We start from the raw sequence: 1139921 nt of genomic DNA on the forward strand, positions 1-1139921 counted from the left end.
TGGGCCATTTCTTCTAACCTCTCCTTAAACAGAAGGAAAGCTTTGCTGTGTCCTAGGAGGTAGCCCATTCCACCGAGGGAAGACGAGGAACCCCGCCCAGCCAGCTGGACCAGCCAAATTCAGGCTGGCCATCAGCTCTGTGACAGATGTCCCTGCCAGCTTGCCTGCACATCCAAATCATTCATTCAAATGTTTCTTGAGTAAGTGCCAACCACATGGAAGGCACTTCGTTTGGGCTTAGAAAAGAAAAGGGAAACTCTGCTGTCCATTTTTGGTTTTACTACAGATCAGAAGACTTTTTAAGGCAAGAAAAAAGTCTCCAGCTGGAAGGGTTGCCATTTATTCTGAGGCTTCTGGGTCCAGAGGTCAGATAACGTAGATGGATGCACCCTTGCCCAGTGAGATTTTTGGATTTTCATGGCAACTTGGATTTTCTCGCTTGAAGATACGTGTTTACCATCTGCCTGTTCAGCGGTGCACACAGCCTGTGGTACTTTTGGCTTTGCTCCTGGCCTCTGAGGTAGAGGGCCTCCCAGAGTCCTCTCTGCCATCTGTAATTAGCATGAGATTTTAAACCTTGTCATAGGCTAATACTGAACCGTGTCTGTTTATTCAACAAGCCTTGCCAAGGACCCACTGTAGGTGATATGTTGTGCAGGCTAAGACGAATAAGTCACAATTCCTGTTTTTAAGGCTCTCCAATCTAGTGAGAAATCTTCTACTTTGGATGTCCCTGGATTGGGGAGACTGATTTATCACTCACAGATGGTGGAACACAAGTTTGTCAGGGGCGCAGCATCCCTACCAGCCCTCGACCGACACTCTCAGCATGTGTAGCCTGTGGCTGTCTGTAAGCCAAGCATCAGTCACATGCAAATACATTTGCGGCCTGCTCTATTACAACAATTCACAATGCCACCCTTAGAAAACCTCTAGAAGAAGGGAAAAAAGGAAGGAGAGTAAAGATAAGAGCGAGAAGGAGGGAGGAAAGGAAGGAGGACATGAAGGTTGCTGAGCTCAAAGGTGCCTCAGTCTTACAACCTGGTGGATTATCTGGAGAGTTAAAAAAAAGAAAACGAAAAAGAAAAATATTAATATTAATGTCTCCCAGCGTGCTCCTCAAAACCAGTTTCAGGAGATGCTGTCTGTGGGAATCACAGAACATACGTTGGTGTAGATACAGTATGGCTTTTGCCTCTTCCACATTCCTTAGCCAAGTGAATGGTCCCCGGTGATAGGGTGCATAATAGTAAGATCTCATCCATGGCACCATCCCTGCATTTCTGCAGGAAGCAGGAGGTGGGGCTCTTCCCAAGGATGTTCTAATTCCCATCTTGTGCTGTCCATTCTCTTCTTGACTTTCAAGATCCCCTTGGAGGACCCATTCCTCACCACCTGGAAGAACATTCCCTGAACCTCTATTGCTAACAGAAATTTCAGCCTAAGAGATCCCCCTCCCCCATCTGCCTTCCAGGGCAGGTCATCTCCCATCATTAGCAAATGCCTATCAGGTGCCAAGCCCTCTGCTGGATCTTAAGTCACAAGGTAAAACACATAACTACTGTTTCTGCCGTGCTTGAGGTCCTGTGTATGAAACAAGTAAATAGAGAGGTATCATCCAGAACGATCAGGGCTGTGACAGAGAAAAGCATGGGACGCTTTGGGAGCACTCTGCAGTTCATCTGTGATGGGGAGGATTCAGAGGAGGATTCCTGGAGAAGACACCCCAGAGCGAGGGCCTGAAGCATAAGTAGGAGTCAGCCAAGAGAAGGAGGAAGACACTCCAAGCCATGAGAACATACATAGAGAACATGGAGAAGCTCAGAATTGGTGAGACAGAGGCCTAGAGTCTGCCCAGTGAGGCCAGGGGACAGCTCAGGGATCTGGGTCTCACAGGACCATCAGCTGTCATGCCAGAGACAGGGCAGGGACTGGCACATATCCTCATTGTGTGTGGTAAGTAAACTTAAAAATGAGACAGTTCCAGATACAGATCCCCAGGACTTGGCTAAGGAGGAAGTAAGGCAGGGCAGATGGCTCTCTAGGGGATGTTAAAGACACTTTCATAGCTAATATGGATCCTAATTACCCCCTCACAGCAATAGCAGAGGGCAACCTCCCTTTGCCAACAGAAGAGCTGGTCCCACATTAATCCTTTCCTATAAGGAATAGAATCTCCACCTCACAAAGCTTATCAGTTCACTGCTCACAGGGAAAAATCATTTTTCTCTCCTATGTTGCTCACTTCTGAAAAAAAAAAAAAAAGAAGGAAAGAAAGAAAAGAGAAATTCACTGACCCTGAAAATAGCACTCTCTCTCCTTCTTCCTGGACAAATCCACATTGTCACCTCTCCCTACAGCAGGGTGATAATTAATGTTCCACCCAAGAGAGGTTTTGTTATTCCACCAGAATTACCTATTAATTTGCTGGATCCTTCTGATTAAGTAGTGAACTTGTCATTGCTGGCAGGTTATTCAGAATGTGAAATACCCTTTCACTTTCAACAGGTAAATCAAGGCCCCAAACAACGCACACATTTTCAATTTCCTCTCTCATCATGGTGCCCATTGTTCTCACCATCGTGGATGTCCCGTTTTTTAATAACATTTTCCAAATCCTGCTCTCCTGCCGAGTAAACCATTTTTGCTTCATCAATAGCTTCTATTGTTTCTACTTTCCTTGTTGTGGAGGTTTAACAGGTCACGGTGGTTTCTTAAATTGGAAAACTGAAAATTTCCTGCTCGAGGCTGGGAGGGAAGCCTCATTTACACACTTGTATCCTCTGATTTGCTCAAGGTACTTCTCCTTCCTCACGGTTTTGTGGGTTCTCCTCATTTGCCCATACCTGACTGTGCTTTTCTGCAAAAGTGCTAACAGATTATGCCTGTCTTAGTATTGCTGCTTCTCACAACAGACCCTCTCTCAACACCCTTGCACTGGAATATCTGATGAAAATACACCAAGGGAGAGAAAAGGAAGGAGGCAGAAATCAGCCAGGCAGCCCGAGTCTCTAGAATGCCCAGAGTTGCATTCATAAAAGTGGGGAAAACAAAGATCCACAGCCTGGCTGACCCAACTGCCAGAGGGTATTTACAGATGAACCTTGGATCTCTTCAGTATCAGCTGAGCAGAGCCCCTGGGACTTGCTCTCAACCAGATCCCAGTGGGCAGCAATGGTGCTTACAGGAGCAGAGGATGCCCTTGGGCCTAAGGGGACACTCCTGTTAGTCACTCTCGGGATCATCCTGCTCAGCTCTAGCCCCAACCTGTCAGCGGTGCTTGCTCTCAAGTATGAGAGGAAGGCCAGGTTTCGTGGCCAAATCAGGCCTCCCATCACAGGCTCCTGGCCCCTCCCGGTCCCCAGCTCCCCCCGTTAGGGTTTTAGCAAAAACAGCCCTGATATGACATGGCTTGTACCTGCTCAGTCCCAGGCTCCAACCTGCTCTCCTCCCCAGGGGCCCATCTACCACTGAAACCCATGTGGCTTCCCCACCATAAATGCACACGGTTTCACTTCTCCTTAATGTGGTCCTAAATCCAGACTGGCCTCTGGGCAACTCTGGCCTTGGCCTCCATGCCTCTTCCAGTCTGGAGACTTAGGAATCATTTCCAAGAAGGTTAGCTTTCACGAGAGAGGCTGTGTGCCCCCATTAGAGAAACAGATAGCATTGCGAGGTATTCAAAAGCACAGTTGGTGGGAAGGCTGTTTGCCGTTTCCTGGGCTGCGGGGCACGAATATGTCCTGAGAAATGTCCCAACTGCAGCACCTCATCAGGAATCCCATGTGAGCCACAGAGCCTGCGACGTAGAGGTGGAGCTTTTCCGTTCTAACTTCTATCACATCAGTATTTAGCTTCAGAGCGCAGACCTGCGCCACGCTGCTTCCGGGCTGCGAGGCAGCAAGCTCCTTTGCCAGCTCCTTTGCCGACCCCACGGCCTCAGGGGCACGAGTGCCATTACCAGAGTTCCCAGCGGTGTTATTAACTAGTTACCCTCAAAGAATGTGGATGCGGGCGGCGGCACGGAGAGGGAGAGTGTATGGGGTGTGTGTGTGCAGTGTGTGTATACATGTGTGTGTATGTGGCATATGTGTGTATGGGGTGTGTGTGCTTACGTGTGTGTGTGTGGCATCTTTGTAGGCCCTTACGGATGCATGTGTGTATGTGTGTGGTGTATATGATGTATATATATATGTATGTATATGTATAGGCGTATATGTATGTGGTAAATATGTATGTATGTGTGCATGTGTATGTGGTATGTGTATATATATGTGGTATGTGGGGTGTATATATGTGCGTACATGTGTATGTGGTATGTAGATGTGTATATGTGTGGTGTCTGTGGCATATATATATGTATATGGTTGCATATGTGTGGCACATATACATATATGTGTGCGTGTGTGTATCTGTGTGTGGTGTACATATGCACGTGTGTATAATGTGTATGTTTCTACGTGTGCATGTGTGTTTGTATCTATGTGTGCATATGTGTGGTATATACATGTGCACACATGCACATGGTTTCTGTGTGCATGCAAAGGGGAATGGTAATTAAAAAACGTGAGTCCGCATCACGCAGTGCAGCAAGCTTCCTGCTGGAGACAGCTTAATGATCTAAATGTTCGCCACCTTATTGCCCTCCACAAAGACGATCCTTGCTCTCCCACCGCGTCAGTCTTGGTACCTTCTGTAACACGGGACCTAGTTCCTGGCCGGACCTGGCCCCCAGAGCTCGCTTTACTCTCCTACACTGTCTTCCACGTCATCGTCCGCCACAAGCACGGGAGGCAGCTGCAGTAACTTTAGATTTGAGTAGTCAGCCTCAAAAGTCCTGCCGTAAATCAGGAAGGCACAATCTGGCACTTGGAAATGAGTCGCTCCTCTCTTTAATACAAGTTACTATATTTCAGTCCAGGGTGAGAGTTTCCTGCCTCCTGGCCTTCCCCTGGAGCTGATGCTCTTCACAGATATCCGATGTGAAAGGCTGCCTGCTGGCTATTGGCATCTTAAAAATGTTTACATGTGAAATCACCAGACCATTATCTTTCCTCCACGCGAGGCCCAGCTTTAACAATCTGCCAGTTGCCCTTGCTATTGACTTTCTTTCTTCCTGTTGGTTTGGCTGACACTAGTGTGCCTGCTGGGAATGCTCCCGGGTCCCTGGAGAGCAGAGGGAGCCTGCCATGCCCCTTGCCTGCTGCTGGGGTCGCGGGAGGGAACGGACCACATTTGTAAGTATAAGCAGGGACTCATTCTGTGCAGCAGATGAAAACTGAGGGAAGGAATTTGAAATTCCCCTTCTTCTGAGAAAACCCGCATTCCTCCATTTGAGTTCAGCCACACCTGAGAAGCTGTGCCTGACAAGGAAGTGCAGTTTCCAAAGAGCAATGCACCCTAAAAGCCAGATTGCAGAGGGAGTGGGGAGTGAGGAGCAGGGCAGCCACCCTTGGACTGCTCAAGACAGCACCAATCTCATTGGATTCTGGAGCCATGCACATGGTGACCTGCGGAGGGATGAGTATAGGATAAGGACATAGAGCCAGGCAGTTATAGCTAACTCTTTAGAGAGCTGCAGCTGAGAATTGAAAGCCAGAAATAAAAATGTGGCTAAAAGGGAATGAGTTAATGGTGTTCTCTTTTTTTTTTAAATCCAGAGAAACACTTATGTATTAAAAAGCAGAGCAGGCAGGTACATTGAGAGAAAGGAATGACTGTAAAAGGAGTGGAGGCAGCTGGGTGGCTCAGCAGTTGAGCGTCTGCCTTTAGCTCAGGGCATGATCCTGGGCCCCTGGGATCGAGTCCCACATCAGGCTCCAGTGAGGGAGCCTGCTTCTCCCTCTGCCTGTGTCTCTGCCTGTCTCTCATGAATAAGTAAATAAAATCTTTTTTTCAAAAGAAAAAGCCCAGGAAGCTTCAACGTCATTCCTCATTAGGACAATGCAAACTCAAATATCCATGAGATGCCGCTTCACACTCAGTGGGATGACTAAATAAAAAAGGCAGACACCAACAAGTGTTGGAGGGCATCTGAAGAAGTTAAAACCCTCACACATTGCTTGTGGGATTTGAAAATGGGGCATCCACTTTGAAAAGTAGTGTGGCAGTTCTTTAGACTGTGATAGAGCTACCATATAACCCAGCAATTCTACTCCTACGTATATATGCCCAAGAGAATTGAAAACATACGCTCACACAAAAACCTGTATGCAAACGTTCACAGCAGAATTATCCATCATTGCCAAAAAGTGGAATAATTCAAATGTGAGTAACTGACGAATGTATAAACAAAATACGGTACGTCCATACCATCAGTAGCATTCTGCTGTCATAGGAGATGAAGCACTGATTTGCACTACAACACAGATGAGCCTTGAAAATGTTACATTAAGAGAAAGAAGCTACTTACAAAAGGCCCCATAATGTATGAGTCCATTTATATGAAATAACCAGAATAGGCAAATCCAAGGATTAGGGGGAGCTGGTAGCCGGGAGTGACTGCTAGAAGGTATGAGGTTTCTTTTGGAAACGATGAATGTGTTCTAAAATGATACAGTGGTAAAAGTCACACAACTCTGAAGATACTAGAAACTCCTGAATTGCACACTTTAGGAGGGTGCCTTCTATGAGATGCAAAGTGAGACAGAGCAGCTACTGATTTGAGTGAGGGAACTTGTGCACAGCTGATGACTGTTGCTCCAGCTCGGCGACACTGTTCAGCCCCGGAGGGGCAGGGGACAACCAGCATGGAAATGCCACTACACTCAGCGAAAGCCATGATAGTCTAGAAAAGTGGTTATTTTTCAAAACTAAGACTTTTTTAAAGATTTTATTTATTTATTCATGAGAGACACACAGAGGGAGGCAGAGACACAGGCAGAGGGAGAAGCAGGCTCCCTGCAAGGAGCCCGATGTGAGACTCGATCCCAGGACCCCAGGATCACAACCTGAGCCAAAGGCAGATGCTCAACTGAGGAGCCACCCAGGTACCCCTCAAAATTAAGACTTCTATGTCCCTGTTTTCTCTCTCCTTCTTCATCTCCTGCCGCCTGTGCCCCTCCATTCCCCCAACACCCCCTCCTCCACCCAGTCAAGTTCTAATCATCCTGCAAGACCCACCAGTGCATCTCCATTTGGTGAACTCTTTGCCAACCACTCCCACCCTCACCCCCCAGTAATTAAACTGGGGCATTTGTGCTTTCTGCACCACTGTACTATTTCATACTATTTACTGTTTAAAACTCACTCTGCTATAGGGCAAATATGTTTTTGCATGCCTGTCTCTCCTTTTTGAAAGGCCAGTTCTCTCACTTCCTCTCATCTACATTTTTCTCTGTAGCATTTAGCACTGCACCTAAAAAGAAGAGGTGCTTAACAAATGTTTGGGGACAAAAGGATGGAGGGATGGAAGCAAGAAGAATGCCTTAAGAAGCAACTGGACTGGGAGCACAGTGGTTGAGTGTCCAATCACTGTGCTGTACACTTGAAATGAATGTAACATTGTGTGTCAACTATATTTCAATTTAAAAAAAAGTACTCTAGCTTTTACATTAAATTACATAAAGAAATTATAATTATTGTGCCTATATACTGACTAAAGTCCACCAATGATGAACATTCATCAACAGTGAACAAATAGATTGTGGGGGTGTCAGCCCTACCACCCTCTTCCACCTAAGGGTTGTTTACCTTGTTAGTCTAAACCTGGCTTTTATTAGTTATGTAGAAGGGATGTTCAAGAAATACATACTAACCCTGAGTATAAAATAAATAAATAAATAAATATTATTTATTATTATGATAATCATATATGATATGATTATGATGATATGAGATGATAGATAGATAGATAGATAGATAGATAGATAGATAGATAGATAGATACAGGCAGGATTTTGATTCTCCAACCAACAGGCACCATTTCGATGTGCTAATAGCTGCAAGTAACTGGAGTGACCAGTTAGCACTAAAGAGAGGTATTAACTAAATTTCAGCATATGTGGAACTGAAAAAGCAGATCAGGAAAAGTTTTGGGGTAACAATAATTTCTATAGACCCATGCCCTAAAGTGGGAAGTTGTTCAGAGTTGATATTTTTCCCATGGCAGTGAAAATGCTTGTATCATTAACCTTAGAACTTCCAGATGCCATAAAAATAAAAATACTTAAGCCCACAATGTGGCAGTGAGGAGGTATATCTCCCTAAGGGTAGTGGCTAGATGAGTTACAGTTTTATTGTTGCAAGGTGTAAGTACAACCCAAATGATTTTTTGACTAAAGAAATGCATGTTCATTGTTGAAAATTGTACATTATGTGTAAACAAAAAGGGGAAAATCATCTGTAATTCTACCACCGGGAGATAAGTACTATGAGGATGTCAGCAATTATGCTTCTGATCTTTAAAAAAATAGAATTATCCCATATTTACATACATTCAAGACATTTAACTAATATTTATTGAGGCTTCTAAGTGGAAGAGATGCATATATCAGTAAAACAAGAGACAAACATCCCTCCCTCTTGAAGCTTATATTTTACTTGGAGGGAAATACACTATCAACATAATAAGAAAATTATTCTGTATTTCGTTGAATTTCAGGCACCATTGGTATCAGTTATTATTGCCTAATAAAAGACATCAAAGCAAAAGACATTATTTAAGTCACTAGTCTGTGGGTCACTTGTTTGGGCTCAGCTGGGTGGTTCTTATGACCTCTTCTGAGATTACTCCTCTAATTCACAATTAGCTCCCTAGGAGCTGGCCAGCTCTGCTTTCAGCATTTTCTGTCTGTCAGTTGGGACAGTAGAGGCAACTGGGCCATTTGTCTGTCATCCATCAGACTAGCTTGGGGTTGTTCATATGACAGAAGCAGAATTCCAGGGCTTCTTAAGAACCAGGCTCAGAACTGGCCCCTCCTGCCACAGTATATATCTATCAAAGCCAGCTAGCATAGCAGGCAAGTAGGGAAATTGAGGGACTACAAAATAAAAGAGGGGAGGGGATAAAAAGAAGGGAATAATCACAAAAGTTTCTGCAAACAATCCATCATACATCAACTGTAACATGCACCATCATCCTATACACTACTCTAAAAGAGAAAAGTGGGGCACCTGATTGGCTCAGTCAGTGGATCATGTGACTCTTGATCTCAGGATCATGAGTTCAAGCCCCACGTTGGGTGTAGTTTACTTAGGAAAATTAAAAAATAAAAGAGAAAAGCTGCCCATAAGTTGGAAGACATAGTGATTGTCAGTTGTATCTCAGTATCAGCAATGTTAACTATAGAAATCATAACACCTCATAAGTCAATGAAAAACGGCAATTAGAAAGTCATAAGTCTATGGGAAAAATAGAGAACCATGAAAGGTGATTGGGAGGGATATAACAAAAAAAAAAAAAATGGGGAGGCAAGGTGCAGTTTTGAGTAAGGCAGTCAAGGTGACCCAGAAGGTCTGAGCAAAGACTGGAAGCAGCTGAGGGAGGAGTTACGAAGGTATCTGTGAACAGCCAGTAGATAAGGCCTGAAGCAAGAGTTTGCCTGGTGTGTTGGAGAAATGAGAAGTGTGTTGTGGTGGAGGTAATGAGGGAAGAGTGAGGTGTGGAGGACTTTGTAGGATACTTTATGTGTTGGACTCCTAGTGAGCTGGGAAGCTATGAGCCTAGCTCTAATGCCTTACAAGGGTCACTGTGCCTCTGTGTTGAGAGCTTGTGAGGTATAACAGCAAGAAGACCAGAGGAAAGACTGTTGTACCCAACCAGCTGAGAGATGATGGTGGCTTGCACTAGAACAATAGCAGTGATTCTGGTGAGGCTCAGATTCTAGGTACACTTTGAAGGTAGGGGTCAAAAAATTTCCTGAGAGATTGGATGCAGGCTGTGACAATCAAGGATGATTCCAAAGTTTTGTTCCAAGCAAATGGAGGGAGTTGCCATTTGCCATGGTAGTGGTTATAGGTAAAGCCTATTGGGCAAATGGGTGGACATCAGGACCTCATATTTTTTAAATAATCAAGATTAATTTTTGTCTATTAAATATCCAAGTATATTTTAACCTTTTCTCAATTAAAAAGCCATGTATATCGTGCCTGTCATCCGGTATTCTTTTACATCTTTTTAAATAATTGCACTATTCCTTTCATGGGTATATCGTGATCTTTTTCATTATCCCTTACTGATAAACAATTAGGCATTTCCAATATTTTATGACCACAAACAAGACTTCAGTGAATATCCTCAGAGTAAAATCTTTGTGCAGATCAATCATTTTCTTAGTTTAAATTTCTCAAACTGGAATTGCTGGTATGGAGCATTTACATATGTTTAATATGTTTGATATATGTGGTAAAATTTCTCTCCAGAAAAGTACCAACTTATCTTCCCACCACCACAATGAGTGACTGTTTTCTTGCATTCAGGTGCATTTTTAAATTCAGAGATTCGGATCAGAGAAAATATTTCATGAGATCAAAATAATTTTACTCTAAATCCAACAAACATTTATGGAACACCTACTATCTTCCAGATGTATTTTCTATACCTCCCCAGTCACAGCCTCACTGAATGCTCACAAATGTGGTAAATAGCTATTATAAAAAAATCAGAAAAAAAAAAAATCAGCCCAGAGATGCCTGGGTGGTTCAGTAGTTGAGCGTCTGCCTTTGGCTCAGGAAGGCCAGTGCGTAAAAACATCAGGATATGAATCACAGATCCAATAGCTTGTGTACGCACGCTGATGGGCAGCCACAAACCTAAATGTACTTGTATCTACTGAGAGTCATAGAACACCCTTGTGGGGGTAGGTTGAGGACACACCATCACACAAAACGTCAGAGTGCGAATAATAAGGAGAATATCAAGGCAGGAGAAAAGGATCATTTTGGGCGCATGGACAAGTAAGTGTTGTTGAACCAGAAAGAAAAGAGCAGTTCAGGGAGCTAAGAAGAAAGCCTAAATACTCCCTCAAAGAAAAGAAACAAGAGCTTAGAGGCATGTTGATTGCATTGTCTTCCCATAATTGTATAGAAGAGAAGAAACAGAACAGTTGGCCAGAAAATATACATTATGCCGTGAAAGGATACGATGATGTTACTCAGGCCATAGACACTGGGTCAATGAGGCGAGGTGATTAAATTGCCAAGGCCTAATCCCCCAGCTGGGAGGAATCCAAGAGGAAGAAGGAGGTGGGTCTGGAGGCATGAAAATAAAGCGTTACCCTTATAGTAAAGGCATTTTCAGAAGGCCTTCCAAGGGCAAATGGTAACAACGAGATGATAAGAGCAATATTGCATTGCACACTGCCAAGCATTTCACACCTAGAAAAATGTTACAGACTGGGCCAGAGGAGGATGAGAGGAGAGAGAGGAGGATGAGACGAGCTATCGTGTGGTAAAGGTGAAGGAAAGAGTAACCTGAGGGAGGCAGGTCGAGATAATAAAATCCACTCTGCCCCATCAGATGCCTGGTAAGTTGCAGGTGCAGGCCAGGCTGGCTAAGAACAGGCTCTGCCCGACAGTCCTCTCCTACCGGAGTCTCACCTCTCCCCTGCGCGTCCTCAGCATTTCCAGAGAAGTGTGGATGTAAGTTCCTCCTGCCTCCCCCTTCTCACTGGACACGAGGTCCTCCTGTGTGGATATACGGATGCCTTTGGGCCTTGACCTTGTGAGTTCCTTCATCCTTTCTGGTGGTAACGCTCAGCCTTGAATCTCAGGTATTTAAGTCGCCGTAGCCCAGCAGAAGGCCCATGTGGCAACAGCTATTGATGTTGTTTTGTTTTTTTTTTTTAATTGAAGTGACATTCACATAGCATAAAATGAACCCCCTTAAAGTGTACAATTCGGTGGCATTGAGTACATTCATAATGTTGTGCAACCACCTCCCTCCTCTAATTGTAGAACGGCAGCGAGCTTTTGCTGGGCTTAGTCACTGCTGTCTTGAGGCCTCACTATGTGCTTTAGATAGGTTCGTGTACTAATGGGTGATAACTTAATGCAGGGGTACAATGCCTGCACTTAGAGCGTGAGCTGGACACTGTTCTCAGCTCTGTTGAAACACACTTGGCATTTGTTCATGTTTTGCTAATATTTTCCAGAGGCTTAACATTGAGGCATGCCTTATAAGTGAGGGAGCGAAAGGTAGAACAGGGGCGCCTGGATGGCTCAGTCAGTTAAGCGTCTGCCGTCGGCTCAGATGATGATCCTGGAGTCCCAGGATGGAGTCCCATATCTGGCTCCCTGCTCCAGGGGTGTCTCCCTCTGCCCCTCCCCGAATCATGCTTTTAGCTCTCTCAAATAAACAAATAAAATCTTTTTTTTAAAAAAAGGTAGAACAAAACATCACTATAGTTCATTCTTTTTTTTTTTAAAGCTTAAAACAAAAAGGAAGACCAATTATTTGAATGCTTTCTAGTGTATTCTAAACCCCTGAAAGTAGGGACTGTCTTATTTGTCTTTATATTCCTAATACCCAGTACAGCAGTGTTCATGCTATTGGGTCGGTTCATATCCACATACCTGTGTATACTGTACTTCCTCAACATTTCAGGAAAACTCTACTCTCATGTGGTTGGTTTCATCTTTTGGTTTGGAGATTTTTTTTCCCCTTAAAAAATGATCTCTCTTAAAAGAGGAGTAAGAAGAAATACTACCAGGGAAAAAAATGGTTTAGATTTTTCTCTTAGAGGACCCAAGAGAAAATTTAATGTCCCTAATTTACATGTGAGTCTAGAGAGAAATAAAGTCTGGTGACCTGGAGAACATACTCCATCTGCCCATATGAAGCAGAACTCCCTGGAAAATAAAAGCCTATGTCTCCCTTCCCACTGAGTGGAGAGGAAGAGGAAGAGGAATTCAGGTTGCTGAGTGCAACCCCTGAGAGAGAAAGCCTCTTCCAATACATTCCCACCTGCAAGCATCTCACTTGGTTGGGGGGCTTATAATCAGCAGCCCTGTCAATGTTATGCCACACACGACAAAACCGAGGCCAAGTCAGGTCAAGGACTCAGGACTAAGAAGAGTCTAAGAGTGCTTTGTACCCAGCCCTCCTGCCTGTCCACATTTCTCCAAGTACGTTCGTTCATCTGTTCAGCCTGCTAAGGCAACACCGCGGACTGGGTTGCTGAAAACAGAAATTTATTTTCTCAGAGTAAAAATAAATAAGTTTATTTTTCAGAAAATGTCATTTTTGGACTTCCTGGAAAATCCAAAATCAAGTTGCTAGCAGGTTGATTTGTGGTGAGAGCTCTCCTCTTGAGTGGCAGATGTGTGCTAACAGGGCCTTTCCTCTGGGCATGCTCCCAGAGCAGGGTAGAGTAAGAGCAGGGGGAAGGAAAATGCCAGCTGCCTGTGTCTCTACCACAACTACACTAATCCTATGTGATCAGGGCCCCACTCTGTGACCTTATGTCACCTAATTACTTCCTTAGAGGCCATCTCCAAAGGCAGCCATACTGAGGGTTAAAGTTCCAACAGGAATTTGGAGGGGAGGCCACAAATGTTCATTCAGTCCATGACACAGAGCATGCAGCTTATCAGAATAGTTACTCTTTTAAAAAGCAAACAAGAATCCACATTTTAGACCACAGAATGAATATTTTCCAGTGTAGCACAGTCATGTAGTTTCAGTTTTCCCCCAGGGGAGTAGCTCAACACAATGGGCTTTGTTTGCACTTGGGTTTTAGTTTGGTTTTCTTTGCTTTTGCTTTAGTTGTGTTTTGTTTTGTTTTAAACCACAGCACACATGTATTAGATGGGTCCTGTGGCCTTTTGTCCTGATAAGGCAGAGGCACAGAATCAATATCCTCTCAAGGCCCCTTCCACCAAATTTGAAGCCAAATGCCAAAGTGCAGACACCAATCCCAAGCTTGCAATTGTCAGAGTGAGATCTGTCGAGTGTGGCTGCTGCTATGAGTGAGGGGACTTCCACTCATCAGCTCCAGAGTGAGGGACAGGGAAAGGGGACACTGGAATACCAATGCACAAGGCCAGTAGGCTGAGAGCTGACAGCAGGCTTCCAGCTCACCAAAAGATAATCCTGATCTGACCATGGCCCTGCCCATTTAACCTTCCTCATTGTGGTCATTGTGCAAAGCTGGTGTGGTTCTTATTTTGGCAAATAAAAATCTGGTAATAAATAACGGGATGATGAAGAGAAGAGCTGCGTTTATGCTCACATGTATGTGAAAAAGGAAACAGAGTAACCCCATCTCCCAGCTGAATGCTTTTTGCCAGGTCACCCTCCCACACTAGAACTATCTGGAATCGCCCTTCCTAGTTGTTCTATGAGTCTCTGTCTCTTAAATACTAAGCACACATTTGGAAGGAAGGATCAACAAGTGCTCCCTTCGGTGGAGTAATCCTGTGCAACTTCCTCAGAATACTGGATCCGTGTCACAAACATTTCCACACACCCCTGTCCCAGGAGCTGTTTCTACCTCTGGACACAAACTCAGAATGTTACTCCCAGATCTGAGGATGATTTTCAAACAGTGGAATGCCAAATGCATGACTGAATTCAGTCTCCCTTTTCCCCATGGTCTCCTCAACCTTAGAAAGAAAAGTCTTTTTCTTAGCCCTTTGCAACAATGGTAACATCTTTACACCAAGGTAAATGCTTCTTATACAGAGTAAATCATTCTGACCCAACATGAAAAGTGCACAATGATGTAAAGCCACTGACTTGAAGACTAGAAATTGAGGAGACATTTTTACAAAGGACTTTTAAGCAGGGCAGTTAATAAGAAACTGTAAACCTGGAAGGTATGAGATAGAGTTGAATACAAGTCATAAGAATATGTACTCTATAGTCACATAGACCTGAGTTCAAGGCCAAACTCCGCGACTTACCAGCTACAAGAACTTGGGCAAATTATTTAAATTCCCAACTTCAGATTCCTCTTTGGTAAAAGCGACATAATAATCCCCCTTTGCAAGGCTGCTGAGGATTCAGTAAAGTCATGTGATGGTTTCCTTAGCCCACCCTGCATAGAGCTGTCAGAAATATAAGTGCCTAGGTTCCTAAAGTGAATGAGTTGAAAAATTCACTCTCCCCAGCCCCAGAATTTATGTCCACGTGAAAACTCAGAATGTGACTCTATTTAGAAAAAGGATCTTTGCAGATATAATTAAGGCAACGATCAAGATGAGATCATCCCAAATTAGAGTAGACCCCAAATCTAATGAAAGTTCCTTATAAGAGACTGAGAAGACATAGAGAAACATAGGAAATAAGTGAAGATGAAGGGAGAAATTGGAGTGACATGTCTACAAGCCAAGATATGTCCAGAATTACCACCAGAAGCTGGGATACCTAGGATCAGCATAGAAGGGATTATTCCTGGGGTATCTGAGTGGCTCAGTTGGTTGGGCATCTGCCTTCAGTTCGAGTCATGATCCCAACGTCTGGGATTGGCCCTGTGTTGAGTTCCCTAATCAGTCAGGAATCTGCTTCTACTTCTCCCCTTGTCCGTCCCCTCTGCTTGTGTTCTCTCACTCTCGCTCTCTCAAAATAAATAAATAAAAATATTTAAAAAGAAGAAGAAAAAGGAGAAGAAGAAGAAAGAAGAAGAAAAGAAGAAGAAGAAGAAGAAGAAGAAGAAGAAGAAGAAGAAGAAGAAGAAGAAGAAGAAGAAGAAGAAGAAGAAGAAGAGAGGATTATTCTTGTGAGCCTCTAAAAGGAACCAACCCTGCTGATGCCTTGATCTTGGACTTCCAGCCTCTGGAAAAATACATCTCCATTGTTTTAAGTCTCCATGTTCCTGGAAATTTGTTACAGCAGCCCTAGGAAACCCAGAGACCCTGATTTAATTATAGTTTTTAAATATGTACAAGGTACTTGCCGTGTGCCAACAATAGGTTCTAGCTCTGCGATGGCAACAATACAGTAGCCACTAGCCACGTGTGACTATTGAGCACTTCAAATATGGCCAGTGTGGATTGAGATATGCTCTAAGTGTAAAATGCACATTGGATTTAAAAGCTCTGGTACAAAAAAAAAAAAAAAAGTAAAATGTCTCATTAACAACTTTATATTGACTACATGTTGAAATAATATTTTAAATATATTTAAATGATAATAGTTTGGATATATACATTAAAATGAATTTCACTTGTTTCCTCTCATTTTTGAAATGTAGCTACTAAGAACATATTTTAAATTATATGTGTGACCAAAATTATATTTCTCTTCAACAGTGCCATTCTAGGCTTTGGGAATACACTGATGAGCAAAATCCCTGCACTCAGGGGCCTCACGTTCTCGCACTTTCCCCTGGGTCAGGACAGTGGAGGGTGGTCAAGGAAGACTTCCCTACAGGATATATGCTGCACCTGACAGGGCCTATGGGACATTTTCTGAGCACCTGCTGCCTTGAGTTCCCAAACCCTCTGGGTGACACCCTTTAGTAGGGACATTCACCTCATTACAGGAACCATTCTCCCTTAACAGCCCTAGGATCAGACCCAAACAAGACATCAGTCACTAATTCTGATTTCCTTTCTGTTTCCTGCTGGTGGGATGGGTGCCTGGGAACAGAGTAGGTGCATGTGGCATCACTTGTAAACTGCACGGCCTGCTTCGATCTCAAACAGAAAAAAATTGAGGACAGAGTGATTTGCCCACTTGATTTGCTTACTAGTTGCATGAAAATCTTAAGAAAAGAAAGAAAACAGGTAGTTTTTATGTTTTAGCATTGTTTCGTCAATTGCACTCTCGGATGTATCCAAAAGAAGTATTACTTCAAATGTGAGGTTAACCAGGATAAATCATGGGAATATTGTAAGGCAAGTCTATCATCTGCAAGGATAGATCATTTTACTTCTTCCTTTCCGTTCTGGTACTTTTGATTACCCTTTCTTGACTAGTATCCCTGGCTAGAACCTCCAGTACTTGCTGGATACATATTTAGACCAGGTGCTGTGTGGTGTTCTATGCACTTCATTTCATTTCATTAAATTCTCCAAAACAGGGATCCCTGGGTGGCGCAGTGGTTTAGCGCCTGCCTTTGGCCCAGGGCTCGATCCTGGAGACCCGGGATCGAATCCCACGTCAGGCTCCCGGTGCATGGAGCCTGCTTCTCCCTCTGCCTGTGTCTCTGCCTCTCTCTCTCTCTCTCTGTGACTATCATAAATAAATAAAAAATTTAAAAAAAAATTAAAAAAAAAAAATTCTCCAAAACAATCCTATGAAGTAAGTGGCACTATCAACCATGCTTTATGGACCAGCTAACTTGGCCTTTGAAGGGCTAAACGACCTACTGAGGTTACCAACCAAATCAGGTTTCCTACTCGGGTTACCTAGTCAGCAACTCAACCTGGGATTTGAACCTGCATCTGTTGGATTCCACAGCCCAGGGTCTTAAATTACACTTGCCAGATTGCCAAACCGAAGCTTACTCTCAGTTAGGAAGGGACCCTTCTGACCCTTCCAGTGGAGACAGGGCAGGAGGGCCCCAAATGCCTTTCAAGATGAACCACAGGCCCAGACTGTTGGGTTGCCAAGACAGTACTTCAAGATTGACCATTCCAGGTCTCAATAATCATGACATGCTCCACCCTCTGCATGCCATGAGTATCGAGGAGTAGTAGTATTCCTAAGAACAAAGGAGGAAATGGGAGGAGAAGAAGGAAAACTCCACAGAGAGGAGGAGCTGAGGACAGGGCTGGTTCCCTAAAGATGTCTGATGCAGTAAGACAAAGGGGTGTAGACACATAGAGTGACTACTTTCTTTTCGCATCATCCTGACTGAGTCCTAATAGCAGAGGACTGTTGTGAGGGGCTTTGTCCCTAAGAGTTATAAGAAGATCATAAATGCCCCATGTAGCTAAATCCCAGTAATCAATACTTCTATGGTAGGAAAGGTAACACATATGCACCGAGCGTCTACTCTTACACACGAGTCACTCAATCCTTTCAGTAGCCCTAGGAGGGAAGCAGCTTTAGCAAAGCACTTTAAAGAAGGAGCAGCTAAGGGTCAGAGACCTAAGTCTATTTTCTGCCCAAGTCACATAGTTAGCAAGTGGTAAAGCGAGCTTGGCTGACGTCCCCACTCTTACCCTGAGCTTTAAGATTGGGGCCTCCAACTCCCCAGAGAAAGAGGAAATGTCAGTCCTCACAGTACGATGCAGGACAGTTGTCTTCAAACTGAAGAACACATATCCCCTGGACCCTTGCAACCAAGTCTTTCCATCTGATACCTGCATGTGGATAATTTCAAGGAACTCTCTGACTCCTCCAGTTCCATGAATTCTCGCTGTTAAAAATTAATTGAGAACGAGCCTATGTATTTTCCCTTTGCTATTTCATCTGCCACAATATTCCTTCTTCTATTTTTATAAGAAACTCAAAGGGGGATCCCTGGGTGGCTCAACGGTTTGGCCCCTGCCTTCCGCCGCCCAGGGTGTGATCCTGGAGTCCCGGGATCGAGTCCCACGTCGGGCTCCCTGCATGGAGCCTGCTTCTCCCTCTGCCTGTATGCCTCTATGTCTCTCATGAATAAATAAATAAAATCTTTAAAAAAGAAAAGAAAAGAAAAGGAAACGCAAAGCCAAAAAGACACAACCACAACAAAATCGTCCTCTGCTGTATTGTTCCAGGTTTAAAAATCTCCGGGGCACCAAACAATGGAACAAGTCAAAAGGCTATAAATGTCCCCATCACCATCTCATTAAGACATATGTCCAGTAAAAATGTTTACTTGTATGTTTATTCTTATTTTTATTTATTTTTATTTTTTTAAAGAATTTTATTTATTTATTTTTTAAAAGAAGATTTATTTATTTATTCATGAAAGATACAGAGAGACACAGAGAGAGGCAGAGACACAGGCAGAGGGAGAAGCAGACTCCATGTAGGGAGCCCGACATGGGACTCAATCCAGGGTCTCCAGGATCATGCCCTGGGCCCAAGACAGACGCCAAACCGCTGAGCCACCCAGGGATTCCCTATTCTTATTTTTAAAAATTTGTGAAATCTTTATTTGGTTATGATCAATTGTTTATTAAGAATTATAATAATACCTCTATCTAGAATAAAAAAATTAAGCCTATAAACTTAAAAATAAACAGATACACACACATCTGTATCTATCACAGAAACATGAGAAAGAGTATTCCTAAAAGACAAGCACACAGAGGCACCTGGGTGGCTCAGTGGTTGAGTATCTGCCTTTGACTCAGGTCATGATCCCAGAGTCCTGGGATGGAGTCCCACGTTGGGCTCCCTGAGGGGAGCCTGCTTCTCCCTCTGCCTGTGTCCTCTGCCTCTCTTTCTGTGTCTCTCATGAATAAGTAAATAAAATCTTTAAAAAAAAAGGACAAGCACACAAATTTAATGCCATCTGATGGTTCTTAAAGGAAGCTAGAAGGGAAATACGAGGAAAGAGAAGTGTTTGCAGTTCTGTTTAAAATGGATATTGGAGGCTATTAAATTATCTAATTGGACAGATTTTCAAGAGTTCATTACAATTAAATCTTGAATTGTCAAATTTTACAATATGCCAGAAGTTACATTCTTGGCTGTTACATAAGTTTACGATCAAGAAGTCTAGAGATCATTGCTTTAGCATATTCTTATTCTCGGAAAACTGGTCATCTATGAAAAATATCTGATTGCCTGTTAACCATACACACCCTTCCCTTCGGTGTTCTGCAAAGAGTGTGGAGAGAGAAGGGGGCAAGTGACCTCATCTTTCCCGAGACCACACTGGAAGTACCCCACCCACTGGCAAAAAGAGCACCCGGGCTGGGCTGTGGGGCCCCAGCCACGGCTGCGTTGTGCTCTTCCCAGGTGGCTTTGGAGCCTAATCCCTTTAAGGCTGGGGATGCAGTCATTGTGTCCTTGCTTTTTTTTTTTTTTTTTTTTTTTTTCTAACCATTGTTGGTGACCAGGTTCACTACAGAGCACCTTGCAAATAATAATGCCGCACAGGTGTATGGCAATGGATTCCCCTCTGACTATTTGCAAAGATCTTTGAAGGACCCAATACTCCTTGAATGCGGAGCCTTCTCTTTATTATTCTACTCCATTAGGCGTGTTTTCTTTTGTTCTCTACAAGCACTGAGCTTTAACTTCTGGAATATTGAATTTCATTTGCTTCTCTCCTTCCCAAGGCTACTGAAATTGCTTGCTATCTCAACTGTTTACCCCCCCCCCCCTGTTCTTCTGGTCATGGTGAATTTGGATCTGTAAAAGCCTTGTATCGGCGTCAATTATTTTTTTTTAATAAAAGATAATATTGGTCTTGGCACCAGGGCTTGTCAGAAATGCTCCCTTTTGCTTTCCCTGAATGAACGACTTGCTCCTAATTATAGAGCTCTTTTCTGTTGCTTTCTCAGGCTGAGTTCAGTCTGGTGTGAACATCTTTTCCTTGGCCTTTCTGGTTCATGCTCTGGGCGTTATGTGGAATGATCACATGCCTTGTCACTTCTTCTTGTCCAATTCTGAGGACATGCTAGAAATACTTGTTTTGATAAATCTACTGAGCCCGGCTCTTCATTAGTCTACTGTTAGCATGGGGCTCCCAGGTGGCTGGTCAGCTTGGATTTTGGCAGAGGACCCAGGATTTCCCCTGGGACCACGTTAGGCACCTGTTAGAATCAGCCTCTTGTTTGGGTGGGGGACACGGGCATTCTAGGAGGCAGGGCAGCACACTGACAGCACCAGAGGCCTGGCCTGGGACCCTGCTGGCTGCTCCACATGCCAACCGCACGATCTCAGGGCCAGACCTCCCTGAACCTCAACATCCCCATTTGGAAAACGGGAAGCATAACTCCTACCTCATGAGACTTAATCAAGACAATGCTTGTAAAATACCCGATTTAGTGTCTGATACCTAGTAAGTGCCCAACACTTGGCAGCTCGCATTCTGAGAGTGCATCCAGCAGAAGAGTCATGACTTAAAAGGGTTCCCATTCCATTTAGTGAAAACTATTAATGTAACTCTTTCCTCAACCAGATGCCATGACCTCATATTTCACTAATGTCACTTTTTGTTATATTTAAAATTCTCAACTGGAGGCTTTTATATCCTCCTTTTCTCTAACTTGCATAATGAGTTTCTGTGGAACTCAAAAATTAAAGTAGCATTTGCTTTCTTTTAACTGCTCTAAGCAAAATCATTTGTTTCATTTCTGCAATTTGAGTCTCCCTTTCAAAGGCTCGATTTTGCCGATTCCCCCTGGGGTTTCCTTTCATCAGCGCGTTCCCAGAGTCCCCCTGCCTTTTAGAAATCACAGGATGCACTGGTCATCGTGCGCATATTCAATTTTCCAAGAGGCGGCTGAGCTTTCTCAGCCTCTGAGATTGGCTCTTCTCAGCTTTCAGCTTTAGTTTCTCTCAGCCTGAGGACCCTTTGGATTCAGGCCTAAGAACATAGTCACACAATGTCAGAGTATTAGCATTAAGTGGGCGATGTCCCTCTTCCTGCCTCTCGGCCTCATTTAGAAAAACACGAGAAAATAAATCTAATCCCTCACGGTTCCCTTGCACAGCACCACAGCCGGAATGTTATATGATTTCAAATTACTTATTAGAAATATTCCTATGGGTATCATGTTGAGGATTACTTTTCCAAGGTTATTATAGTGCCTGTATCGTTAGGAAAATGAGGTGTAATTCTACCTGCTATCTCATTCCAAAGGCTTCCTCTACCTTTGGACAAAAACCAACTTCCAAGTCAGGGAGTGGGACATTTATCTTCTGTTTCACCCTCGCTTCCCGTCACATTTTGGATGACAAGCTGAGGGTGGGAAAAAAGGGCTTTCTCAAACCATTTGCTTCTAATAATAGAGTGCAGGCTTATCTCTTCTTTCAAAAGAGCTGATGTGACACCCAGAGGGAGCTTAGTGATAGAAAAGGCCAGCGCTGAGAGTGGAATTGTTCAAAGTTGTGCACTTGTGCTCATTTGTGAGCGGAAAACAAGGCAAATGCTTGTGGAACTAATTCGAGGCAAGGCAATGCAACTGCTGGTGCCAGGGGGCTGCAGTCACAGAGACTTGATGGCAAGGGACCTAGCGAATCCCTGGGTGACCTTGAGCAAGTCACTTCACTTCCCAGAGTCAGAATAGCCTTCCTCCCATCTGTGGTTTGTGGGACTGCCGCACGTGTATGTGTATCAATTATCTGCATTTGAGTTTACCTGAGGCAAATCTTTCAAGTTCATTGACAGCCCTCACCATTTAATTATTTTCCAAGTTGACAGCTCCCTCGTTCTGCAAGAAACACTAACATGTTAATTCCTTACTTTCCTGACATGTAGGCCTCTTTAGTTCTCGCTTGCTCTACCTCATCGCTGCTGGGAAGCCCCTTGCAACATAAATTACACTCCCATTCTTGCTCCAGGGACATTTGAAAGGGCAGTACAGCTTTGCCTAAAACCTTTCAGAGCCTAAGAGACAGCCCAGTTTTCCACCCTGGTTTTATTGAGGTATAAACAAGAGAGGAGATGGGCAAGGATATCTCTCTCTAGCACCTTCTGAGTCAGTCTTCAAAGCAAGATTCCTTGCTTTGCTGGAAGGGAATGTTCACAGAATTTTAAAGCTCTGCTTTTGAAGAGAAACACAAACCCATTTCCAAACCAAATACCAATGAGTTTTGAATAGCCTTCTCTTCTCCTGGTGCAGAAAACTGACTGCATTGCATTGACTTCATTTGCATTCACACATTTTTGTCCTTTGAATTTGAAAGATGTAATTGTTCTCTGGCTCTGCAAACAGGCTGATTTTGACCTGTCCAAAACTAATAAATCATCCTTGAAAAGCTTTTGGAGAACCTGAAGAGATCAACCACATTTGTTTTACTCTCATGACTAAGTCTCCTCAGCTAAAACAAAGTAAGGACATTATGCAATTATTTAGAAGAAATTTTGGGACCTTTGGGACAGTCAATCATATAATTCAGGCAAAAGTGGATTTGGGGCCTTGACATTTGCAGATAATTGTGCAACCCTCAGCTGTGTGAGCTGGTCCTGGGAGAGCTCACACCTTCGATTTGCCCCTTTTTTCCCATTCTGCTTCACTTTGTGCCTCTTGATTAGCAATAAAATGAATAAATCACACAGAGCCTGTCTGGCTTTTATGAAATACGCTAAGAGAAATGAATACAAAAACTGTAAAATACCAAACCAAAGGTGTCCTCCCCAACCTTATTTCTCATTTAAAAAAAAAAGAGAGAGAGAGAGAGAGAGAGGGAGAAAGACTCGTTCAGCAAACATGAGCTTCGAAACTAAGGCACAGCCCAGATGTTATTAAGTATAAATATTTATAAGACCCATAAAGATCCTGGCTAAGCTCAATTTTGCCTTAATGTGGCAAATGTTTCAAATTCGGCTCCTTCGCTGTTTGAAGCCTTTAGAAGGCAGGATACAGTAGAAAACGCATTACTGCTGGGGAGAGCCAGGGAGTTTCTCTTTTATGTTTTATGACCAGTTTTTCATTGAGGGGTATTGCTTTTCTCAGGAATCACTTCTCAAAGTCTGTCTTTTCCAAGAAGACGAAAGAGGTATGTTTGCTGTGGCCACGAATTCAAGGGCACTGAGTGAGGCCCCCACATGGTGAATCGTGCATCTTCCATGTGAACGGGTGGAGGAAAGCCAGGTTCTTTGTTTGCTCCCCATTTCGGTTATCATGAAACATAACAGCAAGATCCTAAAAGCCTCAGTGTAGTCACCCGTTCAGTGGGTATGATAGGCATAGAGGCTATGATTCTGTGACGAAACAGTTTAACAGTTTGAACTTCATGATGGTTGCGGCTCCAGATTCTTGAACAGGGCTTGGTGTACAAAATCATTATGATTTTTAATCTATTTGTTTTATGGTCAGAAAAATCATCCGCCCTCATGTCTTGTCCATCTATGAAGCACGCAGTGCCTTGCTCTCTAAAATCCTTTTGGTTAAACACGTGATGTCAAGATAACACAACCACCTGCTGCAAAAAGATTTATTACTTAATAGGATGATTCATCTGTGTATGGGGGTGAAAAGAACCCCTTAGAGTAAGCCCTAATCTGTGAAGTAATTCCTACTTCATTGAGAAAGTCCTGATGCTCTTTCAGCCAACCACCAGCAGCGGGGGTCAGGACCCCATCTCCCCACTCTTATGATAGGAGGCTTTCCTGTTTCTGGGAGCTCAGGAAGGGAGGCCCAAGGCCCTTCCCCAGCACCTGGCCTCCGCAGTTTCTCGACAAGTTCTCCAGGCATGTCCACACCAGCTCCACCCAGTTCCCTACCTCCATTCTCAATGTTCAGCTCTTTCTGGCTCTTGAACTTGGCAATTAATGTTGACCCTGGGTGCACTAATCTCCCCTGTGGAAGCCTTCATCTGCTGGACATATCTGGCAAATGCTCCGTGGTGCTTACCTGGATTCCTGATTAATGTAGATGTAAAGATTTTATCAAGGCTCCTGGCGGCTGGACTTCAAGATGTAATCACAAAATCAATCCACATAGACTAACTGGGCATAGACTCACTAAGAAGACATCCCACAATGTCAGGCACTTAATTAAGGCACTCTGGCTCCCCTGCCCCACATTGATTCTTTTCTTTGCCTAACAGGTGATGCTGCTCCTCTTAGGTGGACATGCCCCTCTCTGCTAGAGACCACCCTGCTTTCGGAGCCTTGCAGTTTATAGGAAGACCACCAGGGGGCAGCTGTGCATCATCCCCCACTCCCCAGGGAATGGACCAGCAAGGACCCACAAGATCCCTCTTGCAGTGGCAACCCCCCCCCCCCCCAATCAAACTTCAAGAGGCAGCTCACAGGGCTTGTAACATCTGCTCCGCCGCATTTTGTTTGCTGAGCCCCATGATTCTTCTCTTAGCTTCGGGCATCTACTGAAGATATACAGAGACTCCTCTCTAACCCTCTCTGGGCACTTGAGTGGACAGTAGAGCAGAGGGATTGCCTGACCCCTGGGCTTTCAGCCTCCTGTTCTGGCCTTAGCATCTGGGAACACGGGCCAGGTTGGCTTGCTGGATATCGACGTTTCCTACTGGAAATTTGAAGACTTCAGAAATCGAGGTTATTAACAACGTAAGCACCTTGTGAAAAGTAGTGCAGATCCGAGATTATCAATTTACTGCCACTAGACGATCTAGAGCTGAGTCTGTCAAGCCATTGCCTGGCTTTGATTTGTCAGGCTCATCTGGTGTGATTTTAGCACATTATCATTTAATTCTGCAAATATTTGCCAGGCATTGTGCTGGGGATATATTCGTCATGCTCCAGTAATTTACAGACTAGTGAGGGAAGAAAGTCAAGTCAACAGGCCATTATGAAACAGGGCGTTTTGGCAAGAGCTTAGGGTCAAGAGCTTCCAAAATCAGGCACTCTCCAACTTAGTCCTGGAGGATGAGTCACCTAGCCAGTCCTTTGTGGCATCTGAGTAGCCCTGGGCCAGAACCAGGATCTGGCTATAGAGGAGCAATTCTCGTCCCCTGTAGCAACAAGGGACAGTCAGGTTCTGGAGAAGCTCAGACTTTCATTTATTCATTCGGCATTTCCTAGAGTACCTACTACATGCCAGGCAGCAAAACAAGTCTAAAATAAGCCAGGCTGGGCAGCATTCTCATCACATAGGGAGCCTACTCACCCAGTGGTGCCCACATTAGACACCAAAATCCTGAGTCCCAGTAGTCAAGTAGAAGCCACCCAGTCCTGGCCTAAGAGACAAAGCATCCCTCTTCCTCTGGGTCCAGGCCATTGGCTATCCTGGAGTTTTGTCTCTACTGGGGCTGGCATCTTTGACATGGCTCCCCGCTACTGTAGCTAGAGTGAGTCTCATCCACAAAGTCAGTGATCTACAAAATACAAATTTTTAAATTTTTTCATGACTTTATTTCTATTTCGAGTTCCTGTTCCACCTGATGGTCAGAATCAGGTTTTACGTTTGTTCTGGATTTCCTTTCTCCACTTTTCCTGGAGTAGTGCTGAAGTTCCATGAACTTGGTTACATTGAGGCAGGAGGGTTTGGGGGTAGGGGTAGGGAATTTAGTCCTTGAGTCATCTGTCTGGTCTGAGGTGTCAGCTGAGCCTGTCCACACAGCCTCTCAGGTCGAGGCTATTTTCACTGATGAGAGACATAGAAATAAGCTCTTTCTGCTGCTCCCATGGGGTCCAGGCACACCTGAAAGCTCTCTTTGGGGTCTTGACTTTTAAGACTGTCCAGGAAAACTATCAGGGCCTCCTCTGAGGTGGGCATCCTCTGAGGCAGCCACCCTGGGACTCCATTCCTATTCCTTGGGAGCATTGTTTTAAGAAGCTAGAAGGGGAAATCCTTTATCATTCTTGAGGTTTTTCTCTCAGAGAAATTTCCTGTACCTTTAGGTCTGCTTTGGAAGCACGAAACAATACTCTATGGGTTTAGGCTTCAGAAAACCAAGGTAGGAGGCAGTTATTCCTTCTACCTTCTACTTTTTTTTTTTTTTCTTAAAGAAAGTGCTTATTTTCCTTCAACTTTATTTCCATTTTCTGTTTAAGAGTCTGTGAAAGAACAGACTCTGAACAGTTCATACCCTTCCAGTGGCCTGAGCAGTGGAGGCTGCAGACCAGCCTTCAGTGGTAGGCTGAACACTTCGGGCTGCAGTAGGGAACTACTAGACAGGCACAAGAGGGCACTTGTGCCATCGGACTAGCCTGTGACCTTGGGTTCAGTAGCAGTAAACCCAGGATCTGGAACAGTCCATTTGCCCTGAAATTCCTCCTTGGTCCCTGGCCTTCTCAGCAGCAGCCTGCCCTTCCTTAATCTTTTCAGGATCCCTGTAGAAATAGACATCAGGCCATGACCACTCATGGGTGTTCAAAAAAGACAGTGCCATGCACACATTAAACTTCTCCAGCCAGCACCCAGCACATCAGACCCACTGAGTGAACTCCCTTGATGTTGCATGGATGGCAATGTCTGCAGAGCACCAAGAAGAGTCCGCATCATACAGAGCAATGGGAGGCAGGTTAACCTAAGGAGCCTGTATTGAGAGGCTAAGGAAGGCTGGACCTAGTCGGTGAGGGTTCCAGGAGTGAAGCGGCCAGAAGTAGGAGCAGATCCCACAGCAGCAGCAAAGCTCAGCACAGCCTGCTGGCCAGTAGTCCTGGAGGATGTGACAACTGACATCAGCTGGGTTTTCAATGGCAACAGAGGCTCAAGCTGGGAGCAGAAACTTCTATTTATGACATACATGCCATCTCTCTTCTTTTTGTAGACATATTCATCTATTTGGAGGTCAAAGTTGGTGCCATCTAGGTGGACATCCTCCCTCTTTCGGTTGTAAGACATAAAGGGCTCCAGACATTGTGAAAGATTCCCTTTATGTTATCAGGGGCACCCAGAGCAACACTATATGGACCCCTCTCTGGGTACTGCAAAAAGGTATCTTCTACACCTTGTGGCTGTGTGGTCTACCTGGCCCCAGGAGATGCAGAATGAGGGGAGATAAGGGAAGAAGGAGGATTACCAGGAGAGAGATTTTAAAAAACAGGTAATATGTCCACTAAAATATCAAAGATGTTATTGTACCACATCAAGGCATTTTTAATCCCTGCATAGACAAAGTTCCAAGTTCATTTTAAGAACAGTGTTTCATCTATTGGCTCTGTGTGGCTCCAATGTGCTCTGCAAAAAGGTTGCTTCCAGATTTATTTCTGCTCCCCCAAACCTATGCCTGTCTCTCTGATGGTAAGTCTCCCAGCACCAAGGCAACAGAGGGTTAGATATAATATAGCCTGTTGGAAAGGCCTCAATGCCAGAGAAATTTGGGCTAACCAGATCCCTACAACCCTCATCTCCCCCAACACTTCTCTGGGTAAATCAATCACCACACATTTGTAGGCTACAGTTATTTGGGAATGTCACTATGCAGCTATCTCACCACGCAGCCCTCCATCCCCACAATAAAGAGAATTGACTAGTAGCAAACAGTAGAGACTCTTAAGGATAGAGAACACACTAGGGGTTGATGGAGGGAGTTGGGTGAGGGATGGGCTAGATGGGGAATGGGCATTAAAGAGGGCACTTGTTGGGGATTCCGGGTGGCTCAGCTGTTTGGCACCTGCCTTTGTCCCAGGGCATGATCCTGGAGTCCCGGGATCAAGTTCCGCATCGGGCTCCCTACATGGAGCCTGCTTCTCCTTTGTCTGTGTCTCTGCCTCTCTCTCTATCTGTGTCTCTCATGAATAAATAAATAAAATCTTTAAAAAAAAAAAAAAAGAGGGCACTTGTGATGAGTACTGGATGTTATTTTATTTATTTTTTATAAACATTTTATTTATTTATTCATGAGAAACACAGAGATAGGGTGGCAGAGACACAGGCAGAGGAAGAAGCAGGCTCCATGCAGGGACTCCCATGCGGGACTCGATCCCAGGACTCGAGGATCACGCCCCGAGCCAAAGGCAGGCGCTAAACCGCCCAGGGATCCCATCGCTAGATGTTATATGTAAGTGATGAATCACTGAATTCTACTTCTGAAACCGATATTGCACTGTATGTTAACTAACTAGAATCTAAATACAAAGTTGAGGGCAGCCCCGGTGGTCCAGCGGTTTAGCGCCGCCTTCGGCCCAGGGCGAGATCCTGGAGACCTGGAATCGAGTCCCACATCGGGCTCCCTGCATGAGCCTGCTTCTCTCTGTCTCTGCCTCTCTCTCTCTCTCTCTGTGGGTCTCTCATGAATAAATAAATAAAAACTGTTTAAAAAATTAAATACAAAGTTGAAAAGCACAAAAACAGAACAAAAGAGAATTGACTATGCTTGGGGCACCTGGGTAGCTCAGTAGTTGAGCATCTGCCTTTGGTTCAGATAGTGATCCCGGGGTCCTGGGGCCGAGTCTCACATCCAGCTCCCCACAGGGAGTCTGTTTCTCCCTCTGCCTATGTCTCTGCCTCTCTCCGTGTGTCTCTCATGAATAAATAAATAAAATCTTAAAAAAAAAAAAAAAAGAATTGACTAGGCTCTGAGGAAAACAAGGATCAAAGTCACAGATAGGCCTGCCCTCAAAGAGCTTACAGTGCAGGAGAAAAGGACACATAACATGTGTTCTGATGTAAAAAAAAGAAGTTCAGTTTTGAACTTGATCGGCAGAAATTTCTGGAGCTAAAGATGGAACCCGTAAGATATAGATAATAACTCGACATTGATAGGGGACAAGATCATTTCTACCAAGAAGAGTTACTATAATGAGCACTCCATGTCCCAGGCCATGTGATATCCTATGTTTTCATATACATTATCTCTTTTAATGAGGTGGTTGTTGTTATTATTATTATCCCATATCAAAAGTAAGAAAACTTTACAAAAATTAAAGAACTTGCCCAAGGCCTTGGAGCTTAAGTGGGGATGATGAGGGTCAAGGTCAAACTGAAGGACTCAGAATCCATGCTCCTAACCAGGGTGCCGCACGTCTTGACCAGACAACAGTTTTCCTTCTGTGTCTCCACCGTTCATTCTGCTGTGAACAACTGAGAGAAGCAGCGCCAGCAACATCATTTGTGGCTCAAGATCTCTCCATAGCACCACGCACACCTGGCCTGCAGTTAGCGTCATTGACTGCCTGACTTTTTAAATCTCCACAATTGTGGTGTGGCTGTGAAATGTTACCTGAGACATGAACTTAATTCCACAAATTTGCATTGAATATCTAAAGCAGGCAGGTGTGAGGGTGGGATTCAAAGATAAGTAAGACATGATCTCTAGCCTGAGGAAATTTCTGACATGTGTGGGAGGAAGTGGGAGAGCAAGGAATAGAAAAACAACTCAAACCAGCTCTGTGCCATAGTGCAGGCACTGGGAATCTTCTGGGCCCCCAGCCAGGTCACAAAGACACGACCACCCGTGAGCAGCCTTGGGCAGCCTCGATCCAGGACTGACTTCTCCATCAGGCACAGCAAGAAGAGTGCCTGGGACCCGTAATATTATAAGGGGTCCTGAAAATGTCTTTATTTTTCTTTTAAATCAGAAAAACAATACATTTGATAATAGAAATGACCTCAGCCTGGATTATATACTTGTCTTATGCCAACACAGACATTTAAAATTTTTTATTTATCTATCTAATTATTTATTTCGTTTTTTTTTTTTAATTTTATTTATTTATTTGAGGGGGAGAGCAGAAAGCACAAGCAGGAAGTAGGAGGAGAGAGGAGCAGAGGACTCCCACTGAGTAGGGAGCCCAACGTGGGCCTCCATCCCAGGACTCTGGGGATCATGACCTTACCCAAAGGCAGATGCTTAAGCTTAACCAGACTGAGCCCCCCACCCCCCGTGCCCCTAATTATTTATTTATTTATTTAACTATTTACTTGTTTATTTGCTTACTTACTTATATGGAGGTAGGAGCTCATGAAAGCAAAAGTGCCCACAGCCCATGAAAGTCACGGCTCTGCTGTGGTGGCCAAATTAGATGTTCAATGCATACTGGATTTTATAAGGTACCAAGAACTGTACTTGGCTCTGAAACTTGGGGTAAAGTTTTATCAATGATCATACCATCTCAAGGTCCAACACTGAGAAGAAAACAAAGTTGGAACCATGAAATTTTGTCCTTATAAGACCGATGAAAGAAAGAAAGATCTAAACACCAGCATCCGGGGGATCCCTGGGTGGCTCAGCAGTTTGGCGCCTGCCTTTGGCCCAGGGAGCAATCCTGGAGTCCCGGGATCGAGTCCCACGTCGGGTTTCCGGCATGGAGCCTGCTTCTCCCTCCTCCTGTATCTCTGCGCCTCTCTCTCTCTCTCTCTCTCTATGTCTATCATAAATAAATAAGTAAATCTTTTTAAAAGAATAAATAAACACCAGCATCCCCTTCTTGGATCCCAAATAGCATCACTTTGTGTCCCAAATCCTAGAATTATTTGGAATCAGTTGCTAAGAATGGGGCCCCATCTCTCTCCCTGCCCTAAGGGAGGATGCAAAGTGCCAAGAGCAAAAGCCACATCTGGAAACTCGTACATTTGATCCACACTGGTGGCTGAGAAAGGGAAGCTACCCCATCCCACCTGCTCCAATTCTGCTGCTTGTCAGTGGGCACAGGAGGCCTTGCTGGCTTCTGACTGGGGAGTCAGACTCAGAGGAGGCACCAAAGCTGGAGTCCAGAGCACTGGGTGGTCTGAGGAGGAGGTGACCATGGAGAGGGGGATGCACTCTCTGCCAGGCCACTGGTACCAGAGGTGCTGGAAAGGTAGGGCAGTCAGTGGAACCCAGAGAGCACGGGCTGCCCCAGAGGGGTCCTGATCCCCAAGCTCCTTGGAGGATGGCCCTGGGTGTTAAGCTTCTTTCAAAGCACCACCAGTACTTGATGGAATCCGGGTGAGGGCAGTTAGACGACATCTGTGAAGGGTAAGATGAGACAGTGACTCATGCTTGCAAATACTGACTGATTCCACCTCATACCTGAAGCACAAAGTGACATTTCTCACCCTTTCCCCAAATAAATCTTTCCTGCACTGCATTCTCGGTGGACCTCAAGGCCTGTCAAGGACTTGGCCCTGAGCTCATTGTAACCACAGTAGATTGCCAAGTTTTGCAGATGTTTGCACTGACTGCTTTATGTTTTGCAATATTCTAGAGCTGTTCCCAAGTGACGTTTATCCATTCACCAAGTTAATGCTTAATAAGAATGATCTACAAAAGTTGACAGCTCCAAGAGATGAGGAGGAGAACCACCTCCAAGGAGAGGGGATTAGCTGAATGAATGAATGAATGAATGATTGAATGAATGCAGTGCTGTTACCTATACCTTGAGGTGCAGAAAAGCAGCAGTTCCTAGGGAAAAAAGAGGACAAGTGTTTATTTATGGACACACGGGGCATGTTTCTTTTTTTTCAGAAGTGCTATGAGACCCCAACTGGGCTGGGAATGCTCCTGCTGAACCAAAGCAGCAGAGTGGAGATGAATGTGAAGATGAGCTGTGTGTGAACTCTACAAGGTGGGCTTTTCTGGAAACATGTATCAGTTCCATAGCCAAAGAGGGGTTAGTTCTCAGGGCAAGAAAAATTGGATTCACTTTGAAGGAAGCAGAATCATCCCCAGCTCCAAGACTTGAAACACAACCTGTTTGACTCTATAGCATCTCATTGAAAGTTTGAAAAATCCTGCGGGTGTCCATATCAATATCTCCACAGAAAGGTAGAGTGTTAAAGGGTTTCCTAAAGGTCAACCAACAATTTAGTGGCTGATCTGGGATTAAAGGACTGGTCTCTGTTCCTTCCCAGCATTTGAGTGATGTATAAAATGTTAACTGTGCTTTATTGCTGTGATGCGCTGCATGTTTCACATGTGTCTCTAAACCTCGCCTTGATGCTATAGGAGTGGTATTATTTTTTTTAAATATTTTATTTATTTATTCATGAGAGAGAAAGAGAGGGAGAGAGAAGTAAGCTCCACGCAGGGAGCCCGATGTGAGATCCGATCCCGGGACCCAGGATCACGCCCTGGGCCAAAGGCAGGTGCCAAACCGCTGAGCCACTCAGGGATCCCCTAGGAGTGGTATTATTATCTTCTTTGCATGATGGCAAAATTCACGCTCTGGAAGAGATTTTGCACCAGACCTGGGGTCACAACCTGTTCAACAAAAATATGAGGGCTCCGTTTTGTGCTAAGCCTGGGGCTTCTCAGATACAAAGCAAAGCAAGTATAATCAAGAAGAAGAAATTACTGAAAGGCCTCAGTCAAAGTAAATTGTATTTTAAAGAATTTTTTTTTTAAGGCAAAATAATCATTTGGTGCACTGTGGGTTTTTTGTGCTAACAGGCTGAATTCCATGTAGAAATGGGAGAAGAGCCGTAATTGCTTGGAAGGATTGCAGATGTACCCAGACTCATTTTATTAATTAAGCAGGCCTGGATGCTAATTCAGTTGCTATGCACCAGAGCTCCCGGGAAATGCATGCAGAGGCAGAACCTTGAAGGAGATTTATATATAATGCAGGTGGGAATTTTAGAAGAGGAGAGGAGGAATGTGGTTGCACAACCATGTTATACAGCACAGAATCAAGTTTCTTAATAGTGTCCATGGACTGTGCTAACCCCGGCTCCACGCCAGCTGGATGGAGGACATGTAGAGGGATGTGGACAATTATAATAGTAAATATAATAGTAAGAAACTATGTTATTTTTTTAAGATTTTATTTATTTACTCACGAGAGACACAGAGAGAGACAGAGACACAGGCAGAGGGAGAAGCAGGCTCCCTGCAGGGGGCCTGATGTGGGACTTGATCCCAGGACCCTGAGATTACGCCCTGAGCCAAAGGCAGATGCTTAACCACTGAGACACCCAGGTGCCGCTAAGAAACTGTTTTTTAAAAACCACAATTCCGGACCTACCCTCTGTGTAGGAAGCCCAGCCTGCCTCAGTTTCCCTCCCCCAGTAATGACTGGGCCGGGGCCTCCCGCAGGCTTGCTGTCTGGCGGTGGCACCAGCTCCCCGCTGCCCCAGTTCTCCCGGAGCCGCCGCGCTGCTGCTGCAGAGGCCTGCCCGGGCCTGCGGCTGGAGGCCGCCCCGGCTGCCCGCCCCCTTGCCCCGGCTGCCCCCCCGCTGCCCCCGGCTGCTCCCCGCTGCCCATCCCGGCCGCTCCGGAGACTGGCCTCAGGGGCAAACTCGGCTTCGCGTGGCCTCCTCTGGTCCAGAGGTCACAGAAGCTCCACGCGGCTTCGGCTTGGGAGATTTTAATGCAACAGCCCTTCTAGTTATTTGCATTGCTGCCTGCGTCGCCCCGGGCCAGGCCCCAGTGCGCAGCGCGGGCTGCGGCTCCGCGGGGACAGCCTCCCTGCCGCCCGCAGCAATTCCTGACCCTCCCCTCCGGTTTTCTCCGGCACCTCTGAATCCCGGTGAATGTGGTTCAGCTTCTACCCTGTGATACTCACTAAAACTAAACACCCCCCCCCCCCACGTGGGAGATTCCACCAGAAGGAGAACAAAGGTCAGTGTGGTCATGTGGAATCTGATTAGCACAAAGCTGCAGAAACGCTCGGGGTGGATTAAATGGTTCCCAAGTCACCCGGCCCCTTGGGCGGCGGGAACTGTTCCTGCCTGGTGGAATATGGGTCACTTCACTTTGCTTGCCCAGAGGGATGGGTTTAGCACCCACATTTCAAGTTGGGTTCTCCTATTGTTATTTAAAAATTATGTATATTTAAGAATGCCACTATTGCTTGAATTTAAAAGGAGAAAGGTTTTTTTTTTTTTTTTAAGTTCATTACATTGGGATAGAGAAGAAAATGATGCTTTTCAAAAAACCAGGATTACTAAGGTATAATGAACATACGTCCTCTTCACTGTACACTCGGGTGACAAATACACACAGTTGGGTATTAGCCACAATCAAGGTTCCAGTCCTTTCCCCCCAGAAGTTCCCGGTGTCCCCTGACACACCCACAACCTATACCCCAGCCCTGCACAACCATCGGTCTGTTTTCTGTCCTCGCAGTTTTACCTTTTCTAGAATGTCATTTAAATGGAGTCATACACGGTATGTAGTGCTTGGCGTCTGGTTTATTTCAGCCAGCACAATGCCTTTGTGATTCATCCACATTGCTCTGTGTACCAGCGCTTCATTCCTTTTCACTGCTGAGCAGCCTCCCTTACGTGGACGCTCTGCAGTTAGTATGTACATTCACCAGTAGATGAATATTTAGGTTGTTTCCAGTTTTTAGCTGCAATGAACATTTGTTTACAAGTCTTGGTGAAAACATATGTTTTCACTTATCTGGAGTAAATACCTACGAGTGGGACTGCTGGGCCATTTGGCAAGTATATGCAGAAGATTTTTTGAAGATGAGGGGAGTCTGAGAATGTTGCTGCCCCAGTTCTTATACAGGGAGCAACATAACAAGGCGAGGGATTTTAAGAAGCATTAGCTCAGCCCTGGGCTCTGTCCTGCCTTCCAAGGCCTGAGGTTAGTAAATTACTGCTTTGTTGGTCTGGACAATACGGATGGGGCGGGTGTCTTTAGGGGGCTCCACCACTTATCTATGGCGTGACCTTGGGCAAGTACTTAAGCTCTCTATGCTTTTTTTTCTTCCACTTTAAAATGAGCATAGCACCTACTTTGCAGAGATGGTGTGAGGATTTTCTAAACTATGCCCAGTAAAGAGCATCACACAATGCCTGCCACATAGCGGGTACTCAATAAACACCACCAATTTAAAGCCTAGGGGGAAATCAGAGCTAGAATTTAAACTGAAAGAGATCATAGTGGAGATCATTTGTCTTTCTCAATGGTTCTGGTATTTTGAATCCAATATGCTCACCAGATGCCATGAAGAATACACTTATTCATTCAACACATATTGAGTGCCTGTTGAGTACCACGTGAGGAAAACAGGCCCATTCCCGTCATTCTTATGGAGCTCACCGTCTAGTAGGAGAGTACAGGCAGTGTGTGTAATTACAAACTTTAATGAGTGCCACCAAAGAAAAGAGGCCAGGGGAGAGTGTACCACAGTGCGGGCACTGCCAGCCTCACAGTGCACTGGAATACCTCTTTAGTATTTCTTTCTTCCCTTTTTTTTTTTTTTTTTAAGATTTTATTTATTTACTCATGAGAGACAGAGAGAGAGAGAGAGAGAGAGAGGCAGAAACATAGGCAGAGGGAGAAGCAGGCTGCCTGCGGGGAGCCTGATGTGGGACTGGATCCCAGGACCCCGGGATCACGCCCTGAGCCAAAGGCAGATGCTCAACCACTGAGCCACCCAGGTGCCCCCCCACCCCATAACACTTTAGCATTTCTAACTCAGCTCCATTATTGCCTATGCTTAAGAGGAAGGGAATAGCAGTCCCTGATGTCTTTCATTCATTTCCCCTTTATTCATTATTCATTAGCAAACGTTTGCCTGATGCCCTTTAGGATTAGGCTGCTGTCCTGGGCTCCAAGGACTCACACACACAAGAGTAAGACATGCTTCTCCTGCTGGAGGGTTTACGACAACGTAGAGGATGAGACCAGGATGCATGCACAGTGATAGCACCTCTTCCTGCTGGGACTGCTCCATGAAAAGGATCATGAAACTTTGATGAGTCCATGTGAGAGGCAGCTAATCACTATTTCCGCTGACCCAGATTTAGCAACAGGATGATGCCGCAGGGACTGAAGGTACAAACCTGCTGCTTTGTTTGAAAGGGACCAACAGACGTGGTGGGGGGCCCTTCTCCTCAGGGCCCAAGGGAGAAGTTAAAGCCCCCTGAGGAGGAGGTGGTGGAGCAATGCAAGACCCACCATCAGTCCCCTCTCTGAAGCCAGATGGTGCTCGCCAGAGACTTCCAGAGGAAACTGAGTGTGAACAAGCAGCAGTGCTGCTGTGGAGATATGTAACATGTCTTGGAAAATAACAACTGTTTCAGAAAATTGGAAAGGCATTAACATGCTGAGAAGCCAATCCTGATGCAGGAACCAGGACCTTGCTTGGCAGTCACAGGGACTAACAGATTTGCCCTTCTCTTGGGTCTCAGCCCAGCCCAGGCAAAGGCATCGACTGGCCAAGCTATAGAGTTAATGCCACCTATATGTTCCATTTTCGTCCTTACTGAGGTTTTCAGTTGCACCTACTGAGTGCATCTGAGTGCTAGGCACAACGATCAGCCCTATGGGTAGATATGGGTTACATTGGTTTTTCAATGCCCTCAATTCCTTTGGATACCTCTTCCTCACCACTGCCCTCCCCCCCCCAATCATGTGATGCCATGGAGCTATCCATCACAGGTTCATACCTTCCTAGTTGGGACATGGCCAGGACATTCAGGATCCATCATTCTATTCCTTTCTCTGGTGGCCAAGATTGGTCTTGGAGTGGTCATGTAACCCAATCTGGACTGGTTGCAGACTTTTTCTGCAGATGTGATAGCGTTGTGGTGAACTACTATACTGAACCACGTATCCTAAAATTTCCTTTCCAGTATGTTTTCAGACAGGTCAGGCTATAAGAGACATTCTTTTGAGAGATGTGAAGGACAGAAGGGAAGCAGTAGCCATTTTGTAGCATATACATGCCTTCTCCCTGTTATTCACTCAAACACTAATTTGGGTGCTGCTATAAAGGGATTTTGCAGATGTAATTAAAGCCCCTGATCTGTTGACTTTAGGTTGAGGACACTATCCTGAGTTGGCCTAATTTAATCAGTTGGGAGTCCTTAAAAAAAGGTTTAGGCCTTCCCTGGACAATGGCTTGTACTCATGCCTGTTGCATCCAGCCCGCTTCTGAATTTCCACTCTAAGGGTCTGCTCTCTGGATTTCTTATGTGCTTAGCCAGCCAATTCCTCATGATAAATCTCAAGGGGTGTGTGTGTGTGTGTGTGTGTGTCTGTGTGTGTGTGTGTACTAATGATTCTGCTCCCCTGGTTGAACTCTGACCAGTACAACAAAAGACAGGGTTTTATGTTTGGATTATTATTGTGCTCTGCTAGTTGTTCCAAGCATCTATTTCCTTCTCCTGTTATACTAGGACTTGTGATTTTTTAGCTAGGCTCACTGCCACCCTGAGTTTCAAAAGTCAAAAGGTAGATATTGATGCAAGAAAAGTAAGACAAATAGCCACAGAAACATTTGTACACTGATATTTATAGCAGTTTTTTTTAAATATGGCTAAGAACTAGAAAAAACAAAATTGTGCATCAAGTTGTAAATGAATAAATGGATCATGTACATCCATATAATGGGATATTACCCAGTAATAAAAAGGAAAAATAACCATTCCACAAAGCAACATGGATGAATCTCAAAAGCATTCGAAAGCTAAGTGAAAGAAACCAGTCACAAAGGCCACATATTTGCAAATCATATATCTGATAAGAAAACTTGCAAATCATATATCTGATAAGAAAACTGCATCCAGAATATCTACATAACTCTTACTATGCAAAAATAAAGACATGTAACCTAATGGAAAAGTAGGTCCAATAAAATCTGAAGATGATCAACAGCAATAGTCATTAGAAAATGCAACTTAAAGCCACAATGAGATATTATTTGTAGCCCCACTAGGATGGCTAAAATTAACAACAACAACAACAACAACAAAAAGACAGACAATAACAGGTGTTGGCAAGGATGCTGAGATCCTGAGAATGGAACTTCTGGGAGATGAATACCTTTATGAGATCTTTTATACTTCAGAAGAGGAGCCACTCTGGAGAAGTCCACAGGCAGCTGCTTTAGGTGCTGCTAAGTGGTAAAGGAGGATGAACTGACCAGGTCGTCAATGCCCCCATAATAGCCCCACTGGCTGCACCACACCACCGTGACTTGCAGGCTTGGGTAGAGAGGTAGGGAGAAGAGCTTGAAGGAGTCATAGGAGTGAGGCAGGCTCTTTAGGAAGACCTGGATGTATTTCTGGGTACAAAAGACTTCCCCAGGGAGTGCAGTGCAGTGGGAAGAGGCCAAGAGCCCAGGAGGATGGGGTGGGCGATGAGGATGAGGGCCTATGGTCCTTTCCCTGAGCTACAACCCTTTCTCCTCTTTCTCCAGTTAAAATGAATAACAGGCATCTTTGCTCAGGATATTAGAAAACTTAGTTTCTCAGGCTAAGAGCCCTTTGGGATGATAGTAATAATTGTAACTGGTTTATTGGGGGTATAACTCATTGGATGGAAGCATGAAATAGTTTTATTCTTTCCAATAACTGGTCCTTGATAAAGTCCGTGTTGAACTCTCCTTTCTAACTAAAGATAAGGTGCCCTCATCACACCAATCTGACCACATCCCATTAGTTTCCATCACTTTTGGCTACTAAAACAGTTCCATATTGGCATTTAAAGCTTAGTTTTTATGATTAAAATGTCCTCTTTCTTGAACTAGGGCTATCACTGCTTTGAGAGGAGGAGGCAGTGTGATCTGGCTCTGAGACTCCTTCCAGTAAGAGCTGGCTTCCAGACTGTTGTGCAGGAAGGAGGTAGAGTCTCCCTAGGTGACTGTCATGGTGGCATGTGCCCCTGGCCTTGCATGGCTCAGTCTGGTTCCATCTGCTCTGCAGGCAGCCTCATCTGAGGTGGTTACCTCCACATAGGCAGTGTGGGGGTTCTTGGAGAAATATTCAGAAAATCTCCATCCCTGAAAATAGTTCAGCTCCACCAGCAATGCCTATCTCCAGCGCCCCCCCTCCAGATGTGGTGATTCGTTGTCCTTGAAATGTCCCTGGTTCTCAAGCCTTTAATAAACATTGTGCTCCTTCCTGGCCATAGAAACCACTGGGCTCCTCTTCCATAACCTACAACAGCCATGAATGTTCACTTCATAGCCCAGGTTGGGATTCCTAAGGAGCAGTGGTGTCAGATAAAATATGCCCAATATATTAGAAAATTATTCATCGTTCTTCTGAAATTCAAATTTACCTGGGCATCCCCGTAGCTTTATTTGCTAAATCTGGCAACTGCAATAGAAGCAAACTCTGAGGTGGAGATTTGCATGCAGAAAGTTCATGGGGGAGTGCTCTGGGGATTGATGCCTGTGGGGGAGCAAAGCCAGCAGAAGTGGGCAGAGAAAAAGTTGAACTGAGATGCAGTCACAACAAAGACCTCAACCCACCCTCCAGGGAGCTCTGGAGCTGGGTAGATCCTTCAAAATTGCCGCACATTGAGGGAAGGGTGGCTGGGGCTTTACACCCCCCAAATGAGCCATCACTGGATGTGGGCCGAGCCTGGAAGGTGTCACCTTGGGCAGGGCAGTGCTCTTCAGCAAGGTCAAATGTGGCATGAGAGGTTCAGCCGAGAGCTGTAAGCCCCCAGCCAGTCCAGCACGTAGAAGCCACCCCTGCTGTCAGGAGGAAACCAGGCGCCGTAGCAACTCACTGCACAGAGGTTTCAGCTCCCTCAAAGGGCACCTACACCTCGCGGCAGAAGAATTCGGGTTCTCACGGGGGCAAAGGGCAAGAAGCCGCAGGAAGAAAAACCGCGCTGCGCGGACGGGCTAGTCTGTGAGGCGGCCCAGGCCCTTCCCAGGCGCACCAGGGATGTAGACGCGCACAACTGGGTTTAAGCGCGTAACGTGTCTGCACAGTTTGACGACCTCTGCAGATTTCCCGGGGGGCTCCGTCAGACTCCTTTGCCGTTAACGGGGGTGCGCCGGGGCTCGGGAGCTGGAAGCGGGGCGCTGACCCCCGACGCCCGGGCGCCCCCGCCGGCTTCAGCTACGGTCTCCCAGGCCCCCCCTCCCCCTCGCTCCTGGGATGCCCCGCTCCGCTGCCTGCACCCTGCGGCCTCGGCAGCCCCAGCCTGGCCGCACCCGGCCTCGTCATCACCCCACGGCCCTCGCAGGCGGCCGCGCCTCAGCCTTTCGGACCCCTTTACCTGGGACCCACGCACCCACCTAGGGCGTCGCACTGGGGGGCTGCTGGGGCAACGCCCGCAAGACTGCGGTGCAGAGTCAGAGAGGACCCCCGCCCCCCCCGGGGTTGGCTGTCCTTCCAAAGCCACCCGGTGGCCCTGGTCTCCGGACAGCTCCCCCTCACTCCTCCAAGTTCCAGTTCCTCCTGCCAGCCCCTCCTCCTCCTCCCGGCAGGTGAGCCCCCAGCTCACGCACACTCTGCGTTCTCGCCTGTCCCCCCTGGCCTCAGATGAGGATGCGGCCCTCCCGGTCGGAGAGTCCTCCTTCCATCTGGACTCGCAGTCCTCCCTCTTCCCATATCTTCAGTCTCCTGCTACAGTGGTTTCCTCTCTTACCAAATCACTTCCTTTCTGCTGGCTCTGTCTAGTCTCATGTATAAACGTACTTAAGATCCTACACGACTTTAAAAGAAATTACCCACTGCCCCTAAACCTCCAAGAAGTATCACCAGGTCCTTGTCCTGTTGGCACTCAAATTACCGTAGAATAAGCTATGGGTAAACTTCCACTGCCACATGCTCCACTTACAATTCAAGCCTCAGAAACATGCCACCTGGGCAGCCCCGGTGGCTCAGCAGTTTAGCGCTGCCTTCAGCCCAGGGTGTGATCCTGGAGAGCCGGGATCAAGTCCCATGTCAGATTCCCTGCATGGAACCTGCTTCTGTCTGTCTCTCTGCCTCTCTCTCTATGTGTCTTTCATGAATAAATAAAATCTTAAAAACAAAACAAAACAAAACAAAAAGAATGTGAAGTATTAAAAAAAAAAAAGAAGAAGAAAAGAAAAGAAACATGCCACCTGCTCCAACCCCTTCCCTGCAATGCCTACCTACATTGTGACCCATTTCAATCTTACTAGACCTCACTCCAGTTCTTGGTTCTGTTGACGGTTTTCTCCTTGAAACTCTTCTCAGGCTGCTCTTCCTCAGCTTCCCGTGGGCGTCTGATACCTTGGTGTTGTAAGGGTTCTCTTCTCGATCGTTCTCTTCTCTCTCGTCCTCGTTGCTTCTCTCTCTGGTCATGCTCAAGTGGTTTAATCCCTTCTGAGCAGGCCCATGACTCCCAAAGCATTATCTTCCCCAGCCAGCCATCTCCTGGGGGCTCCAACCAGATCTGAAGCTGCCTCCTAGGCTCTTCCCTGAATTTCCTGGGTGGAAAGAGGGAATCCTCAACCCTTCACAGCTAAACCCACAGAGTTTCTCTAGACAGGTCTGCATGCTAAGTGCACGTACCTCTTTCTACCAATAGGTTTATAACCAGAAACCTAAGAAATATATTTGATTCTTCCTTCTTTCTCCTTCTGTATCCAGTCTGGAAAGAAAATGAGTATACAAGACACTTGGCAACCACCTCTGAGGGCAAACAAGATTAAACTTTGAGTTTCTTAGGCAGTATTCTTATGAGTTTGCATCTGAGCACTCATTAGCAAGATTTGTTCATTCCTTTATTCTTTCCCTCACCTGTTTATTCAGCCACAAACCAGAGCTGAGTGTCTTCCAGGGCCAGTACTGTGCTCGGCATGGTCCAGAGTGGGGGATGAGAAGTGACTGCTAATGGGTACATGGTTTCTTTTCAGAGTAATGAAAAAAAATTACTTTTTTTAATTTTTAAAAAATTTAATGAGAGACACAGAGAGGCAGAGACATAGACAGAGAAAGAAGCAGGCTCCCCAAGAGGAGCCTGATGTGGAACTCGATCTCAGGACTCCAGGATCACACCCTGAGCCGGAGCAGATGCTCAACCACTGAGCAACCCAGGCATCCCATGAAAAATATTTTAAAATTAGATTGTAATGATGCTTGCACAAACCTGTGCATTTCATAGAAAACATTGAGTTGTATATGTGTGGATCATACCTCAATTTTTAAATTAGCTTCTTGTCTTCTAATGTTTGAGTTGTAAGAGTTACTTGTATATTCTGAATGTAAGTTCCTTATCAGATATGTGATTTGATGATACCTTCTCTCATTCTATAGGCTGTCTTTTTACTTTCTTGATGATATCATTTGCAGCTCCAAATGTTTCTTTGATGTAGTTTTAAGTTATCCATCTATCTGTTTGTTTATTTATTTATTGTCACTTATGCTTGTGATGCCATGTCTAGAAAACTATTACCTAATCCAGGGTCATGAAGACTTACTCCTAAGTTTTCTTTTAAGTGTTCTATAGTTGTAGCTGCTTTTCCACTGAGGTCTGTGATTTCATTTATTATGTGAGGTAGGGATCCGATTTTATTCTTTTCCTCATTGAATTGTCTTGGCATCCTTGCTGAAAATTGATTTACTGTAAATGTATTAATTTATTTCTGGACTATCAATTATATTCCATTATTCTCTATATCTATCCTTATGCTAGTACCACATAGTCTTGATTACTCTTTGTTACGAGTCTTAAAGTAGGGAAGCATGAGTCTCACAAGTTCTTTCTTATTTTTCAAGGTCATTTTGACTATTCTGGGTAGCTTGAACTTTCATATAAATTTTAGGATCAGCTTGTCACTTTCTGTAAAGAAGCCAACAGCTCCTAGAAGATAACAGTAGAAAACCTACATGACCTTGGGTATGGTAATAACTTTCTAGATACAACACCAAAGGCATGAAGTATATAATTGGTAAACTGAACTTCATTAAAACTAAACACTTCTGGGTAGCCTGGGGGGGGGGGGGGTTCAGCAGTTTAGCACCGCTTTCAGCCCAGGGTGTGATCCTGGAGAGCTGGGATAGAGTTCCACTTTGGGCTCCCTGCATGGAGCCTGCTTCTCCCTCTGCCTGTGTCTCTGCCTCTCTCTCTCTCTCTCTTTCTCTGTCTCTCATTAATAAATAAATGAAAAATCTTAAAAAAAAACCAACTAAACACTTCTGCTTTGTGAAAGACAGTGTTAAGAGAATGAGAAGACGAGCACAAACTGGGAGAAAATATTTGCAAAGAACACATCTGATAAAGGACTGTCACCCAAAATACACAAAGAACTCCTAAAACTCAACAATAAACAAAAATAACTCAATTAAAAAATGAGTCACAAACCTTAAGAGATGCCTTACCAAAGTAGATACACAGATGGCAAATAAACGTAGGAAAGGATGTTCCACTTCCTTTCAATGTCCTCAGGGAAATACAAATTAAAACAATAGTGAAATATCACTATACATCTATTAGAGTGGTCATAATATGGAACGCTGACAACACCAAATGCTGGCAAATATGTGAAGCAACAGGAACTCTAAATTGTCGCTGGTGTGAATGCAAAATGGTACAGAAATTTGGAAGACAGTTTGGCAATTTCTTACAACTAAACATACTCCTGTCGTACAATCCAGCAATTGCACTCTCGGTATGTACCCAAAGGAGTTGAAAATTTACATCTATACAAAAATGTGCAGAAGGATGTTTATAGCAGCTTTCTAATAATTGCCAAAACGTGGAAGCAACCAAAAAATATCCTTCAGTAGATGAACAGATAAATAAAATGTGGTACATTTAGACAGTGCAGTATTATTCAGTGCTAAAAAGAAATGAGCTGTCAAGCCATGAAGACTTGGAGGAACTTCAAATACATATCACTAAGTGAAAGTAGCCAATCTGAAAAGGTTACATACTATATGATTCCATCTATATGAAATTCTGAAAAAGGCAAAGCATGGAGACAGTAAAAAGCTCAGTGGTAGGGAGTAGAGGTGGGAAGTCATGAATAGGTAGAGTACAGGATTTTTAGGGCAGAGGAAACATTCTCTATGATAGTATAATAGTACATACATATTATTATACATCTGTCCAAACCATAGGATGTATAATGCCAAGACTGCACTATAGTGTAAACTATGGATTTTGAGTGATTATGATGTGTCATTGTAGGTTTGTCAGTTGTAGCAAATGTACCACTCTGGTGAGAGATGTTGACAATGGGGGAGGCTATGTGCATGCAGGGCAGGGAATGTATGGAAAATCTATGTACCTTCCCTTCAATTTTGCTGTGTACCCAAAACTGCTCTAATTTTTTTTTTTTTTTTTTTGTAAAAAGAAAAAAAAAAAGAAGAAGAAGAAGGAAAAGAAGCCATGAGGAATTTGGTAGGTATTGTATTACAGCTGTAAATAAATTTTGGGAGTACTATTGTCGTAATAATATCAAACCTTATAATTCACGAATGTCTTTCCATTTATTTAGATCTTTAATTCCTTTCAACAATGTTTTGCAGTTTTCAGTATACATGTGTTGTATTATTTTGCTAAATTTATACTTAAGTATTGTTAAACTTATATTTAAGTATGCTATTTTTTTTAAGATTTTATTTATTTATTCATGAGAGAGACACACAGAGAGAGAGGCAGAGACACAGGCAGAGGGAGAAGCAGGCTCCACACAGAGAGCCTGATGTGGGACTCGATCCAGGGTCTCCAGGATCATGCCCTGGGCTGCAGGCGGCGCTAAACCGCTGTGCCACCGGGGCTGCCCAAGTATGCTATTATTGTAAATGAAGTTGCTGTCTTAACTTTATTTTCAAATTGTTCATTACTGGTGTATAGGAATGCAACTGATTTTTGTACATTGAGTATTTTTAAAAGATTTTATTTATTTGCTTGGCAGAGAGAGAGGGACTGAGAAAGAGGGCACAAGCAGGGGGAGTGGCAGGCAGAAGGAGAGGGAGAAGCAGGTTCCCTGCTGAGCAGAGAGCCTGACTTGGGGCTTGATCCCAGGACCCTGGGATCATGACCCAAACCAAAGGCAGATGCTCAACCAACTGAGCCACCCAGGTGCCCCACACTGAGTGTTTTTATAATGAAGGAGTGTTGGATTTTGTCAAATGTTTTGTCTGTCTATCGAAATGATCATGTGTTTTCTGTTCTTTATTCTATTAATATGATTTACTACATAGATTTTTTTTTTATATGCTGAGCCAACTTTCCATTGCCAGAATAAATTCCACTTGGTCATGGTATATAATCCTGTATACATGTTGCTGGATTTAGTTTACTAGTACTTTGTTAGGGTTTTTGCATCTGTATGGAAAAGGGATATTGGTCTGAGTTGGTTTTCTTTTTGACTTATGATGTCTTTGGCTAGATGTGGTATCAGGGTAATTCTGTGACATTCTTGCCAAAAATGCATAACTGGAACTCAATATGAGCATATCAGACATACCTAAATTAAGAATGACTCTGCAAATCAACTGGCTAGCACTCTTCAAAAGTCTGAAGGCCGTGAAAGAAAAGGGAAGCCAGAAAAAAATGGGCTATACTAAAGGCAACTAAGTAGACATGACAAGTAAATGTAAGATGTACTACTAGATGAGAGACTGGAACACACAAATGACATCAGTGGGACAATTATTGAAACTTGATGTAGGCATGTAGATTAGATAATAACATTGGATCAATGTTATTTTCCTGACTTTGGTAACTGTACTATTTCCTGTAAAATGTTAACATTTGGGGAATTCTTTTATTAGTTTCCCAACTTTCTTATGTCTGAAATTATTACAAAATGAGGAGTTAAAGATTACCCCCCAAATTTGTAAGTGTATGTGTATGAGATGCCATTGGTTCAATGAGGTGGAGAATGTTTGAGAGCCAGGGAAGCATGAACACCAAGGCTTGGTGTCTAGTATTTCCGCACCTGTAAGTGGCTGAGTGTTTCTGGAACCCAGAGTGTGAGAAAGGGGATGGGACCAGTGGCAGAGAGGATATCCTGAAGGCTAAGGGAAGTCATGAGTCTCTGGACAGAGATGCAATCAGATGAGCTTTTTGACAGATGATTTGACCAGCAGGGATGGATAGGTAATAATGTAGGAGACAAGGGGGAAGCAAAAGCGAGGAAGCGATAGAAATGGAAAAAAATACAAAGATTCTTTGTGAACTTGCCCAATGGCATTATAGTCTCCATGGTTTTATTGTAGATTTTTTTTAAAAAGATCTAATATTGGAAGGGCACCTGGTTGGCTCAGTCGGTTAAGCATCTGATTCTTGATTTAAGCTCAGGTCATGATCTTAGGATCTTGATCTTAAGATTGAGCCCCAAATTGAGCTCCACACTTAGCATGGAATCTGCTTGTCCTTCTCCCTCCTCCTGCTTGCATGCTCACTTTCTCTCTGTTTCAAATAAATTAAATCTTTTCAAAAATTTAAAACAAAAAAATTTTTATTAAAAAAATCTAATATTGGAAAGAAAGAAAAGCTAGAATGATGTCTGTATCTACAACAATAACAGTCTTCAACCCCCAATTTGATCTCAGAGAACCGAGGAATGTGCTTAGGTGGGAATTAAAATGAAATGTGGACCTTAAATGAAGGGAGGGCAAAGAGGAGTTTCTTCATCATGCTAAAGAGACCTGGCTAAAGGGTCTGGAGATCCAATCTTTAAGAGGTATAGTTTCTTTCTTTGGGGTTGGAGGATTCCCACACTGGCCTCCAGGAGAGACGAGAAAATTTCTGTCAATGGAAAGTTGAAGCAAACTGCATGATGACTTTGAGGAAAACAATTTTGACCAGAGAGCTAAGAAGCTAAAAGGGAATGACAATCTGTAATGGGAAGTGGGGACAGGGAGGAAGAGAAGAAGCGGGGTGGCTGTCACCTTTCCAGCCAGTTCCTTAGAGTTGTAGGGACACCAGCCACTTTATCGGGGTCTCTGGTATACTTGCAAAAAGGGAGGGGAAGGTTGAAATAAGCTCACATACATTCTGCCATATTAGAAATGTTTACATCCGAGAATTATTTTTTTCACCAGCGTTATTCCAAGGTTGTATTAGATGACATTGACAAGTTGGCAGCAGTGAGTTGTGGGGTAAACTGGATGCTAATATGGGACCTTTTTTTTTTTTTTTTCCCTCTGGGGGGAAAATAAAAGAACTGGCAAAAGGAAGGCAGTTCTAAAAAGAGGATTTCCACAGGTTGGCAGTTACGGATTCTAGCCCCTGGCCAGGGGAGGTGGGGAGGCGGGGGCCAGTGTGACCCTGAGGCCAATCAATCCACTTGGGTCATAAGGAATTGGTAGCTGGCAGCCCAGTGATCACACCTTGACTCTATTGAATCCTTTTTGGTACAGAATGTTCTAGGAAACCCTGCAGTCAAGTACTGAGTGATGAGGACATGATCCAGGTGCAGGGCACAGGCAGGAGGCAGTGAGAGCCTACACGGCTTGGTGGGTGGAGCCCCTGCACCTGACTTTTGATTGAGTGGTGGGTAAGTGAGACTCAAAGGGCATGATCAGTGGTACCAAATCCTTCTGCCAGGAGACATGGAGACTAAAAGATATCCAACAGATGTCTTACTGAGCAGTGCTTGAAGACTGTATAGGGTTCCTGTGGCTGCTATAACAAACTGCCACAAACTTGGTGCCTTAAAACAACACACATTGATTTTCTTATAGTTCTGGAGGTCAGAGGTCCAAAATCAGTCTCTTTGCAGTAGAGGCAAAGTGTCAGCAGGGCTGGGTCCTCTGGAGGCACTAGCAGGGAAATCTCTCGCTTGCCTCTTGCAGTTTCTAGAGGCTGCTCATGTTACATGGCTAGTGATGAAATTGGCCACTCTGGTGTTGGCTTCCACTATCACAGTGCCTTTTCCTCTTCTGTGTCAAATTTCTTTCTGTCCAGCTTTTATAAAGATACTGGTGCTTTTAGGGTCCATCCAGATAATCCAGAATAACCTAACCTCCCAATCCCAAGATCTTTAACTGAATCACGTCTTCAAAGTCCCCTTTGCCATGTGAGGTCACATCCACCAATTCCAGGGATTAGGATGTGAATGTCTTTGGGGGCCATTACTCAGCTTCCCACAAAGATCTTGGTGAGAACAGTTTCCTCACAGCAGAGGAAACAGGGGTGTAGCAGCAGAATGTAGAGGGCCGATATTGCCTGGGACCCTGGCTGGATGACTCATTTGAGACTGTGTGGGAGATATAGAGGTGGGAAAAGCCAACACCTGGGAATGGACTAAAGAATAGGAGTCTGCAGGGGAGAGGAGAAATTAGAAGTCACAAAAGATGACTCTTGATTTTTGGTTCAGGTTATGATCTCAGGGTCCTGGGATTGAGCCCTGCATGGAGCCCTACTCCCATGTCCAGCCCCACCTCAGGCTCCGCACTAGGTGGGGAGTCTGAGGATTGTCTTTCTTCTTCTCCCTCGGCTCCTCCCCTTCCTTATGAGTGCGCTCTCTCTCTCTCAAATAAATAAATAAATCTTAAAAAAAAAACAAAAAACAAAACAGAGGAGTCACAAAAGGCAGAGGAGAATAGGAGAGAATACGTTGGGAAGTTTGGTGAGGAGAGAGATTCTAGAAAGGAGAGGTCAACATCAGCAAGCACCACGGAGAGGACAAGAGATGGATGGTAAAGTCTCCTCTACCTTGGCAATCAGAGGTTATCGTTGCCGGGGCAGGGGCAGTTGCAGGGTCTGGTATAGGAGCTGAAGATGTGAAGACAGGGACATCGATTATTTTTGAAGAGCTTGATTAACATGAAAATAGGAGCAGGGGATCCCTGGATGGCTCAGTGGTTCAGCGCCTGCCTTTGGCCCAGGGCGTGATCCTGGAGCCCCGGGATTGAGTCCTGCATCAGGCTCCCTGCATGGAGCCTGCTTCCCCCTCTGCCTGTGTCTCTGCCTCTCTCTCTCTGTGTCTCTCATGAATGAATGAATGAAATCTTTTAAAAAAAAGACAAAATAAAATGGGAGCAAAAACCACAGTCTGGGGATAAGGATGAAGACCTCCAGACTGTTGGGAATGTAGGCAACACCAAAGCATGTGAGAACACTGCCCACCCTCTCCAGCCTTCTGAGCTAACAAAGACATTGATGGATAAGTTATGGTTCTGAATGACTCTACCCTAACCGTGAAGATACTCACTTGAGGATTGGGTGTAAGTCAGAATGAAGGAACGAATGGCATTAAGAGGAAGGAATGACATGAGGAACGAAGGAAGGAAGGACGGAAGGAAGTGAATGAAGGAAGGAAGGAGGCGGTGAGGGAGGGAGGGAGGGAGGAGAGGGAGAGTGAGGGAGGGAGGGAGGGATGCAGGCAGGAAGGAAGGAAGGAAAGGATATGAAGGAGGAGGAGGGAGGGAGGGGCTTTCTTCGTTCTTTTTTTCTTGGCGGATTTTTTTTCTTTTTATACGTTCCCTTTCCTTTCCTTCCTTCCTTCCTTCCTTCCTTCCTTCCTTCCTTCCTTCCTTCCTTCCTTCTTTCCTTCCTGAGATATTAGGAAACAGCACGTGTGCAAGCCTGACCCTCCAGAGACAGGATGAGATGATACTCTTTTCTCTGGGGAAAGAAGCTGTTAAGTCAGGAAAGAGCTATTTTGAGACTAAAAACTCATAGCCATGCCACTACATGGGCAAAACACCTTTCTTTCTCCTTCTGAACTACCTTTTCTTTTAATTGGCAAGGTCGTAGCAGATGTTTGAAATGCAACTTCACTCATTCATCTGGAGGAATCACAATAATTTGATGTTGCTGTCCTGGGTTCAGCTTTCAGTGTGCCTTTTAAAAACTAAAACAACTCTCATTTTTGTTTGTTTGTTTGTTTGTTTTTGTTTTTTAGTTTTAGTTTTACAGTCCTTTCTCTTTTTCCCCAAGGCTCATCTCTCTGGTTCTTGGAAAGGTCTTCCATGGGTTATGGTGGTTTGTATTGTACCTTTCTCCTGCTTCTTTGCTCTCTACTCCTTTCACCTCAGCCCCTCCCACCCACACTCCTGCCACCTTGCTGCCTTCTATTGTCTCCCATTTGGATAGAGAGAAGCTGCTCCCTGGTATCTGAAACAGTCTTCTGAGCCAAAGCTCAAAACACCCCAGGAGGGCTCTAGAGTCCCTGCCTGCACTGCACAGGGGTAGGGAAGCCCTAGGCCAGCCAGGGCTCATACCCAACACAGACAAGGTGACAATCCTCAACTGCCCAGAGGCTGCAGAATCCCAGAAACACATTTGGGTCTGTCTTGGTGAAAGAAAATGATACTCCTGCGGCAGGTGGTACTGTTTTGGGGAACGTTTTAATGTGCAATTTAGAGTGCACATTTTACACACAGCTCAGACAGAAATAATCAGGTTAATGTGTGTCTGCACTGTCATGTGGTCAGGCTGTAGGTGAGAGCAGATTTACACAGTGAAATCAAAAGGAAATAGCAGGAGCCGTCTTCTGCTACATTCCATGTCAATAAATGGTCACGCGATGGAGGGCTCCCAACATGACTCTCTGCTCCCTTTTATTCCTTCCCAGAAAGTTCTTGAGTTTGAAAGAAAATTAGTTTCCAAGGTGCTTGAGTGCATTTGATAAATACGGATTTTTATTAACATGTAAACAAAAGCTACATAAACAGACGCCTGACAGCAAGGGAGACATAAGCTCAGTGTCGGGGAGACTTTCTTAAAATGAAGTGTAAGGAAATGTATAGGAATTCCTGAGCAGATGTTTTGATTCAAGAAGACATCCTGCTTCTCTGATGTCTGCTACAGAAGATGGTCAAACCGAAGAGCTTAATTTCTGTGGCGTTGGGCACTGGTCATTGTGTGTTTTGTTCAGGGCAAAGGGGGTTGTTTTCTGGGGGGCTAAGATGTTAGGGGAACAACAGGCTAGACTGTCAGCACGTTTGTCAGAAAGTTCAACCTTCAAATGGAAGAATTGCATCGAGGGCTATTTTTTAAGCAAAAACTCCATTGGAAGTATCTGCCTGCAAACACATCAAGAAGTAGAAGTTCTCTCAGTCAAGCCATGATGCAGATCTGCCCACAGGGTAATATTCAAAATATGTGTGTGTCACTCTTTGGCTCCCTAAGGAAATGAATCAGTGCAGACTTTGCAAAAGCAGCTGTATTGAGGCTGCAAGTCACCTCGGCCACAGCCTTCAGAGTTGGAGAAAAGAACTTTCGAGATTAAAGGGTAGCATTTTCCCTCTGAAATGGAATAATTGTGATGTGGGATTTGCTCCCCCCCCCCCCAAGTTTTGAAGAAAAACAATGTTCTTCCTGCTGTGATGAATTTATTCGGGAGGTTTGAAAGCAAAGCTGAGTCCCGAGAGGAGGAGGACCCTGAGTCAAGAGGGTGAAGGCCAGGTTTTCAGCACATGTGTTCTCATTTATCAAGGGGCGGCGCTCGGTGTGAAGGGGGAAAATACCCAGGGTGAAAAGATTCAAGGGGATCAAATTATTTTTCCATTTGTCTCAGAAGGAAGGGAAGAGAGGGAATAAAAGAGGGAAGGAAAATCATTTCATTATGTGGTAATCAAATGCAATGTGGGCTGGTCAGCGAGTGGCGACTTTATTTTTCAGAGAAGCTCACTCTGGGGTGTCCCGAGCCTCCCATGGTGAGGCTGTGTCTGTGGAATTTGAAAACAGGAGGAGACAAGAACAGAAGTTGCAGGGATGTCTACACTTGTCATGTCTCACATGACCTGGTGGCTACAGTCCCTTCCTCGCCCCACCTGGATGAATCGGCTGGAGGCAGAAGAGGGAGAGGAAAGCGGCCAAGTTGCACACGGGCTGCAAGCGAGGCATTTCACATGCATTCTGTGCCCCCACTAAGCCTGCAGCGTGGATACTATTGGCCCTCGGGTCGAGCGGAGCGAACAGTTTCCGCAGCCTGTGGGCCCTGCTCCGAGTGCCACCGGAGGAAGGAGGGGACCGGCCGCTGTCCGAGTGGAGGTCTTTGCAGCGGCCCCACACGGTCATGTGAGCTGCAGGTTTGGAGGTCCGTTTGGCACCGCAAGACAAGGGCCCCACCAATCTGCCTCCACCTCTTAAGCCCTTTTAAGCAGGGAAATCAAAGGGTAAGTGAGTGCACTCACGGGGGAGTGAAGACGCGCACCGCAGGACTTGCAGGACTTAGCCCGAAGCTGTGCCTCCAGGACCTGTGGCGGGGGCAGAGTGGCGCCAGGGTCGGGCTCTCTAACTCACCTCGGTTACACGGGTAGGGAGGGCCGGGGTTCAGCACCCACGGGGGATGGGCCCGGGGTCCTGCCCGCCAGCTGGTCGGTTGCTTCGCCTGCTGAAGGACGCAGCTGTGGTGGGAAAAGCCTGGGTCCTGAAGCTATTCAACCCTCCTGTTCCCACACCCTTATCACCCCAACATAGAGAAGGCCACCCCGCACCTCCCAAAGGCCTTTGTCTCAAGTCCTCCCACAGAGCGAGGGCCGCTCGTGAGATTCCTGATGGTGCATGACGTTCTGGATTGAGCTTCACCTTGCCCTGGCACGTGGGCCGGCGGCCTGTGCTCTGGACTCAGGCTCCCCAGGCTATGAGGAGGGAGGGATAGAGCCCCAAGCTGAGGCTGCTGCACAGTTTTGAAATGCAGGTCTCCCACTTTTCTTTTATGTTTAAATGTGGGCCTATTGTTTTCTTCAGATAATAATAAATAGAGTTAGGAATGAGGAAGACACATAGGGAAAGAGGAAGGAAGGGCAGGTGGCAGTCATGTCAAGTAAAATTCTCCAAACTCAGTTCCACGGGGGCATAGACACGGTTCTGTGGCAGTTGTATTTTTCTCTGTGAGAGTGAGAAGAGCAGATCAGACACCAGGAGGCCTCATGGTGGGGAGCAAGCACGGCCCCGCAGGCCAGTTCCAGCCTCTGCCAAGGGGCCAGCTCCGGTGATATGAGGAGTGGATGGGGCAGATTTTGAAAAGAAATCAAGAGCATCCTGAAATGCAATCTCCAAGGGACTGGGGAGATGAGATCCTTGGTGTGAAGGCTCAGGGCCTGTGGTCCTTCCTGATGTGTGGGAGCCCAGGCTCAGGACTCTGGTCACAAATGTAATTGCCCTGTCCCTTCTACCCAGCCAGTGCAGAGGAAGGTGACTTCTGTTCACAGGCCCACAATAGTCAGGAGGTGTCCCTGACCTGCAGCAAATGGCTCCAAACCACAGGTTTGTTTTGTCTAGAACTTTCTCCTTGAAGTAGCAGAAAGAAATGTTTGGAAAGAAGAGGCAATGAGAGTAACAGCTTGTGACCAAACTTAGGCACATGTCACAGCCAGTTAGACAAAGGGCACCTGGAAACCATGCAGTCAGGTTAGGGGTGATCCCTGCAGTCCTACTCACAGACAAAACAGCCCACCCCTGTTCAAAGACAGACTCTCTCCCAAGGACGACAGTGTGTGAACTGCCTAAGAATACAATGGGTCTCAGAAGAGTTAAGGTGCTCCAGGCCACAGGAAGATCAGGGTGCAGTAGAACATGTGCACCCCAGCATCAGGATGATGGAGCCCCACAATTCAGTTCCGTATGTGAAAAACATGGTAGATCGAAAAAGAGACAGGCCTGAGTACAAATCTATAGCCTCTGTCACCTTACTGGTTAGGTGACCTCCAGAATTTTAGCCAGTGGTTCCCCATCTATGAAGATAGAAATAGTAACCCCTGCCTCTGGGATTGATGTATGGATTAAATGAGACAGCATATACAATTACTTAAATAGTCATCACCTTGCAATTATTAATATCATTATGCAGATGGGAGTCAACTAAGGAAGATTCATAAAGGCAGCAGCCTTGCTCAGAGTCCGTCAGAGGAAGGTCTAGGATTTGAGCTCTAGGTCTACTGTGGTAGCAGCTTCCAAGATGGCGCCAATGATTCCTACCTCCCTGAGGTCACATCTTGCGTATTCTCCTCACGTGTTGTATCCCTAGGTACTGCAGAAGTTACAGTATGTCATAGGATTAGGTTGTAAGAGTTTGTGGCTCAGACTCAGTGGAATGTGGTGCCAGGAGAGGGTGGAGGAAACTGGGAGGTTCCTCAAAGGTGCAAAGTTTCAGTTATACAAGGTGAATAAATTCTGGAGATCTAACAAACAAGATGGTGATGATGGTTAACAGTATTACATTGTATGTTTGAAATTTGCTAAGAGAGTAGATCTTAGGTGTTCTCACCACACATATACATACAAGGTAACGATGTTGGATATTGTTATTCATTGTGGTGATTATTTTATAATATATCAGCATATCAATTTGCACACCTTAAATACGTACAGTTTTAATTTGTCAATCATCGTTTAATAAAGCTGGAAAAAAGAGTCTGTGGCTTCCATCTTGGCTCTGTCTTGGTCACTCGCTCTGGGGAGAAGCCAGTCCCCATGTCCTGAGGATGCTCAGGTGGCCCACAGAGGCCCACACGGTAGTGAGATGTTCATGTCCAGCAAGGAACTGAAGCCTGCCAGCAGGCATTTAGATAATTTTCATATTTTATTTTAGGCAGCCTCAGCCAATGTCTTGCCCAAAACCCAGCAGAGCTGCTCCTAATTTCTATCCTATAGAAACTGTGAGAGAATAAACTATAAAGTTTGGGGTAGTTCATAATATAGAAATAGATTAATACATCTGTCTTTACATTACATCATTCAATATTATTTTTCATTTATTATTTTTTTCATTGAACATTAAATGAGTACCTGATACATGCCAGGGTTTGAGCTAGGGGATCCAAAAAAGACAGAATCCCTAGAGGGCTTGCAGGCAGCATGAGTGGGAGTGAGAAAGGACAAAGGAAGACTTATTTATTTATTTATTTATTTATTTATTTATTTATTTATTTTTTATGATAATCACACAGAGAGGAGAGGCAGAGACATAGGCGGAGGGAGAAGCAGGCTCCATGCACCAGGAGCCCGACGTGGGATTCGATCCCGGGTCCCCAGGATCGTGCCCTGGGCCAAAGGCAGGCGCCAAGCTGCTGCGCCACCCAGGGATCCCAGGAAGACTTTTTTTAAAAAAAAAATCTTACTTATTTATTTGTGAGAGAGAAAGAAAAAACAGGAGCAGGGAAGAAGGGGCAGAGAGAGGAGCAGATTCCTCGCTAAGCAGGGAGGTCCATGTGGGGCTCTGTCCCAGGACACTGAGATCACGACCTGAGTCGAAGGCAGACGCTGAACCAACTGAACCACATAGATGCCCCAAAGGAAGACTTAAAAAGGCAACTGAAAGAAAGCCTAAAATGAGGAGTGGGTAATAGGTGTAGGGATGAAGGGCACTTCTGGAGAGAGGAAGCCAACTAAGGGGGTCGGGGGCAGAGTGACTCAGAGCCATTAGGTGTGAGTGTGAAGGTGAGGGAGGGGGAGAGAGGAGTCTGAAGAGATCTACTCTTGCACACCAAATATGTCAAATTACCAAGCCCCAGAGCTGCCTGGAACAACAGAAGCCAGCTGGAACCACAAGATGGTAATTCTCATCACATTTCTAAGAGATGAGCCGAGAACCACCGCACATAAAGGCTGTAATAGTGTCCTGGGGCAGCAGTAATAAAGTACCACAGACTTGGGGGGCTTTGCCATCTCGCAGTCTGGAAGCCACAAGTCTGAGATCAAGGCATCAGCAGGTTTCGTTGCTTCTGAGCGCCACGAGGGAGAATCTATTCCACGCCTCTTGCCAACTTCTGGTGGTTTGCTGGTGATCTTTGGTGTTCCTTGACTTGTAGAAACATCACTCTGATCTCTGCTTCCATCTTCACATTGTATTCTACCTGTATTTGTGGCCAAATTTCCTCTTTTTATGAGAACACCAGTGATACTGGATTAGGACCCATGTTAATGACCTCATCTTAACTGGATTACCTCTGTAAAGACTATTTCTTAAATAAGGTCACTAGGTTAGGACTTCAACATATCCTTTTTTGGGAATGGGGGAACACACAATTCAACCCATAACAGGGACACTGCAGAGTATAAGGATGAGTAGATGGAAGTCTTTTAGAATGACCCAGAAGTCCATGGATAATTACACAGTTCCCAGATGGCCTTTACAACTCACCCTGGGCGGTTAAGGAATCAGGAACTAAGCAATTGCACTGGTAGTAGGTTAAGAAGCCAACCTATTCTTTTCATGTTGGGGCAGGCAAGAAAACCACCCACCCTCAGCGCCATGGGTGTAGTGTTCTTCAGTAAGCAGGGAACTTAGTTTAGTAAAACTAGTTTGCTAAAGGAGATGTAACAAAATGCCAACAAAAGACTGTGTGACTTAAACGACAGAAATCTCTCTTCTCACAGTTCTAGAGGCTGGAAGTCCAAGATCAAGGTGTCGGCAGGGCTGGTTTCTCCTGGGGTCTCTCTCCTTGGCTTGCAAAAATCTCCCTTCTTACTGTGTCCTCACATAGCCTTTCTTTGGCAGAAACATACAACTAGTTCTACTCTTCTTGTAAGGACCAGTCCTGTTGGATTAAGGCTCACTAACAGCCTCATTTTAATTCAGTTATCTCTTTAAAGACCTTATCTCCAAATATGGATACATTCTCAGATGCTGGGGGTCAAGACTTGAGCCAATGAATTTTGGGCAGACACCATTCACACTATGATGAGCAGCTCTAGAGGAAGTCACTGTTCTGACATAGAGGAACAAGCCCTGTAGTTTTAAGTTTGGTCTTTAAGATGAGCAGATGAATAGCTTTCCCCTGAGGAGCTATAGAGCATCTCCCAGAGGGACCTGTCTTAATCCAGTCCATCCTCAAATATCTCCTCACCTTTTAAAGTCCTATCCCACCCAGGCCCCTCACCTTTTGGTGTGTGGATCCCGTCTCTTCTCTAAGGTTCTGCTTCAGGTCTGTGGGGATGGCTCTCAGAAGGCTGTTCTCCCCTCACCCCTCAGGGTGGAGTGGCTGCCGTTCCCCTAGGGCCAAGCAAAGAGAACTTCTGTTTTGACTCTTCATTTTCTCACATTTTCCCTTTAAGCATAGTCTGTCTTATATCTCTTTCTTATTTTTGTTTCTAACCCCCTCTGTTCCTCTTCAATGTAATTTTAAAGTGAAAACACATGGCCTCAAAACCAGGTCTCTCCATTTACTCAGCTGCACCTACTTATTCAATTTAAACTGGAAGGCTAGTTTACAAACTTTCAAAAATAAGTCTTGGGCCAGTGTGGAGAACTGTATAAACACAGGTCTAATTTCATTTCTACTTGTTTCGTGTTTTTTTTTTTTCCCCTCTCTCTCTTGCAAATGACCTTCCTAGTATAAAAGCCAGAACATATGCATGCACGCACACATACACACTTTTTCTTTCTGGAAGTTCCTCCTTGATTTCTAATTCTGTAACAAAATAAACAGGTCTTGAGCAGAAAAAGAGAGTTTTACAGAGATGATTTCCAGCAAACTGTCAATTAACATTAGTGACATCATTCAACACAATATCAGTTTAAAGGGTTTCAGGATAGAGTGTTTGTTAGAAAAATGACGGAGTAAGTGAATTCTGCTTTCTTTCCATGAAAGACACACATGCACTAGTTTGTCTAACTGCTAATCCTAATCCCTTTTCACTTTTGGAAGGAAAAGGAAGGCAGTTTTGGATAATAGGGCAAAGGATAGCATTTCTGGTAGTCCAGCTATTCAGATTTTGGTATAAGGGAACCACGATGAGAAAATTAACTAAACTTGAAATACTCTGGAAATAGATTCATGTTGTTTTATCCCAAAATGATCGATATTATAGCCATGTAAGTTCCCTGTTTGACCCTACCCAACCATACCATTTTGATTATACCCTTCTGAAACACATAGAATGATCAAAAAGAGTCATAGTGAAGTAGAGTGTATTATTTATCTCCCATTTGTGCAGCTCAGGATCACACATTTTTACATAATGTCTTAAGTGACCCTCACAAAGACCCTGTGAAAGAACTTTCTCCCAAGACTGCTTTAGCAGATAAGTGGTAGAAGATTCAAAACCCTATCCTGTAAAGGTAAAGGCAAAGTGTCTCAGGTGGGGGGTTATACAAGTCTGAGGTATTTTGTCATATTCTCCAGTGTCACAAATGACTCTCCGTAAAGCAATATTTTTATTATAGAATGAATAATGTCCTCCCAAAATTCAGATGTTACAGCCCTAACTCCCAGCACCTCAGAACTTTATTTGGGGATAGAATCTGTAAGTAGATAATGAAGTTAATGAGGTCATAAGAGTGCAGCCCTGATCCAATAGGACTGGTGTCCTTATAGGAATGGGAAGAGACAACAGAGATCTCCCCACCCCCACCCCACCTCTGAGTACAAAGAAAGGAAAGTCATGTGAAGACACAGCAAGAATGTAGCCATCTACAAGCTGGGAAGAGAGGCCTCACCAGAACGGATCCCCAAGGCTCCGTGATATTCCTTGATATTAGACTTCTAGGTTCCAGAACTTAAAAAAAAAAAAAAATTAATTTCTGTTGTTTAAACCACTTAATCTGTGGTATTTTGTTCTGGCAGCCTGAACAGCCTAACATGGTTTCATTCATGAATCTTGGTTGGAGGCTGCTTCCCTAGTTTTATCCCATTTAGAGAACCAAACTCTAGTCCTTAATAGTGCTATGAATTTCTCTCTAGGCAGGGGCACCTGGGTGGCTCAGTAGCTGAGCATCTACCTTCAGCCCAGGGGGTGATCCCGGGTCCTGGGATTGAGTCCCACATCCAGCTCCCCATGGAGAGCCTGCTTCTCCCTCTGCCTATGTCTCTGCCCCACCCCCTCTCTCTTTTTGTCTCATGAATAAATAAATAAAATCTTAAAAAAAAATTCTCTCTGGGCAGAGGCCCCTATGATAAAACCTGGAGAATTTCTTGAATTTAGGACTTCATGGAAGAAATCAATGATAGAGACCCATGCTTGGAAATGAGAGCCATGATCACACAATGTGAAAAGTACTATACAACAAACATAAAAAGTCATAAAATTAACTTCTATTTCTTGCCTGATTGAAAAACCAGTGAAACTCTTGGCACGTACGACTTAGGGAGTTACTCTGATGAGACTCAAGTGCAACTTCTCTTCACTCTCTATGAGGGTCCCCCACTCTTGTCCTGGTCCAGCCCATATCAGAATGGCTCACTTATATATCGGATGTTCTTTCCTTGCAGAAAAATTTGATTCATAGATGTGTTATTATTAGGGTTCTTTTTCAGGATATCATCTTACCAACAATATTTCTAAGGAAATTTCCACCTTACTATATTTTCTGCTAAATGCTTGAAACTGAGCATCCACTATTTCCTTCTCAGTCAGCCTGGCAATTCCTGTTCTTGCCATCTGATATCCTGCTTTACTTCATTGGGTCTTCAGCCCAAAAGCAACTCCTGATGGGAGTCTCTGAAAGCAGAACTCCTATCTGAGCCAAAGCCCTCCCTGTGTGATATAACTGCACATCCCTTCAGCTGCAGGCATTCTGAGATGTTTTTAAAAGCCATTGTGTGCCCGTTTGCTATAAGCCACCCCCTGATGAAGTCCAGAAAGATAGGTCTTCATTATTAATCCTGAATGCTTTCCAAACAGCTGCGGAAAATGTAAGCCAAGCCTACTGATGCTGAGTCATTGAGTGCTTTCCTTTCCCTAGTCCTGTAAGGACCTTCTCTTTGTGTACATGGTCTCAGTCTCTGGGTTTGGTAACAATCAGAAATAAAAACAAGCATGAGACGGTCATAGATAATACAATGGCAAGTACAACACTCAAGAAGCCTCTTGTGAGTTCGTTACATTTTTTTTTTTTTTTTTTTGCCTAAGTCAAACTTTCAATGTACAATAGATGGCAAGTGGAAGCCCAAACTTTGCCTTTTTTCAACTATCAGAGTGGAATTGGGGATATGGTGGAGTGTGATATAGTTTCAGTAACAGAGGTTGTGGAAAGAGAGATGATGCCCCCTGACAATTCTGAAGGCTCACTGATCCTGAGACAACTGTCCATCTGGGACCCATCACCTTTCCTCATTTGATCAGTCACAAAGTCCCAAGGATATAAATTTTGTATTTAAGCTATTTATTGGCTCACTTTCTTTTTATTTATTTATTATTTTTTTTTAAAAGAGGAAAACAAGAGCAAGCTTTAATGCTATTCCTGTTGTTGCTCTATGCACCCGCGAAGAGGAGGGCAGCTCTGTAGCCCAAGGTAAGGGATTAGGGATCTTCATACCTCCAGGCAGGAAATGGCCTCCGCAGATGAAGATTCAGATGAAGTGCCTGGTCTGGCCAGTGAAAGGAACTGAGTGGCCCTGAACAGCCTCTCAGAGGACAATACAAGGAGCCTAGATTGCTTTATTACTGTTATAGATTGACTTGTGCATACCCCACCTCCGGCCCTCCAATACAGTCATATTCCTACGTTGAAGTCCTAACCCGCCCAGTACTCAGAATGTGACTGTATTTGGAATTAGGGCCTTTAAAGAGATAATTAGGGTTAAGTGAGGCCATGAGGGTGGGTCCTAATCCAATGACTAGTGTCCTGATAAGAAAAGGAGATTAGGACACAGACTTGCACAAAAGGAAGACAACCATCTGTAAGAGGACTCAGAGGAAACCAACCCTACAGACACCTTGACCTCAGACTCCTAGCCTCCAGAACTGTGAGAAAATAAATTTCTGTTGTTTAAATCCCCTGGTGTGTGGTGCTTTAGCATGGCAGCCCTAGCAAATCAATACAACCACCAATCATTGCCCTATCCACTTAACAGGATACCTCATCCAGGACTTGATTTCTACCTTTATGTTAACCCCACATATTAGATATTACTATTGTTGTTGTTGTTTTATTCAATCAATGCCTGTTCACATTTACGCGTGTTTACTGTGTTCTGGCACAGGATTCTTTCTTGCATCTCATACTTTTCTCTCTGTGATTCTTTTTGTTCTGCTTGAAGAATTAAATTCCCTTATGAAAGTCTGTTATAATTATGTATTTGCTTATCTGAAAATGTCTTTATTTCATTCTCGAATGAGTTGTGCCTTGCACATATATTTCATTAGTTGTTTTCCTCCTAGTACTTAGAAAATGTTGTTCCATTGCTTTTCTTGTTGAGACGTCTACTTCCTGTCTGATTTTTATTGTCATGAAGGATGATATATCTTTTCTCTCTTGAGATCTTTTGTTTATGGCAATTCATTCCAGTTCCTCCTTTGGCAGATTCGCGTTTTTCATCAATTTTGAAAAATTCTCAATAGCTATCTCTTAGAAAATATTGTTTTCCTCTCATTCTTTGGAACTTCAACTGGCCATGTAGAACTTCTAATTCTACCTTACATCTTTCTATCTTGCATCATCCTAGTAGATTTCCTCAGATCTAAATTTCAGTTCATTAATTCTTTCTTCAGCTAAGTTGAATCTGCTGTATATACCCTATCCATTAAGCTTCCTATTTTACTAATTGCATTTTTTCTTTCCTTGAAGTTTGATTTTTTTTTTTTTTGAAACCAGTTTGGTCTTTTGGATAGCACATTTTTATGTTCATTCTCCTTTCCCCTTTTAGTGTTAAAAAAAATAACCATGAGCATTTCGGGATATAAAAATACATATTAAAAGATGTAGAACATATTAAACTATTTCAACCATTTTGATTTTGACAATTCAAATATCTGTAATATTTAGGAGTCTAATTCTACTGGTGATTGGTCCTTGTTTCTGGTGGGCATGTTCCCTTTGTGTGTGTGTGTGTGTGTGTGTGTGTGCTTAAATTCCATGCAAATTTAACCATAAGAAATTGCTTCAGATTGAGAGTCCATTTGTCCATTTCTCCAGGGGCAATTTGGTTTTATATTTTTGGTGTGCAGGGAAATACCAAACAAGGACCTCTTTGTATGTGTTTTTTTTTTTTTTTTTTTTTTAAGATTGATTATTTGTTTGAAAGGGGTAAGAGGAAAGGGAGAGGAAGAGAATCTCAGGCAGACTCCACACTGAGTGTAGAGCCCAACACAGGGCTCAATCTCACCACCTTGAGATCATAACCTGAGCTGAAGCCAAGAGTTAGATGCTCAACCAACTATGACACCCAGGTACCCCTAGAACCTCTTTGAATGGAAGCATCAGCTTGGGGCTTTCAGCATCACACAGGTAATGAGCTGGACTGTGATTATAAATTGCTCATGGAGACTTTTTTCCCTCTCTACACAGAGCCAAAGCAAGACAGAAAAGTTTCTTGGCTTTGTTTGTTTGTTTGTTTCCTGGTCATTTTAAGAATAGCCTTTCACTTAAAGAATAGAAATTCTGGGTTTATAGGGGTGAGTGCAGCTCTGTTCATGCTCTTTGCTTTGATTCATCCAAGCCTTAACCTTTTGTTCCCTATAGGCCCTTAAAAACTGGGGATTTGCAAATGACCTTTAGGTCATTTGAAGAATTTATGTTTCTGGATTCATGACTCAGCTTTGCTTTTGGCCTCTGGTGACCTCCCTTAGGTTTTTGTCAACTCCAATATTTTTAGATGTTTTGTAGTAGAATGGTTTTTAAATAGCTAAACCTCCATATTTCCAAAATAGAGTCTAAATGATTTGCTCTGATTTTTGCCAAAACTTTTACTTCTATTTGCTCTTTTGATTACGTACCTTTCTTTATAAAATAAAAGTATAATTTACCCAATTTTCCTAAAGGGTTACCCCAATATTCCTGTGCCAATAGTTCACATGCCTTTTCGTTTACTTACATACTTTTCTTCTCTAAACTTGTGCCAGTTTTCTCCTTAGAACTTTAGGTCTGGATTTCTCATTATACTATATGAGGAACAACTGGATCTCATTTCCAAACATTGGCCACTTCCTTACTTCCTTTTACATTATGAAGAAATCTGGCAAGGATAACGCAGCAACTATTTGCATTTTTCTTTGGCCTATCTATGGACCAAACATCAGTGCCATTATAAAATCTGGATTCTGGGATCCCTGGGTGGCGCAGCGGTTTGGCGCCTGCCTTTGGCCCAGGGCGTGATCCTGGAGACCCCGGATCGAATCCCACATCAGGCTCCCGGTGCATGGAGCCTGCTTCTCCCTCTGCCTGTGTCTCTGCCTCTCTCCCTCTGTGTGTCTACCATAAATGAATAAATAAAATCTTTAAAAAAAAAAAAAAAAAAAAAAAAAAAAAAAATAAAATCTGGATTCTACTTCCAAAAATCAATATAGATACTCATGATCTCTTGACTTTGTAGACAGTTGTTTGAAGTTTTCTGAAACAGGGATTTGGGGGCTTGTTTTTACCTCCCTCATTTTCAATTTATAAATAAGCGGTCTGGACTCACTTTTAGATGAACTGATTGTAGGCTCCCTTGTCAGATTAAGTGGGAATGTGGTATTCTATTAATTAATGGTAAGGTTTTTGTTGTTGAGGCCCATTTTATAAGCAATAGATGCTGTCCAAGGAAAACTGAGACTCCTGGTATAGAGGAACCGTTTATTTTTTCCAACACTAATTTGTTCTGCTTTAAGGGGCAGAGCTAGGCGTATGGTTAGATGTTTCAATGAGGTAGATTTTTTTTTTTTTTTTTTAATGATGAGAAGAGTAAGACAGCCTGATCTGTCCAGCCAAAGAGCCAGAGCTCTGTCTTCCCCATCCCTTTCAGGACCAGTTAGGAGGTTCCTATTGGGAAGCCCAGAGTCCAGGCTAGTGACAAGGATGGAAACAGACTTTTATAATCGGAAACACAGAGCTTGTTTCCATCTGTATTATAACATATTAGTGAAATTTAAGCATTAGGAAACAACTTCCCACCCCAACACAGGCAACCAGGTCTGTGACATTCATTTCAGAGTCCCTAGAGTAAAGCCACACATTCAGAGTTGGGGGACATGGCGGAGACTCTGCTGCCTGAATCCAAAGCATCATGGAATACTTCTGAAGTTCTGAGGGACTGAGGTAAGCACTATACAATATTTGCTTTCAAAATCATCCAGATTGGAATCGCCTCTTCTAAGCTGTGTGTGTAGCAGGTCCAGCTCCTGAGGAACACCTCAGCTTTGCCTGTGGTATACCCCATGTGACACCATGACACTGAACGAGTAGCACTTCCCCAAGCATGGGAATCATCTACTCTCCTCCGTTATATTTTGTCAGCTAAAATCCCTACTGTCAGGCCTCAGCTTCCTGCCAGGTCTTCCAGGAAGGCTGCCCCAGCCCCAGCCCTGGCAGGGATCCCCGCTCTGTGCTCCCTGCCCTCTTCCTTCAGCTATCCTGAGGTAGTGATCACAAAGTCTACTGGTTTCCAGCATTCTAGCTTATGTGATATTTAAGGACAGGGTTATGGAACTTTTGTTGGTATAATACCAACTTTCCAGAATTTTATTCTGAAGTCATATTCATTTATACCTTGATATGCAGTGGTGTAAAATAAAGACATGACATGTCAAGTTCAACAGAGGTTCAAGTGTGGAGAAAATGCTCTAATCACATCCCTCCTTGGTATCAAACCCTTTCCAAAAGATCTCTCTTTAATTCCCATCTTTTCTAATGATTATGAGTTTGTTCATCTCCTCAAGGCAGTTTTGGATTCCAATTTATTTCACTAGACTGGAGAATCACTTAGAATGAGGGCGGGGTGAAAAGTCAATGAAGCAAACAAGTGAGGGAGGCAGGGAAGGGATTAAGAGAGGGAGGGGAGGGGAAGGAGTTAGGGAAGGACAGGAGAGGGAGGAGTTTCTAAGTCTTCACCTGGAGCCACACTCTATCAAGCCCTCTTCCAGAGGTGGGTTCCTTCCTTTCCCTGCCTCTCATCCCCACCCCTCTCAGTTTTCCTTCTCAGCCAAAGCCAGTCCCCTAGGGCTCTATGTCTCCTGCCTAGGGACATTTATTTTAACCTGGAACTTCTTCCCTGATGATTCTACATGAAGAAAGCAGTGGGGAAGAACTTTAGGCCTGGGCCCTAGGCCTCTCTTGGCAAAAGTAGAGACTAAGGACCAATTTGGAATATGGTTATTTAGCTACAGGTGCAATAGTTTGGATATAACTTACTTAAAAATAAAATAGCACTGCCATAGCTCCTTGGAGACTCCATGATATAACACCCTGGAATAAGAGCTGTATTGTCATTTTGCCCCTTTTACCATTACTAGTCCAGTTACACTTGTTATTGAAACGATAAGTGGCTCCTCCATCTCCCCACTGAACTGTCGCACCCTGACCTGAGGGTTTTGCTTATGCTCCGAACCCTTGGACCTCACACAAAACTAGTAGAGGCTTGAAACTATTTGTTACATGAATGAATAAGCTAACGAAAGGGCGGCCTTCACTCCCAGCAAAAATCCTGGGCAAGCTTCTAGACCTTCATTGGAGATCATGGTCCCCATTTCTTCTATTCATGATTTTCAAAAACGTCCAGATCTGCCCTCACCACCAAGTTGGGGGAGCACTGCCTCAGGCTCTGCTCTGGGAGGTCCTCTGCGGGGCAGGACTGTGTTTGCAGTGTGCCAGTGGAGATGAGATTTCCAGGAGGCCTCAAACCTTAGTCCTGCTAGTTGAGTGCTTCTGAGGTTTACCCTTACTGAGCTGCTTTTACATTAAATCCTTGGATTTTACCCAGTACCATTATAGAAAAAGTCAAATAAGAACCACATTTGCCTGTGCTACTGTAAAAGCAGTGCTCATTTGATTTCTCAGTGTCTCACATTCAAAGATGAATTAATTTCAGATTTTATGGTGAGGAATCCTCTATGTGTATACCTATCTCTCTGAGCCTTGGGTCTACTACGTGAAAATACAAATGATAACATCTCCTTACGTGGCCGTTGTTGGGAGGGTGAGAAATAATGCATTGAGGTCACAGCGGTGCAGGGCACCCGGTGGGCACTCGGTAGGGCTGTTAATAATGACTCAGTGCATTGCTGCTGCTGCTTCTCCCCTTCTGTTTTCGGCTGGCCCTGCCAGAAAGCTCACAAGGAATCTGATGTTCAGTCACAGCAGCGGCAGCCCTCCTGGTTAGCAAAGCTGCTTCTCTTCCAGGTTCTTATTGTTCTCTGTTTGTAAATCCCTGTGGTGTGGGCATGTGCTTTGTGCCTGTTATCATTCTCCCTCTTAGGCTTCTTTTAACCACTCCAGCTCTCTGAAGAAGCTACTGGTCTCCCGCTTCCTCCACAGAACAAGACAAAACACAGCAAAAGCAAGAAACCAGCACGCATGCAAAACCTCACCACAACCAGGTCCTCAGTGAGAACAAACACTGGGGCCCGTGCCAAGCTGGGCCACCCACTGGGCTGAGGACACTGCCTCACAACCTCCTGTCCTCCCCCACAATCCGTACATTGCAGATGACCTGTCTTCCTGCTTTCACTTTGGGCTTAGCCTCTGGGGAATCTTCCTTTTGTGCCAGCTTGGCACCTGCATTTGAACTGGAGCTTTTGTATTTGACCCAACTTTCTAGTTGTTCCACTTGGGAAGGGTGTTCAGGGAGGCTGGCTCGCTGCACAGCTTGAGACAGAGGAGGCTTTCCAATACTCCTATAAATCACTTTTCTTTCTTTCCGGATTTTATTTATTTATTTATTTATTTATTTATTTATTTATTTGAGAGAGAGACAGAGTTAGCAGAGTGAGCATCAGCTGTGGGGGAGGGGCAGAGGGAGAGGGAGAAGCAGGCTCCCCACTGAGCAGGGAGCCCAACGGCGGGGCTCAATCCCAGGACTTCTGGATCACGACTTGAGGCAGTTGCTTAACTGACTGAGCCATGCAGGTGCCCTTCTCTTTCTGCTTTAATTAACCAGAGCTGGGTTTTCGCTTGCAAGAAGCCTGGCTGATGGAGAGGAGACTCCTTCTCCAAGGCTTTTGGGGGCTCCCTCTCCTGTGGGTGACCCTGGGGGAGAAGTGAGGGCAGAATTTGCACATGGAGCCAGGATTGGGAGTGCTCATGCCCCTTCCCCTGGCTCTGCATCACTCAGGATGGGATTGGGGGGCAGTGCAGGCAGGGGAGTACTCACCGGAGCTGCAGGGGATTTTTGATGAAACATATGTTCTCTGGGGGCAAGGTTGAGCAGCGGCTCTCTGCTATCCCCTATAGATGTACATTTGGATCTAAGTGCCATTTAACCAGCTAGCTGGGGAGAAAGCGTTAGTTTGGTTCAGTTTACTTGAGCATGGTTTGCTTTGGTTTCATCCTGGGCGAGCATGGCACCCTTGCCCACGGCACCTTCAGCCTCTGGGCCTTGACACTGCTTCTTCCTGGATTTCCCTGTCTGCTCTGCATCTGAGGGCAAATGCCAGCTCTGAATCGGGTATTTTGGGATGTCAGGAAATGGCATTTCAAAGACATTTTGGACACCGACTTTGTTTGATCAAGAAAGACATGAAAAATGGTTGTTTACTGTTTCCTTAATTTCATTCCAAAGGAAGTGTTCAGCACACATGAAGGCAGAGTCTCAGAATCAGAATGCTTACGTGACTTCAGCTTTAGGACAAGCCTCCTCATTAGGTTTTATTTGTCTGATTTCACTTTAGACTAATGGTATCTTTGTCCTGGGCCTTTGAGTCATGCTTGGGGGAGTGTTGGTTTTATTTCAGGGGGTGATTCGAGGCCTACCCTCTCTTGTGCCCTCTGGGAGGTACTGACCAGTGTTGCCTGCAGCAGTGACAGGGGCAGTACCCACCCAGGGCCTCCCTCACCCCCCTCTTCATTTCCCTGCCCCCATGGAAGATGCCATCCAGCTTGCCCCATCTCTGGCTATATTGGGTTTTGGATGGAGAGTACGGGACCAGGGTGGGAACCCTGTCACTTTTACTGCAGGTGTGAATGACTGAGGCAGGGGTTGTGACCTCTCTGGCCATCAGCTTCCTTTTAAGGCAAAGAGGAAGGGCTGGAGGGGATCTTTTGGGGCCCCAGCCTTCCCCAGGCCTGGAGAACTTGAGGCTACTCTCTGCCTCAGACCTGTCTAACCCAGGGCCTTCTGGCCTGCAGCAGCCAAAGCCCCTCTGCAGTTCCCAGGGGAATCTTGCTGCCAGAGGAGAGGAAAGTCTGTGCAGAGGTGTCCAAGCTTCTAACCGCAGCTTTCTTTACTAGGGTTTTGGCTCTAGAGGCAAAGAGGGAAAATATATCATTATCCAGGAGAATCATTGCTCAGAGAAGGCCCTGCTAAGAAGCCGGATCTCCCAGTGTGTTGAGTGGCTTCTTGTTTTTGTTTCTGTAACTGACTGTGAAGGGGCATTATAAAAACAAACAAACAAATCAGACCTAAACCAAACAAAATCTTTCTTTCTTACTAGGTGCTAAACAGAGCCGAAATCCAAATTTATGTCTGCACGTGGTGGTGGGAAGCTGCCAGCCTCAACCTCTTCCATGGAGGGTTCAGATTCCATCAACAAAGTTCTGACATCCACATGCAGAAGAATGAAACTAGACCACTCTCTTTCACCATACACAAAGATAAACTCAAAATGGATGAAAGATCTAAATGTGAGACAAGATTCCATCAAAATCCTAGAGAAGAACACAGGCAACACCCTTTTTGAACTCGGCCATAGTAACTTCTTGCAAGATACATCCACGAAGGCAAAAGAAACAAAAGCAAAAATGAACTATTGGGACTTCATCAAGATAAGAAGCTTTTGCACAGCAAAGGATACAGTCAACAAAACTCAAAGACAACCTACAGAACCTACAACAACCTACAGACAACCTACAGAATGGGAGAATATATTTGCAAATGACATATCAGATAAAGGGCTAGTTTCCAAGATCTATAAAGAACTTATTAAACTCAACACCAAAGAAACAAACAATCCAATCATGAAATGGGCAAAGGACATGAACAGAAATCTCACAGAGGAAGACATAGACATGGCCAACACGCACATGAGAAAATGCTCTGCATCACTTGCCATCAGGGAAATACAAATCAAAACCACAAGGAGATACCACCTCACACCAGTGAGAATGGGGAAAATTAACAAGGCAGGAAACAACAAATGTTGGAGAGGATGCGGAGAAAAGGGAACCCTCTTACACTGTTGGTGGGAATGTGAACTGGTGCAGCCACTCTGGAAAACTGTGTGGAGGTTCCTCAAACAGTTAAAAATATACCTGCCCTACGACCCAGCAATTGCACTGCTGGGGATTTACCCCAAAGATACAAATGCAATGAAACGCCGGGACACCTGCACCCCGATGTTTCTAGCAGCAATGGCCACGATAGCCAAACTGTGGAAGGAGCCTCGGTGTCCATCGAAAGATGAATGGATAAAGAAGATGTGGTTTATGTATACAATGGAATATTACTCAGCTATTAGAAATGACAAATACCCACCATTTGCTTCAACGTGGATGGAACTGGAGGGTATTATGCTGAGTGAAGTAAGTCAGTCAGGAGAAGGACAAACATTATATGTTCTCATTCATTTGGGGAATATAAATAATAGTGAAAGGGAAAATAAGGGAAGGGAGAAGAAATGTGTGGGAAATATCAGAAAGGGAGACAGAACATAAAGACTGCTAACTCTGGGAAACGAACTAGGGGTGGTAGAAGGGGAGGAGGGCGGGGGGTGGGAGTGAATGGGTGACGGGCACTGGGTGTTATTCTGTATGTTAGTAAATTGAACACCAATAAAAAAATAAATTAAAAAAAATAATAATAATAAAAAAAATAAAAGTCAGAAATGTCAGGGGTATAAAAAAAAAAACAAAAACAAAACAAAGTTCTACCCCCCACCCCCACCCCATGAGTCTTGCCCCAGGTCATAAGAGCACTTGACTTGGTGCCTGCAGGCTTCCTCGGTCAGCAGTGATGCCGCACAGTTCTGTGGCGATTCATGATCTGCAAAGCATACATCCTCCGCAAGGGCTCTATCTCTCGTACCCCTGAAACGCCTGGCCTCAGAAACATTTGGTCACCTGCCCCAGATCACAGAGCTGGTAAGCAGCAGAACTGGGTCTCAGACCCAAGTCTCCAAATCCCAAGTTTATTATTATTTTTCCCTGCATGACTCATGCAGTTACTTATTCCTTGGTTTATTCATTCATTCTCTCAACATTTTCAAGGGCATAGCATGTAGGTTCACAATCCAGGGGGAAAGACAGACACATAAATGACAGTGGCAAAACAGTTTCGTGCTAAATGTCCTGGACAGCAAAAGGAAAAATCCAACAGTTGAGCTGTCTTGCAGTGAGGGGAGATATGTGTCAGTGAGCAGTGAGAGGACAGGAGATGGGGCCAGATGGAGAGGGGTGTGGAAGCAATCCTGCGCACAGAGATGGGCACCAGCTGTGAGGGGAAGGGAGCTTTCTGGAGGAGATGGCACTGGAACCATGGCCGTCATTAGCAGAAAAAAGTGTTCATCAAGACAGGGCAGCCAAGATGGCAGACCTACAGACCTCTGGAGAAAGCTGCTGCTGCTGGTCACTGCTCTGGCTTTGGGACAAGCTTAGGCCTGACAAATTCAGAGTGGTCACAAGAGTCAGTGTGTTTAGATTTTTAAAGTATTCTCTCTACTCAAGTGTAACATACAGGCAGAAAAGTACACAAGTAATGACTGAACATACAGCTCAATGAATATTTACAAAGTGAAGGCCCCTGGGTAGCACATCCCACTCATGAGAGAGGACCCAGAGCCCCGAGATAGAATGCCCACCCCCCAGATTCCCTCTCCATGGCCCTTACCAGTTACGGTCTCTGGTTGAAAGTAGCCACTGTTCTGATTTATAGCGGCATGGGGCAGTTTCACAAGGTGTAGTCTACTTTAGGCAGACTGCAGCATGTACTCTTTTGTGGATGGATTTTTCTAGTCATCATCCATGTTTGGTTATTAGGAACAAAGTTACTAAGGGCACTTTTCCCCCAGATCCTCTTGATGGAAAAATGAAGGCCTGTCATTTGGATTTTTACCTAAACGTGGGATTGCCGGATCCTACTATAGGCTGGGAGTATGCTTAGTTTTACTACTAAATGTGTTCTGTGTCACATTTTTTTTTTTCAGCAGAGATAGGGAGCTGGGGGGCAGGGAAATGTGTTAGTCAAGACTGCTTTTATTTGATCTCAAGCACCAAAAATACAGCTTTGATCAATTAAGGTGGGGAGGGGTAGATGTTTCTTGGTTATTGAGTAAAGCAGGGTCCAGAATTGGGCCACCTGTAAGAATGAGGGCAATATAGGTCCTCATGGGCTTGTGGCTGGCAGACGAGTGCACATGATCTTTCATTTCTCATGGCTTTCTCTATGTAACAGAGAGCGTGGTTGCTAGCAATCACTGGTTTCTTTGTGACAGATAAGTGACACCAAAGGAGAAGACTTCTCTCCTTCACTTCAGAATATACACATTTCAAAGAAGGCTCTGGGAGGCCATCGCTGGCCCAATCATTGGAGTCACCAGAATAGGGGAGATATGGTTGCACAGACCTGAGTCCAGGAGGTCCCAAGGATGGGGTTCCAGTAAATCACATTACAGGAAGAGGAGGAGAAGTACCTCCTCCCCTCCAATGCACACAAGACAAAGGGAAAGGCTGCCAAACAGATGAAATGAAACATGTTCCCTAGACTGTGGAAGGCGATGACCATCTGAAGTCTACTGAGGGCCAGGTGCTCGACTAGGTGTTTGACATATGTTATGAAATTTGATCGTCAGAAACAACATGTAATTTAGATGTGATTATGCCCATTTTAACTGATGAGGGAACTCATGGTTTACTTCCAGAGTGAGGAGCCAGTCAGTGCTTGAATTGACCAGAATACCAGGAAAAGTGCTTACCCCAAATCGTCTGTCAACCTTCCCTTTTTTCCAACTGGATGAATATAGGTAAAATGCAGGAATCTAAAATGTATTCCTTCTTTTATAGCTACGGAAATTGCTATTATCAGTGATTCCTTGAGCCCTGATGGAAAAAGCCCATGACAATGGTGGTGACTGGAGCATGATACTCTCTGGAAAGCCCACAGAGCAGTGCAGGGAAAGGTAGGCCAAGCAGTGGGGAGAGGTAGGCTGGCAGGCTTTTGAGCATCCTAGCCAACTTTGTCACTTTACCCAGGGTTCTGGTATTTATCGGTTATCCATATATTCAGCAAGTCTATGTTTATTGACGGTCTATATAAATCCATCACTGTCCTAAAGAAACAAGATAAAAGAGTGCCATTGCCCAAGAAGCTCACAGCCACTAGGGAGGAGAGTCAAGTGACCCATCACAATATACCACTCAGTGCTGTGAGAGGGACATATCAGGTATGAGAAAGTTAACTCAGCAGGTAGGGAAGGCCTCACAGAGGAGGAAGCACCTGAGCTCAATCCATAAGAAAAAGAAAAAGTGGTATGATGTTGTCATTTACTTGAAAATATCCACTATAAACATTGTGCTAGTATCTGCTAATTTATACTGCATTCTAAGGGGTGGTCAGTTGCTCTGATCAGAAATCTCTACTCCGGGTCATTTAATCAGAAAGGTCTCAATATAAGTCAGGGCCCAGAACTCCAGCTTCCTTATTCCAAAAGAAACCAGAAGCTTTTATTATGTCAAAATAGTGAATGCTAAAATGGCTTTTCAGTGGGGGAAATTATTGCTTTCTTAATTAGCATAAGGGATGCTATAAATGATCTCTCATTGATGAAATTTGTGGTATTTAGTATATATGAATTCAATATGCACTGGCTGCAGTATTTTATTTTATTTTATTTTTAAATTTCTTTATTTATTCATGAGAGACAGAGAGAGGCAGAGACACAGGCAGAGGGAGAAGCAGGCTCCATGCAGGGAACCTGATGTGGGACTCGATCCCTGGTCTCCGGGATCACGCCCTGAGTCGAAGGCAGATGCTCAACCACTGAGCTACCCAGGCATCCCTGGATGCAGTATTTTAGAGACCTTTCCTACCTCTCCACCACCAGGTGTAAGAGTCCACTGAGGCCATTAGTCTATACCCTTAGTTTGGGTGCCCAAGGCTGAGACCTAAATGTTTGGATTGGAAGATTCTGATGGCATCACAAGGCAGAGGGGATGCTACTTCTAGAATGTTGCTACTTCTAGATGCTACTTCTAGTGTCTGAAAGCAGACACTAATGGTTGTCAGATCATCTAAAAAGGCACTGGAATTCACCAAGCTCCCAGGGTTCTGACTTGGTCTTGTACTTGCCTGCTAAATTATGTTTGGTGAAAGGGTCGTCTGGGAGGCTCAGCCAGTTGAGCATGTGACTCTTGATCTCAGCTCAGGTCTTGATCTCAGGGTCATGAGTTCCAGCCCCACACGGGGCTCCATGTTGGTGAAAAGGTATCACAACATGTGGCAGCAATTGGTCCTAGGAATCTTTTGCATCATAATATAGTAAGCGTGTGGAGTCTGGGTACCACCTGCACCTGCCAAAAGACTGTACGCTACCAAACTGGTTTAGGTCAATTTGCAACAAGTTTGACCAGATAGTGCTGGCAAAGAGGCCCTCTCGGGTGGAAAAACACTAGGGCCATAGCACAGAGAATTTTCAGGGACTTGTAAATAGGTGGATTCCCCTGAGGTACGGGGTGCCGGGGGAAGGAGAATGAGAATGTTTCCCTCCTGAAGGATTTCTGTGCTCAGTTCCTGAGTGAGGCTTTCATCCCTCACATTAGTGTTGTTGAAAATGGGCCCAAGGATGATCTGCATGGAATCACCTGGGAGGGATGGGGCCTAGATTCTACTCTGTAGCCACGTCTTCCCCCACCAGAGTTTAAGAACATGGAAAGCCACTGTAGGCTGCTCAGCAGTGGGATGACTGGGTGGATGATTGGGGTGGTGGTGAACCAGAGCTTCTGGCAGCAGAGTGAGGTGTGTTGGGAAGGTCTGAATGGTCAGGTTTTAGTGACAGTTCGGAAGATGGTTCTAGAAGCGGGGAGTTGTTTTAAAGAGCTGCTGGTAGCCAGCCTGAGTGACTGATGGGCTGCCAGAAGGCTGGTTTGAGGGAGGCAGCTGGACTTATGACCGACATGACTGGCTTGGGGACCAGGTGAAAAGTGATAGGAGCAAGGCTTTCTCAGGCTGCTGTTGGTTGTCCTTTTGGTCTCCATTATGCAGATGGAAGCTTGCTTGTGGTCCAGTCACTCCTTGGGCCTGTTGGGCTGCTACCCGACTGCCTCTGCTAACCCAGGGTGACTGAGCCCTCTTAGCACTGCCCCGGCCTGCTGGCAGCTGCTCTGCTCGTGCCGGTCACTCTGTTCCCTGCCTGCGTCATGCCTGGCCCATGATAAATTCTAGAAAGCATGATTCAAATGAGAACAGCATTATTTGGTAACATTCATGTAAAGAGCAATTATATTCTTCGCCATCACATGCATTTAGTTCCCTTCAAATAAAAGAAAAATAACCCAAAAAAGTGGATTATGTAGAAGAAATGACAGGGCTGTTTCCCTCTGGTCACTGTTGCCCCCAAATCCCTGCCAGATGGTCAAGCAGAGCAGCTCATGTTTCAGCAAATTACGGAACCTCATTAGGACTCTATTTCATGTTTTTAGATGCCGTAGGCCTTTATATGAGGTGATGCTGATTCCTTAAACTTGTATGACAACATAATGAATGCATGTTAGTGAAGTGTCCAATGAAATGTGAAACAATCAGTGAATTCTTTGCATATTTTATTTTTCTTTTTTTGATTTCCAACTCACACACATCTGGCATATTTTACATCTTTGCAATAAAACATGGTTACAATAGCTTAAGGAATTTATATATCCAAAATATTTCACCATGATCTCAAGATGAAATGAACTTGTCTTCCAGATGTTCGGTATCCTCCCAATTCTAAGCTACAAACTCAAGATATTGCTTACAGCCTGGTGATGAATAACTTAATCATTACGCTGATCCCCCAGAATTTCAGAATATCATAAATACAAACAACAATGAAGAAGGAATTCAGTGCTAAAACTTACTAATACAAGGTGGATGACAAAGAAGTAATCACGTCAATAAATAATGATATGTTTCTGGTGCAAAGTGCCAATACAAAGAACCCATTATCTTGTTGTATCTTTTTAAATAAATGACTGCAAGTGAGTATAAATTCTGAGAAAATTACATTCCTGGAACATGCCTCATAGCCCTACCGACACAATATGTACATCTATGACGATACAGCCACCAAATATACAAAGAAGAAACATGAATAAGTGTATATACCCCTGGGTGTGTAACTTGATCAGTACAAGGTATGGAAAATCATTTGATACCCATCAGTTTATATCATAAAAAGATGAAGTGCCTTAGGCTAAGAGTGTGGCTTTAGGTGAGAATTGCACAAGAACCTAAAGGAATAACCTCAGTTATTGTTAGAATAAAGTCTGACCCGTTATTAAAGAAACTAAGCTATTCGAGAACCGAAGAGAAAAAACCAAAACAAAATCAAACCAAACTAAAAATAGTTAGCATCAGATTCTCTTCCCCTAATGTACACACACTAAGCCAGCAGGATGACTCTGGAAGAGATGTCCAGGAGTTGGGAAGTCATTACTATGGAACTAATGATCATGACTCCTATTTATACAATAAAAACCAAGACCTCATCCCTAAGCCCCCTTTCTGCTGTGTCTTCAAATTATGAAGGGTAGGGCTGAATTTTCTTTGTATAAAGTAGCAAAAATGGCAAATAATGGCTTAGTATCCAAATGCTTTATGAGCAAATTTCACTTAGAAGGGATGAATGTAGATTAAAAAGTGCAAACCATATTTTGGTGAATATGTCCAAAATTACTGAGCCCAAATTCAACCCTTTCATACGAGCTGTGTCCTTGGACATATCTTTCTGTTTCATAGTGTGAATGCACCTGTTCCATCAAGACATCAGGATTAAAGAACATGCAAGTTGTAACTCCACAATAAAATTAAGAAACGTTTTGTTCTTTATACAAGGTTTTACTTTTACAAAAGTATCCCTTTAAATAAGATGCATCTGATGTACAAAGTATCAAACGTGTTTTTTTTTTTTTTTTTCTCAGCTTGAAAAGAGGCTGGAAATGGGATGCAGGTTAGGTTCAAAGCTTAAACTTTGTAACAACTGGACACAAGGTTCCTCAGAATTGTCAAAAGTCTCTTGTGACGCGTCCTATTACCTTTTCTCAATAAACAACAATATATGAAATAATTACCAAAACATCTCCTAATTCATATAATTTACATGATATAAGCTTGCTTGGTAGCAGCTGGTGTTCAGTCGTGAAAAAACACACAAAGTAAAGTGGCTGCTGACTACAATGTACAGCTATTGCTGGGTGTGATGGAATGTACAAACGGAGGTCGATGTAGACGAGTTTTTTCCACCAGAGATATTGCCTTTCCATGCAGCACTTGTGCTCTCAGCTTTAACTTGGCTTTTGGGTCTTCGTTTTTCTTCAGTATCTGTTCTGATGCTCATAATGCCACCGATTAAAATCTATATTAAACGCTACGATGCTACCAGAAGCCATACCAGTGATCAGAGTCCTGGAAAAGCAGAGACAGTGGTTAAGAGTGATGTAAAATCACTGATGCATTTGCTACTTTTCTACTAGACAGTATCATGCGTTCTGAGTTCCCCAAGTGTTAGTTTTGTGTTCACTGACACAGGATTGTAACCTGTTCTTGGTTCTCCTGGGAGAACTTGAACCAATCCTGCTCAGATCCGGACTGCCAGACCGAGTGTTGTGTAGCTTTTGATCAGATAGTTCCTCAGATAGACACTTTATGGGTAAGCATCCTCAATACGTGCATGTAACTTATGTGCGTGTGCTACTGCTCTAACATATCAGGGACATTATAAAACACAAAAATAATGGAAATGAGGGATGAGATTGAGCTAGAAATAGGAACTTCATCAGTTTCTTTCTTCCTCCTCTTTGGAGACCCCTGACATTAATGTGACTCTGCAGATGCTCCCCGTCTACCCTCTCTTCTGATGCCTAGTGAATTAAGCTTCTCTTGCCCTCCTCACTCTTCAAGAAAAGTCAATCACTTCCTTCTCCTGACATGCCATCCCTACTTCCCTCCCATACAATGATGATTATTATTTGGGCACTGAGGAGTCACTAATCTTAGTACTTGGTGGTGCGTCATCTATGATGGTGGTAGGTAGCGAATGTTTGCAACATGAATGAGTAAGAATGTCAGGGAGAATGTTTCAACTTGATTTCACTACTTGGTATCAAATACTTTAGTAATGCTCATGTATCTATACGTAATTACATAATAAAGCATTCCCATTTATTCATGAATACTGACTACAGCATTCTGGAATACTCTTAAAATCACCTGCTTACATTTTCTTTAAAAACAGGCTGGGCAGCAGATCAAAAAATATCCCTTTCTCAAGCTCTTAATCATGTTACTTCTCTTGATGACTTCAGTACCATTTTACTAGATTGTGCAGATGCTTTGTTAAATTTGTGATATAAGCCTTAGTATTGATAATATTTTGAAACCCATACTTTAATAAAGAATATACATGTAGATGAAAAAAGTTGGTTAATACACTTTTCTTATTTCTGTTAAATATACAGCAAAAAAGGAGAAATTATATACCACATTAAGATTACAGAGTTTAAGATTTTTTTGAATCTAGAAATTTTAGACTTTATATTCCAAGTATCCTTTTCATTTTACAATAAACACCTTGTCCTGTTGCCAACTGAGGCACAAGGGAAAATTATTAATTAATTCTCATATCAGTTCTTTAAAAAAAGATTATAAAGTTTTAGGGGAATATATAAAATATAAAAAAATAACACAAATGAGAAATGTGTGAATAAGAAAGTGGGAGGGAGGGATTGTCTCAGTAACAGGTGAGTGTTTTATATCTTTTAAAACAGAGGCCAGCTCTGCTGAGAGTTGCTGGCTACAAGGATGCCTCAAGCTGAAACACACCTGTGCTGAGAAACATGTGTCTTCTTCCCAGAATGGAAGCCAGGGGGGCTCTGTCTGAGGCTAGGTGAGGCCCTTGGAACAGAGACGTTGGTGGGAATAATTCTGTTTGGAGCAGTGTCTGGATGTGCCTATTCTTCAAAAGACCCATTTCTTCCTTTATGCAACCCTGTTCTCCCCGCCGATTATTCTCTTTCTGTTTTCTTCCTACCAGAATCCTTTCTTATAGCACTTACTCCCCTTCTCAACTTATCCTTTTCTGTGCTAGTCTTTCTTCCATCTGGATGCTGGAATCTTATTCACAGCACATTTCACCCTTGGTAGAATGTAAAGAAGTTTCAGTGACAGTTCTCAAGTGATTACGTTTCCCCTTGGCGTGGCTCACCTCTGGTCATGGGATAAGTCCATTGCTCTAATGCCAGCATCACATCCAGGGTAAATGTATAGCTGCTTGAAGTCACAGGCCTGCCAGACCTCCACCACACCATTGTCCCCTCCGGTCACCAGGTTCTGGCCATCACTACTCAGGAGAATGGCCTTCAGAAAAGGCAGAAAAACAACAATTTCTCTGTTTTTCCCAGATGGTCAATGGTCATTACCCAAAAGCACTCAACACAGTTCCCTCATAATTATTATCTGCTTTTAGCCATTTGTCCAAGTTGCCTAAAGTCCACTCCACAGAATTTCCAATGTGGAATTCATCAGAGTTCTTACATAAACAAAGGATCTTATTAAAACCAATTAAGGTTACAAAATAACAGAAGTCCCAAAGAGAATATTATCAATCTAATCCAGGAAGAATTTGAGAATTAAGTAACATGATGTTTTGTTAAGTCCTGAATAGTAACAATGTCAAGATTTTCAGAACAAATGGCAGAAGCATATTTCAAAAACGGTTTTTAATAATGATAAACCAACAATCAAAATTCATTTATGAGTGAAGGGCAGTCTGGTACATGTAATTTTGGTCTAGGATTCTAACAGTAACATTCTTTGACAAGAAACTCACTTTTAATGTCAGATGATGCAGAACTGTTTATAAAGGAGCTGAAGAAAGACCTCCTTAGGGGTCTGACTTCTAATCAAACAAAAGCTATCATCTCTAAATCCACTGAGTTAACTACTTGGGATTAAATGAACTTTGGGTTTGTTCAAAGCATCAGTCTACATGAAGTTACATGCTTTTAAAACCAGCACACATTTGGAGCACCTGGGTGGCTCAGTTGGTTAAGCTTCTGCCTTTGGCTCAGGTCAGGATCTCAGGGTCCCACCCACCCCCTCCCTCCCCTAGTTGAGCCCCCCCCTTGAGACTCCCCCTCCACTGCTCAGTGAGGAGTCTGCTTCTCCCTCTCCTTCTGCCCCCCCACCATACTCTCTCTCTCAAATAAATAGAATCTAAAACAAACAAAACACAGCACACATTTATCTGGATACCAGGGAAATTCTATTACGAATCCTTTAATGTAAGGTAGCCGATCGGTCTCGTGGCTTCAGTCCCTGTTAAGCACTGAACATGCAGATTTACCCTGGTTGAATCATTGATCTCCATTTGAGCCAAAAGTTTCCCGTTAATGCTGAAATTGCTGAATCGCCCTCGTTCATAGTATATGATACAGTGGCCTTCACTAGAGACGGAAATCAAGCGGGGGAACAAGCAGTTTTCTGGTCCTTCTAGGGCTCGCAGCAAATCTCCAGTGATGGTGTGGACAAGGCAAGGGCCCTCTGCAGAAGGAGGACAGCCAGGGCTGGAGTCATTCATGATGACAAGTCACATATGAGCTCTCACAAACCCACAAACCCTACCTCGGTACGTACACTCAGATTTGTTCAAAGAAGGCAGAGAAGAAAAGAGGTACGCTAGCAGGAGCCAAGAACTGGTGTTTTATTTAAACAAATCAAATACAGGAAGCTGTTACCACATACAGATCTCCCCAACTTTTTATCTAGGGAAATATCTGGTCTTTTCCTTCATGAGATAATATTCTCATGAGATAATACACAAACACTTTTTGTCTGTCAACATGATCAGTGAGGCAAGAGTGCAAAACTAGTATGGGGAGTAGTGACTTATTTTGCTCTGATTTTTCTCCCCTGGCAGAAATCTTGTTGATAAGATAAAAGTTTCACTAGCCAAGTTGATAGAAAAAATAACTTGGTTAATATAGTTTGATATTACTTGCCCCTCAACAAAACAACCTCATGAAAACAATGAATTACATTTTTATTTTCCAGTTGACTCCAGTAGATACATATTTTACAAAACACTTAGCATTATAAGGCTAGACCTAATTTTTTTTCCTGATTTCTAAAATGATAGAGAATACAGAAAATCAGGGAGAAAAATAACATAGCAATCACAATATCACCCATCATCTCTAGAAAGTGTTGTTTTTTTCCCCCATACCTGTCTTTTTTTTTTTCCTTTTCACTTTACAAGATAGGATATTACACAAATTGCTACTTTAAAAAATATTTAGAAAAGGATATTTATTGAAAATATTCTATGTGTTCATAGGGTTATTTACTCTTAGACACAAAAGTGAAAAAAACACAGTCCCTAACCTTCAGATATTATATCCATTCTTCATAAAGCAGCCAGGACAAGCTCCTGAAAACCAAATCTGATCATCGCATCACTTTGCTTAAAAAACCTTCAGTGGCTTTCCAGTACGCTTGAAATAAAATACACATGGCAATCAATCCCTGTGCCACGGGCCCTCCCTCCTGTCAACTTTCTCTCTCCCTAACTCCACCGCGACAGCATCCCCTCAGCCCCTCTGCTTTTCTTGCAGTTTCTCCCAAGTATGAGGCTCCTTCCTGCCCCAGACCCTCCCATGGAGAATTGGGTGTCTGATCCGGAAGTAGAATCCAAGTTTCCTGATTTTTCCTGAAACAATTCCACAAAAAGCAAAACCTCCAGGTACTCATGTGTCCTTTCCCACCAACCTCTACAAGCCTAGGGCCTTATAAAGGAAGGGGCTTCTTGAGGGAGGTGGGTCCAAGGCTATGACTGAGAAGCAACCTGACTGCCCCCACCCCCAGATTCCCTACTACCTCACAGATACCTCCCCCCATCTTTTATGTGTTATTTTTAATAGTTGCATCGCAGGGACATGCTATAGTTTAATTTACCAGTGTCCTGGCTAGAATGCTGGTGGCCACAAAATACTACATAACATTTTACATATATTTTATATTAATACTAGTGAATATTACTAATAAAATGAAACAGTTGCAAGGAACTCAGAGGATTACATTGTCTATAGAGAGCCTGCTAAAGGAAAGACATCATAAATCATGGTTCACTTGAGAAAATAGTACAGTTTTTAAAGACCTAAAATGAAAGAAATGCCTTCTGACCTTTAGCACCACTGATAACAAGTCCAAGTTCTGCACAGACGGAAACACAGACAACTTCATGGTCATGGCCTGTGAGGACAGCTCTGGGTGCAGGATAGTCACCTGCAAGGAAACCGGAGCAGTGAGTTAGCACAGACCAATGCTAGAAATGAAGAGCTACACCATTAACTCAGACATTTAAAATAATAATCGTTAATATTTATTGAGTGCACTTACTAGATGTGTGACCATGAGCCAGTGCCTTAACCTGTTTCCTCACCTTTAAACTACTACTACTGTAAACCCACTCTGTGGGTCGTTTAGATGACTGAGTACCTTAACAGATGTGACGTGCCTACAACATCATGACAGTGTGATAGCTATTCTTTTCCTGACCATTGTTATGAAACTGACACCAAGCCTGCCAAGGTATTTATATGTATTATCTCATTTAATTATGGCAATATTCCTATGAGGCAGGTACTGTTGTTATCCCTATTTTATAGCCAAGAAACCCAAGGCTTTGCAAGGTTATTCAACTTGTACAATTTCATACAGCTAGCAAACACTGGACTGAGCCCAGAGCCATCTAATTTTGAAAACCATGCTCTTACCCATTTAAAAACATTCCTTAAAATCTCCAACAAAACAGGCTGAGGTGCTTTGATTTTGAGTGAGAGGAAGGTAGGGAAGGAAAGAGATGACCATCTTAAATTTCCACTTGACTTAATGTTAAATCGAACCTAGCTAAAAAGTCCAGCTGTGTTACAGGACACAAACATTTTCACTGCTAAGTGCTTTCCCAATCATTAAGTGAATGATTGGCATTCTTCTAGGCAGGCTAGGAGCTGGGACCGTAAAGAGGTGTAAGGCATAACCTGGAACTCTTGAGAACTCATCAAACAACTTCGGCCTTCCCCAGGCTTGCCATTGGACACACTCCACTATACCAAGTGTGAGGAAGAACAGATTATATGCAGAGTATATGCAGTAGGGATCAAAAGACCTCCATACGAAGAGAACATCAGAATATTAGGTGAGTAACCTGCACAAAGACAGCGTGGGAAGGATCAGCAAAGTTAAGAGGGCATCATGCTGAAGCTTGCCTTATTGCGGCAAACTGTTTGGAAAAGCCAGTCTGGGACAGAAATGAGGGGTCTCTACAGGCTTCGGTGCAGATCGTAAAAGAAAAGGAAACAATAGCAAGTCACAGAGGCACTGCAGAAGGTGAATGGGCTATGGTGCCAACCTGGGCAGGGTTCTCACAGGTTCCTTTGGTGGATAGGAAAAGCCAGTATTGGCCATCCTGGGCATATGTGAGGACCTCTAAGAGACTCATTGAGGTGAAATGCTATTGAAGGTTGAAGGTTGTGATCAGAAAGGAGGATGTGAAACACTTAGTAACAATACAGTTTGGACCTGAATCAGCCCATCAGATTCAACAAATATTTTATCAATGCCTTGTAACACCCCACTATTTCTATTTCTCATTAATATCACACTAATTAATGTCTTATGTTGCCTATTTCCTTCTGTTTTTATTTTTAAACAGTTCTAGCTGACTCCTAGTGTATGACAGTTTTATCTGGATGTCTGGTTTAGCTGACTCTACAGTACTATCTTAGCAAACCGTCAGTAGGATACATAAATATGCCTCTGTGCATATAGTACGAATGTATTATTTCATCTTAAGTTATCAGGATTATTGGCCATTACTTTTTCTCCTTGAAAAGTCATGTAGGAACTTGGTGTTTATTTGAGATTTTATTTGAGATTTCATTTGAGATTTTATTTATTTGAGATTTTATTTGAGATTTATTTATTTTGAGATTTTATTTGAGAGAGACAGACAGAGATTGAGAGCAAGCACAAGCAAGGGGAGTAGGAGGCTGAGGAAGAGGGAGAAGCAGGAGGGAGCTCAAAGTGGGGCCCAATCCCCAGATCCTTGGGATCAAGACCTGAGCCGAAGGCAGATGCTTAACTGAGTCACCCAGGCTCCCTCTGTAGATGTTTTCTTGGGAGTGAAAAGTTCTATGAAAATTTTAAATTTCAGATTTATACTTTGAGGATACTCTAAACATATTTGTTAACCAGTTATAAAGACGAGCTCTCTCTTTGCTGTCAAAAATTTATGCTGCGGCAATTTAAAATTGACTTATGCTTTAACAATTAAGATGAACTAATTAATTCAGTGTTTCTCAAACTTGTTCATGGGGTCCGAGAACACATTCCTCAGAGTCAGGGTTTTTTTTTTGGGGGGGGGGGCAAGTTAATTATAATTTTGTTCTATTTCGTATTTTGTATTTACATTCAATTTGCCATCAAGTGCCCTCCTTAATTTTGTTCTCTTTAAAAGGGATCAGTGTAATAGTTAAGTTTGAGGAACACTGTAGATTAATTTTTTTCCTCCAAGGTCACTGATTCTTTTCATGTTGGTAGCTTCTACAAAGCTATCTGATCTTCTTTTGCTTTTAGACATAATTAAAAATTAGTTACATATTAAATATTTATAACATATGTATAAAATTAAGAGAATAAAATAAATTCACTTGTACTCATTTCCTAGCTTAAGAAATATAAAACAGTACTCAGTAACTTTGGTTCTCCTTTTCTTATACCTTAGACTTATGCTTTTTTATTTATCTATAAATTTTTTTTGAGAGACAGAGAGAGTGTGTGTACACGCATGTGAGCGGGGACCTGGGGGGGTGCAGAGGGAGAGTGAATTTCATCAGGCTCCACGCTCACTGTGGATCCCGACTGGAGCTCAATCCTATGATCATGGCCTGAGCTGAAACCAAGAGTCAGAGGCTTAACTGACTGAGTTACCCAAGCATCCCAAACAAATGCCTTTTTAAGAAAAAGTTCTGTATTTTTCTTTTATTCATTCTGCTTCACCTGGTTGTTGAGCTTGTGATCTTTTCTCACATTGCTTGAGTTCCTTGCATGCTGGCCTGTTTTTTTCTGTCAATCCTACTCTGGGTAGGGTGCCCCCAGCCCCAATTCTTTTCTCCCAGAGAACCACCCTGTGCTTTGGGGTGGACACTGCTCTGATGGCTCCCACCTGGCTGCGATGCCTGGTCTTCACTGTGGAGGGGGCAGGGTGGGGGCAGCGAATGTTCACCGGCTGGCAATTGTGCCTGCCTCCCTGGATCACCCCTCCCTTGGCACCAGCAGCATGAGAAGCTGCACTGGTGCTTTGATTCTATGCCCCACAGAGGCTGGAGGGAAGGCAACAATAGGCCTGGGAAAATGGGAGGGAAGAGCATAACTAAGATGCCTATACTGCGAGACGCACAATGTGCTTCCTCTGGTTTGCCAACACCTCCTCCTTTAGACCCAATCATCCTCTTATCTCTCCAGGAATTGCTCAGTTTCCTGTGACCTTCCCCAGATCCATCAGTTTCCATTTTGCTTTTGGGGCCTCTCTTTGCTGGAATATGGGAGAAGCAGGGCGGCAGCCCGTGTGTCATCTTCTAAGTTTTTGTATACCACTATGATGGTTTTGAATATTGACAAAGTATCCATTTATATTTGTCGGCAATCCTGGATTTGTCTGAAATATATTTATAAAATAATGCTCTAAAGATGCCTTGAGTTCCCTGGTAAAATGAAAATGAAGATTTTCTGTGTAATGTGATCCTTAATTTTCCTAATTATTTTATGTCAGAGAGACTGGTGAATTAAAAAAAATTATGAAATTATATGCTTAATAAAATTTACATTAAGTAAAGAGTTTTCTAAACTTTTTCCCTTATATGCTACAGAAAAAAAGTAAAAAGCTATCTAGTCCTCTTGCAGGGAATTGAAAAACATGTATAAAACTACTCCTTATGTATGTAATCTATTTTCTATTAGGAAATAAGCCTTTCCAAGGCTTGCATTTGATTTAGAAAGTCAAAAAAATTTTTTTCATTACCATCTCCCCAGATCATTTGAATAAACCATGGAGACTGTTAAGGGGATATTGTTCAGGGCCCCTGAAAGCACTGTTTTCCTCTTTAAACTAGAGAAAAGTAAATAAAATGTTATTCAGGGGTTTTTGAGTTGGGAAACCAGCAGCAAGAGGAAGCATATTTCCCTGCCAGGGACATTTCATTGCCAGGGACAGATGTCACACACCCCAACAATCATTCAAAATCTTGGGACTATCCTGTCACTGTCACATCACAACTGATGGATGTGGCTGGGGGTTAAAGGGCCTGTGCACAGGGAGGTGGAGGTGAACGCTCCCCACCCTGTGTCCCCCCCTTCAACACAGCGCCATCGCCCTCATCTCCTCAACAGAGGAGCTCTCCATGTGATGGAATTACCATGGACGATAAAGAGCAAACATGCCCTATTTTGAGATTGCTTATAGGCAAGCCATTTGGAAACTCCAAATATAAAAGGCTTATTATAAACAGATTCCATCTCATTTTTAAGCAAAAGTCATTTCAATATTTTAAAAATGGATGACAAAAACAGTACAAAGATATTAGATGCTGTTACTCACATGGAAGAGAACTTTTTCAGTGAAATGGTCTCTGGCCTTAGAGAAATGATCAAAGTAAGGATATTCATGGTTCTTATGATTTTAAACCTTATTCTACTTAGTACCTTATTCTACTTAGTAGTCCTTATTCTATTAGGACTACTAATATGCAGTGGGAAGCTTTGGTTCCTCTGCATGAAGATCTAAATAAAAACAGCAGAGTTTGTACAATCTATGACCCTCAATGCAGTTCTGCTGGAATCAGAAGATGAACGTCTTGATGATATATGATGTTCAGACTTTATCTACACCCTTTGTTAGCTCCCTGCAGAATCCCCGTGGAAAGGATTTTCATTCATGTTTATACCTACATAAAAATAGGATGGCTTGAAATCCTAGAATATGTATTTTAATCACTACTGCGATTTCAAGATTTATGTTAAAAAACTGTCAGACAATTGTTAAGATTAGCTCAGAAGACCTGCGTCCAAGAGGAGTCCCTTATTGAGACTCTGCATCCTCAGCCACTTGCAGGTCTGGCCCAAGTATCAAGAATGCCTGGGCCCGCATTTTCCACAGGCCACAGGTGACCCATATAAAAATATCCCCAGGGCTGGAAAATGACCCATGATGTGGTTTCGTTTTATTATATTAATCTATTACTCACAGAATACTCACTGAAAAATAGAAGATAGCTATTCATTCACTCTATGTTCTTTCTCTCTTGCAGAGAGGACACAAACAACCTCTGAGCACTGCTGTGGCAGGATGAATCTCCTCCCTTAAAGTCCTGAACCTGGATCTAGGTCAGGGTACATTACTGTCCTGCCATTACCTTCCCCAAACAGTCAACAGTATAATCCAAGGAAGTAGAGTTTTGCATAAATGCCCAGAGACACCCCTAACCCTCCTGGTATGGATCTGAAGCTCTCTGATCACAAGAACCTATTAGTCAACTCTTGTGGTTTTTTTTTTTTTTTTTTTTTAATAAATATTTCTTTTGACTCAAGCCAAAGAACCCTGCAGCCTTAGTTCCATAAAGGGACAGGAAGAGCACTGACCAAGTGGCATTCAGCCCCTTTCTTAGTCATGGACCCTACAAAGTCTCCTAATATTAGGCTGAGGGGATGGGAGGCTGAGAAGAGAATGTTACATTACGGACATCACTTTTGAAAGTCCTAGGAGTTAGGAATTGTTCACATATAACTATGCTTCCTCTGATACATTTAATAAGCCCTAGCTAAGATCCCTAGTTCTGAGAAGTGAGGCAAGCATATGTATAAGTTAAAAATATCTCTGGGCTGTTTGTCCAGGCTTCTTTCATCCAGTACAATACACTGGTTAGTGGTGGTCATGGAGCTGGGCACCAGGACACCCAAAGTAGGAGAAGGCTGGATGCAAACAAAGAGAGGGATATGATTTGGCAGATGTTTAATGACAGGTCGTAGCTGGCAGGAGGGTCAGTGTCCAGAGCTGAAGCTCACACAATGGGAGCCCAAGGAAGGGATGTGTGCACAGCTAGAGCCTCCTTTTCAATGGGCTTCTTGTTTCATAGTTTGCATAATGCTTATACAACATCAGTTAAAAGACTTATTTTTAAAAAAGTGAAATTGGAATGGCATAATAATGTCTTCTGCATTTTACTCGAATATCTGTAGATTTGATCTGAAAAGATGAACAGTAAATTCTCTTCCAAAGTTTCCTATTGCTATGATTTTAAAAACGTCATATGTATGTATCAACAAACCTTTCTACAAAGCACCTTATATCTGGCAGAAACAAAAACCACACACTTTAAAAGCAAATTGGATTTTGAGCTGGGGTCCCAGTGTATTTTAGGTGTCTGTTGAAGAGACAACAATGTTGACTTGCTCCTCTTGTGACTATCTTTTTGGAAGCTACAGCACGTAATGAGAAATGTCAAGTCCCAAGATCAATGAAATTTTGGGCTCCAGGGATTCAACAGGAATAGCATTGATCCTTTTAAAGAACACCAGTCAGAGATGGGTTGTAATATATTGCAAAGAGGGGCTCAGGAGGATAAGCGGCCAAGTCCAAGATACCTACCTGACAAAAATTCAATCAGCTTTTAGCACAAATTGCCTGCTCTGCTCTCCTTTTTTTCATGCAGTAGGCTGCTTCCAATTAAAGTGCGCAAATTAATTTTTATCACTTCCAAATTAGTTTCAGAATTTGTGCAAAAGAGTGTTTCAGATGAAAGCATCTGTCCCTCACATCTCTGCAATTCTGTTATCTAGTCAGGGACCTATTTAAATCTCCAAGAAAATTTTCTATATTCAAAGTCCTGAGTTTGAAAGAGTAACACTGGATATTGGTATATAAAATATATGAATAAAACAGCTGTAATCCAACTGTAACCTATAGTAGGTAGCACCTGCTTATTTCTTTTATGGTCTGAAACTCTTTGTAATAATCTGCTTGTAAATGTTCATTGTCTTTGTGCCAAATTCATTAAAACTATAAAAATAATTAGGAAAAGACTATTTCTGAGATATCTGAATTAGTCACAGTAATATATTTGATTCAATGAAACCATAAACTCTTTCTGCACCTACCTAAAAAAATCCACAAACATTAGTTATATTTTCTCTGTGGTACCAAGAGAGCTATCCATTAAAAAAGAATAATGACAATGCAAAAGAGACATAAATATATTAGAGAGCCACTTGAATTAATGTTGAGAAAGTGAATAAATGAATCCTATCATTATATGTACTGAATAAATATGAGTCAGCCTCTGACATACAAAGCAATTCAATGTCCACACCAAGACCAATTCTAATAGCTACTGGCATATTATATTTCACACTAGGACTTCCCCCCTTCAAGTCTAGGTTAATATATACAACTCCTAAAAACATAAGGGCATTGTGTTACACACTTTAAAATGAATTTACACATAACCAGCTTTTTGGTCTTGAGTAGCAATGCATTATAAGATAGAAAACACATATAGCCTGATTCTCTGACCTGTGAATTGGTAGCTAGAATAGATTAAACTGGGACAGGAAAAAAAAATCTTTTTCTTTCAGGTTGTGAGTTTTCTGATGGCAAGGACTATTCTGTGTCAACACCCATGGCTGATCCCTGATGTGACAGTCAATTCAGGGTGTGCTGTGACTGCCTTTACAAAAAGAGTGAATTGACCAATATATATGTGGTCCAGGTTGGCTATTTCAACAGATTAAGTAAGTCATAAATCAGTCAAGTCTAACGAATACTATATATGACTAATTATTAATTTTTTACCATTATAATCATCCATATGGTAAAAAGCTGACACCAGTTTTTTTTTTTTTTTAAGATTTTATTTATTTATTCCTAAGAGACACAGAGAGAAGTGGAGACATAGGCAGAGGGAGAAGCAGGCTCCTCACACAGAGCCCAATGTGGGACTCGATCCCCGGACCAGGATTACACCCTGAGCCAAAGGCAGATGCTCAACACTGAGCCAGCCAGGCATCCCATGACACCATTTTTTTCTCCCCATGACACCAGTTTTTAACATAATTTTTATTTTGTACCCAAGATGTAAGACTGAACATTTTGTAGTATGGTACCAAACATTATCTGAAAGCAATTTGTGATTCATGTAATAAATACTCAATGTGTTCAGTACAGTCAGGTGGAAAAAGCAGTTTGGTGATTAGTATAATATATGTTTTTGTAAACTCCAGAAGGCCAGAGACTTCAACTATCCAGCATTTTCAGCTACTAAGATGGGACCAGCACCTAGTAGGCATTCAATACATGCTTACTGCTTGCCTAATACTTTAGTGATCATTTTTTTCCCCTTAAGGATAATGAATGAAATAAAGCCATATGACATATGTTAATAATAAATGTCTAAGAAAGTCTTAATGGGGTTTTGTTAAATCGGTTAGGGTCAGAATGATGACAACAGTTCTGACCAAAAATAAATTCTTATAAATGGAGGCAGTAATAAAAAATATGTATTGATAATGTTCTTAATTTCTCAAGAATAATCTTGTCTTTACTGAAAGCTTAAATAAAATGCTGCATTTTAACAAATACAATAGCCACAATTTTATTCTTAAGGGTTAATATAAACATTTTTATTTATATAGCTCCTATTGTATGGAACTTTAAACACTCTAAATATTACTACATTTAATTTTTCTTGAAAAATCAGTGGACTAAACTGTTAACCATCTTTTTATTTAAAAGATTATTAGAGGGATCCCTGGGTGCAGCGGTTTGGCGCCTGCCTTTGGCCCAGGGCGCGATCCTGGAGACCCAGAATCGAGTCCCACATCGGGCTCCTGGTGCATGGAGCCTGCTTCTCCCTCTGCCTGTGTCTCTGCCTCTCTCTCTCTCTCTCTCTCTGTGACTATCATAAATAAATAAAATAAAATAAAATAAAATAAAATAAAATAAAATAAAATAAAAAGATTATTAGAAAATCACATAAATTAAGTACCTAACAGACAATTACTATAACTTAACATGAAAAATTCTTTACCTCATAGCGGTACGATTGCTTTTAAGAAATGAATCCTCTTTTTGGAAATACCATTTTCATCATTTTTAAGCTCCAGTTTGAAGATGTTAGTTAATGAGATTAAAAGCACTACTCTTTTTCTTAAAAAAAAAATTTTCATTATCTAAAAACTTCTAATTTTCATCAATTTAGATGGAAGACACTACACAGACCTGCTGCTTAATTAAACTTCTCTAATGATTACTACACTACTGTGAAAATGAAGATTTTTAAATATGCAAAAATAAATTTAGATCAAATATATGTAATAATGTAACATGCTTGAGAATAAGAAAGCCACCAATGGTAGATCAAGTGTCTTATACACATGTACATTCAAACACACATACACTAGAATTCTGCTAAAAATGAAGTTTGTTTTTTTAAGGATAGGATTTTAGAAAAGAGTAAAACAAGGGGGTTAACTTTTCAGTATTTAGAGTATGATATTTGTTATAATGTCGAATTGGTAGCTAATTATTTGAGCTGCCTGGAAATCAAGCAACACTGAATATTTTTTCCCCAAAACCAGCATCATATCTTAGTTCACAATTTAGAGCAGAGGCTGATATGCATCATGCACATACTTTCTCTTAGTATCTACGCTAAGAGAGAGTTACTCCACAATACACTTCAAGTTTCTACATCACTGTTCTTCAGTTCCAGCTATGGGCAGCAAGAACGAAAGATGACAATGTAATTTGGTCACCTAGTAATTTGGTCACCTAGTTCATTTCCCACTACCTTCATTCATATAAATATATATGAATCTGCATATATTTCATATTTCATTTTCTTCTCCACTATGATAGGGCCTTTGCTCCTATCAATCAAAAGTCTTTCCTCTTTTTGCAATATTCCTGTCAAAACGTGTAAGAGGTGGGAGTGGATGAGACTTGAAGGGTAGACAGATATACAACTGGGCTTCCATCCTCAGCTTTCTCACAGGCTGGAGTGAACAGACCAGGGGTGGCAATTTCCAGCCACGCAGTAACGTGGCATCTCGTCCACTTGTCATCTACTCTTAAAATATTTCAGTGGCAGATACACAGCATTCCTGGAAAATTCTTATCTCTGTCTTGTCATAAATATGACCCAAACTCATGTTTCACTTTGTTTCAGAGTACCGTGTATGCTGTGACCAATATATGAATTATAATCAGAATCACCCTGGTTTTAGTACTTGCCATCATCAACAATTTACAGACAGCATACCCTATTTTAAGGAAATATTTGCATTGAAACTATTGAAAGCTTGGTAATTAAAAATAGTGATTATTACTAGGCAATCTCTTATCTAGTTCTTCATTTAACAATATTTATTAAAAATCCTATTTGCTGTGTCACTAGGCCAGGAACTGGAAACTTAAAATGGAAAGGGAGAAATTCATGATCCATTTTAGTGTTTCCTCAGAACAGCATTTCCAAAGAATAATAGCTGTTCTGCTGTGAGCAAAAGATTGAATGGAAAAACATGTCTGAGAAGTTCTGGGTTAAATAAATTTCAACAGATTTATTTGTGCAAGTAAGACTTTGAGAACTTACCTAGAGAGTAGGAGTAAATGCAGTGTTTTCTAAAATTATTTTACTCTGCAGCCCCCATCCCCCATTTTTTTCCTACAGGGCATCTTAGGGAGCACTGTTGAAGAAAAATTACTTAGGAATCATCACAAGCAAAGAAATGGTCATATTGTTTTTGCTGTCCCAATGCTTAGTCTGAAGGGAGTACTCAATCATTGTTAAATGAATAAATGGAGATATTTACTAGACTGTATGGTAGAAAGTACTAAGTGTCCTCACCGAGGCACAAATCAAACCTTATGGAAATTCAGAGGAGGGAGAGAATATATTCAGTTGAGAGAAATTACACAAAGTTTAATGGACCAGGTGATACTGGAGGACATTTCTGAAGGATAGAGACATTTGGAGATATTCAGGGAGGATAGCCAACTACAAGGTCAAAGAGAGGGGACCTGGGACTTTCCCTCGTTGAAGATTAGAGTGGTTGCTCTTTTTTTTTTTTTTTTTCAACTTTGAACATAGTGACATTCTAGCAAAGAATTTTTTTCCACTGAAAGCTTTCATATTTTAAAATCCTTACAACCCACATCAACAAGAGAAAAAACAAGAACCATATGATCCTCTCAATAGATGCAGAGAAAGCATGTGACAAAATACAGCATCCATTCCTGATCAAAACTCTTCAGAGTGTAGGGATAGAGGAAACTTTCCTCACCATCTTAATGCCATCTACAAAAAGCCCACAGCAAATATCATTCTCAATGGGGAAGCACTGGGAGTCTTTCCCCTAAGATCAGGAACACGACAGGGATGTCCACTCTCACCACTCCTATTCGACATAGTACTAGAAGTCCTAGCCTCAGCAATCAGACAACAAAAGGAAATAAAAGGCATTCAAATTGGCAAAGAAGAAGCCAAACTCTCCCTCTTTGCAGATGACATGATACTGTAAATAGAAAACCCAAAGACTCCACCCCAAGGTTGCTAGAACTCATACAATTCGGCAGTGTGGCAGGATACAAAATCAATGCCCAGAAATCAGTGGCATTTCTCTACTCTGACAATGCGACTGAAGAAAGAGAAATTAAGGAGTCAATCCCATTTACAATTGCACCCAAAAGCGTAAGATACCTAGGAATAAACCTAACCAAAGAGGTAAAGGATCTATACCCTAAAAACTACAGAACACTTCTGAAAGAAACTGAGGAAGACACAAAGAGATGGAAAACTATTCCATGCTCATGGATTGGCAGAATTAATATTGTGAAAATGTCAATGCTACCCAGGGCAATTTACACATTCAATGTAATCCCTATCAGAATACCATAGACTTTCTTCAGAGAGTTGGAAAAAATAATCTTAAGTTTTGTGTGGAATCAGAAAAGACCCCTGGTAGCCAAGGGAATACTGAAAAAGAAAACCAGAGCCCGGGGCATCACAATGCCGGATTTCAAGTTGTACTACAAAGCTGTGATCATCAAGACAGTGTGGTACTGGCACAAAAACAGACACATAGATCAACGGAACAAAAGAGAGAACCCAGAAATGGGCCCTCAACTCCATGGTCAACTAATATTTGACAAAGCAGGAAAGACTATCCACTAGAAAAAGGACAATCTCTTCAATAAATGGTGCTGGGAAAATTGGACAGCCACATGCAGAAGAATGAAACTAGACCATTCTATTACACCAGACACAAAGATAAACTCAAAATGGCGGAAAGATCTAAATGTGAGACAAGATTCCATCAAAATCCTAGAGAACACAGGCAACACCCTTTTTGAACTTGGCCACAGCAACTTCTTGCAAGATACATACATGAAGGCAAGAGAAACAAAAGCAAAAATGAATTATTGGGACTTAATCAACATAAAAATCTTGTGCACAGCAAAAGAAACAGTCAACAAAACTAAAAGACAACCTACAAAATGAGAGAAGATATTTGCAAATGACATATCAGATAAAGAGCTAGTATCCAAGATCTACAAAGAACTTATTAAACTCAACACCCAAGAAACAAACAATCCAATCACAAAATGGGCAAAAGACATGAACAGAAACTTCACCAAAGGAGACATAGACATGGCCAACAAACACATGAGAAAATGCTCCGCATCACTTGCCATCAGGAAAATACAAATCAAAACCACAATGAGATCCTACCTCACACCAGTGAGAATGGTGAAAATTAACAAGACAGGAAACCACAAATGTTGGAGAGGATGTGGAGAAAGGGGAACCCTCCTGCACTGTTGGTGGGAATGTGAACTGGTGCAGCCACTCTGGAAAACTGTGTGGAGGTTCCTCAAAGAATTAAAAATAGAACTACCCTACGACCCAGCAATTGCACTGTTGGGGATTTACCCCAAAGATACAGACGCAGTGAAAAAACAAGACACCTGCACCCCAATGTTTATAGCAGCAATGTCCACGATAGCCACACTGAGGAAGGAGCCTTGGTGTCCATCGATAGATGAATGGATAAAGAGAATGAGATTTTGTGGTCTATGTATACAATGGGATATTACCCAGCCATCAGAAAGTATGAATACCTGCCATTTGCTTCAACGTGGATGGATCTGGAGGGTGTTATCCTGAGTGAAGTAAGTCAATCAGAGAAGGACAAACATTATATGGTTTCACTCATACGGAGAATATAAAAAACAGTGAAAGGGATTATAGGGGAATGCAGAGAAAATGAGTGGGAAAAATCGGAGAGAGTGACAAAACATGAGAGACTCCTAACTCTGGGAAATAAACAAGGGGTAGTTGAAGGGGAGGTGGGTAGGGGATGGGGTGACTGGGGATGGGCACTGAGGGGGCCCTTGACGAGATGAGCACTGGGTGTTATACTATATGTTGGCAAATCGAACTCCAATAAAAAAATATACAAATAAAATAAAATAAAATTCCTTACAACCCTAGGAAAAGTTGCTAGGAAACTATGAAAGACAAAATATATTTACATAAACTTGTAGTCTGATGGGACACTTTGAGACAAATACTCACTGCTGTTAGGGTTGTCTCCTATGATATGGTGTCGCCCACTCCAGTACCAGAGAAGCAGAGTGGCATCTCGAGACCCAGACACAATGTAGCAATCCCCACCTATGTAGGACTCAGACCTGGCCAAGCACGTGACCACATCCCAGTGGCCGAATACAATCTGAGTTAGTTTCCCTGAAACACAGAAATGGGAGGTTTAATTCATTTGCTATTGTTCTTTAAATGGCAATAAGCTTAACTTTATTTTACCAGATTTGTGAAAAGTGTATCTGTTAAACGTGGAAGCTTATAAGCTAATTCAAATTGAGCTACAGATGCTTTCTTGAGTTTCTTCTGAAAAATGATACAAGAATGTTACTTGGGATTTTCAAGGAAAATGACTTACAAACACCACAATCATGATTTTTATTCTTCAGGATTGGGGTCAGGCTAAGGGATGGTTTTAGTCTTTTACCAGACTTGATTTGGGGCAGAGACAGGACAATAGTCCCATTTGTCCTGTGAAATCAGGACTCATGCTAAGGTTTGGAACGAACAGAATTATAATGAGTTACTTACAATGTGAATATTTAATTTGAATCTTGGCACTCACGATGAAAATGCCTACGTTATTAAGTATGATTTTATTTTAAGGTCTGGGTGTAACAACAGGCATTTTGGAGAGATTAAGGTATCTCATAGTTAGGCTTACCTGTTTCTGTAGAGTAAACTCTGAAGCTCTTATCCCAGAACCCACAGATAAGAATATAGCGATTATCTGCTGTGACCACAAAACAATGCGCATTGATTTGTATACTCTGGTCAACAAGGTCCGTGATTTGCCGTTTGTTCACACCAGAGTTATTGGCTAAACATACACAGAAAAAAAGAGTTTAAAGAAGGATTCCACAAGAGTTTCTTTCTTTTTTTTTTTTTTAGATCTTATTTATTTATTCATGAGAGACACAGAGAGAGAGAGGCAGAGACACAGGCAGAGGGAGAAGCAGGCTCCATGCAGGGCGCCTGATGTGGGATTCGATCCTGGGACTCCAGGATCATGCCCTGGGCCAAAGGCAGACACTCAACCTTTGAGCCACCCAGGCATCCCTCCACAAGAGTTTCATCAAGCACTAATGGAAGGAATATTTTTATGCTTCATTTATCTAGAAATGAGTTTTTAAGGCTCTCAGATTATTAACATTCTAACACATCCCCATGAGGAGTATCAGCTTAATTTTTAGTAGCAGTGGCTAGTTATGAACTACATTAGGTATCTAAAGGTTGTCAGAGATTTCAATTCCTTCTCCTCCAAAAATATGAAGAATTCAAATACTGAATTTAAAATAAAAATATTTAAATGGATTTAAATCTACCTAGGTTCACTATACACAGGTTCATTAATGTCCTACAAGTTCTATAATAAGGAGGAACAAATATTGTGTGAGGTATGGTATGTAAAAGAAAAAAAATCTTAATATTCGCCCCAATCTGTCATTTTCTGATGGCATTTACAATTCATGTGGAAAAAACAGGAGAGAGGTTTGAGCAAGGGATGTTGTTATGTGGGCAGCCCCACAGGGAGCTTTAGGTCAGCAGCTTTAAAGACCTGGATTGTCAACAAACAGAAGGCCTTTCCAGAATGGGCTGGCAGGGGAGGAGAGGAATAAAAAAGATGGGAGAGGGATTGGGGAGGAATGAGACAGGCAGAGAATCAATGGATAGCACTGGGATTGAATCTGAAAAAAGTGAGGAACTCGGAGACACCGTCTGATTTCCCTAGTGTCTGTCTGCATGCCAGCCTGTCCCGTACTCTGTGCTGTCCTTTCAGGCTAAATCCCTGGGCTGAATTCTTAAACAGGAGATGCACACATCACTCGCACTCCCTAACGCCAATTAGACTGAAGTGCAACTATTTGTGGATTCCCACTAATGCTATCATAATAATGGCTAGGGTGGTAAGCCAAAAATTATACAGAAAAAGGTAGCAAAAGAAAAGACAAAGGTTCTGAGTCACTTGAAAACTACATAACTGATCCTTCATTAATAAGAATAGAGCTAATTTTTCCATAGTTACATTCCAGCTGTATGTGACATTGTCGATGTCTCTTGGGTGAAGGAATAGCTGGACTAGACAATATTCCCAGTCCTACACCTTAGCTGTTCTCAAAGACATGTAACTGCTATTTTGTGTAGGGGTGTAAGTAACTAACTTGAATGACTGCCTTTTAACTTATTTCTGGGTTCAAAGATGAAGGGTGAATTAAGAAACATAAGAAAAGATATACCGTAACTTGTGTATGGCTTTATTTTTCATGCCATTTTCAAATTTTTTTTTTTTTTCCTAATTTAGTTCTCTACATGATCCCACAAAAAAGGCAGGACAAATATCCTGATCAACCATCTTGCAGCTAGGAAATTGAGGCCTAGAAACAGGAAGGGACTTGTTCTGGATCATATACTAATAAATGTGCATGTGATTAAAAGTATTTCCATCCTCTGTTGCAAAGAGTTACAGCTCATAAGTTTGCAATTCATATGAAATCCTTAATTTAAAAAAATCGGTCCTATTGGAAGGAGATTTCTAGAAAAGATGTCCTCTGTGTTAGTTTTCTTTCATGATTTTTTTGAGTCCTTATGTATTTCAAATATTTTAAATAATATACAGTTGTTAAAGAATAGTTTAGGCTGAAAAAAAGGACAGTTTGGAATGATTTGCCTTGTTTAGAACCAACTTAAATTATCCAACTTAAAATATCAAGAAAATGCCACAAATAATCACTTTAATACCAAAAAATTTTTGAGATGGCATATTATGATATATATAGCTCTTTGGTGGTAATTTGATGTTATCTGCACATTAATTTTATGGCAGAAAAATGATCATTTGGATACCTTTTGTAATAAATAACTACATAGGAATCTGGACAGTCAGCATTCATGAAAATGTATTTCTTGTTGTTACCGTACCAATTAAGGGGTCCATTTCAATGGGAAGATGATGAGCTTGATCCAAGGAGTATCCTGGCGCTCCTCTGAGGCCTAAAGGTTAAACAGAAGGAGAAAACTACTGTAATATTCTCAGAAGGAAGGAATTTCCTAATAAGCAGTGTTTTATGATGATTGTATAAAAGGTATACTGCTTAAAAATTATTTGGCAAGTTGTTATAAGAATGATTGTCATTTACACATTTTTGTGGATACTCTCAATGAAATCATCACAATAGGGACTGCTGGTTTCCATGGAAGATGTACAAAGCTGGAAAGAGTGTTGTTTTCATCCTAACAAGAAAAGCCTGCATAAAATAGAAGATCATAACATTTCTTGAACCCCTCCAAGAGCTAAGATTTCTGGGCAACCAGTGAGCTTGAAATCTAAGAAAGGTTGTGTGCCTGCAAGCAAGGGTGGGTGTGAACGTGGCAGGGCTCACCTGGGCTGGGGCAGAGGGGATGATGGGGCTTCCGTCTTCATTCAATACATGGCAAATCATTTGAAGGTAAAAAATTGAGCCACACCAAAGATCTTAAGCTCAGGAAAAGCTACTATCAGAGGATTAATATTTAGGGCTTGATTGAGTTCATTAGTCATAATTTTTTACATGTGATTATATAACATATATAATACTTATGAATAATGCTAAATAAAAAATGAATATAGTTTTTTCTCAACACAAAGTATTTCTAGAGACTCAGACTTCTGTGAATAATAAAGTTGTATTTTTTTCTTAAGATGTTTGTTGCATGTTTCTGATCAAATGGAATTCCCTCAAGGTAATAGAATTATCTCAGTTGATAGTATCACCAATAAACATAGTGTATTTAGAAACTCTTACAAGATGAAGCTATGATATAAATGAGACTGTTTTTCAGAGCAGCACAGAAGTTGGTAGAATAGAAAAATTCAGGTGAATTTACCATGGCTTATCCATCTAGTCCTGGAGATAGTGAGGATCCTGGGGTTTCCAAGGATACTGAAAGGGGTGAATTTGGCCAACTAAATCATTTGGTCATATCCACTTCTGTAGATGTATCAATGTCTGATTTTTATAACAGAATTCTATCACTTCAAGATGTACTAGCTGGAACTTTTGGAAATGAGTTTAAAGAAAACACATATAAAATCACTGAACAATTTAGATTTTGTCTTTTCTCAAAGACTCTCAGCTCCACAAGGAGGGAGATGGTGCCTGTCTTGTTCACTGCTGTGCTCCCACTTGACACATAGTGGCCATTTAAATATTTGCTGAAGAAGTAAGTAAAGTGGAAGAAAGAGGATTTGTAACCACCCTCTAAGAAATCCAGATTCAAACTCACTTTTTTTTTTTAAGATTTTATTTATTTATTCATGAGAGACACAGAAAGGGAGGCAGGTAAAGGGAGAAGCAGGCTCCCTGTGGGGAGCCTGATGTGGGACTAGATCCCAGGACCCTGGGATCAGGACCTGAACCGAAGGCAGACGCTCAACCGCTGAGCCACCCAGGTACCCCTCACTTTTGTTTAATATGGGCTAAAAGTGTTGTTGTTGTTTTTTTTCCTTGTGGGGCAGGCAGTAGTAGGGTGGGAGGACCTGAATTATTTGTAGACCTGCTTCAATTTATCAAATATTTATTGAATCCTTAACCATCAGCCAAGCATTCTGTGAGGCCCTCACGCAGAGCAGAGTGAACAAGAGACAAGACACATCTAGTTAGGTCTGGCAATTACTTGCTCTGTTGCTTCCTGCCAATAATTTGGAATACTAGCTAGCCCCCAGCACACTTACCTTAACTTCACTGCAGTTTTTAAGACCCCTTTGCTAAGCACCGTGCTTAGACACACATACCTACTGTATTGTGCCACCGATTCACTGCGAACAGTCGGCTGCAGGTCACGGTCACCACTGCGGGGATGGTCAGGTGGGGCAGGGTGTTGGCTGCCACGTGGGTCACTGGAGAATTTGAGGGAAACTTCAGGACCATGATCACATCCTGTTGCATCTGATCTTTAAACATGAGTGGACTCTGTGGAAGGAAACACTGTTGAATAGAAAGAGAAGAGAGCAGAAGAAAACAGAAGGGATAACACAGTTAGTGAAAGCTCTGGGGAGACAGACAGAGGTCAACACAGATGAGGCGAGCACGAGCAGAGAGCAAAGCAACCTGAACTTCCAACCCATGATGAGGATGGCACAGGGGAAAGGGCAAGGCCTCTGTGCAGTGGCTGGCAGGTGACACGAGATCACTGATGAGTGGCCTCAGTGTAAGCCTTGCCAGACTGGTGTGAGGAGTGAGCTCACAGATCTGTCTCAGGATGTAGTGTCATTATTCAGTGTGGTGAAAGCATCAGTTTTGTGGAAGAATGAGGTCAAGTCAGTCACGGAAACTGTTTACATGAACTAATTGATACTTCCATTTGTTAGCTGGTTCATCTGGGGTCATGGCTTCAATGTAAATAATAATAAAATATAATAAATATAATATAATAGCCTTCCCTGTCAGACCTCTGCACGCATCTTTGCTGTGGCACCACTGACTGGTTAAGGTTGAGGTCTTCTTCCTAGACTGTGCGCTTACCGAGGGCTAACCCTTTTCCTTCCTTTAATCTCTGTTTCAAAAGTCTAGCATGTGATCTGATAGAAAGCGACACTGTAAACGCTACTGTTCCAACACCATAAATAATACTGCATCGAAAACACAAAATGGGGGGATTCTGGAAATAACCACTATGTAGAGTTTGTGAATATTTTCAATTGTTTTCTATACATATGAATTGTCTACTCCATGCACTTAGAAGGCTGAGCTTTCCATTATGAGCATCTCCATGCCAATTTAGTCTCTAACAATTTTCCCCAGGAAAGCAATGAATCCTGACTGGGCATTTCTCCAGGATAATAATAATAATAATAATAATTATTATTATTATTATTATTAAACAGAGACAACTAACACGGGAATAAAACTCTTCTGCCAAAGCATTTCATAAAATAAAGTGTTAGAAATATTCTCTTAGACAGTTTATCAAAAATACTTCATCTCAAGGCTTGAGGTTCCAAGGCCACGTCCCCACGTCTACACCATGACTGCGTGTTCATGAGGAACTGTGTGCTTGGTGTCAACCTTTCTGCTTTGTCACATACAGAGACCCATTTCAATCAGAAGAGTTCATTAGAACTCTCTTGAGCCATTGTGGAGAGAAGAAACATATTTTCAAACAAACACATTTATTTATGTGTTTCACTAGCAGTTTGATTATTGATTTGTTGAAGGTCTAGAGAATGCAGATCCTCTGTGTTACAGTGCTTAGCATCATATCTGATGCATAGAAGGGAACTTGATATGAATTTGTTAAGTAACTGAAAAAAACACATGAAAGGTCTGAACAGTGCTTCCACCACAATATAACAGCTTATAAGTTGTTCGCACATATATTAAGGACCATATTTCACAGCTCTTTACTCCAAACTTAAAGAGTTCTTGCTACCTTGATAACCGCCTAGAGAAATGGATGCATTTTAATTCCTTTTGTAGACACCTTTTTTACCTTTAAGCATTTTTCACTTCAGTAAAAAAATAATCAGTGAAAAACCACAGTTTAAAAATCAGTTTAAACCAGTTTTAAATTCCCACTAAAGAAGTTTCTCAGAAAAGTTACCTTCTTCAAATTGAAGAGAGAGGTGTTATATAATTTGCTAATAAACTGCAAAAAAGGGACTGCTTTGTTATGAAAAGGAGCTTTTAAAATTCAGATTAAAATGAAAAGAATTTTACCTTTTCCCTGGCAAAACTAGAATAAAAGTTTTAATATGAGGAGCTAGTGGAGCTGATGTCACCGGCTAACATTTCTTGAGAATGTATTGTGCACCAGGTGCTGGTCTGAGTGCTCTACAGTATTAAGTCATGAAATTCTCAGGGCAGGTGGTATTTTTGCCTTCGTGTAACAGATGCTGTAACATAGCAGACAGGTTAAATCCCTTGCCCAAGTCATTTGCTAGTGAGAGGCCAAGCTGATGCTTGACCCGACTGGCTCTGGAGCCCTTGTTCCTAACCCTCGGCCTCTCTGCAGTGCCTACAGAGTACCTGTATATTTCTGTCCTCTCCTTAAAACGAGCTACTCCCTCTGTTCCACCTTGCCCCAGAAGATTACATCGGGCAATATCATATTGTGTTGAGAGTATATTTTCATCCTACTTTAATCTAATTTTGGTGCCTACATGTGTATGGGTGAGTTTATGCAGAGGCCTACAGAGTCAGGGAAGATGGGCCCTTGTCGTGGATCCCAAATCAGGCTGGCGTAGCAGCACTCAGGGGTAAGAGCTGCTCTCCCCTCTCCTCTCCTCTGTATTTCAGCATATACTTACCCTGAAGAGCTACCCAATAAATCGAGAAGCCTTTAAAACTGCTGCTGAAACCACAATTTTATTTGACGTGCATCCAGGTACAAAGAAAGCAAAAACCTTTCCTTTGAGGCTGCTATGTCTTACCAGGTGCATGGCAGAGCTCCGAGGCGGATGTGGCTCGATAAGCAACTGAGACGGCGTCTGTCCAAAGTTCTGTATCTGTGCCTCCATGGCCTGCAGGGGAAGGAGAGGGACTGTCATAATCAATATGCATCAACGAGAGAGGTCAACACACTCCCCGACAATGCAAGTGTATCCCAAGTCAGCCATGAAAGAAGTCCAGAAAATTCAGTGGGTGTTCTCTCAGGGTGCAGAATCATCCAACTGTTAGTATTTTGCAGACAGGTTTTGCTTCTCTTTCTAAACGTGCTTCTGTTAACCAAGTCACTGTTCTTATTTAGAAGCTGCGGTTAAATGTGGAAATGTTAAACCTGTGAGTGCATGCATGCAGCTAAGGTCAAAGAACACTTCTAACACTAAATACAACATGTATACCTTGATAAAGTCCTGTGTAAGAAGAAACGTATGGGGATCTCTAATGAAATAAGCTTCTGGGATCTTAGGGGAGAAAGAATGATACATAAAGTCCGACAATGATATGAAATAAAATTCAGAAAATCATACAATCCAGTCAATACAGAGGGTAATCACAAGATTTCTGTTATGATTAACCACGGGCAAATTTTTGCTACAAAAATATATTTTAGCATGCCATGCTGTTTTAAGACGAATGTCGAGATATTATGTAATGTCTATAATGTATGAATTCATTTCTCTCAATTTTTTTTTGAAATTTTAGACATAACTAACCCAGGGAGGAAACAATTCTTTGGGCATCTTGAGCTATGCAATATTTTATTAAAGCCTGTGCAGACAGAAATATTAATGAGACTGTATGGCTTCCAATGAATAAAAATAATTTTGGATCTCAAACTGTCTGGACTGTATAATATGCCTTTTTCTGTGTGTACGTCAAAGACATAATCTTACAGGAGATTTATGTATTTCTTCTCTATATAAGTACCACAGGCAAAAAGATTTCAATATATTAAACTAGACTAACAGAAATATTTTTCCAAAATACTGTTAGCATGTAATTTAAGTCAACAAGGGGAAGCACAATATTTACAATGGTCATTACTCTGTTACCATGCTAATTTTTCCCCTAAAATTGTGTGCAATTTGGTTGCACATAAAGATGAAATACGAAACTCATTGCTGAGTGCTTAGGAGTGCAGGTAAGGTGGTAGATGGCTCTCGACGCTGCGCTGCCACTAATCGCATCACTATCTACAAATCTCATTTATAAAGTACTTAAATTTAACAATCTGTCCGCCTAGACTGCATTTCAAGAAAATGCTTATCAATAAAAATGTGGATTTTCAAATTTATTAGCAATATTAAACATGAATGCATCATTACCTGCCATATTTTAGCAATTGCATAAATGGGGCTTTGGTTCTTTTATTTGCAGAGGCAATAGGATGAATTATTAAATCTCTTTAAGAGCTGTCCAATTTTTATGTATCCATTTATTTGCATGGTGTCCACCCATACATGAAGTGTGACTGTTTAGGTAAATCGCACTCACATAGATACCATCATACTTTATCTCCCTGGTGCAAGATTTAGGATTATAAAAGAGGTATGAGACCATTTCTGGTTAGGTTCACATCATGAACAATAAACTCTTAAGAGTAACTTGAAAGAAGAAAAAAAAACCCCAGTGATTTCATTGTTAAAACTGCCCTGGCTTGAAAATGTCTGGTACCTCGCTTACTGTATCAGAACAGCTAAAGTTGCTCAAACAATAGGTACCTGGGCTTGTGCTCTGACTCCTCCAGAAAGGGGCTGGGCTGGCATAGGGAGACAGAGGTAAAATTAAATATAATTTAGCCTCTCTTGGTCAGTGTACCTCTACTTAGCAGGCAGCCTTTAAATGGCCACAGAAGGACCAAGTCCACAAACATGCTCTGCTTGACTTTAGTTTTGTTCTGAAAGGGCAGTATTAGAACTATACTAGAAAATCTCAGGATACCCACTTACTTTCCAGAAATCTACACAGTTCTCTTCAGGGGGACCACCTCTGATTCTTTTTGGACTGAGGCAGAGTACACACACGTATTTATTTTAAACGACTCTCAAGTGGCATCAAGATATACAGGAAGCTATGATCAAGTTAATATTGTGGTCTCATCCTCTCATTAAGACAGTACATTCCCTACATTTAACATTTATTTATTTGTTTTTAATAATTTAAGCTGAATCCATCTTCTTTGGGATCCACATCACATGCCTTCATGTTCTTATTCCAATATTTACCTTTTGGCTATCTTGTAATCCTGTCTAGCGGCAGTTCCTTAACCCTTGATTTAAAAATAAAAATATACAGGTCGGGATGCCTGGGTAGCTCAGTGGTTGAGCGTCTGCCTTTGGCTCAGGTGGTGATCCTGGGGTCCTAGGATCGAGCCCCGTGTCGTGCTCCCCAGAGGGAGCCTGCTTCTTTCTCTGCCTGTATCTCTGCCTCTCTATGTCTCTCATGAATAAATAAATTAAAAAAAAATATATACAGGTCTTTCTGTTCTTGAAAAAGCATGCTGCCTCCTCTAAGTTCTATTGCTCGTCATAACCAACATGTTTGGATAGGGAGTGAGCACCTACATATTTTCTTCACCTCTCCCCCATCCTGTTTTCTGTCCTCCCCCACTTTTAGAGAGTCATCAGTGTCTTCTGTCAAGAGGAAGGTACTTTGCATGGGAGGGTGCCCAGGGATATACACAACCCATTCTGGAATCTATGAAGCATAGCAGCTGAATGGTTGTTCCTCATTCTGAGAACTACTCCCTGACGTAGGAGAAAATGCATCCCCTTAATGTGAACCTTGGGCAGGGTTCTAAATCCTTCCCAGGGCCCTAAATAATAATCAATGTCCTCCATATTCTCATAGCACTTTTTCCCCCTTTATCATGACATTCAACGCATAGTTCTTTACATAGGTCTGTTTGCTCAAACTGTTCATCATCTGCAGGTCAAGGCTGTGACTTAGTCTTAAGAGAGTCCAAAAACATTCGCTGACTATAGAAGTGGGGCAGTGGTGGGGCCTTTGTACAAAACTGAAAGGTAGCCCAGAAAAGGAAAATCAATAGTAAAGAACACATCAGAGTGCTTTACCTTTACAGTTCAATACTGCAAAAACAATCAGGTTAACAAACATTAAATGCCTAGTCTATGTCAAGGGATAAAGTATCAGATACCAGTCTGAGTCTGCCCTCAAGAAGTTTCAGCTCATGAGGACATAAGATGAGTGGCAATCAGGGCACACAGTAGGTCAAGAACCACGGCGGAGGCCAGCCTCAAGTGCAAGGGGGCCCAGGAGTGATGTCTACATCAGACACAGAGTGGAGCAGGGTACACACAGAGGACGTCTGCTAGGAAAGGGGCTTTGAGAAAAGGGACATGAGCTGAGGTCTGAATGTCACATAGGAATAGGCCAGTCAACAGCAAAAAAAGATAACCAGAAATGGCATTTAAAAAAATTCAACGTATTTCTCTTTTTCCATACATTGTTCTGCCTGGGTTGAAGAGACTTAATGCTAGCTTTATTTATTCGGAAAACATTATACTTATTGAGCACCTACTATGTACTGGGTACCATTTCAGATATTTGCGATACTCATCAAACAAAACAGAGATTTGGGCTCTTGTAGAAGTTGTATTCTAGCCAGGATGGCATAGGAGCTTATTATTTCGGCCAGATAGCACATGCCAGCATCCTTTGGGCTAGAATCCGCTCATAGGCATGGTTTCTATTTGAGCCAACATTTATAGGTCAGAAAATTTCATACAATAAATTGGATTTTTTGGCTTCTCTCAACAAAACAAAACAAAACAAAAAAACAGAAGAGGTGGTTCATCAGCATTTCTGCACAGCAACACTTGTCTGGTGCCAAGGCACAGGGGCTCTTTTGTAATGCCCATCACTCACAGGACCCAGGCATGCACTGCCTCTGGCCTGCTTCACAAGTTTCTTCCCTGTCCAACTCCTAAAGACTTCTCGGAATTTGTTACTCCTTTTAAAATCTACTACCAAAACGTTAATTTGTATTACAAAAAAGCTATCGCTTTATATATCTACAGTAGTCCTGCCCTCATCCTTGGGGTATATGGTCCAAGATGCCAAAGAATGCCTGATACTGGATAGTACTGAACCCTATGTATGCTGTTTTTTCTTATACATATTTATGATAACGTTTAATTAATAAATTATGCATAGAGATTAACAGCAATAATTACTGATAAACTGGAACAATGATAATATACTACAATAAAAGTGATGTGAACGTGGTCTCTCTCAAAATACCTTATGGTACTGGACTCACCTTTCTCCTTATGATGACGGTGTAGATGGTAAAATGCCTCTGATGAGGGGCACCTGAGTGGCTCAGACAATGAAGCATCTGGCTTGGGCTAAGATCATGATCCCCGGGTCCTGGGATTGAGCCCCACATCGGGCTCCCTGCTCAGCAGGGAGCCTAGTTCTCTCTCTCCCTCTGCCCCATGCCCCCAATCATGTTCACTCTCTCAAATAAATAAGATCTTAAAAAAAAATGCCTAACTGATGAGATGAAGTGAACCAGTGAGGTAGGCACTGTGACCTAACATTAAGCTACTGCAGACCTTCTGACACTAGGTCAGCATCACTGCTTCCATACCATCTTGACTGCGGGTAACTGAAACCGTAGAAAGCCAAAACAGTGGATATGGGGTGACTACTGCATTGCACTTTCCATGGAAGCAAGAATGAACTGATATTGTATGTGTGAACTCATGATTTTTATAATGTGTATAGCAAAAGAGTACAACTTGGGAAATAAATCTGTCAATCTAACTTCATCGAATTTTAAAATGTTATCCATTGTGAGAAGCGTCATTAATTTCTATACTATTAAGAAGTAAAAATGTTACTAATTAAACTATGATTCACTACTGATTATAAGACACACTGTAATTCGGAGTGCTGAGACAGAACCATGATAAGCATCTCAGAATCAGTTCATTATTGTAAATATTTTATGTTATTATAAATATACTTTTACATATAATAAGCAGTGATATAGAGTTTTAGATATTTCATATAAATCTAGCATACAGGGATCCCTGGGTGGCGCAGCGGTTTGGCGCCTGCCTTTGGCCCAGGGCGCGATCCTGGAGACCCGGGATCGAATCCCACGTCGGGCTCCCGGTGCATGGAGCCTGCTTCTCCCTCTGCCTGTGTCTCTGCCTCTCTCTCTCTCTCTCTCTGTGTGACTATCATAAATAAATAAATATAAAAATTAAAAAAAAAAGAGTATACTATCTTTGAGGGTACTTTTATGATGAAACTCTTACATATCAAACTCAACTTTATCTCAAAAAATAATCATGTAAGGGATGCCACTTTATTTCATCAGGAATTGTTCAGATAGCAAAGATAAGTAAGTTAGTTTCTTAAGAGTTTTACATTTTAATTCTTATGTGGATGCTTACTTCTTCTTCTAAAAATCATTTGGTTGAATATTGAGCAGTTCCCATGTACTTAGCATTTGCTCTCCCCAGCTAAGACCATCAAGAAATAGGCAGGTCATAAAATAAGAAAAAAAAGTATTTTTTTTTTTTAAACTTTGGAGGGAGTTGTAAAATATGGACGTTTTCGGGGTAAGTAGAGAAGTAAAGAAAAATGTGATCTAAGTTACGATTAGTAGGACAAAATAAGTAAACCTGAACAGTGACTTTCAGATTTCATACACACATAGGACACATAACTCAGTTTTATCTGCTTCTATGGACCATAAAGCTCCCCTTAGGGAAAGTTCCTGTTAGGGACAGTTTCCTGGTTTTTTTCCCCTCCCCATTCTCTTGATAGGCTCGTTTTGTAAAATCCTCCAGGTCCCACCTACTGAGTTATGAAATTACCCACATCTTCATTGAGCTCTCCTTTTTTCCTCACTTATTTTCAACAAGCTCTCTCTAGTCTTATGTTACTCAAAGGTCAGGGCTAGGTGTACGGCTGCATCATCTAGGCCCTGCCCCAAGGTGCCCAGTCGAGGGGCAAATGAGGGACAGCATCTACCTCAAATGCCAAAGGAAGGAGCACCTTTTATTATTCATCCTTTTAATGAGGGCATCTTTTTAAATTTGCACAAAGGGGCCATATGCATTAGCCATGGCTGTGACATGTACCTTATTCCTTTGACCTGTTGTACCTCTTCTTAGTTGCTTTTATCTGTCCCCCACGATATCCTACCTCCTTTATGAACACAGATATATTGCTGGGATGAAATCCTCAGAAGAGGAAGTAAATATGCTGTGGTTTATGTGCATTATGCTTATGCCTGTTAATATGAAAGATTTCATAGCTGAGGTAAAACTACATATGGCGACGGATAAGTGATAGTTCAGAATGATGTTCAAATCACCAATAAATTCAAAATACTCTAAAAGAAAGAAATTACTATTTAGATGAATAAGCATGCTTTCTCCCTCCACTTGTATTTACTATTTGGATAACTAGTGTATGCTAGATAGCACACACCTCCTCTGGTACCCAGGAGATAAAAAATTCTGGTTAATCTTGTCTTTTCCACAATATAGGTAAATGTAACCCACATACATTTCTCTCCTTTGGAATCTTTACAACTTCTAGTCTTTTTTGTAAATGTAATTTAGCATTGTCTTTCTGATGAAATGTCATAAGGTCTAAGTGCCACGAGAAAGACTGTGAGAAAGCACATACGGGAAGCTGTCAAATGACCGATTTCATCCATTTTGCTTGGTCTGTGCTATCTTTTAAAGTTGTTTTCCAGAAGAGTCAGCATTTTATAAAATATGATAGCTTGTGCTATCCACAATGCAATTATCAGATTATGTTGAAATTACTAGTCAATTATTGATCATTTTCAGAAAATTCAAGACAAAAATAGCAAAAGTGATTCCTTGGGAACACAGAAAAGGATTTCCTCAAAATTTCCTTAGGATCATATTATCTTATTTTATAGCTCATTAGAGTAAGATTTTATTTTAATGCTTGAAAGTGGATATTCTTTTTTTACCAGAAAATACAACTTCAACAATTAAAAATATGCATGTGATTTATATTATCTTTCTGTTCTACCTCCAATTCTACCAATTCTATACCAAATAGGAAAAAAAAATTGGAATTTTGAGAAGTCTGAAATGATAAAAGAAAAGATTACTTAATAGCAGACTGTATTTTAACTGATATGCTTTTGCTTTTGGTTTATTGTTACAATAAAACAAGATCATATAAAGCATTACTTTTTAATGCTAGAAAAACAGGAGCAAAATAAATCAAGAAAATAATATCTCCACTTTATTTCTTGCTTTACAAACATTAAACTATATAAAAAATTAAAATGCTATTTTATATTCAACTGCTTCTAGTTTTTCATAGAAACTACACAATAGAAGAACAAACATGTTTCCTCTTAACAGTCAGCTGCATTAAGGCTAAGTCTATATGAGCAGAATTATTAGAATATTCAAGCAAATACTTAATAACTCAAGTAAAAAAGAACCACATTGGTTGTAACTATCAGACTATGTTAGACCATATTGAGGGAGAGGATTTTGATTTATTCATTTGCCTGCCTCAGTGCTTGGTTTTATTCTTTTAGTATAAAGCTAAAAAAAAAATAAAAATAAAAAGGAGAATTATCCTCTTGCTGACTCTGATTTCCTCCTCAGACTGATGAGTTATAATGATGACATTCCATATCTGACTTAACAAATAAATGCGAACAGTTAATGTGAAAAGCAAGCACCGTGTCCTTTGGAGAAAAACTGCTTTGCCCAGAACAGTTTTTCTTCACATTAGGTCAGGGCCACTGGTGGCAGGCTCACTTAATTTTTATATTTAAAAATAAATATAAGTCAACCCAGGTGGGAAAAGTACATGCATTTTAATGTGGCAGGTAGTGGCTGTTCTACCCTGGATGTCTTCAATAAATTTGCCTAAAGTCGTGACTAACTCAGGGGGAATACAGAGTGAGCTGGATCATCTTCCAGAGACTGCCATCACTGGTACTCTCTTGTTCCCTACCTTCCCACTCTTTTCGGCCAATGAGAGCTCAGAACAGGAGATGGGAAAGGGAGATAAAACTTATTGTATGATCCTTCCCTGCCAGGTCCCAGGTCAGCAGTGGCTGTGCTGCAGTCTTCTATCTAAGGCCACAGCTCCTGTTGGGTGACTGCTTTCCCAGGGTTACTTATCCTGGCAGTTTCCAGTAATGGCCCCTTCTCTGTGTAGGCCTTGGGGTGGTACCTAGATCTTAATCTGCAGATGCTTCACTTTCCCTTGTTCATCCACTTTATCCTGCCCATATCTTTGTAAAGAGGATCATTATTAAACGTCCTATTACCAATCACATTGTTAAAAAATTATGGTAAAAATACACAGAACATAAATTTACCACCTTAACAATTTTCCAAGTGTACAGTTCAGGAGTGTTATGTACATTCATAATGTTCTACGACCAGTCTCTACAACTCTTTTTAATCTTGCAAAACTGTTACCCATTAACAGCTCCCCATTTACTTATTCTCCCCATCCTCTGGAAATCAACCTTCTACTTTCTGTCCCTATGATTTTGACTATTCCAGGTACCTCATATAAGTGGAATCATATAGTATTTGTTTTCTGACTGGCTTATTTCACTTAGCATAAGGTCGTCAAGGTTCATTTTTGTTGTAGCAAATGCCAGAAGTTCCTTCCTTCTTAATGCTGCATAACATTCTATGGCATGTACATGTGCATGTACCACATTTTATGGATCCATTAATCTGCTGATGGACACGGGTTGCTTCTACCCTTTGCGTATTGTGAATAATGCTGCTATGAGCATGGGTGCACAAATATTTCTTCAAAATCTTGCCTTTAGTTCTTTTGAAATCTACCAAAGTAGAACTGCTAGATCATATGGCAGCCTTATTTTTAATTTTTCAAGGACCTCCATCCGGTCTTCCAGAGAAGACACTTTGCATTCCCACCACAGCACATAAGGCTTCTAATTTCTCCACATCCTCATCAACACTTGCTATTTTCTGTTTGTTGGATTGATAGTAGGTAACCTAACAGGTGTGAGGTGGTATACAATTGTGTTTTTGATTTGCATTTCCTTAACAACTATGATGTTAAGAATCTTTCCATGTGCTTGTCGGCCATTTGTATATCTTTTCTGGAGCCTTCATTATTCCTTTGAGAGGGTAATGTGCTGTGACAGATACAAACAGAATTGATATTCAGGTATATAAGAGAAATGATGGTTAATTTTTGCTTCATTCTCAAGTAAGACTGACCAAAATATGATTATATACAAGTAAGAGACATTTTTATTGAAGATTTAAAATATTTTGGGGATAAATATTATCATAAGCCTTTTGAGGGGGAGGCCACAGAGTCTCTTTGCAATCTATGCTCATCAATCCTTAAGAAGAGAACCAAAACACTATTTTCTGGATTAACTACCTGGAAGCAAGAGTTTTAGCAGATAATCTCTTAAAAAATATACATTTATTTATTTTTAGAGAGAGAGTGAGTGAGCACAAGCAGGGGGAGAGGGAGAGGATTTCAAGCAGACTCCATGAGCCTGAGGTGGGGCTCAGTCTCAGGATCCTAAGATCATGACCTGTGCCAAAACCAAGAGTCAGTCACTTAACCAATTGAGCCACCTAGGCGCCCTAGCAGATGATGTCTTAAGAACTCTTCAGGTTTTTTGTTCTTTGCTCACTTTGGGTTGATCATTACATAGCGTGTAGGTAAAGGAGTCAACCCAGAAATGCTTAATGAAATGTGAGAAGAATCAGTACAATGTCCCTGCCAAATTCTTCCTGGTTGAATAAATTTATATAAAACAAACTCTATGCTCATTGATTCAGGCCATGAAGTTGGGGGAAGGTGGTGGTGGAGGAGGAATGAGAGACAAGTAGTAGTATTGGTGATGACCTTTTATCACCATACAAAATAAGTTCACTTGGAGTGTCTGATCTTGGAAAGAAAATAATGAAAATAACAAAAGCTGAAAAGATTTGCTTGGAAATGGAATGACATCAAGACAAAGGTTTATCAGGTGGTGGTATAAACATTACAAAAAAGAAATCATACACTTTTATTAGGCTAAATTCAAATTAAAAATAGTATTGCATGTATTTGGCAGAACAAAGTGATCTTCTTTGATTTTGACATAAATGGGAAACAGTAATCTATATATACTATATTGAGATTTCAAATGGCTTTAAATAGGTTCATTATCAATATGTCTAAAACCTTTAAAAATGAGCTCTTCACATCTAACTGAAATGCTTAGGTATTTAGATTGAGTAATATCTACTTCAACAAATTGAAGCATGCAATATGTTTTGAATAATTGTTAATTTATGCTAAGGTAACAACTGTGTAATATAACTGAAATCTATGTTAACAGAAGATAAGGAAATCCCTTCTAGCTATTTCTACTACAAACAGCAGGCTGCAATTTTCACCCTTCTTCCTTGTGTAAAATATGACTTTGGAGGCTTGTGAAAGCATGTGCTGTTAATTTCTGAAAATCAATAATTAGCACTTCTCAACAGTATGCAATAAAAATAACACAAAGACGAGAAAAAACACATCTCACATAAATGACACACATTCCACTTTGACTAGCTGCATTATTTATGCTTTTCTAGTGGACGATTGATGACCATGGACCAGCTAAGGACTGCAGTAATTATAGGGAGAAAAGATAAACCTAAATTAAAGATTTATTCACTAATCAAAATTAAATGTGTGTCATTAATTTTCTTGATACTAATTTCTATATAGAAACTTCATTCACTGATTCTTTGCAATGCAAGCCTTATCGCTGGAGATGAGGAACACATCACAGACACAGCTTAATCTATACTCTTGTTAGTTTTAGGGATCATAATATTCTTCTTGCTCCCCAAATGATTCTTTAAGCTTAAAAGAAAACCTAATGTGTGTTTCCACTCCCATAATTTCAAATGTAGGGGTTTTCTTTCTCTTTTATTATTTTCCTTTCAATTTTAATTCAGCTTTTGAATTTGCTAACATTTTAAACGTTAAAATGGTTTTAAGAAATCTTTATCAGCCATTTTGTTGATCATTTGTTGCAATTCATGTCTCAGAATAAATGCCCAGGAGAAAAACCCTGAACATTTCCCATATGAAGACAATTAGGCATCATGGCCCTTGTAAATGGACAACAGTGTGCTACAACCTACTCAAGCAATCCACAAGTGGGGCGTTGGTATGTCTTGTCAGATAGAAGAAATGAGTCAGAAATGGGGGAAGGAAAAGACATGGGATAATAAACTCACAGAAAGAATAAGCAATGACCAAAGGCCATCATTGCTGTCACTACAAACACCTTCATTTACACCATCAGGAGGAAAAGTGGGTTAATTTTTTCCTTATAAATTTTATGAGTTCATCTTTTAGGAAAGCCAGCATTGCAGCTGTTTTGGATAAAGACACATCTGTCTTGTTGGCTCTTGACAGCCTTATCATGTCAGGTTTCTGTAGTAGCAGGAATGGTTCAGCAAAAAAAAAAAAAATAATAAATAAATAAAGTGAAAACTGAAGGAATTTATTCTACTTCTTTTGGGCATATTCTCACTATAGCAGATCCAAAGAAATGTTTTGGTATCCCTGTCATATCAAAGAAAGAGATAAGTGAAGAAAATACAATCTAAGAATACCAAGAAATATTAGTAAAAAAAATCAGACTATAAATACCACACTTTTGGGGATACCTGGGTGGCTCAGTAGTTGAGCGGCTGCCTTCAGCTCAGGGTGAGATGCTGGGGTCCTGGGCTCCCCATGGGGAGCATGCTTCTCTCTCTGTCTATGTCTCTGCCTCTCTCTGTGTCTCTCATGGATAAATAAAATGTTTTTAAAAAAATACTACACTTTTGCAGTATTATAATTTAGTATTTACTGTTTTAGTATTTCCAGCATAGATGAATGTGTATATATGCACAAATAAATAAATATTGCATGGCCCAAATGTTCTTTTTTAAAAAAAATTATTTATTTATTTATTCATAGACACACAGAGAGAGAGGGGCAGAGACACAGACAGAGGGAGAAGCAGGCTCCACGCAGGGAGCCCGATGTGGGACTCGATCCTGGGTCTCCAGGATCACACCCCAGGCTGCAGGCGGCACCAAACTGCTGCGCCACCAGGGCTGCCCTGCATGGCCCAAATGTTCTAATAGTTTGCACAGAAAAACAGCCTTTTATGTTAGGCTTGTGTTGATACCTCTCACTGTGGAAGAGAAATCGTTTAAGTCCTTTTTCAGTTTGTCAGTGTTGACTGTACATATGATGTATATATGGTATGTGTATACATCATATGTACATGTGATGTAGAGAAATGAATTATTAAAACAAAAGTTCTTCCAAGATACTTCATTTAATTATGCTCTTCGATAATAATAACCAATGTCTGTGTAGTGCTTTATGGTTTACAAAGTACCTTCCCATCTTTTATCACATGTTTCTCAAATCAGATCTATGAGTTAGGTATCAATTCTGTTATCATTTTATGTACCAGGGTATATAAAAGTTAAGTGACTCACTTAATATTACTCAAATTGTAATGACCGGCTATGATAAAACCTATTATCTGGTTCCCAACTTTCTATCATCTTTTATTGCCTACTGCATGCCATATAATCATACTTTAAGGCAGATAGGTTTGAGTAATTATATCCATGATTCTAAGAGTGATCAATTTTAGAACAGTTTTAGAATGAAATGTTTTTCACTCATTATAAGAGTATAGTAAAGAAAAAAAATCTGTGACATTTAATTTGTAATCTCTACTAACCAACTAACTAACCAAGTGAGTGGAGGGTCAGAAAGAGAGAGAGAATCTTAACCAGACTCCACAACCAGCGCTGAGCCTGACACGTGCCTGGATCATACAACCCTGTGATCATGACCTGAGCTGAAATCAAGAGTCAGATGCTTAATCAACTGAGCCACCCAGGCACAGTACTGAGAAAGATTTCTCAGAGCCATCTTAAAATTTCCTGTATAATTCCTGGAAGTTTTACAGAGTCAAGAGTTTTAAGAAATTCAAAAGTACAAACAAAATAGAAAAACCTTACAAGTTAAATTAGTAAAATGGGAATACACATCAGGTGTCCCTCATTTTTAAGAATCATTTTGAAAGTAAGAAGAATGTCATCCCTAAAACTAGTAAGTATTAGTAAATACTGTTCTTTATAAATTCCTAGAATGTAATGGGACTAAAGTAACCCTGACTTGAGAACCAGAAGACCTCACCTAAATCTGACTTGGATGCTACATAGATTGTGTCTTTGGAAAAATCATTTAATAAGAGCCTAGATTAATGGTTTTTAACCATTAATGTATGGATAATGTATGGGGATGTATGTGAAATGCCTGGAAAGGTTTTCGTTTTTGTTTTTCTTTTTTTTTTTTTCCGTTTTTGTTTTTCAAAATAAACCTGCCTTGAACTCTAATGCCTGGATGTCCTGAGATGCCCATGGGATGGGAAATGGGACAGTGGATAGGGAGTTAGACAGGGTTAGATGAATAGGGTAGGTGTGTTTGAGAATAGTTGAGGGGTTGGGGATATAGTAGAAATTAGAGTTAAAAATCTGAAACTAGGTGAGAGGTACATGGCAGTTCATCACACAATTCTCTCTACCTTTACAGGAACTGGAGAAAAGCTTTCCAGATCTTTTATATGCCTTTAGTAGACAGTGCTTCTTAAACTTCAATGGCTCAGACAAGTCACTGGGAATCTCCTTAAGTGCATGTTCTGATTTAGTAAGTTGGGAAGGCCTGAGAATCTGAAGTTCTCACAAGTTCCCAGGTGATGGGGATACTGTTGGATTATGGACTACACTTGAGTGGACAGGAGTTAGAATACCATGGGACCAGATAATTACCAACTAGAATATTCTATTTCCTCAGCAGGTCAGAGGATGGAGTTTCTCAGCCATCATTTGGTAAGTAAAAAAACAAAGCAAATCACATCATTTTTATTAATATGTAAAAATGGTAAGAAAGAATATTCATTACTAGGCTTAAAATTACTGTTCAAATAGTCAGTTGAGCTCATCTATGAAATAATGTGTCTAGAAGATTATGATATAAGCCAAGACTTAAGACAACTTAAATAATATCTAATATCCAACAGATCTAGTGTTTACATATTAAGAAGAGCTTTGTACCAGAACTGTTCTGTCATGTTTCTGCCCAGAGGCTGTCATGATAAAGTTTATTATCAGTTACTGCTTTACAAGTATAAAATAAGTTAAGCTGTCATATTTTTCTCAGGCAAAGATCCTAAGCTGTCAAAGAATGTCAATTTTAAATCTGACATAGAGAAGAAAATTATCTGTTATTCTGACCTCTAATTTCTTGACATTTTAATGCCATAATTGCTGTGGTTAGTGCTGCTTCATGATTTCACCTGTCAAGGAAGAATGAATCAATAACCTTAAGCCATTTCTCAAATTTTAGCACTAACTTTCAAAATTCAAAGTTATAGGCAGATTGTGGGATATGTGTTGTGTTTATATATATAGATAGATAGACAGATTTTACAAAAGGGATATATATCAATATTCATATATTAAATATTTATTGTTTAAATCAGTGTTTATTTTTAAAAAATTTTTAAAAAAAAGATTTTATTTATTTATTCATGAGAGACAGAGAGAGAGAGAGGCAGAGACACAGGCAGAGGGAGAAGCAGGTTCCCTGCAGGGAGTCCGATATGGGACTCGATCCCAGGTCTCCAGGATTATGCCCTGGGCAGAAAGCAGGCGCTAAACCGTGGAGCCACCCAGGCATCCCCTAAATCCATGTTTAATTTAAGCATCAAAAAAATTATCTCCCTTAGGCCAGTTGGACTTTAGTATAAGATAACCACAGCCTTCCTTTGGTTTTATTTATGTGAAATGTAATGTAGTATTTAAAAAATACAAAGACAAACGTTATTGAATAAAAGAAATGCACCAAACTGGTAAGAGGGTTAATGTTTTGAACACTGCCTTTCCCAAGAGTTTATGTCCAACCATTTAGGTAGGTATTAACTTTCTCAAGGCATGGTATCATGGTGCAGACTGCTGGTATCTCAACATTGATGTTTTCATAAAAGATGTGGTGCCTCCCAGAGGGCCCTCCTCACAAGGGAAATGTATATGTAAGGGGATATAAATGGCTACCAAATAACGAATATACTGCACTTCATTCCCCTTAGCTACAGAGTTCTTTGGGTGACCATAGATGCTAAGCACTTTTCAGGTTGGCAAACATTGTCATGTATTATTCCTCCTTTGTGAAGACAGCAATTGAAGAGGGAGATCAAGTCTTGGCCAGCATTAGACAGTTCACGAAGACCTCACAGATTTTAGGGGGGTTCTCATCTGTTGCAGGTTCTTAAACGATACTGTAGTACATTTTTGGGATTATATTAGGTTTTGTGGAATAGAGGAGATAGGGGTGGGGAGTGAGGAGAACAGCTAACTCATAGCCCTTGATATCCATTAATCTGCTATGGCTACGACATAATAAGCAGTTCCCTTAGTGGTCTTAAGGAGATAAAGTATCTTCCTGAGCAGTCTTGAGTGGATGCAAGTCCACAGGGTCAGAGCAAATTTCTCTCTCTCTGCTGGTGTATGGTTGGGCCTCTGCTGGCTGGGGGAAGGAAGGTAACAGTGTTCTAGGTATGTGCTCCCTTAGCAAGTATTCTTGAGAACTGATGTCAGAGTTTTTGGGTCAGGAAAGTCCTATAATTTGATGATTAAGGCCCATACATAGTCCCTCCACACACATACTGTCCAAAGCAACAGTGTGATTTTTTAATAGAAGCTGGTATTTTTATAGAATTCAAATAATAAATACTATATCCACATAAAGAAAGTTACAATTCTAATTCCATTTTTTATTCCCACTTATCATTTTACTTACTCTCTCTTTTTTTTACTCTCATTTAAATATGAAAAATCTGCTATTTTTCTGTCAATTTTAATGCTGTCATGCACTTTTCTTACATTCAATATGCTTAAAATAGTTTATTTTGCCCGACAGGATTAACTTGGACAGATCTCTATAATGGATAAAATGTATGATAAGATAATTCAGGAGGAAAAAGGTTTATGGCATTTAAAAATAAAAAATCAACTTGGAGATGGTCTTGGAATAAAAGGATACACTACTCCAATTATATTTTTCTGATTCTACAGGTATTGGTTCTAAAAGAAGAATATAATTTTTAAGGTGTTTACAGAACTGGGCAAAGATGTAATGTGAAAAAATAAGTAAGCTCAGAATTACCTCCTATAAAATAATTTGATTACAGGGAGTAAGAAATCAGGGGAGTATAATGGTTTGCAGAGAAAATCCCCTTCTTTCACCACAGAATTTCCTAATATCTGGCTTCTCTCACTCATTCATTCTCTGTCTTTATTCCCTTCTCCCACCTTCAAGCACTAATTCATTTCTTCCCACATACAACGTGATATAACCCTTTACCTAATAACATTTTTACAATGTGTTCTCTGAATATTTAGCCCTAAGGGTCCAAGAGCACCAATCACGAGCCTCTTCCCTCTCCTCTTCTCTGCTTGAAGCCATACAAATGGAGCCAGTTTTGGTAGAGGTATGTAAGAAATAACTTTATGGAAGCAAATTTTTCTTAGAGAGCTCTATTTCCCAAATCTACAAGTTTTCCACCTCTAAAATTAAAAGTAAAAAAAATAAAACAAGCATTCCACTGATGGGAAATGTAGCCATGATTGCTTGTTTTGCACACAGCAGATGGCCACTATTGGGCGGAATGGAGGCTGGGATGTGGCTTCCTGGCAGCAACGCTCACCCAGCAGCTGTTGCTCCTTTACTCTTTCACCTATCTGAAGTCATTTTGTGCAGTGTGGAGGTGATTTAAATAATATTTTATATGAATACTTTCACTAAAAATACTTATGCACATACTAGAGCACCTAATTCCCAACTGTTAGCTATAAACTTTCAGGATAAGAATGTACAGGAATAAAAATACTCTACACTCATCTATTTCATTGATGTGTTTTGGAGAACATTCTGGAATAAAATACTATATGCTCAACTATTTTATCAATGCTTTTTTTTGAGCATTCTGTCTAGAAGTCTGTAATTTTGCATTTATTAAGAAAATACATACTGGCAGCTTATTTTAATGTGAATGATTCTTATTCAAATATTCAACTAGGTTTTCATTAATAACACACACAGGGCATTAAGCATTTTAATGAAGATGCTGAAATAAAACAAGTAAATGAAGGATACTGAAGTGCATTATCTGTGTCTACAATTCAAAAAAGAACACAGTGGTCTCATTACTTGGTTTTGAGATACAACATTCATTTTCCAACATTTGTTAAAAACCTGAGATTCATGTTTTATAAAAATTTATGCTGAAAAGAAATTTATACAGAAAGAGATGGAAAGCCAAATTTGTGTCTCAGAGATGACAGAAATTTTTGGAATAATATGGGACTTAACACCTACCTCCCTGAGCACAGGATCAGTGATACTATCCAGGTTGACAGAGCCCTCATAGGTTAAGTAATGAAAAACATTCAGAGCACGGACTGCTTCTGGTCCTCGCTGTTTGTAGCCAAATATAAGGTCAATCCACTGATGCAGTTGGCAAGAAACAAATTCACTTTCCAGGGCCTGCAAGGAGTTAAAAAAGAAATAAGAGACCATACAAACTTAGCAAATCTCTCTTTTTCTTACTTTGAAATATTCTATACAAAGAAGTACAAATACTATGCTCTTTGCATTACTATATTTTTAATCTATGTATTAGATATCTTGTTCCTAGAAATGGCAAAATAATAAAACAATTAGACTATTAAAAACACAGGCCTGAATGAAAATTTACTTGCTCTAAAATGCTTAGCTTTCTTGTGGCTCCATTATGTATGGCATATGTTTTTAAAAATTAAATAGATTTCTTAAAAAAAAAAACACGTTTAAAAGAAAAATAATTTGAAGTACCTGTCTTAATTTTACAAAAATTTCATTTTTCTATTCCTTATAAAAGATTTTATCTGTTTCTTTTTTTTTTATTTTTTTTTTATGATAGTCACAGAGAGAGAGAGAGAGGCAGAGACATAGGCAGAGGGAGAAGCAGGCTCCACGCACCGGGAGCCCGACGTGGGATTCGATCCTGGGTCTCCAGGATCGCGCCCTGGGCCAAAGGCAGGCGCCAAACCACTGCACCACCCAGGGATCCCAGATTTTATCTGTTTCTTTGAGAGAGAGAGAGAGAGAGAGAGAGAGAGCAAGCATGAGCGGGAGAAGGCACAGAGGAAGAGGGAGAAGCAGACTCCCTGCTGAGCAGGGAGCCCCATGCAGGGCTGGATCCCAGAACCCTGAGATCATGACCCGAGCCCAAGCAGATGCTTAAGAGCCCCATGCAGGGCTGGATCCCAGAACCCTGAGATCATGACCCGAGCCCAAGCAGATGCTTAACTGACTGAGCCACCCAGGTGCCCCTTCATTTCTCATTTTTAAACATTAGTTTAAAATGAAACCATTTCATTAGAAACTTTGATATATGCTTATTTTCCTGCCTCACATCTTCAAATTTGCTTCTAACACTACTAAAATGGGATGCCTTCCTTTGGCTACAAATGAATTCTTGCTTTTATATAGTCTAGGAATCACTGGGCAATTTTAGATGTTTGCTAGCTAGTAGGAAATGAATGCAAATTAGTAATAGTCAATGAGCTTACTAAGCTTTCATAAAGAGAAAAAAAAAAAAAAAAAAAAGAAGGCCTTTTCATTTCCTAAGAAGCCATCATAAGCTTCCTGGAGGTATCCTGACTTGTAGGCACAGGGTTCTGTTCATACCTGACATGAGCAGTGCCAATCACTGTGTGGTTCTCTATGCCTCTCACTTACCATATCCACTTGTCATCAATTTCTTATTGATTTTAAGAGCACACTGATTTCAGCAACATGAACAAAAACTGTAGACCTAGCTTCTTAAATTTCAACTAAGTGTAGCCATATTAAACAATTTTCTAAATTACAGCTGTAACTAGATATGTGAATGAAGTCATTCTCTGACTTCATGACCCTGATTTCTAAGGTGTTGACACCAATTTGGAATTCACTTAATTAATAAATAATTCTAAAATTAGCTCTCTGAGAATTCCATTTAATTTTTTTAATCTATAAAATATCTGAATACTTTTTAACTTTTCCTGTGATCACATTTTACTAGTTACTTTATTCCCCTCAACCTCTTCTTAATTTCTTTCTTTCAAAAGTTTTGGTATTTTACTTATACCAATTATTGTGACTGTTTCTCATTCAGAAATATAAACAATTAGACTTTATTAAAGGATAGTTTCTGTACCAAAACGAAAAAGAATTTATATATTCTGTATCTTAGTGGTATTGACATAATAGTTCAGATCAGAATACAGGGAAGGAGATTAAAAATTCTGTATTGGTTATGTCAATAATGTTGGTTTGGTCGATGTGTATAAATGATTCTGTAAGTGCAGTGTAACTAGTTAATAAAGAAAAAAGTCAGTCTAGTTATTTTTCAGTGCCTTGTACAATAAGGGATAAAAACCAAAAGGGATCCCTGGGTGGCACAGCGGTTTGGCGCCTGCCTTTGGCCCAGGGCGCGATCCTGGAGACCCGGGATCGAATCCCACGTCGGGCTCCCGGTGCATGGAGCCTGCTTCTCCCTCTGCCTGTGTCTCTGCCTCTCTCTCTCTCTCTCTGTGTGTGACTATCATAAATAAATAAAAAATTAAAAAAAAAACAAAAACAAAAGATTGGGGGGAGGGGCAAGATGGCAGAAGAGCAGGGTCTCCAAATCACCTATCCCCACCAAATTACCTAGAAAATCTTCAAATTTTCCTGAAAATCTATGAATTCGGCCTGAGAATTAAAGAGAGAACACCTGGAATGCTACAGTGAGAAGAGTTCGCGCTTCTCTCAAGGTAGGAAGACGGGGAAAAAGAAATAAAGACACAAAAGGCCTCCAAGGGGGAGGGGCCCCGCGAGGAGCCGGGCTGAGGCCGGGGCGAGTGTCCCCAGGACAGGAGAGCCCCGTCCCGGAGGACGCAGGAGCTGCACCGACCTTCCCGGGCGGAAAGGGGCTTGCGGGGAGGTGGAGCAGGACCCAGGAGGGCGGGGATGCCCTCGGGTTCCCTGGGATAGTAACAGAGCAACTGCGCGCCCAGGAGAGTGCGCCGAGCTCCCTAAGGGCTGCAGCGCGCACGGCGGGACCCGGAGCAGCTCGGGGGGCTCGGGGGCGGCTCCGCGAAGGGGGCTGCGGGGCGGGAGCAGCTCGGGGGGCTCGGGGGCGGCTCTGCAGAGGGGGCTGCGGGGCCGGAGCACGAATCCACCAGCGCAGGCCTCGGAGCACAGGGCGCCGGGACACAGCCCAGGATCCGGCCTCCCCCCGGGACAGGAAGAGGCCGGGAGGGCCCAGGACAGCGAGGACGCTCCTCCCGGATCTGAGCAGATCAGCGGCCCCGCCCCGGAGCCTCCAGGCCCTGCAGACCGAGAGCTCTGGAGCTACTGCGGGGGCTGACTCCAGGGCTGCAGAGCTGGCCCCGCCACTGGGGCTGTTGCTCCTGGGGCCTCACGGGGTAAACAACCCCCACTGAGCCCTGCACCAGGCAGGGGCACAGCAGCTCCCCCAAGTGCTCACACCTGAGAATCAGCACAGCAGGCCCCTCCCCCAGAAGACCAGCTAGACGGACAAGTTCCAGGGGAAGTCAAGGGACTTATAGTCCTTGTATAGTCCTTATACAAAATCAGAAGATACTCCCCCGTGTTTTTTTTTTTGTTTGTTTGTTTCGTTTTGTTTTGCTTTTTGATTTGTTTCCTTCCCCCACCTTTTTTTCCTTTCTTTTTCTTTCTCTTTTTCTCCTTTTTCTTTTTTTCTTCCTTTTTTCTTTTTCTCTTTTCTTTCCTTCTTTCTCTCCTCTCTTTTTCTCCTTTTCCCAATACAACTTGTTTTTGGCCACTCTGCACTTAGCAAAATGACTAGAAGGAAAACCTCACCTCAAAAGAAAGAATCAGAAACAGTCCTCTCTCCCACAGAGTTACAAAATCTGGATTACAATTCAATGTCAGAAAGCCAATTCAGAAGCACTATTATACAGCTACTGGTGGCTCTAGAAAAAAGCATAAAGGACTCAAGAGACTTCATGACTGCAGAATTTAGAGCTAATCAGGCAGAAATTAAAAATCAATTGAATGAGATGCAATCCAAACTAGAAGTCCTAACGACGAGGGTTAACGAGGTGGAAGAACGAATGAGTGACATAGAAGACAAGTTGATAGCAAAGAGGGAAACTGAGGAAAAAAGAGACAGACAATTAAAAGACCATGAAGACAGATTAAGGGAAATAAACGACGGCCTGAGGAAGAAAAACCTACATTTAATTGGTGTTCCCAAGGGCGCCAAAAGGGCCAGAGGGCCAGAATATGTATTTGAACAAATCCTAGCTGAAAACTTTCCTAATCTGGGAAGGGAAACAGGCATTCAGATCCAGGAAATAGAGAGATCCCCCCCTAAAATCAATAAAAACCGTTCAACACCTCGACATTTAATAGTGAAGCTTGCAAATTCCAAAGATAAAGAGAAGATCCTTAAAGCAGCAAGAAACAAGAAATCCCTGACTTTTATGGGGAGGAGTATTAGGATAACAGCAGACCTCTCCACTGAGACATGGCAGGCCAGAAAGGGCTGGCAGGATATATTCAGGGTCCTAAATGAGAAGAACATGCAACCAAGAATCCTTTATCCAGCAAGGCTCTCATTCAAAATGGAAGGAGAGATAAAGAGCTTCCAAGACAGGCAGGAACTGAAAGAATATGTGACCTCCAAACCAGCTCTGCAAGAAATTTTAAGGGGGACTCTTACAATTCCCCTTTAAGAAGAAGTTCAGTGGAACAATCCACAAAAACAAGGACTGAATAGATATCATGATGACACTAAACTCATATCTCTCAGTAGTTACTCTGAACGTGAACGGGCTTAATGACCCCATCAAAAGGCGCAGGGTTTCAGACTGGATAAAAAAGCAGGACCCATCTATTTGCTGTCTACAAGAGACTCATTTTAGACAGAAGGACACCTACAGCCTGAAAATAAAAGGTTGGAGAACCATTCACCATTCAAATGGTCCTCAAAAGAAAGCAGGGGTAGCCATCCTTATATCAGATAAACTAAAATTTACCCCGAAGATTGTAGTGAGAGATGAAGAGGGACACTATATCATACTTAAAGGATCTATCCAACAAGAGGACTTAACAATCCTCAATACATATGCCCCGAATGTGGGAGCTGCCAAATATATAAATCAATTAATAACCAAAGTGAAGAAATACTTAGATAATAATACACTTATACTTGGTGACTTCAATCTAGCTCTTTCTATACTCGATAGGTCTTCTAAGCACAACATCTCCAAAGAAACAGGAGCTTTAAATGATACACTGGACCAGATGGATTTCACAGATATCTACAGAACTTTACATCCAAACTCAACTGAATACACATTCTTCTCAAGTGCACATGGAACTTTCTCCAGAATAGACCACAACTGGGTCACAAATCGGGTCTGAACCGATACCAAAAGATTGGGATCGTCCCCTGCATATTCTCAGACCATAATGCCTTGAAATTAGAACTAAATCACAACAAGAAGTTTGGAAGGACCTCAAACACATGGAGGTTAAGGACCATCCTGCTAAAAGATGAAAGGGTCAACCAGGAAATTAAGGAAGAATTAAAAAGATTCATGGAAACTAATGAGAATGAAGATACAACCATTCAAAATCTTTGGGATGCAGCAAAAGCAGTCCTAAGGGGGAAATACATCACAATAAAATGCATCCATTCAAAAACTGGAAAGAACTCAAATACAAAAGCTAACCTTACACATAAAGGAGCTAGAGAAAAAACAGCAAATAGATCCTACACCCAGCAGAAGAAGAGAGTTAATAAAGATTCGAGCAGAACTCAATGAAATCGAGACCAGAAGAACTGTGGAACAGATCAACAGAACCAGGAGTTGGTTCTTTGAAAGAATTAATAAGATAGATAAACCATTAGCCAGCCTTATTAAAAAGAAGAGAGAGAAGACTCAAATTAATAAAATCATGAATGAGAAAGGAGAGATCACTACCAACACCAAGGAAATACAAACGATTTTAAAAACATATTATGAACAGCTATACGCCAATAAATTAGGCAATCTAGGAGAAATGGACGCATTCCTGGAAAGCCACAAACTACCAAAACTGGAACAGGAAGAAAGAGAAAACCTGAACAGGCCAATAACCAGGGAGGAAATTGAAGCAGTCATCAAAAACCTCCCAAGACACAGGAGTCCAGGGCCAGATGGCTTTCCAGGGGAATTCTAGCAAACGTTTAAAGAAGAAACCATACCTATTCTCCTAAAGCTGTTTTGAAAGATAGAAAGAGATGGAGTACTTCCAAATTCGTTCTATGAGGCCAGCATCACCTTAATTCCAAAACCAAAGACCCCACCAAAAAGGAGAATTACAGACCAATATCCCTGATGAACATGGATGCAAAAATTCTCAACAAGATACTGGCCAATAGGATCCAACAGTACATTAAGAAAATTATTCACCATGACCAAGTAGGATTTATCCCTGGGACCCAAGGCTGGTTCAACACCCGTAAAACAATCAATGTGATTCATCATATCAGCAAGAGAAAAACCAAGAACCATATGATCCTCTCATTAGATGCAGAGAAAGCATTTGACAAAATACAGCATCCATTTCTGATCAAAACTCTTCAGAGTGTAGGGTTAGAGGGAAGATTCCTCAACATCTTAAAAGCCATCTACGAAAAGCCCACAGCAAATATCATTCTCAATGGGGAAGCACTGGGAGCCTTTCCCCTAAGATCAGGAACAAGACAGGGATGTCCACTCTCACCAATGCTATTCAACATAGTACTGGAAGTCCTAGCCTCAGCTATCAGACAACAAAAAGACATTAAAGGCATTCAAATTGGCAAAGAAGAAGTCAAACTCTCCCTCTTCGCCGATGACATGATACTCTACATAGAAAACCCAAGAGCCTCCACCCCAAGATTGCTAGAACTCATACAGCAATTCGGTAGCGTGGCAGGATACAAAATCAATGCCCAGAAATCAGTGGCATTTCTATACACTAACAATGAGACTTAAAAAAGAGAAATTAAGGAGTCAATCCCATTTACAATTGCACCCAAAAGCATAAGATACCTAGGAATAAACCTCACCAAAGAGGTAAAGGATCTATACCCTAAAAACTATAGAACTCTTCTGAAAGAAATTGAGAAAGACACAAAGAGATTGAAAACTATTCCATGCTCATGGATTGGCAGAATTAATATTGTGAAAATGTCAGTGTTACCCAGGGCAATATACACATTTAATGCAATCCCTATCAAAATACCATGGACTTTCTTCAGAGAGTTAGAACAAATTATTTTAAGATTTGTGTGGAATCAGAAAAGACCCCGAATAGCCAGGGGAATTTTAAAAAAGAAAACCATATCTGGGGGCATCACAATGCCAGATTTCAGGTTGTACTACAAAGCTGTGGTCATCAAGACAGTGTGGTACTGGCACAAAAACAGACACATAGATCAGTGGAACAGAATAGAGAACCCAGAAGTGGACCCTGAACTTTATGGTCAACTAATATTCGATAAAGGAGGAAAGACTATCCATTGGAAGAAAGACAGTCTCTTCAATAAATGGTGCTGGGAAAATTGCACATCCACATGCAGAAGAATGAAACTAGACACTCTCTTTCACCAGACACAAAGATAAACTCAAATGGATGAAAGATCTAAATGTGAGACAAGATTCCATCAAACTCCTACAGGAGAACACAGGCAACACCCTTTTTGAACTCAGCCACAGTAACTTCTTGCAAGATACATCCATGAAGGCAAAAGAAACAAAAGCAAAAATGAACTATTGGGACTTCATCAAGATAAGAAGCTTTTGCACAGCAAAGGATACAGTCAACAAAACTAAAAGACAACCTACAGAATGGGAGAAGATATTTGCAAATGACGTATCAGATAAAGGGCTAGTTTCCAAGATCTATAAAGAACTTATTAAACTCAACACCAAAGAAACAAACAATCCAATCATGAAATGGGCAAAAGACATGAACAGAAATCTCACAGAGGAAGACATAGACATGGCCAACATGCACATGAGAAAATGCTCTGCATCACTTGCCATCAGGGAAATACAAATCAAAACCACAATGAGATCCCACCTCACACCAGTGAGAATGGGGCAAATTAACAAGGCAGGAAACAACAAATGTTGGAGAGGATGTGGAGAAAAGGGAACCCTCTTCCACTGTTGGTGGGAATGTGAACTGGTGCAGCCACTCTGGAAAACTGTGTGGAGGTTCCTCAAAGAGTTAAAAATAGACCTGCCCTATGACCCAGCAATTGCACTGTTGGGGATTTACCCCAAAGATACAGATGCAATGAAACGCTGGGACACCTGCACCCCGATGTTTATAGCAGCAATGGCCACAATAGCCAAACTGTGGAAGGAGCCTCTGTGTCCATTGAAAGATGAATGGATAAAGAAGATGTGGTTTATGTATACAATGGAATATTACTCAGCAATGAGAAATGACAAATACCCACCATTTGCTTCAACGTGGATGGAACTGGAGGGTATTATGCTGAATGAAGTAAGTCAGTCGGAGAAGGACAAACATTATATGTTCTCATTCATTTGGGGAATATAAATAATAGTGGAAGGGAATCTAAGGGAAGGGGGAAGAATTGTGTGGGAAATATCAGAAAGGGAGACAGAACGTAAAGACTCCTAACTCTGGGAAACGAACTAGGGGTGGTAGAAGGGGAGGAGGGCGGGGGGTGGGAGTGAATGGGTGACGGGCACTGGGGGTTATTCTGTATGTTGGTAAATTGAACACCAATAAAAAATAAATAAAAAAAAAAGAATTAAAAAAAAAAAAGAAAAAAAACCCAAAAGATTATGGAGTACCTAATGTCCAAATGTATTCGTGGGAATTCAAAATAGTAGTGAAATCAGATATATTACATAAAGATTTTTAGGGGTGCCTGGTGGCTCAGTAAGTGGGGCTCAGTAAGTTTGGTTTTAGTTCAGGGCATGATCTCATGGGTCCTGGGTTCCAGCCCTGGGAGATGCTCCCTGCTGAAGCGGAGTCCGCTTGAAGATTCTATTCCTTTGCCCCTCCCCCTATTTGTGCAAGAATGCTTTTGCTCCCTCTCTCCCTTTTCTAAAATAAATAAATAAATCTTTAAAAAAATAAAGGAGGATTTTACCAACATCATCACATAATCAGTTTGCAGCAATCATTTCAAATAAATCTTATTGATATTACTACACATATTTGGAAAGGATTGATGAAATTTACTATTACTCTGTTAGAGTGAAATGATTATTGAATAAAATGCCTAATGCAGGTGTGAGAGGTGGAGGGAATCATGATTTTTGACTAATTTGAATTTAAAAATGGATTTGTTATCTTTATCTCCATCCTCTACTTTCATTTCTCTCCCCTACCAGAGGCAACATCTGTAACGTGGTTGATATTTCTCCTTTTGTTTGCATCTGTTTTTATAAAACATCACTCATTATTTGTGTATGTATTTTTTTTTAATTTTTATTTATTTATGATAGTCACAGAGAGAGAAAGAGAGAGAGGCAGAGACACAGGCAGAGGGAGAAGCAGGCTCCATGCACCGGAAGCCCGATGTGGGATTCGATCCCGGGTCTCCAGGATCGTGCCCTGGGCCAAAGGCAGGCGCTAAACCGCTGCACCACCCAGGGATCCCTGTATGTATTTTTGATTCATAAAAATGGTATCGTTATAGATTTCATTTAGTTTCTTACTTTTTCCACCTAGCATTGCTTTTGAAGATCAGCCTACGTCGCTGTGTGTATAGGAAGTCCATTGCTTCTACTAACCACACAGAACTGCCCCCAGCAGTGAGCTCTAGACTGCCTCTAACTCCCTATGACAGAATGCTGTGATAAGTGTCTTCTCTTGAATCTCTTTTTGGATCTTTGTGAGAATTTGTTTGGGACTTATAATCTGGAGTAGGACTGCTGTGTCACTGTAGTGGATGTGTACAATGACTCAGCAGTAATTAGTGCCCAGATGCTCTTTAGGATGGCTGCCCCTGTCTCCACTCCCTCCAGCAGTGCATAGGGTTCTATGTGTTCACATCCTCATCAACTCTTAGTATTATCCAGGTTTCTAATTTAGCCAGTGTAATAGGTATGAAACAATACCTCATTGTTTTAATTTGTCTTCCTCTGATTAATAAGGAATTTGACATCTTTTAAAATACGGCCTTTTGGGTTTCCTCCTCTGTAAATTTCTTGTTTACATCCTGTCTTTATGCTGTTACTTTGCAAAAGTTCTTTGTATGTTTTAGGTAATAGTTCCTTGTTGGTTTTAAACATTGCAAATGTATTCTTCCAAATGTCATGTGTCTATGAACTTTTTATCCATGTTGTTCTTTGTTGACCAGAAATTCCTAATTTTGAGCGAATCAGATATTTTTTTCTCTTTATTTTTTATACTCTCGGGATTTTGTTTTGAAATTACAAAGATGACTTTCTATAATTTTGATGTATTTACTTTTCATATATTGATCTTTAATCCATCTAGAGTCTACTTTTACTTGTGTAAGTGGTATTAAATAGGGATTTAGTATTGTTTTTGTTTATATAGTCGATTTTTCCAATACCATCTATTAAACAAATACAACGTTCCTTAGTGGTATATGATGCCACCTTTAGTGTGTGTATTTCTGAAACAAAGATATGAAATTGCTAGTGTTTACAGATATGATAATCTACCTAGAAAAAACAATACAATCAGCAACCAACATATTAGAACTAATAAAAGGGTTGCAAGGTCCCTCTTTCTTTTTGTCTTTATTCCCTCCCTGTTTCCTCCTTTCCTTTCCCTTTTCTCTATCTATCTATCTATCTATCTATCTATCTATCTATCTATTCATAGTCCATCCATCTATCCATCCATTCATCCATCTGGATATGTGTGAGTCTCCAGGTGTTTCCACTCTTTTTATTTCATTTGTTACCCTAATTTACCCTAATTATCTTTATTTCTCATATATCTTTATATATGGTGGATGTATTCTTCTTTTTCAGTCACTGCAGCTATTTCTGATCCTTATTCTTCCCTATAACTTTTACAATAAATGCACATAGATACATCAAAATAATTGTGATTGGGATTCAATAAATTTTTGGATTTATTTGGGAAAATTGATATTAAGTTTTCCCATCCAGAGTCCCAGAATATCTCTTTACTTATATTGATTTTCTGTATGTATTTTATTAGAGTTAAAAATTAATATTTTCTCCATAAAGGATGTGAGAATTCTTGGTTAATACCCTGACTGTCTGTAAGTTTTGTTGCAATTATAACATTTCCAAAATTATGTTTCATATATGGTTACTGATGATGTAAAAAAAAAAAAAAACACACTGATTTCTTCAAGCTGATTTTGTTTCTGGCAAGACTTATTAGCTATAACTGTAACTTCTTTATTTTTTCTTTATAGAATTGTTCTCAACTTTGATGAAGACATTAAACAATAGTGTTATGATATGAAGCATCTGTCTTTTTTCTAATCTTAAATGATTATGAGTGTGTATATGTGTGCTACATCAATATTTTTTTATCAATATTAATCAATATTAATTTACATATATAATTATATGGGTTGTTAAATATTTTACTTAGAATTTTTGTATTTATACCTATACATGTAATGGCCCTATTTCTTTATCCTTTTTTCTCCCTTTAACAACTTTTGGAATCAAGATCACATTAGCCTCATGGATGGCTTGCCATGTTTTCTCCCACTACTTCCTGATAAATGACTTTATTATCTCTTGAAAATTTGAGAATATGGCCTTAGATAACTTGGAGATGGAAGATTTTACACCATTTAAATTTCTTTAAGGCTTTTAAGTCTCTATTTCTTTTGTCTCAATTTCAACATTTTATATATTTTCTCAGTATTTATTTCATTTCAGTTTAAAAAATTAGTTGTTTATAACATACTTTAATTCAATTGAAAAAATCTCTAAGTCAATAGTTATTTATTCTATCCTATTCTGTATGAGAGACAGTAGAGTGAATCAATTAATAATTAATTGTTTAAATAATTTTGCCTCAGGATTTTTGGGGAGGGGTCATAAAATTAAATGACAAAGAAACAGTAAGGGAGCAGATTCAACAGATAATGAATGTCTCATGGATTGTCTGTCTTGCTAGTCACTGTGCAGAGAGAAAAGAAAATCCACTTAGAACATATAAAAGCCAGTCCTGGTTTTGAATCAAATGTATACCTGATAATCGAATTTTAGATATCCCATCATGGAAGCATAAAGACCTATGTAAAGCTAAAGCCTGACACTGAGACTGAACTGTACTCTAAATAGTATCAATCTGTTACTAAATACATGTTACCTGCTTATTTGTTCTTTACAGAACTATGTTTTCTTATGCAATCCCATTTTGGACTCTGAAACAAGATTTTTTTTTTTTGAAACAAGATTTTATTGCAAATACTTACAATGGAAAAATATCAGGAAATACTTGATTCCTAAGCTATTAGGGTTATAATGGTCTTAATAGCTCTCTTTACCCTCTACTTCCATATCTAAAAGTAGAAGCAATTGCATTAAGCCTAGGTAAACCAATTCCCAATCCATAATTCTACCCTGGGGATCTGGGAGGAAGGAAATAAAGAGTGAGATTTAAACCAGAGAGGATATCTCTTAGATGGATAATAGTTACCTAATTCTAATTTCCATATTGTCCCATGGGTATTAGATGCTAGAGAATTCTTTCTCCAGCAGGTTTAGGATAAAGCATCGCTGAACTTATGAAAAAGGAAACCAGGCTAGTGGAATTAACTCTGAGGATAAAATATTTATTTCTCCTGAAATCTTTTTATTTAAGAATACTGAATTTCCATCTCCTCTTCTTGACTAGAGAAAGAATATTTCCAAGCTTTTTCTCCTATTGCCTCAAAAATCTGCTTCTGATATTGAAAAAATTCTCTGAAGAGAGTTGCATACAGTCAAGTAGACCATCAGAAATCATAGTGTTCCTTCTTCTGTAGGGGGCTTAAATTATTCTATTCCTTGATTGCTTACTGGATGTATAATAAAGGAATATAACTCCATTCCCACTGGCCTCACTCTGGTCTTAGCTCTTATTGCTTTCCACATGGACAACTGCAATAGACCTCAACCTCTTTCTCTAATCCAACCCGTCTTGCATGCATCCTGCTCGGGGGGACAGACTTCTGAAACCATCATGCTCCTATTGTCATCATCTAGTTCACATCTTTGAAGGTTCCTCTCAGCAAAACACATGAGGGTAAACTTTACCTGACTCCTAAGGCCTTTTACAAACCTTGACCCCACCCTACCCCACCAGTTCCTCGGACTTCAGGATATACATCCTTGGCTCCAAGTAGCACAGACAATTCACAGCCCAGACACAGAGCAGCCAGTACAACATTTGAGCCTCTGTTGCTCCTTTCTCCTTATTTGAAAGTATTTCATCCTCCTGCTTCTTTTTCAGGTCTTAGCCATCCTTCTTACTCAAGTTCAATGTTTGCTTCCTGAGTTCTCCGGGTCACACTCTATGAATTCTTCTATGAATTTCTATGGCACTTGAAATCAGTACCCTCCTGTTTAATGGAGCAAGATAATGTATACACATTTACTTGTGAAATTCGATTTGTATATAAACTGGGAAGTGCTATACAAACAAATGGGGTTATTACCAATTAGCACTTGTTTCAAACCTGCAATACTGTATCCTCAATTAGAATGTAAGCGTTTCTAAGATAGGGAACATATCTAGTGCTTCTCTTCCATTTTTCTTTTTTTTTAAGATTTTATTTATTTATTTATTCATGAGAGACAGAGAGAGAGAGAGAGAGAGAGAGAGAGAGAGAGACAGGCAGAGGGAGAAGCAGGCTCCATGCAGGGAGCCTGATGTGGGACTAGACCCTGGGTCTCCAGGATCACACCCTGAGCTGAAGGTGGTGCTAAACCGCTGAGCCACGCGGGCTGCCCTCTTCCATTTTTCATAGCTCCTAACCTAGTATTAGATACTAAATATTTAATAAATATTATTGGTTAATTAATTAAGCAATGGAAAAGATGTGTTGGTAACAAGAAATGTCAGGAATGGGAAAGAAGCTCATGTACTCAGTCAGTGAATATTGACGGACCATCTGCTATGCACTGACACTATTCTAGATTTTAGGATTAGAGCAGTAAATAAAAGAAACCAAAATCCCTGCTTTTCAGCATTGTAGTGGGGGGAGATCGATACAGCCCCAGATAGTAAGATACAGAAGGTGGTAAGTGCTAAAGAAAAGAGAAAGGTAGAAAAGAAAGTTAAGGAGTATGGATGGATGGCAAGTGGACTGCCATTTTGGAGTAGGTGGTCAGAGAAGGCTTCTTTGAGTTTGTGACAATTAAGGACCACAATAAGGAAGTGAAATATAAACACATCTAGGAGAAGAGGATTTCAAACAGCCTCATTCACTCATTCATTTATCCCTCATTCATTCAATACAGAACATCTGTTATGTGCCAGAGAGTTACTCTAGGCCCCAGAGATAATATGACAAACAAGACAAAAGCTCTCATCTCCAGGAGTATGTCCCCTTGGTTTTTAGTTTTTTTTAGTATGTCCCCTTGAAATGCAAATAAACAATGTGAAAATACTCTCATCTCTCTCAAGCTCCAAAGTACTGACCATCCACCCTATGCTAGAAACTAGCCTTGGAGGATATTCAGATGAATAAGGATTCCATGTCCTCACAAAGATCACAGTCCAGTAGAAGAGAAACATGTCAACTTGGGCTTTTCCTCCTCCAACTCTAAGCTGACCATAGGCACTAAAGGTCCTTATTACATTTCTAGCAGAAGTTACTAAATATAATGATGCATCTCTGCTGCTCTTTCCATCACCACTCTACAAATGCTTCCCCTACCATTTACTTGCCTCTATAAGACAGAGAAATCAGAGGGAAAATGATCACAGCTAGGAAGCAGCAGAGAAAGACTGTTTATTGGTTGGAACTTTATTATTTTTTCTCTCTCTTTAAAAAAAACATTACTTAAGTTCAACTTTGTTAACATAATAATGTATTATTAGTTTCAGGGGTAGAATTTAGTGATTCATCAATTGCATATAACATCCAGTGCTCATCACATCAGGTGCCCTCCTTCATGCCCATCAGCCAGTTACCTCATTCCCCCTCCCACCTCCCTTCCAGCAACCTCCAGTGTGTTCCCTAGAGTTAAGAATCTCTTACGTATTGCCTCTCTGTTTTTATCTTCTTTTGTTTTTCCTCCCCTTCTTAAATTCCACGTGAGTGAAATAATTATTTGTCTTTCTGTCTTATTGTGCTTAGCATGATACCCTCTAGTTCCATCCACATCCTTGTAAATGGCAGAATATCATTCTTTTTGATGGATGAGTATTATTCATTGATTAGCTTCTTACTACCTTCACTGCTACCACCCTGGTCCAAGCCCCCGTCACCTCTCACAAAACCTGCTAACAGATTCATGCCTGACTACACTGTGCCTCAACAGTTCATTTCCAACACTGCAGCCAGAATGATCTCTTCAAAATGGAAGATCATGGCTTGCTTCTGCTCAAAGCACTGTGACAACTCTCTATTTCACTCAGAGCAAAGATGCAAAGTGTTTACCATGGCCTTTCAGGCCATATGTGACCTGGCCTCATTGCTGCTCAGTCTTCTACTAGGCGCCCCCAACGCTCTCTGCCCTAGCTCCATGGCTTCCTTGGGAAGCAGATCCCTGCCATGGGGCATTTGCTCCAGATGGTCCTTCTGCTGCAGAAAGTCTTTCCACAAGACAGCCACTTGGTTCACTCTCTCATCTCCTTCCAGTCTAAAGCAAATATTACTTTCACAATGAGGGGATCCTGACTTTCTACCCTGTATTCCTGATCCCCTTATCTTTCACTACTTTATTCCGTAGTATTGATTATTTTATAACATGTTACATATTTTACTTATTTATTTTCTATTTTACGGTCTGTTTCCCTTTGATCAAAAGTAAGCTGTATGAGGGCAGGGATCTTTGTCTGTTTCACTCCAAACAGATAAAACAGCACCCAGAACATTCAGTAACTACCTGTTGAACGCATGGATCAGAGCATCTATCGGCATTTGCTGTGACTGATGTTTACTTGTCAATGTTCCTAACTGGAGTGTGACCTCCTGAGGGCCATTCACTGTGGTGCTCATGCTTGTGTTTTCAGAGCCCAGAGCAGTCGGAACTTTGTAACAGGCCCTCAATGAATAGGAGGAAAGAAGGAATTTCTTTACATTAGCTTTCTTCTGAGTGGGATCCATATCTAATTCTTCGTGTTTTCCATAATGCTTTACTCAGAGCTGGCTCAAAGATTTATGGAATAAACAAACCCCCAGTTTCAGAGATAAGGAGGACCTTGAAACTCTATGAGATTGGTTGTCCAAGTGTCACAGCTAACAGGTGGCAGAACAGGCAGTTAAACACAAAATACTTGAGTCTGCTATAAATTACTTCCACGAGTCTCATCTCCTGAAACTTCTTTTTAGAGCAGGGTGCTTTGTAGTATAAAAGCATACCTCAAATGCAAATTGTTATCTATCAGAAAGAGCCTTTTTCTTTCAAATATGAAAATCTTGCAAAGGATGTAATGCAGTAAAAGCAAACCACAATCAGTTCTGCTTTCTCTGCCTCGGGCACTGCGCTCTGCTCCACAGACGGAGAATGTTCTACATTTGGTCCAGGAGCACCTATGCTGGGCTGAGTGCCGGATGAGATTATCAGTGCACATCCGTGAAAGGCCTTTTTCTAAAACAAAGTTTAAAAAAGGGCAGATTATGATTGATGAACCCAGCATTAGGGTAATGTTATCAGAGATACTTTCTATTTCTGTCCTTTGTGGAGAGGTCAGATTCTAATCATGTTAGAAGTGAACACAGTGCTTTATTAATGTTTCATGAGTGAGTCGGTTATAATCAGCCTAGCTGGGTGTGGGTAAATTAAACCAATTTTTGATGTATGAACTCAATGCACTTAAAATTTATTTAAATGTCTATCCAACGTGTCCATATCGCTTTTCCAGGTTTTCTAATGAGACCAAATTTTGAGTTTCACAGTTCTTCAGTAAAACACAATCCTTGTCACTGTATTTACAAAGTATAAACAATGGTACTTAATTATATATATTATTTCCAACAACTAGAAAACCAATTAACTAAAAAAATTCATCTTTAAAAATCAAAGGACTCTCATTTTTTAAAAATCAGAGAAGGAAATTAGGTTGTAGACATACACAAGTTCCTACAAATCTATCAAAATACCTTTTCAGTTGCTGCCATGGGATAATAAAACTGATTTATAACCAATGGTATCATCCCTTTTTGTAAATTACTTTTGTCTTCTTTGCCTTGAATTTCTTAATGACAGCTTGAAAGAAGGAAGGAATGCTCAAGGATACAGAATACTAATCCATACAAAGAGATGAACATTTTTGACCACTGTGAATGTTATTTCTTTGAGACATATGATATTTTCATTTTATACTTTAGGCTCATTACAAAGAACCCCTTCAAATAACGGAAGATAATCCCAGCACAAATTATAAATATTCTAGAGCACATTTTCTCTAAACCTATTTCCTAAGAACTAAATCCTGTGTGAGCTACTCAGCTGGTACAAAGTTAGAAACTTTTAACGTTACGAAACAATATAAAAGAATGAAGGCTGTACTCATGAAATTTGTGGAAAATTTAAACCTTTCTATATTTTCTGTTACTACTCAGGCTTTGTGTATTAGAGGCACATTCATTAAATAACTATTCTTTCAGTAGAAAAAAAAAGGGAAAGAGAGATGTACATGATTGATTACATTTCCTAGTGTTAACACAGATGCCTGACATTATTTCTGCATGACATCAGGGTGATCCTTTCCCATCAGGATGACGGGAAAACTGACCAGAAGTTGAGGCAAAGGAAAGTATGATCAGGGTACTGAGAAGGACCACTGTGAGCTAAGAAAAGCAGTACAGGAGACACACAGCTACTTTTCATAAGATGTCCTTTGAGTGCTCTGCTGCCTAGCACTGTTCTCAGTGGCAGCACTCACCCACTGCCCCATTAGCTCTAATGCTCATGCAGCCTAGAATTGTGGCTCCAGATGCAGAACCTTGTTGATACCATGACAACTTTCCCTTCCTGTTCTGTAGGGTTCCTTCAAGGAAAAGACAGAGAAAGAAGACAGGAAGAATAAACACTTTGCAAGCCATCTATTCTGGGCCAGCAGGCACTTCCTACATATGGCTGATTTCACCTGGCATTGCATCCTGGTGCTGCAGAGAACCAAGACTGGGGCAGTTGGATTCTACCCAAATATACAGATTTTTGTGTAGAGCCTCTCACTCCGTGGAGCAGGGTTTTGTTAAAGTCCTACCTGACTCTTTAATGCCTAGAAGACAAGAGTGCCTTGCTTCTTTCATTTCTTCACAAAAACAAGTTGGAACTTGTTATTATAATAAAATGAAATATATAATATATAAAAACAATGTTATATGCCAATTACACCTCAATTAAAAAAAGAGCTACAAATAAGTACTATGCATTTCTGAAAATGTTTTATGATATCTTCAGAAATGCACACATATTTATTCCTTATGTTTCTGTCAGTTATAAAACTTAATTCTTTTGAATATGTGAGAGCATATTTGAGGGACAGTTAATTTAACATATTATATGCGATCTTTATGGTTCTTAGTACGCTATAGGTACTTGGCTTAATGACACACTTGACTCGATAAAAATGTATTTACATTGATAGTAAACAGTGAGATTTACTTTATTTTTTTATTTTTTATTTTTTTAGTTATTTATGATAGTCACAGAGAGAGAGAGAGAGAGGGAGGCAGAGACACAGGCAGAGGGAGAAGCAGGCTCCATGCACCGGAGCCCAACGTGGGATTCGATCCCGGGTCTCCAGGATCACGCCCTGGGCCAAAGGCAGGCGCCAAACCGCTGCGCTACCCAGGGATCCCGAGATTTACTTTAAAGAAGAACTGCATTTTGTCTTAAAGTTTGTTCAGCAGCACTTAAGCTGACAGAAAGACAAGATATAAGAGGTATGTAAACAGAAGTCAGGTAATTAATTATGTTATCTGATAGTAAATGATTTCTTGTATTTTATTTATATGCAATAGAAGTACTCTGAATAATTATAAAGTAATTTCCCACTGAAAATTTGTATTTATGAATTTTATTTCTTTCTTAAAGTAACAGGGAAAATCTATTTTAGAGTTTAACTTGTCTTTAGAGTGTCAGAATCATTTCTCAGGCTGTATCGTTCAATGAACAGTCTGCTAAATTCTCTTAAGATCTAAATGATATGAAACCATTTGGTGAGAATCAAGTATTTCTAAGGAAAAGAGATTTTTAAAAATCTTATGTGGTGATCATATGAACAACTCAGATAACTTAAAACTCAATTATAAGTCTCAGTCAAAATTAGGTGTTTGGGGGTCATTCACGAATAGATATTAATAGTTTACAGATAACTATTCCTAAGTTCATTGTGGTATTTTGAAAACAGCATTAGTCTAATTGGCTTTGGTTCTCAAGTCGATCTATAAAGCCACATTAATTTAATTTTATTTTTTAAAAGATTTTATTGATTTATTTATTCATGAGAGACACACAGAGAGAAGCAGAGACATAGGCTGAGGGAGAAGCAGGCTCCCTGAGGGGAGCCTGATGCAGCACTTGATCCCAGGACCCCGGGATTACGACCTGAGCCAAAGGTAGACATTCAACCACTGAGCCATTCAGGTGTCCCTATAAAGCCACCTTTAATTCAAATTGCAGGTAAAGTTTTAGAGACTATCAATGTGTCTAGGGGATATTACATTGAGTCCAATTTGCAATGCCAGGCATGGCATTAGAAAAAGCACTGGGTTAAGACCTTGGGTGAGCCACTTGGATTTTTGGGCTTCAGTCTCCTTACTCAAATAAAGGTCTGTCCTAGCTCTAAAATCCTGTGTGCAACTCTGAAGTGTACCTTTCCACCATCTGCAGAGTTAAAGGATAGCCTTCTTCTCACAACTGCTATGCAGTGGGACCTAGGACTTCTTACTTCTATGCAGAGGTCTTACCAGCTTGGAAGAGAGTCTTTAGGGTAAGGGCTGGGGGAGAAAGAGGTAGAAATGGGATCCCAGAAAGTCAGGTCTGCATGGCCTTTGGGGTTGGAACATTCTTCTGAGTCAATTCCCACTTGTTCCTTTCTTTTCCTCCACTGACTGCAAGGTACTGGCTTTCTGTTAGAAGACATGATTCCCTTCCCTCTCCTCTCCCTTCTCCACATTCCTTAAATCAGTATTATATCCTGGACATTGGATAAAAACACTGCCACTTTGGTAAGTAGGTGATATCTGGGAAGGTGATTTACCTCCCTGGGTTTCAGGATAATTCCTAAAAGACTTTTGAGGATTCAAAGAATACTGTGCCTAAAGCTCTAGCATAGTAACTGACAAAGAATAAACACTCAAAAATGCCATAGGTTATATGGACTATCACTGACATTATTGTATCTTGGTTGACCCTCATATTGGGATGCCTGAGGACCATGATTGGGGTGTGGGGTGAGTTGACCAACATTAGGGTATATATATCCTGATCTGTAGCAGATGCAAACAGTAAGTCTTGGAATGAGGACAGTAGAGAAAAAAAATGTAAGCAGCTACCTCAGAGAACTAAGGAGCCATATAGAAAGCCATATAGCTGTAAGGACGGTTAGGTATAAACTGGCTATGGTCTATAGTAACATTCCACTTACTAAAGGTAGAATTTTGTCACTTCATGTTTCAGTATTTCACTGCTAAACTGGAAGGTATCAGACAGTGACCAATGAGACCTGAAGCAGAAGATACAGTCACTCTAGCAAAGGTACAGAGTTTACATTTTCCTCAGGACCCCAATTAGCACTTGACTGACTCATATTTATCATTTGATACATTTGGTTCACTGGTTTTGTAGACTAGAGGGGATTTTAAGCAACAAATTCTAATTACTATGGCTATAAAAGGAAGTGTGCTGATGGTGGACAATTTCAAGAAGGAAACAGAAAAAGAATAGATATAGAATTGTATCCTTCATAGAATAATAATGGATACCCATGATAATAAAGAGACGCTTCCTCTTTTGTATAAGAGGATAGGGAACCAAGTAGTGATAAAGTTTAGAAAAATAATAAATCTCCAAAAAAGTTTTCATTTAGATAAAAATCTAGAAACTTCCTTTATCTGGAATGTTTATTTAGTTGTATTATATTACTATCCATCCTATTAGATGAATGAAGCCTTGTGATTTTTCTGCAAATTTAGTCAAGTGTGTATGATCTTGGTTATTCAGCTTATATAATACTAATTATCTGATGGTTTCTTAACCATAATAATTATCTTTTCTTATATTCAAGAAATTCTGTGTATGATGCTATCTTGGGGATTTGCTTTTAGGAGCACAACTGCCTTTTCTTTTTATTGAAAAAGGCATATCATTAATGAAATTACTAATTCTAGGGGCACATGAACTTCTTTCACTAATGAGGAACACAAAGGTTGTATCTATAACAAATCACTACTTAATGTTTTATTAAGATATATGTAAAAATGTTCTAGCATAAAAAGCATATGAAGAGACACTCAACATCATTAGTCACTAGAAAAATGGAAACTAAACTATAATGAGATTTTAGTTCATATCCACCAGAATGGTTATAATAAAAAAACAACAACCAGGCAATGACAAGTGTTGGTGAAAATATAGAGGAACTGAAAGAGTCATCCTTAGTAGGAATATAAGAAGGTATAATCAACTTTGCAAAATAGGTAGTTTCTTAAAAAGTTAAACATAAATTTACCATTACTCAACAATTGTACTGTAGGTATATGCCCCAAAGCAATGAAAACATATGTCCACATAGAGACTTGTATGTGAGTATTCGTAGCAGCATTATTTATAAGCCAAGGAGTGGAAACCCAACTGATAAATGGATCAGAAAAACATGGCATATCCATACATGGAATAGTATTAGGAAGAAGAGCAGAGTGCTAATACATGCTACAACAAGGATTAATCCCCAAAACTATGCTAAGTGAAAGAATACACATACTAAAGAACACATATCATTCAGTTCTATTTATATAAAACGTCCAGAAAAGGAAAACCTGTGGAGATAGAAAGTAGATTAGTGGTTGCCTGAGGATGGAGGTGGGCGTAGGGACTGAGGTAGGTGTAGGTTGCCTGAGGATGCAAATGGTCATGTGATCTTTCTGGGATGATGGAAATTTTGGAAAATTAGATTGTGATGGCTGTCACACAACTCTATAAATTTACTAAAAATCATTAAGTTGTACACTGAAAGCAAATGAATTTTATGATAATGATTTAAAAGATGAGAAATGTGAGGACCAGAGATGCTCCACAATTTACCCAGGGCAATGAAGCTAGTAAATGGCAGAACCCAGGTTCAAGAGCAGGAAATTACTAAACTCTAAGTCATACTCTTTCCAATATAGTATTTATTATTAGCACCCACATGAAAACTTCTGTTTAATCAGTTGGGTACAATAGCATGAATAAGAGAAAAATCTAGTCCAACAATTTTGGTTCCTTTTTTTGCCTGAGTGTAGGATTCATTCATTTTATTTATTTATTTTTAATTAGTTTCAGAGGTAGAATTCAGTTTAACTAGTTTGGACATAACTAGACAACATGTTAAAATCATTGCGATTATTATCCCTCTGTGATTCATTCATTCACTCAGCAGATATTTACTGACCAATCACTTTGTCAGGCACAGTTCTGGGCTCTACGAACGTACAGCGTAATGATGTGACTGAGAGCTACTGATATGTGGCAGGTTTCTAGGGTTGAATTTGTAGATTTGGTATCCTTACATTGATAGTATAGCCAGCACTCAAATATGTAAGGGTCGTATGGAAATGGATGACCAAATCTAAAAATAAGTAGAGATTTTAGAAGTGTAATTGCATTACTTAAGTATAAACCCTTCACATTAAAAAATATAAATTGAAGAAATCTGTTATTCAAGAAGATAGTATGATAAAACTCCACTTATTTGGAAGCACCAATTTATAGATTAAAAGGTGACAGAAATAATACCTACAAGTCATGCAATATATGACACTCCTTCAAAAGGGGGAGACCAGTTTGCAGATTACATATACAGTTCTTTTAAGCACAGGCCGACCACATCAGCAACAGCTTTAAAATAAAATATATTAAAAGTAAAGTATTTCTGAGAGACAGAAAATATAGTTCCAAAATTGAAGGGAACATGAGACTGACAGTGAAATTCAAACACACACACACACACACACACACACACACAAAATCAGGGAGTAGAGGGAGCAACCATATATTATATGATCCTGTTTATGTGAAATGTCCAGAATCAATATATAGAGACACAAAAGGTTAGTTGCCTAGGGCTGGCTAGGGAAAATTGTGGAAGATGCTGAAGGTACTGGGTTTCTTTATGGGGTGATAAAAATATTCATAATTGATTGTGGTAATGGTTGTACAACTCTGTGGATAAATTAAAATCCATTTTTTTTTTTTTACTTTACATGAGTGAACTGTATGGTATGTAAAATCTATCTATGTGACATATGTCAATTATGTAAGTCTTACCAAAAAAATGGACTAAGGAGAGCTCCATTGCAAATGTGGACTTTGGATTCTGATTCAAATACATACAGTGTAAAAACAAAATAAAATACATTTATAAGACAGCTGGAAAAAATTGGGAGTTAGTGAAACAGAGCACATAAGTGGGGATGGTGAAGGGTAGGGGAGAGGGAGAGAGAGAACCTTAAGCAGGCTCCATGTTCAGCACAGAAGCCCAACAAGGGACTCAATCTCAGAACCCTGAGATCATGACCTGAGCCAAAATCAAGAGTCAGCTCCTAAACTGACTGAGCCACCCAGGTCCCCACAAGTATATTTTAAGGTATGTCTCATGGCTTATGAGTTCCTGCATGCAAATATGTTCTAAATATAAATTATTTTGTTTTGAATATTTTATGAGTGAAAAAAGAGTAGAGATTTAGCCAGTAGACAAAAATAAGAAATGGACATTTATTTCAAGCATTTTAGAATATCTCAACAGATGCTCATCTGATTGTCTTCTCCTAAGGGAGCAAATATAACTGAATTACCATTCCTTTATTAGTCTTCATGAAAGAAAAATCCACTTCACAATAAAGAAAGATGTCAAAAGACAATAGTAAAATGCTTGCCTTGTTTTTTCTTAAATTTTTAACTTGTATTTATGGATGTTAAATGGCAATTTGTTAATAGTTGGAAACAAAAGAAAACAACAGAATATTTTTACTTCCTGAAGACTACTCAAGCAAAAACAGAATCTCTTACCATCCTGTTGATCCGTACAAAGTCTTCAGGTTTTTTTGCCCAAGGGGGAAGACCAACATCATTTACTACAACTTCATCTTCTCTGACTCCGAGATTGTATCCATTACTATTGACAAACATCTCTGGTAGGTAATAGAACTCTGGAATTAGTTCCTGTCAGGAATAAAAACATGGTGTATTAAACCACTTTAAAAATGGGCTGAATAAAACTACTTGTAACTTGTTAACTATAAACTGAATTAAACAATTTCTTTACTTAAATTCTTTATTATCTAATTCTATTCTCCAATTTATTTTCTTTACATAAGAGAAAGAAAAAGAGAGAAGGAAAGAGAAGACAAATACTTTTCTTGAACATTTTATTTGATAATTTATAAGACTTTCAATCTTATATTGCCATAATTGGTTTAGAGAAATGGGTTATAGGATCAACAGTAGTTCACAACATCATTATTAAACAAGTATGTAAAGCTGTATCTACAAGTCTATTGTGCTCAACAACCTTTTCTGAATATTAAGGAACTATCCAACTTAAAAAAAAAGTTGTTGCCAGTAGTGGTTAAAAATCATGTAATATCTTCTACTCTTCCTTTTGATCACATTGGCAATTATGCTACATGATTTTTATAAAAGATTAATAGTTTTATTTAATAATTTGGCAAAATTAATTACTTCTGTACTATCACTAAGCACGATGAAAAGATTATATAAAACGTGACAGTAAGTTTTAAATAGGTAACACATGGTACCTGAATGGAATGGTTCTTAATAAATTGGATGCAAAGACAACCTGTGTTACATGTATATAAAGATGGCATAAACAACTTGATTCAAGGCAAACTTGTGTTTGATGCACAATGTCTAACATGGGGCTTATGCTTCTTTAGAATAAATCTGATATACAAATGAACTGCTTTTATGATCCTTTTTTTATGCAAGGGAGAAAATGAAAACAAAAACCATTATAGTTTTTATGTATACCATCTATACAATGATTTAAAAAATTATCTTTTCAAATATCAAGATGAGGGTTAAATTAACTTTGTATTGTGAAAAGTGAAAGGACATTTATTTGTGTAACATGATCAACACTGATAATGTAGTGCCTGAAATTCAACTCCTGCTGTGGTCTTCTCTAGGGATCCACAGAAAAATTAAAAAACAAAGCGAAACAAAAAACACCAAACACTAATGCCTTCAAATAAATCAAATTACTAACTTTCAAAGAAAAGCATACACAAAACCTGGGTTCTCCTGCTAAAACCAACATTTGTCTGTTATAGCATAAGTGGGTGTTTATCTTAGTAATGCTCTGTGAGAATTTGATTATTATCCATTCTGATGATGATAAATGTGAACCATAAGAAAAATAAAACATAATAAAATTTGAGTATGGGGCACTGCGACAGGTACAAAGAAAGAAAAAAATGAACAGGACATGGTTTTATTTCAAGTAATTTATAATCTTGTCTACAGGGTAAATGCACAAACAGATGGTTATAATACACAATAATAATAGCTTGAAGGAAGTATAAACCAAGGATGATGGAGCACAGGGGAGAAGGCAGAGAACTCAAGGCAAGTGTGGAAAGAGTTCACTGGACACCAGACATTTGAATTCACTACAGCTAAGATAAAGGCAGGGGGAAGCGGCAGGAGGATCATCAGAAAGTATTATCAAGAAGTGATAAGGACGAACAGTGGAGTATAGATATACTGGAGGATACAGGTCAGGATGAGGGAGATGGGAAGTGGGCTGCTGAGAGTTATATGGAGCCTGGTGATGAAGGAAGCTTTACGCCAAGCTAAGCTATTTGGATTTTGTATTATTGGGCATACTTGTTTTACAACAAGAAATGAGGTGTTAAAATAAAGGATGGACTGGAGAGAAGAGAGACGGGGTGTCTATGTATATGCAGCGAGAAGGGGAAGTGGAAGCAGCAAGGGGAACAGGAGGGAAGGGAGGAAGGGCAGGTGTGAGCTGTGGTAAGGGGACATGTTGTGGGACTTTAGCAGGGAGGGTAGCCTGTGACAGAGGAGAGGATGGGTGTGCAAAGAAGAGAGGGAATTAAGTGGCTCACACTGTGTGATATGCATCCACTAACAACAAAATATGTACAAGGCATCGAGGCCACAAGAGATGGTAGGAAAGGAAAATTATGGTGAGATTAATAGAAACTTGTGTAAATTTTCAGTGACCTGTATGCAAAAGGGAAAATTCAGAAGGGGCTGAAATAAAAACCAGTAGATAAACAAACATCCTTATTTGCAAATCGTGATACAGTTTAGTTGATGGGCAAGACAGGAGCTAAAGACTGCTTCAGAAGTATTCTATCAGCAGTAACCATAATGAGCTGATTTCTGGACTGAATGAGCACGGTGGTGTATATTATATTGCTTTGAAGGAGCAATTTGGTAAAGGTGTATGATCACTGATCAGAAGGTAGAAGTGAAGCATCATTGCTATTCTCATTGATTTGTACACATCAGAAGTCCATAATTGTTATGATCTGACGTTTCTGTTCCTCAAAAATTCAAATGTTGAAACTCTATCCTCTGTGATGGTATTAGGAGGAGGAGTCTCTGGAAGGTAATTAGAATTAGATTAGGTCAAGAGGGTGGAGCCATCACGAGTGGGATTAGTGTCCTTATAGGAGCCCTGAGGAGCCATGTGAGACTCAGCAAGACAATGGCCCCCTGTGCCAGGACCTGGACACTCACCAGACACTGAACCTGACTATTGTGGCACCTCAGTTTTGGATCTCCAGCCTCTACAACTGTGGGAAATAAATTTCTGTTGTTTATAAGTTCCCTAATTTATGGTAAAATACAGCTGCCTAAGCTGACCGAGACAATAATTATTAACTTATTATTTCAATGCATTAAGATAAAACTTATAATAGTTTTCTTTTGATATTACTGTGCAGTTTGGGAACATACAAGACAATTAGTAAAAGGTGTAGAGAAAGGTAAAGAATATGGTTATTTGCACATTACCCATCCTTTATGTGGCAGAGCACAACAACAGCACTGCAAATGGTCCAGAAGCGGGGGGAAAGAATGTAAGCTCATGCAGTCGCTCCTTGTGGACGGTGATTTATATGTCATAGACTCACATAAGTCAGGGATTTCCCTTACTGCCTTTCAAAGGTTATTTGTGTTCATGTCTCATCTCTAGAACTGGACTATCTAAGCTTCCTGGAGGACAGATATATCCACATGGATACAGCAACAAAGATTTATTTTTTGTTTAAACAGCTCAGAGTCTTAATTTATCTTCAACTGCTTTGGTGCTCTATAATGTTTTCAATATATAAAAATATATTATTTTCCATTCTTTCCTGTGGTATAGGGGCACATAAACTATGTGGTTATTATTAACCTACTTACCACTATAATACTATTTTTCTGAATGTCATTAAATTAGATTCACAAAGACAACAAAGCCCTAGGGTTTTGTATTAATAACGTTTTGGACAAAGGCAGATTTTCAAGCCTTACTTTGTGAGGTTCATCTTATTTTGTTGAATCCCTCATAGCTCTTGGTGTTATACTTTGTATGCAGCAGGCACTCATTAAATACTAAGCTACTGAAGATACTAGGCAAAGTTATTTTAATATCACTAGAAATGTTCTGGGGCAATAAGCAGATGGTTGGAAGAATGCCTCAAGACTGGATAGAGCCAATGAAGAGAGTTTCATCTCTGAGATTCAACTGTGACGTCCAAGAAGATGACAATAACTGTATCTGTGTCAGCTGAAATGTTATTTCTGCTCGTTCAATCTTACAACAGAAGGTAGAATTTACTTGTATCTTGTACTATGTGTTAGCACTGTCCTAAGTGCTTTATATCTTTTTTTTTTTTTTTTTTTATGATAGTCACACAGAGAGAGAGAGAGAGGCAGAGACACAGGCAGAGGGAGAAGCAGGCTCCATGCACCGGGAGCCCGACATGGGATTCAATCCCGGGTCTCCAGGATTGCGCCCTGGGCCAAAGGCAGGCGCCAAACCGCTGCGCCACCCAGGGATCCCTATATCTTTTTTTCTTAATCTTCACAAAAATTTCATGAGGAGGGTATTCTCATTCTATGCACTTTCTAGACATGAATACTGAGCCAAAGAGAAGGTAAGTAATTTGTTAATGACTATGCTAGAAATAGGTGGTAAAGCCCTAAATCAAAATCAGTCACTTTAAATCCAAGGTCTCTACTGTTATATATTCTCTATTTTGCCTTCTGAAGTAGCAACCCAGTCATTCTATATGATTTTATCCTATTTTGATTTTCTGCATAGCAATTATAATTTTCTTCTTTTATATATTAGGCTCCTGTGTCCTACTACACTGGAAATCTCATGACCGTAGGAGTCATTGTCTATTTTGCTCACTGGTTCACACCACTCACTTGCTAGGAACGGTGCCTAGTACATAAAAGATGCTCAATGCAAACGTGTGAGATACAAAAAAATCAATTATTGCTGTGTGTTTACCATCTCCTGAATTTCAGGCATGAAACAGTGATAAAAACAATATTGCAGGCCATCATTTTCAAGTTGTGTTAGTTTAAGCAGAGGTCTTTAGGGCAAGCAGTGAGTTGAAGGTAAGAGGGAGACAGAGCAGGTAGGCAGTTTGGAGATTATCCCTTCTACCAGGAAGTGCTACTTTATGTGCATCAGAATCACAGATCCTAGTTTAAATCTGGACATCTTGCCAGCTTGGGCAAGTTTCTTAACCTTTTGAAAAAAAATCAATTTCTTCATATGCAAAATTGTGATGATGATAGCAATGAACTCACTGGGTAGATGTGAGGATTAAATGGTGATAATGTGTAAAACAATGCATTTAGCAGCTGTCTGCAAAATACCTTTTAGAAGCTATTCATTCTATCGACTTTTTTTGATGCAGATCAAAAATATTGCTGCTGAGTTACCCACTACCGAAGCATACCCTGTAAACCAGTAACAAAACTGTCACTTCGGATGTTTCTGTTTGAAGGAATACCTGTGTAGACAGTTCAGATGATTAAATGCTTTTTTTTTTTAATTTGATTTTTCTTTCTGCTATCTTGGCTGACTTTTTTTTTTAAGATTTTATTTATTTATTCATGAGAGACAGAGAGAGAGAGAGGAAGGCAGACACAGGCAGAGGGAGAGAGAGAGAGAGAGAGAGAGAGAGAAAGGCAGACACAGGCAGAGGGAGAAGCAGGCTCCATGCAGGGAGCCCGACGTGGGACTCAATCCTGGGTCTCCACAGGATCATGCCCTGGCTGAAGGAGGCTTTAAACCACTGAGCCACCTGGGTTGCCCATGCTGGGATGATCGGGGAAAGAGACAGACATGTCTGGACAGTCCCTAGCTATCCTGACTAGCTCCGAGGCTACACAAAACACCTGAGTAAAGAAAACCAAGCTGGGTTCTCTCGCTCAGCCACACCCCTCCAGCTGTCACCAGGCAGCTCAGCCTTGAGTGGTCTTTGCTGGCTTTAACTCCAAGTGTGTAACTGTCAACAAATAAATAGTTGCTGTGTGTGTGTGTGTGTGTGTGTGTGTGTGTGTGTGTTTGGAGTGGGCAGGGGGAGAGGTGAGGTGAGGGAGATAGAGAATCTTTTATTTTTTTAAGAGAGGGAGAGATTCCAAGGTGGTACAAATCAAATGTGGCCAGAGGGTAAAGGGCATGACTATAAGCCCCTTTATAAGTGCTCAGAAACATTTAAGGTTTGTAGACTCATTCAGCTACACAAAGGGATTTTAAGAAACTTAAGGGCATTATAAACAGCATCTTAACTCACAGCCATGAGGATCCTATCTCAAAAGAATTTTTGGGTGCAAGTTTTTTCTCATAATGAACTACAATCTGATACATAGAAAGCCCACAGAATTTTAAAGCAGTTAAAAGATGCCTCGGCCCCAACTTTCTACGATCAGGAAGCATTTAGAGAAAATCACCCAAGTGCAAACGGGTGATTTCTTATGGAAAAGAAAGCTGATTCAGAGAACAAAGTCAAGGTCCCAGAGGACCTGTACCCAGAGTCCAGGAAACTGGCAACATGTGCCTGGCTGCAATTGCCATGAACTAGCCACTGCTCTGTATGTTCCACATCCCCTCCTTTGGAATAGAATCCGTTGAGGTTTACCTGTTTCTGGCTTACCACCATATGGTGAGTGTACATGGGACAGATAACTTGTCTCTCTAGTTTCCAGATATTCAAATTAGAAATTTCTGCATTGTTTCTGTATCTGGACCTGATACAGACCATGAGATACTAGATTCTGATCCTGATGCTATAACGTGGCTAGCAAGTTGAGTATATTTTGCATCTAGGAGGAATGTGAACTGTGATCAGAGAGAGGACTTTAGCAGACTATTTCCAAAGAGCACCATAAAAAATCCCTCTAACCTCCATGTCCTTTTGCAATGTGACTTTGCTGTTCATCTCAACAGGAAGTAGAGTTCATTTCTCCCCTTCCTTAATTTGGGCTAGCCCCGTGACTTGTTTTGACCAACAGAATGCTGTGTAGGTAACACTACGTGAATTTCAAGCCTAGGCATTAAGCAGCCTTGCAGGTCCCCCCTCTTTTTTTATCCTCTTGATAGCAAGCCACCATGAAAAAAGGTGTGATTTTCTTAGAAAGACTATATAGAGAAAGAGAGGACCAGCCAGGCCCCAGAAGTTCCAGCCATCCTTGTTAGGGCAACAGATAAGTGAGTAAGTAAGTGATTACTTGAATCTTCCAGATCCAGACAGGCCACCTCAGTTGACCCCAGATGGATTAGAGACGCTGTACCTGATGAACCCTAGTCTGATTGCAGAAATCTAGGGATATAAGTGGCTATTTTTTTTTAAGCCACAAGGTTTGCGGTGGTTTGTTACACAGCAATAAATGACTAAAGTAAAACTTGATTGATCAATTATTTCAAACTAGTCAAAGTGGCTGGATATGATTAAACGATCATGCAGAAGAATTAAAGCAGCATGCTGCCAATGAATAAGCACTACACATAACTTAATAGACCTTGGTGCTAATAGACCTTGGCTTCCTCCTTACCTACTATGTGAACTCAGGCAGGCCATTTAATATCTGGGAATCTTCTTTACAAAAACAAGAATAATGATAGCTATCTCACAAGGCTGTTCTAAAGACTATCAAGTAAATGACAGGAAAAAAAAAAAGCACGTCTGAAAACTTGAGAACCACTCAGAAAGCATGAACTCTTCCAAGTGTGCTCCTTCAGAGGTATTTAGGCACCAACTTGCCTACTTTGGATAAGAGCTCTCCTGCTTACTCTCTTCCCTTTGATAGATCTCTGTTAATCACTCTCTTTAAGGAAAGAGTCCAAGTAGTTTAGGGTTTCCTAAATGAAAAACAGTGCAGAAAGACATCAAATACTATCAAAGAAATGGCAAGATGAATATTATAACAGGCATTTTGTGTCTGTAAATGTGATTTCTGGTTTATTTTAACAGCTCTACTGAAACCCCATGGTACAGTTAATAGTGTTATATGCATTCTGTCAATAATAAGAAAATATCCTCAAACACAATTTCTAATTTACAAGCTTCTGACAAGTTCAAGCTGCTGAGAAATTGGACTTGAAAATATGTCTTAGAGTGATAGAAGACCACTATTAACACTATGATAATTGTATACCTATTGCATCAAATCTGACATTTCGGTTTAATATATTTTCCTGAGAAAGCGCACCATTTTATGGCTTCCTAGTGAAATCAAATCCAACACAGACGTTTTCACTTTTCTAATATAATTCACTGAAAGGTTTTAAAGCTGCCATTTCTTTTCTTCCTTTTTTTTCAAAAGATTGATGCCCTGGCATTCGTTAATTCCACAAGAGCTCATAATGGGTCAATGAGTCAGTGGTGAGCACCTCCATTAACTGTATTAATTTACACTATGTCACCTTAATGACATTTTGTCACAGCTACCTTCTCTGACATCTCCATAGCTATTCAAAAGTCATATAACAACTTTTGAAGGCATTAAGGAATCTTAGTGTAAGAACTTCAGTAAGTTGAATGTCACTGTTACCAAGACTATGCTAGGGAAGAAAAATACAAAAAAATAAAAATAAAGTAAAAACTAACTAGTCTGACTTAACAGAGGGGACCTGGCTCCTGAAAGGTCACTTCACCAACACTCCATCTCTGCCCAGCTTGTATGCATTACTGTAAGAAGAGACTGATGTTAGTAGAGACAGAATGAAACCTTCTACTCTATTCTAGTTCTTTTTTAGATGAATATCTAGGTTACTAGATATTGCAGACAAACTTTTCTTCACAAATGGAAATGCATTTCCTTAAAATTATATCCAGTGCTTTATTCAACAGCTTAGGGATAAGAAATCAAAAGCTTAGGTTTTAACACCCAGTTAGCAAAACTATTATTACTCTTGGTAACATATTCTTCCCTGTTAAATCAAGTATTATTTTAGCGGAAAAAAATACCATGTGTTTTAATCAATATATTTAAACATGAATACATGAATTTAGAAAATTTCAAGTTACTACCAGTATTACCAAAAAATCTCTCTAACACTTCTTCAGTGAGAATCCTCAAATTCTGAAAGATAATACATTTGGTCACAGAGACATACAGACACATACACAAACATATTTGAAAAAGAGCAAAGCAGAAAGACTGAGAAGCTATACTTGTAATGCAACTTGATGCAATTTCAAAGATCTTTTTCATATCAATAAGAAAAAGATATTTGACCCAACTTAAAAAAAAAAGGGAAAAGATATGAGTAGGTTTACAGGTCAATCAATATATAAAAAATGCTCAATTTCACTCACAATTAATGACATGCAAGCCCAAACAAAGATAACTCCATTTTTACTCACCAGATTAGCAAAAATTATACTGTTTATTATGATAGTGATGAGGGGGGCGTAGGGAAGGAGGCATCCTCACATACTGCTCTAGGGAGTGAATTATCATCTTTGAGAATAATGACTTGGCAATATTTTTCAAAATTAAAAATGTATATAGCCATTTAGCTATTAACAGAAATTATCCTTTACACATATACACAAAGTTCATCAAGATCACTGTGCAAGGGTGTTTACTGCAGCCCTGTGTTTAATAGTAACAGACAGAAAGACAAACTATCCATAAATAGGAGATTGTTTACATAAATTATTATGTATGTGTGCAGCCTTGAAAAAGCAAGGGTCTACGTGGAAAGATATTCAAGATAGATTATCATAAAATATGAAAGAGAACTGAAAATGGGAAAAATCCGTGCAATGTCAAGCTAGGGAAATGAGCTTCTTATGAACTAATTAAGTCCGGGGGTGGGGGAATAGGTCCTGTTTATACTCAGCACAGCCGCTTGAGGATAAAAAATAAAAACCACCCCAGTTAGTGACAGCCACATTGGTATTTGTCCTTGATGATGTGACCCCCAGGAACCAAAGGAACACAATTGGTAACAAAACGTAAGTGTTTTTTGAAAGTTCCAGAACAGGAAAACTCCAGGAGAAATCCTAGCAGTTTTATTTTATTTTTTTAATAATAAATTTATTTTTTATTGTTCAATTTGCCAACATACAGAATAACACCCAGTGCTCATCCCGTCAAGTGTCCCCCTCAGTGCCCGTCACCCATTCACCCCCACCCCCTGCCCTCCTCCCCTTCCACCACCCCTAGTTCATTTCCCAGAGTTAGGAGTCTTCATGTTCTGTCTCTCTTTCTGGGTAGGAAATATCCTAGCAGTTTTAGAAGGAAAAGCCTGGTATGAACACTGGTCATCAGAGACTGACCTGTAACTTGGTGAGATATTTTTGGTGATGGGAAGCATCAATAAAGTTCTCAGGATAGAAAGTAAAGTCCAAATCTGTATCTACTTATGTAAATTAGAATGATTAACTCTGATCTGTGTGTGGGTTTGTGAGGGTAGATCTTTGAATTAAGCTGAAAAGCCAATTTTCTTTTTTGTGATGATGTCTAATAAGGGTGAGCAGGCATCTCACTTGAAATAACTTGATACAGTGTGTATACCTCTCTGAATTAAGATATGTATAACCTTATATATGACAGAAAGCCTTAAAATATAGACAACAATGTTTAATTCAAACAAACACAAAATATTTATTGAGTGCTTTTTGTGAATATTAGGCAAGTTCTAGAAGCTGCTGGACTCCTCACTTTCTGTGTAAATTTTCGAAGTGTTATGAAATAAGAAATGGATTCTCTTATTGTTTTCATTGGAAGGAAGTCAGTTTAAATGGTGGCTCATGGGTATGTTAGAGTTTAATTCCTCAGTGAAATAAGGCTGATAGGAGAAAACTGTATGCCTTATGAGTCTGGTATAGTAAGAATGTATGTCAAATTATCTAACTTCCAAATATGACTATGTCATATGTACAAATTAATATTCATTCATGCAAACTTTGATAGTAACAAACGAAATAGAGAAGCTACAAACTACTTGGATCCATTTGGTTTGTTTCCTGCTTTCAAAAAGAACAGAACAAAGTTGTATTCATCTAGTTTTCTTACAATTCAGTAACATTGTAATTGCCTTTAAAAATATTTGCGATAAGCATAAATATGAAAATGATAATTTTGACTTTAATTCACAGCCTTTTGTTGGATTAAGACCATAAATGGAATAATACCATAATATTTTTACATTTAACAATATGAGTGACAGTGATAGGGAAAAAATTGCCTTGAAGAAAGAAGCCTTAGAAAGTAACATGTATACCCATGCAATAACCTGATCATATCTCACTATCAGAGAAAAGAATGAGAAAAATGAGAGAACAAATGTATATTATTTTAAATATAACCTTTTCTTAAAAAACAAAAGCCCATATAAATGAATAACAGATCTTTGTATTTAACAATAGTTAAGTAGTACCAACATTACTCTGCTCTCTGGCTGTTCCTGGGTATTGTGTATGTGTTGGTTTAATCTAATGTGTATTGTTGCATAGTATCCTCAGGCACAGTCAAGTAAAAGCTAGGGCTGTACAGAAAAGCCTACATTTTAAATGGGTCTTGTCATTAATGCTTTATTAATTGCCCCAGGCTACGTAAACCCAGAGCTGCGCAAGCTATAACAATATGACACATTAAGGTCAAATCCAATTCCTGCTGTGTTTCATGGAATGGGCCAAATATTGAGTTAACAGCAGGAAAGGCAATTTATGGCCTTTTCTTTCCATCTCCAGATTATTCAATCTAAATTAGATAGAATTTTTTGAAATTACGAGAACACCTTAACTGAATAAATGATTTTTGAATCATTTTCTGTGATGCTCAAAATTATTTCCTCTAGCTTCTTTTAGGTTGGTTGTACTGCATGATTTTAAAATATGATGGAACAAAACCGCAGCATAAAATGTCTTACACACCCAATTAAATTAAAAAAATCAAGATGTCAGCATATTTTGAAGTTAAATTATCATCAACAAATAAAAGGAACCTACCTTTACATCAGAAGTATCTCTCTGACTAGTTCTCCAAGACCTTGCAACCGATGAGAAGGTTCGATCTGGATGGTCAAACTTTCCATCATTTGCATTGAGGAAGAAGGTTGTGAAAGGTTCCTAAGCGAGAAGAAGAAGAAGAATCAGGAATCTGACCCGCCTGAACACAGCTGCCTTGTTCCATTGTAAAATATGACTGTCTTTGAACCCCTTGTGAGGTAGAAACAGTGCAAGGTCCCGGAAAGATGCTTATGCTGAGGAATCAGGACACGCGTGAAGGGCCGCTCAGGCACTGCCGCTCCGCAACCTTGGCAGAGGCCATTTTGCTTCTTGGGCTCCAACTCCTGATCCGTAAGACGATGGAGCTCTAGTGCTCTGTGATTTGACGATGAATGCTTCTGCATTATTATCAGTTTATAACTCAGATGTTCTTTCTGATAACTAAGGCCATATATAATAACACTGCACTACGAAAATCACTCCGGCACTGTTCACTGCACTGTGGAATTAAGTAGGGAATGGCCATCTGAGATTACGTATCAAAGTCTATTAAAGTACTTGTACCACACCACGGTCTGATGATCTTTTTAAAATGCAGAGTTCTGCTTAAAATCTCTCAGTAGCTCTTCAGAGCTCTTAGGAGAGACTCTAAACTACTCATTTTTTTTTTTTTTTTTTTGGTCTTAAAAGATCTCGAATGATCTGGAAATTTATCTCTCACCTTCCCTTCTTCACATTTTAAAGTCGTGCCACACTGCTCTCACTTCCTGTCCTTTGTAGGTGATGTTCCCTCTGCCTGGTACCAATTTATCCTTTTCCCTCACCAACCTTACTTTGCTAAGTTCTTTCTATCCTTTATGCCTCAGCCAAGGTGTAATTTTTCTCCTGAAATATCTTCCTTGATTTGCCAAGCTCTCCAGTATACTCAAATACAACCTATACTTTCTAAATACATCACTGAAACACTTGTCACGCTGTTTTATAAGTGATTTGTAACTTGTCTATCTTCCCCCCACCATATAAACAGATTCCATCATCTATCATGTTCACTGTCTTATCTCCGACACTGAGAATAATGCCTCGTACACAGAAGTTGCTCAATGTATAATTTGGCAAAGAAATGAATGAAATAAAATCAAGTGCAAATAAGACTAGATAAACTCTAGTCCTTTCTGTCACTGTCACCTCACAGAAACACACTATCTGCCACCCAGTACATGTTCCCGTAGCAGGAAACCTTAGAATAACTATTACACGATCCTAATGCATTGAATTTTAATGCTTTTTGTGTATTTTTTATGTTGGGAGAGAGGCATTATTTCTGATATCATTAAATTTACTTCTGAGTAACATTCATTCTCATCAAGGATTTCTTACTTAACCACAAGTCTAACACAGACAAATATATATTTCCTTTTCCATGGTTTAATTCTCTCATTGGTCTAGAATGAATGACATGTCACCCCTAGGTTCAATAATGCTAAGAAATCTACAGGACATTTTTCTGAAAAGCTAGTTTTCTTTAATATATATAATCCCTATTAATTCTTTTATATCTATGAAACATGACTTCGTCCCTTTGAACTTTTTTGTTGTCATGAGCCATAGGGGCCAGCTGTTGGGCAACAGCTACAACCATTCATCTTCCTCAGTCTCTTTCTGAAATTTAGTGTGGCTGGATGTCATCAATGTTATAAGTTTGTAACAGATCACCAATTTTTCATGTTCAGTATCAGACAACAGGAAACCATGATTAAAGAGATAGGATGAAGAATGATAAAACAATATTTAGAGAAGGGCTGTATTATGGATTCACCTGAAAATCAGAGATGCATCCACGAAGTCCCATATTGCTGTTCTAAGATTTTAGGTGGTATGAAAGACAAATAGACGTCACTGAGATTAAGTTAGGAAGAAAATTTTTTTGAGATGTCCTTCTCTAATTAATCTGCTTTGCACAGTTTTAGCTTACTATTAAACATTAGGTAATTAATGTGGTATTTATCACTCAGTTAAAGTGGGGATAAAAAATTCTAGAAGTAGCAATGGCAAACTGAATGAAATATAACAGATATAAGTTCGAATCTTGATGGGACAAACCATTAACTTCTTTCAGACAAGTTATTTAACCTTACCTATGTAGCTATGTTAAGTCCCTGCTTCCAGGTCCTTCATCTATGTTAAATGGGAAGGACACCATCTTGGGGATGATTATGGGAATTAAATACAATTAAATAATATGGAAAAGCTTGAAGTGTCTCACCTGACACAGTTATAAAAATGACTACAGTTTTATGCACTTTATAGTTTTATGCACTTCACAGTTTTATGCACTGTGTAAATTATTGACTGCTGGGTTTCACACTAGACTGCAGTCTACCAGACAACCCGACCAGACCCCTAGTGCCTTAGGTCTCATCCATCTCTGTATCCGTAGCACCAAGTACCCATGCTTGGTTCATAGTTAGTGTTTATTCTCATTTTTTATTTTTTAAAGACTTCATTTATTTATTCACGACACACACACACACACACACACACACACACACACACACACACACAGAGGAAGAGACAGGTAGAGGGAGAAGCAGGCTCCCTGTGAGGAGCCTGATGCAGAACTTGATCCCAGGACCCCTGGATCCAACCTGAGCCAAAGGTAGACACTCAACCAAAGAGCCACCCAGGTGCCCCCATAGTTAGTGTTTAATAAATGTTTCTTGAATGCACCTAAACATACAAGTACTGTTGGGAGATTAAGTATAGCTGGGTAAGAGTAAAATAGCTTTTGTCAGTTCTTAACTACTCATTTGACCAAAAAGTTGTAACTGCAGAATCTGCTTCTTCATTATTCTCAGATACCGATGTCCCGTGTTTTCTTTTGCACTCTCTCTCTCTTGCTCTCTCTCTCTCTCTGCAGGTCATAGGCAGAGATTAATTTAGAAAGATTGCACTTGTCTCTATGATTTTTTAATCTATTACACAGATGTGAGTGAAGACCCATTTATACATGCAAAGCCTTACTTTTTATCATCAGCCACTAAAAGCTGGTTTATCTCTATCTCGACCTAAATTATAAAATCCTTCCTGGTCTTCAAACCTTAACAAAGGTATGCCCAAAATAGCAGAGATCGGCATAGTAAAAAGAAATCCGAAATTAAAGAATTACTTTTATTTCTGGTCATGAAATTTATGAAACTGGTGGCAACCAACAGCAGAGAATACTGAAGAATTCCACACTTTGCAGTTTTAAGTAGCTTTTAAAAAGATCTGATTAACAACTGTTTTCGGGTCACATACTACAATTACTGACATATATTCTCATTATTCCTGAAGGCCTCCAGCTGTGATGGAGGTAGAGTACGAACAGAAATTGATAACCTATTTGTTTCTAAGTGAGTATTGATCTTTCAAGCTCTGATTACCGTGGAGATTACCTTTTTTCTAGGTGTTTCCTTATCACCTTCAAGGCACAGTGGAAGGCTTTTTCTTTTTTTCATCTCAGGCCCAACTAACGTAGAGGATTAAGTACTATATTAATAAGTCTAAGGAACTTTCCTATTTTTTTACTTAGCATATGCTGATTGAACCATTTTCAATGTGTACATTGCCATATTAGACAATTTATCATTATACTAGAAAAGCTTTCAGTTTGGACGATGCACAAATGAAAAAATATGAAGCAGAGATTTCAGAAATTCAAATGCTGGCATTTGTCGGGCTTTACAAGCTTCCTGATAGGTCCTGCAATATGAACAGCTGATGGCAGACCTCCTTCTCCTAATTACATCTGCCCTAAGGTCACTTCATATCTTCCAACCTTGTCTTAGTACAAGAAACCCAAGCTAGCCAGGCCTGCATGGGACAATCGTACACTGAATTCCACCATAGCCTTTATTCCCTTGCAAGGACACCAACAACCTTTCCTGCCTCCCGATGATTACAGCCCAATGAACTCTATCCTGGGCAATCCTAACCCCATTCCCCTGCCCCTCTTCTTCTATCTTCTCTGGTATTTGCTCAGTAATCTCATAAAAATCTTTTCTTAAGTCCCTCTCTGCTGTACTTTTTATCTTTGCCTTCCTTTCAATTCATTTGAAACAAACTCTACTCATGGGTAACAGGTGGTGCTTGGAGCACTATTTTACTTTACCAAAGTAAAGGGGTATATCTTGGACTGATAACAAAACATAATAAAGATGAAAGGGCAGGGAACTAAGGCTGCCGGGCACCTGTTTCTGTGCTCAACACTGTATTATTTCACTTAACTCAGTCCTCGTGATTATCCTTCAGAATAGGTGTAACTATTCTTATTTCACATCTGAGAAAATCAGGGTTACATTCTAGGAAATGGAGAAACCATGATTTGTATTGTGAATTGTCTAACCCTAGAAGCTTATTTTCTCCCATTCCTTTTTTTAAAAAAAAATAAATTTATTTTTTATTGGTGTTCAATTTACCAACATACAGAATAACACCCAGTGCTCATCCCGTCAAGTGCCCCCCTCAGTGCCCGTCACCCATTCACCCCCACCCCCCGCCCTCCTCCCCTTCCACCACCCCTAGTTCGTTTTGAAGGAACCCACAACTACCTTTCAGAATCATCAAAAAGTCTCTGTTAATTAACCCATATACCTATTATAAAACAGGTTTTTGATCAAAAACTCATCTGTATGGAGATTCCTCAAAAAATTAGGAACAGAATCCCCATATAACCCAGCTCTTCCATTTCTGGGTACGTATTCAAAGAACAAAGAAAGACTAGTTTGAAAAAGATAAATGTACCCATCTGTTCATTATAGCATTATTTACAATAACCAAGATATGGAAACAACTTAAGTATCCAGTGATAGATGAATGGATACAGAAGTTGTGGTGTATTTATACAGTGGATTACCACTTGGCTATAAAAAAGAATGAAATATTGCCATTTGTGATACTTTGGATGGACTTTGAGTGGATTATATACAAAGCAAAATAAATCACATGGAGAAAGACAAATATTGCATGATTTCACTCATATGGAATATAAAACAAAAACAAAAACAAATGAACAAACAAAATAAAACAAAAACAAATTGTAGATACAAAGAACAAACTAGCAGCTACCAGAGGAGAAGGGGTTTGGGCAGTGGGTGAGGTGAATGAAGAGGTCATCTGTATGGTGATGAATGGTAACTGGACCTGGAGTGGTAATCACTTTGTAGTGAATACATATGTCATATTATAAAGCTGTATACCTGAAACTTACATAACAATAAAAAAAAATAAAAAACAGAATGCTTCATCTTCCTCTAAGTCTGCACTGTCATTAAGCATCAGTACTTGAGGTAAATATAACAACACTATTTTATTCAGTAGCATTATCTTTTGCTTTAATTACAATGCCTGCAAAAGTGTTTTTACTATTTTTTTCACTACAAATACACACTTTTAAAGACATAGGCTCTTGGGGAGGCTTTCCAAGATATCCGTAATATGCTTTTACAAGTCTCAAATTCCAAACAACTGATTTATAAATGAACTTTTGTTATACAACCTATTTAACTTCCTTAAAGATTATGATTAAATGTTTGACAAATGAGTTTTGAAGAGGTAGGTGGAATACAGGTGAATAGGTTGCTGAGGGATGTAAAGGTTAGAAAGTAAGATTTAATTACTTCTGTGTGTATGTTATATGCTATATGTTCAGGGTAAGATTTAAAGTAAAAACATTCCAAGTAAAATGTGTCTTTTATACTAGTCAATATCTGAAGAAACTTCAAACTCCACTATAATAGTTCATTCATCATTTGTTCAATGGCAGCTATCAAGGAACCAGTCTTTTCAGAGTCTTGTAACTCAGACAAGTGATTTCACTGGTAGTTTGTCTAAAATAATATTTTTAATTAAAAAAATGAAGTATGTAGCTGATTAGCATTTTAAAGTAGTTGTTATCATTGTTGTACTACATATAATGATTGAAACTAATAATGAGTTTAATGACTTCAGGTCAAATGACTTGAAAGGTAAAGAGCAAATAATTACTTACTCTGTATTTTGTTTTTATGGATAAATTCTTGGTGACATGAATTTTAATGCATTTTCTACTTCATAAACTTCATGGGATGGGAGTGAGAAAATCACAATTCCCTGGACCATTAGGTTAAACATTTAGTAAGCTATTAGACTGGGATACTTCTATTTGTAACAGCACAACATAAGATGTGTTGGCTAAATGAGTCCCTATAAAAGCATAAAAGCAATCCTATATATCTGTTCTGTCCAGTACAGTAGCCACTTGCCACATGTGACTATTAAGTACCTGAAGTATGGCTCCTTCACACTGAATGTGCTATAAATATAAAAACACATTCTGGATTTCAAAGACTTAGAACCAGAAAAGAGTGATATATACCATTGGAAGTTTTTATGTTTGTTACATGTTGAGATTATAACATTTTGAATATAGTGGGTTAACAAATACGTTTATTAAAATTAATTTCACCTATTTCTTTTTATTCTTGAATGTGGCTACTACAGATTTTAAATTATATAAGTGGCTTGCATTATATTTCTGTTGTGCAGCCCTGTGACAGATAATACTGAAAGGGGATTTATAGAATAAACATGTATATAATTTCTGCCATACTCTTGTGCAGATTCAAATGTGCGCTCCATTTCACTGGAATAGTAAATCAACTAAATATGAATTATGATTTGAGAAAGTATTTAGCTTTATCAAGGATATAAGATTGTTAAGTTAGGGGACGCCTGGGTGGCTCAGTAGTTAAGCATCTGCCTTTGGCTCAGGGCATGATCCTGGAGACCCGGGATAGAGTCCCACATTGGGCTTCCTGTGATGAGCCTGCTTTTCCCTCTGCATGTGTCTCTTCCTCTCTCTTCATGCCTCTCATGAATAAATAAAATCTTTTTTAAAAACTACAAGATTTTTAAGTTAAATCAAGCTGTTGATAGCAAGTATTTTTTTTACATATTTAATTTTTTAAAAAAATTTTTATTTAAGAGAGATGAGAGAGAGAGACAGAAATTGGAAGAGACAGAGAGAGAGAGAGGGAGCATGAATAGGGGGAGCAGCAGAGGGAGAGGGAGAAACAGGCTCCCCGTCAAGTAGGGAACCCAACATGGGGCTGGATCCCAGGACCCTGGGATCATGACCAGAGCCAAAGGCAGAGGCTTAACTAACTGAGCCAGTCAGGTACCCCAATTTATTTCTATTTATTGATTATATATATAATATCTATCTATCTATCTATCTATCTATCTATCTATCTATCTACCTACCTATCATCTATCTATCATTCTCAAGCAGATTCCCTGCTGAGTGTGGAGCCTGAAGGCTCAATTCCAGGACCCTGAGATAATGACCCAAACCAAAACCAAGAGTCAGATGCTTAACCAAATAAGCCGCCCAGGTGCCCCAATAGCAAGTATTTTTATGGACTCACATAAACAAGTCATAAATCTGACTTCAGACTAATCTGATTACACATAAACTACTGAATACCAATATATTGGTATATATATATTATGCCAATTGGTATATATATATTATATAATTTAGAATACTATTTCCTAGATACTCTCAACTCTCAAACCAGTTTTATGATAATGTTCTTTCTAAAATGATTTCTGACCTTTAAACATTTTTTTAATCCCCAAAATACCCAAGAGAGTGCTTTACCCTCCCCATGGCAGTGGCTTACTACAGCAATGATTGTCCTTGATGGAACCCAAGGTGATGTGAAAAGGCCTCCCGGGATGAATATCTCTGGCTTCAATGCTTTCTAAAAACTTCCTTCCCTAACAGTTTTGGAAGTCCCTTTGAGAGTGATCTGTATGAAGCCAAATAGACCGTGCTGCTTAGGAAGTATATCTCATGGGCTGCTTAAGCCTGGGTATGTCTTTTGTTGTCCTGTAGAGTGGATTCTGAGCAGCAAACATAACTTGAACTTTACTAATGCATTTATTTCTGTATTTATTTTTAACTCTCTTTGCTGATTTTTTTTGTTATAACATTTATAACATGCACTGCTCATCAGTCATTTCCCATTGGTGGTGGTAATGACTGAGAACTTGGTTTTATGGTCTCACCATTTGGTGATCAGAGAATTTCTTAGTCTTTTTGTTTTTTAGTCTGCCTATTTGTGAGCTCAAATCAAATATGAACATCTTTTGTGTCTATTGTAAAGGACACCAGCTTCTTGAGATCTTAACTGGTAATTTTTTGTGTTTCTGTGTTTTGTTTTGACCTATGGCTGAAATTACAGGATAGAAGCTATAAGTCTCAACATATCTGTGTGTCTGTAATTTAGAAAAACCCTTAACTCTTGCATGAGTGTGAAGTATTTTCCTATATCTGGAGAGTATTAAAAAATTATTACTACCCATAAACTAAAGTGCTCTGTTCTGATTGGTTTATAGGGGTAACGGGGCACCTATTTAAATCATATTCTTCAAAAATGAACAGAAAATAGATAGAAATTATTCTTTAAAAGTGCTAGAGTTCAAAAAATATTTCTTAAGAAACTATTAGCTCAGGAACAAATTTATTATTTATTTATTTATTTATTTATTTATTTATTTATTTCAGGAACAATTTTAAAAAAGAATTCAAGTTCATGAAATTAAGGTGAATCTTTGGACAAATTAGACTAATAACTTTGGTCTAAAAGAGAAAGTTTTATGTATTTTTCTTTAGTTTATAATTCCAGAGTTTATTTTTAAAATAAGATTTGGGTTTATTTTCTCATAGGCTAGTTAGATCTAAACTTTTTAGAATTACTTAAACTCCTTTAAGATTATAAAAATATAAAATTTGTTTGGTTAAACTGAATCCTAATTTTGACAAATCTTTTTTGTAATAAGAGCAATTGTAGCATATTACCTATGTGATTTACAAGTTACTTAAAATATACTCACTGTATTTCTGGTAAGTTCAATTTTTCTCTTCTCATCATAACAGAATATTTGAGAAAGACTTCTAAACTAAAGCAGAGGGAAAAATATCTGAAAATATAAGATGAGGTCCCATGTACACATATTTATTTATTTATTTATTTATTTATTTATTTATTTATTTATTTATTTATTTATGATAGTCACAGAGAGAGAGAGAGAGAGAGAGAGAGAGAGAGAGAGGCAGAGACACAGGCAGAGGGAGAAGCAGGCTCCATGCACCGGGAGCCCGACGTGGGATTCGATCCCGGGTCTCCAGGATCGCGCCCTGGGCCAAAGGCAGGCGCTAAACCGCTGCGCCACCCAGGGATCCCAATGTACACACATTTTTATGAACTCTCTACCAATGTGTTTCTGAGGCAAATCAGCCTCATGAAAACAGAGTGGCCTGAGGTAGATTTTGGTAAGGGGAGAAGACACTGTTGATTATATTGATTTACAGATTCGGTTTAGAATTTTATAATCCTCCTCAGTTGCTTATAGTAAAAAAAAAAAAAAAAAAAAAAAAAGAGAGACCATCTGAGTCCAGTACCTGCTCTTGACTAGACTCAATTGAAGAAGGCAGGACTAAAGGCAAGATGATTTGTCAAAGGCTTCTGCAATAATCTAGAAGAGAAATAATGGAAACCTAAACTAAGGAAATGCCAGAGTTAATAGAGCAAGGAGACAGATTGCAGAGATACTCAGTTGGTAGAACCCAGGTGATGTGAAGTCTGATTGGATGTAACGGGCTAGGAAAATAGAGAAAATATCTCTATCAGGTAACTGGGTGAGTGATCATACCATTTACTTAGATAGGAAACACAGGAAGAACCACAATAGGCTTGTAAGGGAGATGAGGAATTAATTTTTGGAAATGGTGTACGTGATATTATGAGCTGTTCAAGTAGAAATATCCAGTAGGCACTCAGAGATAAAGGTTGGGAGACCAAGAAAAATGAAGACAGAAGCTGGAAGTCATTAGCTTATAATTGAATGGCAGTGCTCAGATAAAGTATACAGAAAAACCTGGGGAACACAAACATTGAGAAAAAAAAAAATCTGAGCATGAAACCGGCCAGGGCAATTAGGATGATAGAGGTAAGCCAAGGGAGGATATTGTCTGAGGAGCTATGGGAAGGGAGCATTTCAAGAAGGAGAAAGTGAGCAATGGTACCAAGTGCTTCAGATACATCATGGTAAGAAATGGGAAATTTGTGACTCTGAAAAAAAAATTCAATATTAAAAAAAAAATTCAATAAAGGGATGGGTATGGAACCTAAATCAGCCAGGCTAAAGATCGAATGGGAGGTGAGATAGCAGAGACTAGCACAGCACAGTGCAGTTTCATGGAGGCTGTGCTTACATGTGACTATGAAGGGAGAAAACTGGGAAGTAACTGCAGGGCTGGTCGGGGCGGCAAGGAATGTGTGTGTGTGTGTTTGTGTGTGCAAGCATGTTTGTGTGTATATGTGTGCATGCATGTTTGTGTGTGTGCGCACGTGCATGCACACATGTGCATGCATGCATATGTGTGCATATGTGTGTGTGTACACGTATGGATGGATAGATGTATCTGAAAGATCAGAGAGACTTGAATATGTTAGGAGAGAGAGAGAGAGTAACAGAAAGAAGTCTTCAAAATGTTTAGAAACTGTTCTTAGAGTATATTGCCCAAGATGCAAGCTTGAGAGGGCCAGGGGAGAGTGCCAGCTTGTGGCCATCCGTGAACAAAAGAAACAGTGTACTTTAAGAATGCACTCCAGGAGTCTGGTTCCTTTTATAACTGGTTTAGGTTTAAGAAGCTCATAATAATCTATCTTCCCAATGCAATTTCGTAAATGAGAAAAATCATTAAAAAAAAAAGTTCAGGTTTTTGCTAGTTTGTAATCTCTTGTTTATACTTCACTGGCCTCTAATCTATGTTGAAAACAAATAACAAGTATAGTAATGTAATGAAGATACTTACAATTCGAACAAGCCAGGATAAGGTAGATGTTGCTGTTGAGTAATGCGTGTTATAATGGTAGGGGGGGCTTTGATCATCTTCCCATGTCTCATAACGCTCTGCGTAAAACACAGCTCTCTTTGGGTTCAAAGCGCCTATTGGCTATAAAAACAGAAAAGAAGCTTTTCACTTAATACAGTTATACTAAACATTCTATATTATAATTCTTTATCCTGGAAGTATTTACCATTAATGCATTTTAACCATAGAACATAAATTATTTTGTATTATATTGTATCAAATTTGATTTTAATATTAATTACAGATCATTTACACCTGCTAAAAATCTCTCAGGAAGATGATTTATATATGTGAAGTTTCTGGATTTTACTAAAAGTTTCAGTAAACTGGATTACTAGGAATGATCCAGTTTAAACTGTCAAGGCAAAACCAAGACTTTTAATGTCGTTTTCCTGCCTACTTAAGTATAGCTATAATGAACGTTTGGCTTGATCACAGGAAATTCAATGAGAAAGTGAAGCAGTTGACCATGTGACGGCCATATTAGAAAAAACCTTTTACTAGAGGGTCACCCCCTGTGTGAAAGATAAGAATCACCCGTATGGAAATATGGAAACCTTGTTGGAATGTTGGTTCCATTCTGTTATTATACAAACAGAGCATACAGCTTTTTTATTAAGTGAAACTTCAAACCTAAGGCTGGTGAAAATAATCCAGACAATTCAGATTCCCTAGAAAGCATTTTGTAAGGCCACTAAGACCTTTCCTATCGGTACCACCACACTCCCAATGATGATGTTAATCCCTATGGTGGAGCACACATACGTGGTGTATATATGTATGTATACAATATATACATATTTCTTTTTCAACAAAGCATGTATTAATTGGATCATTGCCTCAAACTTCTTAGCACACCTAATCATTATTTTTTTAGCACACCTAATCATTAAGAAATTCTAGCATATAGACCTCATGATTTCAAATAACAAACTCTTTTCAGCTTCAGTTTCTGTCTGATTTTGATTTATAGGACATGGAGTCCATTTTCAAGATACCCAATAGCTACATTATTTTGTTTTAGAATGCATACTATATATACAAATATTTATAGAGAAAACAAAAGATGAATACTAAGTATAATACAGAACTCCTTTATACAAAATTTAATATTAACTAGTTAACTATGAAGTTCCCCCCAGGGCTTAATTTTAACAAGAGAAGTAGTAGAAAATCAGTGTTTCAAGTGGACAAATAATGTTACACAAGAGGGAAAGATTCATTTATAAATTGCTTGTAAGCTTTTTTCTTTTGGCCCCATGGGACTAATTCAAAGAACACAATGATGTCAGCAGTTAGAATTAGAATTTCCATAATAAACTCTTATTTGCAAAGGCTCTTATCCTTAATATTGAAATTGTTTGTAAGGATTTTTCATTTCATTATTCTTTAACTTAATTATGACTTAACAAAGACTAAACAATTTAATTATTTTTTAAAACTTAAAAAAATTAGTTTAATTTAAAAAAAATTTTAAGAACTTTGGTTTAAATATATTTTTTAAATGTTCTAAGGCTTACATTTTATTCTGTTAAGTTTCACTGTTCACCTTTCAATCTTTTTTACATAGATATAAAAAGGCAATGTAATTTCATTAGATGTCACATAAAACATTAATAATATTAAAAATAAATATACAATTAATTTTTTGGTAAAAGGATACTTACTATAGTGGAATGAATGTGAACTGTTACTTGAACTATTTTTTCATTTAAAATGGCCAACATAAAAAAAAAAAGATGGACAACACATTCTATACTTTTCTATATGTACAGACATCTATCTGTTTTTCTACGTCAATATTAAAAGACTATTTTTTGAAAGCATTTAAAATGCTTAATACTTTGTTCTCTCTTGAATATGCTAATGCTCTTTCACATGCATAAAGTGTCTGCACAATCTGTAAGGATTTTTTTTAATTTATTTATATTTTTTTTATTTATGATAGTCACACACAGAGAGAGAGAGAGGCAGAGACACAGGCAGAGGGAGAAGCAGGCTCCATGCTCCGGGAGCCCGACGTGGGATTCAATCCAGGGTCTCCAGGATGGCGCCCTGGGCCAAAGACAGGCGCTAAACCGCTGCGCCACCCAGGGATCCCACAATCTGTAAGGATTGACCTTATCTGAGATTTTGTTTGTTCTACAAGACCTCACAAAACATTCTTGAGAAAGGAATAAGGCCCTTCCTCTAATCTTTTCCAGCCTTCTCCCCAACTACTGGAAAAGGGATAAAATAAATATCTACCATTTAATTTTAATCATGTTTCATCAAAGTCATTTTATTGGAATGTTTGATAGAATAATACTTTGTAGGAAACAGTTGCACAGTATTAAAGTGTGTATATGTTTTCATTAGTAACTTCTTAAAATGCATTTCCAATTTTGAATTTTTATCTCATGAATTTAGAAATGAATTTTTTAAATAAAATGTATATGATCTAGTTTGTACTACTTATTTTTCTTTTATTTTGCTCTAGTAATCAAGAAGCAGTAAGTCATCTGAAGAAAAAATGCTTGAAAATGTCTTGAAAACAAAAATTTCATTACAGATGACGTATTTTCTTAGGGATCTAAACATATATTATCTATCTACTTGTCCATCTATCATCTACCTGCCTATAACGATCTACTTACCTCATGTATTAACTGATATGGCTATATTTGTTATCCTTTTAAATTTTGAGCAAATAATGCAATGTCAAAGCCATTTAGATTTAGCAAACAAATATGGTAGGAATTCTGGTGAAAAAGTAAAACTCCACTTAATGAAATGTGTAAGTTTATTTTGTAATCTTTTTTAATATTTACCATAATTATGATAATAATTATTACCAGCTTCCTTTTCTCTCAAACAGTAGTAGGCTTTTAGGAACATCCATTTCTATGCTTTTAAGGGTTTCCATATGAAACAATTTATTTTTATTTTTTAATTATTTTAAAGATTTTATTTATCTACTTATTCATGAGAGACACACAGAGAGAGGCAGAGACGTAGGCAGAGGGAGAAGGAGGCTTCCTGCAAGGAGCCTGATGCAGGACTTGATCCCAGGACCCCAGAATCATGATCTAAGCCAAAGACAGATGCTCAACCACTGAGCCACCCTGGTGCCCTCCCACATGAAAAAGCTTAACTGAAGTTTAGAACTTGCTATTAGACGTATTATGATTTTGTTCTTGTCTGTTTGCATGCCACAACTTGACACTAACAGGCAAGTGGAAATGATGCAGATAACAATGCAAAAATTAAAAACTTCACTTTGCTAGCACTTTATTATTATAATTTAGTCTCTAAAACTTCTATAAAGCTTACATAGCTTGCAAAAAAGAACTATTTTCAATTTAAATTGGTGGAAAATCATACATGTAACATTATTACATCTACATAAAATCACTGAATTTATTGAAGAAACGGTGTTGAGGATTTTCTCTATCACTCAATTTCCCCTGTTTGAATATTAGAGAGGGAAATTTGTCTCCATCTTAAATACCACAAAAAGCTTTGTTTTCCTTAAAACACACACACACACAAACACACACACACAAACCACCTGTGACTTTATTATATGGAGTATCCTGACAGATACTCATGGAAATTTACATCATTTAAGGCTCTCAGAAATATTATTATAAATAGAATTGGTTAATCTTGTTCACTCCAATGTTTACCTTTTATTTATTTATTTTTTACTAGAACTTCATCCTTCTTTTTGTTTTCATAACTATTAATAGGCAATAGAACGAGTACTTCTTCAAAAGTTCTGGTTAGAATCCATATGGTATGTATTTCTGAGTGTGAGCTTTTTCTTTGGTTACATTTTCCTATTTTCTTTCCTTTCCTATTCTCTCAGCCTTGATCTATGATCTACTAATACCTTTCTGTTGTATGAAACCCTACAAATTTTATCAAGAGCATTTTATGGAATAGGTGTATAAATTAAATAAAAGAGGTGAAAATGAAGAACAAAGATAATTTAAATAAAAAAATACTAATTGGGTAAATGGTCCCTTATGAGGCATTAGAAAAACTTTAGAGAATGTGAAAGTCTGGGCATATATATGGATTAGTTTGAATAAATAAATAAAAAATAAATGTGGATTGACTTGAGGCAGTTAATGTCATTAAAACAGATTAACATTTTTAAGAATAAAAAAGGTTTTCAAGAGGCATCAAGAGGTCCAATGAAAGTAATAATGATACTGAATTCTGGTATTTCAAAAAATTTGAAAATGCTCATTATTTTCATGGCTTTAGGATTCTATTTGTGTATGTAAAATGTTTGTGAGCTCACTATTGCTAGTGTTCTCTTCTGCAAATGCTAATGGTGCTATATATTTATATAAGACATTGTTTTCACATCCATTTTCTAGATTGATTTTCATAAGTCTCTGAGGTGGGCAAGGCATTCATCCTGAATTTCATGATGAGGAAAGAGGTTGGGTCTCTACTCTTTCCACAGCATTGTGTTACCACTTCACGGCTAAATGTGAAATTCTGATCTTGTCATCACGTTTTTCTTCTATAACTGCCTACTTAATTCCTAAACCATCATAGATCTTCAAAATGGAATGCTCCCTACAGGCCTACAAGTCTAACTCCCTCACTTTTTCTTCATAATGAAGAAAAGTCCAATCAAGATTCTATTGCTAGTTGAACACTATACATTTTACAGAACCAGCTAAAGCTCTGTGGTAGACTGAGATGGATGCGGGATACAGTTAATCTATTTGGCTTGCTTTCGTTATCTCAATGCTCTCAACACATATGAGCTTCTAATATATTGAAGTTATCTTGTTATTTTTCATTATAATAACCAAGGGCTTGGGAATCCTGAGAAGAGCCTTCAAGAATTCTTGTCTTTTAATTTTTTTTCAGTTATGAGCTACATATCATCATCCTCAAAATTCTCGGTGATGACAATATAGAAATCATACGTACAAGTGCTTCTGTGCTCAAGGCAATTCCCTGCCTCTCTTCTTATCTGGCCAGGGAATTTCAATGCATTCTTCCAGAAGTAGCTTAAATTTCATCTATGAAGGCGTACATGACACTCTCTGGTAATCGGCAAATACTGTAACTCTTTTTACCAAATAGGCTAGTCCTTTAAGGAAATGGCTTTTACTCACTTCTGTGTTCACAGCTCTTGATACACTACTTGGCTCTTTGTAGGTACATAATAAATGTGAATGAATGAAGGCTGACATATAACATTCATTCATTAAAAGATTTTAATTAATTAATTAATTAATTAATTAATGAGAGACAGAGGCAGACATAGGCTGAGGGAGAAACAGGCTCCCTGCGGGGAGCCTGATGTGGGACTCGATCCCAGGACCCCAGGATCACAACCTGAGCCAAAGGCAGACGCTCAGCCACTGAGCCACCCAGGTGCCCCTATTCATTCATTTATTTATTTATTTATTTATTTATTTATTTATTTATTTATTTACTTAGTGGGTAGAAGGAAGAGAGAGAGACTCTCAAGCAGGCACCCCATTGAGTGCTGACCCTGCCATGGGGCTTGATCTCACAAGCCTGAGATCATGATCTGAGCGAAAATCAAGAGCTGGACACTTAACCGACTGAGCCACCCAGGTGTCACTGATCATATAACATTCAAATTTCTGTATGGAAACTTAAACACAAAAATTTCAGGCAAAATCAAAAGACAAATAAAGTGAGAAATATTTATAGCACATATGATTTTTTCCTTAAAAAGTGAGCTTTTCAGGTCATTAAGAAACTAATGAATAATCTAGTTGAATAAGTGACCAAATGAGATGAACAGGCGATTTACAGATGCAAATTTCCAGTACATGTAGGAAAAACAGCACCAGTTCATACAATATAATGGATATCTATTCTTTTTCTGCTCAGCATACATTACTCCTTTTCTTTTATAAACCACTCCTTCCCTACTTTTGGTATACCTGGTTCAGGCAGGCTGACTCCATTACTTGATCCCCTGGGTGGGCATGTGATCCACACCTGGCAATCGTCATATTCTATCCATATGAGTACTAAGATTGGTACAAAAATGGGCAGATGATTTAAGTTATTCCAATGAACCTCCCCTAAAACCTTGAAAGAAGGTTTGTCTTCTTCTAGTGGGGTTATTACAAAGACATCAATGCTATAACATAGGGAAGAAGCCTGAAAATGAAACCATGAGGAAAAATACCAGAGATCTAGTATCCTATGACACTGGTGAGCCCTCAAATCCAGTTTTCCTAAAATCAATCCCTGATTCCTTAGTTATATGGGTCAATAAAAATTTTATATTTTAAATTATAGCCAGTTTAAGTTGATTTTCTGTTCCTTATAGTCAAAAGTCAGAAGTACAGTGGCAGTTTTAAAATGTCAAATAAAAAATATTTTTATTCATTAGATTGTAAAAAATTAAGTTTCACAATATTCAGTGTTGGCCAGGGTATAGCAAAACATGATATGTCATAATACTGTTGGTAGGAATATAAATTGGTATAAATTTCTCATGGGGCAAACTGGCAATATTTTTTAAAATATGCACTTCCTTTTGATCCAATCATTCCACTTTGAGGAATTTATAATATGGAAAGAATCAGATATAAGGATATTTGTATTTCTCTGAAGATTATGTGAGGTGGCAACACAAAACAAAATAACCCCCCCAAACTAGAAGTAGTCTAAATATCCAATAAGGTACTAGTCAAATAAATGATGATATACCCACACTGCTGCATAATATCCATCTAATCCAAAAGGATGATTTGAAAAAAATTCCGAGGTAAATTCAGTCAGTTATTAAGTGCCTACTATGTGTCAGAAATTATTCTAGACTCTACCATAAAATAAATGAGGTTGCTGTTCTCATGATGCTTGCATTTGTGTGTGTGTGTGTGTGTACGTGTGTGTGTCTTTAGAGGCAGAGACAGATGGAATCTAAATAAACAATTAGGTAAATGATAAAATACCAAAGATAAGTGCTCTACTGACAATTAGAATAACAGGATAGTAGCATCTGGGTGATAGGGGAGGCATCTCTCAAGAAGAATCTCTAAGCAGAGATGTGAATGACCAGAGGAGTCAATCACATGCAATTTAGAAATGAGAGAATTCAAGACAGAGTAAGAATTAGTACAAACACTCTAAGGAGGTCTGACTGACATGCTCAAAGAACAGAAAGAGAGTGTGACTGAAGCATAGTAGGTGAGAAGAAGAGATAACATGACAAAATAGGTAGAGGCGTATCATATGACTTTGCAGATCAGGAAAATGAAACATATTTTGTGGTAAGGGAAGAGGAGAGTAACTGAATGCTTTTGAGCAAGAGATAAACAATATCTGAGTTAGGCTTTAAGACGGTGATTCCAATAGTTTTGTGGAAAATGGATTACAGGTAATATTAAATTATTATTCTGAGTACTAGGGTTGAAAAAAAGCCATTTGCATCATAGGATTATCAGCATCATAGCATTATCAATGTCTTTCTAAAAGTCCTATAGTACATAGTAATATACTTTTGTTAAATACTCAGAGAAAAAATTTTGCGGAAGATACATAACACTACAATGATAGTTGCCTCTAGGGAGTGAGAATAATGGAGATTTTTAGTCTTCCCTAACAACTTTTTACTATTTGGTTAAGAATTTGATTTATCCTGTATATAGAATGTTAGAGGTTTTTTCAATTATATGACCCAGAAAAATCTTTCAAATATGAACATTTAAACTTTTATAAATTTAATTTTTTTTTTTTTTTTTTTTTTTTTTTTAGAGTAAAAGAGTATGTGTGAGTGGCGAGGGGCAGAGGGAAAGGGGGAGAATCTCAGTTGGTATCCGCACTCAGTGGGGTTTGATCTCAAGGCCCTGAGATCATGACCTGAGGGGGAATCAAGAGTCCAACCCTTAACCAAATGAGCCAACCAAGTGCCCCTAAATTAGTATGAATTTTAATCAAATTATGGTAACTTTATATTTTAGTTAGCAAACGATATAGACCATATATCTCCAAATACAAATTCCTGTTATTAACTGTCACTGATATTTGAATCACCATGTACCAAAACTTCACTAGTTAAAACAAGTTAATGACAACATGAGGAAAACAAGATGAATCCCGAAGGTAAGATATCTATAGGGTAACTGGAACATCTCTTCAGTGAGACAATATTATGAAAAAAATTGTGTGGGGGGGTTGCTGATTGGAAGCCATTCTAGCCTAAAAGACACTAAAGAGGCATAAAAATCAAGTGCAATGTAAGGTCCTTAACTGAATCCTGGCTAATCAAACCAAATTTTAAAGACATATGGGACATGACTGGGAAAATTTGATTATAAGTACAATGTTAGATAATATTAAGAGTTAACTGTAAGTCTTGTTAGGTGTGATGATGGTGTTCTGGTTATTTAGGAAAATGCCTTTTCATACTAAAGTATTTATGGCTAAAGTATGATATATCTTTAATTTACCTTAAAATACCTCAACAAAACAATACAAGCTAAAATATTAATAATTGTAACATCTAAGTACTAGGTATATGGGTATTTGTTATTATTGGTATTTCTATTTATGTTTGAAAATTTTTAATCAAAAAGTCAAAATAAAAGTAGGGTGTAAAAATGAAGCAAAATCTTTCAAATTCATTGTAAGTCCTTTCTCTTGTGCCTATGCTCTGGGTTGTTCTTGTAGGTAAGAATGTTTTTAATATGAAAATTTGTGCTTTTAACATGTGTGAAAATGGTGTTCTCTTAAACAGATGAAGCCTCCCCTCTGCAATTTTATGCACTATATGGCATCATCAGGTGAACTTGCTATCACCATAAAATTCCCACGTACATGCCTAAAAAATGGAACCCAAAGTAATGAAGCATTAATAAAGGTAAATGTTAAGATTTATATTTTGCTGGCTATCCTTTAGTGTAGTTCTTTTTTATATTTTCGTAGGGTGAATAAACATGATTAGTTCTTATGAGGAAAGAAACTAAAGTTGAGCCACTCTTGAATTTTGATTAGCAAAATTTATTAGCATATTTATAGGTATGTCAGTTTCACATAGGACTGAAGTCTTTGAAGGTACAGAATGGCTTACTCAATACGTTTCTTTGCCTCCTCTGTCCCTATCACATGCCTGTCCACAAGGCAGGGCATTTAGGACAGGTGGAGGGCACTTAGAAGATTAATTAATCACTATGGTTTGTTGGGTCTTTTTTTAAAGTATATCCTACTTACTTATTAGAGAGAAATAATAGGTAACAAATGAAAGGATATGCAACCTATAAAATCAGTGCAATTCATCATAAAGTTGTGAGGATAAAATGAAAAAAATCTATGGAAGATGCTTATTAGCACAATGCATAACTATATAGTAAGTGCATGTCAACTGTTGGCTGTGGTGTTATCACTATCCCAAGATAATTCCTAAGAAAATCAGTCTTAAATATTTTAGTGAAGAGTAACCAATGTTGACATAAAGACAATGGAGGTAAAATTAAATGCTTTAAGTCTTCATGTGTCAGTTCTAAAAGCTTTCTAAGTATTAAGTAGCAGAAGAATGACAACCTTATAAATTAGTTTCAAGATCACTTCTATTGGATCTTGTTTTGCATGGAAAGGTTAAAGGAGACTGACTCTGGCCTAGGTGTGCCTTGATAATGCTGTGCTTCAGATGTGACACAGAAGTGCATATGCACGCTCTCCTTCCTTGTCTATAGGTAGGATTCTAAAAGCATATATTACAGAAGTGCTCTGATTGTTCCCAGTTCCTTCTCTAACAACTTAAAGTTTTCTTTTCTTTTTAAAATTATTTCTTTCTTATCTTTACACCCAAAATGGGTCTCAAACTCATAACCCTAAGATCAAGAGTTGCATGCTGTACCAATGGAGCCAGCCAGGCACCCCTGACAGCTTGAAGTTTACAAAGCAAGACAGCCTCTAGTATTTTCTTTCTTTCCCTCTCTCTCTCTCTCTCTGAAAGGGCAGAACAACTGGCTAAATGGGAAGGAACTAGGAAAGAGACTAAGGATACATTTAGCAAAAGTAGGTGTAGTATGGGGTCGGTATGGATATTTTGAGTAAATCCTCAAAGCTCCCTGTCACCCTATTATGTATCTCCAACAAACAGCAGAGATAAAACAAAACAAAACAAAACAAAACAAAACAAAACAACACCACCTGACTATTTCTGGTTACCAAAGTGCCTTCGAATCAACTCTTCGTCTACACTTCGTTGGTTCTTCCTTTTAATTAGAAGGAAAAGAACATAATATACCACTGAGTAAAATAAGAGTATGGACCAGTTGTTATTGTCTTTTTATCTCCTGTACCTGGCACAGCATAGGTGAGGGATAAAAGTTTTTGTAAGGAAAGAACAAGTAAGTGAATATCAACTTAAATATCAAAACCCAATTCTGAACTTGGTACCTTTTTTTGCATTTTCCCCCTTGCAAGTTGTACCCTCAGCTTGGATTCTTCCATGAATTTAAGACAGTATCCAAGTATTGCCAATCAATACTCTGTCTTAAAATAGTACCTTTCCTTCAACAATGCAATATAAGCAAGGCTAAAAGAAAGAGTTTTCAAGTTGGGTTCTGTGTTAAGGTGACTTTCAACATACATTTAGAATATTTCAAATTTGGCAGTAGGTATTTTGGCAGATGATATAGAATAAATGCACAGATTCCCATTTTTATCTTCTACCAAGTTTTATATCATCATAGCTACTAATACACTTAAGAGTTTTGCCCATTCATGTTTTGTTGTTAAAACCTAAGCACTAGGGAGATTATATATTAACGTAAATAGGATTAATTTCATTTTAGATATTGTTAACATAAGATGAAAAAGGAAGGCAAAATACAAACTTGCACCACATTGCCAAACTGAGCATTCCCCACCTTAACAACATAAAGGCTTTTCTATGTGGTATATAGACATTTTGCAGTAGTATCAAGGGTGGATGGCTGAAGAGTATTCACACTTCAGTGCATCCATTTGCATTATCACATTTCAAAGCCTCCAGGCATTATCACTTCCTTTTTTAAGTGGCATAATAATTTGGGAAAATGGTTCTGCTTATCATCATCTGTCAGTCAAACAACTCCTGTGTTAACACAATATATTTTTTCCACTCAGTGAATGGGTGTGTGTGTGTGTGATGTCTTAGGCTCATGTCAATATTAGCAGGACTTGGTTTTGTGATGAAACTATTTCATTTATCAGAGGGCATGACTGAGAAATAGGAAAATTTCATTTACACTTTAATGAGCAGAGGCTGTGCTTCACGTCAAAGTCATGTAACCACTGTAATTTAAGAGCAAAGTTCATATGAATAGTATATGTAAATAACTAGAGCACTGGTGTATATCATGTGTTAAGATATATTTCACCACGAGGTCACATCTCCATAAGGAAAATCTTGATACATGGAGGGGAAAATTGTCTACAGTCACCATTGGTTGGGTATTGAAAAGATAAGTCAATGATAGACTGTTTCATTTGCTGTCCATCATGCCAAACAACAAACATAACCTCTAACCTGTACACGTAATAAGTAAAACTTGAAACTATGAGGTCTAATCAAATGAGGGGCCTGATTAATTTTACTGATAAAGAACTTTTCATTGTTCCTGTGCTCTTCTGTTCAATTAACTGGGTTAAGGAAAGAATATGAGTATTATAAATATAGTAAAATATTTCAGTCTAAATAAATGTGCACCTCAAGTTTCAATAAGTATTTAACTTCAGTATCTTGATGTTTATGATTCTGATAATTTGACAAGTTAAAGAGATGAAAAAGCAACTGCTTATTGCATGAAAATGTGACTTTATATTTTACAAAAGGGTATTGCTTTTTATTTTATTAGAACAAAATTAAATCAAGCAATCTATCTCTATATATTTTTTCAATCATACCAAAGACAGTGAACCCTCAGCTGAAAGTTATAGAAATCTGCTTTGTAGCTACCAGCCACTGAATGCCACTAGTGTGTCAGACATTATGCTACATGCTTTTCCCACATTAGTGCATTTGATTCTTTCAGCAACCCTATTATGTAAATACTACCATGTTCATTTTAAAGAAGAGGCAAGAGAAGTTCAGAGAGCTTAGGAATTTGTTGGAGAGGGGTTAAGAAAATAAACCTGGGACTATGAACATCAAATGAGGGGCAAGGTATAAGAAGCCCCTCAAACCTGAGAGGCTTTGAACTTTAGGTTTCATTAGTTTTATGGCAAATCTATCTCTGATTCCACCTAATGTTCATACATTAAAAAATGTATATATGTAATAAAAAGCTACCGGCTATTGGCTTTCCCCCCTCATAACCAGTAACTATTCCTTGAGGGTCAGGACTATATTTTAAAGTCTAAGGACTATATTTTAAAGTCTAAGAGCACCTTGCAAAGCTCCTTTTATGTAGTAGTTATGTGCCTACAGACCTGTAGTTTATTTGCTATTCTTTAGGTTGTTAGAAATCAAAAAGAAGAAACTCTCAAATACACTGTATTTTTCACTTTAAAACAGAGAGCTGTTTGCTGACCACAACTAAGTCCCCTTTCTTTAGTGACCAGAAATCCAAATTTTCTTTGGTCAACTTTCACCCCATCATTCCTTGACAGGTGTCTTGTGTGATTCTGACTACCTTTGGCTCCAACCAGGGGAAATGACTGGCTTATCGCATTTCCAGTGAACATATTCTGCCCCTGTGAAGCAGTACTAATGATGCATAAGGAGACATTTTCTGGGATTGCTAGGAAAGAAGTCTCTCCTGTCTTCCATGAGCACGACTTTTGTAATATGTTCTTTCTTCCTTTGGGCTGTATGATGTGAGGTCCGGAACTGATGCACCCCTTTTACTACTATACTGTGCAAAAGCTTTAACTGACAATGTAGAATTTCATGAAGCCAGTGTAATGTGGAGGTAGAAAGAAGAAAATTTTTTGATTTTTTTTTTTTAGGATTGTATATTTCACAGCTTCTTAATTTGTTTTTTTTTTTTTTTTTGCAGCAAAGAACATAAAAATTATTTGGGGCTTCAAATGTTTACTGAAACAAATTCTAGAATCATTCACTACTAGAAATAATTTCATGGGTCCAATCTTTGGGAACAACTTTTGCTGTTAAGGGGCTTTTGGATGGCTCCTGGTTAATAATATCATTCAGGAATTCTAATTCTTCCTTGAGCTCTTCAAAATTAACAAACTCTCTAATTAAAAATTTCATTTGTAGTATTGATTATACCTACAAGAATTTCATGTGCTTCTCAGCAGTCATTTCATTACAATAATATTTCATTATTAGTAGTTTGTCCTTCCAATTATATTATTATACTGCAAATGTCATTTTCCCATTAAGTGTATAATACGATATATTTTCATACATTAAAATCTTGTTTATTAATGATTTTTAAACAGGATAGTTTTGGGTTTCTAGCCCATTTGTAAGAAGTTCCTATTAAGAAATTCAATGAAGCATGGGAACAATGCAAGAGTAATTTATTAACACATCAGGAGGCTTTAATTTGCTAACATTTTCCTATCATGTTAGTCTGACAGAATATAAAGAACAAATTACTAAACCATGGAACATAGCAGAACTGAAGGAAAAAAAAAAAGCTATCTATCTTTTAAGAATGGATGCGTTCAATTGTTCACAACATGAAGGACTCCATGCTTGCAAAAGTGGAGTTAGTATTCACTGTTGCCTTGTCTGTTTACCTCTTCCACTTATTTAACATTTTATAAAATTCAGAGAGCACATGTGAGTTATAAAGGGAAACACAGATCACATGGACCAGCATTAAAAATCCTAAAGAATGTTTACATATTCTGATTACTTTAGAAACAGTGATTACCTCAGTTAATTTATGTCATCTTTTCTGTATGGATAAACTAAAAATCTACAATTACTAGCAAATATTTTATCATATGTCTTCTCTAATCCATATTAATCATAATGAAGGCTATATTTTCTTTGCTTGGGAAAGTGTTTCAAGAACATTTCAGTCTAATGCCTTCTCATAGTTAAGCATGAACTCTCCAATTTTATATAGTGCCCACTGTACCAACTGTCTGAAATACTGGTTTCAGACTTCTGGTAACTACCTGAGTCTTTTTTTTTTTAAGTTTTTAAAAATTTATTCATGAAAGACACACACACACACAGACAGAGGGAGAAGCAGGCTCCCTGCGGGGATCCCGATGCAGGACTCGATTGAAGGACCCCGGGATCACAACCTGAGCCAAGCGTAGACGCTCAACCACTGAGCCACCCAGACGTCCCAACTACCTAAGTCTTCATCTCAGCTCTGGACTGGACTTTTTCCAAGAAGGGCTATGACTAAATTTATTTTATTAACTCCTGTACACCCTTTCATCTAGTAAGGTGCTTGACATATAGGAAGTGTGTGATAAACATCTGTTGACTGAAAAAATGAATAAGTAAATGGAGGAAGTAAAGGAATCTTAAGTGAGAATCTTCTTATAACCACAAGATTCCAGTTGATTTCAAAGAAAAAGGCCTTCCTTCCCTGTTCTTAAAATAATCTAAAAAAAAAAAAAAATCTAAAATGGCCATAGTTGCAGTCAGCTTTTGAAGTTTTAATACTGTGCATCACGCTACTTGAGAATCTACTATAAATTGTATCATATATGTATAGTGACCAGTACATAACAGTCAATTTGAATAATGCTAAATAAAACATATGCAGACAAGACTATGTTAAAGAACTAGTTTGACAGTTTTTATCCTCACACTGATGAGTTAGTTTGGTTTTGTTTTTACATTCAAAGATTACACTGCAACCTTGGCAAGTCATGCCAAAATGCATACCTTCAAACCTTAAAATTCTAATATGAATGTTAACAGCATGTATTTGTCATCAATATTTGAAAGACCTCTATCAATAATTTACTACATCATCTTTACACATACAGTATTAGCTAATATTGATATGCTAAGTACTATCCTAAGTTCTCCCCCCCACTTTCAATTTTTTTATACTTATTAACTCAATCAAATCCTCACAATAAACCTTTTACTATTGTTCCTATGTCACAGGTAAAGAAACTGAGGCAAGGAGAAAGTTGCTTATCTAAGACCCTGAAACCAGTAAGTGGCACAATTAGGGTTTGAACCCGGGCCATCTAGCTTTGGAGTGTTCGTTCCTAACCACTACTTACGGCCTCTCATGTAGTTCTCTCTATATAATATTGTACCTTATTATTTAATTTTGCAGAGATTGGTTTTATGATTCAGATACTTTATAACTAGATTTGCTCCCAGAGGGCAGGCTCCATAAATTACAATGCTTCCATCTACCTGGGTCTGAATGATTACTTGCCCATGGTAAATGATGCAGGATTTTTGTTCAGTTCATTTGAACTGGAAAAATTACCATATTTCAAACCATACTGGAATTCAGTTGCTAGCTTTTTGTTTTCTCCCAGATGTAAGACTCTCAGTGAGGCGTCAGCTAACTGACCTCTTACGTCTCTTTCATACCTATAATATCATAACAAAAATTAGCAATGAGCTAGCAATGGAAATTTGATAAGGAAGTCACATAAAATAACAGACTAGAGAGTGAATGACAGATAAGACTATGCAAATAGTGGTACGCAGGCTTCAGAAACAGGCTAAGAAATATTCCATGTGGATTGTAATAGCTAATATTCATGAAGTGCCTCCATGTGCCAAGTACCAACCATGTCACATTCTTTAAATGCATATGTCTTTCGATCTTTGCAACTATGTGGCTTAAGACAGTAGTGCTGTTCTCATATTACAAATGTGGAAACCCAGGTAAAGGGAAAGTGATTTCAGGTCACACAGCTAGTAAGCAGTGGAATACAAAACTTCAACTTAGGTAGGTCTAGTTTTCAAAAGTAAGAAAGGAGGCAAGAGAAGGTGTGCTGAGTTAAAAACCATCTGTGAGGTCACCTTTAGATCAGCTGCAATGCATATTTCCCTGACCCACAGAGCTTATGTTACTTTGGTTCACGAGGCCCTCAGCCCCCCACCGCACCCAAACCAGACATACACACATACGCCACATAGCCTGCTGTGGAATGCTAAAGCAAGCAATTAAGTATGATAGAAAAGAGAATGAAATTCAGAGTGAATGAGGTGAGGCTTAAAACAGCTGAAGTATATATATAAAACTTTACGGTCTGGCCCTGACATCAGCCTAGGCTATAGAGAAGCTTTTGGGGGGCTTTGTTCCTAGTCCTTCATTGTGCTTCCAATAATTTAGTATTCTACTTCAGTTTCCTCTGGACAAATGAGATAAGCTAACCCCCAAATTGCTTTTTTATTCTTTCCACCATTATGTATTTTTTCTTGCCATTTTTTGGGGGCCAAAACTTCTCTCTTGTATCTTAAGAGATTCTTGATAAATAATTGTCCCCTACTTTCTTTTCACTAGTATGTTTCCTTACACAATGTGTGTGTGTGTGTGTGTGTTGTGTGTGCATGCGTATGTGCATTATGGTCAAGATTACATTTCCTATCACCTTAGAAATATATCACAGAAATAATTTGCAACCGTATGTTGTTCTCATTGCAAGTTTTTTTTTTTTATCTTGACCTTTAAAACCAAGGATATCTCAGCAACCTCCCCTTACACCTGCTCTTTCTCAAATATGTATTTCATCTTGTCTACGCTAGTACTAATTTATCTTCTGGTAGCTTAATACCTATGCTAACAATTCAGAATTAAATGTTGACTACAAAAGAAGACCCAGGTTTACTTTCTTACAAACATTATTTGGATATATATATACACACACATATATGTAGTAGAAATGCTTTTAGAATAAAGTTTTATGAAGAAAATTGACTTCTATAGACTTGAAAATTACCTTTGATAGATCCCTAAAGTTTCCTGGAAGAGTCAAGTCCAATTCTTCTGATTCATAGTTTGTTAATACCCATGGAAACACGGGATATTGGTTCAGGTCATTATATGTCCGTCCTAGTAAAGAAAAAGAGAAATGAAAATCTGTATGGCCTAATTGTTTATGAAATTATTCTTGTTCTTTTACAAGAAAACTATTGGATTTCACAAAAGAGTAACACGTTTATTGAACTATGTCTTTTTAATCAAAAGTACCCTAATAAAATGTATTTCAAGTAGATTCACTCAATAATAATTAAGAAATGAATAGCTAAAATTACTTTCTATAATATAGGCTTGTGGTAGAGACTGTGTGCCATTTATCATAATTCATTTCTCTTCTTGGGCTAGACCACATTTCTCAGCTTCCACAAGCAGCCATGGGCATGGTACTCAGTTCAAATCTACAGAACCTGAGCGGAAGTGATATGTCACACTTTCAATCTTGACCTACTGCAATCTCCATGGCTATGATGAAGATATTACTGGCATCTGAAAAGCAGAGCTTTGTGGGTGAATATCCCTGAAAGGGATCATGGATGAGGGATCCTGATGACCTTTACTTGCTGGTTATGTGATGGTATTCTACTACAGTTATTATGTATCCAGAAATATATTCCCAATGTACAGACGACTATATCGAACTTATATCAAGAGTTATGAATGCATAAGTTAACAGAAGTACTCTGAAGCCAGTATGGGAAATTTCAGAGGCAGATGTCTCATGTGTTTTCTTTCACTCCTTTAGGTCCATGCATATTCTTTTGTATAATGTTGGAGAGCTGCTGGACCTTACGTTGGGTTTGCTGTTTATTTTTTGATAGAATAACTTAAGAGGTTCAGGTAGGCTATCCAAGCATAGTGGGAAGGTAAAAAGTTTAAGGAATGCACAGCGCTGGCTCACCCTCATAAACTGGTCCTGAAATAACACAGGAGCAGATGAAATTAAGAGAATCACTATTAAAGAAACAGCATCCAAAGAAAACTTCTGTTGGACAAGATTTTTGTTTTGTAAAATTATGTTATACTCTGATCATAGGTAACTTCTTGAATTTCCATTTGAATTCATATCAAAGAACAATTTCACCATATTCAGTGATACAGATTTCATCCAGAATGCTTTAGAGCACGCATCACATATAGCATAGCAGTAAGGTAGATATGCATATGTTATCTTGTTTGGCATTAAGAATTGTCATTAAATGATACCTACTTTTTGTAGCGATTGGTAAATGTGGTTGTGAAATAGAAAAAAAAAAAACAACAACCATAATCCAAGGGAGAGCTAAACCTGCTATTATAAGCACCAAATCACATTAATACATCTATTTCATAAATATTTTACTGGGTAACTATTTTATCTGTTAATTATACAAATCTGCATTTTACAACAAAATGACCTATTGTTTTAAATGTGTAAATTGATGTAGGAATATGCTATAGATGTAGGTAGCTGCTAGAAAGCAGAATGTTACTTCCTGGAATGAGGTGAGAGGAAGGTTAGGGTCCCTCTTTGTTCTCCCAGCACAGCACTCATGCAGATGTATGTTGCTACTAATACACATCGCTGTTTGTTTGTCTGCTTCTCCATTACTCTGTAAACACATGACTTTAGAGTCTAGGGTTTTGTTTCATTTTTAATTTCAAACATGATCTGCCAATAAATGTTTGTTGAAGGAATGAATACATAGGTGATAAAAATGGGATAAGATCAATCACATTTTAAAAGATGAATCAACAGCCAAGTGAAAAAGGAAAATTGCAGGACAGTTTCTTTGGCAGATAAAGACTATGTAAAAGCATAGCAGTATATATATAAGAGAGAATGACACTGTGAACATGCCTGTTAAGCTAGAGGGAAATGTCTGCAACTAGACAGCTCAGCCAATGAATGCCCCTGTTTTATGCTCATAAGTGAAGAGTAACACTGATAAGAAGAAACAAAAATTCGGAAACTTTATTAAAGTCTTGTGCATGAGAATGTTCTGCTAAAGCAATATCACTGTAAAGAACAAAATGTAAAATTCTAAAATTTAAAATGCATTACTGATAGCTCATGTATATGTTAACCTAGGACACTTGATGACTATCAGTATTTTTTCTATATATGTATAGATACAGAGACTCCAGATTGGCTGGCGGAGCTATTTCTGGGATTCTAAGTGGGCCCATGGCATATTAGGGCCTGTCATTTTTCTAGGTTACCATTCTACTTAAAAATCTGTAGATTTAATAGAAAAATAGGTCTTCCAGTAAGTAAGTATATTTTTATAGACTAATGTTGCTGTTATTATATAACATATTTATATTATTTGTATAAATAAAATAGCTAAAAATTAGATATCATAATTGTTTTAAAATCTTCTGGTGAAATTTTATCCCAGATATACTAAGGGAAAAAAACTGTTAAAATAAAAATTTAAAAAGCCAATTTCTATTGATTCAGTCCTTAAATGTATCATGTAAATACAAACAGCATAAAAACAGAGACCATATTTGTAGGCACCAGATTTTTAATAGAAATGACTTTCTACTATCTATGTAATACATAGATAGAATGGTATTTCTGGAAAAATACAAAGAAAGTAACCATCATCTTTAAAACACACACAAAATTGATAGATACCAACAGTCACAGCTTATGGCAATTGCTCTGTCCAACATTTTTCGTAATTCACTTTCAATAATATTTGGAATATTCTTTCAAAATAAATTCAAAGGAAAATTTGACAATTTTAAAATTACTCATAAGCTGATAGCACCACTTAAGTTCTAATAAATATTACAGATAAATGTACTTACAAATAAATGTACTTACAAATACAAATAAATATAAGTACAAATAGATGTACTTACACAGTTAAAATCAAACCTCTCTCAATAGAGATTTTCACAGAAAAGCATTACAATATGGCAGGTCAATATATATTTTTTATTTAAATTAAAAATGCACAATGTATTTAAAAATCACATGGAGGAAAAAGAACAGTTAAATGGTACTTTGGGATTTTTCATTCATAAATTAGCATTGTTACTTAATTATTTTACTGAACATCTTTGTGAAACAAATGACTGTTTACTAAATTAGCAAAAAAAAAAAAAAAAAAAAAGTGAAGTATTTCCAAAGTAATACCTGTTACTTGAAGATACCTATTTATCAAGTATTCTGTTCTCTTTTTTGTTTTTTATGTTTTGTGTTTTTTTTAGAATAACTGAAGTTTAGCAAATAACCTTGTGTTGTAATTGGTAGGGTTCTTTCTTTTTCCAGCAGTGGTAAGTGATGATATATATATATATATATATATATATATATATATATATATATATATATATATATATATATCATATAGCATCATATATATATATCATATAGCATCATTGATTTTATATATATATATAAAATATAAAAATATATATATATTTTACTAACTATGCTTATAAGGTTTTATCTTAGAAGATGAATATTAAATATTGTAAGCCTATGACACTAATCTACTCAAATAATAAAAGTGAAGAGCAGTAAATGAGATCTCAGAAACACTGGATATATTTCTTCATTTAAAAAAAACTTTTTAATTAAACCATCCAATTTAATGTTTTTATATGGCACTTTAGTTTTGAAGGTAAAGTGATCTAGAGACAGCTGACAAAGAAATTATAACTGCAATTCCTTGGTGAAAATGTTAATGACAGCAAAATATTGTTTAATTAGATGATTGCAGCATCTGGATTAACACTCTTTAAGAGCGATGTTCCTGTGCTTGTCTGCTTCTTCACACTTTACAGACATTTTGTCATCTCTAGGTCATTAGGAAAGAATTTTTAATGATTTTTCTAGAAGCAAGCAGTTCAAGTTACATCTAATTAGATGACAATAATAAGCCCAACACATGCAGTAGCTAAATATATACATAATTAACCAGGGAGGGCTTGTACATCACAGAGTAAAAAAGTGGAAAATGCTAAACAGGAGAAAAAGGTTGGGGTTGGGGAAGTTGTGCTGAATTCATTAGCTGATCATATGAAACACAACTTGAAAACCTTTAAAAAAAATTCTCAGACCTAACGGAATCATTTACAGAAAGCTATGTTAGCAATCACTCTGCTATTTTCTTAAATGCATGAATGCCAAGTTTTAACGTCTTGTTCATTGTAGTATCTAATAAGGTATAAAATTAGGCATAGGTTGTATCTTTCAGAACACAATGAACAGAAATTGGGTCAAAGCCAGGAATTAGAGGTTGAAACCACATTTTTAGTTGAACTCTAAGCATCATCAAAATTTTTCTACAAGTTAAAAAAAAAAAAAAAAAACTTCTACATAAATCTTCCAAAACTTGATGTTCTTTGAAAGCAATAAAAAAGTTTCAAAAAGTTACATAAATTATAGCAGAGTCCTGAGCTAGACTTTCATGTAGTTTTTAAAATCATGTCTTCCAAGAATATTTAATGAAATAAAGTAGAATCTGAACTTGTATGTGTAGCAGGTTCCCAATGAGATAGCACACATGGAAAAAGAAAAAAGAGAAAAAACACCAAAATTGTTAGCTGGGATGTATTCACTGCTAGGCTTAAGAGTGAGTTAATTTTTAAATTACTCTTTCCCATATTTCCAACTTTCTATAACGAGTATTTATTAAATTTATAAGTAGAACAAACCAAAGGCCATGAAGACATGTGTGGGCTTTTAGGTGTCTTTTAAAAACAGTATGTTTTCTGAATTTTCGGTAACTTCTTTTACTATGTATTTTTACAAAACTCATCTATATACAATAAAATGTGTTGATTTATATGCAATCATATATATATATATATATATACACACACACACATATATCACATGAGGTTCTAAAAAAATCTAATAATGTACTAATACTAAGACACTGCTGCTATATGCTTTATACAGAACCTCATTTTTAAAAGGATCTAGGAAGGAGGAAAGTAAAATTGGCCAAGTAAGAAAGACCTCAAAAAAATGGTGAACAAGAAATGGGGCATAAATATACTTTGAATCCATGTTAAAATAATATTTTAGAGAAAAAAGGTAAGTCTAAGAGTTTAAGTCAGTAACCAAAATGGTTTTTTTACAGAAAATGTAGATTTACTAAGTCACATTAGTCTGTGTTTTTAAAAATGTGAAGCCAAGAAAGACTGTTTCACCTTCCAGATTCCCACTTTGCAACCCTTCTCTTTAATCCAGGATATTTAAAGAATCTCTCAAACAGCAATTCTAGTAAAATCACATAATAGATCACACAATCAAGCAAAACACTTGCAAAGCCAAAGTATTAAATCAGTTCAATCTGATGGCCATTTACTTGGCAAAACTTTTTTTTTTTTTCTGTAGTGATCTCATAATCTTATTAGAAAGATGAAATATAGACATAAAATGCTAAGGACACACACTACCATACATGCCAAAATGTGTGACACAGTGCTATAGAAGATGTGAATGTTCAGAAGGTTAATACAATTAATTCCCCTTAGGTATGTCTTTTGTTTTATTTTTTTAAAAGATTTTATTTATTTCCCTGACAGAGAGCTAGCACAAGCAGGAGTGTCAGGCAGAGGGAGAGGGAGAAGGGGGCTCCCCACAGAGCAGAGCTTGATCCCAGGACTCTGGCATCATGACCCGAGCTGAAGGCAGATGCTTAATGGACTGAGCCACCCAGGTACCCCTTTAGGTATGTCCTTTAAGGAATATAGATGTAATGCAGTGGTTCTCAAAGTGAACCCTAGACCAGTGGCATCAGAATCATCTGGAGATTTGTTAGAAGTGCAAATTCTTGAGTCCCACCTTCAACCTACTGAGTCAGAACCTGTGGGGATGAGGCCCAATGATCTGTGTTGGAGCAAGCCCTCCAGGTGATTCTGAGAACGACGAGTATCCTAAATGCTGGGTTACTGACTATGTTGTTGGTGTTGTGATCTGTGGTACTAAGTTCCTCCCCAGGAACTACCACAACAGAAGAAAGCCCTCTCACCCAAAGTCTCATCTGTTTCTCAGGAGTCTGAATCCAGTGACAGCAGTGTGGAGGAGGTAATGAAGGCCTGGGCCACTTGGCTCAGGCAAGACCACTGTGAAGGGTTATTAGCTCCTGGCTCCCTGTAGGACCTGCTGAAGCTTTTGCTACACCACCTTGGGGTTCAATTTCTCTTTCTGTACAGTTCTGTTTTCCTCACTCCCCCACAGATGTGTTCCCAAAGATACTTTCTAATAAACTTCCTGCAAGCAAATCTCTGTCTCAGAAATGGTTTCTCTGGATCTGAGACCTAGCTGAAAATAGTACCAGGTTCTACATTAAAGGTGATAAATTCCAGGCCCAGTTCCAGTGCTAGAATATCACCAGCTACAAAAGTCACGAAAGCAAATAAGCTTCAACAAGGTTCTTTTGATGAAATATAAAAGTAAATAATAAAATTATTTAAAATCTTTAACTGTTTAGGTTTTTAAGCAGTCAGTAGAATAAAGATGATGAGAGAAAAACACTGTATGGTGCCATGATTATCCCGAAGCAGTCACTGAGGAAGGCTCTAGAGCCAAACTACTTGCATTTGAATCCTGACTTTGTCACTTATTAGCTCTGTGACTGAGGTAAGTTATCTAACTTCCTTGTACCTTTATTTTCTCATTTGTGAACAGGGATAAGAGCAAGAACATAACTCTAGGGGCTATTATTGGGATTAAATGAGTAAATACTCATAAAACACTTATAACAATGTTTGGAATATTGTAAATTGCTCAATAATGTTAACTATTATTTACTTTTTTTTCCTGAAAGTTATTGTTAATATTAAAGAAATGTCTCAAAAAGACATAACAGTGAACAAAGAAATAATAAAAATAATACTTATTTTTTCTGACTCCTGATATTAAGAATATTAAAAGAAATGTTTCAGAAAGACTATAATACTATAAGCCAACCATGTATTGGCTTTGGTTTACCCAGGAAATGAAATACAGTTTGTCACTAAGAACACTAGCATTATCAGTAATGATAAATCTTAAGTTTCAATCAATTACCTAAAATTAGTATTTATTGGGCAACAGCTGTATCCCTAAAACCTTGCTATGTAACAATATGACTATTTAGTGGAACCCATGTTAGTAAAAGTGATACTGGTTCAACATAAGGTCTTTGCCAATGTCCTTTATTTTAGGATCCTTAGAGAACTCTGAAAAGTGTTCCAATAAGAAGAAATGAATAAATACATTTTTTCTCCACAAATCAGGAAAATTGGCAATTCTAATTACTTCCCTAACATGTATTCAATTTGGCTTTAGTGAAGCTTCTCTAAAAAACCATCATCTAAATCTTCAATACTGGTGTTCAATACAAGATGGCACACCTACTTAAAACTTCAGGATAATGGCCAGGGAAGAATTAGCAGGAATATATCCAGGGAGAGAATCTCAGGATATTTACATTCATAACTATTTCCAACTGTCATTCTACTTCTCTATAAGAGTTCATGTTGCCTGGATCGTCATTAATGTAGACAAAATCCTTGAAGAGCTAATTCAAAGCCCCACTTTTTCTATGAGGCTTCCCTTGAGTAGACTGGCTCATCCTCATCTCCCACTTCTGTAAACTTGAATGACTGTTAACGGCATGTAACTGCATGCCATTTGTATGTTTTAAATGTTTTTAGATGCATTGTTCTGATAATTAGGTCTTAAGTGGCTAAAGCAATGGTGCTCAAACTGCAAATGCATCAAAACCACCTAGAAGGCTTGATGAAACGCAGATTGCTGGACCCCACTCCCAGGGTTTCTGATTCAGGAGTTCTGAGGAGGAGTCTGAGGAGGGGAGTCTAATGAGTCCCCAGGTGACATTGACACTGCCTGTCTGGGGGCCACACTTGTCAACCACTGAACTAGAGCACATCACAGTGATTTCTACTTTTTGTAAAATGGCACTATATATGGAGTCACGCACTTTTCTGTCTCTCATTCTCTTTGTGCCATACCTGCTGCCACTACTCTAATCCAGCTCTTCACCCCACATCTTTTTTCTTTTTTTTTTTTTTAAAGATTTTATTTATTTATTCACGAGAGACACAGAGAGAGAGAGAGGCGGAGACACAGGCAGAGGGAGAAGCAGGCTCCATGCAGGGAGCCCGACATGGGACTCGATCCTGGGTCTCCAGGATCACACCCGGGGCTAAACCGCTGAGCCACCAAGGCTGCCCCACATCTTCTTTTCTCTTGGAATGCTGTTTACTTTCTAGTAAATTCTTTCTCACATTACAATTTCCAAGTTAGTGTTACCTATGAGAAGCTTTTCCCGATCTTTTAAAGTAATGCCTTCTAGATCTGTAACTCCAAGTGGCTTTGTATATTCTCCCATTTTAATAATTATCACTTTTTCCTGGAATTGCTGGTGCCCCTGTGTGTTTTGCTGACTACATTATGATCTCTTCAAAGGCAGAAACCATACTTTAGTTTTCTCTGTAGTGTCAGCACCAGAACGTGTGTTCAGTAACTATTTACTAAAAAATTGAACAAATTGACTTCATATCTGGAGACCTGTAATATTCTTCTATCAACAGCTCTCCCTAACTTTAGGCTATCTTATTTCTGATTCAGGCCACACATAGTCACCTAAATTTTCCTAAAATTCCATGGTGTCTCTCCTTCCACTCCAAAATCATACTGACTCTTAAGAGTCTAAGATCAGGCTCTTTACAATCTGGCTCTTACTGATAGCTCCAGTATTATCTTCTATTATTCTCTGTTCCAGCCAAGATACAGTATTCATGTCCACTGAACACATCACATATCTGACTGGCAGAAATTTGTTAAGCTCCACTCTTTTCTTCCTCCCTAGACAAACACATATTTAAATTTCCTCCACTTTGCTTAGCTAGCACAGCATTCATTATTTACAGCTCTTACTCAGCACTTATATCAGCTGTCTTAAAATGTATATTTTTGTATATTTAATGTCTTATTTATGTATATTTCATTTACTCATCCAGTTGTAAGTGCTTAGAGTTTCTAGTCCTAATTTTATACTTCTTTTTATCCCACTGTCTCCAACAGACAGGCTTTAAAGTTTAGTTACAATCACTATAAAGGAAAAGTCTACTAAATTCTTTTTTTAAAAAGCCTGTGGCCTCTACATTCTTTATGTCATTAAATAAAATAGACCCCAATGATTCAAAAGAGAACAGGATGGCACTTAAATATCCCTTATGACCTGCATGCTCTGGCTCAGAAACTGTCCCAACTAGAAAAAACAAACAAACAAACAAACAAACAAACAAACAAACAAAAAACAACAACCAGTGTCCATATTGCTCAGATGTGATGTGTGAAACAAAGGCAGAAGAAAATATACTAAATTTCCATACTACTTAGAGTCCATTGACAGGTCCTTGAAGCAAGCAGAGTGATCTTCCTCTAGAGACTCAACTGCCTCGATGTTACTACTTTGCTAAGGGCAAAAGGCAATCTTAGCCCGGTCCCAAGATCCTGTAAGTTTACTTTAACATATAAAAATTCCTTTGGAAACTTCCTTTATCTTTAACCCCCAAGATACAAATTGGCAATCATCCCCCAAACATATGGCCCACCGATACACATCTGAAGGATCTCATGACTAAGGTTTTATTAGACAGTAATATAAATGACCTTTTCCCAACAATAGCTAGCCAGCCCCTCAAGGTCCTGTCTTGCTTCTGAAATTCCTTAGAGACTTATGGCTCTCCCTAACCCCCTCCCAACTTGAAAGTATATAATGGGTCACTCCTCATGACCTCTGTGCAGCTCTTTCTGCCCACAGGTCCTGTCCCCATGCTTTAATAAAACCTTTTTGCACCTAAGATGTTTCAAGAATTCTTTCTTGGACATCAGCTTTGAACCCTAACGTCTTTTCCTACATCAAGGTGTAGCTTTCAGAAGGGATCACAATGTTATCTCTATCCAGACTGTGATCTATCTGAGTTTGACAGAGAAAATCCCAAAAAGCAACAGGCATGAAGTAGGCAGTGGTTATAAGTGATACTGCACCACACTGTGGAAGTGTATCTGACTTCAGTAAAATGTAGTGGGAAAGGATGGAGACTTGAAGAGTCCTTTGAAACAATTAACTAGACCACATTCCATCCAGAAAGACAGATAGAATCCCATCTTAGAATAGCAGAACAGTTGAATATTAATGCCAGCTCAACTGGAAACTGAGTTGTGAGAGTGAGGTATAGCACCTCCTCTTCCAGTTTTACATACACAGCTCCAAATAGCTAGCACAGCCAAGGGAAAAAATCATACACTCATCTATGACATATGGTAGACAATGAGTACTGCTAGATTTCTCAAGGATAACACAAAAGCCTAACACAGTGAAATGGAAAAATATTGCAGAAGAATGTAAAGAGAACAAATGTTATTCTAAAAATCAGGTAAAGATCAATGTGGCTGAAAGTAAGGTAATGCAGTACATTACATTAACAGGAAAAAAATCTTAATAGAGTTTGAAATCCTTCATAACGTGTAAAATAGATGGACTCCAAAAAATGAGAGTTCAATAAGAATATGGATTCTGGGTAGTAAATCATATTGACAAAGATAGGCAATGAATGAGGAGTAAGTTGAATTAAAGTTGAGTTAACCGTTCATTCATTTCTGAGTTCAAAAATAAGAGAGATATATTTCAGAAGGTCTTAAAAAATTTATACATATCTCCAGGAGAATTAATAACAAGATGCCTACATTCTAAATCACTAACAAAGTGGGCAAAAATGTGTAAGGCTAAGAAAAAACAAAAAAAAATACAAAAAATAGTATTTTTAAAACAACAGTATAAAATGAGATGATGTAAGACCAAATGTATCACTTATTACAACAAATGTGAACATATTAAATCTGGTTACTGAAAGATTAAAGTCCAAGATAGGGTTAAAACTGGAAATTCCACCTATGCTCTAGGACAAAGCAGGCACATCTGAGATTCTTTCTTCTCTTAGGCATTGAAGCTGCTTTCTGCTACATCATGCTGTTATTTTTTCCTTAGATTTTATTTATTTATTCATGAAAGACAGAGAGAGAGAGAGAGAGAAATAGAGAGAGAGGAGCAGAGACGTAGGCAGGGAGAGAAGCAGACTCCGTGCAGGGAGCCCGATGTGGGACTCGATCCCAGGACTCCAGGATCGTGCTCTGAACTGATGGCAGATGCTCAACCGCTGAGCCATCCAGGCGCCCCTACATCATGCTGTTAGTTGAAAGTGCTAATGGAGTTTTTTACATTTCAGATATTTAAGTCACCCCATCTACACAGGTAAGTAATATGTGCTAATTAAACAGTATAATCCATTTCCTGTGTCTTTGAGGGAGTAAATAAGTTTCATGACACAAACATCATGTATACGGATATATATATGTACAATATATGTCATAAATGTGTCATGAAGATATACATATATCTTATATATATATCATATATACATATATCTTATATATATCATATATATCTTATATATATATATAATGGAGGCATGTGTATAAAGATATAATGAAATTTAATTTATGAAATAATCCTATAGTTATACCTCTAGTATCCTATTAGCAAAGGCATTAACATTACAATATTTATTAAATGATTAGAGTGCAAAACCATTTCCAACAACTTTTTTATCCCTTTTTGTTCACAAATTGCATTCTCTTGCCTAATACATATCTGTATCATCCATATTTAATATGTATATCTCTATAGCATCTGCATTCACACATACATGATCAATTTCAAGAGTAATATTAAGCAGTTATCCTTTTAAGCAATGATTCAGAGAACATGGCTCTAAATTAGTGGTTCTGAGCCTTTCTTCATAATAGAACAATAAACCAAAGGGAAGCATGTGTATTTCTGTAGTTATTTCAGTTAATCTGATTCCAAAAAAGTTTTTGTAGAGCCTGATTTATAGAAGTAAACTTTTGTAATTCAACGTGAAAAAGGGCTTTTGGAGCTTAATTTAGGAAAAAAGAGAGAAACTTAAATCTCATAAACATGTTTAACCACTGACAGCCCCTGATTTGACAGAAAAACAAAGCCATTGCCTTCTTCTAATTTACAAGCATGGTACTGCTGAGGTGGATGGCAGTTACTCATCATTTAGAAATCCAATCGGATTTTGTATTTTTATTTGAAGATTTTAAGAAAAAAAGATCCTGTAACCCAATCATGCCATAATCCAGGTGACATCTGTACTAGACACAATCCTGTTGTTATTCTCCTGTCTAGCTGCTATTGCTGAGAATGACAAAGTAGGGAAATTACATTTTCCCATTATTATTTCCAGACACTTTCTGGCAATGGTTTGTTGACTCTAATAAACCTTCAGACAAAGCTGTCAGCGAAGGAAATGGCAAAAGGAGAGCAAGGAAAAGCCTCTTCAACAACAAATGCATCTAAAACCTCAGTATCGGCTTGTATAGTTTCTGACAACACTTAATATGAGTGCTTCAATATTTATTCTAATGCTGTATTTGAATTTCAGGAAAAAATGTATTCTATCAAGTCATATTACCAATGATTTGGATCAACACAAACATATTATGAGATTAAAGAATGGGATGCCTTACCTGCTATAGTGTTAAGGAACATCAAATATTCAAAGTTTGAAATTTCCCTTCTTTGCCAACGCTGAGTCATGTTGGAAGATTTATAAAGCTGTCGAGGAGTGGCCAGGGATATCCTCCTAGCAATTAAGCAAACCATAACAAACATAGTCTCTTTTAACTCATGACTTTTAAAAATCAATATTAATGAATACATTGGTTTAATAACAATCCACTTAAAATAATTTATGGCTTATCCTTAGCCTAATTTAAAATACATTTTAATTACAGATATTAGCAATCTTTGAAAATTCTACCATAGAAATGATACATTTAGTTACTCAGAATAAACCATTATGAAAACACCTATTTGTATAATATGGCTACAAATGGGTATTTTACAAGTCAACAAGAACAAAAAAGGTAAAACTCTACTCAAGATAAGTAAAGTAGCTTTTAAATAATACAGCAAATCTTTTCCATGCTAATAAGTTAAGTAGATATAGGTAGTCAGGTACTAGCTTACAAGCATTTGACTTAAACTTCATATAGTAATGGCTGCCACTGCTCAGTTTGGGACCCGTAGGCTTAAGGCTACATGAAATAGATTTCATGTATTATCATCAAATTTTTCTATTCACATGGAATCTTATTAGGTACTGTCTTGTGCACAGTAGGAGCTAAAATACACGTTAGTTGAGGAAAAGGAGAGAGGGAGGAAGGATGGAAATGAACCTGTTATCTCCAATTAAAATCTGAATTAAGAGTTTCAAGAATAATTGGGTGTAACTCAATGTTTAAAGTATTAACATTTTTGAAGAACTTTCCTAGTAACATATATTTGACTTGTACTAACTCCAAAGGAACCATGAGCCTAATGATTCACTTAATTGTAATGGTAAATGGTATACGTATTTCATACTTCAATTCTAAAATTCAGTACACTTCTCAATTAATTTGTAATATGATTTTTACAGTGCTTCCAGTTTTTGATCATACTGGTACCAATATTCAAAATTTTCCCAGCTATACTTCCACTCACACAACTATTTTGTTATAAGCTTTAGCCATGATTCTGATGTTGTCATGGCAACATGCTAAAATAGTCTCTGAATTATCAAGGAATTAACAAACTATGCTTAGTCCAATTTTCATTGTGCTACTATTATAATCATATGCTGGTCTAATTTGCATGGTATTACTATTATAATCATTTTTTGGTTATTCTGACCAAAAATTTTAACTGTGGCATGCTCAGGTAAGTCTGCTAAAAGCAATGTATATAATAAAGTTCTGAATTCCTTTGTTGACATTTTGAACCCAAGCAATTTAAGAAGAAAATTGCTAATCTGGAAATAATTCTGACCATCAAAAATACCCCCAAACACAAAATCAAACAAATCTTACTAAGTATAAATAATGGGAATCATGGGAGGAAGTCTGCACTCTTAGAAAGTCACTCTTAGAGTATATGACAGTGAGAAAAATGTGGCTATGGGAAATGAATTGAGAAAAGCTGATTATAAGCAGGTCCAGGGAAAGAATCAGTTTTTCCTATTTACTGCTCCATCTTTCCCACTATAAACTCACTGAGAGCAGGAATCCTGTTTTATTTACTGTTATACACTTAGCATTTAGCAATGCTTAGTATATAGTGGGGTTCTCAGTAAGTACGTACTACATGACCTGACTTATTGCTCACCCTCAAAGAAAAAATGGCTGAAGCTGAGATGTGATGATAAAAAATTAAATAATTCAATCACATGAAGAAGCAAAATGGGAAACAGTAAATTATAGGGCTTTCCAAAATAACCCATAACAACTTTAGATGTTAGAATGAGGATGGGTGGTATGTATTTGAGCTATAGTAGGATGCATTTAGAAGTGGGGGATAAGGTGAAGACAAAATTGCCCTCTGAGATAAAAACTATTAAGTATCATAATGAAACATGACCATTTAATATCACCGACCCTATGGCTACAACCACATATATCTTTAGTAACTGAAGCATCTGATTAAATCCAAAGTTAATAATTGCACTATTTGAATAGAAAAATACATTAACCGAATACTGATAATCAGCATGGAATCCAGAATATGTGCAGATTTTTGCCAGTATTTTTCCATCATTATGCAGAGTTGAAGGTGGTGTTCTTACGACCAAAGTGGGAAACCATGACAAATGACACAAGATAGAAACTGAGAGTGAGCTATGATCTTGGGCAGGATAAGTAACATATCTAACTCAAAAATTTCTTCTCTGTAAAATGGGATAATAATCACATTGTTTTAGGATTGTAGTTGTTTTAAGAATAAAGGGCAGAGAGCTCCTTTTTGCCAGATGAGGACACAGTGAGAAGATGGCCATCTGTGAATCAGGAAGAGCTTCATTCTGTTTTCTTGACACTGGGTTTTAATGTTTAAGCAGTTTATCAAACACTAGGGAACTTACTCTAAGCTAAATCCATAAGATTTATAAACAAAAAAAATTTACCAAATTCAAAGGTGGACATATTGCTAGAATAATTGACTTCGCATATCATTTAAGCAATTTCTTGGGCAAGCGCACCAAAGAGATCACATTACAAATCAGATTGTTGCTTTGTCCTTTTAGAAGGAAAAGAATATATCCATTAAGTTAGCATAGCCTAATGAATGCCTCTTTAATTAATTAATATCCATAGCTATCATTTACTGAGAACATCCCCTATGCCAGCGACTATACTTTTAGTTTATAAAGCATTATTTCCCTTATTTCATCCCTCCGTCTGTATATGTTGCATATATTTGTATAGTGTGTATGTTTATAGTTTACAAAGTCTTCAGTTTACAATCTCAAGACATTCATAAAGCATCTCTTTTAAAAGATACTGTCTCCATTTTACAGATGAAAGCGTCATTCCTCTGGCCTAGTGCTATTGTTCTTCATTCTTTCCACTAATATGTATTGAGCTCCTTCTAAGTACCAGGTTCTGTTCCTGTTACCCAGCCAGTAAGTGGCAGGCCTAAGTCTAGATTCAACATTTCTCCTACCCTCATCCTATATATAACAGGAAATATGTAAAACTGGACTTTTGAGAATATTAGGAAATTAAGAACAAGTTGAACCTTTTTTTTGGGGGGGGGGAAGGTGCGAAACAAAGAACCGGATGGTTTTTAACATAGAATGGTTGTTTGAAACAACAGCAAACCCAAAACTATTAAACATCTATTTTGTTTACAGTTTTTCCATCAAGAAGGATAATCTTCCAAAAGCCAAAGGAGACCAAATGTGGTAAAAGGGAAACAATAGAGAGTAAGAGAGCTTCTGGTTGTTTTAAATGCATCCAGGTCCAGACCAGTCCAAGAGTCCTGAAGGAACTTATACATGTCACTGAGAAACCCCTATTGGTAACCTCTGAAGAATCATGATCATTGAGAAAGATGTCAGGAGGCAGAAGATCATTTTTTTTAAAAAGGAAAAAGTGAGACTTATTTGTCAGTTCTTAATGTCAATTCCTGGAAAAATTCTTGAATTGATGATTAAACAAACAGTCTGTAAGTACCTGGGAAAGGAAGTAGTGATTGCATGAGTCAACTTCAATTCAGTAAGAACAAGTCTTGCAAAACTAACCTCATTATCCTTTTTGGATAGATTAAATGCATCTTTCCTTTGACCTGTATTCTACATAAGTCCTTCTTCATTATCCACTAATGTTTTCATTCTGTCTTGTCCTTCTACTAGTAAATAGCCTGAGCATGTACATACATGTCAGTGGATTGGTCTTACACTGTAAGCTTAGTAATACGAGAGCTGATGCACCGCAATGCAAGGTAACTCCAGTGGCAAAGCACCTACAAAGCACCCTGGCAATTAGGCACTGTGCTGGGTGCTGTAGATGAAAAGATAAGTAAGACACGGCCCTTGTCCTTCAAATGACTGTAGCCTATTGAGGGAAGACAAAGATTAGTTTTTCTTTCCCTCCGTGCAGGGCTCTGCAATAATTCCCATGGACACAAAAAACTATGCACTGTTGTTTGTTTATTCAACACTGGTATCTTCCTTTCTTGCCAAGAGGAAACCTATTTTGTTGAAGTACGAGGTGGCCTGGAGTTCAGAGGTACAGTTTACCTTGAATTTTACTTGGAGGATGATTGGCCTAAACTCATCCCACTTTGGCAGTAATTGTTTTAAGGACAGGAAGGTGACCCCACTCAGGCCAAAGGGACCTGAGATAAAGATTGTGGAGGTGTCTGACAAATGTATTCTTTCCTAAAACATAGAAGCTCGAGGAACAATCCTTCATGTCTCCTCCCCACCTTCATGCGGTTGGTGAAACTGTGGTGTCTGGAGCACTAGTGGTTATTTTATGAACATGAGGTCAACTGAAGGTCCTGACATCATTGAACCTGAGCCAGTACTGGCAACTCCTTAACTCCAGACCTTTTAGAAAATAAGACTCAAACAGCAAAACACCCCTTTAAGTCACTCTGAGACAGATGTTCAGTTACTTGGAGCTAAAAACTGACTAAATGAATTTAGTGATACACATAATTACTGACTGTGTTATCTATTAGATCAGTATCTTTCAATAAGATTTCAAAATGATATTTTAAAATAACAGGATGAAAGATTTAGGAAATGGCTAAAACCACATTGTCATTCAAGACTGTTAATCTCAACAATTTCTAAGAGTTTTACTAATTTCATGAAGAAGCATCTATACACAGCATTTGCAAAAACAATTTATATGTGATTATAGAAAAATTAATCGCAAATATCATGAGGCTTTTGGCAAGTTTTTTTGTAATATCTTAAGCAAAAATGTCTTAGTTATATGCTAGCCATAATATGCAATCAACTTTTTTACTTCCTCATTTATATATGTGTTAAATAAAACTATACATGAACTATTCTGTCATTCTTAAAATAGCGGTTTTCATAACCTCTTTCCCTACAAATGGCTTGCAGAGAAAGAAAATTCCTTGGTTCTTAAAATAATTATTGCATAACCTTATTTACATTTCTGTCATATTGAGATTAAAATATGTTAATGAACTATAGATAATGTGTAATACGATATAATTACCTGGCTTGTGGCAAACCATAGCTGGTCCCTACTCCAACCCGAGGCAAGCTATAGACAACTTTTTTTACTGTTGCTTGATCAGGGAAATTAAACATAACCGAGGCTGTGGTAAGAAGAAAAAACATGATTTAGAAAACCACAGGAGAGCCAACCACCAATTTTAGGAATAATTTTCAAGTGCCTATCATGATTTATTTGTAGAAGTAATGAATCTTCATGGAAAATCAGCTTTCTGTATAACTTTATCCATAAGAAATTAGGATTAACATTTTCAAACTAATTTTAGTTTTAATTTTTGTTTTAGTGAGGGCATATCAAAGAGAGAAATACAGCAGGGAAAAATGAAGACTGTATCACACCTTGTAAATAAACAATATCCAAATAGAACACATTTCCTTTCAAAATATTTAAGAGGTCTTACTTCGGTTTGCCATAAATACTTCCAAAGCAGTGTTTTGTAGAAGATAACGTCTTGAAAATACAGCTCGTATCTCGCTGAACATCCATTTTCCGTGAAGTCCTTCAGTGTATGCAAGAACCTAAAATAATGAGTTTAAAGGGAAGTATCAATCAGTACAATGTGTGTCTAAGATTTAGTCTGACAATATCTTAGTGCTATATGAAAGTAAATTAAGGATTAGTTTCCTGAATTCATGATATATCACAACACTGTCATCATTTGATTCCATATCCAGTATTTGCAAAATTTCTACCTTTCTAAACTTTCTTAGTTGGCTCATGAAGAAATGAAGGAGCAGGAAAATTATACGTCTCAAGTGATCTTGTGACTTAAAACAGAAAATATATTATAGTTTTTTGGTTTTATATATAATTAGTTGGATAAGGTAACCTGACATATGTCATTGGTTCTCTTCTAATATTCCTTTTCTTCTTTCTTCCTTCTTAACAAGAAGCTCAGTTAGTACCAGTGTCCATGTGGTCAACACCAGGCAATGGATCATGATTAGTCTAAGGCAGGGATAGTAAATATTTGTGGTAAAAGGACAAAAGGCAAATATTTTTAGACTTTAAAGGCCATATGGTCTCTATCACAACTACTCAACTATGCCATTATAGAGTGAAAGCAGTCAGAGACAATGCATATAAATGAATGGGTGTGGCTGTGTTCCAATAAAACTTTATTTATAACAACAGGGGTGGACTGAATTTGGTCCTGGGGCCAATATGGCCTATCCCCAGCCTAAGCCAATCATAGCAAAGTTATTCCTTGCTTTCTCAAATTCCCTTGAACCTGGTGATAAGGACACTTGACCCAGAGCTAATGAGAACAAAAGCAAAGTCAGATGGGGATGTATCAGCTGACAAAATGAGTTTTATGTAATTGGCACACTCCTTTTTCCTTCTTTCTTGAGTGGAGATGTAATGACAGAAACTGTAGCAGCAATTGTATAACCATGAGAGGAAGGCCACAGGGAATTGCAGCAAAGTTGGCAACCACCACATCTGCACTTCTTGTTACATGATACACATAAGTCCATATTTGATAAAGGCACTGCAGTCAAATCTACAACAAACACATTCTCTCCTGGTACACCAATGTATATTAATGATACAAAACACATTTCTACCTGTATTAGTATACTCTGTATAGTCTACTCCATGTATATTTGTTTTGGTGAAATGAAAACTAGTTGAATTCTACAGGCATGATATTCCTTTAGCTTTGCAAACAAGTTATGAATTTTTTTTACATTTCTTTTCTCTAGAAAAAAATGATCCATTAGTCTTGCATTTTTTTGAAAATTCCATTTTCTAACTCCTTAATTCAGTTTTTGTCTTTCCCTAGATGCTAAAATGTTTTTGGAGGCAGTCAGACATCTGTTTAAATCCTGAAACATTTTGGAGCCAATCAGACTCCTATTCAAATCTTGGCTCTGCTATGTAGCAGTTATAGGACCTTGGAAAAATTATTTAACTCCATCTGATTTTCATCATCTGAAAGAGTGATAATAATACTATGGCTAGTTAGTCTAAGTAGAGACAGTGAACCTTAAGTGCCTGGCCTTAGTTATTATTTAAGTCCTGTTTATAAGTTTACATGTTTTTATTGCTGAGCAAAAAGCGACAACTATCGTTTTGACTTCTAAATGTAAAACTAAATGTAAATCTATACTTTCATAAAAGGGTTATAGAGACTCACCACAGTTTATATTAATAAATATTTAGTTGGGTGCCATGTTCTCCAGACTTGAATTTCACTGATCAGTATAATTTTTTTTTTAATGGAAAGAGTACTGATACAAGATTGATACCTTTTTTGTCAAGTAGGGGAAATTTTAAGACAAAACAGCCAAAACAAGAAAAACAATCTTCCGCACCATTATTTCACTAAAAAATAAAACTAGTAAGGTCATTTGAAAGCCCACACAGTACTATAAGTATAAACTCAGAAAAAAAAAAAAAAAGAAAATCTTTTCATGAAAGCTGTACTGGCACCCATATAGGAAAATCGTTGTGCCAGGAGACAGAGACACACATATGTACACACACACACACATTCACTTACATGTTTACTTATTTTTTTTTTCTCTTTTTCTTATTTTTCTCTTTGGGAATTATGTAGTGAATATTTGGCCAGGTGTTCCTTTCCATTATTTTACTTATAGCAGGCAGGTAGTTCACAAACACACAGGAGTTAGTCTGACTTCTTAAGCACTCCCTGTAAGACTGTCTCACCAACTTTGCCCCAAATTCACCCTTAATTGCTTGCTTGTTCTGTGAAATGAATCTGTACCCTTTATTTGTAATTCACTAACTGCATGATGTTAAACTTTGTCTGGAAAGGACACGGAAGAAATACAGCATGCGGGAGGAAGGGGGTTTCACTCAGCATGTGGGAGGAAGGTATAGGTATGGCTGTAGCTCACTGTAGGGTGAAGTCACTCTGGTGCTCTGCCAGGGGTACTTGCCAGAGCTCTATCCTCTAGGACTTTCCAGAAATACACCGTCTAGGGAGTTGGTAAAACTGTTCATGGGAGGACTTCTTATGAGAGGCACTCTGCTAAAAAACTGCCTAAGGCAGGGAAAAGTACTAGAAAAAACTCCGAGTCACTAGGTGTTGTTAGACATCACACACTGCAGGACTAGGCCCTGGTTTCCTTCCTGGTGCTGCTGTGCTAACTCAGCAGGCAGGGCGGGACAGACCAGATGATATAGGAAGATTGACATTGCCTGCTTCTCCAAATTATTTAATATATTGAATATATTTCAATTAGATTTCAATCTAATATAGTTCAATATATTGAAATCTAATCAACAGTTGCTAAATATCCCAATTCAGTTTTGTTTTCTGAAAATTGAATAAATCTAATTTTTATGACATCACATAGGTCATAAACAAGAATATTAAAGCATCTTGATCCCAAAGCTTATGGAACTTTGTGATTTTCTTAAGTGACCACTGAACTATTTTGAGCCAACTGCTTACCATCCAGAAGAAGTGAAGGGAGGAAGAAAGAGTTCATGCTGGCCTCCTATGCTGAGGTCTGCTGCCCCTCTCACTTATGAACTGAAGCATTCAGGAAGCAATATAAAACAAATGTCATAGAGACCCTTGTAAACCATCTCACCCAAATGTGTGCTTAACACAGATTATTTGATGATTCTGTTGAAGAAAAATCGGGTTGCTGTGCACTCATGTGTATCAGACATGTATATATTGTCAGAAACATGTATAGGGCTGTCAAATCAGTTTTATCTTTCTTTCCCCCTTTTTAAGGCAGCGAATATTGTATCACCTAAAAAATACTTGTTTAGTGCTTCTTTGCTGATCTGAAATCATTGAACACGTATGTTAGAACAAGTATTACAAATACTTTTTTTTTTGAATATGGAAGATCTGAATTGTGCCGCAGGTTATATTTTCTGTTAAGAATTGATGAAAACGTTGCAGAAGGCTGAACAGACATGCCCTTTCTAGCGTTCAGGAGGCCGTCATATCTAACCAACTGGCCCTTCCAGCTTAATTAAAGAGGTTGAGTACTAGGTACAATTACAAGTCCCCATGACTTTAATAATTCCGTATAAACATTCAAGGATTTGGGAGATAACAAATATATTCAAGATGGAATAATTCAAAAGTAATATCATGTTTACATTCAGATGTGACGATGCGTGTTCTTTTCTCATCTGCCAGATAAATGGAGAGAATTCTAAGGCCAGGAAGGAAAGCCCAACCATAAGATAGAAGCAGCTTTGTTTCTACAAGGCCTGCATGCAAGATGGACCATCAGACTGATAATTGCTGTGGTGGCACATAGGGTGAGGATGTAGGGAGCCGCAGAGACAGCCACGCATCTGACATTCTCTCCCCACTGTTCCTGCCACAATGTCTTGGTGATGTTATTTCCTCACTCAAGGCATGGAGAAGTGGAAGATGCAAGAAATAATTAGATGTGCATGGAAGGACTGACATAGAAATGCAACGGAACAGCCTCTTCTAAGTGAGCAACGCAGTAACTTTCCAAGAAATAAGTTAGGTACATGTAATTTATTTATTTATTAAAAAACAATTTTTAAAAGAGATTTTATTTATTTATTCATGAGAGAGACACACACAGAAAGAGAGAGAGAGGCAGAGACACAGGCAAAGAGAGAAGCAGGCTCCATGCAGGGAGCCCGATGTGGGACTTGATCCCAGGTCTCCAGGATGACATCCTGACCTGAAGGCAGATGCTCAACCACTGAGCCACCCAGCATCCTTGGGTACACGTAATTTAACAGAATAAATGTCTAGATTCTCAACTTCTTAAAATCTATCTGGCTAAGACTGAACCGGGAAGTACAGGTTCTCTTTCTTGTAACTTTTTTCCATTGCCCTGTTCCCATTAAAAAAAAAAAAAAAAAAAAAAAAAAATATATATATATATATATATATATATATATATTCTCTAGGGTGTATTGCCTGGGGTATAACATCTGCTGAGGGGGTAGGAGCCTCGAATAAGGGAGAAGTCAAAATACTGATGGAGATGTTGAAAAGCCGATGTTCTCAATAACTAGATTTTAAAAAATCCTTTTGTAAGTCAGATGGTTTCTCAATCCACTTTCAGACTGATGTTGGATCTAATTGAGCTGACAATGGAGAGATAATTAAAAATAATTTTTGATTATAGATGACTGATTTTTAGCATAAAACAGAAGTGGTACAAAAAACTATAACTACTAATATAAAACTTCAATATCCTTGACTTATGTGAACAAGGTTTTTCAACAGATCTACATAAAGAAAGCTAGGAGCAGCTGTAATATTGATCCTGTATTGTCCAAGCGATATTCATATGTGGAAATATTAACCATTCATCTCATTAAGAGATGCATTTCCAATAGCATTTCATTTTTGTGTTTAATAATTATTTTTCCACGTCCACAATATATTTTTGTTTCTGTATGATTGATAAGCTGATGTTATTTATAATAACAATTTGTTCCAGAATAAAAATATTAAATACTTGAAATTCTATGGTCCTAGGAATTAAAAAAAAAAACTTTAAAAACTTTAATTCATAAGTGGATATATACATTTTGCAGATTAGTATAATATAGTAAGCAATAAAATACCTTCAGGAATAAGATATCTGAGATAAATTTTGGGGAGGGAATCAAATGGAAATAGGAGTTCAAAGAGAAAGATACATAAAATGTCCATTTGAAAAAATATTATTCATGTATTTTAGATTTTATTTATTTATTCATGATAGACATAGAGAAAGAGAGAGAGAGGCAGAGACACAGGCAGAGGGAGAAGCAGGCTCCATGGAGGGAGCCTGACGCGGGACTTGATCCTAGGACCCCAGGATCACGCCCTGGGCCAAAGGCAGGAGCTGAACCACTGAACCACCCAGGGATCTCTATTCATGTATTTTAAAATGGGTGATGACAGAAATCAAATCACTATTCTGTTGGATATATTTGATTCTACTGAATACATCTGGAAAGTGATTGTGTGAACCAGGCTAATCATCTGGGAGAAATCCTCCAGGATGACCATTCTGTGACCTTAAAACTTCTTGAGCACAGCACTCCCCGCCCCCCCCCCCCCCCCACACACACACATTCTTTCCTTTTGTTTAACCACACCTTTAAGTACACTCTCTGGGGCATAAGACTCTTGATCTGCCCTGGAGATAGGACTGTGACATGTACACCTATTCTTAAACTTTCTCCTCCTGGGCGGTCCCTCACTGTGTACTCCCAGCCTCTAGGGCTATAAAAACAGGTCTTAAAGGGATGTGGGGTTGCAGGAGATTTACTCCTCTTGCAGCTGCCCAAGACCCTCTCCATGATTTTACTTAATAAACCATTTCTCATCAAGCTGGACTTGTTGGCCTTTCTCTTCAGTCTTAGGGTTGGTTCTTGGGCCTTTGGAAGTCATTTAGCATACATCTCCCTTTCATGCAACAGTGATGCAACAATTTTACCTTAAAATATCAGTATTTAGAACATATTGGATATTATATCTTTTAAAAATGTATGAGCTTGAAAAATTTTAGATGTAATTTAGAAATTTTAGATGTAAACTTAAATATGTGCAAGGAGGTTTTTTTATATTGAAGTATAGTTGATATACAATATTAAGTGGTATATAGTTTTATGATTTTTTTTTTTTTTTTTTAACAGAATAGGTTAAAAAAAGTTAGGGACAATTGCGATAGACCAGCCTCACACAATAAAGAAATCCTCAAATAGCTGATGGAAGAGTCTCACTTTAGCCTCTTGTCCAATTAATAACGAATAAAATCATCAAAATAAAACTGTCAAGGGCAGGCACCATAATCAGTAAAACCTAATATAGACTGCAACACTGCTCATGAAATCAAATCTTTTATTTTTTTTTGTAAATCTTTTCTTGATAAAAATAAATAATTTGGTAATATAAGACTGAAAATGGGGCTTAACTGCAAAGTAAACAAAAATGCTGAAGAAATTAAGCTGGCAAAATGAGCGTTTACAGAAAGTACATTCTCAGTGAAAATGAAACAACAGATTATTATCACTGCTAAAGTTCTCAGGTTAAATATTCATAAACACAGCCATTATCAGTAAATGGATTAATACTGCAGGACTGCAACATCCTCCAATTGGGGGAAATTTAGGTAGCTCATCCATAGAGAACTTTTTATTTAATAACCTTGCTTTTTGCTGTAATTCATCAATTCATGTATCCGCCTATCCTAGATTTAAAGTCACCATGGGGTCTGACTTTCTTACTCACTAGCGGTGAGACCTCAGGTAAGTTAGTTACTTTTCATTTCTTTAGTTTACTTACCTTAAGATTTGTAGAGGGTGATCATGAGGACTGAATGGAATAACTTCTTTAAAATGCCTGGCACACAGGAAGTGCTAAACAAATGTTACCTTATAACTATAACTATTGCCCATCAGACAAACACAGAACATTTTCAGCATGGGAGAAGAAAAGCTGGACCACAGTGAACCAATACTAAGCTAACAGTCACGGCTATCATTTCCTTAGTAGCAGTTTGTATTCTAGAAACGACCCAAAATCACACTAAGCTCCAAGAAGAAAGCCCAACTGTTTGGGACATGAAGCTACCATTCTCATCAGCAATAGTGACAATTCTGAGAAGGCCTCTTCCTATCCTCTCTTCCTGTCTATCTGTAAATAGGCCAGCTCTTTTCTTCCAGGCCTATCCTCATGACGTATCAATCTTATTTACTTGCAGGGACTCTCAGTTATTAAATATTTATCGGTTGACCTTCATGATGGTGAACAAGAGAGGCAGAATCCTTCACCAGAAGGAGTTTGAGGTCTGCTGGAGAATCACAAACAGTGGGGAAAGGGAAAAGGCAGAGGGTCTCAAGCTGAACAAGGATTTAAATATGGTGCCTTGGGGAATGGGTCCAGGCCATCCAGAACATACATTATAGAGAGGAGAGAGGTGGAAGATACAATTAGAATAATGAATGGTGGGTAGCAAACCAGGATATGAGGAAATACGTAATTCATGCTAGAGTCTGAACTTGCAGTCTGAGAGGAACAGGGCCCTTATACTAAACAAGGAGGTGAGATGATTGAGAGGATTAAATTTGCACTTGAAATTGCTGTGGTGGCTACAGGGTAGACGGCGTCCCGATAATCTGTGTGAATGCCATCTTATAGTCATTAGTAGAAAACATGAACTCTTTCAAAAAGAGTATTGTCTGTACTTCCCCAATGGTATCTCACACCATGGCAGATACTTCTAAATTCACTTATTTTATTACATACATCCCATAAACAGTTGGAGACTTCTTGAGGGTAGAGGCTAAGGCTGTTTTCTATTTTGTATTCCTTACAGAACGTGCACATGAAAAGAACTCAATCAACTTTTGTTAAGAAAACACTGAAAATTTAACTTACAAACTTTGAGTTGCAGCTGGAGTCCTCTGTGCCTACTTCATCTTCAAATACACACTCTCAAAATTACAGTAAAATTCTCAAAATTAAAAAATGATATTGGCAAGGTTGCTTCATTTTTGTCCTACTTATGGATGTCCCCACGCGTAACTATTATAGATTTGGCTGTGTTTGCTCATTTTCGCAAATTTGGCAAACTCTAAAATCTTGTATTTGTCCCTCTGCTGTTATTTAACAAAGGGGAGGAATTGAGTAGGGGGAGGGAGAACTCAACACTCTTGGAAAGAAGCTTACTTCTGAATTCCAGAATTTACTTTCATTTACATACTGAGTATGTTAACTTCTGTATTATTCTTCATGGTGGTGAGCTTTAAACAAGTTATATATATGTATTTCTCGTTTTTATTTTTATATATTTATTTATTTTTTAAAAGATTTTATTTATTTATTCCTGAGACATACACACACACACACACACAGAGAGAGAGAGAGAGAGAGAGAGAGGCAGAGACACAGGTAGAGGGAGAAGCAGTTTCCATGCAGGGAGCCCGACATGGGACTCGATCCCAAGACTCCAGGATCACACTCTGGGCAGAAGGCGGACGCCAAACCGCTGAGCCACCCAGGGATCCCCACTTCTCCAGTTTTTAGTTTTATTTTCTTCTATATGAGATCATTTGGGTTTCTGGGTTACAGGTTTTTCTTTGAACCTTTTTGTAATAGGGTCTGATTTGTGGATGCTATTAATTGGAGCACAAATATTTTCCCTGTTTGCAGATATTTTATATTCAAGTTCTAGATGTAGTCAGAAATGATACAAGATTAGATGGGGCATTTGCAGTAATTGTTGCAACAATGGCATCATTCTTCATCATTCTAACTTGCAGAGTGGACACAGAGGAGAACTGCTTTTGACTGAAAATCTAATTATGCTATGAGAGAAATCGTTTCACAAATTAAAAGATTTTTATTTAAATTTTTATCATAATGCTATATATATATATATATATATATATATATATACCCACACATACAAATCATATATACTAATGGTACACAGTAGGTATTTAATAAGTATTGACTACTATTATTAATAGTAGTAAAAAATTCCTATATTTAGCCATAATGCATTATGCCTAGTTCTTCAATCCTACCCATACCGAACACTTTTCAACTCCCCAATGCACCATGTTCTGTCATGTTTCTGTGTCCTTGTACATGCTGTTTCTTCTGTCTCATAGATGTCTCCCTATTTTGTTCTCCTGGTTAATTCCTATTAATGACTGAGCTAGAAGAGCCTGCTGCTCCCTCTGAGAACCCTGTATCTACCTATGACACTTACCAGACCATTACTGCAGTTGTTGGTTTACTTGTTGGTGTCTCTTGTTACCTGTGAGCTCACTAAGGGCAAAAGTTCTCAGTGCATCTCTGCATTTTTCATACTTAGCACAGAGCCCAGCATATAGCAGTAATTTAACAGTAGTAATTAATTATAAATGCCTTTGTTGATCAATAGTAATACACACATATAGAAAAGTTATCATTTACATGGTCTGTATTAATTAAAAAGCAGTTATGTGAAGACAGTCCAGAGTTGATTCCCAGTTCATTGTGTATTGGACAGGACATGGTAAGGGTCCTCTCTTGTAAAGCTCCTTTTCACCAGGTTAATTACCTATGGCCCCACAACTCTGGCCATTAGATTGAACTAGGATGGACATGTAATATAAAAGTAGTTATCTAAGTAGGATAGCCACAACTGGTGGCTGTGAGAAATCTGTCTGTCCATTGGAACCATGTTATCATGAATGTTGACTGGCTGACACCATTAGATAATCTCTCTTAAAGATCTGAATGTGAGATATCCAGAAACACCTCTAACAGGAAGGTGGGAAGAAGCTAGAAGATAGAGAAGGCAGTCACCAGAAATCATAAGCAGCAGGAATTCTAAGAAAGCAGAAGCCAAAACCAAAAGAGATAAAGTCTAATGGTAGATCTAACTATCTCCTGTACCAGACACATCTGGTACCACTTTGCTCTCCTGGATCCAGCTCCACTGGTCTTTCAATCTCTTATCCAAACCATGTTGTTTTCTGTCACAGAGTCAATGCACATATTCTTCCTTCTCTGGAAATAGTTTCCCTCCCCTATTTGTCTACTTCATTTCTACTCATCCTTGAGCTTTCTATATGTTCTGTTTTCTCAACTGACCTCTCTTGCTAGGTGAATCTCTCCACCACCTCACCCCCCCCATCACATACTCTCATAGCATCTAATATGAGAAAAGTTCTCTTTACAGCACTTACTACAAATTTTGCAAATTTATTACATATTTTATTCATGTAATCTACTCTTTGGCCATTTGTTTCTGCTCTCTACTGCTTGGCACAGTGCCTGTTGCATTGTAGAAACTCAATAAATAACCTGTTGGATGATTAGATTAAAGGTCTATTTAGAGTCAGTTAGTCTTTAGGAGCAAAAAATATAAATAAAGATGGAGAGTAATTGACCCTGTAATGTTATTGGATGTCTATGGTTGAAGGGACATTAAAAAATTGGGTCATGGAACTTGGATGAAATTCTAGTTTCTCAGAGGCCTGATGAAAATTTCCCATTTGAATGTTACCGTGCTTTCGACAATAAACTCATTAGTAGACACTATTGCTTCCACACTCAGAATCTACTCATGCTTCCCCAATTTTCCACTTTCCTAATTAACAGAACCCTGATTGTGTTCATTTATTGACTCCCCTCCCATGTACTTCTGAGTCGGGACACACTGACCCCAGACCCAGTCCCAGGGGTAGATCAGGTTTATAAAAGTGTCTCCATACTGTAGAGGAAACCAATGGAAGACATTCTCTTCCTCCTGTGAACATTGCTGGGCTTACACTGACTTGGGGAAATGTTAAAGCCACACACTGCTATCAGTGTGAGAATGAGGACAAACCATTGATGTCGGAATGGAGATGGGGAATGAGCCTCCTTTCTTGTGTTTTATTTGAAGAAGGAAAAAAACTGACTGATACCACACACACACACACACACACACACACACACTACTGTACCATTTGCTCAAGTGTCTGTAAAGCCAAATAGTTTCAAAAAATATATTAAAAGTTTTTAAAATGTGCAAACATTAAATATTTCCAAACTTTGTATATGTTCTAGAATAGCTTTCCTTCCTTGTCTGCCTGATAAAGTCTTATTCTGTATTAAAAGCTTACTGCTCAAAAGAGCATTTCCTCAAAAGATATTTAACTTTTATCACATACCTGTCAGATTGGTACCAGACTCATGAGGGACAGGAAAGACAATATGAATGTAATTAGCAGCTGAAAGCCATTTTCATAAAATACAAGTACAGTTTATAAGTATAAGGTTTTCCCTTGAAAACTCTTGGGCACTCACAGGTACAACCTTGCGGTTTATGAAAATTTGTTTTTCTTTTTCAAAGCTGGAGAATCATGATCTCAAAGAGCAGCTATAGAATGAAGCCCAATCTTTACATAGGGAATTTGTGTTCAGGAAGTTCTTTAGATTGAGGGTTATTTTCATATGTATCTGCCCACCGCAGTATTAGTGTTACCCTTGACACATTTCCTCACACTACCAGTACCATACCAAAAAGTATGTAGTTTATTAGCACTTAGTCTGGTAGACTGTGATAATTTTTTTAAATAAATCTGTATGCCAGACCGGAGTAGAAAGAACTTGGATTTTAGAGGATGACAGAAAGAAAGACTTGAAGTCTGATGCAACCACTTCAGAGCTGTGTAACTTGAGAACGTTCCTCAATGTCTGAGAGAAAGTTTCCATTCACATAAAATAGGAAAGATCATATCCCCGTACTGGGCTGTTGTATTAAGTGAAATAACATATAAAGTGTCTAGTGGAGAGGTTGGTACAAAGGCAGTGCTATGTAAATGTGCTGAACAAACTCCCAATCCTTCCCCACAAGGATCTTTGTGAAAGTCTCAGGAGTGAGGAGAGCCAGTCCCCGCTGTGGCCTGGGCCCTTCTCTAGTGTCCATTATTCTCTGATCCAAACTCTTCTTACTGCTTCAGTTAGAGACATTAAGCAACTGAATTTCCTGTGGTATTTTTACTCCTACGCTCAGATATCTATATTACAGGATAATTAACAGCTCTTCAAGAAATGCAACTCAATTTAAATGTAAACAGCTCAGTAAATACCCCTTATTTACACAGGAATGTCTTTCATACAAGTATTTGTAATGGGGGTGGTGGTGGTGTAAAAGAGGTTTTAGAGACCTCTCAGCTTTTATAGGCAATGAAAATGGTACTTCTAGGGTTGGGTATCCCTCCTCCAAAGTTGCTTCTTCATTACCATAATGCTCCAAGACTATATTTGTTTCTTCTGTTTACTTTATATTCCTTGATTGTAAAGCTATTTGCAGCAACATGCTCTTTTGCCAAGAATTTGCCATTTATGTGTTTCATTTGAACATCATGAGCAAGTACTCCGTCCCAGGCAAGGCTGTTAGCATTTGTTTATCAAAGAACAATGCAGTCAGGATCTACTAGGTTCCTAATGTTGTGCTAGGTGATGGAAATACACTAGTGAACAAGAGAAAGATGGACCTTCCTTTTACACAGCTCCTACTTTCTATTTCTAGAAAGCCTTGATAATAGATTGATATAATAATTCGATTTTACTGGGTTGCTAAAAAAAAACAAAAACAAAAACAAAAACAAAAAACAAAAAACAAAACATTAGATAGGTTACTGTATTTAACAGGTGTCTCCAGTATAAGTACCAGAGGTCACCCGGCTATAGGCAAGAGGCCGTCCAGAGCATTTACTGCAGAAAAGATCAGCAGATACATTGATTTTAAACTTAGCTCTCATTAAACAGTAGCTTTAACGATGGACTTTGATGCCACTAAGACCAGTGAAAGGAGCACAGTTATAGCATTAAATCTGCATTTTAGAAAGACTTCTATAAGTGGTGAGAAGGATTTGGAAGGATGCTAAACTGGAAACATGAACTATGCCACTCGGAAGTAAAGGAAGTCTAATCTAAGGCAGTTGCCGAAGACAGGAAGAGGAAGGGGAAAATAGTAAACATATTTATGAGGCAGAATTAATAAGACCTGTGTTTTTTGTTTCATTTTACTGACATAAAGGAATGAAAGGAATTAAACATTTGCAAGAGTTTCTGCCTCCAGCGACTTGGAGAATAGTGCTCTCTACCATATTCTAGGTTTAGGGTTACTGGTGGATGATGAGTATTGAGAAAAAGATAAGAGGTTCAGTCCAGATTCTAGATAATGCAATCACTATGTTCATCATCACTCATATCAACATAACCTGTACAAATACAATGTGTTAACAAAAGCAACCTATCTATACTTGGCTACTTTAAAGAACTGATAGCCAATGAATACCATACAAATTAAAATACGTAATTTTTATTCAAGTTTTGCTCTCCACTAATAGTGTAAGTAAACCTAATAATATTATTTTCCCCAGATATAGAGGTTATTTGTAAGTCTCAGTCTTAACCCCATAACAACACAGAATGTTTTCTCTGGCACTTAGCATTGTGTGTGGCACACAGTAAGTGCATGTGGCTCCCGTGGAACTCCACTGTATGTTTCTCCAATATTCATGTCTTAGTAAATAAATAAAACTGTAAACCAGAGACATCCACACAGCAAACTAATTTACAAAGAAGGTGGCCCCCCTGGTGATTCAGAATTCTATACTGTAAATATACCATGATGTATTAATATATTTAGCTAATTATATTATAATATTGCTTTTTTCAGCAACACTGTTTATTACACCAATGACAAAGTACAAGAGATACAAACACTATTACTGTGTGTATTTTGCCTGTGAATGGAAAGATAGTTAACGACAGTATCACTAAGATTACATCAACATATATTTCAAATGTTTTCCATTTGGGCATGTTCTGCTTTCTAAAAATTAAAGATCAAATGTTTCTCCCAACAGATGGCAGCTATCAGAAACTAGGACAGTAAAGAGACCATGGCTAGCAAGTTTATAAAGATGTCAATATTTACTTTTTAATTGTAGGTACAACCCATATTTTAAATAATGTCAGGCAGTTAACAATTTTTGTTTTTATGCCACAGCAGAAAAATTCTTATTGGGAGCTGGGCAAATTTAAAAGATTCTTATTCTTTTCTTTTTCTTTTTTTTTAATTTTATTTATTTAGTCATGAGAGGCACAGAGAAGGAGGGAGAGACATAGGCAGAGGGAGAAGGATGCTCCCTGAGGGGAGCCCAATGCGGGACTTGATCCCAGGACCCCAGTATCATGACCTGAGTCGAAGGCAGATGCTCAACATTGAGCCACATGCAGGTGTTCTCATTCTTGTCGTTATAACTAATGCCACTAAAATTTGAGTGGGCATTCCATAGTAGAATAACAAATTAATTTAGATGGGAAGTAGGGAAAAAAGGAGATTACATATATATGCATATAATTTTCATAATATATATTAGAGGTCCATATGTTTAATATACAAAAATACATGAGACAAACTGTACTATATTTATCAATAATTGCTTCCTCTAGACATTGTGATACAGCAAAATTTGCTTAAAAAAAGTTAAAAAGGTAAAGCCCAGAAAACAGTACAAATAGCTATTTGTCAGCTGAAAACATGATTAACTTTATCTATAGAAGATTTAAAATTCTATGGAGATATAGAAATACTATTTTTATCTATGAGATTGACAAAAATCTAAAAGTTTAATAATACTGAGCTTGCTGTGGAGAAAACACTCACTATATTGTGGGTGGGAGTGTAAATTAGTATAACTTATATTGAGAAAATTTTGGCATTATCTATCAAAATTTCAAATACATACACCCTTGACCCAGTAATTTGGTTGCTAGGAATTCATCCTGTGCAAGATGAAGCAAGACAAAGTATGTACTAGATTCTTTATTGGTTGGTTATAATACTAAAAAATGGAAGGAAATGCCCACCAGTGAGGGAGGCAGTTAATTCAGTAAAGTAATAAAAAAAAAATATGGAATGAGCTTATATTATGTAGGATGCCTTTACAAAGAAAAAGAACACAAAATTACAAATAAAAAATTAGGTACATTATGTAAGTGAATACTTATTTAGAATGAGAAAAAAATCACAACAAATACTAGAACCTTAGACATTAACGTTGTTTTCTTTTGAGGTCTCTTAAAATAGTTGAGTAAACAGTCCACTACACAATTCCCAGAAACTTCTATCTTTCACAAGCTTTATGGACTAAGGGACCCTGGTGCCCACGCTTCATTAGCTTTACAGTAAATCTACAAGAAAATCTAGAAGTATCTATGATGATGCATATACTAAGCTAATTTCTAATTACTGTTGTAATTTTACTTAATTTCTCAACGTACATTTTAATTTATTTTTTAAATGTGCCAATATATATAGATTAGAAATCTCAGATCTGTCATAAACAGGTAATGACTTCCTTAAGTTTACCATATCTGTAACAAAGCTTTTTGGCATCACAAACATTATAGTTAGTGTTTGTTCAATTATTTTAATTTACATTGTGGTTTTATGTAATTTTAATTATAAATAAAATACTTAATGTATATTTAACATTACATTTCAAAGTACTTAAAAGATCTTTGAATATACATGGGAAAAATATCCATTTTTCTCCTCATTAAAAAAAAAAAAAAAAGATTCACGCTTTCTTTATGAAGGTTTGATGTGCCTGCGTTCAGCTGCTTTAAACTAGCTTTGCCTGAAAGGTATTTTTCATGTGATGAGGAAAAGATATTTTAATGCATTTTGAAATAAAAATCCAAGCCTTGAATAAATGCCTAAGCATCTAAGCATCAAAATGAAATTCAATGGTAAATCAAAGCTAAATAAAAATTACACTACCTTCAACTTTTAGCTCCAAGATAGGGTTTTACACAGTAATATTAAAAAGAAAGTTTAATATATGTGATAGCTGACAATTTCAAACTAATCCCTACTCTACCTTCTTTTTCTTTTATGAACCACTGAAGCAAAGTCCAAAAGACAGCGTAGGATGAATCTCAGGTCCACCAGTACAAGCTTTTCAAGCCTAATCAAATGGGTGTAAAAACATATATAAAAAAGATGAAAGTGCTTTGCTTTTACATATGGCAAAATAAATCGGTGAAAAGCTGAAGAAAGGAGTGAGATGTTCCATAGGGGCAGGTTAAGTCTGATGCTAATGCTTACTTAAAATGGTGACAGTCTGGAGTAGTGAAGCCTTGCTGGGCTGCTTTAATTTCTCCCTGGAATAGCTCCCTCCCAACCTTCTGCAGCACATCAAAGTCTCTGGAGCTCAATTAAAATTGGATTATATTGAAATGCTCTATCTATGGGAACTGTGTGCTCACTAACACTTTTCTCTCAGTAATACTCCAGATGACAGTTGCCCATCCCAATTTAAACAGTTGTCATAGAGACGGGGAACTAAAGCAGCAGAAACTAACAATACAAAGGAAAGGTAAGGGCTAAGATTTCTGTGAATGAGAAGCTTGCTTTTTTCAGCAACACTGTTTATTACACCAATGACAAAGTACAAGAGATACAAACACTATTACAGTGTGTATTTTGCCTGTGAATGGAAAGATAGTTAACGACAGTATCACTAAGATTACATCAATATATATGTCAAATGTTTTCCATTTGGGCATGTTCTGCTTTCTAAAAATTAAAGATCAAATGTTTCTCCCAACAGATAGCAGCTATCAGAAACTAGGACAGTAAAGAGACCATGGCTAGCAAGTTTATAAAGATGTCGATATTTACTTTTTAATTGCAGGTACAACCCAGAATGAATAATTTCTTGGCCAAAGATATTTTTTCCCTTTCCAACACTACAGTTGTAAAAGTTTAAATTGATAAATTGAAAATGATAAATCATGACTCTTTATGCATGTACACTTCAAATGTGCACCAATTTTTGGTAAATCCACTTCACCTTAAAATTGTCCCTATCATTGACAAAGAAACGCATTTCTAAATCTGATTTTGGAATTTATTTCTGGTTTTAATTAGCAGGTACTCCATAATCTTCTATAATTTCTCTTCCTGACATCAAAGCCTATCAGCACAGGCGGAAAACTCTGTCAGCTTCCTAAAAGCCTAAGAAGGAAGATTGTTTAAATTTCTGGCAGTTCTAAAGAGCAATGTATTTGAGAGTGTAGACTGCTAGTGATGATACTATGTTCTCACGTAGATGGCATGTTTCTGGCACTAGAAAAACTCTTAACCTTTTCTGTAATTGGCTTATCCCAAGTCCTGAGATTGTTTGTCCTATCATTGTGCAGATCACTATGGCAATAAATTAACTATTGCTATTTTATAGAGCATTGCACTGTTTTTCCTTTTAAGATCTCAATACCTGAGGTTTCTTTTCTCTTGGGAAGACTATGTTAGGATTTCGAAGCAGCAACAAGGCAGAGTGCACAAAGTGCAGGCCAAAGGGGAAGGAAACAAAAATGTGTCAGAAAATCTAAAAACGGCACAGATCAAAATTTGTCAAAACAAGGCCCTGGTTTAAACCAACAAGAAGGGCCCCTACAGCTTGGGCCTTGACAAAGCACAGACTTTTTATTTATTTATTTATTTTTAGCCCAGCTGTAGAAAACACCATCTAATGAACCTGTCTGGGGCGGCTGTCCCCATCCTGTCAGGCATGTCAGGAAATGACAAGCACTGGGGACAGGCCGCCGCCAGTCATAGACAGGCCTGCCAGCTGGAGAGTCCAGCCCCAATCTAATCACACCACCAGAAAATAACTTTCATGCTTTCAGCTTGACAGGATGGACTTGAGGAAAAAAAAAAAAAAAAGGACTGGAAACAATGCTTTTTGTTTCAATTACATATCATTTTTACACAGCAATTAAAAGTAATCTACTAACACATGCAATCCATGTTACTTCATATTGATGCAACAAAGTGTAAATGTCACCGTTAGAGAGAAACACACACATAAAGGTTATCTTGATAATATAGGCACAGAAAAAAGGAACATAAGATCACTGCTGTCTCTGTCCATGGAGAAGCTATATCGTATCAGAAGTTTCATACTTTTCAATTCAGTTTATTGATATTGTAATCCTTTATGTTCAAAGAATTTTCTTGTAAAGATCACCAGCTAGCAGTAGTGCTGATTTTATTTCTTGTGTTCTGAGAACCAATATGCATGAAGAGAGTAATAGGATAAAACTAGTATTTTCAGATCGTTATAACACATTTTTGCCTTTTGTGATGTTGGAAAAAAAGAGCCACTGAGAACACTGCAACTGGGATTGTGTTTATATTATATAATTTGACAAAAAGAACTAAAGAATGAAGACTTGTAACAAAAATGATTAAATGATTAAATGATTAAATAATTTCCATGAATCAGATGGTTGTTTCAGCATCAGGTAGCTCACCATACAAATATGTTTACTTTACATATAAGTATTCAAAGTAAAGTTACATGTAACATGTATAGGTTAACACTTCATTCAGTATATGCCCACATGTAGATAAATGATTATATAGTAAAGTATACCTTAAATTCATTAGTGTTTTTCACTCACATTTTCCTAGCATTAACACTGAAACCAAAAAGAGCCAAAAACAGTGCTCTGTGTGTGTTTCAGTCTACATACATGCATTAGAACAGGCTTAAAGTGCTACTCATTCTGTTAACTAAAAGTAGACTCCCACTCATTTTTAAAATCATGAATCATAAGATTCAATATGAATGGGAGCAATATCACATCAAATATTAATATATTTGATGTGATATTTGAAATGTGCTACTGAAAACGTCACTACTGAAAATATGTAGCTGGCATATAATAACTGCCACTTATTGGCCTGGCCAATTCAGTCAACTTCTATAACCATTCTGAGCCTGTTTCCTCATCTATAAAATAGTGAAAGCAATGTGTGCCTCAAAAGGGTTGTTGTGGATTAAATAGTGGATACAGGGCATCTGTCACTGTCTAAAATGCAGTACACAATGAACAAAGTTAACTACCATTATTTCACTTAAGAGAATGAAGAGGAGAGTAAATAATTCATAATTAGGTTTACATTCTACAAAATAATACTCCCTCTGGAGAGTATATGGGGCTGGATATTGCTTCTATGGTATGAAGATCAAGTCTTTCATAATAACCCAATCACACTGAAATCACAATAAATGTATAGAACGCAGCAACCAAAACTGGAATATGTCCAAATGATGGTTATGACCCTTGCCCCCCAGAAAAGGTCATGACATCCTTCATGAACACAAGAGAACAGGACTTAGTTTTTCTATCCTAAGACAATCAAGGTGAAGTGGATGTGCATTTAAAATTTCATATTTTCAAAAAAAAAATAAAATTTCACATTTTCTTACACAAAATACATGTTTCTAACATATGATTTTACTCAAGCTTTCAGTATAATTTTGTCATTAGTTTGCTCAGTGCTGCTTTATTGCTGCATTATTTAATTCATTTCAGTCATGTAGGAGCAAGGAGAGCTATGGCCTACTGACCTCAATTTTCACTTAAAGAAACAAATTTCCTTTTTGCAAACTAAGACAATTTTTCTCCTGTCAACCTTGTTTTAAAATATTAACCTTATTCCCATTACAGTAAATATTCATATTTGTCATCCAGATTTGCTTATGATTGCAGCCTTAATTAAGTTATGAAATTGCTTCTGTTCTTAGTTTATCTATTCCCTAAAGCAGATGAAAAATAAGTACTTTCAATGAACTATCTTTTTTATTGTATAAATGCACTTAAAATAATGTCTTCTTTGTTTTTGCTTGGCATCAACTAACATCAAGAAAGGGAACAAAACAAGAAGAACAGAGTCTGAGTATAGGTTTTCTTGATGGTGACTAGAGTGTTTCTGGAAATCTATGTAATTGGCTTGCCCTCCTGTTAAAAGCCATCATAATGGATATATTCATTCTTGGAGTAAAATTGTTGGATGTATGAAAAACTGCAAAAATTGAGTGGAAAGTCTAAATCAAACAGGATCAGATTCCTATAATGCATCTATAAAACAATGTTGAATTCCCAGGAAAGAGGAAAGAAAATGAAACCACAAGAGTACAATGTGTATCTGTAATGCTTTATTTCATAAAAATGATCAGAAGCAAATATGGCATAATATTATGATATGTTGGGTGTTGGGTACATGGCATTGGTTATACTACTCCTTGATTTTTTTCTGCTTATTTGACTATTTCATAATAATATAATGTAAAATATTAATAAAACAAAATTAAAAGTACTGAATATGTGCTTTTATAACTATATCTACATTTACCAAATATTTTCAAATACTCAACTTTATTTCATCATCACAAAATCTCCGTGTAATGGGTAGGGGTGGGGTTTTTATTCCCATTTTACTAGTGAGGAAGAAAAGAGTGATGCTGACTGACTTCCATCAAGGTCACAAGAAATCTGAACACTGGCAGAGCTGAGACTAGAACCCAAGTACCCTGCCTCAGAGTTCTGATATAGAGTAACACTTCCACATAAATATGAGCAGGCTTCTTGCATTTATTTCATTAACACAGTAATATTTACCAACAATCTCTCTAATCATTTCATGCATGTCTTGGTAAACATTTGATGACTTAATATACAAGGCAGTAGGGCAAAGAGACTAAATGTTTTAAGCAGTAATATTTAATAGACTTTGATAATAACTCATTTCTGATAAGCATCAATTTTATTTTCTGAAATATGGTAGGACCTTCAAAAAATAATGATTACCAAATTTTGTGACTTGGCATAATTCTAAATAAATGACATCGATTTTAGTTCTCTTTGTAAAAAAAGGGGGGGGGGGATCCACATCAATGATCAGAATATATTGTGCCCTACCTATATAATGCTGTCTAGGTAAAAGCCTCCTACTCATTCGTACAGGTAGTCTTTCTCAAAATACCTTGCATGCTGATGAGGAACTTCCAGATAAGTGCCTGCAGTTCTGCTTACCAACATGTAAAGAAAACTTTATTTGGAAAAGAGGTGTTTTATACTTTTCTATGATATACAAATCAGCAAATTTAGTTGTATAATTTACATTTACTAATGTTATTTTTAATAATATAAAATAATATAAAATAAAATCTAGGTGATTTATTACGCCATTTGTGTTATCCTTCGAAAATATTTAGCTTTATCTGGTTTGCTGGTTAAGTATGACAAACTCAATGTAATATACCATATTGAAATAAAGGGAGTTAAAAATGGTAATACTGTTCAATGACACAGAACTTGATACAGAACCTTCTCTAACAGAATAAAGAAGCTATGGAGTTTCTATGTTGAGGACAGTCCAACTAAAAGGAGTTTACAGGAAACATTAGTAGACACTTGGGGGAGGAGGTGCAGCAGGCAGTAAGAGGAAGTGGGGGAGGGGAGGGGAGGGACTTCTGGGGCACTCCCTGGACTCCTTTCCTCACTCAGAGTACACTGTTCATTGCCGACTAGTGGAATGTGTCCAAAAGACCTGATTTGTTCCTTGGGAACATATTCTTTTTTTTTTTTTTTTTAAGCATCTACCTAGAAAGGATTTTATTTTTTTTAAAGATTTTATTTATTTATTCATGAAACACACAGAGAGAGAGGCAGAGACACAGGCAGAGGGAGAAGCAGGCTCCATGCAGGGAGCCCGATGTGGGACTCGATCCCAGGACCCCTGGATCACCCCTGAGCCAAAGGCAGACGCTCAACCACTGAGCCATTTGGGCATCCTGGAACATATTCTTAAAGAGAGGAATCCTTCTCTTCTTTTTTAACCTATGGCCCAGATCCTCCTCATGGATTCTGAGTTGGCCGGACAATGTGCAGTGTACCTACTGGAAACGAGTGAAACTCTGAAGCCTCCTCTGTCCAGGCTTCAGCAGAACTTATTACTAAAGACATCCCACCAAGGTTCATTTGGATTATTTTCACTGTTAGGAATGAATACAGCAAGAGAGTATTTAAGAAACAATAAACATTAAAACATTATCATGGAATATGATGAATATGATGAAAACATCAACATGAATTCTCAGTTTTAAATGTTTCAATCGTCAAAAAAGAAAAGGAAGATATCTGAATTTAGCATTCAACTTATATCTTTAAAAAAGGACAGAAAAACATACCAAAGGAAAAAAGTATAAGGGAAATAGTTAACATAAAAATAAAATCATTAGAAAATTAGAAAGGGAAAATTTTATAGGTCTAAAAATGGATTCTTTGAAAAGACAAGTTAAAAAAAAACCAAATCCTTGGTAAATATCTTTTAAAAAAGAGAAAAAACCCATAAAAAAGTAGGGCTGCAACAACTAATATAGAAAGATGCTTAAAATTAAAAATGAATACTCTGAAGACTTGTATGTATTTAAAAATAATTTCTCTTTTACACTGTCAAGCAGCTCCCAGGAGAGGCAAGCATCTGCTTTACCTAGGAACTAAGTGGCTATCCTCTCCCAGAGCGAGAGCCTTCCTTCAAGAGCTCCCATTTTAAGCTGCGGACTCGAATCTGAGCATCCAGCCCAGATTGCTTTTAAGTTGCAATCCCATAGTCCAATGTCCACCGGACCTTCAGTGCTTGATCATTCCAAAGTCAGACAGAAATGGGTGTGAAAATTCACTTTGCACCTTATGAGTTATGTGAGTACCGGCAAAGTACCTAAATTCTCAGAAGTTTGTATTTCTTATCTCTAAACTAGTGAAAATACCATAAACTTCACAGAGACATTATGATGATTAAGTACTCAGCAGAAGTACTCAGCACAAGGGGTAGCTGTCACCGCTGTAAGCTCCTATTGCTATCTCAGTGAACAGCACTACTGTTCATGGAGGCATCAAAGCTAAAATTTGGGACTTAATCTGTAAACACTCCTGTTACTTCACCTCCGATATGCAGCAGGTGGCTAAATCTTGTTGATTCTAGCTCCAAAGTATTTCTCAACTCTGCCTTTTGCTCTCCTTTTCCACTGCTAGAGCCCTCACCTGGATCTCCAATCTTGCCTCCAGAGTGCCTGGGGGTCTAATGGCTACACTGACCCCCAGCCCTGGCATCTGCTGGCTACACTGCCTGTCAGCTCCCGCCTCCAGGTTCTCCTCGTGCCCCACACTCCACTGAAGCTCAGCTCTCCTCAGAACCTGTGTGCCTCACTTCTCCCTGCTTTCGCAGCCTAGCTCCTTCTATCTGTTTGGAAGGTCCTGCTTCCCTGTCTGACTTCCTGACCTACTGTGGAAAGTTTCATATTTGAAACTCCTGTCATCCCCCAAACTGGGTTACTTGTTCCCTCCTTTCTTCTTCTGGGATAGTACATTGAGGGAAGGAAGCACCAAAATAGTTGGAGAGAGGGTCTTTTCGGAGCGTGTGTCCCTACCATCCCCCTTTTCTCTGAGAAGTTCTCCCACACTGCCAGGGATATAGTCTGCATGTTACACTGAGGTGTGCCCCTGCTTCTCCTTCCTTAACTACAGCTGATTTAGACTGGGGTGAACACCGGCTGCGATGCTGGCCAATGAAATTTCCTCTCGTTGGCAAGTGAAATTGGAATCTTAGTTGGTACTGGAGCGGCAGTGAGTTGCAGAAAGCTGTAGTGGCTACTTTTGGGTTTTACACAGGGAGATCCAAGGACACTGGGTGTGTGGAGATAAATGACAAATAAGCAGAAGCAGAGACAAGAGACCATCTGGTCAAGAAAGAGATAAATCTAGATCTTCCAATTCTTTGGTAATTTGGGTTTTCCAATTTTCAGTTCCAGGCTCTCAGCAAGCTCAGCTGTACTTGTCACTGAACAACTCTTAATTGCTGAAAATAAACGATCTTTTAGATTAAGCTGCTTTGAGTTCTATTTCTTGCAACCAAATGCTCCCTGAAAGTTTGTACTTATGGTAATAATGGAATTAGGATTAGAACTAGTGGGTAGCATTTTGCTGCTTAAATCCTATCATACCCTGCTTTCTCTGGTAGGGTTCTTGACTGAGAAAATATACAAGAAGGAATAATGACCAGATGCAAAACTAAGAATTTTTTTAAAAAAATTAATAGCTGATATCATCCACTCTTATTGCAAGGTTATTCTGGGAAGAGTTAGATTAAAGAACTTGGTGTGGAGTTGATGCCAAGGCAAGGCCCCCACTGCCCAGCATGAAAAGAGATCTTGGGGTATAGGTACCTGAATATCCCTGTGGGGAAATATTAGACTAGACTTCAAGAGGAACCTATTCAACTTAATGACTCTATGGAATAAAATGGAAGAAAACAGGCTGGCTAGCCTACCTTGAGGGATCAGTTCTGTCCAGATGTGTTTACCTTATGGGAGCATTGACTATTTAACATTATACTGACCCTACCAGTAGTGAATTTTTATGGCCCAGTGAATACTCTGGCTCTGGAAAATCAGAGTAGAAATTCCTTTCCCATGGGAAGAGCAACAAAAGCTTGTGCAGAAGTTTCTTCTCTGTGGACAAAGCAGAGATGTGAGGAAATAAAAGGATCGCTCCTTAACAGAAGTCTCCTAGTCTCCTCATCAGTAAAAAATTGTCCAAAAAAAAAAAAAAAAAAAAGCTGGGTTTATGGAATCTCATACATAAACCATGAGTTTCAAGGGCACCCTCTCAAATTGAAATGAAAAAGACACTTAGAACTTCCAGAGAATTTTGCTCTGGTTTAAGGAAAAGAGTGAGAATCAAGAAGACTGTGTCATTTTCCCCTGTGGGGTTAAGAAGGAAAGAAAATCAGACTGAAAGTAATGTTTAATGCTCTAGGGAAAGGGAGAGGAGGAACCACTTCCTGGAGCTGTCAGGGAAAAAAAAAAAGGCAACTGGTCGTTTGGTTGGTGTCCCTGAGAGCCTTGCTGACAAGATGTCCTAGATTTATCGGCACTGTGCTCTTCTAACCCTGGATACTCTTACCTGCTCCCTACTAGTGACACCACTGGCACTTCTTCCCTGACTACCTGTTTCCAGGCCCTATTTCTATAGGAATCTCCTCTCTTCAGTGCCACTGGAGCTAAGGGGAAGAAATATTCTAATCGTGGCAGGACAGGGAGAGATGTGGTTGCCCGATGCCTTTTATCACTGAAGCACTGTTCTACATGGCAACTGTATCAGTATAGGCATTTTAGGCTTGATTTCTATCTAACCAAATCATCAGATTAAATTATGCTCTATATGTCCTCAGTAAAGCTTACTGACTCATGTGTACATTATTGTGAATGCTACTTAAAAGTCTAATATTATTTTTAAAAACAAATGAAACTAATACTTCACTCACAGATGCTTATGAAACCTGAATATTAAAGGAAATGATATTATTATCAAGAGCATTTCTATGTAAATATTTGGGAATGTCATGTGATGGGCACTATATAACATCCATTAGAGAGAACATGAATGACCTCGCCTTTAAGCTTATAAGTTGAAATATAAAATTAGAATATAAAATTAAATAAAACGAAAATCCTAACTTACCTGATACTAAGGAGTGTCATTTTGGGTGCTGGTAAGTACACTAGAATTTTGAAATTTGGATGTGAGTCCATGAGAAAATTTCTACATTTCTTTATTTTTAAGAACATTTTTAAAAAGATTTTATTTATTTTGAGAGAGAGAGAGTGAGTGTACATGTGCGCATGAGCACAAGAGAAGGGAGGGGGCAGAGGGAGAGAGACAATCTCTGGCAGACTCCCCGCTGAGTGTGTGGCTCTAGGTGGGGCTCCATCTCACAACCCTGAGATCAGGACCTGAGCTGAAACCAAGAGTCGGTTGCTTAACTGACTGAGCCCATCCAGGTGCCCCTTTATATTTCCTCCCAAAAAAGGCTGGATTCACAAAACAGCTTTTAAGTCCAAAAGACAAAAGAAGGCTTGATACTTAAGGGAAGTCTGAATTTGAAGAAAGGAGATCTAGGCATAACAATCTAACAAGCAGTTTGAAAGGTTGTTTAAAGGGCTAAGTAGAATCGGTCAATCCACTGACGTTTATTTCTCATCTTCTCAGTTAAGTTCAAAATTTGCTAAATGCAGAGGTGAGGAAGAAGTGAATTCTGTTCCGTCTGTCAACTTCCGCACTTGATTTTGGGCTTATGGTCACTTAACCACCCTCCTATAGTCATTGGAGCGGCAGCAAGTGTGGTAGAAAGTGTGAACCTCTATGAGATTCCCACAACATGACTCCCCCAAATGCCTGGTAGGATGCAGAGTACATTCTCCCTGACTCACATTCTACCAGTAATTAGAATCATATGACTAGTGCTAGCGAACAGGGCAACTACGTGTCCTCGCCCTGAGTGGGCATTTGTGCATAAACGCAGTAAGTGGTTTTAGTTCCACTCATAAAACTGCAGGGGTGTGTTTTCTGTAAGTGCAGTAATACCATTCTACCCATTATGTGGCATAATTATGACTAACGCTTCCTGCCTTCTCTAAAAGTTAGGGCAACTGGATAAACTCATGAGTCAGAGTTAAGGACAGTCATATAACATCACTTTTGCTTGGACAGAGACATGTAGAGTCGTGTGCCATGGTAGAAAAGCATGGACTCTGGCATTAAACAAACTTCGGTTCCACTTCTGGCCCTGCTGCTTTACTGCTTTTGTGCTTTGAAGCAAATGATTTGGACTCTCAGAGTCTGTTTCCTCATTTGTGAAATGCGGATAAATAATACCTACATTTTAGGGCTATAATAAGGAATAAAGACTTAGATATTTCTAAGTATAACATAATAAGGTGCTCTATATATGTATCTTGTCTCCATATCACAAATGTACCTGTAAGAGAATGTTCATTTGATTCAAATGTCATATGAAAAGAGCACTATTTTCCCAACTAAGCAGGAAACTTCACAAATGCAGGGACTGGTTCACTTCTGTGTACCCAGAACTGAACAATGTGCCTAGTCCCTGTAAGGCACACAGTAAGTGCATGTCAACAAATGGTAACTATTTAATAATAAATCAGGATGTACAGATGGAAACAAAACAGGAAAAAAAAAACACCTTCAAAATGTAAAATAAAAAACCAAAAGTTTCATATTAAATTTTGACATGGGAAAGTCAAGTATAAGGTAAAATGATATAAATTAAAAATACTTGATTGAGATTGTTAGAGAACTTGATCTAATTCCATTCAACAAATATTACTGGATTTCTTGTTAGGTTTCATGAACTTTGGAGCCAGGAAAACGTGGGTATAAAGTACGTGTTTGGAGAGTTAAAAGGACAGAGAAATATACACTTCTCATGGGTTTGGGGAAAACTTTTCTTAAAAAAGATTTTATTTATTTTATTCATGAGAGACACTGAGAGAGAGGCAGAGACACAGGCAGAGAGAGAGGCAGGCTCCCTGGGGGGAGCTGGATGTAGGACTCGATCCCAGGACTCTGCGATCATCACCTGAGCCAAAGGCAGATGCTCAACCACTGAGCCACCCAGGTGCCCCTTGAGGAAAATTTCCTATTGAAAATAATAGTTGATAAGGGCCTTTAAGGATGGCTGGTTTGTAAAGGATGGAGAAGGGATGCAGGGCCTTTTTAATAGCCTAAAAAGGAAGGAGAGGTTTTAATGTGAGACTAAAAAAACTTCTAGGGGTGCCTGGGTGGCTCAGTCCATTGAGCATCTGACTCTTGGTTTCAGCTTCAGTCTTACAGTCCTGAGATTGTGCCCCACATCAGGCTCTGTGCTCAGCATGGTCTGCTTGAGATTCTCTCTCCCTCTTCCCTGCTCCCCCCCCTCCTCATATGTGTACCCTCTCTCCCTTTCTCTAAAATAAATGAATATACATCTTTAAAGAAAACAAAAAAGGGGCACCTGGGTGGCCCTATCAGTTAAGCATCTGCCTTCAGCTCCGGTCACGATCCCAGGGTCCTGGGATCCAGTCCTGTGTCGGGCTCCCTGCTCAGCGGGGGAACCTGCTTCTCTCTCTCTCTCTGCCCCTCCTCATGCTCATTCTCTCTCATAAATGAATTTTTAAAAATATTAAAAACAACAACTTCTAAGTAATTCAAATTGGCAAGAAGGACTGGGTGATTAGAGGAAAATGGTATCTTTCAAAATCAGAAAGAGGAAATTTGGGAAGAAAAGGAAAATGATGAGTTTGGTTTGGGGCATTCAAAGCATTCTGAGAGGGCAGAACAGGTAGCTAAGAAAATGGAGCTACAAAGACTTCTCATGACTACAAGGAAGCATTTGGCATCATCTGTACAGAGAGATAGTTTAAGGCATGGAGAGAGATTCAATCTCCATGGCAGAGAATTCAGGAGGTGGAAAAAGCACACCTTTGAGAATGGGAGAATCTATATGGAGGGCACAGCAGAAAGAAGAGCAGCCGGTGAGAAAGACTTCAGAGGGCAGTGAATTAGTGGAGTAGTGCTACTAAGGATTTTGGAAACTCCATGTCAAATTTTATGCAGAAATCAAGGAACGCTAGAACAGAAAAAAGCCACTGAATTTAGACATTCAGAGATCTGAAATATGGTATTGATGCAAAAAGACAGTATGATTTTTGGCTGCACAGTATAGAGAGGAGTAAAGGGCCATACGGTGTTTAGACTATGAGCTTTGGAGCCAGGAAAGGTGGGTATGAAACCCTGACACTTCCTGGTTGTGAGCGTGGATAAATGACTTGACATGTTCGAATTTTAGTTTACTCTTTGGTTAAGTGGTGATCATACCTAATTCCCTCAGCTGTTTGGGAATATTAGGTTAGATAACGTATGGTGTATAAGTGTCTAATGCAGTGCCTGGTACATATTACGAACATGACAAATGTTAGTTTCTTTTTGTCGCTCTATGGAAAACACAAGGCAGAGGATGCTCCCCTAGTGAAGAAAAATATCAAAGATCAGAGTGTGGCATTAATGACGAATTTAAAAATCAAATAGTAAAAAAAAAAAAAAAAAAAAAAAAAAAAAAAAAGAAAAAAAAAAACAAAAACAAAAAAAAAAATAAAAATCAAATAGTAACTGGGAAGAACACTGGATCAGGTGTCTGAAGATGCTGGTTTGATTCCTAGCAGCACCATTTACCACAGAATTACTTGGATAAACTAATTTAATTTTCTGCTCCTTGCTTCTCCCATTTAAAGAGCGGAAATAGGAATTTTGGTTCTGCTTATAAAAAACGACTATTTCAAAGGACCAAATGTGAAAAGAAAGGCACAGAGGAAGGCAGTCTGAAAATTATCATACAATAAAAATATAGTATCACCGGATAACATACACACGTAGCATCTGATAACCTTACTGCTCTGCATGTGCGTATATATACGGACATATTAAACGGTTGGGTTGGCTCCTAGCTGCATATTAACGCCGAATAATTCTCAATTCTCACTGACACCTGAATCGTGACCCTTTGTTACCTTTCCTGAATATATGAGCACATTATGTAGACAAGGATGAAATTTAGGCTTCTTATACTCAAATTAGACTTAGACTCTGAGCACCTCCACTGGGTGGATATTTAAGCATGTAATTTGATCATCTGACTCTTCTATAGGCTCATTACACATGAAAAAATATTTTTAAAGTTTCTGCAACATTTAAGGTTAACTCAGTATGAGGTGTAAATTGCAATCAGAAGGGAATGAATTGGGATCCCTGGGTGGCGCAGCGATTTAGCGCCTGCCTTTGGCCCGGGGCGCGATCCTGGAGACCCGGGATCGAGTCCCACATCGGGCTCCCGGTGCATGGAGCCTGCTTCTCCCTCTGCCTGTGTATCTGCCTCTCTCTCTCTCTGACTATCATAAATAATAAAAAAAAAAAAAAAAAAAAGAAGGGAATGAATTCACGTCTATCACACTGAGTGTGATAGAACACATAGCCTTGGAATAATTGGCCAAATGAGAAGTTCTAAGAGACAGGTAACAGAGGAAAATATAAATGAAGATGTTAGGATTTTAAATTTTTAGTTACACCTTCATTTAATGAAAAGTAAACATATTTACTATTATCTAAGAAAAACAAAGCTTACACGAAAGGGAAATGTGCTGAGAATATGAAAGCAACAAAGTTAATTATAAAATGCATTGTTTCCTTAACCTAATGGTTTTAGGATGATCAAATAACAATCTCATGGATTATGAAATGTTTCATCACCGAATGTGAATCTCTAAACTTAATTTGGAGCAATTTAGGAGGCAATACAGGGAAAAATGCATTTTTAAATTTTATAATTTTTCTTTTTCAAGGTAGAGCTAATAATGAAAACCGCAGCCAAAAGAAGAATAAATTTTCTGCTGGATTTTTGTTGTGGCTTCAGAACATTCAAAAGGTGATGGTAATAATGTGTTTTTTGATAAGAAGGGAGGGGACTAAAAAGTGCCTTGTCAGTTTTCTCCTCCTTGCCAGCTGCATTAAAATGCAGCTCTGAGCACCTTCTCCCCCCCCCCCCCCCCCCCCCCCACCGCAGTCTGGAATTTCAGGAGCAAAGAGTACAAAAGAGCTGATGAGCAATGAATGCTTCACCCTTCCTCAATTAATCTTGTCTCTCTACCTTTGCTTTTGCTTTCCCTCTACATGAAGGTAATAATGACACCCTCATCCATTATCCTTTTATCCCTGTTATTCTCGTGAAATTGCTTAATAATATGTTACAGATTCGTCTTCACTCACATAATTCTTCCTGTCATTTGCAGTATATCATCCTACAAACATACAGCCCACTTTCACTGGCCGTTCTTTGAAGATTATTGTCAGTGACATCTTTAGGATGCGTTTAGAATCTGGAGCATCATTTCTGTTGCAATGGGGAATTACACTGACTTATCTGTCATTGCCAAAAGCACAACAAGCAATTCAGTGTTAATGCAAAGGTAACACAGGTTTTTATCCTGCTGCCAGAACAAGAGCTCTTGTAAATTTATGCTAATATAGCCCTTTTGGAGTTTAATAACCTCTTACCCTACTGGAAAAATACCCCCCCCCCCCTCCACACACACACACAAACACATATGAACTCACACTCCCATATACTGCAACTACAGCTGACCAACTGGTAATTACTCATTTTCAATCTTTTTTTTCCACACTAATGTTAATTTCCTTTGCGTATTACGTAGATATGCTACAGAAAATATGAGAAATGAAAAGATGCCATTTCAATCACCAAAACACTAAATTATTTTTGATGAGAAAATATTTTCACCCAAAGAATTAATAAAAGTTCCTCCATTACTGCTGTTTTAGTTAGCTTTTCTATCAAGAGTTCAAGACCACTACAAATGAGCAGTTTTCCCTGATTGAGGGTGGCATTCCAGAGGGACCCAGGCAATCCAGCGTGCATGCCAAGTCTGACAACACATGACAAGCTGGTCGGCGTGCAGTAATTTGACTAATTATACTGGATTAGAGCATATTAATGCAAGCTGTTTTCTCCAGAGTTAATGACCTGCTGACTGGGTTCTGTTAGGCCCCACTAGGTCTACAGGCAGCTAAAAAACAAAACCCTGTTTTGTAAGCCCTCGTCATTTCGCATCAGCAAATGAGTATATCAAACTACTGAATGGCAAAATGTAAGCGACATTTTGTCTGCTATAAACTCATACAGCCTTCCCTCACTTCCACCTCAAGGGCTTCTTTTATATAAAATTGATGTCAGTTTCTTTTTTTTTTAAAAGGAGTAGCTGAGAAGTCAAGTCTGGGAGAAAAAGGAAACAATTTTAGGTGTATGTTACTGTTGGAGGGGTAGAGGCTGCTGTTTTGAAACAGGGTTCATGTGAAAACAATTTTAAATGTATACTAATTTTATTACGCATCTACCTTCTCAATAACAACGTTACAAATAGTTAACAAGTGCCAAAAGCAGATTAATGAGTAATAAGATCTTTTCCATCTGAAACTTTGTTTGAAAGATATTTCTAAGCCCACAGGGATTTTTATATTTTAGAAAAGCATCTGGATGATTTTAAAATTACGTCAATATAGAAAAATGTGATATATTAATATTTTCAAATGATTTGTTCCTTTCTTTAAAATCAGGTCACATTTAACTAAAAACTAGCTAGGAACTTTTACATGTCCCTAAGTGTGTGAAAGTTGATATATATATATATCTTGCTTCTGAAAAGATGTAAAGTGACTTGCTGAGGTATATAAAATGTGATTTGAATTAGAAATACATGAATAAACAATGTCAAAAAGAGAAAATTAACTTCGATTTAAGATAGATAATAATAAAAATATACCATAGAGTCATTTAAACTTCTTTTGTTTGGGCTGCAGATTTGTGAAATCCCAACAGCCAATCTGGAAAAAGAAGTAATAAATTCACTACAAAGTTAATAAGATAAAAATGGACCGGTTCAGGAATAACTGCACAATGATTTCTAATACTAAAGATAGAAATGAATTGATGCCAAGGGTTTTCACAAAAAGGGCACTGTATTGTGCAATAAATAATGTCTTAACAATATCCTTACACTAGATTTCAAGCTATACAGTATTTCCCAAAGTTAAAAGAAAATGAATCCTATTGAGAGGTAGTAAGAGAGACCCCACACTTGCTTTCTAAAAGCAGTGGGCTCATCCACAGTTTCTGTACAAGGGGCCTACCTCTGAGGACCATGAGGTACCTCTCCTAGGCAGAATCAATGACAGGCAATCTTTAGGGTTGCCAATACTCTATGGTTTGGCCTGGCTTAAGAATTTGAGCTCAGTGAATCAGATTCCCGTAAAGTACGGAAATAAAAACGCAGAAATAACTGTGTACCTGGCAGTTAGGAACTGATGCAGTCAGAAGCCAGGGGACCCAAAGTGGGATCCGGGCAAAGCTGAAAATTCAAGTGAACCAAAGCTATGAGTAAGCATAAAGAGGCTTATCTGTTTATGGAGAAGAAACGAATGCTCGTTGATTAGCAGACCAACTGGTGTATGAAAGATGGATAGAGAGAACAGTCCCTAGAGCTTAGTTTTTTAGTTTTACAACTCTAGACCATATATCCTTACAATAAAGTTCCTATTTCTTGAGGTAATTTGAATGAAGTATATTCCATGCAACCAAGGAATTTAACCGGAAAATAGGCCAACATGGTGATCCAGTTTTCTACTTTCTGCTAATCAGGTGTAATCCAGGACCATGGAATATTTTGGAATGAACAAACTCCTATGCATTTAGGCAATCCTCTATAACTAATGTTTCATGCACCCCAAACTGGAACTGATGTCAGGAGGTGGGTGAAGATTTTGCTTCCTGGCATGTACCTATAGTGCAACTACTGTGTATCAGAAATTAAAACAAAACCACATGCTTTCACTGATGGTTCAAGACAGGGGTGAGTTTTGCAAGCTCTTTTGGAAACACCAGGTTTTTTTGTTTTGTTTTGTTAACACCTACCTAAACAGAAGACTACACTCCATTTCTACTCTGGGTAACCAGGGTCAGGGGTAAGATTCATTTGGAAAGATCCATCTGAATTCCCTATAATGCACAGACTGATAGAAAAATTTCATCTTTAGATTTTCACTTCAAAGCTAATAATCATAAAACTCTTTGTTTAAAATAAACAACAAACTAGAAGAAGAGAAAAATATCAAAAAGTCTACATTGGACTTAAAATAACTTTCAGTAATGGTATCCACACATGGTCCAATTTCGAACAATGTTGCTTTTTAGTCATCCTCCTAGAGTAACTATTTGCAAACCCTACCCCTAAGATGACTCCTTCTCACTGCCACTACCCTAGGTTAGACCATCAAAAACTCCTTCAGTATTACTGTCTTCCAATTCTTCCTTCATGCTAAAGTCAGAGTGATTATTATTTGGAAAAGTAAATATGGTTAAAATACTTTAACAGCTTTTCCTTCTTAATGCCTGATAGGAAAATGTAAACTCCTCGATATGCTTATAATCTCCCTTATAGTTTGGCACTACCTTCTCTAGTCTAATTCTTGCCGGCATCCTACCCCTTCCACCCTCCTAATATATAGAACCTTTCAAACTCTTGAACGTACCATTTTCTCTCTCATCCCTAGGCCTCCATATCTGGTCACCCAAGAATAGGCAGTGAAACTGGACAGATCTGAATTCTACTGCTCAATTCTATTAATTTTTGGCTCTGTGATATTGAGCAAATTACTTCATGTTGCTAAGCCTCTATTTCTTCATCTACCAATTGGGATAATCCTATTTAAGGGGTTGTGGTGATAAAGTTGTGCATGCAGATGCTCAGCAAATGATAGGTACCTAAAATTACTTCAGATGGGGACACCAATCTACCAACAATTAATATTAAAAAAAAAAAAACAAAAAAACAGCAGCCCTGGGTGCCTGGGTGGCACAGTCTGTTGAGTGGCTGGCTCTCGGTTTCAGCTCAGGTCATGATCTCAGGGTCCTGGGATCAAGCCTTGCATCAGGCTCCAGACTCAGTGGAGAGGCTGCTTCAGGATTCTTTCTCTTTCTCTCTGCTCCTCCCCTTACTTGCTTGCTCTCTTTCTAAAATAAATAAATAAATCTTTAAGATGATAGATAGATAGATAGATAGATAGATAGATAGATAGATAGATAGATGATAGATAGATCAGACAGTTTTGGTTGACTATTTGTACAATTTTGGTTGCCTACACTGTAACATAACTCAAATGGTCCTTGTATTCCTAGGATAAATTATTATTTTTTTTAAAGATTTATTTATTTATTTTAGAGAGACAGCAAGTGAGAATGAGTGCAGGGAGGGGTCAAGGGAGAGGAGAGAGAGAATCTCAAGCAGACTCCCAGCTGAGCACAGAGCCCCACTTGGTGCTCAATCTCATGACCCTGAGGTCATGATCTGATCTGAGCCAAAATCAAGAGTTGGATGCTTACCAACTGAGCCACCTAAGAACCTCCAGCACAAACTATTATGATAAAAAGGATATAATTAACATGTTAATCAGGCTATTTCTGTGCATTATACAGTAAGAGGTGCATTTAAAATTAAAGAATGCTCAGAAGTGGCTGGCCATGTGGTAGCCGTGGAAGTGGTGAGAAGTGGTAAAATATTGCAATGTATTTTGAGGTAGAGACAACTTGATTTGCTAAGAGACTATATATATGAGGTAGGAGGGAGAGAGAGAGAGAAGTCAAGGATAACTGCAAGGTTTGGCTTGAACAACTGGATTGATGGAGTTCTAAGACCTTTGATATGAAAGGTAGGTGGGTAGAAGAGTGTTTCTGGATTGGGGCAGGAGGAAAGGAAAATAGGAGTTTATCACTGGACAAGGTAAGTTTGATTTATCTATTAGACACCCACATAAAAAAGACAAGTAGGCAGCTGAATATAAATGTTCAACACAGAGATTCAGGCTAGAAATATACACTGTGGAATTTCAGGATATAGAAGATGTTTAAAGCCATATGACTGAGTGAGATTACCAAGGGAGTAACTGTGAAGAGGTTCAAGAACTAAGCCTTGAGGTACTCCAGTCTTGCGTGGTTGAGGGGAAAGGAGGATTTGGCAAAGAGGACTGAAAAGGAAAACTGAAGGAGTAAAGTGTATTGTAGCTATAAGGGAAAACATTAACAGGAGATCCTTGTTTACACATCCAAAAATGGCTCGGTGGATATTAAAAAGAAGTCGTGCAATGTGAAATTAGATGACTTACAGAGTTCCTTATAATCCTATGGCAAAAGGTTTTAGAATTTGAAAAATGATGTGGCATTAAGAACACTGAGCTGGGAATGAAGAATGGTCTGTGCTAGTTCTAACTAACTGTATGATCTGTGACAATTTGGGGGCCTTATTCGTACTAAAAATTGGAATGAAATATTTTATTGTAAATGCTAACTCTAAATATTTAGGGGTAATTTACTCAGGATTTACCTTCTGACTATGTTGCAGGGAATGAATGAGGAAATAACAGAATGCTAATGCTCTTTTGGGTGCTAGGCATTTGCTAGTCCTTAGTACTACTTAAATCTTCCAAAGATCCTATGAAGTAGGTCTTAATGGTCCCAATTTTTGGAAGAGGAAACTTGAGATCTGAAAATTTTAGTGCCTTTATATCCAAGCTTGTCTAAATGTGCAGTCTGGTCTATTTTAACTTTGACATCTTTATGCCACAGTTCTGTGTAATAATTTCAAATTACTATTGCTAAATATATATATATATATATATATATACACACACACATATAATATATGTAAATATTTTATCAAACACCAAAAAAAATCCAATAAGTACATTTATAAATCTAATAAGTCTTTCTAATAACTGTCATAAATAATAATAAATCAGACATAAGTTTGATAAAATTGGAAATATTTAAAAGAATCAGATGAATTAATATGGATCTGATGTTAAATGATTACAGGAATTTGATTTCTCAACTTATTGGTTATTTAAAATGAATTAAAGATCAACTGAAAGTAAACATTATTTTTATATGCAAATTAAAACACATGCAAACAAAATAAAGTCTGTAAGGTGAACTTAAAGACTAAAGTAGGAAGTTTTCGACCTTTAAAACTAATTAATTTAAAATGAATGAATTCATTCAATATTGATTACAACACAATTTTTAGTCTTCCCGTGCACAAAAGATTTCCCAGATACTAAAATTACTATACTCCTGAGATTATTTATTTTATTACATGAACCTTTTTTTTGTGCTGCTGTTAGCAGAATTTATTTCTTTATAATTAATTTTTTAAATTTAAATTCAATTTGCCAACATATAGTGTAACACCCAGTGTTCATCCCATCAAGTGCCCTCCTTTGTGCCCGTCGCCACTCACCTCCCCTTCCGCAACCCTTTGTTTCCCAGAGTTAGGAGTCTTTCATGGTTTGTCTCCCTCTCTAATTTTTCCCACTCAGTTCTCCTCCTTTCCTTTATAATCCCTTTCACTATTTCTTATATTCCATGTATTAGTGAAATCATACGAACCTTTTTGATGAGGAAATCATAGTTGCCAAGGGAATTTTTCCAAGAGACAAGGGAAACTGGCGGCCATGAGTTTTTAACCCATTTTTTTTCAAGATTGTACCCCGGCTATCTCTTGTAAAATGTGATCACACATTCAAAATATAGCTTTAACCCCATGTTAGGCCCAGAAGTATTCTTGATACTAGAAAACAACTGAGAAAAGTTTTAAAATGCACATTACATGGAAAAATAAGCTGAGAGAGTATTGAGTAAAAAATGAAGTATTTAAACAATGAAAACCAAGTGGTTGTACTTCCAGTTCAAAGTTTTCTGTTTTTTTTACTTCTAATTCTCAAACTCCAGAACACATTGTTTTGGTGTCACTAACATTTTAGATTAACCACAGGGCCGTAGTGAGTTGGTCTTAAAGCAACAAAGATTAAAGGCCCAATATCTATCACTGCAATAATAGTGATTTCTAAGTCTAAATTTGCACTTATATATTATAAACTAAATTTCAAAAACCCAGTTTTCAGCTAAATGTCTAGATTTACATGGACACAGAAGAGTTCCAAATAATATATATATTTTATTTAGCTCAGTATGAATGGTAATGCTGTTTAGTCTCATTATGAAAGTAACTCTAAGAGAAATGTTATTTTGAATGCTATTGAATGCTATTCAAATAACATTTGAATGTTATTTTTGCCCATTTGCTTTCTTAACAGTAATGTTTTTATTGCAATAATATCTATTTTTATATATTTACTGTTAAAAGTCAATTAATACAAGCCCCAATTTACTGAGATAAATGATGTTCTGAATAGTAATATTTTATTCATTACTGAAAAATTAGCAACATTCCGTTTAAAAATGAAAAATGTACATCAATAAAAGGATTCTTTTTTTCAGAGACAGCGCACATGTGAGGGCAGAGGGGCAGAGGGAGAAGGAGAGAATCTGAAGCAGGTTCCAATCCTGGCACGCACAGGCCGAAGCAAGGCTGGATCTCACAACCCTGAGATCATGACCTGACCCGAAGCCAAGAGTCAGACGCTTAACCGACTGGGCCACCCAGGTGCCTCTCAATAAAAGGATTTTTATGTTTTATTTTTAGATACTCAAAAAACAGAAGTTGCAAGTAAAGCCAACAAGTGAGATGGGACAGGTGTGAGCCAGGAGGAGGGGTCTGAGCTGTGGCATCCTCCAAGCTGAGCATACTCAGTCTACAGGCAGTAGGTGAGATTCAGTTCCATCATCATTAGAGAAATTTTTTATATAGTATTTACACTTAGGGGAAAAAATCTCGCATGTGTATATCTGAAGCATTATAAAGTTTCAGGTAAAGGAATGGAAAAACAGTTTTAGTTAAGAATCTATTTTGCATAGGAAGAAAGCCACGAAACCTTTGGCAGAGTTTGTAAACTGGCAGCCTTTAGGCCAAAGTTTGCTATAGATCTGTTTTTCACTTGGCTTGTGCTGTGCTTTTGGTTGTTTTGTTGTTTTTAACTCCACTTAACTGGCAACATTCTATAGTTCAAATGTTCCACATTCTTATTTTGTAATCCAAAATATTTCCTTTAAGATGAATATTCATTCAGGATTATATATAAAGAACGTGAAATGTCCCAACAATTCAGTTATACATGAATATTCATATTTGTTGCCTTCATCCTAGATAACATAATTAAAATATACATCCTTCCAACTCTTTCACCTAAAACTGTAGTCCTGTTACTTTACTTAAGACTTGCACATTTTGAATTGGTTTTTGTTTCCTTCTCTGAAAGAGTAATTGTAATTGGATAATGCATTATAGCTTTACTGGACAAATTAAAGCTCGCAATCTACTGATGAAGAAGAAATAAAGATTTTTAAGTATATTCAAACCCTTTTGATAACCAGGTTATCAAAAATTAATAGCAATGATAATTATCCCTGTGTCGATAAGGGAGTAATAACATGTATGGATGTATGTACTACTTTGTATATTGGTATAAACTTCCTGGAGCACAGTTTTATTTTATTTTAAGATTTTATTTATTTATTCATGAGAGACAGAGAGAGAAAGAGAGAGAGAGAGAGAGAGAGAGAGAGAGGCAGAGACACAGGCAGAGGGAGAAGCAGGCTCCATGCAGGAAGCCCGATGTGGGACTCGATCCTGGGTCTCCAGGATCAGGCCCTGGGCTGAAGGCAGCGCTAAACTGCTGAGCCACCTGGGTTGCCCTGGAGCACAGTTTTAAAAGCAATACATTCAAAAGCCTTTTACAAAACAAAACAAAACAAAACAGGAATTCTCCCTTCCAGCAACTGTACATCTAGGAAATTGTCCTGAGAAATAAGTGAACAGAGTATAAAAGGTTATTTACAAAATTATTCATTGTTTAAAATAGAGACAAATTCAAACGTTCACCCAGAGGTGACTGGTTACTGTATTGTATTTACACAATGAAATGTTATATGGCTGCCAAAAAGAATGATGTAGATAAATACCAATACAGAAATGTAGCTTTGTGTGTGTATATGTATGTGTGTATATATATATGTCTACATATATATTATACTGCTGTGTGAAAAAAATAAGTTACGAAATAATCTGTATACTATCATCTATAAATATACATCTACCTATATGTGGTTACACACATTTAAAAGGTATGGTATTATAAATGTCAACAATTTTTATCTCTGGGCTGTTGGATAAGGAATGTTTTAGTTTTATTTTTTAAATGGGCTTCATGCCCAGTGCAGAGCCTAATGTGATGCTTGAACTCACGACCCCAAGTCAAGAACTGAGCTGAGATCATGAGTCAGACACTTAACTGACTGAGCCACCCAGGTGCCCCAAATTTTTAGAATCTATCTTAAATTGCCTACATTTTAACATTTAGCAAGTATGACATGTATATGCAGTAAAAACAATAAATATATTACTTTTGAAAGCAAAACAAACTTTTGATTTGTTATAGGGAAAAAATCAACAGTGTTAATTAAATGTTGTTAGTCTGTGGGCTCACAATATACCCTTAAATTTATACTGTCTTTGATCACACTGGAAAACAGTAAACATTTATATGCAAAAGACAATATTTTTAAAAGGGAATCATCATTTCATCCGTGGTGAAGAGGTGTCATTAACTGTTAACCTGAAAAGGTAAATAATATCAGCAAAATTTTTATATAGTGAGAAACTGAATTTTTTAAACTAAGTTTTTGCATGTTCATAAAACTTCAAATAATTAAAAAAAAAACCAAACTTGATTTGATGTCTTCTAATTTCCATTCCCAGCTCCTATAAAGGAATGATGGGAAGCTGCGAGAATTCATGGACTCCCTTCCCAAATCTATCTTATAGGTCCGGATGCTAAGTACTACAGTAGATATAACTACGTGCTGAGAAACCAGCTGGGTTGGTGAGGCTCATCTATAGGGTCTGCCAATGCTTGTTGTATAAATACTCACACCATGGGAGATTTCAGGCTGCCAAGGTGAGGTCACTGAATGTAGAGCTGGGAATAATGAGCACATGTGGCTCCTACAGGCCAGAGGAGTGGCTGCAGGGCACCACTACTTCCACACTGAAGGATTCCAATCTGTTGCCACATGGTAAGCAGATAAATCATGTAATAAGCCTTGTAGAGTGAATTAAAAAGAAAGAAAGAAAGAAAGAAAGAAAACACCAGAGAAAAATGTAACCAAGAATGAAACCTTGTGAGAGAAGTCACTTCTTTCCTGCCCATGAACACAGTCTGAAAGGGTAGCCTAAAACTTTTCTCTGAAATTATAATCACTTGTATCTCTTCAGATGCCTTCTTCTGCATGTTCACTTAATAGATTTTCAGTACAAAGATTCACTATGTTTGTAAATGTTGAGTCACAAGGGTACATGCAAGTGTTCTCGGTTCTTCGGAATGAAAATAAATAAATACAAATACGATTATGGTAAGGTGTCTTCAGCAGGTCACCTCAAAGTCACTTGATTGGGAAAATCTTCCCCAAACTTGCTGATTACATTCTCCAACAAGAGTATATTCATGATTGTTTACATTTACATTTATTTGTGTGCGTATTTGATTTCTTGTCTCCCCATTACACTAAGTCTCCAAAGGGCAGGGTGGTATTCTTTTCGCTCTCTCTGCTGCTTCACCAGAAAGAGTACTCTCCACACTAGTAAGTAATTCAAATATATTTTTAAAAATAAATGAATAACTTGTTTGCTGCAGAAAGATGTTTACTTGCATATACTCATCTGTATGAGCGCATACGCACACAACCCTTTGGAAAATGTGAACATTAAAATTCAGTGAAGGAATTTGGAATTTAAAAGAATTAACAGTCCCCCCCGCCCCACATACTGGCAGCTTCTCAGATGTACGAGAAGTTGAGGAACTGGAACTTGGCATGGAATGCATGGGTCCACTATGAGATTATGGACTGCAAGAATTACATTTACCATATCCACCTTTTTTTTTTTTTTTTTTTTTAGAAAGACCCATGTGTGTTCAAAAGCAACTACACACACAAAAAGGGTGGAGTGGTTATTAGCACTAGAAGCTCTTGTGTTTGAGGCCACTGTGGTCCAAACATAAACAAAGATGTAACTGACTACATATAATCTAGCCTGATTGCTATTTACCAGGCTGACTTTATTACTGGCTCCTAATTCTTAGCAACTCAGGGACTAAAAATATAGCTTTGAAAAATGCCAACATTAAGACGGCATTTACAATTAAAAAATCAAAGGAAAACTCAAAATAATATTTTTAAGGATTAAGAATTACATCATCATGATAGTTTTTTAAATCGGGAAAGTATATTATTAGAAAGTAACAAAAATGATTCACATTAGATACTCCACTAAACATTTAGCTGGTGTTTTCCACGCACTGCTCCAATGAAAAAGGGTGAGCGGTAAAAATGTGCTTCTGAGAGTTTTAAACCATATTGTACAGAAGTCACATCAAATTAATACTGAGGACCATTTAGAGCTTTTATTCTGAAAAGCTTTTGAAAGGGGATTAAACTATGAAAACTCTCATGATACTAAAGTACCTATTAATGGGTTGAGAAGGTAAGAAAGGAACAATGAAAGTGTTATTTTTAGATAAATCTTTACTTTGTGTGGAGCAGCACAAAGCTCTGCTGAAGGGCACAGCAACAGTTCTGTAGCAATAGCCCATGCGTGGAAGCGCTGATTAGGGGAATTTTGTTGTCTTTTCTTCACAGCGACATCACATATAGTTAGAGGACATTAGCAAACATAACTACAGCTCGATGACATCAGACCAACTAAACCGAAAGTTTTCCTGAGTACTGCAGTTCTGAAGGGACTATCACGAGGTCCTTGTTTTCTTGAGTAGCAAAAAACGCATTTTTGCGGGTCTCTAACAAACTACTCTCTGAAAAAATGAGTTTCCACTCCCTCTGATAATATCTTACAGAATGAACAATTATGTTTTCAAAAAAAAAAAAAAGCAGCAGCAGCAGCAGCAGGAAACAGCACGAGGAGTGAGAACACGAACCTAGATAGTTGTCATCTTATCAAAAATAATGAATGCTCAAGAGGGTTCAACCTCATGTCTTCCCAGTCATTGGTCCAATCACAATAAGGCTGCCCGAACAGAAAAGAGTAGGCAAAAAACACTTCTTCATCAGCCCCAGCCAGCACCCGTAACCTCCAAACAACTATATACCAGCTGATTTGACAAGGCAACAACCCCAAAGACAACTGGAAATGTTGTTGCTAGCCTGCTGAGCCTCCATCAGCGAAGGGGCACACCACATGGTGGATGACAGCTTTGTGTCTGTCCCATCTCTGCAGCCTTTCCCCCTCTTCCCTGACACACAGTCATGCACTCCCGTAACAGTCTTATGGCTAATGATGCAAACATGAAGTATAAAGTCTCCTTAATTTGACCCTTGTTAAACTCCTAATTGGATTGAAGCAGGCTCTGAGTGGAAAGCAACCCTGGATTATTCAGGAGAGCCCTTACAAAACGAAGCCCAAATTACAAAAGGCTGCTCTGGCTGCAGGACATCACAAAGAATAGGCAATGAATTGCAGCTGTCACTTAAGTTAAAAATCTAATCAATTGCCTTTTTTAAACAGGTAACTTTTAGAACAGTTTCTTCATTGTGATACTCTTCAGAGTACGCTTGACCCAAATTTAATAAGCTGCTATTAAAGCAGAAGAGCAGCTGTAGAGCAAACACTGTAGAATGATACTGTGCATTCAGAGTCTTAATGATTTTAAAATGACTACAACCATTGCTTCATTCACGAGGAACAAAGCTCAGGCTCTCTGCTCAACAATGTCTTAACACAAACTGTCTGAGCAGACAGCGTTCATTTGTCCTTCATGAACTCCAGAGGTCAGCCGCATTCTGAGGATATCTCAACAGTTTAATTGTGTTTTTTCGGTAGGAAGTCTGAGGAGAGAAACTTAGGGTTCCTTGTATATGAGAACTAGCTTTTCTGCAAGGAAATATATACAGCTTAAGTACAGAGATGGGAGGGTGCAGGATATGCAGACAGGTGTAAAACATGAAGTAATTATAGAAGCTCAAATTAGTTCTTAGGCCCGAGGCAAAAAAGAGAACAGTGCTTTGACAAAAGGGAATAGCAAATAAGGGGAGCAAACAAAAAATGGCTTGAATGTGTAAATTAGCAAGAAAAATGAGACAGAAAAGCAGCTTTACTCTACTATTATTCCCCACATGAGAACAGAGCAGCTGAACATGATCAAGAGAGCTTGGGAGAAGAGAGGCAGGCATCAACAGGGACTCGAAGCCAAAGAGTGGCAGCTCCGCACTTTCTAGGCAGTCACTTATTATGTGCTGAAGTGCTCTTGAGAAGTGCCTCTTATACTTGACCTATCATATTACTTCTTCTGTAAACACATAATCCCTGCTTGTTAGGTGGTGTCAACACTAGCATTCATTCACTATGGTAGCCTTTTTGTGAAGAGACACTTTAGAAGTGCTGCCAAAGCCAAAGAATTGACACCATAATAAAACAATTTGAATTTCAACCAGGTAAACAGATCTTATGCTCTTCTGGAAAAAGCAATGGTAAAGAGCATTACATCCATTTTCTCTCATTTGGAGGGGGAAAAAAAAAAGCAAAACAAAACAAAACAGCTTTGCTTATGGCAGGACTATTTTTTTTCCCCCAAAAGTGACTCTGATTAACTTATGTTACAGATCCAAGCCAGGAATAATACCTACTTTTAAACTGCCCGGTGTGATCACATACATTCCACCAAGTATGCTTTCTTTAAATACCGAAACAACATGCAAATCTCAACCACAAGGTCAGGAACCACTCATTAATGATATGAGGAAAGAATATGTCTATTTGTCTCTCGTATTAGGCATGGCTGACCGCAAGGTATCAGGGAAAAAAAAAGAAATTAATGGAGCATTTGGCACGCTACATTTCCATTAGTAAAGACAGACAGCATTTAATTAAACTGTAACAGGAACTAACATTGTATGTAGCCGACAAATATATTTTTAGTATTTGTAAATACAAGGTTTCTTATGAAGATGCAGATTTGAGGCAAAAATATTTTTCAGGTGTACTTGAGTAAGTTAAATAATCAAGGAGAAAGTACAATTTATTAAAGAGACTGGAGGTTTTTTCTTTTTTCTTTTTAACTTCTTCTCTTCTAATTATCCTGACGCTTTTCAAAAAATACTAAGTGTAATCCCTGGGCTCCTAGTGTCTTAGAAGAGTGTTTCACTATCTGATATTGCTACAACCACCTCTAAGATAAATAAATCGTGATGTCTTCATGTGGTACAGTAGTGACGTGTCAGGGTACCTTATTCCACCAGGCATCGACCCCAGTGGACCCTTGCTTTGGCCCCCTTACTTTGGGAACTAGATAGGAACCGACTTGCCTAGGGGATGAGGAGACTGAATAGTAATTAGCACTTATTTGCTATTATTTGCTGCACCTCATGGAATAGATTTTGGTAATTCTTATTGGACACACAAAAGACAAGATGAGCAATGAAAAGTTTTCAACCCAGGGAGGATTGGGTGTTACAAGTGAAATATCTATCTCCCACATTAACAAATAATTCTTAACGTTCAGGAAAATGTCTACTAAGCATCCCAATGCATTTCCTTCATGAAATCTAATTTACGTGACCCTTAAAAAAATAGAGTCTTTGAACAAATAAGAATATGCCAAGATCCACAGCTTTATAAATCTACCACTAAATAATTTTGCTTCTAAAATAACAATCATATTCAGGAGAAAGAGTACAAATAAATAAAACAATATATTCAAGGTAAAAAAATAAGAGCCAATATTACAAAGGGAAGCTTAGTAAGTCATTTCAAGCGGATTTTAAACAGACTTCTCTAAACATCTCAGAGAAAATTAATGGAAAAGCATAAATATGTTAGTTACATAATATATAAAACTATAAATAAATAATCTAAAGTCTCCTCGATACACTGAAGACTTCAGATTTCTCTAAGGTGAAATCTCATTGCCCAACATGAACCAGAGATAATGAACCAACATATCTTTCATTTCTAAGGTTCTGGGTCTATCTAAAATGACTGGCCGATATTTTGGAAACAGACGAATGGCTGAAAGACATTGTGCCCAGATTTATACAGACCTTCCTGGTATGTAAATTAGCATCTTACAGGTACATGAGACAATTTGGGTGTTAGCTTTCTCAGCACTCTAAGGGCATCAATTAGTTCACTGGAAGAATAATATGCTAAAGGAACCCTAGGGTATAAAAGAATTTGCCTAGCTTACTCTACCAGTGTAATTTATTTTCTGGGAGAATATGATTAATGAAACACTTTTTCTTATTAAAATCTTTTTGAAAATTCTGCTCTTAGACAAAAACACTGAATGAAAAGAAATATAAAAGTTAAGAATGTCTGACGAAATAGGTTTATACTTTTCAATCCTTTTGTGTGCGTGTGCACAAAATCATGCATAGGTACCTTCTCAGTTTCCCCACAGAAGGTTCTTCAGCATTCTGACTGAGTTCTTTGAGTGACAATGTTCTCTACTTATAAGATAATGTACTGGAGGTGATCTTGATCTTTCATATCATTAATTTTGGTACAAATCTGCATTTTTGAAAATTCTGTATTAACACAATTAGACTCTGAATTGCTGTTTAAATAATTCACAATTTGTATGACTGGAACATAGATTAAGGAGAGAGAGTTGCTCATATGGTTTGGTTTCCTAGAAATTCAGACAATGAAGAACTGGCTTGATAAAATTAAGAAGTTCTAAAGCATAAGGAAATTACACAGGAATTTATTAGGAATTGGTTAAATTTGGTGTGGTGTATGTGGTCTTTCTCTATTTTGAGAAAGAGGTGAAATGGGCTGACTCAGGTTTTAGGCTCTTAGATCCAACCCTGGGCGGGGTGGAAACTACCTGCCTAACAAGCTACTGTTGCTACTAGGCTTTTCTTGGACTTTTTAAGAAAAGTTTTTTTTTTTTTTTTTTAGGAATCATATGCATAATTCTTTAAACTTTCTGGGAATGGAATCCTTTTTAAAACATTGTTTTAAGTTATTTGCTTCACTTTCCAATGTAGGATTTTTAAGACATTTTAAGGGACACGATGTACGAAAAGTACAAGACTGCCTAGATCTCATTGGAAAGTACTATTAGAATATTCTTTATTTTGTGCAATGACTTCCATTCATTGGTCTTACTTGTGTCTTTTGGAGGACCACATTAAATATACTCCTTATTATAGATGACAGGCTTTTTAGAGGAAACTATTATGTGCTACCCCATTCCTATCTTTAGAATCCAAATTAATCTCTTCAGTGGGCCAACCCAGCCTTAATTCCTTCAAGTAACATGACGTGGTTTCCATATCATTGATATATCTTGGTGTCAAAGTATTCACTAACTTAGTTTTGTGCCATCTGTAAATTGATTTTTAATTTAATTTCATTGGGTCAGAGAAAATTCTGCGTATTATTTAAATGCTTTTAAACTTACGGAGGTTTTTTTTTTTTTTTTTTTTTTTAATGACCTAACATAGGGGTTTAGCCTAGACAATGTTGTAAGTGCACTAGAGAAAAAATTCTGTTGTTGGGTGGAGTGTTCTATAGATGTCCACTGGTTAGTTTATAGTGTTGTTCCAGTCTTCCATGTACTTATTAATCTACTGTCTGCTTAGTTTGTTGAACATTGAAAGAGTATGGAAGTTGCCAACTATTACTGAATAGCTATTTCTCCCTTCATTTCAGTCAATTCTTATTTTATGTATTTTGGGTTTTGTGTTGGGTATATACACATTTATAATTGTTTTATCTTCCCAAAGCATTAATCATTCCCAATGAATCATTCCCAATGAATCAGTCCCAATTAACCCTTTGACCTACGATTGTTTTTTTAGGTCAAAAGCCTGTATTTTTTCTGATATTAGTACACTATGGCACTTTCATGATTGCTGTTTGCATAGTATATCTTTTTCTTCATCTTTTATTTTCAACCAATCTGTATCTTAAATCTAGATTGAATCAATGGGCAGCCCTGGTGGCTCAGCAGTTTAGCGCTGCCTTCAGCCCAGGGCCTGATCCTGGAGACCTGGGTTCCACGTCAGATTCCCTGCATGGAGCCTGCTTCTCCCTCTGCCTGTGTCTCTGCCTCTCTCTGTGTCTCTCATGAATAAATAAATAAAATCGTTAAAAAAAAAATACTGAATCAAAGTGTAATTGATAGCATGTAGTTGCAGGTAGAGAGAACATAGTTAGATTTTGTTGCTTTTTTAATAATTAAAAAAAAATTTTTTTAAGAAAAGCAACCTGACAGTCTTCTTTCTGATTGGCTATCTAATCCATTCACATTTGTTGTTATTATTAGTGTGGTTGGATTTATGTCTGCCATTTTGGTTTTTGTTTTCTGTATGTCTAATTTTAAAAATTTTTTATTTTTTAATAAAAATAAGGGAGAAGCAGACTCCATGGAGGGAGCCCGATGTGGGACTCAATCTTGGGACTTCAGGATCCCACCCAGAGTGGAAGGCAGACACTCAACTGCTTAGCCACCCAGGCGTCCCTGTCTCACGTCTTTTCCTTCATCTGTTTCTTTGCCTTCTTTTGCATTAAATAGTATTTTCTAGTCCAACACTGTAATTTCTTTAATTTTTTAAACTGTATATATTTAGGTTATTTTCTTAGAGGTCACTCTAGGGTTTACAATATCTATCTCATCAGATTACAAATTTATTTAAAAAAATAGATCTTATTTGCTTATCAAAAGGATTTGAGGCAATCTTGAATTTTGCCCCTAAGTCTTTATCTTAAACTTAACAATGTTAAGAAACGTGTCAAGTACAAAATTTCCTAGTATTTTGCCTGTAATCTGGTCTTTTGACACATTTCATTCTCTGTAATTCCTCAATGATGATTGGTTCTTCATTCATGCCTACAAATTCTTTTAGTGCCCTGAAATAATGAATTCATTTAAAGTGATTACTTACTTTCTTACTATTTTTTAACTTTCATTATTTCTTGTTCTTAATCATATTCATTATATCCTCCCCAAATCTATGTAAAAACAAATCTGTAGAAGTTGTCTTTTCATTTAATTTTATTTTTTTAAAGATTTAAAAAAATTATTCATTTGAGAGAGAAAGAGCACGAGAAATCACAAGCTGGGGGAGGATTAGAGGGAGAAGGGGAAGCAGACTCCCTGCTGAGCAAGGAGCCTTTCAAGGGGCTGGATCTCAGGACTCCAGGATCATGACCTGAGCTGAAGATAGACACTTAACCCACTGAGCCACCCAGGCATTACTAGACTTGCCTTTTAAAAAATATTTAATAAATAGGGGTGCCTGGGTAGCTCAGTGGGTTAAGTGTCTGACTTTTAGTTTCAGTTCAGGTCATAATCTCAGGGTCCTGAGACCAAGTCCTGCTTCAGGTCCTCGCTTGGTGCAGAGTCTGCGTGTCCTTCTCGCATTTTGCTCCTCCTCCTGCTCTCTCTCATAAATAAAGATAAATTTAAAAAAATTCTAGTAACTAAAGGTTTAATTAAAAAATGATACATTATGGGACACCTGGGTAGCTCAGTGGTTAAGCGTCTGCCTTCGGCTCAGGGCATGATCCTGGAGTTCCAAGATCAAGTCCCACATCAGGCTCCCTACATGAAGCCTGCTTCCCTCTCTGCCTGTGTCTCTGCCTCTCTCTCTCTCTCTCTCTCTCTCTCTGTGTGTGTCTCTCATGAATAAATAAAATCTTTTTAAAAAGTTACATTATGAAGACATCATTAAAAGTATAAAACAACAATTTGCTTATAAGAGATTCATTATAAGTGTCCTTGGAGAACAAACTCAAATATATTTAAATATAACTCAAATAATAAAAATATGATTTACAGCTAACTTTCCAGCGATATATATGCTGCATATAATGAAGTATATTTTCAAAAGTAAAACTGCTGACATTTTGTGCTGACCTCTAAGTTAAATAAAATACTGAGAGCTGAATGACTTAGAAGTGGATGTGTAGAACAGGCTTTGAGAGATCATGTATCCCAAGGCTCTCATCATATACTGCAAGAAACTGGACAGAGATTACCTGGACCCCTTAATAAAGGTCATACAGTTTGTTTGAAAAAGAGCAAGTACTAGAACCCAAGTGTTCTGATTTCGAGTCAAGGGCTATTCTCACTCTACGTCAAAATCAAAGGAAGTTAGTTGATAACCAAAGACAGATAATGCTTGACTCCTATCAAATCCTGAGACTCCAGAAGTACTGCAAACAGATATGCCAAGTTTATTAAGACTTGGGTTGATTCCTGGGGCACCTGAGTAGCTCAGTAGGTTGAGCATTCGACTCTTAACTTTGACTGAGGTCATGATCTCTGGGTCATGGGATCAAGCCCTGTGGTGGGCTCTGTGCTCAGTGAGGAGTCAGCTTAAATTTCTCTCTCTCCCTCTTCCTCTGTTTCTCCCCCTGCTCATGTGTGCTCACACACACACACTCTCTCTCTGTCTCTAGAATAAATAAATAAATCTTAAAAAAAAAAAAAAAAGACTTGAGTTGACCCCTAAAAAGAGTTTCATATAGAGTTTCAGGGTCTTTTAAAGGAGTCTATGGTTGTCCTGGCTACAATAAATAAAGTAAATAAAAACTCATCAGCTGTTGATGAAAATAATGTTTTATTAAACATCTCAAAAAGTACTACTCAAAGCATTAAATCAGAAGTGATTTTATGAAGTAGTTTTTTGGCTCCCAATATTCTAGCAACCCCTTTTAGGCTCATCTGTTTCCTTCTGTGCAGGTTCTGGTGACTCAGCCTGTTTTCTTCTCTATTTACTCATTCTATTCTTTGTGGTTTTTTTCTTTTCCTAAGTTTCTCTGTGCCCCCCCCCCACCCAAATCTTATCATCACTGTTAGAGAATTCAATATTCATATATTCAGTAATCTACTCCAGTTTAATCTTAAAGTTCATTGACTTCTTTGAAGTCCAACAACCTATGTCTATGCATGGTCACATTCTGCCTTATGATCTACTTGGCTTCCTACTTCTAACTGGTCTCACTAACTCATCCACTTAGGCTCTTCCTTGATCTACAACTACAGTATGTTTGTTCAGGCAAACAATGAAAAGCTTATCTGAGGGGCACCTGGGTGGCTCAGTGGTTGAGCATCTGCCTTTGGCTCAGGTCGGACCCTGGGGTCCTGGGATGAGTCCAGCATTGGGGTCCCCATGGGGAGCCTGCTTCTTCCTTTGCCTATGTCTCTGACCCATGAATAAATAAATCATATCCTAAAAAAATAAAATAAAAAAAAAAAAGCTTACCTGAAAATCAAATCTAATTTTGAGATGCTAAGATTTTAGGTGGAGATGGAGAGAAGAACCTTTTTGTATGCTAACGAGAAGTCCTGTATTGCCATATGCTACTGCCAACAAGACTTCTAGTTTCCTCAACATTCCTTTCCTTTTTTTTTTTTTTTTTTTGGCCAGTTTATCAACCTGACTACATTTTCTTCCCTCCAATTTAGAACCAGTAGTCTGTCAGTCTAACCATGTAAGTACTTCACTTTTTTGCATCCATATCCTTCAGCCATAAATCCTCATTCTGCAATTTAGTCTCTCCCCTCTTCTGCCTTTGGATGACTAAGTGATATGGATAATTTTGACTTTATCTAAACTGACACCACTGCAAATTCATGGTTCCCCTCATGGCGGGTCTTTGCTATTCCTCCTCAATCTTTTACTTGTTTTTGATCAGTGTTTTACCTCCTATACATACTTTTAGTGATGATTTAAACATCCAAGTCCCTCAATCCTTACTGACATCCCAGTGCCAAGAGAAAACTGTATACTCCACCAACCATTTAAACAACCATCTTTCAAATTCTTTCTATCCACAATTACCTTGCACCATGTAACTGCTTCTTCCTGGTATATTTCTAGACCTTCCCCTTCCTGGTATATTTCTAGACCTTCCCCAATCTCAAACCAACACCTTCACCCCCCATTGTTTTTTATTACATATGGAATACAGTAAATAAAATGTAATGCTAGTAACTGTGCAGAGGCTACCTTCAAGGAAAACCGAGCAATCTCTCAATTGCAGCCTCAAGAAAATGATACCAATTCTTTCTGTTGGTCCCGGAGATAGGCCTCCATTAATTAGCTCTCTCTTTTCCGACTTTAACCTTGCTTCTATTGTTCCTTTCTGCCCTAAAGAGGTGAAGATCTCTCTTAAAATTTATCCTGCCTTGTTCCATAATTGACACAATATCTCTTACATTTCCTTTGTATCTCGTTTTCTTGAAAGTGTATTTTACACTTCACTTACTCCCATTTACTCTTCCACCCCACTGGAATCTGCATTCTGTCTCTCAGTTCAGCAAAAACTGATGTGGAGTGACAAGGAATTTCTCATCTGATAAAACTGTGTGATAGCTGAACAGCTATCCACTACCTTTTTTTAAATTAAAACTCTCTTGTTTTTTGGCTTTTGGGAGACTCCTGTCTCTTGGTTTTCCTCTTTACTTTTCTGACCATCATTCCTCAATCATCTGTCCTGGATCATCTTTCTCTGTTGGTGTTCCTTGGGATAATGTCCTTGAATCCTTTTCCATTCTACATTGTCTCCTGGTGTCTTTCAAGCACTCTCATGCTTCTAACTACACAAAATATTATGATGAGAAACTAGAACTTTCTCCTAAGCTTTAGAGTCATACATTTAGCTGCCTTCTTAACCTTTCCACCTGGATAACCTACAGGTTCAATGGTTAAAAGTGAATTCTTCATCTTCCCAGAAAACATGTCTTTGCTCCAATATTTCTATATCTCAATTGGTGGAGCTTCTGTATCTGTCACTCAAGGCAGAAACCTGAGAATCAGCTTAAATGTTCCCAAATACTCTTTTATGATTTCTCTATATTTTCCATGCAATTGCCGTTCACAGTGGAGGTTAGGAGCTACATATCCACTGATTTAGTTAGCATAATACCTGAGAACAAAAGGACAGAAAGAGAAAAAAAAAATATGCTTGATAGATGGTCTGCCGATAGGACCAATCTATTCATCCTTCAGGTTTTTCATTCAGAAAGCCTTCCTGGATTGTGTTTACATACCCTTCCCTTACAATCCCTAGAAATTTCTTCTTTCCTAATCACTTAGAACTTGGTTCCCTGAATTCTAGTTGTGGGCTCAGCTGTTTTTTAAATCTCCTACTCGCCTAAAAACTCCGTGAAGGCAGTGATGGCACCATCAGGATGTAGTGAAGAGCATACTCAATGAGTATCTGATAACTAAATGACTTAAACAATTCTGTATCTGTGTCCCCTGCAAGGAATTATAAAGGAATGTTTTTGCATATTCTTGAGCTAACATTTAGATAGCGTTACAGCTATGTTTTTTTCATTGCACTCTCTACAGACACAAATAAAAACAGGGCAAGCCTGTGCAGTTGTTGCTCATGCCAAGGTAAGATATCCATTTGCCCTGAGCGGCCAGATGGTAATTTTATAATTTTCAAATACTGCTTATATACATATTTAATACTGGAGGCTTCATAACTCATGTATACTAGAGTGCTAAAAATATTTATTTAAAATCTCTCTAAATTCTCCTGAATGAAGACACTTATTTTAAGTGTGTTGAGCAATAAGTGTCCTTAGGGAAGAATATCTATCAATAAAAGAAGGTTTGGGACTGCTATGAGTGGCAATATAAGGCAAGAAAGAGCCCCAGGAACTGCTCCCTTATATAGTCTTTTTTCTTTTTTTTAAAGATTTTATTTATTTTTTCATGAGAGACACAGGCAGAGGAAGAAGCAGGTTCCATGCAGGGAGCCCGACGTGGGACTCGACCCCAGTTCTCCAGGATCACATCCTGGGGTGAAGGCGGCACTAAACTGCTGAGCTCCTGGGGCTGCCCTCCCTTATATAGTCTTATAGCACCAGGAGAACAGTGGCATTTTGAGATGATTGTGTGGAATTTCAACCTACTTATCAAATTTGGTTTTCAATAATTATCAGGAAAGCAGACAGAAGCCAGCCAGCTTGTCCAATGGACTCAATACGTTATGCTATATTACCACAGTAATCTTGGATGAAATATAATGTATGAAAATTAGTTTGTCCATTTTACATGTGATTGATCTACAGATGCAATGGGTACTATGCTCACTGTCATCAGTTTTTCTTATAATCACCAAACCTGTCCTAATCTTCCTTCTATATTTTTTGACACTTTAAGATTCTTTTGTACTCCTTTTAAAAGATTTTATTTATTTATTCATGAGAGACACAGAGAGAGAAAGAGAGGCAGAGACACAGGCAGAGGGAGAAGCAGGCTCCATGCAGGGAGCCTGACATGGGACTCGATCCCAGGTCTCCAGGATCACACCCTGGGGTGAAGGCAGGCACTAAACCGCTGAGCCACCCAGGGTGCCTGATACCTTAAGATTAAGGTAAGTTTTATCCATTCACCATTTATGTGTGGACCATCTATTATGCATGCCCTCCTATGCTGGACATTTTGGGGCAAGAATACAAAAGGTAAATTTTTGCATATCATCCAGAAATTTTAAATCCATTTTGGAGACAAAAGGCATTTACAAATTTATATATTTTTTATTTCTTTTATTTATTTATTTATTTATTTATTTATTTATTTATTTATTTATTTATTTATTTATAAGATTCTTTTTAAGATTATTTATTTATTTATTCATGAGAGACAAAGGGAGAGAGAGAGGCAGAGACACAGGCAGAGGGAGAAGCTGGCTCCATTCAGGGAGCCCGATATGGGACTCGATCCTGGGACTCCAGGATCAAGCCCAGGGCCAAAGGCAGGCGCTAAACCACTGAGTCCCCCAGGGATCCCCTTTAAATAATTTTTTAATAGCACTCATCTACACTTTACCAATAGTAGAAAAGTCAAGTGATATAAGATTACTGAGAAGGAAAGATCATTTTTATTTGGGAAAACCATAGAAAGGATACATTTGCTCTTAAAGGAAGGAGTGCAATTCTGATAGCTGAAGAGTGAGAGGTAAAAAGGTAGAGAAAGAAATATAAGAATTATGTTTGGAAAATAATCAATCTGTAACAGAGAATTCAAGAACGGGTATCAAGAAGTTAATATTGCGATACTGCTGTGGCCAGGTAGTGAAGTGCTTTGAATACCAGAGGAGGCTTTTCTCCCTCCCTTCTTCACTTCCTTCCTCCCTTCCTCCTATGAGATTTGGGAGTCAAACTAAGGTTTTTAACAGGGGAGTAGCATGATAGAAGTGTCTGAGAAAGTCAGTCCAGCATCATTCTTTATGACGGGTTAGAGAAGGGAAAGACAGCACAGGGAGCTACAATCCAGTAACAAAGTGATAAAGACCGGAACTAGGGTGATGGTGGTGGGCATGACAGCAATAGATGTGCAAGATACTAGGAAAGAATGAGAATCTACAAGACTTGCTGATGAACAGAGCACAGGGGTAGTAGAGAAGGAACAAAGGGCGAGAAAGGAGTCAATGATGGTTAGGATGTCAAGGCTTTGCAATTACAACAATGACTCAAGTCAATGACAGAAAGTGAGAAACGAGAGATAGCCCTTCTCAAGAAAAGCTTTTGACTTCTACTTGAGAAGGAGATATAACAACATGGGGAGAACGGAGGCATCAATCTGGAAAGTTTCCACCAAGAAGGAGAAAATGATGATGAAGGGTGAACAGAGGTCAGGACTGGAAGCATAGATTTGTGACACATCTATACAGAGATGATCATTCAAGTTATATAACATAAGACAAGAAGAAGCTAAACAGTACACCCATATTTAAGGGGTTAGAGAAGAAAGAGAAAGCAGAGTCAAAAGTTAATGGTGAGAACTCAGTGAGGAAAGAGGCAAAACAGGGTAATGAAAGGACGTAGTGAGTAGAGCACAATACTTAAGTGCATGGGTGCCGAAATCACAAAGAATGGTTTCAGGTCCCAGCTCCAACCAGAGGGCCTTAATTAACTTTTTTAAGCTTCACTTTTCTTATCTCCAAAAAGGGGATCATAATACCTATCTCTGAGAGCATTTATCACCAACTGCCATGTTACATAGTTGTGTACTTGCTTATATATTTATTTGCTAACTTAACGTCTCCCCACTGGAATGTATGCTCATTGTCCAGCCTCAAATGTTTTGGGCTCTTTAAAAAATGAGATCTTAGGGGATCCCTGGGTGGCGCAGCGGTTTGGGGCCTGCCTTTGGCTCAGGGCGCGATCCTGGAGACCCGGGATTGAATCCCACGTCGGGCTCCCGGTGCATGGAGCCTGCTTCTCCCTCTGCCTGTGTCTCTGCCTCTCTCTCTCTCTCTCTCTGTGTGACTATCATAAATAAATAATAATAAAAAAAATGATATCTTAGATGCGTCCTTGCTATCAGCTCTGGACTCCAGCTATCAATTCTGGGACCACAGAAAAAAAATCCCGCTCAACTTCTTGCTGCATACATAAAATTTTTTAGCATAGGGCCTTCCACAGAATAGGTAATATTTGTTCAATAACTAATATTCCTTTTATGAAGAGAATACAATTTCAAAAGAGGAAGAGGTCAATTGATGTCAAGACATCATTGGGATTTGTGAATTAGGTTACAACTTTTCAGTAGTTTCCATAGCTTTATGACAAACACAATATGCAGCAGAATTAACTGGTGATCTCCTTTCATTCCTTCTTTCTTTCCTGTTTTTTCCCCTTTTCTACCCATTTCTCTCTCTCCCTTCCCTCCCCACCAACAAATACTTATAGAGCACTCATTATAAGCTAGGCACTGTTAGAGATTCTAGGTATGCAGCAATGAAGAGACAAAAATCCTTGCCCACATTAAGAGCTTAGAGTTAAATCAGGGAAGAAAGACATTAATCATGATAAATAAGTAAAAACGTACGTTAGATACGATAAGTGGTAGGGGAAGAAGGCAGCAGAGGGGGGACAGAGAGAGTCTGTGTGGGGATGTATTACATTTTTAGCTAGGGTAAACACCTGAAGGGCATAAGGGAAAATGTCATGCAGATACTGGAAGCAGAGAGAACTCCATTATTAAGGAACCAGTAAATGCACAGGTCCTGATGCGAGTGGGGGCCAGGGTGCTTGGTGAAGACAGAGTAATGGCAATGGTCTTAGGCAATGATGTAAGATGGTTAAGGGTGGTGGTGGTGGGGGCGGAGAAACAGAATGGCAAGGTGCTGGTTGTAGAGCGAATAAGAATCTAGATTTTTTTACTCTGAGATGGGAAGCCATCAGGGAATTCTAAAAAAGTTGGCATGATCTGACCTTCATTTTTAACAGATCTCTCTGGCTGCTATGTCAAGAAAAGAGTAAAAAGGATGTAGCAAGAATGGAGTAAGGAAGGAAACCAAGACACCTCTTGCATAACTAATAGCACACATAAGAGATAATGGTGACTTGGCCAGGACTGAAACTATAAAGTTGGTGAGAGGCAATCAGATTCTGGAGGATTTGCTGATGCACTGGATGTGCAGGTATGAAAGCAAGAGGGGAGTTAAGAATGGCAGCCAGCCTGTTGGCCCAACAACTGGAGAAAAGGATTGTCCTTTACTGAGGCGAAGACTGCAGGAGAAGCAGGCTGGGGTTGCAGAGCAGGCGCTAGGTTTGGATAGGTTATGTCTGATACACACCTTCCATGTGTGAAAAGACATCGGGGAGACAGCTGAGAGGAGAGGTCTTGGCTGAAGCTACAAATTTGAGAATCATCGATATATTTATTTTATTAGGGGGTACAGGATAATCATTCACTCATTCAGCCACCATTGAGTATCTGCTGTATGCTATCAAAACAACCAGTAGAATTAAATTTTTTCACTGGGAATTATAGGACAGATGATACTCATTTCATTATTCATCAATAAACACTCACGATGCTAGGTAAGCTCAGGGGTCTAGGGACAGAAAAAGCTGGATTAGAATCCTAGTTCTGCAGTTCTGTATAGACGTGGGTAATACAAGTTAAGAAAACATTCTAAGCTTTTTTATATGTATTAATTTAATATGTGCAACAATGATGTAGATATTATTACTCCTACATTACAGAAGAGAAAACGAACTTAGGATAAGCTTAGTGTGATGACCAAAAAAGTGAGCCCTAGAGCCTGGATTCATTGGGGCTGGCTGGACAGTTTCGATTCTGCAAGTTCCTAAATCTGCAAACTTGGAGGAGTTACTTGACGTCCCTGTGCTCAGGTTCTCAACAATGAAATGATGGCACCAGGATCTACTGCAGATGCTGCTCAGAAGATGAAGGCACAGTCACGCACAGTTCAAGGATCAAGCACAGTACCTAGCATATCATAAGAACTCACTATTAGCTAATTATATCAAGCCCATTTGTCTCTCAGAGATGTAAGAATTAGGAAAAAAAAAATTATTGCCTTCGAGCCCAGGCAATGATCATCACCTGCAACTTTTTCCTTCAACGTTCTAAGACATGTTATTTGAGTGTTTAGGTGACTTTCAGGCAGAGGGTTAAAGATGAGGAAGATGAGGAACTATATGCTCATCTTGAGGCATATAGTTAAGCCTAGGATTTACCAGAGGCAGCATTAAATGTCTTGTAATGAAGATCAGGGAACCTCTAACCGGTTCCTAAGTCATTACTTAGGCAGTGGAGCTGGTGATCTAACTCTTTTAGGTATTTCAGTGCCTCTGATGAAGTGGTACTTGCCCTCAAAGTATTTATTATCTGGGCTCTAGCGGAGGGTGAATTTTAAATACTGGGATCACGAGGTAACAGTAAGAACTCAACAAGGAATTATGCTAGAGTTTCTAGACCACAGGGGAGCGAGTATGGCACAGGCTACAAAAGCCTACCTACCTACCTGAAGGACTTCAGGATCTTATTTACTGAGCACAAGGCTTTAATTAAGTTATAGCCTTCGTGCGTTGGCAATCGTGTCTGTCCTCATTCTACTACGCCCTCAGTAAGCTACCAGATCTTAACCTGCACAACAGAAATGCCACTCATTGAAACAGTTATAACAGGAGAGGAAAGCAAGTTGATGGGATTTAAAGTGTTACAGGCCACTGAATCACTGACTACTTGGTGAGGGCATGTAGAGAAATGTCATTCTCAACACGGCTAGCACCGCGTAGCCACAGCAATGAAACAGTCTGGAAACATGAAGGCTGTTCATAAGGATTTTTAAAAACATCTTTGGATTTCCTTTGGAAACCTAATTCAGGAATAGGAATCTTCCATTAGTGATTTTCAGTTATATTTTTCTTACAGGTTTATTTCCCAGGGATACATATATACATATATATTTTTTAAGAGGCTCTTATCACTTGATACCATCTATCCCCTTATCTATTCACAGGTGCCATTAACTTTTTGAGATACACACAAAAACAAAAGATAGTGAAGAACTGGCATTCCCCTCAACTCTGGGGACTAACAAACACTACAAACTTTTACTTTGAAATATTTTTCTCAGCATTTCAAATACCCAAGTTGTGTTGAATGCCCATCAAACAAACATAAAAATAGGGTGGCGGTATCAACACAGTGCCAGCAAAAAAAAATTGGTGTATATTATGATTTGGATAATTCTCAGGACTCAGACAAGAGCATACGAATAAATCATTTAGAGAATTAGCTATGTTCCAGGCTTCATTAGTTCTAATTATCCCCCAAATATGCTCAGCAGAATGCACTTGGGTCAGCTGGGACTGACACACAATAGGGTAGGCAACTTATAAACTCCTCAAAGCACAGAAAGAGTTCATAAAACAACCGCTTGTGCATTTAGATTCATGTGATAACACCTCTTATTGCATAAGCCACCAGATGAAACAGATGGGGCCGCTCTACACTTTAGAATGTTTCTTTTGTAAAAATACTGGACTTCTTATTCTCCCTTCGAGACACAAACTGCAAGAAAGCCAAATCTGAGGCCAGCTCTCTGTGTTTGATTGCCTAGATGTCACAGCAATAGTAAATAATGTATTAATAAAATATCCTCATTTAGAGAAAAAAAAACTTGGCAAATAAAAATGTGAGCTCACACTCAGAGAAATTGAAGGCTTTAAAATAAATAACACATCACATAAAAAGGTGTGGTTTTTTTTAATGACTCTGCGCATTTTATCAAAATACTTAATATTGGTTACCTTTTCCTATTTCATCTTCTGGTTATGGTTTTCCAGCAATGTGTTCATTACTTAGAGAAAGCTTATTTATTCTACATTCAGCAATTCACTCTGGGTTATTATATATTCTAATTTAGGCATTGCTTTTGAAGAAAATACTAGAGTAGAACAGGTCCTGATTGGTGGAACTACTTTAGCTTAATAAATATTTTTTCTCATTGACTCTATTTTATTAAATATATCACTCTAAAAAAGCATTTGCCCCTGTTCATATCGAGTTATTTAGAAACTATTGTTATCAAAAATTATCACTGGGATCAATATGAAATTAGTGGATCAATATGAAAATTATTCCAATAACATTATAAGACTCTATGAACATGTTTATTTATATTAAATATATATCAGTTTTTCTGTGCATTGTTCAAACATATAGGAAACTTGTAGATTCCATCTGTAGACAAAAAAATGGTTGATAAAGCAAAACGATAAATACGCCAAAATATATAAAGCACACTGTATACCAAGTGGGGATTATTAGTTACGTATTTTGATAATGCTGTAAGAAACTTAAAGGATTTCAAGTGTTTGACAAAAAACTACATAAAAGCTGTGGAATACTTAGTGAACTTAATCTATCCACATATCTTAAGTGGATTAGCCTCTTTATATACCTAGCTGAGCAAAAATAGTAGATTCATTATAGTTAAATTCCATTTTGTTATGAATGTTCTGTGTACAGCCCATAACAACTTTTAGGAGAGAACTATTTATGCCTGTTAATTCTTACTCAAAACAATAACATAACTTATTATTGTAAGTCAAACCACGGAAAAAACAGCTAAAACTGGTAAGATACAATGAATTGGAAACACGTACTTAGGATTCCATAACATATGTTTAAACAAATATGATATTTGTTGGCATATAGCTCAGCAATTACCAACAGGGTTATGGAGGTGCCCCTCAAAAATGAGTATGACAAAGGCCTCTCCACTCTATATTCACCAATCTACTCTGGGAGTAATGATTTTAGGCAACACACTTGAAAAAAAATGATGTATGAGAATGGATCTTGAGTGGTGAGGTGACTTAAAATATGCTGTTGATGTAATGGCTGAAAGTCAGAGCATACTCAATTTGGTATCTTAGATACCGAATTTTAAAAAAGAACTTATTTCTGTTAAAGGAATAAGGCTATACAGAAGATACTAAAAGGTTAAAGTTTAATATTAATATTGGCTCAATATTAAGAAACGCTTTCTGGAGTGCCTGGCTGGCACAGTTTGCAAGAGCATGTGACTCCTGATCTCGGGGTCGTGAGTTCGGGCCCCACATTGGGTGTAGAGATTACTTAAATAAATAAAACTTTAAAAAAAAGAGAAGAGCTTTCTAACCATCAGAACTGTGTATAAGTGCGAGTAGCTCTCTGAGTAGATAATGAATTTCTCATCAGTAGATGTAAAAGTAGAGGCTGGATGACCATCCCTTTAGTAGTGTTCTAGGGAAGGTTCGGGCAATTAACGAAGAGGGCTGCATTATGTTCTCTTCTAAAGTTTTCTTCTTGCCCTGATAGAAAATATCGACTCATGGAGTAGAATTAGGTTCTTCCTCCCAGTTCTGATTGCATGATATATTTTAATAAAATGGTCATTGTAAATTCTAGTAAAATACAACTTAACAATAAGCATTAGTACTGATTAGTAATTGTACGTAGCGTTCTATAAATTAAAACATATAAAGATGGAGCATTCACAACATGAACAGAAATATCATTGATAAAAATTCTTAAATTGTGTTATCTATACTGAATAAAAAAAAGCACCTGGCATAAAAATAGCTTCTTGGAAACAACTGTATTTTAATTCATGATAACGGAGTTTTTAACGTGTCTTAAACTGAAAGACATACAATGCTGTGGCTTCTATAACCCACTGATGTCACAGAGAAAATCATATGTATAAGAATATATGGATATTTTATTCAAGTAATTTCTGAACTGTTTCTCTTCATCATTTTTATGAAGGTATATCCCATTAATCTTAGGTTTTATCAAGAAAGGTTTCTTTGGGTGAATTTTTCCAATTTGATGTTCATTAAACAGTACCTATGTTTTCTAAATAGTTTCTCCCTATGTGATAAATCAATACGTTATTACCATAAGATGAAAATTTGTAATATAAAAACTGCCTCACTATTTACTGAATTAAAAGCCTCCTAACAAAGTGCTTAATCTTTAAAACTCACCAAACAATCATATTCTTAATGTAAATGTAAGCCTGTAGTTTCTTTTCAGAATAGCACTTACTTATACCCCATCAGTAATTGCTAAAAATTACCTCCAGGTACCGACAGCACAGACATGCATACATGCCTTCGCACACACATGTGTACATCTACACGTCTGCAATATACAGTCTAGATGCTGCAGTGCTGAAAGCAGCTGCAGACAAACCTAGTTCTGCAATTACTTTTGTGACCCCTACTAACACACTTAACCTTTCTAAATCTCAGTCTCTATTTGCAAGTGGGAACTAATATTTGTTGTGAAGATTAAATGTGATCAAATACTCATTAAGTTTTGGTCCTCATTCCTTACCACCTGCGAGGTCTCAACTCACTGAAATATTTTAAGTATCAAGTGAAATAACACATATAAAAGTCTTTTGTAAACCTAAAAGAATGTTGCAATTGTATCATCTCATTTAATAGACAATTTATCCTCTGGATTACATAATGGTTAATAGTGATCATTATTATTATTTTTTTTTTTTGGGCGGGGGGGGGGAGTGGCAGAAGAAGCCAGAGAGAGAGAATCTGAAGCAGGCTCCATGCTCAGTGACAAATCCAAGGCGGAGCTCAATCTCAGGATCCTGAGATAATGACCTGACCTGAAATCAAGAGTCAAGAGTCAGATGCTTACCACTTAACTGAGTAAGCCACCCAGGTACCATTATTGTTTTGAATAATCCATGTAGGTGCATGTATCATAATATAATGACAAATTTCTATAGAACAAATGAGCAACTTGAAACAAAAGCTCAAGTTGGAAAATAGGGAAAACAATCATTAGCAATGATGATTCCCTAAATCGTTTTGGAATAATCCACAGATTTTTTTTTTTTTTTAAACCATTTATCTAGAACAGGCTGGGCCTATACACCCAGTGGGAGAACAGAGGCTTTACCACTCTTCACTCAGGTGAAGAGAAAGAAAGAATACATTTTTCCCTCAAAATTACACCAGCCTATTTTCTAGCCTAAGTAATTTGGATAATTCTCTCAATAATTCACACTACCTGAGTAATATGCAGAGTTTAAATACACATTCTGGTGCAGCTGTTAAGTATATTTTCCCTAGCGTTTCTCATTTAAGAATATTACAGCCTTCAAGGATAAAACAATGTCAATGATACCAAAATTGGAAAAAAATTTAAAAAGTGAGTCTGTTATTTGATATTGTTCTGATTTTTGTTTTTAAAGATACAGATATTGAAACTATCATAGCTGATAATTTCATTCTGACATGAGTTTAAAAGGTTAAGTTACTATCTGAAGAAAGGTAATCTGGTTGCCTTTCACGGCAGCCTGCAAGCTCTGCAATCTGCATAGAGAGGGGCATTTGTCATCATTAGCTGAGCTGTGACAGCTGGCACCCAGGGTGTCCCAGAATCAAGAAGTGGCAGAGAGACTCTCAGTTTAGGTTGCCATTAAGTGTAGTAGGTTTCTGGAGGATCAAGTATATTTTATGAAAAGCTTTGTGATGTAACTAACAGCAGTGAACATATTTGAATTTTTCTTAACATGGATAATACAATGATAGCACATAATTAGCAGGTTGCCTCTAGACAACAAGATGCCAGATTACAGTATGAATAAACATCTACTGCCTGCCACTTACAGAGGGAGAATCGTTTGCAGCACCCAAAGAGCTCCAGCACACCGGGTTTTTTTCAAGGTTGGATCAGGGTGATCAATGATTGAGTATACTCAAAGAAACAAACTGAAGATGGAGAGAATAGTTTTCAGTTGTATTTTAAATTTAGCTGTAAACAATGCACAATTTCTTAGGAATGAGCTCCACCGCACACACCCATTATAGTACCCATCCTTTTGATAACAACGAACATGAAAATTAAAATCATTCATCCAGATGCAATCCTCCAACTGTCTGAGGTGATTTAATTGGTTCTAAGTATTTAAAAATAATCCTCAGCCAAAGTTTAAATCAGAATCATTTGGGGGTTTTGACTACAAGTCTGAAACAGTTGTGATGAACACATCCGGAAAAGAATTTTTAAGGACTTTACAATTTTATACATGTTTATCTTGTTAGTGCAAAACCATATAGAGCAAAGGAAAGTTTAAGTTAAAAAAACAGGTTGATCGGATCTTTGGAAAAATAAGAATGCTACAACCCCTTTAAAAATCATCAATGTTTGCAAACATAATCAATAACACTAGGTTTTATATTATTATGTAAACTAGTTTTCCACAAATAAAACTAATTTTTGTGTTAATGTAAAATCTATGCAAATACATGCAGTCATTTATCAGGAAAGCTGACAAGCATTCCATATTGGAGGGGGAAATGGAACTGCCTCAAGAATAGAGGCAATTAATTATTTCTGTATTTTTTCTTCTTCTGTCTTGAGGCACAAAAGTTATCCATCCAGTTAAAACAGCAAATGAAATAAAGAGATTTTTTTTTTTTATTTAAACACATATGGCTTTTGCCTGCAATACTGATCACCACAAGGTCTACAGATGCCCGTGGCTAAATTGTACACTGGCAGATGTACACAGGGGAAAACTGTGCTAATGCAGCGTGGAGAGCAAAACAAATGAAGAACTGAATTTGCTAGTAAAAGAAAAAAAAAAAAAAAAGCAAAAACCCCCAAACCAAAAAAAAGAACCCCTAAAATTCTCCTCCAACCCCCAGTATATTTTGCAATTTGGTTACCAAACACAGGTTGGGATCACAAAAAATTTGACCATTGTCTGTTGCAGGAAAGTGGAAAGCAATTTTAAATACATGAAAGTGTTTTTATGTATACACATGCATATGTGTATATGCATATCCAATCTTGAACATGGGATATTACAACCTGGTGGCTCCAAGAATCCTATATTTAGTAGCCGTTTCCCTTTAACAGGTAAAATAAATGTATAGAGGCCAATTTGGTCTTTCATTTTTTGAAATACTGGTGTGTGTGTGTGTGTGTGTGTGTGTACAAGCACAGCTATTTTGCAAACCATAAAAAGAATATACTTTATAAAAATGGTTTAAGATTATTAAGAAAGCAATAACTTCTTTCTTAATAGGCCTGTAAGCATGCATAACATTAACATTTCTATTGTAATTGCCAAATAAAAATATAAAATAGAAAGCATTTAAATAATTTTATATTTTGAGGAAAGAAAAACAAGACTAGTTGTATTATTCCAAGTTGTAAAAAGGCAAAATACTTGAAAGAGCACCATGGTCAATGAATATGTCTGCTCTCCTACAATTGAAGCACTCTTTGTTTGGAGTATTTATAATCATCTAAATTTAAATGACAATGTATATTTATATAAAATTAGGATTAGAAGCATATGCTCCAAGAACGTGTATATGTTAATTAATATTAGCTCTAATAAACTCCTTGGCCTTGTCCCCCACCACTCAAAGGGAGGATTAATTTACTGAACACGTAAAGTACAATGTAATTTAAATACTGAAAGGAGATTCATTTCTCCAGTGACATAAAACTAGTAACATAATCAATATACCTCAAATGTTGCTAATTTCTATGAGGAATCCCAGTTCCTTAATATGTATTTTGATGTGCAAATATAAACTGTATTCGTAAGTCTAATACACACATTCATGCTAGTGTAATAAACATTAGTGGTTCCTTTGAAAAATTAATCTTTTACCAAGCATTAAGGTGACATATATTACATTTAAACAACTTTTATGTAAAACAAAAATTGTGAACCTATTGCTTGTCTATCTGAAATATCATTTCATACTCTGCCTTTATATCAGTGCTATTGGATTAAAACTAGTCTTAAATTAGAAGCAAGATGAAATAATAAATTCTAGAGGAATAAATAAAGATTTACCATCTAAAGATTTTTTTGACATAAAACATCCAAATGCTTATAAATGAATCTTAAAATTTATGGATTAAAAAGTAAAACCGGGGCAAGGGGAAACTTTTCTGGCAATGGAAATGTTCTATGTCTGTGCCAGACGCTATATGACTGTATATATATATTTGTTAAAATTCAGAGAATGGCACATTCATTTGGGGAAAAAAACATAGAACAGATAGTACTGTACACAAAATACATATCAATAAACCTGACTTAAATAATAAAAACATAGATTTCACATAAAGATAAAATAAAGCTATACTTTCTATTTCATTGGCTTCACAATTATTATTAGAAAGAGTTCTGTCTTGCAAACTCTTGATGCTCTTCATGCTTTTGATCTAGATGTGTAGATAGACTGAAAAAACACATAGATGAAAAAGTATTAACTACTCATTAGTACTTTGACTTGATATTTTTGACAAATCATGGAAAATCAGGCTTTTTAGAAATAATATGCATTTGTATACTAAAATGTATATGATTAGAATAGTGGAAATAATCCTACATAAGTGGAAATGAAATCATTATTTAGATGGTGTATTCTCAGATGTTTATAATCTCTATATCTATATGTAAAACTATAAAGGAAATTCCTATTCATAAACCAATTACCTTCTTTTTCTATAAAGCATTTATTTTGTTACATAAAATATATATGATAAGAAGTAATAGCTTTTCATTTAATGTAATTATTCTCTTAAATTATTACTCCAGTTGCCGATCATTAAAAAAAAAAAAAAAACTTCGTTTAGAGGAATTGCTTTGTTCATTAAAAAGTAAGCTTCCGAACTGTAAATTAGACATAGAAAAGATTAGACATGCAATCGCTGAATGTTGATTATCTACATACCATACTCTAGTCTCAAGGTCATGTTGAATATTTTCAGTGGCTTAATCACATACAGTATGGAACAGTAATGAGAACTGTGCAGTCCTGGATGACCCACTACAGATGTACAGATTAAGACACTAATTGCATCTGAGTCCATTGTTTTCTTTAAGTGCAATAAAACTGTAATGTGCCAATAGTACTAAGGCCGTGGTCACATACACAAATGTCTGTGAATCCGCGTGATTTAGGGGTTAAGGAATACCTGGTTTTCATATATTCATTAAGAAAAGAATCGCGTGAGCCCATTTATCTTGTCAAAAAATTTCTATAATATCCAAATGAAAAAGAGAGGCTGAAATCTAACAAAATGAATCTGAATTTTCTACATCATAAAGATGACAGTGACTTTCTGACAGGTCCGTGAGGAACTGGAATATTGGAATCAATACTTTCTCCCTAACACTCGGTAAAAAAATGACCCTAAAATCCTTAAATTTCTGTAAAGAGTTAGAGATCACAGTCTATTTTGAATAAGAAAATTTTTTGGTTGATAGCCTTCCCCTCAAATTCTTAAGTTTACAGATGCAACATTTAAAACATCTTACACCTCCATGTACACATTCAAATGAAGTGGGGAAATGGAGACGATTATGTAAATAACCCAGGCTTTCGATTTCTTTTTCTCCCCAAAGCAACGCTTTGGCCTGAATTACCCAGAATCACTACAGATCTGCAAATCCGGCAGTGGTCACAATTCTTTTAAAGTACTCTTCGAACTTCCATCTTTAATCTCAAAGTTACTTTCTTTCCAACAATAACAAATTTACTGTGGTGGTGGTGGGGGAAGTAGTCCCCACAACAAATGTTGACTAGAGGACCTATATGGGGGGGGGGGGGGGGGGTGGGGGGGGGGGGGGGGTGGGGTGTTGAGCAAAACTGAGGCTGCAGCCCTGATCATTCAGGTGAAGAATTAAGGAAATAATGTTTTGAAGAACTTCAATTATCAGGGTGCTCCAGCTGAAACAGCAAAACAAGGCCTAAACTGTGTCAACAGTGACCTCAATTCTCTGCTTTTTTTTGTCAAAAACCTGATATTAAAATATAAAATAATTGTTTTTAAGAAATCACTGAAACTTTTGAAGCTCTCAAGCTATTTTGTTTCAAGTATTCTTATACAAGGAGTTACAACTGGAAGAAAGGTAGAGATGCCATCAAATTAGATTACCAGAAAAACTCCCTCTATTTCACTTTATTTAATGTGACACATAAAGAAAACCCTGCACAAATATCTGTCTTTAATTTCTCTAGTGTAAAAAAAGAAATATATTGTGTCTGGCAGAATGAAGCAGATGAAATAGCCTGGGTGCATTTACAAAACGAAGTGGGGGAGGCAGAAATCAGATGCGCACAATGAGCCTTCAAAGCCACTCCAGCAGTAGGGATAAATAATTTAATAAACTCAACTTCATATTCTTTTTATCTCCCCAGTGTAATAAGCACATATTAAAAAAATAAAACTTTAAGTTCATGAATACTTGTGAATAGAAGAGCAGCCAGCAAATATGAAAAAACACAAAACAATATCTATGTGAGCATTTAACATGTATATGCATATTCCCTAACAGATACATTTTTCCAGAGGAAATGGCTTAAATTTATGAACATGTAATTCAAATTTAAACTAGTTTTTTTAAAAAAAACACAGAAACCTTGCATTGCTACACTTCTCAACATAATAGTTTTTCTTTAAACCTAATAAGGTGACTATTTATGCATTACATTGTGTATCCCATGTAAATTAAGTAGGTTTACAGAAGAGGGGGAATAAGTTACTTGGGCAACAGTACTTGAGGAAAAAATTATTTTGCCATTATTATTTTGAATGTTTTGAAATGTTAAGGATCACAACATTTAATAGTATTATATTCATTAATGCTACTACATTTATGATAATGGTGTGTTTGTGACTTTTTGGGATTCTTTTCCTAAATGGTGCATTTTTAAATCAACGTTGCCTAGTAACCTAAGTAAATGAAATGAAAAAGTCAAGTTAGTTGGACCTTAAAATCTCAAATATCATTCAAATGTAAGCAGCTCAAACTATCATTAAATCATGAGATTCTTGGCTTTTTTCTTCGATTAGGTCAGTTTTCTTCAATTATCATTCTATTATTAGCTCATGTCAAAGATGCCTGCACAGCATACCACTGAAAACAATTAAGCATTTATATCCTAAAGCATGGGACACACACAAGCTTTTATCCAAGTACCAAGATGATATTTATAGTAAGAAAATAATATAAGTAAGACTGGAATCATTGGAGTTGTTTTATAACTTCCCAATTAAGTAAATAAATTGATGTTAAGCTATCTCCAGGTAGTACATCATCCTGTGAAATAACCAGTTCAATAGGTCAAATGATGTTTCAAAGGAAATTTGAAACTATCACAAAACTATCTCCGGAGCCCAGATGAAAAACGGCCGAATTACATAAAAATACACTATATATATTAAATTCCTCTCCATAGGTCATTTCAATTAAAAAAAAAAATTAAGGGACGGAAAAACACCGTCCTCCAATAGTTTAACCTTCCCTTCCACAATGAGAGGTGTCCAAGATCACCGAAAGGATTCGGCTACAGAAGGCAATTCATTTCACGTGTTCAGTGTAATAGAAAATCACTGTGTTGCAGCACCAAGGAGCACTTGCACTCGGGTAGTATTCCGGGGCGCCGGGTCACCTCGTGGTCCAGCGGGCGGGGAATCCTGTGTTATGTAAATCACTGTCAGCTCCCAGCGCCGAGGGCGCCGGCGGAGGCGGCCGCAGAGCGCGGGGCCGGTGTCCCTGAAACAGAAGGACTTCACTTCCCTGGAACGTTCTAGGACTCACGAGTTTCTTGGCCCTTTTCTCACCATCCATTTTTCTTCTTCAAAGTGCAAATCGTCAGTGAAAAGGCCCTGGTTACACCAATTAGCTTGCACAGAGTGCTCCGGTGTTTAGCTTCGCCTTAACCCAATTAAGCCGCACAGCGAGCCCCGACGACGCGCCACCTGCGCGCAGCCCCGGCGAGGCCCGCCCGCGCCCCTCGCGCCCGTCCCGGCCTCCGCGCCCCGGGCTTCCCGCAGGGGCCCCAGCGGCCGAGGGCCGAGGGCCGAGGGCCGAGGGCCTGGCGGAGCCTCTCTGCTCCGACGCCGAGGGAGGGCGCGCCGGGCGCAGGGCGGGCGGCCGCGGAGCGGGAAGCCGGCGGGCGGGGGCCGGGGCCTGCAGCACAGGGGGGACCCTGAGGACCCCGAGGACCCCGAGGACGGTAGGGAGTAACGCGCACACAACGGGGGGGAAAACCAGCCAACCACCAGCACCTCCCCCCCCCCCCCCCCCGGGGCCGGAGAGGGGTAAGAAGCTGGCCCGGGAGCGCGCAGCGGCGGCGCGAGGGAGAGCGGGCGGGCGCCGGGTGCGGGCCGGAGAGGGCTTTTTCCCCAGGGGCCCGCACGTCTTCGCCTTCTGGGCCGCGCGGGCTCTCCGCCTCGGATTTGCCTCTTCTTCCTCTTCCAGCTGCCAAAAGGTAGCAGTGCGTTCACCCGCAAAGCCTGCAAAACGGGGAGGGGTTTGTTCGGGTGTTCCCAGTCCCTGCTCCTAGGGGAATGGAAGGCTCCTGGGGAATAGAGGAGATGATGCCCTGAGCCCCAAATCTAATGTACTATTTTAAGCTAAATCAGAATCCATCACTCTTGGATAAGGAGAAAGTAAATAATATGTGGCTCTGGGATGCTCGTACCTGTGCAAAATTAATTAATTAATTAATCGAAAGCTGGAGAAAAAAATGTGGGAGCCCTGAACAAGATCTTGTTGAAAGTGGCTCCGAAAGAAAATGCCTACAGACCCTGTTAGTAGGAGTTACAAAATTTTGCTGGAAATACTCTTAATTTTAAAGACATGGCATCTAAATTTAAGGTAGGCAAGAAAAATCTGCCTAGGTTTTAAAACCACTACGTAATCCCTAAATGGTATTTATTTCCTTTCCTGTGCATTAAGGACACAATTGGTATCACGGGGGGGGGGGGGGGGGGGGCGGGAAACCCAAACCAAAAACATGTTCTATGGAAATCCATTTCCCCCTCCCGTTTCAAGGTTCCAAAATGTAGAAATGTTGATTTCTTTCAAAGTCTTCCAAAATGATACTTAAATTTAAAAAGCCTGGATGACTGCAAATTAGTTTTCTTTCAAAATCTTACCTGATTTTTCCCTCAACCAAATCACATGAAATCATATACGATTGAAAGTCTACTGTCAGGTCACCACTAAGGATACTTGAGAAAGAGGTATATCCTTAATCATACATCAATAAGCAAGCCAGAAACCCTAAACCTGAACATTTTCAGAACAGTTATCTGCCAGTAGGTCTCATCTCTAGGATCTTGCCTTGATTTCACATATGAAAATACAGCTCACTATGAACTCATATTGTAATCATCTCTCCATCACAAAGATAAGTTATTTTTAAAATATTTCTACAATGGGTACAAAACTTACTGTCCTGATTATGTTGGGCAAAACTATCAAAGTACAAAGAGGGCTGCAGTTGGGGAGAGGGGGGAGTAACACTAAACATTTTTTAAACATCCTAACTTAAACTGGAGTAGACAACATCTAACAAAGCAATAATTTCCAGATTCCTTTCAACAACTGCAAATGAGGGGGAGGAAAAAGAGATAAAACACGGCGTAATGTAAAAAAGAAAAAAAAATCCAAACCCATGCTAACATATACAAACATCCCCCAAATTACACAGGCACCGGTCCACCTAAAGCCAACTTGCAGATACATGAAAGAGCAAACTTTCAACCTGCGTTTAAAAAGACCTCAAGGATTAACAGACATTAATTATCTTCCTCTAAACGCAAGTTACTGCCTTTTGTCTTAGAAGACCCCATCTAGTTCACTAATTGATGGATGACCATTAATACACCTGTATTTGCATTTCCGCGGTCAAAAGACAAGCAGGGTTTTCAACACAGAAGAGAACCGCTTTGCCAAGTCTTTTCAAAACGTCAATATGCTTCAATTAATACCAAAGCTGAGAGATTCCTCTTGATTTCCAAAACTGTCTAGGTGGCCTGGGTGGTTTTCTGCCGGCAGCAGCCTCCTACCTTTAGTTTGTGTGCCTACATCCACGAGGGGGGATTAATTAGCCGGGCTGGAGCTGAAGGAGGCTGTCGTGACGAGCCCAGTGGCGATTGGCCGCCAGCCTGCCTGGCCCTGCCTTTATAATTTCCACACGAGTGCATCTGGGCTCTTAGACAAACCAACAGCAGCAGCTTCTGACATATACACACGCACACTCACCCCCGACACACTCAGCACACTTTTCCTCCATCTGATTAACAGTCCAGCATACACAATGATTACGGGAAAGCGTAAATAAATACGGAAAGGGTTGATTATTTTGACTACTGGAAGAGCTTTGCTGGGTCTCAGCGCAACTTTTGTTTTCATTACTGAGAAGGTGATCTCTCCCAGCGTTTCTCTCACACAAGGATTCTTTAAAAGAGGAAGAAAGAGCGAGAGAGGGGGGAGGACGATCTTTCACTTTAAGACCGTCTGGGCTCAAAGATACAAGGAAGGGGAGCGCGGCGGCTGGGAGCCCAGCGCTGCCACACGTCGGAGAGCCTTTCCCTACATCTCTGAGCGCGGCGGCCCGTTTCTCCACCGAAGTTGGCTCCAGCTCTAGCAGCCGCATTGGATCCCACAGCTTACTGCGAGACTCCGGTGTACAATCCGGATCTCTGCCCCAACATGATCGCGGCCCAGGCCAAGCTGGTGTACCATCTGAATAAATACTACAATGAAAAATGCCAAGCCAGGAAAGCTGCCATTGCGAAAACTATCCGGGAAGTCTGCAAAGTAGTTTCCGACGTGCTTAAAGAAGTGGAAGTGCAGGAGCCCCGGTTCATCAGCTCCCTCAACGAGATGGACAATCGCTACGAGGGCCTCGAGGTCATCTCCCCCACCGAATTTGAGGTGGTGCTTTACCTGAACCAAATGGGGGTGTTCAACTTTGTGGACGACGGCTCGCTGCCCGGCTGTGCCGTGCTGAAGCTGAGCGACGGGCGCAAGAGGAGCATGTCCCTCTGGGTGGAATTCATTACCGCCTCCGGCTACCTCTCGGCGCGCAAAATCCGGTCCAGGTTTCAGACGCTGGTGGCTCAAGCCGTAGACAAATGTAGCTACAGGGATGTGGTAAAGATGGTGGCGGACACCAGCGAAGTGAAACTGCGAATCCGAGATAGGTACGTGGTGCAGATCACCCCGGCTTTTAAATGTACGGGGATCTGGCCGAGGAGTGCTGCCCACTGGCCTCTCCCCCACATCCCCTGGCCGGGACCCAACCGGGTGGCAGAGGTCAAGGCAGAAGGGTTCAATCTCTTGTCCAAGGAGTGCCACTCCCTGGCCGGCAAACAGAGCTCGGCCGAGAGCGACGCCTGGGTGCTGCAGTTCGCCGAAGCAGAGAACAGACTGCAGATGGGGGGCTGCCGGAAGAAATGCCTCTCCATCCTCAAAACCTTAAGGGATCGCCACCTTGAACTGCCAGGCCAGCCCCTGAACAATTACCACATGAAGACTCTGGTTTCCTACGAGTGTGAAAAGCACCCCCGGGAGTCGGACTGGGACGAGTCTTGCCTGGGTGATCGGCTTAACGGGATTTTGCTGCAACTTATCTCCTGCCTGCAGTGCCGGCGGTGTCCTCACTACTTCCTACCGAACCTAGATCTGTTTCAAGGCAAACCTCATTCGGCTCTGGAGAATGCTGCCAAACAAACGTGGCGACTGGCAAGAGAGATCCTGACCAACCCGAAAAGTTTGGAAAAACTTTAGAGGATGATTTAATCAAAAGCCGAAATGTGATCACTCCTCTCAAAGACCTAATTCAGTGTACACTTCCTGTTGGATTCCTATCTACTATTCCACTTGTCAGTGCAAACAACGTCTTCCTTAAAAAGGAGTAACAGTACAATGTTTAGGCATCATCTCACCCACCCCTCCAAGGGGAGAGAGAAAGAAGTAGGGAAAGAGGATGGAGAGAAAAAAAAAAAAAACAAACAAAAAACCACCCCAAACCCACAAGTATTACAAGACTTCTTTGCGACGGATTTCACATCTCCCTTGAAAAGTACACCGTAATATCCGGAAAACAACCCGGCTGTAATGCAAGACCACAGCGAACACTCTGCCTGAGTATCAATGGATTATAGCAATCCTGGTGATTTAGGTGCATCTGTCTGTGAGTAAACACGATTTGGATATACCATCTGAAGGAATGTGTAATGTATATTTTGATCTGTAACAAATATTGTGATCTCACATTGTCTTTGAAAGTGTGGATGTTGGTGTTTTGTGATTTGGTGAACAGAAGTTAAATTGCCGTTTTTTGGATACTTCCAGACGTTTTCCACTAACAAAGATATACCATTTAAAGGTAGCTTTCCTCCTGGTACTTTTACCTGTCTTTGAAAGTGTCTGAACTTTAAAAAGTTTACATTTTGTTTCGAATATAATGCTTGTTCTATTTCTAACATTCCATAAATATACTTGAAATGTTATTTAAATATATTCAAAGAAATCTGAATTCAGCTTATATAATAACGCTTGAATACCTGAATTATATATTTGAAAAATGCACTTGAAATACACTGGATAACTACTTTTGTGATTTAGATTTTAATTTCTGTTGCTGGTTTTTATTTAATTAGAAGCTAATAAATGAAGTAAAATATAAGTTGTCGTGTCTCACTTTAAATTGTTTTCCTATCAAAAGATGGAATGCTCCGAACCCACTTGAGTATTTTAAACATTTTGAGGAGTGTGCTAATGAAATTATTAAAAACAAAACCCCACCATACTGCAGAAAACTCTTTGTACAGCTACAGAAGATAATGGTCTACTTATGAGACTCTTTCTTTTGACAACAGACACATTGAAATCTACCCTTGAAAGCTTACTCTGCTGGATTAGTAGTTCTGTAGCATTTCTGATAACATAAGGCAAAAATATGTCATGAAGGTAAAGACTGAGAGAAAGTGAACTTACAGTCATAGTGGAAGTTTCAAAGTTTGTGTAACTATGCTGATCAAATAAAGATTATTTCTGACCATTCTATGTCAAATCTTATTTAATGCAGTAAGTGTTCCCTCAGCTGAGTAAGTTCATCAGAAATCCGAAATTTCTTTTTACTTCACAGGGCAAGCTAATGATAAAAGCATCAAGACAAACTTTCAATTATTTAAAAAGCAAATACACTACATTCAGATTCATTTTAAACACTGCATCCTTTGGGAGCAAGAAGTGCAAGAAGTCCTATGACTGTCCTTCCAAGCATTTTAATAGTCAACAAGTGCTGAAAGTGCTAATCACCTATAGGCCTTAAGGTAGATAGTTAATTCAGGCGGGGATAGATTTTAGAATTTCAGTTCTTCTTCTACAAATAGTGTTTTATAATACTTTATATAAAAATTACACCTAAATAATAAAGTTCTGGATCTGTGGGCGCATTTGTCTTTGACTGTTTTCGAATAATTGCTTCTGAGCAATACTGCAAAGAAAGATCTTTGTAAACTGATGCTTGAACGTCTAGCATGGCACTGGATTCTTAACCTCAGGAAAAAAGTTTACAAACTGCACAGTGACATAAAAGTTAAAACAACAACCAGACCGATTTTGAAAGAAAGTGCAGAGGTGGTGTTGCGCTGTCCTAATACCAGATCTTAAGAATCTACACAGTAAGATATCATAAACAAATAAATATTTGTGTATTTCGAATTGTCCAAATTTGTATTTTTCTGGCATTATACCCACAGAAGAACACAAAACATCTGATTGCTAGTATATACTACCTATATACATTTTAAATCAATGCTTCTCAGAGGATCAGTTTCTCTTACTCTTGAATGCACATGTAAAACTCATTCTTACTTCAGGAGATGAGAAAACGCATGTCATAACAGAGACGAATTTATATTTAAAATGCCCCCACCCCAGTTTCCTTACAACTTTTCAATGAATGGTAATTCACATTGCAATGTACACTTTTGGAAACTGAAAGTCATCTTAAGATATTTCAGAAGACCCCTCCCAGTCTTCCCAGGGAGCCTGGGATGCTGCACTCCAGAGACTTTGGAACAATTGGCTTACCTACCAAATCTACTCAAGTGCACACAGAGGCACTCAGGGAGAGACTGTTAAAATGTGCACGCTCTGGTAACACAGGACTTAGAATCATTAATATATTTCCTCGGCCCCGCAAGGTAGGGCATGTGTCATTTCATTCATTTCATTTCCTATGACAAAAATGGAAATGTGCTCCCCTCCCCCGCTGTCATTTAAAACCAGGCAAAATTGAAAACCACTTCCTGCCACAAAAGCCACTAGTACTGTATATGAATTACTCTAACTCACTTTCGTGTCGATCTTCTTGAAGGCAGGATCATCCTCATCTACCTCGAAGTAGATTTCTGTCGTGGTGATGGAGAGAGTCCCCTTGGCCACCACCACAGGAGCGATGAGCTGGGCTGGGGTACTGAGAACCACTGGGCCTGGAAGGCAAGGGCACCGGAGTCAGGCTCAGTCCCTGTGGCCCTCTCCCGCTCCCTCCCCAAAGGTGCCGCAGGTCTTTATTTTTACAGACGCGCTACGAAGTGGAGCCCGTGGACTGCGGCCGGCTTCCTTCGCGGGAGGGAGGGTCGGCTGAGCTCCGGCACCTTGTCTTGTAGCGACAGTAGAGGCCCCGAGAGGTCAGAATACCCGATGAGTGACCCTCAGCGAGGCGGTCTGTAACCCCCGCCTACAAATCCTGCAAATGCCCCGATTCTCCCTTGGAGCAGCACCGGCTTCCGGGAGAGCCTACTGCCCCCGAGACCGGCTCCCGGGGAGGGCCGAGCGCCTCGGCAGCGGCGGACCCACGGGCGGGCGGGCGGCGGGCGGCGGGCGGCGGGCGCGGGCGGCGGGCGGCGGGCGCGACCCGACGCGTGGGGGTCCGAACCCGTGAATTGCGCGGTGCTAACGGGTCTGCGCTTTGCGTCAGGCCGATACACGCCGCAGCCACGCACACGAGGATATTAAAGACGTGTCTTAGGTAGAAAAGAACAGAAATCGTAGCAGTGATTGTTTTCACCGCGAATCCGTCAAACGTGACGAAATTGTTAGACGCTTGAACAAGACGGCTCTCAGGAAAGCGTCCGAAAAGTACCATCTCTCAACTTTTGAAACTAGAGAGACTAATCTTCGGTAAAAGATCTTTAGAAAGTGTGCGTCCTGAGGTGCTTACTTCGGATTCCCTCGATTTGAGCTAATGTCGAAAATCCCGCATTAAAATCACATCAGCTCAAAGGGGATCGCTTAACTGGCCCTTTTAGGGTCCCCGACGCGGGGGCGTTCTTTGCTATTCTGTACAGTACAGACAGGGAAATCAGGAATTTATTCCTTTTCTTTCTCAGTTTTCTTTCCTTCTCTGTGCGGTAGCGGGGCGCACCGAGCTCCCCTCCGACTCCGCCCCGCCCAGAGGTCAGGGAGTCCCCGGAGTCCCAGCAGCCGCAGCATAAAGGGCGATTAAAAGGCGGGTCCGTCGCGGCCGCTCGGGCTCAGGCCCCTGGCGCGGCTCCGGGCGGCGACACCGGCTCGCACCGGCTCGCACCGCCACCGCCACCGCCGCCGCCACCGCCACGGCCGCCGCCAGCAGGCCGGGCCCGGCCGGGCGCGCGGGGGCTGCGGAGCCGCTCAGGTTTCGGGGGAGCAGCCGCCGCCCCCGCCCCCGCCCCCGCCCCCGCCGCCGCCGCCGCCGCCGCCGCCGCGGTCCTGCGCCAGGCACCAGGCCCGGCCTTGCCGCCGCGGGAGGCACGCGCAGCCACGGCCGCTCCTGTCGCGCCTCACGGGGCGGGCGGGGAGCAAACGGCGTCGGCGTCGGCGTCGGCCTTCCCCGCGCCGCTGACCGCCGGGTCGGGCCGCGCCGAGCCCGTTCTCTTACAGGGGTCCCCGCTCCGCGCCCCCGGGGCCCGCGCCGGCCGGTGGGGGGGCGGGGGGCGGGGCGCGGACTCGGGCCCGGGGTCTCCGCGGCGGCACCGGGCGCGTCTCGCCCGCACGAGGGTTTTCTTTCCAAAGGGCGAGGCGGTCGATCTGAAGCGCCACTTTAAGGGCTCATCAATCTTAATCTAGGTCGCTCAAGTAATTATGCCCGAATCTCTTGTACGATTACAAGTGGATTTGGGTTTCTATTCCCCAGGCCCTCCTTTGTGTTTATTGGAGGGTCTGTGCGCGCCGCGCGGCGCCTCCCTCCCGCCCCCCGCCCGCCCCCCGCCCGCCTCCGGCCGCGGCCTGGGCCTGCGCCTGGGCCTCCGCGCCCTCCTCCGAGGCCCCCGGCGCTCGGCCGGTTCGAGCCGCTCCCTTAACCCTTCCGCCGCCGGGACGCTCCCCCGGACGCCGCTTCTGTTTCCCTCCTGGAGACCTCGGGGTTTGCTCTCGGCCGGGGCAAGGGAGGAGGAAGGCGCCGGGTCCGACCCCGAGAACGGCGTCGTCGGGCCTCGCTGAAGCCTCAGAGGGCGTCGTTCCGCCCACGGGCGGCCGCTGGTTTCTGGTCTAGTAGAAGCTTCTGGCATCGGGAGACGAAGAATGGTCAAGAACACTGAAGATGGCGAACTACTCCTCTCTCTTCAAGAGTGATTCAACACATCCAATTAAATTGGGGGCGAAATGGGCAAAAAACCCCACGAAACACATGACCGAAACCATACACACTGCTTTACTGAAATGCACGAACGCATTAAGTGCACACGCATCGCCTCCACCTAATTCTCTGCGTTTTGAAAGGAGGCTGCGCTTCCCTCTGCGTGTACTCCCACCTTACTCTACTGAACTGAGATTTCCTGGGGGTTTTAAGAGGGCTTCGAACTGGTCCTCCTTTAAGAAAGTCGGGCCATGCAATGTTCAGCCTTCATCGTGAGTCATTTTTACCCCTGTCCTTTGGAAATCTCCAATTACAACTTCCAATTCCATAGCATGTTTAAGGAGCACCGAGTCTTTTTGTTGTGGCCTTCAGGGAGGAAACCAGCCGCAGAGAGAAGACGGAGTTAATCCACTACAGCAATAGAGAGAGGGGATTATGTTTTAATCCCCTTTGGGGGAGCCTCTGGATTTTAGGGATCTAATATTAAAATGTTTACATAAGGCACCGTCACAAACCAGCAGATCTCCCATGGAAGGTCTTGTTAATTGAAAGCCTGGGATCCCTTTCCCAATAAAAATAGCTGAAAAAGGGCAGAGTCATCTCTGAGGCTTGAGAGACAGCGATCTAGCAGATTCGCTTCTAGAAGATAACTGGGTACAAATTTAACCTCCCAATTCTGCTTGATGTAGTGAGTTCCCGACTGAACGTAGGTATATCTATTTCAACCACTACCCGAGCAAGGTAGTGAATAAAAGGATACATTATAATAATGTTCTCAGCACAGACTGAAGTAAAGTGATGGCTACTGAAGGCCACTTAAATAAATGGATGGGACAAAACCTCCTTCCCTGTGTTGATGCAGACAATAGTCTTTAACATTCCACGGTGCAAAGTGGTAATTAAAGGAACAATAAGCTTTATTTACTCCTAGAATTGGCAACATAATGTTTCAGAAATATTGATCCCTTACTATTTTTGAAAGGACAGGGATATTACTTGACATTAATTTAAATGCTAATTTAAAATCTGAACTAGAACAAAGATCACCCAAGCATAAGGGAAAGAATCTTCAAGTGAATGAACTCTTTAGGGTACCAGCATCTTTAATCAGTTGAGATGGTAAACCTAGAGTCGAAAACACATATGTTATATATTTGAAAAAGGGAACTATTCATCAGATATATTTTAAAAGTAGAATGTTAAAAAATACTTGTGGGTTTGGATGATTCTACTGAAAACAAAATTCCAAGTCTGGAAGTCTTACTAATATATCAACTTTTTAATAGAGCTTTACAGTTTACAAGGTTCTTTAACAACATTTTTACCTAACTACTAGTTCAATATTCACAGTTTTGGGGGGTAAGGATACTCTCCTGTCAAAGACCACCAGAAACACATCTGTAGCTGAAGAAGCTGGGTTTACTGCTCATTGCAATGACAGAGACACCGGCAACCTAGTAAGAGTGTCAAGAAGGACTTCTGTAGGATCTGGGCTTTGGCTAAGTGATTCTGGGAAGGGTTCAAGGCATACGACTTTGCTCTGGATTGGGCTCTGTCAGGAAGCAGGGATAATTCTGTGATTATGGGTCTTAATAAATCTTATTTAGAGGGAAGGAGGACCAGATCTAGGCTAAAGCTGTAATTAGCATAGAAGCAGTAGTCCCTCATGGGGGGAAAGAGGGGATGTTTGGTATTTAGGTGGTATGCAGGACGACCTTGCTTTTGTTTATGCTTCCACTAAATTATGAAGCTGTTTTTTTGCCTCACATCATCCTGAGACCCTGCTTGATTCTGGTATTCTGTGAGGTTCTTTATGACCAAGGGAACACCAGGGCCTAGCTGTGAACTTCAGGCTAGCTCCTGACAATACAGAGCTTCCTTTTAAGGGTCAGGCAAGTTTCCAGAGGTCAAGGACTGCTTTTCTTTTTCTCACATACAGAAATTAGTCATTTTTGGGGGGGTGTCAATAGATTCTAGGTATTAACAGGAGATTATAGCAATTAAATTTTCAAATAAGGCTAAGATTCTGAGTTTCAATATAAAGTTCAACAAAGAAAATACATGGAGAAAGAGTTGAAGTTTAATTAAAATTGGCATTATATAATTATTTGATGAATTTCAGTTGGCCAAACTTGTATGTGGTGTACATGTACAATGTATTATAGAATTACTTAAATGCTTTCTAAGCTTAGTTTAGTAGGAATAAGAGTTTTATTAACTATACAGATTTTCTTCAACCTCAATTACTTTGAAACCACATGTTCAATTTGCTTTAGGAACACTTTAATGTGATAAAAGACAATTATTTGGGGATAAGAAACACTGATTACTTTTTATAAAATTATTCAACTTAAAATCCTGACATTGTTTCAAAGAAATAGAACTAATCTGAAATTCTTTGTATTTAGTCCAAAAGGATATCATTCCAAAAAAATTTTTAAACAAAAACATAAAAAAGAAATCATTCTTAAAATTATTTCTATACTCTGATACAATTTGTAGGAAAATGACTCATAGCACGAGTGACTGAACATATGTAAAATATTTGCCTGCATTGGATGGATGTCTATTATTTTTAAGTATGGCAATATCAATTTAAAGAAAACATTTTGGGGGGCCTGGGTGGCTCAGTCCACTAAGCATCTGTCTTTGGCTCAGGTCATGATCCCAGGGTCCTGGGATGGAGCCCCACTGAGCAGGGAACATGCTTCTCCCTCTCCCTCTGATCCTTCCCTTGCCTGTGCTCTTGCTCTTGCTCCTGCTCTCTCGCAAATAAATAAATAAATAAATAAATAAATAAATAAATAAATAAATAAATAAATAGTTAAAAAATAAACATTTGTCCCATAGAATTAAAAGAATAACATGCTTTAATTTCAAAACAACTTAAACTAATGAAGAATATAAGAAAGTTGAAACCTGTTTTGAAATCTTAGGGAAACTTTTGGCATGAAAAAAATGGAGGTGTTTGTGTGTTTGCCTGGGGGAGAGGGAATTGGTGGAAATGCTGCAGAAGATCTGAGATTTCTATTATCCAGAATAGTTCCCTGGGTTTCAGGCATTTGAAATGCCCCAAGAAAAAAGAAAGTATAGTAACAAAATCTCTAGACAATGACTCTTTCATGTACAGAAAATATTGATAGTGGTCCAAATATACCACCAAAATAATAATCCTTTGAAGTTTTCAAAAACTTGAATGAAAGTAGTTTATGCTTGAGTTTATGCTGTTTATGCTTGAGTCAAAAAATACAACATGAACCACTAACAGAATACGTATCTCAAGAATTATGAATTTAACTTCCAGCATTATTCCCTCACTCCCTAACACACAATCTGTTACAAACCCAAATTTTATACAAAGCTCATGATCTATCTTTAGACTGAGATGGACAATAACCACTCATCCCCATAGTGCACTGATTTCCTTAGATTATTACTGTACAAAATGAGACATATGTTTAAGAACCACATCAGTGTTTTCAGAGCTGAGTAAATCTACTTCTGGTAAAACTCAACAGAGTCTGAAACAGAAACAGAAGGAATAGAGCCTTCTCTACACAAGCACAAATGAAGACTGAATTTTAACAAAATATTTGTTCATCATGGCAGAACACTTATTTTTGCACTACTATTATCTAACATCTCATCTTATTTAATGTGTTTATAATAAATAAGTTTTAAAAGTACAAGAGATAATCTGATAGGCTCTAGTTTTAACCTGCCACTTGAGTTTTCCAATTTACTGTAGAGCAGATAATCCTATGTTAAAAATAAATCAACAAAAACTAGTGTATTTTCCACGAAGACAATGATTTCACAGGAAAAAAAGCATATACAGCATATATGGTCTAAGTAAAATAAAACAGGTTTTTTAGCACAAAAATATACTTAAAAAGTGATAGTTTTAATGTCCATTATGATAATTTGTTCTGCCTTTTGATTCAATAGGTGATCCAGATGAGATTTGTGTTTCTACTTATATCACATTTAGTTCAACATATGGAATACATTTTTCACTTTCTGGAAGGGTAGTGACTCTTTTATGGCACTAGGATATCATTTAATGATTGAGAAGAGTAAATTCCTGCTAGACTAGATGAGTGAATAAATCAGAGGAGATGATTTAAATCTATGGGACTAGGAGAACCAAGTCTTTGTATCCCTTGGCTGGAGTAAATGCTTTGTCTTTCTTATTCCTATAGTTTCCTGGGTGCATCTTTACTGTAGCCTTATAATTTATTAAATATATGTGTATAGAAGTCTGTTTCTACCATTTGGCATAGCTACTTACAGAAAAGGGCATTATCTTCTTATCTAACACAGTATCTGTCACATACTATGCAATCTGTCTTTTCTTTTTTTTTTTTTTAAGATTTTATTTATTTATTCATGAGACACAGGCAGAGGGAGAAGCAGGCTCCATGCAGGGAGCCTGATGTGGGATTCGATCCCGGGACTCCAGGATCACACCATGGGCCAAAGGCAGGCGCCAAACCACTGAGCCACACAGGAAGCCCCTGCAATCTGTCTTTATGGGATTGCATAGAGAAAAAGATATACACCATTGTCCCATTTGCATGTCATAGTATAAAGGCCACTTACATGAAGAGATCACACCCTTTACATTTTTCTGGAATTGATTTCAAATTGTTCTTTAAAAACATGAAAGACAGTGCATTTTGGAGAAAATATAAATAAAAATGCTGAAAACCAACACGAGTTATAATGTAATTGGTCATTCTAGCTAGGTCACATGCATACTATTATTTTTTAAATGGCATAATTTTATAACTGCCATATTTTTCCTACCAATTTGTTCCCTCTTTGTAAATTAAATGCTTAGAGCACTATATTTAACTCAGGATTCATTCATTCATTCATTCATTCATTCATGTAGTCAACAAAAAATATTCACTGTTTTTGGTTTGGTACTAAGAGCATATAGTAAAGTATGAGACATGAATTTTACTCAAGAGCTTATAGGACATAGTAAAGATAAGAAACATATAGGAATGGAGAGGACATAAGGGAGGAAAGGTAGCTAAGGATTATTAAAGCACTTTATATGAATTGATCTCATTTATTCCTCATAACAACAAACCTACGAGAGAGATACTGCTATTTGGGTCCATTTTACAGATGGGAAATGCGACTAAGTGCTGAAGTAATTTAGGGAAGGTCATACAACTAGTAAACGGTAGAGACAAGATTCAGATGTGATTATCTGACTTCAAAGTCAGGGCATTTAACTTATGTACACTGCCTCCCAACAAGAGAGGGGCAGAAAAATATTCATCGACATTCACTGAACTGTGATGATTCCCATCCAGTCTTTCTTGGGAGTAGGTGTAGTTGGGACAGGATGACAGCAGCAACATTTGAAGTGAGCCATAGTGGATGGGTAGTATGTGTACAGGTGGATATGCAAGGGAAGAGCACTGTGAGCAGGGCAGTTGAGTCTGCACAAACACACAGATGCAGCACGTGAACAGGAGTAAGTAGGACCGGCCAGTGATTAAGATGTGTAAAGCAGGGGCCTGTGTGAGATGAACTGAAAACACCCAGCTGCCAATGTGAGCTGTTTCAGGAATGTTTAAGGAATCAAATATTAAAGCTCAGTTATTACAGTGTGTGGGGCAGCGGTGTTTATCCCTTCTGGTGGTCACACATCTTGCTGAGAAGACAGTTAAATATATAGCTCCTTCCTAGAAAATTCACATATCAACATCTGTGCATCTGGACTGTATAATAAATGAAGGATTCGTATTTTGGAGAAAAATGAAAATTTGTCATTTATCTTGATGCTCTCCTCTATCTAAAGACCTTTCCTTTTTTTTTTTTTTTTAATTTATTTATTCAGAGAGAGAGAGAGACTGAGAGGCAGAGACTCAGGCAGAGGGAGAAGCGGGCTCCATGCAGGGAGCCTGACGCGGGATTCGATCCTGGGTCTTCAGGATCAGATCCCGGGCTGCAGGCGGCGCTAAACTGCTGCACCACCGGGGGTGCCCTAAAGACCTTTCCATCTCTGCACTAGTCACTACCTCTTTTTCTCCAATTTCAGAAAATCCATCTTTCATTCTGTTCAAACCAGTTAATCACTCTACCTGGGATTTGGTCCTACCCATCTTGCTGCCTCCTTTAGCTACTGTCTTCTCTTTGTCCTTTTCCTTCCTTCGTTGAGCTTCTAGGTATCAGTTTCTACCTCTTCCTCACTCCTATTCACTCCTTTTGGCCTCAGTCTCATCCTCTACTTAGGCCAAAGTGGTAGGGGAATATATATGAATTAATATGTTAAAAGCTTGGAAAACTCTATCCATCAATTAAAAAAAAAAACAAACCTGTGTAACATTTATATTTAAACCCAAAATTTTCCAAACACACTTAGTTATACTTTTTCTCCTTTGTTAACATATTTCAAAACACCTGTGTTCCTAGAAATATCACTTTGAAAAATGTTGAACGAGTGTTCCTTGACTTCTAGAGCACACTACTCTCTATTGTTCTCTTCCTGCTTGACTTCCTTCTTGGTATCCCTGATGGGCTCTGACTTTGGACTGTTGTTCTTCTTAGATAGTCTCACTTTTTCTTGGGTGATTTCAGTGTTTCTTTTTTTTTTTTTTTAAAGATTTTATTTATTTATTCATGAGAGACACAGAGATAGAGAGAGAGAGAGAGAGAGGGAGAAAGAGAGGCAGAGACAAAGGCAGAGGGAGAAGCAGGCTCCATGCAGGGAGCCTGACATGGGACTCGATCCCGGGTCTCCAGGATCAGGCCCTGGGCTGAAGGCGGCACTAAACCGCTGAGCCACCCCAGCTGCCTGATTTCAGTGGTTTTAATTGTAAACTCCATGTCCCACTTGGCTCTCAAATTCCAAACCTTTATATATTTGACCAAGCTGAACCAATCATCTCCTCTCCCCTGAAACCCAGTGGTCTTCACATTCTTGATCAAACACATTTGATAGTTCCTATATCATTCCTACTCCCAAGACAGGTTTCCCTTATTCTTACTCCTCACAACCAGTCCATTATCACAGTCCCTGACATATTAGTGTTTTTGGTTTGTTTGCTTTTGTTTTTTTTTTTTTTTTTGAAGCTGTCCCCTTTGCTTTGTTGCCACCACCAATTTAAATTTAGTTCAGTCTCTCATCACCTCTAGTTCAGACAACAACCTTTTACCTCACGTTTGGGCATCCTAAAACATTGAGCTACACAGTCGTCTGAGTGATTTTTGAAAAAATATATAAATTGGATTTTATCATTGCCATGCTTAAAGTCCTTCATTGCCTCATTATAGCCTTTAGGATAAAAATCCAGGTTTCTTATGGCAAATAAAGCTCCCCCAGCAAGCTTGTTAGTCTCAACTTCAGAGACTCCTTGCCTCATACTTTTACCTAAATAACTTAGAACTACTGTTTCACAGGGAAGGTGATATTTTGGCATATGATGTTTTCCATAGTCAGCAACAACTCTTTATATTTCCTAAATCCTTTACTTATGTTTCTGGACTCAAGATAGGAAACACCTATCCTAGGAAGGCTTTCCAGAATAAACATGGTGGTCAAGGGTCCTGTTTTGTGTTATTGTGGTTTCCTTTGTATATCTAGGTTGCTGTTGTTTTTCATTGCCTGTTTTTCCTCTAGACTATAACCTCCTTGGAAGCAGAAACTTTAATCATATGTGTTTTTTTACTCCAAGCACCACCATAATGTCATGCATATAGTAAATATTCAATATCTACACTTGTTTTGCTTGGATAACCACATCCAACCTCCACCAAGTAGGAATCTGGCATCGGAAAATAAGGACCTGGCAGGTCCTTCCAGCTCTTAATTTTTACTGTGTGCAATGAATTTTGACATTTTGTATTTGAACTTATTTTTTTTTATTTAACTTAACAAAAATATGCTGGTAATGATACACATAGCTGATTTGCTTACCCACCAATGGGTTGCAACTTGGAATTAAAAACCAAGCAAACAAACAAAATAAAAATAAAAAAAAAAAAAAAACAACAAGCAAACACTGATATGGTAGAATGAACAAGGGCTTTAACAGAATCAGAAAAGTGGTTGCTTGTGATGTGATCATTAGTAAATACCATAATGTCTAAACTCTAATCTCCATACCTTAAAATGAACTACAATATCTAATTCAGTTTTAAAATTATCACCTGTAGTATTGTTTTCTTTCGACAAATGTAAATTATGTCTCTCTGCTTCATTTGCCCAACCACACCTACCTCTTTACTACCTATCAAACTCATTTTGCTCTCCCCCTGAAAACTGGTTGGTACATTGAGATTCCTCTTCCTAGATTAATCCTAGATGGAAGATTTTTTTCTGTGATATCTGGTTCTTAACTTTCCTATTTTATATACAAATTGAAGGAATAATACTACAACTATATTTAGCATTAATAACATAAAATGAAAAAAAATCCAACAGAATTTTGGATTAAAAAAGCATGAAAAACTGCAATCAGTCATCATCCCCCCCCCCCGCCTTTTTTTAAGGATTTTATTTTTAAGTAATCTCTACGCCCAATGTGGGGCTCAAACTCACAGCCCGGAGATCAAGAGTCCCATGCTCTACTGACTGCACTAGCCAGGTGTCCTGTAATTGGTCATATTCTGATCAACTAAACTGCCTACACATTCTATCTGGAAAAGGACACTTAACAATATTTAGATGAGCAACTCAGTCTACTTTCCCTTCTTTTTTGCTGATTAAAAAGTTCTTATATTTATTGGGCTGATGATTTGAACTGATGAAGTAGATTCTACTGTGATAACCACTTATAGGTTGATGGCCATGTAAATGCATGTTCTTAGTGCTGACTGCTTAAGGACCTGTAGGCTATCACTCTGACTCTGTAGCACCAAGCTACAGAAATAAAATAATCAAATAAATAAAATATTTGCACTATGAGAAGATTTGTCCTTTTGTATAGTATGTCTCTAAATGTAGTGATAAAATCAGTTTATGTATAATGTTTGAATTAGTTCCAAAGTCTTCTAGAGAGAGTATCAGAGGTCTCACAGGTATGGCAGTGTGAGATGATGAATACTCAACTCTTCCTCTTCTCTAAGTTGCCAACATCCACAGTTTGACGATAAGAAAAGTTTTGTTATCATCCATTTCTTTGCCTTCAAGTGTGACAAACAAGATGACCCATATATTTCCAGTAGATGATTAATATGCTCATTCACATACTTTTTTATAAAAGCATAGGAAAGTTTAGTCCTGCATATAGGAGAGATCTGGTGTACTGATAAGTTAGCTCTGTTCTTGATCTCTCCTGCTTTTCAGGTTGGAAATAAGTATAACTATAAGTCTTAGAGGAATTACTTTATGGGAAATCCTCTGTACAGAGAAACAAGTAAAAAATAAAAATTAGTCTCGACTAGAACACTGTATTAGGAAGAATAGACATTGTTGTGGTTCATGAAACACTTGCAGCATAACAAAGGATGGCTTCTTAAGGAAAGATGTAAGAATGTTATATATGATCTGAAGCATGGCTGATGGTCTACTAAATAATAGTTGCATTTGTCTTTTTATTATATTTTAAATTTACATAGTTTGGTTAGCAGGAATGTGTTATGATTAAGAGTACCTTAAAAGTGTTCCTATAGACTACAGGGTTGAAAGAAACATACATTTTTGGAACTGATGAAATAATGGATTATAGCAAAATGTTATAGGCTCTAAAATGGTCTTGTGCACATTGTAAAAATAATGAGGACAGAGTAAAAAGGCTAGTGAAGGTAAAGCTTTTATTTTTATAGCTCTTTAACTGAATCAAAAAATTAAGTCAGAAATTTAAATATTTTAGCTTTTGTAGGCAATGAGCATGTTGTTAATGTTGTCTTCAAGAGCTCTGTGAATTCTCTGTTTGAAGCTGAATGTGAACCCTTTGGGTATACTATTTATGACTGGCAAAGCAACTTCCTAATTCAAAGAGAGAGAAAAAAGACTTATAAAGACTCATAAGGCTTTTTCAACATCAAATAGCTTTTACTAAACAATATTTTGATGAGTTAAGTGTGAGTGAGTCAGGGACATATGGATTAAATTTCCCTTGAAATACACATGGGCTTAAAAATTAAGGGGAAAATACTGAGCAAAATGTATTTTAGAGAATCCAGAATGTTTAAAAGACATTTTCCCCCTAAATACAAATGTCAGATTGATTCAATTCCTAGTTACATTCTGTAACTAAAACTACATAAAATAAATATGGAGAAATCTTGTAAAAACTACTAGTTTTATTAGGGAAAGACTGTTCATTAACCATATGCAAACTGTATTGCACAGAGTAGTTAGGCTTCTGCAGATATGATCTGAGTATGAGTTTATCTGTATCTATATAACATTGAACTTGTTCCTTCTACAGCACTTGTTCTCTTATTCCATTGAACAATTATAATAAAATTTTTCTGTTTAGTTTAGAATTTTTTTAAATAATATTTTTCTCTGAAAAACTTTCAGCTTTTAGAATTTTGTTTCTGTATTTTTATTAGAATTTTCTAGAATCTTGAGTTCTTCCTTCTTAAATGCTATATATTTTGTTTTATCCTCAATTTTTAGGTAACATTCAACTTATATATAAACAACTTTGCCTCTGTTACCTGGACATTCCAAGTTAGAATATCTGAAGGCCTACAGTATCTATCTGATGATCTTAATTGTCAACTTTCATTTATTAAGCTAGACCTATTTTAGGTTGTAACTTCCTGGTTACCAAAGTTACTGAGAGATAGTGGTGGCAGGGCTAATTATCCTGATGATTTTTTTTTTCTGTCAGTTTCTGAGTCCCAGGGTTCTGCATCCTAAGAGATGTTAGTGAGTAAGCAAATCAGCGTGTGAATGCAGTAAAACAGAGACTTAGGGAGGTAGGAATGGTTAACCTTAAAACAAATGCTAAGCAAGTTTCCAGTCCCCAATTATTTGATACTATTTTTACTTTGAATCAGTAGAATAAAGATAACACAAAACAGACAAAAAATTTGACTAGTGAACAACATGAAAAGCAGTCTGAAAAGATATAGCCCTCTTACATCAGTGAGAGTATACCTGAGAACTCCTTAGGGCATTAAAGGTGTGCCCTGCAGGGAACCTGTCACACAGGAGAATTTCCTTCTGATTACATCCTGTTTCTCTTAGATGTCCTCCTTATTTCTATATTTTTTCATTCTTAAATTCACATAATGCATTTTTTCTGAGTTGCAGATTTTTGATTTTGTGGGTGGTATAGTGTGTGTGTGTAAAGGATTACAAATCTAGCACTTTGAAAAAGCCACATAAAAATATCCAACTCATATTCCAACACTTTTTTCCCATGTCGCTAGTTTTCTATACTAGTTACTCTTTTTAAATATGCAAAATAATATTATGATCCATTGGTTATACAGTATCTCCTTCATGTGATAGAGAAAACATTTTTTGTTTAAGAGTCACGGTGGTATCTTGACTTTAAACATGGGAACCTTAGGAGATATTTAGTTAAAATGATACAATTAGCAGCAGCTGGGGTAGAAGTAAGATTAGTTCTTACCTTGAAAAGTCAAGTGACGAGTTGAGTAATTTGAATAATTCAACTGGTATGAGCATATGATTTAATAATTCAAGCACCCACATACTTAATTTTAATAGCTTAAAATTTTTTGCTTCTTGGTTTTGTATAAAGGAACTAGATAATAATCTCAGCTTTCTAGCTTATTTCATCCTACACTAACTCTTTCAATGGGAACCTTTTAAGGACAGGTAATTGTATTAGAAGATTTCTTCATGGTTCAAAGGTACATGGGATATGGTCACTATACTTAAGGAGTTTAGAGTCTAAGAGGAAGGAGAAAACATACAGAAAGGCATCTTATATAAGCGTCTTAAGAATGATATAATCAAAATTTTAGTGTGGCTATAATAAAAAAGACAGATAATAACCAGCATTAAGGATGTGGAGAAGTCTGATTCTTGCACACTGCTGATGGGAATGTAAAATGATACAATCACTTTGGAAAACAGTCTAAGGAAGCCCAGGTGGCTCAGCAGTTTAGCTCTGTCTCCAGCCCAGGGCGTGATCCTGGAGACCTGGGATCGAGTCCCACATCGGGCTCCCTGCATGGAGCCTGTTTCTCCCTCTGCCTGTGTCTCTGCCTCTCTCTTTCTTTCTCTATCTCTGTGTCTCTCATGAGTAAATTAATAAAATCTTAAAAAAACAAACAAACAGGGGGGATCCCTGGGTGGCACAGCGGTTTAGCGCCTGCCTTTGGCCCCCAGGGCACGATCCTGGAGTCCCGGGATCGAGTCCCACGTCGGGCTCCCGGCATGGAGCCTTTTTCTCCCTCCTCCTGTGTCTCTGCCTCTCTCTCTCTCTCTCTCTCTCTCTCTCTGATAAATAAATAAATAAATCTTAAAAAAAAAAGTCTAGCAGCTCCTCAAAAAGCAAAAAATAGTTATTTGACCCAGCAATTTCATGCCTAGGTTTCTCAAGAGAAACGAAAACACAAATGTTGACATAAAATGTTGTACATGGCTGTTCATAGCAGCATTAAGCACAGCAGCCGGTGATCCCTGGGTGGCTCAGTGGTTTGGCACCTGCCTTTGGCTCAGGGCGTGATCCTGGAGTCTCAGGATCAGGTCCCGCATGGGGCTCCCTGCATGGAGCCTGCTTCTCCCTCTGCCTGTGTCTCTGCCTCTGTCTCTCTCTCTCTCTGTGTCTCATGAATAAATAAAAATCTTAAAAAAAAAAAAGATTACAGCAGCCAAAGGTATAAACATGCCAAATGTCCATCGATTAATGGATAAACAAAATATGATATATCTATATAATGGAATATTATTCACAATAAAAAGGACATGCATGCTAGAACATGGATGAGACTTGAAAACATTATGTGAAGTAAAAGAAGCTAGTCACAAAAGACCACATATTATACAATTATATTTATATGAAATGTCCCAAAGAGTCAAATCTCCAGAGGCAGAAAGGAGATTTGTGGCCCACCAGGGCTGTGGAGTGGCCATGGGAGAATTCGGTGGAATAGCCAAAGAATATGGAGGTTTCTTTTTTGGTGTGATGAAATGTTCTAAGATTGTGATGATGGTTGCATAACTGTGAATATACTAAGAAACATTAAATTGTGCCCTTTAAATGGGTCTGGTGTATGGTATATGAATTATGTCTCAATAAAATTATTACCACAAAAAAGTTATGGGGTGACAAAAGTGGCTAGTGAATACTTCATAAAGTGTTTAATATAGTTATAAAAAATGGGTAGAGATTTTGACAGGTGATAAGGGAAGATGCAGAATAGAGATGTGCGAAGGATATTTCAGGCAAAGAAAGAAGTTTGGATATTGGTGTAGGCCTGTGGAAAATCTTACAAAGTGGATGGATGGATTACTGGTAATAACAGTTTACATATATAAACAAAAAAATTTGTCTTTAATAATTTTCAGAATTGGTAAGCCATAAAGGACCCATAAGTATGATGATGAATTCAGAATTCCCTAAGTTGACAAAATTTGTAATATTTGGAAATAGCAATATAGAAGTCTGTACAATTCTATACCTACTACAGAAAATATTTCTACTGTCACTTGGTGTATGTGACAGAACTATCACTCTAAAAAAAATGAGGTGCATTTTATCAGTGGGACACAATTCTATCAGTTGAATTAAATCATTCACTTGTCAATTCATATAAATTTGAGTTAATCTTAAATTTTAGTTAATGATTATTTCATGAAATAATCTGCCAAGCTGAGTTTCAAATTAAAATATATACTGGGATTTTAGATTAAAATCAGTTGAATTATACTAATTAATTTCAATGCTTCAAGTAACAACATAATTAGTAAATTGAAATTTTTTAGTTATGTATGGGATCTTAGGTGCTAATTCACTTTGGTGAATCACTACAAACTAAAAAAGCAATTAAAATAAATTAAGTTAGGTGGTATTAATATAATAACTAATTCATTCACATTCTTCTATATTATATTAGCCATTTGCTACAATGCATAATAAATAGAGTAATTAATAATCACATACATTTAACTTGCCTTTTGAGATGAACAGCTTGGGAAGAAAAAGAACTAAAAGTGAAACAGAAAATTGTATGACATTTAAAGCTGTAGAACTTTGTGGACCATTTTCTCTTTATTAAAACTAAAAAACTCAAAGACAGACAATGGGAAAAAACACAAGAGTCAATATTTAAATAAAGTGGTGCTAAAAACCCCCCTCTATCAGATTTTTTTTAACTTACCAGAATGACTTCAGAGAACAGATTTATAAAACTGAAATTAATTATTGTGCATATTCACAGACTTCTAGATATAGTATAATGGAACCAGTGTAAAAATTGACGTATAAGGTCTTGTTTTTACATTATTGTAGAAGAGTCTTTAAGTATATACACATGCATTTTTATTTTTTATTATTTTTATATTTATTTATATTTATGTATTTATTTATTTATTTATTTATTCATTAAAAAAAATTATTCATGAGAGACACAGACACACAGAGAGGCAGAGACACAGGCAGAGGGAGAAGCAGGCTCCATTCAGGGAACCCAGCGTGGGACTCGATCCTGGGTCTCCAGGATTACACCCTGGGCTGAAGGTGGCGCTAAACCACTGAGCCACCGGGGCTGCCCTATACACATGCATTTTTAAATATACTATTTGTACATTTTAATTCAAACCATAAACTATGTATTTTAAAGGAAATACATTATTTTATTTACTTCTTAACCTTACACAAGCTACTTAATCTCTCTTGGTCTCTGTAGCCTCATTTGTAGAATTAGGGTAATAATGGTATCTAGTTTATAGAGTTACTGTGAATATTAAATAGGTTACTGCATATAAAGCTCTTTGAACACTTCCTGGTTCTTAGTAAGACATGCTAGTTATAGTTACTCTTCTGACTCTTTTTTTGTTTTTATAAACAGAAATTGATCCTAGCTTTTAAATCTCCAAATATCTTAACTAAATTAATAGTTCCCTTAGTTTTCTATTCTTATTAGCATCTTTTTTTTCCCCTGGTATTTAACTTGACTATTAAGAAATATTGCATAATGACAAATTACAATGCATGGTCTCCTCATCTGTGTGTCAGCAAAACAGAGCTTTGTAAGAAGAGGAAAATGAATTATGCTAATCAGCAGATTTAGGTTTACCATTATTATTACAAAAATAGTGTCCTCATTCCCAGAATATCTAAAATCTACGAATTCTAATTATTTTTATATTTTTGAAGGTATATTTCTTACACTACTAATATGTAAGCTATATCACTAAGTCATGAAAAGATAAACCTGTAATTTTCATCTCAGAGGTAGAAAGTGGGCATTTGTTATTTTACATAATATTTCCAGACACCAAGTATTAGATTATATTCATTTTGTGCACAGATTTTAGGATCTCCTGGATTTTATTTTATTTTTTTCTCCTGGATTTTAATGTGGACTTAGCTCTCCTATGATAATAGTGAGGTGTTCCTTAGGATAGTACTATTTGGTTATTTAGAACAATAAATTACATATAAGAAAGTCATTATCATTTAACAAATTTTAATTTCTGAGACAAAGACAATGAAAACAGTTACATATTTTCGTAGTCAGAAATTTCATTAACAGCTGATTTTTAAAAAATCTAAGAATACTTGTTTATAATTAACTTCTAAAAATGATTTTTATGTGACATTGTCACTGTCACACCAGTCTAGTTAATAGGCCTCAGCATTTACAAAATAAATATATATCTATATATCATATATATCATGCAGACTATTTGTTACCCTTACTTCTCCTTTCACAAAACATCCATCCTTTCCTTCTTTTCTACCGAATTCAAAGCTCAGAGTCACATTTGTGGACTGCTGTTTTAAAGAGGAACATTATAGACTAGATAGGGGATCAATATTTTAGGACAGTTTGTAAGATTTATCAGACACAAGGATAATGCAAAAAGAGTATTCATTAAAACCAGGTGGAAATGGATAGTAGTGAATCTGCTCAAAGAAAAATCTGTTTAAAAGACAAGTTAGGGGGCACCTGGGTGGTTCGGTAGTAGGTTGAGTGCCTTCAGCTCAAGTCATGATCCCAGAGTCCTGGGATTGAGCTCTATGTCAGGCTCCTTGCTCAGTGAGGAGCCTGATTTTCCCTCTCCTTTTCCTTGTTCTTGCTCTTGCTCACTCCCTCTCTCAAATAAATAAATAAAAATTTTAAAAATTCTTTTAAAAAAGAGAAATTAGAGAAGTCTTGACAGAATGAATTGGTCAAGAGCCACACAATTAAATTTTTAAACAATTTATTGCAAACATACTTTCATTGTTCTTTAGATATTTTAACTTAATGTTATTTTGGGAATTTTCCTTATAAGTATAAATAATATTAATAATTACTCTAGCTACCATTAAAAGAAAGAAACATAAAGAAGTTATGAGTCTTTACTGGATTTTGCCTCTGATAGTATGGGGCAGATCTTATTATAATAAACTTTATGGTACCAGCCAAATTTGTATCAACTAATTAATTACCTTTATAACAGGAACTAAGGACCAGAGTCTAAACTAAATTGTATAATTACTGAGCATATTTACTAGCACATTATTTATGTGGATGGGGAAAGACAATGTATTATCTGAAAAGGTCATGAGTCATGTTTATAAATTTTCTTTAGTTCTTTAAAATCAAGAATAAAACTAAGAAAAGAGAAAACAAATCTGTGGGCAAAATGAAACCACAGACTTCATTTGCTTAAATTTCCAAATGGCCTCAGAGAAAATCTCAGAACTTTTAAAACAAAGCACAAAAACAAGAAACCAAAACTTCAACATTTGCTTAGGAATTCAAGGCAAACATTTGTTCATAGACTTAGGATTAGTTTTAAACAGGACAAATAATTTTCATGATACAGAAATGTTAGTGACATAGTTATATCCAGGAACTGGCATTAGAGTGACCTTATTAAACATTTTCTAGATGAGAGAGAATAAGGTGCTATCTCTAGTTTACAATTAATAAGAACATCTCTTCGATAAAATAGAGAATCTCTAACTGGCAGAAACATCGTTGGAGGTTTTCACAAAGCATGCCAGATAATTTTGAGCACATTTCTGGAAACAAGAGTGCTATTTTGTAAACCGAATGATGAGTATAATTCCACTTTTCTATTGCCATCTGCCACCCGAACACTGTACGGGCTGAAAATACATAATTGAGGTAAAACCCAGCCACTTTTCGAGATCTGAAGCAGGAGTTTTTAACTTGAGATCTAGTATATGATTCTATGGACTGTTTCCAGGGGTCAGGGAACGCTCTGAAGTTGTGTACAAAATTATATGTACACCTTCATGAAGCAATCGGTTTTCATCAGGTTCTCAAGGATGGTTTAAAACCCAAACAAGGTTATGGCCAACACATATATCCATATTCACATATCCCACATGGTTGTTGCAGATTCTGCTCTCAATTGACCTTAGACCAGCACCAGGACAAGGTGAAAACAAGAATGTCTGCTAATGGTGGAGACCAGCAGTGTGGGTATACAGAAAAGCACCAGGGACATTCTGAAGAGTGGCAGTAGCAGGGAAGACGTGGCAATTCGAGTGTCAGCTGACTGACGTGGCCATTCTTCATAGTTGTTAGCAGGCTAGAGTCACAGGTAAGTCATTAAATCTATCATTCTGTCTCCCCTTCCAATTATTTAGGCAGTTAGATGGGACAACTTATGCTATGTACTATTTCTCCTGTATGAAAAAGTTGCTCCTCATTACAAAGAAAGTAGATGCAGCGATTCATTTATTATTAGTAAAACACACATTTGTTTGGTAGGTACTTTCCTCTCTCTAATGCTAGAAGTGAGATGAAGTAAATTATTAATGTTCACATGATTCAGCATCGTTCCAACCACTGGCACCAACTCATTTGCCAAGAGATCGATCTTAAATTGGGGAACTTTGTGTGTAATTATTACTTACAACAAACAGAAGAAAGATACTTAAACATTTACCTGCAAGATTGTCGATTTCTTTCTCCTGCAGGAGACTTACTGCATCATCATCTCCTTCCAGCATAAGTTCTGTCTCTGCATTTTGATTCACTATTGCTTGACTTCTGAAGGTTTTCTTGGACTTTACCACATCTTCTTCAGTGCCTAATCACATTGGAAATATAAGAATTTAGGTTATTATGATTGTTTGGCTTTCAGTATTAAAAATAACCTATTACTTTCTGATAATTACATAACGCATTTACATAGGACTTTACAATTACCTTCTTTTACCTTCTTTATCTTGTTCAGTGTTTAAAATAACTGAGAAAGGCGCGGTGGTGGTGGTAATCAATAACTGACCCTTATTTACAGAGGAGGAAACAGGCTGAGAAAGCTCATTCCACACTGAGTGACCAAGAGTTGGCTGATGATTGAGAAAATCTTGATTCTATAAATCCATGTCTGGGGGCTCTAAGATGACCACTTTTCTATAAAAAATCTGCATCTCATCACAAACTTGGTTTTCTGATACATAAAAGCACACAATTTTGCTCAACTATACTTTTGTGTGAATTAGATAATCAATTAGTCAGATCATTTTTGAAGATAGGTTAAGTATGAAGAAAACAAGAACATGCCCATATCTGAAAAGTGAAGTGGTTGTCACTGGGAGGCTACAACTGGGTGGAGTTAGGCATGATGCAGACCTAAAATGTGCTGGACAAGAGCTAATTCCTTAACAGTCAGTGAAATCAATAATGTTTTTCTAAACTGATAGCCTTATTTTGTTATATAAAATAGCAGAGAGGGATCCCTGGGTGGCTCAGCGGTTTAGTGCCTGCCTTTGGCCCAGGGCATGATCCTGGAGACCCAGATCAAGTCCCACGTCAGGCTCCCTACATGGAGCCTGCTTCTCCCTCTGCCTGTGTCTCTGCCTCTCTCTCTCTGTGTCTCTCATGAATAAATAAATAAAATCTAAAAAAAAAAATAAAATAGCAGAGAAGGCCAAAAGTACAAAAAACAAAGTCAGTCAGAAAAATTAAAATATAGCCAAGGCTGACCTAGCATTAACATGTCAATCGAGTAAAGGTTAGAAATTAAAATGCATTTGAATCCCTCATGCATTTGACTCAACAGATATAATTAATATTTATATTTCAATATTATATTTCAGTATTTTAATAATAGCCACTTTAGCCACTTGTTTTGGCAGGTGATGATGTCTCTAAAATTATCTGAAGAGTAAGTAAACTTATGTATATATAAGTTATATATATATAATTATAAATATTATATAAATTATATGTATAAATATGATATATATAAATTATATATAGAAATATATATGGCTTAAAAATATCCTTATTTCCTATCACTTGAAGTTGGAATTCAAACTGGAAGAAAATGTAATTTACTGTGTTTTAGCTGTACTGGTAGTATATAGGTTTCAAGGAAGCACATTTCCTGGGAAAATGCCTACACATTTCATTAGGTGTGGTGGATATATTCCTGAAAATGGGAGCCTAATAAATCACTTCTGGACGGTGGTGTTGTATCATAGATCTAGGGACTGTTAAGGTGTTTGTGTACATATGCAATCACTCTCCAAATCTTGTCATGCCTTTTGCCAAAATTCCCTCCAGTTAACAATTAACAATACTTTTGGTGCATTCTCTCGGGCTCAGTGTAGGACTTCTGACAGTCCATTATTGTCTGTGATATCTACCCAACCATTTTCTTGGAAGTACATCTAGCTGCCCTAAAGCTTACATTATAAAACTATTAGCCTCTTTCATTGCAACTTGCACACTTCTTTTGTCAGGATTTCAGAGCCAATTCTGTTTGCTAGAACATTAATAAGTTGGCTCATAAGTAGCACATACATGAGTAAAACACATGTGAGGAACACCATCATGTCACAAAAGCCCTATAGAACGATACTGTCAGTGAGGTATAGTCTATCAACCTAACTCTTACTGGATAATAGCATTTGGAAAGCATGGTCAAAATATAGCTTAACAACATAAAGTAATAATTGTTAAATATATATTTTGATAAATACTACAGAAACAAACAGTATTATTACAATTCAATGCTACATGGGATGTCAGGGGCATTAAATGGCTTATGTATATTTTTCTTTCACTGGCCCACAGATGATTCTTTCTTCTGGAATAAAAGATTGAGGACTCATTACTGAATGCTCCAGAACTTCATTTTAATTTTATTTGGTTTCTTGATGATACAAAGCCAGGAAAACAGAACTCTTCTAGGGGTAGCTATCTTTGTAATTTGTTTGCCTCTTGGGTAGTAACTTAATTTGAGACACTCAGAGCTTACATTATCTGAGAACAAAAAAGGCAAGTCCAATCATTAATAGCTGAGAAGCCTCTCTTGAGGTCTTTATAGCCATATTTCTATTAGACATATGCAGCTTGGTATTCCTAATTACACTTCCCTTACTGAATGAATCATCTACTGCTTCTCCACCTCCCCCAATTTTGATGAACCCACTTATCTAAGCTACAAACCTAGGGGTCATCCCGGAAGGTGACCACCATGGCCCTGGCTCAGGCCACTACTCTTTTGGTCTAGAGGTTTTCAGGAGCTCCATTATTCAGAGAATCCCCCATATTTTTGTCAGAGTGATTATTACAAAGCAAAAATAAGTGGAAGATATTTTCCTCCTGTATAATATTTCCTCCCAATCAAGAACACTTAGTGCAAGGCTTATATGATGGGAGTCCAATCTAAATTCCTTAGCGTGGCTGGTCAAGACCTTTTATCCTCTCATGATCAGTTTTGTGTCTTTTCTTGCTCCCCTGTTAGCAATGCTACACTATTTATAGCTTCCAAAATATGTCCTTAGACCTTTTTACCTGGACTAATAGTATTTCTTCTGTATGGTATGTTCCTTCCTTCCTCCTTTTTGGGGCTTGTCCTATCTGATCTTTAGGTGCCTTTCCAAGCCAACTGCTCTGCACTTTCACAGTTTACACAGAACTCTACCCTGCTGTACAGGTGTCATCTGTTATGTGTTTGTCTTCTCCACTGGGCTACAGCTTCATTTCTGCAGCCTCAGTGTGGGGCACTCAGGGGATGAGTAACAAAGATTTGCTGAATGGAGTTCAAGTCTACCCACCCTGTGTTCTCTGATTTCTTAGGGTAAGTTTGTGTGCTCCTTCCCTGGTTCTTGCACCACACCTTATAAATCCTATTACTGGAGCTATAGGTATTGTAACTGGTTGTTTGCTTGTTGTCTCCACACAGCCTGAAAGCTCCCTGATTATTGCCAGCCTAGCCTGCTTCTGTCTTCGTATTCTCAGTTCTTAGCACATTGCCTGTCACAGAGCAAGCCCTCACATATGCTGAATAAATGAATAAACTGAGACAAGAAAGTTACCTCTGGGTATTTCTTAATCTGAAGAGGCTAAGCTTTCTCAGAGTCTTGGTGATTTGCCTCCAGTGTGGGGACAAACTAGAGAATTTATGTATTTACACGAAAGGGAGCTTGGTTCTTTATAGGAAATAATCAATAAAACTCTTTAAGTAGAGTCAGCCTGATAAAACAAATTTTTCCTTGTGCACAACCATCCCTGTTTAATCTGCTTTGTCATTATGAAAAAAGCTTTACATTAGTCTTACATTGTTAAAATTGAAATCTACAAATAAACGTAGTCAAAGGAAGGTGAGCTCTGAAATGTATATTAAGCTTTCAGTTTCATTCTCTCTAGTTTTAAAACAATAAAACAATTATGTCTTTAAAAGGCATATGGTAAACTGATCCATACCAACATACTGAACTTACCATCCCTGTTGTAGTGTTATAATTGGAGCTCAGTAAAATTCCTGATTTTATGGAACTGCATGAAACATTTATCTAAATTAAAGTGTACAAGATCCAAAGGTGCTTTTCAATTGCAATATCTTTTATGAATTAGAGTTTCATTCATCAAAATTACAAGCAAAAAGAGGTAAGGTCTCAAAGGGCTGTCTCATTACAAGGCTTATAAACACTGTCCTTAGAAAGAATTGGTTTAACACCCAACAAATCAAAATCTGATTGGGAAGAGAATTTATTTGAGATCATCTATCTTCAGAAGACATGTTGGACTGAGTGCACTTCTTGGCCTCTTTAGCCATTCATCAAGAAATTAACAAGCGAATACTACAAACCACCAGAACTCTCTAAATTTGAGAATATGAATTATGTGTAAAATTGGATAGGCATATATAGGTATATATACTTATTTTCTCAGAAAACATCAAAATGCCATAAATTGGAAAGGTTCAGGAGTAATAAAATGCCACCAAGTTATAGATTAATCCAAATCCAAAATTATTTTTATGTTATTTTCCACATCATGTCACAAATAACAACTACAAGCATTCTATACCCATTAGATTTCTTAGTAAATATATATGCTTATAGCTCTGTATATGAAAATGTTTTATCTAATACAAAATAATGTTACACAAACCTAAATAAAGTTCTTCTTTCATTAAATTTATCTTAATAAACAGGAACCATGTAAAACAAAGTATATTTTAAAACTGCAGTAACAAGAGAATTAAAACGTATTATCTTTTAAATAAGTCAAAATATAGAAATGACAAATTGGAGACATTAAGTTATCTTTTTTTAGACATTAATTTATCTTAATAATATTCAAATAATGTATGTCTATCTGGAAAGTTGGGACCATCAAGGCAAAGAAATTATTTTATGTGTCCTTTTTTTTTTAAACTGATAATTATAAACAGTTAATATAAAGAAAAAGACTACATAGTAGTTTGAGGAATTATTCTATACATACTCTTTATAGCTCTACAACATTTATACCAATAAAGATAAAATGTAGTTTACAGCAATAGGGAAGCTGTAGATTATATGTGTGGCTAATGTACACAGAGAAAAGATATAAATCTGTAACAAGCCAATTTTAGCAGAGAATCATCTTCATTTGCTTCAATGTGGATGGAACTGGAGGGTATTATGTTGAGTGAAGTAAGTCAATCGGAGAAGGACAAACATTATATGGTCTCATTCATTTGGGGAATATAAAAAATAGTGAAAGGGAATAAAGGGGAAAGGAGAGAAAATGAGTGGGAAATATTAGTAAGGGTGACAGAACTTGAGACACTCCTAACTCTGGGAGACAAACAAGGGGTAGTGGAAGGGGAGGTGGGCGGGGAGTGGGGGTGATTGGGTGACGGGCACTGAGGGGGGCGGGCACTTGACAGGATGAGCACTGGGTGATATGCTATATGTTGGCAAATCGGACTCCAATAAAAACTCATACCAAAAAAAATCATCTTCTTACCAGTTTTATACTATTGCTATTTATTTTGCACTAAGTATGGAAATATGGATTTAATTTATTAAAAATTATATGTGTATGGGGACAACTGGGTGGCTTAGTGGATGAGTGTCTGTCTTTGGCTCAAGGTCTGATCCTAGGATCTGGGATCGAGTTCCGCATTGGGCTCCCTGCGAGGAGCCTGCTTCTCCCTCTGCCTGTGTCTCTGCCTCTCTCTCTCTCTCTCTCTCTCCCTGTGTCTCTCATGAATAAATAAATCTTTAAAAAAAATGATATATGTGTGTATGTGTCTATCTATCTAATCCGAACCTATTATGTAAGAATACATTTTCAACATTATTTGATCTGTACAACTAAATACATGGTCTATGATTCATGATTTGGCCGCTACTTCTTTAACCTCACTATTTTACCAACTTGGTATCTTCATATCTTATATTCCCCAAGAGCTGGATGCTTCTGTTCCCAAACAAGCAAAACTTTTTCAAGCTTTGAAATCTGACATATGTAATTTCTTTTACCTGGAATTCTTTTACTTGCCTTGTTCTTCAAGGCTCAGTGTAGTTGATCATTCCCTATTCTGTATAAACTCTTTACCTTACAAATAAATCACAATTTATTATCCTGATTTTTTGATATTTTTTCTGGAGTCTTTTATTTAGGTATTATCTTATCAGATACGTGTCAGATATCAAACAGAGTGGCAATCCATACATGTTGAAGCAGACTCTCCTGCTTCTCTCCTTCTGAGCAGAGAATGAGGGGCTCAATCCCAGGACCCTGAGATCATGACCTGAGCTGAAGGCAGAAGCTTATTAACCAACTGAGACACCCAGTGCCCCAAGATTTGCAATTCTAACTTCATTTTTCCCTCAAATATTTATTAAGAACATATATATTTTAAAGATTTTATTTATTTATTCATGAGAGATACACAGAGAGAGAGAGAGGCAGAGACACAGGCAGAGGGAGAAGCAGGCTTTATGCAGGGAGCCTGACATGGGACTCGATCCTGGGTCTCCAGGATCAGGCTTTGGGCTGAAGGCGGCGCTAAACCTCTGAGCCACCCAGGCTGCCCAAGAACATATTTTAAAAAGATATTTAGACCAATCTCTTGACTTCAGTTACTCCATCCGCGAAAGAGGAATAAGTATTTATCAACCACACTCCCCTAGGGTTACTGCAATGGTAAAATGAGACACTGGATATTAAAATACTTTGAAATGTGTGAAGCTTATTTACATAATAAGCTTTCAAAAGTGCTTATTAAAATTTTGGTAAAATACATAAATTAGAAGAGATGTTAGAAAAGTTTACTAAGTATAACTTAAAATTGAACAAGAATACAGCCAGTGCTTTATTGTTTATAATGATTCTTCTAAAATTTATATAAAGGAGGAAGAAGGCAGGCTGATGTGAGAATTAAAATACTCAAGATAATTCATGCATGTAAGGTCTCAATACAATGCTTAACCAACAACAGGTATTCAACAAATAACGGTTTGCTTTCCTTCAGTTAGGATTAATCTTTTTCCCTCTGCCATGCTGTCATTACTCTGTTTATATTCACTACAATGAAATATGAGCCTTCAGCTCCTCCATTGATTGTATACTCGCTGAAGACAGGAAGGTTAGCTTGTAGGCAGGTGCCATGAAGTGCCTGTGAAATTGAATGGAGTGTAAACAGCTTATATTAAATATTATTTCCTTCCAATAACCATAATATTCATCTAAAGATATTATTACATAAAACTACACAAGCATCTATGTATTTGACATGTGTTTTTGATTTTGTATACCAGTATGTTAAAAATATAAAAATTGTTACTGTCTTAGAAATCTGAAGGGGAAGAACAGCTTTCTCAGCAAAGGTGATACCAAAATTTGCTTTAGAGAATTATATATAGAAAATGCATTTAATATATACTTGTCTTCCATCATTGGAAGAGAATAGGAAAAATGGAAATTTAGTCTCATTTCAATTTCATCTAAATGTAACATTAGGAAAAATTCTAATGTTTCTAAACATCTGGAAGTCAGTTTCACAAAATGACATACTTTTGTGAAAGAGAAATTCTTTTCAATATTCACCACTTCATGATAGACTGTAAAATGTGTTTTGACAAAATCTACCCCTATGTAAATAAGATAAAATGCTGCAATTCAATGTCAGTTATACTTCAACAATGAAAAAATGCTGCAATTCTTTTTCAAAACTAAATGCTTTCCTTTAGAAGTATTAATGATGTATGAATTCCTTGGGATATTTTAAAATAAATAAAATTTCCTCATTAAAGCTGAAATCTGAGCAACGAATACTTTTACAGAATAGTGGTTTTAGTGCCTCTAAGTGATATTATTTAATTTTCACTGGAAGGAAAAGATTTTAAGATAAATATACCTCTCAACTAATTACATTAGATATGGTGACATGTTACCATGCAATAATACGTACAAATCTATTACTGAAGACTTTAGAATTTTGAACATTTCAAATAAGATAAAAGAATGTTTTTTACTATATTGGGAAACCTATGACTCAAAAATATTTTATATTGACCTTAACATGATATGAAAGCAGTAGATACATATATATACACAATACTCATTATTAGTTTACTAAAAAGTAAATATTTTTCTTTGTAAATAATTAAATTCAAAATTAAATTTTGTTTTTGACTTGATAGCACATAGTATTTCTTTCCTTAAGAAACATAAATAATGCTGACATAAAAGGAAAGACTTTCCAGAGATTAAGGACTAAAAGAATCATGGTTTATATAGTACAGGATTTAAAAAAAATCCAGACATTCCAGTAGAAACATCCTCACAATAAAAATTGCTAGTGATACTGAATGAAAACACTACTACAAATTTCAAGTATCTTTTTTCTCTTTTATACCTGATGCTGAGTCAGGAGACTCACTTCATCAACACAAAATCATTTTATGAAAGCAAGTGTTTTCACAAATGAAATGGATGGTTTCTATTTGCAGTTTCAAATACACTTTAAGTAAAAATCTGAATGGTTATTGGCCAGATTTCATAAACACAGATAAGAAATCTGGACAGTTCAGACATCAAATTCCTCCTTTCTTAGTTGGGTATTTTAGTCTGAATGCATTAAATTTAACCATGGTTCTCACTTCATTTTTGTTGATTGAGAGAATATATTGAACAATCCAAAATAGATTTTATTTTATTTTATTTTATTTTATTTTATTTTATTTTATTTTATTTTATTTTATTTTATTTTCAAAATAGATATTATTTTAAACTACCAAAAAACTAAAAACCCAAGATACCAGATTCAAATTTATAATAAACTTTATTCAGAAATCAAAATCCTTGCCTGAATCAATAATTGATGTTACTTATGGTCCATATTAGCACATCCTTACATCACATAAAATTAGAGTGCAGCATCCTCTGTGTTTTAACCGGTGAAGAAGTTGCACAGACTTCTGTTTGCTTTAAACTAGACAAACGTTGTATCTGCAGGTAAGCTGTCCTCTGAAAAGCTCGAGGAGAATGTTCAGTGATATAGCAAAATGTAGAATTAGCAGTATAGGCGTTAATTAAGATACAGTGTTTGTAGAAATTATTCTAAGTGGTAAATTCTTATTCAGATTAGTTATGCTTGTAAACAATTTACTGGACTATAAGAAATAAAATAAGAAAATGGCCACCTAACATCAACAGTTATTGCTCAGTGGAAAAGGACAGCAAGGACACTTGCAAGTAAAAGAATTGGATCAATATTAACGTGATTTTCATTTCATGCTTCCCCAACTCCAGTAAGCTGACAATATACCCTGATTATGTGAACTGCCTCAGAGTAACAGAGAAAAGGTTATTAGAGCAAGAGGTGGAAATGGAATGCACTTTTTATATTGACAGGCCTGCTAATAGAGTATACTGATTTTCCAAGACATGCAATGCATTTTTACAATTTAGTTCTGACAGCAAAACTGGAATTTCATTTATTCCTAATTCAAAATATTCATATGTAAGCAATATTTCTTAGGGAGGACCAACAAAGGGGATATTCTCAAACAGCATTTTTAGACTGAAAAAAATGCAATTAAAAAGGTGCAAGAAAATATTATTGAATTTAAGTGCAGCACTATGTAAGTATAAGAGGCTAACTTAATAAGCTGCCTAATGGACTGAATGTAGAAAACTGCATTCTGTGCTCTTTAAAGGAAATTTGATAAACCACATTTTAAGAATATACATGATGATAAATGTAGAATCCCTGTGCATTTTTAGACTGGATATTACTTGGTAGGGTTTTGATTAGTCATGAAGTTAGGGTAATTTTTAAATATTTGAACTAGGATTTTATTATATTAAAAATCACATGGCACACTTTACTTGTGGAAGAAAATGCTAAAAGCTTGAGGGGAATATAGAAAACTTGGGGCAGTTTGGAATCCTTTAAATAACATACAGAGAAGAGATGATGCATTATTCATCTTTGTGATTATTTGAGTACACAGCATAGTGTTTGGCTCCTGTGTTAAAGTGCACTTAGAAGAAGACTAGCATGAAATAAGTCCATCAAAAACAGCAAAGGCAGCTACTTTACATGGCTGTAAGTGACTTTCATCCCCACTCTGTACTTTTCTGGCACTTTCTAGATTTTCTACAACAAGCATGTTTCTCGGAAGGAAGGAAGGAAGGAAGGAAGGAAGGAAGGAAGGAAGGAAGGAAAGAAGGAAGGAAGGAAGGAAGGAAAGGGAAAAGAACTAAAGAAAACTTGTGTCATGACTCAAGAGGAGTAGAGGGCAGATAAGTAGCAGAATGGCAGGAAGAAAGTTTTGGCAATCCTGGGAATGAAAGTAAAGATGACTCAAACAACTTAAAGGAGGGCTGAGAGGGTGGGCACGCTTCCCCTTGCAGTGGGTGGCATCAACCTGGGGGAATGATGAACCTCCTAGGGGAGGTTTTTCTTTGAAAAGCCTGTCACACAATTCAGTGTGGAAAGTTTACTTTAATACCCCCAGAAATGGGAGTAGGAGATATTTTGGCTAGATAAGCAACTGGCTCAGAGACTGAAAGAAAAAAATTAACAAAAATTTCTCTTTAATTATTAAAAGAATGTAATAGCTATGAGATGGTCCTGATATAGGTTATTTAGAGCATTTTTAAAAACACACAGAGCATTTTAAAATACATTTTTTAAATGACACAGGAAATGTATGCTGTAAATGACACGAAATTCATCTGTACTGGTATGTCTTTATGGATTATATAACTTCATAGGCTACAAGAATAAGCCAAAATTTAACAGGTAAGTTTGAAAGTGGGGACATTTTCAATAATGCTCTTGCTTTTAAGAGTCTGAGTCTCCTTCTGACTGCTCCCTCCTGCTCATGTTTTCACCTGCTCTCTCTCTGTATTAAATGAATAAAAAAAATTAAATCTTAAAAAAAAAAAAGAACCAAAGGGTTAGACAATCATATGATATTAAAATAAGAAGCTGGCACCAAAAAGAGCTAAAAGATGGCCCCCTGCATTTCTTTTTCTCCCTCTCTTTTAGAAGAGTTTATATCATTAACTTTTCAGTGGATTATTTTACACATAATCAGATCACCTAGTTCATTCCAGACATGGAGCATCAATTAATAATATGCCAGTTAAAATGGAGTTATTGATGAACAGTAAGAAGATGTTTACTAGTGTTTTTACATAAGGCAAACAGGCTATTAAGTAAAAAAAAATTAAATCATATTTCTCAAATATGTAAACTCTTAAAAGAGAAGTCAGATAATTAGCTTCTTAACAATTTTTATAGATGCATTAGTACTTTTATTCTCAGCAGTGTCCTTATTTCTGCAAGTATCATGTTACAGTAGCCATGCATATGCCATCAAAACTAATTTAATTCCAGATTCATTACAGAGCTGCTTTTTATTCATCAAGGTCATATCTTGATGGCTTCACAAGCTTAGATAAATCAGGTGTTAAGCAGACACATCTCTGAGGAACCTAAGGATATTCTCATTTGCAGTTCTCAGCATATCTTATTATTTATTGCCAAAGAAATGACTGATTAACTTTGTCATCTTTGCTCCATGTTTTTTTTTCCTTCCAGCTGAAGCATCCTGCCCTCTTCTGTGATGCCTGATCAGACCTATTTAAGATGATGTCTTTGATCACAAACATGAGGGAACTTGCAGTCTTAGGCTTTGATGAAACATTGTTCCACTATAATTTTATGGAAGGGAAACAGAGTCCTAAATGATAATTGACAGTCAACAAAAACAACCAAACTTATTAAGATTTTGCACTATTTTTTGACAGCATAATCTTTAAGCACCAGAAATGCACCAGAAGTTAACTAGTCTAGCTTTTATTTAAACATATAAACTATATACAAACCCTCCCTCTTCAATCATTTCCTCATTAACTAATTTGCCCTGAAGAACACCCTGCAGGTCAGAAGATGAATTTATGAGTTTTAAAATATTTTCCTTATATTCTCCCTTATGATCTATAAAGTTCCTAGTGATTGGTTAAATTTGCACTTACATGAAATTTTACAATTAGAAAACACCTACATAACATACTTAATACATACAAAATTAGAACATTAAACATCAGGAAAATCACATGCCTCTAGGTTTTTATTAATCATATTCCAACACCAAGGCTGAAAGTACATCAAATCACACCAAATCTTTTGCACATGACAACCTCATAAATTATTCAACTCATTAGTATTACTAAGAAGCATGAAAAACTCCATCAGTATTAAGGATGTTTTCCAACAGAAAAAGGTCAACCAAAAGTTTTAATAATGAAATTGAAGGGAAAGCTTTTCAAAGTCAGTATGAAACAAAATTATTATCCTTTGTGTCTTTTTGAAAATATATTTAATTCTGATTATTTGCTCATATAAAAGAAAGCACTGTCAATATATCTGCCTTGTGGCTTCACATAAATTGTCTGAAAAGAATGTCCAAATTATGGATAAGTGTCCCTGCCCATCACGTGAGAGTTTAACTATAATTTAATCTAAATGTTTGAATTTAGGGAAAAATCAAGTGATATAAATATTTTAAATAAAATACCATGTCTGCTAATTCAGTTTCAGTTCTATTACATGAATATAGGCTCACAATCTTGAAACTTAGTATACCATAGGAACAACCTGACCAGTGTTCAAATCCCAGGGACTGATTTGATGGCCATGTAAATATTCCCTGTTTAAGTAATTTAAAGTTATTTCTTCAGTGTGTACAACTTGTTTAAAATTCTGAAAACTTTGATCACTGACTCAAACACTTCTAGCCATATCAAAAGTTCCATTTATTAAATATCCTTCTGTCCCTAAAAGAATTTTGTTGCCACAATGTAGATGAATACAAAATTATTCTTCAGTAAAGATTATAGCAGAGTTCCTGCACATTAAATGCCTAACTTTCAAGGTAGAATGTATAGGGAGATTGAAATAGTATGATTATTTAACAGAGGAAGGAACACAATGAATTTCAATTAGTCCTAGGAGCCCTCTCAAAATGTGAAGATTTGTACAATAAATATACCTTGTCTATATCTACACAAACGAAAGAGTTCAATCATTTGGATGTTAGTCTACACACTGCTAGACTTTATGACACTTAAACACATTTAAATGTTTAAAAATGGCAGGCACAGTGGCTAGATGATGGGCTGAATTTCTGACTTTTATATGGATGTTCTAGCAATATGTGATACAAAAGCTTTATTTAAAACACACAAATATTTTTTCAATTAAGGTTTTTAACATTTATTTTATTGGATGACGGGCTTTGTAATAATTACTGATATTTACATCCTATTTCTTCTGAAGAAATTAATTTATATATAGGTTAGGAGGCAAATTATAAGTTTGGAGGATGATTCAATACTACATTTTTCTCTTGGCAGTTTGTAATTCCTCCTTCTATTTCTTTTTTCTTTTTTTAAAGATTTATTTATTTGAGCAGAGGGAGAAAGATGGAGGGAGGGACAGAGGCAGAAGGAGAGAGAATCTCAAGCGGACTCCCTGCTGAGTGCAGAGCCCCATGTGGGGCTCGATCCCACAACTCTGAGATCATGACCTGAGCCAAAATCAAAAGTTGGACCCTTAACCAACTGAGCCACCCCAGCGCCCTGCCTCCTATTTCTATAAAAAGATCACACCAGGGAGTACTTTCCCACTCATTCTTCACAATCATCCATGTTTTATTCCCTACTCTCTACATGGTTCCAAAAATCCACTGATGTGAACTGTGATAAAGATTAAAGGGGTATGCTCTTGAGGCACAATCGTTTTGTTCTCCTTTGTCTTCCATTACATGACCTTAACCCTGAGAATGACCTGACAATAACTCTTGTATAGGTACCATATAGCTTTCCTGAATATTTTATGGCATACATACGGTCTTTGTTCTAAATATGAATAAAATAACAACATACCTTTCTTTCCTTGTATAAAAGAACCCAACTCAAGAGAGATAGTAAGTTCTGAATATTGATGATGGTGATCCAGTATTTAAAATTTATAAACTGCTACATATTTTAAATATTCTATCAGATGTCTTAAAAGATTTTAAGGTAAAAGATTTTAAAATTTGTTTCTGACACATTTTAACAATGGTTTAATAAAAGAGATATTTTATAAATTAAACAAAGTATTCACTTTTACAGAGAACCAAAATATTTTTTTCTAAGAGACTCTTTAAAAGCAACCTATAGAATGCTGAATGCAGTATAATGTAGATCCTATATAATTAATCCATTGACAATTCAGTATCACTAATTATGTCAATTTAGTCTAAGTCTGTTACAAATTGTCTTAGATATTTCTATTTTCAAATGGCATGCATTGGAATAAGTTGGTTAAAAGTCTAAATTACTGGGTATATGAAATGAAATTTTAATAATTTTAAGGTCATGTTATAAAGTATGGCACTTTAAGTAGATTTTAAGTAAAATCTCTTCTACAGAGCATAAAGATAACACCTCATTTTAAGCATAAAAATAATACTTCAACTCAAGTTTAAATCCTTAGTTGCCCAAATCCCATAGGTGGATTCTCTTGTTGATTAAAGAAATCCCCTATAGTACTGGTCAACTCTAAGGTTTTTTTCTAGCATGTTCTTTCTTTCAGTTAATTTTTTTCTATGTAAATTTATGTTGTAACTTTTATCTTAGGAGTAATAGCTTCATATGAAATCCTTATGTCTTTAATTATGTTTGAGTCTTAGTTATATCAATTCAGTCTATTTGCACAACAAATTTTAAAAGCTTTGCACATTTTATCAGGATTAAGTATTTTCTGTTTAATCCATCAAGAACATGAATACTTATGAATATTATAAACTATGGTAAATTTTAAAACATATGGCTGACTTATCATACTCAAGTAAATGAAAATTAACATGAGAATATAACACAAGTATTATAAGAATAAAAGTGGTTAATAACAAAAACGTATAAATAGTGTTCACTAATGGTATTTTCTGAGTGTACAGAGTTTATAAAATTTTGAGATGATAAATCACACTTAAACTTGTTAGAGCACTTAAAAAGGGATAAAACAGTCCTATTATACTTATTGGCAGACAGTAATTTAATATAGTAGTATTTTCATTAAATCACAAAAAATTTTGTTATTTTCTATTTATTATACATTTCTTTAAGGACAAATTAGGGTATACTTCTACTGTAGTATGATAGTTGATAATATCTTTAATGTGAGATGGTCTTTTTTAAACTTTATTTGCAACCCAATGGAGGACTGGGAACTTAAGACATATTATAGCAGGATTTATGATTATTATTATTTTTTTAGATTGAAAGGAATAGTATAGTAGTAAAATAGAGAATGTCATGTAATTAGATTATTAATAAGACATTTGTTTTAGTTAAATACACAAACATGTGTATGTATATATACAAGTAGAAATGCTAAACATACGTGCATATATTTCACGTATATATGTAATATTCACATAGTATGCATGAGTGTGTGTGTACACATATACAAATTATACAGGAAAATATTTAAGTCTGAGTATTCAGTTACAGTTGTATATATTTTTTATACCTTGCATCTTGGTCACCAAAGCTTGAAAGACACTGGAAAAGAAACTGACTTTACTCTTGTTTTAGGCTGTATGAGACGGATGTGGGTAATAACTAGTTATATAGACACTGTACTCTATTAAGAAGTTGAAAGGTCTAAAATATATCATGGGTGAAATACTGGGTTGATTAAGTGTCACCTATATGATGCTGAAGGATAAAGCAGTACATGGTATTTTTGATTTATGACGTAGACAATTTTAAACGCTAGTAAAAAAATCAATTATCAACCATAAAGAGTTGTCATACCCAGAGTATTTTTGTGTAAGAGGCATTGGTACTGACCATACTCTACTGCCGCTTTGAGCAGTGCTTCAGCATGAGTGGAGCCAAATGCATTACGAACAAACCGTCTCCTTCGACGAAGATCATCCTCCCAGTAATCCAAGCGCCAGAAATCATGCAGTTGACTAGGAATGAGTAAATAAACAGTAGTCACTATTAATAACAATGTAAAATGGGAAATACATTTTTTACATAACATTAAAGTTTTATTTTCTTGATCTCAATGGAAAACCAAGATGATTTTTGAGATATATATTTTTTACAATTGTGTCTACATACATATGTTTCCTGTACAAATGACCAAAACTTAAAATAGTAACATTCTCATATTTTAAGCATTGTAATACCCAATTCCGCTTTCTTACAATGTTCTTCCTTCTACTAAAAACATTAATAATGGGGAGTTTAGTAACAAATGTAGCATCAAATTACAAGTATTAATGGCACAGTTTTCATTCTTTTACACTGTTTTTAATAAGGCTTGTAAATCACAGGATAGACCTCACTACAAATAGTTTGCAATTTAATGACCATGGTTTCTTAGTAGACTGAATTAAGAACCATAAAATATTGCCCAGTTGGATTTGGTGGAACAATGATTAAAATAATGTGCTGAAATATTCATTGAAATAATTCCCTGCTGCCCACAGCAACCTGAGAAAAGTGCAATTTTATCCATTATTAATAATACTGAATTACAGCTGCAAAAAATTCCACTATGTGGTAATTGTCTTGGTAAATTATTATTCTAACACTAACAGAGTCCTTGGATGATTTTACCACTTTCAGCTAATATAAACTATTAACAATCACACCCTTCATTGGGTAATATTGCCTACACCATGTTATGCTCTAAACCAGTATTAAAAATCCACAAGATATTTCAAGAAACTATTGAAATTTGTTCATCATATATCAGCGGAATGTTTCATGATATATTTTTTGTTTTCAATTTAATTTCAATAAACACTGGTGATAAATGCTACTGTTTGAGAAGTCTGTTTTTCTCTATCTACAGTATTTGGAGTAATATACTTAAGAGATAATATTCTAATTTTTCTGAGCAGCACTATTCATAAAAACATATAAAATGCTTTCATAGAAGATTTGATTTCACTTTTATTTTGCTATTTGATTGTAAAAAGATACTTTGTTTGATTAAAGCAGGAACTGTGTGTGTTTTGCTCATCATTATATCTCTAGTGCAATGCCAGAACATACCATTTTCTATACACTGTTTTAAATATATATTCAATTAATTAATTATACAAATTGGTACTTTAGAGATATATAGACATGAATAGTCACTGAGAACAATAATTTATTTTTGAAAAACATTTTGGATTTTGTAACTATATGATTTTGTTTCCCACCACTTAATTGTAAAAGAATATACAAGGTAAGGGATATATAAAAAGGACATTAAAATTACAAGCATTTGGAGTATATTTGAACATACTTGTTTTTCTATATATAATAATTATTATAACTTTATTTTTTTTGTCATAATAAGATTACCTAAGAATAATTGTTATTAGTGCTTCTGTTACTAATTTAAAATAGGAAAAAACATAGGACAATTTCCGGGGTGCCTGAGTGGCTCAGTTGGTTAAGTGTTCAACTCTTGATTTCAGCTCAGGACATGCTGTCAGCATTGTAAGATTGAGGCCTGTGTTGGACTTCATGCTCAGCATGAAGCCTGCTTGAGAGTCTCTCTCTCTTTCCCTTTGCCTCTCCCCATTGCCTCCATTCTTGTTCTGTCTCTCTCTCTCTCTAAAAATCAATCAATCAATCAATCAATCAATCAATCAATTCTTAAGTTAAAATAAAATAAAATGAAATAAAATAGGGCAATTTCTATCCTTAGAAATATAAACTAATCCTAGTGGTTTATGAAAGACCCTGCTAAAATCTTGCTATAAAGATTTTCCTTAAGCGTAAGATAAAATCAAGTTCTGAATTCATTAGGACAGATCTAATTTTATCTCAAATTTCTTACCATTTGCATACTTTTCTATATTCCTCCTGTTGAGTACTGTTGAAAAAATCTGGACACTATATATAAGACAAATATAACAAGACTCTTAAAGGTCGAAAGTAGGGGATCCCTGGGTGGCTCAGCGGTTTAGCGCTTGCCTTTGGCCCAGGGCGCGATCCTGGAGTCCAGGGATTGAGTCCCGCGTCGGGCTCCTGGATGGAGCCTGCTTCTCCCTCCTCCTGTGTCTCTGTCTCTGTCTCTCTCTCTCTCTGTATGTCTACCATGAATAAATAAATAAATCTTAAAAAAAAAAAAAGGTGGAAAGTAGAAGGCAGACTGGCAAGAGACTCCAGAGCCTAAGAAACAACATAGTATTCTCAGGATTATCTTTTTGCCTCATGCATCCTAGACTTTGAAGCAAAGAGGTTAGCAATCCAGAGAGACTAGAAAAAAAGCCCCCAACAAAAGCCCAGTTTCTTTAGACAAAGAACCAGGAAAGATGCAGCTCAACAAGACAAAAAACTTTTAGACAACTATTTTATTTTAATTTTTTAAAAGATTTTATTTATTTATTCATGAAAGACACACAGAGAGAGGCAGAGGGAGAAGCAGGCTCCCTGTGGGAAGCCTGATGCGGGACTCCATCCTGGCACCCCAGGATCATACCCTGAGCCAAAGGCAGACAGACACCCAACCACTGAGCCACCCAGGTGTCCCTAGACAACTATTTTAGACACAGAGAAACCGTGGCCCTACTTACTCACACCAGAAAGTTTAAGTGAGAAGCCAACATCTGAACTCTAATCAAGGTATAATGTGGTACCCTAACATCCTTACTGGGATGGTATCAGAGAGGGTCAAATAGAGAACCAGCACTTTCATCTCTGTTGACTGGTAACAGGTATCCTACCCTCACTAAGTCAGTGGAGACCATGTGGAGAGCCTGGAATCCATCTCTCCCCCTTCCCCCCTGCCCAGTTAGACAGTAATGAGGTATCTTTCTCCCTCTCCACTGTGGTGGTATCCGGGGAGGCCTAGTAAAGAATTAAGACTGTCACCATTGATCCATACCAGTTAAGTTAGCCCCCACTAGTGGACACCACACAAGAACTGGAACTCCCACCCCTGCCAAGCAGTAATGACAAGCTGTTAACTCTTTGAATATCAGCACAGTCCAAGTGGAGAATCTAGATTTATACCTCCACCTGGCAGTAAAAATGCAACACTTCCCAATTTCTTCTAATGGATGAATTTCAGAGAAGTCAACTAAAACAGGTTTAAATAAGATACAGAATATCTCAGAGAAGAATAAGAAAATATCCTGCTTCAATCTAAAGTTATTTATTATAGCAAGAACCTGGATCTCAAACAGAATGTCATTCATAGATGTTAATGCTGAGGTGATGGATGTTAGAATTTTCTGGAAAGGATTCCTTTTTTTTTTTTTTTTTTTAAGATTTTATTTATTTATTCATGAGAGACACGGAGAGAGAAAGGCAGAGGGAGAAACAGGCTCCATGCAGGGAGCCTGATGAGGGACTTGATCCCAGGACTCCAGAATCACGCCCTGAGCTGAAGGCAGATGCTTAACCACTGAGCCACCCAGGCATCCCTCTAGAAAGGATTCTAAACCATGTATGATTTTAAAAATGCTTTACTGGGCAATTATGAACAAATCTAGAGCAAAAATTAGAAGATGTAAAAAAGTATCAAGTAGGTATTTTAGAACTGACAAAGATAACAACCAAAATAAAAAGCTCAGTGGATGAGCTCCACAGCAGAATGGAAGGGATAGAAGGAAAAATTAGTTATATGGCAGATAGAACAATAGATATTGCTCAATCTGAATAACAGAGAAAATGGACTGAAAAAAATGAACAAAGCTGCGGGAATCTATAGATTATAGCATCTAACGCATTTGGTCATTGGAGTTCTGGAAGGAAAGAGAGCAGGTCTGAAATAGTTCCTAAATAATAATGGCTGAATACTTTACAAATCTGGCCAAAAAGTATAATGTACAGATTTAAAGAAGCTGACTAAACTCCATACATAACAAACCCGAAGAAATTTATGCCAAGACACATCATGATTAAACATCTGAAAACAAAGGACAAAGAAAAAAATCTACAAAGTAGCCAGAGAAAAATGACATCTCACCTACAGATATAAACAATTAGAATGACAGCATATTTTACATCAAAAGCTGTGGTGGCCAGAAGAAATGGCCAAGTATTTTATGTGCTGAAAAAAAGAACTGTCAACTCAGTCTCCTACAACCTGTGAAAATATCCTTCAGGAATAAAAAATAAAGATTTTTCAGATGAAGGAAAATGAAGTATTTGTTGCCATTGGAGCTAGTCTAAAAATGGCTAACGGCAGTCTTATAAACACAAAGGAAGTCTAAAAAATGGCTACAGGCAGTCTTATAAACACAAAGCAAGCAATAAAAGAAACACTGGAACACTAGGAAGGAAGAAAGAACACGATAAGCAAAATATGAGGAAATATTCCTTTTCCTCATGAGTGTCCTAAATTATGCTTTACCATTGAAGCAAAAATTATAACACTTCTGTAGTTCTAAGTGTGTGTAGAGGTAATATTTAAGACAGATACACTATAAATGAGGGAGAGTAAAGGAATGTAAAGAAGTAAAGATTCTATACTTCATTTGGACTGGTAAAATGATACCACCAGTAGACTGTGATAAAACACATATACAATCACTAAGAAAGCTATATAAAGAGATATACTAAAAAACACTATGGATAAATCAAAATGGAATTCCAAACAATGTTCAAATATCCCACAGGAAGACAGAAAAAACAGAGCAATAAAAAACAAGGAGAACAAACAAAAATTAAGTAAAAATGTTTTAAAAAGAATTCTATTTATAAGAAACCAACTTCAAATATAAATAATACAGCCAGGTGGAAAGTAAAAGAATAAAAAAGACCTATCATTCAATCATTAATTAAAGGAAAAGCAGGAATGGTTATATTAATATCAGATAAATACATACTACAGAGAAAATAAAATTACTAGAGACAAAGAAGGACCTTATGTAAAGAGAGAAGGGCCAAACTACCAATTAGACACCAATCCCAAATGTGTATGTGCTAAACAACAGAGCTGCAAAACAAGTCAAGCAAAAACTGGTAAACTGAAAGAGACAGACAAACACATAGCTATGGCGTGAAGTATATACTGATAGACCTTCTTTTAGCAACTGATAGACCACTTAGTCAGAAGATCAGCACAGATACAGAAGAACACAATACCACCACCAACCAACATTTTTAGAACTCTCCAACTAACAGCAGAATACACATTGTTTTCAAGTGTCTATGGAATTTCTATTACCTACATTACCTAGATAGACAATATCTTGGGCCACAACACACATCTAACAAATTCAGAAGAACTGAAATGATACAATGTACTCTCTACAAAAATGGAATAAAGATAGACATCAATAACAGAAAGACAATAGAAAAAATTCTCTAAACACTTGGAAGCTAAAGCAACACACTACTAAATAACCCATGAGTCAAAAAGAATTCTCAAGGGAAAACAAAAAAATAAATGAGTTGAATAAAAACTTCAATAAATATATCAAAGTTTGTGGGACATGGCTAAAATAGTAACAATAGGAAAATTTAAAGTACAAATACATATATTAGAAAAAATGAAAAATCTTAATTCAATACTCTAAACTCCCAATTTGAGAACATAGAAAAATAATAGCAAAGCAAGCAGAGGGAGGAAATAATAAAGATAAAAGTAGGAATCAATGAAATTTGAAACATAAAAACAATAGAGAAAAATCAATGCAACAAAGAGCTGATTTTTAAAAAATACCAACAAAACTGACAAAGGAAAAAGAAAGACAGATTACCGATACCCACAATGAAACAGCATATATCATAGACTGAAGACATCAAAAGTATACGTAAATACTATGAAATTCTCTACACACATAAGTTTGACAGCTTAGACAAAATACACCAATTCTCAAACAGTACAAACTACCACAACTCATTCAATATGAGTAGATAAATGGATAGATCAGTAACTATTAAGAAAGTTTAATACATTAAAACTCCCCAAAAGAATCTCCAGGTCCATGTGGAATTACTGGAAAATTCTGACAAACATTTAAAGAAAATTGACCCCAATTATATATGATTTCACCTAGAAAATAGAGAAAGAAACATTCCTCAATTAATTTTATAGCCAATGTTAACACCAAAATAAAAGCCAAAGACAGTACAAACGAAGAAAACTACAGACTAACATCCCTATGAATACAGGCACACAAATGCTTAATAAAATATTAGCAAACAGAATTAAGCAATATATAATAAAAATTTTACAGGAGGTCAAATGAAGTTTATTCCAGGAAAGCAAGTTTCGTTCAGTATTTGAAAATTATTTAATATAATCCACAACATTAATGGCTAAAGAAGAAAAATCATGGGACCATATAAGTCAATATAGAAAAGAATTTGACACAATTTAACATCCATCCACGATTAAAGAATTTTTTAGAGAAACAAGAATAAAGGACAATTTCCTCAACTCAATAAAAGCATCTACAAAACACTATAGCTAAATTATACTTAAAGGTGAGGGACTGAATGATTTTTCTCTTAAAACTGGGAAAAACACAAAATATTTGTTCTTACCTCTCTTATTCAACACAGTACAGAAATTTCTAGCCAATGAAATAAGGCAAAAAAGAAGAAAAGGAATACAGAATAGGAAAGGGAGAAATAAAACTATCCCTATTTGCAGAGGACCTTAATGTCTATGTAGAAAATCACACAAACTCTATCAAAAACTCCTGAAAACTAATGACTGAGTTTAACAGGGTCATACACACAAACATCAACTGTGTTTCTATGTGCTAGCAATGAACACATGAACAGTGAAATAAAACCCCAATTTAAAATAAAAAAAGGAGAGAAATACTTAGTTATAAATTAAAAAACAAACATGTACAGGACTTGTGCGATGAAAACTACATAATAGGGATGAAAAACACAGAACAATATCTAAAAAAAAAAAAAAAAATGGAAAGCCATGCCACATTCATGGATTGGGAAACTCAACATAAAAAAGATTATCAATTCTCCTCAAATTGATATACAGGTTTAATAGAATATCTATCAAAATTCAAGGAAGGGTTTCAATATATATGAACAAAATTATTCTAAAATTTTATAATAGAATGTTAAAGTGGGAGGAACCAGTTTACTTGATTTCAAGACATTAAATAGTTGAAGACTGTGTGATACTGGCCAAGGAACAGACATATAGATTAATGAAATAGAGAACCAAGAAATAAACCCACACAAATATGACAAACTGATTTGGACAAAGATGGAAAACCAATTCAATGGAGGAAAGATATCTTTTTAATGAACTGCACTGGAGCAATCAAACATCCATAGGCAAAAAGAAAAAAGATACCCCTCTCTCAAAAAAATTCAAAACAAGAGACAAAAAACCCTGACCTAAATCTCATCGTGTAAAAAAATTAACTCAAGATGGCTCAGAAACACAAATAATTTTAAAACTACAAAAATTTGGGGGGAAAAGGAAAAAAATCTTTGGTATAAGGGTATAGCGTTTGTAGACTGGACACCAAAAGCTTAAGCCTGGGAAGGAAAAATTGATAAAGCAGACTAAATAGAAATTAAAAACAATTGCTCTCCAAAAGAACATATTAAGAAGATGAAAAGAGTAGGTCAAAGTATCTGCGAACCACATATCTGACAAAGAACTAAAATCTAGAATATATGAAAAATCCTCAAAACCCAACAGCAAAAAAAAAAAAAGCAAACTATACAAGTAGGACATATGCAAAAGATATGAAGAGACATTTCACTGAAGAAGATATACAGATGGCAAATATACACATGAAAAGGTGTTCAATATCATCATCCATTAAGGATAGGCAAATTAAAACCACATGAAATATTACTATACACCTATCAGAATTGCTAAAATAAAACCAAGTGACAACAGAAAATGCTGGTAAAAATACAGAGAAGCTGGATCACTCATTTATTTGCTGGCAAGAATGTAAAATAGAATAGTTACTATGGAAAACAGTAATCTTAAAAGACTAAACATGCAATTATCATTTGACCCAGTAATTGTACTGATGGGACATTTATCCTAGCAAAATGAAAGCTTATGTTCACAGAAAAACATGTATGTCAATGTTTATAGCAGCTTTGTTTGTAATACCCTCAAAATGGAAACAACCCAATATCCTTCAACAGGTAAATGGTTAAACAAATGTGGTACATCCATACTATGGAATACTATTCAGCAGGAAAGTAAGACAAACTATTGATAACTAGAACTGATGAAATAACAGTAGGTATTGGAAGTTGTGCTTTCTTTGGATCATCTAAAATTAGTTCTTGACAACAGGCCAATCCCATGGGTAACCCTACCTAGACTGTGATGGGAATGGTACCTCTGAACTCGCGATATGTTCCAGCAACACCTTCCTTGTCCTCGTTGTGAATCTACGATAGTGTGGCACGAAGTAGCTTTCTAGTTTCTCCACCACTCTGGGAGTGGTGGAGAAACTTCTTTCCCTCCCCTGTCCAACCTTCGCAGAAAAGAGGACTTTTCCCCTCACTTTCTTTTCTTAAAATGTAATCACTTACTGAGAGATAGTCAACATTAGCAAAAAATACACTGGTTTCTTTTATAGATGTTCCCTTCTGATGAGTCTGAAAATCCTAACACAAACGAGGTCCCTAAAAATGTGCAAGTTACACTGATCCAAGAAAACTCAACAAGAGACCAGAATAAGCACCTCTATGGCTTTGGCCTCATATAATCTGGAAAAAGCCATGTTCCTGGAGGGTGCAGGAGAACGCAGATGGTATAAAAGAGGATGAAGAACCAGGAACAGTGGAACCAGAAGCAGGTTGATTATACAGACAAGCTGCATACTCTGTAGGAAAGGTATAGCAGTGTTTTGCACCTTCAGTGGACTCCTAGGTCAATGCAGAGGAAGAAAGTCTTTTTCCTGCCACTAGGAAACCCGATGGAGGACTTATGATTAGTTTTGTAGACTACACCTCTACCTATTCTGGGTTTTAGTCTTTCTGACTTTTATCTCATAGTTTTGTGTTTGTTCCTTTGGACCTAGGTTCCTCTTCACTGGTTTTTTTCCTTGTACGTGTTTTTCACTCATGATGGTTTCTTTTTTGTGGGCATTTCTCTATTGTATTTTCACAATTATAGTTTTAAAATCTCTTATAAATACTGGAAGTTTTTTCTTTGTTGAATTTCTGGTCATGAGACTTGTACCTAATTTCTTGAAGTTTCTGAAATCTGCTCTCTTATATTACTTAACATCTAGTGTTCCCATTATTAGAAAGAAATATGTAGTGATTTACTCATCACTAATCCATGCAGGGTTTCTAGGTGTCCACAAAACTCCTGAAATGGCAAGCAAATTTTTTTTGGGATACGTACATATGTATTTTGGGAAAAGAGGTCCATGGTTTCAAATTTTTCTCAAAACAGTTTCTGATCCAAAATTGTTTAGAAATCTTGTGAAGAGTATAGAGTATATAAATCATTCTCTCCTTGTGTGTCCATTTTTTTTTTCTGATGGATAATACTGTTTACCAGCAAGTGAAGAGTTGGTAGAGGTGCTTCCATTGGTAGAATGATATGCTTACAAAAGGCTTATATTCTAAAACCATTATATCTGTGGCAGGTTACCAATTTAGGAGATCATCGCTCTGTTTTCTTTACAAATTCCTATTCACTTCTTCCCTTCTTCAATGTTTTCATTCATTTATCCATGTTAGGCAATGTTCATGGTGCTGAAGATATATTCTAGTAGCAAAACCTACATAATATATGTATAGTCCTTTCCTTTTATTCTCATTTACATGTTCTTCACTGTTTTCCCACTGAAATTCATCAATGCACAATTATGTAGACTCCTTAACTAAATTGTTCCTCTATCACTCCTTCCATTAAAAATCTCAGTGTAATGAAAGTAGACTACTTTCTTATGGTATACACAAAAATAAACTCAAAGTGATTTAAAGACCTAAAAGCGAGATCTGAAATCCTAAAAAAAAAAAAAATCCTAAAAGAAAACATAGGCAGTAAACTCTTGACATTGGTCTAGCAACATTTTTTAAAAGATACCTGCCCTCTGGCAAGGGAAACAAAAGCAAAAATTAACTCTTGAGATTACACCAAAATAAAAAGCTTTTGCACAGCAAAGGAAACCATCAACAAAATGAAAAGTCAACCTACTAAATGGAAAAAGATATTTGCAAATGATATATCCAATAAGGGGTGTACTGACCAAAATATATAAAGAACTTGGACAACTCAACACCAAAACCCATCAATAACCCAATTAGAAAATGGGCAGAAGAACCGAATAGACATTTTTCCAAAGAAGACATTCAGATGGCCAACACACAAGTAAAGATGTTTAACACTACTAATCATCAGGGAAAATGCAAATCAAAATTACAATGAGATATCACATCTGTTAGAACGGTTAGCATCAAAAGACAAGAAATAACAAATGTTGGTGAGAACATGGAGAAAAAGGAACCCTCAGGCACTATTGGTGGGAATGCAAACTGGTGCAGTCACTGTGAAAAAGAGTATGGAGGGTCCTCAAAAATTAAAAATAGAACTACCATATGATCCAGTAATTCCACTGCTGGGTATCTGCCAAAAGGAAATGAAAACAGTAATTCAAAAAGACATATGCATCCCTACGTTTACTGCAGCATTACTTACATTGGCCAAGATAAGGAAGTAATCCATGTCCATTGATGGATGAATGGATAAAGAAGATATAGCGTGTGCATGCCAGAATATTACTCAGTCATAAAAAAAATGAGATTTTGCCATGTGTGATAACATGGATGGACCCAAAGGGTATTACGTTAAGTGAAATAAATCAAACAGAGAAAGACAAATGCCATATGATTTTTACTTTATGTGGAATCTAAAAAACAAATGAATAAGCAAGAAAACAAAATGCAAAAATAGACCCATAAATACAGAGAATAAACTGATGGTTGCCAGAGGGGAGAAGGTATTGGGGGCAAAATGGGTGAAGGGGACTAGGGGATACAGGCTTCCAGTTATGCAATGAATAAGTTACAGGGTTAAAAGGTACAGCCTAGGGAATACAGTCAATGGTACTGTAGTAGTGTTTATGGTGACAGATGGTAGCTACATTTGTGGTGAGTACAGCATAACATACAGACTTTTTGAATCTCTGTGTCATATAACCAAAACTAACGTAACATGTGTATCAACTACACTTCAATAAAAATAAAAAATAAAATTTCAGTGTAAGTACATATTCCTTGCCATATTATTCTGTAACCTGAGCCACTCCAGAAAACAAAACAAAACAAAAACTGCTCCAATAAGTTTTTCAGAATAACTCCAGAAATGACTATCAGTAATAACTTGTAAGTATGATAAAAAATTGTACTCCGGGATACACCTCTTTAGGTCAGTATATTTTGCATGCTCTGAGTTTTATTTAATACCCTAATGAGGTGTACAAACGCTTCTTTCCATGAAGGAGGGCTAACTTAGATTTGCTGCACTTGGTGAGCCGCCAGGTGAACACATACAGGGGATACTGTGCTAGCATCAACAAAGCTGTATAGGTAGTCACACTGCACTGAAGTTCGCTTGGACTTGCTAGTTTATAGCAGTTAAAATGTCATGCCTGATCCCTCTAATTTGTCAACTTGGAGGGTGAATATGATATCGTATGTTTTTATTTATTTATGTATGTATGTATGTATGTATGTATGTATGTATGTATGTCTTTGTAACTTTGTTTTTACCTTTCAAGACTGAATTATAGAAATATGGAGTATTACATGTATGTTTTGTTCATGACTGTGGTTTTACAAGGACAGTGCATAATTGCTAAAAAAGAGTAGGTAAACAGCCAGTAATTAATGAAGAGAAAATCACCACTTACATTGTATTATGATAATTGATGTTACTATGAATGTAATGGTATTCATTAAATTAAATTTTGATGTTATATTAGCATAAATAGAGTTTAGGAAATCATAATTTTTCTCCACAAAATTTTTGATAATTACATTTTAGACTCATGAGAATGCCCTACATTTCCTTAAAAGGGATTCCTCCTGCCCTCCCAGGCATGGATACCTTCATAAGCTAGGGAGAAAACTGAATTTACCTGGTAAACCATGACTGTTTTGTTCATTGGTCACTTGTTATTTGATAACAAAAATTATCCCATGAAACTGAGAAAACAGTAAAAGGAAAAAAGGAGTATTTTGCTAAATATACACACAAAATATAATGAGAACCTGAATTTCTACTTGGCTAAAGAATTTGTGGTAATCACTGAGGTCAGGACTTCTGTGCATGATTTTTAACCCTATCAAGATCGAAGAAAAATGCTAACACTACCTGGCAGACTAATAATTAAAAATTGTTATCTTCTTTTCCGCTGGACACACTGGAGACTGTACTTCTCCATTCATTCTGAAATAAACCATGTCTATGTTATTTTTCTCAGTCAATAAAATGAGAGAAGTGAGTCACTTCCAGACAAAAGTTTAAGAGCCAATGAACAAACTGCCATGTTCCCTTACCTGTATTGCAGTAATCAGGGAAATATGCACTGATAGGGAATTTCCATAATTTTGCACCCTGAGTGACTTCAACGACAAAACTTGCCTGCAGACCATGTTGGGTATGTAGCATAAGTGATAAATGAACTTTTCTTGTGATGAACTGAAGGTCATATGTATGTGACTGTAGTATAATCTAACCCAACTGAGTAAATTCCTAGAATAACAATACTTGTTCAAGGTCTCATATTTCCTGAGAGCTTACTATGTTCCAGATACTCTTCTAAGCACTGTACATGTACAGATCTTCACTCTTGATATCTTTGCTTTGAAATGAGTACTATTATTAACCCATCTTACAAATGAAGTGCAGGCACAGAGGTTAAAAATGTGCCCGCTATTATGCAACCAGTAGATGGCAGAGTAAGTACTTGTCCCAGGATGGCTGACTTCCTAACTCCTGCTACTCTGCCTCAAACTGTAAAGAAAGCAATGAGGAAATGGACAGTCTTGAGGATATTACATGGAAGGCACCAGCACAGATGTTTCCTGCTTCTTTATAAGCAGAACTAATTGTTGTGAATGAAAAATAATAACCATAAAATAACACAGAATGCTGTGTGCTTATTGTGCAAGCTTATCATACAGTCAGCAAATATTTATTGGACACCTATAGAAGCCTGGCCATAGGCTAAGTACTAGGTGTGCAGACATGATTAAACTAACAGGATTCCTGCCTTTGTGCAGTTTTCAGTCTGTTTCATAGTGTAAATAAGGAAATAAATCTATAGTTAATTTTTTTAAGTGTTAAGAAGAAAGAGATGAGGTGTCATAATAAAAGCAGGGCAACCAACTGGTTGCCTAAGTGAATGCATGTATATACCTAGGTGTGAGTATGCTAATGAAGCACAATTACAAAATATGTTGGCCAAAAGAAGTCTGTATTCACTGGTACCCTTAGTTCTCCTCCATAAGAAAAATCATGTCTTTTATTGTATGTTTAGTCAATTCCTAGTGATACATATTGTCTTCATGCTATAAGTGCATGCGTATATGTGTGCACATACTCTTACCCAAATTCTGTATCTGCACATATATCTTAAGCCATTTTTACTGTTCTCTCTTTTCCTATGTATTACTGAGCAATTCTTCCAAAGTCTTCTTTCTCTGACATGTTTCCATCTACTCTAACCTGAGGTTGTATATTCTATCTGGTCATTTAAATTACAAATTAATTGGTGACACTCCTGAAAAAGGTATCCTTGTCTTTGAAAAGTCCATTCACATTCTCGTCTTATAAAGCTAAAGTTCAGAAAGCCAAATCCTAGTCTTCAGCCCACTCTTTTTCAGCCTGACTAGTCCACTCCCCCTCCACGTGATTACTGAACCTGAAAAGAAAGAAGATTCCATAACAAGAATGCCAAATACACCACTGGGGATGCATTCCAACCTTTTGGCTATATCATTTGGTCCCATGAATATCAGTGGGAGTAGTTACTATGAATGATGAGTCTTGAGAAACTCTGAAACATTTTGGATTCACAAAGGAGGGAGGCAGTGATTAATGAATATACGTGAATGAAGTAAGATTCCCAATTAACTATGATGAAACTTCAGATGAAAAAATAACGACTATTACTAAAGTGTGTGTTGGATTGCATACGCTATACTTAACAATTAGAATATTTTTGTCAGCAGTCAAATCAAACAGCCAAGACATGAAAAAGAAAGTGGGTAGTAAAGAAAACTTTTTGCTTACAATTTGCTTCTAGTTATGGGTTTCTTATTTTTACCTGAGTTACTTTTTGCTTCTTATTTTTACCTGAGTTACTTTTTGCTTCTGTTGCTCCTTTCTCCAGGTGACCTTGTTTATAACTTTTGCTACCTTCTGCCTTCCTTTCCCCTGGTATTGTTTACTGAAGTGACAACCCACTGCACTTCTCATTACTTTTGGTCCTAATTTACTTTTTTAATGGGAAGAAAAAAAAGTATCATTTGGTTAACATATGATAATATCATCTTAGTCACTTAGCATGAAAAGTAAAGCTTCTCTCTCTCTCTCTCTCTCTGTGTGTGACTATCATAAATAAAAAAAAAAAAAAAAAAAAAAAAAGGGATCCCTGGGTGGCGCAGCGGTTTGGCGCCTGCCTTTGGCCTAGGGCGTGATCCTGGAGACCCAGGATCGAGTCCCACGTCGGGCTCCCGGTGCATGGAGCCTGCTTCTCCCTCTGCCTGTGTCTCTGCCTCTCTCTCTCTCTCTCTCTCTCTCTGTGTGACTATCATAAATAAATAAAAAATTAAAAAAAAAAAGAAATGTAAAGCTTTTTGGTATAAGCAACACTATACAAAAAAACATTTAATTTACTCACAGTAAGCTTTAAAAAGCCATGTTAATGTTACCTGGTAATTTTAAAAGAGCGTTATGTTACACTGCAAGCTTGAAGGTAGAATGCAGGCCAGGCTGATAAAAAAGGGCTGAGCAAATCATTTAAGAAAAAAATCTTCATTCTGTCCTCAAAATAATTAATCATATCAAAGAGCATATACTACTTTTTTTTTAATGTTGCAGAAAAAAAAATGTCTCCTGATAGAGTACTGGATGTTTTATTTGGTTTTAAATTTTTTTTCCTTTTCTTTTCTTCAGGGAAAGCAATTTTCTGAAGACAAAAAAAAAATTGAGATGATTACTTTGCCTTGTGGGCGAACCATTACTCCCTGTGAACCTCATTTTCTGTTAACATAAGGCATAAAGTGGTTTTATAGACTTTAAGGGATAATTTTCAGTGTGAAAATGATAGATGAGGAGAACAAGCCCGTAAGCATCTGATCAGGTCCTGTATGTTATCATAAGACCAAAGAGCAGCTATTTTAAGTATGTTGTCCAGGAAATTGGCTCAAGTCTCACAAAATATTTATTTACAAAGCTTTTAAACTGTGAGTCTCAACCAAATGAAGGGAAACAAAATTAGGAGTTGAGTAATCACACAGAGCAGTAGAGTTGGTTTGTGAGTTTCCCTTAATCTGTAGCTAAGGAGGAAGAACCACCCCACTAGGGCACCGTTGCCTCAATTCCCGTAAATGTGTTTGGTTGGAGTGAATGGAAAGGTTTTAATGGTGAAACAGTTTAAGGGACAATTTGATATACTTTTTACTTTATTAATGCTCGTGGAGGGAAAAAAAAAGTTGCTCCAATATTAGGAACAATTAAACAAGGAGGCAAGGCTGAAGAGTAGAGAAATCACCTCCAAAAAAAAAAAAAAAAAAAAAAAAAAAAGGAAGAAAACAAGAACTTCATTCAGTGAGCTCTCTATTACCCACATGATTATCAAATATTTAATTGCATTTTCATCCTTTGTTTCTGCATCTTGAACGAACTATTCTTCTGACTCATCCTTTTTTTGGGGGGGGGGGGAAGGGAAACAATTATATTCCAAGCTTTTTGAGCTTATTAACACTCCTTTTCTTTCTTCTAGTAGAGCTAGACTCTCAATTTAAAGCAATCTTAGGGCAGAAATAGTTATCTTAATCTTAATTGAGAAAATTGTAAAATTACTTGTGAAACATCTAATTCTGAACAGCAATTATCACACTTGAAGAAAGGAGATATTCTACGATCCTAATAATTACTGATATGGTGAATAAGCTTAAGTGTTTCTAGAAATTATAATTAAAAATTTCTTCCCTATAAGACTTCAGAAATTTATCACTACAAGAAATCACACAGAAAAGGATTTACTTAACTTTGAGGGACATCCTCATACTAAATTGTATAATTTTCAATTATCTTTAAAATTGTATCTATTACTGCTAAATTATCTTTAAAATTGTATCTATTACTGCTAAATAAATGTTTTCTAAATCCTAGAAAATATTTTATATAAAAGGGGTTCCATTTGTTATATAACAATTATAAGTCTGGTATTACATAAAATTATTCAAGTTTATGGTTTTCACTATTGCATTCTCTAAACCTCAGTTCCTCCATTTACAAAACGGGGATAAATAAAACTTACTTCATATAATTGTCATAAGGAATGCATGTGAAGCATTCAACTCAGTGCATGGTACATACAAGTAAGAGGCAGCAATCGAAGGAAGAATAGTTAGGAAACCAATCGTTTCAAATCCCAGCCCTGTCACTTGTTAGGTGAATGACAACTTGTCTGAGTACTAGTTTTCTTACGTATATGAGAGTAATAGTTGTTAATGTTTTTACCTTTTGTTTGCTAAAAGTTTACCAATAAATAGTAATTATAGCACTTGGTATATAAACTAAGGGCATTTTGTCTTGCATTTCTATTAAACTAAAACAATAAATTAAAAAAAATTCAGATGCGTTTTTTAAAGTCTAGCTTTTTTTAATGCAACATTTAATCGAGGTGATAGACATACAGAAGTAAATTATTTTATCCTGCTTTGTAGGGTCACTGAGTGACCCTTTTTGCAATTTCATCACCCCATCACATTATTTAGAATCTCTCCAGACTTTCCTCCAAATTTCTGCTCTTCCTCTCATCAAAATCTTCATGCCTATCCAACTAGCAATTAATTGTGCATTATTCTTTGCTATGTTTCTATGTTTATTTTATATCACATGCCATTCTTAAAATATCCTTGCTTGTAAATTTGTCAACTAAACATTCTATTGTACTTTGGTGAATCTCAACTTTTCATTTAATATCTTATGCACTTATACCTTGACTCTCTTAGTAGACTATAAACAAGAGATCAAGATATTTGTTTGATGCAACTTTGTAACCCTGCAGTACTTTTGAACAGTGTTTACAAATAACAGGTATGCAACAGTATTTGTTAATCTGATTGTTCTTTCATTGTGTTTTCTTGTGACAAAATATTAGATTTAACTTTTTAAATTCTTAAACCAAATTTTAACAGAGACAAGTCTTAAAGGGCAGAGCAAAGCTACTAATTATTAAACATGTTTAAGAATTTTAACAAAGCCGTATATGGCCTATTTGGCTTTTCCATCAATACACATTAAGTGTAAAGGGAGCAGTTATTAAACTACTAATAATGGCACTAAAAATATCACTTTCTTAGTAGCTTACCATCACTTTGTAGGAGGGAATGATTTGCCAGTAACATATTTAACCCAAATAGGAAAACATAACATAGTAAATTAAGAACATGGTGACAATTTAGTCTGCCTCTGTGAAGTCTGCTTTAGGCTATACAATTATTTCAGTGATCAAATGCAAGCTACTGCATTTATATTTGATTCTTTCTGGTATTTATGAGGCCCACCAAAGAAAAATGTTAACATCCAAAAAAAGTTATCTAACACATTTACTTTAAAACTAATTGAGAAAGTATGTTTATTAATAATTAACTTTCTATTTACAAAAGCTCTCAACTTTTTTGATACTTTTAATTTTGTCCATTCAGAAAGCAACCAAATCCAATACTCTTTCCCTTTGATTTTTTCCTATATTGATCCTTAAAAATATTTTAAAAAGTAACTTTAACTCCCTGATTTTTTGTCACACTCATAGTCTTTTAGTGACAGACAATAAAGAAAAACAGCCCACTAGTTGAGTAGAGGAATAATTTTTAAAATTATTTTAAACTAGTATTTAAATATAACATTTAGTTTTGAATTCATTTTTTGTGTTCAGGTATAAAACATTTTTCTTTTTTTTTTTTTTTTTTTTTAAATTTTTATTTATTTATGATAGTCACACAGAGAGAGAGAGAGAGAGGCAGAGACACAGGCAGAGGGAGAAGCAGGCTCCATGCACTGGGAGCCTGACGTGGGATTCGATCCCGGGTCTCCAGGATCACGCCCTGGGCCAAAGGCAGGCGCTAAACCGCTGCACCACCCAGGGATCCCTCTTTTTTTTTTTAATACAATGTTTTTCTTTTTTTCTTTTTTAAAAAAAAATTTTTTTTTTAAATATTTATTTATGATAGTCACAGAGAAAGAAAGAGAGAGAGGCAGAGACACAGGCAGAGGGAGAAGCAGGCTCCATGCACCGGGAGCCCGACGTGGGATTCGATCCCCGGTCTCCAGGATCGCGCCCTGGGCCAAAGGCAGGCGCCAAACCCCTGCGCCACCCAGGGATCCCAATACAATGTTTTTCTAAAGGGTAGCATAACCCATGCACTTACATAACTTAACTGTGCTTAAATATTCACCCCAATATTCATGCCTCAGTTATTACAATTACATTCAAATTTAATTTTTAATTAAAATGGAATAACTGAAATTTTTTCTTACTCATTTTTGGAATGGTTTTAAACTATTTTCCTAATTTAGATAAGTTTCTTTTTTTAAAAAATATTTTATTCATTTATTCATGAGAGACACACAGAGAGAGAGGCGGAGACATAGACACAGGCAGAGGGAGAAGCAGGCTTCATGCAGGAAGCCCAATGTGGGACTCGATCCCGGGTCTCCAGGATCATGCCCTGGGCTGAAGGCGGCACTAAACTGCTGAGCCACCTGGGCTGCCCTCTAAAGTTAGTTTAGGTTAACTTTCTTGCATGACATTTTACTTTTATTTTGACTCAATTTTCAAAATTAAATAGTTCATGTAAATTTAATAATTTGGACATATTAAAAAATAATATTTGCTATATACATATCCACATCCTATAATTACAGATGGACAGTTGCTATTAAGTATTACTCAATTTTAAATTGCTTCATTTACATAACAGCAGCTTATATGCTGAAATCATGACATAAACATATGGCTAGAAAACTCAGCACACAGTTCATAACTCACCAATCCATATCAATTGACTTGATCTTCAACAGAAGTATTTTTGAATATAAAAACAACTAATGAGGATAAAATGTGCAATTTCTGTGATAATAAAAGGCCTCTACCTTCTCTAAAAGCTTATCCTTTCTAAAGTAATTATTTAAAGATGGCAATAACTCTTTGCAAAATACCAAGAAACTTTTCTCTTATGGCTGTCTCAAGATAGAGATAGAGGCCATAAAACATTTGTTAATGTTTAACAATACTGTCTATGAAACAGGTATTAACCTCAAATTTTATAGATGGAAAACGAGGCTCAGAAAGTCATACCAGGTTGAACTGATAAATGTAAATAAAATAAATAAAATAAAATACTCAATGCCTCTTCTAAAGTAAGCACTATTTCTAGGAACTAGGGATTCAACAATGACCAAGAATAAAAAGGTCTCTGCCTTCATGGAGTTTACAGCCTCATGTGGTAAAATAGACAATAAGTGTGTAAATAAAGTAACAAAAATTTCACTTTGGATGATGATAAGAGTATGAAGAAAATATAGCCTGGTATATTATATTTACAATGGTTAAGGAAAGCCTCTGTGAGAAGGTAACATATGAGAAGGATCCAGCAGCCAGCCAATGATAAAAGGTTCTAGACAATAGAGTTTTTGCAGAGAAGGTATTGGGTTGGAAATGAGCTTGGTATGTCTAAGTAACAAAATGAACACTAGTGAGATTTAAGCTTAGAAAATAAGATAAAAAGTGTTCCAAAGCTGGGCAGGGACAGGATCATTTGGGGTCTTGAAGGCATTTACAGAAGGAATAGTAATAGGATCTGATTTATACTTCATCTCACACTCTGGCTGCTCTGTGAGGAAAAAATGGTTTAAGGTTAAGTGGAAGAAAAGTAGGTGAGAAGGATGTTGGAGAAGCCAGGATGGAGACAACTGTGGAAGACAGCAGGGGAACTGGAGAGAGGTCAGAGTTTGGATATATTTTATAGATACAGTCAAAATATGAGCTGATATAATGCAGAGGCAGAAACAGAAGCACTGGAGGAATGGTGAGAAAAAGAAGCAAATGAAAAATCTTTTTTTAAAAACTGATTTTATTTACTTATTTGAGAGAGAGAGAGAGAGAGAGAGAGAGAGCATGAGCTGGGGTAGGGGCAGAGGGAGAGGGAGGAGACTCTCTGATGAGCAGGGAGCCTGATGCAGGGTTCGATCCCAGGACCCTGGGACCATGACCTGGGCCAAAGTCAGCTTAACCAACTGAGCCACTCAGGTGCCTGAAAAATCACTCTTTTTTTTTTTTTTTTTTTTTAAAGATTTATTTATTCATTCATTCAGAGAGAGTGAAGAGAGAGGCAGAGACACAGGCAGAGGGAGAAGCAGGCTCCATGCAGGAAGCCCGATGTGGGTCTCGATCCCGGGTCTCCAGGATCACACCCCAAGCTGCAGGCGGCGCTAAACCACTGCGCCACGGGGGCTGCCCTGAAAAATCACTCTTAACTGGAGTTCTGCCTCTAATTTGGAGGAGTCAGCTTCTAACAAATTGAGTATTTCACAGATAACAACTATAAAATCTGACAAAGCAGAAATAACAATGATCTGAGGTTAAACAAAAGCAGTACAGCTTTTGGAGGGGAGTTAAAACTTGGGGTGTATTCAACATAGGGAGAATTCTTCATTTTTGAAGGTTTGTCTTGAGGAGAGATACAGTCAGGAAAATGGTGCAAGGTGACTAAAACTCTGATAGAAAGTCTGCTTCTGGACATGAGAACAAGGGGAAGGAGCTTGAGGTACACAGGGATGCTGAAGAGTGAGGTGGGAACCATGGAAAAGAGAGTGCCTGTGAAGGGGGATGCCAAATTTTATGTTTAAAAACTATTCAAGGGGATCCCTGGGTGGCTTAGTGGTTTAGCATCTGCCTTTGGCCTGGTGCGTGATCCTGGAGTCCCAGGATCAAGTCCCACATCGGGCTCCCTGCGTGTGGCCTGCTTCTCCCTCTGCCTGTGTCTCTGCCTCTCTCTCTCTGTATCTCTCATGAATAAATAAATAAAATCTTAAAAAAAAAAACAAAAATAAAAGTATTCAAGTCTCTTGCTGGCTCTTGAACTGCATGAGTAGGACAAACAAAAACAATCTGAACTAAGTAAGATCTGAGCCACAACCCACTGGATATGTGACAGAATTTATAATTTGGGTCTAATCTAGTTAACTGCCTGCTAAAACAATAATCTCAACATTCCTTAGAGGAATGTATCAGAACCCAGAGTTTCCATCACATACACTTGCAATTTCTGGGATACAGTAAAAGTTATGGAGTCAGAAAAACATGATCTGGGGATCCCTGCCCTGGGTGGCTCAGTGGTTTAGAGCCTGCCTTTGGCCCAGGGCATGATCCTGGAGACCTGGGATCAAGTCCCACATCGGGATCCCTGTGTGGAGCCTGCTTCTCCCTCTGCCTGTGTCTCTGCCTCTCTCTCTCTATCTATCATGAATAAATAAATAAATATTTAAAAAAATTCACATTAAAAAAAAAAAAAGAAAAACATGATCCATTCTCAAGAAAAAGGGTAATCAATGGATATCAACCACAAGATAATTCAGGTGTGGGAATTATTAGACGAGGGCTTTAAAACAGTATAATAAAGTAAAGGAAAATACATAATTAATGGAAGATAGGAAATCTCAATAATAGAAATGTAAGAATCAAACAGAAACTTCAGATTGCAAAAGTAAAAATAATAATTCACTGGATAGGTTTAATAGCTGAATGGAAATACAGAGAAACTCAATGAACATGAGATCAGATCAACAGAAATTATCCAACCTGAAGAAGAAAGAAAAAAAATTGAAAAAAATTAACAGAGCCTTAGGTCCCTGTAGCACAATATCAGAAGGCCTATATCATACAATGCGATTGGTAGTCCCCCAAATATAAGTATATTTGAGGAAAGAATGGCCTAAAACTTCCCACACATAGAATGATATAAATTCACAGTTTTAAGAAGTTCAGTGATCTCCCAGAGGATAAAGAAAACCACACCTACGTACATCTTAGTCAAATTGCTGAAAATTTAAGATAAAGATAACACTGTGAAAGTGACTGGAGAGAAGGAATGAATTACATGTGAGGTTAAATACAGAAGGCGGAAAACAGTAAGAAGACATTTTTAAGATACTAAAAGAAAAGTAATATACTATCAACCAGAATTCTAGCAAAAATATCCTCCAAGAATAAAGATAAAATAATCGCCTTTTCAGCAAAAAGAAAAGTACAAGAGTTCACTGACAAGATATGTGCACTATTAGTCAGGATAAGGAAAATTCTTCAGTGTGAAGGAAAATGCCAGATGGAAACTCGAATCTTCTGAAATGACTGAAGAGTGTTAGAAATAGTAAATGTCTGGATAATATAAAGAACTTTTTTTTCCCTTAATTTTTCTAACATGTAATTGATATCAAAACAAACATTATCATATGCTTTTGTGGGATTCCTAATGTATGTACGTGTCATAATACATATAGAGCACAAAGTATTTTGGATGAAGAATGGAGAAGGTAAATGGATATATATGGCTGCAAACTTTTTATATTTTGCAAAAAGTGGTAGACAATCAAATCTATGTAGACTGAAAAATAAGATGAGTAAAATAATCCCCAGATGAACCACTAAAAAAGAAATAATGCAAAGAGGTATGGCTAAAAAGCTGATATGTAAATTAAAGTGAAATCACATAAAAATTCAAATAATCCAAAAGAAGACAGAAAGGGAAAACAAAACAGAAGACACATGAAAAACAAACATTAAAATTGTAAAGCTAAACCCAACCATATTAACAATTACATTAAATTGTTTTTAATTTTTTATTAAAACAGATTATTCCAACTGGAAAGTAGAGATTAAAATGGATTAAAAAGCAATATGCAACTATATGTTATGTACAAAGCATTCATAAAAAATACAAAGACACAGCTGGGTTGAAAGCAAATGAATAGGAAAGAAGATATATAAACTATAAGCATAAGCAGCTAGAGTAGCTAAATTATTACCAGGCAGAGTATACTTTAAAACAAGAAATATTACTTGCTATAAAGATAGGGACTTTCTTGGTAAAGGGATCAATTCTTCAGGAATACAAAACATTCATGTGAAGTTAGCTAATATCAGGACCTCAAAATACAGTCATACTTTGGAAGTATTGTGGATTTAGTTCCATACCACTTTAACAAAATAGAGTATTACAAGAAAGTGAATCAAGTGATTTTTTTGGTTTTCGGTGCATGTAAGTTATGTTTACACTATACTGTAGTTTATTTAGTGTGCAATGGCATTATGTCTAAAAGAAGTACATGCCTTAATTAAAAGATATCTTATTGCTAAATAATGCTAACCATTATCTGACCTTTGAGCGAGTCATAACCACTGATCAGAGACCACCATAACAAAAATAATAATAATGAAAAAATTGGAAATATTGTGAGAATTACCAAAATGTTACACTAAGTGAGTAAATGTTGGAAAAATGGTGCAAATGGACATGCCCAATGAATACAAACCTACAATTTGTATTAAAAAAAAAAAAAGCAGTAGCTGTGAAACATAATAAAGCAAAGCACAATAAAATGAGGTATGCCTGCATCCAAAGCAAAATTGACAGTTAATTCTGAGAAATAGGTAATCCCATAATAATGTCAGGAGATTTTAATATCTCTCTTTCAGCAGGCAGAGAGTAGACAAAAAAATCAGTAAAGGCACAGACCAACTCAACCATATTATCAACCACTTTGGCCTAGTTTAAATTTATAGAACACTGTGCTCAATGACTAAAGAATGTACATCATTTACAAGTGCATATGGTATGTCTACAAAAATACACCATGTTTATGGAATCATAACATAATCTTTAAATTTAGAATAACTGAAATTATATAGAGTATGTTCTTTGGCTATAATGGAATAAATAATAGTAGGATCTATGAACACCCCCAAATACTTGTATATTAAACAACACATGTATTCCTGTTACTAAAGAAATAAAAGAGATTTTTAAACTTGATGATGATGAATGTACAACGTATGTGAGATGAAGCTAATACAATAATAGAAAGAGATTTACAGCTTTAAATACATGCGAAAAAAAAGAAAAGATACATTAGAAAACCAATAACCTAAGCTTGCATCTCAAAGAAAAAAACTAGAAAAATAAGAGCAAAGTAAACCTAATATAAGTAGAAAAAAGAAAATAATAAACGTAAGAGCAGAAGTCACAAATTATTATCTGGCAGAGAATTTGTTAATCTAGCCAGACCCAAGTCTAGCATTGATTTGGATTTAGCAAGAACTGAGTTTATGTTCTGTGTTTATGTGTATACATATGTCATGCGGAGGAGGTATCAGGATCTAGAACCATTAGCACAAAGAAAATGCCCAATTTTATAATGAGTTTTGGTAATTGGAGCTTTCTTGCTTTTATAAAATCAATTTATGTTAATTCTTTGAGTTTCTTGGTAAATTGGTATTGAACCCTTTTTCATTTGATTTGGAAAATCTTTAAAACAACTAAAGAAAATCTGCAAGTTTTATAATATTACAGCTTTACTGTGACATAAATTTTCATCAATGATCATGTATATACTTTAAGCTCTACTCTAAGATTATAAAAAAAAAAAAGGAAAGCAAAGAGAGTAGAGGAAAAGAAGGAATTATGTTCCCTTTGTATCTTGAGGAGGCAGTCATTTTCTTCAAAGATAAACACATAAGTTTTTGTTCCTAGAAGCAGTGCTTTCAGATCTGTATAGTGTTCCACTGAAATATTTCTTACTATGGTGGAGACAGACCAATCTTTCAGTGATAGGGAGCAAGAAAAAAAAACCCATCTAAATGGAAGGGAGGCAGAATATAAGGATAGACAAGGGTTTTACATTGCTGTTTCCTTTAATTTGAAAAAGGGAAATTAAAGTTGTATTTCTTTTGTTTTTTTTAAGATTTTATTTATTTATTCAGAGAGAGAGAGAGAGGCAGAGACACAGGCAGAGGGAGAAGCAGGCACCATACAGAGAGCCTGACGTGGGACTCGATCCAGGGTCTCAGGCCCTGGGCTGCAGGTGGCGCTCAATCGCTGCGCCACCGGGGCTGCCCTAACGTTGTATTTCTAATTATCTCAGTATTTTAGGAATTTCTTAGCTGCAAATCAGGATATCAATAGTAGTATTTATACATTAAAATTTTAAATAAGAAAGAGGACATTTTAGAGGTAGCTTAATTTTCCACAAATGCTTAAAACTAACTAAATAAAAAGGGCCTCTAAATTTAAATTATCTAAATAATCTTATTATCTGATAATCAGATAATATCTAAATTATCTGATAATCAGAAAACTTTTTAAAACAATGAGTATTTCAATGATGCGTTGAATTCCAACATACCAAGCTTCCAAGAAAAAAGCATACAAAAGGATTTTAATTAAAAGTTTGATCTTAAAACCTGTTATCATTTATTACTTATTCTACGACATATAATTACTAATTTTGGAGTTTTGCTTCCAAATGAATTAAATAATTCATTTCATATAGTATAAAAGTAAAATCTAGTGGGAACTTTACAATTTTAAGTTTAGGAGGCTATCGGAATTTTCAAAATCTATTTTTTTTATATGCTAAGAATGTGTGTTGTGAGGAAGCTTCTACTACTGCTTCAGGTTAACTCTCTAAGGTACTGTACCTGGCTTTTATATATTTCACTTGCTGTCTTTCAACTTTAGGATAACTGGGCAACCTATATTAAGTAGAATCTGAAGCCAGTCGTAGTGGTAGGGATTGTTTAGAGGGGCTGTAAAGAAACAACTTCTCAGAAAGAATATGGATTGTTACTGAATTTAGACTCAGCTAGCTAGAATTGCTAGCTCTGAGAGTCAACCAATACAACTGCAACAGGAAATAAGCAATGGAATGTTCAGCTGTGACCTAGAAGGTCATTAATAATCACAATGTACCCTATTTGGACTTCTCTTTTGAACATTGCTGACTCTATTGAGTCTTTAATTGTGTGCTGGGTAAGATTACCCTTCTTAATATGAAATTATGCAGGGTAAAGAAAATCCCATGTATCTAAATACTGGACTTTCTTACTTACCTTCAGATCTCTCTAGGTCTCATGACAACTTTGATCTCCTATTTCTATGGTTACTATGGCTTTTATCCAAAACCTTTGAGAAATAGTATGGTGCAGCTCTTTGTTTTATGGATCACTCCCGGTAGTGTTTCATTTGAGTTAGTACTCTATAATCAAATAAGTTAATATTTCTACAAAGACATGTACAAATATTTATACTAAATGGGATAAAGACAACAAATAGTCACATACTGGTTTGTTTTATCACCCAATATGTTTTCCATAAACATATAAAAAATTCATGGTTTTCAGAGTTTTAAAATGATTAGATCTATAACAAATCCTAGAAGTGAAACTTTTATTCTCATTTGGTCCAAATGTTAAGTGGATGTAGTTTATTTTATTTTCCAATAAATAACTGAGTTGCCATATTGGAGTCCTAGCAAGTAAACTTAAACTTTTTTTTTTTGCTTTTATTTTCATAAATGATGAAATCATAATCTTATTAGCCTCCTTGGCTTCCTCTAAACAAAATTAATAAAACATATTGCATATGAAGTATGAATAATGGCATTTGTGGAAAAGTTTATTTACATTGATTTGTCATATAACATCTCAGAGAAACAGTGCCTGTGATACCTCCCACTTGCTATTGTTATTTCTCTCTTACACAGATTCTAGTACCAACAATGGCTACAGTCATATTTATGAAAGTGGCATTATATATGATATGCATATGCCTGAGATCTAAGGAATAACTAAATTCAGTCACATATAAAAATTATGAAACTAATATATATATATAAGAATATTTAAAGATTTAGTAACAATTAAGAAATAATTTCCTGGTGACCTAGTCTGACAGCCATGACAGAGGTAGTCTTTAACTCATACGTGCAAATTTCTTCATTTCACTTTTTCGAATATTTTAGGTGTAGTTCTTACAAGAATTATGAGAACACAAATTTCCCTTTTGAAATCCCTTCATGTTCCACATTTCCACAATTCTTATTTATCTACATACATCTATGTACCTATAATTCTTATTTATCAATATACATCTATGAAAACTATTGGCATATATATAAGCATATAAATACATATTATATTCTTTTAGGCAAAGTTTAGTATTAATGTGGAATTAAATAACAAAGCAGGGTAAATCTATATAATGTATAATGATTTTGAACATTTTTTCAAGGGGGGCGTGGCTCAATCTCACAACCCCGAGAACATGACCTGAGTTGTAATCAAGAGTTGGGTACTTAACCAACTGAGCCATCCAGGTGCCCCTCATTTTGTACATTCTTAATTATCCTCATTATTCACCAAGTCCTTCTAGATTATGTTTTTTCAATTTTATTTCACCCTATATCTATGTTAGCTGGCATATAACTGGAATTGCAAGTTCTCCAGTATGTACAATGTACATGAAACTCATTAATTAAGACAAGAAGGCTAGGCACATCCTCACACTGAGCTATTATCTCTGGAAACGTTTAAATTAAATTAAAGCTTTCTATGGTATATAAAAAGTGATTTAAGACTTTCACAGGTAACTTACCTGTGGAATCAAACCACTGCTCCTATTGTATATCAACAATATCAGCAAAATAACAATACAGACACTGATAACATGGGATATGTAGAAGTAGAAATAATACAATTCAACACTCTTCAAATATATACAGAATCCATTATTTATTTATTTCCCTTACTTTTAAAATTTAAATTCAGTTAGTTAACATATAGTGTATTATTAGTTTCATAATTTAGTGATTCATCAGTTGTATATGACACCCAGTGTTCATTATACCACATGCCCTCCTTAATGCCCATCACCCAGTTACCATACCCCCCACTCAGCTCCCCTTCAGCAACCCTCAGTTTGTTCCCTATAGTTAAGAGTCTCTTATTATTTGCCTTTTTTTTTTTTAAGGATTTTATTTATTTATTCATGACAGACATGGAGAAAGAGGCAGAGACATAGGCAGAAGGAGAGAAGCAGGCTCCATGCGGGAAGCCCGATGTGGGACTCCATTTTGGGACTGCGGGATCATGCCCTCAGCCAAAGGCTTAACCATCGAGCCACCCAAGCATCCCTGCCTTTCTGTTTTCATCTTATTTTATTTTTCCTTCTCTTCCACTATCTTCATCTGTTTTGTTTGGAACTGAGGATTAAATATGATCAATGGATTTTATTTTTTTTCTTAAATTGCATTCATAAAAAAAATCTATTATTTAAAAAGTGTTGCTTTTTAAAGTAGCAAAGGAAGCACCATTTTTTAAATCATATTTTTCTTTTCTTAAATTATACTCATAAAAAATAAAATCTGGGATCCCTGGGTGGCGCAGCGGTTTGGCGCCTGCCTTTGGCCCAGGGCGCGATCCTGGAGACCCGGGATCGAATCCCACGTCGGGCTCCCGGTGCATGGAGCCCGCTTCTCCCTCTGCCTGTGTCTCTGCCTCTCTCTCTCTCTCTCTCTGTGACTATCATGAATAAATAAATAAAATCTTTAAAAAAAAATAAAATCTGTGATTTAAAAAGTGGTGCGTCCTTTACTACTTTGATTAAAAAAAAAAGAACCCACAATTTTCTAAAAGATATTCTTGAAGACCGATTATGCTCAAGATATCTATCAGCACAAGGTATTTAACCAGGCGATCTTTGTTTCAGGAAGTTTATAGTCTCTAAAATAGCATTATCATGCCCCACCCCAGTGACCTCCTTCACAAGAACCATTTTTCCTGAATGTCAGCCTGCTATCTACCCTGGCACCACTGGCAGAGCAGATCATATTTACAGCCTTAGTTCCTTTTCTCTGTAGGCATGGATTCCCTAATTGCTGGCTTACTCCAGTAGTTTAACAAACACTGCAAATTCACTAGTTGCTAGTCTGGGAAAAAAAAGAAAATCTACTTCACTGAATTTAGTATTTTTCAAAATACTGTATCTTGAATTTTCTTGTGTCTGGCTCCAAACAGATAAAGTCTCAAAGGCAAGAGGGCTGTTTAAGGTCCAAATCTTTGTTTTTGAGGAATTCAGAAAGTTTCAATATGCATTTAACCTAAGTGCCAAATGTAAAGATTTTGATAGAAAAGATGTTAGCACTGAATAGGTCTGAAGTCTGCCAACTTCCTGGATATTTATTCATTGGGCCCATTTTACTTGAGCTGGAAGAGTAAGAGTTAGAAGTGAATGAATGGACTCACCCTATACACCAATAAATTTTAAACATAAAAATATAAATTAATTTAAAAAGCCATCTTAGGAAGGATAATTGTACAAATGTAAATTTTAAAACAAATTATTAGAAATTATTGAGTGCTACTTGTTTGTGGACCTTTGTCCTTCTTCCAGAAAATACACACACAAATATATACAGAAGCCCTACAGAAGAAATAAACCATAGAAGAGATTAAAGGACAGGTTTTTATTAGAAAAAATTGTGCCCTTAGTCACATAAACTACTGAAGCAAATGAATTAAGACAGAATAACCAAATTAGTATACTTAGCTAACAGTTGAACTATTTACAAAAAAGGACCACTTTATCTGTGCTCTTTTCTTTGGCAGAATCCAATAAACTGCCATTATATTCTTCCTAAATGGTTCCATTACAAGGATTCTATAACAACAGCCTAATCTCTTGATAATTATAATAAATGCTTGTAATCAAAGTAGGAACCATTTAAAATAGGAAGGAGAAAGGCTGTTTTCCATCAAATTCATTGTAGTTCTGTGATCTTTGAAGCATTCAGCTACAATACAGCTTTCCACCCAATCTTGTTCAAATAAATATGCAAGAAAATACTAGATCAATGATAGCTGGGATTAGGTATTTTAGTCTTTTTTGTTTCAGAATTTTAAATTGCATCAACATTAAGAATAAAGAGACATCTTTGCTCAGAGTTTAAATGTCCAGAATCAGAATCCAAATGATAAATGATTTGATTAGATTTGTAATGTTTCCTTCAGGGGAACAGAAGTAATAGTTATTTTAGGAAACTGTAATGATGAGCTATTCTCATAGTGCTTTTGGCTTTTAGGAAGTATTATTTTCCTGGAAGACAGCACATCTCAACACAGAAGTTGGGACTGTATTTACATGAACAAACAAACAATGATTTCCAGAGATCACATAAGTAACTGAGGGCTGATAAAGTTACGGGAAATGACTATATATGACTAGAATGGCTTTCATCTGCATTTTGTTAGACCAAGCATTGATTTCACTTTTCAGCTGTGAACAGCAAGAGGCCAGCTGTGGCCAGAGTGGGAGCAAACTGTGAACCAGGGTTACATTAGAGGGGAACTGTTTAAAAAAAAAAAAAAAAGATAATGCTTTTTAGTAAGTCTTACTAAAAAACTACTCTTTGTAAATGTTTGGAGAAATACATATAAGGGTTTCCACAAACTGTCAGAAGTGGTGAATCTAATTTAGGACAAAATGAAACCTTTGTGCTCAGTTGTGGGAATAAACAGAATTATGGGGAGAAAATAAACAAAGAGAAGGAAAATATAAAATATACTGCCTTCAAGGCAGAAACAACTACATTTTACTTGGTATTCCCAGATGTGCTAAGAGGAAATTTATGACAGCACACTGAAAAGCAAGATTCCCTTTGTGAAACCTTTCACATTTATTTAACTAAGCACAATCATTGAAAATGACCTTTATCCAAACCCTTCACAGCAGTCTTAAAATGATCTAAAATGACTGCCAGATATTCTTTAAATAACATTATTTAACTAAAAGTCATTACCCAGGGGCAATATTAAAGTACTGGCAAGTATTTACAGATCTATTTTCAGCAAAATATAACATAGGCATAATGAAAAATTGATAACACATTAAATATCTTTGTCAAAAGCTAACAAATAATACAAATTATCTTAGTTTTCTAGAATTGGTAGGAAATGTATAGTGATTTTCACATTCACAGCATCTTATGCTTTTTAATGGAGATAAGCATCATAGGAAAAAAATTTAAAAATAGAGATGTTTAATACATAAAATTCTAAAAAAAAAAAAAAAAAAGGTATTGTATCCAGAGAAAGGCTTTCCAAAACATGTTTTAACTAAATAAACTAAATTTTTAATATTTGCCAAATATAGTAAATTTGAGAAAACTGGACTTAATTTATTGAGTCTTTCTATTGTCAAGATAAGCGTATAAAATTTGACTATTTCTATGTTTTCTTTTTTAATTTACATTCAGTGGAAGATGAAAGGCTACGTACCAGGTTGGGAATAAAGAAAGCGGCAAAATTGCAGGTCAGGAATAATTGATAGTTGATTAAAAAGATATATACTTGTGGAATCTAAATTAAAAAAATTCTGTTGTTTCATAATGCATTTGTTTCAGCTAGCAAAACTGGACAGACTCTGGGGGGAAGATTTTCCTCTATTAAGGGGATGATTAGTTCAGTAAATCATGGCTTTGAGATAAAGATGATTACTATATCTCCTTGATGGGAAAAGGAGAAGGGTATAGGAGGTTCATTTCACCACAAAGCAATTATACTGAGCCAGAACGTTACAATTTATCATGGCTGAAAGATGACACTCACTGTTAGCCAAGGGAAACTGCTACTCAAATACTCCCATCTAGATCAATATACCATGGGTATTTTTTTTCCCCTTAGCAAAAAGTAATTATACAACAGAAACTTCACAATCAATACCTTCCTAGGCTAACTTAAAGTCAGCTATATAAGCATGAAGGTATGGTACTGTCAGCTGTCACTGAAGTCTACCCCATTAAATCCAAATTAAGCCTGTTCTTCTGTGCTGTTAATCAAATCTTTCCCAGTGTTATTTTAAGTCCTCAATACCAGTTCCTTAGAAATAAAGTGTTGTCAGGTTTTGTGTTTGTTTTTTGTCACTAAGACCATACCAAGTTACTATTGACCATATAACATAGGAGAATGGCTTTTATTTAACCCATTAGTATTTTTGAAGGAAATAAAAAGAAAAAAAGAAAAGAAAAAATCATTTTATAAGGTAAAAACAATCAATATCCCTATTCAGTGAAGAGTAAAGTACTTCTGGAAGCATGCTTCCTATCTTCCAGTTGAGGCTCTGACCTTTGAACTTCTAAGATCCATTAACAGAGCAGTCCACAGTTTTATAATGTGCAATTGAAGTTTTCTCAAGATAAACAATACTTGCAGTTAAGGAAGTGGATCATAGATAGTTGTACATATGCTTATTTTATAAACATGGATAAAAATAGTTACAATCATTTGAAAATCTATCCAAGTGTCAACTTGACAACTGCTTTTTGTGAGATACAGCTTAGTCTTATAAACCAATCTAATATATCAGAAAAGGTTAAAGGGCATGGAAAAATCACTCCTTCAGTGAAAAAAATTTTGACATCCAATTTTCAAGCTGATTTATCAGTAGAAAGCTAAAATTGATAGGTTGCCATTACTGGGGAGTAGCCTGTCTAAGAAAGCCGTTACAAAACCTCTCATTTTGATTTAGCCACATTAATCAATACAAACCTATACTGTTTCAATTTTTAAAACATTGATCTTCTGCTATAAGCTTAGTACAGTCACATTTATCAACAATCATAAAAAAAGCTCAATCCATTTTTAAATAAAGGTTCAGAAAATAAAATGATCGAATGAAATTCAGGTTTACTTGCCTTATTGGTTATTCATTGTTACCAAGCATAGTTTAATCTAGTTAATCAAGAAATTGAGTTAAACTTTTTTTATATTTTAAGAAATAGCTGTTACTTTTCACTTTGTTCTCAATTTTAACGAGTCCAGCATTATCTCCTGGGTTTCCTACTTTCAGATTATCCTAAAGTTATTCTATTCTAAGTTACTCTAAATATTTACACTTAAGTGGAGATAAAAATTATATAGTGAATTACTACTTAGTATACAAAATGATTTTATTTTCTAATCAATAGCTAAAAGTGACAGCAGAGAATGACAAAAGACATTGCGAAAGAATTTCAGACTGTGCAGTAGAAATACTTTTGCAGCACAGAGGACTTAAATATTTCTGAATTTATAACTAGAGAGATGAAAATCCTGCTAATTAAAAAAATAAGAACTTTGTTCAAAGTCATCCATCATGTTCTGGAAGATTCAAAGTAGAAAAAAGTAAAAAGCAATATGCTTTGCAAACAAAGTGTAAGTATTTGCTGTCACATTATTAGTGTTTTATTTTAAGTGCTTTAAGAATCTAGAAGAAATGAGCAGAAGGAAATACTATCATGGAATAGCCCTGCCTTTAAGAAACTTTCCAAAATGAAAGCATGCAAATTATATCATATATTTTAAATTAGTATATTTATGTTTTACCTTTAGAAACATTATATATTTTCTATTACATATTTATCAAATATATATTTATGTTAAAAACCTGCCACATTAAAATAATTATTTTATACATGGAATACTATCTCATTTACTGTGGATCTCTAAAGATAATTATATAAAAGATTATGAGAAATGGAAAGGATGGGGAAATGAAGTAAATCACACATGTTAAGCATTATTTATTAAGATTCCCTTTCCAAATGTGCATGGCATTATGGTTAAGTTATATATACAAAGTCAGATAAACGGATTCAGCCCCTGCCCATTCTGTATAAAACAGATAACATCAAAAGAGATTTTATCGTACAGGCATATATCACAGATAAAACATTCCCAACTAACATTTACAACTTTCATTTTTTAAAGTTGTAAACCCAGAAACATATAATTTGTATTCTTTAACTAGGAAGAAGTAAAATGGTTAAAATAAAAGCAAAAAAAAAAAAATCAACTACTATGAAAAACTGTAAAGTTAAAACAAAAAACATTTAAAATTTACATTGTAAAAAAATAAAAAAAAGTACTCTGTAGAAAATACATGTATACACTCATGTCAGCTTAATTTACCAAAGCGTAAATTAATAAAGCTGAGCTACCGTAGAACTTACTAAAAAGACTCAAAAAGGTTTACTCGAGGAACAAAGATAATGCTAGAAGAAGAAAATGTATACCATCAATGTAGAGTTTCAAACATAAGATATCTGAGCCAAAAGTGACAGAAGTGTATTTTCGAAAGAGAAAGGTACATGAAAAAGTAGATAAAATCTTCAAACTCAATTGTTTGGTGATCCTCAAGTGAGCCCATAATTAACTTTGGATTGGCACAATATTATAGTCTTATCTCTCTAAAAAAGGTAGCCATTTGCATAATTGGCCTGATTCAAAGTAAATAAGTAATTTCTTAAAACATTTTACAATTCTAGATTGTAGGTACTAACATACTCCAAATTATAAAGAAGCATAAATAAGAGAGCCTTGACTCTTAAGAATAGGTTATAACCTATTGTGTGATAAGATCATTTGTCTTTTGATTATGTATCAGGCACTTTGGGAGATGTATTACTTTTACATATATCAAGGGTTCTACTTAATGCCCAAGAGTTGTAATTTGCTGTTTAGTAAATTTTACTAAAGGTAGAAATAATCCATTTAGTTATAAAAGTTAAGGATAAGTAAATACTCTCTAGAACATGACAAATGATTCATTAACAAGGTACTAACATTAACATTTAGAATTGATACTCATAATGTTCATAGCTTTTCTTTTATTTGCTGACCTTATCTTCAATGTCTTGGTCAGTTAGGTCACGGCATGCAGTCCCAATCCGTGTATCTGTGGGGCCTGGATATTAGAATCTCTTTTCTTTTCAATCTTTATCTTAGTTACTTCTAAAAAACACCTGGGCGTCATGTTAGATTTATCTTTCCAGATGGGACTCTCATAGGGCCAGCCCATCACATCACAGCCCAATACTTATCTGCCTGGCTGCTTTATCACCATCCCAACCATAGAAGAACATATGCATTTACCACCAACATATAAAAATATGTTCGAACATATACACACACCAATTTGAGTCTTTTCCTGAAATTCTTTTCCCCTTTCTTTTTAAATACTGATAGACATTTCATTAACATTATTCTTGTCATCAAGGTCAATTCTTATGAATAATTTTATTTTCCACTTTCTTAACTTTTTTTAAGTAGGTGCCATGCCTAGCGTGCAGCTCAACATGAGGCTTGAACTGATGACTCTGAGATCAAGACATAAGCTGAGATCAAGGTGGGATGCTTTAACAAATGAGCCACCCAAGCGCCCCTGCTTTCTCAACTTTTATATTTTTCCTATCCCTTTCCATGTCTTTTTGAACAAAAGAGCTATTCAAAATATATCTTGTGTACTGACTGTGGTCTCTGAGCCAGGAGAATGCCCACACTAGACTAGTCTCATCTCCTGGTCACAGCCTGACCTAGCCCGTGGCAGTCTCTCCGTGCTCTCTGTGCTCTTCTTGTTCTTCTATTCAGTTTACAAATTCACTTAAAGGCACTCTCTCCAACCACACATTCTGACAATTCCCCCAGCCATGTGGAAAGTTGTAATTTTCTGAAGACTCATTGTTTTTACTCAAGCTTTAAAAAGGACTTTTATTCTATTTTTTGCATTCCCCCTAATTAATGTTATTTATAGTTTATACAATGATTAGGCATAACTTACTCCTGACACAATTTTAATTTCTGACTTTAAACAATACACACACACACACACACACACACACATATGTTTTTTTTTTCTCTTCTCAACAGTGATTGCTCTTAAACATTCTATCAGCCATCTAACTACCCTCACTGTAAGGCCACCTGATTCAGGGAGCCTTCCAGGTGGACAATTCTGATGAATGCTTTACTTATCTCTTCTAAAGGCTATGTTAACATTTGTCTTCCATTGAATTCTCCTAGAATTCAAACTACTCCAAAGCGGTAAGGTACTGGTGTTGGTATGTATGATTACTACACAATGATATATGTCTATATATCCTGCCAGTATGAATGCTGTTAAGGACAGAGGGAAAGGTAACTCTACTATTAATCTGTACCTACTGGTCCACAGATTATATAAAGGCAGATGGCATGAGGGAATCATGTGCCAAGATGGCACTATTAACACCAGACTGATCAGTCATTTGTTTGTTTGTTTGTTTGTTTTTTTTTGATCAGTCATTTGTTTCTAGTAAAAGTTCAAATTCGAAATATAGCCCATAAAAGTTAAACCAGGGGCTAAACCTAACAGAGGTTTCCTTTGTTGCTAAAGTCCAGCATTTTCATTTTCAGTTCAACATAGCTTATGAATTTTTAGTTGGTGTTACAAAATTTAGATATTTTTGTTAGTATTAATGTGGATTGCCAAGACTTTTTGGAAATGCAAACCCACTGCAAAGTTAAAAAAAAAGAGAGTGAATAAGAAAGGAATCATGCCTTCCTTTCTCCCAGGCTTGTACAGGAATGCTAGTAACAATTCAGTTATTTTCTTTGTACATTCATTCATTTTACAATTATCTATTGACCATTTTCATGTGCATTAATGTTTTCTGAAACATAAGTTATGTAATGCATTGCATTACATTACATAAAAATAACAACAAATTATTAACTTGAAATCCATTTAGTATTTGTTTCTCCTTTTATGTTTGCTGTACTTTTGACTATAAAGTAAAGGCTAACCTTGTGGCACTTAATAATATGCTAAGTAGAAGAGAATTACATGATCTGTTCTGAATATTAAGAGAACACGGACAGTACCAAAAACGTAATAGGTAATGACATTTTTGCCATTCCCAATGAATGCTGTGTCCATTTGCTTCTTGTTTAAGAAAGTGCTGAGCTAATGGGATAAAGAAGCCATCATGAAGAGATTCTATGGGGTTCTGGTATCATGACTATTATAGAAAAACCTTGTTATCATGTCATCAGTGTTTCAGCACTAAATGATAAATATCCTGGCTAGTACCCTATATAAGATGTTTCCCCTCACATTCATCACCCTGAGGTACTATATTGCTTGTTTCCTTTTCTTTAGTGCCCTGTGACCTCATTTTAACATTCAGTATCATATGACATGAATGCCTATTATATCTGTCATGGCTAAAGAATAATTGTTTCTTTTTTCCCTGCTCCTCATCCATTTATTTTTATAACGGAGTATTAAATGTAATTAGACATTGAAGAATATAAAAAAGAATTTTAAAAAGATAAGAAACAAACTGTTTATGAATATAAAGTAATACCATTGTAATAACTAGTCAAATAAACTTGTTTGGAAAGGGTGGAAAATTTCATCAGGAATCAAGAAGGCTGTGTTCTTTTTCTTATATGCAGTTCCAGTTCTGATTTAGTATCATTGAAGGCAGGTCATGACCTCTCAAGACATATTTCCTTATCTGTAAAATTGAGTTGCCTACATAACCAGGTTTAATCTTTAACTGGGCATTCAAGATCTTCCTTGATTGAATTTGAACTCTATTTTGCAGTCTTATCTTTAACTACTTCCATTCTCATACTTTATTCTGGATAATTTAATGTAATGAGACAAGCTGGGCTGTTTCAACCCTGTGCTATTTGTTGGGACTGAAAAATCTGAATATTCATTTATGTCTTTATAAATCATACAGTCTAGTTAATGCTTCACTTAAACATAACTAAATATTGCTTTATATGACTATTATAATTACCTAAGTCTTGGTATGATCTCACAAACTAAACTATAGCTACTTGAGGCTGAGACTAATTTTTACATATCTTTATATTCTACATAACGTATAGGACAATGGCCTGCTGTGTGCTGTATCACAGAATGGTTGTTTAATATGTATTAATTGGATGGAAGAAGGCATATTCCCCAAAATGACATATTAATTGAATTACCAAGTAGCTAACAAACACAGCAATCTATCTGCCAAACACACTGCTAGAGGTTGGCACTTGAACTTTTAAGCTTTCAGTCTAAAAAGTTGTTTTCTATTTTAATAATCACCCTTTGATAGCTTAATATTTTGACACCAATCAACTAAATCACTATTTCAGTAGAAAAGGAGAAAAATCACTGTGATGAAAAAATCACTGGGAGAAAATTTCAGTACTGTGATAAAAAACATATGACAAAATTACAAATTTATTTATGCTAAAGACTTTTAATAAACCAAAATGGAAAGGGAAGGGAAGTGGCTTTCTCTTACCTGATAAAGAATATCTACGAAGCAACAAACAAACAATCCTCTGGCAAATATCATAATCATGGCAAAATATCTAAAACCTTCCTCTTGCCATTAGGAACAAGGTAAGTACTATCATACTTCAATTCAACATTATAGTGAGGATCCTAGTCATTAGAGTAAAGTAAGAAAAACAACCAAAAAACAAACCAACGAACCAGGTATGCAGAATAAAAAGAGTTAAAACTGTCATTATTTGCAGATGATACGAGGTGTTCACAAGTCTAATAAATATACAAACTATTATAATTAATAAGTGAATTTGGCAAAGTTACTGGGTAAAAGTCTATGCAGAGAAACAACTGCATTTTATTTATCAGTTTCAAGGTCACAGTTAAATTTTTAAAATATCTGCAGCAGTTTCACAAAAACATCAAATACCTAAGAATAAATCCTATGAAAGATTTACAACACCTCCACACTATATCTACAAATTACTACTGAGAGAATTAAAGAAGACCTTTATAAATAGAGTTGTAGGTCATATAAATGATATGCATATTTCAGTTTTATAAAGATGTCGATTCTCTCCACCTTGTTCTATAGATTCAACTCAATTCTAATCAAAATTCCAAAACATTTTTTTTTCTTCCAGAAATTGGTAAAGCTGATTCCAAAAAATTACAATGGAAATGCAAAGGCCAAGAATGGTCAAGTGAACCTTGTGGGTCCTGTGAGAACCACAAAGCTGAAAGACTTGTACTCCCAGGTGTCAAGATCTATTTATAGAGTAACAGTAATTAAGGCAGTGTGGGCCTGGTGCAAGAAGAGAAAAAGTGATCAAAAGTATTGAAAAGAAAGTCCAGAGACAGACCCTGAGATAGACATCTTAGTACAGTGGGGGAAAAGAATGGTTTTTTCAATAAATTGTGCTGTGTCAAATGAATATCCATATGGTAAAACATTAATCTTGACTTCTGCCACTTGCCATACACAATTCCAGAAGGGTTTCAAATCTGATTGTGAGAGACAAAGCAATAAAGCTTTTAGAAGAAAAATAAAGCTTTTAGACCTAGGAGAGAATCTCTGTGATATCAGGTAGGCAAAGATATCTTAAACAAGAAGCAGAAATCACTAACCATAAAAGAAAAAATGGATAATCTGGACAAGATATAGGAAAGCAAATGGCAACCCACAGAATGGGAGATTTCTGCAATACATATATCCAACAAAAAAGCCTCAGGTCCAGAATATTTAATGAAGTCTTACAAATCAGTAAGAATAAAAATATATCCAGTAGAATAACAGACAACAGACTTAACCAGACATCTGACAAAAGTGGATGCGCAGACCTTTAGTGGTCATTATGAAAGGTACTCAACTTTATTAGGCATCAGGCAAATGCAGATGAAGACTATCATGTGATATGTTGAACTCTGACCTGAACGGCTAAAATGAAAAAGACCAAAAATGCCAAGTGTTAGAGAGAATGCAGAATGGCTAAGAAAATGCTCTGGAAAACCGTTAATGCTGTAAAGCTAAACACATATCTTAACAAATATGTATTTAATTTTCCATCAAAAAATAATAAACACACACACATACTAAACTGTTCACAGCAATATGGCTCATAGTAGTCAAAATCTGTATAATAGGTAAATAAGTTCAAGTATATTCACAAAACGAACTACTATATAGCAATGAGAATAAACAATCTAAAACTATATGAAACAATAGGCACGAATCTCACAAATGTTATACTGAGTAAAAAGGTACCAGACATACTACGTGATTCATTTATATAAATATAGAAGTAGGCAGAGGAAATATATGGTCTTAGAATTTAGGGTACTGGTCATTGATAGGTGAGTGGGAGGTACAAGTGGGGCTTCTCAGGTTGGGTAATGCTCTGTTTCTTTACTAAGATAACTGCATAGATGTTTTCAGTTTTTGAAAATTCATTGATCTGTTTCATTATGATATATGCACTTTTCTGTATGTGTCACACTTTAAAGTAAAAAAAATTACTGTCTCCATTTGCCTTCTTCTTTCACTCTGTGATAATCTACGGTCTATTTCACTGCTTATTTGAAATCCAAATATATCATTTTGATTTACTTATAAAATAAAATCTACCCAAGATCCCCCAAATTCCGACTTTACTTTCTTTACCAACACATGAAGGAAAATTATAAGGCTAACTTAATAAAGCAATGGCCAGCCAATGTCATGATATAATTTAAATATACCAGGGAACCTCCAAAAGATGTTTATATAACTGGCTGTATTTTTCTAGTTTGACCACAGACATTCACTCCTGTGAGTTAGGAAGCTTTCTCTATCTTTTAGTTTCCACTAGCAAAATAGGGTTTTTTTTTTTTTTTTCCAGAGGCCATGCCAAGCCAACTGGGCCAGAGAAATCTCTGGAAAGAGAGACTGTGAAATACAAGACAGAATGAAAGAAAAATAGATTTGACTTCATTTGTGTAGACCTACTTCTAGATTCATATGTACATACATACAAACACAGGCACATTCATCATTTTGTAGATTTCTTTTTTCCCCAAGGGAGTGAGATTCAATGATAATTCAATTTTGATACAACATTATCAGAATTATTATTTTGTTATTCCAATTTTGTTCTAAGCTGAAAGCTACACTGAAATCAGAATAACTATGATGGTTTCTGGAAAGATACTATGATAGAATGATATTCTCTCCTCTAAGTTGTTCTCTTAGAGTGATTAATAAATAATTTGTAAAGACTAGAATAAGAATAAGGAATTTCAATGAAAAGACCCAAATCAGTGTTCTTGTTTTTGGCAGGGAGTGAGTTTGTGTACTGTATGTATATGTTTGTGGTTATTTATTTGTTTTGATATCATAAATGAAAGACAGGTATGACAGAAGTCAGAAAGATAAGTCTGTACTGGTGGATGTATCAGAATTTACTATGAAATTACTGTAAAGGCAGGAGTCAGATGGCTTCCAAGACAATATGATATGGTAAAGCACTGGGCTGAGAAAATAATTTAAAATCAGTTATGGACAGATGGAAGCCTAAATATTTGGAATGGATAGGTAAAGACAACTGGGATCTGAGCAAGAGGCTTACTCATGAAAAGAGGTAAATTTTAACACGGTTATGGAATGAGAGGCAGCACCTTGTTCTTTCATGATGGTTATGTGTTTCAGAGGTAAAAGTTTGGAAACATTTGCATTTTGGGGGAAATTAACCATTAGAACTATAGAGAATAGACATTATTGCTATATAGGAAGGGAATATCATATCAAACCCTAATCTCCAAAGTATAGTTCCTTTTCACTGCCAGACTCAAAACTTTTTAGTCCTTCACTGGCAGGGGAATGGCTTCTGCTGTGTGTCTCCCTCCACAATCACTGGTCAGTGTTTAAATCACCTTTTTTCTCTACTTAGTGTTTCACCAGCTCTGCAGCTGGTCCTTGCTGCTCATTAGCCTGATACTGATTTTGATCAACATCATTAAGCCTGCTCCCACAAATGGTAGGGATTTCTGACTGCCTGTCTCTTCTTTTAATCTGTTTGGTAAAAATATAAAAATAAATAAAACAAGGTAAAAAAAGATGAAATAAAGTAAAATCCCAAAACACAAAACCAACCTGTCAACATACAAAATTCCTTAAAACATAAACTTGGTTTTAACCAGCATTGCCCCTATCTCTTAGCTCTTTAAACATGAAAACACAGGATACCTGATTGCCACAGCCTTCTTATCTTAGAATTTATCCTCTTACCAAAATTAATGAGGCCCAAAAATTTGCTAGGAAGAAATGCTGGACATACTATTCTGTATATGAGCACCCCAACCTTCTTAGTGGGGTACCACCTGTCCATCCTGAGCAGGATTGTAACAACTCTTCTACAGCCTCCCTTTATTAGAGCACATGCCCACAACATTGTAACCCCTTTTCCTAAGTACTCTGCAACTCTAAATCCCTCTCTGCTTCAACAGCCTAACCACTCACTGGGAGGACATCCTATTTCTTCCATCCTCAGTGTCACCTAAAGACTCCAGCCTCCTGGAGACTATTCCTTAGGTCTTGCACAATTCTAGAGAACTGGGATAATTTCTGGAATGAATGAAATGGAGGAAAAGGAGAAAAATGAACCACATTTAGGCCATATGTGACACCAAAGTATTTGCCTTTTTCCTCAAGTAGGATTTGTCACATGCAAATCCAGGGTTTGTGACTAATAGTAACATCAAAATTATGTTGTAGTTTATGTGACAGCAATCTATATTTTTTTTTATGTGACAGCAATTCTAAATGAGGAAAAAAAATTTAGGCTTATAAAAATATTTATAGACATTTAATCCACAGCAGTGAAATTAAGTTTAACCAAATTCAAGATGAAAGAAAAACCATTCTTAAAAAGTAATGACGACATTCACTCTGGAATGATTCCAACATTCAAATGTAGCAGCCATATCAATGAACGAATACCAGACAGCAACTTCATAATGCTTAAGGGCTCTGTATTTTACAACAGGGCCCTTAATGGAAAAGTTAATGTAGCATTGAATAAAAGTGAGCTGCTCAGCTGTCGCAGTAAAACCTTTAGATCATGGAAATAATGAGTCATTTTTCTTTCCCTATTCTTGACCAAAAACAAAAGTAAAAAAAAAAAAAGGAATAAAACAACAACAACAAAAGGTTTATGGTTATGCTACCCAATTAGTTCCTGACAAATGGCATTCTAGTCAGACATTTTCCCTTATAAATACTTCTAAGGCAAAAAAACAAAAAAACAAAAAACAAAATGAAACAAAAACAAACAAGCAAACACAGAAGCATTACCTTTCAACTGGTCAAGATACAGCAATTTATCCACTAAGTAACTGGAAATAACAGCCATAGTAATTCAGTTAACTATGAATGAAAAAAGTAATTTAGGAGACATGCCTAATGTTTTCCCTAAGTTCCTTAATTTTTCTGACAACATATTAACAACAAGATAACTTGTTTTACAAAGCCAAAGTTTTATCATGTATTACAAATTTCGACCTTCCATATATAGTTTCCATATATAGTTTCTAGGATTCATATATTTTCTTGGTACATAAGTTAACTTCCCACCTTTCTAGATATTTGCAAAATGACATAAGGAGTATCCCTTGTCTGTATTATATAAAACCACTGTTGCACATATCTTTTATGTAGTGGAAGTAAAGAATGAAACATGTAAATGTGTCATGTCAAGAGGATGAAGGTTGGATATAATCTTATTCTTTGAATAAATAGGAGAGGATTTTCTAAGATTTTCTTTTTTTAAACCACTCCACTAAAAAACAGTACAACTATCTTGAATTTCACTTGGCAGATTTAACAAGAGCCTGCTGATCAAGTAAAAGAGCACATGAATATGGGGTATGAGATGGCCTGGAGTTGAGATGGCATGACTAAAAACTCTAGAATCAAAATAGATGTTTTAGGTGCCAATCAAAAATTAAAAGAAATTGGTGCACCTGGGTAACTTAGCTGGTTAGGTGTCTGACTCTTGATTTTGGCTCAGGTCATGATCTCAGGGTCGTGTCATCAAGCCCTGTGTTGGGCTCCATGCTGGGTGTGGAGCCTGCTTAAGATTCTCTTTCCACCCTCTCCCTCTGTCTCTCCCCCCAACCCTCATCTAATGAAAAAAAAAAAAAAAACCAAAAGAAATTAATATATACCATGAGTTTCAAATCATATTTTAACTATGTAAACAAACATATAATCCAGGAGAAGTCGCCAAAAGTTGTGTGTGTACTTTTTTGAAAGGCTAGGGAAGTAATACCAAGGTGATTAATAATAGTTAACCACTGAGAAATAGAAAAAAAGAAAAAGAAATCTATACACATTCTAACTTCAATAATTTTTTAAAAGCTTCCAGGAAGTTTTAAAATCAAAGGCAGAATTTTTGACTTCACAGCATTATAGGCGATATTCTTTCTCTTAGAAAAACAGTATTTGGGATCCCTGGGTGGCGCAGCGGTTTGGCGCCTGCCTTTGGCCCAGGGCGTGATCCTGGAGACCCGGGATCGAATCCCACATCGGGCTCCCGGTGCATGGAGCCTGCTTCTCCCTCTGCCTGTGTCTCTGCCTCTCTCTCTTTCTCTCTGTGTGACTATCATAAATAAATAAAAATTAAAAAAAAATTTAAAAAAAAAAAAAAAAAAGAAAAACAGTATTTATGAAGAATCCTATCATAGTTTTATTCAGGAAAGTTATTTCTACTAAATACGCTAGCCATATATTTCTGTGTTTTTGTAAATGTACAATGCCAATGAGTTAATATTTTCACTTAGGCAACAGTGAGAAGTATAAATGAAAACTATAAGATAAATTATCAGAAATCAGAACAAGAAAGGTATCCTTTAAGCCCTCTGTAATTGTTTTGGGCCTAAAACAGGTTAAATGATTAAATATAATAATAATAACTAACATCTGTACTTACGATATTTTTAATCTTCACAACCTACTTAAGAAGCTGTAATACTATGTATTAATAATAATGTGAATCTTCAATGTTCAAAATAGATCAAAGAGCTACTTTAAAATATCTGGACTTCAGATTGTTTTCAAAATATGAGCAAACAATACTAGTGTTAATGATGGTGAAGGGATTTATAATATCCAGAATAAAAACCAGCAATTTTGTGTGGTGGAAGGAAGATGGATGAGAGTGCAATTTCAAAATGAAAAGCATTTTAATGGCTGGGTTTCAAGTGGGACAGAATAGAGATAGATACTGAAGAAATTCAAGGTATATGAAGAAACAAATGCAAGATATTTTATTTGCGTAGGTCCTGAATTATAAATTCAGAAGAGCAGAGAGCAGTCACAAAGTCTGACTTAGGAGCATACGTAAAGTTGTGAAGTGACTGTCATTTTATAAATCACAAGAGTTGAAGTTTAATGTAAGATAATCTGGGAGATGATAAATAAAAGGTAGTTGGGATTAACCAGAGAAGAAAGCCTTGATTTTATTTTAAACTAAGTATCACATACATGCTCCTCCTCAGGGGAATAATTACAAGGTCATCATCACTTAAGTTCCTTTGAACTGTTAATATTTGAAATCAATACTCACCTAACTTTGATTATGGCACCATCATATTTATAGTAAGGTGAAACTTTAATTATCTACTTAATTATCATATACCTAATAAATGCTCTTAAAAAAGTGAACTAGGTATTTTGATAGCTATTGCATATGTTAATTTACTACTTAAAAATGTACCTTAATGTGTTCTTAAAAAACCATTCAGTTTACTCAGTTGGATAAATCTAGTGTATTCACTTTAAAAATGCATAAATAATAGTTTATATTTGCTATATTTTATTGCCTAGCTAGCCAAACTTAATTTTTAAGTTTTATGTTAAGTTTGAAAATGCATAAAAATCCTTTCATGTAATACCTCATTCCCTAGCTCTGAAGAGTATGTCCATCTATAGAGTGCTTCACTGCAATTTGGTAGCTATTTACTGAATATTAATAGCTAACAGAAAAGAATCCTACTTAAAAGTTTCTGTCTTAACACTGTCCACAATCAAATTTTTAGGGCTCATATCACTTTGAAAAGTTGTTAAAATAAAAGAAAGTATTTCTAGGACTTAGTTGCCAAAACTGTAAGTAAAGTAGCTGATCATGTATGTAGTAATACACATCATCCTTCTCTTTATGGAAGATTATTTTTCAACTTGATGCTAATGGTCAAAGATTTAAGTAGTAAAGATATCTCATTCACCTTATTTCCTGGGGTCTTATATTATATTAGTAATTGGCCTTTTTTTTCTGACAGGCTTCAGAATTTTTCATTTTTCTTAGTTCTCTGCCTGGATTGGTACTGAAAATGCTTAGGAGAGTTGTTTTTTTAAGAGATCTTCTGTGATATATATTTTTATAATAACCTGCATAAAAATACAAATGCTATGCTTTCCCCCCACAGATTTGACATTATACAGCACACTTCTGGTGTTTAGAATTTATCATTATCATGCAAATTGGATTAATAGTAGCCAAAGTACAAAATCCTCTTGGAAAGAAGGATTAGAGGTTTCATCACACCAAACTAAACTGAGAAAAAGTTTTTCACATATGGAAATTGGGAGACAAACGTAACCTGCTTTAAGATCATTTCATACTATAGTTCTATTATCTAAGCAATGAGAGTATTAACAGCATTCCAGTGTTCAAAGGATGGTGAAACAAAGTTGGGATTTTCTTCCACTGTGGACATGGTCTCTGGAAATGCAATATAGTGAGAAATGGGTGTTAAGCTCTTTTAGTTTCTTCCATTAATTTATCTTAGTGATATGTGTGTGTGTGTGTGTGTGTGTGTCTATGTGTATATATATATATATATATATCTATACACATATATATATATGTATGTTTTTTTTTGAAAGCCTCAATGTCCTCAATTTTCTTCCCTGAAGGCCTCAATAGTTGCTTACAAAATGGGCAGGGTCAAAAAACCACTTAAGGGACGCCTGGGCGGCTCAGAGGTTGAGTGTCTGCCTTTGGCTCAGGGAGTTATCCTGGAGTCCCAGGATGGAGTCCCACATCGGGCTCCCTGCATGGGTGCCTGCTTCTCCCTCTGCCTGTGTCTCTGCCTCTCTCTCTGTGTCTCTCATTAATAAATAAATAAAATCTTAAAAAAATACTGAAGTAAAATACTTATATTTGAGAAATTATATAATTGCAAGTATTTTTAAAAAAGTGAATATAGAAAAAATAATGATGTAATATAATGAAAACACAATATAAAATTACATTAAAATCTTTGCAGAAAACAATTTTATTATTTTTACAGTTTTCAAGATACCAACAAATTTAAACTGCTTTAAAAATATCATAATATACATATTATTTTTATCCATTTTCTGTTTCTTTTAATGATATGACTACTAGATATTGCAAATATTATCTTAAAATAGAATACAAACTATCATCTATAATTATTTTCCAGTATTGTTTATTAGAAAAAGGGAGTGGTAACACGCTTCTGTAACTGTACTATCCAGGCCGTATTTATTCCATCACATACCTAATTCCTAAAGCTGAAACAATCATTACATTTTGATGTTCATCTGTTTTATTGAACTACCCACAGGGAGATTTATGGGAATGCTATCATGACAGGGTCACAAGATTAAGTGTACAGTGATGACAGTAAACAAGCCATTTCTCTATATTCCAAAGGGTTTAACTTAGTTATTTAAAATGCCATAAACATAAATAGTCTTCTCTCTACAATGTATCCATGACAGATGACTTCAAATACAGCACTCTAGGGCAATGGCACTTTCCAACTAAACAGGCAGCCCTTATTACTGACAAAAGACAGTAAACTACTTGTGAACACAAACAGCAAAAAACACCTCAAAATCTAATGCATAAGACTTTAGTGTGCATATAATATAGAGCAATGTCACTGTAAACTAATATACTGATTCCATTTAGAAAAACAAAAATATATATTATATGTAGTTATAAAAAAAGGATCTTTATGGAGAAAAATATTGTTTGAAATCAAATTATGAAATATTTTTATATGTTTGTGATTTTCAAAAAGTTGGACTGAACATATTATTTTAGGGAATACAGTGATATTTAATGAAAAATGTTTAATCTAAAATACAAGATTATAAAAACAGTAACATTAAAGAAGTCCAGAGATTTTTCTTGACAGCCTAGTATGGTAGCATCTTCAGTGATTCCAGCAAAAATGTGATCTGCCAAGACAGCAGACGTTACGGCTTGAGAAATATTTCCTACAGTTTCACAAATGCATATTTTAATTAGCAGCCCAATGAATGGCAGAGGGATTGTGATCATCACCCTTTCACTCCAGGCACTTGTTGCAAATTGTCAAAAATTTTAAACTTTATGCCATTTGTAAATCAAATAGAAGTTTCATTTATGTGAAGATCCAAAACTTTATTTTGTTTTAAGCCTAACTTAAAACTTCCATGCTAAGAAAGTAGCCTAATATTTGTGAGATTTTTAATTTTATGATCTACTTACTGATTTTCTTCATTTTGATATTTTATATAACTCTATGTATTAAGCATTTTATAAACTGTCTTGTTTCTGAGACTTATTAAAATAATCATTCTTTTTTTTACAAGTCTATATATTTTAGGAAAAAAAGCATCAGAAATAATTGCCCAGCAATCAATTGGGTTATAAAGGTTACAGTGTGATCATCTTCATAGCCAAATTACAGACATTTTTAGTCTTGACCTATACAACTACTACTGATTTATATTACCTCATCCTTTCAAATCATTGTTCTTCCCTATGTGATCTGCATTAGACTTCTATCCTGGAAAATGATCTAATAGGCTTTTCAGAGTTCTGCCACCCTGTAGCATATTTTCTACTCCTTTCATTTGGACCTGCTTTTTAAACACACACACACACACACACACACACACACACTTAGGGAAGATGAACTTTGAGACTCCTTTAAGCTCTTGTTGAATCTGGCAATACCACCTATTCCTCGCCCAACCTGGAATACCAGTATCCCAGGCCATTCCTTTTATTTACTGAAGGTTTAAAAGATGCTGACCATATTCATTTCCATCGCAAATACTGAAATTATCTTGGGTAATTCACCATACGTGCTACATGCAAGATTCTTTTTGTTTCTTGACCTCCTCATTACCATGATCTTCTACTGGACCCCACTTAACCACTTTCAGGACCACATTGTCAACCTTGTACTGCTTTTGTTCTAAAATCCTAAATTGAAACATTCCTGAACTTCCCATTCTTTCAGCTTACCAACTCTTGTTTTCTTGACTCCATTATTACCTGCCTATCAATCCCTTTCTTTCTTTACTTTCCTTCCTAAACTACCTTAGACTAAGTACACAATCTATCACTTCAACCATTTTCTTACATCTTAATATTTTGCTCCTTTCCCTTAATGAACATATCCAACAAAACACAACCCTAGAAAAATCTACTATTTTCAGTACTTGGAAGAAGAAAGCATATATCCCAAATTCGTTGCAAACAGCACCTGTTGATGGACAATCTGTGTATGTGTGCTGTATGGGGAAAGGGAGGATTAAAACAAGTAAATCAAGGATGTCTCCTAGATGCCCTTTACTGGGTGGAGAGATGAAATTTGTACTGGAAAATATGTTTTGTCCATGTCTGAGAAAGTTATTATAAATATAACTAGTGACCTAGTATAATTTGGAGCTCTATTTTCCAACTCTGTGGTGGACATTTACACTAGAATATGCCACATTCAAGTCTCTTAGATTTATGTTTTCTATTAAAGGAGTTAGAATTAGTAACAACAATTAGAACACAGTGAGTCCAATGTCAAAGGTTCAAATTCTCAATGAAAAACAAAATATATTTCATGATTACAGACACTTTGCATCAAACAGATGTCCCAGGACAGTTGCAGAAAAGTTTGGGCCAGGGAATCTAAATGGATGAAAAAAATAAGCAAAATCCCCACTTCACTCTATGCCAATCCCTCCAAAACAAAGCAGTATTTCGAATCTAGGAGACTTGAGGCTACTCTTATCTTCTCAGGTGGCATAAGAGATACTCTTTTTAAAAAAGTAGCACAACTATCCTTAAAGAGATAATGGACCATAGAGGCTTGAGGGGTGAAGAGACTGAAGTATCCAGGGTCTGACTTTATTCCAAGACTAAGAAGATGGTGTATGAAGAGGGTCCTGAAAGGGGGGTGGGGGACATGTACTCCCAATGAAACAGCAGGAATATACATGGCTGTATCCTTGGTGCCACAGCTCCATGAATTAATGTCTCATTTTGTCCAGAAACAGACCCCCCTCCAAGCATAAATTAAGCATATCTGTAGAGCCCAAGTAAAATGAGGATCCCAGGGCTTTATAAGATTACTAGAATCTTTGCATAATCCAGGAGTATATATGTAGGGTCCTATTAATAACTGAGATTGAATTTTCCAATAGCACCATGGTGGGGACTCAGAACAAATTAGTTTGAAATTAAATAAATACCTGAGTGTAGTGGTTGTAGTTCATATCCATTATAAATAGCAATAGTGAATGTTTAAAGATAAGGGAAACAGAAGTGAAGCCACGAAGTGACAGTTAATGTGATTGTTTCAGAATATTCCAAAAACAGAATTTCCAATTTTCACTCCACAGCACTACCAGCTTATTCTTTATGTTATCTTAGGGTGAGTATTTTGACTTTAAATTTATGATACCATGAGTATGAGAACTCTTGTTTTGAAGGTGTAGAATATCAGGTTGAAACCCAGTAAGTATGTCATTTTCCCATTTGAATCTGTTCTGTTCATTTACATAGCTCTTAGGAAGGAACCTATGGGATAAGCATTCTATGAAACTTCACAGCCATTAAACCAATGCAGGCTATGGTATGAAGATATGTGATTTCTACACAGGTTTTTCTTCCATTTTGTATCTCACATGGTTATAGAGATCACAATTAATAGATTATTTAGTCTAACCCTGTAACGCTCCACGCATCTGGCAGATCAGCTTATAACAACTGTATGCACCGAGAGCAGAGCACAATTCCTGGTTTATTTATCTATTTTCAAAAATTTTATTTATTTATTTCAGACAGGCAGAGAGTGAGAGAGAGAGAGAGAATGAGCAGGGTGGGGAGGGGCAGAGGGAGAAGCAGATTCCCTGCTGAGCAGGGAGCCTGATGTGGGGCTGGATCCCAAGACCCTGGGATCATGATCTGAGCCAGAGGCTGGCACTTAATTGACTGAGCTACCCAGGCGCCCCCACAATTCCTGATTTGAATCTTGACACTTTAAACTACCTAAAAATTGTTGGAAAAAAGTTCTTTTTTCCCCTCCCTCTGAATATTTCATAATTTTTATTAGGGAATAGCACATTTACTACATTTATTTTAGGGTTTTAAAAGCTATATAATTAAAAACTACATACAGTGAAAATTCATTTACAACAGGTATTAGTTATAGAAAAAACCTAACTTCTGTTCTTTTTTTATTTTTTATTATTTTTTAAAGATTTTATTTATTTATTCATGATAGTCAGAGAGAGAGAGAGAGAGAGAGAGAGAGAGGCAGACACAGGCAGAGGGAGAGAAGCAGGCTCCATGCTGGGAGCCCGCCGCAGGACTCGATCCCAGGACTCCAGGATCATGCCCCGGGTCAAAGGCAGACGCTGAACCGCTGAGCCACTCATGGATCCCCTAACTTCTGTTCTTTAGATTATATGACCAATATACCTGTGTTGGCATGAAAATAATTGAAATAATCCGAGTTGTAATTAATTTAACTTTAAAACAGTAAATTAATATTCAAGTGTAATTCTCGATATCGAAAATGTAATACAGTTTGATAAATATAAAGACTTCTCTGGCCTTTGATTTTTTAAGTTTCTGAAGATTTATTAATTTACATGAAGAAAAATTCACTCTTTTTTGGTGTACATTTCTATAAATTTTGACAAAAACAGAGCCATGAAACAATCAAGATACAGAACAGTTCAATCTTCCCAAAATGCTTCCTCACATTGTCCCTTTCTACCCAAACTCTCTTTCTACTCTTAAATCCTAAAAACCACCAATATGTTTTACTTGCCTAAGGTTTGTTTTTTTCCAAACGTCACATAAATGGAATTATACAATTTGCATTCTTTTGAGTCTGGCTTCTTTCATTTTGCAGAATACACCTGAGATTCATTCAGGTTGTCACATGTATCAAGTCTATTCCTTTATATTGCTGAGTAGTATTCCATTATATGGATGCACTGTATATCCATTCACCAATTGAAGAACATTTGGGCTATTTTCAATTTGGGGACAGTTATTAATAGAGCTATGAGCATTCATGTACAAGTTTTCTGCATGAATGTAAGTTTTCCTTTCTCTTGGTGTAAATACCTAGGAATAGGATTGCTGCATCAAATGGTAAGCGGATGTTTGATTGTGTAAGAAAACCGCCAAACAGCTTTCCAAAGAGGATGCATCATTTTGTACTTCCACCAGCAATGTATGCGAGTTCCAGCTACTTCACCTCTTTGCCAGCCCTTGCATTGTAAGGTTTTTGTTTTAATTTTAGTCATTGTAGTAGAGAAATATTAGCATTTGATTGTTTTTTTAATTTGAACTTCCTTAATAGCTAAGGATAGTGAGTATCTTTTTATGTAGGTATTTGCCATCTATATATCGTCTATGTTGAAGTGCTTCCTTGCTTTTTAATTGTATGTTTTTTTTCTTAATGTTAAGTTTGGAAAGTTCCTTATACATATATACTACATATATACAATATACATATGCATGTACACACATATGTGTACTTATAAGTGCCTTGTATAGTATTACACTTAGATAAATATATATACTTACACTTCTAAACATTTATATTTGTAAGACCTTTGTAAGATTATATGATTTGCAAATACTTTTTCCCAGTCTGAGAGAATGTGGCATTCTCAACAGTCTCTTTCACACACAAAAAGGTTTTTAATTTGGTAAAGCCTGCCATGGATTGAATGCCTCCCCTAACCAAATTTTATGTTGAAATCAAATCTAATGTGGTAGTATCCAGAGGTGAGGTCTTTGGAAAGTGATTAGGTAATGAGGGTGTAGCCTTCATGAATGAGATTAGTGCCCTTATAAAAGAGGCCCTAAAAAAAATAAAAAATAAAAAGGGCCCTAAGAAGATTCCTCAACTCTTTCATCTTGCGAGGACATAGCATGAAGACTGCCATCTATGTGGACTAGTATGTGGACTTACCTGATGTTGAATCTGCCAGTGCTTTTATCTTGGCCTTCTCAGCCTCCAGAATTGTTAGATACAAATTTCTGTTGCTTATAAGCCACCATATGATGTTTTTGTTATAGTTGCCCAAGCAGACTAAGAGAAAGTCCACTGTAGGATTGTTTATTTATTCATCAGGCTTTTAGTGCTGTATCTAATAACTTTGCCCAACACAAACAGGAATGCAAAGATTTCCTCCTATGTTTTCTTCCAGAAATTTTATAATTTACATATAGGTCTATCATTCATTTTAAGTTAAGTTTTACATAAGAATGTGAGTCATCGTTCAGGGGTCCAAACTTAGCAGATGAATATTCAATTGCTCCAGTATTATTTGTCGAAAAGACCATCATTTCTCCACTAAATTGCCTTTAAATCTTTGTGGGAAAAAAAAATAACAAAACAATTCTTTCTTTATTCTCAATTCCCAAGGTCCCCCCTTTTGTTTTTCCTTCTTTTGCCTGAAGGACATCTTTCTGCATTTCTTTGAGAACATGCCTGGTAGAGAGAAATTCTCTTAGCTTTCTATCATTTGACAATGTTTTTATTTGGCTTGCATTTCTGGAGGGTATTTTTATTGAATATAGAATTTTGGTTTGGCAACTAGTGGGCCCCACAATTTCTGATGAAAATGCTGTAATTATTTGAATTGTTTTTCCTATATATATAATGTATTGTTTTTTCCTCTGGATTATGCTAAAATTTTTTTTTATCTTTGGTTTTTAGGAGATTGATTATGATATGTCTAGGGATATTTTTTATTGAGCTTATCCTGAGCTTCTTGGATCTCTAACTTGACATCTTTCACCAAATTTGTTTTCAGCCATTTTTACTTTAAATAATTGTTCTGTATGAATCTTTCTCCTAACTTTCTGTAGGACTTCAATGATATGAATTTTAGGCCTTTTGATATTGTCCCACAGGAGCCTGGAGCACTTCCCATTTTTTCCCCAGTGTTTCTGTTTGTCTTTCACTTGTATAATTTTAGTGATCTATCTTCAAGTTCATGCACTCTCTTCTCTGTCATCTTTATTCTACTATTAAGCTCATTAAATGATTATTTTTTATTTCAGATATTACATTTTTCTTTTTCATTTGGTTCTTTCATATACATTTTCTTTCTTTTCTGAGATCCTCTATCATTCCATTCATTTAAAAAGTGTTTACCTTGACTTCATGGAGGTGTTTGTAACAGTTGCTTTAAAATATTTGTATCAAAGTTTTCATATCTGGGTTATCTTGGGATTGTATTCATTAATTGTCTTTCCTTGAGAAATGGTTAAGATCTCCCAGGTCCTTTGTATATTAGGTAATTTTGGATTATATCCTGGATATCTTAAATATTATGTTGTAGGACACTGGATCCTGTTAACATCCTACCAAAAATGTGTGTTTATTTATTTTTCTTTTAGCAGTCTATCTACCCTGTTAGGTTCAGACTGCAAGTTCTATCTTGCCTCTGTAGGCAGTAGTTCTCTTGTCTATTTAGACCATATCTTGATGTTGTAAAGCTTTAAAAAATACCTTCTAAAGCCCCAGACTTTTGAGTCTTATTTATGTTTAATGAGTGATTTTAATTTCATTATTCCAATCAACAATTTTTTATAGTAAATACAGTAATTAATTTTGTCACTGGGATGACCACGGGCTTTAGGGTTAGTTACATAGATCTAGATACAAATCCTGTCCCTATTATTTAGTTATATAACACTGGGCCAGCTATTCAACTTCTCTGAGACTCACATTTATTATGTGTGAAATGGAAAAAATAATACCTACCTTAAAAAGTTATTAGAATGAAAATAAGATATTAGGTGTAAAGTATCAATGGAGATGCTGCCAATACAAACCTGCTCTATCAATAAATATAGCTTATACCATACAAAATACCATATACAATATTGTATGGTACAATACCATACAATATACCATACAAAATCTCAATAATAATGCTTGTATGAAAAGTAGTTTTTTTCCCCCAGTTTTACTGAGATATAATCACTATAGATCATTATATAAATTTAAGGCATATAGCATAATAATTTGACTTCCATATGTTGTAAAATGATTACCATAGAAAAGTAAGTTTAGTCAACATCTATCATCTCATAGAGATACAGAAAAAGAGAAAAAAAAGGTGTTTTCCTTGTGATAAGAACTCTAAGGATCTAGTATCTTAATTTTCATATATACTATATAGCAGTGTAAGCTACAGTCATTGTGCTGTACATTATATCTCCAGTAGTTATATATTTTATAACTATATAATGTTTGTACATTTTGATCACCTTCCTCCAATTCTCCCTCTACCAACCCCTACATCTACGTCTGGTAACCGTTAGTCTTATCTCTTTTTTATGACTTTTTTTTTCTTTCTTTTTGGTTCCACATGTAAGTGAGATCATACAATATTTGTCTTTCTCTGTCTGACTTATTTCACTTAGCATCATGGGAGTTCCATCCATCATGTTGTTGCAAATGACAGGATCTCCTTGTTTTTTTATGGCTGAATAACATTCCATCATATATATATATATATGATGGAATGTTATATATATATATAATATATATATTATATATATATATATATGACTCACAACTTTATCCATTCAGGAATTGATCGACACTTAAGTTGTTTCCATGTCTCAGCTGTTGTAAATAATGCTGCTATGATCACGGAGCTGCAGATATGTCTTCAATATAGTGTTTTTGTTTCCTTCAAATATATCCCAGAATAGCAATGGTGAATGATATGGTAGTTCTATTTGTAATTTTTTGAGGGACCGCCATACTATTTTCCATAGTGGCTGTACCGATTTACGGTCTTACCAAGAGTGCTCAAGGGTTCTCTTTTCTCCACATGGTTCTCTCTTTTTGATAACAGCCATTCTAACAGGTGTAAGGTGATATGTCATTGTGGTTTTGATTTGCATTTCCCCAATGACTGATAATGTTGAGCATCTCTTCATGTGCCTGTTAGCCATTCCCCCATATTTTCTTTGGAAAAATGTCAGTCGAGTCCTTTGCCCAGCTTTTAATTTAGCTATGTAGTTTAAGAAATTGAAAATATGACCCAAAAATATAAAATAAAGAAAAACTGTTTGTACATATGAAGTATTATTTTAAAATGTTAATTCTTGAATATGCATTTTTAAAGAGTTGTCAGATTCTAGTTCCTCCTCAGGACAAAATAAAGAGCAGTAATATTAATTCAAAAGCTAAAATAATTACAGTCAGTATGACCATTGAGTCAAAAGATAAAAGTAAAAGGAATTTTGGGGAACTTCAGTGGCTCAGTTGGTTAAGCATCTGCCTTCAAGGGATCCCTGGGTGGCACAGCGGTTTAGCGCCTGCCTTTGGCCCAGGGCGCGATCCTGGAGACCCGGGATCGAATCCCAAGTCGGGCTCCCGGTGCATGGAGCCTGCTTCTCCCTCTGCCTATGTCTCTGTCTCTCTCTCTCTCTCTGTGTGACTATCATAAATAAATAAAAATTAAAAAGAAAAAAAGCATCTACCTTCAGCTCAGGTTACGATCCCAGGGTTCTGGGATCAAGGCCCGCATTGGGCTCCCTGCTCAGTGGGGAGCCTGCTTCTCCCTCTCCTCCTTGCTCGAGTTCTTTCTCACTATCTCTGTTGCTATCTCTCAAATAAAGAAATAAAATCTTAAAAAAAAGAATAAAAGTAAATTTACATTAAAATTCAATATTTGCTTGGGTAAAACAGCAAGTATAACATTATAGGAATCAAATTCCTTCAGATTTAACATATATTTGATAACAGAGATGCAACTGTAAGTACCATTTAATTCCTCCACTTAGGAAGTTACAAGTCTACTGGAAGAGACACGTACATCCAAACAGCTATAAAACATTAGGTGGTGTATCATAGATAATTGCAATATAGACACCAACAAAATAGGAGGAGGTTGGGTTAAGAAAATAGGGGAAGCCAGGGAATGCAATAGAAAGGGTGACATTTGAACTACAAATAGAGTGACCACACTTCCCTATTACTCCCAGTAATAAAGCAGCCAGACTGATCTTTTAAAACATAAATCAGATCATGTTACTCTTCTATTCAAAATCTTTCACTGATTTTTATGCCACTTAGGATAAAGTCACAAATCCTTAATATGATCTATAAGACTTTAAATCATCAGGCTCATATGTTACTCTCCAGCCTTATCTCAAGCCAATATCTCCATTGCTCACTAAGCTCTAGACATACTAGCTTCATTTCCATTCATTTTATTATTTATAAGCTCTGAGTCTTTGTAATATTTCTCTCCTGAATGTTCTACACTCCACCTGTTACGATGATTCCCTGCTCATTTCTTAGCTTAAACAGAACTCCCTAATCTAACATGAAGATTCTCTGTTATACCCTTCCCTTCAGAGTACTCTGTAATTTTTTTCCTAGTAATTATCAAAATTTGTATTCACATCTTTTATTTCTATAATCATTTGTTTTGTTTAATATCAGTCTCTTCTATTTGACTACTAGGAACTATGTGAGGGCAGAGAGTAAGTCTACTTTACCACTATGCTAACAAGAGTTATCTGTTCATTAAAGGAATAAAATCAATAGATTGTAGCTATCTATATATCGCGTTAGAGGGTGATTAAGTGGCAAGGGAAATTATTTTAAAAAGGCTCTTTGGAAGGAGAATAAAGTGGAAGGGCTGATGCCACTTGACTTAAAACTCCTGTGAAGCCACATTAACCAAGAAAATATGGTATTGGTGAAAGAATAAATAGGTCAATAGAACAGATAGCCCAGAAATAGACTATAGACTTTACATTTTTAAAAAAAATTAGGTAAAAATGGATCACAGACCTAAATGTAAAATGGAAGAGCATAAAACTCCTAGAAGCTGACATAAGAGAAAACCTAGATGACTTTGAGTATGGTGGTGCCTTTTTAGATACAACACCAAAGATATTATTCATGAAAGAAACAACATAAGCTGGACTTCATTAAAAATAATAACTTCTGGGCAGCCTGGGTGGCTCAGCAGTTTAGCATCATCTTCAGCCCAGGGCATGATCCTGGAGACCCGGAATCGAATCCCACATCAGGCTCCCTGCGTGGGCCCTGCTTCTCCCTCAGCCTGTGTCTCTGCCTCTCTCTCTCTCTCTGTGTCTCTCATGAATAAATAAATAAAATCTTTAAAAAAATAATAACTTCTGCACTACAAAAGACACTATCAAGCGAATGAAAAGACAAACCCGAACTGGGAGAAAATACTTACAAAAGACACATCTGTTAAAGAACAGTTATGCCAAATATACAAAGAACTCTTAAACTCAATAATAAGAAAGCAAATAGTTTGGTTTAAAAAAATAGGCCAAAGTCCTTAACAGGCACCTCACCAAAGAAGATGCGCATACAGAAAATAAGCACATGAAATGATGTTCCACATCACATGTCATCAGGAATATGCAAATCAAAACAATGAGGTACCACTATATACCTATCAGAATGGCCAAAATCTGGAACACTGACAATACCTAATGCTGCTGAGGAGGTGGACTAACACCAGTTTTCATATATTGATAGTGAGAATGCAAAATGTCACAGCCACTTTGAAGACACTCTGGTGGTTTCTTACAGAACTAAAGACACTCTTATCATACCATTCAGCAATCATGCTTTTTAGCATTTACTCAAAGGAGTTGAAAACCAGTTTTCACACAAAAACCTGCCCATGGATGTTTATAGCAGCTTTATTCATAACTGCCCAAACTTGGAAGCAACAAGGATGCTCTTCAGTAGGTAAGTGGAAAAACTATGGTCCAACCAGACAATGGCATATTATTCAGTGCTTAGAGAAAATCAGCCATCAAGGCCATCAAGGCATGAAAAAATATGGAAAAGCCTTTCTTGCATATCACTAAGTAAAAGGTTACATATTGTATGATTTCATCTATATGACATTTTGGAAAAGGCAAAACTATAGATAAACAAAACAAAACAAGACAGTGGTTGCCAGGGGTAGGGGAAGACAGGGATGGATAGGCACAACACAGAATTTTAGAGCAGTTAAAATATTCCGCATGATATTATAATGATGATACATGTTACCATATATTTGTCCCGACCCATAGAAGACACACCACCAAGAGTGAGCCCTCTATGGACTCTGCCCTTGGGTGACTATGCCGTATCAATGTAGGTTCAGTCTTGGTAAAAAAAATAAAAAAAATAAAAAAAAATAAAAAAAAAAAAGAGGCACTAACTATTTGGGTGAATGATTATGGGAGAAGGTATATATGTGTGTTAGGAGAGGATATAAGGGAAATTTCTATTGTAAGCCTAAAACTCCTCTAAAAAATAAGTTATTTTTTAAAAGGCTCTTCTCAAAGAGCTAACAAAAAAGAAAAGAGACTAACAAATACAAGAAGTCTACTTTGTGACAGACACGGTGTCAAGCATTTTCATATAATAATTCATTTTACCATTTAACCCAGTGAATAAGGAATTGTTCATCTCACTTTCCAGATGAACCTGAGCTTTGGTTTTATGCAAGGATAAGTACTTTTTGTCATTTAATAAAATAATTTCATTTGAAACATAAAACTGTCCCCGACAATAGGCTAATTTATTTTTCCATTCCATCACCGGTATCACTGTAAAAAAAAAAGGGTATACATCAAGTATTCATTTACTAATTTATTCAGTGGATATTTATTTAGCACCAGCTCTGTATCAGGGATTATTCTAAGTGTGAGGTAATACTACTGTGGACAAAAGGGAGGAAAAATCCCTTCCACTATGGAGCTTCCATTCTGGTGGGAGACAAAACAATAAAACAATACAACTGATAAATAAGTATATAATATGTAAGATATATAATATATATAATTATAATATAAAATAATTGGGGGTAAGAAGTGGCTATAGATGGCTTTTTTGAGAAAGTACCATTTGAATTAAAAACAGAAGATGGGAGAGCTAGCTGCACAGACTATCTGAGAGAAGGCATTCCAAGTCGAGTAAACATGTCCTAAAAGCCTGAAAAGCAGCAAAAAGCCCCAGTGATGGGAATAAAATGAGCCAGGGGAAAGGAGCGGGAGAGGAGCAGGAGAGGAGTTATCGAAGTTATCGAAGAGTTATCAAAGATAATAACCTTCTCATCCCATCCACTGCAGCCATACTGGTCTCTGCCTGTTCTTGGACAGGCCCAGCCCCCTTCTTCTTTTGCATGCTGTTCCCTCGGCTTGAAATGCTCAGACAGTTCTCTGCCCAAGTGGTCCTTTATCAGAATGAACTTCCTTGACCATTCTATCAAAAACAGCACACTCTTTCCTTGTAGGTAACTGTAAGGTTTTTAACTTTCAGTGACAAAGGAAACTTCTGAAGCAACACTGACCAATGGAACTTTGTGCAATAACGGAAATGTTCTGTGCTGTTGAACGTGCTAGCCACTGCCCATATGTGGCTACTGAGGACCTGAAAGGTGGTACATTAAATTAAATTTTTATTACATTTCAAGAGCACACATGACTAGTGGTTACCATCTTGCACAGCACGGTTCTGGGGGGTTCTGAGCAGAGGAGGAAAAGGATACATATTTTAATAAAAGTTGCCCAGGCTGTTGTGTTGAGAATGGCCTTTAGAAGTATCAAGGAAGAAGCAGGAAGACTAGGGAAAACGCTGCTGGGACAAGTGAGAAATGCTGGGCATCATTTTAGATCCTTTAGGATAGCAAAGGTAGCATTCTAGACATATTTTGTGGCAGAGTCAGTTAAGATGTGCTGCACGGCTCAGTGTGTAACGTGTTAGGTGCAATTAGGATAAAAGCACCATTTATGGCCTGGGCAACTCTAAGAATAGGGTTGCCCTTGGCTGAGAGAGATGGTTTGGGACAAAGTCTTAGGAAGTGTTTTGTCATCTGAAATACTATATCTAAGTAGAAGACACCAAGTAGGTAGGTGGATGATATACAGGTCTGGAGGTGAGTGAAAGATCTAGACTAGGGATTATAAATTGGCAAGTTATCAACATAAGGGTTGTAGTTTTTAGCCATAAGATTAATAAAAATTACCCAGAGAGTGAATGAGAAAAAAAAAAAGAAGCAATCTAATGACTGAGCTTTATTAATTACTCAAATACTAAGGAAGATTATGGGGAAGAAAACCCATCCTTAAAGATTTAAGAGTTCAGTGACCTATTTGGTAAAGGATGGTAACAGGAAAATCATGTGTTTTTAGTTAGCACTGGGAACTAATATGCAGGAAAGAAGAGAAGCTACCTTTATATCTGAGGGGTCCTGCTGCCAGTCTTTCTGTCAATCCAATGAAACACAGTAAAGGATCAACTAAGCAGAGGATGCATTTGACACATTACCACATGACTGCTGCTATGGAGGTGACTGGTAGCTGTATTTTAATTACATGATGAAATAATTAAAACTCCAAACTCACGTACATCTTTATACATTGAAGATAAAATGTGTGTGGGCCTCATCTAATTAGTTGAAAGCCTTAAAAATAAACCAATTGAAAAAAAAAAAAAACCCAAAACATCAAAAAAACCCCCTTGAGGTTAACTGGAAAAGACAGCATCCCATGTTAGGACTATAGCAAAAATTGTGCCTTAGTTTCCAGCCTCACTGCCTATCCTACAGATTTCAGACTTACCAGCTCCCATAATCACGCGAGCCAATTCTTTAAAATAAATCTGTCTATATATATATAAATATGGTATATTTATACTTCTATACCTCTATCTCTATCTATGTCTCACATATATCCCATTGGTTCTGTTTTTGTGTTTTTCTGGAGAACCATGAGTGAAACATTGTCTCTCCCTGTACAAGTTGTTTGATACTATGTAAGTTTTAATTTAAGCTCTGAAAGCTCCAGTTTCAATGTAATACGGAAGATGTTTGAATAATGTTCTGAAGGTTAAATGAAATAATTCATGTAAAGTTCTTAGTACGATGCCTGGCACACAATAAATATTCAATAAAAGCTGGATGTCACAGTATTACTATTATTATTATTATTATTTTAAATATTTATTTATTTATTTATTCATGTGACAGGCCAAGGGAGAAGCAGGCTCCACGCAAGGAGCCCAATGCAGGACTCGATCCTGGGACCCCAGGACCATACCCTGAGTTGAAGGCAGATGCTCAACCGCTGAGCCACCCAGGCGCCCCCACAGTATTAATATTATTATAAGAATATATATTGAGTCTTGATTACTTTTAAAGTCATGAAGTTATAATTTTACTTTAAATACAAAAATTATAAAGTTTTATTAAGTCTATCTCACACCGGAAATACCAGGACAGATGGTCAAACACTATCATGGCCATATTCTAGATGCTCTTCCCTAACTAACCAAATCACTTCTATCAGAATTCTTCTCACTAGTCTGTCCACAATTAACCAACTCCTAAACTGTGCCAGAGACTTAAAATCATTTAATGGGATCAAGTAAAATGAAAATATAAAAATGAAGAACATTTGCAATAGAAATATAGTGATCTGACTCACTATTATTTTTCTAGAAAAAATGTTTCCTCATGTTACAGAGGAAAAAACAAACAATTTTATGCCCACAAAACTTTAGCAAGGAGAACATTTGTAATTCATAAGCAACCAATTTTGGTTTTACTTGTATTATATCATAGATGCTCTAATCGGCAATGAAAACTTTTCCTAAGAAAGAGTGAATAGAAAAATATGGAAGAAGATTTTTAAGAAGAACGTATTACTTCTCAATAGTAAATGCTTGTATTATTACCTATTTATAAGAAAAAATAAGAATGCTATAAATTTAATAAGTAGGTAGAGCTGACTCTTGAAAGATGAAAAAAAAGAGCCACTTACAATTAACATACATTACATGAGATGACAGTCTAAAATTTTTTTGTATTACATATTACTATTAAATTAGAAATGACTTCTGGAGCTTAAAAGTTTAGATTTTAAGATTTTCTTCTAAAGGATTCTAAAGTGGAATTACTAAAGATATCAGGGAAAATTCAAATAACTTTTATGCTTTAAATCATATTTTCTAAATTATTTTAAAGTTTATCATCTTTAACAGCTAACTATCATAAATAACCTTTGGGTTACTATTTACTTGTAAATTTGTGATAACTCACCTATGAGAAACTGCTCCCCAAGCACCATGCTTATTTGTGAGAATATTAAGGATCTTCTGTTTCAGTTGGTTTGCTGTAACGTGATCTCGATGCTTAGCAGCACTTATAAGATGATCACACATCTTTTCTTCCTCTCTTCTATCAGCAGCATACTGGGCACACTGTGACTACAAAAAAAAATACAAACAATGCATAATGTTGAACAACATACAACTTCTGCTCTAAGTAAGGAACACTAACTGACCTTAAAGGGTAATGAAAATTCAATTTTAAAAACTTAGCTAATACCATCTTGTGAAATTTTTCTTTTTTTTTTTTTTTTTTTTAAGATTTTACTTATTTATTTATGAGAATATACAGAGAGGAGAGAGAGGCAGAGACACAGGCAGAGGGAGAAGCAGGCTTCATGCAGGGAGCCTGTGGGACTCAATCCAGGGTCTCCAGGATCACACCCTGGGCTGCAGGCGGTGCTAAACCGCTGAGCCACTGGGGCTGCCCTGAAATTTTTTTCTAAAGAGTATAGTCACTACAATCACTTTTCAAACTTGTAGAAATATGTTTTATGTGCTTATATATAAAGTATTTGGAAAATAATTCAGATGATATTACATAAAGTAATTGATGATGTTTAAGGCTCTTAAAATTCTGAGTCTGATTTTAATATATTCCCAAAGTAATCATTTTAGAATAATGGTTTATTAAAAATGTAAACCTAATTATTATTTTAACCAATATGGTATATATCACACTTAAAATGAGAATTACATTCTTGATAATTATATAGAGATCCAAAGCTTGCTATTTAATTTATAGTTTTCCATTTCATGAATGGCAATATGGTTTACAAGGAAAAGCAATGATTTAGGGATTTAGACTTGGATTTTATTCCATGTTTTATGAAAATTCTTTTATTTCCCTATCATACTCAGTTTCATATTTGTTAAATGAGAAAGTTTTCTCTATAACCTTTCCCAACTCTAGAATTTAATGTGTTGAAAGGTTCTCATGATAACAACTATCTTATTCTCATCTTTCCTAAAGATCAGCTATTTTGTCAGCTATCTGTATTCGTGTTCACCGGTATTAGCAATATAGCTTATCAGTCTCACTGTGTATCAAAAAGGTTCAATATAAACACGAGGATGAACATCTCTTTAACTGTAAGTTTGATTTTTTTTGTAGAGTAATTTTTATATGGGGTGGACTGACCATATATTCTAACACTACCAAGTATGTAATACAAATCCTATAACTAGAAGAAAAAAAGTCTCACATCTAAAAATACATATAATTGGTTCACATTCATCTCCACTATGTAAAAATTTGTTTCATGGAAGGTATTTCAACATATCCCTTCAGTCTATCTATTGATATAGACTACTACCACAAGTCATCTCTTTCAGAGAAATAACCCTTAAAGTAGTCTAAGAAGGATTAATTCATTTTCCAATTTATCTTTTTGTACAGGGAATCACCAATTAGTACAATGATCTGCCTCCATAATGAGGTTAATATTTCATTAGCTCATCGGAGAGCAAAATTAAATTTTCATTTTTCTTCCTTAACAATTACAATGGTTAACAAAAAAAAAAAAAAAAAAAAAAACCTGAACTGTGAAGTACCCATCTCAAATTAAATATACTTTATCTCTTAATTATAGGCCTATATGAGAGACAGAGAAATTCCCCCCAAAAGTCCTAGTAAAATGTCATAGCTTTTATAAAATCTTTTATAATTTAAAAGTGGTAGGTATTTGGTAAACCACAAGCACACACACGTACATCAATGCATTTACCAACACAGCTCTAACCTAAAAAGAACAAATTTAAACATTTTAGTGAAAAAAAAACCACAATGTACAGTCATTAAATAACAATGACAATACTCAAAATTTGATTTATGTTAGTATTTTATTTTATATTTATATAATCTAAAAAGCACTGAATTTTCATGTCCACTTCATAGCCTTTTATCACTTTTAGCCATGCATCCTCAATAGGATTGACCTCATTTACCCAGGGTTCAAAAAAGTGGTGTTGGGAGTGTGAAAAAAAAAATCACATTCCTTTTATGTAGAAAGCACAGAAGCATATGTACTACACAGTTATACAGCATATTGTAGAAATAAAATTTTACTGGGAGAGGGTGATTCAATTTTCTTGAATGAAAATGGTCTAAAAAAGATTCCTTACGGGGGGACAATAATGAAAAACAGGCTGAGAAACACTGCCATGAGCTTAATTTTATCTTGGCTAAATATGTGTTAAAACTTGTAACTAATATCTAGCTGCTTGAAAATCTATTTTAAATATTTTCACATACAAATACTGATTTTCTTATATCCCCACAAAATATCTTGATTTTCTTAGTAGAAATATGAACGACTCAAAACTCATCCTGCAGGGAATTCAACTAATATTCTAAATCTTATTTACTAACAGAAGTCAAGAGTTAACTGAATATTCTTATTTTGTTTAGACTCCTGACATATCTCATATCAAAACATATTCTTCAAAGAACAGATAACTCAAAATTTTCTTGACATCCAGATTATAGCGGGATACCTTGATAAATATCCAATAGTATTTACTGTTGAAGGGATATGAAGCTTCACTTTGATAAACACTCAATTATCAATGTATTTTTATCAAAGTTTAAAATATTTGGTATTTTTTCAAGATGAGTTTGTTGCAATCTCTCATGCCAAGTATGTGCTGTCTCATCTGACAAATGAAGCAGGTTAAGAGTATGAGAGAGACAACAGTTATTTCTCTGTCTCATGCTTTTCAGCTAGCTAGGTCAGAGATTACAAGACCTAGGGCATCAACTTGTACAACTGAGAGAGCTGGCTTACTGAGATAAAAACCCCATAAAAACTGAAATCTTAGGCTCTGATTTCCAGCCATACCACATATGTTCACATGTTGCATCAGGAAAATAAATGGATGGTTATTTATTATTTTTAAGGCCACTGACAGTTCAACCTAAGCCAAATACCAGGTCACCTGAATATTTCTGAAACCATGTTTTTTTTTTTGCAAACTGAATGAACTGAAGTAATCACTGTTATTTAAAACACTGAAATCAAAATATTGAGTTGAGGCAATTCAAATAATGGCAAATAATTATTGACATGCGGAAATATAAAAGTAACACATTTTTATAAAACCTATTAGCATAGAATTTAGAATATACAATATTTCAATATACTTTAGTTTTTGCACATAAAATAGAAATGATACTTAATTTTTTCTTTAGTTAGGTACTTATAAGGATTTTAAAATTATTATATTCCCAATATATGTACAGATATGCATGCATATCCTATAAAAGCAATGCTTCATTGTCAAATATCAATTATAACAATAAAACATGAAGTGATCTTTGGTCACTCTAAAGATGGATACATTGATAAATGATAAATTACTGAATATTTAGTAAAACTGAGTTTTTTCATATAACTACTTGCTATACCCATCTTTAATGGTACATAAACTAGTTTAAAAATTACTAAAGTAATTGCATCATAAAATGTTATTTGCTTTTAAGAGTACATGAGAACAACTTCAGCTGACCAAAGGGTTAGGCACAGGGTAAGAAGAATCTCTGCATGCTGTGAGGTAAAAATTAGAGCTCTGAGTTTGGCATTTACTAAAGCTTAAAAATAAAAAAGGAACTAAGTGACTTGAATGAAATTTTCCTCTTAAAAAAAAACCTCTTATGTAAGGTTACTATCAGTGACAGCTGACTTATAATGGAGAAGCAGATTTTAATCTGCCATCAAAATCTTACCTCAAACTCTGCATGTTTATGTACATCCTCAGCTCTCTGCCTGTTCAAAATAAACTCAGCTTCATTTGCAACACGAACTATATGGTCCTTCATAGCATGGCACAGTAATCTAAAAAGGAAAATACCTTTAGAATTATTATTCTTATTAGCTTCAGTCAATCCAACTTTTTTCAGTAATCACATTTTAGTATTTGAAATATTAATTATGCCTAAAATTTAAAGTTACATTATGAAATTAACATAGTTGAAATTGAATTCAATGACATTTGAAACATAGAAATATACCATAAAATTGTTACAATAATGCCTCTGTTAAGTACTGTGTGTCTTGTGAATGAATGATTCAGTTAATTAAAGTAAGTTAATGCAAACAAACAAACAAACAAACAAACAAGGCTTTTTGACAGTATCTTAAATGGTTAATACAACAGAATTCACCATCTTTGAAGTAAATGGTTAAAACAACAGAATTCACTACCTTGGAAGTAAATTTTCACACAAACACTAGATGACCATATATTAGGATATCTATAAACTGAATTTTTAAACAACAGAAGTTATTTGAATATTCAAATTGTTGTTAAAAGGTACAATAAGACACATAGTGAAAAGCCTCACTATATCACCTAGCCACCTGATTTCCAACCTCATCAGGCACCTGCTTTTAGTTCATTGCATGTTTTCAGAGACTTTTTAAAAAAATATAAAAAAACACAAATACATTTTTATCCCCCACATCCTTACATTATGATTTGTATATTCTAAGTCTTTTCTGTACTTAGCTTTTCTCACTTAGCAATACATCTTGAAGATCTCTCTTTCCTTATCTTTTCTCATGTACACACAGGGAGCTGCTTCATACTTCTTTATAGCATTGAGACAGAGGTTATTTCCAAACATGGCTGCCACATGCTCCTTTGCAGTGTGATATTGCTACTGCTCCATCAAAAAGAGGGGTTGTTTTCTGCTCTGCTTAGATCTGCCTAGTGACTTCCTGTGACCAACAGAATATAGCAGAAGTGATCCTTTGTGAATTCTGAGGCGAGAGCGTATCTTGCACCTTTTGCCTTTCTCTCTTCGAACTCTGTCTTCTAGAATCTGCTGCAATGCTGAGAGAAGCTCACATTATGTGGACAGCCTCAAGGAGAACACAGGACCTCAGGATCTCAGGCCTAGATAAGCTCCCAGCCCAGAGCCAGATTCCCAGGTGACTTAAGTGCCAAACAACTTCACAGGGAGCAAAGGAACTGCCTAGCTGAGCCCAGTCAATGAGAATAATGAGAGATTAAAAATGGTTGTTTAAGCCACATGATGGTGGTGGTGATTGATGATGGAGGGGGAGAGGAAGAGCGAGAAGAAAGAGAAAAAATTGATCAGAACAACTGTCACCAAACCACTTATTGAAAGGTAGGTAATAAAATAGTTTACACATAATACTTAATTTTTACAAGAATCCTCAGAGATATGTATTATTTTCATTTTTAAACATAAACTAAGGCTCAGAAAAATTAAGTTCTTTGCCTCAGATCGCCATTTAAAAAATACTCATAATTTTACATTTTGCGCTGAATCTTCATCATCCAATAATATTTTTTGAAGTAAAACCTTTTGTGTTTAATACTGCCCTTCTCTACTGTGGACATTCTCTTTTTTAAATTTTTTAAAGATTTTATTTATTTATTCATGAGAGACAGAGAGAGAGAGACAGAGGCATAGGCAGAGGGAGAAACAGGCTCCCTGCGGGATCCCAATGTGGGATTGGATCCCAGGACCCCGGGATCATGCCCGGAGTCAAAGGCAGATGCTCAAGTACTGAGCCACCCTGGTGCCCCACTGTGGGCATTCTAATATTAATTCTTGTCATTTTGTTAGTTATAAACAGTGAGTGGGCTCTTTTGCATCTTTTAAAATGTTTTCTTTTGCAATAAGCAACTACTGTGTTAAAAATAGCCAAAGGACATTTGAAGTTAACTTTAAGTCTTTCTGGGTTTTTCTTAAAGGACAAACTTACAAAATAATGTCTGTTCTTTTATCTGCATCCTTTTAAGATTCAGTTCTAACACTCACCTTCATTCATGGTCCAGTTTTTCTCTATGTAGATTTTTAACAAGAGTGCTATTTTCAAGTGCCATTCTTTATTCTCACTGCTCATTAACAAAATGAATTATTTCTTCTCTCACTCAAGTTCTCATAAATTTTAATCAGAATGGGAAAGACTGAACCTCATTTTAACTTTTGTATATACTAAATAGCAACTCATTGTAATTCTTCTTATATTAGTAGTTCACTACATTCTGTCTACCCATAGCAAATTCATCTTCTTCACTGATAAACATATATAAGCAAACAAAAGGATATTATCGCGTATCCTGATATTTCTAAATTATTTGCTTAAATATAATTTGTAAAAGCTATTCAAGAGGTCTTTGAAATGAGTCTGCCTCTATCGAATTTATTTCTTCATTGTAATGTATTAGGATGGAATTACATAGCACTAAGTTTTACTATCTTTTCACCAAATCATGTGTAATATCTGTGCGGAATCTTCTACAAAAATTGGCAGGTGAATGATCTTTTTATTTCTAGGCAGTAATGTAGATACTGAATTCAAGATAGTTCTCAGTAGAAACCTTTTCATCCAAAGTCCATGTGTTGTCTGACTCATTACCCCACGATGAGATTTAAGTTAAAAAATGACTATTATTCTCAGAGGAGCTGGGACTTCCTGGCAATATGACTTAGACACAGTTAAAATCTTGCATAACAGCAGGGTAAGTGGAAATATCACCTGGAAACATGCAGCACTAATCTCTCCAATTACATAAGGGCAATACAGGCACATTCTAAGGGGAATGTTGTCTGTTTTTTAGCACAAAAGTTAATGATAATACAAATTATTCAAAGAATGAAAAGGTTAGAGCAAACCTGTTTGAAACCATCATACTTGGGAAAAAAGGCTCAGACCTCTCTATAATGTGAGAGGGCAAAAAATCATACAGATAATCTTTAATTCACTAAGGGAGCTAGAAAAATAAAAGAAGTTAAAGACTATAACAAACTCTAAATATTCAGTTTTGATGAAATCATTGGTCTATATTTGCTAGATTGGCTTCAAAAGAGAAAAGAGATGTGAAATATTGGAATATTCTCTTCAATGGCTTTGTCTAGTGTATGAAAGCTGCAGAAAGCCAGGAGGAAATCTAATATGTGCAAATTAGTGTGGATTATAAAATTTAAATAGATTAACAGAAGACAGCAGGAAGGGAGAGGCTCTGGGTCTGGCTGGCTATTAGGAATGACTCCCAGAAGCAAAACAGAGGATTGGCAAAGTAAAGAGGTAGGGTGGCAGAGAAGGGGAGAGGGTACGGAACACTTGCCTCAGGAACACCAGAGAAATTGTATCAGTATTTCTGAAAGTCTGTCCTCCTATCTCAGATACTTATGAGTTATACATCAACAAACGAACAGTTGTTTTACTTCCACAGAGAGAAGGAAACTTATCTGACCCTTAGTATCATTCTGGGTGACTTCATCATTCATGTGAAAAACCATTCCCCAGAGAAGCTCACAATTCCATCCCTTTTTTAGGGGATCTAAAAATACCTAAATCTATCTATGATTCCTTTAGAAACTTCAACTCTACCTTCTTTCAGGAAATCACTCTACTGGCCCTAATTGGTTTCATTTCCTAAGTCTTTAGCCCCCAGCAATCTACTCTCTGGTTGCAACCTCCCAACCCTTAATGTTCTCTCTTGCCTTCACTTGTCCCTCCCCTGGACCCAGGCAAAAACAAGTTCTTGATTCTTCTAATTTCCACTTGTTTAATCCCTCTATTTTCTCTTAATGCTTCATCCACTGCTCAGATTCACTTCCTTTCCCATCAAACTTGCCATCACATAGTTCCATGTTTTTACTCTCTTGGCCAGCAACTTCACTTAATTCCTATCTATCTGCTGTAATTGCTCAGGAAATAAGTAACCCTAGATTAAGACACTCTCTCCTCAGTCTCTCTCCTCAGTCCTACATCTGGACTGCTGAGGAAACTCACAAAACTAAATTTCATTGAAGATGAAGTCTCTCTCTCTTTTTCACAGTTTATTTCTTGTACTTGTGTTTTGAGAGTCTACATAAATGTCTTCAGTGTCCTAACTTCATTAACTGAAAATTTTTCCTTATTTAAAAAATACTATATTTATTTGAAAGTATGTTTATATTGACATGTATTTATCCAACATATAAACATACACACATATATATTAACCAGACACTCTGCAGCACTTTGTGTTTATCATTCTCTTGACTCTTCATTGTTTTATCTAATATATGTATATGCCACAATATGTTGTCCAGATTAACTTGTTTATAAGTTTTAGAAATAAAGTGGCAGGTTTTCTGCATTCTTTTCAGATTAAGAAAACCCTTTTCTATTTCTAATTTGCTAAGAATACTTTTTAAAAATCATAAATGTTGAATTTTATTTGATGTGTCTGTACCTACTGAGATGATAATAAGGATTTTTAATTTTAATATGGCAAGTGAAAGACATTTTTGGGCATTTTAAAATGATGAACATCTTTTGCATTTCTGGGTTAACTTCCCATCAGCTTCCTCCCGCATACATAGTATATCTATATACATGGCTGGACTGGGTTCTGTCAGTATTTTAATTAGGATTCATGCATCTACATTTCTAATGGAGACTGGCTTGTGATTTTCCTTTTTCCCACACATCTTGTTGGTTTTTGTAGCCACAATTAAACTGGCCTCAAAGAATGAGTTAAGAGCAATCCTTTTGTTTGTGTTCTCTAATAGTTGGTATATGGTTGGAATTATGTTTTATTTGAACATTTGGTAGAATATATCTGTAAGCTATTACTGTAAGAAGAATTTTCACTGATTAAATTTCCTTCTTAGAGCTTTAGGGTTTTGTTACTTATTATTCAGGCTGTGGAACTTCTATATTTTCTAGGAATTTTCCCATTTTATTAAAATTTTTTATTTTAATGTAAAACATTTTGTAGCACTCTCATTATCTTTTCTAAGCTTTTTAAACCTATGATTAGATTTCCTTTTTATTTCTGATGTTTATTTTTCTATTTTGTTCTTCATCAGTCTTGGGATAGTTTACCTGTATTATTAGAGAAAAAAACCTTTGTATTTGTCCATCCTTTCTGTTATATCTTACTTTTCTGTTTCAATGATTTCTGTTCTGGTCTTTATTATCAACTTCCTTCTACTTTGTGAAGCTTATTTTGTTCTTTTTCTAACTTGGACATTCTCCTTCTATCTGGTAATTTCAGCTCCTTAGTTTTAGGCTTATTTTCTAATATAAAATTTTTTTTTCTTTTTTTCTTTTTTTTATGATTTTATTTATTTATTCATGAGAGACAGAGAGAGAGAGAGGCAGAGACATAGGCAGAGGGAGAAGCAGGCTCCATGCAGGAAGCCTGATGTGGGACCTGATCTTGGGTCTCCAGGATCATGCCCTGCGTGGAAGGCAGGCACTAAACCGCTGAACCACCCAGGGATTCCCTAATATAAACTTTTAAAGCTATAAATTTATCTTCATGTTCCATTTTCCTTGCATTACATACGTTTTAGCATGTAGCATATCCATTACTGTCCAATTCCAAATACTCTTCTGTTGACTTTTCTTTAAAATAGAAGTTACTTGGATATTTAAAATTCTTCCATAATTATGAGGCTCTTTCAATTTTTTTGACCTTAAATATAAATGTACTGTGAGATATCATGGTAACACTCTTAAAATTTGATGAGACTTGTGTTATGACTGGCTGTATCATCAGATTCCATTAATGTGACTGTTTTTTAAAAAGATTTTATTTATTTTATTCATGAGAGGTGGGGGGCGCAGAGGGAGAAGCAGGCTCCATGCAGGGAGCCCGATATGAGACTCGATCCCAGGACTCCAGGATCATGCCCTGGACCGAAGGCAGGTGCTAAACCGCTGAGCCACCTGGGAATCCCCCATTAATGTGACTTATTTACTTGAGCATATGTATTCTTTGTGGTGGGGGGCAAAGTTCTATATATGCAGATAATGTTAGGTAGAAGCTAGATATGAGCAGTGGAAGGAATGCCTCAAGGCAGTGTCTTAAGCCCTTGAGAGGGAATGATAGAAACATGGGCTGGAGGCAAGGAGGGTGATAAATAGATTTCACATTAGAACACCATAGGCACAACATCTTGACTTCAAGGCTTCCAAGACCTTGGGGCTAAGAGATCAAGAGCCACAGGTGCAAAGCACACACTCTCCTCTTCCATCTCTGCCCCAGGGTAACCCCTAGACTCATTATAATGCACTCGTATTGCAGTTATAGGACAGCCCTCCAAGGAGAAAAGCTGCCATGATGATTCCAGTACAAACCTTGTCAGGTCAAAAACTACCCGCTCCCAACCTGTGGGAAGAGTCTCCCAAATGACTGGAAGCAGCCTCCATTAGAGACCACCCTATTCTACACACAGCTCCTCCCAGCCCAGAAACACCCAACAAATATCCAATCCCCAAACTGCTTTATGCCTGCTTTCCTTCTGGCTGTCTTTACAGGAGCACTGATTGTCACATAAATCTTTTTGTAGGAAATCTAAGAACGGAGACCTTCATTCAAACAATGCAGACTTTCCCACCAGTAACAATAATGTCAAACCTGCTAGCTTATGTTACTCAAATCTTATATATTCACTTTTTAAAATTATTTTTTAGAGGGAAGGGAGAGAGAGAGAGAGAATCTTAAGCAGAGTCCATGACCAGCATGGAGCCTGATGCAGGGCTTTATCTCACAACCCTGAAATAATGACCAAAGCCAAAATCAAGAGTTGGATGCCTAACTGAACGAGCATCCCACCCAGGTGCCCTAAATCTTGTGTATTTTGATTAATTTTTTTTGTGCTTGATATTTTGATGATTGATATAGGAGTATTAAAATCATAAAGACAGAAGATTTGTCATTTTCTCCCTGATTTTCCATCAATTTTTACATTGCATACTTTGATGACATTTTATTTTTATTTTAAACATACAAGTGTAGGCTGATAGTACCTTACTGGTAAATTCGACCTTTTTTAAACTAGATGAACTGGTTCATTAATAATAATGAATTTTGTCTTAAAATCTTTTTTTTTAAATATTAGCATAGCTACGTAGCTTTTGGTTACTGTCCAGTATATATCTTTCTTTTTGCTTTCAACATTCCTTAGGTTTTAGGAATGCCTTTAGTAAATAGAACATAAAAATTTTTAGATTCAATATCAGAAATTCTGTTAATGGAAATTGTTGTCCATTTGCATTTATCATTTATCATGCACATTGTTATGCAATGTACTTATTTCTAACACAAACTTTATTTTTATTAGTCTCAGTTTTTTCATGTTTTGTTTTGTTTTATTCTTTTTACTTTCCATTAATTGGAAATGTATTCATGCAATTCTTTTCACTGCCTTCTTGGAATTTTATCAGGTACAGTTAACAATGAATAAAGTTAATATCATAGTCCTCTTCCACAATAATATGGCTTAATGATCCCTTTTTGACTTACACACTATTGCCCACTATTGTCCAGTTAAAACTCACACATTATATGTCATTATCACTTTAAAAAGACAATTTCTATTTAGATGTATATGCATGCTTATTACATAAATGCAATTTATTTGGACATTTTTTGTCTCTTTCTGTCTTCCTGGGATTATTTCTTTGATTTTGATATGCACACATTACAAATTTAGTAGCTGCCATTCTCTGTGGTAAACTTTATATGATTTTGATTATCACAAAATTTTATTTTAGCTTAAATTTTACAGCATTTTATAAATTCAGATGTATTTCACATAATACCATTTAAAATGTATACTTTAGTGTTTTTTAGTATATTCATTATATGGTGCAACCATTAACACTATCTAATTCTAGAACATTTCCATCATTCTTCAAAAATCCCCATATCAGATTTTTTTTTCAAAGAAGATACCCAAATAGCTAACAGGTACATGAAAAGATCCTCAACATCGCTAATAATTAGGGAAATTAAAGTCAAAATCACAATGAAATATGAGATAAGTGTTGGCAAGGATGTGGAGAAAAGGGAACACTTGTACACAGTTGGTGGAAACATATAGTAATTCAAACACTATGGAACCAATATGAAGGTTCCTCAAAAAACTAAAAAATCTACACCAATATGATATAGCAATTTCACTTTTGGGAATATACTCAAGAAAATGAAATCAGTATTTGAAAGAGATAAGTGCACTCCCATATTTACTGCATCATTATTCATAACAGCCAAGAAATGAAACAATTTGAGTGTCTATCAATGAATGAATGGATAAATAAGATGTAATATATATATATTCATATATATTCATATATAATGGAATATTATTCAGCCACAAGAAAGAAGGATATCCTGCCATTTGGAACAACATGGTTGGACCCTGAACATTTTTTTTTCTAAGATTTCATTTATCCATTCATGAGTGACAAAGAGAGGCAGAGACATAGGCAGAGGGAGAAGCAGGCTCCATGCAGGAAGCCCGATGTGGGACTCAATCCTGGGACTCTGGGATCACGCCCTGAGCCAAAGGCAGACGCTCAACCACTGAGCCACCCAGGCGTCCCTGGACCTTGAGCATTTTATATTAAGTGAGATAAACCAGACAAAGAAAGACAAGTACTGTATAATATAACTTACATGTGGAATCTAAAAAAAAAAAAAAAACTAAACTAAACTCATGAAAATAAAGAGTAAGATGGCGGTTACCAGGGGATGGGGGATGGAGGTATAGGACAGATACTGTTTAAGGCTATAGACTTGCAATGCATAAGCCCTAGAGATCTAAAAAATCACATTATAAAAAAAATAATAAAAAAACAAAAAAAAATCACATTATAGTGACTATACAACAATATTGTTTTATAATCACCAAATGTGCTAAGAGACTAGAACTTAATGATTGCAACCACTAAAAGGATAATTATAATAAAATGTGATAGTGGTGCTAATTATTACTATGGTAGAAATCATACTACAGTATATAAATGTATTAACATGTTGTACACCTTAAATTTACATAGTGTTATATTGCAATAAAAATAAAACAAAAGGGGATCCCTGGGTGGCTCAGTGGTTTGGCACCTGCCTTTGGCCCAGGGCGTGATCCTGGAGTCCCATGATCGAGTCCCACGTCGGGCTCCTGGCATGGAGCCTGCTTCTCCTTCCTCCTGTGTCTGCCTCTCTCTCTCTCTCTTTCTATGTCTATCATAAATAAATAAATAAATAAATAAATAAATAAATAAATAAATAAATCTTTAAAAAAAATAAAACAAAAACAAAAAAAATCCCCTTACCTATTAGCAGTTCCAATATTTTCATTCTTACTCCTTCCATCCCCGGGAAAATAATCTCCTTTATGTGTCTATGGATTTATCTATTCTGGACATTTCGTATAAATGGAATCATACAGTATATGGCCTTTCATGTCTGGATCCTTTAATTATCATAATGTTTTTCAGGTTTATCCATGTTGTTGTATGTGTAAGTACTTTGTTCCTTCTGATGGCTAAATAATATTCCATTATATGTTTATACCATATTTTGTTTATTCATCCTAATATCTATGGTTAGATATTGTTCTCATATGTTTCTTTATTTCTTTAAATATACTTCCTTTAACCCATGGAATACGTCTTCAAGAGTCAATGTCTGTGTCTATAGAGTCCAATATCTATGCTCCCTCAAGTACAGTTTGTTGATTTGTTTTTCTGTGTATGGGTCATATTTTCCTGTTTCTTTGCATGATTTGTAACTTTTTGTGGGAAATTTGATATTTTTAATATTGTAATGTGGCAACTCTTGAAATCCCATTCTTTTCTCTTTCCAGGACGTGTTTTTGTTGTTTGTTGTCTGCTTATTTGTTGAGTGTCTTTTCTAATTTTGTTAATTATGTTATTCTTTGTCATGTGTAGACACTGAAGTCCTGTTTCATTAACTTAGTAATAGCTAATGATCAGATAGATATTTCTTTAAATGCCTACATCCAAAAATATCTCCCAGGTTTCCCCAAGATGCTATATGTGTTTGAGTAAAGCTCAGCCAGGCATATTTCAACTCTATCTTGCATCTACTTCTTGCTTTCATAGAGCATCATTGTCAGCAAGAGGTGAGAGTGTAGAACCTTCTTGAGTCTTCCCAGAGCATACAAAAACCTTAAGCATATGCACAGCCTTTTAGATTTTTTTTTTTTTTAGCCTTTTAGATTTTGAGGAATATGTCAAAACTGTTCAAAGCCCTTGTGTACATGTCGTTACTCAACTAATCCTGCCAAGGATTTTTGGTGAGCCTATTATTTGCCCCAACTGTTCTCTATCACCTCAGGCAGCAGCAACCTATGGTATTAACCCATAAATGTTTTCAATAAATATCCCCAGGAAAGCAGCTTTTGTTCCACTCTAGGCCAGTTCCACATTAGGCCAAAATAAGACAAGATTTTTTAAGCTGGTCTTTTAGGGAGCCACCAGACATATCAAAATAAGTTAGTCATTAAAAATATTTGCTAATGTGCAGGGATCCCTGGGTGGCTCAGCGGTTTCGCACCTGCTTTTGGCCCAGGGCGCGATCCTGGAGTCCTGGGATCAAGTCCCGCGTCAGGCTCCCGGCATGGAGCCTGCTTCTCCCTCTGCCTGTGTCTCTGCCTCTCTCTCTCTATGTCTATCATAAAAAAATAAAAATAAATCTTAAAAAAAATATTTGCTAATGTGGTCTATTTTGCTCCCTCTGGTATAGTACTTCTAGTGTGTGTTTGTGTTTTATGGCTTCCTCTGAATTGGGCAGCAAAGAGTGGGACTAGGATAAATTAAAATTTCACAAAGTTACTCTACCATCACTACCCATTATTTCTGAAAATATTTTTTTGCTTATATACAGTTATTGAGAATTATTTTTTCTCAACACTTTGAATGTATGATGTCACTTTCTTCTAGCCTTCTTTGTTGTGGTTATTCTAATACTTCTCTTTTTGTAGATAATCTGTTCTTTCTTTCTGGGTGCTTTTATCTCTTTATTTTTGGTGTTTTCCAGTTTTAGTAACATGTATCCTGCATGGGTCCCTTTTAATGTATTCTACTTGAGGTACATTATGATTCCTATATTTTTATTTTTAAAGATTTTATTTATTTGAGAGAGAGAGAGAGAGAGAGAGTGCGCATGAGCAGGGGTGAGGAGGTGGATGGAAAGGGAGATGCAGACTTCCCTTTGAGCAGGGAGCCTGATATGGGGCTTGATCCCAGGACCCTGAGATCACAGCCTGAGCTGAAGATGGACGCTTAACCAACTGAGCCACCCTGGTACCCCAACTCCTGTAGTTTTACATTCATGTTTTTAATCATTTCTTAAAAATTCACAATCATCATATTTTAAAATACTTCATCTTACAAACTCTGAATTCTTCACTTTTCTAATTCCGATGACTTATAAATTAAACATTCTCATTCCACCTCCATATCTCTTAGCACTGCTTTCATTTTTCATTTCTTTTTCTCTCTGCATTGTGGGTAAACATCTTAATCATTAATTTCTTCTTTCTCTGTCTAATCTGATGAATCTATAGATTTTTTTTCCAAAATGTATTTTTAAATCTATAAGTTTCAATTTTTTCAAATCTTCCTGTTCATTTTGATAATCTTTTTATTCATTCAACTTTGCGCTACTTTATTTCCTACTTATTAGTCCTTAGAGATCCGATTTTGTTGTTGTTGTTTCTTCCTTGTTAATTTTCACACATAGAATCTTTCATGCTCATGCACTTAGTGATCTTTGACTGTTACCTCACTTCTAACCTTAATGAGTGAAGAGTTCAACGGATAACTTGGGTAAGTGGTTTGCTTTCATTTCTGCTGATATCAAAGAGAACCCCCTAGAGCCATATCAACCTCTTTTAAGGATCTTGGGTTATCCTAAAAGTTCTAGGCTAGATTCTCTACTTAATTTCTTGCCATAGGCTTAAAATATCAATAGCATTGCTGCTTTAGGTGTGTGCTCCTGGAACATTCCTATTCCTTGAGGCACCAAATTACAGGGGCAAGGAAAGTGTGTAGAGAACTCCTAAACCACTTATAAGACTTGTGTTGCTCCAAAGAGTGCTCTCATGTAGGATGTAAATATTCTGCTGCAGAAGATAACTTCAGACCACTGAGTAACCCATACAGGTTTAACAGAAGTCCCTATTCACTTCCCAATCCATTGAAATGTGACTTTAAGAGCATCCTATACCAAATTAGTCATCAAGTCTTGTCAAATTTACCTCAATATATTTGAATTCATTTCATTTGTTACACCAATATCGCTTTCATTTAAGCCATTAATTAAATTAAGCAATTGCTTTAACTTAATAATCTGGATTATAAAAGCTCCCTAATTTTTCTGCCCCTGCCCCATCTTCCATCTTTTCAATATATTTTTCACTCTGCCATTAGTATTATCTACACTCAAATTTCTTCAATATATACTAACGGAAGAGATAATACTCAAACTTATTATATACAGATACCTACTTTTTTAATCTTATCAACCACCTCTTTAACATACTTATTCCATGTTCTAGAAAAAAATCTTTGTGATTCTTTAATGACTCATGCTCTCTAGGAACTTTAAAAGTGCCATTACTTCCTGTAAACCCTACTACCCCTTCCTCTCAATAAAGCTAAAAGACCTCCCAATTTCTCGAATGTGCTGGCATTATAACATCTATCACATTGTTTTATGTTTTTTTTTCCTTTTTAATAAGTCTCTAAGACTGTGAAGTTCGTAAAATTAAGTATAGTGCCTATTTATCAATATAGCCAACATGATGTATTTGCAAGGTATCTGATATGAAATATGGACTCACCAATAACATATGGCTAAATGGATGAAAGGCTGAGTGAATACATGAACATGTTATGTGAGAAGGAGAGGCAAAGAAGAAATAGAATTTTAATTTTAAGGTAGTTTCTTAACACCATGAAATTCTATGGTATGCAGAAAATGAGGTAAATAAAAAAATATTGGATAACTCAGGAATATCTATTACAGAATATTTTCTTCCTCATAGTATCTATATAATATAGGACATGAATGAAGTGGTCTTAATCTTCTTCTTCTTCTTCTTCTATTTTTTTTTTTTTTGAAAAAGAAAGGTGTGGGGGAGAGGCAAAAGGAGAGGGAGAGAGAGAATCTTAAGCAGGCTCCATGCCCAACATGGAGCCCAAAACAGGGCTTCATCTCACAACTTTGAGATCATGACCTGAGACAAAATCAAGAATCAGATGCTTAATTGACTAAGCCACCCAGGTGCTCCAAGTACTCTTCATCTTTTAATGTGCCTATTTTCCAAAAATATAGGGAAAAAATCCCAATTTGTTCAATCCTATTTATTCCTATACTAAAACAGATAGGAATATAGGAAAGAAGTCAGAAGACAAAAGTATTCTATTCCAATGGAATAGATATCAGTAGGCCAAGTTCTGATATTCTAGGAAGAATCCAATTTTATGCATTATCCTATAATTTGTTTGTCTTTGATTTAGGATTAACAGATCCAGAATTTTAATCTCTATAATTTGATGAAAGAATAAAAATCAATAAAAAAGGCAATATGAGAGGTCAGAAAAATTAGTCTTCCATCACCTATGATGAATGAGGGAACAAAAGCAAATCTAGTTTATATTTAGGTTCTGCCTTTTATCAGTGTTATGAATTGGGCAAACAATTTTCCTTGTGTCTGAGTTTCACTTTCTTCATTACAAAATGCGGGTGTACTGTTTCAGATATTTTATAAAATGGGAGAAAGAAGGTATCCCCAAACTCTAAGAATAGATTTTTAGATTCTGATTTATTTAGCCAACAAGACAGACTCTGACTGGAAGTTAAGTGGCCACACAGCATTGGAGCAGAATTCCCTTTGGCCCCAAAATCTGAAAAGAAAGGTATAGTGATTCTGGTGACACTGCAAGGTGGAGTCTGATTGGGTCAGAGAAGCTCAATTGTCTTCTGTGCTACAGTCCTTTAATAGACTATTTAAAAATTTGGAAAAACTTACAATTTAATTTTTAATTTAAAATTTTTAAAAACTTTATTTTAGAAAATGTTTACAAGCTTTGGGTTCTACTGGTTCTTGAAACATTTTAATCCCAACAAGTCTTCACCTGATGAAAAGAATAGAATAAATACCATGATGTTCCTGAGAAGTGTATCTCTGACTCTAACTTTCCTACATTGCCCAAAAGTACATTTCCTTTAAAGAGGGAAAAGACCTCATAGGGTTGTTATGAGCACAAGTGAGAATATTTGTAAAATGTTTGACAGGTACTAGTTGCCCCCTCTCCTCACCAAAGAGTAGTTGACTTTTCTGAAAGGTATACATTGATACATTGGTTCTTTTACATTCATTAGAAGGAAAAACAGTGGCAGATCTTAACATTTGTCTATGGACCCTCACATCAGGCTGTGGTGAGACTTTCAAAGTGATTCTGCATATTCAAACCTAGATTTGTAATTCAGCATATTAGTTATGAACTGTATTATTAATCAAACTTTACTTATTTATTTTTTTAGGCAAGACCCAATTTACTCAATTAATATGACTGGTAAAATACAAAGATTAGAAAACTGGGGAATAGTAGTTCTCTGTAGTGGGCTATCCTGAGGCTGTCTGTTGGTGCAAAGGAAGGAAAAGTGGAAAAACGGACACTAGAGACTTGAAAATCTCTCTATACATATCGCTGTTAGGAAAAAAAATATATATGGTATCATGTTATTCTCTTAAAACACTAAATCTTTCTCAGAGAATAAAATCTACAAATTATTCATGCTTTCGGATGAACTTGTTATAGGAAAGCCTATTAAATAAAAATATAATCTGACCTATTCTTGTCTCAGATTCACTGGAGGACTGGAGTTTTGATTGGGGCAAGTAGAGAGGAAGATAAAACCTAAAGGATAATTCTGGAGCTCGAGATTGGTATCTAAGGACTTGATATGGAAGGGAGGAGGCATCAAAGAGAGAAAGAGTGAGGAAATTAGCATTGGTTGAAAACCTACCCCCACCTCACCCCCATCTAATTAACTGTTATGAAAAAGCTCTGGGAACAAAGTAAATATGTTGGATGAAAAAAAGGATCCACAGATATGCATTTCATTTTCTTATCACCTATTTAGGGCTTCAAAGAGGTTTATCACTTCAAACACATAAAAGTAGAAATTTATATGATAACCTACCATGAACCTAAACAGTTATTATACTTCTGAGTGTAGCACAGAAAAAAATACTCAGCTTATGATCATATTTATGTTTCCAGTTATAGGTAAAGATGGTGATAATTTGACACAGCTCCTAAAATGAATGAATGAAGTGTAATAATTTTTTAGTTCTCAAATTTTGGTGTAAAGATCCTTATCCTGTGCAGAACATATTAAAAATGGTGATATAACTCCCATCCAGAGATTCTGACTGCACCGGTCTGAGGTGAGACGTGGGCATCTACATGTTTAATAAACATCCCTGTGATACTAATGCACATTGACACTTGAGGACCACTGACTTCATCTAGTGTGAATGATGGTAAAGTCTCAATTTGATTTCTTAGCCAAGCTTAATTTCTATTTATGTGGGGAGCATGGCACTGCTTAGTTAACTTCATTTAGTTACATAGTCCCAAAATCGATTCCTAAGTTAACTAGCTCAGAGAGAACATTATTAGAAGGATTACAAAGAGCATACACAGAATTCAACATTGTACATTAGGGTCATTTTTAAAGACGAATCCCCAAGTATTCTAATATGGGTTTGGTTGCTAGATTAAATAAGTCAATTTTTATGGTACATATACAAAGTTAATTTTAATTTGTTCACAGGCAAGAAAGGTCAATTTATATCAAATCTCCTACTTTTCTCCTTTCCAATCTCTTCAGTATTGAGTAGCTTAGTTATTTATTCTTCTATGTAGAACCAGTCTCAACAATCTAATACCATTATGGAGGATTTGTATAACTTACTCATCTTATAGTTTAATATGGATTTAGAAAACAGATATCAGAATAGGATATGTTAAGGTTGTTTTAAGACACAAACTGAGAAATTAGCATAGAAGAGTGGCTTTTAAACTACGTATCACAGTAAAATATGAGAAATACACTTCATATCATAATCCTATACCCACACAACAAACACTTCAGCAAACAATATTTACCTGAACAGATATATCCAAATTATTTTTTCTATTATTTACTATTACCCATTTTTTCCTATTTCCTATTTTTTGAAAATGCTAATGGCAACCCATTAAACTGATTTCACATGCTACTAATGATAAAATAGTTTCAAAAATACTATTCTGAAGACTCTCTCCTATTAGTGTTAATCCTGGGCCAAGCAATCAAGCTCCTAGCTTAAATTTTGGGATTCCAAGTAAACAGCTTAAAGTTGTCCAGGAGAAGGACAGTCAATGCTAACAGGAACACAAATCTGAAAAAGTAATAGAATAGGACTTGGTGAATTGAGAAATATTAGCTCAAGGTCAGAGATGTGGCAGTAAGTAAGGAAAGAAGCCTTGCTTCAAGTCATTTTAATCTATTTAACTTCTGATAACAGGAGTAGATAAACATGGATTGATGGCGTACGAAGAAAATTTGGGGGAAAATTTTGGAAGCAAATGAAGCATATGGCACCATTAGCCACAATATAATACAATGTTGCCAGGAAGAACTGTGTACTTGAGGAGAGTCTCTTTGATTAATTTTCTCAAGTTCTGTGCCCTCTCAATGGCATGGTTCCTTTTCCAAAAGAAAAAGGTTGCAAAGGTATTGCAAATATTATGACTACAAGTCCCAGTAAGAGCTTTCCTGTGGTTAAAAATACAATTTCTTATTGCTGAATCTACCAGTAAGAATTCTAGGAGCTAGAGAATAATGCAATCTAAAATACATTTCTTTTGGAAAAGAAGTAACATAGGACTTTTATTTACTGCTTTGACTGGTAAGTAACGCAATACACTAGAAAGCCTCTAAATAGGTCAACTATTACCACCCTATCCTACCACTTGTGTGTGTAATAGTGTTCTGTATAAAATGTGATTGAGCCAGTGAGGGAGTAGTGATACTATCATACTGAGCACACACAAAAACCTATTAGTGCTTCTTATGGGATGTGTAAGGTACTCTAGTGTCCTCAACTTCTCTGTCCATAGTCTTCAAAATCCAGCTCAAATGCCACTTAAATAAATAATAATAAAAATAAATGATAATTTCTTGAGTGCCTATTATGTATCAAGAACACTGAGAATTGATTACTTACCAGGCTAGGTACATAATAGGTATCGTTTCATTTGATTCTTACCTCATTTAATATCTTATTAGGTAAGCATAATTAGTTCATTACACTGATGAAGAAACTAAGGCTTAGAGAGATTAAGTAACTTGCCCAAAGTCACACAAACAAGCAATTGACCTGTTTGACTTGTTTAGGAAACAATCAATTTGGTGTGGCTTCTGACAGGGTATTCCAGAGATTGAGATACAGAGTAAAGCATTCATTCATTCAATTTACTGAGGGCCTTCTTTGTGGTAAAGGACAATGAAATATGAAGGTGACATAAGGGTGCTTTAGGAGTGAATGGAGGGAGCCTGGATCAGTGTGGGGAGGTAAGAGAGGCCAGATAAGCAAAGGTCTTGCAGGTCATGTTACAGAACTTTGCAAGCAAGGAAGCGCTACTTTGGTTCTTTTTTAAATCAGGTTTATTGAGATATAATTTACATATAATAAAATTAACTTTTTAATTGCACATTTTCATGAGTTTTGACAAATGCATATTTTAGGTAGGTACTGCTGCAACCAAGAACATTTCCATCACCCAAATATGTTCCTTTGTGCTCTTCTCCTGCCATCCACAGCAAGTACTGAAATGTTTTCTGTCCCTCTAATTTTGTCTTTTCCATAATATCATGTTAATGGAATCACATAGCATATATTTTTAAAAGATTTTATTTATTCATGAGAGACACACAGAGAGAGGCAGAGACACAGGCAGAGGAAGAAGCAGGTTCCCCGCAAGGAGCGCGATGTGGGACTCAATCCCAGGACCAGAATCATGCCCTGAGCCAAAGGCAGACTCTCAACCACTTGGGCCACTCAGGCATCCCTCACAGAGCATATTTTTGCTGTTTGGCTTTTTTAGCTTCACAAAATACTTTTAAGTTCCATATATATTGTGCATATTGGTAGCTCGTAACTTTTTGCTGAGTATTATTCAATATAATGCTATATCATAGTTTATCCATTTACTTATGGATATTGGTTTTTTTTACTAATGTTTGGCTATTATAAATAAAGCTGCTATGAACATTCACATACTGGTCTTAGTGTGGACTAATATTTTCATTTTTCTTGGGAAATTATGTAAGCTTAGAATTACTGGGTCAAATGATTAAGTGTAGGTTAACCTTGTAAGATACTAATAAATTTTCCTTTTTTTTTTTTTTTTTTTAAAGATTTTATTTATTTATTCATGATAGTCACAGAGAGAGAGAGAGAGAGAGGCAGAGACACAGGCAGAGGGAGAAGCAGGCTCCATGCACCGGGAGCCCGACGTGGGATTCGATCCCGGGTCTCCAGGATCGCGCCCTGGGCCAAAGGCAGGCGCCAAACCGCTGCGCCACCCAGGGATCCCTAAATTTTCCAAGTGGATGTACAATTTTGCATTCCTACCAGTAAGCTACAATCAATGCCTCCACATTCTCCTCAATGCTTAGTATTGCCAATCTACTGAATTATATCAATTACAGAATTGTAATGTGCATAATGCTTTCTCACTGGGTTTAAAATGAAATTTCTCAAATGAATAATGATGTGGAGCATAGTTTTATATGCTGATTGGCCATCTATGTATCTTCTTTGTTATTGTGTTGTTCAAAACATTTGCCCGATTTATACTGGCAAGTTTGTTGTTTTGTAATTGAGTTTTAAGATCATCTTTCTTCCCTTCCATTGATATATCTTTACCCCAATCCTCCAACTCTGTTCATTTTTTATTTGCTTTGGCTATCATAGATCCTTTGTATTTTCACAGAAATTTAAAAAATCAGCTTGCTAATTTCTACCAACCCCCCCCCCCCCCCCCAAATTGCCTGCTGGAATTTTGATTGATTAGTCAGGGGAAAACTAACATCTTAATCATGTTAGGTCTTCTGATCCATGAATATGGATTTCTGCATTTCTTTATTGTTAATTTTTACAGACATATTTTGTAGTGTTTTTTTTTGTTGTTGTTTTTATCACACAGATCTTTCATAAATTTTATTAAGTAAAACCCTAAGTAGCTCTTGTTTTTGATACTATTGTAATGGTTTTGCTTTATTTAAGCTTCCAATATTTTACATATATTATAAATATGTTATTATAATTGATTTTCAAATGCTGACCACGTATCATGTAACTTTGCTAAATTCATTTATTATAGTACCTTTTCTCAGCCATCTTAGAATTTTATACTGGCCTTATTGAACTGGCTATGACCTCCAGCCCAATACTGAACAAAAATGGTGAGAACATCCTTGCCTTGCTTTTGATCTAGTGGGAAAGCATTTAGTCTTTCAAAATTAAGTAGGATGTTAGTTGTATGCTTTTTGTAGATAGCATTCATTACATTGAGGGAGTTTAATTTCTAGTTTACTGAGAGTTTTGTTATGAATATATGTTGAATTTTTTAAATGTTTCCTTTATGTCTATTAAAATACCCATACATATTTTTTTCTTTTTTAATCTGTTGATACTGTGTATTACACTGATAGATATTTTTTAATATTAAACCAACTCTGCACTGTTGGGATAAACATTTCTTACTTATGGTGTAATCCTTTTCATATATTTCTAGATTTGATTTGTCAACTTTTACAAAGGTAATATTAATATTGCGCCTATGCTTATGATGGATACTGATCTGTAATTTTATTTCTTGTAATTGTTATTGTTATCAGGGTGATGAAATCCCTTGTAATATATTGCCTGCTCTTCCTTTTCTATTTTTGGGAGACTGAATATAATTGGTATTAGTTTTTCCTTAAATATTTGCTAGAAATATTAAATCATTTTTTAGTATCAATCTATTTTAAGTAAGTTAAGTCTATTGTTTTCCTTTGTGCTAAGAATGAAAAAAATCTAGACTTTGAATAATGGAATGTTTTGAAGTCTGATTCGTAAGTAGGAGTAGTGGTTTTTTAAAAAATATGTGAACATTTAATATATGCAAACATAAACAATGAACTTTTCCTTATTCCTCTTCCAGCTTGGGCTATGACTCTTTATGACAACATATCATAAAATAAGTATTCTGGTTTTTTAAATACAGACAAATTGTTGTCTATACAACAATAGCTAAAGAATATAGTTTATGTGCTCTCACTTTACCAACATGAAAAATAATGAGCCTATACTCAACTCTTCAATTCCCTTGGCACCTTAGGAAGAGCTTCTAGACTAAAATCTATAGCCCGGCCCATGGCTATCCTCTTGTCTTATCTCCCTTGCTCATTCTATTCCTTCATCTTACCTTTAACCTTTAGTGTATCCTTAGACTGGACATAGAGATTGTATCTTCATGTTAGTTTAGGCCCACTGGCAACCTGTTACTCTACGCGTCTTGCTGTTATTTAAATAACATAGGAGCCACAAATGCCAATTCTAGGCATGTCAGAATAGTATAGAAACTGAATCAAAGTTTCTTTCCTATAAAGATATGGATCATTTGAATTTTGACTGGCATTTGCTTGCAATAAGTAAGCTAAAGAAAAGCAACAAAAATTAATGTCTTTAAAAAATAAGAAAGCAGGAAATAAGGCATATAAATGAATATACTAAAAATTGAGGACTCTTGTGCCTTTCTTTGGTCTTTTAATAAAAAGAACTGTGTTTAAAAAAAAAAAAAAAGAACTGTGTTTTATGAATTATTACTTAACTTTTACCAAAATTAAAATAATACTGCCTAGGAGGAAAATACATTTAAAGTTGTCCTCAAAAGACAAAAAGAATCTCAGTATATATTTATATATGCAGACATATTTTAAACATGGTTAAAATTCAATTCAAATAAAATTTATGATCATTAAATTCTAAATTTATTTTCCTATTCCTTGAAATCTAACCATTATTAGATAGGTTGCTTATCTTAGTTTTGGGTAAACAACGTTTTATTTATAATCAACATCTAATGTGAAGTCTATAAATTAGCAATACGCTTAAGATCTATACAATTGATTTCGTTAAAGTACAAAAATTTTCCCCCTCATTCATTAACAAAACTCACAATAATTTAAAAATTTATTACGTGAGTAAAATGAATAACAGGGTAGAAAGGAAAAGGTATAGATTAGATTGGGAACTTCTGTTTTCCAGAAGTTTTCAGGGATTCTTGGTTCAAAATTAAACCAGAGTCTCAACTCTATGAAAAAAAGCTTATCTTACAGTTTTAGAAGTTACTGTTTTTTTTTAATACAGTTTTTGCCAAATCAAAGACACAAAACAAATAGATAAACTCAAAGTTTTTGCTTTAATTGTTAAATAAGTCAAACTAAAGCTTAATGGTTTAATTTATAAATAGCATTTGTTAAATTAAACAAGATATTAAAGTTAGGGCCATATAATCACTAAAGAATTAGGCTTAGATGCAATATCCTTTTCCTTTTCAAAACAATAGAAATGCAAGCTATATATTTTTCACTATTTTAAAGAACAAAATGAAAATTGGAATCTTAGGAATCTTAAGTTAAATTCAGTACTAAAAACAAATACACACTGGCTTTTTATGTATATTCATTAATATTATATCCTATATGCTTTCAAAAGAGGAATAAAGATTTATTTTAGGCAAATGATTAATTTATTTCAAAGGATCACTCAAATTCCATAATTTAAAAAAGTCTTTCCTATTTGCTTTATAGTTCAATTCATATTTTAATAATTTAAAATCCAATTATTATTGCCAAGATATTATAGGCAATTTTACATCCCATTAACCTTGCTTTGTTTTAATTATAAAGATCCTTTGTTAGATTCATTTAAATGATCCAGCTTATAATTTCAGCCTGTCCTAGGGAGTACTTTAGTTCAGCTGCACATTTATCAACTGTTTTTGTCCTGTTAATTGTAGACAACTGCACAATTGCTTTCTCTACCTATGATTGATGAATTATATTCATGAGTATAGCTGTTAAGGATAAACATTTATAACAATTTCCACTTAAAGATTTTTAACTTTGGTCCCACAAGGACAAATTAAAGACTGATATTCTAATGACAAAGAAAAAGTGTTTTTTATATGCTTCATTTTAAATTATTAGAAAAAATTAGGGAGAAGGCTGCATGTCCATGCAAATGAGATAAGAGTGTAATTAAAGACTCTAAAACGAATCTAATTTGTCATTAGCACATAGTAGGCCTCAACAAATAGAAGCCAGATAAATGGGAGTAATGTGCCTTTACTGTAACTACATCCCAACTACCTCTATATGATCCTTTTGTGATCTGAAACTCCCAAGTTCAAATTTATGAAAGACTAAGGTCTAAACTGAAAGGAAATGAAGCAATCTAAAGGTGAGAGTCAGCAAAATTCTGAATATACATTATAAGTAATGACAACAACAAAGCTTCCATTTTTAAAAGTCTATATTGGGCAGGGGGGGAGGAGCAAGATGGCGGAAGAGTAGGGTCCCCAAATCACCTGTCTCCACCAAACTACCTAGAAAACCTTCAAATTATCCTGAAAATCTATGAATTCGGCCTGAGATTTAAAGAGAGACCAGCTGGAATGCTACAGTGAGAAGAGTTCGCGCTTCTATCAAGGTAGGAAGACGGGGAAAAAGAAGTAAAGAAACAAAGGCCTCCAAGGGGGAGGGGCCCCGCGAGGAGCCGGGCTGAGGCCGGGGCGAGCGTCCCCAGGACAGGAGAGCCCCGTCCCGGAGGAGCAGGAGCTGCACCGACCTTCCCGGGGGAAAGGGGCTCGCAGGGAGTTGGAGCAGGACCCAGGAGGGCGGGGAGGCCCGAGGGCTCCCGGGGACAGTAACAGCAACTGCGCGCCCAGGAGAGTGCGCCGAGCTCCCTAAGGGCTGCAGCGCGCACGGCGGACCCGGCGGGACCAGGAGCAGCTGAAGGGGCTCGGGCGGCGGCTCCGCGGAGGGGGCTGCGCGGCCCCGGGAGCAGCTCGGAGGGGCTCGGGCAGAGGAGGAGGCTCCGTGCGGAGGGGGCTGCGCGGTTCCAGGAGCAGCTCGGAGGGGCTCGGGCGGCGGCTCCGCGGAGGGGGCTGCGGGCCGGGAGCGCGAATCCACCAGCGCAGGCCCCGGAGCACAGGGCGCCGGGACACAGCCCAGGATCCCGCCTCCCCCGGGACAGGCAGAGGCCGGGAGGGCCCAGGACAGCGAGGACGCTCCTGCCCCAGCTGAGCAGATCAGCGGCCCCGCCCCGGAGCCTCCAGGCCCTGCAGACGGAGTTCCTGCCGGAGCTGAATCCAGGTTTCCAGAGCTGCCCCGCCACTGGGGCTGTTCCTCCTGCGGCCTCACGGGGTAAACAACCCCCATTGAGCCCTGCACCAGGCAGGGGCACAGCAGCTCCCCCAACTGCTAACACCTGAAAATCAGCACAACAGGCCCCTCCCCCAGAACACCAGCTAGACGGACAACTTCCAGGAGAAGCCAAGGGACTTAAAGAACACAGAATCAGAAGATACTCCCCGGTGGTTCTTTTTTTGTTTGTTAGTTTTTGTTTTTGTTTTTGTTTTTGTTTTGTTTTGCTTTTTGATTTGTTTCCTTCCCCCATCCCCTTTTTTTTCTCCTTTCTTTTTCTTTCTCTTTTTCTTCTTTTTTTTTTTTTTTCGTTTTTGTTTTTTTCTTTTTCTTCCCTTTTTTTTTCTCTTTCTCTTTTCTTTCCTTCTTTCTCTCCTCTCTTTTTCTCTTTTTCCCAATACAACTTGCTTTTGGCCACTCTGCACTGAGCAAAATGACTAGAAGGAAAACCTCACCTCAAAAGAAAGAATCAGAAACAGTCCTCTCTCCCACAGAGTTACAAAATCTGGATTACAATTCAATGTCAGAAAGCCAATTCAGAAGCACTATTATACAGCTACTGGTGGCTCTAGAAAAAAGTATAAAGGACTCAAGAGACTTCATGACTGCAGAATTTAGAGCTAATCAGGCAGAAATTAAAAATCAATTGAATGAGATGCAATCCAAACTAGAAGTCCTAACGACGAGGGTTAACGAGGTGGAAGAACGCGTGAGTGACCTAGAAGACAAGTTGATAGCAAAGAGGGAAACTGAGGAAAAAAGAGACAAACAATTAAAAGACCATGAAGATAGATTAAGGGAAATAAACGACAGCCTGAGGAAGAAAAACCTACGTTTAATTGGGGTTCCCGAGGGCGCCGAAAGGGACAGAGGGCCAGAATATGTATTTGAACAAATTCTAGCTGAAAACTTTCCTAATCTGGGAAGGGAAACAGGCATTCAGATCCAGGAAATAGAGAGATCCCCCCCTAAAATCAATAAAAACCGTTCAACACCTCGACATTTAATTGTGAAGCTTGCAAATTCCAAAGATAAGGAGAAGATCCTTAAAGCAGCAAGAGACAAGAAATCCCTGACTTTTATGGGGAGGAGCATTAGGGTAACAGCAGACCTCTCCACAGAGACCTGGCAGGCCAGAAAGGGCTGGCAGGATATATTCAGGGTCCTAAAGGAGAAGAACATGCAACCAAGAATACTTTATCCAGCAAGGCTCTCATTCAAAATGGAAGGAGAGATAAAGAGCTTCCAAGACAGGCAGCAACTAAAAGAATATGTGACCTCCAAACCAGCTCTGCAAGAAATTTTAAGGGGGACTCTTAAAATTCCCCTTTAAGAAGAAGTTCAGTGGAACAGTCCACAAAAACAAAGACTGAATAGATATCATGATGACACTAAACTCATATCTCTCAATAGTAACTCTGAATGTGAACGGGCTTAATGACCCCATCAAAAGGCGCAGGGTTTCAGACTGGATAAAAAAGCAGGACCCATCTATTTGCTGTCTACAAGAGACTCATTTTAGACAGAAGGACACCTACAGCCTGAAAATAAAAGGTTGGAGAACCATTTACCATTCGAATGGTCCTCAAAAGAAAGCAGGGGTAGCCATCCTTATATCAGATAAACTAAAATTTACCCCAAAGACTGTAGTGAGAGATGAAGAGGGACACTATATCATACTTAAAGGATCTATTCAACAAGAGGACTTAACAATCCTCAATATATATGCTCCGAATGTGGGAGCTGCCAAATATATAAATCAATTATTAACCAAAGTGAAGAAATACTTAGATAATAATACACTTATACTTGGTGACTTCAATTTAGCTCTTTCTATACTCGATAGGTCTTCTAAGCACAACATCTCCAAAGAAACGAGAGCTTTAAATGATACACTGGACCAGATGGATTTCACAGATATCTACAGAACTTTACATCCAAACTCAACTGAATACACATTCTTCTCAAGCGCACATGGAACTTTCTCCAGAATAGACCACATATTGGGTCACAAATCGGGTCTGAACCGATACCAAAAGATTGGGATTGTCCCCTGCATATTCTCGGACCATAATGCCTTGAAATTAGAACTAAATCACAACAAGAAGTTTGGAAGGACCTCAAACACATGGAGGTTAAGGACCATCCTGCTAAAAGATAAAAGGGTCAACCAGGAAATTAAGGAAGAATTAAAAAGATTCATGGAAACTAATGAGAATGAAGATACAACCGTTCAAAATCTTTGGGATGCAGCAAAAGCAGTCCTAAGGGGGAAATACATCGCAATACAAGCATCCATTCAAAAACTGGAAAGAACTCAAATACAAAAGCTAACCTTACACATAAAGGAGCTAGAGAAAAAACAGCAAATAGATCCTACACCCAAGAGAAGAAGGGAGTTAATAAAGATTCGAGCAGAACTCAACGAAATCGAGACCAGAAGAACTGTGGAACAGATCAACAGAACCAGGAGTTGGTTCTTTGAAAGAATTAATAAGATAGATAAACCATTAGCCAGCCTTATTAAAAAGAAGAGAGAGAAGACTCAAATTAATAAAATCATGAATGAGAAAGGAGAGATCACTACCAACACCAAGGAAATACAAACGATTTTAAAAACATATTATGAACAGCTATACGCCAATAAATTAGGCAATCTAGAAGAAATGGACGCATTCCTGGAAAGCCACAAACTACCAAAACTGGAACAGGAAGAAATAGAAAACCTGAACAGGCCAATAACCAGGGAGGAAATTGAAGCAGTCATCAAAAACCTCCCAAGACACAAGAGTCCAGGGCCAGATGGCTTCCCAGGAGAATTTTATCAAACGTTTAAAGAAGAAATCATACCTATTCTCCTAAAGCTGTTCAGAAAGATAGAAAGAGATGGAGTACTTCCAAATTCGTTCTATGAAGCCAGCATCACCTTAATTCCAAAGCCAGACAAAGACCCCGCCAAAAAGGAGAATTACAGACCAATATCCCTGATGAACATGGATGCAAAAATTCTCAACAAGATACTGGCCAATAGGATCCAACAGTACATTAAGAAAATTATTCACCATGACCAAGTAGGATTTATCCCTGGGACACAAGGCTGGTTCAACACCCGTAAAACAATCAATGTGATTCATCATATCAGCAAGAGAAAAACCAAGAACCATATGATCCTCTCATTGGATGCAGAGAAAGCATTTGACAAAATACAGCATCCATTCCTGATTAAAACTCTTCAGAGTGTAGGGATAGAGGGAACATTCCTCGACATCTTAAAAGCCATCTATGAAAAGCCCACAGCAAATATCATTCTCAATGGGGAAGCACTGGGAGCCTTTCCCCTAAGATCAGGAACAAGACAGGGATGTCCACTCTCACCACTGCTATTCAACATAGTACTGGAAGTCCTAGCCTCAGCAATCAGACAACAAAAAGACATTAAAGGCATTCAAATTGGCAAAGAAGAAGTCAAACTCTCTCTCTTCGCCGATGACATGATACTCTACATAGAAAACCCAAAAGTCTCCACCCCAAGATTGCTAGAACTCATACAGCAATTCGGTAGCGTGGCAGGATACAAAATCAATGCCCAGAAGTCAGTGGCATTTCTATACACTAACAATGAGACTGAAGAAAGAGAAATTAAGGAGTCAATCCCATTTACAATTGCACCCAAAAGCATAAGATACCTAGGAATAAACCTCACCAAAGATGTAAAGGATCTATACCCTCAAAACTATAGAACACTTCTGAAAGAAATTGAGGAAGACACAAAGAGATGGAAAAATATTCCATGCTCATGGATTGGCAGAATTAATATTGTGAAAATGTCAATGTTACCCAGGGCAATATACACGTTTAATGCAATCCCTATCAAAATACCATGGACTTTCTTCAGAGAGTTAGAACAAATTATTTTAAGATTTGTGTGGAATCAGAAAAGACCCCGAATAGCCAGGGGAATTTTAAAAAAGAAAACCATATCTGGGGGCATCACAATGCCAGATTTCAGGTTGTACTACAAAGCTGTGGTCATCAAGACAGTGTGGTACTGGCACAAAAACAGACACATAGATCAGTGGAACAGAATAGAGAATCCAGAAGTGGACCCTGAACTTTATGGGCAACTAATATTCGATAAAGGAGGAAAGACTATCCATTGGAAGAAAGACAGTCTCTTCAATAAATGGTGCTGGGAAAATTGGACATCCACATGCAGAAGAATGAAACTAGACCACTCTCTTTCACCATACACAAAGATAAACTCAAAATGGATGAAAGATCTAAATGTGAGACAAGATTCCATCAAAATCCTAGAGAAGAACACAGGCAACACCCTTTTTGAACTCGGCCATAGTAACTTCTTGCAAGATACATCCACAAAGGCAAAAGAAACAAAAGCAAAAATGAACTATTGGGACTTCATCAAGATAAGAAGCTTTTGCACAGCAAAGGATACAGTCAACAAAACTCAAAGACAACCTACAGAATGGGAGAAGATATTTGCAAATGACATATCAGATAAAGGGCTAGTTTCCAAGATCTATAAAGAACTTATTAAACTCAACACCAAAGAAACAAACAATCCAATCATGAAATGGGCAAAAGACATGAACAGAAATCTCACAGAGGAAGACATAGACATGGCCAACATGCATATGAGAAAATGCTCTGCATCACTTGCCATCAGGGAAATACAAATCAAAACTACAATGAGATACCACCTCACACCAGTGAGAATGGGGAAAATTAACAAGGCAGGAAACAACCAATGTTGGAGAGGATGCGGAGAAAAGGGAACCCTCTTACACTGTTGGTGGGAATGTGAACTGGTGCAGCCACTCTGGAAAACTGTGTGGAGGTTCCTCAAACAGTTAAAAATATACCTGCCCTACGACCCAGCAATTGCACTGTTGGGGATTTACCCCAAAGATACAAATGCAGTGAAACGCCGGGACACCTGCACCCCGATGTTTCTAGCAGCAATGGCCACTATAGCCAAACTGTGGAAGGAGCCTCGGTGTCCAACGAAAGATGAATGGATAAAGAAGATGTGGTTTATGTATACAATGGAATATTACTCAGCTATTAGAAATGACAAATACCCACCATTTGCTTCAACGTGGATGGAACTGGAGGGTATTATGCTGAGTGAAGTAAGTCAGTCGGAGAAGGACAAACATTATATGTTCTCATTCATTTGGGGAATATAAATAATAGTGAAAGGGAATATAAGGGAAGGGAGAAGAAATGTGTGGGAAATATCAGAAAGGGAGACAGAACGTAAAGACTGCTAACTCTGGGAAACGAACTAGGGGTGGTAGAAGGGGAGGAGGGCGGGGGGTGGGAGTGAATGGGTGACGGGCACTGGGTGTTATTCTGTATGTTAGTAAATTGAACACCAATAAAAAAAAAAAATAAAAAAAAAATAAAAGTCTATATTGCAGCAGTTATAATAAATATGTTACTTCCAACCTTCAGAGTAAATGCACAAGAAAGGTGTTACACTCTTCCACAGATGTGAAACTATGTCAGAAGGAGATTATGTTACATGATTAGAGTCTGACGGTTTATCAATACAAGAACTGGTATTTGAACTCTGCACAAATGATATACATATATGTAATGTGCTATAATAGGCACTGTAGAAAGAGCCCCAAGAAGCACATGATGAATAAACAGGCCATGCACTAACTGGAAGGTGCTATGAGAACACGGGAAGGCACCTAATCTGGACTAGGGATGGGACAGGGTTTTGGTGCTCAGTGAAGAGGTTATTTTCTCTGAAGTATGAGAGGTAAATGTCTGAAAACAAATGTCCATTTTCTTTGTACTGTGGACTGCTGGGAAAAACATTCCAGTATCAAGGATGGCAATTCCATCTGGTTCCCCAACATTCTGGCTGGAGACCTAGTTTTTCTGCCTGTTTTCTCCCCTGTTCTTCTACAGTGGCTAATTTCAAACCTCTCTTCTCTTCTCAAATAGGACACCCACCTCTTCAAATTTCCTTTATTCTCAGTCAATGGTCCTTCCTGTCACTTTATAGAGAAAATAGAAGGTATCATAAAAAACAAAAACAAAAACAAAAAAAACCCCTCTGAGTCCTGCTGCCAATTTAACTGTCCGCCTCCTTTCTCGGTGCTCTTCCACAAGAGGCCAATCCCGGCAACTCTGTCTCACCTCTCTCAGAGTATTCAGTGAGCATTTAAAAATACTCAGGTCTGGGACGCCTGAGTGGCTCAGTGGTTGAGCATCTGCCTCATCTCAGGGCATGATCCCGGGGTTCTGGGATGGGTCTCACATCAGGCTCCTTGCAGGGAGCCTGCTTCTCTCTCTGCCTATGTGTCTGCCTCTCTCTCTCTCTCTCTGTGTGTCTCTCATGAATAAATAAAATCTTTAAAAAAAGTTTTTTTAAATAAAAATACTCAAGTCCTTCCTTCCAAAAAATAACGCCCCCCCCCCCCCCCAACTGTGCCAAAAATCCATCTCTAGCAACCATCCCATCTTTTCCATTCTCGGCCAAACTCCTTAGAACTGGTGTACTTGCTGGCTATACTCATCTCCTTAGCTCATTCCTCAGCTCAGAACAGCCCTAGCTCCTGCCCCCAGTTCTCTCATTAAACCACTGCTTTCTCAGAAGTCATTCCATAAATTATCTGCTCCTGTAGTACCCTCAACTTTGGCACATTTATCAGTAATTGTAAGACTGTTGTCCCCATGAGACTGTAAACTCTCTTACAGAAGGGCCCAGGTCTACACCCAGCATCTTTAGCACACAGGTACATGTGAATAAAATCAACACTAACATTCTGGTCATTGAATCCAGTGGTCCTTTTCTTTTGTTACCTGTTCCTTCTTTCTCAAACATTCTAGTCACCATTCTTTTCTTTAATCCCTCAACAAATATTTATGATTGTCAATTACTTGTTGGGTATTATTCCAGAAACCAGGAATGTATCAGTAAAGAGGACACAAGTTCTAAAAGAAAGTACATTTTGGTGGGGAAGGTCGATATAAGCAATGAAAATAATTTAAGATGATGTTATTAAATGTGAAAACAGAATCATGTGATGGAAGTGTGGTAACTCTGTAAGAAGGTAAACGGAGCCTCTCTGAGAGGGTGGCATTTAAGCTGATTTCTAATGACAGAAAACAGACAATGACGTACGGCTGTGGGAAAGAGGACTTCCCAGCAGAAACAACAGTAAAGTGGCCTCAGGTTCTCTGCTCCCTCTACACAGGCTCCCGGAGAATCATATCTTCATTCTTATCTACCATTTACCACATACAAGCTAAGAACTGCTAAATCCAAATCCCCACTCTACTTGTCTCTTTGGAGAGGTAGAGATCCAAATTCAAGATGTCTATTTAACATTTCCACTCAGAGATTTCACAGGTGCTACAAAATCAGTGTGGCCAAAGGTAAAACCATCTCACATCCAGCCCATGTTCTTCCTTATGTAACGCTCTAAGTAAATTATACTTAGAGTTAATAAACCATCTAGCTTTATTTTTTTTAAAGATTATATTTATTTATTCATGAGACACACACACACACACACACACACACACACACACACACAGAGGCAGAGACACAGGCAGAGGGCAAAGCGAGCTCCATGCAGGGAGCCCGACGTGGGATCCGATCCTGGGTCTCCAGGATAAGGCCCTGGGTTGAAGGCAGCGCTAAACCGCTGAGCCACCTGGGCTGCCCACCATCTGGCTTTAAAGCCAGAGATCAGGTTATCTTTAATCTATTCTTTTCCCTCTTATAAGTCAATCTATCAGCAATTCTCTAGACTTAATTTCCAAAGGACACTTTAAATCTGTCCACTTCTTCCTTCCTCATAGCCACTATTTGTCTATGACACCATCATCTTCAGTGAGATCACTGAACTTCAGATTAGATTCAGACTAGAGCCCCTGAAGTCCATTTGTCACACAAATCACACAGCAGATTATGCCTAACTGTCTTCAATTATATCACAGCACCCTTAGCATAGTTTACAAACCCCTTCATGGCATGACTTCTGCCCGTGATCCTTGCCAGGAAGGGATGACTTTGCCTCTAAGTGGCTGGTATACAACAGGCACTTAAATAGCTCTTGACTGACTAACAAGAGCTCTCCAGCAACATGTTTTGCTACCTCTTGCTTCTAGGCTTTGATATCACACTATTCCCTTGGCCCAGAATTTTATTCCTCTATTTTTTCTCTTTTACCTAGCTATCTCTAACCATCTCTCAGTTTTCAATTAAGATGGCATTCTATTTGGATATACTTTACTTTTGAACCTCCTGCGTTTTTAGTTTTTATTTTTTTTAAATTTTATTGACTATTTTTAGAGCAATTTTAGGTTCACAGCAACTCTGAGTAGAAGATACAGACTTCCCAGGTATCCCTTCCTCACACACAGGCTCTCCTTCATTATCACCATCCCCCACCAGAGTGGTACATTTATTTCAAATGATGAATCTACCTAAACATAGTATAATTACCTAAGGTCCATTGGTTTACATTAGGGCCCACTCTTGGTATTGTACATCCTATGGGTTTTGAGAAATATATAATGACGTGTATCCACTATTAGATTCACTGGCCTAAAAAGCCTCTGTGCTCTGCCTATTTATGCCTTCCTCCTCCCTAACCACTGGCAACTACTAATCTTTTTACTGCCTCCATAGTCTTTTGCCTTTTCAAGAATGTCATATAGTTGGAATCCTATAGTATGTAGCCTTTTTAGATTGGTTTCTTCTGCTTAGTAATATGCAATTAAGGTTTCTCTAGGTCTTTTCATGGCTTGACTGCATATTTATTTTTTAAAAGATTTAATTATTTGACATAGAGAGCGAGAGAGCACAAGCAGGGGGTGTGGCAGAGGGAGAGGGAGAAGTAGGGAGGGAGTCCCATGTGGGGCTCGATATCAGGACTTTGAGATCATGACCAGAGCTGAAGGCAGATGCTTAACTGACTGAACCATCCAGGCATCCAGACAGCTCCTTTCTTATTATCAATAATAATAAAGATTCCATTGGCTGTAGCACATCAATACTGGGTATCTCACTCATCATCCACTGAAGGATATCTTGGTTGCTTCCAAGTTTTGGTTAGGAATAAGGTGGCTATCAACATCTGTGTGCAGGTTTTTAAATGAACATAAGTTTTCAACTCTTTTGAGTAGATACAGGGAGAATGATTGCTAGATCTGCAGTAAGAATATGTTTAGTTTTATAAAACACTCCACAACCTATTTTTTTTTTAAAGGGACCACTGTTGACCTTTAATGAAGCAATTAATGGTTTCACGGCATAAAACAAGCTTAATTTATTTCAACCACAGATTCCACAACCTATTTTGCAAAGTGGCTGTACCATTCTGTATCCTGACCATCAATGAATGGTTCCTGTTGTTCTATATCCTTGTCAGCACTTGGGGTTGTCAGTGTTCCAGATTTTGGCCATTCTAGTAAGTGTGTAGTAGTATCTCCTTGTTGGTTTGATTTGCATTTCCCTGAAGACCTATAATGACAGACTCTTTCCTAAGCTTAATCACCATATGCAGATCATCTTTGCTGAGGTGTCTGTTAAGGACTTTGCCTCATTTTTTTAAACCAGGTTGTTTATTTTCTCATTTTTGAATTTTAAGAGTTCTTCATATATTTTAGGGAATAGTCCTTTATCAGAAGTGTCTTTTGCAAACATTTTCTCCCAGTCTGTGGCTTGTCTTTTCATTCTTTTGACCCAACTTTTATAGAATAGAAGTCCTTAATTTTAATTTAGTCCAGATTACCAACTCTTTCTTTCATGAATCATGTCTTTGTTATTTTATTTAAAAAGTCATCACCAAACCCAAGGTCATCTAGATTTTTCTCCTATCTTACCTTCTATGTGTTCTATAGTTTTGCATTTTACATTCAGATCTCTGATCCATTTTGAGTTAAGTTTTTGTGAAGAGTATAAAGTCTGTGTCTAATTTTTTTTTTGCACGTGGATGTCCAGCACCATTCATTGAAAAGGGTATTTTGATTCTATTGTATTGGCTTTTCATGGACACATTTTTTGAAAACCCTGAGAGTCCTACCACCTGGAGAATATGCTCAGTCTAGATTAAATGTCCTGTCTTACACTTGTACTAATAATACCTATACCATCTCTATCACAGCATCCTTAAAATATTGTATGTGTTATTCGAATATTTGTCTATCTCCAAAAATTCAGAGCAATTTTTGTCTCATTCATTTCTCTATTCTCATCTCCTATATTCATATTTGGTACAGGGTAAGCAATGAATAGACATTTGCTGTACTAATGTACACATGATCTGTTCTTTCATATTTATAGCTAGTTATGTTTCCATTTTTGTTCCAAAATCATCTTTACCGGAGGAAAAACTGGTATGAAAAATAAAAAAAATCTAGAATGGCACAAAGAACATTATGGTGAGCATTTTGAAGATTTTTATGGACTAAAATTCTAAAAAAAAATTATAACTATTTTCTATGATTCCAACTCTTTTCCTAAAATAAAACAAAATGAACTCCAAACTCTACCATTGAACAATAAAAATAATAACAGAAGATAAAACTTCTGGTATTAACAAATTCTCCCCCTTTCCTTTTCTAAGACCATAGCTATAATCTTATAGCTGAAGATTTAGAGTTATTGATATTATTGAGTTATTGATGACAAGATAACTTTTGTTTTTATCCTTTACAGTTGAAAGGAATTGATAAAATTAGCAAGTATGTGAATTGAGAAATTTCTATAACTGATATGAAAATGAACAGTCCGGGCAAATTTTTTTTTTTTGTTTGTTTCTCATCGCCTTAAAATGGATAATTAAAAAAAATGGATAATAAGTATTATCAATTCTTATCACAAAAAAGTTTTATAAAAAGTATAGTATGTTATTATTATTAAAGTCAGTATTTCTGTTACAAAAGAAAACTGATATTCTGCATCTTTTGCTTTGCAGTGAATGTAAATTTATTTAGACTTTTAGAGTTGTATTATGATTAACAATAATTCAGTCATAGAATATGTAAATGAAAAATATACAATAAAATGAATTATTATACAGATGTTATGTTGCTGAATTATTATAATAAACTGATGGAAAAAACTAATACTAAAAAGGAATACTAAACTGCATTTAAGTTAATTTTTTAAAAATATGTTTCTATACCACATATAAATTAATTTTCAAGGAATATCCTATAAAATATTTTTTCATGACACCTCCCTTAATAGAGGTTTTATATACAGTAAGTATTTTCCCCTTATTACCAATTTAATTATAGTTTCAAGTAAGAAATAAATGAATTATACCAAGTATTCAGTTATTATTTTCCAAAGAATACACTAAATCATAGAAAAGATATTGTAAAGGATGGAGGTTGTTGGCTAACTGAAGCTATACATCTCAAAATGGTGACAGTTAACATCTGTCTCAATGTATCCACTGCCAATAATGTATTGGAAAAATCACAGTGAACCACCTTTTATCATAAAGTGATAAATACAATAATGTGCTCAAACATAAGTTTACTTACAGCATTATTTTAACAATGGGATATATAAATTCCTAACCTGACTGTTCCACTTCCCATATTTAACATTCTTCACATTTTCAGTTGGACATCAGAGAGCACGATGTTCAGATAAAACTACTTCACATGAACTGAGATGGGCTGAGGGAGTAAACACTGAGTACGACTCTAAAAACAGATGGAGCGGCAGATGGGCCTGCAGACTGGGTTCGCTTGATCTGTGTTAAACAACTTTACTACCCAGGATGATGTGGCTCAAATCTCACAAAATCCTTATAAAGTTTGTTCCTTTATTTCATATATGCTTTCCCCCGCCTTAAAATAAGTATGATTAATATCTTAAACTTTGTTCCTTTTAAGTTTAATGACCTGTGTGATAAATTATTTAACTCAAATATATTTTCTTACCCATTTTTGGAACAGATGGTAGGAGAACAGTTGCCTAGTAGAATAAAATGTACACTAATTGTCTAAGAATTGTAAAATTAATTACCTTCCTTCATTGATGAGTTCAATAAATGCAAGTCCTGCATTCTTCTGAATAGAATTTTGCCATTCCTAAAAGAAGAAACCAAATCAAGTATAAGAAAAAATAAGCATGTAAACAAAACTAACATCTGGTTTAAGGATCATGTCAATGTTGTTAACAAGTCACACATGGTATGATTTCCAAGTCTTTGAAAAATATTTTTAAGAACTCTTATTTTGTATGAGATCAAATTTTTAAAAGTAGCTTTGGATTACTTAGTTTAGAAGGTGCTTTTGAATTCCCAGGTAAATTTCAGGCTTGATGCAGACTGAGAAAGAAAGTGAGACACAGGTATAGAAGGCTCTCAGGGCAAAGCCACCTTCTCAAAGATAACAAATAACTAGTAATGCAAATACACAAGGACTAAAAATATCTGGGATAGAAAACATAAGCCCTGAATATAGGGGTTTTTCACTGAGATCGTAAAATGAAAATCAGAAATATATACAACATATTTAAATTGATTTGGATCTTAAATGTTCTAGTTACATGTGCATTCCAAGTGACTGAAAAATAGGTACAAAAACATTACAAATAAATTCTTTTGAATTTGTAAAAAAAAAAGGGGGGGGAGAAAACAATATTAAAACTATGTCCAAATGTAATCTCCCTTTGCTAATCCACAGTGTCATCACTATAAATTTGTGATTGTTAAACAGTGTTTCGGATTAGGGAAGTATATTGCCTACTTTATGCCCTTTCTATGGCATATTTAAAACATGCCTTAACCAATTTTTTTGAAGGGATATTTGTTTATTCTAGTAATTTCAATTTTTTGCTTTTTCATGATAAATTGTATTTTTTTGGATTAAAAATCATACCCCTTTCAATAGTACTAAAAACAAATGCTTCTTTAATACGTTTTATAAAAAATCCTTATTGATCACTCACATCACTCATCTATAGTTTTTTTTTCCCCTGTGATTTTCCTACCAATAAATTGCTACACACCAAGGTAGTCAGCTGTCTTACCACAAATTCAGCTTCACAAAAAACAGTCTCCAGGTCAACCCTTCCCTCAATTCTTGATCATATTGCCTTTCTAAAGCTTTGCATACATGCTGGGAATAAATGTGGTCCCCAAAAGTAGGTACTTGGTGTGTAAATATTTTCTGCTGTAAGTAAATCTGTGAAGGATTATAGAAGAACACATCATGAATCTACATTTCCCCAGGAGAGACAATCAACAACTTGGGAAAAAAGATGTGGAAGCCTGGGGGCAGTAATGATCTTATAAAAGCCTAAATGGAAGACTATTCATTGGAAGAAAGTCTCTTCAATAAATGGTGCTGGGAAAATTGGACATCCACATGCAGAAGAATGAAACTAGACCACTCTCTTTCACCATACACAAAGATGAACTCAAAATGGATGAAAGATCTAAATGTGAGACAAGATTCCATCAAAATCCTAGAGGAGAACACAGGCAACACCCTTTTTGAACTCAGCCACAGTAACTTCTTGCAAGATACATCCACGAAGGCAAAAGAAACAAAAGCAAAAATGAACTATTGGGACTTCATCAAGATAAGAAGCTTTTGCACAGCAAAGGATACAGTCAACAAAACTGCAAGACAACCTACAGAATGGGAGAAGATAATTGCAAATGAGGTATCAGATAAAGGGCTAGTTTCCAAAATCTATTAAGAACTTACTAAACTCAACACCAAAGAAACAAACAATCCAATCATGAAATGGGCAAAAGACATGAAGAGAAATCTCACAGAGGAAGACATAGACATGGCCAACATGCACATGAGAAAATGCTCCGCATCACTTGCCATCAGGGAAATACAAATCAAAACCACAATGAGATACCACCTCACACCAGTGAGAATGGGGAACATTAACAAGGCAGGAAACCACAAATGTTGGAGAGGATGCGGAGAAAAGGGAACCCTCTTCCACTGTTGGTGGGAATGTGAACTGGTGCAGCCACTCTGGAAAACTGCGTGGAGGTTCCTCAGAGAGTTAAAAATAGACCTGCCCTACGACCCAGCAATTGCACTGTTGGGGATTTACCCCAAAGATTCAGATGCAATGAAATGCCGGGACACCTGCACCCCGATGTTTCTAGCAGCAATGTCCACAATAGCCAAACTGTGGAAGGAGCCTCTGTGTCCATCGAAAGGAATGGATAAAGAAGATGTGGTCTATGTATACAATGGAATATTACCCATTAGAAACGACAAATACCCACCATTTGCTTCAACGTGGATGGAACTGGAGGGTATTATGCTGAGTGAAGTAAGTCAATCGGAGAAGGACAAACATTATATGTTCTCATTCATTTGGGGAATATAAATAATAGTGAAAGGGAATAGAAGGGAAGGGAGAAGAAATGTGTGGGAAATATCAGAAAGGGAGACAGAACATAAAGACTCCTAACTCTGGTAAACGAACTCAGGGTGGTGGAAGGGGAGGAGGGCGGGGGGTGGGGGTGAATGGGTGACGGGCAGTGAGGGGGGCACTTGACTGGATGAGCACTGGGTGTTATTCTGTATGTTGGTAAATTGAACACCAATAAAAATAAATTTATTATAAAAAATAAAAGCCTAAATGGTTCTATGGTTTGCTAAACGGTTTTAGCAAAGCCACTGTATTTTAGCTATCATACATAGCTTTTAACAAAACTTCATCAAAATGACAAGGTCACTATTGCATTTTATAGTGCTTATTAAAACTTTAAAATCATTTCTTTTGAAAACAATTACAGGGAACTCTTTTTCCTATATTTTAATAAAATGGTTTATATTACCATCCTTTTATAAATTTTGTACATTCTCATTATATATCCTATATTTATTGCAAACCAATATCTCACAAAATGTGCAAATTTCTCAGGAATACCTGACATTTATTGTGATATTAGCTTAAACAGAAAACTGATTCTTATATAACAAGAACCATGACACTCCGAAGAATAAATTCTTACAGACAACTTCTTAAACATGATTTTCTTTATGATACTGTTTGTACACCAAGGCTCTTTTATCAGCTGAAACTTTAATATGCAAAGGATTTTTCAAGAAGATATTTCAAAGTACATATGCATCCCAAATTATACTGTGTCTAAAAGATCATAGAGTAAAATGTTTTAAAAACTCTGTTCAGATCAAAGATCAAACAAAAAATATCTGTGAGGTGCCTCAGCCCATGAGACAGTAATTTGCAATCTTTGATAGAGGAACAGCAGAAATAAGTCTGAGCCAAGTCAAGGACATTAGAGTTTAAAGGATGGGAAAACCAATGAAAGTATATGACTGCAAGACGTCACTCAAGAAATATGTTTTAGGAGAGTAATTTTTCAGTTTTGAGCAAGAGGAAATAGAAGATTGTTTTATATGCCTTTCTATGAGAAATGATAGAGGCCTACATTGCACTGGTATTTTGAACAGGAAAATGGAAATTGAGATGATACAAACAAGAGATGTCAGGACTGGATAAGAAACTGGATTTGAGGGCTAAAGTAAAAAATGTGGAACAATATAAGGTTTAAAAGTTTAGCATGAATGACGACAGGAAGAATGGTAATATTATTATTAAAATAAGAAAGATACACATTTGAGGAAGATCATAGGGTTATCATAATTTCATATTTGCTGGATTTAGAGTGATGATGCTATATCAAAATAGAATGTGAAATTTGGAATTATTTGCGTAAAATATTGATTATGGCTAACTATCAGGCAAAAGTCTCTAAAGATGGAATGCAACTGATCAATGTCTAAATTCTACCTCTGAAATTAATAATACACTGGATGTTAATTAAATTGAATTTAAATAAAAATTTAAAAAGAAGAAGAAACAGAAAGAGGATCTAAAGACCTCGGCTGAATTTTGGGCATCATTTACATTTTCAAGATTAGAAAAAGAAGCAGTTAACAGAGATAGGAAAATAACAAAATTTAAGAATAGTAGCAAAATGTTATGGCACCTTTTAAAAGAAAATAACTTACTCATTACGCTGGCTCGAAAAAACAAAAACATACATATAAGACCCTTTAATCACTAACATTCTCTTTTCTAGTGATTAAGAATTTAATTTTTATTGTATATGAATTATAAGACATAAAATATGGTAAATCACAAATTGTATGAAACATAAATTAAAAAATACAAAAGAAAAGGACAAAATAAAAAAGATGCCATTCCAAACAGGGAATGAAAGCTAGAACTGGCACTGGCTATATAGCTCAGAACTGGCACAGGAGCTGATGCCTGAGGTGGCTGTAGCTCTGGAGGAGACTATCTCTGATGCTGGTGGTAGATATGGTAATGGAGCTGGCACTAGATGGGTAGCTAAATCTAGCTCTAGAGCTGATGCCAACGCTGGCTATATCTCAGACTTGTGCTAGAGCTTGTTGTTGAACCGACTAGTTCTGAGCTGACTTTAAGTCTGGCACTGTTGTGAGAACTGGTAGGAAAACTGGTGATTGAGATGACTCTGGATCTGAAGCTGACAGTGGCTCTAAAGCTAGAGCTGGAGCTGGCAATAAGTTTGGAGTTGGTACAAGAGCTCATGCTGGAGTAGGCTGTAGCTTTGCAGTTGGCCCTGGCAGTATTTCTGGAGCTAATGCAGAAGGTGGCTCTAGCTCCAGAGTTGCTGCTAAATCTAGTTCTGGAATTGGCCTGAACTCTGTAGTTGCTGCAGGAACCAGTGCTACAATTACTGACAGAACTATCTCTCCCCCCGAGCTGGTTCTAGCTCTGCAGCTGGTCTGGAGCTGATTCTAGCCTGCCTTCAGCACTGGAAATGGAGGATGTCCCAAAGTTGTGTGAAGCACTAGAGCTTGTTCAAGAGCTGGCCCAAACTCTACAGGTCCTGGAGCTGGTGCCTAAGCTATTAATATCACTTTTGAAGTCATTACTTAGAGTTTGCAACCTGCCATGAAAACCACAGACCAAGACAAGAATACAAAAGAGAAACCAGGAACCATAACAACATAGCAAAAAAGGAAACTTGGAAAGTGAGAGACAGTGAAACAACAGAAAAAAAAAATAACTGTAATTACACAGTTGAAATATGTGAAGATACTGCAAACATCAAAAAAAGAAGCTTCAAAAACAAAGTTGCAAACATCTTCCCAAAATACAGAAAAAAAGATAAGGTGACAACAAGAAGATAAAGGGATCCAACAAAAGTAACAACAACAAAAATGGAAATAAGGAAATTGGGGGATCTCCAATCAAAAGATCATATCCATTGAGTAGAAACTATAGAAAGACTGAATGGGGAAGAGTGAATGGGGAACATGGAAGAGAAAAAAATTATCAAATAAATTTAAAACTGTTCCCAGAAATTAGATATCTGACATAAAACCCCTACCAAAGCACATCATCATAAAATTTTCCTTAACATGAGGGTTAAGGAAAAGGCTAACAGGAAAAAAAAAGTTTGTACTAAGAATGAAGAATAAGAATGAAACGAAATTTCTCAACAGCAAAGCTAGAAAAGAGAAGAAAAGGAAACACTGCTTGCACAGTTATGGAGAACATAGCACTAGGAACACAGTATCTACCCAAACTATCAATACCATCTGAGGATAGACTAGTTACATTTTCAGACATGCATAAACATTTGTTTTTCATCCACTCTCTTTCAAAAACCTAATGTTGGTGTACTCTGCCAAAACGAGGCTGTCTCTCCTGTGGGAGACAAGATTATGTTGTGACAACTACTGAACCTTAGGGGCTTAAAAAACAAAGTTCCATGTCCATTGCAGGTGTTCCCCTCTACATTACCATCAGCCTCAGCCAATTGTTTGGAACAGTGTCAGCAACCAAAGTGGAAATAGTTAATTTTATCAGATTACAGAGAGTAAAAAGTATTGAATAAAAATTTATCACTGCCATGTATATATTTTTGACTTCAGAGTTGTTTTTGTAAATAAGTAGGCAATAATTTCTGAGTTTGTCTAATGACAATGTAATACTATGGTAGGCTTTGTTACTGGAGTACAACTCATTCCTCAGAAAGGCTGAAGTGAGTTGCTCTTTTCTCAAAATTCTTACCTGCATCGGAGCTCACATAAGAGCCTCTCTTTGCTCTTCTGTCACTCCTAACTAACTTGCTTTTCTTTCCTCAGACATAAGTAGACATCAAATAGATTCTGACACAGAATCTTAAAACAACATTAACTGAAATACCAATTTTCCAAAATGGAGTTCAACACTAGCCAGCTTAAAGGTATTTTTCTGTAAGTCTCTAAACCTCAATTAGGCTTTACATGTTTTATGTGCCCATTATATGATTAGATCTCAGGTACTGCATCTTTGAAGGAGAAGCCACATTTTATCCATCTATAGTAACTAAAGACCAGAAGAAACCAATGGTCTAATTTCTACAATGACTACACTACAGCATTAAGGCAATAAGAGGTCAATTCTAGAAGTTCTGTGACATTGTATGAAAAACAAAGAAAAAATCCTATGAATAAATTTAAGAAATATTATATTTCCTAGTATATTTTTTCTAGTGTCTCTTGGTTATTTGCTAGCCCAATTTGGGTATTCTCTATCATAGAAGCTTATTGGGTTATACATTAAAATGTTATGAATGGGAATAAAAAGTAATTTTGTAGGCCTTGACCTGAGTAAGGGCCAAAGTGGATTCCACCTAATGTTAAAAGAGTATAATTCAAATTCTGAAGGTTTTCAAAGTTCCTCAACAACTATAATAAACAATTTGCATAATTGTAATTTATCAAGTCAATTTCTGCTATTCTGTTAACCATATTAACTAATATTAAGAATATATGAGGTCACAAATTTGTTACCAATTGTCTTTCTTTAAGAAAGAGGGCTTAAGGTTTTCAATTTTCAAATTGTGGTATGAGATATAAAAGTCCCAGGCAGAAGATAAACTAAGTCCCAGGGATATATACACAGAATCCCTCTGGTATCTTGAGAAAAAAAAGTCAAATAATTTAATTCAAAATTATGAGTAATGCAAGAATATTATAGTAAAATATGAATTTTAAAACAGAAGAACACAGAATGTTTGTGCTAACAACAGGTTGCATAGGGGTACAGTTATGTCACTCTTTCCACTCCTCCCAAGAGGCTGCTTCAATAGAAGAGTTGGAGAAGTAATGACCTAAGCCATACAAATAGCACTAAAACTAGAAATTTTAAACCTGTTTTCATCAGCTGTTGTGTGGGATTTAGCATGAGACTTCAGTCTCTCCTGGTTTGGGTGAATTTTAATCAGATCTCATAAGGCAATGAGGACAATACAATTTTTCTTTCAACTACTAAAAAAAAGAACACTAAGAAAGAGAGAAAAAGGAATAATAAATATTCCTCACAAGATAAAGTATATTTTCCCTCTCAGAAAATGTCAGGATTCAATGTGCTTTTAAAACTTATTTAATAATTTCTGAGTGATAGTTGTAAAAGTAGCACAAATAATTATTTGAGCATCTTTATTTGAAAATTTCATACTTTGTATTCTCAGTAAAATATGGTATCCAGTACTAAATATAAACAAAAATGTGAAGTGCAAAGAAAAAAACTAGAATGTGAAGGAAAAAGTATCCTATAGGAAAAGTATAACTTGTAACAACAGTTTATGTTGGCAAAGCAATAACTCTTAAAGTCTGTAAAAAGAAATGATTATTTGAAAATTTTGGAAATGGGATCAATCCTAGATCATTATTTTCTCAATGCCTAATAATTTAATCAGAAAATATTCCATCTGAAATGTAATTATATTTTGTAGTGACTGACTCACACATATCTCCCCAGTGGATCATAAATGTGTTGATCAAAGGAAGGATCTTGTTTTAACTATGCATACCTACTAAATAGCAAGTGTCTGGATACTGTACAGACTCCATGTACTTTTGTTGTTGAACAGAATTTAATCTTCCTAAGTATCATTAAATCTAAGGTTCTCAATCTGGCTGAACAAAAGAATCAACAGAGGAGTTGTTAAAAAGTACCAATCATAACAGAATAATCTCTAATGATAGGACCCAGGCAATTTCTGGTATTACTTTAAAGGTTCCCAAATTATTTTGATGTAAAGTCAGACAACCACTGACTTAAGGTCATCTCTCTCTCCCAACAAGACTGAACACATACAAACCTCAAAATAGTTAACTTGCCAGCACAGAGTAACTTAGTTATGAAGTGATGTATATATTTTCCTTCGAATGATTCAATTACTTAAATTTCCTTCGACTCATCCATAAAAGAGTATATTATTGCATCATAATTACATCATAATTTAGACCATAATCATTGAAGGACCCATATCTCTAAAATAACACCATTACTAAGGTCTTTTTCAGCTCTGATATGGCATTTCATTCCCATAAATGGTATTTTTGTAAGACTGAAAGTGTTAACTTATAGTGACTGTGTAAAAAAAAATGTAAAAAACGAGGCTAAACGATGATCATATTTTTTTACGTTGATGCACATTTGATTTTGCATTTGAAAAAGTGGGTTTTTTTAAAAAAACGATTTATTTTGAGAGAGAGCGAGTGAGTGAGCACACAAGTGGAAGAGGCAGAGGGAGAGGGAGAATTCCAAGGAGACTCCATGCTAAGCACAGAGCCAATGCCTGATCAATCTCATGCCCCTGAGGTCACGACCTGAGCTGAAACCAAGAGTGAGATACTTACCTGACTGAGCCACCCAGATGCTCCAACAAGTGTTTAACTCTATATTACTATGTAACTGATTCTAGGAGTTTCAAGAGAATAATTCGATAAAATATTGAAAGGATGATAAGAAAAGTACTTAGCATAGAGAGGAACTAAGTGTTTGCTGTGGCTGCTGACGATTAAATTACATTCAGAGTTGATAAATGGGATATAGTTGGGGCAGGAAAGACACTTTAATCACTGCCCCAGCTTTCTAACCATTCTCTCTGACATGTAGACTTAGAGAAATTACTTAAAACAAGGGAAATGGATACATAAGAATGTATACAAAAGGATAATAATTTGTCATTTCAACAAAGACAATCTTTCGGCAATGACAAGAAAAAATGTGTAGTTTAAAATGTGTCTACAAGTCATTCCAGAAAGTCTTTTGCCATTTGAGAAAATAAACACACATGCACACTCACGCACACACACACTCACTCAACTACTGAATAAAAGTGAACATCTATAAGAAAAGGTGTAAATTAAACATAGGTATCAAGTTTTTGTCTTCATGGGAAACATACTAAACTGGGTTTGAATGCCTGCAGAGAGCTGCCAAGTCTTTAGACAGTTTTGTCATAATTTTTTAACTCTTCTATAGGGATGCATAAAATTTCCTCAAGATGAAGGATTTTTTCAGAGAACTGGATATCAAGTTAAGGATCCTTTGAAACTAAACACTTTGAAGACAAATAGGTTCCAGAAGGATGACAATGAAATCCCTATGTTCTCTTCAAAAAATCACTTCATGGTAGTTAGATGACCTAGTAGAAATCTCAGACACAGGACATAATTTTTTTTTCCCACCATTTTTTCCTCTTTTATATCAACTCAATGCATATTTCTCATTCCCTTTTGCTTTGTATACAATTAGGTAAACCAACTTAATGTCCTTAGGAGACTCAATCCATCTCAAAATCTTTGAAAATACAGAAAATATTTCAAGGTAAAAAGGGAAAATATTTCAAGGTAAAAAATATTTCTGAGATTTTGTCTTCAGAAATACCAGAACTGAGTTTTTACTTTACTTTCTATATCTGTACTGTCTACTTATCATTAACAGCCACTAAAAGAAGTTGGCATATGCCTCAAAATTTTTCATAGTGAATGTTCATTATAAGTGGCATGCTTATTAATTCTCTGCAATAAGTTAGAGAAATTAACAAGTATAAGGACTGAAGTAAAAATATGCTATATATAGAGAAAACCACATATGTCATGTTTTCAAGGTATACAAAAATAAACTAATGAAAATAAAATATGCAAGTATTCAATGTATCATTTGCTTTCATTTTCATTGCTTATTTTTGTGAATATTTACCAAAAGCATCATAGGAAAAATTGATATGAGAAAAGAATAATCTCAAAGAGACTATCGACATAAAAGTCAATCACAGAAAAACCATTAGGTAATATGAAATATATCTAGTTGGTTACTAACAGTTGGTTTATCATATAAACATAAAGAAGTTTTCCTGGATCATAATAGATCACTGTATTATGTACATAAAATTAGCACAACTTTCTATTACAACTATTTGTGTGTGCGCATATATACATACACACATAAGCATACACTTGTGTTTGTATTTCTAATGAAAAATAATCTAGGTTGTTTTACAGGATATTTTTAAGTAGTATTATCTGTGACTGTTAATATATAATATAAACAAGCATATTTATAAGCTATGTTAAGTTGTTGAGGATACTTCTTCCTTGGTGAGAAAACATGTGCTACTAGAAATGATCAGAAACACATCAAGAAATAATAACTTTATCAAATACAAACATATAGGAAATAGTTCACATTTTCTATTTAGGTAGGAAAACAGTAAAGACTAGAATAGGATATTTTTTAAAATTAACTTTCAGATTTGTGCCTTTTTAATTAAAAAATAAGCATTCAAATTAAAAACTAAAACCAAATATGTAACATTTAAATATTAGAGTTTATCACATTCAGATAGGCAGTTTAAGATTTAATATTAATGTCGTTTTGAAGAACTTTTTGATAGAATAATAACTTTTAAAAATTGGCAATAAAACAAAATTCTGTACTGGTCTGTAAAATGAAAGAACAATGACTATCCTTCTCTAATTTTCCAAGATTTATCCTGAGAAAGATATTTACTTTTGTTCAACAAAATTCATTTCTTGAAAGCTTACCACATGTTTGAGTCATAACTGATGTACTATTATTTTATCTTAAGTTACACTATACTGTTAATATCAGTATCACTCTTTTAATAATTTTTCTAGAGCTAAGAATTAGCATATCAGTAGATTGATTCTCCAACTATAGCTTATGAAAAATATATGGTAAAATATAAATATAAAGGAAATTACACCATTAGCATAAGAGCTCTAGATTGTATTCACCTATGGCATAAAAGTGCTGGGTATTATTAAGCTACTCTGCAAATTTAGTTTCTCAAAAAATGTTCGAATATAGCCTAATGATACAACAGACATTTGATATTTCTCAAGATGTACATTATAAGACCTTTGTCTTTGTCATTATAAGACCTAGTCATGTTTGAGAACCACTCAGGCTTATACTATATCCTGTATAGTTTATACAGCAACAAAAGATTATTATAAAAGATTATTTAAAAAACTGCCTTATTTTCAAGAATAAACAGAAAACAACCATGCTGCTTTGAGCTGCTGATGCTTTGCTGCTGCTTGGCTAATTCATTTCTACATACTGAATTTATAGCATGCATGGTATCAGTTCATGCCATGGAAAATAATAAATTACACTCTTCCAGTTATCTATGTTATCACTTATGAACAGAAGGAACTTTCATTGTTAAATACTGAATGCTAAGACCTTGGTGTACTTCATTGGCATTATGTATGGTTATATTAAATATTTTATATTTATTCATGAATAATCATGTAGCAATAGGTATATAAGCCAGTATAAGAATGTTAGTGTCACAGAAACTTGGATATCATTTTTAGCCCACTGCAAGAATCTTTGACACACACAATTAGCTGATTTTTGCTTGAAGTTCTGCAATATTCTGGGATTCTGGAAAAGCTATTCTACTTTTGGACTACATTAACATTAAAAAAGAAAAGCACAGGTATTCATATACTGAAGGAGAAGGTGTGGTGACCAATATAGCATCTATTACTCATATGTGGCTATTATAATTACTTGAAATGCAGCTAGTATTGAACTGATATAGATTCTAACTATAAAGTATATACCTGATTAATTTTAAATAATTGATAAACTTCTGTGATGTTTAGACTTCTGAACAATGACTTGTCCCTCAAGTAAGTGTTACTTCTGAGTAAAATTTACTTGTCATTAAAATTGACACAGGCTAGTAACAAGGTCATGAAACTAATTTAAAAACAAAAAAAGAAAAAAAAAACAAAAAAAAAACAAAAAACAAAAAAAGAGTCCATGTATGTGTGTGTATCTATCTGATTTGAAAGACTTAGTATAAAAAACAGGAATATAAAATCACATTTTTATTTTGATCACGTGCTGAAATGATATCTAGGTTAAATAAAATGTATTATTAAAATTAATCACCCTGGTTTTTTTTTTTTACCTTTTTAAATGTGGTAATTAGAAAATTCTCAATTGTACAGGACTCACATTTCATTTTTTCATCAATGCTGCTCTAGAGTACCAATTGGGAAAGCAATTTGTAAACACTGCTATTATAAGAGCAAATTCTGCTATACTAATAACAACAGAAATAACTTTGCATTTATGTGTAGAAATGTAGTTTGAAAGACTATTCATTCCATGATTAATTGTTATCACTTCTGGGTAGTGAAAATATGAGATAAGGGCAAACTTTATTTAACCTTCTAATAGTCTAAAACTTTCTTTTAATGTACAGGAACTACTCTTGAATTAGATACCATCTTGGGGATATATGCTTAAATGATTTTCAACAAGGGTACCAAGACCAGTCAAGGGAAAGAGAATGGTCTCTTCAACAAATGGTGCTGGGAAAACTGGATATCCACAACCAAAAGAATGAATTTATATCCCTCCTCAGACTGTATATAAGAAGTAACTCAAAATGGATCAAAAACTTAAATTTAGGAAATACAACTATTAGAAGAAAATATAGGGGCAAAATCTGTATAACCTTGGATTTGGCCATGGGTTCAAAAAATATACCAAAATTATAAGCAACAACAACAAAAATAATCAAATTGGAAGGTACTGAAATAAAAATTTTGTGTGCCAAAAATTACTATCAAGAGAATGAAAATAATCCACAGTATAGGGAGAAAACAGTTACAAATTATATACTTGATAAGTGTGTATACACACACACACACACACACTCACACACACATATATGCCTGATTTTATATCCAGAATAAAAAACACCTAAAGCTCAACAACAAAAAACTCAATTAGAAAACGAAAAAGGATGTGAATAGATGTTTCTCCAAAGGGGATATATGATTTGCCAATAGATGTATGCAAAGACACTAAACATCATTAGTCATTAGTCATTAGGGAAATGACTTCACATTAAAATCACAATGAAATATCACTTCTCTTTCACTTAGGATGACCACAATAAAACAACGTATTAAAACACATTTTATGTATATATGTTTCACCACAATAAAAATATGTATATCAAATCATCCTGGGAACTGTTTTCTCTTTAGTTATGCATTAGCTTAATAAGTAATAATAAAGATATATACTATGTGTTGGACAGTTTGCTAGGTGTGGATAACATAATAGTGAACAGAAAAATAAAATGAACTTTACTAAGGTGTAAATTTGTAGTGTAACTGAAATGGATGACATCCATAAAGTAATGTTTGAAGACTTTCAGGCTTTGTATCATCCTTAACAAGTCTTTCCTTTTGTAAAGTTTGAAACAGATATTCCATAATTTAAAATACTCTCCATAAACAACAAATAAATATACCAATGACACTACACATAACTATCTCCACTGGCTGAATGGAATGCTTCAAAAAGAGAGGAAATACTGGACATGATGCTTATCCTAAAGGGAATTCCAACGAAATGGATAAAGACAATCATGCCTGTATCACATGTAAGAGCATCCAATTAAAACATGTAAACAAGTACCTATATTTACTATTTAAATATATGTACTTGCAAATGCTAAGGGGAATGATGGAGTGATTGGAACCATATAATCATAAATGAAAAAAAGCTACATGAAAGAGAAGAGTTGGGAAACAATTGGGACAATATGAGGTAATAATAATAATTCTGTATGTTGACAATGGTGGTGGTTACATCAATATAAGGAATGGAATCGCTTTGATATATATAAACACAAATGAATGCATGTAATAGTGAAATAATGAAAGCTGAATAATGCTATGGGAAAGGCACATGGAACTCTATATACTATTTTTGCAACTTATTGGGAGTCTAATTATTTAAACAATAAAAGAAAAAGAGGACACCAAAAATTACTTGTCATAGTCTTTAAAAGTATGTTTAAATATACATAAGACAAAAGTAAAAAAAAAAAAAACAGAACAACACAAAAAAGCAAGAGAATGCATAATAGTGGTAGGGCTGTGAAATGCATACACATTGTTTTCATTATATTTCAAAGTTGTGGTAATATGCCTGAAGAATTTATATAATGTAAACATAAAAAAATAGACATGGGGGGAAAACAAATACACCAGAAAAACAAACATGCTAAAATAAGGAAATGGGTGGATATTGTGGCAAAGTATGAGAAAGAGTTTTGGGTTAGGGAGGGTGGATAGGGAGGGTTTTGGGTTAGTGACCCAGGGAAATTGTTTTACCTCAGAATATGCTACATTCTCTCTCCTCTCCTACAGAAATTATAGCTCTTAAGGATTATTCTACAGGTGGCCAAGGCTAACTGATTTCTTTGTGTCCTGATTATAGTAAAATTATAAGAATTCACACATGGGAAAAGGACTATTGTTTCTCTTATATTTTACCATTTACATACAGATGACCTCAGAATTTCTGTTCATTATTTTTCTTCTGTTTACAATTTGGGTTGGATATGAATTAATATACAAGGATGAAACTGTTAGATCATGTATAAGTATCACATATAAGTAGCTTAGAAAATATTTTATAACAAAAAAGTGATTGACTCAAAATTTATTATACCTCTTAACTCCTCTAGGAGTTAAAATAAAAGAAATCAATAATGAAAGACCACATGGAAATAATCAAAAGTAATTTGAATTGTATGTTCTCTGATTAAATTTTCATTGAGGGATGCCATAGTTGGGTAAATAACAGATAGTTGAGTCTTCCCTCCTGTTGCAATTATGCAGTAGATAATACATATAATACAAGATACATATAATGGAAATTTTTTGATTATTTCATACTTATGTGGTCTTTTTCCTTCAAAATGTCTATGTTTTTACTGTATAGGCTTCTCCATACTCTAATAATTTTAATTCTCTAATAATTTTATTATAACCTAAGCTGACAGTAATCTTTATGCGTAACTATATTTTCAATTTCCTACTAAACTTTTATTTATGTTTTAGACATATTACAAACTTTATGGCATGAAAGATGACATACTCATGACAATTCTAAAAACTTTAAATGCCTAATTTTTCCCCTTTAACTTTGAGATGATGGTATACCACAGATAAAAGTTGGGATCAGGTATTGTCCAGAGGACATGGCAGGGATTTATTAGATATTCAGGAGTGAAACATGGCTTTCTTCCTTCTATAGAGGTAGAACAAACAAGAGGTAGAAAGCAAACAGCAGGAACTATCCAGTACTAATTACAAGTTAGAAATTTATTATCAACCTCTATTCTATGCTAGTAACATACTATAATATTTTATATTAGAAAAGACCCTTGAGGAAATATTGTTTCATATACTGCCTGGAAATGAATTAACTTCCCACAACAGAAATTAAACCCCGATAAACACATGGTTACTTAATTTCTGATGTGCCTGAAATGAGTCTGGACAACTGTTCTAAGCATGTCACAGGTCTCTCTGTGGACCTTTGTCTCTCTCTGGACAACTGTTCTAAGCAGGTCACAGGTTTCTCTCTGGACCTTTGTCTCTCTCTGGACCTGAATCTCCTGCCTTGCTTATGCTGTGTAGAAAGTCCATTAGCTGCAGTGGGTCGATCTTTAGTCATCTCAATAAAGCTACCCACAAAAGTCTTATTGTCAGTTCATAGGACTAATTTTTTGAACCATATGTAGTATTTGATTATATTCAACTTATAAAATATCATGTCACAATTTTTTATTTGTGATTGATTTCAAATTCAGCTATATAGCAGGAAAGTTTCACAGGTAATACCAGACTCCTTTTAGAAATGGAAGAATATTATCAATAAATCTTAAGTAACCATTACAACACTAACATAAAAGAGCAGTCATTATATAAATGTGAAATAATTTCATCAGAGAACTGGATTTCATATTTCCCATGATGCTTTTATAAAATCTAGTTCATCCCTAATTTTCTTACATTTATAATCTTATTATACACATCCAAAATTTTTTCAGCACTGGGTACTCATTAGCGAATATGCTAGGTCTCCATATTTATCTCATCTAGGTTTTCTTAACTTCCCTCTTCAGTTTATTGTAGTTAGAAGAAAAGTATGCCTTTTACTTTGTACCATCTGAATAAACTGTATCAAATTGGGAGAAAAAAATGAAAAATTCAGAGTTCAAAGGCCAAATCACTTGAAAAAGGAAGACTATTCTTCAGTTGTGGTTCTTTTGTGAGTGCTATGTTTAGAAATCCTGGGTCAGAGCCTTGATCACATCAGTGAAGTCAGCAAAGTCCTTTTTATTTAAGTATTTGAAGTATTTAGAAAAAAATAAAGGCAAACAAACCACAAATTAATTCATATTAGTTACTTCATACACAAATCCTAAAGACACTTTCAAGACTGACTTCAATTTTATGTTACTTATACATTTTAAGGTTTCTAATGAGAATAAAAGTGATTTATTTGCTTAATCAGTAGTTCAAGTCAGAAAATACTTGAATATTGAGAGGCATTATTTTTTACATAAAAGTTTCTCAATTTAAAAAACATTTTCTATTGACAGATAAGAGACAGAAAAATCCAAGTGACATCTGCTAAGCTTTACTTAGGAAAACTTAAAGAAATCCTACGGGATAACATCACTCAATTTTTCCTGGAGTACCTCCGATGGAGATTTCCTAAAAAAAAAAAAAAAAAAAATCTGGAAATAATTAGAAACTATTATAGTACCTAAAAAAGTTTACTTGGAAACTAAATCTGCTATTCATCAAAGAACATAATACACTCAGAATAATGATGGAAAAATAAGGTACACATATAGAATAACATAAAGTACCTCAACCAAATCTGATGTAAAACATAAAAAAAAAGGTTGACAGAAGACAGTATTAGACCTGTGAAACTACTGAAAAACTCTGTAGGAAACACTGCACTTAACTGAATAAGCAATGATTTTGTTAAAATAATATATATTATTTTACTTATTTTATTTCAGTTCATTTTACTTCCAAATGACAAGAAACCATTATTTTAAAAAGATACTACTAAGTGCAACTTTAATACAAATTGAAAGGGAAGAAGAATTAATAGTTAATTCTTAAAACTTACTCCTATGTCATAACATCCGCATGGAAAAGAAAAGTATCCAAAATACAGTAAAAAATATTTTGGGTATTTCTGGAGCAATAAATGCTATATAATGATAATGCTAATAGCTTCTTAAAACTTAAAATATGTTCTCTACAGAGACCTAAAATTCCACTGGGGGGTAGACTGGATGGCATATCCCTTGGAGTTTAAAAGGCTGTCCATATGAACTGAATTATCCTTGACAAGTACCTTCAGACACTTGTAATATGATCTCTCATGTAAATTTAGACCATATTTTGCACACAAACCAGTGGCAATACTAAGTTTATTCAGGAGCTCAATAAGAAGGGAAGAAGAAACTAATATCCTTAATAATAGTTGTTAACATGATATTTCCGAAATGAAAAGCATAAAAATAAAAGCATCTAATGTTTTGTAGCAAATGAAAGAAAAACAAATACTGAGAGAAATGTTGCATTTTTTCTTTTTTCAACCCTTTGCTACCTACTCTCTCCAAACAAAGTTTTATCCTTCAATAGTTTATCTAAATTTGGAAAAAGAAAACAACCCTTTTTAAGCAAATAAATAAACTGGAAAATTCCATTTGCTTTGGAATTTTAATAAGATAATATAGTCAAAATGCTATAATAAATCATAACAGCATAGAGCTATAAATATTTACAAAAAGCTGACTATAAAATAAAACAAAAGGACATATCAGAAGTCTGTAGCTTTAACGACTCCTCAGGTTTGCCTTCCACCTTGGCACAGACAGCCCTACAAACTTTGCCAATTCAACAGGGATCAGCTCCATTGTCCAAGAGATGCATTAAGGCCTGTAGAAGAGAACCCAACTTTGGAGAGTGCTAGCTAGGCCAAGCAAAACTCCATAGCATCATTAACTATATTTTTCTTTATCAGAAGTCAGCTACTGCTACAGTTGTCCGCTAATGGATGAAAATAGGATATAGAGTATCTTTGATTTGAGCAGTAGAGAAAATGATAGATTATTTTAAGAAATTTTAAATGCATGTGTAGTTTTTGTGGGTCTTAAAACCAAGATTTTATACATCTGTGGAATAAATAATGATCATCAAAGATGGCTTTATAAGCTAATTTCACAGCAGAATAATAAACTCCTCTCACCTGAATTGTATTAAAGGAAGATTATTGCTCCTTTGTTTCTTTAAAAGTATTTTGTGGAAAGCAACACTTCCGTTTACAAAATAGCAAAACAACTGTAACTATTTTTTACAGACATACATTTTGCAGCCACTTAAATGAGGTATATTTAATCAATTAACCACTTGAAATATTTAAATACACTCTAAATTATTTAAGAAATTCAACTTAAAAATCAAACTGAGAGACATGTTTATAATATTGCTTTGCTGAAACACTGAAAGAAAGTGCACTGCACAGAGTGCTTAAATTTCTCACTCTTCCTTTCAATCAATATCTGAGGCAAAGTTTCATCTCTAGGGCCCTTAATGGCAGGAATTCCTGGAGCCAGCAAATGAGTAATGTTAAACCTATGATTAGATGATGAGGCCATCAAAGACACTAGACCCTAATGCTACATTCTTCTTTATATCTCTGAACTGCAGTAAAACCCTGAGCTAAAGAAGAAGGAATTTTAAGCTACGTTTTTTTTCCACAAAAGCATTTTTTTTTTTAAATTAATGTGCGTTATCAAGAACTTAAAAGGTCCGAACAGCTCCCTCAGAATGTCTCTTGAACTCAGGACTCTGGCATTAGGTAACAATTTTCAAATGCTCTGCAGATGAACCCCTGCTAGAAATGCTGTTTTCTTTAACTTCTTCTTTATTACTGGCTGAAAAAGAAGGAAATGGGCCTAATGGATTCCCTATGAATATATTCTTGAAGAAAGTAAACCTGAAGACTGGAACTCAATAGGTAAGTTTTGGTTGTTTTATGTTTGCTAATCTATTGAAGAATCACTTGAAGCAATATTGTTGTTTATTTGTAAGTTAGCTGTGGCTTTGGGCAGACCTCAAGGTCAGTAACTAGGAACAGTTTACATGTATTTTTATTTCTATTGAGGAAACTAGGGATAAAAGTAACAGCTACCTATTACAAACATACATAACCTGTTTTTCTTGTTCTCACATTACAAAATATTTAATACTTATATGAAAATCAGGATCACTAGGGTTTCTTGACAGAGCTGGTAAGAAGAAGGATCACTGGATCCCTAATTTTAGTTATAAGAAAAGTGTATTAAATGTATTTTTAGTTTACTGTAACTGCTAAAAAGAACACCCAACAAATACAAATTCTATTTTTAAATCTGATTATTAAATAGCATAAGTAGATTTTTAGAATTTACACTGAAATATATGAATTACATAAAAAAAGAAAGCAACAAGGTATTATATCAAAGATCACACTCACTAATGAGCTATATTTTAGACTCAGGCTATTGAATAAAAAAAAGACTTTGTTTTCATTATCTCTAATAGAAGAAAACATGTAACAATAAATGTCAAAATTATAAATTCCACTGTACCATTTTTAAAAGGTGGAATGTAAAGAAGAGTATCAAAATATCTATAACAGATTATATATATGTGTGTGTGTGTGTATATATATATATATATATATGCAGATAGAGGACAACAGAAGGATAGGAAGGTGGGCAAGAATAAGATAGCTAAAGAGAGCAGAAGAAGGGAGAGGGAGATTGAATCAATATTTACATGTTATGATCATCTACATAAAAATACATTTTAATATAGGTTATTTTTTCATCTATGCAGTAAGAAATGGGAAGTTTTAAAAAAATATAAACATATACATTTATATGCACATATGCATTCTACTGCTAATGAAATTTAAAAAACCTCATGGATTTTAACGTAATCTAGTGAAAGAGATTTCCTACCTGAGAACAAAGCAGCATAACAAGCTCAACCACAGATGTGCTGGATTTCATACAAACAAGGCCTGCAACAAAGAAAGGTTGAACAAAATGAAATTACAATGGTAGAAATCATCATTCCAAGTTAATTTCTTAAGTAATTTTAACTTGCAAAAACTTTCTTTAAAACAGAACTAAAGTAAAACAAATGGCAATATTCACTAAAATATTCTTAGGGCATTAATTTTAAAATATTCAGATATTCAAGAAGATGTAAAACATACTAAAAATTGACTTCATGTTTGGATTATTTATTTGGTCAAGGCATTTCTTATATTTATACAAGGTGGTTAAGGGTAGTTATCAAAATTGGTGAGCTTGTTAGAGCTACTTTTATTCCAATGACATTTGCTGTGTGATTGTCTCCTGGAGCAAAGTACAATAATCAGTGAAGATCCACCTAAACTTTCTTCTAAAAGATAAAATTAAAATAATTTACAAATAGATAACTCCCCATAGACTGTCAGTTGTTAAATGTTTTTAAAATATTAAAAAATGAATTTCACAAACAAAATATTAAATGATGTTTATAAAATCTTCTACGGTTCTGTTTCCAATGTCTCTGAACAGATATCAGAAGGGTAAAGAATGAACTGTTATAATTTGTACATAATAATGGCTACTACTCATTGATCACTTACTGTGTGCTAGGCACTGTGCTGATTGCTTTATATTCATAGTTTCATTTAATTCTTATTTCTATTCTGTTACATACTATTATTATATCCATACTAAAGTTAAGAAAATATTCTTCCCATAAACAGTTTAAACATTAATTATTCATCAAGACTTTTCCCAATTGAAAGGATGGCTCCTGAATAACATATAATAAGAAAGCAGATCATGATTGGTGTTTTGGGTTTTTTTTTAAGTGCCAACAATGGAGGAAGATGTAACTAAGGATTAGGAGCAATCCTGGGTTCAAAGTATGTAATCATAACAGTTACTAAATGTAAAAAAAAAGTTTTAATTTTTTTTCACTTTAAAAAAATAATGTTTGCTTTTTCTTTTTAATGAGGATAAAAGTAATCAGTAAAAGCACTGGAAAGCAAGAAATGCCATGGTCTTACATTAGTTGTTGCTAAATGGAACGTTGAAGTGAAACCAGTTTTTTCTTCTTAAAGTGATTTCAATAAATAGTCTCAAATGCCTTCCAGGCTCTAGCATGTATATTTATTGTAGGTAGTGAATAAATAGCCTTTTGTGCCTACTCTGCTAACAGCCCTATCCTTATTGTACACATGACAGAAAAAGCTGTAAAAAGGCACTAGCATTCCATCCTATCAGATCTTTGGGGAGACAGTTAGCTAATGAAATAAGAGGCAGATGTGAAAAGCTCATTTAAGAGACAATTGCTGTAATTGATCAGCAATTCTCATGCTCAGGAGCTAGAGAGTCAAAAAGATTAATGGGACATTTATCACCTGTTGGCTACTCAACTATTTCAAATTCTGAAAAACTAAGTAAAAGGCCAAAGGACTATGCATAGCAAAAGAATCATAATTATGATATGTACTCCATATCAATTTACATTTGACTGTAGGCTATATAAAGAATAATTATTTAAAGAATTATTCATGTATTTATTTTGTGTATAGAATTTTTTAATACAGGGATCCCTGGGTGGCGCAGCAGTTTGGGGCCTGCCTTTGGCCCAGGGCGCGATCCTGGAGACCCAGGATCGAATCCCACGTCGGGCTCCCGGTACATGGAGCCCGCTTCTCCCTCTGCCTGTCTCTGCCTCTCTCTCTCTCTCTCTGTGTGACTATCATAAATAAATTTTAAAAAAAAATTTTAAAAAATAATTTTTTAATACATAAAACTTGAAGTAAAAATTAGGAAAAGCATGCATTTGTATTAATTTCTCACAGACTGATTTTTTAAATGAACTTCTAAAAATTCCTATGTAACAAGAATGTTTATCCTTTTTCACAAATTCTATCATAAGGGAAATACAAACAAATGTTCCCTCAATGCTTTGTTCAAAGGACATGACAACAAATTGACAGCATAGCAAAACTGCCATTTGCAAGCAATATGGCCATTGTGATTTCAACTCCATAGATCCACACCCCTTTACTACTGCGTCTTTTCTAGTTAGTTTTGAACAGAATGAACTAATGGATTCCCCTTAAAAGGATAAAAAAATCTAACCTTGACAATGAGAACACAAGCAGAGGCAATTCTGTAAGACTTATCAACCTTCAAATATTACACAATCACTTTGGTTGGAAGTACTCCTAGGTGTCAACATAAGTATTACTAAAACAAATAGGCAAATTCCAATGTTTTTTAATTAGAGATACTAAAAATAAAGCAATGTCTAATGATACTATCCTTGCACACTTTCTAAATAAAGAAGTACCCATATCTGAAAGTTTAAGATGTAAGAATAAACATTCTGTATTAACTTTAATCATAAGTTCAAGAAAGCCGCATTTATCTAGTAATGCTATAAATAATGCAGGCTGTATAAGCATAAGACAAATATTCTATAAGTGTGTATTTCAAATACATTGATTTTATGCTTTTTGTATATGGCAAGAAATTCATAATCAAACCAACTCATTTGGTATCTACTCATATGAACAAAGTATTGTGTTAGTACTGAGGAGTTTATAGTAATGCATAAGACATTATCTACACTTTCCCATGTACTCAATGTTTTAATTTAAATTTAAGGTTAGCTAACATTTACCTGGAGCTTTATCATTTACAGATCATTTTTATAGATGCCCTCTCATTTGATTCTCTTTTAACTCTTTATTATTGCCTCATATGATAGATAAAACATGAAGATTCAATGACTATTATCATTGGTAGAACTGGAACCCGAATTCAAGTCACTTAATTTGAAAATCCATTTGATGTTTGCTGCAGAGCTATTTAAATAATTAAACATGAATAGGACAGCAATACATCACTGTGAGAAAGGTCATAATAGTTAAGTCCAAGTGGGGTGATTTTGACAGTTTTCTTGGAAGAAGGCAGCATGTGTTGGTCAGACATGGGGAAAAAAGCACTATCTTTAGCAAAGCAGAGGAAGAAGGGAACAAAAAAATCTGGTAAATCCCCCTTTATTGTTTGGGGGATGATGAGTAGAGTATAGGAGGTGTCAGAACGTAAGGCTTAGGACTACAGTAAAATTCAAAGATAAAGATAGAAAGCAGTAAAATTATACATGTTTTTAAAAAAGGAAGAATTCAGTGCAAGTTATAAAATGGAGGAAATGACACTAAAACTAAGTTACCAGTATAAAATCAACTTCTGGAGTGAATACAATAAATACATGAGCAAAGGAGGCTTGTATGTAAAGGAGGTATTCGACAGTGAAGAAAGCTATCTAGTAAGAGCTTTTGAATATATTGTGAACTACACTGTTGAAAGATAAGGTCAGCTTACTGAGTGGCTAACATACAAGCACTTGAGATGATTAATTAGATGGACAAATTTGAGGTGGTCCAGATGCAGGAAGCAAAGGATGAACAGAACTCAGTAAACCATCATCCAAAACACTGGCAGTTCTTTTGGGTTCCCCGCTCCTAGGTGTAAGAAGTCAGTTTTATTTTCAGAACTACGCTTCCTCACCATAAACAACAAAACAGAACACCACCAAACCCCACTAAAATATAAGATGAAAGTGAAGTTAGAAGTTTGACCTTTGGGACAAAGCTTCTTTCTTTAACACAAGGAATACTGCAAGCAAGGTACAGTGATGCTGTTTTACTACAGAGCTGTTAGACTCTTCTGAGTCAATCTGAGAGTCTGACTTTATGTATCTGTTGAATTAATTAAAGTTGAAAGAGCCCTTAAGCTTTAAAATAATGTACAGCAATTCCATCTTTAGCAGGATGTTTGTCACAGTAAGAGGAAAAGGGTATGAAGCCTTACAGAAAGGGCAAGAAATCACATGCATTAAGGGCAGCTGAGTGGCTCAGCTGGTTAAGTGGCCGCCTTTTGGTTTTGGCTCTGGTCATGATCTGTGTCCTTGGATTAAGTCCCTCTTTGGGCTCCATGCTCAGCAGTGAGTCTGCTTGAAGATTCTTTCCCTTTGCCTTACTCCCTGCTCATGTACTCTCTCTCCAATCAATCAATCTTAAAAAAAAAAAAAAAAAAAGAATAGAAATCACAGCCATAGGTGGGGTTCATCTTTTAAGCAGTGTCAGAGTTTTCTTTCAGCAAGGTTTCTCTTCTAAAAGAGGAGATATATAGACATCTATGACGAGGGCAGGGCTCTGAGTATATACTCAATAGATTCCAACTAAATGAATAAATCTAGAGAACACCATTCACTGGGTAACTGCTACATTTGATGGAAAAAAATAAGATTTTGAGAAAAAAGTATTTTTGCGGAACAAGAGCCCAATTCATTAAAAAAACATTTATTGAGTGTAATATCTAATGTGCTAAATATCATTTCAGGTACTAAGCATAAAAAGGGGAAAGTGGCACAGATTTTGTAAACAAACAATCATGACATAGAATCCTAGGAGATACAAGGAGAGTATCAAGTGTTAGAAGTGCAGCTAGGTAGTGAGAAACTCTGCTAAGAATTCTTAGAGTATGTGATACCTGAGTTGGATGATGTTGAACTTCTCTGGGCAAAAAGAAAGAAGGGAAGGTCATCTGAGGCTACAGGAATATCAGAGGTATAAAGAAACATGAAATAGCTAGTAAAACAGAGTTGGACAATTATGTAGGGTTGTGCAGAGGACAAAATGCAATGAGTGCAAATGAAAACAGAGAGGGAGACAGGAAGCAGTGCCATATATGGTGTGGACTCCTTGTGGCAACAAGCGACAGACAGAATCCCATCAATTTTGGAAAGATCCTTTTTCTGACAGTGCATAGGAAGAAATCCGGAACTGCAGGGTCTAGTCAAGATAATGAAAGCCTGAGCTGAAGGCAGTGGCAATGCAAAGGCAGATTTGAAAAACATTTTGGAATGAGACAATACAGTATTTAGACGATGGAATATCAGGTTAAAGGGTAGGGTGAAGGAGCAATGGAAGTGTCCATGATGATACCTTTACCAGAGCTAGAGAAAATAAACGATGATGTAGGTATGTGGAGAGAAAGTGCTTTCATTCTGGACAAAATTAGGAATATAGACAAAAAAAAATAATGTTGAGCTTTAGGAGTGTTTGTTTTTGAGGAGTGTTTGTTTTTTAAGGTATATATGCTGTAACTCTGACAAACTGGATATAAATAAGTCTGGCAAATAGTACGGTGCTAAAGAAAATATAATTGTGTAGTTTTTATAACAGTCCCATTAGTAGACTACCAGTATTGACCCTACAAGTACTTTTAAGAGCTAGTTTTTCTGGGCAGCCCTGGTGGCGCAGTGGTTTAGCACCGCCTGCAGCCCAGGGCGTGATCCTAGAGACCTGAGATGGAGTCCCACGTCAGGCTCTCTGTATGGTGCCTGCTTCTCCCTCTGCCTGTGTCTCTGCCTCTCTCTCTCTCTGTCTCTATGAATAAATAAGTAAAATATTTAATAAAAAAAGATCTAGTTTTTCTATTTCTCCTCACAATAAAATATACAAGTTAGTTTTCCATCAAATACACAGGACTATTCTGGTAATTTGAATTTTAAAAATCAAGTCAGTCTTCCCAGGACTGACTTTTTAAATAACTTTCTAATGATTTTAACTTTCTTAAATTCCAAAATTAGTAGAGATTGAGTGGCAATGAAATAGCTTCATCTCAGTAATAAATGTTAGAACTATAGACTTTGAAAGGAATTGTACAAGCTCACTATGCTTCTTCACTTGCTTTAATGTCAGTGGTGTACAGTTGGTAATTTCTTCAAAACTCTCTGTTCTATGTAGTTTTTGCATTGTGTTATAAAGCATTCTAAAATACAGTGTATAACCATAAAGTGTCTTCTATGACCTCTGCAGTACTTACACATCTCTATCAGCATAATAGCAATTTCCTTTGTTTTACATCAGCCTTTTACTTTTTTATCTGCAATATACAATTTATTTCCCTATGTCATCACTGTGTATGGTCCAGTAAGTAAAAGACCACTTTCAGTTTTACCATTTAAGTCATCTTAACTTAGGTCAAAACTTAAGAATTAGTAAACCAAGTAATTTGTGTGGCTTTCTAAATTAAAACCAAAAAACCAAAACCAAACAAAAAAATCACTATTAAATATCCTTTGAAACAGCAATAATGGATTGATATTAATTACTATTGCTATAACTAATATTAATATGTGCACAGGTAATACTACTGTCACATTTCAAGATTTGCCTACATGTTCATTCAAAGATTTTAATTTAAAACTGCATTACAATGTAAACAATTATAGTATTACCTTATAGAAACTAAAATAACATTAAGCTAATTTTCTAAGAAGAAGCCTTTTTAGGTATTATTAAACCACTACAGTTTATTTTTATATTTAGATTATAAATTTTAAGTGAAAAAAAAAACCCTCAAAATAGTCTAAAGAAAGAATTCATTCATTCACTGACTTATTTTAGTTCATTAAAAACTAGGTGATCACCAACTTACGGCATTCTTAATGTCTTTATAATTAAGGAACAAAACTGAAGTCTCTGGGTATAGCACATATATGTATATTGAAGGGGTAAGAAAACTTTTGTAAAAGGCACAGACAGTATTTTAGGCTTTGATGGCACCATAAGTTTCTGCCACAACTACTCAACTCTGTCACTGTAGTGCAAAAGCAGCCACACAACACATAAAATAAATGAACCTGGCTGTCTTCCAAAAAAAACCCTATTCTTTGCAAGGTATGTGGGGTACATGTGCATGTGTGTATGCCTGGGTATAAGAAAAAGAGAGAACATGTATATATATGCACATATACTCACATACGCATCTACAGATTTTTAAAACTGCAGAGGAAATTATTTCTAAAATATACCTATGATGCTTTATAATTTCAAATCCAAAGAGTTCTGAATAAAAGCTTTCTTGTAAGATTGTCACAAATTCAATTATCAGCAATATTTCACCTACATAATATGATGTTCTTTTAAATCTTTATGCCACTTAGTGTAAATAGCCCTATGTATTACTACAGACATGTTAAATGTGTCTGATTAACAAACACCCCATATTCCTCCAAAGATATTATGAAATAACATATAGGTACCTATTATCTTTCTTAAATCCCAAAGTATCTACATCTAGCTCTAAGGTTTTGAATAAGGCATTTTAGGCATTTCTTAAAAATTTAAAAATGTGACAGCTTTATAAAAGTGAGAAATCAGTGGTACTCTCACACAAAATATTTTGAAAGATTCATAAATAAATTAATATTAATAATAATTTAAAAGCAATTTGATATTGGATCTTTCCCAATGGAAATTCCATATTTTCAGAAGAACAAAAAATCTATTTCCATATGGGAATGGTTGGCTAAGGGCTTTTAAACAGGAAATCTAGAATATGTAGATAGATCACTCAGCAATAAAATTAATTGTAATCATAGTTACACAATACCTAAATAATCATTTTGACTGATTTATTTTTTAAAAAAGCTCTACTTTTTGTTGTTAGTGTGTTGATGTAGCCTAGGAGTCTTATAGACTGTGGATATTTCTTTTTTTATAGTTTTGTTTCTGCTTAGAATATTTGCATAACGATAGGGCTGAAGTTTCTAAAACTCATAGATAATTCTTTCACATGATAGATTATAATAAAAAAAGAATCTATAGTGATGTTTAATACAGTGATATTTACTAGTGACCTGATTATAATATGAGCCAAACTGAAGAGAATATTCTAATGGTACCAATAACACCTATTAAATATAAAACACTGCCACAAATTTACTCTTTTGTTACTTATGCTTAGAAACTGTCATTTTGTGCTAGCCCATCAAAAACATCATATCAGGGGAAATATCCTGGCAAATTCCTAATGTCCAATGTCATTCTTTTCTTGTCCATGAGACTTTAAACCTTTGTTTGCATGTTCCATTTAAGTATCATTTTTTATTTACACATACTAAAAAAGATTACAACTTCCAAATCATTTGGGATTAATTAAGTTTTGAGTTGGCTCTCTCTTGAGACATTTTCATTTAAATAATTTACTTATGGAACTATAAGTAAGCCACTGCTGCATGCACAGAGATGATACAATCTTTGACCACAAGGAGCTAACTGCCCTGTTACAAAGATATTTATGAAGGATTCTAGAGAGCATTATACTGAAAAAAATTATAATAAAGGACTATGCCTCAAAATAACTTAAAATAATTTTTTTTGAAGTTTTCATTAAATATTTTGATTCATTGTATCAGACTTGTTTCTACTACAGGAAAGATTGACCTGAGTGTCTTGCCCTTTTCTTGACTTCTTGATTTAATCACAACAGCAATGAAAAAGGATGAAATAAGGGAAATAAGAGACATTTTCAGTACCATAAATCATTTGAATCCCTCAATTCTCTTTGGGCTAAATTTAATTATAGAACCAATTGTTATTCCTATCCCACTTCCCTACACCATTTTTTTTCTCCTTTCCCCATGCTCCTTCAAATTCCAAAAAACCTCAATTAAATTCTAAAACTACTAAAGTATGTCATGTCCAGATTTTGACATTGCCCAAGAAAAGACTCTCTCGTCCCAAATAATCATGAAGAATGATACTTGTTTTAACTCTGTATTTCATTTCAAGAAATGAAAGAACAGAAAATATTCCAAGTTAGTCATATAATTAAACCACATGGTTAGTCAAATAAAAATGGCTATACTAATGCCTTCATATTAAAAATAAAAAACTGATATTCCAAAATATGAGTTTCTCCTTTTTTAAACAGTGTATATAAATATATAGTTATAGTTCTAAACTACCCAAATTTTGACTTTCATTGATTTAGATTCTCAAATAAGTACATTCAATAATTTTAGGTTCGTAAATTTCAATAAATTTAAATTTAAAGTTGTTTTTGTGGTAACATACACCTTTAAGTCCTTTATTCTTGGGTTCAGATAAACACTGGCTCTTTTTCTTTCAAATACTTAAATGCAATGCAAAACAAATGTTATGCATTTCTTAATAATGCATTTATGAATCTAAAATTTAAAAAAAACAAAGAAATAATTAGTAAAAGGAAATCATTTAACAATTATTGTGATTATGGCATATGGCAGAAAAAAAGTTAAAGTAGGCTCAGTTAGAGATTAGATGAACCTCCTTTATTTTCAAAAGTGCATAAACTTTATCCAGTAATTATAGGCTTAGATTATTGAAGTATTCTGAGAAAACAAACTAGACCTTAACAAAGTTATTTATCTGTGCTCAAAGAAATAAATTCTCCAATATGACCAAAGTTGATTTTTACTAAATTCTGCATTTAGGGCAAAATACTAAACAGGCATGTAATCAATTCAGTTTTATTCATTCTTAGTAAAAAGAAAAATAGGAAGTTCTTGAAAACTTGGAAGAACTTGAAAGTTCTTTAAATGTTACAATATTGAAGATAGTCTCAAAAGTTACAGAAATTATTTGTAAGCATATGATCCCATCCAAGCAACAATGTATTGGGAATATATGTCATGGATTATACCAAAAACAAAACAAAACAAAACAAAACAAAACAAATCACTGAATTAACAAGAGTATTTTGTTTATATCAGAAAATCCTACATCAAACTCACACCAATCTAAAATTCAGAACAATAATTGGGAGTCAAATTATAGAACAGTCAAATAACAATGCAGTAAAGAAATCAGCATGTGCATTACGCTGCAATTAAAAAAAACATTTTAAGTATAATGTATTAAACCTACTTATAAACTAAAAGCAAGCTGTGCTTCTTCTTCTAAACCTTTCTGCAATAATAGATCTATTATAAATAACAATTATGTTTTGAAACAGTATAAATGGGGAAATCTACAAAGTGGTATCAAGTAAATAACCACAAAAAGAGTCTGTCAAAAAGTAGAGTTAGTAATTTCCAAGAATTAACGACATTCAATGTCATTAAAGTAATTCCTATTGTAATTACAAAAAAATATTGGAATTGAGAAATAACAACAGGAAATATCTAACTTGAAGTAATGTAGATACTAATCTTAGAAAAATGACTTAGAGGGCAGCTCCACTGGCGCAGCGGTTTAGCGCCGCCTGCAGCCCAGGGTGTGATCCTGGAGACCCAGATCGAGTCCCACATCGGGCTCCCTGCATGGAGCCTGCTTCTCCCTCTGCCTGTGTCTCTGCCTCTCTCTCTAGCTGTGTCTCTATGAATAAATAAAATCTTAAAAAAAAAAAAAAAAAAGAAAAAGGACTTAGAGATCACTCCAAGATCAGCAATCACAAATAGTATTATTAAATTTGTAAAACAGAATGTTTGATATGAACAACTCTACTCTTGTCAGTGTATCTAGCCTCACGATGTCTTTCTATATCAAAACAAATATGTAAATAGAAAACATGTTAATGTAAGAATATTTTCTAGTTTAAACATTGCAAAGTAAAGCTGTTGAAATTACCTGTATAGACTTTTCAAGTAATTAGCTTCAAAGTTAAAATAATATCCATACAGAAAACTATCTTTGTTTGGATTTAGTGTAATTAGAATAACCCTATTGAGTATGAAGAGGACAATATTTTAGGCATGGATAACAGCATGTACATTATGCATCACAGGCAATATTTCCAAATGAAGGAGAAAAGGAGAAAATCAACTTCTAGCAGTTAAAACTGGTCACAAGCCTAAATTATAGCTTTCATGGATTCTATTACACATATTAGATTTTATTTTATATACAATCTAGTAAGTTCTGTTAGCTAGATACCAGGCAAAAATAGATTAAAAGCATTGATATTACATGGACAGGAGGTGTACACACAAAGAAAGCAGTGAAAACAAAAAGCTACACAGGAAAATAACTTTGAAAGAGACACAAGGAGAAAATCTTAATCTTCTAGGAAATATCCACAGAGGCAACAGCTCTACACACTTATTGGCTTAAAAATAATTGAAACAAAAAAAATCAAATTGATGGAAATCCAGCCATATGGCAAAACTTACAATCTTGGTTTGCATTTCTGTACTCTAGAAACATTAATGATGAAATAATTATCTTCCTGTCCTTTGCAATAATGGGACTAAAAACTAGATTTATGAAGCACTACAATTTCTGGGGAACATAACGAAATGGAGTCCATTTAGGTAGAAGAATACTAGAATGATATGAGGTAAGGTCTAGGAAGTAGTTACAGGAAACCAAAGATGCTCACTGGTAAATGAGGAGGTTCCTGGGGAAAGAGTAGAAAAGCTTATTTTTCTTGTGATACAGAGTCCACCTGAATTGCAGCAACTCCAGCTAATTACGGGGCATCTGTAATGTGGAAAACTGTGTTCTGAAACCTGAGGAGGACAGACTGGAGGCTGATGGTCAAGGGTGACATGCCCTGTGCCTGACCTCGCTATCAGAAACTAGAGACAAGGAACAACAGATCTGGACAGCAGGGATCAAGGGCCAGGAAAAAGTGTGCATGTATGTATTCTCTTTGATTGTACACTGGTGTTTCAAACACAATGTAGGTGGACACTATTAATTATCTGAATGTTAGTAACAAACATTTTTTACGCTTCTTTCTAAATATTTTAACATTGAGGTTTACCCAATTTTATTAGCATTACAGAATCCTTTAATCTGAATTCAGCTTTTAAATAAGTCAAAGAAGCTCTGGACTAAAACTCTGAAGATCTGGTTTTAGTGGACAATCTAAATAGCTACATAAACTTCAGCTAAGACACTTACCTTCCTTGGCCCTAAAACTCTTTGCTGGTAACAGTAGATTAATTATTTTAAAACTTTAAAAAAGTACAACCTAAGGCAATACATTTTACTTCATGATTCAGTATATATAATCGAAAGAAATGTTTGACAAAATAACACTTGCTCTTGCTGTGTGCTATACTCTGATCTATGTTATGCTATGTCATGATATGCCATTAATAAACACTACCAGGGTGTCCTTTACTGATTATACCATACCACTAATGGATCACAATCTGCAGTCTGAATGTCACTAGAGTTGAACTGCCTCATGTTTTTATATGGCCCACAAGCTAAAAGTGGTTTCTTACATTTTGAAATAGTTGGGGAAAAAAAGAGGAATAAAAAAATATTTCATGGCACTTAAATTTATTTAATATTCACATTTTACTGTTCATAAATAAAGCTTTATTGGAACATAGCCAAGTTCATTCCTTTATATATTATGTGTGGCAACTTGCTCATGACAATGGCAAAATTGAGAACTTATGACAGAGGCTGTATGGCCACAAATCCTAAAGTATTTATGTTTGGCCTCTTATTGAAAAAAGTTGCTGATTCCTGTGATAAAGGAACACTAATAGTTCTTTCTAGCTTGGCTATAGATGGTTCTAAGTGCTTCATGTCTTACTGGGTTAACATGGAAACAGAGTGGGAAGTAGATGCATGATAGTACAAAGGAAATGATGTAGAAAAGTGTGGGTTCTTGGTCATTTAAGCATTAGATTTCTCTTTCATTCCATATTTGGAAACAAGCATGAAAAGTGGGAAAATTGACAGGCAGTATTTAGTAATAGTATAAAGAGAAAAATCATTTACAGAATCTCTTCCTGTGAGTCCATAGGGCTTTAACTTGTAGCTCTTAAGTGTTTCATCTGAAACACTGAAGCTCTTAAGCCATCAGTTTTATGATGGGCCCAGTAAAGGCTGGTAATTGTTTTAGCAAGGATTAGTTTTGGACCTAAAGTTGCCAGTTATGTTGCACTGTATTCATAAGCATATGTCAAATTCACAATGATTAAATAGGTATTGGGTAGAGGAAGTGAAGCCAGTGGCTTCTCTTCACTTTAATATTCTTTACCTGAGTTGAAACTTTCAACTGTGCTTTTTAAATATTTCCTTGTTCACATTAAACCTTTATTTAAGCACTAGATCTCTTTCAGTAAAATCTTTTTGTTCTTTTAGCCTTTAGAAGTTTGCTAGATATTTCTTAGTCACATTTGATTTTGTCCCTCCCTGTTCAAAATTCTTCCAAGGATGACTAGGAGCTAGCTGTTTGTTTCTGCAGAATAGATGTATTTGGCAGTAAATATCCCTGCCTTTCCGTAATTTTCAAAAGTAGTCATGAACAAATACGTACTTTTCTGTCCCTGGTTCTCCATCAGGTTTAAACCTGACCAACATGTCATCCACAATGTATTTTTGTGCATGTCGTACCATTATTTTACTTTTGTTTCAGGAATACAGTTGGGAACAAAGCAATGTCAAGGTAAGTATCAGTTTTTTAGAATACAAATAAAACTTCAAGCATTATACTGAAATATATTACTTCATGTGTAATATTAAAAATTGGTCATGTCATCACTCATAAAATCCTTAATATTGTAATATGGTAATCTAGGAATTTTTGCTTGTTTAATGTTAAATTATACCCTTGTCTCTAACTATTAAGACCAAATACTGAAATCTTCTTGACTATAGAAAACAATATCACTTGTTCTAGCATACACTTATCCATCCACAAGTGTTTTTGGGAGTACTCTGGTAGGTCCCAGAGACCTTGTGGAGTCTGATCCGGTAGGTGACAGAGACATTACCAAGTAATTAAACACATATAGGTGACTTTCTATAATTTTAATACATGCTTTAGAGAAAAAGCACACTGTGCTATGAAAGGTTATAACAAGGGAAACTAACTTAGTTCAGAGTATCAGGTAGTCTTCTTAGAGCAAGTCTATGATACAGGATCTAAAGGATCATCCAGGCAAATCCAGGTAAATGGAAAGCATTTTATGGCCATTAAAAAAGCATTCAATCACGGAAAGACTTTTCTGAATCTCTCCTATTCTTCCATGACTAGAAAGAAACACGATTTCATTTGCTGATTCTATAATCTGAAATTACAGGATTTCATAAATAATCCATAAATTGGTGTCTATTTCAATCAATCACCCTACCAACTGGCACACAAGGATATTTATATGTGGCAAATACATTGTCCCTGCCATTCTACCACCATTTCCAGATGCTGCTAAGCCATTATTTAAAATAATAGTCAATTTTTCTTATGTAGGAATCTACTGGAGTTTTACATCCCTGTCATATAGGGCCATAGGTGCTGTGGTTCTACTTTGCTGAGTGCATGCTTTGCATGAATCTATTAAAATAGAAGGTAAAACTATATAATATTCTCAAAAGTTGTTTAAAATATGTACCTTAATATTATAAAATTAAAGTGTATAACTTTTTTGCTCTAACATAATCAGAATTCAATAAAAATGTGGATTTTTCTTACAGTAATGTAAAGGGCACAGATAGCCTAAAGAAACTCAGGATTAACACTGTAAAATGCTCATATTTTAGAACTATAATGTCCAAAATAAAAATATAAAAATATGTTTGAAATACTGGAAAATATAACCACTATAACATGATACAACTGCTCAGTGATATATTTCCCCATTTAAATTTTCCAATTTAGTTTTTCTTTCTCAATTATTTACATATTTATGCATAAATATTTCAGAAGGTAAAAAATAAAAGCCTATACTGATTTCAAGCTTAGTTTCTGGAGGATCCCACATAGTTTATTATACAGGTAAACGTTACATCTAAATCATATGAAGGCAATTTTTTCACAATATAAAAATGCTTCTCTGCCTCAATATATAAGTACACGTGTACCTTCCAAAAATGGACTTGTTATGAAATGTCATATGTTCCATGGAGTATATGGACCCTGTCTTCATATTATTAGCTGTATATCAAGCATCCATACATCCTTATTTTCCAAGCTCATACCAATTGTGTGGGTGTAACTCTAAATACGGGCCCTTCTCAATTGAAATTGTCCTATTTGCATGAAAAATTATATGAATACCTTAACTTTTTTAGAACTAAAGAGAAACTCCCTTTCTAAAGTTATCATGTAATGTATGATACAGGTACTACACTTTATTATTTTATGAAATAAAAATATTTTTCAATCACCATATCAAAGTAGATATCCATTTCTTAGTAAGGGATAAACTTGTCTGCCACCGATGGCAAATTCTTTGTATTCAGTTATTCCTTTAACAGTTCAGCTCTGCCATCTGTGACTTTTAGATTACTACTCATGGCTCTCCATTTGTATGTTGCTATACATGTATCCTGTCTCTGTGAAGAAGATGCATTTCTGTATCCTCCTAATTTCTCTCCTGGGACACTAGAAGATGATGTGTTACCTTTGAGTATATCTCTTAAGTAAACTCTTTAGTAAACACAGTTTCTCTGACATCTTATCAATGTGACATTGAGATGTTTTATTTAAGATTAGAAGCTATCTATGATGAAAAAAATCTTTGTTACCATCTACATTTAGTAAACATTAGTGTTATTTTTTTGGACAATTTAATTTCTTCCTATTTGTAAGGAAAAAAGTAACTGGAACAAGATGCTCAGAACATTAGATCCAATTTGAAAAGAGCTATGCCTTCCAACACAGAATCCACTAAAACTAAATTAGAACATCTTTAAAAGGTAAATTGAGTAAACAAGGGATGCAGAAAAGTTAAATTCCATTTACATTTCCCTCAACCCATGTCTATTTCTATCCTATAAATTATCCTTTAAGTTTAGAAGTGTCCCTGGCTCCCTCCCAAAACACCCTTTTCTATTTGGTCTGACCTCTTCTTGATGTCCTTTCTGCATTAATTTCCCTATTCCTATCAAGCATCTTCATTTTTACATCTCCAGAAGGATTTTTTTCCCTTCTATCTCCTAACATAGATTTCCAAACCAAGAATAAAATCCCTCATAGTCACATGAAACTCTATCAATTTTTCCTTTCATATCATCATTAATTTTTTACAATGGCTGGTCTATATTGAACAGACTATCCAAATACTTTCACATTCTATAATGCTGTATATGTTCCTGGAACTCTTCTTAATTATCTTCAAGGTAACCAAAAGTGACTTATGGAATCAAGGAGTCTATTTTTAGACTTTCTCTTAACTTCTATAGAATACCTACTATTTCCATGTATAAATAAATATGCATCCTCCATATTCAGTGACTATGTTATTTTTCTATTTTGATTCAGCTTTCTGGTTTACACAGAATACAATGTGACCATTCTGAATGTACACTTCTTTGAGTCAGGATAAATTTATGTGTCCACGTGGTCACCAGTACAATGTGCCTGCTCCCCATTCCCACAAATTTCCTTGTGCCTATTATCAAACCTCTATACATCCCTAACCCCAGGCAACCATTTTCCTGCATTCTACACAATAAAAAAGATGTGTTCTTTTCCAGTATTTCATAAAAATAAGATCACACAGTATGAACTTTGAGCCAGGTTGTTCTTGCACAGTATTTCTGAAATTCATGGATTTTTCTATGAGTATCAGGTTTTTTTTATTCTTGAGTAGTAATCTGTATCATATAGACACACAAGCATTTGTTTATTACTTTTTGAGAATAGAGTAGTTGTTTCAGTTTGTGGTTGCTATGCATGTTGCTATGAAACTTTATAAGTATGTGGACATATGTTTGCATCTCTCTTGAATAATTATTGTAGAATTTCTGGATCAAATTTCAATTGAATATTTAACTATAAAGTACTACTAGGGATACATGGGTGGCTAGGTTGGCTAAGTATCTGCCTTCAGCTTAGGTCAAGATCTTGCGGTCCTGGGATAAGCCTAGCATTGGGTTCCCTGCTCAGCGTAGAGTCTGCTTCTGCTTCTTCCTTTCCTCTCTCTCTCCCTCTCCCCATGCTTATGCTCACACTTGTGTTCTCTCTCTCAAATACAAAAAATCTTAAAAATAAACAAAAACAAAACCAAACTGTTTTTCAAACCTGTACCATGTTACATTGTCAACCAGCAATGTATGCTATACTTAGGATTTTCTATATACTTGGTAATTTCACTTGCATTTAAAAATAGTTTTAGGGATCCCTGGGTGGCGCAGCGGTTTGGCGCCTGCCTTTGGCCCAGGGCGCGATCCTGGAGACCCGGGATCGAATCCCACGTCGGGCTCCCGGTGCATGGAGCCTGCTTCTCCCTCTGCCTGTGTCTCTGCCTCTCTCTCTCTCTCTCTGTGACTATCATAAATAAATAAAAATAAAAAAAATAGTTTTACTTCCTCCAATCTGTATGTCTTGTATTCTTACTTTTTGCCTTACTGAAGTATTTCGATGCTTCAGTAAAAGACAAATTAAAGGGTATAAATAGAGTTACAAAGGCAAAATCTTTCCCTTCTCAATCTCATTGGTTTTTCACTATTACTTATAACTCCAATCATCAGTTGTTTTTTAGTAGATACCAATTTTAGGTTGTTTGTTGTTCTCTTTGGGACCTGTTTTTCTCAGAGATCTTATTATGAATAGGTGTTGAATTTTAACAAATGCTTTTTCCATACCAATTAAAAATGAAATTTTTTTAAATCTATCTACATATTTTTGTATTCTCCTTTGTGTGTGTCTAAGTTTCCAACTGGTATCCTTAACTCTCCTTGAAAAATTTCTTTTGACAATTCTTATAGCACTGATGTGCTGGCAATAAATTTTATCTTTTGTTATCTGAAAAAAAACTTTTCTTTCTCCCTCATTTTTGAAGATTATTTTCATTAGATAAAATAATTCCAAGTTGTAAGTCTTTCTATTAGCACTGTAATGATGTTCCATTTGTATTATTTGTATAACTTCTGACTAAATGTTGGTAATAATTTTTATTTTTGTAAGTAATGTGTTTTTCCTTTGACAGCTCTTTAAAATTTTAATTTAAAATTTAAATTATCATATATTAAAATTGACTTTTTTCCACCTTGCATAGAAACTTCCATGGGATTTTACACATATATTAATTCATGTATGGTTACCACCATCAGCACACAGAATAGTTCTATCATCTCAAGAAATCCCTTGTACTATGCCTTTGTAGTGACAATCTCTCCCCATCCATAACACCTGGCCACTGTTTATCTGTTTTCAATCACTACAGTTTTGTCTTTTTGAGAATGTCCAAAAAACAACCCCTTGAGACAAGCTTTTCTTATTTTTTAGGATTTATCCAAGTAGAGCAGCCCGGGGTGGCTCAGCAGTTTGGCGCCGCCTTCAGCCCAGGGTGTGATCCTGGAGACCGGGGATCTAGTCCCACATCAGGCTCCCTGCATAGAGTCTGCTTCTCTCTCTGCCTGTGTCTCTATCTCTCTCTCTGTGTTTCTCATGAATAAATAAAATCTTAAAAAAAAAAAAAAAAGGACTTATCCAAGTAGAAAGATTTACTGATACTTTGTTCCTTTTTTCTGCGGAGTTGTATTCCATTGTTTGTATGCACCATAGTTTGTTCTTTTAGTCAATGAAGGACATTTGAGTTTTCCAGCTTTTGGCTAAATAAAGCTGCTAAGAACATTTGTATACAGGTTCTCATGTGAAAATAAGTTTTCACTTATCTAGGGGATAATATCAAGAAATGGGATTACCGGGTAATTGAACAATAAGCACCTTCCAAACTATTTTCCTCAGTGGCCATCACTTTATATTCTCAAAGCCAAAAATGAGTGACAGTTGCTCCAAATTCTCCTCCATGCTTGGTATTACCATTACTTTTCATTTTAACTCCTATCCATATGTATGTAGTGCTGCATCATTGTGGTGTTAATTTGCATTTACCTACTAAGGATATTGACCATCTTTTTACGTGCTTATTTGACATCCTAATATTGTTATTGGTGATGTTAATCTATTCAAAGGACTTTAAATAAGTTGTTGGTTTGTTTAATATTGATGATTGTTCTTTGAAATTTTCTCCTGAGCGCTAGTTTTGAATACCTTAATTTTGATGATGCATATTTGTGTTGATTTTGCTTGCAGTTAGCTAAATTCCTTGGATATTAGGAGTTATAGTTTTAGAATCATTTGGCAATTACTATATATATATGTATATAGTAATATATGAGTATGTATATAGTGTATATATATGCACATGTATATAGTATATATGTATGTATATGTGTACGTACACACATATATAGAGAGAGAGTCTTAACTTCTTTCTTCTTGGACTCCAATTCCAAATATATTTAACTGCTTGATTTATACATGGGCTCTTGTGGATCTGTTCTCCTTTTATTTATTCTTTTTTTTTTTTTTTCAGCTTCAGTTTGGAAAGATACAATTCTATATCTTGTAAAGTTCATGATTACTGTCTTAGTCAATGTATAATAAACTATTAATTCCATTAAATGGATTTTCTTTTTTATACTGTCCACTTCTCTATACTTTGGGTTCTTGTTTTCCTTTTACTTAATCATCAGAGCAGCTGGGTGGCTCAGTCGTTGAGCGTCTGCCTTTGGCTCAGGTCGTGATCCCAGGTCCTGGGATCAAGTCCCACATCAGGCTTCCTGCAAGAAGCGTGCTTCTCCCTCTGCCTGTGTCTCTGCCTCTCTCTCTGTGTCTCTCATGAATAAATGAAATCTTAAAAAAAAATACCTAATCACCTTTATGACAGCTGATAGTGCTTGTCTTCTAAACTCATCACCATCTCTGTCATTTTTATCAACTGATTTTCCTTCTGGCTTTGTGCTACACTGCTTTACCCTATGTCTAGTAATTTTATTTGGATACTGGTAATTGTGATTATTGCATCGTTAAGGGTGTGCATTTTGCTCTGCTCCTTTAAAGTGTGTTAGGCTTTGCTCTGACAGTTAAATTATTGGTGGGTCAAGATGATTATTTTGAGAGGCTTATTTTTAAATTTTTTTTTTGTTTTAAGGGTGGATCTACACTAGAATTAAAAATTATTAAAAAATTATTAAAAATAATTCAACTCTACTACTAATGTGTTACCTTTCTGAGCTCTCTACTAACTGCCTCCAGTAATGTGAGGACTCCCCACTCTGGCTGGCAGAGCTAAAACAATGCTCTCTCTTCTGTGAACTAAAAAAAATATTCACTTCAAAGCCCCTTAATCATATTTTGTCAGTCTCATGGAATTTCTTCCTATATACATTTAATATTCAGCAAAGGTTCAAGAGGCCCATTCACAGGTTTCTATTTTACTATGCAGCTACCTCCTCCATGGAACTGTGCTCTACAACTTCCTGACCTCTGGTCACTGTCTCCCCAGTTCACCAAGATTGCTGTGTTTTACTTCAGATTCCCCTTCTATACAATATTCCAGAATATCGTCCAGGCAAAATATTAATGGAAATCACTGATCCCAACTCAAATTATTTCCATTTTTTCAGGGATTATAATTCACATTGGCCTACTGTCCAAGATCTAAAAACTGTTGATTTCTATACTTTGTTCAGTTTTCTAGTGGTTACATTTGGAGGGCAAGTCCACTCACTGTCATTCTATCATGACAAAGAAAAAAAAAAAAGAAAAAAGAAAAAAGGAAATCATGCTAAATATTTTAGAATTTTCTTTCAAAACATCATGTCACTTCCCCTTTCTTTCTATTCCTCATCAACATCGTATGAAGGACTAACAATACTAGAAAAGTTTTAATCCTGATTAAAGACACCTTGTTATTTCATAGGTTTTAATATGATCTCCCCTTTTTTGAAAGCACAGAGAAGGCAAAGACAGGACCTTATGCATTTAACGTAAAATCCTTAAACCATATACTTTAGTATAACCATAGTATACCATATACTATGGAACAGATACTAAAAGATATGCTGATCTTCACAATAGATTATAATTTTTATGCAAAGGCCATCGGCTGTCACCATTGTTAAAGCATCGATTATCGATGCTGACTCAAGTGATACACCTGATCAATCATGCACATCCCTTTTCCATCTTGTGGATTCATACAAAAACCTTTCTGAAGATGTTGTTTCTGAAGGATCAATTCTTTAAAGTTCCATTATACTATGATCTCTTGGCATCCTGACAGCTCAAATTACTCAGGTATCTAAAAATCTTCAGTAGCCACTTGAAAATTGTAGTAAGATCCCTTGATAAAATGCTACTGAATTATCACATTTGTAAAAATTCAAGTGATCATCTACCCATATACCAACAAACACCTCCAAAGAATAATTTAGAAAGATAAACATTTCTAAATTCACATAAAATACCTTGCTTAAAGTGGTTGGTTATAAATTCCTATTTTTTAAATATTTAGCACAATATGTGAAGTACTTTTCCTCTAATATAAAAGTGGGTCATTTGCAAAACATGGGATGTTATAGAAAACATTACTGGTGTATATTTGTGAAATTTTCCTAAAAATGCTAGTGACCATTAAAATAACATCAATAACAAATCTGGGAACTAAATGATACACACTGCTGCTTAAATAGAATTATGCACAGAATGGACAATGATATCTAAGTGTCAGTACACCAAATTTATCAAAATTCATAATCAAAAATAGGAAGAGAAATGCATTCTGCAGTCAATCTTTGTTAAGTAATATTTTTTTAAGAAAGAGACACAGAGTATGCATGCAGAGGGAGAAGGAGTGGAGGGAGAGACGAGATTCTTAAACAGGCTCCATGCCCAGTGAAGAGCCCCAAATAGGGTTTGATCTCACAACCGAGATCATGGACCTGTGCTGAAATCAAGAGTGGGATGCTTAATCAACTGTACCACCTTGCTGCACAACACAGAACTGAGTTGTGGTTGGCTCAAACATTATACCAGTTGATATTGGTTTTCAGCTAAAAAAAAAACTTAACTTTTTAAACAAAGTTCACAAAAAAGAACTGGTATTCAGGTCACCAAGTAATTAAAATGGAGAAAAATAATTTCCTATAACCATTTATTAAGGAAAACCTGTGAGTGCTTAGTACTGAAAGGAACCTATGATACTATATGAGACTTTCAAGCTACACCATCATACAGTATAATAATCACAGCCAATTAAATGAAAATAAAAACTATTGTTATTGCCTAAATTAAATTTTTCTTTTGTTGATGCCATTATCTCTTACTCTAATCTGGGGTTGGCAAATATCAGGTAAATCCAGCCTGCAGATTGTTTCGTATTAGCCAGTAAGGTAAGAAGAGAATTTATACCATTAAAGGTTTGTGAAACAAACAACACAGAAACACAAAGAATATATGAGAGAGACTGCTGGTTTACAATCTAGACCTTAAAGAAAAAGTCTGCAAACTCTTGTTCTAGAGTACTGCTGGACTTAAGATATATCCTGAAAACAAAAGGAAACGCTGAATTCTTTTAATTGAAAATTTGCATCATATGCAAAATTCATTAGAAATAAATATTAGGAATGAAAATCTATAAAAGGTGTTTATAATCCCATTTTCTAAGAGATGAAATGTGAATTCTGAGCTAATGGATAAGGTTAACTTCCTGCATAAGATAACTGGTATTAGGTTGTTATTTCACAGTCTGATGTTGGAAAATTATAATTATTCATTCAAATAGAAAAAAAAATTTGTAGATTTTTCCTTTTACATGATAGACTTTATTAAACGTCTTTATTAATCCAGATCTCTGAAACAAAAAAAAATTATCCATCTTACCATTCACAAGGTCAATGCTACATTTTTTTATTCTTTTTTTTTTTTAAGATTTTATTTATTTATTAGAGAGAGAGAGAGGCAGAGACACAGGCAGAGGGAGAAGCAAGCTCCATACAGAGGGTCCAACGTGGGACTCCATCCCAGGTCTCCAGGATCAGGCCCTGGGCTGAAGGCAGCGCTAAACCACTGAGCCACCGGGGCTGCCCCCATTTTTTTTATTCCTAAAGAATTAACTGCAAATAAAGTTAAACCTTTACATATAACTTCTCCCAAAGTGTTTTTGTTGTTATTGTTAGATCCATCTATGTCTAGAGTAGGACTTACCTAAGTTTGCTTTCCATTTCCTTCAGACTACACCATTTTCCTTGGGCTTTAAAAAATCAGTCATATTTGTGCAAAAATTCAAACTAACCACATGTTCTTAAAATATTTCAATTAGTCACTAGACATAACCAAAGTTGTCACGTCCATTGCTATTTTTAAAATGTTAATTTTAATAGATCTTGTGAGAAAAATTAGAAGACTACTGCACCATGTCACCTCCCTGAAACAGCACAGAAATTACTGATATATACAGTATTTTAAATGGGTTACAAGGTATTGGCAAGAATCACCAACATTAAAACTGGAAATTCAGGACTGTTAGCATCAAAAATATATTAACATCCACAATCTTTAATAAACATTTGACTTAAAGAATCCAGTTTATTGATTTATCTATTTTAACTTTTATATATAACACTGCAACAGCACCTTTTTTTATCCCCAGGGATGAAATATATTTGCTGCATCAACTCTGAATATTTTTAAATTTAAATAAGAGAATTTGAACTAAAAGTAGTATTTCAACAATTATAAGCAAAGGACATAATATTAAGAAAGCTAAACTATTATATTTTTAACTTAGAAAAAAATTGTCAGCTGATTTCAAGAATACAAAAACTCCCATGAATTATTTATATTGATACTGCTATCAAAAGGAATAACAACTATAGAAACTTATGTTTTTTAAGACTTGACAATATAATTGTTTAAGAGTTAAGAGTTTTGTAATAAAAATATTACTCCTGAAGATTCTAGTTAGAATAAACAACAATACATATTTTTATCTAAGAATAAAGTTCTTACATGTGTAATTGTTATCATTTACTCAAAAAGATGGGAGAAATATGGTCATGTTTAATTTGTTATTTTTAGCTAACTAAAAACTTAGAGAAGGAGTTGGTTATAGAAGAGACATAAATTATAGGGCATAATTGATAATATTATGGTTTGAATCTTGAGAAAGAAAATAATGTATGTAACCTGATAAATTTTCATGTCTAAAACAAATAACTGGGGATCAATCAACTTTATTCACTACTTTTTGCTCATGCTGGACCACAAACAGCCTTTATAATATCATCAAAAGTACACAAATCAACAAACAATCATAATGCATTATTTCTTTATTCTGTTTGTTATTGCTGACAGGAATACTGAAAAGTATTTTGGTATAGATCAAGGGTAAGCAACTTTTTTCTACAAGAGTGAGACAGAAAATACTTTAGGCTTTGTGTACTGTTAGTCTCTGAATAAACTGACTTTGCTACTACAACACAAAAGCAATTTAGATATGCATAAAAGGGCATATTTGGGTTCTAATAAGACTTTATTTTCAAATAACAGATGGCTGGTATATTTGGGCGTCAAGCCATAATGTGTTGACCCCTGCTAATGTAATGATAACATCCAGTTTACGAAATAAAATTTATAGACTTGAGTCACTTCTGTAACCCTCCCTGATCCCATTTCTCTAGTATAAACAGCTGCTATAAATTAACCAACTTGAGTCACATTTAAAAAATTTTACCATATACTAATTAATTTCTAAGTAAGATATAGTACTATCTTTATCCATGTGTTAAGCTCTTTTGGTCAATATTATTTTTATAAAATAGCATTTCACTATTGCATAGTACTGCTTGTTAACACCATTCATTTATCTACTCTTTTGTTAGTTTGCACCCAGTTTGTCCTTGGCAAAAACACTATTGCTATAAACATTTATACCTACATCTGCTTGTGTAACAATGCAAAAATTACTTTTTAGGATACATACATACATACGAAATTGTTGAGTCAATCAATGTAACTTACAAATTCAAATTTATAAGATAGTGTGCAATTATATTACAAAGTATTTGCATTAATTTATACACCCGGTAGAAGACTCTACAACCTTAATACATGGATTCTAATAATACATTTTGTATCAATGGGATAGGTTTTAAATATATTTTTAACCAATTGAATAGAAATACACATTTTGTACCATTTACCTGATTAAAAATGAGGTTAAACTTTTATTTTTTTTACAATGTTTATTGGCCATCTGCATTTTCCTCATCTGCAAGTTATCCACTGTTCTATGGAATTATGACTTTCTTACTGATTTGTAGTTTTTTGTGTAAACTTGTAACAACCTTTCAATTATTGGTGTTAGAAGTACATCTTCCCTCAGTCTGTGGGTAAAGTTTTAACTTTTCTTAAAATTCTGGCAAAATACATACAACATAAAAATTTCCACCTGAACCATTTTTTAAGTGCTAGGTATATTCATAATGTTGTGTGAACAACCTCCAGAACTTTTTCATCTTCCAAAACTGAAACCAGTACCATTAAACAATTCCCTGTTTCTCTCATCCCTGGCCACTACCATTCTACTTTCTGTTTATATAAATTTGACTATTCTAGATATTTCCTAAAAAGGGAGTTATACATTTTTATGAATTGTTTGTTTCACCTAGCATAATGTCGAGGGTATATACATACTGTAGCAAGTCAGAATTTTCTTCCTTTTTAAGACTGAATAATATTCCATTGTATATGTATATACCACATATTGTTTATTCATTTATCTGTATGTGGTCACTTGGGGTGCTTCTACCCTTTGGATATTTTGAACAATGCCACCATGAACATGAGTCGATAAATATACCTTTGAGATTTACTTTCACTTCTTTTAGATATATACCCAGAAGCAGAATTGCTGATTCATTTGATAATTCTATTTCCAATTTTTTGAGGGATCACCACACTGTTTCCATACTGGCTATACAATTTTACATTCTCACCAAGACTGTGCAAGATTTCCAATTTTTCCACATTCTTGCCAACGTGTTATTTTCTGGGTTTTTGATAGTAGCTATCTTAAGGGGTGTGAAGTGATTGATACCTTGTGGCTTTAAAATGCCCATTTTAAAATTATTTTTTTTGGTCGAAATGTACAAGTTCTTGATATATTCTTGCTAGGAACCCTTCAATTGATATGGTTTGCAAATATTTTCTCCGAATTGGTTAGCTGCCTTTTTACACTGTTGACTGTGCCTTTTGATGTACAGATTTTAATTTTGATGAAGTCCAATTTATCTATTTTTACTTTTGTTCCCTGTGCTTGTGGTATCATATCCAAGAAACCATCGCCAAATCCAATGATACGGAGTTTTACCTCTATGTTTGCTTCTAAAAATTTGATAGTTTTAGGACTTACATGTAGGTCTTTGATCTATTTTGAGTTAATTTTGCACAAGGTGTAAGGCTAAGGGCTTACATTCACATACGGACATCAAGTTTTCACAACATAATTTCTTGACAATATTGTACTTTTCCCCCATTGAAAGGTCCTGGAATCCACGTTGAAAATTATTTTATCATGTATGTAAGGTTCATTTCTGGGCCAGAGATTCTGTCCCATTGGTCTTTATGTCTATGTTTATGCCAGTACCATACCATTTGTTTACTGTAGGTTTGTAGTAAGTTTTGAAATCAGGAAGTAGGAGATGTGGGCTGTCTAATTATTTGTTTCTTCTCTCACCAGTGTTTTGTAGTTTACAGTGTACAAGTCTTTTTTAGGTCCTTGGCTAAGTGCAACTGATTTTGGAGTGTTGATTTTCTATCCTCAACCACTGATGAATTCATTAACAGGTATTTTGTAGAATGCTGAGGGTTTTCTACTGATAAGATTATGTCACATACAAAGACAATTTCGCTTTTTCCTTTCCAATTTTGATGTCTTTTATCTTTTTTTAAAACTTAATTACTCTCACTAGGACTTCCAGTGTTATATTGAATAGAAGTAGTAAAGTGGGCATCCTTATTTCATTCCTACTAATCTTAAAGTAAAAGCTTTTAATTTTTTGCCATTAAACAGGTTAGCTGCGAGTTGTTCATATATGGTCTTTATTATGTTGAGTTAGTGTCCTTCTGTTCCCAGTTTGTTTTTATCATGAAAGTGTGCTGAATTTGTTCAGTGCTTTTTCTGCATCAATTTAAATGATACTAAGTTTTTTCCCCTTCATTCTGTTAGTGTGGTGTCTTACATTTATCAATTTTCCTAGGTGAATAATTCTTGAATTCTAGGAATAGACCCCTCTTGGTCATATGTATAATCCTTTTTAATATACTGCAGGCCTCATAAGAAGTCTGAATGTATTCACATCAACTTTTTAGAAAACTTTGAGAACTGGTTGTATTTTTAAACATCTGGAATCATGTACCAGTGAAGCCATCTGGTTCTAGGCTTTTCTTTGTTGGGAGACTTTTGATTACTGATTTAATCTTACTCATATTCGGACTGTTCTGATTTTCTATTTCCTTGTGATTCAGTATGTGTAAACTGTGTGTTTCTAACAACTTATCCACTTCATCTAGGTTATCAAATTTGTTGACATACAATTGTTCATAGTATTCTCTTATCCTTAAGTTAGTAACACAGAATGTTCTTTTTCAACTCATTTTAGTTAAACCTTCTTTTGATCTTGGTTAATCTAACTAAAGGTCTGTCAATTTTGTTGATCTTTATGAGGAATTAACTCTTAGTTTTGTCAATTTTCTCTATTATTTTTCCATTTTCTATTTTGTCTCTGCTCTAATCTTTATTATTTCCTTTCTTTCTGTCAGCTTGTGGTTTAGTTTGCTCTTCTTTTAACTAGTTTTTTAAGGTGAAAAGTTAGGTCATTGATTTGAGATCTCTTTTAAATGTAAACTTTTTAACTACAGATTTCCTTATGAGCTCTGCTTTTGGACATATCATGCTTTTGGTATGTCATGTTGCACTCTTCATTTGTCTCAAGAGCTTTTCTAATTTCTTCTTTGCCATCATGGTTATATAGGGTGTGTTGTTCAATTTCCAACAAGTTTGTGGATTTGCCAATTTTCTTTCTGTTACTGATTTCTAGTTTTATTTCACTGTGATCAGAAATGATACTTTCTATGACTTCAGTCATTTTAAATATATCAATACTTGTTTTTTGGTTTAATCTACAGTCTATCCTAGAAAATGTGTCATGCGTACTTGAGAAAAATATTCTATTGCTGTGGGTAGCATTCTGTACATGTTTGTTAGGTCTAATTGCTCTGTAAGTATTGTTCAAGTCATCTGTTTCCTTACTGACTTTCTGTCTGGCTCTTCTACCCATAACTGAAAGTAAGGTACTAAAATATCCTACTAATATTGTAGACCCAGGCAGCCCAGGTGGCTCAGTGGTTTAATGCTACCTTCAGCCCAGGGTGTGATCCTGGAGTCCCGGAATCGAGTAGAGTGTCGGGCTCCCTGTATGGAGCCTGCTTCTCCCTCTGCTTATGTCTCTGCCTCTGTGCGTCTATCATGAATAAATAAAAAAAATCTTAAAAAAATATATTGTAGACCCTCCTTACTTCTTGATTCAACTGTCAATTTCCAAATGATAAGTTCAGAAACTCTGATGTCTGTCACATTAAAAACTTATAATTGTTTCATGTTTTTAGTAAATTGACCCTTTTATCCTTACGTATTATCCGTCTTTGTCTCGTATAACAGTTTTTCAGTTAAAAGTCTAGTTTGTCTTATACGTGTATTCATTTCTGCTCTGTTTTGGTTATTATTTGCATGGAATATCTTTCTTCTAAACTTTCTTTTTTTTGTTGTTTTTTTAAGATTTTATTTATTTATTTATTCATGAGAGAGAGAGAGAGGGAGAGAGAGAAAGAGAGAGGCAGAGACACAGGCAGAGGGAGAAGCAGGCTCCATGCAGGGAGCCCAATGTGGGACTCAATCCCAGGACTCCAGGATCAAGCCCTGGGTCGAGGGAAGGTGCTAAACCACTGAGCCACCCAGGGATCCCCTATCCTTTTGTTTTCTATCTACATGTGTGTTTAGATTTAAAGTGGATCTCTTATAGACAGAACTTAATTGAATTCCATTTTCCTTTGTAATTCATTCAGCCAATTTACATCTAAGGACCTAAGGATTGGAGCATTTAATACACGTAATGTTTTAAGTGATTACTAATAGGGAAGAACTTACCATAGCCATTTTGTGAACTGTGCTTCGTTTTTTTTTTTTTTTAAACATTTTGTTCCCTTATTTGCTCCCTTACTGCCTTTCTTTGCATTTAATTTTTTAAATGATGTGCTTTGATTCCCTTTTAATTTCTTCTGCATAAGTTCTATAGATATTTTCTTTGTAGTTATAGGGATTACATAAAACATCTTAAAGTTATAACTATCTGGTTTATTTTTTTATTTTTTATTTTTTAAAATAGTTCTTTAAAGATTTTATTTATTTATTCATAGACACACACACACAGAGAGAGAGAGAGAGAGAGAAGCAGAGACACAGGCAGAGGGAGAAGCAGGCATCATACAGAGAGCCTGACATGGGACTTGATCCAGGGTCCCCAGGATCACACCCTGGGCTGCAGGTGGTGCGAAACCGCTGCACCACCGGGGCTGCCCAACTATCTGTTTTAAATGGAATAACTTTAATCGCATACAAAAACTCCACTCCTTTACATCACTGCCACTCTCCCCCATGATTTGTTGTCACAAATTATATCTTTATATTCTTGTGTACCCATTAGCAAGGATTTATATTTGTATGATTTTGTCTTTCAAATTCTACAAAAGAGTTGAAAGTGGAGTTATGAACCAAAATTATAACAAGTTTTTCTATTTGTCCATATATTTACCTTTATTGCAAAACTTTACATTTTCTTGAGTCTTCAAGTTATTGTCTAGCATCCTTTTGTTTTAAGTGGAAGGGCTGTCTTTACCATTTCTTCTCGATTAGGTTTAGTGATAATGAACTCTGTTTTTATTTGGAAATTCTTTCTCCTCCAGTTTTGAAGACATTTGTGCTACATACAGCATTCTTGATTAATGATATCTTAAAATATATATATAGTACCCTACTGTTTTCTAGTGTAGAAGGTTATTGCTGAAAAATTTGCCAACAATCTTAGAGAAGCTTCCCTGTATGTGACAAGTGACTTTTCTCTCATTGCTTTCAAGATTTTCTCTTTGTCTTTCCTTGGTTGGATTATAATGTATCTTGGGGGGTGTGTGTGTGTGTATTCATGAAATTGTATTTTCAGTCATTATTTCCTCAAATACATTCTTTGCTCCTTTCTGTCCTCTCCTTCTGGGACTGCCATAATGCCTATATTGGTCTGTCTATTGATGTACCAGAAGTACCTTAGGTTCTGGTCATTTGTCTCATTCTTTTCTATTTTTGCTTAATTTCAAATGACCTGTCTTCAAGTTCACTGACTCTTTCACTTGTCTCATCAGGTCTGTTCTTGAACCCCTGCAGTGAATTTTTCAATTGAGATATTGCATAGAGCCCCCAAATTTGTTTGATTCTTTTAAAATATCTCTTTGCTGATATTCTCCTTTTGTTAACAAAATATTTTCATGATTTTGTTGTCAGTCTGTGTTTTCTTTTAGTTCATTAAACATATTTGAGTAAACTAAAAAAAAATCCTTTACATATAAATCAGAGAACTGCATTTCTTAGGGATCAGTTTTTGGAAACTTATTTCTTCATTTGAAAGGGCCATGTTTCACTGTTCTTTGCAAAACTTGTGAACTTTTGTTGAAATCTGGCCATTTGATAAAAATCACTTCCTCCAATCTTTATGAACTGCCTTTGTTAAGGGAAGATCTCCACTAACCAGCTGGCTTAAAGTCTCAAAGGTTCCTCTCAAAACTTTACCCATAATCTCATGCACCATACACAATTGCATACCTCCTGCACCAATAACATGCCACACTGCCTACCTACCACTGCTTTTAGTAGCCTTTAAACTATTATTGAAATCATGCGACCAATTTCCACCAGTGCTTTGAGACAGGCAAGACAGAAATCAGTTTTTTTGTGCAACCACTAGATAATCTAGAATGCTGTTTTCTAGTCATTCCAAGGGAAGAAATGGGAATTCAGTGATGTCCTCCTGGGAAGGAGCTGGCACAAAGACAAGCAAAATTCCATGGGATTTCTAACTTTTGGAGTATTTACTTGGTAGCTGCAGCTTCTTGCCAGGTTCCTGCAGTTTTAATCAAGCTCTTTTAGTCTGTATATTGTTGTTTATTCAGTGTTTCTATAGGGAAGTGAGGGTCGGAAGCTTTCGGGTTCATCATCTTGCTGATGTCACTCTCCATCTTTTCACATTTTTATGGTATCTTTTGATAAATCAAAGTAATTTTCAGATGGTCAAATTTATCAACCTCTAAATTTTATAGGCTTTTTTGGGGGGTCTAGTTAAAGAAAAATTTAGACTGTTGCAATACAGATATTGTCCTGTATTTTCCTCTATAGGATTTGAAGTTTTGCTTTTTCAACCATCTTAGTATGATTTTTTGTGTATTTAGTGAGGAAGGGATTCAATTATTTTAATTAACAAAAAGGTTTCCAATTGGTCTAGCTGCATTTATTGCATTTATTCATCTCTTTTTGCAATGACAGCTCTGTCACAACCCTGTCCCTCTGAGTTAGGATCTGGTTTTGGATATTTATTCTGATACAGATAAAGTTTGCTCATCTTCAAAATTATCTTGGTTATTTTCAACCCTTCATTCAACTATAGAAATTTAAGAGGAAAAAACTCATCAAATTCCATGAAAATAATTTGAGATTTTTTGAAAACGAGTTTTTATTGAAAGTCATGGATTATCATGGACAGAAATTACTTCTTTTTGATATAATCTTCCTACCATGAACATGATATAGTTCATCATTACTTGTATCTTTAACGTCATTAGAAGTTTCTATAACTTTCTTCTTAGAGAACATTAAAATACTTCTATAAAATATAACACAGATAAATAAAAAAGCATAAAACAGGTTAACGAGTTATTTTAAAATTAATACTCTTAAAACCTCTATATAGCTGAAGAAACAGACTTTTGCCAAATATTCTAGAAGCTCTCCTTGTGTCTTGTGGTATTCTCTGTACTTTTAACAAACCATTATCTAATTTTTATGATAATCCCTTTGTTTTTTTTTAAGTTTGTCACCCAATGATAGAGTTCTATCTATAAACTTCTCAATTTTACTTATTTTTTAAGACATCGTTTAATGCTCTTTTGAGCTACAGTCCTCCCATCTCTTCTTTTCCTCTATAAATTATTTTTAAAAAACCAAGACATTTGTACTGCAGAATTTCCACCAGTGTTAATTTTGATTACAGAATTCTTATGGCACAGATTAACATGTAGGATATATAGATTCATTAAGAGTCAGCTTTAACAATTAATTAATTAGTTAGTTTGACAATTAGTCTTGATGTATGATAGTGTTTTCTCCATCTGGTTGTCTGTCTCTCCCTTTGTTATGTTAGCAACAACTGATGTTATGATCTATTAATTCTTGATGCTAAATGTTAATGATCTAACCGAAATATCATCACTTATCAGATACATTTATATTTCAATAAAAAGAAGACTTCCTTCATTAATGATTTGATAACATAAGTGATATAACTTACAAAGGAATAACAGGACATATTTTTCCCTTTATTGATCAGTTTTCAAAATAATGAGTTGATTATCTTCTAAAGTCAACCAAGTCATTTTAAAAATCATTCTTATTACTTACAGATTTAAACGCATCCATGCATTTTGATGTCTTGCAGCAATTATACTTACTGATACTCAAAATATCCTATCTTTGGTCAATAAGAGTGTCTTCAAGTTAGATCCTGAGTCTTTCTAACAGTGTTTGTTTGGTATCTTCCTTAGTTTTGTATCACCAAATGTTGCAGGCAATCATGAACATTTACTGGTCTAGCCTTGACATCACACATTTCTCCAAGAAACTGGTTTCTTTGAGTGGCAAATGATATTTCAAGACTACAACTTGGACTCCAGATAAACACGCTGCTACTAAATTGGTCAATGTTCCTAGGCAAAACAGTACACAGGACTAGAGTACATATGTGAGTATGAGTGTGTGTGTATGCACACATAATCAACTTTTATAATGTCCTATTCAAATTCAAAACTAAAGGCTTTTGCTTAAGCTGTATTTTTATCTGAAGTTCCTTTAATAAGAATCCTGATTCTCAAGATAAAATAATTAGAATATCAATAATTACTAACTGCTTTATATGACCTTATGCAAGTTTTATAAAAATATCAATAATGCCACTACCTATATAAGTATTGTCCTCCTACTTTTTTCAGTTTCCAGAGCACACAGACATTATATATTATATTCTTTCCCATATAACTAAATGGTTAATTCTCCATAATACGTGTATATTTGATGTTTATCATTGAGTCCTTATGTTTACACTCTGCAGTCACTTTGGTTGCTTATACTACAGTAGATTCCTCAGTAGAGTTTCAAAGAAATAATATTCTCTGAATTCTTGCAATTTAACAGTTTATTGGCAATCTCTATACATGAAACTCGGTTTGGCTGTCATTTTCATTCCTTGAATATCTTAAATATCCTACTCTATTTTCTTCTGGTAGAAAATATGTCTTTCAAGAAAGTATGATGACAATTTGATTTTCTTTCCCTTGTAAGTTAGTTTGCATTTTTATCTAGATGCCGTAAATGGTTTCTCTTTTCCTTTAAAGTTCATTAATTTTATTAGACTATGTCTCAGTGTTGGTTGCCTGAGTAATTTTCTCAGATATTCAGTGTGTTTTTAAATATATGTTTTAATAATCTCTCTCTCTCTCTCTTTTTTTTTTTTTTTCCAAATTCCAGAGTTTCCTGGATCCCATTATTTTGGAGTTCTTTTCTTTGGTTTTGCTCTTGGGAAACTTACATATATGTTTAATACTCTAAATTCTTCATTTTACACTCATCTTTTCTAGTCTCTTTATTCATTTCTTTAAGTTTATAATTTCTTTTTTATCTTATATTTCTCCTACAATTTTATCTGCTGAGTATATATGAGTTGAGTATATATGCCTCTTTATTTCTTCTAATTTAGTTTTTTTTTTAAGATTTTATTTATTTATTCATGAGAGACACAGAGAGAAAGGCAGAGACATAGGCAGAGGGAGAAGCAAGTTTCATGCAGAAAGCCCGATGCAGGACTCGATTCTGGGACTCCAGGATCATGCCCTGAGCCAAAGGCAGGCACTGAGCCACCCAGGCATCTCTTAGTTTTCATTTCTAAAATTATTTTTCTCATTATTTACTTTTTTAAGTTTCATCACCGCATTTGTGAGATTCTCTAAATTCTGATATAAATTTTTCTTTCATATCCTGTTATCTTTTCTAATGTATTTTAGCTCATTTAAATACTTTTCATCCCTTTTCTGGCCTGCATTTCTGGTCTGAAAGAGTATATTCTATTTATTCTCATTTTTCTTTCTGTAATATGTGGGGTTATGTCCTTTTTGTTACTATTTTATGTGAAATGAACTTACTCATACATTTAGGACAACTCTTTTCCCTCTTTTGTTTGTTTTCATGTAATGTCCAAAAATATGGCAGCCTACTTTCTGAGAACTATCAGCTCTGATTGTCCTCAACCCAGTTTTATGTGAACTTTCCCTCTGTGTCTCTTGCCCCTCTATTGCTTATTTTGGATTCTATTCATAGTAGTTTCTTCTCAATGTGGGGCTTCGTCTTGGGAGAACACTAGTTGGTTAATCACTCATGGGGCCTACATGGCTCAGAAACTTTCAGCCTTAAAATGGAACCCTTGGATTTATCTATTATAGTATATAAAAGCCCTCTCTTCTCTAGCTGAGCTGCTGTTCTCAAATTGGCCCTCTGGGTTTTCCAATGAGTATTTGTAGACCAGTTTCTTCAGAGGCCATCTTGTTTCCCCAACACTTTCCCCCTTTCCTCTGCTGATCCATATGTTATCTTGCAACTGCTGCATCTCAACCCAGTCATATTTTGGAGTATCAATGGGATACCTTATCACCTAGTTTTGCTGTAACTGTTCATTCATTGTTGCTATAGTTATTGTTTCAACATCTATTGTTCTGTTTTTCAAGGAGGAATTCAAGGTTACTTAAAAAGTATGCCCCTCATTACCATCTCTACTCAATCTGTCATATCCTTCTTTTTGTATTATTGCCATTTAAAAATAACTTCTGAAAATATATTTCAATCTATAACTTTTGAGTTAAAATAAATATTTGCAAGCTTTTCTAATTATGTGGCCATATTGTTACCATGAGTGATCCAAGGATGAACTGAGCTTCTTGCTTAGGGTCTTTCTATTTATAATAACATTTCAATGATGTTTTCTTTTGGTTGAGTGGAAATTCCATGCTATTAAAAAAATGCTAGTCTTGGAAACTTAAATATTCTTCAGTAGTATATGACTTTAATAAAACATTTATTAATGTCACCAAAAGTATAACAGACACTTTAGTATAACAGTTCTTGCACTGCTGTTATACTAAACATCTGTTTCTAAGATGTTTCTAAGATGTTTCAACTTATATACACAGCTTCCAAAAGAGGCGGCCTATATATTACATCCAGTTTCACCCTTCCCACCCACCCCAATCTTGGCTGATTGTAACAGACATAGACACCAAATCCAAGGCTGAGCCACTGAGATCCTCCCTTGATATATAATAGTGGCTATAGGTAAACTGATGACAAATATTTACATTAAAAGAACACTTGGAGTCAGGGTTGTATACTATACTTGGCTATGCTCCAATGATTAAGAAAGTGAAGTTAGGGAAAGAAGTGAAGAAACTGAGTTGATACACAGAAAGAGGCAAAGGTCTAGCTTTGCTGTAATGTTGCCTTGAGAGTCAAGGGAGTAGCCTTGATACAGTCTCTCTTCTCCCGTTTCAAGGTTGCCTGACTTCTACCTGCTTTTCATTTCCTCTCTTTGGATACTATAAGACTTTCTGCTGTATCCTCATCGTAATTGTTGCCTTTAATACTCTTGTGAGTTCTCCTCTCAATCAAATATAAATAATGCTCACAGAATACAAACAGTGATTTCTCAGGGCCACTCTGCTATGGTGGAATAAGACAGAGTACAGAACATTTGGCAAACACACACACAAACACACACACACACACACACACACACACATAACATTAGGCTAACACATACACACACTCTCACACCTCTAAACATTTTCTCTTCTAATTAACTTAGGTGACTACTCCTTCTTTGTTACTAATGATAACTCTAGGCTCTTAGGACTCTTGAATAAAAATTAGCTAGATCTAATCTGCTTCCTGACAGCCTCTAATTGACGTTATGCTACTTCTTTAAATCTGAACTCTAAAAGAAGCCCTACAATTCCTCTGAAGTACATCTTCCATTGCTGCAGCAAAACAAATTAATATAACCACTGGACCAAAGGTTGTTTTGCCATCCTGGGCTGGTGGACTTTGATACTTGCATATATATCTAATCTAATTTTTATCCATTAGTTTGCAAATTTAAAAGCTAGAATTTTCTCTGAGAAAGTTCACTAAGCTCCAAATAACTACGGTCTCCAAAAATTCTTAATTATTGCCAAGAGAAACATGGCAATGGTTTTATACACTAAAAGGTATATAACAATAGCTACCATCAATGAGTTACCTTAAAAGGTATAACTATATTGAGTATCCTATATTGAATGCAATAATAATTTAACAAAGACTAATAAAAAGTAATGAACAAATTAAGAAAATGAAATACTATTTTAGCTTGTATTTTAAAGGATATAGACTTTACAAAGTATCAATGATTATTTTATAAAAAACTACATGAATACAAGTGTAAATTAAAAACAAATGAATGTAAAACAACAAAAAAGATGCAATTCAAATACATTTTATGATTATTTGAAATTAAGAATAATTGCCTTCACTTTTCATAGGACATTAAAATATATTCAGTTATCTAAATCCAGCTTTGTTCTTACCACTTAGATATACATAATAAAGTCAAAAGTAAAAAAAAAAACAAAAAAAAAAAATAAAGTCAAAAGTAATGGGATTTATTCATCATAAATACTATATTTAAGTATTCAATGGCTAGCATAAAGTTATTTTTATCATGTAAATCTGAGTCCTTTGTAATAGTTTGACAGTTTTTCTTCTCAGGGTAGAGGAACAGTGTTTCAAATGAGAGAAAGGAGGGAAATGGAGAAGAGAGAAAAAGAATGATCAAGAGTACACATTCAAGAATAAGAATATGAAGGACATGTATTTCCAGAGGCTGGGGGGCAGAAAGCAAGAAGAGAACGTGGATGACTGATCGATACTGGGAATTCTTAACCACAGAACACATTTTACATGTCTTACCATCTTATTTTCAAAACTTACCTTTACCAAAAATATTAGTAACAAAAATATTATTCTAGACAAGTATAAGGAAAAAATAACTGAATATTACATACCAAATTAAGCTAGGCAATATAATATAAACAATAGGATACTTCCTATTTATAAGTAAATAATTTTGTTAAAATTGTATAAATAAAATGGCACAGGAAGACAGCGGGGAAGATATTAATTAGACTTAAGAAATCTGAAGAGGAATTACAAGGATGAGAATAATTTGGGGGAGGGAAAAAGGAAAAAGATCTAATGTAGAAGAGTTGTGCAAAAACAAGGAAATGTGATAATGTGTAACTTGTTTCCATGTTTAATTAATGTCTTCTATATAAAAGGATGGAGACCAGTTGAGTGTGAAAAGTTATAACTAAATTCTGAGGGATACAGAATGTTGTTCTGTTATACAGCAGATGTTTCTAGATTTTTGGATTGTATTGATTAGCAGATATTTGAAGGATATATCATAAGTGTGTTAACTATTTAAAAAATATAACTCAAAATCTAAAATTCTATAATTTGCTATCATCATTTTATTAAGGACAATACTTTTAACACAAAAAAGGATATGAACATTACACCCACATAGTTGTAAAAATGGAATACATTAAACTCTTTGGAAGCAGAAAAGTGAACTTTCAATATATAACTTGTTCGAGTGTTTCATCTTCTGCATGGTCACTTTTTAAAAAAATCTAAGAGGTGTGTTCTTAATACTCTTTCAATTCAATTCTGAATATATAAGGTCAACTTAGGGAAGCCCAAGAAAAACCGCTCTCAATTACCTATGCAGCCTTTTCTCTTACCTTCTCTCTGCAGTGCTGGGAAGGCATAAGAAAGGGGCCAGATTCTAATCATGAAAAATTCTGGAAAGGGGCTAGCTACTATGTGGGGTCTTGCCTGATTAATACAGGGCAGTTACAAATTATCTGACAGTAATGCCTTAGAGCTTAAAATTGTCACAAACCATCACTGAGGAACCAGGAATGTAAGTCTTATAACTTAAAATAATTCCTCCTTTGCTTTGGCTGCTGGAAAACTTAGTGCTGATTTGTGTCCCAGTTTTAATAACACTACAAGGATCCATTACCAACATTTATAAATTTATTCTGTTTATTTTAGCATGTCTTGAACCACTATTTATATATTTCTTGTATAAATTTGTCAAATCATTTAAGGAAAAATATATATAAATACATAAAAAAGACTTCAGTGAATGAGGAAACATTTAAGATTTGTTTTTTCAATAAATTTTATTAATTTTTTTCTTATTGTTAAGTCACACATGGGGTCATCACACTAAATATTCTTGTAGTCTAGAGTACTTTCCTAGTACGTGGTATGACTCACCTGTAAGTCTTTGCTCAAATGTAATTTTTAGCGTTGGTCTCTTTAAAAGTCTATAGTGTGTTAGAAGATGATAAATGCTGTTAAAGGATAAATCCAACACAGGGGTTTGGGATAATAAAAATGGCAGGCTACACTTTTAAAGACGGTGACTTTCTAAATAAACTGCAACCTGATCCTGCCATTTTGTTATATTTATTATTAAGCTCTACAAATCAGGGATTTTTTTTAAAATTAAGGTTTTGTTTTGTTTCGTTTGAACTAAGTTGACACAAGTGTCACATTAGTTTCAGGTGTACAGCATAGTGATTGGACCACTTTATACGTTATGCTAAGCTCATCACAAATGTAGCTTCCATCTGTCACTGTACAATACTATTATTATATTCACTATATTCCCTATGCTGTAACCTTTCATCCCCATGACTTATTCATTCCATAATTAGAAGCCTGTGTCTGCCACTCCCCTTTGCCCATTTTGCCCTTCCCCCATTCCTGTCTCCTCTAGCCACCACCAGTTTATTCTCTGCATTTATGGGTCTATTTCTGCTTTCGTTTTTTCATTTATTTTCTTTTTTAGATTCCACGTTTTTGTCTATTATATAATAATATATTCCAAGTACTTTAAAAAAATGCTTGGCCTAGAACAAGAACTCAGTGGGGTTTCTTTGTTTTGTTTTTTAATGAATAGCTCACCTGTGTGTCACTGTTCTAAGAGCTTTGTATACATTATGTAATTTAATCCTCATAAGAACTCTGGGAGGGAGGTGCTATCACTGACTTTATTTTATAGAAAGAACATAAGTTACAAAATCGCTAAGTAATTCACAAAGGTCATAGAGCTAAGAAAGTAGTAGAACAAGGATTTAAACCCAGTCAGGTCAGTAACTATTACTCATTCCTAACAAATTGTGCAAAAGCACTTGAGACAAAGAACAGTCATAGGCAAACGACAATAAATAGAAAGTGAAAAGCAAAAATATATATGTAAAGCTGCTAAATCCAAGGAATAGTATTTAAAGCCATTATTTACTCACAGGATCTACTAGATACTGATTACCCCTTTATGAAGCTTTTGAATATTTATAAAATAAACTTTTTAAAGAAATAAAGCTTCAGACAACCATTTGTTAAAAGCTGCTCTCTTAATACTGGTGCATTAATTAACTCTTCACAATAATTAATCTGCTTTTCCACCTCACTCCATTTAAGCTGCTGTTGAGTAAAAGACAATAGCTTCATCAATTCCAAGTTAAGTATGTCTTCACATTTTCTCAGTTAAGAATTCTCCTATTACAAATGTTATATGAATAAGAAGTCATTTACAGAAGCATGGCTCTTAGAGTTAGAAGGAAATTTTAGAGGGTATTGCTTAGTAAACACACCATCCTGGTGAAGGATGTACCACGGCCCTCTAAGACTAGGATTATAAGAGCCATAGTCTCCCAGTCCAACACTTTTTCAAAGGTCTCCACTCTGTTATTAGCACTGACTGTGAAAACATGATATTTTTAAAAATGAGTACGAAGAAAGCATGTATGAATATCTTAACAGAATTTGTGGAAGCAAGATCTTTATATTCTTTTGGTAATAAATATTCCTCCAGAAGTACAAATTATCATGAGTAATAGATACATTATAGGAAACTAAAATAATTAGAATATAGAGAGAAATCATACCTTCTATCAATAGCTCTTGTCCATGACTGCCAAGAAGTGTACGAGATAGGAATGGGGCAAAGTCTACAAAAATTTCACGAAGTAGAGGAGCAACTTTTTCTAAAGCTCTTTCAAGTTTTGCAGTGATGCTGTTGAAATTAAGACATAAAGACTAGTAAATATAATTCAATATAAAACGTCAAATTATTACTTCTAAATTAAAATCTTGAAAGAATCATAGAAGTATGTATCTAACACATGGAATAGTAACTGCTTCAGTAGAAGGGACACACTGTACAGTTTCACATCACTCATAAGGCTGCTCTAAAGACTGTAGCTAACATAGAATGACCAGGGATGCCTGAGTGGCTCAGTTGATTAAGCCTTGTACTCAAGGTTTAGGCTCAGGTCATGACCTCAGGGTTGTGAGATCCAGCCCCAGGCAGGCTCTACACTCAGCAGGGAGTCTGCTTGAGATTCCTTATCTCCTTCTTCCTCTGCCCCTCCTCATCATGCTCTCTCGTTGGTTCTCTTTCTCTCTCAAATAAATAAATAAATAAATCCTCTGAAAAAGGTAGAATGACTGTTCTGTGAAATGAAATTGGGATTCCATGAACTGCAAGGGACACAAACTCTGCTCCTAGCTCTATGTCTTCCGTGACTATCCTATCCATCAAAGAAAACTATTTTAAACACTTACTACATAGATCACTGTGTCAGTTACAAAGAATTAACCTTTGTTCTCTAGGGTTGCCTAAAAATTCCATGAAAAGCTGGACAAATAAGGGAATAACTAGAATTCACTGTAATACAATGAAATTGCTCTGCTCAAGGAGGTATCTTCATTTCAAAAGCCCATTTACAATTATTTACCGATTCTTGCATTATTATTTGTATTACTTCACTGTTAAATTTTAAGTTATATGGCCTCAAGGAAGCACTATTTGACATTCTTGAAAATATTTCAAGTAGTATACATAAACAGGGGTAAAGAAAAAAATTCTTCTCAAGCAAATAAATGATCTGGTAATATCTATCTCTTAGAAATAAGTGCTTTGAAGTAAGACTGCTTTGACTGGAATGCTGGTTCTCTCTTATGCTACCTAGGTGAGCTGGGGCATTAGGCTTCCTTTGCATACAAGATGAAAATGACCATAGTACCTGCTGGTGAGGATTAAATGAGCTAAGGCATATAAAGTTGCATAGAAAAGTAACTGGCACACAGTGAGAGATCAATAATGGTAGCTCTTATAATAGCTTTTTTGAATAAAACTAAATTTACTCTTACAGAATGTGGCTCTGATAAAAAAAGGAATACAATAATTTGTTAGAGGAACACACATTGTTCTACATGGAAGATATGTAAAGTAAAAATTCAACAATGCTTCAAAATAATAAAAGTTCTGCCACAAAGCTAAGTAACATTTTGCTATATGTGAGGAGAACATAAGTGACAAAAAGGTTATTAATTATAGAAATAATGTTCAACTTATTGCTAACATTTAAAACTAAAGTATTGCATTGTTAAGTGACTAAACAGGGATAAGGGAATAATCTAGGATACATTCTTTCATAACTTGGAAATAGTGTAATCTGAATCATGTGTATACTGAAAGCCTCACCACTAGCACTTCTATCTGACTTTGTCTCCTCTTATCTAGGTCAACAGCTTCAAAGCAAGAACCCAGAGAGGAAACTGGTATGAGTGCTTCCAGGAATATTAAAGAGAATATTCTGGAGGAATAACTTTAGGCAAAAAAAAGGGACCTGGGTGGGGCTTTGAGGACTTGCTAAAGATAAACAGAACTCTCAATATTCTCCCTTACTCTTGTTGTTCCTGAACAAACACCTTCGTTAACCAATGGTTCTCAAATTTTAGTGTAGATCAGAATCACCTGTGATGCTGTTTAATCAGAGATTCCTAGAATTTCATCCCCATAACTTCTGATTCAGCAGGTCTGGATGTACTGAGAGAATTCACACTTCTAACAAAGTCTCAGGTGGTTTGCTACAGCTGATCCAAGAAACACTGTTTTAAGGAGAGGATTTACTACTAGTAAATTGTAAAACAGCAAGGTGAATGCTACCTGAAGTCATAAAATAATCGTAAGTTATCTCTGACTTTTAGTGTATAGAGATAGAATTCCTTTTTTATATCTATTAATTATTTAATTCATTCTAATTTCCAGGATCATGTCCCATAACTTCCCAGCTAAAGTAATCCCCTCCTCTGAGGAAAGAGGAGTAAGAATGTTAAGAGCAAATCTATGAAGAAGAGAAAAGTCTGGATGTTATTGTTTTGTTTCTGTACTTGAATTCTGAGTGAAGCATGAATATTTTATTTAAGATTAATCAATGAAAGTGAAATTATTTTAGAAAAATTTTAGATGTATAAAGGTTCACATCACAGTTATGCTACTGTAATATACTATTACCTAATTAAACTTAGGTATATTTTCCCCTAGTTTATGACTTTTTCCCATAATTTATGGGTTTCCGTATGATTTAGAAGCTTCAGAATTGCAAAAATACTATTCCCGTTAACTTACATATCAAACAGAAACTTTACTTAATTTAAGCAACCAATTACATAACTGTGGTATATATGTATTAATTACCTTGACTTGAACTAAGGGATAAAAACAGATATTTCTCAATGAGTGACTCTCTAAAGTAGTATTTTAATAAGCAACTATTTTCTTATAAAACAACAGAATATTAAATAATGCTCTTACATATCATTCTATAACCATAATTTTAATTTTCTAATGGGGAACAATGTAACTTTTTGCCCAGCAAGAGATCAAAGGTTTTAAGTACAGAAAAATCATCATTGAATAATACTGCCAGATTTCTTTATCAAACAATAGCCTATTCTAAGTGGAAGAGTTTCATTATCACTTTACAGTGAAGAAAATGGACAGGTTTTGTTGTTGTCGTTGGTATTTATAGATTCCTCACAATGTATTTTAAAGGATAAAGTATGTGATCTTCATCTTTACACAATTTAAATTCTCAAAGAACATGATACAAACATAGATCTCAGCTTTATACCCTCCCCTATCACCAATTAAAAACAAACAAACAAACAAACAAAAAATCCTGCCTATATTCTTTCAATTCTCATCTGAGAGAAGTACAAAATGTAAAACTTTTCCCAAAGCATATATGAAAAATTTATCTGACAAGATGTAAAAAAATAAAACATTTTAACACAAGAGAACTCCTTGGTCTTATTTCCTATAAAAATAAAAGAATTATCCTCTTCATTTTGAATCTAATTTTTTTTAATAGCACATGTAAAAATGACCAGAAAACACTTTTTTTGGCAAATTATTTTGCAAGAAAATTAGCATATTCTACTTGATTAGGAAAAATATTAAGTAATAATTTTTCAGTTTTATTTGAAAACTTATTTTCATTTACTCAAAAAACATTCATTCAGTTTAAGACATTTTATACACAGAAATAATATGAAGGTGCACTAGATGGGGAATTTACCCTACATAGTCTTAAGTGAGATTAAAACAGTCTAGCAACTTCTTAGTATTTAGTATTGGGCCTGAAATTTGCCAACTCCAGGATGAAATGCATTCTCTCAAGCTTCTCATCCCTCTCTCCCTACTCAATTCTTTTTCATTCCTTTCAGTCACATTAATGATGCTTATGATGTTATTTTGACATTGGTTATTTTTCTTTACAGTTAAGTGTAAATTCTTTTAACAAACAGAATTCCTAATTTCCAAAAAGAACACTACTATTGCTAGTTGAGTAAATTCTCAACCACTCTCACAAATTTTCTAACTATAAAAACAAAATGTTCAAAGAAAATAATAATGCCTTAGATGAAATTTTAAAGTGTCAATGCCTGGATTAAAACAACATGATTTAAAACACAAGAGTTTTATTATTATGGTTTTAAAAAGCACAATTATATATTGGCTTTTGCTTATATTAAGAAAATCTTAATTTATGACCATAAATTGTAAAGGTAAATTCTTAATTGGTTATATACTATGACTGGGAAATGACAAACATTGACTTAAAATTATTTTGTTTAGTTTTCACTAAGCTGCTAATGTGAAATGTATATATATGTATTTTAAGGGAGAGTGAGCATGAGCAGGAGGAGAGGGAGAGGGAAAGAGACAATCTTAAGCAGACTCCTCCTAAGCATGGAGCCGGACCTGGGGCTTGATCTCACCACCCTGAGATCATGACCTGGGCTGAAATCAAGAATTAGATGCTCAACCAATTGAGCCACCAAGGTATTCCTGAAATATAATTTCACAGACTAGATAGTTGATGAGTAAATGCATCATGAATCTCAGATTCTGTGACCCTGTGACCTACTGCACTGCTAAATGGTTTTTCTTAACTGTAACTTTTTAGGGTTACACTAATCAAAACATGAAGCTGAAAAAATTCTTGCTTATTTCCTCATTTTCTTTTAAATTAAAAAAAAACCCTGACATTTTCTCTTTATTCTTTTTAAAAAGAATCACAAGAAGGCGGCGCTAAACTGAGCCACCTGGGCTGCCCGATAAAAACTATTTTAATATGGTAGGTATGGCAGTAGTAATAAGATCCCCCTTGTAGTATAGAGATGTTTGTTCTCAAGAGATCTTAGGAGGACTGCTGGGTGGTGGCTCACAGATGAATCCTTCCCCAAGAAGTGGCCTGTTTTGCCCAATATTAAGTCACCTTATCAGGAGTACTCTGTATTCAAACCCCAGTCAAGGAGGAGACAGAAAGGCCCAGCTCCCTTGATTCAATTGAGGATACCTTTCAGGGACTTTCCAGTTTAGAGCTTTCCCCAGAATGGCCTAGCACTTCCATCACAATTGTTATCACTTTTCCTTGGACCAATCTTTCCCTCCCATTTCCTTAACGGTGACATGATTGAGAACATTCCCCAAAAACCTGCCTGTATAAAGTGTTCTGAGAATATATGTCCTGGGGTGGTAGTCTACTGATAAGTGCTTTTAGTATAATACTTGGTTCATATAATATTTTTTGAAAATCCAAACTGAAAAATCATGAGTTAGGAATTTGAATTTTAAAAAAGAATTGAGAACTTCCATTTAAGATGCAGAAAGCTGGAAATGGTCACTCCTACACTAGTCACAAGAAGAAGCCAGATAATCTATGTACACTGCTAGAACCCATCAGAGAGCTGAGGTTGCAGGGTAACCAACTAGCCTTGAAATCTGAAGGAAGAACAGACCTTTAAGGAGAGAAGACAGAGATGAAGAACGTGCTTCACTGGGGCAGGACCCAGGAAGAAGAAACTCTGTGTATCACCTAAATTGGTAAGGAGAAATCAGCTAACAACTTTTAATAAATTGTTCAAGTCCAAGAGTGAGCTAATGTGAAAGAATAAAATCCTCAGAGCTGCAAGAACAAGGGGAGTTTGCAGTAATTTGCAGGATTTTCTCCACACACCTCACCATTACTCATGAGAGAGACTGGGGGCAACATGGGGAGCTGAGAAGCTGTTGCAGGCGAAGGGCGAGGAGCAGTGACTCTTGCAGAAAAGACACAATGCTCTCTGCCTGGGCTTTCTACCTGTAATCCTTATGGAACAAAGGCCTTACATATTTTGGAAAAGGACAGCAAACCCTGTCACTTCCAGGCTACCAGAGCCTTTTGCAGAAATAACTCTGTTCTGAAGGAGGGCAAGAAAACATTTTGAGTCCTGATAATTAGAGATTCTCCAACCACTTGGAAATGGCCAAGATCGGTGGAAAATCCTACTTCCAAGACCCAGGGTAGTACCTGCCTAAAACCAATTCTGAATGAGAACAACAGAAAACAACTCCATGTCCACGGTACACTAGGCCCGCAAGTACTCAATAACAAGTAACAGTAGACTACTATCGTAGTAGGGGCCACAGTGTAGAGAACCTCTTGAACACGCAGCATTAATGGAAAGCCTAAAAATAAGGGTAGAATGGGAACACTGAGTAAAACATTCTGACAAACCAGCCTCTAGATAAAGACAAGGTACAAGTAGAAAAATTTAAGGCATGTGGTGCATTGAGAGTAACTAAAACAAGAAAACAAACCTAGCTCAACTCCTTGGTAGAATAACTTAACCTACAGTAAAGGCCTAGCATAGAGGCAAGCCCATTTCCAGAATAAATATTATGAATGTCACTTATTACCATCCTCTATATAATGTCCAGCTTTCAAACAAAAAGTGTAAGACATCCAAAAAAGAAAAACTGACAAAGTCAGAATCACAAACTGACAAAATCGGAATCACAAATAAACCGTTAGAACTATCAAAGAATTTTTAAAAACTATGTTTACCATATTAAGAGTTAATTAATACTTGAAAAGATAAGTCCACACATAAACAGAGTGGAATTTTAGCACAGAGTAAGAAACTGTAAAAAAGAAACAATGATAGAAATATATATAGTAAAAGAGATAACAATACCTTCAACAGGGTTATCAATAGACTCAATAAAGTTAACAAAGAACCAATGAATTTAAAGATAGGCCAATAAAAAAAGGCATGCTGAAACAACAACAACAAAAGAATTATGTTTATAATGACAGAGGAAGAGAGAGAAGAGTGTGTTTGCAAGTGCATTTAAGAACTATGAAAGAGAAGGGGGCAGGGTGAGATGACAGAAGAGTAGGGTCCCTAAGTCACCCGGCCCCACCAATTTGCCTAGGTAACTTTCAAACCATCCTGAAAACCTATGAATTCGACCTGAGATTTAAAGAGAGAACCACTGGAACGCTACAGACAGAAGGGTTTTCTCTTCTAACAAGGTAGGAAGGCAGAAAAAATTTAAAAAGAATCCAGTGGGGGAGCACCCCCGCGAGGAACCGGGCTAAGGTGGAGGTGAAAGCCCCTGGGACAGGAGAGCCCAGCCCCGGAGAAGCAGGAGCTTTAAAAATCTGCACCAGATTCTTCACGGAGGAAAGGCGCTCAGCAGTGAACTCGGGCATAGCCACAGGAGGGACAGTGGGGCCCCCAGGTTCTGGGGGCACTAACGAGGAAGCGCACCCCGGGGGGGAGCACACGCACACCGCAGGCTGATCTCAGGAAAGGGCTGGAGCGCGGCCTGGCGGGGCCTCGGGAGCAGCTCAGGAGGTGGCTCCGCGTGGAGGGGGCTGTGTGGCCCAAGACCGCGATTCCAGCGGCGCAGGCCCCAGAGCCCAGGGCGCCAGGGGTCACAGCCCACGTTCCTACGCTCCTCCGGGACAGTGGAGGCAAGAGAGGCCCAGGACAATGAGGTCTCTCCTGCCTCCTAGTGCCCCCAAGCTGTGCAGATCAGTGCTCCCTCACCCCGGGGAGCATCCAGGCCAGTGCGGACTGGGAGCTGCGGGAGCTGACTCCAGGGCTGGAGAGCTAGCCGCCACCAGTGGTGGTGTTCCTCCTCGTGTCACCTGTGCCTGGGAGAGGCGGGGCTGCCAGGGAGCAGGGGCCTCACAGGATAAACAGCTCCCACTGAGCCCAGCACATAGTGGGGAGCAGGGCAGCTCCTCCAGGTGCACACATCTGAGACTCAGCACAGCAGGCCCCTCCTCTAGAAGACCAGCTGGAAGGACAGGGGAAGAGCAAGTTCTTGACCAAGCAGGGCTGTTAGGCTCCAGGGGAAGTCGAGGGATTTACAGTATACAGAACCAGAGGATACCACACCTTTATTTTTTTTTCCTTTTTCCAGTACAACTCATTTTTATATCAGACTGTAAATTTCCAATTTTTTTCTCTTTTCCCACCTTAACTACAATATTTTGCCACCTCTTTTTCTCTCTTTCCCTTTCTTCTTTTAAGATTCTTCCTTTTGACTTTCATATTTCTCCTAGATATATTCTCCTAGATATATTTCATATATCTAGGACCTATAATTATGGGTCCTAGATATATCTTCCACTTCTAGATTCCCTTCAACATACTCAAGTTAATTTTCGGAGATATACAAGATATGTTTGTGTGTGTGTGTTTTGTTTTCTCTGCCTCATTTTGTTCTACAATGGCAGAAGTTAATACCTTCTAAAACATGACCAGTATGTACCCAGAACCAAGTGGTATACCGTGCTGGTTCATTTCGTGAGATTCCTCATTCCCATTCTGCCACCCTCTTTTATCTCATTTATGTTTTGGTGGTCAATGTTGGGGCCTTCTACAAGTACTTCTGGTTTATATGAATTTGGGACTAAGCATCTTCTAATATACAGAACTTAAATATACTGAGAAACAAGAGGATCTCAGCCTCCAAAACCCCTCAAATAGACTACATTCTCCCTCTACTACAACTTTACCACCACCATCTCCCAGTTCTCCCCCCTTTTTTTTCTTCTTTTTTTTCTTTTTCTTTTCTTTCTTTTTTCTCTCTTCTTTAGGATTCCTGGACTTTTATTTTTTACTACTTTGTTTTAAAATTTGTTTTTCACTTTAGTGGTACTTTTTGTTTTATTTCGTTCTTTTTTTCAATTTCTGGTCTCTGACCATGGCAGAATCATCTAAGGTGAAATTTACTTAGGTCGTGGTTGATATTCTTGATGCAGCCTGCTCATACAGCCACTCTGTACTAACCAAAATGACTAGAAAGAAGAACTCACCACAAAAGAAAGAATCAGAAACAGTAGTCTCTGCCACAGAGTTAAAGAATTTGGATTGCAATTCGATTTCAGAAAGCCAATTCAGAAGCTTTCTGAATTGGCTTCTGGAATTTTCCAGAGCTACTGGTGGCTCTGGAAAAAAAGCATAAAGGAATCAAGAGACTTCATGACTCCAGAATTTAGATCTAATCAGGCTGAAATTAAAAATCAATTAAATGAGATGCAATCTAGACTGGAGGTCCAAATGACAAGGGTTAATGAGGTAGAAGAAAGAGTGAGTGACATAGAAGACAAGTTTATGGCAAGGAAGGAAGCTGAAGAAAAAAGAGAAAAACAATTAAAAAACCATGAGGAAAGGTTAAGGGAAATAAATGACAGCCTCAGAAGGAAAAATCTGCATATAATTGGGGTTCCAGAGGGCGCTGAGAGGGCCAGAGGGCCAGAAAGCATATTTGAACAAATCATAGCTGAGAACTTCCCTATTTGGGGAGGGAAACCGGCATTCAGATCCAGGAGATAGAGAGGTATCTTTAGGTCCCCCCTAAAATAAATAAAAACCATTCAACATCTTGACATTTAATAGTGAAACTTGCAAATTCCAAAGATAAAAGAGAATCCTTAAAGCAGCAAGAGACAAGAGATCCCGAACTTACATAGGGAGAAATATTAAATTAACAGCAGACCTCTCCACAGAGACCTGGCAGGCCAGAAAGGGCTGGCAGGATATATTCAGGGTCCTAAATGAGAAGAACATGCAGCCAATAATATTTTATCCAGCAAGGCTCTCATTCAGGATAGAAGGAGAGATAAAGAGCTTCCAAGATAGGCAGAAACTGAAAGAATATGTGACCACCAAACCAGCTCTGCAAGAGATAGTAAGGGGGACTCTGTAAAAGAAAGAGGACACCCAAAGAAATAATCTACAAAAGCAGGGACTGAAGAGGTATTATGATGACACTAAATTCATATCTTTCAATAGGAACTCTGAACCTTAATGGGCTTAATGATCCCATCAAAAGACGCAGGGTTTCAGATTGGATAAAAAAGTAAGACCCAGCTATTTGCTGTCTCCAAGAGACTCATTTTAGACCTTAGGACACCTACAGCCTGAAAATGAAAGGTTGGAGAGCCATTTACGATTCAAATGGTCCTCAAAAGAAAGAAGGGGTAGCAATCTTCATATCAGATAAATTAAAGTTTATCCCAAAGACTGTAGTAAGAGATGAAGAGGGACACTACATCATACTTAAAGGATCTATCCAACAGGAGGACCTAACAATCATGAATATTTATGCCTCTAATGTGGGAGCTACCAAGTATATCAATCAATTAATAACCAAAGTAAAGACATGCTTATAATAATACACTAATACTGGGAGACTTCAACACAACACTTTCTGCAAATGACAGATTTTCTAAGCACAACATCTCCAGATAAACAAGAGCTTTAAATGATACACTGGACCAGATGGATTTCACAGATATTTACAAAACTTTACATCCAAACGCAACTGAATACACATTCTTCTCAAGTGCACTTGGAACTTTCTCCAAAATAGGCCACATACTGGGTCACAAATCAGGTCTTAACCGATACCAAAAGATCAGGATTGTCCCCTGCATATTTTCAGACCATAATGCTTTAAACTTGAACTCGATCACAAGAAGAAATTTGGAAGAAACTCAAACACGTGGAGGTTAAAGAGCATCCTGTTAAAAGATGAAAGAGTCAACCAGGAAATTAGAGAAGAATTAAAAAGATTCATGGAAACTGATGAGAATGAAGACAACAACCGTTCAAAATCTTTGGGATACAGCAAAAGCAATCCTGAGAGGGAAATGAATTGCAATACAAGCATCCCTCAAAAAATTGAAAAAAAAAAAATCAACTCTAATACACAACTAACCTTGCACCTAAAGGAACTGGAGAAAGAACAGCAAATAAAACCTAAACCAAGCAGAAGAGAGTTGTTAAAGATTCTAGCAGAACTCAATGAAATAGAGACCAGAAGAATTGTAGAACAGATTAACAAAACCAGGAGTTGGTTCTTTGAAAGAATTAATAAGATAGATAAACCATTAGCCAGCCTTATTAAGAACTATGAAAGAGTATCAAAAAATCTTATATAAAAGTCATTAAAATCACTGAAGTAGAAACGTCATATGCCAAATAATGGCTGCTCAAATGTGCCTAAACCACAATCCCTGGAATTTGTGAGTAGGTTATATTATATGGCAAAAGGGACTCTAAAAATGAAATTCACATTTTGAACACTAACATAGGAAGATTATACTGGATTATGTAGGTGGGTTCAGTATAATATAAAAAGCAGAAAATTCTCTCAATGGAGTCAGAGAGGTGTAGCAAACAGAAAGGCATAAAAGATATGTCAGAAGTGGAAGCCAGAGAAGTCCCAAGTGTGAAGAGAATGTGATACATTGTCACTGGTTCTGAATGTAGGGGCCACATGCAAGGACTAAAAAAAAGGACTCTAGAAGCTAAGGGCAGTCCCAGAATGACAACCAGCAAATAAATGGAACCATCATTCTATAGTTGCCTGGCATTGAATCCTGCCAACAATCTGAGAGAATCGTATTTCCTTACAAAATTTCCAATAAGAAATGTAGCCCTGCAAACACTGGGCTGCTCAGTGTGACCTGTGTTGGACTTTTAGTCTATAGAACCATGACATAATAAATTAGTATTGTTTTAAGCTGCTAAAAGTGTGGCAATTTATCATGCTAGCAATAAAAAACTAATACAAGGAGAGAGAGAAAATAGGGCGGACGAAGTACGTTAAGAGATAATGAGTAAGAATTCTCCCGAAATGATTAAAGTTTCAAGCCAAGGATGTAAGAAGACCAGAAAATAAGTATTAATTCATAACCCATATGTGACATAATGAAACACATATTTGAAACACAAATATAAAGAGAAAATTTGAAGAAGGCTATCAGAGCATAAAGATTCATTATGCAAAGAATGACATTCTCACTAGAAAGTAGGTAGGGCAGAAGACAGTGGCTACTTTAATCGTTTCAAAAAATATTAGCCCACAATTTATACGTAGCCAAAAAAAAAAAACAAAAAACAAAATGTAAAATCTTTCAAGGTAAATAACTCTTCCAAAGAAAGAAAAACTAAGAGAATTCATGTATTTGACTTGCACTACAAGAGCTTTTTTTTTTTTTTTTAAGATTTTATTTATTCATGAGAAATACAGAGAGAGAGAGGCAGAGACACAGGCAAAGGGAGAAGCAGTTTCCCTGCAGGGAGCCTGATGCAGGATGCAATCCCCAAACTTTGGGATCACACCCTGAGCTGAAGGCAGATGCTCAAACACTGAGCCACCCAGGCATCCCTAACAAGAACTTTCAAAAGATGTTCTTCAAGTATAAGGAATGTAATATCTGACATAAACTTTTGTTTCTACAATTAAGAGTGCTAGAAATAATAATTGAGAGTAAATATAAAATTCATTTATTTTTAATTGCTTTACAGATAATGAACTATACAGAGCAAAAAATAATAGCTATGTGCTGTTTCTTAAAAAGATATATGAAAGTGAAACATGACAGCGTTAACACAAAGGATGAGAAAGAGTAATTAGGGGTAAATCATAAGAATCTTATACTAACATGAAACAATATAATACTATCAAAGACTATAATAATTTAAAGATTTATATTGTAAACTCTAGGGCAACTCTGAAAATGTTTTAAAGATAAGTAAATAAGCCAATATTGAAGAGAAAATGAAATGATACAAAATACTCTATCAATCCAACATAAGGTATAGAAAGAAGAAAAAAAGTAAAAAACAGATGGAAAATAATAGTTTTTAGAAAACAATGGGCAAGCTGATAGATATTAACACAACCATATCAGTAGTCACATTAAATGTAAATTACATAGAAACATCAATTATAGTTTGTCAAACTGATAAAAAAAAAAAAAGCTGTGTCCACTGATACACTAAGAAAATCTTCCTTTAAAAATAAAAACATAGATAAGCTTAAGGAAAATACAGGAAAGAGAATTGCCACTAAAACTCTAATGTGAAGAGAGCCAGAAAGAAGGAGCTGAAGAGGTTTGTTTGTATTTATTTATTTAACATTTTTTTAAAGATTTTATTTATTTATTCATGATAGACATAGAGAGAGAGAAAGAGGCAGAGACACAGGCAGAGGGAGAAGCAGGCTCTGTGTAGGGAGCCTGACACGGGCCACGATTGCGTCTCCAGGATCACTCCCTGGGCTGAAGGTGGCGCTAAACCGCTGAGCCACCTGGGCTGCCCTGAAGAGGTTTTTATTTGATGCGATATTAGAATTTACATTATACTCAACTAATTTTTTTTATAATTTGAAGATTACAACATAATCAAATTTGTCCATGATGTAATTAAGGGCCAGAATGGATATGACATAATCTAGTTGAAAGCAGTGGTTACAAAGAAAAATAAACTAAGCCATTTTAAGGTTTATACTCAATTTAATAAAGGAGAATAAACAAACTATCTATGCCAACATAATCTGGATTTCTACTGTTAGTAATCAACTGATCATCCTGTTGAGAACAAAACTAGATAAAAACCAAACCAAAAGAAAAATACTTCTTTAAGGATAATAGAACATTAAGACAGGGACCAATTATTTGATCATGATCTCTAAAAGGAAGAAATCCTAAAAGAGGTGATTTTGGCATTTGCGCCATTTTTCTCATATAAGCATGGTTTAGAAGAAGCAGTCAATGAGCCAGCGGTTGAACAAAATTTTTAACAAACCAATGGGTAAAAACTGATGTTCAGGACCCATCAAAGGCAAGGAGAGCTAAGAAAAACTCATATAATTCAAGTTAGGATGCTGTAGACCTACACCTTAGAATGCTGGTAAACTAGAAAAAGAATAGCACTACAATCTTGACTACATTATGTCATGTAGAATTAATAGTGCCTACCAGAGGCAAACGTAATTTCTTTCTGGAAAAATCCACCGTTTTGTACATTTATATTCTTTAATGTACTAGATTCTTCAAACTAGAATAAAAATAAAGGACATTAAAGTAGAGAAAAATAATATTATCAAATACCAAGAGAAACACTAAATCACCCAGATAGTCCAGAAGCCAAATAGTGAAACAAAAACTTTAAATACTTATATTTCATATACTTATGAAAATTATAGACAGGATTGACCATTAGAAGAGAAAAACTATTAAAAAATGGAAATTCCAGTACTTAACCAAAAAATTTATATTAACAATACAGAAGATTAGAAACAACTAAAGAAAGAATTAGTAAAGTGGACTAAGGTTAAAAAAATACTCAGAGTTAGAGACAGAGAGAGATAGACACAAAAAGAGAATATATATAAAGAGATAATAAGAATTATATAAGATATATGATTTCTTCTAGGAACTCAAAATTTGCGTAGCCTTTAAAAATATATCAAAGTAATAGACCACATTTAGCAGAAAAAGGAGTACACAAAAAATTAGATAAAAAATACAGTAGAATTCAATAAACCTAATCATAGCAACTCTTGGTTAATTATAAACACAAGAGATGTCTTATATTTGATAAAAGTATCTATAGTAAATAGATAGGAAACATCATAATTAATGATGTTCAAAGCTTTCCATCTGAAATGAAGAAAAGAATGTTTTTTTTTATATAGAATTTTTTATAGAAAATTGCATTTGAGGTACTACGTGGTAATATAATACAAGAAAAACAAATAAAGGGTAAGGATTATAATAGAGGATAAAACTGCCAATATTCTCAGATGAAATGACTGTGTACATACATTTACTTAGAAAGAGTTATAGATAAATAATTAGGAATAAGTAGTTAAAAGTTTTAGGATATTAGTTCAATATACCAAAATGGACTGTATATGACAGCAATACAATTAAAAACTGAAATTTACGAAAGAAATAACTTATAACATAAAAATATCAAATTCCATTTTTCACTTTCAAGGAATAAGATGATTTAGAATTACCTCCCATGTTAACTAGAAAAGTGTACAAAATAGGGAGAGCAAATATTTTCAGACAACACAGATAGCACAAGACCCTAAAACCCAAGGGAAGAAAAAAAATGAAACGATTTTCACCATTATTTACGTTTCTTGCATGGAGGTATTTCCCCTTTTAAGGCAAATACAGAATCCAGCAACCATTTTGGGTTGACAAGAGTAAAACCATAGTTCAGGCAGGTCAAGGTGAACAGAATTGGAAGGATAGAATACCCAAGAGGAAAGAGTTATAAAGAGAAACGATTCCAATAATCAGAGACTTTCACTGAATAACAATCTATGTATGTGACACCTGAAAGCTTTCAAGGTTAAAATAGAACAAATTCTGATGAAAGAACAATTATGAAGAAGCTATAGCATAAACGTTTCCTATCTCTCACACAGGTCTGAGAAGTGTCTATTCTTTCCAGCCAGGATGTAAAGACCTCATTAAATACACTGAGCATTCAGGAGATATCCCAGCTCATTTTCTTAGTGTGACAAAATTAGCCCAGGGATAAAAACAACTCTAGACTTGCCTTTAAATACCTTAAAAGCATGCCTTAGGAGGAAGAACACCCTTTTGAATAAATAGTGCTAGAGCAACTGAATAATTGCAGACAAACCTCAATATAAATCTCATACCTTACACAAAAATTAGCTCAAGATGGGACACAGACTTAAAAGTGAAACTGCTTATGAAGCCATAGAACTTAATGGAAAACATATGAGAGAATCTTTAGGACTCAGAGGGGGGAAGAATTCTTAGACATGACAACATGGTAAGTTAGACTACAACAAAAATGCAGTTTTCCTCTGCCAAAGAACCTATTAAAAGGATGAAACAAGAGTCCACAGTCTAGAAGAAAACAACTGCAAAGCACACTTCTGAAAAAGGACTGGTATTTAGAAAATATAATGAACTCTCAAGGCTTAAAATTAAGAAAGCGATCCAAGTATGAAATGGGCAAAAAACATGAACAGCTATTTCAATGAAGAGGTATTTTAATACTGATGACAAAAACATACAAAAAGATGTTCAGAATCATCCATTAGGAATATGACAAGACAAATTAGGACCACAAGGAGATATCAGTGCCTTGTACTGATACCTATCAGAATGACTTAAAAAAGACAACACCAAAAGTGGGTAAAAATCGAGAGAAACTGGACTATGTATACATTGTTGGTAGAAGTTTGTTTTTTTTTTTAATAAAACAAGTCAGGTACTTACCATACAGCTCAGGAATCTCACTCTTGAACATATTCCAGAGAAATGAAAAGTTATGTTTACAAAAAACAAATGTTCATTGCAGCTTTTCTCATGAAAGCCAAAAACTGGAAAAAACCTAAATGGCCTACAATGGGTGAATGGTTAAATGAACTGTCATATATCCATACCATGGAATACTACTAAGAAATACAAATGGAAGAACCTACTGAACAAGCTGGATGAATCTTACAGCATTATGTTAAAATGAGAAAAGGTCAATTTCAAAATGCACCTCTGAAACACCTATGAATCAAAGAAGAAAATGTAGGGAAATGTTGAAAAAATACTGAATGAAAGTTAAAACATCATAATGAAATTTGTGAAATACAGATAAAACAATCCTTTAGGGAAAGTTGTGGCTTTAAAAGCTTTTATTAGAAAAGAAGAAAAACCAAAAATCAATGATTTAAAGCAAAGGGTCAGGAAATGTTTTCTCTAAAGGTAAGTACCTTTCTCTAGGTACTAAATATTTTAAGCAATACTATACAGAAGTTGCAACAACTTAATTCTGCCATTGTAATGTGAAAGCAAGCACAAGCAATCTGTAAACAAATGATATGACTATATACCAATACAAGTTTATTTTTATTTATTTATTTTTTTTTTACAAGTTTATTTTTAATATAAACTGGTGACAGGCAGATTTAGTTCATGGGTCATAGTTTAAGTGGAAACTTAGATTAGGAATCTAGAAAGAGAAAAAAACTAGAAAGAAAAAAGCAAGTAAGTCTTGAATAATGAAAAGGAATTAATAAGAGCAAAATTTAGTGTAATAGAAAACAAAAAATAAATAAAAGAAGCTAATAGCTGATTTCTGGAAAAAATCTAATATTGAAAAATCAGAACTTATTAAACTCAACAGCAAAGAAACAAACAATCCAATCATGAAATGGGCAAAAGACATGAAGAGAAATCTCACAGAGGAAGACATAGACATGGCCAACATGCACATGAGAAAATGCTCTGCATCACTTGCCATCAGGGAAATACAAATCAAAACCACAATGAGATACCACCTCACACCAGTGAGAATGGGGAAAATTAACAAGGCAGGAAACAACAAATGTTGGAGAGGATGCGGAGAAAAGGGAACCCTCTTACACTGTTGGTGGGAATGTGAACTGGTGCAGCCACTCTGGAAAACTGTGTGGAGGTTCCTCAAAGAGTTAAAAATAGACCTGCCCTACGACCCAGCAATTGCACTGTTGGGGATTTACCCCAAAGATACAGATGCAATGAAACACAGGGACACCTGCACCCCGATGTTTATAGCAGCAATGGCCACTATAGCCAAGCTGTGGAAGGAGCCTCGGTGTCCATCGAACGATGAGTGGATAAAAAAGATGTGGTTTATGTATACAATGGAATATTACTCAGCCATTAGAAATGACAAATACCCACCATTTGCTTCAATGTGGATGGAACTGGAGGGTATTATGCTGAGTGAAGTAAGTCAATCGGAGAAGGACAAACATTATATGTTCTCATTCATTTGGGGAATATAAATAATAGTGAAAGGGAATATAAGGGAAGGGAGAAGAAATGTGTGGGAAATATCAGAAAGGGAGACAGAACGTAAAGACTGCTAACTCTGGGAAACGAACTAGCGGTGGTAGAAGGGGAGGAGGGCGGGGGGTGGGAGTGAATGGGTGACGGGCACTGGGGGTTATTCTGTATGTTGGTAAATTGAACACCAATAAAAAATAAATTAAAAAAAAAGGAAAAGAAAAATCAATAGCTATTCTAATAATAATAAAATGAGAAAAGACAAATTAACAAAATCTGAGATGAAAGAGAGAACATCATTAGCAATCCTACAAATATTTTATTTTTAAAAATTTTATTTATTTGAGAGAGAGTGAGGAAGAGAGAGAGAATGCATGAGCTGAGGGGGGGACAGAGAGAAAGGGAAAAGCAGACTCCCCACTGAGTAGGGAGCTTGATGTGGGGCTTGATCCCAGACTCCGGGATCATGACCTGAGCCGAAGGCAAATGCTTAACAGACTAAGCCATTCAGGTGCCCTGAGATCCTACAAATATTTTATTTTATTATTTTATTTTTTAAATGTTTTTTCCTAGTATTCTTTTTTTTAAAGATTTTTAATTTTTTCCTGAGAGACACAGAGAGAGGGAAGCAGAGACATAGGAATAAGAAGAGGGAGAACCAGGCTCCCTTAGAGGAGCCCAATGCAGTACTCAATCCCAGGACCCTGGGATCACTCCCTGGCCTGAAAGCAGATGCTCAACCACTGAGCCACCCAGGCACACCTCCTACAAATATTTTAATATAATGAAAAAAAAATAAAAACTTTATGGCAATTAATCCAACAATTTAGATAAGATGGCTAAATTCCTAGAAGTCACAAATGACCAAAACTGATGGAGAAAAGCCAAAAAAAAAAAAAAAAAAACCTCCCCAAAGAACAAAAATCTGAATAGTTACTTATCCGTTAAAGAAACTTAATTTGTAATTTAAAACTCTCCCATAAAGAAAATTCCATTTATATTTGGCTTCATTGGTGAATTCTCAAACGTTCAAGGATAAATGAAACTAAAACTACAAATGACTCTTACACATAGAAAATAATAAAGAGGGGATCCCCTGGGTGGCGCAGCGGTTTGGTGCCTGCCTTTGACCCAGGGCATGATCCTGGAGACCTGGGATCGAATCTCACGTCGGGCTTCCGGTGCATGGAGCCTGCTTCTCCCTCTGCCTGTGTCTCTGCCTCTCTCTCTCTCTCTCTGTGACTATCATAAATAAATAAAAGAAATTGAAATATTAAAAAAAATAATAAAGAAACTATAGACAGTATTATAATGATTGAGTTATGTATTTAAAAAACCTTCTCATCATTAATCATTAGGAAAATAAAAAATAAAACCAAATAAGATGCTTACCCAGTGACTACAGAGTCTTAAATTAAAAAGATTAACAATACCAGGGTTGACAAGAATGGAGAACAGAGTAGTACTTTTACGTACTGTTGACAGGAATATAATATGATACAACCACTTTACAAAATAGCAGTTTCTTATATGGATAAGTGTATACTTACTATACAACCAGCAATTTTACTCTAAGTTATTTATCCAAGAATGTATGTCCAAGACAAGATGTATTCAAATGTCCACAGAAGTAAACAAAAAGACATGGATGAATCTCAGAAACTTAAAAGCTGGGAGTAAAAGAAGATAGACACAAAAAAGTATATTCTATATGATTCCATCTATATGAAGCCCTAGAAGAGTCAAATTTAAGTTATAATATTAAAAAGTACATAAGTGTTTGCCTGAGGCAAAGATGGATTAATTACATATGGAGGAAAAGGAAACTTTCTAGGGTGATAGGTGGTTATAGAGGAAAAGGAAACTTTCTAGGGTGATAGGTGGTTATATAGGTATGTAAACTGATCAAAACTCATTAAAATGTACAATCAGGGCAGCCTGGGTGGTTCAGTGGCTCAGTGCCGCCTTCGGCCCAGGTTGTGGTCCTGGAGACCCAGGATTGAGTCCCACATCAGGCTTCCTGCATGGTGTCTGCTTCTCCTTCTGCCTGTGTCTCTGCCTCTCTCTCTCTTTCTCTCTCTCTCTTTCATGAATAAATAAATAAAATCTTAAAAAAATATAAAATCAAAATGAATATTTTTATTGAGTTGAAACAATAATAAACAAATGGCCTCAATATTGATTTGAAAACTAGAGGAATAAGATACAAATACAAACTATTAAAATCCTAAGAATAAATGAAATAGGAACATGTAAGCTTTCTAACTAGAAAACTAAATATTGTTACTAGGAAAATTATTTTAAAAAACAAAGAAATGAAAGGAATATATGATGCTTATAGTTTGAAAATTTCAATATTGAATATCTATAGTCGCAGCAGATCTATGAATTCCATTCCTAACCAAAACTCCATCAAGATTTTTTTTAAGATGGATAACTGACAAACTGATTCTGAAATTTAAATAGAATGCTAAGTATCAAGAATACCTCAGACTTACTTGAAAAAGAAAAGGACAAGGTGGAAAGATCTTAATCAACCAGATCCAGATCTTTATTAAACTTACAACTAATTATGACAGTATGCCACAAGGATACACATACAGGCAGGGAAATGGGGCAGAACAGACTGGCAAACCAGAATCCAGCAGTTAGGGGCACTTGATTTGTGACGAAGTGGCAGAGCATGGGAGAAAGTAAGAGTTTTTCAAATAAACAATGCTGAGTCATCCTGACACCCACATTACTCCTACTTCATTAAATTCACAAAACTCAATTCTGGATGGACTACACATATAAATATAAAAGATAATAAAGCAGCCAGAACATAAGGCAGGGAAAATTAGGCATAGATTTCATCTACCACAGAGAAAGCACTAACACAGACAACAAACTGAGTTTAAGTGGACCAAAACAACTTCTATGGACCAAAACAGATAACATAAATGAATCGAAAAGTCACAGAATTAAAGATATAGATATAGATATATCAATATAGATATAACATATAATCTTCAAAGGGATCATTTTCAAATGCATAAAGAACCTTACAAATGAATAAGAAAAACAATTCAATTTTTAAAAATGGGCAAGAGATTTCAACAGGCAAATCACAAAAGAATGAAATGAAAAGACCTATAAATATGTAAGAAGTTACTCAATGCCATTAATCACAAGGAAAATGCAAACTATAAATATAATAAAATACTTCCACCAAAATGGCTAAAATATAAGAGTGACATTATTAAGCACTAATATTAAAGATATGAAGAAACAGGAACTTTCATATGCTGCTGGTAAGTTAGTAAACTTTCATGACCACTTTGGAAAACTATTTGGCATTATCTAATAAAATTGAACATGCACAATCAAATCAATCAGCAGATATGAGTGCAAATATATGTGTGGTACACCCAAGAGTAATGTACAAGCAGCATCACTATATAAAAAGCAACATGTGTAACAGTCTAAATCTAGAAAATTCCAAATGTCCATCATCAGTAAAATAGAGTAATAAATTATAGTATCCACCCACAAAGGAATAAAAATGGAATAAAAATAAGTAAACTATTACTACATACTATATGGATGTTTTTCATAAACAAGGTGAACAAAAGACCCTACAGACAAAAGAACACATACTATGCAATTCCATTTACATAAAATTCAAAAAAGACAAAGCTAACCTCATTAAAAGTCAAGTTTATGAATCTGAAGAGGAGCAAGGTTACTGACAGGAAAAGGAACACAAGCTGGGGGCTTCTGGGGTACTTGGGATATTCTATTTTTTGACTTGGGTGATGGTATCATGTCTTCACTGTTTCACTGAGCTTTTAAACTGTATTTGTGTAATTCTTGAATTTAAAATGTGAACACACACACCCACACCTGCATGTGTACAATTTAACTCTAAGAGTGTGTGGACTAGTCTCTTCTAGGAATGCTTTGTAATGTGCTACTATAAATTTTTATCCATTAAGCACGATAAAAAAGATGTTTGTTTACTCAAGTTTCAATTACATATGTATTACATATAACTTTGCAGATTGTCTATATTATAAATTTTTCATCTCCACCGCAAAGATGCACAATGTTTTCATGTTACCATTTGTGCACATTTTTACTTTATTGGAAATAGTAATATGCCATATGACAATTGATTACAAATTCACCAGAGTCAATGTCTGAAAACCACTCACCATCTCTGTTTAGGCTCTGAAATAAAGCAGGTGGTTTTTAAGAATATCAGGACAATACAATTATGAAATGTCATCACAAAATTCATAATTAACCATTCTCAATAATTCTTAACTATACTTTTGTATTTACTGTATTTTAATGCTTGAGGGTAGAGTTGTATAATGAGTATAAACCAATAGTTATGTATACCTCATGTTTTCAGCCGAGTCTTCTGGCATTGGAGCAACAGTTTGTACAGCTGGAAGGTTTTTGCTGGTAGCACCATTCACAAAACTAGAAGAGGAGGAAGAGGAGGAGGACCCTGAATCCACGGCACCTGTTCCCAAAATAATAATTTTTAGCCTTAAACATAAACTTACTTAAAATAATTTTTATTATATTACTAACTGATTTGAAGATTTACTCATATGAATTCCAAACAGAATTCAACAATTAAAAAAATCATTTGGCCATTAGTACACTAATAACTCTTTATAATTATAAATAATAGTTGTTGCATTAAAATCTAGTTGACTTACTTATATTAATCTAACAACTACATAACACAAATGGGGTATAAATAAAAGATATCAAGAAATGAAAATAATTTTAGCTAAAATGAGGCTGATAAGACAATTCAAATTTAGATGTGAAAAATTTATGTTTTTATTGCTGTATTGTAGTATTTTTAGTTTTTACTACTTAAGATACAATTCACAATAAATTGAGCATAAATTTGTGGCACTGGAGCATCATGTTTATTTTGATAAAATGATTGTTTTAAGGAGGGCTATAATGAATATAATTGTACCTGATTTTAAAATAATGAGTTCTCCTCAACGATATGAAGATGCCACTTTGGAACAGACTTTTGTAGAATACACCATGTAAGTATATTAAAGAGCTGTGGAGTTGAGGGACATCTAGTGTTCCTGAATATTATCTTATCTCACACTACATCCCATAAAACTGAATTGCTTACTGGGATTTCTGCCGCAACACTTACATAGCATCTACTTGCCAAAATCTAAACTGGACAATAGGCCCAGTTTAGGTGTTGGCATACAAAATGTGTGTTGTGTGTGTGTGTGTGTGTTTGTATATATTTCTGAGGAGGATGTTTAATTACATTTTATTTTCCACTGTAAAATTATATAATTTATACTATCTCTAGGCTCCTTACTATGATCACTTCCTATATCTATTCATAAAATAGAAATTATAAGAAAATGTTATCTTGTTTCATATAAAGATAAAAAAGAGGTAATGAGGTAATTTTATTTTCCTTTAACCTATCTTTTAAAAATAAGGAATTATTCAATAGACACTAAATGTAAATATCTTTTATTACACTGACATATTTGAAAAATCTTAACATATATATATTTTGGTAAAAGAAAAGTATTTTTCTTCCTATTTCTATAAAACAGAATGAATATAAAAAATAAGATTATAAACTGTATAGAAAAACTTTAAAATCTTCAGACAAGTTGGATATATTTATTTATAATATAGATAAACCAAAGATGTTATGTTCTTTAACACAATGCCATTGATAATGTTTATTTGCTAATATAAATATGCTTGATAGAGTATATTCTACTTACTACAACCCCATAAATGTGTTGTTCATGGTATGTCAGACTCAGGTGGTATGATAAACAAGATAGATACAGAAAGCACATAGAAGAGCTATGAAATTAATAAAAATGGGAAGATTCTAAGTAATGATAATAGATGGTAAAGTTCAAGGCTATACAGTTTGGAGAAGAGAAGGCTACTATAGTCAGGGAAGAAAAGTCAGGGATCATCTTGCGTTGTATAAATACCTAAAATGGAATCACAAAGATTTGGGTAAGGATTTATTTAGCTAATAATCAACAGGAACATTTCTGGAAATTTACAAAAATAAAGGTTATTTTAGGCAGGCTTTAAAAATTTGTAGTGATTTGGAATTTTTTGTTCCTAGAATCATTAGGAAAATGTTGGACAATGAACTGGATATGGATACCACTGCAATCTACGTACATAAAGCAATTCAATGTCAAATAATGTTTCTTATTCACATGCATTTTTTCCCCGTTGAGGCTCTTGTATATGTCAAGGTTCTTAAGGGAGCTCTGTTTTTCCTTAGAGGATTTCATAAAAAGATATATTAGGATTCAGCCAGTAAACATCACTAAATCTATTTACACTCACTAACATATTTAATGATATTCTTGATACAATTTATTGATTTTTATATATCAAACTGCAGTGTTTAAATTATCTTTTGGTTTTGCTCCCCAAATACCTTTCAGCAATTTTATTTAACTCTGAAAGTAAATAGCACTGTTTTGAGAAGACTCAAAACAAAAACCAATAGTGTCCTCTAAAATGACCACTAAAAAAATATGTCTTAGAAGTACAGACAAATTCTGAAAGGTAGTAACATAAAATAGAACCTTCTTAAAGGTTATGATAATCTTAAATGATCAGGGCATTTTATTTTTTTAAGATCAAATAAGCAGAAAAATGGAGATATAGAAAACAGAAAGAAAAAGATGAGGTATCACAAAAATATATAAGGACAATACCTGTTGTATTTATCATACTTTTTGGTGTAGCTCCAGTAGCAGCAAATATATTAGAGGTACTGCCTGTTGCCAGCCCACTTCCAGCAGCAGTGGCTCCCACGGTGGTTACAGCCAAACTACCTGGAGGTGGCTTCTTAACAGGTACCACGACACTCCTGAAGAGTAAGAAATGAGGAAAAGTGACAAACACAAGGTTTAAGATGAAATCCAACTCTGCTGTGACATATACAGTCAACATTCAATTATCTTTTTTCCTTTTTTTTTTTTTAACTCTGAGCCCAATTTCATTGGTAAAAAGGATATGGACATTAGGATATATTGTGAAGTGTGCTGACTTTAATTCACTTAGCAAAGGTTTATGTAGGATCTGGAGTATACAGAACTTTCTTAAGATGGCTTGTGGCCTATATGAATCTGGAAAAACTGGGAAAATGTATGCTCAAGTTAGAATATTTTGCATCTGCATAGTTTTTGCAAAATATGCATAAAATGTCCTTATCCATATTATATTCTCCATGTGTAAAACTGTCATAAAAACCATTCCAAAAGTCAGATTCTGAAGCTTCTTCATAGTAAAGCTAAAAATTAATCAGGGAATACTGAGCAACATCTAATGGCATAAGTAAGTTTATACTTTATTTTTCTGAGAATAATTTAGTTGTTTGATACACTAGATATTCAGTTAAAGATTATTTAGCTTTCAAGCCCTGACATTTTTTATCCCTTTTTTTTTTTGCTGAATCTTTAATTTTATTTGTAGTATTTCTTTGATATCAAGGAAACTGATAATCAAGTCACATACATAGTAGCTGTTACATGAGTATCATTTACCTGTAAATACATGAACATATACACATTGACATTTTGAACACAGGGATTTCCTAAGTTACTTTAATATATTTAGATAAATTTCACAAAAAATTTTTCTGAATTTGGCATTGTGTTAACCTTAAATAATAAATATGATTTTAAGAGATAAACTATTCATCTAGAATAATAAATATCTTCATTTCCAAGTAGTGAAGCTTCATTCTTAAAGTTTACACACTGCAACTTCATAGAAAAAATATTAATGTTAATGATTATCACCACTGTGTAAAATGAAATCATTCTCTGCCTACATTATATAAGTTATCTGGTTATACTGATCTATCAATTGAAAACAAAAATGAACTAGTATTTTGGGTTTATCATCAAAACTTTCTCTAAACTTCTAAACTAACCTTAGATATACTATTTCACTGGCTATCCAGAAAGAAAATAATTATTAACTCTCAATTTGAAAAAAAATCATTAGTAAATGAATGATAATACTTTTTTCCTACAGCTCATTAAAATCCCTGTGGATAAAATAAGAAACAGAGACTGGTTTATAGTGCTGTGAGACAGATTTGTAGATTGCAGGAAAACTATCACCAAAAATTCCTGATTAATAGGTCCTTACTAACTTTGGGCAAAAACTCTGTTAATAGACTACTATAGGCATCTTGTCAAGTGCTGAAATTGTGCAGCATATGTTATGAAAAATTAGTTATATGAATGAGTGAAAAAATTAATCTCAACAACCTCTAATGACAGCTTGTAAATAAAGACAAACAACATTAAATACCAATCTACTAAAGAACTGAAAATATTCTGGTTCAATAGCAATTAATGTGAAAGCCTCCAGACATTTCACTGACAGCAGACTCAATCAACAGAATCTGGTAGTGCAACATGGCATTTAAATATAGTAGCACAGTGGCTAAAAATCCAGTTTACAATGACAGATCTGAGAATTCTACCTCCCACAATTACTGGCTGGGTGGTATTAGGCAAGTAAACCTCTCTAAGCTCCATTTTCCTCTTAAAATGAGACTCGTAATAGTTTGCAACTTGTAAGACTGTCAAAAAGATAAAAGGATATAATGCATATAAAACGTTTAGCACTTTGCCTGGAATATCATAAATGATCAATACCTTTTATCAATTGTTAGGATTGCTATGGCTCCCCAAAGTGCTGATGCAATCTGGGTCTACATCAACAACAGTATGCAGTTTGAGGGAGCAACGGTTCTCATACTCTTTGTGATTGTCAGACCTCATTAACAAAATCTTGTGTGCTGTTCTAGGCATCATATTTCAAGAATAATGACAAACAGCATCATGTCCATGAAAGAAGAGTTAGGATGACAGTAGATCTGGAGAACAAGTCATGTGAGAGAAGGCTGAGAGACTAGAAAATTAAAATGAAAAGTGTAAAAAAAATTAATAAATTTTTAAAAATCTGAAGGTATAGGAAAAGGAAAGAAGATTGAAACTCTGATAAATCTATCAAATTAAAACCAACAGGAGGGAAAAAAAACCAACAGGAGGAAGAATCTAGTAACTTATGAGTTCCAGTTTCCAACTACTGATGTGTTCAAATGACTGGGAGGGTCACATCATCAGGGTTGTGTTCAGAGAGGTAGGAAGCTGGATTTGACTGATTTCTCAGATTCTTTCTAGCCTGTAACTTTATGCAGCCTACTATTTCTCCTTTGATTATAATGGTCAGATAGTTTGCTAAAATCAGAGTACTGTACATTCTTGTCCTTAATATCATTTCTTCAACACTGCCGATTCCCTAACATAACACATCAAACCACTCTGTCCAAACAATTTACCTTACAGATAATCTGCAAGTTTACATTTATCAATATGTGTTGATAACATATTTGTTATCTTTTAGAACGTTATTATATATTTACAATTACTTACACATGAAAATTGAAATTTTCAACTCTTACAAAATCTTCTATCAGACTGTTACTCAGGATGTTCTACTTGGTAGACTATTCCATCTGTACCAAAAGGCTTACCTAGTAGTCTACATAACTACTGTGGGTACCTATTTCAAGTCCATAAATCCCCTTAAGTATACATAAAATTTTGACACATATACTTTTTTTAGGGTGAGCAAATAATTATCTGGATTTCAAAAACACAGCCAACAAAAAAGTTAAGAGCTACCATCTAAACTACTAAGATATTCCACTCTCCTTCCAAACCTGCTATTCATACAGATGCATACATAGAATCCTCTATACTACACACACTTCAGCAATTGCATTTTTCCATCTCAAGAATATTCTTTCCACGTTATCGCACACAATTTCAAAATTCTGTGGGAATTTTGTTCCATACCTTAAGACTACAAACTATAAAGAAGTAGATGATTCCTCTATACTACATAAAACTCACACATACTCTAAGGTTGTAAAAGCTATCAATAAAACAGCACAAGCCAAGAAATTATTCAGTATAACTCACTACAACAAAATGTTCCATTGAGTGTTGTTTTATAATACATTGAGTGATATATATGTATAAAGGTAAATTTTTCCATCATTGAATTTATCCTATCTCAAAACCAGATATTTAGGGTGTAATCTATGATTCATTCATTCACATATTCAACAAATATTTATTGAGCACTATGATATGCAAGAGGTGGTTCTAAATTCTGACATATACATAGAAAAGACAAAATCCCTGCCTTCATGGAACTTACATTCCAATATGGATAGACAGAAGAAGATACAATAACATGAGTGAGTAAAAATAGTATATGAGATGGAAAGTGCCATGAGAAAAATAAAATACAGATAGGAATAATGACAGTAGCTAAAGAGAAGACTCGCTTAAAAAAAGTAGTATTTGAGGAAACACTGGAAGGTGAAAGAGCAAACTATAAAGATATCCAGGGAAGAGTATAAGAGCGTCACAGGCAGTGGGACCTGGAAGAAGGCTAGCGTGAGTCTAGAGACTTATGAGAAGAGAGATCAGAGGAGTAAAAGGGGTCCAGATTGTAAGTCCTTAGAGTCCATTGTAAAGACATTGGCTTTTCCTTATAGTGGGATCAAAAGCAATTAAAAGCTTAAGAAGAAGGGAAAAATATGATCTTAAGGTAAGTAGGACCATTCTGGCTGTTGTATTAAGTTTCTTAAAGGGAAAGTAGGGAAAGACTAGTTAGGAGTTACTGTAATAAGCCAAGCAAGATATGTCGTTTGGAGAATGGCAAAATGAAAGTGGTGAAAAGTAGGTCAAATTTTGACTATATTAAGAAGGCACAAGACAGGATTTGCAGATTTTATGTGGGTGTGAGAGAAAAGTCAATGATGATGTAAAGATTTTTGCCTTAAGCAACATGAAGAGCAGACAAATATGGCTGGAGCAGTTGTTAATCATTCAAACAGTGATGCTGAATAAGCGATTGGATAGATAAGTCTCTAGTTGAGAAGAGAGGACTAGGACTAGGGACATAAATTTAGGAATCATCAGCATATATGCTATTTAATTTCAGGAAAGTTGATGAAATCACCAAAGAAGTGAGTGCAAATGGATAGAAGAAGTGGTTCAAGTACAGAGTCTTGGGGTGTCCATTAGTTAGTTCTGTGAATTTTATAAATAGGTTCCTACTTTATCTGTATACCTCAAGATTTGGCCTATATCTAAAGTAAGATAGTGAAGATAAGGGTTTTTCAATAGTGACTCATCAGGCAAGTTTCATAATCATTTGTGGTACCCAGAAAGAGTCCCTTCTTTCTGCTCCATCTTTTCTGTAACACTTATTGAGCACTGACAGTTTAAAAGAATACAACTTCACTGACAAGTTTGAGGAATAAAAAGAAGGTAAGATATAATCCATTGTCTTAGAGATACTTGAAGGAAATACAAGAAACCAAGAAATCAACTGTACAATATATTTTAATACTTGCTCTGATCAGAATTATGCACAGGATGTGCATTATCTGAGAACAGTGAGCTGAATCTAAAAGTAGCACAAAGAGGATTGGCCAAGAGGAGAAAAGTTCAATAGTAAAACCTTAGTGAGGCAAAGAGAGGAAAAAAACAGTAGACTAAAGGAACTGCAAATACATCCTTATGACTGGTAAAAAGTGAGGACATTCCAAACTAAGAAATTCATCTTTTATTTTATAATCAAAAATCATTTCAGAATTTTTTCAGTTTTGCATTTAAGAAAAATTACTTTGGCATAAATGCAGAAGATACACTTGTGTCAGTGGGAGGGACCTGGAAATAGGAGGCCAGTTAGGGGATAGGAGAAGGAATCCACTTGAAAGATACTGAAGGCCTAAAGTGAGGTGATAGCTTTGGGAATAGACATGTCCTATCTTTCCTGGGATTCAGGTCTTTTAACCAACTTCAAGAATAGCTACCTGCTACTTTTTTGAGACTAATTACAAGACCATTTCATTTTTGATAGTATTTTTATAGGACCTTTAAGAAATAATGCATTGTTATATGCTGAGAAACTGAGTCCCAGAGAGCCAAAGAGAATAAAAGTTACATCACACAACTAATTACAAAGAGATCCATTATTAATATCCAGTTCTTCTAATTTCCAGATTAACATTTTTCCCTAACAAGGCTTATATAAATGCTAAACATTCATCTTGAAAGAAAAAAAATCGAAGCTTAGGAAAAAAAAATTTGTTACTGATTTTAGGGTGATATTACAATTTATTGCAGCTCATCAAAAAACACAAGGTTACTACTGACATTTTCATGTTCTGTATGTCTCTACATAAAATATTTAGAATACTAAAGAAAAAATATATGTAAGAAATAATTATTTCATTAATCCATTTTTTAAGAGAGATACTTTTTTCAGCTCACTGAATTGTCTGTGTAAATGCCAGGAGAGACAAAGGGAACATTGGGGACATTAGGATACCACCATGCTCAGTCAAAACTGAGTCTTCTGGCAACTGGCCTTAAACTAGTACACCCAGGACCACTGGAGCATAATAAAAGCTGGAATTTCAATGGCTATACATCACAGAAGCTTTGAAATGTAAAGGTTGGCAGACTTTAAATCAATCTGGTTTACAATTACTTGTTCATCCTTTAAGTGATACAAGTAGAACACTTCACAAAAATTAGAAAACGAAAGGAAAAGAGATTAAGTCCTCAGCAGTAATTATACTTTTTTATACTCTTAAATCAGTGTAGGAAGATCCCATAATCTCTATCAAACATTTATTATTTTCCCTAAATTGTCATCTTTACTACTAATGTTAAAAGTGTTAATATTAAAAAGCTAGAGAGAAAATAGATAGTCTCATCCTAGACTTTAATAATATGAAGGCTATCTATTATTGCTTTTTTAGCTATGATACTTAAAATTTCTATTTTAGAGATTTTCTTACTTAGAGAATAAAACACTTGAAAGCACAGAAATTAAAAGTTTGAGGGGGAAAATATACAGACTAGTCTGCCTGAACTTATTAAACCAGTAGTTTAAACATAAGTGGGATTGTAAAAACCAAAAGGGATGAAATATAAATTATGCAAGATCAATATCTGTTAGCCAGAGAACAACACAATTGTGAACTTTGTGATATCTCAGACATAAAAGAATTTTCTAAAATATAGTAAATATTAAAATGTACGAGGAAACATACTGTCCCCCGTTTTTTTTTCTTTTGTCCAAACTAAGGTGTGGGGGGGGCAGATATCTTAGAAATCCCTGGGGAATTAAAACTGACATAAATCACAAATATGTATCAAATTCTCCAAAGATTAAAATCATGTGGATATACAAGACTACAATCTTAACATGAAATATAGGATAAAACTTAATTGGTGATGTTAGAGAAAAGTACTACCCTGACCTAAAAGCTATACAGATACTAATGTATATAAAAAATACAGCTTGGCTAGAATATTTTATAAACTACAGATCTATATTTAAATCTATCAAAAGAGACTGCATTGTTGGGGAACCTTGCAACTTGGTTTATGTGTTCTATGATGAGATTATTAAATGCTTCTGTTAGAAATAAAACCATGATAAAATTATCATTTCATAACCGTATTTCCTCTATATACATAGTGCTTTCTCACTATAGACCAGTATTAGAAAATCTCTAGCATTTTCAGTGCTTTACAATTCATAAACATACATTTGTTAGAGCCACTCAATGTAATTAGACATATACGTAAATCTGCACAGATGATGACTGGAAGAAATGAAAGAAAAAGAATCCGCACTTTCCAGACATGTGAATAAGAATATTTATATTTAATATTACAACATGATAAAACAATACTGAAAAAAAAGTTTTATTTTAGGTTAAGTCTAAATGTTTCTAAAATTTGATGTTGTAATCTACCTAAAGAAGATAATATTATAAATTTCACAACTGAAATTCATAAATGCTCCATCCCATGTAGGGAAAAACATCCTATGTGGAACATAAGTTAGCATCAAATTACATCAGTTGTTTTAGGAAGCTATTTTCAAATTTACAGTATGAAATGAGTATAATGAATACATGGTTAGCATGTCTGCAATAAAATCAACAAACTGGTGGCTAACAAAAGTAAAATCCCAGGTGATCTCCATTGGGATTGCACAATATTATTAGGAAGTATGATTTAGTTACAAAGAAATGAGCAACTGAGTCGATAGCTATTTTTCAACTAGAGATAAAAATGAAAAATACATTATTGGAAGAGTAAGACCCGTGATAATTCGGTGTTTGAAACTGTGGTATTCAGGACTTTGCTTCTAAAGCCTGTCATCTTGGATCCTATTTTCAAGGAATTCAATCTGATGTTAAAAGATATGTCATAACTTGGATTTCAGACTTTACTGTTTCAGAAATATGTTTATATACTTCATAATGTAATTATAGCTACCTTAAGACAGATGAGGCAAATGGTAGCAATATATTGGAAATATAATTGAAAAATGCAGTTGTCCAGAAGCACTTTGGGGATGATGTCTCTGAAAAGCTGCTCAAAGCTCTAGAGTTTGAAGTTAAATTTTTGATGTTGTCACTCTCAATCTATTGAATGGCTGACAGACAATCAAACCCGTCTGGCTGGCTGGCAGCTCATTTTGCTGGCAGGTGGCAAACAATTAGACACACCAATTTGTGCCTCCTGATGACATTAAAGCATGAAACTAAGTTGTATGCAGGGCCTAGTGATTTGTGTGAAAGCATTTCAAAAATAATACTCTTTGCCGTGGCAACTCATTTCAGACTGCCACCTCCCATTATGGCTTTGAGCAGTGAAGACGACAGACTTGAGTTACGTGCCGTGCAAGGCCGCTTCTGTTCCATCCGTCATCAGCGCCCCCTGAGACCTCAATCCCCTCCTTTCATCACTATCACCTCATCATTTACATTTGATAGTACTTGAGCTACTGCATATATTAACTGCACTGGAGACCCTTTTCCTAAAAAGAACTGAAATATGCTTTGTGTGCCTCAATTTCATTTCTACTTATGCAATTTAGAATAATGGCTCCACTTCTATTGCATTTTGCACAAATGCTACTGGAAACAAATGGAAAGTTCTGTTTTTTTGAAAGTTCTATTTTTTAAAGCAATATTCACAAAGTGTAATAAATTCTGAGTAGCTGAGGATATTGGCACTCAAGTGATAGCTCTCTTAAGTTTTAATGAAAAAATTTTTCTAACAATAATCCAAACTAAAATAAAAATATTTAACTTAATTTTTATTTTATTGGATTCTCTTATGCAAATCACAATAATCCTCGGTAGTTACTGTTTATGTTAACAAAATTTAAATATATAATTTAAAAGTGGAACACAAAAATTTTATGAACCTAAACTGAATTATTGTAACATTTTTGTAGATTTATACAATTATAGATACTTACATACATATGTTTACATACATCCGGGGAACATAAATCAAAGAGATGAAGGAGAGGACATCAATCTGAGACGGTATAAGAAACGTCCAATAAACTATATGAACATAATGTTAGCACAAACCATTGAAAAAAGGAAATATTTTCCTACATTTTATAGCCCCTCCATTTTTTTTAGTATTTTTAAATCTTGATACTTAACACATTTTATCTTGTATGACATTTTTTTGCAAACATTTCAACTCCATTTACTACCCTGTAAGTTCAGTGTAGACAACACTGTTTGTATCTGTCTTTGCATCTGATATGATGATGAATGTTACTTATGTTTTCCCAATAAATTTTCAAGAAATATCTGGACAGTAGTTAAAATATTTAAAGGTAAAGTTTAATTTATATATAAAAAAGATAACCTGTCTTAACTGAAAATGCCTTTACTGTCATACCTCTAGCCCTAAACACTAAAAAATGACTGTCTCTAATTTGCACAAAGCAGTATAGCTATTTTGGAAAAGTAATACAGAATTGGTATTACATTTTGACTATATGTTGATTTTTGACATTCTGGCTTAAGAAACATTTGAATTCCTAGCTTGATTTTTTTTAAAACAAAAAACAATTGTTTACCAATCATCTCACACACACACAATATAAATTTTGGATGGGAGGAAGTGTTTTCAACATCATAATAGTTTAATTCAGATGGTAAACATATTATTTTATATGCTAATATGAAAATAGAAGTCCCAATATCAACATTAAGTACTATTTTTAGTAATTATGACTATCCTACAATATTTTTCTAATGCTGCGTAAGTTTTTAAATAGGACAAATTACATGAGCAAATTCTTGGGTTCTATAATGTTTTATCCTGCTTCTGTAAACTATCATTTTTATGGTATATAGTGGGACAGAAAAAAAATTAGTTGTTCTTAACTAAAACCCTTTGTAAGATTTAACATTTGAATGCAGATATATGGTCCATGTTATAAAAAGTTTAGAAATCTAAAATGCCTTTCAACAATACTTTCAAATACATGCCTCAAAATATGGCCTTTACATTGATTCTGAAAATTCCAGGCATATTTTCAGATGATAATGTATATGTTAAAATTTTTTTCCATACTTGCACTTAACACTTGAATTTGAACACTTGAATTTATTACTTAAAGCAAGCTATTTAATCTCTGGCAATTTTTATAGTTTTCAGTATTATGACATAGGAATTTCAGAATAGACTAGACCTTGAAGAGATCTGGACTATTCCCTCCCCAATTTTATCCATGAAACAACTGATTCCCAAAGATAAAATCACTTCCTCAATGTAGTCACTGATGATGAATTACAATCAGAATCTGGCTTTCCCTTTTCTAATTTAATGTGCTGTTCTGCATCTCCTATTGAAACTCCTTTTTTGAGATGTATTTTTTAAGTGTCCTACTATGAGATCAACCTGGTTGACCTATCACTTTGATATTCTTTGTAGTAAGAATTTATATTACTAAATATAAGGTTTTTGAGACCCTTTTAATATTTTTAAAATAAACTCGGATTTTCCTTCTGTGTTTAGAGCACTATGAATGATAAGTTCAGTACCTACCTGTCAAAGGAATGAAACTGCATAGGAAGAATAGCTTGCGCTTCTCTCTTCAATGCTGGATCTGGGTATGGGATAGGTTCAGGGCCACATTCTGCAATTTCAACTGGTGCAGCCACAAGACTTTTCAATATTTCCTTGACATTGATGCCTTTGGTTTGACTAATACTAGATATGGATGGTGCTGGTTTCAACAGTTCACTGGGGTTCTCAGTTAAGCTTTCCTGTGATTTTTTCACTTCAGATGACAAAGTGGATAACAGTTCACTCATGGCGTCAGGGCCTGTGCCCGTCTCTAATTCTGCCCCATTCAGGATGCTAGCCACTTGCTCCTCTCCAATTCCTGAATCTGTATGTGGAATGGAACTTTCTAGCTGAATATCTTCACCAGGGGTGGGTGTTTCTTTTTCCTTTATAGTGTCTGGAAATGTAGCAGGTGTTTCTGTAATAAAAGAAACTGGTTTAAACAAAAAGCTTCTCAAGTGAAAATCTAGTATTTATAAATAAAATATTCTCACATATTAGAATAAAGAAAATAAGACCTGTGAGAAACAAAAAAAAATTTGCTAAATGGATGTGCATAACAACAAAACTGAATTACAAAATACTATCCATGTACACTTGTCATTTTGTTCAGAGAGCATCAGCAGAAGCCTGTTTCTTTTAAAAGCCATCTGGCATTTCAAAACTGATGTCTTTAAAAATGTGGAGAAACTGTACCCACAACAATTTCTTTCAGCAGCTTATAAAAATTATTATGTGAAGTTCCCCTTTATTCTTTCATTGTTAGCTACCAATCATACAAGAGAAATGGTTATACTTCTCTCATGTTACCTTAACAATATGAAGTCATTTTATACTTTTGGTACTTCAATAATCAATAAATAATATCTAATTAAAATATTTAAACTAGCAAAAGATGTTACTTTAAAATCACATACATATCATACCTAAAATTTTGAAGTTAATAGCAAAAAACATGCAAAATGATTATTTTAAAGAGATAAATACTTTAATAAAAAATAATGTCCTAGAAAATTTGGCCTATATGTGCCTTTAAGAATAATTATTTTGGAGTATTTATTCTTTGTGAATAAATATAAATTTCAATTTGTGAAAACTGAAGCAGATAAAATATATATAGATATAAAATATACATACAATATTACCAACTAAATTTTAAAAAATTCAAATGCTAAATGCCTATCAAATTTCATTATGCAAATATTAACATGATGAAGTTCCCTATATAATAAAATATTAACAAATTCTAAATGATAACCTTAGAAAATTTATGTAATCTAGGTATACTAGGGATAATAGCTCTTAATAAAGTCATATTGAAGAAAAAAATTAGATATTATAGGGAAATTACTTTCAGGTCTTATATAAGGTAGATACTTAGTTAATGTTAGCTACTTCTATTACTCTGACTTATATTTAAATTTATCCTTTGTAAAACAAGAAGGGCACACTAACTTATTTTTAAGTTTTCTTTAAAAATGAACATCTGTAAGTTCTATAAAACCGCCCTTAGATTTTTGTTATTTTGGTTGTTTCTTTGTTTTGAAATACTATTAGGACAGGAAATCAGGTGACTGCCCAACAGGGAATAGACTATTTTGATTTCAGCAAGACATCTCACAAAACCTTTGTTGAACTCTCTAGTAAAACACAGAGAAATATTATTTTGGTGACAGTATTTTTGGGGTAGGATAATAATTTGTTCAAAGATTTATACACACATACTAAAGGATTAATCATAATGCAAAGGGATTTCTTAAGCAACAGTGCTTAATTCATAGACTCTACTAGACAGTTTTGCTAGTTTCTTAACTATAGATTAATGTCATGACATCCAAATTTACTGAGCATGTGAATTTATTTTTTCTAAATTTCAGAATAATTTTACCAAGATTCAGAAAAAGAAGATACCTTTTATTTCTTTTGATTCTCCTTTTCTTTTGATTCAAACTGTATTAGATACATACACTACTTTAAAAATATAACATCTTCATATTATTCGACCTAATATACAACTTAAATTAGCTAAAAATGTACATCTCTCAGACTTGAGTGTTTTCCACATATTTATTACATAGGTTTATTTGTTTTCTCAAGGATGTCAGAATTGAAAGAAAAGATTAATCAGTAGAACATGACAATAATATTCAAACACTGGATGACCAACATGAAAAACATGAAAAACAAGGTACACCTATTCTTTGTTGTTCCAAGACTAAAAATTAAGGTAACTGCATGAAAGTTTTGAGAAGACGGATAATTTTAATAATACTCCTGGAAAATCACTGGAGAAGGAAAAAAATAAGAGGTAAGGTAACAGTTTCACATTTTTAATAAAACCTTGTGACAGAAAATTAAGATTTAGAATAATAGCATTTGGAATAAGCAGGAAGGAAAAGAATGAAGCTGAGAAGCATTCTGGAATATCTTATCTTAAGAAAAAGAATAGAGACATGCCACTAACTGAGGAGGAAAGCAAAAGATTAACAAGTTTATTCAGAAATATTTTTTTTGCGGCGTGAGGAGAGTGCCTGGGTGGCTAAGTAAGTTGAACGTCAAACTCTTGATCTTGGCTTGGATCTTGATCTTGGCTTGGATCTTGATTTCAGGGTTGTGAGACAGAGCTCCCCATAGGGCTTCACACTCAGCGGGGAGGAGTCTGCTGGAGATTCTCCCTTTCTCCCTCCCTCTCTCCCTCTGTCCCCCATCTCATTCACACTCTCTAAAGTAAATCTTTTTTTTTTTTAAAAAGATATATTTTTAAAAGATTTATTCATATATTCGAGGGACAGCATACATATGTGCGAGGGGGGGAGGGGTAGAGGGAGAGACAATCAAGCAGACTCCCTGCTGAGCAAGGAGCTCTACTTGGTGCTCTATCTCACAACTCTGAGATCATGACCTGAGCTGAAACCATGAGGTGGACACTCAACCAAATGAGCCACTCCAGCAGCCCTGCTCAGAAATGTAATGAATTTTGAAATCAATTGAGTGTAGAATCTCTGAAAGATTTATAGCTGTTGAGTAAAAAGAAATATAGTCATGTATTTTGAGATTATTCAAACTGAGATGATAATTGATACTTCAAAAGTTGATGCAATAAGCTAGGAATAAAGAATGAGAATACAACTATTAGGCACTTATTGCTATTATTAGAGGTAATTATTGAATTTATTCAACACATATTTGCACCTATATATTATATATTTGGGGAGCAAAAACAATTGTGGCAAAAAATCAGTAGAAAATTAAACAGCAGTAGTAAAGTCTCTATGACAATAGGACAGAGAATGTAAATGCAGAAACAAAATAAGGACTCTAACATTGACAACAAATCAGTGACATGGTTACCAGCATAAGCTAAAATTTCTTCCAGAATTTAATTCTAAAAAGGCATATAGTCACGTCTAGCACTTAGTCTGAATTTGGCTGATCTACAGACTTGGCCTAGTTTGGCTTTATCCTAATGTGATGTTTCAATATCTTTATTTATGGCATGTTTTAAATTAAGAGCTACATAAAGATGGAAACTTTTCAAGTAATCTGACCTGAAATATAAGTATTTTGCTACAAATAGAATATATAAGAAGTTAATATCTTTGATTTAGTGTCCACAAGGTACCATATAAAAAGATTTTTCCACCAACTATGTAATTTTTTGTTTTTCTGTTCAATTGACTCTCAAAGAACAATAAAAATCTATAACTCACTAATCAGATACTTTAACCTCAAATAAATGTTGACCTGTCTAAAATTCAATTAAGGTATTAAAATTGAATATTGGAATACTTTCTAATGACTCATCAAAATATTTACACAGTAATATAATTTTAACATTATTTTTACTGTGACTGATAAGCCAACAATTTCAAAATGAAGCAGTAATTTTGATATTTCAGTAAGTATGCTATTCACATAAATAAGCATTATAAAGCATACTTTGTGATATTATGTAGAAATAAAAATAAACACCAATGGAAAATTTTATAATAGCACTCGCAAGTAAAAAACAGATTAGTTCAAAGGCCTACCTTAATTTCCCATTATGCATTAACATTTTTTACATAACATACTCAGTTGATAGCATCAATTTCAGTTTGGATAACATATATTTCCAGACTGCTTCTCTAGAACACTAAAGTACTTTGAGGATTTAACCCAAGGGACTTCAACAGGATGTTAAGCATGAACAAGAGAAAAAGTACAACTGATCGCAGCTGCATCAGTTGTATCAGTGACAACAGAATTATAATTTTTCAATTGTTCTTCCTCGATCGGTGTCTGCACCAAAAGGCCAGATTAATACACAAAGCAGAAACATGACTGGCCTGAGTGATCTTAACCTTATGAAATTAGGCAGCTGCATGCCAGATGCCTCGTTTTCTTACTGATTTTCATTGAACCTAATGAGTTCACCTAATAAATACTTTTTAGGAAAAATGTGGGGTTAACTTCAACAAATAACATGATTTCTATATGGGAACCTCATTTATCACAAACTTTTCTCCAAATATCTTGTATTACAGTGATGTGTAAAATGTTTCAATGTCTTACTTACTAAATTATTCAAATTGCTATTTTCCAAACTATTTAAATAAGAAATGACATAAAAGGAACATATAGCCTCTTCTTAGTATAGCACTAAAATTACATTAGTTATTTGTTCAAGTAGTAATACTAAGCAAACTAAATCACATTAGAGTAATTTAAAATATAAAAACCGATATATAACTAACTTGTATGTTTGGTTTATGTTAAATCCCAAAATGCCAAGTTACACAAAAATTGACCTGAATTCCAATAAAGAAAAAAGCTGCCATATATAAAAAGATTTGAAATCATTATTATTCTTTTTACACAACAAACACTGCACTGAGTAATTTTTTTGCAATTTATTTATGTATGATTTATTTTTTGTTACATTAAATGTATAAGAATACAACTTCAGGAATTTAATATTACCAGTGAATATGCTCATAAGAGACAAAATTATAATTCAGAATAAACAACTAAGATCCAGAAAGGTACTTCTAATTGATTGTGATATATCGATCTGTTTATCTTACTTGGAGTAGATTAGCTTTTGGGATGTGAATACTAATGATTTTCATTAAATTTGGAAAGTTTTCAGGCCAGTTTCCTTTTATTTTATTTACTCATGAGAGAGAGAGAGAGAGAGAGAGAGAGGCAGAGACATAGGCAGAGGGAGAAGCAGGCTCTATGCCGGGAGCCTGACTGGGGACTGGATCCCAGGACTCCAGGATCACGCCCTGAGCCAAAGGCAGATGCACTTAACCACCGAGGCACCTAGGCGTCCCACAGGCCACTATTTAAAAATTCTTTCTTCCCAAGTCTGTCTCCTCTCTTCTCTTAGGCTCCCATTATTTGTATGTTGGTTCACTTGATGGTGTCTCACAGGTCTTTGTGGCTCTTCGCTTTTCTTCCTTCTTCTTCTCATTCTGTTCCTCAGAACAATATTCCTAAGATAACAGCAATTGACCTGCCTTCAAGTATGATGAATCTTTTTTCTGCCAACTCAAATATTCTGTTGAACCCCTCTAATGAATTATTTTAGTTATTATGATTTTCAACTTCATATCTCTTTTTAAATTCTTTTCTATAATTTTTTTTTACTGATAATCTCTCTGGTGAGATAGCACCCTCATATTTTCTTTAGAAAAATGTTCCTTAAAAAAAAAAAAAAAAGTGTTCTTTTAGTTATTTGAGCATTTGTACAATAACTGGTTTAAAAAGATTTTTCTAGTCAGTCCAATAATAGGGCTTTCTCAGGGGCAGTTTCAATGGACTGTTTTTTTCCCCTTTATCTTGGCTATACTTTCCTGTTTCTTTAGAAGTGTCAAAAAATTTTTGTTGAAAACTGAAACATTTTCAGATAATGTATGACTTTTAGAAATCAGATTCTTCCTATAGGGCTCATTGTTACTCTGTTTATTGACTTTCTTAAAAAAATTCTATACAATTCTACTATAAAATTTTATAGAATTGTGTTGGATATTTGATATTTTTTGATATCCCCATAACACCTGCAGTCGTTGAAGTGTCTGTTCAGTTAGCTCAATGATCAGCTAATGATTAGACAGAGACTGCCTTAATTATCTTGTACCAGTACACCTTCCACTCTTTGCCAGAGGCTCTGGGTGTGTGGTAGGGCATGCTTTTGACAATCTGCCTTAGCCTTCATTTTTTGCTTGCACAGAGCCTTCAAGGTTACCCAGAAGTAAATGATTGGGGCCTTCCCAGGCCCCTCCTGGAAGGTCTTCCTTTTAAGCTTTTGATAAGGTTCTTATTTGCCTCAACTGGTACTGCTACCTCGGGGAGCTGCAATATTAAAAAATCAATTGCTGCAAAAAAAAAAAAAATCAATTGCTGCTAACTATTTCAAAAAACATCTAGGGCTTTTCTCATCAAGTTAAGTTCTGATCAGGTTAAATAATGACAAGCTCTGTGAACAAAGCTTTCCCAGGGAGCTTCCAGACAGGACAGATAGTGACAGTGCTCAGTGGACTTTCTGAAATTTCCAAACCTAACTGGCTTCCTTCCAGTGCTTTGCTAGGCTGCTGGTTTTCACAGCTACCACAGTTGTCTGCATGCAGACATTCAAGGATACCACAGAACTGAGGAGAACTGGATACAAATAGTGCAAGTTAAATCACCGAACAGCCTGATATTCTTAAAAAGATTCTGCAGTTTCTCTTGAATTAGCACTCTCTGGATTGTTGCAAGCCTTTGACAACTGTCCAGATGTGAGCAAAAGATGATTTTGACAATTTTTGCTAGCATTCTTATTGCTTTTTGGAGGAGCAGTTCTTTGGAGGTCCTTACTCTACTCTTTCAGAATTCCTATCTTTGAGTGATGTTTACAATGCCAATTTGTATATTTTGAGTAAAGTATCAATTATCAATTATAAGATATTCATATATACATATTTTGCTCTTCATTAGCCCTATCTTGTTGTAGTACTCTTTAGTTCTTTTCTTCTCAAAGAAAAAACACTTTCCCATTGAAATACATCAAGCACTTCCATAGTGTTATAGGGACAACCATTAGCACTAATAACAAAATGCCAACATATAAGCCTAAAACTTGTCTTCAGTTGCAGGAAAATAGAAACAGCCAAGTAACAGTATAATTCTATTACCATCTATCAGATAGGCCACAATTTGCATGTTACATACAAGGTTAAGAGTTCAGGCTTTGAAATGAAGACTCTTTGACTTTCAGTGTAGACTTGTTTACCTCTTATTAGCTTTGGGATATCAAATGAACCATTTAAGCGTTCTCAGTTTCAATCTTTTACCTGTAAAACTGGCATAGTAACAGAACATACATCAAGTGCACATTATACATAACAGTTGTGATGATTAAAGAACATAATTTATAAATAGTGCCTGGCATCAAGTAACCTAAGTTTTTGTACCTACTGCTGCCATTATTGATTTTACTGTTATCATCATCACAGTCACCATATCCTGTAAGAAAATATAGAGCCAAACCATCTATCAGTTATTCTCTCTACTCATCAACTCCTGTCTTTCTTAGCTCTGGCCCCTCTATCTGCAGACCAGTATCTCCTATCCTAAGAGAACAACTTCTCAGCCCCACAGCCCCTTATATTTCTAGCCCTGAAGCTGCTTTGGTTACTTCTCCTTTTTTGAAGGGATATGTCATGACTGAAAGATGATAGTGATGCAATCAAATTGATCAAAGTACCAATTCTGGCTTCATAACTTGCTAGTTTTCCATGTGATCTTGGAAAAATTAGTTAGCTTTCAGAATTGCAGGGATTGTGCTTGAAAAATGTATATCTTAAGTAGGCTGTAAGGATTAAGACACTTGTTAGTCTATCACCACTACTCTCCTTTCTTTGATTAAGCTTTTCAAAGACTTAGAAGACTTCCACAGACATCTCAAAATTAATACATCTAGATACACTTCCTTCCCCAGGCTAGGGAATTTTTCAGCCATTCCTTCTTCATGTAAAATTCCTTTCTCTCTTCTCCTTCTGAAAATCCTATAATGCAAATGTTAGTATGTTTTGATGTTGTCCCATAAGAACATCAAATTATCTTCACTCTTTCTTATATTTGCAGCTTGGGTTATAGGAGTTCTATTATTTTGTCTCTGAGTTAACTAATCCTTTCTTCTGCTTCATCTAGTCTGTTCTGGAACCACCCTAATTTTTAAGTTTTTTTTTTTTTTTCAGCTCTGTATCTTCTAACTAGTATCTTTCTTATTTTCCCCATCTCTTTGTTTAAGTTCTCACTATGCTCACACATTCTTTTTCCCAGTTCAATTAGTATCTCAATGACCATTTAACTTTTTATCAGGTAAACTACTTAACTATATTTCATTAATGTTATTTCTGAGGTTTTTTTTTTCTTTCATTTGGAACATATTCCTCTGTTTCTTCATTTTGCTTGCCTCTATGTCTTGGTTTCTAATGCACTGTATGAAATAACCACCTCTCCCAGGCTCAAAGGAGCAAACTCCTATAGGAGATGAATCTTGCATTCAACCCAAATGCTGTTGTCTCTCAAACCTTTGCACTTATCCAAGCAGCCTGCTATGTTTTGGTAGCTCCCAGTAACTGATGATGTGCTAAGACCTGCCAGTATCCCTAAAGGAAGAATCCTGATTCAGATTAATTAGATGACAGACCCTGAGGCAGCAGCACCTTAAATTATGAAAATATATATGGTTCTATGGAACCAACAATGTAAATCCCACTGGCCACAAAAGCCAGATGGTATGGCAGTGTCCCCTGAGTGGCAGATGCAAAAAAAAAGGGGTTCTGGGAGGAGTGCACATGCTCTTTATTGGGAGGTACCAAAAACCTGAAGCAAGGAAAAGAAAAGCACCAAGGTGGCATCCACAGGCTATATGCCTTGGGATCAACTCCACAGGCCATAAGATATGTGCCAAAGGCCAAGTTTCAGGACGAGCAGAGAGACCACTTTCACAAAAAAGACTAGAGGGTGTGTCCCAGTCTGCTGTCTTGGGTAGTACCCTGGTCGTGGCAGCCTGCCAAGAACTGTCACTCAGCTTGGCAAAGTCCTATAGGATCCAGGAATAAAAGCTCCCATACCCAGAAGAGCCAGGTGATCAAGGGGCACTCCCTGGGTGGCAGCTGCAGAAAACAGAGCACAGAAAAACCAGGGCACCAGAGACATGTAAAGCTCCCCTCCGGGAGACACTGGAATTCTAGAGTGTAGCAGAGGGAGTGTCCAAATACGGTGCCTGTCTTTGAAGGTCACTGGAAATGATTAAAGTCAGCATTTATTTTTTTTAATAAATTTATTTTTTATTGGTGTTCAATTTGTCAATATACAGAATAACACCCAGTGCTCATCCCGTCAAGTGCCCACCTCAGTGCCCGCCACCCAGTAACCCCCACCCCCGCCCACCTCCCCTTCCACCACCCCTAGTTCATTTTCCAGAGTTAGGAGTCTTTCATGTTCTGTCTCCCTTTCTGATATTTCCCACTCATTTTTTCTCCTTTCCCCTTTATTCCCTTTCACTATTTTTTATATTCCCCAAATGAATGAGACCATATAATGTTTGTCCTTCTCCAATTGATAAAGTCAGCCTTTAGATTCATGTTTAATTAGAAGTCTGCCCCTCAGGGTGTAGCCGTGATGATTAGCTAATAAGCCTTCTTCCCAGAAAGACAGATTTCCTGGGTCTATTGCCTCTAGCTGTGCCCTGTGGGTGGGAAATGTTTCAGAACTCTTTCTCCATTGGTTACAGCCCTGTTAGATTCATAAGCATAAATTGCCAGAGTCAGGTGATATATAGTTGTCCCCTGGTAGCAGTTGCAAAAATGGGACATCGGACTGGAACACTCCTTTCTGGGTGACACAGATTATTACAATCCTGTAACACCACAAATACAAGCTCCTCTGGCCTTCAGAGCCAGGTGGTCAAGAGGTTTGCCCTGGGTAGTAGCCATAAAAATCAGGATAACATACATGTATAAACTAAATTCTCCAATAAAAAGATATAGAATGGCTTAATAGATTGAAAAAATAAAAACAAAAAAAAGGACCAATCTATAAGCTGCCTACAAGTGACTAACTTCATATGTAAGGACATGCAGAGAATAAAAGTGACAGGATGGAAAGATATTCCATACGAAAAGAAAGCTGAAGTAGCTATACTTATATCGGAAAAAACACTTTATAACAAAGACTGCAATAAGAAACAAAGATGGTAGTTACATGTTGATAAAGGGGTCAATTCAACAAGAGGATAAAATATTTGTAAATATTTATTTATCCATCACAGTAACACCTAAATTTATAAAGTAAATATTGACAGACCTATTGGAGAAACAGAGAATAAAGAAACATCAGGCTTAAACACTACATTAGACCAGTTGGATGTAACAGATAACATATAGAACACTTCATCCAAAAGCAGATGAAAACAGAATACACAGTCTTCCCAAGTGCACACAGAACACTCTCCAGATTACATTATGCCACAAAACAAGTCTTAATAAATTTTAGAAAACTGAAATTGTATCAAGCATCTTTTCTGACCACAATGTTATGAAACTAAAAATCAGCTACACAACGAAAACTAGAAAATTCACAAATACATGGAGTTAACATATTACTAAACCATCAACTTGTCAAAGATATCAAAAAAGAAAAAAAAATACCTTGAGACAAAAGAAAATGGAAATGTAACATACCAAAAAATTTTTTTAAATAAAAAAGTTTTTAAAAAAGAAATATAACATACCAAAATTTGTGGGATGCAGCCAAAGCAGATCTAAGTGGGAGGATCATAACAAGAAATGTTTACCTCAAGAAAGAAGAAAATTCTCAAATAGTCTAACTTTATATCTCAAGGTGTAAAAAAAAGCTGTAGAAAAAGAAGAATAAATGAAGCCCAAAGTCAGCAGAAAAAAAAAAGGAAATAATGATGATTAGAGTAGAAATAAATAAACAGAGACTAAAAAGATCAAAGAGAAGAAATGGAACTGAAAGCTGAAAAAAAAAACTGGTTCTTTGAAAAGATAAAGAAAATTGACAAACCTTTAGCTAGACTCATCAAGGGAAAAAGAGTACTCAAAATCACAAATGAAAGAAGGGCTCTTACAACTGATATCAAAGAAATACAAAGGATCATAGACTACTACAAATAATACTATGCCAATGAATTAGACAATCTGGAAAAAATGAGAAAAATTCCTCGAACATACAATCTAACAAGCCTGAATCCTACAGAAACAGAAAACCTGAATAGACTAATTACTAGTAAGAGACTGAATCAGTAATCAAAATCTACCAACAAACAAAAGTCTAGGACCAGATGGCTTCACTAAACATTAAAGAATTAGTACCTTTTCAAACTCTTCCAAAAATCAAAGAAGAGGGAGCTCTTCCAAACTCATTTTACTGAGGCCAGCATTTACGCTGATATTAAAACCAGACAAGAAGGCCACAAGAGAAGAAAATTATAGGCCAATATCCCTAATAAACATAGATGGAAGAATCCTCAACAAAATATTAGCAAACCAAATTCAACACATTAAAAGGATCATATACCATGATCAAGTGGGATTTATTCCAGGGATACAAGGATAGTTCCACATCTGCAAATCAGTTGATGTGATAAACCACGTTCACAAAAAGAAGTATAAAAATCATATGATCACCTCAATAGATGCAAAGAAAGCATTTGACAAAATTTAACATCAGATTTTTAAGATAGATTTTATTGCTTTTATTTGAGAGAGAGAGAGAGCGCAAGCAAACAGGAGCTGGGGTAGAGGGGGTAAGGGCAGAGGGAGAGGTAGACACTGGGATCATGACCTGAGCCCAAAGCAGACGCTTAACCAAAGGAGCCATCCAGGCACCACTTAACACCAATTTACTATAAAAACTCTCAACATAATGGGTACAGAGACCTCAACATAATAAAGGCCATATATGACAATCCATAGCTAACATTATCAGTAGCAATAAGCTGAAAGCTTTTCCTCTAAGATCACAAACGCGACAAGGATACCTACTCTAGCTACTTTTATTCATCACAGTATTAAAAGTCCTAGCGAGAATAAATATGCAAGAAAAAGAAATAAAAGGTATGTAAATTGTAAAGGAAGAAGAAAAACTGTCACTATCCTCAGATGACATATTATATATATTAAACCTTAAAGACTCCAACAAAAACCTGTTAGGATAAAGAAATTCAGTTAGCTGTGGTACAAAATCAGTATCTAGAAATCTGTTGCATTCCTATACACTAATCATACACAATCAGAAAGAGAATTTAAGAAAACAATCCCATTTACAATTGCATCAAAAAGAATAAAATACTTAAGAATTAATTTAACCAAGACCATAAAGAACTGTATATTGAGAGCAAAACATTAATGTAAAATAATGAAGAAACAAATAAATGGAAGATACTCCATGCTAAAAAATTAGAAGAATCAGTCAAAATGCCCACCCTACCCAAAGTAATCTACAGATTCAATGCAATCCTTATGAAAATTCCAATGGCACTTTTCACAGAAGTAAATAAATAATCCTAACATTTGTAGAGAACCACAAAGACCTCAAAGAACTACAGCAATGTTGAGAAAGAATGAAAAAGCTGGAGGCTCCATGCTCCCTGATTTCAAACTATATTACAAAGCTACAGTAATCCAAGAGTATGGAATTGGCATGAAAACAAACATACTGATCAATGGAACAGAATATAGAGCCCAAAATAAACGTATGCTTATATGGTTAATTTACAACAAAGGACTAAAAAATACACAAGGGAGATAGGATAGTCCCTTTAACAAATGATGTTGGGAAAACTGGACAGCCACATCCAAAAGAGTGACACTTGACCACTATGTTACAACATACACAAACATTAACTCAAAATAGATTAAAGACTTGAATGTAAGATCTGAAACTATAAAACTCCTAGAAGAAAACATACGTGGTAAACTCCCTGACATAGGTATCGGCAATGTTTTTTTTTTTTTTTTTAATCTGATACCAAAAGCAAAAGCAACAAAGCAGGACAAAATAAGACACTATCAAACTAAATCATTTCTACATAGCAAGGAAATCATCAACAAAATGAAAAGATAGCCTATTAAATGAGAGACAGTATTTGCAAATTATATATCCAATAAGGGACTAATATAAAAATACATATAAGGTACTCAATATAACTCAAAAGCAAAGGAAAATCCATTTTTTAAAAAGGCAGGTGATCTGAATAGACATTTTTCTGAAGAAGACATAAAGATGGCCACCAAATATGTAAGAAAATGCTCAACATCATTAATCATCAGGAAAAGGAAAATCAAAACCACAATGAGATATCACTTCATACCAGTCAGAACGGCTACTATCAAAAAGACAAGAAATAACATCTTGGTAAGGATGTGAGGGAAAAGAGCCGTTTGTACATTGTTGGTGTGAATATAAAGTGGTACAGCCAATATGGAAAACAGTACAGAAATCCCTCAAAAAATTAAAAATAGAACCACCATATGATCTAGCAATTCCATTTCTGAGAATTTATCCGAAAAAAACAAAAACACTAACTGGAAAAGATGAATGCATTCTCATGTTCATTGCAATATTATTTACAACCAGCAAGATATGGAAACAACCTAAGTGTCCATCAATGGATGAATGGTTAAAGAAACTGTGGTGTACAAACAAAATGGAATATTATTCAGCCATTAAAAAGAATGAAATCCTGTCATTTGTGACACTATAGATGGACCTCAAGGGCATTATGGTAAGTGAAGTAACTCAGAAAAAGATAAATATCATATGATCTCAAGATAGATATCATATGTGGAATCTTAAAAGAATCAAGCTCATAGATACAAAGAAGGAATAGGTTCTGGTTGCTGGGGCAGCAAGGGAGACATGGGTAAAGGGAGTCATATAGTAAAAAGAAAAGAAAAAAATTAACATACTGAAAATGGAAGTCTTGGTCATTCTCTTTAACCTGACTTACCAGTACTGTTTGCTTTGATAAATGGCCATTCTATCTCAGAACTTCAGACAGATAGCCAGGCATTATCTTTGGAAACCTGGCATACCATATGCCCCACATCCAATCTGTTACCATATACTTTCACTTTTACCTCCATACTATGTCTAAGTTCTCTTTCTCTTCAATCTCCACTGCCACCACACCTTCGTGCTATGCAATAGCATCACTTACCTAGAGAGCAATAGCCTCCAACTGGTTTATCCAGGTTTCCTTAATGCCCCCTTTACTCTATTCCCTCATTATACCCAAAATACTCTTGTAAAATTGTAAGCCAGATTATGATACTTATAGCAGATCAAATTATGAACACTTTCTTTAAAAATATCCATGTCCTAACTCTCATAACATATGCCTGTTACCTTACTTTAGCAAGAAGGACATCAAGTGGGAGGGTTTTGCCGAACGAAGACTATTCCTGGATTATCCAGGTGGGCTCAATCTAAGAAGTCCTTAGAGTAAAGAAACCTTTCCTAGCTGTGCTCAGAGGAGAATGTAAATACAGAATAACAGTCTGAAAGATGCATTGTTCCAGGTTATAAAGATGCAGGAAAGAGGAAGAATGCCATAAGCCAAGGGATATGGTGGTCTCTAGAAGCTGAAAGGCAAGGAAAATGGATTTTCCTCAAGAGTTTCCAGAAACCCACACAGTGTTGTTAAAGCCTTGATTTTAGCCTGGCCAAATCCATATTACACTTGTAATTAAAACTGTAAGATAATACATTTGTGTTGTTTTAGGCCAGTAAGTCTGTGGTATTTTGTAATCGCAGCCATAGAGCATTAATACAAGATTCCTCTATTTATTTTAAAAACCCAATCCTTAGTTTTCAAGCCCTACATAAACCCACTGAATTCATCTTTTTGTTCCCCGTTTAAATGTCTCTTCTATGAAAAGTCATTCCTAACACCAAATTAAGTCTCTTCTTCTGTAGTTTCTCATAATAGTTTAATTTTATTCTCAGAATGCAGTATAACTTGCAATTATATGTTTATGTGTGTGGTTTAAATGTATCTACCTTGCTAGAGTGTTATTTCATAAGGACAGAGACTTTTCATTCACTATTGCATATTCCCAGCACTTAGGATGTAACAGGAAACCATTCATTTAATTCAACAAATATATAATGTAAGAATCATAAAGTAAATTTAACAAAAGGTTAAACTGCAGGATGGAAGAAAAAGAAAGAGGAGAGGAAGCTTTTGTTAGTACCTTTACTAATACTGAAAACAGACATTTATTTAAAAAAATTGACATTTTTAAGAAATATTTGCTAGGAATACTCAGGCATGATTATTATCTGTAAATTAATGAAATCTATATTATGCAACATCGGTCTCAAATAATAATTATATAAATATTATAATGACAGTGTTTTAGAGTACTTATAAATTATAATGCATCCACATAATGGATTACAAAGGATACATTAAAAATGATCTCAACAGTGAGGGAAAATAACAGATTTATAATATTGAAAATCTTTGATATGAATGTAACAATTTACTTAATAAATATTAACTTTATTTCTAAACATACATTAAATAAAAACTGAGTAGTAAAAATATTTCCATATAAATTATTGGCATAACTTTAATTTTTTCCTTAGGATACAATTCTAAAAGTAAAATTATTAGCTTAAGAGTTAAATATTTTACACTATATAAATATCATAGCTTATAATTATATGTGTACTTTAGTACATATTTTTGCATTCTAACCCTTCAGAATTTTATCCAATTTGCAAATCATGGTACATATATATATATATATATATATATTTAAAAAGGGTTAAGACTCTATGAAAACTGAGGTGTACACTTGTTTATCATCTTTTATCAGAGATTAAAAAAAGAGAGAGAGGCTAGAGAGCTAGTTCAGAATTTTTACAAGGCTCAATAATGAGCTGAAAGAAAAAAGTGAAGTGTGAAGATGAAGAGTAGTCCAAATCAGCGCTTTTCAAATTAATTGTGAAAATTTACCTTTTTTTCAATCTGTCACTGACTGACATTCTGAAAATGAATTAAAATAATTTTGAAAATTAAGTACACAAAATAAAAGCAGAGCTGTTTTTATTATTTGACTCCATAAACAAAAAATAAAATTCAATTTAACCAGAATAAAGATAACAATGGGAAAAAGAAAATAATTATAAAACTGTTCATGTTGTTCACTGAAAGTGTGTGTACAGGTGACCAATATATACAAATGTTGTTATTATGTGACTTTTTCCCATTACATGTCACAAACAAACAAAAAGTTTAAGCAAAAGAGTGATTCTCCAAATGAGATGCGTATATAAATGTTTTATATCAACACTGGTAATATAAATATTTAAAGTTGATAATATGACAGTGGCAGCTTTTTGCTTATTAACTTATCTAATCCAAGTTGAACTGCCAATAATGTCACTCATGGGAATAACATAAAGTTAACCTACTTTTGTTTTATTTTAATATCATGCGGAGTAGAGAAAGCAGTGTCGGGACGCCTGGGTGGCTCAGTGGTTAAACATCTGCCTTCAGCTCAGGGCATGATCCTCAAGTGCCGGGATTGAGTCCCACATCTGGCTCCCTGCTTGGAGCCTGCTTCTCCCTCTCCCTATGTCTCTGACACACTCTCTCTCTCTCTCTCATGAATAAATAAATAAAAATCTTTAACTAAAAAAAAGAAAAAGAAAGCAGTATCACAGGAGTATGTTAATAGAATGAAAATCAGAGAGCTCAGAATATTCATTGTAAAGCTTTAACCAAAATGAAACTAGAAATGCTTTATCTTCAAAATGTACTCTCAATGCTCATCAACGCCCAGCTCCAGGAACTTATCTTATATTGTTATAATCAAATATAAATTATATTTCAATGAAAGCAATGGATTCCAGTTCCATGAATCTTTTATGTATGAATCTTCTTTTGGTAGAAAATTAAACACAAAACATTCTATCAAATACATAAAATATCAGGAGATAAATTTTCAACAGTAAGCAAAATCAATCATCCTTAAAAATCCAGATACTCTCTTGATAATATTAAATAATAATTAAGGAACAAAAAATGTCATAGATACCATAAACTTCCAAGATTCTTTTTGTCCTTTGATCGCTTCTGCTAACTCAAAAAAAAAACATGTTGCAATCATTCCCCATTTTTAAGTACTTAATTCATTAAAGATATTTTACATGTCTGACAAAGAAGCCAGTTCTACTAGTCTTTAAAGAGTGGAATCAAATTGGTTTCTTATCCTGTAAAAACACCAAGAATTGACTTTCTAGTTTCAACATCATCAACAGGACTTTTCTTTGCAATGTACCATAGCATACAGTAACAAGGACTTATGATCAGCTTACATATTATCACATAGTAAAGAAAATAGCAAATTCACCACATCAGTCTTAAAGTAATTCAAAACTTTATTAGCCACTAAGAACACTGTACAGTTCAGCTAATATTGTTTTCACAAGAAAATATCCTTGATAAAGAAAGCAGTGCATTGATAGTCTGACATAGGCTCCTTGATCTGGGTAACTATTCTACAATATTCTCCTGCCACGACGGCTAAACCTTTGGAACATCTTTTAAACAAAACGAACTCCAGACTTTTAATCTAACTTCTTAGTTCACAGCTGGATGTTAGTAAGCAATAAAGCTGAAAAGAAAGGATTTTTCCTTTATTTCATCATGATGTTCAAAGGTTGCACATTTGTTTTTTAAAAAAAGTCTGTGCATTCATCAAGTCGCAAAAAAAAAAAGGATTTCACTGCTTTATTTGTTCTATAAGTTAGTCTTCCATATCATTAGCCAATATATGGAAAACACTGAACTATGGTATCATCTGGAGCTCAGGGTTCTCTTTAAACTCACTCAAGTTATTGGCAGAATTAAGTTGTTTGTTGTTGCAGGCTAATGCCCCCCACTTGCTTGTTGACTGTCAGCCAGGTAGTGATCTCAAGTTCCTACAAGTTGATCTCAGATCTTTGAACTCCTGTCACCTTCATCTCAGCAATAAAGGACTTTCTTCTAGTCAAGTCACTTTTACACTCTCAGTCTCTCTGGCTTCCTTTTCTGTAATCAAGCCAGAGAAAACTTCTCTGCCTTTATCAGGCTTATGTAATTGGGTCCGGACTATATGGATCATCACTTTCTCTTAAAAGCAATTGTGCTATGAAATACAACACAGTCACTGGATCAAAATCTATGCTATTCATTGTCCCAGGACTCATCCAGGGTATATACCCAGGAAAATCTGGGGTGGGGCAGGCAAGGGGGAAGTACAGAATTCGGCCCACTATAATCCTGTTCTGCAGAGAGCAATCCCATGTTACCTTTATCCAGAGACATCATATCAGTTATTTTATTTTTTCTGGCTCCTTTAAAAAAATCTTCCATTTTTTTCCCTCATTACATTCACTATTTCTTTTAGATTGAAAAATACCTTCAAGGTACTTACAAAAGCCATTTAAATGTTCTTATCTGCTGATACTGCTATTGGAGTCTGTTTCTACTGAATGATTTTCCCCCTTGCTTATATATTTCATTTTCCTGCTTCTTTACATGTTTAATAATTTTTATTGAATGCATAACACGGAATTTTATGTTGTTTGGTGAAGAATTTTTTTGTATTCCTTTAAAAAGAGGTAGAACTTTGCTCTGACAGTAAATTAAGTGATCTACAGATCAATTTGATGTTTTCAAGACTTGTTTTTAAGCTTTTTTTTCTTGTGAGTCTAGAGTAGCTTTTACTCTAGGGCTGATTTAGTTCTGCTACTAAGGTGTGACTCTTCTGCAATCTCTAGCGAATGCTATCACTGAATATTCTTATATATAATTAAATATTCTTAAATTTGCAAATGATACTTAAAGAAATGTAATTAAATATAAATATAAAAACTATATTTTGCTCTGAACAGCCAAATATAAAAACAACGTATCTCCATGAAACCTGAGGTATATACTTGTTTATAAACAATTACATTATGGATATTTATTGTATAACAATTAATGAAATACAAATGCCCAAACAGGTCAGGAGATGAGGTCAATATTACCTTTGTAAAATGAGTGGGCAAAGCTCTGCTCAGGAATTAACTTGGCAAGGAATCCATGGTTCAAACTTGGATGAGGGATAGATGGTATGACCACAACTGTAGAGAAAATCATGGAATCAAATTTGAGCCAGCATGTAACAACCTGCAACATGGTCCACTGGAGATCCATGACAACTCTATATTACTGCAACATGCAAACAGTACTAGCAATAAAGACTCATCTCTGGAGGAAGGAAAGAGGTTATGTATTAAGAGAAAGGAAAAATCATACACCTGTTAAATAGAGTAATTTTAGCAACATACAGAAAGACACACACACACACACAAAATCAGAACTGGAAGGCTGACTAAAATATTACTTGTTTTATACATCTAAAGCTGACATGAATGCATTTAAAATGAAGAAAGAGTTAATTAACATAATAGAGTCTTAGTGTTTTAAATGGTCAAAAGACATAAACTGGAATGGTAGGATAATGTTTAGTTTGAAGAATAAAGTTAAAAGTATACTACAAAGAAATAATATCATGTTTATGTGTTCATGCAACAATAAAGTATTATATCTAAAACATAATTCACATTTCCACAACAGCAAGGTAAAGGAGATATGATATGCTCAGGGAAAACAAGATACAGAGATTTGACCACTAATTTCTACTCACTTTTTTAAATGTCCATTTTATTTATATATCATATGCATTTATTTAGGTAAGACAATTTCAACTACAGATTAATCCATTGGTACATGAAATAACCACTAGGTTACCAAGGATACATTGCAAACAACCAAGAAATAACCTTGATATAAACACATGGCAGGAAATGCAACTGACAGAAAGCATCCCAAGATGTTAAAATATTAGTTGCCAGAAAATGTGTTTATCATTTTCAAGCGAAGTAGGCAAAGCTGATGATGCAAGAACTCCCACAACATGAGCTTCTTCTCTAAATAAGATAAAAAAATATGATCCAAGATGGTTCATTGTTGTCTGTACGTCTCTGAGTTTAGTTGAAGCAACTTTAGTATAAAGTTTAGAATGTATGTTTGTTTATTTGAATCTCTGACAGAATATTTAGATATTTAAATAATTATACACAGCAAGGAGAAAGAGAATAAGCCAGCAAGAAAGAAGCTATCTTTGAACTTGGCTATAAAGATTTATATTTAGGCTTATTCTTGGTTTTGAACTACTCTCTAAGAATCTTCTACTTTCATGTTCATAAAATTTAAAAAATAATACATTTAAAACACAAGTTATTTGCATATTAAATAGTAAATGATTTGCATTAACAGATGGAACATTAAAACTAAAACTGCACTGATAAAAAGAGAATATAGCAAATATCATAGAAATTAACACATTTTTGTGGAATTGAGGAATATTAAATTGGTATTTATATACCACCTACTTATAAATATGTGAGGTGATTATGAGTAGGATTAGTTTAAAACTGGATGTAAAAATGAAATAAAGAGGAGATAAATGATAAGAATTCAAATAATTAAAAAAAAATAGTACCTGTACTTGTTGGTGAATTTATTTCTTGTCTGATGTTTCTACCTGGTTGGCTTCCAGTTCTTGCTGTCTCTCGCTGGGGTTCTAATATGTCACGATACTTGGAAACCATCAGAACCGAAATGAAGTAAACAACAGCTAGAGCTAAGAACTGTGCCTGCTTGCTATCATCCTGCATAAAATGAAAAGGAGGTTCTGACATTCAAATTTTTAAAGTTATCGGGGTACAAGAAACTATTTTATTTTTTTATGGAGGCAAAATATGGCATTTAACTTTAATTAAAACTTCTCAGTATACATGTTATTTAATTAGAATCATTTAAGTATAAATACAAAGCTCTAAGAATATATCACCTAAGTTATAGGTTGAAATTTAATTTAAAAAATGAGAATGTTAAAATTTTGCTGAATATGCCACAAAATTTTATTCTTTGTCTTTTTCACCATTACTGTTCATTTCTTCCATAACAACAGAGTATGTATATTATAAAATATACAGACAGCAAAAGGCTGAAAGAATAATATCTGCATAAAAATCAATAGTTCCAAATGTTATAACCAAAAAATTAATAGAATAAAACTATAATTGAGCTACATTACAATTCTAACATATTACTAACTCAGGAGACTATATGAGTACAAATAGGGGAAACATAAACAATGAGGGAACAGAAAATGTGAACTTTATATTAGCTCAGTATGAGCTAGAAGTGTGATATTGCAGCTTAAGAAAAACTAATGCAATCTGTGACTACATAAATAGTTAAAAATGAGTAGCAGTCCCACTATTCTACACTCGAAAAATGACCTCTAAAATACTGCCAATATTGAGGCTCTGAATTTCAAAAGCTCAAGGACAATATGGGAGCTTTTCCAGTGCAACAAATTGGTAAAAAGTATGAAAACAACTGGTGAAGTTAGGATATAGAGAGAATAGTTTTCAAAAAGCATACTGCAAGGGTGCCTTGGTGGCTCAGCTGGTTGACCATCTGACTCTGAATTTTGATTCTTAATTTTGGCTCAGGTCATAGAGCCCCACATCAGGCTCTGCCCTCATAGGGAAGATGGTTTTAGATTCTCTCTCTCTCCCTTTGCCCTTCCCCCCATGCCTCCCTTCTCTAAAAAGTAAATTTTTTAAAAAAGCAGACTGTAGTAGAAAAGACAACTCTGTAATTATGTTTTGTAAAATATAAAGAGCTGCATGTAACCTTGAAAGCCTAAATAACTATATTATAGGGAAAAAACTGATAAGGAAGCAAATTTATAACCTCCAATACCACTTTCACATTAGACCATACTTGAAGGAATTAAATGTAAATGGTTTATAAAGCCCTTTTTCTAAGCTAGGTAAAAGTAACACTTCATAGGAAACTGCAAGTAATTATTGTGGCCCACAAATAACAGATAAAAAATACTATGATATGAATAAGGAAAGCAAACATGAATCAAAGTCTAGCAACTCCATTAAAGGCACCTATTTTTTACTTCATTTAAGCACAATGTAAACAAGATTTAGTATTTATATGCATTTGTCAGAAAAGAGAGCAAACGAGATATTTACTAATAATTTAATACTACCAAATGGAATTAGTACAGCTAATACAGAAAAATACTGAAATAGACCAAATCTATTCTGAAATATCATAAATTTAGTATGTCATACTCTGAGGGTGATAGCTTTTCTAGAAATATAGTTTCTTATAAAGTGTTTGTAATGCATACTCTGAATTATAATGCTGATGGAATAAATATATGGAGAAGGAAAAAATCAAATAAAGTTATTATAAAGGAAAATGAAGTGCAATCATATCAACAAAGATATTGACCAGGAATGAATTCAGACACAGCTCAAGCTGTAATATTCTGTAACACTTATATTTCCACCACTGGAAACTCAGTGCCAGGCAATTAAAAAGCATGTGTGGAATGAACCTATGTCAACTACAAAGTTGCAGAGTTGCAAACAACAGATACTGTGAAGTGTTGTTCTAGCCAGCTAAAATCTCTCGAAAGTATGGCATGAAAACAGTTGCCTTTTCTTTTCAAATCCAGATCAGCAAACCAATTGTGCTGCTTATTCCTAGTTCTGTCTTTAAAAATGAAGCACAACATACATAGAGGCTAAACAGCTGGAGAACTAAATTTGTATACAAATTAATTTGTCTTGCCTACATATTTTATTATTATGAAGACAAACTCTTATGTTTCCCCCATCTACTTAAGATATGAGTTCCTCCACTATTCAATTTTGAATCGATAATAATATAATTAATTCTGAAATCCTTTAAAAACTTTAATGCTTCAACCAGGATGTTAAAAAAACTTTTAAATTCAACTTTCAAGGATTAAAATTACTTCAGTTTATATTATTTCATATAGAAGGAACCTAATATAGAAGCATAATGAATCTGCTTTCACATTTTGGTTTACTGGGGAACACTGAAAACAATGTTCATTTTTAAAGTTTAATTTTTTTAATTTTTTAAGATTTTATTTATTTATTCATGAGAGACAGAGAGAGAGGCAGAGACATAGGCAGAAGGAGAAGCAGACTCCCCACAGGAAGCCTGATGTGGGACTCAATCCAGGGACCCTAGGATCACACCCTGAACTGAAGGCAGATGCTCAACCACTGAGCCACCCAGGCACCCTTCAATTTTTTTTATTCTTACCACATAGCAAATTTTGTCACACAATGCTTTACAGAGATTTAAACAGTTCATGTGAATTTAAATCAGCAATGTCTTCATAATAGAAAATAAACAAGATATGTATATATATTACATATTATATGCATATATGTATAATGTACATATACTTTTCCTTAAAAACTTAATTTTTTGTTTCATTTATTTGTGAAATTAAGGCAACTAAAAATAATTACTGATTCACAAAAATTTCAAAAGTCAAGTAAAATTCTTGGCATGATATCTACAATTGACTTTAAAATATATCAACTGTCAAATACTTCCAAGAGGAGTGCACCTTTTGTGATGAGCACCAGCTGATGTATGGAAGTGATGAATCACTATACTGTACACCTAAAACTAATGTTACACTGTATACAAACTGAAATTTAAATAAAAACTTAAAAAAAAACAAATAAAAGTGAAAAAAAAAAGTGTGCCTTACAATCTATGAAATATGATGATGAAAGAGAATGCGGGCAGCGGGTGACTCAGCGGTTTAGCGCGACCTTCAGCCCAGGGCATGATCCTGGAGACCCTGGATTGAGCCCCGCGTTGGGCTCTCTGCATGGAGCCTGCTTCTCCCTCTGCCTGTGTCTCTGCCTCTCTCTCTCTCTCTCTCTCTCTGCCTCTCATGGATAAACAAAACAAAAAAAAGAAAAAAAGAAAAAAGAAAAAGAGAATGCTTTGGGGAGCTCTTTAGGGTTCTGACCAATTCGTGCTACCTGGATAATCTTAATGTTTCTGAATCTCAAATTTCTCTTACCCTAAAATGGAAGTTTATGATAATATACATTAAGTGTCTGAAACCCATTATAAACTCAACAAACACAAGTTTTATTACTTTAATGATGTTTGGAAGGTACATCTGGGAACACTAAATTCCCATCCTTCAGGAACAAAGCTAGGCACCACCATTGTTGGGTTATCCAACATATTTAACGTCTAGGAGTCTTAGAAAAAATTATCCTAATCTACCATAAAAACCTAATGCAGAATTTCCTAACAATTTAAATACAATGTTACACTTAATTAACATAAACCCATTCTATCTTAAGTCTGTCTGTGCTTCTTGGAGATGAGGTATGCTCTGTGTTTTAATCATTCTTCATTTAAAAAACATTCTTTCCATACCACATTTTTTCAGGATGAATTTCAAGTCTCATTTTTAAATGATTAATCTGTTAGTAATTTTTTTTCTTCAAGTCTGGATTAGAGTCCAGATTATTATAAGACTGTTAAATCATGGTTTTTATAGTATAGTACATTTTATCTCCATATTAAAAATTATTTTATTATTTATTAATTGCAAAGAAAAATGGTTTTTTTACAGAACATCTGAAAACATAAAAAAGTATAAAAGACTGTTTACCTAGAGATAATCATTAGTAACACTTAGTATGTTTTTTGATTTTTTTGAAGGTGCACATGTACATGTGCATACACTCACATAAAAATGCAGTACTTATGTAATATAAATACTCTGTGTACTGTTGCTTTACCTTAAAATATATCATGATCACTTTTCTATGTCACTAAATTTCCCTCAAAAATATGACTTTATATGGCTGCACACTATCCCACTGAATGAATATACTGTGGTCCATTAAGCTGAAACTGTTAGATATTTGTAATGTTGCCCATTTTCTTGTAGGCATCTTTGATGAGTACATGAAGTCACATAACTTCTAGGTAAAACCACCGGGTCACAGGGCATCAATATTTGTAAGAGTTTTGACACATTATGAAAAAGAACTATCAGAAAGTTTATCCAATTTAAATGTCTACCGGTGATATATGACAGAGCATGTTTCAATACACCCTTGCAATGTTAGGGACTATTATTTAAAATTTTTTATTTATCTAATAATAAATATATCTCACCATTATTTTTCTACATTCCTTGACTACTGGTGATACTGACTTCATCATATATTTGTTACCTTATCTTTTATATTTTCTGTCCACTGTCTACTTTTTGTTTGTATGTTTATAATTTTTCTAATAATTTGTAAGAACTGATACATATTAAAGAGAGTGACAATTTTTCTGTCACATATTCTTACCATGCTTTATTATGCTGTGTCACTCAAGTATGTTTTAACCACTTTCTAAAGTACAAAGTACTTAGCCAACTAATTGTTAAATATAAATTTAAAATATAGACTTTCTTACTCTTGATCTCAGAGTTAAAGAGTTCAAGCCCCACACTGGGTGTGGAGCCTATTTAAAACAAATAAATACTTAAATTTTCTTTTGTGTTTCTTAAATCATCAATTAAAATAAGACAAACAGAATCCAAAGTGGCCGGAAAATAATAACTATGTTAAAGAGTACTGTCATTATTGGATCTGCTGTGAAACACAGATGTTTCTATGTGATTTGTGAAAAGGCTGACCTTATCTTTACTCAACTTCAGTAAGTAATCATATAACTGGGGTATTTCAAGAAACCATCTCCACAAGCTATTTTTTCCTTAAGCTTTACAATGCTACTTTTGTAACTCAAATTCTCATAAATACCTATTACTTTAAAAATGTAGATTTTCTTTCAAAAGTAATTGCTGCCCCTCAAAAAAGTAATTGCCAGTAACTCCTTACTGAATTAATTTCTTTTATTCATAGTACAAGGAACATTGATAATAAAATAGTAAATACCTAGGGATGAAGTAAGGAATACAAAAGAGAAAAGCAGGTGATTCAACACAAAGTGAATCATAATTTTTCAAGGTTATCCCTAGTCTTAGTATATACACAAACTAAATTAAAATTTCGCATCATCTAAAAAAATGATGTATCAATAAGCTTTCAAAAAAAGCAAAGGCTCAATCATTTTACAATCAGAAGTATGCTCTAACCTAAATTCCTGACATTAGGACATTTAGTTGTAATAGCAGCTTTCTTGTAACATTTAAAGTATTTTACACAAATGACAATGGAAGATTTTTTTTTTCCTGGGAAATCAAGCAGGTATAACTTACCACATCACGAAAGACGACGGCACGAAGGCGATTAATATCAACATCCTGAAGAAGTCTATCAGGATCTTTAATAGGAGAAAGGTTACCTGGAACACTTTCTAATGGAGTCTTAAAAAAGAAAGAGAATTGTTAAAAAGAAAATAGCATAATACAGAAACATATATAGAAGTATAACTTCTAGTATCTTTAGGCGTTACATAAGCCATGGTCTTTACCTCCCTATCACTGAGTAACATTTATTGACAATAGTACTCTATTATAAGACACCGCTTCTGTTCTCCTCTCTGCTCGTCACAGTGTCACTTACTTAATAAAGCTCTTGCTCTTCATCACCACAGCTACCACAAGAGACTTAGAAAAGTAGTAAGACTGAAAAGATACTTATCTTGGACTTCAGAATGTTTGAGCTCAAACTCTGCTGTGTGGGCTTTTTACTAATACTTTTACTAATACTAACATTCTCTGAGCCTCGTTTTCCCAATCTCTACTTATATCTCTTTGAGTCACTGGGCTCATTTATTATCCATCATGCTTTTATAACATATGAGATTACTATACGACATTGTATGAGATTTTATATGTATAAGTATGTTTCATGATCTACAAAAAGCTAAAACTGTAAACAAAAAAATTAGTCATAGCCTTAATATTAAAGCTGAAAGACATTAAAGATCACAACCACTGGGCAGCCCGGGTGGCTCAGCGGTTTAGCGCCGCCTTCAGCCCAGGGCCTGATCCTAGAGACCTGGGATCAAATCCCACATCAGGCTTCCTGCATGGAGCCTGCTTCTCCTTCTACCTGTGTCTCTGCCTCTCTCTCTCTTCTCTCTCATAAATAAATAAATAATAAATAAATAAATAAATAAATAAATAAATAAATTCTTTAAAAAAGATCACAACCACCAAAAGTCCTTTTAATAGCTGAAGATATAAAAACTGACAAATTTTAAGTAATGTATGACATAGCAAATTAGTGAGAGCCAAGTTTCCTGAAATTCAGTCCAGTACTTTATCACTCATACAATACGTTAAGAATTGTGTGGATTAAATCAGATCATATACATAGAGTACCAAATACAATTCCTGCAAATAGAATAATTTGTTGTTATCCAACTAATTAAAAATAAATAGACTTCCTTCTAAATCCTCTATATATTTCAATTATGACTTTTCACTTCTAAATTAAGATGTCTGATTCCTTTGCAGCACAGAATAGGGAAAGGACATACTTAGTATTTGTTTTCCATTATAATTCCACAACTTACCAGCTATATGACCTTAGGTGAGATACTTAACTTCTCTGGACCTCTGCTATATAATCTAAATAATAAGCTGATACTACTTATCACAGGATGCTTAAAGAAAATAACACATTGTTTACAGCTGAAATGAAAAGCATATAGATGAAGAAATTTATATTTTTTCTTATATATATAATTTTATATTTTATAAAGTATTTATAAATCCATAATCGAATTTGATCCTTATAAAGACCTTTTTTAATGAGTAAAGCTTATATTATTGTTTCTTTTTACAAAGTACAGAAAGTGAGGCCCAGTGAAGATGTATTACCCAGGCAAGTCTACAGAAATTAATATTATATCAAAATTATCTATGGTTTACTTACTAAAGTCACATAAAAAATTCATAAACACATGGAAAAAAACAAAGACCCTCACTAACCAGGTCCACTGATTATCTTCCTTGATATGTGTTTTCTTATCACTTTTTCCCTAATATTTCTATATCCATTGCTTATTAACCATTTTTCATTGCCAAGATTCTTGCTAGAGAGATAGTGACTAGCTCAATTAAATTACTACAAAACTCCTTCCCATTGGACTTTTCATTCTATGTTCTACAATCAGAGTAATATTTGGCTTGACAGTCTTGAGAAGCTTCCTATTTTCTAGTGAATTAAGTACAGACACCTTTAAGATCAAATTTCTCAAGAACACTTATTTATTCATTTTATGAGTGTATAATCTGAGTGGCTACCTGTTAAAGGAAGGGAATTAGTATAAATTGAAAGTTCACTGTGTCAGAAACTAAAAACTTTAATACGTTACTGCTTGTCATTTAGTTTATATAAACACCTTGTAAATTAAGATTTGTATTCATTTTAAAAGACTGGAAAACTGAGGCACAGGAGACTAAGGAGTTTGTCTTGGATTACAAAACTAGTTACGGGGTAGAGCCAGAATACAAACGCTGACCTGTTTGAATCTAAAGTTAGTGCTCTTTTGACAAAGTACTGCCAGTGTTAAATATTCATGCTCTGCAATTGCAAAGATGTACAAGATATGGACATGTCCTCAAGTATACGGTCTACTATGCTTACACAAATAACATGAGGCATTCTTTTTTTTTAATTTTTATTTATTTATGATAGTCACACAGAGAGAGAGAGAGAGAGGCAGAGACACAGGCAGAGGGAGAAGCAGGCTCCACATGTCCACCGGGAGCCCGACATGGGATTCGATCCCGGGTCTCCAGGATCGCGCCCTGGGCCAAAGGCAGGCGCCAAACCGCTGCGCCACCCAGGGATCCCAACATGAGGCATTCTTGTCGTTGTGTTCATAATTAATTTTCTAAGCAATGGAGAACACTTTGAAGACTTGTTAGCAATAAAATATGATCTAATGATTTTAGAAATATTTTCTACACAAGTTAAAAAGAGGCTGCAATACAGATATATTAAATATGTGGCTGTTCTGCTTAAAAGTTGCAGAAGTTTGAAGCCATAGAACTATTAAAATGAATTAAACTTCTATTTCATGTCTTCGCTTATTGAGCAGAAAAAAAGTTTGTCAATAGCAAATATCTGCCTTCAAGTGTGGTGGGTGATAAGAGACATAACAGGGTTTTATGAAAATATAAAATAGAGGAAACTACCCTAGACTGGGATGGCAGTTCGGGTATCTGAAAATATTTTTCCCAAAGAGGAGCACTTAAGCTAAAGCCAAGAGTTGAATGGATTTTAAGTGGATGAAAAGTAAGGATGGATGCTTCATGTAAAGGAAACCTATGATAAAGTCTGAAGGCAGGAAAAGAAAAAAAAGATTTTCTGATGAACAAAATAAAGTCTATCATGTGACTAAAAAGGCAAAAGCAAGAGGATAAGGGGATGCAAGCTGCAGCTGAAGAAGCAAGGGTTAGTCATGTAGGATCTTAGAGGTCATGTTAATAAAAGTTTGGAGGTGATGCATAGGGCAGTTAAACATATGAAAAAGAGCTAATTTAGAATGAGAATTATTGGTATATTCCCATAATACACTATTCATTCATTTCCTGGGTAATCAATATATATATATATTTCATATTATGTTGATACCTGTCATCAAAAACAACCATTTAAAAAGGGCATTATTCATATATTGAGCTCCGTGAAAATATGTTAACTAGGAAAAAATAGCAATAACAAAGAACTTAAAGGAGCTATGTGTACTGATATCCTTATAAAAATTCTATGAAGTAGATATTAGAATCTTCGCTTAATAGCAAGTCTCAGAGAAGTTAAATAATCTTAGTAACACAATAATGCAGAAGAAAAGCCAGCATCAAAGACTACAGCTGTATGATTTCCAGATCTTGGCTCTTTCATTACGCAATACCATGTCACTTTTTTCCCATACTCAAAACCAAAAATTTAAGGTACATTATATTTAACACAGAAAATGTTTAATTACCTTTGAAGCTGCTGTGGCGGTCACACTTTGGGGAGCTTCCTGAGGTTTACTGCTGCCATGGGAAGATTTGCTCCCCCTGTCTCTCTGCCTCTGCCGACATTCTAAACAGTTTCTCACAGCAACACAACAAACTATTTAAAAAACAAAAGCAAAAAATAAATAAATAAATAAATAAATAAATAAATAAATAAATAAACAAACAAGTAAATAAATAAATAAAAATTAAAATTAAAAAATAAAAAATAAAAACCAAAAGCAGATTATTAATATAAATTCTTGATTGACATGTTGAAAAAGTGGTTTTTTCTTTCTTTCCCCTTTCTCCATTCATTATTCCTAAAATCAAATATTTTTAAATATTATGAAATACAGTAATGAAAAGTACATATAAAATATATGCATAGTTAAAAAATAAAAACAACATACCCATATACCACCAACCTACTGCAGGAAGAGAATTATTACTGAAATTCCCAATATATCCCTTCCTTATTCTATCCCCCTCCATTGTTTAAAATTCTGAATTTCACAGATCAATAAAATTTTTTTGAACTTAATATTCATATTTGATAAAGTTTTTTATTGACAAGACTTCTTCAGTAATAGGACTACCTGGTGACTATACTGAGCATAGCTCCCCATTTCAGGAAGTAACAGAGCACCTCAATGCAGGGAGTCTCACAACCCAATATCCACCTTTCTGTGTGGTGGGAAAGTCTACAGCCTTGTCAATAAGCATTTAATATGCACAAGCTTTTCACTTATTATTTTAAGAAGTCATGCAGTAATAAACAGTACAGGTTCTAGAATCTGATCGCCTGAATTTTACTGGCTGTGTGATCTTGGGCCAGCTGCTTAAACTATGTGTGCCTCAGCTTCCCCATAAGTAAAATGAATATAAACATAGTTTAACTCCCTTCGAGGACTGCTCTAAGGATTAATTAATACATTTATAAAGTGCTTAGAACAGTAGACAACACATATTGATACATAAATTGTTTGCTTCATTATTATTCACTCCTAAAACTTCTGGAGATGACAAAAAAACAAATCGGCTAGGAAATACTAGGATAAAAATGAAATTAACAGTACAGCTTTGAAATATATTCAGAAATAAAAGCTCAGAATAACCAAATAAATGCTGGTTTGGTTTTGTTTTAAAGATTTTATTTATGGGACGCCTCAGTGGCTCAGTGGTTGACTGTCGGCTCAGGGCATGATCCCGGAGTTCTGGGATCTTTAAGATTTTATTTATTCATAAGAGACACAGAGAGAGAGAGAGAGAGAGAGAGAGAGAGAGAGAGTGTCAGAGACATAGGCAGAGGGAGAAGCAGGCTCCCTGCAGGGAGCCCGACAAGAAACTCAATCCCAGGACCCAGGATCACGATCTGAGCCGATGCTCAACCACTGAGCCACTCAGGAGTCCAATAAATGCTGGTTTTAAGATACTGAGGTATTTAAAAAATTTCTCTGTCTCACAAAGTTCACTCTGTCAGCTATTGTTAAATGTCACTGGATATGTCCATAGTGCCCACAGTAAATTATACTACACCTATCAGTAGTCAGAAACAGCTCAGTGTGGTCAATCTTTACATTAGAATGATGATGGAATGATTCCACCTAACTTGCCCATCTTTAAAAAATACAAAGAAAAAAAGTAGGTTTCATTCCATCATTCTTAAACCAAGCTATTATTCCTACCTTGGATCAAAACAATTTATCCCCTGAAACTATACACCTGTAGATTTTTATATAATTTTTAAAATTATGGTTAAAAAGAGTACACATCAGGAACTTCCTTCCTATTTGTAATGCCTTACTTTCCTGTGTCCTACTCATACTCAGGCAAGTATAAAAACAATTGTTTTCTGGGCCCTTATAAAGTCTAAGCAGTATAAGTAAATTTCCCCTTTAAAAAAGTTAAGATGTGTAAGGATAGATGTAAAGAGATGGACTAAATTGACCAAAGCGTTTTTAGTGCTAACTTTTCTTTGCCACACTGAAGAGTAAATAAACATATAGGTATGTTTATTAGTGTTAACTGCTTACTCTGAGAAATAGTGACATTGGAATAGTCAGTTTTATCCTTTGGCATTCTGTGCATAAAAATTATGTAACTGGCCTTCCGACATATTTGTGAGTCAGGACAACTATATTCTATATTAGTTTACCAAAAAAGGAATCCTAAATAGATTGACATTAAGATCATGTCAATGAAAAATGTTATAGCGCTATTGATTTTAAAACAATTCAAAACATATTTTACTTCATTTCAAATTTATAACCCATTAAAGATGATCAACTTCTTGAAATCTCTAAAGTGAAGATACCATAATTTTTTAATTTAGTAGTTCTCAAGAATTACAAGGTTATCTCTATACAACATAATTATTAACTTGTATCATCAATACATACTACAGAGCATCAAAAGACTGATCTGTAGGTTATTATTTAACATGTACCATTATTCTTAACAGACTTACCTAGCCTTAGGCACTGTCTCATTAAACCTCCAGAAGACATGTTTTTTTCAGCTTCAATCTCACTAAAATTTAGAGAGCTGGCAAATACAAGTACATCAACCATAGCCATCAATCGGCTGAGGAAAGTTACTGCTGTCTCAGCTGACATGCCTTGTGTCACTTCAATATTTTCCAATTCCGTCTTTAAGAAAATAGAAGAGTTAAGCCTTGTTTAAAATGTGGAAATATAATACATATACATACATACTACAGGTAAATAGTAGTTCAGCATACTTAGTATATTTTCTAAACAAAATAAATCATAAATTAGAAACTAACTCTACATATCAAAGAGCTGGTTGTCAAATTTAATTAGTTTACCTATGAATTATCCTTGAAAAAAGAAAAAATCCATTTTAAAATGAAGGTTAAAAATAAATGTCATCACTTGTAAAAACATATTTCGAACTTAAGATCATATCACAAAGATACTTAGGAATAATTACACATCTATATTATGCTACTTTTGTCTTATTTTATTAACAAAGATATAAAATTGTTACTTTCCTAAAATCTTCACTCTTCTTTACTAAGAGAGATGCTTTACTTTTTCTTTAGTATAAATGCATGACGAGTAATAGTAAAGATACATGGCACTTCCAATTGGCATCAAAATGAGATGACTATCAGATGAGAACACACGATAATTTCTTACCCATTTCAGAATAAACTAAGCTACTAGGAATCTCATATATAAAATAAAAATCTAGGGTAAAAATAATCAAGAAGACCATTAATTCCTCTGCAGACATTAACTTGTGATCTATAAGACACTAGCAATGAGAAGTGTGATCCTGGAGACCCAGGATCGAGTCCCACGTCGGGCTCCTGCATGGACCCTGCTTCTCCCTCTGCCTATGTCTCCGCTCTCTGTCTCTCTCTCTCTCTCTGTCTCTCGCTCTCTCTGTCTATAATGAGTAAAAAAAATACTACTGCTTACATTTTCTGAAAATGGGCACACTAGCCATATTGATTAACCTTACTTCTTCACCAAATGATAAATTCAACTACAAGGTAAGCATATATTACAGGTATCTACTCCTAATTAGTGTTCCATTTTGATATTGTTGATGTACATCATTTAACCTAAATATATTCCTACTCACATTAAAATGGAAATGTCAGCAGGAAGCACTAATTGAAGAAAAAAAACCCCACCTTTTAAACACTTTTTGAGCACAAGATGGGTAATAAAAATGATAGGTGACTACTGCAAGCACCATATAACTAAACTCGATTCTAAATGGAGTATAAAATGTAACAACTTTTCTTCCTTCCATTTAACAGCAAAATTGTGTTAAAACCATTCTCTCTAAAATGAGCTTGAAAACAGAACTTTGTTTTCGATTGTTGATTTACATTATGCCAACTTAGTCTGTGGCCTAAAGAAATAATTAATTCATCTCTTGGATTTCTTAAATGCAAGTTCCTAGCACTTTACTGATATATAACATTACTTCATAGCATGAATTAAAAATGTGATCACAGCACAATAGTATATTAAAAAGAAAAAATTTTTACAGAAGACCTCTTTTAAATCTCAGTGTAAGCATCTCATAATGGAATGGAAAATCTGGCCATTGTTTAGATCTATCAAATATTCTAAATTAATTTTCAAAAATATTAGAATTTTAAAATATCTATAGATACATTCTCAAAGAAATTCACCATTATGAATTATTCAAATTATAAGATGTATTTATTACTAGTCATTTTATTAGTTAATGGTCTTATTTTCATGCCTTTTATGGTCTACCAGGCCTAACCTCCAAAATATGCTTTCATTTTTAAATGGCTAAATTACATACAGAAATTATAAACAGATTATTAATCATCCATGTAACTTGCCAAACTGTTATTTTTGACTAAACAAAATAAAACTTTGAAATAATAAAGCATTCTTAACACAAAGAACCAAAAAGGGAGCTCTTAATTAATTCCATATAAAAGTAATTTATAATTTTGATGAAATGTTATATAAACATTGTAACATAAGTTTAACAATAAAGATCACTCACATATGATTATTATTAAATCTTAAAATAACATATATCCCATCCAATTTCCTTTCATTAGAACCAATTAACATTTGATTGAACATATGACTGAAATATGTTTTCATTTTATAATAGTTTAGCCTAAAGGTTATTGTGAATAATATGATTTCATCAATGCATTGAGAAAAAAATCCTTTTAATGAGTATTTTAAATATACCAAAGATATGTGTAACGTTAAAGATGGTATGGGAACTCAAAACATAACCAAGTCAAAAATTTCATAAAAAGTAAAAATAAAGCTTAAAACTGAAGACCTGAAAATTACTGAGGTAATACTAACCTTAGAACCCTGGACATGCATTAGACAAAACAGACAACAGATCAAAAAGTACAAGAAAAGGAAATTATTAAAATTAAATGAAAATACAATGTAAAATTGAAAGATAAAATAATATATTTTAAAATTATATTTTATTGTTTTATTAAAGTTCTTAGAAAAAATATTCCTTTTATAAATTACATATGATTAACATTAAATATTTAAACTAATGTTTATTTTTTTCATTAGAGTAACTCTGCCAATAATATATATTATACAAAGTTCATATACTAGAAATTATGCATATTCTATTTTATAAAATAAATATATTTTCCTGGCAGATGCCTAAGGAAGCATTTTAATAAATAAGCTAATATGATGTCTCTGTAAAAGTCTTAACTCAGTATTGGTTTAGGCAGAGATGACTTAAGGAAATACACTATTTATACCAACCTTCTAGAATTTTTATTAAGGAATGTTATAACTTGTTTTCTAAAACACATGGAGCCCTTCCTATAGATCAATATCCCCAGGTGTCAAAGAATGAAATTCTGTAGTGATTATAACTTAAGAATCACTTTCCCTTTTGCTAGAAAAAAACTTATTGATACACTAATGAGGCCTGCATGTCAACTAAGTTAATTACATAGATAAATTACATAGATATTACACTAAATTTCAGAGTCTTAACTAAGAATTATATTCAATATATTCAAAATTTTGGCTAGAACTAAGTATCACAATAAAAGTCATCAACTGTTCCTATTCTCTGATTTTTTACCACAAATACATGTGAGCATAAATTTCAAAAAAACACCATTTTCATGGTACACTGTATAGGAAAACACATAAAAGACTGCTGAGAATACTAGATATTGATCAGTATTATGAGATAAACAAAAGAAAAATTAGTAATTTTTCCAAATCTATTAGCTAAACATTCTGATAATGGCAAGGAAATATAAACTAAATTTAAGGCCTTATCATTTTTTGACAGATAATATTTGCTCTCCTTTCATGACTATGAAACTATGAGGAAAGCCAGAAATATTAGTCACTATAATTTTCCTTGACAGAGAAAATGAAACTATACATGACACAGAATTAAATTCTAAACATTCAGTGTTCTGGATGGTTGACCAAAATGATCAACTTAAAATCACAAAGTGATTATGCAACTTGTAGTTGATCTATGTTCTTTGCTTCTCTTCATTTTTTCTACAACTTCTTTTCATTCATGACCAACTTGTACAATGTATAGAGAATGAAAGAGAAGGTTCAACTGACTAGTCACAGAAACACTAACTCTAAAAATCCAACATCAACAATAAAAGTAATGCCTCTTTCCCAAAACAAAGACTGGTCAAACTATGTACTAAGAAGTTTAAAATTTTCCCTGGGCCCTGAAGTTAAAACTGCTGGTCTAATTTATAGACTTGAAACTATCTTTATAATTTATATTCTATGCTCATAGGACTTTATAAATAATCAGGGCAAAACTAAAATCCCCCAAAGTCCTGCTTCTTTAATTAAGTTCAAGGTGTTTACTAATATTGTATACGTATACTTCTTTTTCCTTAAAGTTTCCACTGAACTATCACTTACAAGATTAATCTAAACGTTCAACTTTTCATATTTAGTGGGAATTAGTACATTCATGTAAGATCCCAAGGCAGAAAATAGACCACCAATCCCAAAGCGATAGCAGACAAAAAGAGTTTTAAGTCTTTTGCCACCAAAAAATCTCCCATTATAAATAAATTTGTCTCAAATACCTTATTTTAGAATTCTGAATATGACAGGATTATTTTATAAATAAGGAAAATTACCCTATCATAATACAGTTCTGAAAAAAAAAACTGTTTCAAAAGGAACTAAATGAAGGAAACATTAAGAGCCTTTTCCATCTAATGAACTTTTACAGACATTATTTATCCTAATTTTCAGAAACTCCTTGTTAGATTAGCATAATTAACACCTTTTCATAAATGAAGAAAATGAGGGTAATATCCTAACAAGTAAGTGATAGAACCCAGATTAAAACACAGATTTATCTTAAGCCAAAATCCATATACTTTATATTGAATCTTAATTTCAAAAAGATTGTGTCTGAATCTCACTGACGGTGGGAAACAAGTTTGTTTTTAATGAAAAGGAGTAAGTTTCCATACTTACTTATCTGAAATTCACATTTAAACTGACAAATAGGAAAGACATATTCCTGAGTTGAACCTATTGTCATGATATTTTTCAATGGAGAACTACAAAGAAAACCAAGCATTACCCTGGTCTTTGGAAAGGATACCTTTCCTCAAACGAACTGTTTTAGCCTATGTGGGAAAAAATGTGTGCATTTAACTGGGGGTCCATTTCTGTGTTTTCATTGTTGTTCCATTGAACTATGTCTCTCTAAGATACAAAACAGTCTTGATTACTGTGCTTAATATATAACGATTCTTTCGAAATTGTTTTAACTATTCCATGTGAATTTAAAAAAAATAGTGTTTATAACTACAAAAAAGTTTTGATGGGATTTTATGAGGAACTGTGATACATCTAAATATCAATTTGGGGACAAGTGTTACCTTTACTACGTTGAGACTCCAACCCATAAACATGGTACAGTCTCCATTTATTTAGACCATCTTTGATTGCTTCTACCAGTCTTTTGTAGTTTTCAGAATAAAAACATCATATACTTATTGTTATATTTACAACTAAGTATTTCAAATCAAGTGATTACATATGGCATTGTATTTTTAATTTCTGTGTCCACAGGTTCATTGCTAGTAAAAATAAACATTCTTAATGTCGTTTTTCACCTTGGTAAAATTAAAAAAAAAAAACAAAAACTTAGCATTCTACTTACCCTCTCAAAATTAAATACAATTTCAACATTAGACATGTCAAATGTTGAAAAAAAATTAGTATGGCTGAATATGAAAAGTTATATATCTTCTAAGAGAACATAATAACCACAAAGTTCAATGAAATTGTTCTAAAAATTAAACTCTAATCAATATTCAGTAAGTCAATTCAAGTTCTCTAATAGGAAATAATGAGTTTATCTTTAGCTCTAATCACTGAATTTTCAATGGTCAGTAATAAATAATAGTTTTCACATTAAAACATTATACTCTGACATTTGTATTCTTTGTGAGGATTATGCTCTTAATCAGTGGTCAGTAAACCATGACCCACAAGTCAATCTGCCCCACTGCCTATTTTTATAAATAAACTTTTATTGAGTCAAACCCACACATTTCTTTATGTAACTGTCTATGGCTGCTTTTGCACAATAAGAGCAGAGTTGAGTAGTTGAGACAGATACCATATAACCCAAAAAACTGAAAATATTCATCATCTGACCCATACAGAAAAAGTTTGCCAGTCACAGCCATTCATCATTATTCACATGTATTGGTTAAATGCACTTATGCATCTAATGAATAAATATTTTTAAAACTACACAAACCTAAACAAAATCATGAGGTCTCTCAAATATCAGTATCAAATGTTTCTTTCTTCATGAATCTAAGATTGAAATTATAATGGCATCTACATAACAATGTTTCTTTTTGTTAATCTGTATACTGTCAATGTTTGCTATTTCACTTTTGGATTTTTACATGTTATATGTAAGCCATAAAAGCTCTACATATATTTAGTTATAATTTTCTTCTTTATTCAATCTCCTCTTTCCCAACATTCTCCCTTTACTGTGCTACAATTTTTAGCAGGAATATTACATAATCAAGTAAGAGAAAACAATACTCAGTCAGAACCAATGAGTGGGACAAAAGGTTCTGGATGTTTCTTTTAAGGAAGCATTTGTTCAAAGAACACAAAATCAGTTACGTTGTAGAACCAGGCATAGGTACAATCAGTTAATGAACCAAAATGACAGAAATATAGAAAAATAGATAATGAAGAAAAATTTCTACAACTGAATGAATCCCCTAGTCTGTTAAAGAATATTCTAGGCAATCCTGCAAAATATAGTGGTTCAAACTGCAAAGGTAATAATTTTGGAAGTCAAACTTCAAAATGTATCTTTATTACATATTCATTATAAAATACAAAATAAACAAATTTGGGCAGTGAAACAGTATATGAATCATAAAATTTAATGACAATTTATTTCACTAATTTCCTATTTTCTCTATCTTGATGGAGATGTTTTTGGCTTTAAAATTTGGAAAACTATTTAGTAATATGAATATTTCAAGCCTATAGAAATTTCAATACCTACTTCTAATTTTATATAGAGATCATTTCCAGTGCACAAAATTTTAAAACAATACTATAAAATGAATTTCAATATAATCCTTTAAAATTTCTTGATGATAAATGGTTATTTAGAAAACATTAAAATATTTATATAATGAAGAAAAAGTCAGAAGAAAATATTAATTTATTCAGTTTTTAATGAAGGGGGAAAATCCCTCCCTGTTTCAATATCAGAATGAATTTTGAAAATCATAACAAACTTTTGATTCATCTAAATTTGGTGTAAATCACCAGGAAAAATCAGAGATTAAAGAAAAGGGATAGGATTAATCTCACAGGATATCTACATTCCTCACATGGCGTCAACTATGTTTCTTCCTGTTTCCATTTCCTTGCTTAGCTGCTCATTTTGTTAAGGCCCTAATAATGATAACCTGTTTGCTTCTCTCCCTCTTGAACTAGCCTGCTTGCCTTTGCCAATTTCTTGAATAAATTCATGCATGAAATCAGATATATATGCCTGTGAGGGGGGAGAGATGTCAGGCATACAATCTTTTGCTGACAATATTTAAGTTTCAATGCTGCTTTGGGGGTGATGGCATTGACAAAACTATAGTGAGAAAAGGAATCATGTAAGAAAACCTAATTAATAGTGCACTAAAACCAGGGACTAATTTGGAAACACTGTTGCACCAAGTGAAAGTCACCTTAACAAAAAAGCCAATTGCTCTGTGAAGAGAATATATTTTTTGGGTTCATGAGTTAGTTTCCAATATGGTAGCAGGAACACAGACAATATGCAAAGCAGAGTTCTACATTCTGTCCTATCCGAGTAAGCAGCTATGAAGTCTTTGTTTTTTTTCATACAGAAGTCAGAGATTTTTAAATATTACAACCAAAAAAGAAAGTTAATATTGACCTATTACATTTTAAACATTTAATTAACATTAAATTCCTCTTAAACTTATTAATATATTTCAATGTTTTATCTAGAAAAATAGCTGTATTTTTTAAATGTTTACCTAGTAAAAGTCAGATGCAAATGCAATTACAGTCCATATGTCTATAAAAAGGTTTTTGATGTTTTTAAGGATTATGAAATTTTTTAGATATCATAAAAATGGTATTTTATATTTTTTTCTAACTGAGGTACCTAAGTTTTAATAAAGAATTCATTAATTTGGAACCCTTTTGGAAGCAAAATGTTGGTTTCAAGATTAAATCTCAGAGAACAGGAATGTAAAACTCCCATACATAGTTTATAATAGTATTAAGTTTAGAATATTTCAAGCAATTCACATGAGGTTTGGCATCTCTATTTTTTTCTAAATTTAGATGTAAAACTTTACTTACACAATAACCATGCACTTGAATTTAGAATTTCAAGGGTTACAGAATAAAAACTTTACTATATATTTGAGGAAATAGACAATATATAGAGAATAAAGTTAAGTTACTTAAAGCTTTGGCTATCCTTCAACAGTATTCATCAAAATCACCAGAGAAATATTTTCATAAACACACATAGTTGAAATCCAACACTGACAAAAAGAAAAGGGGAAAAGTGGCCTAAGGTGAACATGTCTGGTTAAAATCTGTCTACAGCAGAGAACACTGCTGACACGCTCTAGTCAGGTAATTATAAAATACACCACTAGATGGAAGCAAAGTACTTACAGTTGGTGATGTAGCAGCAGAGAGCAATGGTAAAATTCCTCCACAAGCAATAATGATGTTGTCTACCATTTGGGAAATGAGGTGAATTGTGTTATGTACAAAAATAATATTTTCATTGCTATTGACAAAATCCATTACAGACTTTGTGGAGTGGCTAAAACAGAAAAACAAAACACGAACATTTTCTTAGCTCAAATAGTTAACTTTTTAATGTTTATAAAGTAAAAAATATTGAAGAGCTAGGACAATTTAAAATCAAATTATTAGAAAATAATTTACAATTGAGATATATTACCAAAAACTCAACATTTATCCTTGCAGGCTTTCTTTGAATCCAAGTATATTAAGTCATATCTGGGTTTCTGCCTTCAGAATACAGTGCATTAACTGGATTCAAAGACAAATTATTAGGTCAATGAATTTAGTTTAAAAAGTTTATTTTCACAAAAGCTGGTTATTTTTGTGTTGCAATAAGTTTTCCTTATTTACCATCCTCATGTAATCTAGAACAATTGGATAGTTAACTCTTAAGTGTACCTTTCAGGCAGTTTCTGTTCTTCACCAGGTTGCAGCCCCACCTGAAACCAGCTGTATTGAAAATGTATACTGCTAGTCACAGAAGGGACATGATAGGGAAATCTAATAAATAAGTGAAAATTCAAGGACTTATTGAATAAAAAACGGAAAAAAGACCTTCAAGGTCAGCAGTACAACTTTTACATACAAAACTTAGATACCCAGAAAAATACACTGCTTTAGTTTGATGTCTGCCAAGAATATAAACTGTTTTCTAATGGGGAAAAAGAGATTACTCCATAATTAGCTGCATTTTTTTTTGTTCAATTTTAATTTCTCAAGTTTGGTCTGTTTTTCAATTTTGAAGTTTCACTGTTTCTCCAACAATCCACAAATAGCTGTAGACATTAAATTGTTGTCCACACATCAAAGTGCTCAACAAGGAAAGCTGCCAGTTGGTTTCCATACTGATGCCAACAGCTACTTCTGTAAACCAAAAGGTTCAACTTTACGAAAGACTGAAACAAAAACTCATCATCCTTTTTTACACCAATTCAATGGTATCTGGTACGCAGTGGCTACTCCAATGCTGGAAGTAGGACCAATTAACCAATGCTTGTGATAGGTCCAGTCAAGAAGACAGTGAAACCAACTGAGGTGTCATTCACTCTAAGAACTCAGCATTAGTTCACTAGAGGGTATGTGACCACTTTCTTCTGTGTGTGTGTGTAAAGTAATGTTCATGATATGCACAATAAGAAAAAGATCTTCCACCACTTCTTATGATATATCTTACTAATAGTAGAAACAATTAGTCATGCTTCTTTTCATATCTCATGATGGGGGCAAGACGAGAGAACATGCTTGTCTAACACTGGTTAAGGATAAATTCTTTGAAGACAAAGCATCAGAAACTGAATGGAAGGCCAGATATCTCGTCATCTTCTTTAGTGTAGCTATTCAATCTTCAGCATGATCAATTTTAAGTCAATGATTCTCATTCTTTGCAACTGTAAACTATCATCTATGATATTTTAGATGTCAAAATGTTTGCCCAATCCTTAATAGAGAGCTACCTTTTAAAAAATTAAATTAGGAGCTCCTGGGTGGCTCAGTTGGTTAAGTGTCTGCCTTCCGCTCAGATTATGGTCTTAGGGTCCTGAGAAAGAGCTCCAAGCTGGCTCTCTACTCAGTGGGGAGTCTCCATCTTCCTCTTCCTCTCCCCCTTTCCTGCTTGTGCATGCACTTGTGTGCTTTCTCTATCTCTCAAATAAATAAAAATAAAATCTTTAAAAAAAATAAGTAAAATTGTTTGGGGAATTTTATGAGAACTCATGAAAGAGAATAGACATACATGGTATCTTGTTTATATTATGTTTCCATCCTATGTTAAAGAAAGGAAAGTTGAGTATCTCTCATTTGGGGACTACTAATATTGTAATTAGTAAGTTACACTATATACCTCCATTGATAGTCATGTTAACAGTAATGTATGCCATTGTATTCCAGTTTCCTTATATAGCATTCCTAGGTAATTTAGCATATAATAACACTTGCAATGGAAACACCATTGTTACCATCATATGAGTAGACTAAGGACAAAACTGATGAAATAAAATAGAAGTAGAAACTTTCTACGGCAGACATTGACTGTTTTCCATTATAGCTATTTCTTCTTCCCTGCTAACACAATGTAGATTTTGTTCTCTTGTTAAACTAGATCAGGTATAGAAAAGTTAGCTTTACCTCAGCTAACTAGGTTATTAACCAGTATTGCTCTACATAGGCCAGTCATAATACCATTCATTCCCTTTTGCTGGTGATCAATTGCTGGCACATTAGAGGTAAGGGGGAGATTTTTTGAGGGTCTTCTTATAGAAAAGAAGAAAGGTGGAGGGTAAGGAGTAGTTAAGGGAAAAGTAGAGGACCAGAGGAAGAGACAGAAAAGGAGAAGAAAATATGGAGAAGAAAAGAGGAGAAAGAGGAAGAGGGAGAGGGGGAAAAGGGAAGAGGAGGAATGAAGAAAGGGATGAAGGAGGAAGAAGAGTCCCTGCCTTCTACTTTGAGCAATTACCCTATGTTGAATTCGTGCTGGGAGCTTGATTCAGCTGATTCGTCACCTTGAATCTTAGAAGGAAAGTAGGAGAAGCAGCGAAGCTTCCTTGAGTCCAGAGAAGACCATGCCACTGATTATTTAAGTCAATGACAGTAGTGGGATTACTTTGTCAAAGCCATCAACCTCCTAATTTATGTACATGCACATACAAATGACGTATTCTCATAATTGCTTAATTTGTTGCATATTTGCTATTAGAAAATTAACTGAAAGTGAGGCAAGGTACTGATTTAATTTATGCAGACTTTGTTTTCCTTAAGTGATGATTTAATTTATATAGACTTTTTTAAGTGATTATATGTAAACTACTAACTACTTTAAGGGTAAAGGCTCTAAAAATAGATGTCATAAGGTGATTTTAAATTTTATTTTAATACTATATGTTATAATCTTATTACCAAGAATATATTTAATATACAGTATTAACTTTAACAGAAAAAGAATAAAAATGTGGAAACAGCTTTGAACCAAAAATGAACCTTTTTATTGTTGTTAAATCTTTTTTACATATAGAATAGGCAATACCAGACTTCAAAATTTTGCTTTTTAATTGTCTTAAGCCTAAGTTCTTTAATAACTTTTGTTTTGAGGGATCCCTGGGTGGCGCAGCGGTTTGGCGCCTGCCTTTGGCCCAGGGCGCGATCCTGGAGACCCAGGATCGAATCCCACGTCGGGCTGCTGGTGCATGGAGCCTGCTTCTCCCTCTGCCTATGTCTCTGCCTCTCTCTCTCTCTCTCTGTGACTATCATAAATAAATAAAAATTTTAAAAAATAAATAAATAAATAACTTTTGTTTTGAGCCTTAGACCTATAACCTTTGCAAAAGTATTCATGTTTCTATATAAAAATTCAATGTTGGATTATTTTTAATAAATTTGTGAGATTATTCAATGATATAATTCCCTATGGATCAACTGATGCCACTAATTTAAAATACTAATTTTAAGTGGAAATTGCCTTATTTAAGAAAAGAAATATTTCTACCTCCTCCAAACATGTACATCTGTTTCTAATGCAAATAGTAAATCGGTGAGAAGTCGCTGGTGCATTGGAGACCATTTAAACTCAGGAATACGGAACATTGTAGTGCGTGGGCCGGGGCTGAACTGACGTCGCTGTTCCTCAGTCATTGGCATCCCTCGAAATCCTAAATCCACACGGAGATCTCTGTCTTGCTGTGTAATAGACCGACCCTGAACAGCCTAGAGAAAGAAAAGGTAAACTTTTGCAGACTGCAAAAGAAATAGTTCATTTCAAAAGGAAAACAGCATGCATGTCAAGTGAGGGAGTAAAGCTTTTGCATATGACTTTGATAGGTGAATATATTCTACATATATTAATCATCAGAGGATTCCCTGAACAGTAACCATTTTGAGCTGTAGAGGCTACTGTAACTACTTTTATTTTGCTATTCCAAAAACTAAGCAAGGTAATCAAACACCTCAGGTCTAACACCAAAGTTCACATTGAAAACCTAGTCCTCTTTACTCCTGTTTATAGTCTTCATTTTAGACCACATTTCTTCCTTAGGAAAATGAACATATAACTTAAATTGAAGTAATAGGTATATGTCATTAACTATAACTGGAAACACAAGATTAAAAAATATTACTTGAACAGATTCAAGTTAACTCAAAAGTCTATTTCACTCACAATACTTCAATTTAGAAAAATAGTACATTCATGGGACGCCTAGGTGGCTCAGTGGTTAAGCATCTGCGTTTGGCTCAGGGCGTGATCCTGGGGGTCCTAGGATCTAGTCCTGTATCAGGCTCCCTGCATGCAGCCTGCTTCACCCTTTCCCTGTCTCTCTGTCTCTCTGTGTCTCTCATGAATAAATAAATATTAATAAATAAATATAATAATAAATATTTTTTAAAAAAGAAAGAAAAATAGTACATTTATTTGATAAGTTAGAAAACCAGAAAAAATGCCTACAAACTCTGAGTGAAAACCAGGCAAGCACAGTGATTATTTTGTTCAATAAATAATGCACCATGCTTTTATTTCTTTTAGGTCTTTACCTGACTCACTATCTCTACTCCCTTCTATGGCACAATTGCCACAAAAATGGAAACTGGTAGTTAATAGAGAAAAAAAAATACCCTTGCCACACACAAAATACATTTTTATATTTTTTGTTTGTGTTTTTATTTTCCACACACAGAATACATTATTAATAGTTATTAGAGTACAAAGACACTAGAAAGGTATGGTTTACTCTTGATAACATAACTATAATGGAAACATGTTAATTTTATCTTTGTTGACATTGAAAAGTGAGTGGAAAACCCAGAGAACAACCAAAAAAACTGAATCATTAAGGATAAAAGTATTTTTCAAGTCTTAACCATCAGGTAATTTAGCCTACAAAATAAGTAAGTAGTCTTAAAATTGATAGCTCCATAATAAAAATTTGTATCAGAAAACAACATCTCTTTTTAGCTTTATTCTGGCGAGGCCAGAACTGCAGCACTAACGTTTCCTTACCGCCAGGCCTAAGAATCCTTAATTTTCTCATAACAGATTCCTACCCATGTAATTGTAAAGAAAATTCTCATTTCTAATGTTCTCAGCCATATTACCTACCTCACAGGGTGGTTGTGAGGATTAAATCTGAAAACATATAGCACAGTGCCTGGAACATAGTAGGCACTTGATAAATAACAGTTCCTCTTTCCCTTCCCCTTCCCCTTCCCCTTCACTTCATTTATCAGTTCAATCTGGGTTCCAAGTCCTCTTTCCTATAATCCACAGAACAAGGTTGGGCCTGAAGCTTAAAAGGTTAAAATTAATCAATTATTCAGAATAAAGCTCTTGAGTACAAAATGTACAAATTTAGACAAAGAGTCACAAGCTATTAAAATGGGTAAAGAGCCCTTAAAGGTCCTATTTTCATCTAGTATAACCTCTTGTATTGTATAAGGAAATTCAGGCCCAGAGAGGTTCAACAAAGTTACACAGACAAAATGTGGCAGAGTTGGAAATACAATTCAGATATTTGAAATGTCTTTTATGTATACTACCACATTATTTGATTCTATAATCACTATAATACCATAATTAAGTATAAACATGGTGTAACTGGTAGAAATTACTCTTTCTGCTGTAGTGCTAACAACTCAGTATCTGTTAAATTCATTTTTAGAACTCATGTAGGACAACTCACTTGTGTTGTAGCAGTGGTCTGGATTTTTCGAATTTCCTTTCCTGATTCTTTGCCATCGTCAGATCTCTCAGTATCTGAAATTATACTTCCTGCATCAATATTTGGCACAGTTTTGCTTCCAGATGACTCAGTTTCCAGAGTTGTAGCAGTCATTTCAGCATACTCTAACCCTTTAGAGGATGATGCTAAGTCTCTTTCAGAAATACTGCTCATTCCATCTGAAGTTGTATGGATTTTGAATTCTTTTTCTTCTATTATACTTGAGGCACAGCCTAAGTCTACACTACTGGTCATGTGAGCAAGTAATCCAAGATCATCATTAACACCAAGATGTACTTGTGTGTCCTGGATATTTGGAATAATATGATTGCTAGAAAGTTCAGGAAGAAGTTTCTCCTCCTGCTTGGGTATTTTATCAAAGAGAAATGATGTACTACTATTAGGAAGTTCATCTTTCTCATCTGCTAATGTTATCAATGGACCATTATCCTTTTCTTCATTTTTTTTAATGATACCAACACTTCCGTGTACATTGTTCTGGAGTTTCTCAACAGCAGCACTATATACATTGTCCAACAAAGATTCCACCTCCACAAGGGCACCATTTTCTCCACCTACTAAAGTCTCTGGTGATAAATCCATATCATCAAGTTTTACTTCTGTTGCTTCTACTTTTTCTGCTTTTATATCAACTAGAAGATCATGTACTTCCACATGTACACCACTTCCCGGTCTGTCTGAATTTCCAAGAATATCATCTGACACTTTTGTTGACATGAGCAAGTCTCTAGTATCTGTGCTGACAGGGTAATCTGTCTCACTTTCTGGGCTCTGGCTTTGTGAAAGGTCTTCTATCTCTCGAATTTCCAATCCACCTTTTGCTCCTGTAGTCTGTGATGAAAGACCAGAGATGGTGCTCACATTCCCTTTTTTTCCCTTTTTAATGTTTTCCTCCTCCTGTCTCTGATATTCTTCATACATTTTTGCTAGGTATTCCTTATGTGCTTCATAAGTGACCTTAGGAATAAGCAAAGAAAACATTAAGGCATTTTATAAACATACTGAAAAGAAGAAAATCCAAATAAAGTTCTGTGTAATAGTAAAACTGAAGTCAAAAAAATTTAAGATTTCAAATGTAGCACATATTAAGATAAGTTTCACTAAATAATTGGAGATAATTATCAAAAAAGTTAGATATGATTTATTATATAACTTGTCCCAAAACACAGTCAAGTAAACTAGAAACATTAAATTTTAAGTACATTAAGCTTTTCTCTCAGATTAAGTATTTCAATGTTACTCTAACCTAATATGCCAGTTGAAGTCCTGCATATTTGACTTCAGCTACCACAGAAAATTGGCTAATAATACATAATATCCAAATTACTATTGCTATATCAGTTTTCGTCATCTACTCACATGTGTGCCTACTACCAACAACTAAGATTTTTTAAAAATAACATATATCTATAAATATATGCATTTTTAAATTGTTATAACATCACAATTTTATCTTTATATAGGCTACTTTAATAGGTTACTTTATAAGTAACCAATTACTTTAAAGAATAAAAAATAAGAATAGTTAAGAATATTTTTTTCAAAAAATGCAGTTTTTACTTAGAAAATACTATTTTAAAATTTGTTAATATAATGATAAAAGGTGCCAATTATGTTGTAAAATATAAGTTTTAATAGTAATAAAAATCTTTCCTTATAGGCACATATTATATTAACTTACACTTAAATGATAACAATATTTTAGGTTAAGAGGGATCTTTCTTTGGAGATTATCTTGATCCAAAACTCCTTTAATTTACAGAAGAGGAAATCAAGTCTCAAAAGTGGGGGCTGACAAACTGTAGCCCATGAACCAAATCTGCTTATCACTTGTTTTAGTAAAGTTTTATGAGAACACAGCCATGTTTAATTTTTTACATACTGCCTATGGCTATTTTCACACTACATGGCAGGGTTAAACAGTAGCTTCAGAGGCTATATAGCCCCCCAAACCTAAGATATTTACTATCTGTAATGTCTTAAAAACATTTAAAAAAAAACATTTTTCTAACCTCTGTACAAAAAGACTAAATGAAGTTCCTAAAGTCACAAAACATAATTATGGCATAGATTGGAGTAAAAGCCGAACGTCTGACACCCATGCTTTTCCTATGACACCACATGAGAAATCTTAACCGTGATTTCTCAAAATCTAATATGTACATAACTCTTCATTTTAACCCACTACTTTCCCTTACCAAGATCAGATAGATAAATAGATAGATTCTTTAGAAATAAAAAGAAAAGATAATGCTGTTAAAAATACCATTAAAATACTTATGATTCACTTGGAAATAAAAGCAACTTCTGACTACTTTTTAAAAGTCTTAAAACATATATTTCAGAATGTATTTCATGAAATATTCTTTTAAGAATTAGAAGGTATATTTTAGGTAAAAGAGCTATTGGCTTAGACTTAAGCTATAAATATGTGTGGTGTCACTTCGAGGTCTAAAATTCCTAACTCATAAACCTGGAATTTCAATTAAATGATTTATAAAATATTTTATGCTCTAACAGTTTATGAACACAGAGAAAATATAACCAAAAACAAAAAGAGAGAAAGGTGGGATAAAGGAATGGCCATAATGTAAAATGCCCACAAGATGGCACCAGATGTGTGTTTACAACCATTCACTCTACAGCTATAACCCTGATGATATAAAATGCTAAATCTCTTTTTACCTTGGAATGAGCTATTGAGAGTGTATCCACCCAGACTCTCCATCCTCCCCATTCATATTTTATTGCATGATACAACAGAATCCGGAAGATATTGTAGACCATCTCGGTAATTTTCTGTTCCTCAGAATTTTTAGGATTGATATAGCCAAGAGAAAACATCCAATCTTGCCACACTGAACACTGCAATAAGCATCTAGTGGGAAAAAAACTCATTAAAAATACCTAATTTATATTAGTATTTACTATTTGGAAATTTAGATAAAGAATGAAAATATGATCTGACCTAGATAAAGCAAGGTGCACTGTCATTCTGCACATTCTATATTCTATACCTGGAATGATTTCCTCCCATTTTTCTACCTGGAAAAATCCAAATTATCATTTCAAATTGGTTTCCTAACTCTCCCAGTCAGATTTAGCTACTGTTTCTCTACTCCTTCATCACATGTAGCACTCACAATGCACTTAATACATTATATATTAATCAGAGTTTTACGGTTATCTTCTCCACTAGATTGTACCAAGACTGTATGCTAAGACAACTTGTGTAGCACAGTGCTTTATACATACCAGATACAAAATAAATATTTCTGAAATTAAACTCAGGAAGCAACGATGGCAGTAGACTTTACCTCCTGTCTTAGCTAACTAGCTCAAAAATGCATGACAGCAATCAATTATCAGACAAAAATTTAGAGAAGCATAGATGAATATGAGGAAATCCAACATGATTACAACAGATGGGTGTCACCAAAAGGAATGATGCATTTTAAATAAGGCTCTGTGAATATATATATTCACAGATACAATTAAAATGTAATAGCCACATAATCAAATAAAAACATAAAAATAAATACAAATATAATGAATGTAGATTATATCAAAGAAACATAAAATGCCTTTTTTGATAGTTACCATTACTTAGCAATATGGGAAAGGTTTGAAAAATTTTTTTAAGGAGATTGAAATAAAGAAGAGAATTTTACAATAAAGTTTTGTTATCGTATTGAAACTGCTTACCTTCTATTTTCACGGCTGTTACTGAAGAGTTTTATCATGTCAGATAAAAATAAACGACGAACTTCCATCAGTTCTGCACTTGGTGTAGAATTTTTTAACAAAGTTGCCACCACCTTAAGAATCACTGTAAATGAATTTTAAAAAAGGTCAAGATTTAGAACTACAATGTATTTTCCACTCAAGTTTTACTCATTTTCATCTTAGCTTTAGAGGTAGATGAGTTTTATAGGTATCATGAACTATGGTAATCATCATAATGATTAAGGTGGTTATGAAAAGTTTTGTTTTAGTTTTCCAAGTTACCACATTATGACTGCATTACAATGAAGAACTGCTGTTTAGCTAGCTAGTATCAAAAAAAATAAGAAATAACAAGATTGGTGAGGATAAGGAAAAAGGGAACTCTCAGGCACTGTTGGTGAGAATGTAATTTGGTACAGCCACTGTGGAAAACAGTATGAAGGGTCCTCAAAAAATTAAAAATAGAATTATCCTTATGATCCAATAACACCACTACTGGGTACTGACCCAAAGAAAATTAAAACACTAATTCTAAAAGATAAATGCACCTCTATGTTCACTGCAACATTATTTGTAATAGTCAAGATACAGAACCACCCTAAGTGTCCATAGGTGGATAAATAAAGAAGATGTACTATATATACACAATTGAATACTACTCGGTCATAAAAAAGAATGAGAACTTGTCTTGCAACAACATGGATGGACCTAGAGGGTACTATGCTAACTGGAAAAAGTCAAATACCATATGATTTTACTTATATCTGGAATCTAAAAAACAAAACAAACAGAAATAGACTCCTAAATATAGAAAACAAATTGGCAGTTGTCAGATGAGAGTGGGGTAGGGAGATGGGTGAATGAGATAGATGAAGGGAATTAAGGGTAGCATACTTCCAGTAACAAAATAAGTAAGTCACACAAATGAAAAGTACAACATAGAGGATATATATATATATATAAAACCCTGCTGTTTGCTCACTTGGATTCTGAATTTTCACTGTAGAATCTGGCTCTGGATGTGGTTTGTGTACAACTTGAGTACATACTTGCTCTGTCAAGATCTGAAAGATGAAGAATTTGAATTTCATTTAGAAAACAATTTAAATCATAATTTCAAAATATACAAAGAATCTACCAAAAATGTCAATTCTGTCAAAAATCAAATGAAACCCTCTTCCAAAGGGTCAGTCATTCCACATACTTCTAAATTTTTCAACTCTCTAGTTTTAAAATTTTGTTTATTATGGATAAAGACAAAAAAAGAACTAATATCTACAGTAAGAAAGATTAATTAGGAAATCCAAAAATTTATTCTGTTTGAAATACTTTCACAGTGTGTATATCCTTAATATACTTGTGTTGTATATTGTAAACATTTGACTCTTTATGTCATCATTAATTTAAAAAACTTAGAAAAAAGAAAATAAAAATATGTCTAAGCCTGGGTGCCAACTTCAAAATGAAGTGTGATAAGGGTAAAAACCTTTATTAAAATTGTGGTCTATTGTCATCTATCCATGAATTTTTCTATAAACTTTTTTCCAATAACAAAAAAGGAGGGGATCCCTGGGTGGCGCAGTGGTTTAGCGCCTGTCTTTGGCCCAGGGCGCGATCCTGGAGACCTGGGATCGAATCCCACATCGGGCTCCCGGTGCATGGAGCCTGCTCCTCCCTCTGCCTGTGTCTCTGCCTCTCTCTCTCTCTCTCTCTGTGACTATCATAAATAAATAAAAAGTTTAAAAAAAAAAAAAAAAAGGACAAAATGTTGGCCAAATGAAAATCAAAATTCCAAAACATTTTCTAATTTTTCCACTAGAATGCAGTCTCTATGAGTGCTGGATTCTTAACATATCTTTTTCACTGTTATATTCCTAGCAATCAGCACAGTGCCTGACACACTGCCAGTACTCAAACATTTGTGAAATTTAAGAATGGATAACTGAATTATATTTAAAGAATGGATATGTGACTGTTCACTGTTTTCTAGGCTTCATTCTGTGGATATCTCTATTCTTGCATATACAAATAATCTAATGAGACTATCCCTAACAAAGATATAATTTTATAATAGTGATTTAACTTCTTGTTTAACTTAACATGCTATTAATTCTGAATGAAACTTTTAGTTCAACTTAGGTTAGTAAAGTACAAAAACTATGGAGAAGCCATAAAAGTTAGTTGAGAGTCTAGCTGTACATAGCTAAAAGTTGGGGATGGAGAAAGTAAATTAGGCATAAGCCAGAGATGATCACATCTGATTAGAAAAAAAAATCATGACATTCAGCAGTGGCATTTGTCTGACCCACTATCACCCTCACTGAAAAGAAGAAAAAGAAAAGAGGAAACTGATTTACTGTACATTAGGAATGTTTATCAAAAAAGTACGGACTTGAAATAAAAACCTAACTATTACTTAAAATGATAAACATAGGGCATAAGAACCTCTCTGCTTCACTCTTATATGTTTAGACTAAACATTTTGTTGTTAAAACTATACAGTCCTTCAGAATTTTCTGAACACAGTACAATAGACATGCAAGACATGCACTATTAATCAGATTGAGTTGAGACATGGGACAGAAATTTCTTTGAAAACTCAAAGCATTTAAAAATGCCAGAGAATATTCAGTGGTTGGTATATGCTTACAAGAAGTTTTCATACTGATGTGCCCCAAAAAGCCCTGGTGTGGACCTACAGCCCACTGGACAAAATCCCTAAAATTCTATTTACAAAGAGATTCAAAATAAATATAGACAAGCTTGGAGAAAAGACCAGGCCACACTCCTCCATGAGAGAGAATAGTCAAAACTTCCTTACCCTAAAAAGAAGAAATCTCATTATATAGACAACAAAACTTATCTCAAAGAATCTACAATTTAATATTGTCATTTTTAAGTCCCTACTTGATCTTCTAAAGATAGGATAGTAATTGCCTTGCCTATTTAATAAAATTGCTATGAAGATCAAAAGGCTCTATATGTGAAAGTGTTTTTAAAACTCTCACATATTCAAATATGAGGGTTTTTTAAATTACAAAAACATATTCAGAAACTCAATCCAGCATGCATTAAACAGCCACTTATGTGCCCACACTCTGTTACATGATTGGAAAGGAAAACATAGTTGCTAGGTGGAACTATTTTAAGACTCTATTAATTAATACTCCAGAGACAGGCATAAATGCATGCTCCTGTTAAATAATAAAACATGGTATACTGTCAATAAAACCTATGTGAGTTTTTAAAAGGGAGAGGGAAATAATGACATATAAATAAGAAGAGATGAATATAGATGTAAACATCTTAATGAAAAGCTATGATTCAAGATGGGCCATGAAGGTTTGACTGGTATTGATTAGAGATATGCAAAGGAAGTAACCTCAGCCTCTACAAAAACAAAATAGTACAAAAGGTTTAGAACCACATATGAACATGAAATCCAAAATTACTGAACCAGTAGAACATATCTCAATTCACACTAGCCACATTTTAAGTGTTCCAATAGCCATCTTCACAAATTTTATACATTGTCTGCCATATACTGCCAAAAGATCTTACTTTGTCCTTTAATATTGTTTGTTTTCTTATAAGCATTTTCAGATTTAGAATTTTAAAGATCACAATGACACAGAACCCATCTTAACTGGCTTTCTAAAAACTTTGTAAAAACCTCACATTCTGAAACATTATTGAAACCATAAGTTTGACATAGTTTTTTATTATTTCTGTACTTAATTTTATACTTTCCTACAGTTGTTGTGGTATTTATTTTGACACTGTTTGAATTTAAGGTTATTTATCAAACCAAAATAGAAAATTAAGGTACAAAGAGCTTTCAAACTGAAGATTATCAACCAAGTGATTCTCACCAGGGGTGCAGGCCCTGATTGATGCTCATAAGGGGAATCAAACTCACACTGCAGGTTCTGAGGCTGTTTTCTTTTTATAGTTAAACTTCACTTACTATGTTAATGAGAATTAAATTCGAACCTATCACATAAGTGTTAATTTTCTGCAACTAGATGCTACCATCCAAAATGGTGCAATCTTTTAACTTTGGTGATCTAGAATTAGTCATCCACCATCCTGTCTGATAATATAATTTGGTCTGTTAGTATTAAAGTTTATGCTGAAGATCCTTTCTTCTTTTTTATGGGATCAACTGTGCTACCCAATCATATCATAACCATCTTTCTTTTTTGACTTTTTGTATACTTATGTTAATTTTTCTTTTCAGAGTATTATATTTAATCCAGTCCATCTTTCCAATTAACCATGATTATTATTATTCTACTTTAAAAGCATATATTATTGCCAAATTGGTCAGAGACCTTGCAAGTTAGTTCCTTCATCTGCAACATCCAACATCCAGTATCAGGAGATCCAAACTTATCCAGACTTTCTCCAACTAAGACATGGAATCGGCAACAGCTTGGCTTTGTAGAGTATCATTAGAGACTAAAATCTGGATACTAAGAGAGTGCATATGAGTATAGATGGTAGGGAAAAATGATACTGCACTTGCTTTTGAGCCACTTTTCAGGAAGATTCACAGAAATAAATATATATGTATATATACATAGAACATTTTCTTTTTTTTTTTTTTAATTTTTTTTTTATTTATTTATGATAGTCACAGAGAGAGAGAGAGAGAGAGAGGCAGAGACATAGGCAGAGGGAGAAGCAGGCTCCATGCACCGGGAGCCTGATGTGGGATTCGATCCCGGGTCTCCAGGATCGCGCCCTGGGCCAAAGGCAGGCGCCAAACCGCTGCGCCACCCAGGGATCCCCATTTTCTTAAAGGTTAAGAGTACAAAATGATTTTTCAAATTCAATGTATTACACTGTTATGCTACATTCTTATTTTAATAGAAGGTTTCACTGAATACAAAGATATTCTACTCTATTGAGACTAATTGTTTTGACAAGCAGAGGGTCAGAAATATAAGCAAAAAATGATTAAAAAAAAAACATGTATAGGCATCATCAACCAGATGGACTAGTCTAAGAAAACCAAGATAGAAACGTAAATAGATAGAGCTCTAATCTAATACTGTAGCAAGGTTTTGATTTAGAGGACTTTAATATTGTCCATTAAGGTAGATACGGACATTTTTTTGCCTTATGCACAGACACTACGGAATCTGCTTATTTTACAACCATTAATTAGTCATAAGTTACCAAGCTAATTGTTTAACTTGTGATTCTCAGGTTGTCTCTTTAACAAGACAACAATAAGAACAAAAAACCAGTTTCAGAGAGATGTTGTAAGGATCTGAGATAATGTATATAAAGTATTTATTCCAAAGTGACTGTCACAGGAAATATACCCCCAAAAATAGTTACTGTTATTAGGGAAATACAATACCAGAATCAAGATGTTTTGCATAGGGTAGGCCTCTCTATTCAGTTCTCTTTATAGATGTAAACATTTTTTGTTTATAAATATTAAAACAATACTAAAAAACTTTTGATCACAAAAGCTGTGTTCTGGAGTATGAACTTAAAATTCATGTAATCAGAGAATGGCTGACATAAAGTTGCAATATTAAGCTTAGAAATGAAAGAAATAGTAGCCAAAAGAGTTTTTTAATTTATCTAAAAAGCAGCCACTCTTAAATTTACTGAGGATAATATAAAACAGAAAAAAGATGAAATAAAACAGCTAAAAGTAATGTTACAGATCTGGGGTCAAAATATTATTCGGGATAACATCTGTTTCTGTAATCAGATACAAATAAAACAGATACATGGGCAGCCCCCATGGCCCAGCGGTTTAGCGCCGCCTTCAGCCCAGGGCCTGATCCTGGAGACCCGGGATCGAGTCCCACGTCGGGTTCCCTGCATGGAGCCTGTTTCTCCCTCTGCCTGTGTCTCTGCCTCTCTCTCTCTCTCTCTCTCTCTCTCTCTCTGTCTCTCATGAATAAATAAACAAAATTTTTATTAATAAACAGATACAATACAGTTTCATTGCACAGCACACCCATTTGGTTCATATTGTCTATGGCTGCTTCTGAGCCACAAATGCAGAGTTGAGTAGTTCCATGGACATCACATAGCCTGCTGCTATAGACTGAATGTTTGTGTCCCCACAACTTCCTATGTTGAAAACAAATCCCCAGTGTGATGGTATTAGGAGATGTGGGGCCTTTTAGGAGGTGTTTAGGGCTCCAGAGCCCTCATGAAAGGGATTAGTATAAGAAACTGAAAACATCCCTTGACACTTATGCCATGTGAGGACATAGTGAAAAGATGGTCTATGAAGCATGGAGTGAGTCCTCACCAGACACCAAATCTGCCACTGCCTTGCTATTGGACTCTCTAGCCTCTAGAACTGTGACATAAAAATTTCTGCTGTTTATAAGCCACTCAGAATACATAGTATTCTGTGTTAGCCCTGACAAATTAAGATTACCACAAAGTTTAAAATATGTATTATCTGGCAAGTTTGCCCTCCCTGGCTATGATGAACATTTTGTAATAAAAATATTTGCAGTATACTGTTAAGTGAAAAAAGGGTAACATAAAACTATGTTGAGTATATTTCATAAGAACTCTTTGTACGGGGATCCCTGGGTGGCGCAGCGGTTTGGCGCCTGCCTTTGGCCCAGGGCGCGATCCTGGAGATCCGGGATCGAATCCCACGTCAGGCTCCTGGTGCATGGAGCCTGCTTCTCCCTCTGCCTGTGTCTCTGCCTCTCTCTCTCACTGTGTGCCTATCATGAATAAATAAAAATTAAAAAAAAAAAAAAGAACTCTTTGTACGTATGTCTGTACATGTATATGAGTTGAGAAAAAAACTTTTAAAGATTTATTTATTCATGAGAGACACAGAGAGGAGGCAGGGACACAGGCAGAGGGAGAAGCAGACTTCCCTCTGAGAGCCCAATGTGGGACTCAAACGTGGAACTCAAGGATCACGCCCTGAGCCGAAGGCAGATGCTCAGCCACTGAGCCTCCCAAGCATCTTGAGAAAAAAAACCTTTAAACATATTTTTCAGTATTAATTGGGACATTATAAGTAAATTTTATTTTGGTGCTTTTCTGTATTTTCCAAATTTCTATAATGAATGCATATTAATTCTGTTATCAGAATAAGATATAAAATTTTAATAAAACAACAAGAGGGGACAGACATTTCTCTATGCTGCAGCATGGAAAGAAATTTTATCTTTGCCACAGAATTTTTACAGAAAGGTCAGACAGTAAATATTTTAGAATTTGTGGGTCATATGGTCTCTCTCTAAAAACTTGATTCGGTCATTACAGCATGAAGTCACTCACAGACTAACCTTAAATAAGTATAACCATGGTCCAATAAAACTTTATTTACAAATATCAAAATTTGAATTTCATAAAATTACATATCATAAAATATTTATTTTTTATTCCTATCATTTAAAAATGTATAAACTATCCTCTGCTTGTGAGCCATGCAAAAACAGAAATGAGATATATCCAGCCTGTGACTTATATGAAAAAAAAATTTAATATTAGAGGAGTCTGAATGTATCTCATGTTAATTTAAAATTGTAGTACAATCTCATTCAGAATTTCAGCATCTGCCCTCCTCAAGGTCTCTCATTTCTTTTTTTTTATTTTTGTGAAGAAATTTGCAGTGATGGTATTTTATATTTTTTGACCACTGTTTTCCTAAGTTAAGGATATTATTCTAAGTGTTTAACCTATTGGTACCAATGCATAATAGTGTCCTCTTATAAAAGACAAAATGTTTTGCCATCTAAATCTGTAACAAAATATTTCACACCCTTGCCATTTTAAAACTGTGATATCTGAAGTCTATTTTTCTTATTTTGACATGATGGATATGAACTGGTATTTTTAAAAAAGTTAGGTTCAAAATACATATGGTTTGTGAAACACTATCAAATTATTGCACACTGTGATTTGTAGTGCACAGAGCAGCATGCAAAGTGATGATGAGAGCATGACAAATAATATCTGTTGCAACTACTCTGCCACTATGAACACAAAAGCAATCATAAGTAGTATGCACAGGAATAAGCAAAGCTGTGTTCCAACAAGGACACTGAAATTAAATTTCATGTAATTTTTATATGTCATATTTTATTTTTCTTTTGATTATTTTCAACATTTAAAAATATAAAAACTATCCTTGGCTCCTTGCCACACAAAGACAAGCATTAGTGGTTTGCTAATCCCTGCATCAGAGAAAGGAACTAGGACCACAGAAGATCAGTTGCAGAATAGTAGAATCAAGGTTTTAGGTTAACAATGGTAGTATCACTAATATTTTACCAGTACTTAAAAATGAAAATAGCTACTTTAGGAGGTAGAACATGCATTTCATAGAAAATACTGAGCCCAAGCTATATGACCATTTGTTAGAAATGGTGAGAAAAGGATTTCTGAATTCAAATGGTGAGCTCTAAGGCTTCTTTCAGATAGTTCTTTTACAAATTTTTAGCTACAATCTATCTTATTAACTCTAGGTTAATATTGCAATTGCCACGAAGACAAAGATCGAGTCAACGAAGGGGGGATGTAGAGACTGAATGGATAATACATAATGGATGTGGTTCATCTGAAAAAAACTCTACACAAAGCCAATCAGCCAACCCGTACTCAGAGAAAAGTCCTTGGACAAATGCAAAAAGATCAGCAAATAAATATATACATGCATTGTTTTAAAATAAATTTTTAAAATGTAAGTATTCATTTAAAAATGATTACTGGCTTTTTGATTAACTGACCAATTATTGAGCCCAATTATATAGAAGGTTCCCATTAAATACATTTTAAATTGTCATTACACATTTTTTAAAATTTTTACCTCATAAAGTGTGTTGTATGTGGTGACAGTCACAGTGTTTGTATGCAACATCAGCCTTTCTCCAAGAAGAGTGAAAAGACTATGAGTATGCATAATTTCCACTTTTCTCCTGGAAAAAAAGGGGGGAAAAACAAAATACTATGAAATACATTGGATTTTCTAATCTCATGATTTTGGAATAAGAAAATACAATCTATTAAGCAGATACAGAATCATATAGGTAATTATGTTTACTAACTTCCAACTGCAAAAAAAAAATAACAGTTTATAGCACAGCTATCTTCTAAAGATCCAAAAATACTATTTAAACACTTCTTAAATGTGAAATATACAAATTATAAATTATATTAATAATCACAACGATTATTTTCAAATTTCTAATTAACTATTTAGTAGTTATTTTTATTAGGTTAAAACTATTGGCTTCCCCTAACAAAGACCACAGAATTTTTAAATCTATTTTTAAGCCTATAAAATAATCTATGCTAAACTTTATTATCAAGAATTTAAAATTACAGCTAAAAGCGAGTACTCTAGTTTTATGTTGGGATTACACAGCAAAATAATTCAACAGAAGTAAACAGGACTCATTATTTCTTTGTATTTGTGGTCTGCCGTTGGATTTAAAACCAAACAAAGGAAAAAAAAAAAAAGCACCAAAAAACTTAGTTACTTACTACTGGCTCATTTATGTCTTCCCCTGTTCCCACCACCAAATCTATAAATAGGACAGAAGGCTCTACTCAAGGCTTTCTGCAACACTTGGCTCTATGCTCAGAGAATTGTTATATGCCTCTCATTAGTGTCACTGTCTTTGAATTCAAAATCTGATCTTCTTAGCTCTCAACCTTGATTTTCTATTATTTCCTGTTCAGATCTGGTAACTATGATATAAACCAATTCTTATTCCTTTCTTCATGAATCCACAGCTATACTATTAATTCTAGCCTTTCTTACAGCCCGATTTGGCCGCTAAACTTAAGAGTTTTAGCAAGTGGAATGTGAGCAGGAAGTCATGAACCATTTTTAGACCTGGTCAATAGAACAGCGCTCATGCATGTCTTCCATGCTCTTTCCCCAAGGCAGAAAATAGGAACCACATGGTGAAGACAGTGAGGCACAAGATGGAAGTAGCAGCCTGGATCTCTAAATCACAGCTTACAGGAAAACTGTCTGTTAAGGAACACTCATTTGGATTTTCAGTGAATAAGAAAGAAACTACTAGTCTGATAGGTAACTAAAATTTCATTGTTTGTCTGTTACAGCAGCCATTGTTACCTTAATTAATACAGATATCAAATAATGAACCATTATCTGGATACCATTCACCTGGAAATCCTCTCTACTAACATCACTCTCCAAGTTCCAAACTGCACAAGAAAAGACAGGGCAGCTGTTTCCCCTCACCTAATCCTCAGTCCAGGGAAGGAAACAGCAAAATAACGTAAACCCAAAGCTCAGGCTTTATCTTGTGGCTGTGTTTGCCAAATACTTAATAAACATGATTGAAAAAGGTCAACTGGTCTTTAAAAAAAATCAGGACTGATGAATATTATGGGATTATACAGGGGAAGGCTATAAGTCTCTTCCAATTCAAGCTACACCCAAGGCAAGGAGGACTGAAATTTTCATTTGCTCCTAAGAAGGAAGGAAGGAAGGAAGGAAGGAAGGAAGGAAGGAAGGAAGGAAGGAAGGAAGGAAGGAAGGAAGGAAGGAAGGAAGGAAGGAGAGAGAAAGAAAGAAAGAAAGAAAGAAAGAAAGAAAGAAAGAAAGAAAGAAAGAAAGAAAGAAAGAAAAGAAAAGAAAGAAACCAACCAATGTGTATTCCTTAATATATCTCTCTGATACATAAAGCTGGTAAAAGTTATCCAAATTAGGCTATCTGGAATAGCCTAATTAGGAATTTTTAGTAAACTCTTACCTGCACCAGTACAATTTCAGCTACTAAAGAAATAAATGCCTTCCTGATTACCTCCTAGGATGTAAATGTTTACAGCACAGCTATATTCTAGGCTTCTGGGGGGACTTGAAGAATGCTCTGCATACACCAGAGAAGAAATGGGTCAGCTTCTTCTTGCAGTTTGCTTTAAAACCATGTTTACCAATAAATCTTGCTGCAAAGCAGTCAAGAGATAGCCAAAAAGCCACCCATTATCTCAGGCAGAGTATGGGTGAGTTATGTATCTCATGATTTTGTTTCCCACAGAATCCCTAATCAAAGACCCAACTCTATGCATTCGGCTCTGAAAAGCTTCTACAGGGCATATATGAGAGAAACTAACATCATGACCCCACTTAACCTTGAGACCTAAACAGACTTCAGGCTTTTAATGCCTATTTGCATACCTTTGAATTTCATACGATTTCTGTCCACTTGGATTAAGAATGCAATCTTTTTAAAGAATAACCTTTTAATCTCATACAAAGTACACATTTATTAGCTTACTAAACATTCCAATGAAAACATATTCCGATTTTCTTCTTCACAAAACAAACCAGCTTTTCTTTGGATATGTCTTGTAACAAACTCAGACCATATGTTGGAACAAGAAAAAAGTAAGAGCAACTCATAATTCCATAACCTAGAGAAAATCATTATAAAGTATCAGTTTACATTCTTCTAGATGAATTATGATGCATATAAATATAGATGACAAATATAGATGGTATCAATACAATGAGAATAAATCTATATAAGGTAATTTATAGCTTTTTTTCCTGTAAATTAGGTAGCATAATATACCCATTCACTACTGTTGGCATTTATGCTATTTCCACTTTCTTTTTCCTACCATACACAAAATTTTTCCCTTATAGGTAAATCTTTGAGTATATCCATGACTATTTCCTTAGAACAAATTCTTGTAACTGAAATGATGGCGGTTAGAAGCTTTTATATTTAATTTTATGAGACTTTGCAATTTATGACCTCCAAAAATATGTACATTCATAGTTCCACCATCAAAACGGAAACACATTTTACCAGCAGCTTCACTCACCAACATAAACTAAAATTCATATTTTATATGTATATAACTTAGTAATTTATTAAAAACCTTATAGAGTGATGTAATCATCATCAATTTCCAGTTCTGAAATTTTTCCTCACTCTAAAAAGTTTCCTTTGTGGCTATTGGTAGTCAATTCCCACTCCCATAACTACCCTCATCACTACCCCAATGTAATCACTAATCTACATTCTGGATATTTCACATAATATGTAGTCTTCTGCATCAGGCTTCTTTTATTTAGCATAATGATTTTTAGGACTCATTAATGTCCTACTATGCATCAGTAGTTTGTTTCCTTTTAACTGTACACTAGTATTTCATTGTATGAACATATGATAATTTATCCATTCACCAACTGACAGAATTTTGGATTGTTTCCAGCTCTGAATTATCATAGATAAATGGTATTAAGAATGTCCAAGTACAAGTCCAGTGTCATTTCTCTTGAGTAGATATCCAAGCATGGACATGCCAGGGTATGTGCTAAGGGTCACATTTTTTAAGTAATTAGAAAACTCTTCTGAAACATGGCTGGAGTATTTCACATTCCCTTCAGCAATGCATGAGAATTCAGTAAGTTGTTATATGTTCTGGTTACATGGTATATGTTTCAGTTTTATTCAAATCAAACCATTTTCTATTTTTCTCTGTGATTTCTTTTTTGACCTACAGGTTCTTAGAAATGTGTTGTTTACTCTCCAAATATCAAGCAATTTATAAAATCTCTTTCTGTTCTTTATTTCAAATTTAATTTTGTGGTGGTCAAAGAAAATTTTTGTTTGGTCTCAATTCTTTTAAATTTATTGAAACTTGTCTTGTGTTTTATAGTCCAGCCTAAATATAACCTATATTTGAAAACAATTTCCCAACTTTAGGTGAACTATTCTCTGAATGTCAATATACTGTTCAATTATGATCTTGAATGGGGGAGTGGTGGTGAAAACAGGCTTTCATTAATTTTAAGTTATTGAAAGGGAATGCTCTAATATTTTACTACTAAATGGACTATGGGTGAGTTTCCAGAAGATATACCCTAACAGGTTAAAGAAATCATCTATTCCTGGTTTCCTAAGAATTTTTATGATGAATGGATACTGAACGTTACCCAATTTTTTGTATCCATTTGTGTAATTATATAGCTACTCTTTAATGTGTTAACAAGGAGATCACATTAAAGGATATCCCGATGTTAAACTATCCTTACATTCACCATAAAATTGAAAATCTAGAAGAAAAACTTTCTTTTTTTAATATAAATATTTATGGCTAGGGGTGCCACAGTGGCCCAGTTGGTTATGCCTCTAACCTTTGATACTGGCTCAAGTCATGAACTCAGGGTTTTGAGATTGAGCCCTGCGTCTGGTTCAGCAGTCAGCCAGGAGTCTACATGAGATTCTCTCTCTCTCTCTCCCTCTCCCTTTCCCGCTGCTCCTCCCCTCACTTGTGTTCTACCTCAAAAAAAAAAAAAGTAATAAATAATAAAATGAAATAAAAATTTATGGCTATAAATTGCCTCCATTACCAATTAAGCCAATTCTTAGAAGTGTACATATAAAAAATTTTCAATATTTTTGATTCTAATAATTTTATGATATGTACAATTTCTTGTTATGAGTTATTTAAATTACATATATTTCCATTTCTTAGTTTGATTATTCTCATTGATTTCTTGCATAATTGCACTATAGGTGAGAAATCATCTTTATGACAATAATTCATTTAAATTTTGGACAATTTATGGCTTCAATTGGCAATTTTTACAATTTTGTGTGAGTTTGATAAGAATGTTTATATAAACCAAGCCACTGGATTTTCCGTTCAAATTTATACTGTGTTAAGGTTTTTGGTGACTGCTCCTTTAAAAAGAATATGTTCAAATCTCTAAAAAACTGAAATCTTTTACTTCAGTTTCAAATTTAGTCAATTTTGCTTTCTATACCTCACCTATGCTGTTATGTATAAATGTATCTGAAATTGTTTTGTCCTCCTGGTGAATTGAACCTTTTGCCTTACATGGTACCCCTCTTGGCCTCACTGATTTTTGTCTTTTCAGAGAAAAATAACTTATCATAGTTTATTTAAATACTGATCTATCAATTGTTAACATTTAGCTTTAAAAATAAATAATACTTTTATCTTGATAAAAAATAACAACATAAAAACATAAAAAGATGCAGAAAGGTTTCACATCTAACTCATACCATCATTCACAATCCCTACCCTGAACATACAGGTAAATATTTCTCCTGGTTTCTTTTTTTTTTAAATTTTTTTTTAATTTTTTTTAAATTTATTTATTCATGATAGTCACACAGAGAGAGAGAGAGGCAGAGACACAGGCAGAGGGAGAAGCAGGCTCCATGCACCGGGAGCCCGATGTGGGATTCGATCCCGGGTCTCCAGGATTGCGCCCTAGGCCAAAGGCAGGCGCCAAACTGCTGCGCCACCCAGGGATCCCCTCCTGGTTTCTTATTTCCCTATCAGCTTACATATTACACACACTCTTTTAAATCGATTTTTTAAGGGTAGTTTTAGGTGTACAGCAAAACTGAGCAGGAAGTACAGAGAGTTGCCACATATCCTTTAGCCCCATATATACCATGTACTTGTGGGTTCCACCAATCACCAAAACCAACATTCCCCGACAGAGTAGTACATTTGTTATAACTGCCTATCAATCAACTTGTTTCAAGTCTCAGTTCTACTGAGATATGATTAACATATAACATTACAGTAGTTTAAGGTATACAACATAATGATTTGATATAGGCATAAATTTCAAAATGACTACCATTATAAGGTGAGTTAACATCTATCATCACTCAGGTATAAAAGCCTTTTCCTGTGATGAGAACTTGTAAGATCTACTCTCTCAGGAACTTTCAAATATACAATATTGCTAACTATAGTCAACGTGCTATACATTACATCCCCAGAACTTATCTGTCTTAGAACTAAAGTTTGTACCTTTTGACCACATTCATCCATTCACCATATTCCCCGCTTGCCACCTCTATGTTCTGTTTCTATGAGTTTGGTTCTATTTCCACATATGAAATCATATAGTATTTTTCTCTGACTTATTTCACTTAACATAATGCCCTCGGGATCCACTCATGTTGTTTGAAAGGGCTGTATTTCCTCCATTTTATGCATTTTATGGTTGAATAATATTCCATTACCTAAATACATATATATATATATATATATATATATATATATATATATATATATAAATAAAACAACCTACATGTCTATCAACAGATGAATAAGTGAAGAAAATGTGGATACACAGGTTGTTTCCATGTCTTAGGCTAATTGTAAATAATGCTGAAATGAACATGTGGGTATGTATGTCTTTGAGATAATGCTTTTGCTTCCTCTGGATATCTACCCAGAAGAATGGCTGGATCATATGGTAGTTCTATTTTTAATTTTGTGAGGAGACTCCATACTGTTTTCCATAGTGGCTGCAACTAATTTATATTCATATCAACAGTGCACAAAAGTTCACTTTCTCTCCATATCCTTACCAACATTTATTACCTCTTGTTATTTAAGATGATTAGCTACTGTGGTTTTGCTTTGCATTTTCCTGATGATTAGTGATGCTGAGCACCTTTTAATTCACTTATTGGCCATTTGTATGTATTCTTTGGAAAAAATGTCTTTCAGATCTTCTCTCCATGATTTTTAAATCAGATTGTTTATTTTCATCTGAGTTGCATGGATTTTTAAAATCTTTTGTGTATTAATCCCTCATCACATATGTAACTTGAAAATTTTTCTTCCAATCTATAGGTTGCCTTTTCGTGTATTTGTAGTTTTCTTTGGTCTACAGTTTAGTTTGATGTAGTCTTGATCATTTTATTTTTGCTTTTGTTGCTTTTGCTTTGAGTGTCAAATCCAAAAACTCATTGCCAAGACCAATGTCTAGGAGCTTACTGCTTATGTTTTCTTCTAAGAGTGTTGTAGTTTCAAGTCCTACATTCAAGTCTTTAATCCACTTTGAATTGACTTTGTATATAATGTAAAATAGAAGTCCAATTTCATTCTTTTGCATTCAGCTGTCCAGTTCTTCAAATACCATTTACTTTTTCTTTCTTTTATTTTTAATTTATTTTTTAATAATAAATTTATTTTTTTTGGTGTTCAATTTGCCAACATACAGAATAACACCCAATGCTCATCCCGTCAAGTGCCCTCCTCAGTGCCCGCCACCCCCACCCCCCGCCCTCCTCCCCTTCCACCACCCCTAGTTCGTTTCCCAGAGTTAGGAGTCCTCATGTTCTGTCTCCCTTTCTGATATTTCCTACCCATTTCTTCTCCCTTCCCCTCTATTCCCTTTCACTATTATTTATATTCCCCAAATGAATGAGACCATATAATGTTTGTCCTTCTCCGAATGACTTATTTCACTCAGTATAATACCCTCCAGTTCCATTACGTCAAAGCAAATGGTGGGTATTTGTCATTTCTAATGGCTGAGTAATATTCCATTGTATACATAAACCACATCTTCTTTATCCATTCATCTTTCGATGGACACCGAGGCTCCTTCCACAGTTTGGCTATCGTGGCCATTGCTGCTATAAACACTGGGGTGCAGGTGTCCCGGCATTTCATTGCATCTATATCTTTGGGGTAAATCCCCAGAAGTGCAATTGCTGGGTCGTAGGGCAGGTATATTTTTAACTCTTTGAGGAACCTCCACACAGTTTTCCAGAGTGGCTGCACCATTTCACATTCCCACCTCCTGCACTGTTGGTGGTAATGTCAAATACCATTTACTGGAGAGACTATCTTTTCCCCCATTGTAGAGTCTCAGCTCCTCTGTCATAAATTAACCGACCACATATATGTGGGATTTATTCCTGGATTCTCTACTCTGTTTCATTAATCCACATCTGTTTTTATGACAGCACTATACTATTTGATTACTATAGCTTTATAATATAGTTTGACTCTCTTTTTTCCCTTTTGCTCATTTGTTTTGTCTCTTAAATTCCACATATAAGTGAAATCATATGGTATTTGTCTTTATCCAACAGACATCCTTCCTTAGCATGACACTGTCTAACTCCATCTATGCCACTGTAACTGGCAGGATGTCATTCTTTTTATGGCTGCATAATATTCCATTATATATATATAAAAAATATACCACATCTTCTTTGTTCCTTCATCTGTTGATGGACACTTGGGCCCTTAGAATCTTAGTCAAGCTTACTTCAGTCCCAGAGCAGCAGATCTCTCCCCCAGAAGACCAGTACAAACACCTGCCCATATCATGTCTCCCAACCAGTGAGTTTTGCAGAGCCTCAGTTCTGGAAGAGTTGGTGTTAGGTCTCATTTTGCACATCTAGTTAGAGCACCGCACATCTAGTTAAAAACACTGTACATCTAGTTAAAATTCACCACATTTAGGCCAGAGACTAAACAATGCCCACAGTAGGCAAGAGATTCTCTGCAGACAAAGCATAGAGGACAGAGCAGCCTAAAGGATATAGCAGCCAAGACACAACAACAGAGAGCATGTAGCATACACCAGAGACAGCCCCTGAAGTGCCAGGCCCTGAGCACTACTGACCTCTTCTCCATTAGAGGATATGGTTTGGGTATTTTGAGGTCTTTTGTGGTTGCATACAAATTTTAGGATTATTTGTTGTATTTCTGTGAAAGATGCCATTGGAATTTTGATAAGGATTGTACTCAATCTGTAGATTGCTTTGGGTAGTATGGGCATTTTAACAATATTAATTCTTCCAATCTGTTTTCACAGAATGGATACCTATTTCTTAATTTTTTCTTTTTTTTAATTTATTTTTTATTGGTGTTCAATTTACTAACATACAGAATAACCCCCAGTGCCCGTCACCCATTCACTCCCACCCCCCATTTCTTAATTTTTTCATCAATGTTTTTCAGTTTTCAGTTTATATATCTTTCATTTCCTTGGTGGAATTTATTCCTGAGTATTTTATTCTATGCAAACTTTCATTCTTTTTTCATTTTTTAACCTCTTATTTGTCATCTTTGTCTCTTGTTGCTACATTCTGCATAGTTTCATTTCTATCTTCCAGCTCGCCAATTCTTAAGTTTATTTTGTTGTTTTTTATTTTTTTTAAGTGGGCTCCACCCAACGTGAGGCCCAAACTCACAAACCTGAGATCAAGACCCTGAGATTGATAGTCAGATGCCTAACCAAGTGAGTCACCCAGGTACCCCACCAATTCTTAAGTTTTATCTAATCTGTTTAACATGATCATGGAGTTGTTAATTCTAATTGCTACCTTTTCACTTCCAGAAGTTAATTCAGATTACTTTTGAAAGCTGCACTATTTAATATTATAGTATTTCTTAAGGATTATTTATTCTACTATAGCTTTTCATTTTTGGCATATGAGAATTTACCTACTTTTGTGTGCTCAGCTATACATCTAAAAGGATTTTTGTTGTATTTTTTCCAAAATTTATACATTTTTAGTATTACAACGTGTTTCAGGATATCCTGTTATACTCATTATTTTTCTCCTCCAAGAATTCTTATTACTCATGTTTAGTCTCCTATTTTGTGTATCTTTACTTTTTCTTTCACTTTATATATTTGGTCCATGCTTTGGGAACTTCTAGTCTAGTAATTTGGACTAACTAGAAGACAAATTATGAGCTTAAAAGACAGATTATCATTTATGGTGATCTACTTGAATCTCAAATGTTCTTTTTAAAAATAAAATTCAAAGGTTCCACCCTAGCCTCCACCACTAGTTCTCCTTCAGTGAGTATATAGTTTGATGATTCTCTCTCATCTCCTGTCGCTGGCTACTGGCCTTGGATGAGTTGTTATTTTTCATTTTTATACAGCTGAGGTCATATCTCACTGTTGCAATTTTTACATGATGGGATCCCCACAGGTGTTGTACAGCAGAGGACCTTTTAAGAATACTGATCTGTAGTACAAAACTTAGCTTGCTGTGAGTCGTGGAGCATTATGTACCAGCTCCAGCTGGTACCAGTACCAGCATTATGGTACTCCAATATTCCCATACTCCCACAAGGTCAAGGACAGGTAAGATTCATCCCATCACTTCAGGTACCTCTTGCCCTTTTGGTGGTCACTTACATAGAAGATAATGTTAACATTACTCAAGAGGGAGGGGGTGCAGAGGAGAGAGAATAAGAGGCAGAGATCTTTCAGAGTAAAGTGATCCCTCAAGATTTGCTGCTTTTTATGCTTTTCCTTAGGCTTCAAACACAGTTCTTCGGCTGCTTGTCATTCCCATGGGAGAGAAAACCCCTCATCAGTTATCTTGTTTTCTCTCTTGCTACCCCAGGTACACATAGGAACTAACACTTGCCTGACGAAAGCCAAAAAGCTTAGAGTTGAGAATAGATACAAAGGAAACTTCTTTCCAACTCTCATACTCGCAGAACCTACTTCACTACAGACAACGGATTCTGTCAGTAAAACTGGACTAATTCAACTACTCCAAAAAGAAATAAACCATTAGATCGAACAACTGTCAATATATAACACGTCTATAGCCAACATTATAGACAGCAAGTTGATCCATTTACCGTTTGAATAACTTGGAGAATTTACCCAGAAGTTACAAAGTTTGAAGTTAAGACATCAGACAAATATAGTTGTTGAGAATCTTTTTTCCACAGTGAACATTAAATAACATGTTTTAATATTTGTCCAAGCTAATATTATCATAATTGTATTATAGAACAGCCATTTAGACATTTTGATAATCTTTCTGACCACTGTTAGATTCTGTTTTGAAAATAAATAACTGTAAATAGATCACTTCCTTTTTTTTTTTTTTTCCTAGATCACTTCCACATAAGAATAGTTTGGCTTCATACACCCAAGTTATTCTCATTTTTTTTTTTTTAGAGACATGAGGGGCAGAGGGATAGAGAGAACCCTAAGCCGACTCCCCAGTGAGTGCAGAGCCTGATGTAGGGCTCAATTTCATGACCCTGAGATCATGATCTGAGCTAGAATCAAGAGTTGGACGCTTAATTGACTGAGCCACCCAGGCACCCCAGGTTTCTCAAGTTTATGTAGCTTTTTATTTTGGAAATTTATAAGATTTACAGAAAAGTTAAAAAGATAGTACAGAGCGTTCTCATATATTATCCACCCAGCTTCTCCATATGTTAATATCTTATCATGATACATATGTCAAAATTAAGAAGTCAAAATAGGTACAATATTATTAACTAAATTATAGATTTTTATTCATATTTTACCAGTTTTCTCTAATGTCCTTTTTCTGTTCAGGATCCAATCCAGAATACTAACTCTCATTTAGTCATCATTATCTCCTTAAATTCCTCTCATCTATAGCAGTTTCCCAATCCTGGTTTTTCATGCCCTTCAACAGTTTTGAAGAGTACTAGTTAAGTATTTTGTAGAATATCACTCAATTTGGGGATGTATGTACCTTCTCTGGACTAGACTTGGGTTATGTGTTTTAGAAGAATACCACAGAGATGAAGTCATTTCCCATCACATCATATCAAGGACTACATGGTATCAACATGACGTATGACCTTTGATGTTAGCCTTACTCAATAGCGAATGTAATTGCTAGGTTTTACTATCCTTTGGAAGCAAGCCAGTAAGTCCATCTCACACTCAAAGAGAGGAGATTCAAGTTCCATCCTGAGGGGGGAAAAGTTGCTGCATGCATATATCATTTGGAACAGGCTTCTCAATTTTAATGATAGATATCAAATCTATCTCTAGTTCAGCTGACAATTAAAGTTTATAGATCTGGGGAACACCTGGATGGCTCAGTGGATGAGTGTCTGCCTTTAGCTCAGGTCAAGATCCCAGAGTCTTGGGATTGAGTCTCACATCAAACTCCCTGCAGGGAGCCTGCTTCTCCTTCTGCCTAGGTCTCTGCCTTTCTCTCTGTGTCTCTCATGAATAAATAAATAAAATCTTTTTTAAAAAATAAAGTGTATGGATCAAACAACTTGTATTCCAGGCACCTGACAGAAATTATAAACCTAGGCATTACAAGGGAACAACTCACCAGACTTCAGTTTACCTTTATCCATGAACCAATCTCAGATTCCCTGCCAGATAACTGCTCTATACACAAATGAGACACTGAGTTTTGGTGATATTTCATTTCTAAACAGTTTTAGAGATGATTTTCTTACATTTTTAGATATATACTCAAACCCTTTACAAATACTACCTATTTCCTCTTCCCCAATAATTATGTTTTGTTTCAAATCGTGAATAATTGATAGTAATTATTATAATAGAAACACTTATCTCACTGATCTGAATGCTACTAGTATTTCATACTTAACTTTTATATTTAAGATAAATATCATACTGAAGATATATTCCATTTTTACCAGAATTTCATGTTAAATTGTACCCATTACCTTTTTGCTAACATTTTAAATGATCACATTGTAATATATTTTGATTAACCATTTTAAATCTATTTTATCATTTATCCTTAAAATTCAGTGAGGAAGCAGTATGGTTTTATTCATTATAAAGGGTAAAAACTGAGGCTCAAGAATGTTTACAATACCATTCAGAAAATCTGTGACTAAGCCAGGATCCAAACCTATGTAGTCCAACTCAAAGGCAATGAATTACATGTATTTTACTAACCATTATCTCTATTCACCATCAAGTATTATACGCTTTGTTTTAAAGATTATATTTTACTATTAGACTTAATTTTATAATCATACGAATAGAAATCATTTGGACTTAATTCCCTTTGAAACTAAGTAGTTAAGTAAACAATTTCAGTATTATCTCAGTCCTTTAACTACATGATTCCATCAATCAAGAACTCTTCACTTTAACTAATTAGTCATTGATGTTATTCAATCCAACTCCATCAACAAAATATTTAATCAAAGATTTTTAAGTTGTTTGTTATTTTTAAGTATTTGTGTTTTTTTCTAAACAATGTTATCACTGAAAATTTGTTTTGATAGGTTAACATTCACGTAGTTAAAAAAATAAATTGATTCACATTCACCTTCATTTCCACTAACTCCCCATTAGGAGCTACTGTTCTTAATCTCTTGTTTCTTATATATGATACTAGAGTTTCTTAATATATTATAGGAATTACTATATACTTATATCCTCTTTTTATACAAAATCACACCCTGTACCTACTCATCTATACTATGTTTTTAATCATGCAACAATGTACTTGTGACATCCACATACTAAAACCTATTAGTTTTGTTTTACAACTGCATGGTATTCTATTTAATGAATGAACCATACATTATTTAACAAATCTCCTATTAATAGAAATTTACAATTTCTCCTAACTTTTACGATTATAAACAACAAAACAATGAATAACTCTGAAGAGCCATCATTTCATATGTGTACAAGCCATAAATTCCTGGGTTAAAAGGTATATGTATTTATAATTTTGACAGATATTGATCAAAATTAACACTGCACTTCAAATGGGACTACCCTAATTTATGCTCCAGTTACCAATGTGTGAGAATGCTTGCTCCCCTCATAACCAACTAATATATTGAGGTCTTACTTTAGTTTCAGATTATACTTCCCTTATTACCAGTAGGACTGCTCTTTGCAAATGTCTATACTCTGTGCATGTTCTTCTCTATGAACTGACCATTTATTCATATCCTTTTCTTCTTTTTCTACTAGGGCAAAACTTGTGGGCGACCACGGACTAGCTGGAGTAACTGAACCAAACCAGGCCCGAACTTGCGTCCCTCATTCACTCAAAAGGCTCGGGAGCCTAAAGGGTGAACAGTTGGTAAACGCTTGAGAAAGGGCTTGAGCAATGGTTCTCAGGGCTCACTTGTACGTGATCGCCCATGTAACACAATAGATACAACTTATTCTGACCTGGTCATAAATGTAAATAAGGGTCTGTGCTGTCCTTGCTGGTCTGTTTACCATATCTAATATTCCTTTGAAGTATGCACATCTGGAGCAACAAGCTTATCTATTTACCAAGGTCTTCTGGCACCTGTGAGTCTGTCTTGCATGTTGAGAAAGGGGAACTTTGGAGGGTTTCACAAACATGCTAAAGATAAACACTTTCTTAGTTTTGTTTTGCTCATACTATAAAATGTTGTAGAACCTTGAATAAAGCTGGCACTGCTTGGACATCATCCACTGTGTCCCTCCTGTCTCCATCTCTTTACTTTTATTTTCCTCATCCCCTTATCCTCAGGACCCTGATCATGTTGCTGCAGCGCGCGCAACAAAAACTATCATGTAAGATTCTTTTAATTTTCTGTTTGTATATTAATTATGGAAATTACAATTTATTTTTTACATTCATATTTTTGCCTGTCTTGAATTGCTTAATTATGTTTTATCCATCTATATCATGAATTTTTAAAAATTAGGGATGCCTGGGTGGCTCAGTGGTTGAGCATCTGCTGTCGGCCCAGGGTGTGATCCTGGAGTCCCAGGATCGAGTGCCACATCAGGCTCCCTCATGGGGCTTGCTTCTCTCTATGCCTGTGTCTTTGCCTCTCTCTGTGTGTCCCTCATGATTAAATAAAATCTCTTTTTTAAAAAATTAGCTTTTTAAATGAATTTCTCTGTCCTGAATCATTAATTCCTACTTTTCCGGACATTTTAAAAATACTGTTCTTCCAACTCAGGAGCATGGAATGTCTTCCCATTATTTTACATATTCTTGAATTTCTTTTATCAGTGTTATATAGTTTTCAGACTGCAGGTCTTTCACCTCTGTGGTTAAATTTATTCCTAGATATTTTATTGTTTTGGTGCAATTGTAAATGGGATTATTTTCTTAATTTCACTTTCTGCAGCTTCATTATTAGCGTGTATAGGAAAACAACAAATTTCTGTACATTGATTTTGTAATCAATAATAGAGGATAGAGTATACAACGGGAAACTAACACCTTTTTCAATAAACAGTGCTAGAAAAACTGGACAGCTACATGCTAAAGAATGAAACTGGACCACTTTATTTTACTATATATAAAAACAAAATCAAAATTGATTAAAGATCTAAATGTGAGACCTGAAGCCATAAAATTCCTAAAAGAAAGCACAGGCAATCATCTCTCTGACATCAGCCATAGCAACATTTTTCTAGATCTGTCTCCTAAGGCCAGGGAAATGAAAGCAAAAATAAACTACTGGGACTATGTCAAAATAAAAAGTTTCTGCAAAACAAAGGAAAGAATCAACAAAACTAAAAGGCAACCTTTTGTTTGTTTGTTTTGAATGGGAGAAGATATTTGCAAATGACATAGCCAATAAAGGGTTAGTATCCAAAATATATAAAGAATTGATACAACGCAACCTAAGAAAATAACCCAATTAAAATGGGTAAAAACCATAAATAGACATTTCTCTAAAGACATACAGATGGCAAACAGACACATGAAAAGATGTTCAATATCACTCATTATCATAGAAATGCAAAAATCAAAGCTACAATGAGGTTATCACCTCATACCTGTAAGATGGCTAAAATCAAAAACACAAAAAACAACTCTGGCGAGAATGTGGAGAAAACGGAACCTTCTTGCACTGTGGATGAGAATGCAACCTAGTGCAGCCACTGTGGAAAATAGCATGGAAGTTCCTCAAAAAACTAAAAACAGAACTATGCTATGATTCAGGAATTGCAGTGCTAGATATCTTCCTAAAAAATACATTAACACTAATTCAAAGTGATACATGTACCCCCTGTTTATTGTAGCATTATTTACAATAGCCAAGCTATGGAAGCAGCCCAAGGGTCCACTGACAGATGAATGGATAAAGAAGATGTATACACACACACACACACACACACACACACACACACACACAGTGGAATATTGTTCAGCCATAAAAATAAAATCTTGTTATTTGCAGTAACATGGATGTAGCTAGAGAGTAGAAGCAAAGCAAAATGAGTCAGAGAGAGACAAATACCATATGATCTCACTCATGTGGAATTTAAGATAGAAAACAAACAAGCAAAGAAAAAAAGAGAGAGAGAAACTAAGATTCTAACTATAGCAAATAAACTGATGGTTTACAGAGGAGAGTCAGGTGAGGGGGATGGGCAAAGTAGGGGATGGGATTAAGGAGTACACTTACCATGACAAAAATAAAATAAATAAAATAAAATAAAATATAAAATAGAATAAAATAAAATATAAAATAAAATAAAATTCTGAAAAAAAATCTGCAATTCGTGTGCATTTTCTCTTTGACACAAAAATTGTCTAATAAATTTTAAATTTCTAGGTAGAAGAAACTTTGGTTTCTGATTTTGTTCCTATTTTCTAATTTTACTGTATGTTAATGAGAGAATCTTGTCTGATTTGTTTTTACATTTTAGACTTTTTCCTTGAAGTCTACTATATTATGTCAAATTTTCATAAATGTTCTATGGCGTTGAAGTTATTTTCTTTATTAACATGATACAGACTTGAAACTATATTAAACAGATTTACCTTGTTATTTATATTGCTTTCCCCCAGGATTTTTTCAAGATAGGTAAATTAAATTTGTTTTAATGTTTTATATTAATAGTAATTGTATTATTTTTCCTGTAATTTCCTTCCCATGAAAGTTTCACCCTTTAATATTATGTGTCCTTCTTTATGTTAATTTATTGCTTTTTAGCTTGACTTCTAATTTGTCTAATACTAAGATCATGATTCCTGCTTTTTTCATTTGTATGTATGTGGTATAACCCTTTAGGTATCCTTTAATTTTCAGCCTTTCCAAATCACTTTATTTTAGTATGTTTCTCTCATATAGATCTGGGTTTTATTACTGTAAACTGTTTTTTTTTTTCTTAAAATAGGTGATTTACAAAAAACTTTTACATTTATTTTTATGGCAGATATGTGGTGTGAGATATGTCATGTTATGCTTCCATCTTGTATAGATTTTTAAAGATTCCGTTATATGGATTATTGTTAGTCTTATTTGTATAGTTTTTTAATATCTTGAAAGCATGTAGTTTTGTCAAAATTATCTCTGTAATTATAAATTCAAAATCCTATGGGTGTTGCTTTATGTTTTCTTTATGGAAAATGTTGTAGAAAAGTCTCAAGCCCAACTCAAATTTCCCCGTATTGCACACTTGTGAACAAAGAATTCTTGACTTCCATTTAAATCCAAGAGTATATTTTTGTGCTGACCATTCTAGGAAAATTCTCCCTGGCACGCAGCATGACTTTTTATTATGGATGGCAAAATCTTATGTTAGGACTTCACTGATTTATAGCATTAAATATTTGTTTAATTCCATGTTCTGTTTTTCTTACTTGGGACTTATTGTTGGAACTTCTGTGCTTTCTGTATCAATCATTTTCTCTTTGATACTCCTGAACTCTTTTATTTCCATCCACACATATTATTTGCTCTGTCTTCATTTGTATCTTCTATGTATCTTACAATGCCTACCACAGAGTTTTATCTTCCTTGAGGTTTCCTCTGATTTCATTTTTGTTTAACATTTTTCAGCAGAAATAGAAAATTTCCTCCCAAGTTTTGTTAGTCTGTGATCCAACATTTCTATTATCCTACCATTTCTTCCAATTTCTTGAAATTCTACTTAGTAGTAGTCCTTCCTCAGAAGCAATTCATTTCTTACTTTTTAAACTTACAATAAAATTTCTAATCGCGATTATTACTCTCTAACATTATTTTTTCCAGTGAGTGTTATTTGCTGGTTATACTTATCTTTTCCACATTTCTATATTTTTTTCCTTAACAATTTTTAAGAGGTTGCATCTAGGGATAGAATCCTCGATTTAATTTCTCCTAACCAATTTTGTTTACTTTTAACCAAAATTAAATGAGTAGTCCTTCTCTCTTAATATTAAAAGAAAATGTGTTTCTCACTCGCAGTGTTCAATTATTTGATCAATCAACTATTTGTTTCTCATTCGCAGTGTTCAATCAACTATTTGTTCAACTATTCAATTTATGGCTCCTCATATATGCATAATTCTTTCCTACAATCCAGGTTTGGATTGTACAATTGGTTTCCTACAATCCAAATCCCTATATTTGTAATATGTCTATTCTCTCTGTCTTGACTATTGATTTGGTACCAAAATAAAAATCGTATCTTCTCTTCCAAACTACTTAGCAAGTTAGAGATGTCTTATCTGGATCTTGTGTAGTTTTCATCAATGTTATCAACTGGTATATTTAAACAACAAAAAGAAATGGCAACAGTGGGTTTCAGAGAGGAACCCCATCTAGCAATAAAAAATGATACTTTCTTGGGCTTATTTGTATAGAAAATGAATTTTAAAAAGAATAATTTTTCGCTGGACAACATAATATGAAAAGGATTCATTATAACAGCAAGTGACATTTAAAACTATCTAAATTCTGGACTTGGGGAAAAATAAATATTCTAAGATCTCTAAATCACAAAAATAATAAGCCTCAATGTTAGAAAGAATATAAATAATAAAATACTGACTTAGCATGTAAGCAGAAGAGCAGTTCTCATAATACAGTATTCCCTGTCAGGAATTTAAATCATATCCATCAGTGTTTTATTTTATTTGATGAAATATTTTATTATATCCTTAAAATGAACAATATTTTCTTTCAGCAAATAAAAATAAACTATATTACTTAAATTGAGAATTTGTTCTATAATCTATTATTTAAAAAACTTTCTTTTATAAAACTCTTTTACAATTTTTACAACAGGAAGCTATTATTTTCTGCTGTAAGATTATTCAAGTCAAATTCCATGTTCCACTAGATACAAAACTACTAAAAATACAATTTCAACAGATATTTCCACAATTAATTATGAAAAAAATCAACTTACTTGTGACCTAAGTGCTTCAGAAAGTATCCCAGAACCTTCAGAGCTTGAACCCAAATACTTTCACTTTTAGAAGCCAATAATTTGTAGATTACTCTAAAAAATACAAAAATAAATGACCTTTTAAGCACTTACAAACATTAAGATTATAAGATCTATATACTTTACAATGAATTATAAAAATAAAAAATATAAAGTACCTCTCAGGATTTTAAATTCTTTGGAAACCGGAAAATTAGTACATTTTACTAGTATTTCTTTAAATGTGGCCTTCAAATAAATATTCAAAAGTTCAAAGCGATTCGTTGCTCATAACTGTTGCCTTCCATGTACATTGAAAAAAATATATTTTAAGATACATGCTTAGTTAGGCTGTATTTCCCCTTCTATTGAAACTGCCCCTGTCATTTTTACTTGACGACCTTTTTTTAAGAATTTATTAATTAATCTTTTACTTTTAAAGATTTTATTTATTTATTCACGAGAGACACAGAGAGAGAAGCAGAGAGAGAGGCAGAGACACAGGCAGAGAGAGAAGCAGGTTCCATGCAGGGAGACAGAGAGAGAGAGAGAGAGAGAGGCAGACATATAGGCAGAGATAGAAGCAGGCTCCATGCAGGGAGCCTGACCTGGAACTTGATCCCGAGACTCCAGGATCACGCCCTAGGCCGAAGGCTGGCGCTAAACCCCCTGAGCCACCCAGGACCCCAGGACCCTGATGACCTTTTTTTCTTGTTTATAGCTAATTGGCCCATGGAATAGATATTTGCGCAATTATTTCTTTTTCTGAGCATTTGGAGTGAGATCTGAGAAACAATATCTAGTTGGGCTTTTGGGCTGTTGAACTAGAAAATTATTTAAAACACAAACTATAAGGTAGTCTTATTTTGTTTATAGAAATGACTCTATACACAAAAGGTAGAATAAAGCAACCACATAGGAAGTAGCAGAGAAAGTAAAGTTTTTCCTTATAGCTTTCCAAATCCTTGTTCTTACCCTAACAAGATTTCTATAACAAACATATTATTCTGTTTTTACTTAAATAGGTTTTAGAAGTGTTCCTGTTACTTGGAGCAAAAAGAGTCTCTACTAACACATAATCTAAACTAACATATATAGTCATTTCAAATATAAGAACAAGGCTATATCCATTATAATTTTCATAAATATTTAAAATTTTTTATCTTGTGTCTTTTTCAAAATACAGAAGTATTTTTTTTGATAAGGTAGTAAAGGACAATAGCAACTATATTCTTTGCAACTAATTCTAGAACCCAAGATAGTTCTCTGAAGGTGATAGGGGTGACTATAAAATTAGGATGTGCTTTACTGTACTAAATTCTTTTTAAAAAATAAAGCATCATTTTATGTTTTTAAGAAGAAGTAATCTAGAATCAACAAAAAGGTTGGTATTGGAAGATACAAGTATAATTTTTATATCATTTCAGTGATATTAACTAAAGGGAACAAATAACTTAAAGTTACTGACATCTGTTTTATGTTTATCAGTGGTATATGCTACTAAAAAAGAAAATGCTATATTGTTGATATTGCTTATTTGTGTGTTACTCAAATGAGGTAAACACTAGAGCTATTCCTTTAGAAGATGATTTTTTTCCCAAAAGGCTCAAATTCCTAAATAATTATGTATCTACATTGAAACCTATTTTCAGAATTTTTATGGACCAAGATCAGTAACGAAAAAAAAAACAGGTATGAGAATAGGAAAGCTATACATATAAGAAAAAATATTCAGGAAATCATAGGAAGAATATTCAACAGCAAAAATAATCCTGAGAACCAAAGTAAAAGCTCACAGCCTAAAAATGGGACTATACTCAGATATGCAATCAGAAACTCCCACAGAATCCCTATTTTCTGGAAATAACTTTAAATTGTAGGGATAAGGAGTATAAAACCCACCCAGGGCTAACAGAAATTATGATTAACAACTGAAACATGAAAACATTTAGGGCCATCACTCCTCTACATGACATAGGATTTTCTTTACAACTAGACAAATGTTCCTTAACAAAGTAAGATACGAACACAGGATTGCAATACAGTATGAATGCAAAATTAACTGACAAATCAGTTAATGAATGTTTATCTGTAATATAATAAGATAGGTGAATCCTAATTCATCTGTTTGAGCTTACTATATTAAGCCAGCAAATGATCTAAATTACTTGAGACAAGTACTTACTCTTCTTCAAACATTCTCAGATATAAAAATACCACATTTTTAGCTGCTCAGTTCAACGTTGTTGTTATCACATAGTTTTTCTTAAAACCAGTTAAAATGTCATGTCATCAGAATTAAGTTCATTCTTTGTGTATAAATTACAATTAATCAGAATTTTCCCAAGAAAATATTTTATATATAACTGTTATCCTTGAATATCTTTAAGTGTTCTAATAAGCTTATTTTTTCTATATCTTTAGTCAAAGCCTATATTCTCCACATTTTTTGAAATGGAAAAACTGAAGTAGAAAATCTTCCATCTCTGTTATTGTTTTTAACACACTGGTAAAAGTAGGATATGTTTGGCATGTGTCAATCATGACCAATTGCCTCCTTGGTATCATTGTATCTAATCATTCCATTGATATTATACATTTAAATTACTATTTCAGTACCCTAAAGAGCTAACTAAATACCATTCTCCTTTGTAAGGTTGTATTTTCACTGTGTCAAAGTAATGCAGAATTTCTATCTGAATTTCTTATTAACCAATCTAAGGCTGGTACCATCCACAAGGATGATGAGGACATTTTGAATTTATTCACTTAACTTATGAGTTAATATAATAAATACAGGAGATACAAAGATCTAAGGTTAAGGATACTAATTGTTCAGCTAAATATAATTTAAGAAGAGTAAATATTACTATATTGTATGATTAGGTTGAACCATATGAAACTAACATTATTTAGTGAACAGTTAAGTATCAGCAATTTCATATAGTTTGATCTCACAGTAAGAAAATATTTGTAGTTCTTAATAATTAAATCTGCAACTAAAGTAGCAACTTCATGGATTGTAAACTCAGAGGTCACAGTGATAACTAAAACAGGACATCTAATAAAAATGATGTAATCGCTTCTCTTATCTGAAAAGGAATCCTTCAAATCTAGAATATTGTCATTTGTTTATATAAATGGCCACATAAAGGCAGCACTAATAAAACCCGTCGGCAGGTATATTATTTCCAAATTCTTTTATAACCGGTGGAAGTTCATTGCGTTGCACATAACATAACTTAGAATTCCTCTTTCTCTTCATTCCAGTAATTCAGACTTCAGAAAAATACAAAAGGAGAATCCCTAAGGGGCTAAATTATAGGTTGAAGTTCATAAGATTACTAACAAGAACTATTTTTCACTCACCTACTTAATTACTTACATCATTCTAACTGAAGTTAGTCTTCAAACTTCATTTTATCCTCTTGTTCTAATTGTGTTGCTACTGTCCTAACTCATCATCCCTAATACTGATGAATAAAATAATCTCTCTACTTATTGTGCTACCTCAACTTTATCCTTCTTCAGTTCATTTTCCCACCACTGCTGACTGTAAATCTAATAAAATGGAAATCTGAGCAAATCAGTACCATTCAAAATACTTTATTTCATTACCAACCAAATAAAATCTCAACTTCTTGTGGACCTTCACTATCTAGTTCTTGAGCCTAAAATTCATAAAATAATCTTCTGCTCTCTTTTGCTGAAATATACAATGCTCTCTTGTCTTATTACAAAAAAAATTGTTCTTCACACTACTTGAAATGTCTTTACTATAGTATCAACAATTTAATTACTCTTCTTGAGACCAAGACACATTTATGTACTTCATAAATTTGAATATTAGATTTTTTTGTAAAGATTTTATTTATTCATGAGAGAGAGAGAGAAACAGAGAGAGAGAGAGAGAGAGAGAGAGAGACAGGCAGAGGGAGAAGCAGGCTCCACTCAATTCTGGGTCTCCAGGATCACACCCTGGGCCAAAGGTGGCACTTGGGCTGCCCTGAATATTAGAAGATTAATATTAGCTTCTCCATTTATTCCCTTCTTGTGTATAAGATTTTGCTGTATTTACTCAAAAGTTTCTAGGAGTTATTCTAGAAAGCACAACTGTACTCAATTAAATTCTACTAGTAATACTAATATTATAATCATACCTTATTCCATTTCTTTGATCAAATGCTGGTATCATTGAGGCTGGGTGTTCCGACATCAAAGCCACTAGTAACTGTAACACATCATGAATATTTTCATCCTGTATAATAAGGATTACCAATATTTTTTTAGTTAATATTTTTAGTGCTTTGCATAAAATAATTAAAATAGAAGATCCAGACCATCCTACCTCATGCATGGTAAGTAGGTAATTTAATATACTCTGAAGTTCATCTTCTTTGACCCCTCGATCCTAATTTTTAAAAAATATATATTATTTAAATCTCAAGTTAAAACTTTACAGGCAGGCATCAAAATGATCATTTTAAAAGTAAATAAGAACAATGTAAAAGTAGTGATGTTTTAATAAAATCCTTAAATATTTCATCATAGTTCATAGGCTGTATATTTTCACTTTTAAAGAAGTAAATATTTGCAAAACTGCATCTAGTCCTTTAAAGTTGCTAATATTTAATTGACCATCACTATTGAAAGTTAGTATATTTTGATAATCTAACTGTATTCATATTACTATTTTCTAGCCATTTATTCTTAAAGAATGCAAAACTTTATAGAATTAATTGGTATATAGAATTGCAGTATATTTTACCTTTATTTACCATTTTTCTTTATCTTAATCTTTTAAAAATCCTACTGTGATAAAATACATAATATAAGTCTTCTCAAATAGGCACATAGACGATTTCCTGGAATTAAAACTTTATATGCATTGCTTATGCATATGTTCCTTGTCCATTTCCTATATCCCTTAAAATACATGATCTCAAAGAGGATTAACAAAAAGTGAAGTTTAACAACAGTTAAAGATTTACTTTAAGGATTTGAAAAGCTATTCAAAAGTTAAAGATAGTTACTTCTAACTTTATGATACTGATTTTAAATAATGCCAAAAATTCTTCACCTAATATATTGTAATTCTAAATTATATAAAATTGTTTTACCTTTAGTATGAGCTGTTTGAGAAAAAGTAGCATAAATGCTCGGAGCGATATAATTTCTTTTTGTGATGGCCGGGGACCATCTAGAATAAAACAGAAAACAAAAAGAAGAAAAGGGGGAGAAAATTCATTATATTAAATAAGCTTGATGCAGTTAGATAGGAATACTATGGAATTCTTTAAAAGTTGTATTTATTTTATGATCATATTTGTTAGTATTATAGCTATATAATTTCAATTCTATCAGAGGATTCAAACATTAATTTTCAGATTTTGGCAATTTCAAATTATTCACTAAATGTCAGATTTGGGGGAAAGAATTACTTTTTAAAAAATTATAATTCTAAAAAAATTATAATATCTTACTATCCATTCATATGTGTGTAATCATCAAGTGTTTACATAAATAATTTCTCCTACTTTTTACAATTTTCCCCCAAAATCCAAATCTCTTAACCTCTAATTCTGGCTGGTCCTGGTCACCCTCCAAGCCCTAATCGTTTCTTTGCTGCTGACCACCCTGCTGGCCCCTGCAGTCTTTTCACCCTGACCTTGAAGGTCCTGCCAGACTTAGTTGCCTCCTTGGCTCTGGCAGCATCTCCTGTTTCATTGGCCTCTGCTGCCCAGGCAGGGCTGACTGGCAACATCAAAGCTGAGAAGGTGACGGTGCACATGTAAGAACATTGTTTCATAAAGTAGAATAAGCAAATATAGAAATATATTAAGATCATGTAAGCAGATTTTTCACTGTTGATGGAAGAAAGCTCTAAAAGCTTGAAGCTACATTGAACCATGTGGTTTCAAATTGGAAAGGGAGGTATTTCTTAGATGCATGAAGAATGCCTAGAAGCAAAGCCATTCAAAGAGCATTAAGCACAATAAGAACACCCAACACCCAAATCTTGGTTTCTAAAAACCACATCCATCAAAAACAAACCAGGGATCTTTGGAGAAATGGTTGATTCCAGGAATGGGAAAGTATAAAATAAATCACAGACATCTTGTAGCAGAGAGCAAGTACTAAAAAATTATGAACATTTGTTATAAAGACTCAAGATCTCATGTGAGATCTCAAGCCAAATCTGGACAATTTTAACATCAAATAAATAATGACACAACCCAGGGAATAGTCTCTGGGCTAAATCCATTAAACCTAAATATTTTTCATGTTTCACTGAAACAAATATATCTATGCATTTACGTACTGTCTATGGTTGTTTTTGCAACATATTGGCAGAGTTGACTACTTGCAACAGAGCCCTTAAGGCTCTCTAAGCCTAAAATATTGTGTGGCCCTTTGCAGAGACAATGTGTCAAGTATTGATATAATACTCAGAATAAAATAGAAATCTATGGAATTTATGCTGATATAAAATGAACACAAAAATAAATGGAAGAGAAAAAAACAAGTTCTTTCTAATAATAGAATTCAATCTAATAAATGTCTTAGAAATTATTGTCATTTAGTATCAATCATAGTAAAGATCAATAATGACAAGAGCTACCTATGAACTAAAACCAGTAAGAAATTTGTTGAAGAAATTTACATATTTTCATAGCGTCAATGTATTTCGCCATCAAATATTATTCCAGAAGAGAAAGAAGTAATTTTACACAACCAGACACCATATTAATCAAATGATCAAAGTCAACATCTCCAGGAGTAAGACAACTCAATGTCATGTGCCTCTTGAATAACACAATGTGAGAGAACCGGTATGATTTCTATGTGATTCCAGCCAAAAATGAAAAACCTGGCTCATCATGAACAAATATCAAGAAATTCCAAATTAAGGGACACTCTAAAAAGTAATTTGTATTCTCCAAAAATATCAAGGTAATGGAAGACAAAGAAATACTTAAACTATACTATATTGAAGAGTATTAAAGTGATAAGACAACTAAATACAATATATGATCCTCTACTGGGATTCATAGAAGAAGAAAGACCTTGTTTTCTGGAAAGAATATTATTGTAAAAGTTGGTGAAATTTATATCCAATATTTGGAGTAGATAACACTATATTAATATAATTACCTGATTTCAATGGTTGCCCTTGGTTATTTAAGATTATGCCATTTAGGAAATAAATAGTAAAATATTTAAGGTAATAAGGTATTATATCTACAATTTATTCTCTATTGATTCAAAAAAATTTCTGCATGTATGTGTATGTATGATTATATTTACACAAAAATGGAGAATGAAAAAGTCTTTGGTAAAATATAAAACATTGGAAAACATGCTGAGGTTTATGATAATTCTTTGTGTAACTCTTGCAACTTTCTGTAAATTAGAAATTAGTTTCGTGAAACAGAAATGAATATATATGAATATATGATGTGTCTGGGTAGAGAAAACTATCAGAGTGTTGTGTTTGGGAAGGGCTCTGAGTCACACAGACGTGATTCAAATTTTAGTTCTGTTACTTTGTACCAACTTTGTTTCCTAGCCTACAAAATAACAGTGATACTGACAACACAGTTATATATAGATATGGCCAGATGTGTATGTGTAAACATGCCCATGCATATACAATTACATTACATATAAATGATTAAATAAAATTAACAGGATGCTAGTGTACATTCAAACTCAGGGTGAACATTCAGTAATTTAGGCATTATCAAGACTAAAAGCAACAGAAAAAGCCATAAAAGACAGAATAATACACCATATTGCAAATAACACAATTTCTAAAGTCCTATCAATAAATGACATAACATAAGCTAATGAATACAAAATAGCAAAATGTTGTTTTCCCTTATTAACAAGATTTTTATAAAACAATAATTTTCAATGCTACTTTTAGTATGCTGAGAAAAGCATTCTAACATACTACACAGTAATTACTCTCAGTAATTTTAAATCAATAATGGAAGTAAATAATATATACAAAGGAATAGATCACTGCATTATTTTTAGAATCAAAATTTTAGAAACATGTAAATGGTACATTCCTTTAGATTATTATGTAGAATCAACAATAAAACAGGAAAAAGAATCACGGAAATCTTAACTCTGTAAAGAGTTTAAATATTCCACACATTTAACACAATGAAAAACAGTGGAAGAACACACACCAAACTTATATTCCTGGGGTTGGGTTAATATCATTTTATTTTCTATGATGAGTAAGTATGCATTTTTATTTATATAATTATATATATAGCCAACTTTCCTAATATATGTATGCATAGATACATATATCTATATCTATATATAGATATAGATATATGTATCTTAAGATTTTATTTATCTTACTTTAGAGAGAGAGCGCACATACACTACAAGCTGGGAGAGGAACACAGGGAGGAGAGAATCCCAAGCAGATTCTGCATTGAGCAGGGAGCCAGACTTGGGGCCCAATCTCAGGACCCCAAGACCACAACCTGAGCTGAAACCAGAGTCTGACACTCAATCCACTGAGCCACCCAGGCATTCTGGCAATATTTCTTTAAACAACACAATGAAGAATTACATTAGTTTCTTCTATACTTAAAATAAACGGTGAAGTCTGGGGAAATAATATAAAGAAAGGGAACTATCTCAAAGTGTTGAAACAACTATAATAGAATACACTGGTCATGATCAATTTCATCGGATTTTAATATTATGAATATATTTTCCTGAGTCACAACAAGCATACAGACTAAAAGGCAGAATATTATTTTTTACCTGCATTTATTCCAACGATACTTTATATTGTAAAAGTATAAATTTCTCTATCACAAAAAATTCTCAATATTCAAGGCTACTATATAAGAAAAGACAACAGTTTGGTGATATTTCTATAAGCATGCACCTTTGCCTATAACAAAGTTGCCTATAACAAGTTGCCTATAATAGTTCTCAGCACATAGAACAGTAATAGTACAATGAATGCAGTGGTAGTGTTGTACTTACCTAATCCTTTAGGAGTAATGCCACTACTGTCAGCAGGATTAATGACCCAGTAGTAATATTTTAATGTGTGCATTAGCTGTAATACTGTTCCTACTCTGCGTATGGTGGTATAAATGGTAGCAGTTCCAATAAATTCAGCAGACAAGTAAGTGTATAGGGAAAGCTGAACCTAATACAGAATATTAACAGAGCATTAAAATAAATTTAAAATGCCTCAAGTGTTTATATTATAAATATATATTCTAATTTAAATGCAAATTAGTAAAGGCCAAGAAAGAACCATTTATTATGAGGTTAAAAATAACTATTTATTAAATATTATTTACATTTTTAATAGAAAATAATCTGTAGCCAACATATTCTAATAAAACTTATTTTAATAAAGGCAATATGTAGCTATTAACAGTGAAATCATTTAAGTGAATTAATCTATCAACAGTACCTGAAACAAAGATTAAATTATTTAAAAAGTTAGCTAGTCTAAAGCCCTTAATCAAAGTACATTTCAGCAGCTCAAAGGAACAGTACTAACTTGAGTCAGCTACATCATATTTGGAAAAGATATACATAGTCATATAACCTAAAAGTTTATATAATTCCAAATTTTCTTAACTCACTGTCAAAGTTATCAGAATCTAACCATGTATATAGAGAGGAACAAGTCAAACAAGTGAAACATCTTGTTTAAAAAGTGAATAAACTTAAAGTTTGAGTTTAGCACGACAACATACTAAACAATAATAAATATCAGATCTTATATTAATGAACCAAAGTTATATGGAAAATTGGAAAACTGTAAAAAGTAGCTCATATTCATGAAGACTGTCCCTCATTACTGATTTCCACTAGAATGTAACAGGACTAAATTTAGGTATGCAAAATAATAAAAATTTTATGTTGACATCTAAAAAACAATGTATATATTTATTTTTAAACAAATAATATTTACAATCATGATATAAACTGCATATTCACAATACAAGCCATATTCCAGTCACAATGACTGAATTATCATTATGTAATTAGTTATTTATTATTTCTCTTTTCTTAGTCTTAATAATCAGTGTACCAGATTCATATGAACAATAACTACTAACTTCATAATGTAGTTATTATTTCAAGTTTAAATTACAGTTTCATTTATTTTAATACTTACATATTTAATATTTTGATTGCTGATTCTATGTAATACAACTGCTTCAGGTTGACTATAAAATAAGCTAAAACAATATCCAAATGCTTTCTACTGCATAGTTTAGATCCATAGCTATAATTTATTAACATTACACTAAAATGAGTTAGAATGAAATTTATACCTTTGCAGGTGTATGTATCCAAATGGCTGGGTTAAATAAAATGTGATCACAAAGCTGCTTTAACAAAGGTGCTCCATGAGATAAACCATCAAGGTATTTTGCAAAGGATAAAAATTGCTCCAGGACAGCTCTAGTTATGTGAACTCTTGATGACTAAAAAAAAAAAAAAAGAGAGAGAGAGAGAGAAAAGAAAAGATTTTCAAGCTAAAAATATCCAGAATATCAAATTTTAAGATCGCTGACTGAATTTTTCATATGCCATCCCTAAAAATTTAAATAAAATATAAAATCATATATTTCCTTTGCTATTCAAAATTTAATTATATTCAAGACATACTATTTTAAGATAATTTTCTAAGTGACAGTTTGTTATCTGAAGCCCTTTCCAGAACAGGTTAAATAATGCCACTATCAATGCAAACTGAAGAAATATAACTTACAAATAAAAATGGTTTCAACCCATTTTTGTATAAATTAACTACAGAAGAGATCTCAAAGGAAATTAAAATGGAATAAAATTACCACAATTTCACAAACACATGCAGGCACACGCACAGACACACGATACCAGGAAAGAGAAGTGCTTTCATGAGATCCAAACCAATGAGCAAATAAATTTATTCCACCATTCCACTGAACCACAAATGAGTTGCACATGGACAAATACAATGCATCTTATTCAGCAAAGACCTTCAACCTACCATGGTATATGAGAAACAAATCTCACCCTCCTTCAGCTTCATGACCTTCAGATTATTCCCAGTGCCCTTTGCTTAAAAGATGGAAACTGCTAAAATTTATTTATATGGCTTCTTTTTTCCATAAAATCACTCACCCTAGATGATATTTTACATTTCCACAGCTTTATATAACAATATCTCAATACTAAACACTCACTCCCATCAAGATGTTCAACTGCCATCACCAATACATAGCCTACTACCAATGTATTTAGATAAATGACAAACCTTCCAAATTTCAACCGAAAATTTAAAGCTACATTGTTCAATATAGTTAGTAGCCACTAGTCATGTGTTGCTTCTGAGCACCTGAAATGTGGCTAGTCCTAAGTGGTAAGTGTTATAAGTATGTATATACTGGATTTTGAAGATATGAAATAAAAAATAATGCAAAATATCTTTTATAATTTTTAAATTGAGTATATGTTGAAGTGATAAGATTTTGTATATACAAGGTTAAATATAAATACATTATCAAATTTGACTCTCCTTGGCACTGTAGAAAGAACAGTTAACAAAACTGAAAAAGCCTTGCCTCACAGAACTTAAATTCTAAAGGAGGAGTAGACAGGGATATACAATAACATAAAAAAGTAAAATATATAACAAATTAAATATTAGTGTATAAAAAAACAGAGTGAATAACAAATTTGTAAAAGGGTGATTAAGAAACGGTTTTACTGAATAGGTGGCTATTAATTACTTTGAAGTACATAATAAGGCTAGCAATGATTTTTTTAATTAATACACTTGTTATGTTTGATGAAACACCAGTGGCTAGTAGATAAGCAAGAGTCCTACAAAATTCAAACCAAGCCTAGGAATATAACTTTATGTGAAAATTTCATTAAAAACTGGAAAAAATGATCCTAACAAGTAGTATAATTATTAAGGTGGGGGAAATGGGAGACAAAGCAAATTATCTTTAAGGAAAGAGAAAAACCAAAGCTTGAGCCTCACTTTAAAGAAACTTTTATAGAAAGAACTTTTAAATTCTAAAACATTTTATTCATAGATAGGTGAATAAAATTAAAACAAGAGATCAGTGGTTATATAAAGCTTTAGCCCCTTCTTCAGTAGCTATAATTTCACACAGCTTATCATATATTTTTATCCAGTAATAATGATTCCGAGAACATCATCTGGTAAATTCCACTTTTATGCTTAAAACTATGAAATAGAGCAGTCACATCCTCTTCCTAGATAAACATTTTCAGAGATCAGATTTTACTCTATAAAATTGTCATGTGTTTATAAAGAACACTAAAGCAATATAAAATCAGATTGGCCATTATTAACATATTCATTTGATGAAAAAATTCATAATTTGGAAACAAGTTTTTAACTTTGCTCTGTTATAAAAAAGACATGCTGGAAGTACCACATGAAGCCTTCCATCCACATTACTTAAAAAAAAAAAGTCAGGTTTTTTTTTTTTTTTTTCATAGCACTCGGTTAATAGTTTTTATTCTAAAATTTATCTTTAGGAAATATCTTTCTAAATGTGTGGGTTTTTTTTATTGGCCTATTCAGAAATCCTGCCAGGCAGAAAATGAAAGCTCCCTTCAACAGCATGTTACCTTTACTGTATTACTTCTTCCTTCCGCTTTGCATTACTGTTAATTATTCACATATCTTTCTTTCAATATAAAGAAGATACTATCTTATTCATCTTTTTTTCTCTCTGGTCCTGCCATAATTCCTTAGCAGATGTTGAACTGAATTTATGGCAAATTCAAGAACAGAATAAGAATAGAACAGATAAGACAAATCACAGATTAAGAGAAAAGAAGATAGCCAACTCTGTTTTAGGGTGTTTAGTTTGAATGACTGCTTTAAAATCCTTATTTTGATATTTGCTTTCTCCAGTAAAGCTATTTTAAAAAGTGTTCTCTGTAATTGTTAGAAATCTATAAAATGCATGCTCTGAAATTTAAACTTTATGACATTACTTTTATGTAATGACTATATAAGATATAATCTGTACGATGAATGCTATATGAATTGTGATGGAACATATTTGGAAACAGAATTTCAGAAGCTAGGAAAAAACAATTATATTTTAATGTCCACTCCAGAAGTAACTAAATCAAACTCGAGCAATTGATGTTATAAGAAGTTGCTATTCAGTAAAAACAGAGGTCTTTCCCACATTTAGAACAGGCCACAATGGAATAGACCACCAGTAATGTTCTTTTTTATTGCAGAAACCATTCTATCTATATCTATATCTATATCTATATCTATATCTATATCTATATCTATAGATAACATATTATTAAGTAAATTATGGGAAATTAATTTAATTAGTAGAGGTGCATTGTAAAGTAGTTGATCATCAACATCCATTTCACTCCTTCCAAGATACCAAAACTGAGCAACAAATGGCCTAATCCAATATGAATCACTTATGTGTTGCTACTGTTGCTGTTGCTTGGGTGAGACAGGTACACAGTGATTCATCAAAATATTCATGGCAATAAATAATTCAAAGTAGGTCAAGACTTAACCGGAGCAATCAAATTGGAGGGAAGGATGTTTTTCAAAAGTGGGAGAAAGAAGTTTTTCTGCCTACGCCCCCACCTGGATGTGAAAGTCTAATGCACTAAGGTGACCTGGCAATCTTCTTCTGAAAAGACAGTAGCTATAGCAGCAAATAAAATCATGAAATATGTGGCAGAGGAGGCATACAGAAAAACCCTGGGTCCTTGATGACATAATTGAGACCCAGACAACCAAACCCTAAAGCCCAACTTTATGGACATGTTTTATCAGCCACACTGATCTAGTCCCCAGCCTTCCCCATCCTATTTCTGAGCTTGGGAGGCTCCTTTGGCTACTAGCTTACCACTGGGTTTGGCTAGTGAAGACACCAGTAGGAAATTAAAGGACAGGAAGAAAACGAAGTTGGGGAGGCCCTGGCTTTACCCCTTCAGGCCAACAGACTTTTTTTTTTTTTTTTTTTTTTTTTTACTAAAGATAACTCTCTATCAGGTACAACTTCTCCTAGAACTACAATAACTTTCTTTTTGAGTTATGATAAACACTCACTTCTCTCACCTCTGCAAACTTTGCTGATTTCCCTTAAAAATGCTCACAACTCTTTAAAGAACTTTGCGTTAAACTCTTTACAATAACCAGGTTTGGGCATGATGTCTGTTTCCCGCCAGGAATATGACTGATAAGCCACCTGTCACTAGACTTCCAGTTACATTAGTAAGCATATTTCCTAAATGTTTGAACCACTTTGACTCAATTTTTTAAAATAACAACACCCAAAAATATTGAATACCCGAGAAAACCTCCATATCCTTCAAACTCATATTTTGGCAAAATAAAACAAACAAACAAAAAAGGATCTCAAAAGTTGTTCATAAAATAGTTTAAATGACATGAATAAAGAAACCTCTTACTAGGGGTGCCTCGGTGGTTCAGTTGGTTGGGTGATTGCCTTTGGCTCAGGTCATGATCTCAGGATCCTGGGATCGAGCCCCATGTTGGGCTTACTGCTTAGGGGAGAATCTGCTTCTCCCTCTCTCTCTGCCCCTCTCCCATCCCCTGCTCATGCTCTCGCTCTCCCTCAAATAATAAATAAATCTTAAAAAAATATAAGAAAGACTCTTATTAGACTACCTTCCTTGATAACTAAGTTATACCTTCTAAAACAAGGAGATAAAGTTAAGTAACACTTAACCATTAACTTGTTATTAGTTGATGATAAAATAAAAATGGAACCTTTAATATCTATCCTGTTTACCCAGCAACTGATATTCAAAAATAAAACAGTGTTAAAATTCATCTGAGAAGGTGAAAAACAAGCATGCAAATGCTTTCACTAATTCAATTAAATCCAACAAATATTTATTGAGGTGGGCATTCTTTTTTGGGTGCTGAAGATACAGCAATAAAGTGAGAACAAAAAATATACTGTCCCTGCTTTCATGAAGCTGAAGCTTATATTCTAGTGAAAAGAGGCAGAAAATAAAGTAAAAAAAGAAGTCAAAATTATGCTGTAAAAAATTGGTAGATTGGAGATAGTGATGGTTATAGAAGGGGTACTTTTGTATTCAGAGTGATACGTAAAGACTTCTCTGATAAGGTATCACAAGTGAAATCCTAAGTGAAGTGTAGAATTTCAATCCATATGGATATCTACAAAAATGCAAAAGTCCTCAGATGGATTCATACTTGCCACTTTAGTTTTTAGGAAAAAGGCAAAGAGGCCTTTACATGGGCAGTGTATGTCCAACAGAGAAAGTAAGAAGGAGGATGATAAAGAGATGAAATCAGAGGTAAGAGAATTGGGAATTTACTCTGCAAATGATGTAGCAGTAAGGTCTGATACATTTTAGGAAGACTAGTGTGACTCCAAGTGGGAAACAGATTGTGGATAACCAATAGTTATCTCTAAGATAGAGAAAATTGAAGGATGAAAGATTTAAGAGGAAAATTAGTCTTTAAAATTTAGAAAGAGGAGGAGACACTGGTAGGAGAGAATAAAACAGGAGACCAAGGAGGTAAGAAAAAAACAAAGAAAGAATGCTGTCACATGGGGATCCCTGGGTGGCGCAGAGGTTTAGTGCCTGCCTTTGGCCCAGGGCGCGATCCTGGAGACCCGGGATCGAATCCCACGTCAGGCTCCCAGTGCATGGAGCCTGTTTCTCCCTCTGCTTATGTCTCTGCTCTCTCTCTCTCTCTGTGTGACTATCATAAATAAATTAAAAATTAAAAAAAAAGAATGCTGTCACAAAAATACAACTGAAGAAAGCATTTCAACAAGGAAGGACTTTGAGAACTGAAATGTTAATAGGTCGAATAAGATGAAAACTGAGAACCTTAAGATGTAGAATATGAAGACTACTGGTGACATTGGCATGAGCCATTTTAAGGAAAAAAGACTGACTGTAATAGGAACGGATCTAAAACTAAATAGGATTCCAGGAATATGAGGATGGTTTAACATATGAAAATCAATTAATGTAGTTCAGTAAGAAAAAAACTGAAGAAACTCGTAATTATCACAAATAATGCAAAAAAGCATTTGATCAAATTCAGCACCCGTTTATGATAAAGAAAACTCTAAGCAAACTTATAGTAGACAGTTTTTTTAATATGATTTAAAAATCTAATGAAAGTGGGATGCCTGGGTGGTTCAGTGGTTGGGCATCTATCTGTCTGCCTTTGGCTCAGGGCATGATCCCGGATTCCCGGGTTCAAATCCCCATCGGGCTCTTTGCATGGAACGTGCTTCTCCCTGTGGCTGTGTCTCTGCCTCTTTTTCTGTGTCTCTCATGAATAAATAAAATCGTTAAAAAAAATCTACTGAAAGTAATCTACAGCATATACCATACACAGTGGCTAATTATTGAAAGCTTTGCACATGAGATCTGGAATAAGACAGGGATGCTCACTATTACAACTTTTGTTCAGCACCATTCTGGAAGTCTTAGTGCAATATCAAGGGGAAAAGACATAAAAAATAAATACTGGAAAGGAAAAAATAAAATTGCATTTCTTAGATGATGAGATTTTCTACAAAGAAATGTATCTGAAAAATTAACAAACTACTAGAAATAACAGAAGAATAGCAATGCTGGTACATAAAAGGTCAAAATAAATGCCAATTATATTTCTATGTAAAAAACTAACATTTGAAAAACCTCAAGTATCTAGAAATAAATCTAGCAAAGAAAGTTTTCTACATAGAAAATTACCAAAGAGACCTAAGTAAATAGAGGGATACACTAAATGCATGAATTGGAGGGTTCAATATAAAGATATCAATATAACACAATGAAAATCCTTGCATTTTCTGGTGGAAATTGACAAGCTGATAGATATACTAATGCAAAAACTCAAAGATAGCCAAAGCAATCTTGAAAAACAATAAACCTAGATGACATATCAAAATATACTAAAAATGCATACAAATTAAGATAGTGATGTATTGCTTCAAAGAGAAAAACCTACAATAGACAAATTCTGGAAATGATCCCTTCATATATAGTTATTGCATTTATGGCAAAAATTAAATTGCAATGCAGTGAAAAGTCAACTTCAATAAACAGTACTAGGCCAGCTATCTACATATTTGGGGGGGGGGGGGAAGAACTTTGACCCTTATACTTCATGCCATACACAAAACTCAATTCCAGATGGATTATAAGTCTAAATGTGAAAAGTAAAACAAAATTTTGAAAAGAAAACATAAATCAGTCTCATGGCTTTGGAATACATTAAGATCTAAAATGGGATAATCGGGGTTCCCTGGGTGGCTCAGTGGTTTAGTGCCTGTCTTCGGCCCAGGGCATGATCCTGGAGTCCCATGATGGAGTCCCACATCAGGCTCCCTGAATGAAGCCTGCTTCTCCCTCTGCTTGTGTCTCTGCCTCTCTGTCTGTCTCTGTCTCTCATGAATAAATAAATTTTAAAAATCTTAAAAAAAAACAACAAAATGGGATAATCATAAAAGAAAATGAAACAGTGACCCATATTAAAATAAAGGACTTCCATTCATCAAAAAGGTCATTAAGAGAATGAAAAAGCAGGTCACAGGGGAAGTAATATTATGATACATACCCAACAAAGGTCTTATATCCAGGATTAAGAAAGATTTTTCACAAATCAACAAAAGAATGATAAAACGATTCAAATGGAAAAGGGCAAACAGTCTGAACAGGTATTAACTAAAAGAGGATAACTACTAAAATACAATTAATGTATGAAAATGTTCAACTCAATTTGTCATCAGGGAAATGCAAATTAAAATATAATGGGATCTACGGAATGTAAGACTATCTTTGCAAATCATATACCTAATGAAAATTAGTATGCAGAATAAAAAATTGCTACAGTTCAATAATAGAAAAATGTCACAATTTTTTTAATGGGAAAAAGTTCTAAATCGATATTCCTCCAAAGAAAATACATAAATAGCCAATAAGCACACAAAAAGATACTCAACATCATTAGACATCACAGAATTGTAAACAAAAAATGATATGCCACATCTATTAGGATAGCTAGAATAAAACAGACAACAAATGTTGCCAAGGATGTGAAAAAACTAGAAACCACATATACTGCTGATGATAATGTAAAATGAAGGAGCCAATTTGGAAAGCAATCTGTAGTTTTTCAAGTGGTTAAACACTGAGCTACGATAGGACCCAGCAAGTGAATTCATAGATAGGTATCTACAGAATAGAAATAAAAATATATGTCCACACAAAAACTTGTCCAAGAACATTCATAGCAGCATTATTCATACCATGCAAGATGGAAAAAACAAAAATGTCGATATTTGAATAGATAAACAAAATGTATTATGTGCATACAAGAGAATACTATCCAGCCATGAAAAGGAATAAAGTACTGATAGATGCTACAGCATGGATGAAATCTTGTAAATATTATGGTACGTGAAACAAGATACAAAAAAACAAATATTATATGATCTCACTTATATGAAATACCTAGAATACATAAAATCAGAGTCAAAAGTAGATTATAGATTGCCTAGGAGTAGGGGTCTTGAAAGGAAATCGGGCAAACTGGCTAAGGACATGGATAATTACTCCGTTCAAAGGAGAAAGTGTGGATGTGCTATGAATACATATGTATGTCCAATGTTATTCAAATTTTCCAAAAATGCAAATGAAAGCCAAAATGATATCTCATTTTATGCCTAAGGTGACAATAGAATTTTAAGGATATTAATTCTGAGTGAAAGGAAAAACTGAGTATGTCTTTTTATTTGACTTACAATCTTTTCAATGAATTTCTAATTCTTTAAAAAAAATTTTAAGGTTTTGTTTTTAAGTAGTATCTTGTCCAACTTTTGGCTCACACGTGGAACCCGGAGATCAAGAGTCACATGTTCTACTGACTGAGCCAGCCAGGCACCCCTCACTGAATTTCATATTTTAAGTTAAGCTTTAAGTGTAAAAGAATGCTCACTTTAGAATTATGCTGATCAAATCTCAGCAAATAGATGAAAAGTATATTCAAGGGGTAGTTCTTGTTAGTGATCTTATTAATACATAGTAATAACACAAAGCATTTCGTAATATCTAATTCATGTAAAATGTAATTTCACATAAATCTTCTAAATGATACTTAAGTACTCTAGACATAAAAAAAAGTTTTCCATGAAACCAAACACATGAATGATAATCTTGTTACTGAAAAAATTATTTCAATACAGAAATGCTGCCAATGATCAATCTATGTAATAACCTACCAGTCCTCAATCACCAATCCTTCAAAAAAGAAGAATCCTTGTTTCAAAGCAAAAATAAGTTACAAGGATTTCAGAGGTGAACAATCTGAGTTGAAAAAACTGTTTCTAAAAGTCCCCTCAAAATTATTTCGAAAGGGAAAAATAAGTTTATTCCTCTTATTCGTGGACTCACCTCTATTATTTCTCATAGAGTTCTATTTCAGAGTAGCTGAATGTTAGAGTTAACTGATAAGAATAGGCTTGAGAGAGCTAATGAGGGTAACAGATACTTCCTTAGGAAAGAAAAAAGCCAGTATTTGTACTCATGACTTCCCCTTTTAATTTTTAAAAGAAATCATATGATACAACCAAATTCTTTGAGACCATAATCAGAAATCCATGATTACCAGAATTGTACAGCTATGACTAAAGCAAAGAAGGTAAAAAAAAGAAAAAAGAAAAAAAAAGAGACAAATGACACAAGATGGGAAAATTAAACCCATCTAATTTCTATTATTTATATTACGTAGTGATTTGAGAAAAGCTACCTTAAATATTCAAATATATTAAAAGCAGAGACAGGGATCCCTGGGTGGCGCAGCGGTTTGGCGCCTGCCTTTGGCCCAGGGCGCGATCCTGGAGACCCGGGATCGAATCCCACATCGGGCTCCCGGTGCATGGAGCCTGCTTCTCCCTCTGCCTGTGTCTCTGCCTCTCTCTCTCTCTCTCTATGTGACTATCATAAATAAATAAAATTTAAAAAAAAAAAAAAAAAAAAAAAAAAAAGCAGAGACAAATCACAAATTGTTTTGCTTATTACAAAACAAAGATATTTTTAGCTTAAAATTGGAAAATTAAGCAAAAATAAAAATCCACTTAAAATAAAATTGACAAAGGTTCTAAAACTTAGTTTGAATCTAAAGATAGCGAAGAAACAATAAGAAAAAAGTATTAAGGGGAAATACTTTTAACTTTAAATGTAGAGGAAAAAAGTTTCTTTATTTTCTATCTTACTCAAAATTCCTAAAAACACAGATTTCCCTGCACTCAATTTATTTCAATGTTTACACTTAAATCTAAAAGCAATATATAAAAGTAAATATGTGTGGATTAGCCTACTATAATGAACAGTCTATGAAAAGAAAAACTATAGAAAAAATATAATTAGGGGTTGTCGAGTTGTTCAGCTATGAATACTACACAATAAAACCATCAATACATATCACTTACCTTTTCAAGTAAGTAGCCAATGACTAAAAAGCCTTTTCCACCCAGCATCTGTTCTTGCATGGCTACTGAACTTTTAAGTAGTTCAACCAGGAATGCCAAAAGAGTAGCACTGCATGTAAAGTACAGACAATTTCATTATGTAATCATCAAATGTTGATTATAAACATAGTGTTCCGTTTCAGAATTTTATATTGCGAAAAGATAAAAACCAAATTCAAAACTAATCTCTATTTTGCTGACAATGATTACTATATTTTATATTGTACATGACTATATTTTCTCACAAGCATGAGAAAACTAGTCTCATCTCTTTAGAATTAAATATCAAAAATCAAAACATAAATGCATAGCTTTTTTTTTTATATCCCAAAGCCAAACACTGGAGTTCACCTACACATATGTACATTACCTGTTTTAAGTAAATATAACATAAGAAACACATCTACAAATACATCAATTCTCCACAGTATTTCCATAAAGACTTTTACCATAACATTCTTTTGAAGAACATACTATCTTAGAAAATTTAAATATATATGCAACATTGCTTTGGAAGAACACACCTGTTTTTGAAATAAACTTTTCATTTATACCTATTTTTTTAAAAAGACTTTCTATTTTTTAGAAAATATCCAGAGAAATATACATGTTATTTGTGTCCATATATTCACTCAGGAAAGCTCATGAGAGCAGAAAAACAAATGATCTGTATAATATTGAAATGGAAGTGGCAATTAATTACACAATGTATACACAAACACATAAAAGCACACAAAGATAAGTGCCAGACAAAGATAAAGCACTTGATAATGTCTGTTGAATGAAGAAACAAAAGAAAAATAAATGACTGCATTGGATTAAGTTTTGATAATATACTACTTCACAAAGTTACATTGAACAATTTTCAACTAACAGCATTAATACATGATGGCATTCCTAATTAAGAAAATATATATTCCTTCACTGTACATGCTTACTATAGTTTATTACAATAAACAAGCCAAACTTCATCAGCAATTAAATTATCTATTTACTGTGCCTTATAATGTACTCTAAATTGCCTATTTATATTCATAAGAAAGTATAAAACCACAAATTTCCAAATATATTTTAAATTCATAAGTACTCGTTTCTTCAAGGAATTAAGAAAATTCGTTAATGAGGAAAACTTGAAAATCACTAAGGTCCAAAAGTGATTCTATTCTTTCAAGTTATTCTAAATTTTCTGGTTTCAATAGAATGACAACACATTTTTTCTGATAATGTGGCTATTCTAGTTCAAATCAGAAATATTCTCATTAAAAGAATCAATAGCAAAATTATTATTATTATAAAAATTGATAGTTTAATGGGTTATATGACATCAGGTAGAAAAAATATAGTATTTCTGGAAATAAAGTACTTCATTACAGGAAATTAAAATTCAGTTACATTAATTGGCCCTATTTCTTTAAACCACACAAAAAAGTAAACTAGTATTACAAGTCAACGATGTTCTTTTACTTTGTCCTAAAGTTAGATATTTACAAATTAAACACAACTACCAAAGAATCCTTTGGGATTTTTTAAAATATTTCTGTATAGAAGAACAGCTATTAGACAATCTAGTCCATTTTTAATGAATTGTGTCAACAGTAAAAGCCACTTCACAAATAATTGCATAGGTACTACTACACAAAATACTTCTGCCTAAATGTTTGAGAAGAATAAAGAATCTACTGCATAGAGATTACACAATGTCCTAATCTTTTCATGGAATTCTTACCTACACCTGAATTAGTGACTACGGGGAAAGATGACTAATTCCTAAACATCAACACTGCTAAAAAGAAAAGACTGGAAATGCCTATGGTCCCCATGGTCCATGAAAAAAATGCAAAAAAAAAAAAAAAAAAAATTAAAATAAATCACCCTCCTATGTAGAACTATATAAAATTACAAGGATGCCATGGATATGCTTACTCTTTTATGTCAGAAGGGCTACTCTTTCTCAAACATCTAAGTAATTACCCAGACTTCTAATCACATTGGAGTTCCATTACAAAATCAAAAATATGAATTTTATTCCAAAATCTTAACACATGACTATGCTACCCACATAAAGTTAATTTCACTTCAGTTTTAACTATGACAACAATTGAAAAGTCAAATGCATTCACTAACAAAAGTATTTTAAATTATTCCTAAAACTGAATGCAATAGCAATACCATATCTTTTCAAAAAAATCTTTAAAATAGGTATATTTGACATGGTGGAGTAATAGTAAATAGATGGCCATCTTCGAAGAGGTACATTTTCAAACATAATTTAACAAACTTACCAGTAACTAAAATGCATCGGATTGCTGCAGGGCTCACAATAAACTTGCAAAATTCTGTGTACTGCCATACAAAATTTCTCTCCATTCTTGCCTATTTCCAACTCCCCTAGATACAAAGGCAAATATAAAGGATACTTCAGCCCATTCCTATATCTCCTACATTACCACTTCCTGTCTAGACACAACAGTTCATCTGTAGAGGATCTAAGTACATAGGATAACCAAAAACCAAGTATCTGTGTTGGCCAAAACTAGTATATACAACATAGAAGATTCTCTTGAAAAGTATAGCTAGAAACAGATTTTCATAGGAATATTTTACTTGATAGACAAAAAGTATACTGACTTCACTCATAAAGTAAAATTGCTAAACTTTTCAATAGACAGTACTATAACATATCATGTTCTATATGTAGCAATTCTACTTCAGGAATAGTTAGGAGTGTTTAATAATCCTGTCTCCTTTTAAGGAAAATGACACTAACAATCTATAGGGTTAATCTTAAAAATAATTACCATCTTCCAGTTCTTAATAAGCTTCTATTAAATTAGAAAGTAATATTTATTTTAAGAACATACTCATAAAGGGCTAGACCTTAGAAAAAAATGAAGAAAATAGTATAATAATATCTCTAATGACTCAGCATACTTATTATCTCTCTAGAACTTTCTCATCCATATTATTAAAGAATACCACATAATCTTGGCCCACAATCACCTGAGAATATATAATAACTATATATGAACATGACTAATTTCTATTTCTAATATAAAATATGTACTATATTTAGGTTCCATTAAAATTTCTATATAAAATTTGACTTGATTTTAATATAATTTTATTCATTTGAAATTGTCCATTATTTATTTTTTTTAAATAACTAATGTAAATAACTCATGCCATGTGATCCTAAAAGTTTTATTATTTTTGAGGTATTTGATTATTTAAACATATATCAAAAGACAGACCTAATGTATAACTGAAATGATTAAATTGAATACATAACCAAAGTTCAGTTCAAGACAGTTCCTAGGATTCAGAAACTGGCTTTTCAATCTGCTTTGTACTGAAACAAGCCATGTATCTCAGCTAGATGAACTGCTTAAGTATATTGAGAAGAATGGCATTCATAAGTTAAAAAATTAAAGACTGCCCAAGATCCAACACTCCCTCCCCTCTTAAAAGGATATTTTTAATATCTTAAGAAACACTACAGACAAAATAATTGCCAGAATAAATTCAAAAGGAGATTAAGTTTCATTAAGATTAAGGTACCAGGAAAGGGAGAAAATCTTTTGACTTTTTCATAAGGTTTCTTCTTTTATATAGCCTAATTTGGTACGGAAATACATTGAAATCTTGCAAAGGATGATTAAAATTATATAAAATATCTAATACCATTGTTTCTATGCTATTTCTTTGACTAGAAAACTTTTCTGAGATGAAGAGTGATCGAGCAGGAACAAAACTGTAAAAGAAATCAACTCAAGTCTCATACCCAAGGTAATTTCTCATCAACAAAATTAATTTCTAGTGACACACATGCAAAAAAAAAAATCTCACAGAAGTTAGAAGAGTTAAGTTCCTTCACAGTTCAAAATTAGAAAGGTCTAAACCAAAGTTTCTAATTCCAGATACATTTAATGGCTATTTTTAGACAATGTATTTCTGAGGATTCACTCTAAAAGAACACTGCCTACCTGCCTAATACATAATGAACTTGATACACAAACTGTCACATTCATCAGTTCAGACATCAGTGGAAATACATGCCGAAATAAGTAAAATACATTTATCTGCAGAGTCAAATAAGGAAAACAGTGAGATGCAGCACAGTAAAATGTAAGGACACATGGAATACACTGGTAGCACATGAAATCACTAAGCCTGCCCTTAGCCATGATATCTCTCAGTAATGTCTACCTTTTCTTACAGCCTGATAAGGAGACAGGCAGTCTTATAAACTGATTTTACTACCACTCTCAAGGCTATTTAAAAGTATTCTTTAAAGGTCCTATTTTAAAGTTAATCAGGCTGTTACACATTTTTACCTTCCTCTGGTAACAGATTTTATGTTTTATCAGCCTATTTTATCTCTGACAAAATATAACCAAAAAAAATCTAAGTTTATAAATTGTGATTGAAATGTCTCAAAATCTGTCTTGATTAGGAAAAAAAAATCTTTAACTTTTTTACTTTTAAAGGAATTTCTTCTAAACTTCTGACACAGTTATATGTTAGTATATAGTATATCCTGGTATTTACATAGTTTGAGAACAAAACAGCCTTTTGATATGCTCCATTCATAACTCTATAAATAGCCAATAGATATTTACTAAAAAGACTCTAATGTAGAAGAAATAACTCTCAAAGCCTACTACTTTACAATTTAATCCCAATCGAAAAATGACTACTTACAATGCTCTATTGTTCTTGTCCCTTTATGAAAATTTAGTGGACATGCTACAAGTGGCAGCACCACTACAGTAACCACGTATAATCCATGGATACATGAATACTTTAGAAATTTAATGATATAACTTAACACCTAAAAAGTTCAAAATTTCAAAATTAAAGAGAGTTTCTAATGACACATGTGTGACCTTAACTATGGGCATCCTCCAATGCCTTTCAGGATCAAAATATGCCACAGAAGGGAGGCCCAATGGCATTTTCAGCCAAGCACAGCCTATTTAACAGAAGCAGGATTATAAAGTATACCCTGGAAGTAAAATTATCCAATAAAGAAATTATCCAATAAAGAAAACAAATATCAAAACAGCTCTATACAGAAGGCTGAAATAGTTATTTGGTACTCAGCCTTAACAGAAATTTTCTATTTTTAATTATTTTTTAAATAACCTGGCAATAAAATTGACTTTTCTTATTTCTTACTTTGTGTGTGTGCACAATTCTGAAAATGTTAGATATGTAGATTTGTATAACCCCACTACAATCAAGATACACATCAGTTCCATCACACCAAGAAAATCATTTATCCTATCCCTTTAGAGCTTTTTAAATCACATACTTCCAAATCCCATAATCTTGAATAACTTCTCATATCTTATTTTTCAATACAGATTTGACATTTCAAGAATGTCATATAAATCGAATCATATAGTATGGAACCCTCTGGGTTTGTCTTTCTGAGCTCAACATAATGCCTTTGAGACACATACAAGTAGCTGCACATGTCAGGAGTTTATTCCTCTAATTGCTGAATGGTATTCCATTTTATAAATGGATTACCACAGTCTGTGTACATATGATTTGTATCTAGTTAACAATTACTAATAGGACTGCTGTAAACATTCATATAAAGGCTTCTGTGTGAACACGGTTTTCATTCATTTCTCATAAATACAAACCTATGAGTAGAGAGCTGAATTGTAAGGTAAGTGTGTATGTTTAACTTTGTAATAAAAACTGCCAAACTGCCACAGTGGCTGTACCACTTGGCAATTCCACCACTAATATATTACAGTTGTTTCTCATCCTCCCCAGCACTTGGCACCATGAGTATTTTTTATTTTGGCCATTCTACAAAGTGTGTGGTTGTATCTTATACTAGTTTTAATAGACATTATCCTATTGATTAATAATGCTAAACATCTTTTCATGTGCTATTTTGACATCCTTATATCCTCTTTGATGAAGTGTCTGCTCAAGTTTGCCCATTTTTTTAAATTGGATTTTATGGTTTTTTTTACTATTTAAGGGATTTCTTTATATATTCTTGATATAACCTTTGCCAAATAGATTTTCTACCATCTTCCCTTAGCCTGTAACATCTTTTACAAACTAAAAAATTTTAACTTTGATGAAGTCAAAGTCAAATTTATCAATTTCGGTCTTCTATGTACATGATTTGATTGTCAGGTCTAAAATGACTTTGCTTAATGTAAATCACAATGATTCTCTCCTACATGTTTTCTTCTAAAAGGTCTATAGTTTTATATTTTACATTTAGAGTTAATTTTGAGTTAATTTTTTCAAGGTGGGAGGTTTAGGTCAAGAGCCATTTTTTTGGCATACAATCATCTTTCCTCCCTTAGACTGATTTTGCAACTTTGCCACAAATCAATTGTCCATATACGTGTAGGACTATTTCTAGACTCCGTTGCAGAGACATGTGTGTCTATCATCTTGCTGATATCACATACTGTATTCATTATTAGAGCTTTATAGTAAGTTTTAAAGCCCAGGCAAGTATGATTCCTTCAACTTTATTCTTCTTCAAAGGCATTTTAGCTATCCTCGTTACTTTATCTTTCCATATAAATTTTAGAATTACTTTGCGTATATCAACAAACAAATCTAACCAGGATTTAATTGGTATTGGGTTAAATCTACAGATCAACTCAATGAAATCTTTACTGTGTTGAGCCTTCCTATACATGAACACAATATATCTCATCATTTATTTAATACTTTCATTTCTTTCATCAGCAATTGCATATTTCAGCACACAGGTCCTTACATGTTTTGGACATTTATATTTTAAACATTTAAATTTCTGGAGCTTCTGTTAAAGGTATTTTTCATTTGGTTTCCTTCTATACTTTGTTAATGCACAAAAATAAAGTTTACTTTTGTGTAAGAAACTTGTCTCTTGCAAATTTCCTGAACTTACTAGAATTTTGTGTGTGTTAATTCTTAAGAATTTTTACATAGACAATCATGTCATCTGTAAAAGGAATAGTTCTATTTTTTCCTTTACAACCTGAATGACTTTTGATTCTCTATCTTGCCTTACTGCTATAGTTAGACCTTTGATTGGATCAGAACCACAAAGGTACAGCTCAGAGTTGAATTCATACATAATGTTATTGAGCTACTTCCCAAGTTCTTTCCTTTGTATGATTCTCTAATAATTTCTGATTGTGGGCTCTTCTTTTCATTTCTGCTATCAAAATGCTAGTGCTCCAGTTTCCTTACTGTGCTGAACACTTCTATAATGCTGCTCAAATCAAGGGCAAATCAGCAGTAAGAGAGAGATAAAACAAACCAATATATAGGCTTCTGGTTCTAAAAGCAAAAATCCTGAAATCCATGAGTCCATCCATTTTATCAAATAAAAAACTGAAAGGACTAATAAACCAAGAATTCTTCTAGGATCCAAAGAGAGGGGAGAAGAACAGGGCAAACTGATGCCCCCAAGAATGGCGAGATACAAAGCAAACTCTAGGGAATCATGGGTCATCAGAGCAGAGACACACAAGTGGAAATCACTGTGGCAGTGACCAGGTAGGGAAAATTGAACTGTAATGGAGACATGCTTTCAACCCCTCCAGTTATAGGTCCCTATATTTATAGTGCGATTTATTTCCAGGTGATTAACCAGGTTTTCATAATAAATATTGGAAAAATCCTCTCAGACTTACAAGGGAAAAGAAAAATGAACTTGAAATATACCAGAGCAATCTGTTAACAAGACCTGCCCTCAGGAGAAACTAGTTTACCAATCCTAACCTCCTGAGGTATTATAAGAGCCTAACTGACCTAGAGAAGGGAAATATCCAACTACAGTCAACTATAGTCATCTTCTCCCACCAAAGGGGGTTGAAAAAATCCTGAGAAACACTTGTAAAGTTCAGGGTCTAAAGGCAAGGCTGATTAAAAGACTAATACCTAATCATAGGGTTAAGGATGCTTTTTCTCCCTGACACCTCAGCACCACATTACTACAGGCCTATTTATAGCAATTCCTTTTACCAAGTACATAGTGTCTGACTATCAAGAAAAATATTATGCTGAGCCCTATGCTAAAGGCTCTAATGGATAAAAGAGACACCATAAAAGAACAAATGGACAATGTAAAAGCAGAGAGATGGAATTCCTAAGGAAGAAGCAAAGAGAAATGCTAGCAGTAAAAAATACAGTAAAAGAAATGAAGGGTGTGTTTGATGGAGTATTAATAGACTAAATATGGCTGAGGAAAGAATCTATAAACCAGAATATATATCAGCAGAATCCTCAAAAACCCAAAATCAAAGAGAACAAAAACTGGGGGAAAAAAAAAAAGAAAGGAAAAGAAAAGAAAAGAAAAAAAAGAAAAGAAAAGAAAAGAGAAAAGAAAAGAAAAGAAAAGAAAAGAAAAGAAAAGAAAAGAAAAGAAAAGAAAAGAAAAGAAAAGAAAAGAAAAGAAAACCAAGGACTGGGACAACTACAAAATAATAGGAATACCAGAAGGAGAAGCTAGAAAGGAATAGAAGAAATGTTAAAAAACAAAATAAAACAAAAAACACAGTGATTGAGAATCTCTCTCAAATTTTTGTCAGAAACCAAACCATAGATTCAGAAAGCTCAGAGAACACCAATCAAGATAAATGCCAAAATAAACTATACCTAGGTATATCATTTTCAAATTACAGAAAATCAAACATAACAATAAATTTCTAGAAGAAGCCAAAGGGAAAAAATACAATATCATAGTGGAAATAGGATAAGTATTACATCTGATTTTCCTCAGAAACTATGCAACTAAGAAGAGAATGGAGGGAAAATTTTTAAGTGGTGAGAAAAGAAAAATCCCAACTTCAAGGTCTCTACTCTGAAAAATTATCCTTTAAAAGTGAAGAAGAAATAAAGATATTCTTAGACAAAAATTGAGGAAATTTGCTGCTGGTAGACTGGCTTGAAAAAAAATTCTTAACAAAAATTCTTTAGAGAGAAGGAAAAAATACAGGTTAGAAACTTTGATCTAGGGACACCTGGGTGGCTAAGTGGTTGAGCATCTGCCTTTGGCTCTGGGCATGATCCCGGAGTCCCAGGATCGAGTCCCACATTGGCTCCCTACTGCTTGAAGCCTGCTTCTCTCTCCCTCTGCCTGTGTCTCTGCCTCTCTCTTGTGTCTCTCATGAATAAATAAAAAAATTTTTTAAAGAAACTTTGATCTACATAAAGAAAGCAAGAGCATGAAAGATAGAATAGTGAAGGTAAAATAAAATTTTTTTATATTTTAAATTGATCTAATACACAACAGTTTGTTCAAAATAATAACAGCAGCACTGTATTCATTATGTATGCTTATTCATTTTTCCATATATACATGCTTATGTATACTTATATATGAAATTAATGATAGCAAAAATACTAGGGACAAGAAGAAGGAATGATTATTTTGTTGTTATGAAGTACACACACTACCCATGAAGTAGTATGCTGCTGACAGTAGACTTTAGTAGCAAATTCTATGGCAACCATTAAAAAGGTTAAAACAGTTAAGTATAACTGATACACTAAGAAAGGAGAGAAAGTTGAATTATATAAAATGCTTACTTAAACTCAAAAAAGGCAGAAAAAGTAGAAGACAAAAATAGGAACAAAGAACAAGACAACAAATACAAAACAGTAACAAATATGGTAGATATTAATAAATAATCAATTTGAATGACAATGTCTAAATGCACCAATTCAAGACAGAAACTGTCAGAATAAAATGAAAAGCATAACCCACCTATATGTTGTCTATAAGAAACCCAGTTTAAATATAAAGACGTACAGATTAAAAGTAACTACAAAAAAATATATACCATGCTAACAATAATCAAAAAAAGTAAAAGTACCTACATTAATTTCACACAGGGTAGTCTTCAAAGCAAAGTTATCAGATATTAAGAAGGGCATTATATAATGATAAAGGAGTCAATTTTGCAGGAAGACGTAACATTTTGTAGAGTGTACGTGCCTAAAAAGAGCAAATTATGTGAGGCAAATACTGCTAAAACTTCAAGGAAAAACAGATGAATCTACTGTCACATTTGAAGACTTCAACACCCCTCTCTCAGAAATAGACAAATACAGCAGACAGAAAATAAGTTAGGACATAGCTAACTCAACAACACCAACAAATAACCGGAGATAATTGATATCTATACATGACTTCATCTGACAACAGATGAATACACATTTCTCTCAAGCTCACATGAAATATAAGCTAGATCACATTCAGGCCCAGAAACCACATCTTAGAAATCAATGCAACAAAAAGCTAGTTCATTGAAAAGATCAATAAAATTCATTAAGCCTCAAGCCATTCTAAGAAAAAAGAGAAACGACACAAAATACTAATTTCAGAAATGAAAGAAGAGATATAACTACAGATCCTATAGAATTTAAAGGATAAAAAGGAATACTAGAAATAATTCTATGCTCACAGATTTGATAACCTAGTGAAAAGAATGAGTTACCTAAAAGACAGCCTGCTAAAGCTCACACAAAAAGAAACAGACATTCTGAACAGACCTATACCAATTAAAGAAACTGACTCAATAATTAACAATTTTCCAGAACAGAAAGCACCAGGCTCAAATGGGTTCACTAGTGAATTCTACCACACTTTAAATGGGAAGAAATTATATCAATTATCTACAATGTCTTTCAGAGGGTTGAAGCAGAGTAATTACTTCCTAACTCATTTTTTGAACATCACTCTAATATTAAAACCAGACAAAAACATTATAAGAAAACTACATACCACTATCTCCAATGAACACAAATGCGAAAAACCTCAACATAATATTAGCAAAATGCATCCAAAAACGTGTAAAAAAATTATACACCACAACCAAGTGGGATTTATCCACAAGCATGTAAGGCGTGTTTAAGATTCAAAAATCAATTAATATAATCCATCATATCAAGAGGCTAAAAAAAGAAAAATGACATGCTCATATCCATAGATACATAAAAAGTATTTGACACAATTCAATAACCATTCATGGTAAAAACTCTTAGTAAACAAGGGGCTTTCTCAACTTTATAAAATCTATAAAAAACTTAAAGCTAGGGGCACCTGGGTGGCTCAGTTGATTAAGCATTGATCATGGGCTCAGGTTATGAACCAGGGGTCCTGGAATCAAGCACCGAGTCAAGTCAAGCTCCCCATTTAGCAGGGAACCTGCTTATCACTCTCCCTCTGCCCTTCTCCTTCCCCCGTGCTCATGCTCACTCTTCTCGTTCTCTCTCTCAACACTAGGGAGACTTAGTATTATAATCACTTTTCATTAGAAAATCTGGGCTTCTGAAAGTGAAGAGTCCAGCATATGGCAATAGTTCTTCTAAAAGTAAATAATATTTATTTTAGTTTTAGACTCTATGGTTATCATAAAATCAAAATGAATGAAGCATTTCTTTCTTACTTTCAAAAGGAACATAAAGACAGAAAAGTTAAATGAATGCTATTTTATGTGAAAAATAGCAAGATTATGACAAGATTGAAGTATCGAAGGAGAAAGGATATGGATATATAAAATAGAGGAAAATTAAGGCAATGAATTCACTAAAGTTGTGCTCATGGTTGCTGAGATTTCTGCAACAAATAATGTGCAGTTACCCCTTTGATGAACCAACTATATTGAACTTTGGAAGGGCAGCAAAGATAAGCAAAAGCTTTGTCTTTTACAGAGCAAAATTATCTGCTGTAAACTGAAATAGCACAAAGCAATATAGCATTAAAAATGGATTTCACTACATTTAAAGGAAACTTTTTTGTAAGAATTATTGTAAAAAGCAATCACTCAATGTACAAAACACTTTAAAATGAACTATAAGACACCAGTTTATTTGAAAACTCAATGAATCCTAAGTCATAATTCTAGAATAAAACAAAATATCCATTCTTCTTGACAGCTGACAAATTAATTAAATTGCTAACTCCATGGAGTATAAAGGACTTGCCTGACAAGAGGAAGCTATCTGAACATATAGTTTCCTTATGTTTCAGGTAGGATACTTAATGTATTTTATTTTTTACTTCTTAAAAACTACTTTTCACAGTAAATTCAATATAAATTCCATTTTAGTTTAGTTAAATCTCACTAAATAAAATATTAATTGCTTTTTTCTCCTCTAATAGTAGTAATACATATATGTCAAATATACATCTTGTGTCTGTTTTACTTCAAATAATTTAGTAAAATAAAAAAGGTAAACTAGCAAATATATATATTAAGAATTGACACATATACACCCTTTCTGAAAAAAATATAAAGGGATCTAATTCGATAGTTATATATTTAAAAATAAATACTTTTGGAAACCAAAATATTATATTCTACATATATTAATAATAACCTTCACAAGAGACACAATCATTATAAACAGATACTGATTTCACTTCTTTTGCCTACTGGAGTCAATCATGTACATTTTTTTGTTAGTTGGGTTAAAACAATGTAATAAAATTTTGACACTGTATGTATAATAGGTAACTTTTCCTGAACTTACAATCAGAAAACATGATTGGACAAAGGATTCTTAAGTTGCTTCAAAATGTTAAGGGAAAATCTGCTTTAGGTAAGCACTGAAATACTGAAATTTCCAGGCAATTTTGTTGGTTTACATATTACAGTAGTGCTAATCAGGACTTTACAATGAGGTTTTTATTTAATGGAACTGCTTCATTATTAAGGAGGTTATAAAATTCAAGATAATCATTAGAATAACTGATGGGCAAAATATATTTTAAGAAAAAAAATCTTTGGGTCCCCTGGGAGGCTCAGTCGGTTAAGTGTCCGACTCCTGATTTAAGCTCAGATCACGATCTCAGGGTCCTAAGATCCAACGCTGTGTCAGGCTCCAAACTGGGCTGGAGCCTGCTTGGGATTCTTGTCTCCCTTGCCCTTTGCCGTCCCTGTCCCTGTCTCTATTCCTCTCTCTCTCTAAAAAAATAAACAAAACTTTAAAAAACAAATTAAAAAAAAAATCTCCATTTAAGTTCACTAAACTAATTGCTGAGTCACAAACATTTAAATTACAAGAAGATTCTTAATGATAGTCACTGATATAAATTCCTTATGGGATTCTCTAAATTTTTTACATCTCACATTCCATCGAGCAGTCTACCAAACAATTTGTATCATAACTAAAAACAAAAAGAAGAGTTTCCTGAGAAAAATATTTATATACCTAAAAGAATTCATTTAAACTGCAACTTGAGATTGAATTTTGGTTTGTAAATTTTTTCAGAGTTAAAACAAAACTAAAAATAAATTTTAGTAATACAAAATTGTATCACATCTATAGGCTAATATTTACTGAGGAAAGAAAGAAAACACATTCAATGTCTACTATGTACCAGACACTATGGTAGATATTTTGCATATACTATCTAACTCACTTCACAGTCAGAAAAAGTTGGCATCATTAAAATCATTCCAAAGCTGGAAAAACTGATTCTCAGAGTTGTCCACCACAGTGGTTTTAGAGAGAGGGCTCTGAAGTCAGGCTTTCAGGATTAGGACCCTGGTTCTAGTCTACCACTTAACTCTTATGGCTTGAGGAAATTACTCAGTTTTTCTCTCCCTCATCAGCAGGAAGTATTAGATGAAATAATACAGTTACAGAGACTGGCACATAGTAGTATTCAGTAAATGCCATGTAGTACCACTACTACTACACACCCTCAAACATCCCCATTACCTAAGTTCAGATAGTATATAACAGAACATTGGTATGAGTCTTAATCTGTGACACAAAAAATGTCCAGCTCATTGCATCACACTGTCTCTAATGAGAATTTCTTGCTTAGTGTATTTTCAACTGTTTGATATATAAAAGCCTAATTATATCTTGCACCAGAAAACATTTTTTTTTTCAAAGCAAATTCTTCCCATGTCATACAAGGAAGGTTTGTTTTATATCACCTGAAGAATTTAATAACATATGTTCTGAAAAAAAGGAGGGTGGACCAAAGGAGAAACATATGTATGTCATTCATAATTTATCTGATCATCCAAATCAAAGAAAAAGGAAATTTCTAATTTACTGAGTCATTCTGAGATACAAAATACAGAAAATATAATTATTTCAAGATTGGAGGTATACTTCTTGAAATAATTTATTCATCATTTGTTCATTCTTTTTAGTCATTAACTATTTATTCAATGTCTAATGAAAGACAATTTGTTTAGTTCTTGCTTGCAATATTCACTGGACCAAGACTGATGAGTGCAATACAAAATAGTATTAGTTCCTGAGGAATGACAAAATATCCAAAAAGCTTTGATCACCTGGCAGAATTGCTCAAGGTGATCACAGCGCTTGAGAATCATTATGAATGAATGAAATCACAATGGTAACTACATATTAGCCTGAGTTACCATTGTGATTACTTATCAAAAACAGGTAACATCCAAACTGTTTGTGTTGCCACAAGTTATTAACTCAGTTCGATAATATTTATCTACTCATTTTATTGCTTTTATTTTGTGCCATGATAAAAGCTAAAACTACACATTAAAGAAAGATGATAAAAAGTGTTATCCCTAGAGATTTAAGTACTAATGGGCAGCTACCCAAAATCCAAAAACCAGCTAAAGAAAAGTCATCTTAAGCCCTTCCAGGATTTCTTTGACTAGGTGTTGGCTTCAGAACTTGAGTTAACACATCCTCCATTTTAATCCACTATATCTAGAAAATGGGTAGTTCAAAACTAGTTTTCATCACTACAACTGAAGTTCAAAATATAAGCCCTAATTAATTACTTAAGTCTCTACTGTAAATACTATCACCTACAGAAAGAAGTTTAAATATAAGGTAATATATAAGCCCATATTATAACAATCGATTTCCAAGATTAATGATATATAATTTTTTAAATATAAAACCGTAGTATTAGAGATACTCTTGTTGGTCATCCAGCCCATTGTCATCATGATAACAAATGCCAGCATGTACTGAGTCCTTACTATATTGATCTATGTATTTTACCATGGTTAAGCTAAATAATTCAATGTGCTACTATTACTGTAATTTTATAATGGTGGAATCTAAAGCACAAAATTGTTAACATATTCAAAAGTACACTAATAATACAGTAAACCTGAAATTTGACCCAAGTCTATCTAACTTAAAAGTCCACACATATAACAACCATAATACATAGCCTTCATGATAGAACAATGCCACATAAATTCTGCACAAAGCCTATTTTTAAAGGCTCCAGAAAATTAGATTATTCCTTGAATGAATTATTTTAATACTAAGCCCCCTCTATAGAGTAAAAATCATCAAGATTTATAAGGATAGTGTAATAGTGCCACCACAGAAACAATAAAAAGTTTTATAAAAAAGGACTACGAGTGGAAGAAAGAACACGGAAACTAAATGCTTCAGCTTGAAACACAGAAGACAGAGAAATAACTGATTTTATAGCTTAGCTCAATTTCTCCAAAAATTAAAAATTAGATAATATTATAATTGTTGGCATATGGTTATTATGTAAACAGATTTTCAAAAAAAGAATATATGTAATTTTCTCTGGAAATTTAAAACTTCAAATAGATTCTCATTTATCTAGAACAATTTAATAATAACTGAAAATAAGATGAGACATCCAAGGTCTCATTCATCTATATGAATTTATGATATAGCCAGAAAACAAAAAACCCTATTGACCCCTGCCCTACAGCTAAGGATCTAGGTTTTTCAAGTAGATGGAGAAGTTCCATTTAACTACTTGGTTTTAACATTTTAAAAGCCAAAAGACTATGTCACTGAAGCACACACTTATCTGTGATGGCCCCCTTCAAATTTTAAATAACAAAGACTGTATTACTAGTAGATACAACTGTCCACAAAACACCCAATCTCAGACATTAAGAGCTCTGACACAATTACGGCAAAAGTATTAAATAAGAATTCAAAATAGCACATAATTGAATTGCAGGGTAGTTTGGAATTGGATATGTATTATTCTTAGCGTCGTGATACTTATTTATATGTTTTCTGTTGGATTTAAACTAAGAACATATATATCACTGCAAATTTGAAGTTATTTATTACAGAGAAAAATTTAGATGATATAGAACTAAAACAAAATGAAAATAGAATGCTCACCCCTTACATTATCTTCTATATCCACGATGAAATAAATACAATTTAAATACCAAAATGTAAACATTAAAATGAGTTTTGAAGACAAGCAATGAAAAAAAAAAAAACATGTGCCTTGGATGAATGGACCAGATAACCTGCTAAAATATGATTTTAGCACTAAGATTTTATAATGGCTATTCATGTAGGTATAAGTTATTATGATGGTTTTAATTAAAACATTTGCAAACTACATAACCTTTCTAATTTTTCTTCACAAAGCAACAAATTCCATTTCAGGTTAAAATAATTATGGACAATATTAATTCATAAGGAATATTTAAATTACACATGGGAGTTTTCTATGGACTACCTCATCTCCAACTACTTTTCATAGATCTTACTAAGTTTTTAATTACTGATTACAATGTATATAGGTTCACTTTGATGATAAAGAGCAAAACATTTTGAATTTAAGTCCAGAACTGAAATTTAAAGTTTTATCTTTCCACTAGGCTGATATGCCTCCCAATGAAATTATTTAAGATCTTATAGCAAAGTAGTACCACATTAGGGCAGGATCTCAAGATACCTTTTTACTTCAAGACTCCAACCTTTACACTGATATAAAAGAAAGCATGACCCATGTATTGGTCATATTTATATTCATATTTAAACTGTACATAAATATGGTCTCAATACAGGGATAATATTATTAGAATTAAAATAGAATTTTGTTAATAGCTTATTTAATAATGTAAGAAAATCATGTTACATTTCAATGGACTTAAAATTTTTCCCATATTTGCTTTATTCACTAGGTTTTCCAACAATTCAAAATTGGATGACCCATAAAAAACTTCATGTATATGTGTATATACTAGTGAAGCGCTCCTATACTGCTTCTGGAGTAAAAATGAATGTTTACCTATAGATTTTTCTCTTTAAATTCTCTAACATAGCAATGTACACAGTAAAAAGATAAAAAGATAAAACTTACATTTAACTTATGTAAATGATTCTAAGATATAAAATTGTATCAGCATTTGATACATGAGGTCTGTTTTAATAAAAACGAAGGAAGCTACAGATTTGTATGTGACATCGACCTAATGAGAAAATAACTAAATTTTTATATATACATGGATATCCCATGGGGTAGATTGCATTCTCATATATGAACTGTATATAAAAGAGAGCTAATATAAATTATGCTTGTCTTTGATAACAGAATTTTAAAATACTAATATATAATATATAAACTATGTAAATGTTATCAACTACTGTTCTTCAGAATAAACTTTACCCTAGTAATTTTGTTTAAGCTGACAGGATTTCATGGATGATCCAAACCATAACCATTTCCAAAGGATAAGACTGGGACTAAATTTTTCCTCAATTTGTATAATAATCCCTATGCAACATCTGGTAAGAAGTTTTGATTTATTTTCAAGGAAGTCATTCCTTAATGATTATAAGTATCAGGTTTTAATATCATATAAATAGATATATGCCTTAGTCCTAAAGAAACTTTTATTAGTACTTCAGGGACAAAAACCAAATATTATAAAACATTTAGACAGCATCAACTATGCCAGGCATAATGTAAGTGTGTAGAAATTACAAGAAATTACACATTTTAAAAAAAACTTACCAGACAGTTGTTTCCACTTGACTGTCATTGAGCTGCCTATTGTCCAGTTGGGCAAAGAGTGGAAAAAGCACTTGAATCCCTCCAATTGAATGAATTGCACTATGAATTGAATGTGTTACTATAGCTTTCACATCCTATGTTCAAAAACAAAAATGTTTATTAAATTCCTGAAGCATAAAGTTATCATTATTTCCTTGTTCCAAATAACTTTGTAAAAAATCTTAAAAAACAGACATCTTTAAAGCCCTCAATTATAAAATTTTTGATTCACATATAAAATAAAAACTTGATTATCTCTGTAAATCACTTTTAAATTGGCATTTTAAATTGAGATTTTAATACTGAAAATATGAAGCTATAAATCAAAAACAATTTAGAATAAGAAATACTATTAGCAGATTTAAAGACATTCAAGTAATTTTTATATGGGGGTGTAATAGTAGTACATTCTTAAAGCAAGGTTTTTTTTTGTATCTAACAACTAACTATCTGTTCAGCTAGTCAACTGGTTTTATTTCAAAGGATATAGAACAGATAAGATAACAGAGCTGTCAGAATCCTTTTTAAGGAGACTAGTCCAGGGTAATGTATACTGCCAAAAAATAAAAATAAAAAAATAAGGGAGAAGGCAAAAATGTCACAGTACTAGAAAACAAAAAAAGAACTAGCAACTATAGAGCTATAGATTAGCTATGTTTAACGTTAATGCTCAATGAGAATATAAAACTAAGCTACTAATCACCTACCTGGAGCATTAGAGCATGTGGGGAATGCACAAAAATTGATGCATTTTCCTTTGGTGAGGATTCCAAGCACAGCTGAGCATCGGTGGCCTTAGCGTTATATGTAAATGCAATACTACTTGCAAGTTTCCCATCATACAGCACCTGTTTATGATGTTCTGCCAAATGAATGTCACTCTCAGATTTAAATTTGAAGGTACTCTGAAAAAATAAAACTAAATTAAATTCTCATTTAAAGACAACCTAATAAAACTCTCAAGTCTTAAAGCATAGAAATATTTAAGATAATAAACAATTTGTTTTGACCCTTTCAAGTGTCAGGCATTAGTCAGTGGTATTACATTATTTTGTTTTCTCACTTCAGTTCTATGAGTTAAAATTTTACTTATCATGTTAATAAACACACTTGGATCTTCATATCTTTGTTTTTATAGCATTTTTGATTATTTATAAAATATTTTATTAGAAAAAAATATAAAGCCAGATGTTATTAAATTTCTGGTAAAAAGATTTTGATTTAATGCCTAGGAACATTAATTTTTCTTGTTTAGACATTCAAAAGTATTTACATAAGTAAACAGTGCCTGGTACATGAATTACTTATATAGAAAAATGATTATCATTTAAGACTATGAAAAATATTTTTATGCAAAAAGATTTATGTCTCTACCATAAAAAGTATATCAACATATTGAGTAACAATACTATCCACAAAAGTATCAGAAAGTCATATTAAATCCAAAAGAAAAGTTCATTAAAACATATCACCCTTTTATACAGAGAAATAACAAAGATGTAGTAGCTGTAATAAGAAAGATATTGTTAGAAATGGTTGAAACTTCTGATAAAGACAAATAATATTTAACTTTTGCAACAATCACATGATATTATTATTATTATTATTTTCAATTTATAACTATGAAAACCAAATGTTAATGAAATTAAGATCTGGAAGGGATAATGCGAGGACATAATGCCATGTCTTTTGCTCAGAGTATTAATGGATTAATGGTGAAGTAATCTGGATTATAATCCAGGCTCTACCTCTAATTATCTCTAGGCCTTTATTTAGTGTCAAAGAAATCATTTAACTAATGTGGCTCCTTTTCCTTACTCTGATGTTACAGTAAGATTAAACCAAATGTTCCAAACTCAGATTTTTACAGAAGGCAAAAAGATATATGTATAAATTAAGCAGGCCTCATGGAGATTTCGTAAGACTAGATAGTGCATGTCCTGTCTCAAGGTATCCCTCAATGTTCTGCTCAAGTCAATTAATGCACCATGTTGCCAGTTCTTCAATACTTTCCAAAGAAACATGAACTCGGGACTTCCTTAAAAAAAAATCACATAATTTGTAATTTAATGTAAATATTTAAAAACCAAACATGGCAGGCCAAATTTAGCCCATTTTCTGCTTTTAAACTAGTATCCAGAGAGCCTTCCTTCCTTGAACCTGGGCACAAACCATTGATCGGCCATGTATCAAATACAAGAGCAACATGAATAAATGAAAATTTGTATTTGGTGATCCCTGGGTGGTGCAGCGGTTTAGCGCCTGCCTTTGGCCCAGGGCGCGATCCTGGAGACCCAGGATCGAATCCCACGTCGGGCTCCCGGTGCATGGAGCTTGCTTCTCCCTCTGCCTGTGTCTCTGCCTCTCTCTTTCTCTCTGTGTGACTATCATAAATAAATAAAAAAAAATTTTAAAAAAAATTTGTATTTATGTGACTATGGATGCCACTTTCTGTCTTCCAAATGTAAGCACATTTACATATTTTTATGTAAGAAAAAAGCTGACAAAATTACAGTACTTTGGATCAGATTTTGCTTCCTCTTCTCAATTAAATGGAATGTAGAACTTTATCTGCCACCTCAGATTTTCAAAATTTTTGAGTTTATATAACTAAAAAATTCACACTGTCCAATCTTGAGGTAACAGCTGGGCTTAAAACATGTTCTAATTTAAAAATAAAGATTATATTTCAGTCACTCTTGCACTAGAAAATAGGTGACAATTACAATAAAAAATAAATTTTTAAAAAGTTATATCTGAATGAAATTATGAGTTAACTATTAGGTAGCAATATTAGCAACATAAAACTAATTTGCCTTCATTGGTTGCCTTGGTGTTATAAAATAAACATTTTAGTATGTATTTCAGTAGGATTATACATGTTCAGAATGTTTAATATTTATTTTCTAATCCAATCATTTTAAAATAAAATTTGACAAATATACTAGATTTTTTACTTATATTGCAAAGCACTGATCAAAAGTAGATTTAATTACTTTAGAGGAATAAAATATATGAGTTAGTTTATAGAAATAAAAGTATTTAATTGAGGGAGTTTGGGAGAAGAGTATATATGACATTACACTGGAAAAGCCAAATGAGGAAGACCCAGACCAAATAAGGAAGAGGGGAGTCAAGGAGTTGGATGACCCAAGAGCAAGCTGGAGTTGAATCAAGTAGAGTAGTGGCGCTTCCTTATGTTGATGATATTATATGTAGGAAAGCAATGTGTAAATGATGGGAACAGCAACTGGAGAAAGTGGAACATATGCTCTAGCTAGTAGAGCTACCTTTTATTCAGGTTTTTTTTTTTTCTTTTTAATTTGACAAAAACAAAGGCAACAAAAGCAAAAATAAACCAGCAAGACTACATCAAACTAAACAATTTCCACACAGCAAAGCAAACCACCAACAAAATGATAAAGCAAGCTATCAAATAGAAAATACCTGCAAATCATATACCTGGCAAGGGATTAATATCCAAAATATATAAAGAACTCAACAAGTCAACAACAACAACAACAAAAAAACTGATTAAAAAATGGGCAGAGAAACTGAATAGATATTTTTCAATAAAAGACATACAGATGGCCAAATGGCACATGAAAAAATGCTCAGTATCATGAATTAGGGAAATGTAAATCAAAACCACAATGAGCTACCACTACACACCTGTTAGAATGGCTATTACCAAAAAAAAAAAAAAAAAAAGATATAACAAGTGTTGTCAGATATGTGGAGGAAAGATAATCTTTCTGTACTGTTAATGGGAATAGAAATGCAGCAACTATGGAAAACAGTATGACATGTTCCCAAAAACTTAAATACAGGGGCACCTGATGGCTGAGTGGGATGTGAGTCTGACTCTTGATTTTGGTTCAAGTCATGGTCTCAGGGTCTGAAATTAAGCCCCACACTGGGCTCCATGCTCAGCATAGAGTCTGCTTAGGATTCTTTCCCTCTCTCTTATCCTATGTCCTTCCCCCACTCATGCATACGCACACTCTCTCTCAAATAAATTTTTGAAAACTTGAAAAAATTATGTAAAAAAACTTAAAACTAGAACCATATGATCTAGCAATAGCAATTCCACTTCTAGATATTTATCCCAAAAACCATCAAGATTTACTTGAAAAGATATATATACCTCCTATGTTCACTGCAGCGTTATTTACAACAGCTAAGACATGGAAGCAACCTAAGTGTCCACAGATGTAGAAATGGATAAAGAAAATGTGATACACATATATGTATACAATGGGATGTTATTCAGCCATAAAAAAGAATGAAATCATGCACTTGCAACAACATACAGACCTTGAGGGCATTATGTTAGGTGAAGTAACTCAGAGAAAAATACTATATGACCTTACATATATGTTGAACCTCAAACACAGAAATTATGGTCAGAGGTGGAGGGTGGGGGTAGATAAAATGGGTGAACGTGGTCAATGAGTATAAACTTCTATTTATAAGATGAATAAATTTTGAAAATGCAATATACAAAATGTTGATTATAGTTAATAATACTTTATATTTGGAAATTGCTAAGAGAGTAGATTTAAAAGTTCTCAGTACAACACTAAAAATTATGGCTATGTGAAGTGATGGATGTGTCAATTAACCTTATGGTGGTAATATATACATATATACAATATATACAATATATACATATATCAAATCATATGTTGTATGTTTTAAACTAATATATGTTATGTGTCAATTACATCTCAGGAAAACTTGAAAATAAAGCTTTGAAATTTAAAAAAGTAAAATACTGTATTGTTAGTTTTATATAGTGCAATAAATAGTTAACAACATTAGGTTCAAAATGACTTAGACTTAAGTCTGAATCCCAGCTCTATCACTGACTAGATGTGTATCCATCCACAAGTTATTTACCTCTCCTATGGTATAGATCTAACAAATAAAATAGTAAGCAGAGCACTCTGAACAATACATGGACCTTTAAAAAAAAGCAACCGAAAATGGTAACTGTTATTACTGTGTCCTTTTCTACTTAGTATTATACAAATATTTCTCTATCTTCAATATTTTTTCATAAATATCACTCATAAAACATTTACCATAAATTTTATGTAATGGTATATTGCGCTTAAGACCGTGAACATTCAGATATCTGTAACATAGTTGGTTAATGAGGCAAAGCCTCAATGAGTAGAACCCTAATAACCCAAACTGGAATTACTTAATGTAAATATGAGAAAATGTTCCAGAACACTGCTAAACTCAACTAAATTAAATTTATCTAATTGCTACAAGAGGAGAGATTTGTTATTTTCTAATACTAATATCTAAAAACTTCACCAATATCAAGAATATAGCCATTTTCCATTGAAATTATCTAAGAATGACATACATATGGCAATACTTATTGTTCTTCTCAGTATCATTATGTGACAAGAGTTGCTGATTTTAATAGGTAATAATATTGCAACATTCCATGAATTCTATTTCCTGATGTATAAGAGAGCATTGCTACCTGTACTGTGTAGAATTTTCACTTCAAAATGAATAATCCATCTGGAATTCATCAAAATTAATTCACTCTAATATCTACATTTCCAAACTTCTCTAGGAAAATACATAAATAGCATCAATCCATTCTCCTGCTACAGTTTTTTTTTAAATAATACCAAATTACTGGAAAATCAAAATTCACTATTTTGATATTCAAAAGTCTTCAAAAACTTGGTTTCAGCCTATCATTATCATCTTCACATTCAACCATAAACTACGCAGCCTACTCTGTATTCTACTATGAAGCTACAACTGATGTGGACTAATCCATAGACACATCCTACTCTCCCTTGCTTCTATCCCTGTAATCATGCCCTCTCTCTCACATTCTATCATCATGTCCTGTTCATCCTCTGAAATTAATGTGTTTTTCAAGAACCTTAAAAAATTTCTTATTCGATGAAGAGTTCCTAAAGCTTTTGTAGCTGAAATTAATCACAAAATTTTAGTAGTATTTGCATTATATTTCCTTTCTGATATACATACTGACTTTTAAGTATAAACATTTACATCTATAATTATTCTCATAAAGAGTGCGTAAGCTTGATCATTTTTAATCTTTAGAGCTTAGAACACTTCCTTGAATATAATAAATATTTGATATACCTTATGAACAAGCTTAAAGAAAACAATATAGTCACAAACATGCCAACAAATGACATACGAATCAACACAGAAAATTCTGATACATAAAGTCAGTACTTCAACACAGTAGATAATTGTTCACCCAATCAAATCTTTTAAAAGATTTATCTATTTGAGAGAGCGTGCGGGCATAATCTGTGTCAGGGGCAAAGGGAGAGAGAGACCTAGACTCCTCACTGAGCACAGAGCCTGAGCCATGAGGTTTGATCCCATGACCCTGAAATCATGACCTGAACTGAAGTAAGACACTTAACCGCTTGAGCCACCTAGGCATCCTCACCCAATCAAATCTTTAAAAATTATGATAATGGCATGTATAAAATTAGCACAAGTACCAAGTATCAGCACTATAGTAACTACAATATTTCAAATATTAAATAAAAGAAATGTATCACTGATATCAACCAATATCCAAAAGAAATATTTAACATAAGGATATTGAGAAACAGCTTATATCAAATTAAGCAATCATTTGCCAATATCAATTTTGTGTAATTCATTCTCCTAATATGAATAAATTTTTAACATGCATGCAGTTGCACAGAATGGATACTTTGATAGGCTAGAAATTTTAAAAATTAAACTGCGAAAGAAATCATTATAATATCATAAAAGATACACTTTGTAGAAATGATTTGGTTGGATACATGTATAAATAATTATCATCTAGTAATTCTATCTAGTAGAGTAAAACTCCAAAATTTCTATACCACTATTGCCATTCATTTGTATAATAATTACTAAGCACTTAAGGATGTGGACATAAACCTTTTCTCACTGGGCTAACACTCCAGTCTCAAACAACTACGTAACCTCTACTACCTCTAACATCTGCTTTCTGCTAGAGTTTATGAAGCCTCCCACTATAAATGTACAGCTCTATCCCCTGGCAAAGAATGCACAGGAAACCGTCAGGAAGACTTTTGTCCCTACCCCAACAGCTTGCTCCTGTTTCTGCACCCTGTTCCACATATTCTAGATATTTCAGCTGTCCTAAATTCTGATTTCAACCTCCTTAACTCAGCTGTCTCCAGAGCTGGAATATGTGGAAATATTTTTATAAGCCCTAGCCAGATATCAAGGATAAATGCCAACCTCATCTTAAATATATTCCTACTCTCAAGGATATCAGACCTGCAGTATGTGTATTGACAAAAGTTAAAAACCAGATGTTTTGTAATTTTGCCCATTTTTATAGTTCTATACAGTATTATGGCACATTCAGTACCAGTTACTCCAGAATGGACAAAATCAGAAATCTGGTTGAATGTTTTCTGAAATTAATTAATTAAGACAACACTTACTTCTGGTCTTTTTTATTTTAGCCATTCTGACTAAACGTATAAAGTGATATCTAATTGTGGTTTTTCTTTGCATTTCCCTGATGATTAGTGATGTGTCTGTTTTCATGTGTCTGTTGGCTATCTGTACGTCTTCTTTGAAAAAATATTCATGTGCTCTGCTCATTTTTCAATTGGATTGTCTTTTTGGTGTTGAGTTACATGAGTTCTTTATATATTTTGGATATTAACGTCTTATCAGATATGTCATTTGTGAAATTCTTCTCTCATTCAATAGAGTGCCTTTTCATTTTGTTGGTGATTTCCTTCACTGTGCAAAAACTTTCCATTTTGATGTAGTCCTAATAGTTTATTTTTGCTTTCATTTCCCTTGCCTTAGGAGATATCTAGAAAAATGTTGCTAAGGCCAGTCTGAGAAAATATTGCAGGTGTTCTCTTCAAGTATTTTTATGGATTTCAGGTCTCACATTTAGGTCTTTATTCCATTTTGAGTTTATATTCAGCCACTGTAGAAAACAGTATGGAGGGTCCTCAAAAAATTAAAGATAGAAATATCCCATGATCCAATAATTCCACTACTGAGTATCTACCCAAAGAAAATGAAAACACGAAGGGAAAACACGTATTTTTCCTACCAAAATAAACAACTCACTTATTCCTTATGAGTTTCAAAGTAATCTTAGAAGCTTCATGAGCCTAGCTAAACTGGTTTTTAAAGCTACCTTTTCTCTATGAAACACTTCTCAGTTCCTACAATCAGAATCCTTTTCCATGATCCCAGTGGACTTACTGTTCTCAGATAACATGATATAAATTCAATCAACTTCACTTTTTAGCTTTTTGTATGTTTTTCTCCTTACTTGGTTATAAGTTCCTTAAAGGTAATTTATAGCTTTGCATGCTCCATAATGCCTGTGATAGTGTTCCATGCATAGAAATGCCTTAACAAATATTCTCTGAATTTTAAATTTGTTTGAGGAAATTCACCCAAACAGAATCATTTCAGGTTTTCCTCTAGTCATTTTAAAGCTACTTTTTATTGACTTTTCCTTATTCAGGGGAAATTCAGAATTTAGAATAAAATTATCCATTCCGCTTTTTAATATTTTGGCATTTTTATTTTCCAATCTTTTTTTGACAGTATACACCCACTTCATATTTAATTACTTGCACTTTAAGATTAAAAATATACTACCTTATTTCTTCCTTGATTTTGGTCTTCTTTTTGTATTCATTTCAATCTTAAAACTTTTGCTTTCTATTGCCAAACCTACCACTCTTCACTTTTTATTTCTTTAAATATCTGTTTGTTTGTTTTTTGTTTTGGCTCTCTTTTGCTTCTTTTTTCTTTTTTGAGCCCTTTCCTTGTTACATATATAAAAAAGTTGGTTGCTTTGAGAAATACATCATCCATTAAGCATGAATATGAAATCACCAATGTTCTTTACCACACATTTAACTTAGGAAAAAAAAGTCTTTTTTGGGCTGAAAAGTCTTATACCAATAATTATAATATAATTCATTCTTATAATCTTCAATGAATTTAAGTGAAAAGTACTAGAAAACACTGAAGATATCACTCTGGCTCATGGTTACTATTCTTTTAAAACATGTCAAAAACAGTTCATTAATTCTTATCTTTTTTTTCATATGTCTGTCATGCTTAAGAACTCTGCATCCTAAAAATGATGTATTGTTAAATACTATAATTAGCTTTTCCATGTTGGCATTTTAACAATTCTGAAATGTATGTACATTCTATTGTCTTTACTTTCATTTTATTCATATTGCTTACAATGAAATAAATAATGTTTAATATATTCTCTGGAAAGCTATAAAACAGTTTTGTGAAATATAATGTAATAAGTCTAATAAAACCTATTCTTATTTGAGGAAAAAGTAAAAACTGGAATTAAGTTTTTCGGTCCACAATGCAAATATCACATTTCCTACTTTGGTTGTTAGGAGCAAGACACCCTCATATCATAATTAATTAAATATACCATTTTTAGTTTTTTAAAAAATTATGATGCAATTTAAGTGACTATAAAGAATCCATTATTAAAATATGATAATTTTCTTATATTTATTCCACTTTTGGTATTTAGGTTACTTCCAACACTTCAAAATTATATATTAAGATATGATAAGCACGCTTACACATAAATATCAATAGTCACTAAATTATTCCTTGAGGGATTTTCAGAAGCAGAATTTTTATATAAAATGGTATGAGTAAGATGGGGATGGGGATGAAAATGAGCAGTGACTGCCAATAGGCATGTGGAGTGATAGAAATGTTCTAAACTTGGATTGTGGTGATATCTGCACAACTCTGTAAGTTACTTAAAATAATTAACTTGTACACTTAAAAGGAGTGAATTGTATGATATGTAAATTGCATTTCAATAAAGTTGTTGTAAGTTTTTAAGAGAAAAAAAGAGAGTAGGGACATTTCCCAACCAGACAATGAAAGAAATGGAGCTAGACAGGAAAATACAACCCATACATATGGAAAAAAGCAGGCAACAGAAACTGCTAGTGAGAGCAAACAGTTGTCAGATTTAACAGAAAAAGACTCCAAATTAGCCATTAAAAATACAAAGAACTAAAAGGAAACCACAGACAAGTAAATGCAGGTATGATGACAATGTCATATTAAATAGAGAATAAGGGGGGTCTGCGGGGCGCGGTCAATTATGTGCCTGACTCCTGGGGTTTTGGCTCCACTCTGCTCAGGGTCTTAGAGTCATGAGATGGAGACCTATGTGGGGCTCCCTGTTTAGCACAAAGTCTACCTAAGTTTCTCTATCCCTCTTCCTGTGCCCTTGCACTCTCTCTCTCACTAAAATAAGTAAACAAATCTTTTAAAAAAATTATTACATAGAGAATACCAATAACAAGAGAAATACTATAAAAACAATCCAAATGGAAATTCTGGAGTTAAAAAGTGTAATTGAATTGAGAAATTTTCTACAGGTACTCAACAAAAGATCTGAACAAGTAAAGGACAGAATTAGCAAATATAAAAATAAATTAATAGGGATTATGTAATCCAAAAACCAGAAAGAAAAAAGAGTAAGGAAAAATTATTAGAGCCTCAGAGAAATGTCGGAAACAACTAGGTATACCAACATGCAAAATGGGAATAGCAGAGGCAGAGAAAAGAGAAAAATACCCAAAAACTTGAGGAACTGAAAACTTCCCCAAATTTTAGAAAGCACTAATATGCACATTCAGGAAGCCCATGATCTCAAAGAAAAATAAAAGCAAAGAAACCTACAAGCAGAAAAATCATAGTAAAAATGCTGATAGCCAAAGACAAGGAGACAATCTTAAAAGTAGCATGAGAAAAATAACTCTTCACCTAAAAAAGAATACCAATAAGAACAAGAGTTGACTTCTCATCTGAAAAAAGAAGCCAGAACATAATGAAATAAAACATTCAAAGTGCAAAAGAAGAAACTTTCAACCAAGAATTTATATCCAACAAACTGATATACATTAAAAAAAATGGAGATAATTTACTGCTATCTGACCCAACCTACAAGATATAACGGAATCCTTCAAACAAAAAGAAATCCCAAAAATAATTTTAATACATACACACACAAAGGGACAAATATTAAAGATAAAGTCAATTTAACATATATGATCTGGTCTCTGAAAAAACCAAAGCAAAGAAACAATACGAAACAGTATGAGAAAAATACACTATATTCTAGATATAGAAGAAAGCAGATCCAGATTTAACCTAGCGAAGGTCAAGTTAAAACACAGCAAGTCCTCAATTTCACACTAATAGAAACTAAGGATTTTTAAAATAATGGCTGATTCCAAACTGAAACAACAAAATGTTCAGGATGAGTCATCTGAAATAGCAAGTAATCTATCAAAGACTACAGGGTTCGATCAAAGGACTAAGGAACCATCTAGAATAGACATTCGTCACTCAAAGTTGGGACAATTTTAATATCAAAAAGGATAATAACTGCTACAATTAAACACTTCAAATACATTTAAATTCATGAGTTTATAATGAAATTTTAAAAACAATAATTAAAGATCTTTGAATAATGAAATGGCATTAGGTTATACATTTCCCCTCATGACTATTATTAGGAAGCATTATTAGACTGAGTCAAAGTAGAAACTTGCTAGTATATAAAAATGTTCATTAACTGGATAAAAACCTTGTAGGAATTACCGATTTTATTTTAAGACCAGTGACTAAAAATTACCTGAAGTGGATAATAAAATAATTCTGAAGACATTATATGGGCCAGGGCAAGAGGCAGACAAGAACACTGGAAATGTAGAATACTTGTCTTACCACTCATCGAAATTCTAATACTTTAAATATAGCATAGCTTTAAAGTAATACACCTGATATTTTTTTAAACTTTATTGATTTGAAAGAGACAGTGAGAGGGAGAGGGAGAGGGAGAAGGAGAGGGAGAGGGGGAGGGGGGAGAGAGAGAGAGAGAACACAAGCAAGAGGAGGGAGAAAAGGGACAAACAGACTTCCCACTGAGCCAGCCACTCAGGAACCCCCATACACCTGATATTTTTTAAACTCTTTATTTATTTGAGAGAGAGAGAGAGAACACAAGAGAAACAGAGAGAGAGTACAAGCGGGTAGGGGGTAGCAGAGGAGTGGAGGGAAAGGAATAAGCAGACTCTCTGCTGAGCAGGGAGCTGAGTACAGGGCTTGATGCCAGGACTCTGGATCATGACCTGAGCCAAAGGCAGATGCTTAAGTAACTGAGCCACCCAAGCACCCCACACCTGATATTTTAAAGCAAATAAAGCTAAACAAATATGATCATAAGTGATATGTTTTCCAAAAGAATCACCTTAGAAATGCTTACAAATAATAGATGTCTATTACTCAAAACATTCCTTTATGTATAGGATTTTTCAAACAAGATATTCACAATCTACAGCATTTTTAAGACCTTTAACAGGTGCTTGCAGTTCGTTGACTTCTTTGAGAAAAATTAAACTGTAAACATTAATACAAATTAAAAACAAGGTTCTTAAAAATCTCAACTTTTCCAGATATGGGACAATTTAAAAAACTTTACGAGTGTATTGAGGAAAACCAGGCTTAAAAAAATCTGTTTGCCATTTTCAAAAAAAGAGACGTCTTAGGTAAAGATAATAGAAACTCCAATCTGCAGAGAAAAATGCAGAAAGTTTTAATTATCTGGTCAATGGACAAGAAGCAAGTACTTGAAGTCTTCAACTCCAACCTTCTGTTATTTATTACAGAAAGTTCATATTCACTTCCTCATATTGGATGACAAAACCAATGGTGAGATGATGGCAGAAATAGTAATCCTGAATTTACTCAGCCCCACCCTGCACAGCCTTAGAAGAAGACTAATTCTCCACTGGTGGACCAGCAGCTATGTCTCTTTGCCTTCTTGTTTCTTACGGTTTTCTGGCCTTCTATGCTGTAGCAATTGAAGTTGCAGCAGTACAGCTGTTGAGGTGGCTCCTGACTTTGGGTCTCATCTCCTTGATTTTCCTTACTTCTTTCACTGCCATCCTGTTTAGGATGTCCTTGGCAAGGAGGGTCCCTGTGAAATGGTCATTTATAACCCAAAAGCATATTCTGTCTCACTGGTCTACTTGCTCTCCTGCACCCTGGCTATCAGCACCTTCCATCACTTCTCCCCGCACAGGAAGGTGAGAATACTGCAGTCAATATCCATAGGGTCTCCACATGTAGTAAAGTGGGCACTGCGGCCTGTGTTAGGGCCTGCCCTTCAGGAGCTCTTGCCGATCCTGCACTCTTTTCCCCATTTTCACTATTCTGGAAATTCTACTGGTAATTTCATAGAGGACTCTTGCCATGTGGATAGTATCAATAATTTAACAGGTTACACAATCTGCTGCTGCACATGTGCTGCTTGCACTGGAAATCTCAACATTTGATGCCTCTGCACCCTTTCTGTCCTTTGACTGATAACAAACTCAATAGCCTCTCCATCTTCTACACTGCAAAGGTACTTCCTGGGGTTATTCTTTATGGTAGCTTGACGTACAAATACATATTCCTTAGTGTCATTTCTTTTGATTAAACCATATCTGTTTCTTACACTGAACCATTTTACCATTCCCAAAATATTCCTTGTGATGAACTTGACCTTCAGGCACTGCCAATATGAGGCCACCCTGGCTGCTGCTCGCGGCGAGGCTAGGTCTTGGCTTCACTGCTAAAGGTTGCAATGATGGTGAATGAGACCAGCAACTGCAGCTGTGGTTCCTGGTAAGCATGAGAATGTTGACATGAGAGCTACTTGAGGCTCTCTGGGATCAGCTCTCCACTTTCACTATCAATCGAACTCTATAGCATTTTAAATTATGTTTTTGAAGACAAACCATCATCCTCAAGGGATGGATTTAATTTTTGCAAAAAGAAAAACAACCTGAAGCCATATGAATTAATAGGTGTCACAAAACCATTAATTATCAAAAATATAACAGCTCTAAAGTAAGAAGAACTGTTTTCTTGTGTCACTTAAAAACTGACCCTTTAAAAGCAAGTGCAAAAGAACTGCAACTAACTAGAAAAATAGTAGCATACTTGGAGTATGTTCATGTCATCCAAATGATGACATGATACGGACTTAAATGAAAAATCACTCAAAGTATAACAATTTAGGGGCACCTGGGTAGCTCAGTCATTTAAGCATCTGCCTTCAACTCAGGTTACGATCCCGGAGTCCTGGGATCAAGCCTTATATAAGGTCCCCTGCTCAGTGAGGAGTCTGCTTCTCCCTCTGTCCCTCGTCCTGCTAATGGTTGTGCTTGCTCACTCTCTCTCTAATAATTTTTTTTTTAAGTGTGACAGTTTAAAAATAAAGCTTCACTATTTTGCAGAGAAAGTTCACATAACTATATTCATGTGCACATAAATACATACTACTCAGAGGTTTTTCTTCCTTAAAATTTTTATTTATAAACATACTGAAACATAAATAAATGCGTAACAGTAAAAGCAAATAATCAGGAAACCAGAAAAAAAAAACAATTACATATAAACAGTTCTTCAAAAGGACAAAATGATGGAAAGGGAATTATGAAATATTACAAAGGCAGAGATAAATGCAATGTATGCAATGTACTAGAATGATACAAGCAAAACTAAACAACTACACTTTCAAACATAAATTAATGTTTCTCTTTCGATTCTGAAAAAATACTATTTTCATTAAATGAAAGATTTTTTCCCCATTTTAACTAATTGTAAAGTGTGATAATCACGATTACCCATGATCTCCATGCTGTTAAGTCCATTAGCCATTTCTTAGTCCTGAATCTACTCAACCTCTTAGCAGCATTTGACATTTAATCACCTCCTCTTCCTTTAAAAATGTACAGGATACCATACTCTCCTCTTACCCCTTGCTCTCTTTCTAATTTTCCCTTGCTGGGTCCTTTTCATCTCCACAACCTGCAAATATTGGCTTTTCCAAGGACTCATTACTCAGTCATCTTTCACCTCTGAACTCACTTCATTGTTATCTAAAACCAGTCTCACAGCTTTAAATCCTGTCTATACTCTACCAATGCTAAATTTCCATCTCCAGCCCAGACTTCTCCCCTAGACTCCATGGTTTTATCACTTCTCCATTTAGATGTCTAATCAGCATCTCAAACATCAAATGTCCAAAAGCAAACACTTAACCTTCCTCCCCAAAATTCAGTTCTTTCCAAATCTTTTCTATTTCTAAATAAAAAGCCCATCAATACAGTTGTTCACTGGATCACCTTTGAATCTTCTCTTGCACTTTTAGTCCACATCCATAGGGACAAAAAATCCTACTGGCTTTACCTCCAAAATATACCCAAAAGCTGACCTCTTAAGAGTATTATTTTAGATATGCCTATCAAAAATCCAACCAAATTCCATTACTTTCTACTGCTATCATCAGCTTTGTCTAAACTCCCTCTATCCTACTCACAGAAACACAATGACTATTCATTAATCTTTCAAGTAAGATCCTACTAAGTGGCCTTTATACTTGCTCTCTCATGTGTCCTGAAAGCTCATCCCCCAAAACCCACCAGGCTGGCATCAACTTCACCTACTTGAAGTCTTAGTGCAATCTCTGCTATCACTCTAACTGTAGCCCACTATTTTCCCTCTTTTTATATGCTTTATTTTTCCCATAGCACTACCACCATCTAGCACACTATCTACTTTTTTATTGTCTGTCCCCTCCCATAATAATGTACATCCTCGTTCTCCCCAAGAAAGGTATGGATTTTATGGTTTCCCTGACTTTATTTTCCTCTGAGTTTACTAGTTCCTTCAATCTGTAAATGTGAGTTTGTTTGTTTGTTTGTTTGTTTGTTTGTTTGTTTGTTTGTTTTAAATGAAATTTGGGAAGTTTTCTACCATTATTTCTTCATCTATTTGTTCTAGCCTTTTCTCTTATATGTTGCATATTAGATTTCAAAACCACCCCATACATCTCTATCATTTTCTTCTTTCCCTTCTAATCTTTTCTCTCTTTTCTAATGGTTCTGTCAGTCTATATCCAAGTTTATTTATTTCTCTATCCTATCAATTTTGCTAATAATAAACACATACAGTGGATTTTTTCAAAGCAGATACAGTCACCAGTTCTAAAATTTCCATTTAAAAAAAAATTTTTGTGGCTGATAATTCCTAACCTTCAGCTCATTACAAACAATATTTTTAACCTCACTAGTTATAATAGCTCCCAAGAAGTCCTCATGTGATAATTCAATGATTCTGGTTTATCCTGAAGTTGCTGTGTGCTGATTTTCCCTTTCCTTGAGAATAAGTCACATTTTCCTGGCTTTTCAAAGGATGAGCAATTTTGGATTATATGCTGGACATGGTGAAAATTATTCTGTAGAGACCATATTTTTCTGAAAAGTATTTATGTTTTTGTTTCATGGACTCATTTTCCTGTTTAGATACAACTACAGACTGTCATGTGTGGTGTCTTGGATCTCAGTTCAGTTCTTGAACCCGTATTTACAATCTATTATCAGTTTTCCATGATCATGGTTTCAGGGGTTGGCCAGAGATTCAAGCTGAGTATTTTTAAAATACAGATTCAGATTCTTTCCTTGCTGTCTCTTATCCACGGCTGCCCATTAATCTCCATGGTGTTGATTGGCCAAGTGTTTTTTATCTTAATTTTTATGGCCAGAGTGAAAAATGGGGAACTCAATCCATGCTGACCACTTGTTTCATGTTTTGGTACCTCTCTAAAACCTGACTGCAATTATTCAGTCTTAAAGCCCTCACATACCTGTTTTCTGTATTATGTGCAGAGTTTTAAGTGGTTACTGTGGGAATATCACTCTCTTAGGAGCTTGCCTATCCAAGCAAGTATCAGAAACCCTCCAAAGTGATTTTTAATTTTGGAGACTGTTCTATACATTTTCTCTGTATCAGTTAGGCCTTTATCATATTATAATACTGATACAGAATCATTATGTTATCGTTTTCTTGAATGGAAGACAAAACACAAAGCTTAATATTGAAATATTTAGCAATGGAGATGAATTGCTTGCCACAAAGGGTTAGGAAATGTCCAATAACAATTAAAAAATATCAAAACTTTAAAATCTGTTTTGCAAGCTTATGTCAAAAAACCACTATATATAACTATATATAAGACTTTTTATAATCTTGTAGAGACTGAATTACCCCATCAAATGCAGCTCTCCAATACACTAACCTCATAGTAAATTTTTCTGTACTAGACAAAGTTACAGTGAGAAATTCCGTGTTTTACCAATTACTTCCAAATCTAATGATTTATTTAATTGATTAGTAATATACTCCTTTATTTACAGTTTACCTAAAATAGCTAAATACAAAATATTCACTGACAAGCCATATTGCTCAAAACCAGACATTTCATAGAAAAATACCTAATATTCTAATTCTAATTCTATTTCAACAAATCACAATTACACAGAATAGGCTGCATAGTATATATAGTTTGAGGACATTATTTTGGGGGGAATTAATTTATTTCAGGGCCCAGATGTTGACATGCCATCTACATTAAGCCCAGAATCACAGAGAATACCATCTGACCACTCTACTTATTGAAGTTCCATATAACATGCATCAACAAAGGCAGCCGGGTGGCTCAGCGGTTTAGCGCCACCTTCAGCCCAGGGCCTGATCCTGGAGACCCGGGATTAAGTCTCATGTCAGGCTCCCTGCATGGAGCCTGCTTCTCTCTCTGCCTGTGTCTCTGTCCTCTGTCTCTGTCTCTCTGTCTCTCTCTCCTCTCTCTGTGTCTCTCATGAATAAATAAAATATTTTTTAAAATGCATCTATGAATATAAATATATTATATAATATTTAACAATTCTAGATTTGTAATTTAAGCTAAATGGCAACTATTACATCCAAAACATTATAAAAATTCCACTGTAACTCGCTACCCCTTCAACTCATAAGAAAGTGACTTTACTTCCTACTTTAACCAAGAAAATTGAGACTATTATATGTGAACCACTTCAGCTTTTTTCCTTGTCATAACACAATCTGATCTTTATTTGCATCCTTTCTTCTTTCTCTTCATTCTCTGAATTTCTAGAAAACAACTTCAATGTCAAAAAAATTTTACAGATGCATTTCCTAATAGCATTTCTACTATTAATACTTACAAACTGAGAAAATACATATACACTCACAGATTTACAGTCTATTTTCATTAACAACAAAGGGCTCAGGAGGCACCTGGGTGGCACAGTTGGCTGAGCATACAACTCTTGGTTTTGGTTCAGGTTGTGATCTCAGGCTCATAAGCCCCACAGACTCCACACTAAGCAAGGACTCAGCTTAGGACTCTGTCTCCCTTTGCCCCTCTCCCATACTTTCTCTTCCTCTCTTGCTCTCTTTCTGTCTCTCCCCTCCGCTAAAATAAATAAATCAGCCTTAAAAAAAAAAAAACAAAAAAACCAGGGGCTCAATGGCTATACTCACAGGCTGGGAACTTTCAAAACTTAATAAAATATTTTTTTCGTGAAATGCCTAAAATTTAGAGGTATTTTCTTTTAAAAGTTCCAACTTTGATAGAGGTATTCTATTGTCTATGATAGGAATACATTCTGTATCACATGAGTATCTGCGTATAGAACATGGTGACACAGGGTTACTACTCATTTTCACTTTTGTTATGAAAGATTATGGATGAGAAAGAGCTATATGACAAGTCACTAAGTTTGCAAAGTGACTCAAGACAATGTTTGCTCCTTTCCAAATAGGAGAATTACAGAACCTGTTTATATTTAGTCCTTTTCCTTTTTCTTGCCAGAAAGCTGCCATCAATTCTAAAATTTCACTATAGCAATCATATTGGATTTACACTTTGCATATCTGTGGGGTTTTTTTAATTTTCTATCTTAATTGTGGATCACTGATTTTGATTCACTTAATAACATTCTGGCAGTGCTTGAAGAAAGCCACTTCAAATATTTTAGGCCAAACTGAGGAAATATAAAAGGAGGCAGAATCCAAAAATCTAATTACAGAAATATTCCCACACAAAGCCAACACATGGCAGAACTAGAACCCAAACCCAACAAAAGGACTCATGAAAGAAAAAATGCTGTATAAGCACAAATTCATTTCTAGCAATGGTAAAATAAAGTGTTAGGGACAAAAGATGGTAGCAAGTATTTTCACCTTGACATAAAAATGACAGCATTATTGTCATTTAATATCATTGTGACTTAAAATCGCTAAGGACAGAAATATTTTAGTACACCTTTTTCATAATATAATCTTCGCACTGATTATTTAAACACTAAGTTTTTTTTAAAAAATAGCTGTTCGATGGAAGATATGAACTTCTTCAAAATTAAAAATACTTTGACTTACAATGCATAATTCTCTCAGCTCCAAAGAGTTTGGGATATCACAGCTCCTTATGTGATTTAAATAATACTCATATATTTCCCTAGCCAGGTATACTGCATATTAAAAACTCTTTCATATATGTGAATACAGTATTTTGCCTAAATAAGTCTTCATTTTAAATGTTAAAAAACAGGAAGAATATGATAAATCATATTAAATACTTGATTTTGCAAAATTCATATGGTCAGTATTGTACTAACTTCCTTATCTATTGTAAAGGACAAGCAAAAGTAAAAACTAAAACTGAGTAATTTCAGCCACATGTAATTTTATACTATTTTCCTTTTAAACCTTTATTCTTTCCAAACTACTTCTAATTTGAACAATAATGGTCATTTCATTTGTTCATTATGTATTTCAAAATCTGAGATTTCAAATACCACATTAAGCAATATGGTTTCATAAAATTTATTATTTCAGAATGTCAACAAAAGCCATGACTCTAAAAAAAAAAAAAAAAAAAAAAAAAAAAGCCATGACTCTAACATTAGGAAATATTCTAAAGAATTTTCAAAGTTTGTGAATGGAAAATAGTTAAAAAGAAAAAAAGCACCTTTAAAACAAAATGAAACCTGTAAGAACAACTGAGCTCCAAAAAATAGAGACAACTTTTAAACCACACTGAAGAAAGATTATCCCTATACATTATATTGTATCACATTTCACATAAAATCCATATAAAACTTTCCAGAATTATAACAGTTTTATTACCTTATATCCAGGTCCTAACTGATGAATTGCAAATATCTGCGCAGGGTTGAGTGCTTCACTGAATACATACACGGCACCAAGTTGACCACAGAATACCCTATTTGCATCAGCAGTTTCTGAAGATCCGAGAAAGCACTTGTCATAGCTCTATTTTTAAAAAGTCATAAAAAAATGTATTATTTTGTAATGACAAAATATTTAAGGATACTTGCCTTCACTGTCATGAAGACCTTACAGTATAACAATAATGATAGAAGAAAGCATCACTTAAGACTTTATGGAGTATTTAAATAATAAAAAGGCCAGCTATAGATTTTTAGAAAAAGTTAATCAGTTAAATATTTTGTATCTATAGAAAAGCAAAAATAACCAATTATTCAATAATCACTTAACCACTTTCCAAATGTCATACTTAAAGACAAAAGGGCTTATAATTCTATTTATAAAAGTAAAACTAATTTGAAATTCTAATGATTTAATAACTGTCTATATAGAGATTCATATGAATCAGAGAACGACTATTCCAATTTTTAACCATAAACACATAGGCCTAATTTCTGAAACTATCTAATTTCTCCACACTAAGTCAAGGACAGAATGAAAACCAATTCCCTCTCTTCCATGAGTAGGCATTATGCAGAACCAAATAAACAAATCACTAAAGTCTGCAACCTAAAGCAGACGGTACAGTGCTCTCCATCTGGAGACTTCAAGACCTAAGAAGCCATATTTAACAAGCCCTTTCTCATCTCTACTTCTTAAAATCTCCCCTAATGGTAGGTTCCAGTTTCCCTCCCTCATCCTTATAAGTTATTCCACACCTTAGTACTGATCATCAATACATTAAATATGTATGGAATTCCTTTGGTGCCTCAACAGAATAACAAAATATTTGTGAATGAATTACAAAGACAGAAACTCCTTGTCAAATACCCAATCTGTAATTAAAACTGTAAGAGCCTTTAGAATTTACTGCATAATGTATGTGTATATATGTGTTATTGCCCATGCCTCTCTATTTTTTGGTGTACTATTGCAAATAATTCAAAAATAAGTCTTCTTTCTTTATTCTCTTCCTTCTTTTCAAATATAACTGTAGGGCAGCCTCAGTGGCCCAGCGGTTTAGTGCCACTTTCAGCCCAAGGTGTGATCCTGGAGACCCGGGAACAAGTCCCACATTGGGCTCCCTCCATGGAGCCTGCTTCTCCCTCTGCCTGTGTTTCTGCCTCTCTCTCTCTCTCTCACTGTCTGTCATGAATAAATAAATAAAATCTTTAAATATATATATATTTATATAAAACGGTATCTATATAAAACTGTAGAGTTAGTGACAGTCAACAAAGTCTCTTAGGTTTCTTCCACTGTATAATAAAAATCCTCTTTGGAAGGTAGACATGAAGCAGAATTTCATCTTTGCAACCTACATGTGCTTTCTGTCATATAATCTTCTATTTTCTTTGTTTGGATGTTTAAAAAAATGATCCTTTAAAAAAACATCTTAAAAACCTTTAAAATGAAGAAACCAAGATTCTTAGCTCTCAGGTTATGCAAAAACAGATCAAGGTTCAGACATGGTCTGCAGGGTATATTCTTCCAACCTATGACTCAGGGAAAAAGCTACGGACTTTGTACACAGTACTATTTAGAAGAATACCAGAGAGAACAAGAAGAGATCCCGCTCTTGAGTAAATTATAGTCTGGAGAGATACGGACAATACTGAGATGTGAATTTTGTTTAAAAGAGGCAAGTTTTTATAAAACCAGGTACCCTGGAATAATTATCTATTATTGGTTTGGAAATATTTTGGCATTAGAAAATATCTTTTATTCTGGGTCTGACAGGCCAGGATAATGACAAGGGAAAGTCCAGAACAGAGATCTTGAGGTTTTAACTCTAGATATTTTCTATCCAGAATTCAACTGTGTAACCTCTCTCACTACTAACAGGACAGTCAAAACTAGTATTGTGTTTGTTATTATCACAGTAAGTCATTTAATTGATCTCCTTGCTTCTGTCATTTTTTTCCTTCAAAATATTCTCAATTCTACAGCCTGATATTTTTAAAATATGAATCAGTATCATATCACCTGTCTGCTCAAAACTTTCCAAAGTTTTTATGCTGGGTAAGATAGAAAAGCCCAGGTATTATGTTAACACATGAGACTCTGCATGATTTCACCACTTACTATCTGCCTAACCTTATCTCTTAACATTATTCTGTCCACTCCTGGCTGCTTTTTTGTTTAATTAACTTTTTCAGTTCACCTCATAGGCTTCGGACTCACTGCTTCCAGCAAATGGGATATTTCTCCCAAATATCCACATGACTTTTTCCCTCAACTCTTCTAAGATCATTTCTATACCATATAGCTTCCCCTTCCCTACACCTATAGCCTCTATACTATTTCCACTAAATTTTTTTTCCACAGCATTTATCACTACTTATCTAGTAAACAACAATGACTACATGTTATACTTATTCACATTGTTTAGAGTCTTCCTTTCACATTCAGATAAGATGCAAGACACAGTTTTTACCGCTTGAAATTCTGGAAAGAATAGAATACTGCATGGATGTTTTGATCTAATCCTTAATAATTTATTTGAACAATTTTCCTTTTTTTGTATCACTATTTATAACTTATATTAAACGAGACCTAAAAATTCACTTAACAGAAAAAAAAACTTTCAAAGTACAACTATTTTCTACAAAACAATTCTATTACAAAATTCATGTTATGAACAATGATAGATTACATATTTAAATACATTAAAGCACAGGTTAAAGAAAAAACTTACATCATTTGTGTTAACATGCCAAGCCATATCACCATAGGATACCAGCTGTCCATTAACATAACACCGAATTTCACTGTTCCTCCACCGATTATAAATGTGGACAATGCTGATCATGTACCACTTAAATAAAAAAAAAAAGATTTAAAGATCTTAATATGTCATGTTTAGTTATGGTCTAAAAAAAGCAATCATAACATTCATAGCACACTACAAGAAATGCTTGAAAGAATTAACAATTACACATTACCATTTCAAGTTGCACCTCTTATTTCTCATTTTGGAGATGAAAGAATTGATTCATAAAGATTAAATCTGTGATGGAGACAGACCTAGAACACTCTGAACTCAGGAATGATATTCCTTCCACTATACTAAGATCTAAATATTATGGAAATACAATTATATTTGTGCTCATTCATTTAACAACATGTATATTCTGCCAGGCACCACAAATACTCAAGTTTGACCAGACAGAGCACACAGATCCGGCTATCCTAAAATTCATGATGTAATGAAAAAGACACAGATTAGACAAGTAAAAAAATATAAGATGATGAATAACCAAGATTACTCTGAGGGGAAATAAAAAAAGTGTAAACTGAGGAAGAATAACCTAGGATTCTACTTTGGATTGCATGCTCAGGAAATACCTACCAAAGAAACAACATTTTAACTAGCATTTATAATAAAATTTAAGTGATTTCAATTCCACAATTTAGATTTATTAGGTACAAGAATAATTACATATTTAAACTTACTAATGTGTGAATATACATTAAGAATCAAGGAATGAGGGGATCCCTGGGTGGCGCAGCGGTTTGGCGCCTGCCTTTGGCCCAGGGCGCGATCCTGGAAACCAGGGCTCGAATCCCACGTCGGGCTCCCGGTGCATGGAGCCTGCTTCTCCCTCTGCCTATGTCTCTGCCTCTCTCTCTCTCTCTCTCTCTCTCCCATCCTCTCTCTCTGTGTGACTATCATAAATAAATAAAAATTAAAAAAAAAAAAAAGAATCAAGGAATGAGTTTATATTAAGTACTATCTTTATAGTTACTAGGGTCAACCAAAAGCATTTTAAGTGTATATTTTGATACAGAATTATTTAAACTCTTGCCCTTTTGAAAGTTAATAACCTAAGGCTGAGAATACAGAAATATTTTTCTAAAATTAAAAAAATGCAAATAATTTACAGATACTTGAACAAGTATGCCTTCAGGGATTAAGGAGGGAAAATTAGACTTAGTTTCCCCCCCCAAAAAATAAAAATATGTAATGCAAATTTTGTTTCCCAAATTACTTAAGCACTATTCAATCATTCCATATAGCATATTTTGAAAAACATAAAGCTGTAATAATTCTCAGCCACTAAAATATCAGTTATTTCAAAGTGTCTGAAAAGCACTGAACAAAATTCAATTTTTTTTTTTTTAGTTTCTTTTATTTTTAATTTTTATTTATTTATGATAGTCACACAGAGAGAGAGAGAGGCAGAGACACAGGCAGAGGGAGAAGCAGGCCCCATGCACCGGGAGCCCGACCTGGGATTCGATCCCGGGTCTCCAGGATCGCGCCCTGGGCCAAAGGCAGGCCACCCAGGGATCCCCAAAATTCAATTTTATTAATGTTATTTAGAAAATAAAAATACGGGCAGCCCTGGTGATTCAGTGGTTTAGCGCCGCCTTCAGCCCAGGTGGGATCCTGGGGACCTGGGATCGAGTCCCATGTCAGGCTCCCTGCATGGAGTGGAGCCTGCTTCTCCCTCTGCCTGTGTCTCTGCCCCCTCTCTCTCATGCATAAATGAATAAAATCTTAAAAGAAAAGAAAAGAAAAGAAAAGAAAAGAAAAGAAAAGAAAAGAAAAGAAAAGAAAAGAAAAGAAAAGAAAAGAAAAGAAAAGAAAAAGGAGAGGAGAGGAGAGGAGAGGAGATGTCCTTAGCGTGCGCTTCTCTGCTCTCTCTTCGTCGCTTATCTTCTACTTTCTCTTCCACCTCCCCTCCCCCCTCACTCCCCTCCCCTCCCCCCTCCCCCCCCCTCCCCTCCCCCCCTCCCCTCCCTCCCCTCCCCTCCAGCTCCCTCCCACTCCCCTCCCCTCCCTCCCGCCCCTCCCCCCTCCCCCTCTCCCCTCCCCCCCCCCGAAAAAGCAAAAGAACAGAAAACTGCCGAAAAGAAAAGAAAAGAAAAATAGTACACTGAACAACTCATGGAAGACAATAACATGTCACTGTTTCTCAAGTAAAAAAATAAAACGTCAGGTAAAACTATGTAATCCCTAAAACACAATTATTTTAAATGTTTCATTTTAGATTATCTTTAACTCTAATTATTGCAAACTGAATCTTCCACTTGATCAGGACAATTTGTATGTTTGTCCTGATTAAAAGCAGAAGAAAATCTTTAAAGTCAGTCATTTAACAACTATTTCTAAATACTACAAAATTCTCAAGAAGAAGCCATAAAAATGGTGCTTCAAATAAATTTAAGAAAAAACTAAGGCAGCCCAGGTGGCTCAGCGGTTTAGTTTACTTTAGCACTGCCTTCAGTCCAGGGCATGATCCTGGAGACCCGAGATCCAGTCCCACGTCGGGCTCCCTACATGGTGCCTACTACTCCCTCTGCCTGTGTCTCTGCCTCTCTCTCTCTCTCTGTCTTTCATGAATAAATAAATAAAATCTTTGAAAAAAAAAAAGAAAAATCTTAAGGTTTATTTGCATGCATAAGAATTCAAATTCACCTATATTACCCTCACTGAGTTTGAAAATTTTCTACCAGAATGCCATCTAGGTAACACAGGAAATACAATCTTCATATTTTGGAGTAAACTTTTAAGAAATTTTAAATTTCTAAATAGAATACACATAAATAAATGTCTATAAATAGAAGAGGATTTCCCGCTATCCAAGGACAAGTTTAAGTAATATTAGATACATTATTATAGTTACTGACATACCTAATATGAGTTCTTATTTATTTAACAAATATTTATTGAGTTCTTTCTCCTGTATACCAGATAATTTATAGTGTGCTAGGCTGGGCAGTACAAACTTTAAATTCATACAGATATAAACTGAGTTCCCAGGTTATGAGCTCTATGGCTTCTGACAAATTATTTGGCCTCTCTGAATCTACTCTCATGTCTAAAAAAGGAGAAATAATAATGCCTACTTTGTGGAGTGATTGAGTGATTGTGGAGTGTAATATTATGTATTACAGATAATACATAATATATAAAAACTATGAAGAACATGGTTCCTAATACATATTTGGCACCTATAAATAAGATGGAGTTAACTAAATATCTATTTTTTTATCCACTATTTCCTCCTGATGAGATTTTTTCTGCTAAGATTGACATTATTTATTTCTCAGAGTCCATCATTCATTTAAAAAGTTTACTGAGCATCTATTTCATGCCAAGTATCTCCCAGGCTGTGGGCATACCAAAATAACAATATACCTTATGGAGGTTTCACCAGAAAAACAAATATGAAAACAATTATAAAACCATGAAAAATATCTAAAATACAGATATGGGAGCAAAAGAAGGAATGATTAATTTGAGAGGGGGAAAAGCAAAGACAAATGAAAGGAAGGCAAACAGGAAAATCACTAAAAGAGTAAAATGAAACTTAAGACTTAGCTTGAAGGATGAATACAAACTGTTACATAAACAGGGGGGTGGGGGGGGATTTATTCCAGGCAGAAGAATTCTAATACTTTATATAATAGCACAGAGGCATGACAAAACTTTTCTGTTTAGATCAAGCTGCAATAACAAAGACCAGCTTATAAAGAGACAAGTAGGACACCTTTAGTAATTGGCCTTTGTTTCTGCATATCGTGGTTATCACTAAGGAATTCTGAGCAGGAAAGTGAAATGATCATCTTCATAGTTTAGGGAAATAACTGGCAGTATTGAGTAGGTAGAATAGTGTGGCAAATGTGGTTAAATATAAACTTGAAAACTCCTGCCAAGGTTCAGGTAAGAAAACTAATAAAATCTAAATTAAGACAAAGGCATTAGTAATTTAAAAGAAGGGGGATAGGGACTAATTCACAGAACTGAAGTGATGATACAGAAAAAGGGAATATAAGATGGTTTCCATTTTTTCACTTAAATGGGTTGTGGTACCACTAACCTGAGATCATTAATACAGTTAATATTGGTCAATTAATTAATATTAATACAGTTAATAAGTAGCTAACTTAATTAGTCAGATAATAAGATGTGGAGTTACAATAAGGTTGATTTTGGTCAAAACTGATATCTGATAAAAATGATGAATGAATAAAAGACTGCACGTTGAATGGATAAAATGATCTCAGTGAAGGTCACACAGTAGTTACAGGAAAATGAACTTTTCTGTTCTCTTGTGGTACATCTCTTGTTGTGGTACTTCAATCTATACTTTACATAATAGACAAGTGCGTTTCAATTCAAAAGAGCACAACCTTTGACTTGATAGTTTTGACTTATATTTTAAAAGAAATGGGAGGAAAATTGGAAACTGTGTGTATATTGCTATTATGTACATCTACTGAGATTTGCAAAAATAGATCTATAAAAAAGGAACGAGAAAAAAACCTGTAATAAGAATTCATAGGAAAATAACATGATTTTTTTTAGATTTTATTTATTTATTCATGAGAGACAGAGAGAGGGAGGGAGGGAGGGAGAAGAGGGAGGGAGAAGGGAGGGAGAAGCAGGCTCCCTGCAAAGAGGGTAGCCGGATGCAGTACTCAATCCCAGGACCCTGGGATCACGACCTGAGCCAAAGGCAGACGGTCAACCACTGAGCCACCCAGGCACCCCATAACATGATACTTATACAAATATCAATAGTGGATAACACATATTGAGCCCTTACTACATATTAGGTAATATACTAATAATTGACATACGTTGTCACAAGGAAACATCTGTAAGTGGTACAGATTAAAAAAAAAAAGTTTTAATATAAACATTTCTTTGTGAAAGGCCAGTTAAACACATTAAAGAATAACAATTTATCTAGGGCATCTTCTGGAAATATAAAGAAAGAAAAGAGAATGTATTTATTTTGAATAACCAAACACTAAAATAAAATATTTATGGTTTTCAAAGATTATATGAGAATCCTTATAGGTTTTGCAAAATCTCCATCACTCTCTGGTCCTGCTCCTATCAAGACTCCTTAGAATCAATGTATATAGAAAGGTTACAAATTAGAATGTATCTCTCATAAGGAAATAGCATAAAGACAAAAAGAGAGAAAGAACAACAAATGGGTTAAACTGCTTTAAACTGATAAGTGACAATTTTATTTGGTTCTTAACTTCACCCTAATTTTCCTTATGTATACTCTTCAAATCACTGTTATCTAAACTTGTCTAATGAAAAAAAATCACCTAGAGCATTTGTTAAAAACATATTCCTAACACGAAAATTATAATTCTAAGAATTTGTATCTATAACAAGTTCCCACTGAAAGTCAAAATAATTTGGCACATTTGGACTCTCCTGGGTGTCATCATAAATAAATAAATAAATCAGAATTTCTGGAGAAGAAACAATTGAATTTTATTAAAATAACTAGGATTTGTATCAAGAAAAAAAGAACTCCAATCTAATGTATAAACTTATTTAGAATCATTGCTCTTTGAGCAATTTTCTAGGTATATATTAATGCATTATTGTTACACTGACATTTTTAAATAAAAATAGTTATTACTATGGCTTAAACATAAAGCAAACATTTTTATTAGACTCAGGTAAAATATTTAAATGTATATTTGAAAACCCATCCTAAATCATGTTTTCTTTAATATATAGGAAAACATATATGGGATGGATCATAAGCAAATATGAAAACAAACAAAAAGAAAGAAAAAGAAATGACATTCCCTCTGCCATATTTAGGCTCATCATCTCTGTTTTGGTTGTTCCTGTAGATAAATATTCCTGTAGAGAAAAGGCAGATTGTGCCTTAAAGGCGGTGGACAATCTCATTGTCATATATCAAAAAAAAAGACTATTGAACCTGGAGAGTAACTGACCTTAAACATGTGGAAATAAGAACTCCTATACTTCTTCCCTTGTTTTTTAAATTCTGGACTTTCAAATGGTTAGTTACTCTAACACAACGATGGGGCCTATTATATTATATATATATGCACACAGACACACACACACATATATATATACATGTTATATATAATATATAATGGAACATCTCTCCAGAAAAACCGCAGGTGATAATGAATTATATTTTATAATTCTAATTAATTAGTTGCACATTTCTCTGCATTTTCTCTGGTTATATTTTACCTTTACAGCAAACTTTTAAAAACACATTTCAACTTGTTCTCTGAATATCCATATTCTACTGGATATTAAACAAAGGCATATTTCATAAGCCAAAACATTAACTGTTGAACATCTTCCTCCTTGCCAGTATTATTTTTTTTTTTTTTTTTTTTAGCCAGTATTATTGAAGAAGCAGGAATCAGTGTAACTTTAAATCTCAGGAAACAAGACTCAAGACTAATAGAATGAGCTAAAACTCCCTCAAGTATTGCCAAATCTAGAGGCTTAACACTTGACCTTTTGAAAGAGCTAATTACCTATAAATCCATAGTGCATGACATGTACATATATATATACTACTGTGAAATCTGAATGTCCAAAGACTGGTTCTATTATCAAAATCAAATGAGATTAGAGAAAGAGGGAAGAAGAACAAGAAAAGGAGGAGATGAGTAAAGGAAAGAAAGGGAAAATTAAGGGAAAATGAAAAGGATGAGCAAAAAAAGGAGTTAGATGTAAAGGAGGAAACGAGAATTTGAGGGGAAGAGGAAAAGCACAATACAATTGTAATTAAAGCAAAATTTCTGCAAATGTTTTTCAAAACTAATTCTTCAGAACTATAAAGTAACATAAAATTCATATAGATGTTTCCCTGTGAATAAACTTTAAATTAATAATGTAATTGTTAAAATTCTTTAGTATTGTTTCGTAAATATGCTGAAACTTGAAAAGACACTGCCTTATTTCTATAAAACACATAGCAAATTTATATACTACATAAATTATTATATTTGACATATCATATAAAATTATGTATCATTTATACCAAAATTTTAGAATCTGAATAAAGATATAAGAATGTGTCAATAGTTGGCATTCTAACTATTCTAATTTCCATTAAACCTGCACAAAACACTTTCTCAAAAAGCATAAAAGATCTCTCTTAATGCTCATGGATAATGCTCAAATCCTCTACAAATCCAAAACTTAACTTGGTTTTGCAGTGTACATTACTGTGCTGGAACAACAAAAAGGATTGGTAAGCTTTTGATTTTAAATGTGAATCTCACAGTAACAACCTATACTATCTTTACTGTGGTAACTGTTTCTTCCTCCTGCCACATGGAAAAGGTCCCTGGCATATAGCCCTACAAAGATGCAATGACTACAAGGCCCAGGCCTTCTTTCTCACTTTATCAACAGTAACACCTCATTTATTTTATATCAATAGAAAATTAATTGCTCAATAGAAATTAGCTGTCCAGATAAATACAACCTACTCCTTCAGGAAACAAAAGGGTTCTTTTGATTGTTAAGGCATATTTTATTCATTTATCTATTATTGGCAGTCCACCAAGTTCAAAACTCTATGGCAGGTATGTGAAGCAATACAAAAGATGAATCCAACATATAGCTTAGTCTCAATAGATACTAAATAATGTACATATAAATGAATGATAAAGATTTAAAAGAAATAATTGCTATAAGAAATACTGAAATAATATGCTATGAGATTCTATCTGAGAGCAAGGGAAATCAAGGAAAGATTCCATGGAAATGGTGTTATATGGAATGGACCCTAAAAATAAGGCAGGATTTGAAGATCTACAGTCATAAGTGAGGAGACATGTAAATGTTTTCATGCCAGAAATTGAACATTTGAAAAGGAAAAGATACTTTCCTCAGATATTACTGTGTAACACAGTTTGGGTGAGGAAGAGACAAAGTATCCAAGAATAAAGAGAGAACAATATGAAGAAGTTAAGAAGTAAGGGATTTTTTTTTAAAGACATATATTACAGAGATACAAAGTACAGAAGTGGAAAATTTCACTGATATCATTCATGATCAAGAAGGGCAGGAAGAACAAAGCCAACTCAAGTATCCACTATCATGAAGACTGTAGGCTGCTTGATAAAATCAGCGTACTTAAGAACATAATGAATATAGGACTGGAGATGTAAATTCAGTGTTACATAGTCTGTGAATGGACCAGAAAGACTTTCACACTGCAGTATCTTTTGGTAGATAAGGATGTAATAATAGAGCTCAGAGATAAGAATAAGAGTGGAAAACTATCATGAAACTGAATAAAAATTCCCCCAAAATACAAGCTCCATAAAAGTAGAATGTTATCTGTTTTGTTCACTGTCATATTTGCAGTGCCTACCAACAGGGTCTGGGACTTAGTAAATACTCAATAAGTATTCACTGTTAAGAATGCCACAGAACAGATCCCAGCGAGTGAGCAAGCAAGACAGACAGAGACTCCAAGTGGTCAAGAGCCTGATCTTTTTAGGTGAAAACTTAGACATAAAAAGAAAAAGAAAATACAGAGAAGAAAAAGAGAAAAGCAATATGAGTCATAAGAAAATTAATAAAAGGGAATATTACAGAAGTCATAATAGGTGGATTTTAAGACCATGGGAATGGCGAATTGTTTCATTCTCAATAGAACTATTAACGTATACCTACCTTACGTGGTTGAAAATCGTATTTCACACAGTGCTGAAAACCTTTTCCTTTAGACTTCAGTGATGTGACTATTAAACAGTTGCCAACAAAGTGAGCAGAGTAGCCAACTCCTTTGCTAGTACGAAAACTGTAATGAAAAACTGAGAATAGTACAATATCCTCTGATACAAAAAGCTATATCCAAAAATTATTATATAAATAATATAAAACATTATTATAAAAACAAAACTAATTTCCCCACAGAGTAGAAGGGGTCTTACATGCACCAAATAAAGACTATATTATAAAAGGTTTAGAACCTTGAGAAAATAGAAGACTACAGAACCTTTTGAAATTTCAATGTAAAATAGCACAAATACACAAAGACAAATTAATGGCCAATAAAAGACTACCAAGTATTTCATTAATCTTCAAGGACCTCTGAAATTAGTAAACACAAAAACCATTTATACTACTATTACACTGCTGTTTTCAAAAACAAATTATTCCCAATTCTATTATACACTTAAAAATAGCTTACAAATTATTTTTTAAAAAGTCAGAGCTAAATTTGATAAATGATGTAGGTAATCAAACAAAGGAGTACAGTTTTAAAAGAAGAAAAAATATGTGTCTATGAAACAGTTATTTTCTTCTAATGGAGCACTCCTCCTAGCTGTGAATTTAAGCACAGTATTGTAAAAATTGTAAATGCTCTGGCAAAATAATAGTATTACTGAAATAAATGTATGATCTGCCAAAATCATTCTGAAGTTCAACCCATTTGTTTGGAAGTTCAGATGTTTGTTTAGAACTCCCTCTTATTACTATCCCTATGTGATCTTTTATAATAGAGCTTACAAGCTAATAATAGCTCACATTTTTTGCACTCACATTTTTGAGCCAATATACAAAAGCACTTAATTATTCTCTCATTAAATCTTATGTGATAAGTACTATTATTATCCACATTTTACAGTTGAAGACACCAAAGCATATCATTAATAAGTAATGAAGATAAGACAACCTCAAACAGCCTTATTTCAGAACATTGCAAGTATTAATTAAGGTAATACATGTAAACACAATGCCTAGTATATAGTAAGGCAATCATTGAAAGTTTGATGTTCTCATTACTGTGCGTTATTGGTAAACTAAAATTACCAAGCTCTCGGTCCCTACAGGTCAACCTACTATTGGGTTTATTAACCCATTCTGTTAGTTATCTATCAAATAATTAATTTTTTATTTGATTGCATTTTCTTACACAGTAATTATCACTAATATTTTTAAATCATATCTTAATTATGATCATAGAACAAAAGAAATAAAAAGGCAAAGTAATGAAATCGAAGGAGTTTGTTTTTTTCCTCCCCTGGATCGGGGAATCACATGTCCACTAACAATCCCATAGTTATCTATAATGATGTGGACTGGACAGAGGAGGTTTGTAAACCTGAGTTTCAAACCATAATGAGAAAAAAAAAAAAATTAGGCTGACTGCCAGAATTAACACTAAAACATGAATAAAATAAATTGACATGTATCTTTATAATTTTAACATATACAAATATATATATACACATTCTATTTAATATGTTGCCTTGACACATATTTATAAGACTGACATACTAAGACAAAAGTACTAAAATTAAATATATTACTTACCAATAAAGATAAGGTTTATCCTTATCAACATTAATGTTATTTAATGGATCCATACGAAACCAAGTATTTAGGGTGAAGCCATTCTGATAAGGCCACTTTGCAATAGGAGGCAACGCAATTGCCTACAAGGCAATGAAAAAATATACCAAAGTATCAGTTAAAAAAAATATGGTATTAACCAAGGTCAAATCAGATCAAAAAACAATAAAGGTATAAATATCAGAAAATCATGGACTTATTCCCAGCCAATGGCCTTAGCACCTTCTGCATCATCAGTTTCAACATCCAGTCTACTAGACTCTAAATCAAAACTTAAAAGATGCATTAAACTAAGAGAGAAAGGAAAGAATTTAAGCCAAGCCGCCATTCAAATTTTCTAGACCTACTCTTCCACCAAGAAAAAACAGTTGGTCTAAGGTCATTTATGATCTCCACAGATATCTCCACTGAAAGAGCCCTAAATCCCATACAGTTGCAAAGACGAGTGAATCAAATTACAATGGAAAAAAAAAAACTTACAAAAGAAAAATCTAACCTTGAGTGATAATGAAATAATAATATTATTTGGTCTTACTACAACTGGTATACCAAACACACACCTGAGAGGCTCTAGAATAGCATCTTCCTCGGTTTCACTGTAGACTTCTAATAATTCCATGGATAAATAATGATCTTTATATTATAGCCAATCTCTTCAACAAGATAGTTACCTCTACTGAAAGACATTCTCTTAAATTTAGTATATGACAGCTAGAATGAATGTTTTAGGAACCTGAAATCGCCCATTTCTGGATGGTACTCCTCAATCTCTGGCTCCTACTTCTATACCAACCAAAACCTACTATACAGTATACACTGCATCCCCAGCCTTTATCTACTCTGTTTAACTAATGCATACCTACTCCCTTAATCAATGTACAAAAGCTAGCTGTGTATACTACTGCCAGATGTGAAACTCAGGCACATTTACATCCAAACCATCTGTGCCTGATATCAACACTCATTTCTAACATTCCTGCTAAACCCATGGTGTTAATGGTATATCCTTTGGGATACCTTTGTGATTTTGGATTTAAGTGGTCTTTACTCTTCCTTCATATTTCCTTCTAAAATATTCTGGTACCCACAACTGGATGTTCCTCACTGTTCAATGAGTCCACAAGACTCCAAAATCTATATCCCTTATTGTCCCCTCGTCTAATAGACTCCAAAATCTATGTTCCTATCTATCATAATTTGCAAAAGTCACAGATCATATAAAATGTCATTTTACATTTGTCATTCACCTTATACAACTCACTCTATAGAATTCCATTCCAAATTGCTCATATGAAGGCAGCACAGCTCACAGAAAGGCACGTCCACAGTTAAAATATAATTCAGAAGGCCTAATATATATATATTAGGGAAAGTAAGCAGTATCATAATTTTAGTGATCCAAAGGCACTGCCATTGACAGTGGTCCCAGACAGTATGTACCCACTTGTTACTATCATGCTCATCCAGAAGTAAATTATCAAAAACACTGTAATGATAAGGATTTTAAAATCAACTCTTATCTGAATTTTTCAGTAGTTCAACAGTAGAGATAACATACCAATCTGTTGTTAAAAAACGAAACATAATAAAACAATGGACTTAAGGTCAGACAAATTTTATTTCAAGATGTGAGCCTGCTTTATGCCCCTGAACAATATTACACTGTTTTTTGTTTCATAATTTTTAATTTTCCTATTTTGTTTCACAATTTTGTGACAACTGAAAATTATAACTTTAAAAAACTTAGTAACAAAATATTAAGGGAAGAAATATAAAATTGGGGGAATGGCTGATGAAATGGGAGACTACAAAGATGCTTAAGTACTAATAATAAAGAGTAAGAAATATTTATATGATGTTTAACAACTTATTTAGTGTATTATTTCATTACTGGTTCACAGTAAAACTATTCCATGAAAAAGTCCTAATATTTTACATGAAAGTAAGCCAAGAAACATTAAGAGATTATCCTGCATAATAAGGAAGTAGAGGATTCAGAAATCAAAACCATTTCTTCTAGTCAAAAGTTATACATCCTCTCTACAATGCTACAATGATAAAAACAATGAAATGAAATTAAAGTTCCTTAAAAAAAAAAACAACAACATGGATAAAATTTCAGCTAGATTAATCAGGAGAAAAAATCCATATCAAGAATGAAAGAGGAGGCATCACTAAATATCCTACAGCTATTAAAAGGAGAAGAAAGGGATATGATAAACATATCAATATATTCAACAACTTAAATTAACTGGACAAATTATAGGAAGACAAAAACTACCAAAGCTCACTCAAAAGGAAAGAGAAAAAAAACCTCCCTATATTCATTAAAGAAATTAAGTTCATAGTTTTAAAACTTTCCCACAAAGAAAACTCCTAGCCTAGATAGGAGTAGAATTCACAATAGTGAATTCTAGCATTCATTTAAGAATAAGTAATATCAATTCTACACACTCTTTAATGGAAAGAAATAAATAGTTCCCAACTCATTTTATGAAGATTACCCTATCACCAAAACCAGATAAAGATATTATATAAAAAAGGATACTACATCCTGAAATCACTCATAAAAATAGTTGCAACATTTCTTAGCATTATATTAGCCAATCAAATCCACTGTTATATGAAAAGGTTAAAACATAGTGACCAAGTAGTTTTTATTCCAGGAACACAAAATGGTTTAACACTGAAATATCAATCACTGTAATTTACTATGTTAATAAAGACTAAGAAGAAAACCCATATGTTCACTTCAATAAAATCAGAAAAAGCATTCAGCAAAATTCAACATTAGTATCAACATACTAATGATTAAAAAACTTCCCAGTACACAGGAACAGAACAGAATTTTCTCTATCTGACAAAGGCATGTCTTAAAGCCTAATACCTAAAGCCTAATACTAAGGCTGAAAATAAGCCAAGGATATTCCTGTTATTCTATACTGCCCTGGCGTCCTAGCCAGTGTAGTAAGGCAATACATGAAATAAAAAGGCATACTGACTGTAAAGTAAAAAAAAAAAAAGAAAAGAAAAGAATAAGACTGGTTTTATTTACAAAAACATCCATAAGTAATCCTAAGGCATCTACTAAAAAACTACTAGTGAGTTTAGCAAGGTGTCAGGATATAAGGTCAATATACAAAAAAGATATCAATTGTACTTCTATATACTAGCAAAAAAAACAGTATGGAATATTTATGGATAAATTTAACAAAGATGTTTAAGACTTTATACTTAAAACTGCAAGAGTGGAAAATCACAGAAAATTAAATAAAGGAAGAGGTATACTGTGTTCATGGACTGGAAGACACAATAATCTTCTCTCCAAATTGTTCTACAGGTTTAACACAATAAAATCTAAATCACAGTAAGTATTTTATAAATTTTACAAGTGTATTCACAATATGTATTGAAATGCTATCTAAAATAGTCAAAATTATTTTAAGATGAAGAACAAAGTTGGAGTACTTACACAACCTGATTTCAAGAACTACTTACTAATAGAGCTACGAAAAGAAAGACAATCTGGGCAGCCTGGGTGGCTCAGCGGTTTAGCGCTGCCTTCAGCCCAGGGCCGGATCCTGGAGACCCAGGATCAAGTCCTGTGTCAGGCTCCCTGCATGGAGCCTGTTTCTCCCTCTGCCTGGGTCTCTGCCTCTATGTCTCTCTCTGTGACGCTCATGAATAAATAAATAAAATCTTAAAAAAAAAAGAAGAAAGACAATCTGATATTGGCATAAAGGCAGAAAAAGAAGTCAAAGGAACCAAACACAGAAACAGATCCACACAAACAAGGCCAGGTAGTTTTCAAGAAATATGCCCAGGTAATTCAAGGTTAAAGGACTCTTTCTTTAACAAATGGTTATGAAACATTCCATATTCATATGCAAAACAAACAAAACTTTAACCTCCAACCTTCCTTCATATCATACTTTAAATACTCACACAAACAGAATCATAGACCTAAATATAAGAACTAAAACAAAAGAACTCTTACTAGAAAGCATAAGATAAAAATGTTATGACCTTGGTTCATTCTGATTTCTTAGATTATAAAAACATATGCCATAAAAAAAGAAAAGTTTAATTGAACTTCATCAAAACTGAAGTGTTTGCTTTAAGAAATACTGTTAAGAAAGTAAAAGGAAGAGCCAGATTAGGAAAAATATTTGACAAATATATATCTGACAAATTAATTTATATCCCAAATACATAATGAACTCTTAATAAAACCAATGTTTTTCACTGAACAAAGATTTGAACACAAACATCACAAAGAAGATATAAAAACAACCAATTAACACTTGAAAAAATGCTCAGTATCATTGGCCATTAGAATAATACAAAATTAAAACTACAACATGGTACCATTACATAACCATTTAAATGCCTCAAATTAAAAAGATGGCCAATGTCTAGGATGCAGATCAACTGGGATTCTTATACACTGATGAGAAGAATGCAAAACTTTCCACTACAGAAAGCAATCTGCCTGTTTCTCATGAAACGAAACACACACTTAGCATAAAACGTGGCAATTTCACTTATGTTTTTACTTAAGAGATGAGAAAACATGCCCACAGAAGATCATGTGGGCAGTTTTACTTATAATAGCCAGAAACCAGAAACTAAAAACTCAAATATTGAGATGGATAAACTAGTGAATGGATAAACTGTGGCATATCCATAAAATATAAGACTACTTAGAGTAAAAAGGAACAGAATAAACTACTGGTAAGCTACAACATGAACAACCTCAAAAACATTATGGTAAGTGAAAGAAGCCTGACAGAAAAGATTACATACTGTATGATTTTATTTCTATGAAATTCTAGAAAAGGCAAAAATCATAAAAACACAAAATAAATCAAAAGTTGCAAGGGACAGGGGCTAGGGAGAGGGAACAGGTTTGAAAGAGACACAAGAGAATTTTGGGAAGTGATAGAATTGTTCAAAATCATGATTGCAGTAGTGATTATCAACTTTAAAATTCATCAGATTGTACTTTTAAGTTGGTGACTTTTATGTGAATTATACCTTAAGAGCTGAATCAAAAATAAATAAATAAAAATAAACACATGTATTGAAAACTTACCGCAGCACTACAACCAGGAAAATTGAAAAAAGTATCAGGACCATGTCTTTGTGGCATCTGATTAAGAACTGATAATAATTTTACTGCATGTCTTGGCTAAGGAAAGAAGAAAAAGATATGTCACTATACAAATTCAACAAAAATACCTAATATATCATGTTAGACACTGGACTCTTTTCTAACTAGAGAGAAATTAATTTTACATCATTTACTAAACTCTTTAAGGGGAACAATTTCCATTACAAATTCAAGTTTATAGCTCTCTAGAGATAAATTGTTGAACATTAAGTATTAATGTACTAATATTGAAAACTGTTCCCTCTGACCACAGCTTACCCAGATTCCACTTTCTCCTCGAAGCATGCTGAACAAAAGCTTCAACTCCTTGACAGTGATGCTGTAGCTGGCAAGAACCCCCAACATATCAACTAGAAGATCTTCAAAGGAAAATAAAGTTATTCTGAACTCTAGTAATGACCTGCCATCTGTCAAGGTAATATACTTTTTGAAAGAGCAAAAGTTACCAATTCTCATTTCTACATATATACTTAGCTAAATGGCCTTATGAATAGTTATTCTAATTAATAATTTTTAAGTCGTCAAATAACCAAAAACCAAATTAACAATTTTTAAGTCATCAGATAACCAAAAATCCTGAATTTTAGGATTTTTCTCATCAGATTTACCATTACAAATAAGTTTCCTTAGCAAATACATAAAATAGATTTTAAAATTCCCAGAAAACACACACACACACACACCTGCTGTGTACAGGAAAAAGAAAGCAAAAATATGCAAAAGTACAACAATTTAATTTTGTAAACTGGTTCTTTTCAAATAAAAAAGTAACAGTTGCCAAATTTATTTTAGACTTATCTGTTCTTAATAAAATATATTATTGAAACATCCATTGCCCCATTAACAACAATTCTGAGCACTTACTCCTTGCCTGGCATTATTCCAAGTGGTTTACAGTTATTAAGTGCACAAATTCTCATAACAAGCCTATGAGGTAAGTACTATTATTAGCTCCTTCCTAAAATGAGGAAAGTGACTAAAATGAGGAAAGTGAGACATAAATAACCTAATCATCTTGCCCAAGAACACACTGTTCTAAGTGATAGAGTAAGGATTAAAACCCAGGCAGTATGGCTACAGAGCCCTTTCTGTTACCTACCAATCTCTAAATCAAAATGTGACATAAATATAGTACTAGTGATATCCATTCTGTTCATGTGTTTATGTGCGTATGAGAGACATATCAGCTCAAGAGATGATAGAAAAATTATACATTTAATCATTTGTTCTTGATTTCTTTCTCATCTCTAGACATTGTGAGTAGTACCTCTATCATTCTTTAAGAAATTAAGCATCTAAATATTTACTTTATCAATTTCTAAAACACTTCCTAAGAATTAAAGATAGTACTATCTTTAATAGAATAGAATAGAATGCACAAATACATTCTGAATAATTTATCATCAATTAATTAAGAAAAGGTGTTAGGATAAGTTTAAATAGTTTCTGATGTGTAATATTTATTATTCAATATTACAAATTAATACCTGGAATTTGAGATTTTAAATATATTTATTATGTATCTATTTCAAATTAGCAATTTAGTATGGTTATTTTGTCAATAAATTGAATAATCTTACTTAATGCCACAATAAGTAAGCAATCCCTATGATTAAATTGTGACTATTAATATGTCATCTTTGAGATCTTTTAATGAAATACAATGTTTCATCACTCAATAAAAAAGTTTATAGTTACTACATGTTAGTCAGAAGATTTGTTTCTAACAAAAAATTTTAGATAGAAATTAAGTGCCTTAAATCCCTAAATTAGTAAGTAGTTTCAAGCAATTAGCTGCAATGGCAAATTCATAGATTTCTTTGCCTACAAATACTTTCCTAAAAAATTATACTTCTTTTCCCAAACCTTTATCTCATCTTATATGTGTACCACAAAAAGTGATTAAATTTGTATTTAATTACATAATTATTAAAATTTCTTATTAATTGTACATATCACATAACCAAGTAGCTCAGTTTAATTTTAACATAACAGGTGTTTTTTTCTGGACAAAATTTTAAAGGAGAAAAAATTCTCAGACTATATGAAACTCTCTAATCAACTTAGCATAGATATTTAACTGCCTTCTAGTAATACCTACACATTAGTAAATGAAAAGTGCCTCTTTGAACTTAATATGCTATAAATATTCAGAATGAAAACTTAGTAGTGTTTTGGTGGTTATTGGTGCTTCATTAGTATGTTATCTAAATTTCATTTTCTATACTGAAAAGTAAGGTAGAGGTAATTTTCTGATAATGATAAAATAACAAAAGTGAAAGTTTTGTGTTACCAGTAAGTATTATTATTGAGAAGGAAAGATAATCAAGGAGCTTTGTATAATAGAAAACATGAACACATGAACTTTTTGCAGTACTAATCAAGCTTACTACCATCTTTTATCTCAAAGTTCATGAATTATGTACCAGTAAACTCTATGTATGTAATTATGACTCATTTTCTAAAGTGCACTTTATAAAGTGGTAGCCATTTTTATTTCAAAAACCAAATAAAAAACTTCAGGGACTAAACCCAGATATGAGAACTCAAAAATCACATGATGTTCTTCTATACAGTGTGTGTATATATATATGTATGTATATACATGTATGTATATATGTATATATGTGTATATATATATTGTATATATGTATATATGTATATATGTGTATATATATATTGAATTTCATTTTTCATCAAATTTACCATTAGTAACCAACACAGAAAATGTTAAATCACTCTAGAGATAGATGCCACCTTGAAAGCAATTAGAACTAATTTTAATATACTCTATTAGAAAAACAAAAAATTTTAAATATTATTTAAAAGACATTAATCTTTAACATTCTTCAACTCTATTATTTCTTAAGGTTTTGTTCTACTAATATTAAAATTAATTGTGCATAAATCAAAATATGATAGAGGATTCTCTGGTGTCTGAACTACTTTTAAAGATCAGGCATGATATTGCAAGGAGTCGTATTAGCACTTTTAAAATTATGAAAACCCTTTTATATCAAAAGAGACTTAATGCGGAAGATTCATGGCTTAAAAGAATCAACATTTCAAACTCTAAACTTATTTTCTGGTAATAATGTTGCTCTGGGACAATTCTCTCACAACATTTCTACTGAAGCCCATCTAAAAATAAAGGAGAAAAGGAGAAAAAGCTTTCAAGGGAGGCAAAGGATTGACAATGAATAATCATAGATTTCGAAGCTACTTCAAATAACATAACAAGCACAAAAATTAGTATTTTTATCTTGAAATTCCATGCAAATTTCACGTTCTACTTTACATGTTTATTTTAACATAAAAGTTTCTCTAAAAGAATATCAAGTAAAATGGACACCTCCTAAAAATTCAACATGCTTATCCTAAGGATATTAGTTTCTCTTGTCATAGTTCCATATATGCCAAACTGAAGTGCATGGAGCTTGGAAAAGTTGGGAAAGTGTTCATTATGCAGAATTGTAATATACATTGCAAAATGTTAATTATGTAAAGATTTAACTAAGTACTATGTAAAAAGGTACTATTTATTTTTCTGATAGATTTCATGGTTGTTTATCCCACATAATTAAGATTTTCTAAAGCGTGAAAAAGAAAAATCAGTAATTATTTTTGTCTAATACAGAAGAAGGTGTCTTCCATTCTTCAAATTTTCCCTTAATATAGAAGGCAAATATCCCATACATTTCTATTTATCTATTTTAAATCAAGTTAGCTTCAACAACTCTACATTACCCATAGACTCTAAAGAAAAATGTGAATGTTTATAAACATTTAAAGCATATTATCCTGTGAGATAACCTCATACCTGCAATCATGTCATCTACAGCACTCATTTTCAGCAATACTTGTTCAATTAGCCCAACTTCTGTGCTAGTCTGTAAATTCCGAACACTTTTTCGTAAAATGGCTGTAAACATGCTCCATATTTCTGCTTGACATGTTACATCACAGTGTTCCAAAAGCTCTGTCATGCATGTTATACTCTCAGCATCCTGGATAATAAAGTTCATCTCCAAGTCAAATTCTCCACCAACCAACTGAAAAACAAAAAAGAAACAATAACTAATAACACGAGAGATTATTTATAACAATATAATAAAAATAATAAAATAACTCAACTAGCAGGAGAGCATAGCTACTCTAAAAAATTTCTTGTTTTCAAGCCTAAAACTACTTTTGAGAAAAACTGGAAAGCTACAGATAAAGGTGCTATAAAAATTAAAACTAGAAAAATCAAGTTCTTTAAAAAATGGAAAAAGTTAATTACCAATCATGTGCAGAAAAATGGCACACAGAACTACTGGGTAGGATTCAGAACAAATTCCTATAAAAAAGAATTTGGCTCTCAAAAGTGAAAATCATTAGAAAATGCAAAATTCACTAAGGATAAATTTTAAAACATGAAGTTCATTTTCTTTTGTGATATTACTAGATGGACAAATGAGATGTAACAGAAAACAACTTCTATCTCTATGTATATAAGATAAAGAAATACAAAAGTAATCATAGCAAACTTATAACAAATGTGGAAATGACAAAATCTATGTTAAAAATTATTGAAAGAAATATACCTACTATCTATAATACTTAAGAGAATGCAAATTGCTATACAAAGATGACATAATAGCAATGTATTTGACTTGTGGCATTATGTCAAATGAGTCAAAAGTATTAGTGTCCTTCTCAAATGCTACTTTAAGTACAGCAATAGACCAATACACTTAGAATAAAAGATACTTTAAGTACAGCAATAGACAAATATATTTAGAATAAAAGATATAACAATACTCATACTCTACTGATCAAGTCACATATGACGTATTAATTTTAAGTACCATTCTTAAAAAAGATTGAAAAACTGATACCTTTCTGGTCTAAAGAACAGAAAATTTAGGAATGCCTGGGTGGCTCCATAGGTTATGCATCTACCTTCAGCTCAGGTCATGATCCCACAGTCCTAGGATCAAACCTGCATCAGGCTCCCTGCTCAACAGGAAGCCTGCTTCTCCCTGGCCCTCTGCCTGCTGCTCCCCCTGCTTGTACACTCACTCTCATTCTCTCTCTCTCTCTCTCTCTCTCTCTCTCTGTCAAATAAATAAATAACTTTAAAATTTTTTTAAAAAAAGAATAGATAATTTAGGAAGAAAATAGCCATATTATGTCAAAACACCTGACAAATTTGAAGTCATTCATTCATTCATTCAATAAAAATTTTATTTATTAAAGACTAGAAATTACTGTTCTAGGAACTAGGGCTATATATGTGGACTAGCCACATACTAATAGTGTTAAGTTCCAGAAAAAAAGATGTATATATGTAGATGTATATACACTCTACCTATCCTCCAGAAAGTTGAAATTGGCTTGCAAGTTACATAAAGCAAAGAAGAAGACATAAATTGTAAGTATTTCAGAAAATGGAAACAAAAAAATAAGATTAGGGGCAGAGAGGCACCAGATATTAGATTCAAGAAGCAGAATTTTTTATCAAAGAAAAATGTTCAATAATAAGGGTAGATGACCACATGCTATGGAATAAATATGATTAATTTAATAATACCATCAGGTACTTACATACCATTTGGTACTATTCTAAGGGATTTATATATATTAAATAATTTAATTCTCAAAAAATATATGAGAAAGAATCTATTATTATCTTCATTTTACAGAGAAGGAAGAATAGGCACAGAAAATTTAACTTGGAAAAGATCACAAAACTAGTAGATAGAGGATACAGGATCAAAACCCAGTAAGTCTGTCTTCATACAAGTCCATACAAGCAATAAAATCTCATTTAAGAATATTTTTTAAGTCTTCTGAAATTTAATAATTTAAAAAATATTCTCAAATTTTAAAACATTATTCTCTGTATTTTTTCTCTGTAACAGGTCTATAACTCAACCTTATGAGAAACTATCCCTCATCCTAACTTCTGACCTTTTTTTTTTTTCTTTTTTTAATGACCTAGATACTCACTTTGGTTAAAGGCTGGTTTTACTTCTGTGTATGAAACTTCAACTCCTCCTACTATTTGTCTTATTAACAAAAATAGCTACTAGAACAGTTAAGAGACTGTTTCTGAATTCAAACTTCCTGGATTCAGATTTTAGCTGTACCACTAGCTCTGTGACCTTAATGACTACTTGTCTAAGTCACAGTTACTTCACCTAAATATGAGAATAAAAATTCCTACCTAATAGTGTTTTTGTTGTGAGGATTAAATAAACTAATTAGGCTTAGGAACAATGTTAAGCATATAGCTAGCATTCAGTTAAGGATAGCTATTACCAGTTCTCTAATGACCCCAGCTCTAACCTAAAAAAATAAAAGTAGTCACCTGAGCACGTAAGTCTTAAGTACCACAAAACAGGTAGCTTAAGCCTTGTTTCCAACAAACGTTAAACTATTGTGGATCATGTACTCTCTTAGATATTAATTGCAGAACTATGAGAATCAACTCAAACAATCTTTTCACCATACCATGGTCTTATCAAAGAACTGCTTACTTTTCCACTATTATATGTCCAATTGACTTGGGGTCACTACTATGAACCTTATAGACCAGTGGTTAGTAACTCAGAAGGGGTGCGTAAAAGGCAACCATATAGAGGAAAAAGAAAAACAGGTTTGAAAATCAATGATGTGGATGCTTACTGACTAAACTAATAGAAATAGATACCTAAGGTTAAGCCTATAAGCCTCTGAAAACACGTAAGAATTAGTATATACTAAAATGGGACAACATTGAGGCTTTTTTTTTTTAGATTAATCTCCTAAATGAATTGTTAAGTGCTTTCATTAAAGTCTGGCATAACCAAGAGCCATTATGTAATTTGTAAATAACAGAGGGATGGACTCAGTGGAAAGGAAAAAAAAAATAGTCTGCATTTAAAGAAATCAACAATTAATATGTATAATTGAACAATCAGACTCTGTTATGTGAAGCTACGGTTCCATCTTTCACTATTTTTCAGTTAAAAAACAATGCTCCTTTCTACATATCATTTAGTTACAAAAGAATACAGTTTGGCTCTCTGATTTCTTTGCCAGATCTGTAAAAATATTTATTGTAGATGTTGTAAAGTGGGCCTGTATTTTCAGATGGTCTTTCTAACCTTCACTGTAATTTTTAATACTTTAGTGTTAATAAGGCTAAATGCTTACAAAACTATGATTCCAAGATTAGAGAAATATTCATTCCCTACTTACGAGTGGTTCCGTATTTACCAACTAAAGCATGTAAGAAAAAGTAGAAACAATTGGCTTTCATTATTTAAACTATAACAATCTTATGAGGAAAATGTATTAATTGTCTTCATAAAAGTGAAAATAAAGAAATTAAGCAGCATGAACAAGGTCACATATAAGTAAAGTGACAGATCCAGAATTCTAATCTGGATTGAAAAATGAACCTAAACAACTTTCTATTAAGTCAGAAGTATAGACTTAGGGCCACCCTGGTGGCCCAGCAGTTTGGCGCCGCCTTCAGCCTGGGGTGTGATCCTAGAGACCCGGAATCGAGTCCCACATCAGGCACCCTGCATGGAGCCTGCTTCTCTTTCTGCCTGTGTCTCTGCCAATCTCTCTCTCTCTGTCTGTCATGAATAAATAAATAAAAGCTTTAAAAAAAAAAGAAGTATAGACTTAAAAAATATAGAAATGGGATGTATCATAGTAGATCTACAAAGAAATCAGTGTTTTATGAACAGTGTGTAGGATAAAAGAAAGAAAGAGAAAATAATTTCTCTAAGAAATAAAACATCCAGGGACACCTGGGTGGCTCAGCGGTTGGGCACCTGCTTTCGGTCCAGGGTGTGATCCTGGAGTCCCAGGATCGAGTCCCACGTCGGGCTCCCAGCATGGAGCCTGCTTCTCCCTCTGCCTGTCTCTCTGCCTCTCTCTCTCCCTCTCTATGTCTCTCATGAATAAATAAATGAAATCTTTAAAATATATATATATCCAGAGGTAGTAAATAAAAACTTTTAAATACAGCCAATTTATTTAAGGTTATTTTCAGCAAGAAAGTAGAAGACTTTGAAGGCTCAATTACAGGAAAATTAGCAATAAACATTGAAAAAGAAAATTCACAGGGAAACCTTTTAAAAAGCAAAGAAAATGACACAACAAAGCTAAAAAGGCTAAACCAAAAAACAAGCTAAAATAACTGTTACCATAGTATAAAAGAGATTTATAAATCAATTAAGATTTCCTATAAATCTGAATACTCTATTTGCACAGTTAAGTTCTTTTCTTCTAGGCCTTTTCTTTAAAATTCTAAAAGGTATTGCCTCTGCAAGAAAAGTGGCCCACGATGGTGCTTCCTACTCAAGAAATGATCATAAAAGAATTTATATAAAATAAATATCATAGCTGAGCTTTTTAAATGAAATAACTTTTATTTACATAAAGAAATAAAAGTTACTATATAAATATCTGGAATATAAAATGCTGACTTGGAAAATACCTTCTGAAAGGACTAAGTTTGTAATTACTAGCAATTTTAAATACCTTTATTTTGAAATCTTAGATTATTGGTTAGAATTATATGGGATAATTCTTTTTCATCAATTGGATCAGACTGGACAATTATTAACTATTTGGATTCCTTTGCATCTTATCCTTCTGGATAAACTCTAAACTAGATAGCACTGCCTATAAAGTCACCATTTAACACCCCAGCTCCAATTTCCTCTACTTCCCATTTCCTAACTATTGTCATAGGAACATTTCTACACTGCACATCTCTCACTTGACCTAAAATTTTTCATATATGGTATTCTCTATATATGACAGAGTTCTCTTTCAACTTTTACATTTGTTAACTTCCATTAAACCTCCAAATACCAGTTTAAACACCACTTAATCCAGAATGCCTTCCCAGTACCCATAAATATGGCCTTTCCCTGAATTCCCATTACAACCCATGTATGCAATAGCAGTCACTGCATAGCATAAATGTTCACAGATATCCCAAATTACAATAAGCTTTTTAAGGGTAAGGACTATTTCTAACTACCTATCCACTATATATCTACACCTCCAGCACATTGCCAAACCTATGAAAAATATTCAGTGTTTAATATAGAATGGGAAGATTAATTTAATACAGATGGGAGTGGAGGAGAGAGGGAGAGAGGGTCTATTTCATGGTCAGTCACCAAGTTGTAAGCCAGACTTTCTACTGTATTCAGGTTTTCTCCTTCAGCAATGAATTGCTCTTACTGCCATACAACTATTTTAATGTTCCAGTGATTACAAAGTCAGGGATGTGGGACACGTGGGTGGCTCAGTGGTTGAGCATCTGCCTTTGGCTCAAGACATGATCCTGAGGTCCCAGGATCGAGTCCCACATCAGGCTTCCTACATGGAGCCTGCTTCTCCCTCTGCCTATGTCTCTGCCTCTTCTGTGTCTCTCATGAATAAATAAATAAAATCTTTAAAAAAAAAAAAGTCAGAGATGTTTTCTCCTTCCTGACTATGCCCACAGTTGCCTTACTCTTTTTTCTTTTATTACTTGGAAAATATGTAAGGTTTAATAAGTACAATTCAGAACACTTGTACTCTTGACTTGTTAAGGCACTACATAAACCACACACAATTCTTAGTTTTTAAAATCTGGCTTGAGGCGCCTGGGTAGTTCAGTTAGTTAAGCATCTACCTTCAGCTTGGGTCATGACCCCCACACTGGGCTCCCTGCTAAGCAGGGAGCCTGCTTCTCCCTCTCCCTCTGCCCCTGGCTTTTGCTCTTACTCTCTGTCAAATAAATGAATAAATGAATAAATGAATGAATGAATGAATGAATAAATAAATAAATCATTTTTTAAAGAAGCAGGCTTAATTGTATTTCCACTTCCAGTTTCTAAATATTTTCAAGTGAAATCAGTTTACAACACATTCCTTTGAAAAATAATGACATCACCACAAAATGGCAGAATGGGCAACTCCATGGCTATGTTCTCTAGAGAAAACTAATGAGCTGGCAAAAACTGTCAAAATCAACTTCTGAAAAATTCTGCAATCAAGACAAAAATGTATACCAACCCGGGGATGATTCAGTGAAGAAGCAGCTATTATTCTCTGGTAAAAAGCACTGCCCCACCTACAATTCCCCACACCCTGGAGGGCAACAGTCATGAGGACAACCTCCTGCACAAGTGGTGAGGGTTTCTAGTTCCAGAGGAAGCAGCAGGAACCTTGTAATCAAGGTTGTGGGTCTCAACCTACCTGGCAGCTCCCTCAAGGACAGGTGCAAAGAACTGTTTCTCACCAAACATAGAATATCTCTAGGGCTGGGGCACTTCTGCTAAAAGCATGTAAAGGCACAGATGTTAGCTACAGCAGCCTGAGCTAGAGACAACACTTGGGACAAGTAATAAATAGACTTGGAAGCCTGGGAAGGAAGATGTGGGAAAAGAGGTATATATATATGTGGGTATAAGGTCTTTAAAAGGCTCTCCTGTATATATACAGGGAAATAGAGAGAGTCACATGCATCCCTAGGGCAGGTTACACATTCAGAAAAAGCCTAAAAAGACCCTAAGCTTTCTCTTTTTTATTTTATTTATTTATTCACAAGAGACACAGAGAGAGAGACAGACAGAGACAGAGACACAGGCAGAGTGAGAAACAGGCTCCATGCAGGGAACCCGATGTGGGACTCGATCCCTGGACATTGGGACCATGCCCCGAGCCAAAAGCAGACGCTCAACGCTGAGCCACCCAAGCGTTCCCAAGACCCTAAGCTTTCACTTGCAGCTGGCCTTTAGGTTCTACACAAGAAGGAAGTAAAAGCTAGGGGAGAGATATAAACAGCCTGACTAAGCACTGCAAGGATACTCCAAAAGAGCAAATCTGCAAAGACAGTAAGAGTACTTTTCGATTCTTCATTTTTTCTTTCCCCGGCTCCAGGCATTTAAGACAACTCTGTCAAAACATCAGCTGAGGGGCACCTGTGTGGCCAAGCAGGTTAAGCATCGGACTTCAGCTCAGGTCATGATCCCAGGGTCCAAGCCCTGAATTGGGCTCCGTGCTCAGTGGGGAGACTGCTTCTTCCTCTCTCTATTCCCCTAATCCCACTTGTGCTTTTTCTCACTCTCAAATAAATAAAATCTTAAAAAAAAAAATCAGCTGACCACCAAACAGAACTTCAGGGGCTATACATGACAAAGAGTACAGACTTAGAAACATTTTAGAAAATTACTAAGTAAACAATCCAAAACAACAACAAACACAAGGGAAAAGAAAGAAGAATCTGATTTCCAGCATTTCGCATGACAATATTCAAAATGTCCAGTCTTCAACAAAAAAGTATGAGACATACAAAGAAATAAGAAGTATGGCTCATCTAAAGAGAAAAAAAAATAATGTTCAAAATCTGATAACTATATTTGCCTTGATTATCTCCTTTCTCTATTCTGTCCTCTTGCTTACATTGTTTTTTTCCTCTTACAAGCCTTTTCTAGTAAGTTAATCAAATTATTTCAAGAAGCAGATACAATCCAAGTTTTAAAGGTATTGAATTATTAACCTCTAAGGAAGGAAATCTTTGAGATAAACTTGTATCCGTTATTTCACAAAGAAATAAAGTGGAAACATGATCATTAAGAATGACCATGTTGTAAACACTTATGTGTTCAGTAATTTATGTGTATAGTCTCATTTAATTCTCACAATTTTGTAAGACAGTATCTCAAACAAGGACATTGAGGTTAGCCTAAGTTAAGTAACCAGCCCAAGGTTCCAAAGCTAGTGTCAGCATCAGAATGTATCTTGTCAATTTTATATAGGATTAAGAAGCATACAAATACTAAAAAGACCACCCCCAATACATAAATATGTACCTGCATCAGTCATAGATCTGCTGCATGCATTATACATGACTTTCAGGTAAATTTTTAGTACATAAAGGAAAATACTTTATAATTTGGACATGAATATAATAAAAGTTAATGATTCTAAACCCAGCTGACAAACTAAGGCAAGAAAAATAGAAAATTACTTGTTTCCTATTTCTTTCACAGCAGTCCTGTCTTCAAGTAATTTGTATCAGTAATCCTTCTGTGGTATAGAAATAACTATACCCAAGAGTATAACAAATGCTGCTAAAAATATAGTCCATAAAAACTCTAGGGAATGGAGGAGAAAACAAAGTGAATGACTCTCATACAATTAAGTACCTTCTTTAAAATATATTTGAAACAACATGCAGTTTATCAAAAGTGGTATAACCACTTTTATGATTACTTAATAAGATTATAACAAAGCAGATGATAAGTACACCTGGCTGCTAGCTGCCAACTAATGAGTAAAAGGAAGTAAAAATTAAGTCTCGCCAAACCACTATATATTTTTAAATTGTAACCCCATGCCTAATACTGAAAACCCTAATCCACCTCATAAATAAAAGCAAAATAAAAACTTTTTCAGACAAATAAAGCTGAGAGAATTCATTGCCCGCAGACTTTTACTACAAGAATTGTTAAAGAAAGTCCTTCCAGCAGAAGGAAAAGGATACCAGATGAAAATCTGAAATGACAAAAATTGAGGAATGCCAAAATTGTTTTGGGGGATTTACAAACATGTACAAGTAAAAACAATGACTGCAATAGCACAAAGGACAGCAGAGGAAGAAATATAAGTATACTTTTAAGAGGTTCTTAACATATACCTGAAGTGATACATTATTTGAAGGTAGAGAACAATAAATTAATAATGTATATTGTAAATTCTAGGAAAATACCAAATGTAAAAAAGAAACCATCTTGGGCAGCCTGGGTGGCTCAGCGGTTTAGCACCACCTTCAGCCCAGGGCCTGATCCTGGAGATCCTGGATTGAGTTCCAGGTCAGGCTCCCTGCATGGAGCCTGCTACTCCCTCTGCCTCTCTCTGTCTCTATGGTCTCTCATGAATAAATAAATAAAATCTTAAAAAAAAAAGAAACAATGTCAAAAATCTTAACAGACATCTCACTGAAGAAGATATACAGATGACAAAAGAGCATGTAAGAAAATGTTCCATACATCATATATCATCAGAGAAATGCAAATTAAACAACAAGATATCACTTCACACCTATTAGAATGACCAAAATCCAGTACACACTCACAATACCAAATGCTGCAAGGATGTGAAGCAACAGGAACTCATTCATTGCTGATGGGAATATAAAGTGGTACAGCCACTTTGGAAGACAATTTGGTGGTTTCTAACAAATCTAAATATACTCTTACTATATGATCCAGCAACTGCACTTGTTGGTATTCACTGAAAGGAGCTGATAACTTAGGTTCACACAAAAATTGGCACACGGATATTTATAGTAGCTTTATTCATAAATGCCAAAACTTAGAAGCAACCAGCATGCTCTTCAGTAAGTAAATGGATAAACCGTGGCACATCCAGACAACAGAATATTATTCAGCACTAAAAAGAAATGACCTATCAAGCAATGATAAGATGCAGAGGAACCTTAATTGCATTTCACTAAGTGAAAGAAGCCAATCTGAAAAGGCTACATACTGTATGATTCCAACTATATGACATTCTGGAAAAGGCAAAACTATGGAGACAATAAAAAGATCAGTGATTGCCAGGGGTTGGTGAAAGAACATATGAATGGGTAGAACACAGAGAGAGGGTTTTTAGAGCGATGAAAATACTTTGTATGATTTATAATGGTGAATACAGGTCCTTATACATTTGTCAAATCCATAGAATATATAACACCAAGAGTGAGCCACAATGTAAACCACTGGACTTCAAATGATCATGATTTATCTAGGTACATTCATCAATTGTAACAAATATCCACTCTGGTGGAAGATGTTCTAAGTGGGAAGACTATGCACATGTAGAAGCAGAGGATATGTGGAAAATCTCTGTACTTTTCCCTCCATTTTGCTGTTAATCTAAAACTGCTCTAAAAAGTTAGTCTTAATTTTAAAAATTATTTTAAAGAAAAAACTAGGGACACCCGGGGGGCTCAGTGGTTGAGCGTCTGCCTTCGGCTCAGGGTGTGATCTTGGGGTTAGAGGATCAAGGCCCACATCAGGCTGACTCTGTGGATCCTGCTCTCCCTCTGCCTATGTCTCTGCCTCTCTCTCTGTGTCTCTCATTAATAAATAAATAAAATACTTAAAAATAATAATAATAAAGAAAAAACTAGGAATTGTTAATAAATCAATAGTAACTGTAAAATAGAATCATAATTCTCAATCCAAAACCAGACATGAAATAGGAAAAAGAGAAACAAACAAAAAAAAGATGTGAATATAAAATAGCAAAACTAGCAGAATGAAATGTTGCCATAATGATTACATGAAATGTAAATAATATAAAACCACCACTTAAAATGCAGAGATTATAAGAATGTATAAAATATAGCAAAACCCAATTACATTCCACATAACAAAAAAAAAAGCTGTAGAGGTCAGCAAACTTCTTCAAGAGCCGAGATTTTACACTTCCAGGACCTTATGGTCTCTATCACTACTATTCAACTCTGCATCTGTAATATCAAAGCAGCCACAAATAACACATAAATGACATGGTATGGCTGTGTACCAATAAAAAAAAATTATAAAAGCAGGTGACTAGCACATAGGCAATGATTTGTTGACCAAAGAATTAAAATACAGAGAAACAGGTTAAAAGCAAAAGGATAAAAAAAGATATACCATGCAAACACAATTAAGAAAAAAGTGGTATAGTGATGCTGGTATCAGACAAAGTAGATTTTATAAAAGAAAAATAGAAGCTTTCCATAAGGAGGAAGGGGCAGATTCATCAGAATGACATAGCAATCCCAAATATGAAGGAATCTAATAAGAGAACAAAAGAGAAACAGACAAATCTGCAATTTTAGTTGTGAATTTTAATACTCATCTCTCAGCAACTGGGAAAACATACCCCCCAAATCAGTAAGGATATTTTAAAGTAAGTCTTTTATAAAAAAAGATTTTTTTATTTATTCATGAGAGACAGAGAGAGAGAGAGGCAGAGACACAGGCAGAGAGAGAAGCAGGCTCCATGCAGAGACCCCGATGTGAGACTCGATCCCAGGACTCCAAGATCACGCTCTGGGTCGAAGGTAGACGCTCAACCACTGAGCCACCCAGGCGTCCCAGGATATAGAAATCTTAAATAAAATTAACCTAGCTGTTATGTAGGCATATTAAACACTCCCATCCAATAGCAGAGAAACGTTTTGAAGTGCATATCGAATATCCACCAAGGTAAGACTACCTGGGCTATAAAAGAAATCTCAAAAAGGTTAAAATTCTGATCACAATAAAATTAAAATCATTAGATATACATCAGGAAAAAAATACTAAAGTATCTCGCAACTTATTCTTGCTAACCTGTTGATCAAAGAAGGTGTCATTAGGGAAAGTAGAAAAAAATTTAACTGAATGTAATGAAAACATATCCCCAAATTCATGGGATATGGCTAAGACAGTGCTTCAAGGAAATTTTTAGTATTAAATATCTGTGTACTAAAGAAGAAAAATTTCAAACAATCACCGCAGTTTCTACATTTAGAAACTAGAAAGAGTAAATTATACATAAAGACAAATAAAAAATTTAACTACAAGAAAAGAAAAATCAAAGATACAAAAACCAGCCAAAACAACATAGACTAATGATGAAACTAAATGGTTCTTCAATTTATTTAGCCCAATGAATCAAAGGTGAGGTGGCAGAGAGCTCTGGGAAAGGCTAAAGTGGAATACAAATTAGCATCAACACAAATAAAAGAGTCATCACTATAGATTCCACATACACTAAAAGGATTAATAAGAGATTCTTCTTAATAACTTTATGTCTACCAATGTGACAACTTAAATGAAAAACACAAACTATTTAAATGGTATAAACTGTCAAAGATTACTTTAAGAAGAAACAGGTCATCTAAACAGTCCTATGTCTACTAGAGAAATTGAATTTGTAGTTAGAAATCTTCCCAGAAACAACACCACAGATCCAGACAATTTCACAGATGAATTCTTAGTTTAAAAAAATTATCATAAATTCTACACTATCTTTCTCAGAAATTTTTAAAAGAGGAAACACTTCCAAACTTAGTTTATGGGCCAAAAAGTACCATGGTAATAAAACCAGAGAAAATATCAGAAAATGAAAACTACAGCCAAATAATTCTCATGAACATAGACACAAAGAACCTTAATAAAATATACAGCAAATCAAATACAGCAGCATGTTAACAATAAGAACAACAACAAAAGAATTGTACATCATGACCAAGTACATTTTATCCCAAGAGTACTGGTGAGCTTACCAATCAAAAAATCAAACAATGTATTTCACCGTATCAACACACTAAAACAACAAAAGCCATTCGATCATCTCAAAAAGTACATAAAAATCATTTGACAAAATCCAAAAGTAGTCTTTATAAAAACTTTCAGCAAACTAGGAATATAAAGGAATATCCACAAACTGATAAAAAGTCATCTATGAAAACCTACAGCTAACATCATACTTAAGGCTGAATGACTGCATGCTTTTCAGAAATAAGCCAAGGATATCCTCCTCTCCAACCACTTCCACTCAGCATTATCCTAGACGTCCAAGCCAATGCAAATTGCCAAGAAAAATAAATATATAAAAGTCATACATATTGGAAAGGCAAAAATAAAACTACATTTATTCACAAACCTCATAATCATTTACACAGAAACTCCTAATAAATTTACTCAAAGCTTCTCAAATTAATAAAAAATTGTATTCGTCTCAGGATTTTAAGATCTGTACACATAAATCTATTGTTTTCTCTATACTAACAAAGAACAATTAGAATCAATTAAAACCAAAACCAGTAAAATAGCATATAACATGAAATATTCAGACAAAAATTCACCTAAACACATGTAAGGTCTGTATACTTAACTACATGGGGTGCCCGAGTGGCTCAGTTGGTGGCTCCACACTCAGCAGGGAGTCTGCTTAAGATTCTCTCTCCCTTTCCCTCTGGCTCTCCCCCTGCTCATTCACACACGCACACAATCTTTCTCTGTGAAATGAGTAAATAAATCTTAAAAAAAAAAAAAAACTATAAAACACTGCTATGTTTGTTTTCTTTTTTTAAAGGGGGGGGGGACCTAAACAGATATAGAAACATACCATATTCAAGGACTGGAAGATGTCAATTCCACTCTATTTTTATACAATCCAAGCCACAACTGTGGCTGTCATTTTGTTAGGAATTTTTTTCTTTTTAGGAATTTAGATATTCTAAAATGTATATGTAAAAAATGGGGCATATAAATAGCCAAAACAATTCTGAACCAGAAGAATAAACTTGAGAGGCCCTAAACTACCAGACTTTGTAACTTACTACAATGCCACATAAATCAAGATAATATGGTATTCCAATTAGAATAAAAACATGCATTAACAGAACATAACATAAAGTCCAATCATAGACCCACACAAATCAAAAGACAAAATCAAGACATGATCAACTGATTGTAGACAAAGGTGTCAAAATAAACAATGGAGAAGGAACAGTATTTACAAATAGTGAGGAACAACTAGATATTCATATACCAATAAATGAAACTTGTTTCTTTATACCATTCATAAACGTAAGAGTTAAACTTCTATAATATCTAGGAAAGAATCTTTTTGACTTCAGATTAGGCAAATATTTTTTAAACAGGCCACAAAAAGACAAACTACATTAAAAAACTGGTAATTTCAACTTTTGTAAACTAATAAATTAAGAAAAGATAAACCACAGCCCCAGAATAAATATTTGCAAATCACATATCTGATTAAAGACTATCTAGAATATAGGGCACCTTGGTGGCTCAGAGGTTGAGTGCCTGCCTTTGGCTCACGTTGAGATCTCGGGGTCCTGGAATCAAGTCCTACATCGGGCTCCCTACATGGAGCCTGCTTCTCCCTCTGCCTATGTCTCTGCCTCTCGGTGTGTCTCTCATGAATAAATAAAAATAAAATCTTAAAAAAAAAAGACTATCCAGAATATGTAATATAAAGAGATCTCACATCTTGATAATAAAAAGACATTGCACTTTTTTTAAACTGGTGCCTGAGTGGCTCAGTCAGTTAAGCATCCAACTCTTGGTTCAGGTCATGAACTCAGGGTCGTGAAATCAAGCTGAGCATGGAGTCGGGCTTGAGATTCTCTGCGTCTCTCCCCCTCTGCCCCTCCACCTGTTCATGCTCCTTCTCTAAAATGAATAAAATATTTTTCAAAATGTCCTATAAGCCCACGAAAAGATGCTTGATGTTATTTGACATTAAGAAAATGCAAAATAAAGCCATAGTAAATTACCACTATACACCCACTAGATTCAAATAAAAAAAGACTGATAATGCCAAATGTTGAAGAGGAAATAAAACAACTGGAACTCCCACATGCCTCTTGTGTGAATGAATACTAAGTAACATAGCCACTTTGAAAAACAATTTGGTAAGTTTTTCATAAGTTTAAACACACATTTACCCATTCATCCTGACAATTCTACTCTTAGATATTTAGGAAAGGAAAAGGAAAACCTAGGTTCACCCACTTTTACTAATACTCTACAAATGGAAAAAACTCTCCTGCTTAATTCTACTTACATCACTTTAGTAATAAATAATCACTATGTAGCTACATAGTGTAGTGTAAACAAAGCACTACACCAGATCTCACTGTTTGCTCCCATATCTTTCCACTGCAGCCAGATAATCTTATACAACATAAATGTCACATATATAGCTTAAAGCCTTTCAACAACTTCCCCCTGCTCTTGTAACAGAATCCAAGCTATTCCAATTAAAATCTGAATAAATCTTCTCATCTGCCTCACAAATTTATCTTATATTGCTCTCTTTGCTCATTACAGGCTTCAATCACTCAGATTTGATCAGCTCCTAGACAGGCCTTGTTTCCACCCCAACTCCTGGGCCTTTTGCTCACTGTTCCCTTGGACTGCCATGCTCTTTCACTGGCTAGTATACCTAAAGTGAGTCTCTGTTATTCTGTATCAAAAAACATTATTCCAGGGACAACTGGGTGGCTCAGTGGTTGAGTGTCTGCCTTTGGCTCAGGGCGTGATCCTGGAGCCCTAGGGTGGAGTCCCACACTGGGCTCCCCACAGGGAGGCTGCTTCTCCTTCTGTCTGTGTCTCTGCCTCTCTGTGTGTCTCTCATGAATAAATAAAATCTTTAAATAAAAAATTATTCCATTCACAACACTAATTACAGTCTGTATTTATGTGTATATTATGTCTCCCATAAAAAAACACACACATCTATAAAAGAGTCCTAGTATTGCTCTTCATTGTATCTCTTAGTGCCTTCCTCAGTGCCTAGTACAACATGTAACTTTCATGCAAGAGGGCCAAGAAATTCAAGTAGCTTAAGAATCAATTACCTAAAAAAATGTGTTTCCCAATAAGATATTAATGCTTAGATTCTTTTTTTTTTTTTAAGATTTTATTTATTTACTCGTGAGAGACACACACAGAGAGAAAGAGGCAGAGACACAGGCAGAGGGAGTAGCAGGCTCCATGCAGGGAGCCTGACATGGGACTCAATCCCAGGTCTCCAGGATCAGGCCCTGGGCTGAAAGTGGCACTAAACCACTGAGCCACCCGGGCGGCCCTAACACTTAGATTCTAATGTAAAGTAGTAATTTCTATTTTGTACAATAAAACTTAAAAATCTCTTCAAAATAATATTTTATTGTGTTTCTGTACATATACACATACAAATACAGACATGGCAGTATCTATCTATAAGAAAACTGCATAGTAAATCACATCAAACTCTAATTTACAAAAGTTATACGCATTTCATTTTTTTTTGCATTTAATTTCTAAATTTTAAATCCTAATTGTAAATAACACTTGAAATCTGAAGACTTTTTTAAGAGCTGTTTACTTTGATACAAAAATATATATTCTAATTATTTCTTCAATTTACTTATAACTGTGTAATGAATGATGATTTTTACATGTATGAATAAAGGATAACCAAAGACTATATAAAAAGAAAAGCATCTATATTCCATGCTCTTATCTAAGTATCAAAATCCAGTCATAAGTATACCTTCACTCTGTGAAAAGACAAAATTTGCACACATATATCTGTTATACATAGTCAAATATTAACTAAGTTCTCTAACAACACATAGAAGAATTTTTATAGTATGAGTCTTACTCATATATATCAAGAAGTTTTGGAATTTAAATTCTAAAATATTTTTACAATTAGAAAAAATAAATATTTTTATAATAGAACTGTTCTTGATCTTCACAAGATCTTTCTTAAACCTGAGCCAATCTTCAAAAAAAAAAACAAAAAACAAAACAAACAAAAAAAAAAACCTGAGCCAATCTCATCTTTCTTAAGGCTTATTTTTTCATGATTTTTGTTTTTTCAGGCCACATGATGAATTAAATAGCATTCATCATATATCCTTTAATGACATTAGTTGTGATATAATGCTTTAGTTCACATAAAAGAAAACTAAATACTAATATTGAAAAAGAGTAAAAAGTAGTTCTATTGGCTTTTAGTATTTGTTCTCTAAGCATTCTTGGGATCAAATACAGAAACCAACATATCTCATGAACAGCTAGAATCATTTATAAAAATAAACATTTTTATTTAAAGATAGATAAGATTTATTTATTTATTTGTTTGTTTGTTTATTTATTTAAGAGAAAGAGAGAGAATAAGAGAGTCAGAGTACGGGCAAAGGGGCAGAGGGAGAGGGACAAGCTGACCCTGTGCTGAGCTCAGAGCCCAATCGCAGGGCTGGATCTCATGACCCTGAGATCATGACCAAAACTGAAACAAAGAGTTAGACACTTAACCAACTGAACCAGATGCTCCTAACATCTACATTTTAAAGTAAATTTTGTGTACATGAGTGCAATGAAGCTTTAGTCTGTGATAGGAAAATACAAACATGTTTCATTATCACTTTGTTATTAATGTCTTAGATGATTAAATTATCTTGGAATTCTAGAACTCCAAATAAAAAAAATTCACTAATTACATGTGCTACTTGGGTTAATTTTATAAAAATAAAATTATTAATGTGTATTAATCCAAATCATGGGTTATTGGTAATCAATTATTACCTAAAATATCCTTAACAGAACAATCTTCTTGAACTGCTCAAGGTTTCACAAGACCTCACCAATCCCATTTCTTTCTTTACAACTTTCTCCCCCATGAAAATAAGATCTATATCTGAATAAAAAATTAAAATAGAAAGTGCAGGAACAAAAAAAAAGTTTTAACTAAACCGTAGAGTTGATTTTTAGCAGTACAGAATGCATATGTGTATTGGAACACATCCCTCAATATTTCAACTTCTTGGAAAAGGGCTATCACCCATTCTGCAATCCATAGTGAATTAAAAGGAAAAAAAAAAATCTATCTCCCTAAAATTAAACCTTTTCCTTAAAAAGGAAACCTAATCTTCCCACCTCATACAAACTTCATACTGCTTTTCTTTTTAAGATTTTATTTATTGTTTCACAAGCAACAGAGAGAGAGAGAGAGAGAGAGAGAGGCAGAGACACAGGCAGAGGGAGAAACAGGCACCATGCAAGGAGCCCGATGTGGGACTCCTCCAGGATCACGCCCTGGCCCGAAGGCAGGCTCTAAACCACTGAGCTACGCAGGGATCCCCGCAAACTTAATACTTTCATATTAACTTAGATTCTTCTGCTTTTTTCTCCATTCCAATTGTCAAGCCCTAGTATTTCTTCCTTACTCTTATATCTCAGTTTCAACCCTTCGTTTTCCCTAACTACTACATCAAGGAGTTTCAAAATCCTACTTTGCCTCCTCACAATATCTTCCTCCTCCAAGTCACCACTGAATACCACTGTCAAATTCATCTTCCTAAAACACCATTTAGATCATAATACTGTTTCTCAATAATCTTCTTACTAAATGAATTTTTACTTGTTATCTGAATCTACTATATGAAATCCTACAATAGCTTCTCACGGAAGTACTCATCAGGCCCAAAAGGAGAAAATGAGAGAGGAGACCTCTGCTGTTAAATCAAAGCTCTGCTAAAACCTCTGAGCAGAAGTACATTAGTTTAGTATTCCAGGTACATCAGTTTATTTCTCTCTGAGCCCATTCCCACATCATTATATATAAAGGAACAGAGGAAAATTATCTAAGATCTTCTGGTTCTGGGATACAAAGTTCTACAATCTTTACTGAGAAGACAGCCATGATGTGTGCAACAGCTGTGGTATCATAAAGCAAGGACAGAACATAGAATCTAAAGATCCAAAGGGGGTAAAATAACATTTAAATTATTGTAAATAAGGCATTGGATAAACTGCCAAAATTACCTAATAAGATAAAAACAAAGGAGAAGATTCACCATTTCAACCAGTTTGAGAAAAATAAAAAAATATGTGACTAGAACAATAAAACATTACCCTCTGATCCCTAGAGTTCACAAAGCTGCTTGAGATGAAAGTAGTTTTATTGGTATTAACAACCAGGACAAGAACTGAACTTTCCAAATGAATGTTTATATCCCAATGAGAAGGCATTTCTACTTTAAAAGGTTTTAATTAAGAAGCAACAAAGAAAAATAAATGAATCAAGCGTTCAACTCAAGAAGTTGGGAAGCCATTTTTAAAAGCAAGCCTGAGATAATTATGGAAAAAGAAATTACAAAGGTTAAAGCAGAATTTCATGGGTTGGAAAACTTAAAAATTGTACATTTGGTTACAAAATCCATAAAGTGATTTACAGGGGGAAAATGAGTAATATGTGCAAAGAGAGAAAAGACTGAAAATTAAGAGTGAGATATAGCAAGTAAGTAGATTTTTCATCTCGTAAAACGTTCAATCTGTACAACTAAATTTACACAGAGAGAGAACTGAATCAAAATGTTTCTCAAAAAAATGTTTCTCAAAATGTAGCTCTCAGTTATGGGCTTATGAAATTTTATATTTACATATTTTCCGATTCTATGACACTTTCTAAAAATAATTTTTTACTTTTATAATCATAGAAAATATAAGACTAAGGAGGGTTTAACAACTCTCAGTATCAGAGGTTATATATAAACACTAGACTATAAACTGCCTGATAGGACCACATTTGTCCTACCGACCAATCCATGAACAACACCTATATAGCATACACTGAAATATCTGAAACTATCTTATATCTCTTAAACAAATATTGAATATAGTTATGATGATATCAGTATACTTAAAAGGAGATTTAAAATAATATGTACATTTTCAGAGTTTTCAAATTTCTAGCCGTATGGCCTATTTGATAGAAGAACTTCTGCCAATTCTTCTACAAAAATAACCACCTATCTCTTAGAGGTACAGAATCAAGAGCAAACCTAATGTCATTCAACTTTCCAACTCCAGTTTCCCTCCATTGTATCCTACGCAGTCCCTTCCTTATAAATCTCTTTCTATAACATGGAAGTTTATCAAGTTCCCAATCAGAAAATAAAATGAAAAATAATTAAAGGAAGGTGACAGATTCCAAGAAGATAATGATTAAAAAGACATTAAACAAGATGAGAAGAAACAATTCACTAGTGCAGGACTAGTGAATAAACCAAAATAACTGTTTATTATTCAATATTATGTAAAAAAATGTTTTTTACTGACCCACAATTGATTACTGCACAAATCTTTGGAGATCCGCTAACTTGGGATCAAATCCTAACTCTGCCACTTACCAAATTCATGACATGCCAGGTAACTTCTCAGTTTAACACAATCTTTCTCACAGAGATGATGGATGATTAAAGAAGCTACTTTACATGAAGTAATCAACAGTTACCAGCTTAGACTAGGTACTCAATAAATGTTAAATTTACCTTATTTTTCCAATATAATATGGACTGCAAAAAGAAAATAATAAAATAGAGAATACTTACTAGCTCAGAAAGGAATAACATACATGACTTTAACTTCATCAGCACTATCAAGGGTCTGAATGAAAAGTGTTTAATATTACAAATACCAGGAGAATATTAATTTAGAAAACAAAAGATAGTAAAAAAAATCAAAGTAATCTGTTTGGGTTTTTAAAAAAAATTTTAGTAGGGGAGGGGCAGAGAGAGAGGGAGAAAGAGAATCTTAAGCAGGTTCCACACTCAGTACAGAGCCCTAAGTGGGGCTCGATCTCCAAACTCTGAGATAGTAACGTCAGCCAAAATCAAGAGCTGGATGCTCAACCAACTGAGCCATCCAGGTGTTCCGTGTTTGTTTTTAGAAAACACAAACACACATTACATACACAGGCATAAAAATTAGTAATTTTCCTTATAAGTACAATGATATAACCATGAGGAATTAAGCTCAAGTAAAACATCACTCAGCCTAAAATGAAAAATTCTTGAAATGAAGATATATATACCTAAGCTCAGCTTCTGTAAGTATCTCTTAGAAATTCCTAGAAGTATTTAGTCTGTAGTTCACACAGGGAATTCTCAGTGGCCAATAAACTTTCTTAATATACAGCTTAAACTATGTATAGAAATCATTATCAAAGTTTTGCTAAAAACAAAGTTTGCATTTTATGTCACATTTACATCAACTAATATATACTTACATATAATTCAGTTTAATATTACATCAGTATCAAAGAGTCAATTTTACTTTTGAAAAATAAGTCACAGCAAATAACAGCAATAACCTATATGGTATTCGGGGTGTTGTAGTCAACACTTATTCATACTGAAGCAGATCATATAATGCCACCCAAAAATATGCCACTTTGGCATAAGAATTATTTTAACCTAAAGGCAATTAAGAAGCAAAAGTCAGAGGAAGAATATTCTGTCCTCCTGTAATCTGTCTATAAAAGCAAGATATAAATTTATCTTTGTGAAACGGGCATAAATATCCCACCTTTCCTGTGCTGAGAAGAGCAACTCTTCTCACTGGAGATGGAAAGCCCACACCAAAATGAGTCTGCATAAACAAACTTTACCAAAATAACCCTTATCTTCCATTAGCTCTCCCATGTATTTCCTAATCACTTCCCCACAATGCATGGTCTCTTGGATCCCAAAACCTCTTTTCTTTCCTTTGTCAAGAAGGGTAATAACCCCTCTTTGAGTTTCACTTCATTTCTGTGAACCATGCATGTTAAAAATACCAATAAATTTTGTATTTATTTTCTCCTGTTAATCTCTTTTGTCAGTTAATTTTTCACAAACCCCAAACTGCTGAACCTTAGAGAGTAGAGGGAAAATGTTTCCTTTCAAACAGTATCATAAATAAAAACTTTAAAGATGGATCTAAACTCTTCCAATTTATACATAAAAAAGTGACATTATCTCAGTGCTCCTCTTTGATCCTACACTTCCCAAGTCTATTTACTTTCCTATATGATTATTTTATAGCTTCCCTTCTCTGCTTAAATTTCTAAGACCTGCCCCATCCTTACTCTAGTGATGGCTAGCTTCCTTTGCACTAACAAAATAAAAGCATTTAGAAAATGACTTTGTCATCCTTTATCACATCAACTCTCAGGTATACCCATATAATCTCCCTTCTCATCTCTCTTATGGATGAACTATCCAGACTCCTATATAAAGCCAACTGCAAGAGTGCTAATAATACTATCTCTAGACTTCCATCTTCATGCTGGCTCCATGACTTCTCTTAGGAATATTACATATACCTTAAAAATGCCCTCCAAGGTCAGGATGGGAAAGACATGTTCTGGTCTTCCATGAATCTATCAGAGATAGTATATAGTTTTTCCCCTTCCTGACTCACAGGTGATACCACAAGATCTAATTAAAGGTTAGCTCTCAACTAACCCTTCAATTCACTATAATGCTGTGTATCCTCTCACTCTATAAAATCTGTGAACTAAGGTCCAGACTTTGTGGAGAGTAACTATGCAGCTACCACGGATTGCCATCCACCTCATTACCTCGTCAGTAAATTACCCGAATAAAACTCTCTGTAAATGGTATGGAGTTGCCTGCTTCATTTTTCTGGTCTCAAAGGGCCATCTTAGTTTTGGGGAATACTTAACTGTTCCTCCCCCACCTTTTTAACAGCCAATGCTTCCAGTTGTTCTCTCTATATTCCACGCCCATTCCCTTTCTCAAGTAAATAGCTCCTAAGAATTGTTACTTACATCTGTATCACCTCTTTCATCAAGGACTGGATCATTCATTCCCTCTACTGGATCAGTCTCATCAGCATGCAAATCCACTAAAACCTAACCCCTCTTAAAAAAAAAAAAAAAAATCATTGTCTCCACCTCATCCTTCAAGTCACCAGAATATTTCTCCACTTTTCTTTATTGAATCCTCCTCATTCCTAGAACTTAAAAAGTTGAACTGCCCTTGGTCCTAGTTCTCGTATCTCTTCTCTGTCCATGCTCATTCCTAGATAAATTAATTCAATCTCATGGCTTTTAATACCAACTAGATACTACTGACTCACAAATGTATATCTTTAGCTCGACTATTTGCAGCCTCATATATCCAAATAATTCCTTGTCATCTTCTCTTATATGGATAATAGACATCTAAAGTTTAATAGAGTCAAGAACATATTTCTGATCTTCTCCCCATCCCACCTCATATTACATCCTCTAGCAAACTTCCCAGTCTCAGTGAGAACTCTCCATCCTTCCAGTTAGCCAGTCCAAAAGTTTCACTCATCCTTGACTCCTCTTTTTTTTATATGCCCAATTCCAAATAGCTAGCAAATCCAGTTAGCTCTTTCTTCAAAAGACATCTAGAATCTAATCAATTCTTACCACTTGTACTGTTACCACCATAATCTATGTACATAACTTATCGTACATAAACGATATCTATCTCTTGTCTGGGATACTGAATCTCCTCACTGGTTTCTCCCATCTACCCTCACCACCCAAGGTTTATTCTCAATACCTATTTTAACAGAATCAATGTGAGTGTTAGGCAGACAATGTCTCTCTTCTGTTCAAAACATTCCAATGGCTTCCCAACTCAGTTCCAATAAAATCTAAACCTTTACAGCACTTTATATAACCTGCCCCATCCTTCACTTCTCGATCTCATCTTCACTCTGCTTCAGGCACAATCTTATTTTGACACCCTCCATTCATTTGTGCCTACTTGCTGTTCCCTCTGCCTATCATGGTCTTCCCCTGGTATCCACTTGGTTCTCTCCCCTCAAGTCTCTCTTTTGATGTCTTATCAAAGAAGCCTTCCCTAAACTACTTTACTTAAGGCAACTAACACTCCAGAAATCTACCCTTATCCATATTATTTTTCTCCATAGAAAATTTCACCATCTGACATACTCTGTGTTTCAGGTATGTATTTCCTACTGCCTCTCCTTTGACTGCCACCTCCATGACAGCTGAGACTTTTACCTGCTTTGTATGTTTTCTATGACCTCTAGTACCTGGTATATATTTGACATTCAATAAATACCAGTTGAATAAATGAATTTAGTCCTTCAGCAAAATGTATAGAGCCCAATCCCACTGTGCTCCCAAGCAGAACTTTAAAAGGTAGACAAAACATAAAAACAATATTTGAAGATATCAGAGAACAGCCAAGACAATGAGGAATTACAAAGCCAGATCCAGAGAGGAAGAAAGTTCACAGAAATAAGCCCAGCCCAAAATTAGAGGCATTTTTCCCTTCGAGGCAAACGCTCACTGCAAAAGCAACAGCCGAAAGGCTGAGAACCTGAACATAAATTATAATATATCCATGTTAAAACTATGGTTTAGAGACTTACAAGGAAAGAACTCTTTCAAACACCCCAAGCTTTTTGCTACCCTGAAGAGCTACTCCCCAGGAGTAAGTGTGGGAGAAAAAAAAATATCCCAACATGCTAAATGAAAGAAGCCAGTCACAAAAAGCTACACATTGTATGAATATTTAGAATATAAGAAATGAATAGGGACAAATGGTAAATTAGTAGTTGCCAGAGAATGGAAGACTCGGGGATTCGGAGGTACAAGAGGCTCTTTGCAGGATGATGAAAATATTCTGGAAGTAGACAGTGCTAATGGCTACACAATATTACAAATTTACTAAAAACCACTGAATTATACCCTTTAAAATGGCTATGATGGTGAATTATATGTAATGCTAGTTTTATATCAATTAAAAAAGAAACAAACAAATCCTTACAGAGACCAAGTAGCAGTTCAAACCATCTCTCAATTTCTGATCGGATTCTGGCAATCTTAGACTGCTAGGGTCTCAAGCCTAGGTGCCACCATGAACCAAAAGTTATCACCTTTGGAGGAAGATAACAGCGACCAAAGCCTCAAATTAGCTCTACAACTTCTGATGTACTTTACTCAAGTCTCAATCAAAGATAGCCAGTCATACTAGGAAAATATAAGAAGGGAATGAAAGCCAAAGAAAGGAAAAGACTTATTAGGTAACTAGCTAATGAAGTGAACACAGACATAAAGAGAAAATGGAGTTATCAGGCACAAAATTTTAATTAATCATAACTAGTATGTTCCAGGAATTAAAAAACAAGACTGAGGATTGCAGCAGCTAATAGGAAACCCTAAGAGTATAAAATATACTTTCAAGAACTGAAAAATAACTAAATTTAAAAATTCAGTGCTGAGTTTGACAGCAAATTACATACAACTGGAAAAAGAATTAGTGAACTAGAAGATGTATCAAAAGACTCAGACATATGCAAATAGTAAAGTAAGGGAGAAAAGAAAGGGGAGGAAATGATGTCGAATACAATGAATAGGTCTATCATATGCCTAAGCAGACCTCCAGAAGCATAGCAAGAAGAAATGAAGCACTATTTGAACATATAATGGTAAAGAAATTTTCAAAGCTATTTAAAGAAATTAAGCTTGAAGACTGTAACCAGGAGATTTTCAACAAAGAAAATATACTAAAATGTATTTTTTAGGCAGAAAATAATTCCAGATGGACCTTTAATTAATCAAAAATGTATAATATCCAGGGTACTCACTATAAGAATAGCAAAAGAATATATTTCTAAAAGTTAGTAAGAGAGGGATGTTGAATACTTATGAAAAATATTTAAATCCAAAATAAGTCAAGAAAGGTGAGAAAAACACACTGAACAGACAAGACAAATATGGTATATTTAAGTCCAAACACATCAATATTACATGTAAAGAAATTAAACACTCTAATTTTAAAAACAAGGATTGTCAAAATGGATATATTTTTAAGACAAAAAAACCTCAACTGGCAGCCTACAAGAAATGAAGAAATACACCTTATATATGAGGATCCAGTACAGAATGAAACCTGTGGGGGATTTGAAATGGTGCCCATCTTAAAGGAGTTTAATATGTGATAGCAAGGGTAGCCTGGGTGGCTCAGCAGTTTGGTGCTGCCTTCGGTCCAGGGTGTGATCCTGGAGACCCAGGATCGAGTCCCACGTCAGGCTCCCTGCATGGAGTCTGCTTCTCCCTCTGCCTGTGTCTCTGCCTCTCTCTCCCATGAATAAATAAATAAAATATTTTTAAAAAATATGTGATAGCAAAATAACTCATAAACACAAAATGATGAAAAGCCTAAGGCAATTATGTACATATATCCTAAGAGGTATAAACTTTTTCCCATCCCTGTCTTTTGCCCGGCTAGCTTACTCTCTCATCCTCCAGTTCTCATCATGTTACTTCCTCCAAAAGCTTTCCCGACTCCCTAATCAGATTAACTGGATAAAATGCTCCTGTTAGGTTATTCCATACAAACTGTGCTGCTTCATCATAACCGTTATTACAGTATATAGTAATTAACTGTTTTATTGTTTCCTCCACTAACAAACAAATCCTGTAAGATCAAAAATCCAGTCTCTACTGGGTCCAAAACTATGAAAGGTCTGTGATTTTCCCCTACTCTCAAGCTAACAAATTAGCCTATTTCATAAATTCTGGCAAAAGACAGGTGGTTCCCAGGTCACAGACAAAGATTTTATCATTCAAGCACAATAGGCTGTATAAGCTTCCTGCTTGTATTGGTTCCTTCTGTCCTCCAAAGTCCACAGGGCTGATGCAGGGGCAAGCCCAAGTGGATAGGGCACACACAGAAACTCTCATCTTTTAAAAAGGCTGTAGCAAGCCTGAACAATTTATGCTTTAGATGGAAATACCTTAATTATCATGGCAAAGAAATAAGTCTGTTCTGTGCTCTAAATATCTCTCTCAAGACTATTTACTATACAAAAATCCTTGAGAAGATACTCTAGAACAAACCCTGATTAAAGAATTAAAAAAAAAAGTCCCAAAATAGAGTTCACCATTTTACCTGTAACAGCACAGCGCCTCGCACACAGATAATAATCAACACAGATAATAATCAACATTAGCAGAATGCATGGTATATAATAAATGAAGTAATGGAAAACTGGGAAAGACAATAAGTGTTATGATAAAACATTCAATCATTTTTAATTCTCTTAAGCTTATTTAAAATAAAAATAATAGCTCTATTTTGATTCTATCATGTACATAACTGCATTGCATCTACTTTGCAAATTCACATACTTTGTTCTATTACTCTCTTTTTATGAGAAACTTCTAAGGTCTAGGTAAACACTATATTCTAACTTCTATTTGGATCTTCAATTAGCTAGGTCCTTTATCATGTCATGCGCCCACTGGAAATACCATGACTGTTTTATTCAATGGTAGATTTGCTGAAATAAATAAGCTACTGTGTAGATCAAATAAGTGCACTAGTATTTTCTATAGAGGCAAAATATGGAGATATCCCTAACCTACAAGAATTGCTTCCCAAATGGCACAAGATGGCCTTAAAGGACATTAACAAAACAAGTAACTCTTCAAAAGTAACAAGCCTCAATAACAAAGCTTGTGTCAGGGATAGTGACATATGCCAAACTAACTGTCCATTGTTGAGTTTTTTCCTTTAATTTCCTTTCTCATCACAGCAAACTATTTCAAACATTCTGCAATTCACAGAAGATTTGGACACAGTCTTTTGATCTAGATTACAAGATAAAGCAACCTACTAGCTCTAAATCAGACCAAAATTCAAGTTAAGGAATAAAATGTACATGGATGAAAATTTCATGGTGTAACCATAAGGGAACATACAAACAATCACATACTTGGTGGAATTAAAATCACTTACATTCTTTCCACATGAATAAATGAAAATGTAATCAGTTAGTGACCACCTTTATCCTTTTTATCTTAAAGTCATATTTGTATATTTTTAATAAAGTTAGGCAGTGTTTTGGGGGGGGGTGAAAGAGGAGGAATGAGGAGGACTGCTAATTATCTGGTTTATTTGCTATCCTCTTACCATTCAGAATATCTTAAAAAAGCATATACAGAATTTTATTTTATTTCTCACATTACAATCTCAGTCATGGAGGGACACCTGGGTGGCTCAGTGGTTGAGCGCCTGTCTGCCTTTGGCTCAGGTCATGATCCTGGGGTCCCTGGATCAAGTCTCGCATCAGGGAGCCTGCTTCTTTCTCTATGTCTCTGCTTCTCTCTCTCTCTCTGTGTGTCTCTCATGAATAAATAAAATCTTTAAAACAACAACAAAAAAACTCCACAACAATCTCAGTGATGTAGTTATATACGTACACAGACACACTCAGAGTCCTGTCACTTACTTTGATCACTAATATATCAATTTTTTTCCTATCATCTATGGGGCTTTTTTATTGTTGAAATAAATTTCTAGGCCCAAGATGAAATAAATTTCTAGTGGTGCCTGGGTGGCTTAGCCAGTTAATTAAGCATCTGCCTTCAGCTCAGGTCATGATCTGAGGGTCCAGGCATAAGCTCCAAGTCAGGCTCCCTGAGGGGAGGCTGCTTCTGCTTCTCCCTTTCCCTCAAGCTCTCCCAATTCCTTGTGATTTCTCTCTCTCTCTTTCTCAAATAAAAGCAATCTTTGAAAGAAAGAAAAAAATCATAAACTTATTTCTAGGCATTACTGCCCAGAACACCACTTCAGCAAATTGGAACTTTTGTGTTTGTGTAAATGCTACTCTTGACCAGAAATGCAATATATCCAGTCAGCCCATCCCCAAATGCCAAGCCAATTCTGGACTCTACATTAATTTCTTTGTTCCTTAATTTTTCAAAATAAAGTCAGACATGCAACCCGAGCCAATCATGCCGTTTCCAAAACACAGCTATTAATACTCTATAAAAATCCCTCTTAACCCAAAATTCCTCAGGAAAAGTGCTCCACTGTTTATGAGGTACTTTACTCCCCCAATCCCTGGATTGTTTTCCTTTGAATAAAGGATTTCAAATTCATTACTAAATTATTTTAGTTTAACTGTCATTTGACAGTACTTATCCAGGGTTTTCTGTGAATCATTCTTCTCCTTGCTGTTTTTGGATTAAGTTTGCATTATTACTATTTCTCTTCTTTGGAATTCATGAGTTGTTTTTGTTGGCTTCTAACACATTCAATGTTCATTTATGTTCCATGTGCACTTAAAAAGAAGATATGGTCCACTAATGCCAGGTTTAGAGTTTGAAAAGAATAGGATCCATTCTTGATCATAATTTAAGGTACTCAATATACTTGCTAAATTTCATGAATATGACCTGTCTTGGATGGAGAAGGAAGTGTTAAAATCTCCAATTATTTATGCGTCTGTCCCTGTCCTTGAAAGCACTACAGGTTCTGCTTTCTGAGAGCTAACCTGATGTGATATTGTGATTTATAATAAGAAATACATATATATTTATGCTTCGTTCCAATTCTTGGCATAGAGCTCCTCAAACTCTTAGAATTTCCTAACAGAAGAGAATATTTAAGGTATCTTTTGTCATGTTAATGAGGGGACTTGAGGAAGCCTCTAGAAACCTAATCTTGGGGACTAGCTGCCAGGAGAACCAATTTTGGGATTAGAGGGGATTAGGGCTCTTCAGTCTAGACCTCCCAACCCTTCAACACATCTCAGGGGAGAGAAGAAGGGCTAGAGACGGAGTTCCCACAGGGAGCCTGCTTCTCTCTCTGCCTCTCTCTCATGAATAAATAAATAAAATCTTTAAGAAAAAGGAAAAGAAAAAAAGTATGACTATGTAATGAAGCATCCATAACACCCCAAAAGGATGCGGTTCACAGAACTTCAACATACCCAGAGATTCAGGGACAGTGGCACACTTAGAGACCAAAGAAGCTCCATGTCCCTTTTCCCACACCTTACCCTATGTATCTCTTCCATTTGATCATTTCTGAGTTATATTGTTTTATAATAAACTGGTAATCTAGCAAGTAAACTGTTTCTCTGAGTTCTGTGAGCCACTCTAGCAAATTAATTGAACCCAAGAAAGGGGTCTTTAGAGCCTCCAACCTATAGATAGCTAATGAGACGCACAACTGACAACCTGGACTTAACAACTGGCATCTGCAGGTAAGGAGCAGGCAGTCTTATAGGACTGAGTCTTTAACCTGTGGGATCTGACACTATCTCCACATACATAATGTCCAAATTGAGTCAACTGCTTTGTGGTATAGGGAAAAACACACATCTGAATTGGTGTCAGAATTCTAGTTGGTGGCAGAGAAATGAGAGTTGATAGAATAGGCCTGGCTCACAGAAACCTGTAGTTTGGGAAAGTAAAGGATGAAAGAGTGAGGGATTAAGAACCTTTGATTCTTGGGTGGCCATACGGTCACTCATGGTATGGAGCAGCAGCTATGCTGTGCTCTGATGCTAAAGGAAAAAATTAACAAAGGAATTTACAGATGAATCCAACTCCATGGAAGGTGGTTCACTGGATGCATAAAGAAATGCAAACTAATAAGAAAAACACAAATACTCAATCTCTTGGTTGTTATCTGTAATAGCAAAAAACAAAACAAAACAAAAAAACAAAAAACATTAAAAGTGCTGAGACAGACTTGATGATAGACCAAGTTCAAATTTTAGTCAGTCTGGGCTTAAGCCACCAGCCTCAAATCCACTCCCCAAAGGAAAAATTATGCAGAAACAACAGAGAGTACCTCTAAGATCTCTGGTCACCAAAAAGCTAGTCCACATGGAGGGAAGACAAAATGAGGAAAGTTCTAAAAATAGTGTGAGGTGGTATCATCAGGATCCTGAAGAACCTTATTAAAACAGATTATGAGAATGACTAATTTAGGAGTGTCTAGTTTGAATGATAAACAGAGTAGTAGAGCATATCTGGGCTGATATAGGACCAACAGCTCACTATCAGTAATCCAGACACACACAGGAAGTTATTCTTGAGGGAACAGCCAGCATGTTAGACTAGATAAAAGCTACTATAAAGGTCTGTTTACTCTCAGAAAGGGGACAGCCTACCACGTCGCATAAATGCCAAGTGGGATACCCCAGATGAAGCAGCTGATATGCTTCACATATAAAGCATACTAGACTGGCTTTATGCTGACCAGGATACTCATTGCTGAATATACCCATTACCCAGGTCATGGAAATGTGATTGAGGCCACCTCATATAACTGATTTCTGCAAAAGTGAAAAACAGTTCTAGAAGCTTTATTAATTTGGTGACTCAGCTTTCCTTATGTGTTTTACAGATGCTAATCAAAATATTAGGTTAATTAGAGAATGAGAAGAGGCTGAAGGAAGAGTCAAGGGACTTTTCCCAACCAAGGCGGAAATTTTTAAACAGGTATTAAAAATATGAATAAAGCAAATAATAAAGCAGAGGGGTCTCTTTTCCCCTAGGACGGACTCAGAAACTGTGTGAAAGGTGCTGGATTCTACTGTCCCTTGGACAGTGCCATATTAACAGTTCTTGACTGATCAACAAAGAGCTGCTTGATTCGTGGACAGCAATTCCAAGGTGAATGGACAATATGCTGTTTGGAAGATCATCACTGTGAGTGAAGAAAAGGTAAAAATAGAGCAGTTTGGTAAACTGAATTGCATTTTTTCCTAGCAGTGATGGAAGAACTGAGCATTGGTAAAACCTTCTATTTTCGGATATTTACTGACCGATCTGCAATGGCCAATAGCCTGCCCCAGTGGTCAGGCTGGAGGGCAGTGGAAACATGGCATATACCAGGGATATTCACATTGGACGTGGCCCTATAGAAATCACTATCGGAATATCAGGGATGCATTAGAGTAGAACAAACTGAAGGCCATTAGAAGAATTCTCTTCCAGATTCAGAAGGTGACAGGAATTGATAAGCAGATATCACTATGTGCTCACTTAGTTAGGTTGGCCATCTGGGCCCATGAAATAAGGAGACATGGGGGCACTACAGCAATGAGAGATGGGCTGAATCTAAACATGTTACTCTTGAATCCTCTGAGGCATAAAATGACAATAAAAACTGTTCTGCTGGCCAAAGAGAGAGAGAGAGACTACAGATGGCTATGTGGCAGATTCCCCAGTGGAAAGGCCCTAATCACAGCTGGCAAATCAGAGTGATGTTAACAGTACTGGAGGCTACAAATGCGGGTCTTTACAGGAATAGACACTGCCTCTGGACTGGGCTACCCACTGATAGATGCAAATGCTCAGAGTGCTATAAAAGAATCAGGACAGATGATATGCACCAATTTGCACAGCTGATGGTAATTTCTTCAGACCAAGGAATACACACTTTACAGCCCCTTAACATCCAACAATGGACAGAGAGGTATCCTCATCAGAGTAATAGTTTGATGGAGAATTGGAATGCACAATTAAAACACTGGTTGTCTAAAACAGAGGTAAACAAAGGTAGGAAGGGCAAGCTTACACATCTTCACAAGTGTGTACTCATATTCAAGATATATATATATATCTTATTCGATATATATATATCTTATTCAAGATATATATATATATCTTATAATCATGTAAAATTCTTACAAAAAGCTTCTATATATTAAATGCTTAGTAAAATGTATGCTGTTATTTTTTTTTCTAGCCAAATCTGATATTATCAAGTATATCTATCCTTCCCCACCAAACAGGACCAGAAACATAGCTTACAATTTTGTTCTCTTCTACACTGCTTCCTCTCCCAACTCCTGTGTAACTTTTTCAATTCTATTTAGATTTAAAAACAAGTTTTAGAGCTTTCTTTTGTGCATCATTACATCCTGTGTCCCACTATTTTATCTTGATTCACTGCTCTTCTTGCTAGAATACATCATTGGTAGTTCTTTCAGCAATGATCAACAGACAGGGTAGTAGTTTCTGAGTCCCTGTATGCCTGAAATTGTCTTTATCTCTATCTTATTCTAAAATGTTAATCTGTCTGGATAAGACATTGGTACATTCAAAGTCATTTTTCCTTAGTCATTTTATTAGTGTACAGTCTGATGTTACTGATAAAGAAATATACTGTCCATCTGATTCTTAGTTCCCTGCAGATATCTTAGTATTTTAAATACGTGTGTGTGTGTGTGTGTGTGTGTATATATATATATATATATATATAGAGAGAGAGAGAGAGAGAGAGAGGGAGAGACAAAAAGAAGATAAACACAGACATATCCCTGATTAGCAATGATTGTAAACACCATGCTGAGTCTGAACTTTGAGATGGACTTCCTGAGTTAAAATCTAGATGAAACTAAACTAGATGAAACTAAACTAGTTATACTCTAGATGAAACTGAAACTAAACTGGATGTATAACCATAGGCAAGTCACTGAAATATACATCTGCTCAGCTTCTACATATGTAAAGTCTGGATAATAATAACATCTATATCATAGTATTGTCCTGAGGTTTAAGAAAGATAGTCAAATGAATAAATTCAAACCCATGATGTTGAGTCCAAAACAAAACAAAACAACAAAAAAACTTTTTCTGAAAATCACGTATAGGCTTCCATTTTATAAAGCTTATTTTTAAAAATCATAACTGAGCAACAATCAGCTAATGTACACAAGTACATGTTTTTAAAACTATATGAAAGGGAAGAGGATGAGGATGACAAATTAGTTATTCTGAGGAAAATGAGGAAAATGGGACTGGGAAGTAACATACACAGAGCATCAACAATACTGGTATTATTCTAGATCAGCAAGTTGGGAGTGTGACTCATGAGTATTATTTTATTTTTGAGAATGGGGACTGGATGAGAAATAGAAGATAATTGCCAAATGCATAAAATCTGAATTTATCTTACTGAAGCACACCTGATCACCAGTCTTCACATACACTGGAAAAAGTCTGAGAGCATACACACCAAAATTAAAACCATTAAAAAATTATTGGGAGACACCAAGAAGCCAGACAATATTTAAAAACACGAGTTTCTAGTGCTTGCTTCAGCAGCACATATAATAAAAATACGGGCTTCTAATAAACCAATCAAGATGATTATGGAATTTCCTCCACAGCATGGCTAGGCTTACACTTAAGATATAGAACATATATATGTGTGTGTCTTACGGGATTATTAAAAATTAAGAGGGCCAAGATCAAATAAGCCAAAGACTCTCACATATGTGCATAACTGTAACAATATTCAATGGGATAAGGTAAAAAGAAGAATGAAGTAAAGAGATTTTAAAAACCATTATCAAGGCAAAAGTTAGGTTATAAGAAATGATAAAATAAAAAATACACTGACATCAAAATAAATTATAACATTCAAGATTTCTAAAACAACAGCTCTGGTGATTCTGTTTGATGTCTACCTAGCCAGTTGCAAAAGTGGCATGAAAATGTAAATCACTCGAACAGGAATGAACTGAGAGAGGCTTGCTCTACAGGAAACTTTTACCGTGAGGTGAAATTATCCATGATGCTTAGAAGACTGGCTACAAAGGAAAATGGTGAGCCAAGTGACAAAAGTCCTTAAAGAATATTCTATAAGGTAACAGATAATGGTAAAAGGATGATTTCAAAGTAGAAAGGGACTGTTGGAAAAAGGTAACTTTAAAAAAGTGATCTAGAAGCAAAATACCTGGAGAACATCAGATGCTTTGCTCATCTTGGGCCACACTGAACTTGGAAAAAAGAAAAAGCACTTAGATTTCATAAGGAGGTAAAAGTACTGGAGGGGAAGGGTGAGAATACAAAGAAACTTTTTTATGGAAAAAGACCCCATGAGAGAGAACAGGACAAAGAAGAAGTTATGGTTTCTCACATCTCTAAGCTTTTGCACATGCTTGAAATGCCCTTTTTAATCCCCTTGATCTGGGTAACAGGATTCAGCTCAGGAATTATTTCTTAAGGAAAATATTTTTCTAACCCATCCCCCCTCCCCAACTCAGTGCCATCTCCTAAGCATGTGTATATATCTTGTGCCTATCTATATGAAAGCATTTATCCATGTATAATTGCTATTTTTCATTTTCTGTCTATAACTAGATTAATGTGATCTAGGTAAAGGCCAAGTATTTAATTGCCATTTCCCATCATAGTGCCTGGCCAATAAGCATGCAATAACTGGTGACCATATGCTGAATCACTGCACTATAGCAAGCTGACAGGAGAGAAAACTTGTTTGAAGAGGTTGTATGTTGAGACCCTGAGAGTCCTGCCCATGGAAGAATGACATGTAGAACTGCAAGAAGTAAGAATATATTGGCTTAGAATTAACCTCCAGGTATCTAGTGTTACCAGTAGAATGGCATTTCTGTCAAACTGAATACAACTCATTTTTTTAAAAGATTTTAATTATTTATTCATGAGAAACACACACACAGAGAGAGAGAGAGAGAGAGAGAGGCAGAGACACAGGCAGAGGGAGAAGCAGGCCCTATGCAGGAAGCCTGATGCAGGGCTCGATTCCAGGACTCCAGGATCACGCACTGGGCCGAAGGCAGGCACGAAACCACTGAGCCACCCAAGGATCCCCTACAACTCATTTTAATTATTAAGTATATTTTAATTCTCAAATCTGAATGCACATTTTAAAAAGCTGCTTAATAAAAAGTAAAACCAAAAAACTGTAATAATAAAACTAATAAAAATATCAAAAGTATTAGTTAAAATGTTATTTTACTATTAAAGTATCAATTAAAATTGCTAAAGCAGTAAACTTAATTTCTATGCCCACTTTTTATATAGCTTTGTCAAACCTGAGTCAGTGAAGGAACACAAACAATGGGTTAAATAACTTTCGTTAAGCAAAAATATTTTAAAATATTATTCTTACAAAGAAATTATTAAAGAATAAACGCGTGACTAAATTTTACCTCAGTTTTATTTAATTTTTGTCAGAATAAGCATTTACAATATTTGTCTAATATCACACTGAGGTAAGAGATGTGTTTTTAGTTACACGATTTTATCAAGTCTATACTGAAAAATATCTGATAAGCATGAAACTAGAGATGCGTCTACAAAACAGAAATAAAAGTAAGCCAAATGGCACTCTGCAAAAGGTACCATGATGTATCTCATTGGTTTCATTATAATAATGTCAGATGGAGTTGGCACTAAGCAGGAAAATCAAAATCTGTAAGAACACCAGAAAACCATTTTGTCGGTACTTAACCTGTTAGTAAGACATACAAGCAACAGATAGTAAAAACTGATTGATATGCTGCCAGAAATTACAACAATGAATGCAACTTTGAATAACAGCTTCATAGTACTCAGTCTCAAAAGTGAGAACCTTAAAAAGTAAAAACATTTTTTATAACAGCTTCAGTAATATTTGATTGTGAAAAGGTTGGTACAAATACAAAGAATAACTACTTTCAGTTTTTCAGGCAATGGATATCAGGCAAAAGAATATGATAACTCTGCGTGATACCATGTCTGTAACTCATAAATTATTTACATTAAAATAACTATGTGCAACAGTTTTTGTTATATTAGCTTACTGGTCTGTAAAGCAAAATAGTTACCATTTGGGGAATAATAATAAGGAAGAAAGTTCATATCGATGTGCAAAGGAATCAGAGTATCAGCATTTTAGACTTCAAAAGTGTTTTTACCATCTTGTCCAATGCTCCCTTCATGGAAACCTTAGGCCTTTATAGAGTCAAATGGGCAACACTCAATCTATGCTCAATACTTCAAAAAGTCTAACATACTATGTACCCTAGAATTAAAAGTATCTTAGATAACCTAAACATCATCTTCCTTTGTTCTTCCCTGAGTATAGATTAAGACAGTATTGTTAAACTATTTATCCCCTATTAATCAATGTAATATTTATTTATTAAAAGTAATTTAGGGATCCCTGGGTGGCGCAGCGGTTTAGCGCCTGCCTTTGGTCCAGGGCGTGATCCTGGAGACCCGGGATCAAATCCCACATCAGGCTCGCGGTGCATGGAGCCTGCTTCTCCCTCTGCCTGTGTCTCTGCCTCTCTCTCTCTCTCTCTCTGTGACTATCATAAATAAATAAAAATTAAAAAAAATTAAAAAATAAATAAATAAATAAATAAATAAAAAATAAAAGTAATTTAGTAGAAGTTGGGAAAGAAGAGAGACTTAAAAAAAAAAAGGGATCCTTCATGATTAAAAAAAAGAGTAATAAAGAAACCCTACAACTAAAACTGACAACTAAGGTAACTGACAGGCAGAACATACAGGTTTCCTTATTTGCAGTCCAATAGTCTTGCTTCCGCAGCACTTTGAATAGTAATATAAATAATGATATTAACAAATACTAAAGTGTTTACAATGATTAATATAGAGTGATGAGGTTACTGTTAATTTTTAATTTCTTCTTCACAGATATTTTCAAAATGATCTTCAATAAACATATATATATGTAAACATTTATAACCAGAAAACACATCTACACATTCTTACATACACTTAAGACTAACCTTTTCTAAAACCAAATCTGTTAATTCTACAAATCATACAAACTCAAGAGGCACTTAAGTAGCTTAGTTGGTTAAGCACTGGCCTTTGGCTCAGGTTGTGATCCCACCCCCCACTTGTGCTCACTCTTGCTCTCTCACTCTCCCTCAACTAAATAAAATCTTAAAAAAAAAAAAAAAAAAGACACACAAATCATACAAATTCAAAAGCATGATTTTCCCATGTGCCCCTATTACTCCATTCTCATAACCTTTGGATATGTTTCCTCCTTTATAAAATAAGGACAATAGCAGGTTCTCACTTTTATGCTTCATTAATTATTACCTTGACAACTCAAAAGAACAATTGCAAAAGTAAGTCTGGATCACTTCTAAAACAAAGCTGAGTTACACTAGAATACAAATTCCAAAATGGTCAAGATTACATAGATATATAACTTTTAAAAGGCTCAACTCTTCTACCTACCATTAGCATTCATTCAACATTTAACCCTAATTTTGCTAAAAGTTCAATAAAATGTGGCAAGCTAATTACCATGGGATGAAAACGAAAGTACAATAAATAATAAAACCATACCAATTTTTAATTTTATGCAACTTTATACTTATGTCATATCGATTCATCTATTCAAAAATGTTTCTCCAAGTAGCAAGGGGTCTTTTTAGATTTTATAGCAATAATCATACTTTGTGAAGTATGAGGTTGAACTTATTAAGATTCAATATACTGTTATATAGCTGAAAGCACTAGATTAGAAGAGAAGTAAGCATAAGACCTAGATCACAATTCAAAAATCATCTCAAATTGAAAATATGATCTTGGGCAAGTCACTTAATTTATCTAAGGTTAAATCTCTGCTTTTCCAAACCCCAAGAGCCTCAAGTAACAAAGGGTCAGCTTCCAGCCTAGCAAAGTATTAAGGACTCAGGTCCCACTAGCAAGTAAGACTGAGAATTAGTCTTTCTGCTTTGTGTTCTAATTTAGATATTCGGAGAGTAAACTTTTAACCTCTAATACTCACTGGGTTTACCTAGTTCTCGAAAAATTAATTCTGCATTGGCTTCCTGAGCTAACTCTAGTTTCCCTGCCAGAAGCTCTGGGGCAGAGAAAACCTACAGCTGAGCTCCCCCAAACACCTAACAAAGCTCTCAAAAGTCCTTATCTCTGGATGTGTGCATTCATTTCTAGCCCATGAACTTCTGTTTCAATGTGTAATAATAATTCTTTGTAACCATTACACTACCAACTATTCAAATATAAACATTATCATTTGTTTATACTACCCACCATGTCAGACACTTTGGGTAGCATAACTAATCTAAACCCAACTCAAATGCACGAGAAATGGAAGTACAGTGATTTGAACTTTTAGCCCTCTGCCAACAATCAAAATTACCATTTTCTACATTTCAGTTGAATTCCCTGTTGCACAAGGTCTCTTCCTATACCAATTCATCACTGAGGTAGATAACTGATGGTCAAGACTTGTAAGTAATGCTAATTATATACACACATATACATATAGACACACACACATATACATATACATACACACATATATGTCATTTTTCATATGTAATGGTAAAGGGAGGATTTTCTCTGAAATCATGGAAAAAAATTACTAACTAAAATATGGTAAGCTGTAGCTGAAAAACAACCATTAAAACCAATTATGCATAGGGGAATAAATATCAATAAGTATCGCAAATTGGGTTCCACATTGGAACATATAAGAAATAATTCCTTTGAAGACTGTACAACAGTTTTGTAAAACACATTTTAATATGTATGAAAGAGCCTAAAAAGATATTTCATTATTCTAACCTATAAGTACTACTTTTTAAACTGAACTTCAAAAAAATAATCCTAATGATGGAAACATTTTTATGCACAAAAACGTTCTCTGAAGCATGCCTGTGCATGGCCAACAGCTGGAAACAATCTAAATATCCAAAAATAGAAAAGGTTACAAAAGGGCATTATATATACAAATAAGATATTATACATCCTTCTAAATTAGTTCATAAAGCTGTATAAGAAGTAAATTTTTGTGCTATGTTAGCTAAAAATCTTAAATTCATATACACAAACACACACACAACTTAATTATACAAATAAACCAGTTCTCCATATAGGTGAAAATCTAAAAGAAAAACAACAAAAATATTAGGTTATAGTGTTTCAGTGGTGGAACAATGAGTCATCTTGTTTTCTTCCCATCCTAATTGCCTTAGAATATGGTTATATTAATTTTTTAAAAAATTCTAATGACATAATCCAAACCCACAAATCTTTTATATATATAAATATTGTATCATACATATAATCAGATTCCAAAACTATAAAATAAACAAGTTTATTCAGTTAAAAAAAAAAGAAAATCCTAAAATGACTTACTCCCCAATCCTATATTGAACATATTGTTGCTTCTACATAACATAAATTGTTTTCATCAAAAGCATGCCTATTCGCATCACTCAAATATCTTTCATATCTTATACAAAATACTACAGGGAAAGGAAAGATAGGGAAATATAAACCAGATCTCAAAAAAAATATGATTTATTTGGGTTTTAAACCCAACATAAGCAAGGAAACAAATATAAAAACTTTAAAAAACAAGATACAAAGTAATTATAAAATTGCTATAAAGCAATTTGACACAGATGTATTAGTTTGCTAAGGCTGTGTTAATAAGGTACTACAAACTAGGTTGCTCAACCAACAAATTTATTGTCTCACAGCTTGAAAGTCTGAGACCAAGGTATCAAACACAGTTGTTTCCTTTGGAGGGCTGTGACAGCAGGATCTATGCCAGCCCTACCTTCTTAGCATATACATGATCATCTTACGATCTTCCCTGTGTCTTTTCATATCAGCTTCCCTCTATGCAGGTCTGGGTCCAGATTTCCTCTTTTTATAGAGATAACAGTCATATTGGATTAGGGTCCTCCCTAATCTAGAAGAAATGGATGCATTTCTGGAAAGCCACAAACTACCAAAACTGGTACAAGAAGAAATAGAAAACCTGAACAGGCCAATAACCAGGGAGGAAATTGAAGCAGTCATCAAAAACCTCCCAAGACACAAAAGTCCAGGGCCAGATGGCTTCCCAGGGGAATTCTATCAAACGTTTAAAGAAGAAACAATACCTATTCTACTAAAGCTGTTCCAAAAGATAGAAAGAGATGGAGTACTTCCAAACTCGTTCTATGAGGCCAGCATCACCTTGATTCCAACACCAGACAAAGACCCCACCAGAAAGGAGAATTATAGACCAATATCCCTGATGAACATGGATGCAAAAATTCTCAACAAGATACTAGCCAATAGGATCCAACAATAAGAAGATTATTCACTATGACCAAGTAGGATTTATCCCCGGGATGCATGGCTGGTTCAACACTCATAAAACAATCAATGTGATTCATCATATCAGCAAGAGAAAAAACAAGAACCATATGATCCTCTCAATAGATGCAGAGAAAGCATTTGACAAAATACAGCATCCATTCCTGATCAAAACTCTTCAGAGTGTAGGGATAGAGGGAACATTCCTCAACATCTTAAAAGCCATCTATAAAAAGCCCACAGCAAATATCATTCTCAATGGGGAAGCACTGGGAGCCTTTCCCCTAAGATCAGGAACAAGACAGGGATGTCCACTCTCACCACTGCTATTCAACATAGTACTAGAAGTCCTAGCCTCAGCAATCAGACAACAAAAAGAAATAAAAGGCATTCAAATTGGCAAAGAAGAAGTCAAACTCTCCCTCTTCACCAATGACATGATACTCTACATGGATTAGGGTCCTCCCTAATGATTACATTTTAACTATCTTTCTAAAGACCCTGTTTCCAAGGTCACATTCTATGTTATTGGAAGTTAAGACTCCAATGTACCTTTTTGTTATTGTTGTTGGGGAGAGGGCAGTAAATTCAACCCATAGCATCATGGTTGCAACATCTCAAATACATACCAACAGGAGTGAGGTATTTATTCTACCTAATGCCTACGAAAGAAAAAAAAGAAAAAGAACTGAGAAGGAACTGGATACCAACTTATAAATACTTTTGATTACACTATTATGGGTGACTATTACTTCTTAATACCCTGAATTTTTCACTAAGGAAGCATGTTTTTAAAATCAGAAAAATGTTTAATTAAAAAATATTGTGACTCCACTGGTCTCTAATCCCAATCTATTTCTAATTACTAATATCTTCTGGCAGAGGCTCTTCTTTGGGACAGAAGTCCCAAAGGCTAAGTGCCCCCTCTGCAGCTATGACTCTCCAAAGAGAATAAAAATTATGTGAAATTCTTAAAATACAAGCCCCTTATGCCAGGCACTATATAAGAGAGAGAGAGAGAAAGTACAACACTTATGCAGGGGCAAACACACTCTCTAGCGCACACATAAAAAGAAAAAAAAAAGTGACTGAGCCAATAATTCAAAAATTCAAGTAAAAATACATTAAATAAAACTAGCAATCACATAATCACAACTGAAAATAACTGGAAGGGCTTGTCCAAGCTAGTTGTCTTTATTCATAAGATAAATATTTTTATGACTAATATTTTCCTATAGTTTTAAAATTTTTTTAAAGATTTTATTTATTTACTCATGAAAGACACAGAGAGAAAGGCAGAGACACAGGCAGAGAGAGAGAGAGGTTCCATGCAGGGAGCCTGATGTGGGATCCAATCCCAGGACCCCAGGATCATGCCCTGGGCTGAAGGCAGACACTTAACCACTGGGCCACCTAGGCATCCCACCTATTTTCTTTTTAAAAGGTCTTCAAGAATGAACGGTCAATATCCCCACTTCCTAGAATATCCCTAAGTCTGTTTCACTCTTAACCCTCAGAATGTTTTTTTCTTTCATCTGAAATAAATGTTTTCTCATCTTTTCATTAAAGTAGGCACTACTTTATATAGGCACTTTAATTTTATATAGGCACTACTTCGAAGTATTTCATATAAGCTACCAAACTTCATCTAACTATTTTTAATAGCTTAAACTGTGTGATCTTTTACTGGTTTTTACACATCTGTTTACAAGAACCATAATCAAAATGGTGCTCAAACAACTCAGGAAAAACCTAAATCTTAAGGAATTTAACATATGTAGACTTTAGAAAAAATTACAATACTTCTTATACATAACTATCTTTGTATAGAATGAGTGAAAAGTCAGACATAATTTATTCATTGTAGTTCAATTTAGTGTATACACTGGCATCATCTATACAATAAGTACTACAGCTTGGTAGGCATTACTCATTATACTGTAACCAGGGATCATACTCAAACAATAAGACAATAAATCTCTAAAAGCAAATGGTTATTTATTTCTAGAGATTTACCTCCTCACTCTAATAGGAAGTCGTAGGAATAAATTCGTCATACTAATTTTTGGCAGATTTATTTCTCACTGAAAATTAACTAAATGAGACTGAATAATCAATTCATCTCTGGATTTATTCATTGAGGTATTCATGCAAATATTCACTGAGCACAAACCATATGCAAAGGCCTGTATTATTCAAAATACAATAGTTAAGATGAAAACTCAAAAAAAACAAAAAAGATGAAAACTCCTGGTGCCATAACACTTACATTCTAGTAGAGTTAGATTATTAGTACATATAACCTTATTTGGAGAGGCCACAAAATATCTGAAAAATTAATTTGGGAGAGGAGAAAGTAACTAAAAGCAGATAAAGGGAAATGAAAAAAAGAATTTAAGCAAAGAGAGTAGAGTTTACCAAAGCCCTAGAATAATAAGAAACTCTAATAAAGATGATAAAGGAGCACTAATGTGGCTAGTGTGCAGAGAGCAAGGGGGAAGAGGAAGGAAAATGAATGGAAGAGAAGCAAGAGATAAGACAAGTGAGCTATGCTAGTATCAGATCATGTAGGGGCTTACACGTCATATTAAGAATGTTCACCTTTAGCTTTACTTCAAGAGCAACTGGTAACCACTGAATGGTCATTCCTTTCTCCAACACCTATTACTCAATCAAAAATTTAACACTTCCTGATTTGTTCATGTCATCTTAGATACTTTTCTCCCTATTTAAGGGACTCCAGGTTTCAAAATTATTTGAGTCTAACCCCTTCCTCAAATGGAAGGTTAATATTTTCTTGATTCTTAGTGCCAATGTTCTGAGGGACCCAGCAACTACTAATGTGGACAGTTAATCTAGACATTAAGATGAGTCTGGAACTATTAGCAAAAGTAGAATGAATAGGCCTCTAATGCACATCTGTTAAAATTGATATACAAATAGAACAAAAATCCCTGACACAAGTAAATGCATTAAAATAGACCAGCTAATAGTGGGACTTAATACTGTTGATTAATCAATTCTTAAACAAAAATTAATTCTTACCAGGAGCTTTCCTCTGTGATCAAGGCCCATTTGTCATCTCAGGTGTTTAAAGTGCTGACAGATTTCAGTACAGGGTAAAACGTAAAGCTTTATTTACATTCTTCTGATCCCAGTAAAAGAGCTAATATTCAATATTTGTAGACCATAGAGACAACTGGCCAGGTCACATTTGAATTTAACAAATTAGAAGAGCAGTTACCCAATGATTTAAGTAGGGAAAATCTTAAAGTCAGACATTACAGAAGGAGGAAAGTCAAGAGAAGATAAGGATGATTTTAAAGTTTTCAGCTGAACTTGGCTCTATGTTTTACATCATCTCTTTTGTCCCTATATGGAAACTTAAAAGCATAGTTCATACATCCTCCCTCCCTGTTTGCCTAAGAACGCCTATTAATCCTTCAAATATAGGATATATTTCTTCAAAATGCATTCCTTAATTCTCTACCAGTGTGTCCATATTGCCTAGTCCAGTGAGAATCAATCACTTTCTCTGCTACCTTCTTTCCAAGCAAGTATTTCTATTATTGCATTTCTCACACTTGTTCATATTTATTTCTTCTATGGACATATGGAAACCCTGAGAAGAGGGGTATATTTCTTTAAGATTTGTATTTCCAGTGTTTGTGAAGCACACATAAGAGATACTGTATTTGTTGAGTGAACTAATGCCATGTTAGACTTTTTTTTTTTTTTTTTAATTTAGGATAGAGGCAGAATCTGCTAATAGTGACATGGTTGTCAGCAGAAATCAGAACCATAAACTCTGGACAAAATATTTAGAAACAGTTTTCTGAAAGTGCTAAGAGCAACCAAAGACAGACATGTGAAAGAACAGAAATGAAGCAGACAGGTATAAAAAAGTAATGGCATTATATAAAATTCCTTATTTCTTATAACTTTTTATTTAGAAAATGCCCCAGTCGACATCATCCCAATCGACATCATGAACCAGAAGTTAGGGACAATCCCAGCATTTGAACACGACAGAAGCAACTCTTGAAACAAAATCACTAGAGAGGAGAAGCCCCAAATAAATTCTGGACAAATGTCTGGTTGAAGCATTAACTACTCGCATTTGTGAGATTTAAACGCTGACAACCACTATGTTCTGCAGTTTGAGTTTATCCAAATAAAGAAACACTTTAAAATTTTCCAACAAAATTCAGAAGAATATAACAAAATGCAGAATCTCTACACAGTATTATTTACAGTGTTCAGGATACAATCCAAAATTACTTAACCTCCAAATAATTAATCAAGAAAATGTGGTCCATTCATGAGATAAAACACAATCAATAAAAACTAACACAGAGATGACCCAGATGCCTGAATTATCAAATAAAGATTTTAAATCAACTAATATAACTGTATTCATGAAAGTTTAAAAAAAATCATAATGAATAAAAAGATCAGAAATCACAGTAGAGAAGTACAAAGAGCCAAATACAAAATCTGGAACAGAAAGTATGATATTTAAAGTAAAATGTTCACAAGATAGGCTGAACAGTAGATTAGATAAAAAGAGTCAGTAAAATTAAAGATAAATCAATTTATTTAACCTGAAGAAAAAGGAGAGGGGAAAAAAATGGGAGAAAACAAATAGAACCTCAGGAACCTGAGACAAAATCAAAGATCTAATATAGTTATAAATGCAGCCCCAATAAAAAAAAGAGTAATAGAAGAGTAAAAATATTTACAGCAATCAGTAATAAGGGGCTCCTGGGTAGCTCAGTCGGTTAAGCATCTGACTCTTGATTTCACCACAGGTCATGATCTCAGGCTCCTGGGATTGAGCCCCATATCAAGCTCCACACTCAGCAGGGAGTCTGCTTCCCTCTCTCTTTCTCTCTCTCTCTGCCCCTCCCCCCTGTTAGCACGGGTGCTCTCTAAAATCAAGAAATCTTAAAAAAAAAATCAATAACAGTAAAAACTTTAGGAATGCCTCCAAACACAATACACCTAAAAATCCTATCAGATGTTGTGAGATGAGCTAAAGCAGTTCTTACAATCATACAATGTGACTGACCTAAGGTTGCATTTTGTAAATTTAAAGAAAAACAAAACAAATAGAAGAGTGGAAATACATCACAGAATTCAATGAAATAAAAAACAATAAAAAAATTAACAAAGTCAAATTTGTCTCTTTGAAACGATTGATAAAATTGATGAACCACTAACTCAAATGAGAGAGAGAAAAAGAAAAAAATGTGAATTGTCAATGTCTGGAATGGATTATCACTACAAATCCTACAGACATTAAATCCTACAGACATGTTAGAGAAATGTTTATGAACAACAGTATGCCAACAAATTTGATTACTTACATAAAACAGACAAATCTCTTGCAAAACACAACTTTCACAACTGATACAAGTTAAATGAAAATCCAAATAGCCCATGTTTATCAAAAAGTTAAATCCACTAACAAAAAACTTTCCAATAAAGAAAAGTATAGACCTAGATGTTTTCATTGGTGAATTCTATGAAACTCATTCATAATATAGGAGGAAGAAATACTTCCCAACCCATTTTATGATAACCCCAATAGCAAACCCTGACAAGGATGTTACAAGAAAAAAAATTATGGACCAAAGTCTCTCATGAACACAGACACAGAAATCCTTAAATACTGTAAGCAAGCCAGATCCAGCAATATATAAGATGGAAAACACAAACACAGCAGAGTTATTCTAAGAATGTAAAGTTGTTTTAACGCTCAAAAATCAATGTAGCTTTGCCACTGGGAATGTAACATGATACAATCATGCTGGAAAACAATGTGGCAGTTTTTTAAAAAGTTAAACACACATTTATCATATGACCCAGCAATTCTACGGCTACCTATCTACAAAATATATGTCCACACACACTTGTACAAATATATACAAAACAGCATTACTATAAAAGCTAAAAATTGGCAACAACAATTCAAATGTCCATAAACTGGTAAATTGATAATCAGTATGTAGTATATCACCACAATGGAATAGTATTTGACAATAAAAAGGAACATGAGTGAACCACATATGCTAAATGACAAAAGTCAAACATATAAAAGATGATATGTTGTATGACTCCCTTTATATGAAATATCCAAGAAAGGCAAATACAGAGAGAATAAATTAGGGATTGCTGCAGGCTATAGGTGCGAATGGGGAGTGATGTAAGTATGCTTGAGCTTTTTCTTTGGGGGGTGATGGAAACGTTACAAAAGTACATATTGGTTATAGATGAATGACCATGGAACATACTAAAAGTCATTGCCTTTATGCAAAAAACAGATTAATTTTCTGTAAGTAAATTATAACTTATGAAAGATACTTTAAAAAACATACTTATTACCATACTAATACTACCCAAAAAAACACATGAGCACATCAATCAACATAGTAAAATCATTTAAAATCTACCCATAGAAAACTCTTAAGCGAATAGGAATAGAAGGAAATTCTTCAACTAAGTAAATAGTATTTACAAAAATCTATAACTAACATATTAAGGAGGACTCTACTTAATGGTCAACTAATGAATATTTTGCTCCTAATATTCTGAAAAAGTAAAGGATGCTGACTCTGATCACAAAGTCCACAATGTGTTGAAGATCCTAGCTTATATAATAAAGCAAGAAAAAAAGATAATGATCAGAAAAGGAAAAGTAAAACTGCCTATTACTAGAGACATGTAGAGACTTAACTGTTTACATAGGATATCTTAAATAATCTAGAAAATAACTATTTAAACAAATATGTGATTTTAGCAAAGTCGGAGACTATAAAATCAATATACAAAAAATTGATTTTTTTGTATCAATTAGAAAATGAAATTTTAAGTCTATTTATGATAGCATGTAGCATCAATAAATCACTTAGAAATAGATATAACAAAAATGTGCAACACCTCTAAACTATAAAACACTGCTAGGGAGAAATTTTTTACAAAACTAAGTAAATAAGAGATACACCATGAATTGAAAAACTCGGTATTTTTAAGAAGTCATCTCCCCAACTCACAAAACTAAACTATACAATCTGAAAAATCTATTTGTAATCCCCCAGGCCTCCTTATAGACTGACACTGGATTCTAAAAGGTTTATGTATATGAAACAACAACAACAAAATATCTTGGAAAAAGAAAAAATTAACGAAAATTAATTCAGAGCTATCTTGAAAAAGGAAAATAGAGAATATACAAACTACCCAATTTCAAAATTTATCATAAAGCTCTAGTAATCAAAATATCATAGTACTGGCATAAAGGCTGACAAACAGATCACTAGAACAAGACAGACTCATATACATCATTCAATGTTCTACATAGGTGCTATAAGAATCCAACAGAGAAAGGAAAGTCTTTTCCACAAATAATGATGAAACAAATGGCTGTCAATATGGGGGAAAAAAATAAAACCTGAATCCATAACTCAAACCACAGATAAGAATTAATTTTATATAGATTATCAATTAAGCAAGAGAATTAAAACTATAAAGCTTCTAGAAGAAAACAGAGAAGAATACATGCATCATCTGTGGTGAGGACATTTTCTTAAGGACACAGAAAGTAATAATCAAAAAGAAAAAGTTGATGAATTAAATTTAACCAAAATTAAAAAGCTTCTGTTCATGAAAAGACAGCTATAGATGAATAAAAAATTTAAAGACTGAAAAAATTTTTCAAAAAACATATCTGACAAAGGAATGGTATCTAAAATATATAAAGGACTTCTAAATATTTTTTAAATTTGAAAATGGCAAAATATTTGAATAGTACTTCACAAAATATTTATAAATCACCATAAAAAAGTGTTATCATTAACTATCACAGAAACTCAAATTACAGCCACAATGAAATATTATACATCCATAAGAATCAGAAAAGTACTAACCACATAAAATGCTGGTAAGGGAAGGCTATCTCAGACAATGCTGGAAGTAGAAAATGCTTTATCCATTTGGAAAAAGGTCTAGTACATTCTTGTTAAACCAAATATACTCCATCTCTCTCACCCAGCAATTATACTCTTAACTATTTACCCAATGGAAATAAACTCCAAATCCCAAATGACTTCTGTAAAAATGTCCAAGGAAGCTATATTCATAATGGCCCCAAACTGGAAACAGCCCAGAGTTTCAACAACACAAGAATGGATAAACTATGGTATATTCACAAGGCAGTCTGCTATTCAGCAATAAAAAATAACAAACTGCTGAAAAACAAAGGAATATGAACAAATGCTAAAGTACTATGTTTAAAGAAAAAAGCTTTAGGGGCACCTGGGTGGGTGAGTTGGTAAGGTAAGCCTTTGGCTTGGGTAATGGTCTCTCCTAGGATTTAGCCCTATGTTCAGCTCCCTGCTCCTAGGGGAATCTGTTTCTCTCTCTACCCCTCCCGCCCTGCTTTGCTCTCTCTCTCTCAAATAAAATCTTAAAAAAAAAAAAAAAGAAAAACGCTTTAACGAAAAAAGTTCATACGTATTGTCAGATCCTATTTATACAAATTCTATGTATAGACAACACTATGGTGGGAAAAAACTCAAAAGTGGATGCCTCTGAGGATATGGGGTAGAGATTAACTAGTAGAGCATATGAGGGAATTTTCTGAGGTGACCATAATATTCTTTATCCTGATAGGTGTTTGGTTTACCCATGTATAAGCATTTCTCAAAACTCTTTGATTATACTTAAGATTGATGTTTTCATGAAATGTAACTGAGGGGACAGGGAAAGGTATAAGGGAGACCATAACCAAATATTGAATTTTATTTAATAGGTATATATGTATGGCTATAACCTAATTTGAAATGCATACCAAAACAAACAAAAACAAGATGGATTGATGGATGAAACAAGTTTTGTAAAATGTAAATTGTAAAATCTAAGTGGTAGAATGACAGGCACAGGAAATGTGAAACAAAATCCTGAAATTCATGAACCTTGGTCTGGAAAGGATAATGACTCCCAATTATCAAGATGAATTGTATTTCTTTGAAGTACCGGTTAATATTAGCACCTATTCTGCTTAAGATAATCAAATATAATCTACATCTACTTATATTTATACTTAAATACATAAGGAAAGGCACACAAACAAGCAGAGCAGAAGTAAGGAAGTCCTCTACAAGTAAAATACCATAACTATAAAGCCTCAAAATTATGAACATTTTTTTCTGGAGAAAAAAGCAGCATGGGATAGTTTCCAAATGGCCACAAAGAATAAATGGATCAGCTTTATGACTAAGATAGATAACTCTTCATGTCATGACCTGATATTCAGTGCCCTCCATACCCAAGACATACTTTATATTTTCATGTCATCTTGCATGTCTCCTTTATTATGAAACTTTCCCTGTGGCTCTAATCCCCAAAAATGTTATCCATGCCTCTTTAGAAAGTCCATAATTCTTAGTATTTTACTTATAAGACTCATGAAATTTATGTCTACTAGGAAAGAGAAAACTGTTAAAAGAATTGGGCATCAGGAGGCCAACTCTACCTGTGTGACCTAAGATAAATTTCTTAATCTTGTTTCCTCACATATAAATTGTGGATAACAGGTCTTTATCTCATATGGTTATTATAAGGATTATTATGCTTAGTCTCCTGCATAAAGTACTGAATAAAAATTACTATTATTATTATTCTATTATCTCCCTATGAGCCTAACTCAGTACCAAAAATATTTAACAGATATTCAATTTTTAAAAAAATATCTCAGTTGAAAGACCAAGTAAATAAACTATTCATGTGTTATTGACTGATAAACTATTGCTGTGGCCCATATATATAAACATACTTAAGTAACTGCCCTTTCTGTTTAAGGATGATCCTAGTAACTCACTATAGTTACAGATAAAAACAAATGAGCTTCACATTGGTTCTTCTGAACTTTACTTTTATTTTATCCCAAAAATATTAGATTATTTTTCCATTACCCTCATTTTCATCATGATTTCTAAGCATAATTCTCTTCACTCTCTACCCTAAACTTCCAACCATATCACCCAAGCACCTGGGAAATAGTGAACCCAAACCCCTCCTCTTTTCATCCCTGTTACAATAGTCAGTTCTGGTCCACTTCTGATATTCCTTATTTAGAGGCCTGCCTAATGATCATCTTTATGCACATTTGAAACTTCAAACATACTAAGACATAAAATTAACATGATAAATTGATACATTCTTATCAGCATAATTCTTTCAATGTGAAACCTCCAATCAAGAAAATATGCAATTTATACTCCAGCAAAAAGGAGAAAGAAAAGGCAAAAACCAAAAGTTTTTAAATGTTCATGCTTGGGGCACATGTGTGGCTCAGTCAGTTGTGTATCTACCTTCAGCTCAGGTCATGATCCCAGGGTCCTGAGACAGAGCCCCACGTTGGGTTCCCTGCTCAGCAGGAAGTCTACCCTCTCCCACTCCCCCTGCTTGTGCTCTCTGTCAAATAAATAAATAAAATATTTTTAAAACAATAAAATTAAATTAATATTCATGCTTTAATCTCCAATACACAGCAGTAAGTGCCAAATTTCTATTCTCTAGTTGCACAGCTCTCAAAACGTGGAACCAGCTCTTGGTTTTGGCTCAGGGTTGTGGGATCAAGCCCTGAGTCCGGCTTCATGCTTAGTGCAGAATCTGCTTCAGATTCTTTCTCTCTCCCCTATTTCCCCTCCCTGCTCTCATGCATGCGGCTCTCACTCTCTCTCAAATAAAATCTTTTTTAAAAAACTCTATAAAGTAGTATAACCTCAACAAAAAATTACTGAAGAAACAGAAGATATAGTTCAAATGTTATCTTCTTGGTGAAGCTACTCTTATTTTCCTAGAGCAAGGGTCTATAAACTATTGCCCACAGATCAATTCTAGCTTGCTGCTTTATTGTACATGAGAATTTACTGGAACACAGCCATGCCTATTCATGGATATATTGTTTGACTACAGTATAATTAAATATATATATTTGGTCTTTGCCCCCAGCTTCTGGAACATACTTTCAAAACCCTTGTCATTTCATAGCCGTCTTTTGTTATCTATAATTAGTCCCTTTTGGTTATACCTAAGGTTATGCTAACAAGGTGACTCATGGTCAGTCTGAAGCATGTGACTTGGGGGCTGGAGACTGAGTTCAATTATGAAGTCAGTAATACGGTTTGTACTAACTCTGAGTTGTTAGTGTCAAAATTGAAGTATAGGACACCTAGTTGAGGTCAAAAAATAATTTTGCTACCTTTCCACTACAACTGCAGAGTAGCTGTGATAGAAACACATGGCCACAAAGCCTAAAATGCCTGGATCTTTATAGATAATGTTTGCCTACTCATATTTTAGAGAATTAGTCTCTCACTGCCTCCTATTTCAACATTTATGGTACAGATCACTAACACATTACCCATTATGTTTATATATTTTATTTGTCTATCTCCTCCAGGATATTACTACTTATGAACAAAAAACAGTTTTATCATTATATCTTTAGGACCAACTTCTTCACATACAGTTGACAGAAGTTTAATAAAAACACCAATTTTTTAAAAAAGCTTCTGAAAGCATGTTTCTATCCAAACGTATTTTATTTTCTACTTTAATATCAGACCTATGTTCTGATTCTAAAAAAAAAAAAAAAAAAAAGACCACTGAAAGATCACAGATTATTAGCATGCGAAAGCCTGAGAGGACCACAAACATTATCTAATTCAGTATTTTCAGGCAAAATAAAGTCTAGAACACTTAAATGACTTACCCAACTAATTAGTAACAAAACCAAGATTAGAATCCAAGTCCAAAATGAATGATCTTTTCACTAATAGCAAACTTTTTTAACAAGTGGAAAAAGAATAACAACATAAGTAAAACTACACTTTGTTCAAAAGATACCACCCAAAAAAAAAAAAAAAAAAAGGTACCACCCAAAAGTACTCTCCATTCATGCTATTCAGAGTATCAGCCAATGAATAAAGAGACTGAAACAGAACATCAATCAACATACTGCTTCTTTCATAAAGAAAGCTTTGTTATGGAAAAAAAAACAATTATCTGAAATAAACAATGTGCTTACAAAGTTGATTTACATTCTGGCACAAGCTCCTTATCTCCTCTTAGACCAAGAAACATTTCACAAATATTCAAGCCTGTTTTGGTGGCCACCTTTTCAATAGCAATGTACTAAATGAACATTTGTTATAGAAGCAGAAACAGTTGATAATATAATGAGCTATCATATATATGATTCACATACACAGTTACCACTTGAAAGTAATAAAAGGGAAAATAACAGCTATTTCATTTCATATATATGTATTTTCATACACACACATACACACACACACACACCCAGTGTGTAGATACAAATATAAAGAGTAAGAGAAACAGAAGCTCAGAGAGATAGAGTACTTGGCTCAAGGTCACAAAGCAAAGAAAAGGCAGAGCCTGGATTTGAATTCAGATTAATCATACCACAAAGGCCAAGCTCTTTACAGAAAACCAGGATACAAAAACAGATTTGACTCATATAGCATTTACACACTAATTCATAAATCTAAATATAGTCAGATACATCAGCTCATAGGTATAAATGGCCTAAAAGGTACAAGATGGAGCTAGAAGAAACACCCACTATACACACTTCCCCAGTGAACAAGCTGTCCTCTCTGACCGAACCTCTTGTTTCAGGAGAGAAACACAAGAAATACTGAGAGAGTAAGACAACACTAGTCTATCTAATCAGATCAGCTTACATGGAATGTATGTATTGCTTTGCTCTTGTCACTCTTGCCAAAACTTCTTCCTCCACATTGCCCAAAGTCCTTAGCTTCAATTTCACCCAGCCCCACTGGTCTCATGTGTAATAAGGGTACAGAAGTGCCTGTGTCATGGAGTTACTGAATTAACTGAGTTAGAGAAGAATCCATAGTAGACATAGAAGCTTAAGCTAAATTCTAAATATCGGATAGGTAGTAATTTGCCGGGAGAAAAAAAACACTCCAAGAAAGAAGGTACTAGTGTAAACACACTATGCTGATTGAAATTTCCAGATGTAGAATGCTCTCACTCCACCCTATCTACTCAGCAAACTCCTGCTCACCCTTCAAAGACAATCTCAAAAGAATCCTCCACCTTAAAGTCTTTCCTGACTTCTGCAAATAGTTTGTCACTTTCTCTTCTAGGATATTGTATACTAACACACATTTTTTTTTTTTTTTTTACTAAAGATCACAGGAGAAATAAAAAACAGAACCAGGATTTGAATGCAGATTAGTCAAACCACAAAGGCCTGATCACATTACTTATTATGATTTAATTTACACATCAGTCTCTCTTTTTAGAATCTGAAGTCCTTAAAGAAATGAATCATCTTTCCAATACCATTCCATCCCAGATTTAACCATACTATCCCTAGGAATAAGCAATTTAGCTCCCAAACACCACCGAGAAATAAAAATGTTGAAATTAATCTCTTCCTCTCCATCAACTATTTAGAACTCTTTCAGGGTTAAGAGCATCCAAGGATGCTGCTGATGTATATTCTAAAATTATAATGGAAGACCACAACACAAACCACCAACTCTCAAAAACTAAACAATTATCCAAATGTACAGCACTGGCTTTTAGGCAAGTCAGCCCTAGAACACTACCTATGATGGGTATTTTACTCTGGACATTGCTGTGAATCACCAAGAAGCTACTCACAACAGTTCTTTGCCCAATCCAGTATTTCTAGCACCTGTCAGTCCCAATTTTGTTCCAGTATTAATTTGATACAGAGGGTATCAAGTGTTTGCCTACTAACCACCTAGTAAACTAAATAATGCTCTTCCCCTGGCTCTTCCCTCACAAAAAAGTGAATAAATAAATTTCTGTTGTGCAAGCTATCCACTTTGAGGCATTTTTTACAACAGCCCTGGCAAACTAATACACTAGCCAAACTCAAGAACCTCAAATTGAATACAATAGAAGTAATTGCTAGACTAGAAATTCAGAGACCTTTTATCTAGTCTTAAAGCATGGCAATTTAAAAACTGTGTAGCCCAGATTAAATCAGTAGCTTCCTTGGGGCTAGGTTTCAATGTCTGAAAACCAGATAATCTTTGAAATCTGAGCATTCCAGAATCCTAGTTTTTAATTCAGGGTCCTGTTTAAAATATGGTACTCCTGATAATTAATACTAAAATTAGCAATCTAAATACAATAGGGGACCCTGATTCTGATAAATCAAGTAAATAACAAACCATACATTCTCCTTTCCAGGTTAAGATAATGTTACTTCTCAATTTCTGGTTATGATAAATAGGACAAACATTAATTTCCAGAAAGTGTATCTTCGCATATATTTTTTAACAGTAACTCACAAAAAGCAGTCATGTATTTCATTAAGAAACAGTCTAGCAGGGGATCCGGAGCAGCTCGGAGGCGGTGAATAATAGCTCTTCAAGTCTGCAATAAAAAATGGCCTCCAATAAAGCTACATTGCAAAAAATGGGAAAGAAACAGAATGGAAAGATTAATAAAGTAGAAGAGGCGGAGCCTGAAGAATTTGTGGTTGACCGCCATGTAGTGAATGGGAAGGTGGAATATTTCCTGAAGTGGAAGGGATTTACAGATGCTGACCATACTTGGGAACCTGAAGAAAATTTAGATTGTCCAGAGTTAATTGAAGCATTTCTTAATTCTCAAAAAGCTGGTAAAGAAAAAGATGGTACAAAAAGAAAATCTTTATCTGACAGCGAATCTGATGATAGCAAATCAAAGAAGAAAAGAGATGCTGCTGATAAACCAAGAGGCTTTGTCAGAGGTCTTGATCCTGAATGAATAATTGGTGCCACAGACAGCAGTAGAGAATTAATGTTTCTCATGAAATGAAAAGATTCAGATGAGGTAGACTTGGTGCTGGCAAAAGAGGCAAATATGAAGTGTCCTCAAATTGTAATTGCATTTTATGAAGAGAGACTAACTTGGCATTCTTGTCCAGAAGATGAAGCTCAGTAATTGTTTGCGTTGCATTTATATATATAAATATATATATAAAATCTGGGTCTTTGTTTTTTGGTTTATTAGTGTGAAGAAATAACATTCTAATGAAAATCAAGTTTGATATGTTTGTTTTGAAGTAGTATTGGGGGAGTTGTTGGGATTTTTTGCATCTATAGCACTGGTTACTTTGAACAAATAAAAGCTTTCTGTAGTTGTTTCCTTCATCAGAAAAGAATATTTGAGACCATGGCATATTATCCCCCTGCATCAGAGAATACCTTTTCTAAATGTTGGGGGAAATCTTTATAGTTGTTACTCAGTCAGAATTTGTGTTAAACTCCTATATGCCTAAGGACCATTCTGGGTTTTTTGTTTATTTAGGGCTTTTTGTGTGTATACTTAAAAGTACATACATAAGTGGTTTTCTTTTCTTTTTGTTATTTTTGAAACATTCACCAAAACAAAAACAGCATTTTATAACCATGGATAAGGCCATGTTTCTGGGATGCTATCATTTTCAGCAACTTAAGAAATAAATCAAAGTTACATTGAAATTTTTCCTGAAGCCTTAACCTTTCAAATTTTGTAATTAATTGGACAATTTAAATATAATGTAAAGAATCTAAATTGGACAATTTAAAAGCAGCCATATCAGAATCAATATCCCTAGTTACAGTCACATAAATGCAAGTTTATTTGCAAGATCCCTGAAAGGAAAATTGTAATCACCACCAACAACCTCCCCACCCAAAGGGCAAAACTAGACAAGTTCACCAAGTTTTGGTGTACTTTAATTAGGTAAGCAAAACTTAGTTATTATTTTTTTTTTTTAATTTTATTTATTTATGATAGTCACAGAGAGAGAGAGAGAGGCAGAGACATAGGCAGAGGGAGAAGCAGGCTCCATGCACCGGGAGCCCGATGTGGGATTCGATCCGGGGTCTCCAGGATCGCGCCCTGGGCCAAAGGCAGGCGCCAAACCGCTGTGCCACCCAGGGATCCCCTTTTTTTTATTATTTTTTTTTAATTTTATTTATTTATGATAGTCACAGAGAGAGAGAGAGAGGCAGAGACATAGGCAGAGGGAGAAGCAGGCTCCATGCACCGGGAGCCCGATGAGCAAAACTTAGTTAAATGGATATTTAAAAGTTCCTTCTAGTGAACCATTCCTTTTCAAGAAGTTGAAAACCCTTGTGCTGTATTGACTAAAAGGTCATGATTCATGGAGCATCTAAGACTTCGTTCATGGAAACCTAATCATAACCAGGTGGTTAGAAATGTTCGCAATTTAGCACCTGCTGGAATAAATGGGTGGACAGACTTCTATAATCCAAATTCTTGACCTGCATGTTTTTTCTCCACCCCAACTCATTCTTAACATGTAGGCTCAATCTTCTCAGTATTTGAACTACTGGTTCAGCAGAAACCAGGAAAAACGATAACCCTGTAGTCAGAATGTTATCCAACTGTATATTGTTTACTTTATTGTAAATACTGGTAAACAGTGGTCAATAAATAGTTTTATATTCCTTTAAAAAAAAAAAAAAGAAACAGTCTAGCAAATAATATAAGCAAATATCTAGCAAAACACATTAGAAGTAATAGTACTTTCATCTAATTCCTACAAAACAGATTCCTACATTGTATTATAATTGTTTCTTCAACTCTGAAGCAATGTTTTATAATTTGCCTTTCAAAGTACTTGCTGACAATAAAATGCATTTTAATTTGTTGCCATATTGATTTCCATGAATTATTTAGGCAATTTTTACCAGAGCAGGGAGAACAAGTTTTTCCCCAATGAAATGTGGTTTTTAAATTGCTGCTATTAAGTCAATGCATTAGTTAGGATGAGGTATACTGACACATAACAGGAATACCCAAAATATGAGTGGCTCAAACAATATAAAGATTATATATATGTGTCTGTATGTAGAAGTATACGTGGACACAGATATACACATACATATAAAGAAAGAAAATATGCTAGCATATTAGTTTATTTCTGTATTTCTAATGCTTCATTTATTTTTGAGATGTTTCCTTCTAAACCAGTGCTGCTCAATAATTTAATATAAGCCACATATGTAATTTTAAATTTTATTAACCACATTAGAGGAAAACATAAATAGGAGATATTACGTTACATTTTATTTAACCCAATATATCTAAAATATCATTTCAACATGTAACAAATACGTTTAAATTATTAATTTTATATTTTTTATTCAAGTCTTCAAAATAAAGTGTGTATTTTATGCTTTCAGAATATTTCATATGGTCACTGACTACATATGGCTGGTGGCTACCATATGACTGCACAGCTCTAGACAGGCCTCAACCACCTTTCAAACCTCAACTCAAGCATCACCAGTTGTATGAACTACTCCTTTGACTTCAATAGTACATCGCCCCTTCAGTGTGGCCCACTATATCCTAATTTATTTCTATCACAGAGTTTATACATTTAATGCCTGTATTTGTCACTCTCTACAGTACTAAAAACTCCAAGGCAGGGACTTGTTTTGATCATTGTATCCTCAGTGCCTAGCACTATATATGGTGAGTATTCAATAAATATTTGTTTGAACAAAATGAGTATGTAGTCAGATACGGAGGCTAGGCTGAAAATGAGTATATACAGTCAGACCCAGTAGACCATTATTTAGGGAATAGGAGTAAGGGCGAAGAAAAAAAAAAAAAAAAAACTAGATTACCTGCAAATGAAACATAGTACTCGAGAATCTTTAATCTAATTAAGTCAATTAGAAAACAAATTAGGGCAGCCCGGGTGGCTCAACAGTTTAGCGCTGCCTTCAGCCCAGGGTGTGATCCTGGAGACCCGGGATCAAGTCCCACATCAGGCTCCCTGCATGGAGCCTGCTTCTCCCTCTGCCTGTGTCTCTACCTCTCTCTTTCTCTCTGTCTCTCATGAATAAATAAAATCTTTAAAAAAAAAAAAAAAAGAAAAGTAATTAAGTCAATTATAGAATGCTATATAATTCAATAACAGTGTATATTAAACATTAATATCCGCCTATCACAATACAAAACAAAGCTTTTATAAGAACTCTGGTTTTTTTTCAGGAATAAATTATATTAATAGAGGCCCTTCTTTTTTTTTTTAAGATTTATTTATTTATGATAGACATAGAGAGAGAGAGAGAGGCAGAGACACAGGAGGAGGGAGAAGCAGGCTCCATGCAGGAAGCCCGATGTGGGACTCCAGGATCGCACCCTGGGCCAAAGGCAGGCGCTAAACCGCTGAGCCACCCAGGGATCCCCAATAGAGGCCCTTCTTAATAATAACATATATCACAAATGTGATACATCTAATTATCAAATTGTATTCTAATAAACTACCTCTCTATTAATATATCTTTATTCCTTTTACATACAAAGATAATAAATTAGAGCTCTAAGATACAAAACACTTTATGATATTGATCCAAAACCCCAACCACTCTCTCCTTGGAACTAATCTATGTTGTAAATGTCTATATCCCATATTTCCTAAGCAGGTCATCTTCAATTTATTCAGAGTTTGGCAGCATAATTTTCAATGTAATTAGATTCAGCTGTCATTCTGAATGACAGTTTGTCACACAGTAACTAAAATATATTAGTTTACCTTTCAGAGTGCAATCACTAATCAGGTTAAACATTATTTCTAAAATAAAAAGAGCCCAATATAATTAACTTAAATCAGTAAATCTGACTAAAATATATTTGCTCAACATAATTCCTATAGAAGTTTCTAAGAGTATTTTCACAGAGAAAAATGCTTCTTCAATAGCTATTCAACCCATCCCTAAAATAAGCCAATCATCCTAAAAATGAATGCTTTTGATCCCAGATGAGAAAATGTTAATAGTTCAAAACAATTTCATGACCATTTAGGCAATCTTGTTGAACTGTGACCAATGAGTTCACTCAGGCCCTGTGTGGTACCAATGAGACCAAGAAAATGGGTTATATTTCCATTTGAATCTAAACTTAGTACAGTGAATGGTTAAAAGAATGAGCCTACAATCCCACTCAATTAGGGTCCGCTGCCTGCCAGGTGGATGATTTCAACAATAATAGCAATGAAACAAATATGTGAACAGATTAACCGCTAGCAAAAAAATAATTCACACCTTAGCATATTTTATTCATAGTAACAGATACTCCAAAGACAACAATGTGGAAAGTCAAACTTTGGTAAAGATGAACATTAAATCTCAACTCTTAAAAACCTAGACAAGTAAATATGCTACCTTATAAATAGTTACTGCATTTTTACATATAATAATTATACTTGACCTAACTTCTAACATTTTTTTTCTGGAACATTCTTTCAATTCTGGAACTCTATGAAAAAACTATAATCAGCATCTTTTCAGCAGTGGGAGGGAACAGAATTTCCTTACAGAGGAAGAAAAATTCAAAACAGTACTTATACCAGACTGGTTAAAGAAAAAGACTTATTTATGGTGATCCTGATACTGAACTGTATCAAGCCAGCTTGAATTTTCCTCTAGATTTCAGAAAACCATTAACTTCACTTTGATAAAATTTTTAGAATTCTGATTTTATGAGACTGACGAAAATCAAAATAATTTCTAACATCCTCACTTCTCTTCCTCCACCTTCTCTCTTATTCATGAACTACAAATGCCCACAGAGATCTAGCTCTTTCACCTCAAGAGGGTAGGAGGCAATGAAAACCAAACCCTCTCTCCAAGGGGCCCAAATTTACATAGGTGTATTTAAACTACAGCTTTTACCCAGTAAAATATAGGTGTCATATATCCTACCATCAACCACCTTTTCAAATCTCAACCTAAACATTTTTTAAAATTAATATTGAGTACTTAGTATGTATGAGAACCTTCATCAGGTATTGGGAAAATCTCTTCATTGTCCCTTCCCTCAACCACAACTTAAAAATTTGAATCCATCATCCCCTACTTACTGAACTTATACTTACTAATACTTACTTATTAGAACATACTCTAAGAGTGAATCTTTTTTTCTTCAAAGATAAAGGGTAACTACATGGTAAGTTTAGGAAATCATGCAAAGTGTAATTTACTTCCCAAAGTTTTCAATACGAGACCTAATTACTGAGTTAGCTATATACCTAATAATTAAGTTAGCTGTACACAAAAAATAAAATAATGTGAGCCTATATAATTTAAAAGTTTATCTGATAGCCACTTAAAACAAGTAAAATGAAACAGGTGAAGTTAACTTTAATATATATACATATCTTATTTATATTATAATAACCCAAGAGGCAACATGACCAAGATATTTTCATTTCAACCTGTAACCAACATTAAAATTAATGAGATAGTTTACTTTTTTTTTCAGACTAAGTCTTTAAAAATGGTATGTATTTTAAACTTAAAGCACATCTACATTCTTACTAGCCACATTGTAAGAAGTGCTCAATAGCCCCAAAATGTAGTGGCTTCTACACTGGATAGTATAGCTACACACAAGCAAAGAAATGGCACTTCAAAACAAGTAGTAAATATATAAAAAGACAAACTTACAATGAGACAAAGTTTTCAGTAGACTTTAAAATGACATAAGTATAGCCATGATTTATTAATTAATTAATTAATTTAGTAAGTTATTTAAGATAAGCTAGGCCTAGGGGCACCTGGGTGGCACATTTGGTTAAGTATCTGATTCTTGATTTTGTTTCAAGTCATGATCTCAGATTCATAAGATCAAGCCTCCCTCCCACTGGACTCCAAGCTCAGCATGGAGTCGGCTTGCCTCCCCCACCCCACCACACACAAGCTTGCATGTGCTCTAATAAATTAATAAATAAAATATTTAAAAGAAAAAGATAAACTAGACCAATGGTATAAAAGAAAATGAATAAATTATGTTATTTCTTTAAGACAAAGGAAAAAAGGGTTAAAACTAAACATCATCTTCAGAAGCTGTGTACTATATAATGTGAGTTCAAGCAGATAAGGGCATGCTCTCTCAAAGCTTGTAACTAGGTAGATAACATGATAGATAAATTTTAGAGAAAAGGTTTTTTCTTTTAAAACAGATTGTTTAATGGAAGCACATTTAAAAAAAAAAACTCTTAAGGAAAAATAAATTACAGGTTTTTTGTTTTCTTTTTAATGAAGGAGGAATTGAGGCAAAATCACTACTGAATATTCCATAAGAAACTGAAGTCACTGTAACAAATTAGCTGCTGTCTTCCATAATTAATTAATTTTTTAGGTGACAAGAATTATTCACATGTGAGTGTTCTGGTCTTCCTTTCTCTGTACTTACTCAAGAGAATTCTGGCTTGGCCTGCAGAAGTGAAGGCCTTCACTTCCCCCACCCTCTGAGACTGTCTTACCAATCTAAATGGAAATTATTTTAGGCTTTGTAATTTAGAGGAAAGAAGAATACTAAGAATTTAAGGGGTTAGTACTATGGGGTGATTTTTTGACAAGTTCCAGGATAAAAGGATCAAAGAGCAGCTGTATTATGGGAACAAAGCAAATGAGAGAAAGAGAGTATATTTTTTTAAAAAACTATTTACTATAGTCTGTATATCTCTAGTCCATGTAATATTCAAGAAATAGGAGTAAAGAACCTGAATCATATAGAGATTACTTTTTCTTATTGGAGACGTGTTTTTTTGGTTACATCAACAAAGAAAGTGATGCATGCAGATCATGAATTTATAAATGTAACATAGAAATATAGTCTCCAGAATATCTTATCTGTGTTGTCAATGGAGACGAGTTTGAATAAAAAACTCTTATTCTGTGAAGACATATGCTAAGTGTAATTAAGCCAGACACAAAAGGACAAATACTATATGATTACACTTGTATGAGGTACCAAGAACAGTCAAACTCACAGGGACAGAAAAGTATAATGGTGGTCACCAGGGCCTGAGGAAAAAGGACTGGGTGTTACTATTTAATTGGTACAGAGTTCCAATTTAGGAATATGGAAAAAAGTTCTGGAGATGGATGGTGGTGGTGGTTGCACAACAATGCTAATGTACTTACTTGTAGTAGTGCCAGTAAACTGCACACTTATAAATGGTTATACTATTGAATTTTCTCCTATTGTATATTTTATCACAATAATAAAGGACATAAAGACTTTGAATAAACGGAGTTAACTTTGAAATAAACCTAGCAGTAATGACATTTGAAAAAATAAAAATAAATTCTACTGACTTCTAAAGCCACATTTTACCACCATTAAAAATACATTTTATTTAAGATACTCAAGCCTATTTGTTGAAGATAAGTGTGCTGGATGCCTAACATTATCTTTAAAAATTGACTAAAATATAGCTAAATGATATAGCTAAATTAATATAGCATATCAGAAACTGATTTTAAATGTTAATAATAAAAGGATTTATTTGGAGACATTCATTTCCCAACAAAAGCATATTCCTTCCCAGTTGGATATAGTATACAGGAACATTTTTAAAATGTTATGGCTTTAAGAGAATACTGCATATAAAAACTACACGGCATCTCCCCAAAAATGATCTGTGGAGTTTCAGAGATTAGGATAGTAGGGGAAAACATCAATTTGGAAATATCATGAATAACAGGTTTTAGAAAATACCTGGTAACATACCTTATGTCTATTCTCTTAGTCTCATGCATATGGCTACAATGTGTTAAAGGGAAAAGACCATTTCTTTTAGTAAGAGTTCAAATAACTGGAGATTTTGCAAACTATTTTTTTGTGTGTAGCTCTCCTTAGCTACTCATAAAACCCAACTTATCTTACCACTCATAGAAATACCTGCCAAGCTAAGCACTAAGGAAAACAAACATTATTCAAATGCACATATATGAAATTCATATCCAAACAATTAATTTGTAGTACAAACAAAGCATCAATATCTTTAGAAGGACAGTAATTACACATTTCAAAAAGTACTAGAAATAGCCGGGACACCTGCACCCCGATGTTTCTAGCAGCAATGTCCACAATAGCCAAACTGTGGAAGGACCCTCGGTGTCCATCAAAAGATGAATGGATAAAGAAGATGTGGTTTATGTATACAATGGAATATTACTCAGCCATTAGAAATGACAAATACCCACCATTTGCTTTGACGTGGATGGAACTGGAGGGTATTATGCTGAGTGAAATGAGTCAATCGGAGAAGGACAAACATTATATGGTCTCATTCATTTGGGGAATATAAATAATAGTGAAAGGGAATATAGGGGAATGGAGAAGAAATGGGTAGGAAATATCAGAAAGGGAGACAGAACATGGAAGACTCCTAACTCTGGGAAACGAACTAGGGGTAGTGAAGGGGAGGAGGGCGGGGGGTGTGGGTGACTGGGTGGCGGGCACTGAGGGGGGCACTTGATGGGATGAGCACTGGGTGTTACTCTGTATGCTGGCAAATTGAACACCAATAAAAAATAAATTTATTATTACAAAAAAAAAAGTACTAGAAATAGAAGTCAATGCCATCAGTTAAATTTTATCTATTCAGCTTAAGTTTCTCTTCTCAGGTACCATACACTCAAAATAAGTTTCCTCTATCCTCTGCCTATATGAATCTGTCCTTATTTTTTTAAAGATTTTATTTTTTTTTAATAATTTCCATTCTCAATGTGGGGCTCGAACTCACAATCACAAGATCAAGAGTCACATGTTCTAGAACTAAGCCATCCAGGCACCCCATTCCTTTATTTTTATACATTATTCATCTAGCATTTATTGAATGCCTACTATGTATACATAATTATTACACAACAGTATAACAAATATTATATCTTTCAACAGTCAAAAGAAAGGAAAAGTTGACAGGAAAAAGGTATACCCTTCTATGTTAAAGAGTCAACTTATCAGAAGTCTGGATGAGTACAAAAAAGTTACCGACATATACAGAACTCCTGAAATAATTCACTGAATTGGACTTTAATAAATGTTAATCTCCTGAGTACGCCTGAGAAGGGAAAAAAAAAAAATGTGAACATTCATGGATTAAAACAGAGGGATTTCAATAAGAAGAAATAAGGTTGACCTAACTATAGATTGTAGTTAACATTGACAAAGCCATGGAAACACTCCCTAATGATCTGAGTCTGTATGTAAACTATGCCCTCTTTGTAGAAAGCTTTTCCATTCTTCCTTTTTTTATCTTTGAAAATAGCTGCTTGTCCTTTAAGATCCAGTTCAAAAGTCACCTAACAATGTGACCTTCCTAGAATCCTTCAGGAAAAGTTAGTGGATCCACTGTCTCTATGGCATTTTATTTAAATCTTTGTAATATCCCTATTTACCATTGTAATTTATCTGCTTATTCTTCTATTTCCTGTGCTGAAACTTCAGTTAATTGAAGGGAGGGACTATGCAATTCTTTTTTATATGCCCAATGAGTATCTTTACTCTGGCAATAGAACACTAGGTTAGGATTACTCAGTAATTTCTTTAATCATTACTTTAAATATCCTGAGCCTGCGAGGGGGGGGGGGGGGGGGGGGCAACAACAACAAAAAAAAAACAGAACAAAACAAAACAAAAGCATGCTCCTGTTTGAAATGAGCTGGGGCAAAGTGGAACTGTAGGCACTAAGATAAAATGAAAAACAGCACTGAACTAAGAGTCAGGGAATCTAAGTGTTAAGTCCTAGTCTGTTTAAAACCACAGGATCTTGACCTATCTGGTTCTCTTTCCTTGCCTAGGCAAGTGATAGAATCAGGCTACTTCACCAGATCTGAAGACTCTATGATCCTTTTCAAATTTAAACTTTATTTTAAACATAAACCATGAATATATACACCTAAATATCTTTAGCTTTCCCCACACACACCGGGAAAAATAAAAATTGAAATGTTAAAAAAGAGGCAAACATAGAAATCAGGAGAATCACAGAAGCCTGCAAAGACAAAATTTATACCCAAGTCAAAAGTGACCAAAATAAGCAAACTATATCACATGTGAAAAAAATTCTCATTCCAAAAACAAGTTCAATAAGCAGTACAAAATTCCAGATTCTACAATAAGTACTCATGATACCAAGGTGACTAACACAATGTTCTGATCTCAAGGGATTCAGAGGCTCTAGAGTAGTTTGAATATTTAAACAAATATTTAAAATAGAATGTGCAAGTGCTGAATCTGAAGAATGTACAAAATAATATGGGAGAGCACAAGATGGCAGGAAGAGCTTTTAGGGAAAGACCAAAGAAGGTATGGCCTATGGAAGGGATGAGAATTAAATCTTGAAACACAAAGTAGGTGTTCTTTAGACAAAGGTGGAAGAATAAGATGACTTGAGAAATGCAATAATTATTTGGCAAGTAACAGTCAAATTTTTTTTTCAGATTCCAAACATTCTCTTTATTACGTGTTTGATCCAGAGGAGAAACTAAGTGCAGGTGGGGGGTGGGCTGGTGGGGAGGGGCCACCTTGCCTGGGAGGCCCCCCACCATGCCCCCCCCCCCCCCCAGAGCCAAGCCATGCCCTCCTGGCCCCCTCAGTATAATAAAAAAAACAATTTTCCAGGGATTACTCATATCTCATACGATTTTTAAACTAATTTAAATAATTTACATTCAAGGACTTTGAAAGGGTAATCAAGTTATACAGAATTAGTACAAATCAAGTAAAATAATTTTATGACCTTTTATAATAAAATATTGCTTATATAACTGAAGCTAACACTTCTCTTTTAAGATACTAGACTTAGTTTAACTCAGAAAGAACTATTTTATTTCATTGAAGATTTTACATTTATCAAGATGATAAAATGAAATAATACACATCATATGCTTAACATACTGCTTCAGTAAGTGCAAGCTGCTATCACTGTCATCATCATCATTAAAGGCTTCTGTATATTTTAAAGAGCAATGAACCTGAAAATGGAACATCCAGCTTTGAGTCTCATTTCTGCAACTAAACTGTTTTTGCAAACTTGAACAAGCCACTTAACTTCAGCTGTCGTTTACTTATTATACTAAAGTAAAATCACAATTACTTCAAAGGGGATGGGAGAGGATATTAAAAACATAAGGTATGAAACCAAACCCAATCTATTAAATGCCAATTCCCTCCCCATAAGTAAAAATTTTTAAGGTAACAGTAGAAATATGTATATGCCATCTTTAAATCAGCTGCAGGTTATTTCTCTAAGAAAAATGAAGGTATTTGCTAAAGATAAATATATCTAGATATTTACACTTCCATAAAATTTGCCATTTATCAATGTTTGCTTTACTTTCCTAAACCGAGAGAAGAATTACAATTACAAACTGGAAATTATGTTACCTAGCCTCTAGAATAACTTCTATAACTCATTTGTTCTACCCAAACAAACATAATATACGTGAGGGTTCATTTAATTAATACGAATATGTAACAAATCTACTTTTTCTACATAAAATAAATATATTAATGCATGCTATTACTCTGGTTCAAGGTAATATCCAAAGTACCAACATTTAGCCTAAGAAAAGGTAAACAATTCAAAATTAGTTACCATTTATAATACTGTATAACCAATTATTCCTCAAAACTCAAAAATAAATAGTTCACAATATAGTTTTGCTAAAATCACTTTTGTATACAAATCCATCAAATTGTCTTGCATTCATTTTGATTTCCTGTAGACAGCTAGTCCTGAGTCATCCAAGGGCAGCATTCCCTACAACAACACCAACTCACTGAGGTTGGCTGGACCCTCCCTTCCAACATCATCTCTTCATATAGTGCTGGCCGTTAGAATAATTTCTAAGTAGCTTCACTTTGTTTAATAATATAAAAGACTCTAGCTTTTGAATCTGAAGGCATGAGTCCCAACTCTGCTGCTTAATAGCCTTATCTAACTACTTCACATTTCCTGCAGCCTTAGTTTCCACATCTGTAGAGGAGGAATGGTATCTGAACAAGAAGTTATTCTGAGGACTAGTTAACACAGTACAATTTTACAAGTGTATTTTAAACAGTTAAGAGCTATTAATATTTTCCCAAAAAAACTGATCACAAAATAGTTTTTAATCCTCTAACTTGCCCCTTAGACTTATTACTCAAGTAGTCTCCTAAATATTTAAGCTAATACTCCCAAAGGGAGGAATTATTTACTAGGATCACCATTTGTATCCTACTATATCTGTATGCAAAATTCAGCCATGTGAGGGAAGGAAGAGATAGAAGTGATCCCAGGCAAAGGAACTTGTGTTACTTCATGTCTGTTCCTTCCCCAGTTTTCCATCTTCCTTATACAAAACTAAGTAATTAGGAAAAACTACCTCAGGTACTACTAAAGACTATGCAGAATGCCAGAGAACAGACCTCCTGTGATTCACCAGGAAAGCCTGATCTATAGTACCTGAGACCCCTTCCCTGACAGATTCACAGGGCTCAGGAACTCCAAACTAAAAGAGAATAGCTCAGTTTTATTTAGATCATTATCTTTTCTCTATGATCAGATGATCCTCAGATTCAAGATAAGAATAAAGGTAACAATGGTAAGCCTTAAATAAACTGTGTATCAAATGCTTTACATATATTATTTCATTTAATCTGCCCAACAACCTTGAGTTAAATATCTCCTTTTACATATAAGGAAGCTGAGGCATATAAAGTTTTAATGGCTAAATGATATCATAATGCGGAAGTAAAATAATTTATTTAACCTTAACCTTTTTCTATCGTTGAACATTTATGTTGTTGCCGATTTCTTAATGTCATAAAATTACATTTATTGCTCATACTTGTCCACAGGTAATTCTTCCTTAGTCTAAAGAACTAAGATTAACAACAAAAATCTCTTGAAATCTCTTAAGACATAGATTAAAATGTCATTCAGAACAGCTGTTAACATTTTACATGCCCTACAACATCATTCAAGATTACTTTAGTGGGGCCCCTGGGTGACTCTGTAGGTTAAGCATCTGCTTTCAGCCAAGGTCATGATTTCAGGATCCTGGGATGGAGCCCCTGCCCCCGACCCCACCATCAGACTCCCTACTTAGCAAGGACTCTGCTTCTCCCTCTCCCTCTGCCCCTCCTCCAGCTCATGCCCACCTATGCACACACGTTTTCTATTAAAAAACCTAAAAAAAAAAAAAAAAAAAAATTAGCATGCCTAGGAAACAATGGCAATTTTCTCTTTAATCATTTGTTTTCAATTGTGTATCACTATTATGTTGTTGGTGAAAATAAATTTCTGTATTAGTTAGCAATATATATTTCTTCTTGAAATAGAGCAATTCCATTGGCAAGTTAATATTTTTCTTATGACTTGTCCTGTAATACCTAACACCTAAGGTTTTTGTTTTTTGTTTTTTAATTTAATTTAGAATATTGGTCAGGAATCACTGGGGTGCAGTGGATAGAAACCCAACTCAAACTAGCTTAAAAAAATAAAACAGGAAATATATTTGCTTATTAATACATTGAAAAGTCTGGGGATATGTTGGGCACGAATGGTTCCAAAGATGTCATCCGTAATCTCTCTTGGTTCTAAGTGCCTCTGTGATAGGTCCATTCTCAAGTACACTCTGCTTCATGGTAACAGACTACCAGTCAAATATAGACTTATATTCTAAACGTCGTATCCACTCCAATGGTATCTTTCTCTTCCTCTGACAAATGAAAGAAGTTACCAAGCTACTCAGATGTGCAGCTAGATTTTTAACCAAAAGTTGTTACTGATGAGCCAGGTCCAGATTCTGTTTCATATTCAGGAAAGCTGAAAGGAATCCAGGGAAACTCCAAACCATATAAACAGAGTCAAGAAGGGATGACTCCTCAAAGGAGTGTTAAAAAATCTAAAACTGTTAGCAGCAGAAAGAATGGATATTATGCAGCCAAAACCAATAGAAAATTGTAATATTCTAGCCCCATACACCTTATACACCTTCTTATATACATAATTTTTAATACCCATGTTTAAAAATGTTACTACCTTAGCCACAATTAAAAAAAAAAAAGGTACTCATCACTTTAAGGGGATGCAGGGTGAGGAGGAGGTAAGGAATAGACAAAGACAACTCAAGTTACTGCATCAAGCTACAAGTCTAATAAATAAAATCTTTGTGCTATGAATTGGTCAGGTCCAAATGTGCGTTCTTTTTGGTGGTATGTCATTATCTGACAACATATAGCTATATAACAAATTTATCTCCCTGATACTTAACATAGGATGATAAAAGAACATAAATAATAATTCCTACTTAGAAGAGTGGCAAAGATAAACCATGGTCCTTAATTTGAAGCACAGAACATACACTACCGGTTAGAGTGGCAAGAATTTCTTATCCTAGCAATGAAGTTCCTTGTTCAGCCAATTCAGATGTATTCATTTCTCCTAGATCAGAAGACCTCATTTGTCCATCTACCCTTATGGCCTTAGATTTTCTGTCCAGCAGCTACACTGCTTTAGCAGCCTACTTCCTCTTACCTAAGCTTAGAACTGCCTTAGAAGGAAAAGAACACAAGTCTTCATTTACCAGACTTAAAGTCACTTAAAGAAGTAGTTTTCCTAAAATCATAATAACCTTTTGATCAATTAACTTCAGTCAACTGAATTAGCATCAAAGCCAGAATCTTGTTAAGGTACAGTTTACCAATCTTTTCCCTGAATAGCCAGGGGAATATTGAAAAAAGAAAACCAGAGCCAGGGGCATCACAAGGCTGGATTTCAAGTTATACTACAAAGCTGTAATCATCAAGACAGTGTGGTACTAGCACAAAAACAGACACATAGATCAATGGAACAGAAGACAGAAACCAGAAATGTGCCCTCAACTCTATGGTCAACTAATATTTGACAAAGCAGGAAAGACTGTCCACTGGAAAAAAGATAGTCTCCTCAGTAAATGGTGCTGGGAAAATTCTGTCATGTGCAGAAGAATGAAACTAGACCATTCTCTTACACCAGACACAAAGATAAACTCAAAATGGTGGAAAGATCTAAATGTGAAACAAGAATCCATCAAAATCCTAGAGGAGAACACAGGCAACACCCTTTTTGAACTTGGCCACAGCAACTTCTTGCAAGATACATCTATGAAGGCAAAGGAAACAAAAGCAAAAATGAACTATTGGAACTTAATCAAGATAAAAAGCTTCTGCACAGCAAAAGAAAGAGTCAACAAAAACTACAAGACAACCTACAGAATGGGAGAAGATATTTGCAAATGACATATCAGATAAAGGGCTGGTATCCAAGATCTATAAAGAACTTCTTAAACTCAACAGCAAAACAACAAACAATCCAATCATGAAATGGGCAAAAGACATGAAAAGAAATTTCACCAAAGAGGACACACACATGGCCAACAAGCACATGAGAAAATGTTCCACGTCACTTGCCATCAGGGAAATACAAATCAAAACCACAATGAGATCCCACCTCACACCACTGAGAATGGTGACAATTAACAAGACAGGAAACAACAAATGTTGGAGAGGATGTGGAGAAAGGGGAACCCTCCTGCACTGTTGGTGGGAATGTGAACTGGTGCAGCCACTCTGGAAAACTGTGTGGAGGTTCCTCAGAGAGTTAAAAATAGATCTGTCCTACGACCCAGCAATTGCACTGCTGGGGATTTACCCCAAAGATACAGATGCAGTGAAACGCCGGGAAACCTGCACCCCAATGTTTATAGCAGCAATGTCCACCATAGCTACACTGTGGAAGGAGCCTCAGTGTCCATTGAAAGATGAATGGATAAAGAAGATGTAGTCTATATATACAATGGAATATTACTCAGCCATCAGAAAGGATGAATAACCACCATTTGCTTCAACATGGATGGAACTGGAGGGTATTATGCTGAGTGAAGTAAGTCAATCGGAAAAGGACAAACATTATGTGGTTTCACTCATACGGGGAATATAAAAAATAGTGAAAGGGATTATAGGAGAAAGGAGAGAAAATGAGTGGGAAAAATCAGAGACGGTAACAGACCATGAGAGACTCCTAACTCTGGGAAACGAACAAGGGGTAGGAAGGGGAGGTGGGCAGGGGGATGGCGTGACTAGGTGACAGGCACTGAGGGGGGCACTTGATGGGATGAGCACTGGGTGTTATACTATATGTTGGCAAATCAAACTCCAATAAAAAATATACCAAAAAAAAAAAAAAAAAAAGGTTTCCGACTTCTAAAAATTTCCTAACAATATTCAGTCTCCCAGCAATAGACTTTCATGGCAGTCATTCCCTTCACCCTCAGCTTAGTGATTTTCCTTGAAGCAATTTGAAACAATAACCTGGGTGAGGAGGCACAGGCTATACTCTTACTCATTCCCTGGAAGCACTCTCTTTTAAAGCTCTTTAGTAACTGGATTGTTACTTTGGTCAGGAAGCTGAGAGTATAATGCATGAGGTGCTTGAGAGAAGCTTATAAAACAGAATTTTATGTGATTCTAATTTAACCTCTTGCCTTTCCTCTTACCAAGTTTAGCATGGGGTAAAAAAAAAAAAAAAAAAAAAAGCCTCTTCAACCTTCAAAGTTCTTGATATTCTGATTCTCTGCTATGCAGAAAAGGCCACTCTTACTTGGCAAGACAGTATTTTCTCTCTCTGCTTTCAAGGACACCCGCCTGTACCAAAGCTAGTTGCCCTCTTATGAAACAATATCAATGAAGGCCACAAAAAGTGGCCAAAACACTACAATATCACTAAAGTTACCACCTCAGTAATCCCATAGGCAAAGATAACACAGGTGACAATTTAAAACAGGTGTTCTGCAATTCCTTAAAAGTAACTTCTAGGGGAAAGCAAAGTCCTCATTGCCTTATACTCCATTTCAACGTTTAAGGTCTGTTCCTTACAACATCCATTTCCTAAAGTCTATGCTAGTAAGGATTCTTTCCATTTACAAGTGACAAAGATCCAATTTAAAATGACTTTAAGCTAAAATAATAATAAATTTTAAAAGAGAGAATTTAATGGTTAGAATATAATCACAGGGAACTCCAGGGGCTCAAGAATGTTATTTCTGTCTCTCTTGGCTCAGTCAGTTAAGCATCCAACTTGTGATTTCACCTCAGGTCATGACCTTGGGAGATCATGGGATCAAGTCCAGCTTTGAGCCCAGCATTGGGCTCTACGCTCAACAGGAAGTCTGCTCCAGGTTCTCTTTCTCCCTCTGTCCCACCCCTCTTCATGCAAATGCTCATGCTCACAGTTTGTAAAATAAATAAATCTTAAATATATATATATATATGTATATAATATTTCTCTCTCTTCATACTTAGTCAAATTCTAATATAGGCACTTCAATATAGCTATAGGATGAATCTACCAGTTCAGCATCCCCTATAGAGTTTCAGCACAAGTCCTATGACTGACCCTGTGACTCCTTTTGAGTTAAAATGTTCATCCCTACACCAATCATAGTGATTCTAGCCATGCCTGGGTAAATATGCCCAACCCACCTAAACAGCTGAACCAAAAGTGGCGGATAAGTGGTTCCTCAAAGGCAACTGCAATATCTTTACCAAAAAGGGAAATATGTATCCTAGACAGACAAAAACAAGAGATGTCCACTACTCCTGGTAATATGACATATTGGAACTTTTTAATTTCTACTCAAAGCACCGTATGCATTCCTTGCTAATAATAACATAATCTTTGTCATGTGCTTATATATTTGACATACACATAGGTTTACTGTAAGGAAAAGTCTTATCAGACTCTTATTTCTCCTCATATTCCAGTTTAAAATAACATTTACATGTATAGTAAGGCCTATATAATGCATACATATTCTCAACACGCTTTTCTAGTCATAGAACTAGACAATACATTAAATGAGTCTCATTTATTTCAGGATCTTGGGTCTGGACCTTACTGTTGATCATAATTTCAGAAACTGGTCCTCTACTTCCTAATAATAGGGTCATGCCTACTCAAAATTCATTTAACTTACCCAAGAGCCAAAAACATAAAAAATGAATATGAATCCTCAAATTCTGATATTAGATCCTAATAAACCCATTTTAAGTTGAAAACATCAAAAGCCAAAAATGCATTTAATACATCTAACATTCCGAACATCATTACTTGGCCTAGCCCATCTTAAAAATGCTGAGAATGCTTACATTAACCTACAATTGGGTAAGTCATCTAACTCAAAGCCTATTTTATAATAAAATGTTGAATATCTCCTGCAATTTATTGAATACTGTACTGAAAGTACAGAAAAACAGAATAGCTGTATAGGTACAGAATGGCTGTCAGTATATCAGTTGTTCAACATCATGATCCAGTGGGCTAACTGGGAGATATGACTTGCTGCCTAGCATCACAAGAGAGAATCATACTGTGTATCACTAGCCCAGGAAAAGATCAAAATTCTAAGTATGGTTTTTAGTAAGGGTGTATTACTTTTGCACCACTGTAAAGTCAAAAAAATCATAAGCTGAATTCAGTTAAGTCAGGGACTGTATGTACGCATAAAATAGCCTCTTGCTCTCATGGGGTTCACAGGGGCAACACATATAAATAATAGATAGATAGGTAGGTAGGTAGATAGATAGATAGATAGATAATAGATAGATAACAATACTGGACATATAAATAAATAAATAACAATACTGGAGAGTGATAGGTGTGTCTTTTTATTAGGAGATACTGGTTTCCCCACTAATCAAAAGTAGAGTGTTCCTATGAAACTTTTCATAAGCCAAAATGGCATAAAGCAAAGGGTATCTCCCACTCTCCAGAAGTTGGCAATATGCTACTTCACTTTTACAAAAGACCTATTACAGCTACAGTAATGGCTTTTTTTGTAAAAGCAAAAATCTTCAGATTTCTTTTGGCTAACAAAAATAGGTAGTAATGTGGATCTTTCGTAAAAATTAAATGGCAAAACACCAACTTTTGAAAAGATACCTGTAAGCTGACAATGCACAAAATATGAAAAGTACAAGCAAGAAATTAGAAGCCTATGAGACTGATGCAAAATATTTAAAATAAACAGTCAAAAATGTAGATGGCTGAATTTTATGATACAGTAGTACATCAGTGATCCAAAATGGGGATTGAATCTGTTAGGACCACACTGTGTTTACAGAAAGCATGGCAAAGAGAGAATCTTAAGATACATTTATTTAACAGCACAGTATTTGCCAAAAACTGACTAGCAGTATATGAAATACTCAGAGTTAATATACCTTGTTCATAATCTGGCTATAGGATATTTGCTTTTTACTGTCTTTTTTTATTCAGGTATATTAACGTAACAGTGTCACATTAGTTTCAGGTGTTCAATATAATGATTCAACAATTCTATACATTTCTCAGTGCTCATCAAGACTGCTTTAGTGTCATTACATGACTAAATTAATCTTTCTGTGGAAAGTCTCAGAACTCTAGATAGTGCAACTTCCAAAGTTTACAAATTCATTCTTAATTTAACTTTCAATATCCAGTAGCAAAAATAAAATATAATTCAAGTTAATATGAAAAGACTTACATGACAACATAAGTTAAAATGCAGAAAATCATCTTTAAATATAAGTAAATGTGGTTCTGTTAATATTAAGGACTTTCCTGATGCAACTGCCTATTTTTAAAATAAATTTAGTTCAGATGCAAAACATACCTTTTGTTTGAGAAATTCTAAGTATCTTTAAAGTGAAAATGATTCTGATTATCAAGCTACAAATGAAAAACTCTAAGAAAACTTACTGTCACATTCCAGTATGAGAGAATCACTTATAAATTCCGTTTTAACAAAAATACTATAACCCATATGCACGGCAGGAGAGGAAATTTGCTCACAAATCCCGGGAAAAGTATCTTGTATTGCTTTCAATACAATATGCCATTCACACGTTAAAAAATGAAATGATCAGAGGAAATATTTTCTACAAGTAAAGATAACTGACAGTGCACTGTAATTTGCAAATAAAAATTTACAAATTAAATACTATAGAATTATACTACCCAAGACAGCTATTCAAACCCGGTGTGAATTCTTCCATTAAGTAAATATCTGTCCTCTGTTTTATCTTTTCTAAAACTATATTTATATTAAAATCTTTGATAAAAAGAAACTTTCATGTTATAAACAAACAACACATGATACTTACATAGCATTTACTTTAAGGACAGAAAAATCTTATATAAACATATGTTAAGGGCGTTTACAAAGGAAGCACTGGATTAAGCAGTATGCCTATTTTCTAACTGAAACAGGCAACCAAATGCCTAATCTACAGTTAGTCTCTCTTATACCACCTCATTAAATAATTCTTCCTAAAAGGACGCCTGGGTGGCTCAGAGGCTGAGCGTCTGTCTTTGGCTCAGGGCGTGATCCCAGAGTTCGGGGATCAAGTCCCACATCAGGCTCTCTGCATGGAGCCTGTTTCTCCTCCCTCTTCCTATGTCTCTGCCTCTCTCTGTCTCTCATGAAATAATAAATAAAATCTTAAAAAAAAAATCTTCCTAAAGCCAAAGTTTGTTGATGATCAGCTTCTCTCACAGCTACACTGCAAAATTCTTGACAGTATACTCTTATTGTAACACTATTTACAAATTAATTTACTCATCTTCCTGATGCTATAGTAAGTGCTATATTTTAATGCTTCAAGTTAAAAAGTATCATTATACAAAAATATATCCATCTACAATAGAAATTATTCATTCTATTTATCATTGCATTGATGATTCTTCCACAAATTCACAATCCACCTGAGTAATGGAAATAGCTCTACCTTTGGCAAACAAAAAGCAGAAAAATTACAGCCATGGCTGTGTAGTGTCCTATATTTCACTACATGCTTAAACTTTACTCAGCAAAACTTTTAATTCTTTGGGCAAGGTTAGAGAGAAATAGCACCTGAAAACCAAGTATTAGTATTCTCATACTGAGATAAAGAACGTACAAGAAAAACAGAAAAATATTTGGCAAAGGTGACTGAGACTGTTTAACGTAGAAACTGTTTTGTTTTCAAGTTTCATTAGTTCCTCTCCCTTCTCTCCTCCTCCATTCACTATTTCCACCTACTTTTTAAATTTAATGTTTTAAATTAAGATTGAAAATTGTAAAAAAAAAAAAAACTCATTTTAGAGATAATATTAGAGGCCTCCAAATTCTAACCAGTCACTGAGTTCCCTAAATGGATTGTACTGATTTATCTTTTAAGAAAATAGAATTAAGTTTTGATAATTATTTTTTTAGATGCCTAGGATTTCCAAATATTTTCAGAATCAGCTTAAATTTTCACATAACATTTCTATCATGAGATAATTAGAAAGATAAAGCTCTAAACCTACGGTTCAAGAAATATTACCCTTCAAGTGATCAATTTGTATTCGGAAATCAATATAACTAACCTAACAGTAAATAGCTCCTTTTGTCATATATTCTTTTCTCCAAAACTTTCCATTTAAAGACCTATTGCATTCTTTAAATACGTACAAAGATATTTTAAACCTAACCTTTTTTATTCCAAAATCAATGCAGTTACAAGGTTTTATGTGGATTTGGGATGTAACCTTTCACTATTACCTTATTTCTGATTACTCTAATTAAGCTTAACAGTAAAGTTAGTCTCTAACATAATGTTTGCATACTGAGACTTCACGCCAGATTTTCATTGCACTGAGGGAGAGTTAAATTTCTTTTCTATCTCAAAAGAAGTATTTCGCTTCCTTTCTTAACCTACTGTATATCTATAGAACCCCATCTGTTAGGAACTGATCTGGCATACATCAGTAGTGCTGCAGAGTCCAAACTGGTTACACATTCAAATCAGTTTCCAGCTTGGGAGAGCTCTATTGCCTCTTATCGTGTTAAAATGTATTTGTATGCTAAGTAAGCATACAAATACGTATTAAAATAACCTAATATCACATCATCTAAAGTAAAAATGGTATTGGTTAGTTGAAAGCTGGAAAACTTTAAATGTGTTCTTTCGAATTTACAGAAATACAGTACCTGCTAACATACTACAGTATTTTGATATTTCACCTTGTTTATTTTAAGAAAAGGCAAGTACTGACCTTCTACTTGCTGCTGGTTAAAATCAAAACTATCAAGAAACAATATTTCTGGTATTGTTTTGAAAAGAATTAGGTCATATTGAGGTGACATTTCCCTAAACTTGCAATGACTTTTGTAGTGATTTAAGGGTACACAGAGTTAGAAAGAGGTGTATTCTTTTTAAATAGTAATAAATATAACAAAGATACATTCTCCTATCTCTGACTTGAGGTACTAGCAAAAAAAGAAAAAAAACAAAAACCAGCTTTAACTTTTCTGTGAATTTAAGAGGTTCATAATAAGCCATAGACATTAATCCATATCTCAGGACACCACTGCTGTAGCTGCAGCTTTCTTTCAGTTTTCCAGTAAATCAAATAAAAATAATTGCTTGGCTGAAAAATCAGACTATTATAAAATCTCCCTGTAAGCATATTTTTATATTTCTGTGACTCCACACCAAATACAACAATCAATAGACTGGTCTTGATTTAAGCCTGGTCTTCCAAAACCCTGCCTTAACAGTATGTCAAAGACTAGATGTTGCAGAGGAAACTGTTTTAAAATCTTTGCTGCAGCAAAAAAAAAACTGCATTTGCAAAACACTAAAAATGAACTACTCTTAATTATCCGCAGTTTATGATTCTCCTCTATTTCTTCTCATTTCTTCCCCTGACATCTTGAACACTCCTCAGCCTCTCTGTATATAGCGCAAAACATTAAGTCATACACAGTTCTGCAGTAACTCTTTCTTCTCATGAAAGAAACCCAAACCTATGGCTGCATTTAACACCTTTCCTCTAGCCTTTATCCACATGCCACGCTCTCAGAAGGCAACGTAGAAAACCAACCTGTATGATTCGGTGCCCTCACATCTCGGGTGCACAAAAAACAAAAAACCAACAACAACAAAAAGACTAGGAGGTCAGCATATTCAGGGCAATATTACAAGGGAAGAAGGCTGCCTAAGAGGAGACGGGGCGAGGGGGTGGGGGGTGGGGGGTGGGGTGGGGTGGGGTGGGGATGGGGACGGGGATGGGGCCACAACACTCTCCATCACGGCCCTCTGGATATATTTAAAGGCAGATGCAAAACTGCATCATTTTTCTCATTCAAAAACATCACACCCCAGCTGCTCAAGTTAGAGCTAATGCGCTTCTCCCATTTCAGTAGCACGGGGGAATTTAGGCTCCAGGGGCAAGGCTTTCATCCTCGGAGAGCGACACCACAGACAATTAAGAGTGTGCAAGAAAGAACCCCCAGAGAAAAGGAGGCCTCCTCTTCCCCCTAACGAAACTCTCAAGCCGACCCAAAACCTGCAGGGCAAGGAATGATTTCTACTCATAGCCGGGAGAAGTGATAATAAGCGGTGTTAAGTTGGGCACTGCACTCAGGTGGCAGGAGAGGGCCCGAGAGGCGCAGGGAGGCGGCGCGGCTACGGCTGCGCGCAGGCAGGTCACCCGCTGGGCACTACCCGCCGGACGCCCCGTGCTCCCGGGGCCGCGCGGCGAGGGCGACCCCGGGCTGGGGGTGCGGGTGCGGGTGCGGGTGCGGGTGCGTGGGAGCGAGAGGCTGGGGAGCACGGCGATGGGGGCCGCGGGGCAGGTGGGGAGCACGCCTCTTCCCTTACCAGGTTGAGCACCGTCTCCACGATGTCCCTGTTGCTGACCTCTCCGACCTGTATGAGTCCAATCAACACTGCGAATTTCATCCGGATGTTGCGGATCGGCACCGAAGGGTTAATCATCCCCGCGGGCAGCACCACCGAGCCGGAGCCGGACGCCCCCCTCAGCTCGCCCATCCCGGGGCCCCCGCCGCCCCCGCCGCCCCCGCCGCCTCCGCCGCCGCCGCCTCCGCCGCCGCCTCCGCCTCCGGCCCCGACGGCGATGAGCCCCACGGGCTGAGGCTCGAGCCCCGGGCCCGGGCCCGGCTTCTCGCTCGCCATTTGACCCCCTTCTGGGGAGAAGGCAAGAGCAGAGGCGCTGCCTCCGCCGGTTCCGTTACACCTGCCTCGGCCCCCGCCCCCCGGCCGCCGCCTCGGAGCCCCAGCATCCACCAGCGCCGCGGCGCCGGGCCCGCTCCCGCCTGCGCGTCAGCCCGGCCCGCTCCGGCGCCCTCCCCCGCAGAGGCGGCGGGTTATTCCCAGGCTTATTCCCGGCGGCGGCTGCGCCGCAAACCGCTGCCCGCCCGGCTCGCGGCAGTGCCCGCCCAGCAGCTGTGGCTGTGCCTGTGCCTGTGCCGCCGCCGCCGCCGCCTCGCTCTCCCCCTCCCGGTCCGTCCGGCCCGGCCCGCCCCCCGCGGAGATGCGGCCGACGCTCCGAAAAGCCCTGGGGCGCGAGCTCTGGCCGCGACGCTGGCGGGTGCTGGAGCTCGGGCTGCGGCCTCCGCGGCTGACGCTGCTGCCGCCGCTGCTGCGGGCGCCCCCGTTGTTGTGAAGCCCCGACGCCGCCGCTCACTCCGCCATGTTGCCGCCCCCTGCCTGCGGTAGCGGCCGCCGCGCCTGCGCAGAGCCTCCGGGGGCGGAGCCCCGCGGCTCCCCCGCTTCTGCCCTGCCCTCCATCCCTCTCCGCCCACCCGCCCCGACACCCGTGTCCGTCCCCCAACCACCAACCACCAACCACCCAGAACGGATAGACAGGTGAGCAGGTGCACGGGCCGCTGCCAGCCCCTGGGGCGAGCTGCTAGAGGCGGGGCGCGCGGTGGCTTCCTCGTACTTTTCCCCTTGAGGGTGGGATCCCCCTGTGGGGAAGGACACCGTGAGCGTGTCTTGCCTTCGCCGCCTCCCCCTTCTTCCCTCAGTATCCTTTTGCTAACAGGAGGCTCATCGTCTTGGTCTTCACCATTGCGTCCGGCAGCCGCCACGGCCAGTGCCACACGCCTCGGGAGGTAGGGGAGTGGCGGACGGCCTCTTGCCGCCCCTCTTCGCCCTCCTCGCGGTTCCGCCCGCCTGCCCCGCCCCCCTCCACACGCACCCCCAAGCCCCTAATTTCCCAAATAAGAAGTGGCTGGCGAAGCAGAAACAAACGCGCCGTGGAGCAAGAGCTTGCATTGTCCGGGAAGGATACAGACGGAATGTAATGGGTCTTTTTCTACGGCCATGAGGGAGGCTGACACCTGCACACACAGGCACGACTTAAAATAGAACTTGTCACACCGTGATCCGCCCTGGATGGAGCTCTGAACAACAAACAGCTCTCGAGCTCACCTACCAGCCTAAAAAGCCTGCACTGACTGACACTAGAGGGTAGTTCGGTGGGAGCTACAAATCCCACATTTCAAAAATCCCCTGCGATCCTCAGGTATGATGCCAACTAACGATGCTTCCCTTCTCCTGAGTCACGTACAGCTCAAAGATTTTTGAAATTATCTAAGAATATAGGGAATCTTCATGGCCACCTTTAATCTTGAAAAAAGTAGATCGCTCTATCTGCATAAATATCAAAGCAAAAATATTACTGCTTAAGAAAATTAAAATGTGTATAGTAATCTGGCTGCTAGATTACTAAACAAGCGGGACTGCTGTTTTCTCCTTTGAAATGAAGGATGTACTTTTTTGATATTTCATGAAGTATGCCCTTTTCAATAAAGATATATTACAAGCCACCAGAAATACTCAGCATCTTGAGGTACATTCAAGTCATTCTACTTGTCATCTCAAATAAAAAAGAGTCAATATACAAATCTATCATAATTTGTTTTGTGATTATTCACATTTAATTGGACTAGCTAGTCAAGTTATCTGTCAGGATACTGGAACATGGTAAAGTTCTAAAATAGTATAGGTTATGTGTAATGAAGCTCTTCAAAACCAGCACTTATGATTAGTTTTTAATTGTGTATGAATTTGTTTAAACTTGCACTGAATTGATTGAATTATTAAGCAAAAAAAAATCCTTTGGAAAGAAGTGATAATTGCTATGTCCATTTATATTAAATAACAATTGAATTACAAAATGTTATAATGATCGAAACTGTAGGGAAAGCTTATAAAACCAATAACTTTTAATAGTCTGACTTTGATATGCTCTAATTTAAAAATCCTGTGACACATAGCATTTGTGCTATAAATGCCCGTAGCATTTATGGTGTTATCTATTTTTGTGAGCACCATTTTCATTTGTAAATCTAAAATAATATATCTTGAATATGTAAATCCAGATGGAAAGATCATCACACTAGCTTTTTTTCACCTTGCTGTGTGTAAAAATGGCACCAGGTTGTACCTCTTGCTGTTTTTAGATGTCTTGCACGAGTGCTTTGAGAGACAGTGACAGCCTCAACTTTCTATTTCCTTTCCCAGTGAATAGCTTAACATCATTTTAATATCTCCACTTTAATTTTCCCTGTTTTGCTTCTTAAGCACTACGTGTGGCCCTTTGGGTTTTTTTTTTCTTGTTTGTTCATTTCATATTTGTTCATTTTCCTTTAGCAGAGATCGGGAGTGGGTAAAAAGAGTATTACTTTTTCAAAGTAAGAAACCCCAGCTTCTGTTGCAGACTTAATTCAATATTAGAAATATTTAAAAGAGCTTACCAATTAAAAAGCATTCTCCAGTACACTGTCAGGTCCTTGATGACAGTGTGATACTATGGAAAGTGCACAGTCTTTGGAATCATCCTCACAACTTACTACCTGTGCAGCCTACTCAATTCATTGAGCGAAGCCTCCTCATTCACTAACAGGAATGAGAATACCTATCCCATAGGAAAGGGATGAATTCAGTGAAACTACTTGAACTCAGCAGCCAGCACATCGTAAATGTGTCCTCGTTTCCTTAGTATATAGGCACAATATATGTTGAATGACCTGTAAACATGTGTAAAACCAATTACAACTACATACAAGTCTTTATAATTGCACAGTTATATGTTTTCAATACTAACCCCGAAAGCATAAAGTTTAGAAAAGACAGCAGGTTAGTTTCCTTTTAGCCTACAAAGCCTATTTCCCTATAAATGTACAAATAGATTAGTGTTTGCATTAGCAATATTCTGAAATAAAAGATCGTTACATAATAGAAGCTACCTAAAATGTTCATATTTTTAAATCTCCAGATTTAAAATGTTTTATGTGGTGAATATTAGTTTTGTATACATTTTTATTTTAATATATGCATACCCCTACTTCCAAAGGACATTTTTCAGTGATAAGAAGCCCATGAATCTGAGGGGTTTTTTTTAAAGATTTTATTTATTTATTCATGAGAGACACAGAGAGAGAGAGGCAGAGACACAGGCAGAGGGAGAAGCAGGCTCCCTGCAGGGAGCCCGATATGGGACTTGATCCCAGGACCCCGGGATCACCCCTCAGCCAAGGGCAGACTCTGAACCACTGAGCCACACAAGCGCCCCATGAATCTGAGTTTTAAGAAGCAATATTTTTTTTATTTTAATTCCAGTATAGTTAACATTACATTGTTAGACGAGTTTCGGGTGTACACTGTAGTGATTTGGTATTGTAAATGATGTATCAAGAAGCAATATTGCATAGTGATTTTGAACACATGCCCCAGGTTTAGTAGATCCTGAGTTTGGATTCCAGTTCCTGCAGCCACTTATCTGTGTAATCTTGGGCAAATGACCTCCTCAAAGCCATAGTTTATCCTACCCAGAGTTGAGATTCATAGGATTAAAGGATGAGAAGAGCTAATATATTTAATGTACTAATGTAGTAGCAAGCGTCAATCAATATGTTTTTGTTCATTGGCTGTGAAAAAACACAATGTTGTAGTTATTTCTGTGTCTTCAGCACCTAACATGGCTGACTTATAATTTACAATGAATAGATGTGTTCAAAAATGAATAAATAAAAAATAGCAATTCTCCAGGCTAAATATCCCGATTCCCTTGACTTGTTCTTTAAAGAAAAGGTTTCTAGTTATCCTCTAAATTTTATCTGAAAAGTATGTAGTAGGTTTAGATCAGTACAAAACAGAGGGTAACTCTTACCCAAAACTCAACCTTTAGAAATATAACTCCTGTTAATGTAACCCCATATCTTCATTTTGGTTTGGTTCTAGGTTTTATGGCAACATAATGCTAATGATTCCTGTTTGGCACATAGTAAGTTCTTAAATAATTTCAATTCCATTATCCTCTCATGTTAAAATTCTTATCAACTGAAATATCAAGATTTTTGTTTCATTTTTATTATTTTGTTTTGTTTATAGACATGCTGCTGCTAAAAAGCAACACAAACCCTACATATAGATTTTGAAATATAAAGTGCAGAATTGTACATACATATTCAGATTTAGTTTAATTCCATTTTTATCTATTCAATTTTTCTATTTAATTTTCTATTTAAATTTAATTTGCTGGGAATTTCTTAATCCTATTTATATCATGCAAAAATTTGTCTTATTATTAGATTGTCAGCATACTTGAGCACAATTCTTCTATGTCTTCAACCAAATATTTGATTGAATAGGATAAAAACAGCTCTATATTCACTAGATACATTGATTGAAATCAATTTACATTTTTCAAACCATAGTCCTCAACCCATTAGTGAGCCATGAAATAGATATAGTAGGTTGCAACCAGCAGTTTAATGAAACAGAATGGAAAATATCAAAATGCATCTATTATTTTAATTGTATACACGCATATATACATATTTATGTACATGTGAGCTTACTAGGTAATCATGTAAAATGTATCTTTTACTGTAAACATAACCAAAAAGTTTGAAAATCACTGATTTAAGTTGTTTTTAAGCACCTGTTTGGCATAATCCTTCAACTATTAAACAGCTACCATCCTGTGCTAACAACTAGCTCATGTTTCTCTAACTTGTGCAGAAGAATATCATGAGAGAACTCGACAACTGGCTAAAGTCTGGATACGCTGTCTCTGTGGGCAAAATTAAAGTAAATACTATAGAGGGATGTGAATTGTTACCGTTTTTTCCAATAACTACAACATAAACAAGAAAATGTGCTTAATATGACATGACTTACTGCTCCCTTTTGTAATGAATGAACCATTCTATAATCTCACCCCCAGGGAATATTAAGCTACCTGCTGTGATTATTCAAGATTTATCTCCTCTTTCTCCCCTTTGGCACTTTAATCTGTGGCCCTTCCCCAAGACTTCTCAAAGACCCCTGAGAATTGTTCAACGTGATCTAGTTTTCAGATTCTTTCAGGATCAATAATTATAATTTGTCCTGCCTTAGGAACTTGAAATCATTTAGACTAGTTCAGTGCCTTTTTACAATTTCTTCACCAAATCTTAATTTCACTTTCCTCCAGCTATGTAGTTCTACCTTTTTCACCCCACTACTTTTTCTCCTGAACAGAAAACACAGACACAAAATAGAAATTCAGTATTTGTTAACAAATTTGACCCAGATTTGTAATGGCTAAAATGTTGATGCTTACTAGCCAACACATATTTGAGGGCCTACTGTGTACAAGAAAGTAGACCCACCAAAATGAATTATTTCAAATTGTCCATTTAATTAGCAAGTCAATACATTAAAAGTATCAAATGAGTGCTACAGAAATAACAGGTACTCTTGAATTTCGAAGGATGTAGACATCATGCAAACAGCATACCACATATGTATACCCTCAAATATCCACATAAACATACATACAAATTCACACCCACATACATGTTCACCATCAGATTAGACATACTTCTGCCCCTTCTTCCTCAGCAACATGCCCAGCATGTATCTCATTCTTTTCATTCTCAGTGAGATCCTGCTCACTTCATAACTGCTCTTGTCTCCACTCTCATTCTTCGCCAGTCCACCCTGTACACAGTAATTTTCCTAAGGCTCCACCCTGGTGGAAGAAGTAGTGTGGTCAGAATTTTTAGCTTATTAATCATAATAACTTCTAAGTGCATACAAGTCATCTGCTCAAAAAAATCACCCATAATTCTCTTTACCTAATAAATGAAGCCGAGAGTCCATATCTTAGTACCCAATGCCCTCCATTCTTAAGCTTACTTTCTAGTTTACCTCATTCTGCTCTGGACAAAAACCATACAGCAATAGCTCTTAACATTTTTAATTATTTTTCATGAAAAAGAACCATAGTCTCCTGGACTCCTACCTGAGAGATTTATTAATTTAAAATCCATCGAGAAAAATACAGTATTGAAAAGCTATTTTCAATAAAATAATGCTATTCAAATAGTGTTTACATTTTAAAAATCACAACATTTTTATATATTTGAATGCAAACACACACACTGTGTTGTGGGTTGAATTGTGTCCCCCCCTAAATAATATGTTCAAATCCTGCCCCATGTACCTGGGAATGTGACCTTGTTTGGAAGTAGGGCCTTTGTAGATACTATCAAATTCAGATGAGGTTCTACTGGAGTTAGGTAGGCCCTTCAAATATGACTGGTATTCTTATAAAAATAAAGGGGGGGGGATACACAGCTGACTAGGCACACAGAAGGATGATGATGGGAAAACAGGCATAGGAAAGAAGCCATGTAAAGACAGAGGCAGAGATTGAAGTAACACTGCCCTGATCCTAGGAAATCTAAGGATTGCTGGCAACCACAAGAAGCTAGGAAAAGGCAAGGAAGGACTTTTTTAAAAGTGACATATACTTGACATACTATGTTATATTTGTTTCAGATGTACAACATAGCGATTTGACAATTTTATACATTACTCTGCTACCATAATATAGTCATCATCTGTCACCATACAACATTATTACAATATTATTGGCTTTATTTCCTATGCTGTCCTTTTCATTTTCATGACTTACCTATTTTATAACTGGAAGTTTGAATCTCTTAGTCTCCTTCACCTATTTCACCCATTCCCCATATACCTTCCCTCTGACAACCCCAGTTTGTTCTCTGTACTTAAGTCTGTTGGTTTTGTTTTGTTTGTTCCTTTGTTTTGCTTTTTAGATTCCACATATAAGTAAAATCAATGATATTTGTCTTTCTCTGATATGGGAAACAGTATGGAGATTCCTCAAAAAATTAAAAATAGAAAAATCATATGATCTAATAATTCTACTACTATTTACCCAAAGAAAACAACATACTAATTCAAAAAGACATATGCACCCCTATGTTTATTGCAACATTATTTACAAAGCGAAGATATGGAAGCAATCCAAGTGTTCATCAATAGATGAATGGATAAAGATAGTATGATATCTGTCTATCCAATGGGATATTACTCAACCATAAAAAAGAATGAAATCTTGCTATTTGTGACACCATGAATGGATTTAAAGGGTATTATGCTAAATGAAATAAGTCAGACAGAGAAAGGAAATATTCTTTTCTAGAGCCTTCAGAAAAACATGGCCCTGTTGATACCTTGATTTTGAACTTCTAGATTCCAGAACTGTGAGAGAATTAATTTCTATTGTTTTAAGCCACCTAGTCTATGGCATTTTGTTACAGCAGCCCTACAAAACTAATGGACATATATGCAAGATAAATGTGTTTGCATTTTGTATTTGTATTTGTCCATAAACAATACCTGATGTATATAAGCATTCATGGATCACTTTCAATAATTCTGAGGTCCCCAGATAGGGAAACAATGCTTTAACCAAACTGAAGCACTATATTCCCAATTAATACATTATGCTTTCCTATTTTGGTACCTTCCTCATGTTCTTCCTTCTATCTATAGCACTGTCCTCCTTACCCATCCTATTGAAATTCCTTCCAGCCTAAATGCCACCTTCATGAATACATTCAAAATACCACCTAGGTGAAAGGGATCTGAAATTGGTACCCATTTCCAGCATTAAAAAAAAAAACACAGATTCTGACTTCTTTTTTTTAAAGATTTTATTTATTTATTCATGAGAAACACACAGAGAGAGAGGCAGAGACACAGGCAGAGGGAGAAGCAGGCTCCATCCCAGGACTCCAGGATCACGCCCTGAGCCGAAGCCAGACACTCAACCGCTGAGCCATCCAGGTGTCCCAGATTCTGACTTTTTTGTTGTTTTCAGGTAGTATAGTTGACAAATTTTCACCTAAATAGTTTCCATCTTCACTATCATTTTCCAAAAGTAAGAAATTCACAGGAATATATATATATATATATATATATATATATATATATATATAGTCAGGACTCTATATATATATAAAATCATATATAATCCTATAATCCCTATAATTCCTTCACTGAAAAAAATTTTTTAAAAGAATATATGTAATTATTTTCATACTAATAAACATTGAAAGTATGTTAAAGATGGAGTTTATGGTTGATTGTTGTCAACCATTATAGCTATCATAGACTGTTCATCTACTATCTGCATGCACTTTTACATGTACTAGTACTAATCCTTACTACAGTCCTGCAAGTAAAATCTCATCGTTCCCATTTTTCAAATGAGGAAACTAATATGAAGAGATTGTGAGTTGGGCAAAGTCATACTTTAAGTGACAAAATTGGGATTTGATCCCCCCAGGTATAGCTGGCTAAAGCCTCAGGTGTATTCACTATCCTACATGTTCTACATTGGGACCTGGACTGAGGCCATTAGTTCATTTCTACCAAATTTACAAGAAGAAAGATAATGAGATTGGCGAAGTTTATTTTATTTTATTTTATTTTATTTTATTTTATTTTATTTTATTTTATTTTATTTTATTTTTTATTGGTGTTCAATTTACTAACATACAGAATAACCCCCAGTGCCCGTCACCCATTCACTCCCACCCCCCGCCCTCCTCCCCTTCTACCACCCCTAGTTCGTTTCCCAGAGTTAGCAGTCTTTACGTTCTGTCTCCCTTTCTGATATTTCCCACACATTTCTTCTCCCTTCCCTTATATTCCCTTTCACTATTATTTATATTCCCCAAATGAATGAGAACATATAATGTTTGTCCTTCTCCGACTGGCTTACTTCACTCAGCATAATACCCTCCAGTTCCATCCACGTTGAAGCAAATGGTGGGTATTTGTCATTTCTAATAGCTGAGTAATATTACATTGTATACATAAACCACATCTTCTTTATCCATTCATCTTTCGTTGGACACCGAGGCTCCTTCCACAGTTTGGCTATCATGGCCATTGCTGCTATAAACATCGGGGTGCAGGTGTCCCGGTGTTTCATTGCATCTGTATCTTTGGGGTAAATCCCCAACAGTGCAATTGCTGGGTCGTAGGGCAGGTATATTTTTAACTGTTTGAGGAACCTCCACACAGTTTTCCAGAGTGGCTGCACCAGTTCACATTCCCACCAACAGTGTATGAGGGTTCCCTTTTCTCCGCATCCTCTCCAACATTTGTTGTTTCCTGCCTTGTTAATTTGCCCCATTCTCACTGGTGTGAGGTGGTATCTCATTGTGGTTTTGATTTGTATTTCCCTGATGGCAAGTGATGCAGAGCATTTTCTCATATGCATGTTGGCCATGTCTATGTCTTCCTCTGTGAGATTTCTGTTCATGTCTTTTGCCCATTTCATAAGATAGATAAACCATTAGCCAGCCTTATTAAAAAGAAGAGAGAGAAGACTCAAATTAATAAAATGAATGAGAAAGGAGAGATCACTACCAACACCAAGGAAATACAAACGATTTTAAAAACATATTATGAACAGCTATACGCCAATAAATTAGGCAATCTAGAAGAAATGGACGCATTCCTGGAAAGCCACAAACTACCAAAACTGGAACAGGAAGAAATAGAAAACCTGAACAGGCCAATAACCAGGGAGGAAATTGAAGCAGTCATCAAAAACCTCCCAAGACACGAAGTTTATTTTAAAACAACAAAGTCATCTCGTTTTTGCATGTTTTGTTGAAAGCTACCCACCAAAAGATCATCTCTAGAGTCCATCTGATTTTATAGCTCTATGTCTATGAAGGTTAAAAAAAAACTCCACTAGCCTTTCTGTTTCCTGGTAATCACTTTAATTCTAGACAAAAATTATATGGGATAAATAAATTGTTTTTAATTATATTCATTAAGATTAACCTAAACTTAATTTAATAGTCCCATTAATATATCACTCCTTATTATGCTTTTCTGGCAAAGGATTTGTTACGTGTCTCACTATTAATCTCCTAGTCCCTATTGAAAGTATTATCATTATATGTCTATCTAATTGTAACAAAAAGCATATACTCTGGGTACAAGCAGGAAATGAATGCTATGAGGAAATGTCCAAGAGTCCTTTGGAATAGTTATCTTCTTAATAGAATTTCTTCTAAGTGATAGAATTTTTAGCAAACTTTAAACCAATCAGAAGACGGTGTATAGAATCAATTTCAGCCCAGTACTAGTGCATGAAATTTTGGATTACAGCCTTTCTGTATTGGTGCCATCAGCTATGGATTAACCAGTGGAAGAATGGCTTGAAACAACTACCTCAGTCATCAATTAGCAAGTAGTACATCAAAACAATCTGAGATTTATGCTTTGATTTCCTGAAGCTTTAATTTATCTCTTTTCACTTCTTCCTGAGAGTTTAATCTTATACAATTTCAGATATACATTGTATATAGCCTCTTTATTGTTAGTGTGAAAACAATTCTTAAATCGCATAATCATAAGGTTAAAGGATATCTTAAATGATCCAGATGCTTAATCACATTTAGCATTTGAGTATCTGTTAAATATGCATGAGTGTGTATATTAAACTTTATTTCTGTTTGGCTAATCTACACTCATGAGGAGTAGATGGAATGTCATTTGTTGGCCATAGCTTTATCGCTAGTGTTTTTGTTTATATTAAAACAGACTCAGCCTTATTTATTTTGCAGTAGCAAGAAAACATAATAGCATGTTTCAGGACCAGTCACATTCAGCAAGCATATTAAGGTCATGGCCACATGATTTGCCCTCATAATTCATATCATAGTGTTTTCTTTCATGAGCACAACAGATGGAACCTTCTGTTCAATAAAATAATGCTATTCAAATGGTTACCTTATAAAATACAGCATTTCTCCCAAACATAGCTTATTGTTTTACCATTTCCACCCTAATTCCAAATAATCCTTTGCAGTATGGGATAGTGGCTAAAGGGATGGTTTTGGAATCAGATAGATTAGGTTCAAATCCAGACAAATTGCCTCTGAACCTATTTTTGCACCTGTATAATAAGTGTCACATAGGTATTGCCTGGAAGATTTAAAGAGATAAAGCATATAAAATATTGAAAGCAATGTTTGTAATAAGTACTCCACAGATGATAGAAGTTCTGCTTCTATATTAATACGAAAAGATTTAGTAGAATTCTGTGAGTTTTCAGATTATATAATTAAGTACACTAAAATCCACTTGTATCTTTTTATGCATTGACCTGACCTCCCTTTCTTCAAAGAGCAAATATGACAGCATTATCTTCTTCAGTTTTTTAAATAAATAACTATGTATATACATACACACACAGAAAGACATACATATAATAAATATACTATTTGTTTACTACATAAGACTCTTAACAATTTACTTTTTATCTCAAACTTAAGTCTTTGATCTTTGTTAAGAACACAAAACCAAATTAACTATATATTTTTTCTTTGTTTTTCACTGGGCATAACAAGAGAAGACATATTATGAAATAGGAATCTTTCTCTGAGACTTTATAAAAGTAAGAAAGCCAAAAGAATAAGCAAATAATAACAAAATAATCCTTTATAATTTACTAAGCTACAGAAGTAAACAGTTAACCAAAATGCACCAGAGTTTTAAACTAGACTTTTATTTCATTGTTTCAATATCTGACTTTCTCTACCTTTCATTTTCATTAAACTTTTGTGTTATTGCTTTTTTGGTAAATTAAGTTTAGTACTTTAAGACCTTGCCATGACAGAGCCTTCCTTACTTTTATTTTTTAAAGGGACAGTGAGACTTCATGGGGTAAATTTTTCCAAATTATTTCTTATGTGTGAGTGTTTAATTTTAACATTGGCAGAAACCCGTAACACGATTGGCATCATTCATATGCCATAAATTTCCTAGCTATTGCTAAAATTACCCATTTGGCTTTCAGGTATTAAAATGTGAACTGATAATGGATATTTCTGTAATTCTACTTTCTTTTCCTACTGGTTCTTTGGAATTGTCCTAACTCAGAATATTTATAAAATTTAAAATGTCTTTTATTGTCTCAATACCTCTACTAATGCCTGAACTGAAAATGTTTTATACTGAATCAATGTAAAACATATATTAGCTTTTCACATGTAAACAATACTGTTAATTATTTTGAAAGCTAACTAGAGAGACATAGGTTCAGTACTCTGGAATTGTAAAATGTAATTTATTTAATGTTTAAATAAGGGAAATGCCAAAGGAAATAGAATCACCTAAAAAACAGAACAGAGCTGAGATGTAGTGGAAGTTAGAATACGGCAACTATAAACATAAAATAGTGAATATAATTTAAACATCAATCCTTTTAGCTTTTTGGCCATCTACTACTCAATAAGCATTAAAAGAAAATGAAATTTCATACAACTAATAATTTTATAAGGACTTAATTCCCCAATATTATTACGTAAACAAGTAGCAACTCTATAATTTCATTACAAAATTGCCTTAAAAAAGCAACTAAATAGTATCCAGTAATGAAACCATGAAGTAGGACAACTTCAAGGAGACATTATATATTTCTAACAGTACATATTTCTCATTAAATAAATAAAAGGTATTCTATATTTAAAAGATTGTATATCTATCAGATAATATAACACAAATGGCCTGTTTGATAAGGAGAGAAAACTTAAAGAAGAAATTTTAAAAATCAAAACTTTAGGAGAAATACTTTGAATTTACATATTTGATAAATAGTCTTTATTCACTAGAAACCCTATGATCAATTATTTTTTTAAAAGCCTAAAAGAAAAGGAACATATTTTCTTAAAAAAAAAAAAAGATTTTATTTATTTTGAGAAAGAGCACATGCATAAGCAGGGAAAGGGGTAAAGGGAGAGAGAAGCAGAACAGGGAGCCCAATGCGGGACTCTATCCCAGGACCCTGAGATCATGACCTGAGCCAAAAACAGATGCTTAACAGACTGAGCTACCCAGGCATCCAGGAATATCTTCTTCCTTACTCCACATATCTATTGTGTTCTCTAAGCCATGGATAGTTCCCAGGCACAGGAAATATAGTAAAGAATAAGACAAAGTCCCTGTCCTCATGGTGCTTACATTCTAATAAAGCACACGGACAATAACTTAGCATAATTTATGTAAATAATATGCTGTCAGAAGATGGCATTTTTAAATTAAAAATATGTGGTAGTATAGTCATTTGTTATATGTGTTTTCCTCATTGGATTGGCAGCTACTTGAAGGCAGGGACTATATCTTTCTTAAAAATCTTCCACAATGTACTATGATCATGGACTGAACTGATACGTGGTGAGTACTCAATAAACGTTTGGATGAAGGAAAGGAAGAAATAAATTAAAAGGCAGAAATTTAATAATTCAATAAATTCAACAATCTGATGCAATAATTGCTTATCTCAACAATTAAAGAAGAACAAAGACTTCAAATCAGAATAAAATCATTTCTCTAAATGACTGTTAAATTCCTCAGGACATGAATTTTGAAGAAGGTTAAATTCCTTAAAACTAGCACTCACATTATTGAATATTCACTATTTAGTATTAAGTAAACTATTTCTTGCCAATAAAATGGGAATGAACAACTCTTGTTCTACAATGTGATTGTTGTTAAGAACAAATGAGATAAATCATGATCGTGCTTTGAAAAGTAGAGTTTTCTTTTTCAAAGACCCCATTTATTTATTCATGGGAGACACAGAGGAAGAAGTAGGCTCCTGCAGGGAGCCTGATGCAGGACTTGATCTCAGGATCCTGGGATCATGACCTGAGATGAAGGCAGATGCTCAACCACTGAGCCACCCAGGTGCCCCTGAAAAGTAGAGTATTACAGAGGAAACAATAGCATTAATTCTGGCAACAATCTGGAATGAGTACTACTCTCTCAGTTCTGGAAATGCAGGCAATAGTGAGTCATGATTGTGGGCTCAGAACAGGAAAACTGATTTCATATACTTTATGACAAGTTGTGGGAGTGGTTAGAAGGAGGATAGAGAAGCTCAATGCCCAGAGCTAGTAGTCAGGAATCAAATGTTAGAAATCAAAATTGGTGAGATAAACTACAGTTGGGGCAACTTGAAAAGGCAAGTCAAAGCAACCATGAATCCTCAAGAACACATCAAGAAGACAATCCAAAATTGGGCAAATGGCCACAAATCTGAGAACATAAGACCAAACTTGAGATTCTCAAAATATCTTAAAGCACCTTTATGCCTCAGTTTCAATGCATTTATATATTTCCTTTGGAGGAAAACATGGTCCCTCAGGAACAGATACTCAGGAGTACATGGTTGAGGTAGGGAATATAGGTAAAGCCAAACAGCCAGTTTCTCTCCAGAAAGTTTTTCCAGTAAATATCTTTAGCTAGTTAGAGGACTCTTTCCTATAATCCATTTTCTAATTGGACAGCAGGGTAAAGCTTAGTCAAATTTCTAAATAGATTTCCTCTGGGATTTGCATCATGTTTTCATGATACTGTGAAATATTTTGAAAGAAAAAAAGCCCTCTGAATTAGTGATTTATGCACTCATTACTAGATGCTCAGTATGTATGGTTTCATTTCAGATTGAAATTGCTGACTCTGCTCATTTTCCACGTCCCAAGTTTACCAACTTACCGGTGAAAAATAGTTGATAGATAAATTGTACCGTAACACTGTGTTGTGAATGCGAGGCAAAACCCTTCTGATCATGCCCTTTAGATAAGGACAAATTACTGACATCAGGTATCTGTCTCTCCATTAAATAGTGAACAACCACTGCCACTCGCTAGATGTTTGTACTGATCACCAATGAACTTCAGCCCAGCCTCACTGAGGATTGGTTCTCACCAGGATGGAGGAATGTCATGCCACGAAGGATCAGGCCTTAGTATTAAGTTTTTTCTGCAAGTATTGTGCATCTATTCCCCCCAAAATGTTATGCCCCTCAGTTCATGGGATATTTTATAGGCTGTTGGGTTCACGAACCATTGGCTTGTATACCTGTGCGTTTACTGAATTCTGATCATTCCATCACATATTCCTGGCAAATGGGTTTTTGAGTACTAGTTTCCCAGATCCAGTATTACACTTAGATGCCTGTTAACTATAAATTGATAAAATAACCATGATATATCAACATAGATGTGGATCCATCCATTACAAATATGTTGGGTATTGATGGCCTCAAAATTTTTTTATATTTGTTGTTAGTATAAAAACAAATAAATGGCCATGTGCAAAATTGTGCAAAACCCAGATTACCTAGTTTCTAATGACGAATATATACTAATTCAAATATATCTATTTATATGTTAATGGCTTTTTTTCCAAACTGGTAAACTTTTTCAGAACAATTATACATTAAAATTGCATGAATTTGCAGTCATTTTGGGGGTTTGCATTAACACCTCTTGATAATTTCTGTAGATTACTAATATATTTTAACTTTCTAGAGCTTTTGGTGTTTTTTTCACCCTCATTTAGAAATACACATGATATTAAATAACATACTACAGTTCGTCAACAATTCACTAATTGCTCTGTTTTTCAAAGCATGCAGGGTAAACATACCAGTGAAAACTCATAAAAATTTATAATACACAGGAATCTTATGATTATGTTTGGAAATATAATATTCATTTAAATTATTTTATTTTTTTCCTTTTGCAATGAAATTTAGTTTGATTGGAAAATTTTAATTCATGATTTTTATGGTTTTTTTCTTTCTTATATTTGCTAGTATCAAGAAATGGTGATCCATTGTGCTGTATTTTTAATTAATATTTATAAGACAATAAATATTTAATTAAAGTCATCAATTTTCCATATTTTATTCGTGTTTGTAACTAAAGAAATATAATCATCTTTTTATTGCAACAACAAAAAATTATTCTCTGTGCCTGTGCTCTTAACTATCATACTCACTCATATAAACCTTGCAATTAATTTGAATTTAGGCATGGAGCATTTACTCATCTGTTTCATGGCATTCAGTGTTATCTGGGAAGATTACTATCCCTGATGCTCAACTGCTCTATGTAGTCCTTGCAGTTGAACAATGAAACTGTTTCTCTTAGTCATACCTTTAATTGAAATTATGAAGGATAAATGTTAATACCTTAACAGAATATTAAATTTCATACATTAACATCATGATTAATGATTATGAGATTAATATTCGATATTCTACTTATTCTTACCATCTTTATTATTGGAAATTTTTCTGGAAGATAATTAACAATTCAAATAAATTTTAGTACACATGTTAACTAGCATTTGACTTAATGTGTCAGAATTAAAGGATTTGTTTTAAAAATAAATACCTGCAATCAAATTCCCTAAGTGTATAATAGCCCACTTGGTTACAGGTAGTTAGCACTTGTTCAATGCTTATAATGACTTAGAATTATGGTAGAATGGGCTTCCCCTAAGAGAATTGTTTTGTTGATTCTGAGTCAGGAGATAGCGATGCCTTTATGCATTTCCATAAATAGAAGTATATAAAGTGTTAGGGTCATTCCTCCTTGGATAGGTAAACCCAGAGTAAGCATGAATCATTGACACAGCAAGAATAGAACATTACAGACCTAGTGAGACCCTATCTTGGTCAGACAGCGTCACCTGCATTTATATGCCCACATGGGGATTTTAGGAGGCAAGGGACTCTATACTGGGATATGCAGCAGTTACTCCTGCTTGATATGAACACCCAGTTTTGCATTCTTGATTAATAAAATCATAAATATAATCTAATCTCTGTGTGTATTCTCTTGTGAATTTATACCTTACCTAGAAAGTATTGTGTTGGGAGTAGGTATAATATATAAGTTGAATGTGAATGACATTAAACCAGTTATTAGTTTTATCCAATAAAATGTTAATTTAGGTGAGGTTTTTTTCTATAACTAAATTACTTGGTAACAGGAATTTTCTTTTTTAACTTTAAACCCCAAGCAGAATTTTCACCCTTTCAAACAGAATAGTACTTATATTTTACAACTGAATACATTAATTTATGTAACTGTTTTAACATGACATAAGGTGCTTTGCTATATAAGCACCGTTTTCAAAGCTTTTTCAAAACCTCTATTTCCTACCTCTTGATTGGCACCACCAACCCCTCCACCCTTCTTCTGTTCCCTGTTAGTCAGGTCCTGCTGACACTACTTCCTAAGTACTTTTTAGGCTTATCTTTCCTCTTCATCGCCACTGACTAAGTTCAAGTTCAGATCCTCACAGTATTTTGCCTAGGTTATTGCATTAATTAAAGCATTAACCTCCTTGACTCAGGTCTCATTTCTTCTGATCTTTTTTCATGCTGATATCACAAAGATATTTTTTAATGAACTAGAGCTAATTTTATACAAAACAAATACACACATAGATACACACTTTAAATCCCCAGTGACGTTCCCAATTATATATAATAGAGGCACTTAATGATCCGGCCTTGACCTTTCAAATCAAACTTGTCTACTGTTACTACTTCCTTTGCACATTATATTCCAGCTATTTAAGAATATGTAATATTCATGGAGCTCTCCTTGGGGCTCAGTCATTGTATAAAATACTTTATATATATTATGTCTTTTAATCCTCAATAACTTTACTAGGTAGGTCCTATTATTACTCATATTTTATAGTTAAGAAAAGAGGTCATTTTCTGTGCTAAAGTACTTGACATTTGTCATAAGTCTGTATGTCTCTCTCATGCTCCTTCCATTGTTTGGAAAGCCTTTCACAACAGTTTCTTTCTTTTTTTTTTTCTTAGCTTTATCTTTACTTTTATTTATTTATTTTCTTATTTAAATTCCATTAATTAACATATAATGTATTATTAATTTCAGAGGTAGAAGTCAGTGATTCATCAGTCTTACATAAACACCCACTACTCATTACATCATGTGCCCTCCTTGATGTCCATCACTCAGTTTCCCCATTGCCTGACCCCTTCCCCTCCAGCAACCCTCAGTTTATTTCCTATGATTAAGAGTCTCTTATTGTATGTCTCCCTCTCTGATTTTGTCTTGTTTTCTTTTTTCCTCTTTTCCCCTATGATCCTCTGTTTTGTTCCTTAAATTCCACATATGAATGAGATCATATGGTAATTGTCTTTCTCTGGTTGACTTATTTTGCTTAGTATAATACCCTCTAGTTCCATCCAGTCGTTGCAAATCACAATGTTTATAGCAGCAATGTCCACAACAGCAAAACTATGGAAAGAGCTCAGATGTCCCTCGACTGATGAATGGATAAAGATATGATACATATACACAATAGAATACTACACTACCATCAAAAAGTGAAATCTTGCTTATCCCATGAGACTTGACTCCAGCTATCCCATTTTCTTTTTTTTTTCAAGATTTTATTTATTTATTCATGAGAGAGACAGAGGGACAGAGAGAGAAAGAGAGAGAAAAACATAGGCAGAAGCAGGCTGCATGCAGGAAACCTGATGTGGGACTTGATCCTGGGACTCCGGGATCACGCCCTGAGCCAAAGGCAGATGCTCAACTGCTGAGCCACCCAGGCATTTCAGCTATCCCATTTTCATGGAAGTTTCTCTATCTCCTTCAGTAGAGTTATAATCTTGGCACCTGTGGAAACTTGCAAAGTTCAGGTAGGTCACTGGGTATGGATAAAATGCAACTGTGATTGAGACAAGCCTGAAATGAATTTATGGCTCTGTTGGATATTGGTTTTATGACTTTGAGAAAGTCACTTCATTGCTCTTAATTTTAGTTTGTTTTGGAATTAATATTTTTTCCAAGAAGTTGTTATAAGGATTAAATGAGTTAATTTTATGAGTCACATCAACCACAGTAACTGGGACATAATGAAAACTCATTAGTTCACTCATCTCTCAGTCCACTGCAGCCCTTGGAACCAGAATGGCAATCGTTCCTCTCATTTGGCTGTAAGGCTACTTCTCCTTTCATCTGTGGCTCTACATTGACTGGTAGGCACTAGTGAGGTGTATAAAATGAATGAATGAACAACTGAATGTTTAGTACTTCATGGCATCATTAAATGAAACTAATTTGCATTTTATGGCCTGCAAATTAGTATAATTAAGAAGTAACAACTGGCAAAGAAAATAAACTCCAGCTATATATTGTGCTTTCCTCACCTAGTATCTAAAACTTTTTCCTCCTGATTAAAAAGTAACTAAATGGTCTCTTTGAATATGACTCAGATTTTCTTTTAAAGATTTTATTTATTTATTCATGAGACACACACACACACACACACACACACAGAGAGAGGCAGAGACATAGGCAGAGAGAGAAGCAGGCTCCATGCAGGGAGCCTGATGTGAGACTCCATCCTGGGACTCCAGGATCATGCCCTGGGTCCAAGGCAGGTGCTAAACTGCTGAGCCACCCAGGTGTCCCTGACTCAGATTTTATGCAAATAAAACAAATTATTGCAGACCAGTGTAGCACTAATGTATTGTGTGATTCTTAAAATCAGTTCACAATCTTATAGTTTTGGGATGAAAAAAATATATATATATTTGTATATATGTATATTTATATACTACAATCTTCAAGTAAGTTGAAGCTACTGCTTTTCTGAGGCTACTCATTATTTCATTTTTAAAAATATTTGGTATTGCCTGATACATTGGTTATAAGTGTTTTTTATGACCAGGAAAAGAAACATACCATAGACAGCTCCCTAGAATTTTGCATTATGAAATATGAAAGTAGAAGTGCAAGAAGTCAACCAAGGTAGAGTGTTTGAGAACACTGTGTGTTATTACTTCTTCCATCAACTTCTACCCTCCCTTTTTCATACTTGTTTATTATATATTTCAAGCCCTATGTATTTGCGGGCTCTTAAACTCAAACCATCTAATAGTAGAAGATACCATAGACGAAAAAACAGAAGGATATTCTAAAAGTGTGAACAAGTTAGAGATCTACAAAATTAGAGATCATTAGAACTAGAGTCCAGACTGACTTAATTACTTTTCACAGAAATTAAACCATAGTCAGGTTGAAAATGATCATGATTTCTAGAAATAATTTTATGTAAACTACTTATGTAAATATATTAAGATATGAATTATTTGCAAAATGAATAGCAGGACCTCTGAAGAGTCCAACATGTAAGTATATAGTAAGAGCATGGGTTTAGGAGCAAAATTCTTATGAAGCTCCCTGTCATGGCTTCTTTTTTTTTTTTTTAAGATTTTATTTATTTATTCATGAGAAACAGAGAGAGAGAGAAAGAGAGAGAGGCAGAGACACAGGCAGAGGGAGAAGCAGACTCCATGCAGGGAGTCCCATGTGGGACTCCAGGATCATGCTCAGAGCTGAAGGCAGGCACTTAACTGCTGAGCCACCCAGGCGTTCCCCTGTCATGGCTTCTTCAGTAAGATTCCTCTGTTTTCTGAAGCTATCCATTCCATTCCCATTATAAACTTTGTACTAATGTAAAAAAAAAAATAAAAGTCTGTTTCTTTTATGTTTCATGTAGTCCCTGTTCTCCAGTGCTAGGATGTTAAAAATAGTCAGAAAACCCCACCTTTAGGTTTACACCATTTAGGTGTAGGGCTAAAACAGGATGTGAGGTGTTGAACTTAATCTGAGGTCCCTTCTACTGGTAGAGTCCCATTATCCTTCCTCAGACATACGCAGTGACAAAAATAGAAGATGAGATGGCATGTACCCGAGTAACTTTTTAAGTATATAAAAGGTCATTAAGTTAACAATAGAATTGCACAGCATCTATTAACACAAAAATGTGCAATCTCAGTTCTCAAAGAGTTTGGTGTATTAGGTCAGCCCCATATATAATTTGTTTATCATGAGGGTTGAACCTTATGTAAGGAAAATATACAGCTTGAGGGGCTTGTTTTGGCAAGACAACTGAAATACACTAAATTCAATAGAGGAAATTTGTGAAATAGCTTTTCTTAAAGATGTTTAAATGAAAATTATCCGTATCTTAAATGCATATTTGCCTAGGGACAGAGGGAAGGACTAAATAACGTAAGGATGGTGGAGTTTTTGTTCTTTTTTTCTTTTTAAATTCAGTTATTAGGGAACTATTTTGGAAATAAAGTCAAATCCAGATCTTCCTATCCTGCTGACTTCTGCCTGTCATCTCTGTCAGACTGAAACTCCAGCGAAGGGTCAACGAATAGAATGGAAAACATTCTCTAGTTTTGTTTGTAGGTGTTTTTTTTTCTTTTCTTTTTTTTAAGTGACACAGAGAGGGAGAAAGAGACAGAGAGAGAGAGAGAGAGGCAGAGACACAGGCAGAGGGAGAAGCAGGCCCCATGCAGAGAGCCCCACATGGGACTCTATCCAAGCAATCCAGGATTGCGCCCTGGGCAGAAGGCGGCGCTAAACCGCTGAGCCACCCAGGCTGCCCTGTTTTTTTCTTTAATGTTCCAACTCACATTGTTGTTACTCCTCCCCACTCCCACTCACCCACAAATTCTGGCTACTAGAATGCACTGGGTTTCTCCAGCTTCCTTGAAGCTTCTCAATACCCATGTGACCAAGTTTGGTGACTGGTGTATGTCAGGGAAGTGTGTCCTTTTTCTCTTTTCTGTGGCTAGCATGTAGATGTGATGGTGAGCTCTTTTGTACCACAAGAATCACACTCTAGTATTGGGATAAAAACAGAACAGAAGGAGTCTGAGTACTGACCACCACATGAAGTTTCACTGCCTTACCTGCTTGTTTTATTATATAACAGGAAAATAGTCTTTTTAAAAATTTAAATCACTCTTCCTTTGAACCTCTGTAATAACCGCCAAACCTATATCATAACTAATATAGAACTTGGGACTTGAAAAAGGGAATGAACAGAACAAGAACAGAATCTGAAATGTATGGCATTAGTTTAGAGTGCCCCAGAGGTGAAAATGATACAACTGGTGAGTCTAGCTAGGTTATGGAAAAATATTTGGTAAAACTATTGCCTGCGATGTCATAGAAGGCAGTCCACACACCACCTGAGCCTATAACTCCAAAGAGAGCAGATAGAACCATTCCTGATCTTTTAAGTAAGCTGGCTGCTTCTTGCTGCTTTCAGCAAAGCCTTTCAAAGAGAGGAACTCTGGCTACAGCTAGTCAACTTGAAGCAGAGCAGGAAAGATTACAACCACTAAAAGGCACCCTGCCCATGATCTGCCATCTAAGTTGACTGAAAGTCTAGAAGGAGCCTCACAGCATCCTGTCAACACTTCTGCACACTGAAGCAGCCATGACAGGTGGCCCCTAAAGGGGAACCTTAGCAGAAGATAAAATTGTGGCTCCAGGCCATGGCAGCCAAACAGTGAGATCCAACTCAGGAGTGAAAAATTAGTTTAAGAGTGTTGCCATCACACTCAAGACAATTGTTTCATCTGGCCTCAAGCTTCTGCCTTTAAATTTGTAGGTACAGTAAGAGGGGGGCAGAACCCAAAGCCCAGTACATAAAAGTCAAGGAGTTTTCAGGCTTAAAAATCTTACTTAAGATCTTTGGTTTGTTTACATAACTGAACAAAAGCAAACAGATTGGGAGTCTGCTACAGTTTTGAGAGAATTATATTGCCCAAGAAATGACAAATCTACCTTTAAAACCTCTGTTGATGGTTAGATTCCCTAAAGCAAATGCTGAATACCAAATTTGCACCATCAGGAGGCAGCTACAAAATCTGTGCACTCCCACCCCTCTTTACCAAGGATCTATTTCCTTTGTCTATTCAGATACAGATATAATGGATAATGAACTCAGAGCCCATAATAATGGTTGTACTCTGAAAGTAAAACCAGGAATCATGGAGGACAACAGATGAGCAAGTTCCTCCAGAGAATAAAACCAGAGATGTAACAAGGGATTCTACTACATGTCCAGGGCAAGACATTAAAGGAGTTGATAATTTCAAAACTTTTATAATTAATAAAAACCAGAGGTGTTTTTATGTTTCCTGGTCTTTCCTTTCCAAAAGGAGTTATTACAAGCATTGAATTTATACTATATGATTATTATATATGGTTGAATATGGACAAGAGCTGATAATTTATTCTTTTAAAGAGCCACCTCTGGACTTTATAAAGAGACTATATATCACTGAGAAAGACATTCTTGTATCCTATATTTAGGTACAAAGGGAAAGGATTGAGTGAGTGGCTAAAGAGGTGCTGTGACAAGTAAGTGTCAAGATCTGTTTTCCTCCTTCTTTATAGTAATTGAATCCCAGTTTTTAGATGGGTTCCTGGGTATTCAGAAGAAAGATTCCATATCTTAGACTCTCCTCAATTACTATGTCATGAGACTACAAAGAAGTGTGGCTCTGCGGTTTAGCGCCACCTTCAGTCCAGGGCCTGATCCTGGAGACCTGGGATCGAGTCCCATGTCGGGCTCCCTGCATGAAGCCTGCATCTCCCTCTGCCTGTGTCTCTGCCCCTCTGTGTGTGTGTGTCTTTCATGAATAAAGAAATAAAATCTTTTAAAAAAAGCATTCTAGTAAAAGTAAAAAAAAAAAAAAGTCCCTGGGAAGGATCTCACAAAGCAGAGACTTCTCATACTAAATGTTCCGTTACTTTTTTAGAAGTATTTTCTGGACTAAGGGCAAAACTAGAAAATTGAGAACACATAAGCATTTACTTCGCAGTTTACAAGTTCATCTGGCAAAAAATAACTTTTTTCCAAAGATCTATCTATTCCTGGATATCTACCCTGAACAGGATTAAAAGTGAGGTTTTGGGGCACCTGAGTGACTCAGCCAATTAAGCATCTGCCTTCTGCTTAAGTCATGATCCCAAGGTACGTTTGTGCCTCTCCCTCTGCTACACCCCCTGCTTGTACGCGTGCTCTCTGTCAAATAAATAAATAAATAAATAAATAAATAAATAAATAAATAAAAATTTTAAAACAAATTTTTAAATATGAGAATGGGGTTGGGAGAAGCAGAATAGGATGAAACGATTCTTGTAATTCCTGGGGGGTGCTGATGAGATTAGAGATTGTATATTATTTGTAGTAGCATCAGTTTCTTGGCTCCTGGATGTTCCCTAGCAATATTCAGCAGTTTGGGTATAAGAAGGGAAGCATTGACAATAGTATCGATGCAGAATTAGGACTCTTCCAGGCATTCCACATTAGATGATAAAAGAAGCTATTTAGCTTAAGCACAGTTGTGTCAGGTGCTGTATTATATATTATGCAATTTAGTCAAATAAGAAATTAATACAGGGACGGTTGATAAATTTGGAAAATAGGAAAAAGGTCTAAATCACTTTCAGCTCAGAAAGCAAGTTAAATTGTAGTAAGGAATAAGATATTTTGAAGGATCAAGATAACAATCAAAGAATAAGGATACTATAGCTTATAAATTTTGACATGGAGCAGTGGGGGTGATAAAAATGTCTAGGATATAGGTGGTAGGAGGCTGAATTCAAGAAGTATAGGTTGTCAAAGCTTAGGGAATCAAGGAAATATGAGATTAAGATGTTAGATGAGTTAGCCATATTGGCATAGAAGGAAAAGTAAATAAGACAATGATGGGATTTGGGAAGAAAGGAGGCTCTGGAAATTAATGTTGGTGGTTGTTGTTAGAAGACGACACAGCTGGTTGGAAAGATCCTTAAAGAAGGAGTTTTTACACAAAGGTGAGGAACAATGACTTGAAATGATTAGAAATAGGCAATGTTAAAATAAAAGCATGCAAGCCCATTTTAAAATTCTGTGTAAATAACAGCAAAATTGTCTTGGATGCTATTGTAAAGAATAAAGTAATGTCACTTTGTGAATAAAGTAGCATCTTTTCTACAAAGAGTACTGACCCAATGTCAATTTTATGGCTAGTTTTAAATTTTTTTAAATTTTTTTTTTTTTTTTTTAATTTATGATAGTCACACAGAGAGAGAGAGAGAGAGAGAGAGGCAGAGACACAGGCAGAGGGAGAAGCAGGCTCCATGCAGGGAGCTTGACGTGGGATTCGATCCCGGGTCTCCAGGATCGCGCCCTGGGCCAAAGGCAGGCGTCAAACCGCTGTGCCACCAAGGGATCCCTATGGCTAGTTTTAAAGTATAAAACTGATATACCTTTCTGATATATACCTTTCCATACCACTTAGTTGTGCGTTTTTCAGTCAAAGTAAAGTGCTGCCTTCAGGGAGCACACCTCCCAAGAGATCACTAAAATCAATGAGAAATCCAATGTCTATTTGTCAGTAGAGACATGTGAAGTTTGATGGATCTTTTGGGACTAGACCACTAGTTAAAGATTCTAAAACAAAATTAAGTGGAGCAGAGATGCCAAAAATCTCAAGGGATCCTTGAAGACGGAAATGTGGAAGATAGAGACAAATTTCAAGAACTGCTGCTGTTGTAGACCTGACCTTCCAGAAGAAGATGGAAATGGAATAGCATACACACACACACACACACACACACACACACTCACCACCCTCCAATACACACAGACAACAAAAGAGAATACTAGTCCCTATCAACAAAAGGAATACAAAAAAATGTTGAAGAAGGATCTTTAAATGTGTGCAAATGAATTAAATGATGCAATTTGAAAAGAAATATCCTTTTGGTACTTTAAAAAAATCACTCTTTAATAGCTAATGCTATGATTGGGAAGCCCTTTAATGAGGACTTACTTCAAAATAATTATTCAAAAAGGCAAAACTTTCTTTAATAATGCAAATTAGGGGAAGTATTTATCATTTTTAAAATGTAATATTAAATGTTTAGAACAACTTATGAATAATCTGAGACGGGTGTTTCTAGACCCCCCCCTCATCCTAATGATCCCAGCCTCCCAAGTTGTTATGGCTGCAATGCACATGTACTCATGGTGTCTCCTCTTAGAATCCAGTATGCCTTAGAGTCCTCTTTTTCTCATTCATAGGTAATAACCTATAGCCCTCTTTTGTTAGAATCATTAAAGAAGAAATATTACTTACTTAAAGTAAAAGACCAACTTAAAGGTAATCCTCTTGTCACAGTAAATGGGCTCACCCTAGCAACTCTAAAGTATTAAGAAATTTAACACAGTTTAAAAGTGGGTAACACAGTTTGAGTCCAGACTTAACTAGGCAATTTACAAACTGTGCAGTCAGGGTGTTACAGAGTCTTGGTCACATCTTTCTGCAGGCAGCAACGACTGTATCGCATATGGTTCTTTCAGATATTGTATTTTCCTGTAATAGTAGAGGGGATTCTTGAACTGCAGTAATGGCATATCTGTTTTTTGTTCATATTCATACTGCTAAATAAGATAAAATCTTTAACAAAGAGATCTAGTCATTGAAGAATCTAGTCATTAAAGAATCAGTCATAGAAGTTGTAATCAAAGCAACTCAGCTTTGAAAATAAAGGACAATGGATTTTTGAGTTATTGCTTCAGGATTCACCAAAGTGAGAAAACTGCTGGTAGAGAAAAGACATGGTTACTTACCACATGAGTCTGTATTTCTCAATGTGCAAATCCAAATTAGAGTAAATCCAAAGGTTTTTTGCAAATGTTTATTGCAACCTCTTCTTGTCCCTTGGCAATGACCTGCTTCCTTTATTCAGTCAACAAATTTTATTGGAGGCCTACTTGTTCTAGGGCACTAAGTGTCTAGTGGTGCCTAAGACAGAGGAATTCCTTACTCTCATGGACCTAACAGTCTATGGGATCAGACAACGAGCAAATAAATATATCAGACAGTGATTTGTGTGATGAAGAAAGTGAAACATGATGACAAGCTACAGAGTTATGGGTGAGTTGACATTCCTTTAGATTGGAGTGTCCCTCTGAGGAGGTCATATAAATAGGGAATACCAATAGGAAGGAAGGAAGGAAGAACTGCTGTAACAACATACCAGGCAGAGGGAATGGTTAGTGCCAAGACCTAAAATGGGGGTCAGTCTGGCTTGTTCAGGGGAACTAAAGGAAGGCCAATGACTAGAGTACTGACTACTTACTAACCTATCAGTTGCCTTAAGTATCATACATATTACCAAATTTCCCAGAACTGTCTCAACCATGGAAGAAAATATATATTAATTTTATTTCAATAAGCATTATTGAGGTTGTGCAAAGCACTGGGAATGTAAAGATGCATAAATCATGATCTAGGGCTTTATGTAACACGAACATAATTAGGAACAAAAGATCTGAGAAGAGCTTTGTCAGAAGTGGTATGAAGTGTGTTGGGGACAATTACATGGAATTCTGCCTGTATGGGTTAGTAAAAGCAAGCATTTGAGTTGGGCTTTGGGGAATAAATAGGAGTTTACTGTTAGACAAAGAAATAAATGGTGTAGACTTCTTACTGAGTTCCTGACCCATATATCAGTGGCCTCCTGGATATCTTCATCTGGATATCCTACCTCATCCAAATTTAGTATCCTATCAGAAAGAAATTTTCTTGCCCCAAACGTGCTCCTCATCCTATCTGTGCATTTTAGTGAACAGGTCCACTATAAAAATGGTAATCAGCTTGACTTCCCCCTTTTCCCGGTTTCTGCATCTGCTTTGTAACCAAATATTGCCAATTCTACACGTAGATCATCAACCTTTCTCTTCTTCACTGTATCTATCCCTCATAATTTTTCATATGGATTCATTTTTTCCAGAATGTATCTCACACCTCCAAGTCAAATTTCAGTTCGAGACACCCTATAACACTATTTATGACCACTTTTGATCAAAAAGTACATAAAGGCTTAAGATGTAGGGCATGAAAATTCTTCCATTCATTTTTCAAGGCCTGTTTCTACTGACTCTCTTCTTGGCTCTCAATCTCCCAGAAAGAAGAAAGAAAATGAAATCTCAAGAGACAAAGTCATTCTTTAGATCATAGTTTTCTACTGAGCAGAATTACTATAGCATTAGGACTAGGAATTCAGCCTTGTTCACTGTCTTGTACATTCTGTCTCTTGCATTTCTCTCTACGATGTAGACTGGAAGGGACCTGTGTCCCTGGGCTGCCAGACTCCCATCTTTCTTTTTCCATTTCTGATTCATTCTACAATTGTCTCTGGCTAATAAATGAGACCAAGTTAATAAATCAAACTAAAACTCATCCTAGCTAAATAGCCAAAATCTTCCTTCTTTTACTTTCTTCTTCAATTCAGCCACTTGGAAAGTTATGTCTTTGTGTATGGGAATGGAATAGGAATAGAAAGCTCAGCATAGGCTACCTTATATAAACTTTAGTCTCCAATTTGAACTCTTAAGAACACCTCTCCTTGATATATCAGGCACTTGTTTAGCCATATATGAAGTGATATTTTGGCCTCCAGTTTGCTATGATTCTTTCTGTGTTGCACACATTCTGTGGGGTAGAGAACAGAGAGGGAGCAGGTTATCTTGATTGATAAAGACAATTTGCAAAATGCTTATGAAGCCCTTTGGGGGGGGAATAGTATGATGAGCAGGGAGTGACTAATTGAGGATCTAGGTCTGAATTTCTGCCTTCCTGAACCACAGCAATAAATCTATTATCATATCAACAAGCTTCTCTCAATTCCTCATTAAAAAAGAAATATATATATATATATATATATATATATATATATATATATATATAGCATGATGCTAGACTGTAAGGGAAATAATTTGAGTCCATTCTGCTGAAGTGTTTGGGCCTCTGTAATAAAACACCTACAAATAGAGACATCAAAATAAAGCAATATTTCTCTATGAAGTGGACTATTAGCAGCTTAGATGAGAAAACTATTGTTGGAATATTCCCCCAAATTGTAGAACTTTTCGCATTACTGGCCCTGCCCTCCACTCTCAAATGCTATTGTTACCCCAAAATCATTTTGACAACACAAACCACTACTCATTTCCATTTCCAGATACCTCCTGTGAGGGTAGTACCACCTCAGCATGGTGAACTACCGTAAGGAGAGAAGCAGTCATGAATCTACTTTAGATTTTTAGGCTATATTTGGAAACAGCATGTGGGATGAGAAATGGATGCCAGGGTATTAAATCAAGCAAATTATCGAATAAAAAAATAAGTCTAGAAACACAAAAGAAAGCAAAGTCAACCTAACCAATTTTAGGAAGATCAGAAGCCAATGAAGAGAGGTGAGGACGATTTATAGGCTCAAAATGAATAAGGTGAGATGAGCTTATTACCAGCACTAAAGAGAAATGAAGCATCTTAAGTATCCCAAGGCTTTTCTTCTTCAACCTGACCCAGATTCATTGGTGAACCCTGCTTGCTTTAGCACCCTAGTTTACCCCCAGGGGGTACTCTGGTATTTTGCAAATAGTCTGATCCTGTATGAAATGTGTTTTAATCCTCCACCTCCAGGATCTGAAGGAGGTAGATGAGACTAAAGCAATCCATCTAGTTGTGTGGCTTATCACTAAGGTAGTTTTTGTTAACTCTATGGAGAAATATGTATAGGAATAAACGTCATTCAGTTCAATGAGAATTTCAAGGCTTTCTCATGTTAACTACTCACAGATTCTTTTTTTTTTTGGAGTAGAATTGACATGAATATCCTATTTGTTTCAAGTGTGCATCATAGTGATTCAGTATTTTTTAGACATTATGAAATGATCCCAAGTCTATTCACTATCTTTACCATGCAAAGTTATTACAGTATTACTGACTATATTCCCTGTGCCACACATTGCCTCCCCATGACTTACTTATTTTATCACTGAAAGTTTGTATCTCTTAATTCCTTTCATCTGTGTCACCTGCCCCTGTCTGGTAATCAACAGTTTGTTTCCTGTATCTATTAGTCTATTTCTGTTTTGTTTATTTTTTAGATTCCACATATAAGTGAAATCAGACAGCATTTATCTTTGTCTGACTTCTTTCATTTAGCATAGTAGCCTCTAAGTCCATTCCTAAGGCCCAAAATGGCAAGATTTCATTTTTATGGCTAAGTAATATTCTATTATACATGTATATATATAACATATATATACATGTTTTAAATATATGCCATATCTTTTTTATCCATTCATCTATCAATGGGCACTTAGGTTTCTTCCATATCTTGGCTATTATAAACAATGCTGCAGTGAATATAGGAGTACATGTATCTTTTTGAATTGGTATTTTCATTTTCTTCAGATAAATACCCAGATGTGGAATTGCTGGATCATCTGGTAGTTCTGTTTTTAGTTTTTTGAGACACTTTCCTAGTATTTTCCATAGCGGTTGACTGATTTGCATTTCTACCAAATCCTAAAATTCCTGGAAGAAAACATAGGCAGTTAGCTCTTTGACATTGGTCTTAGCAATAGTTTTTGGAACAATCTCCTCAGGCAAGGACAAAAGAAAAAAAAAAAAACTAAAATAAACAAATGGGATTACATGAAACAAAAAACTTTTGCATGGTGAAGGAAACCATTTAACCAAACAATAAGGAAAACTATTGAATGGGAGAAGATACTTGCAAATCATCCAGTTCCTCGAAGGTGGTTGCACCCTGGTGCATCCATATCTCCTCTATGGCACGCTTCCACCTACACGTTCCTTTCCTTCCCTCTCCCTGTCTTTCCAAACCTATCTTCCAAGATTTAGCTCTGAGGACACTTCCAACCAAAGCTATTTCCAACATCCCATGTACTTGGCTTTTTAAATTTATTTATTTATTTATTTATTTATTTATTTATTTATTTATTGATTGATTTATTGGTACTTGGCTTTTAAAAAAATCATGGACCTTGAAGTATCTTGCTTCATTTTATAGTTTTTTTTTTAAAGATTTTATTTATTTATTTGAGAGAGAGAGACAGAGATAATGAGAGAGAGCATGAACAGAAAGGAGAGGGAGAAGCATACCCCCCAGGGGGGAAGGTCCTTGCTGAGCAGGGATCCCAATGTGGGTCTCCATCCTAGGACCTTGAGATCTTGACTTGAGCCAAAGGCAGAAGCTTAACTGACTGAGCCACCCAGGGACCCCTATTTTATAGTTTTTATATGTAGGTCTTGTTTTCCTAACATGGATTGGAAATGCCTTGAAAATAAATAAATGTCTGATTCATTGTATTTGCTGCCACACTTATGATCATCTGCTGCTTCAGGGGATCTCAGTGGGTATGCTGAAAACCTTCACAGGTATGCCACCAACTTTCGGACGATGTGTAAAAATTATTTTACTGTATAATTAAGGATGCATATTGTAATAGGAATGTCTGCAGATGAAACAGAGTTGAGTGCATGGGACCCTACAGTAAAGGGCAAGGTATCATTTGCTGCAAATAAGAAGAGGCTTGACATTATCAAAACTGCATCAAAGAAAGATAATATGAATAACTGAAAGAAGAAATGATCACTTAAAACAAAAATTGACTACAACTGCTTTTTCTATCTAAAGCAGTGGCAAAATTCACTTCTGGGGTAGATGGATATTTTATTTTTAAAATTACCTTGACAGGTAAGAGTAAGAAAACAAAGAAATCTGAGCCGCTTTGTCAAGTGAAGACTGGTTTGCAGTCTTCCTGGAGAAGAAGAGACATGGGGCTGCAGGGAAAAGAGACAGATGTAGGACCCTGAGCACAGAGAAACAAGCAAGGCTGAAACCTACAGCGTGACCACAAGAGAACCCCTATGAAACTGTTCATATTTATTATTCCCCTTGGTTTGTGGGAATAATCACAATTAGTACCTAACTTTGAGATTTTCTCCCCTATGTTATTATATAAATTATATAAAACCTTCAAAAAAGTGTGCTGCACACAACAGCTTGCTTTTAGTGGGGTTTGGGGAATAAAAGAGCAGAGCTGATGCCCCATGTGGGACAAGTTATATGAAAAAAAAAGAGAGTAATCATAGGGGCTGTTCTGGTTATGTGGTTGTTGGCTCTCTGCCCCATTCCTATCTCCTTTGAATCATGGGGGATTGAAAGGTGGCAAACGATATTTCCCAGATTCTCTTGCTTGAGAGCTTATTCAAAAGTCCTGCGTGTGGCCCACGGGAGGCATTGGGTGGGTGATTGGATGAAGGGTGGAAGGGGAAAGAAGCCATTTTTTTTCCTTCTTATGGTAGCACTTCTGGACAGAAGCAGCAGCAAGCACACAAATTCAGGCTCCTGAGTTCCTGCCCAGGCAGTGATTTCAGCAACATAGTGTGTATGGGCTCTGGCTTTAGTAGCAGAAGCAGTGATGGGCATCTCCCAGGGTCTGTGCTCCTGTGGTGACAGTGGGAATGCAGATGCTTGGTTTCCTGTAGAGTGGAAGCAGTACAACTTACCAGCAGCAATGGCCATAGCAACTCCCAGAAGCATGTTATCTATGTAACACTATTTCCCCTTTTGTTCTTCCACCCATGGATAAAGAGATCTTTCCACCTTTGTTCCTTTACCTCTGCTAACATCTTTGTGACCAGTTCCTTGTATTACATTCCCTCTATTTGAGAAACTGTGGTGGTTAATTTTACATGTCAACTTGATTGAGTTCCATGGTGCCTGATATTTGGACAAACGTTATTTTCGGTGTGTCTGTGAGGGTGTTTTAGGATGACATTAACATCAGATGAGTAGACTGAGTCAAGCAGATTGCTCTCCCTTGTGGCTGGGCCTTTTTCAATCAGTTAAAGCTCTGGATGGAATAAAAACGCTAACCTCCCTGAGAGTGGTTGGGGCTCTTCCTCCTGACTGTCTTAAGTTGGGACATTGGGCTTTTCTTGCTATTGGACTCCAGCAGATATGTTGGCTCTTCTTGGGTCTTGAGCCTACTGGCTTTTAGATTGGAGCTCTCCTGGTTCCTCAACTTGCTGACTACAGATCTTGGGACTTCTTGGCTTCTATAATCATGTGTGCCAATTTATAATAAATGTATAATGAATTATATATATGTACATGTGTATATAAAATATATAATACATAATTTTGGTACTGGGAGATATGATGCTGCTGTAAAAAAATACCTAAAAATGTACAAATGACCTTGGAAGTGGGGAGTGGGTATTAAGGCTGGAAGAGGTTTGAGGTGCATACTAAAAAAAGCTGACACTGCCATGAATAGACTATTGGTAGAGATATGAACATTGTTATTCTGAATGGTGTGATGACTATATACTTTTTTCCAGTTTTATTGAGATATGATTATCTCAATAGTTTCAGGTGTACTAAAGTTATTGTCTGTACACTTATTAGTTGAGTATTAGTTTTAAGTGTGCTGTAATGAACATGGGAGTGAAAAATATCTTTTTGAGATAGTGATTTAGTTTCCTTCAAATATATACCCAGAAGTGGAATTGCTGGATCAATCATATCGTAATTCTGTGGGGGGTTTTGGAGGGTTTTCTTTCTTTTCTTCTTCTTCTTCTTGTTCTTCTTCTTGTTCTTCTTCTTGTTCTTCTTCTTCTTCTCCTCCTCCTTCTCCTCCTTCTCCTTCTTCTTCTCCTTCTCCTTCTCCTTCTCCTTCTCCTTCTCCTTCTCCTTCTCCTTCTCCTTCTCCTTCTCCTTCTCCTTCTCCTTCTTCTTCTTCTTCTTCTTCTTCTTCTTCTTCTTTTTAGGAACCTTTCTACTGTCTTCCATAGCATCTGCCCCAATTTACATTCCCACCAAGAGTGCACAAGGGTTTCCTTTCCTCCACATCCTTGCCAACACTTGTTCTTTTACTCTTTTAATGAACTACCATCCTAACAGGTATGAGGTGATAATGACTGTATACTTTCATAGTACTATGGGATGTTATATTCTGGGATAATATACTGCAGAATGATTACTGCTAACTTGCATGGTATGTTTAATCTCTTCAAATGTGTTGCTTAAAATAGCTGGCTTTCAAAGTAGCCCCTCAGGCACAAAAAGGTTGAGAGCCATAGTTTTACATAGTGGACAATTTAAAAACATTTATTCAGTAATTGCTCAACTTTGCATTATCTAAGTGGTTGGAGAATACCAGCAAAGCATCCTTATATCTTTTCTGTTACCTAAAGAATGTTTCAATTTATGTCTTGCTACAATTGACATTTACAGTGAGCAATAATAATGTTATGTCACTGTGAAAATAAAAAAATATAAAATGTTATTAATTACAGTGTATCATGGCATTAGAGTGAGTAGTTAAAATGTCTATCTTAAAAGTTTACCTAATGGTCAAAAGGAACATCTGAATTTAACTTAAAATAGTGCAGGTTTTTATTTTTATTGAATGAGCTAAATTGAGGATTATAAACTAAGAGAAATTATTTAAAGAAAATTGAAATTTAGAGCAGAAATAAAAACACCAATGACAATTTTAGTTTTTAGAGTCTGTGAATGAATGGTTACAATACAGCAGAAGACTTCTGGGAAACTGGAGGAAAAGAAATGTAAAAATGCTTTATATAAGCTATTAAAATGACTGGCTACATAATCCTTCATATTTAGAAATGTGATTTTATTTGTGGACCTTCTAATAGCAACAATAAATAACCCTCACTGTTTTTTTTTCCTGTGGGTAATAATTTTTGGTGAATCACTTTTTTTGGTATACATTTTTATTACAATATAATTCACATGCCATGAATTGACCCATCCAAAGTGGTACAATTCAGTGGCTTTTAGTATATTCACAAGGTTGTGCCCTCAGCACCACTACATTTTTATTAGCCCAAAAAGAAACCTGCACTCATTAGAAGTCACTTCCTATTTTTCTGGCTCCTGGCAACCATTACTCTACTTTCTGTATTTGTGGATTTGCCTATTCTGGACATTTCATGTAAAAAGAATTGTATAATATATGACCTTTTGTATCTGGCTTCTTTCACTTAACATGCTATAGCGTATATCAAGTTTTTATCCCTTTATATGGTCATGTAACTTTTTTATTACTGATATTGCTTAAGTATCTTGGCAACTAGCTTAATTATAAAGTTTATTGATGCTTTCCTAGCTTAATCCTGCATAGCATAGCTCTCAGTTTTCCTTACCTATAGATGCTGGATACCCACTTAATGTTACTTGAAGATTGCAAAGAAATCTTAGCAACTTGTCTTCCCCACCTAGTCATGCTACACCCCTCCTACCGCCATATTTCTTTAAGTCGCATGAGTAAACATTCATTTCAATGTCTTTGAAAATACATATATCCTTTAGATATATATTGAACTATAATTATCAGGTGACTAGCTCAGTTTCACCATTGACAGTGAGCTAATAGCACAGCTTAGAAATTGGGATTTTTAATAGAGAAAGGAATGAGATAAGAATAATTTTGAAGATGTTTTTTGGAAGCAAAGTTGGCCTGGTGTCTCTGAGCACCTGATGAAATGAAATGATTCATTTTTTTAAATTCACCCAACAACCATTTCCTGAACCCCTAATTCAGCAGCATCAAATCTTATTCTTGGAACCACCGACAGTATGTTGAATCTTATCATTAATAATCATAGTCTAATGCAGAGTATTAAGTGCTGGGATAAAGGTATCTATAAAGGGCTATGAAAGCACAGGGCAAGCTAAATTAGACTGAAGTGGAAATGTTAAGGAACGCTTCCTGGAAATAGTGAAATGAGAAGAGTTTCCGAACTGAGTGTGTGTTAGCTAGATAAAGAATGGGAGAAAGGCATTACAAGCAAAGGAAGCGACGTGGTAGGAAAACGAAAAGAATCAAATCACTAGCTATTTCCACAAATGTCAAGTAGACCAGTATGGCCAAAGAAAAGGGAAGAAAAAGTTTAGAAATATGGTAGTAATAACATCTATTAAAAATAAGTTGCTTATTATATGCTAGGCACTGCCGTAAGTACTTCACATGCCTCCTCTCACTCAATCCTCGCAATAATCTTATTATATAACTGCTATTTCTATCTTTTTCTCATGGAGGAAACTGAGGCATAGGAAGGTTAAGTAACTTCTCTGTATTCTCACCTCTAGTAAGTGAAGTATGATGCTAGAGTATTAACCTTTCTGCCGTTGGATCATGACGGGCCTCAGGTGCTAGGCTAAGGAATTTGATCTTCATCCCGAAAGTCATGGGATACTGAAGGGTTTTAGGCAGGAAAGCGACCTGACATGAACAGATTGACCATTTTAGAAAATCACTCTGGAGCTTGGGTAGAAGAAAGCCTTGTGCAATCTAGAGGCCGAGAGAGCAATAATCAGGCAAACAAATGATGAGGGCCTGAAATTAGCAATGCAATGAAGTTGAAGAGAGCCCAACATATTCGTAGGAGGGAAAATCAGTCTCTTAGGAGGTGGGGACAGAAGTGACAGAGTCTAGAATGATTGAAACACTAAGTTATTGGGTAACTGATTATGCCTTCAACTAGGAGAATACAGTGGAATAAGAGATCTTAATTCAGGTTGAGTATGAAGTGAGTAGGTAACACTCAGGTAGAAAGGTCCAATATAGAGCAGCCTTTGTGGGTCCCCTTTGTGGGTCCAGAACCCAGAAGTGTTGTCTGAGCTGAAAACAAGGTGTCAGAGGCATTGGGTCATCAGTGGTCATTGAAGGAAAGCAGAGACTTAAACACAGCCACCCAGGAGGCTATATATGGCTGGAAGAGCACAGAACAAAGAGTCAGGCTCTGAGCAGCAACAGTAGCATCATGGAGGCATCATTGGGAGATCCTGTATGCAAGACACTGAAAAATGGTCAGAGAAGGAGGTGGATGAGCGGGTAAGGGTGATGTCACTCATGCTAAGATGAGGGTTTCTTTTCTTTAAGATTTTATTTATTTATTCATGAGAGACACATAGAGAGAGGAAGAGACACAGGCAGAGGGAGAAGCAGGCTCCCTATGAGGAGCCTGATGTGGGACTCGATCCCAGGACCCCAGGATTACGACCTGAGCTGAAAGCAGATGCTCAACCACTGAGCTACCCAGTGTTCCCCAAGGTGAGTTTAAAGGATGGAATGGACAGCAGTGTTGAATACCACAGTGAGGTCAAATGAGACCAGGATGGAAACTGTTACTGAATTTGACAATCTGAAGATAAATGTGACTTTATAGAGAGGGGTTTCAGGGACTGGAATCAGACTGCAGCAAAGGGTGGATGTGAGCAGAGGATATAAAGAAAGTGAGCGCAGGCTTTTGTTGACACCATCACTCACTGGGAAGCTCTGAAGGGAAGGGAAGCTACAGGAGGGAATGCAGAGGAGAAAAAAAAAGGCATCTGAGTGCACATGTATCTGCCCACACATCTACATAGGGGAAATATGTTCTAAATCATCGCTCTTAGGTTTGCAGCAACTGGCAAATAAGTAAGGAACTGACATACCATTTCTAGAGTTTTCTGAGCAACAGAATTTGCAAGGCCCTCTGTTGCCTTTAGAGCAAGAAGGGTCCTGATGAGACAGCAAGGTGAATCAAGAGAAAGCAGAGATCACTTTCAGCTTTCTCTATAGTCAAGCTCAGCTTGGGGATATTTGGAGGTTTCCTGTAGGCTTGGAGTCAGCTAGGGAAAGTAGCTGAGGTCTTCGCTGGCTACCTAGCTATGCTACAACAAGAGGCTTCCAAGATGAGACAAGGCCTCATATGATAAGCTGGTGGTATAGACCCACTCACTGGGTATTACCCAACCAGGAAGCTGCCCCAAGCCCTTTCTTTCTAAGCTGCTGTAGACCATCTATAGGACCACTCCAAGGAAGCAGGAGTAATAAAACACTGCTGTCAGTGCACAGACGAAATAAGGATACAGCAGTGATAACATAGCTGTAGAAACGTCCGGGTACCAAGTGCAGTAGGTCATGAAACTGAATCTCCTTTCCTCTCTGGCTGTTGCTGCTACTGCTGCTGTTGGGTATCTTAATTCCCTCTTATTGATCCTGTTGGTGAGAGGATTCCTGGTTTACAGTTATAGGGATGACCAAACATGGGACACCTGACACTGGCAGCTGAAATGCCAGTAGTGAATTATTTACATGTACTCGACTGGGACTAGAATAGATAGTGGGGAGGCAGGTGGGAGGCAGGCCTTATAGTGTCGAGAAGATGAGGTGACCCTGGTTCCTATGGGAAAATGTGATTGGCTTGTGTGAATACTTCTGGGGACAGGCAGGGACCAGAATTACCCATTGCTCAGGGATAAGAAGCAGCTGTGCCTGGTCCTCTTAATAAGGAGGGTTTTCAGCTAGGGGACCTTATACATGAAGCAGAGTAGGGAGGAGAATTTGTAGATTAGGTTATTTGAGGCCCTCCTAATTTTATCACATGTCACATGTAACATTGGGTCTTAATTTTGGGTTTTACAACCAAAGGGGTGATGAGTAGGAGCCTCTCACAGGTGTCCTGAGAATTAGATGAATAAAGACTGCCTCAGTTCATTTGGTTGTTATAACAACATACCACAGACCAGGTAGCTCACAATCAGCACCAATTTCTTTTTTTTTTTCTTTCTTTTTAAAAAAGATTTTGTTTATTCATTTATTTATGAGAAACACACAGAGAGAAGGAGAGACATTGGCAGAGGAAGAAGCAGGCTCCCTGCAAGCAGCCTGATGTGGGACTTGATCCCGGACCCTGGGATCATGCCCTGAGCCAAAGGCAGATGCTCAAACTCTGAGCCACTCAGGCCTTCCAACACACATTTATGTCTGACAGTATGGAAGCTGGAAGCCTGAAGTCAGGGTCCCTGCATGGTCAGCTCTGTGTCTGGCGAAGGCCTGCTTTCTTGATCATAAATGGCCATCTTCTCACTGAGTCCTCATGGGGTGTAATGTTCTAGGAAGCTCAGGGGTGGTGGTGGGAAATGTGAAAGGAAAGATATCTTTTATCAGAGCACTAATCTCATTCATGAGGGTTCCATCCTCATGACCTACTGGCCTACCGAAGACCCACCTTCTAGTACCATAACATTGGGGGTTAGAATTTTAGCATATGAATTTTGAGGGGCCACAGACATGCAGTTCATAGCAGAGGAGGATGATTATAGGCAGAGAAACACGGAACTGGACAGTGATCGTTGATGATAATTACATCTGATTGAATATTTACCTGACAGTTCTCAATTTTAAATCATAAGCAACTGGAAAATTTACTGGTTTGGGTTAAGATTTCTGATTGGACCAAATTTACTTTTTCTGGTACTGAGCTTGTCAGAGAAAATGTGTAGTCATAAAATAAAATGAGTTTTATGTTTCCACAGGGCTTGTGACATTCAATTCATACTTGCCATGCCCATTGTTAAAAGCTGCAAAGGGGCTATAGAGAAGGTTAGGGTCCTTCCAGGAGAATGCGGAAAGACTGTCAAGAAGGCTCATAGGAGACATTACCTTTGGTGAATTTAGCAAGGTACCCAGTCTGGCCCTTAGCTCTGTCATTTTCTCTGAGTTGAAAAGCCTAGGAAGATGATTCATGGCAATTTACTCACAAGAGACTTAAGTAATTCAGTGTGAGATATTTAATTCTAGTTACTGGAATTTGTGCATTCTCTATCTGGGGTGTTCCTATGCTGGAATTAGGATACTCAGAAAGATAAAATGATAATCAGAGTATTGATTAGTGAGCACCAGGAAAGATTTCATTAGTCTGTGACAAGGCCTGATCAATCATCTCTCCTCCACTTAGAGAGATGCTTTTCCAGTGACTGGAAAGTTCATCTTGGCCACATTTGGTGCTTCTCTCTGGATCATGCTGAATAAATGCTGCTCAGGTGTCCCTGAATGCTACCTTTCTTTATGCTCTGCACTGATCCAGACCAGGATCCATATATCTCTTATAAGTTATCTTAGCATGCTCTGATCATGTATAGATCAAAAGTGTATTTTAGTTACCTGCTTACTTGTACATCCCCTTCATGACTATAATACCTTTAGAGCAAGAGTGCTGTCATCCTGCCAATCTTGCTTGCATTTGCTGTTTCCAGACTATTCACACTCAACCTTCAAGTTATTCTCACATATCCATGAAAGTGTATATCTCACATATCCATGAAAGTGTATATCTCACATATGCATGAAAGCTCTGTTCTTTCTCTTCACCCCTAATCCTGCTTTATTCTGGGGAATTTTGATTTTCTGTGGCTAGTCAATTGATGGTCTTTACCTTCAGTTTCAGTCCTACATCACTGCATCTCACTGCCTTCACCACACTATGGATTTCTCCATCATCTGGAATTGTTCTTCCCACTTGAAGACAGGATTGAACTGAGTGAGAGGCTGCCCTGGTAGCAGGGCTGATGTTGGAGGGACTGCAGGTTAAGCTGAATTGGAAGGCAGATTTACCAAAGGAAGCATTAGGCATGAGAACTTCAGACACTGGCCTGGTCATCCTGTTAACATTGATGTTACACAAGAGAAACTCTTTGCGGACTTAGAGCATGAGCTTTGACTGGCTAACTTTGCCTGGGGTGATGGATGCCATAGAGGTGAATTTGTTCTTGGATGGGCTGCCCCCGAATCACTTCTTTAAAGACTTCAAATATGATTACATTCTGAAGTACTGGAGATTGGAACTTCAACATATTTATTGGCTAGGGGAAGAGTCCACAACTAGCCTATAACAATGAGTAAGATCTGAACAGAACAATACTCAATAATTATCTGTTTAATGTTTCTTTCCCCACAAATTGTTTATATTTTTACTTTGTCTAAACCATGAAGTGAAATAAGATTTTATGTATAAAAAAGAGTGGAAATCTGCTCAGTGGCAAAATAAACTTTTTAGAGAAAAATTTTGCAATGGAAGTTTTGATAGGATAAAGAAAATCACAAAAAAACACCCCACATTAGGGTTGAAGGCTTAATTTTTTTATCAGTGTGAGTAAATATTTATATTACTTAATAGGAATTGTATTACATTGATCTAATAGGTAAGTACTGCTAGAAGATAATTTTCAAAAATAAGGAAGATCATGACTCTTATACAAATATAAAATAAACATGGGTTAAAAATCTTACTTAACTCATGGATCAAGAAAAAACAGATGTTATAAGCAATTCAAAGAAGAATCCAAAAGAATAGATACATTGCTAGGTAAGGACTGTTGAGATGAATATATCAATGGAAACAGACTTTTTCCATAGGTGGGAGGGTGGATCCCTCCATCAGAGTTTACTTGTATGTCTACAGACAAGAATTATTTTGCAGTGCTGTCAGCTGCTTACCGCTTACACAATTGGAGATAAATCTCCCATAGAGTCAGAATCAAGTAAGTGGAAGAGTATGCTACAGACAATGCATAGTTTTCTACAGAACTGCAAATTTTTTCTTAATGCCTCAAAAATACTGTAATTTTAAAATTTTGACACTACAGATTAAATGATACTATAATAAGAAATTGTTAGAATATAGTCAGGGGCAGCCTGGGTGGCTCAGAGGTTTAGTGCCTGCCTTCAACCCAGGGCGTGATCCTGGAGATCCAGGATCGGGTCCCACATCGGGCTCCCTGCATGGAGCCTGCTTCTCCTTCTGCCTTTGTCTCTGCCTCTCTGTCTGTCTGTTTCTCATGAATAAATAAATAGAATCTTTAAAAAATAACAAAATAAAATATAGTCAGAAAGATTCTGATCCATGAATTTCAGGCCTTGACAGCATGTTGATGGGAAAGAGATTTGGGGTTTGGAAGAGGATTTGTTATATCAAACTCCTTCATCATAGAGGCCATTACCACCCACTCAATTTACTCAGGGAGTTTATTTCAGTACTGAGTTAGTAACTATTGGAAATGGAATTTGTGGACCTTCCCTTATTTTGAATAGAATTTTGGTAGAGGTTTTATTAGAAGGAAAACTGAGTGAATTAACAGATAAGAACCTATCTGATAGGTTTGCTGCTGTTTTTCTATAAAGAAATTCCTTCTGGAGCTCAAAATAAATGGATGTATGTTTAAAAATATATTTTTAAACACTAAAATGGCCTTACCTCATAGAGGATAACATTTTTCAATTACTTTTTTGATTTCGGTCTCCCTGTCAAGAATTAAAATGCTAAAAATAATTGTCTTTGGGTTGCTTTCCAGTATTGGATTTTATTGTTTCTCTTTAAAATAAAAATATTTGGACTTTGTTGTTTTAATGCACATTCTAATTCTAAATTTTTATTTATTTATTATTTATGATAGTCACACACACACACACACACAGAGGGAGAGGGAGAGAGAGAGAGAGAGAGGCAGAGACATAGGCAGAGGGAGAAGCAGGCTCCATGCACCGGGAGCCCGACGTGGGATTCCTCCCGGGTCTCCAGGATCGCGCCCTGGGCCAAAGGCAGGCGCCAAACCGCTGCGCCACCCAGGGATCCCAACACATTCTAATTCTAAAGAACAACTCATTTTGGTAAAATAAAATCAGCTAGACTATCAACACAGATTGAAATATTTAATGATCTGACACCCAATTAGTCTAGAGGAGTGAAACTCTGCTCTGATAGTTTTACATCACAAGAACTCTGAATAAATTATATCTTAGGTGTTTTACTGATAGATCACATTGATTATCCTCCATCAGCTCTAGTGCTGAATGTGTTAGCTTGATTTGTGCATCATGAATTATAAGCAAAGGCACCTGATTGTTTGGCAGGGCTCTTGTGTTTATTGAAAGTCAGCACTCCATTTTCCCAGGCTCTGGAGAACTTGAGAGAAACACACCTAAATTGAAGAGTTAAGGAAGTAGGGGCAGCTGAAAACATTTATCCTACCATCATCATAACCATCCCGAGGAGAGTCTGCCTGAAGAATGGCAAACACATGTGTTGCACACCATCGTTCAAAGCTGATATTGCAACACCGTGCTTTCTCTGCTGACCTAGAAATAGCCTCCGAATCCTAAACACAATGCTTAGGGTAACCACAACTAATATATCAGAGTTGGTGTGCAATTTAGAAATTATTTGATATCTTTTAAAAAAATTACTTCCTATCATTGCTCTACCTCTAGTTTTTGAATTTCAGTCTGCCATGAATGCCATGAAATAGGCAGTGACTGAAGGGATCAATGATCATTCTGCATTTTAGAAAAATTACTAGTTGCCAACATTCAAATGTCAGGAAATCATACAAATACTTGGATTTCTGTCTTTTCTTTAAAAATCTGATTTGGCAACACTGGACTTTATTGTCACATGGCAACAACTGACTGGATCTTAGAACTGGCATTTTCCTGAAGTTATGTAAGCTCACAAATTTGCTGTGGATCCCGCTCATCCAATTTGGCTCATTTACATGCTAAATTTCGAATGTATACCTCCACCTTGTTCTACTGTGACTCTAAGTCCCCTGGCCCTTCATGCTGTTTGATCTCACAGAATTTGCCGGCTCAGAAGTAAGGAGGAAGGGTTTGTAGGCCCCTCTGTGGTGCTAAGGCAACTTCAGAGGTGAGGAAGGAGAGCAATAGAAACTCCTTTGGTTAGCTTCTTCCCCTGTGGTTCAGACTGTCAAAGTAGGGCACGCATTTCTCAGCCAGAACTGAAGAGTCCAGAAGGCCAAGATCCCCTCGGGGTGCTGAATGATTTCATTTTGGTGAGATTGGCATGGGGTCTGCAGCCTTGCAGCTGTCAATGAGATGTCACCTCTAAGCAATTAAGATCACAGCAGGGGGTAGGGAGAGGGGGCTAAGAAAACCCAAATAGATCCAAAAAGTGTTTTATTATGGACTACATATTTAGGAGAAGTAGACCTAAAACGGCTGCTTTTAGAATAACTGGCCTAAGCTGCAGGAAAAGTTAAAGCAAGGTTTTAAGGCCCTCTGTGTGCTAAGGAGTTCTTAAGACAGCTCAGTGATCTCACATACAATAAGGGTCAGGAAATCTTAAGAAAATGTGAATTATCTACTTTTGTCTTATGTCATGTTTTTTCTTGATTTGAGGAAAGTATTAGTCATGGGAGATTTAAGTGCTGTAGAGGCTGAGTTCTTATCTCTGGCCCCCTCACTTGGTCTCAAGGCTTGAGCTTGCTATTCCCTTTGCCTGCAACTCACTTTCTCCCTTTAAGGCTTGGAGTGATGTCTCAGAACCATCAACACCTCGCCTCCCCATCTCCCTTTCCTCCTTAATGTTTTCCCCTAGCGCTTTTAACTATCATATATTTAACTTAATAATCTTGTTTGGGGTAGGTTTCCTTCCATCGTTGGATGAAAGGAGAAGTTTTGTCTTGGTTGTTCATAGACGTATCCTAGACAGAGCCACATACAGAGAAATTACTCAACAGACATTTGTTGAGTGGGGATGAAAAGGATGTGGCTGCAGTGCATCTCAAGGACTTTGTATCAGGTTTCCCAGACCCCTTGAATTTTGAAAAAATCTAGGAGCAGGATGACAGAGTATAATGTCCCTAATCTCTCAAATTTCATTATTTAAAAACTCTAAGATTTTATTAAGTGGGAGATGGAAACTCCAGTACAGCTCCCACGCTGTTTATTATGGAGATTAACATTTTTAAATTATGCAAATATAAAGAAAACATCTTGTGAAATAGAGATGTCGGCCAAAGGAGCTTACATTGCTTTGGGAAGGAGCATGTGGAAGGGCACAGTGATCTGGAGCAGACTTGTCACTTTCTCTGCTTGTTGGAGAAAGAGGCAGGAGATCTTTTTATGAAAGACAAAATAAGCCATTTAAAAGCAAATCAAACCATGGGTGTCACCCTTTTTAACCTCTAGAACAGGGTCTATATTTTATAGTTACTCCAACTGTTCTCTATAGTTTGAATGAAGGGGAAACACAGTCAGTGAGAAAGGACACTTCAGCTTTCCTGCTTACATGGCCACATAGCTTGGGATTGAAGCTCCACCATCCGTAAGGTTAAAGGTTGAGCTCCAACTAGTTCAGGAATGTCCCTTAACATCAGCACTCCAACTGCCAGCATCAAGGCAAGGGATGGTAGCCGTACTGAGCTCTAGCTAAGAAAAGTTGCTAGGTTGAAAAAGATTGCCTCTAATTTACCTGGAAATTCTATGTGTAGAGATCTATGAACATGAATTATCTTATAGACCATTATCATTTAGTGTCCAAACGTTAAGCACCAGGCATATCCTGTTGAAAGACTAAAAAATACTTATAATATGATGTGTTCATCTATTTTAATACACTGTGCAATGATCATCATAAGAGGTTAACAAGAAAAAATCAAGCATGACTATAAAAAGAAATCACTGTACTTGGTGATACATGATGTTCCAGAAAGATGGTGCAGTGGAAGAAATAGCACCATAGCATCAGGAAAAAAAGAAGAAAGAAAGAAAGAAAGAAAGAAAGAAAGAAAGAAAGAAAGAAAGAAAGAAAGAAAGAAAGAAAGAAAGAAAGAAAAAGAAAGAAGTGCCAGCTAAAAAAGAAAATAGCAGAATTCAAGATTTTATCTTCCAAAAACAATGAGGCATGTTCAAAATTCCATGCTCTGTGAATAACTATTGCAGCATCAAAGGGGGAAAAAAGAGTCAACCTGGAGATGGAACCTGTGATGCCTGAAATAATTACTGAAGACTGACCTGTTCTTGTAAATGAGTTAATACTCACTATTCTTGAGAAATAATGAAAGAGAAAACAAGGATTGCAAAGAAGTAATTAGCTATGACAATGAAAGACAAGTTCTAAACCAGTTAATACTACAGATAAACTACACATATTTCTGGAGGCTGTGAAGAGCAGTATATAAAGCAACTAAAAAAAGCTGTCCAGAACAGTGTGTCCCACCATGGATACAATACGTAATTACAATGACACAGGAGAATATGACAGGCCTAGAAAACAGTTTAAGAAAATTTAGTCTACAGAGAAGCCTGAGTGGCTCGTTTTTGAGCGTCTGCCTTTGGCTCAGGTAGTGATCCTGGGGTCCTGGGATCGAGTCCCACATCTGGCTTCTCCCAGGGAACCTGTTTCTCCCTCTGCCTATGTCTCTGTCTCTCTCTGTGTCTCTCATGAATAAATAAAATCTTAAAAAAAAACTAGTAAAAAAATATTATAGGTGACCAATGAAAATTTAAAAATTCTGTGGTGTAGGAAGTCTCATTTGAGAAAAAATTGAAATTTTTCTTGAGCTGGAAGGAGTACCTGGACCACTTGAAAATATCATTGAAGATAATAATGATGTATTTGGATATATTACTGACATATAGCAAAATAACCATATAACTAATACAAACTTTTACTTAAAAATATTTTTAATATCACTATTTCTGTATGTGAGATTATGAATATTCAGAATCTATGTAAGAAATTGTCGAGAGGGGAAAGAGATTTTAGAATCTTAATTTCCTAAAGAGTGATGGCATGCTTCCTTTTTGTATGTGGAAAGACACAGAAATCCAAGGTAGGAAGAGAGGGAAAGTTTAGGGCAGAAGATTTTTCTTTTTTTAAAGATTTTATTTGTATATTTGAGAGAGAGGCGGGGAGAGAGAAAGAAAGAGCACAAGCAGGGGGAGCTGCAGGTGGAGAGAGAGGGAGACGCAGACTCCCTGCCACAGAGCAGAGAGCAGGATGCAGGGCTAGTTCGGAGGACCCTGGGATCATGACCTGAGCTGAAGGCAGTGGCTTCTAGGACTGAGCCACCCAGGATCTCCTAGGACAGAAGGTTTTTCAAAATATTCATGATGTGCAGTAAGTGGACACTGTAAAGGAAATGGGTTGTGTTTGTGAATGGTGTGAGCCAGAAAAAACTAAAATATACAGAATATCTGGTTTTCACTCAAGAAAAAATAGGCATTAAAAGAACACCCTTCGACAGTTTCAGAGGCAGACTGCTTTCTCGCTGTGATACTACAGGAAAGGAGGAAAAAAGAATAGGAATGCAGATATCACAGAACACTAAAATAACTCCAGGAATGTTTGGGCTATGGCTACACTGGCTGGATGTCAGAAAGTATTTCCTTGAGGCATGTGTCCCTGAAATGCTCCAGGAAGATGGCTTAAAATCATGCACTTAAAATTTAGCCTGATGGTGAATTTGATCTTTTCTAAGGCTTGTAAAGGGATTTTTTTTTTTTTAAACAGGTGGTAGGAAATGTAGAAATGTTTTTCTGGTGTTTTTTTTTTTTCTGGTGTTAAAAGAATAATCCATATTTTAGTTATAGTGAATTCTGAATTGTGACCAATTTGGAGAGCAGTGCATTGAAACAATAAAATTGACTCTAATAACTTCATATGTTACAGTCAATTTCATAGAAATAATCTAATGAATAGAAGAGATAAGAGCCATTCTGAGAAATTCCTACTCACTGCTCTGACTGTATTTGCTCAGTTTGCAGATTTGAGTTCATTTAAGACTTTGAATTTAATTCTTACAAAAGGTCTTCCATAGTTTTAGAGGTTGAGTGAGAAAATCAGTTACTTATTTTGATTAATTCTTCATCACAAAAAATATATATATTTATCATTCTTTAATTTATTTCTGTTATCTGTTATACAGGATGCAGCAAAAGTACCATTTTTAAAAAATAACGGAAAAGGAACCTGGGTAGTTCAGGCGATTAAACATCTGACTCTTAGTTTCAACTCAGGTCATGATCTCAAGGTCATGAGATGGAGCCTTGCACCAAGTTCTGTGCTCAGCATGGAGTCTGCTTGGGATTCTCTCTCACTTCTCCCTCTTTCCCTGCCACCTACTCACTTACAGAGAAAGCTGTGCTCTCTCTTTCTCTCTCTCAAATAAATAAATAAATCTTAAAAAAAAAGAAGGGGAAAAATAGGCCATATTACCATAGGAAAAATAGAAAATATGTTAATGATGATTTTTGCGTTACTAAAAAATAAAATAGTGCACAAAACTTCTAAGGAAAACAAGGATTCATAATGATCCTAAAAAATGTATCTTCTATAAGATACTTTAAGACATTTTTTATTCTGTTTTGTTTCTTTCCTTGAACTGAAGATGCTCTATAGGTAGAAAAGATACTTATGAGATGAAAATAAGGACAAATAAGACTTCTGTAAATATCCTGGGATGGAAGGAGGTGAAACAAAAAAGTAAGTTACTAAGGAACTACAAAGTATGATTATTTGTTGAGGAAAAGATTTATAGTTACAGGTTACATTTTTGAATTTAAAAGAGCAAACCAAACCTTAGTGAAAATAGAGATATACTGGTCCGAGGAGATTTAAAAGGAAATTTTGAGTCATAAAAGAGGAGATTCATAAAGAAAGGCATATAGTAACAAGTTATAAATGAGATTTGTCTATACAGTCAACATATATGCTCAGTAAAGTCACTTGGGAATTTTATGGAATATGCAAATTATATTGGAATTTGAAAGTTAAAAGAGTTAAAATGGGAATAACTTATATGAAAAAAGCAAATGTGAACTATTATTCTATAAGAGGAATAGTTGAGCTGTGAGTCTTGGCTTTTGCACCAGAAATAGCTTCAAATTTATTTGTAGAGCTTGCATTGGTAATGTTTTGGGCAGAATAGACTGATGTTCTTGTCACAGAACAGAGAACTTATGCTGGAATCCAAAGGCCTCAGCTCTTTGCCATTAGCTGAACTGTATAATTCTGGCCTTTGTGAATTTCAGTTTTAAACCAATAAACTGAGGGAGCAGGGCTAGATGGTTTCTAAGGCTCTTCTTGGGTGTGATTTTCTGTGTCTTTAGTTTATTTGATCAATAAATAAACATGGACTGACACAAACATTCTGAACTTTGTTCATGAAACCAATAAGAAGACCCTCAGAAAGAAGTCTCACTGTATTGCCTCCTGGAGTCAATAATGATTCAAGAATATTCTTTTTTATAAATCAAGGTCTAGGGTTGATCTTATAATCGCAGAAATAGATTATGAATACTCTGCATGGCACAATACTTCATAACTACCTAGATTGTTCAGTTTCAAACTTTTTCACCCCCAGCTGGTTAAACCTCTTTAAAACCTTAAGCACACTTAGTCTTTTCTGGTGGGACTCCAAGGTTCAATCACCTGGTATTTAAAAATCAAAACTGTACACTTCACAGCTACCTGATTATAAATGGAATTCTTTGCATAAATCCTAAAACCATAACACTATATTTGTTTTTATTGCTCAGATCTTTTAAGCTGGGTCAAATTCATAAGAAGTTTCTTTCATTTAGCCTTAACTCTTAAAGCTCCATCAAATTCCCCTATTCTTATTGGCCTACTGAAACTCCTAAATTTGTGTTGATTTACTTTTTTGCCTGTCTTAAGGCTACTCCCACTGATGTTCTCTCCCACACATGCATAAAGGAAGTCTGTTAACTTCTTTGTCTTCTCCCAACAACCTCAAAATTTTCCTAATCTGGTGGTATTCCTCTCTTTCCAATAGCCTGATTTGATCATCATGTAGGGATAAAGAAGGCAGTTCAAATGCAAATAGATAAAACTTAGAAGTTAGGTCATTACAAAAGTTGGACTAGAAATTTGACTGATTTTAATGATAGCCCTAATTAAGTGCTTATCAGTGTATAGAAGGGAGAAATATATTAGATCTTTAGGGAAACAAATCTTTCTGGTATTAGATTCTGAGGAAAATTTCCAGAGTGTAACATCACACTGATAAAGTGTTCTGAAGTACAGTATACCTTTTAGTCTATTATTCCCTTGATGTAAATTAAGGACATCTAGCTCAAGTAGAACTCAGTGAAGGAATTTCTGGGGAGCAAGACAAATATCAGCTTATGAAATCTTCTGTGTTTTGATTTGGCCTAATCTACAGAAAAATAGAAAGTCTATTCTTTAGGGAGTTTTCTGTATCATTTCTCTCACATAGGGTTTTGATAGAAATCGGGAAGCAAACTGAGGTTGCTCAGGTCTATACTTGTGATCCACAACTATTATGAAGAGAATTCAACACTTCTTAAAATACCCCCCTCTATCACCCATTTGTCACACTTTCTTTCCTTTTGCAGGGGCTCTTAGACTTATCTTTTTAAAAATCTTCCTGAAACACTTGTTCCCCAGCCTTAATCTATGTACCTCTTCTCTTTCTGTCTTTTCTGATTCTGAACCATCAAATTCCAGATAATGAACTAGGCAAAGACTGAATCCTCCTTGAAAGATAAGGAAGAGAAAGAAGATGAGACAGGAAGACAAGATCCTCTTCAGCAAGTCTACTGGCAAAGAATAATCCTTTATTATTTTTATTCATTCATGTGTATATTATCTTTGTTAAGCTTCATAATAATCCAGTGTAATATTTATTGGTTTTTCTGCTTACAAAAAGGACTCTAAGGTTCAGAGGTTATGAGATTTTCTCAGTCTTATAACTAGCAAATGCTTCAGCTGGCATTGCCAACTCTGGTTTTTCAAGAGCTTGGAGGACAAGTTTTCTGTGTGACTGGTTAAGGACAGATCCACATACTGTAAAGATTGGATAAGCCAGGGAACCCTGGGTGGCGCAGCGGTTTAGCGCCTGCCTTTGGCCTAGGGTGCGATCCTGGAGACCCGGGATCGAATCCCACGTCAGGCTCCCGGCCTGCTTCTCCCTCTGCCTATGTCTCTGTCTCTCTCTCTCTCTCTCTCTCTCTCTCTGTGTGTGTGTGACTATCATAAATAAATAAATAATTAAAAAAAAAAAGATTGGATAAGCCAATGGTAGTGTTGATATCCTTTCATCAAAATGGGGGTCCTGGCTGAGTGAAGTAAGTCAGTCGGAGAAGGACAAACATTATATGTTCTCATTCATTTGGGGAATATAAATAATAGTGAAAGGGAATATAAGGGAAGGGAGAAGAAATGTGTGGGAAATATCAGAAAGGGAGACAGAACGTAAAGACTGCTAACTCTGGGAAACGAACTAGGGGTGGTAGAAGGGGAGGAGGGCGGGGGGTGGGAGTGAATGGGTGACGGGCACTGGGGGTTATTCTGTATGTTAGTAAATTGAACACCAATAAAAAATAAATAAATAAATAAATAAATAAATAAATAAATAAATGGGGGTCCTGGCTGAAGGTCTCAGCAGTTTCAACGACTTGCCCACTTACATGTGGGCTTGGGAACTTTTCACTTACATATTACACACAAACAAATGTAATATGTACAATGATCATGTGTGTACTCTGTGGAAAAGTTACTAATCACAGTCTTACATTTTCCCATGAGGTATATTTACAAAAAGAGTTATGTCTTCAGGGGTCCCCAAGATCACCTCATTTTCAATGATTTGTAAAAAAGCTCACAAAGCCTGGAAAAGCTGTATACTCACAGTTATGGTTTACTACAGCTAAAAGATACAGAAAAAGTGAGCAAAAGTAAGAGAAGAGGCTCATAGAGTAGAGTCAAGGAGAGAGCAACAGTAAACTTCCAGGCATCCTTTTCCAGTGGAATCATGTAAACAGTGCTTAATTCTCTTGGCTTCATTCAGTCTCCAGGACCTCCAGAGGTCACCCTGATTCAATATGGTTTCACCAGAAATCACACTATTAGCATCAATTATCTGGCAAGTTCCAAGGCTGTAGGTCTACAGACACTTTTGCTAGACAGGATATTTCAAGGCTTTAGACATTATCTCCCCAGAGCTGGTCAGAGGACAGTTGTTTCTTTGAAAGGTACAGTGTTTGAATATCCCAAGCCTGCTAAGTTAACTCTTCACTGCACAGTTAAGATAAATCTAACAGGTATACATAGAAACTAGATGAAATAAAATTAACAATATAATATAATGTGGCTTCTTAGAAAAAAATTAATGACTTATATAGTAACTGTTTTGAGGAACATGAAATTGATTTCCAATAGGAAAAGTTTATTTAACACAGTCATTAAGAGAAAAATATAATCTTTTAGGATATTTTATATTCTGAGAAAACTCTTTCAAAGCCAGAATTTACACAGACCAGTGACTTTAGTTTATTTTCTAAAAAATATTTTATTTATTTATTCATGAGAGACAGAGAGAGGCAGATATAGGCAGAGGGAGAAGCAGGAACCTGATGGGGGACTCGATCCTGGGCCCCGCGATCATGCCCTGAGCTGAAGGCAGACGCTCAACCGCTGAGCCACCCAGGCATCCCAGACCAGTGATTTTAAAGATGATGATTTAAGCTTTCTGAGGCATCACTAGAGATGTGAGTTTGGAAAGGGAAATTGGTGGGTGAATAGGCAGGTTTGGGGTCTGCCTACTGTTTCTCCAAAGAGAGCAGTTCTGTTCTAAACTATTTTCTGTTTGATACTTTTGGGTAAAAGGTCCGATGAGGTCATTCTGCAGAAGGCAGTATATAGTGGCTCCTTCATCCAATATGACTGGTATCCTTACAAGAAGGGGAGAGAGATCCACGGGGAGAAGGCAGCTCTGTGAAGGAAAATAGAGGCAGCACTTGAAGCAGCTGCAAGCCAACAAACACCAAGGAATGCTGGCAAACACCAGAGGCCAAAAGAGCCAAGGATAGATCCTCCTCTATGAGTTTCAGGAGAAGAATAGCCCTGCTGACACCCTGATTTTGCACTTGTAATCTTCTGGACTGTGAGACCATACATTTCTGTTGTCTTAAGCCACCTAATATTTGGTACCATGCTACACTAGAAAACTAATTATACCAATCAGTCTCATTTCATCCTGGTGGGCAAAAACTAAGACCTTTTTAGGTTAGGCAATATTCATTCATTCATTCATTCATTCATTCATTTCAGAGATAGAGAAAGAAAGAGCATGAGAAGGAGGAAGGCTGGTGGGGAGGGAGAAACAGACTCCCTGCTGAGTGGGGAGTCCTATGCAGGGCTTGATCCCAGGACCCTGGGATCATTACCTGAGCCAAAGGCAGACAGACGCTTGACTGACTGAGCTACCCAGGCACCCCAATAGGCAACTTCTTGAAGACTGAGAGTACTAAAGAGTTTAAGAATCTACTATATCTCTTTTCAAAGAATATTTTCTAATTCCATGTGTTTTAAATGAATTGTATTACTCAGTTAACAACAAAACACCTCTTTAGATATACATCTCTTAAGAAACAGTCTTTACTGGATCACCTGGGTCTGGCTCCCTGCTCAGTGGGGAGTCTGCTACTCCCTCTCCCTTTGCCCCTCCCCTCGGTTGTGCCTCAAATTAATTAAATCTTTTTTTTTTTTTTTTAAGAAACAGCCTTTATCAAATCAGCATGTTATATACCTTAAATATGTATAATTTTTATTTGTAAATTATACATCAATAAGATTGGACGAAAAAAGAAAAAGAAACAACCTGGCTAATGAAGTTAGATGGCTGATAACAGTGCAAATATTGCAACTGCAATAAGGTGTGGAATTGCAGGGCAATTTTGCTCGCCTGCATTAAAGAAAGCAGGCAAGTAGATTCGTAATCCATTCGAGTGCTCATTCATTTCTATTTTCACTGGAGGGAAAAAGAAATGGGGGTGGAGGTGAACGTGAAGGTGGTGAGCAATGTTTTTAGTTATTGACTGAAATTTTCAGTGGAATAGGCAAAGCACATGCAGGAAAAGAAAATCATAGTCCTATACTGGATGTTAACAGCCCTATTTAGAGAATTTATCTAATGTTACATTTAATCTTTGAATCAATTAACTGTTACTCTGTGGCTTAACAAAAATAATGCATTGTTGCTTGTATCTGCAGGTCACTTGGTAGTTGGGCTTGGCTAGAGTGGCTCTGCTTCAAATGTCTCATGCTCCTTAGACCAGCAGGAGAGCTTCAGAGTATATTTTCCTCATACCAGTGGAAGAACTATAAGAGGGCTAGTGGAAAAGTGTGAAATGTTTTAAGGCTTGGGCTGGGGACTGGCACAAAATTACTTCCAGCTATGCACCACTGGGTAGAGCAAATAACATGGTATATTATTAGTTTGCTATGGCTGCTGTAACAGAGTACCGCAGACTAGGTAGTACATGGAAATTTATTGTCCTACAGTTCTGGAGGCTAGAAGTCCAAAATCAAGGTGTTAACTGGGTTGATTTTTTTGAAGGCTGTGAAGGAAAGATGTGGTCCAGGCCTCTGTCCTTGGCTTGTAGATGGCCATCTTCATACTCTCCCTGTGTGCATGTCTGTCTTCAAATTTTCCCTGTCTATAAGGATGCCAACCATATTATATTAGGGCTTACCCAGTCATTTTAACTCGATTACCTCTGTAAAGACCCTAACTCCAAGTAAAGTCACATTCTAAGGTATTGGGGGTTAGGACTTCAATGTATACATTTTGAGAGGAGGAGCAGACCACAGTTTAAGCCATAATATATATTCAAACCCAAAGTAAAGGGATTATACATCCTCCCACAAATGAAGACATGACAAGGGTATGAATGCAGAAAGGGGTTAATAATGGGGGTCTTACTAGTCTAAAATTTAAATCAGGCACAAGGGTTGACAAACTATGACCCATTGACCAGTTTTTATAAAGTTTTATTGGCATACAGGCATATTCATTTTTTTAAGATTTTATTTATTCATTTATGAAAGACACAGAGAGGCAGAGACATAGGCAGAGGGAGAAGCAGGCTCCATGCAGGGAGCCTGATGTGGGACTCGATCCCGACACTCCAGGATCATGCCCTGGGCTGAAGGCAGACGCTCAACCGCTAAGCCACACAGGTGTCCCAGCATATTCATTTTTTAATATATTAATTGTATTTTCTTCTGTGAAATAACAACAGAGTTGAGTGACAGGAACGTCTGCCACTTTCAGGCTTTATGGCCTGAAAAGCCTAAAATGATTATTATCTGGCCCTTATAGAAAAAAAAAAATGTGCTGATCTCTGATCTTGCCAGAGCATCAAGGCCTATGGATAAAAACGAATACACTTTTCTTGAATCCAAGTAACTGTGACAATGGAGCAATGGGAAAAACACTGTTTTGGAAGTGGAAATATTGTCTTATGGCATCAATTCTACCATTAGTTGGTTTTGTGACTTTGAGCTTTAACTTCCCTGTTTCTATTTCTCATATAGGAAATCAGGGAATTGGTCATGGTGCCTCCCTAACTTTGCTTCTTAATTATAACCAGATAGTAAACCTTTAGTTACCTCCAAATACTGCACTGTACTGTTACCGCCCGCCCCCAAACCAAAAATCAAACATGGTGTAGTTGTAGAAAACATGGGCCTTAATCTCTTATTTTAATGAAATAAACGTTATATATTTTTTTCTGAATTGAAATCCTGCTTACCCTGGAATTAAATGAGATCTAAAATCTTTTCTTCTTTTTAATATTAGGGCTGTACAAAATCAAATATGAAAGGAGGGTAAATGTGTGAGATATACTCAGACAGAAATGAGCTTCATTGTGACAGAATTTTATTAAACCAACTTCTTATCCATTGAAGCTACTGTGGGCAACAGAATCTTTAGATGTGTCAGAGAGGCCATCTGGTCCTGCTATCCATAATAATTTGAAGAGCTTAATTTAGGATTTTATGAAGGAACAGAAGAGTGTATTAAATAAAGCTACAGCTTCACCAGGAGCGTCAGATTGAAAAGATGTCTCCAATATCTTGTAGAGCTACCCATCAAAAGCTACCCATCTTGTAGAGTCTTCTTTCCCACCCCCTTGAATCTTACTTTGATTAGAGGAATGTGGGTAAAGTGGTGAGCAATTCTGAATCTTAGGCCTCAAAGGGCTTGCAAGCTTTCGGTTTTGCATTCTTAGAATATCTCCAAAGACCGCCATGTAAGGAAACCGGTCTAATGTACTGGAGGATGAGAAGCCACATGGAGGAGAATCAAGGTTGCCAGGTGATAATGCCAACTACCAGTTACGAGCGTGTGGCTAAGGAAAAAGTTGCAGTCCATCTGAGTCACTTTTTGTGTGCCCCACATTTCTCTAGTTTCATACCAGCTGCCCAAAGATTTCTGCTTCGGGCTTTGTTTTATATAAATGGTAGAAAGGTTTTTGCTATTTCCTTTCACATGAGCTCAAATTATAGTCTTTAATTCCAGAATTTGTACCAATCGATTTCTATGGGATTCTTTGCTCTTCTCCCAATACTCTGTGAAATGCCGACTACATGCTTTGGATAAGATGCAGCTTGCTGCAGTTCTCTGCATCTCTAACATGCACATGCAGCTCTATGTTCCCTCTGTGAGATCAGCACACTTTTCCTGTGGTGATGGGAAGGGCGTATATACCCTTGGAGAGAAGAATAATTTCCTGCTTGTTGTCTGAGCTGGAAAAAACATCTCCTACTAGGCTGAGAACGTCACAGAGATTTCATCCTGTCTGCTAACTGATTTGTGATGACTGCCTAGAGCAATATCAGGAAATATTGTGAGGCCACATCTAGGCTTAGCTATAACTGATTGGCAGTGTTTTTCCTGGAAAGGGAAAGGGCCTCATGAATACTGAGTATTTCCTCCTATTGACCATGGTACTTTCTACAAAAACAAATAGTTCATTTCCTCTAGTAGTCGTAGCACTAGGTAATTTCTATTTAATCACTTTATACCAAGTAGGCATACTTTATAAAGTTATATTAGCCAGGATAGTAATGAAATTTACTAAATGTAATGAAATTCACTAATAACTGACATCATTAAAGATGGTAATCTTATCAAAAGTTTGGAGGTTATTATTTTGGTCATTCTCAATTATGCAATTTCTTTAATAATCATGTATAATAGTTACTTATTTAGTCCATGGCAATATTTTTGCAAGAAATAATCTTTCAAAACTATAAAATAAAGGCACAACAATAAAATTGCACAAGGCTGCGAGAGTTGAATTGCAAGGTGATATACTGCAGGGTTTAGCAAACTATGGCCAGTGGCCAGCAAGCCAAATCCATCCTGCCACCTGTTTCTGTAAATAAATTTTTAGTGGAACACAACTAGGCCCATATGTTTCATCTGGTCGATGGCTGGTTATGCAGTACGATGACAGGATCCAGTAGTTGTGATGGAGACCAACAGAGTTTCTACAGGATCCAGTAGTTGTGGCAGAGACCTTATGACCTGCAAAAGCTGAGATATTTATTATCTGACCTATTATAGGAAAAGTTTGCCAACCCCTAGTGGGTTAAAACAGTTGAGAATCTAAGTTATTGACCACTCTTCATATTCAGGGAAAAGTGGTGGACAAAGCCCTTTGAAAGGCTCTTTTCTATTGAAAAAGAAAAGATTGTAGCAGAAGCAGTGGTTTTTAATTCTGTTTGCATGTTAAAATCAGCTGGGTAGAGTCGTCAAAATTACTAACACTAGGACATGACTTGTGTGGGACATGGGTATTGCATGTTTTTGAAAGCTACTCAGCTGAGTCTCTTGTGCAGCAAGGTTATAAAGCATTGATCAAGGTTCTTATTTTATACTTCAGCTATTGTTCTTCTAGAGGTTAGGTGGTATAACTATCCAGTTTGACCTACAGTGACTCAAATGTGATAGAAAGTAAATCTGAAATAGCTTAACAAAATGAAAAATCAAAATTTCAAAGAACATTGGGTGTTCATTCAAATTGGGTGAACCTCTCAAAGTCCTAAGCTAAAGGAATTCTTGCTGGCCTAACATCCTTGTAAAGTATCGTCATTCCCTCCACAAATATCCAGATTTCAAATGCATTTTCAGGTGTCAGGTTAACAAAAAAAAGTCCGTTTTTGATAGTCTGTTTTGATAAGTCTGTTTTTGATAGTGGTCAGGAGGCTTACTTTCTTACCACTCTCAAACCATCTACTTCAGAAAATAAAACTTCACCTAGCTATATTCTGTCCTGCTGTCAGAATTTTTTTCACATTGCAATACTCAGAAAGTACTTGAGAAATTGGGTAAAATACAAGAAGATTAATTTTGGTTAGCTAAGATGACTTTTTCTAGTTTAACATTATCTAGTTAACATTATCTAGTTTAACATTTTTTCTAGTTTAACACCGTCCCCAGAAACAGTGGACCAGGAAGCTCTCTCTGGGTTTAAGTATTACAAGGGTGTATAATCTCATTGTCCTGTCTAGTGGACCACTGATTTTTTTATGGGTTTAAATAATAATAATTGAATAAGTCATAAACCAAAATTTTCCATAGCTATCTGAAAATAAGGCTTGTGTGAATTATTGGAATTACACATTAGGGAGAAGTTATTTATGGGTGGAGAAAGTCACACTTTAGGATGCTTATTCCTAAAATAGATGTTGAGAATTTCCTAGGCAGGTTAGTGCACCAATACAAAAATTACACGTTTATAATTTAATATTTTACCAATCCAACAGCTAGTTCAAGCATATGCAAAGATGAAAATTTCCCCCCATTTTGCCAAAATCACACTTTCATCATTTGCAAAATCTATCTTGGCTCCACTCACCCTTTTTGGTGCCAATTCTTCTCTGTTACTATCTTCTCGAAGCCTGAAATGTCCTCTCCCAGAAAACTAGGACAAACGGATATCTCTCCAGGAGAGAGACTCTTACAGATCCTTAAAAAATTGCAATTCAGACAGAGAGAATATAAGGATGAGAAGATTCTATCATATTTTCAAAGATTATTCTTTATTCTCTCTTTACACTCTCCTGTTCTTATTTTCTATAGAATTGGCAGTGCCACCACCGTTAAAGCCATTCTGACCTTTGTGGCCCATAGATTTCTGTTTTCTACTGAGACTAGTTTTTCTTTAAATGACACATAATACTTTTCCTTTGCAGAATACTTCAAAGTCCTGGGTCTGCTTCCCTGAATTGTCCCTATCTTGGAGCAGGACCCCAGATCATACCAGAAGCAATATTCTCCACAGTGAGATAGATACATATTTTCCTGCATTACTCTTACTCTCATTTTTAAAGAGAAAGTACTAAGAAGCACAATGCAAATATGTACTGTGATATCAGGAAAGAAACAAATATTTATTTAGTATCTAATATACACAAAACACTGATAAGCACCCCACATAATGTTATTTAATCATCATAGGAAACCATTATGTAGGTATTTTTCCCACTTTTTCTGATGAGTAGATAAATTTCTAAAGGTCACACAGCTAGTAAACAATGCTTTATATAGTCTTGTATGGCTAACAAGTGATCAATTAACATTATGTATGAATCACTGGATTCTTAATTAATGAGCTTTTGCTCATTAAATTTGGAAATCACTTTTAATTTTCACATATATGTCTCAGAATGTATCACTGGCTTTAACTGATGGGCAATTTCCACTTCCATGTGAGGAATGTAGGTGACTTTCCAAAAATATCTAGAAGAGCTTCCCACTACTTCCTAAAAGTGAGTTAGGTCTCTTTACAATGTCAATCCTCTGAAGCTCAGCCCTTTTCTTTAGTGGAAGGGTGCAACTTTGAAAATTAGTGCAGTTTGATGTCTTACCACTTACTGCAGTTCTCTGCAAGTTCAGACATTTTCTGAGGTGAACAGAGAGTACAAATGTAGCTAAGTGTTAATTAAAAAGAACATCTTGAGTGTAAACATTAAAAATTGATCACCTTCTGTGAGCAATTTAATTTATGAGCATTAACATATTCTAAGCTGATGTCTTGAATTTTACTAGAACATATCTTGGTGCATAATGAAGGAGAAGAAGGAGAAACCTTAACATTTAAATGTCTCTTTTCTCAGTCACCGGGGGTGTGCCAATTCTAAGGCCAAAGAAGCAGCTCCTCCAGTGTGGCTCCAGCAGCAGCAGCAGCTGCACAGGGCAGCCGCAGCCCTCAGCAGCACCCCTGCAGCCCGGGCCTCCCGCAGATGGGTTCCTGCTGGCAGTTCTACCTACCCCACTGTAGTTGGTCCGGGCCAAGTGGGAGACTGGTGGAGTGGCTCCGGCTGCTTCCCTCTCCTTTTGGGTTACACTAAATCATTAATGAATGTATTTATTTATTGCATTTTCAGCTTGTTCAGTAAGGTGCAGCAGAGTGTGCATGGGAGAGAACATAGAAAAGAATAAATTACATTTCATTGCCAAAGTTAGCCAGCTATCTACATGAGCTTAAGGGAATAACCCACCTCCCCCCTTCCTTAGTTCCGGGGTCTGTCCTCTTGATCCTGATAGAATTTTGAAAATGTCACTAAATAGGATGAATACTGTCATTTTGAAAATGTCACTAAATAGGATGAATACTGTCTGAAATGTGAAGACAGCTGAAATTGCTTGTGGGTTTCTCTCTAGGTCCTTCTACGCTCCCCTTGTAGCCTCTTCCTACTCTGAGTCTAGAGGCCCAGGGCTTTCCTGATGCTCCCTGGCTGCTCAAAAGTTCTAGGGGATCATTCTGAACTTTCCTTCCTGTCTCTCCAATTTTCTACCAAAATGCCTCAATGCACTGTTCCATTCCTTTAGTATTTCACGCTAATAGGAAATCTGGTTTGTTAATCCATGACCAAGTGTTAGCAATTGACAATGATCATGCAAGGAGCTACAAAAGTGCCCACTCTCAACAGTATTTTAGGTGCTTTCAATTTTGAAAGATAGGGAATCTTCAAAATCATATTGTATTGACAATACTTTGCACAGATAATTGAGTCTACAGTCTCTGTATATTATCTCATGATTAATCTTTGTGTGAGATGGAAATAAGTTCAGAACAATTCTTAGATTGAGCTTATAATAACCAAAAAAGCTTTCAGAATGGGCTTGGAAAAAATTTCTAGATTTGTTTCTTTTGCTTCATATGCTATTATTTTAATGAGGAAATTGTGGTTCATGAACACAAATATGAAGATTTAATAAATATCAGGATATCTTAAGGGCAACAAATAGCAACATTTGCACTTTAAAATAAAGCTTTAGTGAATAGTTCATCAAAGTAAAAATGTAGTAAGTAGTGATGGCCTCTGGCTTATTTTAGCAGGTGACTTAGTGAAAGGCTTGCATTTGCAAAACTCTTGGTATCAGTCTTCAAAGACCGACACACACACACAAAAAAAAAAAACCAAGACAGTATTCAAATGGAGTTCTAAGGGACAAAAATATAATGGAATTGGAAAGAGAGAGTTTAGTTTTATTAGATTGTCAAGAAAATAAAGTGCAGTGAATTTCAATATACATTAAATCATCAGTGAAATTTTAAAATAAATAGTATTTTAAATGTTCTAATCCAAATTTATTATTTCTTTGGCATATTTTAGGGTAATGGAGCAAAAAATTATTTCTTTCCCCTAAATCCCACAGCTTTAAGGACCAATCTCTTAGCAGCAAAGGAAATTCTTCATTTACAAATAAATAGTTGTAGTTTTCTGAATTTTATTTTTGCTCAGGAGACCTGCATACTTAAGAGGAAGGAATCTAGATGAGAACAGTATTTCTGCCTATCATCTGATGAATACCTATGTGTGTTATTGCTGTAGCTATTTCCAGATATTTTTGCCACTTTTGAAAAATATGCATTTATCCGCTGCATTAGAAAAAAAAACTTGGCATGATTTAAAGTTCTTAAAAAATCTGATTATAGCACTAACTTATAAAAAATTGCATATTAAAATTAAACTCTAGCTGGGTAATAAAATTTATGCTATGATTCTAATTCTCCAGAAAAGATAATTAAATAGATTCATAATTTTTCTGTGGGCATTTTCCAGTTGGTACCTCAAGTGAATAGGACTGGAGCTGGTGGCTGATTACAGTGCCACTGGCATGGGGTGGGGCAAGGGATGGGATTCAGAGGGAACAGGAATCAGAGATGTGGAGTGGTGCCAGAATGACATTCCAGGTACCAAATCAATCACTTTGTAGCTGATCAACCTCGGAACACCACTGCAAATAAGGATGATAATACCCACTTCCCAGAAATAGCAGCAGGGCTACAGGAAACCATGTGAAGAACTGTCACAGCAAGTATTCTGCAAATGAGTTATATTGTGGGAAAGAGTAGGGGATAATAGGACAAGGACAAGTCAGTTTTGTCCTCCCTGTCCCCAAACCCACTAAACCATTTGGTCAGGGATGATTTGTGTACAGGACAGAAATTTATCAGAATAGCTATATTAATGAAGATGTTTTTAGCTGTGACTGGATGCAACTTGTTTCATTTTAGAAACAAAATGAATTTATGGGCTCATGTAACTAGAAAGCCTTAGAGGTACTTAAAATACTTCATTGGGAATCTTTGTCGCTCAGAATCTCTCAGCTCTGCCTGCCTCTGCAGTGTCTTCATGCTCAGGTAAGCCGTCTCCAAGTGTGGCAAGAGTGGTCCTAGCAGCTCCAACCTTATATGGTCCGTTGTGTTTGACATCCCAGGACAGAGACTCTCGCAGTTCTCTTCTATCAGTCCCCTCAAAATGATTCTGAGTCACCTGGAGAAGCAAGGACAGTTCCTAAGATGACACCATTCAAAAGATGACAGGACAGATGAAATGTATCAGATATCTAATATGCTGGTTCAAGTGAAAATAGAGCTTATTCTTAAAGAGATAAAGAGGAATCTTATAGATACCAAAGGGCAGGAAATAAGATACAACTGGGCCACAGAGGGATTGGATCTGGAAAGTCTGACCAAGGGCTATATCAGGTTGGGTTCCCCAGTTTTATGTTCCCATAGCATTCTGAACTTTCCCTGTCATAACATTTGTGAAACTTCATCATGATCAGTTTCTACCGCTCTTTCTTATAGGACTTCAAGCCCTACAAAAGCAACAACTTTTATTGTCCTATTTGCTGTTGAATCCTCAAGAAGTATTTGAATGGATACATAGATAAACGAGGCTGCCCTCTTCATTTCTTATGGTACTAGATAATCTGTCATCCTTGCGTGCTTGTTCCATTCATCTGCTTCTTTGTGCAATGCATAGGCCCTTCTGTTCTCTCAAGTTATGTTTGTCATTGGTTTTGTCCTGCTGTAGCAATGATTTGGGCCTGATTTTATATGTTCTTTGGCTCCAGAGTCTCTCAGTTTCCCGATTTCAAATTTAATAAAGAGAATAAAGTCAGACACATTTGGGTCTGGTGTCCAGGCCTTATCTTCAGATCAAGGGTGAGGGGGATGGGTTGTCATAGGCTATAAAAGGTTGTGTAAAGGGGGATCCCCGGGTGGCGCAGCAGTTTAGCGCCTGCCTTTGCGGGCGCGATCCTGGAGACCTGGGATCGAATCCCACATCGGGCTCCCGGTGCATGGAGCCTGCTTCTCCCTCTGCCTGTGTCTCTGCCTCTCTCTCTCTCTCTCTCTCTCTCTCTCTCTGTGACTATCATAAATAAAATTTAAAAAAAATAAAAAAATAAAAGGTTGTGTAAACCCAGCTCTTCAGCAATAGCTCTAGTTTTAAGTATATTCATCCATCAACACTCAAGTGTTCTTCTTTTTCAAGAGAAAAAGTGATACAATAAATCTGTCTCAAATCAGACTTAACTATGACATATCCCAGTCCTTAAAAGTCCTCCTATTCTCTTAAATAATGTAAGTGGCATAGCACCTTGAATATAATCTAAGTCTAATGTAGATGGTATCTAAATCTTTCTCATAACTATGATACTTCCTGTCATCTATTTATATACTCACTCAATAAGTAGTCCTTGCAGTAGACTCTAGATTCCAATCTCTAGAAGTGGAGGAAAACACATATGAAGTAAATGATGTTGACTGTATCCTTGAGAACCTTATAAGGGAATTGTTCATTCATTCAATCAGTATTGATTGAACTTTGAGCCCCTAGTATATGTTTAGGAGCTCTGCAGAAGCTGGGGATGAACAAAATGGACAGTCCCTGATCATACATACATACATTAATGGGAAATATAAATAATTAAAATAATTATTATAATATGTCAGATCTGTGGTAGAGTGAGAAGATGTAAGGAGGAAGACAAGAAGGGACCTAACCTCAGCTTGAGCACTAGGGAAGCCTTCCTGAGAAAGTGACCTACCAATTTCCCAATGGGCATGGCAAAGAGAGAATTGGAGGGAAGAGTATTCCAAACAAGGAATGTCATGTGCAGAGGCTAGAGGAACATAAAAAATACACACATAGACACACACACACACAGTTGATAGTACCCAGGGTTTTTGGAGAGTCATTTTCAAGAAAATGATATTCTATCATATATTGTTTCCTGTGCTTTTACATATTGAAAAATCCCTCCAAATCAATTAGTAAAGATCTAATTCATTCTTTTAACAGTTTGCAGAGTATTTCATGTTGTAGATGCACTTTAGTTTGTTCAGCTATTCCTGAATGGATGGGTCTTTCTTTGTTTCCATCTTTGCCACTAAAACAATGTTGCATAAACATCCTATTATTATATATACTGGAAATGTTTGCTTTGTAGGATTGTTGCTGTTGGGCCTAAGACGTGTATTTTAAATTTTAATAGACAAACCTGTTGTAGTGTCAAAATACTACAACAGTTTGTATTTTTACTGATTTGTTTGAAGGTAACTTTATATGGGATCTTTAACAGCAGGAGATATCATCACCAGTTTAAATTACTGTTAATTGATTATTACTTTGGATTTTAAAAAGATTTTATTTATTTATTTAAGAGAGAGAGAGAGCAGAAGCAGGGGGAATGGCAGGCAGAGGGAAGGGGAAAAGCAGGCTCCCCATTGAGCAGGGACCCCAATGTGGGACTCAATCCCAGGACCCTGGGATCATGACCTGAGTTATAGGCAGCTGCTTAACTGACTGAGCCACCCAGGCACCCTTGATTATTACTTTAGTTATATTTCCCTGACTTCTTTGGAGGTTAAACATCCTTTCATATGCATACTAATGATTTTATTTGCCTTTCTGCAAATTATTTGTTTGTATTCCTTTCCCATTATGTTTTCATGAATTTCTATGAGATCTATATTTAAGATATTAATCTGTTATAAATGTGCAGGGTTTCCTTCAAACACAGAACCAATAAGATAGATGGATGATAGATTAGATGGATAGATGATAGATAGATAGATAGATAGATAGATAGATAGATAGATAAATAGAGTAGTTTATTACAGGAATCACTCACATGTTGTGGAGACTAAGAAGTCCCATGATCTGCTCTCTGCAGGAGGACCAGTGGTATAATTGAGTTTGAGCCCAAAGGCTAGGAGGTCCAATGTCTAAAGGCAGTCATGAACATGTCAACTCAGGAACAGAGAAAGAATTTGCCCTTCCTCTCACTTTTTGTTTTATTTTGGCCCTCCAAAGTTGGATCATGTCCACCTACATTGGTGAGGGCAGTTCTTTCGTGTACTGGATTCAAATGCTAATCTCTTGCGGAACATCCTCACAGGTATACCCAGAAATGATGGTTTGCCAGCTATCTAGGCATCTCTTGATGGTTATTAAAATTAACCATCACACTTAGATATCTTTACTTTTAGAGCTTTGGACTTTCTATTGGTTTAAAAAGTCTTCCCAACTCTTAAATTTCCCTTTATAAAAGCATTATTATATTCTTTTTACATGTAAGTCTTTTATCCATTTTAGATTCTGTTTCAGGGTTGTATGATAGAGGTCTTTATTTCTTTCAGATGGATAATCAATGTTATGTTATTAGTTGTTTAAGCTATGCCTTTTTCACAGAATTGAAATGCTATCTTTATAATAGATGAATTCTTCTATATATTGTATGTATTTCAGTTTTTTTTTCTTCTGTTTCACTGATCTATTTGTCCATTTCTGTGTCAATACTATCTTGTTTAATTACAGTGGCTTTAGGGCCATTTTGTGGCAGCGAGACCCGCAAATAAAGGGGGGCGCCGGGGCTGCGGCGAGAGGAGGAGCGCAGCGCGGGGTCGGGGCGGGGCGGCGGAGCCTCGGCCTAAGTGACCCGCGCGGCCTCCGTCCCGAGAGGATTCAAGATGCCCAACGAGGAACCTCTTCCTAAAAAGGTTAGACTGAGTGAAACAGACTTCAAAGTTATGGCACGAGATGAGTTAATTCTAAGGTGGAAACAGTATGAAGCATATGTCCAAGCTTGGGAGGGCGAGTACACAGATCTTAATTCTAATGATGCAACTGGGTTAAGGGAGTCTGAGGAAAAACTAAAGCAACAACAGCAAGAGTCTGCTCGCAGAGAAAACATCCTTGTGATGCGACTGGCAACCCAGGAGCAAGAGATGCAAGAGAGTACTACTCAAATCCAGTACCTCAAGCAAGTCCAGCAGCCTAGCGTTGCCCAACTGAGATCAACAATGGTAGACCCAGCGATCAACTTGTTTTTCCTAAAAATGAAAGGTGAACTGGAACAGACTAAAGACAAACTGGAACAAGCCCAAAATGAACTGAGTGCCTGGAAGTTTATGCCTGATAGGTAAACAAATCATACTCCCCAGTCAAGACTTCCCTGACAGTCCCACTACGAGAAAGCTGTGGTGGGACAGCCAAGTACTCGTTTCCACACCAAGACACAGACTTTTTGAGCCAAAAAAAAAAAAAAGCCACATTCTTATACTGTCCAGCTTGTAATGGTTAACGTAAAACTTACCAGATGAACCTTGTGTTTCAGCTTTTTTTTCTTCCCCCTCCCCTTGCTTCAGAGGCCTGATGGCGTCGGACTATTCCGAAGAAGTGGCCACCTCCGAAAAATTCCCCTTCTAGAACATGTAGACACTTGAGAAATGTTTCTGTTTGAAGAAAATAGAGGGAGAAACAGAAGTCTTAAGTCTGTGGCACACTGTGTCTTCAGACAGTTTGGAGGAATGAGAACCTAGAGATTTAAAATCATGAATTGAACATGTAAAATTCCAGTAAAATGTAAAAATGGAATATGCATCGCTCTTAACCTTGAGCGTAGTGACTTAGAGACACTGTATCTCAGGTGTGCCCATAAGACTGTGGACTTCGTGATTGTTGTTGAACTTCTGGGTCAAAACTCAAATGAGCCAAACAGGCAAAAAGTTCATGGCGAAGTGTCGAATGCTTATCCAGGAGAATCAAGAGCTTGGAAGGCAGCTGTCCCAGGGACGTATCGCACAACTTGAAGCAGAGTTGGCTTTACAGAAGAAATATAGTGAGGAGCTTAAAAGCAGTCAGGATGAACTGAATGACCTCATCATTCAACTTGACGAAGTAGAGGGTATGCAGAGCACCATTCTAGTTCTTCAACAACAACTGAAAGAGACGCGCCAGCAGTTGGCTCAGTACCAACAGCAGCGCCTCAAGCTCCAGCCCCAGGTACCAGCAGGACTACATCTTCTGAGCCTGTAGCACAGGCCGAGGCCACAGGTAAAGACCGTGGCTGGCCAACGGCCCAAGTAATGGCAGTTCCTCCCGGCAGACGACGTCTGGGTCTGGATTTCACAGGGAGGGGGGCACAGCCGAAGATGACTTTCCTTCTTCTCCAGGGAGTGGTAATAAGGCCTCCAACGGCTCAGAGGAGAGAACTGGCAGAGGAGGGAGTAGTTACGTAAATCAACTCAGTGCGGGGTATGAAAGTGTAGACTCTCCCACGGGCAGTGAAAACTCTCTCACACACCGCTCAAGGACACAGACTCCAATCATGACCCTCAAGAGGAGAAAACAGTGAGTGGGAAAGGTCACCCAACTGCGGGCTCCCGCCACGTTCAGAATGGCTTGGACTCAAATGTAAAGGTACAGGGTTCAGTTTTGTAATATTTTTTCCAGCAAATTTGTATACAGTGTCATTTAATTTGGGAAAGGATACTGTCCAGAAAATTAACGCATACTTTTGTCACAATTCGCCTTTTTTCGTGGGTGTGGTTTTTTTTCCCCCTTTTTCTCCCCCCTCTCTTTCTTTGCTTCAATACCTCTGCCACTTTGGAAATTCTAACAGTTAATTACCTTGAATGTTGCTAACAGGACATTTTGTGTAGGGTCAAGTTATTTTTATAGGAGTTAATGTGAAGTTGTAAATGGAAATCTTTCCTTAAAGTATAACACAATGATGTCTGTGTAAATCTGTGTCTATCCTAGAACCTGTGCTGTGTAAGGGCATTCTTACTCGTGCTGTTATTATACTTATGCACCATTCAGACTTGTTAGAATAGATGTGGGTTTATGACTGCCAAGTTTGCCCAGTACAGTAGTTTTATCACTAAAAGTTGGACTTGCTGATGGAGTCCTATAGTAGTTTCAGTGTTAGATACGGTTTTTTCCACCATACATCCGTGCATTTTCTCTTTAGGTGACTGAATGTTTAAGAAATTTGTGTGCATAGTTACTCAGTTTTTATGAACTGTTGTATCCTGTTAATGCATATTGCTCTGTGACTCCAGTATATCTTACCTGTACTGACCAAACCTAAATAAAGATTTTTATTGTAAAAAAAAAATTACAGTGGCTTTAGTATATATTTTTGTATCCAGTTAGACAAACCCTCCCCTTCATTTTCCTTATAAATAACTTTCCTCATTATTCTTGCACATTAATTCATCTATGCTGACTTTAATATTATATTATACAAACTCATTATCCTTTCAAAATTTCTTGTATATATTTATTTGAAGAGATTTGGCATTTTAACGATACTGTGTTCCTATCCATGGATATAAACTCAGAGCTATATATCATTCAATAACATTTTATAATTTTCTTCATACAGGTCTTATGTTCTTGTTAAATTTATTTCTAAATGTTTTATTAGCTTTCATTATCATTGTGAATGGAATATTTCCAGTAGCCACTGATAATGGAGGAAAAAACTAGTATATACTATTTACATTTATTATTTATTACATTTATTATGGATTCAGCCTTACTTTCATTTATTATGCATTCATCCACCTTATTATATGTCTTACTAAATTCTATTAGTGTTTTACTGGGGTCTCTTGGAATCCTTAGGTATACAGTAATGTCATCAGTAAATAGAAACCAAGTTTTAATCTCTCCTTTTTCAGTTTATACTGGTTATTTCATTTTCTTGTCTTATTACATTTTCTAGAATCTTAAATAACAATGGTATTAATAATTAGTAATAATAATCTTAAATAATGAATAACGATGGTATCAAGCATCTTTATCTAAATTTAATGAAAAAGTCTATCATTTTATAATTTTGAAATCATATTTTGTGATTAGCCTTGATAAGAAGTTTTTATCATATTCAAGTTGTTTCTTTTCATTGCTATTTTACCTAGTGTTTTTCTTAAGAATAGCTGCTGAGGGACACCTGGATGGCTCAGTGGTTAAGTGTCTGCCTTTGACTCAGGACGTGATCCCAATCCCAGGATTGAATCCCACATCAGCTCCCTACGAGGAGCCTGCTTCTCCCTCTGTCTATGTCTCTGCATCTCTCTCTGTGTCTCTCATGAATAAATAAATAAAATCATAAAAAAAAGAATAGCTGCTGAATTTATCAAAGGCTTTACAGCAACTACTGATAGAATCATCTGTCTTTTTCTCCTTTGTTTGTGTAAAGAATTATATGACAGGGGAGTATACTCTTTAAGTTTAGCATAACTATTTGATTTCAAGACTCTTTATTTAAGATACATTTTACACATTTTGAGTTATTATCCATTTAAATTTATAAAATTTATAAAACCCATTAAATTTATATTATATTACATACTAATACCTTTTAATTTTGAACAATTCTTGAAATCCCAGAATAAATACTACTTAATCAGAGGAAATTACTTTCTTTTGATACAATGCTGGAGTCTATTTGTTAATATTTTAATACGAATTTTTGCATCTCATTCATGTTTTATATTTTTCTTCAGAATTTTATATCTTATCATTATCATATTTTATTCTTTCATCTCACTTTGGTAACATTAATTTTGTTCTAAGATTTCTTTATTCTTTTTCCTTATTTTTTGTAACTTGGTGATGTTACTTGATGATGTTACTTCTCACCCCTGCCCCTTGTATTTAGAGGTTCTCCTGCAATTTTCCACTCAATTAGTAGTTATCCTTCTCCCAACACTAATAAATGCCTATTTATATATTATTGTGTGACAATAAGAGACTATTTCCCCCAATTACTCCAAGACTTTTGCCCCATGCAACAAGCATTTTTAGAATGTTTTTACTTTTCTCATGCTAGTCTCCCCCATATAAATGGAACATCCAGAAAACTTTTATCTTACCCCTTTCTTCACTACCACCTCATGTCCTTGATTTTCTTGAGATAATTTTTTACTTTCCAAACTATTAGGTTTTCACTTGTAGCATAACTGTTTTTTTTCTCCTGAAATATCTTTATATAGGATATATTTTACACACTCCTGATTCTTATCCATTTAAATTTAAGTATGCTGTTGCAAGGTTAAAATCACCTCCTTTTTCATCTTTCTTTTTCCTGAGGTCTTCCTCCTTAATAATTTTGCTCTTTGGTTGTAGCTATATATCTAGTACTCTTTCAAACGGAAGTCACCTGAATTCCTGCTTTTTGGCAAATATCTTTCTTTTAACCTAGCTAGTTAGAGGTATCTTGGAGGACTTTAGGATTCTTGGGTTGGTGTCCTTTTCTCTCTAGATTAGGTGATAGTAATCTATTATTTTCTGGGCTCCTCTGTTATGTATAGATGAGAAGCCAAGTCTTCCTAATATTTTGTTTTTAACTTCTCTTAAGTTAGGGCATTTTACTTGTGTATGTTAAATGTATGTCCTGCTTGCAACTCAGCAAGCCTTTAAAATCTATTCTCTTCCATCAGCTCAGGGACATTAGTTTTCTTTTATGTGAACAACTACCATCTCTCCTCAATCTGTAACTGTTTTCCTGGAATTCCTATCACTTTTGCGTTACTACCCTAAGTCTGTCTACCTAGTCTCATGTTTTCTTTCATAATTTCTAGCTCTTTGAATAGAAATTTTCCAGCAATTGCTTCCACTTGACCTTCCAGGTTACTCATTTGGGTTTCATTTTTTTAAAGTTTGAAAATCATAGATTTGTATTCTCTATGTCTTTCTTTGGGAAGTGGAGGAAATGGTGATATTGACTTCTCCCATGTACTGCTATAACTGTTGTTGGTAGTACCATTACTGCTGCTGGTGGTGGTGCTACATATACCTAGATATCTATATGTACCTCGCAGGTGCATATCTAGTAATAGCAGTAGTAGTAATGTAGTAATATTTTGGCTTGGGTTGATTGTTGTCTTCATTTGCAGTTCCATTTTGCTAGAAATCTTCTCTTCTGGATGTTTTTAAAAAATATTTTGTTTATGTATGCATGAGAGACACAGAGAGAGAAGCAGAGACGAAGGCAGAGGGACAAGCAGCCATGTAGGGAGCCCGATGTGGGACTCGATCCTGGGACCCTGGGATCATGACCTGAGCAGAAAGCGGATGCTCAATCGCTGGGCCACTCAGGCATCCCTCTTCTGGATGTTTTAACCAAGCTTCCTCTCCCTGATTGCTATGTCATCCTTGGATAGATGTGTTGTTTTCTTCACACCATCACTGGGCTCAGGTCCTGCTGCTGGGCTACTAAACTTCTCTACTTCCACATCTCCTTAGCTTTAAAGGAAAATCCTTGGTTAGTCTCAGAGGCATGGAGGATTCAATACCAGAGAATTAATTATTATAGTCTTAATAGGAAATGCAGTTGAATGAAACTTAAACTAATGTATTCATTTCTAAAAACTGAAGAGTAAGTACCAAATAATTTCCCATTTCACGTTGTTCTAGATGTACTACTGAGACTGCAATTAGGTTTTATCTGCATATTATGGGCTCCTATACAAAGCACTGAACTCCAGGATGAGTTCAAGCCCAGCCTCCACAGCTAACAACCAAGGATGGGCTGTTCCCTAACCTCAGCATGCCCCAGTTTCTGAATCTTTAACAAGGGATAAGAATACCTGTCCTACTTCCCTCATAGACTTGTTTTGTGACTAAAATGAGACATCAGAACAAATTTTAAAGTGGTGTGAAATATAAGGTATTGACATTATCATAGGACTTCAGCTTAGAGTATTTTAAATACAAAAATTCTTTTTTATGTGAGGTTTCTATATTTTACATAACTATATTCTACTATTAAAGTCTTCTTGCTCCTTTGTGTTAGCCTGCAAATGAGAAAAAAAAAAAAAACTAATGTGTGCTGTTTTTACTACATGGCAAGAACACATTGGTGCAGATTATCTCGAAAAAAGTAAGGATTATCCACATTTTACACACAAGAAACATTAGCAAGTGCCAGAGCAAGAGTTTGAACCCAACTTGTTTTGATTTCCATGCCGTGTTGGTACTTGCTCTGCAATCATACAGATTCACAACAATCGGTCCCTTCCTCTGACTTCCTCCATGCCCCACTGTTACGGTCTGCTCCACATTGGTTCATGTTTGTTTTGCACGGCTGTCTTAGAATTGCTCTCCAATTATTATCATGATGCCTCATCTTCTCAGTTATACCTTATCTTCATTATATGTCCTTCTCCACCTGTGCTTTCTCTCTCCCCTACCCTTGACAGGTAAACTTAGTGAATGCCTTTCTGTACTTGGTCTCTCCTTCTCACTCTTTCTCCTCTCTAATTTGTATACTATTCTTGCTGTGTCATTGAAACTGCTCTTTCCAAGGTAACCACTAGCCTCCATGTCCTTAAAATGAATGAGCACTTTTCAGTAATTATCTTATTTCATTTTTCAGCAGTATTTTATAGTGTGAACCACACCCTGCTCCTTGTGATTTTCCATACATTTTACTCCCCTGACTGGTCTTGTCCCTTCTGATAGACTTTCCTTTACTTCTCCAAAGGCTCCTTTGTTCTCTAATTTTTTAAAAAAATATGGATCTTCCTCTGGGTCTGGCTATTTGTGTTCAATTAATTCTCCCAGGGAGATGCTAGGATTGCAGTCTACATGCTGATGATACCAGAATCATTTATTCTGCTCAGATTTTTCTCCCAACCCCATACATGAATGTCCAGACCACCAGACATCTCCACTTAGAGGCCTCATGGGTGCCTCAACTTCACAAGGTTTGCAATTGAACATCCTATGTCCTGTGTTCTCTAGTTCAATAAATGAAACCGCCACCTACCAAACTGTTTAGATCAAAAGCCTCAAGTTTTCCTTGATTCTTCCCTCTCCTTCATCACCCACGTTCAATTGACCCCTAAAATTCTGACAAACAGTTCTCAAATCTTTATTCTTCTCTTCGCCTCTGTAGCCACCATCTAGTCCAGGCAACCACTGCCTGCTTGCTGCTCTTGTTTCTCTCAAATTCATTGTCATTCAGTATCCATTTTAGCTTCCTAAAGTACTGATCCTAAGGGAACCAGCAAGTACCTAGGGGCCTACCTGCATCTTTCAGGTCCAAATGGAGACAGTTATCACAGGGGTTCCTTCCATCTGGGCATATAAGGCTGGAGCCAAGAGGGGGAAGATCAGAACACAATGACTTGGAATTCTTGAGGTCAAGGGCAGGGTAGAATGTGAGTTTGTAAAAGGATCTGATGCTCATTCTGGTCCCTGGAGGAATTATATGAAAGCTGAAAAGGTGATTTGAATCTTCCTTGCTTCTGAGACTGGCCAAGTGTGAGCCTTTGCAGCCAAAGAGATCTGAGAACAGAGAGATTTAGTCCTGCTACTAAACAGCAGGGCCTGAGACCCAGTGATAGAAGATTAACCTATATAAAATGAGGTTTTCTCTTTTCTTCCTATTTCTTTTTTTCTGCAACATCAGAATTTATTGCTACATTTATTTCCAGGCAAGCCATGGTAATAGGTTTTAGTTTCAGGTAAAGGGCATCATTTCCAATTAGATGCAATGCAATGCATGCCTTTGCATATAGATCCCACCTTCACCCCCTCTCCTCTCTTCTCTCTTTATGAAGGCTGCATCCCAGCCTCCCTAGTCCATCTCTCTGAACCCCATGTAGCCCTCAGTTTTAGTACAACAGATTTTGAAATTTAAACATCTAATGCTTGTTTTTTTGAAACCACCCTTTTACAGTCTAAAGTCATGTCAGGCTTCCCACATCTCCCATAGGGGCTTTAACAATTGCCTGCTTAACTGGTTTCCCAGTGTACATCCCGTTCAATCTACTCCCCTCTTTGCCTCCAGAATATTCATTTTGATCTGCAGATTAGTTCCTTCTAATCCTTCAACAGATATTCTTCACTTACAGAAAGAAGTATAGAGGCTTAGATTGGCAAACACAGTCTTTTATCACATCTTTTACCATAACACTATCATCTATGTTGAACTAGCTGGAGCTCCTGAGTACCTCATCCTTGCTCCATGTGTCTGTACCTATGAATACTTTTCTCTCTGCCTTGAGTTCCCTTCCACCCTCCCCTTCAGGGAAAACTCTGTTTAACTTAAAGAGCTTGACTAAAAGATCACACTGAAGAGCCTTCCTACACATCCTGGTTAAATCTAAATTACTCCCATGTTTTCTTGCAACTTGATATTGATATAATGTTACCTGTATTTACCCAGGTATTCACACACTGGGTAAATACCTTTTTATTAACATGTCTGTGTCTTCTACTAAATCATATGCCTTTTGAACCTTAGATAGGGCCTGGCACATAGTAGATGCTCAATAAATGCTTGTTTTGAAAGATACATAGAGATATAGATACAAACATAGGTATATAGATGTAATAAATGAAGGAATAATGTGTGACTTGTCTCCATAGTGTCTTAAACGTTAAAGACTTTAAGCCTATTTCCTGAACCATTGACTATGCTCTCCAAATTTGTCACACTAAAATTTAACAAGGTATTTCTAATAATGTTTAAGTTTGCCTTTATATTCACCCAGAAAAGTTGGGCCTGATCAGAGTAGGAAATGGGGCAAAAAGAGTAAAAATCAGAAGGGGAGAATTTACTCCTTTCTGGAGCCCAAGTCTATTGTAGAAGAGACATGCTATAAAGTGTTACCATTTGGCCACGTAGGAAAAGAAAGCCTATGTCTATAGTTTTATGCAATATACCAAGGGTTACATACTATGTCACTTCCACTGAATAGCTACCAGTACAAAGTGAGACGAAAGTTTCCAACTGAGAAAGCCACTAACATAGAGAACCATTGCACCAAAGCCCAGGTTCAGCCTTACATCTGTCTGTACCTTCTTCTTCTTCTTCTTTTTTTTATTTTTGTCTGTACCTTCTTGTCCCACTTCTGTTTGTTTCATGTATGTCTGTGATGCTAGTTTGTACCCTTGCACCTTCTGGGGACTCAGAAGCCTGCTGCCAATTATGCTCATCTTCCTATGGTTTCATTGAGCTTAATCGGTACCTGTTTGGCAGCAGTTTCAGGACAACATAGGCCGAGGTATTTAAGCTCTTGCCCAGCTGGCCAGATGCAGGATCACCTACCTCACTGTAAGTATAGAGTCATATCACATGATACAGTGTGACAATGTAAATGAAACAATTTCTGAATCACTCATGACTTGATCATAAGGAGATGATTTAAGATTTTTTCCCTTAGTAAATCACAGTAATACCTAGATATTAATGGAAAAAAAATAAAAGAAGGGGGAAATTTTAGGTTTACTATTCCTTTTACGGAGAATGATGTCCACTGGTGAAAAGACTGAATAACTGGAAAAGCATAATTTCTGTCAAGCAAACTATAAATATTAATAAATTGATTCTAATAGAGATAAGTATTTATTTTTAAAGACATACACAGGTGACATTTAAACATTTTAAAAATATTCTTTATTTTAGATAAGCTTTTCTTTTCAGTGCACCATAATGACATTTTTAACTGTAGTCGCAAAAAAATGGCTACCCTTGGGACAGAGAATCAAGTTTCAGCAATATCTTACATACATATATTTTGGTGGATATTACATAAAAAATTTTAATCTCTCCGAAGAAAAACTTTATGGGGGGAGGTGGAGAATTTTTTTATTTGGAAGACATTATATATCATTATTTTAATTTTTTAAAAAATGAGAAAAAAGTTTTAAAAACACACAAAATTCACCCAATCCCAGAAATAACCTTGTTAACATTTCTGCGGATTTTCTTTCAGTTTTTTACAGCAAATATTGACTATTAACCAGTTTGAGATTATCCTATGTATATAGTTTTATAACCTTAGAGTAATTATTATGATATTGTCTACATGTTTGCTTATTTAAAGTCTATATAATTATCATTTTAATGGCTACATTAGAATGCATAATACATATAATAATGTACAATGTACCATCATTTACGCGGTCTCCTCTATTTTATGGACATTTAGTTGCCCCTTTTTATTATTACAAATAATATGTATGAATACTTTTCTAACTAAGAATAGTTGTCTATATACATGATCATTTAATTTGAACAAACTCCTGAAAATGTACTGGATCAAATGGCATGAGAACACTTAAAGTGCCAATGTATTTGGCTAGATTGCTTTCCTGAATGGTGGACACAATTTATACCCCCACCAGCCAGGTTAAGTATTATATTTATACAGCCTACACCGCTTTTTTCCATTGAAACATAATTGACAAACAATATGCTACTAGTTTCAGATGTGCATCAGAGTGATTGGATATTTTTATACACTATGAAATGATCCCCGTGAGTCTAGTTTGCATCTATCATCATACAAAGTTATTACAATATTACTGACAATATTCCCTATGCTGTTCATTACATCCCCATGACTTACTTATTTTAAAACTGGAAGTTTGTAACTCTTAATCCTCTTCACCTATTCTGCCCCCTGGTAACCAGCAGTTTCTTTCCTGTATTTATGAGTCCGTGTTTTGTTTTGTTTGCTTGTTTTGTTGTTTAGACTCCACATCTAAGTGAAATCATATTGATGAGGGACAGAAGCAGAAAAATGTTCACCTTTAGCCCAGAAGGCTGACTTATAGCCTGCATAGTTTTGATAAGGATCAAATAAGTGCTGGTTGCTATATTCTTTTTTTTTTTTTTTTTTTTTTTAAGATTTTACTTCTTTATTCATGAGAGAGACAGAGAGAGGCAGAGACAGAAGCAGAGGGAGAGGCAGGCTCTCTGTGAGGAGCCTGATGCAGGACTCGATCCCAGGTTGCCAGGATTACACCCTGAGCGGAATGTAGACATTCAACCACTGAGCCACCCAGGTGTCCCTGGTTGTTATATTCTGAATGACTGCCTGTAAATCTCATTGATAGTTGATATTGAACTGAATGATAGACACCAAAGAAATCTTGCAAAAGTACTTTTATGGGTAAAATTTTCGAAGAAGACATTTATAATCTTATAGTCCCTGCAAATCCCCTCCCCCTTGAGCACTAAGCAGATAACCACCAGCTTCACACAACAAGAGTACAATTCTTTCTTCCCACTGGTCCTGTCCCTGTGCTACTTGAATAAACTTACTAAGTTGCACAGCAAAATGTCTCAAGACTTCTTTCTTGACCATAGCACGCAAAGATCCTGAAACAATACGGCCTCTGTCTTTCTCTGCCTGACTTATTTCACTTAGCATAACATCCCCTAAATTCATCCATGTTGCTATAAATGGAAAGACCTCATTCTTTTTTATGACTGAGTAGTATTCTATCATGTACATATATACCACATCTTTATCCATTCATCTTGGTGGACATTTGGGTTCCTATTCAGGCTTACTTCGGAAAGATTAGAGGTTCAGTTCTAGACTCCTGCAATAAAGCACATGTTGCACTAAAGTGAGTCAAATGAAGTTTTTGGCTTCCCAATGCATACAAAAGTTACGTTTATACTATACTGTGGTCTAGTAAGTGTGCGATAGCAGTATGTCTAAAAACAATGCACCTATCTTTAAAAAAGATTTTATTTATTTGAGAGTGAGAGGGAGTTTGAGCAAGAGAGAGAGAGAGAGAGAGAGAGAGAGAGAGAGAAAGAGCATGAATGTGGTGAGGGGTAGAGGGAGAAGCAGACTCCCTGCTGAGCAGGGAGCCTGATACAGGGCTCAATCCCAGGACCCTGGGATCATGACCTGAGCCAAATGCAGATGCTTAACCTACTGAGCCACACAGGTGACCCACAATGTACATATCTTGATTAAAAATATTATAAAAATGCCAGCCATCATCTGAGCTCTCAGTGTGTTATAATCTTTTTACTGTTGGAAGGTCTTGCCTCAGTGCTGATGGCTCCTAACTGAGCGGGGTGGCAATTGCCAGAGGTTGGGGTGACTGTGGCAATTTCATAAAATAAGACAACAGTGAACTTTGCCACCCTCACCTGCTCTGGGGATGCAGAAATGTGGATGCTGTAGGGTTAGAGTGAGTAAATTTCCTTTACTTATAGTCTAGCTGTCCTTTAAACTCTTTCTTTGCTGTGGCTCAGGTCAGGTGAGGCTGGCCCTCAGTGATATCTCTCTCCACTGCAGGTTGCTGTATAGGGGGTGAGGTTCCCCTTATTACCATGTCTCCATTTTTTCTACCCTTCTCTATGTGGTCCTTCTATCATTTGCTGTGCTGAAGCTGTTCAATCAGCCCTCAGTTCTTCTGGAGGATTTGCTCTATGTATAGCTGTACATTTTATGTGTCCATGGGAGGCAAATTTGAAGTCTTCCTATGCCTGCATCTTGGACCATGCTTTCCTGAAAAACTTTCAACCTAATAAGGGAGCATAGAATGTAGTTTTCATGCAATTATATTTTTTATATAAAGCAAAATATCTACCTTATGTATTTCATCAAAAATTTAAGTAAGTGCAAAGCAAGACTTTTCATGTTTCATTATTCGAGCTTAGATCATTTTTTTGAGAGTCCACAATTTGGAAATATAAATATTTCTAAAAGTGATGTAATGAAGCCCATGCAAACTCTTCACATACTGTTCTTTTGTCCATTCACGAATAGGGAGGAGTAGCCCGGTGCCTCCACAGAGGAAACATTAGTTAAACCTGCAACGGATAATGACATGGTAAGGAAGAAAAGATAAAGGAGTCTATGCAATGATGCAGTGAGAGTCCTCACTTTGGGAGGTATCCTGGGCATATTTAGGTGTTCTCCAAGAAGACAGCAGTTATTGGGAGCCCATTCAATAACTACTTCTCACAGTCTGTTTCTGTGCTCAGTACTGGTGGTTAACAGTGCCTTAACACTTAATCTCAATGTTCTTGGGAACATAAATGCATTATGAAGGAGCAGAGGAATGCAAGCATCAGCTGTGAGGAAGGTGACAAATTTACTCAGCCACAGTCAAATAGGACTTAATAAAAGACAATATATGATTGTCATAATGAATTTTAGTTTTAAGAGAACTGGGTGAGGATTTGGGAAATTAGAGCCAGACATCGTCCCCTAAAACTCCCTGTGGTCAGCATTGGACATCTTGCCAACACTGTCCACTTCTGAAATTTGGGACAATCTCACTTAATTTACTTTTAAAAACTCAAATATCACTGACTCTTTGGCTGCTAGTTAACATCCTAATTATCAGCTAACACCTTAGGAGGGGTTTGTACACTGTCATGTGGGAGAGAGACCCAGTAGGAAGGATGGCCTCCCGTCGACTTATACATCTTGCATCTTTTACTCAATTTATCCTCACATATCCTGCCCTGGAGGACAGTAACACTATTTTCTCATATTACCAGTGTGGAAATTCTGAAAGGAAACAGAGAAAATGACTTGTCTCATGTCACAGAGCTAATTAAAGGGAGAGCTGCGTCTGGGCCCTTTGTCTCTGACTCCCTGAAGCTTATGGCTTCCAATTCTGAGACAGCCTCTTAAGGTGGAAGAAATTCAGCCAAGAAACCATACCCATTTCCTCCCTCACCTGGTAATTACTCTCTGCAAAGAAATCAGAGCTTTGAAAATATCAAAATCAGCTTCTAGAGTGGGGATGACTGAGCAGTATACAAATTAGTAAAGCAAAATAAAAGTGGCATTAATTGTTTAAAAATTTTAAAAGCTTGCCACAAGACTGGCCTTTTCAAAGGTGGTCTTATTAGTTTCAGGACATTTGGCTATTTATACTGACAAAAATTGATTCTTTTTTTAGCTCATTCATAGAAATCTTCCTTCAAGTGCTTGGATTTCCATAGGAGACAAAAGGTCACATTCTTATTCATAATCAAATTTAAAGAGATTTTGAGCTAACCTGTACTGGGAAAGATATTCCTAACTAATAACAAATTTACCTCCTAGAAAAAGAAAAATGAAAGCACCTACAAAATCTCTTTAGAATTTATTTGCCTGTTTTTATTCCTTTACTGCTGCCACCTTCCCCAGAGTCAATGTAGTATATTGTTAAAAAAATCACTTGAACAATTTGAAGCTCTAAAATAATAATAATAATACAAAATCAATATGTACTCAGTGTAGTAAATTTGAAAAATACCAAAATATTTTTAATAAAACCAAATCACCCTAATAGCACAAGATAAAGATAATCACAGTTACAGTGGAGTGATTTTACATACATCCACGTGCACACACTATGGCACAAGTATATGCTAACAAATGATTGGGACTATGTTGCTTATACTAGTAGGGATGGCAGATACAGTGCGTATGTGCCACTACTTCCTACCTTTTATGCCCATGGCAGATATTACTGATCACAGGCTTCTTTCCTGCAGAGCCCAGACACTATGTCAGAATATACCTCAGTGCAGCACTCCAGGAAGCCATTACCAAAGCATTTCAAAAGCTATCTCTACTGAATCCTGTTTTGTATCTTGATTTTCTTCTGTTAATTTTTTGGTATGAATTTTCTCAAATCACTAAAATTATTTGAAATTTTTATGTGACTGCATAATATTCATAAGAAATACAAACCTACTTAATCTATAATGTCAAATATATGTTATTCTATAAATTTTGCTATTATAAAGAAAACCATGGTAAATATCTTTTTACTTCAAATTTTGACTAAAACTCTGATTAATTCACAGGGAAATTTTCCAAGTTTACTTAGAAGTGGGTTCACAGGATCAAGGATTGAAAACATTTTTATTACTTCTCATTTATTTTAGCCAAATTGCTTTCCAGAAAAATTGGACCACTTTCATCAGAAGGTTATTAGAATCTTGGTCTTAACATTCTTCACCACCATAAAATATCAACATATTTTAAAATCTTTGCTAATTTGTGGAGGGAAAAAATGTACATAGTTTAAGTTTGCAATTCTTTTTCCACTAATAAATTATCTGTGTCTAGTTCTAGACCATGTTTCTATTCAGCTGCTAGAGTTTTATTTTTGCTTAGTATGTTATGGACATAAATACTTTGGGGATGATGTTTCTCAGTTTTCATCTAGATTATGATGTTTCCTAACATAAGGAAGGTTTCAATTCTTATGGAGTCAAATATGCTTTATCTTTTCCTTTGTGACCCCTTTTATATCTTTATGCTTAGAAAGTTCTTCCCCACCCAGAGGGAAGGAAAATATTTACCTAACTTTTCTTTCAGCATTCTTCTTGTTACACAAAGAATAAAACATGGAAAAGAAACAATTTTTAAAGAAAGCCATGTCCATGTCTTGTAAAATCTGTAATCATCAGACACCAGCCTTAGAGGAAAGTAGCCTCCTGTGTCATCTGTGGTTTAACTGAACTAAGAAAATCTTGCATTATATGGCAATCTCCTCACCCATCGTTACATTATAATAGATATATTTTGTTGGGCCCTGTTTCTTAAAGTCCTTCATTACTGAAAGGCATTGTCTCAGAGCTATTAGCTAACATATTCATTGCTGATTAATATTCTTTCAGATTTTCTGGCCTAATAATCCATTAGTGCAAGGTCTAGTAAAAATAGTACCTACCTAAAACCTGTACTTTGGGTACTGAGAGAAGAAAGAGGAATAGATGCCGAAGGTTGAGAAATGGCTTGATTCACAGCTGCTGGGATGTTGCTTGGTTCACAGCTCTTGAGATCTGATGCTAACAGGATGGTGGCCAGAATATATGATGATTTAGTGCTGTTCTTACTCTAGCTCAGAGTGTATATGAACAGACTTTCAGGAATCCCTTGCAATCATGGAACTTTTAGTAACACACAGTCCTTTACTGTTTGACCGGTGCTAGGCCTTAGCATTTTGTTTATTGCTATCACCCCAACCCTGCATGTAAGCTCTCTTTTATTGGATTAGAACTTGCTCATTTATACTTTCTGTCCCTGGTGGTGTTTTGTTTCATAGCAGTGTAATCGTCATCATCATCTGCCTTTTATTGGGTATGTGTTATGTATTATTTAATCCTAACCATCAAATTATGAGGTTGATATTGGCTGTTACCATGGTTTTGTAGGGGAAGCTCTAATTCTCAGTGTTAAAAAGCCTTAATATTTAAGGAAAGATACAATTTCATAAGATATTTAGAGGGTGGCTTCTCAGTCCCAGGCCCTGTTGTAAGAGCATTATCTCATTTAATGACCACAACAATCTTCTCAGGCCATTCTAGGAACGGGGCAGCGGAGGCTTACACAGATTAAGTATCTTGTTTCAGATCACACACAGCTGGAGGGTGGGAGATGTGATTTAAACCCAGGCACACAAACCCCGAAGGCTTCTCCACTTCCCCATCAGGGGCTGTGTTAGCATTTAAGTAGTAGAGATGAGACTCAAAACAAGCTCTGCCTATTTCAAAGCTCATGCTCTTAAACAGGGTAGTCTTCTAGATGTGATGAGTAAGCAGTGATATTTTGCAATCACTTGTGAACTGTGCTGCATCACATTAATAACTAAAGGTAATCATTAAAGCATGAAAGTTTGTGAATGTTGTACTTTGGAATCAATGAGAATTAATTAAAAGTGTCCTATAATGTCATTTTACTAATTTTCATTCTAATGTACCTTCTTAAATGGGAAAAGGTGGAGTAATTCTGTTCAGAGGTTCTGTGGGCCAGGAATCCAGACAGGGCAGAGCAGGGATGGTTTGTCTCTGCTCCATGATGTTAGGGTGTTGCCAATGATTGCTGACTTGAATCATCTACAGCAGTGGTTCTCAAATCGCCAGGAAATTTAGATAAAAATTATCTAGTCTTATCCCAGATGTGCTGAATTAGGAACTTTAGCAGTGGGGCTCAGTAATCTATGTTTTTAATAGTCTCATAGTTGACTCTAATGCATACTAGTATTTGAGAACCACTGATCTAGAGGATTCTTCTCTCACATATATGCATCTCAGCTAGGATGACTCAAAGGAAGAAGTCAGATGGGGGCTATCAACAAGAGTGCCTATGCATTGCCTCTTCCTGGATTTGGGCTTATCATTACATGGCCCTTGAGGTCTTAGAGAAACTCTAAGAATTCAAAAGAGAATCAGGTGGAAATTGCCTGGCCTTTTCTGTTCTAGTCTCTGAAGTCAGGATCATTTTCGCTCTATTCATCTTGATTGAAACATTCACAAACTTACTCAGAATCATAAGGTAGGGATAAAGACCCCCCACTTCTTGACATGAGACATGTCAAAAAATTTGGAGCCAATATTCAAAACCTCCAGAGGTTGCCCTCTGCCTTCTAGCCTAACTGCCATATGTGAAATACACTCCACCACTTGCATGCTCCCCAGATGTCTTACTGCATTTGACATCAGGCTCAGACCCAAAGTCCATAGGATCATGATGTGACTAGTTCATGGTGAATATTTTATGGTTGAAAATACATTGAGAAACGCTTTTCTTTATCATTCAGTTATACTTTCCTTAAAAGGATAAGATTTTTTTGAGTGCAGGACTCTTATAAATGTGACTCTTTAAAAATAAATATATAGCAAAGCATAAAATATGTACATGAAGTGTGATCTCAGTCAGTTATTACTGAATTGAGTTTTAAACTTTACTATTTGAGGGGCTCAGGGGTTGAACATCTGCCTTTGGCTCAGGGTGTGATCCCGGTCCCTGTGAGGATCCTGTTTCTCCCTGTCTGGGTCTCTGTCTCCCCCACTGTGTCTCTCATGAATAAATAAATAACATCTTTAAAAAATAATAAATAAAATTTAGTATTTAAACGTCTGTATTCTATCACATATATGCTTTTAGGTTAGTACAATGTTCATTCTTCCCTTTTCTATATTTAACACACCGTAACAAAGCACAAATCTCTAAGAATTGCGAAAGACATAACATAGAGAAGCTATTATCCTGGCTATCTCCCCACACTATATTTCTTACAAATAATTTTTATTTGGAGGTGAAGGAAGCAGTGGTTACCATAGTCTGAGAGAACAGAGGCTGGTAGACTTCTTGACTGGATTGTTTAAGTTTAGGCGAAAATAACTACTCATGTGCTTTATAGTCACATTTTCTAAATTCTAAATGACAATTTAAATTTGTCTTCTCTAAGGCTTATACATGAATTTTCAGGTGTTCAGTTTTTATGCCAATTCTCTGATTTTATAATGCGATCTAAATGAGTTTGTTCAAGAACGTTTAGCAAGAGCTTATTCCATGTCCAGGGGTTAACTTGGAACTTGGTTTTGATAATGAAATAAAATTTGAGTATTATTTTTTTATTTGGTCAGTGGCTTTATTAGCCTGTTTTTGATTTCTAGTGGCTGTGCCTTTGAGTTCCAAGAAAACATTGGTGTCTCAATCCTTTGGCTTTCTTGCTGTACTCTGAGAACAATGCATCTCCATTTCTTCCTCGAGTTAACTGGATAGATCCTTTTAACTCTTAACACACCTATATGCTTTATTTTGAATTGTTAGGTTTTATAGAACACAAAATAGATATTTAGTTGTGTCGGGTAAAGAAGTAGCATAAATCTTATATCTCCAGTTTATATGTTGACATGTATTTGGAAGGGAACATGGAGCAGCATTGGAGAAGACAGTGGGAAGTAAAACATTTTCAACAGTCTGTTGAAGGAATAGAAAATTACACGGGGATTAGATTTTAAGTCCAAGTATTCTACATGGCCACCATCAAGGCAAAGGACTTTTCAGACGCTGAAACACAAATTATTCTGTATAGGCTACCAGTGATTTCTACAATAACTGCAAAAGTACAAGTTGTTCAAAAGCATAGTTGTTGTTCAAAGCATAATTCAAGCTATTTAGGGCACTTGCAAAGGAAGTCTTAAAGAGTGTGAAAAATTGTGGCCAACTATAATGTTATGTTGTATATTCATGCATATGTACACACGTGTGGACAAAGTACAAATGAAAGAAAGGAAGGCTCAGTTAGGAGGGCAAAAGCCTCCTGAAATGTTTCCAAATAATGTGTCATAGTGAGTCTAAACTCAGATTGTTCCTGTTCTTCATTAGTTTCCATTAACTTTTCAATTTTGTTTCTTTTATTCTTGTCCTTCAGTTTCACCTAAATGAAGCTGTTTCTTAACAAATCAATCCATTTACGTGTTCATTCATTCACTTATTTGTTTATGCGGACATCCCACCAATAGCACCAATTGGGAGGCTGAAGGTACAAAGATGAATAAAACATGGCTTCTGATAAATAAAATCTTAAAAAAAAAAAAAAAAGAAAGAAAGAAAGAAAAGAAAAGGGCGGCCCCGGTGGCCCAGCAGTTTAGCGCTGCCTTCAGCCAAGGGCGTGATCCTGGAGACCGAGAATCGAGTCCCACGTCAGGCTCCCTGCATGGAGCCTGCTTCTCCCTCTGCCTGTGTCTCTGCCTCTCTCTCTCTCTGTGCCTCTCATGAATAAATAAATAAAACCTTTAAAAAACAAAAACAAAAACATGGTTTCTGTTTTCTAAGAGCTCATGTGCATAGATATGTAAACAAACATATGTTAAGGTACAGTGAAAGCTATGATTGCGGTAGCGACAAGGGCTGGGACTGGGATGGAATATGTGTTTTAAACTGTGCCTATGAGTTGGGGATAAGGAAAAGCTTCACAGATAAGCTGGGGCAGAGCTGAAAATATTCTTGAGGTAGAATAGAAGCATGGGCATTCATATCATTCCTTGGGAGAAATCTTTTTCAGTTCTGATTCTGTCATCTAGCACATTATTTCTCTCCGCTAAATTATCTACATGTGTTATGCCTTCTGTGTTGATTGCAAAAAAGTTCAGCAGAAGAAGCTAGAAGCAAAAAGAACTCAGACATACTACCGTACTTCCTTGCATTATGTAACCATCTTTTAATGGGCCCAATTAAATTATTTGCCAACCCACATTTCTCCATTGAATATACAGGAAAATATTGCAAGAGACCTTTCAAATGCTTTGCTGTGATAAACATATATTCTGTAGTAGAGTACTTTGGCTACAAAAAAAGCCCAACTCAATTGGCTTAATCAGTAATAATATGTATTATATTACATAATAAAGAATCCAGAGGCAAGAGTACTCCAGGATTGATTAATTCAGCCACTCAATGATGTAAAGGATCTGGGCTTTTTCTGTTATTATGCTCTGCCATCTGAGTATATTGGATCATCTTTAGTGGTCACAAAATATCTGCAGTAGTTCCTAGACAAAACACTGTTGAGTAGAAGAGAGTATTTTTTTGTGTCTTTTTTTTTTTTTTTTTTAATAGGCTCCTGGAGCCCAAATTGAGGCTTGAACTCCTAACACTGATATCAAGAGTCAGATGCTTAACCAATGGAGTCACCCAGATACCCCTATCTTTTTATTTTTTTTAATCAGTAAAGAATGCTCCACAGTGGACTTCTATCTTGTTTCATTGATCAGAATTGCACCACATGCCTATTTCTAAAGCAGTCACTGGCAAAGGGTTACCATGATTGGCATGGACTAATGAACTTTTACTCCCCAGCTAAGAATTAGACTATCCTTCCTAAGCACTTGACTATAGGAAATAGGGCAGGCCAGTGCAAAAAAACAAAACAAAACAAAAAAAGGGATCTTTCGGGAAGGAAGATTGGGGAAATAGATTTTTGGTAGATAACCAAGACAGATTGCTTGCCTATGGCATAGCATGTTCCAAAACATGAACATATGGCATGCCTCCTATATAACATGATATGTTTTGCAAAACAACATACGTTACATCATTACTTTCCAGGAGCAGTAATTTTTGTAGTATAAAATATTATATCTCTGCCTATTTCTTTTTTTTTTTTTATTGGTGTTCAATTTACTAACATACAGAATAACCCCCAGTGCCCGTCACCCATTCACTCCCACCCCCCGCCCTCCTCCCCTTCCAACACCCCTAGTTTGTTTCCCAGAGTTAGCAGTCTTTACGTTCTGTCTCCCTTTCTGATATTTCCCACACATTTCTTCCCCCTTCCCTTATATTCCCTTTCACTATTATTTATATTCCCCAAATGAATGAGAACATATAATGTTTGTCCTTCTCCGACTGGCTTACTTCACTCAGCATAATACCCTCCAGTTCCATCCACGTTGAAGCAAATGGTGGGTATTTGTCATTTCTAATAGCTGAGTAATATTCCATTGTATACATAAACCACATCTTCTTTATCCATTCATCTTTCGTTGGACACCGAGGCTCCTTCCACAGTTTGGCTATCGTGGCCATTGCTGCTATAAACATCGGGGTGCAGGTGTCCCGGCGTTTCACTGCATCTGTATCTTTGGGGTAAATCCCCAGCAGTGCAATTGCTGGGTCGTAGGGCAGGTATATTTTTAACTGTTTGAGGAACCTCCACACAGTTTTCCAGAGTGGCTGCACCAGTTCACATTCCCACCAACAGTGTATGAGGGTTCCCTTTTCTCCACATCCTCTCCAACATTTGTTGTTTCCTGCCTTGTTAATTTTCCCCATTCTCACTGGTGTGAGGTGGTATCTCATTGTGGTTTTCATTTGTATTTCCCTGATGGCAAGTGATGCAGAGCATTTTCTCATGTTCTCTGCCTATTTCTATGTCAAAAGCAATACATATAAAATTTATAGGAAATCCTATTTCCAAGTTTTTCCACTATTATTTTTTAAATTACCATCTTGTTGTCTGCTAGTGATTGGTTGTAAATAAAGGTAAGGCTATCAAAGATTTTTTTAAGTAGAGTAGAGAAGTTCTATCTCTATATATCTTAATTATATATCTATACATATCTTAGATGTATCTTATATATCTATATATCTATAAATATCTTAATTTTCTTGTGATTTTAGCATTACATTCATTTGATATTATGGGGCAATATAGACCCACTGCATTTCAGTAGTAGTAGCTACCAAGTTGAGTTGAGTTACTTATACAGACATCTCTATGTATCAGTTTCTGCTTCTTTTTCCTAGTGCAATTCTCATATATGTCCAAGCATCTTATTTGGTTGAAGGGTTTATGCTGGAGACATGAGTGTACATATTAGAACATTTGCATTTTTGAAATTGGGACCAGAAAGCCTTACAGAAAAGGCAAGAACAAAACAAAACAAAGAACCACAGGCAAACAAAAATAAGCACTTTAAGTGTGGTATTTCACACATCAGTAAGTAGAAATGAGGTTGGTCTCAGCCCTTCAAAATTTATGTCATGTAGGAAGCTTCCTTTACTCACTGGGTAAGGACAACAACCTTGTTGGGGATAATTATAAACTGACCAAGAAGAGCCCAGATTGTCCAGAGAACACTGGGGCACCACTTCAATGTCTCCTCCAAATTTTGAAAAAATAATTCTACACTTAGAAAGTCAATTTCTTTTTTTTCATTTTTATGATAATGGAAATGAAAAAGCAAGCATTCAAATGATTTCAACCTCTCATTGGAATCTGAATGGTTGCTGATTGCTGTAAGCTGAATTCTATTTTATTTACCTAGTATTACTGCTGTTACTAGGAAACCACGCTTCATAGTTTAGCATTTTATTGTGAAGAATAAAATGTCCAATTATTGCAAAGGTATCTTGATATGTGATTTAGCCTGTTATGTTTAAAGCCTCTTCATGTTTTTCTGAAGGTTATTTTATGATGAATTAAGGGCACATATTTAATTTCTTTTCAAAATTATTTATATCAGCCTCCCCAAAGCTGATTTATATTTACATCTTAGCCAATTTATCTGGTTTTTAAAAAATATTTGCAAAACTGTTCCAGAATTGAGGAACCTCTCTGGTGAGTCACTGGATGGTTTTAAGGTGGTTGATATATTCCTCTCTACTTGCCTCTGTGGAGCTGTTTGGTTATAAACCCTAAGTTGAACTTTTTGAGGAAAACTGCATGGACCCTGAAGCATTCACTGTGTTAAGTGCAAAATTTATCTGTTGTATCTGATTTGTAGTGATTTATTATTTTTACAATATAGTATATCCTTGGAAAACTACTTTCCAAAAGCATTAATTTCCATATCTCTCTTGAAATTTCCTATAATATTGCAGATGAACTTGTGTGTCATTTTCCAAACCTACTCTTCAGAGTGTCCAGAGAGTGAAACTATACTGTATAATAACAGCAATTACATTAATATCCTAGATTTATATTGTTCTTTCTGATGAATTATCTCACTTGACATTGTGTTTATAATAATGTGCACAGTATGTGATTGAGATGTTATTCCCATTCTTACAAGTAAGAAAAAAGATATTTGGGTGAGTTAAATGAAGTTTCCAACTTCAGACAACTGATCAGTGCTAAAACTGGGATTTGAATTTAGTTTTTCTGACTTGATATCCATGCTGCTTCCTTTCTACTTGTACAATACTGTTACTGTGTGTTTAAAGTATATGCTTGCTTATCTGGATTCTCTGAATTATGGTGAAAAGTGTTCTTGTTGTAGAGATTTTATCTGAAATATTTATTTGTAATCACTGACAATGGAAATAGATTTAATTCAAATATTTATTGGGTGCTTACAAAATGCCAGGTTCTGTATTAGGCTCTTGTATATGTATTTCACCTATATTAACCCACTTAGTACTCTTAGGGTTCTTCTAATTCCCTTCCAATTCTAAGACTGTCTAATTGTTGAGTGTCTGCCATGGGAAGAGACACGTTTGTAGACTCAAACTTCCAGATGATGAAGCTAGTTAGGTTTTAATATTTATTGTACTTAGAAGTTAGGTCAGCAGCTCTAAATTTTATAATTTAAATGACTTCTTTGAAGAATTCTATAAGCTTGTATTATTAAGCCTTTAATTTCTAGTTCTCAGTTTCTGTGTTTTGAGTTTTATTAAATGTTTAAAAGTAATCTGCAATGGAAGTTACAGTGGTGTTGAACATTTACATGTTAGTCTACGAATAAAGATTTGGAATCAGGGCTTGAATTGGGCTATTTGGATTTCATTTGTTTTATTTAAAAGGAAACGTATTGATTTTCAAAATATTAATATTGGTCATGCTTTTCCCAAATGGTTAAGATGATTGTGAGTAATACTACTTTTTAGATCTATTGGCATATCTTTAGCCATAAAAGCACAATAAATTTTGGCCAATATATTTAAAATTTGAATTTGGTTCCTTGCTGTTAGGTTACTAAGGCATAAAGAATGGAGTCAGAGATTCAGAACCTTTAGTACTAAGGAAGGTAGCCATCTAGGAATAAAAACATTAAGGAACATTTATTAGCAATAATAATTTGGAGCTACTGACCACCACTATAAGTGGTCCTGTGAGCTATCTCAAAAAGGATGCTAAAATGTGCTGATTCATAGGTATGTGTGTGTGTGGGGGGGGGGGGGGTGTGCATATACTAAGATTTGACTCCCTATTAATAGATTTCATAGTAAATAGCTATCTGCCTATATCTGCAGCATTGTCGTTGCAGATACATTAACCTTGATCAATTAATGCACACAACAGAGAGAAGGAAGTGATCAAGACTATGCTAATCATGGTTGTAATGTTTATCTGGAAATAGGATTGAGAAAACTTTAATAAATAGTTACTGAACGCCTGTAATTTATTTAATTCATTAACAAATATTTCTAAGGACCTAGTGGCTATCAGTCACTTTATTTGACCTGGGGAAAACAATAACAAAATGTCTTCTGACTTGAAGGGCCTTTTAGTTTGGTGTGGAAAAGACAGATACATAAAATAAAATAAAATAAAATAAAATAAAATAAAATAAAATAAATACAGTAAAGTATTAAAAAATAAGTCACTGTTATCAAATCAGATTATTCCAGGAATTCAAGGAGGATTCAGTAGTTGAAAATATCTTAATTTAATTTAGGAGATTAATATATTAAAAGAGAACAATTATATCATCCTTGCTGATGCTGAAAAGCATTTGATAATAACTCAATGTTTATTTTTGGTAAAATGTTTTAGTAAAATAGAAATAGATGGATACTTTTTAGCATAATAAAACATACATATGTCAATGCTAACTCCATTGTTACCCTTAATTGAAAACATTAGAAGCATTCCCATTCAAGTCAGGAATAAACTAAGAAATCTTCACACAATCATTATCATTATATATCATTGTTCTGAGTGGTTCTACCAGTGCAACAAGACAAGAGAAAGCTAGAATATGGTAGGAAGGATCCTATGACAGTTTCTGGGCACAAGTCTTTTTTTTTTATTTTTTTCTGGGCACAAGTCTTAAGAAACTAGCAACTTCCTCTTCCTGTCTCTTGGATGCATGCTCTTGCTACCTAGCCACCATACCATCAGGAAACCTAAGCCAATTGCATTGCAAGGGAAGGAGCCCCACAGCCCTGATGAGCCTGTAGGTGGTGGCTAGCATCAGTTTGTCATCTTGAAAGTGGGCCCCCCAGATTTCAGTCAAGCAGCCCCAAGTGATGCTGTGAAGTAAAGGTTAGCTATCTCTGAAAATCTGTGAGAAAAATTAGTGTTTGTTATTATTTTAAGCCACTAAGTTTTGGAGTGATTTGTTAATGCTGTGATGGATAACCTGAGTGGATTTTGGTACCTAGAAGTGGGTACCACTGTAACAAAACCTGAAGATGTGTGGCACTGGCTCTGGGACTGTGCTATCATCAGAAGCTGAAAAGGCCTTAAGGAAAATATCAGCAAAATTCTCAAATATGTTGAGGAAAATGTCAGCAGAATTCAGAAAGCCCTAGTGGGTTGGTGGTGAGGGAATACATCATAGTAAGAACATCCTTTCCCCAATTGTTTATATCCAAGGAAAGAAAATTACTTAGTTGGAGGCTTCTCTGTAGTGGCTAAGAGCAGAAACAACATTTGGGTTCTGAGCAAAAATGGCCTACCCTCACTTCATTCCTGATTATCTATAGTAGTTTTTAGCTTTTCAAAATAGTTTCATATATGTGATCTTATTTAATACTTTTTTTTTTTTTTAGATTTTATTTATTTATTCATGAGACACACAGAGAGAGAGGTAGAAACACAGTGAGAGGGAGAAGCAGGCTCCATGCAAGGAAGCTGATATGGGACTTAACCCTGGAACTCTGGAATCACGCCCTGAGCCAAAGGCAGACACTCAACCACTGGGCCACCCAGGCGTCCCCTATTTTATACTTTAAACAGCCGATTGAAGTAAGCAGGTCAGATATTACTATATGATCCCATTCTAAGATAAGAAGCTGAGCCACACAATGATCTAGAGGCAGGGGCAGGGGCAGCACTAGATCTGGCTCCCATTATCCTGATTCCAGAGGGTGACTTCCCCCAATGAGGAGAAGGTAGCATTTGCTACCACTTGCACAGGGGCAGGAGTAGTCCCAGGAACCAGAGAATAATCAATATGACTTTCAGTCTTTGACTACATCTCAGTATTTCATTCAGAACACACATTCTGGGAGAAACAAAATACTGTGGTCGTATTGACTTGTTTATTTTTTTTTTTTTCCTGTCCTGGCTCTTTATATTCTGAGTATAGTTCCAAATAAATGTTTCAGGTTCTGGAGGGTTGGTTTTGGCTCCAAGAACTTCAATATTTGATGAGTTTGGAAACTGAGAAGCTGATAAGAAACACATCTAACACAAGTTCCTATTAGATTGCTTTTATACTGTCTCCCTAAAAATTATACTTAAAGGTGAATCCTGGATACAATTCACTGGTGCAATTACATGCAGTATTTTTTTTGAATAGGAAGAACTCACAGAGGAGTTTAGCAATAATTTGTGGGTGGGGCTTTAAAACAGTCACCTTTGGCAGGCACCTGCTTCTTTAAAACACATGTAAGAAGAATACAAGCTACTTTTCAACTCCAAAGTCATGCACATATGGTAGTTATTATACAAGATTTTTAAAACGATTCTATTTATTTGTTAGGAGAAAGAGAGCACAAGCAAGTGGGGGCAACAGCAGGGGGAGAGGGAGAGAGAGTCCCTGAGCAGACTCCCCTTTCAGCTGAGTGCAGAGCCTGACATGGGGCTTGATCTCACAATCGCTGAGATTGTGACCTGACCTGAAATCAAGAGCTGGACATTCAAATGACTGAGCCACCCAGGTGCCCCCATTATCTAAGGTTTTGAACCATAGTGCAAAAAATCAAGAAGTTTGAAATAAGGAAGAGTAAGGAGCAAATTTTTGATCTTTGGTTAATCAGGAAAACTACAAGACAGTTTCTGAATTGAACTGTATTAATCTCTTAAGTTTTCTGCTTTACTTTAAAATGAGGCCATAGCTTCTTCAGCTCCCTGAATTCCCAGAGTACTCCTTCCATCTTGAGAGTTTTCCTCCAGTAAACACTAGGCTCACCTATAGATTTATTTATTTATTTTTTTATTTTTTTTTTTAAAGATTTATTTATTTATGATAGACATAGAGAGAGAGAGAGGCAGAGACACAGGCAGAGGGAGAAGCAGGCTCCATGCACCGGGAGCCCGACGTGGGATTCGATCCCGGGTCTCCAGGATCGCGCCCTGGGCCAAAGGCAGGCGCCAAACCGCTGCGCCACCCAGGGATCCCCTATAGATTTATTTTTATCATTTAAAACAATCAAAATTGAATCATGAATCATGTGTTTGGCAGCCTTCTGTCTTAAAGGAGCGGCACCAGCATACCTGAGGCCCAGGTGAGCAGACTTCTGGCCTCGAAGCAACCGAGATGCAGCAGAAATAGAACATAATGCCTTGGAAGGGAATCCTGTGCAGTGTATGTGGCCACCATAGATAGCCACATGAAATGATGGTGTCAATGCAGAGCACTTTGTAAACTATAAAATGTTCTACAAATACCCGTAGCTAAATAAGTTAGTCTCAATGAGATGTTCTGAAAGTTCAGGGAATGTTTATGTACTCTGGAGCCAATTCTCATGTATGCTAACAATGAAGATCAAATATGAAGACAACCACCATCAGTGATATCAACTATATCAAATGAGTAAAGTAGTGGCATTTGCAAAAAGCACAGAAGGGCAATATGCCATTTGAAGTCTATTTAAGTAAAAAGTCAGCAAAATACTACACCCCTCCCCCACTTAAAAAAATTTTGAGCAGATTGCTTGCTTGTCCAGGTTTTGAAGATGAGGAAATGAAATGAAGAAAAAAATGAAAGAGTTTATTGCTAGAGATTGTATAAACAGTAATTGGAGGTAAAAATCAGGTATATATGATTGTTAGACTCTCTCCTGGCTATAAGCTCCAAGTTTTTGCCCAAGAACCTTCTCATTATTTACTAGGATCCTTCTGAAAGTCTCAAAGAATGGGTCAGATTTTGTGGATTCTAAGCCATGGCACTCCATTAAAAGAGAAATCTTGGGGCAACCTTCAAATTAAGCCAGGTAGGCAGCCACCTACTTTGTTAATGTATGTTGTTGTTTCATTGGTTTTAAGGTAGGTATTATTTAGATCAATGCCTTGAAGAAACACTGTAAATTATTATCACTTGGAGAGCTTTTCATTCTCTTCAAAAAGCAGCCCTAACTTCATTGTAACAACCTTGCTTTTTCTAAAGACTATGCCCCTAGTAACAATTTATGTATAACATCATAGTCTCCTGTATCACTTTTGTTGTAATGTAATCCAGTTCATGTTTATTCTATTTTACAATTAACTTGGGGAAACACAAAACGGTTTAACCATTAGAATGAATTAAATGTATAAGAAAATTTTCATTTTCAAGAAATTTATCCTGAAGTGTATTTCTTTAGATTCCTGACATAGTTGAATCAAAGATTTAAGGACACCAAAGTCATTGTTAGTTATCACCAGGAATGCATTTAGAAATATTTTTCAATTTGGTGATAACAAAAGAAATTTGACATACATTTAAAAACTGTCAGTTTATCATTTTGTAGTTATTACCAAGGATAAAATACATTGTATTTTTAAATGGCAGAGTGAGTTATAAAATCAATTTTGCCATTGTCTTTTGGGTATGGCAAATACAAAGATCATATTAAAGTAAGGGATTTATATAATCTTTATAAAGAATTCTGGGATAAAGCAGGTACGTGAATTTGTATGACATATACACCAGATATCTGTCTATGGGGTTTTGTGGATGAATGGTAGAAACATTCTGATGTCTTTAATCATCTCTCAGGCCTTTCTATCATCATTTTGAAGATGGTATAGATGATGACCATGTTCTGTTGTATGAGAGTGGCTATATTTTTTGGTGTTCACAGAGGAAGTTTCTGCTTGGATGTTTAAAAGCATTAAATTAAAATTCAACATATGAAGTGTGATTTTACTTGAATTTAAAAAAGGAAAAAAAAAGTGAAACTTAAGAGTTTTCTCTACTTGAGATAAATGGTTTTCTTCTTTTCCTAACAAGTGCCACTGTGTCCTCAGAGATTCTTCTGGCTCTGGTTCAAGAAAGAGAACTAATCATTTCTTTATGCACGTTTTTCACTAAATTCCATGAAGATGCTAGTTAAAACATATAAAAGGAAATAGAGTCATCATAGGCAGAGAAGAAGGTGATGTAGGTTAGGGCAACAGGCTAGTCAATATGGTAGAGAATTTCTAGAAGATGAAAAAAGATAGGGTTATACAGAGAAATAAACTAGACTGGAGAATTCTTCATGCCAAATATGTGCCAACATCTGAAGTAGAGAATTATCCTTGGAGAGAAAGAACAGTTCCTCAAGCAGTCTTGGAGACAGGATATAGCCAGAAAGAAAGGTGAAGGAGGAGCCCACTTAAATGACAGATGCAATATACAGAGTTCCTGGCCTCATCTGTTCACCCTCAGGATAAACTGCACTTGAAAGAACTAATTGTTCTGTTGAGGTGTGGGATTGGTGAAAGCAAACAGGATATGGCCCTCATCAGTTCAGCCTGATGACAGGGTTCTGTGGGTTGGTAGGGTTGGGAGAAAGCTTATTTGCCACCAGCCCTCCCATTAAAGGAAACAGACCTTAAAACGAACAAACAAACAAATAAATAACAGAACAGAATAGAACAGAAACAGACCTCTGTACTTGCAGAGATATAGGATCCTAGCTGCCTTCATTCATAAACATAAATGGATATCTCAGGACAGCCAGATATTTGAAGAAACAGCACAAAGGAGAAGCAGCGGAAACTAAGTGGCCAAAAGAAAAACAGACAAATAAATCTTGGATAATTTTAAAAAACCATTTCTTCCATATTCATTCAACCAATATTTGTTAAATATCCAATGTCTTCTAGATACTATTTTAAGCACTTGAGACACATCAGTGAATGAAACAAAGATCTCTGTCACATGGATCTTATATTCTAGCAGGAGGGACAAATAATGCATAAATAATAAACAATAAATATGTAATTTAGGTAGGATGGTAACGATGAAAATATAACACATAAAGTTATATAAAAAAATAAAAGTCCTGAGTGGGCAGAATGGATTCGTTTTAAATAGGATAGTTAGGGCAGGCTTTATTGAGAAGATGACGATTGAGCAAAGAATTGAAGGCAAGGAAGTAGCGAGTATGAAAGAGCTCTCTAGGATGATGAAACAGCAGTGCACAGACCCTAACACAGGAGCACGTCTAGCATCTTTCTGATAAACAAGATGTATCACTTCTTTCGTGGCATAAGACTGAGGCAGAGAAAGACAAGAGGAATAACCCAGGCCACATCTTGTAAGGCTTTGTAGGCCTTGTAAGAGTTTTGGCTTTTATCTGAGTGAACTGGAAAGCCCTTACAGGAAAAGGAGCAGAGGAGTAACAGGATCTGACTTTGAATTTAAAAAGATCCTTCAGGCTGCTATAGTGAGGGGCAGGGTAAATGTAGAAACTGGAGACCAGGCCTCTATAAGGCTGTCGCTGAAATCCAGGCAAGACAGGATGAGGAATTGGCTAGGGTGTTAGCAGTGGAGAGGGTGAGAAGTGATTATAATTGAGAGTATGTTTTGGAAGTAGAGAAGGCAAAGGAAAATTATACCCTCCTTAAGAAGCTACAGTGGCCTGATGGAGGAAGTCCAAAGATCAGTAACCAGGTAATGCAAGCTAACAGAAGACTGAAAAAATTTTACCAAAAAAAAAAAAAATATATATATATATATAATATAAATATAAATATAATATAAATATATATATATAATATAAATATCTATATAATGAGAACTCTCAAGGAGTGCATTAAGATCATAGAAAAAGACTTTCAGGGTATCACCCCAACCCCTCATAATTTCCAAAATTATAAACTTGCTAGATGAACTGGAAAAGAGACCACCCATTGCCCAGAGTTCTGGCATATAAATGAAGGAAAAATCTCACTATGTAGAGGAAAAAAGAAAACCACAAAGAGGTAGGCTCTTTGGATTTGGAAGGTAGGTTCATTTAGTATCAGACTGAGAGTGAGGAGGGGGATAAAATGAGGCATAAGCACCCTACTGTTCTCCATGATTCCCCCCACAATGGGGTCCTGCAATTCCAATAACAATGACTCTGAAACTCACTCCGACTTGTGAGTCCTTCAATGTCAAAAATGCTGTAACCTTCTGAAACAGCAGGTCTCCAAGCTTTTGTGTTTGCAGCATACTTTTGAGTACCGGACTTTTTATTTTTAATTTTTTTTTTTTGGACACAGTTAAGAGATTTACATATTTGAGATGGAATATTTGCAAGGTATTACCCTGGTTGTTTATTTTTCTCATGGAGATCAACCTTAGCATCAAAACTAGTGGGATGGCCAGACATTATGTGCCTCCTAATGTGCTGCAATATGAAATTAAAGCATCGCCTACAAAGTAATCTTGCCAAAAATGCTTAACTGAAATTTATCTAGTTCTTAGCTGTAACTTCCATCTTCCAGAAAATACAGGGTAAAGGAAAAAGTTACAATATGCTGTATGCTCACTTCCCATAGTCCATCACTGTAATACTGCCTTTCCCTATAACCCCAAATCCCTCCTTCTTATGTCTCTTCATTGTACTCGCCTGGCAAAAGCCCACTTTGGTTAAATCCAATCCTCCATCTGCTGGGCCAACTACAAGCCTACCTGCTTATGGAGCGCCTGCTTATGGCTGGTAGAAAGCACACAACCATGCCAACTGGTTTCATTTTGAATCTCTGACCACAAACCTCAAGTGAGCCCTTGGGACTCCTTGGCAATCTCAGTCTTCTCAAACCTCCAAAACCACTTTCCTCTGCCTTACTGTCAGCTGATCAGCTGGCTTCTTATTTTACTGAGAAAATAAAAGCAGTCATTAGAGAACTTCCTCATTTTCCCACCACAAAAATCTATTCTTCTACCTGCATCTTTACCACAAGTTCAGCCTGACTTTTTAAGGATAAACTAACCATGTTCCTATCTAGGGTAGACTCCTTCTTCCTGTGTATGGGCCCATCTTCTCGCAGCAGTTATGGACTATGCTCCTTCATCTTCTCCTCCTTTTCTTGCATCAGATTTGCCCATAAATTGTATTAGGATAAAGAAGGCTGTACCTGTTGCCATGTTCCATATGACAGCAAAAGAAAGCCTTGTCTAAATTCAATGTTATCAACTTATTAACCTCCCATTTGCCCACCTCACCCTGATATAAAGAGATAACAAAGTGAACATCTATGTCCCTGTTCCCCAGTTTCAGAAGTAAAATATTACAAATACATTTAGAGCTTTTTTACATCTCTCCTGGATTATATCCTTCTCCCTTATAGCCTAGCTCAGAGATAGCCAATGTGACACCCATGAAAACTAGACCACCCAGATCCCCAGCTGCAAAAGCATAGTGCTGATGGTCCAGATGATTTTCCTCTGAAATAACCACTGTATTTGCTTCTCCCAGGCTGCTCCTAGCAATGGCTGAGTTTGGTGAAATACAGGTTCAGGCCCATTTGTGTGCAGGGCAGGACTTCTCTAGTAGATGACTCTGATTTAAGGACTCTTCATTAGCCTGGCTACAACATTCTTAAATGCTGCTGCATTCTGAGCTTTTCCCACCTCGTCCCTCTTTCCTTGTCTCCTGTCACAGGTGATTCGTGGTGTGAAATCCACCTGCCTACTCCTATTCCTTATCTTTATCCTTCACAGCCATTTTCCCTAAAAAGTGTCTGGCCATCTAATCCCAACTTGGCGTCTGCTTCTTGTGTGGTTGGAGAGATGGTGGGTGGGCAAGAACCAAAGTAAACACAGACACTGTCCTGATTTTTGTGTTCATTATTGTCATGTCTGTCTATCTCTTTTTTACGTATTCATATATTTTTATACATAGTCTCTTTTTCTACGGAGTGACATTTGTTTAAAATTTATCCATGTTGAAATATGTAGCTCACAATTCATTTTTACTGCTATATTAGTATATTATACAAATATATTATAACGTATTCATTCATTCATTCATTCTCCTGTTCATGTACAACATTGTTGTTCCAGCTTTTTGGTATTGTAACTCACAGCAAACACTATTTTGTGTATTCCCATTGTACACTCCTGTAAGAGTTTCTTTGGGCCCCATGTACACTCCTGTAAGAGTTTCTTTGGGATATATAGGAGTTAAATGCTGAGTCAGTGTGTACACTCATCTTTGACTCGACAAGATATTTAGTTGTCAAGAGAGGCTGTTCCAATTTTTCACTCCTGACTAGCAGTGAATGAAATGTTCTTGCTTCTCTATCTTCTTGTCATCTCTTGATAATGTCAGGTTTTTTGTTTTTTGCTAATATTATGGGTGAAAAGTTATCTTAGTATGGTTTTAATATGCATTTTCCTGATTACTAGTGAGACAGAGCATCTTATTATATGTTTACTGGCCTTTTGGCTGTCCTCTTCATTGAAATACCTACTTAAAGCTTTGGACCATTTTTCTATTAGGCTGTTTTTCTGATTGACATTGGAATTCTTAATATATTCAGAATATTATCAGTTATATTCATTGAAAATACATTATTCTGGTCTGTGGCTGCCTTTTCACTTTGTTTTTGGCATCTTTGGAATAACATAAGTTTAAAAATTAGAAATAGTCAAATATTTCTATCTTTTCCTTTATGGCTCTTTCTCTCTCTCTCTCTCTCTCTCTCTGTGTGTGTGTGTGTGTGTTTGTGTGTCTCCCTCTCTCCATCTTCTTCCCTTTGATGTGCTTAGTTTCAGAAATTCTACTGTATCTTAAGATCATAAATATATTCTCACAATTTATTCTAGAAGAGTTAAAATTCATCTTCCACATCTAAGATTTTAGTGCATCTGGAATTGATTTTTGTGTATAGTTAGGTAATTAATTCATTTAGTCTATTTTCCATGCAGCAATTGGAGTGATTTAAAAAAACAAAAACAAAAACAGAGATACAATCCAGTGATTCTCATGCTCAAAACTTTTTCTTAAAATTTTATTTATTTATTCATGAGAGACACACAGAGAGAGGCGCAGAGACACAGGCAGAGGGAGAAGCAGGCTCCATGCAAGGAGCCCGATGTGGGACTCGATCCCAGGCCTCCAGGATCACACCCTGGGCTGCAGGCGGTGCTAAACCGCTGCACCACCGGGGCTGCCCTGCTCAAAACTTTCTGATGACTTTCTATCACACTTTGAATACAACTCAATGTCTTACTTTGTCCTACAAGATCTCACATGGACTTACCCTAGACCACTTTCTGACCTTATCTTCTGTCACCCCTTTATTTATTCTATTCAAGCTGTAGTGGCCTATTAGCTATTCTTCAAACATACCAAAGTTGTGTCTACCTCAGAGCTGTACTATTTCCTCTGCATCTAATGTTCTTTTTCCTTGGCTATATTCATGAATCTCTTCCTCTGTTTGTTTAGATCCCTACTCAAATATTAATTTATCAGAGAAAACTTCCCTGTCCACTCTATATAAAATTCCTGTCTCCTCCCTACTTCCTCTTACCTTGCTTTATTTTGATTTTTTTGAGTTTTCTTCATAGTACTTACAACTCTCTGACCTACATTTTGTCTAGTTATTTATTATTTGTTTTCTCAACCAAAATATAAATTCCTTGAGGAAAAGTGCTTTCTATATGTATACCTCTGCATTGCTAGTACCTAGGGAAGTGCCTAGAACATAGTAGGGGCTCAGTAAATGTTTGCTGAATGAATTAATGAGTGATGTCTCTCAGGAATTACAAAAATATCTACAATTTGTTTCCTTGGATCTGTTTGCTTTTTGAGTCTATGTCACAATTTGAATAGAGCAGTTTCCTATCCTGTATAATTTATAGCAAAATTCCCATCTGTTTTAGTAAGTACACACTTTTTCTTTAGTCATAATTGGATGATAACTATTATCTCTTTATTCACAGCAAGTTTTATCTTTGAAGTCCAATCTGTTGCATTGCCTCACAATCCTTTTAACTCAACATTTCATTTTATATCAAGCACTTTGACTGGAAAAAAGAAAAGTTTACTCAATGGCCAAATTTGGTGGCACACATGCAAAGAGTTGGCTGTCTAGAATGTGACCTAAAGGAAAATATTCTTAATGGTAAAGTCTCATTTCTGAGGATGTTAAGACTGTACAACTGAAAATGAATGTTTTATCACCCAAAACCACACTGCAGGAAACCAAGAGGGTGTATTCGTTTTTGGCTTTAATATAGTTGTCTGAAGCCAATGATCTTGGTTGATAGAAGGAAAATCTCCAGGTGGTCTCTTTGATTTATAGACTTCATGCCCCCAGCATTGGCTGTCTTTGTAATCATTTTGTAGTTGGCCTGTGTATTTACTCGCACTATGTCTGAAATGTGCAAAGAAAAATGTAATTTGGTTCCTAAATGCTTTACTTCCTAAAACAGATCTAGTCATCATCATGAACCCTACCGTGTTGCAGAGAAAGTCTTAAACATGTAATAATAAGTGATTTCCCAGTGTTTCATCAGATGTTGTGTATAGAGTGGTGCCTCTGTGTCTGGAGCATGAATTATTTTACTTATGGATTTTTATTTTTTTATTTTTTTTACTTATGGATTTTTAAAAAGTATTTGCTATTAATTCATTTTATAAATGATTGAGAAGGCTGTTGCTTGTAGATAAATGTTCAAATTTCTTCCCTCTCAGTGGATGTCTTTATGGTGATTCTATGTGTAAACCTTTGTGTTACCCTCCAGGTCCCTGCTTCCTTGAGGTGGGCTTGCCCTCCATCTGCCTTTGGGCCACAATGTTAGATAGAAATCTGAAAGAGAAGCCAGATTTCTGATGACAGGAGATCTAAAAATCTTACTATATTATATTTGAAAGCAATAGTACTACAAATATTTAATTGTATTTTATTAAAATACAATGCTAGGTGTCTTGACAATTTAGCATCTACTCTATATAAAGGGGAGAGGCTAATAAAACTGCATCAAAAGGATGTTGTGAGAATTCAAATTAGAACAGTGGACAGAGGGATCCCTCAGTGGCGCAGCGGTTTAGCACCTGCCTTTGGCCCAGGGCGCGATCCTGGAGACCCAGGATCGAATCCCACGTCGGGCTCCCGGTGCATGGAGTCCGCTTCTCCCTGTGCCTCTCTCTCTCTCTCTCTCTCTCTCTGTGTGTGACTATCATAAATAAATAAAAATTAAAAAAAAAAGAACAGTGGACAGAGCCTGGGAGAAGGCCTAGTTCATAGAAATTGGCTCAGAACTGGCTCATTGCCTATTTCCCTGGGAGAGTAATGGAATGGGCTTTTTTTCTCCCTAAAGCATGACTTGTTTTAATTATAGATTTTTTTAAATGTTTGTTATTAATTCCTTTCTATAAATGATTAAAAAGACTGCCTGCCTCCCTTCTCTGTGCACTTAGTTAAAAGCTTTTCATCCTTAATGTAGACTCTACCATAGAAAATGTTTGAAAGAGCGATCCTGTACAGGAGATGCCAAGAAGCTATTATTGGCTAAGTAAAGTGATACTCAGTGTTATTAAGATCCACAAGTTTTATGAATATCATCTCACCAAATCACCACACTTCTTTATCAGTTAGGAAGCAAATGCCTTATTTTCAATATGGAAAAAACTGTGAAAGAAGTTACATGCTTTTCCCTAAATCAAGGAAAATAGAATATTAGAACAGAATCTCTCTACATTGATTTATAATCTGGTGTTCTTTGCTTCTACAATCTCTTGTACTTTGCCTGTACTGGAAAAAATATTGAATTTGGCCCATGTTTGAACTAAATAGGAAAGTAGAACATTATGATTGTTTTACAATTTGGGGCTGTGTAGTGCTTATTTTGATTTTGATATTTAACAAAAGTGAATAAAATCTGTAACTATCAGAAGGAAGTAGTGCTTGACATAATTTCCTGAGCTTGTACCTACCCACTTCCCCAGGCACTTCGTTAAAAGCATTTCAAACTTAATGTAGGCTATAGAAGAAAGTGTTAGAAGGAGGAATCATGTACAGGAGATGCCATTAAGTTATTACTAAGGATCTGCTCCAGGAAAATTGAAAGTAGCTGCCTTTTAGAAATTGTAGAGTTTGGAAGAAGCAGCAAATGTATTTTGCCCTCTCTTAGTTGAGAACAGTCAGTGCTAGACACTGAGATTCCCTAAGTGATTTGATTTTTTTTTTTTCTGCTGAGTGGGAGTAAATTGGGCTAGAAGGACAATTGTAGTGTGTGGTTAATTCTTGGGGGAAAGACTGTTAAACTATGCTTGAGAGTTAGGTCAGACATTTAGATAAATATTCAGTTGCTGCCTTTCCCACAACATGGAACAGAGATTGAATTCCAATGATTAGAGTGTGTCTCTCATTAGAATAATTCAATATTTATTCATTAGTCAATCATGTGTTCAATCTTTCAACAGATAACATGCTAAGTGTTGAGGACATCAAATAAGACACAAACTGTTCCTCTGAGGATGAGTTTCTATGTGTGCCAAAGATTATCTGGAAGAGAGAAGGTTAAGGTATTAAATGAAGACATTGCTTATCTGAAATAGCAGCAGCTGTGGATGGCTTCTGGTTGCATAGGTAGGATTTTTGATAAATGAAAAGTCAAATCTGGACCTTTTTGGGCAATCCAAGGGGTATACTAGGTACCTTCATGGTCCAAAAGAGAACACCTCCTGGTTGAAGATGCTGAAATCAGGTAAACAGAGAACAACATTAGTTATGTGACCTAGGGGATCCCTGGGTGGCGCAGCGGTTTAGCGCCTGCCTTTGGCCCGAGGCACGATCCTGGAGACCCTGAATCGAATCCCACGTCGGGCTCCCGGTGCATGGAGCCTGCTTCTCCCTCTGCCTGTGTCTCTGCCTCTCTCTCTGTGTGACTATCATAAAAAAAAATTTAAAAAAAGAAAAGAAAAGTTATGTGACCTAAATTCACATCTCAATAAGGTAACTTTTTGGAACAAAGAGAGTAGAACATATTTTGGAGTGACCACTCCAGCAGACTTTGGCTCATGGAAGAACTTACTGCTAGAATATTTCTCATACCAAGATAGTAAGTGATAAGGAAGGATATGGTTATAAGTGTCTATAGATAATACATAATATTATCTATCTATCTATCTATATTAAAAATTTCATTTTTAGTCCTAGTGAAAATATCCTTCTGAGAAGTCTGGGAAATTCCTATTGGTTTTTGAGTAGATGCTTTGTCTAAAGCCAAGTATGATACCATCACACATGTGTGACACAGAATTTTATAAGGAAAATCAGAAATCTGCACTATATATAAAATTTCATAAATTTTATTCATTATTCCATGTATCTATTCATCAATTCATTCAGAAAATATTTATCAAGCATCTCCTCTATTCCAGACATTGTGCCTCCTACTGCAGATACAGCATAGGTACACCCTAACTTAAGAAGTTTGTAGTGTTGGGCAGCCCAGGTGGCTCAGCGGTTTAGCACTGCCTGCAGCCCAGGGCATTCATCCTGGAGTCCTGGGATCGAGTCCCATGTCAGGCTCCCTGCATGGAGCCTGCTTCTCCCTCTGCCTGTGTCTCTGCCTCTCTCTTTCTCTCTGTGTCTCTCATGAATAAATAAATAAAATCTTAAAAAAAAAAAGAAGTTTGTAGTGTTGCTTCCTCAACTATTGATTTACTCCCAGGATCAAAGAATTTTTGTGAATATTATTTAAAGAAATACATAGGAAGACAGAATGAACTGACACCTCAAGATATCTGTGCTTGCATGGTGGTAAATGGGGAGAGCCCAACAGAAAAGGTATAATTTTAAGTGTTGCCCTCATAATATTTTTTTTGGAAAAATCCTAAAAACAGTAGTAAAAATAACTAAAAATTTTTAGCTTAATGTACAGCATGATGACTATAGTTAATAATACTGTATTGCATATTTGAGGGTTGCTAAGAGTAGATCTCGAATTCCATCACAAAAAAGCATATGTAATAATATATGTAATAATACATGATAGTTGTTACCTAGAGTTATCATGGTGATTGTTTTGCAATATTTACAAATATCAAATTATTATGCTGTACACCTGAAACTAATATAATATTATACATCAACTATACCACAATAGAAATACTTCTTAGTTGGCCATAGCAACATCTTCATCTTTCTAGATATGACACCTGAATTAAGACAAACATAAGCAAAAATAAACTATTGGGACTACATCAAAATAAAAATCTTTTGCACGGTAAAGGAAATAATCAACAAAACTAAAAGACAACCTACTGAATGAGGAAAGATATTTGCAAACAACATATCTGATCGAGGGGTTTTATCCAAAATGTAAAGAATTTATACAACTCAACACACAAAAACAACAAATAATCCAATTAAAAATGGGCAGAAGACATGAACAGACATTTCTCCAAAGAAGGCATTTATCCACAGATGGCCAACAGACACATGAATAGATGCTTAACATCACTCATTATCAGGGAAGTGCAAATCAAGATCACAGTGGAGATAGGACCTCACAGAACACCAGAATGTCTGGTGGAAAGGCTAAAATAAAAAACACAAAAAACAACAAGCATTGATGAAAATGTGGAGAAAAGGAACCCTCATACACTGTTGGTGGGAATGTAAACTGGTGCAGCCAATGTAGAAAACAGTGTGGAGATTCCTCAAAAAGTTAAAAGTGGAACTATCTTATTATCCAGTAATCTCACTACTGTGTATTTACCCAAAGAATACAAAAACACTAATCAAAGGTATACATGTACTCCTATGTTTATTGCAGCATTATTTACAACAGCCAAACTATGGAAGCATTCCAAGTGTCCATTGATAGATGAATGGATATATATATATAATGTTATATATTATATATAATTCAGCCATAAAAAAAGGATTAAATCTTGCCATTTTCAACACCATGTATAGAGCTAAAAAGTATAATCCTAAGTGAAAAAGTCAGAGAAAGATGAGTACATGTGATTTCACTCATTAGTAGAATTTAAGAAATAAACGAGCAATGAAAAGAAAAAGACAAACCAAAAAACATTTTTAAAAAAGATTTTAAGTAATGTCTACATCTAGTCATGGGGCTTGAGCTCACAACCCTGAGATCAAGAGTCACATACTATACTGACTGAGCTAGCCAGGTGCCAACAGACTCTTAACTATAGAGAACAAACTGATGATTGCCAGAAGGGAGGTGGGCGGATGGATGGGTTAAAGAGGTGATGGGGATTAAAGAGTAGACTTATCATGATGGGCACTGAATAATGTATAGAATTGTTGAACCACTGTATCGTATACCTGAAACTAATATATCACTGTATGTTAACTATACTGGAATTAAAATTAAAAACTTAAAAAAAAGTTTTGGTTTAAAAAAAAAAAAAGTTTTGGTTTTGACAAAAAAATTCAATCAATTGAAGTATACATTGTATTTATCAATGCCAAAGTAAAATGCAAGAGCAATGGATAATTGTGAGAGTTGTTAATTTTCTGGACAAATTTAAGAGTTGTAAATAGTTAAATAGGAGAATAAATCAATATTTAATGTAAATATTAAGAGACAGTGTGTTGGATATTAGTTTTTTAAAAAAACATAATACCTTGTTGAGCCAATAGATATTTACAAAACTTACATATACAAAACAGAATAATGGAAATTAGATATCAGAATACTAATCTTTGTAAAATTATCTGGTGTTCTGTATTTATAATTTTAAATAAAACAACTGTTTAATACTGTAAAATAATAAAATAAAAAAATAATTCTTAACAGGCAGAAAGATTATTAGTTAATATTTTGATTAACTATTGAGTGCTGGGAAAGGCATAGGGCATGACTTTTTTCCTTATGGAGTCTCTATAAATGATATGAATACACAGTTTTTTTTTTTATGAGAGGGATATCTTTGTGGGCTATCATTGTTATTTATAGGGCTAGTATTTTAAAATCTACCATTCTGGAGAAAAATAGTTTCTCTTTCATGATTTATGCTTAATTCTTAGTGGAAGGTTATTTCAAAGACTCCTGATATTCATATGTTGAGAGTTTGGGAACTCACGAAACCAGTCAGAAGGCATGCTGAAACTTTTTTCAGTTAAGTGCAGAGAAGAGTATAAACTAGGAACACAAGACTGGGACTCTGAGAACTCACCCAGCAATAAGACTGACTCCTATAGTCCACTGACAATTTTATCTTTGCAGCTTAGTATTCATTCTCTCTTTCTGTGATAACAACATTCCAGATGTGGTTTGGAAAATCACTCTTTTTCTATAGGATATAGTCAGTAGTGATACCTGTCTTCTTCTGGCAATGGGTGGGCATGTGGCATATGTTTAGCCAACCTGATGCCTTCTCCCTAAACTTGAAGTACTGGAGAATGTGTTCAAAGTAGTAGAAGTATAGAGAGAACGTATTCGTCTCAGTAGTGGCCTCTTGAAGAGATTGTCCTTTCATTCCTACTTACCTCAGTACCCAGAACCAGAACAGCTTTGGGTTTCTGGTCTTTCTGAACTTCAGTGTTTTTTTCAGTTATTTATTTATTTATTTATTCATTCGTTCATTCATTCATTCATTCATGAGAGACACAGAGACAAAGAGAGAGGTAGAGACATAGGCAGAGGGAAAAGCAGGCTCCATGCAGGGAGCACGATGTGGGAGTGGATCCCCAGACTCCAGGATCACGCCCTCAGCCGCAGGCAGATGCTTAACCGCTGAGCCACCCAGGCGTCCCCTGAACTTGTGTTTTAGATTTTATTTCCTTTTTGAGCTACACATGTTCTTCCCAATTATTTTTCTTCCATTAAAGAAGCTCAAAATGATTTGTATTGCTTGCACAACTGATACACATCCCCACCCCAAGTGAGGGACATCTAGCAGTGTCTGCTATATTACTATGTTTATGAGGATGAGGCTACTTTTCTGATGAAATGGTATTTGTTTCCTTGAGGTTCAGTTGGATGGATTTTCTGGGCCCTGCCCCATAATGCAAGTTATGGGTCACTGGAAACTTTGATCCCTGAGAAGGGTAGGAATGAGATTGGGAGAATTTGGCAAGTTCCAGACAGAAGGTCAGGGAACTGGACAAACCGGTTGAGATTCAGGAAAGTGCTCCAGTCTCACTGGAAATTGAAATTCACTCCTCAAATCAAGACAGCAAAAAATTGAGAGTAATGGAGATAACGTTATACATTGGGAAGCACAATCCTTGGGGCTCTTTTAGGCTCATCAAGTAAGGGATTTAAGAAAGCAAGAAAGACCAACTCAAGAGTGAGCCAAATGGGAATAAGAGAGTAGCTAGCTAGCATTATGCTACAGAAGAGTCACATAGAACGGGGTTCAAAACTTAGGTTCAAAATCTGGGTTCTTCCTTCTTCCTGTGGTAATGGTGAGACTATGGAGAAGTTCTCAGGGGGTGAGATACTTGTATCTTTCTCTGGATTGTTTTCCCTGTCATTTTCCCTTTTTCCTTCTTTCCACCCTACGCTGGTTTTGATGCTCCTGCTATGTGCCCCAGTAGTAACACCCACTGTCTCTCTCAAGGTGTCTGTGAACTTCATGTTATTTGTCAACCCAACCAGACTGTCAACTCCACAAAAGAGTAAACTTGTCATTCTAATTCGCTTTTGTATCCTCAATGTAGCCACAGTGCCTGATACTTAACAAAAATGAATGGAGCATTGAATAAACAAAAAGGAGGCTGCAGAGCCATAAGAGAGGTGGAAGGAGATTCTGTGATAAACAAGGCCATGGAAAGCCCTTTTAACATGTTGTAGTAATGCATTAAGTAATGTATTTTCAAAGTACTATATGTGAAGTTGATTCTAAATGATAAAAATAAGAGGTCCCTTGGCAGTAATTATGGGATTTTTGATAATAATGTAAAACTTCTTTAAAGCCTGTTAAATCTTCTCACACAGGGTATTTTTCTTTATTATACTAGACCAATCACCTAATATATGTAGGAAAATGTTTTGCTTCACAATGACATGTAACAATTTTAATAGCACCTATTAAAGTGCTTTACACATAATAGTTGTTCAGCAACTAATTGTTGATGGAGCAAATATATTCAGCAAAATTGGCCTCTTTTTATAAAGCACTTTTAAGGCTAAGAATAACTACTTGTCATATAATTCTATAATAGCTCACATTACAGCAAAAGATTAAATGAGAATAAAAAAGAAAATATATTATTTTTCTTGATATAAACTTGCATTATAACTTATTCTTGCCTATCCAACCAATGAGGTGCACATTTTGAAATGAATTACAACACATCTTGTCATCTGACACATTCTTTCACAAAGAAGCTTTGATAAATCTAACTTGTACATATTTGCTTTGTTAAGGTCTTAATCCTACATGAAAAAATATCTCTGTTTACCTAGTGAGAAAAGATCATTTTCTTCCTCCTGGTAGAAATTAAAAGCTCATAGCATTTGAAAAGGTAGACTCTGCCAATGTACTTCTGTCTCTATAAATCGTCAGAGACAGTGATTTCTTACAAAACAGGTTTCATGTAATATTTATGTAAGTGGCACATGACCCTGACTGAAAGCAAGGGTTAGAAGAAACCGTGTTCTTATTGTTCAACAGAATACTTTTTTATTTTGTCAGATATTACTTACTTGGGTCATATGTGATTTTTTTTTAACAGAATGGAAGTTGTTTATTTTAAAGCTGAGTTATGGAGAACTGTGACATTTCTTTTTAGAATCAATACTATTTTATCTTGTACTTGTAAAAGATTTCTGTAAATAAGCAAAAAGGAATACCAGCAGCAAGCTGGATATAAAATAAATGTAGATGAGTAGAAAATTAAAATGTCCTCTTACCAGTCACAGAATTGATTCTGGAGGAATCATGAGAGCAGATGGAAAAGATCAGATGTCTGAGAGGTAGGGTGCAGGTTGCTGTGTTTGATAAACATGTGCCCTTTTCCAACTTTGCTACTCTAAAGAAAATCTGTCCAGTAAGGATAGGATAGGTAGTATTACTGAGTTCTGTCTTGGCCTGTAGAATTTATTAACTGTGTGACCTTGGGCAATTCATTTAGCTTCTCTGAACTTTTCATTGCCCATAAAATAATATGTAGGGTTCTTACCCAGGTTACCTGATTATAAAGCTCCTCTTACCTTTCCTACTTATCGTTCCCTTCTTAGCACTTAAGTTCCAGTCATATTCAACTCCATATCATCTCCTTTTATTTTTTTCATAGAACTCCCTTGAAATGATCTTGTTCATGTGCTGTTTTCCTTCACTAGAATATAAGTATCATGACAGGATGGATCTTGGGTGTTGTTCTTACCATAGACCAAGAACTGCAGCAATGCCAGGAAATTAGTTGGTGCATAAAAATAATTGGTGAATGATTTCTAGGCATATATCCATAAGAAGCGAATGCAGGGACTGGAACAGATACCTATACACCCATGTTCATAACAACCTTATTTACCATAGCCAAAAGGTGAAAGCAATTTAAGTGTCTATTGATGAATAAATAGATAAGCAAAATATGGCATATACATACAATGGAATATGATTCAGCCTTTCTGACACAAGCTGCAGCATGGATGAATCGTGAGGATATTATGCTATGTGAAATAAACCAGACACAAAAGAACAAATGCTGGATGATTCTATTTACATGAGGTACCTTGAGTAGTCCAATTCACAGAGTAGGGAAGTGAAATAGTGCTTGCCAGGGGCTAAGAGGAGGGCGATGGGGAGCTGTTCTTTAACGGGTACAGAGTTATAGTTTGGGAAGATGAAAAAGATCCAGAAGTAGATGGTGTTGATGGTTGCACAACAATGTACTTAATGCTACTGAACTATATACTTAAAAGTGGCTGAAATGGTAAATTTTATGTTATGCATATTTACAACAATAAAAAAGAAACTGGTGAATCAATGAGTGTGGAGGTCTTTCACATAAGTGGTTCTCACTCCCTGGAGCACTGTCCTCTGTCATTCCTCCAACCTTGCTCTATCCTCCCCTTTCCTTTCACCTCGCTGATTCCTAGTCACATACCGTTTCTCAACTTATCAAGGTTTCTCGACAACAGCACTGTTGATGTTTTGGATCAAATAATTCTTTATTGTGGGAGGTTGTTCTGTGGGTGAGTCTCTAACACTTCCTATAGTTTATTTGCTATAATTAAACAAAGTACTATATCTTACATAGCTCACTTGTATTACTCAAGAAGTCAGTGGCTGAATTGGGATAGAGTAAGTCCTATCACTAAAGCCTATTTTTATCCTTAGAAGCTCAGTCTGGGTACATAAAAGCCATGAGTTGGAAATTCCCTGCAAGATTTCTAATTTTGGGCTTGATCTTGGGGAGACAAAAAGTAAAACACAGGTAAAAAATGAATTTACTTTGGCTTACGAATTTTGAGAAAAGAATTCTATACTTAATATACTGAAAATAGACAATTGTTATCTCTAATGTGCTATAAAGATACCAAGTACAGAAGAAGAAATCGAAATTATGTTCAATTGATCTGTTCTGATAGAAATAACTTAGAATTATGATTTCACATTTGAGAGAATCTTTTGTTGTTGTTGTTAGTCAGAGTCATGTGTTATAATCAGAGGGTTCATGTTCTCATACAAATAAAAAGGAACGCAATGTATTTCAAATCACAAGCTAACTGGAAAAAACACATAGATGGTATAAGCATTAGGAAAATTTAAAAATAAGTGATATACTAAAGACAGAGCAAAGGAAATAATTGCCTGAAAAGAAGAACATAAATAATATTTTTGAAGAAATAATGGTACATTTTGTTAATTAAAAGCTAAATTTGGGGATCCCTGGGTGGCTCAGCGGTTTAGCACCTGCCTTCAGCCCAGGACGTGATCCTGGAGTCCCAGGATTGAGTCCCACATTGGGCTTCCTGCATGGAGCCTGCTTCTCCCTCTGCCTGTGTCTCTGCCTCTCTCTCTCTCTCTATGTCTCTCATGAATAAATAAATAAAAATCTTAAAAAAATAAAAATAAAAATAAAAAAGCTAAATTTAAATTATTTAAATAGCAAATATAGGGGAGATAAGGTGACCTTCACATTTCAATCTTCTATCTCTTCATTCCTTCCTTACCATTTATGAGGCATGTATGTGAGGAACTGCAAAGCGGCTCACTCATCACCCACTCCTGCCCCTTTTAGCTTGGCTTGTTGAACCTTTGAGGCAGGAAGGTTAAACTACATTTTCAGACTCCTTAAGATTTCACATGTGAGCTGTTTCCTCAGCCATGTGTAACTTGTGTGAACTGAGCCTCACTGTATGGCTTACCGGCTTTGCGTTATGTGATGACACTTTCTGGAATTCTGCATGGTCTCTATCATGTAGCTGAGACTGGAAGGAAGAAGTGAGTAATGAGTGGTTGGTATAAATATGCAGGGAGAAAGAATCCTCTGGCAAGTTTGGCAGTGAAATGTTTGGTTCTTCTGGGGAAACTTTGACAAAGGAACTACTGATCCTATCATTGGCCTGGGGCAGTGAAGTTTCAGCCAGAACAGGACCTTTGAGGAACTGAATGTTCTCCTCAGTTAACTGAGTATTGTTGGTTGAGCAGTAACCAAGCTACACAACCTGCCTCTCCTAGACATTTCATTAGCTGCCTAGTTATAATAATTAATAATAATAATATTCCCTTGTAATAATTCCCTTTTGGCACAGACTAGCTAAATGAGATAACATTTCTGGAAACTATGGATTTTGACAGACACAATTTATTATGGTCAATATTTGTGATAGGTATTATAGATAGAGAAATAAATGTATGCCCCAATTTTTCATAGTTGCTCATGAATGATCATTTTGAAGGGCTTTGCAGTCTTGTGGAGGGAGCCAGAAATAGGCATGTAAACAAACAGTAACAGTACAATTTACTAGATAGCCTTTTAGATGTGTAATACAGGGTGAAATAGGAGCACAGAAAATGAACAATGGACTAATAGGGTAATCAGTCAAGAAGGGTAATTGGACCAGAGAAAGTCCGTAGGAAGGGTAACATTTGCACTCTATCCTTAAGAATGAATGGAAGTAACTCAGCTAAAGAAAGTGAGAACGATATTCCTAGAAGAAGGAATATGGAGTGAGGAAACAGCATAGGGCATTCAGCAAGTGTAAGGGTTTTGCTATTTTTGTGGCGCACAGAATTGATGTCAGAGAGGTGAACCCAGGGGAAAAAGGGAGAGCCATATATGCCAGAATTAGGAGTTTGGCTCTGAGGATTTGGGGCAGGAGAATATCACATGTTTTAGGAAGATTACTTACTTGGGCAGCTGTATGTAGAATAGAGGGAGGGTTCTTTTGGAGGTAGGATGCAGGGAAGATGTAAGAGGCTATTTCCATAATCTAAGAGAGAAATGGTGAGGCCATGGCACAAGGAACTGAGTAGAGTGGATGGATTAGAGAGATTGTAGTTGCTGATCTGAAGCCTTGATCAATAAACACTAACTGAATGAAATGCAATGAGGGAAAGTTGAACATGATGAAGAGTTCTTGGCTTGGGTGAATAGAAGGAGATAGAACATGCTTTTCTGTAAATACAGAAAGTATGCCAGTGGTGCTAGTATCTACTTCTACTAGAAAGTAGAAAATACGTGATGATTGACCTTATAGTGTGTTTATTCACTTTCATCCTTCCACTCACTCCTTCACTCAACAAGTATTTATCAAGAACTGTTGACGTGGTAACACTGAACTAGGCACTGTGGATTTCATAGTGAATTTTCCAGGCTAAGTGGAATAGCAGACATAAAATGAATGATGATCAAATAATTAATTACAGTCATGATGAGCATTCTAAAGGATAGGTACAGGGTGTTCGTGATAGGAAAAGTTTAGGGTTATTTGAGACAGAGGGGGAGGTGCTGTGGAATAGTGAGTATTATTGATGCAGTGAAATTAAAACTTGTTTTTCCAAAGAAGATTGTACTTTTAAATATATATCATGCTACCCAGATTTCATAAAGGCTGTTGTTCTTGTATCTTTAAGGCATTATGTTATGGTGTTGTTGGAAATCTTTCTCTATGTGGGGCAGATCTACTCATTCATTTTCCCTTCTGCCACTATTAGTAAAGACTCTTCTGATTAATTATTAACTAGTAAATGTATCTCCAGAACTCTACACTAAGTGGTAACATATTAATGAAGATGGATTTGAGGTCCTATTCACACTTCTTGAGGGAAGGAAGCTGGACTATGCTGACAACCAATCCCATTAATCACTTTCTATTAGATTTACTGTGTGATTTAGTTTGCTTTTCAGTGGGGATTCTTTTCTCCATTTGAAAATAGATACTTTCTGCAGATAAAGGAAATGCCTATAAGATTTACAATGACACCAACCATACTAATTTATAGAGAAAGCCTGCGTGGGTTACTAGGAAGAACATTTATGGGTTGGTAGACCAATATAAGTCATATATTGGTCTTGGCTATCACTTCCTAAATGAAACAGTCTGTCCTTAGATGTATCAAATTAATGGAAGAAACCTAAAGTACAATGTTTAATTGGCTGAGAGTAGTGTTTTTCAAACCATAGATTGCAACTCATTAATGGCTTGTGAAATCAATGTAGCGGGTTGTGATCAGCATATTTTAAGAGGAAATAGAATAGGATATGTAGTAAAAATAGCAGAGAATATTGTGTATAGAAAGAATAAGTACTGTTTTGTATACCTTTATTTCACTTATATGCATACCTAAAATATATGTATTGCATATGTGCATATCATGTGTATATTAAGTATAAAATATATGTAAACTTATTTATGTACATCCTAGGTCAATATGTGAAATGTCAAGGAAATTTCAAAGCCGTAGATCTGGAAAAAAGCATTCTAGAAAAAGTTCCCTTCAAGTCTTCCATTAATATATCAATTCCAAGGTATTTATTGTTGCTTAAAGCACATTGGAAACTATTGAAACTGTTGGGATGGAGAATTATTTAACCAAATCTTTGCTCTGAATAAATGCTGGGTAAAACAAGAAAGTAAGTACTCTTGATTTGTAAAATATATATTTTATATACTAAATAAAGGTGACCTAAAGTCTGGGGGGTTACCGATTTTGTTGCTTACAAAGAGTTCTACAGTACTTACCCCTTATCCATGAGGGATATATTCCCAGACCCACAGTAGAAGGCTGAAACCACAGATAGTATATACCCTGTATATGCTATGTATTTTCCTTTTTTTTTCTTTAAGATTTTATTTATTTCATAGAGACAGAGAGAGAGAGGAGAGAGAGAGAGAGAGAGGCAGAGACACAGGCAGAGGGAGAAGCAGGCATCACACAGAGAGCCCCCCGGCGGGATTCGATCCTCGGTCTCCAGGATCATGCCCTGGGCTGCAGGCGGCGCTAAACCGCTACGCCACCGGGGCTGCCCTACTATGTATTTTCCTAATACATGCCTATGATAAAGTTTAATTTATAAATTAGACATAGTAAGAGATTAACAACAACAATAATAAAATCAAACAATTAAAACAATATGCTGTGATGAGCACTATGGAAATGTGGTCTTTCTTTCTCCTTCCAAACTTATTTTCCTACCCCCACCCAACCCCTTCCTGTGATGATGTGAGATGGTAAAATGCCTACTCCATGAGATGAGTGTTGTAGGTATTATGACTTAGCATGAGGCTACTATTAACCTTCTGTAGAAAGTCAGAAGAAGAGGGATCCCTGGGTGGCTCAGTGGTTTAGTGCCTGCCTTTGGCCCAGAGTGTGATCCTGGAGTCCCGGAATCAAGTCCCACATCAGGCTCCCTGCATGGAGCTTGCTTCTCTTTCTGCCTGTGTCTCTGCCTCTCTCTCTCAGTGTCTCTCATGAATACATAAATAAAATCTTTAAAAAAAAAAAGAAAAAAAAAAAGAAAGATTTGCCTGATTCCAAACTGCAGGTAATTGAAACCATAGAAAACAAAACCATGGATAAGGAGGGACTACTGTATTTCTTCTAACATTTAAGGAGTTTTGTATCAAATACATGAGAGGCACTGACTCATTTTCATAAGTACATTAACTCATAACCTGGAAGAGATTAGAGGATCAGACTTCTGCTTTTATATGACGGTAGTTTGATTTGTGATCTGTGTGAATACCCATTAAGAGTCCTTCATCTGACCCATGATTGATCACTTTATTATTTTTTTTAAAGATTTTATTTATTTATTCATAGACAGAGAGAGAGAGAGAGAGAGGCAGGCTCCATGCCCGGAACCCGATGTGGGAATTGATCCCGGGTCCCCAGGATCACACCCCAGGCTGCAGGCGGCGCCAAACCGCTGTGCCACCAGGGCTGCCCTTGATTGATCACTTTATATAGAAATACCATCATTCATTTTATTTATGGTATTTTGTAAATAGTTATTTCTTTAGCATAGCATATAGGCATTATAGTTTTCAAGGCATAAATATTGGCATTCTTTTCCATTTCTACCATGTATAAAATGCAAAGCTATGGTTAATGCTCTGTTCTAAACAATACACGTTTTCCTGTGAATGTCACTATACCCATTCTTCAAAGAATCCTGCCTTTGATTTTTAACCCTTTGATTTTAAACCCATGCAGTTTCATTATGTTTTTCCCCCAGTTTTATTGAGAAATAATTGACATACATCACAATATAAGTGTAAGGCAAAGAGCATGGTGGTTTGATTTACAAATATTGTAAAATGATTATCACAATAGATTTGTCCAGTATCCATCTTCTCATATATGCACAATAAAAAAGAAAAGAAAGAAGAAAAAAATAAAGGAAAAAAGATTTTTTTCTTGTGATGAGTACTCTTAGGATTTCCTTTTTTAACAACTTTCAACAATGTTAGCTATAGTTATCATGTTGTATATGTTGTACAGTGCATCCCTAGGGCTTATGTATCTTATGACTAGAAGTTTGTAACTTTTGACTACCTTCTTCCAATTCCCCTCCCCCATCACCCACCTCTGGTAATCACAAATATGATCTCTTTTTCTATGAGTTTGATTGCTTGCTTGTTCTCATACAAGTGAGATCATACAGTATTTGTCTTCCTCTGCCTGACTTTTTCATTTAGCATAATGCCCTCAAGATCCAGTGATGTTGCAAATGATAGGATTTCCTCATACTTTAAGGTCAATATTCCATTCTGTGCATATATATATTATATACATATGTTTTACATATTTATATATTACATGCATATTACATGCATATATATTACATATATATTACATATATATATATTTCAGCTTCTTATTCATTCATTTATTGAGGGACACTTAAGTTGTTTCCATGTCTTGGTTGTTGTAAATAATGCTGCTATAAACATGGGAGTGCAGATATCTTTTGAGTGTTTTCATTACCTTTGGATATATTCCCAGCAGTGGAATTATGAGATCACATGGTAGTCTTATTTTTGACTTTTTGAGGGTCCCTTATACTGTTTTCCATAGTGGCTGTGTTAATTTATAATCCCATTAACAGTGCACAAATGTTTCCATTCTCCAAATCCATGTGAGCATTTGTTATCTCTTTGCTTTTTGATGATGGCCATACTAATAGGCATGAGGTGATATATTATTGTGGTTTTAATTTGCATTTCCCTAATGACTAGTGATGTTGAGCTTCTTTTCATGTACCTGTTGGCTTTATGTATATCTTCCTTGGAAAAATGTCTACTTAGGTCTTTTGCTGATTTTTTAATTTGGTTGTTTTTTTGCTATTGAATTGTATAAGTTCTTTATATATTTTGGATACTAACCCCTTATCAGATATATGATTTGAAAATATTTTTCCCATTGCGTAGGTTGTCTTTTTACTTTGTTGATCATTATTCTGTTGTGCAGAAGTTCTTTGGTTTGATGTAGTCCCATTTGTTTATTTTTTATTTTGTTTCTTGTACTTGAGGTAACATATCTAAAAATCATTACCAAGACCCATGTCAAGGAGATATGTTTCTATGTTTGATTCTAGCCCTTTCTTTCTTCTAGTCCTTTTTTTTTTTTTAATTTTATGCACATCTTCTAGTCCTTTCATGATTTCAGGACTTATACTTAAGTGTTTAATCCACTTTGAATTAATTTCTGTGAGAGGTATAAAATATGGGTCCAGCAACATTCTTCCACATGTGAATATCTAGGTGTCCAAGCACCATTTATTAAAGAGACTGTCTTTTCTCTATTGGGTATTGTTGGCTCCCTTGTCAAATATTAGTTGATTATATATGCTTGGCTTTATTTCTGGGCCCTCAATTCTGTTCTATTGGTCTATTTTTATGCTAGTATCATACTGGTTTGATGACTAGCTTTATAATATAGCTTGAAATTAGGAAGTGTAATGCCTCCTAGTTTGTTCTTCTTTATCAGGATTACTTTGGCTATTCAAGGTATTTTGTGGTTCCATATAAGTTTTAGGAATATCTTGTCTAGTTCTGTAAAAATGTCACTGGAATCTTGATGGAGATTGAATTTAATCTATAAATAGCTTTCAGTAGTATTGACATTTTAACAGTATTAATTCTTCTAATCCATGAACACAAGATACTTTTCTACTTTTTTGTATCTTCTTTGATTTCTTTCATCAGTGTCTTATAGTTTTCAGTATAGAGATCTTTTATCTCCTTATTTAAATTTATTCTTAAGTATTATATTGTTTTTTATGCTATTATAAATAGGATATTTTCTTTATTTCTTTTACAGAAATTTCATTGTTAGTGTATAGAAATTCTATTGGTTTTTGTACATTAATTTTGTATACTGCTACTTTATTGAATTCATTAATTATATCTAACGTTTTTTTTAGTTGAGTCTTTAGGATTTTTCTATATATAAAATTCATCTACAAATAGATGATTTTGCTTCTTCCTTTCTGATTTTGATATATTTTATTTCTTTTTCTTGCCTAATTGCTCTAGCTACTATTTTCAGTATATTATGTTGAATTGGAGTGCTGAGACTGGGCACCCTTGTCTTTTTTTTTTTTTTTTGGGCACCCTTGTCTTATTCCTTATCTTAGGGGAAAAACTTTCATCCTTTCGCCATTGAGGCTTGTCTTTATTATGTTGAGATAGGTTCCTTCTATGCCTAATTTGTTAAGAATTTTTATCATGAATAGATGTTGAATTGGTTGAATGCTTTTTCTGTGTCTATGAGATGATCATATGATTCATTTCTTTCATTCTATAAATGTGGCATAACACATTGGTTGATTTGCATACGTTGAACCATCCTTAAATCTCAGGACTAACTCTCACCTGATCATGGTGAATGATCCTTTAAAATTCTGCTGAATTCAGTTTACTAGAATTTTATTGAGAATTGTTGCATCTATACCAACCTGGGGATACTGGCTGCCTATAGTTTTCTTTTCTAGTAGTTTCCTTTTCCGGTTTTGTATCAGGAAAATGCTGGCCTCATACAATGAGTTTGGGATTGTTCCCTCTTCATTTTTTTTTAAAGAGTTTGAGAAAGAATGGTATTAATTCTCTAAATGTTTGGTAACATTCACCAGTGAAGCCATCTGGTCTTGGGCTTTTTTTTTTCACTGGCAGATCTTTGATTATGGATTCAACCTCCTTACTAGTTAATTAGTCTATTCAGATTTCCTATTTCTCCCTGATTCAGTCTTAGTAAACTGTATGTTTCTAAGAACTTTTCTGTTTCTTCTAGGTTGTCCAGCTTATTGGCACCCAGTTGCTCACAGTAGCCTCTAATGATCCTTTGAATTTCTAGGGTATCAGTTGTAATGTCTCCTTTTTCATTGATAATTTTGTTGATTTGGGTCCTTTCTTTTTCCCCCTTGATTAGTATAACTAAAGGATTGTCGATTGTGTTTATTATTTCCTTGCTTCTGCTAACTTTGGGCTTTGTTTATTTTTATCATCCTTAAGGCAGACAGTTAGGTTTTTATTGCTATGAGCTTTGCTATTAGAATTGATTTTGCTGCATCCCATATGTTTCAATATGTTCTTTGATGTATTGGTTGTTCAGGAGAGTTTGATTTCTTACAGAAATGTATTTCATTACTTTATAACATCAGTCTCGTTTTCATTCTTCACTGCCTGGTCTCAAATTCAGCCTTGCAAGATAACAATTAAGCCTGATAAACAAGTAGCTATTTCTATGTAAGTCCCCACAGTTTATCCTGTTCCATAATATACAGACACTGGCCATTTTATTCCTTCTTACAACCCAATTTTAGATATCTTGCCACATATATAGTCCAGAAGGGGCAATCTTATTGACATATGATTCTGCCCTTGACCAGAGCTGACTGGAAAGGGATGGAGACTTGACCCACAATGGGCCAATCAGAATGGAGGAAATGTTTGGTATAATTAGTTTTATAGAGCTTGAGTGGGAATCTGTGCCATGTAGAACCAGAGCCACCTACCTGTCAATGATTCAGAAAAGAAGAAACAACAGTTCTGAAGAGAAAATTAGAAAACTAGAGAAGAGAGCAAAGAAGTAGAATTGAGGGAAACCATATGGCTTTGAGAGATGAAGAGCTATCTTAGTGCCCATCTTCCATTCCCAGTGCCCATCTTCCATTCCCAGGGATCTTTTGGTTCCCTAGATCCTGTGACACTTCTCTTTATTTAGGCTACCTTAAGTAGATTTACATTTCTAGATATGCTCTAATTAAGCATTTCCCTTTGTTTAATTCACTTGGTTTCTCTCCCAACCCTATCTCCTCATGCCATTCAACTCTGATCCTTTCTCTGGGATTCACAACCATCCTATTTCTTCTGTAATTTGTCTCTGAAGTCCCGTTTCTTGGCAGACCAAGAAATATTGACAATAATAGGGAGCCAAAATAAAATGAGAGAAAAATGCTTATGTTATTTTAGTCAATGTTGAACTGAAATGTGTTTAAATTTTGAAATAGAAAAAAAGTAGCCAGGGGATCCCTGGGTGGCGCAGTGGTTAGGCGCCTGCCTTTGGCCCAGGGCGCGATCCTGGAGACCCGGGATGGAATCCCACATCGGGCTCCCGGTGCATGGAGCCTGCTTCTCCCTCTGCCTGTGTCTCTGCCTCTCTGTGTGTGTGTGTGACTATCATAAATAAATTAAAAAAAAAAATAGAAAAAAAGTAGCCAAAGTTCACCATTTATTTAATATATGATAGTAAACTCCATCTTTCTGTCTTATTTTGGTTCTAGTATCTATCCCAGGTCTTTGGTAAACATCTTGCTTACCAAACTACAATCAATCAAACTACACAATTTAAGAGGTATTCCCTACAAAATAAGATTGTACAGAAGAGTGCAGTTCTCAATTGGGATTGATTTTTTTCTAGAGTTCAAAATCATAGTGGCTTTGAACAGGATTTTGCCTTAAGAAGGGAGTTGATTTCATACAATTTTAGTTATGAAAATGATCATTTTCTCAGAATAAGATTTTCTTTTGGAAAACAACTGGTGTCCAAGAAATATGATTTCAAATAGCTTGATATGTTAATGGTTACTAATTAATTACAAATATAATGAATATTTTAGTAGTTTTTTTGTGGCCTGGTAAATATTAAGAGATAACTTCTTAAAAGAAAAGTCTAAATCTTCTGTCTTAGCATTTAAGAATGATTAATAATGCTCAAAAAACTCCATATATAACCAGATTTATGATAATGAAACTCATAAAAAGGACAGAATTTTTAATCCATTCATCAGATTCTCTTTAACTGTTTCAAAGGTCTTAAATAATTATTCAATTAATTATTTTATTCTGACCATTTGGTGAAGAATATGGAAACATATGGCTTCTGGGAAAAGATACTGATAAGACATTTATAAGGTACACACTTTCCACTGAGCAGATAATATTCATTCTATGGTTCTAATTGGCCGAGACCTCTATGTGCTATATCTACATTTATGAAAATGTACCTTAGAAATTCTGAACTCAGATATCAGTGATGTCATAGACTGTGCATATTAGTCTAAGTTATTTTTCTCTTTGTATCTCTATATTTTTACTTATATAGGGAGTAAAACAAAATATATTTCTCTCACATGATAGAAGGTACTTTGATGATAAGAAACATAACTGTTAAATATTTGCATTGGGTTGTAAGAGTGGGGAAGATGTGATTTACTGTTTGCATGCTTGAAAAAATGTTTGCATTGCTCTTGTGTGGAACAATACTAATAAACTGAAATGACTTAGTTGGAATTAAAAGCAATAGATACATACCTAGATATTCCTTAAGGAGGTGGTATTTGCAGTTTGTTGTACATAAACAATCATTGTGTGATCTATGTATTTTCTTTGCATAGTCCTTGATCGTGAGGTTGAGAAACCTTTTAAGTGTCAGTGTACAAGTGGCTGGAATTGGACTCCAGAAGATCTTCTGAGTATAGATGGTAATAGATGCACATTGAAATGAGCTTTGTGAATGATACTGATGAAATCCATTACAGCAGCATATCTAAAATAATTATCCCACTCTTAAGAACACATTTCTGAAGAACTAGCCTTGTACATACCAAAGAGACAGAAACAGTTCGAGGCTCCTAGTTCATCTGTATTCATTGCCAAAATCTGGCCATTATTATAAAGCATTCCCTTAGTAAGGAGAAAAAAGATGTTATCATTGCACCTGTTTTATTTTATTTATAAGCACATCATCCTGGATTACATCTCTATTCACCATGATACAACGCGCAGTTCTCCTGGTGCTCTGTCCTTCAGGAGAAAACTGTATCCAACTTATGACATTCTATTAGAAATTGTTTAATGTACATTATTGAATGGACCCGCCTTGTATTTTTTTTTCTGGTAATGTTGGAGGCTAGTGTCTAGAAGTGAGTATCCTGAACCACAACTAGTACAGCTCACCCAGAGTGGGACACTTAAAGAATACTGATAACGGAAGTTGATTGAATTGTGGTGATTACAAAGATGCTATAGAAAGGAAACTTCTAGGGTGGATTCCGACATTAAGATGATCTTTTTTGTTTAATTTTTGTTTGTTTTAAAATAATCAAAATGGCTATTCTTGAGAGACAAAGTCCTGTTAACAACAGCCTTTTCATAAGAAGGAGAGAAAATGCATTTGCTTTGCTTGTTTAAATTGAGAGCTGTGAGCTTTCCAAAGGATAAAACCGGAATTCCCCTGAAGCAATAAATACTGCTGTGGATTAAAGAAAGAAACATTTCTTTTCTCAAAGTGCACTCTTTATAAATAGGAAGCAGATGCAGCAAAGAAGAGTGAGATACTACTCTTTCGGAGAAGTGGGGCTCAGTTGAGACGCTCCATGACATCAGAATTCAGAGATTAAGGCAGAAAAGAGTCAATGTGGTCAGAGATCTTTTCTTCAACAACAGATATTCACACTAGCGGGTAGGCTCTGCTCCGTTTGCATGATAAACATCTAAAGAGAATATTTATGTTCCCAATAGAAGATATATTGTCTTCCTAGGAGTTACAGAAGGGAACACATTGCCTGGTCACTTTTGTTCAGACACTTCAGTTTGTTCCCAGGCTCTGACAGAGAGTGCTTTAAAATGGCTGTGAACTGAAAATACTTTTTGGTAACCAACATGCAAATGACACCCCAAACATTCCTCCCTGGTGCAGAATTCAGTGTGGGTTGCCTGGAGTGCTTATTTGCATGTCAATCACTATGGGCTTCCTGTTCCCTGTTACTTCACTTGATAGCTAGGTTTTAGTTCAAGGAGTAAATTGGTGATTTCTGGGAGGAGTATTACAGCATTAGTGTCTCTTCTTTATCTTGTAGTAACTTCCCTGTTAACTTTTAATCTATTGTAGGTGTACTACCTGGTAAGCACCTAAACCTTTCAGTTGTCTTGGGGTGTTTCCTCCTCTTTATTTTACTGTCCATCAACATTTCAGAGTGCATGCACAGTTCTGGGATATTTCAAATGGATATGAAGCATGCCTGTCATCCTATCTCCAATGATTTAATAGTACCCAATCAGATCATTAAAGGATTAGTCTTCTAGAAACGATTTGAAAGGCTTGTTTCACTCATACATGAGTAATTAAGTATGTTAACTGTCCTTATTTGAAGTAGTCTCTGTCATGTTTTCATTGTACCTTTTATAGTAATTTCAACTAAATGTTTGTTTCACATCCCATGATGTTGTGATATAATGAGATACATATTTGGTCTCCCTGGTTCCTGGCACAGAGCTCCCCAAACCCTTATAATTTTCTGAGAGGGGTGAGAGGAGTATCTTTTGCTATTTATAATAAAAGCTTTTCAATTATATCTGAGTTTATGTTAATGAAGTGGCCCTTGGAGGATGAGGACTGCCAGAGGAATCCACCAAGTAATTAGAATTTTTCACCCACCAACTTCCAGGAACAGGAGCAGGCTGGAGATTGACTTACTCACCAATGTCCAAATGCTTCCTCAGTCATGCATATGTAATGAAGCCTCCATAAAAACCCCCAGACAATAAGGTTTGTAGAGCTTCCAGGTTGGGGAAAGCATCCCTGCGCCAGGAAGCTAGCTGATGCACAAAAACTACATGGGACAGAAACTCTCACACTCAGAATTTTTCTGGTCCTCTCCCTAGTATTTCTATCTAGCTGTTCATCTATATGTTTTATAATTAGGAAGTGACATAAATAAATGTTCTGTGAGCAGTTATAGCATATTATTGAATGTGAGGAGGAGGCTATGGGAATCTTCAATTCAGTAATGTAGGTGGCAATTTGGACTTCTGACTGGTGTTTGAAGTAGAGGGTAATCTCTTGGGACTGAGCCCTTAACTTATGGGATCCTCTTTAATTCCAGATAGGTAATGTCAGAATTGGATTGTAAAATACCCCCTGGGTGTCTGGTTGGGAAATTCCTTGATGTGAGAGAAAAACCTACACGTTTGGTGTCAGAAGTATTGTGAGTAGAGAAAACAAATTTTCCTTCACATTCTGTTAACTATTGGTGGGATGGCATTATCTAACAACAATTTAATTATACACTCTATTTATTCACTTACTGTTCCTTTCTTTTTTTTTTTTTTTTTTTTTCTTTTTTAAATTTATGATAGTCACACAGAGAGAGAGAGAGGCAGAGACATAGGCAGAGGGAGAAGCAGGCTCCATGCACCGGGAGCCCGACGTGGGATTCGATCCCGGGTCTCCAGGATCGCGCCCTGGGCCAAAGGCAGGCGCTAAACCGCTGCGCCACCCAGGGATCCCCACTTACTGTTCCTTTCTAGAAAGAAATTGGGTGACAGAACTGTTTCTGGCAACTATGAATTATCCATTCCTTTTTTTTTTTTTTTTTTTGAATTATCCATTCCACTCATAATGCCTATGAAGTATTCTAGGCTGGGGTTTAGTTCTCTTTGAATTGAAAGTGACCTTTGAGGAAGTTAAGTGTCTTTAGTTGACTACTTTGGATGTTAAAAATATTAATGCATTCATCATGAGAAAAATTAGAGGCTTATTATAAGTATACTTAGCAATTGTTTGGCATTTTCTTTGGAATATGAGAGTGGGGGGTAAAATGAGGGTATGAGTCTCATGGTTTCCTCAGGCTACAGGTTCTGGAAAGTGTTCCATGTTTGGGGGATGGTGTTATTTGTGTTCAAAGTGATTTTTAAGCATAAAAATGTAGTGTCTAGCAATTTAGTAGTACATTGTACTTGTAGTACATTGTAAGTTCAAACAAAACAAGACACAAATAATCAGTCTGAAATAACTCGCCCCAAACCTAGCACTAGCTAAGTTAAAAACAAACCAATTGACTTTCAGGTAAGCTAGAAATCACTCTAGGTAAATGTTTATCTGACTTTGGTGTGGAGAGGGCTTTTTAAAGTGCCATTATGAAGAAGAATGGTAGGTCTTGCTGCATTAAAAAAAAGTTCTGTACCCCCAAAAACTATATTCAGTATTAGAAAGTAAATATCAAATTGAGGGAAAATTTGCAAAATTAGAGACAGAAAAGAAGATTGATGCCTTAAAAATATAGAGTACTAACCAATCATCAAGAAGCTGTTTAAACATGGTGTATTAAATACAGACATTTATCTGTTTCTTCTTGAAGCACCTTTGAATGACAATAAAGGAAGGTACAGGAATGAAACACAAGGACAAAAGGAACAGGAAAGTGGACTGCTAATTGGAGATGTGAATCAAATTTTGAAAGTCAGGAAGCAGATGGACAGGTGATAACTGACTTTGCAAAGCAGAGAAAGTGGATGCCTAACTGGCTGCAAAAGACAAGAGAACTAGTAGGTACCATTGGCCCTACGGCCAACACTGCAAACTAGAAGATGCTGGGGTTTGAAGGACGAGGGCCCAAGGCTGAGGCCTAGTTGAAAACAGGGCTCAGAGGAACTTGAGTGAAGTTTGGTTGCAGAGAGAACCTTTATAACCTAGTTCTTTTATAAAGCATAAAATAAAAATTTTTAACACAGATTCATTTCCATATCTGTATGAGAGATATGATTTCATCTTTCTCTAAAAATTGTTTTTTAGCACAGACAAAGCATTTCTTGTAGTGTTGACCAAACACATCTAGGACAAATACTAACTGAATTATCTTTTTCAAAGCTCTGAATTCTCAACATTTTGAGAAAAGAATAATGTTAGTTTTTATAGCAAAATATTCAAATACAAAAGAAATATATCTTATAAACAACAGAGCAACAAATAAAGTATATCATTCCTCCCATACATAGCCACCAAATTTAACAAAATTAGTTTTAATTAAAAAAAGAAAATAGGGGCTCCTGGGTGGCTCAGTTGGTTAAGCCTCTAACTCTTGATTTCTGCTCAGGTTGTGATCTCAGGGTTGTGGGACTGAGCCCTGTATTGGGCTTTACACTGAATGTGGAGCCTGCTTGAGATTCCCTCTCTCCCTCTGCTCCTCCCCTGCTCACTGTTGTGCTCTGTCTCTCTCTCTCTCTCAAAAACAGAAGAAACTAAAAGGGGGAGACTTTGTGTGTAACTTATGCATAAAACACATTCACACAAGAGGAATACTTCAGGAAAGAGAAGGTTTTAAATGTTGATTACGCTATTTCTATTTAGAAAGAAAATAGTTACCATGGAAATAGTGAGTATATACAGTATTTCACTTCCACATTAAGACAGCTTCTAAAAGGAATGCATTTAGTGAACACTTGTTCTTGACATAGTTTGAAAGAAGAAGTGGCTCATAAAGAATACAGCATTTTAATTTAGATGCAGTATATTAGTTTGGCTATTTCATTTTTCCATTTCATGATAAAATAACTTGAATAAACTTGAGGGATTTGTGATAACCTATATACATTATGTGGTTTGAACTCTAATGTAGGGCCATATTACTCTTTCAATTATAGATTTTTCCTTTGGAATATCAGGTTCTTGGGGGGATATCTACTCTCAACTTGGGACATATACATAAGGTTAATTAATTAAAAATTGTTTGATAAAGATGTTGATCCAAATTCAGAGGACACCTAGAATGTGGGGACTCAGATTAGGAAATGAGATTTCCTGAATATTTCCAAACTCACGGTTCTTAATCATAAGGGCTCAGTTATTAATTGCATTTTTCTTTTTCTTTTTTTTAAGATTTTATTCATTTACTCATGAGAGACACAGATAGAGAGAGAGGCAGAGACACAGGCAGAGGGAGAAGCAGGCTCCATGCCGGGAGCCCAATGAAGGACTGGATCCCGGGTCTTCAGGATCACGCCCTGGGCTGAAGGCAGGTGCTAAACTGCTGAGTCACTCAGGGATCCCTAAATCCATTTTTCCACTCTTCCTTGGGACAAGCCATACTGCAGGTTTGAAGGATTGGCCTGACTGAAGCTGGCCCACTTGTCCCTGTTCTACTGCAAGTCTCCCTCTCCCTGGCTTCACTTTTCCATCTGTCAGCAATACTCAGCAGCACTCACTCCAGATCTCTTTTATGTAATCTCCAAAAACAATCACTCATCTTTGTCAGGGAATATATTGATTCTAAGTAAGCAAGTAACTATTAATTTCATGATATGGACTCTAATGTACCTTGGGGGATAAGGATGGATGGCTCATTGTGTGGCTTCTTGATGTTCTGTAGATTTTTAGAAGGCTGTTTTAAATACTTAGAAATATACACCATGTTGAGAGGTCAGCAGTAGCATAGTCTAGTGAAAATGTACAGTATGAGGAGAGTATCATACCTCTGCTGCCAATTAGCTATGCTATTTGGGTAAGTCACCCCATTGTGGCCATGAAATGGGAGAGCTTTGATCTCTTTCTTGCAAGAACTTTAAGAAAGCTCTAGATAACAGAACGGGAAAAGATGTTAATAACACATACCGAAGTCTTCACCATCCCAAACTTCAGGGCTTGTGATTATTCACTTCATAAAGACAATTAACATAGCCTTGGGCTAGTGACTAATGTTTGAATGGCTAAAGAATGAAGAGGAAAAGACAATTTGCTTCCTAAATACATCTAAAATATGTCACTTCTAAATCTTTGCTGTCACTGCCCTACTTTGGCCAACATTATTATTTTTTTCTTGTGTTGGCAACTAATCTCTTATGAGATCTATTTGCCCCATTACTAAACTGACACTCCATCTGCCTCCTGGACATCAAGTCCTTATTTCTCAATACATTTACTATACTGCTCAATATCTTCCCCTCCTCTACCCCTACCTCAGTGCGGAACACCTATATCTACAGAGTTGCCAAGCACAAAAACTGGGAGTTAACTGCCAGTTCTTTCTCATCTGAGCCCTTGTTTATATTCTAATTAGTCATCAGTCCGGTTAATTCTCTCCATCCTTAATATCTTTAAAATGTGTCCCCCTCCTTTGACCACAGCAACTGCCTTAAGGAAAGCCACCAGTCTCCCAGGTATTACTGTAACAGCCTTTGAACTTGGTATCACTTCCTCAACTTTTTGCTCTTTCTCCTTCTGTGACGATGCCAACAGGCAGCCTCGACTCTAGAAGAAGTTATTCTGTCACCCACTGAAAACTCTTCAATAGCTCCCTTTCCCTAGTGGATGAAATAAGTGCAAGCTCCTTAGGGTGGTGTTAAGTTAATTAAACAAGGAGGCCATTAGGCTGAGGTGGCTCTAAAGACACGGTAGTCTACGTAAGCAAACAAAAATTTAAGCCAATAAATGCAATCAAAACCTAAGGACAACCAGTCACAAACAGCTAAGTAGGCTTTATGCAATAACCATTCAATAATTTCCTTACTTGCTTCTGCCTTTTCTCTATAAAAGTCTTTGCCTGAGCTCCTAGTGGTGGAGTGCGCTCCTAACTGCTTCTGGTTTGTTGCTGCCTAATTGGAATTGATTTTTGCTTAGATAACTCTTAAAATTTAACATGCATCAGTTTATCTTATAACAATGGCCTACTGAGTCCTGCAGTTCACACCTATTTGCACCCATAACTCCATGTAGCTCTTCCAAATACAGATTATAAAATCTTATATTTTAGGTGTCCTTTCTGGCAGCATTTGCTTCCTAGATGTTCTTTAGTCATCAGCTCAAGTGTAAGATCTTTTAGGCTCTTCTCTGACCACCACACCTGCCTCCCACAGGTGCTCCAGTTCAGGTTCCCATCATACTTTGTCCACATTTCCATCTTTGCATTCAACATGCTGGTTATATAATTGCCTGCTGTTTGTCACTTTCCCTGACTGGGTTGAATGCTCCTGAAGACAGGTACTGTGTTCTTTCTCCTGGCAGAAGGAATAGCATGTAAGCTCTGGGGGAGTGGAGGGGCAGGGGGGACTAGATGCTGATTGGATGGTGGGACTGCCAGAAATTCAGTATACAAGGAGCTGAGAGTTGGTAGGGGGTGGAGGAGTAGGGGGATGAGATGAGGCTGAAGTGGTGAGCAGTGGTCAGACTCTGAAAGCCTTCTTAGCCATGGCCCCATTTCTGAATTATTTTTTCTCTTGTTAACTAACAAACATTGTTCGGCTATGTTTTTCCAGACGACAATGATGTGGATAATAAATGCAATGTTTTTTGCCTTTCTTCAGAGTAGAAAAAGAAAATGATTTGCCTCTTCATTTGGGGAAAAAAAATCAGCTAACAAAGGGAGTGGTTGTAAACAATAGACTTAATTGCCTCTCCTAGGACTATTATTTGCTGTCTATTTAAGGCTACTAGATTTTAATTAATCCGTTGTGTACCTTATTTGCATATATTTGCATGCATCTACGTGATACCTTTAAGGACTCTAAGATGACTTCAGCTGACTTCAAACCTTGCCTTTTGAGCCTAATATCACTGAAATAGAAAGTAGCTTTTAAAATAGTTTACAGAGAACGGAAGGAAGTGCCTTAGGGCAGAGATAAGATAGGGTTAAGGATTCTCCTTAGGGAAAGTGTAGAGAAAAGGCCAGGCTCCTGAGCACCAGGGTCTTCCTCACTTCCCAGTCTGCACACTACTTTTGAGTGGCCCAAACTTTAGGGTGCTTGTCTAATTGGATAACCCCCTGAATGGGGCTAAATTATTAAAGTAACACTGAGTTTCATTCTTTGTCACCAACGGAGACATGAGCCTTTAAGAGGTTTATTACTTCATGTCAATATTTTCTTTTGAAGCTCAGGGTCCCCAAGGAACCAGCCAACTGGAACCTCAGAGGAAGGGTATGTGAGACTCTAGAGGCAGTCCCTGGGGAAACCACGCTCAGCTGTGAAGAAATTAGTGGGAAAGAAGTACTTCTATTGGGATTCCTTAGTACTAATGTGGTTAAAGAAGCCTTTTCAGAGGAAAAGAGGAATTCACACTTCCTAAATGAGCTTAGAAGCCTACAAAAAGGGAAAATGGGATGTCCTAGGTGTCAAAAAAATTCTGAAAGACTTGGAAATGGGCTAAATATATAAATTAATGATGATTAAGTATCCTTTCTAGTGCACCTTTCAGGGTTATCTTCACCTTTCATTGACTGAGCTATTTACAACTCTGTTAGTTGTGATAACTAGCAATGCAAATGACTTTATAAGCATGCAAATGAATTCTGTCTTGTGGAGAGACAATTGATTTCCCATCACCGAGCCCTATACCAAAAGAAGCCAATTTGCATTTATTTGTAACTCTACTTCAGCATCCTTCCTGTTTACATATATGTTGGTCTTTGAATTTTTCTTTGACACTGTTGGAATATGTTGCTAATCTCTAATTAATGAATAAATTAAGTAGAATCTTTGCTATATGTTCATTTTATATCTGCATGAGGGTTATGATTTTACTTTAAAAAAAGACCATAGCAAACTATATACAGGGCAGGGGAGTTTTCAAGTTATCATAAATAGTCTCTAGGGATTATTTTTGATCACATACACAAAAAAAGGCTATCACTTTGTGTTTTGGCCTGATTAAATTACATCGCTTTAGTAAGAAGTCTTATTTAGAGATATAAACCACTGAGTGTGGTTAGTGAATCTAGACTTCCAGGTGCTGAACAGTAACAAAACCAGAGAATTAACTTCAGTCTAGAAGTAATATAATGAGTCTCAGGTGGCATCTTCAATAGCTTCAGTTATTCCAAAGATTCAGCAAAAGGTCTTACTGGTTCTTGTATTCTGACTCTAGAAAACCAAACGTAGGAAATTAATCTCCACCATTTTAACCTGCAATATCTATAAATTAGGCTAAATTCTTGTCTCCTGAAAGTCTCCTCAATCTTCTAAGATCCCTGATCTTCTCCACTGCTATTAAGTCTAAGAACCTAAAAGCCATGGGACAGGTACCAGACCATTTCCTAAGAGAGATTTGTGGACATTGCTTCCACACATGAAGTACATTCCTTGTTCTTTAATGATGGGCTTGTCAAAGCTCATTAAATATGTTTTATTCTCAAATATGGCCTTACTCTAGTAAGGCCTGATTATAAATATTTGTTAAATGATTTCTTTGTGCAAAGAAGGATACATTTGTATTGACTTGATGCAAATAACTACATTGCTATGAAATGGAGACTCAATTAAAATATTTGTTACTGAATTCTGAAGGCTAGAATTATAAAATCTAGAACTATAAGAACCAGGTACTACTTAAAGAATCTTAAATTTCAGTCTCAGTTAAATTTCAGTTTGCAAAAGCATAATTAGAGAATTATAGACTTTTAAAAGATAAAGGACTACCTTATATCTGTATCAGAAAATAGAACATTAAGACTAATACCAAAAATATCCCCCCCCAAATACCACATGACATTTCCCTCATTAGTTTGACACATCCTACTTTCACTTAAGTCTTATTCTACTGGATCTTGTTTGGCAGAATGATTTTCCTGGAAGTCATCTGCTTCTGAACTCCAAATCATCTAAGATATTCTGATTCAGTTTTCTAGCAGTTTCATGGTCGACTAATGTTAAACTCCAAAGCCTGTTCCCATGAGTACATGTCTTGAAATATCAATAGTTAAAAAAAGAAAGAAAAGAAATATCAATAGTGAACAGTACCTGGTTCAGTTCTTTCTATATGGCTCTAAGACTGGATTTTTCAGAGTTAATTTCTGTGTGTAGTCTTTACTTACATCTTTAGATAAATAAAGAAAAGCAGAAACCCTATGTTGATGAGGAGGCTGAATGAATGTAGCTAATTTATTTCTGTAACCAATAAACAGAATAAAGGAGAGTAAAGGTCTCTGTTGGAGAATATATACTACCTAATTCTTCCATAAGGATTTGACCAATGTTCCCTCTGGCTTAAGAGCATAGTCACTGAAAATCTTCAAAATCTTTCAATCTGCCTTGTAAAAATATAAATCTGAATAAATGGAAAACACTGTTAAAGCTAATTTTTAAAATGAAAAACTAAATGGAAAGAAGCATGTGAAATTTAGAGATAAATGCTCTTAAGTTAAAAGAGTATATCATATTGGAATATGTAGCAATGTGCTCAAAGTAGAACAATTTAGTAATTGTTTGTATAGTGAACTACAACATAAAAAGGAGATGAAGTATAAATACTTCATCTAAGCTATATTGACATACAATTGCACCATGCCTCTCCTTTGGAGAAATGTTATTTACCCTTAGATATTGTTTATTGTTATTTTACAAATCTGCATTTTATGATTTAAGCGTCAGATTGAGGGACGCCTGGGTGGCTCAGTAGTTGAGTGTCTGCCTTCTGCTCAGGGCGTGGTCCTGGAGTTCCAGGATAGAGTCCCGCATGGGGCTCCATGCATGGATCCTGCTTCTCCCTCTACCTATGTCTCTGCCTCTCTCTCTCTCTGTGTCTTTCATGAATAAATAAGTAAAATCTTAAAAAAAAAGTTTTAAACATCAGATTGAAAGTTGCTGAATAGTCACATGATTGTGCCACATTATATCATGGGTCCTATGAATCATTAAAAAACTCTTACCTGACCTGTTTCAGATGCCAGCCAGTAGACTTGTCATATATATAAAACCTATTTATATTAAAATATTTTCATTGTACAAAATTAACCCAAGGAAGGCTAACTTTCTTCTTTGACAACTTTCCCCTATAGCTTTTACATTGATGTGGAGCTACTCAAGAAATATGGAGTTTACCAAAAAAACTCGAATTATTTCTGATACTCTTTTTTTTTTTTTTACAACTTATTTATTTATTTGAGAGACAGATTACCACCTGAGCTAAAATCAAAACCTGGAGGCTTAACTGTGCCACTGAGGTGCCCCATCCTTTTTTTTAAGATTTTATTCTTTAGAGTGATCTCTAAACCTATAGTGGAGCTCAAACTTACAATTTCATGATCAAAAGTCACACTCTCCACTAACTGAGCCAGGGAGGCTCCTCTGTGGTACTCCTCTTTAAATAAGTTTTGGTAGACTGAAGAACAGGTCCACCAAAGATCTTCATATCCTAATCCCTGGAACCTTTGAATACGTTACCTTACATGAAACAAGGTACCTCATAGACATGATTAAAATAAGGATCTTGAGATGGAAGATTATTCTACATTATCCAAGTCTGCCCAATATGATCATTAGGGTTATAAGATAGAAGAGAAGAGAATGTAATGGGATGATAGAATTGAAGTGATGTATTTTGCAGATGGAAGAAGGAGCCATATGCCCAAGGAAGATAGGTGGCCACTAGAAGCTGAAAAAGGTAAAAAATGGATTCTCCCTTTAGAACCTCCAGAAGGAAACATTCCTTTTAACATCTTGATTTTAGCCTACTGAAACTCATTTTGGGCTTCTGATCCCAAGAACCGCAAAGGAATACATTTGTGTTGCCACTAATTTTATAGTGCTTTATTACACTGGCAGTAATAACATTAATACATTAGTTAAATAAAACCCCAAATCTTTGTGATTTCTCACAAAAGATCCTAAAGGTAGTTTAGGTACAAAAGACACTTTGAGAGATGTCCAAAATGGTAGTGTAGGAAGACCCTGAATTTACCTCCTCCCATGTACATGCCAAATCTATAGCTGTATATAGATCATTTCTCTCTGAGAAAGATGGAAAACTAGATGAACTCTTCTCCACAACAAAGGATAAAAGGACTACACTGGGATAGTAGGAGAGGTAAAACATGGTGTCACATAAAAACCCATCCCTAGAATGTCAACAAAATAGAAAGGATCTTACCAGACAGGAGGACCATGGGATTTGTGCCCTATATCAGGCACCCCAGCCCTAGGATCTGTACCAGAAAGATGATCCCCAGAATGTTTGGCTTGGAAAACCAACCTGCTGATGTTCAGGGGAGGAAACCCAAAGTGCTATGGGAAACTGAGATTCCCTTCTTGGAGGGATTATGTGCAGTGTCACTCACCTGAGACCCGGTTAAAAAAAAAAAAAAAAAAAAACAGCAGTTTGAAAAGCACCTAAATTATATATGAAGGTGATTCATTTGTTTTGAGCTGTGGCATTGGCTGGAGGGGCAGAGGACAGGTGAAATGCTCCCCAGAGACAGAGGCACAGGTTGATGCTATTGTTGCATTCTCTACATAGCCTGCCAGTATAAACTCAGAGACAGCATCTTCCTGCCACCTTACTGGGATGGGCAGGGGCCAGGGGCTATAGTATTTGCTGAGATTGGAAAGTGCAAGTCGTTGCAGTGCTCCCCCACTCCATAAAAAAAACAAATGGAACTACATCAAACTAAAAAGCTTTTATAGAGTGAAGGAAACCCATCAACAAAAAGAAAGTACAACTCATTGATTTGTAAATCATGAATCTCTTAATATTCAAAATATATAAAGAATTCATACAACTCAATAGCAACAACAACAAAAAACCGACAATCTGATTAAAAAATGAGCAAAGGAAAAAAAAAAGAACAAAAGGTTTGAATAGACATTTTTCCAAAGAAGACAAACAGATGGCCAATGGACACATGAAAGGATGCTCAACATTACTAATCACCAGGGAATAGAAATCAAAACCACAGTGAGATATCACCTTACACCTGTCAGAATGGCTATTATCATGAAGATAAGAAATAACAAGTGTCAGTGAAGATGTAGAGAAGAGACTTGCTTGTACACTGTTGGTGGGAATGTAAACTGTTGTAGCCACTATAGAAAACAGTATGGAGGTTACTCAAAAAACTAAAAATAGAGCTACCATATGATGCAGCAATTCCATTACTGGGTATCTGCTTGAAGAAAATGAAAATACTAATTTGAAAAGATATATGCACCTTTATGTTCCTTGCAGCATTATTTACAATCAAGACATGGAAAAACCTAAGTTTTCATTGATGGATGAATGGATAAAGGAGAAATGGTATATATATTGGTATATATACCAAAGGTTTTATATATATATATATATATATATATATAAACAACTCAGCCATCAAAAAGGAATGTAACTTTACTCTTTGTGACGACATAGATGGACCTTGAAAGTATTACACTCAGTGAAATAAGACAGAGAAAGATGATCACTACATGATTTCACTTACATGTCAAATCTAAAAAACAAAACAAAACAAAGCAAAACCAAGACTCATAAATAGAAAACAGATTGCTGGTTGCCAGAGAAGAAGGTGGTTAGAGGGAGCGGTGGGATGAAGGGGATTAAGAAGAAAAACTTTAGTTATAAAATAAGTCACAGAGATGTAATATACAACATGGAGAATAGAAGCAATAACATTATATAAATGTTATAAGGTGCCAGATGGTAACTAGACTTATTGTGGTGAGCATTTGGCAAAGTATACAAATATCAAACCACAATTAGGTTGTACACTTGAACCCAATACAATATTGTATGTCAATTATACCTCAATTAAAAAAAAGACAGTGCCTTCTGCCTGTGTCTCTGACTCTCTCTCTCTCATGAATAAATAAAGAAAATCTTAAAAAAAAACACCTTGGCATTTTGTTACTCAGTTTTAGAATCCAATACTGAAAATACAAAAATGAAAAGAGAGGAAGTCAGGCCATTGCTTAAGAGAATCAGATGCCTGAGTACACGGATAGTTTTAGCTAGACTACTTATTAATCAAAGTGACAATGGAATATATTAAATTAAGTACAGAAGAAGTTATCAACAACGTTTTAAAATCTTCCTCACTGAGGAGGATTTTAAAAAAATAATCAAGGACATGACCAAATCAGCCAAAGCACAAAAAGTTTTTCTGGTGAGACATGAAATCTCTAGTATCTGAACAGAGTATATAGACAATACTAATAATCTTTCCTACTCCTGGTTGAGAACAGATCAAATGCTCAATTTATTTATTTTTATTTTTTTTAAGATTTTTATTTATTTATTCTTGAGAGAGAGAGAGAGAGAAAGAGAGAGAGTCAGAGACACAGGCAGAAGGAGAAGCAGGCTCCATGCTGGGAGCCCAACATGGGACTTGATCCTGGGTCTCCAGGATCACACTCTGGGCCGAAGGCAATGCTAAACTGCTGAGCCACCCGGGGTGCCCTCAAACATTCCAATTTAATGGAAAGATCAATTTTAATGGAAAGAAGACCAAAATCTAATTTTATGTTAACATAACATTTGGCCGTGAAGGATTAACAGAATTTTTCTTATTTCTAAATGTGAACTATTTTATCAAAACTGCCCCAACTGGGCAGCCCAGGTGGCTGAGAGGTTTAGCGCCACCTTCAGCCCTGGGCGTGATCCTGGAGACATGGGATCGAGTCCCACATCCGGCTCCCTGCATGCAGCCTGCTTCTCTCTCTGCCTGTGTCTCTGCCATTCTCTCTCTCTCTGTTTCTCATGAATAAGTAAATAAGTAAATAAGTAAATAAATAAATAAATAAATAAATAAATAAAATCTTTAAAAAAAACACAAAAAACTGCCCCAACTTTGCCAAATTGTGAACATAAGTCAATGCTTATGTTTAAGTTCATTTTTCATATTTATTATAAACCAAGACAACAAAACCATTTTCTGCATTCCTTTTATCATGTTATCTATCCATTCAAGTTTGAACCTTTACTATTGTCATTCATATTCTGGAACAGCAGACTTAATTTTAGAGCAAAATTCCTTTTCCTAACAAAACTCTCCATTATCTTTTAAACACAGTGTTATTTCTCTGCCACTCTTGTTCCTACCAGTCTTAATCACTCATACTAATTTTAACTGTTAACTGAATTACTAACTTCTACTTTACAGAGAGAACAAGGTGGGAGGATGGGGAGTAGATCTGTCGCATTTGAACATTTTAGAAAGTCAGAGTAAATCTAACATGACTTCCAGCAGTCACAGGGATCATTTTACCACATGGCTAAAATGGCAAAAATGAACACTTTCATTAATAAAGTAGATCTCAATTTTTCTTCCAGGGGATATTTTTCAATGTTTGGAGACAATTTTGATTTTTATGACTTGGAGGTCAGTGGGCAGTGCTAATGGCATCCCGTGGGTAGAGGTAGGGCTATAGATATTCTCCAATGCATAGGATAGTGCTCTACAACAAAGAATTATGGGATATGAAATGCCAATCGTACCTCTGTTGAGAAACTCTGCTTAACATGACCTCAAAGTATAGCCATATTGCAACACATATAATAAGAGGCAAAGCTGTGTTTGTAGGTATGTATACTTGTATTATTTATACGTATGTGTAAATACATACACACATATATAACTATGTTTGTTGGCCAATCTTATAGTAGTCTGTCCTATTGGAAATTATCCAGATATTAAAAGATTATTCATTAACTAACTCCACTTAATAATATCTTCAGTTCTTAATGTAAACTAAAAGTCTTGAAAGTTACATATAAGCTGATGTACTATAAAACACAATCATTGTAGATGTAAAAATTTATCAGAATTGCAACTGTAATTTAATACATCATGTTATATTTTTCATAACCCAAAACCTTGTGTGAAAATATGTTGTCTTCTCTCATCAGTAAACCAGTACAAAACTTTTGGGGAACTCAGATTAAATAGTATATTCATGAGAAAACAAATAGAGACCTACTGTGACATGTTTTCTCATAATATACTCCACATAGAGAAAATGAGGAAGCAGACATATAGCTGCTTTTATTTATTTTTGAAAGATCTTATTTATTTATTCATGAAAGACACAGAAAGGCAGAGGGAGAAGTAACCTCCCTGTGGGAAGCCCAATGCGGGACTCGATCCCAGGACCCCGGGATCATGACATGAGCCAAAGGCAGATGCTCAACCACTGAGCCACCCGGGTGCCCTTTATATAGCGGCTTTCAAACTAAAGTGATCAAACAAGTTTAAAATCCTGGGATTCACTTTGATTACATGAACTTGGGTTTTATATAAAAGTTGTTCTGAGCTTGCAGTTGCTGAGTTTACTAGTGGTGATCTCAGAGTTGTGAGACAGAGCCCTGCTTCAGGCTCTGTGCTGGACCTGGAGCCTGCTTAAGATTCTCTCTCTCCTTCTCCCTCTTCCCCCACCACTGACCCCACTCTCTCTCTTAAAAAAAATGAAAATGTGACTATTCTACAAATAAAGAGTAAGCATATGTTAAAGATTTATTTAACTCATTGATGAGAGAACCAGCAGAGTGATAGAGCTGGTTCAAAATGCATTTAAAGGCAAGGAAGAAAAGAAGATTGCTAGGTTAGATACAAAACTAGATTAGGTCTGATGATGCAATAAAAATGTAACATTTGGGGTTATTTTTTCTGCTGTACAGAAATTATTTAATCTCTCTCCAACAAAAATCTGATTGTTACCATACAACTTCATAGAGTCTGGACCTTAATCAATAGTAAATGATACGACAAATCAAGATACATGGCCCTGGAGAATTAAACATGGATCTAACAGACAATGATTCAATATGACATTGAATCAGGACAAGCAGACACTCTTTTCCCTTATTTCCAAGTTTTTGTTAATTTTCTTAATACAAAATGCTTCTGTAGTTGGCCCCAGGGAACTTGCAAGGAAATGTGGACTTCCAAATTTAGGAAGGGGAAGGTCTCTTTCATTCATTCAACAAAAATATATGACATTTATTAGGTATCAGGCACTGCACTAGACCTAGGGCTGTAGTAATGAACAAAGCATACAAAATTCTCCTGTGGTTCTGCTGACATTCTAGTAGAGGGAGGTAAAAATTAATAAGCAAGGTAAGTTTATATATTCAATGGAGAAAAGGGCAGTTGGTGATATAATATGTTAAATGATGGAAAGTGCTAAGGGGAAAACTCAAGCAGGCAGGGGGAGTGGGGAATGTTAGTAAAGGAAACCAAGAAAACACTCATGGAAGTGACATTTGAGTAAAGAGCTGGAGGAGGTGAGGAGGGAGGGTGCCTTGGGGGAGAGTGAGGTGGGGGAAGAGCCCTTGTGTTCCAGACCCCTGCTGAGTTCTGGAAACAAGGAAGAGGGGGACTTGGAGAGAGAAACTCCTCACAGCCAAGTGTGGGCCTGGATGCCATTTGAGAGCTTTGGATTTATTCCCATCATCATAACCATTGTGTGGCTACATTCAATATGATAACCATACATTAAGTCCATTGCATGGTTCTAGAGAGGTTTTGTAAGATTAGGGCTAGATTGTGGCTGGTAGGTTTGGGGCTTACATTAAAAATGTGATTTAAAAAAAATAAATAAAAATATGACTTTTGAATCATAAATTATATTTGGCTGATTGTATATGATAAAAAAACATTTCAATGGCAAAATAATCATCATATTCTTGTAGGGATTTTTTAAAATGATTTAATGGCACGGATGCTATTCTACCTCCTGGCTCAAGCCCTTTTGGAAGGAAAAGACGGGTGATTTTTTTAACAAATGCGCCTTATACTTTCTCCTTTATAAGCCTGTCTGGAAGTAAAGTGCACCTGTCATTGATTTTGGTCTCAAAAAAACCCATCTTTTCCCATAATTTCATTTCATTTCTATACTTAAAGTACCACTTGTAATATTGTATATGTCATGCAGAGAAAAGTGGAAATATTAATTGCTGGTGCTTCAGTCCAATTTGCGTGTCTCTGAGAAACGTCAGTGATAGGCAGCGTGTGCTTCTGATGATGATGGTGAGTCAGCAGAACAGAGCAGCTTAAGCAGAAACAACCCAAGCCCCTGATAGAGGAGATGCGGGAGAAACTGACAAAGTTAGTAGGGTAGTGCACCCAATTAGCTTGATAATGTGAAGAAGATACCTCAGAAGAGTGCCTCATCTTAGAAATACTAATGGAATAAAGTAGTCTTAAGACAGACCCTTTACATCTTTCACTATGAGTTTTCAGAAGCCCCAGGTCACAGCCTCGGCAGTGTTATGGTAGCAATAGATCTGAATCAGCAATCCGAGGGGAATTTCAATTTCAATTAAAATTCCTGCTGGACCTTCACCTCTCCTCTCTTTTTCAAATCAAATTGACTCAAGCTATTTTCGTACTTACACAATTAGAAACTCCTTGCAGGCACCTGGGTAGCACCTAGTGCATCACTCCAGTTTGCTGAATGGAGTACAGCACTGCCGCTAAATGAAATGTGACTCATGGACACGAATCATGAGTAACTGTTCCTGAGTGCCAGACACTGTGAAAGGTGCTCTGTACGTGTGCTCTCACCTAATTCTCTCAGCAATTTTAGGACTCAAACGTAAAGATAAGTCCACGACTCCAAAACTTGCCTACTTTCCAAAGCTATGCCACTTTTGGAAGTCCTCAATTTAGGGTTTGAATTCTCTTTCTGCCACCCTAGTTACTCTGCCCTCAGATAATCTTGGCAGTTTTTCATTAAAACCAAACAAGCAACAGGAAAAACAATTTTAAAAGTCCTTTTCATATTGTAATCTTAGGTTAAAGCCCCAAATAAGGTCGCGCATGGAAAGAACCTTTAGCATAGATTGAAAAATGAGGACTTTTTACTTTTAGAACTGTGCCCCACTTAGAATCACTTTTCATCTAAAAAAAAAAGAAAGAAAGAAAGAAAGAAAGCAATTTCATGAAGTGCTAATTTTAATCAGCTTGTGTCTGCATAAGGACCTCCAGCCCTGCTCTTGTATATGCCATTATATAATTCTCCCTTTCTGGGTTTGACAGCACTATAAAGATTTATACCTGGACTTGTAGTTCCATATGCCAGTAAAAACGTTAGGTTGTTTTTTCCCATTTCAAATAACATCTCTTTTTCTGAATATTAGTTATACAGAAGGGTCTCAGTAAGCATTGCAACACATACTAAATTAAGTTAAAAGTCAGAGTTAATCATAGGTTCTTTTGGTCTATGAGAAAAGTTTGTTTCTCCTGTTGGTTTTCTCCTAATATAGTTACAAATGTCTGAGTTTCAGTAGTTTCTGAATTGAGGTAAGTAGATCAAACGTTTTATTTCCTAGTTTTTCTCTTTGCAATTCCAACATACTATAGAGGCTACTGGAATGGTTTTCAACAGTCAATACAAATGTTACAGTTTGATGTGGTAGTTTTTGCTAAAGCGAAATGGCTTTTACTGCCCTAAAATCACTTTACTAAGGCTCAGAACTGAAGCTTTTTTCTCGCCCCTCAGGAACAACTTTAAAATGCACCCTTGAGTTTCCATGGTTAGGGACCACATTAGTTCCCAACAGATATAAATGAAAACAGCCTTTTCAGAGGTACAAATGTCCCTTCTAAGGAGTCCTGACACTATTAATGTATTTAGAATCAGAGTTGCTACTCTTGCAACATGAGAGCATACCAGCCGGATGCAGAATGTGTTCAGCAATCTTTTTACATGATGTCTATTCCTATTAGGTGTATCAGTCATAGTTCCTTGTGAAACAGATGGCACACCCAAATAGAGTAATTGAGGGACATTTAATGAAGGTGCTAATTACCAGGATGCAAGCAGCATTGGGGAAACCAACGAAGGATATTGAAGGATATTAACTGGGGGAGTACTTACCATGCCAAAGCCTCTAGGGATGAGAGGGGATGAGAATAATTATTAGGGGAGAGCTATAGCTGTCAGAGAGGCCTCTAGGGAGGGATGGTGGCTTCAGTAGATGAACCATAGGTAGAGCAGCCTCTGGCACCTGTGACCTGGCAGGCAGACAGCTGGGGAACTAAGTGCCTCGTCCCTATTCTTCCACTATGTTCTGATCCCTTGCTGGGACTTCCCCACTGGCTGAATCCAACCAGAGATGGAGGGCAGGGAGCTGGTGTGATGCATTCCAGATAAGCCTCTTGATATCCAAAGCAGAATGGAGAAGGCGACAGGGTAGGACAGGATTTCTCAACCTGTATGGCAGGTCAAGGCAGGATTTCTCAACCTTGGCCCTTGCTGACAGTTTGGCCGGCTAATTGTTTGAGTGCAGGCTAAGCTGTGTACTTGTGGGAGGTTTAGCAGCATTCCTGGGCTCTACCCACTGGATGTCCCCCTTTCCTTAGTCACGACAATAAAAAAAATGTTTCCAGACATTGCCAAGTGTTCTGTGGAGAGCATCCTCAGTGAAACCACTAGGTTGGTGGGTTAAGAGCGGATATGTGATCTCAAGAATGACCATTCATTCAAGGAAAAATGTGTTGTTTTTATATTCTGGCCCAACTATTAGCAAACTGTGAAGATAAACACTGGAATCACAAAGACAAAAGGACATGATCTTGCTTTCTAGAAGCTTACTATTTTATAGAGGAAGGAAGATAATTGGCTAATCAATAATAACAAAGTTATAGCATAATGCTATAATAAAGGTTTAAGCAAAGTGCTATTGAATCTCAATTAAGACAAAGAGGTGTCGACTGTCAAATCTCTGAAACGATGTGTTGATTAAGCAAAGTTAGGTTTACAAACAGAGTCCAACTAGCAGTGTGCAGGGTTTTACAACATAATAGTTTTCGATTGGTAAGCACAGTGAGGCAAGGGGATTGAAATGAGTCTTGATGAGTAAACTCTGTCTTGATATGTAAACTATTTTAGTTGGCTCACAGTCATATCTTCCAGGAACAAATATTTCCTAGAGCAGACAGCTAAGTTATTTTTGCTTGTCTCAGTATTTTTTAACATCATCACAGGAATATATGCTTGGTCCCAGGCTTATTTAACAAAAAGACAGGAAATTAATTTAGTTTCAGTCTCTGAGTTCAGAAGGGAACACTCCAGTTAGCAACCAGGTATGACTGCATGCTTTTATCCTTACACTGGCCCTGAGAGTTAAATACTATTATTCCTGCTTTAGAGATGGAAAAACGTAGGGCTTGATAGCCCAAGTTTACAAAGCAATGGAGAGTGCTTTGTGGCAAGATTACCCAAAGTTTTCTCCATCACAGAACATCACAGCAATATTCATAAGGCACACTGAGGAGAAGAATTGTAAATATTCTTCACGTTGGCCCTGGCACATTGCAGATGCCTTCAGGATGGCAAGCCGCAGGCGTGGGCCACCCGCTGCACACCCTCCTGCTGGTGACTGGCCATCGCTGGCTTCCGAGAGAGCCTTCTCAGTGAGGCCTCGCAAGAGGTCTCCGTGTGTCCCTTACGGCGTGATCCTCCTTCATCAGTGCTCCCGCTGGCTGAACCCACCCGTTTCTGCAGTGATGGCACAGTGTTGAAATGATTCGTTCGCCAACCTAGACAATGCATTTTCTTAAATCTCTGTATGTGTGCCAACGAAAGACGTAATTCTCAGCTTTGCACATTTGATTCTTTGAGAAAGGCATAGGCTATAAAAAGGAAATCACAATGTGATTTCCCCATAGGGATAAGGAGTTGTGGAAACATTCTAAAGGGAGGGGATGCTGTGGATCACCTCAAAGATGAAGAGGACTGCAACAATTAGGGAAGACAAGATGGGTGGGAACGAGAATACATTCAGGGAAGAACAGCATGAATCAAGAGCCAGGGTGTGGAAGTGCCCAGAATGTTTTAGGGAACAGGCCACAGGAGAGTTTTTGTGGGAGATTCACATGGGTGATGAGGAACCCTAACTTAAATAATTAGAATTAGGGCTCATGAGGGGAAACACTTTTCTCACACTCTTCCTTTGATAATAGGGACTCTACCAACACTTCTAACTTCTCCGGAATGCATCTAGGAAATAGCATCTCTGGCCTCTACCTATCAGTTGCCAGTAGCCTCTAAACTTGAACTCTTTCACTCTCTCCTCACAGGAAGGAGTGGCCAGCCTGATGTCTTCACTCTTGCTCTCTCACTGACAACAGAGCCATGCATTTTCTGCCTGCTTTTGCAGCCTTTGGCAAGCATCTCCATGCAGAGAGAAGGCCTGGGTTTCCCTAGCTGCTTGTTTCTACTTCTATCCCAGCTTCGAACAAGGCTTTTATCACATTAAATGTGTGATTAAGTTAATATATAGAATAAAACAACCATTTTTAGGGAAGCTTACATGAAATGGTTGTGAATAATTTTCCTCATTTCAAACACATGTGTTCTCTTAGATCTTTTCAGGCTCCAGAGGACTTGATGAGATTTCTGGTTTTTGTTGTTGTTCATTTGTTTTCTTTCTTTCTTTCTTTCTTTCTTTCTTTCTTTCTTTCTTTCTTTCTTTCTTTCTTTCTTTCTTTCTTCCTTCCTTCCTTCCTTCCTTCCTTCCTTCCTTTCTCTCTCTCTCTCTCTCTCTCTCTCTCTTTCTTTCAAAAGCATGTGCTCTGATACTATTTCATTGTTAACTTGAACAGAGTTCACTGTTTGCTCCAGCTATGGAATTCAGTGGACTGAAAATAAGCTAAGGTCTCAGAAATAATTGAATTTGAAAATCATCCTGATTCTTTCCCTGAGTCATGCAATAAAGATCTCCTGCCAAACGTGGGCCTTCATCCAGGCTCCTCTGGGTATGTCTTTGATCCTCCGCCCTCCCTCTCCTACCCCTTCTTCTTGTATGTAACAGACAGGAGACCTGCATAGGCATTCTGCTCTGCTCTGTCACACCCACTCACACCCACACCCACACACGTTACTTCTAGGCAGGTCACCGATAGGTAAAGAGCAGCCTTTTGGAGCAGCAACTCATTCTTTCCCATCGAGGCAGTGAGCAGGCTGGAGAATGAGCATCAGAGGAGGGCTGGAAGAGGTCTGGGTTTGCATGGCAGTTGTTCTCCAATGACTGACTCTGTTGTGTTTCATGCTATACTCTACCTTCTAGTCCAATTGTGCATCTTCAATCTTTTCTTAGATCCATTTGTTTTTCCCTGACTTGTAGGACAATCGATCTAAATGTTCATAGAACAACCATGGCTATTTATTTTCAAAGTAAGTAGTTGACGTTATAGGCATAACTTAAAAATCAGTTAGGTAATTGCTGGTAGACAGCTGTAAACCTGAGGATGATTTAGTCTGGTTTATATTTATTCTCAAGGACTAGAAATTTAAATATAAACTTCTTTGGAATGTTTAAGACACCAACATATGATTCTTTGCTAAAGCTCCAAATAAATGATGTCCTGCCTGTGTTTACAAAATCAGTAAAAAAAAAAAAAAAAAAAAAAAAAAAAAAAAAAGGACTACAGGTGTTTATCTGGCCAATTTAGCCAAATCAGGATAAATTGCTTTTAAATTAATCTTTATATCATTCCTTAGGAAGATGGATTTAATGCTCCCCCTCCCAAATGTGTATTCTTGTTAACTTTATGATCTTAGTTCAAGTTTTTCATCACTCAAAGTAGATATACAGCATGCCTCTTTTCCTTTCCTTTTTTTCACCAACATTTAAAAAGCTGTTTTAGATGAATTGAATTTTACAACTGTGTAAGAAGTTTGAACAATAATTTGGTTATTTTGTTTACCAAAGCCATTGGAAATAGTTAATTGTGAATATACTGGGATATGAGCCATTTCCAATTCAAACGAGTAATCATAGATATTTGGGAGAGATGTGTGGAAAGCTGTGATAAGGGATAATAGTGATCACCAAGCATCATTAGGCATTTACAGTTTCACTTAAATAAGACAATAAACTTTTGTTTTCTAGACATAAATATTTACATAGAACCAGCATATCTTCATTTGTTTCATTTATCAAACAGTTACAACTACCACTTATTTTGGGTTTTATATGTATTGTCAGGCTGGTTACTTATTATTCCCATTTCATAGATGAGAAAACCAAGGTGCATATCTCTCATTTTCTTCTCAGTTCTACTTCTGAAGAGTAAAATTCACAATTTAGATTTAATGGGGCCATCTCTGAAGTACCACCTCCTACTGTCAGGAAAGAATTTTTTTGATTTGTGAAATTTGTGTCTTCAACTAACCTGGAATTTAACTAAACTCTAGAATTGATCAGGGCTCAATGGGCTAATAGCTTCTTGTGACATATATGAACTTGAAAGAAAAGTACAAAAAAAAAAAAAAAAGAAAGAAAAGTGCTCTAAATATGAAATCAAATGTACAACATTATTAGAATCTGTAGTATTTTATCCAGTTTTGAGAGTTACAGTAAGTCTTGAATGTAAAATCTTCCACTTCACAGTGGAAGACTGTACACTGTTGATATGAATAGAACAATATTTGTTTACTATACTGAGTTTTACATATTTTTGATGAAAGAGTATTTTAGAAAAAAAATCTGACGTAGATAAATTTATCTTTAATAATTTTACTTTATCTTTATTTTCAGAAAATGTCATGAACACAAACTTACAAAAATTTTAAAATATATAAAATTGAAAAACAAGTCTGCTCTCTGCTACATATTACAATTCCCAGTTCCCCTTCTTAGAGTCAACTACTTTAAGCAAAGTGCCATGTATCCTTCCACAACCTTATGCATATACAAGTGTCTGTCTTTGTTTTTTTTTTTTTTGTCTTTGTTTTTTTAATTTTTATTTATTTATGATAGTCACACAGAGAGAGAGAGAGAGAGAGAGAGAGGCAGAGACATAGGCAGAGGGAGAAGCAGGCTCCATGCACCGGGAGCCCGACATGGGATTCGATCCCTGGTCTCCAGGATCGCGCCCTGGGCCAAAGGCAGGCGCCAAACCGCTGTGCCACCCGGGGATCTCTGTCTTTGTTTTTTAAACACAAAATATAAGCAAGCTATTCAAACTGCTCCTCACATTGATTTTTTTGCTAAACAGTGTATCTGGTAGATTGTTTCATAGTAGTTTATAATTTGCTTTTCATCTCTTTAAAAATCTGTAAAATATTCGGTCGTATGAATGGACCATAATTTATCTAACAGGACTTTGATTTAATAATCATGCAGATAAATAAACAGAAACACTTCCATTTTTTTCTCTCTTCCTTTTATTTTGTGTGGTGGGGTTTGGCTCATCATGACGTGTATGTCACTTCTCAGCCACACTCTGCCTCAGCAAATAATCTTTATGACATGGGGTTACTTTTCCTCATTTCCACAATCTCAAATTATTTGCTAACTCACATTGACAATGAATAGAGGATTTGGGATCTTTGTCATAATTTGTTGAAAACTAAGGTGAAGTTCATTGGTCTAGGAGTCTTGAACCACTGTATCATGGAAATCGTTTCCATCCTGTCACTTCTGCCCAGGAGGGAGTCAGTATTTTGTTATGACTGTCTCCATTTGGATAAATTAACGAATCCACACAATTTTTAATAAAATTGCTTATTGATTCCACCGATGAGCTTTGTCAGAGTCAACATATAAATATCAGCATGTAAATGTCTGAGTTATGAAAATTCTCTATAACTTCCTCTTCAATTCAGCAAAAATGCTTTTAAGTATCTGCCCTGTTGCTAGTGACAGGTTAGGTGTGGAGATACAAAGGTAAGTAGGGCATGGTTTTTGTCTGCATAAGATTTGCTTTAAGGTTTCGGAAATAGGTACAGATCTTGTATTTTAGATATAGTAACTTGTACTTTTTCAAAGGAGGAGGCTTGATTTTGTTTTATGGGGTTTTACATTTGTGGAAAGCTAGCATACACCAGAAAACTAATCATGTTAAACCATGGTAATTGGGATCTAGTTGGATTATCTCAACCACCTCAATGATTATAATCCTCTAGTTCAGACCTATCAGATGGAAAAGTACCTTGTGTATTTCAAGTATGCTATGAGGCATGCTATCTCAGAAGTCACAGGGCAGAAAGGTAAACACATCAAATTACAATGCTTGAGTCACATGGTTTATTAAATCAATTTAAAACATACAATAACAAGCAAGGCCAAAGAGAAGAGGCAAATTAACATTCCTGGATTAGGGTATGAGCAGATGGAGAGACTCTAAACCCTGAGTCCTGGGAGTCAGACATATCCTGTCTCTCTCTACCATCTTCTCCTCCCTGCTAGCAAGTTGTGTTACGAGAACCAGAGGTGAGGTTTGAGATAGGGGTTCACAGAAAGAAGGGATCCTGGGCCAATGATATGTATTCACTCTAGGAAAGCCACTCAGGGCTAAGAACATCTGTAATGAGCTGTAGCTTGTCAATTAGCCTGCTAAGTAGCCACAAGTCTTACGTGCATTTTTTGGGTAGAGTGTACATGGGGTCAGCATGAGGCTATCCTGAATGTCACCACTGGGTGATTGATTTTGAGAGTGACATAGTTGTCATCTCAGGGGTGGCTTGATTTGGTCTTTTTTTACACCTTTTTATTTCTAAACAAAACTCTTGATTTTTATTTATTCCTTTAATTGGCTGTTGACACATCTTACAGTTTACTAACTTACTGTCTAAATTTAACATACCACATGAATTCTACCTATGTCTCACAAATTACTTGCTTACTCATTATGTGCACAAAATAACATATCCTATGAGTTTTGCCTATTAAAGTTTATACTATACCTAACATTTATTTTTATTTTTATTTTTATTTATTTATTCATTCATGAGAGACACAGAGAGAGAGAGAGAGGCAGAGACACAGGTAGGGAGAGAAGTTCCCTACAGGGAGCAGGGAGCCCGATGTGGGACTCGATCCCGGGACTCCAGGACCACGCTCCGGGCTGAAGGCAGGTGCTAAACTGCTGAGCCATCCAGGATTCCCCTATACCTAACATTTCTTATGAATTCAGTACACCCTATTTGTTTTTTCGTCTTCCACAGCAGAACTGAATATTCTCAAACAACATGGGACGTGCACATGGTAAGACCTGGATCTTGAATTCCAAACCCATGTTGCACTTGGGTATTGAGACTCAATATCAGTAGCTTCAAGTTAAACTCATCAGCTTTCACTATAAAAACTTCCTGGATTATTTCTATAATGATTAATGACACGAATTTCTACCCCAATCTGAAAATGCTCTTTATCTCTCCTCTCTCTTTATCAGAACCATGGAAGACTTCTGCTTGTATCTCAAAAATACCTTTTTTTTGGCTGCTATTTCCATTGTTTCAGGATGTTTCCACTTAGCTGGTTTTTTTTTTTTTTTTTTTTTGCAGTACAAACTGATTTCTGACTTCCTATCCAGCATCCTCCCATCCTGGATGGGATGACTTGCCATTTTTCCTAAATACCATGCATATTCATACATTTGAGGATTAGCATATTGAAATATTTTTAATTTTGAAATATGGATTCACAGGTATTTGCTTATTTGACAGAGAGCTCCTGTGTATCCTGCACCCAGTTTCTACCAGTTACATTTTTTTTAACTTTTCACTTTTTTTCTTGAACTCTAAGTTTTTTATTTTAATTCCAGTGTAGTTAACATACAGTGTTGTATTAGTTTCCAGTGTAAAATATAGTGACTCCACATTTCTATATGTTATTCAGTGCTCATCATGTTTTTTTTTTTTTTAAGATTTTATTTATTTATTTATTTATGAGAGACAGAGAGAGAGAGAGAGAGAGAGGCAGAGACACAGGCAGAGGGAGAAGCAGGCTCTATGCAGGGAGCCCGATGCAGGACTCGATCTAGGAACTCCAGGATCACACCCTCGACTGAAGGCAGGTGCTAAACCGCTGGGCCACCCAGGGATCCCAGTGCTCATTATGTTAAGTGTATTCTTTAATCCCCATTATCCATTTCACCCATCCCTCTACTTACTTTCCCTCTGGCAACCATCAGTTTGTTCTCTCTAGTTAAGAGTCCATTTCTTGGTTTCTCTCTCTCTCTCTTTCTTCCTCTTGTTCATTTGTTTTGTGTCTTAGAATGCACATATGATATTTGTCTTTCTCTGACTGACTTATTTCACTTAGCATAATATTCTCTAGTTCCATCCATGTTGTTGCTAATGGCAAGATTTTGTTCTTTTTTATGGCTGAGTAATATTCCATTGTATATAGATGTGCCACTTCTTTATTCATTCATCTATTGATGGATGCTTGGGCTGCTTCCATAATTTGGCTATTATAAATAATAATGCAATGAGGTACATATTCTTTTTATGTTTGGAATATCCCTTTCTTTCTAATTACCTGGCATATTCTTCATTATCCTTCAATATCCAGCTCAAAGTCATAAAGCTTTCCCAACTTTCTTCCCACTAGTGCTGAATTAATCACTTCTTTTTTTTTTAATGCTTTGTTCCATATTTTATCATAACTATCTTCTCTGACCATCCATGACCTCTTTAAGGATAAAGACTGCATTATATCCATCTTTGAACTCCTAGGACCTAGCTCAAAGCATGACATATATCAAGTATCTGATAAAATATGGTGAATTTAATGTAAATTATATTTCAAGTAGGGATGTAAAAATCCAATTATACAAAATAGAGGCTTTTGGCGGGTGATGTTTTAATGAGGGATATTACTATAGATTCCTTCTAATATGATCTTTCCTAGAGAATTTAAAAGATAATTCAATTTTCAAAAAAAATGTACTATTATGTTCATGAATACATTTACTAAGTAATAGGAGATTAATACTGGAATACATATTCCATTGGAAAATTCCCATCTAAAATGAGGAACCAGCTTTATTCTCTCTCTCCTTGTTCCAAATATGTAGTAATAACATCACTCCTAGATTGGGGATTCCCACTTCATGCTCTGCTTCGTGCTTCATCCTCCAGTAGAAAAATTGCATGAGATCTGAATGCATGTAGGCCCCTCCAGGCTTTGCATATCAAGGAGGAGGCCACTTGAACATGTTGGCTGACCTCAGTCCCTCTTCAAAATCTCTTAAACCTTGTCTCACTTGTGCCCTTGATCAAGACCTCTAATCTTTTGCCTCTCTGCCCACAGCAGGAATCTCTACCCTGGAGGCATCTGGCTGCTATGGCTGTAGGTAGCACTTGTGAGAACTTCAGTGTGTTAGGGTGGGAGCACAACACTCTTTTTGTCAGTGTGTCCATTCTCATCTTCTAGCTCACCAGTGCTACACTGAGGTTGTGATGGAAACAGTGATTTCCAGCCATCACATTCTCCGAAATTGTTGATTAATAACTTTAAAAAACAACAGGTATTATGCTGACACTGTGGTTGTTAAGACTGTGATGGCAGGAAAAAGAGGAAGAAATTGTTGGCAAGACACTGATACAGACAGAGGAAATAGGTACATGTGGTGCTTCCCGTATGTATGCTCACTCCTTCAGCCACCACTGATTGAAGGACCCACCACCACCACCACAGGCTGCCCCGGCTTGCTCCATCACGTCTTAACCTGGTCATGTCTCTGGACACTGGTGCAGCCACTTTCTATTCTTCATACTCTCCAGCTTATTACCAGAATCTTGTAAGTTTCTGCATCCAAATGGCATTCCCTTCCCTTCCCTTTTTTAAAAAATATTTTATTTATTTATTCATGAGAGACACACAGAGAGAGAGGGAGTCTGGCAGAGACACAGGCAGAGGGAGAAGCAGGCTCCATGCAGGGAGCCCGACATGGAACTCAATCCCGGCCCTCCGGGATCACGCCCTGGGCCGAAGGCAGGCGCTCAACCGCTGAGCCACCCAGGCATCCCCCCTTCCCTTTTTTAGGAAGGTTAGTCTGAGTCTCCTAGATGGGTTGGGATTAGATACCATTTTATCTTCTCTCTCTCTCTCTCTCTCTCTCTCACACACTCTGTCTTTTCCAACTTTGTTTATTCCCAAGGCCCCTGCACAAACTCTTCTTGTCTTCATCAATCCAAGTACTAAAAGCTGCCATGCATATCACTTCTCACCTTTGTCCAAGTATTAAAAGCCTCCAAGCAATTGTACATTAGGCATAGTTGGGAGGTCCTGCTGCAGGTTACAGATAGAATGTAGGGCTGTTATTCCCATGATCATGCTCCCTATTAATGAATAAAACCATGTTCTGAACATTTAACACAGCTTCTTTTTGTCTTTGATCTCTTGATAAGTTAAAAAATCATAATAAAGTATGGATTTTTTTTTGACAAGTGAAATATTTCTTTACCTGTGAATCAGAAACAAGAGAATTAGCCTTCATGTTCTCCTGTTGACCTCAGTAGCAACTGGTATTGTTTGGAAATGATCACACAGGCATTTCTACCCTGGGCACTGAAATTACTTTTCTCTCTTTTCATTCTCTGACATCTTAGAAGTGAAAACAAGGACTTTTCATCTGTTTAGGGACAAAGAAGCAATGGAGTGAGTGACACAGCACTTTTATTCTTGGCAAGGCTTGACATGGAAAGAGCAGTGGGAGATAACTTTCAAGTGGGCCTTAGGAGGAAATCCAAAGGACTGCCTTTCTGCAGGGTCAAATATCTCTATCCTGAGTAAATCATTCAAAGCACCAGGGCTAGAGGCAAGTCGGTGCTGTCAGCTGGCACATGCTGTTAGCTGTCACCTTCTGTTCGGTTAAGCAGAAGAATTTACAAGAATAGCGCGATTCATTGAATAAAATAGTTCATTAAGGTAAAATTAAATGGCTAGGAAATCAAGTCAGCATTTTAGAACTGCTACAATAAAATGAGTACTTTGTAATATGATGCTTTAGAATTCATATTCTAAGCAATATTATCTTGATTATTTGTGGAGAGCCTGTGTGAAGAAAATCCAGTGAAGAACCTTAGGAAGCAATAAGAAGCCTTTATTCTGTAGAAGCCTTTTTTTCATCGATTTTTATACCACGCTAGTACTCTTGGCTGATTGTGAAGGTAAAACACTAGAAACAGTTTTCATCTAAAGAAATAATAGAAGGGCCTAAGTTTTTGTTCTTTAAAAGGGGTTATTTTGAGTCAAATTTTATCCCAAGTATAGTTATTGTATCCCACATAGGCACCATTCTCTTGTTGATTGTGCTATTTGGGGCCATCTTGCTCTGCATATGTACAAAGTCTTCTCTTTGGAATCCATGAATTTCAGATAGAGAAAGCAAGGAGAACAATGGGATTTGAACATCTTATTTCTGTATTTCTTGTTAGAGTCCCTAAACTTACTAGATTTGTTGGGTGTAGTCAGAATGATTTTTTAATCTCATTGAAATATCCTGTACACAATTTACATTTATTGATTACCAGTGCTGTGGTGGTAGGTTTCTCTGAGCAAGAAAGTTCTCTGAGATACTCCAGATTAGTGCTGTCCAACAGAGATACAATGCAAGCCTCACATATAATTTAAAATCTTCTAGTAGTTACATTAAAAAAGCTAAAAAGGGATACATAAATTTTAATAGTGTATTTTGTTTAATTCAATGTATCTAAAATATCATTTCAATATGTAATCAAAATGTAAAAAATGGAGATATTTTACACTTTTTTATTGCACTAAGTCTTCAATATTCAATGTGTATTTTATGCGATCTAAATTTGGACTAGCCATATTTCAAAACCACATGTGGTTAGTAGCTACCATGTTAGATAGCACAGCACTGGAGGATAATAAGTGTAATAAAATTAGTGCAAGGTCTAAATATATACGTAACTATAAATAATTTTAAAACATTTCCTACTTCTAACAATGTTGGATTTTCTGAACATGAATGTTTTGTTTTTATTTATATTCTGAAGTCTTATAGGTAGTAAGCATGTTATAGGTGATGGTTATATGAAATAAATTTAATTTAAAAATGCATTAAAATATAGGCACAACTTTTATTTTTTACATGTAGGCTTATTTACATCTATCAACTGAATTTCTCTGTTTTTCTTAATTTTGATCTATAGCTATTTTTGCAAAAACTTCATCACCTCTTAATAGTTTAGGATTCTTAATTTTTTAAAACATATATTGAAAGAATGAATTCAAAAGCCTAGCAATTTTAGAGGCAACATTATGAACCTTTCACTATTTCACTTCTGACATGTATGGTTTTTAATTTACATTTAGAAACACAATCACTTGCTTTTCTCTTTGATTATCTGACTGCTGTTGAGATAAATGCAGGACATTCTTCATTAATCTCACTTTTTCTTTCCATTTAAAATTCCCTTCAAGTCAAATTCACCTTTGAAAACTTAGACTGACTTATCTCCTAAAACTTCTCTAGAATAAACCCATAACATTTGTGGATCTAACATGAAATCTTATTTTCTTTAAATATTGTAGACACATGTTCTTTAATAGTGATGAAAGGCACTATTTCTAAGTGACCTTTGAAATCAGGGAGTGGACTTAGAACTTCATTGGTTGTGAGACTAGGTGTGGCAATCAGTCACTAAGAAGCACTATGAGATGGTGCCTCACTGTCCTGGTTTTCTCAGCTCCCCTTTGTCATGCACTCATTCTGGGGAAAAGATGATAGCTTTCTTTTTGTGAAAAATAGCCACTGGGTTAAGTGGCCCTTGAGTGCAATTCCTACTAGAGAGAGAAGTGAGGAGAAGTTAAAAAGTTTTAAATAGTTATTTGATAGAAAAGAGAGAATTTGGATAAATTGAGAATATGATATGGAATATTAATGCAGAGATGTAACAAACTGCCATATGGAAGCAAAAAAATAAGTGATATATGAAATTAGTTCAGTTAGAGTTCCTGTGGGTGAGAGGCCTCTATCTTTTAAGTTAGAGGCAAGTAAGCTTTTTCTGTAAAGGTCCATACAGTTAATATTTTAGGCTTTGTGGACCATATGGTCTCTGTCAGAACTACTCCGCTGTTGTAGCTCAGAAAGCAATCATAGACAACACACAGATGAACATGGTTGTATTCCAATAAAACTTTGTTTATAAACAGGTGGCTGTCTGGCTTTGACCCGCGTAACCCCAGCATAAGAAATAAACATTTACAAAGGGCTGCCTGGTAGCTACACCGCTACTTTTACCTCCTCCTATAGCTGTATACTACTTTCACCTCCTGCTGCTTCTTGGGAATATCCTCACAATGGAAATGACTTTCTCCTAAATCACACTTCCTATAAGAAGGTATGTGTTTCATGGGCACATTTCCATACCCCAAAGTAACTATTTTATTAGGTAAGGTATGAGTCTTTAACAGAGACCTGAAATTATAGTAGCATAAGCAAGATAGTAACTTTCCACGTGTCGGCAGTATATGGCTTGATATAGTGACTGCAGGTGTTACCTCACCGTCATTCCCTCTTGGCTCACCCTCACCCAGTTGTCCTTGGAACCAAAAGGAAGGGGAAAGAGTACAACCTGGAAGTTGCTCCCATAGCTTCCTCTGATAGCTCATTGGTCAGCACTTAGTCAAATAGCCCCATCTATCTGCAAGAGAGGCTGAAGGCAGAGTACTTATTCTGGGCAGCTGCATGCCTAATAAATTTCTAGGCTAGGCTTCTACTACTACTACTACTACTACTACTACTACTACTACAACTACTACCACTACTATTACTACTACACAGCAGATGAATGTAGCTGCAACTCACGTTTCTGCTTTAATCTTATATTTATACAATAATTAAGAGCCTGAAAGAAGTTACTTCCATTTTAAAGTTCTATTTTTACTATATTTCAGGTGACAAATGATATACTGTTGTACTGAGAATAGAGGCTGTTCTAAGTCTTCAGACACAAATAACAGGAAGCCACTATACACAGTTAGGATACTGTTTGATGTGGCAGATATCTTGCATACACCACCACTCTTCTCTTCTGAGCCTACAGGAGACAGGACTAGTAAATCACAGCATTCCTTCCCCCTGAACTCAGACTTGGCTTAAAACCCTCTATAGCCTTCTCTAGACAGCCTCTACCAATCAGGTAGTATTGCCATGCCATCAGCGATTTATTTGCCTTTCTTGGCTTAAAGTTTTACCATTTTTCTTTTTGTGCCTTTGACACCAGTCTTATCTAAGGATGGTAACATGGCAAACAATGAATTGAATGTTGTTTTTTGACTTTTAAGACAAATATCGTCTCAACTTTTGTCAAATTTTCATCTTATTTCCAGATCTTGTTATTTCCATGATTAAATCTCATTTTTATATAACTAACTTTAGACACAAGACCAAAGTTGGAATAATTTTATTCAATCTCTTAACTATAACTAGAGAAACTGAAACCCCAAAAAAGATGAAATAATTTACTTATGGGCACATAGCAGCACTGCAATGAGGCTCCTGACCCCCTAACTCCTATTCTAGTAGCTTTACTTTGCAAAGGTCAAATCAGAAGTGACTACAGTAATTAAATATCGGTAATAATTGTGATAGCAATGGGGTGATATTAATAATGGAACTTCAATTTCTCATTTCTGTTTCTTGCATTTATAGGCAAAGGCCAACATATTTTACCTTTTCCTATGTAAAAGAAGTGGTATCCTAAGCAATCCTTACTCCAATGTTTGTTGCTTCTAGAACTTTCCAAATTTAATAAAATGGATTTGACATTGTGAAAGATAGGATTTGAGGACTGCTTTCTAGGACATTTATATTTTGGTTATGCTATAAGGAATGGTGTAGCTGTTCTTGTAATACCTTGGCATTTCCTGTTTTAATAGGATGCTTTTATGTGAGATTGAAAGCACTGACTTCTGTAGAATATTTTCCAGATGAATTTCTAATAGCAATTTGAATTCTTTTTAGCGTATTTTGACCCATGGGTCTATTAGGTTATGTTGCTTCTCATTTTATTCAGATCCCTTTGTCCATCCAAAATTGTTTATGCTCTCTCAGGGAAGGTTGCACACTTCAGTTCCCCTTATATGTGAACAGTTTCTCAGCAGGAGTGCTACTTAAAAGATGACTGTACATGAAAACTCTCATCAATAGGCAGGTGGAGTTAGATTATCTCATTCTTTCAAGAGAGGAATAAAACAAACAAAAAAACTCAGCAAAAATAACTTAAAAAAAAGAGAGACCAATTATAGACCAAGCAAATCTTACTATAGCGTCTATAGCTAAGAAATTATATATTAACTAAAACCAGATTTTAAAAGACTAACTAAATCTTCCCATTACAAGTCCATTAAGTACCAAAAATTATGGCTTTCACATGACAGGGAAAATTAGTCTAGTATAATAGACCAAGGGAAATTTTGATAAGGGGAATTTCTTGATTTAACTATTAATTAAAAAGTTTGAGACGCAAGGATTGTCCTCTTTTCTTCTTTCAGTGTGGAGGAAGGAGCTTGAAAGCAGTAAAACTTCATGACCATAACAAAAAGGCAGAAAATTTCAGTGTGATGGACCCAAACCTTGAGCTTAGCTGTATTTACCAGACCTGGAAGGTTCATTTTTTAAAAAACAACTATTTAATGAGCATTTACTATGAGTTAGGTAACATGGCACCCAAAGTTGGAAAGTAAAAATCATAGCCTTCAGAAGCCCACCATTTCATGTGCAAGGCAAACAAAGGAGCAAATAATCTTAATATGACATAGTCAAACTGCTGTGGAAAAAGCAAGTTCTGCTTGAATGTTGACAAAGGAGACAGCGCTGGAGCTGGCTGGATGGCTCTGTGAGTTCATGAAGCAGAGGAAGTGGGACAAAGAATCAGAGGCTAAAGCAATGTATATAAAGGCATGGAAGTGTGAAAAAGCATATGGCCTTTAACTGTATAGTGCGGCAGGGGTAAAGGTGACAGAGTGTGGCAAGGGATTGTGTTCAATAACTTAGTAAATATGACTTGGGTGACTATTTAGCTTGGGCACTGTGCAGAGACATGTATAGGGTGCTGGGATAAATGCAACTTAGTTCAGTACTTGAGGCATTAACAAAGGAGACACAGGTCACAGATAAATCACGTTTGGGTGAAGACATGGTAAGCATAACAACAGAAGAAATGTTGGGTTCTTTCTCTCTCACAAAGAAGTGAGAATCTGCTCCCATGCCAGGCATCATCCTGTTGGCCGGGAAACCTACAAAGGTGAGAAATAGCACACACTGCCTGTTTGCAAGGACCACACGATTTAGTGATTTGGCCCGTGACCTTCCAGCACAAGGTTCTGCAGGTCCAGTTGGGGATGATAAGTTTCATTGACAAGCCACAATTATGGGACCTAATGACAGCCCATATCAAGGTGGTGTTTTCTTTCTGACAATTCATTTTCCTATGGACTACCCTACCCCTTCAAACCACCTAAGGTTGCATTTACAACAAGAATTTATCATCCAAATATTAACAATAATGGCAGCATTTGTCTCAATATTGTAAGATCACAGTGGTCTCCTGCTTTAACTATTTCTAACGTTCTTTTATCCATTTGTTCACTGCTATGTGATCCAAACCCAGATGACCCCCTAGTGCCAGAAATTGCACGGATCTATAGAACAGACAGGGATAAATACAACAGAGTATCTCGGGAATGGACTCAGAAGTATGCCATGTGATGCTACCTTAAAGTCAGAATAACCTGCATTATAGCTGGAATAAACTTTAAATTACTGGAAAAAAAGTAGTTTTTTTAGTAGTGAGGGTGACAGACAGATCAAGCAGTTACAACAACATGTATACACCAGCAACTGTGACGAATGTCATCCAGGAGGTACAGAGTCCTAAACAACCTATAGTGCAGGATTATATTCTAATCAGGCAGGACAGGGAAAATGATATTTATCACCCCTCTTCTTACATAATAGTTTTCCATGCTTGAATTCTTAATTTGCTTGATCAAACTTGGAGTTCATCTCAAGTAGAATTTGAAAGATTACCTGGGTAACAGCTTGTCAGAGCCCTTGCATCTCCCAGAATATTTGTCTTCCACTTTCATAAATGACCAACAGCACTTGTACAGAAAAGTCTGAAGTTAGAATTTCCCTCTCTTAAAACTCTTTTAGAATTTGAGTTCTTGGGACGCCTGGGTGGTTCAGTGGTTGAGCGTCTGCCTTCGGCTCAGGGCGTGATCCCGCCGTCCAAGGGTGGAGTCCCACATCGGGCTGCCTGCAGGGAGCCTGCCTCTCCCTCTGCCTCTGCCTCTGCCTCTACCTCTCTCTCTCTCTCTGTGTCTCTCATGAATAAGTAAATAAAATCTTAAAAAAAAAAAAAAATTTGGGACACCTGAGTGGCTCAGCGGTTGAGCATCTGCCTTTGGCTCAGGGCGTGATCCCGCGGTTCAGGGAGCGAGTCCCACATTGGGCTTCCTGCAGGGAACCTGCTTCTCCTTTTGCCTACGTCTCTGGCTCTCTCTCTGTATCTCTCATGAATAAATAAATGAAATCTTTAAAAATAAAAAATAAAAATAAAAAAATAAAAAAAAGAATTTGAGTTCTTGTCATCTGACAATATGATTTAGAACAGATGTTTTCCCCTTTACGTAAACTTATTACTTCTGTCTGAATCTTACAGGTTTTTAAAAAACGATTAAAAAAATTCATTTACGAGAGAGAGAGAGAGAGCACACGAGTGAGGGGTAGGGGCAAAGGGAGAGGGAGAAGCAGCCTCCTCGAGAGCAGGGAGCCCCATGCAGGGGCTCAGGCGGCTTGATCCCAGGACCCTGGGATCATGACCTGAGTTGAAGGCAGATGCTTAACCGACTGAGCCACTCAGGCTGTGAATCTCACAGTTTTTAAATTAAAACAATTCTAGCAGTTTCTATAAAAACTAAACATACTCTTAGTATATAATCCGGCAATCACTCTCTTTAGCATTTTCCCAAATGAACTGAAAACTTACATCCACACAAAAACCTGCACACAAATGTTAATAACAACTTTATTTATAGCTGCCAAAACGTAGAAGCAAAGTGAATAGATAAATAAGCTGTGGTACACCTAGATGTTGGGATATTAAGCAGTGCTGAAAAGAAATGAGCTATATCAAACCCTGAAAAGATGTGGAGGGAGCTTAAAGGCATATTACTAAGTAAAAGAAGCTGATGAAAAGACTAATCATTATATGATTACAAACTATGACATTCTGTGAAAGGCATAACTGTGCAGATAGTAGAAGGATCAGTGTTTGCTAGGGTTTGTAGGGAGGAATAAGCAGAGCACAAAGGATTTTTAGGGCAATGAAACTCTCCTGTATGATAACTACAATAGCAGATACATGCCATTATGCATTTCCCAAACCCATAGAATGTACAACACTAAGTGTGAACCAAAATTTTAACTATGGGTAGAACTTTGGGTAGAAATGATATGTTAATGTAGGTTCACTGATTGTAGTAAGCATACTACTGTGGTGTGGGATGTTAACAGTGCGGCAGGCTGTGCATATGTGGGGACAAGGGGTATGTAGAAATCTCTATGCCTTCTGCTTAATTTTGCTGTGAACTTAGAAGTGCCCTAAAAAATGTCTTCTTAAAAAAAAAAATGGTGAAATTCCTTGTACATAAAAAAATATCTTACTAGGATATCTATAGTTTGCCTAAAGTACTACATCTTCATAGATATTTTGACAATAACCTGGAATTGCTGTTTTGGGGAAACTTAGATGTAATCCTCAACCCAACCTTCCCTCTACTTTTATAATCATCTTTATTATGATGTAATCTTTAGGTCTCTTGAGGATGCAATGCAAGCCCTAGGAGAAAGATTTCAGTGTTTTCATAACTGAATTCATTTTCATTCTACCTATAAATCTTTTAAGAAGGGGGTCCATGAATATATAGCTCTTTCATATAATTTATGAATTATTTTCTGTGTAAGAATTATCAGTACGTTTCAAATTAAGATTAATGTACTCTTAGTCCTTGCTGCCAACAGGTGAAATTTTTCTTTTTAAGATTTTGTTTATTCATGAGAGACACAGAGAGAGGCAGAGACACAGGCAGAGGGAGAAGCAGGCTCCCTTCGGGACACCCCATGTGGGACTCAATCCCAGAACCCTGGGATCATGTCTTGAGCCAAAGGTAGACGCTCAACCACTGAGCCACCCAGGTGCCCCCAGATGAAATATTTTTAAGTGACATATGTTTCTTGCTTTGCATCTTATCTTGGAATCTTGTGTCTTTCCCCTTTAAATATGTGGCATTTGGCTCCCGGATTACTTTTTCACCTTTATTAAGATGTAATTCACATACCATAAAATCTGCTCATTTAATTCTTTTTTTAAAAGTTTTATTTCTTTATTTTTTTTAAAATTTTATTTTTTTACTTATTAGAGACACAGAGAGAGAGAGAGAGAGAATGACAGAGGGAGAAGCAGACTCCATGCAGGGAGCCTGACACAGGACTCGATCCCGGGTCTTCAGGATCATACTCTGGGCCTAAGGTGGTGCTAAACCTCTGAGCCACCGGGGCTGCCCAAAATCTGCTTATTTAAAATATACAATTCAATAGTTCTAGTATATTCACAGAGTTGTGCAATCACCACCAAAATAAAATTTTAGAACATTTTGTCACCCTCCCCTGAAAATCTTATACAATTCAGTAGTCACTACCCTTTGTCCCTTTCCCAACCGTTGGCAATCAATAATATGCTCTCTGTCTCTATAGATTACCTGTTCTAGGCATTTAAATGGATGGGACCATACCTTGTGTAGTCTTTTGTGACTGGCTTCTTTCACTTAGTATGTTTTCAAGATTCATCTGTTCTGTATAGCATTGCTCTTTTTATTAAGTGATATTCCTTTGTAACATTTTGAGGGATGCAAACAGTTTTCAAAAGTGCTTGTACTATTTTACATTTCTGCCTACAAAAAAGAAGGGTTTTAGTTTATCTGTGTTCTCATCAGCACTTGATATTGTCTGGTTTTTGTTTTTGTTTTGAAGTTATTGTTCTAATCATCCTAGCGAGTAGAAAGTGATACCTCATTGTGGTTTTGATATGTATGTCCCTAATGACTAAAAATCTTGAACATCTTTTTATATGCTATTGGCCAATTTTATATTTTCTTTGGAGAAATGTCTATTCAAATCCTTGGCCTATTTAAAAATGTCATTTATAGGGGTGCCTGGGTGGCTTAGTCCTTTAAGCATCTGCCTTCAGCTCAGGTCATGATCCCAGAGTTCTGGGGGGTTGGGGGGGATGGAGCCCCATGTCAGGCTCCCTGCTCAGCAGGGAGTCTGCTTCTCCCTCTCCCTTTGCCCCTTTGCCTGCTTGTGCTCTCTCTCTCAAATAAATTTTTTTAAATGTCATTTATATTTTTATTACTGAGTTTTAAGAGTCTTTATATATTTTGTAAGGATGTTTACGTATGATTTACAAATCTTTTCTCCCAATCTGCAGGTTCTATTTTCACTTTCTTTGTAGTATCACTTGTAGTACAAAGGGTTTAACTTTATGTAGTTCAATTTATCTATTTTTAAAATCTTTTCTCACTTGTGTTTTGGTGTAATATTTAAGAAACGATTGACTAACCCAATGCCATGAAGATTTACTCCTCTGTTTCTTTCTAACAGTTTTATAGTTTTAGCTCATACATTTAGATTTTTGATCCATTTTGATTTCATTTGTATATAAGTGAGATAGTCCAACTTCATTACTTTGTATGTGGGTACCCAGTTGTCTTAGTACCATTGAAAGACTATTCCTTCCTCTTTGAATTATGTTGGCAGCCTTGAAATACAATCAGCCATGATGAGTTTATTTCTGGATTCTCTGTTCTTTTGAATCCATGTACATATCTATTCTTATATCGTTCTACATTGTTTTGATTACTGTAGTTTTGTGATAAGTCTTGAAAATTGTAAGTATGAGTTTTCCGTCTTTGTTCTTCTTTTCCAGGATTGCTTGTACTGGGTCCTTTGGATTTCCATATGAATTTAAGATCAACTTGACAATTTCTGCTAAAAGACAGTATTTTAAGAATTCCAGTGAATCTGAAGATCACTTTTGGGATTTCTGATATTTTAACAATAAGTCTAGTGGTCCATAAATATGGGATATCTTTCCATTTAGACCTTTTCTGATTTCTTTCAGTAATGCTTTGTAGATTTCAATGTAGAATTCTTAAATTTCTTTTGTTGAGTATATATCTAAGAATTTTTTTCTTTTTCACAGTGTTATATATGGGATTATTTAATTTCATTTTCTAATTGCTCATTGTTCATATATATAGAAATAATTGATTTTTTGTATACTGATCATGTATTTTGCCTCTTTGCTGTCATCATTTATACATTGCACACAAATAGTTTTATTTCTTCCTGTCTAATTTGGAAGTCTAGTGCTTCTCTTTTCTTGCCTAATTGCCCTGGATATAAACAGTACAACATGGAATAAAAGGGGCAAAATCAGGAAAAAAAAATCTCTGTTATGATTCTGATTTTAGAAACAATCCAGGTTTTCACCATTAAGTATGATTCTAGGTGTAGGTTTTTCATTGATGTTCTTTATCAGCTTGAGGAGGTTTGCTTCTATTCCTACTTTGTTGAGTGTTTTTAATTGTGAAAGGGTGTTGGATTTTGTTGACTGCTTTTTCCACATCTATTAGGTTGATCATGTCGTTTTTGTTTCTTATTTTATTAAAATGATCTATTACATTGATTTTCCTATCTTGAACCAACTTTGTATTCCTGAGATAAATCCCCTTGGTAATGGTGTATGGTCCTTTTACATATTGCTGAATTTAGTTTGCTAAAATTTTGTTGGGGATTTTTGCCTCTGTATTCACAAGACATTGAGATGTAATTTTATTTTATTTATGTTGTCTTTTTCTGAGTTGAGCAAAAGTAAAATATTGGCCATACAGAATGAATTGGAAGTGTTTTCTAATATTTTTGAGTGAGTTTGTGAAGGATTGGTATTCTTTTTTTTAATGTTTGACAGAATTCATCAGTGAAGCCATTTGAACATAGGCATTCTTTGTAGTAAGTTTTAATATTATTCTTTATGTCTGTTTATTTGTTATAAGTCCACTTGAAATTTTCATTTCTTCTTAAGTTTTGATAGTTTGTGTCTTTCTAGAAATTTGCCTATTTTATCTAAGTTATCAAACTATTGACTATTTTATCTAAGTTATCAAACTGTTGACTGGGAAGGCTGGGTGGCTCAGTGGTTGAGGTCTGCCTTTGGCTCAGGGAATGATCCTGGGGTCTGGGATCCAGTTCTACAGCAGGCTCCTTGCAGGAAGCCTGCTTCTCCCTCTGCCTATGTCTCTGCCTCTTTTTCTGTGTCACTCATGTTTAAATAAAATCTTAAAAAGGAACTGTTGGGATCCCTGGGTGGCGCAGCAGTTTGACGCCTGCCTTTGGCCCAGGGCACGATCCTGGGGACCCGCGATCGAATCCCACGTTGGGCTCCCAGTGCATGGAGCCTGCTTCTCCCTCTGCCTGTGTCTCTGCCACTCTCTCTCTCTCTCTGTGTGACTATCATAAATAAATAAAAATGAAAAAAAATAAATAAAAAGAAACGACAATTTTTCATAGTATACTTTTGTAATCTTTTTATTTCTGTAATGTCAGGTTTATTAATTTGAGATCTTCTTTTCTTTAAGACAGGCATTTAAAGCTATACATTTCCCTCTGGGCATTGCTTTCTCAGCCTGCCATAAGTTTTGATATATTGTGTTTTTGTGTTTTGATATATTTGTGTTTTGGCCAGGAAAGGAACTAAGAAAGAATGGGGGTGATGAGATAGATAGTAGGAAACCTAAAGAGTCGGTTTCATGAAAGCCAAGAGATAAACATTTCTCATGGAGAAGAGAGTGCTAACTCCACAGACTGCTGTTGAGAATAACATGAGGTCAAAGAAATGAAGATTTTCCTTAGTATTATGTACATTGTTGGTGGTTGGTTATGAGCAGTCATGGTGGGTTGGAAGGGAAGACAGAAGTCCCAGTGAAGGGGTCAAAAGGATGACTAGAAGTGAAAAAATAGAGGCAATGAATATTAAAGAACTACTTTCCTAAGTTTTGCTGTAATGTAAGGCAAAGAAATATGACCAGTCTTTGGGGAGGGATGCAAGATCACAGGAACACTTGTTAAAGTAGGAAGTGGGAATTTTAGAGCATGCTTGCATGCTGATGGATGTAATAAAGACTAAAGTTGCAGAAATCCTTGAGAAGGAAGGAGAGGTTGGGATCCAGAGCATAAAGGTGTTAGTTAGCCTTTGATAAGAAGATAAAAACTTCTTCTGAGGTAACAGGAAGAAAGGCAGAACATTTGGGAATAGATACAGGTAGAGGTGATCCCTATAGGATTGTAGCTAGCTTGAACTCGGATCAACAGTTAAAAGTTAGAGTGGATTAGAGGGAATATTGGAGGTCAGAAAGCATATGAAAAGGTGTTAAATGGACCCCTTGGGGAAAATTTGCTTCTAAAAAATATGCTAGATTTGCTGGGTTTTTTTTTTTTTTTTTTGGTACCCATTTTGAATTTAAAGGGAGCCCAGTTAGCACAGCTCTGTTCATTTTCTAAGGGGCAGGCTCAGAGTAGGTAGATAGTTTTAAGTGGAGTTGCTTGTTTTCCCGGGTGAGTGAGTAGAGGATCATAAAGCAATGATAAGTTACACACATACACACACAACTTGACATATGTGTACACCCCCCCACATGCATATACAACTTTCACACATCACATTTCTATACACACACTCATCACACTCAGAAGCACTACCTCACTTAATTTTTACAATAACCCTCCTAAGAGCATTTAATTACTGTTTTTTAAATATCTGAAGATTGAAGCACACTTGTAATTTCCTCTATGTGACTCACTCTCCCCTCTGTTCTTCAAAAATTTTAAACACGATCACAATATAAAGCAGAGCCAATGTTGGGATTCCATTTGAGTCATCCCTTAGGTGTGATTTGCCTTGGAGCTTTTTCCTCTGATGCCTAGCCTACTACTGTCCTGGCTGTCCCCGTGACCTCTTCATGCACTGTACCTTCTCCAGACTTTTCTCCACACCCACAGACAACCTGTATTCTTTTATCGATAGAGCTGGATTTGAGGCTTTGCTCCTCATTGGCTGTGTGAACTACTACGTAATTTGGGAGCAATACTAATTCATTCTGAGGATTAAAAAATATAACACATGGAAAGCCCTCAATTCTGTGTACATGGCATGCATTCAGTAACTGTTTATCTTTCTTTCTTCCTTAGTCTCAATATCTTTTTACCTATATTATTTGTTCTGGTTATATTTCCTGAAGGATCTTCATTCAGCTAACCATTTTGTTTTTGTTTTTTCCTACCCAAATTCAATTAATTCTTGATGATAGAATTTTAGGTTTAATACTTTTAAAAGATTTATTTATTCATTTATTTATTTAAGAGGGGGGAGGGAGAGAGGGAACATGAGCATGGGTGGGGGAGGGGCAAAGGGAGAGAATCTTCAAGGCTCCCCACTGAGTGCAGAGCCCTACAGGGGGCTGGATCCCCTGACCCTTGAGATCATAACCTGAGCCAAAACCAAGAGTTGGGCACCCAGCCAACTGAGCCACCCAGGTGCCTCTGGAATGTTGAGTTTAATAGGGTTCTTCTGGAAATAATGTCAATCTACAGTTAACTCTAATAGAACTCCAGGTGGACAAAAGAGTTCTATTTGGAGCATGCAGATCTTGTCACTTGACTCAAATCATACAGAAGGACTGACTTTGATTATTATGAATTAAACTAAACTGCAACATCGAGCACAAAAAATTAGATTATTTTCATGTCTGGGTTGTTAGAGTACTTCCTAAGTAAATGAATTATTAGGCCTTTTGTAATAGTAGAGGTCTGGCTGCATCCAAGGAATCTTCACAGTGTAACAGAACGGCACTGCAATATCATAAAAAAGGTGTTGTGTCACTGACATAAACTCAAGGGCATCTCTTTAAAAAGCATCACCTTGGGAATGTGGTTGGGACTATCACTCTCCTTTCACTTTTGGCTACCGTGACATTTGCTGTCACACAGGCTCTTCACGTCCCAAGTGGTAAGTCACACTTGGTCTCATAGGACAGAAGGTTTTAGATAAAGATGCCTCATTTAGTACCTTACTTTTCCTGAATAGATTATTATTCACTGTTTTATATTGAAAACAATACTAATGGCTAAGGTTAATCCTGAGTGGCGGAAGAGCAAAATGAACATATTCCTACTTTTAAAAGTACCGTTGAGCACATTTGCTTTCTGTGACATGTGGCATGTAATAGAACTGTTCAGAGGCAAAACTGAAACCTTGTGCTTTGATCTTTTACAGTTCCCTTTTATTCCTCAGTTCTTAGAAGTGGGAACAAATTATATGTTATTGAAGACTTTATCTTAGCATTTGCAAGCGATATTGTACTTCTATCGATTAACAGGGGTAGCAGTTCTATGTAGAATAGAACTGCTCCATTGCAGACGTTATAGTCATGTGGTATTATGCATGCAAAGCTATGTTCCTATGTTTTTGATGTTATGGGAAGTAGCAGACTGTTTTCTTAATTCCATAAATTGAATTTCCCCCTAAAGACTCATTAGGAAAAGGCATGTTGAAACGTGTGGTGTCATTACATGATTGTTCTCACTTGGCGACAAGCAACAAAAGGAGAAAAATGTTCCTGACAATTTCTGAAATGTGATCATTAGAAATCACTCTCTGAAATTAATGAGATGCTAGAGAAAGCCAAGAGCTTAATAGATCATATCATGTGTGCAACTTGACGAGGGCTTTAAGTGGGGATGTGATCATGTGCCAAGTGAATGCAACAGTTTTCATGATCATCTACTTGCTCACTAATGCTGCTTAATGAAAATCAAGCAGATCTACAAGGATAAACATTGCAATGATTATTACAGAATATTCTGACCCTGAGGAAATTATACGAAATGAGGTGAACAGCTAAAGCTTTAGTTTTACTCACCTAAGGACAGTCTTGTTTTTTTCTTATTTTGAGATGAGGAAATATTTTTAAAATCAGCTAGAAGGAATTCTCCCACCCAAACAATTGAGGCTCCCACTTAGGGTTTCTTGGTTTTTCCCATCTGTTGACTCTTGGCATCTCCCCTTCTGCTCCTGGTCCCCACCTGGCCCCATCTTGATTCTTCTCCTGCATGTCTGTCTCCATGGAGACAGACTGCTCAGAGGAAGGAACCAGGCACAGTAGCCAGAGGCATGCCTCACCGGACCCTCTGTGGGAGCAGCTTCCCTTTGATTGCAGTGCAGAAAGGCAAAGATATCCCTTCTTAAAGGAGCAAAATGTGTTTGGGACCTACATTCTGCCCCTGGTGGTTCTGCAGATGTAACTCGACAAAGACCTGAAAGGAGAGATGGGGCCCCATTTGTTTTCCATGTTTCAGTGTCAGGAGAGCTGCAAAGATTGTCAGGAAGACTCAAAGGGAAGGAGAGAGAGAGAGAGAGATAGAAGATAAGATTAAAAAAAAATGAAGGTTTTTCCAACAAACTGACACCAGCAGTCCAATTGTACAAGGGAAAGGTTGTTAACTAGATACCTGAGAAATATATGGCAACTCTGTATATATTTCCCCATAAAATACATAATTATTCTGAACAGAAAAGTACTAAAATCCATAAAGAATTTGTTTCTTAATGACTAGAGGAACTGGGCCATTAAAAATGCCACAAAAATGCTTATTTTATAGAGAAGGCACCCGGGTTTATAGGAAAGCATAAATTTGCCGACAGCCCATTGCTATGGAGGGTCTCACACTTTGAACATTTCAGCCTTTTTTTTGTTTCTACCCATAGCAGTAGTTCTCACACAAACACATCTGCAAAATTGTGTCATTAGATTTGTAGACTTATACATTAAATTTTTAGACCTAAACTTGCCTATGGAATAGATAATAGGGTTGAAATTTAAAGAAAAAAATAAGTAAATGTGATAGACATTGCACAAATGCCAATTCTTATTATTTCTGGGTGTCAAAAATCACTCTGATATTGGAGACACCAGAACTGAGAGCCAGATCCTTTTGTTTTCTAAACACACTTGTGCAGAAAGACATTATTAACTTCCTGGTGTGCGCTGTTATCTCTGGACACCTAGCTAAATCCAGGATTTGATTTTCACTCACTCTATCATACTGGCATTCACTCCAATTTGCAGTTATATCTTTTAGAATTACTGCTTTTAAATTGGACATTTTCCCTGCAGTTTAGATGTCTGCCTTCTAGATTAACAAAAAGAAGCATCTATGAAACAGTAATGAAAAAAAAAAAAGAAAAAAAAAGAAACAGTAATGAGTAACATGTATAATTTGTAGTATGGTTTACAGAGCCTCTCATGATATACCTGGTTTCATCTGGGTCTTACAGGAAGGCTGAGAGATGGGAATAGTTATTTATAATGACCGAGGTCCAGAGAGGTTAAGCAATTTGCCTAGGATCACACAGCTAGTAAGTGACAGATCTCAAATTCAGTTCTTTTCACTTCAGAGCCTGTGCAACCCTACATGCTCATTAACAGTTTCTTAATGCAAGAGTCACTCAAGTGTTAGATTGTAAATCACTAGGGGACCGAAATAGGATTCTATGGTTCCCTGGGAATGGTGCCTCAGTATATTTGCTGTGTGCTTTCCAGGACAGAGAGAATTCCAGCTGTACTCATCCACCACAAGACATAATAATTCCTATGAATTTTCTAGGAATGAAGATGAAAATCTCTTCAATTTCAGCACTGTTTCTTTGGTATTTATGCAGCCTGCCAAAAACAAGTAATCAGAAATAAGCCTCAGAATCTAGAAGATCTAACAAAGCTGTTTTTCTCTTTGTGTTGGTAGAAGGAGAGGGTGCGTTACTGAGGTAGTCCTGTTTGGGCAGGCTTATAGTCTCCAAAGGCTAGAATGTCACCCCAGCGTTTCCGTGTGAGTCTGTAAGTGATCTTGGGCTAGTCATTCCTATCTCTGTGCGTACGAGTGCTAGTAGTGAACAACGAGAAAGCCTGTCCAATCAGCTAGTGACTAATAGGGCTCATTTAGTCTCCCATTGTTAATAATTTAGAAAACATCAATCGAATATTAAGGCCTGCGTTAAAGAGTCTATAGTCCAGAATATTTGCCACCATATGAACTTATAAATCTTACCACTGACAGCTATATCCGAGATTTTCAAAAAGAGAAGCTGAAACACCAGGAAGTCATTAAAACCTGGCTGTTTAAAATCATCCAGCCAGCAACAAAGCTAGGAAACAGATCTAATATGTCCACCATGCCGATCTCTACCACTTGACTACCTTGTAAAAAATGATTGCATCAAAAAAATGATTGCATCATTTCAGGATGAAGAGTAATGCTGATTATTGTCTAATTTTGGCTTTCAGTGCTTCATTATCAAATGCACTTCCTGAGAGCTCTGTATTTCCTGGTGTAAGTGTGGTGCATGACGTACTTGTAACCAAGGGACTGGGCTCAGCCCAAGTACTTCTCCCTGACTAATAGGGAGCATGCCAAGTAAACAAGTACTTTACCGTGCTGTGCATAAGAAAAGGAATGCAAAGGTTAATTCACTGGCCCTAATATCTTTAATCCAATAATTCACAAACAAACAATGCCATTTGGATTTCAGTAACTGTAATAGTATAACAGTTGTTGTCTTTTATTAGTATGTAATTAACTCTGTAGTGTGTCAAGATGACAATTGCAATTTTGTGTTCATTCAGAGATGCACAGGCCTCAGTATTTTTTTTTAAGATTTTTTTTTATTCATAAGAGACACAGAGAAAAAGAGAGGCAAAGACACAGGCAGAGGGAGAAGCAGGCTCCATGCAGGAAGCCTGATATGGGACTCGATCCCAGGTCTCCAGGATCACACCCTGGGCTGAAGGCAGGCACTAGACCGCTGAGCCACCCAGGCTGCCCAGGCCTCAGTATTATAACCAGTTTGTGGTATCCTTTTAACACTTTGATGGCTAATGCCAACATCTGTGATCATGTTGACAGCGAGCAGTGCTGGGTGTATTTATTCCATTGTGCAAAGTATGCACAGTGCATACGTATGTATGTATTTGTGTTTGTATTCTTCAACTGGTTTCGAGTTCTGAGGCAAAGCTGGAGCGTGGGGTTTGGAGATGGCTACGGTGGGGTGCAGGGAGTGGAGCTAGACAGTCCATCAGGCCAGTACTCTCGATTCAGGACTCTATTCGCTGGCCTATATTTCAGCTGGCTGACATTCCAAAGATGATTTGAATCAATGTACCATGCTTCTTAGCCAAGGCCTGTCCCAAATGACCTGGTTACCTCTTTCCATGACAGCTTCTTGCTATTCTAGGGCTGTCCATTCCTGACTCACCAGAGCATTGCTGCTGCTACAACTTTCATCACTGTCATGGAACTGCTACGTCCATACTGACACCAGCTCCAGGCCACTCCCAGAACATGGAATGCCTTCCTTGCAGGGCTCATGTCTGAGCAGCCTCTAGCACACAGGGACCTCTCCCTCAAGTCTTCTTCTACTTCTGGCCTCTGAGCTCTCACAGGTTAGGGGTACCCTGCAAGATACCCTGGGGGATCTTGTTTCCTGTTGTATCTCTTCAGTGCAGGGCACAGGCCAAGCCTGCCACATGCTATACCTGTGATACATTTTATGCCATCCTTAAAGCTGAAAGCCTTTTAAGTCTGGCACAGACCATAGGTCCTAGTTAGGCTGAAAGGAGACACGTCTTCTCTCTCTCTCTCTCTCTCTCTCTCTCTCTCTCTCTTTAAAAGCCTCTCCTTTCTGTTGTAGAGGCTGCTTTCACTTTCCTTATTACCCCTGTAAGATGAGTTGCCTCTTCTTTGGGCCATGTAAATAGATGGTTAATTTCCAGTCTCTCTCTGAACCTTGGGCCACACATACTGTTCATAGGAGGCTAGAGAGTTGTTTTTATAAATGGTGGTCCCAGTGTTCACAACTGTGTAATATGCAGTTAGTAGTCCTAGAATAGAGTGAAAGTTATTAGCGATGAGGGCCTTAATTGAACTTGGGACTTTAACCTCATTAGCTTTGTGCTCGAAGCAAGAGGCAACTGCCTCATAGACCAATCTAAAGTTTGTCAAATTCTTGAAAACTTTGAGATCATTTGGTAAAAATGAGCAGAGATGGAAGCTTAGATTGTTTTCTGGGCAATAGATCTTGTTTCAAAGCCTTTTTTTCCCCTTAGTGCAGCTTGAGAACCACCTGACAGTAATTAAATTATTCTAACATCTCACTCCCACCTCCCACACACATTTTCCCCTTTTGTTTTGTTATTTGGTGGTGTGTGCAATTATCTTCTTTTAAGAAACAAGCACAGCCACCCACAGCTACACGTGCTAACTGTAAATCTGAACTTGTGGCTGTGGGAAGGAGGCATCCTTTTCCCATTTTCTCACAGGTTGTAAACTGGTTATTCACATTTTCTTTGATGAGAATTTTAAGCACCGAGTACCATCTTCATAAGCACATGCAGCAGATGGTTAGGAATATCGTGTGATAAGGAACACTGGCCAATTTCTTTAGCTATTTTCACCTCCTGAACACATTCCAAAGAAATGCAATGGCATATTTGAGGGTGTGTCTTTACAAGACCTTTTTCCTTAAACATGAATATAATTTGCTGATGTGTTCACTTTAAGATATATTCATTTGGGGGATGTCTCTGCCGTAAGTGATCTTGTAGCATTTTCATATAAAATTAGACTTCTGTTGAAAGCTCTCCTGGGTGTTGCTGCCTAGGAATTAACCCAGCTGTTCCTTCTCTTCATTCAGTCATATGATAAGACAGGAGGAAATGAAGCAAGATACTTAGATGACCCTTAATGACCTTCATGCACATTATTTGTATGATGAGATAATCCGCCTAGAGGAGGAAAGCAATTTCCAGGTCAGTCAACTTGCTCTGTGAACTGACTCCACCATTTACTAGCCTGGGGGCTCCACATCTTTCTGTAAAATGGGAATAACCAATACCACCTCCTTGGGTTGTTGGGAGGATAATAAGACATTAGGTAGGTAGAACTCCTCTTTTTTTTTTTTCCATAAAATTGTTTAATAAAAAGTAGCGAAGCTGCTGGAAAAATGATAAAGAAATATTCACACATGTCTTGCTGCTATGCCCAAGGGCTTTCTTCCTGAAGATATATCTCAAAGTTTCCCCTTTTAGGGAAAGTCCTCTGCTAGCCAGCAACCCAGCAACTGAAAACACTCCCTGGACTTTCCTTCCTAACATGCTCCTTTATTTCCAACAATTGCATCCAGAGAGCATGCAGAGTAATAAATTGACTCCAAAGTTGTAGTTTCAGGGATGATGAGAATAACAGAGCTCTGGGATCAAAAGAGAGCTCCTAGTGAAAGTGGTAATAATAGCTATAGCAGAAGTATATTTCCAGGGAAGCAGGGGGATAGACAAATGACAGGATGACATCATTCCCCATTTTGGATTATTTCAACTACTGGCAAATTCAACAATCAATGGGTAAAGACAGGGTGCTGTTTTACTATCATCACTATTTCCATTAATCAGCTATGTGTGCGTGTGTGTGAGTGTTTGTAAGATATTCGGGCCTCCTCATGTCATGATTTTTATTTATATCATTCAGCATAAAGGACTTTCAGAATTCTTTGTTTTGGTTTATCCATTTACATATATATGTGTATATGCACATATATAATGTATACAAATCTTAAAGGGACAGAGTATAATTTCTTGGAATGTGACTTAAATTCTTTGTATAGGGGTACCTGGGTGGCTCAGCGGTTAAAGGTCTGCCTTCGCCTCAGGTCATGATCCCAGGGTCCTGGGATCGAGTCCCATATCAGGCTTCCTGTAGGAAGCCTGCTTCTTTCTCTGACTGTGTCTCTGCCTCTCTGTCTCTCATGAATAAATAAACAAAAATCTTTAAAAAAAATTATTTGTATAGATATGTCCTTGGATATGCTCTGAATATCCAGATGACCTCTGGTAAATTCATTTTTAATTGTTTCATTTGTATAGACATTTCATCTCTCCAGTTCAATGGTTGTATATATAGATTTTTACATTTAAAATGTTTGGATCAATTTTCTTTAACTTTGGAAAAGTGGTAATAATTCATCCATTAAAACATCAATACTAGAAAGAGAGGATCAGTTGCTTAAAAAAAAGCAAGAGTGATTTAGAAGAGTAATAAACCAAATACTTTTTCTGATGTGGATAGTGATAAATAAGCTGATGCAAATACAAATTCAGAGTGGAAGGAAGTCATGGAGAAAGTTAAAAGTTTTTATTTCCTAGTGACAATTCTTTTTATTTTTATTTTTTTTTACTTATGATAGTCACAGAGAGAGAGAGGTAGAAACATAGGCAGAGGGAGAAGTAGGCTCCATGCACCAGGGAGCCCGATGTGGGATTTGATCCCAGGTCTCCAGGATCACACCCTGGGCCAAAGGCAGGCACTAAACCACTGCGCCACCCAGGGATCCCTCCTAGTGACAATTCTAATCTCACATGTGTGGAAACTAATTCTTCTTCTTCTTTTTTTTTTTTTTTTTTTGGTTTGTTCAATATAAGGTTCCTATTCCCTTCATCCCTGAACCATAAGGTATTTAAGAGGCCACTGTTAAAATGCAGATGGCTTTTGCATTATAAAGCCTAAGTTAATGCCTTGGATGACTTAAGGCAGGTAGAGAAAGACCTCTGTGGTCCCAGACTAGACGTTCTGAAGAATCTGAAGTGTGAGGCTGGTCTGTAATTCTAGAGCTGCAATGTCTAATGCAGTAGCCACTGGCTAGATGTGACTGTTGAAATTTAAAATTAATTAAGATTAAATTAAATTTAAAATTTTAATTGTACTAGTCCCATTTTCAGTGCTCACCAGACATTTTTGGCAAGTAGATATCATATTGGACCATGCAGACAGAGATGACTATGTTTATCACTTCAGGAAGTTCTGTTGGACAGCACTGCTCTAGGGACCGACATAAAGAGTCATAGAGCATGGTGGAGTGTGATTCAGGAAACCCTTTAAAAGGTAAAGATAGGAGAACATGTGTGGCTCAGTGGTTGAGCGACTGCCTTCAGCTCAGGTCATGATCCCGGTGTCCTGGGATTGAGTCTTGCATTGGGCTCCCTGCATGGAGCCTACTTCTCCTTCTGCCTGTGTCTCAGCCTCTCTCTCTGTGTCTCTCATGAATAAATAAATAAAATCTTAAAAAAAAAATAAAAGGTAAAGAGAGAGAAAATACAGTATTATTGGCTAATCCAGCTAAGGCCAAAGTTTTGGATGTTTATCAAGCAGAAGCAGTAAGAAGTCCTCCAGGTAGTCCAGGTGGGCAGGTAGCTATCACAACAAACAACCTGTGAGTATTGTGAGTATTGCAACCTATTCAGCAGGGTTCTGAGGCATGCTAGGTCCAGCTTTCAGAATGGCTGGAAGCTAACATTGCATGGCACCCCCACTGTCATCTCCAACCTTGTGATTCTGAAGCCACACTTGGTATCTAGCCTGAGGTAGGACTGTGCACCCAGAGGCCAAAGCTTGGATGGACATGTGGCAGATCACTGCTGGGAGAATTCACTGACAAAGCTATGAACAAAACCAAGAAACTGGATACAGGGGAAGCCTCTAGAGGGTGGGCTGGTCATCAGACTGGAATGCATAAATATGTGATGCAGAGAGGCTCATGACTTTGCTTACTCCCCAATTTTATCTAGTCTTGGTTCAGGATAAGACTGAAAGAAGATTGGATTACTCCATGATACCATCAAAGAATCTTTTTGATTAGACTACAGCTCTTTGGAACTTTTGGAGACATTCTACCCTCCCCATATGTTATCATTCATTCGCCCACTCCTTCACTCATTTAGCAAATACACATTGGGTGCCTATTTTGTGCCAGGGATAACTTATGCAGAAAACAGACAAGATTCCTGCCTCCTACTAGAGGGAAACAGGTAACACACTGAAGAAAGAATTGGTAGACTGTATAGTGTATCAACTGGTAATAACTGTGGTGGAAAAAAAGCAGGACAAGGAGAGTTGTGGTTTTTAGCAGTTGTAGAAGGCACACTGGTCTTGAAAGACGTCCATGAAGTGAGGTGTGTGCAGAGCCCTACAGCAGGCAAAGAGATAGTCTGTGTAGATACGTGAAGAATATGAGCTCTAACCTGAGGAAAGAGCTGGATGGTAGCATACTTAGTTTTATTCTGGGAACCACAGTGGCTGTGCAGCTGTGGTGGGTGTGAGGAGGACGTGATAGCAAAATATGAGTGAAGATCACATCTAATGTTAGTAGGCCAATGAGAACTTCACCCTCTGCCTTAAACGATTTTGGAAGGAAGCCTGTGGAGGATTTTGATCAGAGGAATGACATGACCTGATTTACATTTTAAAAAGAATCTGGATGTGGTTTGGGAATACAGTGCAAAGAAACAAGATGGGAACAGGGAGATCTGTGAGAGGTTAGCACAAAAATTCAGAGAGTGATGATAATGGCTTCGAACAGAGTGGCAATAATGAGTCAATATCTCTCAAACATTTTGGTCTCAGAGCCTGTTTATACTCACTCCTGAGAATTATTGAAGAAAGCAAAAAGTTTTTGTTGATGTGGATTACATCTATCAATATTTACCATATCAGAAATTAAAGCTGAGGGCTTTAAAAATACATTTATTGATGGAGCCTGGGTGGCTCAGTTGATTAAGCATCAGACTCTTGATTTTGGCTCAGGTCATGATCCTACCATCTGAGATTAAGCTCCGAATCAGGCTCTGCACTGAGTTTAGAACCTGCTTGAGATTCTCTCTTTCTCCCTTTGCCCTTCCCCTGCCTCATGCACTCATTCTCTCCCTCTCTTAAAAAATATATATGTCTATTGATTTATGTAAAAATGACAGTAATAGATCTATAGCATACCAATATTATTAAGAAAAATAAATGTATTTTCAAAAGAAAAAAAATTTGTGAGGTTATTGGCCTTGCCTTAGAATTTTGCAACTCTCTTTAGTGTTTGGCTTCATTAAAGGTAGCTGGAGTCTCATATTTGCTACTGCATTCAATCTATTTTGATATGTTGTTCTGATTGAAGTCTATGAAGAAAATGTATTTTTACAGAGCTATATACTTGGAAAATGGAAGTTTTCCATTAGTAGTGGATATTCTATGATATTCTACCAAAATTTATAAGTAATAGTTCTTCAAGGATAGCTGAAATATGCAATTTAATTTAATTTGAAATTATATCAGTGAAGTTTTTGTACTCTGTTACCTTAAAACCCATTGGTCTGTTTCTCACTGTGAATAAATCTTTACATATGCCTGATTGGAGAGCATCATGAAGTAGTCATTTGGAAAATACTGAATATTAAGTTATGCAGATTTTCCAAAAGTTGATGCACTTTTTTACTGCACAATATGAAAATCGTATTCACTAATAATATCACCAATCTTATCAAAAATTTTTTTAGGCAAGCATTGGGAAGATTTTAAGACCACAGTGGTAGATATAAGCTTTCAGAAATTCTAATTTCCCTCTGAAATCTTCAATTTTACCATTAGCACCAATTTCTGTGGTTTCTTTTCCTTGAAATGACAGGCCCACTTTGTTCATTTTTCAAGAAAATATCTACAAATAACCAATGTGAACGATAGTTTGTCTATCAGTTGATCTCTTATTTTTTTTAAGATTGATTGATTGATTGATTGATTTATGATAGAGAGAGAGAGACTGAGAGAGAGGCAGAGACACAGGAGGAGGGAGAAGCAGGCTCCATGCCGGGAGCCCAACGCAGGACTCGATCCCAGGACTCCAGGATCGCGCCCTGGGCCAAAGGCAAGTGCTAAACCACTGAGCCACCCAGGGATCCCCATCAGTTGATCTCTTAAATCAAAGTGGTGTTCCATGAAAAAAGTGGTTGGTTGAGTTTGTGACAAATAATTATACAAGTGTATTTCAGTGCTTGTATATAACAAAGTGCTTGATGTATATTTTCCATTTTGTCATTTAGCATTTATTCAAAGGTTGATACTTAATAAAATTAAAATTAAAAAATTGGTATTGTTTCTTTAAGGGCATTCTTACATGAAACTGACTCCCTTTCTTTCATTTCTTTCCTTTTCTCTGAGTGTGTGGCAGTGAGGAATTCAAAAGCACTAGTACCATATGGTGCCGCTGGTTTGATTTGTGTGAAGGCACCAACAGTTTTATCCACCATTGTCTTTGCATCATCATTGCAAGCATCAATGTGGAGAAAAAGCCAAACAATATTTGAGTGTTAGGAAAATTTTTCCCTTGAAATGATGGGCTTACTTTTTTGGGCTGTCCCTTTAGTGGACACATTGTGGACCCTATAAACATCTTGAGGACTCCCAGGAATTCATGGACCAAAATTTGAGAACCACTGCAGTAAAAGATGAGATACTGTCTGCTATTGAATACATCTTGAAGGATTTGAAGACGTGGGGCATAAAAAAAATACAGGAGACAAGGATGATTCCAAGGGTGATGGCCTGAACAACTGGTGTTATATTTGCTGAGATGGGGTAGAGTGGGAAGGCTTCTAGAGAATAGAGCAGGAAGTATTGGTAGAAAAGATTAAAAGTTAGGTATTGAATTTTCTGTGTTGGGAAACTTTGTGTTCCATTTTCATTTTAATGTTTTTTTTTTTTTTCATTTTGCAAGTTTAAAATAGGAGAGGATTTAAGCCTTATTCTGGTTTTTAAGCAGCTGCAGTATTTCTGATGACTTAATAGCCATCTTTTGTAAGTTTTGGAAGCCATCCGACTGTTCTTCATAGTTAAATGAGGCTTCTTAGTTCTCTTTTTAAGAACCTTTCTTTCATTTGGAAAACTCTTGGCTTAGGATTCTGTAGAGCAGTTGCTTTTAATGTAATTATTTGGGTCAAAGAGCCCTTTGAAAATCGGACAAAAGATATGAATCCTTAGTGTATTGTAGTACAATTTTGATGTTAACCATCCAGAGTTACTGTCAGACTCCACAGGGTTAAAGGCACCATCCCCACAAAGCTTCCTTCCTTCAGATGCCCTTTGCAAGCTCAGAGACCCCAGGCCACCCATACTTCTGACCAACCGGTTACAAATTTAGGGATTTTGATAATTCACTAGACTAAAACAACTTATAGAATTCAGAAAAGTGTTGTAATTACAAGCACAATTGTATTATAGAGGATACAAATGAGGATACAATTGAGGACCAGCCCAATGAAAGGACTCCTAGGGCAGTATCTGAGAGAATTTCAGACACAGGTTTTGATTGTCTTCTTCCTACAGAGTCAAAGTACATCACCTCCTCCACATCGATGCATCAATATATTCTACAACCAGGAAACTAACCTATGGTTTAGTGTCCAGAGGGTTTTTTTGATATTTCATTACATGAGCATGATTGATTGAATAATTGGCCATAGGGCTGAACTCTATAGCCCTCTTCCTACCCCAGAAGTTGGGCTGGGTCCAAGCCCACAGCCTTCAATCACATGGCTGTCTTTTTTCTGGTAAGAACCTCCATCCTGAGTCATCACATTAGTAGAAACTCAAGTGTGATCTAACAGGCTCATGAATAATAAAGACATTCTTATCACTCAGGACTTTCTGAGTTTTAAAAGCTACGTGTTAGGAACCCAATGCAAAGCAAGACAAATTCCTTATTATCTTTTACTCCAAATTTTGTTTAAAATGTCAAGGGTTAATGGATATCTAGAAAACCCCAGGAGAAAAGCCCCTGGTCATGAAGTCAAAGACAAACTTTTCAAATGCAGAATTGAGACCAGTATCCAATTCACTCTTAAACATAAAAGAACATGTAAAAATTTCCAAGCTCATGGTCCAAAGACAGCATTCAGAGAGTCATTTGAATGTTTTCATTAATCCAACCAAGGATAATTTTGTAACATTATTAGTTTTTATGCTGTGATATGTAGTTTAATAAGAAGCAGTAATTTGTAGGACAAAGTTGTTAGCGGAGGCTTTTAGGAATTCTGATTGATCCAAATGTTAAGGGTTACAGAGTTTCTGAACACACAGCTTAAAGTCAGGGTTTTTAAGCAGGATACAATGCTGAGTTTAACTACTCCATGTGAGCAGACCCTCCTTCACACAAGGCACTTAGTACATTTTCACTGATTTATTGCAGGAGGAATTTTTGGTAAATGAAGTGGAGACTATTCTTTCCACTAGCCTGTAGCTGGTGACTGGTCATGTGCATTACAGAAGGGGTTGCACCTGACTTGAGAGGACCTTTTCTTGAGGCGATTTGTACTTGAGGACATGAGTAGCTATTGTACTCCTTAACCTCATGGGTCTGGTGGCACATTTTTGAAAAAGCTCTAGTGTTAATTTAGCTGGACTAGCAAAATTCCAGGCAATCTAATTACATTCCTCCTAACTTAAATTCCATTAATTTTCATAAACTCCTATGAGGTAGGCATTTTTAATACTTTACTATTTTTTAAATTTTATATCTTAGAAAACAGACACACTACATGGTGAAGTGAAGCAGAGAGTGAAGATTATTATCTTGGTCAGATAATTGATGTAAAGTTGTTTTAATTTTGCTTGAATTACACAGATAATGAGCTTACTTCTTAATTTTTTTCCTCACTCAAGAAATAAATTCTTTCTGTCTAGAAGTGTAAGATAGATTCTTTAAAAATGTGAGGAAAAAAATCTCACGGATACTACTCTATTGAGGTAAGAATGGTAGGGTTCAATTAAAGAGAAGGTACTTTTTTGATTGTTTCATGCAGTAAGTGCTTCGTTAGCTTAATGTAGTCTCATTAGAAAGTCTTATGGAAGTGAACATAGCTCTCCATATCTTCTCTATCAACCAGGATTTTAATGATTCTCCACAACTTAAATAAATAGAGTAGTCCTTTGAGGGGAATTTATCGTCTTATGAGAAATAAAATCATGTATATCCACAGAATATGTGATTATTTTTCTCTCCTTTTCCTGATTTTTAGAAAGATTGTGTGTGTGTGTATGTGTGTGTGTAAGACAAGGCACCTCTGATAATGGTAACTTCCATCTCCCTTGCATCATTCCCTTCTCATCTGGTAGGGTCCCTGCCCTTTTAACCCAAGACTGTATACCCTACTGATGTGGAACTCATACTTGGGGATCATAAAACTTAGTTGCTACAGGATCTTTTTTTGTAGCAACTATATATTGGCTGTATTGTTTAGAGGGTGCTGATGCATATCCTCATGATGTCTCCGACATGATGAGCTTATTTGATCAGACCAGTAAGTTTATGTGCCAATGCATGAGTGGACTCACGTTTATTCAGTACAAAAATGAAATGTGCATCATTTGTTTTTTTTCATGGATAAGCATTGATTTAGACTTTTTTTTTTCTATTTTTCACTTGTTTATCCTAATGATGTTTCTGACTTTCTTGGCATTCTGTATAACTAAAGATTATAATAGTAGAACAGTGATAATTTAACTAATGTGAAGTTGTGAGCCTGGTGGTGGCAGGTAGCCTGCTGCTCCTGCCAGAAGAGTCCATGAAATGGGAATATTATTTTAGGGGAATGTCTTTTCTCTTTTCATGACCCAAATAAGCATAGAGATATGGAAGAGTTACTTTAAAATCCTTTAAGATAAATATTTAGTAACTATTTTGGCCATTTATTTTTTATTTATATTTATTATTTTTTAAAGATTTTATTTATTTATTCATGAGAGACACAAAGAGAGAGGGAGGCAGAGACACAGGCAGAGGGAGAAGCAGGCTCCATGCAGAGAGACACAGGCAGAGAGAGAAGCAGGCTCCAGGCAGGGAGCCTGACGTGGGACTCGATCCCGGGTTTCCAGGATCACGCCCTGGGCTGAAGGCGGCGCTAAACCGTTCAGCCACCGGGGCTGCCTGCCATTTATTTTTTAAACAAAAAGGGACCACTTTGCTGAAGATCATTTAGGGACTCTCCCTCCCTCTTGGAGTTCCTTATATTTTACTGCAAGTAAATTCTGAGCTTTTGAGGGCAGGGATATAACATTTTTAATTCCTATAATTCTCTTAACTTAGATATAATTTAATACTTAGAGATTCTTAGCTGATGAAATTGTTAACTCTTGAAAACAGAGCTTTAGGACCAAATGAGATGAATGACTGATAGTGAAAGTTTAGTTTTCATAAGAGAAAAAAAAAAAAACTTGTCAAGAAATTCTACTCCATACTTTTAAGTCACACTGCTCTGATCATCCTTGAATTAAATACTTGGCTCTAAAATCTTGGGCATGCAAGGAAATCTAATGTTCAGATTTTTCCAATCTCTTGAAGACTCACATTATCAAAAGCAATAATGGCATTGGATGCAAATTTGATTTTTTAAAAAATCAAGCAGAGAAGTTATCATTTAAATCTTGTCCTTTTAAAAATTGAATTTGAGGGGTGCCTGGGTGGCTCAGTCAGTTAAAGTGTCCACTTCTTGGTTTCTGCTCAGGTCATGATCTCATGGGTTGTGAGATCGAGCCTCACATTAGGTTCTGTGCTCATCAGAGAGTCTGCTTGAAAAAGAAAAAAAAAGAGAGAGAGAGTCTGCTTGAAGACCCTCTCCTTTTGCCCCATCTCTCTGTGTCTCTCAAATAAATAAATAAATCTTAAAAAAAAAGTAAAAATGGGATTTGAGAGCCTTTTTGTGCATGTGGCAGGCAGCCTCTAAGATAGGCACTAGTGGTTCTTAACTCCTAATATTCATGACTTTGGGTGGTCATTTCCCCTTGAATATGGGCTAAACTTATTGATTCATATTCATCCCACATTTCTGGGATGGGATGACACTTCTGAGAGTAGTTTATAAAAACAACTGTTTATGTCTTCGGTGTTGTCTCTAGCTATTTCTTCTATCACTTGCTCTGAGGATGCCAGCTGGTTACCATACTGTGAGACATCCCTCTGAAACTTAAGATAACAGCATCTCTGGTCAACACCTCGATTGCAGCCTCATGAAAGGTAACTTATGCATTTAAACAACTCTTAGATCCAGATTCACAGAAACTATGAGATAATAAATGTTTATTGTTTTTAGCTGCTAAATTTTGAAGTAACTCGTTACACAGCAATAAATAATTAATAGATATTAAGCCCAGCAGTTGAAAGAGAACAGATAAGCAAAGCTCATGAATCCATCTTTCACTTGGTTTGTCCTCACCTGAGCACCTGTAATAGTTATATTGACTACTGAGTTACATTGAGTTCATTCATTTATTCATTCATGAAACATTTATTAAGCAGTCTTCTGAGTCAAGCACTTCTAAAAACCCCGGGGATATAACAGGGAATAAAACAGAGAGGAATTCCTGCCCCCATGGAATTTATTTTCTAATTGGGAGATAAAGACAACAGAAAAACACATTCTGTCTGTTGCTACAATAATGCTGAATGATAGTCACCCTAAAGCCTAATAGCTTAAAACTACCATTATTTATTATTACTTCTCATGCACCTAAGAGCTGTCAGAGTTGAGCTTGGCTGTTTTCATCTGGGCTTGCTCATTTGTACAGCTCTGATCTGTGCCAAGTCTGTATTCATGGTGAAAGCAGAAGAGAAAAGCCAAGTGCATTATGCCTCTTGAAGACTTGAAACTTCCTCATTGTCATTTTCTTTGCATTTTATGGGCCAAAGCAATAATTAGGGTTTTTGGTACAATCAATACAGTACACTAAATAAGTAAAATACATAGTGTATCAGATAATGTTATGTGGAAACACAAGGCAGAGAATGAGGTAGGGAGTGAAGGTGAGTGATATTTGGGAAACCTCTGAAGAAGAAAAGGAAGCAAGCTATAAGATGTTCAGGTAGAGCAAGTCAAAGGACCTGAAGTTGAAATGTGGCGGGCATATCTGAGTAGCAGAAAGAAGCCCAGCATGATTAGAGTGTGATAATGCCCTGAAAACCATTGTAAGAATTCTCACTTCTATGAGGAAGCTATTGGCTATACTTGAACAAAGGAATGCCACAAGGAGCTGGGGGGCTGAGTTAAGAATAGAGGATAGGAAGGGCAAGGGAAGAAGGAAGAGCAGTTGGAAAAGTATTGTAATAATCCAGAGGACAGATGATGGTGTTTGACTAGAGTGGGAACAATGGAGGTGGTGAGAAAACAGTGAGATTCTGAATATATTTGGATCATAGAACTCATGACTTAGTCACTCAGTCACTCTTGTATTTGTTTAGAAATAGAACATAATATGTGTAAAAATAAGGCAGTTGATTATTTTTTCCCAAATATGAAGATCCCAAGTATTCTAAACAAAACATTTTTTGGTACATTTTGAGCTGTAAGTATACTTAGATCTATATTTTAAGATTTCATTTGTCTCCTAAACATGACATATTTCTTTAAATTTGTTAATATACATGTTCATCTCACATAGCAAATTCAAAGTAACTTAATGTGTGTCACCTGTTTGAAAAACAAAAAGATTGCTTTTATGTATATAATAGTGAAGATTTAAAAATAACTATTAAAATACTACCCTTAAATATCTATTAATTTCTTAAAATTAGCTCTAATTTTTATAGCTTTTTGGACTTATGGTCCACAATGAACTGTACATATTTAAATTATGCAATTTGATGAATTTTTATGTGTATCTATATCTATCTGTGAAACTATAATCACAATCAGGATAAAATCATATCCATCTTCCTCAAAAGTTTCCTTGCACTTTTTTGTAAATCCCCCTTCCTCCTCTTCCCTGTCTTCCCTCAATCAACCTCTAATCTGTTTAACATGACTAGAAATAAGTTTGATTTTTCTAGGATTTTATATAAATGGAATCATATGGTATGTACTCTCTTTTGTCTGACTTTTTATGTACAGCATAATTATTTTGAGATTCATTTATGTCATCTTCGTATATGCAGTTAATTCATTTTGTTCCTGAGTAGGAAGTATATCATTGTATCAACATTTGTTTATTCATTGCCCTGTTGATAGACATTGGGGTTATTTCCAGTTTGGGGCTATTGCAAATAAACCTTTTGTGAATTTTTGGATACAAGTGTTTATATGGATTTATGCTTCCATTTTTCTTTTGTAAATACCTATGTATGGGATGGCTGGATCATGGGTTAGGAATATATTTAAGTAATTAAGAAACTACCAAACTGTTTTCCAAAGTGATTTTAGCATTTTACACCCTACAAACAGTGTATGAAAGTTTTAGTTCCTCAGTGTCCTTTCTGACGTATGTATCATCTACTTTTCATTTAGGGTGGTTTTATTGTAGTTTTAATTTGCATATCCCTAAAGACTAATGGTGTTGAACATATTTTTTTAAGGTATTTGGATTTTATTATTAAAGTTTTTTAAAAAAATCTTTCACGTACTTATTTGCCATCCATACATCTCTTTTGGAGAAGTGTACACATTTTTAGCCCATTTTAAATTGGGTTTTGTTTACTTATTGAGTTTTGAGAGTTTTAAATATATATTCTGGATACAAGTCCTTTTCAGTTATATGAATTTCCAAATAGTTTTTCCAAGACAAGTGGTTTGTCTTTATTCTCTTAGTAGTGCATTTGAAGAGCATACATTATAAATTTTGATAAAATCCAATATATCATCTTTTTCTTTCATAAATCATGGTTATGGTGTCAAATCTAAGAAATCTTTGCCAAATCCAAAGTAAGCAAAGATTTTCTCCTGTGTTTGTTTTTCTGGAAGTTGATAGTTTTCTGTTTTACTTTTAGGTCTGTGATTCATTAATGATGACAATGGATATTCTCATTTTAATCCTGATTTTAGGAGGAAAGCATTCAATTTTTTACAATAAAATGTAATGTTAAGTAGGTTTTTTATAGCCATCTTCTACCAAGTTGAAGAAATTCACTTCTATTACTTGTTTGCTGAGAATCTTGTTGTTATGATAGATGTTGGGTTGGAAAAATGATTCTATAGATTATATGGTTTTATTTTTTTAATGTTATTATGGTGACTTACATGATTGATATTCAAAAGCTAATTACTTGGTTTTGATTGTTAATACATTGTTGGATTCAATTTCTAACTTTTTTTTTCAATTTTTGCAACTTCATGAGAAATATTGGTCTGTAGTTTATTTTTCTTTTAATATTTTGCCCAATTTTGGTGTTAGAATATTAGTCTTCTAGATTGAGAGTTATTCTCTCTTCTCTAATTTTCTGGAAAAGTTTATGTGTACTTTGTATTATTTCTCCTCTAAATGTTTGGTAAAAGTCATCACTGAAGTTGTCTAGGCCTGAAGTCTCTTAGTGAGAAGGTTTTAACCTACAAATTCAATTTGTTAAAAAGACATAAGCAGCTTTAGAATTTAAGGAACTAGAAAACAAAGAATAACTAAGCCCAAACCTAGAATAATAAAGGAAATAATAAAGAATAAACAGTGAATAACAAAATAGGGACTAGTAAAACAATAGAGAAACAATGAAAACTTAAGTTGGTTCTTTGAAATGGTCAACAAAATTTACAAACCTTTAGCTGGATAGCCTATGAAAACAAGAGAGGGCAGCCCCAGTGGCGGGCAGCGGCTTAGCGCTGCCTGCAGCCCGGGGTGTGATCCTGGAGACCAGGGATTGAGTCCCCAGTCGAGCTCCCTGCATGGAGCCCGCTTCTTCCTCTGCCTGTCTCTGCCTCTCTCTGTGTCTCTCATAAATAAATAAACAAATAAATAAATAAATAAATAAATAAATCTTAAAAAAAAGAAAACAAGAGAAAAGTCTCAAATTACTAAAATCAGAAATGAAAGTATTACTACTGATTCTGCAAAAATAAAAAGGATTGTAAGAAAGTACTATGAAATAAATTGGATAACTTAGATGATATAGACAAATTTGTAGAAACACAAAACCTAATAGTAACACAAAACCAAATAGTAAACCATGTAGAAATAGAAACTCTGAATAGACCAGTAAGTGGTAAGATCTTCCAACAGAGAAGAGGCTTTAAACTAATGGCTCACTAATGAATTCTATGAAATATTTGAAGAAGAACTAATACCAACCCTTCTCAAACTTCCAAAAATGAAAAGAAAGAAGCATTTCTTAAGTCATTCTATGAGGCCAGCATTACCCTGGAAATTGACCAAAGTCATACAAAGATGCTATAAGAAAACTACAGACCAATATACTTTATAAATATTGATGAAAAACCTTTCAATGAAATGCTAATGAGCTTAATTCAGCAGTACATTAAAAGGCTTATACACCATAATTAAGTAGGATTTATTCCTAAAATGCTATTATTCAAAACTTTCTTTCATAATAAAAACCCTCAACAAACTAGGAATAGAAGAAAATTACCTCAACATAATAAAAGTAGTATTTAACTAACTCACAATAAACATCATATTGCAATGGTTAAAGACTGAAGGATTTTCCCCTAAGCTCAGGAATAATGCAAGGATACTCACTTTCACCAACTCTGCTTAACATAGTACTAGAAGTTCTAGTCAGAACAATTGGGCATGAAAAAGAAATAAAAGCAATCCAAATTGGAAAGGAAGTAAAATGATCTCTATTCATTAATAATATAATCTTATACATAGAAAACCTTAAAAATTACACAAAACTTGCTGGAACTAATAAATGAATTAGGCAAAGTAGCAGGATAGAAAGTCAACACACAAAAGTTAGTTGCATTTTTTATACCGACAATAAACAATCTGAAAAGAAATTACAAAAACAATTTCATTTATAATAGCATTAAAAAGAATAGAATATTAAGAATTAACCAAGGAGAGGAAAGGCATACAATGAAAACTGAAAAATATTTCTGAGAGAAATTAAAGAACGCACAAATAAATGGAAACATATTCCATGCTCATCGATAGAAAGACTTAATATTGTTAAGATTTTTTTTGTTGTTAAAATGTTAATACTACCCCAAAACAATGTACAGATTCAATGAAATTACTATCAAAATTGTAATGACAATTTTTGCAGATATGCAAAAACCCATTCTAAAATTCATAAAATTTTTCAAGAGGACTCTGAATAACCAAAGCGATTTAGACAAAAAAAAAAAAAAAAAAAAAAAGAACTAAACTGGAAGACTCACATTCCCTGATTTAAAAATTTACTACAAAGCTACAGTGATCAAAACTGTAATACTGGCATAAAAACAGACAAATTAAACCAGTGGAATGTAATAGAGTCCAGAAATAAGCCCTTGCATATATAGCCAAATGGTTTTTGACAGGGGTGTCAAGACCATTCAATGGAGTAAGGAACCTCTTTTCAACAAATGGTTCTGGGAAAACTGGATACCCATATGCCAATAAATAAATAAATAAATAAATAAATAAATAAATAAATAAATGTTGGGCTCTTATCTAATACCACATAAAAATTAGTTTAAAATGGATCAAAAACTCAAATGTAGGACCTAAAACTATAAAAACTCTTACAAGAAAATAAATAAGGCAAGAATTTTATGGATTTCAAGATTTCAAGGCTTTGGGAATGATTTTTGGGGTGTAACACCAAAAGTGTAGGTAATAAAAGAAACAAATACACAAATTGGACCTCATGAAAACTAAAAAATCCTGTCCATCAAAATCAACAGAGTAAAAAGGTAATCTACATAAATGGGGAAAATATTTGCAAACCATATATCTAATGCAGGATTAATATCTAGAATGTATACAAAACTCCTAAACTCATCAACAAAGAAACAAACAACCTAAATGAAAAACAAGCAAAGCACTTGGATAGATATTTCTCCAAAGCAGATATATGTAAATGGCCAATAAGCATGTGAAAAGGTACTCAACATTACTAATAATTGGGGAAATGCAAATTAAAACTACAATGAAATATACTTCTCACTCAGTATGGCTAACTATCAGAAAACCCTCAGAAAATAACAAGTATTGACAATGATTTGGAGAAGGAATATTTGTGCACTATCGATGAGAATTAGAAAAGGTACAGCCACTAGATAACAGTGCTGTGTTTCTTCAAAATGTTAAAAATAGAATTAACATATGATCCAGTAATTCCACTTTAGGTATATACCCCAAATAATCAAATTTGGGGTTTCAAGGAGATATTGTATGTCCATATTTGTAGAAGCGTTATTCACAATAGGTAAAATGTGGAAGCAACCCAAGTGTCTAGTGATGGATAAATGGATAAGCAAAATGTGGTATATATATATAAATAAAATATTATAAGTATATCTAATACTACTGAACTGTTCTCTTAAAAATGGTTAATATGGTAAATTTTATGTGTATTCTACTATAACAAAGAAATTAGAAAAAGAAGACAGGACTATTCAGGTTATCTATTCTTAAGTGAGCTTCGATATTCTGTGTCTTTCAAAGACATGGTCTTTTTTTTTAAAGATTTTATTTATTCATGAGAGACATGGAGAGAGAGAAAAAGAGAGAAAGAGAGGCAGAGACACAGGCAGAGGGAGAAGAAGGCTCCATGCAAGGGAGCCTGATGTGGCACTTGATCCCGGGACTCTAGGATCACGCCCTGGGCCGAAGGCAGGCACTAAACCTCTGAGCCACCCAGGGATCCCCAAGACTTTGTCTTTAATTCAAATTGTTGTTATAATATTTCCTTATTTTAACATCTGTGAAATCAGTAGTGATGTCAGTTCTCATATTCTTGACAATGGTAATTTGTGTCTTTACACTTCTTCTTCTAATCAGTCTAGCTGGAGATTTATTATTTTTATTGGTCTAAAAAACCAGAATCTTTTTCTGTTTTATTTCATTGATTACCACTTTGATTTTTATTTCAATTCCTCTGCTTACTTTGAGCATCTTTTATTCCTCTAGTTTCTTAAGGTAGAAGTTGAAATCATTGACTTAAGATCGTTCTAAATTTCTAATGTAGTTTTCAGGCTATTCACTTTTCTTTTAGTAGCAACCCACAAATTCTGATATGCTGTATTTTCCTTTCCATTCAGTTCAAAATACTTTCAGTTTTCCTTTTTGATTTCTTCTTGATCAATTGGTTATTTAGAGATGTGTTGTTTCCAAACATCTGGAATATTCTAGATCTATTTCTATTATTGATTTCTAATTTTATTTCATTTTAGGTAGGGGATATACTTTCTATTACTTGTGTACTTATGACTCTACTGAGAATTATTTATTTTAATACTTAGAATATTATCTATTTTGACAAAATTTCCATGTGCTCTTGAATGTGTATCCTATTGTTTTTGAATGGTGTATTCTAAATATGACAATTAGGTCATTTGGTTGATATAATTTTCTTTTGCCTTGTTCTTAGTTATTGACAGGGGTATTGAAATATTTGACTATAATTGTGAATTTGTCCATTTCTCCTTGCATTTCAATTAGTTACACTATCCACCAAGGCTATCACTGAAATTAGAAGGAGAAATAATAAAATTTCTGAGACAAGAAAAAGTTAAAGGAACTTATCACTACTAAGCCAGCCTTATAAGAAACATTAAAAGGAATTCTTTGAGTGGAAAGAAAAGGTCCTGATCAGGAGTAAGAAAATTAGGAAAGGAAAATTTTCACAGGTACATACAACAAACATAATAAAATAGATTAGAGGATCCCTGGATGGCTCAGCAGTCTGGTGCCTGCCTTTGGCCCAGGGTGTGATCCTGGAGTCCTGGGATCGAGTCCCACATCAGGCTCCCTGCATGGAGCCTGCTCCTTCCTCTGCCTGTGTCTCTGCCTCTCTTTCTCTCTCTCTCTGTTTCTCATGAATAAATAAATACGATCTTTAAAAATAATAATAATAATAATAATAAAATAGGTTAATCACTTATAAAATGAATATGCAGGTTAAAGCACAGAAGCAGAAAATCAATTATGTCTATAAAAATCAGTCAAAGGATTCACAAAACATAAGGATGTAAGGTGTGAGATCATATACATAAAATGTGGAAGGCAAAAATTTAGTATTTTTTAATGGGTTTAAACTTAAGCAACCAATATCCTAATATAGGCTGAAACATTATATACAAACCTAATGGTAGCTACAAATAAAAAACCTGTAATAGATGTGCCAAAATAAAGAAAAAGGAATCCAAGCATATCACTAAACAAAGCTATCAAATCACAAGGGAAGAGAGCAAAAGAAGAAAGGAACAGAGAATAACTACAAAATCAACTGTAAAGCAATTAACAACATGGCAATAAGTGCATGCCTATCAATAATTACTTTGCATGTAAATGGGCTAAATACTCTAGTTGAAAGACATAGGATAACTTAATGGATAAAAAAAGAAAGACTCATTTATATGCTGTCTACAAAATACTCATTTGAGACCTAAGGACACATGCAGATTGGAAGTGAAAGGATGGATAAACATTTATCATGCAAATGGAAGCAAAAAAAAAAATTAGGGTAGTAATACTTATATCAGACAAAATAGATTTTAAAACAAAGACTGTAATAGGAGACAAAGAATAACACTACATATTTATAAAGGGAACCATCCACCAAGATCTAACAATTGTAAATATTTATGCACCCTTTATGGGAGCATGTACAAAATACATAAAGCAACTATTAATAGACATCAAGGAAGAAATTAAAAGTAATACAATAATAGTAGGGAACTTTAACACCCAATGGACAGATTATCCAGACAGAAAATCAACAAGGAAACAGTGCCTTTGGATGACACATTGCACTAGATGGATCTAACAGATATATTCAGAACATTCCATCCTAAAATGCAGAATATGCATTTTTTTCAAAAGCATGTGGAACATTCTCCAGAATCAACCATGTTAAGTCACAAAACAGGTCTCAATAAATTAAAAATCATACCATGCATTTTTTTCTGACCACAATGATATGAAACTAGAAATAACGAGAAAAAATCTAGAAAGAACACAAATATATGAAGTTTAAATATAATGCTATTAAACAATGAATGGATCAACAAGAAATCAAAAAGGGAATTTAAAAATGCATAGAGACAAATGAAAATATGACAGTCCAACATCTTTGGGATGCAGTAAAAACTGTTCTAAGAAGGAAAATTATGGCAATACAGACCTACATCAACAAGCAGAAAAATATCTCAAACAATGTGACCTTACAACTAAGGAAGCAAGGCAAAGAACAAACAAAGCACAAAGGTAATAGAAGAAAGGAGATAATAAAGATTAGAGCAGAATAAATGAAATAGAATAGATCAATGAAACCAGGAGCTTCTTCTTTGGAAAGATCAACAAAATTGATAAAACGTTAGCCAGATTCACACACTCAGAAAAGGACTCAAATAAAAATCAGAAATGGAAGAGAAGAAATGACAACCAACACCACTGAGATACAAAGGATTATAAGAGAATACTATGAAAAATCATATGCCAACAACCTAGAAGAAATAGATACATTCCTAGAAACATATAACCTCCCAAAACTGAATGAGGAGGAAATAGAAAATTGAAACAGACCAATTACTATCAATGAAATTGAATCCATAATCAAAAAACTCCAAACAAACAAAAGACCAGGACCAGAGGGCTTCACAGGTATTCTATCACATATTTAGAGTCTATACTTCTTCTCAAACTATTCCAAAAAATAGAAGAGGAAAGAAATCTTCCAAATGTATTCTCTGAAGCCACTATTGCTCTGATACCAAAACCATATAAGGACACTATAAAAAAAAGAGAACTATAGGCCAATATCTCTGATAAATATAGATGCAAAATTCCTCAACAAAATATTAGCAAACCAAATCCAATAATACATTAAAAAATCATTCACCATAACCAAGTAGGATTTATTCCAATGATACAAGTGTGGTTCAGTATTTGCAAATTTATTAATGTGATACATCACATTAACAAGAGATAATTTAAAAAAACCCTATATGATCATCTCAATACATGCAGAAAAAGCATTTGACCAAGTAAAACATCCATTCCTGATAAAAACCCTCAACAAAGTAGGTTTATTTTTTTTTTTTAATTTATTTTTTATTGGTGTTCAATCTTACAAAGTAGGTTTAGAAGGAATATACCTCAACATGATAAAGACCATATATAAAAAACCCACAGCTGACATCATATTCAATGGTGAAAAACTGAGAGTTTTTTCTCTAAGATTAGGAATAAGATGAGGTTATCCACTCTCACCACTTTTATTCACAGAGTACTGTAAGTCCTAGCCACATCAATCAGACGAAAAAAGACATAAATGCATCCAAATTGGTAAAGAAGTAAAACATACGATTTGCAGATGACATGGTACTATATATAGGAAACTCTAAAGATTCCACCAAAAAACTATGAGAACTGATAAATGAATTCAGTAAAGTCACAGGACACAAAATCAATATGCAGAAGTCCATATTTTATACATTAATCATGAAATAGCAGAAAGAAAAATTAAGAAAATAATCCCATTTTCAAATGGACCAAAAAAATAGCCTTGGAATAAACTTAATTGAGGAGGTAGAAGACCAGTACTCTGAAAATTATAAAGTATTGATGAAAGAAATTGAAGATGCCACATTTTCAATGCTCATGGATTATTGCTAAAATGTCCCTACTACCCAAAGCAATATGTAGGTTTAATGCAATCCCTATCAAAATACCAACATTTTTCACAGAACTAGAACAAATAATCCTAAAATTTGTATGGAACCACAAAAGACTCAAATAGTCAAAACAATCTTGAAAAAGAACAAAACTAGGTATTACAATTCCAGATTTGAAGATATACTACAAAGCTGTATTTATGTATGTATTTGTAAATGTGATAGAAGTCTTGGGGGTGTGGGAGTACAGCTGCTACTCTTAGCCAGGTCTGCAGTCCCGACTTAAGCCCCTTCTCGCTGTAGCAAATAAGCTCTTTCCCACTTCTGCCTTCAGGCCTTCTGTAGAGCCTCCTAGCCAGCGGGCAGCTGGGAGCACTGTCTGGAAGGGCTGGTTTAAGGCAGTTTGGGTACTGGGGTCAGGTACCAATGAAGAATCATGACTTATCTTACTCCTTTGTAAGCCATTATTTGAGTTTCCTTCCCTGTGTAATTACTTTAAGCCCTCTCGAGGAAAAAAAAATCATAACAATATGGTACTGGCACCAAAAAAGAAACATAGATCAACATAGATCTACATAGATACATAGATCAACAACAGAATAGAGAACCCAGAAATAAAGCTATGTTTATATGGTCAATTAATCTATGACAAAGGAGGCAAGAATATATAATGGGAAAAAGACAGTCTCTTCAAAAAATGGTGTTGGTGGTGGGAAAACTGGACAGCTACACACCAAAGAATGAAAACGGACACTTTCTTACAGCACGCACAAAAATGGATTGAAGACCTAAATGCGAGATCTGAAACTAGAAAATATAGTTAGTGATTTCTTTGAATTTAGCCATAGAAACATTTCTAGACTGTCTCCTGTAACAAGGGAAGCAAAAGCAAAATTAAACTATTAGGTCTATACCAAAATAAAAAAGCTTTTGCACTGTGAAGAAAACCATTGACAAAACAAAAAGACTTAATAGGAGATGAAAGTACACAGTATATATCTGATAAGGGGATATTTATATATCCAAAATACATTAATACCTTATGCAATCAACATTAAAAAAATCCCTAAATGATCCAATGAAAAATGAGCAGAGGATTTGAGTAGACATTTTTCCAAAGAAGATGTACAGATGGCCAAAAGACGTATGAAAAAATGCTCAACCTCATTCATCATCAGGGAAATGCAAGTCATGAAACCATGATGAGATACCAGCTCTGAGATAACACCTGTCAGAATGCCTAAAATTAAAACACACACACACACACACACACACACACACACACACACATACACAAGGAGTAATAAGTGTTGGTGAGGATATAGAGAAAAAGGAATCCTTGTACATTCTTGTTGGAAGTGTAAATTTATACAGCCACTGTGGAAAATAGTATAGAGGTTCCTCAAAAAATTAAAAAATAGAATTACCATGAAATATCTAGTAATTCCACTGCTGGATATTTACCAAACAAAATGAAAACACTAGTTCAAAAAGATATATGCATCTCTATGTTTATTGCAACATTACTTACAATTGGCAAAATATGGAAGCAACACAAGTGTCCATCTGTAGTTGAATAATAAAGATGTGGTATGTGATGTGTATACACACACACACACACACACAGAGAACTACTACTTAGCCATGAAAAAGGAATGAAATCTTGCAACATAGATGGGTCTAGAAGGTATAACTAAGTGAAATAAGTCAGAAAATACAAATACCAAATTATTTCACTTGTATGTGGAGTAAAAGAAACAAAATAAATGAACAAAGAAAAAAAGGAAAGCAAACAAACAAACAAACAAGCAAAAAAAAAAAAAAAAAAAAACCCACCAAACTCTTAAATGTGAGAATAGATTGGTGGTTGCCAGTGGGGTGGTGGGTGCAGAGGTGAGTGAAATAGGTGAAGGGGCTTAAGAGTACACTTACCATTCTGAGCATTGAGTAATGTATCACATACATTATAAGCTTATCACATCATATTATAAGCCTGAAACTAATATAATACTATACCTACAGTATTATACTGGAATTAATTAATTAATTAAAAATTAATTATACTTGAATTAAGAAAAAAGAAAATGGCTATTCAGAGGTCTACTGACACCAACATATAGGAGGTAATTGGGAGATAGTGGGGAAATGGGTAGCCCTGAAATAAATCAGATATCAGAAGAATCAGCTCTTTAAAAAAAAAAAATTGGAATCAGCTCTTAATGAATAACTTGTTGAAGATAATGTACAAAGTAGTTACAGTCTGAGCATGGAGCAGGTAAAACACATAAGAACCCAACAAATATATATATATAGTAAGATAAGCAGATAGAATTTCAGTGCTGACTCATATTCAGTAGGTGATTCACAATTATCCCAAGATCTCTTTTCAGTGGAGTTATATCAACCAGTTATTCCTTTCATACTTTGCTTCCTTCCATACCCTTCCCACCTCAGTATAAAAAGATACCCTCTACCGTGCTTTATTGGGTGTTTGGTACTTCTATTCATAAAGTTACATTTAATCAGAAATCCTGGGTTCACACCGAAGTAATTGACTGGCTCATTACTCTTCTGGGAATGTGGCCTTAGATTAATCATTATAAATATTGGGAAACCAGATAAGCTCATTCTTGTTTCAGAGCTTGAATCCAAAACAAGGAAGAGGAAATAGTATTATTTTTATGGTTTTAGCTTTCCTCACTTTCTAGATGGTGCAGCTGTGTCCTCATTGTATTTTATAGCCAGAAAAAAAAAATCACCCCTCAGCAGTTCCTATAATTTCAAATTTATAACTATGTCCAGGGTAATTCACCCGTAAGCCAACTAGAAATAAAAATAGAGGAGATAGGCCCATCTGTTGGAGTGATTTCTTAACTGCAGAAAACATTTTCCTTTCTTTAAAAGCAAAGCTGTAAAATCTGTATAAATTCCAATTCGTAAACCATGAAACTCTAATTTTTCCACTTCTCTAGTCACTTTGAGTAAATGATTTTGCATATGTGAGATGTCAAAAATCAACAAAATGGTCCAAGGGACTGTGAGAAATTGATTTAGACTACATGAAAGTCTTTTAAGTGACAGCAAAAGATTCCAGGTAAATTAAGGCCAAAAATATTTTTATGTTACTTGGTACTGAAAGATCTATATCTTCAATGAGCATTTTTTTCTGCTATGTAAGTGTATTTCAACATTTTATTTCATTGTTTTTAGTTAACTGGTTATTTCTTTAGTGATTAAAAAATTAACCCTCTTTCCCTTAAGTCTTTTAGATTTGTTAAAATAAGGCCTCACTTAGAAGTAGTGATAGGGCTATCTAAATAGGCCTGATAAAGCCATTATTTAAGGGGAGAAATTTCTTATCCTGAATAATTCAGACAAGTAATTATTTTGTTTGAATATTCTCGCTATGATTCTATCAAATTCCCTCTTGTTCTTCCTGTGTAGAATAAACCCTAGCCAGCAAAAACTGTTCTGTATTTTATGAAGAGTGTGACCATTATTTCTTATGTGATAAATCAGAGGTTAGGTCATATGGGGTAGTTAGCACTTCTGTAGCTGGAACTCCTCTGGTTGAAACCCACACATGTATATCTTGTGAAATGAGAAGTTTTACCGCAGAGCACCACATAATAGCAATCTTTTCACTTTCCACAAGCCAGTAAAAGCAAACACATTGAAACACAAGGGCTTTTCAAATAATGTCTTACACCACCACGTAATCATTCCCCACTGGTCTCAGACCTTCTCACTGTGACGAGCAAGAAGGCTGAAACCCAAAGCAGGTTCACTTGACACTATTGGAAGGGATAGATTGGAAGGTGCTATTTTTTAATGCAAGTGCCATCACTCTTCCTAGACATTCTGGATGTCATAGTATATCTTACCAAGTGAAGGGTCTGATGCAAAGGACCTTTAATTTTATTTAAAGCCTATATAGCTGTTGAACAGTCACTTACAGTGAATGATTTTACTATAATCAGATTGTTTACTCACCAGGTTGCTTCCACTGTTCTTCATGCTCTTTTCTTTCTTTGTCTTTTACTTATTCATTTGTTCATTCTCCATAGCTTGGAGAACCTAGATAATGTTAGTAGAATTCAAGACCATCTGAGGAGGCTTACTTTCTTTTTTCCCCAACTTGTCAGAAAGGTAATTGGGTTGAGTTTACATTATGGATTGAATTTTAGAAACGCCATTAAACACTTAATGAATTAATTAATTTTTAAGATTTTATTTATTTATTTATTTAGAGAGCTTGAGCAGGGGGAAGGGCAGAGAGAAAGAGAGAGAGAGAGAATCTCAAGCAGACTCTACCCTAAGCCAGAGCCCAATGCTGGGCTCAATCTCATGACCCTCAGATCATGACCTTGAGCTGAAAACCCGTCAGATGTTTAATCAACTGAGCCACCCAGGTGCCTCAACATTTAATTTAAACACAAGTATATATACAGCAAATTATAATTGTTGTAAAGATATGATTATACATGTTCATTTGGATATCAGCTGCAATCTCTGCCTGAGACTCAAGTAACTGACAGAGCATAGGGTTTAGGATTAAAAACTTTGGGGAGTAATTCTGCTAACTTTCCAGTCAATGGGAATGCAGGCAAGACTGCAAACAAGGAGAAATTTGTCCTTGGCACATCCCAGATTGCTTGCATCCTTTCCTCCTTTTGTGATGGATTCCACCAAGTTCTTAGAGTCAGCTGTGCAATAGAGGAAATTTTTTCAGGTAAGTGTTGATAACAGATATTTTTACTCTTGTGTGAATTTAGATCTGTATATTGCCTCTTCCAGAACTATTTGCATTTTAACAGGAATTTAGAAATGAAAACCATCTTTTATTAAAGGAAATTCAAGAATGAATAACTGTATGAGGAAGCCATTATGGATGGGGATGTGGATCCTTTACCAACACCAGCAATTGACTTCTTTATGTAGGTTTAAGATTAGCCCTCCCCACAGTAATCATTGATGGGTTAACTGGCATAATGGGATTAATTTCATTTCTATTTGAAGTGAAGCCAACCCTAGGGATCACACAACGATTTGCATCTTCTTTAAAATAGCATTTGATGAGAGCTATTCAATGAAAAACATTTCTGAATAAGTACAAAATATATGATTTGTTATAGATCTAAAAATAATGGCAGAGATGTGTTACTAGAATGACTTCAAGGAAAAAAATGATTGATTGTTGTTAGAAAACAAACCACATACCAAGCACTCAGTCATCAGAATTCTTATAGACAAGGAAACCTCTATTAGGACATAATTACACACCACGCTTATGTACCTGTTATCCCATTTATAGAATCTTTTGTCTTTGAAAGAATGACTGGAGAGATACAGAAAAAATATATGTATGTTCACGCAGGAGACAATGGGAAATAGTAGCACTTTAGCTAGTCCTGATTATCCAACAAATTCTTCTGCACAAGTTAGTTTCCTGGAACAGCAGTTTTACCTTCATTCAACTGTAAAAAAACTCTCTCATGTGCTATTTTTGTATATAAAAAAATTGTTTTATTTGTTGGTATCCTCAGTGCCCACAACTTAGGTTCTCATCTAGTGTTTCTCAAAGGCTGAATAAAAATATACCTGTTGAAAAGAGTCACCCAAAATTTGTGTGAATACTTATAGAAAAAATTAACATGAAGAAAAAAGAAGCAGAGAATTAATGAAATAAAATAAATTCTACCTACCTTGAAATTCAATGTACCTCCTTCATTATCTGAAATCTCTGAGGTGGAAAATATCAAAGTTATCAAATAAATTGGTATCTAGGATAAATTTTGAGTAGGGAATGCTAAAAAGTAATTATATTTTTAATAGATTAGTCTCTGATTTTTCTTATACACACAATTTATTAATTTCTCTCAAGCAATCAATCACCCACAGAGTATGCATTTTACACTTTCAGTTTGCTCAGCAAGAATACACACATACCCTAGGAAGACTATGGGGCTCCCCATCTTTTTTACATCAGCAAAATTAAGGCCATTGAGACATAGCCTATCAAGACCCAATGTGACAAATGGATGCTACAATTTGTAAGTTACTTTTTATCTCACTGACAATTTCCTGAACCTCTTTTAACTTGAGTTTTTTTATCGTCCCTCTCTTTTTTTGTTTATATTAATTCGTTGTAAACTTTTGTTTTGAAAATTTAAGTTTTCCAGTTGTAAATCACTTTGTAGCTAATCAAATCTAATTCTTTGCTTTCAAGTAACATTTGATAATTCATTGTATGAATGTGATTTTTATCATCTCAGTGGTAGGACTACCAAAGTGTTAAGTGAATAATAAGAACCAAAACACTGTGCCAAATACTTGAGTCAACATGAAATGAGGCACTGAATATTTTAACAAAGAGCTAATGGGTTCTAAAAAATAGATTCTTTGGTTGCACAGTCTTCCTTAGCCCTGGAAAGCCTCAACTGTAAAATTGATTATTTGAGCCTTGGAACATTAGATTGCTGAGACATAAAGCTTAGAGAGGTGCTGGCAGGTTACAGAAAGGTAAATTTCTGAACATTGATTTATTATATTATTAGAGTCAATATTCTATACTATACCAGTTGCTATATTCAGCTTCCTCTATTTTAAGAGAAGGAACCTACAAGCATTATCTTTTGATGTTTTGCCAGAGATTCTGTATTAGTCAGACAGTCAACAGGTATTTATTTATTAACATCTGTTCTTCATCCTTCCCTGCATTTTCATTTGGTGTGGTGGAAAAGCCATGTACGAGCATGCCAGGCTTTCCATTACTTGCATCTTGCTGTCTTGTTGAGCTAAGACCTATATGGTGACATAATCAGGGACCAATTAATGTAAAACTATGTGATACTTATTGTGCACTTGGAATTCAGGGGGGAAAATGATAACACTTGGTGAAGTAAACACATGCTTTCTGGGAGCATGGATCTAAGCTAAGAACTGGTGGAGTGTTGTTGGGCAGAAGGAAGGAAAATAGGCATTACACGTGGGGAGACCATCAGAGGGACTATGCCTGGCAATGAGCGGAAGGCATAGGGAACCAGGGTGAAGAAATACTAATTGGAGGAAAGTTGCCTGTTGGGAGCTATGGAAAAATATTTCAATTGGCAAAGTTGTGTCTGATTAGGGAGCTTTGGAATCTAAATGAGGAATTCAGGATTGATGGGGCGGCAAAAAGAAGACACCACAGGGTATAAAGAGAGAGGTAACATGATGGAAGCCATGTCAAAGGAGACCAGAGTGGCAGATGCAATGGTGGCTAGAAATCAAGTATAAAGCACTATTAACAACCAAGGTATTGTGTGTAATAAATAACCAAATACACCATGCTGTGCACCACCTATGTCCTTTGATTTCACAATGATTTATTTATTATACCACCATCCTCATTATCTAAAGCAGAACACTACAATTTCATATACCATCTGTGAGCTCCAAATGGTCATAATTAACAAACACAAATGTTCTAAAAAGGTGATGTGCTAAAAATAGCCTTATCGTGCTTGTCAGCAGGCTGCTTCTGAGAGCACCATGACATTCGATGAAAGAATGACTACATTTTGTTAAGCCTTCACCTGATTATATTTCTTAAACAGATTATGAAACTATGAAAATATGCCTTTTTAATTAGACATCTTGAGGTTTAATATTTTGACTAATGGCGAGTTAGGGTAAAAATAGCAAGATCATACCAAAAATTAAGTTTGCTTCAAATGAGAGTTGGCTAGTGTCATATCTAGAACATATATAAAATGCTTATTGAATGAAGGAAAAAATGTAAATTATTTTGGTGTATTTGTGGCTATTAAGAGATATTTTATTTTGTTACCAAATATTCCCATTCTTTAAGGAGAACCCTATTAGGAGACCGTGGTTTGGTGCTGAAGGAGAACTACTGCCCTGTGGAATGTGTATACACAATGCCTGGAGAAGCCAGACAGTCTCAGCAAAGTTAGGATTGAGGGTTTGGAGTTTAATTTTCACCACTGAAAATGGCTATACTTCTTAATCGTACTTGAGGTTGTCTAACTTGTTACAACTAACCAGAACTGCAAGGAGCCAAAAAGTACATTATTTTTCATCAAATTGAAGGTGCCACTGATTCAAAGATGCAACATTATCTCATTACTACTAAGGAAGATAAAACATTTTAAGTTAAACTATGGCACAATGCATCTGTCTGATTTTTAAAAATTTATTTTGTGCTTAAAGATACTGAAGAGACTTTTAGACTTAATATAGTTTTTTTTAAAAAATCAGGTATCACTCTTTCTTTTATGAAGGAAAGTAAAATGAAATGGATTGCTTAAAGTATTCCTAAAACTCTTCTCTTTCAGGGTCTGACTTCAATAACTTTTGACTCAGAATTATCAACACCTATGTTTTCCTTTACAATATCTTTATCCCCTCAAGAGCCTTAATGATGCACTGTTTCTTAAGGAATTCTCCATTATTTTCTCTGGGATTTTCTCTCAATCCACCACAAGTTTGATATTATCATTCTATTCCTTGCTATAATTGTTTACACATATGTCTCAAAAACCTCCAAAACTAACACTTGATGGGTTACTCAGTGCTTCTGGTCCTCCTTGATGGAGTTTAGTCTCCTGTCCTCCATCTACTCAGCTGTTGTGCATCTTTTTTGAGAGGAATTAATGTTCTTTGGGGGAAATTTCACGTTCTTAGATTTTTGTGGCCTATAATTAAATATAGAGTCAAACTTTTGGCCATTGGTAATCTTGTACAGTATTACAGCAATAAGCTACTCTTTGTTACCCAAATTCACAATTTTGATTTCTTGATTTCATGGCATTGATAATGTAATTTCAAAACATGCTGGGTTTCATTAGGGTTTCCTATTTGATTAAATTCCATTTCGTGTTTTTCTGAATTAAATCACTTGTACTGGAAGTTAAGTAGTTCCCATTCAAAGTCAGAAGGAAATGTCTGACAAAATAGTATTTGTACCGTAACACTAGTCCCGCTGGATGCATGAGTCACACACATTACCCTCTCATTGCTTTAAAATTTTCTTCATCCATTCTGATGGTTTTGGCCATTTCTCCTGCCTTCACATGCATTGCTTGGGTGTGATTGTCATCAGTTCTTTTCCACATATCTCAGTAACAAAATGTAACATAGATTCATTTATTTGTGGGTGTATTACTTTCTTAGTTCCTACAAAGAACTTGGTTGCTGTTTTAGCAAGAAAATATAAATTTCAGTCATCCACCAATGACAAATTTTTGCTTTACTAAGATCAAATTTATGTTCCATTGCTTTTTATGTTCCTTTCCTTGTACACAATAGCATTTCATATCAAAGCTGAATCATAGTATAATCTTCCTGAAGACATTCTAAATGGCAATTCAACTCAATATCCTTATATAGCAGTGCCCATCACTTAACTGAAGTGACAAAATATGAACAACTTTGACCAAGATTGTAAGGCACAGCTATGTCATTATCGACCAACAGCTATTATAAGACACAATCAATGTAAGACTTAGGTTGGGGCTCAGTAGCCTCTTGTAGAAAAATAGAATTTGAACCACATCCACTTTAGACAGTTTGGGTGGGCCCAAGGAAGGGAGCTGGGGGTGAGGATGGGAGTTGGCCAGTAGAAGTCACATTGCCGGAAGGGATGATGAAATCCTTGTGAGAGAGCTCCCCCATAAGATCTGGCCAATATAACCAGATTCAGGCTCAGTAACAAAACATCTGGGTCAATGGAGAGAACCTAACAAACCTGCTATATGGGCCCCTCCACCTTACCTAAGTATAACAGAGGAGAAGAAGCTTTTCCTCATTTTGTATTGGCTATTGTGGTGATAAAGTTGGGCCACAGCTATGGCCTTTGGCAGGTAGATTCTTGCAGAGAAAAATGCTAGTTAGTGAGAGCATCTTGACTGAGATCAAAAGAGATTACTGGCTGACTGGACTAATTCAAGGATGTAAGGCACCTCATGGAGACTGTTCAAACAAATATTTATCGAGCGATTTTTACATGCAAGGTGTTGTACTTTATTAAAATACCTGAAATTCTTGCCAAATTCCTTCATGGATCTAACAAGGATATAAATGTAACATGGCCTCCTTTGTAGCCACAGAATGGTGATGCTTGAGAAGAGTTGGATTATCCCTTTCAGTATTAACTCTGAGAATTTACAAAGAGACAACACAGAAATGGATTTTTCTCTGCCTTTGTTTTCTCCTCATGAGTATATTTTGCAACTAAATTCTGAATTTGAATGCCGCCTTATATATAGATGATTCATCCATGAATGTATGGGAGAAATGACAAAAAAGCTTCAGACTCCAACCTATCTCTCTACCATTGTGTGGTTAATGCTTAAAATTTCTCCATCAGAGATTCCTTCCTACCCCTTTTTCTGGTTTCTCCATTACTTAAAAAAAAAAAAAAAAAAGATTCTGTGAGAGGTTAACACAATAATTAAGTAGCCATTGGAATTCAGTCATTAACACCATAGAGGGAATTATTTTAATGAATAGCTATCCTCTGGGATGGAGGAGTGGACAGATACAAGGGCATAGATTGCCTTAATTAAGGTTAAAGGAATAGAAGAGCGTATGAAAGTAGAGTTGATGACAGCTGAGATAAAACTTATTTTTAAACTTGCTGTAATAAAGAGACCCCAAAATACAGTTGGTTCAAGAAATATATTTATTTCTCTTTCACATAAGATTCCAAGGTAAATGTCCAGGTTTATGGGGTGTTTGGTTTCATGATGATTTATTCAAGAACCAGGCTCCTTTCATTATGTAATATATATATATATATATATATATATATATATATATATATATATACACAAATATATACACACATATATATATATTAGAACTTCCTGCAATGATGGCAATGTTCTCTATCTGCACTGCCCAAGAACTAGCTACTAACGACATTTGACTAATTATACTTCAAATATGGTCATTGTGACTGATAAATTGAATTTTAAATTTTTTAAAATTTAAGAAGCTCTCTAAAAAAAAAAAAAATTAAGAAGCTCAGCTCCATTTGGCTGATGCTACCATATTGAACAGAACAAAGCTGGGTAATATTAAATTGTAAGTTTAGGAGGGTGGGGTTTACAGGTGTCCTCCTGTATTCTAGTGTCTTTCACAGTGCCTGGACCTTGAAAGAGGATTAGTTCACCATATAATCTTGCTCTTGGATATAAATTCAGATATGATCATGAAACCTCGATTTGCTGGGGGACAAGAATTTTTGGTAGAGTGTGTTGTATAGTACTTGAACTTCTAACTTAGCTACCCTGTTAGCAGGTGTGAATCCTAATGTGAAAGAGGGCTAGAGCTATCCATGATTCTTTTTCTGACTTCCATTCTTCATCCTTTACAGGTTCTGTGAAAGTAACCCATAAGATAATATTAAATTATTGCTTTCGTCATTCTAGTCTTGACGATATGGCAAATTGAGGCTCTGCCTGTGTTTTAGTCTGTTAGAATCACTTGTGTTTTATTTTAAAGTAATTTATACCGGGAGAAAAAAATTTTAATGTGTTTTATTTTCAGAAAACGTGCACGGTCCCTTAAAGGAGTAATTAGCACTAGTTTGGTGACATCATAGTGACATATAAATTGGTAGTTGAAATTCACCTCCTATTTCTAATGTGGTTTACCACATGATACAACACAGTTTTTTTCTTTATAAAAAACAATTTAAATATATAGTTTCCTATGGAAAAGTCTTGAGTCAGGGTTACAAATTAACAGTTCTTAGAACTATTAAAGCAAACTCATGTATTAGGGCTGTTCTTTTCTCTTGAGAGCAAACAGGCTGACACAGAAATTCAACTTTCTAATACCAAGTTAAAGAATATGCATATATTTATTTTAAATTTTTCGGTAACAAGTGTGTAAAACTTCACTAGCATTTTCCTTGTCAGATGAGACATAATGGCTAAGCATTTTCTTTCTTGAAGAACCAAATTGAACCATATTTCACTGTTTCAAGATTTTGTTAAAACTGAGGTTTCAGGCTTCAGTTACACTTTTTAGATCAATGCCATATCATATCTGGGAGAAGTATCAAGGTAACCAGGAAAGGGTACAAATAAAGTGAGAGGCTAAGTATAGTCAACAAGTGCAAACAAAATAAAAGCAGGAGTGACAATACACATTTCTAAAATGTAGAATTCAAATTTCGAAGAGTCAAATGAGATATAGAAAGTGATAATATTATGATGAAGAATATAATCTACAAAGACAAGATGTTGCCATCATTTTTAAACCTTTATGTAACAAACAATATAGCAGAACACATATGAAATCTCCTAAGAAGCGCAATAACTTGATAAAGCAATCAGAAGTACACATCAAGTTAAGAAGACAAGAAGATACAAGGATATATAATATTTAAAATTCTTACTTTAATTTCAAATAAAATGTAATATGTGCTTACTCTACAATAAGTTTAAACAATGTTGAAGTGTAAAGCAAGAAAAGAGAATACCTCCATCACCCTTCTCCAGTTCTACAACTTGCCCAGAATGACTTCTATTGTTTTCTATGTAACCTTCCAGACCTTTTTCTTAGCATTCATAGATCTTATCAATCCCTAAAAATAAACTTCCTTGATCCATAGTAGGAGTTTACCAAATTTTTAAAACGATTTCCCTGGTGATAGATTTTAAGTTACTCCAAAAGTTTGTTACTATAAACAATGCTCTCCAACGAACATCTTCATACAGATATCTAATGTGCTTGTGTGACAAGGGACAAGGAAGTGAATGTTTGAGTCAAAAAAAATGATGTGGGGCAAAGCCAAATTTGACAAGTGATTGTCATGAGATGTGAGCAATAAACCTATATTCTTGTAAAAAATTGAGATTTAGAGGTCTTTTCTGTCACTTTAGCACAACGTGGGGTATGTGGAATTTATTTTATTCCTGAAATTAATAGCAACCCTTCAACGTTTCACTCTGTTTGCTGAAATCTTCTGCTTGTTGCCCATTATCAAATTAGCTTTTGTGATTAAGGAAAGACAAATTCATTTAAAGGTATTATTGAATTCATTTATGGTGTCTTATCCTATATTTGCTCAATTAGTACTAAGATATAATTCCTCCATCATGACAGTGAAGTGAAATTTATTAAATGTTTTTTATCATCTTTCAAAATAATCTCTGAGTCGGATGCCTGGGTGGCTCAGTGGTTGAGCATCTGCCTTTGGCTCAGGGTATGATCCTGGGACCCCAAGACTGAGTCCTGCATCAGGCTCCCTGCAGGGAACCTGCTTCTCCCTCTGCCTATATCTTCACCTCTCTCTTTAAGTCTCTGGTGAATAAATACATAAAATCTTAAACAAACAAACAAACAAACAAACACTATAAGCTTTTTTCCTTTAATCTGTTCATGGAGGTTTTTCTAATATTAAAACATCCTAGGATATTCCCTCCTTAGTTATTATTATTTAATAGAAGGGTGAAAGTAATTTATTATTGTTTAAAGTACTATGTATTTGCACTGTCTCCCAGTTAGTGTATTTGTGTTATGCTAGACTTGAAAAATTAGTTGAAAAATTGTATTTTTCACTTCTCTGTAACAGTTTAAATATGATAGGAATTATCGTTCTTTTAAGGAGAGCTCTGTTGGAATGTTATCTTTTTGAGTATTGTTTATGTTTAAAGAACATTCAGTTTTTCTATTTCTTTTAAAATCAATTTTGATAACTTTCTATTTTCTATTTCTCAGAAATAGTCTTCCAGGAATTACAAATTATCAAAATTGATCTTAAGTTTAGAAGTTTTAATACATAACTTTCTCATTCATTTTTATAAAATGTTTATTTGATTTTTTTCTTTAATAGAAGTAGTACTCAGAAAAATGTTTTTAGCTTTCCATGGTGTGCCTGGGCTGCTCCATACTCCCTGTAGCCCCCAAAACTTATTAACCCAGTAGCTCTTAGCTTTTCAAGTATGAGAATCTCATTTTCACAATTAAAAAGATTTCACCCTTCTAAGTATGAAGGAATTATATTTTAATACTTACTGAGAAAATATAAGATACTATAATTGAATTTAGGAATACTTTTAAATCAATATGAATTTACATAATTATAATAGAAGTTAATACATTTGAAAAATAGTATTATTGATGTGTAGGAGTACTCTTTGGTCTCTCTGCCAGGAGCCCGATACTCAGCTAGATTTACAAACCTCTTACAGTAGCTGTGTAGTTAGTGGCTGGTCCCAGGCCTGCAGCCCTAGAATGCCTATCCTGACCTTCTACTCTTCTTCTGTGAAGACTGATTGATTATCTGTCCCCTGCTATTTATGCCACCCTCCCCCTTAGGGAATTTTAAGCTCAGTAGTAAAGAGGCATAACTGACACATAACACTGTGTGAGTTTAAGGTGAACTATGTGTTAGTTTGATATAGGTTGCAAAACGCTTACCACAGTAGCATTATTTAACACCTTTATGTCACATAATTACCATTTCTTCTTGTGGTGAGAACTTTTAAGATTTACTCTCTTAGCAACTTTCAAGTATATAAAACAGTACTATTAATTATAATCACTGTGCTGTACATTAGATCTCGAAAACTTATTCATCTTATAACTGGCAGTTTGTACCCTTTCACCAGTGTCTCCCAATTTCTCCCACCCTTCTGTCCCCATTTATTTATCATTCTACTCTCTGTTTCTCTGATTTTGGCTTTTGTGGATTCCACATATAAGTGAGATCATATAGTATTTGTCTTTCTTTTGTCTGTCTTACTTATTTAACCTCAAATCCCATCCATGTTGTCAAAAATAGCAGGATTTCCTTCTTTCTCGTGGCTAAATAATATTCCATTGTGTGTGTATCATATATCATATATATATGTATATATATACACCCACACATATGATTTAATATATATATATATATATATATATATATATATATATATATATATAGTGTGTGTGTGTGTGTGTGTGATATAACGGATATACCACATCTTCTTTATCCATTTGTCCATTTATCAAAATCTCAATGAGATATCACCTCACACCTGTTAAATGTCACACCTCACTAGTCAAAAGACAAGAGGTAACAAGTTTTGGCAAGGATGTGGAGAGAAGGGGACTCTTGTGTACTGTTGGTGGGAATGTAAATTGGTGTTGTCACTGTAGAAAACAGTTTAGAGGTTTCTCAAAAAATTAAAATAGAACTACCATATGATCCAATCCTACTTCTGAGTATATATGTAATGGAAGTGAAATCCAGATCTTCATTCTCATGTTCACTGCAGCATTGGAACGCCCTTCTTATGCTATCTGCTATCTATATCCTAGGATCCTTTATGATCCATGCCAACTCCTCCCTGAGTCCATCGCTGGTCATTTTAGTTTTCCACAATCTCCCAGGTTTCTCGTAAGAGTTCTGTAACACATGATCATACTTAGTCCAGCAAGTCCTATCATGCTGATGTTACTAGCTCTTCTATGATTTTAGAGCTCCATGTTCCATGGATTAAAAAACGCTCTATAGGTATTAACTATAATTATTCTTAAATTAAGAAAATTTTCAAATGCTGCATAATTATGAAGTCACAAGTAAAATTTTATTGCTTACCTTCAGGCCCATCTCTTCTTAACTTCTTGATTTCATCAGTACTAACATTAGCCTACTTTTACATAAAGGTTTATAAAACTTACTTTTGGTTCTGCAAATCCGAAGTTAAATCATTTGTACTTTGTCTCTAACTTTCTCCTATGTCAGAAGCCAGCAAACCGTAGTCCATGCACCAAATCTGGCCAGTTCTTGTTTTTGTACACCTGTAAGCTAAGAATGGTTTTTTCAATTTTAGATCATTTAAGAAAATCAAAAGATAATATTTCATGATACATGAAAAACATATAAAAATTGAATTGCAGTGTCTATAAACAAAGTTTTACTGAAACACAGCCAGTATCATTCTTTTATGTATTATGTATAGCTGCATTTGTGCTATAATGGCAGAGTTGAGTGGTTTACAACAGAGACATCCGGCCTACTAATCCCAAAATATTTACTGACTGGGGCTCCTGGGTGGCTCAGTTGGTTGAGCATCTGACTCCTGGTTTTGGCTTAGGCTATGATCTCATGGGTCATAAGATTGAGCCCTGCAAAGTCTGCTTGAAGATTCTCTCCCTCTGCCCCTCCCTCCACTGGCACATGTGCTCTCCCTCTTTCTCGCTCTCAAGTAAATAAATAAATCTGAAAAAAAAAATTTACTGTCAGGCCTTTTAGAGAAATTATTTGTCATTCTTCTTTCATCGTAACACAAAGGGTTTTTTTTTTTTAAAGATACTGTATAACTTGCTTACCACACTGTTGAAATAAAAAGACCTTTTTTCTTTTCTTTTCTTTTCTTTTTTTTTTTTTTTTTAAGATGGTCTTCTTAGCAGAGTTTAATTGAGGTCAAGAAAATTTTAGGCCACATCCACTTCTTTGTGGGCTCTGATATATTAAAAAATTGGCATATATATGACACTATATCTTAGTAAAACCCCATAACACAAAGAGTGAACCCTAATGCAGACTTGGACTTTAGTTAATAATAGTGTGTCAATATTGATTCATCAATTGTAACAAGCAAACCACAGTAATGTTCATAATAAGGGAAATTGATTGCTTGTGTGTTAGGGGTGAGGGGGGGAAGCATATATTGGAATTTGTACTTCCTGTTCAATTTTTTGGTAAACTTAAAATTGCTATAAAAATTAAAACCTATTATAAAAAGAAGTACCCAAATTGAGTTATTTACATAATATTTTTCTTACTAGTAGGACTATAATTCTGTTGGCAGGGCACTATACCTAGTTTTTAAAAAATGGCATTGCCTAGCTTTTGTTACAGACCAGGAGAGAGGCTTGCTCAATGAGATGTACATGGAAATTGTCTGGAGGAAATTTGTGCACAGTTCTTAAAGGGAGAGCAAACTCTTTTTTTTTTTTTTGAGTTTTTTTTTTTTTTTAATTATTTATTTACCCATGAGAGACACACAAAGAGAGGCAGAGACACAGGCAGAGGGAGAAGCAGGCTCCACGCAGGGAGCCCTACATGGGACTTGATCCCAGGTCTCCAGGATCAGGCCCTGGGCTGAAGGTGGTGCTAAACTGCTGAGTCACCCAGGCTGCCCCCAGGGAGAGCAAACTCAGTTGGCATCTGTCCCTTGACCTTTTTCTCATTCCTTTTTTTTTTTTTTTTTTTGCCTAATATATTGCACTAAGACTTTAGCAAGCTCATGAGGCTAGGCATTCCTGGAGTGCTCAACCTGGACTCCATTGAGTTACTATAGTGGCTAGCCTTAGAGGGTGCCAACCTCAGAGTTTTTTAATTTCATAAGAAAAAAATTAATTCATACATTATTTAAGTCACTGTTATTTAAGTTTTCTGTGAAGGAAGCTCAAATCATGAAAAAATTTTAAGAGTTTGGTCTCATCAGTGTATCTCTGTGATCACGTGCACACCCTGCACGTGGAGGAAGGAATCGGCACCCCTTTGTGAACAAGAGGCCAAGACAGGGAGCCATTCTCCCTCCTCTCTCTGGGAGTAGCCTCCTTATACTGAGTCCTAAAGCATCCTGGATGCACCAAGGCCAGTAGATTTCTAGGTGTGCTGTATGGCTGGTTATGCAGGATTTCATTTCTTTTTGTTGAACTCCTGGGTTATATTGTGAAACTAAAGTCTTTCTAGTCTTTCCATTTTTTTTTTTTTTTTGGTGGAACACATCTTGGAGTATTTTTTTGTACAGCAGGTAAACGTTTTTATTGCATATATATATGTACATACACATATACATATACACACATATATATACATATATATGCATTTCATTTTATCTTCTCATTTGAGTGATATAGAATTTTAGCTTCAAAATATTTTGCCTCCAATAATGTTGAAGATTTTGTTTACCTCCTAGGTAGTGGTATTTACTGGTACCATTGGTACTCAAATTTAGTGTTTCTGATGAGAATTATGATGTCAATCTGATTATTATTCCTTTGAAGAAATTTGTTTTTTTCACCTTTCTAGAAGTTTTTTTTTTTTTTTTTTTAAAGATTTTATTTATTTATTCATGATAGTCACACAGAGAGAGAGAGACAGAGAGGCAGAGACACAGGCAGAGGGAGAAGCAGGCTCCATGCAGGGAGCCCGACGTGGGATTCGATCCCGGGTCTCCAGGATCGTGCCCTGGGCCAAAGGCAGGCGCCAAACCGCTGCGCCACCCAGGGATCCCTTTCTAGAAGTTTTTAAGTTATTGTTTTATCCTTGGCAAACTTCATGAGGATGAAGGCTTTGACATACAAAACACATATTTTAAGATGAAATGGTGAATCTTCAAATTGCTAAGTCTATACAACCTACAAAGTTAATGTAAGTGCAGCAAAGGTGAGACCCAATGAGTAGCTCTTAATGTTAGCTTTCTCCATATACATGTACATACATTATACTATATATATATATATATATGTGTGTGTGTGTGTGTGTGTGTATTTTTTCCCTCCTTTTCATCTTGCCCATACTCTCCATCTGACGATTCTTAGGTTTTCTTCTAGCTCCAAGCATAGATTTTGCCTTTTGGCTTCAGGACCAGCCAGTACCTTAAGTTTGAGAAAAGGTAGGCTGACACATATTGCCAAAGGGAGAAGTTACTAGACATTTACATTTGCTTTGTGGTCAAGAAAGAGTTTTTAAAGGATATGAATGAGAGACACGAGAGGGAAGTTGAAGACTCTTTTTAGAGTTTGACAGAACTGAGATTTGGGGGATGTCTGCCTGAGAGCCATGAAAATCGAATTCTGGGCCTGTTCCTACTTAAAAAGTCTGCAAAAGATTTCACATTCTACAAGATGGGGATGGGGAAACATGATGGCACTGAAGGTCCCCTCCAGGGATCTAAAGTTCTACTCAGTGGTTTTTCACAGGGGGATGCCACTGCCATTAAGGAGAGTTTGGAAACATGGGAAGTGTTTTTGGGTTGGCATAATGACAGGACATCACTTTTGGCATTTAGTATGCAGGCCCCAGAAATGACTAAAATTTTAGAGTAAATGGTAAAGTCTTACAAAAGAAACAATTGTCCAGAAAAAACAAGAAGTCAGTAGTGTCCTACTGAGAAACACCATGAGACACAGGGCTACCACCTCTGAGGTGATGTCTTCTGCTTCCTGGAGTCTTCTATTCTGGCCCTTCCTGGGAGAAGAGAGGATGTGACAGGATTCCTGTAGCCAGTTGACAGAGAGTCTAACCTGGTTGTTTCCTAGTCTCACAGATGGCTTGAATAGAGCCATTTCGTCCCTCTGACTTGACTCAACCCAAAGACTATCGAGCCCCGAAGTTATCCTGCAAGACTGAAATGGAGGAGATATGATGTAAGAGGCTGGCTCTTTCTACTCGCAGCCCAGGGAATATCAACAGCAGTTTAGATTAAGGAGGTCTCTGAGCAGTCCAAGGTCTTTGATATAAGGATTTTACATGTGCTCAGCATACTTGAGGGAAAGAACTTCAGATCCGTGAGGTAAAGTGCAGAAGATTAAGAGCTACTAATTGGGTCTCGCCTTTGCTGCACTTTCATTAGCTTTGTAGGTTGTATTGACTTAAAAGCAATTGGAGATTCACCATTTCATCTGAAAATATGTGCTTTGTATGTTGAAGCCTGCCCTTGGCTTGGTTCAAACCCTCCTTAGAGACACATTTTAACAGAAACAGGTCATTCCAATGGAAATCTAACTATTCAGGAATAAACTCCCGCAATTCTCAGCACAAACTGAGGATCTGAGGAGTCGGGAGACAGCAGCCCACACACATACCACCTGCTTCTGCTTCTGGTTTGCCCCTGCTACCCTGGCTTCTCTATGTTCTCCAGCTCTGGGCCTAGTCCACAGGCCTCCAGGGGTCTGAGCTTGTCTACCTCTAGAGTTACTTCCTCTGAACCCTTTCCCCTCTATTCCATTTTAGTTTAGTTATACTGAAGTGCCACAGTTTCACAAATGAATTTTATCTCTCAAAAGTTTGGCCAATTCTGTTTTTCTGTGGGAATGGTTCTGTCTTTGTTCCCACTTTTTCTTCTTAGGAAACTCCAGTGGGTCCTATAATCCCCAGTGTAGGAATCACATTCCATGGAACTCCTCCTTTCTGTTTCTCAACTTGCCCTTATTATAACAGGAGACAGGTGTCTCCAAGTGTGGTCTGAATTACCCCAAGAAGACTTAAACATGCAGATTCCTGGCCTATAACCCAGACTTACTAAATTTGAGCTCTGGGGTGGGACCCAGGTATCCACTTTTTTCATAAGCTATTTAGAATATGGAAGAGGGCTTTTGAGTGTAGTTCTCTGTCTCTTACTAAATCATAAACATTTTTTAGAAGTATTTATTTATTTTAGAGAGAGCAAGAATGAGAAAGGGAAGGCACAGGAGGAGAGGGAGAGAGAGAATCTCAAGCAGATTCCCTGTTAATCATGGAGCCCAATGTGGGGCCCAATCCCACATCCCTGAGGTCATGACCTGAGCCAAAATCAAGAGTTGGGCTGCTTAACCAAATGAGCCACCCAAGTACCCCTAAATTGTAAACATCTTGATGGAGTCATGTTATAATATTTACATCCATAGTACGTAAACAGTGCCTGACACACAGCTGGTATTGAACATATCTATTTGTTGAAATAGTGGTCAAATCACACCACAAGGATGATTTAAGATCTGGGTTGGGTCCTGACTACCACTTGCTGGATATATGATTGGGACAAGTTATCAAAAATTTTTCTCACTTTAATTTGTAAATTAGAGATAATAATACCTATGTGCCAGTGCTTCATGATAAAAATGAGACATACATCATTATTAGCCTGATAGATTTTTAGGTGGTTTAGGGATGCTCAGCAGTTGAGTGCCTGCCTTCGGCCCAGGGCATGATCCTGGAGTCCCGGGATTCAGTCCCACATCGGGCTCCCTGCATGGAGCCTGCTTCTCTCTCTGCCTATGTCTCTGCCTCTCTCTCTCTCTGTGTCTCTCATGAATAAATAAATAAAATCTAAAAAAAAAAAAAAAAAGATTTTTAGGTGGTTTTAAATCTCCAGTACTGAAAGACTATGAGGAAACTCCCCTGAATTGAGGAATTTCTATGGGAAACTTTTCAAAACACTGTATGAATTCAAAATTTTAGCATATTAGACCCAGAACTGGAAGGAATGAACCTCTGGGTTATTCCAATTCTCTTGCAGTGGTCTGCAAGGCTGGTGTTTCTCTGGATATCTCCTGGTTCAACGTGTCTGGTATTAATAATCTTTCCAGACAGATAAATGATGGTGAACAGATTGAATAGAAGACTTGTGTCTACATCAACTGAGCTATTTGCCTGTAGGCACCAAGTTTTCTTTTATTTCAACAATGTATTCATCTGTCCACCCCATCAGCATTTATTGAGCATCTACACGTGTAAAGTAGTAGTAATTACCATATTTTTGGGGTATTGATTGTGTGCCAGCCCCTGTGCCATGAAATTTATGTGCTCTCTCTCAATTTCCACGACAAACTTACAAGATGGTGTTGTTAGTTATCCCCATTCTATAGAAGAGGATCTTGAATGTACACTTTTCCAAAATATTAGAAAGAAATTGTGGAAGCCACATTTAAACTTAAACCATCTTACTCTAGAGAACTCTCTGTTAAATTGCCCTATTGCCCCTGGCATAGACCTTCTCATATGGATTCGGCAGGAAATGCATAGTGCAGGAAGAAACATGACAGGAAGAAACACAGCAGTGACCAAACCAAAAAGCAAAATCGTTCTTTCTTGATTTTAAAAAATCCACTTTCTCACTAACTTTCCAGGGATTAACAAAGTCAGCCTCTTGTTCCGGTTGTGCTGCTGATCTTCACACCATTGAACAATTTTCTTCCAGTACGGCACATTCTTGTTTTTAGTGATGGGTTGAGAATGGTGATTGTTTATAAAGGACTTGCACTATGTAGAAGAGACATAGATATTTGTAATGCATAGCTGACCTCACAGTTTGTAAGATAGGACAGCAGTAGCTACAGGAAGCACTCAGGAAGTCTAGTATTAATATGTGTCAGAAAGGGCTTTGTTGGGATTAGTATGTGTCAGAAAGGGCCTATTCTGAGAGTGGAAATAGGCTTATATTTATTTTGACTTTAAGAGTGTTTCAGACTGTTTCGTCATAGCCTCAAGAATGGCAGAGATCATTATGTTGACTTTTTAATTTTAAATCCTACAGCCTTTTACTGTTCTGGCTATGTTTATTACAGTACTACTGAATGGGCTGGCTCTGACATATTCTGCCAATTCCAATTTGCTCACCAGGCCCAGTTATTTCCCCACTGTTGTGGTCGAAAACAGTTCCCTAAAGTTTCACCAGAAGTGGTCTGTCTATTCTTGGTAAGATTGGCTCTTCATAGTCTAGCCAGGGTGTATGGTGATTGTTTCTTAAGAGCCTTGTTCGGTTTACCAATAGAAAATGTTGTCACTTATTGGGGATTTCTGAAATGTCATAGGGATGATTAACATCTTGCTTTCTGAATTCTGTATATGTAAAATTTCTCTAAAATGTGGAGCATTATTCAGGTGTCTGGGGCTGCATTTCCCTAATAGATTATTTTAAGCTTTTATCACTCATGACAGAATAGGAGGGGTGAAGTTATCTTATAAATCTTTAGTACAGATTGAGGTAATAAATTAAAACACCATAGTGAGAAGCTTCCATACTGATTTAAAATATAATTAAATGATCGTAGGCAGAATGAACAGTTCCGCAGATCAATATGCAGGCTTCAGAAAAACGGGTACATTAAGTTCTAAAGCTTACTTTTAAAAGAAAAGAAAGCAGTCATTTTTCCACCAAAGTGTTTTTTCATGTATTTGAAACTGTGAGGAATAAAATAGCTTGTTTATAATCTTTTTTTCAAGTGAGTAATAAAGAATAAATAAAGCTATTAGGTACTAATATATACTGAGAAGTAGAAAAACTATTATCAATGAGTATTTATTGAATACTAATGAATCCTTAGCACAATGACTTAATAGGGCATTAATTACTTATCATCACATCTCAAAACTTGTGGATTGGAGGGGAGAGTACCTAATCTTCAAAGTTTCCAAATAAAAACTGGTCACATTTTTATTTGGCCTTATATAGAAATTGTTCTATATAAGGCTATAATAAAATATGATTTTTACTTTTGTGTTGTTTTCATGTTAGAGAACATGCCATTAAAGTGTATTTGATATTTATGAAGGCACAATCACTACCATAGGATGACCTATTAATATTAATGATAGTAAAATTAATGAGGTTTTAGGATTTATCTGACTCATAAAAAAATAGTCCAGCAGCAATTGGTATGAATATTCTTGATTTTTACTGTAGATTTGTTAGCATGTAAGCAAATACTTTTTCAGAATAAATAAGACTATGGTCTTTATCCTTAGAAGAATAAGCCAGAAAGAATGAGTTCTGACATGGCTAATTTGAAGGCTTTCCAGCAAAGCCAGTGCCATGAATAGGATGCTGGTACTAACCAGCAGGGCTGATACTGCCATGGATGATGCCATAAGGAGTTCTTTATGGTTTAGAAAGAAATCAACTCCAGTTCACAAATCAGAAAACATGTTATGACATGGAGGGAGTGGGAAAGGTAAACAAAGAGATTTATTAGCATTAGTCGTGATGAATATGCAATTTGCAGAGGAAAATTGATTTTTCACATAAATTAGTGTGTTAAACATGATAGTCTAATAGGATATTCTGTCTGATATTTCCAAACCATACATTAAAATTGTGTGTGTGTGTGTGTGTGTGTGTGTAGGGGAGGACCTTTCATATTTGAATAAAGATCTGTTTTTCCAAGGATTTGCGGTGAATTTATGTTATGCAATTAGCTTTGTTGCTAAGCAGCCCCAATAGCAGTTTTGATGTGTAATTTGCTTGAAACTATTAAAAGGGTTTTGCTGAAGGTTTGAAACCATCTGAATTAGCCTCAGAGAGCATTAGGTGTTGCTATTTTAATGAACTGAATCTTTACATTTGAGATTAAGTTCTAGTGAAACCAAAATAAAATGGCACTTTGGGAAATGAAATGTGTTGAACCAAGTTGAAGGAAATCTAATATTCACTCTATCTCTTTGGGCTTCCTGAGCTTTATCCACTAATGTCCACTCCATATCTTAATTTGGGGACATTTTGTCTCAAAGTGCATTCTGTGAAGCTGCTGCCTAGAAGGCCGCCTTCCTTTTAAATCTGCTCTGTCTTTGCTTCCTCCCCAACCCCCAACAGTGAAGGTCATGGGTACAAGGAAGAACCAAGTCAGGGAATGTCGGCTTTTCCTCCAGCACATCTTCTCTGCTCCTGTCTTGGTGGTTGGAGGGCCAGCCCAATGTCTTGCGTAGAGTTTTCACCTCTATGGCTAAGACTGGTCAGACACTTGATTTAGACTTAAAACTCTGACTGTACTAGAAAGTTGTTTTTTGATCTCCTTTATGTTCCTGTTTTGAGGACTCTGACTCACCCACCTCACCCTTGGGCTCACCCTCCCAAACTCCTAGCACAAGTATGACTGAGCTTTGGATATTCCAGGGGCAAAATTGGGCAGCTTCTTTCGGTTTATTGTAGGAGGGGATTTCTGGATAACCCTTGGCTGTGGATGACTTATAAAAACGCTAATAGAACTTCTGATCTGAGAGGTACTTAGAGAACTCTGCTTTCTAAATCAAAAAAAATTTTTTTTACTCCATTAGTTTCATCTTGAGTGTATTTATTACATTTTTGCTTAGCAGCAGCTGCTTGAAATATATACTATCAGCTTGCTTCTCCTCTGCGGTTTTGCTGTTTAAAGGCTGACATCTTACCACATGCAAAGGTTATACTTAGTTGAGGCATATAAGTATATACTTAGTGAAGGGTGTGAATATATTAAGATATTTCTTCAAAAGTTGCCTTATCAGAGCCTTGAGTTTTCTTGTGTAAAGGAAAAATGGAAAACATAAATATGGTTTAGGACATTAAAAAAATACAACTAATTTCCCCATGATTGCTGTGATTTCTGACGGTAGTAGTTTCACATAAAGTGATCATATGTTTTTGTTATTGTGAATTCTGTATCACAAATGTTTAGATTAAAAACTGTGATCTACCAAATGATTATTTTCTGAATACATGTGGCTTTGACCAGTGTATCATCTGGATAGAGTTGATGAATGCCTGAGTATTTTACTGTGAACAAATCAGGGCAGAATATTCAGATGTGGAGATAAAACTCATACACTGCTTGCTAATCTAAAATTAGTAATTCATTATAGTGCATTCAGGCTTTTATTTCTGACTAACCTGTTAGTATGCAAATCTTCTAGTATGATGATGTCTTAGCCTATCAGCCATTAACATCTTAGTAGAGTTTCACTTATCAGATTGTTTTCGAATATAAGCATTGGCTGTGATGGGCTAGTACACACAAGTGGAAAGCTCTCAAGAGTGTGAGAGTTGAGCAGTTAGCTTCATATTTTATACTTATCTTATACCTTTTTAAAAAATGTACTGAAAATAGATCTTTCATTCATATTTGGAGTTTCCTACAATATCCCTTTTCTTCTGTAAAAGATTGAAAGTCCTTTAATGCTAACAGTCAGAAATGGACATGACTCAGACTCTTGGTTTTATGTAGCCAGATTTTGAACTTCTCAGTTTGGGAAGGCTTCAACTTTATTTTTAGCAATTTAAAGCTTTGTTATAATTATGTAGTGTTTCTCTACCATCCTGTGAACTTCTGTGAGCCCCTGGTTGGTAGGGAACCCATGACATCTAACATAGCACATAGCCCACAGCAGATGCTTAGTAAAAAAGTGTGTATGAGAACACAATGCCTGTCACTGGGTGCCTGAGCAGAGGAACACTTGGTGTGGTATCTGTTTCTGTGTGTGTGAATACAGAGCATCAGATCCGGGTGCTGTTGTGTGGGGCAAGAAGTTGAAGCTATGATGTCCGTCAGTGAAAATATTCTTTTTGGACTGAAAAGTCCTCTCCTGACATCACTGCTATAGTGAATAAGGATTTCCTTGACAAATATTCTCTTAAATCAAATAATCAAATCTTGACTGAAGACAAACACTAGGAACTGTTTGGTGAATTTTAAAAAAATTCAGTTGAATATCATCCTGATGGCTCTACCCAGAATTCAATTAAAGTGGCTCAGATTATTGAAGAAGCAAATATTGGGCAGCAAATATCAGTTCAGTGGAGCTATTTAATGGAATAACTGCTAGATGCTGTGACCTGTAGGTCTATAATCGGATGGGATCTATGATAACAATTCATATTCAATTCATCATTCAAATATTCAAAGTCCTCTTAATTCTTTAGATTTTTCATTGCTATGTACCTTGTGTGATATCTCTGTTTTGTTTGACACATATTTGAAAATATTCAATTCTTCTGAAAAGAAGAAAAAGGTTAGATAAAATTTATAGATAGATGAACTGATAGCCTACAAGACAGAGACAAAATTCATGGGATATTTTAAATACAGATAATAAATAAGAAACTAGATTGGGAAACAGGCAAACTTGCTAAGATGTATTAAAGATAAATATTAAGTTTGTAATCTGTTAGATTGTAAAATATAGAAAAATAAGAAACTGTGTGTGTGTGTGTGTGTGTGTGTGTGAACAAACAGGACTTTATTTCTCTGGTAAACATCTTAGTGTGACTGGTCCAGGAAGAGCCTGGCTTCTGCTTTTCTTGCCATGAACTGTGCACCAGGAGCATAGCAAGAAAAGGGGGTAGAGGTAGAAGAACCTGAGGCCAGCAAGGAGTCTTCGTGAGTAGGCACCTATGCCTTGGACAGGTGGGCCTCACTGGAGCTTAAACTTCAGTACAAGAGGTGAAGGGACCATTCCTTTCTCCTGTTGTCCTGGCAATAGCCACACAATCTGACATCTTTTTTTCTGCAAATGTGGCCCAGAAAACCCAGCCATGAGAGCCAGAAGAGGCAGAGAGGCTCTGAGAAAGAGAATCTCAGGTTTTGCAAGCAGAAAGAAGAGGTGAGCTGACCTCGCCTTTGACCTTGATATGTGGGACCCAAGGAATTTAACAAAAATCCCCTACCCCTGGACAAGCAGAGCAGGACTAACTAAGGCACTCCCCCATCCTAGTCAAGCCGCTGAGCACACCCTTACCAGAAACCGGCTCATATAGGAACGTGGAACCCCTAGCCAGAGAATGTAAACCCTGTCTTTTGCCCGCCAAACCTGCACACCAATTCTGAGCGGAGTGATAGGCTAGTTCCAATGGTCACTATAGGGTAGGTTGTAATTCAATTGGCCACCTGCATGTGGACCGACATGACTATGTAACTTTTTGTGTGTGTTACAATCTCATTGGCCACTGGCCCCTATAAAACTGCTACGCCTCTTAACCTCGGGGTCCAAGTCCCTGCTCCGCTGTGTCGAGTATACTTGGACCCAAGCTCAAGCTTGCAAATAAACCCTGGTGCGCTTGCATCAGTGTCCGCTCCTTGGTGGTTTCTTGGATTCGCAATCTTGGGCACAACAGATTGAGAGGTGTTTGGAATCACCTCCAAAAGAAAGGAGGAAGGACCTTGAGAAAAGACCATACCCTGGTGGCAGCCAGCCTGTTACCTTCCCCATTCCCAAGTGAGGAATTCCATGAGCTGACCCATGATAGAGTCCAGAAGAAGATGCTGGCCCAAAAGAATTTATTAAAAAGTTAAGTAACATTGAATGCACCCCAATGTTTATAGCAGCAATGTTCACAGTTGCCAAAGTGTGGAAAGAGCCCAGATGTCCACCGACACATGAATGGATAAAGAAGATATGGTATATATACAATGAAATATTGCTCAGCCATCAGAAAGAATGAAATCTTATCATTTATATTGATGTGAATGGAACTGGAAAGTTTTATGCTGAGTGAAATAAGTCAGTCAGAAAAAGACAAATTCCACACACACAGACACACACACACACACACACACACACACACACACAAGAATATTACTCGGCCATCAAAAAGAATGAAATCTTGCCGTTTGCAACGATGTAAATGGAACCTGAGGGTATTATGCTAAGCAAAATAAGTCAGAGAAAGACAAATATATTATTTCACTTATATGTGGAAGGAAAAATAAAATAAAACGAAAGCAGAAAAGGAGGCAAATTATAGGAGACTCTTAACTATAGGAAACAAACTGAGGGTTGCTGGAGAGGAGGGGCATGATGAAAGGGGGTAATTGGGTGATGGGCATTAAGGCAGGCATTTGAAATAATAATGAGTACTGGGTGTTGTATGCAACTAATGAATCATTAAATCCAACCTCTGAATCTAATAATACAGATCTATGTTAATTACATTGATTTTAAATACAAATGTTTTTTTTTTAATACAAATGTTTTTTAAAGATTTTATTTATTTATTCATGAGAGACACACAGAAAGAGACAGAGACATAGGTAGAGGAAGAAGCAGACTGTCTACAGGGAACCTAATGTGGGACATGATTCCAGGATCCCAGGATCATGACCTGAGCCAAAGGCAGATGTTCAATCTCCAAACCACGCAGGTGCCACTAACTACAAAATTTTTTAGAAGTAAGTAACAATGAGTCAATGTAATCATACTATTGAGTTTCTTTTCCACTGAAAATGTCCTCAGTGGTGAATAAATACATTAGCTTCTAAAACCTTTTTATTCAAAACTTCTGCCCAGAACAAGGCAGCCTCATCTTTAAGTTAGTAGCTTATTCGTTCTTCAAGAAAACAGCTTTATGATATCATATAAATACAGGCAGAACTTGATTGTCCTGCCTTTCAAAATGTGATAGATTGCCTCTTTCCCTGAGAGGTGAATAAATCATCACAACCTCTTAAATCTTAGTAATCAGTTTTCCTCCTAGTTTTAAGAATGTCCATGAATAGCTCACAGGGGGTCCATTAAACAAAAAATGGTAGAAGAGAAATAGGGAAAAATAAAAAGTGAAAGCCAGAGTTAAAGTACAAAATGAGGAAAGTATGGGTGAGCCTTTGTGTGTGCCCGGCTTATGGGTGTGTAGCATGGTCTCTAGGCCCATCTTTATGAAGTGGAATTTGGAAAGAGATTCTCTCACAGGGAAGGAACTTAACTGTGTTAGGTTACCAGAAACATGTGCTTTTAGGCTCTGTTTATTGCAGAGTTCTAGCTGGGTGAATTTGGGGTACTTTCCACCTTTGTCCTGGGAGGAACAACTATAGGAAGATTTGGGGCCTGTTGGATGAATCATCAAAATCCCAAAGCATATTTCTAAGTTAACACTCATCTTTGGTGTCACGTAGACTTGGGTAAAGAGAAATATTGCCATATGGTGTCACATAATTGATATTAAAAGATATGTATATTATGTTTGGACATCCTTTTTATCTGTGTGATGGCTGCTGCAAGGCTTATTTCTCAGAAAGGGGAAAGAATGAGAGATATAAAGTAGATTTTCTCTAATTATATTCCTTATACTTTTTCCCCCCTTTTTCCTTTGGTGTAGCACCTAAATCCATATGACACCAAAGATGTATGAATTTTTGTTATCAGGGAACATTTAGGTGTTTTCGGTGATCACTGGCTTATTTCACAATAGCAGAGTTTAATGAAAGAAATGCATTTTTAATTGAGGATGTGAGATTTTATTATATGCTATTATATGCTAAAGTGATATATGCCTTTGCCATTCAACAATATTCATTGAACAAATACTTATGAAGAGCCTATGATATATCAAACCCAGTACTAGGCTTTGAAGATTGAGATGCAAATAAGAAAGATTGTATTTCTGCCACCCTGGAACTTTAACTACTGTGGAAAATCACAAACAAGTAGTAGGCAATCCTAACAATTGAGTCTGCTTTGTTTAGGGCTTTACTCCCATACTTTCAATAGAGACTGATGTATGGTTGGTGCTCAGGAGACGTTTGTTAAATGGAGACTCTCGAAGTAAGTGCTATGGCAAGGGGGAGTAAAGGTGCCATGGGTAATCAGCAAATTCTTTTTTCCCCCAGCTGTACTGAGGTATAATTGACCAATGACTTTGTAATATATTTAAAGTATACAATTGATGATTTGTCTGGTAAGTTTTCATGTTACTAATTAGCATCCTTTCTTTTCAGCTTGAAGAACCGCTTTCAGCATTTCTTGTAGGGAAGATCTAGTGGTGATTAACTCCCTCTGCTTGTTCGGGAAAATCTTTAATATTTAATCTCTCCTTTATTTCTGAAGGAAAGCTTTCCTGGATGAAGTATTCTTGATGTTTTTTCTTTTCTTTTCTTTTAACATGTTGAATTTATCATCCCACTCTCTCCTGACCTGGCCACAATCTTCTGTTCCTGATGAGAAACCCATTTAATAGCTTTATTAGGGTTCCTTCGTATGTGAGAATATTTTTCCTCTTGCTGCTTTAAAAATCTCACTTTGTGTTTGTATTTAGACAATTTTGCTATAGTGTGTCTTATAGAAGATGGTTTGAAGCTGAAATTTTGGAGGGACCTACAATCTTAATGAACTTGGTTGTCCAAATCCCCAGATTTGGGAAATTCACAGCCCTTATTTCTTTAAATAAGCTTTCTGTTCCTTTCACTCTCTTTTCTTCTGAGACTCCAGTGATGGACAGATTGTTTTCCTACTGGAATCCTGTAGTTCTTGTAGGCTTTCCTTACTCATTTTCAGTTTTTTTTTTTTTTCCTCTGACTGGATAATTTCAATTGACCTGTCTTCACATTATTTCCTTTGCTTGATCCAGTCTGATGATGCTGGTGTTTGGTGCATTTTTCATTTTATGCTTGGTTCTTTCTTATGACTTTTTTCTCTCTTAAACTTCTCATTTTGTTATATATTGTTTTCCTGATTTTGTTGAATTGCCTTCTATGTTTTCTTATAGTTCACTGAGCTTGCTTAGAACAACTATTTTGAATTCTCTCTTTCTGTGGGGTTGGTTACTGGAAAATGACTTTATTCCTCTGGCGATGTCATGTTTTCCTGATTTTTCATGTTCCTTGAAGACTTGCATTGCTGTCTTGGCATTTATAGAAGTAGTCACCTCCATCAGTCTTTACTGACTGGCTTCTAGAATCTTCCCTGTTAGGGATTCTGAGGCTTTCTCAGACCTTTCCAGTGGATACCTGCTCCACACTTTTAATTTCCACTTGGAGGGGAATTTGTAGGATTATTTGCCTTCTGTCAATCGTGCAAAACCAGGCTGGGCACCAATAGCCTTTTGTCTGGTTTCCCTAGGGTGATACTGAGTGCTGAAGCTTGTGTTTTCTAAAAACACTGCAGATTTCGGCTAACGTTCTGCACGTGCTCACTAGTTGTTTCCAAAGGCTCTTTCTCTCCACCTTTGCCCTCAGGAACACACAGAGAGAGCTGGCCAAGGGGGAGGGTGTCATTAAGGTGAGGTACTCAGAACACTGAGGTGCCCATAAGCCAATTGGGGGAATCAGCAGGTGTGGCATTGCTAGTGGCTCTTAAGCAGGCATCCTGATGGAGTCTGTAAGGCAGTAAGTAGGACACGTGTCCTTTGATATGTTCCATGCTGAGTCCTGGCTGCTATTCTCCCAGCTGCTCTCTGCCTCCTACTCCTACAGTTTGCCACTTAGTATTCTCAGTGGGATGGGGAAGAAACGGGTCTTCCGGGCAGTGTCTCGCACAGCTAGGAAAGCCAGATGATCATGCACACACCCTCATTTTCCCCTGTGGTAAAAATCATGGACAGAGGAGGTCTCTCTTGCATTGAGCTCTGTTACCATAGGGGAGGGATGAAATAGGTAAAATGAAAGTGTTGCTCTAACATTCTTCAGTGTGCCCCATCTTGGATCTTGTTTAGCTCCAATGATGTTCCTGAACTTTCTCCATTGGACTCCCAGACTTCCACAAAGGCATCCTTGTCTGTGAGTGATTGTCCAAAATCAGTGTTCTTTGGGGGGAAATGGTGGAAAACTACTATACTGTCATTTTACTGATGTTGCTTTGGGAAGAGATTTCTTCATGTGATTTTAAATATGATGTGGGAACCATGTAGTATAGTACGTAAGGGCTATACCTGGTGTTTATCCCTAACTGCCCTTTTTAGCTGGGTGGCCTTACCTAAGCTTACTGGGACTTTGTTTCTATGTCTGCTAAATGAAGATGATGATAGCACACCAAAGGATTTTTTGAGAACCTTAAATGAGCTAATAAATGCAAAGCACTTAGAACAATGCTTCTTACACAGGAAATAATAAATGTTGGCTAATAGATTTACATGACAGATGACTAAAAGCTTAGGGACAAATCGAATATATCTAAATTGCTACTCCAATTTAGTCCCTAATTCATATATGTTTTATTCAGGCTCACAACTCTTTAAATAAATCCTTAGGTCCACATATTTTTATAAATTGCCTCGCTTTAGTTTAGGTCAGTTTTTTTTTTTTTTTCCATTGGACTAGTTATTGGTAGAAACTTTGGTTTCCAGAGTATTTGGGAACCTGGAATGCAGATAAGAACTGAAGACATAGATTTTGTATTTCATGGGTTTGCTGTTATCTTGTGTGTATTCAAACACAAGAACATAGTATGTATAGACCATAATATCAAAAGGAAAGTACAATATTTTCCTCCTTAAATAACTCCAAGTGTAATATGATGGTTATGGCAGAGATACTTGGTGATCAGCAAAAATCCATGTTTCCCAGCATTTTCCAAGCTCCTTTGCACTTAGTTTGGGCCAATGGACTATAAGCAGAAAAGATGAAAATCACTTCCTGACAAGGCAGGTAAGAAATATGTGCTTCTCCATTACTCTCTTCTCCTTAGTTGTAATAATAGGGATATACCAGCAGAAAATCAAATCTCAATTTTCTCCCTCATTGAGAAACATATAAATGTGCAAGTTGGATGGATGAGGGGAAACATCCATAACCCTTCTCACCCCCAGCTCCTGCTTACTACTTCTGGATTTCATTAGTAGATTATTGCCCACATCCTTGGAGGCAATGTCAACTGACCAGCTCTCTTTCTCTGTTTCTATTTCAAAAGTATACAGCCCTATTCCTCCTATATATACTAAGATACAAACCAATTCCACGTGCTTAAGAAAGAATATGGCTTTCTTCATGGATAAAGTATATTTAAGGCTGTGAAAGACCACGAAGGAAGAACCTTTAAAATGTTAAGCTCTGTGAAAGAAGCCAGACACAAAAAGACAACTAATATATAATTCCACTTAGGTGAAGTACCTGGAATAGTCAAATTCATACAGATAGAGAGTAGAAATGTGGTCACTTACGTTTTGGAAGAGGGAGATGGGGGAGTTATTGCTTAAGAGATAGAGAATTTCACTTTGAGGTGGTGAGAAAGTTCTGGAATTAGTGGTGATGGTTTCACAACAATGTGGAGGTACTTAATGTCACTGAACTGTATACTTAAAAATGGTGAAAATGGTAAATTTTATGTTATGTGTATGTCACCCACACACAAAAATAGTGAAGACCAAAACTAATCACATTTAAGATATGGTGAATACCCTGGAGTTGGAACAAATCACTTCCCCTAAGGCATCAAGATCTATGCTATGAGACTGCAGGTGGGTGGGTGTTACATCATATCTTCTGTGCATCTGGCTGCTGATGATAGAAGGGCCCCACTCATCCTAAAAGGGAGGGGTCAATGGAGAGTCTTCTGAGCACTCATCTCGCCATTACATCAATTTCAAAGAGGAAAAAATTTCAACATAGATATACCATTTTCCTTTATTTTGTATCTAAATAAATTAGGGGCTAAACGAGATGATAAAAATTTCATTGATAAATTATTAGTCATTAGATAACAGATACCATAAAAACAGTTCACTAATGCTTTATTAATCCAATTTTTGGCAAGGTTTTTTTTGCTTGAAAAATAATGATCTCTTTTAGCATCTGGTAATATATGGCCATGTTGCATGGAAAGCACAGGGAGCATCAACTATGGTAAGAACAATTTTCCCTCTTTAGTGTTATAGGTACTCTAGCTGTTAGTGCTTATGGTCTCAGAGGTATCTTCCACACTTCTGTCTGTAATGTGATTCTTCATGAGATTCAGTGGATCATGGTTTCTAGTGTCAAAGAGTTACAAATCAGAAGTCTAGGAAGGGGGATCCCTGGGTGGCGCAGTGGTTTAGTGCCTGTCTTTGGCCCAGGGCACGATCCTGGAGACCTGGGATCGAATCCCACATCGGGCTCCTGGTGGATGGAGCCTGCTTCTCCCTCTGCCTGTGTCTCTGCCTCTCTCTCTCTCTCTCTCTCTGTGACTATCATAAATAAATAAAAATTAAAAAAAATACTTAGAAGTCTAGGAAGGAAAACTCAATATCATCCTCTTGAAAGATTTATTTGGCTCCAAAAGTGTTAGGCTGTCAGAGCAAAACTTCATTGGTCTTCCTAGCTTCTCCAACATGCCTTTTAGATCATTGTCTCCCTTCCTTCATCCTGCTATTTCCCTTGACTGGAATGTTTTCTCAGCTTCTGCTTTCCTATTTAAGTTCTTTTTTTTAAAAAAAGATTTTATTTATTTATTCATGAGAGAGACAGACAGAGAGAGAGAGAGAGGCAGAGACACAGGCAGAGGGAGAAGCAGGCTCCATGCAGGGAACCCGATGTGGGACTCGATCCCAGGACTCCAGGATCATGCCCTGGGCTGGAGGCAGGCTCTCAACCACTGAACCACCCAGGCGTCCCTCCTGTTTAAATTCTAACCACACCTCAAGGCTTGTTGGAGGCTCATCAGCATTAAGACCTCTGCCCTGGACTGATTAGTCCAGTCCTCCTGCAATGTTCTCACATAGCATCTATTTTCTGAATCAATCACTCATTCATTCATTCATTCATTCAATCATTCATTAAAGCTTAAACTTTTTCACAAGTAGCAACTATTTTTTTTTACTTTATTTATTTATTCACGAGAGACACAGAGAGAAAGGCAGAGACAGAGACATAGGCAGAGGGAGAAGCAGGCTCCCTGTAGGGAGCCCGATATGGGACTTGATCCCAGAACCCTGCCTTTGCCCTGAGCCAAAGGCAGATGCTTAACCACTGAGCCACCCAGATGTCCCAGTAGTAACTATTCTAATCAATGCTCTCTGAGAAAACTGACGCTACTAATTTTATTTCTGTCTGAGTTAAACCAGTTGAAGAGAATAATTTGACCATGGACCTAAAACTTAGCAGAAGCTGAGGCAAGACCTTGATTTAGAATAGAATCCACTAAGTCAATGTTTTTAAAATCTTTTCATTCCATGAATTCTCTAGAAGTCCCTTGATGGTCTCTTCTGCTGCTGAGTCCTCTGGCTCTTTTTTGCAGGCACTGCCGTCCCTAACCTGCCCTGTAGAATTCTAGTGCTTCAGGCTCTGCAACTGTGTCGGGACCCAGAAGTTTCACACAACAGATTGAAAAATGCTTGACTCTGACCCGTTACATCCATCATTTCAGTTTTTGGTGTTGGCACTGTGGTTTCAGATAAAGATAACATATCAAGCCTGTTATAAAAGGAGGAAGGAGAGAAAACATACCATCATCTAGAAATGTTACAAACTAAAAATTGAAGAGTACTCTCTCTGCCTATTTATCTTCAATCACTGTGTACCAAGGTGCTTTGGCAAGAGAGATATTTTGGGACAAACAGTAACTGATATGAGGAACAGTGTTGATTTGCTCCATCTATGAGATATAACTAATAACAGATGGATGTTATTTATAAACTCTTACATGTTTATCCTAGTTCTTTTGAACTCTTTCTATTCTGGGTCTATCAGCTGTTGCTGTTTGGATAATTAATTACACAACCAAACTCAGTTTAACATTTTGAAATGTACATTCTCTATATGATCTGCATACTGAATTCTGTTGTTCATGCTGTCCAATGTTTTATATGCCACTTATTGCCTGACATACATATACACAAGCATGGGGGCATAATGTGCTCATTAATTTTTAAAACTTCATGTCAATTTTCTTTTCTTTTTTTTTTTTTAACTTTCCTCAATCCCCTGGCCATATCTGTATCAGCCTAAAACAGAAGCAGTAAAAAAATGTGACCCAAATTATCATGCACTATTTTTAAATGTATTTGTTGCTTAAAAATCATTATTAAATAAATTTTGATAATATGGCTTATGTCAGAAAATGGTTGAATCAGGTTCAGCTGAATCCAAGATAGCATTCTACCTCTAGCTTCTCTCTCCAAATAGGAGCGGAACATTTTTTAACCAGTAAGCAAACTGATCATTAGAACAGAATATCTGAAGTGCTCAGAAGACCAAGGGAGAGAGGGAAGAAGGGACAGGAGGAGGAATGGTGAAAGAGAGAGAGAGAGAGAATCAGAGTTTTTGTTTTTACAACTACATGCAAACAGAACATATTACAAGCAGTACAGGGGCGCATGAACTCTCCTGATCAACTCTGAAGTGAAGTCTCTATCTGATTAGGGCAAAGTGAGTTAGGTTGGAAGAAGAGTATTCAAATGTCTAGAAGGTCAGGAGAGTTTAACCAGTTCTGACTGGTACTTTTTTTTTTTTTTTTTAGTTTAAAAGCACTCAAATTCCAAATTTCTTTCTTTATGAAATTATCAAAGAATATCAAAGGAATTACTTCTAAGCTCATCTTTCTACCCAAAAGTCTTTAAAAGAACTTGTGAAAACATTACCAATAAAAATGAAGTTTTATTTGGCAAGAGTTCAGAGCGCTAAATCATCAAGTTTGGCAAATGGGTAAATAAATAGCCATATAGATGAAAACAAAGTATAATATATTAATTATACCTTTAAGAATAGGAGCACCTGGGTGGCTCAATTGGTTAAGCTTCTAACTCTTGGTTTGGGCTGGGGTCATGATCTCATGGGTCCTGAGGTCAGGATCCATGCTCAGTGAGGAGTCTGCTTTAAGATTCTCTCCCTCCGCCCCACCCCCCAACTCATGCACACACACACACTCTCCCTCTCTTTCTCTCTCTAAAATTAATAAATCTTAAAAAAAGAAAAATTTCAGTCATACTGTTAAAAAATTCTGTATTTGTATTTTTTTGCAAAAATTCATTGCTGAAGGAGCAGTTCTTAATTCTGTCTTTATAGTGATATCTCTCTTTTTTTTTTTCTTAATAAAAAGTGAAGCAGCTTTATAACTGGCCAGAATTAGAGTACATAAGGAAATGAAGGGATGTTGAAAAACTGGCCAATAGCCTCACCTGTACTTTTGAGACAGGTAGTGAAGAGTGCCCTGAAATTATTCCTATTGAGCCCAAATCCTTGCTTCATAATGTGGAGGTAGCCTGAAGCATAATGTAGGTTCAAATATTCTCTCTGTTCATAGTCTTTCTGCCCTTTCTACTTACATTATAATCATGTTCCTTTGTAATTGTGAGTCTGGGATTCCCTCATGCTAAAATTGCTTTTTATTCGTTATGCTTTTGTAAAATTAATCAATGGTTGTTCTATTAGGTTTGTTCCTTATAACATATGGATATTTAATGTATCTACTCCTAAATATCTATTGCTGCAATACTTATATACATTTGTGTTATGAAAATGATCTTATATCTGATTAGCCTTAGCTTATACTCTGCAACCAGGAAACAGGGTCTCTTTGTGAGGTCTTTCCTTTGGAGGTTTCCAGAGAGATAATACATAAAAGGGTAAGAGCGTAGCTTTGAGAATGAGGAAGACTGATAGAAGTAATAGAAGGTAGGGGTGAAGAGCTTGGGCTTTGGAGTCAGACTGAGTTCAATTAAATTCAATCTCCACCAACATGTGTAATCTTGCATATTTCACTCAACCTATTTGTGCCTCAGTTTCCTCAAGTATAATTGGGAAATTAATTATAGTATCTACATTATGGAATTGCTTTGAGAAAGAAATAACACACATAAGTATTTAGAGCAATGTTTTGATCCACTTACAAGTATAATCAATTGCCATTTATTATTGTAATTATGAATATTAAAAAGTTCAAATTCCAGCTTTATTACATACCAGTATGATCTAGTGCAGTCTTAACCCTTCAGTTTGTCCATTGCTAAAAGGAAGATTACAAGACCTATCTCACAGGGTTGTGATGGGCATTAATGGCATATTATGAAAACTATTGACCATAGAACTTGGGATATGTAAGTGCTCAGTAAGGTTATACACTCCCTTTCTGTAACTTCTTCAGTGGCTCCTACCAGTGAACATGTGACTTAACATGTTTCTTGGAGTCCTGACCAGTGAGATTTAAGAGTAAGATTGAATTTGAGTTTTACAAGTGGAAGTGTTATGATGCACCAACATTGAGAAAGTATGAGGCAGTTTTACTAGAGTTGAGGAGACTCAGAGGAATAGCCGTGCACCCAAGTCAAGTCACCCCCATCTGGCATAGAAATCAGAATGCTAGTGAGAAAGATGGCTGGTGAGTAGACCTCTGATAACGTAAATTTCTTTCTCTTCCGTAGAAAATTTCACACGGAAGTCAACACATTCCAGGACAGTTAATTGTCAGTTGTTCTTCTCATCTTTGAAACCCTTTTAGGAGTCTGTGAGGTCAAAACTATTTTTATAGTAATATTTAGAGCCAATTTGCTTTTTAAACTCTCTATCATGATTACACAGTGGAATTTACCAGAGTGTGCAAGATGTGTGATGATGTCATCAGTCTGACAACTAATAGGTTGTATGATTACATATTTTGCATTTAAAAATGTTCTCATTTTTAATTCCAATTGTGGTAAATACCTACAGATATAGTTCATATAAAGAAAATCTCATTGGGGTCTTCAACAATTTTTAATGTTTTTTTTTTTTCTTTTAAGATTCCATCCATTTAAGGCATCTGGATGGCTCAGTGGTTGAGCATCTGCCTTTGGCTCAGATCATGATCCCAGAGTCCTGGAATCAAGTCCTGCATCGGGCTCCCTCTGGGGAGCCTGCTTCTCCCTCTATTGTCTCTGGCTCTCTCTCTCATGAATAAATAAATACAATCTTTTAAAAAAGAGAAGATTACATTCAGTTATTTGAGAGAGAGAATGAGCTGGGCGGGGGGGTGGGGGGGGACAGGGGGAGAGGGAGAAGCAGGGTCCTCACTGAGCAGGGAACCCAACTCGGGATTAAATGCCAGGATCTTGAGATCACGGCCTAAGCTGAACTCAGATGCTTAACATGCATCTGATCCAAGAACCTAAGGATCTTGAGATCACGGCCTAAGCTGAACTCAGATGCTTAACCAACTGAGCCATCCAGGCACCCCAATAATTTTTAAAGCTTTAAAGGGGTCCTACAACCAAAATGTTTGAGGATCACCAATCCAGAAGAAAGGGTCCATTTTATTTCTGAAAGAGGCCATTCTCTAGCTTCTGACTGAAGGTATTTTATGCTATAAACTGCCTAGAATCCTCACCTGATTCCCTGAATATTTGCTTCCCCTTTTCTAGACTCTTGTGAAGACCACCTCAGCTCCTCCTACAAATTATGGTACAATTGATTAGGTGCAGTTTTCTTTGGCCACAATCATCTTCAGACCTTAATCTACCTACCCTAATCAGTTTGGATTGCAGCCACATTCTGTGTGATTGGATTTTGGATACAATCTATCTCTCAAATCATCACATTTATAGTCCACCTCTCAGGGTGGGCCATTAGGTTACTATTTCCCAAACTTAGTCCTAGAGAGCATCCCAGGCTTTTGAATCCAGGCCTTTTAAATGGAAACTCCATCACTGCATTTATTGTACCAAATACATAAATAGTAAAATCTTAAGAGGAAAAGTGAATATGGCATTTGTTAAAACTGTTTCAAGTTAAATTTGGTGTTTGTTCTTTGCTATTCTGAACTGATGTAATCATAAAAGTCTGGTAAAATTATTCAGACCCATGAAATGACATCTGGAAAACAAAGCTGTGTTGCTATTCATTTGAAGTGCTTATGGAAAGCTGTTAAAATGAATAATTTGAGGAGCTTGGAAATATATTAATACTATATGAGGCAATCATGCAAATTAATAGAAGCCCACTGGTCCTGGATCAAATTGGATAAGGCCCAAAAGAAATTTGATTTTGAACAAGTGAGAATTGTAATAAATTTAAAAAATATTATCTATATTTATTGGCCATAGAAGCTTAGTTTGTTACCTGCTTCTTTGCCTCTCACTGTGAATTAGAAAAACCAGTAAAATATAGAAAGGCTATTGAATTCTGAATTTTTACTTTTCTACACTACAAAATTTAAGAATTATACACGATTGTATTTTATACTCATATTAACTTTTATTTTTAGTCTTTTATTTTACATATTTTTTTTAAGATTTTTAAGATTTTATTTATTTTATTTTATTTTATTTTATTTATTAATCTTTTTAAAAGATTTTATTTATTATTCATTTATTTATTATTCATGAGAGACACAGAGAGAGAGAGAGGTAGAGACATAGGCAGAGGGAGAAGCAGGCTCCATGTAGGGAGCCTTATGTGGGACTCGATCCGAGGACTCCAGGATCATGCCCTGGGCAGAAGGGAGGCGCTAAACCACTGAGCCACCCAGGCGTCCCTATTTTTAGTCTTTTTGAATATAGTGGATTGAAACTTGAAGACTTTCTAATTTCAGCTCTGGTTAATAGCTGTACAAAAATAATTTTTTTAATTTATAAGGTAGAAACAACAGCTCCTTATTAAAAAATCTTGTTACAATCTCCTGGTAGAGTATAGACTTGGATTTGAGTTCTAACCCTGGGGCCTACTTATTGACTGTGTGATTTTAGTTATGCTATTTAACTTCTCTGAGCCTCAGTTACTTCTTTGGTGAAATGAAAATAAAAACACCACTGGAAAAACTCAAGCTCCTTCTTGAATTTCCCCCAAATAGTCCTATGCCTGCTGAGGTGCCAAGGGCACCCCATCCAGTTTTTCTCTTACTTACCTATGGGCTCCCAATTTCTCTCTTGTATTCCTCTACCTCAAAGTGGCTATGTCTCCTATGACTGGAACGGCTGCTGATACGTTATTATCTGTGGCTGTGCCACAATTTACCTCAATATTTTGTGGATTAAACAGTAAACATTTGTTATCTGACAGAGCCTATGGGTCAGGAATTCAGAGGTGACTTAGCTGGGTGACTTAGCTGGCTCAGGGTCTTTTATGAAGTTGCTGTCAAGATGTAAGCTTGGACTGTGTAATTGTAAGACTTGACTGGGGCTTGAGGGTCTGTTTCCATGAGGTTAACTTACAGAGCTGTTGACAGGAGCTTTCAGTTCAATGGTGTACTGAAGCTGTTTCAAACCTGCTTTTTAGAGCTAATTGTGGGGCACCTGGGTTCCTCAGTGGTTGAGCATCTGCCTTTGGCTCAGATGGTGATCCCAGAGTCCTGGGATTGAGTCCTGTATCAGGCTCCCTGAGGGGAACCTGCTTCTCCTCTCTGCCTCTCTCTCTGTGTCTCTCAGGAATAAATAAATAAAATCTTTTTAAAAAAGAGCTAATTGTTAAATTTTAGGAATGTTTGCAAGCCAATGGTGAAATACAACCATTATTAGAAATTAAACTATATAAACTTAAATAAACTGCATTAAATCTCAGGGTAATAAAAACTCATGACTTCCTACATTTTCCTTTTAGTTGATGCCCTTGTGGTTATTTATGTCTTTTGTATCTGTATGGCAGAAATATTATGGGGTTGTGTTCTATTGCACATCTTCATCTTGTCTTATCTCTGCATTCAGTGATATTATTTTGGTAGCTTGAAATCTGTCAGGTGGGAATATTTATACTTGGATATCAGCAAACACTACAAATTGGAACTTGATTTATTGTTTTATTGATTGTTTAGACTTTAGAAAGTGTAAATTGTGTTCTATACATCCTTTATAATGATAAAATTACACACACATGATTTTTTTGGAAAGCCAGATGTTAAGTGTTTATCAGCACATTAACATACTACTTTCTCTTCCACATACCCTCTCTATAAGGCTACTTGAATGTCCTCATAATATGGAAGCTGACTTTTTTAAGGCAGTGAGCCAAGAGAAAGAGTAAAAGTAGAAGCTTCGAGGTCTTTATGATCCAGCCTTGGAAATCACACACTGTCATTTATGTAATATCTTAGTGATTACATAGGTAAGCCCTATTCAGTATGGGAGGAGATTACACAGGATGTAAATTCCACGAGTCAGAGAACATTGGGGACCATTTTGGAGGGAGATTACTATGGTCCAAAATGGACCTCCTGGCCCCCAGTGATTCATGACTCTCTCACATGCAAAATATATTCAAACTGCACCTTAAATCCCCCAAAGTCTCATTCTATTGTAAACTCAGCTTGAAGTCCAGAATCTCATCACCTAAATCAGGCTCAGACAGATCAGCTTCTCAGATATAGTTTCTTCAGTACAGCTCCTTGAATACAGCTGCTTTTGATTGTGAACCTAAAGATACAAGCTATTTCCCCAGAATACCCCCAACAGACAGTGGTGGGTTAGGTGTACAATAACTGCTCTAGCCATTCCATTTAAAAACGTGGAAAACAGGGAGTGTACAATGTCAGTGGTCTCAACTCTAACTGGGTATATTTGGGAAGTTGCCTGATTAGAATGCAATCCTGCTTCTCTGTGGTTCTTGGATCTGCCCTCTGGGCTCTTGGTTCTGCTCTCTGAGTCACTCATCCTTTTCCAAGAAACTAAGCCAGGTTTGTAGCTGTGACGCTTTCAAGCCTGCTTGCTGGAAGTTGAATTTTGGAAGTCTGAAGTCCTTGTTTTCATCTTGTGCTGTTTCTGTTCTTTTTAGTCCAAGCTAGTGGTGTTTCTGCCAATATAATTGTCTTAACAACTTTGTGGGTCCCTTAGACAAAAGCCATGTCTGCAAATCTTTTTTTCAGCTAAGTCCTCTCACTTGGGCTTCTGCTGATATTGTTGAAGAAATTCATCCTTAAGCTTCTTAGAAGCCCTATTGTTTGAACAATTCTCTGAGGCACCATGTTAGATCTAGATGAAGTTTTAACAAAGGTGTTTATTGCCACACCCTTGATTTATTGCAAGATCATATTTTTCTAGTAATGTCTTGGACTTCATCTTTGCCTGGAAGCTATTCTGAATTTTAGCAATGTTAGTCAGCTTGAGAGGCTGAGACTCTTCAAAACCAGAATGTCCTTGGCTCCTTTTTGTTTAAAAGTCATTCCTTTGAGCTTTTCTCTCTATGCTTGCATTTTGCTTTAAGAAGCAAGAAGCACCCAAGCAGCACCTTCAACACTCTGCTTTGAAATTTCCTTAGTTAGGTCATTCCCTTGACATGATATGCTTTCTCCTTTCCACATAACTGCATAAAATAGTGTCACTAAACTTCCTCACATTATATAACAAGCATCCCTTTATCTTCAGTTTCCAATAAGCTGTCTATCTCCTTTAATCCCCCACTCATCTCCTCCTCAAAGGTAGTCTGGCTTCCACCAGCAGGCTGTTCAGCACATTTTAGGCTGTCACTAATACCCTCCCTAGAGTCTTTGCAGCTTCTGCCCACTGTCTTTTTCAAAGTCACTTTCATATTTTTAGTTGCTTGTTACTCTGGTACCTCATCTTCAAGTATGAGAGTACCAAAATCAATATTGGTCATCTATGGCTGTGTAACAAAATATTTCAGAACTAAGTACCTTAAATTAATTAACAATTATTATTGCATCATTTTTGTTGGTCAGGAATGCAGAGTAGCTAGGCTGGATGGTTCTGGCTTGAGATCACTAATGAGGCTGAAGTTAAATTTTTGGCTTGGGATGAAGTCAACTGAAGCCTCGACTGGGGCTGGATGGTCTGCTTCCCAGATGGCTCACTTATAAGGTTGTTGGCAGGAAGCCCCGCTCTATCACTGGCTTTTTGGCAAGAGCTCTCAGTTCCTCACTATGTATCCTATCTATAGGACTGTTCGAGTGTTCATGACAGCTGACTTTTCACAGAGCAAGTGATCCAGGAGAGAAGAAAAATATATAGCCACAATGTCTTGTATGACCTATCCTGGGAAGTCAGACACTGACATTACTGTAATATTCTACTGGTTCCACAGGTCAATCCTACTCAACATGGGAGGGATTATACAAGGACATATAATACCAGGAAGGAGAGATCATTGAGGGCTCTCTTGGAGGCTGGCTACTACCAGTTATCAAATTAAGCATCTCTGGCATTGATATTCACTGAAGATGTCTTGCTACTAGGCCCTCTCATACATGGCCAGAGCTATGTGTAGATGCTGCACTTGGTGCCTAGGCTAAAGTTGAGAATTCTTGCAGTGGAGACTGCTGGTATCTCTTAGATAAACACAATGTACATAAAGCATTAGCTCACTGCCAACAGCCAGATAAGCACAGCAAAAGTTGTATTTTTTCTTGTTGTTCCTATTTTACAGAAGATTTTTGATCAATTTCTGGCTCTGAAATGCAAGTAGCAGCTTCTGGCACAAATATGGGGGACAACATTGCCCTCTTCATGTCAATTTAAATTGTAGTAAAAAAAAAATCTAGACCCTTTGATTTTCATCGGTTCTCTTTCATAGTCCTTTGACTGACCCCTGGGAAAATGGAGCTTATTGACTGTCACACTGTGCTTCCCTCCAGTCCAATGACTCGCCTCTTATTTTTGAATCAAACTTCTGCCCCTCCCACAACCTCTCCATTTCCTCCAAGTATTAATTGTTGCTACCCCTCAACTCCAGCCTGAGTGTCCCCAAACCTTCATGCAAGTAAACCCTGTTGCACCTCTCTAACCCCAGGCTTGCTGGTGTAGGGCTGAATCATTTTTGTGCTTGAGCTGGAACCTTCCCTGCTACCAACAAGAGAAGCAACTAAAAAGATGAGGGTCCAGGTGAAAGCTAAGGTTCAGATATAAAACTCCTAATTGACTGAATAAGCCAGGTATATTCTCAGCCTGGGAAGCTGAGTTTCTTCTTTTCTCATCAATGGCTCACCATTGTGGAATCATCATTGACTCCAAAGCATAAATGATACAGTTGTTGGATGTCATTTTCTGATTGTATCTGTTTGAAGCAACAGATATTGCCTTGAAATAGACTCTTCTGTTTGATTTCCAGATGAAAATTAGAAACAGAATCAAGGAAGTGTGGAATTGTTTGAAGAATTTGATGCTTGACATTTAAAAAAACTTCTTCTCAAAGCACACTTGTTCAATCAAAGTAAAGAATGCTGCTCAATGCATTACTTACACGACAGTTCAGGTGCAGCTTTTTGAAATTGTCTTGTCATATGTCTGTCTGCCACCAAATACTCGGTGATTCTATTTTCTGAAGGCTCTGTGGAGGCTTCCCTACAATGCACTATAGGGTCCTGTGAACTGGAGCCACATTTTAGGGAAGAGATGGACAACAGCATTTTAAAAATGTAGATAAAATAGCAACCACATATACTATGGATTTTATAAAAGATAAATGCTACCATTATTTTTAAAATGCTCAAGTAATAAATTATTTCATAAAAGCAACATAAAATAGTTTAAAATGGGGTAATATGAGAGTCTTGTTAGGAATACATTTGTTAGAAATAAAATTGACACTGACAGGGACTGTGATTTATGACTTGATTTATTTTAGGTTAATCTGAATTGCATAAGCCAAGGGTTTACCAACTCTTCAGATGGTCCCTTTGGAGGCATTATATGAGGTGGACTAGGAAAGGTTCAGGGCAAGGAGCTCCTGGCCTTCTGGAGAAGTAGGCAAAGAGGGTGTGGAAGAATTTCAGGAAATGTCAGGGACAAACTGCAGGCCTGAAAAACAAGAACCCCAGGCCTGGAGATCTACTATGAAGATACAGAGGGAAAGAAAAGCTGGTCTGAAGCAGATGTATAGAAGCTAAACCCCAGGCATGTGGAAATGGTAAGTGGTGGGTGATTGCGCCACTTAGCTTTTTGGACCAAGTTGATTCATCGGTTCATTCCTTCTTCACAAACTTTTTTGGACAATGACTCTGTGCAGATACTGTGTAAACTCTGTAGGACCAATATCACTATTTTAGGTTTTTGGCTTTAGCTCCACCCCGCCTGACACCTGTCAAGTGTAGTTCAAGGCATGGCCCATTCATACAATCGATGTCTTAAGTACCAAATACAATGCCCCATAGTCATCCTCGAAGAGCCAAGTGTGTATGCCTTTAAACTTCAAGACACAGTGGAGAGAGAGAGAGAGAAAGAACTTCAGATCCATTCCTTTGAAAGCCAGGCTTCAGGAAGTCCAGTGTATTTCATATCTCAAAGGCAAAAGGATGTGTGAAGTCAAATGAAAAGAAGTTAGAACTCTGAAAACGTTACCTGGGGGGGTTACGTTAAACCAGTTGTAGCAGAAGTGATGCTGATCCTTGCTCTTGAGAGGTCAGAGCTGATTTTCAGCCTGCATCTCTGAAATGATTTTCACTGCTGACATGGTTGCAAGTTCTCTGTCAAAGGCAGATGGCTCCCTGGCATATATTTCATTTTCTACATCTCTTGGCTCACTGATTAGCAATCCTGTGGGTGTGCCTCTTACTCCTGTTTTTCTCACCCTAGAGGTGTGCAGTAACAGGTGCTCCACAAACGCAGGCTGCTTGCCTTACTTGGCTTGGTGTTTACAATATATAACTTTATTAAAGATCATATAAAAATGCAACAGGGAGGCAGAACCAATAATTCTGCATAGCCCTTAAGCTAAAGCTGCCATGAATCTTGCTGATGAGTTTTACACAAGTAAAGGGAAACAAGAGCACAGTTCCAGCCATCCAGGCCTGAGTCTCTTCAAGAGGAGAGTTGCAGCCCTAGGGTAGAAGAAGCCTGCAGGCAGAGGCAGCCCTGAGTTCCCACACCTACTCTGTGTGGGAATGTGAAGTGCATCCCTTGGAAGTGATCACTGTTACAAAATGACAGCATGGAAATTAGAAAAAAAACTTAAATGCGTTGCAGCTAAAATTCTTTGGGTTTGTGTTTTAGTACCACTGTATAGCTAAAATGTATGAAGTTTCTCTCCCTTGAGTGTGAGTTTTACCATGAAGCTAATTTTCTTTTCTTTTCTTTTCTTTTTTTAAGATTTCATTAATTTATTTTATGGAGAGAGAGAACACAAGCAGGGGGAACCACAGGCAGAGGGAGAAGCAGGCTCCCCGTAGAGCAGAGAGCCTGATGCGGGTCTCTATCCCAGGACCCTGGTATCATGAACTGAACCAAAGGCAGACACCTGAGCCACCCAGGCACCCCAGGAGCTGATTTTCCATTACTGACATCTTAATAATTTGACAAACCTTAAAGGGCAGCCCAGGTTGGGAAAAGCACAGCTTGTAACTATTCTGCACTTCTGATGGTCTAACCACCCACACTTTATGACCATACTCTATTCAATCATACTTTTCAATTTCAGAAAAGTGCTTAATTTGAACACAAGCAGCTAAAATGGTTTCATTATTTTAGACAAAGCTTGCTTTATTTCCTTTTGTTTTTAATTACCTTACTGAACATTATGCAAGTCAATGTATCAAAAATAGTCTATGTATTTAAGAAAAAGTGATTATCTCTACACTTGAAAGAATTGAGCAATTAATTGAGAGTCATTGCTGTGCATTTAATTATATTTCACATTAATGCATAAAATAAACTGTGAAGGTTTCTATAAAAATCTCACATTAATTATTTGATAAGGTCAGAGGAAAGCTTGACCCATCTGAGAATTTGAGTCAAATGTCCACCCAGAGTGATTATACTAAAAAGAAGGGGGAAAAAAATCCCAACATTTTGGCACACAAGATTTGGAGGACTTCAAGGTTGTTTGATCTTGCTCTTTTTCTCAGATAGAAATGTACCTTAGGCAAAGGCAATTTGTTTTTGGTAATTTCTCTGCATTGGTTTTCTATGATTAACTGTTATTCTCCAGCTATTTCAACTAATTATCATTGTCTCCCCAAAGGCTGATGAAACAAGGAATCTGAACAGAATTAGGCTAATTTTACTCCATGGCTTATTAGGCATCCACATGCATGCGTTACTGTGCTAAGTACTGTATTGAGCAAGTTCAACTGCTATTATCCCTCCCTTCCACATGAGCACTCCCCAAAATGCTCCAGAACAATCTGCATAAAACATAGAAGAGGGCCAGCAGCTGCATGATCCACTTCCATGCACCCCAGGGAGGGAAAATAAAGGTAAGAAGAGAAAGTAGCTCACAAAGAATGAGGATATATGGACATTACTCACCCCTCTGAATTAGTTCTTTTTTTTTTGAGTCATCTTAGTTCTTCATGTGGAAGCATGAGTTGGCACACAGGATGTTTGGAAGGACAGGTGGGGGAAATGGACCAGGAGAATCGTCCTTTGTCATTTTACTTGGCAACGGACCATCCACACGTTAGCCTGTTGTAACCACCTCTCTGAGCTCTGATGTCTATTTTAGGTCCCATGCCTTCTACATCCTCTGCATACGCTATTTTTTTCTGTGTGTTGAGAAATGATGGAAATCCTTGTTGAAGAAAATAACTAATTTTGTTTTCTTAATTGTGCTTGGCACCCTGTTTCAGTGCTGCAGGTGGTTAAGCCATCTAAAATGCACACTCCTCAGAGCAGATGGGTTTATAATATGGAGAAATGAATAAAAAAACCTATATTTTGTTTAATCAGTTTTCAAAGTATCTACATTAGTAAATTTAATTATCTTCCCAGCCAAAAATGGAATAATTATGGAAATCCAACTTCCTGAATAGAGAGAGCTCAACAGAGACCTAGGTAAAAATGGAGAAAGTGACCTATGACCCTTCCACTAGATCAGTGGGTCATTCCTTCAGAGATTTGGGTTCAATTGGCTTGGGGTGGGGTCCAGACATCATTAGCTTTTGAAAGTTCCTGTGGTGACTCTAACAGGCAGCCAGGTTGAGAACTCCTGTAACTAGATCAGATTTTCAGTATATGGAGAATTAGGACCAGTGAATACCTTTTCTGTTAACAGTGATTAGTAGCAGAAGCCTGAGAAAGATTTGACAAACTAGTTCGATTAAAATATGATGGTAAAATTACTATATAACAAACCCTACTCACTACTAAACTGATTTATAAAAATGTGACTTAATTATATTACACCAAAAATATGGTAGCAAAATGAAGGGAATTCTAGATTAAAATGAAATAGTTTTGTAATTATATCACTTGAAGAAGTTAAATACTTGCTGCCATGGAGAAAATACACTTACACATTCACTCTGCTGCTTTAAGCAAAAGTTAAGCATTTTTTTCCCCTCTCAGTGCACTTACCGCATTGCATTGTAATTGTTTCTTCATTTTTTATCTTTTTGTCATTGTTTCTTTAGTTATTCATATCTTCTGATAGGCTTTTCAAAGTTCCATGAGACTAAGATAACTTATTCTTGCTCACTCTTACATTCCTTATTGCCTAGCACAGTCATGTATGTAACGGGTAATACTTGTTAAAATGAACTATTGTTCTTCCATATTATTCATATTAAATAATTAACATAATAATAAACATCTGCATCATATAATAATAAACATCTGCATCATATCCTATGAAATATGTGTTCTTGAGCACTTCTTTGTATATATTTGGGTTCTTGTCAACTTTTCCAACATTGTAAATCAGATTAGATGAATATTTTCATGCATGTAGTGTATTTCCTCTTTTCAATTGTTTTCTAAGAATAAGTTTCTCAAAAGAGAAATTCCAAGCTCAATGAATAGATGCTTTTTATAATTTTTGAGAATAATTTTGAAAATACCGTGGAAAATTTCAAACCTAGACAAAGTAAACAGAATAGTATAATGAAACCCCATATCTCTGTTATCCAGCTTCATTGACTATAACTCTTTGCCAGTGGTGTTTCATCTCTGCTCCACTCTCTTCCACCATTGTGTGGCTACATGCCAATGTGTCTATCCAGTTCTCAACTGCTGGGCATTTGAACTACTTCCGATTTGGCTATGATGAGTAAAATTGCTGTGCTTTTTCATATAAAAATGTTTATTTAAAATGATAGGTTTTCATTTTCCTGGGATAAATACATAATTGTGGAGTTTTTGAGCTGTATGGTAAGTGTGTATTCAGGTTTATAAGAAGCTGTAAAACCTTGCCCCAAAATAGTTGGACTATTTTATATTCTCATTAGCAATGCATGAGAGTTCTAGTTGCTCCATATCCTCATCAGCACTTGGAAATGTTAGGCATTTTCTTTTTTAGGATTTATTTATTTATTTTAGAGAGAGAGAGAGAGCATGTGTGCAGTGGGCAGAGGGGCAGAGGGAGAGAGAGAATCCTGAAGCAGGCTCCCCACTCAGTGGGACTATCCCAGGACCCTGAGATGACAACCAGAGCCAAAACCAAGAGTCAGCCACTTAACTGACTGTGCCACTGAGACACCCCTAGGCTTTTTCCAATAGCCATTCTAGTGGTTATATTGATATTTCACAATCTAATTTGTACTTGTATGATGACAATGATGTTCAATATCTTTTTCATGTTCTTATTGGGCATTCAAATATCTTTTTTGTGTGAAATAGTTGTTCAAGACATTTGTCTATGATTTTATTGGGTTTTTGGCTTTTATATTATGAAATTTGTTATATATTCTGATACTTGTCTTCTGTTAGAAATGTATACTGAAAATATTTTTTCCTGGTCTTGGGCTTCCTTGTCATTTTGTTAACAGTGATTTTTGAAGAGCAGAAGTGTTTTATTTTGATAAGATTCAACTTATCAAATTTTTTTATGGTTCATGTTTTTGTATCCTATCTTAGAAATTTTGCGATGCAGAAGTTGCATTAGTTTTCTCCTATATTTTCCTCTAGAAGTTTTGTAGTGTGAGGATTTATGTTTAGGTCTGAGAATGATTTAGAAATAATTTTTGTAGGATGTCAGTGGAGGTTGTTATTTATTTTTTTGTATGGATATCTAGTTGTTCTATTACTACTTGTTGAAAAGATTATTCGCTCCCCTTGGCATCTTTGTTGAAAAACCAATTCACCATATATGGGTTTATACAGATGCATGTACATGTATAAGCAAGATGGTAGTATAAGCCCTCAACCACCCATCACCCAGCTCAATAACTATCAGCATTCTTCCAGTCTTGTTTCATCAATGCTTCCTTCCTTCTTCCAATCCACCACCCTGATTATAATTTTAATAGATTTTTAGATAGTATTTTCATAAAATTTTTCTGAGTATTTTATAAATGTTTAGGTCTATTATCTATCTCAATTTTTGTATATGGTGTGAGATAGGGGTTAAAGCACTTTTTCACATATGGCTATTCAGTTATTGTAGCACATTTTTTGATAAGATTTTTCTTTTCCTACTGAATTGTTCTAATGCTGCTGGTAAAATTCAATTGGTTATAGGACTGTAGATCTATTTCTAGTCCCCTTATTCTGTCCCATTGATCTATTTATGCCATGTTACATTTTAGTGCCAGTTTTTATTGTCATCAGCAATGAAAATTTAAGAGTATAAGGTGCTTCTTTGTAGATTTCCTTAGAGGAGAGGCTTGAGATGAGGGTTTTAATGTAAATTAATTATCAAGGGTGTGCTTTTAGGAGTAACCTGTAAAAAACCGAGGGAAGCAGGATGGAGCAGAAAAAAGCAAGGCAAAAACACAGCTTCAGGAGAAATCTAACCTTAGCCTAATTCCACAGGGAGCCAGAATTGTACCACAGATATGGTTTTACTTCAGAAGTAAGGGTGTCGGACTGTTATACCTCAAGTCAGTTGTGATTGGCTATGGACCACCTCTGTAGGGAGACTGTCAACTCCCAGAAATCTTCAGGTCAGTTGGCTTCCCCCAGTGAAGGGCAATCTCTAGAGCCAAATGAGGTGTGAGCCATGAGTAGCCAATACCCACACATCTGGGAAATTAGTAAACTGCACCAAAGAAGCACATCTGGGTGGGCACCAATAGCATCTGTGAAAGAAGTATTTTTGAGGTTGGCTTTAACAAAGAGAGTCTCTGGGTATTCCACAAAATGTCCACCATGTTCTTGTCAGAGCACTATTTGTGACCCTGGATACCGAGCTGTCACTTTTCAACACTTCTTTCTTTAAATCAGCACTTTATCTTATGTCAAACCTTTTTTGTGATTATGGGGAGAGTTGAAATTGTTCAGCATTTAGTAGATTAATATTTGCCTTCCTAGTATAATACTAGGCAAATAAATGGTGCTCTCTCTTATCATAAATGAGTATATTTAAGATGCACTTTTTTGTATTTTTATTTTTTTATTATTTTTGATTCAAGAATAATCAATATACAGGGTTATACTAGTTTCAAATGTACAATATAATGATTCAACAATTCTAAACATTACTCAGTGCTCATCATGATAAGTGTATTCTTAAACCCTTTATCTATTTCACCCATCCCCCTACTAATCTCCGTCTGGCAACTACCAGTTTATTCTCTATATTTAAGAGTCTTTTTTTGTTTATTTATCTTCTTTCTTTTTTTTTCTTTGTTTTGTTTTTTAAATTCTACGAGTGAAAACATATGGTATTTGTCTTTCTCTGACTTATTTCACTTAGCATTATACCCTCCAGATCTATCCATATTGTTGCAAATGGCAAGACTTCATTCTTTTTTATGGCTGAGTAATATTCCATTGTATGTATATATAAGAAGTATATCTTTTTTAATCCATTAATCTATGGATGGACATTTGGGTTGCTACCATATCTTGGCTAACATAAATAATACTTCAATAAACATAAGGGTTCATGTATTAATGTGGTTTTGTTTTTTTTTAGTAAATATCCAGTAGTATAATTACTGAATCATATGGTAATTCTATTTTTAATTTTTTAAGGAACTTTCATGCTGTTTTCCTTCATACAGTGGTCATGCCAGCTTTTATTCCCACAAACAGCATGCGAGGGATCCTTTTTCCTCACATAAGATGCACTGTTGTCCGTGAGTGGAGAAGTAAGTGGTTCTAAAATCATGATGGTTCTCAATGGCTCTAGAAATCCAAAATTAAATATAGAACTTCAAAATGTATAGGGATCTGTTGTACTTGAAGCTAAATTATATATTTATGGAATGATTAGCTTCTACTTGGTGTAGAGACTTGACCTAGCAGCTTTCATCAGGAACTCAACTTTTCTAGTGGCAACAGGAAGCATTTCTGATTGCTCAAATCTCTATTTGCATTTCTGAGTTCACTTTGAATGAGGCCAAAAATAGAATTCTGTGTTGCTTTGAATAAACAAGGCAATTGTAGCACTTCACTGTTCTGCAGCAATAACTGTTTATTAAGGGGACCGTCATGTGCACAAGTGAACATTCAGCTAGAGTGGCTCCATATTTTTATCTTCTTAGACTCATTCAGATGTCTAAAAAGATCAAAACGTTTTTTGATCTTCTTACTTTTATTTTTAAATTTTTGAACTACCTGAAGTAGCATCTAAAACATGTGAAATTACTTTGTAAATAGCTATATCTGATACAAGTTTTATTGTTATTAATGTTACTACCTAGAATTAATCTACAGGCAGTGATTACAGTTGAAGATAACATATACCTGTTTCATTTCATAAATGAAACAATTTGACTTCTTATTAGGAATGAAAGGTTTGGTCAAAACATGAAGCTTAATAAATCACTCCAAAATTGATACTTGAGTTACATATATTTATTATATTAATGAACATAACTAAAGAGAGGAACTTTCATATAGGTTGAACCAATATATGGTATCACTAGAGAAGGTATGAAAGGTTGTCTAGGAATAATACCTGTCTATTCATATGCATTAGCTTAGTAAGTAAAGGAAGGAGGTAGTATAAGAACCCAATTTAGAAGAATAATCTATACATTTTTTTAATTGACACAGAAATTAGCACTAGAAGTAGTTCCAGAAGAACTGACCTTAGAAAGGGGAGTCTCTGAAATGGTTCTGAGTTATTTGAAATTGATTAGATTTAAAGGCAATGATGATCTTGTTCCCATAGGTAAAGAGAGGAGGCATTAAAAGCCGTGGCATGAACATGGAAAATAATTAAACTTTTACCTGTTTCCTCTTATAATCAAGTGCCTGTAAAAAGAAGGTAAATCTTTGAGTGACTGCTCATTTGTTGCCATAGAACATTTTATTATGAATAAAGAATATAATAGGTTTGACTGGTTGCTTCTAAGTTCACTCATTGGTGAACTTGACTCTTTTTTAGAAAAAAAAAAAATGAACTCAGACATTTAAATTCAAGATGCAGTCTACTCACCAGAAATCTATGATTACCCTAGAAGAAATTCTTATCTTATGTGCCACAGATTTCTGAAAACTGGATCCAGAATCTAATGTGCTGGAGGACTGAATTGCAATATATCTTCAGGCGGTAAGGGGCATTGGCATTGACTGGTGACCATGATGGAACTTTTTATGTCATACACATCCCCTCCAAAGGAAACATTGAGGGATCCCTGGGTGGCTCAGCAGCTTAGAGCCTGCCTTTGGCCCAGGGCGTGATTGTGGAGTCCTGGGATCCAGTCCCACGTCGGGCTCCTTGCATGGAGCTGGCTTCTCTCTCTGCCTGTGTGTCTCTGCCTCTCTTTCTCTGTCTTTCATGAATAAATTTTTTAAAGAAAGGAAACATTGATAATTCTCACTCATGGAGCTAGTGGGACCATTTGCAGGCTTTGTATGTAATTTTTAACCATGATGTTTAACAATAAGATTTGAGAACATTTTATCTGCAATAAACCTTGAAAATATTTGCATCCATAAGTTACTGAAAAGATAAATTCTGAGGTCAAGGGTAAGGGATGTGCCATCAATGGACCTTGGCAGTATGACAAACAGCTCAGTTTGCTGCATTGAAAATATAATCAACACAGGACAGCCTTGGACACAAAATGCGAAAACAGAAGTGACAAACCAAGTGAGTTTAATAAATGGATTTTGATGATAAAGTTCAATCTAAGGCCCCTATTGAAGACATTTAATGGTTCCAAGTGGTATAAAAAATGAACAAGATAAGGGGTAGTGTGCTATAATGGAAAAGAGATAGGAAGAATGTGGAGCCTGACTGATCCAAAGATCTTTGTTCCAACATTTATTAGCTGTGTAATCTTTAACAAGGTGCTTAGTTCTTCCCCTATAAAAATGGCAATAAACTGCCTTGCAGGGTTTTTAATGAAGATTAAATGAGGTAAAGTCTGAAGTTGCACATGGTAGATGTCATAAACTTTTTTCTCCTAAAATTTGTGCAGTTTACTTCCTAGATATTTTTTTGGGCAATCAGGGAAGAAATTTATGCTTTCGGGCTAATAAACTGTATTAGTTCTTCTCAAAGCTTACCGTGCATGCATTTGATTTATCTGGGATCTTGTTAAAATGTGGATTGTGCTTCAGGGTAAGATCTGAGATTCTGCTTTTCTAGCATGCTCCCAGACAATGTCTACCTTGCATTCTGCAGACTTCCACTGAGTAGCAAAGATCCAGATCCTATTGACTGCTTTTGTCACACAGTGGGAGTGTCATTGGTAAGAACCCATGCTGTGGGAATGGGCTGGCTTTCAAGTCAATTAAGATCTTGGAGTAGTCTGCTTGATAATAATAGACTGTGGTTGGTGTGAAATGATGAGTACTTAACTGAATGAACCAGAAATCCACTCAAAATATAAACAAGTACTGATATGTAAACACAATCTCAACTCTTATTAAAAAATTTAAAAAACTCAACTCTCATTTTAAAAAGAGACTTAAGTTTATGACATTCTCTGTAGCTAAAATCCATTTTACCTGGCTTAAAGGTTTGCTTAGTTTTATAAAATAATCATGTATGTGGGTGGAATTATTTTGTCTTTTGTTTTACCCTTTGATAGAGTAACTAATGTGATCAAGGTCTTTAGAAAATACAAGAGCTTAGTTTAGGTGAGTCACTTTACAGTAATTTTGAATTACAATCTTTTTATTTTTTTCAGGTCTTGAGATGCAGAACATTGGTTATACCAACTAATCTCATGGTTCATGATTGAACATAAGGCTTTAATTCACTTGTGGACATTTAAAAGATATTTTAAACAGCAAGCACAGTGCAAATTCTTAATATTCAGCCCAAAATGAGGTATTATTTTTAATAGCAGCACAAGATTTGCAATCACCTAGTCATTAGGTTTTTTTTTTTTTAAAAGTCCCTCACACTGGAGCAGAAGACTTAATCTATGCAATGCAGGAAGAAAAAGATGACTGTGAATTGAATTTTAGAGGACAGAGATAACTGAGAGAAAACCACCACTCTTGCTGTGAAATAATCATTCAAAAAATACTAGAGACACATGAATTCTATAAATACAAATGGATTAATGATTCCATGAATCTTTATGATTTTTATTTATAATCTTTTAGTTTCCATCTTATAGCTAAATTCTAGCTACAATTTTTTTTTCTAGAAGAAAAAAATTTACAAAGTAAAAATGAGATTTGAAAAGATGGCTAGGAATCGCTTTCCAAATGTATTCAGCAAAAGAAAAATATTAAACATTAAACCTTCTAACTCTGGGCCTCCAGCTGTCTAACAAAGCACACATGTATCCTAAGTAGACTTTGTGAACTATAGTCACATGGCTTTCCCTCGATCTACTTGATATCAAGCATCCAGGTGGAAGCAGAAATACTCCATCAATCAACTTTTTGTAAATAATAGATATGAAGCTTCTTGCATGTAATATGATAAATTTTGGAAAGCCAGATTTTTTTTCGGTTCTTTTTTGGAGGTTGTAATGACAATTTAACTTTCAATTGCCTTAAAAAGTCCCAGCTTTTTTTTTTTTTTAAGATTTATTTATTTATTTGAGAGAGAGAGAGAGAGAGAGTGCGAGCATGAGGAGGGGGGGGGTAGAGGCAGAGGGAGAGGAAGAAGCAAACTGTTAGCTAAGTGTGGAGCCCAATGTGGGATTTGATATCAAGACCCTGAGATCATGACCCTAGTGGAAACCAAGAGTTGGAAGCTCAAATGAGTGCACCATCTAGGCACCCCAAAAAGTCCCAGCTTTAAATAAGAAAGCAATGTGAAAGCTTTGGGGGGCTTGAAAGGAGGGTTTCAAATAACCTACCACAAGAAAAGGGTTTAGTTTTTGTAGTTAGAAAGTTAGGCTGGGCAGCCCGGGTGGCTCAGCGGTTTAGCGCCACCTTCAGCCCAGGGCGTGATCCTGGAGACCTGGGATCAAGTCCCGTGTCGTGCTCCCTGCATGGAGCCTGCTTCTCCCTCTGCCTGTGTCTCTGCCTCTCTCTCTCTCTCTGTGTCTCTCATAAATAAACAAATAAAATCTTTAAAAAAAGTTAGGCTACCAAAAACGGATCTTTAATCATTTCATTAATAAAAGCTACAGGTTACTTGATTCCAGTTTTGATTCCTAATGCAGTTTATCACTTAACATGCTACTGTAGTGTATAGGAGCTAGACAACATTTGGTTCATTTAGTTCCCAGCCCCTCTGTCATGGACAGAGTAGATGCACATCTGAATATTGGATTCTAGTCCTAGCTTGACCACTTACTGGTTATATGACCCTGGATCTATCACCGTGTCTCCCAGGACCATAGTTTCCTTATATGTGAGACAATAAATGTTGATAATAATAAAAACCATATAACTACTAAATAGTAAAGTAAGTAGGAAGAAAGTAGTGAAACTAGGATTAAACAATCCTCTTAGACCGCAAGTCTTCTTACCACTCTGCTGTCCTCACTCAGGTTGGTGGACTCGCTGATATTTGCAACTCTAAAATTCTGTGAGACCACACACTATTATTTATATTCCCCAAATGAATGAGAACATATAATGTTTGTCCTTCTCCGATTGACTTACTTCACTCAGCATAATACCCTCCAGTTCCATCCACCTTGAAGCAAATGGTGGGTATTTGTCTTTTCTAATGACTGAGTAATATTCCATTGTATACATAAACATGTGTGGGAAACATCAGAAAGGGAGACAGAACATAAAGACTCCTAACTCTGGGAAACGAACTAGGGGTGGTGGAAGGGGAGGAGGGTGAGGGGTGGGGGTGAATGGGTGATGGGCACTGAGGGGGGCACTTGACGGGATGAGCACTGGGTGTTATTCTGTATGTTGGTAAATTGAACACCAATAAAAAATAAATTTATTTTAAAAAAATAAAATACAATGTTGAAACTTAAAAAAAATAAAATACAATTCTGTGAGACCATATAAGACCATCTCACACATCTACCCAAACTATTGAGCAAGATGGTCTTTCATCTAATTTTTAAGTATTTTTGGGATAACATTTTTAAAAAAAACATATTAAGGAAGTCTTTGTATCATCACCATTATGGTAAAAATATTTCTTGTTGTTTAGGGATACTCTTCTGATACAATTCTAGCACATCTCTTCAAATATGCCTTCTTATATTTGGGATAATGTGTGACATATGTGAAAATAGGGTATCTCATAGCCTGTTTTTCCTAGGGTAAATATTCTTAAATATTTTCCTCTCTTGTCTTCACAAATCCATCTTTTCTCACGCCTATGTTCCTTTCCCTCTACCTCCCCACACTTTTTCCTCATTCCTTTTAATTGTTTAGTCAAAATGTATACATTCATTTATTCAACACACATTTAAGAGCAACTACATTTCAGGTATGGTCTTAGATGCTGGGACTATCACAAGGAACAATTTCTCCAGAAATTTATAGTCTATTTATCAAGACGTGGTTATTATAATATTAAACATGATGATTTTATGTGAGAGATGCTATACAAATATCAAAATGGAGTAGTTAATTCATTGAAGAGTAGAGGAAAATTCACTAGAGGAGGGAATGCTTGAGATAAATCTTGAAAAAGAGAAAGAAGGGCCCTGAGAATAGCAGGGACATCATTTGTAAGCAAGAGAGGCCTGAAAGAGCAGTGTGGTTGGGAAATCCAGAGTTGAGAATGACTGCCTTGAATTGCATGAGTCAGGAAAGGGAAGAAATGAAGCCAGAGAGCTAATTAAAGGCCTGTGTATTTAAGAAGGGAATTTAAACTCGACTCCCCAAACTTTGGAGAACAAGTACAAGATTTAAAGCAGATGAAGAGCATCATTGGGTTGCCAATTATTTTTCCAGTAATCTTCTTGAGAAAGTGCTAGGAAACATCCAAGACAGTGGTATATAAATGAGATTTCCTTTTGTTTTCTATATTAAAAACTATAATCAAAGCCAATTCCTGACATCAGCAGGTAAATTCAAATCAGAGTATATATACCTCTAAGGGGAAAAAATTATTTCTCAGAATTAATCACTCTTCCCCTAGCATTACTGAGATATAATTGACAGACAACACTGTGTAGGATTAGGGTGAACAATGTGATGATTTGATATACCCATATATTGCAAAATGATTACCGTGATAAGGCTAATTAACATCCATCACCTCACATAGTTATGTATGTGTGGCGAGAAATTTAAAGATTTATTCTCACAGCAACTTACAACTATACAATAGTTTTTGTGTGGAAGTGGAACATTGTACTAAATTAGTGGAGAGACCATACAATTTATCAACTAAACTAGACTTTTGAAAATGAAATGGGACACTATTAATAATTATACCAGGATACGAGCATAAATGTCACTGTCCCAGGTAAGCTGTGACTTAGGCTACATTTATCATAGGCCTCTACAAGAATGTGAAAAGAGCCCTAGACTTTGTCTTTAGAGAAACACACACATGCAGCCTACATTTCACATATGATTTAAGTGGTCCATTAGCCCAGTTCCCAGTTACTGTATGGAAATTTCGAGATCTACTCTCTTAGATTAAGAAAGATGTCCTGGACAAAATTATCCCAAATTCCTCCTTCATTAAAATTTTATAATTTCATCAGTCTGCTATGCTGATAATCATGAGTTATTGGCACAATTCTAGACAGTTCCAGTTCCCACTCTAAGTGTTCAACCCTGGGCTGCAAATGAGAACCTGGTGTCTCTTTACACTTAAGGAACTTTATTACTTTACATGTAAGGTGTAGCCTCTTTCCATAACCACCCATGAAAAAAAGAGAGATTTGACCAGCCACTGAAGGAGCCTTACTTTTAGTCACACAGCAGTTCAAAGCATAGGCCAATTGTTCCCAGCAGTTCTGTCTACCTACAGAATGAAGCTGGCTGAGGGCTCCATGGAATTCCCTGACCAGGTGTTCCCCAATTCCACCATTCCCATTCTAGTCCACTTAGAATCTGCACACCAGTGTAGCTCACGGACAAGGTAGCCATGAATGGTTGTGTGTGTAGTTGGGATATGGTGCTCACTTACAATACTGATTGAAATGCAAATGCAAGTGTCTATTTTTCAATTGCATATAAAATCATGAGCTTGATTTTCCATTTGAATAGAATAGGTAAGAAATATCCGCATTTTGAGAAGTATTTAGGAAATGGAAATTAGGATGACAAAGAAAAGAGTAACTTTAAATTCATAAAGAGAAAAAAAATAGAAAGGAGAATATACCTGAATGAAATCCAATAAATAGCATGGAATAGAGATGGTTATGATTTGAAAAGGTTTGAGCCTACTTTTCTATTACCAAGGCAACCATCACATTATGCAATTGCAAAACAACAAAGAAAAAGCAACAATAATGGGAACTCCGAAACTCCAAATGAGAGGGACAATTTGTGTACAGATGCGAATTTAATAAAAAAGAAGATGGAAAGCTGCTTTGTTCAAGCTCACTTTTGCTGGGAAGCAAAAGAAAATGTATTTGGAAAAATTAACATTCTCTTCTACATTTTCAGAAAATATCAGAGAAAATATACACATGCCATTCAAACTATATATTAAACCTTGCTGAATTGATAGGTGGTTTTGTTGGTCCTTTCTCTCAAAGATGTAGGTGTTTCATATACAGTGATATTTAATATTTATTTAAAACTCTCAGTGTGATGAGCATTTTATTGAGATACTTTTTCCCAGAAGTTTGAATTTTAATTTACACAAGTGGACAGGCTGAACAATTTTACTTATCTTTCTCTCTCTCTCTGTCTCTCTGTCTCTCTCTTTTGTTATTTGTAGGAGGCACTTAATCAAAGAGATTGGTGTTCAGCATTTAAGATATATTATGCATGAAAACATTGGCTGGGAAATTTCATGAGGAATGTGGTAAAAAGCTAATGATCATCACCTGGTTTTTACCCTAAGCTAAATAGGAACCAAATATGCATATTTACATCCAGCTATGTGGAAAGCACAGACTTTTTTTCCAGTTATTTTCCAAAAAGCTCGTTTTTTTTTTTTTCTTTTTTCCTTTCTTTCTATCCGTTCCAACCTTGATTCTTAACCTCAATGTGCCTGTGCTTGTACACGCAACACATGTCACATACAGTAGTACCAGGAGAGGTGATAGAGGGTCAACTATTAATGTGAATTCTTTTAGTACCCTCGGGTCAATTTGAAGAATGATTCTGTAATTTTGTATTATTGGATCAGTATCAGGGGCTGCCTGATGTCTTTTATCCTTTCAATGGTAGTTAGTCCAAACATATTGTCTTTGTCCATTTGGGATGCTGTAACAGAAATCCCGTAGACTGGGTAGCTTATAGACAACAGAAATTTATTTTGCATAGTTATGGAGGCTGGGAATCCAATGTCAAGGTTCAGTGTAGTCAAGTTCTGGGGAGACCCTTCTTCTAGACTTGCAGACTATTGACTTGTGCCCCATGTGGCAGAGAGCAGAGAGGAAGCAAGATGAGCTCATCTAATCCTAATTGTGTCCCAAAACTCTACCTCTTAATACCATCCCACTTGGGATTAGGGTTCAATATAAGAATTTTCTGGTGAGGGAAAATACAAACATGCAGTCCATAACACATAACACATGTTTTGTGTAGCATCTTACTTCCATGTCAAACCATTCTTCCTCTGACCACATTGAGGAAAACATAAGCAACAAAGCCATCTGTGGTTCTATTGGCCAGGAGCTCATAATCCCAAGTGATGGGACTATTGCAGTAAGAATATCTGGAAACCCAGGCAAGACAAGGAAGATGAAGATACTTTCCTGAGGAAAGCTGCTGCCTCTCTGGCTGGAGTAATATAAAATCCAGGTGAGGTGGCAGATAGCTGCTATAAAATAATTGTCAGTGAAACCTGACACCTGCATCCTCTGGTTTGTATCTGTGCTATGTGAGGACACCCTTGGTTCCTGACCCACTTTCTTTCCTAAACTTTGAGAAACTGCCTGTTCTGGTAGTCACCTCATCATGAGGACTATCACTGTAAAAGCACCCTCTTAACTACCTAGACCCACTCTTGATTGATAAAAAGCACAGAAAAATCTCTCGCCCCTTCTCTCTCTCTTTTTTTTTTTAATGTCTCTTGTCCCTTTGCATCTAACCAAAGACCATCATGTGTGCCTAAAGACCAATTAGAAAATCTCCCCACTTCCAAAAATATCACTTTAATAGAATGCTTCCCAATTGGACATGCTCTTGGTATTTCCTATTTTCATTTGATAAAGCTTACTCTCCTTCTGACACCCTTGAACCCTTATTGAGACCAAAAAAAAAAAAAAAAAAAATGAGGACAGAGCCAGTTTTCCTGCTGTAAATTTATGAATAAACAACCTTTGTTAATTGTGTCTTGGACTTCATTGTGCTTTTCACATCATCAATTCTGCTCCTGTCATTATGTCTGTTTTCATTTTAGGCCTGTGGAATGGCTCTCTATGCCTCACCTTGGGCTCATACGCTGTTACTGTCCTGTTCTTCTGGGATTACCATGAGTCTGAGAGCTACTCCAGCTTGGGATCACAACACCGAGTGTAGCCAAGAGGAATCAGGGCTCGCGTTAGTAGGCTGGCTGTAAGGGGGTAGATGTGGAGGGCTGTTTCTGCAATACCCTCATGCTCTTTTCATGATGATTCATTCCTATGCAAGAAAGGGTCTGTATTTGTTTCTCTTCCAGGCCTGGTTTTCTGGTCTCCCCAGTCCTGTGGTGTGTTTTGATTAAGTCTCCTCTCTCCCTACATTAGCCTGAGTTGGGTTGTTCCCCATGCCTAAAACCTCCTGATAGATATAGTCTCTTTGAAATGAGAAGGAACCTAATATCCACTTCTCCTGAACTTACCAGCATGCTGTTTCCCTGAAAGTGCTGACCTCATTCCCAGGGGGATAGATAAGCATTCATTCATATGATGGGATTTCAAAGGAGGGTTAAAGCAGAGCACTCTGAACAGTGGATCAGAACACAGAAGGGTCATCCAAGGGCTTCAGCAACTTCCCTTAAGGACTGTCCTGCTTCCAAGAAATGCAATCATGGGAGCAGAATGATGTGGAGGAGTCTGAAAGCTCAGAATTGCATTAAGTGACTTTCCCATATGTGAGTTATTTGTCTATTGGAAATAAATTTATCTGAATGTTGTATTGATCTTTTTGCCAGGCTGGCAAAAATCCCGGGGAGAGAATTTACCACTGAGGAAGGCAGTGGGTCATTGCCTTCATAACGATATCCAATTTTAGAATCTCCTTTGGAATTTTGAAAATGTTCAATAGGACTAATGTTTTCTGGATCACCACAACAGTGAGGTACTCTATTTTGGCTTTGGGAATCAGAACTGTGGTTAATTAATGCCTTTCCTTCAGGCTGAGAACAAGAATGTTATAATACCTGAGGCTGTATTCAACTCCAGATTAGCATATATTACCCCCGGTGATAACTGAAATTGCTCTGAAAATATGTGGACAGACTCAAACCAAATTTTGTTTGTGAGTGCATTGCTATCTGAATTATTCAGAATGTAGAAAGAAAAGACAACCAAAGATAAATGACCCCAATTTTATTATTCTGCATTTATTATCAGAACATCTTAATTACTTCTCTTGAAGTATGTATTTTTGATAACAATTGATTAAATATTCAATTTTTCTTTAAGTTTGGTTTTTGGAGAGTATCTTAATTTTAAGGAGAGATGAAGTTGGAGGAAATCATGCTGGCAAACTTAATGCTAGTGAAATTATATGTCTGGTCTCCAAAGATTCACTTGGAGGATTAGTGGGATGAGGAATTTCGATTCGATTTTTAGTTTGTTTGGATTTTGCTATGAGCCTGTTAGAAGCCATGTTCTCTAACCTGGTACCTTTACTTTCTGATTATAAAATACCTGAGATGTGATTTTACCTTTTCAATCAAATCTTTTGTAAAAACCATTGAGTGAGAGATCTGGAAAATAGGAAGGGCGAGGCATTCTTGGTAAGTGACGTTGGTATCCTTCAGCACCATTTATTTCCAGTAAAGATTTTGGATACTTTATCTGTGCAATGCTATACATTAAGCAACACAGGAATTAAGCATGGTATATTGTCAATTTTACATAGATTTTACAAACCATAGATGACGAGGATTTTAAATTAATGTATTTTTGGAGGGTGGATCTATATAATATTTATCTCTGTATATCAGGCATGTGGCTAGCATACTCTGACCGGTGTGTGGGCATCCAGCAAATACGTGAATAAATGAACAAGGTAATAATTATCGTTGGGGATTTGTTGCCTACATTGAGTTTTTCACCCTGTTTTGTAGCTTTATTTTTCTTTCTGTTTCTTTGTAGTAGTTCATTCAGCAAAAGTGGTTTTGAGGCAATAGTTTGTATCAGGGACCGAATAGATGGTGGTGAATCAAGCAAGAGTCCCTGCCTTCTGCAATCTCATACTGCAATGACCAGTTGGGAGGGGACATCTTTCTTAATCTTGTCAACTGTCTTTGAACAATCTGGTCTGTCTTTGATTAATTTCCACTTGAGACGTTGGAAGAATGATAGCTATGGTGGGAGGTGAATGGGGTGACAGTAGGAAAAGCCTTGATTGCTTGGGTGTCACCTAAACAGGGAGCTGATAAACTTGAATGTGAATATTTTTTTGAAATAAAAGTACCAAGATAAAGAATACAATGAAATGAGAAGGCAAAGTTACTGTGAACCAATTTGGACTAATTAACCAGGAAGAGGAGATGCTAGTTGATCCCAAAGTCTTGAGGAATGGTCAGTCTCTCCATTTGTGAAGCTGGAGCATATTTCTTTGATTACAATCCTGAAAAGAGTGAGCATCCTCTTTTATAAAGACTTTATAAATAATTACTAAGGGCATTTGTTAAATTTATTTATTTTAATTAACTAATAAAGTGGAAGCAGAGCAGAGAGCAAAATCAGGTCTTTTTTCTTTAAAAATGACATCTGTTATTACTGCTTATGTTGAACAGAACTCTTCCGACATAACTACGACCATATGAAAACTGTCTCTCAGAGATAATTTGTGGTTTTGAAGTGGAATGCATAATTGCTTACTTAATGAAATAATGTAATTTAGGATTGGCATATCCCTTTATTAATATTTTTTAGGTTCTCTCTCTTGTTTGAAGGCATATTTTCTTTCAGTTTCTTCAGATTTGTTTTTCCTATTTTTTCTTTGTTTTCAATCTGCTGAGGTTTACTAGTCTGAAATTCACTCTCATTGTTTACTCTCCCTGCACTTTATTCTCCAACCTTGTTATTTCCTCACTTCCTTAGTCCTTAAAAGATCTATAATCTTCCATCCTCTCTGGGCTCAAAAATCCCTTGGAAAGATTTTTTAATTTAATTTAATTTATTATTATTATTATTTTTTGGAAAGATTTTAAAAAAATTCCTTATATTCAATCAGATTTCAAGACCTTCATATTATACATTTGATTATTTTCACCCCTGTTCTTTTCCATCTACATTCTTACAATCCTGCAACCTCATTCCCTCTTTCCTGAACTGTTACAGGATACTGAGCTTATCTCTCTGTTTCCAGGAGCTTTCCTCTTAGTTTCATTTTGCATATTAAAATTGGATTAATCCTTATAAAGCAAAACTGTGATCATGTAGCTTCCTGCCCTCAAATTTTCCATGATACTTTATCAATATTGAAACAAATACAAATTCTTTATATTAGCACACTGGTTTCCACATTCTGGTCTTACCTCTGTTAGCTTTATTTCCTACTGTCTTCTGAAACACATCCTGTGTTCCACCCAGCTGAATTTCTTGTGACTATAGAACTGTACTGTCTAATGCAGTAGCTGTTGGCCATTAGTAATAAGAGAGCAAATATGCAGATAATGGATAGACCATTTATAAAAGTAGAACTCAAAACCACAATGTAGATAATAGCCTAGAAGACCAACCCATGGTCTACAGTAACCAGCCCAAGAAGCCAGCCTGTGATCTATAAGTGAAACTTTCAGGAAGTCAGACCACTATCTATGGCAACACTACAGGAAGTCAGACAATAAGCCCTATAACAACTTCTCCAAATGGCCAAGACCTGACTCACAACTGACAGCCTCTCTGAGTTTAACCCCCACTTCTAACTTAAGGACCAATTAGAGAAAGCCAAATATGCATCCTTAATCAAACACAAAGGATGCCACACTTATAATTAGCTTTCTTACAGCTTCTCTGTGCCAATAGCCTCCAATCAGGGCATACTTGGAGCTTTCCCTTTCTTGGATTGTAAAGCTTCTTTCCCTACTCCTCTGCCTTCTTTTGAATCTCTGCCAATACAATTGATAGTGGCTGACTCCCTTGCTAGAGCAAATTCTGAGTAAATAGCATTAGACTGTTTTCATTTGGGTTGGTCTTTGCTTATTCCCATGGTGGCTATTTAAACTTTAATTACTTAAAATTATATAGAATTAAAATTTCAGTCCTTCAGTTGCACAGGCCAAATTTCAAGTGCTCAGTGGTTTAATGTAGCTGGTGGCTACCATACTGGACAGTGCAGATATTTCCGTCATCTCAGAAAGTTTTATTGGACAACTCCACACATGCTTTGGGTTTTCTTACTGTATGCTACTCCTTCTGTTTGAATTGCCTTCCCCTCACATTTTCACCTGCTAGACTCCTGCTCAGCCTTCATGCCCTTGTTTGCTATTTCCTTCACGAGGCCTTCACTGATTCCTCTATTTAGACATCATCCTTCATTTCTTAGATGTGCTTTTCCTATAGTACTTCTCATAGTCTCTCTTCTACTTCCATGATATTTTCCTTCCTGCTGTATTATAGACTCTTTGATCTTGCACATCCTACAGAGTGGTCCCCTAATTAACTTTTTTCTCCTTCCTTTCTTCCATCCTTCCTTCTTCTTTTCCTTCCTTCCTCCCTCTGTTCCTCCCTCCGTCCCTCCCTCCCTCCCTTCCTTTCCTCCTTTCAATTTAAATGTGGTTTGAAGGGGAAAAAAAGGATTAGATTAAATCATTTGCTTTAAGAAGCCACAGAATGACAGATGGGATTGGATTTTATGTTTTTCATCTGGGACATAGAATGTAAAAAGCGTGTTGCACACGGCTTTGTTCTTTTATTCCTGACTCTGCATCTGTTATCCTCTAGACAACTTAACACTAGGAGGATGTTTATAAAGTTAGCTCAGGATCAGGTCAGCATTTTTTATTGCTACTTCTCAAAAGTAATGTAGGCCTTCAGAAGTCTTTTCATAGAGTAGTGACTGGGGGAAAAACAACAGGTCTAAGATTCCTCCAAACACTTTTCGAATGGCTAACTTTTTTTTTTTTAATGGAAAATGGCTAACTTGTAATAGTGTCTTCAACACACCAGGCAGATTCACTCCTCTGTGCCTTGCTCATATTTTCCACTCACCTTCAATATGACCTCAAGCTTTTGTACCCTTATTACACCTCCGTTCCTGGGGAACTTCCTTCAAACATCAAGTTAAATATCACATTGTCTGTGAAGTCTTTCTTGATCTTACCAAATGGAGTCACTCTTTTCTTGGGCTATTTATCAATAACTGATTGTACATCTCTATTCTCAGTTGGTGGATGATGTAAGCACTAACTCTTAAAGTAATGTTAGTAGGAAAAATACACACTGCCCATAGAAGGAAATTAACCCACTATATTTCTTTTTTCTAGGGTTGTTGTTACTGTTATATATGAATACTCTAAGATAAGGAAATTTTACTGTTTATCTCCCTTCACACCTACCCACATCCAAAGGTCATGAGCTCATCATTTCCTAGAGTGGAGCTAGCAAACCACTTCTTCACTTGTATGCCAACAGAAATTATGTCTGGGAGAAAGCATTTGCTATTTAGTGGGTGCCTAAGGTTGTGAAACCTGTCAGAAAGAGAAATTAACCTGAGTTCTGAAACTTATTTACTTATCAGGAATGTATGGGATACCCTGGGATTGGGGGTGAGACTGTAATTCTAGGTCACTGGTTAGGGATGCAGCTTTAAGGGTGAAGCAACAGAGTTGGAAAAGACAATGAACTATCTATGCTGAACATCTTTGAATGAACTAGGTGGAAGAGCCACTTCCTTTTGGGAGTTAAAGAGAGTGAGGTGGCCAGTGGTATAGTAATTGATCCCATTCATCACCATCACTCCCTACTCTGTTAGATTTTGGAAACATTTCCTGAACCTTTTAACAAAGAACTACGTAAGCCTTTATTGTTTAGTTGTATTTGGGCAAGAAAGCATTTGGAATGGGTAGGTGTGCCCTGTTCTGATATTCATCAAACATTGGTCCACACTCTCACTATTGGCAATTAGGTGCCAAGACACAAACTCCCAGCCAGAGGAATGACAAGAATAAAACATTTTTTATATTACCAACCTAGAGGGTGCTAGGAAGAGGAGGAGAATCTTCCTCTTAGAATAATTAATACAGAGTTACCATAATTATTCATTCATTTATTTAATAATATTTGGAATAGATTTTGGAAAAATTGTTGGCTTGAGCTAAACTGAGTAACTTAAGAACAGATGTTGTATCTTATCTCTCTTTGCATCTTGGATACACCCACAGTGTCTGATACATGCCAGGTGCTTTAAAAAAAGTTACAGAGTGAATTACTGAACCTGTTGATTTATGAGGCTTAATTATTGGGCTGGAAGTGAATACACTTGCTATTCTGTTGGGGGATAATTTGAGAATTACTTTTTCAAACTCATGGACTTTCTTTTTCAGGCTGGAGGAAGAGATGTGGAGTTAACTTGAACAGCTATGATCAGAATCATCTTGTGAAGACAAATTATAGAATTATGAGATCTCAGAGCTGAGAGAATCTTGAAACCCACTTATTTCCATTCTTTTATTCTGTGGATGAAGATACTAAGATTCAAATAGTTTTCACATAGCTTCTATAATTTGAAAATATTCTTTTAGTCTTGCCAACTGCCAGGTTAATTTAAAGGTTTGGGCTTTGTAGTTCAAGTTCCCATTTAATTTCTCAAAGTTCATGAACCCTTTCCACTTGGATACAGGTCTGAGGGTGGTGCTCATTGTTTCCTATCCTTTCATCCTGCGTCTTTCAACCCACTTACTGAGAACTCAGCTCACTCCTACCTTAGCCTCCTCCTCTCCTGTGGACTCTGGAAGAAACCTGCATTCATCCCAAAGACTCCTTTTAGTTTTTCCATCCATCCTTTACCATCCCCTAGCTCTGAACTTCCCCAACGCAGTGAGGACTTTGGGGAAGAAAGTGCCATTTAATCATGAAAACACATAGTTTTACCCTCTGTATCTGAACATTTTCTTTCATAACAGGAAGAATTAGACAAAAGAGTGTATTTTTTAAAGTACCTATTTATTTATTTGAGAGAGAGAGAGAGAGAGAGAGAGAGAGTATAAGCAAGGGGAGGGATAGAGGAGAAGTAGAAGCAGACTCCCCACTCAGCAGGGAGTCCAATGTGGGCTCAATTCCAGGACTTTGGGATCATGACCTGAGCTCAAGGCAGATACTTAACTGACTGAGCCACCCGAGGAGTTTATTAAAACCATGGCAGTGTTTTAAAAAATCTTTTGTCCATTTTATCAGATAAATCCAGGGTTGCTTTGGATTGTTTGAGGAACAAGTACAAGAAGCTAACCTGTATTAGTTCATGGAGTGGTTTATGTAGGAGTTAAAACCTAGATTAGAGCAGATGCTACTGCACTTTCTGGTACAATTTTTCTGGGGTCCAATTCAAAATGATGACTTTTCCTGTTACATTGGTTGGAGGGGGTTGCAGTTATCTTGTGTCCTGGCTCAAAAGAATGAGCAGGGTGAATTGATAGCTCTCCTTTCTGCTTTAAGTTGCTGAAAATATCCCACTAGTAGTGACTTAAACAAATCAGGCTGTATTTTTCTCTTATTATAGGAGTCCTGTTGGTGAGGAGTAGCAAGGTCAGTTCTGTGGCTTGGTGATGTTGGAAGTCTGTCAGGCAAATTTTTCCTCTACCAACTAAGGTCTGGGTAGTGATGGTTAGGGCCTGTGGATTAACTGACAATCTGAAATTTCAATCAAGTTTAATTTTAATCGACAGAGGACAACTGTATTACACATGCATGCAGCAGTATTCCAGAACGACTACCTCTCCAAGCAGCAGGGATAGAGACTTATATATAAGAATAATAGTCAGGTGTTGATGATTACAGCTTCAGTGGGAAAGTATGGGAGGTTCTGATAAGGCTTGCTACACATTTACACATTTTCTCATCCAGGTACTGGTACTGATGGTTATTCTCCTTCCTTACTGGACGCTCCCTCAAGGGGATTTATGGCAGCAGAATCCTCACATTTTCTAGGTGCTAAGGATTAGGTTTATCCCTCAGTGGAGGCTGAATTTTCAGAAAACTCTGTTGAAACAAGGGAAGTTTAGAGATTTCTTTCTTAGATGTTTGTGCAGGTGTTTTCATTTTGAAGTAGGTTTGCCATTTTGGTGGGTTTTGTTGGTCCTTCTAGCATCTCTGTGTCTCATGGTGAGAAGGGTCCGGCATGCATTCAAAGTGGTACGTAGGCAGTGTGGAGCACATCACTTCTCCCCTGGGCTCTCTCCGACGGTGGGGGAAATTCTGTCACTGAATGCAGGCATCAGAACCCCTCCCCCTTCCCAGGGAGCTTTATAATACTATAGATTCTCAGGAGCTTGTCCTGGAAATCTGATTCTGTGTGTCTGGGTGTATTTAGGGATTATGTATGTACTTGTCTGTATGTGAGCTCTTTTGGTTGGTCAGTCCCATGGTTAAAAGTAAGGTTGTTAGGGGCACCTGGATGGCTCAGTGGTTGAACGTCTGCCTTTGGCTAGGGTGTGATCCCAAGGTCCTGGGATCAAGTCCCACATTGGGCTCCCTGCAGGGTGTCTGTTTCTTCCTCTCCCTGTCTCTGCCTCTCTCTCTGTGTCTCTCATGAATAAATAAATAAAATCTTTAAAAATAAAAGTAAGGTTGTAAAATCACTTCTATCTCCAACAAAGGTCATTATGTTATTAAGATGATAAACTTTCAGGAACCCTGGGTGGCTCAGTGGCTTAGCGCCTGCTGGGAATGATCCTAGAGTCCTGGGATTGAGTCCCGCATCAGGTTCCCTGCATGGAGCCTGCTTCTCCCTCTGCCTATGTCTCTGCCTCTCTGTGTGTGTGTCTCTCATGAATAAATAAATAAAATCTTTTAAAAAGGGGCAGCGCTGGTGGTTCAGCAGTTTAGCGCCACCTTCAGCCCAGGGCCTGATCCTGGAGACCTGGGAGGATAGGGCTCCCTGCATGGAGCCTACTTCTCCCTCTGCCTGTGTCTCTGCCTCTCACTCTCTCTCGCTCTCTCTCTCTGTCTCTCATGAATAAATAAATAGAATCTTTAAAATATAAAAAAAAATCTTTAGAAAAAAGATGATTAACTTTCTCATCTGTAAAATAATAGTCATACTTTTTACTTTAAATGAAATAATATGTGGGATGCCTGGGTGGCTCAGTCAGTTAAACATCTGACTCTTGATTTCGATTCAGGTCATGACCTCTGGGGTGGTGAGATGGAGCCCTGCATTGGGTCCGTGCTAGGTGTGAATCCTGCTAAGTTGGCTTAGCCAGATTCCTCCAACCTTAATATTGGATCACCCTTAATATCTAATTGGGTTCCTCCCCCTCACTACCCCCCACATAATATCTGAGCACCTTGTCCTGCCTTTAGGAATCTGTTAGGTTAGGTTAGCAAAAATTACCCTACCCTCTTAATAATTTTTCATCCACTGTCCCTCTACCTAGCTTCTTGGCTATAAAGTTTCTACTTTTCCTTGCTATATTCTGATTTGACCCCAAGCATTCTCTCCTACTATAAAATCCATGTCAGTGATCCCTGCATGTATTGCAAAGGTCCTGAATAAAGTTTGCCTTAACAATTCTTTAACAAGCATCATGGATAATTTTGCCTTTAACGTATTCTATGCTTTTCTCAGAGACAGCAGTGTTGTATCTTATTTCATGGACCAATGTGTTATATGTAATGTTTTCCCCCACTTTTCCCTGAAAAAAAAATATATATGTGTAGTGAAATATCTTTTATAACTATTTCCAGAGAGGAAAATAATTCAGACTGCTTGTTCCTATGTTTGATATAGCTGGTAAAGGAATTAGGTGATAGAAATATAAAATTAGACTATTCTTTGGACTCTTAAAGTCTGTTAGAAGGAACACAGAGATGTCTATTCAAGTCTGCCCATAGGAGAACATAGATCAAGATGGAGTGGTTGAATGTGAATTACTTCCTCTAAAAATGACACAACCATTTTAGTAAAATACGGGCTGGTATCTTTGTTTTTTAAGCCTGAGTTTAGAAATATTTACAACCCAGTGGTTCTGGAGTCTTGAGGGATTTTATTTCCCTTCTATTCCACAGTTAGTTTTTCTCATGTTGATTTCTGTAGCTGTCCTCAGTTTTACTCAGAACAGTGATTTGACTCTAGTTTCCCAAACTGTAGATGGAAAATATGCTTCTAGTTTTTATTTGATTTGTTATCACAAAACACTTCCAGCAAGTCTCAACCTAGTGAAACAGTTGATTTTCTTGAGATATACTGAGTACATTGGTATGAGGAGAAGCAAGAGGGATTAGAAACATTTTGTTGGTTTGTTTGCTTTTTCCCCTAAACCTCATTCTGCCCAGTAAGTCCAGGAGGACTTGAAAATCCACTGTTCAGTGGAGAAAGAGAGAGGCAGCATTGCCACTCAGAGGCACTTCCCTACCATCTAACCCTGTTACGTTCACAAATCCTCACATTAAAAAAAATATCTGAGAAATAACTTTTGACATAAATAGATTGAATTCCTCTAACTATGGGGTGGAAGGGAGTGAAGCCCACTGACTTTGCTTTTTAACTTCACCATGTAGGTAAACTTACTTTCTGATTTCTGTATTTATTTATGGTTCCAAAATTAATCATATGGTTAAACCTATTCTACTTCCATAGCTGCTTTTGGCTCTAAAATGTACTGATATTTGCAGCTGAGAATTTCCCATCTCATACTTCCCTCCAAGTTGGAAATCCTAAGTACTTTAGAGAAGCTCTCCTAGTAAACATGAGGCTTGGGAAAAATCATGTTGAAAGAACCCCCTTCTCAATAGTTCTTAGAATGCGAAAGGTGAAGAATGTCTGTCAGGAGCAAGCTTCTTTCTGTATGTACTTTGGTGTCTGCCTAAGAGATATTAAATCAGAGAACATGCCTTCAAAGCTATCACATCCTTCTGCTAACATAACCGAGCTCTCAAGAATTTCTGTGTGTCTGTGGATTGCATAGGAGGCCAATCAATGTAATCCTTCCAGGATTACTAATGATAGGTTCAACAGGGAAAAGTGAATCTTATGAGGGATCCTTTCCCTGGTGCAGTTATTTTTAGAATCATATTTAGGTGACAGGGATTCTATTCAAGTGTCCATTATATTTAAAGGTAGCCATAGGGAGGGCGTGTGTTTTAATTATTTCTTTACAGTAGAGCTGGCCTCGCACTGGAGCAGTCAAGCTTTCTTACCTGGCTCCCTGTGATCAGCAAAATGCCAAGAGACAGAGTAATACTCAGCAGGCTGTGACAGTGGATCCAATCCATGACCTCCACCTAATTAGCAGCCTGACCCAACCAATCGGAGAAAAGCCTTCCTTTGATTCTGGTAGCATAGATGTGGCTGTGACAAGGACAGCAATGGCTTCTTTGGTGTGGCTCCCAATGAAGCTGTGGTTCTGTTTGAAATGCTTCATCAATGCAGACATACCAATGTAGGGTGTCTTTCTGCCACTCTGTATCTTGTTCTCTCTTTAATTAAAATGACAAAATGTTCAAGTTACCCAGTGATCTGAAGTAAATGCAAGCAACTTTCCTTTTTCTCAGAGATGCATTAAATGCTCACAAATATGCATTGAAATCCAGTACCTAGATCTTTAGAATTTTTTATTTAAAAATTTTAACGGTTTATTTGAAACACTTCCAGACTTACAAAACAAGTAGCTAAATAGTACCAAAAAATCCAATATACCCTTCACCCAGTTGTCCCAAATGTAAACATCTTACATAATCTTAGTATAATAATCAAAGTCAGGAAATGAACATAGGATACTATAACCTGCCTATAGATCAATTTTTCCAATTGTCTCACTAACATCTTTTTTCTGATCTAGAATACAACCCAAAGCCATATATTGTATTTAGTTGTCCTGACTTCTTAGTCTCCTCCAATCTGGGACAATTTCTCAGTTTTTCTTTATCTTTCATGACCTTTACACTTTTGAAGAATACCAGTCAGTTATTTTGTAAAATCTCCCTTGATACGAAATTATCTGTATGTTCTTCATATCAAATTCAGATTATGCATCTTTGGCAAGACTATCACAATGGTGATACTGCATCCTTTCCAGTGCATCACACTGGGGAAAACACAATGTTGATATGTCTCACTCTTGATGTTAGTTTTGATCACTTGTTTAAAGTGGTATCTACCACTGTAAATAGACTGCCATCCCCTCTGAAATCGAAAAGTATGTTGTGGGGAGATACTTCAAGATTATATAAACATACTGCTTCTCATCATGTTTACTTAATGTCTTTGAATTTTTTTCATAGTTGCTTAGTGGCAATTTCATTTTATATTAATATATTAAAAAATCCTATTGTGATAAAATAGGATCCCCATTGTATCTTTATGAATTAAGAGTTAATACATTACAAAATGAAATGTCAAGAAATAGACATTTCTTCAAGACTTGAAGGGGATCACATGGTACAAACTTCCCTGTATAAAATAAATAAGTTATAGGCATGTAATGTATGGTATGGTGACTATAGTCAATAGTACTGTATTGTATATTTGAAAGTTTCTAAAAGAATAGTCTTAAAATTTCTCATCACAAGAAAAAAATTATAACCATATATGATGGCAGATGTCCACTAGGCCTATGGTGGTGATCATTTTGCAATATACACAAATATCAAATTATTTTGTATACCTGAAACCAATACAGTGTTAGATGTCAATTATACTTCAATTAAAAAAATTAAAATGCTAATTGTTGAGGATGCTTTTATTTTAAAAAGAAAAATACAACAATATCTTTGGATTTTTGCAACTAAAATATTAGTAGATGAAAGAAATCAAAGAACTAAATAAATGGAGAGATATTTCAGGTTCATGGATAGGAAGATTAAATACTGTCAAGACATCAGTTCTTTCCAATATGTTCTAGAGAATCAATGTAATCCCGGTCAAAATCCCAGAACTAACTTTGTGAATATTGACAATCTGATTTAAAGTCTTATATAGAATGACAAAAGACACAGAATAGCCAATACAATGTTGAAGGAGTAGAACAAAATTGGGGGACTGATGCTACTCAACTTTAAGACCTACTACAAAGCTGCAGTAATGAAGACTGTGGTACTGGAGAAAGAATTGACAAATCAGTGGAGCAAAATGGAGAGCTTAGATATAGAACCACATAAATGTGGATAACTAACCATTGACAAAGAAGCAAAGGCAATACAATGGAACAAAGATATACTTTTTAACAAATGCTGCTGGAGCAAATGGACACCCACATGCAAAAAACTGAATCTAGACATTGACATTGCATGCTTCAAAAAAAAAAAAAAAAAACTCAAAATGGATCACAGAACTAAATATAAAATGGAAAACTATATAACTATCTTAGAAGATTACATAGAAAAAACTTAGATGACCTTGAGTATAGAGTGACTTTTCAGATACAACACCAAAGGCACAATCCATCAAAGAAATCATTGATAAACCGAACTTGATTAAAATTATAAATTGCTTTGCAAGGATAATACCAAGAGAATAACAAGACAAGCCACCAACTGACAGAAAATATTTTCAAAAGACACATCTGATTATGTCCAAATATATGAAGAATGCTTAGATTTCAATAAGAAAACAAATAACACAATTAAAACAATGGGCCAAAGACAGCCAACACATCTGACAATCTACAGATGACAAAGAAGGATATAAAAAGATGCTCTGCATCATATGTCATTAGAGAAATTCAAATTAAACAACAATGAGATACCACTATCTACCTATTAGAATGGCCAAAATCCCTAAAACCGAAAACACCAAATCCTGGCCAGAATGAACTGTCATTCATTGCTGGTAGGAATGCAAAATGGTACAGTCGCTTTGAAAGAAAGTCTGACAATTTCTTAGAAAAATGAACATACTCTTACCAAGTGATCCAGTGATCATGCTTCTTGGTATTTACCCAAGGAGTTGAAAAGTTATGTCCACCTAAACAAACACCTGCACACAGGTGTTTATAGCAGCTTTATTCATAATTACTAAAACTTGGAAGTAACCAAGATGTCTTTCAGTCAGTGAATGGATATGTAAACTGTGGTATATCCAGACAATGCTAAAAAGAAATGAGTTATCAAGCCATGAAAAAGACAGGGAGGAAACTTAGGTGTATATTACTAAATGAAAGAAAATAATTTGAAAAGGTTGCACACTCCAACTATATGCCATTTGGGAAAAGGCAAAACTATGGAGAGAGAAAAATAATCAGAGGTTTCTTCATGTTAAGAAAGAAAGATGAACAGTCTGAGAACAGACTTTTAGGGAGTGAATATATTTTGTATGATACCATAATGATGAATACATGTCAATTTGCATTTGTCTAAATCCACAGAATATACAGCACCAAGAATGAACCATACTGTACACTGTGGACCTTGGGAGATTATAATGTGTGTACCACTCCCCAGGAGGAGGGTGATAATGAGGAGGATGTGCCTGTGTGGGGCAGGGAGTCTATAGGCAATCTCTGTACCTTCCTCTCAATTTTGCTCTGAACTTACAACTCCCCCCCCCAAAAAAATCAATTATTGATAAAAAAAGAAAGTGTTAGTGGAAACATGTAGTAGTCTTAATAAAGATATGTAAAAAAATTTGTAATATAAGGGTGAGAGCTTTGAGGTATAAATCCTGTTTTTGTCATTTTTACTATTGGTCTTTGTTCTACCAACATCAGTACTGTAGTCTATGGTCTTTGGCAGTTTCTTACAATCTTTTCTTGGGTGAAAAAAGAATCCAACATATGATATGTGAACAAGGACGCAGTTTCAAAAATTCATTGAATGAGGCACATTTACTTATTCTATATGTCTAGATCCAGTCTCTTTTCTCCCTTCTTTCATAACAATTATTGCACCTTACTGTATATATGTGAATTAAACATAGTCCTGATCTCAAGAGAGTGCTATGTTAGGGATAACAGGATGGCATATATTTCGATCAGGTGCAGGGAGTGTTGGTTGGCTGGGTTTGGCCTAAGACTCATCTATCCTGAAACCACAAAATGAAAATCAAGGTGCAATATTATAAGTGTTACAAAGGATTAAAGAGAAATCAGTATGAAGATTGAAATTTGACAGAACCAATGCTTAATGAAGGAGGTTCAGATTATCTATCTTGTCTTTCTGGTTTTTGCTGCTGTGTGGTTCAGATTAAGTGCTAATAGTTATTGGTTTCTACAAAGAAAAAAATCAAATGCACTGAACGTGAATGTGATTGAGTGGGTGTCTTTTGAGACATTGAAAGATTCATAGCATGGCTGCTTGCTGGGAACCAGTTCCAAGGGAAGATGTCAGAAGATGACCCTCTTTGAAGTCTGCCCATGATTAGAGGCTTGCTCTTCTCTACTTAATCCTGAATCATTTGGGGAAGGGCAAGCCCTGAACATACTTTATGCCTTTAAAAAAAGACAGTGTAAGGGTCTCAGAACCTATAAACCTTGCAACATTATTAAAGCATGCCAACATTTAACCAGTAAATGATGGGTCTTTTTACCATTTGTGATTTAAATAATTCCTCCAAATCCCTCATTTCCCAGAATTTCTAAAAAGAATTTCAGGCATCTCTTCATGCATCATTAAAAAAAAAAAAAATTTAGAGTGGTAAAATATATAAGTGCATCACTTTTCCAACAACTGAAGAGGTCAATTCATCCTATAAAATGATGAATAATGAAAAAACTGAAATAATACTTTCATTAGAGAGATGTGCAATAACATTTTTAACAGGGAACTCTTCATGGAGAAAAAGCTTATAGAAACAGGACAAAAATAAGTAAGGATACCTATAAAAAATGGAATGGAATAATAACTATTTGTTTTGAAAATGGAGATTTATACCATTTCCTAGATTTCTTCTGACTAATAAGAGAATGGAAAAAGGAAATATACCATTCATTTTACTCTACTGAGCTACATATCTGTTAGGTCACTTATGGGGACAACAGTGCATATTCTCAGCCATTTCAGTTCCCTCTGCCTCTGTGTTCTGATTTGACCATCCCCTTCAGCTGCTTTTATTAGAAGGCTGAATAGACCTGGATTGGAGATCAATAAGAATAATGATGGCCAGTTCAATGACTCACACAGATGTCACTGCCAAGAAAAAAGCTCTGACTTCCTGTGAATCCCAAAAGCAGCTCTTTTCCCCTAGTGTTTTACCATGCTACCTGCTTAGTATCCTGTGTGAAAGACAAGCTAGCATGCCAATCCTCAGACATTGCAAATTTAGTTCCTTCCAAGTCTCTGGGTAGATAATCGTATTGTTAGTTATGGGAAATCTGATACTCCTTACAAGTGTTTATTAATAGCAGGGCAGTCTTGCTTGCTCAAAAACAGTAAAAAGCTCTTTATAACATGTTTCAATTTAATATAAATCAACATTTATAGGAAAGTTAGATGTAATTCAATTCCATTAGTAAAATGACATGCTACTTACAAATAAAATACTTGTATCAACTCAGGTCTAATAATTCTCCCCATCCCTTCTCATCCATTCTCCTTGTAATGTCTTTTTTGAACACTATTCAAAAAATATGACTAATTGGTCTAACAATGTTAGATCTTTCCATCTTGTTTCCTTAAGAAACATTTGGCTGTACTTTTAAAATTTAGTCTGAAGCTGCAATAAAAATGATTACCAGTTACCAAGTAGGATTTTACAAGGTAAATGCTAGCCTTTGGTACATGGTCAGTGGCAACACTAGAAAGAAATAGCACAGGTAGAAATGTCAGTGTGCTCACCAGATCAACAACAACCACAGGGCCCCCAACTCTACATTGTGAGCCAAGGAAGTAGGTGTGGCTAAGTAGAGTTGATGCCCTTGAGTGAAGCGAGGGGCAAAGAAGTAGAGAGAAGATACATACTTCTTTTGGTAGTAGGAATGAGCCTCCCGTGGGGCACGTGAGAGTTTCTGTACCCCTTGGGTGCTATCACAAGGTGCTTCCAAAGATGCTTCCAAAGATGCTTATAACAGCTGGGTGCAGAGGCTGGCTCTTGTGAGGACTGTTGCCTACTTCCTTAAGCAGTCACAGGAGGGGCGCTGTGGTAGGGTGGCTCTTCCCACTCCTGCAGACTATGACCTTGGCTTCCTGCCGGTGTCCTGCGTCCACTGTATCCACACTTTTAATACATACCTGTTCTAGAAGTAGATTAGAGGGCTTTTATTTTGGGGAATGTATTTACTAGTCAGATATGGTGAAGGCTTCAGATTGAATCTAGAGATTGTAGAGGATAAGAAGTCCAGAAAGACTAGGCAAGCTCTTAAAGTATTCTCAGCAGGAAAAATGGTGAGTGGAAGGAAAGGGTATATACTATTGTAAAGCTTTTTTGGGGTAGAACTATTCTGACATTCTTAAATAAAAGTGTAAAGTGAAAAAAAGAATGCAGAAATTGCACACATGGGTAATTATGACTCCAGAAAACAAACACATTTGTGCATATTACTATAACTGGGAAGAAACACAATAGAATGTTAAAAAATGTCATTTCTGCATCGTAGGGAATATGGATGAATTTGTCTTCCTTTCACTTTTTCTTATTTTCAACACTTTCTATAATAAGCTTGAATATCTTTCCATAATGAAACGTAATGAATAAGACACACACATACACACATACACACACATGCACACATGCTGAAAATATATTCTAAAGAGAATTTTAAGCCCGCACTAACTGCCAAGCTTATGTAGAGCCTGAAATTCCTGCTGTAATCCCATTTTTGGTTGAAAGCATTGTCTTCGGGAGGGTCTCATTTTAATGTATAGAATACTACCCAGTAGAGGGTAACATTAATCCATTAATACCTCAGAATGAAAAATGTATCTGATTTTTCTAGCCCACAGGACTGCAGGGAGCATGAAGTTGCAGGGATGGGGAAACGTAGGTGGGGTTTGGTGAAGAAGGGCTTGGATCTTGGCAATTCTGGTCCTGCGGAGGGCACAGATCCTGAGGTGAATGTCTGAGAGGACGTGGCACTCAAGGCTTTTTTCAAGGAAAGGAAAGCCGGCCTGGCCCGGGGGGGGGGGGGGGGGGTGTTAAGGAGAATGAGGTGCGGGGCTTGGAAACAACAAACTTGCTTTAGGTTTTGCTCCTGCCTCAGGTTGCGGCAAACGTGCTAGTTGGTAAATCTCTGCGCAGGTATCTATTTCTTTGGGATAAATCCCTGGAAGTAAAAATACCACATCAAAGGACATGGATAGTCCAAGACTTGGTGGCCTCTCGCAAGCCGGGTCTGGAAGAAGAGCCGAGCCCTGCTTACTGGGTGGCGGACTGGGAGCGCCCGGCCCTCCGCGAAAGGCCAGTCTGGCTGACGTTTCCGAAGCGAAGCGGACCCGCGAATTCCTCCGTGGGGAATGTTAGGACTTTCAGGGGGACGTACACAGTCTTGCGGGAGGCGATTCCGAAGGCCCCTGCCCGGAGGAGCGGCCGAGGCCCGGGGGAGGGCGAGGCCGGCCTCCCGGGGCTCGCGCGTCCTTGACCGTCCTTGACCGTCCTTGACCGTCCTTGGCGGACCCCGTTGTCCCCGCGGCCACACACGCCTGTCCGCCGGGGGTCGGGGTAGCTGCAAATAAGCTCTGCAAGGCTGGCAGCTTTAATTGTCACTTAATAGACCCGTTTCCTAAACTCCCTAGTATCTTGCGCTGATTGTGATCGTCGAGGGTCCCGTGAGCAAATCTCGTTTCAATTGATGCTTCCTTTGGCCCGGCTTGAGGAACGGCTGCGCGGCGCCTGTGGAACAGCACCGGGAAAAATACCTCCTCGTCTGTTGGTGGTTAGAGCATTTGAACTTTAATACTTAAAGTACAGCCCATCTGGACTCCGTAAATGAAAGCTTTACTTCTCAGAGAAAAGGATTTGAAGGTCTCTTTGTCTCCCACCGAAGGTTTTAAAAGGCAGTCAGCAATTAATAAATGAGATCATCGGCAAAATAAAATTCTTTTTGAACCGGATTTAATAGGCTCATATCTCAACCTTGGCTTAGTAGTGTTTAGGATGAAAGGATGCTGGTTATTTGTACGACCTCTGGGAGACCTATGATGATGGGGGTGGGGAAGAAATTATAATCCTTCAGCCATTCATGCTTGGAAGATTCCTTTCAATAGGCACATAAATTATCCATGTCATGCTTTCCTGTGGGGGACTGTTTGGAGGCTATGACAATAACCAGAAAGTATATAATGCATCATTATTTGCCACACTAGGCTTTTGTGGTTGTTATTCCTTGATCTCCCTCATTCTCTACTAGGGTCATCCTTGTCAGTTAAAAAAGTCTGGATATATGTTCTTCACATAAGGCATTTCTCTACTTTTTCCTGAGCTATCTTCTGTAACAGATGCCAGGCACACTTTCTTCCACGTGCATTTCTCAATAAACCCTCACATGAGATTGGGTCCTGCCGCATAAATTACTGGAGCCTCTCTGACACCTCCTTAAGGATTATGTCCTGTTTATTGCCAGCAAACCAAAAGCAGGTTCATTACAAATATGAGTCAGACAGAAGACACCATAGCGTACTCCCATCAATAGCCTTCAGGTGACTTCTCCAACCTTTGAGAAGAGGAAGTACTTTGGCCATACCAGAAGGTGAGAACTGGTGTCTCTGAATCCCTAACACAAGTTTGCACCCCAAAATCTTAGATATAATAGTTACCTTGAAAAAGTCACCGTCGGTGGAAAAACTTTTTGGAGATTGATGGAGTGGTACAGCTTCCGAAACCTGGGGTTAATAAACCATCCTGGGTTATAAGAGGAGGATGATATGGCAGGAAAAAAAATAAGGTATCTAATATGAAAGACAAAATGAGTTTCTAGACGATAGCTCAGATTTGGGATAAATGCTTGGTTTTTTTTTCTAGTTCTGTCTGAATTCTACTATAAGTTCTTTCACAAAGTGGCAATTGTGATTTAAATATAAAACCAACAATTTGCTGTAATGAAATTTCTTGCCCCCATATTTGCCAATTGAGTAAGAGGTTAATGTATAAAGAACATGTTTCATTTTTTTCTCATGTAGATAGAAGATGTAGAAAATAATAATGTGAATCTGAAATAATGAAAACTTTTTTTTTTTTTTTAATTCTGAAAAAGGAAAAACCCTTGATGTAGCCCTGTGGTTGGGAAAGATACCCTCGTTTCTTTTTCTAAGATTCAAAAGCAAGGCCATGAGCTGGAGCTATTTGCTCATTTGAAGTAAATTGCCTTGACAGTGCATAAGAGAGAGAAGAGCACTGAGATAATTGGGTTCAAAACAAGTGTTTGCTGAATGGAGACAGGAAGCTTTTTGTACAGATTAAAAAGTGTGTAAGTGAATGATTGGGCTAAAGGTTGTATTCCAGAAAAGATACAGGGAGGCATCATAATTCAATAGAGCATAAAGAGGAAAGAATATTTGGATATCAATTTGGTAAACACAACTACCAACTGTGTGCACAGCTCAGCATTTGGGGTGATTCAGGAGCATGTTGTAGGAGGCACCACTGCAGGAGCACCGTCTACATCCCCTTACCTTCTCAGAAGGTCACCTGCAGCTTTGGTGGGCAGTTTCCAACCACACTGAGGACTTTCACCCTCAAGCATCTGGGGCTTCTGCTGCAGGATGTTCTCTGGCTACCCTATTTGTGTACCTGCCAGGCCAGAAGTTGTGGGGTGGCATTAAAGCATTTGAACTTTAATACTTAAAGTACAGCCCATCTGGACTCCGTAAATGAAAGCTTTAATTCTCAGAGAAAAGGATTTGAAGGTCTGGGGGAGTTCAGAAAATCTCAGCTATAAGTCTCAAACAATGAGAGATAGGAGTTGGTGGATAACTGGTCCCTGATGGGACAATTCTGGGATGTGAAATGCAGTATTTCACAAGGACCCCAGCTGGAGTGAGGCACAGTTGCCCACGGTGGTAACTCACTTACTTAAAGGCTCTTCATTTGACTTTTGTTTTCCTTGCCTCGCTTCCCCAGAGCTATGATCTGCTTCTTTGGATCACTTCCCAAATAAACTACTTGTACCCGGATTTTTCCTTAAGCTCTGCATTGGAGAGATTCCAAACTAAGATATATGCTGAATAGATGTTTGGCAAAGAAAAATAGGGGGACGTTATTTTAAAATATTGGGTTTTAAAAACTTTGTAGAATTATTGAACATTTTGTACACCTGAAACTTACATAACACAATGTTAATTACACTTGAATGAAAAAATGGATTTTTAAAATTTGCATTTAGAAGCACAGAGTCTAATGGGAATTGAGGCTATTTGATGGAAGGGAGTGAGGGAAGGTTACAAAGAGAAATGTTGAAGGGAAGTAGCATGATTGCAACATCTGGGTGGCTCAGCGGTTGAGGGTCTACCTTCAGTCCAGGGCGTCATCCTGGAGGCCTGGGATCGAGTCCCACATCAGGCTTCCTGCATGGAGCCTGCTTCTCCCTCTGCCTGTGTCTCTGCCCCTCTCTCTCTCTCTCTCTCTGTCTCTCATGAATAAATAAACAAAATCTTAAAAAAAAAAAAAAAAAAAAGAAGGAATTAGCAAGATTTACTCCCAGACTGGTTGTGATGTGTCTGTCATTGAGTGGGAGGTTGTGGTGGAATGTAGCTCTCAGCTTTGGGGACAGTCACGAAGTTTGCATCACCTGAAATGATTGACAAGGAAAATAGGAAGAAAAGATTTATGGCGGGGGGGAGGGGAGAACCCCACAAGGAATAAATGTGTTTAGCATGTGAAGTCCATAGGATTTCTGGTCTTCCCCCTCAGCTTGTCGTATCAGTTTATCATTCTTCCATACAGGAGTGGTGAACATATTCACATGTACATCCACAGCTACGTTCTTTTCCTTCTCTTTAGAAAAAGACCAAGGTGGGGAAATGAAAGACAAAAGATCCTAATGTACTAAGGGCTCACTAACTCCAGAGTATGCCGTGTGCCGTGTGTGTGTGTGTGTGTGTGTGTGTGTGTGTTGTCTGCTTGCTTCAAACTTCTCAAGAAACAAACAAAAAAATGCCTTATTACAGAATAACACCTGCTATATAGTACAAGTTGACAAGGATACATTAGAGCTGTTTATTCTTATAAGTATCTTAATTTAGTTGAATCCTCTTGACATTCAATGATATCCATTAACCTAGGCTGTTTTTGAAACCGATGATACAGTCCTGTTTCATAATTTAAAATTTGTATTGTATTTTAAAACTCATTCCCCACTCAGGATTTTTATAAAGTTATATAGTTCCAGTTTGGATTAATAAGAAGGTTACCTTCCTGGAGTTTGTAACCCACAGCGCCTAGGTCTGCTTTCAAGGTTATGAGTTGAGTTATGAGATGACAGAATGACAACAGTAAAATGGAAGTGATTTTCCTAACCAGCCTCTCTCACCATCTGATGTGTGGAATTTTTTCCAGCTTTCGCAGCTGAGGCATTGCTAATTGTTGATTTGCATTAAGATTGTAAGCTCTGGCAAGCCTGAAATTCATTTTGGCTCATTTCCTCAGCCTCATTCCACAAATAGTATCTCCAGCCCCAAATGCTGAGGCCAAGGGAGAAAGATCCTGAGTAGTGTAAGGCATAACTTTGGTCTTTTTCTTATTGTAGAAAGATGCTTTTGATAGCAGTAAAAAAGAAGTCTAAAAATTAGAACATGTTCCCTTAGCAGTACCTTTTATGTGTCATTTTAGACCAAAGTCCCTCACATTCTGTGGAGGAGGGATTGAGTTTTTCCATATCAGGGCATTTTGGACAGAGAGAGGATTAGTCCTTTTGGGGGTATTTTGATCATTTCTTTCCAGCTTCTTTCAATTCTAGCAACACCTCAGAGATGGTGGCTATGTGGGAGGTCGATCTATGTTTAAATCAACACTGATTCAACAATATATTTAAGCCTTTCTTCAGAATTCATCATGTGGTGACAGCAAAAACAATCTCAAGGATAAATGAACATTTTTTGAGGGTGGGAATTTTTTTGATGCTAAAAATACTGCATTAAATGATCATGCTTCTCTGAGCTCTCATAAAGAGCTAAAGTGGACAGATTTAAATGGCATGATGTTTTTCTTCCTATGATTTCAGTTGATTTTACTAGAAATGGGATCAGGATGTCATAGGAAGGAGTAACACTGCAAACCCACTCCCACTTTTTCTTACTAAACACATGCAGTCTCTTTCCTAACAGCATTTAGGATAAGTAACAATTTTTCCATCTTAAAGTTAGCTTTTAAGAGCATTATCTATATTCAGAGATTTGATAAACACATCTAAGCTCAACTACCTACATCAATCACGATATACAATTTCATCTTTTCTCCTTTGCATTTTTTCCTAGACTAATGAACCATTATTATTTTATTTTCTTAATGAATGAAATGTCTTTAGATATCAAATTGGCAAATAATCCTATTTAGTGGCCAAGATATGGACAAAGGAAAAGCTAAAAACAAGACAAACCATGCCCTCCTCCAAATGAGAAACTCAATAAAATATGGTTGGTTCAATGGATTCTGGGAGGAGAGAACTTTGAGACAAATAAATCACTGATTTATTACATGTTTTGAATTTCGAATTGCTTTGGGATAATATGGATGCAAATATAAACAACTGGGACAACTCAGTGCTTAAAATATTTGTATATAAACAGGAAGAGAAATGGCCATACTAGGGTTATTTATTTCTTGATGAAGAGAGCAGAAAATGATACTAAGACCTTGTGATTAGCTTTTGCAGATGCTTCAGTTTATAGTATAATGTTCATACCGACTGAAAAGGACTGAATTTGTAGACTGCACTTGAAGAATTCAGATTGGAAGCGGAACCGGGGAGTGGAGGTAGGAAATAATAAAGGATGATGTTACAAGTTATTCTTTGTTTTGTGATGAATCACCCCACAACTTAGTGACTTAAGCAACAATCATTTTATCATCTCTCATAACTTTTGTGAGTTAGAAATTCAAGAAGGACTCAGCTGGGTGCTACTGGCTGGGGATGTCTCATGCAATTGCAACCAGAGAGTGGTTGGAGCTGAAACAGTGATGGAAACAGGACTGGAGCAGCTTGACATTTGGCTGGACATTTCTCAAGGTGCAGTTGCAGTGCTTCTGCATAGGATCTTGTCCCTTGGGCTGGTTTGGGCTTCCGTACACGTAGCAGTTTCAGAGCGGTTAGGCAGCTTGTAAGGCCAGTGCTCTAGTGAGCAAGCAAGAAATGTCAATGTTTATGAGTTAGTCTCAGAAATCACTGTCATTTCCACCACATTCCACTAGTTATCAATAAGTCACAAACCTGCCCAGATTTAAAGGAAGAAGAAATGGAATCCATTTCTTGATGGGATGCCAAATTTCTAGAAAAACACTGGAATAGGACATAAACTCTTAGATCTACCCTTGGGGAGTAAAGTCTGGCACAGGTGGCCAGGTAAAAGAAAAAAAAGCAATGTGCTTTTTGTGTGCCTCACCTGTCCACTCAGCCAGGCACATCCTCCATTCTTGACCTCTTCTGCCCCTATGTCTTTTAATCCCAGCCTGCTCTGAATTGTTTGTGTTTTCATAGTTATGAATTTATGGATCCAAATCTGGAAGCTGTGGGTCCTGGCTCTTCCTGGATTTGTGTCCATCTCAAATTCGGTATCAGCTCCCTCTATGGGTTCTGCTTCAGCTGCCTTTTCTCTGGGTGTTTTGTGTAAGCACTTGCTGCCTTAGCCCCTGTTACCAAAGGATTTCATCCCTTTTCCCACATTGCTGGGTCAGTCCCTGTTGCCTCAGTGAATGCCGTGGGAGATTCAGGAGAATGGGAAGACAGTATTGACTTATGACTGGAGAAAGACATTTTAGCTTTTACATTTTGTACTAGCTGCATCTTTGAGGAGTTGGTGAAGCCAAAGCTAAAAAACAGACCAAAGTTGAATTCATGCATGAAAAGTTGGGCCTATAAGAACATTAAAGATATATTCCAGCCTGCATTTTACAAGTGAGGAAATTAAAGTCCAGTGAGATCTACTGATTGTCTCACAAATCCTAGTACCAGGGACTTGAATGAAGGTCTTCAGATTTCTGTGTAGGCACACACACAAAAAGTTTTATGTGCACCAAGCACAGTCATTAGCAACACATTGAATTTTGCTTTTGTTTTGTTTTGTTTTTAGAAGTAACTGTCAATAAATATTGAAATTCCTTTGTTTACATTTTTAACCTTCCAAAGAAACTCTTGGTATTTAAAATACAAGAACCACTTGGGTCTTGTTGAATGATGGGGGCAGATACTTTCATCTTGGCCTGACTCTGCAAGAGACTCAGGAATACCTGCTCACCTTGTGGTCCCTTATCCTTAGATTCTTCTGTCTGCTCTTAAATTTAGCTGGTACCTGAGGCTTGACATAGATCAATGGGGATCAACACTGGTGATGAATTCTCCTCCTGCTCTCTTGGACAAACTTGCTTCTGAGCTGCAGCCAAAATTTGGGACACTTTTGAGAGTCAAACTTCAGTCAAATGATTTCTTACTGCATCCCCAAGGTCAAGGTCTCTAATGGGGAAAGGTTGTGGGTAAAGAGTAAGCAGCTGAAGAATTCTAGAAGAATCTTCTCTCCTATCCCTCAAGGTTTTCAAAGTAGAGATGTCTAAAGGAGGGCCAAATGGTTCCTCAGGCAATATGTAATTCAATGTCCTCAGAAGATTCAGTGAAATACTGTATTATATTTAAATTTCAGACAGTTAAACACCAGTTACTTATTGGAGTGGCAGCAGATTGTAACAGAGCAGGGCACTTTGGAATCAGATCCCAAGGAGCCCATTTTAGCCATACCACCTAATGTTTGGGTGAGCTTGGTAACAAATTTTCTTTTTAAAATTCTAGGTTCTTAGCCTATACAATAAAACCATGCCTGTTATGGGTTGAATTGTATCTCCTCCTCCCCTAATTTGTATGTTGAAGTCCTAATCCCTGGTACTTCAAATTGTGATTGTATATGAAGACAGGGTCTTTAAGAAGGTAATCAAGGTGAGGGGTGCCTGGGTGGCTCAGTCGGTGAAGATCTGACTCTTGGTTTGGGCTCAGGTTGTGATCTCAGGGTTGTAAGATGAAGCCCCAAGTGGGACTCCATACCCAGCGAGGAGTCTGACTGGGATTTTCTCTCCCTTTCCCTCTCCTGCTGCCTGCCCACCCCCTACTCTTGCTCTCTCTTTCTCTGAAATAAAAAAATAAATACATCTTTAAAAAAAAGGTAATCAAGATGATATGAAGTCATATGGGTGGCTGTAATCCAATATAACTCTTGTCTTTATAAGGTGAGGGGATGAAGACAGAAACCCACATAAAGGGAAGACCTTGTGAAGACATCTGAAGAAGATAACCATCTATAAGCCAATGAGAGAAAACTTGGGAGAAACCAATTATGTTAGCATGTTCTTAGCTTGCGTTCAGTATGGTGAGAAAATTAATTTCCTTCATTTAAGCCACCCAGACTGTGAAACTTTGTTATAGCAGCCCTTACAAACTAATACAATGCCTTTAGAATGATTTTTAAATTTTAAACCACTACACAAATATAAAATTATTACTGAAATAATGTTAATAGCTACTGTCTGGCAACATTTTGAACCTGAAGGAATTTGAGACTTGGGAAATTGGGTAGGTCCCAAAAGTACCCAAAAAGCTATGGAGATTTCTCTAAGACTCCAATAGTGTGTCAAAGGGTCATTTCTTACCCTGGGCTCATTAAATAACAAAACGCAAGGTGTTTTCTATGTCTGGTCATGTTCTAGGCTGTGTCAGGAAACCCAGAAGGAAGGAAAAAAAAAAAAAAAGGAAGCTTTGTTTTTCCATGCTCATACATATGGCTATCTTCTAGCCCAGAAGGAGAATCCAGTTTCCTTCTTACTACTCAGAATTCCCAAATATAGCTGAATTGGTATTCAATTTCTAAGAAAGAATTTGAGTTACGGGATGAAAGTGTGGCTCTTATTTAGAAAAAAAAAAAAAAAAGGAATCACCTTAGGTTTCATAAGGGGCAGATTAAATGCACTGAATTCTAGATGCTTATTTTTATTTGCATTAGACAGAAGTAATTTTTCTAGCCTATACTTTTCAACTCAATGTTTATTTAGTCAAGCTCCTGGAGAATTGGTCACTGCCCTGAGAGCATTAAGGGGTAAATTGAATACACAGAAAGTCATGAGCCTTTTTTTTTTTTTTTTTTTTGCAGTTGATATAATTTGTGTGGGACAGGTTGACAGTAGCCCAGCAAACATGCATCAAGTGTTTGCAAGGAAAAAAAGCACGTAGGGTAAAGCTGAAAGAAAAATTTTGCACTTTTGTTTTTCAGTCTGCACAGACCTCTTCTTAGGATCTGTGTAGGGGACTCAGTCATTTCTATTAAAAAGACTCAGAATCCGTATCTAAGGCTTCCACATAAATTTTAATTTTGTAACCTCTTCTTCCTTCCTTCTCCCCCACTTCCTAAACCACAGTCTATTTTCTTTGTACAAGTTTTCCTGACCTCTGGCCCCAGCAAGAGAATTGTAATTAGAACCCTGGCAAAAAGTATTATCAACTTGGAAGCTGAGCAGAAAAAGAATAAATTCTTAAGTAACTTTTGTGTGATGCCTTGATTTGTAATTCAGTTAAAAAAAACCAAAACTATGAGGATTAAAGCTCTTGGTTTGATAGTAATGAGCAATATAAAAATTATAGTGAATCAGAACAAGTTATCATCAGTGGAATGCTTTGATCAACCTAAGATGAAAGGCAATTTGTAACTATAAATGATTCCTTTTTAATCAGATTAATTGTGTTGCTCTGTTTTGGGGGTGAAAGCTGAAGCATCTGAAATTCAAGCTAGGTAATGATGGTAAACATTACTGAAGGAACAATTATCTTGCAGGGTTTGTCAGGGCATTTCATTTCTATCACTTACAGAAGCAATCATTTCATTAGGAGTTTTATCCCTAATTTCATTTTCTAAAAATGAATCCTTTAGAAAAAGATGAGTTAAAAGTGTTTTCAGAGAAGGCATAGGTCCAAAAAATGAGTTTCCAGTTAGAACTGAGTGAGGTCAGGGTGAGGCAAAATATGCAGATACGTCAGGCTGGGAAGAGAGTAGCTGGGGCCATGGCAGAGGTGCAGGAGACATTCAGACTGGACTCCAACGGGCTAGACGTGGAGCTTCACTTATCAGTGGCTGTTGCTGAGGTGAATACTCTTTCTGCTGAGGAAATGCTGTTATCATCTTCCCTTCCTTCATCCCATATCTCTCCTCACTCAGTCAGGGGGAACAGTCTGGTAACTGATGTTTATGGCTTTGGAAGACCCTCTGTTCTCTTAGTCTGTACCAAACGCCTGGATACAGATCTTCTGGGAGTTCCTAGGGTCTAAGGGTGGCAACCCATCTTGAAATGGCTTAGGAAGAGTGGTCCCTGGCCTAGATCAACACACCTGCTGAGCAGTGGCACACCAGAGGGAATAGCTAAGAAGTCCAATGGACCAGTTCTGGTATTTATATATTTTTAAAATTCCTACTATCAGGGAGGCCCCTTTGAGTTTTGGTAGTTGTGCGCACAAAAGATATTAGTATTGACTGAGCCCAGATTGGTATTGGCATCGATAAACAAATGCTTCACTGACGACTAGTTTGTACCTTGCCTAATATACTGCCACCGAGTACATCTGCTGGAGAGCAGGATAGTAAGAGAGTAGACAGTATAAATCATAAGAAGCTTGGATAAGCACATGGATATAACTTTCCCAGGGAGACTCGGGGTGGCCTGGGCTGAAAATGGTGATATATTGATGAGTTTGAATTGTGTTAGCCAGCTTTCAGGGGCACATGAGATTGTTCCCTTTTTTGGTATTGTTGTTTTATTCTTATGACAACAGAAATATATGTCATTTTATTAGAACATTGAGGAAATTAAGATAAACAAAAGTAAAATAATAAGAGTGGACTGAGAACTTTTCATCTAAAGATAATCACAATACTATGAAGGGGATGTCACTTCTTCCTGGCAGAATTAATCACTTGCATGTCTGTGGGTGGCTTTTGAGCACCCTTCTCTTAGGGATCATAATGAATTCATTGTATTCCCTCCCCCCCCTTTTTTTTGCAAGTATCTGTTTCTTTTTTCTAGATCATGAGTAACTTAATGGTGGGAGATAGGTCATACTGAGAGTTTCTAGATTGTTGACTAATTGACTGAGTGAGTGAATGAATGTCACTAGACTATTTTACTCCAACCTGATGGCATCAGTTGAGACTCTGAGTTTATGTTATAAAATTCAAATTGCTTAAAGAGGCTATTTTTTTAAATAGTAAGCTTATTTTATTTATTTTTAAAGATTTATTTATTTATCTTAGAAAGAAACAGTGAGTGAGCATGACTGGGGGGAGGAGCAGAGGGAGAGAATCTTCAAGCAGACTCCTTGCTGAGTGCAGAGCCTGAGGCAGGGCTCCATCTCACAACCTATGAGATCCTGACCCTAGATGAAACCAAGAGTCAGATGCCTAACTGACTAATACACCCAGGTGCTCCTAAAACTGCAAGCATATTTTAAATGTTCCTCTCAAGTCCTTGTTCCCTTTAAAGCCTGCTTTCATGGTTCCAGGATTAGAGGAAGATGATTTGCCACCATTGTGGTGGCATAACAATGCTTAAGGAAGCTTGTCCATAACAGGCTTAAGGAATAGATCTTAGAATTTTATGTAAGGGAAGCCTCAAATGGAAGAGAGTTGGAGAAACCACTCCTTTCTGCTTCAGGTTCATACTGGAAAGGAGAGGAAAGACAGGCTGGGCGTATGCCTGTTAGATGAGTGGAAAGAAGTGAGGAGGACCATGGTTTTCTGTTTGATATCCCAAAAGGCTGCAGGGCTATGGAAAGATCCCTTGATACTGAAGTCCCAGGGAGAATGCAGCAGAGTCTCAGTATTTTCTACAGCCAACAAAAACTGGAGGCAGAACTTGTCATTGGCCAGCAAAGTGCGGGCATCACTGGAATGCCAGCAGAGAGGTTTATCCATGAGGTTCATACTCCAGAGGCCACAGCTATGAATGTTGCCAGGGTAAGCAGTGATCGAATGGACAACGGGCATCTGACTAGCAGCCAGAGGAGTCATAAAGCTCTAAGAACCTCTGTGTTCCAGAGCCACAAGGGCATCCAAGCTCTTTCTTTCTTTTTTTTTTTTTTTTTTAATTTTTATTTATTTATGATAGTCACAGAGAGAGAAAGAGAGAGAGGCAGAGACATAGGCAGAGGGAGAAGCAGGCTCCATGCACCGGAAGCCCGATGTGGGATTCGATCCCGGGTCTCCAGGATCGCGCCCTGGGCCAAAGGCAGGCGCCAAACTGCTGCGCCACCCAGGGATCCCCAAGCTCTTTCTTTTATTCAAACCCATACCAATAGAAGAGAGGCTTGTAGATATAGGAGACATTGACCAGATTAGAGGAAGTCAAGTACTTTTTCTCCCTACTAAGACCAGACAAAATTTAGACTTTCTCTGCATTTGAGTTCTAGTGTGAATAATTGTGCAAGTCTGGTAGTATGCATAAGAGGGGAATTTCCTTGGTTTGCAGAACCCAAAGGGTGATAGGGAGATAAGCTAAACTGTGAGAAGGGTACAGTTTCACCTGGAGGCAGGAGCTCAGCTTTCTGCCTTCTTCACTAATCTCTGCTTTGCCACTTACCTTTCTCACTACTGACCAGCTTCTTCATGTGAAGAAGTTTAACATTTTATACTTTGACTATTAGAAGATGGGAGACCTCCCTCAAGTTTGTTTTGATCTTGAGTTCAAATTCCTAGGGAAATGCTTATATGGATCTAGTTTGATCAGATGTCCCACTTGGACCAATCAGCTGTAACCTTAGGGATGCTATTTTCAATGGCCCTCTACCTCTTGGATCAGTTGCATACTCCTAAACCAACAAACCATGACCAGGGAGTCAGGGACATGTAAATCCAGGATGGTTTCCATGGTAGCCATGGTTGGAAGGACAGTTCCCAGGAGTAAGTAAGATATTGAAATAAAGTACCACTTGGACAACAGCATGACATGAATCCTCTTGTCGGCATGTGCACTCTCCAGGACATTCTGGGTTCTTGGGAGCAATGGAATGTTTGGTGGCTCATGCAGAGAAATCCACAATAATTATACCAGCCTCCAAGACGGACCCAGTGATTCCTCCCACATGAGGTGTTACCACACGTTGAATCTAGGCTGGCCTGAGTGATAAATAGAACACAGTGGAGATGATGGTGTGTGGCTTTGGAAGCTGGGTCATAAATGGCATTGTGACTTCCACTCGCTCTTGTGGGCTACTTTCTCTGCTTCTGGGGACACTGAAATAGCCCTGGGAGAAGTTCATGTGGACAGAACCAGAGGCCTCCTACCAACAGCCAGAACCAATTGCCAGTCATGTGAGCAGGCCACCTTGGAAGCTGATCCTCTTGTCTTCAGATAATTGCAGACCTGGTGGGTATCTGACTGCTCTTTCATGAATGGCTCCTCTAAGTCAAATTGCCCAGCTAAGCTGCTCCCAAATTCCTGACCCAGAGAGCTACCAAAGGTAACACATGTTTATTGCTTTTTTAAGCTGCTACACTTTGGTTTTGGTTTTTTAAAGATTTTATTTATTTATTCATGAGACACAGAGAGAGAGGCAGAGACATAGGCAGAAGGAGAAGCAGGCTCCATACAGGGAGTCTGTTGCGGGACTTGATCCTGGGACTCTGGGATCAGGCCTTGAGCTGAAGGCAGATGTGCTTAACCCCCGGAGCCACCCAGGAGTCCCTAAGCTACTACATTTTGGAGTAGTTTACTATGTATGGTTAATTTCTCAACCCAGTTAAATCATAGTGAGCTTTCCAGGCCTGAAGTAGCCAAAAGCCCATCTAATATGACTCAAAGAGAACATGGCCAGAGAACTCTAAATTGTTTTCTTTGGGTTCTATAGATATTCTGTCAAAAACAAAACAAAAGAATTCAGAAAACAAAGGATCTCTGACACATATTTTACCTGGTTTGCTAGTATCACCAACACATTGAGTATACCTCAAGAGAGAGAAAAAAAATAAATAAAACTGACATTGGAAAAGTAGTGGGAATATCTGCATTTTCATCCCTGCTCTTGGTCATCATTAAGTTATTTCTGCTCCAACCTCTCTAGGTGGCTTGAGGATCACATGAGGTAATGAAGGTGGAAGCACTCTGAACATTTCCCACACCTTACAGATACCACGTGCCACTGTTACAATCATGAGGACAAAGAGTGTGGATGTGGATTAGAATTAGAAACTGGGAAAGAAAAGGAAGAGAGTAAGAGAGAGAAATAGGTGAAAAACTGCTTATTTTCCCCCTTATTGAAAAGGCATTCTAATAAGAGAAAAATATTTTTAGTCAATTTTGAATGCTACCTTAATATTATTTGGGGATGTCTTTGTATGTAGCAAAAATATAAAATCAGACCTCCCATAGGCCGATGAGGTAGAGTTGGTATTAAGCGGATTCCTAATAATTCTGTTTCCTGGCATGCTCCTGACATCCTGCAGCATAATGCAAATGCAGCTGGCTACCCGGGTCATAGCTCCGACTAACCCATCACGCTCACTGATGTATGACTTCACCTCTCTGAATGTGTTCTCCATATCAGTCTTCCCACGAGGATCCCATACCTCAGCAGGTATATTTCATGAGTGGAGGTGTAACTGATGAATCTTCTAATTTTATAGTCTGAAACGGGATGATAAAACGCTAGATTTATAGATAGTGTTTCATTGTGCACAACACTCACGTTCCTTATTCCCATCTGGTGTGAAGAAAAGAAATTTGTTCTCCCTTTAACGTGTCATGCTGTTAAATGTATGTTGCTTAAGATCTTGAGGAGTTGAAGCATAGCTATCCACCAGCATAAAAGATATGGTGCTGTGGGCAATACTTTCATGCAAGCAGAGCTTAACCGAAGGCATTTTATTGACATTGCAGTGATTTTTTATTTTGGATGGAGAAGATAAACCTTTATGTCCTGGTTTATTAACAAAACCTGTCCTCAAATTAGGATGTGCTTTCTTAGATACACACGTGGCTGCCAATTCCCCCCTAAATTTCATGCTATGAAGTGTGCAGACTGCTCCATTGTCATAGTGTATCAGAAATTCTGCCAAAGGAGTGCATTTTCAACTGCAGCCTTAGCAAGCGGCCTTGGTGTGGCCATGCAAAATCGCTTCTTACGGATTTCAAGCGAATGAAAATGCAAGTTTCTCCCTCCTGAAACCAGAATCAGAATTTCTGCCCTGTACCTAATAAGGACTGCCCTTATGGCTCCCCAAATTCCATAGAAAGAACACTTGTACATGCATACTTTTATATTTAGCATGCTCTCATTAACATGTCATTTCTCTTAAGGGAGAACAATTAGGTATTCATCTCATTACAACAGAAGAGATTTACAAAGATATGAGAGTCACAAAGGAGATAAGAAAGGAAAAATAATGTGTGTTATTTGAAAAAGAATGTATGTTATCTGAAATCACTACATTTGAATAATACTGGTCTGTATATAACTAAGACCTCAAAAAAAAGAAGAAGAAAGCAATGCAAAATGAATCTGAAAAAGTGGTGAGTGTCATAGAGCAAATCCTCTTTTTCGTGCATCATGTCAAGTAGTAGCATTTCCTACTTTATTAACATCAGCGTACATCATGTGTGTATGTGCGTGTGTATCGATACCAGTTGATACTGCTTTATGACTGTTTTACATATTATTTGACTTCTTAGCACTTTTTGTTTTGTTTTCTGGACCAACATCTTCCAGGAACCTACTTAATTTTATCTTTTTATATTGAAATGACAAGACCTTTTCTGTGTGAAAATATATGATTTGCAAACATTTTTAAAGTGTATGTTTTTAAAAATACTGTGTGTTAGGTTTTTTCCAAAATGAACGGTGGAGAAATGAAAAAAAAAACAACCCGGCAGAGCCAGGCAGTAGGTTCGAGGCGAGAGTGCTTTTGATGGGGAGCGCTCCCGGGCGAGGTTCGGTGACCCGGAGAGGTGGCCCGAGTCAGGGAAGTCGCGCCCAGGTTGGGGAGCGCGGGGGGTTTTAAGCCTTGTTGGCTCCGGGTCGGATCCGGGTGGGTCCCTTGCCAAATTGGGCAAAGGATCACCGTGTCCCTAGGAGACTGGCTGGGGTGGGGATAGTACAGGCGATGGGGGTGGTCCCTGGCTGGAGAGTCCTGGATGGAAAGTCTCGGCTTCCCGTGTAGGCTTCCGTTTACTGGAGACGATGTGCTGGTCATGGCTGCTTTGGCGGGAAGATCAGCCATTTTGACCCAATTTGAGATGTTGGCCATGTTGGGTGCCCCTGTCTCTCAGCCAGCCCAACACTGTGAAATAAGCAAATTGAGGGCATGTAAATAAAACACAGTTAGGATAGAAGAGATTTTCCCCAAAGTGTAAGAGAATTTTTACCAAGATTATCATGGTAAGATTTTATTCTTGCTAGCCCATGAGCCCACGCTGCCACACGCTTTCCAGGTAAATAGTTGATGGGCTCAAGTATCACTGCATAGCTCTGACTTCCCTCACTTTGTGACAATGGAATATTTATTTAAGTACTATCTCATTTAATATAAATTATCTCATTTAAATATGACCACAATGTCCACAAGGTTGCTATTTGATAGTAGGTACAGAGATGCAAATGATGATTAAGAAACTTGATGAATAAGGTTATAAACTGAGGGAAGTGATAGTGACATCGGTCCTTCACGGTTGGCCCTAGCTGCCCCTTCATTTCTGAGCTTGCCTTTCCCCTCTTTGTCACTCCCTCAGCTCCAGCCCCTGCAATAATTCCAGTCTTGGGACGCCTGGGTGGCTCAGCGGTTAGGCCTCTGCCTTCGGCTCAGGGCGTGATCCTTGAGTCCCAGGATCAAGTCTTGCATCCGGCTCCTTGCATGGAACCTGTTTCTCCTTCTGCCTATGTCTCTGCTTCTCTCTGTGTCTCTTGTGAATATAAATACATAAAATCTTATAATAATAATAATAATAATAATAATAAAAATAATTCCAGTCTTTATAGGAACTATGCTTCTCCAGCATTTTCTGATTTTGCTCTGCTTGGTAACTCCTTACTTCTACTTTAAGGCTTGGTTCATGTCCTGTGGGACTCCTGTGGTAGTCATTGCTGGGTGCCCCATCCCTCAGGTTGTCCATGTATCTGTGTACACCACCAGCAGAGCAATATAAGAGGGATTTTTGATCCTGGAGACCAAACAAAAAACCTTTGATAGAAGAAATAAAGTATAATTCTTTTGGTGAGTTTATTATGTGGGGATAAGAGAAATACCTTTCTGTGAGGAAGTTGTGAAGTAATGCATGTATGCCTGGCTCACTTAGTACATATTCATTATCGTTATTGTTATTCATTCAAAATGTATTTCTGATCCAATGAATATTGTAATAAGTGAAACAGAACAAATTCACAGTGAGTTAATAAATGAATCCAAAAAGCTGTAGAATACAGGAAACCTACTTCTTTCCTAAATGATATCAAACAATACTGCTGTGCTTTAGTATGGAAATTACCTTTAGGTGTCTGAGATCATAAAATAATGTTAATCCTTATTGTGATAGCAACAACAATAAAACCAATGAAGACAATAAGCCCAATAGAGATTCAGTGCTTACTCTGTACCAGGCCCTACCAGGTTAAATATTTTCTGTGAGTCATCTCATTGAATTTCCACAGAAACCTCTCAAAGCAAGAGGGTTTTTTTTGTCCCCTTGGGACAGATGAAAACCACTGATTAGGAATTTCCTTGTGCAAGCTTCCATAACTGGAAAAAGTGGAATGAGAATTTGAAGGAGGTATAATTCATTGTGATTTCACCAATCTTTGGTGCACCTGGGCCTGGCCTCTGCTTCAACCCTCTATTGGAATAGCATGAAGATATTCTCTTAAATTCGTTTTTAGAAGTTAATTTCCTTCCTGCCTGCTTTTCTTTCCTTCCTTCTTTTCTTTTTTTTTTTTTTTTTAAATTTCAATTAGGTTTGCAATCCACTTAGAATTGATTTTTATATTTTCTATCTTAAATTCCATTTTAGAGTCTATTTTTTTTTGTAGCTATAGGATTCTAGGTCTACAGTGTTTTTTTTTTTTTTTTTTTTTTTTTTTTTAGCACTTTAGAGATGTCATTTCATTGTCTTCTGGACAATACATAGTTGTAATTAAAAAGTCAGCCATTATTCTTATTATTGCTCTTTGAAGGTAATGAGTCTTGTCTTGCAGACTTGAGTCTCAGCAGTTTTCCTATGATGTACCTCCAGTGGTTCTCTTTGTATTTATACTCCTTGACATTGATTGGCAGAGCCTCTAAAATCTTTATGTCTCTCTTGTTTTATGTCATTTGTCAGTTTTGCAAAATTCACAACCTGTCTGTCTTCACATATTGCTTCTGGCCCATTATTTCTCCTCTCTCCTTCTGACACTAATACTTGTCAGGGTTTTTTGTTTTTTGTTTGTTTGTTTTGTCTGTTTGTTTGTTTTGGTGTGTGTATGTATGTGTGTGTGTGTGTGTGTGTGTGTCATATGTTTCTTGCAGCTTTTTCTCTTACTTGCCATTCCTTATTTCTCTTTGTGATTTCAGTGCAGGTATTTTCTATTGATCCACTTCCAATTCACTAATTCTTCCTTGCACACTATTTAATATATTGTTTGAACCATTCATCAAAATTTTATTTTAGGTTATTTATATTTTTCATTCCTATAATTCCCATTTGGTTCTTCTTATAGATTGTGTTATCTGGTGACACCATCTTGCCCCCTATTTCCTTAACTAATAATCATTGATATTCTAAAACTCATGTCTGGTAACTCTGATTTCTGTTCACCTCAGTGTTTCAGTGTTTGTTTGTTTGTTTTTAAACTTCTCTTGCTTTTTGGTCATTTGATCTCCTTGCATATTTGGACCCTCTTCTGTTTTTACTCTACCACCACCTCCAACTTGGTTCTTGACTATTTGTTTTTCTAGCATGCCTGGGGTTTTTTTTTTTTTTTTTAAATAAAATTATTGTCTACTAGAAACATATACACTTGATCCACTATAAATGGAAATTTAAGTGTGTAAATACAATCCTCACTCTACTTCACTTAGCCTTCTTTCCATAATATTTTTCTGTTGTGAGTCAAACACAATTTACTTTATTCCACAATCTCTAAGTCACATATCAAGTTCCATGAGTTGTCTCTTTCTTCTTTATCTTTGAAGTGAGGTAGGTGGAACATCTCTCCATTTCCTTTTGTGGGTAAAGAAGGAAAATGTCACAACACTTCAATAATATTTTCCAATGAAACTTTCATTTCAATCTCAGATCTTTTTCTTAGCCTTAATGAACACATTTGTAAATAGTTTGGCACCTCATTTCAGAATAAAAGAGTACTAGCTACTGTCTTGTGGCCTCACATGAAACAGACAAAAAAAATTTTTTTTAAGATTTTTTTATTTATTCATGAGAGACACACAGAGAGAGGGAGAGGCAGAGACACAGGCAGAGGGAGGAGCAGGCCCCATGCAGGGAGCCCAGCGTGGGACTTGATCCTGGGTCTCCAATGATCACGCCCTGGGCCGAAGGCAGGCGCTAAACCACTGAGCCACCCGGGATGCCCCCAAATTTATTTTTTAATAACCTATTACAAATTTGAGATAATGTTATCCTTCTTCCTGATATAAAAAATATTGTTGGGGTGCCTGGGTGGCACAGCCATTTAAGCATCTGACTCTTGGTTTCAGCTTAGGTTGTGATCTCAGAGTTGGGAGATCAAGCCCTGTGTCAGGCTCTACGTTCAGCACAGAATCTGCTTCAGTTTCTCTCTCTCCCTCTCCTCCCTCCCCTCTCTCTCTTTCAAATACATAAGTAAATCTTAAAAAAATACTAATATCTATTTAAAATGTTTCATTTTAATTGTCTAAAATTGTGGCGAAACCTTAAAAATGTAAAAATTATTGGTCTGTATATGCCAATAAACTAGTTAGTCCTTGGATACTAGAAGTTTGGAGAAACATTGTCCTGAATTTGTTGTACTGAATTTATGTGGACATAACCATATAATCTACCCACTAAGAACAAAACTACCAATCTGATTCACTGTAGTCATCTGATTTTGAATATGTGGAATATATGGTGTCGGCAGAACACAATATCTAATCTCAATAGGCAATTAGAATTGAGTCTCGACCTAATTTATATTAGGATATCATCAATATGTAGAAGTCAGAAATGGCTGACACACTAGGGTAAAGGATATAAATGAGAAGTCAATAAAAGCCAGAACATGCAAAGCTCAGGGGAAAATGAGCTGATGCTCTTAAGACTTTACACATGATAAAGAGATCCCCTTTACTCTGGTGTACACAAATTATTTTACCCTTGTGTATCCTTATCACTCTTATAGTCCCTACGTCCATGGCCAAGACTAAATATATGTATTGCTAGCTACCGTTGACCTTTGAACAATGTGGGGGCGAGGGGCATCAACCTCTTGAGCAGTTGCAAATCCTCATATAATTTTTGTCTCCTGTGAAACTTAACTAATAATAGCCTACTGTTGACTGGAAGCCTTAGTAATCAGTAACATAAATAGTCAATCAACACAAATTTCGTATGTTACATGTGTTGCATATTGTATTCTTATAGTAAAGTAAGTTAGAGGAAAGGAAATGTTATTAAGAAAATCTTAAGGAAGAGAAAATACATTTACAGTAGTGGACTGTATTTATCAGAAAAAAACTACATGTAAGTGGACCCACACAGTCCAAACTCATGTTGTTCAAGGCTTGATTGTTCTTCTAAATCCACCTACTCAAAATTAAATAGGAGCTGAGCAGAGCAGAGTCCGAGACTACTTAAATCCATTTAAGTGTGTGTGTATGTGCCTGTTGTGTGAGAAGGAACCCTGACCCTGTGAATCCTGATAATGACTACTTAGGGATAGAGTTATTATGATGATGATTATGGAATAAAATGCCATTTTAGCTAAACTAAGCCTTTCTCCTCTCCTACAGAGACAAAGTTCCACATTCCTTTTTGTCATCAACCTTGCTGATATCTCCCATATCTTACACTATCATCATTTTGACATTCTATCACTGCTACATGCCATTAGCATCCTGTTCCATTGCTGTCTTGGAGAATCTTGATTGCCCTGTGAATTGACCCAGCAATTATGGCCAAATGCTTTAGGAATGCTCCTGTACATTATAAACACATCAATGGGCTTGTGGATGTGATAATGATAATGATGAAATTACACTTTCTCACTTTCTGTAGCTTCCAGAGAGTCACTCACAGGGGGATGCTTCCTAGTCTAAAGTAAAACTCCTTGTTTACTAGTCCTTGCAATGTCTGGGGCCTTGGAAGCTTGAGGGATTAGAGGCCAACGGGTAATAATCTTTGCCATGGTCTTTGTTTCTGCTAATTCAGTGAGAGGCATAAGCAAAGTATTATTAGAATCCTCTAAGATTCTTACGCCACATGAATTTACATAAATTATTAACATCAGAGAATTCCTTTTTCCTTGGATGAAGTTTCCCTTACTAAGGATTGTGTGTTGATCACTCTCACGAATTTGGAGGATTATAATGTGGAAATAGAGAAAAAACAGAGTCAAAATCTCTTTCTCGGGATCCCTGGGTGGCGCAGCGGTTTGGCGCCTGCCTTTGGCCCAGGGCGCAATCCTGGAGACCCGGGATCGAATCCCACGTCGGGCTCCCGGTGCATGGAGCCTGCTTCTCCCTCTGCCTGTGTCTCTGCCTCTCTCTCTCTCTCTCTCTCTGTGTGACTGTCATAAATAAATAAAAATTTAAAAAAAAAATCTCTTTCTCTATCTCCCACTCCCAGAAACCATGATTGAGGTGATACTCCCACTCCTGAAAACTGACTTGTTGACTTCTCTCTGATGATATCATTACTACTCAAGCATGGCCAACACCTGCGTTTGGTAATGTCTTTGGTTGAGTATGTGTTGGCAGTTTGGGGAAAGAAGACGTCAGATCCAGAAGGAATACTCCTTTTTGCTAAAGACTGATATATTTTGTGTAGGGGCTTCACTAGAGACCTAACTTGAAGTTTCATTTTAGTAAACAATATTCCTTTCTCTATTCTTTATACCACCTGTGGTCCTTCCCCACTATACACTTGATTCCTCTCAATGGTAAAAAACACACTGTAGTTGCCCTAAAATTAGCCTGTTCATGGATCCACCAAGGATCTTTTGATTTTTACCTTTGCATTTTCAGCTTTGATATTGTTACCTAGGGCAGGACTCTGGATCCCTCTGGACTATATTTTTCTCTTCTGTAAAACAATAGAGTAAGAAAGTGAGAGAGCAAAGAAAAACTTCTGACTTTTTTCTTTCATATATTATTTCATCAAACATTTAATAAGGGAGCAAGAGGTATATAAGTGAGATAGATGAGCCCACCAAAAAATATCATAGTAAAGTAGAAGAGAGAAGCTGATGAACAACAGACACTTATATAGTATGGCAAATACTGTAAGGCAATTATGATATGCCAAAGGATCATACTTCAAATAATAAATTCTGCTTAGGAAGACATTTGGGAGGGTTCCCCAAAGAATATGTCAATTAAGTGGGGTTTGAACAATGATTAGAGTTTTGTCAAGTGTGGTTGCAGGAAAGCAAATTTCATACAGAAGGGAAGGAATAAGCAAAGGTTCGTGCAAGTTTAGGGAATGATAGGCGCTCAGATTTTACTAGTTAGCATTATGGATGATGGGAAGTGGTGGTGGATGGAATGTGGAAGCATGTGGTATAAAATCACTAGAGGCATTGAATGCCATGCTAAAGAATTTAAGAGAATGGGGAAGTAAGTGTTTTTCTTCCTAGTTTTGAAAACAATATGATAGATTAAATAACAGAAACAAAGGTAATTCCTTAAAGGTGATAATTCTTGGTTGGGTGATTTTTTAGTAAAAAATAAATAAGAAGAAGTATGTATCACATTGTCTATCTTTAGTGCACCATGAACTCCGAGAGTAAGTCTCTTCTTTCAAGTGTTTGCTTCATCTGTTACTGTTTACTTTCGTTACTGGTATTTGGATTGGCTCTTGAACTATCCTGGCATTGATTCATCTTTCCAGACAGCTGCTCCTTTGAAGCATCATTGCAAGAGATGCTTTCCTACTTACCCAACAGAGTGTATACTTGTCAATCAAAATATAAATAGCACCCAAGCAACCTGCATGTCCAGAGGCTGGAGGAGAGACAGGACTGTCTCCCCACTGAAGTTCTGCCAAGTTTAGAAAGACCAGATTCTTTGTGAGCCCTCTGAGATTGTAGAGAGGGACCCCTCATGAAAACTTGCTTCTGCTGTCAGTCTTGTATACTCATCCTTTATTATTCCAATGAGAAGTTTCTGAAGGGCTTCCTAAAACTAAAAAAATTACTACACCACAGTGCTACACCTGCCTTAGGGGCAACTGAATATATCTTTCCATTGCCTTGCCTTCTTCTGTAGTAGCATTAGATTTTTTTTTGCTTTTCTCCTAGAACTCTATACCCTTAAATGCTCAGGCCTGAAGTTTTTTATTATTCAAATCACTGAATCTCTTTTTTAGTGACTTACAACAATGAAGGCCTCATGGGGTCTGAGGGATGACTTGTGAGGATAATCAGTGAATGCTTTCCATTCACAGTGTCTGAATCAGACCTGTCTTACATGCCATCGGGTAGATTGATCCCAGGAGTCAATGCAAAAGCCCCAAGAGGGCTTGTGATGGTCCACTCACATTTCTTAGAATGCCTGGAAGTTTGTGAGTATGACTCTTTCTTGTCTCATACTCTCTCCCTTTTCAAGAGTGACTGACTAGCAAACAGATTTGGCAAAGCAGGAGAGACTGAGTGCCACTGTGAATAGAGTTTTTGGTTTGAATTTGTTTTCCTGTCAGGTGTTGCTGGGAGATTCATCCCCTTCAAACCACTGCCAACTATGTGAACTCCAACAATTTGGTAGGGCAAAGTAATCATTGGCAAATACAGCACAACAAATTGTTGGCTAATAGCAGAAGCTGGAGATGCCTCTGTTAATGAATCCAGCAAAGCCTTTTGTCAACTAGGTGAAAAGTCTCATCTAAACCCTGAGAAGCCAGACCTGGCACAGGGAGGGTGAGGCCAGGAAAATTGCAGAAAACAGAGGATTTGTTCTATCATTAATTGTCTTTTGGAAAGGAAACCCAGGCTTAGGGTTGATCATGAAAAACAATGATATGATTGGATGCTCAGAAATCCTAGTGCATTCAGAAATGGTAGAGAAAGAAAATATGGTAGCATCTGCCCATAGAATTTCACTCTTTCCTCATCAGTTCCTTTGACAAAGAAGAAAAGATGTCACCATAATTTAAATACGTCATTCCTTGGCTCTATCCCATAGAAATGAGGTGAACTAGGAGTTAGATGTTGTTGATATCAGTTCTCAGAATGCATTGTTGCTGTTTGATTAACTAATGCTATAGGTTTTTTCATGTGTCTTTGGGAGTATAATATCACTGTACCATATTCGAATTCTTCTGTGTTCGAATTTGTTGATATGTATTCACATACATACAGGTCAAGATTTTGGTGAACAGTATTTACTCACAGAAATTGTTAGTTACTGTTAGGGAAATTCCTATCTTTTATTCATTTATTCATTCCACCCACAAATATTTCTTGAACATTCACCATGTGTCCAGCACTGTACTAGGTGCTCAGGATATAGCTGTGAATAAAATAAGACAAAAATTCCTACCATCACGTAGCTTGTATTCTGGTGGGAGGAGACAGGTGACAAATATATAAGTAAATGTATAGTATGGTGATGATAATGTGTGTTAAAGAGGAAACTAAAGCAGAAAAAGGGGATGAGGTGTTGCAATTTTAAATAGGATAGCCAGAAGAGACCTCTGTGATAAGAAGTCATTTGCATAAAGACTTGGAGCAAGGAAAAGAACCATGTCGGGTAAGAGTATTCTAGGCAGAGGGAAATCACAAGCAGAAAGGCCTTAAGCCTGGCATGATTTGAGCAAAGGAAAGAAGGCTGGCATGGCTACAGTGATGTGAACAAGAGGTAGAGTGGTAGGTCTTGAGATGAGATTAGAAGGTTCCCTAAGAAAGGTGAGCCAGTGCTGAAACACCACATGGGCTTGGTAGCCATTCATAAGGATTTTGGTTTTTATGTAAGATAGGGGGAAGTAATGCAGGACATGACAAGGTGTGTTTTATCCTTCAGGCTGTAGGATATCAAATGAGGGTGATACAGTACAAAGTTATTGCAAGAATCTAGATGAAAGATGATGGAGGAATGGCTTATGCTAGAAGTGGTGAAGGTGGAAAGATGGAGTTGGATCTGGAGATATGCTGAAGATAGATCAATAAGCTATTGGAGTAGGCAGGCCCTGGGGAGGCAGAGCTTGGGAAAGACTCAGGGCAATTCCCCAAAGGGACATTAGTAGTCAATGCTTCTGGGGGGATGAGATATTGGTCCTTTCAGGGGCATCTGGACCAGTATCCACTACATCTGTACCTATACCTTCCAGTAAGGTAACCAGAGTTGTGACTATTACTCCCACTGTACAGATAAGAAAACCAAAGCTTAAAGAGATTAAACAGTTAATTCAAATTCCCAAGGTTGCAAGTGATGCATCTAAGTCTCAAACATATTCTGCTGTTTCCTCAACCCATAACCCATCTGCCACCTGCTTGTCACAGTTGTTCACTTACTAAGTCGAAGACCTGTTTCCATCTGCAGTGCTGAAGTACCTGCTCCTAAGTGAGCCGCTGTACTGAATCACATGCCTTCACATGTGGTCAACTTGAAGATCTTTGCCTATGAGCATGGGTATGGGCTGACACACACCCGTGTGTATGATGGGGTGTGCACCTCATCTCTTTCCATCTCCCCTTCCTCATTTCTTCCCTCCCTTCCTCCTTCCCTTTTTTCCTTCTATTCCTTCCTTCCTTCAACTAGCTCATAATAATTATAATTACATTTTGTGCCCAGCAAAATACTAAGTGCTCTTCATGCATTTCCCATTTATACTAAAAGTATGAATACAAAAGCTAGTGCAAAAAGCTAAGTATGAGCCCTGGAGGGAGATTAGTTTGAGGTGGGGGATGTTCCCCTTTGAACATGCTCCTGCAGAGATGCCTGTGGGCCATTTAGGATGAAAGATACAAGGCTTAAGTTGAGAAAAGTCTCCGTAGAGACACAGATTTCAGAACTTCTGAATGTTCTTTTCTAAAAATGTTTCCTAAAGCTCTGAGTGATAATCTAGGAGTTGGTTTCCTACTTTACCTTATCCTTCTTGTTGTTTCTGTTTTTGTGTGAGTAGAACAGGTGAGTTGAACAAAACAGAATTGCATTTAAAACCAGCATAACTTTATTTTGCTTCTCACTATTCCTTTAAACTTTAATCAGTGGAGATTTTCTTCCTCAGATGCTGGATTAAGACACTGGCAGATTTCAGCATCTGTTTATTCTTAGAAAATGTACATTCTCATAATGATTTTGGGATGCAGGCCTAGTCTGAATTTCATATGTCCAGTCCAAGGCCTTATTCCAGAAGTCTGACTTGGTTTAATGTCAAAGCATTGACCTTTTCCTGGACAGACCCAGGTCCACCTGGAAGCAGAAGGAGAATGAAGGGGCAGGACTTTCCCTCTCCCTAACATCTGTTTCCTATGATGGGAGGAGAGAAGGGGGAGATATAAGGAGATAGGATGGTTCTTACTTTGTTGGGTGGCTTCAGACCCTGGGCCTCCCAGATGGCTATGTCTGGTTCTGTCTGTGGGGCATGTTTTGGCCTCTTTCAGGTTTGGTCTTCGTGGAGGCCGAGAAAATTAAGGCCATTCTACTTTAAGTTCAGCGTTATCACAAGTACAGCCATCCCAGGCCCCTGTGAATAAGAGCTGAACTTTACCTTACTTCAGTTACAGGAAGAAAACAGCTTACAGCTTGAAGTCCTAGAAAGCCCCGTATTAGAATAAGAACAGAGTCCAAGCCAAGGGCAGGAAGCCCCTATTAGAATGAGAACAGAGCTCAATGCCCTTGAAGGCCCCATATCAGAATGTAAACAGAACTTGAGAAATTCCTCCACCCCTCCTGAAAATCCCCTAGACCAGCCTATAAAAAACCCAGCTGTAACCTACGTCGGGGTCCAAGTCCCTGCTCTGCTGTGTCGGGTACACTTGGACCCAAGCTCGAGCTTGTAAATAAATCCTCGTGTGTTTGCATCAGCGTCGGCTCCTCGGTGGTTTCTCGGATTCGCAATCTTGGGCACAAGTCTTCTCACCTGAATTGCCTTAAGAAAGAAAAAGTCGCTATTCTGGGTGGCCACTCATGACGCCTTCCTCAGCTTGGGAACATTGGTTGGACCCCCATCGCCAACAAGCCTCTTTCTCCAGACATCTTCTATTGGCTGGGACAGGACCTGAGTACTCACACTGACACCAACTCCATTCGTCCTGCATGGCTCCTCCCTGGCATGGCAAAGAGTTGCAGGCCATGGTGCCTCAGCTGATATGGTTTGGAGTAGTGCTGGGGTCTGGAACTAATGGCCAAGAAAGAATTCTTGAGATGCCTTTGGTACAATTAGGTGGTTTTATTAAACATGGGGACAGGACCCCTGGGCAGAAAGAGCTACACTGGGGTTGTGAGGAGTGACTGATTATTTATGTTGGAGTAGAGGTAGGTAAGGACAGAGGGAGGTGTCTAAAAGGACTTTCATATGCTAAAGAAGACTCTCAGGATACTGGAGGCCTGGCTATTGTCAAGATAAGCTTGTTTCCCCTCTAGCAAAGCATTAAGATAATTGGGAGTTTCCTGGAGGAATGTTATAACTCCACCTATCTCAAGTATTTGTCAGTGGGATGCAGGAAATTTAATTTTATTTACACTCCCTTCTGCCTTTGTTTCCCACATCCCTATGGAAGGGAGGGTGATATTAGGGCTCCAGAAAATTGAGTCTATGGGTTTCTGGAAGTTAGGTCATTAATAAAATTGCTTTTTTCTTGTAAATCACTAAGACATTTATAAACAGATGGAGACTCCTGTCCTGCAGGACTGTGATCTATGAGTTAACCATTTGTTTTTCCCTTACCTTAGTTTTAGGGCAGCCAGGAGTACCTGAGAAATGTCAATATATCCCACCCAGGAATTGAGGGTGGGGGCAGGGTTGCAGGGTGTCAGCTTGTGCTTTGCCCTCAGCTTGCCTTCTGCTCACTCTTCATCAGTCACAAGAGCAGTGCTTTGGCCCCTTCCCTGCTTGCTCAGTTTCTGCTTTCTGAGGCAGGAGTCAGGCCCCACCTGCAGTCCTCTGAAGCTTCTTCAAAGGAGAATGGAGTGCCAGTTCCTACACTTTGAAATTTCAGGGGATGCAGGGCATGCTCTTCAAGGTGAAGGAGAAGCTGTGTGCTCCTTCCCCATCTCCTCTGAGGAGAATAATTCCTTGGTAAAGGAATGATGGGAAATAACCCTCCTTCCATTACATGTTTCTTTTCTGTTCCTCAGATACATGAGTAAAAATACTCCGGAGTGAGAAATAAAAGTGACATTAGGAGGTTGCTTAATTAACAAGTTTGAGGGAGGTCATGAAACTTTGGAAGAATAACCCTTATGATTACCCTCAAAGAAGGATACTTGAGACAAGCTAGAGGAAGAGCAAAGGATTGAGTTTTGTCCCTTTCTCTGGTAGCCATTTCTCTCTTTACCTCAGATATCCTGGGGTGAAGTTTTGGCCCTGGCTTCCTGACTTATTATGTGCTAAGATATTCCATAGGCCATGGAGAGCCTTATGCATCAAAGGGGCAGCCAGCGATACGAGGGCCAGGGGACTGGTGTGGACCGAGGTCCTGACTCTCAGAAGGTCCTTCTCCTGTGTGTAAGTTCTGCTATTCCATAAATGTTAAGTAAAGGAAATAGGCAATTTTGTAGATAGGAAGACCATTCTCCACTGCCAAAAAAATTTGCTTATAAAATTCCACGAATTTCAGATTGCAAGTCAGAAATTTCACACCCAAAATGAAATTGGCGAAAAGCCCAGAACTCGCCATTTTCACTTTAGATACTAAAATTCTCACGTGGATTTACTTAAAGAGTAACCAGGGTGTTAAAAATGTCCTTTAGGCTTAAGAGTTATTTACATATGATCCATTGGCATGATTGTTTACTTACCAAATGAATTCAGAGTTGGTTTTGTTATTTTGAAACTGTTCAGGAATCACATTTTTATTTATTTCTAGGACATTTTGTTTTTTTTTTTGTTTTTTTTTTTTTTTTTTAATTTTTATTTATTTATTCATGATAGACACAGAGAGAGAGAGGCAGAGACACAGGCAGAGACACAGGCAGAGAGAGAAGCAGGCTCCATGCACCGGGAGCCCGACGTGGGATTCGATCCCGGGTCTCCAGGATCGCGCCCTGGGTCAAAGGCAGGCGCTAAACCGCTGCGCCACCCAGGGATCCCTAGGACATTTTGTGATCAGAAAACATTGAGGTTCTTACAAAGAAGATGTATATAATTGATGATCTGTTGGTATACTTTCACATCTTACATATTCTTTGTAAAAATCAAATGTTACAGTGTTTTCCTCTAACTGGATGCACTAGAACCTTATTAAGTGGTCTAATCAGTTGAATAAGAATCTTGGTTTAATCCTCTCCAATTCGATATAGTAATTTAATATTTGTTGTACTTCTATAGAGGGCTATAAACTGCCTAGGATAAGCTGACACATTGTTGTCAGTTCTCCATGCTCCAGAATCTATGTATGCCCATCCATACAACCATGATCCAATAACAAATACTATTGGTCCTCATTACTTGTGGATCCTGTGTTTGCTTGCAAATTCACCTGCTCACTAAAATTTATTTGCAGCCCCCAAATCTCTATTTGCAGTGTCTTTGTGGTCATTTGCAAACATTTGAGTCAGTGAGAGGGCACATTCCCTGTTGAAGTCAAACAAGGTGACACTCTGCCTTATTGTTTCAGCTCCCATATTAAAGACAAGTATCATTTTCACATGTAGTCAATGCACTGTTTTTCACTGTTGATGATTTCCATGTTTAATAGGTCCCTAAATCTGAAGTATTGTCTGGGTTCCTAAACATGGGAAGGCTAAGATGGGCCTTACAGAGAAAAGACGTGTGTTAAGTAAGCTTTGTTCAGGCATGAGTTATATGGTTGTTGTCTGTGAGTTCAACATTAATGAATCAACTGTATCTATTTAATAAGGTGGCTTAAATACATGTAAAACACGGTTATTTATTCATTGGTTGGTGAAAATGACCAGAGACTCCTGGGAAACTAATTTGTATTTCTCTTAGGAATGAAGGCTCAGTATTCACTGATTCAGTGTTTAGGATAACTTTCTAGAAAATGACTACTGCAAATAACAAGAATCAACTGTATCTGGTTTCGAGTGATATATTTGCTTGGGCATCCCATACCCTTTTGCCTACTGATTGATATATTTACTTAGATAAATCCAGTTATTCATTCAACACATTCTTATTAGGCATTACCTGTATGGAAAACTGTTTTGGGTATTGGTGATAAAATGAGGAGTAAAGATAGCCACACTCTCTGTCTCACAGGCTAGAGGGAAAGAAAGGTTACAAACATATAGGTCAATGTAAAATTACAAAAAAAGTGATAGTGCTGATAAGAAAAAGCACAGGGCATTAGGAGAACAGAGCTGTATATTTGTAGGACCTGTCATCATGTAGTGGTGTTAGGGCGTGTAGTTCAAGCTGAGACCTGAGGGAGGAGAAATAGTTAGGTAGACATGGTGTAGAGGTGTGAGTGAGACTTCTGGGCAGAGGAAATGGCACATACATGGACTCTGTCATAAGAGCAGGTGTGGCTCCTCTAGGGAACTGAGAGCCCCAGTGGCTGGAGATGGAGAGTAAGGAGGGCTTGGAGTGGGATATGGTGCCAGGGATAGGCAGGGAAGAGTCATATGGAAGCTTGCAAGATCATTGAAGATTGGTTTTCATCTAAACATCCTAGATAAGTCATTAAAAAGCATGGATATGGTCAGGTTTGTATTTTTAAGTGATTACTCTTGTTGCAGAGGAGAGAATAGATTGGGGGAGATGAGAAGCCGAGGAGGTTAGCTCTTATAGAAGTTTGTGCATCACGTAATGACAATGTGAGGTGGACAGGTGGGGGGAAAGGCAGAGGACTAAGGGTTGTATGAACCATGGAGAAGACAACATTGTTGGTACCAAAAGCAGACTGATTGATATAGAATGACATCAGAGACAGGAGGCTAATGGTGGCCAACAGATGCTAGCTGTGTGAGTGCTGGCATAAAAACATGATAAGATGTGATGCTCCCTTGCTCTGAATGTAGAGATGTTTGTGAGACTCAATCATAAAAATGAGATGTGAAGCTTCAAAGCTCAGCTTCCACATTTACATGTAATTTCCCTCCAGAATTGCTTTATTTGAGTAAAAAAGATTTTTTTTTTTTGCTTTTGTTTTTTTTCCAAAGATTTTATTTATTTGTTCATAGATACAGAGAGGGGCAGAGGCACAGGCAGAGAGAGAAGCAGGCTCCATGCAGGGAGCCTGACGTGGGACTCGATCCAGGGTCCCCGGGATCACACCCCAGGCTGCAGGCGGCTCTAAACTGCTGCGCCACCGGGGCTGCCCAATTTTTTTGCTTTTGAGAACACATTTTTAAAATGCATACAGGGCTATATTAATACAACCCATCCACTTCCCCTGCTCATATTTTACAAAACAAACAAATACAGATAGCAAAATGCAGTTTTGTAGAAGATTTACTGGCCATTATAAATTATTATGTGATTGGAAAGGATAATACTGATTTTATACCTTACTTGTCATGGCATCATTTAATAGTACTCTCTGATGTGTTTGTAAGGTACAAATTACATTGCTTTGTTTCTTGGAGATTTTTTGTTATGTCAAAAAAAAAATTTAAGGGCATTTTATGTTCTAAAAAATGTTTTCCTAATTGATGAAAAGATGAAAAGAATTTATTCCTTAAAATCTGATTAATGGGTCAATGTTTACTTGAGATAAGCTCTACCTCAGGAAAGTATTAATAGCATTTTTTGATACTATTTTTCCACCTATTCTGTACATTGAATGGATATGCAAGAAATGAATTTGCTTCTGCCCAAATATGCCTCTCCCTTTTGTGTTGCAAACATCTAGAGAGAGGTCTTCCATAGAGAAAGAGTTTGTGGCCGACAAGTTGGATAGATAAGTTTACTAAGGTGAAAATATTACTCAAGAACTGACATTGCCAGTTCCACCTTTTTTCTCTTGTCAGCTTATTCATTCAGTTACAGGACTCCACAAGGCTCTGGAAATACAAACATGAAAGGAGCACAGTCTATGCTCTTTGGAGTCTGCTAGAAGAAATGGTCATGTAAGTGAACCGAACCTGATAAATTATTGGGAAAGGTTATTATAAGCTGCTGTGAGAGCACAGGAGAAGAAGAAATATCAAGAAGGTTTTCCAGAGGAAGGGCCATTGAAGGCTTGAAGGAAGAGTTAGAATTGGCCAGACAGATGGGACAATGTATGTCAAAGTAGGTAGGCATTAAAAACATGGTGTATTTGGAGAATTGCAAATATTTGGAAGATGGTCATGAATGAGTGAAGAGAGACTTAATTTTTTTAATTTAAATTAATTAGATAATGGATAGTGTAGATAAGAAAATAATCCATTTGGATTTTTATAATCAATTTTGAAATCATACACCTATTGGGATGCAGATGAAGTAATTACAGTGGTCTAAATTTCTTATGAATTGCTTTCAGGTTTTTGAGTAACCCAAAACATCCTCTATGAGCAGATCTATTCTCCTTTCTTCCTCTTTTCTTCTTTTCTTCTCTAGGTTCCAGCATAATAAAGATCAATATTTACCATCTTTTAGTTTTCAAGGTAAGACTCTGAGGTTTCACAGGTGGAAGGAGATCATGTTTAAACATCCTCCTAAATTAGATTAATGTCAATTCATTCTTGCAATCTAAGAATTAAAAGTTTCCCTCAATCATATTTTGTTGCTTTTTAAAAAAATGAAAACTGATTCCAAATTCTCTCAGATATATTCTCTATTTCAGAACTATCTGCTAGTAGAAAATTATTCAAAGCCCCAAGATTTTTAAAATCAAGCTTTTAATAAAGAGCATGCAAACAGCTTATTTTAAACGGAATATTTCACAGGAAGCAATGCTAAGTATTAGCTAAACCATTTAATATAACCATTTAATCACCTACCCTGATTATAAAATTTTAAAGATCTTAAAATAGATTTCATGCAAAGCCTAAGTCTTCTCACATAAATGAAAACAACACTGTATTATCTCCAGGTTTATTATTCTAAAAGGATTTAGGTTTTTCTTTCCAATTTGGATTCAGATCAAACCTAAATAAATGAAACATCTTTTTCCTCTTCTTGAGGCTGTCCTGACTCTGAAGGCCTTAGTTTCCTTGGTTGGAGCTGTTTCAACATCTTGAAATGAAACGACTAATTAAAGTGTTTTTGTGTTTGGCTCAGAGTCTTTCTTTTTCTCTGGCTGGAGTTCTGTCTTTGGTTGCAGCCAATGCAGCATGTTCACATTGCTAAATTTTGGTGGAAAATACCATTGGTTGGATAACAAAAACAAAAATGTGTATGAAGCATTCGACAATTGATTATCTATCTTTCTCTGCCTGAGAACAAGGAGGAGATGTGTCAAGAAGCCATCACTACTTTCTTACAACTTCATATCCATCAGGCCCCATAATAAAATATTTTCTTTATGTGGTTATCAACTTTATGTAGTACCTTCTGTCCTATGTTTATGAGTGCTTATTGATTTTAGAAAAAAAATAACTTATTTTAAACTTTTTTCAAGAGCCTATATTGCCAGATTTTGAGGATATCATACACTTTGATATTATTTCTTGTTTATCATTTGTCTGCCCTACTAGATTACAAGCTCTTTTCAGAGGACCAATGACTTTCTTTTTCCCTACTGAATCCCTCCTATGGGATACTGTGTCTGAACATGGTTATGTACAAAAAAAGTTGTTAACTGAATAAATGAATGGATGGGCTGAACAAATGCCCGTGTTCAAAAAAGAACATAGACAAATGGGGACAAAGAAGCAAACCAACAGAGGCATTCATAAAAAAAAAAAAAAAAAAAAGCCTACAGAGCAAAAATGATGGAACAATTCCAATGTGTTTAGAGTGGGTAGGAGTGGGTAGGGAATGTCAGAAAAAAAATTTACAAAGGAGACAGTGTCTCAGTGGTAGCTTGAGGAGTAAATCAGAGCTCCCCAGCAGACATGGACATGGACAAAGAGAGAGGAGAATACATGGCAGCCCAGGGAAACTATAATGACAAGACATGCATACTTTATGACGATGTTCAATTTGAGATATTTGGGGGCCATGAGGGGGAGATTCCCAGTGGGTTTGTAGCTCAAGATAAAGTCTCTTAATGTAAGCTCCTACATGACCATATGATATATGTATTTATTCATTTGTCTCATTTTTCAAATATGGTTCTGGGAACCTGGGAACCCCAAATAAATAATAGACAATTTGTAGAGGATCAGATTTAGATTATGAAAGCCTCCTATGCACAATTGTGGAGAATGATTGAAAACTGTACAGTTGATAGACTATAGTGCAGTGTTTTACAAAGGTCTTTAAAATATAGTTGTTCATTTGAGAAGGATCATTTCATCCCTACACACACAGGAGGAATCATTACTTCCAACAATTTATTTTGTGTGGGTCATGCCAGGTCTTAGTACAGAAGATTTTCAGGGTGTTATTGTCCTCATTTTCTAAGAACTTAGAATATAATGTGTACTTTCCCATACTAAACATAAAAGGACACAAATAAACAAAAAAAGAGCACTGGGAGCAGGTCTACTATAATGGGCTTCATAACATTAAAGGAAATGAAAAGTGAATAGTGGAAGAAACTCAGATACTTTGAGTCTAATCCTGACTAATTAGCATAGAAAGTGCCATTACTTTGTGCATGTGGAGCAATGAGTAAAAGCATCATGGACTACTAGAATCTTAGGAATTTTCTGTCCAAGAAGATGATGTGGGGAGATATAGGCAGACAATGACTGAGTTTGGAAAAGTGAGGAGGTGGGAATTGGATGGCCGGCTGAGTGTTGAAGGAGGGCTAGAATGTATTTGTGACCAAAAGAAGTTAAGTCATCTAGGGCGCTGAGGGAGAAGTGTTTGAAGCATAAGGAAAGGATCTGGATATGGTCTTTCATGTGAAAGGCATTAGAAATAGTTAATAAATATCTCCTTTCTCCAAGAAAAGAACATTGTAATGGTAAAAATGTTAGAGCTCTGCAGGTAAACTTTTGGGGTTATAAATCCATCTTTCTAATCACACCCTGACTTTGCAATGTCATTATTTTAAAATTGCTTTCTCAGGAAGGGTCTTTCTGCATCATAGAGTATGACAGTATCTACTTGGATATTCCTTCCATGTGTATTGTGCTGAGTGGCTATATTTCTATTTCAACATAGGCATTTTGAGATCTCTTTATGTGGGAGCCTTGAAAGTTGGCCTCCTCTGATTATGCTTTAGCCAATGAATCCAGGAAGTGTGGGAACTAAGAGTCCTGTTCCAGTGACCTGTAGAATATGTGCTATGTTTGTCTTCTCCGCTGTGATAGTCATCAATTATGTGTGCTCTAAGCGCATACTAATCTTTATTTTAGAAGAAGGTTAAAGGGTGTCAGGAATGTATCTCTGTGCTTCAACTTAATAAGGAGAATGAAAAATCCCTAGAGAAGATGAAAAGAAAATAATTCAGGCAGCATGCTAAAAATAAAAATATATTCTAAAGAAGTATAAGAGAGGACCAGGAAAATCAATATTGGTGTTGAGAGGTACAGGAGTGAATGAATGTGACATTGGGAGAAAAAGCCAAGGAAAAAAATAATCACCATTATAGCATGACTTAAAACTCTGCTTGAAGAGGAAACGATGTGCTCTTTTTCTGGGAATATTTAGAAGAATTTCTAAGTATTAGCCAGTGAGCAAAATCCTGCTAGAACCTCAGGAGGAAGTGACCTACATTCCTTCCCTCTACACCCAAACACACACGCGCGCACACACACACACACACACACACACACACACACACACACAGTGATGGATGACGGTTGATGACTCCATACCAAGAAATATGTAGGTCATAAGATGAGAATGTTTAAAAGCTGCCTGAAACCCAATGTCCCTCCTATTTTCAGCTACCCAGTGCATTTGCTTTCAGCATACCTCCCTGGGAATGCATGTTTCTGCAAAAAATGAACTTAAGATATATTTTTAGTGATTTGGAAGATCTGAATAAGAAGTTAAATGGACATATACACATAGTATGTTATTTCTTTTTCCAAAGTCATGACTCTGAGAAAGAGAGAGAGAGAGAGAGAGGACATACTTGGAATGATAGGATGTAAGTAAGAAAATAAAAGAATTTGGTCCTCTGGTATGTGGCTTATGATAAGAAAATGGTAGATAGCAGATTCTATTCTATGAGAACTGGGAAGAAAAAGTTGTTGAAGAAAGTGACTGAATCTCTTGAGAGCAAGGACCATATTTTATTCATCTATGCATCTCCAGCATCTAGTACAGTGCTTTGCCTATAGTAGGGACTTAAAGTTAAGAGGCTTTGATTTAAGAAGTAGAAAGAAAGTGCTAAGCAAATGAAACCATGAATCATAATTCTATAAATGAAAATAGGTAAGAGCAAAACCAAAAACATAACAAAGACAACAAACTGAAGTGCAAGAGGCATTCAGTTATGCTTATGAGAAAACAGCCAGGAAAACTGGTCATGAGCAGTAACTTGCTGAACTTGTACACATGGAAGTGCAGAACAATTAGGGATTCAAGCAAAAAGAGCTTGAAATGTTAATACACGGAAGTAGAAATTATTTCAGAGCTATCAGGATGTTTCAGTGAACCAAGATAATAGAAGAGCACACAGCCTTCCAAGGAAATACATTTGATATGGACGGGGGTATAAGTAGGGTAAATCAAGAACCAAGGATTAATTCTAATGAGTAATGAACATGTGCAGGAGATATCAAGATATGAAGACGACCAAGACATAATATTTGATACCAAAGACTTCACAATCACAAGTGAATATGAATACATAAGTATTTAATTAAGATAGGAAATACAGATAAGAACTATAACTGATATGCCCAAAAGGCCACATTGTCAACTCCTGGAGTTGCTCTAGCAAAGTCTCAAGAGTGGGGGGCTTAAGCAACAGACATTTATTGTCTCATAGCTCTGGAGGATGGAGTTCAAGATAAAGACGTGGTACCAGCATTGGTAGAATTGGTAGAACCAGCATTGGTTCTTTCCGGAGTCTGTGAGGGAGAACCTATTCCCTGCCTCTCTTCCAGCTTCTGGAAGTGTGCTGTCAATCCTTGGTGTCCTTTGGCTTATAGAAGCATCACTGATGTATACCTTCATTTCCCACATGGCAGTCTTCCTGTGAACATATCTGTATCCGAATTCCTCCTTTTTGTAATGTTTATCAGTCTGCTGGTTTAAGACCCACTCTAATGACCTCCTCCTCACTTGGTGATTTACAAAGACCTTGTTTCCAAATAAGGCCACATTCACAGGTACTTGGGGTTGGGACGTCAGCATTCTTTCTGGGAGACACAATTCAACTCATAATAGCTCATAAGAAAATTGGAATCACTGTGGCATATAGGACAACATGGCTAGCTTGGTGGAGGATAGTAATAATAGACTTTAAAAATTGCTTTAAGATACAAAAGTAGCATAAATGTGAGAAATAAAATGGTTGGAAATGGGGACGTCTGCTTATTCAGTTAAGAAACTGAATTTTTAAACTACAACTTTATTTATCAAAGTCACTAACCATTTACTGACCATGTTCTACAGGCCAGATGCCATGTAAGTCACCAGAGATACAAAATTGATAAGCTAGTCACTCTCTCCAAAATATCTAATAAATGCTGAATTTTATTTTGGCTGAAAGAATGTCTCTCTCAGTATATAGAAAGAATAGTGCAGTTGTGAGTGTGGATTCAACTACTATTACCTGGAAATAAGCAAAGAAGTTACTCCTCGGATGCCTGGGTGGCTCAGTGGTTGAGTTGAGCCAGAGTTGTCTGGCTCCCTGGCAACCCTGAGATTTGACTTTCATATCCAGCACCCAGGGCATTGTAGAACTTGAATCCATCCTAGTTTGAATTGTGAAATGTTACAATAGTATAGAAAACCCATGCATGCAAATGCAAAATCATTTCTTGACATAGTATCCTGAAAGTTTGAAACAAATTTTAAGTTTTTTAAAAAATAAAAAATGAACATTTAGTTCATTTTTGGGTTTGCATTATCAGAAGCAATGCTGGTGTGAATCTGTTCTTATGTATAGGCTCAGGGTACTTGTCTGTCTGTTTCTGTTGGATACATATGACCCTTTAGTGTATCAAGTTTCACATTAAATTTCTCTCCCATGCTGCAGCCAGAGTGAGCCATGTGACATGAGCAGTCGGTGTCTCCCATTGCCTGCAGACTGTTCATAATACTTTTCGTGACAAGTCCCAGCCTCAACACCCACATTTCATCTCTAGTCATACAGAGCAACATACAGAAGTCAATTTTACAACTCTGCGTGTGCTCTTACTATTCCCTATTTCCACCTGATTCAATCTTACCTTTCAAGATTCCAGAAGCTTTCCTGAATTTCCAGCCTAGATAAAATGCCAATTCTGACTCCACAGCATCCTCACTAATTCTAACTTAGCAAAGGCATCAAAATGATCTCTTGATCGTCCCTCTGTGCCTCATGCCTCTGGCAGAGTAAAAGCTCCCTGAGGACAGGTGCATGATTTTTTATCCTTGTAACCACATAGTACCAAGTGTATTGTGTAACGTCAGGCTTAATATATGTTGGATTTTAATATTCATAACCATGTAAATAAGATATCTGTGCTGAAGCATCATCATACACATTGCCAACCAATAGTTTGAGTGGTGAGACTTGACACTTTGGAACAGGGAGAGGATGAGAGGTCAATATGCCTTCAGAACATTCTGTAAATGAGATGACCTACGTGGAATCTACTGGAACTTTGTGGCCTCGTGGAAATGCTCTATAAACATTTGCTGAAACTAAATGAAATCAATCATTTATTTATCCACTCATTCAAAAATCTTTCATTCAAAAATTGCAGTATCCCAGAGCTGGTTGCTGGAGGAATTAAAAGAGGGAAATTGAGGCGCATATGTAAAAAAGCATAACTATGTAATAGGAAGAGTGTTATAATAGTTCTCTATCTAATGTGCTGTAAGGATGCATAGAAGGGAGAGGCCAACTCTGTCAGAAGGTGTAAGAGAAGGGACATATGCGTTGTTTGCCTGCTTTCTCTCAGCTGCATTTTCTGCTTCTCTGCCCTGCACTGTGACTCAGGGAGCAATATTTCTAAGGCCATCTTTGTCTCCTGGCTCCCGAAGAGGCCAGTGGAGGCACAGTGGAAAATTGAAGGGCAAGATGAAGGAATAAACCACCAACTCTCTTCCCATTCTCTTGCTCTGAGGAGCATTTGCACCAGTAGCTGCTGCGTGTCCGGCATGGCTCCAGTCCTGCTGGGTAGGCTCACTGTTGTTCCAGCTTCCTCCAGGTAGCCCAGCTCCTTGGCTCTGCCAGCATCATCTTCTTCCTGTATACCCCTTGCTCTTTCTAGTCTCTAGGCTGCCCCTAGGTAGGCTTCTCTGCTTTTCTATTACCTGTGAAATCCATATTCAGTAGTAAAGTCATTGAAATACCTCAGTACTGTTTCCTGGCTCAGCCGTGGCTGATTGAGAAGCTCCTGACAGAAGGGCAGATTTAAAAACTAGTGGTATGGGGCTGTTTCTAGAGATTTCCTTCTTTTTTATACTGGGTATTCTGTTGTTGTCTTGCTTGGTGGCTGTGGGAAAAATTTTAATTTACCCTAGACTCAAATTTCTTACTGAAAAAAAAATCAGAAAAAATGTAATGTATTTAGCCATATTCATTTAATCACTCATTCAGCAAATTTTGTTGAAGCTCTACCCCCTGGAGGTGCATGCCAGCCTTGAGTATGTATCACTATCAGGACAGATGTGACCCTTGCTCTAGAGAGTACCATGGACCAGTGGGTTGAAAGATGCTTGAACCACAGTCACTTAGAAGATGCTAGCTTTGATCAGAGTGTCTTAATATTCACATTTCCTGGAGCACCTGAGTGACTCAGTCGGTTAAGCATCGGCCTTCGGCTCAGGTCATGATATTGGGGTCCAGGGACTGAGCCCCCTGGAGGGCTTCCTCCTCAGCACAGAATCTGCTTTTTCCTCTCCCTCTGCTCCTCTCCCAGCTTGTGCAAGTTCTCTCCCTCTCTCCTTCTCTCTCTCAAATAAATAAAATCTTTTAAAAAAGATTTTCATATTTCCTTTAAAGGTAAAGCATCCACTACCTTTTCCAAATCAGCACAGTTGACCCTTGAACAATGCAGGGGAAAAGGTGTTGACCTTCTACACAGTTGAAAATCCACATATAACTTTGGACTTCCCCAAAACTTAGCTACTAATAACCTACTGTTGATTGTCTTACCAATTACATGAAATGTCAATTAACACATATTTTGTATATTTTATGTGTTATATATACTGTATTTTTACAATAAAATGAGGGAGAGAAAAGAAAATGTTATTAAGAACATCATAAGGAAGAGAAAATACATTTACAGTGCTGTACTATATTAATTGAAAAAAATCTGTGTGTAAGTAGACCTGCGCAGTTCAAACCCATGTTGTTCAAGGGTCAACTGTATTAGTAAATGACCATGTTATTGTTTGAGGATCACAGAGCATGTGGAAATCTCTCATTAAAACTAGATGGAGACCATGGATGATTTTAGCTCAAACAGCTCTAAAAATGGAACTAAAGGAATTGTGAAATTTATAGTTTTAAATAACCTCAAAATGATCTGCTGTAACCTTCTTAATCAACAGACCTGCAATTAGGGAACACATGTGCCCTCTTTGTGACTCACTCTGAATGAAATATGTTTGGCAAGAACTCCTTTTCAGAAGCTGCTTTTGTTTAGGAATGCTTGCCATTCCTTTATATGCTAGGATAAGGTCTTTCACATTTAAGAATGAATGATTATCTCAAAGGGATGAGGGATGAACTTAATCAACCCCTTATTCTGTAGGTGGGAGCATATCAAATTCATTGCATTTTGATCAGGAGAAATCTTATTTTTACATACTTTCCGAATATAAATTTTAATATCCTCCAGAAACACATTTCAGTGTCAAGAAGTTTTTTCATCTTATCTAATCTGCCAGGCTGTTCTTAGTAAAGATGAAGGACAATTGGCTACAGTCTTCTGTATTATAGACTGAAACTATAACTATGTGTTTATTCACTCTTTCATCCAACAAGTTTTTTATTGAGCATCTACTATAAGAGCCAGGCCCTGGAATGAAATAGTGAGCAAAAGCAGACATGGTGCCAGTCCTTTAATATTACTTTCATGGTCAAAGGATCTTTACTTTTCATTTACTTTCTTAGATCACTCTTTCCAACCCTTAATTCCTATTCACACTGTCCCATTGACATGCCATGTGGTTTTGAGTAAGCCACTAACACTCTGTAAAATCAGTTTTCTGAATCTGTAAAATGGGAGTGGTTATAGCACTTAGCACACAGAGCTACTCTGAGCCTTGAATGAGCTAATAGATACTCAATAGCTTTTCTGAGTCTCGGTTCATTTATTTTTAAAATGGAAAAGATATTACATTCTTCCCAGAATTGGGTTGAGTATTACGTGAACAAAGGTACAGTGTAGGTATTTAATAAATGTTATTTCCTTCCTACCTTTTTAAAATTAGAACCACTAAAAGTTACAAGACATTCTGACTATGGTTGATTGCCCTCTAAGGTTGTCTATCGAACCTTGTGTGTGAACATAAAACAGAGAGCCCTATAAAATAAAACACAGATTTTGTGAAGCAGATAATCCATTTTCCTTCCTGACGTTCTGATTCCCATTTTGTGTGCTCTTAGGGCAACTCTGATTATAGAACATTTTCAATTACCTAACCAATAGAAGGGAGAAATCGTGAAAATAATCTAATATGACAGATAACCCAAACCATGGATGGATGCAAAAATCATTAATATTCATTTATTTTGCTGATCCAATCCACGTTTATCAAAAATCTTTCAGGCAAAGCCTTATGTTGGGAGCTATTTGTTTCAGAGTAATTGTGGCGACAGATTTACCCTAGCAATTGATTAATTTGGACTTCTATTTAAATTGGTTTACATCCTTTAGACTCAGAGTGACTGATGTGAGAAGATGGGGCAGCCCAGGGTGGAGTGGTAACAGAAGGGTCAGGCTTAGATTATAAATTCACTCCATCAATAGTCTGTATGTAATTTCATTTGTAAAATGATGACTTCCCAGAAAGAAAGAAATTTCCTTATTAATATACATTTTTAGCACTTCATGAGCAATACTTTCAGGGTAAGAGAACCCGAGGACATTTCCATATGACTGAGCACTACCCTCTCTATGTAGGCTGCAGTCATGACCTTCAGTCAGGTACTTCCAATGGCCATGGACAGGGGACTGGGCACAGGATACAGATATTTATACAGAGTGAGCCTACAGGGAGCATCAGGTACTGGAAGGATGATTTGAAGACTTAACCAGATCACCCACTTCTTTATGTGATTGGAAAATGGAGGATGGCATGACCAGCCAACTCTGTGAAGGGAACACCAGCTGATAAACAACAATGCATCTCTTTTATGATTTCCTTAAACTGGCCCTGGAGATTTAAGATGGGAATATCTGTTTATTGGATTTTAATTTAGGTCTCGTCTTGTTTGCTGGTGCCCAAAGATGATTTGGGAAATGAAGGGCAAAAAAGCTCATGAAATATGTTTTGGTCTCAACAGGAAAGCTTCTGAAGTCTGTGAGGTGTGTTTTTGGATGTCAGAGTGCTTTGGGGGTTGGTGTGATCTGGTTCCAATGAGTAAACTTAGGCTGCATTTGGCAGTATCCACTCAAGAGTGCACCATTCTCATTAAATGTTCTAGCAATTTGAAGTAGTGAGTTCTTGGTGGACAGAGTAAGAGGAGTGATCAGATTTGTAGTGTGAGGGAAGAACATTGAGTAGGCACTTCTGCACCTGTAGTAGGGGCAGAGATGTAATTTACATTTTGGCATAATTATTGACAAAGTTAGGGATGAATGGATGAATTCGTTGATGTGGTATTTACACTCAGCTGAGAATTCAATGTAGAAAGCCTATAATTAGGATATTTGGAAACAAGTAGTTTTGAACATTTTTCTGTTTCACTAGTAAACTACATGAGGCAAAATAGTTAAAGGTGCCAGAAGCCCCATAAAGTGGACAGAAGATGAAGAAAATATTCGTATTTTTCTGTCATGTTCACTAATCACAACGTTCCCCTATTTTTTTTCCAAAAATCATCACTGTATCAGGAAATACATCTTTGTGATATGTCCTGAATCCAAATAGGATAAAATGAGATGAGGTTTTTACCTCCTTGTTCAAAAATCCTTTTTTAAAAAACTTTTTTTTTGTACCAGGAAGAAATAAATATCTATGAAAGGAAAATGAAGAGGAGCTAAGAGTAGAATCTAATTGCCCACTTCAATCACTCCCACGCAAAATGCCTGGCTAAAAGATGGGCAGACAGAGCAGCAGCCTTTTGGCAAAGATTTTAAATAAAAAGAAAGGGGAAAAATTGTTCCCATAAGAGTTCTGTGGAAAACTGGAGACAGCTGCTGCATTTCCTCCAGCCTTCTATCTCTTTCAACCAGACCCAAAGACAATCCAGCTTTTAGTTTAACTAATAATTTGCTGGTTTTGATGGTGGAGGAAAATGAGGATCACTTATACTGCTCTTTCAGTCAAGGAGCAAAGTTCCCAAAGAGGAGTGGAACCTGTATCATGGGAGAAAAATAACCACTTCCACAGAGACCAGAATGTGAATCTTTCCTAGTGTTTCCTTTTCAGTAGCTTTCACTTCCACATGGAAGCAATGTTGCAGAAAGCCCCATTTATCAACCCATTTTAACCTCTAGCATCCATGTAAATTCAAACTGAGATCAATGCACCTATTTTCAAGTCGCGTCCTAATCTCTCCAGCATTTCCAAGCCCTCACTCAAACTGCTTAGGAAATTCTTCCCCTTCGTGAGGCCTTCCTTCATTAAAACATCCACATTATCTAAACTTCATCAATCTGAGGAAGAATCCTGGGACTGCATCTAGATCAGTCCCAAGCAGTTGAAAGTTCAAGAATGAGAGCCAAAGGGGCAAGAAAGCCAGAGGTCAATTTTTGAAAAGCATTAGAGTCACACCTGAATGCAATTTAAAGGCTGTAGTTAGGACTCAAGAATTTGGAGTTGCAGAATTAAACCAGGAACCTAAGTTTCATGCTGTTTAAGAGGAAAATGTCAGGGTATTGACCATGAAAGAGATGCGCTCCCCAGGGTCCATACTGGCTGGTTGCTGGCACACAGTTGTGGAGGGAGAGTATTAGAGTCCCGCTAGCTTCTTGACTGCTTTGCGGTCATAATTAATGCCTCTTCTGTTTTCTTGTGTAACCCTAACCAACCCAGGAGTTTCTGTTTTCTTAAGAAGGTCAAGCTGGCAAAGCTCAATTAGTGTCAGTATATAAATAAAAAGGAAATCCATTTTACCTGCCTCTGTTAAAGAACTTTCAAGGGGAACCTATTCTACATCAGCTGTTCCTTTTCTGTTTTCCCTAGGCCCTGCAGCTTTTCTCATCACAAACTCCACACTTCCCTTATTGCTCAGCTAGAGAGGGCTTTCTTCCCTCTGCTTCCCCTGCTGGAGCCCTTCATTATGTATACTCCCAAATACTCTTACCGGTTTCTTCTCAATCTCCTGTTCAGTTCCTCTCAACCCACTGTCCAAATTCTACATCAGAAAGATCTGGGACCTGGACTAGTCCAGCCTTATTTGCAGGCAGGAGGCTGGAAAAGAAGGCAGCAGTCTGTGCTCATTAGTAAGTCTTGGCTCTGGCTCAGCTTTTTGTCTTCTGTCTTCACCTGCATTGATCCTCTAGTTTTTGATGAGTTCTACTTTTCTGACCCCAGTAAAATAGTCTGTCCCGTCACTGTGACCTTTCCAGATTTCAACTTCTCTATGGATATAAGGTCTAAAATACTATTTTCTTATGGTGATGGAGGACAGAAGTCCAAAACGATTTTAGGGGTCTAACACAGGAGCCAGGGGGGCTGGTTCCTTCCAGACACTCCAGGGAAGAATTGGGTCCTGGCTTCTTCCAGCTTCTCATAGCTGCCAACATTCCCTGGTTTGTGGCCACATCACTCCAAACTCTGCTCTGTCACATTGCATTCTCTTCTGTACTCAAATATCTCTTTCTTACAAAGACACTTGTCATTACATTTAGAGAAGATCAGGACAAGCTCACCATCTCCAGATTCTTAATTTAATCATACTTGCAAAGTCCTTTTTGCCATATAAGATAATAATCACAAATTCCAGGTATCTGGACATGGATGCCTTTGGGGACAGTTGATCAGCCCACCACAAGCCTCTGGGCCTCTCAGTTTTCTGGTCCTTCCCAGAGGGGCCATTTGATTCTCTAGACACCACCAAGATACATTTGGCCTTTGGACTACAGATTTCTCTTACAGTGAACTCTGCAGCCATGTGAGCCACTCTTGGCTTTGAGGCATGTGTCTCTTCTATGAAGGAAAGAATCTGGTTGAATGACCCTTGAAATGACAGGGTTTGATATAATATTGGGTAGGGAATGGTAGCTGCTGATGTAGCTCTGATAGCTGAGACAAGCCAGCAATGAAAGGATCAGAACAGATGGAAGAAGGTGCTAGGACATGTTGAAAATTCAGGTGGTTTCTATTGGCACAGGGCCAGATTAACAAGAGTAGTAGACAGAGAAAGGGCAGCTCTGTGCACATATTTCTGCAGATACCAAAGTCTCTGTTTCCAGTTTTGTCCTGAAGCCACCTTCTTTTGTTGCTGTTTTTCCATGGCGGTATCCAATCTGTCACACTAGCCTACTCGTTCTGTCTCTCTATATCCCTGTGTCTATTATTTTTCTATCTGATCAGTTATATCCAGGCCTAGGCTCTGATTCCCCCACCTGGCCCATGAAACCCTAAATTCCTCATGTTCAGCACTCAAGCCTCCCTGGCAACCACATCAGCCATATTTTTCTTTTCGCTGGTCTTGCTGGTCTCTTTTCTGTTTCAGTGCAGATAATGAATCCCTATCATTTTCTCCATGGCCCCTTCTCTTCTACCTTTATCTCATGGCATGGTTGAGCTCCATATCTTGGGAGTTGGGAAAACTATCTTGCCTACTTTTTCTTATGTCTCAGTGCTTCTCTTTCTTTTCAGTCATAGCATTTCATGGGTCACATTTTCTGGCTTGCCCACCTTCCACATCTCAGGGACTGACATAGCAGCCCCTAAGCCCAACAACCTTGGCTAAAATACCACTTTCTCCACTAGTTCTGTTGGCTAAATGGAGAGTCAATGTGGCCCAGCCTTCCAGCCCTAACAAATGCAAGACAGGGCATGAATGCTTTCAGTTTATATGTCATGGGGAATGAGGACGGGAGTATATGACACAGAACTTAAAATAATGTCAGGATATAGGAAGCACTGAGGAAACATTAGCAGCTGTCATTATCATCATTATTACTGGTTAGTTACCTTAGTTTTGCTTTATATAGAAGTTCTTCCTCACATTATTGATCAATTGTATTTGTATATCACATTATTGATCACATTATTGATCAATTGTATTTGTATATCAGTTCTTTCTAGTTTGTCTATGTTGCCATCCTCTTTTTTGTAGCAAGTCTGTATTGGTGCAGACTACTTTTGAATATGAGTTCTGCAGTTCGGTGACTAATGTGTTGTGATTAGTGTCTTAGCACAGGACAAAGCCCCTAAGGACATTTATGAAGAATCACTCAAATATGATAATTCTTTAATAAGAAAGATTCTAAAGAAGAAAGAGACGATTGATGCCTCATACCACCTTCATCAAATGCTCTAATTGTTACTGTAATCCAGGGCCATTGGCATACAAGGACTGTAGAAGGGACATTTATTATGAGAGATGGGACTGAGTGTCCTGACTTGATTGGACTGCTTATTCTCTTAACCCAAACAAACTGCCAGGGGTAAAAAGATGGTTCATGTAAACAACTTGAATTTCAAAAGTGGTTTCTGTCTTCCTGATCTGATGTATAAGCTTATCACCTGGTTAGGTAAAAGAAGATCTGTTAAAGACTATGTCAGGTAACACTGTTCTTCAAGATTGAACTGAGCATTTTCCTGACCCAAATCTATGAGCAGACCTTCTGCTTCATCTGTATTCACTCCATAAGAATGCACTGTATGCACTTCCAAAGAAATACACATCAATATCTGTAGGAGGGAGCCAGGCATCTCCAGAAAGAAGCCAGTCTGAGGGAAAAGAAGGATTCTGTCTACCTTGCTGACTCATGCATGGCATGATGCACAATATGGAGAACACATTCAGTATGTGTCATTGAATAAATGAATGAGTGAATGAACTGACAAATCCAGGGACCATAGAGGATACATAATTTCTTTTCCATTGAATTGAGAACACAGTTCCTCCTTGTCTATCCTTTACTGGGGTAGGTCAGATTGAGTATTTCTACGGAGGATCCTTTCCACAGAACTTGGCCTTACTCCCTAAAGCTTCCTAAGAGTAGGGATAGAATAGGGAGTGTCACAACTGCTCCGTCCTCTCTCTCCAAGCTCCACAGGGGCTAATTTATTATATATTAACTCATTAAAGTCTTTATTCCAATGCTTTTATTTTCTCCTTAATGTGCAAATTATAAAGATTGCTCAGAATATGAAAATTGGCCTTTTTTTCTTTTCCAGCAGGTTTCCATACAATCAACATGTCTTTGCAATGTTATTTTAGAAATACATTTGAGGCATTGAAAAGTGAAAAGAACTAGCATTATTTCTTGCTCATTTTCTGCAAAAAAAAATCCCTACCCCTTTTTATTTTTAATTTTAATTTTTAATTTTTAAGTAGGCTCCATGCCCAGCATGAAGCCTAACACAGGGCTTGAACTCACAACCCTGAGATTAAAACTTGAGCTGAGATCAGGCGTCAGATGCTTAACTGACTGAACCACCTAGGAACCCCATACCAACCCATTTTTTAAATGTTAAAAAAAACCCACATTTCTATGTCATCCCCAAGAACAATTTTTAGATACACTTATCAGGTACAAAGTAGTACCTGGTAGTGCATATTTTTTGGGATTAGCTGCTCAGAAACCATCTAGCTTTTCTACTTGGAGAGAATCCCATAGAAGCTGAAGGGAGGCAGAAATTAGTTTTTCCAACTCCTTGGCTGTTAGAAGGTGAACAAATGAACATTCCTGGTTCACCCAATGTCCCCACCAGGGTACTGAATTCAGAGCCTATAATGTAAATATGTGAGAATGACTCGAAATCTTGCTGTGGTGGTAGCTATGGGGCTCCGGGTTAAGTTGCAGGGTTCTGTGGTAGCAGCATCCTATACTCAGTGTTGCTCATGGTATCCATGCCTGTAATGATGATGCACAGTGAACAGCAGCAATGATAGCAGCGTCCTGGCCACACTCCTTATAAGGCATAATTGAGGCTGTGTTTCTGGCAGACTGGACTTTCATGGTTCTTGACTTCTTCATATTTGGTTTTAAAGCCTTCTCATTGGGGGACCTGGGTGGCTCAGTGGTTGATCCTCTGTCTTTGGCTCGGGTCATGATCCTGGGGTCCTGGGATTACATACCACATAAGGCTCCTCACAGGGAGCCTGCTTTTCCCTCTGCCTATGTCTTTGCCTCTCTCTCTGTGCCTTTTATAAATAAATTGATAAAAATCTTTTAAAAAATAAAAGTAAATAAAGCCTTCTCATTAATACTGGAAGAAGATGGTCTTCCAAAAAGTGTTGGTGCAAATCAAATGACATTCATCAAATGGGAAAATATGATACCTGGCTCCTATGCACTTATAATTACAGATAAACCTCTTTTAAAACAACCTTAATAATATACATGAAAATGTAGATTTACAAACCTGATACATTAAATAGTATTTCTTTCCTCCTAAAGGTTTTCTGTAAGTTGTTAAACTCCCTTGTAGATTCTGAATAACATAAGGGATATGTAGACAATAAATTAAATAAATACAGCTATCATAACAGGCCACACAAGGACATATTTAGTTAAAAAATTACATAGGGTCACAATGGTGTTTTGAGAGGTATGTCAAAATTTGAGTTTTTAGGGAGGATGAACAGATCTGAATTGTGGAGCCTTAAAGCTTTTTGAAGCCCTTGATCTTCTCAAAGCAACTGCTTTCTAGGTCTTCCTTCTCATGCTGGATTCCTGGGTCTGAACCTCTCCAATTCAGTTGACAACACCATTCAGTCCTTAAAATGAAGCATTGTGCTATCTAAGGGTGGGGTAAAAGAACTGATGGTAGTGGAGTTTATAGTCAGTTTAAGAAGCACCACCTTTCTTGGTTTGCCTTCATACTGTTTGCATTTTGTTTCTCTTTGAAAAACATGTACTAGGGACCCCGGGGTGGCTCAGTGGTTTAGTGCCTGCCTTTGGCCCAGGGTGTGATCCTGGAGTCCGGGGATCAAGTCCTACATCAGGCTCCCTGCATGGAGCCTGCTTCTCCTTCTGCCTATGTCCCTGCCTCTCTCTCTCTCTCTCTCTCTCTCTCTGTCTGTCTTTCATGAATAAATAAATAAAATCTTTTTAAAAAATGTACTTGATGTTATTTCACTGCAATCAAGGAGCCAAAAATAGTTCTTAAATGGGCTTAGCATTTTTACTCCAGGTGTGGAGTTCATGTTCTTTTCTGTCTTTGGGCCATGGTATAAGAATCCACCTGGTTGTTTAGATTTCTGCTGCAGTGTCAGGTGGTATGTATTCCTTCCCTGTATCCACTAGTCGATATCTTAATTTTTAAATTATCTTAGAGAGAGACTTTAAAAGGAAATCAATGGTGAAAATGAAGAAACATTACTCTAATAATTGATAACACTTCACTCTATTACATGGAAATTTGAAAGTATTATTAACAAGAGTGGTAAATGAAAAGTATAATCTCTGTATTATTTGTGGTTTTTTTAAACCTTAGATGAGCCTAGATTTGAGGAAGGAAAAAGGAAAGTGAAAGTTACTACGCTCTGACATTTACATTTCTCCCAGGCTGTATGTCTAAGAATGTATTCCTATTTAAAAATGTGTGCAAAAATGCATATACATGGCATAAATAGGCACATACTTCTATTTGAGGAATTTTACCTTGATAACTGTGCTCCTATATTTTAAAACTAATATCAACTTTTAAAAATATTGAGTTGGTTGTAATTTCAGAAGCTTGAAAGGCACATTTGGCAATGCTGGAGTCTTCCTTTTGTTGTGATTCTGGGTGATGAACTGATTCTTCTTTCATGCCTTCTAAGTACTTTTTGCAAAATTTTGCTTTGGGTAAGTAGAAGTCATTGGGTGAGCACACTCTTTAATTACTCCCTGCTACCTATAAGCTCCCCCTCCTCCCAAATTCAAAGGAACAGAGGCTCTCCTATTTCCCAGTAGCTACACTGTGAATTCATGCCCTCCACTCACACAGAAACTTCCCTTCTTTTTCTTTAAACTCCCTTCTGTATTGACACCCCTCTTCTCGTGCCTGCCCCCCTTAACATAGTTTTCTATATACTCTATTATCTCTCATATGAGAGCCAAAACACCAACATTTTATTAAACCCTAAATACCCTCTATATCAGCTCTTTGAAGGACAAGCCCAGTCTCACTCTTTCCCATTTCACTCTGCTCCTGTGGTCTGACTTGCAATCCAACCCATTAGAAGGCTCTGACACAGGACTCTTATTATCCACATTCATGAAAGTCGGCAGACCTGCCCCAGTTCATATCTTGCTAGCTCTCTCTGATATTTTATCCTAGTGGTCACAACTTCTAGTTAAAAATTCTCCTTCACTGGCTCCTCTGGCATTTCTCTTTTAAGGTTTTCATGCTTCCTCTCTGGCCTCTCCTTACCACTTTTATAGATTTATTGTTACTGGCCACGCTATCATGTTCTCCAGGCTTCTGTCCTTGAAACTGCCCTCTTCTCCTTGTTAAGTGTTTCCCACCAAAGCCCATGGTTTCATCTATGACTGATATTGGATGATCCCCTATTGTTCACACATCTTTCTGCAGACCTCCAGACTCATATTTTCTGTAATGTGTGAGACATATCCGAGACTTAATTTTTATATTTTGCTCCAAATATATATTTGCTTTAAAATATAATTTTTAAAGAAGATTTATTTATTTTAGAAAGAGAGAGAGAGAGAGCAAGAGAGCACATGAGTGGGAAGGGCAGAGGGAGAGAGAGAATCTCAAGCAAACTCCATGCTGAGCCCCTGGTGGAGCTCAAGACTCTGAGATCACGACCTAAGCCTAAACCAAGTCTGACGCTTAACCTACTGTGCCACCCCAAGTGCCCCACTCCAAATCTAATTTGAATTCTTCCAGTGACCCTAGATAGAAAATGAGGCACAGCTTAAAAAAACATCCTGGACATTTTCTTCCTTGACCCTGATTCCACCATGTTTCCCATCCGTTACTGATTTCTATATTCTGCCTTAGGTCAGATTCTCTCTAAACCACCATCTCTTTTTTGACCATCATTATTTGCTTAGTCTTCGCTTCAGGACCATATTCCTTCTCCTCTTGACCACTCTAACAGTTCCTTGTGAACTGGTTTCTGCCCTTCGTTTACTTCCTCTACTGCAATGCTCTTTACTGCGACCACAGCAGTGTGCTCTGAATTGCCATGCTGCTCATGTGATTCCGTCTTTGAAAAGCTGTAAAGGTTCTGCGTCTTCCACAGAGCTTTCAGCATAAAAAGCCAATCCTTTGGTTTAATACACAAGGCTTTTGTGTTCGAGACTCCTCTCTTCTCCATACAATGTTGCCAAAGTATGTTTCTAGTAATAGTGCAGGAGAGGGAGAGAGGGGTTCTATGTTCCTACCACAGGCCTTTAAAATCTTAATGTGCACTCTCAGTCTACCAGAGGTGGATATGGTTTATAACTATACAGTGAGTGTTTCCCCAAGTTGTTTGGTCAAGGAATCTTTTTTTTGCCAAGGATAATTTTCAGAGTTCTGATAGTCCACACAACCCAATTTGGAACATCATTTTTTTTACCTATTTCCTGACACTTCCCCTTGTACACTGTAGTCCAGACAAATGGAGATTCTTGAGGTTCCCAGAAAGTACACTCTTTCTTACCTATGTACCTTACACCAGCATTCCTTTTGCCTAGAGTATCTTTCCCTGACTCATTGATTTAATAAGCCCTTATTATTTTTCCTTTTCAGGATGAGTATCTCTGCCTCTAAGCATTCCTCCTTGCTTTTCTGTATCTCCTGGATCTGATTTAAACTTCCTCCTCTGTGTGCCCACTAAACTCCTGTCATAGTATGAACGATGTATTCATATCTGACTCTCTAATAGCCAGACACATCCTATTTCACTTTGTGTCATGGGCATCTTACATATTGTCTGCCACAGAGATGTTCAATAACTCTTTGATGAATTCACAAATGAATGAATGTGTTTAGATTGGAGAGGAAAAGAATCTGTCCCAAGACATGGCATTCTGGTGGAAAGGTTTGTGATCAGGACAATGGCTAAAACCAGCTGTGCTTTTCTCAGAAGGGGAGGAGTGGAATGTAAGGGGAGATAGTAAAGAAAGCTTGAGGAAAAAGACAACAAATGTTCTCCTGGAGGAGTGGAATTGGTACCTGGCTTCCCTGCTAATCTATAATAGACAATTTGGCAAAATCAGATTTTTTTTAAATCAGATTTTTAAATGACTTGTATCTGAGAATTAAATACCACATGTATTTGTTATAGAAAATTTGGAAGTCACAGAAAAGCACAAGGAAGAAAATATTATCTCATGACTAAAAAAAAAACAAAACAAAAGCCAAACTTTCTTCAGATCGAGGAGGAACCTCCAGCTCAGGTCAACAAAATTGAATTATAGTATAACATTATTTTGAAAGATGTTTTTCTTTATTTAATGATGAGCTATAATCATTTTTTTTTTTAGAATTTTTATTTATTTATGATAGTCACAGAGAGAGAGAGAGGCAGAGACATAGGCAGAGGGAGAAGCAGGCTCCATGCGCCGGGAGCCCGACGTGGGATTCCATCCCGGGTCTCCAGGATCGTGCCCTGGGCCAAAGGCAGGCACTAAACCACTGCGCCACGCAGGGATCCCCTTTAAGGTCATTTATATTCTTACATAATGTGATTTTTAATAACTGCAGTGCATTCTATTGTACGATACCTCCAACTTTGATCATTAATTATTGTTGGATATTAGGCTGATTAAAATTTTTTGCTACTTTAAATAACATCATGATGAATGTACTTGTACTTAAGAAATTTCTGGGTCAAAGGGTTTGTACATTCTGATGATTTTTATTTGCAACTTGTCTTTTAGAAAGATGATACCAATTTGAACTTTAATCAACAGTATAGGAGAATGATAATTTTCACTCATTCTCATCAACTGGATTTAAAAAAAAATAATTCTGGGCTATTTGGGAGATAAAAAAATGGTAACTTCTTTAATTTCATTTTTTTGTTATTAATGATGTTAGAAATGTATTCATTAAGTTTTTGACCATTTGTATTTTTCCTTTATAAAATGTTCTTTCCCCATCTGTATTGACTATATTGATTTTACTGATGAAAATGTAATGAAATTTGATTCCTAAATTATCTTTTGAAACACATTATTGCTCCTAAAATGGTTAATGATAAATGGTAAATACAGATGTTCTAAATCTAAAAATTTAGGTGTCAATAAATCCTTAAAACTAGAGAGCAGCCATTTAGGTCTTGATAGTTCTCAGGAGTGAAATTATAGAACTTTTGACCAATTAATTGCTTCTATCTCATCTTGTTCCCAGAATATATTTTGAATCATGCCATATGCAATTGTTCTTATGCAATTGTTTTGATCAGCACTCTCTCTGTATCTGAGTGAAAGACCATAGATTTTGGATTAAAAAAGAGCTGGGTTGGAATTCTTGCTCTACTTGCAATAGTTTTGTGAATTTGGAATTCAACTTCTCTGAACTTGTTTATTTTTTTATTTTTATTTTTTTCAAAGATTTTATTTATTTATTCATGAGAGACACATAGAGGCAGAGACACAGGCATAGGGAGAAGCAGGCTCCCCATAAGGAGCCTGATGTGGGACTCGATCCCCAAACCCGGGATCACGCCCTGAGCCAAAGGCAGATGCTCAACTGCTGAGCCACCCAGCATCCCTGTTTTATTTATTTATTTTTTTAACAGATTGGGTTAACAGTATCTTTTACATTGGATTAACATTTAAGTGAGATATGATTGAAAAAGTCTAGGTCAAAACGTAGAACATAGTAGATGTGCTGTAATGAACCTAACAATCAGTAGGATTTCCTGATTGTTTACTACGTATGATCTGAACAACAACAACAACAAAATAATCATGCTTAAACCTTGGTAAAATTCTCCATTATCCACAGTGAGGGAAAGTCTATCTTGCCAGCTTGGTTCCCGGCTCCAGTAATTCTGGAAGAGCAGCTGAATGGCAGACCAGACTAGTTGAGTTATGGTGAAAAATGTGCTGAAGGCAGATCTCCATGAGGCCGTCAAGTGACTGAGCCTCGGAATAAGCAGGCAAGACCTTCAGACTCCATAGCCTGTGCCCTTGCCAGATTTAATATATTTTATTTTTTTTTATTTTTTATTTTTTTTTAAACTTTTATTTATTTATGATAGACACACAGTGAGAGAGAGAGAGAGACAGAGACACAGGCAGAGGGAGAAGCAGGCTCCATGCACCAGGAGCCCGACGTGGGATTCGATCCCGGGTCTCCAGGACCGCGCCCTGGGCCAAAGGCAGGCGCCAAACCGCTGCGCCACCCAGGGATCCCAAGATTTAATATATTTTAAACCAAACTTCTTGTATATTTCCTAGACTGAGTTCCCTTCCCAATAATCTAGTTTCTGTGAGCAACATCACTTTGGATTCATCTCTGTTTCCACCCTCTTGTCATCTTGTTGGGCTTTCTGAAATGTTTTGTTAGAATCTCCCTTTTCCTATTCCCATTTATGCTGCCTAGTTGAGGTCTTCATCAATTTTGATTTGGGCAGTCACAGCTGCCTGCAGGTGGGTGGCTTTGTCTTTAATGTCTCCCAGCTGCCTCCCCTCCATGATGTGCTTCCTCATCATCTACCTCAAATCCAAGTTCTCTTGTTCTCTTGAAGTCCTGTCATTTGTTATCAGACTCAGGTCCGTGGACCCAGCAACAGTAGAAATGAAGCTAGACCCAATATTTAAAAGCACAGGCAAGACTTACTGAGGCAACACCTACAGCTGGATGGACACACAGTCATCACAAAGGTATCAGACTGACTCCCCGAACAACAGCCAGTGAAAGTTTTAAAGGAGCCCAGGTGGGAAAGGAGCCACGTTTAAGCATGTAGGAGCAGGGACATACCAGAAGTTAGGTGCACAGCTACAGTTTACACAACATGCTGCTTCATATGTCCTATATGTTTCATTTGCATGTTAAGTCTCCACTTCTGGGCATGTATTTAAATAATGAGGGAAAGTCAGTAAAAGTCAAATTTGGTGGACATCTTGTCTTAGACTAGTTCAAAGAGTCTAGCCTTGCATCTTGGCTGGTGCTTTGCTCTGTAAGAAAAAGCAGTAGCAGCCAACAGGTCGTTCTGCAAGAAAAGTGCTAACAGCCACCAGGAAATGTCCTGGGTATGCAGGGGCTTGTTCCCAAGATCCCTGACTGTCTCAGTTTGGCCTCAATATTTATATATTCAGTCTTACTTTCTCATAGGATCCAGTGTGCCTTTTTTGTCCTACAGAACAAAAATCATGCTTATTTTTGATGCCCCTGATGCTCTTCCTTCTGCTCAGAGCTACCTATCAAAATTCTGGCCACCTCTCAAAGTTTAGCTCGAAGTCTTTCTTCATGAAACTTTCTCAGATTTGTGTCTTACTTTTCTGAATTTCTGTTCCCAGATAATTACAATATTTAGGGTTAATGGTTTCATGAGTGTTGGTTTTCTTTCTGTGGCTCTGCTGTGGAAACTCTGGAGGGAATGTTCATCTATACACATCTGTAGCTTTCCCGGTGCCTGGTCCAGGTCTGGCCCACATACTTTCTATCAATGATTTATGAATAGGATGTGATTGCAATGGGTCAGCCACAGGGTAGCCATGGATGTCAGGACCATTTCTGCCTCTAAACCTTCATTTACTGTGGGATTGCCTTCTCCCTCCAGCACTTCCTGAACAGTCCTTTTTGATCTGATGGTTTTTCGTTCCAATCACAGCTCTTTCTCTTTTTTTCTCCTGAAGATTTTTCCAGTGTATATTGACCTCTGGTCTTCCTGCTTTGCACAGCACAAATGGTCAGCTCTATCCTTTTTGACACTTAACCATATGCCATTGGTTATAGCTACATCAGTGATTCCTGTTTGGTGAGCCATGAGAATTTTCTGCTTTGAGAAGCCTGGAGCCTGTTTTCAGGCTGAGGTGTCTCCTTATGTTTCCCTTCTTTCACTCCTAGACCTTAGGGAGAACTCATCCTTTCTTTCATCTTTGCAATAACCTCTACCTACTTTATTTTTTGGATTCTTCTACTACTAAGACTTACTGAAGAGTCAGCCCCTCATATCATGCAAATAAGCATATAGTTCCTTTAAACTTTTAGGGTTCAGCTAAAAACTAAAGGGAATACGAAGTTGAGGGGGGAATATAGGAGATGCTACATAGATATACAAAATAAGCTACACAAATATAAGAAATAATACCATTATTATAATATTTTATTTATCATTTCTGATAGTTTTTACCAGCTGGGGCCCAGAAAGCCTACTTGTTTCTAGCATTTCCCTTGTAATTGAATAATTTAGTTACTCGCACAAGTTTGCTATGTATCAGGCACTGGGACAGGAGCTTGGGATGGAAAATGGATAAGACACAATACCTGCCATTAACCTATAAAAATGCTCAAATCCTTGCATTGGAAAATGTACCAAATGCTCCTTAAACTTCCTCATTTCTTTAGAACCTCCCACTTAGGTCCTAAAGTCCCATTTTTCCTTGGGACTCTTTAGGCCTTAAAGTATGGATTATAGAGGGGAAAAATAGACTCTAACTTGTGTTTTATGGCTGCAACTTCATCATAACCATAAAATGATGGAACTGGTATTTTTAATAATAATAACAGAAGCTACACATGGATATGAAAGTTATCATTCTGAGTAATTCTCCTGGGAGCCTACATATCTATTTCACTGATGTTGCTCTTGCTAAAAACTTTTTTAGCATCTTTTTAGATACTGTTTTCAAACCAATTTGATCACCATTTAGGCACATTTAGCTGCACTTAATTTTGTATCCTAAATAGTAGACTATAACTTAATTATAAAACTCATTTTTTGGATTCAGCTTAGAATAACTTATGGCCATTTCCAAAAAATATACATACGTATCCCCAGATGGTAAATATTTGGCACTTTGGGGTAGATATCTGTGCTTCTGGTCCTAAAAACAGATGCTCAATTGGAATCCTCAATAGCTTCTGAGCAAGGAGAAAATGATTAAAATTTGTGTAAAGCTTCTCAAAGGGGCCATTTTGACTGACAATCACATGCTAGATTGGGTTACCGGAAACAGACTGAGACGTAAAGTTGCTTGCAGAGTGTATAGTGTGTAGTGCTCTTGGGAGATACACTGTAAAGAAGTGAGAAAAATAGGATTGGGTAGAGGGGAGAAACTGACCCTCGGTGCAATTGTTGCATGGATATAAGGATTTAGGATTATAAAAGACCATAAAAAATTACTCTGTTCCAATAAATCATACACCCTAAATATGACTCAAATTGTACAAGAGACTAAGACACTTTAGTAGAGAATGCTGCTCCATGAATACATATAAACTGATCTGCTATTAAGCTTCTCATCTGATATATGGAGATCTACTAATATAGATTGAATTATGCCATCTAATAAAATGGCCAACAAGGGGCATCCAGTTAGGGAATCCCAATGCAATTTAAATTTCTTAAATAGATTGCAATTTTATTATAATTATAGAAATTATTTCTTAATTTCTCTACTTAATTTAAGTTGGTCCAATTTCATTGTTTGAAGTATATTTTGATTAACATTGAATCTACACTAGCAGGTTTATGTGGAGAAAAGAGAAAGGAATCTATGCTAATCAATTCAATTGAGCTCAATCAATGCCCAGAATAAGGGGCAGCTGAACTCCTGCCTTAGCGTTGGCATTTCAATGAAATCCTCAGACTGACTGAAGTTTGTTACTTCTCTGTACAAATAATAGCTAAATGAATCAATGAATAAATAAATAAGTATTCTATTTTACTAGTTCCAATTTACTCTCCAACAAGAAAGAGCACCATGGAAAGTCAGCCTGTACCTTTAGGTTGTATAGGATGCTCTATTAGGACTGGTCTGGCTAAATGAGCATAGAGGAGCCTTTGTCCCTAAATCTCATACATCAGGGTGTTGTTTTGATTGCAAGCCCTTCCACCAGTTCCTACAAATTCTTTATCACGTTCCCCTCCAGCTAAGTCCCCTGTGCTTCCACATACATGCAAATACCTCTCTCGTAGCATTTAGGCATCTGTGTGTCCATTTATCTCTCCACTAAATTCTAAGCTATTCAATAGAAGCAATATCCAACTACCCTAATCAGATGATAAGGATTTTAATATTTCACTTTATAAATGAGAATGAAACACTAGAAGTTGCTCAAAGTCTCACACCTCCTCAGAGATGGAGCTAAGGTTCAGACTTAGAACATTGTAACTCTCCTTATCCTTGTCTGTGGAGGGCTGTGTCCTAATCATATCTGTATCTCCAATATGAACAGAATACCTGACACATAAAAGGACCTATAACAGATAACTTTCAGCTGTTCAAGTAATTGAGAGATCCCTGTAATAGACTCAGCCACCTCAAGGAATATAATTGACTATAAACTACACAAGATATGTTCTCCACCTGAAGCTATATGCCACACAGCCATTCCAGTATATCCTCTGGCCCTGTTGTTCTACCTTCTGAGACACAGGCACTATAACTGACTGTCAGGAGGTATCTTTCCAACCTGTAACAGGATCACTTCTTTTTCCCTAGAGTTAGAACTAAGTCTCAATGGGAAGACCTCTTTTGGGAGAAGGGACAGGAAAAACTTTATTCATCTGGTAGGTACCAGAATTCTAGTTGACCTTTTAAATCATTGATTTACCTTTTCTACTGTCCCAATTCCCCATGGGGACTATCACCAATGACAATCATGCTAAGAATAATCCCTGGCACATTGCTGGAAGAGCACATGGATAAGGAATATTAACATTAATTCTCTGGTGTAGATTTTACTATCAGAGCTACTGATCTGCTAATGGGTGGATAGGCTGATGGGGCTGGGTCCAAGATGAAGAGAAACACAAAATGAAGAAAAGCACTTGTTCTGAGGGACAAGTCCTTACCCAAACTATTGGTACCCTCAAGGACTCCCAAATTCACCTGCTCTTATCGGGGTCACTGAAGATCTAGAAAGCAATCTTTGAAAGCTTGAGAGGACTCACCTGCATAGAGTAGTCCACTGGTCTACGAAGTTGTGGTAGTGTTCCAAGATAGATCAGCTAACTTGATTTCCCATTGGAACAAAACTCACTAGGCTGCAGATCACGTTGGTGCACTGGTTGTTCTGTTAGTCTCCTAAAGGGCATGTTGAACTTAATTTAGTTTTCTATTTCATTATCATTGCATTTTCTGCTGCTTAGGGAGCAGGACTTTGTGATAGCTTCCTGACTGGCTCTTCCTGATTGGCTGATGGAAATCTTTTGGTATCTCTTGGGTTTTGTTTTGTTTTGTTTTGTTTTGTTTTGGTACTCTGCCACATAATCTTGCACAACCCCAGTCCTTTCCAGAGTTATTATGCCACCCCATTTACACTGGCCCACATTGTGTCTGTCACAATCTGGATTCTGTGCCTAATCTTTTGCAATGTGGAGGAGGACAAGGGTTGAGCTGAGATAAAGGATATATTGCAAACACATAGGAGTTAGCATATAGCACTTTTGAATGACCTTTCAGGACTTTTTAATATTTCTTGCCTTTTAAGTTGAAGGAAACACCCTGATGTGTAAGAGCATATACTGACACTGATTTATAAGTACTTTCTACATTATGGTACAAAAATAGGGCATAACAAGGAGCACTCAATATAGGAAGAAAATGCATTCTTGAAGAGAACAATGTAAACCACAACAAAAATCAACAAAGAACCTAGATTTGTTTTCAATGGCTGCTGTCACAAATTGTCACAAACTTAGTGACTTAAAACAACAGAGATTTCTTATTGGACTTTTCTGGGTGCCAGAATTCTGAAATAGGACTTACAGGACTAGCATCAAGGTTTTGGCAGAACCTTGTTCCTTCTAGAGGCTTTGTGGCAGGGTCCATTCCTTGCCTTTCTTAGCTTTAAGAGGTAGCCCATATTCCTTGGCTCATGGCCACATCTATTCTACCTGTGCTTCCATCATCACATCTCCTTCTCTATTTCTACCCCTCCAGTTTCCCTTGTGATTACACTGGGCTCACCCAGTTAATCCAAGGTAATTTCTCTACCTTAAGATCTTACTTAAGTACATCTGCAAAGTCTGTTTTGCCATGTACAGTGACACTTACAGGTTCTGGGAATTAGGACACTTTAGGGGTTCACTTTTTTTCTGCCTATGGCAAATACCATTGCTTCTGGTGTTGAAAAAAGGACTTATTTGAGTTGATAAGAAATATGACCCTGGGTATTACAGGAGACAAAATGGAGGTCCTTAGTAAGGCACTCAGTCATTTCAGCCTGCTTCCCTGTCTTCTGCTAATCACCTATTGTCTATCTGCTTCAGCTACCAACCATACATTGCCATTATGTTCATAAACTTGCTTGCATATTTTTCCTTCTTTCCTTACCTATGGAACATACTTAAGCACTTACACTTGTACTATGCATGTGTCTACACAAGAACATACAAACCCAACAAAGACATCATTATAGGGGCAAAAGTGAACTCTCTTCTGAAGTGCTTTCAGCAACTGTGGTAGCTGAATGTTCATCCAGCTTGGGATTATTGTTTAGGTAGGAAATAGCCATCTTGCATCCTCAGGATCTCTCTGAGAACATCATTAAATTAGGTTCAAATTTCTGGAATTTTCTGACTATTTTGTGCTACAGTGATTCTTCCATGTTTGGAATATCTACATCTTGTCTGCCTCCACTTTTTATTTCATGGCTCCAGGCAGAGTAGGAGCTGGCTAAAATCTCAATAATTTGCTTTTAATATAACAAAGTTTGAAGCTCTGGTTACATTGATGCAACAAAAATTAAAAATCAATGCACACACATATATATGTGAGAATGTTCTATTAATTAAGTAGTAATGGTATATTTCAATAAGACTGAATGATTCATAGGAATTATTAGGAAGGAGCACGAATGTGAATATTTCATCTTTTTAAAAGTTCTTTATGTTTTTTCTTTAAGGGAAAACCGAGTTTGCTTTTGCTAAGTAGTCTTTAATTTCCCTTTTATTTTAGGGTCTACAGGATGTATGTAATTTACAGTTTTCAAGATATTCATTGTTTATTTTGCATGAAAGTGATGATATAGAGTTACATTGATTGTAACAGTTTAATTGATTATAAAGTTAATCACTTTTTTGTTTCAGCAACTAAACCATTAATTTCTAAAGTGGATACTCATTCATAACCATAGTGTTAGGTTATTTTTTTGTTTTAGGTTATTAAAATGAAATTATTCACAAAATTAGTTTCCAAAAGACTAAATATTAATTTTACATTTTCTCAATCATTTAAGTTCTTTGGAACGTTTGTGGTAAAGAGTAGTACAAAATGGAACACATACAGTCTTGCGAATTCTCTATTATTCAAGAGTCTTTCCTAAAGCAGAGGCTTCAGACAATTTATGACTTCATGATCAATTGTTTGGGCTATTCTTTGGTTTTCCCATTTACAAAGCTAAAAACACTGATTTTGTTTGTTTATTTTTTAGAATAATAATTTGGGCAGACTCTTGAGGAGAATATTGCAATAATAATCCATGATTCCGACATGCTTTAGGAAAATGGAAGACTGAGAAATAGATTTACTATGTTCACCAACAGTTTCACTGAAACCTGAGAGACAGTCCTGGAGTGTGGTCTAGCATCGAAGATGATTCACTGCAGATCATTTAGAATGCTCTGTGGTTTGTGCTCTGATGGAGGTAAAAACCGAGTGTTAAGAGAGCATAGAGGCAGAACTGCCTCATTTTGTTTGCGACAGCTAAGGAAAGCTTCACAGAAGTGGTCTTTGAAATGTCTTTGGGGCTTTGTGCTTTTCCAGATAGGGATATTACTGCAGGAGGGCACTATGGATTGGCCAGCCAGCCAGAGGGGAGAGATGGGACATTTTTTCTCATCTGATCATAAAACTGCTACAGGCATGATAAAGAAGTGATACAGACTTTAAATATATAGACATATTTTGAGAGTCTCATACTTCTAAAAGTGGAGAAGCTGATAAGCTTTTGCCTAGTTTTGCTGGTAGGTTCGTCATTTTTAGGTAGTAATGAAATAAAAATGTTAGTGAAATAGCTTGCCCAATTTAAAAAGTTGTCTGACTTTGCAAAGAAATTTATCAGATGATTTGATGACTACAGCTTTGCTCAGTGATAAACCACAGACTCGAGTATCATCTCTTTTGATTCAAATCCAAGGTATGCCATTTACCAGGTGAATTACTTTGAACGAGTTACTTAATTTCTTTGGGTCACAAAATTTTTATTCATGTAATAAGGAAAATATTAATTCAGAACACATAGAGTTGCTGTCAAGTTTACAGAAGAGAATCTTATAAAATGCTTGGCACATAGTAGGCACTCAAACATTTGTTGGTATTATTATGATTAATAATAACTTTAGAAAGCTGTCAATGAACAAAGCCTGCATTGACCTGTCTTGCTATGCTGTATTCCTCACGGACCTTACCTTATTTTACAACCTAGATGTCTGGCATAAAAAGGAGGAACTGTCTTTGAGGAGTTGGAATCAATTATGTGTTAACAAGACCAACATGTATCTGGAAATTTAACCATTCTGCCATTAATTAATCTGGGAACTCTGGTAATAAAATTTAAGATTTTTCTTCTTTTAAAACTAGCTGTGGATTGCATCTAAATCTACACTAAGTAGGCTATCAAAATCTTCTGCTTTTATTACAAAAGACTTGTGTAGTGGAGAGAGACAGTTTAAATGCATAAGGAATGAGGTAGAATAATGATTTGGTGCATATATTCTGATAATTACTACTTCCTTTCCCCTGGCTTCCCTGCGATAAATGTGCTGTCTTTCTAAACTTCATTAACAAAAGATTACAAATTTTAATAGGGTACAATAATTTTACCTTAATTTTAGAGCAATACATTCCAGGTATCTGATCTTCCTGAGTTATTTTCCCTGAAATAGCCTCATGATTCAAAAAATTATTTAAGAGCTGAAGTACTGTATGGTGTTAGTACCAAATGCATTAATATTTTAATTCTCATGATAGAGATCATTAGAGATCATTGAACCTTTAATATTGAAATGAAACAACAGACAATTGTGTTCTGCAAAAAACAAATTATTTTGACCAACTTTATACATTTTAATAGGAATTAAGATTTTCTTAGCGTTGTGTGTGGCTTAGTGGATAACACACTAAGAAAATCTAGCAACCAGTGCTTAGCCAGATCTAAGTGCCTAAATTGACTGGGCTGTAATTCAAGAAAATATTTGAACCATTTTAATGTTTTATGAAAATCACATCAACAATGAATAGGTTTCAATACTGAAAATGGCAGTTATCTAATTGAGAGACCACCATGGACAAAATCCTGGCCTTTCATTCACTGGTCTGGCACCTAACCTTTGTAACATTGATTTTTTTTTTTTTCCTTTTCTGATCGTGTTTCATATCAGTGATGTTTTTAAACCTCTGAATTTGAGGAATGATAATCTACTGAAGCAATTAAGTAAATAGATTATATGTTTATGCAAAATCCATTTCCAAAGTTCAAGAAAGAGCCTTAAAAAGTTTTCCTGGAACAGTCTTGGGTTTAGAAGGAACTTTTTTTTTTTTTAATGATTTTATTCATTTATTCATGAGTAACAGAGAGAGAGAGAGAGAGAGAGAGAGAGAGAGGCAGAGACACAGGCAGAAGGAGAAGCAGGCTCCATACAGGGATCCCGACGTGGGACTCGATCCCAGGACTCAGGATCACGCCCTGGGCCAAAGGCGGGTGCTAAACTGCTGAGCCACCTGGGTTGCCCTAGAAGGAACTTCTAAGTAGGAAACAGAAATTTTCCCCCCAACAGAAATTGTCCTTTAAAACTGTCAAGAATAAACAAACAACAACAATTATTCTCTGATTCTCACCTCTCCAAACACTGATAGTTTTCCAGATTGGTCCTGTGGGATACAAGAAGCCTCTGCATTTTCTCTAAGTAAGAATTTTTGGATTTAACTTCATACTTGTGATTTTTTTCTTGTCTCATCATGTTATCAATTACACCCTGAGGCATTTTTAAGATTCTGTTTAATTGATTTCCACAGTGTTCTGTAGAGACTGTCACTAGTCATCAATTCCTTCAGTTTAATTAATTAATTAATTTATTTATTTTTTGCAAGGGGAGAAGAGTAGGACAGGACACCATTTTAACATATTTCATTGTGACTCTTTCATTCAATATTACTTTGTATCCAGCTGATCCAAGAGTTGAAGTTGTGATATTTCTGGCTTTTTTCCTATATATAGCACTAGCTATATCCAATATACTAGCTCAGAGAAAGGGCACAATAAAGATAATTAAAAAAAAAAAAGAATTAGTAGATCAAGTTACTTCAGTCTCCACTCATTTGTTGGCCTTCAGGGATTTTACATATAGAGAAATTATGCAGAAATTGCTTTAGAATAATCCTGCCAGAGTCAGAAACTGCCTTGTTCTCCACTTACTTTCCTCCCACCCAGCCAGGTGAGCCTTTTGTCTCCTGTGACTTCAAGGGCATCCATTCTTTGAAACCATTTCCTACCTGTGTCAGGAGGCATAATATGGATGGAACTCCAGTGTATCTTATTGGAAAGGGCAAGAGATTTGCAGTTAGGTAAGTAGGAATTTCCTTGATTTTCTCATGGTTAAAATGAGTGTTGAGGAAGAAAAATTTTTTCTACCCTCTTAGTTCTGTACCTAGGGACTGCAAATTAAGTAAGAAAGGATGGATCAGTAGGAGGAAAGGAACATACTTCTTATAATTTTTTCATGCACAGGAGTTACAGAAAAGAAATGAAACACAAAGAAGTGGTTAGATTCAAATGCTTACACACCCTTTTAACAAAAGGAGGATTTGGGCCGTATGAGACAATAAGTTGTGGAGAATAACTAGGAGATATATTGGAGAAACTAATGGAAGATAAAAATTATTTTAATGAGGTCCATATATGCAAACTTTCTTGGTGTCAACTCCCCCTCTTCATTGATAAGCATGGCTCCCCTCTACCTGGAATGGGAGTTGGGGAAAGGAAGCAGGGGGTTGGAGAGGGAGGCACTTTGTTCAAAGTGAAATTTATGCCCTGAACTTAGGCAGACAAGGGGAGAGCAGAGAATTCTTTTCCTATTAATTCTCAATTGCCTTCAGTTCAAAATAATCCTTGTGCCAAAATGGCATATTTTGGGTTGGCAAATCCCCATATCTTTTCACTCTTGGCCCAGAGATCTTTTTCCCAAAGTCCTTGTCTAGGTCCCTCATTTCCATTATCTGATTTCCCAGATAGAATCTTGCCCTTCCTACCCTACTTATATCCATAATTAAGCTTGACTTTTCTCTTTCTTATGTAGCTTTTCATGGCCTTGATATATGGTCTTAGATCACTTGACCAACTGGACTCTTAGGCCTAAGTCCAGGATTAGCTTACTTCTCCAATGGTTGTTCAATGTAAATTACAAAGTCAAGGTCCCAGGGATGCATCTTGTAAAGCATCTTCATCTAAGATGATACTATCACCTGCTGAGAACTTCTCAGTGAATACAAATTAGCAAGGATGAAATCTCTTCTGTATTTTATTCTTCATGTTGAGATACTTCTAAAAATTATGTGACACATAATGTGTCATCAGTTTTTATCACCAGTGTTGGCTTTTTCTTTCTATCAAATAGCTTTCAACTCATGAAATCCTGTTCAGTTTCCTCTTATTTCTTCATAATTAGTTATGACTCTCTCAAATTTTCTTCCGAATATTTCTTGCTTTAGGCATTCTTCTAAATTGACCTGAATATACTATTTTTGCATTTTGCTATTCTCCACCAATACTTCCGATGGCTCTTTATGTTCAAAGAGATAATAGCAAAGTTGTTATTTTAGCATTTAAAATATTTTGCCACTTAAATCCTTCTTCTGTCTACCTCTATCCTTATCATACACTATGCTTTCAAAAGAATTCTTTAATAAGGACTGACCAGGCTTCTTTTTTTTTCTTTTTTAAGAAAGAGAGAGCGAGTGGGGGAGGGGCAGGGGAGTGAGACTCTTAGGCAGTCTCCACACCCACTGTGGAGCCTGATGTGGGACTCAATCTCATGACCATGAGATCATGATGTGAGTGGAAACCAAGAGCTGGACACTTAACAAACTGAGCCACCCTGATCAGGCTTCTTTAGCTACAGTTCATAAAAACCCTACATGGCATGAAGCCTTTGCATCTCACGGTATTCCTGGCATTTCATTTCCATTCTCTCTTCAAACTTAAATCAAATGTCTGCTGACCATACCTCTCGGATGGTCTGGAACATGCACAGTTCATGTCTCTTGTCTCCCTCTTTGTCATTCAAACGTGTCCCATTTTGGCAGAGAAATGATATGGTCACTGTACTTATGAGTCTTTCCTTTTCCTTCCCAAGCTGTAGTGACTACTTCCCTCTAAAATCATTGAGACTTTTCTGTGTAAAGCACTAATTTAGCACATAGCACATGATGTAATAAAATGTTTCTACTATGTCCAAAGTGACTTAATATACTATCTTTACTTTTTCATATAATCTATTAAATCTATTTTTTAGTTAAGAAAAAAATACAAAGAGTGGTTTTAAATAACTTGCCCAGTGGCAGTTGTAGAAGAACTTTGATTTAAACTTTGAGCCAACTGTCTTCAGGGCTTTTGCTTGATCCCTGAGGCTTAAGCTTATGGTTTTTGAAGGACAGGGCCTGTCCTTGATTGTGGGGATTTCATGGAGAGCTTCTTGCTTGAGGGAGGACTTAAATCTATGTCCATCTCAGAGGAAGACTCCCTATCTATAATCCAAAAGAAATATGGTACTTGTTTCCTGTACTAAATTAGAAGGCTGCTTCAGAGTGAATCCTTTCTTTCCAAAATGATGAGTATTGGCTACCTCAGTTACTTTTTCCCAAGTCAATACCAGAGATGAGCATAGACCTTGTCTTGAAGTCTCAGGCCTGGAGCTTCAAGAACTGCAAATACATTCCTTGAGTTTTAAGGCTTTTGCTTTACCTGTTGCAGCCCCATGTTGAATCAGATAGTTGGGGTGATGGTAGTGGTGGCTGTGGTGACGGTGGTGAAGTCAACACCAAAAGTGTCATTCATTTGTTGGGAATTATTTTTCATTTTAAATTTCATTGCTATGCCCACAAGGGTTTCAGATTTATAAAACAAGCCCATCTATTCCTCATCAGAAATTACTTATTTTAGAGTTTGCTGAGGAATACAACCATGTCAGTTAAAGAACTTATGTATTATGTAAGCTCATCTTAAAAAAAAAAAAAAAAACATTGCTGAAAGATGTTTGCAAGCAGCAATTGTCTTAATATACAAACTGCATAGAAGTTGAAATAATCCTCTTGTTCTCTTCAAATGAAGGTGGACAAGGCTATTAACTTTCTGTTGTCCTTATGTCCCTTCACCTATCCTTTTAAAATTTTTATTAGGCTCTTTAATGTGTGGGTTGAAATCAATAGAGGACAAGCTATTAAAAATTATTGGTCGGCTGTGGCTCCTCACTAAATATTAAAGCAGCTTGGCAAATTAGCACATACCTCTAGGCATTAGGCCTGGGAGAAATAATGGTCTAGGCAAATAGACACTATAATCCAGATAGAAAATATGACCAGCATGCTACTTTGGGTTTCCTTTGGCTGTTGTTGTTCACTGTTAGCATTATTCTGTTTTTTGCTTTTATTAGTGTGAGGAGGTAGGATGGGGAGCGTTAATTGTTGGAAGGATCCCTTCTAAGGATATGTTATATCAGGAGCTAGAGAAAGATCAGAGCAGCTTGGGAGAAATAGGAAACAGGTGCAGAAACAGGTGAGTGGAGTATTGCTTATTACTGCTCTGTATTAAGTGCCTGGGAGAAATGGGCAATTTCGCTGGGTGCTGTGTGCCTTTTATTCTAGAAGGACAGGTAGACAACCTGTTAATACATGCAATATGAGGAAGATTGTCAACCAAGAAGCTTAGGGGAGAGGAAGGGCTGTGTCGGCAGAAAAGTTATTTTCCCAGGTGAATGATGAAGAAAAAAGCACAGAGTGAAGCTGATTCTGTGGGTATATAATGGAAGCTGAAAGATTCAGGAGGAAGAAGTAGTTCTGAGATAGGGATGGGGTCATCAAAAAGATGAGGGAGAGATGGGAAATACCCAGAGGTCAGAAGAATGTAGTTTCTTTTAAAAGTTTTCTTTTTAATTTTTATTTATTTATGATAGTCACAGAGAGAGAGAGAGAGAGAGGCAGAGACACAGGCAGAGGGAGAAGCAGGATCCATGCACCGGGAGCCCGACGTGGGATTCGATCTGGGGTCTCCAGGATCGCGCCCCGGGCCAAAAGCCGGCGCTAAACCGCTGCGCCACCCAGGGATCCCAAAGAATGTAGTTTCAAATAAAAATTCCTTTACCTATCATTTCTGTTCTAAGTTTCAATATGCAATAAGTCAGTCTTTTAAATCTTATCACTAATGAGCAAAAATAAATAAGTAAACAGTACAACAGTGCACCCTTATATTTTTCTGATTATGTAAAATCAAGAAAATGGTATCTTTTGGGTTCCCATGTGTAAAATGAAAAAAATGTGTGGTCAGTTATTCTGTCTCTACCCCAGCAATTGCCTGGTCTTTGCTAACCTAATCTGGGTATTGAACCTAAGATTAAATTTTGTACCACATATTTTACTCAGGAAAAATTTTTATATTTACATTTTGCTTTATAACTAACCATTTTTACAAAAGTTATGGAGACTAAACTTTGTTTAACTAGCTTATAGCCTATATGACATTTCTATTTGGAGGTTCTTAATTTTTTGAACATTTTTTTGGTCAAATGAATTATATTAAAAAGTTTTTCTTAAAAAGTTATATGACAGGGACTATTTGCTTTTTTGCACATGAGTAATTTGGCTGAACATAAGAGTCTTGGCTCATGACATTTTCCTCTCAGTGGTTTCACATATATTGCTCTATTACCAGCTAGCATTTCATATGGCCAATGAGAGCTCTGAGGCCCATTTAATTTTTTACCATTTGCATAATTTTGTCCACATGTATCATACGTCTGTTTTATCTCTTATGCATAAACTTCCCTATACAGTACAGATATTTTTCCTAGCTTATAAATAATGAAAGATGGGTGAAAAGCACTGGGAATAAACCAGAGGTCCAGAAAAGTATAGAAACCATACCTTCCTAGGTAAAGGAAGAACTGATGGAGAATGATGGTCACACATAATAACCATGTATAAGGAGACCCAACATTACATCACACAATGATAAACTGTCCCAAGAAGAAAGCTGAACACCCAGGAAAGTTCTCCTATTTCCTGGGAGATAAGTCTTCTGGATGATTCCATTGATTACAATGAAAAAATAATGATATGCAATGAGAAATAATGATACACCATAAAGTAATTACAAAATTGAGGCCAGATACCCTATACTAAAAAAAGAAGGACATCTAGGTAGAAAGGAGGAAGTGCTAGGAATAGAGTGGGAGGTGGAGAAGTGAGGAGGCAGAGAAGGAACTGCATTTCTGTCAGTGCATAGGTCAGGTGTTCCACCTTGTCATCAATTCTCTGCCAAGTCAGACCAAAGGAAAGAACTCTAGAGTGAAAACTGTTCAGTTGTGTTGATTAGTTACTAGGAAAGATGGAGAAATACATATGAAAGGACCCTTTCTGATAGATTTACAGGCCTTTTAGCAGTAAATATTTTGGTTCCTCATTTCTAGCCAAAGCACAGTTTGGAAACAGGTCAATGCTATGGTACTTTAAAAATCCTTTTACTTAGAATATTTTGAGATTTATCTAAATGCATCATCAATTGGCAAATTCTTTTGATTTGGGAACTTACTTTTTAAAAAGTTTTGACTGAGACACATTTTCTTCAGTTATGTCTCTGTTTATTCATTCTGTTCATTGATTCTCTATTCTTTGATTTTCACATTTACCATGTTCTCTTTCTTTTTGTTCATTTATTTGCCTCTTGGTTCATTATCCCCCTACTTTGTGGGAGAGCATGTTGAATTTTAATTTCAGTATCTAATTTAAATTTTATTAGAATCCTTTCTTATCTCAACATGTCCCTGGTTTTTCTCATCCTGTTATCTTTATATATTATGTCATTTTCCTTTACGGTTTTTCTCTTCCTTTTTCATGGAATCTGATATTTTTGTACTGAAACATAAAATAGTCTCTCCCAAATTAGATTTTTTCCCTTATTACATTCTTATCAGAAATGTATCATCCGGATCCCTGGGTGGCGCAGTGGTTTGGCACCTGCCTTTGGCCCAGGGCGTGATCCTGGAGACCCGGGATCGAATCCCACGTCGGGCTCCCGGTGCATGGAGCCTGCTTCTCCCTCTGCCTGTGTCTCTGCCTCTCTCTCTCTCTCTGTGACTATCATAAATAAATAAAAATTAAAAAAAAAAAAAAGAAATGTATCATCCTACTGAGTCTTCTAGTCCCTGTATTAATCAGGATAGGCTAAGCTAACTTGTAATAGCAAACAATTAGAAATTTTTTTGGTTCGTAACAAAATTTACTTCTAATTTCTGTGGTTTAACCTGTAAAGCTCATGAAAATGTTGCTGCTGGTAGGATATTTCCTCTCCAGGCTGCTTGCCCTCCATGGGAGTACCCAGCAATTCAGACCCTCCTTAAAAAAAAAAAAAAAAAAAAAAAAAAGATTTATTTATGTTAGAGAGAGCAGAGAGGCAGAGGGAGAAGGTAAGGAGAGAAGCAGACTCCCCATTGATCCCAGAGCCCCATGCAAGACTTGATCCTATGACCCATGATATCATGATTTGAGCCTAAATTAAGAGTCAACCAACTCAACCAACTGAACCACCCAGGCACCCCAATCCAGATCATTTTGATATTGTTGCTCCACTGTCTCAATGTTTATCCATGGCAGGTGTAAAACAGGTGGGTACTGCAATTTGGCGTGAAATACAGAAAATTGTCTTCAAAACCTAATCTTTTTATATTTTTCATGACTTAGAGGTATCTATTTCAGTTCAGATACCCCAATTTCTGATGTATTCTTTTCTTCCCTAGTAAAACCTGGAGGAATTAGATTTCAGCTCATTCATACCGATTTATAACATTGACCAGGTACAGTTTTTAAGCAGAGTCTCAGGCACACAGAGCATGGATGGTGTGGAGAGAAGGATGGGTAGTAGTGCAGGAGAGTAAAGCAAAAGGGGGAATGTATTTTCCTTGAAATATAAGCCAGCCAAGGACTGAATTCTGTCTTCCCAAAATTTTTATGTTGAAGCCCTAATCCTCAATATGACTGTATTTGGAGATGGGACTTTAGGAGGTAATTAAACAAGACCATAAAGGGAAGTGGATCTAATCCAATAGAGTTGATGGCTATTCTCTCTCTCTCTTTTCCTCTTTCTCTTAGCTGTGCTCAGAGGAAAGACCATGTGGGGACTGCAATGAAAGGCAGCTATCTGTAAGCCAGGGACAGAACTCTCACCAGAATCCAAACCCTGCTGGAGCTGCATGTTAGACTCCCAGACTCCAGAACTATGAAACATAAATTTCTGTTGTCTAAGCCCCCCCAGTCTCTGGCATTTGGTGATGGCAGCCCTAGCACATTAACACAGAGGTCATGCCTCTTTTAGCCTCTCCCCAGGGCTGGTAAATTTGGTTCCATAGCCTCGTCAGCATCTTCAGCTGCTGAAGACTGCATTGTTTGTGCTTAGGTAGTCCTGGCTTCATCCAAGCTCAGCAGTAGGTTGGAGCCCACATCACTGAGGCTCAAGTCTGCTCTGATCCAGCTTTCCTGCACAGGGAAGTGGCTACCATCTGTACCACTTCAACAGCAGGGCAAGGGTCTGAGAGAATGGTGCTAGCTCTGGTGTTGGGGTACAGGTGCAGGGAATTCAAGAGCAAACTGCGTCCTAAGGTCAGGTGAAAAAAGAACTCATAGAGAAGAGTTCCTTCAATGTTGGTAGTACAATTTGACTTATAATCTAGAGCACATGAGTTTTTCAGTGTGTCTGTGTGGCCAAGCGAACTATCAGGGAGTTGTCAACACTGACTACAGATGTTGAAGACTTTAAAAAGTTAGAACAGAAAAGTGATTTAAAAAGTTTTATTTGCTTATATTTAAAAAATTTAGAGAGCAGTCATTTACGTGGTTACTTAGTATTTATGCTTTGTCATGTAGAAAAATATTATGCATCTCATTAAATTGGTGTCAAATTGTTATTATTATTTTAGATTTTATTTATTTATTCATGAGAGACATAGAGAGAGAGAGGCAGAGACAGAGGCATAGGGAGAAGCAGGCTCCATGCAGGGATCCCGATGTGGACTCAATCCCAGGACCTCAGGATCACGACCTGAGCCAAAGGCAGACGCTCAACCACTGAGCCATCCAGGCATCCCAAATTGGTGTCAAATTAACTGGATAAGCTGCCATTGATTAAACTTCACACTTAGTCTCATGTGAAAACTTGGAGTGAACATTGATGTATATCATTCATTTTGTCACTGACTCACAGTGTTTTGTTTTACAAGTTCTGCATTTACAACATTTGCTCTGTCTTCCCAGATACACCAGAAGCAAATTAAAGAAAAGGTATATCCTTCTTTCCTTCTTTTATATTACCAAATACCAAGAAGACTCTCAATAAATATACATTGAATAAATGAAAGAATATGTACAATAAAAATCAACTTTGTTATTTGTGCTTATTTTACAAATAAGATTTTAAAATCCATCTTTAAATGTCAAATAGAAAAAAATTTAATAGATATATTTTTAGAATCAGAGCATCCAGGGACACCTGAGTGGCTCAGTGGTTGAGCGTCTGCCTTTGGCTCAGGACATGATCCCTGTCCTGGGATTGAGACCCACATCAGGGTACTTGTGAGAAGTCTGCTTTTCCCTCTGCCTGTGTCTCTGCCTCTCTCTCTATGTCTCTCATGAATAAATAAAATCTTAAAAAAAAAAAAAAAAAAGAATCAGAGCATCCAAAGTTCCTTTAGAAACAATTGTGGTCATTTCTCCTCGTGTTTTACCAGAGCAATAGATTTGCAGTTTTCAATGAGATCATTCTCCATGGGCTTTGAATAGTACCCCATTAAATACCTTTTTTATGCCTTTGTCAAATTCTTTTGGAATGAATCACCATATCCTGATGCTTTCAGTAAACTTCATTTATGTCTCACTTACATCACTTATAGCCATCATGTCTTGCTTTTTTTTTTTTTTTTTTAATGATGGTTCCACGCCCAGGATGGAGCCCAATGAGGAGCTTGAACTCACAACCTGAGCTGAGATTAGGAATTGTACCCTTAACTGACTGAGCTACCGAGGCTCCCCTTTAATGATATCTTTTTATTTTTATTTGTTTTTTAAGATTTTATTTATTTATTCATGAGAGACACACACAGAGAGAGAGGCAGAGACACAGGCAGAAGGAGAAGCAGGCTCTATGCAGGGAGCCTGATGTGGGACTTGATCTCGGGTCTCCAGGATCAAGCCCTGGGCTGAAGGTGGCACTAAACTGCTGAGCCACCTGGGCTGCCCTGATATCTTTTTATGAGAATGCAAACATCCTGACAAAATTTGAACTCCTTCAGGATTAAGGTTGCATTTGCCTCTGTAAAGATCCACTGACATCTGGAGGTTTACTCTTAAAGCCAGTATCCTGGTATAGGCAAGATCATCTCAGGTTTTTAAATTTGGTGACTAGTGTCTCTTTGTTGTTATGATATTTTTAATATGAAAACAGAAGTGAGCTATGAAATATAATTAATTTTATTTTTAAAAACACATAAATTTTGGCAAAATGGGTTTTGAGATATATGTGCATATGAGATGTAATAATAATAATATTATATTATTATTATTATTTCATAATATATATGAAAATCATGGACTTTATATCTGTAAAATTTTAGATTTGAAATATTTAATTTCTTACATATTCTACCTTTTTAGAGTGGCCATTTTTATGAAATGTTAAGGTTTTCTGTCCATTTTCATAAGTCTATTTTTTCTTTGTATTTAAATTCCAAGTTCTAGCTCCATTTTTAGATATTCTACTTCTTGCATCCTCCATTACAGTCTTTTACCCAGGATGTCTTTGATGGCTGCTCCTATTGTTGACATCCAAGTTCAAAGTCATCTTAGCAGAACCTGTCCTTATCTCTCATCTCTAAAGAAAAAAACAAAACAATAAAAACAAGTACAAACAAAAAAATTGTCACATTTATTCCACTCTATCACCTAGCTCTATGTTATTTTCTTTATCCATGAAAAATATGAGATCACCTTATTAATATCTTTGTTTCTTTGCTTCTTTTCAATGTTCCCCAACAAAAATGCAAAGCTCCTTGAGAGATAGGTCCCTGCCTGTCTGGTTTCAAGGAAAAACTTAAAGTCCAGAGTAGATAGTGCCTGTTGCACTATAAGCCTTGAATAAGTGTTAAGTGAAAGGAGTATAAAATCATGTTCCCCAAATGTCAATGAATCTAAGGGAAATATTTGAATATATGGTGAAGAATGGGTTATCATAAGTGACAAACCAACCCAAGACTAAGGCCCGGCTCCACTGAAATCCTATTAAAATAAATGAAAGCCTGAGGGCTTCTGGGAGTGGCCCCTCTTCTCATTGCAGATCTTGTTCTTCCTTCAGCCAGGGGCCCTAAACACAATATCTCCCCCATAGTTCATTTCTCCTATAATCCTTTTTGATGGAATTCCTTGCCTCATCCCAGGGCAGCTACATTTCTTTCACGGCTGGGCTGACTGCCCAATGGCCCAGATAAAGATAGAAACTTGAGTGGAATATTTTGTTCTGGGATGGCTTTGACCTTCTAGCTGCTCAATCTTCTGGGAGAATGACAGTCTGTGCTTGATGTAGAGGCGAAAAGGTGTTTCCACATCCCAAATGCATGTCTGAGATGGAGCAGGGTAGATCCTTAAGCAGCTGGGGAAGAACTGGTCTTTCTGGAATCTGGGGAATGCTAGAGTTTCTTCAATTGTGCACTTACTCTTCAGCAGCTCAGATAAACACAGTTTTATTAACTCATATTTGTATTTCTTTTCCCAGTCAGGACTGACTTTCAGGATTCAGGAGACTCAATTATTAGTAGTACAAAAAAAAATTAAACAGCTTTGTTGTGGAAATTCTGTGGTATAAACAGAAAGATCATTCTGTTCAACCTTTCAGTTAGGTGTCTGCCTGGCAAAAAGCATTGGTCAAAAGCAGCTAATTCCTCTGACTTTGGCAACGGTGAAATAAAGGCCATTTGAAGTCATGCAGTTGGAAAAATAACACTAGGGCTCTAGAGAGGGTACAGAAGTATGAATGGTGAAACTCTAGGACTGTAATTATTACAGATGGTCAAGTCAGCCTAAGAAAGGGCTCTCTGGAGACCCAGTCCTAGGCACCCCTGCCTGGGGTTGGAGGAGGCAAATAAGTGGAGAGGGAGGGAAAGAGGGAGGACAAGACAGCAGAGGGCATATGAACTTGGTTGTTGATGCATAAAGAAGAACTTAAATGTCGAGTCCTTTATTTGGTGATTCAGCCTCTCTTCATCTTTATGATATCTTAGCACCAAAGGTTTTAAAAGCATTAAAGATTCTACTTAGCAGGGGCTACCGAAAACCCAACCACCACTTTCCCAGCAGGGTTTTTTTAGGAGTGACCATTTTATGATCTCAGGCTTTCCTATGGTCTGTTTTGTACATTTACAGTTTGGCCAAGCCTTCTGACATTCTCAGGGAACTATTCTGGGGGGTCTAAAAGGATAATCTGAATTTTCTGCTATTCAAGGATTTTTTTTTTCCTTATAAAATCGTCTTGTATCTTCCCTTCTCACAAAATGCTGGCAATCCAGATATTGTTGAGATCCTTTTTAGAGAATTGACCTTTCCAGGTTGTTAAACTCTTTCAGCTCCGAGAAAAATAGATTACTTTAGATGAGATCTAAAGGGCCAATGGAAGTCTTAAACCTACTATAATTCCCACAAGTAATGATTGTTATAGAAACCTTTCACTGGCATCATTGTTCGAATGAATAACTAAGGCTGAGGGGAGAATAGACTCACTGGGTTGTTTGCCTTTATGCATATTAATTCACAAAACCAAAGACCTGAAGGGGGGAACATTATGAAATGAAACCCTCCATCCCCCTGCCTCCAGGGAAGAGTTCATTCAGATACCTCAAGACAGAAAGTCCACTACACTTAACAATCTCCATAAGAAACCCTGCCACTTTAATGATATGCCCCAGTCCCTTGTTAGTCCTTACTGACAGGTGATTTTTCATGGACTCTAACTTAAATAATTCCAAAATGAGATTAAAAATACTATTGTCTGGTTTTCTCACTCATGTATCCCCAGTTTCTTGAGAGAATGATTGGCATCTAGTAGGTACTAACTACATCTTTTGAATAAATAAATAAATAACTGAAAAATAAATAAAAATTAAGTTATACAACAGAGAAGATGACATAATTGTACAAATTACCAAGTATTATTGACAACATATTCTGTGTGTAGTGCTGTTTAGGGTTCATGTGGTATTTGAAGATGGAAAAGGGAAAAGAGTTTGTTAACCACAGGTTTTGACTGTTTCTCACAGTCGAGTAGGGGTATATCTCCATACACAAGTCACCACAATGCCAGGCTGATTATGAAAGATGCTATCACTATCATCCAAAGTATAATGAGATAGCATGAAGGAAGACCTATATTAGTGTTACAGGATTTCTTTTCCTTTATTGCCTGGAGTTCTTGGTCACACCACTTTGAAGAATGAAGAAGTACAAAGCTCCCAAAGAGGGAAGGGATCTGAGAGGGTTGCCACTAGAGTTTCTAAGTCTAGGGGGTTTTATGGGCTGTTTTAGTCTGATTAACTCTCCATGCACCTGTCATCCAATCAGATTTTTAGCATCTACCTATCACTTGGGGAAGGGTGGATGGTTCCTTCCAGGGTGGTATAAAATCCTTTTAAGGGTGGTTTTCTCTTAGGGTTGGGCAGCCCCTTGTCCTTGCCAGTCTTTCTTCCAAGTATCCTTCATCATTAGGATGAATAAAGATGGCCTGGAGGTAAAGATAATGAACAGGTTTGCATTAGTGGTAGTACTGAAGTTGAAGGCCCTTCTAGTAGAAGTGATGCCCACAGTAAAGGCATAGAGGCAGGAAAATGCATGATTGGATCCAAAACCATTGACAGTCTGCAGTCTGATGAGTCTTAGGATCATGTGTGTCTGTGTCTGTGTGTCTGCTGGTGGTAGTGATAGAGGTGGCAGGAGCAGGTGGGAATGGACTGGAAAGGTTTGCTGGGGTCCCAGAGAGTTCAGAGTAGCAAAAGATCATTCATGTTACATACCATCACAGTGTAAGTACCATGAAATCTGGAATTTGTGTCCATTTTGTCTACAATTCTATCTGTGGCTCCTGGAATATTGCTTGGAACATATTGGGTGCTGGATAAATATTTGCTGAGTGAACATAAAATACTATTACTATGAGGATGGCAACCATAGATCATGCCTTTGTGCAACTTCAACTCTTATTTTGTTTCCATTTTCTCTGCCAAAGAGACAAAATTCAAGCTGAGAAACACAGAACAATTATCAGTAAAGGACATTTAAGGTCATGAGAATAAAGTGACGTCTAGCCTCTTGGAACAATTTCAACATTTTTGATGATTGAAAAATGATTTATTTGGGTACTGAAATTAACTTCAGACAGAATTCCACAACAACTATTAATAATTATTTTCAGAACCCATGGAGAATAATGAAGGTGACATGAAAATGTATTGGCTAATACAGGCCCAATTCTTGAAAACAGATTCTACCAAGCAACATACTAAAATTTGGTTCCTGGCTAAATTCTAGAATTCTAGATTATTATTAAGGGTTTGATTTTTTTTTTTTTTTTTGTTAGTGCTTGGGATTGCTAATTGCAGTAGGTGCCTGTGCCATTCCTAGCTACAAGGTAATTGGAAAAAGAAGCTATGGATGAGAGATAGGTCACAGATCTAAGTGAGATTTAGCTGTGCACTTTAAGAGCAACATAGTGGCAGTAAAATCAGTCTTGTGTATAGTCATTGGAAATGAGGTAAGTCTTCTAGTCCAGTGGCAATTAATCAATCAGTAAGACAGTAATCAAATTGTAAATGGGCTAAATTCTACAAACATAGACCATAGTAGTAAAAACAAGGATAATTACTAGTTGGAAATTACTGCTTAAATTGTAGTCTGATAAGTGTGTACATACATAGTACTGAAGAGAAAAAGCTATAGTCAGACTAATTTAAATTAGTTTACAATATAGCTTCAAATGTGCAAACCAGGCTTTGCCACAAAACTCTACCTTATAGGGTTATTTTCAGGTTCAAATAAGCTAATACTTGGAAAGTTCAGAGTCTAATGCCTGATACAGAGTGAGGACTCAATTATTAGTAGTACAAAAAAAATTAAACAGCTTTCAAATAAAACCTTTATAAAAATTTCATTTGTCATTAGAAAGTGATAAACATCTTTTCATAAATTGTATTTTATTTCATAAAGTGGGAATAAGCAACGGTGTAAAGATTGGTGGATTTGTATAATTCATTCATATATTAAGGCAACAAATGCTGATTGGGCACCTTCTATCTGCTAATACTTTCCTGGATACTGGGATTGGAAGATAATTAAGACAACATATTTATTAAGAAGCTCAATCTAGTATGGGATCTCTTAATTACAGCATGTGTAGGATCTAGAAAACTTTAGTGCACATATCTGATTTATCACTATCTCTGATAGATAATAAGCTCCTTGGGGGCCAAACTATTTTATTTCCATCTTTACATCTCTGACAGCTGTGGCCTACCAGCTATTACACAATATATGAGCAATGACTTCTGATCACATCAAACTAGACCTCAATTATTAATACCTCGAAATGCAGAAAGTAGTATAAAAACATTATTTTAAAAGCATGGCTGAGATTGCAAGACAGAAATGAAATTCTCCAGTTGCCAAGATCAGAGATGGATTGGGAAACCAGACCATAAGTTCATGAGTTGAAGGAGTAGCTACTTTGGGTGATGATGCTGGTATTGGCAACAAAGAATTAGGCTGTAATGTCAAGAGGATCAGAAATGAACTACTAAAGAATGGACTTCATGAAGAAAACAATTGAATCCAGAGAAAGGACTTCTAGATAAGAACCAACAATGAGTAAATAAATTGGTGTAAGCATTGGCAGTACAAATTATTATCTATAGTTATTAATCTGAGAGAAAAAAGAAGCAAGGTGTTAAGATACCAATAAAATAGTGTGTAAGACAGAGGAAAAGGTATGTTCTGGAGGAAGAGAATGATCCAATTTATATTTTGTTAGGCCAAGTATGCAAACTAAAAGTTTAAAGGTAATCTTTCATAAATAGATTATATAATTTCTAAGCCATGAGAAAGTAAAAAAGGATTAAAGAAAACATAATTGATAGAAGGCAGAAAAGGTAAGAAAACAAAAAATATGGTAAATTGAAAGCACTAAATAAGGTGGTGGAAACTAATCCCAATTACAGCTTTTATTTATTTTTAAAATTTTTTTAATTGGAGTTCAATTTGCCAACATATAGAATAACACCCAGTGGTCATCCCATCAAGGGCCCATCTCAGTGCCCATTACCCAGTCACCCCATCCCCCCGCCCACCTCCCTTCCACTACCTCTTGCTCATTTCCCAGAGTTAGGAGTCTCTAATGTTCTGTTACCCTCACTGATATTTCCCACTCATTTTCTTTCCTTTCCCTATAATCCCTTTCACTATTCGTTATATTCCCCAAATGAATGAGACCATGTAATGTTTGTCCTTCTCTGATTGACTTACTTCACTCAGCATAATACCCTCCAGTTCCATCCACGCTGAAGCAAATGGTGGGTATTTGTCGTTTCTAATGGCTCAGTAATATTCCATTGTATACAGAGACCACAGCTGCTTTATCCATTCATCTTTCGATGGACACTGAGGTTCCTTCCACAGTTTGGCTATTGTGGACATTGCTGCTAGAAACATCGGGGTGCAGGTGTCCCCGTGTTTCACTGCATCTGTATCCTTGGGGTAAATCCCCAGCAGTGCAATTGCTGGGTCATAGAGCAGTTCTATTTTTAACTCTTTGAGGAACCTCCACACAGTTTTCCAGAGTGGCTGCACCAGTTCACATTCCCACCAAAAGTGCAAGAGTGTCCCCCTTTCCCCACATCCTCTCCAACATTGGTTGTTTCCTGTCTTGTTAATTGTCACCATTCTCACTGGTGTGAGGTGGTATCTCCTTGTGGTTTTGATTTGTATTTCCCTGACGGCAAGTGATGCGGAGCATTTTCTCATGTGTTTCTGGGCCATGTGTATGTCTTCTTTGGTGAAATGTCTGTTCATGTCTTCTGCCCATTTCATGATTGGATTGTTTGTTTCTTTGCTGTTGAGTTTATTAAGTTCTTTATAGATCTTGGATACCAGCCCTTTATCTGATATGTCATTTGTAAATATCTTCTCCCACTCTGTAGGTTGTCTTGTAGTTTTGTTGACTGTTTATTTTGCTGTGCAGAAGCTTTTTATCTTGATTAAGTCCCAATAATTCATTTTTGCTTTTGTCTCCCTTGCCTTCATAGATGTAACTTGCAAAAAGTTGCTGTGGCCAAGTTCAAAAGGGTGTTGCCTGTGTTCTCCTGTAGGATTTTGATGGATTCTTGTCTCACATTTAGATCTTTCTGCCATTTTGAGTTTATCTTTGTGTCTGGTGTAAGAGAGTGGTCTAGTTTCATTCTTCTGCATGTGGATGTCCAATCTTCCAGCACCATTTATTGGAGACTGTCCTTTTTCCAGTGGATAGTCTTTCCTGCTTTGTTGAATATCAGTTGACCATAGAGTAGAGGGCCCATTTCTGGGTTCTCTCTTCTGTTCCATTAATCTATGTGTCTGTTTTTGTGCCAGTACCACACTGTCTTGATGATCACAGCTTTGTAGTACAACCTGAAATCTGGCATTGTGATGCCCCCAGATATGGTTTTCTTTTTTAAAATTCCCCTGGCTATTCGGGGTCTTTTCTGATTCCACACAAATCTTAAGATGATTTGTTCCCACTCTCTGAAAAAAGTCCATGGTATTTTGATAGGGATTGCATTGAACGTATAAATTGTCCTGGGTAGCATTGACATTTTTACAATATTAATTCTTCCAATCCATGAGCATGGAAGATTTTTCCATCTTTATGTCTTCCTCAGTTTCTTTCAGAACTGTTCTGTAGTTTTTAGCATATGGATCCTTTACCTCTTTGGTTAGGTTTATTCCTAGGTATCTTATGCTTTTGGGTGAAATTGTAAGTGGGATTGACTCCTTAATTTCTCTTTCTTTGGTGTCATTGTTAGTGTATAGAAATGCCACTGATTTCTGGGCATTGATTTGTATCCTGCCACACTACCAAATTGCTGTATGAGTTCTAGCAATCTTGGGGTGGAGTCTTTTGGGTTTTCTATGTACAGTATCATCTAATCTGCAAAGAAGGAGAGTTTGACTTCTTTTTTTTTTAATATTTATTTATTTATGATAGTCACACACAGAGAGAGAGAGAGAGAGGGAGAGACATAGGCAGAGGGAAAAGCAGGCTCCATGCACCGGGAGCCCGACGTGGGATTCGATCCCTGGTCTCCAGGATCGCGCCCTGGGCCAAAGGCAGGCGCCAAACCGCTGCGCCACCCAGGGATCCCGAGAGTTTGACTTCTTTGCCAATTTGAATGCCTTTTATTTCTTTTTGTTGACTGATTGCTGAGGCTAGGACTTCTAGTACTATGTTGAATAGCGCTGGTGAGAGTGGACATCCCTGTCGTGTTTCTGATCTTAGGGGAAAGGCTCTCAGTGTTTCCCCATTGAGAATGATATTTGCTGTGGGCTTTTTGTAGATGGCTTTTAAGATGCTGAGGAATGTTCCCTCTATCCCTACATTGAAGAGTTTTGATCAGGAATGGATGCTGTATTTTGTCAAATGCTTTCTTTGCATCTATTGAGAGGATTATATGGTTCTTGTTTTTTTCTCTTGTTAATATGTTTTAGCACATTGATTACTTTAGGAGTGTTGAACCAACCTTGTATCCCAGGGATAAATCCCACTTGGTCATGGTGAATAATCTTCTTAATGTATTGTTGGATCCTATTGGCTAGTATCTTGTTGAGAATTTTTGCATCCATGTTCATCAGGGATATTGGTCTCTAATTCTCCTTTTTGGTGGGGTCTTTGTCTGGTTTTGGAATTAAGGTGATGCTGGCATGATACAATGAGTTTGGAAGTATTCCATCCCTTTCTATATTTCAGAACAGCTTTAGTAGAATATGTATTGTTTCTTCTTTAAACGTTTGATAGAATTCCCCTGGGAAGCCATCTGGCCCTGGACTTTTGTGTCTTGGGAGGTTGTTGATGACTGCTTCAATTTCTTCCCTGGTTATTGGCCTGTTCAGGTTTTCTATTTCTTCCTGTTCCAGTTTTGGCATTTTGTGGTTTTCCAGAAATGCGTCCATTTCTTCCAGATTGCCTTATTTATTGGCATAGAGCTGCTCATAATATGTTTTTAAAATCATTTGTATTTCCTTGTATTGTTTGTGATCTCTCCTTTTTTATTCATGATTCCATTAGAGTCTTTTCTCTTGTTTTTAATAAGGCTGGCTAATGGTTTATCTATCCTATTAATTCTTTCAAAGAACCAACTCCTGGTTTTGTTGATCTGTTCTAAATTCTTCTGGTCTCTATTTCACTGAGTTCTGCTCAAATCTTTATTAACTCTCTTCTTCTGCTGGGTGTAGGTTTTATTTGCTGTTCTTTCTCCATTTCCTTTAGGTGCAAGATTAGTTGTGTATTTGTTTTTTTTCCAGTTTTTTGATGGATGCTTGTCTTGCGATGTATTTCTCTCTCAGGACTGCTTTTGCTGTATCCCAAAGATTTTGAATGGTTGTATCTTCATTCCCATTAGTTTCCATGAATCTTTTTAAGTCTTCTCTAATTTCCAGGTTGACCCTTTCATCTTTTAGTAGGAGGCTCTTTAATCTCCATGTGTTTGAATTTTTTCCAAATTTCTTCTTGTGATTGAGTTCAAGTTTCAAAGCATTATGGTCTGAATATGCAGGGGACAATCCCAATCTTTTGGTATTGGTTGAGATCTGATTTGTGACCCAGTATGTGGTCTATTCTGGAGAAAGTTCCATGTGCACTTGAAGAATGTGTATTCAGTTGCGTTTGGATGTAAAGTTCTGTAAGTATCTGTGAAATCCATCTCATCCAGTGTGTTATTTAAAGCTCTTGTTTCTTTGGAGATATTGTGCTTAGGATATCTGTCATTTGCAGAAAGCACCGTGTTGAAGTCTCCCAGTATAAGTGTATTATTATTATCTAAGTATGTCTTAACTTTGGATATTAATTGATTGATATACTTGGCAGGTCCCACATTAGGGGCATAAATATTCATGATTGTTAAGTCCTCTTGTTGGATAGATCCTTTAAGTATGATATGGTGTCCCTCTTCATCTCTTACTACAGTCTTTGGGATAAACTTTAATTTATCTGATATGAGGATGGCTACCCCTGCTTTCTCTTGAGGACCATTTGAATGGTAAATGGTTCTCCAACCTTTTATTTTCAGGCTGTAGGTGTCCTTAGGTCTAAAATGAGTCTCTTATAGAGAGCAAATAGATGGGTCTTGCTTTTTTATGCAGTCTGAAACCCTGTGCCTTTTGATGGGATCATTAAGCCCATTCATGTTCAGAGTTACTATTGAAAGATATGAATTTAGTGTCATCATAATACCTATTCAGTCCCTGTTTTTGTGGATTGTTTCTTTGGACTTTTTCTTTTACAGAGTCCCCCTTAACATTTCTTGCAGAGTTGGTTTGGTGGTCACATATTCTTTCAGTTTCTGCCTATCTTGGAAGCTCTTTATCTCTCCTTCTATCCTGAATGCCCGCTTTGCTGGATAAAGTATTCTTGGCTGCATGTTCTTCTCATTTAGGACCCCGAATATACCTTTCTGGCCTGCCAGGTCTCTGTGGAAAGGTCTGCTGTTAATCTAATATTTCTCCCCATATAAGTTAGGGATCTCTTGTCTCTTGGTGCTTTAAGGATTTTCTCTTTATCTTTGGAATTTGCAAATTTCATTATTAAATGTGGAGGTGTTGAACGGTTTTTATTGATTTTAGGGGGGGGGGACCTCTCTATCTCCTGGATCTGTATGCCTTTTTCCCTCCTCAAGTTAGGGAAGTTCTCAGCTATGATTTGTTCATATACACTTTCTGGTCCTTTGTCCCTCTTGGCGCCCTCTGAAACCCCAATTAAACATAGATTTTTCCTTCTGAGTCCGTCATTTATTTCCCTTAACCTTTCCTCATTGTCTTTTAATTGTTTTTATCTTTTTTCCTCAGTTTCCTTCCTTGCCATCAACTTGTCTTCTGTGTCACTCACTTGTTCTTCTACCTCATTAACCTTCATTGTTAGGACCTCCAGTTTGGATCGCATCTCATTTAATTGATTTTTATTTTCAGCCTGATTAGATCTAAATTTTGCAGTCATGAAGTCTCTTGAATCCTTTATGTTTTTTTCCAGAGCCACCAGTAGCTTAATAATTGTGCTTCTGAATTGGCTTTCTGACATTGAATTGTAATCCAAATTCTGTAATTCTGTGGGAGAGGGTACTGTTTCTGATTCTTTCTTTTGTAGTGAGTTCTTCTTTCTAATCATTTTGCTCAGTGCAGAGTGGCTAAAAACGAGTTGTACTGGAAAAAGGAAGAAAAAAAAAAAGAAAAAACAAAGAAACCAAAAGAAAAAACAAAACAAAACAAAACAGGAGGAGGTGTATCCTCTAGTTCTATATACTGTAAATCCTTGGACTTCCCGACTTCCCCTGGAGCTTTCCAGGGCTGCTCGGTCAAGAACTTGCTCTTCCCATATCCTTCCAACTGGTCTTCTGGGGGAGGGGCCTGCTGTTCTGAGACTCAGGTGTGCACCTGGGGGAGCTGCCCTTCCCCCTGCCAGGTGCACGGCTCAGTGGGAGCTGTTTATCCTGTGAGACCTCTGTTCCCTGGCAGCCCTGCTCCGGTCCCAGACACAGGGTGACACCAGGAGGAACGCCACTGGCAGCCACCAGCTCTCCAGCCCTGGAGTCAGCTCCCGCAGTAATTACTGCAGCTCCCAGTCCGCAGGGGCCTGATGCTCCTGGGGGCGGGGGACGCTGACCTGCATAGCTCGGGGCTCCGGGTGGCAGGAGCATCCTTGCTGTCCTGTGCCCTTCCATCTCCGCCTGTCCCGAGGGAGCGCAGGATCCTGGGCTGTGTCCCTTGGCGCCCTGGGTTCCGGGGCCTGCCGCTGGAATCACGCTCCTGGGCCGCGCAGCCCCCTCCGCGGGAGCCACCACCTGAGCTGCTGCCGAGGCCCTGCTGGGCCATGCTCCAGCCCTTTCCTGAGATCAGCCTGCGGTGTGCGGTGCTCCCCGCCCGGGGCGCACTTCCTCTGTTAGTGACCCCAGAACCTGGGGGCCCCACTGCCCGTCCTTCGGTTCTGCCCGAGTTCACTGCTGAGCACCTTTCCCTCCGGGAAGAATCTGGTGCAGATTTTTAAAGCTCCTGCTTCTCCCGGGCTGGGCTCTCCTGTCCCAGGGGCTTTCACCCCCGCCTTAGCCTGGCTCCTCGCGGGGGCGCTCCCCCACTGGATTCTTTCTTTCTTCTTTCTTTCTTTCTTTCTTTCTTTCTTTCTTTCTTTCTTTCTTTCTTTCTTTCTTTCTTTCTTTCTTTCTTTCTTCTTCTTCTTCTTCTTCTTCTTCTTCTTCTTCTTCTTCTTTCTTTCTTTCTTTCTTTCTTTCTTTTCTTTTTTCTTTCTTTCTTTCTTTCCTTTCTTTCATTTTTCTGTCATTCTACCTTGTTAGGAACACAAACTCTTCTCTCTGTAGCATTCCAGCTGTTCTCGCTTTAAATCCCAGGCTGAATTCATAGGTTTTCAGGATGATTTGAAAGTTATGTAGGTAAGTTGGTGGGGACAGGTGACTTGGGGACCCTACTCTTCTGCCATCTTCCCAATTACAGCTTTTAAATAAAATAGGTGCAGATGGCTTAAATGTATAATTAGAAAATAGATTTTTAGATTGGATTTCAAAAATCTAGAATATGTTATTTAAAGAGATATAACAAAAGGGCTCGTAAACAATGGAAGAAAAGTAGAAAAAGATAATACTAAGCAAATAGTAAATCTAAAGCAAGTTGATATATCTACATTAATATTAGAAAAAACATACAGCAAACTTAAATGTATGCCAAAAGTTACATTACGTACAAGGTCAATTATAAGCCTTATGTGGTGACATTTGGAATAAAAGTTTTTATTACACTGGTGAGGAATTGCCAATTTTCAGAGCAAAGATCTTAGATTTGTTTCATGATTTCAACTGGGTGTGAATTTTGGTCAAATATACTAATATTAATAACAATAGCTAGCAATGATAACTAGTATTATCTGCCAGCCACTTTACAAGTGCATTTTATAGTTTCAAGGTTAAACAATCATCTGAGATTGTTACTCTTAATAAACTCCCATGTTAATGATAAAGAATCTGAGATTTATAGAAATTAAGAGCTTTCTCTTAGGGACATGGGAGTCAAATCTAAGCCTGAGTCTGTATGCTTTTAGCCTGGATGCTCTGTGGCCTTGATTTGCACAGAAACTTCTTGATAGCTAGGCAAAGAAAGAGCCTTGGAGACAGATGAGAACAGCATGAAGTGGCAGTGAAGATCCTATGCACTGGGTACTTTGACTAGACATCCACCTCTAAGCCTTCCCAGTAATGTGAGAGGACCTGAGGATAAAAGGACCTTGTACTTTTAGAATCCTTTATTTATGGCGAGGGAACACAGAGAGCTGGAGCCCCAGAAGCCCCTGGTGGCTCTGGGGAGGGAAATCTTGAGTACCAGAAGTAAAATTATTTTGTTCTGAGACATCATGCTCTGTCTAGGGTCACCTCGAAACATTGCCCCTGTGTGAAGGTGATTGAACAAGGGATCCATTTCCTGGGCACAAGGCTGCAGTCCCCAGGAGGAAGGGATGCCTTTTTCGAATCTCACACATAGATCGAGTGGGCCAGGGGCATTGCTGTCTGTCCTTTTAACCTTAGGAGCCCAAGCATCAGAGACATATCTGAATCCTAGTCCTTCCCACACATATACTTTTTAGGGGTCTATAAATCCTGTTTTGAAGGTTTGTCACAGCAGCATGCCTAGAAAAGTCTGCTTCTGTTATAATATCTTAAAAACAGATGTCTTCTGATTGGCATAAATCCATTCAGGCCGTTCTGGACTTCACAGCACAAATGTGTAGCATGCTGAAATGATGGCTGTTTTAGACAGCAGTGAGTATTACTGAAAGCATCCTTACCACCCATCTGTCCACGAGGGAGGAATGTTTAAATGCCTTGCACATCTGGCCTCCTCTCCTGACCCCATTTTGGGGCAGGAATACAATATGAACTGCACCACTGACAATTGGAATACCTTTCAGCATTTCAGCTTCTAACATGAAGGTTGTCTGGTTTCATACTGAGCCCAAGCTCAGCACCCGTCTCTGTCACTCCACAGCACGTGGTCCAATGCTTGCTTTACTTATACATATTTGCCTTCATAATCTATCTGACTTGGGAGGTCAGAGAGGATAACGTCATTCACCAATTCAGGAACCATTTCCTGAGTGCCTATTATATACCTGGCCATCCAAGGTTCTGAGGATCCCATGGCAAATCTGGCAGCCAAGTTCATGCTGAGCTTGCCTTTAAGTTATATGCAAATACATACTCTGGAGTGCTGGTAAGTGCTAGCTGGGAAGATAAGGTAGGGAAAGGCAGACAGGGGTGAGTGCTGGAGTGAGGGATGCTCTTTTATATTGGATATTCAGGGAAGGTCTTCCCGATATTCGGCAGAGAGGGAGATTGAGCATAGTTGAGCCATGTGGAACATGTGGGGACAGAGCATTCTAAACAAAGACAAAGATTATCAAGGTCCTGAGGCAGGAGCCTGGCCAACATTTTTGAGGAAGACTGGGGAAGCCTGGTGTGGCTGTAACAGAATGAGGGCTCGGAGCATAGAAGTGCAAGGCGAGAAGGGAGCGAAGACATGCAGCACGAGAAGAACATCTGGGTGTGAGAGAGTCATTTCAGCATTGCATTTCTAGCTTTAATGCTAAGTCGAAGGTCAATTTCTACAAGGCTCAGTTTTTTCATCTTTGATTTCCCTCTATAAAGAGACCAGACCTGATTTAACTCTAAAAGATTCCTCTGGCAATGGCTGAGCAATGTTTATAACCTCCACTGGATGAAGTGTAGTATTTTCCATGTAGTAGGTTTATTAAATAAATACATTAAATAAAAGAGAAATTCTGATTTTCCAGGATCATTTTTATGCACTCTTATTCTAGATTTACAGCAACAAGTACACTGATATTCAAAATGGTACCAAATAATTACTATTGACATGAAGTAAATAGTAAACACCAAAATGAAAATAATGGAGTCTGATTTATCCAAATTTTAGTCCTTCATTTTTTATTTACAATGCAGTCAGATTTTTCTGGGAGATAATAAGATGTATTTGAGCTGAATAAAAGTATGGCATTGAATTACAGGGACTTGCATTTGGTTATTTTGAAAAGACACCTACAATCTGAGGTACATCATAATTAGTTAAAGAATAATAGGTAGAACTCTGATGCATATGTGAGAAATAATATAATCTTAACTATCAATTACCATTGATTTTGGAAATATTAATTGTTTAAAGTTACACTCAATTTGGAATTTGAATAGAAAATTACTTCTTTCCTGCTTTGTTTGAATCAGGGTGATATATCAACATACCAAATATTTTCTCATTTTAACTTTTTGATATATTTTTATTCCTGTATACTTGGAAAATTTGTTGGAACCAAAAGTAAAATATGTGCACCCCAGGAAGGTTGTTAGAAAGTTGTGATAATGCTTTCTGTGGACTCTAGTCTAAGGGAATTGCCTTTTAGTGGCACATTTTTCTCCACGTGTTACTATATAGTTGACCCTCAACTAACAAGGGGGTTAGGGATGCAGACTCCCCATAGAGTCAAAAATCCACATATAACACTTGATTCTCCAAAAACTTAACTGCTAATAGCCTACTGTTGACCAAATGTTCCCAATAACAACAACAAAAACAACATTGATTAACACATATTTTATATGTTATATGTATTACATACTATGATCTTATATCTTATAATAAAGTAAGCCAGAGAAAATGCTACTAAGAAATGTATAAGAGAAAATACACTTACCATTTATAGTATTATTAAAAAAAAAAACTTGTGTATGTGGGTCCATGTAGTTCAACCATGTGTTGTTCAAGGGTCAACTGTATTCTCAAAATATTGTAATTCAACCCGTATTGATTTGCACATTTTGAATGTTTAACTATTTTTTGCTACAGTAGGAATACAGATAGGAGGTTAATGAAAAGGACAGTGCTAGTGATCCAGCCATCCAGGGTTCCTGAGAGAAAGAAATTTTAAAACAAGAAACGTTCAATTAGATTTCAAGATGGCTTTGTCAAAAAACATGCTGCCAACAAACTGTGGAAGTGCAAACAACAGACTGTTGGAGCCAAGAGGAGAAAGATAAGGTCTGCAAAATTGCTGACTGTGCAAAGAAAAGGCTGAAGGGATTAAAAGGAATAAAATCTTTTTCAAATATATTGAAAAAAAGAGAGCACCAGAAAGTAGGACTGCAAATGAATAAGGAGGGAGGAATCCATGTTAGCTAAAGTGGCTCAAGACTGAACTGATTTTAAAAATCTCAGTCTGACAAGGTGAACATACTTTGGGCCATTGGGACATAATGAAGACCTGGTTTATTAGAAAATAATTTAGGCAGCTGATTGTATTTCTGCATGCTAATGGAAAGAGATGAGTATCCTCAGACATGCTTGCTGTTACCTGTACTAAAATGTCTATAAAGTAATTTGTCATTGAAGCTACTGCTTTTATCCCGAAGTGAAATCTGATTCTGCCTTCAGCTCCTAAACACCTCCACGAAATTAAGAAATCAAGTGGAATGTATAACATCTCAAAGGACTGATAAAAATACCAGGATGCCAAGGCCATAAGTTTTAACCCTACTCTGGCCACTGTCTATTTCACTATAGCTCTATCTATATCTGTTTCCTGATCTATAATAAGGATGATTATACTCACCTACCAACAACATGTGACTTAGGAAAAGTTAAGCATGTGTCATAAACATAATGTGTTTGTATGATATGTAATTAGAAAAGAGAGTAGATTCAAGTCTGTAAGAATTCAGCCACTGAGTTCAGTCAACCCATATAGGCAACGTGGGTAGGTGACTAAGTGCATAGTCTATGGAGACAACTACCTTGGCTTGAGTCCTCCTCTTACTGCTTACTCGCTGTGTGACAGGGCAAATGATTTACCTGGTCTGGACCTCTTTTCCTCGTTTAAAAAAGACTAGACATGTAGTGCTCAATAATGTCAGCTGTGCACAGGGCCTTTATTGTATTTTCCATAGGAAAAGTCAAAGCAGGGCAAGGTTTAATTAGTTTGAATAATTCTAGCCAGTTTTGGGGCACAAGGGCTTTCCTTGGTTGCCAGGGACTTTGCCCTCAGTCGACCTAGGGCTGAAGAATATTGTGAGTTCAAACTGATGGCTGAGGGTAAGAGCACTGGACTAATTAGTTTGCATATGAAAGATATGCCCCTAAGCAAGGAATTTGCTATGTTTAGGAATTGTCTAAACATGAAAGAAGCAGTTACTTCCCAGTCAGTCTTGAAGCCACAAATACTAGATCATAAAAAAATATAGAAAATAAGGGGGACCTGGGTGGCTCAGTCAGTTAAGTGACTTGGTTTGGCTCAAGTCATGATCTCCAGGTTCTGAGATCAAGCCCTGCAGCAGGCTCTGCCCTTAGCACTGAGTCTGCTTGAGAGTCTCTCTCACCCTCTGCCTCTGATCCTACCCCTCCATTACAACCTCCCACCCCACTGCTCATGCTGCCTTTCAAATAAATAAATAAATCTTAAAAAAAAAAGAATACAAAAAATAAAGAAAATATATGTACTATGATTGGCCCTGTGATGAATGGATGACAAATACAGAATCTAAGAAAACACAGAACAATGATAAATAAGCGGAATTATCCAGTGTGTTGTAAGATGATAAATGCTACAGAAAAAAGAAAAAAAATAGAGCTGGTCTTGGAGCTTAGGGAGTGCTGGTGGGTGGCATATGAATAGATTGCAGTGCTAAATAATATGGATGGGTAAGTCTCATTGAAAAGGTGAGATTCAAAAAAAGACCTGAAACAAAACTTGCTCTAAAAGGAGATTTTAATATTTTAGGATTATAGCCGGTTACAGAAACTTAGCAAATCCATTGCATAGCTCATTCATTTATTCGTTCAGTTTATTGTTCAGTTTGATATTAAACAAATTAAGCATTACTAAATAGATATCAGAGATACAATGGTGAGCTAGAAAGACATACACTGTTATCACAAAACTTGTTATCTTGTTGGGGAGACAAATATTGATGCAAAGAACACCAAAACAAATGTTTAATTGCAACTGAAAAATAGCTACACAGTTTAAGAGAGCCTGTAATAAATGGATTTGATCTAGCTAGGGAAGGTAACCTCACTGAGATCTGAAGAATAATTAGATGTTGACTAGGTGAAAAAGAAAAAAAATACTATCCAGGTATAGAAAATAGCATGTGTAAAATCCCCAAGAGGGAAGATGTTTGAGAAGAAGGGAATGGAAAGAGCAGGGTAGACCACGGGGCAGATGAGGCTGCAAGGGTGAGTGTGTGTGTTGGTGGTGTGTGCAGAGGGGGCTGAATATCACACAGGTCCTTCAGGCCACATTAAGAGTCATACATTTTCCAGATAACAATGGCCAGTGAAAGAAGGACTTTAAGCTGGGGGTATCTATCATATAACTTGACTTGGCTTTGAGAGAAGATATAGGAGAAGTTGAGAGAAGAGCTAAGAAGTTCGTGATAGGTTCAAAAAGAGGGTGGTGGTGCAGAGAGGGGAGGAGGAATGGTCTTGGTGATGGATCAGATAGAGCAATGAGGATAAATGAAGCATCAAGGGTGACTTCTGGCCTCTGTCTAGTGCTTGTGGCGGTACCTTTCATTGAAATAGGGGACAACTGGTAGAGGATCAGGACTTACGATGAAGATCACAGAATTGGTGTTGGACATAATGTGATTGAAATTCCTCTGAGACATGTTGGAGGAGAATTGAAGTAGGCAGTTGGTTATATGAGTCTGATCTACTGAGGAGGGATACAAGCTAGCAATACCCCTTTGGGAGATATTAATTTATATAAGTAACTGCTGGTAGGGTTGGGTTAGATTTCTAGGAGGGGGAACATAGAGTTAGAAGAAAGAACATGGAAGCCTGAAGCACCTAACACCTCTTCACCTGAGTAGAGGAGAATGAAACTGTAAAAGAAGTAAACAAACCCCACAAAAACCAACCAAACAAAAACAGGCCCCCAGTGTTCTACAGACTACAAACTTCAAGGTCAGCCCAGGAGAAATCATGGATACCTGAAGAACATCAGTCCTCTGATTAAACTGATTTGACCTGCTTAGAGCTCCTTTTTTCAGATTCAAACTTTGAACCTGTCACCCTCACCCAGGAAACCCAGCTGAATCCTAGACTTTCTGCCCATTACTTGAAATATCCTGTTGTTTATAGAGACCTTATTTAAAAGCCCTCTCTCTACTAAAACAGGCAGAGACAAACCCTGGGGCAAACCCTCTTTCTGGCCTTCATCTGCAGGCCATTTCCAGATTAAAGAATGAGGAAAGTCTAACAATGTGCTCTTTGAACATTTTCCAGCCTTTTGACCCATCAAGACCTGGGTTTGTCTCTCTCCTTTCTATTAGGGGGCAATATAGGCTGGACATTAAAACAAAACACATGCTTTATAAGTAGACAAGACCTGGTTTAAATGCCAAGTCTACAATTAATTTGTCTATGTGAAGCCTCGATTTCTTCATTAATTATACGAAAGTGATCCTACCACCTGTTAAGTTTGTTATGAGGATTATAGGAGACAATATGGACTGTAGGGGAGGAAATATTTCTAACCTTTCTAACCTTCTAGGTTCTGTGGCTAGTCCAAGAATTAAATTGACACAGAGAAACAGAAGAAAAAACATAAATTAAGTACATACACATGGGAGTTTCACAAAGATATGAGACTTCAAAAGGCAGTCAGATGATAGAGACTTATATATCATCCTGAGCTAAGGAAAGAGTTGGGAGTTTGGGGCTTTTAGATGAGGGAGGAAGCAATGTGTGGATAGGATAAGAGGAGGAAATGTATGGTAAACAAAGATTGTCTTGTTATGCAGATAAAGTCACTCAGGCGAAAAAAAGATGTTATCTCTGATAGTTGCTCTTCCTGGGACAGGTAGTGTTTCTAAAAGAAGTTTTCTTTGTAAATATAGATCTCCCCCACAATTGGGGACATTTGTACTTTCTTTTAGGAGTTAAGGGGAGATAAGAGCTTTTCCTTAGTCTACTGGGTCTTGGTTTCTCTCAAAAAAATCTGCATGACAACATGGCAAATTTGAGGTTGACATGTTCTAAACATCTTCAGGGTAAAGTGCGTTAGTACAGTACTGGAACATGGTATGTGTTCAGTAAATGAAAACTATGACTTTATTCTTAACATGCACTCTGATTTCTCACCATTTTCATTCAATCTGAGAATTGCCATCATTGTAGAATTTGGAGGATAATGTAAAACGAAAGGTCAATATTCTCTCAAACTGTAAAGTTTTATGGAAGAGAAGAAAGAAGAAATCCCATGAAAGCCTAAATATCAGTTTGCAGCAGATTTATTAATCTCATAGTTTTATCCACAGGCTCACATGCATCTAAACTTACACCTGCACATGTATGCATCCTGTGCACCCTACTGCAGAGAATACAGTAGGAACTTGACTGTAAGATCTCTAAGCCCTAGATCCTTTTGATATCTCTTTTATGAAATCCAAGAAGCTTTCTTAGCTCTTTCTATTTCACTTTTTTAAAAAGATTTTATTTATTTATTTATGAGAGACACAGAGAGAAGCAGAGACATAGGTAGAGGGAGAAGCAGGCTCCATGAAGGAAGCCCAATGTGGGACTCGATCCCAGGACTCCAGGATCACATCCTGAGCCAAAGGCAGATGCTCAATCACTGAGCCACCCAGAGGCCTCTCTATTTCACTTATTTATCATTCTACAGATTATAATTTTCCCATCCGACTTTGAACAGTGTCAGAACTATTTAGTCTTGCTTCAAACTGTTAACAAATAGTTGGCCAGTGCTGGGATGTGACTGAGCTCTGGGAATCTCTTGAGCCTTATTCAAGTAGGTCCCAAGTTTGGCATTCATTCTTTTCTAGTCAGATTTCAATGTCAAGAATCCAAATGCTAAATCATGTTTCTAGGTGGTCTCTGAAAAAACATTCATTAATTCTTTCCCCAAACTTCCACGATTGACTATTAGCTTAAGTACAACTGTTAAATTATGATTCCCTAATCATTACTGATAATTAGTAATGTGCTTATAAAGGTAATTGTTATTCTTAACTTTGCTCTGAGTTATGATCAACGATCACTGCTACCATTGTACTTGAAAAATTAGGAGTCAAATGGCTCCTGAAACACTTTGGTATAGATGTTCCAGTCATTTCTTTTTTAATGTAGTCTTCTTGGTAGAAGCTCTAACTAATCACGTGTGATCTTTTGTAGCAAAAGATACATAGGGTAGTGTTTCGTTGATTTAAAACTTCATTTTAAGCCCCCAAACTTCTCTTCCAGACCTATTAACTGATTATGCAACAGCTATTTTATTTCCTTTCTGCTCACTCTTCATGAAGCAGTCTTTGGGTAGTGACAGTCTTGGACAGGACCCATAAAAGAAATGGAGGGGCAAAATAGTCTTTCTCTAAATATTTAGGTCTTGGATTTGGTGCCAGAACTCCTCAGCATATGACCGTATATAAATCACTTAACCACTCTAAGCCTCATCAATAAACAAGAATGAGAACATCTGTTCTTCCAACCCTCTGAGATTTATAGAAGCTCTACTTTGCTAAATGTGAAGTTTGTAAACTGCAAGGGCCTTATGTAACTAAGTTATTATCAGTCAACTTTCCTTTTAATTAATGCATTAGGAATTTAAATCACACACACAACTCATATCACAGTAATCTCTATGTTTTTTTTTTTTTAATTAGGTCCTTCCTTTATTATCTGTGTTTCCCTCCCTTTAATTATTTCCTTTCATTGCTTCTAGTCCAGATACAAATGAGCCAATAGAACACGAGGATGTTCCTGCCACATACACATATGGGATTCTCCCCAGAAGAGCTTCCCAACAAAGCTTAACTATAAAGAAATTCGGAGAAAAAGGTGAACCTGCTCTATAATACTCTTTCTCTCTAGTCTAGATTTCTGGTTAGCCCATTGCCTTATGTTGTTTATTTTTTACCCCAATTTCTGGAGGCCTTAAATCTAAAATCTTAGAATTTTCCCTACTATTAATCTTCCAAATATGGTCACTTTTCTGGTATGACATTGCCTGTGAATTAAGAATAAGATGATGCTCAATACTACCAACAATCATTTAATTTCTTTTATTTTTTACATTTGTCTTTCCTCATATGCCCTATTTATTTGTACCCCTTCTTGTAATCATGCCTCATATTTGGACAATGCTTAATACATTCCCTCTGGGAAAGAGTGTCATTGAATGGGAACCTCAAAACAACAATCTAATTAGGTATGTGATCCAAGAATGGCTATTAGCAATTTTGTTTTGTGAATAAAGAATCTTAGTTTTGCCTCCTTTTGCTTTTCCTGTACTGGCAGAATGGAGATTGGAATTCCCTTTGCTAACCTCAAAAATAATATTTTTAGCTAGACATAACTTTGGGCTACAATACTTTACTCTCCTTGTTTCACCCTCCTACTTCATGAAAATTAGGGGGTCTATTTGATAATCTAGAAGATCCTATCAGTGCCTTTACCTTAAAGTTGGGTTCTAAGTCATAAAATATTTACTGTGCCCCTGTGTGTAGTGCTCCTAACTTAAAGATATAATGAGCTATAAGGCACCCTCCCTAGTCTGCCAATATATCATAATCCAGCTGGAGGATTAGCAGGTGCTAATGAGAAGATAGAGAAAGATTCAAGGGCAAACTTGCTAAATCCTATGCGATTGACACACAACAATAAGTGCAATGGGTGAGGAGGGAAAGTCACTATGTCCCCAAACTATTGACAAAAGGATTGACATCCAGACCTTGCAGTTTCAAAGTAAGGAAGAAGTCCCTCACTTTAATACTGGCTACAGGGCAATATGAAGAGAAAAAGAACAAAAGTTGTGTCTATTGATAAAAGCAGGAAAGCTCATATTTAAAAAAAAAGCCAATTGAAAGGAAAAAAATATGAGTAGTAGAGGTAGTGCTCATTCAGTTTAAAGCTAATGTAGTTTATCACGGAAAATCTATAATAAAAGAATTCAAGCTTTTTTTCAATTGTTTCAGGGTTCTGTATTCATTGAACGTGGAATGAAAATAAAAATCAAAGCAAAGCTTTAAAAAGGACAGAGATATGTAGGCTAATGGACAATTTGTCTGAGGCAATGGCTTTTAAGGCTGAAATTTCTCTGTGTGTATTTTTACTCAGAATTTAATGTTTTTAAAGATGGTGCCCTGTGAGTTACCATGACAACCTGTAGATATCATCTTTAGAAGGCTACAGATCTCAGCTCAAAGTATTGTGTCCACACACTTTTGGAAAAAGCCCGTTGATGCACTGTAGATGGGCTGAACAAAACATGGAGTGCTCACCGCTATTACAGTGCATTCCCTGTGCATTTCTTTGAAATATTTTATCATGGCTGAAGCTGCTTCTATAGTGTTGAAGGACATCCTCCCTCTCATTTCATCATTACCTTTAAAATCTGAGCATACTTCATTTTCAGCTCTTTGTTGAACTTCTCCCAAGACAGGCAAACATAAAGGCTAAATTAAAGCTCATTTCCTATATTACATGCTTCTTTTAAAAGAGAAAAGATTCAAGTGTTGTTGGTCATAGTGCATTTTTTGAGTTGTTCTTTGTCCTTGAGCTGCGTTTTTTCAAGGTAGTATCATTAATAACAAAGCTGGGCAAAGGACTGACAACTAATTTGCCGTTGTGAAGAAAAGGACTGCAGGTACAGATGAGGTGAAAATTCTCCAGATCATGGTGTTTTGGTCACCTTTGTAGTGAGATATGTGCATGGGGAAGAATGATTATGAAAGCTGTTAAACAATCACCTTCATAGACAATCAAGTTCAGCAAATTCCCCAGAGAGAATAATGATTGTGACGATATGTTGTTAAGTGTTTTTACTGATCAAATATGGGGTGGGAAATTGAGATATTTAGTTGAGTAATTGAAAACAAAGATCTTCAACTAGTTCAAGTAAATGAAATATTAAAAAAAAAAAAACACCCACTATTTAGGGGCACGTGGGCGGCTCAGTCCATTGAGCATCTGCTTTGGCTCAGGAGCCCACGATGACTGATGGGGCCCTGCTCAATGGGGAGTCTGTTTCTCCCTCTCTCTGACTCTCCCCCTCCCTCTCATGATCTCTCTCTCCAATAAATAAAATCTTTAAACCCCTATTTTATTTTATTTTTTAAGTTTAATTTCAATTAGCCAACATATGGTACATCATCAGTTTCAGATGTACTACTGTTCAATAATTCATCTATTTAAAAAGGATATTGATAATACTCATTGCTTGGTGTGATTATTATGTGTGCTGTCTGAAACTCAGATTGTCAGAGGCACAGAGTGGGCAGGTGACCTAGAGTACAGTGACATTAATTTGATTTTTATTTTCAAAGTTTCATGAGGTACCCCCACTTTGGTGAACAAGTCATTTCATTGCATTTATGAGGACAGATTTGGATTTTGAATCTCACCCCGGCACTGAACCTTGCCAGACCAGAAGCACCAGGTAGCCACATTCATAGTTATTGATGGAATGTGATACATTTAGCTCTCTCAGAGACTCAGTGTTTTTGTAGTTCACAGCCATGGTAATCTTATGCCTTAAGGATGTCAAATTATTTGGTGAATGTGAAATAACTTACCCTGTTTTCAATGATTTTTTTGGTTATGATTATGATTATTATTTTGTAATAAAGATTGAATTATATAAACATTGAGTACCCAATAGGTTTTATTTGTAAGCATAATCTTAAGTATATGTTACATGATTGCTCTGCAGGAAGTTAATGAGTATAGGTGAACAGCCATAATTTGGTGTAATTAATGAATCAAAAGGTCTTGCTAGGTTGTTTAACTAATGTGACTATTGAAGTAATTGAACTAATTTTTATGGGCTTTGGTGTCGTCTTAGTGTAAATAGCTGTTCATAAAAGTTCATGGTAATATGTTTTTTTTTTTCTTATGAGAATTCACTTAACAAGTGATTTTTCCAGAATAAATTGTCTGCATGAGGCACAGGAAGATGGTGCTCACCAAATTCCCTTAGGCAAATGAAGAGAGGCTTAAAAGAAAAGTCTGCATTACATTTCAAGAAATCCTGCTACCAAAAAATGAACAGACCATGATTAAGCTAGAAGAATGTATTTGAAATACTTTTCAAAATTCAACCTAGTGAAAGTTGTGTTACCCAATTGGCAAACACTACCAAAGTCATCAAATAAGAAGAGAGGAAGCTAATGCCCTGGTGTCTTTCTCTTTCCCTCTTCTCTCTTTCTCTCTTTCTAATGTTGCAGTGAAACAACACTGCAACATAACAGAGTAATTTTACATAAAGTGGCCTGATGTAACAGAGAAAAAGACATAGAATAAGGTATTGACAGTAACAGTTCTTAATTCATTACTAAAAATTTTACTTTTAATCCTAACAGGAAAAATGATTTTTACCTTGTCATTCTTTCTAAATATTCATGAGAAATCGCACTTGCAATTAAAAAGTGTATGAGCAATACATTTGCCGTTGGCAAAATGAACATTTCTATCCTGTGAAGATGTTAACAGACTAACAATTGTTACTGGTGAGAAAGGAGAACGGATTTAGAATTAATGGAAAAGAGGAGGAGCACTGGGGTTTGAAAAAAAAATTGGAGTTACATTTCTTTCCTCTTATAAAAGGAATACATGTTTGCATTCGGCATTTGTGGTTTACCTCCCCTTCTTGATAGCAGTTTGGATTTTTATTTGGGAATCTGTATCTTCCCAATTTTCATTCCACTTGGTACTGGTAGGGCTCCCACAAAGACTAGGAGAGAGCATAAGACTGGAGTCCATCAATGCCTAGCATTCTCCTGACATGCAATTGGTTTATTTTGAGCACATGACTTAAGGCAGAACCATCAGAATGGATCATAGGGGTTTTGCTGTGCAGGTGGACTTGAACCGAAAATATTTAACCCCTAGAACTGGGACCCCAAAGGATAGCCTTTCTGGGAAGGAGTCAACCCAGGAAGTATAATTTAGGAGAAGAGAACTAGAATCCCGATAAACTACTTTGAGTTCCTGTATTTAGCCACAACTACTTTGAGTTCCTGTATTTAGCCACCCTTGAGGCAGTGCTTATCCCAGGACCACTGTATTATGAAAACCAATAAATTTTCTTTATTTCTTAAGTTAGTTGGGCTGAGCTGTTGCAGATAAATCCTAATACATATATTGCTCACCACAGGAAAATTGGAAAACACAGAAAGGTGCAAAAAAATTATAATCACCTATGACTCAATTTTGATGTATTTATTTTCTATTCTTTTTCTTGTTGCTACATGAATAGATAACTTTGGTTAAATTGACGTGTTTTTCCATTTGTTTTCTTTTTATTCCTGCGAAGACATACAAATTTTGTTTTTTATTAATCCAAGATTATTTTTACATATATGGATATATATTTTTAACATATGTATGTATATATGTATGTATATGTATATATCTATGTGTATATAGATATGGATAAATATGTGTATATAATATTTCAATATTAGGGTTAAATTATATTAATACTTTTATATCCTTGCTGTCACCCAACATTGTGTCATGAACATTTCCCCATTTCATTAATACAATGTTTAATAGTGGAAAGTATTCCATAGTATATATAAACTATTTAATTTAACTTTCATTATTCTTGGACATTTAGGCTATTTCCATTTTTTGAAATCTGGTTGTTTATGTTATTGGTAAATAAATATCTGTCCACTTTGCTATTCCTTTGGATTGGTTTCCTAGCAAGAGCATTATGGATCTTAAGTGGATGCATTTTTAAAGGACTTCTGATATACACATCAAATTGGTTTTCAGAAAGTTTATACTAATTTATATTCCCAAGAACCCTGCCAAACTAGGGCATCGTTACTTCATTACTTCTTATCATATTCACTGATTTAATAGGCTCTAGTATCGCTATATCAGAAATTTTTAAATTTCACTTCTGGGACATTGAATATTATTTTTTCATATGCTGTTAATCATTTACATTTGTCTAGTAAATTGATATTCCTGTCCCTTCCCAAGATTTTAATTGGCATTTTAGGTTTTTTTCTTATTGATTTCAGCCTTTTGTTTTTCAAAATCAGTGATTGCAATAAGTAGTGTTGCACCATTAGTTATTTTGGTACTTACTGGTGCATCACAAATAAAATCCTGGGACTGTCAACTCCCTTGATTCCAAACTAACAATGCAATAGATTTTTCTTATCTGAAAGTAGAAACTGATTTGGCTTTTGAAACCAAAACCTCAGATCACTCTTTCTGTAAAACTGGGGTCAGACAGTGAGTTTGGCACCAAAAACTAAAATATGCAACTTCAGCATTGCCCATTGTTATTGATTTACCTGCACGAAGACTTGTGTCCTGTTCATTCTATGGCATTGTAGCTCACAGATGTGATTTTTATATAAGGCATTTATTCCATGTAAAATTCTGATGGAGAGTTTGAAACGACTCTTTCTTCCCATAAACTGTCACCAACCACTTGCAACTTTATTTACTAGAAAGAACACATTCTGTTTTCTGAGGGTAGTGTTGATTTTTTTTCCAGAATAGCAACATAACACCTTGTCAGTTCTTACTCAAAAGGTTGTTTCCTCATATTTTGATGTTAGATCATTTCCCAGGGATGAGAGATAGAGAAAAAAACTTCTAAATACAAGTCTACAAAATCTCTACTTTCAAAACCTGCTTTTATTGACTGAGTAAACTTGGCAGTGGATTTTATTACTGTATGGTACAGAAACCTCAATCTAAAGAAGAAGGAAAAGCCAGAGAGAGGGCGGGGGTAGGATGAAAGGAATGAAAAAGCTTACTCAGTTAAAACCTTTATGAAAAGCTAAAAAAGTCTCAGCTCTACTTTTTGTCTTCTGATGAAATTCTAATTGCTGACAAAGGCTTGTTAATTTCATTATGGTAAGTACATCATAGGTGATGTATAATTTTCTAATAAAATATATCTCTTTTATTACTTTCTTGACCCACACCTAATAATTAATAATCTAAAGGTGTTTAAAAAGTGACACGGTCATTTTAGCATAATATTTAGTGCTGTTCCTCATATTTAGATGCATTAATGGGATTATAACTTTGCTCCTCAATGTGAATTACCACAAAACCTGGGCATTTCCCATTACATTTTCTCCACCATTTATCTTTGATATCTTGGTTATATTTATTATAATGTCTGCTAAAAGTTCCATTTTGGAAAATTGTCAGGAAGAAGTACAAAGACTTTTCTTCCTCATGGCCTTAGCATTTATTTTGGCCCTGATCAGCTTAGATTTGATTTGATATCATTCTTTATAATTTAGTCATATAATATGAATATTATTTATAAATATGTTTCAGTTTAAAATTTCCTGAGAAGATAGATAAGCAAGCCAATAATTATGAAATCTTGATCCATTAAGGAAGAGGGAATTGGGATTTATGAAGTCAAAAGAAAGACAAAAATGCTTATTTCCTTGTTTTCTCCTGTCATGGCCTCAGAGCTGTTGGTTTCCTTCTGTCTCCTCCATTTCTCCAGCTGGAAGCATATCAGGGGTTGGTTTCCCCTGCAAAGCCAGAAAAGAAGCAATAATAGATTTGAAGGGATATATGTTGGTAATACAAGTAGATGAGCCTAGAAGCAGGATTCATGACCAGGTAAGAAGAAAGAGAGAGGGAAATGGATGGAGGATCTGTTAGGAAGAAGGAGGATGAAAACCTTCGAGAATTCAGAAGGGGAAGACTGCAGAAGCTCTGGCTCGGTGTTACATAGAATGGGGTAAAGCCCATGCAGAGAGAGGTCCTAGGCCTGCTGCCTTAAGCCTAGCTCCAGCAGGACAGAATCTTGACTCTTCTCTCTCCCCATTCACCACATTGCTAAATCCCATTAATCTTACACTCTTAGTACATCCCAGGTGCATCCTCTTATCACTGTCCTAACTACTGGTGCAGTTCTCACCTCATTATGTCATTCTTGGATGAATCCAGCCTCTTGCCCTCTGAGCCATAGTTCTTTCTACACCAGAGCCCTGTCTGAAATGCAAGTCAGATCATGTCACCCCTGATTTGAATCATTTTGAATGGGCAAAAGACTTGAATAGAAATTTCTCCAAAGAAATGTGCAGTAATCACATCAAAAGATGCTTACTTACCATTGCAATCATTAGGGAACTGCAAATCAAAATCATAACGAGATGGCACTTCACACCCATTAAGATGACTATTATAAAAAAAAAAAAAAAACACCCAGAAAATATGAAGTGTTGGTGAGGATGTGGAGAAATTAGAACCCTTGTGTATTGGTGATGGGAATGTAAAATGCTTCAGCCATTGTGGAAAAACAGTAAGGAGGTTCCGCAAAAAATTAAACATATAATTGACACTTGATCCAGCAATTCCACTTCTGGGTGTATTCCCCAGAGAATTGCAAGCAGGGATTCAAGGATGTTTAGAGTCCCATGTTCATCACATTTATTCACAATAGTCAAAAGGTGGAAACAACCTAAGTGTCCTTTGATGGATGAATGGGTAAACAAAATATTATATACAAATACAATGGAATACTATTCAAACTTAAGAAGGAAGGAAATTCTGGCACATGCCTTTCCATGTGTTGAACCTTGAAGACATTATGCTAAGTGAAATGTGCCAGTCCAGAAAGGACTAATATTGTGTAATTTTACTTCTATGAGGTACCTAGATCATTAAACTCATAAAAACAGAAAGTCAAGTGATGGTTGCCAGGGGATGGAAGTGGGGAGTCAAGATGACTGTTTAATGACCAGAGAGTTTTGGTTCTGGAAGATGAAAAAGATTCTGGAGAGATGCCTGGGTGCCTCTGCCTTTGGCTCAGGGCATGATCCTGGAGTTCGGGATCAGGTCCCACTTTGGGCTCCCTGCATGAAGCCTGCTTCTCCCTCTGCCTGTGTCTCTGACTCTCTCTCTCTATCTCTCTCTCTCTGTCTCATGAATAAATAAATAAAACCTTTAACAAGAAAAAAAAGATTTTGGAGACAAATGGTGGTTATGATTATACAGCAATGTAAATGTATTTAATGTCACTGAACTGAACTCTGCCACTGAAACCTAAAAATGATTAAAATGGTAAATGTTATGTTGTGTGTATTTTTTAAAAAAATTACTTTGTGGCTTCCCATTAATTTTAGGATAAAAACCCAGTTTGTTAGCATGATATATCTGTCTTTCAGGATCTGGTCTCCAGCTCATTTCTCTGGCTTGTCATTTCACGTGGCCCAGACCTCTAATGCTAGGCACTTCTCTGTCCTGGAAGACTCAGCTTAGCCTTTTTCACCTTCTCTGGGAAGTCTTCCCTGACCCACCTCACACATCCCCCAAAACTGGGTCTTACCCTTATCTTGCCTCCTCTTTTCTATCATACCACCCTGTGTGCACTTTCATCTAACATATTGAATTCAAAATTCTAAAATTTGTTCTTATCAGGAGATCCTCTTTAGGCAGCTAGGAACTTGAGGGTGGGGATTGTCTTTTATCTCTGTTGCTCCACTGCTTACTTAGAACATGGCCTTATACCCTGTAGATGCTGAATATATGTTTGCTATCTTAACAAAGGGATACAGCTGATTTGGAAGGAAAAGGAAACTTTATAGTTTGAGCTAAATGTTCCATCTATAAATAAGAATAATAATAGCACTCACTTCTTAGGATTTTTGAAGAATGATGTAACATCGATAATATTTAGAATGACACCTGACCCATAATAAGTACTCCATAAATGTTAGGTATTATTATTCATTTTTACTATTGAATGCCCTATGAAACTTTTAAAGTAAGATTCTCACATTTCCATTAGAATAAGGATGTCAAAGGGAAAGTTTGGGTAGAAATTGGCAAGGAAATGACAGAGATAAACACCAACCCCTCTGGATTCCAGGCTCCTCTGTAGTTTGTCTTCACAATTGGTTAAAAGAAGCATGCCTGCTTGGTCTGAGCAGAAGAGTGGTGGTATGGAGGTCTTTCCTGATATGATTGTGGCTTAAACCACCCCACAGCCTATCAGCCATGATAATACCCAACTTCCATCAGAGGTGGTGCCTCCCTTGAGTAGGATGGGGACCTTCCTTAAGAGGATGACTCTGGAGATAAATTGCCCTTCTCACTTGAGGATTGCTAGTGCATCTGACAGCCCAATTCTCCATCCAGCCTCACTCTCATGGCTCAATACCTCAGGTCCTGCCAAGCAGCTGGAGTTCCCATTTGACTCTCCTCTACTCTATCAGGGTAGTTTCTTGAGTTTGATTCTGAACAAAGAATGTGCTCAGGACTGTGTTTACTGCCAGGTCCCTGTGGAATTTGTCAAGTTTATTTTTCTTATTTCTCCAAAATATGCAGCTATCTAAAATGTGTATCAAAGAGAAGTATGTCAAAAAACACTTAAAAAAATTTACACTATGATTTATGCTGGTAGTCTTTTCTCCTTGCCCAGTTAGAGCTCAGAGAAAGTCTGAGGAGATGTCCAAAAGTATGTTTCATTTGTGGGTCAGAGGTGTTTATTTTAGCCTAAAGGAAATAAAGGAAGATCCTGGAAGAAGATCTTGGGAGGAGAAATAACTTCACCTGAAAGCACAGAGAGGGGCACTGAGAAAGCTCAAATGTGGAAGCAGAAAGATGGCCTGGCCTGGCCTACCTGATTTTATGGTAGAATGGAAGCAAGATCAACAGCCTGGAGACCAATAAGATAAGCATTCTGTAAGGTTCTGTGGTGTCAGTAATTTGTCAATGATTGTTTTTCTAAAAAGAGTAGACTAAAAGTCTGAAAATGGAAAAAGCCTGTGTGCTTGACTTTAGGGCCATAAGGAGGGAGGAAGCTGTGGGAACTTTAGGCTATTGTATTGCTTGTCGTGCTGTGTGTGTGTGTGTGTGTGTGTACGTACATGTGTGTAGGGGTGTCCAGTTGGTTACAGAGTGAAGAGAAAAGCAGACTGAGTCCTATAGCCATGACTAGGCGAAAGAAAGCAAATCCAGGTGTCCTCAGGGCTTACCTTTGGAAGGACATACTTGAATGGTTCCCAAGTAAACACTAATGGCAGTTGGCTCAAGAGCAGCCCTCAGCTTTGTAAGGGGGCAAGAACTCCTTCGTGGGTGTTCATGAAACTTCTGGAATTCGGTGCCTTTTGTAGCTTGCCCCATGAGCTGTGATTGGAAGGAAATGTGATCTCCCTTCCCCATAATTTTCCATTCACACTCTTTATGGTAGCAAATGCCGTGGTTCATGCCATCATTGCCCTGATAGGACACCCTTGGGTGGTGATGCAATTCTGATGTCCCTTAAGCAGGGAATCAAAGATTATGGGGAAAGAGCAGGGGCAGCTCTGTCCTCTGCAGGATGTGTGGAAGATGGAGTTGAAAAGAAAATGAGACAGAAGAGAGCAATGATATAGAATTTTAAATCTGGATGTGTCCAGGGCTATTCAGAACAGGATATTCAGCCCAGGGCAGAGACCACAGGGCTGGCACACATCCTACCCACTCACCTATTTCACTCTGACAGCTGTCATCTCCATTCAGCCTGAGACAACTGAGAGAGCAGGGCATTATATGGTTTATTGCATTATCCAGGCCATTGTTCCCCTCTATTAGTAAGGACATTGACCGTAGTTACATCTGATGCTGTATCTATTATGATTTAGACTGCCTACACAAATATAAAAGAATTGGGTCAGACTGAAATTTACTAAGTCCTACAACCAAAATTTGAGCAAATTTTGTGTATGTTAAAGGTCAGAAAGTAGGTCAGTGAAATCCAAGATAATAGCAGCAGTCTAATTTTCTGCTATTCATAAATTATTTGAATAAATAAATCAGAATGATAGATCCTATAATTGTGTTTGCTATGGTTATGGTTTTATATATTCAGTATATTTGTATGAAAACTTCAGGTTCATAATGAAGCATTAATTTTAATACTTCAATACAAAGTCAAACTTATATACATAACAAAAGGAGTAAATAACTACAGACTTCAATGTTAAAAAACTCTTTACTATTGTTGTACATGTTGATAAATTAGCTTTTTCCTTCTCCTTTCTCTAAATATTAGTGTTATCTTGAACTCATTTATAGTATAGATAGTTTAATCTCTTAAAGAACGTGAGTTTTGATATATTTACTTTTGTATATTCATGCACAGTCCTAAAGTGAGAAAAGAATCTTTATTCTATATAGCAAGATTTCATTGTGATTAACTCTTGTCTCTTGATGTTTGTGAGAAACAGGGTAAACCATGCTGAGTCAGAGATTTTTACTTTCCATCTCCTTTTCCTGAAAAATAAAATAGTTTTGCATCCCGGGAGTTCCAAACAATTAAGCAAATTGAAGAGGTAAATATGTACTGAAGTGTGATTCCAAACCTTCTGACAATATTTTGTGGTGTTAGATTAGATTCTGAATCTCTAACACTTGCATTTGTAACTTAAATGATGGAAAATATTAAAAATATTAAAGAAAAATCAAAATTGTCTACAACTTTCATTTTGGAGAGTCTTTTATAAGAAATCCAAGAGGAAATTAAAAAACATTTAACTATACTACATTTTTATTTTTTAATACTCAGTAGAAACCAGCATAAATTCAAAGGGCAAATAACAGGCTAAGGGAAATATTTGCCTTGGATATAGATGTGATAGGTAACAGAATAACCAATATATTTGCTATCCAGCAGCAGAGAGATCTTTATAAATTAAATCATGGCAGTCTTTTAATGAAAACTCTCGCCACTCCCCAGTTTGCTAACAGCCAGCATCATTACTACGGCCGAGGAGGTCCAGCGCAATCGGATGGGCAGCTACTTCCTGCCTTCATCACCTGCCCCTGGAGCCCTGCTCTTGTCCACTTGGCCCCAGCCTCGATGGCTTCTTGCTGTTCCCTAGATACACCACATCTGCCACCGTTTCAGAGCCTTCCACCTTGGGAGGCTCTTCCCAAAAGTATTCTCTTGGCCCCACCTGAAGATCTTTGCTTAAGTGTGCAGTTATCAGTTCCCTGAACAACTAGCAAGAAAAAAGCAGCCCCCTCAACTGGGCTCTCCCTTGTCACTGTTTTGGTTTCTCTTTGGTACTTTGACATATTCCTCCTACTCTTGTTGATTTGACTTTAGGCTCTCTCTCTCCATTAGGCAGTACATTTCAGTGAAGTCAGGGATTTTGTTCACTGCTCTATCCCTAGTCTACAGAAGTGCCCTGAAGAGAGTAGCCTTTACACACTGATGAGAAAAAGATGAAAATACAATGGGAGAATGGCCGTAAACCTCAGAAGAAATCTAAATGGTCAATACATGTATGGCAAGTGCTTATACTTGCAGAAATAAAGAAAATATACAGTAAAGGGATTGGATACCATATGCTTACCCATCAAACTGGCAAGAAGGTTGAAATGCAATGACATCCAGAGCTGTCAGATATGTGACCCATTGGGCTCTCTCCTAGCTTGCCGGTGAATGTGTGAATTGCTGCATTTTAGGAAAAGAATCTGCCGGGATTTGTTGAAATGAAATGTGTTCATATTTAGAGAAGGTCTGGGATTCATGGGGCCCAAAGCTCACATCTCATTATCTTCATTCATTATAACTTTTCATGCATTATTCTTTAAGAAAAATAATAGCAAATTACTGGTACAAGACTAAGTCTAGGACCATTTAAGGGACCTGTGCAACCAGGGCTTTGAAGCCAAAGCTATGTTAGCTTCTTAGCAAACAAAATCCTCCTCCATTGTACATACCCTCTGAATACAGCCCCACTTCTGGGAACAAATAAAGAATAAGAAGAACAAGTATTAAAACCTCCAGTGTATAAAAGATGTATGCATAAGGCTATTTACTGCAGCATTATTTGTAGTGGAATAGAAATTGGTGACAATTTTAATATCAATAATGAGAAATTCAAACAAATATATCCATTCCATCTATGTCTTTCTGGTAGGTTACTAAAAACAATATCTATGCTATATTTACACAAGGGAAGCAAGTTGTAAAATGATATGTGTAGTATAATTCAATTTTGATAAAATCAAGAGAGAAGAGAAAAAACAAGAGTAACATCACAACTGTCCATCTGTGTATATATTTACATAGAAGTCTGTGTGTGTGTATGAGCAATACAAAGGTATAGTGAGATATGTTTGTTAACACCGAGTACTTTAGGTCAGGAGTGGGGGTGGTAATGGATAAGGGAATGGATAGTAATTTTTTTATACATTCTTGAATAATTTACCTAGTTTCAAAGAATACATTCGTACTTTCTTCCATAACATTACTGAGATATAATTGACATATAACATTGTGTAAGTTTAAGGTATAAAACATTTAAGTTAAGCCACTTCTATAATGTGCAAGATGAGTACCACCATAGCATTAGCTAATACCTTCATCCCATCACATAACCATCATTGTGTGTGTGTTAAGAACATTTAATATCAATTCTCATAGCAACTTTCATGTATTAATATCATGTTATCAGCTATGTTTACCATGCTTACATTAGATCCTCAGAGCTTGTTGATCTTATACCTGGAAGTTTGTACCCTTTTACAAATATCTGTCTCCTCATTTCCTCCATCCTTCAGCCTCTGGTGACCAATATCTTGTTCTCTGTTTCTTTGAGTACAGTATTTTTTAGATTCCACATTTAAGTGAGACCATATGGTATTTGTCTTTCTCTGTCTGACTTATTTTTTTTTAATTTTTTTTTCTCTCTTTTTCATTTAGCATAATGCCCTCAAGGTGCAGAGATGTTGTTGCAGACGGCAGGATTTCCTTCTTCCTTGTAGCTGAATAATATTCCAGTGTGTGTATGTGTGAGTGTACCTATACATATCACAACTTTATCCATTCATCCATTGACAGACACTTGAGTTGTTTCCATTGTTGACCATTATGAATAGTGAGGCAATGAACATGGAGATACAGATAGCTCTTTGAGATTCTGTTTTCATTTCCTTTGGATATTTGCCCCAAACTGAAACTGCTGGATAATATGGTAGTTCTATTTTTAATCTTTTTGAGAAACCTCCAAACTGTTTTCCATAGTAGTTGCACCAATTTACATTTCCACCAATAGCACACAAGGATTCTTTTCTCTCCACATCTTTGTTAGCACTCATCTCCTGTCTAATGCATTCATGCTTTTATAATTTAAAAAAAAAAGAATAAAAATTTTAAAAGAAAAAAGAAAAGACAGTCCTTTTATTGTGTATTGGTGATTTTATGGCAGGGATGGTGACACTGATAAAATATGTTTGATTTGTTCCTCATTGGCATAGCTCTGGGTAAAGTTCAGCCCTTCTCTCAGAAAGCAAACAAACAGAGACAAGAGAAACATCAAGAAACAAAGTGTTTGGAGTGTTCATTGAGGAAACAATACAATGCAAGCTATGCTAAAAAAAAAATGGATGATGAAGTACAAGATAACATTACAGCAGAGAATTGGCATAATCATCAATAGCAAACAAACAGTTTGAAAGAGAGCTTCTGGGTTAGTGTCACCCAGGGGTCAAGATAGACACTGACCAGATACATTAATTATGATATGGTATCAATATTTTTGTATTTTAATTTTTTTATAGAGAGAAAGAGAGAGCTTGTGAGAAGGAGCAGAGGGTGCAGAAAGAGAGGGAGAATGAAAATCCCAAGCAGGCTCCATGCCCAGCACAGAGTGTGACTTGAGACTAGGTCTTACAACCCCAAGATCATAACCTGAGCTGAAATCAAGAGTTGGATGCCCAATCAACTCAGCCACCCAGGCACCCTGATACAGTAACAATATTAATGAAGGTGAATCATATACCAGGTGCTGTGTTGATTGGTGTAGCCTAGCTGACTTAGTTTTCACACAGCCTCTGAAGTGGGCAGTCTGATTACACCCATTTTACAGAAGGGATGATTGGTTCTGACACCATCACATGACTAGAAAGTGGTAGAGCAAAGACTCAAGCCCAAGCCTATCTGATCCAAGCCCTTGGGCTTAAGTAGTATAACAACTGGCCTCCTAGGAGTATAACAGATACGCACATTTTTTAAAGGATCTTGTATCTATCAGGAAGAAAGTATTAAACAGTTAACAAGAGGCTGAGTTGGCCTAAAAAGGCACTAGAATTTCTAGTAAGAACGTCAGTGTTAGAGGTATTGAATGTGTAAGTTTGTGTAAAAGGTGAGTCACATTTTATTCATCATTTGACCTGCACCAAGGGTCTGATGAATTCCAACAGCAGCACAGAACATAGATTAAGAAATTGGTTTTATTGGGCAAAGGGAAACTTACAGAAGCCAAAGATCAGCAAGAGAAGAGAAGGAGCCTTTTTATCTGTCTAACAAGAGTCATGCCCAGAGCACCTGCAGTGTGGGTCCATATACACCTGTAAAGATGGCAGCCCTATGGATTCTGTTATTATAGGATAGACATATTTGTTAGAGCCACATGTGTTTGGCATAAACATGGAGAAGAAGACTCTGGAACTTCCGACTACAAAGTATGTAAAGTTCAGCTGGAGAATCAGACAAGGAAACAGATACTGTGGTTATAGTGTAAGTGCTATGACAAAGGCAGGTTCTAGAGCCTTGGGGGTGAGAGAAAGAAAAGAAAGGCATCTGAGCCAATTTCCAAAAGGAAAGGTCTTTTTCAAAGTGAATCATTTTCTCATCTGTTTGAAGTCAGGGGACTGGACCAAATAACCTTTCCTTACACAGAGTTCTGTGACATGGAGCACAGTGAATGGAGGCTATGAAAAGGAGGGCTTCACCTTAACTACTAGGCTTCCCTGCCAAAGAGAAGAAAACAGAAGGACTTTAAAGGGACATGAGAGTCCCACTTCGGGCTCCTGGCATGGAGCCTGCTTCTCCCTCCTCCTGTGTCTCTCCTCTCTCTCCCTCCCTCTATGTCTATCATAAGTAAATAAATAAATATTTAGAAAAAAATAAAGGGACATGAGAGATTTGGCTAGGGTGACGAACTCTTCAGGGGTTAATTGGAGGCTTCCCAGATTTAAAAATTCTAGACTAAAGCATGGCACCTGCTGCAGTAAATAATTGCTAGATTGTTATAGGATCTCTGAACTTTGTCAGAGCTTCTAGAATTGAGGAGATAACTATATGCTGGTCTGAAGTGACTCTTCATCTGTAGAAGGATATAGAAAATGAGGTCCTCCTGCAATCCTCCCTGGACTATGGATTTTCTATTCCACCTGCCACCTGTTTCTTTCTAGAGAATAGAAAACAAGCAGCCTTTGGACCATCAGACTGAGCTAGTGGTTGTTTCAAAGCCATGGGCCAAGAAAATGAAATTGTTTATACATCCTTTCTGTGGTGTTGCCTTCAAATTTGTTGATTAAAAAAGAAGGAAAAAAATAATGACCTAAGTGAACACAGGAGGAGGATGGAGGGATAGAACAGATGATATTTATGACTGACTGAGAATTTCAATCCCAGCAGCTAAAATGATGAACTTGGGATCACTGGAAATGGGAATAGTTGACTTAACAGATGGTAGGCGGCTCTTGTCAGTGAAGTCTGTTCTGAGCATGAGCCTAATTGAGTAGTTCATATCTGTATAAATTAACATTTTTTAAAGCTATGATATTCTCGGGAGAAGTTTCAGGGTAAACATTTAGAGTTTTCCAGGTCTTTTTGGTGGAAAACATATCACTGGACAAAGGTTAAATTTGCCAGTTCAAAAATTGTACATTGGAAATTCAAATGGACCGTGATCTGTCTTAAAATTGATGCAAAAATTGGAGAGCTGAAATGCACTTTTTTTCTGTCTCTCATGATGTTCTTCTGTAAGTTCTGTTGTCTGAACAGCTCCTTGGGGCAAACATCTGCCTGTTTGAAATCTTATTAGGAAAATAACTTCATTTAAATCTTTCCTCATAGCCCCTCTCATGCAAATTTCAGTGTAGAGTCAGGCAGGGCTAAGGAAAATTGAAGCAATTAAGTATGCCCAAATTAAACTTTTTTTTTATTTTTTGGTATATTCTATAGTAATTTTTCCATACAATTCCATGTTTAACACTGAATATCTGTCATTTTTTTCTTTAGATTCCTTAAAATTGGCCCAACAATACCCAGAGTTCATGTGATGCTGTGTTGGGGCTTACTGTTCCTGGGAACTGTAAAACTAGACACTGCTAATAAATTGACATATGTAAGTCCAAGTGTAGGGATCACACAGCAAAAAGAGAATTCTTTTTTATTTCTTTTAAAAATTTTACTTATTCATTCACGAGAGACAGAGAGAGAGAGGCAGAGACACAGGCAGAGGGAGAAGCAGGCTCCATGCAGGGAGCCCGATGTGGGACTCGGTCCCGGGTCTCCAGGATCATGCCCCGGGCGGAAGGCAGGCGCTAAACCGCTGCGCCACCCAGGGATCCCCTCTTTTTTATTTTAGAGAATTTCAGAGAAGGAAAACCATGTAAGGCAGGGGAACAACAAAATGGCAAAAATCTGCTAATGCCAGCTCATTAACAAGAGAAAAGAGAAATTCATAGTGCACTTGTGATACTTGTAATTTTCCCAAGAATTCTTAGGGTCAAAAAAGGACTTACTGGTAATGCTTGTCATCTGGGCATCAAATAAAATTCAAATGATCTCCCTTTCTATTTTAAACTTGCAAAAGAGGGGATCCCTGGGTGGCGCAGCGGTTTGGCGCCTGACTTTGGCCCAGGGCGCGATCCTGGAGACCCAGGATCGAATCCCATGTCAGGCTCCTGGTGCATGGAGCCTGCTTCTCCCTCTGCCTGTGTCTCTGTCTCTCTCTCTCTCTCTCTCTCTCTCTGTGACTATCATAAATAAATAAAAATTAAAAAAAAAAATAAAATAAACTTGCAAAAGAGGGCAGCCCGGGTGGCTCAGCGGTTTAGTGCTGCCTTTGGCCCAGGGTGTGATCCTGGAGACCTGGGATCGAGTCCCATGGCAGGCTCCCTGCATGGGGCCTGCTTCTCCCTCTGCCTATGTCTTTGCCTCCCTCTCTGTGTCTCATGAATAAATAAATAAAATCTTAAAAAAAAAAAAACTTGCAAAAGAAACTAGTTTTTGCAAGGTTAAACCATTCAAAAAGAATAAAAAGCTATAAAATAAAATAAAAACGTCTCTCCCAATCGTTATAATCTTCTTTTTTTTTTTTTAAAGATTTTATTTATTTATTCATGATAGTCACACAGAGAGAGACAGAGACACAGGCAGAAGGAGAAGCAGGCTCCATGCACCGGGAGCCCGACGTGGGATTCGATTCCGGGTCTCCAGGATCGCGCTCTGGGCCAAAGGCAGGCGCCAAACCGCTGCGCCACCCAGGGATCCCTTGTTATAATCTTCTACCTGACCCATGTTTCAGTCCTCTGAAGACCCAATTTTTAACTTTGTCTGTTTTGATTCTTCCAGTGGCTACCCCTGTACATCAAAATCATGTGGTTACAGCAAAACTTCTCTGGGTGCTTAAAAAATATATATTTAATGCATCCAGTACCATCCCCTTGTGACAGATGAGGAATTCAGCACACTTAAGCATCTCTCCACCTCTTCCACTTCTCCTTTTTTGTTATGTTATAAAATTTGGATCTTGTTTTGGTTACCTCTACATCTCTAAATAAGGTGCTCACACCTTTTGACATTCATCAACTTTAGACAGTATCTCCAGACACTCGTTAGGAGAGAAAATGCATCTTCATTCACTTATATTCCATTCCACTCAAATGAGGAGGGCCTTAACAGCCCATAGGACAATACCTTTAGCATTCCCTTGGTGAGTTCCAACCTATTTAGACAGAAGTTTCTCAGTTTTAGTTGGTAGAAAGTACCACTGGACAGGTGCTTGAGAAGAGGCAGTGAGGATACCTACTGGCAAGGTTGATTCATAGACAGACCTTGAATCACCACCCGAATTTTGCTTTACTTTCCATTCTCATTGTCCTCAGTCTGGAGCTTCAAGCTCCTACTAAGTTTACTACAAAGAGTATTTATTACTTCTTATGCTGAGTGGGGACTTTCTGAATTCTTTTTTTATCCACAAATTTCATCTTGTTAAATTTCCATCTTATGAAAATTTATCAAAATCTCTGATTGCCTGATAGATCCACTCATTCTCAGTGTTATTATGGATCTATTGCTTTTGTGTTTCTTTGGGAGGGAAGGGAGTGAAATACATGTGCTTGGGCCACCATCTGGAAAGTCTTGATCTTTCCATTCCAATCCTTACTCTTCAGTCAAAGCTCTCAACTGTTTTGTTTTTTGTTTTTGTTTTTGTTTTTTTTTTCATATGTAGAGATTGGAATGAATACCATTCTGATCAGTCTATCTGTTCAAAGACATGGAGTGTCTTCCCAAGAAGGTCTTCACCCCTTCCTTGCTTTTTAGCCCTCCCTGACTCAGTACCAAACAGATGAACTATTGCTTCCCATTAATTCCTCATTACCCTTTGCTCCAATCAAACTGAATTGCTTACAATTTCCTGAAAATAACTTTAATTTCCTACTTTCGTTCTGCATTGTCCTCCCACCCCTTGGAATGCTTCTTCACCTCAATATCTGCCCCTCTAGACATGATCTAGCCTACAGAAGTGCAAGTCAAAGACCAACTACTTTGATGAGTTTTTTCTGACCTTAGCCAGTCGCTGTCTCTTGCTCCTCTGTGATTCCACAGCATACTGTAGACGTTAGCAGCTCTCTGTGGGATTTAGCACAACCATTTTCAATTGTGGTTGCTCCTGCAGTATCTCATCTTCCTTCACCTATAGCCTCATGGAGGACAAAGTATATGTCTCAATTAGGTTTGGATTTTCTACAACTCCTAGAACAATGGGAGCCTGACAAGGGTTTGCAGAGGTTGTTCACTGGAGAAAAATGCCACATTTTCTGCTCCTATACATTTACCACAGATATTTCTTAGGATTCTTCGTGCTTTCTCAACAACTTGTCTTAATAATTCTTAGTACGAATTCACCACTACCCGCAAGGGTGTTCCAGTTAGTGTTCCATAAGAAGGATAGATGGGGATTTCAGCATGGGGTAATGGGAAGTGACCAAGAAATAAAAACTGCTTGTGAAGAAATTCTGTTGTTTTACCACAGGGGCATCCTCAACATTTGGAACCACTACTGGTGTCATGGGAAGCCTGAAATAGAATCTTTAGAGGTAGATGAGATCATAGCTGGAAATTTGGCCACTTTCCCATTACCCCATGAAAATCCCATGTGTTGGTCAGTCTGCTTGGTTGTGCCATAGTAACAAATAACTCTTAGTGACTCACAACACACGTTTAGTTTTAACTCACTCTATATGACAGATGCAGGTCAACCATAACTCTGTTCTATGTGTCCTCCTAGTGAGGTCTTTGAAAGACTCAACCCATCTGGGAAATTCTGGACTTGTGGCAGTAGAAAGGTGTCATGGAAATGTTACATGATGACTTTAAAACCTTCCACCCTAAAGGGACACAAATCACTTTCCCTTACATCTCATGGACTAAAAGAAGCCACATGGCCAAGCCCAATGTCAAAAGGATAAAGAAATACAAACCTGAAGGGAGGGAAGAGAATAATTAAGAAAACCCATATAAATTACCTCATATCAGAAAAAAAATATTGGTGACAATAATAATAACATCAGTAATAATAAATTATAAGTGAATAATAAAAGCTACATGTGGGAACCTCTGTGGACAAGACGCTAAGTCACATCATACCTTATCCTTGAATAGCTCTAACATGTAAGTGGTAGAAAGGTTAGTTTATTAGCCAAGGACCATCTAGTTAGTTAGAGAACCAATATTCTAAACCAAGTCCTCTGGCACCTAGTGAGAAGTAAATAAATTCCAT

The 1139921-nt window shown here is 36.4% G+C and overlaps 2 protein-coding genes, 3 long non-coding RNA genes and 5 pseudogenes across 19 annotated transcripts; 5 read left to right on the forward strand and 5 right to left on the reverse strand.

The window, feature by feature from the left end:
• Window positions 1–26500: 26500 nt before the first annotated feature.
• LOC111092484 lies at window positions 26501–27264 on the reverse strand (annotated as a pseudogene).
• Window positions 27265–74448: 47184 nt separating this feature from the next.
• NBEA (neurobeachin) lies at window positions 74449–748458 on the reverse strand. 13 transcript variants are annotated; one of them, XM_038573291.1, is made up of 60 exons: window positions 748014–748458; window positions 669175–669406; window positions 665613–665713; window positions 665277–665372; window positions 660143–660264; window positions 658496–658622; window positions 649742–649861; window positions 646942–647088; window positions 627516–627713; window positions 626770–626903; window positions 608973–609081; window positions 598782–598934; window positions 597466–597634; window positions 593562–593641; window positions 592790–592852; window positions 592602–592699; window positions 588424–588516; window positions 569572–569680; window positions 561736–561817; window positions 560733–560856; window positions 559713–559905; window positions 556968–557984; window positions 554783–555000; window positions 551167–551320; window positions 545281–545289; window positions 542904–543084; window positions 540421–540551; window positions 536732–536839; window positions 531068–531236; window positions 529548–529643; window positions 510438–510876; window positions 500163–500317; window positions 497797–497923; window positions 476053–476180; window positions 435925–435986; window positions 415716–415780; window positions 380079–380187; window positions 376287–376453; window positions 312836–312960; window positions 297129–297272; window positions 293169–293201; window positions 276838–276974; window positions 200960–201077; window positions 200539–200641; window positions 195493–195608; window positions 182878–182990; window positions 165979–166119; window positions 155076–155195; window positions 143623–143775; window positions 119525–119692; window positions 102430–102492; window positions 102019–102108; window positions 99382–99559; window positions 97530–97601; window positions 95275–95430; window positions 94587–94757; window positions 81082–81183; window positions 79247–79443; window positions 78107–78258; window positions 74449–76308 (listed from the first exon to the last, which is right to left on the reverse strand). In XM_038573291.1, the coding sequence occupies exons 1-60, from the start codon at window positions 748326–748328 to the stop codon at window positions 76218–76220; spliced, it is 8943 nt and encodes a 2980-aa protein (XP_038429219.1). In that variant the 5' UTR covers window positions 748329–748458; the 3' UTR covers window positions 74449–76217. The 13 variants fall into 13 exon arrangements, with proteins under 13 accessions (XP_038429219.1, XP_038429220.1, XP_038429217.1 ...); XM_038573292.1 differs by having other exon boundaries at window positions 99382–99574; window positions 500181–500317; window positions 748014–748457; XM_038573289.1 differs by having other exon boundaries at window positions 99382–99574; window positions 748014–748457.
• MAB21L1 (mab-21 like 1) lies at window positions 272005–275536 on the forward strand. The gene has a single exon (XM_038573302.1). It carries the CDS (start codon window positions 273181–273183, stop codon window positions 274258–274260), a length of 1080 nt encoding a protein of 359 aa, XP_038429230.1. The 5' UTR covers window positions 272005–273180; the 3' UTR covers window positions 274261–275536.
• On the reverse strand, window positions 639528–641610 carry LOC106557739 (annotated as a pseudogene).
• On the forward strand, window positions 723878–724460 carry LOC482365 (annotated as a pseudogene).
• Window positions 748459–813779: 65321 nt separating the features above from the next.
• On the forward strand, window positions 813780–816226 carry LOC607091 (annotated as a pseudogene).
• A 76154-nt stretch (window positions 816227–892380) lies between these two features.
• LOC102154575 lies at window positions 892381–907098 on the forward strand (annotated as a pseudogene).
• Window positions 907099–1028230: 121132 nt separating this feature from the next.
• Window positions 1028231–1035789, reverse strand: LOC106557749. Its single transcript, XR_005378173.1, has 3 exons — window positions 1035591–1035789; window positions 1029880–1030094; window positions 1028231–1028759 (listed from the first exon to the last, which is right to left on the reverse strand). It is a non-coding gene; the product is annotated as an uncharacterized LOC106557749 (long non-coding RNA).
• A 70-nt stretch (window positions 1035790–1035859) lies between these two features.
• On the forward strand, window positions 1035860–1121653 carry LOC111092470. Of its 3 annotated transcripts, XR_005378174.1 has the most exons (5): window positions 1035860–1036124; window positions 1037107–1037237; window positions 1037960–1038172; window positions 1085942–1086059; window positions 1087946–1088079. It is a non-coding gene; the product is annotated as an uncharacterized LOC111092470 (long non-coding RNA). The 3 variants fall into 3 exon arrangements; XR_005378175.1 differs by lacking the exons at window positions 1037960–1038172; window positions 1085942–1086059; window positions 1087946–1088079 and adding exons at window positions 1118855–1118970; window positions 1121457–1121653; XR_005378176.1 differs by lacking the exon at window positions 1037960–1038172.
• LOC119865825 lies at window positions 1037905–1082657 on the reverse strand. The gene is made up of 3 exons (XR_005378177.1): window positions 1082466–1082657; window positions 1044836–1044907; window positions 1037905–1038939 (listed from the first exon to the last, which is right to left on the reverse strand). It is a non-coding gene; the product is annotated as an uncharacterized LOC119865825 (long non-coding RNA).
• Window positions 1121654–1139921: the final 18268 nt, after the last annotated feature.

The sequence above is a fragment of the Canis lupus genome, chromosome 25, assembly GCF_011100685.1.
Source record: "Canis lupus familiaris isolate Mischka breed German Shepherd chromosome 25, alternate assembly UU_Cfam_GSD_1.0, whole genome shotgun sequence".
Lineage (NCBI taxonomy): Eukaryota > Metazoa > Chordata > Mammalia > Carnivora > Canidae > Canis > Canis lupus.

Bases quoted from the DNA above. Each gene is read 5' to 3' on its own strand.
- MAB21L1 (XM_038573302.1), top strand. From the start codon at position 273,181: ATGATCGCGGCCCAGGCCAAGCTGGTGTACCATCTGAATAAATACTAC.
- NBEA (XM_038573289.1), bottom strand. From the start codon at position 748,328: ATGGCGAGCGAGAAGCCGGGCCCGGGCCCGGGGCTCGAGCCTCAGCCC. The intron at 97,602-99,381 runs GTATGTGTGTCT...TTTAACCTTTAG, and splicing joins TCGGTGGCACAATACAGTAG to GCCTCAGAGGAGCGCCAGGA. The intron at 76,309-78,106 runs GTGAGCCACGCC...CTGCTTTTCCAG, and splicing joins GACTTATCCCATGACCAGAG to GACTCTGATCACTGGTATGG.